Source organism: Ambystoma mexicanum, chromosome 12, assembly GCF_040938575.1.
Source record: "Ambystoma mexicanum isolate Mex_15411 chromosome 12, UKY_AmexF1_1, whole genome shotgun sequence".
NCBI classification, from domain to species: domain Eukaryota; kingdom Metazoa; phylum Chordata; class Amphibia; order Caudata; family Ambystomatidae; genus Ambystoma; species Ambystoma mexicanum.
Window position 1 is genome coordinate 366,966,429 of NC_090936.1, and position 1,153,433 is coordinate 368,119,861.

The 1,153,433-nt window shown below is 47.1% G+C and overlaps 1 protein-coding gene across 4 annotated transcripts; it reads left to right on the forward strand.

The window, feature by feature from the left end:
- Positions 1-44,396: 44,396 nt before the first annotated feature.
- Positions 44,397-935,663, forward strand: BCAT1 (branched chain amino acid transaminase 1). 4 transcript variants are annotated; one of them, XM_069628490.1, is made up of 12 exons: positions 232,033-232,374; positions 233,381-233,461; positions 243,856-244,056; positions 306,635-306,745; positions 407,953-408,072; positions 471,521-471,684; positions 561,686-561,828; positions 714,908-714,993; positions 758,158-758,298; positions 857,524-857,598; positions 860,088-860,145; positions 930,861-935,663. In XM_069628490.1, exons 1-11 carry the CDS (start codon positions 232,336-232,338, stop codon positions 860,118-860,120), a joined length of 1,194 nt encoding a protein of 397 aa, XP_069484591.1. In that variant the 5' UTR covers positions 232,033-232,335; the 3' UTR covers positions 860,121-860,145; positions 930,861-935,663. The 4 variants fall into 4 exon arrangements, with proteins under 4 accessions (XP_069484593.1, XP_069484591.1, XP_069484590.1 ...); XM_069628492.1 differs by lacking the exons at positions 232,033-232,374; positions 860,088-860,145 and adding an exon at positions 44,397-44,727; XM_069628489.1 differs by lacking the exon at positions 860,088-860,145.
- Positions 935,664-1,153,433: the final 217,770 nt, after the last annotated feature.

Genomic DNA, 1,153,433 nt, shown 5'->3' on the forward strand with positions numbered 1-1,153,433 from the left:
CGTTCATTTGGAATTGCTTGCACACTGGCGGATTCATCTAGTGTTTCATGTTTCTTTGTTGAAACCTTGCCCTCTTAATACTAGATTGCCTTTATGCCCGGTCCCAATAGATTTCCAGGGATCCGACAAATATGAGGTACGGGCAATTTTAGACACCAGAATGCAGAGGGGCAAACAATATTATTCTGTTGACTGGAAAGGTAAGGTGCGCCCTCTGCTGAAGAAGCCAACACTAGATCCCTCAATCCCCAGCAATTACTGCCCTATCACCACTGTACCATTCCTATTGAAAATCCTGGATAGAGCAGCCTATGACCAAATCCAGTCATTCCTATAAACAAACCATATCCTAGACTTACGCCAATCAGGTTTCCGGCCAGGACACGGTACTGAATCCGCTCTACTAGACCTAAAAGATCTGCTCAATCCCTCCAGAGATGAAGGCAAAGCAGCCCTTCTTCTCCTCCTAGATCTCTCTGCCACCTGCGATCTGGTTAAACACTCAACCCTCTGCAAGCACCTCACTGAGTCTGCTAATTTCTCCCACAAAGCCTCAACCTGGGTAGCCTCCTTCTTCGAGGGCAGATCCATGAGAGTCTTCTCAGAAACAGCATGCATTCCCCCATTCCCATCCCCTGCCGAGTGCCTGAAGGATCCTGCGTACCCCCTTCCCTTTACAACATTTTCATGAAACCCTTATTCGACCTCCTGGACTCCCTGAGCATAACAAATACAAACTATGCAGATGAGACCAAAATCCTTCTCCCACTGTCTGGCTGCTACAACACTGACTCAACCATGATCAACAATATTTACTCAACCATCCAGACCTGGATGACCACCAATCTCTAATGCCCCAATGTTGTCAAAACCGAGTTCCTGATAGCTGGCTCCCCAGCCATGCTAGAAAAGCTCAATCTAAATTCAAAGAATTCTCTATAGATGGCACTCGAATACCTGTGCTAATAACCACAGTAAAAACTTTAGGGATTCACTTGGCTGCATCCCTCTCCCTATCCAGACAAGTGAGCGCAATCGCGTCATCCGCTGCATAAACCACCTCCTCAACGCAGCAAGACACTCCTCATGCCAGCCAACTGCCTCACCATCGCCCGAACCCTCGTAGGGGCAAGACTAGATTAGTATAATGGGCTCTTCGCAGGGGCATCACAATGGACCATCCAAAAACTACAAAGGGATCCAAAATAATGCCCTACAAACAGCCTTGAACATCCCAAGAAAAGAGCATATCTCAGCAGCAAGAAAAAAGGTGCACTGGTTCCCTATTAAAGAGAGAATCATCTTCAAAACCCTATCCATTACACATAGATGCTTAGCTAAGGTGGCTGCAGAGTACCTATGGCAGAATTTCATGTGGACCAATGTGATGCTGGAAATGCATTGGAGGGACAGGGCCTCCATGTTCTTGTCCTGTACTCCTTTTATCATCTGTGTTCTGTGTTATTTTCCGCACAGAGGTCCATGTGGGACTCCTGGCAGTGCAGCTCTTCCTCTTTTTGGTTTGGTGAACAGACCCTTGGGTTACCCTTATAGCACCCATGGGTGGGGTACAACCCTATACCCCTAGTGTATGTTTTTGAGCACCTGTGTGTGGCCCACAGAGCAGGGTAAGGGCTGATGGCAGCTCCATGCTGAATTTGACAGGTGCTCTGAGTATCCTCCATTGGGGGATACCCAGGCCCTGCCATTGGAATCAGTTGATTCCTGATAGGAGACAAGATGGCCCCTGTGGCCTCTTGCTTTCTATTGCTTGTTACCTTGTTTTCCCAATTTCCTGGGAAGCCCTGACTCTGTCCCTTCCCAATGACTGTCTGTTGTGGGTACACCCTTGGGGTGGGACCTGGGTGAATGGAGTGTGTGACCAATATACATTTCATGTTATGGGTGTCTAGTTTCTGGTGTGTGACACAATGAATGAGACAGTCCTGCCCAAAACTGGTATGAGTGCAGTGTAGAGTGCTGAATGGCTGTGTGCTTGTCCCAATCCACATCCCTTGTTATGAGTTTATGGATTGAGAAGAATGGCCTGAATGCACTGTGAGACTGATTGGCTGCCTGCTGAATGCCCTTCTGAATGATTGGCTGCCTGAGCCTGGCTCAGCAGTGTGAATGAGAGACAGAACAGTATATCTTAGGACCTCTCACCTACTGGAATTGTTCAGAAGCTGAAGTCAAAACTTGATGCATGATCTTGAAGCCAAGCCAGAAGAAGAAGGTTAACTGCTGTTTCCCTTCGACGCAATCTGAAAGCTGCTGTGCCTTCAAGGAACTGATCCAAGAGAGGACCTGGCTAAGAGACCTATTCATGAGCTACGAGGGAACATCGTGCACAAACTAACCTTCGCCAAGGCTCCCTGGAAGTCAGTCCTCGAAAGGCTGCCGACCGGGGACGGGGTCCGCTGAGGAACCTCAAAGCGCAGCACCCGGACATTGAAGTCCATAGCCGTCGACGACCTACATCGTCAACTGGAGCTGCAACGCTCCATTGCCTAAGAACACTTTGAATCAAGGACTCCCTTGCTCAGCACCGTCGACCGCTTTGTCCCACTGGAGAGTGTCATGGTCGCTGATGAACCAAGGAGAATCCGCCGGTGGGTTTCCCGCCACCCGAAGTCCTCAAAGACGCTGATAAAGGTCTGAAAGCCAGCCGTGGTCGAGTCCTGATCGGCGACGCCAGACGCTGACAACCTGATGCCCTTGCTGGGCCTACGTTCTTCATTGACTCTTTGCGGCAACAAACTATAATCGTCGAGGTGCACTGCATGCCTCATCTTCGCAGGACTTCTACGACCGATCGTCGACGAGCACCGCCAGGACCTAAGCTGCTGCCTCAATGCCATTGTTCACCCTTTTTTCGAGGGATCTCGACGATTCGTGGCCCCTGCCTTAAAGGGAGTTCACTCAAGAAGGATCCGTCGACGACCCAAAGTTGAACTCTGCTAAACCAGGTACATTGGGGTAGTCGAATATTTATAGAAGGAAATATGACTCTGCTGAACACTATATGGACTAGGCTTGTTTAATATTATTTATAGGTTGCCCAGGTGGGGGATCCTCACACAGAAGTGTGCCTGGAGGTAGGGGCCCAGTATTGTGCCAATTGTTTAACTATTTGTTTTCCTTCCAAAGTCTATGGTTGATACCTCTTGCTATTAATTTGCATGCCATTTGAAACTGTAAGCAGTTGGTGCATTTTAATGGAATCAAATAGTAATTGTGGTACCACCTAGAGATTGTATATATTTATCATTATAGAATTGCCTGAGCACAAACTGTGTTATTGTATGTGTAAATAATGAAAACCTTATTTACATAAAGAACTGTGTTTTCACTAACATTGGCCCTCATTACAAGTTATGCCGGTAGCCATGCCGCAATTTGCGGCATGGCTGCCGGCAAAACCGCATCCGTGTCCGTGTCCTCGGAATGAGGACTTACTGGACCATTCTGAGTTCGGATGGCCTGGTAATTCCTCACTCGAGGACACGGACACGGTTCATCCCCATTCCCATTTCAGCCCCCATAGGGCTGAATGGGAATGGGAGAGGGAGTAAACAACGGGCCATTACGAGATGGCCCGTTGTTTGCTCCCTCTTCCCCTCGCGGGACCCGGTATGCACGCCTGGTTTTCCCAGGCGTACTTAACGTGTCCCGCGAGGGGACCTCGTAATGTGGCGGAACGGGTTGAACGGCGCCGCAGCCTTTTACGGCGCCGTTTAACCCATTCCGCCAGGGTCATAATGAGGCCCATAGTGTGTACAGTCCTTTGAGGGTGCTTGGGGACTACACTGTACTTACGTACCAGCCTGCATCACCTCCTGAGAGCTTAAGCCTTGATCTCTCATCCAACGTTACCAAATAGAGAATCTTGGCTGGGGTTCTCTGTGTGTCATGATGCCTACCCCCGGGGAACCAGACCAGGTCCAGCAACCCCGGAAGCAGGCATCAAGTTATTTTGAGAAAGCCCAAAAACCCCTGCTAGGGGCTGTTTGGGTGCGGTCCTGGCGCCTATGGCGCCAGGCTCATATGGAGAGTCAGTCCTGGTGCCATAGGCACCAGGCTCATAGAGTACAACTTACCTGATGCAGATCACGCTGCAGGTTTACCTGATGCAGACCATGCTGCAGAGCTCCAAGCCAAATGAGGCTTGGAAGGGACTATTTTACCTAGGGACTATTTTTTACTTGGGTGGGGCTGGGGAGGAATACTTACCTGGGACTACTTTGGTGGCTATTTAAACCACGCCCGAAGAGCAGCACACGCTTTGCGTTATTCTGCATCCAGCAGCGTAACGCTCACTGTGTCTGCAAGCCTGCATCCAGTCTTCTGCCACGCCCGCCTCGAGTCTGCAGCTCCTAGAAAAAGGGAGGAACAGAAGGAGAAGAGGTTAGGATAAGAGCAAAACCTTCGATCCTTACCTGAATTCCAGATCCACCGCGCCTTCGAGCTGGAAGAAAGAAGCATTTTACACGCGCCGCCTCGCCTGCTGCAGCGCCGCGCTGAACTCACCGGCCTTCGCAGCATCCTCACGATCCACCGCATCCTTCTGCACGTTCCTGCCGCACTCTGGCACCTAAGGGGAACACAAGAACAGCAAAGGTGAGCCAAGGGAATAAACAGAGGCAATAGTAACTACCCCATAGACTTACCCGATTACCGCTGGGGGTACTATTCCTCTTCACGGGTCAGCGCAGTCTCCATTGCATCCTCGCCGTACCCCAGCCCCTAAGGGGAACAAAAGGACAACAAGGTGAGACTAAGGGACAAACAAGGGGAACTCTTCTCACCTCAATAGACTTACCTAATTTTACCGCCGGAGGCATTATTCCCCCGAACTTCATATGTTCTCTCCACACCTGAATAAGGGAGCAAGCCACAGGTTACATTCTGGCGTTATTTTATTGAACTGTGTAGGATAAGCCAAATCCTTACCTGAACTTTGTCAGCTACCACAAGGAACTCTTCGCTGGGGTCAAGCTGCAAACTGCAAGGAATCGGACAAGAGTGAAAGTCAGACATGTGAACTCTTACGAACTACATACTTTTTGGAGTCAATATTGTTCTGGAACTCACCAATTCCTTCGAGCCAGTGAAGCAACTGGTTATCAACGTGCCCCTACGCTCAATGGAGAGCTCATCTTTTCAAACCATCAGGTGAGACTATAAGAGGGGACATCAAAGGTGATCTGTGGGGAGAACAGCGGGGGTGGGGGGATTTACGCTCAACCCCACGGGTGGTTAATTACCTTTCTCCATTTACAGAAGAATATTCCTACGGGCCAAGCAAACGAAGCTAGGTGGGCCAGTCCAGTCCGTCATCTCGGCCGTACGCGTCACATTGGTGGAGACCGCAGCTGTCCAGTCCAGACCGACGCCTCTGTGGGAGCCAGGTGGGCGTAACAGAACGCGAAGCCTACCCACAAATTCCTACCCGGGCGTTATGGATACCTCAGAGACTGACCAATTGGCCCAATTACTAGGGGAACTGAGGGCTGAAGTGCATTCCGCCCGTCAAGAAACCAATGCTCTTAAGAGAGAACTGATTTTGTCAAAGGAGCGAACTGATGACCTTGCTAGGCAACTATTTCAAAGCCAGACTGGACAAGCACCCCTACCTGGTTCCGGGGGAAATCCAGCTCCTGTGTTATCGAGTAACCCTGTGCAAATAAACCTACCAGGAAATATTCCATTAGCCCCACCCGAACGCTTTGCTGGAGATCCCAAAAGGTTTGCCTTGTTTATGAACAAATGCCGCTTGCACTTTTTATGCAGACCTGGAGCCTTCCCAAACGATCAAGCCAAGGTAGCCTTTGTATTGTCATATCTCAGCGGCAGTGCAGCTGATTGGTCAATTCCACTAGTTACTCAGGATGACCCAATTCTTCAGGATTTTCAGGGCTTTCAAACTAGCATGGAAAGACTATTTGCCCGGCACTCCCAAGGACAGGCCCTGGATAACGAACATTTGTCCCTACGACAGGGTAACCAGGACCTTCTAGCCTACATCGCTACCTTTAATAGGTTAATAGTGGAAAGTGGGTGGCCTGAGGTAAAACGAATCACGTTATTTCATCGAGGGCTTTGAGGAGAACTCAAGGATGTCTTGGCTCAAGTCGTGAACCCACCTCAAGACTGCACTGAATATATAGACTTAGTGGTCCAGTTAGATCACAGACTTCAGAACAGAAAGGCTGATCGAGCCAAGTTTGAGAATCGGGTGTTGGTCAAAACCCACGCTAACCCCAAAGGAGCAGATGCTTCAGAACCCATGCAAATCGGAGGGGTTAAAGGACCTTTAACCCAGAAGGAAAGAGAGAGGAAACGGCAAATGCAATTGTGTCTATATTGTGGAACTTCTGGACATTTTCTACGGGATTGCCCTGTAAAACCACCCAAGAAGGTGGTAGGAGCTGCTGATAAAAGCCATATGGAGTCAGACTCGGGAAACGACCACGCCTGACAAGCGTCGAGGTCCGCTTGCCGAGCTTGAAAAAGGATACTCAGACCTCACATTTCATCATACCAATGGTCCTCGTAGATCCAGGGCAGCGATCGCGTATGCACGCAGTAAGGGCATACATTGATAGCGGGACCATAGGAAACTATGTGGACTATGAATTGGCTTCCAGGATGAATCTACCTCTCTGCCGAAAAACCACCTCAGATGTCATCACCACAGTCGATGTAACTCATTCCACCGCAGAGATGACACTATTGGGTCAGGATGGGCACCGAGAGACTATTGTGTTTGATCTAATCAAAGCCCCACAGTTCCAAATAATACTGGGGATACCTTGGTTGGAAACACATAAACCTTGTATTGATTGGCGAGAGAAGAGAATAACCTTCCCGGATTGTGCACAAACCTGTTACCCAAAGAAAAATCAGAACGCAGGCCTGGCCACAGTAACCACAGCAGTCATGCAACTACCTCCAGAATACGAAGAATTCCAGGATGTCTTCCAAAAGGAACAGGCAAACACCTTACCTCCTCACAGATCGTATGATTGTCAAATCGATCTCATACACGGTGCACAACCCCCTTGTAGCAGGATCTATGCACTTACGTAACCTGAGAACCTTCACCTACGACAATACTTAGACCAGTACCTTGCCAATGGCTTTATTCGCCCATCCAAGTCCCCTGCATCTTCAGCTTTGTTCTTCGTACCCAAAAAGGAAGGTGACCTCAGAACGTGCATAGACTACCGCGCATTGAACCAGATAACTGTTAAGAACCGATACCCGTTGCCTCTGATCCCTGAACTACTAGACCAAGTGAAGGACGCTTGTATATACACTAAATTAGATCTCCGGGGGGCATACCATCTGGTACGTGTAAAAGAGGGCGACGAATGGAAGACTGCTTTCTGCACTAAGTATGGTTTATTCGAATACCAGGTGATGCCTTTCGGGTTGTGCAATGCACCAGCAGCCTTCCAATACTTCATGAACGATGTCCTTCGTGAACTCATTGACGTTTGTGTTGTTGTGTATATCGATGATATTCTAGTATACTCCTCTTCAGAATCTGACCATGTGAAGCACGTCCGAGCAGTCCTTGAGAAATTGCGCCAGCACAAACTATATGCAAACTAGAAATATACGTTTTTCATGCCACAGAAGTTGAATTCCTTGGGTTTATCCTGACCCCAAAGGGAGTCCTTAAGTGGCCATCACCAAGTTCAGTTAAAGGAGTACAAAGCATGCTCCGCTTTGCCAATTTCTACCGCAGATTCATCCCAGATTTTTCATAAGTCGTACATCCCATCACAGCACTCTTGCGAAAAAATAAACGCTTTATGTGGACTGAAGAAGCTGAAAATGCCTTCCAAGAGCTGAAAGCGAAATTCACGTCTGCTCCTGTGTTAAAGCACCCGCGCCCTGAACTTCCATACATAGTGGAAACTGATGCATCCAGTCTAGCCATGGGAGCTGTCCTGTCTCAAAAGGACCCTGAAACTGGCCAGCTTCACCCAGTAGCATTTTGATCCAGAAAGTTCTCGGCACCCGAGTTAAACTATGCGGTTATTGACAAGGAGTTATTAGCCATTAAATCCGCCTTCAAGGCTTGGCGGCACTATCTTCTCGGTGCCAGGCATACCATTCTGTGATCACCGATCACCGGAACTTACAGTATTTAAAAACAGCCAAGGCCCAATCGTCACGTCAACTCCGATGGGCATTGTTCTTTGCCGAGTTCGATTTCGTGATAACCTATCGACCAGGTTGTAAGAATGGTAAAGCAGACGCCTTATCCCGAATAGGGATGGGAGAGACAGAAGTGAACCCAGAACCAGTACCTATAATTTCCAAACAAAGGATTCTTGGCATGACTACTCTACAGACACTAGAGGGCATTCAGGTAAAGATCCAGCAACTCTTTGATCCTACAGCCCTGCAGGACTGGGTAAAGAAAGACCCGGACTACTCTGTCACCAATGATCTGCCTTATTACCAAGGGCGGCTATTTCTGCGACACAAGGAACTACAAGAGCTAGTCATTTCCCGTTATCATGATACCCTAATGGAGGGGCACCCAGGTATTGCAAAAACTGAAGCTAAAATTAAAAGACAATTCTGGTGGCCCACCTGGCGAAAGCATATTAAATCATTTGTGATGTCTTGAGGCATTTGCGCCCAAAACAAAAGTCAAATAGAAAAAACCAGCTGGACTCTTACAACCTTTAGACATTCCGCCTACACCATGGCACACCTTATCGTTAGACTTTATTACCGATCTACCTCCTTGTAATGGGTTTAACACCATTCTAGTTATTGTGGATCTTTTTTCCAAGATGGCCCACTTTATTCCTTTAAAAGGACTACCTTCAGCCTCAATCCTGGCCAAAGAATTCCTCGAAAACATTGTTCGCATACATGGATTTCCGTCCGTGTTGGTCTCTGACCGGGGCAGTCAATTCATTTCACATTTCTGGAAGAAATGTTGTCAATTGGCGCAAATCGACGTGAGATTAGCGACCAGTCACCACCCCCAGACCGATGGTCAAACGGAGAGGACCAACCAGACTCTTGAACAATACCTGCGTTGTATGTTACATCAGACTGAGAGTAATTGGAAGGACATTCTTTGGATCGCCGAATATGCATACAATAATTCAGTACATTCTGGAACTGGACAAAGCCCCTTTTATACCCTATATGGGCACCACCCTCGAACCTCAGACCTTGACTCACCCCAACACTTAGAAATGCCCACAGTGGACCATCTACACGCTACGATTACACAAGCCTTTAAGGAGGCAACTGCACATTTAAAACAGGCGAAGGAGAAATATAAGAAAGATGCTGATCGGCATAGAAGTGATACTCCACAGTACCAGATAGGGGACCAAGTATGGTTGGCCACAAAACACATACCTCTCAAGGGAACACAGACCTTTAACCCTAGATATTTGGGACCTTACTCTATTAAGGCCATTATCAACCCGGTGGCCTTCAAGTTGGACTTACCTGCTAATATGCGAATTCACCCCGTCTTTCATGTGTCACTTTTGAAGCCAGTGCAACCAGGGACAAGACTAACCAAGCCACCAGACCCCATCCTTATAGACGGGGAACCCGAATTTGAAGTTAAGAACATCCTAGACTCCAAGATGGTGAAGTCAAAACATTTTTATTTAATCGACTGGAAGGGTTACGGACCACAGGAAAGGTCTTGGGAACCTAGTGACCACGTGTATGCATCTCGATTGGTGAAAAGATTCCACCGAAATTTCCCAGACAAACCAAAACCACAGGGAAGAACGACTTTAGGAGAGGCCTTGGGGGGGAGTGCTGTCATGATGCCTACCCCCGGGGAACCAGACCAGGTCCAGCAACCCCGGAAGCAGGCATCAAGTTATTTTGAGCAAGCCCAAAAACCCCTGCTAGGGGCTGTTTGGGTGCAGTCCTGGCGCCTATGGTGCCAGGCTCATATGGAGAGTCAGTCCTGGCGCCATAGGCGCCAGGCTCATAGAGTAGAACTTATCTGATGCAGACCATGCTGCAAGCTTACTTGATGCAGACCATGCTGCAGAGCTCCAAGCCAAATGAGGCTTGGAAGGGACTATTTTACCTAGGGACTATTTTTTACTTGGGTGGGGCTGGGGAGGAATACTTACCTGGGACTACTTTGGAGGCTATTTAAACCACGCCCGAAGAGCAGCACACGCTTCCAGCAGCGTAACGCTCACTGTGTCTGCAAGCCTGCATCCAGTCTTCTGCCACGCCCGCCTCGAGTCTGCAGCTCCTAGAAAAAGGGAGGAACAGAAAGAGAAGAGGTTAGGCTAAGAGCAAAACCTTCGCTCCTTACCTGAATTCCAGATCCACCGTGCCTTCGAGCTGGAAGAAAGAAGCATTTTACGCGCGGCGCCTCGCCTGCTGCAGCTCCGCGCTGAACTCACCGGCCTTCGCAGCATCCTCACGATCCACTGCATCCTTCTGCACGTTCCCGCCGTACTGTGGCTCCTAAGGGGAACACAAGAACAGCAAAGGTGAGCCAAGGGAATAAACAGAGGCAATAGTAACTACCCCATAGACTTACCCGATTACCGCCGGGGGTACTATTCCTCTTCACGGGTCGGCGCAGTCTCCATTGCATCCTCTCCGTACCCCGGCCCCTAAGGGAAACAAAAGGACAAGAAGGTGAGACTAAGGGACAAACAAGGGGAACTCTTCTCACCTCAATAGACTTACCTAATGTTTCCGCCGGAGGCATTATTCCCCGAACTTCATATGTTGTCTCCACACCTGAATAAGGGAGCAAGCCACAGGTTACATTCTGGCCTTATTTTATTGAACTGTGTAGGATAAGCCAAATCCTTACCTGAACTTCGTCAGCTACCACGAGGAACTCTTCGCTGGGGTCAAGCTGCAAACTGCAAGGAATCGGACAAGAGTGAAAGTCAGACATGTGAACTCTTACGAACTACATACTTTTCGGAGTCAATATTGTTCTGGAACTCACCAATTCCTTCGAGCCAGTGAAGCAACTGGTTATCAACGCGCCCCTACGCTCAATGCAGGATGGAGAGCTCATCTTTTCAAACCATCAGGTGAGACTATAAGAGGGGACATCAAAGGTGATCTGTGGGGAGAACAGTGGGGGTGGGGGGATTTACGCTCAACCCCATGGGTGGTTATTCCCTTTCTCCATTTACAGAAGAATATTCCTATGGGCCAAGCAAACGAAGCTAGGTGGGCCAGTCCAGTCCGTCATCTAGGCCCTACGCGTCACATTGGTGGAGACCGCACCTGTCCAGTCCAGACCGACGCCACTGTGGGAGCCAGGTGAGCGTAACACTGTGCTTCTACTCTTCCATATAGAGAGCAGGAGTACAGATACCCCCCTTCAGTCTTTACACTGGTGGCAGGGGTGGGATGCTTATGGTTTTAAGAATCAATGTGTAACCTTGCCACTTACAAAATATCCACACTTTGTTGATTTTGAGGTTTAGTTGTATACTAGATAACTACATTACAAGCATTGGAATCTATTGCAAATGGTAAATTGACTAGGATGAGCTTAGAGGCTCTCCAGAGTGCTTGTGAAGCCAGGGAGTTAGACTTTGAAGATAAGTCTGGGCTGAGCTGATAACTGCCCTGGTGGACTACCAGACTGATGGTGATACTCTTGATGAAGGGGGGATGCAACCATTGAGGCCAATGCCCCTGGGGCTGTTACTGAATCTGTTTCTGGGAGTGCCACCACTCCTGCTGCCTCTATTCCAAAACCCAGCAATGTTTCTTCAGGAAATGCCTTGGAACTTGAATTATTGAGGATGAAATTGGCTTTGTTTCCATATAAAAAGTTAGAAACTGAAGCTGAACTTAAGAAAGAGGAGTTGGCACAGCAACTGATACTCAAAGATAGGGACACTGAATGTTAAACCAGTGGAGAGTGCCAGGTTCCCTGCCACCAAGTTTATGAAACATTTGGTTGGTGTGTATGTGGAGGGTTCTGATATCCTCCAATAGATTGAAGCGTTTGCAATGGCTTGTGGAATTCATGATGTTGATAAAAGAGACTGAGCTAAGTGTTTATTAAGTAGAGTGCCTCAGACTGGTTATGACTGTATTCTGAAACTGAGTGTGGAAGAAAGGAGTCAGTATGAGTGCATGACGTCTGCTTTGATTACCAACCTTAAAAGGTTCAGGGAATAGAAGAAAAGAGAGAATGTGTCTTGGATTGACTGGGTGAGTGCTGCACATATGAACATGATGGGGTGGATTGATGGTTACAAAGTGGAAACGTTTGCTGAATTCTTTATGTTAATGTTAAAGGTATTTATATAGCGCACCGTCACCAGAGGGCATCTGAAATTGAGAGGTGGTGTACTGTTGGCAGCTTCAGTTCGGTTTTCACCATGCGCTGAGCTTGGGTGTGCATATAGAATCGAAGCGGGTCCTCGGGGGTTGTTGATGCGATCTATGTGTTGATTGTTTGTTGTTGCGGTGTGGTGAAGTCTGTGCGGTTTGCTGTGAGAGAGGTGGTTGTGTGGGTTTTTTTGTGAATGAAGTATGCAGAAATTTGAGGTTTTGGTTAGTGGGTTGTAAGTCTCATAATCCTTGTAGTTTAGTTTTATGTATCAGGTTGTCATCCTGGGTAGGTATATTCTTCCTCTTGATTTACTGACTGTCTAGTTTCTGGGCGATATCGTGGCTGGTTTCTAGCAAATTTATTGGGCTTAGTACCCCCGGTTCGGCAAGCATTATCCCCTAGTTATACAGTGGTGTTATATTATCATTCACCAGCTGCTTTCTATCTATTTACTGTTGGTAGTTCATTGGGTGGTATATTCTTCTCTTCTCTTTCCTGACTGACTAGTTTCAGATCAGTGGTGAGGCTGGCCTCCAGCTAAGTTATTGAGCTTAGTACACCAAGCAGGGCGGGCATTATCCCTGCTTAGGTAGTGGTATTATATTATCATTCCCCGCTCCTTCATATCTATTTACTGTCGGTGGTCCATTGTTGCCCGTGTTTACGAGGTGGGCCAGGTGTTATTGCTGGGTCATGCCTTGCTCTCCTTTCCGAATTGATCAGTGGGTGTTCTTTGGTATGATTCGATGTTTGTCTTTTAATTGATAAGTGGATAAGTTGCAGATCTGTGTATCCTTACTTTATAAGGGTTGATGACTTAGGGAATCAGGATAGGTTCTTCTCTCGGCCTAGTTCCTCTGTGTGTGTCCGTATGGGCATTCTTTCTGGTTATGGGGTGAAGAGCCATAGTTTGAGGATTTTCCTGAATTGTAGGTGATCTCTTGTGTTCCTTATGTTCTTTGGTAGTTCGTTCCAGGTTTTTTGGGGCGAGGTGGGAAAAAGAGGATCCTCAGAGTTTTCTCTTGTTGTATGATTTGGGTTCCAAACGGATGTCGCTGCTAGATCTGAGTGGCCTTGTAGTGTGTTGTACGTTTAGTTTTCTTCTGTGGAACTCTGCACCTTGGTCGTGGATTGCTCTGTGCATTATGCACATTGATTTGAACTTGATCCGCTGTTTGATGAGTAGCCAGTGTAGTGTTTTCAGCGCTGGTGTGATCTGTTCTCTTTGAGATAGTTTAAGGAGCAGTCTGGCTGCCGCATTTTGTATGTGTTGGTGTTAATTTAGGGGTCATTCAGGCATGCCTAGATATAGGCTGTTGGCGTAGTCTAATCTGGACATGATGAGGGCGATGACGGTAGTTGTTTTGTTGGTGAATGAGAGGAATAGTAGGGTCCTTTTAACTGATCGCAGGAGAAGCATTTCTTGATTAGGGCATTTACTTGTGGCTCTAGAGAGAGTTTGTTGTCCATCAGGACTCTGAGGTTTTTTACGATCAATGATGGGGCTAGGGTTTCACTGAGTTCAGTTGCTCATGGGATGTAGAGGTTGTCTTCTTGTTTTTTTGTGATGATCAATATTTCTGTTTTGCCTGGGTTGAGTTTAAGGTAGTTTAAGTTCATCCAGTTGTATATTTCATGAAGGCAGTTCTCTAGTGTTGAATTGTCTTCTTGTAGTTTGTAGATTATTTGTGTGTCGTAATTAGCTGTGACAGGTAGATGTTAAATAGTAGTGGCGAGAAGGATGATCCTTGTGGGACTCCGCATGACGATTCTTGTGGGCTTGATTTGTAAGGTTTCATCTATATTGTTTCTGTTCTGTTTGTTAGGAAGGATCTGATCCAAAGTAAGACGTTGTCTGTGATTCCGTATTTTTACACTCTCATGACGAGGAGGTCGTGATTAACTGTGTCCAATGCCGCAGAGAGGTCTAAAAGTATCAGAGCAGTGCTGTTGTTTGAGTCTGCGTTTGCCTTTAGATCATCTCAGATTGAAATGAGTGCTGTTTCTGTTCCTCTCATCGGTCTGAAGCCTACTTGTGCCTGGTTTAATAGGAGGTGTTCTTCTGGGAATTCTTGGGTTGTTCTATATATGTGTGTTTCCAGGGGTTTAGCTGGGTAGGGAATGTTGGAGATGGGTCTATAGTTGGAGAGGTCTTCTACGTTTCCTGTTGTGTCCTTCAGGAGTGGTTTGATGTATGCTGATTTGAAGGCTTGAGGCACTCTTCCTGTTGAGATTGATTGGTTGAGGACGTTCCTGTAGTATTCCATTGGTGTTCCTTTTGCGAGGATTGATTTGTAGATGTCAGGGCGGCAGGGATCCGCAGGGAAGCCCGATCTGTTGCTTTGATTTACGAGTTTGATGAAAGTCTCCACTGATATGTGCGGGATGTTTCGGAGTTTGAACTGGTGTTCCTTGCATCGGTGAATGTGTCTTAAGTGTTGTGGCAGCATGGTCTGTTTTATATGGTCTGTTGGATGGTCATGATTTTATTTTTGAAGTGGTCTGCAAGGTCACTCCATTATTTCTTCAATGGTATTGGAGCGTTGTTGCAGCCGGATGGGTTTTTTATTTCGTTTATGATTTTAAATAGTTTTTTTTGGGTGTTTGGTGCTGTGAGGATTCTGTTGTCGTAGTATTTCCTTTTTCGCTTTTTGTATTTCCTTTTTGTATGAACGGGTATGTTGTTGAAGTTTGATTTTTTTTCCTCAGTCTTTATTGATCCTCCATTCTAGTTCTAGTTTTCGTTTTTTCCTTTTCATGGCGCCTAATAGTGGGGTGAACCATTTTGCCGTTGCTCTTTTGCGGGATGGATTGAAAGATTTTTCTTTTGTGATCTCGTCGATTGTTGTGGTGATCCAGTTGTGAAGTATATCTATTTCAGTGTCTAGGTCAGATTTGCCCACGGTTGTTCTTTTTTGGTTTGGTGATCTCCAGTCGTTCCGTTAAGTTGGAGTATTTTTTTTTTTAACTTTGGTTTTATTTGCATTTTCTTAATATAACAAACGGGCTCCATGCATGTTCAAAAGAAGTACATATGACAGGCCCAATGAACCCGCCCCTCTTTCATCCCCCCACCCCAAAACACGCCCACCCTCCTAACCCCTTAATCAAACATGAACCGTAATTTTGGGAGTCTTAAACTGTTCATTTGTGTCCGGAGCTTGGTAAAGAGTGTGACAGTCGGCAATCATCTATGGCTGTGATTCGACCGCCTACCCCCGGGCTGTGGGCGCCCGTTCCGTCTTTGGTTCCTCAAAGTTCCGTCTCACCGGGCCCCGCCCCGGGCCCCTACCGGGCATCAATGGACGTCCCATCCAGAGGTCTGCTGCACCCCATACCAGTTCTCTTGGAATGCACCAGAGTCATTGTTCATCATTGCCGTTAGCTTGTCCATTAAGAACATATTTTTCAATTTTTTTAGCCAGTCCTCCTTTGAGGGGGTCTCCGGGCTCTTCCATTTCTGAGCCAGGGCCACCCTTCCTGCCCTCAGCATTGTTTCCCACATTCTGGGGTACCTGTAAATGTCCGTGGCCTCCGGGGGAGACCCAACAACACCGTCAGAGGGTTCTGGGGGAGCAATTCCTCTGTGACTTCAGCAATCCAGCCCCTGACCCTATCCCAATACGCCTGTACTTTTGGGCAGTGCCACCACATGTGGCCCCTCGATCCTGTCTGGCCGCACCCCCTTGGACACATGGGGGACACTCCCGTGAACATTTTTGATAACTTTACGGGGTCTCTGTGCCACCGCTGTAAGATCTTGAAGTTGTGTTCCATGTCGGCTGTGAATAAATTCCCATGGAATGCTATTTTAAATATCCGTGACCAGGCGTCCTCCGAGATCACCTCTCCTGCCAGGTCATTCCAAAATGCGCAGAAACCCTGTCTCTCCAGTAAATTAGCAGTTTTCAGGATCCTGTACATCCCTGACACCGTTCCCTTCCTGGAGGTCGCTGTGTCAAGTAGTTTCTCAAAGGGGGTTAGCTGTCTCTTCAGGTTCTGACCCCATGATTGGTCACAAAGAATGCCCTTCAGGCGGAGATATTCGAATATGGAGAGGGACCCCTGCCCAATAGCGTCCCTCAGATCCTCGTATGGTAGGAATTGCCCCTCCTGGAAAAACTGCCCCGCCCATTCCAGTCCCGAGTCGGACCAGGCCTGTGCCTTGCGGAAACCTCTACTACCCATATTTAGTGGGTGTCCCAAGAGTGAGGACATCGGAGATGGCCACGACGTTAGGTGCGCTGTCTGGGGGCCCTCCCTCCAGATTGCCCAGAGAACTCCCAGGGTAGGATGGGTTTTAAGTCTGTTCGGGATGAACCTGCTCAGGGCCCAGAGGCGATCTCGAACTTTAGGAGGGTGGCCATCCATATCCTCCAAGTAGGACCCATTCATTCCCTCATGTGCTCCAGGAGGACGCGCAGTTGGGCGGTGCGGAAATAAAGTTGGAAGTCTGGTAAGCCAAACCCTCCCTCTTCTCTCGGCAGGGTCAGGACCGCCTTTGCGGTCCTCGGGGTCCTGCCCTGCCAAATAAACTCGTGGACCGCATTCTGCAGAGTCCTAAAGGTTTGGTCAGGGACGCTGGTTGGGAGGGAGGTGAAGAGATACAGCAAACGCGGCAGTACATTTATCTTCACTGCCGTCATGCGGCCGTACCAGGACAGAATCATTGAGCCCCACCTCCTAAAGTCTGCTGTAATACCTGCTAAAATTGGGTCATAGTTGGTCGTGACGGTTTTGATAAAACCCTTGTGAGGAGGACGCCCAGGTATCGGATAGAGACCTTTCCCACTGCTATCCCGTTAAGTACGCCACAGAGTCTAAGCCCGGGTCCCGTGTTCTCATGGGGAGCAGAACTGATTTAGACGCATTAATCGCCAGCCCCGAGAAGCGCCCAAATGCGGCCACCAAAGATAGGAGGGGGGAGGGAGGAGCTGGGGTCCACCAGGTAAGCCAAGATGTCGTCCGCGAACAGGGAAAGCTTAAATTCCACTTCGCCCCTCTTAACCCCTTTGATATCCGGGTGTGATCTAACTGCTATGTCCAGGGGCTCCATTGTAAGGACATATATCAGGGGGGACAGCGGACATCCCTGTCTTGTGCCCCGTGAGAGGGGGAAGGGATCCGATAACCTGCCATTCACTTGTACCCTTGCCATCGGAGCTCTGTATAATGCAGCCACCCATCCCCTGAAATGTGCACCAAATCCCATTTTCTGGAGGAGGAGTTCCGTGTATCTCCACTCGACCCTATCGAATGCCTTTTCCGAGTCCAGGGAGAGGACGCTCGCGTCAAGGTCCGACTCCTGGGCGTGGTGGAACAAGTCTATGATTTTACAGATGTTGTCTGAGCCCTGTCTTCCCCTTATAAATCCTACCTGGTCCCCATGGATCAGTTTCGGTAGTATCTCCTCCATCCGCCTCCCGATTACCTTGGCTAGTATCTTAACATCGATGTTCAACAGGGATATCGGGCGGTAGGAGGAGCACTCCGTGGGGTCCTTCCCTTCCTTGGGCAATACCACAATTATGGCCTCCATCATGGAGTCTGGGAGGGTCCCCCCCTCTAGTACTGCATTGAAGACCTTCACTAAGTGCGGGGCTAAGGTCGAGCGAAACCTTTTATAAAAGTAGACTGTGAAGCCATCCTCACCCGGGGAAGTGCCCACCTTCATCCTGCTGATTGCGTGTTCTACCTCGTCCTCGGTCACCAGGCCCTCCAACCCCTCTGCCATTTCCCTAGTTAGGGCCGGCATTTGTATTGAGTTCAGAAACCCTTCCATCTCCGCGTCACCCCCGTTATATTCTGACGAGTATAGTTTTTCGTAGTATCGGCAGAATGCCTCTCCTATGTGGGGAGTGTCGTGGCCTATTAACCCCTCTTCGTTCTTTACTGCTTTAACCATTCTACTTCTCTTGACCTCCCTCAGTTTCCAGGCCAGGATCCTATCCGCCCTGTCCCCCTTTTCGTAGTACTTTTGCTTAACGAGTTGGAGACTCTGTTCCGTTTTGTGCAGGAGGAGATCTTTCAACTGGAGCCTATAGTCGGCCAGAGTGGTGAGCTGATCTCGATCCAATGGCTCTGCAGGGGGACCCCCCGGTTGGAGTTGAGCTATTTTCTCTCTCAGTGATTTTTCCTGGGCCTCCCTTACTCTTTTATTTTGGGCACTCATTTTGATAAGGAGTCCCCTTAGGGTCGCCTTGAAGGCGTCCCATAGGGTGTGCGGACCTACCTCCCCATTGTCGTTAAACTCGAAGAATTCTGATATTCCGTCTAGCATCGCCTGCGCGCGGACCTCATCCTTCAACAGAGAGTCGTTGCATTTCCATCGTCCCCTACGGTCGCTTAGCCAGCCCCTTGCAATGGTGGTTCGCACCATGTCGTGGTCCAACAAGGGGACGGGGTCGACTTTGTGGCCAGTGACGAATGGGTGCAGGGTCTCGTCCACTAAAATGTAATCTATTCTGGAATAAAATGAGTGAATGGTTGAATAGTATGTGAAGGAGGGGGCTCCCGTTCTGGGAGTCGGGACCGTTTCCAACAGACCCAGCCCTGAGTTAACCCTTTGGAAGGTCCGAGCCATGGACTCATCCATTGCCCTGGACGACTGGGGACCAACGCGTTTCCTGTCCTGGGTTGGATCCAGGACCATGTTGATATCTCCCCCCACCACCAACACACCCCGGACAAAAAGCTTAAGTTTCTCCCCCACCTCCTCCCAAAATTGGGCTTGACCTTCATTTGGGCCGTATACCACCGCTAGGGTAAGTGGGGCGCCCTCCAGGGACCCTCGTACCAACAAGTAACGGCCCTCAGGGTCTTTCAGTATGTCCTCTTTTTTTAAACCAACGTTCCTCGCCAGGAGGATGGCTACCCCTCTTGTTTTACCCTTGTGGGATGCGCAAAAAACCTCCCCTATTCCTCCCCCCGCATCTTGGGCTCCTCCCCCCGTGCCCAGTGAGTTTCTTGTAAGAAGAGAAGGTCAAGGTTAGCCCTCCTAAATTCCCTACAGACCAAGGACCTCTTTGTGGGGGTGTTTAGGCCCCGCACGTTAAGGGAACCCACTCCCAGGGCTTGCGGGCTTTCAGCCATTATCTAACATCGCTCCTCTCCCTGTCGACATATTCTCAGCACCCTTTCCTGCGTGCTCCCTTGAATTCAAATTGTGCTCCCCCATTCCTCCTTCCCCGCCCCCCTGGGTGGGCCTGAAACTTTTCCCCAACTGCCCCCCAATCCCTGTCCCGAACGGAACAACCCCAACTGTCGGCATCCAGCCAATTAGTTCTGCCATCGCTGGCTTTGGCCGAACCACCAGCCTGCCCACCTCGGCCAGACCATCTGTGCAAAGCTCATCGTCTTGAGCCCCCCCTACCCGCTAATTGCAGCGACCCCTCCCTGGCCCCCTTATACTTGCTGTTCGTGGGGCCGCTGTGAGTAATTGAACTTCCGAGACACCACTACACCATTTTGGAGCCTGATGGGATGCCCCCGTCCTCAGTCCTCAGAGTCGTTCCGCTCTCCGTCCTTCGCTGGCGATGGTGTATTCATTTTTCTGAATTTTCTTGCGCCCGTTTTCCTTCTCCTGTCTCCCGATGGGCCAGAGCCGCTTGGTCTGCCCATCTCCGGGCCCGATGGGCCCCTCCGGGGGTTTGAGTCCACTACGTAGTCCTGGATGGCTCCCCTTATGTCGTCTTCCGTGATCAGGGTTGACCTTTGACCCATATATTCGAAGGTCAGGGAGAAGGGGTAGCCCCATCTGTATCGCACCCCTTTCTCCTTAAGCAGTTGCGTTAGGGGGCGGCACATTCTGTGTTTGGCCAATGTGTAGGCCGAAAGATCCTGGTATATTGAGATCTGAGTGTTATTATAAGTGATCTCCCGGGCTTTTCTGGCCTCCTCCAACACTTTTGTCTTTTCTGAGTAGTAATGGAACTGGAGCAGGATCGACCTAGGGGCCCCCGCTCTGCCCCCCGCCCTGTGCACTCTATCAAATGTGAGTTCCGTCATCATCTCCTCCGCGAACAGGAGGGTGATGATGTCTCTCACCGTGCGGGTGATGTCTCTCTCCGTTTCTCCTTCTGATTCCGGGACCCCAAAGATCCTGAGGTTGTTCCTCCGTTCCCTATTTTCAAAGTTGTCCATCTGCCTGGTCCGCTCTTCGTCTCTCTTCTCCAGGGCCGCTAGCCTCAATTCTATTTGTATTTCTTGGGACGCAGATGAGGATTGGTTGGTCTCCACCTGTAGTAGTCTGTCCTCGACCTTATCCACCCTCTGGTCAATTTTTTCAAATTTCTGGGTGATGTCTGAGCGCATGTCCCTGATCTCCTGCAGGATCGAGGCAAAACCCTTTTCCATTGCCGCTGTGGAGGGTGCCGGGGCCTCCGGGCTGGGCCATTTCACTCCTGAGGGTCGTACCTTGGATGCTACTCACAGCCTCCTGAAAGCGAAATTCCTGCAATGTTTTCCGCCACTTCATCTGGTCACCCCCAGTCCCCCACCGTCGAGAGGCAGTCTGTGATTTTCCTTCTGGGGAGCCCCGGGGGGCCAGCGAGAGAGAGGGGGGGGCGGGGCCGGGTCTCTCCCCACCCACCCATAGTGTGGTTCTGCTGCTGCGGGGGGTACCGGTGTTGGGCGGGCACACGCCCCGCCGTCGCCGGGCAGGGGCCTCACACCCTCTCAAGTTTCACTGTGGCAGTCGGGGGTTCTTGGCGGCGCAGGCAACTGGGTCCGTCTGGCCAGGACCAGAGGGGGTCTACAGGTGGGCACACGCCCCACCGATGGCGAGTGGGGGCCGCGCACCCGGGCCTCCTCGGTGTCTCCCGCGGGCGAGGGAATGGTCAATGGGCCTGGCTACTCCACCTCGCCGTCCTCACTTAGTGCCTGTGGATCCCTCCACGACTGAAGTCGGCGTGTTCGCGCTCCCTCCGCTCGCTCTTCTGGTGGGAGCGGCACCTCCCGGCCCGCCTTAACTTTTTCAGGCTGTCCAGAGCTCAGCGACGACCCGTCCCCATGAGTGGGGGCTCCACCACTCCTGTCCCCCAATCCCCCACCTCCCGACGGCCTCAGGGTAGGGGGGGCGAGGGTTCACCTCACGCTCCGGGTCCATGCTCTCGGTCCGCGCCTCCTCGCGGCCTCGTTGAAACGCTTATGTTCCTTTGGAGCTGCGGCCGCCCCGACCTCGCTTCCCTTCTCCCCTCGTGTGCGTCAGGGCCTGTTCTGAGGCTCCACGGGGTTCTCGGGGGTCGCTCTTTCGAGCCTAGGGTGCCCGGGGGGGTCACCATGCCGAGTTGCCAGGTTGAGTTCGCCTGGAGGAGTTCAGGGGGGCTCAATCCTCCAAAACGGCCAGGCCTCAGCGGGAGCTGTACGCTCAGGCAGCCATTGCCTGTGCGCCCGCTGGTGGCCTCCGTTGGAGTTTTTTAGGGTTCTCCAGTTTCTTTTCATGATGATTGATGTTGGTGATTCCTTGTATGAAGTTGTCTACGAAGGCCGCATGGTACGTTGGTGGTCTGTATATCAATATGAATTTCAGGTTTGTTCTGGGATTCGTTGATAGACGTATGATTAGGGATTCGCATTTGTTGATGTTTAATGGGTCTTGCGCTTTAATTTCTAGGTGTTCGTTGTGGATGATTGCTAGTCCACCACCTCTTTTGGTTTTCCTGTTTATTTGGATGCACTTGAAGGTATCGGGTAGGCGATTATTGAGTGTGATCTTGTAGTTGTCATCTAGCCATGTTTCGGTTACGAAAAGGATGTTGATGCCACTGTCACTTAGGAGGTTGTAGATTTTGGTGGCGTATTTGGACATTGATCTTGCGTTAATTAGATTGCTGTGGATTCTTTTGGTGTCATTTGGTTTATTTTTTGTTCCCGATTTTGGTTTGTGGGTGTTCAGTTGCAGTGCTTTTATGTTGCCTCTGAGCGGTAGAGGTTCTGTGAAGGCGGCTTCATCGTTGAATCGGTCTGTGAGATTGATAATTCGGTTGCTGACTTCTATGTCAGGGCCTGAATACACCCTCTTACCTGGGAGGGAAGCCGGAGACACACTAGGAATGGACCTTGTGGGCCTTAGGACTCCACGGAGGGAGAACCAATCAAGGGAGGGGGTGGGAGGGAGGGAGGGACCAGGCTTGGAAGGGACAGAAGGGGATTAATGGCACGAGGTGCGGTTTACTATTTTTAAACAAAATAAAAGCCTAATTGACTAAGGGCAAATTAAATTTATGTCAGGGCCTAAATACACCCTCTTACCTGGGAGGGAAGCCGGAGACACACTGGGCCTTTGATAAGGAAGAGGATGAAGACACAGGACAAAGACAAAGAGGGCACAGTCAAGGGCCCAGAATGAGGAGGAGGACGATGACCTGGGACAGAGAGGAAAACCTACGACAAAGGCAAAGGTGAATCGGTTCAAAGAGGAAGATAACCTGGGATGCGACCCTGGGATAAAAGGGAAGAGTATCTGGTACGAGTGCCTGAGACACAGAGGAAGAGGAAAACTTTCTGGGTTGTGGAGGAAGAGGAAGACTATCTGAGGCCTGGAGAACGACGAGGGACAGTGACACAGAGGAGGAGGAGGAGGACCTGGGACTCGGAGGAGCATTTGGACCTGGGATGCGGAAGACTAGGACCTGGGACGTGGAGGACGACAAACACTACCTTTGATGAGCGCATGGGGAAAGACGGAAGAGTGTGAGGATGAGGCGGAACAGAATGTGTACCTGGGACAAGAATGAAGAGGAAGATGACATGTGATGAGGTCACAGGTAAGGTAGAAGACTTGGACCTCGGATGATGCAGGGGACCTGGGATCTTAGAAGAGGACCAGGGAGCTTGGAAGAGGAAGAGAACCTTGCACCCTTAAAGAGAGAGAGGACCTGGCACCTTCGAAGAGGACCTTGGAATAAGAAGAAGACTTGGGAATTCGGAAGAGTAAGGGGACCATCCACCTTAGAAGAGAAAATTGGCATGCGACCTTGGAAAAGGACGAGGATGATGACACGTGACGAGGATAAGAGGGAACAGACGGAGACCCAGAATGAGGACAAAGTGGAAGACATGTGACAAAGAGGAAGACCTTGGATAAAGGGGAAGAGGGCCCAGATCGAAGAGAACCCGGGACAAAGAGGAAGAGAACCCGGGATGAGGACCTGTGATAAAAAGGAAGAGTAACAAGTGCGAGTGCCTGAGACACAGAAGAAGAGGAAGACTATCTGGTATCAGAAGGAAGAGGAAGACTTTCTGGGATGAGGTGGAAGAGGAACACTTTTTGGTACCCAGAGTAAGAAGAAGGTTATCTGAGACCTGGAGAAGGACGATGGACTCCAATGCCTAGGAGGATGAGGACTTGGGACTCAGAGGAGGACAAGAACTTTGGACATGGAGGACGAAGACCACCTGTGATGATGGGATAAGATGGAAGAGGATGAGGATGAGGTGGAAAAGAATGAGAATCTGGGAATTTGGAAGATGAAGAGGACCTTGGATTAGGAAGAGGACCTGGGAACTTGGTAGAGATAGAGGACCTAGGAAATTAGTAGAGGAAATTGACATCGGACCTTGGAAAACCATATTGATGTGTGACCTTCGAAAAAGAAGATGACGAAGACACGGGACAAGGACAAAAGAGGGCACAGTCAAGAACCCATAATGAGGATGAAGACCGGGGACAGAGAGGAAAACCTGGGATAAAGGGGAAGATGATCTGGGTCCTACCATCCCCAGACCAATGGTCTGGTTGAAAGATATAACAAAACTTTCAAGGGCATGCTGGGTGCTTTGGAAGAGCCCCTAAGGAGGAAATTGGATCTCCTACTGCCATGCCTTCTGTTCGCTTACAGAGAGGTACCTTGTTAGGGAGAATTCTCAAAAAGTGCTAATTCCTCTCTACCTTTGAGACCCCCAGGTCTTTGGCTAAACTTTGGGGCTTTGAACTTTTTAATTCTGTTGTTTTCTGTGTTTATTTCTCTTAGTTATGGAGTTTTAGACAACTCCATAGGCATCATCATTTTCACTTGTGTCACACAGCACCCTCAGTGCATTGACACAGGGATGTCTTGTTAGACTTCAAAAAGGTTTAAATACCTTCTCTGGGATAAACTACTGTTTCCCAGAGAATGTAAAGTTAAATTGGCTTTACTAGTCTTTTTAAATTCCTAGACCCAGCACACACTATCTTCCTATAGAGTGCTGGAGGGGTTACCTAGTATCCCCTGTGTCTAGAAACTGTAGTCAAATGCTACCCTTTCCTATCGAAATGGCTGGTGGCAGTGGTTTACAATGAACTACCATGATTTTTCCCGACTGCGAACACTGGTAGCTAAAAATCGCGGGAGCCATGTTTTTCAAGATGGCGACTTAAGCCCCTTTGTTTAAACAGGTCCAGTCTTCATTTTTCACCATTTCATTTTGGAAATATCCTTCTAGTGTTTGTCTCTGCGCGCCAAACCAGGTTTGGTCCCTTTGTTTCTATGCCTTTGGCGGGCTTCAGGACTGAAGTGTCTGGGGTGGGCAGGAAGTGAGGGAGGTGCCCAAAACTCCCTGTGCCTAGTCTCCTAGGAGACCCAAATGCACTCTGGCGTGATTGGTTGGCTGACTGTCCGTCAAGGACAGCCACCCTTCGGGATGAGTGGCAGATAGGCTGGAATGAAAGGGAGAAAACTGTTTAAAAGGCGAGTCTCTTGGACTGGAAAGCAGAGTCGACCAATGGAACGAAAGAACTGAAGACGAGCTGGAAGAGGATGGCTCCTGCAACTCCTGGACTGTTGGTTTGCCCTGTGAAGCCCTGCTGCAGGTCCGAATTGCCAAGTTCATCTCGACAGAGAAGCCCCTTCAAGGACAACTTCTTCCTTTGAGTTGGTGGGACCAATCAACTCGTAAGCCACCTGGATACCATTCTCAGAGCTGGTTAGGATTAACCAGGGGGAAGGACACCAGCTTCCTATAGGATGAGGGGAAGCAGCACAAAGGAGAGAATACAGATATTTCTAATTCCACCAACCAGAAGAGGCCCCCAAACCACAAAAGGGTAGATCCCATGGAAAACCTGGTAGGTCTAGTGAATCATCTGGTGTCCAACCAGAGGGAGGTCAGCAGAAATCCCCATTCCAGAGAGCATTTGGTAAAGGCTATGTCTGTGGGTCTGTAGACCACTTGAAAGGAGATCCCAGATGCCAGGGCACCTGCAGGGGTCAGCAATGCCTCCTTAGCCTTCTCCCCAGAGGAAGAAGTACAAATGGCTAGTGTTCACTTTCACCTATTGGCTGAAGAGCCCTTGGGCATTCAAGCCAATGTATCCTTAGAGCCCCTGGGTCTGGGTAAGAAACAGAATATGAATGTGTATAACTCCATTCCAGAGAACTCTAGAGGGTATTATATGGACAGCGTTCTTGTGAATGGCCAGGACACCCCTGCCAAGAGAGGCGGTTGTATACTAATTGACCTTTTCACAATTGACCTCGGGAGAATTGACCTAATTTAGAAGACCAATTAGGACATATAAATGCAGGGGGAAACCCCCTGCTGCCCCCCAACCAATCCAAAACCCCCTGTAACCCCCACCCAAACCCCTTATATTATTTATAATCCAGAACCAACCCAATACAAATATATAATATAAGTAAAATAATATAAAGGTCAATTGTGCAGAAGGTCAATTAGGACCACTATAATTAGGTCAATTGTGCAAAAGGTCAATTGTAAAAGGTCAATTTGGGTAATACCTGAGAGACACTAGGGCCAGCAGAACAGTTGTGGATGAAAGCTTTTTCAAGCCTGAGGATGTTGCTAAGGCACCCAAAGGTCCCACTAGATTTGCTGGAGGCCCTGTCCAATTGGTTCCAATTCTACCAGCTCTCATTCAGTGTAACAATATGACAGTAAGGATTCCTGTCAGTATTCAGAGGGAGGTGCCTGGGAGAGTCCTGTTGGGGAATGACTTAAAGACTCTAGAGGCCTCATTACGACTTTTGCGTAATGGGTTAACAGGCTCCGCTAATGGAGGCAGACCCGTTAAACCCATTACTGTCATGAACCGCCATCTGCGTCCCTTCTGGACTTCGTGGTCCCTGACACATATGGGATTGAACTCAGTAATCCTTCCAACATGGCCGCTTGATGCGGAACGCTGCTTGCCACTCTCTGCGCTACACGCTCTACGTTCTAGAAAACAGACACGTCCCCGCGGCTCTGCACGGCTCAACGCTACTGCTCGCCGTAGCTGGACGTGTGCTGCCGGAGTTCGCTCGGGGCTATTTTCCTGATCTCTCTATTCCCGGTTCCTTGATTCCTCCTCCTTTCCTTTCATCCCTCAAACTTACCAAACTTTCCTGGATTTTCGCCCGCGCTCGGGCCGCAGTTTCCGTGCCTCTGCGCGCCAACATTGTTCCTTCCTGGTTCCATCCTGGACAATCTGACCGAAGCACGCTGGAATCCAAAGACCCACGCGCGGGCTTATATAAATATCGGAGTGTGCTGAGGAAGTCACAAAAGAAGGTCTCAAGCAAACAGGAAAGAGAGGTGAGAAGGGGAGAGACTTGTGACAATTACGCAAAATTACGAGGTCCCCTCGCGGGACCCGGTAAGGATGCCTGGTAAAACCAGGCATCCTTACCGGGTCCCGCGAGGGGACCAGGGAGCTAACAACGGGCCGGTCGTAATCGGCCCGTTGTTAGTTCCCTCTCCCATTCCCATTGAGCCCTATTTAGTATTTATTTATTTATATTGCGCACCTAACCCGGGGGTAGCCAGGTGCAGAGGCATCAAGAGAATTGCAAAGCTTAGTTACATACAAAGGAATGAGGTCCAGCTGTGGTTACAGTGCTAGGAACGTCAAAAAGAAACACATCACTCTGAAGATGCATAAGTTACAGAAATATACATTATAAGCAATACTATATGCACGATGCCGGTTGTCTCATGAAAGGTATCTACACCGAACAGTAGACAACCTAAGTGTACATATTTACAGTCGTTGTGGTGTGGAGCATCAGGGCAGCAAGAGGTCGTTATATATCGTGCGCCTTTAGCCAATGGATTTGACCCCTAGAAGTAGTCTCCTAAAGACGGGGAAAGGGAATTAGCCACCTCTGGATTTGAGTAGTAACACCTCACTGCGTCCCCACTTATCACTTCTGACATTCCCTTTCACAAAGCTCACCTTATAGTTTTGTATGATGAGCTCTTCATCCCGCGAAGAATGCAGGGGCGCGTTGATGGCCAGTTACTTCACTGGCTTGAGGGTATTGGAAGAGTTCTAGACAAATCTTGGCTCCAAACCTCCGGGAGAAAGGCCGTAAGTATATAGTTCTAAAGAGTTCAAAATGTCCGAATAATCACTCTTGTCCAATTCCTTGTTTCTTTTGCAGCTTAGACCCAAAAGATGATCGTCTTGTGGCAGCTGAAAGCGTTCAGGTAAGAGTCTGTGTTTTGTAACACTGTCCGGTAAATGATGCCAAGGTTTAACTTGCTGCTTTCTCTTTTCTTGCAGGTGCAGCGTAGGAAGATTTGGCGTGCAGGTGGATAATACCTCCTGCGGTAAAATCAGGTAAGCATATGGTGGCAAGAGATTGTCCTTGTTTGTTCCCTTGGCTCACCTTGTTGTTTTCTTGTCCCCCTTAGGTGCTGGAATGCTGCAACATGGTGATGGAGACACCACCGGATCGAAGAGATGCTGCGAGGAACGGTGAGTATTGCGCGGCGCTGCTGCTGGCGATGCGACGCGTTTAAAATGAAGTCTGTTTCTGGTTCGAAGATGCGCTGAATCCGAAATCAGGTAAGAAATCCAGTAAAGTTCTTGTTCTAACCTTTCTTCTTCTTTCCCTTCTTTCTAGGCGCTCTGGACTCGAGGCAGGCGTGGCAGGATGCTGGATGCTGACTACAGACACGGTGAGCGTTACGCTGATGGATGCAGAATAACGCGAAGCATGTACTGCTCTTCGGGCGTGGTTTAAATAGCCTTCAAAGTAGTCCCAGGTAAGTATTCCTCCACAACCACACCCGAGTAACAAAATAGTTCCTAGGATAAAATAGTCCCTTCAAGCCTCACATGGGCTTGGATGCTTGGATCCCTTGCAGCATGGTCTGCATCAGGTAAGTTTTAACATATGAGCCTGGCGCCTATGGCGCCAGGACTGATGTCCCATATGAGCCTGGCGCCATAGGTGCCAAGACTGTACCCAGATAGCCCCTAACAGGGGTTGCTGGGTTTGCTCCAGGTAACATGATGCCTGCTTCCGGGGTTGATGGACTTGGTCTGGATGCCCGGGGGTAGGCATCATGACAGCACTCCCCCCCAAGGCCCCTCCTAAAGTCGTCCCTCCCCTTGGCCTTGGATTGTCTGGGAAATTCTGGTGGAATCTTCTCACCACAGCAATACAATAGATGGGTACCCCCTACATCGCTGGCAAGAGGGGAAACAACCAGAAACAAGGCACAGAAATCAAGCCAGCGGATATAAACAAGTCCACTATAAACAACACAATCCCACCAGTATTCGGGGCGGTCCCTCAATCAACCCCTCAGATCACTACACGTAATACATAGACAAGTTTTTTTTGAAAAATGTATTTATTTTTCTTTATTTAATTAGAAACATTAAAATGATTATTAAATAGATCAGAGCTCATATAAGAGTAAGTATAAATATAGGACATACAGTTATACAACATAAATAAAGTGCAAAATGTGAAGAAAAATGCTAATATCACAATAGAGCTGCTGGGAACTTGCTGCCCAATTACAAGCTGGGTAATAATCACCATCGTCCAAAATAAGTCCAAGTCAATGTCGAAGGATAAAATCCACTCGAGAGAAGGGAATCCCTCGGGTGGAAAAAATCCTAGTCAACCGAATATAGTCAGGATGGTTTCGAAATGAATTCGAAGATGGATTAAATCCTGATAGTGGCAGCAAAAAAAGTCGTTAGTTCCGAATCTAGCAGTTTGAACATTGCAATAGACAAGAAACTGAAAGGTCTTCACAAAAATGATATTCATAAACCCATACTCTAAAAAGTCTAACATGGGATGCTATACGTCAACTACTAAGGTGACATGCGAAATAAACCACAAATACGTAAAACAGTATCGTGAGCATGGCGCATTAAACCAGGTAGTTTCGATGGAAAACACATCTAGCTGGATTACAGATGATGTCCATCTTCGTCAGGACGTAGCATTCCCGTATAAACATTCATGAAGATTCATCTGTGTCTTGAAATTACCTACACAAATGTTATAAATTAAAAAGAGACACTAAAAATGTATGTTCTCACCAACCTAGGTGCATGAACGTGGTCACTAGGTTCCCATGACCGTTCTTGTGGTCCGTAACCTTTCCAGTCGATTAAATAAAAATGTCTTGACTTAACCATTTTGGAGTCCAGGATACTTTTCACTTCAAATTCGGGTTCCCCGTCTATAAGGACGTGGTCAGGTGGCTTGGTTAGTCTTGTCCCAGGTTGTACTGGCTTCAGAAGTGACACATGGAAGATGGGGTGAATTCTTATACTAGCAGGTAATTCCAATTTGACGGCCACCGGGTTGATAATGGCCTTAATAAGGTAAGGTCCCAAATATCTAGGGTTAAAGGTCCACTTTCCCTTTAGAGGTATGTGTTTTGTGGCCAACCAAACTTGATACCCAATTTGGTATTGTGGAGCATCACTTCGATGCTGATCAGCATTTTTCTTGTACTTTTCTTTCGCATGTTTCAAATGTTCAGTTGCTTCCTTAAAGGCTTGTGTAATAGTAACGTGCAGATGGTTCACTGCGGGCATTTCTAAGTGTTGAGGCGAGTCAAGTTCTGAGGTTCGAGGGTGGTGCCCGTCAGTGGTCGAAGTGTATGAATAGAAGTAGTGGAGCTATATTCCCTGCTGGCCTGTCCCTGCTCCCCACAAACCACATTGCCACAACCCCTTCCACACACAATACACCCCTCCAAACACTTGCACCTGATGTTTAAGGGAACTTTCAGTGCAGTGCACTGAAAGTGAAGGTTTCAACTTCTTTCTACACTTTTATTTTAAAAGAAAACCATTCCGGAACGGTTTATTTTTAAAATAAAAGTATAGGAGCTGTACAAGGGAATTAAAAAAAGTATAGGAGCACCGCTCCCGACCGCTCCCGCTCGCTTCGACCACTGGTGCCCGTATACGGTATAAAAGGGGCTTTGTCCAGTTCCAGAATGTACAGAGATATTGTATGCATATTCGGAAATCCATAGAGTGTCCTTCCAATTACTTTCACATACGACGCAGGTACTGTTCAATAGTCTGGTTGGTCCTCTCCGTTTGACCATCGGTCTGGGGATGGTGACTGGTCGATAACCTCACGTCGATTTGCGCCAATTGACAACATTTCTTCCAGAAATGTGAAATGAATTGACTACCTCGGTCAGAGACCAATACGGAGGGAAATCTGTGTATTCAAACAATGTTTTCGAGAAATTCCTTGGCCAGAATTGAAGCAGAAGGTAATCCATTTAAAGGAAAAAAGTGGGCCATTTTGGAAAAAAGATCCACAATAACGAGAATGGTGTTAAATCCATTACATGGAGGTAGGTCTGTAATAAAGTCTAACGATAAGGTGTGCCATGGTGTAGGTGGAATATCCAAGGGTTGTAAAAGGCCAGCTGTTTTTTTCTTCTGACTTTTGTTTTGGGCGCAAATGCCACAGGACATTACAAATGACTTTATGTCTTTTCGCCAGGTGGGCCACCAGAATTGTCTCTTAATTTTAGCTTCAGTTTTTGCGATACCTGGGTGCCCTTCCATCAGGGTGTCATGATAATTGGAGATGACTAGTTCTTGTAGTTCCTTATGTGGTAGAAATAGACACCCTTGATAATAAGGTAGGTCATTGATGACAGAGTAGTCTGAGCCTTTCTTTACCCAGTCCTGCAGGGCTGTTGGATCGAAGAGTTGTTGGATCTTTACCTGAATATCTTCTAGGGTGTGTAAAGGAGTTATGCCAAGAATTATTTGTTCTGAAATTATAGGCACCGGCTCCGGGTTCGCATATGCTTCTTCCATTCAGATTCGGGATAAGGCATCTGCCTTGCCATTTTTACAGCCTGGTCGATAAGTGATCACGAAATCGAACTCGGCAAAGAACAATGCCCATCGATGTTGGCGTGATGATTGGGCTTTGGCTGTCTTTAAATACTGCAAGTTCCGTTGATCGGTGATTACAGTACTGGTATGCCTGGCACCGAGAAGATAATGCTGCCAAGCCTTGAAGGCGGATTTGATAGCTAATAGCTCCTTATCGGTAACCGCATAGTTTAACTCGGGTGCCGAGAACTTTCTGGACCAAAATGCAACTGGGTGAAGTTGACCGGTTTCAGGATCCTTCTGGGACAGGACAGCTCCCACGGCTAAACTGGATGCGTCAGTTTCAACTATGTATGGGAGTTCAGGACGCGGATGCTTTAATACAGGTGCAGATGTGAATTTCGCTCTCAGTTCTTGGAAGGCATTCTCAGCTTCTTCAGTCCACAAGAAGCGTTTGTTTTTTTGCAAGAGCGCTGTGATAGGGTGTACAACGTGTGAGAAATCCGGAATGAATCTGCGATAGAAATTAGCAAATCCGAGCATGCTTTGTACTCCTTTGACTGAATTGGGTGATGACCATTTGAGAATTGCGTCCACCTTTCGAGGGTCCATTCGAACTCCTTTTGGAGTCAGGATAAATCCAAGAAATTCAACTTCTGTAGTATGGAAAACGCATTTTCCCAATTTTGCATATAACTTGTGCTGGCGTAGTTTCTCAGGGACTGCACGAACGTGCTTCACATGGTCTGATTCTGAAGAGGAGTACACTAGAATATCTTCTATGTATACGACAACGCAAACGTCAATGAGTTCACGAAGGACATTGTTCATAAAAAACTGGAAAGCTGCTGGTGCATTGCACAACCCGAAGGGCATCACCTGGTATTCGAATAACCCGTACTTAGTGCGAAAAGCAGTCTTCCATTCGTCACCTTTCTTAACACATACCAGATGGTATGCCCCTCGGAGATCTAATTTAGTGTAGATGCAAGCGTCCTTTACTTGGTCTAGTAATTCTGGGATCAGAGGCAATGGGTATCGGTTCTTAACTGTGATATGATTTAAGGCGCGGTAGTCTATGCACGTTCTGAGGTCACCTTCCTTTTTTGGCACGAAGAACAAAGCTGAAGATGCAGGGGACTTGGATGGACGAATGAAGCCATTGGCAAGGTATTGGTCCAAGTATTGTCATAGGTGAAGGTTCTCGGGTTCCGTAAGTGCGTAGATCCTACTACATGGAGGTTGTGCACCAGGTATGAGATGAATTTGACAATCGTATGATCTGTGAGGTGGTAAGGTGTTTTCCTGTTCTTTTTGGAAAACATCCTGGAATTCTTGATATTCGTGCGGTAACTGCACAACTGGAGTAGCAACTGTGGCCAGGTCCTTGTTCAAGGGTTTTATTGGGTAACAAGTATGTGCACAATCCGGGAAGGTTATTCTCTTCTCTCGCCAATCAATACAGGGATTATGTGTTTCCAACCAAGGTATCCCCAGTATTATTTGGAACTGCGGGGCTTTGATTAAATCAAACACAATAGTCTCTCGATGCCCATCCTGACCCAATAATGTCATCTCAGCGGTAGAATGAGTTACAGGCCCATAGGCAATTGCAGTTCCATCGACTGTGGTGATGACATCCGAAGTGGTCTTTCTGCAGAGAGGTAGATTCATCCTAGAAGCCAATTCGTGGTCCACATAGTTTCCTATGGCCCCGCTATCAATGTATGCCCTAACTGCGTGCAAACGTGATGGCTGCCTTGGATCTATAAGGACCATTGGTGTGATGAAATGTGAGGTCTGAGTATCCTTCTTCAAGCTCGGCAAGCGGACCTCTACGCTTGTCGGGCGTGGTCGTTTCCTGAGTCAGGCTCCATATGGCTTTTATCAGCAGCTCCTACCACCTTCTTGGATGGTTTTACAGGGCAATCCCATAGAAAATGTCCCGAAGTTCCACAGTATAGACATAATTGCATTTGCCGCCTCTTTTTTCTTTCCTTCTGTGTCAAGGGTCCTTTAACTCCTACGATTTGCATGGGTTCTGAGGCATCTGTTCCTTTGGGGGTAGCGTTGGGTTTAACCACCACTCGGTTCTCGAACTTGGCTCGATCAGCCTTTCGATTCTGAAGTCTGTGATCTAACTGGACCACTAAATCTATATATTCAGCACAGTCTTGAGGTGGGTTCACAACTTGAGCCAAAACATATTTGAGTTCTCCTCAAAGTCCCCGATGAAACAACGTAACCCGTTTTTCCTCGGGCCATCCAGTTTCCACCACCAATCTATTAAAGGTTGCTATGTAAGTTAGAAGGTCTTGGTTACCCTGTCGTAGGGACAAAAGTTTGTTATCCAGGGCCTGCCCTTGAGAGTGCCGGGCAAATAGTCTTTCCATGCTCATTTGGAAACCCTGAAAATCCCGAAGAATAGGGTCATCCTGATTGACTAGTGGGATTGACCAATCCGCTGCACTGCTGCTGAGATGGGATAATACGAATGCTACTTTGACTCGATCGTTTGGAAAGGCTCCAGGTCTGCATAAAAAGTGCAAACGGCATTGGTTCATGAACATGGCGAATCTTTTCGGGTCCCCCGCAAAGCATTCTGGCGGGGCTAAAGGGATATTGCCTGGTAAAATCACTTGCACAGGGTTGCTTGGTGAAACAGGGTTTGGAATCCCCCCGAGTCCCGGTAGGGGTGTTTGCCCCGCTTGGTTTTGCAGTAATTGTCTAGCAAGGTCATCAGTGCGTTCCTTCGAAACAATCAACTCTCTCCTGAGTGTATTAGTTTCTTGGCGAGTGGCATATACTTCAGCCCTAAGTTCCCCTAATACGTGGGCCAGTTGGTCAGTTTCTGAGGTCTCCATGACACCCGGGTGAGAATTTGTAGGAAGGCTTTGCGTTCTGTTACGCTCAGCTGGCTCCCACAGGGGTGTCGAGCGGAACTGGACAGCTACGGTCTCCACCAACGTGATGCGTAGTGCAGAGATGACTAACTGGACTGGCCCATCTAGCTTCGTCTGCTTGACCCATAGAAGTAGTCTCCTAAAGACGGGGAAAGGGAATTAGCCACCTGTGGATTTGAGTAGTAACACCTCACTGCGTCCCCACTTATCACTTCTGACATTCCCTTTCACAAAGCTCACCTTATAGTTTTGTATGATGAGCTCTCCATCCTGCGAAGAATGCAGGGGCGCGTTGATGGCCAGTTACTTCACTGGCTTGAGGGTATTGGAAGAGTTCTGGACAAATCTTGGCTCCTAACCTCCGGGCGAAAGGCCGTAAGTATATAGTTCTAAAGAGTTCAAAATGTCCGAATAATCACTCTTGTCCAATTCCTTGTTTCTTTTGCAGCTTAGACCCAAAAGATGATCGTCTTGTGGCAGCTGAAAGCGTTCAGGTAAGAGTCTGTGTTTTGTAACACTGTCCGGTAAATGATGCCAAGGTTTAACTCGCTGCTTTCTCTTTTCTTGCAGGTGCAGCGTAGGAAGATTTGGCGTGCTGGTGGATAATACCTCCTGCGGTAAAATCAGGTAAGCATATGGTGGCAAGAGATTGTCCTTGTTTGTTCCCTTGTCTCACCTTGTTGTTTTCTTGTCCCCCTTAGGTGCTGGAATGCGGCAACCTGGTGATGGAGACAGCACCGGATCGTAGAGATGCTGCGATGAACGGTGAGTATGGCGCGGCGCTGCTGCTGGGGATGCGACGCATTTAAAATGAAGTCTGTTTCTGGTTTGAAGATGCGCTGAATCCGAAATCAGGTAAGAAATCCAGTAAAGTTCTTGTTCTAACCTTTCTTCTTCTTTCCCTTCTTTCTAGGCGCTCTGGACTCCAGGCGGGCGTGGCAGGATGCTGGATGCTGACTACAGACACGGTGAGCGTTACGCTGCTGGATGCAGAATAACGCGAAGCATGTGCTGCTCTTCAGGCGTTGTTTAAATAGCCTTCAAAGTAGTCCCAGGTAAGTATTCCTCCACAACCACACCCGAGTAACAAAATAGTTCCTAAGATAAAATAGTCTCTTAAAGCCTCACATGGACTTGGATGCTTGGATCCCTTGCAGCATGGTCTGCATCAGGTAAGTTTTAACATATGAGCCTGGCGCCATAGGACTGTTGTCCCATATGAGCCTGGCGCCATAGGCGCCAGGACTGTACCCAGATAGCCCCTAACAGGGGTTGCTGGGTTTGCTCCAGGTAACATGATGCCTGCTTCCGGGGTTGATGGACTTGGTCTGGATGCCCGGGGGTAGGCATCATGACACCAAGCTCCACCATTGCTCATCCAATTGTAAAGTCTTTGACCCCCCCTGCTTCTGTGAAAGCGGTGAATAGACAAATTGGAACCCTCTCTAGGCCTGTGAGAACTAGTAATTCTCAAAGCTGGTGGAAAACCAGGAAGAACAGGTCTAAAGCTAAACACCTTAAGACTGTTGGATCTTCTACTGAAGACTCCAGTGTAAATCCTAGTGCTAGTAGGGAAACTTCTAAGCCAGGTAAAACCAGATCTCTGAGGAAGTGGAAGCATGTACTTTGCGTGACCACAGCCCCTCCAACCAAGATACCTGAGACCCAACCTGCTCTTGTGAGAGAGGTGGTGGGGAACCATGGAGGTCCCTTTAGGTGTAAGGGATTGCTTTCTAGGGACTCCTTGAAAAAGGCTATTGTAGGTTCAGAAGTTGTTACAACTTCTGAGGGACTGTTAGATCAGATCCCCTGTACCTTAAATAAGAAAGATTTACCAAACAAGGTTTCTAGGTCATGTAGCTTGCAAATGAAAACACCTGATAGAAATTGTCATAACAAGGGTTACAAAAGGTTGCTGGTGTACTCAGCAGGCCATTTAACCGACTTGCAACAGGAGATCCATCCTGGTGGGGATTAAATTCTCCTGTCCCTTAATCTGGGGGGAACGAGTGTTAGGGAGAATTCTCAAAATGTGCTAATTCCTCTCTACCTTAGAGACCCTCAGCTCTTTTGCTAAACTTTGGGGCTTTGATCTTTTTAATTCTGTTGTTTTCTGTGTTTATTTCTCTTAGTTATAGAGTTTTAGACAACTCCATAGACATCATCTTTTTCATTGGTGTCATACAGCACCCTCAGTGCAGTGACACAGGGATGTCTTTTTAGACTTCAAAAAGGTTTAAATACCTTCTCTGGGATAAACTACTGTTTCCCAGAGAATGTAAAATTAAATTGACTTTACTAGTCTTTTTAAATTCCTAGACCCAGCACACACTATCTTCTTAAAGAGTGCTGGAGGGGTTACCTAGTATCCTCTGTGTCTAGAAACGCATGTAGCAGTTAAATGCTACCCTTTCCTATCGAAATGGCTGGTGGCAGTGGTTTTACAATGAACTACCATGATTTTTCCTGACCGCGAACACTGGTAGCTAAAAATCGTGGGAGCCATGTTTTTCAGGATGGCTCCTTACGCCCCTTTGTTTAAACAGATCCTGGTCTTCTTTTTTCGTCATTTCTTTTTGGAAAGGTCCTTCTAGTGTTTGTCTCTGCGTGCCAAACCAGGTTTGGTCCCTTAGTTTCTATGCCTTTGGCGAGCTTCAGGACTCAAGACCGCCTCTGGCGTCTGAGTGTCTGGGGTGGGCAGGAAGTGAGCAAGGTGCCTGAAACTCCCTCTGCTTATTCTCCTAGGAGACCCAAATGCACTATGGCGTGATTGGCTGACTGACTGTCCGACAAGGACAGCCACCCTGCTGGGTGAGTGGCATCTAGGCTGGAATGAAAGGGAGAAAACTGTTTAAAAAGTGAGTCTCTTAGACTGGAAAGCAGAGCGACCACTGGAACGAATGAACTGAAGACGAGCTGGAACAGTATGGCTGCTGCAACTCCTGGACCATTGGTTTGCCTGGTGAAGCCCTGCTGCATGTCCGAATTACCAAGTTCATCTTGACAGAGAAGGCCCTTCAACAACGCCTTCTTCCTTTCAGTTGGTGGGACCAATCAACTTGCAAGCCACCTGGATACCATTCTCGGAGCTGGTTAGGATTAACCAGGGGGAAGGACACCAGCTTGTGTGCTTGACGACAGCTACTGGAACAGAAGATCTTCCATTTTGCCAGCTTGTTTGACTCGTTCCCGTGCAGTGCAGGAGTCCCCCGACGTCATCCCTCTTGTCCCCGCGACTGAGGCTCAGGAACAGCGAGATCTGCAGGAACTGCCAGGAACCAGCATCTTCAGCTGCACTTTTTTCTTCATAGTAAGGTACTGTGCCAACCCGATTGAGAGAACTTACCTCTCGTGGTGAAAGTTCGTGGAACTTTCCCAACTTGCCGGCCTAATCAGCTTGAGACCCAACATATGATTCCTTTTCATACAAACAACTTCTGAGAACTTTACCAAAGACTTTACTTTGTATTACAAGAACTGCTCTTTCCTATCCAAGACACTAACCCATTGACTTTGGCCTAGGCCTATTGAACGGAATCAAGTCCTCTAGTGAACTGAAACTATTTGCACTGCCTAAGAAACTATTTGCGATCTATTCTATTAACTTGTGTCTTTGTCCTCCTATTTTAAGTGACTAAAATGCCATTTTGCTCCTATTTCAGGGAAGCCTAACTTACTTAGAAACGTATTAGTTGGGTACTGAAGTGTATTTGGTTATAATATTAAGTTGCGTCCTTCTAGGGAATGTTTTATAAATGATTGTGTAATAAATTAATAAGTGTTTTACCAAGAAACCTTGAGTGTAAGTGTCTACTTGAACCATTGTGAATGTAAGACCTCTGTGTAACGTCCTTTTACTGCTCACATTCCCTCTTGAGATAAGCCTAGCTGCTCAGCTCGCTACCACAAACTGTGTAGTACAGACTTATACCAAAGGTTGGTTTTGCTTATACCTGTAGTCCTAATTGTATGTGGTGATCCAAGAGGGTACTGCATGCAATTCTGCCTAACATACCTCAAGAGAGTGTTGGTTTCAGCCCCTTTGAGTTACTCTTTGGACATCCCATGAGGGGGCCACTTGCCTTTATCAGAGAAGGTTTGGAAGCCACCCCTCCAGGTCCTGCCAAGCAAGTGGGGGACTATGTGTTAGGCCTCAGACGGAGGATGACACCGATGATGGGTCAGTCGACAGCTAACCTTAGGGCAAGCCACGAATTGAACAAATACTGGTATGACCTTAAAGCCTTGCAAGTGGATTGGACTCCAGGTCAGGAGATTCTTGTGATGGAGCCTACCAAGTTTCGAGCTTTGGCTGATAAATGGACTGGACCCTTCAGGATAATCTCCAAGATGTGCAAAGTCAATTATCTGGTTGACATGGGAGTCCCTGGGGTAGCCCCTCAGGTTTTCCACGTCAACAGGCTCAAGCCTTTCCATAGACGAGCAAAAGTCTCATGTCTCTTGCTAGCTTCAGAGCAAGAAGAGGATGAGAGTGAGCCCCTTCCTCATTTGCTGCATAGCAACCCTCAGGATGAGTCAGTGGAGGGAGTGCATCTCTCTCCAGATCTGACTCCAGAGCAGCAGAGGGCCTAGAGGGCTTTGCTCCCACAGTATGCCCCTCAGTTCTCGCTGATTCCAGGCCTCACCCCATGATGCAGGCACGAAATTGATACTGGTGACAGTGTACCTGTAAAAAGCAGATGCTACAAGATGTCAGACACTGTGAAGAACCACATCCAGGCTGAGGTCGCCAAGATGTTGGATCTGGGTGTTATTGAACCCTCAACCAGTCCCTGGTCCGGTACAGTGGTTCTTGTTCCCAAGGCAAGTTCCCAGGTAGGTACCAAAAATTGGCGGTTCTGTGTGGACTACAGAGGGGTCAATGCCATCACCAAAACCGACGCGCACCCATTGCCCAGGGCTGATGAGCTTGTGGACACCATAGGTGCTGCCAAATTTGTGAGCACCTTTTACCTTACCTCAGGCTATTGGCAAATAGCTCTGACGAACCATGCCAAGGAAAAGACTGTATTCTCAACACCCGAGAGGCTCTGCCAGTTTAGAGTCATGCCTTTTGGGTTGAAAAATGCACCTGGCTCCTTCCAAAGATTAGTCAACCATGCACTCAGTGGGCTGGAGGCCTTTTGTGTGGCCTACTTAGACGAGATTGCTGTCTACAGTTCCACCTGGGAAGAGCATTTGACTCATTTGGATAAGGTGTTGCAGGCCTTGAAAAGGGCTAACCTCACCCTCAAGGCCACCAAGTGCCAGATAGCTCAGGGGAAGTCACGTATCTTGGTCATGAGGTAGGAGGGGGTTGAATCCAACCTCTCTCCAGTAAAGTACAGGATGTACATGACTGGGAGACTCCCACTACTGAAACTCAGGTGAGAGCTTATTTGGGCCTCACTGGGTATTACCGCAACTTCATGGCGGACTATGGAACCATAGCCACCCCTCTGACAGCTCTGACTTCGCCCAAGAAACGGAGGAAGGTTAATTGTCAGAAGGCCTTTAATGGCTTAAAGGAAAGTCTGTGTAGCGCACCTGTGTTGTGTGCGCCTGATTTCAGCAAACCCTTTATCATTCAGACTGATGCCTGCGACACAGGAATTGGAGCTGTCTTGCCCCAGTTAGATGACAAAGGGAGGGAACATCCTATCATATTCATCAGTAGACAACTCAAGGGTAGAGAACGTAGGTGGGCTAATGTTGAAAAGGAATGTTTCAGCATATTTTGGAGCCTTAGACGTTTTAGGCCCTACCTTACGGGGTCCACCTTCAAGATCCAAACAGGCCATAAGCCCTTAAAATGGCTTATGCAGATGAAGTCGAAAACCCGGAACTGCTCAGGTGGTCCATTAGCCTGCAAGGGCTAGACTTCACCATTGAGCATAGGCCAGGGAAGAGTCATGATAATGCGGATGTGGATGGCCCTTCCAGAAGGTATGTTGACCGTCTGGATGAGGGTGTCAATCTCGTGGGAGATTAGACCACCATAACCTCAGTCTGGGGTGGGGGTGACTGTGATGCTGGAAATGCATTGGAGGGACAGGGCCTCCATGTCCTTGTCCTGTACTCCTTTTATCATGTGTGTTCTGTGTTATGTGGGACTCCTGGCAGTGCAGCTCTTCCTCTTTTTGGTTTAGTGAACAGACCCTTGGAATACCCTTATGGCACCCATGGGTGGGGGTACAACCCTGTACCCCTTGTGTATGTTTTTGGGACCTTCTGTGTGGCCCACAGAGCAGGGTATGAGCTGGTGGCAGCTCCATGCTGAATTCGACAGGTGCTCTGAGTATCGTCCATTTGGGGATACCCAGGTCCTGCCATTGGAATCAGTTGATTCCTGGTAGGAGACAAGATGGCCCCTGAGGCCTCTTGCTTTCTATTGCCTGTTACCTTGTTTTCCCAAAGTCCTGGGAAGCCCTGACTCTGTCCCTTGCCCTGACTGGCTGTTGGGTGGAAGTTTCATATATGGTATTGTGGGGGAAGTCCAGGCCAGACTGGCTGGAGCCTTCCCAATGACTGTATGTTGTGGGTACACCCTTGGGGTCGGTGTCTGGTTCCTGGTGTGTGACACAATGAATGAGACAGCCCTGGCCAAAACTGGTATGAATGCAGTGTGGAGTGCTGAATGACTGGGTACTTGTCCCAATCCGCATTCCTTGTTGTGAGTGTCTGGGTGGAGAAGAATGGCATGAATGCACTGTGAGCCTGATTGGCTGCCTGACTGCTGAATGCCCTTCTGAATGATTGGCCGCCTCAGACTGTCTCAGCAGTGTGAATGAGAGACAGAACAGTATATATGGAGATCTCTCACTTACTGGAATTGTTCAGAAGCTGAAGTCGAAACTTGATGCTTGATCTCGAAGCCAAAACGGAAGAAGAAGGTTAACTGCTGTTTCCCTTTGATGCAATCTGAAAGCTGCTGCACCTTCAAGAAACTGATCCAAGAGAGGACCTGGCTAGGAAACCTCTTCTAAAGCTACGAGGGAACATCGTGCACCAGGTAACCTTTGCCAAGGTTCCCTGGAAGTCAGTCCTCAAAAGGCTGCTGACTGGAGATGGGGACCGCCGAGGAATCTCGAAGCACAGCACCCGGACATTGAAGTACATCGCCGTCGAAGACCATCAAGGTCGACCGGAGCTGCAACGCTGCATTGCCCAAGAACACTTTGAATCAAGAACTCCCTTGCTCAGCACTGTCGACCGCTTTGTCCCGCCAGAGAAAGTCAGGGTTGCAGACGAACCGAGGAGAATCCGCCGGTGTGTTTCCCGCCACCCGAAGTCCTTAAAGACGCCTACGAAGATCCGAAAGCCAGCCGTGGTCGAGTTCCGATCGCCGACGCCAGGCGCTGACGACCTGATGCCCTTGTTGGGCCTACGTTCTTCATTGACTTCATTTGCAGCAACAAACTATCATCGTCGAGGTGCAGCGCATGCCTCATCTTCGCAGGACGTCCACGACCGATCGTCGACGAGCACCGCCAGGACCAAAGTTGCTGCCTCGATGCCATTGTTCACCCTTTTCTTCAAGGGATCTAGACGATCCATGGCTCCTGCCTTAAAGGGAGTTTGCTGAAGAAGGACCCGACATCGAACTCTGTGGGGTAGTAGAACATTTATAGAAGGAAATAAGACTCTGCTGAACAATATATGGACTGGGCTTGTTTAATATTATTTGCAGGTTGCCCAGGTGGGGGATCCTCACACAGAACTGTGCTTGGTGGTAGGGGCCCAGTATTCTGCCAATTGTTTAACCATTTGTTTTCCTTCCAAAGTCTACGGTTGATACCTCTTGCTATTCATTTGTATGCCATTTGAAACTGTCAGCAGTTGGTGCATTTTAATGGAATCAAAGAGTAATTGTGGTACCACCTAGAGATTGTATATATTTATCATTATAGAATTTCCTGAGCACAAAGTTTGTTATTTTATTTATTTGTATTTGTAAAGCGCACTAACAGCCCACAGGCATCGAGGCGCTGTTGCAAGAAAGTGTCTTAGCTACAGGAACAGTTTATTGGGTTACAGTGAGCATAAGGTCTAACATAGTCGGACATAGGTGGTTACAGGTTGAAGTATCATACCTATACAGTGAATGCTCACCTCAGATTGGTAACGTTATACAAACAGCAGGGTTTTTATTGCTTTCCGAAAAGCTAGGAGTGAGTCAATGCTTCTGAGGTTGGGAGATAGGGAGTTCCAGTGTGTCGCCGCCATGACCGGGAAGCTGGAGCCTCCTGCCCGAACCCTGAGTGACTTGGGAATGGTGATCCAGTTGGTGTATGCAGTTGTGATAGGTCTGTCTGAGATGGGTTTGGAGATTCTCTGAGATGGGTAGAGGGGGGCTGTGTTGTGGATGCATTTGTGCATGAGGGGGGAGAGTTTTAAAGATGATCTGCTCTTTAATGGGGAGCCAGTGGACTTTTTACCTGGCCGCTGAGATGTGCTCCCTTTTGTAGATGCCAGTGGCTGCCCTGAGGGCATTGTTTTGAACAGTCTGGAGTTTACTGATATTTTTAGAGGAGGTGCCTGCTAGGAGGGTGTTACAATAATCAAGCCGGGAGCCGATAATTGCTCTCGCTATGGTGAGGCAGTTAGGCTCGGAGAGGAAAGGCCTTGCTGCATTGATCAGTTTAGAGTGGTAGGCCGGAGGAGAGGCTATAGCGTTCACATGTCTAGTCATTGAGAGGTTGGAGTCTAAGTAAACTCCCAGGGTTTCGACCGATTGGGAGACAGGGATGGTAGTGTTGTCAATTGTGAACGACCAATACTGTTGTTCAAGCTTCTGCAGGGTAGCAGGAGATCCAATTAGCACTCATTCTGTTTTTTCCCCGTTAAGGCACAGCCAATTTTCTGCCATCCATGTTTGAATGGTGGAGTAGATGGAATTGATGGTTTTCATGTCAGAATCATAGTAGTCGCTGGAAAGGATTTATATAAAGAACTGTGTTTTCACTAACATAGTGTGTGGACATTCCTTTGTGGGTGCTTGGGGACTACACTGTACTTAAGAACCAGCCTGCATCGCCTCCTGAGAGCTTAAGCCTTGATTGCTCTTCCATCGTTACCAAATAGAGAATCTTGGCTGGGATGCTCTGTGCTTCTACTCTGCCATATAGAGAGCAGGAGTACAGATACCCCCCTCCAGTCTTTACAACCAAATCCTCCAGGCCCGTAAGATCCTGCCATGCTAAGCGTCTAGTGCCTCCTACCTTCAAGAAACTCACTGGAGGAGGTTCAAGCTTCCCATCACTGGCCGTGCATCACTGGAACGCACTCCCCCCAGCTTTAAGGGCAGAAGAATCAAACTGGACTTTCAGGAAGGCACTAAAGACGTAGCTATTTGCCTAACATTCACCCTATTGGACTCTCCAACTCTTTTCCATGACTATGTTTCACCCTACATGTAACTGGTTTCACAACAGCGCCCTGATGCCTGAGACGCTTTAGAAATGCAACAATTAAATAAATAAATAAAATAAACTATAATTAAAAACATTTTATAATTAAAAATATTTTATGGCTATGGTTGTGATACACCATTGCCGAATAACTTTCGAAAACCTAACGGGTGCGCGCATTTTGTGCAGACTAATTGACAACGGTATACATGCAGTGTCAGAAAAAGAAAACCAGCATGGCCCGATAACATGAAACAGAAAGTAGTATCAGGGAGGCGAAGGAAAAACTGATGCTAGAAAGGAAGGAGGAGGTATATATTAAATCATTATTTCATTTTATTTTGATTTAAATATAAAAATATCAAAATCACAGAACATTTTTAATTAATTCTTTCTTAAAAAAGACATCCTAACATCATGCATACAATCATTCATTCACAACTAGTATAATTTCATAAAACATTACATTATTTAATACAAAAATCAATTTCATTCCACTGTAATTAAAACAGTAGTTCACTCCAAACAAAATATCCTATCGAACCTATTACGCAGATGGCAACGGACCGCATGCACAGCCTGATTTAATATATTTATGGCTGGGATGGAAAGGCAATCCTGTGGCAACAGCTGCTGCGCAGCTGCAAACATGTTTGCTGAAGGAGGGGCTTGGTATTCCAGGACAGATCTTCTGATTGCATAACAGTTTCATCCCCTCTTAGACTTGACGGAAAGTCGCTTCTCTGTGCATCCCCCCCCCCCCACCCGCTGATGCACTTGGGCTACCAGTTGGCGGGGTTTCACTGGTGCCACGCAAGGCTGCCGGACGTCTTTCAAGGCACAGTGCAACGTGTCCTGGATTGGAGCGCTGCGGTCTGGAACTCCAGTAGCCCGAAGCATCCACTTACGACGGACTACAGAGGCTCACCCCTTCCACGCGTGGAAGAAAGAAAACAACAGAGCTAGCGTGTCCAGCCCACTGCTGATCGTGCCGTCCAGAGTGCTACCAGCAGCATGAAGGTAAATCCTGCCCCAACCCCGCACGTGGCCCTGTGTCGCTGGGACATTGCGAACGCAGAGAGGGGCAGACATTGTATGAGCAGAGACCGTTGCGAGAGCGGGACAGGGGTTGCAAGACCGGAAAGCCTTTGTAATACAGACTTTGCCAATGCACGACGAACTGTGTGCAATACATGTTTATTGAATTATTGAATTGCTGGCGCTGTATGAACAGATGGGCAGGCATGCAAGAACGGGGTCACCTCCCCACCCTTGCAAGGACTATACCTGTTGCAAGAACAGGGTCAGACTTTGAAATTGCGAGAACCCGGGCATGCCGAACCGAGGGAGACTTATTGCAATTACGCAGACCGCGGGGCATTCATTACAACAGGGGCCAGTGACATTAGCATATGGCATGCCATGCATTGCAGGGAGGTGGACATGGCTAACTTGCCAAGCTTCTGTAGTGAACACACCTTCACCGAGGCTAGCTGTGATGGAGTCAAGGGAAGGCAACCGTGGTGCGCATAACTGGTCTGGAGTTCTTTTTAGCAAGACTGTTTTCAAGCCGCTGATAATCTGAATAGCATTGTTTTATTCCCTTGTCACCAGACGTCCCTTTGCGTGAACTTGCATGTTTTGCAATGTGAAGGGGGGGCGGGGGAGTGCAGTGGGTATGAAACCGGCTTCAAGAACAAAGCGGGGGAAGGGTGGCTGATGGCTGGCTCTTAGACCGCCGCTCATTGGCCAAGGAGTATCTGGCTTGAAACAGCCCGAGGCTACTCGTGCGCATATGTTGTTGGGCTGGCAATATCCATTTCTAGCAGAGCGACCTCCCAGGCCCGCGCTGTACCATTCATTGCACGGGTCGCTGGGCTGAAAATAGAAGCCAGCGTGGTCTCTTGAGTTTTGACACTGCCCTCACTCGACTTGGATCGTCTCACACTTGTACTAGAAAGTTCGCAATGAACTGTTATCATTTTTTTGAACTCCATAATTTAGCAAATTATATCACCCCCTCCTGTCTAGTGCGGCCAACTTGATTCATGGAATTATTTGCACGCCATTCTTCCCGAAAATCCCCATACCTCAAACATGGATTTTCGGGCAGAATGGCGCGCAAATGTGCGTTTTACTCGCAAATAATTCCATGAATCAGGGAGTTAGACGCTGAGCCGCATCAGGAGTCCTGCTTTCATAAGTGTTTCTCCTCCACTCTTTTTGTAACTGGCAAAATGCAATTTACACATGCATAGCACAACAATAACACACCCGTAGGGCCGTTATGCACAGGGCACTGTCTGCCACTGACATCTCTTAAAGGCCTTTCCTAGAATTTCTGATTACATATGAGGCAAAAGTGGCGCAGACCCCCCTATCTTACATAGTATTGACATCATCAAACGTGACATCACAGAAACTAACATTTATTACCATTAGTCTCATCGTGGTGGGGCACTTATTGTCCCAGACTTACTTTCATTTTGAAGTGGTGATAGGCAGAATAATGTGGTGCGCATAGTGAAGGGCCTGAGCAGAGCTGACCATTTCTCTTCAGCCAGAAGAGCTCTGCATTGGCTTCCTGTGAGCAGCCGCATACTGTTCAGTGTACATTGCATCTCACACCACTGCCTTTATGGCCAAAGCCCAGAGTATCTGACCAAATGTCTCTCCTGCCTGCTGGCTCGTAGATCACTCTGGTCAAACAACACCTCCCTCCTGGTCACTCTACGGACCAAGCGTGCTTGTGTGGCAGAGGGTTCCTTTCCACATGCAGGCTCTAGAACGCGCTGCCACTCGATCTGCGAGCATGTACATCACTCGCTGTTTTCAACAAGTGACTGAAAACAACTCTGCTGCGTTGATTCGCTTCCTGACGACCCGACCCGTTTCAGTTGCTGTCTACTGCCTTGACCTACTTGAGCTATTTTTGGCTTACTGCACAAAAACCCAGACTCATTTAAAAGTGGAAAAGGTCGCTTTAATGTGACAGGCCAAAGCTTACAATCAAAACGCTTAACTGGCTCCATGGCCTAACAAACTAAAGAAATATTTTAACAACCAATTAAATAAATTAAACCTTTTCATTTTCATTTCCCCCCAACAAATAAATAATTAAATAACCCATTTCCTCCCTAATTATCCCTTGAACCCTACCGTCTCCTTGCCCCTTTTCCAGGCGTCCCGCTTTCTCCCAGGGGCCATGCCCCTCCAGGCTCAATACCTGTTCCCCCGGGGTGACCTGCTTGTGCAAACAGCGCCACCCCATCCTTTCCCGTGTCATTCCCCCATTGTGCTTCCCTCCCGCCACATCAAAAGGGGCCATGCCCCCGGCACCAGAAAAACCCTCCCCCGAGGAGTTCTTTCTGCCCCACCCCCCCCCCCCCCCCAATTTTTTCTACCTCCAACTCTTTACCCACTCTCCCAGCCAAGAACCCAATTCCGCCATGTAGTGATTATTCCCATACACGGACAAGTGTACCCCATCCTCTCTAAAGATAAGGAGACCCTCATATGTTATCTCCTTATGGTCCATGACATGCACCGCCACCGAGGCACAAAATTGACAATTTCTCTGTGTATTCCCTTCCTGGCCCGCTCTATTGCTCCCTCACTTCTCACTCCCCTCCAAACTCTTCTCTGCTACCATTTAGTCCACACCACCCCTGCTTGAGGCCACATTTCCCTCACCCACACTAAGTCCCTCTTCATTTTCTTTAGCAGAGCCACCCCCGTATCTCTCACCAGGTCATTCTCCCCTGTATGCATTATCACCACCTCTGGAACCCCATAGCGTTCCCTCATCCCTGCCAATATAGGAAGCAGCTGATCCCACCGCAGGCCCCCCAACTCGTGCCATCTCACCACCACTTCCTTGTAACTGCACCCCAGTTTCCTTCCAAAACACCCTTTTCTCCTCCTCTTTCCCAGCCCACTTAACAATTGAATGGCCAACAATCCAAACTTGCACCAACTCCCCCTTCTTTCGCGCAGCATCTGAAAAAGTCCTACTCCACCTTTCTTCAACATTCCCCTTTATCAAACTCCCTGACGTACCCCTTGTATTTCCCAGACCTCCAACGCCCCAATCTTTTCCCTTGTCTTTTGAAAAACCCAGCCTGGTACCCTCAGATGCTGCCCCCATCCTAAAGGAATGAGTCCCAAAATCCTCTGCCTTTTCTCCCACTGCCACCAGCGCCTTCCGCAATACCCCTAGCACCTGGCCTGGGCATAAGACCTTGCTCCCTCGACCCAGCCGAACCCAAGAGCCCCTTCCCTTCTGATCCGTCTTAGACCTTTTAATCTTGATGTCTAAACCTTCTGTAATTTGACCATCTTCCCATTGCAGTCCCCCTACCCCCCCTTTTCCCGCGACCAACTCAGAAACCCTAAAAGCCCCTTTTTCTTCCTTACTCCACTCCACCGCTGCACCAGGGGCCAAACCTGCGCCCCCGTCCATGCCGTTCCTTCCATATCACAATCTTCAAGCTACTTGCGTCCATTACCACCTGTTTCCCACCTGCACCAGGGGGCCTAGTGCACCCCCGTCCATGCAGGCCCTTTAGTTTATTACTCCTCTCGCCACTGCACCAGGGGCCAAACCTGCACCCCCGTCCATGCTGTCCCTTCCATATAACTAATCCTCAAGCTCCTTGCATCCATTACCACCTGTTTCCCACCTGCACCAGGGGCCCTAGTGCACCCCCGTCCATGCAGGCCCCTTCTCTGCCTTACTCCTCTCCACCGCTGCACCAGGGGCCAAACCTGCGCCCCCGTCCATGCAGTCCATTCCACATAAATTCCTCTTCCAGCACCTTGCTTCGTTGCTCCACTTTTTTCCCCCAGCTGCACCAGGGGCCCTAGTGCACCCCCGTCCATGCAGGCCCCTTTTCTTCCTTACTCCTCTCCACTGCTGCACCAGGGGCCAAACCCGCGCCCCCGTCCATGCAGCCCATTCCACATAACTTCCTCTTCCAGCACCTTGCTTCGTTGCTCCACTTTTTTCCCCCAGCTGCACCAGGGGCCTTAGTGCACCCCCCGTCCATGCAGACCCATCTCATCACTTCCCCTTGCTGCACCAGAGGCGCTCCCGTACCTCCGTCCATGCAGCCTGAAACCTACTCACCTTGTCGTGCGGCAAGCGTGAGGGCTTCACCACCGTCGTCCATGCCCTCCAAACGACAGCTACCACCCCTTAACAATTTCCACCGTTACATCCCCCTTGCGGCCCTCCCCTACCTACACGTCTTCCTCCTCACCCTTCTCCTACCCCCTTTAAGTTGCCCCCAAAACCTTTCATCAAACCTTGCGCCCCCCCCTCCTTTTACGATAAACTGACCCCGACCTACCAGCACACCCCAATTTACCTGGCATGCAGTCCTTCCCCCCCACCTGCTTGCCCCACTCCTCGCCCTGACCCACTGTCCCCTGCCTGAAAACAATCTGTAACCGGATGCTGACCCGCACACCTGCTGCACTCGTGTTTAAATTTGCACATCCACCTCGTGCAGCTTTCTTTATTGAACGCCCAACATGCTGTCGAGGGCTGCCCTCTACCTCCTCCCCCCGCTCCCTCATGGGCGGGGCGACCAAGAAAGGGCCGGAAAGGCACGGGCAGCCCACTTGCTGTGTGCAATGTCGGGGCAGGCCTCGTTGGGGCCATCCATTGCAGTCAGAGATCCATGTCTATCTCCCCCCAGACCGCCTGACTGTCCTCTGCCATTCTCGCTCTGAATTCCTCATCATACCTTACCCAGGCAAAGCCCCCAAAACTCGTGAAAGCCTTCCTTATTACATCCATATATTTAAGCAGGGCCACGCAGCGCTCCGGGAATTTTTCACAATACACACTGGCATAAATGATAAACGCCGACGTCCAATTCTCAATAGTCACCGGGACCCTTGGGCGTGAAGCCAGTTCCCTCTCTTCCTCCTTAGACCCCTCCTTTGCTCTCACTTCCCTATGGAGCAATTTAAAGACATCCACAAATTCCCCCGCATGAATCTTCCCCCTGGTCGCTGCCATCAAGTGCGCCCCTAATGGTTTTGTTATCCCCATGTATGGAAATTTTTTCTATTTTCCTTTCACTTCAACCTCCTTATCTTTCCCAGCTTGCACTTCGAGCACCAATGGCTCCACCACCTTGTCCGTTTGGACCTCCACTGAGCAAATGCTCTTCCCGGCCCCTGCGGCTCCAATGGCCTGCACACCAACTTCTTTCCTTACACCTTGCAGTCCAGACCCTTCATCCCCTGTCACCCTTCTTGTGACCCCTCTCTGCCCTGCAGATGGCCATTCCCTTTCCCGCTCACCTCTTTCCACACCTGCTGCCCGTGGTCTGGCGTCCACACCGATGCTCCTCCTCTCCTTTCTTAGAGGGCTCCTACTGCGGGGACAAAACATGTCAGCACTCTCACCCAGCCAATAGTTCCCCTGACCCCTTCCCCCCCGTCCACCCTGCACTTCCCTTTCCATATCCCACCTCAAACTTCTACTCTCCTCCCCCCTTTCCCTTTCCGCCCTATAATCTTCCACTTCCCATTGCCCCACATATTCCTCCCATCCAACTTCATCACCCCTTAAATAGCATTGCGGATGCAAGCTCATGCCCGAGTTGAGTTGATGATCTTCTTGCGAGCCCGGGGCGTCCGCCCGCCACTCCTTTGACGTCTTCTCAGCGGGGTTGTGGGAACCCCTGCCTGGTCCTCTTCTCTCGGGCGAGGCGTTCCGACCTCCACCCTGGAATCCTCATTGCTAGGGGCAGTGCTGCACCCTCTAGGCTTTCCTTGCGCTGACCGAGGAGGGGCCGTTGTAAAACCCTCTACCTCCACCTGACCAGCGGGGGCTGCGCAGCGACCTCCGCCCTCACTCCTCCTACCCGGGGGGGCCGTTCCGCACCCCACTCTAACCTCCTCAATTGATGGGGACCTCTCCCTCCTTCTTCCACCTGCACTCTTCCGCAGGTATTTGCCCCCTTTGCCCCTCTGTCCAGTTGCCCCACTCTGCGCCCCATCACCCCCACTGACATGACTCTCCTGACCTGCCCCATTTTGGACACTCCTGATATCCCCCACCTCCTCCTGGTCATTATTGACCCCAACCCTAACTGGTTCCCCACCCAACTGCATTTCTCCCCTGTATGCCCTCCTGTCAATCTCCCTCCTCAACTTCCTGCCTCTGGATTCCCATGCCTCCCCTCTACCGGCCGCAGGGGTGCAAGCCACCACTGCCGCGAGAGCCCCATCCGCCGCTGCTCTACGCTGCGGCCTGCCCCCCCCCTCTACCTCCCCTTCTCCCGAAACCTCCACTACCGCCCCTTCAAGCTGGGCCTTGGATGCCCTGTTAATAAATTCTAGGGACTCCCTCAGCACCCTGGCATCCACCCAGCCCTTCTTACTAGCTCCCTGTCCCACCATAGTGCCCAGATAATATGACAGTGCACTGAATATGCCCTTTAATCTTTCACCTAGCCACTAAACCCCCGAGCCAGCCCTACCCGTGGACAGCTACCCAGTGCAAAGGAAAGCCCCGAAAGGGGAACTGAGCTAAGAAAATAAGGTATCCCTGAATGTTAATTAAAACCTAATTCCACTGAATAATACCCCAAAGATACAATTGTATGTACCCCCCAAATATGCGGAGTCCGCAGACACCACCCCTTTTCCCTTTTTTTTTTTTAACTAAACGCCCGCCGACACACCTCCACCCTCCCCTGCTAAACCTAGCCCCGCCACTAAACCCCTGCTATCCCCTACCTCCTCTCCTACCGCGACCCTAGGCCCAGCTACAGGGAAGGCTCGGGAGCAGGCGACAATCACCAAGTCCTAACCGTCGCCTGCCTCCCGAACCTTCCCTGAGCCCTTAAATACCCCAGGGAGGCGCTCTGCCCCCCACGGCCACTCGCTGGCCTTGTGCAGCGCCAAAAACTCCCCGGGGGGAAACGCTTCGCGTTCCCCCCGGGCCCCCCCTTGTTCCTGTTGTTCGTTTTGTCTAGCGCCTCCATGCCTGCTGGCTCTTGTCGCGTGTTATATAAATAAAATAAATAAATAGATTTGGCCTGTCCACCCCTCTCATTTCCCCTCCTCCCCGCAAAGCGCACAGCACAAAATCCTTTTTTTCTGTTTTCGTTTTCAGTCACACCCATAAATATACATGCAGAATATGGCCGGGCAACATGACACTCCTGCACCCGTGGTCCAAGGAGGACAAGGTCAAGTGCTCCCTCTGCACCTGTGTACTCGACGCCTATGGCTGCCATAAATAAATCAAAAGACAAATAACTTTGTGGTGTGCAATATAAGAATGTTCTCTATTATATATGGATCAGCGCCATATTGTAGTAAATCGTGTGAGAGGCATTTTTGTTACCAAAAATTGCAAACTTGGTTAGGTAAGGAAATCAAGATTTGGGCCCAGTTTGTGATTTAAACACTTGACGTGGTTTGGGGTTGTAAGAGCTTAAACAATTTTGTGTTTTATATAGTGGTAGAAGTGTACCAAAAAAGTAGTGGATCTGTGACTCAGGCAGTGGACACGGTAGGAAGGAAGGGAGCAACTTGCAAAACCTTTTTCAATGGGTGCAGTCATGCTGGTTGACAGCCAATTGAGTTGAAACAGATTTCACTTTAGCTGTAACTGCTATTTGGTGGTAAAGTGGAGAAGTGTGCTTTAACTTTACAAAGAACAGTTCCGGAATGGTGAAAATGGTTGCAAAAAGTAGTGGAGCTGTTAACAGTAAACAATACAAGTAGTGGAACACCGCTCCCGACCATTCCCGCTCACTTCGATCACTCAGATGCCGTGAAACGTGCACACATCACGTTATAAACCAACTGGACAATGTATAAAGCATTATAGAAACACGGCATGTAAAGAGAGTATGATTATAGGTTTGTGTTTCCCATTCTGAAAAGGAAGATTACATTAGCAGCATGCAGTCAAGTGAACCTAAACAAATGTCCCTTGGAATTTAAAATGATCTTAGCAAGACAAAGCAGTTAGTGAAAGAAAGTGCAGTGAGTTAGGTCATCTGACTGCAGATATTTCAATTAGCATAAGGAGAGGGGGCAGATTTTTAATTTTTTTTTTTTATTTTGTAAAATATATTTTTATTGGCAATTATTTAAACAAGAGCATCGGGACTCAACAGTGTCCCTAATCCACTGCGTTCCCAGGGTGTTTCAATCCTAGCCTGTGAACATGTCCAGGATGCGAATGTTGTGTGGGCACCATTGCATCATATAGTCACTCTGCAGGAAGTCTATGGCGTCTCCCCAGTCTGTAGCGAAGCTCTGTCTTTCTCCTTGGAGATTATATGTGATTCTTTCCATTGCCAGATAGTTCCATATCCTGTGTAGCCATTCTTGCGTTGTTGGAGGAGATTTTTGTTTCCATTTTTGTGCTATGGCTATCCATGCTGCAATGAGGAACCCCATGAAGTTTCGCTTTTGCGTCTTTGTGAGCGACCTGTCTCGGGGGGCCCACATGCGGCACATCCATATTTCTTCTCCCAGGTCGGCAGCTCCCTTGAATATCTCTTGCATCTGTGTTTTCACTTCCACCCAGAATTTTTGTATCTCTCTGCAGTCCCACCAAATGTGCCTCCAAGTTCCCTTGGTGTCGCATCCCCTCCAGCATTTCCCCGTCGTTATCGGGAACATTTTGTGTAGTCTCTCCGGAGTGTAATGCCATTGGATCATCACTTTGGTCCATGCTTCCCTTGTCTGTATTGCCCGTGTCCATTTGGGAATTATTTGCCATAGGTATATCCATTGATCCCTCGCGATTTGTTTTCCTATCGTGGTTTCCCATTTTTTCATGTACTGCCAAGTTATGTTTTCGTTCTGGGCGTTCATAAATTTGTAGAGGGTTGAGACAAATTTTTTTTCTCCTGTGTGGGTCATCATGTAGGTCTCGAATGGTGTGGGATCCCTTGTCATGGCCTTTGTTATTCTTGGAGTCGTGAGCCAATGGTGAATCTGTTCGTACTGGAATCTATCCTTTTCCGTGAGACCCAGCAGATCTTGGCATTCTGTGAAGGTTCTGATTTGCAGGCTCTCGAACATATCTCCCACTTTTGTGCAGTCGGCGTCTCGCCATTTCTGAAATGCCCCTTTTTCCATTCCCGGGGGGAAGTCTGGGTTGTCGAAGATTGGAATGAATGGGGCTGGATCTATCGTGAGGGTTTCTTTCTTAGTTGCTTTGTCCCATATTTCCATGGTTGTACACATGACTTCGCTTATTTTGATGTTTTGATGTCTGTGCTCTGGTTTCCTCCACAGGAGGTGGCGGAGGTTTGATCTTGCGACGGCTCTGTCCTGAGCCTCCCACCATTTTTCTGATGTGTTCGTGATCCATTCGTTAAGAACCCACAGCTGTGCCGCCTCGTAGTACTTTCTGAAGTGGGGGAGCGCCATTCCTCCGTCTATTTTATGTGCTGTGAGTGCCTGTTGTGATAGTCTCGGAGTTTTATTCTGCCATATATATTTTGTGATTGTTTTACTGAGTGTCTTGAAGAATGATGCGGGAATCCGAATGGGGAGTGCTTGGAAGTAATAGAGCAATCTGGGTAGAATCGACATCTTGATGACCGTTATTCTGCCCCACCAGGAGATGGTCAGTGGGTTCCACCTGTTCAGGTCACTTTTTACGTCTTCTAAGAGTTTTGTAAAGTTCCCCAAGTACAAGTCTTTTATCCTTGGGGTCAGTGTCACTCCAAGGTATTTCACTCCCTCTTCTGCCGTTTGCAGATGTAGGTCTTTCGTTTTCTTGTGGATTTCGTCTATGTCTCCCGCCAGTGCCATTACTGATGATTTCTGCTTATTTATTTTCAGCCCCGAGATTGTCCCATAGTCATCTATCTGCTGGATGAGTCGCGGGAGTGTTTTACTTGGTTCCGTTATTGTCATCAGCATATCATCGGCGTATGCAGCCGTCTTATGCATGTGTCCCCCCATCTCTATGCCTTTTATATCTGGTGATGCTCTGATTTTGGCCAGGAGGGGTTCTAGGAAGATTGCATAGAGTAGGGGTGACAAGGGGCATCCCTGTTTTGTGCCTCTTCCTATTCTGATGGGTTCCGACAGTTCCCCGTTTACCGCGATCCTGGCCGTAGGGGAGTTGTAGTTCGCCCTGATCATTTGTATGAACTCTTTCCCCATTCCCATTTTCTGTAGTGTCGCGAAAAGCATGGTCCATTCTACCCGATCGAACGCTTTCTCGGCGTCTAGCGATATTATTGCTGATGGGAGTTTCATCATTCCGGCCTTCTCTATTAGATGTACTATGCGTCTGATGTTGTCGTGGGTTTTCCTATTGGGAATGAATCCTGCTTGTTCTTGATGGATCAGCTTAGGGAGCAGGGGTGCCAGCCTATTCGCGAGTACCTTCGTGTAGAGCTTGGCATCCACGTTGATTAGGGCTATTGGGCGGTATGAGCTCGGGCTTTCTGGATCTTTCCCTTTTTTGTGGAAAACTAGTATCTTCGCTTCATTCATGGAGGTGGTGATGTTGTTCGTGGTCTTGAAGGTGTTGAACATGGTGGTCAGATATGGTGTTAGTTGGTCGGCGTATGTTTTGTAGAAGGCCGCCGTGAAGCCATCCGGGCCTGGAGCTTTGTTCTTGGGGAGGTCTTTTATTGCTTTTGTTACCTCTCCTGGTGTTATTGGCTCATCCAGCGCCGCTTTTTCTGCTGGGGTAACCGTTGGAAGAGTAATATGTTTCAGGAATGACGCCTGTTCCCCCTCTCTCGGGCGTTGTGAGGAGTATAGGTTCTGGTAGAAGTCCCAGAATATTTCCTTGATGTCTTTCGTTTGTGCTTTCTTCGCTCCCTGTCCATCCAGCAGGGATTGTACCATTTGCTCTTGTTGCTTGCCCTTTAATTGTCTTGCTAGTAGCTTGTCTGCTTTATTCGATTTCATCGCGTACCAATGTTTTGTGTGCAGTAGTTGCGTCTCCGCTCTCTTGGTCCTTATCAGATCTATCTGGCTCTGGATGTGTCGGTATGCCCTCTTTATTTTCCTGGAAGAGTTCTTTGTCATTTCTTCTCTTATTTCCTCCAATTTTTTCCCCAGTTCGTCTTCCCATTCATGTGCGAGCTTATCTTTTTGTGCTTTCATTGCTATTAGTTGTCCCCTTATCACTGCCTTGAAGGAGTCCCATGTCGTGCTTGGGGAGACCTCCGGGGTGACATTGTCCCCAAAGTATTCCTCTATCTTTTCTCTGATAGATTCCCTTGCCACTGGATCTTGTATGATGTCTCTGGGGAGCGTCCATCGCCATAGCCCGGATCTTTTTCTTAATTTGGGGAGTGTTATCCATAGCGGAGCGTGATCCGACAGTGAGATCTGGCCTTTTTCGATGTCGCGGATTTCTCCAACTAGGGTCCCTGTCGCCCATATATAGTCGATTCTGGACCTGGTATCATGAACTTGTGAGTGGAATGTGTAGCCTTTCGTTGTTCCTTTGAGTCTTCGCCACACGTCCTCTATTGCCATATTTTGCATTGCCTGTTTAAGCGCTTGAGTGGGGGACCCCTGTGGGCTATTTTTAGGGTTTGTTGGGTCTTCCTTCTGGTTCCATGCTAGATTGAAGTCACCTGTCAGGATCACCTCTCCCTCTGCAAAGTTCTCTAATTTATTGATCGTATCTTTGATAAATCCTTCCTGGCCTGTATTTGGAGCATATAGGGTAGCTATTGTTATTTGGCAGTTGTCTATCTGAGCCTTCGCAAAAACATATCTGCCATTTTTGTCCGTTTGTGTCGCTTTGATGTGGACCTGCAGTTGGCTAGCGAATGCTATAAGAACTCCCTTTTTTTTCTCTTCGTCATTGGATTGGAGGATTTGCTTGTAGCCTCTTATCCGAGTTAGGCCTCTCCTTTTTTTCTGTATGTGGGTTTCTTGGAGAGTAATTATGTCAAATTTCTCTCTGTGCAGGAAGTGTTCCATTTTTTTCCTTTTAACTGGCGTGTTCAGCCCTCTGATATTATATGTTAAAATTTTTAGCCCCATTCTTTTGTGTTTGTTTGAGAGTTCTTATTTGGTTCCCCTTGTGGATTGCAGTGGTGCGCATTAGTACCGGTGTTAGTGTCTTTTCCCCTCCGAACTTCCCCTTTAACTTTCCCCCCTCCCCCCACCCCCCTTTCCCCCCTAACTTTGTCCCTGAGGAGGGCTCTGGGCCCTATGGTTGCACCAGCGTTGTGCCTTTGCTCCATGCCCTCTAACATCTCAGGATTAACAGTTCGCAGGGATTCCTAAACCCTGCTTGTGGTATGGATTTCATGGCCGTCCCTTGGCTCTGCCGCGCCTTCATGTGGGCACCTGCCCTGGCTTGCTTGGCTGCGGATTAATTGCCTCTCCCTCCATTCGTTCGTGCATGCCTGTTTCGTTTCCAGGGGCTCTCAGTTTTCCTCCGGTTTGCGGGATCTGGGTCTAGTTTTCCGTTTCTCTGTCTGCCATCCCCTCGGTTGTCTCTTTTCTCTCCGGGGTTCGCTGGTATTTGAGGGGTCTGGGTCAAGTTTCTGATTTCCCACTATCTTGAGGCCTTCCTCGCAGGTAGTGATTCGATGTTGTCTTTCTTCCCATGTGAATAGAAGGCCGAATGGGAATGTTCATTTGTATCTGATTTCATTTTCGGTTAGGAGTTTGGTGAGCTGGCTCATTTCTCTTCTCTTTCTGAGCGTGGATTGAGCTAGGTCTTGGAACAACTGTATTTCCTTCCCTTTCATCCTTATTTGTTCTAAGGTCCTGGCTTTCCTTAGGATTTGTTCCTTTTGTGCGTATCGAGTCATGGCCACTAGTACGTCTCTCGGGCGGGATCCGGGCTCCCCTGTTCTTCGTGGGCCCACTCTGTGTATTCTGTCGAAGTGGATGTCCTCCCCAGTGTCGTCGTTTAGTATATCCTGGAATACATGTTGTGTCGCTGAGCGGAGGTCCTTTTCTTCTACGGATTCCGGCATGTTTTTAATTCTTATGTTCGATCTTCTGGACCTGTTTTCTAAATCTTCGCATTGGGATTCCAGTTCCAGCGCCAATCGTGCGAGGCGGTCTTGCGCCTCTGCTTGTTGAAGTGCTTCCTCATCCATATTCTGGACCGTCCTTTCCAAGCTGTCTGTTCTCTCCTCTAGGTTCTCTATGTCCTTCTTCAGTTCATGGACAGCTTGTTTCAGTTCGCCCTTCATGTTATCAAACTGTGCCTGCGTGGAGGTGAGGAACTGATCCTGAAATTCCTTAAACCAGGCTTTCATGTCGTCCCTCGTGGCCATGTTTGTGTCCGGGTGCTGCTCTATTGGGTCTGCCTCTGAGTTCTTCTGCTTGTTTATTCGCTTCGACCCTTCGTTTCCCGTTCCCCAGATTTGGGTCAGATCCTGGCCCTGTCTGGATCTGCTTTTGTTCGCCGCCGTTGCCTGTGATCCCAACCTCGTCCTGGCTTTTGACATGTGTGTATTTTCCCACCAATGTGTTTCTTTATCGTGTATCTCTCTCCTGGTCGTGCGATTTCGGTAGATGCTTGTGTTTGGGTCTAGTTTGTACTTTGCTTCTCGTGCATGCGGATGAGCTAATTAGGGAGGAGGGTGTCCCCTTTTCTGGAGTCCCATAGATTTATCTCCCCGGTTTGGCACCTTCTTTTGGGGGTTCGTTAGGTTTTTCTTGGGAGTTCCTTTGCGGGTCCTCTGTGGGCCTTCTCTTTGTTTCACGCGGGCCCTGCATTTCTTCGTGGCCTTTTTCTTTTTCTGAACCTCCACTATGCCCCCTTGTAGTGGTCTCCCCTCTCTGTGGGTTCAAACTTCCTTGGCCTGTCGAGGGGGTGCGAGGCCTAGTCTTTCTGCCGTCTCGGGTGTGGAGCGTTGGGGGGGTTTGAAGTGCTCTCTCGTTTGGTTTGGGGGCGGACGCTCCTATGTCGCTCCCTTCACCCCTTTCCCCTGCGCTTAGGCCCGTTTTCTTCCCCGTTTAATTTCGGGGGGGGGGCTGTGCCGTCTATGTCGGGGGGGTGGTTCTCTCCCAGCTGGTTCCCGGTTCTCTCCCCCGCCTCGTACCTGTGTTTTGTCGGCTGCGCATGGCTCCTCTGGGCTACGTAGTCCGCTGCCTCCGTCTCTTACTGGTCCCGACCGTTGCCTGGGGGGTGAGCGTCTTCTCCCGCGTCTTCTTCCGTTGGGCCGCTTCCTTCTCTCTGCGGATTCCCCCTCGTCCTTTTCCTTCCCCGCCGGGGCCCGACCTGCTCGTCTTGTGCTCAAACCGTCTGGGTGGCGATCTCCTCCCGGCCCTTTCTCACTCCGGGTGGATCTGCGTGGTCGATTAGCCCTCCTCGATCTCTCTGGCTCCTCTTCTTGGATCGAGGGTTCCTCCGATGATTGGCCTGAATCAGCCGCCGCTTGCGGGTCTGGGGGCTCGGCGCTTTCCGGGGTTTCGCGCTTTCTGGATCTTCCGAACTGGTCCTGGGCACCGATTTCTGCGTTGGCTGCTCCGCCGCTCGACTCACTGCAGGGGCCCGATTCCACTTCTTCTCCTTCCGAGGGAGGGAAGCGCTTCTTGGTTGGCACGGTGTTTCTTATTGCAGTTGCTTATTTATTGCGGCCCGAGCTGGGGGACGGAGCTGTGCTCACGCACGTCTGCCCGGCTCGGCCGCCATCTTGGAATTCGGCAGATTTATTTTTAATAGTAGTTTTACCTTGTGTCACCTGATAGGCTTTGATTCATAATTTATGCCTGCTTTTATTTTAAAATTGGTTTTTTAAAGCTTTTTCATTTTAGTAATGTAGGTGGACTGAATCCTAATTATTGACTTATAGTTGTATTCTGTGTCGTAGTTGCCATTCATTTTCTTTACGCATCTATTTTCAATGCGTAATCAGAACATGGACGCTGCTGAGTAAGCCTATCTTGTAAAGGTAACCCTGAGGGGGTCACGTTATATGAATTGGCAAGGACTGAGGGCTTGTGTAGAAACATACTGAAAATTACCAGCACATGTTATTAGAAAGATGGTGATCCTGGTCTCTATTCAGCAGGAGTTTGCCAGAAGTATTCAGGCCATGTAATCAATATGTAAGAGACATCTGCATTGACACCTTTATGTTATCTTGTGTTGATTTATCCCATGCACACTGCCATTTTCACGGTCTTTAGGCGCTATGAAATGGATATTGTAGTTAGGCCTCCTCCCTACACCTAATGGTTACATTTAATTTCTGGAAGAATCTTAGATAGTTTTGTTTGTGTCACGAGGGTTTGACCTATAAAGCTGGAGGTCTGTTGGGTGGTTCAGCTTGTTGTAGAATTCTTCTGGGAGAGAAAACATGTACTTCTGTTGGGGTCGGAAGCTGAAACGCGCTCTGGTAGATTTAGTCAAAAGAGTCATTTCAACATCCAAATTACAGTATTCCAGAACAAGTATTTCCAAAGAAATAGGATGTTTATTCTCAGTATTGGACAGCCGACACGTGTTTAGACCAACGGGTCGTTTTCAAGGCTGTATTAATCCCACATAACAATTCATGAATATGCAAGATTGGTAATATATAATATACACCATCGCATTAACACAAATATTAAGTACATCCAAATCAGCGGTTTCAATAAAATAGAAGAATTGAAAATCACGAATAGTAGTAATAAAAATCAAATGTTGCCAATTACATTGAAAGGTGAAAATCAATAATAATCAAAACAAAACATACCACATTTTCGGTTGCTGAAGAGGAGGTCAAGCAAGTGATGCATAATGTAGACAGAGCAAAATTAGGAAAAAATATATAGGGGGGAAAAACCAGAAAGGATAAGGAAAATTAACAAACCAAATATGGTTATCTATAAATCATAGATGCATCCTATTCTAATTTCAAAACCGTTGTGTCCACTGATTGTGAAAAATGATATTATGGGTATAATTGGCAGTTTCACTCGTGTATTAAAGTTGGTAATCATCAAATATCAATACTGGTGTGGTCCTCTAGGTGAATCAGTGGAGGAATGTGTAATATATTATTTGCCTGATATTGACTCATCGCTGAACCTATTGAAGGGTTTTATTGACAAACCCACACATCTTTTTTCACGCATTTGTGCGGACCATAGCAATTAACTTCAAGAGGGATTTCCTCATGGATTAGCTTCCATCCACAGGTATGCATTGCTCATTCTGTATTCTATTTCTCAATGTTAATTATAAACACAAGTCGAGTTTTCATGATTTCTCTTATACATAACCACATTTGTTCTATCTTTTCAGAAACTGGTTACATTTAAAACAAGATTTAGGGTAAGAATTATTACACATTCCTCCACTGATCCACCTAGAGGACCACACCAGTATTGATATTTGATGATTACCCACTTTATCACACAGGTGAAACTGCCAGGGGAGTGGATCTTGGGGTTCTGCTGGGTTTTGACATGATCAGTGGATCCCCTCATCGATTATTGGCTTTCTTGCATTTGGAGGACGGTCCGCGCACTCTGCGACGGCTCTCCACTCGGGACCATGATTTCAGGGGATCCCGCCGTGCACCATCGGAGGTAGGCACCTCTCCATCTGACTCTTCCCCTCCGGCCTCCAGGTTCATAACATTTTCTGCCTCTCTTGGGGAGAGGATATGCCGGGGCTTTCCTTCCCAGGTGAAGGCCAGGGCTGTGGGGAAGCTCCAGCGGTATGTGATTTTCTTTTCACAGAGCCATTCTGTCATTGGTTTCAGGGCTTTCCTTTTTGCCAAAGTTATTGTTGCCAGGCCCTGGTACAGGGATATTGCGGGGTCTCTGAAGTGTATTCGGGCTGAGCTCCTGGATTCTCGCATTATTTCCTCTTTGACTCGGTAAAAGTGCACCCGGGCCAGGACGTCCGGAAGAGATGAGGTATTTAGCCTTGCTCGGGTTCTGTGCACCCTGTCGAGTTCCAGGGGGGCGTCGTCCGGGAGGGTTATGATGAAGCGGAACAGGTTGTTCACGTAGGACCCCAGATCATCGTCAGAGATTGATGTCGGGATACCCCTTAAGCGATGTTATTGCGCATAGATCTGTTTTCGGTGTCCTCCTGTTTGGCTTCGAGGGCCTCGCACCTGGCCTCGAGTGCTGCGATCCTGTCAGTCCCTGCCCCAGTTTCAAAGTTTTGTTTGCAGATTGTGTTCTCAATTTCTTCTGTTCTAGCTTTGACTTCCCCCACTCTTTTGTCCAGGGATGAGATTTTGCTTTTCACTTCGTCTGTCCCCCTTTTTGGTATTCCTTGGTGATGGCCGTCAGGAGATCTTGCAGGTCAGTTTTTGTGACTGTTTGGGTAATCGGATCTGGGGCCATTTCTGGGTGGGAACCTGATGTTGTGCTTTCGTTGCGCTCCCCCTTTTTAGGCTTCTCAGCCATTGGAGTTGTCAGTAAGGCTGCAAGGTCTGTCTGTTTCGTTGGTTTGATGTTCCTGCACATTTTGCTGCCCCTGCTCTGGTTTTTGCAGTGCGGGTCCAGGTCCGGGGGAGCCCTGGGAGGTTCGTTTTGCATTTCCGTTTGCTCTGTGCACCCTGTGAGAGCCGGTTGCGGGATGGGTAGATAGCGACAGATCGTGGGTGAAGGACGCGCCTCGGGTCCTTGTTTACTAATGTGCTGCTGGGCCAATGTCCACCCTGGCTCAACTTTGGGATGGATTGATGCGAATTATAGGCTGTGGCCTCAGCGGAACGACGCAACTTGACTGATTGGTCAGACCGCTCCGCACTATGTGTGGGTGGAAGCGCTTCGTTCAGGGATCCCCTTAGATCTGTTCCCGGGTGGGGAGGGTTACTTTGCCCAGTATTGAGTCTTGTGTTCTTTGGGCTTTCCACCCAGTTGCTCATCACGCTTTCCTGTGGGTAACGTGAGGGACCTCAGCTAGGCCCGCTTTATAGTGCCTCAGAGGGCGCTTGGCTGGGTCCACCCCAGTCTTGTGTGGCTGGGATTGCCACAGCAGGTGGGTGGCTGCTTCCTCCCCCTAGTGCAGCAGGTGCCGCCTTACCTTCCGCCAAGTTGCTGGCCCCGAACTTCAGATGTTGTGGGGGCGGCTTACTGGAGGATGCTTCAGTCCCCCGGCTTTCCTGCAGACTTCCTTTCGGGACCAATGGTATTCGGGAGGAGGGAGGGTTCCGCTCGCAGAGATGAGCCGGGCCTCCACCGCCGCGGGCATCTCAGCACCAGCAGGCTCGGCCGCTCAAGTGGGTTCAGTTGGCCAGGGGGCGCCGGCTTCAGAGCCTGCTTCGATGAGTGCGGCGGGGGAGGGCGGGTTCTAGTTGGGGGATGCATTGCTTCTGGTGCATTGCGGAACCACTAGGCCTCTTCCGCAGCTGTGGGAGCTGCAACGTCAGCTCCTGCCCAGGTCGTTGCCGGGACGAGAAGGCCCTCTTCCGCTAGTGGGGTAGCCGAGCTTCCCGCCGCGTCCCCTGCTGCGGTCCGCTCAAGAGTGGTGGCTACGGTGTGGGGAGCGGGCTCCTCTGGGCTCTCTCTGGTGCATTTGGTCCTCCAGAATGGATGCCAGTAGTGTGAAGTGGTGGGGGGGCGCTAGGCTCGCGCCCCCCCACTGCCGGGAATGATAGGCCGGGGGGCCTACCCCGAGCTGGGATCACCGAAGTGCTTATTAGGGCAAAGCTGGGTGAAGGTTGTTGGTCGCTGTGCTTCTCACTGTGTTCAGCTTCGGAGACTCTCAAGGGGGGATGGATCGCAGCCTCCGGCAGCCTGCCTTGCCTTGTTGGGTGAATCGGTTAGATTCCAGGGGCTCAGGGAGACGGAGCCCGCGCTGGGTCCTGCATTAGTTGCTGAATTTCCAGCAGGTTGGGGGCTGGAGTTCACGGGTTACGGCTCCGTTTGCTGGTAGGTGCTCTGGACTGCTGGGTGCCTGCCTTCTTGGTAGTGCTCACTCACAGGCAGTTTCTTCCTACTGTGACGCCCTGCAGAGGCACTCGAGCCCGAACATACATCTCTCGACCGGCCCCGGCGAATATTCCAAAGCGTGGAACCCGGATGAGAGACAAGCATAGACGGACTCAGATCACCCCAAGCCGATTATGCCAAGCTGCAGGCACCCAGCGGTCCAAATCAAGACTGGTTTTGGCAACTTGCACCAATTTGAGGCAGCTGCCGTGTATCTCTGGCCCTTCCGGACCACACAACAGGAGCACCCGAAGATGCGGGACCATCTCCAGCTCCCCTAGATGCTCATTTCCTGTAGAGGATTTCATGACTGAGGCCCTGATGAAGGCAGAACTCTTCACTTTCCATATTTTGGCCTTTCCCCGCCGAAACGCAACATTTGTGAGGGGCTTGTAGGTTTTTCCCTCCATCCAGTTCCCCCACTGCGTTGGCAGATTTGGCCTCGGGAAACAAAGTAGTCCCCGAGACACATTGTTTTTGTATGTTTTGAACCTATGTTCACATTACAATCAGGATTGACAAGTGACAACCGAGACTATGAGCTACATATTGAGTGCTTAGATCAGCATTTTGTTTATTAGACATGGAAATGACGTATTTATTTTGTCTTCCTTCATTGTCATGTTCTTTTCAGGTTTTCTATATATTTGCTAATTTCATTTTCTCTAAATGTCTGTTCCCCCTTCCTTCCCCTTTCCTCTTTCTGTTTCGGGTTAATATTTCATGATTTTTGAATATAGGTATCTAGATTTTTCTAACAAATCGTTAATCTCTGCACTGGCACACATTATTTGAATGTTTGTTTTTTATTGTATTTGTCTAACAACCACCTGCCTGTTTGTCTAACTGAATAATTCAGAGTTCTTGGCCACCAGGTGTTTTTTTCTTGTCAAATGGTTGAATGCGATTTGCATCCATTTTTTGGTTATGTAGAGGTTTGGCATAAAGAGGTTACCAAATTAATTAACCCATCTGCTCCAAACCTCGGCGTAGCAATATTCTTTTCCTTGGTTCAATACTCCTGATCACCCCTGACATCTTGCTACCAACATTGTAAACACAAGCCCTTGTAGGGATTTTTTATCAGAATGATGTGATGTCATCCGCGATGTCATCAATAACATTTGTGAAGTCATCTTTGATGTCCTGGGTTTTAGTCTTAGCAGTGCACGGTGGTGGCGTGAGTTATGGTTGCTTAGCTTACCATAGTTGACACATTTCTGGGGTTTTTCGATTTTACTTGTAACCATAACATCCCTTTAACAACGTTTTTTTACTGAATTATATATACATATATGATTTGCCCACCAGTCAAAGGTTCATGTGAGTTTATAACCAAATATACAGGGTTAAAGGATTCAACGTATGGACAAATACGATGCATTCCAATTCATTTAGCATCCCGTTCAGTTCAACTGGATTGTACTCTCCATCCTCGAACTTCATTCTGGTTGAGTGATCATGGCCTGCAAACTTTCTCATGCTAGTGCCTTTCGTTAAATCTAAAATACTATTCCGAACGAAACAAAGTGTTCTTGTTCTGTAAGATTTCCTCCAGGATTAGAGCCCAACACACAGTATATTATGCAATCACGTTGCACAGAGAAAAGCCAAGATAAGTAAATATAGAGTCAACAGAACACAGTGATAACAGCCTGCCGTGATTGAGTACAGCGCCATAATCCGGTTGCCTTACTGATAAGGCCAAGGTCAAGACTCTGTCGCAATATGGGTCTGGCCCCACAGTCTTTATAATCGCAATGTTTATCTGGCTTTCTGCTGAAAGAAAACATGTTGGAATGCTTGGTACAGCCGTGTTAATAAACTTTTTTCCCTGCCATACATTAAAAGGGTAATATCTATTAAGAAAAGTAAAAAATGAAAAATGCAAGATAGTTATGTTACAAGTGAATGGATAAATGCTCCTGCCTTGTTGCCACCTCTTCTCCCACTTTAATATTGTGCGGTCCCCTGCGAGAAGTGATGTCTTCTCATATCCTTAAGTGTCACCCTCAAGCCATTACTGGATGGGTTGCGTTCCTGCAAGTTCTACATAGTCAGTTACCACAAGGTCACTGCCAGATGATCCAAGTGGGGGGGATTCATGGCGATATGACTAAAGAGGGCGGTAGAGAGTCTGTGTCATACTGAGGCATAGGGTACCTTGTGGCGGGCTGACGAATTGGCAGACTATTTTGACTGGTGTGGCTCAAGTGGGGCACTGACTTATGCAGGGATAGCATGAAGTATGAGTACACACACACATAATGATCATAGTTTAGGATAATGGGGTGGCACAAAGGGTGGCCAATCAGAATCCACGGGTAGCTCCACTCACTGCCTGGACACACCACTGCTGCGTGGCAGCTTGTGGAATCTGGATCACTATGGCAATTCAGGCCCTGGTTTCAGCATGCTGGCTCGGTTTGTATGGCCCAGCATGGCTGCAGGGAATTCGGGACCAGGCTGGTTGCGCAAGGCGTGTAGTTCAGCATAATAAGCTTGTCTGTTGCTGGTGGTATTTTGGGTTCGCTTTTTTGGTTGGTCCCTGTGTGGGGACCTGGAACGCACTTTTGGATTTTGTATTAAAGAAAGAGGAAACTTTGTCAAGATTATTGCAGTCCTCAGCTCGTTCACACCGTTCTATGAGGACTGGCAATGAGTGCACTAACCTTTTTTGATATTTTGCTCAATGCGGGCACACCCTCTTCATGACACATGATTTCAGTATATATTCGTTCGGTGACCACACAGAGTCTTGCCACTGTTCTGTAATATTTGGTATCCCATACCGATCCGGTATCCCCTGGTCTTCGGCTGTCTTCGGCTCATTGCTGATTGGCTGCATTAAGCCTGAGCAGTGGCCTCTCTTACGAGCTGTCACAGACATAAGCAGCAGAGCACCGTGCGAGCGGCCTCCGTTGCTGTAATAGATAAAACACTGTTCATTCTGAGAGAAAGCTTTGCATTAAAACGCGAGGCTGTCTTTGAGGAAGCCGCTGATGTAAAGCTTTCTCTCAGAATAATGACAGTGATTAATCTATACCCACAACGGAACGAAGCTCGGCATTACAGAAAACTTTAATTTTTCATTAAAATAGGAGGCTTCGACTGAAGCCATTAATGACTCGTTGCAGTTCATGAAATGTCGAGCTGCGCTTCGTGGTAATAACAAGACAGTTACATCTTATGAAAAGCCTCCCTATATTGTCCTGTCAGTGGAGTATCCAACATTGCAAGATGTGGTGGGGGGACAGCCATGGTGAAACTCCTGCTACTTTCCCCTCAAATGCACGCAATTCCAGGTTGTCTCATTCGCGCCCACAAACCGTCCACCCTTGCCCCAGTCTATTTTTTTGGTAACATTACTAGTGGCATCGCGCATTTTAACACAACAGCAACAAAAAAAAACGGCAGAATCATTAGAGATGCAGGGAACTCATCTATTAGAGCTCTGTCCAGGCTCTCTGGGGCAAAATACATGCACATCTCCTAATTTGCACATGGATTGCACCATCAGACATTACTTCACAGAAAGCACACCGCAAGGAGCATCATCAGTCTTTGATACTTGGAGGCGCCATGCAACTGACTTTAGAATAAGTTGTCATAAGTAAGCCAAGTGGCAAATAATTTTGTGGTACAAAACACCTAAATTGCACTGTTATATAATGGAGTAAGTCAGGCTTTTAAAGAAAAAATAGCAGCATGATATATTAAGGCTTTGAAGTGAATCACTTACAGAGCTGCAGATAAGACACAGTCTGATTACATGATCTGCCCAGGATCACACACTTTGGTTAATGGTGAAACTGGGATGTTGACAATTTAAGCAACTAAACAGTTTTAGTTTATATAGATGTTTATTAATGTTTCCCTTTGCATTTCATATGCTTAAATAATACTTTATTTATAGCAATGCCTTGGAAGCAAAGCACATTACATTAAAAATACCCTTTCATTATTAACTTTAACTATACATCATTATAGAAATATGTTGAGCAATAAGAGGATGGATTTAGTTTTATTGTCCCTTCCTGCATGCAAAGTCATAATAGCATCATGCAGATTAATGTGAGCCTAACAAATCCCCCTTGGGTAAAGCCATACTCATTTCATAAAAGCTGCAGCATTATGCAACCGTCTCACACCTGATCACTCCCTCCCATGCACATTTCTAAAGGGACAAAAGTCCCTGCTAATAGTAACTCCCCTCACTCCCATCAGTTCCTAATGGCTCACATTGAAATGCTCTGTTGACACAGAGCAACTTGCAAGCCCCTCTGCTGCTGCTTGGAGCTCCTTGGGACATTGTCCTGGCAGAGGTTTCAGAAAGGGTAAGGTGTCCTGCTGCCAGGATAATTACTGTTCTGAGTAGGAATTACTCAGCACACATTGTCCTGCCAGGGGGATACCTTTCCTGTTGGGCACCCTCATTGAGATGCCGAACAGGAGAGGTGGCCCACTGACGAAAGTCCTGGTCAGGCTCCCAAAAGAGCCTGTGGGGTGGCACCGTGCCCCCCAACCCCCGCTCGGTAAGACACTGTGTCCAGGTGTTCTCCAGCCAATCAGGATATGAAGCTTTACAGTCCCTGGTGCCACATCTATGAGTTCATGAACCACCCTTGTGCATTTCACCCATCCTCCTGATTGAAGGGCTTTAACACACCACATCAGACTTCCTCCATTAGGGTCTACACTTTTTTGTCAAAATGTTATATTCAAGAAGCAGCGTGAACAATAATTTCAACAAAGTGATACATCCTCATCATATACCGCCACAGATTCCTTACATAAATCAAGAAATGCAACCTTTCAAATACAATTTTCCATCAAAGAGGCACTAATAAAAACAACTACAAACAGCAATACATAAGGAAAGTCAGTGGGTACACGGTGTGTCTGTGACAGACAGCAACAGGAACATCGACAAGACGGAGCACACTGATACAACAAGCATTAGCAATGCGAACAGTTTGGGCTTTTTTGTAGGCATGGCAAAGGCACTTGTCAGAGGCACAGTCATATTGGTATTAACTGCCCATTGGTAGTTGCAGGTACAAAATGGTGGCATTACCTGGGCATCTAAGCAGTGCCCGGCAAGTTTTCTAATATTATACACAAGCCAAAACTGTTGGCTTTGCCAATGCTTGTGCTTAACAGGACTTCAATGAAATAAGTACAGAGTGCTTATAAATCAAGTGGCTGAATGCAGACCTGGCTTCAGCATTTTTATTATACTAGTAGCGTGTTAGCAATTAAGTCTGCAAGCTGTGCGTCAAACAACATCTACAAGCTGTGTGGCCCTCCTCATATGCTGACACCTGAAGGGTTCCTGTCAAAGAGGCTAATACCTTAAAAGTAGGTACTGGGACAAGGAAGAGGAACATGGAGGTAATATACCTGAGAGATATGTGTAGAAATGAGCATTTCTACACATAAAGTTGATTTACGACTGTGCCGGCCCGGTAACAGCAGTGCCGGTAAGCCTACCAGCACTGTTGTTACCGGACCGGCACAGTACGACTCTGCGGGCAGGTGCCGTCTCACCCGCAGAGTTTCACGGAAGCACCAAAACTGTTATTAACTGTGACGTTGCTTCCGTCCTATTGGACTCAATGGGAATGGGGACAAACAGAATTACCGGCGCCTGACTTCCCGGCCACCGGGGTTGTAATACCTTGGTGTTAACGGGAAATCAGGTGCTGGTAATTTTTGTCGGGTCTGGCGGCAACCCGACGGTTTTACCGGCAGGGTTACTGCCAGACCCGTAATGAGGCCCATAGTCTTTTTATTGTTAACAAGATACAGTATTATTCTTCATAAAGTACCTATGCTCTATTACAGCCCCATGGGAGCAAGCTCTCTGCCTGCCGTTCTGTGCTTTTCTGTGCAGCGCCCTGCGACACCCTCACACGCCTCCTCGACCACGAGCGGCGTGCCCTTGTGGCGTGGGTCAGAGCGATGCGGGCAACACAGTATGCTGTGCAGAAACATCAACACAGTAGGCATACATGTTGTGCTTCTCACCCCTTACATCATCTACAGGTTAGAAGCCCTCAATTCCGAACACAAGTGGGATACTGCTTTGGTGCATGAGTGCAGCAGGCACGCATTATGTTGCCTCCCTTTTAGAATGGCCTGGGCTCAGACCCTGAGTCAGGAGATAAGTGAGATGTTGTGCTGTTGCAAAGTGCCACCTCTTCTCTCCTGCATGTCCTTTGGCCTTACGTCCTTAGTTCAGAAGATGTGCATGAGTGGAGTACTGTACTGATGTATTCCTCTTTTGTGCAGATCAATAAAGAAGCCCTGGCGGATTATTTGTCAGTGAGTAGGATTGATACAGCCTTCCCTTTCAAACCCCACTGCCACAAGCTAGTTAAAGCATGTTCGCTGCTTCTAGTGCAGTTCTTGGTGTAATCCCAAGAATTTTTTAGAAAAGTCTGCCATACCAGATGATACTCTTAGAAAGTGGAACTGTTCCTATTTCATCAACCTTGCGGCCGTGGAAGCTGCCAATGTTGTCAACGCTGTGAGGCCTCATTAGAATATGTTTCACCATGAAAATATTTGAAATAAATCAAATAAAAATTGTACCTACTCCTGCTCACATGGAGATCACGGTAGAAAGTGTATTAATCTTCTCCAAAGCAATATTATCTTATAGGCTGTGTATATCATACATGTGTTATCATACATTTGTTAACTAGGAGATGCATACAGCAGGCTCAGGCAGTATGTAAAAACAGATTAATTGGCATGCATATTAAAGCTGTTCAAGGGTGCCCTAGCGATTGTTTGTGTTTCACAGGTGGGGATTATATTTATAACATGTGTTTATCCCTTCCATGATGATTTTCAGGATGCCATATTGGGTGCTGGAATGGTAAGTGTTTGTCTTTATCTCTCTCTACCTGTCTCTCTCACACAATCTTTGACAAAACACCCTCCATAAACTAAATGTACTCTTGCCACTTCAATAATACACCTTGACCATTAACCTCATATAATTTCAAGGTCTTTGATAGACCCTGAAAGTATAAAAGGTGCAGTCTAGAGGTGATCCTCAGATCTCTGTGGTGGGGACTCAACCCACAGAACAACCTTACTGGCTCAACAGATGGCTATAGTCGGCCATGGTCCACAATCGCTGGCCATGATCGGCAAGACTTGACCAATGATCAGGTTTCATTTTGGAAACGCTTTCAAATTGCGTCCCGATCCAAGATGGCGCCCAAACGCTCTTGCCACGCAGTGACATCATCGGGTTCACATGCTCGGCAACATCTGATACCCGGAAATAAATAGAGGTAATTCAGAAGGCTTCTCGCATTGCAATTGTTTTGTATTGCGGAACGCTAGTTTACCTTGCGACCTCGTGTTTTCTACTTGTTCCTGGTTCCTGTAAAGAAAAATTCCCGGAATAACAAACTTACCTGGAACGTCTTCTCAGCACCTTGTTTTCTTTTCCACCTCAAGGTTCTTTTCCCCCTGGGACCTGGCTCTCGGGGTAGCCGTAGTGCTAACCCGTTCTCCTGTAATCGGGTTGCATGGTGGCTATCTGAAAGGACAGGAAAGAAGTCCTCTTCCCAGCAAAGGAGTCCAGAAGCAAAGAGGTAAGGATTGAACCTGGCACCTTATCTCCTAGTCATCATTTAGGGCATTCATTTTGGCTCACATGCAGAGGGGAACTAAACCACCACCCCATGGAGCCAAAACTTAAAAATTCAAATGCAATCAGTACTCAAATAATTCTACTAAAATAAAAAGTAAAATAAGAGATAAAAGTAAGTTTGAGTCCCTGTAATATAGCCAGGGGTGTTAATGTCTCTGTTGCAGAGATATACTTGTATCCTATGTGTCCGAATTTCCCATTCCCAGTTAGATTGCACAAAGGGTTAATATGCCTGCTCTGTCTGGTACATGCACTGCACATACCTACAATTCTAAACAATGGAAGAGCTGTGGCCCCTGCAGCCCACCCCTGCTAAATAAAATATATTAGGATTTGCTCCTCATAAAAACAAATTTCCCTTCTTCTGGGTGCTCCAGCACGGGAGCAGGACTTTTTTCATTTGAATAGGGCACTGGTGCTACACCAGAATGGGACAGCCTTTGAAAGACTGCCCATGCTGGTGTGGCAGTGGCGCACTATTTAAGTGATAAGCGCTCCGCTCCTACACTTGGAACTTTTCATTTAAATAGGACGTTGCTGCTACACCAGTACAAGGTAGCTTCTGGAAGGCTTCCCTGAGCTGGTGTGGCAGCGGTGCGCTATCACTCACCATACACAGAGGGACGTCCTGCGGCAGACCAGGCTTACAGCCGCCCATCTGCCTCATGGGGTAGAGCTTGCTGAGGTGGGACGTAGCAAGGTTCTGGACCGAACTGGGACTTGCCTGTACTTCAGAGTCTTATTCTAAAATCAGAAGACGTTGTTCTAGTATTTTTGTGAGTGGGTGGGGGCTGTGCATGGGGGATGTAGCCGCTTCACTCATATGCTGAGGAGGGACACATTGAAACAATCAGCGAGGGATCCTAGCATTCTCAGTGTCCCAAAAACGAGTCTGTTTGGGTTGTAGCTGAAGACTGTGATGGGAGGCAGAACTAGTTCTCAGCTGTCAAACCCTCAGAGGAAGCCACTCCCCATGGTTATGATCAAGCTCAGTGGGACAACTTGTCAACTAACTGCCAACTCACCCTAGTTTTGGCAGAGCCTCCATTGTTTGTGATTGCCCAGAGACAATTCCCTTTCACACTTTCCCTTCAACATAAAAAACATACAGTAGACACTCAGTGGCCGATTAAAGCTTGCACCCTACGCCTGTTTACCCGCTGTGAGAAACCTGAAGGTGTCACCCTGGCTAAATCCTGGGGATCTGTCGTCCAGGTGGCCAGGACATGGCCATCGCTATTGGATCCAGTTCCTGTGGGTGGACTAGTGAGGGAGGATCCCCTGGATGGGGTGTCCTCGGGGAGTGGGAGTGAGACACTGACGGGTGAGACGTGGTATCCCCCCTCCTTCAACACCTTTTCCCCATCCTCTTCCGCAGGACATTCAAAAACACACACCCCCGCTTTCCAACATGAACACTTTCGCACAACATGAAAGACAATTGGACTAACACCAGAGCCGTTTACCTGACTTGTCCCAATACCAGGGTCAGGCAAAAGTCAGGCAATTTATCAGAATCACACACACCTGAAGGTCCTTTCCCTTCCCCAGAGGGATAAAAAGGGGAGCAAGAGAGCACAGAGAGCACAGTACCAGCGAGTCAGACCACAAAATGAGACAGCTATCAAGACCAGGCAGTTCAAGAGGAGGAGAAAGGTGACAAATATCAAGAGGCAGACAAGGAGAAACACGACCTTGCCCTTCTTGACAAAACCCAGTGAAACCTCTGCAAAAGGAATCGTAAGACCGAGGACAATAGCCCAAGTGTCCTGCAGCAGATGTCAAAGGTACACCAAGCGTATTGACGCTGATAAGCTGGATCGAGGGAGACTCCTGCTACCATGGTACCAGCCTTGACTCCAGTTGCGAAGAAAACCAAGCGGTTCATCACAGCCAGTGAGTCGAAGGGAAAACCGCTAAGAACCAGGCTGTGGGGAATGAAAGTTGCAAAGTGGCAAAGTAAAAGAAGTTCAAAGAATAATTGTAAAGGGGAGACCAGCTGCAGAAGGGGACCAGCACCACGTGGGTGCTGCTTCGAGAAACTCTGGTCGACTCTGATTGATCCCCGTCTGAGTGAAACTACAGATACCAGAAGGCCGTAGGAGAGCCGTCGAGATAGCTCAAAGTGGTCATACAGGAGGTCAAGCAAAATCCCTGTACAGTCAAAAGCCTTTGACCCAAGAACTATAGGAAAGCAAGGGAAGTAAGGAACAAGTTACTTACCTGTAACTGTTGTTCTCCAGCATGGGTCTGGCATGGATTCACATGCTCATGAATATTCCCCGTCGTCAGGCTGGGAATCCTCGGTAAAGAAAAAATCAGTTTCAGTTTTGTTTCTGAACTGTCTTTCTACTACTAACCAATCACTGGTTTCTGGGTTATGCTGCCCCCAACCAATGACTGCCCTCTCCCTAAGCCCCTCCTCTGGCAGCCATCTTCAGATTTGGTAGCACGTAAAGTGGCAGTAGGACCAAGAGAAGAGCTGCAGAAGGGTTGGAGGGAGGGTTTGCATGTGAATCCATGCCAGACCCATGCTGGAGAACAACAGTTACAGGTAAGTAACTTGTTCCTTCTCCAGCATGGGGTCTGGCATGGATTCACATGCTCATGAATACAAGAATACATAGCAGTACACACATGCACAATCATGGGAGGTGGCAAGGCTCAACATTAAGCATTTCAACAACTCAGCATTAAGCATCTCTTACATCCTCACCAGGCTCTCCTTCAGGTGAACAGGTTGTGCAGCACTGCCTGGCTGACTCTGGACTCCTCCCTGGAATCCCGGTCAACGCAGTAGAAATCTCGTGAAGGTGTACGTCGACCTGCATGTAGCAGCCCGGCAGATGTCCAGCAGGGGCACACCAGACAGGAACGCTGTGGTAGCAGCGATCGCTCTGGTTGAATGGGCTCTCGGATGGCCGGGCAACGATCGGTTTGCCAACCGGTGACAGTGCATGATGCAGCCGGAGAGCCATCTCGAAATGGAAGCTTTCGAGACGGCCTTTCTTTGGTTCACAGGTCCAAAGTTCACAAACAGCTGTGATGTCTTCCGAAGACTCTTCGTGCGGTCCACGTAGAACTTCAGCGCTCTAGCCACATCGAGCGAGTGCAAAGTCCTCTCAGCCGGCGACGAATGCGACGGGAAGAAAACAGGTAACACCAAAGGTTTGTTGAGATGGAAGTCCGACGGCACCTTGGGCATGATGGAGGGGTGCGTCCTCAGCACTACCCTCGTCTCGTGGAATGTCAGTTATGGAGGTTTACAGGAGAGGGCCTGGATCTCTCCCACTCGTCGTGCGCAGGTGATGGCCACAAGAAACGCTGTCTTCCATGAAAGGAACTTCAACGGTGCCGAATGCAGAGGCTCGAATGGCAGCCCCATGAGCCTGGTCAGCACCACGTTGAGCTCCTGGGCCTTCACCGGCGGGAACGACCGAAACAGTCATTTCATTAACTCCTTCACCAGGCGATGAGACCACAGAGATGACCGCCCCGGACTTCTGGTGTAGCGGGAGATAGCCGCCAGATGGATCTTGATGGAGGCATGTGCCAGCCCCGCCTTGGCCAGCGATAGCAAGTACGGCAGCACTTGAGGGGCCGTAATCCGCAGAGGGTTAATCTTCTGTGCACGGCACCAGTCAGAGAACCTCTTCCATTTGTGTCCATAGCACTTGAGAGCCGAGGACGCCCTGGCCTTTGCAAGCACCTCCTTGCAGTCCACGGGGATATCATACCCTCCACACTCTAGTGCTGCAGGAGCCAGGCCTGAAGGTTCAGCGATCCTGGGTCGTGATGGAGGATGGCGCCTCCTTCCCTGGCGAGAAGATCCGCATCCGTCGGTAGTTTGACCGGGGGGGGCGCTGACATGTCCAGAAGGTCTGGGAACCAGATCTGCCTCGGCCACACCGGTGCGACGAGGATCATCCTGCACCGGGACCATCTGAGTTGACTGATGAGTCGCAGCAGCAACGGCAACGGAGGGAACGCATACAGGAACAGGCCCTCCCAGGGGAATGCGAAGGCATCGCCCATGCTCCCCGGCTGGGGAAACCTGCTGGCAAACCTCCGGCACTTGGCATTTGTCGCCGTCGCGAACAGGTCGATCTGGGGATTGCCCCATCGTCGGAATAGGAGATCCACTTGATCCTGCCGAAGCTCCCACTCGTGGCACAAGCGCAGCTCCCTGCTGAGTGAGTCGGCGATGGTGTTCTTTATTCCTGCCAGATGGAAGGGTACCAGGAACATCCCTTGGGCAACGGCCCAGTGCCACAGATCCTGCGCTTCCTTGGATAGGGCTGGGGATCTGGTGCCCCCCTGCTTCCTGATGTAGAACATTGTGGTGGTGTTGTCAGTGAAGACCCTTACCACCTTGCCCTTGAGGGACGGAAGGAACGACCTGAGGGCTCAGAACACGGGTCGGAGCTCCAGGGCGTTAATGTGTAGTGACCTCTCCTCCGGGAGCCAAAGGCCTCTTGCATGGAGATCTCCGGTGTGCGCTCCCCATCCTTCCAGGGAGGCGTCTGTCGTCACCGTTTACTGATGTGCCGGGGTCTGGAAGTCCATGCCGGCCGCTAGATGCACGTGGGTGCCCCTCCACCGGATCGCTTGTCGGAAAGTCTCGCTGAGTGAGATCCTGTCTTCGAAGCTGCCCGCCGCTTGCATCCAACGGGCGCCGAGGAACTCCTGCAGTGGTTGCATCCACAACCTGCATAGGCGCACAAGGTAGATGCACGATGACATCATGCCGAGTAGGGACATGATGGACCTCACCCTGGCCACGTCCATGGTCAACAGCCGTTGTACCTTGCCCAGGATGGCCTTCGCCCTTTCCTCCGACGGCAAAGCCAATCACGCCTCTGCGTCGAGTCTGGCTCCCAGGAACAGGGCGTCTTTTGACGGTACCAAGTGGGATTTCGCAAAGTTGATTGAGAATCCCAGATCCGTGAGCAGTTGGACGGTCTTCGCTGTGTGATCGACAGCGAGTTCCCTTGACTTTGCTCGGATGAGCCAATCGTCCAGGTAGGGGTAAACGTGGATCCCCTGCAGGCGCAGCCGCGCCGCCACCGGTGTCAGGCACTTGGTGAAGACCCTGGGCGCCGACTTCAATCCGAAGGGAAGGGCCTTGAACTGATAGTGTCGTCCTTGGACCACGAATCGTAGGAACTTTCGATGTCCTTTTAGAATGGGGATGTGGAAGTAGGCATCCGCCAAGTCCAGTGATGATAGGAAGTCGCCTTCCTCCAGCTGTCCCAGCACGTGCTGGAGGGTGACCATCCGGAATTTCTGGGACTTGATCTATTTGTTTAGACGACAAAGGTCCAGGATGGGTCGCCAACCGCCGGTCTTCTTTCGGACGAGGAAGTACCGCGAGTACACTCCAGAGCCCCGTAGCCTCTTCGGGACAAGTTCTATCGCGCCCTTTTTCAGCATTGCTCGTACCTCCAGAAGTAGCTGTGGGATGTGGTTTTCCTTCCTGGTCACAGGTGGTAGACGGGGACACTTTCTTTGGAATTCCAGAGTGTGCCGTGGGCCAGCATGTCTAGCACCCAACGGTCGGTGGAGATAAACTCCCACACGCTGACGGATTTTGCCTGCCGTCCTCCCACCGGGGTGCTTCGGTGGGGGACCGATGCCGCAGCCGGTTCAATCCTGCTTCACCGAGGCCTTGGCGCCTTGGCCTCCCTGGCAACAACGGCGTCCTCCAGCCTTGCTGAGGCCTCTGTAGGCCTCGTGCGACGATGCACGGGCCGCTTGGCGGTACGACGAGCAACGGTCACCAAATCCTTTGGAGGCACCTTGAGACTTGCCTCCGGAGGTCCGAAAGGCGGGCCGTCGTTGTTGGAGAGAACCCAAGGCCCGGGCTGTCTTGGTGTCTGCCTTGATGGCCTGCAGTGACTCGTCCACTGCCATGCCGAACAGGTTGTTCCCGTAGAAGGGCATATCCAGTACCCTGGTCTGCACGCCCTCACGGAAATCGGTGGCCTTATGCCAACCTCGCCAACAAGGGCAAACGCTATTGCCCATCTGGCGAAAGTCGGTGTCGGCGATGTCCGTGGCCACCGTGATGGCGTGGTCCGAAGCCACCTCACCTTCCTGCAGGATTTCAAGGGCTTCTGCCCTCTTGTCGTCTGGGAGGAAGTCCAGGAGGGGAGCGATCTTGAACCACAGCTCCCTGTCGTAGCACGCCATGATTGCGAGGGTGTTGGCCGCTTTGCTGGTTGTCGCCGCGGATGAGATGATTCATCGCCCTATGGCATCCAGCTTCTTCCCCTTGCCGTCCGGTGGGGAAGTGGAAGTTGATCCCGTCGCCCCTGCCGATTTCTTCTTGGCTGCTGCGGAGACCACCGAATCCAGGGATGGCTGAGCTCTGAGGCACATCGGGGTGGAATCTGGGACCCGGTAATTCTTCTCATACTGGTCTCTCTTCGCAGGAGCCATGGACGGGTTCGTGAGTAGCGACAGTCCTTCGTCCCAGATGTCGTCTAGTAACGGTACTGAGAGGACGGTCTTCCTCTTGGCTTCCCATCGCTGGTAGAGGAAGCCCTCCTTCTTCTGTTCTTCGGGACAAAGTTGGAAGAGCTCTGAAGCCATGGCGATCATGGCGTGGAAAGAGCCAATTTCGTCGGGAGGGGAGTTCTGGGCAGGAGGTGATGGGAGAGTAGTCCCGTCGTCACCACCGTCGTCGCCTGTCCCCGTCATCGCTGTCTCCGTTCCCGTCTCATCCCTCGGTGGAGGGGAAGGAGGTGAAGGCTGGAAAGGAGGGGGAGGATGGATTCGCCTCCGCTTTTTCGGTGGGCTACCTGATGGTCCAGGCACCACTGGATCGTCCGCTGGGGTTAAGGGCAATCTTGTCCTTATCTCCATACACAGGGCCTGGATAGCCATCAAGATTGCTCCTGAGTTGTCCTGTGGCATAGGTAAAGGTTGTGACGGGAGCGACGGCTGGGTAGGAGGGTCCTCCGTCTCCTCCACGGTGCGCGTCGCTTTCTACGTCCGCCTCGTCGGGGTCCCTCCCGTAGGACCAGACTTCCTCGAACCTCTTGTCCGGGATCTTTGCGACGCCATCCAGCTCATCTTCAGAGGTGGTATCTGTGTCCGTTATGGCTACCGTGCCCCCCCTCTTTCTCCACCCGGGGTTTCACGGGGGTCTTATCGATAGGCTGAAAAGAGGATTCCCTCTGGGGTGGCAGGGAAACTCTAGGCCCGGAAGTCGTCTCCAGTGGGGTAGCCTCACAGGCTTCGCCAGTGCCACCACGACTCCTTCGATCGAGGCCTTAGCCGGGTGAATCAGGGCCTTCGCGACTTTGAGCGCGCCTGAGGCCTTCATCTTGAGGGAAGGGTCGCTGCCTCGCTCCCCCTGGGCTGTCGCCATCGGGATCGACCAGGGCTTTCCCCTGCAGCCAGTTGGCGAATCGGGTACAACGATCCCTCATTGTCCGTTCGGACATGTTCTTACAAAACGCACAGTCCTTCTCCACGTGCGATTTGTCGTCGTGAAGGCAGTAGAGGCACCGGGAGTAATCATCTTCCTTGAAGACATTCTGTAGTCCGCATCCAGGGCAGCTTCTGAACAGCTTGGGTCCTGGAGTCGTGTTTCCCTTTACCTGGGCCATGACCACGCGGTGTAGGCCTCAAAGGTCTTCTGGAATCCTCAGAGAAGTGAAAACATGACGAAAATTCGCCCTTGAGGGGCGTAGAAAATTCTGAAACGGGTCCCTGTTGACCGGAAGTAGAATCGGTGGAGCTTGAGGTTTGAATGACCGAAAAAATAAGAGTAAACTCTTTGAAAAATCACAAAACGCAGTAAAAGCTCGAGAGCTATAGCACGAGGACTCCCAACACTTGAACGTGCGGTATAAATCTGAAGATGGCTGCCATAGGAGGGGCTTAGGTAGAGGGCAGTCATTGGTTGGGGGCAGTATGACCCAGAGACCAGTGATTGGTTACTAGTAGAAAGACAGTTCAGAAATTAAACTGAAATTGATTTTTTCTTTACCGAGGATTCCCAGCCTGACGACGGGGAATATTCATGAGCATGTGAATCCATGCCAGACCCCATGCTGGAGAAATCCTGCAAACATTGAAAGTAAATGTGAATGTCAAGTTGGCCAGAGTGAACCTGGAAGAGTGATGCTGACTAAGAGGGGACAAAGTCTAAAGTCCCAAGAAACAGTGCTTTGACAAACGTGAACCTGGTAGAGGGATGTCCACTATGAACTCTTAGAAAAGACATTAAGATTTGGGAACCAAGAGAAAGCCATAGTGAACCCGGTGGAGGGAAGCTGAAAGCAAAGAGGGGTCTGCGCCCGGAAGAGCGGGACCCAGGGGTGAAGCCATCACCCGAAAAATAAACCATAGTGAACCCAGTGGAGGGAGACTGAAAGCAATGAGGGGTCTGCGCCCAGAAGAGGGGGACCCAGGGGTGAAGCCATCCCCCGAGGAATACATAGAGCAGAACTTTGCGTTTGTTAGTCATTTTTGTAAACCTATTAGGCCCTCGGAAACAGGAGACTCAACCACTGAAGGCCTTGATATCAATAGGAACTGTTTTAGGATCCAGACCCAGAAGAGGGGGTTCCCGGGGTGGAAGTCATCACCCAAGACCCACTGAAAGGGGACTGTATATATGATTTGTGGAAAGCGATTGGTACCTGAAAAGGAACTTTGTGTTTGTTATTTTACTCATCCTAGAAGGCAAGAGACTTTTTGAAGATAAAAGAGACTTGGCCATCGATGCTCCTGATAAGCTAAAACAGAACTGTCGTCTCATGCTGGGAGAGCTCGAGACTGTGCTGTGCTCCAAGATCCCACCTTACCTCGTGCTCAAAACGTGGGGAAGGAAGACCCAGGCTACTATATCCTGACATATTATTTGTGAACACTTCTTTCTTTTTTTGAAAACTATCCCACACCCTTTTTCTATTAGTTGGAAGGCTTGGCAATAGGTTTCTTATTATAGGCCCTTTTTCATTTGAGACAATGCCACTACGACTGCCTTATTTTCATTTGATGGTCAACGCTTGCTCCTATCTTAGATTTAGGTTTAGATTAGGCGTTTTTCCAACCTGCATACAGTTTAATAAACACCCTTGAACTGTGATCACTTGTGTCTGTCTTTACTGTTGCCACCATGAGTTCCTTACGTCACCCTCCCACTTTTTCTATCTGCTCCCTTATCCACAGAACTTCCTGACAAGAGTTCATATCTGCCAACTAGATATGTACCACCACACGTAGTGCTATGGGTCTATAGGAGGCACAATTAGTGGGGTCTATCCTGGGCTTTATGATTAGCATAATCATGGCTTCACCATAGAAGGAGGGAGGGAGGCTTGCTGGAAAGCTTCTTGCCAGACTTTCAACAAGTGCATAGACACTTTAGGACTAAATTCGTTAAAGAATACAGCAGTTAGACCATACGATACCAGGACTTTTGAGGTGGGTAGTGCTGCAATGGCATTCATTATATCATTTTCCGTGATTGGGGCATTTAAGAGTATAATGTGCTATGATTTAACTTGCGCATTGGTATATCGCATAGGTTTGCTTTGAGTTCCATAGGGAATTGTGTATTCTTCCTAGCATACAGTGTCTTGCTAGAAGTATGAAACATATACACTAAGTCACTCAGATCTGACATAAGTGTCCCTTCATCGTTCAATATGGTCTCGCTATGTTGGTAGGTCCCCGTTCAGAATGCAAAACAAAAGAGGTGATGGCTGGAAGGTTTAGAATTAATCTTAACTACTGGCATTGCTCTGGGCAACCCTCCAGGTCATTGTTCTTTTCCTGCCAAGCCATTACAAAAGGGGAAAGACCATATGCAAATCAGGCTTCGTCCCACCCCAAAAGGGTCAGTCTAGCCTGAACTACTAGGTCACATCCCTTCTACACAAGACCACAAGCATCCACAAACATGTTTTGGTCTTGTTAGGTCTCATCAGTGAGGAGTAGCTTGGGTCTCTCGGCCCAGCAGTCACGGCACCCACGTCTGGGCATACCAGTTCCACTTGGGGTGACTGCAGCAAAATAAAAGAGGTGATGGCTCTTTCAGAACACAACAGTAAGGCTAGTAAGCGGCAGGTCTTCCGTCCTCTCCATATTTCAGGTCTGTATCTGGGCAGAAACTAATTTCACCTCCTGATCTGCCAGTGAGTGGAATTGGTCCAGTTGAACTTCTATGGATGGAAGCAGGATGTTATTGCTGGACCTGATCCATTTCAATCTCAAGTTGGCTGATGGCTACCTCGAATTCCGTCAAACTCCTCCTTATGGCTTTATGGACTCCATTCTCCATGCCTATGCAGCATGAAGATAAACCTTGACTGTGTCCCATATAGTAGATATTCAGGGGGACCAAGCCGATATTAGTTTAAAAAAAGGTGTTAATGACCACGTTGAGGTCACTTTTAAATGCTACATCCGACAGTGCATGCATTTAAAATGCCAGAAAAGTTGCTCAATCACATTCTCCTCAAGAAGAAATGTCCACAATAAGCGGGGGTGTTCTGATAGAGTCCCAAGGAGCAGAATACACTCCCGAGACCTATGTAACAGTCCCGTCCCGATTAAGATACATTCAATCCGTGACTGCATTTCATGGACTGAAGAGTAATATGAATATTCCCTATCACTTGGATGGAGTGTCCTCCAAAGGTCTAAAAGCTCAAAATCATACATGCCCTTGTGAATTTCCTGTGCAGACAATGAAAGAGCTCTTGCAACTCTGCTTGATCTATCTAGTGAGGTGCTTAAAATGGTGTTGAAATCTCCAGCCTTTATAAACTGGGTATGAAGATGATTAGCACATTCACTGCTGTTTTTGCTGCCTATGCTCACGTGAGGTGGAGGAGGAGGAGCATTTAACCCTAACACAAGCCCGGAGCGTGGCGCGGAGGTGAAGTCGAGGCACAAGTGATTATTGGTGGGGAACTGCCAGCCTTTCCAGTCTGTTTTTGCTGCCTATGATCATGTGAGGTGGAGGAGGAGGAGCATTTAACCCTAACAAGAGCACCGAGTGCTGCACAGAGGTGAAGTGGAGGCACAAGTGGTTATTGGTGGTTCGTGGTGGAGCGGCATGGAGGGGGTTACTCCAGTCACCAAGGTCTGCAAATAAGTCATTGGCCGACCTCTGTTGGTAAACCGGGTTTCCTCACCCCTCTGCACTTTGGTACTTCCGCATGATAGTGGAGTGCGGAAAACCTGTAACCCGAAAGCGGGAAAGTGAAAGCTGGACTGTTGAAAAACTGTACGTGAATATATTTGCACTACCCTCCACTTTTGCCTGCTACTCTACGTCCAGCCAAATGAGTTGCTATTTACTGATTCCGGCAATTGGATAAGGAGGAGTGTGCCAAGCTAGAATCCCTCCTGAGAGCCATGCTACTGGTTGACTATTGATTTGCCGCCGAAATCTATTGCTCTCCAATGCCTCTGACCGTTTCAAGTTTTGTGTTTATGAGAGTGGGGTTAGGGGGAGACAGACAGACTATGGCTGCTCCTTGAGCCATTGGGCGTTCCCTGTCCCCCCTCTCTGGGTCTTGGGAGGTTTTTCCTGAGGACTGGCTGCCGGTGGCCATCTGTGACCGTGGGTGTTGTGGCTGCCTTTGGAGCCGAACAGTCCTTACTAAGCTATCATTCCAGGGTAGCGGGTGGCTGTATTTGTCCCGCGGATGGTTGTGGTCCTCTGTGGCCAACAACCCATTGCCATTTGTTTCTTATGCACTGGCGCATGCCGGAAGGTCCCACTCTATAGTCACCATTTAGACATTGACGTTTTAGCGGTCTGTTTACTCTTTTTAACCAATTTTATAATGGCTCAATTTTACCGTTCTTAGGTGCATTTCCACCATGGTGAAAAGAAAAGCAAGGGATGATCGGAGACCGGGGGCGCTGACAGAAAGGGCAAAAAAACGAAACAAATTAAAACGGCCCAGGAGGTTGCCAAGGTTAAGGCCCATCTTTTGCAACGCTCTCTTAATTCGTATTTGGAAGACATGGCCAGCAAAATAGTGAATCGCATTACTGTTACTGGAAAAGCCACATAGGATGCTATTTCAGGTTCAGGAGGGAATCCCAAAGGTAGCACCACTGAAAAAGATTGCTGTATTGAGAGGATGGGGGCCTTAGGGGGCACAGTGGTTCAGGCAATGGCTCCACAGGAGCAGTTGCTTGGGGTGTGTATGCCTCAGGATCCTATGCACCCTGGTACGGAGGCAGATCAGGAAGTAGAAGTGGAAGGGGAGGGGGTGAGACTAGGGATGCGGGACCGGATGGTGAGTGTTAGAGGTTACAGTTTATCATATTAGAAGTTATTATATTTAAATGTCTATGTATTGATGGGCTTGTGTGTTCAATACATCTCATCCATAACTTGATTACTGTTGTCATAATATGTTCACTGACATCACCTCCTGGAATGTGGAGTCTCAGCATCTGGTGGACTCCACATTCCACTAGGTCAGTTGAGAAGATTTCCCCTGGCTGGGGGACGTTGCTGTTACTCATGAGGAATCTTACTAGAAAAGGTGTGTTGTTTGATTGGGATGAGAAGTGTATGAAGGAGTTTACAGACATTAAACAGGCTGTGGTAAATGCTCCCGTGTTGAGCAGTTTTGTAGAGTCAAGGAACACTTTGTTATTTGTGGATACGAGCAACTATGGCTTGGGTGGTGTTCTCATGCAGCAGTATGGCTCGGAGATTTATACTGTGGCGTTTGCCTCGAGAACTCTTACCGAAGTTAAACGTAGGTACTCTGTTGTTGAGAAAGAGGTGTTGGCGTCTGTCTGGGGTGTAGAGAAATTTAAAAGAAACTTATGGGGATGAGAGTTTACTATTTGCACTGACCACAAACCATTGGTTAGTACATTTTCTAAGGGTGGTCTGGAAGGTGTGTCCAGACGCATCATGAAGTGGGTGAGCAGTTTACAAGGTTTACAATTTGTTATGATGCATGTGCAAGGAGAAAATAATGTGGTTGCAGATGCGTTGTCGAGGTCTGTGATGAAAACAGTAGAGATTGGGGAAGGTGCTGTCCATGAGGAGGAAGAATCTGGTGAAATTTTTCAAGTGCATACCAGTTTGAAGAAATCGCAGTGGGATCTAGCATGTGCGAAAGACACTTTGTATCAAGATGTGATAGCGTTTATAACGGGTGTTGCTATCACTGGTAGAGAAAGAAAATAGGAAGGGTTTGACAAAGTAAAGAATGAACTGTGTGTCAGGGGTGATTATTTATATAGAGGCCACACACGTGTAGTTCCGAAGTCAATGAGAAGTAGTGTAGTGGAGTTGGCAAATGTGGGTCATTTGAGCTTAGCAAGGACCAAAGGGTTGGTTAGGGCTGATTTTTGGTGGCCGGTTGTGGACAGAGAAGTAGAGGAGCAAGTGAAGGCGTGTGCAGAGTTTATTGAAGGTGACAAGGGGCTTAGAGTACAAAAGACTCCCATCATTGTGAGGAAGAGCCCTAATGTGCCTTGGGATGTAGTGGCAATAGATTTGTTGGGTCCTTTCAATATCAGCGGCTCGAGGGACTCGTATCTTTTAGTCATAATGGATGTATTGTCAAAATGGCCAGTAGTGTGTGTGCTTAAAGACACCACCAACAGTAGTATAATAAATATTTTGGAACAGTTGTTCTGGAGAAAGGGTTTCCCCAGAAAATGCCTTTCTGACAAAGGATCGCAATTGGCGTCCAGGGAATTTAGAGATTTTCTGGAGAAGTATGGCGTTGAGCAAATCACCACAGCGTTGTATCATCCCCAAGGAAATGGGTGTGTGGAGCGGTTTAATAGGACGTTAATGGAGGCCATCAGAATTGCGGTTGCAGCGGGTGGTGACTGGGTACGTACTGTAATGGAGAGGACATTTCAGTACAGATTGTCTCCCCATAGTGTCACAGGTGTTTCACCTTTTGAAGTATTGTGAGGCAGGAATCCAAATTCTCACTTATGTCCAAGTTGAATGGAGAGGTCGCGTTGTATGGATGTGGATGTTGGGGTGGCAAGAGAGAAGTTAATGGCCAGTGGTTAGCTTTCTAAGGCACGCTATGATGAGAAAAATTGCTGCAGAGAGTTAGAGGTAAAGCCGGGTGAATGGATCAAGGTGAAACTGCCTACCAAGGTCAAGAAGGGGTGTTCTTTATATTCAGATCCCAAGGAAGTAATTAAGGATCTTGGTTCATCTATACTGGTCAGAGGTGGAGCTGTGTGGAATAAAGAGAGAGTTGCTATATTGAGAAGGTATAATGTGTTGTGTGATGAGTATGAGAAGGAAGGGAGGTGTTAGAGGTTAGAATTTACCATATTAGAAGTTATTATATTTAAATGTCTATGTATTGATGGGCTTGTGTGTGCAATACATCTCATTCATAACTTGGTTACTGTTGTCATAATATGTTCACTGACATCACCTCCTAGAATTTGGAGTCTCAGCATCGGAGGGACTCCACATACCACTAGGTCAGTTGAGAAGATTTCCCCTGGCTGGGGGTTGTTGCTGTTACTAACTCAATAAAGAGTTAATTATAACTTTGTGCAGTGTGGACCCATCATTATGTGTCTTAACAGTGAGGGCGTGTAGTAACGGATCAATTGGTGAATAGCCATGTGGGTGGGAGCCCGGAGAGGGAACTGAGTCAGGGTCTAAATTCCTCCTCCGGGGGGGGGAGGATAAGCTCTGGCTGGAATCACTTCTAGATGTAAAGCTCAAGCCCCTTTAGACCATCCTAGAGTCATTGCAAATGTTTAAGTCTGGGGTAATGAACACACTGGCTATCCTAGGTGACTCAGAATTCTAACAAAAAGAGTGGCAGAAATAAGTACGGTTGGGGTTGGGGCAAAGCCAAATGGTAAGATACTATCAGGGAGGGTTTGCAAGGCATAAATTCGTTTTCAAAAATGTATTAGCAGAGTTTGCTAATTAAATGTTTTTTGATTAGCAAACAGACCCATTTGATTAGCAATTTTCTACTAATATTGTTAATGTCACAAGACGCTATTTGTACCCAAGACATGAAATGGGCAACAATAGAGCAGTTATGTGTACCGCTGAAATAAGTAATTAGTGAGAGAAGCCAGGCCTTGCCAATTCTTTAAATTTCAGCTAGACCTACAGGTCGGGTAAATTAGTTTACCTATTCAGCCCAAGAGAAATGCACTCGACCCATAAGAACGGAGGACAACAATTAAATGCGATTTCTGTAAAATGGTGCATGCTACTACAAACCCACTTTATGTTTGGCACACTGATGCCCCCCAGAGGCCAGCCATGCACAGTGAAACTTTTATTTGATATTTACTACAAACAAGTGGGCGAAAAGGCTTTGCAAGCCATAGATGAGTCTGTACAATGTAAATGGTTAGCTGCCCAAATAGCTATGATAAAAAAGGCTCTGAAAACACTTTGGCCAGTTGTTTCCTACAAGTGGTAATATATAATACAATCCTAAGCATAAAGCAACGCGAGATCTCTGGAGGCTAACTGCAGTGTTTGGTATTGCAGTAGACCTGTAGATGTACAGACTGGATGAACATACTGATCACTACTTTGCATAAGCATCTAGTTTGCTTTGTGTATTCATTATGTAAGAGGTAAGAAAGAGACTAAGCAGAGTGGATTGCATAGCAGGCAGAGAACTGGGCAAACTAGGTGGAATATTGTAGTTTGTGTCATCACACTTTTAAGGTGCCTTGTATAAAGCAACAGAGTGATAATATAGACTGATATTTTATTTCTATCGCACTCGTACACAAGTGTTTCAGAGCGCGAATGAGCGAACGCATACTCCTTGACAATCAATCAAAAAGCACCAGTTGCAAGGTTGGTCATCAAAAGCATTTCATCATGTACATTTTCATAAGTTTTCAAAAGTGTTCACTTGTCAATATGATGCATCTTTCCCAACAAAATGAAATATAGTTGGCACTATGATATTTAGATACACTAACCTAAACATTACTGTAAAGCATGGAGATGATGCAGTTTTACAGTTTCAATACTGTAATTATGCATTATCTAACAACTTATATTTTAGGAATGGCATTGCACGACTATCTTTTAAAAAAATATAAAGTTGACACATACATCTTTTTGCCAGACAGGATATAGAAAGCCTAATAAAAGTATCATCCTGATTACCTCTGGATTGCAATTATTTGAAAAAGAAAATCCTGCCTAGCACTTCCACACATGCCTTTGGCACTTGTGGAGCAGATGATTACTGCTGCACTTTCTCTCCATTAGCCCTTGAAGTGAACAGAGAAAAGAGGGTCAAAAGAGCACCAAGGGTAAGAGGAATGTAGAGCGAGCTGTGCCTTCATTGAAGAGGGCAACTTAAATAGCTAACTTTGCTACACAAGTGTCCATTTGATTAGCAAACATACAGAATTGAATAGCAAGTTGCTATGCAACACTGCTTATTTTATGCCTTGGTTTGAGTGGTGAGCGTCCTGGCCCAGTCACTGACGTTGGCGTGCTGGTGATGCCGGCAAAGGATAAGGCAGTAACCACACAGTTAAGCTCAGTAACTGTTAATTCAAATTTTACGGGTACTGGGAGGTCCGACTTAAGCTTTAGGACTTTCATAGGGACACTGGGGCTAACATGCATATAGGAGGACTGAAGAAGAGCATTTTTAATTTACTGCCTGCAGCATCCCCTCTTATGGGGATTATCATGGGTGTACCGGGGCTCCCTAAGTGTGGATTTGAATCAACTATTTCACAAATGAATAAAACGACCCATTGGATCAACACCAACCTGATTGGACCGAGTATTGACCCAAGCCTTATATTAATAGCAAGAAGAGTAGGAAGGGTAGGCCAAAAACCCAAATGTATGAAGGGGGACTGCATAGTGGTTTCCTTCTCGGATGCAACAATGGTTTATTTGGTCAACTCTAATTTATCCAGAGGCCTAAAACCAAACAGCTACAGTCTCCATAGTAGGCTGATCTCTCAGGATTTCTTTTACGGTTGTACAGGGAGGGTGGCTGATTCAGGGAACCGCTTGAGCAAATTTGTTAGGAGGAGGGAAGCACCGAGTTACCCCACACACACAGAGGCCTTTGTATCCACCTCTTGGCTACAGATTACCCTTGGGTTGGAGGTCCAACCTTAATTTAGAAAGATTGACCCTACAGAAGGGAGGGGCGCATACTATTGGAGTTCAGCTAGCTAACCGGTATGAGGCCCTAACCTACTGTGAAGATCTGGACTGATATACGGCTGACCAGCCCAGCCGACCGGGAGCTTTGTGAGGGGGCGGTTCCTGAGATTGGGGGGTACACATGTTATCTAAAGCAGCCCCTTTGGTAGCTAGCTTGTTATCCTGGAATATAGCCAGGCCAGGGGAAAATTCTAAGGGGAAGCCACTGTGGAGATTTAAAAAACCCGCAATTAGAAGACCCTAGAGTGGAACAGGGTACCCCGCAGGCTCCATCGTGGCCCAGAGGCCTTGCACGGACCATCAGAGGTGCACGTAGCCCGGTGCCTGGAGGAGAAGTCAACCACGAGAGCGAGACCCAACCGCAGGAGAAACAGAGTTCCCCCTGAACAGAGGCGAATGTGCCCCCCCACGCTTCGTTGGTGAGAGAGGCCTTCCCGGGGGACCCCTTGGAGCCGTGGGGCAGAGAGAGGGCTTGGAACCAGCTCATTGCAGAGTGGGGAGACAGACGACGGGTGGGGGGCCTCAAAGCACACGGGGGCCTCGCAGCACACGGCCCAATGCCGCCTCGCCTCGGAAGGATCCAGAAGAAGAGTGAGGAGGTTGCGGGGGGATGAGGAGGCCCAGAGGAAGCCAAATCACGAGCCAGGCTCCCCCCCACACCTGGCATATGTAAACGCTCCGAGACACGCGGGTGGGAGCGGGCCTCAAGAACTCTCCCAGACCCTCTTTTTCGGTGTGCACGGGCCCCAACATTGGAGGGGAGGGCGGCTCATGGACTCTGGGGGCATGGAGGGGGATGAAACAGCAGCCCTCGGGGGCTTCCACAATGAACCCTGGGGTGCCAATAAACGGGACCCCGACCCGTTCCAGCGCAGAGCCCGGGAACCCCTCTGGAGACCGAAGCAGGCACATAAAATAAGCAGGCAGCAGGTGCCCCTCCATCCAGCCCGCCATCCAGCCCACCCACGCCAGGGAGAGACACCCCTCTTTGAAGGGGATGCCAAATATTACAGCTAATATAGTGTTGTAATATTTGGTATCCCCTTGATTTTGAGGGGTAACATTTAACAACGCATTGCTTGAACTATCCCTTGCATTGGGGAGGGCAGTACATCATAAGTCTACACCGTGACAGCTTCTGGAAGCCATCTCATCCTTTTTTTTGAAGGGGATACCCAATATAATTGTTAATATAGGGTTGTAATATTTGGTATCCCCTTGATGTTGAGGGGTAACATTTAACAACGCACTGCTTGAACTATCCCTTGCATTGGGGAGGGGAGTACATCACAAGCCTTCACTGTGACAGCTTCTGGAAGCCATCCCATCCTTTTTCCAAAGGGGATACCAAATATAATGGCTAATATAGGGTTGTAATATTTGGTATCCCATTGATGTTGAGGGGTAACATTTAACAAAGCACTTCTTGAACTATCCCTTGCATTGGGGAGGGGAGTACATCATAAGCCTACACTGCAACAGCTTCTGGAAGCCATCTCCTCCTTTTTTTGAAGGGGATACCAAATATTACAGCTAATATAGTGTTGTAATATTTGGTATCCCCTTGATTTTGAGGGATAACATTTAACAACGCACTGCTTGAACTATATCTTGCATTAGGGAGGGGAGTAAATCATAAACCTTCACTGTGACAGCTTCTGGAAGCCATCCCATCCTTTTTTTGAAGAGGATAGATACCAAATATAATGGCTAATATAGGTTTGTAATATTTGGTATCCTCTTGATGTTGAGGGGTAACATGTATCAAAGCACTGCTTGAACTATCCCTTGCATTGGGGAGGGGAGTGCATCATAAGCCTACACTGTGATAGTTTCTGGAAGCCTTCTCATCCTTGTTTTTGTAGAGGATACCAAATATTACAGCTAATATAGTGTTGTAATATTTGGTATCCCCTTGATTTTGAGGGGTAACACTTAACAAGGCACTGCTTGAACTATCCCTTGCATTGGGGAGGGGAGTACATCATAAGCCTTGTGACAGCTTCTGGAAGCCATCCCATCCTTTTTTTGAAGGGGATACCATATATTACAGCTACTATATTGTTGTAAAATTTGGTATCCCCTTGATGTTGAGGGGTAACATTTAACAAAGCACTGATTGAACTATCCCTTGCATTTGGGAGGGGAGTACAAAATAAGCCTACACTGTGACAGCTTCTGGAATCCATCCCATCCTTTTTTTAAATAGATACCAAATATAATGGCTAATATAGGGTTGTACTATTTGGTATCCACCTGATGTTGATGGGTAACATTTAACAAAGCACTGCTTGAGCTATCCTTTGCATTGGGGAGGGGATTACATCATACGCCTACACTGTGACAGCTTCTGGAAGCCATCTCATCCTTTTTTGAAGGGGATACCAAATATAATAGCTAATATAGGGTTGTAATATTTGGTATCCCCTTGTTTTTGAGGGGTATCATTTAACAACGCTCTGCTTGAACTATCCATTGCATTGGGGAGGGGAGTACATCATAATCCTTCACTGTGACGGCTGCTTCTGGAAGCCATCCCATCCTTTTTTTGAAGGAGGATACCAAATATAATGGCTAATATAGGGTTTTAATATTTGGTATCCCCTTGTTTTGAGGGGTAACATTTAACAACGCTCTGCTTGAACTATCCCTTTAATTGGGGAGGGGAGTACATCATTTCTGTGCACTGTGACTCTGGGCCAGCCCAACGGGTGCTCGGGACACCAACACACAATTAATGTGGCAGGGATCACCCTGATCGTCATGGTCACATGACAAGACTGCAGCTGCTGTGGGCTCCCGGACAAGCAGCTGCTCTGCGATCACACAGAGGGCCAGTGGCCTCGAGGCACCCTGTTACACATGCTGGTCTGGGGCACCCAGACCGCACCCAGACTAGCAGGGCTGCAGGCCTGTGATCACAAGGGGTAGGCCTGCAGGCCCTACACAATGAGACACAGAGACAGAGTGCCATTACATTCAGTCTACCACTGTGGTATTGCACGTGCGTGCAGAGGCTCCTTCTTCCAGTCAGGTATGAGGCTGTCATGACACATCCTTAGAGGGGCAATACATGTTCTTAAAAGGGAAACACCACAAATACTCCCACTATGCTATGAGATGTGTAATATATATATTGTCATTCTCATTTATTGTGTGATTTATCTGCATTTCATGTCAACTCTGTAAAATGAAATATTATTTGTATGTGTTTTACGTGCCTGCCATGATGACTGCACCGCTACACCACACCCTCTACAGTGAACCCATCTATCGGGTCAATTTCCCTAAGGAGGTAGTATTCCGGAGTATTTTTTCAATTTCCAAGCCTAGTTTGTGTACCCATTTCCATCACTGTTGGCAGCTGTGATTTATTAAGCTACTAATAACCATATAACCCACCAAGTATTGGCAGCTGTGATTTTTTAAAGCTACAAATAAACATATAACCAACTAAGTTTCATTTAACTCAATGCAGTTCAGCTGACTGATCAAGTAACAGTGGCGTACTGAGCCAGGGGACGGCGGGGGGGAACGCTGCCACCCCACAGGCTCTTTTTAGAGCCTGACCGGAACTTTCGTCAGTGGGCACCCCTCCCGTTCGGCACCTCAATGAGGGTGTCCAACGAGAAAGGTGTCCCGCTGGCAGGACAATGTGTGCTCAGTAATTCATGCTCAGCACAGTAATTGTCCTGGCAGCAGGACACCTTACCCTTTCTGAAATCTCTGGCAGGACAATGTCCCAAGGAGCTTAGGGCAGCAGCAGAGGGGCTCTCAAGTTGCTCTGTGTCAACAGAGCATTTCAATGTGAGCCATTAGGCACTGATGGGAGGGAGGGGGACTATTAGCAGGGACTTTTGTCTCTTTAGAAATGTGCATGGCAGGGAGTGATCAGGTGTGAGAAGGTCGCATAATGCTGCATGCTTTACGAATTAATGACTATGGCTTTAGCCAAGGGGGATTTGTTAGCCTCACATTAATCTGCATGATGCTATTGTGACTTTGCATGCAAGATGGGGAGAATAAAACCAAATCCATCCTCTTATTGCTCAACGTATTTCTATAATGATGTATAGTGTAAAGTTAATAAAGAAAGGGAAGTTTGTTAAGTAATGTGCTTTGCTTCCAAGGCATTGATATAAATAAAGTATTATATAAGCACATGAAATGCAAAGGGAAACCTTAATAAATATCTATATGAACTAAAACTGTGAGGATGTGCTCAGTTGCTTAAATTGTCCACATCCTGGTTTCACTATTTAACCAAAGTGTGTGGTCCTGGGCAGATCATGAAATCAGACTGTCTTATCTGTAGCTCTGTAAGTGATTCACTTCAAAGGTTATGTGTTAATATATGATGCTGTTATTTTTTTTTTAAACGCCTGACTTGCTCCATATATAACAGTGCAATTTAGGTATTTTGCACCACAAAATTATTTGACACTTGGCATACTTATGACAACTTATTCTAAAGTCACTTGCATGGCGCCTCCAAGTATCAAAGACTGATGATGCTCCTTGCGATGTGCTTTCTGTGAAGTAATGTCTGTTGGTGCAATCCATTTGCAAATTCGGACATGTGCATGTATTTTGCCCCAGAGCTCCCGGACAGAGGTCTAATAAATGAGTTTCCTGCATCTGTAATGATTCTGCCGTTTTTTCTTTGTTGTGTTAAAATGCGAGATGCCACTAGTAATATTAACAAAAACATAGATTGGGGCAGGGGTGGGCGGTTTGTGGCGCGAATTAGACAACCTGGAATTGCGTGCACTGCATTCGAGGGGAAAGTAGCAGGAGTTTCACTGTGGAGGGGAAAATAGCAGGAGTTTCACCGTGGCTGTCCCCCCAGCCCCTCTTGCAATGCGGAATACTCCCCTGACTGGACAATATGGAACTCGGGCGTTATGCCGTGTTGTGCAACATTTGGTACCCCATACCAAGGCTCAGAACTCTCCTACTTTAGTCTGCGACCTACGAAGACAACCGAAGACAAGGGGATACCGGATCGGTATGGGATACCAAATATTATTTTCTCATGGCTGCTGCTAGACTCCTCCCAAGTCGTTCCTGATCTTCAGCTGCACTGAACTAGGCGTTCTTTTCGTGATTCCGTTTTTTTCTCGAACGGCTTTTTTCCTTCAGATGTGTTTGCTGCCCAATTGTGATGAAGTGTACCCTTACCAAACCCTTCGAAAGTGAAATTAACTGCAGGTCATAGAGTACTGGTGTGTGGAAGAGGTTTTGTTTTAAGCGTTCGTATGTATGTAAATATGTGCTGTGTTTTATACAGCCCAAATATTTTTTTGAAGCAACAGAATACTGTATTAAAAGGGGACATAGTTATTTTAGGTACAATAATATGGATATAATTGAAAGGATGGAATATTTAAGATGCACCGGGAAAACAATGGAGGTAGTGGATGCATAGAATTATAGGCATGGTATTCAGGTGATGCAGGGAAAGGCAAACAGAGTCTTGATACATGTTTTGGTGTATCTGCAACTGTGCTCCCCTTGAAATATATTCCTGTGCATTTCACACAATAGGACTGCTTTGTTGTGGTCCCTGGCATTTTACTGCTATCAGGGAAAAATCGGTGTATGTTCTCGTTTAATCCTCAAGAAGACCTGAAAGGCGTGAAGTTGTTAAGCAGCGTGACCCTTATTTCCCGACTTTTTTGTATACCAATCTTTGACAGGTTTTAGAAAGCACCTCAGAATTTAATTTAGTATTTTTCTCATCAGAATTTCACAATTCAGCATAGTCACTTTGACTTTCAGTATATTTTACTTAAGCAATACGCCAAAGGCCTTTACTGGCAGATAACAGCCCAGGCCCAAAGTTACAAGCCTGAGTAAAGCCGTATTCATCACAAAATGGGCTGCTGATTTTTCCTATTCCCTTCCTATCGGCTTCGGGACTCAACAAGGTTAGGTCCCTTACTTTTTCCATCGTCCTCATAACTCCTTCGTGACCTCTGAATGAATTGAGCTTTGTGCCGGATCCCCTATGTTTTTACATAAGTTTATTATGTATGAGTGGCTCTGAGTGGCAGTCATTGCGGGAGATACTTGCTGTAAGTCTGTTTCCGTGGTTTATTGTGTGGAGGAGGAGTATCCTGCTAAAAACCCCTACGATCCGCAGAGCGGCACTGAGTGCCTATTAGTGGTAGTCATTCACGTGGCTGTGTGGTGGGTAATATTCTATTCATCTGCCTAGTGTGATTACTTGGCTGGTGCTGATAACTTCGCACATTGGATTAACCGCACCATTTACGTTTGACTGAAACAAACCAAGCAAATCCCACATGTGATAATTACTCTGTTTTTAAAGAAGGATACTGGAGTAATTGACTGTGGGGATAGTGCAATTGGTATAAATCCTGCCGAATTGGTTAAGCGGCACGACCTGAGGAGTGGGAAGTCAGCAATGCTTAAACAACAGAAACTGTTTTACATCTCTGACTGCAGAGATAGTAATTGCCATAAATCTTCCCCTTCTGGCGTCTCCTCACCATGCCTCTCCGCTGGAACCGCAACTGGAATCTGAAAATAACCTGGACAATGTTAAAGACATTTCGCTATCGGTACCTCAAATAGCAGTGCTCAGGTAGCACACAAGGCAAAAACTTTGTCTACGCAGATTACGTCCTTTGTTCAACCGAAGCCCAAGTCGATATTAAAGTCAGCCAGGGAAAAGGTTTCATGTGGGGACATTATTACATGGAAGGTGCGGGTGACACCCCTGCAGTCCCTAAAACCTTTTTTTTCTTTCAAGGGAAGCGGGGGACACCCCCGCAACCTCCGCTCCCCCTGTCCCTATATATATATGGTCACCTATATAATGTCGCCACAAACATTTCCAGGCGACATTATGTACGGCGAACAAATATATAGGGACATTATTACCTGATACCAAATAAATCAGGTACTCTGTATTTAAGTCTCATTATATGAGAACGTGCAAACAGAGTTTAAATCAAATTCAGTTCTCCTAGAATCACTGCTATTTAAGTTTGGTAATGTAAAACTTCATGTGACTGCTGAAGAGTTTCTTTTTAATCAGACTGTAAAGGACACAGTTGTACAGAATCAACCACAACCGCAGATTAATTATGCAATGTTTGATAGCGTGACTCTAAAAAAGGAAGGATCTATGCAAAAGTCTGTTTACTCTAACCCTGTTTTAAATCTTGAGCTTAACAAAGGGGAGATAATTCTGGTTGATATGAATCCTGCAAATGTAGGTGTGAATCTCATTAATAAAGTAACCACTGAACAGGATCCTATTAGTGGGGTCCTGGATCAGGAAGCCATGGAACAACGTGTAGGCTTAGAGGTTATTCATGATGAGGAAAAAGCTCCTCAGAGTGTGAACATTGGGTTGCCTGCCATGGGGGAAAAAAAGAGGTGCACAGATCAAAAAAACGAAGAAACGTCAGGTTCCAAAAAAAAAAATAGTTTCTAAAAGCTTTTTGAGGAACCTGTTTTTGCAGCCGAATGTTTAAGCCCCTCTTTTGAAACCCACTGCAGGAGTTTCCATTGCAGGACTATCTAATGTTGTGGTGGCAGACTCACATAGGCCGGTTAATGTATTGACTGTCCTTTATGCAGTGAGAGATCTTCAGCCTCTGGAGTGCCCTGTAATGAAGGGGTCCTGGGAAAATCGCTTGAATTGATGCCGCTAGGCGGCCCACCAATCTCGCGATGTCCCTCAACGACAGTTCTCTCTTCGCTAGAGTATGTCTCAGCTGTTTCTTGATATCGTTCACCTTGTGGATGGGTAAACTGAGAGTTCCCTGTATCGAATCCACTATGAAACCCAGAAAGTCTATAGATTGAACAGGCACTATGCTGGATTTCTCCCAATTTATTAGGAACCCCAGACTCTCCAGCAAATCTACCGTTACTTTTACCTGCTCTATCAACGTTTCCTTCTCCTGACACATCAGACATATATCGTCTAGATAAATTATAAGCCTTATCCTTTGAGCTCTGTGATGAGATACTACAGGTTTCATCATCTTGGTGAAACACCATGGTGCCGATGCCAGGCCGAAAAGGCAGACATCGGAATTCCCATATCGTTCTCTCCCAAAAGAATCTCAGAAATCTGCAGTGTTCCTCTGTTATGGGAATAGTGAGGTAAGCATCTTTCAGTTCTATTCTGGCTAGCCAATCCCCCTGAATTAGGGTATCTGTTAACAGATGTATCCCTTCCATTTTGAAGTGCCTGTACACTACATACACGTTTAGGCTTCTCAGATTTATGATTGTTCTCGTCTTGTGTCTCCCTTTTACTAGGAACATATTGCTTATGTAACCTTCTACCTGACTTGATGCGGGTCGAATGGCTCTTTTGCTTTCTAAACCCCGCAATTCTCTTTCCATTAAGACTTTGTCTTCCCTGTTCATTTCTAAACTCTTTGGCGGTTTTCCCTGGTAAGGTGTTTCTATAAAATCTATATAAAAACCTTGAGCGGTCTGAATTACCCAGGGATCCCCCGATATATTCAACCAATTTTGCAAAAATTGAGCAGTCCTCCCCGCTACCTCTGGGGTATTTGAATGTGGGTATGTTATTCTCACCTGGGTTATTCTGTTGACGTTCCCCTCGCCAGATTCTGCCTCTTCCCCTACTCCTCGATGGGAAGAAAGGCATTTGTCTGTGCTCTTCCTGCTCCCGCCATTGAGCTCTGTCCTGAAAGGAATTGATTGTACTGGAACCGGCCAGCGGAGCCACCCCTGCCGGTGCTGGCCCGTCCAAAAATGTGTCTCCCGAATACTTTTTTCAGAGAGGCCTGAGCCTTGTCCAAGGCTGCATATGAATTGACAAATTTGGTTAATTCCTTAATAAAGGAATCCCCAAATAATTTTCCTTTCACCGATGAGGCTGATTCTGAGGAAGCCAATTCACTCAATTTAGGGTCGATCTTTACTAACAAAGATCTCCTCCTTTCTGTGGTTATGGCATGATTATCATTCCCCAACATGCATATCGCCCTTTGGGCACATCCAATTAAAATAGCCGGGTCTATCGGCTCTCCTTTGACCTTAGCTTCTTCTCCCATCTGGAGAATTTTTGTGAGGGGCCCCGTCATATCTAGCATTTTATCCTGGCATGACCGCCAGGATCTATCCAGACCCTTCCTCACATCTTTAGTGAATTTGCTCATGAAAGTTATCATTTTTTCGTCTATGATGGGTGTATCGGCAGCACCTTGAGGGAGGTGTGGTCTGGGGCATTCCGCCCTCATCTTGCTCCTAGCTTCTTTGGCTAGTGGCGCTCTCAGGCGTTTCTTTAAATATGCCGCTATTCTTTTGGGCGGCTCCCATTCAGAAGATCTGGGATGTATCAGTGCCTCTGGATCAAAATCATCGTACTCTGCACCACCTTCTTCAGCTTCCTCCCTCTTCCTTTTTATTTGATGCCTCGTGGCTTTCTTCCTCAGAGGAGGATTTAGATAGTACTTCCTCTTCTTTGGGATATTCCTCCTCCCAATCATCCTCTCCCTCATCTGAGGTGTTAGTTAGAGGATGAGTCTCGTCCCCTGCTAGGCACCGCTTTACCTTTCCTCTTCATTTTACCACCCTTCTTTTTCGGTGGTGTGCCCCGGGGGGTATGGGCTTCCTCCGCCCTGCGGGCTGCTTTTCTGCCCCCTTTAGATTTCATCTGTGCCTTAAGGCCCTTGATTTCCTCCAGGCCCTGCGAGAATCGGAGCCAGTCCTCCATCAGCGCTCTTTGCTGAGGATCGTGTCCCAGCGAAGCCCCCAGGGCTTTGTGGAGGACATCAGTCATATCCGAGTGGCTCCTCTTTTGGCTAACACTAGCCTTCCCCTCATCACTGGAGGAGCTCATGATTCCCAGGCCCTGGGGAATGCAAGTATCTTTATGGTATGTATATATATATATACACCAGGGATCTGACTCTTCAAACTCTCTCAGTACAGAGAGACAATATCTGTAAATATATTGAAAATATATCTCCCCTGGTTCTGATTATATATAAATATATATAATAATATCAAATCACAGGTTTTACCTGGGACTGTGCCCGTATCAAGTGCGGTATCTTCAGATAGCCTGCAGGGGCGCTGTTGGACTCCTGAACAGGACGCTACATTCTCTCGAACGATGCGTGCTGCTTCGGAATCAAAATAAGCAATAAAGATCCTTTACTGAAGCATACACCGTCACTCGCGTAACACACGTGAAAATCCGAATTCGGAACTGAAGAAGAAGAGAGCGCCGGAACTACGCGGTCCCGTCGTGCTCCTTCCGTGTCGTAGAGCCCTCTCTGACGGATCCCCGGAGCTGCGGCCGCCGGAGCACCAGCCCCGTCGCGGCTGCAAGTCCCGAGAGCCGCCTAATCAGTAGCGGATATGCTCCGCCAGTAAAAGGCACCCGCGCGTGTCAAACAAAAGCTGTTATACTGTAAACACACACACAACATCCATATCTAATAAAGAGAAAAAAGTACTTAACTCGCTGCCGAGCAGCAAAGAAAGAGGAGGAATAGAAAGAGGACAAGTGGTTTTGTTCATTGAGGACTTGGTTTTGATTGGTTATTGGAATATTACATGGTCAGTCTGTAAACCAATGGAGATGGACTACAAAACTCAAAAACGTTCATGGTTATTGTAGTTTTTTATTAGTTTTGTATGTTATTCATGATATTTGTTTTTTCTTTGCTGCTGAACAGTAAAGTTGTGGAGAAAGCATAATCCGAGCCTCCGGTCTTGAAATAGAATCCTGCCGAATTGGTTAAGCGGCACGGCCTGAGGAGTGGGAAGTCAGCAATGCTTAAATAACAGAAACTGTTTTACATCTCTGACGCAGAGATAGTAATTGCCATAAATCTTCCCCTTCTGGCGTCTCCTGACCATGCCTCTCCCCTGGAACCGCAACTGGAATCTGAAAGTAACCTGGACAATGTTAAAGACATTTCGCTATCGGTACCTCAAATAGCAGTGCTCAGGTAGCACACAAGGCAAAAACTTTGTCTACGCAGATTACGTCCTTTTTTCAACCGAAGCCCAAGTCGATATTAAAGTCAGCCAGAGAAAAGTTTTCATGTGGGGACATTATTACATGGAAGGTGCGGGTGACACCCCTGCAGCCCCTAAAACCTTTTTTTTCTTTCAAGGGAAGCGGGGGACACCCCCGCAACCTCCACTCCCCCTGTCCCTATATATATATGGTCACCCAAATATGGTCGCCACAAACATTTCCAGGCGACATTATGTACGGCGACCATATATATAGGACATTATTACCTGATACCAAATAAATCAGGTCCTCTGTATTTAAGTCTCATTATATGAGAACTTGCAAACAGAGTTTAAATCAAATTCAGTTCTCCTAGAATCACTGCTATTTAAGTTTGGTAATGTAAAACTTCATGTGACTGCTGAAGAGTTTCTTTTTAATCAGACTGTAAAGGACACAGTTGTACAGAATCAACCACAACCGCAGATTAATTATGCAATGTTTGATAGCGTGACTCTAAAAAAGGAAGGATCTATGCAAAAGTCTGTTTACTTTAACCCTGTTTTAAATCTTGAGCTTAACAAAGGGGAGAGAACTCTGGTTGATATGAATCCTGCAAATGTAGGTGTGAATCTCATTAATAAAGTAACCACTGAACAGGATCCCATTAGTGGGGTCCTGGATCAGGAAGCAATGGAACAACGTGTAGGCTTAGAGGTTATTCATGATGAGGAAAAAGCTCCTCAGAGTGTGAACATTGGGTTGCCTGCCATGGGGGAAAAAAAGAGGTGCACAGATCAAAAAAACGAAGAAACGTCAGGTTCCAAAAAAAAAATAGTTTCTAAAAGCTTTTTGAGGAACCTGTTTTTGCAGCCGAATGTTCAAGCCCCTCTTTTGAAACCCACTGCAGGAGTTTCCATTGCAGGACTATCTAATGTTGTGGTGGCAGACTCACATAGGCCGGTTAATGTATTGACTGTCCCTTATGCAGACAACCTTCAACAAATTATAGATTTGACTACCATTCGTCCAGTAGAATGCCCTATTAGTCACATGCAGACCTCAATTCAGGGAGTTTCTTCCAGTAATCCTGAAATATTTGTGAGTGGAGGATAACATTTTTTGGAGTCTGTATCAGTGACAACGAGAATGGACGGATTGGCAAACACCAGTAATGGAGACCACATTGCTGCAGTTCACCAAAAGAGGTCTCGGGTAATCAAAGATATATATTGCAGGGAGCAGGTTATTTGACAATTTCAGGTATAAACAGTGGAAATCGACTGGACACTTGTCAGAGCAATCAATCGAATCAGAGGGGCCAAAGTGATCAATTGTACTCCGGATTGCGCCAGGGCACATGCAAACAGACAAGTGGTGAATCGTCTGATCATTGGCCAAAGGGGCCCCGGTTAGCTGTGGAAACAAGTGGTAATATCATTAAGCCAAGTTATGGCCCTGATGCCTTTGCTAAAACTGTCTATCGGGAAGGAAACTGTGGTGAGCTTCCCTATGTAATTTTGTTGGAAAGCGTTCTCTCTTAAAATAAGTCATTGATACTTAGACGTACATCAATTGTGCACCTTCTTGTAGGGATACTCAGTCTAGCGGGAATTACATCAGTAGACCTGGGACGGGTCGACTTTATAGATCGGTATGGAACCGCCCGTTCAATTGTTTATTTTCATTCCCAATTAGTCTTTAATGCAATTATGAACGAGAGAGAGAGCCTTAGGGTGTGTGGGTTTGATCTTACTCATTACAGGGGAACACCTAGTAAAGAAACTTTAACAAAAACATCAGAAACAGATCAATTATATGGAGAAGAGATCTATCGTCTAAAACAAAGAGTGAACGTTTCGGAAGAAACAGCAGATTGGTCATGGTTGCTGAATTCAATGCAACATTAATGGAGACAATTCAGTAAAAGTCCTTGGTACCTAGGATGAGCAACTTTCACTAATGTCTTGGAATACACAGGACATGTATGTCTGTTTACTAATCCAGTAATAGGCATGAAACATAAGTTATTTATCATCATCTCTTTGTTCATGGTTGCTGAATTCAATGCAACATTAATGCAGACAATTCAGTAAAAGTGCTAGGTACCCAAGATTAGCAACTTTCACTAATGTCTTGAAATACACTTGGACATGTACGTCTATTTACTAATCCAGTAATAGGCATGAAACACACATTATTATTGATCTCTTTGCAAGAAACATGGTTATGAAATCCTACAGCTTTTGACGGTTATGACATGTCCTTCCAGTCGGCTAAGAAGGGCTTGTTGGGTCGCCCATATCGAGGTCTGATTATCTTGGTTAACTCTTGTAGTAATATAAAAGTTAAGGAGAGTATAGACATGGCCTTTGGTATTTTGGCCACTCATATTGGAATGACATGTGAAATCGGTCACAATCTCTTAATAGTACATATCTATTGGAATTCTGGTATTAAGGATTTGAATGAAGCCATCAAGATCCTTACTAATTACGTGAATTCCTGGATTGATCTATTCCCAAGGGGTCGTATTGGGATTCTGAGTGATTTCAATTCTGATTGTGCTAATAGTGGCATATGGGAAGATATTTTAGTAGCCAAGGTAGGGAGTAATGGTAAGCATGGAAATGGAAGACGTTGGTTGACAGGACTTGATGGACTTTGGTTGTCTACGTTGAATACAATACCCAGTGATTGGTCGTCTCCTGTCCCTACATGGTCTAGTGGCTGTTTTTGTTGATAGTTGGTTGTTAACGAAGTGTCTCAAATTTGAAGTTATTCCCTCCAGTGACAGTGATCATTCAACTCTTGAAGCCTGATTTGATATTTCCTTGGGGCCACGTGATTTGGAAGTAATTTACCTTAGAGGTTTCAGAACTAACGCAACATGGAAACAAATCACCTGAAACTCTTTTAGGGCCACAAGGGTCAATGATCGACTTTCACATTTGTTGGAGTGCATTTCAAATCATTGGAGACTGCATACTTTTAGCCCACAAAACTTCGGTGACTTTGCGAACTCACTTTTGGAATCTTCTAAGACTTGTGGAAGACAGGAACCAAAATTTGAGGGAAGCATTACCATGTTTATAACGTGGAACTGGCTATAAGAAAAAGGGAACTGAGGCAAGACGTTAGGAGACTGATGAATCTGAAGGGTATTTCAATGGGACAGAAGATTGCCCGATCAAAATGAATTCGGCAAACCTATAAGAACTGGCTCCATCAAACACATGCAAATAGGCTTACGTAAGATGCAAAGACCATGTTGTACACTGTAAAAAACAAAAGCTCTCAGGCTTTTTGGCAACATATTAACGGGGGAGACTTAACTGATACTAGTATGCAGACTTATGCAGTTCATGAAGCCAGATGGGTGTCTCATTTCACTTCTGTATGTGCACATCTGAATTTAGCTTCAACAAAGTTTGTTGAGAGTATGGGTAAGGGTGATATCCTTAATCATTCTGAGTTTGGTTTTCAAGAGGTGAGAGATTAATAAAATGAGTACATTGCGTGGCCCTGGCCCTAATGGGCTATCAAATTTCTGTTTATAAAAGATCTGGAATCTTGGGCACAAACGTTATCACAATTATTTCAAACCGTAATTGAAATTAACACTTTTTCATTTAGTTGGTCGACTGCATATAGAGTACCCTTATTTAAAAGAGGGGAGAGGGCAGGGCCTTTGAATTACAGACCTATATCTATCCTCGATGCTGATAGCAAGGCTTTTGTATCATTGCTGCTGATACATTTAGAACAATGAGCAAAGGATACATATAGGCTGGAGAAGTAGCAAATTGGGTTTAGGCGAAATATGTGTACTTCCTTAAATGGTCTAATACTGAATTGCATTCAACATTTGGCATGGGGGGACATATAAATCTATATATGTAGCATCCGTCGATATTCCAGCTGCGTTTGATGCTGTTGATCGCAATTTACTATGGAAGAAACTGCATCGATGGGATATTCCTTTGGGCCTTTTCAGGCTAATTGTTGGACTCGACACAAATTCCAACCGTCAAGTTCATTTGAATCGCTCTGGCCAATTGTCCCATATGATTCAAACTTTTCGTGGCTTTAGGCAGGGATGCGTATTGGCTCCCTGCCTATTCAATTTATACATGGCAGATATTGGAAATGTTCTGAAGTCGGCTACGTTGGTTACCCCAAAGTTGCAAAATCTGAAACCATATTGTTTATCTTACGCAGATGATTTTTGGGTGTTTGATTGCACCCTCCTTGGTCTACAGCGCCTAATCAACGCCTTCTCCGCCTATCCAGATATTCATTCCCTGAAGTTGAACATTTCTATAACAAAGGTTATTCAATTGACCACGGGAAAAAGGGGGACTATATTTTGCTGTAGGATTGGTAAAGAACCTCTGGTTGAAGTGCATTCCCTAATTTACCTCGGTCTTTTGGTTACGTCTACTCCTAGCTTGACTACAGCCTACTAATCAGAGTTGGTAAGAGTAGACGCAAGATATGGGAAACTTTCCTTATGGCAGTAATAAGCTATTATTAGGGAAAGATATTTCCTAAATTATTATATGGATTAGAATATTATGCATCAGTAATTATTGATCATTTAACTGTTATAGAGGCTGCAATCTGGCGAAGAGTCTTGGTACTATCCAACTCCATTCCGATTCGTGCCATTGGATACGAATTAAGATTGGTATCCTTAAAAGCTCAAGCCTAATGGCAAATAATGTCACTTTTTTCTGAAAATGTAGTGTCCAGTTGAGAAGATTTATGAAATGAATGAATTGCCCCAAAATCTTCTTGTTAAAATAGGCTTTACTGCTGTAGAACTGGTGGGAAATCCGACTAATGTTAAAAAGCTTTTGTTTTATTATGACTGGTCGATTACTATGGAGACTATGCATCACTATGCTTCCCTCACTCATCCACAAAAGGCCTATAAGAAGTTAGGTATTGTTGCTCCTTATTCAGCCATTTATCCAGATAAATCCACCCGATCACTTTTTCTGTGGTTTCGTTTGAATATTATTCTCACAAAACAGCTCTTGGTAAGATATGGCATGCTTTTACCGGAGCAGATGACCTGTCGTTTTTGTAGAGATGTGGAACAAAGCGAGACTCTTAGACATTTGATGCTGAGCTGTTTTGCGATTAAGGGAATTAGAGAGAATTTTAAGAACAAATGTGTTGGACTGTTACTTGAAGAAGCGAAAGTAAGCTTAGCCGGTTGAACAACTTCAACTGTAATTGCTGTTTTTTTTTAAATCATTGAATTTGGATCTTATGATGAACTGATTCTTATTTTATATTTGTATGATTAATTTTAGGAACAATGTTATTTTATTGTTTTAATGATTTCTTACCATTACTCATATTATTCCCAAATTTTCATTAAATATATGCAATTGATTTTTAAATGTGAAGATTCTGCATTGTAGATAAAACTAAAATGTAAATTCATATGTTAAATGTTGATGATTTCTTTTCCAACCAAACAACAATAACAAAATACATTTGGTACTCTCATTATAATCACTCTGTGCCTCATTATGAGTTTGGCCGTGCGGTAAACAAGTGGCGTTAATTCTGTTACCGCCACTGTTTTTGGCAGAGCAAGAGGGTGCTCAGAACCATCCCAGGGAGGAACAATCAGGTCCCAAAATCTTACTGAGTGGAAGCCAAGTGGAAGCAGCTTGGCAGTATACTCTTGCAGCACACTTCTATGTTTGCTTTTGCTGGTGATAGAATGACTTTTTTCTAAGCAGTGCATCTGGTGCTGCTAATTCAGCCTGGGAGCAGCATGGTGCTCAGCTTTTGGCAGCTTTCACTTTTTTGCATAAAAAACTCAGTTTGGCGTGATAGCGTGCGTGAAGGCAAGGCCAGCCAAGTGGAAGCAGTTTGGCAGTTCAGCTGTCGGTGACAGGAAGGAAGGTGTGTGGAGTAAGTGCCCTATTTTCATTGTCTTGTGCAACTATATATTTTTCGCGTAGTTTGGCCAAGCCCACAGACTCCACTATTGCTGAACAGATGTTTGAAATGGCAAGGAATCTGCCTTTACCCTCCTCCCCTGGTGAAAGTGGGGAAGCTGCTTGCATACTGGACCCTCGGCAGGTGGGGGGAAATAGGGTAACCCAGCTCTTCGAAATGTAGTCCTAATTGTGAATCCCCTGTAATTGTCCTTGGTGGGGAAGTTGCAAACACCTTTGTAGTTGACGAGGAACTGGTGAACCTAATGGATAAACAAGTGACCAACCAAGGGATTGAGGCAATACAATCTCCTCTAATATACACCAGCACAGAGGGAGAAGACAGTGTCATGGATACCTCTGCCACCTCATAAGCTTCCACGGCCCATCATCGTCTCTCAACTTCCCTGATTACTATTAATGTGGAAAATACACTGAGTGCAGAGAAAGCACATATTGCATTAAATTGTGTTCTTTCGTCCTTTTTATCCATATACGAAGGAACAAAACAGGAGGCGCAAATGCATACAATGTCTTTGGGGGCTATACAGAGGAAATTGGACTCTACCTTAAATGAAACTGAATTTATGCAGTTGATGTTTCACAAAATCAACCTGAAATAGTAAGTAACTGAATAACCGCTTTGCCAATGCTGACGACTAGATTTTCTCCATCGGTTCCTGTAGTTGAAGTGACTCTGGCTCCTGCTCAACGCACAAAAAGGCAAAACAAAAGCAAAATAACATTGAACATTGGATGGGAAAAGAAATCAAAGAACTGTAAGGCCCAAAATAATAACAAAAAGTCTGCCCAAAAATGTTTGCGCAACTTACCGATCCAGGACGCTTTCGCAAAAATGAAATCAAACACCTCTAAGGTGCATGCTGAGGCAAAGAAAACAACAGCAACGTTGCTAATTGATAGGATGAGGACGACATTGAAAATGACCTGATTGGGGGTCTGAAAGCAAAGGCTCCACATCAGGGGTTGCAACCAAAGGTAATAACGACAACTGCCGCTACTTAAATTGATCAATCCTTTCGACCCTTGTGGTTGTCACAAGAATCGAAGATATTAATCTGGCTCGCAGAGTCTGAGTCTTGATGCAAACAGATGTTGTGGTTCCAGTAACCGTATTGGCTTCTTAATCTCTTAACTCACAGATCCTGTCTGTACATTCAAATGGCATTCACCAAATCAAAGAGGGTAGTTTACTCACCAATAGGGTTGAGAGCTATCCCTCAGAGCTTGGTTTGTAGCCGGGGACTTCGATGAACACCTATAAGAAACCTGGCCCTGGAAGAACTGAATGTTCAGTGTTTAACGGTTTTAGCACAGCCAGATATAAATTCTGCTTAAGATTTCAAGGCAGATCATATGTACGCTAATCTGTGTGCAATTAGAGCAACTCAGCTGCCTGAACAAAAAGACACAGTGCGTGTAAAAAAAATATATATGGGTCTTGGGTGAGGCATGACCCTGCTCGGGGCACGGGGCAGATGCCTTAGTGGCAAGCCATGCCGCCAGTCTGCTGTGCCTGTCCTTCGTCGTCTTCTTGGAGAAACCAAAGCATATCTCGCATTCCACCTCCTTATGGTCCGGATGCAGGCAGTAGAGGCATTGTAGGTGCTTATCTTCCACAAACACATTCTGTAGCCCGCACCTGGCGCAGGGCTTGAAGAGCAACCTTCCTTCCTTCTTCTCCTCCGTCATGGTCGGATGGCGTGAAGTAGGCCTGATGGCCTTCTGGAAACTTGGATGATCTTCACCCTTGAGGGTTGCTGAAATTCAATCAATCAATCAATCAAACAAGTTTATTCGGATGTGAAATACACGTTAAAACACATATCCAAATTACAATTTCATAAAAAGATAAAAATCAGTAGACAATTCAAAAGACAGCATACCAGTAAAATTAGCTAGCAAAAGAATTCCTAAACAGTGGCTACATTAAAAGTTAGATAGTAGGATAATGCAGAAAGCAATACTCAAACATTTGTCCCGTTACCCATAGTATTAAGCTTCATAACACTAGCTTTCACCACCTTGCAGTTTCAGTAAACTATTTCTGAAGTACATCGCTCTTTTCAGGAACGTCAAAAGAGCCCAAGCTGTAAAAACTGTTTCGGCACTCAGAAGAAACACAAGGGCAGCCCTGTGTGAACGAATCGCTGTCTTCTTGAGGGCTGGAATCAAGGTCATTTTGCGTATGCCAACATACCCTAGACAGAAGAACAGCAGATGAGGGAGGTCCTCTCGATACTGGCCACAAAAAGGGCAACCCGCTGAATCAGGAAAACCCTTTCACTTGTAAGTGTTTCCTTGCAACCAAAGGCAATCAAACCGTGCCCTCGTAATCAACCACCTATCCTTTTTAAACGGGCTCCATATCAGATATGGTTGTATTCGAGTTAGCCTGCTAATGCTCGTGTGAAATTGGCCAGATTTGTGGCCATACTCTAACAAGATTCTTTTCCTTACTGCAATATCTCCCAGTATTGCTTTGTATACTGCCCCCTCGCTCTTAGTTATGAGTGAGGCAGGCGGAAAGAGGGCACCTAAGTTAAGTTCACCCAAAGTTGAAGAGGCATAAGCAAGCCAGGGGATTTTTTTCCAGCCAACTTTACCCAGCATAGTGCGTATAATAAAATGACAAAGGGAAGCTTGCTTGTTGGCCCACAACCGAACCCAGAGTAAAAGAGGGGCCAGCGCCCACTGGTCCTCCCAAAACTCCACGCCCAGTTCTCTGTGGTTGGCTATTCCAGAGACACTGGTCGGGAGCCCTAGCAGGTTTTTGAAGAATTTGCTCTCTTTACTCTGGATTTCTGCCACATTCTGGAAGCCCCAGATTGCTGCGCCAGATTGCTGCGCCATACATAGTAGAGGCCACAGTTTGAGTGCCGTAGATCTCCCCGCTGTCAGAAGATGGAAAAAAGAGCACACAGGCTCTTTTGGAGCAAAAATAGAACCTTTTTCTGTCGAAAACATGAAAAAACATAGAAGTAGTTTGCAGAGAAAAACTCGAGGACTCACAAGACTGAAGCGTGTGGTAAAAATCTGAAGAGGGCTGCCAGGGGAGGGGCTTATGGAGAGGAATGTCATTGGATGGAAGCAGTATGACCCAGAGGACAGTGATTGGTTTAAAGCAGGGGTCAAGTCCTAAAAATTAAAGTGGGGGGACTCATCAACAAATGCAATGGGGTGTGACGTCGCCAGAAATTAGCATTTCAAGGTGAACTATGCACATTTCATTAAATTGGCTATGCATACCCACACAAATTGCACAGGACGAATGACATTTGCCTTTCATAAAATTAACACACACGCAAAACCAAGAGAGGATATTTTCTTCTAATAGTGTTTTTGAAAACGTTAAATGGTTTGCAAGTTTTAAACTCTAAGAACCAATACAAATGTTTTTCATGGAACTTGCAGTACTGGAATGGGACATTTCACTTTTAGTTGTTTGTTATTTTTCATCAGGTTATATAGTGCAGTGGTGAAGTGTCCGGCCTGCAAACCTGATTACTGTGGTTCGAACTTTAATTCATAAATTCAAAGAGGACATTTAATGTTTCTCATTTTAGCTGGAGGGGGGGGCTGAGTCCACCCTCTGAAAAAAGTGTGCCCTGGTTTAAAGGAGAAATACAGTTTATAAGTGAAAATGAAACTGTTTTTCTTTTACCGAGGACTCCCAGCCTGACGAAGGAGAAAATTCATGAGCATTTGAATCCATGCCAGACTCATGCTGGAAAACAATAGTTACAGGTAAGTAACTTGGTCCATGTTGGATTTTTCAGATTATCAACATAAAATAGGCACGTTTGAAGTAGATAATATCGACCAAGTGCTGTCCTCGAATTTGGCAGAGGCTCTGGGTAAACAATGTGTGAAGAAAAAGCCCTTACGTAAGGAGAAATTAAATTCAGTTCATAGGCTTTATTTCAACATAAGGTCATAAAGCAGCAATGAATAAAACAATGACATAAAACATGCTTAACATCAATACAATTTAAAACATCAATTCATCAGATCATCAATTCATCAGATCATCAATTCATCATAAAAAAGGCTAAAGTATGATACATGCCTCCTTCACAAACCAAAGCAACACAATGGCCCTCAGTAGGACCTTGGCGGAGGACCATGGCGCTATTAGCACCATGGTCCATGGCGCTAAGTTGCCAACTCCGCCATGGTGGTTGGCGGACTTACCGCCCCATTCCGACCTTGGCAGGGCGGTAAGTCCCCAATCCCCATTTTACCCTTCCCCATTCCCATTTTTGCCCCATAGGGCATAATGGGAGTGGGGAAGGCGTTAATTACGCCACCGTAAATTACGGTGGCGTAATTAACAACAAGGTCCCTTAGCGCCATGGATTTTAACGCCTGCAAAAAGCAGGCGTTAAACTCACCATGGCGCAAAGGGAACTCGTACTCAGGCGGTAAGGGTCGGCGATGTTTACGCCGGCGTAAACCCCTTACCGCCTGGGTCGTAATGAGGGCCAATGTCTTCCCAACAGAGGTGTGGGGGGTCTCTCTGTCTCTTCGCGCGAACCCTCCATACCAACTTAAGGTAGCTACAAGTTGCAAAGACAACAGGAACCTCAGCTTAGTCTAAGCACAATGTCATGGCTTCAGTAGTAGTCCTACAGCCACGACTTACAAAGAGCGGCTTCAGGAAACCTTTCCTCAATGGCTTTGTGACAGGGCATAAGAACATTAAAAGGCAGAGGTCTTCATCAGATTCATTACATAAAATACACTTTAAATTCCCATGTACTGTAGTACTGAAACAACGATCCAGATTGCAAAGATTACCTTAAAATATAGGAACTGGATGAAGGGGCAAAGAGCAAAATTACAACAGCAGGATGCTTGAAAGTTTCAGAACCAAAAATGTAGTTCATCTTTGGAAACTGGTTAACTCCTCGAAGCATATGAGCAAGGGTGTTCAGGTAAATGCGGTCCAAGTGTCTTTATCGGTGGCCCATTTTGAATCTTTATATACAACTGATAAAGCGGATATGTTTACCTTGAACCCCATAGACCAAGGGGATGGCAATCAATATTGAATCGATTGTTGTCGGCAGACTATTCTGGAGATTACTGATGGGGCGAGTCAACCGAGAGCACTCGGTACCAATATGTTATCCAATAAACTTTTTAAGGGAAATCCTCTTCGTTGGGCAACCATCTTGCCTTTACTTTTTTTGGACATAGAAAAAGTGGGTTGCTATCCTCCTACATGGAAAATTTCCTATATTAAACCCATATATAAACGTGGCCCACGCGCAGACCCAAACAATTACCGCCTGATATCCACCCTTGACGCGGATAGTAAAAGCTATGCAGCGGCCCTCTAAAATCATCTTGAGTTATGGGCTGTAAATACTGGGCAAATGGCGAATAGGGTTTAGGAAGTGACACAGGACTACTCTTAATGGCTACAAATTAAAGTATTGACAAGAACTTGTACAAAGTGGAAGCTACAAATGAATTCCTGTGGCAGCTATTGATCTTAACTCTGCTTTCGATCTCATTAGTAGAAATCTTCTTTGGTGGAAGTTGTGTAATAGGGGCATTCCAACTGGCCTCTTAAAACTCATAATATGGTTACACGACTCAACCATGGTACAGGTGAGATTAAACACAGCTGGCGACATGTTTTAGGAAATCCTGGTGGGGAATAGCTTGAGACGGGGTGCATTTTAGCCCTCTATCTGATATAACATGATGTTTTATTTGTATCACGCTCATACACACGTCAGAGCGCAACGAGGCAAGGGAGGGGAACAAGGGAGAACAAAACAGCGATCTTACTAGGCCCAGTGACATTGAGAACGCGCAAGTGCAGGGTAGAGGGAAGGGAGAAAGTGCACGGGAGAGGGGAGAGGTGGAAAGTGCAGAGCAAGAGATAAAAACAATAACTGGTAGTGCAGCCAGCTAGGTGGCAAGTGCAAGGTTTGAAGCGCAGGCAAGGGGTGTCTGATAAGTGCAGGTAAGAGACTGTAGGGTTACAGATACAGACCCAACTGCAAGGGTTGCCAGGAGGCAGTGCGGTTGTGTGGCTGGGTGGGCAGGGACCTGGGCCTGAAATCAGAGGATAGCCAGGTGCACGGAGCCGAAACAGACAGATCAGCAGGGGAGAGGAAGAGCAAAGGCAGAAGCAAAGAGGAAGGTCTTGAGGTGCTTCCGGAACCGGATATGGTTCTCCTGAAGTTTCAGAGTGGCAGGGAGGCTGTTCCAGAGGGAGGCCCCAGCCAAGGAAAGAGATCTACCCTCAACTCGTTGCTTGGAAAAGCTACTGACCCTGAGGGAGTTGGAGGGGGAGGAGCGAAGAGCTCGAGTTGGAAGGTATTTACGGAGGGAGAGTTGAAGGTATTTTGGACCCAGGCCCCAGAAAGCCTTGTGGACAATACAGATGGTCTTGAATGTAACCCTTGTAGTCACTGGGAGCCAATGAAGCGATTTTAGGGCTGGAGAGATACAATACCAGGGCTTAAGGACAAGGAAAAGTCTCGCAGTCCTGTTCTGGATGGATTGCAGAGGGCGGAGAGTAGAGGCAGGCAGATTTAGAAAGAGGCTATTGCAGTAGTCTAGCCTACAGAGAACCAGAGCTCTAGAGGCAGTAAGCTTCTGGGGAAGGGAAATGAAATCTATATGTCTTAGATGTGGGAGAGCAAAAACAAAGAGGTGATGGCTGGAAGGTTTAGAAGGAATCTTAACCACTGGTGTTGCTCTGGGCAACCCTCCAGACCACTGTTCTTCGCCTGCCAAGCCATTACAGAAGGGGAAAGACCATATGCAAATCAGGCTTAGCCCCACTCCAAAAGGGTCCGTCCAGCCCGAACTGCTAGGTCACATCCCTTCTGCACGAGACCACAAGCATCCCCAAACATGTTTCGCCCTTGTTGGGGCCCATCAGTGAGGAGTAGCTTGGGTCTCTAGGCCCCGCAGGCACGGGACCCACGTCTGGGCATACCCGTCCCACTCGGGGTGACAAAGCAAAAACAAAGAGGTGATGGCTGGAAGGCTTAGAATGAATCTTAACCACTGGCGTTGCTCTGGGCAACCCTCCAGACCACTGTTCTTTGCCTGCCAAGCCATTACAGAAGGGGAAAGACCATATGCAAATCAGGCTTAGCGCCACCCCAAAAGGGGCAGTCCAGCCCGAACTGCTAGGTCACATCCCTGCTGCATGAGACCACAAGCATCCCCAAACATGTTTCGCCCTTGTTGGGGCTCATCAGTGAGGAGTAGCTTGGGTCTCTAGGCCCAGCAGGCAAGGGACCCACGTCTGGGCATACTCGTCCCACTCGGGGTGACAAAGCAAAAACAAAGAGGTGATGGCTGGAAGGTTTAGAATGAATCTTAACCACTGGCATTGCTCTGGGCAACCCTCCAGACCACCGTTCTTTGCCTGCCAAGCCTTTACAGAAGGGGAAAGACCATATGCAAATCAGGCTTAGCCCCACCCCAAAAGGGGCAGTCCAGCCCGAACTGCTAGGTCACATCCCTTCTGCACGAGACCACAAGCATCCACCCATCACTTTTTTGGTTTCAGTTTGTCTCCCTATGTGAGAGAGGGTATGCCCAGACGTGGGTCCCTTGCTCGCTGCGCCATAGGGAACCAAGCTGCACTTCACTGAGGAGGCCCAACAAGGCCGAAACATGTCTGGGGTTGCTTGTGTTTCCGTGCAGAGGGGACCTGGCCTAGCAGTTCGGGCAGGGCTGCTCCAATTGGTGGCAGTACCTGACTGATTTGCATATGGCTGGACCCTTTTTGCAATGGCGCAGACGGGCTAAAAAACGATGGTGTGGAAGGTCGCCCAGAGCAATGCCAGTGGTCCAGATTAATTGAAAACCTTCCACCCATCACTTTTTTGGTTTTAGATGTGGGAGAGGCAATCGAGCAGGCTGCCTTTAGCGCGCCTAAAATTGGTCATTTAAGAGCATTGTGGTTGGCTTATGCCGACAATTTCTTGCTGTTGGACGGCACGGCCGTAGGTTTGCAGAGTCTGCTGACTGCTTTTGATAGCTATGCCAATTTAAATTTCTTAAAAATCTACGTTAACAAAACAAAGGTACTTGCCTTCACAGCAAAGAAAATGATAACTAGAGGAAATTGGGAGATGAGCGTCTCTCTTTGGGAAAAGTCACAGACTTGATATATCTGGGCTTTTATTTCACAGGCGCCCCAAACAAGGTGAATACACCTGACTACCTTATATCAAAAATAGGCTCTGTAAGTACTCCCTGCTTCCGCCTATCAAATATTATGTTAGCACAGTTCTACTAAAATTGACCTACAGAACTGAGATCTATCCTGTTTGGGTTCTTCAAATTTTGGAAAGAATGGAAAGCAGAATTTGGAGAAGGGTTCTGGGTATCTCTAATTCTGTGCCTATGGAAGTAATTGTGTTTGATTTGGGCCTGTCCGGTGTAAACGCTTCAGTTAGGTGGAAGATTGTGTCGTTTTATAAATAAATTGTTGGTGCCTTGTCCGAATTCGCTCTTTCCAGAGTGGAATTGGAGAGGTTCCTAATAAAGTAAAGAACGCTTAACTGAAATTTGACTGGTGCTGCATAACAGATAGATTACATAATCAGAAAAGTATGCAGCATTTATCTCATTAACACAAACTCTTGGGGTCTCTTGTTCCACACTGGAGAATGTTCCCTTGCCCAAAATGTAGATGAGATTTTGTCAGGGATGTCTGCCCTCTGTGTAAAGCAGTGCCTGTGGATGTTGCTGTGTGATCCCCTGGCCTATAGTGACATGCACTAGTTGAACGCTTTTAAACGAAGACCCCAGCATAGGTAAACCATATTTATTCCCCTGCATGCCTTTTATGCTTTTCGTTCCGTTGTACCTCAGAGATGCTCATAAGGGATTAGCGGGTCACCCAACTCCCAAGGTATGTTCTTGTCGTACAGGTAAAATTATGGATTCAGTTTGCATAATTCTGTATTCCTGTGTGTATTATTGCCTTATTGCTACATTAAAACCTTTAAGTGGCAAATATTCCAACGGGAGTGCGCCGTCCTGAAGAAGATGGGCATCAACCGTGAAACAGTCTAGATGCTCCGCACCATCGAAACTACTTCCTGTGTATATGTCAGACCTAGTGTATATAGTAGGTCATGACAGTACAGTAGTCGACGTATGGCACCCCTTTTTCTAATTAGGAACTACTATTGCCGTGTCCATATATTTTTGGGGTTTTCTCTACATTGTTAAATGCGGCCATAGCCTCTGACCACCAGCCGGGTGACCCTCTTCAGCCGACTTGAGGTTCAGACAGCTTGGCAACATGAAGTTAGTACTGACTGAATTTTCAGTCTGGTTTCATATTGGCACTTCGTTTCACTATGCACTTTATTCTACAACAATATGCTGCTATTTAGAGATGAGCTCGTAACAAAATTTAAAATTTAATATGTATGTTTTAAACAAATGGAATTTAAATAAAATATTCATGTTTTTCAATTATTGTTTGGTTTATATGGCCTGATCTGTGATTCCGAATTTCGGGGGCCCCCTCTCTCCCCAACCCATTGCCGGTCGCCACTTTAACTTGAATTTTGTTTCCGCTGACACACTTTCTGTTCACTACATTTGTTACTTCCTCTTTGTCAGCGAAGTAGAGGTTTACCCATCTTTTGTTTTGCATGTTCTTGTCGTACAAACATAACTCCTTGCATGGTAACATTAAGGACGCTAGGGAAGGTCAGGGTTTCAAAATTCGGCACACAATGATAGAAGGATTTCAGAAGCACTGGAGCTAGGGTAATACATGACCGGCTGCAGAAATACTGAAGTAATCTTGTACTATTCATTCAGTATCCTTCAGTTTACTGAACCACATATGCAGACAAAAGTTAGTGTGTGGGTCTGTGCGCTGCTACAGCAACCTCAAATTGTAAAATGGTGGATGTTTAGGAATATTTACATTTTTGTACTTTTAAATAATAGGTTCCAGTTAGCAAAACACACCATCCAGTATCCAGAATATTCAGTTTATACAATCATACTCCACAAGTCTGGGCAATAAAATGGACAGCGTGATTCTCAAAACGCGACATTTATTAAAAAAAAATATTCAAATTCACACAATAGTGGGCCCCAGCTTTACTGTGGAAATCACCACAATGTTATAGGCTTAATTACAATTTGTCATTCAAACTACGTTTACCTGCCTGTAAGAATCTTGCTACTGGTTTCCCACAAGCATTGAAAGCAACTTCATATGGATAAAGATATATTTTAAATGATAATAGGCTCTCTAAACATTTCTATTTCTTCTACCTAAGCAATACAATATATTTTAATGATAACATTAGCGCTTTTTGGCCAGCGTATGCATTTGTTGATTAGAACAATTTACAGACACTTACTTTTCTCCAGTAGCTACACAATATGATACCAGAGAAAGTTACTTAAATGAATGACATGTATCAAAATATATATTTTCTACCTTGCTCCACTGTATGAGTCTGAGGTATTTAATGTATTGGCTAAGTGGATTGGCTAAAAGCTTGCATTCGGCTTCTGCAGGTTTGAATTTGAAAAGTAATATTCTCAGGGATTTGTTTACTCTGCTCTGAGCACAAATATGGTGTCTTCTCAGAATGTTTATGTGCAGCTTTCAATTAACATGAGTGTGCAGCATTGACTAAACATGAGTGTACTACTTTCAATCTATATGTGTATGTGTTTGGGAATACAGCTGACTGCAGTTTTAAGTGCACGTATGCATGCCCTGCTTTTAATCTGTTCCTATTGAGTTTTCTGTTCATCTCAACAAGTTTGGGCTGGAGATGTAATCTTCCCCAGTAAAATTTACAATATTAAAACAACGTTTGCCTGTCACATTACGCATAGATATGTTAAGCATTCGAAGATAAGGGACTGCAAGGGGTTAGCACTCTGCGCTATTTTCTAAGAATAGGATGATCTCTGCTAATTTTGGGTTTTCACCAACGTCTCATTTATGGCTAGGCTTCCTCTAGAGACAAGCATGATATCATCTCAGACAAAAAGTGTGTCATGGCCACACAATGAGCCACATGATTCTACACCGGCTTATGCCATGGAGTCTATTTTAAATGGTGCATAAGTTCACAAAAACAGTCTGCATTTAGCTGCACCAATGTTACATTCAGTTTTACGTCTCGTCTCTCAATACAAAACATATTGTGCTTTAATGAATTAACATGTCATTTGGCACTCAATATAAATAGGAGACACCGGGCACAATATTTAAAATTGGACCTGTAACTTTCATATTCCACTTAGCTCCTCTACCCTCTATTCCCCAGGTTTTTACCCTGGACGGTCTATAGAGACAATGCAGAGTTATATTTGGGGTTTGTCCTACTTACTGTTTAAAAGTGCATTCCTGTTTTTTGGGAATCATCAGGTACTCCCTCTGTCTGGAATTACTGCCTCAGCAAGGGCAGCTGGTTGTCTTGAACACAATTTTCAATATGTTCTTCTGCTACAGTCTGCCTGCCTTGTTTCCAAGATCCTTCCAGCTTCACCTCCCCATATTCCATAATAATCATTCTATGAGCAGGAAATTATATATTGTTTAACTCCTCCCAGATCTTGTGGCAGATGTGTTGTTTCTACCAGTCTTATGACCACGAAAGGAGGGGTAAAATCACTCCTACTGAAAAAATACCAATTTCGGTTTTGGGGCCTTACTCTGGATGTGATCATACAGCCAAGGTGTTTCCAGGCACTACAAGGTGGGGTAGGGGACAAGGAGAGAAAAAACAATAACGGTTCTGCTAGGTCTAGTGACATTTGGATTGTGTATGTGCAGAACAGGGAGTGCTACTGGGGGAGGGGCAGGGAGGAGGAAGGATAGGGAGAGGAAAGGGAGAAGTGCAGGGGGAGGGGGCCCCAGGGACTAGGGAAATGCTAAGGGAGCCAAAAGGCGAGTGCAGTGGGCTCAGTGTCTCAGAGGTGGTAAGGGAACCAGAGGACAAGGGCCAGGGGAGGTGCAGGGGTAGACTAGTGCGAGTAGGGTGGACAAGACTCAGTAGGCTAGTCGGGGAAGGGTGCCCGACAGCAAGTACTGGTTGAAGAAGGGATAGGGCGGGGACTGGTCAAGGAGGGGCTGGCCCCCGAAGATTCAGGGACCTGGAACCCATCGCAATGGAAGGGGAAATTAGCAAGGGAGGGGGAGGTGGAAGGAGGAGGAGAAAAGGAAGGTCTTGAGGAGCATCTGGAACTTAAGGAGATCCAGCTCAAGTCTGAGAGGGGGAGGGGGGCCGTTCCAGAGGGAGGCCCCTGCTGAAGAGAGAGATCTACCCCCCACTCTCTGCTTGGAGAGACGACTGACCTGCAGAGGGTTGGAGCTAGAGGACCAAAGAACTGTAGCAGGGAGCTACTTAGGCAGAAAAACCTGGATGTAGTGGGGTCCCAGGCCTCAGAAGCCTTGTGGGCGAGGCAGAGGTTCTTGAATTTGATCAAAACAAGGGGGTGTCTGGGAATCCCTCTACCAGCAGGAACACAGCCCAATGACCTGTTCTTGGGTGAGTAACCCCTGGGAGAGACTTTAGCTCACTGTCCCTTTCACAGAGGCAGTCTTTGGCCTGCCCAGCTAAAGACTAGGGCTTGGTGCCACACCTTGCTCTAGACCGCTGCAGCTTTTCATACAAGTTATTCACAGGCAAAGTAGTTCAAACCCTGGTAGAGCCCCTCTCTGGTGGGCTTAGACATGCATTAGGCTCTGGGACTGAAGACATGCCCTTAGGATGGTCTACCAGAGGCTCTATGGCTGAAGAGTGACGTGCTGCATGAGTCGCTGTAGCTGAAGACAGGCATGCCATAGGGGACTCTGAGGCTGAAGACATGTATGCTGGAGGTATCTCTGCAGCTGAAGAAAAGCATGTAAAGTTCTCTGGAGCTGACCACTTGCATGGTGGGGGGTCTTGAGTAAATGGCAGACATGACATAGGTTCTGTGCTTGAAGACACTTGTGCCAAAGATGACTGCAGAGTTGGGTACCGGAACACAGAACAGTCAAAGGCAGACAGACTGAAGACTCAGAAGTCGACAGACACATTGTTAGCTCAGAAACAGAAGGCACCTCTAGGGCAATAGATTCCTTGGTATCAGTAACCAATGACAGAGCTGTACTTTTCCAGTCCCTTTTAGTGGATGACACAGTCTCTTTCTTTGTGGAAGTCAAAATCAACCAGAGGAATCACCATAGTAACGTTTCTCTTAATCAAGATTTCGTCGATTGTCCACATATCTCTCGTAGTCCCTGATAGTAGCAGATTAACAACCAACAGTTCATGAATCACTTGTAAGTTTTCTGGTTCTGTAGACTGTTGATTGAATACATCAGAGCATGGAATCTGTACTTTCTCTTGACTGTTTGTTGTGACCCAATTTGGTAGAAGGAAGAGTGAACACAGAGTTAGCATCGCGTTCCATATCAGCTAGATCATTTACTTCAGTCTCAGCAGCTGGATCAAGAGCAGAGCCTAAACCTACTGTAGGGCCTGAATTTATGTAGGTCACTCCTGTGGATTGTGTTTGGAAATCAGAGGTTTGTGTGTGGGCTAGTTCAGGGTTCTAGCAAGCTGCTACACGAAAAGTCTTGGGTGAGGGAGTACATAATGTGGGATCTATGCGATTACTGCGACCCACGACGGCCAAAAAAACGCCGACTTTTTTTTTCTTCTTTTTTCCCCAACCCACTTTGCCCCAATGCCCCCATACTTGTATTATATCCCATACCCCCCCGCCCCACATATATATGTGTTGTAAGGGGGGAGGTTTGAAGAAAATAAATCAGAATTTTCGGCAGTCGGAATTCTGGAGGAAACAAAAAATACAGTTGAATAGGTCCAAAGACAATATGCTCAAAAAATACTCCTACTTTTTGTCACCCTCTGCATGCATAAAGAAAGAATCACTCTTCCATACTCTGTTTGTGAAACAAATCTTGTTTTTTTATATATCTAGAATTGTGTAAATCAACCTAAAAATGGACATTTAAGAGATATGACATCAACCGGTGTTTGACCGGAAATACAGACAGCAATATTTACAACACACAGGACCAAACATTTTTTGGCGAAAACAGCCAATTTGTGTGTGTAAGACAAACTCAACCTATATTGTGGTTTGCCACGGAATTCACATATTATAGTATACACATAAAAATCAACATTGTAACATCACATAGAAATATAAAAGACAACAAACAATTTTCTTTGTGTTAGCAGCGTCAATGTACTGCAGTTGGGGGTAGTGTGCAGTGTTTCAGCCGTTTTTAGGTGGGCTTGATGTGCCTCATCTTGTGCACGGCCTTCATCAGGACGGGGATCTGTACAGAATGACGTCTGTGCTGCAGGGGAAGGGAGACTATTGTCAAGGAGGTATATAAGCACATGTTATTTTAAACTGACTAAATCACGTGCTGTGTTGTTTTTGGTAAAGATAAAAAAAAACACACAGCTTACCTATGAGTGAATTAATTCCACAGGCACTGTTTATGGAGATCCAATTGCCTCGCAGGCTGATCTCTATGTAATCCTGTTATGAAGAAACAGAATGGTATATGGGGTTGCTGACTAATTGTGGTGTCCCCCTAATGCTGCCACAGTAAAGCAAAAAAGCACACACGTGGGTGCATGAATGAAAAAGATCTTACCTCACACTGGAGGGTAATATCTCTGTAAATTCAGCCTGTTCTAATTTGTTTCTTATTTTCTTTTTAGGGCCCCGCAGGAAAAACCTAAAGTGAATGAGGGCATCTTATTAGTGCTAAAGAGGGATTCACATTCCCTAAAGAAGTCCAGAGCGGGAGCGGGCTGCGCAGCATTACCTGTACTGCTGCAGTATAAGCAGACCGTCTGCCGCTGGAGCGTGCAAAGTGTCCTCTAACTACTGAGTCACAGAGGAGTCGGCGGGGGCATGGCTGCAAAGCGTTAGTGATGCTGTTGCTAGGTCCCCGTGGCCATTTATATGGCGGCCATCTTAGGTGGGGATCACGAACCGTCAGGTGGAAAAGAGCAATGAAAAATGCTCAGTCCTGGATTGAAAATAAAAACAAATCTATTTGTGTTGTAATCCACGGCTGTACGCATCCGAAAATATAATTTAGGGACTAATGTTTATGAATTGTTGCCATGGCAACCAATCGCGTTGTTCTTAATAGAGAGGGGACCAATTACATTGTGATCCACGCTCTAAGGGATCTCAAGAATTAAGATCCAGAATGTATGTTTCATATGCGAGGCAACATTAGTGTGGGTGGCAACTCCCGGGTGCAAGTAGTTAATCAACAAACTGCCCTGGTCATATAGTTAGTTAAAAGGCTGAAGAGACACATGGGGCGGAACGGAAGGTTCTTGTGTACCTGGTCCACAACATCTTAGGTGTCTAGATTTTGTTGTGAATGTAAATCAATGACAAATAGGGGTGCCTTATTTAACGTGTCAAAGGACATAGTAGCAGTTCATTGTACACACACAGTTTAGACCAACGGGATATGGTTGTATCTCATAAACAAGTGAAGTCAGGGTTGTACAACGTTATACATATAGATCAATATGGCTTTTGCATATATATAGGCCAATGAACATTCAGTACTCAAGAAACCCCCCCCAGACAAATCCAAAACAGGGTTGTAACATCACTATACAAATGGAATGGCTTTATGGTACTGCCATCAATGTACATTCAGTTGTCGTTAACATCGTTCAGTACATTTTTATTTTTAAAAAGACCCAGTTTGTTAGCTTTCACATAGCCGATATACTAGGATAATCTATGCACCGAGTTTAGTGAAAAAAGTTATATATAAGATAACTCAACAGGTGCTTTTAGTTGGTATCACAGGAAAGACTTCCACTCTACTGAAATGTTCAGCCCAGCTTGTACAGTGTTAAGTTTATGGACCCAGCGTGGTTCTAGTTGTGTTAGTGTTTTGTTCAAATCACCACCACGATTTGCTGGTTTCACCTTTTGAAGAACAAACCATCTTAGGTCAGTGTCTCTATGGTTCTTACTGGTGAAGTGTTCTACTAAGGGCTTGTCTGCTACCTTGTTCCTGATGCAGGAACAGTGTTCTGAAATACGCATTTAATGGCACGTATCGTTTTTACCACATAAATGAGATCGCCGGGGCATTGTATTACATATATAACACCCTTTGTGTTACAGTTGGTAAAGTCCTTCATTGTCCATTTTACTTTATCATGTTCAAAAGATTTTTTCTGTAGGATCAGAGGGCATGCCACACAATGGCCACATTTGTGGTGTCCAACTATTGGGCGTAAATCCCATAGTGTGTTAGGTACTTGTGGAGATGGCTCTATGAACGTGTGTACCAGTGCATCCTTTAAATTTGTGTTCTTTTTGAAGGCGAAGCATGGCACATTGTTTAATGTGCCCAGATGTTTTACAAGGTGCCAATTCTTCTTGATGGTTTTCTGAATCAATTGGCCTAGAGGTCCAAAGGTAGTGACACAAACTATCCTCCCCAGGTCTTTCTTGGGTTTGTTTTCCAGACAAATTTCTCTTGGTGTATGTCTGGCCCTCTTTTTAGCTTGGCTGATTGATTTTTGAGGGTAGCCTCTCTCCATTAGTCGTGTAGTCAATCCGTCTGCATGTTGTTGGGTTTATCCAAATCTGTACAATTTCGTCGTGTACGCAGAAACTGCCCATAGGGTAAATTGTACTTTAAACCCATCAGGTGATAACTTTGAAAATGAAATAGACTGTTGCGGTCAGTAGGTTTTCGGAATAGCTCAATCTTGAGCCGATCGCCTGTCTTGTAGATATGGAGATCCAAGAAGTTTATTTGGTGGTGATCCCAATGCATTGTGAACTTGATATGCGTGTTCCTTGAATTAATCCAGCTGTGGACATTTTGTAGTTCAAGAGGTGTGCCTTTCCATACGATGATGATATTTTCAATGAACCGCTTCCACAATGAAATGTTTTTCAGGAAAGGATTTTCTGCTGTGAAAACATTGTTTTTTTCGTAACTAGACATATATAGATTAGCAATGTCCGGCGCAAAAGTGGCCCCCATGCTCACACCGTTGGTTTGCTTGTAGATCTGGTTCTGAAACAAGAAGACATTTTCAGACATCGCCAATCTCGTACACTCAAGAATGAAATTAGTTGGAGTGGAGTTTATGTCTTCCCTGGTGTTCAAAATATCTCGTATGGCCTCTAACCCTTCTTGTTGCGGTATCGATATATATAGCACTTCTACATCCATTGTTGCAAGGAGGCTGTCGGTGGTGAGGGTAATGCCGCCAAGCATATTTATTGTACTAGTAGTATCCTTTATGAAAGATGGTATTTTGATTACAAAAGTTTTAAAAAATGGTCTGTGTAAAGGGATAGTGGTTCAAAAGGGATTCACATGCCGATACTATCGGTCTGCTCGGTGGTTTTTCTGAGTTTTTATGCATCTTTGGAAGAATATAAAAGGCCGGATGCGTGGGTTGGTTTTGTTTAAGAACATCTTTTCCTCATCACATATCCACCCTTATGTTAGGGCATGTTGGGTGAGGCTTGCAATTTCTTCTTGGAGGTCCTTTGTGGGGTTGTGGTCCGGGGTAGATATGCTTCCTGATCACTCAGTAGTCGGAGACACTCTGTGTTGTAGTCAGAGGTGTCCCAGACAACTATCCCACCCCCTTTGTCCGCAGGCTTTATTGTTATTGATCTGTTGGTTTCCAAACTTCTCATAGCGGTCCGTTCTTCTCGGTCTAAGTTGTCCCTATAGAATTTATCCTTTTTAAAGCCAGCCATTATGGTCTTAGTAACCACTTTCTCGAAAGTTATGATCTCACCAGGGGTGGAGCACGGTGGGGGATAAAAATTTTCGCGTTGTCCGATTTCTTCCGTGGTTGTTGTTGTTCGTTCTTTTTACACGAAGGTAAGTATATTTAAAAAAAATGCTTCAATCGTATGTTCCGGAAGAACTTTCGTAGCTCCAACTCGATTTCAAAAGGTCGTGCCCTTTGTGCAGGGACGAAAGACAGCCCCTTTGCGAGGAGTCTTAGTTCTGGTGGTCCCTAGGAGTTGTTTATCGACTCCTAGAGACCACCTCCACGCTTCGCAACGAGGAGGGTGTGATCACCAGAGGCTTAACCGAGGACCAATTGGAGATACTAAATCAGAAGAAAAAAAGAATAATACGAACAGAGTTACATGGCAAGTTCATGCTCGAGTACTTGAGGGCCGGTATAATACCAGAAGGCCTACAAGTACGGAACATCCCCAGGGTTTTTTACGGATAACCCGAAGTTTACTAAAAACTTCAGTGGGGTAGGCAATAAATGCAGCCGTGATTGGCTGATTCTAGTTATTGACACGGCCAAAGAGGAGTGTGACAAGCAAGGCGCAGAATTACTGGACTAGGAAAAAAAGTTTCTCGAAGACAAGTCCATCCAGGACGCCAAGGATAAGTTAGACAAATTGGAAATTGAGATCACCAAGTTTAAAAATCTGACACTGAATAGAAAGGTAGATAAGTTCAAAAAAGACCTGGCCAACTATTCAGAGCAGAGAACTTACCCCTTTTTAAGACCCACTTACTATACAGATCTACAAGCAAGCCAAAACTTTAACCGCAGAAATAGATCAGTAAATTTCGCAAGGACCTCTTCGAGTGGAAGCGGAAGCACATCAAGTCTACCTGTAGCTACTGGACAACATTTACCACAACCTTTTTTTCCCAGGGGCGGCCAAAGAGGAAGACCCAGGAGACTCCCTGCGCCATCGGGACAGCGAATGAGAACACGCCAATGGTATCAGAATCAAGGACCGAACCAGGGATGCCCGTCTTCGTCCTATCCACCCGTGTGATGACTCCACCAGAACTAAGACTCCTCGGAAAGGGGAGGTCTTTCGCCCTGCACAAAGGGCACGACCTTTTGAAATCGAGTTGGAGCTACGAAAATACTTCCGGAACATACGATTGAAGCATTTTTTTAAAAATATACTTACCTTTGTGTAAAGAGAACGAACAACAACAACCACGGAAGAAATCGGACAACGCCACAGGACTTAAAGAAAAATCCAATTTTTATCCCCCACCGTGCTCCACCCCTGGTGAGATCATAACTTTCGAGAAAGTGGTTACTAAGACCATAATGGCTGGCTTTAAAAAGGATAACTTTTATAGGGACAACTTAAACCGAGAAGAACGGGCCGCAATGAGAAGTTTGGAAACCGACAGATCAATAACAATAAAGCCCGTGGACAAAGGGGGTGGGATAGTTGTCTGGGACACCTCTGACTACAACACAGAGTGTCTCCGACTACTGAGTGATCGGGAAGCATATCTACCCCTGGACCACAACCCCACGAAGGACCTCCAAGAAGAAATTTCAAGCCTCACCCAACATTCCCTAACACAAGGGTGGATATGTGATGAGGAAAAGATGTTCTTAAACAAAACCAACCCACGCATCCCGGCCTTTTATATTCTTCCAAAGATGCATAAAAACTCAGAAAAACCACCGGGCAGACCGATAGTATCGGCATGTGAATCCCTTTTGGAACCACTATCCCTTTACACAGACCATTTTTTAAAACCTTTTGTAATCAAAATGCCATCTTACTTAAAGGATACAACTAGTACAATAAATTTACTTGACGGCATTACCCTCACCACCGACAGCCTCCTTGCAACAATGGATGTAGAAGCGCTATATATATCGATACCGCAACAAGAAGGGCTAGAGGCCATACAAGATATTTTAAACACCAGGGAAGACATAAACTCCACTCCAACTAATTTCATTCTTGAGTGTACGAGATTGGCGATGTCTGAAAATTTCTTCTTGTTTCAGAACCAGATCTACAAGCAAACTAAGGGTGTGAGCATGGGGGCCACCTTTGCGCCGGACATTGCTAATCTATGTATGTCTAGTTACGAAAAAAACAATGTTTGCACGGCAGAAAACCTTTCCTGAAAAACATTTGATTGTGGAAGCGGTTCACTGACGATATCATCATCGTATGGAAAGGCACACCTCTTGAACTACAAAATTTCCACAGCTGGATTTACTCAAGGAACACGCATATCAAGTTCACAATGCATTGGGATCACCACCAAATAGACTTCTTGGATCTCCATATCTACAAGACAGGCAATCGACTCAAGACTGAGCGATTCCGAAATCCTACTGACCGCAACAGTCTATTGCATTTTCAAAGTTATCACCCGATGGGTTTAAAGTACAATTTACCCTGTGGGCAGTTTCTGCATACATGAAGAAATTGTACAGATTTGGATAAATTCCAACAACATGCAGACAGATTGACTATTCGACTAATGGAGAGAGGCTACCCTACAAAATCAATCAGCCAAGCTAAAAAGAGGGCCAGACATACACCAAGAGAAATTTGTCTGGAAAACAAACCCAAGAAAGACCTGGGGAGGATAGTTTGTGTCACTACCTTTGGACCTCTAAGCCAATTGATTCAGAAAACCATCAAGAAGAATTGGCACCTTGTAAAACATCTGGGCACATTAAACAATGTGCCATGCTTCGCCTTCAAAAAGAACACAAATTTAAAGGATGCACTTGTACACATGTTCATAGAGCCATCTCCACAAGTACCGAACACACTATGGGATTTACCCCCAATAGTTGGACACCACAAATGTGGCCATTGTGTGGCATGCCCTCTGACCCTATAGAAAAAATCTTTTGAACATGATAAAGTAAAATGGACAATGAAGGACTTTACCAACTGTAACACAAAGGGTGTTATATATGTAATACAATGCCCCTGCGATCTCATTTATGTGGGAAAAACAATACGTGCCATTAAATGCGTATTTCAGAACACCGTTCCTGCATCAGGAACAAGGTAGCAGACAAGCCCTTAGTAGAACACTTCACCAGTAAGAACCATAGAGACACTGACCTAAGATGGTTTGTTCTTCAAAAGGTGAAACCAGCAAAACGTGGTGGTGATTTGAACAAAACACTAACACAACTAGAACAACGCTCGGTCCATAAACTTAACACTGTACAAGCTGGGCTGAACATTTCAGTAGAGTGGAAGTCTTTCCTGTGATACCAACTAAAAGCACCTGTTGAGTTATCTTATATATAACTTTTTTCACTAAACTCGGTACATAGATTATCCTAGTATATCGGCTATGTGAAAGCTAACAAACTGGGTCTTTTTAAAAATAAAAATGTACTGAACGATGTTAACGACAACTGAATGTACATTGATGGCAGTACCATAAAGCCATTCCATTTGTATAGTGATGTTACAACCCTGTTTTGGATTTGTCTGCGGAGTTTCTTGAGTACTGAATGTTCATTGGCCTATATACATGCAAAAGCCATATTGATCTATATGTATAACGTTGTACAACCCTGACTTCACTTGTTTATGAGATACAACCATATCCCGTTGGTCTAAACTGTGTGTGTACAATGAACTGCTACTATGTCCTTTGAAACGTTAAATAAGGCACCCCTGTTTGTCATTGATTTACATTCACAACACAATCTAGACACCTGAGATGTTGTGGACCAGGTACACAAGAATCTTCCGTTCCTCCCCATGTGTCTCTTCAGCCTTTTAACTATATGACCAGGGCAGTTTGTTGATTAACTACTTGCACCCGGGAGTTGGCACCCACACTAATGTTGCCTTGCATATGAAACATACGTTCTGGATCTTAATTCTTGAGATCCCTTAGAGCGTGTATCACAATCCAATTGGTCCAATCTCTTTTAAGAACAACGCGATTGGTTGCCATGGCAACAATTCATAAACATTAGTCCCTAAATTATATTTTCGGATGCGTACAGCCGTGGATTACAACACAAATAGATTTGTTTTTATTTTCAATCCAGGACTGAGCATATATCATTGCTCTTTTCCACCTGACGGCTTGTGATCCCCACCTAAGATGGCCGCCATATAAATGGCCATGGGGACCTAGCAACAGCGTCACTAACGCTTTGCAGCCAGGCCCCCGCCGACTCCTCTGTGACTCAGTAGTTAGAGGACACTTTGCACGCTCCAGCGGCAGACGGTCTGCTTATACTGCAGCAGTACAGGTAATGCTGCGCAGCCCGCTCCCGCTCTGGACTTCTTTAGGGAATGTGAATCCCTCTTTAGCACTAATAAGATGCCCTCATTCACTTTAGGTTTTTCCTGCGGGGCCCTAAAAAGAAAATAAGAAACAAATTCGAACAGGCTGAATTTACAGAGATATTACCCTCCAGTGTGAGGTAAGATCTTTTTCATTCATGCACCCACGTGTGTGCTCTTTTTGCTTTACTGTGACAGCATTAGGGGACACCACAATTAATCAGCAACCCCATATACCTTTCTGTTTCTTCATAACAGGATTACATAGAGATCAGCCCGCGAGGCAATTGGATCTCCATAAACAGTGCCTGTGGCATTAATTCGCCCATAGGTAAGCGGTGTGCTTTTTTGATCTTTACCAAAAACAACACAGCACGTGATTTAGTCAGTTTAAAATAACATGTGCTCATTTACCTCCTTCACAATAGTCTCCCTTCCCCTGCAGCACAGACGTCATTCTGTACAGATCCCCGTCCTGATGAAGGCTGTGCACAAGATGAGGCACATCAAGCCCACCTAAAAACGGCTGAAACACCGTGGTGTAGACGCACTACCCCCAACTGCAGTACATTGACGCTGCTAACACAAAGAAAATTATTTGTTGTCTTTTATATTTCTATGTGATGTTACAATGTTGATTTTTATGTGTATACTATAATATGTGAATTCCGTGGCAAACCACAATATAGGTTGAGTTTGTCTTACACACACAAATTGGCTGTTTTCGCCCAAAAATGTTTGGTCCTGTGTGTTGTAAATATTGCTGTCTGTATTTCCGGTCAAACACCGTTTGATGTCATATCTCTTAAATGTCCATTTTTAGGTTGATTTACACAATTCTAGATATATAAAAAAAACGAGATTTGTTTCACAAACAGAGTATGGAAGAGTGATTCTTTCTTTATGCATGCAGAGGGTGACAAAAAGTAGGAGTATTTTTTGAGCATATTGTCTTTGGACCTATTCAACTGTATTTTTTGTTTCCTAAGCAATCCTCCTGGGTAGAATAGGCTCCACACCAGGAGCCCAATTGTTGAATCTCACGGAATTCTGGAGGTGACATTTTGGTATATTTCCCATAATGTGTCATCAGCTAACTGGAATCCCTGACACACAGGAGGATAACTGTCAGAAATGGTACCCTGGTTAAGAGCTGCACTAGAAAAAACACTCAGTCCCAGTTGATCTTACATACTCACAAATATCAGGGTCTACTAAAGCCTCTGTGCTCAGGGACTGAACAGTGTTCACGTCAACAAGGGACAAGGCCTGAAGTGTATTCATTAAAGACTGTAAGGTTTTATTCTCCTCTTGTAAAGAAACACATTCTTATCTTAACTCCTGAAGCTTAGCTTTAAGCATATCCTGATTAACTACATCACTATCGGCAGGCACAGTGGGAGGCTTGGTAGTATCAGATATGGGCCCGCAATAGCAATCTGGATGTGACCTTCATTGCACATTGTCGTTTACTGCACGCAGGTCTGTGATTTCTTCTTTCTTTTATCATCTTTGTCTCTGTTTCACTTAAGCAACATAGGACTACCTTACATTAGGCACTACACTATGTTCTTGTACAGAAGGGTATGCTACAGACTGAGGGTAGAAAACAGAAATGATGCAAGGAACTCCCCCGCCCCCATTCTTTATGTTTGTATCATTAAACCATTTAATCTGAGGAGAAGTGTAATTGGAAACCTGGGGTTCTCTTGTGTAGTAGGCCTAGCAGTGGGTTATTTTCTGCTGCTAGGGCGTGTGCAAACATAGAATCAGGTTTGGAATAACAGAATGAAATAGGATCTGGCAATGTAGGATGTGCCATCCGGTGGGAAAAATACTCTGCATGTAAATGCCCATTGGTGACAAGGAATTCACTTGTGTCAGAACTGGTGATTTAATTGTTGCAGGTAAAGGTAGGGGAAACATTCTGTACAAACTTGTTAGAGGCTTTGCTGCCTTTCTCTCTTAAAGTTACCATTTTCATACAAACAAATGAGAGTGCACAAGTGAATACTAGGTATCTGAATGCTAAGAATACTTAGGCAGAGTGTGGAAATAGGAGGCTGGTCATTCTGTCATGAGAGGACAAAGGCAGTGGATATGGCAAAGGACATGTACACAAGAACACACAGTCAATAGGTTTGTGTCAAACAACAGGCACTTAGGAATCAAGATACCTGTACACTAAAACCCAGCATGTGCAAGTAGAGTGTGATACGAATACAACTATATGAAAAGGGATATGGGGTAAGCACTTAGAAGCTCCTTATGCGTACAAAGAAAGTCAGCAAGCTTCTAACCCACAATTGCTGTTACCGTCACTGTCAGCGCTAAACCCCCATGCAGGACAAGCAATGACAGGATCTGGGAGTGAATACCCTTAATGGTATTGTATGAGGTAACTTAAAGACACTACTCACGAGGACAAGAAACACCACAGGAATGTCAGCAAAACCCACAAATCCCGCTGATCAAACAGAGATTAGAAAGCTATAACAGCAAACAGATGATAACGTAATACATAAGACTCCTGACGAGGGACAAGAAGGAATAGTTCTTACAGAATAGTGAGGAACACATAGGAGCTGGATACAACAGCACACTACACTTGTAATCAATAGGGAAGAAAGAGAGAAGTGCAAGGGAAACGTAGGAACAGGCTCCAAGAGAAAGTAAATGAACAGGAGCAGGAGCAGGGAAAACTAAATTACAAGCGCAAAACGTGCCCCCTGCCCATCCAGAGAAGGAAGGAAATTGGTACAAAATAGTACAGCTTTAAATGATGGGGTGTCTAAAGGATTAAGGTTACACTGCAGAATATGGCTAGGTCAAAGGAATAAAGAACAGACACGAACTGGGCTGCACAGAAAAAGGAAAGCACTGGAAAGTGCTGATGCAAAACAGAGGAAGAGGGAAAGGAATCTAGGAAGCAGGAAATACTGGTAAACCCACTAAATTTGAAATCCAGGAACAAGAAATAAGAAACTAGGAGCTAAACACTATGTGTAAGAACCAGGAACAAGGGACCGTTCACAAAAGGTAACACTGCAACAATGATCAGCACTGGACTGAAGCATGCTGAAGCTTTTAAAGCTGGCTAACGATCAGATGGCTCAGCTGTGATGCTTGCTAGCACTTGCAGCCACTGGTGTTCCATATACTCCACCCAACCTTGTCCTGCAAGGGTAGAGATGAATCAGTGAGCAGGGAATACTGGGAAGTGTAGTATTTGGACTAAAAATGCATACTGGCTGTCAAAAGCTCAAAATAGATCTGGAAGGTAAGTGAAATGGAAAATATGGCTTTTGAGCTCCCAATTCTGCACATTACTGTGTTATAGGGGTCAGACGGTAAGTCCAATATGAAACAGTTCCGAAATCATGCCACCAAGTGGCGGGAATGAGAGGAAAGGGAGCGAATAGTGACAGAAGGAGGCTGAAGAGAGGAAGCCAGAAGTTGCAGATGGCGAAGAGTAAGGATGAGGAAGAGAGTAAAGAGTTGTTGAAGATCAAAAAGTGGATGAGAAGGCATGGAGCGAGGGGGAGAAGAGTAGGACACCAGAAGGGGTGAGGAGGCAGGAGGGAGTATTAAATGAATAGAGGAAGAGGAAAGAAATATAAAAGAGATTGGATTTGTCAGTAACAAAGGATACAAATAGTGTGCTCTTGAGGAGGTCATAAGAGACATCAGGGGAGAGGATGTGGACAGTTCAAATAAAGGGGGTTGAGAGAAACATTTGGAGGTCTATGTTTGCATTAGTAGGAAGTAGGGCTGGGCGATATATAGAGTTTTGGAGATATATCGATATATTTCCAATATCGAAATAGGATGAAACAATATCGTTAACATTGAGATATATACATATATATACATTATTACCTATATATCACAATTTTGTATTTATTTTTTGATATTTACACGGCTGCGTGTATTCTCAAACAGGAAAAAGAACCCTGTATTTTCACTTTATTTTGATCAATGTCTTATAAATAAAGGTGTTAATGACATCTCGCATGTAGTTGTTGGCTTACAACTGAGCACTTAACCCACATAAACAATATTGAGATATATATTGCATATCGAACTTTGGTCAATATCGCCCAGCACTAGTAGGAAGCGATGACACCTCTTGGGAAAGGACCCCCCCGGAATAAGGGTTTCAAGAACTAAGAGGCTTGTTGCTTAAACCTAAGGAGAGGCCATCTTGAATTTGGAACACAGAGTCTGTTTTACATAAGAGAAACCATTCTGTTGCTTACCCTTCGTAGGTATTGAGAGAAAGTTCTAGGATCTGGCAAATATTTATGGGGCATTTTATTTGTGTTGGGATTAGCACTGTAACTACCCGGAATACACTTTACTCAATTTCCCTCTTTTGTGCCTGTTTCGTGTTGACCCCACTCACATTTGTGATAATAAAAGGAATCACGGCGTCTGGAAGCCCTTTCTAGACCTGCATTATGTGCATCTTGCAGAGAATATCATGTGCATTTACACATTTTCATTCATTTATCTCACAGGGATTATTAGCTCAGGTGTGCTTGGTGATCATATTCCCAGTTCAGCACTCATATGTTCGGCCTCACGTCTGCTGTAGGATTTCTAAGCGAATGTAGTCCCCAATGGTGCACCTCATGGTCTCTTTTGGCAGTAACAACCCCATGGACTGACTGTGCATGCTTTCCGATTGATTTGACCCTTGTTGCCTCAAGGTCAAATATATGCAACTGCCCTATGATTGTGGACGGCTGACGGCCTGATTAGGATAGAAGGCAAGGATAAACATTCCATTCCCGTGGAAAAGAATTGCTTGAATGGCTAAGGATTACTTGTTTCCAGATTGGGGGGTCATACACCATATTACATTGGTGTTTTAAATTGGCCTCATACGTTTCTAGAGTACAACGTGTCCTGTCTCATTGTTGTCCCAGACCCACCACCTAAATTGTCTCACCGTTAACAGACAGCATGTCCCTCTCCTTGTGGCTGAAGTTGAACACTCTAATGCAGAAAGTGTATCAGTTAACCCACTTCCACGTGCGATGGTGAAAAAAGATAACCTGGGATTAGGTTGAGAGAGGCAATCCTTCAGCATTCAGTGGGAAGTCTGCGAAGTGCTCCTTATGAGAAGTGGCGGCTTTACCAGATAGCCCTTATTCCTTTCTTAGGGAGCGTTTCCTTCATCATGCCGTGCATGGGGATATACTACACCTGCCTATATTTGATATAACCCAGGAAGGGGTACGGTCTGCCTTTCATTTTGGGTGCAGGTGCAATGGAGCTGTGTACATCTTCCCTGGACGTTGGCATCATCCACATAGCATTATGGCTTTTAGGGCTGTCGGATCAACAGGTAGACCAGCTGTGTGGGCACCTTTTATACTCTCACAGATGTGAATTAAAGCATTGCATAACGGCATACCTATTCGAGAAATAGATAGTTCTGACAATGGACCATTTTGCAATTTGGTGAATTTTGCATATACAAGCAAATGGAAGAGACAGGTTTTTTTTTGATTGAGGGCATGTTATAAAAGATAATTGGTTGTGTTAATAGCTGTCGGCCTGTCCATCTTGCTTTAAGCACAAAGTAGTGAAGTTGTTCTCCCAGAGTCTGAGAAAGTCCATGATCTTGATGTCCTTCTATTGGTTGGATCAGACTTGCCTCTCTGGTGTACAGGAACTGTCCTATGAACATCATATTGCCCTGCTTCATTAGAAGAGTCGCTGAATACAGATACGTGGCTAGGCATTCCCTCAGCTTTTCTTTTCATCCATGAACTTAATATCTATGAGAAGTCATTACTGAATTAGTACAGATTGCAGGAAAGCATTGCTATATGATTCTATGTTCTTTAATCCATTTTTAACCCAGTAAAAAGAACATAATGTAATATAAAATCAACCAGCATTATGTAAAGAAAAAAGATCTTCCAATTTGCAGAGAAGTATAATTACAGACTCCATCAAATGGTTACATAAAGAAAATATGAAGGAGAATAAGGGAGAAAAAGGGGGGTACTGAGTCAGAAGAAAAGGGAAAACATGAGGGATGGAGGAAAGGTAAGAGACAGTCAGAGGAGCCACTTCAAAACATGATAAATATTCAGCAATATTATCCTGAATGCGTAGACATAATAATGCCCTCGGCACCCCCACCTTGGAAGTCAAACTACTGCAAGCGGGCTACATCCCTCAAACTGTAACACTAGGGATGCATAGGATAGGATAAAGGGAATGAGACACAAAAACATATCACCAAGTTCAAGTGTGGCTCGGGGGACAGGTGTGTCCCCAGACCCAACTTTCTGATCTGTCTCAACCTTTGGGGGGGGTGGCTCTTGTTGCATCTTGCTCTTCAAACATAAATCTCTTCCCTCTATAAGGAACTTAATGTTTCTCCAGATACCACACTGAGGCGTGCACTATCCAATCCGTTAAGGACCTTTAAGGACCTACTGATCTCTAACGTGCTATGCTGCTTACATCCAAGAAAAGGTAAACACTTTTCCCCTCATCAGTAGGGTTTTGAATTTCAACATGTTCTTTAACAGCTCCTCTGTGGCAATTGAGTCCTGTAGAACCAACACCACTGTACGTCCGCCCTTCGCAGCAGGTTCCACTCAGGTTCTCGATGGGAGTTGATAGGCTTTCTAGGTAAGAAATACTTCACCATTGTCTTGAGTTTCCTCTGTTAAGTCCAGAAAGGATAGCATAGTAGTACATAGGTCAGAGGAGTCTTGCCTATCCCAAGTATGAGCCTCAGATGCAAGCTGCTTCTCCAATTGTACCCACGGATGTAACCCCCTCGATGTGTGTTCTGTATCGGTCATAAACCCCTCCCGGGTTGCCAGCTTTGATTCCATGGGAGTGACTGAAAGTTTCACTTTCTCCACAGTTTTTTGGGAGAGCCAAGGTAGCCACCATGACATCACGGAAATCTCTCACAGCATAGCTCCACCTAAATAGTGCTAATGTCAATGCTGTAGAAACAGTGAAGAAGGATCCAGCAGACGCTGCATGCTGTTATCTTTAGTAGGGCAGCAGGTACAGAATTGCCTGTCTTTCAATAACTATCACTCACTTGTCATCTGTTCATTGATGTTGGCTCCATTCTGTGTTAAGTAATTGATTTGTTCCAAAGGAACAACAATATGTGAGCATTTCTCAGTAGTTCTGAAGAGTTTGTCTTTTGGTACCTGCCAATCGCTCCTATAAGTTTATTGACAATTATCACAATTCCCTGTCACACTAAGTTGATCCATTGAACAGGAACACAGTTGTCTCTGCATCTCCTATTGGTCAGTACTGGTGCATCGCTGAGTAGTGCAATTGCATTATGTGCACCGGTTATTCTAGACACAATAGACTGCCTGAAATTACAATTGGATTTAAAATGTAAATGTACTTACTGTGCTGGATTATCCAGTTACTATTTTGTGTCACTATCAATGAACAGTTTCCCTTTTCACAGCCAAATGTCTTCTCAAGAATCGCAAGAAAAAGCATTTAGCAACCTGGGTGTTGCACAGATCATGTGTCACAATGGTACGATTACACCACAGAAATAAGATGTTTTTAATTATTTAAAAAGGGCTCGTCAGTAAAAGATAGATTTGGAAGCAAAATGTGCATGTATGCAGAATGTTGTGAGCTGAGTTGCATGCTGTGCAGACTAATTTATGTTTCTTTGTTTTTATTGTTTGTACATTCGATCACCATGATCTTTATACTATACATAAGAAAAATACATTACTAACAAAATTGCACTCCCAACATTTTCATTATTTCATTATCTCACCCTCTTCATTAATGTATACCATAAACCACTTAATACATCAGAATTCATCACGTCCTACTTCCCCATGAATTGACATCTCAGCCAAACCAGCACTGTGCAGTTTGTATTAGATGTTTAATAGTTTCCACAGTATCCTTAGCCTTACAAACTCTACAGATCTCTTACTGACAAGTGCAGACAAGATTTTACATTTTAGTAGTAGGTAATCACGTCTTACAATCGGGCAAGGTCATTGTGTAACATGTTTAGGGATCATCCCCAATTGGGCCACACACATTTGGTAACTCCAAGCTTGAGATTTGGTTCTTAAATCAGTTATGTTTTGTTTGTTGTCAAGGTCAAGTTATTTAGACCTCAGCAGGCCTTTTACTGAGTCAAGAGTATTCATATATATTCGCTGGATGCAAGGTCAAAGGTGTATTATTTATGGTGCAGTATATACCCGGAGTAGGAGAAAACATGTTATAGTACGAAGGTGTGAATAGTTCAGTAGTATGATTTCTCAGTGTATCATTGAGGGCATACTTATACTTAGTATACGAAGAAGGAAGTTGCTGCAACACTCTAGCTCTCATCGCTCTCAGCTGTATCTCAGCTCTCATGTATTCCACACTGCGGGGCCTATCGAGCAGTATTTTATAGACATTTCCCTTCTAGTCTGTTGCGGGCCTACAAGTGATTTGATGTCCACATCTCACAGCCATATCGAATGACTGCAGTTCATTTAACATTGTACATTTTGATAAGTGTCCGCAGGCTGTAACCTCCATATTATCCGAGTTGAATTTTTAACACTGTCCGTAATTGCATACATTTACTTTTTAATGATTGATAGTGAGGTTTCCAAGTTAATAAATGATCACTAATGATTTCAAGCTATGAATACTGGGTAACGTTTTAACATTATAATACCTGTTTGATCATATGCTATATCGCTTAATTGAGAAATCCTCCAATTCTTTAAGAGTGCATTTATTCACAGTGTTTTGAAAAGCATTACATGCTGCGTAGACTTATTTATTTTTCTGTAATCAACAATGCATGTCTCGTTTTTTATGTCTGGCAAATAGCAGGAGGATCTCTGCGAATTTGATGGCAAAAGTGTCAGGTGGTGTTCAGTACTGTCATATGATTTTAATTCTTATTAAATTATGCAATTAGTTGGCTATCAGAAGGTAAAACCTGGCCTAAGGTGTGAGGACCGAGGCACAATATGGCAAAACCTGGCAAATAATGTAAATACCTGGCCAATTACACAAATTGCTGGCAATGGTGTGAATAACTGGCCATAATGATGCCAATATCTTGCAAATTAAGGGAGTTATGTAGTATATGTTGGTAATACCTAGAAAATAGTGTACTGGTGCATATGATGACAATAGGTAGCACATGTAGAGTCAGTCTGAGTTTATGGCGCCAAAACATATACATACTTTAATTAAACACCCCAATGTTTAAGATAACCAATTACAAAAACAGTAGCAAAAACCCACCTCTTTGGAAAGAGCACAGATTATTATGTTAATGTGATTTTTACCACGCACCGCTGCTATATTCATGGTCTCCAGGCGGATCTGAAAAGAAAGAGGGGGTGGATTTGTTAATTGGAGGAGAGGGAGAGTGTAAGAGTGCTTTTGCTGTTCTCTTGGTAGTTTCACTTTGGAAAAAAAGGTCACTGTGTGTTGGGTTTGCTTCTAGGTGGTATGGGTTGGTAGGCGTTCACGTACAGAAAGTGCAGAACATAAAGATGAAAACACTATCTGTAATGTAGCAGGGAAGAAGAGCAACATATTGCAATTATGTCACTTTTTCAAAGAGTATGTCTTTTTGAGAAGAAGGTGCAAAAGGGTGGCTGATCAGTCTCCAGGGTCCCATGGTAGTAGACTGTTGGGGCTGGACCACCTTAATCTTTTCTTGGTAGTTCGAAAGTGTCGCACCGCGTTCAAATGCTGCAAGTTGTGTTGAGTCAGTGTCAAGTCCAGTTCGATGCAATGCTCCATGCAGTTCCCTGCAGCACCAGAATGGGGCAGTTCGAAGTGTCCCCCTGGTTAGATGAGCCAGATCAATACAATGGTTACTGCAGAGTCGATGGGTCGGGTGAAACGATGCATCCAGCAGTGTGAGTCGAGGTCTGCGTCAGTTTGATGTGAAAATTATAGCGGTTTGAGGTGGTGTTTGCCGACATGGTGGTTTGAAGACTTCCACAGCTGGGAGCTTCTTGTTTGACATGGGAAGTTAAAGTGCTCTACTGGTACGATTCAGTGGAGAACAGGTGCAATGCAGTATCTGCGATGCAGAAACACAGAGGTTCAGAGAGAGTGCTAAAGCTAGCATCATGGGTCCCGAATGGTTCAAAGCCATTCAAACATGGTATAATCTGGCTTGAGGACTGTTCAAAGCTGCCGAGCACAATCATTCAGCTGCTTCGGCTTCTCTGGTAAAATCCTGTTCCTCTTTACTCCCAGTCCAGGGAGGATAGGTACCGGTGCAGCTGCAGGTCTTGATCCAACAGCAGTCAGCAGTCACCCTCAAAGTTCACTGGGGATGGTTAGTGGACAGAGCTTGCCTCTGCCTTGGAACACCTGCCTTCACCTCACAACTGGGAGACTTTGGAAAGGACAGCTCTATCAACAGCATCCAAATGAATTCTGGTCTTGATTCTCCAAAAGGAATCAAAGAAGGAGCATGTAAAAGGTCACAGCGGATTAGATAAAAGCAAACCTGCTTTAAGGGGTACAATCCTTGTAAAGGTGACAAGCAACCTTTACCTTCTTCCATCATACCCAAAGTGCTCTGCACTGCAGGAAGTGGAGGAGACAGAAAGAAAAGAGAAGCCCACAGAAAAACAAGATAGAGGAACCATTTCTGCATTCTGTTCTGCTCTGTCTGACTATTCTAACTCCACCCCCTTGGAAAGCATGCAGTTTCAAAGGCCTCATGGTAGGCAAAACTCTGGTGTGAGGCTGGCCCCTTTGTTATGGGTGTGCCTCTTTAAGCATGGTTCCCAGGAGCTCTCATGCTAAGCATGTCCTGGCCTAGAAAGAGATTTTAAATGAACACAGACAGTTCTCAGTCTCACTGCGCTGAACAGTGCAATAGTGACAGGTGTTCCAAGTAATTCAAAGAAGGAGGGATTTCTCATGAGTCCAATGAGTTTAATAACGAAGTAGCCTGACACGTGTTTCGAATCATCACCGACTCTTCATCTGAGGCTGAAAGTTTCAAGAGCTAGCCTAATGCACTCTCTCACTGCTTCGCAATTGCGGAACTCTGTGCAATGCCCTGGGCTTACTTTCTTTTCATTCAGTTCAGCAGCATTGCACAGAGTTTCCATACTAGTTGTAGGGCCAGTGCAACCAATGCAGAGAGTAAGAGTTAATATTCAGCACCTGTGAGAGACTGCCGAGAAATCAAATGGGCAAAGGTGCATGCGATAGAGAGGCATAACTGCACATGGGATTGGGTCTGGTAAATGGGTGTCACTGCATTAGTCTGTGCATAGTCATGCATTGGCCTGAATTTGTGTGTCTGTGTGTGAGGGGGTAAGAATTAAATTACTTTGACAGGCCCAGCAACGCAGCCCTGTGAAGGGGGGCCTCCCCCCAACTGTCTACGGGTGCCTGGGACCAGGCAGACCCCCTCCCACCGCTCCTTACAGCCAGTGACGGCGGCCTCTGAAGAGGAAGCGGGACGTCTTGAAGTAGTCCAGCAGCAGAGCCATGGCAACAATCCTGTTATGTGGTCCTGTGAAAGGCACAACACCAGCTGCTTGACACAGCAATATAGATGCAGCACCAAAGGGGTGTTACGTCCTTCACAACACCAGCAGACTGCAGCAGATTCTGTCTTCTGGAATCTGCAGCCAAAAGGAAGCCACCATTAGCCCACACAGGATTTTTAATTAATAAATAAAGGCCCCATGAATGCTTTAACCCTAGCCCACCAGGGATGATATTAATATTGTTATTTTGAAAAGGCATGCAGGTCTTCACCGTTCCAGCGTTCCAGGACCCCAGCAGGGTCCATGTTGTAAACGGGGTGGGGCTAACAAGCCCTTTTAAGCCCTCCCTGTGGCCTTCCCCTGTCACCCCCCTTGGAAGCAGGTAAGTGATTGGACACGGTAAGTAGCCAATCATGGGTGAGGGTGGGGTATTTTATGGAGGTGTGTGTGAGTGTGTAGGGTTGGCTTAGTTGTGTGAGTACAGGAGGCGGTGGAGGACATCCAAGAAACCAGTAGGGGAGAGAGCCATTGGATTATAGAGGCTATTGTTAAGGAGGGGGTATGTGGAGTGTTTGTGTGTGAGAGAGGGTGAGTATTAGAGGTAGAGTAGGAGTAGTGGCGGACTGAAGTAGTGGTAGAGGTGGTGGTAGTAACTCGAAGTAAGTAAAGTAGGTGGTCGGAGTAGCAAGTCAAGGAGATAGTAGTGGGTAGTAGAGGGGTGTGCAGAGCACCATATCCCTGGGTGCTCCTGGGGTCTAACCAGGGCCAAGCGAGAGAGGTGAGCAGGGCATAATATTCCTGGAGGTCCAGTGAGAGAAAGACAGTGGTAATAGAGAGATAGTGATAGAAGCGGAATAGGAACAGTAGTAAAGCGGGAAGAGCAACAGTGAGTGGGAGAGAAGGAGTGGCTATTGGCATTAAGTAAGATAAAAATTATAACAAGGGGAATAGCAAGAGGTGGGGACGAACAGTAAGAGGGAAAAGGAAACAAAAGAGGTAGAGGGACAGTTGGAGGTTCAAGTGGGAGTAAGAAAAAGATTGGGAAAGGAAGTAAGATCGAAGGGTGGAGGTGGAAAGGCAGAGTGAGAGATTGGAGGGACAGTAATGTGGTGGCGCAAGAGCTTAAGAGATGAATATAGAGAATGGTCAGGTACGAGAGGGTGTAAAAGGTGTGAGCGTGACGCTGCTCGAAAGAAGGCCCCATTCCCTATTCCCTGAGTTCTAACCAATGACAGGAGAGGGAAAGTTAGAAGTTCCCCAGGGAGTCAGGTTGCCATCCTCTCAGGGCAAACACCTAAAGTGTAGAGAAGAAGAAAGGTGGGACCCAGGCCCGGGGAAGTCGACAGAGGAAAGGGCTAGCCCTAGCACCAATATTCCCATCCCATTAGGCCCTGAAGAACCAGAAGAGAAAAACAGCCATTCTGACAATGAAGTTCAATAAACACCATTGCACTTTTTGAAAGAGTCAGCGTGCTTATTTGTGGCGGGCTACCCGATCAAACTACACAGAGACGGTATGTGTCATAGGACTGTAAGTGCACAACTATTGTGTTTCTTGGGAATATTTCCATATGTGTGTTTGTAAAATGTGTATAGCTCCTTACATCTGTGTATGCTTTAAGATCATTGACAAATATTTAATGCATGTGCTGGGCAATTAGACAAGATATTTTAAAGCTTCACTTGGCACAGACTTGAGATCAGTGGGCTGCAATACCATGGTGAGTGTTCAAATACATTGGAGAAAATAATTAGGATATGGTCTGAAGGCAAATTATACTGAATGTTTAAAAAGAGCTAATAGTTACAAAAGAACTCAAGCAGGAATTTCTACGTAACAGCACTTCATTCGGTGCTGGCTCCTGTCCGAATGAGGGGGCTGCAAAGTAAGCAGAATAGTGCCTGTGGAAGGTCTTATCTCCCTAAGGAATGTAATTTATATTTCATGGCAGCATTGGGGTCCATTAATGCATTGCAATACAATGTGCTGGGCATCACATTCTCACAAGCTGCACCTTGTGTTACATACACAGCACGTTAAATCTCAAGACAGCGGCCATTTTGGGAGCGAAGGCTTTTAATTTGCAGCAGCTGGATATAAAGTTAAAGCTTTGAACCTGTGGGATGCCCATTTTCAACAGTGCCTATTCCAACATAGTGACGGCTCAAGCCATTAGCCGATATTTAGAATTTACCGGCATTTTACCCATACTTGATTTTACCTATACTTGATTTGTAAAAAGACCTTTAATGCATGTGTTGGACTTAAGGATAAGATATTTTAAAGGTTGAATTGGTAAGGACTTAAGATTTGTAGGCTGCAATTCAACAGCTAGGCTTTGACTATATTGGAGAAAAAAACTGGGTTATGATTTGAAGGCAAATTATACTGAATGTTTAAATAATAGCTAATAGCTAGAATAGAACACAGCACATTGACTAGAAAGGGACGTCTACAGGTTTATTTAAGTTGTTTGTATTGTATAGTTGTACATGTTGCATTGCATGCCCTTTAAAAGTGCTTCTCTGCGGGCCACAGTAGCGCATAGGATATGGGAGGATTCCTCGGGTAACCTGCTTTCTGATGATGTGTAGGAATACTGCTGTGTGCAAATCAAGAGAGTGGCCCTCAACAGTATTTACAAACTGATTCATTTTAAATTCCTGCCTCAATTTTATTACACCCGAGTCGTACTAGGTAGGTTTGTCTTGGAGTCCTCGGAGGAATGTTTGAGAGGGCGCGTACTCTCCAGTGACCTTATTGCATTTGGCCGAGAAGAGCCCACAAGTGTTTTGAGTTCTGGTCGAGAGTTGTTTGATATTCAGAGTGATATTGCGGGGGAACGGAAATCTCTCTGCCCGTTGGTTGCACTACTGGGATACACCAAGGACTTATCTAGTCATGTAAGATGTTTGGCAGGGCTGTTATTATTATTAGCGAAGAGGATGGTAGCTCTGGTCTGGGGTCGAGGCAGGCCTCCAACACTAGTACAATGGAAAGCGGATACCCTCTACTGTTATGACATCGAAACGGAGTATTGCACCACCATGCATCCCAGTGCCAGGCCCCTTAATATTTGGGACCCATTTACATCATACCTGCCGAACAGGGCACGGAAGGAATCTGAAATGTCAGATGTAATGTCTATGACCTGAATGTAGTAATCCCGGTCAATGTATAAGATTGAATAATGTTTGGATTCCTCTCATGAGTGCAATGCTGTCATGTTCTGTTTTTGTGAAACTAGTAAAGAGAATACAAAAAAAAGTGCTTCTGTGCATTGTGGGTGGTGTCATGGTGCGATTGCCAATGGGTTATTTCATCTGGAGCTTGAAAGAGGGAGAATGGGTGGCATGAGTGAACCATACCCTACCAGGAAGAATTGGCATTTGGGCCAGTGGACCTTTTGGATGCAAAATGTATTACACCTAATCCTATTTTGAATTTGGATATTCAATCCAAATAGGGAACTTGCGATCTAAAAGCTCTTTCTGCGGGTTGACTATATCCTTCCTTTCCAGACGAGCAAGGAATCTTGTGCACTCATCCCATTTTTCCTTTGGTGTTTCTGGATGATCATTTGAACTGCACGATTGTTTTATTTGACAATTAGCAGAAGCTTATCTTTTTAAGCTTTATACAGATCCTACTAGATAATGATTGAACATGGAATCTGCTTAAAATTGATGTGTTTGACCAATAGAGTGTACTATTTAAAGTGCCCTAAATACTTAGCTATCCGGGTACTGTGACAAAATATATGACTGACTCTTGGGGTTAGTGGGGTGGCTATGTGGGCAGGCTGCCTCCCACATCTAACAGCTGATGGACCTGACGGCTCTATTGAGAGGATTCCTTGGTCACCCGTACCTAGACCCCACCGTAGAGCAGGGAACGGTCACAGGCAACTTTGCCAGAACACTGGCCCTCCAAAGCCCATCAAATGTTTACTTTGCCTAAGGAAAGTTACTGATCCACTCAGAACGAACAAAACTGGTTTCTCCCGGGAAAAATGTCATTTAATAGACCATAAAAAACGACATTGTCCCTTTAAGAAATCAGGCCTCGAGCAGCAACAGAACAACCAAAGCTTACGTTATAGAGTAGATCGCTGTCATGGGTACAAATCCGCTCACAGATCAGTTGCTTGTAAAAATTCCCTTCCCAAATTTGCCTCAGCCTGAAATCTCCCACTTGGATGGCAGAGTAAGTTAACATAGGAATGATAATTCAGACACTGCTTCTTTCTCGAGTTTACCAAACAAAGGGGGAGCAGGAGAAGAACATCTGCTTAATCTTTGCTTACCACTAGTTCCCATGGCTTCGAAGCATGAGAAAACACACCAGAGATTCAGCAGGGTTGTGCAGAACACATGAAAGGGACTGACACATCAATGATGGTGGAGCAGCCCTATAAAGGGTTGGTCCACCCACATAGTCTCTCCGTGCTTGGTCCGCCCCCACCGTCTCTCAGTAAGCCCAGATGCGGTTATTACCACCAGCCAAATCCCAGTCCCCAACCAATTCTCATTCACAACTGCAGACCCATTAAGGGAGCCAAGCCAAGCCTGAGTTATTAATGGGCTATTTAAGTTGTGTCTCAGACACAGTGGGGGTTTGGAGTAGGAGCTGGCAGTGAACGTTTGGAGGTGGTTGATTGATATTGATATTTTATTTCTATCACGCTCATACACAATTCTTTTAGAGCGCGACAAGGCAAGGGAAGGGGAACAGGGGAGAAACAAAAACAACTATCTTACTAGGCCCATTGACACTGAGAACGTGCAAGTGCATGGTAGAGGGGGAGAGGGAGAAGTGCATGGAAGGGGGAACAAAAGGAGAGTGCGGAGAAAGGTGGAAAAAAAACCCATAAATAATACATTGATACATAAAAAGGCAACAAACAGAGGGTGTGCAGCCAGCAAGTGGCAAGTGCTGGGTTTAAGGCAGCAGACTGGGTAGGTCTGATAAGTGCAGGAAGAAAAAAAGGGGTGGGGGCTGTATGGGTACAGATACAGACCCCAGTGCAAGGGGTGGCCCGGAGGCAGTGCGTGCGGGTTTCAAGAGGAGCAGGTACCTGGGCCCGGAGGAAAGAGGGTGGCCAGGTGCATGGTGCCGAGTGAGAGTAGAATCAGCAGGGGAGAGGAGGCGCAAAGGCAGAATCAAAGAGGAAGGTCTTAAGGTGCTTCCGGAACCAGAGATGGTTCTCCTCAAGTTTAAAAATGTTGGACATATGAAGGAGCGGAGAGAGTAAAAGGAGCTTCTAGAGACTTGGCAGATGAGGTTGAAGACCAGGAGGAAGAAGGAGGTGGTAGGAGTTAAGCAGGATGTTTGAAAATATCAGTCCATTATTCAGCCTTCGGGCCATCAAAGCAAATCCTAGCATTACATTTCTTAAGAATTATTACAATAATTGAAAGAGAAAACAAAACAAAGGAGAAAACTGCACCCTCCTTCAGTGGCAAAAAACAAATCTCTATCTCGGGAGGATAGCTCAGAGGCAATGTGCTCGCCTTGGAAGCAAGACGACACAGAGCACCACAGGTTCGATTCCCAGGTCCGCGCTTAGAAACCTCTGCATATTAAGCTATAACCTAAGGGTATTATAAATAACCTATCATATCATATCAAAGATTCGGTACCACCAACCCCAAGCCCCTTTTAACTCCCAAGCCGCCGGGGCCCAAAGGGGTAAGGTTCACCCCAGTAAGAGATCTATAGCTAGTGGAATCACAAGGGAGGGCGACAAGACCAGAGTTGGGGTAAGGGACCGGCTACAATCCTGCTTCTTCGGGTCCGCCCATGCCAATTGCATTTCCTCAAGGCATCCCTTGCAATATGATCATCCCTAAAGACCAATTTGACGAATCGGCGGGCATTTCATTAGTCAATCTAGTGCACTCAACCGAAGTGTCCTTATCACAGAAGCACCGTCCCTTACAGAGTGCAACCAATTAAGGCATTAATTCAGAAGGGCATCCCTTGGTTCTCTTCTGTCAAGAGGCAATTTTGGTACCCCACGTAGAAACACAGTGGCTCTTCTAAGCCCTTCATGGACGCTATGCCTGAGCACAGACGTCCCAGGGCAAAGTGTTGTGCTTCGGTAGCCCTCCCAGCTGGACGCTTGATGCCTGGGTTCCTCGGGGCATGGTTCTCCAAAGGTGAGGGCTAAAACCCCGGAATCGGGGCTTTTGGGTTCTCTGCGGGTACATTTGGATTTGGAGATTTGTCAGTCTCTGGATGCCTCTTCATGGTTGGAACATTCGGGGCACCAGAAGCAAAAGGAGGACGAGGACACAGGGGATACGACCCTGCGTAAGCAGTTGGACCTAAGCCTGTCCCCTGAAAGACCCCCCTCCAACCCTCCACGCCCCTCCCTCCCCCTAGGCCTCTGTTACGCCCTTAATCAAAGCCAATGGTAATTTTTTTTATGTCAGTTCAGAAAGCACACAGTCACAGGAGCAGCCCGGGGTAGTCTTTAGTTCTGTGGGTGATGAGGCTAGCAGGGACCAATTCCCTTGGGTAGGGGGCTTGGATACCCAAAGTGGAATTAAGCGTAGAAAGCAGCTAGCCCCCGAGAGTGCAGCTGACATAGACTTGCTCCAAGTGCAGAGTAGACTGAGAGGCTGCTTTCCCTCACAAGATCATTCCGAACCCAGGTCCATTGGATCCACTGCCAGGGGGATGGAAGAAGACGGGGGCGTGGACAACCTCAATAGTCAGCGCTATCCATGTATCAGGGACCAAACAAGTAGTACCAAGGGTGGGCCTTAGTGATAGCCCAGAAGATGAAAAGGACGCAACCGGCGCACTAGGAGCGGCCAATGGATCACAGCCCCCAGTGGGTTTAATCATGCCCAGGTGATCCTCTCGCAGCCATTGCCCAGGATATCCGGTAAAGACTCCCTCCAGGGGTTAACAGATTAGCAATGGGCACATGTTCATCTAGTTTTGTGCTTGGATGGGTAATGTAATGTCAGGCAAAGGGTTCAGGGCAGTGCCTTGGATAGTCCCATGTCGTTGTGGGAAAAACTCCCCATTGAGGCTGTGGGTGCTAAAGTTCTCAGATGCTGAGACTTCCACCCCCCTCAATCCCCCGGTCACAAATAGTCTCTGGGATAGGTGCTTTGTCCGCAGTGGGGCCCACAGAGTGAACGAGGTAACAGCACCACGATGCCCTCGGGCCAATGGGCGCTTTATAAATCCAAAATAAATAAACGAGTAAACTCCACTTCCCTGGCACTTCCCCGGTACACTTTAAAGTCTGAGGGGCCTCGCAGATTGGACAGAAGAACAGATTTGGAGAGAAAGAGGACAGGAAAAGGGGAAAGGAGTTCCTCCACTTATGCAGCTCCGGCCATTTCTACAGCAGTGTCCAGACCAAACCTCTGATACAAGGGAACCAAGGGGCTCAGCTCAACTCCCAAATGCTTGTCTCACCTCACCACAGTCCAAGTCCATGGGACACCATGGGATCTGCTGTGCTTTTACTGTTGAAGCTCTACTGACGGATCGTGAACACGCAGGCAGGAGCAAACACCCACGCCCTTGCTATCCGCGGGATTACACCCTCGTGGATGAAGCCTGCTGTATTTGTCCTGATGGGAACGGGGCTTCAGCCGGCAGCAGGAGGAGGGCAAACAAAACAAGCAAACAAAAAAAGACTTCCAGGGCTCCCAGGCGGGAGCAAACACCCGTGCCCTTGCTTCCCGCTGGCTTACCCATCAGCGGGAGGTTGTGAAAGAGGACATTAGAAGACGTTAGAAGGTTAAAAGACATTAAGAGGTGGTAGGAGCAGAAGAGGAGGAGGATGTTGGAAGCATCACAAGAAGGAGAGGGTAGTAGGTAGCAAAGACAAAGTGGAGAACATTGGAAGGAGGTAGTAGAAGGAGACAGGAGGAGGTAATAGAAGGAGATAAAGAGGCGGTTGGAGAACATCAGAATGAGATGGTAGATGGGGATATGGATGAAGCTGAAGAACCTCAGTAGGAGGTGTGTTACACTTCGGGCTTCCTTTCAGAATACGACTCCTTTACAAGCTCCTCTGTGGAGCAGATACAGGTTGCCATGGCGCCTGTACAAACTGCGACGGAGTCCGTGTCAGCTGACACGTCCTGTATGTGGAAGACGTACGGCAAGACACGCCCCCATACGGCTTTAAAACCACCGTCTTTCAAGGGGCTCGTTGCTGCTAATTAGCGTTACAAGCTACAGCGTTTACGTCTGTTTACTCCTTCGTGTTTTCTCCGCACAAATTCCAAATCTGTTTACCTGGTTTTGACCCTTGCCTGGCTTCTGGATCGGCTTGCCTCCTCTTTTAATCCTGTCGTGCTCGTCTGGCTTTTTTGACCCGGAACGTTATTGGATTATTCTTCCTGCTTCCTGCTGTATCTTGCAGTACCTTATTCCAGCTAGCTGCTACTAGACGCGGAACGACTTTGCCTTCCTCGCAGGTGACTTGCTATCAACCATCCAGAACTCTTCTACGCCTTATCTGGATGTGTGTGTGCTCAGGTACATACTTGTAATTGGCAATTCCACCCCTGCTATAAATCATTTCTCCACGGCCTTGATTATCTTTGCCTTTTGTTGGATTCTAGGACATTGAGTGACTGTCATGTGAACTTGTCTTCAAGTGCATATAAATGCTTTGCTGATACTGCACCAACCCGGCACTAGTGCGACCCTCGTGCCGCTCGGGTCTATTTCCCTATACTAACATTCCTGTTTCTTATTTTCTCCTATCGTTGCCTTCTGTTTCATGGACTATTTTCCATCCTCAAAATATCCATATTCAGGTTAGTTGTCATTGGTTCGATACTTTAGGAAGTCTCTTTAGAATTATTTCCACTGATTGTGCTTATTCATATTTTTGTAGATTCACCCCGAGGAAGCTCCACTCCAATACTTACCTAGGTATTTTCCTGTAATATACTGCTGTTCTGATCGATTACTTGGTTTATTTTCAACACTGTATATCATCTTTGTATTCCTTTGCAGCATTGGTATTGGCGGTGTGTGTTCTCCCCGCTCTTTTATTCAATTGACACCTCTGTCTGTCCCAATCGAAACAGCGGAGAGGTACATTGTAGAAAAGAGCCCCTCTTTGAGGAAGCCTGAGTCTTGTACTCAGGGGAGCTGGGATGGAAGGCTGAATATCGATTTTTGTGCAACCATCATCCCCAAGGTCACTCATCCACATCTTGGGCCTACTTCGGAGTGGTGAGTAACAGAATTAGCAGCCACAAACAATGTCCACGGAAGCCAGTGATGCTTTGACTGAAATCGTGCAAATGGTCACGGATCTACAAACCGACTTGACTAATGCACAAGAGGCACTGCGCCAACGTATGGACGCCATTCAGGCCTTGGTTACCACACCAGCGCCACAGATGGCCGGTGCTGGTGCTGCAGCTTCAGGATCAGGATTTCCACCTCCACAGCAGGAATCAAACCCTATTATGCTTACAACCCAGTTCCCTCTAGCTCCTCCTGAACGCTTCCTAGGCGATCCTAAACAATACCGAACCTTCATCAACCAATGCAAACTGCATTTTTTGTGCCGTCCCGCTTCATTCCCTACTTCTACTTCTAAAGCGGCTTTTGTTTTGTTACATTTAGGAGGCACTGCAGCCGCATGGGCTAACCAATTGTTAGAATCCAACAGTCATGTTCTCTACAATTGTGATGCCCTTCTTCCTATGATGAGTAAAGTGTTTGATACACATTATACAACTCAAGCTACTGACCTGGAACTCTTAAAGCATCGACAAGGGAACAACTCCCTATTGGTTTATTTGGCCCGTTTCAATCATTTGGTAGCAGAAACTGATTTGCCTGAAGAAAAGAAAACTGCAGTCTTCTATCAAGGCCTCTGAGATGAGTTAAAGGACATCCTCTCCACTGTTCCGGTAGTCCCCACGGCATTTGGGGAACTGCTAGATCTTGTTCTTCAGATTGATGCCCGTGAATCCGAAAGATGTGGCGTAAAGAAACCTGCTTTGTTCAGCACGGTTCCAGCGGAGACATCGTCCTCTTCGCTTCCTGCGCCAGAACCTATGCAGATTGGGGTGGTTAGGGGTCCACTCACCCCTGCTCAACGAGAATATCGTAGATCGCACAATCTCTGCATGTATTGTGGGGACTCTGACCATTTACTGCCCGAATGTCCCAAAAAACCCAAAAGAAAGGCGGGAAATTCCAAATCCCGACAGTAGACGGAGTCCCTACGTCGGGAAGTTCATCTTTGGACTCTACAGCACAGAACCCGAGCCATCTAGTTCGCCTACCTGTTACGTTTTCCCTGAGTCATGGTGTTTCATTCCATCCAGACAACAGCAGTGATTGATTCAGGAGCAACGGGTAATTATGTTGATCAATGCTTTGCCTCTATGTCAGGGATACCACTGATTCGCAAAGCTATACCTGAAACAGTGAATGCAGTGGACGGTTCAATCCTTTTATCCGGAATGGTAACACATCAGACGGTTCCATTACATATGAGTACCGACGAAGGCCATACTGAAGAGATATCATCCGATATCATCAAACCGCCTGCCTACAGAGTCATTCTGGGTATTCCATGGCTGAAGCTTCATAACCCTCCCATCGATTGGTCGACATCTCAGATTCAGTTCCCTTCCAACATATGCAATACCCGATGCACTACATTGCTTGGAATTAGGCAGGATAGTCCTGTCAGGGCACTGGTTTCTCCTACTATGCATATTGGAGCCGTTTCTAACAACGCTGTCTCTATGGTACCTTCTCAATATGCAGACTATGCGGATGTCTTCAACAAAGGGATGGCAGAGACTCTACCTCCACATAGGGTCTATGATTGCCCAATAGACCTAGTACCGGGGTAAAGATACCATCCGGCAGGGTGTATTCACTCATTCTCAAAGAAGACAAAGTACTTAAAGAGTACATAGACAAGGCCTTGGCCATGGGATTTATTCGTCCATCCAAATCACCAATTGCATCACCGCTTTTCTTTGTTCCTAAGAAGGAAGGGGATTTACGTCCCTGTATTGACTATCGTGCATTGAATGCAGCTACCATAAAAAACCAGTACCCCCTCCCCCTGATCTCTGTTCTCCTTGATCAGTTGGGATCCTCCAAAGTATTTACTAAGCTCGATCTCAGAGGAGCTTATAATCTGGTCCGTATGAGAAAGGGGGACGAATGGAAGACCGCTTTTAAAACACATTATGGTCTATTTGAATACCTTGTGATGCCCTTTGGGCTATGTAATGCCCCGGCCACCTTTCAGGCATTCATGAACGATTTGTTTTATGACATCCTTGACCAGTTTGTTGTAGTCAACCTGGATGACATTTTGATCTATTCACGAAACCAGGTAGACCACAAAATACATGTCAAAACAGTGCTCCAACGTCTCAGGGATCACAAATTGTTTGTAAAAGCCGAAAAGTGCATATTTCACGCCTCAGCGGTGGAATTTTTTGGGGTATGACCTTACTAACAACAGGGTGCGCATGAGCCAGTCAAAAATTAGTGCTATCCTGGAATGGCCTGTGCCCAATTCAGTCACATCTTTGCAATCATTCCTGGGATTTGCAAATTTCTATAGACGCTTCATCAGCGGCTTTTCTGAAATCTTTGCACCTCTTACCTCCCTGACAAGTGCCAAGGTGCCATTTGTATGGTCTTCTGAAGCTCAGAAGGCTTTTGATCAATAAAATCTGCCTTCAATCCGCCCCTGTCCTCAAACATCCCGATCCCGATCTTCCTTTTTTTGTTGAGGCTGACACCTCGGGTTATGCTCTTGGGGCGGTGTTGTCACAAACCTGTCCTCACTCCGGCGAGATTCATCCTGTTGCCTACTTCTCTCGTAAATTGACACCTTACGAAAGGAACTACTCCATTACGGAACGCAAACTCTTAGCCATCAGAGACGCATTCTTGGAATGGAGACATCACCTTCTGGGGGCCAAACACCTTGTAACGGTATACTCGGATCACCGTAGTCTGTTAGCCTTCAAATCTATGAAATGTCTTACAGCTAGAAAGGCGCGGTGGCATTTATTCTTTTCACAGTACCAATTTGTTATCACATACCGTCCTGCTAAAGCTCAAGTTTCGGCTGACACTCTCTCACGCCTACATGCGGGTGGCCAGTCCCAACAGGTCAAAGCACTTCCTCTCCTACCGAACAAAGTTGTGTGCGGGTGTTCGGTTCAGCCCTCTTTGCGTTCGATCATCCTTGATTGGGTCTCAACCCATCCAAAAGAAATCGCTGATTTCAACCTAGAAGTAATTCAGGGTATGCCATCTATCCAAGGGCGCGTCTATGTACCCTCAGGTCAAGCTAGAACCTTAGCTCTCCACTGGTCCCACGATTCTTTGGTTGCAGCACATCCAGGAAGTCAAAAAACTCTTGAGGCCTTACGGCGTTGGGCTTGGTGGCCGTCCAAGGCTCGCGATGTAAAGGACTACATTTTGACCTGTTCCATATGCACTCAATGTAAGACCTAGAGCGAAACCAGTAGGCTTATTACAACCTCTGCCTGTTCCGTACAAACCTTGGCAGATGGTGTCAATGGATTTCATTGTGGAACTCCCCGACGTCCAGGGTCATGACACCATTTGGGTGATTGTGGATTATTTCACAAAATACGCACTGTTCATACCTTGTTCCAGCTTGCCTTCGGCTCCGGAATTGGCGAGACTGTTCATGACGAATGTGTTTCGTTTCTTTGTCTTACGCTCGGTCATTGTTTCCGACCGTAGTACCCAATTTACTTCACGATTTTGGAAGGCTCTTACAGCTTCCCTGGGCATCGAGGACAGGTATTCCTCGGCATACCATCCTCAGACGGATGGGCAGACTGAGAGAACCAACGCTACTATCGGACAGTACCTACGCTGTTTATGCTTTCAGTTCCAACAGTCCTGGTTTACTTCTCTGCCTTACGCAGAGTTTGCATATAACAACTCTATGCATAAGTCAACAGGGGTTTCTGCCTTTTTTGCCCTGTATGGTGGTCATCCTAGGGCACTCCCACTTGATCCGGTACTGCCGGCTGTCAACCCAGCTGCAAGAGACTGCGTGAGAGATCTCGATAAGATTCATCGGGATGTACGCTGTCATTTGCTCCGAGCTCAAGACCGTGCCAAAAAATATGCTGATGTGCATCGATCCCCGGCACCGGTCTATCGGAGCGGCAAGAAGGTGTGGTTGTCGTCCCGTAATTTACGAATTGCGGGCAAACGTTCGCTTTTGCCTAAATACGTTGGACCCTATGCCATTACTGATGTTATAAATCCTGTGGCGGTCAAGCTCTCCCTGCCGCGCTCATGGCGTATACATCCAGTTTTTCACGTCTCCCTGATCAAGCCTTTCATCCAGGGAATTCGCCTACCTACACGTCCCTCGCTGATCTTGGTGGATGGAGAGGAGGAGTATGAGGTTTTGCGCATCCTGGACTGCAGGGTGTCTCGGGGTACATTTTTCTACCTAGTGGATTGGAAAGGTTATGGGCCTGAGGACCGTACCGGAGCCTTTGTCCAACTTACATTGTCCAGAGCTTCTGAGGAGTTTCCATTCCGCCAGGGGGTTGCCAGTGTCTTTGGGGGAGGGTGCTGTTACACTTCGGGCTTCCTTGCAGAATAGGACTCCTTTACAAGCTCCTCTGTGGAGCAGATACAGGTTGCCATGGCGCCTGTACAAACTACGACGGAATCCGTGTCAGCTGACACGTCCTGTACGTGGAAGATGTACGGCAAGACACGCCCCCATACGGCTTTAAAACCACCGTCTTTCAAGGGGCTCGTTGCTGCTAATTAGCGTTACAAGCTACAGCGGTTACGTCTGTTTACTCCTTCGTGTTTTCTCTGCACGGATTCCTAATCTGCTTACCTGGTTTTGACCCTTGCCTGGCTTCTGGATTGGCTTGCCTCCTCCTTTAATCCTGTCGTGCTCGCCTGGCTTTTTTGACCCGGAACGTTATTGGATTATTCTTCCTGCTTCCTGCTGTCTCTTGCGGTACCTTATTCCAGCTAGCTGCTACTAGACGCGGAACGATTTTGCCTTCCTCGCAGGTGACTTGCTATCAACCATCCGGAACTCTTCTATGCTTTATCTGGATGCGTGTGTGCTCAGGTACATACTTGTAATTGGCAATTCCACCCCTGCTATTAATCATTTCTCCACGGCCTTGATTGGATCTTTGCCTTTTGTTGGATTCTGGAACATTGAGTGACTGTCTTGTGAACTTGTCTTCAAGTGCATATAAACGCTTTTCTGATACTGCACCAACCCGGCACTAGTGCGACCCTCGTGCCGCTCGGTTCTATTTCCCTATACTAACATTCCTGTTTGTTATTTTCTCCTATCGTTGCCTTCTGTTTCATGGACTATTTTCCATCCTCAAAATATCCATATTCAGGTTAGTTGTCATTTGTTCGATACTTTAGGAAGTCTCTTTAGAATTATTTCCACTTATTGTGCTTATTCATATTTTTGTAGATTCACTCCGGGGAAGCTCCACTCCAATACTTACCTAGGTATTTTCCTGTAATATACTGCTGTTCTGATTACTTGGTTTATTTTCAACACTGTATAATATCTTTGTATTCCTTTGCAGCATTGGTATTGGCGGTGTGTGTTCTCCCCGCTCTTTTATTCAATTGACACCTCTATCTGTCCCAATCGAAACAGCGGAGAGGTACATTGTAGAAAAGAGCCCCTCTTTGAGGAAGCCTGAGTCTTGTACTCAGGGGAGCTGGGATGAAAGGCTGAATATCGATTCTTGTACAACCATCATCTCCAAGGTCTTGGGCCTACTTCGGAGTGGTGAATAACAAGGTGGTAGAAGGAGATGAAAAGGCTGAAGTGCATGAGGTTGAGGTTGAAGAAGTTATGTAGAGGTTGGGGAATAGCAAGAAGCCTAGGAAAGGTTGAGGGACAGTGGAAGGTAGTAGTGAAAGAACCCCTGGGTTGGACACACAGGGGGAGGATGAAAGAACATGTGTGCCATTGTGGGATATATTTACCCACTCAGCAGTACTCCCATCCATAACCAGGCTGCATTTCAGCAGAAACAGCAAAATGGCTGCGCTGGCTCCTTTGACATCCACTGCCTCACACCAAAACTGAGTTTTGCAGCAACAAAAAGATGGCTGCACCATCTTGCCAAGCACATATTGGGCAGGATGGAACAAGGGGGCACACTGAAAAAGCCTGCCAGTGTGTTCTGGGATGTATCAAAGAAGCAGAGTGAAAAAGCAGCGCTGCTTTGCTGCAAGCCCAAAGTTCCGATTCAAAAAGGGAAATATTTACATTTAAAAATGATGCCGCTCTGATGCTCTTTTCCTCTGATTTCTCATCACAATACTTTTATTAATGAGACCCTGCCATGCCCATTCAAATTCACATTTTGCTCCAGCAGATCAGAGCAGTATCCCTGAATAACAGGCTGTTGTTCAGTTCTGAAGGAATCAAAAGAAGCTTTACTTCAGCTACACGGGGAAACGCTTCACTTTTGGGCTACAAATTAGCAAAGATCAATGCATCAAAGAGGCACTGGCTCTGGGCCTATGTCAATTTCAGTGCATCTGTGTTTAAACATATTGCTGCATACAAGAAACTAACTATGGCTACAAAACAATGGGAACATGCAGAGGGAAGAAACAAACCGAATTTGCAAGAAAAATGCCAGCAGTTATCACATGTTTAAATGTACTTTTGCAAATAAGGAAAAATACTTGCTTAAAAGTGTATGTTGGACAAAGCCCTGCCATTACCTAGCAATGTGGAGGGGTTTGTGATGTGCAATATATATGAGAGATCTTATTCAACAGGCTTTATTCTGATTTATAACAAAAATAAATAAAATAAGGAATTAAATTGCTTTGGCTACATGGGGGAAGTCAGCCCCAAACAGGTTTCTGCTTGGGGGTGCCAGCAACAGAAGGCCCCTACAGTAGATGCTAGAACACACAAGTGCTAATTGCTACCTTGGCAGACTTTCGTCTGGGCTGAGGCCTCTTACAATGGAAGTTCTGGGACACTAACCTGTGAAGTGGAAGTGGCCATAAAATCTTCAATCAGACTGGGAAACCCCCATCCCCACTGGGCTGAAGTGACAGTTGCTGGTAGCTGAAGAGAAAAAAATGGTCCAGTGGAGGACAAAGGCCAGACTGACACACTGAGAGGTAGGGGGAACAGGGTATTTAGACTGCTCCACCAAACAAGCCCCCTGACTTAGGAAAAACCTATAAATACTAAACTAAGGGTTTGGTGGACAGTGAAGTGCCACAAGTGGGACAACCACTTCACGCTAGATCGATCGTTCAAACCAAGGGGTTACAACGGCCCTAAGGTAAAGAACCGACCAGCCATGTCATCGCTGCACAATACAAAGTTTAGCAAAAATTCCAAAAATATCTTTTATTAAATATGTTTAGCAATGATTAAAACACATTCACAAGGCTGTTAATGTTCAGCAACACAATACAATACAAAATGTGAAAAGTAAACAGGGAAAACTCCGAAACCAAAATACAAAAATACACAAGGACAGTGAAAATAAGGGAACCACCTTAATTTAGGTTCCACATTCAAGATAGGTGAGGAATCACTAACAAAAAGATCACACCAAAGAACTAAATTAACCTAAATCAAATTCTACTATACTTAATTATACATTTAGACTCTCACTGCATCATACCCAATCAGCCCGACATGTTTCATTCCTCATACAGTCACACAACACAAAGTAAAGGGAAATTCATCAGGGGCATGTATTTAAGATAAAAACAGCAATTCACATTAAAAAATTGTTTATGCAGTTATGAATGTTATAAGAAAGCGGCAGGAACCGTTTTGTAAGTGCAGGGTTTCCCGGTCATTACTGGATCCAACCAAACCACAAACTATTAATGTGCTGTGGGGGTTAGACACTGGAAAAGATTAATAGAAAAGGCTAGATTAATGTTTTAGTCGTCAACTTGGCCTCTGAATGTTATCAATTATCCTATACGAATTATGCAACTATTATAGTCTAGGAGCACGTTAGAAACAAAAGAGCTTTTACAGTAGCAACTCAAATACAACCAAAATAAAAATCACTGACCTGTTCTTCAGTATGCTAAGGTGAATGGAAAGCTAACCTGAGGCTCCCTCGCTATGCCTATAATGATCGGCACAGGGAGAAAGACCCAAGGAAACCCTTGTGGGGAAGAAAACCCTGTGAAGCTAGAGAGCGCTGTTGCTGGTATCCAGATGAGACTGGAGTGAAGATGGAGCATGGTAGAACGCAGGGATGGCAGGAGGCTGTTGAAGAGATACGACAGTTAGAGCAATAAATGAAATGGGAAAGAAGAGTCTTTAGGTCAGAAGGCTTACCTCTTAAAGAACCTTGAAGATTGATAGAAGGAGTTGTAGACCCACTCCGTCTGCTAAGTAAGTGGCCTTTTGTGGAGAGATAGAATGATATAAAATAAGTTAGAGTAGGGTAGAAAGCAGAAGGAAAATGGATTTGTTTCTGCCCCAAACGTACTGGAACGAAACGGTGATTGACGATTTCTCTAGGAAGTTGTGGGAGACTCTTTATGGATTCCGCAGGGCAAGTTGGGAACTGTAGTTCCGTGGGAAAAGGTTCATAGATTGACTGTTGAAAGAGCCAAAGGTTAATCTCTGTATGACGCTGCCCAAAGCTAAAAGAAAGGATCTTTAAGAAAGAAAACCTACATGAGCACAGAACCTTTGAAAGCCCCAACTGACTTGTTTGGAGGAACCCGCCACGGAGAATCCGAGAGGCAAGAGAGAAATCCTGAAGCAGTCAAGAGAAGTTGAAAAGGAAGGTAAGGCATACAATGCTATCAATTTGGGTAAATGAAAACCTATGGATCGAATTTACGGAGCGCAGCTGCAATAAACAGTAGCAACGCACAGAGCTGCCGGAGACAGAGGCTGAAATACTTCTTCCGGGAAGGTAGGAGGAGTGTTAACCTTGGGATCAGCCTGGATACCTAGAACGGTGCCTTTCACTATGGGCACCATCTTGAGAGAGGATAAACCCACAGTAGAGCGACGCCTTCAACGTTGCCATCGCGACCAGGCCTGCGGCGCATATCCACGACCGCTCGTAGCATTGATCCAGCGGGAAGTAGGAGAACCACACCTGTGGACAACAGGGGATAATGAACAGAAGGCTAATCAATAATCCTTTTACAATCACAGAATGTTGAATTACAGTTCTGGGGAGGACCAAAACATTTTTTTGGGGTGCCTCCAAAACCCCGTAGCACATTGTTTATCTATTCCTGTGACACGTGTTGAATCATAAAGAGGAAACTTTTTTTTACGTTTGTTAGCATAAGTGGTTGAAATCACATTCAACCACTTCTGCCAGGGATTCTACCCTTCAGGGAGACTCAAGAAACTGTGGTAACCTGTCCATCACTAACAAAAGTGGTCAAAGGTGAACATTAAACTGCCCCATATTGACGCTCACTCAACAGTGCATATCAGGCATTATGAGTAATTAACTCATAAATTGTAAAAACTGCCACCCTCGAAATATATAGGTGTTCTTCCCGCCCCGTGGGCAAATGGGGTCCCTTGTACAGAAGATGTAAACTAATCGGGGACGGCCTGCATCGTAAATTAACCATGGTCTTACGTTTCATCACAAACAACTCTCAGTCCATACCTTACTTATGGCTGTCAGACCCGGGCTGGAGAAGGTTCTTCACAGAGAGACACCTTCAGTCTTTTAAGTTGGAAAGTGACACCAATCCTGCTCGGAATACCGCTGGGGAAGTAGTGTCAGATGTAATGAATACAAAATAAACAGGGACTTTAAGCCACGCATAATTTCAAACAGGATGTGGTGGCAGCTAAGTACCTGTGCAGTCAACCTAACTGAGCCTGCAGCCAGTTACACCGAAAGGTTCACAGTGTGTACTCCCAGAGCCACGTCATAATCAGTTATTATTCCCAAAAAATCAGCCAGTCTGGGCGTCATCAAATCGATGAGTCTATCGAGAAAATGAAAAGGTAAGGATACTGAAGTTAGAGTGAATACCGAGACAATATCCCAGCGTGCATCGTAAAATGGTTGTGTCATACTGCCATAAAGCCATCTAGTCACAGTATCAACAGTGTACCAGGACCGTTATCGTGTTCTACACATGACAGCTCATGTAAACAAAACCGTTGTTTGCTACAACTAAGAAAAATGAGCACCGGCACTCAGTCTACTGGAAGACTAGAAAAACATAAAGCTTACCTACACTGCAGCCGATGTGGATGTAGAGCGGGGGTTCAAAATGCCTCCTTTCAGCGAATGGAACTCTGCAGGCATCCACTGTGTGTTTCCAGAGTAAATCAAGGAAACCTGAGTCTCGCTCGCCGATACTAAGCTAATATAGGCTGCAAGGCTCTAAGGCACAGCTGCGCGGGGTGCCACCCATCATTAAGTAGCTGAAACTAGCTTCATATGTGTACATGCACGATAGTGGTTCTGGTAAATCGAGTCCACAGGCATTGACTTTCACTACGGACTCGAAAAGGCTGTACTCGTAATATATTGTGTAATAAATGAACCAGGTTCTCATCCGGTACATCTACTACAAAAAATGCTAGGAAAACCACCAGACATAAAAATACACGTTTAAGAGACGGCAATTCTACAAAACTGCCAAACAAAAACCTGAGGATGTCACACCGTAAAATGCAGTGCACAACAACAGAAGGCTGTTGTCTAATATAAACATCTATGTAGAATCTCGTGCTCAACAGAGTGCACCAAAGTTATATCTGTACCCACGCATCAAATTGTCAAGTAGTGGCATTACACCCATTCAATTGCACTAGACAATTTGATAGAGATATTCATAAATTCTGAAAAAGCCACAGAGATAGCAACATTGGTGCTCTATTTAGTGAGTTGGTAATGCAATTCCACTAACCCCTCATATAGTGATGTTCTACAGGGATAAAATTACTCAAAAAATCTGGGTGGAGGTGAAGGGGATATGGCAAAAACTCCCAAGTAGAATGTACATAAATGTAGATTCAGGAGTAAAAACAACCATGGGTAGTATACTGCTTCGACAGCGCAACTTAGCACGCTCAAAATGAGCACCAGAACATGTCTGTCTAATGCCAAGTTTACGCCCCCCACTCGATTTTATCATTCAATCCTGTATCAGCACTGCGGGTTAGGAATATTATGCATTGTTCCTTCCGGAGTAGCGTAATCTTATCTCGATTACTGTCCCCTGTGGGGTTAATTTTCAAGATGACGCTCCAATGCAAATCTTCCACTTTGTGGACGAATTCCACCCAATGCTCAACCAATGGGGCATTCAATGTCCTGTTCCGGATGCAGCTCTTGTGTTCGCCAATCCTTATTTTAATCAAACGTTACGTTTTACCGACATAAAGTAGATCACAAGGACACCAAATTCCATAAATCACCATCTTGGAATTACAATTACTGAATTGGTGTTGGTGCCACAATGTCTTTAAACCCAAATTAAGTTCTGTGCTTCTGGAGGTAGAATTACAGCACAAACAATGTCCACACGCAGAGTGGCCCGTCAATTTGGGAAATCCCCATTTTTCAGGCAATGTACTCTGTTTGGTGGGTTTCAAGCTGACGTCATTGCGTGAAATAGGTTCCTTTAAGTTGCGACTTCTTTTAAACGCAACAATGGGTTTGGCAAGTGGTTTAGGGCCTTGTTGTAGGATATTCCAATTTTTGAGCATCATGGTTTTAATTTTGTTTGAAATATGACTAAAAGTGTTGACAAATACCAATTTGTCGTCCTCATCAGTCTTGCGGTGGGTAGAGTATTCAAAAAGGGCCTGTCTGTTATTATTCTGGGCTTGTTTCTTTGCCAGGTGTGTCAACCTTGTAGGATAGCCCCTCTCAAGCAGTCTAGTGCTTAGAGCATCTGCCTCTTTCCTTAAGTCTTGTGTTGAGGTGCTATTTCTTTTCAAGAGTAGGAATTGGCCCAAAGGTAAATTGTCTCTGCTGTGTCTGGGATGAAAACTCTCGTAGTGTAACAGAGAGTTTTTATCTGTGCTCTTGTGAAAAGGCTTCACACTGAGCATTTTGTTGGTAATACCAGACACGATTGTGATGTCCAAAAAATTAAATTCAAGATTGCTCTGAGTGTAGGTGAATTTGAGGTAACGATCTTGCAAATTCAACCATTCCAAAAAATGATTACATTCTTGTAAGTTACCCGACTATATGACGAAACTATCGTTGATGTATCGTTTCCATATTCTGATGTTCTGTTTATATGGATTCAGTACCGATAGGATTCGGTTCACTTCATATTGCTCCATGTATAGATCAGCCACGCTGGGTGCTAAAGTAGCACCCATCGCGGTACCCTGTATTTGTTTAAAATACTCACTGTTAAAATGGAAATAACTCTCTGTAAGTGCCATTTCGGCGCACCAGAGTACAAACGAGATGGGAGTTGTAGAGCTTGGGTATTCAAGAAGTAAATGCTCTTCAAGCATGTCAAGAGAAGCCCTTTGCGGTATACTGGTATAGCGGGCAACAACATCAAACCCCACCAAAAGTTCAACTTTCTGATCAAAAGTCATCCCTTCAACCTCATTGATCATCTGAATCGTATCTTGCACATAAGATTTCATTTTGCGCACTAGGGGTTGAAGGAAGAAATCAGTAAATCTAGACGGGTTCCAACACGGAATTAACCGCCAACACAATTGGTCACTGGAGGATTTTCAATGCTCTTATGAATCTTGGGGAGAGTGTAGAACTGTTGGATTTGTGGTTTAGAGGATCACTTGATAGCAGTGTGTAAAACGCGAGGTCAAGGAGTTGTCTGTTACATTCAAGACAATTCATCGGCTTTGCGAATATTAATGGATTTGTTATCTAGTAGGCCCCAATTGCTGCTTTCTCACGATTACTAGTGTTATGAAAGACAGATTTGTTAGTACCTTGGGACTCTAACTTCCTCAAGTCTTGGAGTACTCTTCTTTCGAATACTTGTGCTTCTGCTGTTCTTTCCCTAGCTGGTACACAAAAGGTGGACTTATTGTGTAACCCTGTATCTGTGTCGACCGTCTCGAGTTCCTTATCTTGAAAGAATTGTTTTAAATGAACCTTTCTCATAAAGGCATGAAATTCCTGGCGGAAAAGAAATTAATTGTGCAAATTGGTGGAAACAAAACCCATTCCCTTCTCCAAAACTGTAATCTCATCATTAGTCAGACTATGGGAGGACAGGTTCACCACAAGGCTTGCATGCTCCTTGTCACTCGTGCCTCGGGTTCCCATCCAATTTGGCTCTGGTCTAAAAAAGGTTGCGGTGGATTGGCACCTCTATTGCCGCGTGTCCCTCGATTGCCGGCATTCCTCCCACGGTAATTGTTACATCTATTGCCTTGGCCTCATTTCGGGCCACCTCAGCTAGTACTGGTATCACCGTAATTACTACCATTGCTTGAGCTAAATGAAGTATCACGGAACATAACCCGTTTCTTGTTGTTCGGTGCACCCAGATTTAAAGGATCATCGGGTTTATAGTCATCGCAGGTATAGCAAAATGCTTTTTCGCGGGTAAAGTTCTGGATGTCCTTATTCAGCCTTCTTGGTCGATCCTTCAAGGTATCATCCTTGAAAGCGTTCATGTCTGCAAGTAGAGATTCAGCTTGTTTCTTGTAAAGGTTGAGGGGGATAACGTTTTTTATTTCTTCCTCCAATGCTAGGAGCTCTATTAGAATTTTCTCAGACATCTTGTTGGCAGTATCTATAATAAGGATCATCCAGTCTCTCCCGCATTTCGTAGCAACATAGCTCCACTGGAGTACGACATTCGTATTATCAAGGAACAGGCAGGGTTAATTCCGTACTACGAGTCCTTGGGGCAAGATGCCCTTCCTAAGATATTCTAGCATAATAGACCCGTGTAGCTCTGTACGGATAAGCCTCTTTTTGATTTGAGATAACTTGTCCCATTTCGTGATATTGGCTGCAACTTCAGCTGTACCTCCCAGTAGCGAAGCTTTGTTGAGTAATTCTGTGACGTAATCGTCATTATAACTTCTACAGCGTTCAAGTGCTTTAGTCCTGACTATAAGTCGGTGAAAAAAATTAAACCACGCCCTGTATTCAACAGGCAAGGGCCAATAAGGGACAATATTCAACTAACGTGTTCAGCGAAACAGACAAACCAATGTGGTACAAAACTACCCCTCACAGCCAATCGGCTGTACTAGAACAAACTGACACACGGAGAGGTAGGGGAACAGGGTATTTATACTGCTCCACCAAACAAGCCCCCTGACTTAGGAAAAACCTATAAATACTAAACTAAGGGTTTGTGTTACTCACCAAGGTGGGAGGTATTCTTGATCCCAACCCCGGAGGTAAAGAATGGCGTAGAGTATCTAGCAACCAGGTCCCCTGCTTTCAAGGAATCAGGCTTCCTCTTAGTGAGGGGCTCTTCACGATGTACCCCTCTGCTGGTTCAGTAAGAACAGACAAAGCTGTCTATCGCGCAGAAGAGCGGGAAGTGAGTGCACCGCTAGACCCAATGCTGCAAGAAAATACAGAAATGGTTAAGAAGGTGTCTTATGGGTTTTTTAAGTATTCCGTTAAGAAAAGAGGAACAAAGGAACAACTGCTACCTGATGTGGTTGAAGTTTTAAGGGTAAAACGGTGGAAACTTGAAGAAGTAGAAGATCCAAAGGAATTGAAAACAACGACAGGAGAAAATAATAAAATGGGAAGGTTAGTATAGAAATGTCAACCCTGATCAGCACGAGGGTCACACTAGGGCCGGGTTGCTGCATAATCTGGAGAGCGTATGATAATGCACTTCAATCAACAGTGGAAAACAGTCAGTAGTTTTCAGGTAGATAGTACAGTTCTCAGAATGATGCAAAGGGTATCAGGTGAGTGATGTGGAGGCAATAGAGCACCAGATCATGCAGGACTGAAAAGGAGAGACTGGTGCTTCTTACAGTACATACAGGATAAAGACGTGAAGAGAAAGCAACTCACGCTAGGTAGTGGAAAAAGACACCCCGAGATGTTGCACTGCTCCTAGAATGTATTTGTCTCAGCTTGAAGCACTTCTGGTTCTGTGTGTTCCGTCTGGAGAAATCCTACGAGCGTAAGGCAGTGGTGCCCGTAGGGGTCCAGGCGGAGAATGAGCGCCGCCTAGCCGGGAGTACCTCTGGGTTGAGCGGAGGGGCTCCTACGAGCGTGCGGAAGCCAGATGACTGCTCGTATGGAAAGGAAAACACATGTAAAGCAAGTCCGTAGGGAAATCCGAGTGCAATCCGGTAAACAGAGTCAGGTTCTGGTAACGTGGAATCAAAACAAAGGCGGAAGTCCGCAGAGGGTAATCCGAGGAAAAAAAGCCAGAGGCAGGCCACGAGAAAGGACATTGTAACGTTCAATTAGCAGCAGTGAGGTACCTGCGGCTGTGGGATTTAATGAACACGGGGGCGTGGCTTCACCGTAAGCGAAGCACGTCCGCATCCGATCAGCTGAGAGGAACGTGGGTGTAGCTTCAGTAGTTTCCAAGGCAACTTGTAGCGTTGCCAGAACAAAGTCCATGATCCTAATGTTTTTTGTAAGAACACCCCTCGATGCCGTATCGTAACAGTTTGGTGGACAGTGAAGTGCCACAAGTGGGACAACCACCTCACGCTAGATCGATCGTTCAAACCAAGGGGTTACAACGGCCCTAAGGTAAAGAACCGACCAGCCATGTCATCGCTGCACAATACAAAGTTAAGCAAAAATTCCATAAATATCTTTTATTAAATATGTTTAGCAATGATTAAAACACATTCACAAGGCTGTTAATGTTCAGCAACACAATACAATACAAAATTTGAAAAGTAAACAGGGAAAACTCCGAAACCAAAATACAAAAATACACAAGGACAGTGAAAATAAGGGAACCACCTTAATTTAGGTTCCACATTCAAGATAGGTGAGAAATGAGGAGCGTGGCCAGCAGCGCGATGAGACAGACATGAGTCTCTGTCGCTCCCGCGACCGCAGTTTACATCCTGGCAAAATCGCCTGTTTTTTAATCTCTGCAGGGTCCACAATACCCCTCCCAGGTGACCGACATCCTGTGGCATGAACTGACCGAAGTACGGCAAGAATCGGCCAGCCGGAGACATACTGGGAGCGTGTGAAGGCCGGCGCGAAGATCGATCCGAGCGTCCCCAAGATGGGCGCCCGGCCTGCGGACTGAGCACAGTGAGCGGTGCAGCACAGTGGAGGGGCTGGACACCTGCAGTGAGGGGGGGACAGCTGCCCTACGACTGATCCAGGTGGTCACGGAGCGAGAAGCCCCTGACGGAAGGAAGGAAATACCAGCTGGGCGGTGCGTGCCCCTCCTGTGGATTTGTGGCGCCCGCTGTCCGGGAGGCTGGACTGGTATGCCTCGTGGCAAGAGCCCCTGAGGGATGAGCCGAGCCCGGGAGACGCTGTACAAGAGGAGGCTAGGTACGATCCAGCATTGCAGCGCCCGCACTGCCCCCGCCCTGCTGCGGCTCCCCGAGAGTGGACGCCCAAGTAATATATCTACCGAAGGAGGATCGGCGAAGAAGGTGGGCCGCAATCACGCTGCCTCCCCGGTTAGTGCCCCCTAGAAACCCGTGCAGCATCCCCCACCCACCATCCAACATACTACCAAGAGGGAGAGGACTGAGGGGCCTGCGGCGCGTATTATGCGCGGAGCCGACGAGCTCCTACCCACCTATACCCAGCGCACCCGGGGGCAAGCATACAGCCGCGCAGCCCCTCATCTAACAAAGGCAAATGCTACCCGATTCAGAGTCTGGAGGGCCCGCGGGGTAACTCAGCAAAGGCGTATATTACATCTGGAGACAGAGTCCCCTTCCCAACCAAGTGCCTATCTGGGAGACCCCAGCACAACCAGAGCACACACCTCCACCTGAGGGAATCAAAGTAAGCACAGGACCGCCTGGGCGATAACAGCACCCACACCACCGTGAGCCACAGACGGCTGACCCAGCAGTGCCACGTGGATGGTCATGATGATACACGAACCGGGAAACAAAGTGCTGGCTTAGCCCAGTCCCGAAATCTCACACCAGCACAGAGATCCACGGCCCAGGCTCTAACGAGTGGGCGAGGGCAAAACAGTGGGTCCTAGGAAAGATCCACCATCCTGAACAAGGCCCTGTACACCTGCCAAGTAACCGATCGAGGGCAAAAGGGCGTAGCCCCACCGTTGTAGCCAGTGAAGCAGATCACGACCGAGCTGGCCCCCCCTTTCCTCCTCGCCGGGGGTACATGATCACGGCGCATCCCCCAGCAGAACAAGAATACTGCCAGTAGATCAACGTGCAGGCAGTGCATCAAACGCCAAGAGACCTGAGACCAGACCACACGGCCCTCCAAACAGCAAGATCAGGGAGCTATACATCAGAAACGCTCCTGTCGACCGGCGAGACCTAGCAGTGAAGATGGGCAAAGACAGACTAAAGAAACCCGCAATACAAAACAGAATAGACCAATACACCATACCCCCAACACAATCCCAGGAGCCTCAACCAGTGGATCACATGGAAATGGAGCCAGAACAAATGTTCTCCTTGAAGGACGTCATGGCCGCAATAGCGGACTCCTGCACCTCAATGGAGCAAAAGATGGATGGGATAAGTCTAGATGTCTCCCTCCTCAGGCACGATCTACAAAAATTGTCAGCACGCACCAGTGAGGCCGAACAGCGCATCTCAAACGCGGAGGACAGCTTAACAAATGTACAACAGCAGCTTCAAGCAGTCACAGCCAAGCTCAAATCCCTGGAAGACTGAATTGATGAAGGAGAAGGGAGATCCAGGCGCAACAATGTCCGTATACTCGGCATACCCGAAAAAATAGAAGGCCCTTGCATGGAACTCTTTCTTGAACAATGGCTAACAGATCTGTTCGAACCAGACTCCTTTTCCAAGTTTTTTTCCATTGAAAGGGCACACCGCATGGCCTCAGGAAGGCCAGTGCTAGGTGCTCCTCCATGAACAGTCATAGCGAGATTTTTAAACTACAGAGACCGAGATGCATTGCTACAGCGGGCTCGAGCCAAGGGCAAGATCACCTTCAATGGCTCAAAAATTGCCTTTTTCCCAGACTACACGCGAGAAGTACAAAAAGCCAGACAATCTTTTGACCAACTGAAAAGGCAACTTCAAACATTGGGAGTAAAATACGGTCTGCTCTTCCCCGCCCAGCTCAAAATTTACCATAGAGGAACAACAGTCCACTTCAACGACCCCAAGGAAGCATGGCGCTGGGCCGAGCAACATATAGACGGGGACTGGGCCACACTTCAAAACAACAGAGGCAGAAACCCCAGGCCGCCGGCCGGGCAGCGAATGGCCCCACTGCAGCCGCCAGCACAAGATCCACCAGAAGACATGGGTGGCTGACCCCCACCTTGATCCCGATTGAGTAGTGAGTAGAAAACGATATTGCATAATGTCCCGCAGAAGAACCCTGACACCTCACACAGAGCATGACATGCTTACACGATGCGGTTACTCAGAGGCCACCCCACCTCTCTCCACCTCCCCTTCCCCGCCCGTTTGCTTTGTTCTGGCCATGCTTCTCCTTTTCTTACAGCACGAATGGTAGTACCCCCAACCACATGTAGCAGGGGTGAGCTATTGTTTACTTCAGTATATGTAAGTTGTCCAGTTGACAGCTGAAAGTTTTGATGTTCGGGCGACCGATGCTTCTGGTTGGGAGGAGTATAGGGTGGGGATTAGGGGTTTGTGTAATTTAGTTAAGATTCAGATTCATCAAGCACAGTACACAGCAAAGACAGACAAGAGCGCAATAACACCCAAACAAAATCTAGTGACACCTGCTGGGCCACCTCCCGCAGCACACACTTTCCACATCACAAGTGATCGTGACAGCTCGTAGTCCACCCGCTAGTACCTCCAGGATCCTCAAGTTCATGACATGGAATGTTAATGGCCTTGGCAACGGAATCAAACGTCGACTTGTCATGCAATACCTAAAGAGGCACGCCCCGGATATAGTCTTTTTGACTGAAACCCACCTGGCCGGTACTAACTGCACCCTATTTAAACGAACAAATTACAGGCTCGCACTGCATTCCGGCTTCACCATGGGCTCCCGAGGTGTCATGATACTAGTACATAAGAGGCTTCCCTTCCATCTCAATACCATCGATCCAAGACACGGACGGTAGATATGTATACGCGACGGGCACACTTTGGGAACAATCTATCGCATTGCTGGCAGTTTACGCGCCACCCACCCTATTATCCCCTCTACTCGCCGACATCTCCTCACTAGTCACCGAAGACATGTCCAACATTATGGTTATAGGAGGAGACTTTAATGAAGTCATGGACACTGTACTAGATTGCTCACACCTGCGTGGTAGGAACCCCAGCACGCCCACCAAGCTCGCTACATTTGCAAATGCCCTCGGTATACGGGATTCCTGGAGGGACCTCCACCCCAATGACAGAGAATACTCCTATCACTCTGGGGCACATGCCTTGCTGTCTAGACTAGACTATTTCTTCATTCCCTCGATTGACGTACATAAGGCACACGAGGCAAACCTACTTACCAGATGAATCTCTGACCACTCCCCACTGATACTAGCCCTCAACACATCCAGGCCAACCCCCCCTCCTTGCTGGCGCCTTAACAACTACTATCTAGGCATTCCAGACCTGGTGGATAAGCTTGAGAAAATGACCAAAACATACTTTGAGTTAAATGCACCATCCGCATCAGCCCCTGAGGTACTGTTGGAGGCGTATAAAGCAGTGCTCAGAGGGGAGGTCATCTCATGGACCACTGCATACAAAAAGAGACATCTTCTAAAGATACAAGAGAGAGAACAGCAGGTAAAGCAGGCAGAAGAGGCACACATAGCCCAAGACACCCCCGACACAAACCGTGCCCTACTGCTAGCACAGAAACGCCTACAGAACGTAGCTCTAGATAATGTGCGGCAATCGCATAGCACGATGAGGGCGAGGATATAGAAAACGTGGGACAAAGCCAGCAAAATGCTGGCGTGGCTAGAACGCAGAGAACAGGGCCACAGCCAAGTCAGGAAGCTGGAAACAGGGGTGCCAAATCCACTAGTGTCAGACCAAGACATAGCGGGGGGATTTGCTACGTATCATGCCGAACTATATAAATCACCCAGCGCCCCCATAGACAATTCGATTCTGGAGGATATTGCCCTTCCCACGTTGGCCACAGCACAACGTGATCTCCTGGAGAGGGACATTACTGAGGAGGAGATACTGAGCGCTATGCCTGGGCTCCAATCTGGCAAGGCCCCGGGACCCAACGGTTTCCCGGTTGAGCTGTGGCGTAAGGGGGGAATGAATGTGATTGCCCCACACCTATTGCGTATTATCAGCATGCAAAGAACCAGGGCACCCTGTCTCCGGACTTAAGAGAAGCGACAATAATAGTAATACCCAAGGCAGACAAGCCCCCCCGAACGTTGCAGTTCATACAGGCCTATCTCACTTATAAACAGTGAAACCAAAATATTAGCTAAAGTGCTGGCGGACCGACTGCAGCAGGTCATCCCTGCATTGGTCCACCCGTTTCAATGCGGCTTCATGCCCCAGAGATCGACCCGTATGAACATATATAGGCTACACTCAGCCCTGGAAAGGGCAGACAAGCTCCGGGGTCCCCATGCCCTACTGGCAATCGACTTCGAAAAGGCCTTCGACCCGGTGCGCTGGGGAGCCATCTGGGAAATAATGACCTGCATGGGACTCGGCCAAAATTTCATGAGTTGGGTGCAATTACTCTACAGCTGCCCTCGGGCCATGACCAAAGTAAATGGCTGGCAGTCAGATCCCTTCCTGCTGGGCAGAGGCACGCGGCAGGGCTGCCCTCTGTCCGCCATGATCTTTGCAATTGCTATAGAACCTCTAGCTATACTCCTGGGAAGGCTTCCAATGGTCGGACACTTGGGAGGACAGGGTCTCGCTCTACGCGGATGACCTGCTAATTTATCTGAAAGACCTGAGTAACTCCTGCCACAAAGTCACACACTTGCTCAAAAAGTATGAGGGCTACTGCGGACTTAGCGTCAACTGGTCCAAATCAACGCTATCTCCTGTAGAATACGCAATTGCCCTGACACCAACAAACTGTCCTTTCTGCATTGTACCTGAACAATTCAAATACCTCGGGGTACAAATTACAAAAAACCTCACAGATTACATACCCAACAACCTATACCCCTTTGCGACTAGGTTTGCGGAAGACACCTGCCACTGGATCTCCCTACCACTGACGCTACTGGGCAGAGCGGCCCTGTTCAAAAGGATTGTCCTCCCTAGATTCTTATACATCCTGCAAAACGCACCACTCCACATCCCAAAGCACGAATTTCTTAAAATTGATCGTACCATCCGGAAACTACTATGGTGCGGGGGTCACCCACGGATAGCGCTCTCCACACTACAGAGGTCTGTCTGGGAGGGGGGAATTGGACTGCCTAGATTACAAACATACTACTGGGCGGGCCAGATGGCGGTAGTGAATGATATGCTCCATGGGGACGCAACTCTGCCACACATTAGAGGAATCAATGCTGATAGCACGATATCCCCCCTGGAACTTTTGTATCGCAGCCTGGACAATGCGATACCCCCTCGAAGTCAACGCAAATCACTAGAATCTGGGCAGAAACACACCAGTTCATGGGGTGGGACCAGCACCTGACAACGGCACAACCCCTCTGGAACAATAGATTCCTCCCCGTAACCAGCAAACTACCTAAATGGCCTGTCTGTAACCAGCAAAGGGTAGCAAGGATCGGGGATATAGTACGAGAGAACAGGATAGTCCCGTTTGAGGTACTACAGACTGACCTCTCCCTTCCACACACGGAAGTATATTATTACAACCAAATGAAACACGCCCTGCAATCCAATATACAAAACTTGACAGACATGCCAGAATACACCCCGATGGAACGCAACTTTGTTCAGGAACAAATTAAACACAAAATCACCTCTACCATGTACAATGCGATCACATCCTTCGCCACACAGGAATTAGCTAGCCTTTAAGCCAAATGGGAGAGGGATGTAGGGGCACTACAGCCAGAGGACTGTGTGGAGGCGCTGATGTATCCCCGTGAAGTAACCATATCGTCTAGACTAAGACTGGTGCAGCTGAAAATCCTACACCGCACATACTATCCAAGAATAGCCTTGTTTCGGTGGGGAAGAGCCCCAGACCTGCGATGCCTGCGGTGCAAGAGGGAAGAAGGGACCTTCTTTCATATACTATGGGAATGTGACAACGTACAGCAGCTGTGGCGGAAATGCTGCGATAAATTGACAAGAATCACAGGCAAACCGGTTCCGAGGGAACCAAAACATTTGCTATTATGTGTCTCTGATGAAAGTGACTTGTCCCGTTATGAGAAGTTGCTCTGGTCGACAGCTATGGCGGTACTTAGAAGGAACATTGCTCAATTGTGGGGGTCAGAGCGGACTCCAAGCTAAGAACAATGGGTTATGGATGTTGGCGCATGTGCAGCAATGGAGCACAGGGTATACACAACGAGAGGGTGCCCGCAGAAGGCGCACAAAATATGACAAAGGTGGGAGGAGGCCCGGTAGGTCAACCAAGGAGCAACAGAGATTGTGGTCCTGCAGGTGACTGCGCAAATCAAATCAGAAACACTGGACATGCGCTGAATAGCTTACAAAACCCTCATTTTGTGCTTGATGATTCCAGGGGCTGTGCCCCCCCCTGTTTTGTTGTCCCTTTACCCTTTTCCCTAAAGTGAATGCATGTATGTAAAATCAATAAAAAGTGTGTGATTAAAAAAAGATAGGTGAGAAATCAGTATCAAAAAGATCACACCAAAGAACTAAATTAACCTAAATCACACAGTAAAGGGAAATTCATCAGGGGCGTGTATAAAAACAGCAATTCACATAAAAAAATTGTTTATGCAGTTATGAATGTTATAAGAAAGCGGCAGGAACCGTTTTATAAGTGCAGGGTTTCCCGGTCACTACCGGATCCAACCAAACCACAAACTATTAATGTGCTGTGGGGGTTAGACAGTGGAAAAGATGAATAACAACAGCTAGATTAATGTTTTAGCCGTCAACTTGGCTTCTGATCCAGCGGAAAGTAGGTGCACCATACCTGTGGACAACAGAAAGAGGGGATAACGAACAGAAGGCTAATCAATAACCCTTCTACAATCACAGAATGTTGAATTACAGTTCTGAGGAGTACCAAAACATTTTTTTGGGGTGTCTCCAAAACCCTGAAGCACATTGGTTATCTATTCCTGTGACACGTGTTGAATTATAAAGAGGAAAACATTTTTTTAACGTTTGTTAGCATAAGTGGTTGAAATCACATTTAGGGTAGTGTGGATTGTAGAATGAAAGGATGTATGAATGACATAAGTGTGAATGAGTAGAGCACGATTTTTATGGGGAAGTTAGAGTACCCAGTGAAGAAAGGAGAAGATATAAAAAATAAATGAAAAACTGAAAAATGTGTCTTCTACTGATGAACTATCTAATAACAGAGATATGTATTAGAAAATAGAATGTAGTGTAGAAGTTGTCTGTGGTCAATGATACCAAAAATAGTGGCAAATGTGTAATAATTGAACTTAGACAAAAGTGCAAGATGCTGTCTTTGTTGAGATAATTGTGAATGTATTTTTTAGTGGTGTTTTTACTGAGAGTAAATAAATTGATATTTTTGATTAAAAAAACTGGAATAAGTATGTTGTAATTTAATGAGTTAAACAACATGCAGGACTGAGTTAGAAGAAGGTACTGGAGAAGCAAGGGACCCTTTAAGCATTAGTGTGGTATGTTTAGTGGTTTTGACGTTTTGAGGGTTGTCTTTAAGAGGTCCAGATAAATATTCCCTCTAGTCTCTTAAAGTTTTTTCAAGTGAAATCACATTCAACCACCTCCGCCAGGGATACTACCCTTCAGTGAGACTCAAGAAACTGTGGTAACCTGTCCATCACTAACAAAAGCTGTCAAAGGTGAACATTAAACGGCCCTATATTGACACTCACTCAACAGTGCATATCTGTAATGCTCACCTGGTATCCACGGGGACGTCACTCAGCCTGTTCTGACCTCTACGACCTCGAACCCGTCCTGGAGTCTACTCGACCGGAGACTGGGCCTGTAACACAGGATTGGTAGGGTTTAACACACTATTGTCTCTGAATGCCGAACCCCTTCTTCCCCGGGGTCCAACCCTTACCCTTGGTCCACACCTCACCTTGTTTTCTTGTATAGTCTGCTCTCCGTCCTGCTTTCTGCGCAGGGGTGCGTTGATTTATGCGGGCTTGTTGCTGCCTACTTACTTCACTGGCGAGAGTCCGATGGGTAAGTATTAAGAGTCTCTATGAACAGTTCTCTAATTCTTGTTATTTTCCTTCCCCAGGTGATGGCCGGCTGTTTGAGGTGAGTAACACCAAAGGTTAGTGAGGGCACAATGCGCGATGCAACCTCTTCGTACTTGTATTGAACAGAGTTTGTTCTTTCTGTATCTTTAGGTGCCGCAATGTTTCCAGCGTGGGCGCCAGTTAAGAAGAAGAAACGCGGTGAGTAGCGCAATTTGTGGCGCTTCTGAATGCCTACCCACGCTAACCTGGTGTTTCTTTTCCCACTTGCAGATGGATGAGAAGCTCCGGAGATTAAGTTTCCCCAGAACGGCTTGGATTCAGGTAAGCGTTTGAATCTAGTACAGTCTTAAAGTAAGCAATGGTTTGCAGAATGCTTACTGATGCCTTCTTTCTGTCCTTTTCCCTTTTTCTTAGGAAGCGGCATGCTGGGAAGAAAATGACACCGCCGAAGGAGCCTGCAGAACTAAAGGAGCTACGGAAGATGGGCGAATGCTCCGCAAGGCAAGTCAATTCCTAATGTTGTTCTTGTTCTTGCAGGTGCTGAGCGCAGATGAAAGATGCAGGCCCACTGGAGACCGAGCTGAACACGGTGAGTGTCACGCTGCAGGTGCAGAGAAATGCAAAGCGTGCTTCTCGGCCTGGGCCTGGCTTAAATAGTCTCTGGGTCTCCCAGGTGTCTCTGAGCTGAACCACACCCAAAAAGCTAGACTGCATATGCAGTTCTAGGAACCGGAACAAGTGGTGGCATCCATCTTGTCCCACCTATGCACTACAAGTCCAATGCTCACTGCCATCCTAAGGTGGTGTGTGTGTCCGGTGCCACAAGCACCAAGTCTGACTCCAAGTGGGTCTTTGGAGGGATAGAGAGGCCCTTAAGGGCCATGTTAGATGAACGTGGCCTGATTCTAGCCTGGCTTCTTGGAGGGCTGGAGACATGAGGGGCAGGAATCATGACAATATCAGGCATTATGAGTAATTAACTCCTAAATTGTAAAAACAGCCACCCTCGAAATATATAGTTGTGCTTCCCGCCCCGTGGGTTAATGGGGTCCCTTCTACAAAAGATGTAAACTAATCGGGGACGGCCTGCATCGTAAATTAACCATGGTCTTACGTTTCATCACAAACAATTCTCAGTCCATACCTTACTTATGGCTGTCAGACCCGGGCTGGAGAAGTTTCTTCACAGAGAAACACCTTTGGTCTTTAAGCTGGAAAGTGATGCCAATCCTGCTCGGACAAAGGCCAGCCCATTTGTTCCAAAAGACTAGTTTATTAAAAAACTTTGAAGACAGTTATTTTCTGCGACAGAAATTCGCAGGAATATAAAAAAGTTAACAGTTTTAAAGTGATTTTGTGGGTTGTAATTTAAGACGTTATAGCTTTCACTGCCATATAGGAAACAGAAATGGCAGAGAATTGTGTATTCAAAGGTAAGTGTACATAACACCAATGTAAAATTCAGCACTGACATGCCTAATGACAATCCATACACACGTGAAAAGTTATTGAATTTTAGGCCGAATATTTCACACTAAAAATGAGAAAAAAGTATTCGAAGGGTGAAACAATGTCTTACACATTGTAGCGTTGGACTGGCATGTTCTGCATAAAATATGTAACCTGCTTATGTAATTTGTTAAAATGGCCCAACTGTACAAATGTGCCATTTATGGCAAAACTGGATTTTAGCTAAAGTAGCCGTCAGAGGTTCTGGACATTGTAAAACTCACATCATAAATCGGACATCATGCTCTTGAAACCCAACCAGCGGATAGGAAGGTGGTAACTATCACCCCTGACCAATCCAGTTGTTTAGAGACGTGCTTAGCTAGGCCTGCCCCACCGTATAGTTCTATGATGTCACCATGTTCTATAAAAAGGGTGGATGATAGAACTCTAGACAGACTCTTTCCTGAATGTCCTGCGCCTGCGTTCCTGATCTTCTACATTCATCTTGCCAGATTCCAGACCCCCTGCAAAGCCAAAGTATAGCTGATTCCAGATCGCACTGCAAAGCCAAAGCTTAGCGGATTCCACTGCAAGGCCAAAGCATTGCTGATCCTATCCCAGCAAGGCCCTCATCAAGAAAATCCCATTAACCAAGGGTAAAAGCTGTGGTATTCTTCGGGAAGCATCCTGAAACCAGACTGGCTTTTTGCCCACTAACTGCATGCCCGCTGCAGCCCTGCCATCCAGCTGTGCTTGTTATCCGGTGACCAGACAGGCCCAGCTGTTGTTCTGCTGGGAGAGTCCGCCGTTACCCGGTGACCCGAGCCCTGGAGTCCAGAACCCGGTTGACTGTTCCTAATCCCAAATTTAAGAGCGGACTGTGAGTATCCCACATCCCATAACACATAGTCTACCCCATCTTGACTTGTGTCTTTGTGCCACTCTCTAAGCAACCCTATCCATACCCTGATAACTTGTCCAGACTTTTATAATTCTCTGTGCACCCTGTTCTTGTTTTCTAGTGTCAGCGCCATTCTTAATTCAATGGAATAATTTGAATTAATTCCCACATAGATCTGAACACGGTGGGAAAAGATTGACGTGGCGAATCAATCTTTGTACGTACCGTGGCTTTCTTTAACAATATAGTATAAATAATTTAGTTGAAGTAAAATTTGCCTTTCATTTTTAAAACCGATTTTCTCTTTTTAACTGCTCTATTTTCCTAAAAACAAACCTCCTTCTTTCTACCTTCCAGATCTCTCTCAATTCTTCAGCTATAGCCCTCCTTTCATTTCTCTATTGTCCCTGTGCTGTGCATCTACCCCCCTTCCCAAAAACCGCATTCCATTTCAGTGTTTTTCACCTGTTTTTTGAAAAAAAGGTTTTTACATTTAAAGCTGAAAAAAGTGGAAATGCAACTTTTCCATGTGTGAATTCGGCTGCACTGTTTCAATTTCATCTTGCTTTGTGAACTGTATGTTTGTGTGATAACTTACCTCATGGCTGATAGTGATATAACATCCGTAATACTGTGAGAAAACATATGCATATAATTAATTAAACATACATATCATTATTTATTTATCAAAATCCAAGTGTCTTTTTAGGCCTTTGCAAAGGGTTTTATTTTGTACGGGAAGGTCGAATTTTGATTATGTTTGCTGCCTCTTATCCCTGACTACCTGCTGCTTCTTTATATGCACTCAGAATTCGATTATTTGTGGGTTTAGGGAACATTGCAGGGGGGAACCTTAACTTGAGTGCTATCTCTCCTAATTCAAAAAGTGCTCCTATTCAATTATGCTATGGATATGGTCTACTAGAAGGTTAACCAAGTGCATTGCTTCCTTTTCCATTGTCATTAGCACCCCATTGGTGATTGCTGCCCAATATTAAAATGTGTGTGATTTTTCTGAATTTTAAAATAAATAATATTGTATTTTCACCAACCGGCCTGGTTCATGGTCCATTGTGACCCAGGGTTTTTGTAAAAGGGAGTGTGAAACGGGTCGGGTACCGGCTCAATTTTAATTCATTGAAATTAAAGAAAAAGCATTCCTATTGAGCGCCACATTCCAGGATAAGACCAAGTGTCCTGGTCCGGTGTGTGACGCCCGATTGGAATCCTTAACACCATCTAGGAGGGTCAGGACAAAAATAGAGAGTCCAGGATGGGAGAAACACTGAGCCTGTAAGTGGGGGCATGTAAAACCATTCATAAGCCAATTGGGAAGCTGAGGCTAGGCCAAGTTCCCTGACTTTTTCTAAGCAGCTCCTCCACTTTCCACAAAGATTATAGGTGACTATAGCATCACATATGAGAAGGCCTGAGAAGCAAGGAAGATAACCACTAAGAGACTGAGCATCAAAGAGGAAGAGAACACAGAGATAATAGTGCAGAACGGAACAGACATTCCTTAACCCTAAGACTGAGCATTATCGAGAAAGAGAATCTCAAGGGGTGAAAGTGTAAAAGGGAACAATCAGAAAAAGTAAAAGTAAAGAAGGGTGTGGGAAACGCTAAGGCCCAAGACTAGAATGAAAAGACTAAACTAAAGACCCTAGCAAGAACAGGATGCAGAAAGGATTCCGGGGAGGAAGCAGGACAGAGGAGCAGAGACCCATTTAACCTAGGCTCAGAGTAACTAACTATACTCGGTCCAAGAACATGAAGCTCTTAAATTTTAATTGAAACCCTCCACAATGTGCCCTCCTGCACCAATTTCCTAAATAAAATTCAGTTGATCTATTATTCCTGTCTTAGTCTGATTTCTGTCCCTGTCAATGTGGCAGCGCACATTGAAAACCGGATCATCCAATCTCAACTAAGGTTAAAATTTGATCCATGGCCAAACTTAGAACACCATTCCTGAACATTTTCTATATCACCAAACAAATATTTCTGGGGTGTGAGGTCCGCTGGAATCTGCGTCATTTCCTCAAGTATCTCGGCCACCTCCCTCCAGAAACCAGCAATCAACGGGCAGGCCCAGTACAGATGGAACAAATCAGCTATAGGGTTTCCACATTTCTGACACCCACCAGATACAGTGTTTGTGTAGGCCATCCTGGCCGGTGTGTAATGCAATGTATTCAATACTTTAAAATGTATTAAACGAAGACCAGCATTTAACAACACTTTTTTTGACATCAAACAATATCTTTTGCATTTTTAATTATCAATGACCACACCCATATCTGTTTCCCGGGAGGCTTTAACCGTGTTTAGGGATGGCGTGTGCGCTTGTGTTATGGTGTAAAGCTTAGAGACACCGGTCCCGGTTTGTGAATATAGGGATTGAAACCATTTGTGTGAGGTAGGCTCATCCGGGAACAATGGCCATGTTGCTCTGAATGCAGACTTCATACGGTGGTATTGCAATATTGCGAGCTGCCTGCCCCCCACTGCGGTTGCAAAGTCTTCTAGTGTAACAAATTTCCCATTTGGGAACATGTCCCTCATCTTAATCTCACGATTAGGATCCCATACCTTCGGTATGCCTTCGTCGAATGTGGGCTTGATCCCTGGGAAGTCATAAGGTGTGTCTATTTTTAACCTTCTACAGATCATGGCCCATGCATTAACCGTGGTGCTCACAGGGTCAAACCTGCATGTATCTTTGTGACGTGTTGCAAATACTATGAAGCGTAGGTCTGTTGAACTTACTGAGTGGCGCTCTACGGGGATGTGTGGCGCAGGGTCTGCTGATCTTGCCAGTACTTGGCATACTGTGCTTGTGCTGCTAAATAATATAACTTGAAATCTGGCGCTGCCATGCTTCCCATCTCAAAAGGCTCTACTAATTTCTCCCACTTCATACTAGTTGACCCCCGTCCCATATGAACGTCGTCACCATGGAACGTAGATTATCGAAGAATGGTCTGCCCGGCCAGATCGGAACATTACTAAAAACATACAAAAGTTTGGGGAGAATCACCATTTTGAGCACTGCGACCCAGCCAATCAATGAGATGGGGAGCTTGGCCCATAGCTGGAGTTTGGCTGTCACCGTGTGTAGGAGTTGTTCATAATTATCAATATATAGGGACATTCTATCCGTGGATACAAGGATCCCCAGGTATCTTATGCTTGTATGTGACCGCCGGAGGCCATAAGTATTGGTTGGGCAGTTGGTAGTGGGTGTTAGTGGGAAGATTCCGGACTTAGAAGTATTTATCTTAGATCCCGAGTATTCTGCAAATTCATGCATGACTTGTAGTAAGGGGCTGAGGTTTTTATCGGGCTCACGGATGTACAGCAGCGTATCATCCGCGTATAAAGATATGGACTGGGTGATTCCGGCCATTCTGATCCCCCTCTGTTCCTGTCTTTGTCTAACAGCTGCAGCTACCGGTTCTACCATCAAGGCAAACAGAATGGGAGAGAATGGGCAGCCCTGCCTTGTGCCTCTGCCCAGTTCAAATGTGTTGGAAACCCTGTGATTGGTAAGAACACTAGCCTCAGGGAAAGCATACAGTAGTCTGAAACACCGAACAAAATATGGTCCCATCCCAAATTTTTCAAGTACTGCAAATAGATATGACCAGGATACAGAGTCGAACGCCTTTTCGGCATCGAGTGATATAACCACGGCCTGTGCCTCTGGCTTGATCTGGGCCATGACTCCAAACAATCTGCGTAAGTTCAGCGCAGTGGATCTGGTCGGAATAAAGCCACAATGGTCCGGATGGACCAACATGGTCCTATTGGGTAGCAGTCTGGTGGCAAGTACTTTAGCATATATTTTCGCATCCAAATTAATCAAGGAGAGCGGCCGGTAGGAGGACATCTCATGGGAGGAGCGTCTTGGTTTCAATAATACTGTAATAATTCCTTCCCTCATTGTTTCAGCCAGCGATCCACATATCATTGCTTCTTCCCACACAAGAGTTAATATTGGGGCCAGTTCAGAACAGTATTCTTTTTATAATTCTGCGTCTAATCCATACAACCCTGGGCTCTGCCAGATGTTAGTGATTTAATCGCTTTGGTGATCTCTTCACTTGTTATTGGTTGATCAAGGACTAGAGCATTTTCTATTGAAAGTGATGGAAGTGTGTTAGGCAGAAACCTGTGCACTTCCCTCTGGGACCACTGCAAAAGATTTAAGACTACAGGTGTTTGGCAGTAAACCCACTTGGTAGCAGTCTGTACCACACAGATTCACTTGGTAGCTGTGGCTGAGCAGTCAGACTTCCCTCAAGAAGAGTTAGGCAGTATACAGAGTATTCACAATAGGTCAAAAGAACACGGTAGGACAAGCAAACACTGACCAGAGCTTGGTGTAAAAGAGATATAATTATTTATTTAAAAACCACATCTAATAAAACACACAGGCACTAATATTAAGCAGTTCAAAAACACGGTCACTAAAAGATATACACTCCCTTAAAAGAATATTAGACAAGTCTTAAGTAAAGCCCCACTTATTTTCAGACAGCGGTGAGCGCTTAACGCAGATGGCACTCTAATAATTCGGTTTAAAAGGGAGAGAAAGGCAGAGTATACATTGAAACAGATCCCAACACTTTCACAAGGACATAGCAAGAGAGGAAGGCAGAATCAAACCGTGAAGTTAGAGTTCAGAAAGCCGGATCCACTTTAAGAGGATCAGAACGAAATGTGTCCAAGGTCACACGGTTGAAAAGTGCACAAAAGTCTCGAAAAGGTTCAGAAAGAGTTGGACCAAAAGAAAGGGACCAGTTAGATGGTCAAGGCAGCCAGCCCAGTCCAGAAGGTTAAGGGATTATTATTACCTTGTAGCAATCTTTAGAAAGGGAGGTCTGGCGGACACGGTACCTTAAAGTGGTGAGAATACTCCAGCTGGGGCAGTTGTTCCTGGCAGTGGATGCAAGTCGGTGCTTCGTCCGGGGGAAGAGAGGATCTCGTCGGGGAGTAAGACAGGCGTCCGTTGCACTGCCAGGGAAGAAACCAGCCGCGGAGTTCTCAGTTAAAAGGAGCGGTCCTTTTATTCGCGCTCCAGTGGTAAGTGGCTATCCGGTTGCCGGGGTGCTTGGCACGGGCAATTCGACCACACGTCATGGGATGCGAGGAAAATAAGGTAAACTGGTTGTGCCCACCAGTCAGGGGAAGAAGACTCTCCAGCCGGGAGATCTTCTCTGTCGTCGGGAAGTGGTGAGTCGGTTCCGCAGGGCTCCACCGGTGGTGTCGTCGTAGCAGGTCGGCGCAGCTTCTCCCTCGTCGGATTCTCAGGTCCTGTGGCGACTTCTGAAGTTCCAGTCCCCAAAGCCCTGCTTTTATGCAGCACACCCCCATTCACTCAGCCTAGCTGTCAATCAAACATGCTAAGTGGTGAGCCGGCCGGCTCACCACTTGGGCCAATCACACCAGAGTGCGACTTGAGTTACCAAGGTAACTCAGTCCAGGATGCCTAAACCCACTCCCACCCCCCCTGTGGTACCCAGACAGAGTGGCACCACTTTTGGAGGCTTCTGTGGAGAAGCCCGCCAAAAGTGGAACAAAGGGCTCGACTTGGGTTGGAGTCACAGAAGAGAACACAAACGCCATTTTAGAATCGAGTCCTGGCAAAAAATACCAACCGGTGAATTAATCTTAAATAAATAAACCGGCGGTATGTTCGAGGCTATGAGAATTAAATAATTAAAGTTGGGAGCCTCGAACAATGGGAAAATCCCATAGGGATATATTCGCGGTCGAATATAAAAAGTAGTATCCACTGCCACCAGCCAAAACTCGATCAGGGGGGACAGAGACGTGCCCCCTCGACTAACAGACCCCGGGGCAATCGAATTGCCCCGACCAGTACGTCCACAATATGATGGTTTGTACTGGTTTCTGTTCATAATTTGGGACTAGTAAAGCCAATGGTGACTTTACATGCCCTGGGAGACAGTAGTCAGTCCCAGGGTATGGAGTCTATGGTGGGGTGTCACTATGACACCCCTGTGTCACTGCACGGAGGGTGCTGTGTAACACACATAGTAAAAACACATGAGACCCTATGGAGTAAAGGACCCCGTAGCCCATAAAACACATTAACAGTCAAAGGAACACCATAAATCATGTCCAAGAGTGGGAGAAAAAGAGTCTCACTCTTGGCAGGAGAAAAAAAACAAACTCCAGAAATCCAGCAAAGCTGCTGGGGGACTCACTAGGTTAGGAAATTCAGCCTAAACAGATAATCCTCCCTAACACTCTCCCCCCCCCCAGACTAAGGGACAGGAGGATTTAATCCACTCCTGGATGAATCTCATACCTCTAGTCGATGACATGCATCCTAGAGAGACCATCAGCATTTTGGTGGTGACACCCTGACCTGTGCTCAATGGTGAAATCAAACCCTTGCAGGCAGATTGACCATCTCAATTGTTTTGGGTTTTCCCCTTTCATTTGCATTAACCATCTCAAGGGTTGGTGGTCAGTCTGAATGACAAAAGTAGAACCATACAAGTATGGCCTAAACTTCTTCAGAGCCCATATACTAGCAAAACACTCTCGTTCAATGGTTGCCCACCTTGTTTCAGGATCCTTCAGTTTTCTACTGATGAAGCAAATGGGGTGCACCCTACCTTTCCCATCCAGTTGACTGAGGACTGCACCTATTCCTACATTTGAAGCATCTGTTTGCACAATGAAAGTTTGGTGGTAGTCAGGAGCTCTGAGTACTGGGGCTTGGCAAAGAGCCTTTTTCAGGGTTTCAAAGGCCTGATTGCATTCCTCATTCCACCTAACCTTTTTAGGGAATTTAGGAGAGGAGATGACATTCAGTGGAGAAGCTATGGACCCATAGTTCTCAATGAAATTCCTGTAATACCCAGTGAGACCTAAGAAGGCTCTCACCTGGGTCTGAGTCTGAGTAGTAGGTGTTGTCCAATTTTGCACAGCTTCAGTCTTACTGGGCAAAGGCCTTATTTCTCCACCTCCTACCTCATGTCCAAGGTAGACCACTTTACTCTGTCCAATCTGGCATTTACTCGCCTTTATGGTCAGATTGGCCTTTCCAAGAGCCTGCAAAACATATCCCAGGTGGTCCACATGTTCTTCCCAGGAATTGCTGAACACTGCTATGTCATCCAAGTATGCCATGCAGAAGTCCTCCATCCCATTCAGAACCTGGTTTACCATCCTTTGAAATGTAGCAGGTGCATTTTTCAATCCAAAAGGCATAACCTTAAACTGGTATAAGCCAACTGGGGTAGAAAATGCAGTTTTCTCCTTGGCATGGTCTCTCAGGGCTATTTGCCAATAGCCTGACATCAAGTCAAATGTGCTGAGGAACTTGGCTGCACCAAGTCTATCCACCAACTCATCTGTCCTTGGCAAAGGGTGGGCATGAGTCTTAGTGACTGCATTAAGAGCTCTGTAATCCACACAGAATCGAAGTTCTTTAGATCCTGCCTTTGGTACTAACACAACTGGGCTAGACCATAGACTAGTAGAGGGCTCTATTACCCCGAGATCAAGCATCTTGCTGACCTCACCTTTGATGTGGGTTCTTACATTTTCTGACATTCAATATCCTCTGCTTTTGACTGGCAGACAGTCACCAGTGAGAATGTCATGCTGTCCCCAACGGGTCAAGCCTGGTGAAAGTGAGAACAGAGAGGCAAACTGATTTAACATAGATTTGCACTCTTCTTGTTGCTCAGGTGTCAGATTTGAAGAGAGATTTACTCCTTCAATCTTTTCGTCTAAAGGTAAGCCTCCGAGGAGATCAGGAAGAGCATCACTCTCTTCTTCTTCCTCTGATGATGCTAGAAGCAAAGCTCCTACATCAGGTCTGGAGACATACGCTTTTAGCCTGTTGGTGTGGAAGACTGTTGGAGCCTCGTTGGGGTTGCCCAAGTCCACCAGATAATTGACCTCTCCAAGTTTACCCACAACCTTGAAGGGTCCCATCCATTTGTCTTGCAAGGCCCTCTGCCTTGTTGGAATCATAACGAGAACTAGCTGGTCCTGAGTAAGCTCAACGATGTTAGTCTTTTGGTCATGCCAGTGCTTGACCAGTGCTTGTCCAGCTTTCAAGTTATCACTTGCTTCTGCCATCAATTGTGACATTCTCCTTCGGAGACCTATCACATAGTCAGTCACTCTGACTGGCTTGGGGGAAGGAGCATTTTCCAACCCCTCCTTGATCAGGGCCAATGGACCTCTGACCGGATGACCATAAAGAAGTTCAAAGGGAGAATAACCTACTCCCTCCTGAGGGACTTCTCTATAAGCAAAGAGAAGGCATGGCAGTAGAAGGTCCCACTTTCTTTTAAGGGGGTCCTCTAAAGCACCTATCATGCTCTTCATGGTTCTGTTGAACCTTTCAACCAGTCCATTTGTCTGAGGGTGGTATGCGGTTGAGAACTTGTAAGTAACTCCGCAGGTTTTCCACATGGCTTTCATGTAGTGGGACCCCCTGTCAGAGATTACTTCCTTAGGAAACCCAACCCTGGTAAAAATACCAAGGAGGGCCTTAGCCACAGCCGGAGCTGTAACAGTCCTCATAGGAATTGCCTCAGGGTACCTAGTAGCATGGTCTACTACAACAAGTATAAACCTGTTGCCTGAGGAGGCTGGAGGATCAAGCGGACCAACAATGTCGATCCCTACTCTCTCAAATGGGACTCCCACTACAGTGAGAGGCACTAAAGGTGCCACATTCTTGGAGCCAACCTTACCAGAAGTTTGGCAGGTATGGCAGCTCTTGCAAAACATATCTACTTCAGCCCCCATTTTTGGCCAATAGAAGTAGAGTGAGAGCCTTTCCTTAGTCTTCTTGAAACTCAATTGACCAGCCAAAGGAATCTCATGGGCTAACTGCAAGAACTGTGGTCTGTTCTCTTGGGGTACTACAAGTCGTTTGTTGTCCCCAGGTGCAGACTCCGTTGGTTCACTGTAGAAGAGGCCATCTTCCCAGTGTAACATATATATTTCCCAGGCTCTTGCCCTTCAGCCTGAGCATCTGCCTGGTGGCAAAGACCTTCCAGAGTTGGACATTCTCTCTGTCCCTTACTGAAGTCTGCCCTGTTGGGTCCACCTTCTGCCAGTAAAGACTGCACCTCAGGATGGTCAACAGGATCCAAATCTCCAATGAGTTCCTGGCCTTCCACTAGCTCTTCTTCAGAGTCTAGTTCAACCACACAGGGTTGTACCGCCCTCTCAGCCTCAGCTGGAGGTGGAGTTACAGGTGTAACTTTGGACAACCTAGCGGAAGTCCTGGTTGGGAGCACTGGAGTGCTTGCTGTTGGCTGTTTCTTGGAAGCCTTGGGTTTCCCCTTTGCTTCTTTTGGTTCAGTGATAGCAAGTTGTAACTCCAGTGGAGTAGGAGTGATCTCTTTCTTCATCATCTCCTTGGGAGTACCTCTCATGGTTCTCTCCCTTGCAGGTCTGGTTAGCTCCTGTAACCGTTTACTAGGAGGTCTGGGGGTATGTGACACTACTCCAAGAGTTTTCAGGTAATTTCCCAACAGAACCCTTCCTGGTACCTCACTTTGTATGCTGACAGGTATCTTCACAGTCATGTCATTACACTGGATGAGAACTGGTAATTGGGGAAGCATCTGCAAAGGCTCTCCAGCTAACTTGGTGAGGCGTGTGGGTGCCTTAGCAACATCCTCAGCCTGAAAAAACGATTTGTCCACCACAGTTATGCTGGCCCCAGTGTCCCTAATGGCAGGAGTCTCCTGACCATTCACCTGGACACTGTCCTTATAATACTCTTTAGTATTATCTGGGATAGAATTATAGACATCTAAGTTCTGTTGTTCCCGCAAACCCAGAGACACTAAAGAAACACTGGCTGAGACTCCTTTGGGTTCATCAGCCAGTAATAGAAAGTTTCCACTTGCCATTTGTACTTCCTTCTCTGGAGCGAAGGCTAAGGAGACAAGCTGGACCCCTGAAGGTTTACCCTTACATCTGGGATCTCCTTTCACATGGTCAGTAGAGCCACAAACAAAGCATTTACCAAATGCTTTCTGGAATGGTGGCTTGTTCTGACCTCCTTCTGGTTTGGCACCATAAGGTACACTAGCCTGATTTGGTTTCCCTTGTGGCTTACCCTTTAGGTTTTGTTTGGGGTCCTCTTTGGAATTGGAATTATTAGAATTCTCTTTGGAGTCTTTTCTTGGCTGTTTTCCCTCATCCTTTTTCTGAGTAGCCCCAGAATCCTTGTGAGTGGCCCTGTTGGCAACCCACAAGTCAGCAGCCTTAGCTAACTTCCTGGAATCCAATTCCTTTGAATCAGCCAAGTGCTGTCTGAGCTCAGGAGAGCAGGCATCATAATTTGAGTCTATCATTACAAGATTCTTCATTCCTTCATAAGTGTTAACCCTGTAACCCTTAATCCATCCCTCTAAGTTCTTCAAACTTTCACTCACCCAGGTAGCCCAAGGGGTACCATCATGCTTTTTGAGGGTCCTTATCAAAACTGGCGCTATGGGCTACGGGATCAGCTAGAAGGTCAGCAATGTCTTCGTCTTCACTAGAATTTCTACATTCCCCGATCACCTCCTCCTCACCTGAATAGTCCAGTTTCTTTCTGCAGGTAAGTCCAATGTAAGGTTTCTTCTTTTTTTGAAGATAGGGTCTACCTCGGAAGGAAGCCACCGTGACTCCAAGACAGAGAAAACCCTCGGTGACCCCCCTCCGCGACAGCCAGAGGGGAAAAAGCCGCTGGATGGCAAAAAACCCCTGGATCCGGAGCGGTTGTAAAGGCAATGGAAGTCGCCGGATCTGTAGCAAGTAGGAATACCCAGGTACCGTGAAGTCAGCGTGTCAGTGCAGACCGAACTGTAAAAGGTAGCTGGATTCAGGTAAGTACCCCACAACGTGGAGGACAAGCGAGAACGGAGAAATCTGAGATGTCCGAGGGAACCCAAGAGAGCGAGAAAGAGCTGCGGGGGAAAGCAGCACGGGAAGCAAAGGGAAAGGGCAAGCGGAACAAGGAGAGAGAGAGCAACGGGAACAGGAGGAGAAGGAAACAAACAGACGCCGAAATTGCGTGATAGAAGGACAAACTGTCACAGGGAACTAGCGCAAGCAACGGGGGGCGAGAAAGAACTCAGATGCAACGCGCAGAGCCGCTGGCAGCCGAGTGAGATATACAAACGGCGGCGGCCATCTTGGAAACAGCTAGACCGTGGCTAGTAGACGGAGAAAAACGTAACGGAACACTTTAATGGCGTCCCTGTTTCCACCTTCGCCACAAACGCCAGTCGCCGGCGGCCAGTGACAGTATGCCCCCTCCGAAGGCTTCTCCCTCCCGGCCTTTCAGGATGGAGTCGGTGGAACTTGTGTAACAATCGAGGAGAATGAATGTGAAAATGGGGTTCCCAAGTATCTTCCGAGGAGGGATACCCCTTCCAATGTACGAGATATTCAAGACGTCCCCGATGATAACGGGAGTCACGTATCTGAGAAACTTCGTACCCCTCAAAGGCTGGAACAGGCAAAGTCCATAACTTGGGGGGTGCTTGTTTCCGGGTATCTGACACAAAGGGACGTAAGAGAGATGAGTGAAACATAGGGTGAATCCGCCCGAGTCCTCTAGGCAACTTGAGGCGATAAGCCACAGGATTGATCCTTGAAGTTATTTCGAAGGGTCCGATGTAGCAGGGTGACAGCTTAGAAGGCCGAACCCATCCAGGAAGGAACTTGGTGGACAGCATGACCTTAGAGCCTTTATCCCAGGCAGGAACTTGTTTCCGGTGTTTGTCGGATTGCTCCTTGTAGTGTCTGCTAGCCTTAAGGAGGCTCTGACGGGCCGTGTTGTGGGCCTCCTTGATCTGCACGAGGGTGGTCTCCAATGAAGGGATGTTAGTCTCCTCCCAGAATCCAGGAATGATGGACTGTGGGTTGAAACCGTAGGTACAGAAGAAGGGGCTAACCCCTGTAGCAGTGTGAACAGCGTTATTGTATGCAAACTCTGCTGTGGGGAGCAGGTCTACCCAATTGTCTTGCTGCTTATTTATGAAACACCTTAAGTACTGTTCTAGGGTTCCATTTAACCTTTCGGTCTGTCCATTTGTCTGGGGGTGAAACCCCGACGAAAGAGCTCTCTCAATGCCCAATAAGTTACACAATGCTGCCCAGAATCTGGAGGTATATTGGCTGCCCCTATCGGAAATTATCTTTTGGGGAAGCCCATGTAGCCTGAAAATGTCCTTGAGGAAGACGTCAGCCATAACCGAAGCTGACGGGATCTTGGCCAAAGGAGAAAAATGTGCACGTTTCGAGAACGTGTCCATGGTTACCATTATGCAGGTACAGCCTCGGGAAACCGGTAACTCCACAATAAAATCGGTAGAAATGCATTTCCAGGGACCATGTGGGACCGGTTCCTGTTGTAACAACCCCAAAGGTTTCGAGGTGGAATATTTGCTTTGTAAGCACACCATACAGGATTGAACATAGGCTTGAGTATCGGCCTTCATGTTGGGCCAAATGAAAGCTCTTTGTAGAAGCTCCAGAGTGCCTCGCACTCCTCGATGACCTGCTGTCTTGGAATCGTGGCACCACTGAGTGACCCGTCGTCTGAGACTTTTGGATGGAATGAGCAGTCTTCCGTGAATGAAGTGCAAACCGTCCTTAGTGGTGACTGGTTGATTACCCACATTGAGAGTTGGTTCGTGGAGGTAGGCTCCTCTTACTTCTTCCAAAAAGCTAGTCACTGCAGATATGATCCGAGTACGAGGAAACATGAGCTCCTTGCTGTAGGGAAAGTTAACATCGTCTCTGCGAGAGAGAGCATCGGCGACAAGATTTTGAGAGCCAGGAATGAATGTGATGAAAAAATCAAACTGGGCGAAAAAATGAGCCCATCTGGCCTGACGGGTGTTATAACACTCTTGCTGCTTGAGTATTTGCAGATTTTTATGATCTGTTCGTATCTGGAACGGGTGTAGGCTCCCTTGGAGCAAATGCCTCCACTCCAAACAAGCCAACTTCATAGCAAGTAGTTCATTTTCTATGACAGAGTAGTTGCGTTGGCTAGGATTCAAAGTCTTGGAGAAGTAAGCCACCGGATGCTCGAGGTCCTTGACTCTCTGAAGAAGAACGGCACCCACAGCAGCTGCAGAAGCGTCGGTCTCCAGAATAAAGGGTAGTAGTTGATCTGGTTGTTTCAAGATAGGAGCTGTACAGAACTTGTGTTTCAAACTGAGGAAGCTTTCTTCAGCCTCATTGGACCAGATGAAAGGACCCGTGGATTTCTTGAGAAGGGATGTGATGGGAAGAGTGAGTAAGGAAAACCTCGGAATGAATTTCCGATAGAAATTTGCCAGCCCCAAAAAACGTTGAATATCCTTAACTGAAGAAAGCGACGGCCATGACAAGATGGCATCCACCTTCCTAGAGTCCATGGTAACCCCTTTGTCGGATAGGATGAATCCCAAGTAAGACAACGAGGATTGAGCGAATGCACACTTCTCTGGTTTAACAAGAAGACTGTGATGCTGTAATCTGCGCAAAACCTCCTTGACATGCAGCGTATGCTCCTCCTGGCTCCGTGAGAAGACTAAAATGTCATCCAGGTAAACCACTGTGTTAAGATTCAGAAGGTCAGAAAATAATCGGTCCATGAATCTCTGGAAAATTGAAGGTGCATTGACTAGGCCAAACGGCATGACTTGGTATTCAAACAAACCATAGGGAGTGCGAAACGCCGTCTTCCACTCATCCCCAATTCTTATGCGGAGTAGATGATAAGCATTCCGTAGATCTAGTTTAGTAAACACAACGGAGCCTTGAACAGCCTCTAGAATCTCTGAGATGATGGGCATAGGGTAACGATCTTTTATGGTCACTCTATTTAACCCCCGATAATCAATACAGGGCCGCAACTCCTTGGTATCCCGTTTGGGTATGAAAAACAGAGAGGCCCCTGCAGGGGATTTGGAAGGCCTTATGAGTCCATTTGCTAAATTATCATCCAGGTAGCATCGGAGCACAGCCTTCTCGGATACCGAGAGAGGATACATCCTCCCAAAGGGGACCAATGCCTGAGGTACAAGGTCGATACCACAATCCTCTGGACGATGTGGAGGAAGTTTGATGGGTGTCTGTTCCTGAAAGACTTCCGCGTATTCAGAAAGGAGCTCCGGTATGCAATGGATGGAACTACTTTCGACAACAGACATGGTCTTTACAGTTTCGAACGTTGGTTCCGGAAGGCATTCTCGTAGACAGAAAGCGGAATGAAAACTTAGTAGATTCTTAGTCCAATCCACTGTTGGATTGTGTTTCCGGAGCCAGCCAATCCCTAATATGACCGGAAAATGGGCTGCACGTATGATGTCAAATTTGATGGTTTCAGAATGATGGTGAATGGATACTTGAATCTCCTCGGTGGTGTGAGTAATGAGTCCCGAACATAGAGGTGTACCATCCACTCCTTTGACCTTTTGGTCCTCTTTTTTCTCAATCCTAAGGAGAGCCACCTTATCAGCCCAGGTGTCAAGGAAGTTTCCAGCTGCCCCACAATCCAGTAGAACCTGCGTCTCTACTTCTCTCTTCCGGAAGCGGAGTTTGATGGCTATAACCATGAGACGCAAATCTTCGCTCATCTGAGATGAAGCCACAGAAAGAGTAGTGTAGGAACAAGGCGTAGCCCCTCGATAGTCTGTTCCACTGACTATCGAGCGCGGTCGTTTCCCGATCTCCTTGGGGGCACATCAGGGCAATCTCTCAGCAGATGGTTGGCAGCTCCACAATACAAACAAAGATTCCCTTTGCGCCTCCTCTTCTTTTCTTCGGCAGTCAACGGAGATATGGTGGTTCCGACCTGCATGGGTTAATCTCTGACAGGACGCGATGCAGGTGAGGAGGCTGACGGGAGCGTATCCAAGAAAGGATGAGGACCTCGAGCCTTCTTCTTTTCGTTCTTTCGTTCCGTCAGGCGAAAATCGATTCTTAGAACAGCAGTCTGAAGATCTGAAAAGGTTTCAGGGCGAGGGATCCGGGCAAGTTCATCTTTAAGCTCTTCTCGCAAGCCTCTGCGGAATATGGCGTACTGGGCCTGCTCTTGCCAACCGGCCTCTGCAGCGAGCTTCTTGAAGGTGGAAATATAGGACAGTAAGTCGGTACTCCCTTGACGCACATCCAGCAGGTCTTCGCTAGCCACGTGTGAGCATTCGGTTCGCAAAAAGGTGTGTATCAGTAGTTCCTTAAAGGCTGCATAGTCCTGCAGAACTGGGTCAGATAGGGATACCATAGGAGTAGCCCATGCCAGGGTTTCCCGTCATATGTGTGATCATGAAACCCACCTTGGAGTGATCGGTGTAAAATGCATTCCTGCGGAAGGTGAAATGGATATTACAGGCTTCCAGAAATTCCTTCACCTTTCTTTCCGAGCCGTCGAATTTTCCCGACACCAGGGGTAGTGGGGGCAAATCAGATGTCTGTTGTTCTCTTGCAGCCACTCTTTGCTGGAGCGCCACGTTGTCAGCTTTGAGTGTTTGGACTTCTGCGTTGAGGGTTTGGACAGCTGTCACTAACTCTTGCAGTTGTTGTGGCGAAGCCATAACTTCTTCCTGGCGTTGCAAGCTATCAAAACTGGCGCTATGGGCTACGGGATCAGCTAGAAGGTCAGCAATGTCTTCGTCTTTACTAGAATTTCTACATTCCCCGATCACCTCCTCCTCACCTGAATATAACCAGACGGGATCAAAGGACTCCAGAGTCAATAGTTCATCTGCGCACTTCGGGACTCCTTAAGTTGGGAAAAACCCTTGTAAAAATTGAAAATGTATTTTATAATTAAAATTCAAGTAAAAAAAATAAAAAAATAGTCTAGTTTCTTTCTGCGGGTAAGTCCAATGTGTTAGGCAGAAACCTGTGCAGTTCCCTTAGGGAACACTGCAAAAGATTTAAGACTACAGGTATAGCAGTAAACCCACTTGGTAGCAGTCCGCACCACCCAGATTTACCTGGTAGCTGTGGCTGAGCAGTCAGACTTCCCTCAAGAAGAGTTAGGCAGTATGCAAAGTATACACAATAGGTACTGAAACACAATAGTACAAGCAAACACTGACCAGAGTTTGGTTTCAAAAGTATATAGTTATTTATTTTAAGAACACATAAGTTGAAAACACTCTAGCAATATATAGTAAAACACTTCAAACACAGTTATATGGAAAGCAGTCCCAACCCTTATTCCTAACTAGACAACTCTTGGTTAACACCACATAATTCAAACAGAGGTGAGTGCTTAACGTTAGATGACACTCTAGTGGTTCAAAGAAGGGAGGGAGAAAGAGCAGAATTAGGATAAACACACCACTCTAAGGTCAAGAACACTTTCAGTAGGCTCAAAGAAGCACAAAGTCACAGGTGAGCAAAAGTCACTAGGCAGGGCCCACTCTTAGAGCAGACAGAGCGAAAATGTGCCCAAGATCACACAGTTATTAGGGATTCAGAGTCTTGCAAAAGAGTTTAGAGAGGCTTAGAAAGTTTAGCCAGGGTGTCCCAGGCACTCCCAGGTTCGAAAGCCGGGGGCTAAAACTACCCCGTACAGTCGGTGGCAAGGGAAGCCAGGCGGAACACGGTACCTTAAACGGGAAGGATCCTCCAGCGGTGGCAGTTGTTCCAGGCAGTGGCAGCAAGGCTCGACGTCGGTCAGGGAAGAAGAAGTTCTCGCTGAAGAGAAGAAGAAGAAGGTCGTTGCACTGCCCGGGAAGAAACCAGCCGCGGAGTCCTCCGGTTAAAGGGTTGTACCGACTTTCGCGGTTGTGGTAAAAGTGTGGTATTCCGGTTGCCGGGGTGCTTGGCACGGGCAAGGCGGCCACGAGATACCTCGAAGAAGCGGAAAGAAGGTGAAAACTGGTTGTCCCCACCAGTCAAGTGAAGGAGCCACTCCGTTAAGAGTTCTCCTCGGTCGTTGGGAAAAGTGGTGAGACGGTTCAGCAGGGCTCCACCGGGTGGTGTCGTCGTAGCAGGTCGGCTCAGCTCTTCCCTCGTCGGATTCTTGGTCCTGTGGCGACTTCTGAAGTTCCAGTCCCCAAAGCCCTGCTTTTATGCAGCAAACCCCCATTCACCCAGCCTAGCTGTCACTCAAACATGCTAAGTGGTGAGCCGGCCGGCTCACCACTTGGGCCAATCAGGACGGAGTGCGACTTGAGTTACCAAGGTAACTCAGTCCAGGGTGCCTAAATCCCCCTCCACCCCTCCTAAGTACCCCAGACAGAGTGGCACCACTTTGGAGGGCTTCTGTGGAGAAGCCCGCCAAAAGTGGAACAAAGGGCTCCCCTTTGGGTCAGAGTTACAGAGGCGAACGCCAACGCCATTTTAGAATCAAGTTTTGGCAAAAAATCCCAACCGGAGTTATAATAATAAATATATAAACCGGCGGTATGTTTGAGGCTACCGTAAATAAATAATTAAATGTGTTAGCCTAAAACAATGGGAAATCCCATAGGAAAATATTCGCGGTTGAATATAAAAAGTAGTTTCCACTGCCACCAGCCAAAACTCGATCAGGGGGGACGGAGACGTGCCCCTTCGACTAACAGACCCTGGGGCAATCGAATTGCCCCAGCCAGTACGTCCACAATATGATGGATTGTACTGGTTCTGTTCAGGATTTAAGACTATTAAAGTCTTTGGTGACTTTACATGCCCTGGGAGACAGTAGTCAGTCCCAGGGTATGGAGTCTATGTTGGGGAGTCCCTAGGACACCCCTGGGTTACTGCACAGAGGGTGCTGTGTAACCCACATCACAAAAATATATGAGGCCCTATGGAGTAAAAGACCCCATAGCCCATTCAACACAAGGTTTAACCAAGAAAACACACTTCAAACATGCCCAAGAGTGAGGGTAAGAGAGTCTCACTCTTGGCAGGAGAAAAAAGAAACCCCAGAAATCCAGCAAAGCTGCTGGGGGACTCACTAGGTAGGGAAATTCAGCCTAAACAGAGAATTCTCCCTAACACAATGTAAGGTTTCTTCTTTTTTTGAAGATAGGGTCTACCTCGGAAGGAAGCCACCGTGACTCCAAGACAGAGAAAACCCTTTTACCCTCACTCTTGGACATGATTTGAGTGTGCTCCTTTGACTCTAGATGTGTTTAATGGGCTATGGGGACTTTTACTCCATAGGGCATCATGTGTTTTTATGATGTGTGTTACACAGCACCCTCAGTGCAGTAACACAGGGGTGTCATAGTGACCCCCCAGTATAGACTCCATACCCTGGGACTGACTACTGTCTCCCAGGGCATGTAAAGTCACCATTGACTTTACTAGTCTTGAATTCTGAGCAGAACCAGTACAAACCATCATATTGTGGACGTACTGGCTGGGGCAATTCGATTGCCCCGGGGTCTGTTAGTCGAGGGGGCACGTCTCCGTCCCCCTGATCGAGTTTTGGCTGGTGGCAGTGGATACTACTTTTTATATTCAACCGCGAATATTTCTCTATGGGATTTTCCCATTGTTCGAGGCTACTATCTTTATTTATTTAATTACGATAGCCTCGAACATAGCGCCGGTTTATTTAATTATTATTAATTCTCCGGTTGGTATTTTTTTGCCAAAACTCGGTTCTAAAATGGCGTTTGTGTTCTCTTCTGTGACTCCAACCCAAGTCGAGCCCTTTGTTCCACTTTTTGGCAGGCTTCTCCACAGAAGCCCTCCAAGGTGGTGCCACTCTGTCTGGGGTACTTAGGAGGGGTGGAGGGGGATTTAGGCACCCTGGACTGAGTTGCCTAGGGAACTCAAGTCGCACTCCGTCCTGATTGGCCCAAGTGGTGAGCCGGCCGGCTCACCACTTAGCATGTTTGAGTGACAGCTAGGCTGAGTGAATGGGGGTTTTCTGCATAAAAGCAGGGCTTTGGGGACTGGAACTTCAGAAGTCGCCACAGGACCTAAGAATCCGACGAGGGAGAAGCTGAGCCGACCTACCACGGCGACACCACCGGTGGAGCCCTGCTGGACCGTCTCACCACTTTTCCCAACGACAGAGGAGATCTCCCGCCGGAGAGTCTTCTTCCTTTGACTGGTGGGGATAACCAGTTTCACCGTCTTTTCGCCTTCCCGACGCATCTCGTGGCCGCCTTGCCTGTGCCAAGCACCCCGGCAACCGGAATAGTACGTTTTACCACGACCGCGAAATAAAGGGTAATACCTTTAACCGGAAAACTCAGCGGCTGGTTTCTTCCCTGGCAGTGCAACGACCTTCATCTTTCCTCCAAATCGAGATCTTCTATTCCCCTGGACGATGCCGAGACTTGCACCCGCTGCCAGGAACAACTGCCACCGCTGGAGAATCCTTTCCACTTAAGGTACCGTGTTCCGCCTGGCTTCCCTTGCCACCGACTGTACGGGGTAGATTTAGCCCTCGGCTTTCGAACCTGGGTTAGCCTGGGACACCCTGGCTAAACTTTTCTGAGCCTCGCCAAACTCTTTTCGAACTCTCTGCAAGACTTTCAAAGCCTAGTGTAACTGTGTGATCTTGGGCGCATTTGTGCTCTTTTCTCTCTAAGAGTGGGCCCAGCCTATGGACTTTTGCTCACAAGTGACTTTTGCTCTTCTGCCTTACTAAAAGTGTTCCTAAATCTTAGAGTGGGGTATCTTCACATATTCTGTCTTTTTCCCTCCCTTCTTCATGAACTTATTGGAGTGCCAGCTATAGTTAAGCGCTCACCTCTGTCTGGAAATAAGTGGTTTTAACTAAGACTTGTCTGATAAGGAATAAGGGTTGTATATACTATAATAGTAACTGTGTTTAGAGTGTTTTACAATAAGAGTGCTGGAGTGTTTCAAACAGTGTGTTTTTAAATAAATAATTATATACTTTGATACCAAAGCTCTGGTCAGTGTTTGCTTGTGCTATTGTGTCTGAGTACCTATTGTGTATACTTTGCATACTGCCTAACCCTTCTTGAGGGAAGTCTGACTGCTCAGCCACAGCTACCAGGTACATCTGGGTGGTACAGACTGCTACCAAGTGGGTTTACTGCTAACACCTGTAGTCCTAAATCTTTTGCAGTGTTCCCAAAGGGAACTGCACAGGTTTCTGCCTAACACTGGTGTACAGCGGTGGGATTTGTATTGAGTATACATTTTAGAGTGCTTTAGGATACCTTAGTGCAACTAACCACAAAGCTTAGCACTGAAAAAGTAATCTTTCTAACATGTTAACTATGGAAAGTTATAGTCAAGAGTCCCTTGCTACAGAAACTGCTGATTGTTTAAGAGATCTCTGTAAGCATAAGAATCTCCTGACTAAAGGCAAGAAAATGGAGCGAATAGAAAGGTTGTTAGCTAACCAAAGCCTGGATGATGGTTCAGAGGAACCTACCACTCCAGCAACTGTGGATAACAGTATTGAGATTGAAACTGAACAAAATGTTGATGATCTTGAGGAAGAGTCAGAAGAGGAGGGTGAGGCTGCTGTGACTGTCCCCCCCCAGGCCTCTGTCTGCTCTACCTGCTGTACCTACTGGACCTTTACCAAGTCCCACACTTAGTCCTCAATATCTTGAACTAGAGAAGATGAAACTTGAATTAGAGTTTAAAAAACTTAATACTCAGGCTGAACAAAGACACCAGGAACTGAACCAAGAACTAAGGCTAAGGGAAATGGAGCTCAAGCATGAGCTAGAAATGAAGAAATTGTCTGTTGAAAATGCTTCTCTCTCTGGCTCCTCTAGAAGTTCCAGTCCTAAAAGACCCCGGATGCCTAAAGAATTGGTTGGTATGTATGAGCCTAAGTTGGATGTGTTGGATTGGTTGTCTCTGTTTGAATATAATCATGGGCTCCTGAACATCACAGGAAATGACTTACTCACCCGGTTGTTCTCTAGGCTTCCCCATGTTGCAACTGATGTGGTAATGGAGTTGGGGGAGGAGGATAGGAAAGAGTATGCATGTGTGAAACTAGCTCTGATAGCTACATTTGGGAAGACCCCTTCCCAGTATCTTAAGAGGTTTAGAACCCTCAAAAAGCATGATGGTACCCCTTGGGCTACCTGGGTGAGTGAAGGGTTGAAAAACTTAGAGGGATGGATTAAGGGTTACAAGGTGAACACTTATGAAGGTATGAACAATCTTTTTATGTTGGTGTCCATTTATGATGCCTGCTCTCCTGAGCTCAGACAGCACTTGGCTGATTCAAAGGAATTAGATTCCAGAAAGCTAGCTAAGGCTGCTGACTTGTGGGTTGCCAACAGGGCCACTCACAAGGATTCTGGGGTAACTCAGAAGAAGGATGAGGGGAAACAGCCTAAAAAGGACTCCAAAGAGAATTCTAATACTGCATATTTCAAAGAGGGCCCCAAACAAAACCATAAGGGTAAGCCACAAGGAAAACCACAGCAGAATAGTGTACCTTGTGGTGCCAAACCAGAGGGAGGCCAGAACAAGCCACCCTTCCAGAAAGCATTCGGTAAATGCTTTGTTTGTGGCTCTACTGACCACGTGAAAGGAGATCCCAGATGCAAGCGTAAACCTTCAGGGATCCAGCTTGCCTCCTTAGCCTTCGCTCCAGAAGAGGAAGTCCCAATGGCAAGTGGAAACTTTCTACTGCTGGCTGATGAACCCATTGGTGTCTCAGCCAGTGTTTCTTTAGTCTCTCTGGGGTTGTGGGAACAACAGAATTTAGATGTGTATAATCCTATCCCAGATAATACTAAAGAGGGTTTATAGTCAAAAAGTCGAAAACTTAATTTCGAATAGCAAAAATGTCGAAAAAAAAATGTTGAATGTAAAAAAGTCGAAAACACATACATATAATAGGAAAAGTCATAATTTCGAAAAAAAAATGTCGAAAAAAAAATCGAAACCCCAAAACACTTTTATTTTTTTTTACACAAATACTAACATTTTTTATGGGGGGGGTCCCCCCCAACCCCCCCATCCCAAACCCCTACCCCAACCCCCCCTCCTCCCCATCCCCCCACCCCCCATAGATATACCTTTAATTATTTTAAAAAAATCTTTAATATAATATTAAATAATTAATTAATTATTTAAAAAAACCATCCCGAACCCCTACCCCCAACCCCCCCCCTCCTCCCCATCACCCCCACCCCCCATGGATATACCTTTAATTATTTAAAAAAAAGTTTAATAAAATATTTATTATTAACACATAAAATCGAAACAAATCGAAAAAAATTCGACTTTGTTGTTTTTCGACATTTTTATTTTCGAATAAATATTTTCGACATTTTGACTTTCGAAAATATTGTATTCGAAAATATGACTGGACACCCTAAAGAGTATTATAAAGACAGTGTCCAGGTGAATGGTCAGGAGACTCCTGCCATTAGGGACACTGGGGCCAGCATAACTGTGGTGGATGAATCATTTTTCAAGGCAGAGGATGTTGCTAAGGCACCCAAATGCTTCACCAAGTTAGCTGGAGGGCCTGTGCAGATGTGTCCGTAGTTACCAGTTCTCATCCAGTGTAATGATATGGCTGTAAAGATACCTGTCAGTATACAATGTGAAGTACCAGGTAGGGTTCTGTTGGGTAATGACCTGAAAGCTCTTGGAGTTGTGTCACATACCCCCAGACCTCCTAGTAAAAGGTTACAGGAGCTCACAAAACCTGCAAGAGAGAAAACCCTGCGAGGGTTATCTCAGAAGATGATGACAGAGATCACTCCCCTCCCACTGGAGCAACTTACTGCAGTAACTACCAGATCAGGAGCGAAGGGGCAACCCAAGACACCTAGGAAAAAGCCAGCAGCAAGCACTCCAGTGCTTCCAACAAGGACTTCCCCTCGGTTGTCCACAGTTACACCTGTAACTCCACCACCAGCTAAGGCTGAGAGGGAGGTACAACCCTGTGTGGTTGAACTACACTCTGAAGAAGAGCTAGTAGGAGGCCAAGAACTTATTGGAGATCTGGACCCTGAGGACCATCCTGAGCGGCAGTCTTTACTGGCAGAAGGTGGGCCCGGCAGGGCAGCTTTTCGTAAGGGACAAAGAGAATGTCCAACTCTGGAGGGTCTCCGCCACCAGGCAGCTTCTCAGGCTGATGGGCAAGAGCCTGGGAAGTATAGGTTGCACTGGGAAGATGGCCTCTTCTACAGTGAACCAACCGAGTCTGAACCTGGAGACTACAAGCGCCTTGTAGTACCTTGAGAAAACAGACAACAGTTCTTGCACTTAGCCCACAAGATTCCTTTGGCTGGTCACTTGAGTTTCATGAAGACCAAGGAAAGGCTCTCACTCTACTTCTATTGGCCAAAAATGGGGGCTGAAGTAGATAAGTTTTGCAAGAGCTTCCATACCTGCCAAACTTCTGGTAAGGTTGGCTCCAAGAATGTGGCACCTTTAGTGCCTCTCCCAGTTGTGGGAGTCCCATTTGAGAGGGTAGGTATTGACATTGTTGGTCCCCTTGATCCCCCAACCTCCTCAGGCAACAGGTTTATCCTTGTTGTAGTAGACCATGCTACTAGGTACCCTGAGGCAATTCCTATTAGGACTGTTACAGCTCTGGCGGTAGCTAAGGCCCTCCTTGGTATTTTTACCAGGGTTGGGTTTCCTAAGGAAGTAATATCCGACAGGGGGTCAAACTTTATGTCCCACTACATGAAAGCCATGTTGAAAACCTGTGGAGTTACTTACAAGTTCTCAACTGCATACCACCCCCAGACAAATGGGTTGGTAGAAAGGTTTAGCAGAACCATGAAGAGCATGATAGGTGCTTTAGAGGAGCCTCTGAAAAGAAGGTGGGACCTTCTACTGCCATGCCTTCTCTTTCCTTATAGAGAAGTCCCTCAGGAGGGAGTAGGTTATTCTCCCTTTGAACTTCTCTATGGCCATCCAGTCAGAGGTCCGTTGGCCCTGATTAAGGAGGGATTAGAAGGTGCTCCTCCCCTCAAGCCAGTCAGAGTGACTGACTATGTGATAGGTCTCCGGAGGAGAATGTCACACATGATGGCAGAAGCTAGTGATAACCTGAAAGCTGGACAAGCTTTGGTCAAGCATTGGCATGATCAAAAGGCTAACATGGTTGAGTTCACTCAAGACCAGCTAGTTCTCGTTATGCTCCCAACAAGGCAGAGGGCCTTGCAAGACAAATGGATGGGACCCTTAAAAGTTGTGGGAAAACTTGGGGAGGTCAACTATCTGGTGGATCTGGGCAGACCCAGGGAAGCTCCTAGAGTCTTCCACACCAACCGACTGAAAGCGTACATCTCCAGACCTGAAGTAGGAGCCTTGCTTCTAGCTTCAGCAGCAGAGGAATAAGAGAGTGAATCTCTCCCTGATCTCCTCAGAGGTGTACCTTTAGATGAGAAAATTGAAGGAGTCAATCTCTCTTCAGATCTGACACCTGAGCAACAAGAGGAGTGCAAATCCATGTTAAATCAGTTTGCCTCCCTGTTCTCACTTTCACCAGGCTTGACCCCTTGGGGACAGCATGAGATTCTCACTGGTGACTGTCTGCCAGTCAAAAGCAGAGGATACAGAATGTCAGAAAATGTAAGAACCCATATCAAAGGGGAGGTCAAGAAGATGCTTGATCTCGGGGTAATAGAGCCCTCTACTAGTCCATGGTCTAGCCTAGTTGTGTTAGTACCAAAGGCAGGATCCAAAGACTTGAGATTCTGTGTGGACTATAGAGCTCTTAATGCAGACACTAAGACTGATGCCCACCCTTTACCAAGGACAGATGAGTTGGTGGATAAACTTGGTGCAGCCAAGTAGTTCAGCACATTTGACCTTACGTCAGGCTATTGGCAAATAGCCTTGACAGACCATGCCAACGAGAAAACTGCATTTTCAACCCCAGTTGGCTTGTACCAATTTAAGGTCATGCCTTTTGGATTAAAAAATGCACCTGCTACATTCCAAAGGATGGTGAATCAAGTTCTAGCTGGGATGGAGGACTTCTGCATGGCATACTTGGATGACATTACAGTCTTCAGCCACTCCTGGGAGGAACATGTGAACCACCTGGGACATGTTTTGCAGGCTCTTGAGCAGGCCAATTTGACTATCAAGGCAAGTAAATGCCAGATTGGTCAAAGTAAAGTGGTCTACCTTGGGCATGAGGTAGGAGGTGGAGAAATAAGGCCTTTACTCAGCAAAATTGAAGCTGTGCAAAATTGGACAACACCTACTACTCAAACCCAGGTGAGAGCCTTCCTAGGTCTCACTGGGTATTACAGGAATTTCATGAAGAACTATGGGACCATAGCTTCTCCACTGAATGTAATCTCCTCTCCAAAATTCCCTAAAAAGGTCAAATGAAATGAGGAGTGCAATCAGGCCTTTGAAAAACTGAAGAAAGCTCTTTGCCAAGCTCCAGTACTGAGAGCTCCTGACTACCACCAAACGTTCATTGTACAAACTGATGCTTCCAATGTAGGTATAGGTGCAGTTCTAATCCAACTGGATGAGAAGGGTAGGGAGCACCCCATTTGCTTCATCAGCCGTAAACTGAAGGATCCTGAGACAAGGTGGGCAACAATCGAAAGAGAATGCTTTGCTATTGTGTGGGCACTGAAGAAGTTTAGGCCATACTTGTATGGTTCTACATTTGTCATTCAGACTGACCACCAACCCTTGAGATGGTTAATGCAAATGAAGGGAGAAAATCCAAAACTATTGAGATGGTCAATCTGCCTGCAAGGGTTTGATTTCACCATTGAGCACAGGTCAGGGTGTCACCATCAAAATGCTGATGGACTCTCTAGGATGTATGTCATCGACTAGAGGTATGAGGTTCATCCAGGAGTGGATTAAATCCTCCTGTCCCTTAGTCTGGGGGGGGGGCGAGTGTTAGGGAGAATTCTCTGTTTAGGCTGAATTTCCTAACCTAGTGAGTCCCCCAGCAGCTTTGCTGGATTTTTGGGGTTTATTTTTTCTCCTGCCAAGAGTGAGACTCTTTTACCCTCACTCTTGGACATGATTTGAGTGTGTTCCTTTGACTCTAGATGTGTTTAATGGGCTATGGGGTCTTTTACTCCATAGGGCTTCATGTGTTTTTGTTATGTGTGTTACACAGAACCCTCAGTGCAGTAACACAGGGGTGTCATAGTGACCCCCAAGTATAGACTCCATACCCTGGGACTGACTACTGTCTCCCAGGGCATGTAAAGTCACCATTGACTTTACTAGTCTTGAATTCTGAGCAGAACCAGTACAAACCATCATATTGTGGACGTACTGGCTGGGGCAATTCGATTGCCCAGGGGTCTGTTAGTCGAGGGGGCACGTCTCCGTCCCCCCGGATCGAGTTTTGGCTGGTGGCAGTGGATACTACTTTATATATTCACAGCAAATATTTCTCTATGGGATTTTCCCATTGTTCGAGGCTACTTTCTTTATTTATTTAATTACGATAGCCTCGAACATAGCGCTGGTTTATTTAATTATTATTAATTCTCCGGTTGGTATTTTTTGCCAAAACTCGGTTCTAAAATGGCGTTTGTGTTCTCTTCTGTGACTCCACCCCAAGTCGAGCCCTTTGTTCCACTTTTTGGCGGGCTTCTCCACAGAAGCCCTCCAAAGTGGTGCCACTCTGTCTGGGGTACTTAGGAGGGGTGGAGGGGGATTTAGGCACCCTGGACTGAGTTGCCTAGGCAACTCAAGTCACACTCCGTCCTGATTGGCCCAAGTGGTGAGCCGGCCGGCTCACTACTTAGCATGTTTGAGTGACAGCTAGGCTGAGTGAATGGGGGTTTCCTGCATAAAAGCAGGGCTTTGGGGACTGGAACTTCAGAAGTCGCCACAGGGCCTAAGAATCTGACGAGGGAGAAGCTGAGCCGACCTACCACGACGACACCACCGGCAGAGCCCTGCTGGACCGTCTCACCACTTTTCCCAACGACAGAGGAGATCTCCCGCCGGAGAGTCTTCTTCCTTTGACTGGTGGGAATAACCACTTTCACCATCTTTTCGCCTTCCCAACACATCTCGTGGCCGCCTTGCCTGTGCCAAGCACCCCGGCAACCTGAATACTACGTTTTACCACGACCGCGAAATAAAGGGTAATACCTTTAACTGGAAAACTCTGTGGCTGGTTTCTTCCCTGGCAGTGCAACGACCTTCATCTTTCCTCCAAGTCGAGATCTTCTCTTCCCCTGGACGACGCCGAGACTTGCACCCGCTGCCAGGAACAACTGCCACCGCTGGAGGATCCTTTTCACTTAAGGTACCGTGTTCCGCCTGGCTTCCCTTGCCACCGACTGTACGGGGTAGATTTAGCCCCCGGCTTTCGAACCTGGCTTAGACTGGGACACCCTGGCTAAACTTTTCGGAGCCTCTCTAAACTCTTTTCGAACTCTCTGCAAGACTTTCAAAGCCTAGTGTAACTGTGTGATCTTGGGCGCATTTGTGCTCTGCTCTCTCTAAGAGTGGGCCCAGCCTATGGACTTTTGCTCACAAGTGACTTTTGCTCTTCTGCCTTACTAAAAGTGTTCCTAAATCTTAGAGTGGGGTATCTTCACATATTCTGTCTTTTTCGCTCCCTTCTTCATGAACTTATTGGAGTGCCATCTTTAGTTAAGCGCTCACCTCTGTCTGGAAATAAGTGGTATTAACTAAGACTTGTCTGATAAGGAATAAGGGTTGTATATATTATAATAGTAACTGTTTTTAGAGTGTTTTACAATAAGAGTGCTGGAGTGTTTCAAACTGTGTTTTTAAATAAATAATTATATACTTTGATACCAAAGCTCTGGTCAGTGTTTGCTTGTGCTATTGTGTCTGAGTACCTATTGTGTATACCTTGCATACTGCCTAACTCTTCTTGAGGGAAGTCTGATTGCTCAGCCACAGCTACCAGGTAAATCTGGGTGGTACAGACTGCTACCAAGTGGGTTTACTGCTAACACCTGTAGTCCTAAATACTTTGCAGTGTTCCCAAAGGGAACTGCACAGGTTTCTGCCTAACACACTGTATTTACTCTCTAGGTTTTTCTGGTGTTTCTCTATATCCGCCAATTCTAATCTGACAGTTTTTAGGAGTCCCGTGGTTTTAGACATTATAGCCCCCCTCACCCATACTTTAAAAGTTTCCCAAAGTGTTGCGTATTTGTCTACAGACCCTTTATTTATCGTAAAGAATTCTTTGATTTCAATGTGAAGTGATTCTGTTACATTTGGATCTTCGAGGATGTCTGGGGGCATCCTCCATCTCCTGGTGGGAGGCTTGATATTTTGAAGTGTTACCTCTAAGGTATTGGGGAATGGTCCGACAGGGTACGGGATGAATGTCACATTGTACGACCATATTGGCCAGGTGAGTCAAAATAAACCAATAGTCTGTGTCATGTACCGAAGAATAGAATGAATATTGCCTCTTCAGTGGGTGTAGCGTCCTTCAAGCATCTGTGAGGGATAGTTGCATCAAAACCTGATGTAGTACACTAGCTGCCCTGGTGAGACCCCTGTGTATAACAGAGGACCGGTCCAGAAATACATCAAGTATAGTGTTAAAATACCCTCCCCACAGTATACATGCATCTTCCACTAAGCTGATTTTGTTGGTTACATTTACATAAAAATCACGGTCATCCAAATTAGGCCCATATGTGCAAACAAGGACCATCTCCTCTCCCGCCACCTTACCCCATACAATTACGTATCGGCCTTGAGGGTCTATTTTGCTTTTCTCGTACGTAAAACCCAGCGAGGGTCAATGTAAGCACTCCTCTGTTTTGTGACGAGTATTCAGTGTAATATCTCTGTTTTACCCATTGCTGTAGGATGCCAGTATTTTCGTTTTGCAGTGCATGCGTCTCCTGCAAAATAACAATATGGGGATGGTGCCGAGCAATGTATGCATCAATTTTCCTAGATTTTGATCGATTATTGAGCCCACAGACATTCCAAGTAAGGAGTTTAAGCTTCAGCCCCGTGGCCGATTTAGTGTGATGTGCAGTTCATGTGTAGTTAAACAGACTAGGATTATTACCATTTTTCCCAATCTGGTGTAGCGTATAGCAATGCAACCACAAGTTTTAAATAACTTAACTTCAGCATCTGATGCAAATATTGGCATCTCCAAGGTGCCCTTCCCCCCCTCCAAAAACATTAAAATCAACTTGCAAGCTTACCCCTCTTCTCCACGAAGCTACATCATTTCTCCGTGCCCCAGCCCCACCCCCACCCACACCATCAACCCCAACCTGATGATTAGACCCTCCCATTAACCTGTGGAACTTCCCAGGGGTGCGTACGTTGCGGCCACATCCCTCGCAGTTGAACGCAGATCATCCGGCATATAATCAAACATACGTCGGTGCCACCCAGACACCGATAGTTTCCGTAGTAAACTTGTCAAAGGATATTCCATTCAATCGTTGGGGCCTCTCATGTCCCCGGCCGGGTGCTGGAGGTCGTTTTGGTCAGGGATCCCTCTCTGCGACAGAAGTCGAATGGAGGTTTCTATATAGTTCATGGCCGCTGATCGGTGTTCAAAAAATGTGTGCGCGGTCGACATGCTGTATGCGCAGTTTTGCTGGGAATAGTAAAGCATATGGGACCTTTCTCAGTCTTGAGTTGCTTCTTGACTGGGTCATATGATCTCCTTTGCATCTAAACTCCTGCAGCGAAGTCGGGGTATATGTGAATACTGTCACTGCCATGATGGAGAGGTCCCATTTCCCTTGCCAAACATAGAGCTGCATCTCTGTTCCTGTAGTTTAGCACTCTGGCAATAATGGTACGGGGAGGGGCCCCTGGCTTGGGGGCAAGTGTGCGCTGTGCCCTTTCTACCAAGAAATGTTCCGAAAAGGAGTTCTCACCAAACAAGGCCTTCAGCAGCGATTCAATATGGGGTTCCATGGGACCCTTACAGAAGTATTCGGCTAGTCCCACTATTCGGATGTTGTTGCGGCAGGATCTGGATTCCAAATCGTCACATTTACCACGTAACTTGGTCATCTCCCCTTTCAGGAGAGTTATGTCTCGAGTATTCTGGCCAATGGAATCTTCGTTGGTTCCAATTCTGTTCTCCGCCTCTGTGATCCTTGCGCTTTCTTTGTCCACCCGGGCCTAGAGTGAGTCGATGGTGGTGACAATATCCTCCAATTTGACGTTAACTGCCAGAAAACCGTTTTGTACTGTAGTAGGAAAGTGGTCAAATTTGGTGTTTTCAGATGAAGTCATGGAGGCTTTGGTCACTGGTATCGGCACACTCGCCGGGGCTTGGGAACTCGTGTAGGAATCCATCGGACCAGTTTTCTTCTTCTTGGCGCTAGTCCCCCTTGGCTTCGCCCAGAGATACGTTATAGGCAGCTGACGGCCGCCTGTGTGGTCAGTTCAGCCTGACCGCTTGTCCAGGTATCCTCGCCAGTGCTGAGTCTATGCGTGTGTACTCAGTGTGGATTCAGGTGAATTTGTCATGAACCATCGGACATGCCCCTTCTTGGCCTCCTGGTCCTTGACACGTCGGGGCTTACACTCTGTTGTACTTCCAACATGGTCGTAAGCACAGAACGCTGCTTCTCCAGCATGGGGTCTGGCATGGATTCACATGCTCATGAATATTCCCCGTCGTCAGGCTGGGAATCCTCGGTAAAGAAAAAACCAGTATCAGTTTCGTTTCTGATCTGTCTTTCATAGTAATAACCAATCACTGGTCTCTGCGTCATACTGACCACAGCCAATGACTGCCCTCTACCTAAGCACCGCCTCTGGCAGCCATCTTCAGATTTTTACCGCACGTTCATGTGTTGGGATCCTCGTGCTATTGCTCTCGAGCGTTAGTGCTATTTTTTCACGTTTTTTCTCAAAAACTTCGTTTTTTTCGGTCAAAAGAGCCTCAAGCTCCACCGACTCTCCATCCGATCAACGGGGACCCGTGTCGGATTCGTCTGCACCCCTCAAGGGTGAAGATTTCGTCGAGCTACGTTTTTGGAGGACTCCAGAAGCTTCTCAGGCCCAGACATGGCCCAGGAGAAGGGAAGCTCGACGCCCGGAAAGCTGTTCAGGGTCTGCCCTGGATGCCAGCTGCAGAACGTCTTTAAGGAGGACGAACACTCCTTTTGTCTCTACTACTTACATGAGGACAAGACGCACGTGGAGAAGGACTGTGCGTTTTGCGGCAATATGTCGGAGCGGACCATGAAGGACCGCCATCAACGCCTCGCCAACTAGCTGGAAGGGAAGAGCCCGTCAGGCGAGAAGAAGAGGAAGAAATACGAGCGATCTTCTAAGACCTTTGAGGACGCCCCGGCGACGGGGGTCCAACACAAGGCCAAGCACCGCGAGTCCGCTGGCACCGGGAGCGCCGAACGGTCGGGCTCTACGGGCGCCAGGCAGGGCGCACCCTCCCCGGCACCTTCAGCCACGAGCCAACGCTCTGGGTCGGGTAAGAGGAAGGGCGAGCACCCGGCGAAGCTCCTGGAGAGGCCCCGGTCGAGCTCGAAGGCCCCATCGGAGGGGGAGCGAGGCAGTGTCCCCCCCTCAAGGATAAGGCGGTGACCGCACCTAAGGTGGTGAAGGCCTTAATCCATCCGGCCAAGCCCTCTATCGATACTGTCGCGGCGGCCCTGGCTCAGCCTGTGGAGGCTACACCAGTGGTGGCGATCTCGGGGCTCAGAGTCTCCCTGCCACCTCGGAGGGAGTCCTCTTTTGTGCCCATCGATAGGACCCCCGTGAAATCCCCGGCGGGGAAGAAAAAGGGGGAGCAGGGCGTCGTCGTAGATTCGGCTTCAACCTCGGAGGAAGAGCTGATCGAGGTCTTAAGCCACGGCCTTGGCGTGGATGAAGACCGGCCCGTCGGGATGGATCCCGACGCAGGTGACGACGACATTGTCGAGGGTGCCGACGGGGCCCCTGATCGCCCGTCGGATTCCCCTCTGCCAGCGCCGCAAGACAACTCGGCGGCCATTTTGTTGGCTATACAGTCCTTATGCTCAGAGATAAGGACGAGACTACCGTTGCCGACGGAGGAACCTCTCCCGTCGGGGGATCCTGAACCAGGACCTTCTGGTGTTCCCCCGCCCAAGAAAAGAAGGATTCACCCTCCACCTCCTTTTCAGCCGTCGCGCCCCGTCCAGCCCTCCTCCCCGTCCACCCGATGGGATGATACGGGGACTGACACGGCAGCGACGGGTACGGACGACAAAGTATACGACGAGGATCTACCGTCGTCACCTCCCACCAGGGCTTCTCCGCCCGACGAGATTGGATCGTTCCACTTCATGATCGCCAGGGCATCCGAGCTTTTCCAACTCTGCCCTGAGGAGAAGAAAAAGGAAGGATTCCTTTATCAACGGCGCGAGGCCAAGAGGAAGACGGTCCTCGCGGTGCCTCTACTGGACGACATTTGGGATGAGGGCCTCGCCCTCCTCAAGAACCCTTCCACGACGCCAGCTAGAAGAGACCGGTACGAGAAGAAGTACCGGGTCCCGGACGCGGCCCCCCTGTGCCTCCGGGCGCAGCCTACCCCGGACTCCGTCGTCTCCGCGGCGGCCAGGAAGAAAGCGGGGGGGATGCGGCCTCCACATCGACTTCCCCACCGGACGGCGAGGGAAAGAAATTGGACGCTATGGGACGCAGGGTCATCTCGTCTGCAGCGACGACGATTAAAGCGGCCAACGCCTTGGCTATCGTGGCCCGCTACGACAGGGAGCTATGGTACAAACTGGCTCCCCTGCTGGACTTCCTACCGGACGACAAGAGGGCGGATGCCCTGGAGATCCTACAGGAAGGTGAGGTGGCGTCGGACCACGCCATCACTATTGCGACGGACATCGCCGACACTGGGTTTCGCCAGTTGGGCAACGGCGTGTGCCTTAGGCAGCGTGGATGGCTCAAGGCTACGGACTTCCGGCAAGACGTACAGACCAGAGTCCTGGACATGCCCTTCGATGGGAACAACCTGTTTGGGAAAACAGTGGACGATTCCCTTCAGGCCATTAAAGCGGACACTGAGACGGCCCGGGCCCTTGGGGTTCTGCAGCAACGACGGACGCCCTTTCGGAGCAGCGGAGGCAAGGGTGCCTCCAAAGGTTCCGGCGGTGGTTTCTCCACCTACCGTCAAGCGGCCCGCTCGTCGTCTCAGGAGGCCTACAGAGGACGAGGCAAGTCTGGCGGACCCCACCGTCGTCGCCAAGGAGGTAAAGGCGGCAAAGCCTCGTCGAAACAGGATTGAACCGGCCGTGGGGTCGGGCCCCCACCGAAGCACCCCGGTGGGAGGCCGGCTGGCGAGCTTCGTCAGCGTGTGGGAGTCCATCTCCACCGACCGTTGGGTGCTGGATGCCTTAGCCCGGGGCCACGCGCTCGAGTTTCAAAGAAGGTGCCCGCGCGTCCCCCCCGTGGCCAGGAAAGAGCTTCACGTCCCTCAGCTTCTCCTGGAGGTAAAGGCGATGCTCAGGAAGGGCGCCATCGAACTCGTCCCAAAGAAGCTTCGGGGCTCCGGAGTTTACTCGAGATACTTCCTCGTGAAGAAGAAGACGGGAGGATGGCGCGCCATCCTAGACCTGCGACGTCTGAACAAGTTCATCAAGGCGCAGAAGTTCCGGATGGTCACCCTCCAGCACGTCCTGGGTCAGCTGGAGGAAGGAGACTTCCTGTCGTCGTTGGATTTGGAGGATGCCTACTTCCATATTCCCATCCTAAAGGGGCACCGAAAATTCCTCAGGTTTGTGGTCCAAGGGCGTCACTACCAGTTCAAAGCCCTCCCCTTCGGACTACGGTCGGCACCCAGGGTATTCACCAAGTGCCTTGCACCGGTGGCGGCGCAGCTGCGCCGCGAGGGGATCCACGTCTACCCCTACCTGGACGACTGGCTCATCCGAGCCAAGACGAGGGAGCTCGCCGTGGAGCACACGGCAAGGACCTTCCAACTTCTCACGGACCTGGGATTCTCCGTGAACTACGCCAAGTCCCACCTGGTACCCGCGCAAAACGCACTGTTTCTGGGAGCGAAGCTCGACACAGTGTCCCTTCTGGCCTCCCCGTCGGAGGAAAGGACCAGGTCCATCCTGGGCAAGGTACAGCGGATGTTGGTTTCCGACGCGGCCAAGGTGAGGTCCATCAAGTCCCTCCTCGGAATGATGTCTTCTTGCATCTACCTCATTCCCATGTGCAGGCTCCGGATGCGCCCGTTGCAGGAGTTCCTGGACGCGCGCTGGATCCAAACGACGGGCGGCTTCGAGGAGAGGATCACACTCGACTAGAGTTTCCGCCGAGCGGTCCGGTGGTGGGGTACCCGCGCGCATCTGACGGCGGGCATGGACTTCCAGACCCCAGACCACCAGGAGACAGTGACCACGGATGCCTCCCTGGAAGGGTGGGGAGCGCACACCGAAAATCTGCACGCGAGAGGCCTTTGGCTCCCGACGGAGAAGTCCCTCCATATCAACGTCCTGGAGCTCCGTGCAGTGTTCTGGGCCCTCAGGTCCTTCCTTCCGTCCCTCAAGGGCAAGGTGGTGAGGATCTTCACCGACAACACCACCACCATGTTTTACATCAGGAAACAGGGCGGAACCAGGTCCCCAGCACTGTCCAAGGAGGCGCAGGGCCTGTGGCATTGGGCCGTCGCCCAAAGGATGTTTCTGGTGCGTTTCATCTGGCAGGGATAAAAAACACCATCGCCGACTCACTCAGCAGGGAGCTGCGCTCGTGCCACGAGTGGGAACTACAGCAGGATCTAGTGGATCGCCTCTTCCGACGGTGGGGCACACCCCAGATCGACCTGTTCGCTACGGCGACGAACTCCAAGTGCCGGAGGTTCGCCAGCAGGTTTCCCCAGGCGAGGAGCATGGGCGATGCTTTCTCGTTCCCCTGGGAGGGCCTGTTCCTCTACGCGTTCCCTCCTTTGCCACTGCTAATCCGGCTCGTCAACCAGCTCAAGAGGTCACGGTGCAGGATGATCCTCGTCGCACCTGCGTGGCCGAGGCAGATATGGTTCCCGGACCTTCTGGACTTGTCAGCGTCCCCGCCAATCAAGCTGCCGGTGGACGCGGATCTACTCTCCAGGGAAGGCGGTGCCATCCTCCACCACGACCCGAAATCGCTGAACTTGCAGGCCTGGCTCCTGCAGCGCTAGAGTTTGGAGGATACGACATACCGGCCGACTGCAGAGAGGTTCTTGCAAAGGCCAGGGCGTCCTCGACTCTTAAATGCTACGGACACAAATGGAAGAGGTTCTCTGTCTGGTGCCACGCACAGAAGATTAACCCTCTACGGATTACGGCTCCCCAGGTACTGCCGTACCTGCTGACGCTGGCCAAAGCTGGACTGGCACACGCGTCCATCAAGATTCATCTTGCTGCGATCTCCCGATACACCAGAACCACGGGCCGGACGTCCTTGTGGTCTCATCGTCTGGTGAAAGAGTTCATGAAGGGACTGTTCAGATCGTTCCCGCCGGTGAAGGCTCCGGCCCCGGCGTGGGAGCTCAACGTGGTGCTGACCAAGCTCATGGGACCTCCGTTCGAGCCTCTGCACTCGGCCCCGTTGAAGTTTCTGTCGTGGAAAACAGCGTTTCTTGTGGCCATCACCTCCGCACGACGGGTGGGAGAGATCCAGGCCCTTTCCTGCAAGGCCCCGTACTTGACTTTTCACGACACAAGGGTAGTGCTCAGGACGCACCCCTCCTTCATGCCCAAGGTACCGTCGGACTTCCATCTCAACGAACCCTTGGTGTTGCCTGTGTTCTTCCCGTCGCCTTCGTCGCCGGCTGAGAGGACTTTGCACTCGCTGGATGTGGCTAGAGCGCTGAAGTTCTACGTGGACCGCACGAAGTGTTTTCGGAAGACGTCACAACTCTTTGTGAACTTTGGACCTGTCAATCAGGGGAAGGGCTTCCATTTCCAGATGGCTCTCCGGCTGTATCATGTACTGTCATCGGTTGGCAAACCGACCGCTGCCTGGCCGTCCGAGAGCCCATTCCACCAGAGCGATCGCAGCTACCACGGCGTTCCTTTCTGGTGTGCCCCTGCTGGACATATGCAGGGCTGCTACGTGGAGGTCGACGCACACCTTCACGAAATTCTACTGCGTCGATCGGGATTCCAGGGAGGAGTCCAGGGTCGGCCAAGCAGTGCTGCGCAACCTGTTCGCCTGAGGTGAGCCTGGTGAGGAGGTAAGATGCTTAATGTTGAGTTTGATGTAATGCTTAATGTTGAGCCTTTGCCACCTCCCGTGGTTGTGCATGTGTGTACTGCTATGTATTCTTTATTCATGAGCATGTGAATCCATGCCAGACCCCATGCTGGAGAAGGAACAAGTTACTTACCTGTAACTGTTGTTCTCCAGCATGGGTCTGGCATGGATTCACATGCAAACCCTCCCGCCTACCCCTCTGCGGCTCTTCACTTGGTCATACTGCCACTTCACGTGCTTCCAAATCTGAAGATGGCTGCCAGAGGCGGTGCTTAGGTAGAGGGCAGTCATTGGCTGTGGTCAGTATGACGCAGAGACCAGTGATTGGTTATTACTACGAAAGACAGATCAGAAACGAAACTGATACTGGTTTTTTTTTTCTTTACCGAGGATTCCCAGCCTGACGACGGGGAATATTCATGAGCATGTGAATCCATGCTGGAGAACAACAGTTACAGGTAAGTAACTTGTTCCTTACCAGCCTTCACGTCCGATGCAGCACGTTCTATAAATTAGCCACACCCCCGAGGCCCCGCGCGTCTCAACGCTACTGTTAGCTGTGGCTAGACATGTGCTATGTAGTTCGCCTTCGCGGAACTCTGTTGTTTCCTGGTTCCCAGATCCTTCGCTTTCCCCTACTATCCTTTCTCCTTCTTATTCAGCCTTCTTCCCGGATTCCGTGCACCCGCCTCCGAGTGCACCTTCTCCTTACGCTGGACTTCCTGGAGTTTCCTATTGATCCCGGACATCGAGGCTGAACGAACACTGGAAGCCGAAGACGGCCGAGCGGGCTTGTACAAGACCCGTACCGTACAGAAGAAAACTTCTCCTAAAGAGTCGGGAAACCTGTGACAGAATTAAATAAAGCTAATCACCAGTACATTTTGCATATGTAGCAGTATACGTGGTCTCTGTCTTCATGAGTTCTGGACTTATGCGTGATGGATTCAAAGTTGCTTTGTTTAATCGTATATTGGGGTTTTTCACTTAGGCATACCCAGAATATTCAACGTCGTTAAAGTCCGCCTACAGGCGTTATTTCCAAGTAATTTCTAACGTGTGGAGCCCACTTATCACGCAGAATGGACTGTACTCTCCCACTTATTCCTGCACTCTTGCTTCCTCACTGGAGAGCAACACCACATAACCCGGGCGTAGGCCCTTGGTGCCGGGGCGATGAGCATCTAGTTCTTAGTGCATATATCAAGCCCTATTTTTAGGATGGTGTAGAATACTGCTGTAGTGTCACACATGCTCACGTAGCAAATGCCGCTGGAGATAGGGTTAAGTCTATGCCAGTGTACTCAATCCGGTTCCAGATGAATTGCAAGGATCTGTATGTCAGTCCACTTTGCCTGCACTTCGGTGTATCTGGCCTCTGTTTCTGCAAGTTCTGGGCTTGTGTGTGGCTGATTCAACAGAAGCTTTGCTTCGAGCCCATCCCCAGAGCTTCGCGTTTAGGGCTATGCAGAGTGATCAGATTATCATGAGTTCGTTTGCAGGCATGACTTCCAGGCAGTTCATAACTTTAGGAGCCTGCTTATCCCGTAGAGTGGACTGTATTCTCCCACGTATTCCCACACACTTTCTTCCTCGTGGGAAAGCAGCATATGCTACCACTGGTGCAGCCATCCGGCACCTGAATAACAGTCGTCAAGTTCACGGTATTTGCAGCTGTCCGGTCCGAAGAGAATTTATTATTGTAGTACTTAAGTGACCTAGTTGTTGCCGCAGTGTATTTAGCCCTTGGCAGGATTCAGGGAGGGGGGCCAGCTTGGGTCGTCGCAGCGGTGGGACCGCGGGCCCGGACCGAGTACTGGGCTTTATTTTCCAGTGGGATGCACCAATTCAGGCTGCCCAGCACCCACACCGTCAGCCGGGGTAGTGGGCCGTCAATCCGACCTGGTGGGCCGCACACCTCCCAGTCCCAGTAGCGCCATCCCTCCTGGCGAGGTTGGGTCGGGGGGTGATGTCGAATATCACAGAATGTTCAGTGAGTCAGCGGGTAAGCAGAGAGGGCACACTTATCTTTTATGGTGTTGAAGGTTCGGCGAATGGTGTCAAGCGCTCCCTGCCACGCGGCGTGTCACGTACTTCAAGTGCGTTGGCCGCACCTACGACCCTCTGTCTGCTTTCCTCAATCTGTAGTTGATTCTACTCCGTGGATTGATGCGTCCTCACTCACAATCACCCAAGACACTTAGGGTATCCCCCAGCTGGAGCACACGTGTTAGTGCCAGTAGGTGTCCGTCTGTCGATCTGCCCGTGGAAGAGTAAGCCGAAGCCGCAATGCATATCAGGCGGGAAGGCTGGTTCCGCCCCCTCTGCGGCCCTGTTGAATCGCCGGGGCCGCGGCCTCCCGTGGTAACTGCACGGATCTCGTCCTCGGGTCACCACTCCGACCTCAGCACGCTGCACCTTGTCAGCTCGTTCACACGGCCAGGCTGTTCCGATTTGCAGAAGATTTTTCTCCCGGAGGTCCTCTAGGGTTTAGGTAGCAACACAGGTTACGTTGGTGCCCTGGGTGCCTCCGAACGAGGATATTATTGAAATAGGATTTTCATCGGAGAGGAGCTCGGCAATCAGGTGGCCATTTTACAAGCGAGCAACAGCACCCCCCTGAAAAGGAATCTTTTCAACTCAGACCAGAGGATTGTTACCAGTGGATTTTTGTTTAATCAACTTTTGTTTTGACTTGGAACTGACAAGAACTGGTTCAAAACTTTTCTTTTCCTTTGAACATTTTGAACCTAACTTTAAATCCTGGGAAAGGGAGCTTACCCAGGGCAGGTGAAGGTCATCCAAATATTGCTCAATATTGTTTATTGTTTTATGTTGCTGTATGATTTACTTGAATGTTTGTAGGTTAGAGTGAGGGCCAGTTTACCCATACTAGAGATTGTTCCCTTAACCTTTAAACTAGGTACGGTAGAATAGGGCAAGCAGGGCTTTATTTGCAAATGTATCCTTTAATAAAATGTCTTACTTTGAGAAAAATACAAGCAGTTGTCTGTCTCGCATTACTGACCCCTCACAGTTACTTTCTCATAGGTTGGGCATCCTTTAATGCCCCATGTTGCAGATCCATGGCAATATGATATGATATGGCATTTATAACGCGCCTATACACAAGTGTTTAGATAAAAAATGATGGCACTTATCAAGTGATCTAGTTCTCTGTATGAGATATTGTATCTAAGGTTCTACCCAAAGTGCCATCATACTCCCAGAGGCTTTGTTTTCAGTAAGTCATTCTTCTGCAAGCAAAAACGTGACATTCAGATACGGTGGTGTCCTGCGGCATAACCTGGGCCTAGTGTCTTCAACCTGTGACTTGATGTTTTTGACTACGTCTCCCATGACCCCGTTGACTCTGCTTGGCCGGGCTCATAGGAGTTGTAGTATGAAACTGCTATTGAGCCGAAGGTTGCAGACCTCTTCCATATGTAGTGTCACTGGGCACAACATGGGCATGCACAGCATACTAGTTGCTGCTCTTTCCCCTTTAAACAAATAATGTAGTGGTTTATTGGTGGTGGGGAAATGGCTTTAGCTGCATGGAGAGAGCATTTTATGAGAAATCTAAGGTGAAGTGTAAAAGTCTTGTTCACCGCCGACAAAATGTATTTTTAAGTTTTGAAGGCCAGTGTATGCAATCAGCATTTTTTGTTGTTTCTAGGAAGTGGACTGACGTTCACAATTCAAAATCAGCTGAGTACTATTTTTAACAGTTTTTATTTATTTTATAGCCTGCGTTTTAGCCCAGGCAGCACTGTGTATCTGGCAGGAAGCTGTCAATCAGGAAAATGGATATAGGAAAAATTGGAAAAAGTTATCACAGTCGTGCTTCCTCTTTACAGTTAACATAAACGCCATTTTCTAACGAAGCATAGGCCTATTTTTAAGTCGGTCTCAAGAGATTAACAGGCCGATTCATGGAATTAATGTGTGCTGAAAATTCCTGCGCAAGCGTGCAAAACCGTGCGAATCGTAGTGCAAGTGCTAAAATCGCAGCAAAACCCTCTCACATCGATTCATGGAAGTCCGTGCGCGAGTAAAATCTGGGATGTGTGCTGAATATCTGCGTGGCGCACGCCGGCGCACAGGTCATCTAACGGCGTGCGCTACGGCCACAGCGAAAGCGCACATAGAGCGGCGCACATAACAAAAGTAGGCGTAATACGGGGCGTGACACACGGAATGGGGAACAACGCGTGAAAATGTGGGCGTCACGGGGGAATTACAGGAGGCAAGTGCGCGGAACGCCCACACGCTCGCCTACAACACGTATTCATGGAATCGAATAGGCCAAACCAGCGCACCGGCGAAGACGCGCACAGGCCTAAACACGTACGCCACACAAAGGCAGGCGGTAGCGTCCCTGCGCATGAAAAAAATGTGTGCCAAAACGTGCGCTAACAAAAAGCACGTATATACAGCTCTGATGATTATCCCATACTGTGGCCCTCTAGGACAAATGACGTGCAAAGGGGTATGCGACAAACACAAACACCGGCTGTGTCAAAAATAGCGTGTGCGTGTATTTCGGGGGTGCGCGGGAAGTTTCACACGCGATTGGCCTTGGGCGAGCGGGGTGCGTGTAAATCTGGGGTTGCGGGACGTTTCACACGCGATGGGCCCTGTGCGAGTGGGGTGCGTGTATTCCTGGGGTTCGCGTGAAGTTTCACACGCGATTGGCCTGGGTACGTGTAAATCTGGGGTGCGCGGGAGGTTTCACACGCGATTGGCCTTGGGCGAGCGGGGTACGTGTATTTCGGGGGTGCATGGGAAGTTTCACACGCGACAGGCCCTGTGCGAGTGGGGTACGTGTATATCTAGGGTGCAGGGGAGTCCTACACGTGAATTGGCAGTGAGGGTACTCCCAGGTGTTCCCTCTACACCCTCCACGGCCCCTGCAGGCAGCCCACACCACAGGGGACTACCCTGCACCCCTGGTCATGTCCCGCAGGCAGCCCATCCACCATGGGCATGCCCCCCAGCCAAGCCACATGTCACTTTGCACTACTGATCACCAACGTATGACCCCCTCCACCCCCAGCAGTGCAGGGCACCTGCCAGCAGGCCCCCACTCATGTCCCCTTGCACCCCCACCCCCCAGCACTGAGGGGCACCTGTCAGCAGGCCCCCACTCATGTCCCGTTGCACACCCACCCCCCAGCAGTGCAGGGCACCTGCCAGAAGGCCCCCACTCATGTCCCACTCATGTCCCCTTGCACCCCACCCCCCAGCAGTGCAGGGCACCTGCCAGCAGGCCCCCACTCATGTCCCCTTGCACCCCCACCCCCCAGCACTGAGGGGCACCTGCCTGCAGGCCCCCACTCATGTCCCCTTGCACACCCACCCCCCAGCACTGAGGGGCACCTGCCAACAGGCCCCCACTCATGTCCCCTTGCACCCCCACCCCCCAGCAGTGCAGGGCACCTGCCAGCAGGGAAGTTTCACACGCGATTGTGCCTGGGCTAGCGGGGTACGTGTACTTCAGGGGCTCGCAGGAAGTTTTACACGCGATTGTGCCTGGGTGAGCGGGGTACGTGTACTTCAGGGGCTCGCGGGAAGTTTTACACGCGATTGTGCCTGGGTGAGCGGGGTACGTGTACTTCAGGGGCTCGCTGGAAGTTTTACACGCGATTGGGCCTGGGCGAGCGGGGTACGTGTATTACTGGGGTGGGCGGGGAAGTACAGGAGGTAAATGCGCGGAACGCCCACACGCACGCGCCAAAAAAGACGCGCTAATCCGGAAACACGTACGCCAGTAGGAAGCAGGCGTACGTGGACCCGTGCAGCATAAAAGTGCGCGCAAACAACAAGCAAGCTCAGACGCCAGGATGAACATACCGTTCCTAGCAGCAGTGGTCGTGGGATACCGCAGGACGAGGAGGAGGATAGTCAGGCCCAGAATTTCCACACCCAGAACCATCCTTTTTGGCATGCCTGATGACCAGGTGTATGGGAGGTACAGGTTTCCACCTCACATAATACTCGACCTGGTCAGTGAGTGGGAGGATGACCTCGCATCACCCACCCTCTGCTCCCAAGCACTCAGCCCCCTGGAGAAGGTCTTCAATGTACTGCACTTTTTGGCCACCGGATCATTTCAGCGGACAAGTGCCATAGTGGTGGGGTGTCACAGGCCACGCAGTCACGCTGCCTACACCAGGTCTTGGCCATCATGACTGCACGCCCATCAGTCCGCATGCACATATACCTGCCCAGAACACCTGCAGAAAGCCAGGCTGCCGTCCAGGATTTCTACGGGGTGGCACAATTCCCCAAAGTCCTAGGTGCCATTGATTGCACCCATGTGGCTCTACGTCCCACCAGGGCATCAGAGCACATCTATAGAAACCGCAAGCACTGGCATTCCATCAACGTCCAGGTAGTATGTGATGCCAAGGGAATCATCACCTCAGTATATGCCAACTATCCAGGCACGACACGACAGTTTCATTTACAGAATGTCAACCCTAAACCGGGACCTAGAAGCTGGGCGGCATGGCGATACATGGCTGCTCGGTGAGTATAAATGCCACAGCACATGCATGCATGCCAGATACTGAGTAATGTCACAACCCTACTAATGATACCCATCACCACCTCCCCAGGGGACAGTGCCTACCCTCTGAGCACCCACATGATGACGCCAATTCGGAACCCCACCACGACACCCGAGGTAAGATACAACACAGCCCATATTGCAACCCGGGGCATAGTGGAGCGCACATTCGGAGTGCTCAAGTCACGCTTTCGCTCCCTTGACCGTTCTGGCGGGCAGCTGTTATACGCTCCCCCAGTAGTGTGCAGGATCATAGTGGCAGCATGTGTCCTGCACAATGTTACAACACGCCGGAGGCCTGCCGGTGGACATGGTGGTGCCTCCACATCCTAATTACTTCACTTAGAATCACACCCCTGTGGAGTGCACACATCCCTGCCACATACCAGCTGACAATCGATGATGACACAAGGGACAGTGAACTGTCACAACATTACCAGCCTGAGATTGGTCACCTGGAAGTGTCACAAGGTGTGCATCCCTCCCTACAGAAACACCACCAATGCTGTGTCATCAAAAGACACATATGCTGCTAAATGCATTACCCCCTTGCAAAATACAACATGAGAACAGTGTCATGTCACCCAACCCCTCCCCAGCACCACCACCCAACACACCATGGCATGTCATGCTATGTGAGAGCAAACAAAGCAATCCCGAAAACCTGACACAAGTGTCACAAAGTACAGTGTCCCTAATGGAAACTGGCCACACACAATATGCTCCCAGTAATGTTGAACTAACAACACACATGACCAAATACTTACCAACAATACAATGCAGCTACACAAGCTCAAACATAACTAAAACATGACAGTACTAAGTTAAAGTAGTCGTAGTCTTACAACCTGAATATGCCACCACATCGCCCCCTTCCAACTGTAGTCTTGCAGGCTTCAAAACTTGTCTGTGTACTGCATACAACATGAACTCCATCTCCAAAGTAGACGGCCTTGTGAAGACATGAGGAATGAACCTGCAAATTCAGAGGGAGACATGGAAGCAGAAGCATACATAATTACAACATGCAGTGTACAATACAACAACAATATACACAAGGAATGTCTACACAGTATTGACTACAGACTGCCCACACAGCTCATGGGAGCCCAACATCACTGTGTACATCACTGTCACTTGGTCACACCCTTTGCAAGCCCATGGAAACGGGAAGCAGGAGGGGTGTGTGTCTTACAAACCCAAGCATCGAACCTGAACTCAGGACAAGCCTGCATGTGCCCAGCCGGAATACAGTGGATGCCCACGGGAGCCACACAAGGCAACACACTGTTAAAAAATAATCAAAAATCAAAAATCAAAAATGGCCATGTGGGGGGGGGGCGGCCACCCAGGAGGTCTGAGGACAGGGTGCGCACCAACAGCCGCCTGTGTGGATGTTGGGGAAAAAAAACACATCCATGGGCTCATGGCCTGCACGGCTATGGCAATGTGGGAGAACTGCTGCTGTCGCTCTGAAAACCCACTGCTGCTGCCACAGGAGGTGGTGGTGCTATGGGAGGCAGCCCACGCAAAGCCCTGGTATGGTCCTCCATGGCAGCAAGCATGCGGGTGTGGAAGGTCTCGTTCTGGAGGATTATAGTGTGGAGATCCCCATGCAGCACCTGACGTGATGCCCGATCTCCTCCCAAGTTGCCTGCATCTCAGCTGAGAGCGAACGTGAGAGCCGCTCCAGCTGCTGTTCTGTCCTCAAGTTAGTGGAAGTCTCAAGGTCAACAAGAGTCTCCCTGAGGTGATGGAGTTCTACCCTCAGGGCTTCCGTGTGGCCCTGGGACTCTATTTTAAATCGATTGGCGTAGAGTCTCCAGTGCCGTCCGTCTGTCCCTGTTGGACGCCAACATGTCCTCCCTGTGTGATTGGCAAATGGAGTCTGTTGCCTGCTGTAGTAGCTCCATCTGCCTTTCAGGGGGGACAATGGAAGTGGCCACCCTCTCATTTTGCTTGAGCCATCATCTCAACTGATGTTGCCTGTTGGGTTGCCATACCGTAAATGGATTGTTCCCGTGCGGTACGGCCACCGCGTCGGCGGGCACCACACCTGTTTGGCAGTGGTGTCACCAGGAATCAAATTTAGGAGGGGCACAGAGGGGGCCAAAGACAAAAGTTGGGGGGGCACAGACAAAAGAAGGGGGAGAACATGGTCACTGCTTGTTTTAGGTAGGGGGGCACAAGGGGGGGCACAGGGTTTCACAGGGGGGCCCCGGCCCCCCCAGATCTCCCACTAGCGACGCCACTGCTGTTTGGGGCAAGGCGATCTGCGCCTTGCTGTGCCGACACTGCCTGAGGCTGCAGGAGTGCATTACCCCTCTGATCTGCTGGCCCAGGAACAGGATCAGATGTTTTGGTGTGTGGCCCTGCACGCGTAACCGCCAAAGGCTGACTAACCAACACTGACATCCCCATAGAGGGTACTAACCCTGGTGCAGGTGGGTTGGACAAAACAGAACCCCTTCCAGAAACACTTACCTGCGACGCCACATAGGTCTCATCATCCGAATCAACACCTGAATAGAGGTCTGGGGAGGTGCACCCAGAGACACTCCTTGACAGAATCGTCTGCAGCAAGAGTGGGTTCCCACCCACCACCACACCACGTCCCCCACTGGTGGCCGGTTGTGCCTCGGGTTCCTCCTGCCACATAGTGTGAAAAGATACGCCATGTGCCACACACTGCAACACATCCAGTGTACAAAAATACAGTGATTGCAGGGCCATGTACACATCAATGGTTGTGCACTTCAACATGACAGGAAACAACTAGCATGTTCCACATTCAAACAGTCCCAAAAACATCACGTGATCAGGACAATACTCATTCAGCCTGAATGGTCAAATCTTTCAACTACCAAGGTGACACATGTGGGCCTATATGGGGTTCTTGACTGACAGAAGCATGTCCCATATGTCACAATAGGGCTGAGGAATGTGTTGCAAAAGTGGGAGAATTGAAACAATCAGCCTGAAAGAACACTGAAAAATACAAACAATGTTGTTGCATGATGCCACCTCAAGGGCAACTGCCGTAATGTTGCGCTAAATTACTACTGTGGGCGGAAGGGATAGTGTCACACCCAAATTCAAGGCCGCAGAATGTTTTGGATGAAGCACATGGGTGACCCATACAACTCAGTCACACACACCCTCACCTGGCACTCAATCAGAACCCGTCACCCAAACAACATACACATGCATTACACACACACGCATGGGCACTCACCGGACAATGTGTCATAATCGGGTAGTTCTCCCACACCTCGGATCTGTTCCTCTGTGACGATGGTCCCAGCAACAGACTCATATTCAGTGAGTTTGTTGTGCTCTTGTGGAGACCCACCGCCAGTCACCAGAGTAGCGGCATGACTTGAGGCCAGCTTGTCCTTTGCTCTGCGTTTCAGGTCGTTCCACCGCTTGTAGCAATCATCAGATGAGCGCCTCACAAATCCAAGGGCACTTATGTGGTTGGCGATGGTCTGCCAGTGTGCCTTACGTTGACCAGGTGTGGTCTTGGACCCTGCAGTCACCACCATTTCGTGGCTATGTTGCAACACATAGCTCACAAGTGCATTAAGCTCCGCGTCATTAAAGCAAGGCTTCCTTGACGTGCCGGAGTGTGTAGCCGTGCCTGGGGTCTCAGCCTGTTGTGCCAGAGCACCCTTCTTCCTCTTTTTAGAAGATGGAGCGGAGCCAGAGTGGCTAACGCCGCTCTGGTCAGTAGGGGCAGAATCACCGGTGGACTGGGTTGTTGGAGTGTGCGAATGCACATTGACCATAGGACTTGGTGCAGGCATTGTCTGAAGTGTGATGTTGGCAGGGGGAACATCAGTATGATGGACCAGGACCGACACTGTCCTGGCTGGGAGAGTCAGAGCTGGGGCGGATGGAGCTGCAGCTGCCCCTGCAGCCTCACCACCCTGCATACTTGGGGCAGCAGATGACATAGCTGCCCCAGATCCACGTGCCTTGGTGACAACTTGTACCACCACACGTGGCCTAGACTTGCTGACCTGGAAGTCAGCCAGGGAGTCATCCTGTGCCAGATCAGGTGCCACAATGGGCTGGTCCAACAGGGGCTGAGCTGGGATGGTCTCAGCCACGTTTCCCTCAACCATGGGGGGGGAGCATGGGTGTCCCTGATTGGTCCTCCACACATGGGGGTCTAGGAGCACCCTCCAAATCCTGGCCACGTCCCCTACCGCGCCCACCACGTCCACCTTTTGAAGGTCGGCCCCCTTGGCCTCCCTTACCGCTTGTTCGCCTCCCAACCATGGCACTGATGTTGTTGTGCGTATGGGAGGAGCAGTAAACTATTGTCCTGGGCAATTGGGGGTCAAAGGGGTAGGGTACTAGATGGAATTCGTACACTAGTGCTCTAACAAGGCTGTCTGTGACCCCTGGCGGAAGATGACGGGTCACGCAACGCACAGGCAGCCCAAAAACAAAAATAAACGTGCACGCAACCCCTGGTAGACCACGTGCGTGGAAAAATGAACCCGCACTACGCTGTGGCACCCAGAAACACAAAAATAAGCGTACTCGTGATACACGCAGCCTACAATGACCTCTGAAGGGGTACGCGACACACGGGGCAAGCACAGTTGCTAAGTACGTGCGGAACTCACCGTCTGCCTGGAAAAAGAACGTGAAAAATATGCGCGTGTGCGCGTTGGTAACACCCCCGCCAAAAGTAGAATTGTACGCTGTCTGAGGAGACAGGACAAAAGGAGAAGTGAACACTGTTTGAGGAAACAGGCCCAAAAAAAGTAGAAAAATGAAAGCTGTCAGAGGTAACAGGGAGTACGAACTTGAAACGCTGTGAAGTAATCGCGTGTGAACCGACAAAAAGTACAGAATCCACCCACTCGCTCTCCTCAAAAAGCCTGTACAAGGAAATGGCGCCCTACACGTACCTTTTAAACCGGCCCACACGTACACGTCACTTACGCGTGTACGCGTGTACGCGCCCTTTCCTCCAATTACACGCGCTGACACTCGGACGTGCAGCTTTTCCACGTGTGCTCTGTCATCACGTGCTATGAGGGAAACACCCGCGTGCGTCACGTCACAGATGCGCTTACACGCTAAGGGCCTTTGGTCCAATGAAATTGGTACGTGCGCTGATGCGCTTACCGCTAAGGGCCTTTCCTCGAATTACACGCTGACGTGCAAGATTTTCACGTGCCAAATCACTCCGTATCAAGCTGGCCACGCGTTCACACACAGAAGACCACGCTCCTGCCCAGAAGGCCGAATTACTGCCCCCCAGATCCCTGAGCACGCTCCCACCTGCTGCTGCCTGATTGCCTGCTGCCCACGTGCCCTGCCATTTGCTGCCTGCACGTCAGCCACGGGTGCTGTTGCTGTGACCACCCCTGCTGGAACCGAAGACTCCCGACTGGAATTCCATCGCTCCACAGCCCAGCCCCAGGACCCAGTTTCCCACCCACTCCTGCCTCTGGGGTTGCCATGTCCAGCACTACACCATCTGGCGGCACTGGCAACCCCCAGCCAGAGAGGCAGAGGGCCACCAGCTTCACTGCCACCGAAGTTGGTGTCCTGGTGGAGCAAGTCCTGGGGCAGTATGATGCCCTCTTCGGAAGGTCGCGCGCCGACAAGGAAGGACGGACCAGGATCTGGAGGGACATCGTGACTGCCATCAACGCGGAGGGGGTGGCAGTCCACGAATTCCATCATGTCAAGAAGCGCTGGGAGGACTTCAGGTCCAGGACCCTCAACAAGGCCTGGCGTCTCTTGAAGGCAGCGGATGCTAAGGGGCGCCGGGGCCACCTGTCGGAAGAGCAAATGAGGGTCCTGGAACACGTATGCCCAGCGCTCCACGTCCAGGTCCTTGAGAGGCAGACTCGTCTGGAGTCGAGCGTTAAGTGTACATGCATACTGATTGGAAGCTGTGCGTGTGGTGGTGTGCCAGTAGTGTGCAGGATTGCACATGTGGTTTTGTAGGGCCATGTATGGTTGTGTATGTACAGGGCCATGAGGCTGACACATGCGAGTCCTTTCATGTGTGAGACCCATGGATGGTGTATTTGTGGGTAAGCATGCAGGCCAAATGCAGATGTGTGAGCACACATGTTTGAATGACTGTGTATGTCAGTTGTCAAGGTTGTGGTGTCACACATGGATGTTGGTTCCAGCTGCATGTATCTGCACTGTGTACATGTGTATGTATGTGTATCTGACAAGTGTGCAACTGTCATGCAACATGGATGCATGTGAGACTGATATGTAGAAGACTGATTGCCAGATGTGACATGGATGCCAATCTCATCACTGCGACACTTGGTGGAGGTGTACACATGCATGTAAGTGTGGTGGCGTGTGTGCATGCCTAGTGCACTCCCTGTGTCTCATGTGATGTCTGGCTCACCTTTGCCTGCTCATGCTGTTGTATGTGTATGGATGGTGCTGGCTGTTGCGATATGGCTGTGGAATAGCTCATGTCTGTGATTTGAAATGACATGTGTGTTGGGGATTGTGATGCCATGTCTGAAGTTTGACAATGACACTCGTGTGCAACTGTCATGTGTGTATGAGTCCATTGTACAGTGCCCTGATGCCTGTGTCCTATCTCTCCCTGTCTGCAGCGTTGACTGATGAAGAGGGCGGAGAGGGTGCTGTGGAGCACAGCGGCAGGGATCGCACCGCCAGCCGGAGATGCAAGGCCCGGCTCCCCTCCCAGGTTGTCATCTTGTCGGGGAGTGAGGAGTCTGGTGCCGCGTCCCATGTCGCAGTGCCGAGGGGAGGTCCAAGAGGCGGAGGTCGGAGTTGGACTCCTCGGCAGCAGAAGGGGCAGCTGAGACCCCACAGGGCCCAACGGAGGAAGATGGCAAGGAGTCATCCAGGTTGGTGGGGGGTTTGGTGGAGGAGGAGGCCATGCAAGGGACAGAGACGGGGTCTGGAGGTGGGGATTCCACTGGTGCTAGTGGTGCAGTGCAGGGGCAGGGACAGGAGGCAGCACAGGCCGCCGCGGAGGTGCCTGTGTGTAATCCTGTCCCCGATACTGTCACTGCATCATCCCACACCAGCAGGGATGCCTACATCCAGACCCGTTCTCAGGGAGGGGATCGGCTTACACCAACTGGCCTTCCTCTCCCTGTGGATGTGGCTATCCGGCACCGGGTTGAGCCTGTCCTGGGTGGGGTGGTGTGGTGTTGCGTCAACGTGCCATGCGAGCTGACCTGCAGTCTTTTCATGAGGAGACTGCACGTCTTCTCGCGTGGCTCGTTGACCCACTGGGACTGCTCACCAGGGCCGGATTCCTCTGTTTTCTGGACCTTGTTCCGACCCCCTCCTTAACTGAACCCCCTATGCGCCAGTCGTCCTCCGTGCCCTCTTCCCACCCATGTGTCACCTGGGTGCCCCGTGGAGCTGCCTCTGACCATGCGGCCAGGCTGGTGGAGGACACATCCCTGCCACAGTCGGGAGTCGGACGTCCAGCAGGGGTGGCCACCTCAACAACTGCACCGCAGCCGGAGGAGGATGTGCAGGCAGCAGGAGCCAGGGCACAGGCAGAGGCACAGCAGCAGCAGCAACAAGGTGGGAGCCATGATGGCTCGGGGACTTCAACATCGGAGGGGCAGGCATCGGCCAGAGGGAAGGAGGACCCAGGACGGGAAGTGTCTTCCGTGTGGCAGCGGTGGGGCCATGCTATAGATGCGGAGCGGCAGCGGGCGGAAGAGGCACGGCTCACGATTGTCAGGGCGGAGAACTCCATGCATAGGGCCCTGAGGCGGGCCGAGTGCCTCTAGGCCATTCGCAGGGACCTGGAGGTCCAGATGTCATCGTCCCTGCGAACCCTCAGGGCCATGGAAGAGGAACGCCTCCGGGACATCGAGCAGGAGTTCGATGATGCCCTGGCCCGGGAAATCAGAAAGTGAGCCGTTGGACTAGCCCGCTGCCATTGTAAATAGTTATATAGTGTTAGGTTTCCTTTTGTTTTTCTTTTCATTTGGGGCGCTTGGACAACGCCCCACCTTTTTGTATATAGTTGTTCATTATGTAGGGTTTTTGTAGGTTTCCTTTCAATGGTTGGGCTCATGGACCCTGGATTTGTACTTTGTATATAGTTCCACAATGGATTTCACTTCATTTGCCATTTTTTTTAACCATGGATCAATGGATTTTTCTTTTTTTTTCACTTTGGATTTGATTTGACGGACAGATTCTTTGGACCCATTTGCTTTTGGATTGATTTTTATTCTGGTTTTACACATCTTCTTTTTCATATTTTGGACATGCAGCTTTTTATTTATTATTTACATTATTGTGTGATTTCATTTAATTCCCTTGCTTTTGTGTCTAATACATTTTTATTTAATACTTCATTGTGTGGTATGCTTTCCTTGGTTTCCTGCATGTCACGATGCATGTTTTCTCATTCACTTGCACCCATTGTGTGTGTGTGATGGACATGTATTGATGTGCATACTTGCCATTTGGGATGTTTCATGTGATGGGGATTTCAATGTGGGGTGTATGTAATACTTGGTTGTGTGTTTCGACTGGGGTGGCGTGGGTTGGGATTTGGGTGGCCATTAGGCCCATGATTGTGGATCGTGATGACATGTTGTGGGGGACATGAGTGGGGGCTTGCTGGCAGGTGCCCCGCACTGCTGGGGGGTGGGGGTCCAGGGGGACATGAGTGGGACATGAGTGGGGGCCTGCTGGCAGGTGCCCCGCACTGCTGGGAGGTGGGGGTCCAGGGGGACATGAGTGGGGGCCTGCTGGCAGGTGCCCCGCACTGCTGGGGGGTGGGGGTGCAGGGGGACATGAGTGGGGGCCTGCTGGCAGGTGCCCTGCACTGCTGGGGGGTGGGGGTGCAGGGGGACGAGTGGGACATGAGTGGGGGCCTGCTGGCAGGCCCCGACTCATGTCCCACCCACATCTTCTTTTTTATATTTTGGACATGCAGCTTTTTATTTATTATTTACATGATTGTGTGATTTCATTTCATTCCCTTGCTTTTGTGTCTAATACATTTTTATTTGATACTTCATTGTGTGGTATGCTTTCCTTGGTTTCCTGCATGTCACGATGCATGTTTTCTCATTCACTTGCACCCATTGTGTGTGTGTGTGATGGACATGTATTGATGTGCATACTTGCCATTTGGGATGTTTCATGTGATGGGGATTTCAATGTGCGGTGTATGTAATACTTGGTTGTGTGTTTCGACTGGGGTGGCGTGGATTGGGATTTGGGTGGCCATTAGGTTGTGGGGGACATGAGTGGGGGCCTGCTGGCAGGTGCCCCGCACTGCTGGGGGGTGGGGGTGCAGGGGGACATGAGTGGGACATGACTGGGGGCCTGCTGGCAGGTGCCCTGCACTGCTGGGGGGTGGGGGTGCAAGGGGACATGAGTGGGGGCCTGATGGCAGGTGCCCCACACTGCTGGGGGCTGGGGGTGCAAGGGGACATGAGTGGGGGCCTGCTGGCAGGTGCCCTGCACTGCTGGGGGGTGGGGGTGCAAGGGGACATGAGTGGGGGCCTGCTGGCAGGTGCCCCGCACTGCTGGGGGGTGGGGGTGCAAGGGGACATGAGTGGGACATGAGTGGGGGCCTGCTGGCAGGTGCCCTGCACTGCTGGGGGGTGGGGATGCAAGGGGACATGAGTGGGGGCCTGCTGGCAGGTACCCCGCACTGCTGGGGGTGGGGGTGCAGGGGGACATGAGTTGGTGATCAGTGGTGCAAGCGGACAGGTGGCTTGGCTGGGGTGCATGCCCCTGGTGGATGGGCTGCCTGCGGAACATGACCAGGGGTGCGGGGTAGTCCCCTGTGGTGTGGTCTGCCTTCAGAAGCCGTGGAGGGTGTAGAGGGAACACCTGGGAGGACCCACACTGCCAATTCACGTGTAGGACTCCCCGCGCACCCCCGAAATTCACGTACCCCGCTCTGACAGCTAAATCGCGTGTGAAACTTTCCGCGAACCCCAGTAATACACGTACCCCACTCGCACATGGCCTATCGCGTTTGAAACTTCCCGCGAACTGGGACCACTGAGTTCTGAGAGCCCATTGAAGGGATCTCATTCTCAGCCTGGTCTCTGGTACTAGGAAAATGCAGTATGCCATGAGGCCGAGCAACCTGAGAAAATCGAAGGCCGGTAGATGTTGGGCATTCTGGAACTTCGTTACCATCTGCTGGATGTGGAGAGCTCTCACTTCGGGAGGCGAGACTTTTCCCGATGAAGTGTCCAAGACTGCTCCGATAAACTGGAGTTTCTGGGATGGTGGTATGTGGGACTTCTTGAAATTGAGGGAGAAGCCCAATTTGTGGAGGAAGTGGCAGGTGATTGAAAGATGTTCCTGAGCTTGTTCTGGATAACTTGCTCTGATCAACCATTCGTCCAGGTAGGGATATATGTGAATACCTCCTCTCCTGAGACTTGCTGCCACAACCGCCAAAAGTTTGGTGAAAACCCTCGGGGCGGAGGTCAACCCGAATGGCAGAACTCGAAACTGATAATGAGAATTGCCAATCGCGAACCTCGGGTACTTTCTGTGCTTTGGGTGGATTGGCACATGAAAGTAAGCATCCTGAAGGTCCAATGATACCAACCAATCTTGGAGTTGGAGAGCCTGAAGGGTCTGAGAAAGAGTCACCATCTTGAACTTGTCCTTCCTGAGGAACTTGTTCAAGTTTCTCAAGTCCAAGATGGGTCTCAGTCCTCTGTCCTTTTTTGGGATGAGAAAATATGGGGAGTACCAACCCCTGTTCCTCTCCGCTACAGGTACCAGTTCTATGGCATCTTTCTCTAGCAGGGTTAAAATTTCCTGCAACAGGAGCGGATCTGGAATTTTGGCGAAATTGGCTCCCGGTGTATGATTCTGAGGCCTTTTTAGAAAGGGGAGACAGTAACCTTGGGCTACTGTTTCCAGTGTCCAAGCATCTGAGGTAATGCCCCGCCATTCTTTCAGATGTTGAGAAATCCTGCCTCCCACTGGTGTTTTGTGTAACAAGGTCTCAGAGGGATTTGGAGGCGGCTGCAGGAGTGGCTGAGGGTACATATGCCACTCCTGAGGCTGACTTTGCACCTCTTCCTCGTGCTCCACGAGGGAAGTTTCTTTTGCCCCTTTGAGAAGCCTGTCCTCTTCCTCTACCAAAAGAGGAGTAGTATCGAAAAGAATGACCCCTCCAGGGAGATGAGCCGGAATAGGGTTTGAGGCTGGCGCAAAGAGGCGCTAAGTGATTAGCTGCCGCTTTCGAGGTCTGAAGTTTTTCTAGGCTTTCATCAGCCTTTCTGCCAAAGAGCCTCGAGCCATCAAAGGGCATGTTGAGGAGTCTAGCTTGCACGTCCGGTGCAAATCCCGACTTCCTCAACCACGCAAATCTGCGTAGCACAACGCTTGCAGCCATGGATCTGCTGATACTATCAGCAGCATCCAGTCCAGACTGGAGACATTCCCCCATTGCCTCCTTCCCACCTTTGACTATATTCAGGAAGCCTTCCCTTTCCTCGCCTTCCGGAATATGATCAGCCGCCTCCGAAATACAGTCCCACAGGGTATGGGTAAACCTGGTTAGGGTACAGGTGACATTTGCCGATTTAAGTGCCATACTGCCTGACGTGAAAACTTTACGTGCCCAGGCATCCATTTTTTTATCCTCTCTATCTGGAGGGATAGTTGGATAAGCAGTTTGTTTTGAAGTAGATGCTGCCTGAATGACTAAACTCTCTGGAGTCGGCTGTTTATTCAAATATTCAGGATCCTTTCCAGCTGGTCTATATTTTCTTGGAAAAGTGCTATCTGCAGCAGCAATAGCTTCTGGTTTCTCCCAGTTTTTCTCCACAGTCCTTTGAAGGGCCCTGTGAAAAGGGAGAACAGGGTCTTTCTGAGGTCCCTTGACGATTATATCCGTCATGTCATCTTGTTCAAAAATGGGTGAAGTATTACCCCAACCCATATATTCAACTACCCTGGTCATAAGACCCCTGTACCCAGCATCTGCATGCTCTGCAGGATCAGGTTTGGCGAACTCTAATTCTGGGGATGTGTCAACTCCACTGGCAGAATGTAGAGTATCACTCAGGTCTCTCATTCTAGATTCCTGGTCAATAAGTTCCTCAGGAACTTGTCTTGTATCATAAGTAACTCCCAAAGGAGTAACCTCGTCTTCTTCTGAAGCAGACTCTTCATAGATTGCTGAAATAGATTTGAAAAAGTCTGACCTGGGCAAAGGAGTGAATCTCCTTTCTTCCTCTTCCATCTGCTTCGAAGGAAATGGCAAATCCCTCAAAGTTTTCGAGGTTGTCTTCGAAGTCTTCAAAGATGACTTTGATAATGGCGTTGATGACGCATTTGGCTTTGGCGTCGAAATTATCGACGTCGAGGGCGTCAACGAAGTTGTCGAAGTCTTCGACTTGTGTTTCTTGCGCGGCACTGGAGAGGTGCTCGACTCTCGAAGAGTCTTCGACCGTTTTACGTCGACTCGAGGTTTTTTTGTATTCCTCAACGCTACTGGTCTTAGCCATGGTAGCCTTGGACTTCCATTTGTCGTCCAATGGAGCGACTTTAGGGGTATGGCATTTTCGAGGGTCTTTCGAGGGGGTCGGGCCGCATTCTCGAAAACCTCCATCTTTTTGCAGAATTCTTCCCACTTACTGGGAGAATCCGATTTAGTCAGACAACGAATTTCTTCGGTCGACTCTGAAGAAGAAGATGATGAGGGAGATCTATGTCTCCTCTTCATTTTTTTCGATGACGACGAAGAGTGTCTCGATCTACTCCTAGATCGAGATCTCTTCGAGTGCCTATGGCGATCCGATTCCTTAGAATCAGTCGCTTTCTTGTGTCTTTTTGACGAAACCTTTTTTGAGGCCTCCCTCCCCACCGACAGTTTACCTCTCCTCTCACAAAGTGCTTTTTCGGTCATCGATTGGCAGGACCCGCAGTTGTCGGTTCGGTGACTGGAACCGAGACACCAGAGACAAATCCGGTGGGGATCGGTGATCGACATCTTAGATCCACAATCTGCACACTTTTTAAACCCAGTTCTGGGTGTCGAAGATGACGACATTTTCTTCACAGAAAATCGAAGCGCGCCGTTCTCCATAGCGAAGCGATCGGAAAAACGGAACTAAAGCAACGGGCGCGGCTCGAGCTATTTATACCATCGGTGACGTCGACAGAGTACGGAGTACGTCGAGGGACAATCGACGCCACAACCTCGAGCACAGCGCCCTCTGCCGAGAAACATCTTTGCCGAAGCAGCGAAGCTGGAGATAACGATTTATCACAAGATGAATACGTGGGAGGACACAATCCATTCGAAGGGGATGTTTATATTGAACTGTTAAGATGTGATTGGACTGTTGAATCACGTGGTACTGTTTAACCAATAGAACGCAAACTTCAAATTTCCCTTATGATCACAGATATTGTAGTTCATTTGACAATTTGGTTTATGTAGATATAATTGGTTGGCTGCTTGAGAAGTAAAGCATTGAGTTGAGCATAATCTGAGCCTCCGAGTCTTGACATAGAATCGCCATCCTTCATAATCTGTGCACAACGATATCCTAAACCATCATTTTGACCTGCTATTGGTTACTCCATGCAATAAAAGCAACATGTAACGATTTGGTTACATTCACCATCAAGGACTTGCCCCCAAATATAATAAGACTGGAGACAGGATAGTAAATAAGCCTCTCCTAGAATAGGTGGGAAATGCTAGAGTGTCAATGTTAAGGATGATTTGTATAGTGCACAGCTGTTGTTGGTATAGGTTTACAGCGCTATATCAGTGTCCTAGGGTTCATTAGCTGCAATAGTTCAGGTATCCTTGTGGTTTTGCCACAGCATATGTAGTCGACATTCAGTTGCCTCTCTTATCTGCATTTTGTTCCTACAAAAGGCAACTAGTCTGAAGGTGATGTGTCCCTTCAACAACTGCCCATAATGGGAAGGGGGTGGCTGCAGCCATTAGATTAAAGCTCTGCCCACTAACAGAGCATTACTAGAAACACACGCAAGTCTGAAAATCTCTCCTCTAGGACTCCAGAGAATGTGTGTCCGGGACACTTTCTTCTAGCTGCAGTGCTCTCCTGAAGAGGCAGCAGCAGCTGTGGAAAAAGTCCCGGAGCCTCGGGCTATTCTGAAATGTCCATGCTGTGCGGGGCGGGCGGGGGTTAAGCATGCTGTTCCGCAACACCCAGTCAGTTTGCTACAGGTGGTGAACGTTTTTATGGTTTTTCAAAAGTTTAAGTTAATTTTACACGGTTTGCAAAGGCCATTTGCTGTCAGGGTCGCTTCAGAGCATGCTTTTTTTACAGGGGAATTTGTATATATATATATATATATATATATATATATATATATATATATATATATATATATATTCTACACACACGCAGCCTGGATCCCAATCCTAGCAACTCTTTTATTACCGTCTGCATTTTCCGCAATCGTTACAGGGTACATGTTTTGGTAGTGCGTGGTGTTCGGACACGTAGCGTGCACATGTTCACGTGTTTCCTGGGGATGTACAGAGATCTATCCCATCGCCTCCCTGTCTGCAGCCCACCACCTCATCTGGTGTGTGCGATTTAGCAGCAGCGCCGGAAGACCAGTGGGGGCGGTTGGCACGTGGTCATGTATCCCCTCTACAGCGAGGGATTATTTTACAGCAAATCAGAAACTATTGCGTCACAGCGGACAGTGCGGTGGTCCATGTGCACTGCTGTTTGCAAGTAAGCCTGTGCAATACGCGATGTTATCGTGTGCTGCCCGGCATATTTTATTATAGCAAGGGGGGGGGGGAGTACAGCAGGAGGGGAAGGGGCACATCAACCAGCATGGCTAGCTGTGGAAGAACGGATTCCGGTCATTGCAAGGTACACAAATCGGGTAGTTCACTACCTAAGTGATGCTTTCTGGTGTTGCGTGAATGTTAGTTCAATGAAGATATAGTTGTTACTTGCTTTGTCCTTGGCTGAGATAGGCTCTGGATGGAAGCACGGCGTTGATATGCCACTGTTATTGTTATGTTGGGGAGAGATATATGGTGCCCTAGCAGCTGTTCTCTTCAGCGCACTGTAGGTGGCAGAGTGATGATTTTTGTAGTTTGGGAATTGCTCGGTCCGGGTCACAATGCATCCTGCATTCTACGTTATTGCCAAGTATTGTCGGATCTGTCTATCCCATGTAGCTCATGAAACGGAATGGAATCATCTACTCGCGCCCGACATAAACAATAAGGCTACATCTAGCGGGGGCCACCTTTTCGTTCATAGCCTATTGTCGGGTGCAGCAGGCTTTTGCATCCATCTAGGAAGCAGTCTCCTTTGAATGTGTTTCTATTTTGCTAAAGCACAATAGGTCTGTGTTCAGTGTGTTGGATGAGCATTTGAGGCGTAGCAGGCACCTTTTCGTCTGCAGCCGGTGAATGGAAGCATTGCGGATTAATTTGATAATCTATTTTGAAACGGAAGCATGGGACTCGGCTTCAGGCATTACGGACCCACACACCACATAATACTGCATGCAATCCGAGGCAGAAAGCTCGGGTGTTGGAGGGGGGAGTTAAAGGGCACACGCTGCTCGCGCAGCTAGCTCAGTGTATGACTCATTGGTTTGGCTTTCTGTGAGCTCACAGTTAAAGGCGCCAAGCTTAGTCGTACTGGATTGACATTACTGGTTTCTTTATGTATTAGTGAGTGCAAAATTAACGTTTATAATTTCCTGGTCCTTTCTTGATATGTCAGACCACGCGGTGGACACGATGGTTAGTGCGCCTACTGCAGCACTGCGCAGCGCTTTACATGTGTACAAAAACGTGTTACGCTACCATCCAATCTTCTCTTCGTAGCACATTCTGATTGTATCCCATTTACTCCGCAGGGAAGTACTAGCAACGGACGTTCCGATGATGGAGCCAACAAAGATGGAGGTGTCAATCACGTGATCCAAGACTCCTTCAAGGTAAGCTGCGGCATGACATCACAGCTGTTTTACGTTCATAAGCACACACCCCTTTTCTGCTGTGGAGACTGGAGTCACAATGATACAATAGCAAATTATATCATGTAAACCCGGTAGTGTTTTTGCTTGCCATCCTTTTGTCATGCCAGCATCAAGGTTAAAATTTGAGTACAGTGCCAGAACTGAGAGGGAAAGAACGGTAATTGGCAGTCAGTCTGACTTTGTAAATGCACCGCATGCGATTTATTTTTAAAATCTGCCTCTCTCTGCAGGACTAGCAAGTATTACACTAAACATTTATAAAAACCAATTGAATAAAAACAAATGATGCAACATTATTTTCCCATTGTGGCTTTTATCCACCCGTTAAAAACTGCTCCAAAAAAGACCACATTTTTTAGGCCGCACTGCATGGAGCAGCCTTTAATGGACAAGATTGTGCAATCTTCAGGGGATTTTACTCCCAGAATCCCCCTTCCACCCATTCACCCCCCAGGTGTGATTGTGCCCCATTGGATTTCACCCGGACGACAGGGAATTCATGAGCATGTGAATCCATGCCAGACCTATGCTGGAGAACAACAGTTACAGGTGTTGGGGGTCTGTCCTTTGCCCCCCAGGCGTGCCCGTGAGCCCCCAACCCAACAGAGCTCACACTCACACGTCCGTCAGGTTCGGGCTCCCCGGTCGCTCTCCCGCTTCCCGGAACGCCCCGTTTATTTAAGCCGCACGCGGCGACGTGCAACGTCACGCCGCCGCGTGCGCAGCCCTTACGGGGCAACGCCACACTCCTCCTTTTTCAGGAGGACACACAATTACGTTATTAGTTAAACACAACATATCACACAACAAACAACTTGCCCATCCTGGACCCAGGCCCCTTTAATGTCAGCCACCCTCACCCCGGACGACTCTCCAACTGTCCCAACACATACTCACTGAGGTAAGCGGGTTTCCCTCGCCCAGTCCTCTGAGGGTACCTCCCGCTCACCTCTGGCACCGGCAGTCCATCAACAGTAGCCTCCCGACACGGAGAGGCCGGGACACCGAGAGGGGGCCCATCGTCCTCAGGGATCTCGGCGACACCAGGGTCCAGAGGGGGTTCAGTTCTCGAGTCCCCCAGCTTCTTGAAGAAGCTGACGTTACGAGTGACAGCCGTTCGCCCATCGGAGGCCGTCACCATTGACCCCTTCACGGCGACCACATCCAGGGGCGCTGGTTCATAAGGTAGGGACAACTTCCCGTGAGGATGGCGGTTCCGGATGAGTACCTCATCCCCGGGTTCCAGCCGCTGGGGCCGCAGGCCCCGGCGCACGTTCTCTTGGCTGATCCTGGTCAGTCGGTCGGCCTCAACCTGCTGGTCGTTGATAATCCCGGGTTCTCTCTCCTGTACCTCCGGCAGTAGACCCCGGGGGCATCGCCGGAACAGCACTTCCGCCGGGGCGACACCAGTGGAGGCATGTGGGGTGGTGCGATACACTCTCAGGAATTGATACAATGCCCGTTGGAGGGGCTGGCCTTGTCCTTGCGCAATCCGAAATGTCTTGTTTAGTGTTCGCATCAGTCTTTCTGCATCGCCGTTGGCCCGAGGCCACAGCGGGGATATCTTTCGATGTTGAACTCCACAGCTGGCCAGGAACTCTGAGAAGCGTTCGCTTTGAAATGGCGACCCATTGTCCGACCACAGCGTCAGGGGAAATCCGTGGGTTGCAAAGATCTTTTCCACGCCGACTACCACATGCTCGAATGCCACCGATTCCACAAACTCCACTTCGGGGTACCGGGAGTACTCATCGACTATGGCCAGAAAATGGGTGCCCACGGACGTGGACCCAAAGTCCGCATGCACGACCTCCCAGGGCCTGGTCCCTCGAGGCATTGCTTCGATAGCCGGTTCCCTCTGCACCGGGGAGGCTGCCTGGCACCATACACAGGCTGCCACAAAGTCATCGACCCTTTTTTCCAGCTCCGGGAACCAGACCTTCATCCGCAGCCTCGCCTTCGTCTTGGCAGCACCCTGATGTCCGTGATGGGCCAAAGCGATGACCTCACCCACTTTGGAGTGGGGGACCACTATGCGATCCCCCCGGAGCAGGAGCCCCGACTCCGAGAAAGACAGCTCATCTTTCACCTTCCACAGCTGTTCAAGGGCGGTCTTCACCTCATGGGTCCGCCCTGCGAGAGCTTCCAAGACGAGCTTCCAGGAACCGCTCTGCATCGACTGCTTCAGTATCTGGAAGCACCCATCCTCGGCCGCCGCAGCCTCCAGCTCCGACAGGGGCAGTGCATTTGGTGTTGCTCCCTCCACCACCATCCGGACATGGTCGTCCGTTTCTTCTGCGCAGGTGTCTCCCGCCACTCCCCCACGCACTCCGGGATGACGGGAAAGGAAGTCCGCTGCATTGTTGGCACCTGGCCGGTATACCAGCATGACCCCGTACTCAAGCAATGCGAGCATCCATCTCTCAATTCTGGCCGGGGGCTTTGATGACGAGCCCGCCAGAATCGGGAGCAGGGGTTTATGATCAGTCACCACAGTCACCGGGCGCCCCAGCACATAGAGGCGAAAATGTCGGCATCCCCACAAGACCGCCAGGGCCTCCCTCTCGATCTGGGAGTACCGCTGCTCCGTTTCCGAGAGCGCCTTGCTGGCGTATGCTACGGGCCGGAGGTTTCCATCCCGGTCCACCTGGGTCAGGACCGCCCCCAGGCCAAACGGACTGGCGTCGACCACGATCTCCGAGGGTAGCGCCGGGTCGAAGAACGCCATGGTGTCTTCCGTTGTTAGGGCGCTCTTGATGTCCTCGAACGCCGACTGTTCCAGTGGACCCCAGTGCCAGGCAGTCTCTTTCTTGGTAAGAGCTCTGAGCGGCTCAGACCTCGAGGCTAGGTTTTGAATGAACCGACCACAGTAGGTCACCTTGCCCAGAAAACTTCTCACTTTCGACACGGATTCCGGGGGCTGTGCACTCTTTATGTCCTGAACCTTCCGCGGGTCGGGTGACACCCCTCCCTCCTTGAACACGAACCCAAAGAATTCTATTGATGGGCGCAGGAATTCGCACTTGTCCCTATGGAGGGTGAGGCCCAATGACTGTAGTCTCTCGAAGGTTTTGGCCAGGCGCTTCAGGTGGATCACCTCCGTGTTGGCAAACACCAAAATGTCATCACTGATGTTGAGTACCCCTTCAAGATCAGCAAGTGCACCCCGGATAATGTTCTGAAACACTTCGGCAGCCGACGATACCCCAAAGCTCAACCTCTTGTACCTGTAGAGTCCCCGGTGGGTGGTGAATGTAGTAATGTACCGGGACTCCGGAGGGAGGACAACTTGATGGTACCCTGCTCTGAGGTCGAGTTTGGAGAAGAATCTGGCCCCCTGTACCTCAGCAATTATGTCATCGATGGTCGGGGTCAGGTATCGCTCCCTTTTTATGGCCTTGTTGGGTAGCCTCATATCCACACAGATGCGAACGGAGTCCGGCTGCTTTGGTTTCCTGGCCACGACAATGGGGGACACCCATGATGTTGGGCCTTCCACTTTCTCGATGATGTCCAAGGCCACCAGGTTGTCCAGTTCTTTGTCGACTTGCTCCCTCAGATGAAAAGGAACTCTCCGGTGTTTCAGGGCAATTGGTTGTACTGAGTCGTCAATGTGTAGCCGGACTGGATCACCGGTCATTCTCCCAATGCCGTTGAACAGGGCTGCGTACTTGTCCAGTAGATCGTTGATATCTTCCAGGTATACTGAGTACGCAAAACTCACTATCCCGAGTGCCTCCGCAGCCGCACAGCTCAGCAGGGTGTTGTTGCTTATGGGGGTCACATAGAACCGGGCTCTGATCTTCGAGCCTTCATGCTCCACCTTCGCCATGAACGCTCCGTCCAGCGGTATGGGCTCGAGTCCACCGAAGGCGAAGATGCGAGCTCTTGGCACAGCCAGGTTCGGTAATGGGTCAAGAGGGTCATAATGTCCCCTCGCCATAACATTGACCGATGCCCCTGTGTCCACCAGCACGGGAACAGGCGAGCGGTTCACCTCCACCACGCACCTTGGCTGTCTCCTGCTTTTGCCTTTCAGGATCCCCATGCTTGAGACGAAGAAGATGTTTTCCTCCTCCTCTACTTCAGCCTCCTCTGCCTGAGCCTCCTCTTCCGCTTGATCCACCTGGGCCACGTTGGATGGCCGGGTTTGGCGCGGAGTCCAGATTCGGGCAGGACCTCTGGGTACCATGACAGGTAGAGCCGACTTACACACTCTCGAGAAGTGATCCGGCAGTCCACATCGGCCACATGTTCTTCCTGCGGCTGGGCACTCTGTGGGGTGGGGGAGGTCATAGCCACATTTCTGACATGACTCCCCCGATCTTCCTGCCCTGTCTCGGGGGGCTCCACCAGGCCTTCTTGTTCCTCTGCCGCCCACACAGCGCACACCTCTTCGGCCTTGATCGAGCGTGAACCCGCTTCCATCTTGTTTGCCCGTGCCTCAGCCACTTCGTGACATCGACCCAGTTCTAGTAGACGGGGCAGAGTGATTCCCGGCTCTCTGAGGACCTGTCTCCTCAGTTTGCCGGAGGAGCATGCTTGGATCAGCATTGTCCGTATCATGTCCTCCGCGTCCCCTCACGCGCACCCTTGGGAAAGGCGGCGTAGGCGGCCGTAAAACGTGTCCAGGGTCTCATCATCCTTCTGCTTGGCCGACAGCATCACGAATCTCTCAAAGTCCACGTTGGCAAGTGGAAGGAAGTGTGCGAGGAGAGCCGCTTTCGCCTCACCATAGGTCTGGTCCACCGAAGTCAGCGACTCGAAGATCTCCTGAACCGCGGCTCCCGCCGAGTACAGCATGGTGGCTACCATGCTGTCATTGTCATCCACTCGAGCAGCCCTGAAGTACATGTCCAGGCGGGCCACCCACCTCTTCCATCGGGGCCCCAGACTGGACGGGGGGCCCGTAGGATCGAATTCTTGTATCGGTTGCAGGGCCGCCTGGGCTCTAGCTTGAGCCATAATGCGGGGCCCTTGTGGAGCGACAGGCTGTGCCCTTAGTGGTGCCTGTGGTGCAGGCCCCTGATACCCCGGTGGCAGCGGTTGCAGAGCTGCAGGCTGGGCCGCCTGACCTTCGTCCTGAGATACTTCCCCAGGATCCGCGGTGTCACCGTCCTGGTCGCTGTCGGACATGGGACCGAGCGCACAGGCACCCCACTACCAGACCTGGGGCCGCAACTCAGATTCCCACCATCACCATGCGGAAGGATGCACTCCCGTGCCACACACAGCCTGGTGCAAACACACGAAGAACTTCCAAAACGGCCACCACCTCGTGATGATGAAGAGGATCAAAAAGAGTGTCCTGATGATGAAGGGGGCGAGGAAGTGACTTGTTGCCACCTTGCAGCAAAGCACTGCCGTATAGAAGTCCCAAAAATTGAGCCACGTGGATGGACTGGACTAAGCAGGCCCTACCATATTAGTCCTTATCCTGGCTTACACTCGACGTAACAGTCCCAAAATCTGATGAAAACACACAAATTGGGTATGGGCGTGCAGGTCATGCACTCAGCAACCACAAAATCCCAAAATTAGACCCGGATCACCTTCTCGGTCCGAACCGGAGCTCCGAGAAGTTCCGCGGCCTCGTATGCAAAATGGCCGCCAGCTGCGTGTGCCGTTCCGCAGCCACGGCATGAAACGAAACGTCCGTGAACGTTCTGATCGTTTGAAAAATTTCCGGATGCCTTTCACCGCCGGGCCCGGGCATCCGACATCACTCGTCGCCACTGTTGGGGGTCTGTCCTCTGCCCCCCAGGCGTGCCCGTGAGCCCCCAACCCAACAGAGCTCACACTCACACGTCCGTCAGGTTCGGGCTCCCCGGTCGCTCTCCCGCTTCCGGGAACGCCCCATTTATTTAAGCCGCACGCGGCGACGTGCAACGTCACGCTGCCGCGTGCGCAGCCCTTACGGGGCAACGCCACAACAGGTAAGTAACTTGTTCCATCTTTCAATTCTCAAGGAAGATATACATTTGTGAAGCGTTCACCTTGAACAGTAATTCTTACTGTTAAGCCAATTAACTTCCTATTACTTTTGCTTGTCTGAAAATACCCCCGCCAGGATGCAGGCCTGTAGATAGGGGAACTTGTTGGGGATAGGGGACACAAAACGGCCTGGCACTGGGACAATCTTTACAGAGAACGACACAGGTACCTTTAGGCTGTGAGTTCGTTTCAACTCTGACAACAACGTTTTCCTGTTTTTTTTGGAACAAAATGTTGTTGATTGGAAGTGAGGTTTTAGAAGTGAACCTTCGGTGACCTGTTTTAATTAGATTCTAGTTTCTCTTCCATAATACATATTTTAATTGAAATACCTAGTTCTGTGTTCACCAGTAGCCAATACACTAACACACAGGCTGGTTTAAGGATGCATTTGCACTGATGTTTGCTTTTTCTTCAGGAACAACCTCACATTGGAAGTGTTAAAAATAACCGTAAGTGAACTCGCCAGCACACACTATCCTAATGCATGCTTTCCCTTCTGTATAAAAACACAAATGGGGATGGTTTGATGGAATGAAATCTTAATTAGTTTCCATTTAGGCAAAACAGTACTGAAAACCAAAATATGAACAACATGAGGGTCAATGACCCTTAACTATGTAATCGTTTATTTCAGTGATCACAATCGCGTCAATGTACAATCTTTAATGAATGTATTCATCTATGGTGAATGTTGATCAATTGGTGTTCGCTATGTTATTTTGATGAAGACATTTGTAATATTCAATGTTGTATTTGTGCTTATCCTATTATGACATTTAAAAATTGTGAATTGGTGTATTTTTCTACTACAGATATATTTATAGAACTTAAATCATGATCAGTGGGCGAGTTGTCTTTAAAAAGAGATATGCCCTCATTACGAGTCCGTCAGTAACTGTGCCGGTAAAACTGGCAGGTAGCCGCCGGACCCGTAATGACATTACGCATTAAAACCCCGGCGGTCCGGTAAGTCAGGTGCCGGTAATTTGGGAATGGGGACCACAGAAGCACAGGTACCGTTAATAACGGCACCGGTGCTTCCGTGAAAGTCTGCGGTCAGGTGCTGTTTCGCCCGCTAGGTCTGCCATGGAGGTGGTACGGCACCCGGCCGCAGACTCGTAGTTTGCCGGTCCGGAAACAATGGTGCCTTTTTTTTCCGGACCGGCAAGCTTGTAATGAGGGCCATAGACCTTTAAGGTATCCACTTAGAGTACTATTTATGTAGTATTTATTCATTACACTTGTCACACTCTTCTCTCAATTCCTAAAACAACACCAGATAGTCCAGTGTTTCTAAATTGTAAACGTGTATCTCCTCATCTTTATTAGACAAATATCCCTTTTTTGTAAAAGTCAATCTATTGGATAGCCAAATTCTTTAGTAGCAACTTTCACTTTTATCCGATTCAAAGGGATTCATTTTGACAACATGAATAAGTTGGAGGACAGGAATTTGAACCTATATTTCGATATAACAAGCACATCACTGTCGCAGGCACACTTCCCACAGAGCCACCCTAATTGCTTTATAACCTTGGCCTGCAGGCTGAATCCAGTTCTTTCCTGCAGGCACACTACCCCATGAGCTATTTTACTGTGGTTTTGCAACTTCCTGGATTCTCTGCAGAAGTTAGTTATTCCAGTTAGTTATATTACATGGATTGGGAATTGGTGGCATTGGAACATGTAACTTTAAAATTAGTCACACAGGGCATCAGCAAATCAATAAGCCCCTAAAGAAAGAGCATTTTCCAATCTCGACTTTGTAAACAATTGTTCCAGCTCCATTGTTTTCAACTGCAAAATACAGGGGCATACAGAGGCATTCCTTGTACATTTAAAATATTGAGAGTTTATCTTCAGCTTACTCCTCCCTAGCAAGTCACTAGATGAAAGTCTGTCCAACACATGAAGGGCAAGGACTTTGTTTGCACTTTCACACCTCTGCTGTGCCTGTATGCCATAAACAAGGTGCCAGGGGCATTTGTTCAATGATCCTTTTGAAGGATTACCATGACATGCCTGAATGGTTCCAGCCACGCAGTCAAAAATGTATTTTGAAGGGCAAACTATAACGCTTTGAGTGAAAATTAACTAAGCATTTGGAATTCAAGATGAATACTTAATTGAAACCGAATTTTAGTACTCTCCTAGTTTACACATGTTTGCTACTGTGGCTCTTAATAATTATGCAGGCTCTCCCCCACCATACCACACAGGGTATGGCTTATATTTTCAGATTACCCTGCCACCAAGTGTGGGGCCTATCATAATCATCTGGAATTTAGAACAGAGGAGTACACTTAAATGCATCCTCTGCACTGTGGCGAATTGGCTGTCAAAGCAGCTGTCAAACAGGGCACCTGTGACATTTGAACCTGTTCTGTGCCATTGCAGAGCAGGGGCTGCAGATCATGTGACTGATGTAGCAGTGCACATGTGTACGTTGTGCTTTTTGAATGGAGCTTATTTTGTTATTTTATTTGGCATTTGTATAGTGCCTTTTCACCATTAGTATGATCTCGAAGTGCTGTGGGTTGAACGCCCTCGGTGACCGTAGTCCAGGTTAGTTGAGAGAATAGGGTAGTAAGTGGTGGTGCTCGGGTGCACTTTGTATGTCTTCAGCCAGGCCGAATTTTCATGGTGGGTGCTGCATTGTAATGCACCAACAACACGGGCTGGCTTGATGCTTGACCATCAGGTTCACTGAGTATCAGCCCTCGTTATCTAGGAAGTACTTGCAATCCCAATAGAACAGAACTGGATGTAACTGCACATCGAGAAGGTGGTAATTGATAAGCAATTGCAGACTCAACTGGACACAGGGCTCCATAGACCTGCAATTGGCATGGCCCAGTAAAAATGTGGAATTGGCCAATTCAATACTGTTAAGCCAAGCTTGGTAAACAGAACTAAATTCATACTGGACCAAGAATGGTTCCGGGAGCACTAAAGCACTGAACCTCTAAAATATAGAGAATAGATACTATGGCAGGCACTAGAAGGTAAAAAGGAACACGCGCCACCCTCCAGATACTCAGACATACACCAAATAGGCTGACTCTCTCCTCTGCAGCAACAAACAATAGAATGCAGCTATAACCCTCGATTAATTTGGCCTAGCTGTTCACATTAATATACATTAATATACACCATCATGAACACCCAACATTTTTAGAACGCAGCTATCCCCCAAGAAAAAAATCAGCCTAGCTGCACGCATGGGTCCTCATCAGGAGTTGGGTGGTAGCCCTTAAATGCAGTGGTAAAGCTATTACCGCTGCATTTAAGGGCTGGCCCAATCACGAGTTGGGTGGAAAGTTGGAGTTTTACCTCCAGCTGTTTACTGGAGGTAAAAATCTCAACTTTTTGCCCGTTTTCAGTGCTTTTACCGCCACCGGTAATAGCTCAGAAAATCCCCATAGAGGGCTCTACCAGAGCCTTGGCGGTATCCCGGTGGTAATACCACTGGAATACCGCCAGTGCAAATAGCGTTACTTCTACCTGGTCCGGGGCAATTTGCGCTGGATCCCGAGTAGCGGTAAGACGTTACGTTCCCATTCTCCATTGGGTCCATTGGACCCAATGGGATTGGGGGGTGCAATTAGCGCCGGTGCTAATAGTGCAAAAAAATGGGATGAAATCAGGATATTTACCTCCGCCCAACTCATACTATGTCCAGCCCTTAAAAGCATTGGTAATAGCGTTACCGCTGCATTTAAGGGCTACCGCCCAATTCCTGATGAGGCCCAGAGTCCTATGGACTCTTGAAAAAATGGGGATTTACAGTCTTACCACTACTCTGGATCCGGCGCAAATAGCGCTGGTCCGAGTAGCAGTAACCCTATTTGCGTTGGTGGTATCCCTGCGCAATTACCTCTGGGATACTGTCAAGGCTGTGATAGAGCCCTTAAAGTGCAATACAATTGTAACATTAATAAATAGGGTCAGAGAAATGGGTCAGATAGAATTTTCTGAATAATAAAGATTTTCTCTGTTTTTTTAAGTACAGCAGGCAGTTAAGTTAATTAAGATTCAAGGGCAGGACATTCCAAATCCATGTTGCCTGCTGCACTGTGAAGCCTCTTGTTTACCGTGCGTGCTTCAGGCCAATAATATAAGAGCCCACAAATACAGTCATATCGTATGAAAATATTAAGAGTCTCTGTAACAGATCCTTGACATTTTTACCCAATTTGTGGAAAATCTGGAGCTACTGTCCAAACATTTACTGTTGAACAGTTCTATGTATTTTGTACGAAGATGCTTCCTTTCCAAAATATGTTTTGACTGTACAATACAAATGTATGTGTGAGTACAGTAACCTGGAACTTGTTTTTAATCTTTTATTTCAGGCTGCTGATTTAATGATTAATTTAGCTACCTCTTCAAAGGAAAAACCAGACCCCAACAAGCTTGTATTTGGGACCGTCTTCACCGATCACATGCTGGCAATAGAGTGGTCTTTGGTACACGGGTGGCAGAAGCCAGAAATCAAACCGCTCCAAAATCTCTCGCTGCATCCAGCCTCTTCTGCCCTTCACTATGGAGTAGAAGTAAGTATGGAACAATGTAGACGGAAAACATTTCCATCATTATTCTCCAGTTTAATTGTTTACGTTAACATGTGTCAGGGGGATCTACCTTGGATCAGAAACGGTATGAAGGCCATATGTTGCAGTTCACTATCTTTATTAGGGGATATGTTGCAGGGAAAGGCAAATTAAATTAAAGTATTTTCCCAAACAAAATAAAAGGCAGGATGGTTCTATCAAGATAAGATTGGGCCACCTTCCTCTCAGAGACCCTCTACTTGTCTAATGTTTCTACTGCTGGTTGTGGATTCCCATCCTTCCCGGCCTCTCGCTCAATTGTGCCAGTCTGTACATTTCAAGAGGGTTTGACTTACCCTTCTTGGTGTTGGAGGCATTAGAATGACCTGAACTCTTCTTCTCTGTCTGACCTAGATAAGGGTTATCTGTGCTCCTGGAGCCCAAGACCCACCTGGGCATAAAGACTAATAAGTATGTAGGTCAGTCAAAGTAGCTGAAATCGAGAGCTAGCATGGGATCACTAGAGCGTGGCCTTGCCTGGACTTCACCCTCTTTTCTCTTTCCCCACCTCTATAAACTCAAAGTAATCTCCGTAACCCTGGTTTGTTCTTCCTCCCACCTTCGGTCCTACTTATGGTTGACTGAGCCCAGTGGAACCTTCCAGCTCTGACTAGCTAAGAGATGGTTCTCGCTTCACCTCGGCCCTTCCTCCACCCCCTGATGCTCTTATCTATTCTTCCACCTCTTGGGATGTATGCTCTGCTCTGATCCCTGCTCACTATTCTAACCCTCCTTCTTTATCAGTTGTCCCTTCCAGGGTATCTCCCCTTGAGGTCACACTTCCATCCTCTTTTGTACCACCTTCATTGGCACTTCTACCGTGTGGTGTTCTTTCCTCTACCTCCTCTGTATAACTCTCTCTCCTTGAGGTCACTTACTCTCTGTCACCTCCAACCTCTTATGTTACCAACTCCTGATTTGTCTTGGGATTCACTACTTCTCCTGCACCCTAATTCTTACTACCACTGCTTGACGTCCAAACCTGTATTCTAATGAATGTTTTCACCTCCTCCTACCACAACCCTTATTCCTTCTTATGTTACCAACTTCTGTCACCCTTTCACATCTCAATACTACTGTTGTCTTCGCGCTTCCTCCACTGTTACAACCTCCTTCACCCTCTCCTATTCTTCTGTTACCCACTGATATTATGACCACCACCCTAATATCTCACTATTCTCCACTGTTGCCACCTTACCACTTTCCTCTGTCTCCAGCCTTCACCAAACAAAAGCATTCTGCTTCTGTAATCCACAGTGCCAGATTAAACTGACTGGTTTACATAGGGCAGTAGCCTCTCCATACGGAATGCCTTCCTTTCAGTGGCTGCACCTGTGCATTGTGGGCTGGGCTGTGATTGGACCATGTGCCGGAGGTTAAGTGGCCTGAGATGGCCTTGCCTAAGCCTATGTCAACATGGGTGGCGAGCTTGGATTTCAGGTGTGTGCATGGTGAGCCGTGGAGAGATGTCTGTGTAGGGAGACATTGTGTAGCTGATTGTTTTCCTGTTGGACACGTAGACCAGACGTGTTTCCAGAGCTATTGCATTCTCCTCATAAGGTTTGAAGGCATTTGGAGAGTTTGCTGGTTTGCAGACTTCATAATCGGGTTTGAAACCCGAACAGGTCTGTGAATCCAGCAGCCAGATCATTTGACCCAGATAACTGTTATATGTGGACCTGTGGTGATTCCTGCGGGCGGAGGTTTGGGGGGGTATGAGGTCCACTCAGAGGGTGCAAGAGTGGGGCACAGGCCACTGAGGCCCTTCGCCCCCATTCTGCCATCAGGATACTATCCACTGACTCTGGGAGGTACCAGGCCTCCAGACTCACTCTTCTGGCGGCCCACAAAGCTAGGCAGGGAACTTTGTGGGCCTAGTCAACTGTAGACCATACGTGGAAAAGGGTTGAGAAATTAATTTATTTTAGTGGGCTAGCATGAAGGAGGAACTGGCTTTTCCCATCAGTGTAGGTGTTTCATCTCTGTCTTGCCAGTACAGGGCATTTGAAGAAAAGTACATTTTGTAATTTTCCTTTTATGAAAGGCGCAAGTATGTCAAAACCTACTGCCAACTGTTCAGTGGATATCCAGTCACCAAGGCCAACTGATTTGTCTCTTATGTTAATGCCTACAAAAGTATTCTGACATTTGGGTTTATTCATTTGGACGCAGCTGGCATCGAGGGGGACACCACGGTTCTATGATGTCTTGCCACAGGCCGGGGTTGCTGAAGCCTTTCCTTCTCAGCTTTCCTGTTGTGCCAAGATACCATTTGCGTGGCCTACTCCATTTCCGCTCCCCCTCTAGTGAGGGACACCCAAGCAGCACCCATATTCCCCAGTGAGGGGGACACCACCACACACACCTCAGTCTGTCGTCGCTCCCCCCCACTTCCCACTGGATAAATCAGTCAGCCAGTCTTTCCGTCAGGATGTCATCTTCCCGGCGCGAAAAACAAAAATGTTGTCCCATGCACATGAACTTTAGGTGGAAGTAAAATGAAAGGCTGCTTAATTATGAATACATGGCAGTTTGTTGCTCATTTGAAGCCTTCATTTTGTAGTGCTAATGTTATCTTGTGACATTGACATTTCACCAAATTTACTATCCATGTGCAATGTAATAGGGCTATATTATACATCAAATATTGCTACTGCTGCTTTTCCATTATTTATCTATTTGGGCTTTACTGCACACTGCATGTTTTTGTCAGACTTGGAGCTCTTGGGCAGGGGATACACAGGAAAGAGGCCAAAGAAACAGTAGCCCATCTGTTTGAGAGTCTGTCGTTAATTGAGCAGAGCGTAGTTTGATGGAGAAATTCTTGGGGCGGGAAGACCACCTTGAATTCCAGCACACACAGTTGAAGGCAGTTATTTTGCTACACATAGAGCTACTTGTCACTGTTGTGATGCCTATCAGTAGATATGAGCAGCTAGGTCTGGGAAGAGTGCACCAAAGTGTTTAGGGTGTCATTGTCTTGGTCAGAGCAGAAGAGGAGTCTTCAGTCCTATTTGAAAGTTAGGGACATCTCTCTGAAATCCAAGGTGGGGCAAAAAGGCATCCCAGCAAGTGGATAACTAAAGAGATCTGCTACCACATCTCTTGTGTATGGTCAGTACGATGAAGGGCATGTCTTTCTGTAGCACAAGCTGGTTTCCCACAGCTTCCCTTTACAGGGACTAATGACCAGAGGTTTTGTGGACACTGTGTTATGATGGCCTGGGTGCGCTGCGCCTCTTACGCTGCCCTTCCAAACATAGTGGTGCCCATCGGACCCATGCCAAGATAGCGACAGAATGCAGAACGTCAGTACATGACCACATATAGTGATTGCTCCTACGACACCCTCTGTGTCACAATACATCTGTGTCCAGTGGTTCCCATGGATTCTGCTGCTACGGCTCCGTCCTTCCATCTTCTCTGTCCTTCCCGCTGGCCTCCCTTCTCTGCCGCTTGTGCATTCTCTTCCTTGTGCCTTCCCTTCTTCCTCCTTGGCTCTCCTGTGATGCTGGGTATGCCTTATGGTGGTACACGGCCTCCTAGTCCTTGTCCTACCACTTCTCTGTGTGTGCTTTCCCTATGTTTTCTGCCACTGAGGTCCAGCATGGATGTTTCCTTTTGGTGAACAACACCCCTGGGATATCCTTATGGCACCCAAGGGTGGGAGTACACCCTTGTACCTCTTATGTGTGTTTTTGGGCACCTCTGTGTTGCCCACAGAGCAGGGTATGGGCTGATGGCAGCTAAATGCTGACTTGGCAGTGGCTCTGAGTGTCTTCCATTTTTGCCATAGGAATCAATGGATTCACGAAGAAAGGCAAGATGGCCACTGTGGTCTCTTGGTTTCTATTGCCTTTTACTTGGTTTCCCAAAGTCCTGGGAAGCCCTGACTGTCCCATCCTCATGAGTGGCTGTTGGGTGGAAATGATATATATAGGTCTGGGGCTGCCTCCTGTCAGACTGACTGGAGCCTGCCCAGGGGCTGTGTGTTGTGGGTACACCCTTGCGGTGGGATCTGTGTAAATGGAGTTTGAAGTGAACTCACATTCTGTGTTATGGGTGTCTGGTTTCTGTGTGTTACACAGTGACTGAGACAGCCATGACTAAAACAGACATGGATGCAGTGTAGTGTGCTGAAAGGCTGGGTACTTACCCCAATCCACATTCTTTGTTATGGGTGTCTGGGTGGAGTGAATGGCCTGAATGCTTGTGAGTCTGTTTGGCTTCCTGCCTGCATGAATGCCCTTCCACGTGGTTGGTTGACTGAGCTTGGCTCAGCCTGAGTGAATCGGGATCAAATGTGTATAACTGGGGACAAAAAAAAGGTTGATTGAACAATTGTTCCAAATATTACATTGAATATTTTGCTGTGCCCACTCACCACTTATGCATCTAATTTTCCCCCTTCCGTGCTCTAATTTGGATGGCGGCACGCAACAATGTCATATCCTGAAATTGAATAACTGGGGACCTCTCACTCGCCAATTTGTTCAGAAGCTGAAGCAAGAAGAAGCTATTCCTTGAAACCCAGCTTGGAGGAGAAGTCTGCTGCTGCCTTTTCTTCATGTAATCCATAAGCTACCATTTTCTTTCAAGGACTGATCCAGAGAGGACCTGTAAAGGAGAGCTCTCCCCGAGCTACAGGGACCATTGTGCATCCGAAGTGCCCTGGAAGCCAGTCCTGTGTGCCTGCTGTCTGGAGAAGGGGTCTTTGTGAGTACTGAAGAGGAGTGCCCGGATATCTCAAGTCTAATAAGGGCATTGGTGTCACCCAGGATCCAGAGGGGCGTTCGGGACCACGTTCCAGACCGCTGGAAGCCATCATCACTGACCACTTTTACCCGCCAGAGAAGGTTCAGGGTCACTAAGTGCAGAGGAAGGTCTGCCAGTGGCTCTCCCGCACCAGAATCCAACAAAGACGCCAGAGGTTCCAGTCTTTGTGAGGGTCTGTGGTCCACTCCAGTGGGCAGGTCCAGGTTGCCAGAAGCCAACCAGAGGTCCGTGCTGCAGCTCCAGCACCGAAGAAAATTTTCCAGGACTTCTACAGTTTGAGAAATCGTCGACCAACATAGAGCACAGCAAAGAGCAAAACAGCTGCACATCAGAAAGACTTTGGTTCCATTTTTCTTCTTGGGACTCAGCATCCCAGTGGCTCCTTCTTCCAAGGAGGGTCCACCCTCAAGGGGAACCACCAAGTGAAACCGAGAAACTCTGCCACTTCGCCAGCCAAGGCACCAAAGGTACTGTGACAAAGAAAAGCATCTTCTAGCCTCAGGAGTGGTCCAGGGGTCTTAGATTCATCTTGGATCCTATTCTCCCGTGGCTTCTCAGGTTATTTGGGGTGGTAGAACCTTTAAGAAGAACATAGAGGGTTATTGAATATTTTTGGACTGAGCTGTAAAATACAAGATACCTTATTGCCTAACTTTTACATTGCTGGTTGCCCAGTGTGATGCTGGAAATGCATCGGAGGGACAGGGCCTCCGTATGCTTGTCCTTTACTGCTTTTTATCGTGTGTTCTGTCATGTTTTCCGTGCAGGAGTTCAGGTGGGACTCCTGGCGGTGCAGCTCTCTTTCTTTTGGTTTGGTGAACGGACCCATGGCAAACCCTTATGGCACCCATGGGTGGGGGTACAACCCTGTGCCCCTAGTGTATGTTTTTGGGCACCTGTGGGTGGCCCGCAGAGCAGGGTATGGGCTGGTGGCAGCTCCATGCTGAATTTGACAGGTGCACAGAGTATCCTCCATTTTGGGATACCCCAGCCCTGCCATTGGAATCAGTTGATTCCTGATGGAAAACAAGATGGCCCCGGTGGCCTCTTGCTTTCTATTACCCATTACCTTGTTTTCCCAAAGTCCTGGGAAGCCCTGACTCTGTCCCTTCCCCCTGACTGGCTGTTGGGTGGAAGTGCCATATATGGTGTTGTTGTGAAGGCCCGGCCAGACTGGCTGGAGCCTTCCCGGTGATGTATGTTGTGGGTACCTCCTGTGGGTGGGACCTGGGTGAATAGAGTGTGTGACGAATATGCATTCTGTGTTGTGGATGTCTAGTATCTGGTGGTTGACACAATGACTGAGACAGCCCTGCCCGAAACCGGTATGAATGCAGCTTGGAGTGTTGAATGGCTCAGTACTTGTCCCAATACACATAACTTGTTGTGAGTGTCTGGAGAGAAGTGAATGGCCTGATTGGCTGCCTGCCTGCATGAATGCCCGTAGTCGTGATTGGATGCTTGAGTGTGACCCAGCGGAATGAATGGGAGATCAACAGTATATCTGGGGACCTCTCACTGCTAGGAATTGTGTTCAGAAGCTGAAGTCCACTATGACGAGTAACTGGAGTAACTGACGCTTGACCTTGAAACCCCCGCTGGACAAGAAGGAGTGCTGTGGCTCTCCGTCGCAATCTGAAGGCTGCTGTGTTTCCAAGGACTGACCCAGAGAGGACCTGGTAAGGCGCCCTCTTCCCAAGCTACGAGGGACCATCGTGCACAGCTGATCTTTGCCAACGCTCCCTGGTAGACAGACCTTCGACAGGCTGCCGACCCGATACGGGGACTGCTGCGGAACTCCAAGGAGAAGCACTGGAACTGTTGTCCACCGCTGTCGACGACCGCCGTCGCCGACCGGAGCCGCCATGCTCCCGTTTGCCTAAGAACGTCTATTGATCATTGGACGCTCTCGTCTGCATCGTCACCCGCTTGTCTCCCGCTGGAGAAGGCCCGACCGTCGACGCGCCGAGGAGCCTCCACCGGTGGGTTTCCCGCCACCTAAGGACCACAGAGACGCCGACGACTTGACGCCCTAGCTGGGCCACAGTTCTTCATCATCTCTTTGCGATCCAGAACTATCGTCACCGAGGTGCCCCGCACGCCTCTTCCTTGCAGGACGCCAACGCTCTGTCGTCGACGAGCACCGCTAGGAATGAAGCTGCCACTTCCCTACCGTAGTTCACCCTGTTTACCGTCGGACGTTCGATGACCCGTGACTCCCGCCTTAAAGGGAGGACACTCAAGAAGGGCCGTCGATTCCCCGACACCGAACGCCAAGTTCCCCGACACCTCTCGACGATCCGTGGCTCCCGCCTGAAAGGGAGGCACTCAAGAAGGATCGGTCGACACATCGTCTGAGAACTCTACTCCACCAGGTACATTGGGGGGGGGTAAAACCTTAATAGGAAGAAGTGAGACTATTGAACATATGGACTGGGCTTGTGCGATATATCCTTATTTTACAGGTTGCCCAGGTGGGGGGATCTCCACACAGAACTGTGCCTAGGGGTAGGGGTCAGCATTCTGCCTATTGTTTCAACCATCTTACGTCCTGCCTATCTCTATTGCTGGTTTCCTCGTTATCAATCTGTGTGACATTTTAACCGTACAGTTGATGCACTTTAGTGAGATTCGATAACATTAGTGGTACCACTTTAGAATTGTATATTTTTATCATTATTGACTTCCGAGTACAAAGTGCGTTATTGTGATCGTGTACATACCTTTGAATATTAATTATATAAAGACTGTGTTTTCAGTAATACAGTGTGTGGACATTCCTTTGTGGGGGTTCGGGGACTACATTGTACTTAAGAACCAGCCTGCATCACCTCCTGAGAAGCTAGGCCTTGATTGCTTGACCACGTACCAATAATAGAGAATCTTGGCTGGGGTCCTCTGTGCCTCTCCTCTACCATATAGAGAGCGGAAGAACAGACACCCCCTACCAGTCTTTACACCCAGGTGGGGGGATTCTCACACAGAATTGTGTATCTAGTCTAAACAAAGCATTCTGCCGCTTATCGTAACTAACCTGCCTTTCTTCCCTAATTTATGCTGTTACACCTCACTTAAGAATTCACATGCCTATATAAAACTGTCTGCACTAAGTATTGTGTGGTACCATATAGAGTGTATATATTTGCCATTCTTTGACTAGAACTGCCTGAGTACACAGTGTTATTATTTATATGTATGTACTTTGGTAGCAACCTTATTTTATATAAAGAATCTGTGTTATCACATAACAGTGTGTGGACATACCTTTGTGGGGGCTTGGGGATTCACTGTACTTAAGAACCTGCCTACATCACCTCCTGAGAGGTTAAGTCTTGGTTGTGCATCCATTCTACCATATAGAGAAGCTTGGCTGGGGTTGCTCTGTGCCTTTGTCCCAACCATATAGAGGACAAAAGTACAGATGCCACCCTCCAGTCTTTACACCTCCCTTGGAGACCTCTCTCTGAAGCCTAGCCTGTTTCCCTGCCTGTCTCCATGCTGCCCCTGTTTTCCAAAGCTCCTCTTCACGGCAGTAACCACCATTCAGTGCTGCCTGTACCATGCCAGGCTTCTACGTGGTTGTTACGTTTGCGCTTCTTGGACCAGCCAGACACTGCCACTGCGTTCTTGTCACATCTTTACAGCCATGTTCAGGTTTTGCCTTCAGGCTTTTCCCAGGGACTCTGTCCCTTGGGTCCTGTGCCTTCAGCACCAAGATGGCTTCAGGGACTGGCCACCCTTACCTTCACAAGCTGTCCACCAAAAAGAAGCAAAGAGCATTTATGTGGCCTGCCATTAACACACTGAAATGAATGTAGATACCCTTTTGCATGTGTGCTAGTGATAAGGTATCTCTGTTGGCAGCATGCAATGTAAGCAGAGGTACTCTGGTTATTATTTTGTCCTTTAGTGCTAAGGCACAATCCTCACCCTTTACCCTGTCAACCTTCATACTTCTAGGTAGGCCAGCAGAGTCAATAAACCAGAAAGAGCTATAAAGCTCTGAAGAGCATGTTCTGTGTAAATTGGTGCCTAGTTGAAAGACCCCACCCTAACGCGCATGGTCTCTGCAATGCAGATTAGGACAAAACATTTCACATCCCAGAGGTCGCCAATCTTTTCTTTTCCATCCTCACCATTTATCTGGAGGTTCTAATGGGCATTTGGTTCAGTGGGTTAACCCCTTGTTCTAATCAGCTGATTCTCTTTATTTATTTATTTGTAAAATGCACCTTCACACACGGGGACACCCTTGGCGCTACTGGTAGATAGGCAAGAAAGGGAACATAGGGGTAGGCGAGAAAAGAGAACTAGAACAAAAAAGTCTTCAAGGTGCATCGAAAAAAAGCAAGTGATCCTGTGTGGCACGCAGGGCCAACGGAAGGGAGTTCCATAGCCTAGCGGCCTAGCGGCCGCAACAAAGAAAGACCGGCCACCTGAACTAGAGCTGTGAAAATGGGGAATCTGAACAAGATTATGCCTCACCTCCTTCGGTTTTGGCCTTCTCTGAGGTAAGGGTAGCTTTGCAATGCCCTCTGGAAAAGAGATTGTTTGTATGCGCTTGAGAGGACACAGGATAGATTTCCATACCATGTGTGAGTCTCTCTTAACAGCTAATAAAAAACATACCCAAGTCCCACAGGGAACCATTCCACTGCTGCTCCAAACAGGGAACCACTAATTGAAACTCAGTCTCCCCAATAGGATCAACCCAGCAGGTCCTTTTAAAGACCACTCATCATTGATTGCTAGTCATCTGATGATGTTGCTTGTGTTGTGTGGGGCATCTGGATTGCCGTTTTGAAACACTGACTACTGAAGGTACTATTACATTTGCAGTCCACATCATATAGAATGTCTTGATTGCCAGTTGGAAGTGCTGTTCGTCCTGCGGTCCTTACCGGCTATCTCCCGGTCGGGTTGCTCACTCGTTCCTTCCACTGCTAGGTCTTCTGGATAATGTAATCTTGTGGAACAACTAGAAATAAACTGCCCAGCATTGTGCATAACGGGTATGAGTCAAGAAAAGATGGTTTTCAGTATACTCAGTCAGGCACAGGGCGAAGGGATAGACAATTGATTCCTCCCAACTCCCACATCCCACCTCTGTGGCAGGGATGGCTTTAGTGAACAGCCTGGTAGGCCTCCTGCCGCCGGTTGAGATGGGTCCCCATCCCCTCTTGATCGGGTTAGGTCCTTGACCATGTCACGTGTGTGTGTATGTGTGTGTGTGTGTGTTTTTTTGTATGGTGTATGACTGTATTGCATATCAGTGTATGGTGTATGAGTGGCGCATGAGTGTTTGGTTTGTGAGTGTCTGGCATATGAGTGCGTGGCATATGGCTGTATGGTATATAAGTAGCGTATTAGGGTTATAGGTGATAGGACTGAAAAACAAAGAGCCGAAAAACAAAAGGATCGAATCAAAAGGATCGAAAGTCAAAGTTTCGACATCGGGTAGATAACATGTAAAAAGTCATTTGGTCGAAAAAAAAGTATCGAAGGTTAAACAACATAGTACTTGAAAACTCGATCGATGAAGGGTTAAAATAATAGGTAGGAACGACGAGTAAAGAACCTTGTGTAGAGAGCATATTCACAGGTGACAGTTGAAAACAAACAGTCAGTGCGTGAGAGAAAGTGACTAGGAAACACCACCTGACACGAGAATCGTATTACGTGACTTAAATCATCAGGTAAGCAAAACGCATGAAACTAATGAAATAATAGTAAAAGACACACGTTAGAGTCAGGAAACAAAAATTAATGATACATTTCGCTATTTCAGATACATGATGAGTGCGAAAATTGAATATGTACAATCTCAAATGGGAGGGAATCAATTGGTGTACGAAGGTTACACCTACAATTGAGAAATAACACATAAAGAATCACTTATTGGAAATGTACCAAATATCGAAAATTAAAATGTACAGGAAGAGCGATCACAGAAGGTGAAAATATAAGATCTACAGGAGAACACAACCATATGCCTGATACTACAGCGATCATAATTAAAAAGTCGATAAATGAAATAAAAAAAATGCAGAAGCAAATCGAAATGAAGCAAGTAGATCAATAGTGAACAGAACATATGGAAAAATTCTGCTCCATGTAGCGGCTCAGATGCCGAACACAAAACTACTAAAAGGAAGCATTAATAGACAAAAACAGCAGAAAAAATACCTGCCGACGGCACCACAAAACTATCTTGACATTAATGTACCTGATATTTTTTAAAAAACTAAAAATGGGGATCAATTTCTGTTTGCAACATTGGAGATTAAATATGGAAAAAATTAATTTTTACTACTGATACTAATTTGTCACATCTAGGAAATTCGACGATATGGCACAGAGATACAGCGTTTAAATCATGTCCCGAACCCTTTCATCAATTTTATAGCATACATGGTACAATAAATGGAACAGTAAAACCGTTCATTTATGTGTTAATGCCAGGCAAAACCGAACTATACAGGTGTGTATTTACGAAAATCAAAGAAGCAATACCAGATAAAACACTGAATACAATAGTGATGGACTTTGAGCAGGGCCAACTGAAAGGTTTTCAAACAACGTACCCATGTATGAGGATGTTTTTTTCATTTCAGACAAGCAATATGGCGAAAAATACAAAAGCTAGGCCTAAGAACAAAACACATTGAAAACAGTGATTTTCAGCACCAAATGAAAACAATATTTGCTTTGGCATTTGTACAAGAAGACAAAGTGATTACATATTATGAAACAATGATTGCAACACCATATTTCCCAATAAATGAGGATGAATTAGCTGATTTGTTAGATTATTTAGAAAACACATGTATAGGGCAACTTTCAAGAAAAGGTACAAGGAGGAGAGCCAAATATCCGATTTCAATTTGGAACTGTTACCGAGTGGTAAAGGAAAACTGGCCAAGAACGAACAATATTCAGGAGGGTTGGCACAGTAAAATAAACAAAGAATTAAATGTAAATAACCCAAACTTGTGGCATTTCCTAAAACAACTTAAAATGGAGCAAATAACACAGGAAATAAAAATCGTACAAACTTTCGCTTGGAAATACTCAAAAAAAAATACAGAGATTATGAAGAGAGAATAACAAGCATAGTGAACAATTTGGAGTCAATGGAATCAATGAACTATTTAGAAGCAATATCTTATAACTTGAAATGTTAAAATGAATAAGCTAAAACTGTCATGCCGCCGTCTTTTGGTGGTCGCTGGCGGTTATGGAAGGCTTGGCGTTGGCGGCGCCATTAGAATGTTCCGTGTTTTCTCTCTTCACTTCCTGGTTTGACGGTCTAGTCTTTTTCTCTTGTTCCTGTATTTAACCACGCCCTCCCCTGGGCTCTCTGCGTTGCAACTTTGTTTCCTGTGCCTTGTTGCCGTGCTACTGTGTTTTCCTTACCTTACTCCTGTTGCCATTTACCGTGACCTCTTTCGCGGTATCCTTTCGCTCTACTTCTCTCCTCTTCTTCCTTTCTCCCGTTCCTGGTTCTTGGCGGTATCTCCATTCCGGTCTCTCGCACGGCTCCTTGTTCAGTATCAGCTTCACCGGACTCTCCAGCTTACTGCTGCACCGAGAAACGTACCTTGATTATCCTGCTCCGGTGTTTCCTGCATTCCCGGGCTCACAGTCATCTCTTCCTGCTCAGCATTGATATCTACTACATCCGTAGAGAGGTCTTTTTTAAGCGGCTGCTTTTTTCCTCTCATCTTGGTTTCTGCGGGACAGGGGCCGGCTGCTTCCCTGTTTGTCAGGGGACCAGGGTGGCTTCTTCCCGCGGACGGCCGTACCTCTTCACAAAGAAGAAGAAGCCCGAGAACAAGACCCTCAGACGAAAACCCGTTCCGGAAGAGACAGGTGAGGAGAAAGGGGAGGTGAACATTGATTTATCAGATTTGGAGGATAATACGCTGATTCCCAACACTCGTGAAAGTTTGCAACGCCCGAAAGAGATTACAATGTCTATTCCGGAACAGGTCCAAGAGCTGCTCACAGCAATGCAGAATGTGACATTAGAATTACAGGCTGTGAAAGCCGAAAACGCTGCTCTAAGACTGCGAGTCGACCACTTCGAACAGTCCCGGAGTGATCTGCCTCCCATGCCCTTACCCTGCGGTAAATATAACGGTTCATCTACTGGATTTAAAGAATTCATGGAGGCTTGCATAATATATTTCACCTTCAGACCTCAGACAGATGCCTCAGATGCAGCCCGCATAGGGTTTCTGATATCTAACCTTACGGGCAACGCTCTTTCCTGGGCTACTCCGCTTGTGACCAGTGCCAGCCCGTTACTACACGATTACGCCGGGTTCCCCGCCCAGTTCAAATTGGCCTTTGAAAGACAAGAGTCTGCGGTAGTCGCCAGTGAACAGTTACTGGATATTCGACAGGGAAGTTCCGATCTTCTGTCCTACATCTCCCGCTTTAAACGAGTGGCTGCAGACGCAGGCTGGCAAGAGAACGCTCAGTACACCATTTTTCGCCGAGGATTGAGGGAAGACCTTAAGGATGAATTAGCAAGGGTAACCAGTCCAGCTACTTTAACCGACTTGTGGTCTACAGTGGTACAGCTGGATTTCCGTCTCTCAGAACGGCGGTCTGAACGTAGAAAACAGTGTGGATTTCCTGCTACGCCTGATCCTGGGATTACCTCTCCTTCTCCTACCTGTACGTCGAAAGAGGAGCCAATGCAGATCGGGATTACTCGAGGACCACTCACCTCGGAAGAAAGAAGAAGACGCAGGGAGAACAACCTGTGTATGTATTGTGGATCTAACCAACATATTCTTAGAGACTGCCCTAATGTACCACCAAGACGTTCGGGAAACGCCATTCCTCGGAGCTAGTAGGGACGAGTTACCAAGGGGGATTTACTGGTCCCTTTGTTTCTTTATCAGTCACACCCATGCTTACTACAGAAGACAACCGTCTCATGGTAGTCGGAGTAGAGTTGTTTATCTCTCAGCAGTCCTATGAGATTCTGGCACTACTGGACTGTGGCGCTGCTGGTTGCTTTATGGACTTGGTTTGGGCGGAAAAGGTCGGCATTCGCCGTTTGCAGAAAGACGAGGACCAAAAGGTGGAAGGTGTAGATGGTAGACCACTCAGCTTGGGTCTTATCACCCATACCACACCTCCGATGCAGATGAAGATCCTACATCATAACGAAACCATTCAATTCGACCTCATCCGAGCAGCTCATTTTCCAGTAATCCTGGGGGTCTCTTGGCTTCGGAAGCATAACCGGACCATTGATTGGACAAAGAACCAATTGTCATTTACCTCAACTTTTTGTCGTCAGTCATGTTCTTCACAGACCCTGCATACTTCTGTCCACATTTTACCAGACATACCCTCCAGTTTGGATGTGTTGAAGGTAAACAGCATCCCTAAAGAATATCTCCGCTATCAGGAGGTGTTTACGGACGATGGCCCGCAGGAGTTACCTCCTCATAGACCAGAGGATTGTCAGATCATTCTCCAACCCAATGCTGTTGTTCCTTTTGGACGAATGTTTTCCCTTTCCCTCAAGGAAAAGAAGGCTCTCAAGGAATATCTGGGTTCTAATTCGCATCATGGCCTGATCCGACCTTCATTCTCCCCTGCAGGGGCTTCACTTTTTTTTGTTCCAAAGAAAGGTTCCAATGAACTTCGTCCTTGCATCGATTATAGGGGCCTAAACCAAGTCACTCTTAGGGATAGGTATCCCATGCCACTGATCGAAGACATTCTGGAAGCAGTACAAGGAGCAAAGATCTTTTCTAAAATCGATTTAAGAAGAGCCTACCACCTTTTGCGGATACGATCCGGTGATGAATGGAAGACTGCTTTTCGCACTCCCTTCGGACACTACGAATACTGTGTCATGCCCTTTGGCCTAGTCAACGCTCCAGCAATATTTCAAAGATTCATGGATCGCATCTTTTCTGATCTACTTTTTCATTGTGCCGTCGTCTATCTTGACGACATACTAGTCTATTCTAAAGACGCCCAACTCCATTCGGATCACCTCCAACAAGTCCTTCAAAGACTGCAAGACAATCTACTTAAAGCCAATGCTGATAAGTGCATCTTCCAAGCCTCCGATGTCAATTATCTTGGCTTTATCCTGTCTTCGGAAGGAATCCGCATGGATCCAGCTAAGATCGACGCCATATTGCAATGGCCTACACCTCATTCCATCAAAGACGTCCAAAGGTTTCTAGGGCTAGCCAATTTTTATCGCAAATTCATCCAAGGTTTCTCGGATCGAGTTCTTCCCATTACCAAGCTGTTAAAAAAGTCTTCAATGCCCTTTATCTGGTCTTCTGAGGCAAACCGAGCTTTCCAACGACTTAAGGAGGAATTCTGCTCGGCCCCGGTACTTCATCAACCAGATCAGAATCTAAGATTCATTGTGGAGACTGATGCCTCCTCTGCGGCGATTGGTGCAGCCCTTCTACAGGAACATGAAGGTTTGGAACATCCGGTTGCCTACATGTCCAAGACACTGAATGACAGCCAGACACACTATTCAGTGATAGAAAAAGAACTCCTGGCCATGAAATCTGCATGCGAAGAATGGAGACATCTCCTACAAGGGGCTAACCATCCCTTTGAAATCAGAACTGACCACAAGAATCTTAAAGTACTGCAAAAGATGGAATGTGTCAACTCCCGTCAGGCTCGTTGGGCGCATTTTTTCTCCCAATATGATTTCACATTGACCTACTTACCAGGTTCCAAGAACATACTGGCTGATGCTCTTTCTAGAAGGCCTTATTCAGACATGTCTCAGAAAGAATTTCCCAGTCTTATGCTTCCTGAAGTCAAGGTAATCTGTTCGGTGGAGTCTTTCTTAGAAAGAGTCCGCAAGGCCACGCGGTCCACCTCTCCTATCTCAAAGGATCTATCCCTTAAAGATGGGTTATGTTTCAAGCAACAGCGATTGTTTCTGCCAGACAGATTCACCCGTCAATCGGCTTTAAAGTGGTGCCACGATGATCCAACGGCAGGACACAGAGGTGTTAAGAACACTTTGGAATTGCTTCATCGCAGGTTCTGGTGGACCGGTATGGCCAAAGATGTTTCAACCTACGTCAAGTCATGTCCGGTATGCTGTCGATCCAAACATTGCACTCAAAAGTCGATTGGTTTTCTCCAACAACAGGACCTTCCCAAGAGACCCTGGAGCCTTATTTCCACAGATTTTATTGTGGATCTGCCACCTTCGGAAGGTTGTTCATGCATCATGGTAACTGTCGACTGCTTCACTAAGATGGCACATTTCACTCCCTTGGCTGGTCTTCCCACTGCCGCTGAGATGGCGGCTGTATTTGCCAGAGAAATATTTCGCTTACATGGTACTCCGGACATGATTATTTCTGACAGAGGTTCTCAGTATACTTCAAGGTTCTGGAAGGAGCTTTGTGAGAGACTGGGAATGGAACGGGCCTTATCATCTGGTTTCCACCCTCAGACTAACGGGCAGACTGAAAGAACCAATGCCACGCTGGAGCAGTATCTTCGATGCTTCACAAATGCCCAACAGGATAATTGGGTTAGTCTGCTGGTCACCGCGGAATTTGCCTATAACAATGCCGAGCACAGTGCCACTGGTCTCAGTCCTTTCTTTTGTTCCTATGGTTTCCATCCCAGCTTTATTCCTTCTCTCTCCTTTCCTCCTTCTACCACTCCATCTGTAGATGCCTTACTTACCAGTATCTCGGAGGCTCACAAGTCTGCCACGAGAAGTTTGCGGGCGAGCAGTCTTCGGTATCGATCATACTGCAATCTTAAGCGCCAGCCCGTTCCACCTTGGCGAAGGGGCACCAAGGTCTGGTTGTCTACTAGATTTCTGCCTCGCTGGCTTCGCCCCTCTAAACTGTCTCCCCGGTACCTGGGTCCTTTCCCTATACTTCACCAGATCAACCCCGTGGCCTTCCGCCTTCGGTTGCCCAAACACATGCACCGTCTCCATCCTGTATTCGATTCCTCTCTCCTGAGGGAATGCAAGGGTGATCCCTACCATCGCCCTTTGCCACAGGACCCGGTCCCCAAGGCGGTTCCTTCTGATGAGTATGAGGTGGCCTCCGTTCGTGACTCCCGCTATCGGCGGGGTCGCTTGGAGTATCTCGTCCACTGGAAAGGGTATCCACACTCGGAGGACTCCTGGGAACCGGTGTCTCATGTTCACGCTCCTGCGTTGGTTCAGCGGTTTCACCGTCTGTTCCCGGGGAAGCCGGGGGGGGTGTCCCTTGGGAGGGGGCATACTGTCATGCCGCCGTCTTTTGGTGGTCGCTGGCGGTTATGGAAGGCTTGGCGTTGGCGGCGCCATTAGAATGTTCCGTGTTTTCTCTCTTCACTTCCTGGTTTGACGGTCTAGTCTTTTTCTCTTGTTCCTGTATTTAACCACGCCCTCCCCTGGGCTCTCTGCGTTGCAACTTTGTTTCCTGTGCCTTGTTGCCGTGCTACTGTGTTTTCCTTACCTTACTCCTGTTGCCATTTACCGCGACCTCTTTCGCGGTATCCTTTCGCTCTACTTCTCTCCTCTTCTTCCTTTCTCCCGTTCCTGGTTCTTGGCGGTATCTCCATTCCGGTCTCTCGCACTGCTCCTTGTTCAGTATCAGCTTCACCGGACTCTCCAGCTTACTGCTGCACCGAGAAACGTACCTTGATTATCCTGCTCCGGTGTTTCCTGCATTCCCGGGCTCACAGTCATCTCTTCCTGCTCAGCATTGATATCTACTACATCCGTAGAGAGGTTTTTTTTTAAGCGGCTGCTTTTTTCCTCTCATCTTGGTTTCTGCGGGACGGGGCCGGCTGCTTCCCTGTTTGTCAGGGGATCAGGGTGGCTTCTTCCCGCGGACGGCCGTACCTCTTCACAAAGAAGAAGAAGCCCGAGAACAAGACCCTCAGACGAAAACCCGTTCCGAAAGAGACAGGTGAGGAGAAAGGGGAGGTGGACATTGATTTATCAGATTTGGAGGATAATACGCTGATTCCCAACACTCGTGAAAAAAACTCACCCAAATCACTGAATCTGCAATCCAAAAAAAGTACCAAAATCCAAGAAATTCATAATGAACCAATCCTTGACATCAGAAATCCATAATCCGAATTCAACATCCACCCAAGGGTAAAATAAAAACTATTCCAGGAAAAAAAAAACATTAAAAAAAAGAAATCCATGCAGAAAAATCCAAGTGATCAGGAATCGTTAATCCAAATGAAGTATCCATCCAGGCGTAGAAAAAATCCATTCCACGATAATAAAACAGTCCAGAAAGCCACATCCGTAGAAAAAAAAAACGCTCCACCATGAACAAAAAAGAAATGCATAAAAAAATCGAGAGCGCGTACGCATAGGAAGCCGTCCGAACAAAAAGAACTCTCAAAATGGCGACCATGCATGAATGCGTAAATGTTGGATACTGGACTAGAAACATAAACAAAACTTGAATAATAATCCATAGCGCCATCTACAGTTTGAAAAGTATAACAGTTTGAAAAGTTAAAAAAGTAGAAATGTTTAATATTTATATATTTTAAAAAATTGCATATATTATTTATATATTATCTATATGTTATTTTTACAGTTTATAATCATGTATACATACAAATATAGTAAATACATTATAAAACAGTATTAAAATAAACTCAATATTACATCATTGTTAAAATAAAAACATTATTATTATGACAAAACCAATGAGTGTCTCTATTATTAAATTATTAATATTAGATATATTGTTCGAAAATAATTCTCACAAATGACTATTCGAAACTAAGATTATTACTACAAATGTATCCTAAACTATTGTATTCGATCCTTTTGTTTTCAAATTAATGACTGTACACCGTGTATTAGTGTTTGTTGTGAGGTCATATGAAATGCGCATGTGCTATACGCCTCCTATAAGTATGAAAAGTCACATTAAAGTGAGGTTTGATATTGATATGAGGTTTTATAAGAAGGCATATAAGTGTTTTACATTTCGTACATGTCCGCAATTTACATCTCCTATATGCCACGCTATAGTTAAGATAACACCAATGACCATTTACTTTTCTGTTGCTAATTACGCTTGAATTACTAGATGGATCTGGTTAAAACATTTAAAAACATTTCTCCCATAGGACCTTGTAAAGTAAAACGTTTGTGTCAAATTCGCCAAACAGTAAAAAACATATTCAGTGTAGCCAAAAACTGTTTTCGGCCTACTCCCAATCATTGTCCCATAGACAAATATATGCTTCCATTGAACACACGCACAGCGAAAACCTGTGCGTAGGTGCGAATAATAAGAAACAAGTGTTGCGGATATTTTTGTGTTTTGCTTTGGTGTAAATACATCAAGTAGTGTTTAAATAATATTGATAGAGAAGGGGGTACCTCCGGTCCAAAATATATTTTATATATCTCGCATGGTGCATTGCAGAATTTTCATTGATTGGAGCGATTTCCGCAGTAATCCTGCATGAAGGACAAAAAAGAAAATGTCTCAAAATCATATTTGCCGCAGGGAAATGGGTGGACGCACATTAGGATAGATTCAGGAAGGGTGAAAGAGGATCAAATGGTTAGTTGGGCAGTTTCGAAGGCCTGCAGAGCCTGTTCTGAGTCAGGTCATTTTTGTCTAACCACAGGAATCCTGTAGGAAAATCACAAGATATGATCTGAAAAAAAGAGTGCGTCATGGTAAAGAGAAGGCAAATAGGATTTGAGGAGGGGGACCAGATGGATATATGAAGGTGGGCAGGGGGGAGTTGGAGACCCTAAAAAGGAGGAGAATGTACATGTAGAGTGGCAGTGGAAACGAACAAGTCTTATTATTTTTTGAGCATTTTCACATTACTGCAGTAATTGGAGAACACTGCATTTCGGTGGGGACGATTCTTGCAGCAAGGAGATCAGGGACAATTACTGGTGAAAGATATCACAAGAGTGAAATAATGGCAAAAAGAGGGGGTTGTCGGCCATTGACTATGGGCAGAGGGATATTGTAATTTTCTGCTGAAGGAGATTGGGGGGCTCTGGCCAGAGGCCTTTGCTTATGGACATGGCCATTGTCCCATGTTCTTTTAGCATAGTGGGACCTGGTTATTTACTATTCAGGGAGATATGGGTCAGGGCCATAGCCAATGGGCCACAGTCTTCTTTCAGAATTTTTGCAGAGTGGTCAGTGGCCACGGCGAAAGGCTGTGGCAAGTTGGCAACGGATAAGATATAGCATAACAAAACACTTGAATTGAGGAACTCCGAAATGCTGGGCACTGAAGCAGCAGCCTAATCCTGCAGCTCCTGGGCCCTCTCCTTCAAGATATATATTTAACAGATAATGACCTCTAAAAAGAAAATTGAAGTGGCAGACAATCCTATCCCCAAGAAGTCCAAGCAGACCTCGGAGATTAATGAAGTCCCCAGCTCCCAAGATATCTACACTCTGTTACTGAAGGTGGCTCAAGATGGTGGCGAGGTTAAGACATCTATGGCTGAACTTAATCTGAAGGTATCCCAACTGGACAACAGGGTTACAGATCTGGAAAAGGCTCTTTATCCATGGGTGCAGAGATTGCAGGAAGCTTTAGAGCCTATAACAATCTGAAGGAGGAACTCTAGAAGGAAAAAGAGAAATACCTGGAATTGGACTTAAAACTACGAGGCAAACATCTATTACTGGGGAGCGCTGTTGTGCACGCACGTGATGGCTGCCGAGCTGTAGAGCTCCGATCCGGACCAGATCCTAATTCAAATTAAATCCGCCTTTGGAGCCACCTGGCGACAAGATTTACTGCAACGCATGTTCATGAAAGGCTGGAGAACACCCGGCATAAACAACAGAATAATCCGATGTTAAACAGCTGAGAAATCCTTCCTCGAAAAGATGAGCGTGGTCAGCGTGGTGGGGAGGCTGGCCGCGAGAACCACAAGATAATTAATTGAGCCTGCAGGGGGAGCCGAGTGCCGAAGGCCGTGGAGGCGGAGGAGCCAATTGTGATCACTGCAACGCGACTAGTCACATATCTCCCTGTGCTGCGCCGCCCCACGGCAGTCAGATACTCGGGCAGAATCCCTATACGGAGACCGAGCCGGCCAAACCCCACAACGCCTTAACCTAGCGGTCCCAGTAATCTTCGGAAGCGAAGCTCGGATCTGGGGGACACACGAGCGAGCCACATCCTGCTGAGGCCCCAGAAGTGACATTGGCTGCCCTGCTGCAGCGGAGCCGGCCACCGTGCGAATCTGCAGCCTTGACATAACGTGCTCCGGGGCGGCGTGGAAGCCGCTGCGGGTGTGGACAATGGAACAAATTGGGCCCAACATCAGATTGCGAAATTCCCAGCGCCCACCGCTTCGAGCCTCGCCACCAGGATCAGACCGCGCAGAGATCCTTTACCAGCACCATCCAGCAGGCTGCTGCAACCATAACAACGGGTAGGGCGTTACACCCTTTCCCCTTCCTATACTCCGAGCCCCTTACATAGACTTAGCCATGACACTTGCTTGGCATGAGGTCGGGCAAATAATGGAAGCTGAGCCATGTCCCCGGCATTTACCCTAGGCCACAATTGCAGTAGAGGCTCAATGTCCCTGCCAAAATATAACTCCTGTGCCACACGGCTTGGCGTGGGTCCTGCCAACTGGGGGTGAAGGCCATTGGTGTATGATACGGCGAGGGGCCTTGCGACATTGTTGGGTGCTGCATTTGAACAGCGATAAAGTGGACATGTCAAACTAACACGCTGCGCACATCTCAACAGATTACCCGACATAACAGCCACAATCCCTAAAACGTGGGAGAACACAGTCCATTCTTCTATCCGGATCGAGGTAACGTGAGGCATTCATTGATACTACAGTGTGAACACTCTGAGTAACCAGTTCACGCTGGATCACTGTCATTCTGTCTCTTGAATATTGGTGTCAACGGACGATCCGGGCCTGACGGCAGATCGCAGACAAACCTGCGCCTGCCTCTCGAGCCGAGCCACTGGATTCAGAGACAACAGACGTCCTGCCACGAGTGGGGAGACCAGGAGGTGAGACCCCCTGCCAACACCATCCAGCTTGCCGCCACGTACATAGCGGGTAAGGAGTGATACCCCTCACATGTCTGCGCTTCTGACCTAGCCCAGAAACCTGGCCATGAAGCTCACCCGTTACAGAATCAGGCAATAGGCAGGAGTGGCGCCCTGCCCCCAGGTAGGTGCCCTACACTGCGCTTGCTGCGGATGCTACCTACACTGAATCGGTCATAATTCTCGAAACAATCGATGTGGGGGGGGGGGTACTGCCAGGTGAGGGGAAGAGACTATAGATGAGTTGGGTGGCGGAGAACTTTGCAGTACTACTGAGCTCTACATTTCGAGAACAATATAATGAATACATTGATATAGAGCGTTACATACACCTTAACGGCTTTTCCGACATTACAAACAGTACTCCTGAAGATGTGGGAGAGCAAAATCCATCCCTCTACTGGATTGTAGTGAATGTGGAACACTCAATGGCACTATAGTGCGGACATTCTGAGCAATTCGTGCTAGCTGAATCACTGACATTTGGTCTCGTGTGTCGGTACGCCACAGGCGACACGTGGGATCTGTGCAGAAGACATTGGGGCTTACTTCCGAATACACTCTACGGGACTATTGAAATTGGCCATACAGCCGTGTCGAATCTGGTGGAAATTGCTGCTTGAGTACACCACGTAGTACACCTCGGGATAGAGAATACTAGAACGCTGTTAAGTGGTGCGGATCGGCCTAACCACGTTGTTGATTCTTCTGATATCGGGCAGATACGGAGAGACTCGGTCTGTGAACATGGTCCCCTCGAAGTGTTGTGGCTCAGAGGCATAAGGGATACAATGTCCTCTGTTGAGCTGCACTGAAGGGCGTGGCCATTGATAGTACTACTCACCCTGAACACGCTGGGCCCAGCGAAGTGCTGTGATTGCTTGGACTGTAACTACGCAAGAAGACCTTCCTCTGCATGGAGAAGACGGCTCTTGGACAATATCCCATTACTAGTATTGCTCGGCTCCTTTTATCACACAATCCATAGGGTAGCTGATACACAACAACTCATTGATAATGACAAAGGGCACTGGTGCTAGGAAAAAAGACTTGATGCATTCGTTCACAAGCTCTCAGACCCTGACAGCAGCAACAGCGACACCATCGACTGGAGACACCCCAACAACATCCACAGCTAACCCTAGAAATGATCATCTTCTCGCCACCATGCAAAATGGATTTCTATCCGTAAATGTAAAACTGGACGATATTGTGGCCACCATTGGGTCACTCAAGGTGCGATTGGATAAAGAAAGCGCCTGAGTAACGGAGGCCAGAATAAGTACTAACGAAGATACAATTGACCAACATGGCCGCGACATTGCACAACTGAAAGGTGAAGTCTCCAGGATGCGAAGCAAGTGCGAGGATCTAGAATCCAGATCCAGGAGAAACAATATCCGGATAGTTGGAGCAGCAGAATCCTCATGCAAAGGTCCCATGGAGGCGCATATCGAAGCTCTCTTAAATCCCTATTTGGGGCGACATCATTCTCTGATCATTTTCTAGTGGAGGGAGCTCACCGCACCCTGGCCCCAACGCCTAATCCCGGTGCTTCGCCTCGTACCATCATAGCCAAGCTGCTCAATTATAGAGACAGAGATTCGATCCTCAGAATGGCCAGAGAAATGGGGACGCTGCAATATGAGGGGAACAACATACACATTTATCCTGACTTTGCTGCAGGAGTACAGGCTCAAAGGAGATCCTATGAGCAAGTGAAAAAGCAACTCTAACTGCGTCGAATTCTATATGCTTGAATTGTTCCGGCTAAAATGCAAATACAGCACGGAGGCAGAGCACACTTCAAGAACCCTGCGGCGGTAATGGACTACATCGAAGCTTCAATTACACTACCACCCGAAACCGTGGAGCAGACAGAACGTGAGCTCTCAACCCAACGATGAGAGGAGAGATCCAGTGGGCTGAACTGTAATTGCAAACTGTAATATCATTTCAATACATTGGGGAGTGATGTCAATGGGTTGCACCGAGCTAAACTGAGTTTGAACCGGATTAGTAGCGTCCAGCTGTGGCGGTCACAAAGCTGCAGCATACGCACCTCCGGAAGGTTCCACAAGTTCAGGGGGAAACATCATCTTGTTGGGGTTGATGGTGCAGTGGGGGGAGGAGGTGGGGTGCACAATGGTCATTCCCTGGTACACCTGAATGGAGGAAGGTATGGGCGAGGGAAGCTGGCCGAGTTGGGGGTGTTCAAAGTTTTAAAATCGAAGGTCATGTCGCTATGAACAGTACTGGACTCAGAAGTGCAAGAAAGGATAATGATAAACATGGTAATCACGGATGGCACACAGCACACTGGTGGGCAAAGGGCTGAAAGTTAAGCTGTTAACTTGGAATGTAAGGGGCCTCAATAATCTGGCTAAGGCCAGGAAAGTGGGTGCATAGGTGACAAGATACAAACCACGGATACTGACGCTCCAAGAAACCCATGCATCAAAGAAAGTGAATGCTGACTTCAACTCTAGTTGGGGCCCACTCCGTTACTACACTGAATACTCCACACAGGCCAGGGGAATCCTTACTCGTATCCACCCATCACTAGGCTTCCGGTACACAAAATGTAAAATAGATCCATTGGGACGCTATGTGCTGGTGTGGGGGGGGAGGAATTAGCTGGTCACTCAGTGGTTCTGGTGAATACATATGGGCCCAATATAGACAACCCGGAATACTACCAAGCTGTGTTAGATATGCTCATCCCATTAGATGATACTTGGGTGTTTTAAGGAGGGGATTTTAACATGATTCTCGATACAACACTGGACAGGTCATCCTATGCCCTCCGGATGCTCACGAAAGCTGCTACTACCCTCCATCAGATATTGTTACATTTACCTTTAATAAATGCTTGGAGAACACTCCACCCATTGGACAAACAATATTCATAATACTCTACGGTACATGATTATGAGTCTCGGATTGACTACTGGCTCCGGCCACCTCGCTCTCGAACGCGGTGTTGAGCTGTGATATTCATCCGCGTACTCTCGGATTACTCGCCAGTCTCTCTGTGTCTCGAACTATGTGATGTCCCCCCTGCACGCTAAGCGCTGGAGCATGCCCTCTGCTATCCTTAAAGATCCCAATGTGTCTGAACACCTAAATATTTCTTCGACATTAACAAAGGCTCCGTTAAAAGTTATGCAACACTCTGAGAAACCTTTAAGGTCTGGGTTCGGGGCATTATCATGGCCAAAACCACTGGGTTGCTTAAATCGGTTAGGAAGGAATTGAGCCAGGTAAAATCCTCCTTGCGAGATCATGAGAAGAGCTATAGTATTACACATAACATGGATACCCTGACCCACATTAATAAACTGCTTAGCGACTTTCATAAACTGGCTGATAGGGAAATGCAATACATGGCCGCCCCAGCGAGAGCACGCATGTAGGGAGAGAGTGACAAAGCAGGGAAATCCTTGTCTAACATGCTGAAGGCGGAAAACTACTGCAACCCTATCGCTAGTATCCAAGCAGCAAGCGGGTGGTGATGACTCAAGGGGGAGAAATAAACTATGCATTCACGCGATTCTACACAGTACTATACTCCAATAGAGATGAGAAGACAGTGGAGGAGACGTCCGAATATTTACATGGGTTTGGGCTCCCTGTGCTCCCACCTGAGGTCAAATCCTTTTTGGATTTGCTGATTACCCAGGGGGAGATAGTAGACGCTATTAAGGCCCTGGCATCAGGGAAAGCTCCTGGATCTGATGGCCCAAGCATTGAATTACGGGGAGCTAACCCCTATCTTGCTGAATGTGTGGGAGGTAGCTATGGACCGGGGTACACTCCCGGACTCGATGCACGGAGCTATAATAACTGTATTGTTGAAACTGCGTCACCCCTCTCATGACATGTCCTTTATATAGACCCCTTTCCTTGATCAACACGGATGCAAAGATATTTGCCAAAACCCTTGCGACCAGGCTTCTCCCCAACATGCCCAAATTGGTACATCCGGACCAATCTGGTTTCATTCCAATGCGGACCACAGCCCTCAATCTCCATAGGCTATTTGGAGTAATGGCACAGATATGCCTGAAGGCAAAAGCAGCAGTAGCTGCGTTAGATGTGGAAAAGGCATTCGATTCTGTCTCCTGGGTATATTTATTCTCGGTGCTTGAATGCTTCGGACTGGGTTCATATTTTATAAGATGTGTTCAACTCCTCTACACCAACCCAGGTGCGAGAGTCCTCACGAACCATACCTTATCCTCGCTATTCCTTCTGGGTAGGGGTACTAGACAGTGATGTCCCTTTTCCCCCCATACTTTTTGCCCTAACAGTTGAACCGATGGCTGCGTTTGTCCGTAAAAAAACAACAGCACAGGGGCCTCAGAATGACTTGCTCACCTCAAATAATATCACTCTACGCGGATGACACTCTCCTTTATATTGGAGACCCTGAAGTAAATTTAGAATCTATCATGAAAGACATGCATGAGTTTGCACAGTATTCTGGGTATACAATCAATAATTTAAAATCAGAATTGTTCCCACTCACACCTGCTACCGAATGCCCATCACGTATCAGTGTATTCAAATGGACACCTGTCCGGTTCGCTATCTGGGCATTATCGTGTTCAAGGAAAGAGAAACATTATGCACGGATAACCATGAAACTTTCCTACAGCTGTTTACTGTGAAACTCCAACTGTGGGCCAAACTGCCCATTTCTTTATATGGTCGGGTAGCACTCCTGAAAATGGTGGTTCTTCCCAAATTGTATATATTACTTTGGCAATGTTCCCCTTTGACCAGGCAGAGTATTTTTTTATGAAACTACAATCATTGGCTACCTCGTTTGTGTGGGGCGGGGGAGCTGCGAGAATGAAATGGGACAAACTGGTGCAACCGTACGCGAGCAGTGGCATCGCTGCACCAGACTTTGAGCTTTATTACTTAACGGGACAAGCCCAGTTCACCAAACACTGGTATAATCAAGAAGAACTGCCATACATATCCTGATAGAAAAATATGCAACATCCCCCACTGATCTTCTCTCTGTCATGTTCAGCACACGCAATAAAGACTCCTGTAGATTTGACCCAGTAAGTGTCACCGTCCACGCATGGTCCAAGATATATTAAAGAATTAACATAGAGGTACCCTATGACCCTGAAGTCCCGCTGTGGTGCTTCCCCGGAATCTCCCCCACATTTGATTACCCCTTACAGAGAACTTGGGACCCAGATAAACAGTTGAAGATGCAGGCCATGTACCCGGAGGGCAAATACGTAAGTCTAGACGACTTTGTGAATACCATTGGGGGAGGACAGTTGAAATACTCCAGTATCATCACATGAGAGCCGCTTTCCCTGCGAGATGGCCGATGTTCCCAGAAGAACCTATCACACATGAGTGCATGCAAGCTATAACATCTGGAGATGGAGCAAGGGCGGGGGATTCAAATCCCCTGCATTAGGCGGAGGTTTCTGAGACTGTGGTAACACGTTTTCCTAATAAGCAAAGAATGATGGCAATGAGAATCGAGGTAATGATTTGTCACAAACAAATTCCTGACTATCGGCCTCATTATGACCCTGGCGGTAGAGCGATAACGGCGCCGGTAGTGCTGCCGGTGCCGTTATCACTCTACCGCCACATTACGAGTACTGCTCGCGGGGTCGCTCTTCACGCCTGGTCAGACCAGACGTGCAGAGCGGCACCCGCTAGCAGAACAGGATGGTAGCAACGGTCCCATTACGAACAGGTCTGTTGTTACCATCCTCCCCATTCCCATTGAGCCCAATGGGGGCTCAAATGGGAATGGGGACGTACCAGGTCCGGGTTCTGTGAACGGGACTTACCGGGCCCGCAAAGGATGAAATGGCCCGGTTATTCTCATTTTGCGGTACCAGGACCTGAGTTTGGGGGTAACCATGCAGGTAAAAACGGCATGGCTACCTCCAAACTCGTAATTAGGCCCTATGACTTTTAAAATATATGATGTAATTACTTCTTTCTTAAGTAACTTCGAAACGTGGATATACATGGGAGAAGCTTTTGTGAATTCAAGTGTGCATAATGACAAGTCAAGTCATCTTTTTATTAAAGGAACAATTGACGCTTCTTTAAATTTCATATTGGCGATTGACTATGCCAATTATACAGTTATTTTTGTGCAAGTGTTTAGAACCACCTTCTAGAGAGCCTCAAGTGTGCATCATCTCTGGCCAATGTCTGCTGGCATTCCAACTGGAGATCACCACAAATCAAATATGCAGCGATGACAGAACTAAAGGTTTATCAAGTTGGCCTGCAGTGATACCATGGCAGGGGTATTATAATGTATTATATAGGGAAGGATGTGGTGTGGCTACTAAAGGTTTATGTTATACTCAACTGCAAGTGATATTAGAAGTAAGGGGAATATAATGTCTCATAATTGCTGCCACTATGAATGGTTATTAGATTTGTATGAAGTGCTATGGTCGTAATAGTCTTTATTGAATTTAGAAGTGTCCTGTGCATTTTGCCCATGTCTAGATGTCTCAGCCAGACGTGGCCAGCCATATGCCACATCTCGAAGTTTTGTGAGGGTCTGAGGAATCTTTTTATGTAATGCCAACATTTCAGATTTGCTAGAGCAGGGTTCATGACTAATAACGCTGATGTCTGCTTCGATTTTCATATTTGGTGTACTTATAGACTTTTGAGAATATATGCACCCACAAAGGGTTTGAAACTAGTTCAGAAACAAATGGACATACCTCTTTTTGGGCATGTCAATATTTGAAATAAATACCTCACCCCCCCGCCCCCCAAAACACATACAACGCAGCAAAACAAGACATGATTGGTTTACTACTGCAAACAATATTAATTCAAATTCTGACATATGACAGATGTAAACTTCCAATAATTCAGAATTCTGAATATGTGAAGGTATCATACAGACAAGCAGAGTCCATACCTTACCCTTATAGACAAAGACACGTACTCAGCATTTGCATACGCGTAATGAACAAATGCCCCAGACATCTGCACACTTATTCCAGTTTGAGGCCATGTGAATCAGGTATATAGTACATGTTTTAAATCCAGAATGTTATTCACAAGGAATTACTTGATGGTCAGGTGCACGATTTTGAAGATTGGGACCCATTTATTGATTTCAGGTCTTGGAAAGTGTGTGTATTTTCTGATGCTAGTGTAATCTGCTTAGATCACATGCTATGCATAGGTTGACATCTAATGGAAGGTCCGGAGTATTACAGTTGTTTTTCGAAACTCGAAAATGAGCGTCGAAATAGGGTGTGCCAGCAATACTATCCCTATTGTGACGTCCCCTGTACCCATAATCCCTCACGTGTGTGGTTTCCTCAGATTGTTTTTTCCCGCCATCGTGAGCGGTCGCTAAATATAAGCGGAGTCCATTTTTCGGCGTACGCCGTTGAAATGTATTAATTAAGTTACTGTGTCTTCCTGTCCCTTTGCCGATGCCGTGTTTCGACGTGGTAAAGATCGAAGAAGACTCTGAAGCTGACCATCGGACGAAGACTTTGACGACGCCACCCGATCTTGGAAGGCCCGGCCTTGGAAGGCCCTTTCGGCCTCAGCCTTACAGTAGGGAGAGTGGGGGGCGGACATAAACATGTATATTCCCACCTTTTACCATAGTCGCCCAGCTGCCTACATACGTTATGGAGCATACTCCTTTTAAGTTCTGCCCCTCTTGTAATAGGAAGTTCACGTGGGTCGACAAGCACAGGGTCTGGAACCTCTGCTTAAATAGAGACCATGAAGAGGTGCATTGTCGGGCCTGTAAATTACTCTGACCGAAAACCCTCAAGGACAGGCGAACAAAACGTCGGGCCATCACGCCATGCAGGCCGAGGCCTCCATAGACGTCGAAGAGGCATCCAACAACGGCAGCGACGCCGTCCCTTCCGACGACGAGGGTGACTGGGAACCCCAGCTTACCCCAGTGCCAGCCCCCGACCCTAGTAGACAGGCCAGCGGTCCTGTTATGGGGAAGACACCCGGCGGCAAGGGCACCACACTCCCCCACAAACACACACCCCACAGCGATGCGAGTAAGGTCGCACACCGAGAGTTGACAGTGAAGGGCAAATCATCTGATCCTTTGTCCTCTGGGCGCTCCGAGCGACCGCTGCATGACAAGCCCATCAAAACCAAAGTCACCCGACTCGATACTCCCCCATCTGAACAGACAACGGCAAAAGACGCCGCGCAAGCTATCCCCACGGTCGAAGTTCAGCCTACATCCGGGGACAAGTCCAGGGAGTCCTCCTTAACCACCTCGTCGACCCCGAGCTCCAACAAATCATCTTCTAAGAGCAGGGACCATAAGGAGAGAGACAGATCCAGTTCCTCTAGAGAAAGGGACTCACTTGACAAGGAGAGGATTAAAAAAACTTCTGACCAACATAAGGGTATGTCCTTTCAGGATACTACAGGACAGTCTGAAGAGACGCATCAGCCTGACCCTATAAATCTTGAGGAAGAAGAGGAACATACTCCCTCTACCCCCACAGGGGGAATACCCAGTTCGGCCAAATGGTCTGCAGACGACATTGACCGAGTCATGACTCGCATGACTTGCCTAGCAAATTTCTTTGCTAAACATCCTCAAATTCTCCAGAACTTGAACACCAGTCCTCCCACTACACAGGCGTTTAGTTCCAACATAACACCTACAACCACTCAATCACAGACATCGGGTGTACCCTATAAAAAGAGATCTCTCCCCACCATAGAATTGGCGGTTGAACCACCACACAAGACTCCTCATGTCTCCTATGATCTTTATGATCAGGATGTAGGGGATGAGGAATACTTAGAGGAGAGTGAACCCCCTTATAGGGACATCGAGGGGTACGATGACGGGGAAGGGGACGACTGCCACAATCACACCTTATTAGGGAAGAGAGTTTGAACTCTCTCCTGAACCGCAGAAGCCGAATTAATCGACCCCTCCCATCGTGGTTGGCACAGGTACCTGATTGTATATGCACAGGACACCATGTGGCAGCCAATGGGGGGAAGAGGGATTAGGAAGAGGTTGTGGATACGGTAGGGGAATTAGGAACACCGGAAAAAGGAGGAGGGAGCACCTAGTTTGGATAGGAATGGGGAAGCACAGGGTAAAACCTAACCTGCATACACCAGGGAAAATACCCTCCTAACACCAATCCGTACTTGCTTCCTCGCACTTTTGCAAGGCACATGACACAAGCCTACCCCACACTGCTCCTGACGTAGTTAGGTACACCTTAATACATGCACCACATTTCATGAACACATAGAGAGCAATTAGGCTTTCAAGCGGAATGAAAACAAACAAGGGAATAATATCCCTGCATGAAAAGACAAACACATGGCCCTTTTGGGCAAAGCAGCAAAAGCACATGAACATACTCAAAAGTTAGCACACTGTAGACAGTCCCAATTAACAACACTAGAACTATTGCCCAAAACTTGTTACGTGTCCTATAAGATACTTCTTCTCTGAGCCCAGGATGTTATGCAACCTTTCTCATGCCAAGTTCATGCCCCTGATCAAAGAACAATCAGCGTTTCACATCAAGATTCAAAAACGTTTCTTTCTTAGCACGTGTGATCCAATAGAAGAAACCCTTGCTTTCAAAAACACATGCCGTGATAATTGATTCCCAACACCATTGCAATGAGAGAAAACTAATAGGCCATAAATCACAGCGCCCGCTCCCCGTAGTACTTCGCTTTATCCCGGGAGCCTCTTGGGACTACCCGGACGAAGAAGGCGCTGCATCAAAGAAACAGTCTGGCAGCGTGTCCCCTCTCCGACCTGCGTGTTCCTCCGGGTCGGTAAATCATCCAGCCGTCGGGCACAGCAAAACCTCCTCCGTCCTCCTCCACGCCAAAATAAGCCGCACCTGTCTTGCGGCGGTGCCGGCTGATAAGCCTTCCTGATTGCATTCATCTGGCAATGTGCACGGAATACAGGACTACAAACACGCCCAGGGGCTGCTGGGAATTGAAGTCTCTGCCCCTGTAGCTGCCCAACCGTGTTTATCTCACGAATTGCAGCACCCCACGTCTACCCCATCCTTTATTCCTGACAACGACCAAGACCAGGAGGACTCTGAGTCTGTAGTTTTTGCAATGGACTCTCGTCCCGCAAGAGCCTGTCCTACCAGACTCCCCTGTTGATAACCTGCCACTATTTAATGATATACTAATAAGGGCGGCTGAGCATTTCGGCATCGAAAAGACGTCCAACAGGACAAAGATTTTGCTGAAAATATGTTAGCCGATAAAAAACCGGCAACCCAGTTCATCCCCCTGCTCAAATCGGTCCAAAGAAGGATCCAACCTTCCGCAGAACAACCTAACGATACCAGGGCAGTAAACCCTAGGATCGAAAAGCTCTTCAGACCAGCACCTTCCGACCCCCTATATATAAGGGGACATCTTCGACCTGACTCTCTGGTCGTTACCACCACCCGCAAAAGAGCTGGTACCCCCTTGTCCTCCTCAGAGGCTCCTCCGGACAAGGAGAGCAAAAAATGATATGCCATGGGCAGGAAGATAGCGTCCGCTGCAGCATACCAGGCACATATAGCAAACAACTCCACTTTGCTATCCAGCTATGACTGCACAAAGTGGGATGAGGTAAAGGCACTAGCAGAGTCAGCACCAGATCCACTGAAAGCAAAACTCACCCTTCTGGCTGCCAAAGGCAGAGCTACAGCAGGCGTCCTCTTAAAGAATAACTTTGACTCAGCTGACAGCGCGGGACGCGTTATTGCTGAAGCCACCATTTTAAAACGACATGCCTGGCTTAGATAATCAGAGTTTAAACTTGAGACTCAAGCTACCTTACTAAATATGTCAGTGGAGCAAAATGTATTATTTGGGAAGGCAGTTGAAGACGCCCTCAAGTCTGCCAAGGATGAATATGAGCCCCTCAAATTACCTGGCCAACTGAGTAATAGACAACCACAAAGAGGTGGTAGTAATTTTTGTCGCTTTCAGGGGGCAAAGCATGCAAAGAGGAACAGGATACAACCAAAACCAAGGTTCCTCCTGGAATACAAATCAACAATCCGCCCAGGGTTACCCCAGGGTCAGCGCAAGGCCCGCGGAAGAGGGAGAGGTTCCCCCACCAGAGGTGGAGGAAGACCCTCTAAGCAATGACGCCCCACTACGGGTCCCCTCCCATGCCTCTCCAGTCGGGGGACGAATATCGTTTTACACCCACGCATGGAACGCTATAACATCGGACAAATGGGTGTTATCAACGGTGAATGGGCGTTATTGTATAGAGCTTCAAGGAAGACCGTCAAACCTCCCCCCACGCCAAAAGAAACCATTGCAGGAAGAACAACTAATCCTGCTAGAAGAGGTGAAAGCTCTACTCCTCAAGAACGCCATTGAGCTCGTGCCACACAAAGAGGTAAGCAAGGGTATTTATTCAACGTACTTTCTTGTTCCAAAGAAAGATCTGACCATGCGCCCGGTACTAGACCTGCGCTCTGCAAACAAATTTGTAAAACCACAAACATTTCCCATGACAACGCTACAAGAAGTAATCCCTCTATTAAAAAGGGGGGATTACATGGCAACATTGGACATGAAAGATGTCTATTTTCACATCTCAATGTTCCCAGCGCACAGAAGATTCTTGCGATTCAAAGTAGCAGACCAACACTATCAGTTCAAGGTACTGCCCTTCGGTATAGCCTCAGCTCCAAGGGTGTTTACCAAAGTACTGGCGGTGGTGGCAGCGCACCTACACGGGGAGTCAATCCCAGTGTACCCTTACCTGGACGACTGGCTGATCACGGGAGCAAACTACTAGCTTTGCACGACAAACATGCAAAGGACAATAGACCTTCTCTTCCAATTGGGCTTCTCAATAAACGAGAAAAAGTCAAGTCTAATACCAAACGCATCAAAACAGTTCCTAGGAGCTGTATTAGATACAAAGACAGGCTTAGCCTACCCGTCCATGGAAAGAGTGCAAAATATGCTTCGGCAAATACCCCAATATCAAGCCGGTCTCCGGATAAGCGTACGCAAAGCAATGTGCCTGCTGGGTATGATGGCATCATGCATTTACCTAGTCCCCCACGCGCGCCTGCGCATGCGACCAATGCAGGAATGGTTGGTGAAACAATGGTCTCAGACAAGTGGTCAGTGGGACGATCTAGTGGTTGTTTCGCCAACACTAGTTCAGAAATTACGCTAGTGGTCAAAGGAAAATCTACTCAAGGGCAAGCCCTTCCACGAACCGGAAGCACAAGCGGTCGTCACGACGGACGCGTCCCTTTCCGGGTGGGGGGCCCACTATCTTCACCACACAACACACGGCCTGTGGTCACAAGTGACTGCACAGAAACACATAAATGTTCTAGAATTATTGGCAGTCCTTAAAGCCCTACAAGCCTTCGAGGAACATCTAACGAATATGTCGGTACAAGTCCTAACAGACAGCACAACTGCAATGTTCTGTGTCAACAAACAAGGAGGTACACACTCTCCAAATCTGTCCAAACTGGCACAGAAATTATGGAAGTGGGCACTCGGACGAGGGATGACCCTGTCCTCCCAACATGTTCCAGGAATACTAAACACACTAGCGTTCTCTCTAAGCAAAGACCCTCTATCAGAAGAGCACGTGTGGAAACTACACACAGACGTCATAGACTACATCTTCTCTCTTTTGGGTTACCCCTCTCTAGACTTGTTCGCTACAAAAGAAAACAAGCAATGCCCAGACTTCGCGTCCAGGTTTCCCCACCCACTCTCCAAGGGGAACGCCCAATGGATGAACTGGTCAGGGATATTTGCTTACGCTTTTCCCCCGAAATCCATTAATCAGCAGGATAGTGAACAAAATACACAGGGAATAGATGACACTCATCCTGGTTGCTCCTATGTGGGCGAGACAACCGTGGTATCCACATCTGCGCAAGTTGGCGATGTGCGATCCCATCAAACTCCCATACCAGGTCGACCTGTTGACTCAACATGAGGGACAACGATACACCCACAACCTCACTCTTTGAACTTGGCAGCATGGCCCCATGAATTCATAGATTTCGGACACCTTAATCTTCCACAACGGTGTATGGACATCCTAAAAGAAGCAAGGAAACCAAACACCAGACATTGCTATTTCCACAAGTGGAAGAGATTCGTCATTTGGTGCCAATCTAAACAGAGTGTATGCCATCACACATTCTTACTTACATGCTCCACCTGTTACACCATTTCAACGATGGTTATTTATACAAAAAAGGAGTTTGTGCGGAACCGTACTACGAGGGACATTCAAGATGGCCACGAATCTCAATCATGAGCGTAGTAACAGTCTAGTTGCTGCACGCTCTCGACAGACGCGATCGGCGGATCACAGGACTCCATTTAAGGACCGAAGAACCTCTCTTCTGAGCATCGCTTCTGCGTTGTGCAAAGCTTCGTAAATTCGTGTTTAGGAATTGTCTACTGCCTTTGGTGTGTTAGTTATTTCTGCCCTAATTCCTCTTTTCCGGCTGTTTTCTATTCTTAGCAAGCCTCCACAGCCCCCTTTTCCAGCTGTTCTCCTGATTCAATATTCTCGGACTCTCATTCTCCTTCTCGATCATTACTCTTCGCTCAAGCTACTTACCAGTATTGGGAATTCCGTCCTTCGCGAGAAAGTGAGTTCCGTTTCTGCATCCGACATCTAGCTTCCTCTCTCCTTACTGCCATTGACATTCTCTCTCTTACTAGGAACCTCCCACTCCCTCTCTACCAAGATTGCAGACCTGCTACCAAGTCCAGTTGGCCCTGACGACTTAGTCCTTACCAAGTTTATTTAGGAGTTGTCGGTAAGTGCTAGTCCACTTCTTAGTCCTTTTTCTTTTGAATTTCCCCTCATTCTCTGTTACTTACCTGTCCATTTCCTATTCTGTAGGAGTCATACCATCTTCCTCCGGTGATCCTCGACCCGGAGAAGTCCCATCATTCCAGAAGTCGTCCTCCGACACCGTCCAGGGTTTTTTCCCCCAGAGGGTTTCCCTGGGTTTCGTGCTTCTCCCTGATGGTGTTTTCTTCCCGGTGAAGGGGAGGGGCAGGATCTTCCGGGAGATTCTTACATTCTGCGGTTGCTGCTCCAGAGACTGCTGTCAGGTCAGGTTAGTGACTACTACGTGGTATATCTTTTCGGTTTATGAATTTATTTGTAACATTATTAATATATCAGTAACACCACCTATTGGATTCAGGGTTGGTCTTTAATTCTCTTAAAGTCCACCTAGCAGCTTTATCAGCATACACCATCTCTCAAAGTAAAATCTCATGGTGGAAAGTGCCAGTCATCAAAGCTTTCATGGAAGGAGTGAAAAGAATACTGTCATGATCTCTGCTTCCAAAAGGTCAGGGTTTTCCCAACTCCCTTGGAAGCAGATCCATAACCCAGGTTCCGAGTGCCAACCAGTCCCAATTGGGACCTTTTGGACCCAGTCCTGGCGCCAGTGGCACCAGGCTCATAAATATGCCCAGTCCCAGCGCTGGAAGCGCCGGGCTCATAATGCTTGGGTGGACTTACCTTCAGCAGACCATGCTGCTTACTTGCCTGCCAGTTGAGCCTCTGATCCTCTTCTGTTTGGAACTACTTTTCCTGTTGGGTGGGGCTGGAGCCACTCCCTAGATTCAGAACACTGGAACTCTTCTGGAAGGCAGGAACTCTTTTCTTACCAGGAACTCTTTTCTTACTTAGGCGTGGCTGTGGAAGGAGACACCTAAGCACTACAGGAGGCTATTTAAACCACACCCGGTGGATGAATCTTGCTTTGCGTTATTCTGCAACCTCTGCAGCAGAACGCTCATCGTGTCTTCTGCATCCGGTCCTGGGCCTAAGGAAAAAGGCTTACCATCCTGAATCCAGTCTTCAGCAACACCTATAAAGACAAGAAAGAACAGGTTAGCATTCCGGCATCTGAAAGGCAAAGGCTTACCATCCTGAATCCAGTCTTCAGCAACACCTATAAAGACAAGAAAGAACAGGTTAGCATTCCGGCATCTGAAAGGCAAAGGCTTACCATCCTGAATCCAGTCTTCAGCAACACCTATAAAGACAAGAAAGAACAGGTTAGCATTCCGGCATCTGAAAGGCAAAATCTTACCAACTCTTCGCACGCTCCGGAGGCCTTCGGCGCTGCATCCCGCATCTGAAAGACAAAACAAGGTGCGTTTAAAGACATTGGGGAACTTTAATACTCACGTGCCATTACTCCTTTCCACATCTAATCCAGTAGGTATTCCGGCACCCTGCAGCCGCTCCGAACTCGTACCTGCAAAATAAAAAGACAGTTAGAGCGCATCGTGAAGCAGGCAACAAGCGCTTACTTACGTGCTTCCAGGCGCTTCTATTCATCACACGGGCTCCATCTTCAACTCACTTCAGCCTGTCATCCGCCATCGCCGGAACCCTGCAAAACAAGAGACATCATTACTAAAGACTTTAAAGACATTTGAATGACTCGAAACTTACCGTTCGTGCAGTAAACGACGGACAGCAGTCCTCTGAAGTCAAGAGGCCTGCGCTACCTATCCAGTGAAGAAACTGGTTACAGCACCCTGCCCCGAGGCAGATGGAGAGCTCGGCATTCACTTACCTAAGACATCTTACTCTACACGTCAGGCATACAGTGCACAGAGGTCCAGCCCAAAGAGCCAACCGGGTGCTACACATCACCTTTGAAGATACGGTAGTCGCCCAGTCAAGACCGGCGCCTCTGCGAGAATCAGGTGAGCGTTACAGAACGCAAAGCCTACCGCAAAACTCTCGCCCAGGCACTATGGTAACCTCGGATACTGACCCCCTAGCCCGGTTACTTGGGGAATTAACTGCAGAAGTGCATGCAGCTCGTCAGGAAACGAATGCTCTAAGAAGGGAACTAATTATTTCCAAGGAGAGAACAGACAATCTTGCTAGACAAGTGCTACAGTCACAAGCCGGACAGACCCCGTTACCCGCATCAGGGGCAAATCTTCCTTCAACATCCTCTATGAATCCAGTGCAGATCAACCTACCTGGGAATGTACCTCTGGCTCCGCCCGAACGATTTTCTGGTGACCCAAAGAGGTTTGCAGTATTTATCAATCAGTGCCGGTTGCACTTCTTATGCCGGCCAGCAGCCTTTCCAACTGATCAAGCAAAAGTAGCTTTTGTACTTTCGTACCTTAGTGGCAATGCGGCAGACTGGTCGATCCCTCTAGTTAATCAAGATGATCCGGTTCTCCATGATTTTCAAGCCTTTCAGCTTAGTATGGAAAAACTGTTCGCAAGACATTCACAGGGGCAGGCCTTGGACAATGAGCTTCTTTCGTTGCGACAGGGTAATCAAGACCTTTTGGCTTATATTGCATCTTTCAATAGACTAATAGTGGAAACTCAATGGCCTGAGGACAAAAGGATTACGCTGTTTTATAGAGGTCTACGTGGAGAGCTCAAAGACGTTTTAGCCCAAGTAGTGAATCTCCCACAAGACTGTTCAGATTATATAGACTTGGTCGTTCAAATAGATCACAGGCTGCAGAACAGGAAGGCCGATCGTTCCAAGTTTGATGCTCGAGTATTTTCCAAACCGCCAACTCCTTCCAAAGGAGTAGGCTCCGGGGAACCCATGCAAATAGGGGGTCTGAAAGGTCCTCTAACACAAAGGGAGCGGGAAAGGAGGAAACAGTTGCAATTATGCCTATATTGCGAAAACTCAGGGCACTTTCTTCGAGACTGTCCGGTGAAACCTGCCAAGAAGGCAGTAGGAGCTGCAGTTACCAAAGTTACAAACTCTGAGCAGGGAAACGACCTCGCCCGACAAGAATAGAGGTCCTCTTGCCGAGCGTGAAAACCAGTTCCGTGACCTCGCATTTCGTGATACCTATGGTCCTCATTAGCCCTGATAATCCGGATCGATTACATGCAATTGAAGCTTACGTCGACAGCGGTGCCATCGGCAATTATGTGGATCATGAAATGGTTTTGAGGATGAATCTAACTCTTTGTCCCAAGGCTGTAAAGGACGTCATTACTACGATGGATGGTACGGAGATAGCCTCCGGGCCAGTAACGCATACCACTCAAGAGGTGACGCTAGTAAGTCAAGATGGACACCATGAGAAGATCGTGTTCGATGTGATCAAGGCCCCTCAGTTTCAGATTATTCTAGGAATACCTTGGTTAGAGAAACACAATCCTCTGATCGATTGGCGAGCAAGAACGGTCCAGTTTCCAGAATGTGTCTCTACTTGTCACCCTCCACCTGGTGTTGCACTGGCCGCAATTTCTTCAGAGACTCCCCAGTTACCTCCCGAATACCTAGAATACCAAGATGTTTTCCGGAAGGATCAGGCTAACTCTCTACCTCCTCATAGGTCTTATGACTGCCAGATAGACCTGATACCTGGATCTACTCCTCCTTGTAGTAGAATTTATGCCCTCACCGAGCCTGAGAACCTTCACCTTCGACAATACCTGGATCAATACCTGGCAAATGGGTTTATTCGTCCTTCCAAGTCCCCTGCTTCTTCAGCTTTGTTCTTCGTTCCAAAAAAGGAAGGAGACCTTAGAACTTGTATCGATTATCGCTCCCTGAACCAGATCACCGTTAAGAATAGATATCCGTTACCTTTGATCCCTGAACTCCTGGACCAAGTCAGAAAAGCATGCATATATACAAAGCTGGATCTTAGAGGAGCTTACCACTTGGTACGAGTAAAAGAGGGCGATGAATGGAAAACGGCCTTCCGCACCAAGTATGGGCTATTTGAATATTAGGTCATGCCCTTCGGACTTTGCAATGCCCCGGCCGCCTTTCAATATTTTATGAACGATGTCCTCAGAGAGCTCATAGATGTATGTGTTGTTGTTTACATCGACGACATCCTCGTTTATTCTTCATCGGAATCTGAACATCGGAAACACGTGAAAATGGTCCTCGAAAGATTGCGTCAACACAAACTTTTCGCTAAGTTGGAAAAATGTGTTTTCAACGTGACTGAAGTTGAATTCTTGGGATTCATATTATCACCTGGCGGAGTGCGTATGGATTCAAAGAAGGTCGATGCAGTTCTCAAATGGCCATCACCATCCTCCGTAAAAGGTGTGCAAAGCATGTTAGGCTTCGCTAACTTTTACCGCAGGTTTATCCCCGAATTCTCTCGAATAGTCCAGCCCATCACTGCCTTGTTAAAGAAAAACAAACGTTTTGAATGGTCTACCGAGGCGGAACAAGCTTTCCAGGATTTGAAGACTAAATTTATCTCTGCACCAATCTTAAAACACCCTTGCCCCGAACTCCCCTACATCGTGGAAACTGATGCTTCAAGCCTTGCCATGGGGGCAGTTCTATCACAAAAGGACCCGGTAACCAATCAGTTGCATCCCGTGGCATTTTGGTCCCGCAAATTCTCGCCTCCTGAAATCAATTACACGATTACTGACAAGGAACTTCTGGCTATCAAGTCTGCCTTTAAGGCTTGGCGGCATTATCTGCTAGGGGCCCGACACGCCGTTACTGTGATTACGGATCACCGAAACCTGCAATATTTGAAGACCGCAAAAGCCCAATCCTCTAGACAACTCCGTTGGGCATTATTCTTTGCCGAGTTTGACTTCATAATTACCTATCGACCTGGTACAAAGAACGGTAAAGCCGATGCCCTTTCTCGGATGGGAGTGGAAGAACACTTGGTCAACCCTAAACCTGTACCAATCATTCCCGAACAAAGAATTCTGGGTGTAATCGCCACAGAATCCATAGAGGAAGTTAAGGATAAAGCCAGGCAACTTGTAACTCCAGCAGACATACAGAATTGGCATCTGCAGGGAAAGGACTTTGCAGTAAAGGACAACTTATTGTATTTCCAAGAACGATTATACCTACCCAGCACAGATTTACAGAAAAAAGTAATCTCTTGTTATCACGACTCTTTAATGGAAGGTCATCCCGGTATAGCCAAGACCTCAGAAAAGATCAAGCGCTACTTCTGGTGGCCGTCTTGGAAAAAAGATATCAGAGACTTTATAATGTCCTGTGGAGTATGCGCTCAAAACAAGAGTCAAAAGGAAAGACCAGCAGGCCTCTTACGCCCTATTGACATCCCACCTCGCCCTTGGCATACGCTTTCTATGGACTTCATCACCGATCTACCTCCATGCTCCGGATACAATACGATTCTAGTAATCGTGGACTTATTCTCCAAGATGGCGCATTTCATTCCGCTCAAAGGCTTGCCAACAGCAGCAACTCTGGCCCGAGAATTTCTCGAAAACATCGTCCGACTGCACGGTTTTCCTTCGGTTCTAATTTCGGATCGAGGTAGTCAATTTATTTCTCATTTTTGGCGAAGTTGCTGTCGGTCGGCTCAAATTGATGTGAGACTATCGACCAGTCACCACCCTCAGACCGACGGACAAACCGAGAGGACCAATCAAACTCTGGAACAGTATTTACGCTGCATGCTGCAACAAACTGAAAAAACTTGGAAAGATATCCTTTGGATAGCCGAGTATGCCTACAATAACTCTGTCCATTCGGGAACTGGGAAAACCCCGTTTTTTCTTTTGTACGGCAGTCACCCTCGAACCTCGGAGTTGGATCCCCTCCAAGATCTTGAAACACCAGCAGTAGACTACCTGCATTCTACAATCACCCAAGCCTTTAAGGAAGCTGTTTTTCACCTTCAAAGGGCTAAAGAACAATACAAGAAAGGAGCAGATCAACATCGGAAGGAAGCCCCTCACTATCAAGTAGGGGATCAAGTCTGGTTATCCACCAAATATCTATCTCTAAAAGGGCCACGCACATTCAACCCAAGATACCTTGGTCCCTATTCCATCACTACCATAGTAAACCCAGTAGCGGTCAAGTTGGACTTGCCCCCGCACATGAAGATACATCCGGTCTTCCACGTCTCTCTATTAAAACCCGTGCAACCTCAAACCCGACTAACCAAATCTCCAAAACCTATCCTAGTGGATGGAGAACTCGAGTTTGAAGTCAAAAGCATTCTGGACTCCAAGATCTCCAAATCTAAACTATTCTACCTAATTGACTGGAAAGGCTACGGCCCCCAAGAGAGATCCTGGGAACCTGCTGAATATGTCCACGCTCCTCGCCTAATCAAAAGATTTCACCGAACATTTCCTGACAAGCCAAAACGCCCGGAGAAGCCCGGTTTGGGAGGGGCCTTGAGGGGGGGTACTGTCATGATCTCTGCTTCCAAAAGGTCAGGGTTTTCCCAACTCCCTTGGAAGCAGATCCATAACCCAGGTTCCGAGTGCCAACCAGTCCCAATTGGGACCTTTTGGACCCAGTCCTGGCGCCAGTGGCACCAGGCTCATAAATATGCCCAGTCCCAGCGCTGGAAGCGCCGGGCTCATAATGCTTGGGTGGACTTACCTTCAGCAGACCATGCTGCTTACTTGCCTGCCAGTTGAGCCTCTGATCCTCTTCTGTTTGGAACTACTTTTCCTGTTGGGTGGGGCTGGAGCCACTCCCTAGATTCAGAACACTGGAACTCTTCTGGAAGGCAGGAACTCTTTTCTTACCAGGAACTCTTTTCTTACTTAGGCGTGGCAGTGGAAGGAGACACCTAAGCACTTGTTAAGGAAAGCGTCTCGTGGGCGCTGAGTACCTGAACTTCCAGTTGATGGTCGTGGTGAAGTAGCCAGGCTGTCCGACTGATGGTTGCTGAATGTGTGACGCGAGGAACCAGCGCAACACCAACCCTGAATCAAACAAGGTTAGCGGTGTGCCGGCTCCCAACGCCACGGATGCGCACTTCCCTGATTTGCGTGGCGTCGGGACAGTGCAAGCACTGACAGGGAAGGCGGGTCTTGACTGGAGGGATCCACGGATAGTAGCAAAAGGAATGCTCCAGTAGTAGCAGTAGTCCGATGGATGAAATTGGCAGGGGAGGAAGCAGGTGGAAGAGGCGGAGGACACAGGAAGGCAGGAGGCAAGAAACCGAACTAACAAGCAAGGGAAAAGGAAGGATCAGGCTCCAGAGCTGAGAAGGAGAGGAGCAGACAGGCAAAAGGGCTGGAAGGGATTGGACCCCTGGGGCAGGACAAGGAACCGGGGGGCCAACAGGAACAGGAAGGAACTAACAGGGAAGGACGAGGAGCAAGGACTAGAAGACTGGACAAGGTGTTACTAAAGAGTAACACGGGCGAGGACGCGATCCGTAAACAAACCGCGTTGAGACGCGGTTTGTTCCAACAAACTGGCCCTTAATATAGGGCAGGCAGCACCCGGGAGGCTTGGAACGCAATCTGCGCCGTCCCCGGGTGCTGACGCGCCCAGAACGAGGCTTGGGAAGCAAGCCTGCAACTTCCCAAGCGCTCTGTGGACTGCCCATGCGCGTAGGACGAAAGACGGCCTTCCGCGCCTGCGCGAACCATGCAAATGGGAAAACCCGGAAGCGGCATGAGCCGCAAATGACCGAGGGCCCCCCAACCTATATCGGGGGTAGATGCGCCAGGATGGGAAGCGCCGGGACCTGCAGATGCGTCCCGCACCGCGCCCCATACCCCAGGTGAGTGGCATGACACTATGTCCCCTCCCAGAAAGGCCAGGGGACCCAGGTTTCCAAGGGAATCGGAGATGGAACTCGCGCACCAGACGGGGTGCATGCACATGACTGAAAGGTTCCCAGGTGCGATCACAGGCAGGGTAACCCTTCCAGTCTACCAAGTACTGAAGCACACCCCGTCGTATGCGCGAATCACAGATCTCCTGTACTTCAAATTCAGGAACTCCGCTGACATCAACAGAGGCAGGACGGGAAAAGGATCGCTGGAAAGTGTCAACCACGTAAGGCTTCAAAAGGGAGACATGAAAGACAGGATGAATCCGCCAGGTCTGGGGCAATTGTAGGCGATATGCTACGGAGGACAAACGCTTGGTAACCTTGAATGGGCCAAAATAACGGGGAGCCAATTTGGTAGGAAGATTACGCACTGGTAGATTTTTGGAGGACAACCATACCAAATCACCCACATGGAGTATGGGTTCAGGAGTGCGCCGCCTATCAGCTTGTTGTTTCATGCGTTCCTGTGCCTCTGTAAGAGTTCTGCGTGCCAACGAATGTTGCTTCTGGAGGGTAACAACCAGATGATCAGCAGATGGAACTGCACTGGGTGGTACAGGATGAAAAGGCACCAATTTAGGATGCTGACCAAAAGAACAGAAAAACGGACTAAATCCGGTAGCGGAATGTTTTGTATTGTTGTAAGAGGCTTCGGCAAGAACCAGATGTGTTTTCCAATTGGTCTGAGTGGCATTAGCAAAGCACCGAAGGTAGTGTTCCAATGTTTGATTAGTCCTCTCAGTCTGGCCGTTGGTGTGTGGATGATAACCCGAACTCAAGGCTCTGTGAATGCCTAGATGATTGCACAACTGACTCCAGAAAGAGGACAGAAACTGGGATCCACGGTCGGATATGATTTTTTCTGGTAGTCCATGCAACCTATAAATTTCTTGGAAGAACGCTAAAGCCATCTGGGACGCCGTGGGTATCCTGGGGAATGGGACAAAATGGGCAGTCTTGGTAAAGCAGTCTACTACCACCATAATGCAGGTATATCCATCAGACGGAGGAAGGTCCACGATGAAATCTGCGGCAATGGTATGCCATGGGTATGGAGGTATCTCTGTGGGATGAAGTAACCCCAATGGCTTTTTTCTTGGAACCTTGGTCTGGGCACACATAGGACAACTCTTGACATACCGCTCGATTTCTTCGGCCCAGCCTGGCCACCAGAATTGCCTGGAAATTAGTTCTTGAGTGGCTTTTATGCCACGATGTCCACCCACTCGGGAACCATGGAACCCGTGTAGTACAAGAGTCCGAAGAGAGACAGTGGGTATGTATAATCTGTTTCGATAAAAAAGCAACCCATTGTGTTCGGTGATCTGTGGTCGTTTCAAAAGACTCGACCGAGCTGGATCTATTCGGGTGTCTTGTACTATTGTCTGGAGATGAGGGGTGAGCGTGAGTAGAAAATGCTTCGGAGAGATCAATGGCTTGTTATTACAGTCGCTCTTAACGTCTCCTTCCATGGAACGGGATAAGGCATCTGCCTTCAAGTTCTGAGCACAAGGAATGTAGGTTATGTGGAAGTCATAGTGAGAGAAAAAGAAGGCCCATCGGGCTTGCCGAGAGGTACGACACTGAAGTGAACGTAAATACTGTAAATTGCGATGGTCGGTACGAACTTCCACCGTATGTCGTCCTCCGAGGAGATGATGCCTCCATTCTTCAAATGCTGCTTTTATGGCTAACAGCTCCTTCTCTATCACGGCATAGTTCCGTTCACTGGGAGTGAGTTTACGGGAGAAATATGCCACAGGATGTTCCATGCCAGATTCGGATTGCTTCTGCAGGAGAACCGCACCAATAGCGAAATCGGAAGCGTCTGCTTCTACGATGTATGGTGTCTCGTCATTGGGATGACACAGAATGGGTGCTGTGCTGAAGGATTTTTTCAAGGTGTCAAAGGCCATGGTAGCCTGTAAATCCCAAAGAAAAGGTACTTTGCTGCTGGTTAATCGAGTTAAAGGAGTCGTAAGCTGTGAGAAATGGGGTATGAACTGTCGATAAAAGTTGGCGAACCCTAAAAATCGTTGCAGAGATTTCAGATCGAGAGGTTGGTTCCATTCCTGAATGGATCGTATCTTAGCGGGATCCATGAAGACGCCTGATCCACTGATTACATAGCCCAAGAACTCCATGCTTCCCTTGTGAAAAGAGCACTTCTCTGCTTTTGCGTACAGTTGATTCTGGGACAACCGTCGAAGGACCTCTCGTACGTGTTCCACGTGTTGTTCTTGGGAAACAGAGAAAATGAGGATATCATCCAGGTATACCCAAACTGAGATGCCGATCAGGTCACTAAATACGTGGTCCATAAAGCGCTGGAAGACCGCCGGGGCATTACATAAACCGAATGGCATTACCCGGTATTCATAATGCCCGGATGGTGTTTTAAAGGCCGTCTTCCATTCATCGCCTTCCTTTATCCGGATCAGATGATAAGCTCCACGGAGATCTAGCTTGGTGAAGACTTTAGCTGTTCGAAGTGATTCCATGATATTCCGGATCAATGGCAGTGGGTATCTGTCTTTTCGTGTAATATCATTCAATTGGCGGTAGTCAATACAAGGACGTAAAGTACCTTCTTTCTTCTTCACAAAGAATAAAGGAAAACCAGCAGGAGATTTCGAAGGTGTTATGTATCCTTTTTTGATGCAGTCATCCAGATATTCCTGTAAGACTTGTTTCTCGTTTAGGGACAAGGCGTAAATCTTCCCATGAGGTATTACAGAACCTGGTATCAAATCAATAGAACAATCGAATGTTCTGTGAGGAGGTAGAGGTATATCCCTGGGCTCGGAAAAGACCATCCTAAAGTCATCGTACTCTTGAGGAATGGGCAGCAATGAGCAAAGACCAGGTGGACTACTGCTTCTAGCAAGAGGTGTGGAGATGACGATGTTCTGAGACCTGCCAGGCGAACAACAATTCTGAAGGCAATGAGCGGAAGCAAAAACCAAAGTGCGTGTTTCCCAATCGATGGTGGGATTGTGGCATAGCAGCCACGGTAAACCCAAAACTACTGAATATGATGGTGATTTGATGACGTCCAGGGCGATTCTCTCACCATGTTCCTTAATCTGGACAAATAGACCCATGGTATGTTGACGTATAGGCCCCGAAGATAAAGGAGTCCCATCAATCACCTCCACTGGCAGAACATTCTTCCGGGTAAACAAAGGTATACCATGCCTTGCTGCGAAGTTCTCATCGATGTAATTACCAGAAGCTCCACAGTCCAATAAGCCGAGAACTTTCACCTCTTTGCTTAACCATGTCAATTTGATCTCCAGAACTAACAAAACAGCAGGTTGCATGGGCTGAAGCAAGGAGCAGAGGCCGGAAAGGACTGGAGGCGAAGAGAGACCTGTCGTTGCCTTTCCAATAGACGACAGGTCTTTTAGTTTTCCGACTTCCGTTGAGGGCGTGAAGGGCAGGTACCCAAGTAATGCCCAGCGGCTCCACAGTACAAACACAGTCTTAGAGACCTTCGGCGTTTCCGTTCTGCTTCGGATAACGGACCCCTAACAGCCCCCAACTGCATGGGTTCTGGACCGGATTCCGAAGACCCAGGAATCCCAGTAGACGTGCTTGTAGGTCTGGAAAACAACCTCTCGGTTCGACGTCTCTCTCCTCTTCGTTCTGCTAGTCTGTGATCGATCCGCAAAACTTGTTCCACAAGTTGTTGAAGGGTGTCGGGCTCAGGAATGTGTAATAACTCGTCTTTATATTCTTCTCTCAATCCCCGACGAAACAGAGTCTTTTGGGTTACTTCAGGCCACTGGGAATCGGTGGCCAATTGCCGAAAGCGGCCAATATAAGCTATTATGTCCATGGCTCCCTGCTTGAGGTCCATCAATTGATTTTGAGCCGCGGAGGCCAGATTGGGTGATTGAAAAATCTCTAGGAATGCTTTTTCAAACGCTGCAAAATCATTGAGAATGGGACTATTGGCAGCCACCAAAGGCGTTGCCCAAGCAAGTGCGTTCCCAGTCAAATTACCCAGAATATACCCGATCTTGGCCTTGTCAGAGTTGAAGTAAGTGGACCTGAAGAGGAAGTGTATCCTACAATGATTACAAAACTCGACCACACGTCTTGAATCACCATCGTATTTGATTGGTGCAGTATGAGCCATTGCACCTTCACCCTGAGGTGTAGTCCCGGTACCTTGTGCCACCAACTGTCTCAGACCAATGTTCTCTTGATGGAGTGCAGTCATCTCGGCTCGAAGGGCCCGCATCTCTTCCCTGAGTTCCAGGGATTCATCCATCTCAAAATCAGAAGGTAGGCGTCTCAATCTGTTAAGGAAAGCGTCTCGTGGGCGCTGAGTACCTGAACTTCCAGTTGATGGTCGTGGTGAAGTAGCCAGGCTGTCCGACTGATGGTTGCTGAATGTGTGACGCGAGGAACCAGCGCAACACCAACCCTGAATCAAACAAGGTTAGCGGTGTGCCGGCTCCCAACGCCACGGATGCGCACTTCCCTGATTTGCGTGGCGTCGGGACAGTGCAAGCACTGACAGGGAAGGCGGGTCTTGACTGGAGGGATCCACGGATAGTAGCAAAAGGAATGCTCCAGTAGTAGCAGTAGTCCGATGGATGAAATTGGCAGGGGAGGAAGCAGGTGGAAGAGGCGGAGGACACAGGAAGGCAGGAGGCAAGAAACCGAACTAACAAGCAAGGGAAAAGGAAGGATCAGGCTCCAGAGCTGAGAAGGAGAGGAGCAGACAGGCAAAAGGGCTGGAAGGGATTGGACCCCTGGGGCAGGACAAGGAACCGGGGGGCCAACAGGAACAGGAAGGAACTAACAGGGAAGGACGAGGAGCAAGGACTAGAAGACTGGACAAGGTGTTACTAAAGAGTAACACGGGCGAGGACGCGATCCGTAAACAAACCGCGTTGAGACGCGGTTTGTTCCAACAAACTGGCCCTTAATATAGGGCAGGCAGCACCCGGGAGGCTTGGAACGCAATCTGCGCCGTCCCCGGGTGCTGACGCGCCCAGAACGAGGCTTGGGAAGCAAGCCTGCAACTTCCCAAGCGCTCTGTGGACTGCGCATGCGCGGAGGACGAAAGACGGCCTTCCGCGCCTGCGCGAACCATGCAAATGGGAAAACCCGGAAGCGGCATGAGCCGCAAATGACCGAGGGCCCCCCAACCTATATCGGGGGTAGATGCGCCAGGATGGGAAGCGCCGGGACCTGCAGATGCGTCCCGCACCGCGCCCCATACCCCAGGTGAGTGGCATGACAGCACTACAGGAGGCTATTTAAACCACACCCGGTGGATGAATCTTGCTTTGCGTTATTCTGCAACCTCTGCAGCAGAACGCTCATCGTGTCTTCTGCATCCGGTCCTGGGCCTAAGGAAAAAGGCTTACCATCCTGAATCCAGTCTTCAGCAACACCTATAAAGACAAGAAAGAACAGGTTAGCATTCCGGCATCTGAAAGGCAAAGGCTTACCATCCTGAATCCAGTCTTCAGCAACACCTATAAAGACAAGAAAGAACAGGTTAGCATTCCGGCATCTGAAAGGCAAAGGCTTACCATCCTGAATCCAGTCTTCAGCAACACCTATAAAGACAAGAAAAAACAGGTTAGCATTCCGGCATCTGAAAGGCAAAATCTTACCAACTCTTCGCACGCTCCGGAGGCCTTCGGCGCTGCATCCCGCATCTGAAAGACAAAACAAGGTGCGTTTAAAGACATTGGGGAACTTTAATACTCACGTGCCATTACTCCTTTCCACATCTAATCCAGTGGGTATTCCGGCACCCTGCAGCCGCTCCGAACTCGTACCTGCAAAATAAAAAGACAGTTAGAGCGCATCGTGAAGCAGGCAACAAGCGCTTACTTACGTGCTTCCAGGCGCTTCTATTCATCACACGGGCTCCATCTTCAACTCACTTCAGCCTGTCATCCGCCATCGCCGGAACCCTGCAAAACAAGAGACATCATTACTAAAGACTTTAAAGACATTTGAATGACTCGAAACTTACCGTTCGTGCAGTAAACGACGGACAGCAGTCCTCTGAAGTCAAGAGGCCTGCGCTACCTATCCAGTGAAGAAACTGGTTACAGCACCCTGCCCCTAGGCAGATGGAGAGCTCGGCATTCACTTACCTAAGACATCTTACTCTACACGTCAGGCATACAGTGCACAGAGGTCCAGCCCAAAGAGCCAACCGGGTGCTACACATCACCTTTGAAGATACGGTAGTCGCCCAGTCAAGACCGGCGCCTCTGCGAGAATCAGGTGAGCGTTACAAATACATCCTCCATTCTCTAACCGCCTGCCTGGTTGGGATCTAAACGTATTACTAGCAAAACTCATAGTACCCCTCCTGCGAGCTTTTGCAACAGGCTACCCTTAGAGACATTACCTATAAAACTGCATTCTTAGTGGCTATCACATCCATAAGAAGAGTCAGCGAGATCCCAGCATTGTCGCTGCAGGACCCCTTCTTTGTCATCCATAAAGACACACTGGTTTTACGGACTCACCCTAGGTTTTCACCTAAATTCTATTGAGCTCCTGGCCTTCTTTCAAAAGCCAACTAGCTCAGCCACGGTCAAACTCCACACACTAGATCTGAGGAGAGCGGTTCTCTACTACGTAGATAAAACCAAACTGCTTAGGAAAACTGATCAACTGTTTGTCTTCATGGCTACAGGCAGAAAAGGAGAGCGCGTCTCAAAAAGAGCAATCTCCAAATGGATAGTCAAATGTATGAAATTATGCTATTCATTATAAAACAAGACACTGCCTTCTACACGTAGAGCCCATTCCACAAGGGGCACTCGGGCTACGCTAGCCTTTCTTGCAAACGTACCATTAGACAACATTTGCAGAGCAGCCGCATGGAGCTCAGTTCACACCTTCACTCAGCACTACTGCATTGACACACATTCCAAAACAGATACACAGGTAGGACAAGCGGTTCTAAAGCATCTATTTGCTGCTACTCCTTCTCACCACCCACCACCTTCTCATAGCACTGCTCGCTAATCTATGCATAGCATGTGATCTAAACAGATTACACAAGCATCAGAAGGAATACATTACTCACCGTAATCGTATTTCTGGAGCTTGTATCTGCTTAGATTCACATGCGACAACCCTTCCTCCCCTGAGAGAAGTTGCATGGATGTTTACTTGAGCTTTCCATGTATGTATGTACCTGTTTAGGAACTCTGTACTCACACTACACCTCATGCTACCTCCTGTCAGAAGAAATACAATCTGAGGATCCCACATGCATGAGGGATTATGGGTACAGCGGACGTCACAATAGGGATAATATTACTGGCACACCCTATTTTGATACCCATTTTCGAGTTTCGAAAAACAACTGTGATACTCTGTGCTTCCACTAGATGTCGGCCTATGCATAGCATGTGAATCTAAGCAGATACAAGCACCAGAAATACGATTATGGTGAGTAATGTATTCCATATTTACCTCTGGAGTCACATTTGGAAATTACTTTGTGATAAATAGTTCTTTACAACATATGTGCAAAGCGCAACTTCTTCGAAGGGGCATAGTGTTTTCCAATTCTTGATGGTTATGTCGTTATTAGCATGCGTACTGACCTATAGCAGCTCTACGTCTTAATCACTTTCCCATTGCTTAATGTATATTACCCTACAATGCTCCACAATATATTGTCATACTCGAACATGTTGGTTGTTCATTTACAGATAGTAGGTGGGTGAATTTCATAATGTGTACAATGGACTGCCACACAATGGAAATTGTCTTAATATCAGTGCCCAGGTAGTGTAAACACCTACAGATATAATACGATAGTGTTAATATAATAAGAGAATATTTGTTTTTCTTGTCTCCTCAAATGGAGTTTTATGGGATCACAAGTTAGTAAATGAAATTTAAGTAGGGCTAGGAATATGCATGACTTAATTTGCAGAGCTGTCAGTGGTTGTCAGAAAAGTGTGATAGAATTGTTACTTCATTTGCTTAATCCCAGATGGGATCATACATTGAGTAAAGATGGCAAGTATTTATGGGTATAAACCCCAAGATTTATTAATCAAATGTTAATCCAATTGTTTAATACTCAGCAAGGCAGTTAGTTAACATATTTCTTGGTATTGCATGGTGGGTAAGTATTTTATGGTTTATGTTGATATTTGAAGAGGTTAAGTATATGTCTTTTATTAAAGTATTATTTCTATTCAGCTAGCTATTGGCGTAAGACCACTCCTAATAATATTTAGGTGACAATAATGTATTCAGATGTAGAGGTTGGTATGCTTAGGCGCCAGCTAGGAACAATAAGGCGGGGGGGGGGGGCAACAATGAATCTTAACTGTTTACTAATGTAGCTATAATTAGGAGAGGAGCCTGGAGTATAGGATCGTTTGGAATGTTTAGTTTGTGTAACAAGTGGAAGTTGGAGCTGGTTGGTTGAATTCACTTAAGAGGGTGGGTTATTCGTTTTTTTTATTATTTTTTAGCCCTGAGACTAGTGGATATCCATGAATGTGAGAGGGTGAGTGGGGAAATGATGAGAAACACTGGAGACGAAATTTGTATAGTTTCCTGGAATGTAAATGGAATCAACAATCAATATAAAAAAGTAGATTTTTAATTATCTGAATGATATGAAAGCAGACATTTGTTTCCAACAGGAAACTCATTTGATGCAGGATGAATGAGCAAATCTTAAAAAAGAATGGGTTTTAAATTTATATGGTTCCTCGTTCAACTCGAGATTAAGGGGTGTTGCTGTTTTAATACGCAAGAATGCACCAATACAAATATTGAAAGAATGTTCTGATAAAAAGGGAAGAATAACTGCTCTTTTGGTGGATATTCAGGGAGAAATCATGACATTTTGAAACATTTATGCACCATCAGTAGATGCTGGCTTGTTCTTCAGGGGTGTGGCTCAAATAATTCAAGACATGAAAACTCTGAATATTTTATTAGGTGGAGATTTCAACGAGGTTCTAAACACTTTAATGAATAAAAGAAATGTAGGACACAAAAAATAGGAACAATCACTTCTTATCACTTCAAGCTCTGCTAGAGGAACATAATCTAAAAGATAATTGGAGATTAGAACATCCATATATAAGGGAATGTAGTTTCTTCTCAGGTGCCCATGATACATTTTCAAGATTAGATATGTTGCTAACAGCGGGCAAAATGGCAGAGAATTATAAAACAGGAAGGATAGGAAATACCATTCACCGGTAGAAATGTATTTGACCCTAGATTTTGAGTTCAAAAGATCATTTACATGGAGGATGAACACATCGATTTTGAATGTTGAGGTTAATTTGGAGAAGATAATCTCTAATAGACGCAAAGACGGTGTGGGAAACCTTCAAATGTACAATGAGAGGGCTACTGGTTAGCACATCGATTGAGGAAAATAGATTCAAATAGGTCTATCACTACAATTTGAGATCCAAATGTTTTAACTATGTTTAAACCTAGAGTCATCAATGAAATGTTTAAGAAATACTATGAAGAATTGTACCGCAATGAACAATAAGTGTCAGGTGAGATGGAGCATTTCATGGTGAATTTGGAGATCCTGAAGATCTTGGAGACGGAATGTGAAATTCGACAAGAAGAGCGGACTATTGAAGAAATAAGGAGGTCAATCATTAAGCTGAATACATGGAAGTCGCCTGGGCCTGATGGCCTTCCGGACAAATTCTAAAAGATTCTGCCAAATTCTCTCCTGACCGTAATGAAGGATATTGTCAGGGATGGCACTCTATTAAGAATGGCACAGGACACCCAGAAAGGGTTTGGGTGGTTGTGCCAAACTAAAGTGGACAGATAAGTACACACACAGCAGAAAGGAAAGAGAACGAAGAGTAGGCAAGAGTAGCAAGGAAAAAGGTACAGAATGAATTCCCTCTTGGGGTGTATGCAGATATAGGAAAAGAGTATTCCACGAACCTTAGGAAAAAACTCTAGCCTTCTGCACAGTTTGTTATAACAGAGGCCCACGCTGTTTGCTCATGGCTTGGAACAGCAGCTATGGATGTCTGTAATGTAGAAACGAGACAAGGGAAGGGGCAGAGGTTGACTGATGGGAACCAAGAGACAAGCTCTGTACAAAAAGGGCCTACAAACAGTACAAGAGAAGATACTTACAGACAAATCCAGGAAAAGGAGGTTGATAGCAAACTAGCAGAAGGAAATGAAGGGAAAGTCGTGTAACAGGATAGGATAGCAGAGGACAGTAAGGAACAAGGTTGAGAGCTCAGAGGAGCAGGAAAGCAATGAGCAAGCCCACAGGAGCAGGGCTGTAAGGTAGAGAGCCCAGAGAAAAAAGGGCTTAGGGCAGCAGAGTAAAGCAGGCTGCACGGCAAGGAACCCAGAAGGGCCGGGCAGCAAGGAGTGGGCCCTGAGGGGCAGGGCCGCTGACCGTAGAAGGTTGCAGAGGACTGTAGAGGGCTGCTAGGCCGAGAACCCAGCGGAAAAAGGTAGGTAGTAGGCAGCAGAGCGTGATAAGCTGCAAAGTAGGAAGCCCAGAGGACAAGGGCTGTAGGCAGCCGGAGTGAGGCAGGCTGCAGAGCAGGGAGCCCAGAGGACAAGGGCTGTAGGCAGCCGGAGTGAGGCAGGCTGCAGAGTAGGGAGCCCAGAGGACAAGGGCTGAAGGCAGCCGGAGTGAGGCAGACTGCAGAGCAGGGGGCCCAGAGGACAAGGGCTGAAGGCAGCCGGAGTGAGGCAGACTGCAGAGCAGGGAGCCCAGAGGACAAGGGCTGAGGCTGGAAAGCAGCAGAGTGTGATCAGCTGCAATGTAGAGAGCCCGGCAGGGCAAGGGCGGAGGCTGGAAGGCAGCAGAGCGTGATCGGCTGCAATGTGGAGAGCCCGGCAGGGCAAGGGCGGAGGCTGGAAGGCAGCAGAGTGTGATCGGCTGCAATGTGGAGAGCCCGGCAGGGCAAGGGCGGAGGCTGGAAGGCAGCAGAGCGTGATCGGCTGCAATGTGGAGAGCCCGGCAGGGCAAGGGCGAGGCTGGAAGGCAGCAGAGCGTGATCAGCTGCAAGGCAGGAGCCTGGAAGAGGAGGGCTGAGGCAGGGAGCCCAAAAGGCTAGGGCTGAAGGCAGCAGGGTGTAGCAGGCTGCAAGGCAGGACGCCCAGAGGAGCAGGGCTCTGGAACAAAAAGCAGGTGAAAGCAGGAAACAGCATACAAAGTTTGTAGCTCGAAGCAAAAAGGTGCCGGAAGGACTCTCAATGCAAGCGACTGAGCTCTCGCAGGCAGCAGCCTTTATACTGCCCAGCCCAGCACAGAGGCAGGCTAATTGGTTGCACCTGGCTCAGCACACCTGCAGACAATCAGCCACCTCCCTCTCTGTTCCTGAGCTGGTGGAAGCAGAGTAAATCCCTAGGGGTTCTGGGGAGTAGTTCTGATGAAGAAATAGGAATAGCCAGGAATAGATGGTTATAGCCAAGTGCATTATGGTAAGTGTAGTTTTCTGGGAAAAATAAAAAAGCACCAAAGTCTTGCAAATGGGAAATAAAGTCCAAATAGTGAATAGCGGTTGATCCAAGAGTTTTCTGTAGATAAATGAATAACAATTTGTCCATATTGATCGCCAATGTATGCGCCCATGGCGCAGGCATGACAGTATGCCCCTCTCCAGGCCCCTCTCCAGGCTCCCTGAAGACTGACCAACAGGAAGAAGGTCTGTCACACCGTGAAAGAGTCTTATTCCAAAAAGGCATATCATGAAGCACCAAAAACTGTTTAAGGTTGTAATGTGGGAGTCTTGAAAGGTGGAGACGGTATCAATGTGCTGAATTTTTGCGGTAGAAATCAGAAAAGACAAAGTCTTTGGAGCACAAAACCCAACAGAGTGTTCATGAATAGAGGAACTGTGAATGTCTGTTGCAGGTTCCATTGCAAAGCTTGCTTTGAAAGGCAACAGTAAGGTGGTGAAAGGTGGAGCCAGAGGTACAGCAGAGTTGGTTGCTTTAGGAAGGTATTCCAAGGCATCAGACACAGCAATGGCAGAGTCAAGATTAGCCGCAGAAACGTCAGGAGTCACAGTGGCGGGTTTTCCATGATTTGTAGGAATTTCAGAAGCCACCGCAGCAGAGAGATCATGAATGGCTGTGGATAGTTCCGATGCTGTAGCAACTGGGAGAGTGGGTGCCATAGAAGAACCAGCGGACAGTGATGCACCTGAGCCTGATAGAGTAGAATCTGGTAGTCTTAGTGCTGCAGAGGCGCCAGCAAGAACAACCGGAGCTGTAGTCCCAAAAGAAAAGTTGTTATCTGACTTAGCAACAGGTTCTGTCCTTGCAGGCAGAGAGGAATGGGGTGCTTCTGCTGCGAAAAGAGTGATGTGAGATGCTGCAACAGTAGCAGATTTAGAAGTATTAGCAGGAGGAGCAGCAGAGATAGGGCTAGCAGATGCAGTAACAGGTAATAAGACAGATGTGGGGTCATGATTGGGTAGGCGTTCTGAAGGCTGATCTTCAAAGTCTGGTGTGCTCAAATTACTTGGTGGGTCTGGGGTATAGACTGATGGAAAGGCTGGATTCCAGGCAGGTACCGGGTATTGTTCAGGATTGGAATCATGGTCTAGAGTACCAGAACCTGAGTTACTGTGGTTGGAAAGTGAAAGAGCTGTGTCAGACTTTAGAAGGGATGCATATGCTAAATTTAGGTCTTCCATCTGCTTGGTATAAATCTGTATCCTTTTCTGCGTGGCAATTCCAGGGCTTACCATGTCGATCTCTAAAGACAGTATTTCGGGTGTAGGACATTGTGTCAAAAGGTCTGGAATATTGTGTCCCTTCATAGAATTTTTACTATGTAAATAAACAAAGTCATCATAGAGATCTTCGGTCTTTCTTTTAAGGCGTAGGAGTTTTTTTTGTAGCAGGTATGTATCATTAGCCTGATCTAAAGCTTCAGAATCTGGTGTGGCAGAAAATTCGGTTGTAGCAATGGGAAGGCTGACCTTAAGGTTATTGTGGTTGGTAGATACTGGGGAAGTATTAAGACCACCGATGGTCAGTATTGGTCTTTTGTACCCAGGACTAGGTGAACTAACCTCAGGATACATAATGCCGTGTCCTGTCAAATGAGGGTTTCCAGTAGACTGGGGAGCTTGCCAAGCAGATCTTGAACAGATCACTCTAGCAACAGCGTACTCTGGTTTAGAGACCCCCACAATGAGTGCAATATCCTTGGCTGTAACAGTGTTAGAAAAATTATCAGACGCAGGAGTGTCTTTCTCTGTTTGGGCCAACAAGATCTGTAAGAATTCATTATCTTGCTGTAGCTCTTCAACCGATAAGGACTGCAGATCATAGTCGCAAATGTCATAATAGTTATACATGGAGGAAGGGTCAGCAAGCCAGTGAGTGTAGTACCGTGCTTGTAAATCTTTGTTTACTAAGGCAAGACTGTTCTTTAGACTAAGGTTCTTGTTTGCTGTCTTTAGGGAAAGTATAGATTTTTGCAAAGGTTTCTTAACCCGAAAGGAAAGCATCCTTGGTCTGTGTGTGCCTTTCCTGCCTATGGAACAAGACATCTTTGGCTCTTGCATTCTGTCAGGGATGGCACTCTATTAAGAATGGCACAGGACACCCAGAAAGGGTTTGGGTGGTTGTGCCAAACTAAAGTGGACAGATAAGTACACACACAGCAGAAAGGAAAGAGAACGAAGAGTGGGCAAGAGTAGCAAGGAAAAAGGTACAGAATGAATTCCCTCTTGGGGTGTATGCAGATATAGGAAAAGAGTATTCCACGAACCTTAGGAAAAAACTCTAGCCTTCTGCACAGTTTGCTATAACAGAGGCCCACGCTGTTTGCTCATGGCTTGGAACAGCAGCTATGGGTGTCTGTAATGTAGAAACGAGACAAGGGAAGGGGCAGAGGTTGACTGATGGGAACCAAGAGACAAGCTCTGTACAAAAAGGGTCTACAAACAGTACAAGAGAAGATACTTACAGACAAATCCAGGAAAAGGAGGTTGATAGCAAACTAGCAGAAGGAAATGAAGGGAAAGTCGTGTAACAGGATAGGATAGCAGAGGACAGTAAGGAACAAGGTTGAGAGCTCAGAGGAGCAGGAAAGCAATGAGCAAGCCCACATGAGCAGGGCTGTAAGGTAGAGAGCCCAGAGAAAAAAGGGCTTAGGGCAGCAGAGTAAAGCAGGCTGCACGGCAAGGAACCCAGAAGGGCCGGGCAGCAAGGAGTGGGCCCTGAGGGGCATGGCCGCTGACCGTAGAAGGTTGCAGAGGACTGTAGAGGGCTGCTAGGCCGAGAACCCAGCGGAAAAAGGTAGGTAGTAGGCAGCAGAGCGTGATAAGCTGCAAAGTAGGAAGCCCAGAGGACAAGGGCTGTAGGCAGCCGGAGTGAGGCAGGCTGCAGAGCAGGGAGCCCAGAGGACAAGGGCTGTAGGCAGCCGGAGTGAGGCAGGCTGCAGAGCAGGGAGCCCAGAGTACAAGGGCTGAAGGCAGCCGGAGTGAGGCAGACTGCAGAGCAGGGGGCCCAGAGGACAAGGGCTGAAGGCAGCCGGAGTGAGGCAGACTGCAGAGCAGGGAGCCCAGAGGACAAGGGCTGAGGCTGGAAAGCAGCAGAGCGTGATCAGCTGCAATGTAGAGAGCCCGGCAGGGCAAGGGCGGAGGCTGGAAGGCAGCAGAGCGTGATCGGCTGCAATGTGGAGAGCCCGGCAGGGCAAGGGCGGAGGCTGGAAGGCAGCAGAGTGTGATCGGCTGCAATGTGGAGAGCCCGGCAGGGCAAGGGCGGAGGCTGGAAGGCAGCAGAGCGTGATCGGCTGCAATGTGGAGAGCCCGGCAGGGCAAGGGCGAGGCTGGAAGGCAGCAGAGCGTGATCAGCTGCAAGGCAGGAGCCTGGAAGAGGAGGGCTGAGGCAGGGAGCCCAAAAGGCTAGGGCTGTAGGCAGCAGGGTGTTGCAGGCTGCAAGGCAGGACGCCCAGAGGAGCAGGGCTCTGGAACAAAAAGCAGGTGAAAGCAGGAAACAGCATACAAAGTTTGTAGCTCAAAGCAAAAAGGTGCCGGAAGGACTCTCAATGCAAGAGACTGAGCTCTCGCAGGCAGCAGCCTTTATACTGCCCAGCCCAGCACAGAGGCAGGCTAATTGGTTGCACCTGGCTCAGCACACCTGCAGACAATCGGCCACCTCCCTCTATGTTGCTGAGCTGGTGGAAGCAGAGTAAATCCCTAGGGGTTCTGGGGAGTAGTTCTGATGAAGACAAATAGGAAAAGCCAGGAATAGATGGTTATAGCCAAGTGCATTATGGTAAGTGTAGTTTTCTGGGAAAAATAAAAAAGCACCAAAGTCTTGCAAATGGGAAATAAAGTCCAAATAGTGAATAGCGGTTGATCCAAGAGTTTTCTGTAGATAAATGAATAACAATTTGTCCATATTGATCGCCAATGTATGCGCCCATGGCGCAGGCATGACAGATATATTTATATCATCACTAAGGGATGGCTTATTATCTCAAACAACTAAAAGAAAGGAAAGGATGAGACTCAACCATCGAGTTACCGTCCAATTAGCTTAATATACACAGATAACAAAGTATTGTCTAAATTATTAGCCATGAGGTTAGAAGCCTTATTACCAACGCTGATCCATGAAAATCAATCTGGATTCGTACAGAAAAGACACACTTCTTGTAGCATTCGTAGGCTACTTCAAACAATGTTACAAGCCTCAGACTCAAATGATGATATTGCAGTGATGTCCTTGGATGCTTAAAAAGCGTTTGATCGTGTGAACTGGAATTACCTATTCATGTGGCTACATAAAATGGGTATAGGAGAGAAATGTATATCCTGGATTAAATTATTGTGCTCAAAACCGACTGCTGATATAAATACAAATGGGTTGAGATCCGGTATATTTGAGCTAGAAAGAGGAACTAGGCAAGGATGTCCCTTATCCCCGCTTTTGTTTGTCATTGCGGTGGATCCTTTGGCCATTGCAATCAGGCATGAGAGAAGGTTAAGTGGGGTAAGCTGGGGTGTGGAACAAAAGATGGGGTTTTATGTCGACGACCTACTGCTAGTCTTGAAAGATTTAGAACACGCACTACCCATCTTAATGGAAATTCTATGCAACTTCAATACATCATCTGGTTATAAAATTAATTGGGCGAAATCAGAGGTGATGCCATTGACAATAACCTGTAATAAACAGTGAGTTGCCTCTCTGGGCTTTAGATGGTGCCAGGACAGGATGATATATTTAGGAGTATGGTTGACTCCAAAGATTGAAGAGATGGTACGCGAAAACCTGAAAGAATTGAGCGAAGGATTGAGAATAGATCTGGAGAGATGGAAAGTGCTAAACCTGCCCTTATGGGGGAAAGTAAACACCCTAAAAATGTATTCAGCCTAGGGTAAACTATGTGCTTGGTATGATACCTTTGAAAATTGGCCAACGATATTGGAAAGAGTTTGATGGACTCATGCAGAGTTTTATTTGAGATAACAAACCTCCGAGACTAAAGCTTTGAAAACTACAATTACCTCTTGACAAAGGTGGACTGGGTGTCCAGAGCTTTCATGCTTATCATTTAGCGTTCATGGCTCAATTATTTATTCCGTTCTTAGAAAAGTCACCAAATGATTGGGCGACAGCTGAAGCTGGTTTTGTAGGCCCATTGAAACCAAAGGCAATTTTGTCAACATCGTCAAGACCTGAAAGTAAGGTGGATCCCACCGGAGAGTTTTTGCGGAGTTCTTGGAAAGAACTTTTAAGTTTATTAGGTGCTGTTGCACTTAAGTGCCCAGATGCTTCCATCTGGTCAAACGCAGGCATTAAAGAAAATGGGAAAACATTATTTTGTCTAGAATGGTTTTTAGGAGGGGTTAGATGAATTAGAGACTTGCTAAAAGATGGGAAATGGCTCACGGTGAATGAAGTTAAAAATAAATGGGATATAGACAACTTTTTGTCCATGGATTACAGGCATTTCAAAAAAGCTATAGGAATGATTGATTTTGAAAATGGGTTAGATTTTGACGTTTTTTCTGTCAAATCCAAAAAGGGTGAAGGAGGATTGGCAAGTCAAATCTATAAACAAATTGTTTCAAGATATAAGATGAACGACCAGTTGAGGGAGGACTGGATTAAAAGACGTCAATGTGAAATTTCTTCAGAGCTATGGTTGACCATGTGCAAGAATGTCAATCTGTGTTCAATTAGTTTGAGTGAAAGGTTTCAATCAAAATGTTAAATAGAGTCTACTGGACCCCAGAGCGATTAGATAAAAGGGGTATTTCAGACACAAATGACTGTTGGGGATGTATACACTGGATTGGTACATTGGAGCATATGCTATGGGAATGTGTGAGAGTGCATGATTTCTGGCTGGCTGAATATTTGTGATATATTAGATGAGGTCCTTGGTGAGAAGATTGTTTATGACTTTAAAACCCTGATCTTGCGAAATGATTAGATATTGGAAGACTTGAACACCTGCCAAAAGAAATGGATTTTTAGAGGAGTTGCTGTGGGAAAGAACATTATTTTGAGAGGATGGAAATCAAGGGTTTCCCCTGATTGTGAAGGATTGGATTGATGAAATGTACAAATTAGCTGAGATGGAGAGAATAATCTATGGTAGAGAAAAGAAAAAATCTCTCTTTTGAGAAGATTTGGGGGAAATTCATAGTTTTATATTAGTCTCTATTCTTGGTGTAGATACGTTGGGGGGCTGTATATATGTGGTTCATTGTATATGGTTGTTACACTGTTAATGTCATTTGATTTTTATGTATTATTTATCAATATGAAGTGATTTGAATGTATTCATATGTTGTAAATCTGCTATATGTATATGAAGTGAAAATAAATAATAATAAAAAAACAAAACCCTTGAATTCTGTGAAAAAACAATTTATCGCAACAAAAGCCAATACATTCAGCTTGGTGGCAAATCACGACAATCTTAACCCGGAGTCCCTTTATCCTGCTTGCTCAGCACATGAATAAGATCACAGCAACGAACAGCAATGAGATAAATAAAACATGACCTCAGGAGTGACGAGCATGAGGGGCTCCAAGTTAAGTTTGTCGTCATTCTGACACCTGCCAAACATGATGGTTTTTGTTGTGATTTATTCGTTTATCTTCACTGTCTCTTAAGCATGGGAAAGTAGCTAAGTTGCAAGGTACTAGTGAGCCAGACAAAGTCACTCTCTACCTCAACTATATATATATATATATATATATATATACATACAGACAGCACAATGTGTCATACTCGTCAAGAGTCAATTATCACTAGCCAGTGGATAATGGTGAGTGCACATTTTTCACCTTGGCCCTCATTACGGGTCCGGAGGAAACCGTGCCTGTAAAACCGGCAAGTAGCCACCGACCCGTAATGATTTAGCGCTGCCTGAGTTGCCGGAATCACCGGGGCATTATAGTCCGGTAAGTCAGGCGCTGGTAAAATGTTGATCCCCATTCCTGTGGAGTTCCATAGGACTCCATGGGAATGGGGACCATGTAGGCACTGGCACCGTTGATGCCGTTGCAGTGCTTCCGTGAAAGTCTGCGGGCGGGTGCCGTTCCGCCCACCAGGTCTGACCCTGGCGGGCAGAACTGCACCCGCCCACAGACTCGTAGTTTGCCGGTCCAGAAGCAACAGTGCCGGTAAACTTACCGGCACCGTTGTTTCCGAACCGGCAAACTTGTAATGAGGGTCCTTGTGCTTAAGTAATGTTTTTACACTGTATATATTTATAAAAAAATAAACATTTCCGATTGTGGCCCATCCTTGTGCCTGTCATTGCATACAGAATATCTAAATTTCATGCCTCTAATCTTAAACCTTATCGTAGCATAAGCTGTTATCGTATTGATTAGGTGAATGACATTCTGCCTTGACTTTATTAGTACCTTGGTGCTTATTCTACGATGTAAGAAAATAAACAAAAAACATGTTTGGTTATCTCTATCAACATCTTTAGTGCACAGTGCTTTACATAATTCACAATAATAATGTCTGTAATGCTAAAGTAATTTGTTTCCTTGTTTCTCCTCCACTGTCCAGTTGTTTGAAGGAATGAAGGCTTATAGAGGAGAAGATGATCAAATCCGTTTGTTTCGGCCGAGACTTAACATGGACCGAATGCTTCGATCCACAGTTAGAGCCACTTTGCCGGTATGTTTTGACACCAATTGTATTTCTCACAGTGTGCCTTTAAATTGAAAACAAATGTTAATGTTGTGGTTGGGAATCCTGAGCTTCCAAAAAGAAATCACCATGGCTTGGAAACCAGGAGGATCCCCAGCACATACAAATGTTTTGAGAGGACCATCCTCTTTATTTAGTTTATTTTCTCCCAAAGTGACAGTTGCAATGTATCCCATCTTTGAAAGTCTCTGTTTCTGTTCAAGCAATGGAGTCCAGTTTTGTTTCTGAATTTCTTCAATGCTCATCGTGAGAAGTATCCCAGGTATCTTATGTCTTGACATTTTCTCAAAAATATCCATTGTTTGAAGTCCTTGTGCAAATGCATTTTCGGAAGAGGTGACATACCTGATTTGCTTTGACTTCTTTTTCAACCTGGCGTTTCTCAAACTGGACTTCTTAAGTGATTACGCCTAGTACAGGTTTATTTGTACAGGATAATAAAAGCAGGAGGTCATCTGCATATGTCATGAATTTCTAGTCATCGCTGCCCACCCATATGCATTTTATGATTTCTTCGAATCTTATTGTTATGTTCATTGGTTTAGAGCAACATTGGACAATAACAAGGAGAGTTTTCATCCCACACAATTTACTTTCTTAAGTAGGAACGAAGATGTGCTTATGCCGTGGGTCAATACAGAGGCAATTGAACTACTATGCAATGAGGGCCCACCCGACAGAATGCTCCTCCAAATGTAATGCTCATGAGAACCATGTGCAGAAAGCTCTAAGTAATGATGTGTGACGGATTCACTTTTCGGGTGGTCATGGAGCAGGGCACAGGTTCTGGGGGCCAGAGGATGCCATTCGCTTTGTGATGAAACTCATGGAATTGCTATCTGGGGGATTCCCATGAGTCCACCCAGATGCCCTGCTCATAACCTACAAAAAGCCACATCCTCCAGAGAAGCCAAACTGTCATCCTCCAGTAGACTGCCATGAGCTGTATTACATACCAGCAGTTACCATCAGTTAAACATCAACTTGTTCATTTATAACACATATTAGATTTAATCCAATGTTGACATAAAAAAGACACTTTTATCAAAAATACTTTATAAAACACTGTATAAAAAATACAATTCAAAAACTGTGACAAACACTGCCTATATGGCTAGGCAAAGATCTAAGTAGATCGAGTTAAATATATTCTTAGAGGCTAAAGTGAGCGTCTCTATAACTAAATTGTCATTAGCTTGACATATATACGATATCAATGGTTGCTACATAAACCATTGTCATGTACTTGACATGTTTCAGTTCTCTTAGGTTGTTAGAGGAACTTTCTTCAGGAGTAGTGTCACTTGTTAATCTTAAAAACATACAAGATATACTTTTATTGTATATTGCTGGAGTTTCCTACAGCGTCTTGTAAGCAGTGTAAACACTGTTTCCTTCGGAGTATAAAACCTTTGTAACTGGTCTAATCTGTGGAGTCCACTGAGAGGCAGGCTTGATTTAAGCAAGAGATGTCATCTCTTCAGTATGGTTCCCCCAAATGAAGGGATACTCAACCTATAAGAGGAAGTTGAGTTATCAACTACATTGACCTGGAGTCTAATGAATTTCAGTCAGAGACTCCTCCTGGTGGTTAGCTGGAATCTCTCTTCTAGGTGGAGATTCTAGGTGATTCTTGTGAGTAGAAATAGTCCTGTGGAGGCTAGTGTACAGGTTGGTATACAGTTAACTAAGTGTCGTCCTTCTGCTGCCGGAAGACCCTGAATTAGTCTTAATACTGGGGCCAGAGTTTTCATTTCTCTGTATGGTACCAATTGAAACATGTCGAGTACATGACAATGGTTTATGTAGCAACCATTGATATCGTATATATGTCAAACTAATGACAATTTAGATATAGAGACGCTCATTTTAGCCTATAAGACTATATTTAACTCGATCTATTTAGATCTTGGCCTAGCCATACAGGCGGTGTTTGTCACAGTTTTTGAATTGTATTTTTTATACAGTGTTTTATAACGTTTTTTTGATAAGTGTATTTTTTATGTCAAAATTTGATTAAATCTTATATGTGTTATAAATGAACAAGTTGATGTTTAACTGATGGTAACTGTTGATAGGAGCTATCGATCTTTTGTTTAAGCAAGTTCGTACTACCCATTATAAGATAGAGCTACCACCTTGGTCGTTTCTATGGGATTCCCTCCTAAATTTACTGTATTACATACAACATCGATTGGGATCCCTCAAAGTAGAGTCTCAGTGGTGGCGTGTCAGGGTCAGGAACACATACATCAGTATGAGGGTCTGCTAACGAGATCATTTACACGGAGCAGGCAGCTATCGCATTCTTTTTGAGGACAGTTTGTTAGTTTGCTCTCGGAGTGGGAGCATCTCACACCATGAGCCCCAATTGCAGAGAGGTCCTGGTTTGGAATCCCAAAAGGGTTCATAAGGCAGTGAATGCTCACTAGCCCGTGGAAGAGAGTAGGTTATTAGATGTCAGAAGGTTAAAGAATGTAGTAAGAGAAATTAGTTACTGGCAATGCAAGGGTGCCAAACTGCAGGGCTCCCGGCCGCAATTATGGACTTGCCTCATTCATAAATAGCAGTTTGTATATTGGAGCCCTTAGCTCTTGGAGGCACAATAAAATAAACCATCAGAGAACACTGGTGTTCAAGTAAAGTGCACATGAATATAATTAGAAAGTGAATGGATTCCTTCGACACCATTGATCAAGCTGTGCTGCTGGACAGGCTCACTCTGGCGGCCATCTCCAGCTCGGTGCTCGCCTGGTTCAGCTCTTTTCTTCTGGGGTGAACAAAGTCTCTTCTCTCTCCTTTCTGTTATGATCCTTTGCCTGTCTCCTGTGGGGTCTCACATGGGTCTGCTCTCTCCCCTCTCCTTTTCAAGATCTATATTCAGCCTTTGGTTCTTCTTATTGACTCTTTTGGGTTTGGTTGTTACCTTTATGCAGATGACACCCAAATACTGATCCGTCTTGATCTACTTCAGCAGCAGATGGCTGCTCGCTGTCAGGCCTGCTTCATGGCAGTTAACGCCTGGATGACTGCTAATTGGCTCCTCCAAAATGGCAACAAAACTGAGGTCTTGGTTATGGGTTCGGCCGCAGGCTTGGTACTTTGGACTGTTGATTTCTGGCCCCCTTCTTTGGGCCCTTTGCCTAAGTCAGCCCAGGCTGTCAAAAACCTGGGCATTAAACTTTCATCCACACTGTCCTTCCAGCCACAGGTCAGTGCAGTGTGCCAGTCTGTCTATTGTAAAATTAAGGTTCTTCACAAAGTCCTCCACTACCTTCCTCCTCACCTCCATTCTGTAGTGATATCTTCTATGGAGTGAAGGTGGTCATTCCCCAAAATACAAACCCAAACTCAGAATTAAATTACACACCCCAGTAGGGAATGAGACCAGGAGAAAGATTGCACGTTAAGTAAAGGTTTATAAAGAAAAATGATGCGCGCCAACAATACAGAAATTACATATCTTTATACACACAATTGGTCATCAGTGACGAATAATACAAGGGATGAATAGTATGAGCCCATTGGTACATTGTGACAATACTGTATATTCCATAGGGGGGTGGTGCAACTTGATTGGTTGGTGCAGAGTTGTTGCTCCTCGCAGCACGTGTGTCAGCTGAGCTCATCTGGGTGGGGTGGAGGTCAGGCCATATCCGCAATGGGCGATTGTTCTAACTAATTTAAACTACACAGTGGGCCTAATTATAAGTTTGCTGGTCCAGGAACTACGGTAAGGGTAAGCTTGCTGGTACCGTTGTTCCCGGACTGGCAAACTACGAGTTGTGCTCGCAGGTGCCTTTCTGCCCGCCAGGTCGGAACTGGCGGGCAGAGCGGCACCCGCAGGTACAGCATGTCGTATGCACTGGCCCCGTTATAAACGGTGCCGGTGCATCTGACCTCCCCATTTCCATTCAGCCCTATGGGGCCGAATGGGAATGGGGAGCATCTTTATTCCAGCTCTCGCAAATGGGCAATTACCGCGTCCGGCAGGGCCGTAATGACCCGGTAATTGCCCATTCGCAGGTGCTGCGGAAAAAAATGACACCGGCGGCAGCTGTGCCTGTATTACAGGCACGGCTACCGCCGATGTCATAATGATGCCCAGTATCTTTAACATGCTATAACTAATGTAACACATTAAACGTATACCAGAATGCAGGGTCGTCTATAAATTGTAAGCAAACACAAACACATTCTTAACCTAGGCCTTTGTGGGGCAGGGGCACGGTGGTCCTTTTTGCTAGGTGGCTAATCTATGAGTTTCAATCGGAGATTAATTCACCCCGGCGCCTCATGGTTCAAACGAATAGATTGATAGGTGTTAGTCCAAGTGGATTATATGATCACACAGGATTGGTTATATGGGGTCAATCTAGGGTGGTTAGTGGGGAAGGGTCTCACCAACTGCTACATGAAAGGAAAGCTGAGAGGCAAAGTGTTGCACAGGTAATAATTCCTAAAGGTGGGGGCAAAGGAGCAGGTTTGTGGCGATCGATGAATTCGCAAGTCAAGATCTGCCCCGGTCACACACAGGGTAGGGAGCTCAGAGGAAGAGAAAGAATACAGTTTCTCATTTTCAGCAATTTGCGCCTCGGCTTCTGTGAGAACTGGACTGGCGCAGTGCAGACAGGGGAGGAGGTGGTGGTGGCTGTAGAGCTAGCGGTTCACTGCGCTGTGTGAGAGGAGGCCTTTTAGAGATCATTGTGCGGCTGAATACAAAAATGGAGTCTGATGTGACACAAAATTGAGTCTTAGTTTATCGTCCCATGGCTTCTTACCACTGTTGTCAGTGAAAGACAAGGGGGACTTCTCCGGACGATGGGATGATGGCAGGCTGGACTATTGTCATGCGTTGTATCTTGCTCAACCTCTCTACCTACTTCACTTCCTCCAGGTCCTGCAAAACACAGCTGAATGAATGGCAATGGGGTCCCTTTTCGAGCCTCTTCCTCCCTCTTTGCTCTGGCTGCCAGTAGACAGGCGGGTTGATTTTAAGTCACTGTGTTTGGTGCACCGGGCTTCTATGGCCTTGGCCCTGAATTCGAGCACTGAAGAATTTACTTTTTTTAAATGTCTATCCTTTTGCTTTCTTGTCTGCTTGGTTTTTTGCTAAGCCCCTCTTACCAGTAGCACCATGATGCCCATGATGGTGTAGGCGCGCTTTAGAAGTGTATAAATAAATAAATATGGAATACTCATGCAAATTAGGTGGTCCCAAGAAGCTTAAGACAATCCTTTGACATGGAGTTAACGAGGAACGGGCCAAACCAATTTCTGATTTGATTGATGGACTTGAGTCCAGTAAAGCAGTAATAAGGCAGAAGGATGTCATTTGTGAGGAAGTTAGGGTGGCATTCAGAAAGTTTGTGTTTACAGAGAGATTGAAAGACAGAATGAAGCGCAGGTGACTGAGCCAGCTAGCCCAGTTCCTGACAGAGATTAGACATCAAGGAAAACTTTAATGCAGACCCTGACAAGAGCCCGAAACCATTAAGAAAGGAGCACAGCATTATCTACCAGGGGCTATAGCCCACACCCTGGTTGGGCCTTGACACCAACTAAGATTGACAAAAAGTATTGCTATTTGCTGGGTCGACACATAGGGCATTATTACAGATACATTTCTGCACTGGCGAAGTACAATTATCACACAGGCAAAAATTGTACAAAAAATATTTTCTTTCACTGCATTCTTGCATCAGGGCAATGTTTGTCCTAGTCCTTTGCATTGGTGCACACAAATAGTTCTTGGTCTAGGGCAATTCTTTGTATAGTTCTAATTGCACTTGCATTTGGGGAACTTTGTGTAATACCCCCTGGTAGGAATGTTTGGCTTAAACAGCGTATAAAATCCTTAATAGGCTCAAACCCAGGAGGATGACCCTTGCTAGTGCGTGAGAATAGCTCCAGCCTCAAATTCAACCAAGTGGGGAGTGGGGTCCTGTTGGTAACGTGTGTCCCCTAGGGCAAAGCGAAAATCACAAGGTCTTGTCCCAGTTGTGAGTGCTGAAACTACGACTGCAGAGGCCAGGATGGAGATTTACGGAGCAACCATCAAGACTTAAAAAGTAGTGTGTTGAGGTGCTTTAATTTCCCTGAGACTGAGTGAACTGAAGGATGCTTCTAGAGTGTAGCTGCCCTGACGTCTTGTCGCAAGAGTAGGGTACTGGACATTGGACCTGGACATTAGGTCCTCTTAGAATAGACACTTGCATTAGGTTTAGTTACTACTGGCACTCTTAATCATAGTTTTCCCCTCTTGAGTTATCTCACCGTAACACTGATCCTCATCCCTGGGTTGAAGCTAATCCAAAGGATATATGCGAGGAATATTACCATAGAAGACTGCCCCTAGCCTGGAGAGACAACGAGTGGGGGTGAGTCACCCACATTCGAGGGGATTGGGTCCTCCGACGTATTCCATATCTATGACATGTAATCACCACAGCTGTGCTGCTTTGGAAACTTTTTTCGGCGTCTGCGTCCTGCGTCCATGACGTCGATGTGCCGTCGTCGTGGACCTCCCCCGAGAGACACCGCTCGCAAGAGTGGTCGGCACGAGTCACGGGAGAGGTCCCGTTCGGACAAGGAGACTCGTTCTCGACGTACCCGTTCCAGGTCCCAGTCCTCGACGCGTTCGAAACCGTGTGCACCTGTGAGGTCTTCGAGGAAGACATCGACGTCTGAGGCGTCGAGGGCTTCGACAGGCTTTCTCGAGGCTCCGGCTCCGAGGAAGTCGTCGAAACCGTCGACGCTCAGGTCGTCGAAGGACACGCTCGGGGCTCCGGCTTCGAGGGCTGTGTCGACGCCGCCGATGCTGGTGGCGCAGCATCTGACGTCTCGGCGCCGATGCCTGTTCTCTCGACGCCGGCGCCGATTCGCTCGACGCCATCAACGCCTTTCGTGTCGGAAGTACCCCGTGGCACGGGGGAACCCCCTAGGAAGGCTCTGGTTAAGAGCAAGCACTCTCGGGTGCCTTCTTTTCGCCACCTGGAATATATTTCAGAGGCGGATGAGGATTCTGATGGCCTGGTTCCTAGTCAGGTTCCAGATGAAATTGTCTCGGGCCATAGTCAGTTTGACGATTTGAGGCAGTCACTGCATAATGCCAGTGGACTGGACACCTCTCCGGAGGTGGAGTTTTGTAGGCCTGACCCTGGCTCTCATGCCGATTCCTCGTACCAGAGCCTTATGGCTAGGGTTTCTGAGTACTTGGGATGGTCTGCTTCCCCAAGGGAGTTTGTGCAGGATGATCTAACGGACATCCTTGATGTTGGTCCCCCAACTGACCCGGTACTGCCGTTCCATATGGCTTTACAGAGAAGGGTGGCGGCGGCTTGGACTGCTCCGGAGAGTCTCCCGGCGGTGGGCAGATCCTTGTCGCGAAAATACCGTCCAGCCAGTAGCGACCCCTGCTACTTGACCAGGCACCCCACTCCGGAGAGTTTGGTGGTGCAGGCGGCCACGGCCCCGGCAAAGCAGGCGTCGTACCCTACCATCCCTCCTGATAGGGACGACAAACGTTTTGATGGCTGGGCGAAGAAAGTGTTTTATTCTGGTGGTATGGCGCTTCAGGCAGCCAACTCCATTTGTGCCTTGTCTCGTTTCACACACACTCTGTGGAACTGTGTTGCGTTAGCGGCTGAACATATTCCCGAAGAGGACAAACGGGATGGTTTCCTTGCTATGGTCCAGGATGGTAAGGATGCCATGTGTGAGTCCGTTCAGTCGGGTTTGGATTTAGCTGAATGCGTCAGTAGGTCCATGGCGGTGAGCACCGTGATACGCAGGTTTGCGTGGTTGCGGAAGTCGGGGTTTGCTCCTGATGTGCAGTCCCGGCTCCTCAACATGCCCTTTGACGGTGAACACCTTTTTGGCAGCAAGGCTGACGAGAGCCTTGAGAGGTTGCAGACCTCAAAAGCTGCAGCGAAGTCGTTGGGCGCTGCAGTTCGCCAACCTCCGCCTTTTCGTCCTAGGGGACAGCAGTGGAGGGGTGGTTCCTTTCGCTATTACCCGTCCTTCAGTAAAGCGAGAGGAGCTGGCAGTCAAAGAGGCCAACGCAGGGGTACCAGAGGTGGACGACAGGGTACCCGTGGTGCCAAGGCCGCTCAGGCAGTTGCCTCTTTGCCCTCAGATAACGCCGCAGTCGCTCCCACTCAGTCATGAGGCCATGTGCCATGGTTCGCCAGTTGGGGGAAGGCTGGCGCAGCATCTTGTAGAGTGGCAAGCCATTACTTCAGATGTGTGGGTTCTGGAGATCATAACCCACGGCTACTGTCTTCCCTTTCGGCACAGGCCTCGCGACAATCCACCGGGGAACCTCTCTTTGCAGAGTCCGGATCCGCTCCTTGCGCAGAAAATTCAAGCCCTGCTGGAGAAAGGCGCCATAGAACTGGTGCCTGTAGCGGAGAGGAACAAGGGATGGTATTCCCCTTATTTTTTGATTTCGAAGAAAGACGGGGGATTGAGACCCATCATGGACTTGCGCGGTTTGAACAAACTCCTCAGGAATGACAAGTTCAAGATGGCTACTCTCTCTCAAGTCCTCCAGGCCCTTCAGCTTCAGGACTGGTTGGTGTCACTCGACCTTAAGGATGCTTACTTCCATGTGCCGATCCATCCCAAACACAAGAAGTACCTGAGGTTCGCGGTTGGCGACTCGCACTTTCAGTTTCGGGTCCTGCCATTCGGATTGACCTCCGCCCCAAGGGTTTTCACCAAGCTCATGGTGGTGGTGGCAGCGCATCTCAGGCAAGGGGGGATTCACGTCTACCCCTACCTGGACGATTGGTTGATCAGGGGGAGCTCTCCCGAGCAAGTCCTGGATCATCTGTCCGTCACCTGCCACTCCCTTCACAAGCTGGGCTTCTCCCTCAATTTAAAGAAGTCCCATTTGACGCCAACACAGCGGCTCCAGTACATCGGAGCAGTGCTCGACACTTCCCTGGGGCAGTGTTTTCCTCCCCAGGTGAGGGCTCTTCACATTCAGCAGATGGTGCACAAGTTTCAGCATGCCCAGACGCTCCCAGCGTTCGAGTTCTTGAGGTTGCTCGGCCTCATGGCATCCTGCATTCTTCTGGTGCCAGAGGCTCGCCTGCGGATGAGATCTTTGCAGTGGGCACTCAAGACGCAATTGTCGCAGTCCTCCGGCAGGATGTCGGACCCGGTTCAGGTGCCGCCCTCGGTCGCCCGGGACCTTCTGTGGTGGGCCGTCGAAGGCAACTTGATGAAGGGGGCTCCATTTTGGCTTCCCTGGCCGGAGGTGACGATCGTGACGGATGCATCCCTCACGGGATGGGGAGCTCATGCCAACGGGCTGACAGTCAGCGGTCGTTGGTCTCCGTCGGAGTCCAGACTCCATATCAATCTGTTGGAGCTGAGGGCCCTCAGGCTAGCCCTGAAGGCTTTTCTGCCGACTGTGCGAGGAAAGAGTGTCCTGATCCTGACGGACAACACAGTGGCCATGCTCTACCTCAACAAAAAGGGGGGGGCAGGGTCACTTCCTCTGTGCAGGGAGGCGATGCAGCTCGAGTTCTGGGCCATCCAGCAGGAAGTTTTGATCTCGGCAGTTCATCTGGCCGGAGATGAAAACGTGACGGCAGACGCTCTGAGCAGGCAGAGCGCGATCTCTCACGAGTGGGAGTTGGCTCAGGATATTCTCCTGGAGATCTTCGCCCTTTGGGGGACCCCTCAAGTGGATCTCTTCGCCTCAAGTGTCAACCGGAAGTGCAAAAGGTTTTGCTCGCGGGAATTTCCTCCAGAAGGAGCCTTAGGAGACGCGTTCGTGGTGGAGTGGTCATTCCCGCTGCTGTACGCGTTTCCTCCAGTCCCCGTCATCCCGCAAGTGCTGCGGAGGTTACGGAAGTTCGGTTCCCGGATGATCCTCATTGCTCCGGCGTGGGCTCGGTGGACGTGGTACCCGGACCTTCTCGACTTGTCTTCCACGTCGTCTTCCCTACCGAGACGATCTGCTCTCACGGGAGGGGGGTCAGGTTCTCCATCCAGAGGTCAGATCCCTCAACCTTCACGCTTGGCTTCTGAAAGGTTGAGGTATAAGGAATGGGACCTCCCTGAAGACGGGATGGAGGTGTTGCTTTCGGCCCGAAGGCCAGCAACAAAGTCTCTGTACCGTTGCCGTTGGCGTAAGTTCTGCGACTGGTGCAGAGTTCAGAATGTGGATCCTTTTGCATGTGACATCCCCATGGTTCTGTCCTTTTTACTTTCTTTGGCCCACAGGGGCTTGCAAGTGGGTACCATTAAAGGTTACCTGGCGGCGCTGTCCATCTTTAAGCGCTCGTCTGAAGAGTGTTCTTACTTTAAAATCCCTTTAATTTCACAGTTTCTGAAAGGGCTCAGTAATGTGTTCCCTCCGTCACTTTTCCTGGTGCCCGGTTGGGATTTAAACCTTGTTCTTAAGTTTCTTATGGGTGCTCCGTTTGAGCCTTTACATTCTTGCCCTTTGAGGCTGTTAACTCTGAAAACTGTGTTTTTAGTTGCAGTTACTTCCGCTCGCAGCGTGAGTGAGTTACAGGCACTTTCAGTTAAGCCACCCTTCACTGTATTTCACAAGGACAGGGTTGTCCTTAGAGTTCGTCCTTCTTTTCTTCCGAAGGTAGTGATGGAATTTCATTTGGCCCAGAAGGTTGTTCTTCCGGCATTCTATCCTCCTCCGCATCCTGGTAAGGAAGAGGAAAGGCTCCATAGGCTTGATCCTAGGAGAGCTTTAAGCTTTTATGTTTCACGCATGTCCCGGGTCAGAGTGGACGATCAACTCTTTATTGGTTACGCTGGAAAGCGTTTGGGGCAAGCTGTGACGAAACAGACTTTGTCTCGCTGGATTATTTTGGCCAGCTCGGAGTGTTACCGCTTGGCGGGTTAGGACCCATCGGCTGGCTTGCAGGCCCATTCTACCAGGGGTATGGCTGCATCTACTGCCCTGCAGAGGGGTGTTCCTTTTCGCAACATCTGTGATGCAGCCACCTGGGCTTCAGTACATACATTTGTACGTCACTATTCCCTCGATTCCATCCGAGGACAGGATCTGGCCTTTGGCAAGGCGGTCCTTTGCTCTGCTATTTGATTGGCTATTCTAAATGTTATTCTAAATTCTTTCCCTACTCCTTGCTCTGGTACTGCTTTGGGAGTCTGTCATAGATATGGAATACGTCGGAGGACCCAATCCCCTCTTTCTTACCTGGTAACGTTCTTTCGATGGGATGGTCCGACGACGTATTCCATATCGCTCCTGCCCTGCCTTCCCCGCTGCAGAATTTCTTTTGCGATTGCAGCTTACATTCCGCAAGGCTTTGTGTCTGACTGGCAGTTGACTTATGTCACAGTTCTGGGGGAAAAAACTACAACTGAGGCTACGGGCGTCGTGCGTACTACTTATCACATCGGATGACGTCGGACGTCGGGGGAGGTCCTCGACGACGGCGCATCAACGTCATCGACGCAGGACGCAGACGCCGAAAAAAGTTTCCGAAGCAGCACAGCTGTGGTGATTACATGTCATAGATATGGAATACATCGTCGGACCATCCCATCGAAAGAACGTTACCAGGTAAGAAAGTAACTTGTTCTTCTTTTTGTTATCCGTCTTGGGATTCCAATTTGCTGTAGAACACCAACCAGTCCATACCTGTTTGTTTTACACCTCCCTTTTACATTAATTAGCAACCTTTCAGTGGATAATAAAGCTGTTACACCCATAGTGATGTGTGTCTGTCATTAATCTCACCATACCCCACTTGTCAGAGACTAACCTTCACCTCTGAGGTAGTCAAAATGCCCGCCTGTGACTGTGGCTTATTTGCCTACAAAATATAGTGCTATACGCAACCAAGGCTGTGAAGAGAGCTGGTTCACTTAGTGCAAGAGAAACCACTACTCTTGAGCACCTGACAGGTTTACTATCGGACAGAACTATTGTTGGCCTACCCACAGAACATCCAGGAACCATCTCTAATTACCCATGTGTAAGTGATTAACCTTAAATACCATCAATAAACTCTCTACACAGTTCTAGCAAAAAAATAACACACATTTACATGTGCAGTATAGTGCCTTGTTATACTCTTAATTAGAAACACAAATAATGTTCTCACTCTTATAGTAGGCATTTATGGATATGCATTCTCTTGAAGAGCTAATATATGATCATTAAAATAGTATAGTCCAACAATAAGCAGTCCCCAATATTAGCAGTAATGTTGAATATGGTTGCATCATCCTACTCTTCTTCTCTTCAATTATAGGAATCTAAAGCCCACCAACAATCAACAATGTGTGCAGTGACCTAAAATAGGGTACAATAAAATAAAAAAATGTACTCACATGTGTGCTGTCCGGAGTGGCAAACCAGTAGACAGTTGATGTTATTCTAACCACTGTAAACACATTAATGGAAAGGGCTACAAATATAGATAAAACTGTTGAGATCCACCTTCATGAATCTGATCACAAGGAAACTCGGTAATCTGTGTGCTATCACTTCCTTTTAGAGTTTGCTTAATAGAGTGAGTCTGATGCATCTAATTCCCACCAGCCAATCCTGGCCTGCAGTCTCATTTGTCTAATTCTGATATTAACTCCATAACGTAACATTGATTTTTATTTTAAAAACAAACAGTGGAAATGAACTACATGGCGATGAAATGATCTGCAATCTGTGTTTTCACCCACAACGAAACTGAACCAGCCCACAACTGAACTCTGCCCGACCACAATGAAAATTCAACCAGCCAGCTGTCCTTTTCCCCATGGGTTAAATTTGGTTTTAAGAAAGGATAGTGTATATGTTGGGTAAAATTATAAATTAATTAAATCGTTCCCTCATATAAACATTAAGGGCCTCATTACGAGTTTGGAGTTAGCCATGCCCCTTAATAAGGGCATGGCTGGCCCCAAACTCAGGTCCGGGTCCGTGGTCCCTGAATGGGGAAATACCGGGCCATTTGGAGGACCCAGTATTTCCCCATTCAGGGAACCTGGACCCGGACCAACCCCATCCCCATTGAGCCCCCATAGGGCTCAATGGGAATGGGGAGCATGCTAACAACGGGCCCGTTAATGATGGGCCCGTTGTTAGCATGCTGGTTCCTTCGCGGGACCCGCAAAGGACGTCTGGTCTGACCAGACGTCCAGAGCAGGTCCCGCAAGGGGACCTCGTAATAGGGCGGAATGGGTTTAAAGGCATCGGCAGCTCTACCGGCGCCATTAAACCCATTCCGCCTGGGTCGTAATGAGGCCCTAACTGTTGTTTATCTGTCTTTTTTTCTCCATATGCAATTCACTTTTCAAAATGGACAAATTACACTGCACGTTTCTTTTTGATTTTGACCCTTACCTTACTATCATAGTTCAAAGGCTTCTTCTGCTAAATCACATCTCTGAAGAGTATAGACAGTCATCGGCACATGCTACCAATATAGAGTTGAATGAGGTATCCTATTCACTTTCTATCTGTTCTTTGTTTATTTCTGAAACGTCCAAGAGCCAAATTCTGGTACATGTTTGGGCATTGCATACAATAAATTGACCTTTGCTCTCTTTGGAGCTAGTTCTGTGAAATAGCGAATATATAAAATTAAATATTCCTGCAGTATTCCTTATATGTGCTAGAATTCCGTGTTTCTAATGTCCAGGATTGAGTAGGGACTATATGGTCTTTGTGCAATATTCCAGCAGGGACACACCATTGTCTCTCTGTGTCAGACTGTACCAAATCAGCAAGGAATCAGCTGTTTGTGTGAATATAGTGGCACATCCTCTAGCTATCTCAATGTAAGACTCCAGGATTCTGCAAAGACTACCCTGTATCTGTCTAGAACTGCAGCATCCAGAAAACTCTCCTGCCAGCATTGTGTAAGGTTCTAGTACTCATCAGAGACTACCTGCTGTTGCTGCAGAAATTCATTATATGCAACCAGATATTGTCTCATGTGTGAGACTACACTGATTCCGTGTAAGAATGTAAGAATTCTGAAGGGACTCTGCTAGGAAACTTCCTGCTCAGAAGGGGGTACAGTAGCGCATGAGATGCCATTTCATGTCAGCGTTTGCCTCACTCCCCTAAACCTAAAAGCAAGTAAGAGAAAACTGGGCTAGGACTGTTTTAGGGAGAATTCTCATTTCTGTGGTAATTCCCTTCAACCATAGAGAGCTCCAGCTCTTTTGCTGGACTTATGACTTATTTAATTTTAACTCTGGAGTGAGTGAGACCTTTTTCTCACTCTCTTATGTGTTTTTACCTGATTTGGATTCTCTGTTTTCACTGTTTTTGGAGTCTGACCAACTTCACAGGCATCTGCTTTTTATATGGTGACACAAAGCACCTTCAGAGCAGTGTCGCAGAGAAATCCTTTAGATTTCTCAATAGGTTTAAATACTTTTTATTGGGTGAACTACATTTGCCAAGAATAGTAAAGTGAAATTGACTTGACTTACCTTTTCTCTTTGTAGGTCCAGCACACACCATCTTATGTGGCGTGCTGGGAGGGAGGGTTAGGGGGGGCTACCTAGCAACCCATTATCCTACTGTCTCTTGTAACATTTTTCTGTTACCCTCACTACTTTAAATGGCTTGTGGCAGTGGTTTAATTTTTCCTGCCATTGTGCTTTTCTACCGCAGGCTGAACCCTTAGCTGCAGTACACCACCCATGGGTGACCATTTTGTCAAAATGGCCCCTGTCTTCTTTTTTCACCATTTTCTGTTTGTGAGGTCTTTCTTGGGTTTTACCCTGAAGCCCGCCTCTGGCTCCAGTGTGTCTGGAAGGACAGGATGTGAGGGAGGGTCCCGAAACTCCCCTGTCCTTTGTCTCTAGGAATGCCTGAATGCAACCAGTGCTGACAGCCACCCTGCTTTGTTATTGACAGCCTAGGCTGTGCATGAATGGAAGAAACCTGCTTAAAAGGCGAGCGTTTTGGGACTAGAGGCAGAGTCAACCACTGGGAGAAACACCCGACATAGAAACTGTGAACGAAGCTTTCTGCAACCTCCTAGACCCTTGAATTGCCCAGTGAAGCCCTGCTGCTGAGCTGAACTCCTTTTTCACCTCGACAGAGAAGCTCCGGACGGAACAACTTCTTCCCTTGGGTTTGTAGGACCAACTAACCCCATTACAAACTCCTCTGGACCACCATCTAGCTGTGCTTCTTCGTTGCTGTAAGAACCCAATGCCAGGGGTCGAGTGTCTTTAGTCGAGTGCAACGTTTGCCGCAGACTGAATTCGGATAGAAGCTCCAAGAGACTCCAAAGGACCATCACGAATCAGGATCTCCAGATCCAGAGTCCCCTCACTAGAATGCAGGACCGAGGGAGCAAAGCGAGACCAACCGGTATCCAAGATCTGGAGAAGTGAAGCTGAACCGAAAAGAGCCCGTAGCTGCTAACGACCTCCCAAGTACAGTAACAGGAGCCCTCCAGACGTCCTCCGTCTTCTCGCCACGACTGGGCTCAGGAACAAGGCTCTGCACTGCTGTAGCAGGACAGAATCCAGCTGGACCACTCTTCTTCAAACCAGAGTTACTGTTTATGCTTGGGGTACTTACCATATTGCCTTGTTTTGCTGTGCTCTTCACAGGTGGGAATTGCATTGGTTTACATTGTAAAGTTGATCTCAACTCTCCTCTCACAAGCTTAACAGCTTGTGACCCTACAAGTGATTTTCTACAAACTCTCTAACTTTGTGCAAGACTTTGATCTAAGAAGTGCAAGAGATCCATAGACTGTGTCCCAATTGACTTTGGCAGTCCTGGCTCCCTGAAGGTAGTCCATCGATTTTGATACTGTTTGTCCCTCATAGGTGGTAGCTTAGTGTATACTGTTACTGCTGGGAAAGGCTTATTTAGATTTCATTGGAAGATTTAGTTGTCCACACATATACTGAGAAACTGTTTAACCTTTTTCTTTCCCTAACATTTCCTTTCTGCAACTTCAGAATCTGCAAAGTAAAGCTAGTGTGATATATAAATGCCATTACCGTCCTTGTGATGGAATTAACCTCAGGGTGTAGGAATTGTGTATAAAGCCTATCCAAAGAAAATCCACTAACTTGTTTTGATCCTGAAAAGTAATTTTAAAGTATATTTACATTGTTACACGAATTGCCTTTTTAAATAATTCTTATTTAAAAATGTATATTAATTAAATAAATAGCTATTTATAACTGAAACCTTGAGTTCAAGTGTTACTTGGCCACTTGTATTTACGGATTTCATTTGTACAGCTCTACAGCTCACATTTACCCCTTTCTGGGCACACGATAAGGGCATTTGTCGCCTAGTTGGAGACAAGACAAGGTAGTTACATTCGTGTCAGACAGATAGGCCTTCTAAAATTGAAAATTGGTTACCAATCCTAAAAGTTGGAGAACAACTTCTAAGATTGGGGGTGTAACAATTACATGTTGTTATACATCATAACTTAAGGGGCAGGGTTTCAAAGTCCCAGCTTCATAAGATTACATTAGGAATACCAGTCTCAGAGGGATGTCCATCATATGACATGTAAGTAGATTCCTGTTTTACATCCTTCAAATAAAAGGTATATACATGGTATGCAAGCCTTCTCTAGGAAGACTGGCAAGCTGAAGAATTGTGATGCTGACCTGATGTCAGTCCTGATGGGGTGTAGCTGAGGGAGGTGCCTGAAGATCCTGTCATGCTGTGCTTGGCTTAAAAGCAAGTATTCAATACCTTGCTGGATAAGAGTCTTACTTGAATTGAAAAAGCTCTAACCTTTTGGTCAGCCTTCATTGTTGTATTCTATTCTCGAATTACATTCTAGCATTTAAAGTTTTTCATTTTAAGGTTGCATTTTTAGTATAGTTCTAAAATAGTGTACTATGTTACCGTTGGTTATTATTGCTTACACATTTGGGTTTTTGCAAATAAAGATTGATTATTTAACTATTCTTACACTTGTCTTACAAGATTGTATTTCTCTAGCATTGAGAAAAAGATACATGGGGCCTTATTACGAGTGTGGCGGTCCGGAAACAAGGGTACCGGTTAGATTACCGGCACCCTTGTTTCCGGACCGCCACACTAAGTCTGCCTGCCGGGACCGCTGCGCCCAACAGGTAGGTGTGATCCTGCCGGGCGCAATCGGCACTGGTAGGCAGAGCCGTCACGGAAGCACCTGCATCGTTAACAACGGTGCCGGTGCTTCCGTCTCCCCACTCCCAGAGTCCTATGGGAATTGGGGATCTACGAAATCCAGCGACTGACTTCCCACACCGCTGGGACTTGCACCGGGAAGCCACGCGTCGGATACATTGCTATGGGGTTGGCAGCAACCAGCCGGTTGCAGAGGCATGTTACCGCCATTCTCGTAATGAGGCCCATGGTTTTGGTTTGATTCACCTCTGGTAGGTAGCAAACAGCATTTTGTATATATCCTGGTGTTTGGATATTTAATGGTTTGATCTTGGCAAAGCAAATTGTGCTTTGCCTATTGGAGACATCAAGAAAGGAGTAGTTATTGTGTGTTCATGATTTGGAAAGAGTTTTTATTTTCAGCACCTGCTCATAATAGAAATGTGAATTGGGAAGTATGCGCTGTGATAGGATTGATTAAGATTCGTTACACTGCAGTATTAAAGAAGTGAGCTTTAGATATAGTATTTTTTTTATAAAATGTATTAATTTACATATTAAAGGTCAAGGCATACATTTGTCTCCAAATTCATACTGGGAAATGTTATGCATATATGCTATGCCATACATTCTGTTTTGTTCTGCTCATTACATGCACAATATACAAAATAACACTTTAAGGATTCTGTTACTCACTGACAGTTCCAATTGAGGGTTGTCTGTGCTTTAAAGGTGGGAGAGGGTGGAATGCTTATTCTCCAGCATGGGGTCTGGCATGGATTCACATGCTCATGAATATTCCCCGTCGTCAGGCTGGGAATCCTCGGTAAAGAAAAAACCAGTATCAGTTTCGTTTCTGATCTGTCTTTCGTAGTAATAACCAATCACTGGTCTCTGCGTCATACTGACCACAGCCAATGACTGCCCTCTACCTAAGCACCGCCTCTGGCAGCCATCTTCAGATTTGGAAGCACGTGAAGTGGCAGTATGACCAAGTGAAGAGCCGCAGAGGGGTAGGCGGGAGGGTTCGCATGTGAATCCATGCCAGATCCATGCTGGAGGACAACAGTTACAGGTAAGTAACTTGTTCCTTCTCCAGCATGGGGTCTGGCATGGATTCACATGCTCATGAATAAAGAATACATAGCAGTACACACATGCATAACCACGGGAGGTGGCAAAGGCTCAACATTAAGCATTACATCAAACTCAACATTAAGCATCTTACCTCCTCACCAGGCTCACCTCAGGCGAACAGGTTGCGCAGCACTGCTTGGCCGACCCTGGACTCCTCCCTGGAATCCCGATCGACGCAGTAGAATTTCGTGAAGGTGTGCGTCGACCTCCACGTAGCAGCCCTGCATATGTCCAGCAGGGGCACACCAGAAAGGAACGCCGTGGTAGCTGCGATCGCTCTGGTGGAATGGGCTCTCGGACGGCCAGGCAGCGGTCGGTTTGCCAACCAATGACAGTACATGATACAGCCGGAGAGCCATCTGGAAATGGAAGCCTTCGAGAGAGCCTTCCCCTGATTGACAGGTCCAAAGTTCACAAAGAGTTGTGACGTCTTCCGAAAACACTTCATGCGGTCCACATAGAACTTCAGCGCTCTAGCCACATCCAGCGAGTGCAAAGTCCTCTCAGCCGGCGACGAAGGCGACGGGAAGAACACAGGCAACACCAAGGGTTCGTTGAGATAGAAGTCCGACGGTACCTTGGGCATGAAGGAGGGGTGCGTCCTGAGCACTACCCTCGTGTCGTGAAAAGTCAAGTACGGGGCCTTGCAGGAAAGGGCCTGGATCTCTCCCACCCGTCGTGCGGAGGTGATGGCCACAAGAAACGCTGTTTTCCACGACAGAAACTTCAACGGGGCCGAGTGCAGAGGCTCGAACGGAGGTCCCATGAGCTTGGTCAGCACCACGTTGAGCTCCCACGCCGGGGCCGGAGCCTTCACCGGCGGGAACGATCTGAACAGTCCCTTCATGAACTCTTTCACCAGACGATGAGACCACAAGGACGTCCGGCCCGTGGTTCTGGTGTATCGGGAGATCGCAGCAAGATGAATCTTGATGGACGCGTGTGCCAGTCCAGCTTTGGCCAGTGTCAGCAGGTACGGCAGTACCTGGGGAGCCGTAATCCGTAGAGGGTTAATCTTCTGTGCATGGCACCAGACAGAGAACCTCTTCCATTTGTGTCCGTAGCATTTAAGAGTCGAGGACGCCCTGGCCTTTGCAAGAACCTCTCTGCAGTCGGCCGGTATGTCGTATCCTCCAAACTCTAGCGCTGCAGGAGCCAGGCCTGCAAGTTCCTCTCCCGTCGGGGGATCCTGAACCGGGACCTTCTGGTGTTCCCCCGCCCAAGAAAAGAAGGATTCACCCTCCACCTCCTTTTCAGCCGTCGTAATTTGATTTACTTTGATTTACTTTGCGAACATAGCAGCAGCCTGTGTGCATACCAATGTACCACAAACAGTCATAACAAACTTACCAACAGGTATACATACTTGATGGCTTGCATGTGAAAAACATGCCATTGGAATCACTTTTTGCATATCTTGGTTTTGATCCAGTGAACCTTTTCTTTTCTTTTTTTTTTAACACAAACGGCTTAAGCCACTCACCGTTCTGTGTACTTTTTTATCAGAAGTGTTTCTCAGTCCTAGTCACATCCATACACATTTTAAAACAAAGCGTGAGTGTGTGTGTGTGTGTGAGACATGTTACATCTAACAAGTAGTTTACATATGTTCCTTCAAAATCATCATTGAAATGAGCCTGATTTAGCTTGTAAACCATACAGCCATTCAGATGCTGCTTCCTTAAGATATGTGACAGGTTGAGTCCTCTTTCTCCTCCACTATGACAAGTGTTATCAGGAGTGGAACGGAACAGACATTGTGATCTAAGATTCTACCTACATGAGAACCAGAGCGCAAAACCAACCATTTAGGAAGGGAAATCCTGCCAGACTCTGAAGAGTAGCTTAAGGTTATCAGCCACCCCCAAGGCCTGACCCAGGAGATTGCCCAATCTGCCTTCACATAGAAGTGCTCCCATCTTTTATCCACACAGACCCTCTGCAGTAGAACCCTCACCAACCATCCTATCCCTGGCCTTACAATCAGATGTAACGGAGGCTGACAGGTCAGTTCCATCTCCACCCCCCGTAACAATCGTGTGAGAAAGCAGAGACCACTGGGTCTGCAGGCTCCAGTCCCATAATTTAGGGATAATGGGCAAAGACCTTGTTAAGAAAAAGAAGACTAGCCTGAAGATCAGAGTCCATCCCAAGGTATTCCTCCCTAGCTTTCCCTGGATATGACCTTCCTTAACCTGGCCTTGTAAAGAAACCAGGAAAGTACCAACTGGCATTCCTAAACATACCATGAGTTTTGGACCCCTGCCAGTTACAGTCTTAGAGGAGACACTCAATAGGGTCAACCTCTGCGAATGGGATGATGGTAGGGGGAGAATTTCATTTTGACATGGTGTTAGAAAACCTCCTGAAATAGTGGGGTAGATACCAGGTGAATGTGGAAATACGCCATAATGAAGCGCTAGTGGAATTAAAAAGGCAGTGACCAACCCAACCCAATCCAATCCTCAGAGATTCCTCCCATTATAGAGTAGCAGAAACTGCCAGGTGGGCAGGAAAACAACAAGGGAGTTCCTTAGCCTCCATGGTAGCTGCAAACTTGCCTTATCGGGTATTAGACCAAAATAAAAACAGGAATTTCATAAGGGACCGGCAATTACCTCGAATTGTTTGTGTTAAATCCCAGACATCCGTAGATAGCCTTTTGAACAGTTCCACACCACCCCAACCCATCCCAACCCAAAATTGCACGGCAGTGGCAGCCTGGAACTGAGAAGAAAAGATGGAAAGCGAGTCAATGTTCCTTCCCAGACTTCAGGGGAAACAAAAGAAAGAAATAGGTTATTTGGGGCAGTGTGCCTTGATACGGTATGCACATAAGAAAACAACCCAACTGTATTACTCTCCCCAGAGTGCACGGAAAATCATAAATCACCAATGCAATTATAGAGCCATTACTTTGAACGCAGAAAGACGCAATAACTCGCAACCACACACTCTTAGAAGATAATCAGCACTTATACGGCTATTTATTCAAAGTTTAGAAGCAACCAGTAATAACATAGAAATAACTCACAGAAATAACATAGACATAAATCACAAAAGAAGCAAAGAATTCAAAAGGAAATACATCACCGTGAGCGTAACTGGATTCCTCATCTCGCCCAGAAGCGGCTGGAAGACCCCGGGAACAGCCAGGCCGAGAGCACCACAGCTCACAGGAATGCCGGACGTAAGCGTCCTCCTCCGGCTGAAGTCTCACCTGACCACCCCCGGTGCCCCGCATATATGCACACTCCGAAAAGGGGTGGCGATTCTCGAACCTTCTGGAAATGGCACTTGCGCATTAATGAGCAGCCGTTGGTTGCCAGCTGGGTCAATCGACAGCCACCCTCAGGGAGCAGACTGCCTGCCTCCTCTAAAAACACGCTTGTAACAAACCATAACAAAGTTAGCTTTCCCAGCAGAAATGTCCTTGACCGCATACCAGGTTTGGAAAGCATGTTTTCCTCAGCACCGTGAATCTAACACTCAGCAAAATGTGTGCAGCTTTTCACTGCGGCATGAAGTAAATATCTATCATGGCTCCGAGTGCTCCCAGAATGCACTGCGAACAAGCTCCATTTTAGTTCAAGCATAACAATTCCACCCTTGGATATTTACCTTCCATAGCCCGGTGGCAAAGGAGCCGGTCTCTGAAACCTACGAAACATTAAAACTAAATTGGGAATACATTGAATACAACACCAACAAGCTATTATGATAGCTAATAAAATGCAAATGCAAGCAAAAGCGTAACGTAGTGTACCCCCAATATCAGGTATCCATGAGAATAACCAATCCCACCAATTCCCAGTACGATCTTGAGACACTTGAGAAATGAGATCCCTCAAACCTCGAATATGACTTTCAATGGATCGTGAATGGTCACTTAGATTAAAACAAAACATACCTTCAAATGCGTTACTACCCTAAATTATGCTTTATCAATAGATAATCAACAGCAGCTCTGTTCTAGAAAAGTTGCTTTTCTAATAACTTGACTATCCAGGAGTAATTCTTCTAATGCCTGAGAAGTATGATTAAGGCTTTTGACTACTAAACATGCTAATTTCATCAAAGATTTGTAACCCCCAGCAGCTAAACCCCAAACTCCCACGAATGAAAGGGTTAATGCTAGAACTTCAGCTTCTGATAACAAGTGTACATGTGAATCACAATCAGGAGATAGACCCACAGATTCGAAAGTTGACCGTTTACCTCGAGTTATCGCTGGGTGTAAAGGAAACATCATTAGTCCTAATCGAGTTAAAGCACATGGACCTCCGGAAATGTTAGCTGGAATATAAGTGTATGTGATGTTGCCACATGAAAAGAGCCATCCTGTTGGAAGTTTCACATGATTCAAATGACTGGCAGCTATCACCGTATGATTACAAGACATAGTATTATTTACACTGATGTATGTGCGTGGCACTCGCGAACACAGTCGTCTCTCAAACATTGTGTGATTGTGCTGTTTGGTTAAATCGATCTGTTGGCATTTGCCAATTTCTTGTGCATTGCAGGTCATAAAATAACATACATCACCTTGGGTTATATTATAAGTAATAACACGTGTCAAATTTCTCCATTTGCGATCGGTTTCTTGGCAAAACCTACAGTACTCATAAACGGAAAAAGAGTGCCTAATATCAGAATCTTGAACTAAAGAATCATTGTGTGTGACGCCGAAGATATGCTTTAAAACTGGAACAGGCGTTGGCACTGCTACTAAGCACGTAGTCAGTAAAGCTTCAGCATTGGGCACATCAGTAAGACAGAAGTGCGATATGTTGAGCACCTGCTGCGCCAGATATATCCACATATTCTCCGTCTGGGTGATCATAGGAGAATGTTTTCGCCGTCCTGAAAATGCTTCTCGCATGACTGGCATCAAGGTTGTTTTCACTTGCTCCTGACGTGTTTGCCACATTTCACAAATCCATGTCTTCGGTCTGGCTGGCTTTTCGGCATCGGCATAAGGCTGCTTTGGGACAACATTATTCATCACTATCAGTATCCCCTTGATCACTGGCACAGATGTGACATTTTTCGTTGGTAGCAGCAGGCTGTTCAACTCTCCCAAAAGGAGTCCATTTAGTACCACAATTACACCAGCCAGCACAGGATCTACAAGGCAAACCCAGAAAAGAGATATTGATGTTGTACATCACCCTCTCAGGTAACATTTGTCTGTAGGCACATATTGCCATTTCTTTCTACCAGGCTCCATGACTAAAACTACTTGATCTTTGCCTGATGCAATGACATCTGCGGGCACTGGTGGGCCACTTGGCTTTTCCACCCACACCTTTGCACCCGGTACCATACTGTCTGAAGAGCCAAACCCGCGATCTCCACGGGTAGTTAACACTGTAGGAGGCTCCCCCTTCTTAATCATGGACAACTTAACGGGATTAATGATCAATTGGGCCACTCGATCACCCTTGTGGATTGATAACAATTGGTCCCCACTATTCATTAGGATGACTTTAATCTCGCCTTGGTAATCAGCATCAATTACCCCTCCCAACACTTGAACTCCCTTCAATGCTAGGCCAGATCTAGGGGCAATCCATCCCATATGCTCTGGGGGAATTTGTACTCCAATCCCTGTTTCAATTACAACCTTCCCTCTCGGGTCTAATCTGATTTCTTCATGGGAATGCAAGTCTACCCCTGCTGACTCTGGAGTTGCTCGATAGGGAGCTAAAGATCCCAGAGTAATTTCCCAGTACAATAGTGTTTCCCTGACTGAATTGGGTTGAACCTGTAAAGTAGGAGTCATTAATCGCATTAAAGGAGTTTCATGCTCATTCACAGGTCTATTGTTTAATACTTGCACCGCATCAAACACACCATCACGCCAGCCTGCCAAACTGCCATCTCCAGATTTGCGCAACTGCTTTTTCAATAACCCATTCATTTGTTCAATTAACCCGGAAGCAGCTGGATAATAAGGTATGTGATACAACCACTCAATGCTCTTTTCCTGACAATACTCCTGAATGAATTTGCCTTTGAAATGTGACCCATTGTCACTTTGAATCTGCAAAGGCACTCCATAATGTAGTATGATCTGATCTAACAACCTGATGGTGTTCAGTTGTGTTGCACATTTGCACGGCAAAACCATCAAATATGCTGAGTATGTATCCACAATAGTGCATGCATACTGACAACCTTTACTGATTGGCATGGGACAGATATAATCAATCTGCCAAATTTGACCTGGTAATTTTCCTCTTCGCAATGTACCTCGAACAATCTGAGGGATAGGTCTATACAGTTGGTGTTGATGATCGTTTTCACTACTTCTAAAGGAAGACTGATTCCTCGAGCTTGTGCCCACCTGATAGTAGCCTTTTCTCCAAGGTGCCCACATTTCTGATGAGCCCATTTGGCCAAACCCTCCAAATCGTCTTCCTGAGCCTCTGCATCCACAGATGAAATCTTGGTGTGTTCGTCTGCAACAGAATTAAATCAACGTTCTAATGAGTCTGTGGCACAATGCGCGTCCACATGATATACAGTGACTTCACTTTGTAATAACATTTCTGCAATATCTTGCCACAGTTCTTTTTCCCACAACTCTTTTGAATGAATCTTCCACCCATTCTTTTGCCAGGTTGGCAACCACACTGCCAATCCATTCGCCACTGACCAAGAATCTGTGTACACATAACATTGACCAGGGGTCTCTTGTTTCATTGCTTGGTAAACTGCGTAAAGCTCTGCAAACTGACTGCTCTTCCCGTTCCCTGACGTTGTCAACATCTTTTTTGTCTTGGGATTGTACGACACTGCTTTCCAGTACCGCTCAGTTCCCACATATCGAGCTGAGCCATCCGTGAACCAAGCATGCTCTGTTTGCTCCACGGTCAAATCGATGTAAGGTACTCCCCATTTCACGGGAGACTCACGTTTTTCAGGCACATCCGGTGGTATGTAGTCTGAGGGCGGTATGTCGGCTACTTGCTCATGTAATTTTGCCACTCCACCCCTCCCTGATTTGGCTCTGTCTTGAATATACCATTTCCATTTAATTATGCTGGCTTCTTGAGCATCTCCTATTCTATGCGTTTTAGGAGAGTTCAGTACCCATTGCATGATTGGTATTTCTGGTCTCATTAATATATCATGACCCACCGTCATTTGCTCGGTATCAACAAGGGCCCAATAACACGCCAGCAATTGCTTCTCAAACGGAGTGTATGAGTTACCAGCATCGGGCAACTTACGACTCCAAAACCCCAATGGCACACGTTTCCTGTCTTGTTTCTGCCACACACTCCAGTTAGCATAATTGTCTTGTACAGACACATTTAATTCCACTTCGCCTTCCTTCAATGGCCATAAATCAAGCACCTGCTGCACGGTTTCTTTCACCAGCTCAAAGGCTTGCTGCTGCTCTTCCCCCCACTGAAACTCATATTTCTTTCATGTCACCTTGTAGAGGGGGGCCAATATCTGCCCTAAATGGGGAATGTGCTGTCTCCAAAACCCAAACAGCCCTATAAACTGCTTAGCTTGCTTTTTGCTCATTGGAGTGGTGAATTCAAGTATTTTCCGTCGGCTTTTGGCACCATTTCTCGATGCCCTTGATGCCACTGAATCCCTAGGAATATCACTGTTTCAGCTGGACCTTGAAGTTTACTCGGGTTAATCTCCCACCCTTCCTTCTTCAATCCTTCCATAATGACATCTAACTGACTTTGCACACTGTGCTCATCCTTGCCCTGAATCAAAATACCATCAATGTAATGAGAGATTTGTATGTCAGCGATACCCCGTATCTTGTCTAAGTGCTCTGCCACCAGCCGGTGACAGATAGTCGGGCTATGTATGTACCCCATAGGTAGCCTTGTGAAAGTGTACTGACGTCCACTCCACGAAAATGCAAACTGCTCTTGACACTCTTCAGCAATTGGCACAGAGAAAAATGCATTGGCTAAATCGATCACTGCATACCAAGTTCCCTCAAACTTTTGGACATTCTCAATCAAGGTAATGGCATCTGGGACTGCGGGCACTAAGGGAGGAGTGTGTTTATTCAACTCCCGGTGATCCACCGTCATCCTCCACGACCCATCTCCCTTTTTAATAGGCCAGAGAGGATTGTTCCATGCGGTGCTAATAGGGCGTAATACACCCGCCTCCACGTACTCTTTGATGGTGTCTGAAATTTCCTTGTGCCCCCCAGGAATGCGGTATTGTTTCATTGCTACCCGCTTGGTTGCCACCGGCACTTGCACTGGGGGCATCTTCAATTTGCCTACGGTAATGGGTGTACAGATCAATGCATTCACCCCAAACTGGTACGTTTTACCGCCAAGTCCCAAGGTTAACCCTTCCAAAATGTCAAAGCCAATTATATATTCAGGTATCGGGACAATCAACACTTGGTATTTCTGCCTATTCAAATTGCCTATTTTCATCTCCACTTTCCTTGGTTCTGGGGGGGTCTCCTTTCCCCCCTAGACCTGTAATAGTAAACTGTTTGCCTTTAAATCGTGTTGGATTACCATGAATCAAAGAGGCCTTCGCCCCGGTGTCTATCAATGCTCGCACCCCTTGTGTATTTCCTGGCCCCCAAAAAATCTTAACATCAACATGAGGCCGCTTATCAACTTTTATGCGGGCAGACGCAGCCGGAGCTTGGCTGAAGCCCTAGTCAAACTTTGAATGAGTGTGACTCGACTCCGCCTCTAACATCGCACTCACCACCTTTCTCAAATCAGCGTATGTTGGCTGGTACGGGGAAGGTGTCCCCATAGACCCTTCGTCTTGTTCTTCCGCAGCGGAAGCAGAAGGTGATGTATCCCCCTGTGGCGTGGTGACTACCTGTTTTTTAACCTGTTTATAGCGCTCTTTGCCTGCAAGTCCTCGTTTTCTGTATAATTCATACATTACTCTGGTTTCAATGCCATCAATTTCTTCGTGTGGCACATTATCTTTGAACAAAGCCAAAAACATGTATTTTCGGGACACTCAGGAGTCTCTGCTATCTTGCTGCCTGCCTTCAGTTCTTCTCTCACATCCCCTCTCTCTCCCGTGGCTTGTTATCGCTCTTATCCCACTCCCCTAAATCTGCAAGTTGCCGAATGGCATCCGCTACCTCATCAGTAGCTTTGCCTGTCATACCTACGAGCAAAGTCATAATGACACTTTTGTATGTGGGTGGCGCGGTTCTAATCACCATGTGATCAGGAGCATCTATGTGAATAGCCTCTTTCATAGCATGCTCTCTGACTTTTTGAATTGCCTCTCTCAACGTATACCACTTTGTTTCTTCGCTAGGCCAATCTGTGGTAATGGGGTATTTACGGTTACATGCTTGGGCTATCAGGTGCAACAAAGACACCTGTGTATCGTGACCATTTCCGTCAGGGGGTGGTCTTGCCCTTAAGACCTCCTGTACATTGGTGTCAGTTGACAGGGGTAAAAAACGCGGTGAATCCGTAGAATCTACCAACAACCCTGCAGCACCTCATCTAGCAATCTCACCATCCATGTCAATAAAGCTTCCCCTGATTTTTGCCTCAAACGGGTAATCATTTCCCCAACCTCCTGTTGTGTGTAATCCTCCAGCGTGGTTAAATCCACCATTCCGCCAGCAGGATTCTGCGGGTGGGGTCCGGCTCGCCATCTTCTAACGGCCTTAGCAGCCACTTTTTTCTGTTTCACTTCCATTTTGGGGTCAGACTCATTTGCGGAACTACTTTCTAGACGGTTGAATCAAAAATATCACTATCCCACTTATCCGGATCCCATCCACACTAGCGGTAGCGATTACAGCTGCCACCTTTCTTTTGTTGACCCTCTCCTATACTTATACCGGGCTACTCTGACTGCTGCCCTCTCGGCCACAGCCTGATATGTGTCAGCCTTATCTTTAAACAGTTTCATTTGAATCTGCTGCATTAACGCAGTCTGCCTTCCTGCAGCCAGCTCTCTTTCTAATCGCAAAACCTAATTTTTCATTTCCACCTTCATTTGATGTATTTTCCTATAAGCATGCAAAAGAACCCAACCTCGCCTACCTAATGCCGCACATTCTCTGCCACGTTCCACTGGAACTTGTTGCAAGCATGCCATTACATCAGACGGATCAGCATCTCCCAATCCTTGATCCCATGTTTCACTTAGACCTGCACCACATGCCCATGCCTGGGCCAACTTATCATATGGACTCTTAGTCCAACCTTGAATAACAACATCAGAACAGTCACCGCCAGCGGTAACGCTCTTTTTCCTGAACAAACTACTCGCTATCGCAAACAAAACAAAACCTCTTTATATCTATATATTTTTTCTATCCACACTACAATCACTCCCACAAGCACGCACACACCGGCAAAGGGAAAAAAAAACTTCACTACCCAATTACTTTCGCTTGCAAGATAACCGAATCCTATCTACGTTCAAACAGATTCTTGAATACTCGGAACAACTCATCACAAGTATCCTGTTCGTGACGCCAAAAATGTATTGCTTTCCCCAGAGTGCACGGAAAATCATAAATCACCAATGCAATTATAGAGCCAATACTTTAAACGCAGAAAGACGCAATAACTCGCAACCACACACTCTTAGAAGATAATCAGCACTTATACGCTATTTATTCAAAGTTTAGAAGCAACCAGTAATAACATAGAAATAACTCACAGAAATAACATAGACATAAATCACAAAAGAAGCAAAGAATTCAAAAGGAAATACATCACCGTGAGCGTAACTGGATTCCTCATCTCGCCCAGAAGCGGCTGGAAGACCCCGGGAACAGCCAGGCCGAGAGCACCACAGCTCACAGGAATGCCGGACGTAAGCGTCCTCCTCCGGCTGAAGTCTCACCTGACCACCCCCGCTGCACATATATATGCACACTCCGAAAAGGGGTGGCGATTCTCGAACCTTCTGGAAATGGCACTTGCGCATTGATGAGCAGCCGTTGGTTGCCAGCTGGGTCAATTGACAGCCACCCTCAAGGAGCAGAGTGCCTCCCTCCTCTAAAAACACGCTTGTAACAAACCATAACAAAGTTAGCTCTCAGCAGAAATGTCCTTGACCGCATACCAGGTTTGGAAAGCATGTTTTCCTCAGCACCGTGAATCTAACACTCAGCAAAATGTGTGCAGCTTTTCACTGCGGCATGAAGTAAATATCCATCATGGCTCTGAGCGCTCCCAGAATGCACTGCGCACCAGCGCCATTTTAGTTCAAGCATAACACCACCGTAACTTATAGGGTTGTGAGAGAGGCAGTGACCTTCTCTGCACTGTGTTTCCCTACACACTTTGTTTCTCCTCTCTTCTTCCCCTCCTCCCTCTCTCTCCTGCTCTCATGCTATAGGACCTGCACGTTCTGAATGTTTCAAGACCTTTTAAAAACGTTTTGTTTTTGTTTCATACCTTCTTGCTCATCTCTATACATCCCCTTGTCTACAAATAAATAAATACCAATTGCTTAGAGAAGAACACATGTTTACTGTGTAGAGAAACCATTAGGACCTATAGATGTTGTGACAAAGTTCCCCTCCTGACTCTAGGGACTTCTAGTGGGGTGACCAAGGATGCAGGCATCTTCAAAGCTGTATGATATAGGACCAAAAGATGGTTTAAGGGGAATCCCCTGTTCACCCCCACTTAGCAACTGTCATGGGGCAGTCACAGGGAACCTACTGAGGCCAATGGCCTTTTAAAAGGTGCAACATAGGAGGTAAGGGATACCCAAAACTGCTAAATGGAACGGATAGAGTGGATCGAATGGATAGAGTGGATGGAATGGATGGAACGGATGGAGTGCATGGTACGGATGAAGTATATAGAACGGATGGAGTGCATGGAACCGATGGAGTGGATGGACCGGATGGAGTGGATGGAACGGATGCAGCGGATGGAACTGATGAAGTGAGTAAAACACATGGAACAGATCAAACAAATAAAAAAGATGGAACACACTAAAGAGATGGAAAGGATGAAATGGATCAACAGATTGGATGGAGTACTTTATGTAGATGAAGGATCGAATGATGCAATGAAAAGACTAGTAAACTAAATGACGAACCAGATGAAATGTATGAACAGACGAAGCTGAATGAATGGACAGAGTGAATAAAACAGATAGAATTGATGGTACAGAGGAGCACTCAATCTTAAGCGCCTTAGTGAAAACCACCATATCACACCACCACGCTTACTCTCTCCTATACACCACCACTCAACTAGAACACAGCGATACTATGACACATTCGGTATAGCTGTTCTCATACTAACACCCCTCACATACTCCTCATCATCCTAATTAAACCAAGCTAGCTGAGCACACACCGCCAGCCTAAGCGTCTCCTCAGGCCTAACGCAGCCAGAAATCAGTCTGGGTATCAACCCACCAGAATTAACACATATTCCTGACTTCCCAACCACCACACCTACCGCTAAGAAGCAGCTATCATGCAAGTGCCACACCAGCTGCACACATATCCGGTGCGCCCACGCACCTTACGACTCTCTCTCTCTCTCTCTCTCTCTACTGACTTGAACTACGGTTCCCGAGGGCGTTCAACCTACCAGCGCTTTGAGATCATACCAATGATACATAAGGCGCTATATAAATGCAAAGTAACATAACATAACAGAGCAATGCCCCCCCCCCCGCCCTTCCCTGGCGCCTAGTACAACCCCTAACTTTGGGAAGCTTGCTTACCAAGTAGCTAGTACCTACAGTGATGAGTCCTGCACAGTCCTCACAAAAACCCTACCTAAAGTCTCCTCCCAGGTGGGCAGGGAAAGACAGACACTTTTTGACCCTGACCTTGGAGGTAGTGTTCTGCTGGAGGATCACCTGGGAGGAGAAAGGGCCAAGGGGACTCCGTTGGTTGAGACACCAGTTTTTTTCATCCTCTAGGCAAGACATTGCCTCATTACCAAAGTATGTAATAACTTGTTGTCATAACAATCTTTTTGTTCCCCAAGTTGAATATCTTGATATGAGAAAACATAATCATAAACTTTTAGGCATTGAGAGAAATGAAAACCCTTCTAAAACCATGGGGACTTAAAGAGCTAGAAGCTCCCCTAACTTCCAAAGGTATACAGAAACGAAGTCTATGAATAATACCAATTCACACTCTGATGTGAATGGGGATACTCATCCCCATCACAGGCAACTACACAGTCGACGCCAAGGCTTTGAACGACGTGTATCTGGTCATCCAGGCTTGGATGGCCCAACATGAACTTTGCCTCAATGATGACAAGACAGAGCTCCTTATCTTGGGCTCCACTCAACGTCTTAATAAATTAGAGCACTCTTATCAGTCTTTCATCATTGATAGCAACGTTATCAAAGTCTCTAAGGACACCAAAACATTAGGTATTTATCTAGACGCCTCCCTGTCCCTGTCACGACAAACCAACGCAGTCAGATCAGCATCAGCGTATACCTGCAAACATATTGCAACCTGCAGACCTTTTCTGACTACCCCTAATAGCATCACCTTAGCCAGAATTCTCATGTCTAAATTTGACTACTACAGTGCCCTCTATTTGGGGACTAGCCAGGCAAAGCTGAATAAATTGCAAATCACTCAGAATCATGCCATTAGAGCGGCATTAAACATTCCCAGAAACCAGCACATCTCTGAATTCAGAACTAGTCTACATTGGCTCCCTGTCAAGCAGAGAATTTCTCTGAAAACACTTGCCCTTACCCACAAATGTTTGACCAACAAGGCCCCCCCTACCTATCTAACCGTCTTTCTCTCCACACATCCACCCGACCTCAAAGAATTGCTCAGACACACAGTCTATCGATTCCTAGATTTAATCTTCAGAAAGCTGGAGGCGCGAGCTTCCCTGTTTTGGCATCTAAGTTGCAGAACTCTCTCCCCACTACCATCAGATCTGAGGCTTCATTTAATTCTTTCAAACAGAAAACGAAATCCTGGCTCTTTGGTCATATTTGACCTAGTCCTTGAATTCAGTAAACGCCCCATAGTTACTTGTCGCCTGTTTAGCTTTTTGGCCTTACTAACCTACTGTAATTTATGTAAAAAGTCTTGCTTAACTTATGTTGCTGCCCTGATAACTTGCTTTTGCTCATTTGGACTCTGTAACACTCTGATCCTAACGGACACATCATTGTATGAACTTGTAACTGTTTGAGCGTGACCCAAGCTCATGTCTTTTGCAAAACTATGTATCTGCTGTTAAGTCTTTGCGCCCTGATGCCTGTGGGCCCAGTGTGCGCTACAAATAAATAAAATACAAATAAAAAACTTTATTCCTCTATACAATCCAGTCTTGTGATTGAACCTTATGATATACCTTTAAATATTATTATTGGGAACAGAAATGAGTGTGAGACCAAAAATCAAGTTAGAAAAACAAATTCTTGCTTCAGGGACTTCAGGTCCCATAATCCCTGAAGTACTGGGACGAAGAAGAGGACTAAAGAGGAACAGAAACTGCAAAGTGCAGCTTGTTACAGGGAATGACCCACACCTGAGCGAGACTGGGAGGCTTAAAAGGCCCCCTAAGGAGCAAGCCTTTTGTGAGCCCGGAGTAGCAGAGAAAGCAGAAGGAGCAGTGGGAGCAGCAGAATTAGGAGGAGAGAGAAGACGCCGGGACCGCTGTCGAGCAGAGAACCGTAGCCAGTCCTAAGAGGGCCTGTGCCCCCAGAAGCCTTAATTCCAGAGGTTACGCAGCGGGAAGCGTGAGAGAAGGAAGCATGCCCTCCGACGACCTGTTTTGCAGAGGCTGCGCAGCGGGAAGCAAAAGTGTGAAAAGCTTTCTTCCCCACAAGGCTCTCTCCTGTGGCAGGCGAGCACTAGAGAGCCTGCAGAGCAAAGGATGCACCGTCTCCAAGCGGTCCGGGCGGAGGTAGACCGAAATCAGCAGGCTGCTGGGTCATGAGGAGCCGCTGAAGCGAAGTACCTGTGAGCAGCGAGGGAATCGGAAGCGCATGTCTTACCCAGTGAGTTCACCAACTGATAGTGACACCGGAGCGCTCTGTGACCATTCACTTGCTCGATACAGGTGTTTTCCAGATTAGAAAATGATTGTGTATGTGTGAAATTAACACTGAAGGCAATTTTGAATACTGAACTATCTGAAAACAGAGAAAACATTATTATGCAAAACCTGTGTCTTAAAGCATGCAAGTTTATTTAGAACCCAGCAACAAGATGGGGCAATACTCCTAGAACCGTATGCAGACAAACATTACCAAAGCCAAAATAAAGTAAAAGCAAGGCAATTTAAAATCCACTGATATTGCCTAAGCCAGGAGGGGACAAGTGAAAGTTCCAAAGGTTGTAAAGCTTATTGCCCATATTTGAAGAAGCACATAACAAAAGCGGGTATAAAACCACTTAGCCAAAGCCAAGAAAGAAGCATTGGGGAAACAAGAGGAAACAAAGGGAAACAAGAGTGGCAAGAAGGCTTCCCTTGTGGAAAAGGTTGTTCAGAAGAAGAGGAGCATAACTTTCAATACCTAAGAGCGCCAATGTGAATCTTGCCTTCCTTCAAGAATTGCTTAAAGCCTGATTTAAAGTAATGAGCACTTCAAAGCTGTTATAAGCTGATCTTAACCACAGAGGTATTTGTTGTTTTTAAATTACTATTCGGGAATGGGGGTATACACGAACAGCGAACTTTGAAGTAGTAGGCCCGGCATGGGAGTAAACCAGGTGTGATTGAATTAGTAGGCCTGGCATGAAAGTAAACCAGGTGTGATTGAAGTAGTAGGCCTGGCATGGAAGTAAACCAGGTAGAAGTTGATGAAGTGCTGTGAAGTGGTGTTAACAAATTATCCTGACAAACTTTCACTACTGAAGCAAGAACTGTATAAAGCTGCTGCAGAAGTGTTGCATATCTTCAGAAATACGGGGTTGTTGCCAAAATCATCCTGACATAGACAATTTATGTTAATACTGATGAACCTTTGTTGTCAAGTTGGAGTCACAAAGAACATTGCTACAAACCAGAATTAGCTTATTCCTTTTGGAACTGTGGAACAGAATCCTGCTTGAATCTGGGGAATGGGTATTCACCCAGATTATAAGGAGAGACTGATGTCACACTATGAACTTAACTGTTATAATTTTGTTGCCTTTAAACCGCCATGCATTACCTTGTGGAGTTAATGTATATATAAGTGTGAGGGCCAGAGACACTTTGTTTGAGTGCTTCCTTTAGTCTATTTTAGGCAGGGAAATCCTTGTATGGGAAGGGATAGTGAGGCTTTTATCCAACCTTTTGAGTTAATAAAATGTCTGCCTCACATTTCTGACCACTCACAGTACCCTTTAAGGCTGACAGGGTCCAGAATGGAAAGAAACACTGTAGTGAGAGCTTTCATTTCCCTTGTTACGACAGGTGAGTACCTCGATAAATACCATAGAAATCTCTTTGGGCCTCATTATATATTTTCAGGTATCCTGGCGTATTACCTGCACCTGATCCGGCAGATTACAGGTGCCGGCAATGGTGGTATTACCTGCACTAGTGATAGTGGTGCCAGTAATTCCGAAAGTTTTTTGCCGTTGGGGTGCCTGACTTACCTCCAGCTCTTGGCTCCAGTAAAAGGTCCGGAAAAGTGCCAGTAAATATTATTACCAGTGTTAGGAAAGATTTCTTAATTGTGGGTATTTTTCCTTCCATGTGGCAACCCCTAAACTTTTTGCTGTTGTTTTTCACCATGATCTAGACTTTGCCAGAGAAGTGCAGTCTTCTGCCGCACTCCTCTGGGCTTTCGCTTCATTCTTACAGGGAGACTGACATGCCCTTAAGACGGTCAGTACCGGGAAATATTGTTTTCCGTAGTTCTTTTATCATGTTGCAGCTTTCGTGCAACATGGCACAAGAGGGCACTGTAAGTTAAGTTACTGCTTTCTTGGGTTTCTAGTCTTCTACAGGCCCTAGACACTCTCTTTGGATTGTTAACGAACGTTGCAAGTGAATCACGGACTGGACTGGTGGCAGCGATCGTTTCTTTGTGTTTTGAGCTCCTTTCGGCTGCTTAAGCGCATTTCTCGCGCTTAGCCCAAAATGGTGGCCTGGCTTGAAATATGGCCAGAGCACGAGGCTCTTTGACCTGTCCGCTGACTGTCTTGCCCCCTTCACCTTCCCCAGGTCGAGCCGACCTGGGGCCTTCCTTATTTGGGCATGTACTTTCCCACGAAACACAGATGCTTTCGCGGGCTTCTACAGGCCTTGTGTGTGCCTCCAGGATGTGGGCTGGGATGTCTGGTCCCAATACACATCCTGGATGCCAGAGAGTCTAGTGTGTCGTGAATGCCTGGGACCACCGTGGTCCGTGATAGGTCCACGTATGGTGTGAGTGTTTTGTGAGCAGATCTCCCATTGGGTCCCCTCCATTTTGGCGCGAAGGGAACCGTGGATAAGAGGAGGCGGGAAAGACCACTACCATGTCGATCTCATGAGTTCTCACGAACGAAGGAATACAGGAGCCAAGTATCCTGCAACTACGAGGCTGAACCGAGGAATCGCTGGTGACCCGCTGAAGGACTGGTCCTCTGCACCGCTGTCGCTTTGTGAAACCCTTTCTACCTCTGATCGAACGAGAAGGCCTGTACTGGTACTTCGACCCTTTGGAATAGTGGGAACAACTATTCTCGGCATCTTCACCATCTCCTGCACGTAAGCCTTCGGAAGTGTCTCTGGGCCATCCAGTGGACTGACCAGCCTACCCATGAGTCTTGCTCTGTAACCGCCGTCAGGTTGCTGCTGTATTACGAGTCCTTGCCACTCTCACACGATTCGTACACTTGGCATTCCTAGGTCTGAAGTGAGCAGTGTACATTGGGCTGAAATACACACGGCCGCTCTGTTGCCCTGCTGTGGTAACAAACTGTGCGGGTTCACTGCGTTTGGGACATCCTCAACTGTGACTTCTGCTGCCGCGGAATCTACACGACGCCGAGACGTCCCCTGCTCTTATCTGAACCTGCCAGCACTGAAACTGACGCGGAGAAGCCTGGGTCTGCCTGCATCGGGACCGCTGAGTAGCATCGCTAGGAACTGGTCGCCCTCCTGCAGTAGCCCATAGCTTTTCCCTGCTGTGTCAAACAGCATGCCTTTCCGTACTCGCGCTCTGCTTCTGCCCGCAGTGGAGGCTGCACTTGAGTCGCGGAGCTCTGTTCATCTTCATTTGTTCACCGAACTGAACTGCCTGATTCCCTCGAGGAGACTCCCCTTTGCCCGTTGGCACCCGCGTGTGCAGGAACTTTTGAGCACAAGGCTCCACTCTTCGTAGGGCTCTGACTTCCTTCTAGTTAGGTGCCTCTGAAGGCGGACTGGGTCTAACTATTATTCGCACTGCTTGTTTTCCTCCCCATCTAGGAGGTTTGCACATTTCGTGCGTCTAACTCGTTAGACTCGTTGGTAATTGTATATATATTGTATTTGATTGTGATGTGTTGGTTTACTTGAGTTTTATTGTGATTTCTCGCTACGGTCAATGTTACAAAGGCCTTGTAATAAATGTGTCTATATTTTCTAATATAACACCTGCTTGGAGTAATTTGTAAGTGTCCTGGCTTTGTGTGCTCATTACGGGCTTTCAGTCACCCTGACCCCTCTTGAGACCTAGTCTTGACCGCCGCGATCGCTACCTTGACTGGTCTGGCTTGTCCAGAGGTTACCCTGTTCCAAGAAACTAGGCTGGCCTTCTGAACCTCTGCCCCTCCAGGACAAAGTTCAGAAATCCATCTTAACAACCAGCACTTAATTTCCAGACAGGCAAACATAGAATGAGCCCCATTGAGTCTTTTGCGATTCGATAACTGGAAACATTCTAGTGAGGGATATAATTCCCCTTGAGGTGTCAATCAAATCCCTGAGCAAGAACAATAGAGACATCTACAGAGCCAATGCTACTCATTCTATGTTTGAGGGAAGCATTGTATTGAGGGGCTCAATTTCCATTACAGTGGCAGGCAAAACCCTGGTTAGACCTAATGGAAACCCTGTGGATCTCTCACACATTTGAGTTATTAGGTAAGGTAAGTTTATTTATATAGCACCCTTCTGCAAATAATATGCTGTGCATGTCTTTGTAAAACAAAGCGGGTGGCAATTTGTTAGATAATAGGGAAGGCAGGAACTGCAACATGTGGTTTTGATGAGTGCAGGTCAGAAGCATCCATGTAATGGTGTGGATTCTACTGGGTTCAGGATGGAGGAGGACAATGCTGGAACGTGTTAGCCATAAGAACAGTGCCAGGGTTCAGAGAGTAGCAGTGAATGCATTGGAGTAGGGTGCTGATAGGAAATGTACAGGGTAAATATGTGTTTAGTATGGTAGATCTTGTGGGTCATCTGATGAGGAGTGAATGTGGTGTACGGTTGAACGATTTTAGTGATGATGGTTTAATGAGGGATAAGTAACATGAGAAGGAGCAGTGGGATTAGTGCTCAGAGACATTTTAGGGTGTACTGGTACAGTAATTCATTTATTTTAGAGACTGTAGTCTAATGTTTCATGTTGCCGGAAAGGAGCTTAGCATCCAGATGGAAGGTCCCCTGATTGGGATTGTGGTTTCTAGAGCGGGTGGTGTAGCAGACTAGTCTACAGTGTAGAGTGTTATTGTTTGGCAATCTATGCACCACGTCACTGTTCAAGCCGAGATAGGGGTGTCACGGTATTAGTTTTATGACGGTGCGATAACCTTCTTGCCAAATGACGGTATATCATGGTTATCGCGGTATAGCAGGTGGAGTTAACTAATCTTAACAAATATTTTCTAAAAGGTCATAAATTGTCAGATTTATCATCATAAACAAAACCAGGCACCCAGGGCCAGAATTGGGCTTTTCAACATACCTTCCACTGAAATGCCACCCCTTGCTTCCACCAAACACACGTGTGAAGAGGAGGAGGGGATTGTGGGGGGAGCCCTGCTGCGACTGGCAAAGCAAACTGAATAGCTTTTCTTAAGTGGTCATTTAGGCTTTTAGCTCCCCCATTGGCTACTGGTGAAGATGAACATGTTGCCATCTTGATAACCTGCATGCCACAGATCAATGGAGGCTGATGGTAGTATACGCTTGTGCGCATACGCACACACGCTCTCTTTACTTTACAGCCTTTAGTTTACTTGCGGACCAAAAGGTGTTCAGTAATCACGGACATGTTACCCTTTGGTATGGCAGCAGGGAATACCCACAGAGCTGAGTGAATTTCGCAGTGTGACTTATTATATGTAAATTCAATGATGGAACCAGGGAAATCCCCCATTGTCATATGTTTAGCAAACAATATCCATTATAAATATATAAATCCCAAAGGCCCCATCCCAAAGTAAACCCTTTTCCTTCTTGGCACTGTATTTATTCTTCCTATTGCTAACATATTGATTTTATGTCAGGCATGTGTGGTTTATGGAATGGCATTAAAAACTGCTCCAACTGAAACTACTTGGCAGACGGCACATCCAACAGTGCAAGACCAAGACTGTGCAGCACTTGCTTACTGCAGCCTTTCCAAATCAGATTGAAAAGCACACTTAATGGTATAAACGGTTTACCGGTATAAACAATGTGACGGTTATTATTGTTCAATTAAGTGGTTCACGGTATCTTTAACGGTATACCGTTATACCGTTACATCCCTAAGCCGAGACATAAGGAACCAGTATCTTCTGTTGTGTTAATTTTGGTTGCTGCTCTTTATCCAATTCCATTAATTGAAGAGGTATGTCTGAATTTGTTTCTTTACTCAGATGGTTCTCTTCTATGTGAAGATAATTAGGCAGGGAATTACAGAATTATGTAGCCAGGATGGAGTAAGAGGATCCTCTTATCTTTTCCTGTTGATGTTGGGAACTAGAACTAAAGTAGTGCTGCTGTTCCTTTGTGTTTTAGGGGTGTGTAATGCTGGAATTTTGAAGTGTATTCTTTTCTTTACAGGGAGCCTTTGGAGCATACAAAGTGCATGGGTGATGTGTTTGAAAAAATGTATTCCGAGGAGTAATCTGATCACAACATTTTGTACTAAGTTTTTCCATGAGGCATTTCAGGAGTCCAAGATATAGGCTGCTTGCGTAGTCCCGTCTTGTCAGGACCAGTTATTACACGGTCATTGACCTATGAGTAATCGATAGGTAAGGTACGATGCGTCATCAAGGGCAGAGTTGGAAAAAACATCTTCTACGGATCATGCGTGAGGCTACTGTCCATTGTGGTTTCACAGGTTCTCACTTTGGAGTGTGGTACTGGACATAGGCCCATCTCGTTTCGAAAGGTGATTGCGGCGTTGTTAACAAAGGGCCACATTGCAAAGCTGAGTTCTGTTTGGTAGGGTTAAGCTTTAGCCTGTCTGCCTTCATCCAGACATCCAATGTGTGCAAGGCATGTTTTTAGTTATGGTGAGTTTGTTGTAATGTTGTAAAACAAATGGAGTTCTGGGAGTCTCTCTACCGGCACAAACACAGCCCTTTGACCTGTTCTTGGGTGGATGGCCCCCGGGAGAGTCTCTAGCAAGTCTTTGGCTCACTGTCCCTTTCACAAAGAAATATCCCTGCATATCAGTCTTTGTCCTGCCCAGTGGCAGTCCAGCACCGAAATGCTAGGCAATTCTCCTCTGAACAAGAGTACCAACAGCAACCCCAGTCACGTGTTTCAGCCTTGTCGGGCATCAACAGTGAGGTGGAGCTGTGCCTCTCTGAGAACAGTGAGAAAGGTGTCCACGTCTGGATTCCCCTGGTAACTTAGGGTGAAACCCAAAGTTACTTAATACGTAAAACATAGGGGGTTCTGGGAGTCTCTCTACCGGCACGAACACAGCTGATTGACCTGTTCTTGGGCGGATGGCCCCCAGGAGAGTCTCAACCAATTGTTAAACTCACTGTCCCTTTCACAGAGAAGACATATCGCTGCATATTAGTCTTTGTCCTGCCCAGGGGCAGTCCAGTACCGAAATGCTAGGTAATTCTCCTTTGAACAAGAGTACCAACAGCAGCCCCATACACGTGTTTCAGCCTTGTTGGGCATCATCAGTGAGGTGGAGCTGTTCCCCTCTCTGAGAACAGTGAGCAAGGGATGTGTATGGGGTTGGTTAGTTCTAGATTCAAACGGAAAGAAATATGTACAGTGGCATAACCCAAAAACCTCTCTTTAATAAGCAGCCCACACAAGGTTGTTGGGTCTTGTCACTTTCTTTCATCCTCCGCTGATTCCTGGCCGCCTCGGTTATAGTGAGGTTTTCAAATATTTCTTTGGAACATCTGAGAGTCCTCTAAACACAGTTCTCCTTACAATCACCTGTATAGAGTATCCAGCTATGGGATGGATTGGCACAGGCTTAGCCTTGGAGAACATTAGTATTGTGTGTTTTTGGGTGTACTGCAGATCCATGTAGTTGCTGATGGCTCTCAACTCAATGAAAGTGACAATTTTCACTAGTGCTTAATTCTTAGCAATGTAGTGGGTACTATGGCGGGTCAAATGAAGGACACAGACTCTGTAAGGGCATGGCTCAGGAATATTTACTAAAGTAAAGGATAATGCCTAACTTTCTCTATCTCCATGGGCGGTCCCTGCCTATATTTCTAACTAAGGTGCTCGCCAGTCAGTCGTGAATCTCCAAAAGGAAACAGTCCGCCGTCCAAAAGCTATCCTAACTGATCCTCCCACTATAAGAACTAATCTATATCTGGAGAATGACACCCTTCTCCTTGAGGGTATTCTAATACCAATCTGTAGACTTGTTTACTGATTGGAAATCCTCAGATAGTCTTGTGTGATTTATTGTGTTAGTCTCTGTAACGCTTCCATTATTTTCAGTATTTTTCCCTTCTTCCTGGGATCCCCTTTTGGGCGTCATTTCCAAGATATATAGTCTTTGTTGCTACTTCCAGCGGATCCTAGAAGGATACTATTATTCAGGTGGCCTTTCTCTTTGGGTGAATTAGAACACAGCTTGCTTAGTCCTACTTCCTTATTTAGCTGGCTTTCTGGTTTATTTTCTGATTCCTAATGTCCATTCCTTTTGACATCCTCTTATTCTGATACGAAATATCCTATGGGTTTCCCCTTCTCCAAGGATATTTTTATTCTTTGTTGCAATACTTTAACGTTTGGATTCTCAGTCTCTGTATTTCTGTTTTCCTGATAATTTAAGTTCATGGATTTCAGAGTTTGGTTTATCTCTTTTCCAACAATATAGGTTCAGCTGGTTCAAGGATAAGTCTCTCTCATAATTTCTACTGGGACGAGTGATCTGCACGATATAATGATCTCTCTTTGGTCTCCCGTTATCCCTGTTACCTTCTCTTATGAAGGGGGCAACATTTTCTCGATCCACAGACCGTGTTCACTCTGCCTTCTTTGGCATTTCATGTTGGCTCTGGCGTCCCCGTTTCTTTTCTCCGGCTAGTGTCCTGTGGCTTTCTCACGTCAGGGCTGAGCCGGGACTTTGGTGCCTCATCCTCTCGTATCCGGCTCCTGCCCTGATGCTCTCTCGTGTCGGGGCTGCGCCGTGGCTTTGGCATCTCAGCCTCTCGTATCGTGCTCCTGCCCTGATGCTCTTTCATGTCTGAGTTGCACCATGACTTTGGCATCCCAGTCTCTCATATCAGGCTCCTGTTGGACGGGCCAACCTTTATTCATGTACTCCAGCTCACTTGAGAGCCAAATTGGCTTATAAGCTGCAACCCACCTTCTACTGAAGGTAGTGACCATACTCCGTTTTCTTGCAGCTGTCAGCACACTGTTGTCTTGGTGCATGGCATGGGCCAATTCGAATTTACAAGAATACTAACAAAGGTTTTGGCTGCCCTACTGCGCCATGCAGCAGCACACATTTCCCATCCAACAAAACAAGAAGCTGTAAATGCCATTAAAGGATGCCCCGTAATTCCCAAACATAATTGGTGCAGTGGACTGTACACATGTGCCATTAGTGGCCACTCCCCCCCCCCCACCCACCCACCCTGGCCCCTCAAACCCCATGCGACAGAGCAGGTTCACAGGAACAGGAATCAACAGCATATCCTGAATGTGGAAATTACCTCTTGCGACGACATGACCATTACACATTGCTTTGCAAGGTTCCCTTGCTCTTATACATGACTGTGCAATAGTACCCTCCCTGTGTACATACCCACACACCGGGGACAACGCACATGGCTCCTAGGTAAGCATAACCTGGTTGTTGGTAACCACTTTAAAGTGGAGGGGTGTCGGCAGTGGGGCAACAGCAGCCATGCAGTGTATACAACCACAAATGTACAACCTGATCATCTCCCACGACCTACAAACATGCTCCATTGGCCCAGCCATCCATAAAAGATATCACTATCTCTGTCTGATCATCCAAATTTCATTTAGGCATTGAAAAGTGCCTTAATCACATCCTTAAAGTTTACACTGTCTATCCACCTCTGCCATGGCTACTGACCGCATACGCAAACACAAGAGGCATGTACACAGGCAGTATGATGTTCCACAAATCTAAACACTCAGCATTAAAGATAGGTCCTCCAAGACAATGAAAGCCAGGCTCCTTTTTCTACAGAGTACTGGTAGAGTACTGATGCATGCCCCAAGAAGGTTGGGCACATACATGTTGCATGTTACTCTATCTGAGCATACAGCATAATGTGGCAATGCCCCAAAATTTCATCATTCCACAAGACAGTGAAGAAAGTGAGGATGAAAAGATGCCCCAGCTCTAAGCCTAGCATGGGTTGTGTGGAAAAAGCAGATCATAAGCCAGTATTTAATGGCCTCATTTTTCTGAGTGTATGTGTGAGTGGGCACAGATCACAATGGGATAGTAACATTCAGACAGTTCAGGCTTTGCATGGTCAATGATTAGAACTATGATTGGCGACATATGCAACATGGTTTGACCCTAAAAAACAAAACATATGACACATGGAATTTTCAGTACAAAAAGCCTTTATACAACATACCCTCAAGCTATGTGTGCACTCCTACTGTAATCTCTCCCCTCCCGCTTCCCAAACACAACCCTCTAACCTCCCCAGATGCCAACACACCACTCTGCCCCCCCTCGACTGCAACACACCCATTTCCCTCCCATCTGGGATTCTTCCTCTTTCCAGGTGGGATTGGACATGAAATAATCTGATCCCTATGGGATAGGCTGCAGGGGATGGATGTATTCACAGTGTTGACAGAGGTGTATGGTGTTGGGATTGCAGTGGCCAAGAATTTCAATTGGACTAGTGTCCTCTCCATGCACTGCGAAATCCTAAACATCAGTGCAAAGTCATGGGTGGTAGCCTTGGTGCGCTCCGTCATGTGTCAGCTTTGGAGGGTGACTCCCCTTAACATGATGTCTGTTTTCCTGCAGAGACGTGGCATGTGCTGTTGTCATCCGGCGGCCTTCGTGGAAACTTTGGAGGCGGTGGAATCTCCTCCATTAACTTGCCTCCACGCTTCCTTTAAATGCACATTTGCGTTCTAGTCTTCCTCTCTGCTTCCACATATACACTTGCTCCTCCTATTCCTCCCCGCATTGCAACCGCTGTGTTTCACACGGCTTTCTTGGTTTGCACGCTAGTAATTTTCTCTCCCTTTCCTTCTTTCATTCTGCTGCCCCACTTGCTCCCTTCGCCTGTGGCTCCTCTGCTTTTGCTGTTTCTCAGCTTCCGCTGTTGCCCGCTGCTCCTCAGCTCTCGCTGCTCACCTGCTTTCTGCTGCTGCTGCAGCCTCTCTGTGCTCGCTGCACCTCAGCTCCCCAGCTTCTCAGCTCCTGCTGTTCTCCTTTTGCCCTCTCTCCTGTGGTGGCTTTCCAGTATGCTGCTCCTTACCCCGTTTGCTCATCTTCCCATCCTGGCTCCTCCTCCACTCAACAACTGCTCACTTCTTCGCTTCTGTGGGACATAACTGCGGCAGTGGATACATTCCTACAACATACTCAGATTCCAATATGGTTATACTTGGACTCTGTAAATCTGCTGTACTGGATAAGGTTTTATTTAGCCTCTGGCTTTTTTTTATTTTTTTTATTTTTAAACCTTTTTTTATTAATCAGTTTGGCAGCAAAACACAGGCGAACAAAACACAAGGCAAGCACAAGGTAGATACACAAAAAACAATACAGGCATACAGGTACTGCATCTAGTATGAACATTTTCCATCAAGAACGCATACTGAGCAAACAAAGTGTGAGGGATCCCTTATCTCAGGGTAGACAACCTGCGTTAGTGGGTGTATTAGTTGGGGAAGATGTATCCGGTGTCGCATTTAAATCTGACATATAGGAGCAGAACTTGAGCCAAACATCCCTAGGCCTCGAGTGAGCTGGTTGTAGGCAGGACCACGTTTCCTCGGTGTCTGAGGCCCATGTGAGAGCCCTTAGCCATTGAGCATGAGTGGGAGGTGCGGGGCGAAGCCAGCAGAGCAGAATGGCTCGTACCGCAAGGAGCATGCAAAGGCCGGCCAGTTTCTTGGAATCTCGAGGTAGCCCGGGAAAGTCATAGAATAGGCACTTCTTTGGGGAGGGGTCGATAGGTAGGTCAAGTATAGCAGATACAGTTGAGAACACCATCCCCCAAAATTGGGAGAGGCAGGGGCAGGCCCAGACCATGTGTATATAGTCGGCACCATCCTGTCCACACCTGGGGCATCTTGGGGAGTGATCACTAAGCATACGATGCAACCTGCTCGGGGTATAATGAAACCTATGCAACACCTTTAGTTGAATCAATTTGAAGCGGGAATTGAAAGACACCTGATGTATACGGGCACACATGTGAGCCCAGCGTTCGCCCGTCACCTCCACCCCGAGGTCTTCCTCCCACGCCTGCCTTAGCCCGGTGAATTTCGGAGTGGATCTGGATTGTATCATAGTGTATAGCCTAGATATTTTCCCTCTGGTAGGTGTGGGGGGAAGTCAGTTCTTCAATAGTGGGATCGTCCGGTGGCATTGCTGGAAACATGGGGTAGTTTCTTTTAAGGGTTTTACGTAGAGATGAATACTGAAGCCATGCACTTGGGCCACCCCTCAAGGGCAGCGGCAGGTCGGGCTACTCAACAAAGCTACCCTGCTCAAATACCTCACGGAGCAGCTCGTGCCCCGCCTCAGCCCATCTGCGCACAGTCGATGGTGGTACACGTGGGATCCCGGGGAGAAAGTTCCACAGCGGGAGATTGCCATGAAAAGGATGAGGAGTATCCAGCAATTTCCACGTTTTCGTTAGCACCAGGGAAGTGCAAGCCACCGGGTTCAGTGTATCCCGTGCCGAGGGAACGGGTTGTATCACCAGGGAGCAGATGTTCCGGTCGCAAACCGCCAGTTTTTCGAGTCTAACATGTGGAGGAGGGTCTGCTGTATTAAACCAGTAGGATGTGTATTGGATTTGAGAAACCAACCAGTATTTAAGAAAATCAGGGGCCCCAAAGCCGCCGTCAGCCATCGGGGTAGATAAGGTACCAAGCTTGAGCCTGACCGCACCCGAATGCCACAAAAAAGAGTTGATACTGCGCGTCAATACTTGGAAGAAACCCTCGCCGGCCACAGGGGGAATTTGGTGAACCTGTATAGTAATTGGGGCAGTACTATCATTTTCAATATCCCTATTCTACCTGCCAGGGAGATCGGCAATTTGCTCCATGCCAGAGTCTTGGCCGCCAGGTGCGCAATGGTAGTTTTGATAGTTCTCCTCGAGGGTCGACTCGAACTGACGTGTTATTTCAATCCCCAGATAAGTGAACTTCGACTGCGCCCACGTGAACCCCATGGTGTCAGGAGGGTGCATTCCGTGAGCGGGAAAAGCGTAGATTTTGCGCAGTTCACCTTGAGGCCTGAGATGCGCCCGAAGTGGATAACATCTTTCAATATTGGGGGTAAATTAGTGGAGGGGGACCGCACGAGAAGGAGTGCATCATCAGCATATAGGGATATAATATCGGCTTGACCCGCCGAGCGAAGCTCTCTAAGTGAATGGAGTTGTCGAAGCATTTCGGCAAAAGGTTCTTTCGCTATAGCGAACATCAGGGGAGAGAACGGACAACCCTGTCTCGTTCCCCTAGCAATATTAAAGAATGGGGAGCATCTGTCTTCCGTGCGGACACTGGCCACAGGGCCTGAGTAGAGTACCTTGACCCAGGAGCGAAAAACCGGCCCAAATTTGTTATTTTCGAGCACCCGCCAAAGGTATCTCCAGGAGACTGAATCGAACGCTTTCTGCATGTCGAGGGTTGCGGCTACCGCCTGCACATTGGGGCTAATCCTGCTAATTATATTAAAAAGCCGTCTCAGGTTCAGAGCGGTGGAACGTCCTGGAATGAATCCCGCCTGGTCCGGGTGTATAATAGATGGCATACAGGGGGCAAGTCTGGTCGCTAACATTTTGGCAAATATTTTGGTATCACAGTTTGAGGGAAAGTGGGCGATATGAACCGCACTGGGTGGCAGGTTTACCAGGTTTGAGCAATACAGTAATTGTGGCTTCACGGAGTGATGGAGGGAGTATGCCTGCCTCCACCGATTCCTCCCAGATAGCTAATAAGTGAGGGAGTAGGAGAGTTTTATAGCATTTATAGAATTCAACTGGGATGCCATCGGAGCCGGGAGACTTCCCCGAGGAGAGAGAATCTATGGCCTCTGAAAACTCCTCCGGGGTGAGTGGAGAATCGACGGATCCAGCGGTCTCAGGAGAGAGGACTGTTAGGGGGAGAGCAGCAAGATAGGAGTCCACCTCCGCCTCCGTGGCCTCGTCCGAATTGGAGTATAGGGCTTTGTAAAAAGCGAAGAACTCCAAATTGATGGCCTGTGATGTGATAGCTAAGGAGCCATCCGGTCTAACAATCCCAGGGATATGTGGAGCACCCAGCTCATGACGGATAAGTCTAGCAAGGAAGCGGCCGGGGGGCTCGCCCTCTCCGTATCTCCTCGCCAGACCGGGACTATCTAGGAATTTTTGTTCTCGTTCCGCCAGAGAGCGAAATACGTCCAGTTCCACTCCTATAGCTGCAAGGGTCGCAGGGGTTGAAGACCGCGAACACTGGGCCTCCAGGGTCGATTGCTTGGTTTCGCTAATAACGATATCCCTCCGAATTGTTTTAAGTATGCCACCCTCCTTGGACAGTGCTATGCCCCTAATATATGCCTTGAAGGCCTCCCAAAGGGTAACCTGCGAAGATACCGAGTCCTTATTTATTTCAAAAAACTCCTCAATGGCTACCTCGAGCTCCGATCTGAACAGGTCAAGGAGAGAATGAGGTTTCATCCTCCAGCGTCTGGTACGGTCACAGTCCAGCCCCCAGCCCATGGTGATGGTCACCGGCGAGTGGTCAGGTAGGGTCCTACGGAGGATCGTCAATTGTACCACATTTTTAATCAGTACATCAGAGATAACCCACCTATCAATTCGGAAATGGGAATCATGCACTGAAGAGTAAAAGGAATAGACACGGGAATCAGGGTAGAGTAGTCTCCATGCGTCCACAACCGCAAGGCGGGGAAGGGACGACAGTGTAGCATAGGCTGCCCTGGTGAGTTGGCGGGGCCTGGGCCCAGATCTGTCAAGGTCTATATCAAAAATGGTGTTGAAGTCCCCTCCCCAGAAGATAGGAACCATAGGGAAACCATCCAGAAGGGATGCGAGGTGTGTGAAAAACTCTGGGTCATCTTTGTTGGGGCCATAGATGTTCAGTAAAATCACCTCCCTATTCTGGAGTGTGGCATGGAGTAGAACATATCTACCCTGGGGGTCTATTTGTGAAGAAATAAGTGTAAATTTAAGAGTCTTATGAATAATAGTCATAACCCCACGACTTTGGGTAGAGAAGTTGGTAAAGTATCTCTGGGGGCCCCTGTAACGCTCACCTGACTCCCACGGAGGCGCTGGCCTGGTTTGCGCTGCTGTGACCTCTTCTAAGGTGATGCGCAGGTTCGGAAGACGGACTGGACCGGGCCCCCAAATCTGGCTTGTCTGGCTCGCAGAAGTATCCTTCTTAGGGTCTGGAAGGACGAGCTCTCCATCCTGCTTCTGATGCACGGGCGCATTGGTATCCAGTTACTTCACTGGATTTTCGGATTGGTGAGAACCAAACTTGCTTGGCTTCCAGGTAAATGTTTTGATAAGAGGTTCCCCTAGTGTCCATGCATTAATGTACTAATGCTAGTGTCTTTTTCCCCATAGGGGCCGGGGTACGGAATGCCGGGGAACAGGCACCGACCCGAGATGAGAGGTGAAATCCTTGTAGAAATCAGGTAAGTCTTTAATGAGCTTTTTTTTTGGTAATGTCTTTTCATTCGCTCATTAACGCTGATGTCTCTTTTTCCCCTTAGGGGCCGGGGTCCGGAAATGCCAGGATGCGGCGCGGACCCGAAATGGAGAGGGAATGAATCAACAGGTAAGTCTTAACATGGAGATTTAGCTTTCCTTATTCCCTTCTCTCTCTCACCTTTTGTTCTGGTCTTTTTCTCCCTAGGCGCTGGGGCGTGACTGCGAATCCGGATGATCGCTGCTGAACATGGAGGCGCCCTGTAAAGGTGAGTGGAATGCGGCGCTGCAGCGATCGACGCAATGAGCTTTTAAATAAAAGTCTTCCTTTTCAGGATTGTTGGCGAGATGTCTCCGGGATGCGGTTTTAGCAGGTAAGGACTTTTCCTTCTTCTGTTCTCTTCTTCTCTTCCTTTGCAGGTGATCCAGGATGCTGGCAGGCGTGGCAGAAGTCAGGATGCAGTAGCAGACACGGTGAGCGTCCAGCTGCTAGATGCAGAACAACGCTAAGCACGTGTGGCTGTTCGGGTGGGGTTTAAATAGCCTTGGAAGAAGTTCCAGGTATGTATCCTTCCTCCAATCAGGTATGTATCCTTCCCCGACCACGCCGGGATGGTAAATTAGTCCCACAGGTAAAGTAGTTCCTTTCAGGCCTCAAGGAGGCCGGGATCCTGCAGCATGGTCTGCATCAGGTAAGTGCACCCAAGCACTCCCATAATGAGCCTGGCGCCTATGGCGCCAGGACTGATGTCTTTTATGAGCCTGGCGCCATAGGCGCCAGGACACTGTCCAAAGGGCCCCTATATGGGGTTGCTGGGTCCTTCCTTGGGGACTGGATGTCCGCTTTCGGGGACGCAGGGCTTGAACCGGCTCCCCGGGAGCGGGCATCATGACAGCCCCACGCTCTGGCAAATCTCCTACATTGTTCAGAACGCGCATGCGTCTCCTGTAAGAAAAGGATCTTAGATCCATGCCGTTCGGCTTGCAGCTGTATCTGTCTCATTTTTTTGAAATTGCCCAGCACCCGCACATTCCAGCTCATGAATGTCAGATTGTTCTCCGTCAAAGGAGCGGTAGCGTTCATATCGCCAGGATGATGATGTCAAGTGGGCCGATGTATCAGCCCTGTAGCCCCATTAACACTGCATTACCCTGCGGTCCGCCCTCGCTGCCAGTGCCAAACTTTTTTATAACAGAACACCCATCACAACCCGACCCCACCCGCATCCCTCCCCCAACTAGAGGAATGACAACCCCAAAACCCATTAACCAAATCCAAGTGGCATCAACGCCTGGGGGCCTGTGGGCCGGACTGATGACGCCACTCTGGGCCTGTGGCAGATCCAGTGAGAACATGGTGCCTACAATGAAGCTTTGAACGGAACTTGACAAAGATTTTTGGCACAGTTTAACTTGGCACAGTCATGCAGAGTAATCCAACTAACATTTGTTGAGGAGTACAGGTGTGATATATTCTTGGCGTCGGGAGATAGCCGGTGTCGGCGCCTCCCTAACGGGTATAGCTGAGTATCTGTAGAGGAATAGCTGGGGAGGAGGGTCAACCTGGGAAATGTTCGTCGATAAACCTGGAGGCCTCATCCGGAATCGTGAAGAATGACACCTGATTGTTGTGCTCGACTCGCAGTTTAGCAGGGTATAACATGGAGTATTTGACTCTGTGATCTTTAAGCCTTATCTTTACAGCCATGAAAGTCTTGCGCTCCTGCTGAACAGCCACCGAGAAGTCAGGGTATAGGTGTATCCTTGCTCCACCCAGCAGAAGTTCACCTTTAAGTCTTGCGGCTCTGAGGAGGGCATCACGATCTCGAAAGTTCAGGACACGAGCTATGATGGGTCGTGGAGGCGCACCCGGCTTGGGTTTAGGAGTCAGGGCCCGGTGTGCCCGCTCTATAGCAAACTGCGGATAGAGCTTCGGTGAATCTAGAAGCGACAGTAATGTATGTTCCACAAAATCTTCCATCGGCTCTCCGATGCCACTCTCGGGAACCCCAATGATACAGAGGTTGTTACGCCTCGAGCGAGATTCCAAGTCCTCATTTTTCTTCTCCACCTCTAGGACGCGGTTGGACAGAGCCGTGACCTCCGAACGCAGCGCCCCCAGACCGTCCTCAGCGGAGCTCATCCTGGTTTCGACCTCCGACAATCGACTGTCAGTCCTCTCAATATGAGCCTTGATAGAGGAAATAGTGCCATTCATGTCGTCTAACTTTGAGTGGAGCGTGGTAAAACCCTCACGGATAAAGTCCATCATGTTCTGTGATTCTGAGGTAGCAAGGGATGAAGTGGCAGGGGTCTGCTCGGGGACCTCCTCAGCTGATCTGACCGGAGTCTTTGTGAACATGTTCATGGAGCTCTGTTTTTTCCCAGCCCCTTTAGTCATTGTGACGGTGATGCGACGCAGGAGAGATGAGGGAGAGCCGATGGTACCCCACGCCGCGACGGACAGGACCAATGAGGTATAGCCCCCAGGGGATCCAAGCAGAGGATCCGGGCAGCCTGTCCACGCAGTGGGCGACCACTTGGGCCAGCGGTAGGAAATCGAAAACGTCTCTTGAAGACAAAAGAGGACTCTCAGGCAGTGTAGTTGGCTGAGATGGTGGGTCACACCCTGTGTCTGTTGCTCCCCAGGGGGGGAAGGTCCCAGATGCCCCACTAGAAGGCCAGGAGGTCCAGGAGACATATCCCCGTCCAAGAATTAGAGAGATTGCGGCTACCCCCGAAGTCCGGCCCGCTACCGGGGAGCCTGGGGCGAGACCCAAATCCCCCTGCGCGCAGATAGGAGTCTCCACTGTGGTTCACCAAGAGAGTATATATTGCGCCCTCTACTCAGCCCCCATGGGACCCAGGGGTACACGTGCAGGTCACTCGTTGAATTTGTTAAATGGGCAAGGAAACCAGCTCCTCCACCCCGTGGTATCAGTCACACAAAGGTTTGAGAGATAGGGGGCCACGATGATAACTCTAGAGCCCGGGGCCCCCCAGCCTCGATGGCAAAGGTTGGCAGGATACAATCCAAACAGCGCTGGGGAACCCAAAGTCAGGCGTCCTGAAAGAAGGAGGAGCGGGGCCAGGCCAGAGCCTCGAGTGTCGTAGAGTAACCGGCACGCGGCAGCGGGGCCAGATGATGTGGACTATAGGGGATCCCAGCCAGTGTATGGGGTACCAGCCAGGGTAACCAGCAAGCCGCGGCAAGGCCACCAGGGGCCCGGGCCCCTCCAGGTGCAGGCAAGAATCTAGTGCGGTCTACGCCGCGCTGAGAGGGTACGGGAGGATGTCGGTGCGATCACTCTGCAGGGGGTCGCAGGGGGCACCCTGAGTGGTGGATGAGCAGAGCCGGGGCAGGAGCCGGGCCACAGCAAGTCACTCGGTGGGAGCAAGCGAGTCTCAGGGCATCCTCTATTGGGTGCGGGCAGTTGGTGACCCCCCCCCCCCGGAGCAGCGCAGCAAATTGTCCTTATCTCTGCTTCGAGACGGCCAGGGGTTAGCAGCCCTCAATGGGGGTGTTAGAGGATCCCCATCCCCCGCGTACCTTATGGCTGCCAAGGATCTGGCAACTCAGTCCACGCCACCAGGGGAGCGCGGCACCCGGCGTCCGTTGGTGTGTCACAGCTCTACCCCGGGCGCTGAAGTCTCGTTGACGGGGGGGGGGGCAGCGAGGGAGACAGCAGGATGAAGGCCGATGTAGGAGTCGATGAGGGCTGGAATAGGAGCCGCCCAGCGTGGTGCCAGCTCAGCATACGAGGGTCACAGCCCGCCTCGGGCTATACATTTCTAATATCTGCCGTGCTATGCGCTGGCGTTGTAAGGCCTAAGCAACCGCTTGGCTCGCTCCCGATCGTCGCCGCAGGGGTGTTCCACTGCTCCACGGGCCTCCACAGGGGTGGCGAGGTGTTTCGGTTCCGGGGGCCTGAACTGTCTGAATCTTCTCGAGTGCCGGATTTCGGCGCGCAGATGCGCGAACGTTGGGGATGGTCACGGCAGTCCCCATTCACACGATTCCCAATGCCGTTTTCATTCGGGATTTGGACCAGATGGTCCCTGCTCCAGCAGCTCGTGAATCGCAGCAGCCTGGTACAAGTTGTAGATCGTAGAGGCCCAAGATTCTTAATCAAGTGATCTGCCTGCCACAGAGCTCACGTTTCAGGCGGCCATCTTGTTCGGCACACAACAGCGCCCCCAGCCTCTGGCTTTTTCCCTTCACTGCCGGCGGCTTCCAGATGGCTAGCCTCCTGCCTATGCTGTCAAAGCAGCGGGCATAGTGGCTACCTCCCGGGGTCGGCCATTTCTCTACAAGGAACGTAAGACCACAAAGAAGAAAGGCTCTACTACACAGGCGGACGAGGAAGTTCTGTTCTCATCAGAAGATGAATCAGGCCAGGACGTTGTTTCACCTCTTGACAGCTGTCCTGTCCTCTTCCCATGATGCTTTATGGTCTTCCACGGACGTTTTGGAACACATTCATTGGATTGTTAATTGGAAATGTCCTCCTGCTGATGTAGCGTGGTTTCCATCTCTCTGAGGCAATGGATGACTGCCTGGTGTTGGGCCCCTGTGATGTCTTGTGGACCTGTCACTTTCGCTATCACAGCTGGCAAGTGTGATTCTGGGAGAGAAAGTGCAGACAAGGTCACTGATACATTTTTTTCAGCCTCTGGCTTTTTTCCATCACTACCGGTGGCTTCATGTCCATCAGGCGACTACACTCCAGTGACACCCTGGTCCGCATCTGTTTTGTCTGTGCCAACTCCAGTAGGTATGCACAGTGAAGTGAATGTGTCCTTCTCGCCCTGGTCGTCCCCATCATTTACTGGCCACATGAGAGGGTGGGATGCGGGACAAGAAATCTTAGCCTACATCCTCAGACACAAGATGTGTGGAAGGTGGCCTTGTAGGGGCTTCTGATGTGGGTTGGCCATATCTCCGCACAGGCAGTGCTTGCAGTCTACTGGCTTGGCTCTTGTCTTGACCTTTCCAGATGTGGCATCAGTGGCAGGAGTGAGATATAACCCCTTGGATCCTGGTCGCCTTCCTCCCTGTTGGCACAGTTGGTATGGTGGTGGGGCCTGAGGCAGTTGCAGCAGTTGTTTGTCTGATGGTTTCTCTGGGTCACTAGAGGTATAAGGGGAGGGCATGGGTGACATGGGGTCAGTTATTTTGTCAATGAGGGTAATAGTGATTTTCATGCATTCTTATCCTTTTCATGCGATGGCAGCAGGTATGGTGGAGTGGCAGACATTTTTGTGCTGGCTAGCACAGTGTTGGAGACTTGTCTGGGATAGAATACTGTGTGTGGTTGAACTCATTGGCCACTCCCCCTCTGATGGATGGGGGACCCTACAAATATGCTTTGGGTTTACCTCTCTGCATTTTTAATATGTCATTTTAGGAATGTAGATTGTGTACTCACCGGCTGCTACATGTGTACCTGAACCAACCTCTGCACATCCGGTTCAAATGATGCAAGTGACGTACAACAGTGTCACTACCTTTACCTCCCAGGTTGCAGATATGGGTTTGCCACAGTTCCACTTCCAGTTGCAAGGCACTCTTGGAGATGGCAGTGGAATGAGATGGTGGAGTCGACCCTCTGCTTAAGGTCGTTGCACCACTTCTTTACTTCCATGGCCGTACTGGAATGTGAAGAAACAACCTGGATTAAGTCTTGCACACAGTCCTAAAGTGCTGCACGTTTGGCAGGGGCAATTTACACCATCAATTTTGGCTACCTCTTCTGTGAACACCATGAGCTCCTGCTCTGAAAATGGGGGTATGCTCTGCCTCCTGTTACCTCCCTTAACTCTTACAGGATCCCCAGATTCCTGTCTGCTGTTCATTTGCCATGACTGGCATACTGGTACTCCGATTGAGAGTGGAGTGAGAAGCTGTAATGGCAGGACAATTATGTATTATTTTCCGGGAATGTGGGCTTTCGGTTTCAGTTATCAATATTACTGAATGCAGAAGCAAATTTCTGGTAATATCGGGAATTGTGTCAGACTGTTACTGCATGTGGTAAATACCAGTACTGCATTCATGTAAGTTAAGGCGGAATCATACGGTGTGCCTACATTTACCTCGTGCGGGAACAGTATTTCGAAGGCTTGTGGATCTGCTTAGAATCAAATGCTTTGCATAGGTCGACATCTAGTGGAAGCTGGAGAGTTTTGCACATGAGGTTTTCCGAAGTTCGAAAAGGGACGTTTAACACAGCATGTCTGTAATACTATCCCTAGTGTGACATACCCTGTACCCATGATTCCTCACGCGTCGAGATCCCTCAGATTATTTCTTTCCACCATTGAGGATAGTTGTGTTATCGCAGAGTCCTGTAGTAAAAGCTGCTTTTGGAGTTAATATCTGTTAACTTAAACGACTGGTTACTGATCAACGCACCTTCTCGATGGCTGACCTCCAGAACCATCTCGACACCTGATTTCGGAGACTGAGACAAACTTTTGTTCCAACAACAGGCTTTGGCGTACAGCTGGCTTCGGCCTACCAGTATGGAGAGCGGGGGCGGACTGATCCTTTCTGTCTAAGAGAATGCCTGCCCCCATTCCCAGTCTCTACTGCCTTTGTCCTGCTGCCTCTTTGTCCACATTTCACCATGGAACGTACTCTGTTTAAATTTTGCCCAAAGAGCAATCAGAAGTTCCTGTGGAAAGACACGCATAGAGTGTGTAACCACTGCATTCCCCGTGATCACTTAGAGTCCTGCTGGGCATCTTGCAAGCTCTTTAGCCTGAAAAAACTCAAGGAGCGCCGAATTAAGCATTGGGTGGCACACGTCATGATGGCAGAGCAGAAGACCGCTGCAGGAATCTTTCGACTCAGATCTCGAAGGCCGAGGAAGCCGAGATTCCAATTCAGAGCTCGAAGACATAACTGAGTAATCCTCTGATTCCCATGCATCTGTCCCCAGCCTTGAAAGGCAGTCGCAACGCGCTGCTACGAGGAAGGCCTCCGGCGACGATGGCACACAGGCCTACACCCATGCACATACCCCAGGGCCGTTCCTCGACAAGAGCCGTCGAAGGAAGGCTGAATCCCGGCAGTAGGCGTATCTCGACCTACCGTTCCACCGCTGACGAAGCCCGATGTGGTTCCGCAACCACGCTTACCACAAGGCATTCATAAAGGTAGTACGACAATGGCATGCATACACGGGGTTTCGACGTATCAGACGGAGAAGCCGAAACAGCCATCGAAAAGACACAAATCACATTCTCCATCAGAAAAACATCACAGGAAGCCCCTCATCTCTTTCATCATCCATTCAGAAAAAGCATCCAAGCAAGAGTCCAACTTATACCCCTAAGGTGGACCGTCTGAACGAGGGACCAATAGAAACCCCCAGGGCAGAACCAGAGGTGGTAGGGTTCCCTTTGGCAGAAACACAATTATTGGGACATGGAATCAAGCACAATTTGAGGAAAACATGGCTAAGATATCATTCTTTGTTGACTTTATGAGCAAGTTGGCCTACTCCACAAGCTTTCGGGACCAGTGGGATCTACTCGGCCCTAACGGCCCCCGCCACCCATGCTTAACTCGACCATCACACTCAGGGTTCTCAGCAGGGAGATTTACAGTCTGATTAAGCAGATCAGGACATTTGGGTCTTCGATCAGGATGATCCCAATCAGGTTTCCGACTATACTTACCTACAGGAGCAAGATGACCCAGATCTCACTATCCAACTGATGCTGCGGCAGTCGAAAGCGGTAATACTTCGCCCATAGCTGACTAACTGCTCTATAATGACTTCCTGAAAAAAGCAGCGCATCATTTCAGCATACAGACGGAGGAGACAGCCCCTGAGGGAACTGATTTTGTCGAGAACAATGAGAAAAAGCCCATTAGTCAGGCTATTACCCTACTTGAATCCATCCAAAAGAGGGTCTCTCCATCTCTGCCAATCCCCTCACTCACTAGAGCAGTCAACCCAAGGGTGGAAAAGATTTTTATGCCATCATCATCCAATCCTCTCTGTATCAGAGGACATGTGGAGCCAGATTCTCTGGTAGTCACTACCACCAGTAAGCGAGTTGGTGCTCCACTCTCTGCCTCCGAGGCACCCCCGAATAAGGAATGTAAACGGCTCTGAACACTGGGCAAGCATAATACTACCTCTGGCGCATTTCTGACCAGAATAGCTAACAACACTACCCTGCTCGCCAGCTATAACAGCACCCATTGGGATGATGCCATTAAACACCTGGACTCGGTCCCAGAGCCTACACAAGCACACCTGCTTAAGGTGGCCACATAGGGGAAGCAAGTGTCACAAAATGACACCTCGGGAAGAGTCATTGCAGAGGGAACACTCCTAAAAAGACTCATGACTCAGAGAATCAGGCTTCAAGCCAGAAACACAGGCATCCCTCATTAATATTCCTATTGAAGAGGCAGTCCTTTTTGTTAAAGTGGTGGACTACCGAAAAAGGAACATGAAACTATTAAAATACTGGGTCAGATATTAAGCACGCCCTTTCTACAAAGAGGAGTATTTAAAACGTGCCAGACATTTCATGCGCAAGGCTTCAGTAGATCAAAGCAATCTGGTTCAATCGTCCTACCAATACCAGCAGCGAGGGTTTCGCCATGGAAAAGGGCGAGGCCGGGTTACAGCCTCTAGAGGGCAGCAACCCCTGCCGCCAAATGACAGGCCCATTCAGATTCCCTGCCATGCATCCCCAATCGGGGTAGCAAAACACTCTTCACCCAGCAATGGGAGGGAATAACTTCAGACCACTGGGTATTCAACGCAGTTTCCAGGGGATACTGCATAGAGTTTCTGGAGACACCCCGCCACCATCCACCTCGAGTAAGAAAACTTTCCTCAGGACATTTCAAAATTCTACAAGAAGAAATTGAAATACTGCTTCAAAAGGTGGCAATCAAACTGGTGCCATTTCTGGAAGAGAATCAAGGTATTTATTCAATGTACTTCCTTGTTCCAAAGAAAGATCTAACAATGCACACGCTACTGGACCTGCGCTCTGCAAACACGTATGTCAAACCCCAAGAATTGAGGATGACAGCGTTGTAGGAGGTCATCCCACTACTAAAACTAGGGGATTACATGGCAACATTGGACATGAAAGATGCATATTTTCATATTTCAATTTTGGCAGCACACAAAAAATACCTATGATTAAAATTGGGAGACAAGCACTGCCAATTGAACGTGCTACCATTCGGCATTGCAACAGCACCCAAGGTGTTCACAAAGGTCCTAGCAGTGGTAGCAGCCCACTTGTTAGGCAGTCCATTCCAGTGTACCCTTATATAGACTAATGGCTGATTACCAGGGACACACCACAGAGGTGTCTACAAAACATGCTACAAAAAATCTGTGTTGTTCCAGTTGGGCTCCACCATAAATGAAAAGAAGTCAGTGCACAACCAAGTAAAACAGTTTCTGGGGGCACTAATCAAAACAAACGATGGGCTAGTCTTCCCCAACGAAGAGAGGATGCAAAAGATGTTTCAAACACCTCAGTATGTTGCCGGTCGTCGGGTAATGGTACGAAAGGCAATGCACCTGCTAGGAATTATGGCTTCCTGCATATAACTAGTGCCACACACCAGACTGCGCATGGGTCCAATGCAAGAGTGGTTAGCAACACAATGGTTGTAAGCAAGCAGGTTGTCGGACGATCTAGTGGTGGTTTCGCAACCTCTAGTTCAATCGCTACACTGGTGGACCAGAAGCAATCTGCTAAAGGGAAAGCCTTTCAACACACCAACGATCAAAGCCACTCTTAAATCAGACGCATCAAGGACATTGTGGGGAGCTCCCTTCTTCCATCACACTGTTCGCGGGTTGTGGACACAGGCACTAACGAGAAAACATTTCAACCTTCTGGAACTGCTAGCAGTCCTCAAAGCACTTCAAGATTTCAAGACTCAGCACACAAGACAGTCCTAGTCCTCACAGACAGTAAAACAGCCATGTTTTATATAAACAAACAGGGAGGGTGGGGTGGGCACACTCTCCAGGGTTGTCCAAACTAGCCCAGAACATCTGGCTGTGTGCACTACATCACAACATGTTTTTAGTGGCACATGTTCCACCCTCAGAGCACGAGTGGCAACTAAGCACAGACCTGGTAGACAACGCCTTCTCAAACTGGGGGTTCCTAGAAAAAGACCTCTTTGCAACCCTGGGGAACGCACATTGCCCAGATTACATGCCCAGGTTTCCACAGAAAGGTTCCAAGGGGAATGCACTTCTGATGAATTGGTCAGGGAGATTTGCATATACACTTTTCCCCCAACACCTCTTCTAAACAAAATAGTCCACAAGCTATACCGGGAACAAGTAACATTGCTCCTAATGGGTTCCATGTGGGCTTGGCAGACCTGGTCCTCCCACCTTCAAATGATGTCCTTGTGTCCTCCCATGAAACTACCTTGTCCAGACAATTTGTTAACTCAGTACCAAGGGACAACGCTTCACCCATGCTCTTAGACGCTGCACTTAGCAGCATGGCTCCTGAGGTCATAGAGTTTGGTCATCTAAACCTAGACCAAAGGTATATGGAAATACTCAAAGAAGTATGTAAACCTACAAGGCACTGCTACTTTAAGAAATGAAAATGATTTGGGTTATGGTGCAGGACACAGTCTCTCAATCCAACGGATTGTTCACCGGCTAATATAGTCAACTACCTTCTATATCTACTTGACTCAGGATTAGTCTTTAACTCACTCTAGCGGCTCTCTCTGCTTTCACCACATCTCAAAGCAGAAGTTTGTGGTAAATGGTGCTGGTAGTTAAAGCCTTCATGGAGGGTGTTACAAAACGATACCTTCCAGTTTCTAATTCTACTCCCGGCTGGGACCTCAATATAGTACTCACAAGGCTCATGGAGGCCCCCTTCAAGCCTATGCACAAGGCCAGCCTAAAACATCTGACATACAAAACAGCCTTTCTTATAGCCGTTACCTCTATCAGAATTATATGATATGATATGATTAGTCATTTATAACGCACCTTTACACAAGTGTTTCTAGGCACGACAAGACAAGCGCGGGAAGACGGAGGAAGGTCAAAACAAACAATCTTACTAGGCCTTGTCATTCAGATCGTGCAAGTGCAAAAAACACTAGTGCAAGCGGAGGGAGACAGGCAAAGTGCTAGGGAGAGTGAAGGAGGAAGTACCATCAGGGCAGCCTTGCTCGGAGGACGGGCAGCAAGGGAAGCGCGGGTCTGGTAAATGCAAGGAGGCATGGGTCTGTAGGGTTACAGCTACTGCCCCTAAGTGCTAGGTAGACCCGGAGGCAGTGCAGGGGAGAGTGTTCACAGAGGAGCCTGGTACCCAGTGAGACTCTGGGGGTAGCCAGGCAACCAGTCAGTGCAGCGGACAGGAAGGTCAGCAGGGAAAAGAGAGAGAGAGAGAGAAAGCAGAGGGGAAAAGGAAGGTCTTGAGCTGCTTCTGGAATTTCAGGTGGTCCGGCTCAAGTTTGAGAGGGACAGGGAGGCCATTCACGAGGGAGCCACCTGCAGAGAAGAGAGATTTATCCCCCACTCTCTGCCTGGAGAAGCATATGACCCTTAGTGAATTGGAGGTGGCTGAGCAAAGGGCTCGAGAAGGAAGGTGTTTTGGAAAAGAGAGTTGGATGCAGTGCCGGCCATGGCCCCAGAAAACCTTGTGGACGATGCAGAGGGTCTTGAACTTGATCCTTCCAGCCACCAGGAGCCAGTGGAGGGATTTCAGGGCTTGAGAGATACAGTTCCTGGGCTTGAGGCCAAGGAGAGGTCTTGCAGTCCTGTTCTGGATTAGTTGCAGAGTAGAGGAAGGCAGATTGAGAAAGAGCCTGTTGCAGTAGTCCAGTCAAAAGAGAACCAGGGCTATGGAGACAGTGAGCTTCTGGGCGAAAGGGAGAAAAGGAAGAATATCTCTGAGGAGATGCAGCTGGTAGTGGGCCTGCTTGGCAAGGTCTGTGATGTGAGCAGAGTAGAGAAGGAGAGAGTGGAGTCGAAGATGACACCAAGGATTTTTGCCTCACAGGAAGGTGAAGGAAGAGGACCCAAGGAGGGCGGCCAGAGCCCCAATGAGAAGGATCTCAGTCTTACTGGCATGAAGGCAGAGATCATTGGAGGCGCACCAATCCTGAATAGAGAATAGACCATCAGGAATGATCGAGAGAGGAAGGAACGAAGGCTGAGGGGAGCCTGAAAGAGAGCTGAGTCTCACCTGCATGACACTGAAAGTTAGAGGCGAAGGTAGAGATCAGGTGGGCCAAAGAGACCAAGTAGAGATTGAAGAGCCAGGGTGAGAGGTTAGAGCCATGGGGAACACCACATGGGGAGACAGGTGGTAGAGAGAAAGGACCCAAGTTTGACCTGGGAGGGTGGGTCCAAGAGGAAGGAGGTCAACCACTCCAGGGTCTGATCCGTGATGCCCATGTTCTCACTGAGACGATTGATCATGATGGCGTGATTGACCATGTCAAAAGCAGGGGAAAGGTCAAGAAGGATGAGGACAGAAGGAAGACTTGAATCAAGATTAGTGCTCTGGCTGCTCTAAAGCCAGGCTGATGGTCATGGAGCCGAGTAAGCTGGGAGATGGCCAGCTTTTCCAGGAGTTTGCCCAGAAAAGGAGTGATAGAGATTAGGCGATAATTTGCCAGACAGGTAGGATCGACAGAAGGCTATTTAAGGAGGGGTGCTCAAGGGAGTGCTTGAGAGAGGGGAAAGTTCCAGTGGCAAAAGAGTGATTGCAGAAATCGTCCAAGGCTGGAGCGAGGGTGTCAATGTGGTCCTTGATGGTTCTGGAGGAGTAGGGGAGCGCCTGTTTGGACGACACTTTCATAGATCGACTTGTCTAGAAACATCATCAGGTGTAGTCAGAGGGAAAGAGGAGAAAGGAGTGGGGCTGGGAGAAGTAGAGGGAGAGGAGAGAGAGAGGACACTCCATGCTTACAACCTACACTCCCTCTCATCAGAAAAAAATAATCGGAGGCACCCTGACGCGTGAGGGATCATGGGTACAGGGTATGTCACATTAGGGATAGTATTACAGACACGACCAGTCGACGTCCTTTCGAACTTTGAAAAACTTAATGTGCAATACTCTGCGGCTTCTACTAGATGTCGGCATATGCAAAGCATGTGAATCCAAGCAGATACAAGCATGAGAAATATGATTATGGTGAGTAAACTGTAGTGTGTACCAACTGCTTCGATGTTACACTTAAGAAAGGTGAATGTTAAAAAAGAAAAAGAGAGTATAGGTGAGCAAGCATTGTGTAGACCGATGGGCTTATGTAGTGTGCTATTTCAATAGATTTCACTCTACTGTGAAGACTTTCCTACCGACCCGATGAGTGTTTAAGAAATAAGCATTTGTACGGTGAGCCGACAGCAGGAGATTTCTGCTCCTCTTTGTCTGATTTTGTTAAGATTTAAACAGCATACCTGATAGCTGTTTGCCATATTGTTTCCCATTGTGGCCGAGAAGATCGCCTATTTGTCAGTGTTTTGGAGATGAAGAGTGTGCTTCCGTTTTAGGACCTGCACGTTGGGTCCCCCTGAAGAAGTTCTTATAGTATTTACACTAATGGAACAAAACTGTCAACTGCCTTGTCCTGTTTGGTTAAACTGTCTCAACTTCCCTCCTCAACCTCCTTACCTGTTGTATCAATGACTTCTCTCACTGGGCTGAGGGTTACATGTGCTCTGTAGTCCTTTTCCTTTTTTCTTTGCAGCTTGTGTCTCCCACAGGAGGAAGCCACATTGAGGGCTACTAGGAACACCCCGGTTGTGACCCCTTTCCCGGAAGGGACAAAAAAGGGGAAAAAAGCCAAATGTGGCAAAAAAAAACCTTGGATGATGAGGACACGGCAGGTCTCCTTGTGGAATCTAGGCTCGTAGAGATGCTGAATATTCCGAGAAGGTAGGACACAATACAGCTCACCACAGTAGCTGCAGGCAAACTCTCTCTCCAAGTAAACAACAAGAGTTTCAAATGAGGCGCTGGCAAAACAGTTCGAGGAAAAAGGAGGAGCCAATTGGAGCAAGCACCGAAGAGTAAGTACGGAAGTACAGAACAGACCGTGAGCAGAACGGTAAAAAGCAGAAAGAAAGCAGGGAGAGGGAGGAAAAGCACAAGGACTGGGTAGAAGGCCAGAAAATGCACAGGGGTGCAGAAAAAGAAAGCCAGCATATAACCAAACCGTGGCAGCGAGGAGAACAGCTGACCGTAAAGGCTTGCAACGCACGGAATGGAAAGGTAGGCGTGGCTAAATAGCGCTACGTACACCCCAGCGGAAAAAGACTAGACCGCTGGATGCATGTAGATTCCCAAAAGTGACGGGACTCAGGAAGCATGAAAACACACACAGGGCCACAGGTGCCAATTAGAAAGACGGCGCATGACATCATGCCCCTCTCTTAGCCTCAAACCCCCTGGATTCCCTGGATGCATCCGGTGAAATCTCCTAAGAAGGACTGGGGCATGAATATGCAAAATGGGTTCCCAAGAATCCTCCGCATGAGAGAACCCTTTCCAATGTACAAGATATTCCAATCGACCCTTACGGTATCGGGAATCTCTTAACTGGGAAACCTCATATTCAGGCATGTCATGTGAGTGAGGAGGAACAGAGAAAGGTCGAAACCTGTGAGACTGATCAGCGCTTCTTAAAAGAGAGGCATGAAAAACAGGGTGAAAGCGCCTTAGGGCAGAAGGCAGTTTTAGGCAGAAAGCCACCAGATTAATCTTAGCAGTGATAGGATAGGGCCCAATGAACCGTGGTCATAGTTTAGATGGGTGAGACCATCGTGGGAGATATTTAGTAGACAGCCACACTTTGGAGCCCGCTTTCCAGTCATGGACAACCTGCCGGTCCCGATCAGCCTGCCTTTTGCATGTCTTGAGACTGTCCAAGTTGAGTTTAGCTTTTCCGTGGGTGTCCTTTATACAGGACAACACCTCGTCTACCGCTGGAATGGCAGATTGAATAGGAGAAAGAGGAATGATGGCACGGGGATGAAACCAGTATGAGCAATAGAATGGAGACATTCCACTTGTAGAATGACTGGCATTATTATAGGCAAATTCCGCTGTGGGCAACAAGTCCACCCAATTGTCTTGTTCCAAGTTGGTGTAGCTTCACAGATAGTGTTCCAACTTAGCATTCAGTCGCTCAGTCTGTCCATTGGTTTTGGGGGAGGTAACCAGACGATAACGCACATTCGATACTCCGAGCCGCACAAAGCGATTTCCAATACTTGTACACATATTGGCTACCACGATCTGATACAATCTTGTCTGGGAGACCATGGAGTCTAAAGACATCTCTGATAAAAATCACTGCCATACCATCAGCAGTCGGTAGACCTGGAAGCGGAGAGAAATTAGCCATTTTGGTGAGAGAATCCATAGTCACCATGATACAGGTACACCCTTGTGAAGGTGGCAGATCTACAATGAAATCCGTCGAAATGTGGCTCCATCGACGATCAGGAATTGCATCTTGTTGTAATAAACCAATAGGTCTTTTGGTGCTGTATTTACTCTGATTGCACACCCCGCAGGTCTTGACATATTGTTTGACATCCTTGGACAAACCCGGCCAATAGAATGCCCTTTTAACCAAATCCAACGTACTGGCTTGCCCTCTATGTCCAGCCGTTTTATGGTTGTGACACCATGATAGGATGTCTTCTTGAAGAGTTTTGGATGGTACCCATATTTGCTGTTTCCTAAAAAAACAGGCCATCAGTCTTTGTTAAGCCTCGTGGTTCTGGGAGAGTTGCGGCCGCCTCTCTGATTCGCTGAAAAAAGGTGGAGATGGTAGCGACGATCTGGTTCCTGGGGAATAGTCTTTCAGGTAAGGAGGAAGCGGTATTTGAGGCGAGCGTCTTTCTGGATAGAGCATCTGCCAAGGCGTTCTGACTTCCAGGGATGCAGGTGATGCGGAAATCATATTGAGAGAAAAAAATGTGCCCATCGTGCTTGTCTGGAATTGATACAATCCCTGGACTGCAGAATTGATAGGTTTTTGTGATCTGTCCGGATGTTGAAGGGGTGACTACTCCCCTGTAGCAGGTGTCTCCAAACCTCATATGCCTTTTTCATGGCTAGAAGCTCTCTTTCAATGACTGAATAGTTTTGTTGACTTGTTGTGAGGGTCTTCGACAGGCTACGGGATGTTCTTCATTATCATGTTCTTGTAGTAAAACTGCTCCTATAGCTGCGGCCGAGGCATCTGTTTCAAGGTTAAAACGCTTACTTTGATCTGGTCGTCGTAGAATGGGAGCGCTACAAAACCTCTTCAATAGTTGAAAGCTGTCTTCGGCCTGGGCGCTCCAGGTGAATGGCATAGAAGATCTTTTTAGTAGATTTGTGATTGGTAAAACGATATTGGAGAAACCAGATATAAATCGTCTGTAGAAATTTGCAATGCCCAAAAACCGTTGTACCTCTTTAATAGAAGAAGGGCCCTGCCATTGGAGAATGGCATCTATCTTCTTTTGGTCCATTTGAATCCCTTAAGGTGAAAGGATAAAGCCCAAAGAGGGTACCGAAGTAGCTCCAAAAATGCACTTCTCTCTCTTGGCCAAAAGATGATGTTCTTTAAGACGCTTCAATACTTCCGTGAGATGGATAAGATGTTCTTGCATGTTCTGAGAAAAAACCAATATGTCGTCAAGGTATACGACAACTGATACAAACAGGAGATCTGAAAAAATCCTGTCCATAACCTCTGGAAGATGGCAGGAGCGTTCACAAGTCCGAATGACATCACGTGGTATTCGTATAGGCCAAAGGGTACTAAAGCATTTGGTACCAGATCTATAGCGCAATCTTCCGGTCTGTGAGGAGGTAATGCCAAAGGAGTTGTTTCAGCAAACACTGCGTTGTATTCCTCTAATATTTGAGCAAGAGAATGAACACCAATTGTTGTGTGAAGAGTGCTGGGAGTGATTTTTACCCCTTGGTAGTGTACTTCCCGAAAGCAATGTGTATGGCAGTAGGTTGAATTGAAATTCATATAATTGTACTTCCAGTCCACACTGGGATTGTGCTGACGTGACCAGGTGATATCTAGAATTAGCGGGAAGTGTGCAGCACAGATAATGTCAAAGGTAATGACCTCCGAATGCTGGTGGATGGTGAGTGGCAAGGGTTCGGTAATCCGGATAATGGGTCCTGAGCTCAAAAGCTTTCCATCCACACCCTCTACTTTTTGTCCATGCCTGCGGTCAATACGCTTAGCTCCAACCTTGTCCACCCAGAGAGTGTCTGCAAAATTCCCTGCGGCTCCGCAGTCCAGCAGAGCTAGAGTCTCCACTTGGTTACCATGGACAGTAACCTTTACCGTCAATACCATGAGACGGGAATCTTCAGAAGTGTCCGAGAAATCAATAGACATCGATACATAGGGACTAGAAGATTGCCCTCGATAGCTCGTCCCTTCTAGGATCGAGGGTTTACGTTTTCCGACGGTTTGATGGGCTGTTCGGTGCAATTTCGTACCGTGTGACGATCTGAACCACAGTAGGCACATAATCCTTGTGAAAGAAGTGTGTGTTTTATGTTTCTCATGACGCCTTTCTTGCATTCTAAATTCCATTTGGAGTGCGGCAGTCACCAATTCCTGTAAGGAGGCAGGTTGTGGAAAATGTGCCAATTCATCTTTTAGCTCTTCTCGGAGACCACGGCGGAACAAAATAAATTGTGATTGTTCGGACCATCTAGTCTCCATCGCCAGGCTTTTGAACGATGAAATGTATGACAACACATCGGCTTGACCCTGACGAATGTCTAACAGATCTTCCCCTGCTGCCATGGATATTTCGGGTCTCTCAAAAGTGCATTTTAGGAGATCTACAAACGCGTCAACATTTTGGAGCACTGGATCAGTACCTGTAACCAAAGCAGTGGCCCAGACTAGGGCATAACCTGTCATGTTTGATATCAGAAACCCTACTTTGGCATGATCTGAGGCGTATGTGCGGGTTCTAAATGTAAAGTACACCCTGCAGGCATCAAGAAATTATTTTAATCTTTTGGGAGACCCATCATATTTGCCCGAGGACAATGTCATTGGAGGTAGGTCTGTGGTGGGTGGCTCGCGAGCTGCCAGCATCTGTTTTAAGAGATTATTCTCAGCCTTCATATTTTGCATCTCTAGAGAGAGGTGCTTGTACTGCGGCTATGCACTTGCTCCGGAGTAGCCATTCTTGGATTTAGGCGTTGCAAACTGTCAACTGCCTTGTCCTGTTTGGTTAAACTGTTCAAACTTCCCTCCTCAACCTCCTCACCTGTTGTATCAATGTCTTCTCTCACTGGGCTGAGGATTCGATGTGCTCTGTAGTCCTTTTCCTTTTTTCTTTGCAGCTTGTGTCTCCCACAGGAGGAAGCCACAGTGAGGGCTACTAGGAACACCCTGGCTATGACCCCTTTCCCGGAAGGGACAAAAAAGGGGAAAAAAGCCAAATGTGGCAACAACAAAACACCTCGGAAGATGAGGACACGGCAGGTCTCCTTGTGGGATCTGGGCTCGTAGAGAGGCTGAATATTCCGAGAAGGTAGGACACAATACAGCTCACCACAGTAGCTGCAGGCAAACTCTCTCTCCAAGTAAACAACAAGAGTTTCAAATGAGCTGCCGGCAAAACAGCTCGAGGAAAAATAGGAGGGGCCATGAGATTCATAAATTGAGACGTGTTTCACAAGTTTGTGTTTGGGGATTAATCTCAGGGCCGTTAGAACACTTCCCCTTTGTCTCTGATTAGTTTTGTGGTGAGTAAACTGTGTATCCCTTACTGAATTTTCTCTTTCCAGGTGTTTTACTGCCACACTCGTAATCAGGTCCTAAGAGATTAGGGCGGCAGATGAAAATTAATTTAAATTTAAGAATTTGCAAATGCATGTTTGATTTATGATTTCATTCTAAACACACACCTGGCTTGGTTTGATTCCTGAATCTTTATGTAAAGCGTGTATTATGTAAAGTTGTGCTGTGGGTTTGGGATTTTACCACATTTTTTTTCCATTGCCTTTTGTTTTTATTTATGCTAAAATTGCAATAATTTACTAAAGATTCTTTGAACATTTTTGGGCCCCACCTTTTGTGGGAAGTGTTCAGAAGTATTGATTTAAAGAGAGAGCACTATGAATGATTTACTTAGAGTTACTGGGTAAGTAATTTCTTTTATGCATGTAAAAAAACAAACAGCTGGATGTGTTGGTTCCACAATAATACTGACTGCTTATAGCACTTGGCAGATCCTGGTACTTCCGGGTGCCACTTATCAGTGTGTTTTGTGTACATTTCAAAGCATTTAATTTGTTCCGTTGCAGCTTGCAGCCTAAAAGAGGTACTCAGAGCATACTATAGAATCATATTTTGTCAAAAAAAGATTGACATGTACATTATATGCAAAAATTGGGAGCATTAGTGTACATGTTTGATGGCAGAAGGGGAATGACATTTTGTTAAACAAATTGAATTGGCGTCAACCGCAAGAAAACACCTCCTTAAGTATACAAAGGATGACTGAAACCAGCAAAACTGCTTTTATACAAACATCCTGAATGAAAAGAACAGCAACGTACACGTGTATTTATGCCTGGCATAGTTGTCTTATGAATTCATAAAGGGCCCGAATTGTTATGCCAATTCACCAGATGACTTCAAAAAATATAAAGGGGCTCAAATGTGGCTGATAATGGTAAAACAAGCTAGATACCGCCTATGCCATTACAGGCCCAGAGGTATACTCCTCCGCTAAGGGAATACAGCTGGCGGTAAATACCAACGGATTACAGAGTGGATTTTAACGTTGAAAATCTGCGGAAAAAAATATCAGAAGTTTTCTAGCTTTTTTCTACTGTACAGAAAGGAAGCCCAATCGCTCGCTTCCTTTCAACACAGGAAAAATGCTTGCCACAGAGACATCTAAAAGGGGCAAACACGTGTGTATCTGTGACCTGTCACAAACTTTGCCGTGTAATGCCTGAAAGGCTTAGAACTGACCCTTTTGTGGTTTTAAGAAATGCACAGTAGCTTTATAAACCACTACTGTACAATATCCATTTCTACCATAAAGCGGATGGTGGAAATGGATAGCAAAACTTTCTTTTTTAATACAGTAAGTGCTATTTCTGTAATATTGTGACTGTATTCCAGGAATGCCACTACCGTTAGCACTAGGCCAGTAGTAAAGGTGCAATTGATCAGATTTTGGGAAAAGCTTCGGCAGTGGTGCTAATGCGCCTCTAAATATTAAGCATTAATCACAGATACCCTTATCATTAACATGTAAAACAAATCACAAAGAAATGAATAATGTATTATTTCAAAATTCATATAATTTGAATAATATCAGAAAGAAGCCATTTAAGGACAGAAATAAGTCAAAATAGTTGTTATGTTGTAACAAAGGCAGCAAAATAAAATACATAACTACATAGCCAAATGGATCACTTTTATAACAGCAAAAGTTGCAAAAGTTCTGTATAATGTGCTAGTCTGTGCTGAATTATAATTCATACTAGTGCAACATGTCAGTGATCTATTTCCATGTTGCACTAGATATCCAGCACAAGCCCCGATTCGAAGAAAATGAAAAACACAATAGTTACCTTCTGTTTTAACGTTACTGGATGTGTTTCTTCCTTCTCTAGGATCAGCTCCCATTAAAAACGTAAAGCTATAAAGCTATGTTATTGGTTCTATGTGATCATTTTGCTTTTTGTAGGTCGCCCAACAAAAAGACAGATTTTTTCACCCGATTTTGGGCAGCTTACAAAAAGAGAAAACCCTAATTGCCTCGCCACCCAGTGCCACCCGCACATTCCCCACACCTCTACCTCAGCAGCTCCCACACTCCCCGAAAATAAACAAACACACACACAAATATGCAACACACACACAAACGCACACGCAACACACACACTTACCTGTTCTCTGTCACGGCCGCTTCCGAGTCCTGGCATGCCTGTCAGCACCTGCGCGCACTGCAGGGGCTGTCAGTTCGATTTAGAAAGACCGCTCTGTGCGGTCACAGAGTGGTCTTTGTAAATCTTTTTTTTATTCAGTTTTTCTAAAAAGGTCTATTGACCTAATACCGTTTAATTAGCCCCAATTTCCTTAAAATGTAAAATACCACAATTGTATGTTATATACCATATTCAAATTAGACATACGTTCTTACTTTTTTTACTTGCAAAGCGCTGTCGCCAATACAATGAAATAAACTGTAATAAAGTTTAATTACTAAGAAAAGCATACTGCATGAAGTAACAATTTTTGTGAGGAAGTAGATGGTTATACTTCAACAGAATGGAAGGAAACAAGAAGGCAGGGCAGAGGTTGAATATTTCAAAATGTAGAGGCCAGAAGGGACAATTAGCAGGACTGAGCACAGGTAGGTCAGGGAAGAGAGAGTAAAAAAGGAGAAGAAGAATGTATAGCATGACGAGTGGAATGCACCAAAATAAGGGTGTAGAGATAAGAAGGTGCAAGGCCATGCAGGCATTTAAAGACAATACACAGGAAACAGAATTGGTTTCTTTCTTCCTTCTCTAGGATCAGCTCCCATTAAAAACTTAAAGCTGTGTTATTGGTTCTATGTGATAATTTAACTTTTTGTAGGTCGCCCAACAAAAAGTCCAATTTTTTCACCTGATTTTGGGCATGTTACAAAAAGCGAAAACCGACATTGTCTCACCACCCACTGCCACCCGCACCCTCCCTACACCCCTCTCTCAGCATCTCCCGCCCCCCACACTCCCCGAAAATAAACAAACACACACACAAATATGCAACACATACACAAACACACACGCAACACACACACTGATCGTTATCCTTTGCGGCCGCTTCCGGATCCTGGCATGCCTGTCAGCCCCTGCACGCGTCTCAGGGGCTGACAGTTAGATTTAGAAAGACCAATCTGTGCGGTCACAGAGTGGTCTTTCTAAATCTTGTTTTTATCCGTTTTTTCTAAAAAGGTCTATTGACCTTATACCGTGTAATTAGCCCCAATTTCCTTAAAATGTAAAAGACTGCAATTGCATGTTATATACCATATGCAAATTAGACATACATTCTTATTTTGTTTTACTTGCAAAGCGCTTTCGCCAATACAATGAAATAAACTGTAATAAAGTTTAACTACTAAGAAAAGCATACAGCATGAAGTAACAATTTCTGTGAGGAACTAGATGGTTCTACTTCAACAGGATGGAAGTAAACAAGAATAGGCACAGAAGGTAGGGCAGAGGTGAACAAGTTACTCTCTTATCTGGTAGCGTTCTTTCGATGGGATGGTCCAACGACGTATTCCATATCTATGACAGTAATCACCACAGCTGTGCTGCTTCGGAAAAATCTTTCGGCGTCTGCGTCCTGCGTCGATGACGTCGATACGCCGCCCTCGAGGACCTCCTCCGACGTCCGCCGTCACTGGATGTTATAAGTAGGATGCACGACGCCCGTAGCCTCAGTTGTAGTTTTTTCCCAGAACGTGTGCCACCAGTCTTCTGCCAGTCTGACACACAAAGCCTTGCGGAAACGTAGCACCACACACCGTGGGTAATAATAAGCAGCGCTCAGATACCTGAGGGTTTGTAGCGCTATATAAAAGCCTAATTATTATTATTATTATTATTTGTAAGCTGCAATCGCATAAGAAACTCTGTAGCGGGGAAGGTAGGAAGGGAGCGATATGGAATACGTCGCCGGACCATCCAATCGAAAGAACGTTACCAGGTAAGAGAGTAACTTGTTCTTCGAGGGGATTGGGTCCTCCGACGTGTTCCATATCTATGACAGACTCACAAAGCAGTACCAATGCAAGGAGGTGGGAAAAGAATTTAGAAAACAGAAATTTAGCATGCCCAATCAAATTGCGGAGTAAAGGACCGCCTTACCAAAGGCCAGATCCTGCCCCCGGATGGAATCGAGGGAATAGTGACGTACAAAAGTATGTACCGAAGCCCAGGTGGCTGCATCACAGATGTTGCGAATAGGAACACCCCTCTGCAGGGCAGTAGAGGCAGCCATAACCCTGGTAGAATGGGCCCGTAAACCAACTGGTGGGTCCTTACCCACCAAGCGGTAACACTCAGAGATAGCCAAAATAATCCAGCGAGACAAAGTCTGTTTCGTCACAGCCTGTCCCAAACACTTTCCAGCGTAACCAATAAAGAGCTGATCGTCCACTCTGACCCGGGACATGCGTGAAATATAAAAGCTTAACGCTCTCCTAGGATCAAGCCTATTGAGCCTCTCCTCTTCCTTACCAGGATGTGGAGGAGGGTAAAATGCCGGAAGAACAACCTTCTGGCCTAAATGAAATTCCGACACCACCTTCAGAAGAAAAGAAGGACAAACTCTAAGGACAACCCTGTCCTTATGAAACACAGTGAAGGGTGGCTTAACAGAAAGTGCATGTAACTCACTCACTCTGCGAGCGGAAGTGACCGCAACTAAAAATACAGTTTTCAGAGTTAACAGTCTCAAAGGGCATGAATGCAAAGCCTCAAACGGAGCACCCATCAGAAACTTGAGAACAAGGTTCAAATCCCAACCGGGCACCTGGAAAGGTGACGGAGCGAACACATTAGTGAGCCCTTTCAGAAACTGAGAAATTAAAGGAATTTCTAAAATAGGAACACTCTTCAGACGAGCGCTTAAATATGGACAGCGCCGCCAGGTAACCTTTAATGGTACCCACTTGAAGGCCCCTGTGGGCCAAAGAAAGCAAAAAAGACAGAACCATGGGAATTTCACATGCAAAAGGATCCACATTCTTAACCCTGCACCAGTTGCAGAACTTTCTCCAACGGCAACGGTACAGGGACTTTGTTGCGGGCCTTCTGGCCGAAAGCAACACCTCCATCACGTCTTCATGGAGGACTCAATCCTTATACCTCAACCTTTCAGAAACCAAGCGTGAAGGTTGAAGGACCTGACCTCGGGATGGAGAACCTGACCCCCCTCCTGTGAGAGCAGATCGTCTTGGTAGGGAAGACGACGTGGAGGACAGATGGACAAGTCGAGAAGGTCCGGGTACCACGTCCTCCGGGCCCATGCCGGAGCAATGAGGATCATCCGGGAACCGAACCTCCGTAACCTCCGTAGTACTTGCGGGATGACGGGGAGTGGAGGAAACGCGTACAGCAGTGGGAATGAGCACTCCACCACAAACGCGTCTCCTAAGGCTCTGTTTGGAGGAAATTCCCACGAGCAGAACCTCTCGCATTTCCGGTTGACACTGGAGGCAAAGAGATCCACTTGAGGGGTCCCCCAAAGGGCGAAGATCTCCAGGAGAATCTCCTGAGCCAACTTCCACTCATGAGAGATCGCGCTCTGCCTGCTCAGAGCGTCCGCCGTCTCGTTTTCGTCTCCTGCCAGATGAACAGCCAAGATCGAAACTTCCTGCTGGTTTGCCTAGAACCAGAGCTGCATCGCCTCCCTGCACAGAGGAAGTGACCCTGCCCCCCCCTTTTTGTTGAGGTAGTGCATGGCCAACGTGTTGTCTGTCAGGATCAGGACATTCTTCCCTCGCACAGTCGGCAGAAAAGCCTTCAGGGCTAGCCTCACAGCCCTCAGCTCCAACAGATTGATATGGAGTTTGGACTCCGACGGAGACCAACGACCGCTGACTGTCAACTCGTTGGCATGAGCTCCCCATCCCGTGAGGGATGCGTCCGTCACGATCATCACCTCCGGCCAGGGTAGCCAAAATGGAGCCCCCCTCAGATTGCCTTCGTCGGCCCACCACAGAAGGTCCCAGGCGACCGAAGACGGCACCTGAACAGGGTCCGACATACTGCCGGAGGACTGAGACCACTGGAGCTTGAGTGCCCATTGCAAAGATCTCATCCGCAACCTGGCCTCTGGCACCAGAAGAATGCAGGATGCCATGAGGCCGAGCAGTCTCAAGAAGTCGAACGCTGGGAGAGTCTGGGCAAGTTGAAACTTGTGCACCATCTGCAGAATGTGATGAGCCCTCACCTGGGGAGGAAAACACTGCCCCAGGGACGTGTCGAGCACCGCTCCGATGTACTGGAGCCTCTGAGTAGGTGTCAAATGAGACTTCTTTAAGTTGAGGGAGAAGCCCAACTTGTGGAGGGAGTGGCAGGTGACTGACAGATGATCCAGGACTTGCTCGGGAGAGCGCGCCCTTATCAACCAATCGTCCAGGTAAGGGTAGACGTAAATCCCCCCTTTCCTGAGGTGCGCTGCCACCACTACCATGAGCTTGGTGAAGACACTCGGGGCGGAGGTCAATCCGAACGGCAGGACCCGAAACTGAAAGTGCGAGTCGCCAACCGCAAACCTCAGGTACTTCTTGTGCTTCGGATGGATCGGCACATGAAAATAAGCGACCTTGGGGTCGAGACACCAACCAGTCCTGAAGTTGAAGGGCCTGGAGGACTTGAGAAAGAGTAACCATCTTTAACTTGTCCTTCCTGAGGAGTTTGTTCAAACTGCGCAAGTCCATGATGGGTCTCAATCCCCCGTCTTTCTTGGAAATAATAAAATAAGGGGAATACCATCCCTTGTTCCTCTCCGCTACAGGCACCAGTTCTATGGTGCCTTTCTCCAGCAGGGATTGAATTTCCTGTGCAAGGAGCGGATCCAGACTCTTCAAAGAGAGATTCCCTGGTGGATTGTCTTGAGGCCTCTGCCGGAAAGGAAGACAGTAGCCGTGGGTTATGATCTCCAGAACCCACACATCTGAAGTAATGGCGCGCCACTCTGCAAGATGTTAAGCAAGCCTTCCCCAAACCGGCGAATAATGGGACATGGCCTCATGACTGAGCTGAAGCGGCTGCGGCGTTGCCTGAGGGAAAAGAAGCAACAGCCCAAGCTGCCTTGGCGCCTCGAGTACCTTGTTTTCCACCTCTGGCACTCCTACGGTGGCCCCTTTGACTGGCAGCTCCTCTCGCTTTACCAAAGGATGAGTAATAACGAAAGGAACCTCTCCTCCATTGCTGTCCCCTAGGACGAAAAGGCAGAGGTTGGCGCACTGCAGCACCCAACGACTTCGCTGCAGCTTTTGAGGTCTGCAACCTCCCAAGGCTCTCGTCAGCCTTGCTGCCAAAAAGATGTTCCCTGTCAAAGGGCATGTTGAGGAGCCGGGCCTGCACATCCGGAGCAAACCCCGACTTCCGCAACCACGCAAACCTGCGTATCACGGTGGTCGCCGCCATGGACCGGCTGACGCAATCTGCCATGTCCAAACCCGACTGAACGGCCTCACACATAGCATCCTTGCCATCCTGAACCATGGCAAGGAAACCATCCCATTCATCCCCTTCGGTAATATATTCAGCCGCCATGGAAACACAGTTCCACAGAGTGTGCGTGGAACGAGACAAGGCACAAATGGAGTTGGCAGCCTGAAGCGCCATACCCCCTGCAGAAAACACTTTCTTCGCCCAGCCGTCAAAACGCTTGTTGTCCCTATCTGGAGGGATGGTAGGGTACGACGCCTGCTTTGCTGGGGCCGTAGCCGCCTGCACCACCAAACTCTCCGGAGTAGTGTGCTTGGACAAGTAGCAGGGGTCACTACTGGCTGGGTGGTATTTTCGCGGCAAAGACTTGCTCACTGCCGGGAGACTCTCCGTAGCAGTGCAAGCCGCCGCCACCCTCCTCTGTAGAGCCATATGAAACGGCAGTACCGGGTCAGTTGGTGGACCAATGTCGAGGATATCCGTAAGGTCATCCTGAACAAACTCCCCTGGGGGAGCAGACCATCCTAAGTACTCGGTGACCCGTGACATAAGGCGCCGGTACGAAGAATCGGCATGAGTGCCAGGCTCAGGCCTACAAAACTCCACCTCCGGAGAGGTGTCCAGCCCACTAGCATCATGCAGAGACTGCCTCAGGTCCTCAAACTGGCTATGGCCCGAGAGAATCTCGTCAGGCACCGTGTCAGGCACCATGCCATCATCAGAGCCCTCATACACCTCTGAAATGAACTCCAGATGGCGGTAAGAAGGCACAGAACTGGAACCAAAGCCATGCTTGACCTTGGCCAGAGCCTTTCTAGGTGGTTCCCCCGAACCACGGGGTACCCCCATCGACACAGCCCCGAGGGCGTCGAGTGAATCTGCGCCGACGTTGAGAGAATCGGCGTCGACGACAGACGCGGCGCCGACAGCATCGACACAGGCCTCAAAGAGGGAGCCCCGAGCGTGTCCCTCAACATACTGGGCGCCGAAGGCGTCGACGACTTCCTCGGAGGCGGAGCCTTGAGAGAGTCCGTCAACTACCTCGGCGCCACAGGCGTCGATGCCTTCCTCGAAGACTTCACAGGTTCACGCGGTCTCGAGCGCGTCGAGGACCGGGACCTGGACCGGGCATGCCGAGAAAAATTCCCCTTGTCCGAGCGGGACCTTTCCCGCAAATCGTGACGACCACTCGAGCCCGAAGGCGTGCGAGCGGCATCTCTCGGCTAATCACGACCGACCTTACTCGGAGGCGCGGACGGACCAGTGCCCTGCGATTCGAGAATCACCAACATTTTCTTCCCGAAGGAAACCCATTCCTCCAGTGTCGCATGCTTGGTGGGTTAAGCGACCCGCCGACGGGCGGAGTCCTCGGATGAGGACAGGGAAGGCGACCGATGACGGCGCTTCCGGGAGTGCCTCGAAGAGAGAGAGGAGTGGCGAGACCGACTCCGGGACCGAGACCCACTGGACTTCCGACGACGACACGGTGAGTCGCCCCTCGAGTCGTCCATCGAAAGCCCCGCAGACCTCGACTTCCGGGACTTGGACACCTTACCTACCGATAACTTCTTCTTGCGCTCCCGCAGGGCTTTCGACGTGAGCGACTGGCAGTCGACGCAGTCATCCATGTCATGGGCCTCCCCAAGGCACCAGAGGCAGGCGTCGTGCGAATCCGTGACCGACATCTTGGACCCACAGTCGCCGCACTTCTTAAAGCCCGGATGCGGTGTGGAAGATGAGGTAGACATCTTCATGAAGAAATATTTCACAAAAAGGTTCGAAGAACCGAGAAAGCAACAGAAACTCCAAAGAGTCGAGGAGTGCCGAGATTCCCGAAGCGAACACGTTCGCGGAAAAAACGGAACTGAGGCTACGGGCGTCGTGCGTCCTACTTATAAAATCCAGTGACGTTGGCTGTCTTAGGAGGTCCTCGAAGGCGGCGTATCGACGTCATCGACGCAGGACGCAGACGCCAAAAGATTTTCCGAAGCAGCACAGCTGTGGTGATTACTGTCATAGATATGGAATACGTCGGAGTACCCAATCCCCTTGAATGAATATTTCAAAATGTAGAGGCCACAAGGGAAAATTAGCAGGACTGAGCAGAGGTAGGACAAGGAAGAGAGTAAAAAAGGAGAAGAAGAATGTATAGCATGACGAGTGGAATGCACTGAAATAAGGTTGGAGAGATAAGAAGGTGCAAGGCGATGCAGGCATTTAAAGACAATACACAGGAAACAGAATGGGTGACAGGTGATTTTCTGAGAAACTAGTCACAAGCCTCAATTTCATGTGATGACAAACAGAGAAAGCTTTATTGTTGTCTTGCAAGACAAGTAAAACCAATCATCATCTGACTCCTACTGGGAACTGGCCTCTCCTAACCCGGCCTCCAGGCTTCTCTCCTTTATACGATTCTGGTCCTCTGACAGATTTGATACGCAATAATGATCTAAAAATATGATTAGGCATTCTGGATGTCATATCCCGCCCCCCACTCCCAAGACAATACATACTTTAATTTATATCGAATCCTTCTTCAATATCGACTTACGATTACCATGTCACATGACCTATGCTCGACTCGAAAATGTCGAGCTGAGGCGTGAAAGCATCCCTCCCTCTTTGAGGAATCCTTTGTGTAAATAGAGCATAACCAGTACATGAAGGCACACAAATCAAAATGTCCTTGGCTGCTGGGTTTCTTGGAAGCCGACAGTGTCCAGTCTTGCTTTGATCTCATGCTTAAGAGTCTGTTAGAAAAGAGCAAGTATGGCCAAGCCATTTTAATAAGTCAATAGGACATCTCAATGTGTGCTGAAAAGGAAAAACACACCACAAAGGCTTTTACATGCGGTGACATCATTAGGGTATGACCTAAACGTTATTCCCTCTCATTGAAAGAAAGCAAGTGAAGAGCAGCGAGAGAAGGAGAAATACGAGAATGAGAAGGACGCAAGCCTGAAAGACAAACATCAGAGTTGAAAACAGGATGTAGACAGGAAAAACCAAAGAAAGGGTGGAAAAGTAGTCAAGATGAGAAGAAAATTAAAGAAGATATAAGAATTTTAGTAGCAGATAAGGTGACGAAAGTTTATATATTTTTTTAAAAAGCTGCTGGAGCATGCGATTGAAAAAAATGTGTTTCGAATATGTGAGCAAGGGATTAAAGATGACAGCAAGGCTCGAAGCAGATGAAGAAAGAGGAAGGTAGTCAATAAGAAAAAGAATAGAAGGGGGAGGAAGACAGCCATGAGAAGATGCACCAGGAAAAATAGAGCCAGTATTGGGAGAAATTCTAATTTTTGAAGTATTGATATGATGCAGCCTGACAGATTAACCTGCATTTGGGCAAAGGTAACATTAGGAAAAAAATGCAACTACAGCTCAAAGCTACCGGACTATGATCTGGATGACCGCCCGGTCCAATAGTCTATTTGAACAAGTATGTCTTTAAAGATTTACGAAATTGTGTTAGCTCCATTATACACTGCAGCTCCTAAAACAGGGTGTTCCATAATCTGGGTTTATACACCACAAAGTGCCTGTGCCCCCTGGCGACACAGCGGGAAGGTGGAATAACCAGCAACATCATGTTTGAGGATTGCAGTAATTGGTTTGGTCCATACCACCTCAGTTTCTCTGCGAGGTATGTGGGTGCAAGATTGTGTAGGCACCTAATTACCAGGCATAATATCTTGAAGTTGATCCTCTCTTTAACAGGACTCTTCGGAGTGCCTGCTAACATGCTATTGCCGTAATCAAGTTGATAATTGATTAGTGGCCCCATTACAGCAGGATGATCTTTCTGTGGGATGAAAGGAAGAGCAAGGCGCAAAGAATAGAACAGAGTGCTCCCACTTGATTTTCACTGCTAAGGTTAGAATGCCAAATGCGGCGCACATTCCTGATTTTAGAGCCATAACTGAGTCTTGATTTCATGAAGCAAGGAGGCAGGGATGTGCTTAGTTCCTCTGCTAGAAGATGTTTAGGTCCAAACAGTGTCACCTCTGTTTTATTGGGGTTTTAACTGCAGCTGATTCTGGGACATCCAGAGTCCAACTTCCTCCAAGCATTGACTTACTTTACAGAAAGACTCCTCAAAGTTTCCAACTCTCAAGTAAATCTGAGGGCCGTCCATGTACGAGTTAAAGCCTATGTTGCGTTTCCTGAAGATGCTCATTAGCGGTTGAATTTAGAAATTAAACATAAGGTACGAGAGTGAAGAGCCTTGAATATCTGAAAAAGTGTCCACCAAATTTCACATGTTGAAGACGGTTGGACTGGAAAGAGTTGAACCATTGAAGAGCATACTCTGAAACTCGCCCAACCGGTTTCAGACATGATAGTAAGATACTATGGTCCACTGTATCAAATGCTGCAGAGTTCCAACATCCCCAAAACGGATAGTTCACAAGTGTCTGACAGTTTTAATAAGTCATCCCAGACCACCACCAATGCTGTGTCTGTTCCATGTCTTGGATGGAAACCTGATTCATGGGTCTCCAGTAGTGAGTATTCCTTAACATGTTCATGCAACTGGCTAGCCACCACTTTTCCCCGAATTTTCCCTGTCCATGGAAGGCCAGCAACTGGGTGGTACTTATGAAGATCATTAGGATCAAGTGTGGGTTTTTCAACAATGATGATACTGTAGAGAGTGTCATCTCGGGCAGAGCTAGTCCTTGTAGTAGTGATTGGTTAATAAAAATATTCATAAAATGGGCCATGTCTTGGTATGATATGAAATGAGGCAGATACAGCGAGAACCTCCATTGCTTAATAGTAGAAAGACAATTAATGTAGAGTTAGGCACCACATTGGCGGGTGTGCTTGGCCATTGTCAGCTCGTCAGTCCAAGCCCTCGTAGCCCTGAGCAAAGCAAGGTCCTCTGCGATGGTTCAAGGCCAATAACAGCCAAGTCAACCTGCCATGGAGTTGGTTTGCGCTGTTAATACCCTGGAGCTACCTCTGGCATGTGAATAGCTGATTTTCCTTTTGTTAATGGCAAACCAGTTTCACACTTTGTGTGCTTGCCGATTTTCCATAAAAAAGTTACATACATAAAACGATTGCCAATTAAATAATTTACTATGATTATGGCAAGAGGGCGTGACGCGTAGCCGAAGAGGGATGAAGCAACGATAGGGAAGAGGAAGGGGTCAAGGCACATGTTGGGGGTAAGGTGGGGCCAGGGGGCTGCTGGGGAAAAGAAGATGGAGGATAGGGAAGAGGCATCGGCTGGCCACAGACCTACTCTGATAGTTACTGATGATTAAAGCATGTGTTTGTGTCCCCAAAGAAAAAAAGAAAGGAAGAAAGAAACATCTGAGAATCGTATATATATGCAGCAGAAGTGACAGTGGAAACCAAACACTAAAATAATAGAAGAAAGAGGTAAAGTATGTAGAGAGAATAGTAATGGTCCAAAGACAAAGGGCCTCATTAGGACCCTGGCGGAGAGGGTTTTACGCCAGCGTAGTGCATGGCGTACCTCTCCGCCATACTACGAGTTCCCGTAGCGCCATGGCGGCCTTTTCCGCCTGGTTTTACCAGGCGGAGAAAACCATGGCGCTACGGGACCTCGTTGTTAATTACGCCACCGTATTTTACGGTGGCGTAATTAACTCCTTCCCCACTCCCATTATACCCTATGGGGCAAAAATGGGAATGGGGAAGGGCAGAATGGGGATTGGGGATTTACCGCCCCGCCAAGGTCGGAATGGGGCGGTAAATCCGCCAACCCCCATGGCGCTATCGGCGGCTTTCCGCCATGCTTCGCGGTGCATTTAGCACCGCGAAATCCGCCTGGGTCCTAATGAGGCCCAAAGCCTTATTCAACACCAAAGCAAAGTAATGAGGTGGAATAATCACCGGCCCAGGACACAGAGAAAGACTAATCAGAGCGAGAAGAAATGCAAGCAGGAGAGAGCAGAACTAGAACAATTCAGAGACAAGAGAGCTAAAACAAAGAATAGAATGATCCACCATGTCAAACCCTGCAGAAAGATCTAAATGAATGAGAAGGGAAGACTGTATAGAGTGATAAAAAGAAGTAAGGGAATTAGTAACATGAAATTAGCAGTTTAAGAGAGAGTTAGAATCAAGATAGAGGGCTGGGAAAACACAAAATGCTCAAGAAGTTTCGAAAGAAAGGGAATGTGATAGGTCGGTATATAGTTGGTGGCAAGAGAGTGGCAGAGATGTTTCTCAAGTATTGTTAGAATAGTAGCGGGCTTAAAGGGAGGTGGGAAATCCCAGTAAAACGAGAAGGCCTAAAAGTGAGGTCAGTTAAGAGTGAAAGTTGGTATTTATCAAAGAAATGAGCGCAAGGGAGGGGATTTGACATGGCAGTGGTAGGATTAGCACACTGAAGCAGACAAAGAGAAAGGTCTGAAACATGATTGGAACTGGTGACAGAAGGCTTAGAGGGGGAGAGTGGAGCGAGCAGGGAAGCAGACGCTGAGGCATTGGGAAGTAGAACAGAGATTGCCACATTTTTATCTGAAATAAGCAGCAAAGTCAGAATCTGGTACAGGAGAGTTCAAAGTTGTGTCAGGAGGGCAGGGATCCTCAATATTGGTTAGCGGAGAAAGAGACAATGAGGATACAGTGACAGATCATTAATAAGAAATTGATAGTACATTATTTCAGTGTGGAATAGTTAAAGACTGGAAGAAATATGAAGGAGTTAAATTGCAGCAAAGTCAAAAGAATAGTGACTTTCTTCAATGGCGTTCTAGTTTACGTAGTGAGTTATGGGCAAGGGATCAATCGTGATTGGAGAGGTTTACAAGTAGGAACAAAAGAGTAAAGCTGAAAGAGGGTGTCATGGGAATAAGATATTACTGAAAAAAGGAAAAACAAATAATCAGGATGGAGAAATGAAAAGTCAGAACGTACACATTAGTAGAGAATGAGGAAGCATCCAAGCGACAAAGGTCATAGTTTAAGAAAGGGGTAGTGGGTTAGGACACGAAAAAAGCATACAGTTCGTATGAAAAGCACAGGAATGGATGATCACCAGAAAGAAAAGGATAGGTAAAAGTGAAGGAATCAGAGAGAAAAGTAACAAAATAGGATCAAGAGATGAAGCTGAAATATGAGAAGGAGGGGTTGCAATCTGACATAAGTAAAAGAAGCCAATGATAAGCGGAAAGGGGCAAGAATCATTTAGATTAAAGGGCCTCATTGCGAGTTGGGCGGTAAGTGGTAAAGTAGGTGTGGCAACATTGTTACCACTATGCCAAATTATGACTTCCAGAATATTTGGCGGTAACACCGCATGCAGATTTACCACAAGCGGAATCCCCTCCAGCGGTTACTCTGACAAAAAGCAGCGGAAATACTAGCCAGAGGTAATTCCGTGTGTGGAATTACCGCCAAAAAAATGAAAACCCATTACTGCCATATTAAATTTTGAATAACTGTTGAATTACCTCCAAAAATCAGAGGTAATTAGCAAAAAACACATCACAAATACCACCACCAAAAAGGTGGAGGTAAATGCAGACAGGTATCGCAAATCAAGGCCCGGGTGCATCAGATCCACTCAGGTGGAGTATAAAAGGCCCACACCCACCCCCAGCACACATCCAAGCAACATGCAGCCACTAGCAGACATAGATTATGGGGTCCACAACCTGCTACTCTACATTGAGCTACAGCAGCATGCCAGACCTTTGCAGGGAATGAGACAGGTGCAACCAAGGCGTAGGAGGTGCTTGCAGCGGAGGGAACCAATCCCACGTGTCTGACCATCCCCATGGACACTGATGGACAGGCAATTGGTCACCTCATACATACTGAACCGTCCAACCATTACAGACCTGCTAACCCTGACACAGGCACAACTACAGAGTGAAATTACCATTAGAACAGCCCCGACCCTGCTGAAGCTTGTGCCCATCCTACATTTCTGCGGCACACAGTAGGGGCACTGCATGGCATATCTCAGCCCACATTTTCTAAGGTGCTGGACCAAGTCCTGGATGCCCTAATAATGCACGCACCCCAGCACATCTCCATGCCCATCACCCAGACACAGGTGCATGCAGCAAAGGCAAGGTACTACAGCATCGCATATTTTCCCAACACAATAGCGGCACTGGACTGCACCCATGTGGCGTTGGTACCACTTCAGGCAACTGAACAGGCATATTGCTACCGGAAACAATATCACTCTAGGAACGTGCAGATGACCTGCGATACCGATCTCACCCTCATTCACTGTTGTGCCCGATATCCTGGTGTGTCACATGATGCATTTATTCTGCGCAACAGCACCCTATCTGCGTACATGGACATAAATGCTGTTTGGTCATCCAGGTCTGAATGATGCTGTAGACACGGTTGATGTTGGCTGAGTCTAAGGTGTGGTTCCCAATAATTTTCAGAAGTATTTGCGTGACATCAGCAAAGTTACTATATGGTATGTCTAGTTGGTGAAGGTGATCGAAAAAGGGTCTTGTGTTCATATTGTAGAGTGTGGGGGAAATGCAGGAACTCTGAGGTACGCTGTAAGGTACATTCAAAGTAAACTGGCGAGGCCAACTTTGCCTTGATAACACAATAGGTCTTCTTGTTATACCAAACGCTGCAGCGCATACAAGTTGTACGCTCGACCTTGTACTAAATTTATTGGCATCCCCTCTGCTCCTCCTATCCCAAATAACAGAATGTTTCAGACACGGCTCTCCCTTATCTCCTTCAAACCCCACATGCCCAGTAATGATGTGACCAGGGCACCGCTCTTGAGTTTGAATTTCAGGGATTTATTGGTGTTTGGTTATATGTGTGATTGTAATTCAAATGGGATGACTGCTCTTTGGTGAGGGCAGTAGTGCTCTAAATCTTCACTTGACCCATTGGCATCACAAAACCTCATGCCCTATTCTCATGAATTTGTCCTTCAAAGGGCGCACCGCTTCCTACTCTCCCCACAGTTAACATTCCGTTTCCACCACGTTCAGACCCTGCAGCTGGATTCAGTTAGCCATGGTAATACACTGACTTTGCTTCTACCACCGTACCTTTCTGACTCCATCTTCCACCTATTTCCGCTCACGTCTAATACCTAACTGGAAACATAACTTTGTCTAGCACTCCATTGTATTGCAACATTGTTGCCCATGCTTGTCACTGTGTTTTATTGCCGCCATTGTCATTGTTCATATTTTTAAATAATTGCTTCCCCATGTTTTAAATTATCATTGTGTCTGATCAAACTGAAACTGGCATGTTGGTTGATTTAGTTTTTAGGCTTTGGGATTTTAGCTACACGATTTTATAGTTTGTTTAACAGTTTAAATCTTTCAGTGAGGTTTTCCTCTTGAAACTACATTCCCTGATCTTCCACTACCGGCGCTCTTTGCTTGCATCATCGTGGTGCACTGGGAGCACAAAAGGCTTGTGTCAGCGCAAAGCACTGAGAAAAAGTCTGTTGTGCCCTTTTCTGGCTGTTCGACGGTCGGCGCGGGACGCCGCCCGACCCGCGCAGCTGGTTCTTGACTGTTAAGGTTGGTTTTCCTCATTTCACACTTTCGCCTTTGGTAAGTATCGCCTGCCCATATTCCGTTTGAATTGTATTATCATATACTTATCATATACTACCTAGACCCGTGTGTTACTATACCAGGAAAACGCTCAGGGAGCTAAACAATGGGACAGGTTTTATCCATCTCTGTGCTGTCAATAAGCTTATATGTCACAATATTCTTAAGATTAAAGATTATCAGCAGGCTTTCTCTATTTTAAAGTGCCATTTTTTTTTCTTCAACAACGGATTGATAATTCAAAAAAATGGACCAGAGGAACTTTTTGCCACAATAAAAAGCTTGACTTCTCCTGTTTGCACCTCACTCAGTCTAGCTCCATCGCCTAAAGTGGCGAACAAATTCAATGATGTCTTTATGGCAAAAGTGAATCTTATTCCACAGAATTTAAAGGTACAATTTATGGATCTACAATATGCTCTCCCCAGTATGGATGACATGCCCCTCTCTCCCCATCAATACCTTCTCATTCTCTCAAATCAACAGTGATGAATTGAATCTTTGGTTCATAACCTTAAACTTACAAATTATGAGTATGATCTAATTACAGCATACCTTGTCAAACAACACTCCTCTTCTTTGAAGGTCTTTATTACTAACTTTGTAAATGCTTCATTGACTCAAGGTTGTGTGCCTTTAGATCTTTAGAAAATCATACCTGACCCCTCTTCTTAAAAAATCCTCACTTGACCTTAATGTGCTATCTAACTATTACATTGGCTGACTAAGATACTTGAAAAAGTAGTAACGGTATAACTACAAATGTATTTGTAGGATAATGACATTTTTAATACCTTCCAATACAGCTTTAGTGTTACTGATATATTAATAATGTTACAAAGAAATTCATAAACCGAAAGAGATACCACGTAGTAGTCACTAACCTGACCTGACGGCAGTCTCTGGAGCAGCAACCGCAGAATGTAAGAATCACCCGGAAGATCCTGCCCCTTCCACCCGGAAGAAAACACCAGTGAGGGAGAAGCAAGAACCCCAGGGAAACCCTCTGGGGGAAAAAACCCTGGACGGTGTCGGAGGACGACTTCTGGAACTATGGGACTTCTCCGGGTGGAGGATCACAGGAGGAAGATGGTACGAGTCCTACAGAATAAGAAACGGACAGGTAAGTAACGAAGAATGAGAGGAAATTCAAAAGAAAAAGGACTAAGAAGTGGACTAGCACTTACTGACAACTCGTAAACAAACTTGGTAACGACTAAGTCGTCAGGGCCAACTGGACTGGTAGCAGGTCTGCAATCTTGGTAGAGAGGGAGTGGGAGGTTCCTAGTAAGAGAGCGAGTGTCAATGGCGGGAAGGAGAGAGGAAGCTAGATGTCGGATGCAGAAACGGAACTCACTTTCTCGCGAAGGAAGGAATTCCCAATACTGGTAAGTAGCTTGAGCGAAGAGCAATGATCGGGAAGGAGAATGAGAGTCGGAGAATATTGAATCGGGAGAACAGCTGGAAAAGGGGGCTGTGGAGGCTTGCTAAGAATAGAAAACAGCAGGAAAAGAGGAATTAGGGCAGAAATAACTAACACACCAAAGGCAGTAGACAATTCCTAAACACAAACTTACGAAGCGTTACACAACGCAGAAGTGACGCTTAGAAGAGAGGTTCTTCGGTCCTTAAATGGAGTCACGTGATCCGCCGATCGCGTCTGTCGAGAGTGTGCAGCAACTAGACTGTTACTACGCTCGTAATTGAGATTCGTGGCCATCTTGAATGTCCCTCGTAGTACGGTTCTGCACAACCTCCTTTTTCGTATAAATAACCATTGTTGAAATGGTGTAACATTTAGACCTGGACGGGGTACTGAAACTGCTCTATTAGCCGTGTGGGACGACATTCTCAGGCCTGCTGACGAGGGAGACTTGACCATCCTGGTCATGCTTGCTGTGGCATTTGATACAGTCAATTTTGAGACTATTATTTGTAGACTGGCTCAAGTGGCCTGGGTGTCAGAGGAATCATTGAGGTGGCTCTGGTCTTTTCTATCCAATCGGATTCAGTTAGTTAAGATGGGAACCTACTATTCAGACCCTCTACCTGTGCTCTGTAGTGTACTACAGGGGCCTTTTCTTTCCACCATGTTGTTTAATGTCTACATCAGACGACTATTGAAAATCTTTGCTAAGTTTAAATAGAGTTTTCACTCTTATGCCAACAATACTCAAATCTACATTCGGTTTAAGAGTCCCCCTGAAGCCATCAGTTGAGTGCTAGCCTGCGCACAAAAAATTAAACCTGGATGCTCGAAAATAAGCTCCAACTGAATCCCTCAAAAACTGAGGTGATTGTATTCATCCCAAAAAGTAAACTCACATGTTTTCACTCTGAGACGCCTTGTCCAGCACTTTTCCATGTTCCAGCTGTCTTTTCTACCAATGTCAAAAACCTCTGCTGTATTTGGCATGCAACTTTAAAATTGTAGCTCACACGTTAGTGGAGTTATTAAATCCATCTATTAACACCTGAAAATGTTAAAATTGGTCCTTCCACTTATCGCAGAATCAGATTGTTTGGCAGCCATGGGGTAACTGGTTAAATCCAGACTCGATTAATGCTATGTTCTTTTATGGGCACTCCAGTCAGACAGATCCATCGCCTTCAAGTTGCCCAGAATGCTGCAGTAACACTTAGTTTCTGTCTCCCCTGGTCTGCATCAGTTTCACCATATCGCAGATCCTTACATTGGCTGCCTCTGCAGCAGAGGATGTTGTTCAAGACACCTTCTCTGATTTTTAAATGTATCCTTAACATCGCCCCTAGCTACCTCGCTTACAAGATCGTTTTGCACCGCCTTACACGTTTGCTCAGATCTTCGGGGCAAAACCTCCTTAGCGTTCATCTCTCGTAGTTTGTTCACCATGAAGATTGATGCTTCTCAATCTGTGGCCCTCACATTTATTTATTTATTATTTATATAGCGCACTTAACTCAAGGGTATATGGGTGCATTACTTAGGCATACAGTATAGGTACGATATATATTTTTACAAACATGGAAAACACATGACATTGACAGTATGTTACAAGAGGATAGGCATTGTTATAGCGCAAACATTTGCATTTGTTTAACAGAGGCAGCTTATCGATCCTGTTCAAAGAGCCAAGTTTTCACTTTTTTTCTAATAATCCAGAATCAGGATTCCGTTCTAATAGCTGTGGGCATGGAGTTCCAGAGTTTAGCTGCTAGTACTGGGAAACTATTGCCCCCTGCTTTTTGTAGCTTAAATCTAGGAATGTTTAAGCAGTGTGAGTGGGTAGCTCAAGTAGGCCTGTTAGGTTGATTTCTGGAGAATTTGTCTACCAGATATTTGGAAGCGGAGTTTGAAAGGCATTTGTGGGTGATGGCTAAGGCTTTGAAAGCGATTCTGTCCTGCTCTGGGAGCCAATGGGCATTGCGTCTTGCTGCAGAGATATGGTTGGTCCTTGGGATATTCAATGCTGCTCTAAGTGCATTGTTTTGTAGTACTTGTAGCTTGTTTATGTTTATGTTGCATGTATTGGTACCTAGGTATAAGGCATTGCAATAGTCAAGTTTTAATAGTCAAGATTTGGCCTTGGTGAACAAGATTTATCTCATCATTCAGGCATGGATGGCCACCCACGGGCTATGCCTGAATGATGACAAAACTGAACTCATCATACTGGGGAACACACAAAACATCAAAAGACTAAAAGAAGAATACTCATCCTTCGTCATAGACGGTAACACTATCAAGGTGGCAAAAGTGGTAAAAACACTAGGGTTCTACCTTGATTCCCACCTCTCCCTAACCAAACAGGTGAGCGCAATGGCATCCAGCACCGCATATACCTGCAAGCTGATCAGAGCCGCAAAACCATACCTATCCACTGCCAACTGCCTAACCCTTGCCCGAGCATTAGTGCTGTCGAAATTGGACTATTGTAACGCTCTATATATAGGAGCCAACAAACACACGGTGCAAAAGATTCAAACACTACAAAACAATGCCCTTAGGGCTGCCTTAGGAATTCCAAAAAGGGAGCATATTTCAGAAGCTAGAAGACAATCTAACTGGCTCTCCACAGCGGACAAAATCAAACTTAAGACAGCTTCTCTAACCTTCAAAAGCATCAACTATCTAGCACCTAAATACCTAGCCGCTAGATTCAACAGAAAAATCTCCACTAGACCCACCAGAGAAGCATACTCTAACCAGTTAATGATACCCCCATTCAAACTAAGTACGGCCGGAGGAAACAGCTTCCCGGTCAAAGCTGCCCAGCTTTGGAACTCCCTCCCGCCCGGCCTGAGATCCCCCCAATCCTACGCTCTCTTCAGATCCAACTGTATCAATTGGATCAAAGAAAATGACCGATAGTCCATTACCACTGCTCTACAAACGTACTATGTACATAATTATATATCCTCTTTCTCCCTACTGCATATTTCCTGCTTATATTATGTTACATGTATATACCATGGCCTGCATTATGTAATTTCTACTATGTATAATCACTATTTGTAATCATATGTAACCTGTAAAGTTTAAAGTATCCTTGAACAACGCGCCCGGTTACCCTCGGGTCTGGCGCGCGATATAAATAATAAACTCAACTCAACTCAACTCAAGATGAGTGCTCTCACCAGAGTAATGCAACTGTCAGAGGACAAGAAGGGTCTGCAGGCATTAATCAATTTGGAAGTTTAGGCTGTTGCTGAGGCTGTTGCATAAACTTGTTTAGTGATTGAGAGGGTAGAATAGAGATAAATGCGCAGTGTTTTGACTTCCTTCGAGACTTTGATGATGTTACCATCCATATTGAAGGATTTTAATTGGTTGTCTAGTTTATTGAGATGGGTTTGAGATCCAATAAGGAGTAACTCAGTCTTATTGTCATTCAGACAGAGGCCATGGATGGCCATCCATGCCTGAATTCAGATAGATTTCATTCAGGAGTTTTGTGTGTGTCGTAGGAGCCTGTGATGGGTATGAGGATTTGGGTGTCATCCGCATAGTTGGTGTAGGTGACACCCAGACCATCTAAGTGGTCAAATAATAGCTTAGAGAAGATATTATATAATGTAGGGGATACGCAAGAGCCCTATGGTACACCGCAGGAGACTGGGGCTGGATCTGGATCTGCCTCTGCAGTCAGTGTGTGAAGACCCTTGTTGTCCTATCTGCGAGGAAGGATTGTATCCATGCAGCAGCATTCGTGGAGAACGAGGCTGCTAAGGTAAGGTGTTTAGTGAGAATTTCATGATTGACCAGATCAAAGGCTGCTGATAGATCCAACAATAGGAGGAGGGCCATGTTACCTTTATCTTTTAATTCATCCATTTGGATTGTCAGTTCTTTGAGGGCTGATACTGTGCCATGGCCTGGTCTGAAGCCTGATTGTCGAAGGCCAAAGAGATTATTCGTTTCTAGGTGGTTTTGTATTTGTAAGTAGGCCACCCTATCCAATATTTTCAATAAGAATTGTACTGTGGAGATGGACCTATAGTTAGTAAGGGTGTTTGGGTCAAGGCTCCTTTTTTTTAGAAGGGGTAGGACCCACGCTTCTTTTAAGTTGGTTGGAACCGTGCATGTTTCAAAGGAGGCATTAACTAGAGAGGTGATGAAATGTATAAGCTCCTTCGCCACTTCTTTTACAACTGTGACTGGACAGATGTCTCCTTGGCATCTTGAAGGTTTTAAGGCTTGATATAATGCCTTCTACTTCAGTTATGGTGATAGGGGCAAACTGGAATGGTTTGCATAGTTTAGTAGGTCGGTAATGTGGCTCTAAGAATTTTGTACCAGTTGGCATGGTAAGCTTTTTTGATTCAATTTTAGTTTGTAGGAGAGACATTTTGTCAAGAAGCACTTTCTGTATATTTGCTCACCAGGTCATGTCTTTAGTACATAATTCGATTGGTTGTGCTGGAGGCTCTAATTCTCTGAGAATGGTGAATAACTTTTTCGGGCCCGAGTTAGTGTTTGTAATTCTGCCATCATAGATGTCACTTTTAGTTTGTAAGATAGCCACTTTATAGTTGTTAGAGGCCTTGCTAAACTTTTCTTTGTTCAAGTCTGTGGGGTATTTTTTCCAAGTTGCATCTGAGGTTCTTTTAAGACAGCTTAATGATTTCAGGTCAGACGTGAACCGTTTGTTTAGATGAGCTCCTGGTTTGGCTTTACGTATTTTTAGCTGGGCGACTTTGTCAAGGGCCTGAAGTAAGGTATGATTATACAACTCCACAAGGGAGAATGGGTCTGTGAACGTAAGCTTGGAATGGTTAGTGATAGGTTGTATTAGTGGCAATAGCTTCTCTACTGTGATATTGCGATTATTTCTAGTAAGTGCTCGTGGGGCTTGTGTGTTATCAGGATTTAGGCACTGGCTGTCCTGAATAGTAAAGGATATGACATGGTGGTCTGACCAAGCACAAGGTGTGTTGGCAAGAATCTTGGTATCGCAGTTTAGATCGGCTAGCCAATCCATTGTTCTACCCTTGCTGTGCGTAGGGTTGGTGATGTGGTGCGAGAAGCCTAACTCAGTGATTGTGTTGGCTAGAGATGTAGCATTGTCATCATTAGTGTCGTAAAGGCCTAAGTTGAGATCACCCAGCAATATGATTTGGGAGCCAGGTTTAGTATTTCTGGTAAGTAGTTGTGAGCTGTCCTCCTCTAATGAGGATATTTGGCCTGAAGGTCTATATATGAGGTGTATTAATATAGTACATTAGTTAGTTAGAGGAAGTTTGATGGATAGAAGGTCACCGGATGGGAGCCGTTGAATAGGTAGTTCTCTAAGGCCTAACTGTTTTTTGGTAATAAAGGCTACTCCACCGCCTCTAGAGGCTTCTCCGTCTACTCTGAGAATTGTATAGTTTTCAGGTATGGCTAGTGATAGTGTTGTTCCTGCTGCTGAAAGGAGCCAAGTTTCCGTAATAGCCAGGAAGTCTAGGTTATTGGTTGCGATAAGATCAGCTATGTCTAGAGCGTGTGCCAGGAGTGATCTAGTGTTTATAAGCGCCCCCTTGATAGATGATGTTTCTGCGTTGGAAGTTTCTCTGGTAGGTCGAGTATTGGCAAGGGCGGATGGATTGCTGTTATTTTTTGGGTGAGCATAGTTGTCTCTTGTTGTCCTGAGGGGAGGGTTCTTGGTGCTTGGATGGGATCTGCGATGGGTGGGACACTGCTGACTATTTTTTAGTCTGGAACCTAGTCTGGCGTTTCTAATGCTTGTTGGACAAGGTTGATTAGGGGTAGGTCAGGTTGCATAGAGCTGGATCCATTGTAGCGGTGTAAGCGGGCAGTAGTTGCTCACTATGGTTCCTTGAGTACCGTTAGTTCTGGACATGTCCGGCTGCCGAGTGGTAGGCATTTGCTAGGTAGTATATGGTTAGGTGAAAGTAATGGCTGTTTACCTTACTTAGGTTAGCCATATGTACTGTGATGATACTCAGCCAAGATTATAGCTTCATATATCATTTTTTTAGCTAGTCCCTGTTATAACGTTAAAGGTGACTATCAGGATGCAAGTCTCCTAATCAGTAGTAGCATACAGGCACGTTGATGATTAATGGTAGTATGGCTTGAGAATAATTAGCCTGTCTAAGGCTAGTCAATAATGTTAGCAGCACAAGGCTCAGTATGAGGAGCCAAGGCCATGGACATAGGGGATGAAGTCGCAATGGTGAAGCATAGACTAGAGATGCTCGCATTTGCGGCGAGGGCCTAGCATAGGTTGGCAGTATACAGTGAAAGAATTAGCACATTTTAGACATTGGGATATGGTGTGCACTTCCCAAGCATAATGTGCATGGTGGAGGTACACTTTGCGAATTTAGCCGAGTTAGTTAGATAGAGTTAACAGAACGGGGAGTGGTGATGCCAGGGCTGTGATGGCTAGCGCAGAGGTACAGTGTGCAATTTAGTACAATGATGCAGATTAGCACAATTTAACACTAGGCGATATAGCAGTACAATGATGCAGATTAGCACAATTTATCACTAGGCGCATACAGCAGTGCAATGATGCAAATTAGCATAATTTATCACTAGGCGCATACAGCAGTACAATGATGCAGATTAGCACAGTTTATCACTAGGCACATGCATAAATGCGGAATCACTGCTTCCCATACAATGTGTACAGAACAACAATATTGTATGAGGCATTTGTGTAATTATGGCTGTGCGCTAGGTTCGTAAGCTCGAGGAAAGGGGTTACACAGGCTGAGAGGGCCTACACCGTTAAGTCTGTGGGGGCTGAGCCGAGCAGTGAGGTTAGATATGGTGAAGACAAGTTACATTGCATCAGACAAATGATTAGTGGCGGAAAACCCAACCAGTGTGATCATAGCCGGTGTTTAAACCGGGCGATGTGTCTGACAAAGTTCAAAGCTTGAGGAGGCCAGTCGCGGGGCTTAATGTTACAGCAATAATAGGCCGGTAAATGGCTAGAGGCATGGGTATGCAGAGTCAATGAGATTGCAGCGCATAGTCGGCTAGGCTTTGAGCGTTACTCGGCTGTTCAGGTTGACAAACGATGCAAATATTGAGGCTTCCGACAAATAAAGCAATCCACACTTACCAAAATAGATGGTGGGACTCGATGGTTGTGGTGCCGTCAGTCAGGTGCTACCATAGAATGTTGTGAAGGCAACTTTGGTGCTTAAGAAGGTGGTTTTTGCAATGGTCGGGCAGAGTAACATGCTCCTGGGCTCCGGCAGCCCGAACAAGCTCAGACAGGAGCCTTTGGTGTGGTGCCTTCGGTGGGAGGCCAGCGTTCACCTGCCGGTCCTCCATATTGGTTTAAGAGAAATCAGGCAGCCAATGGGGTCAAAGTGGCTGGCTCCCTCTGGGACATGGATCGCTGTGGAGATAAAGCGGCGGCCATCTTAATGCAAAAACCAACGAAATGGGGCCAATTGTGCAAAATAGAGGCGCAGGTTGTAGATAAGGCCTGCTGACAGAAATAGGACCTGACAGTGCTGACAGTAATAGGACCTGAAAGAGGTAGCCTTCCTTCACAAGCGCAAGGGCGCCCTTTTCAAACATTTAATGTTGTGAACCCTCTAGCGGGTGGGCAGGCAACGGGAGTGTGCGTCTGTCATACTTCTGCACTCCATTCCATTCTTTCCATCGACTCTACTGCATGCTCCCAATTCCTCTTCAGAACGCTCACTCATTCATGCCTCTCGGTGCCTGGACGTCTTATGTTTGCAGAGTAGGATGACACAATATTGTGTTTAGATCTGCTTTTGTCCACGCCCTGAGATCAACAGGGATCAAGAACACCTTTCAGAGGCACCCTTTGCCCCCACACAGTGACGCGAGACAACTCTCTGCCAACTGAACTCCGGATTATTGATTTCCTATCTCTATTTCTGAAGAAGTTGAAAACGTATTTGTTTCAATGATTGGTTCATCAGTTTCTTTTTGCTTTCTGCCCATTACTGCTACATCTGTGCCCAGATGCAATTTTTCTTAGTTCCTTTGGATATGTGCACTATAGATAGAAAATGAAAATACAAATACAGGGCCTAGACCACATTGCCCTATCTATAACCTCTTCAACGGCAACATTAATACATGTGTTACTCCTTCTGTGGTGCTATATGTAGGCATCTAATATGTGTCAAACCTAACTAAAACAATAGTTGCTCCTTCTGCTGTGAAAATCTCATTCTGCTCACTCGATGGTACGTGCTAATAGGTTTTTCTCAGCCTGAACCTTTTTGCCTGGCTGGGACGCTGTATGTACATCCCAACAAGACCAAGCAGACGCAGAGTTGCTGGGTAAGATATTTATGAGTAAGTACAGAAATGCAGGCAATTTGCTGATATGGGTCAATGTTTACCCCCTTAGCTTCTTCATAGCCTGTCTGAGGGCTTCTCTAAGCCTAAGGTAGTACTCCTGCTTAATTCTTTGGTGTTCTAATAGGCCTACCACTGGCCTGCTTCTTCTTCTGGGGCCTGCTCTCCCTGGAATCGTAGAAACAAGTGAACATCATTACTGCCCTTCTGTTCTCATTTATAGCTGTTGGTTCGCCCATCAATCAATCCCAATCCCTGTTACAAAGTGGTCCGCTTGCCCTGCCCCCCACATGTCATGGCCACCCCCTCTTTCCCTAATGCTGGCTCTATGTGCCTGGGTCCTCCTGGCACAGACATATCTCTTTGGATGTGTTGTGGTGCTCCTGGCGTCACAGGTACCCCGAGGCTGGGATGCAGACCTTCTCCCTCACTACTCCACATCCCCAGGGCACACTGCTTGCTTCCAGCACGCCCGTTTTGGCCTCCGTCTCCTTGCCACCCCGGGCATCACTGACACTCTGGTGTCATCTCACAGCCTCTCTCTCTCGCCACTCTGTGTCCCCATGGTGCACTGCTCGGGTTTAGAGCACCCGCTCTAGCCTCCAGTTCCTGATGCTTCTCCCGAACAGAGGTAAGAACCATTGTTATGATGGGGTTGTCTGTGATGGGGGTACTTGATGAGGGTTACAGAGAAGTCCACAAGAGTCTTTGATCTGGGTTTGTCGCTTTCTCAGGACACAGCCTCACATCTATCTTGCACAGGAGAGGCACACTTTAATTTTTTGCCCATTAGATTTGATCCATTACGTTGAAATTTGCAGTATATATGCACTAATCCCCCTTTAACATCCTCAAATACTCAGTCAATGCCACATCTGTATGTTTGTGAGGCACCGGTTGGCCTGGGGAGCCAAAAGTAGCTCCTGGTTACTGTTTGTTACAACCTGGCTGGGCTCTCCTAGGCTAGAAGCAGCAGTTAAATAGCTCCCAGTTCTCAGCAATTCCGAACCCTGCCTTCAGGTAATATTACCATACAGATTATGGATACCTTCCTCAGTATTGAAATTGGAAGGGTGGACCATCTGAATCTTTTGTTCAAGTATCTATAACAGCACAATGCAGTTGAGTGCTACCAGGTGCTCTGGGCACCATGCTATGTGTACGGCCAGGAAGCATACAGTTTGCAGGGCTGCAGAGGAGTCCAGTACAATCAGTAAGGGGGAAGATTTAATATTTAGAAGGGTTGACTATTACACCAGAGAGCCTGCCAAAGTATTCAACTTCCCTGATCAGCGGATTTGAGTTTACTGCAGGGTTTTTAACATACAACATTAGATCATTGGCATATACTGGTATAAGAATGTGTTTGCTGGGGATTTTCAGACCTCTATTTGTGTACTTCTCTTTAAGGACACGGGCCAGGTGCTCTATTGATAGTGTGAATAACAGGGGAGGTAGTGGACAGTCCTGATTAGTACCCATAGCTATTGGGAGAGGTTCCTCCAGTGTATCATATTGTTTTTGGATGTCTAATTAAAGTGATAACACTGGAATATCTGGGGATAAATGATGGAGTATTGCAAAACGTCTGCAGAGATTGCAGTGAGTGGCCCTGCCAGAAATAAAGCCGGATTGATCAGGAAGCACAATATCCGACATAAGCTGTAACAATCTCTGCACCAGTATTTTAGCAAAAATCGAATGATCTGAGTTTATCATGGGTAGAGGCCTGTAAGACGAATAGGCTGTACTATTCATACCAGGCTTTAACAATACTATTATATTAGCTTCAACGATCGTAGTCGGGAAACAGCACTGTCCTAAGGAAATCTGGTATAAAAGTAGTGTTTTGGGTGTCCAAATGTCTGCAATGTGTCAATAGAATTCTATACTCTGATCGCCTGGGCCGGGAGACTTACACAAGGCTAGTCCATTTATGTCCTCTATAATTTCTTCTGTGGTTATAGGGGGCCCAGCCACTCTTTGTGCCCATCTTCCGGCCATAGTATAGTTAAATGACTTGATCTCCACCTGTGTCGTCTCTGTTGTCTGGATGTAAAGCTCAGAATACTAGGCTTTTTACAGATAATCATTTATCGAGATAGGGTCCTTTAACAGTCTCCCATCGGTATGTCTTGACATGTCTAGAAGATATGTTTTTTTAAGAAAAAGATTGAAAAGGGGGTTTAGAAGTCACTGTGGTTCCAAAGGTGGACCAGGGGGACATGGACTCTTGACACTACCTTGATTGTGGTCTTAGATGGATCGACAGCGTCAAACAAGCCCATCCAGTTGTTTCCTTGTGGTCGAACGAGGTTCAAGATTTGGCAAGTCACACTGATCCAGGCAGCAAGTCGGCGCTAAAACTGGGCTTTGTGCGTTTCGAGTCAGCGTTCGAAGGGTCCAACAGGTTTGTGTTGGCGGTCAAATTAGTTTGAGACACTGTTACCACTGGCTGGGTCGAGTCAGCACGTCACCTGATGGCTTCCAGCAGGGTGAATCGGTGGTGCGGTTGAGGCCAGGTCCTGTTGGTGTGAAGCGGGGCTCGGAGATGCAACAAGTCAAAATGCTTCTGAAGTGGTGTGACGGTGATCGAGCTGTGGCAACAAAGAGTGTTACTGGTGGAGGTGGCGTTGAGCCAGTTCTAAGAGGCACATGGGCAGTTTGAAGATCTGAAGAGTGCCAAAAGCAGCACTGGGGGACCAGTCGGCAAAAAGGACGTTAAACACAGTTTGAATCTGATTCAAAGTGAACAAACAGCATTACAGCTGCTCCTGTACTTTCTGGTTGTTGGGAGTTCCAAACCGGGGGCTCCAGGCCAAGGTACAGGCCAGGGAAAGTTTGATTGTTCTGCACTATGTGCCGAATCATGGGAACTCGTCACTTCTCCCCAAGTGGGAATATTTGTTGACTCCTGACAGGAGAGAGGGAGAGAGCGCGAAGTGAGAGGATCGCATGGTGAATCAGGAAGGTCCCCCTATTATGTTACAATATTGTTAGGCAGAATCCTGTGCAGTACCCTTTGGGAACACTACACACAATTAAGACTACAAGTGCAATTACCATTTCACCTTTGGTACAAGCTTGTACTACACTGTAAAGTGATAGTGATGGCTGAGCAGCCCGACTTATCTCAAGAGTAAAGTGAGCAGTACAAGAGACTACACAAAGGACAACAATCACTATGGTTCAAACAAACACTGATTCAAAGTTTCTGAGTAAAAGAATATACATTTATTTACACCATTTTTTATAAAACAGTTCACAATTATAAAGCAGCAGAAATTCACAGTCTTAAAATACTACAACAACACCCAATCAATTCTGGACAAGTTAAGCTCAAAATGAAGTGTGAGCAAAATGGCACTCCAGCAATTTAAAAGGGAGGAAAGACAAGGTTTTTCAAAATCAACAGCACCAACATTTATAGGGAGGGCAATCTAGAAAAGGCTACTACAACTATGATTCAAGTCAATAGGTCTGGGCCAATGTTAATGGTTCGGAGTCTTTGCAGAGGATCACACAGTTCAAAGTAGTTTGCTTTTAAGTCTTTGCCAAGAGTTCAAAACTAAGTTGGTTGGAGGAAAAGTTATTTAAAGGAAAAGAGAAGGACGAGCCTTCGGAGAGGCGAAAGATTTCCCGCACTTTCACAGCAGTCGGACGGAACGAACAACCAAATTTGCACAGTACCTTTAAAGAAGAAGAATGCTGTAGCTGAGGCATTTGTTCCTGGCAGTTCCTGCAGGCTTGCGGTTCCTGAAGCTTCAGTCAAGGTGACAAGAAGGAGGATGACTGGAGGGTCCTGCACTGCCCAGGGAGGAAGCCGGCAGCGGAGCAAAACGACAAATAAAAGGTGCTCTCCTTAAAGCCCAAACTGGTTCTCTTCCCACTGGCTATCCGATCTACTGCAGCGATGCACATGCGATGCACAGTTAATTCGACCAGGATGAGGACCGGTGTCTGTTGTTTGGCGAACTGATTGTCCCCACCAAGCTCAACGGATGAAGATTCCTTGCGGATCTCCTCAGTCGTCGAAGTTTCAGGCGATTTGGACCTGCAGCAGGGCTTCACCGGGTGTCCAGTAGTTGCAGCAGTCGTTTTCCTTCAGCTTCTCGTTGGTTCTCTCGTTCCAGTGGCGACTCTGCCTTCCAGTCCCAGAGACCGGCTTTTTATGCACCAAATCCCACATTCACACAACCTGGCTGTCAATCACACAGCAGGGTGGCTGTCCTGGCAGGGCAGCCACCTAGCCAATCAAACTAGAGTGCGACTTGGGTCTCCAAGGAGACCCTGTGCAGGGGGCCTTAAACCACTCCCTCACATTCTGTCCACCCACACACTCAGACGCCTAAGGAGGGCTTCTGTGCAGAAGCCCGCCAAAGGACAGCGAACAAAGGAACCAAACCTGGTTTGGTGCGCAGAGTAAAAAACTAGAAAGACCTTTGCAAAAAGATATGGCGAACAAACTCGACCGGAACCAAGTTAAAATAAAAGTGGATTACCGGGTTTGAGTTCGAGGCTACCACTATAGCCTCAATGGTACCAAAAGCTATTTTCATAGTCTGCGGTAGAAAAAAAGGGTATACCACTGCCACCAGCCAAATCTTGGAGAAAGGGGAACATACTAATGTTCCATGAGAATCAGACAAAAGGGGATAACTATTAACCCCTCCAGTACTCTATTGGAAGATAGGGTGTACTGGGTCTGTACATTTAAAAAGACTAGTAAAGTCAATGGTAACTTTACATGTTCTGGGAGACAGTAGGGGAGACCGCTACAGCTGATATGGTTTCCCAGGGAGGAATACCAAAGTTGGGAGAGAGGTCGTGCCACATCGCGTAAGGAGAGGAATGAAGAAGATAGAATGCCTGGAAAGACCTGAACGGTAAGCAACCCCGAGACATTCCAACATGAACAAGAAGGTAACGGGGAACCGGAAAGGAACAGGAACCGAGGCGGAAATCATTATAAGAGCGATGAAACTCATCGCAGTAGAAACGACAAAAGTGAGAAAGTAAATCTGACAAACCTGAACTGGCTGGGTGAAGGAAAGAGAAACATAACCCACCTAAAAGATAAACCAATAGAGCAGAAAGGTAAAAGGAGTTGTTGCTAGACGTGAGTGGCCTAAAGGACTGAGAGAGAATAACTAATCCGGAATGGGAGAAAACAGAACTGTAAGAGAGTTTTAAACACACTTCAAAGAAAGTGAGAAAGGTGGGGACGCTACAAGAAAGTACATCCTGGAAAAAGGGAAGATTAACCCTTTGTGTGAAAGAAAGAGAATCACAATCCACCCTAAAAAGGAAACCATTAGATTAGAAAGAGAAAAGGAGTTGTTGCTAAACGTGAACTTCCTAAAGGACTGAGAGAAATTATAACTAATCTAAAAAGGGAGATAAAGAGAACTGTAAGAGGGTTTGAAACACACTCCCAAGAAAGTGGGAACGGCTGGGAAGCCTTTAGGATAAACAACTTACAAAAAAGTACAGTATTATCCTGGAAAGAAGGAAAGATTAACCCTGTGTGTGAAGGGAATGAATGGTATGTAAAAACGATAGAAGACAAGGTGCTGACGGCCCAAGAAGCCTGCACAAATAACTGGCAAGAGCATACAGAGTAGAGAAAAGGGATATATACTGACAAGAGAAATAAGAATCCCATAGAGACTTATAGTTTGCTTGAATATCCAAACCCTTTCAAGATTAACCTAAGGAACCAACCAGACTCAAGGAAAGTTCTTACATCAAAGAAAGGGAGCAGCAAGAGCCTGTTCAGAGAGTTGTCTGAGCTAATACGAGGAATCACAAAAGACTATTTGCAAATTACGTATTAAACTGAAGTTTAAAAGACGAAAGAGAACAATATAAGAAGCACCTGTCAGGAGAAGAGAAACATTCTCTTAAGCTTATTCCTTTTTTTGGTTCAACTTAGTGGTAGGGTCAGATAACATTCGTTTTTTGGACGGTGGACTCCTTCTTTTTGGACATTTCAAGACGATTGACAAGCACCTTAGTTAGTAACGTAAGTAGGGAATACCCCACAGTGATAGGAATATTCAGGTTTTCACCATATCATTTAATAAAGTAATTCTAAGGATGCCCCCCGAGAAGCCACGTCCTTCTTCTGATCCGCCACAACTCCCACTCTAGCGATCTTGACTGGCACCTACAGGGGATCCTTCACCTCCAGTGAGGGGTCTAATTTCAGTGCAACTGTGAGTGGGACAGGCCTTGGTCCAAACAGCATTCATCCCCACTGTTCCCTGGTGATGGGTAGGGGACATAGCTCTCCTCTGCCTTGGATGCCTTCTATCTTCACCTCACTGTTGGAGGACTGTGCAATTGACTGTACTCCCAATAGAAGTACAACAAGTTCTTCTTGCCTTCTTGAAGGTCCAATATGATTAAAAAGGAGTGGAAGATCCCTTCCTTTTAAATGCAAAATGTCACAGGTTATTGGAGAAAAGCAAGCCTGCTGTAAGGGGCCCAATACCTTTCACAGTACCAAGTGACACTTGCCTTCTTGCATCATATCCAGTGTACCTTGTGCTACAAGAAGTAGAGGGGACAGGACGGTAAAGAGCCCCCCCAGGAAAAGCAAGATGGTGTTCCCCTTTCTCAAGTCCGCCTTTGCCTCTTTGGCTATTCCCACTTCACCCCTTTCCCATGCCATGAGACAGGCAAGGGACTTTGTCACAGAGCGCAGTCATGTGGGATAATCAAATATGCCGGATAACAATGTCAGTTAAGCGGGTGGCAGAGAGCCAGAAAACAGAATACAAAAGACAAATAATCGAACATCTTGTCTTCCTGCTCTGTCAACCTGAACCTTGGTTAACTGGCTTGAACACTTTGACATTCCCATAACCAGAGCAGTAGAATTACTGGCATTGAGAGATGTTTTAGTTAATATAATAGCTGTTAACAAAGCTTCCGTTTTATTTCTGTCCAATTAAATCAATGTTTCCAGTCTCTGCTAAACAGCTTGTTTATGTAAGCAAATAATTTAAGTTCTATTGTTGCATTTGCCTAGCTGAGCTGTGAGTGCTGTTCATAATGCATTGAGCATTATGTGTTGTTTTTAGGTGAAAGTGAGTTCTTTCATTCTTCTTTTTTATTTCCTTTTAGACCTTTGACAAAGAAGAACTTTTAAAATGCATCCTAAAGCTTGTGGAAGTGGACAAAGAGTGGGTCCCTTACTCATCTTCTGCAAGCCTCTACATCCGCCCCACATTCATTGGAACTGAGGTTTGAATATAGCCTTCCTGTTTTTATAAAGAATATTTATATTGAAATGTGTCCGTTAAGGCTGTGAGGCTTAAACTGCAAATTACTGTCTGTGTTTATGTTATTGGGTGCTACACTACACACTGCTGCCAGTTCAATGGTCTCTTGGAGGTTTAGCATATCATATGGCTGTGGAGGTCTCACTCTGTTTTAGCAATTAAATCTAGCTGTTCTGGAAAGTTTAGAATGAGTGTCAGCGACTGGCCTTGCCTTGGATCGGGTGGTCCTCTTTGGGTTGCTGAGAAATGCTTTGTTTCTACCTGACACTAAAACAGATCTCCACAGGGGACACACGGAAGAGAAATCCCATAGTGGGAAAAAGCCTCTTGAGCATGTAGATGGTACGAGAAGGCTTTGACTGCTGTAATAGGCTGAGCTAGCTGGTCTTCTCCACACTGAAATAACCTAGAAGAGCATAGGAGCTTTCCGTGCTGGTGTCCTAAGGAAGGCCGGAAACTGCATCAGGCAGTGCGCAGGGAGCATGAGATTTCCCCCCCAATATAGGAGCTTGAATAGGCTTGATCAAGGTAAGTTTGGGGAGCACGCGGGGGTAGGGATAGAAGGCAAAGGCATATATGGCTAGCTTGCAAGCAGGCACTTAAAGATACCAGCTGTAGGAGCATGGGTGCATTGTCTGCAGCTTTCCACCCTCTTTCATCATAAAATATTCCCGACATAATGCCTTTGCTGAAATGAGAAAGAGTGCATGGGCTTATTACGCAGGAAGTAGCAGGGACCAGGAAGTGATAGGTCAGAGTCTAAGGTAATGTAGGGGACTGGAAGTGAGGGAAAAGGTTAGAGATACGGGATTGAAGGACAAAGGGGAAACTAAACTGACTGGAGGGTGAGCTATCTAGGAGACTGGGGGCCAAGGTCCAATGCAGCGCCTGAGAAAATGGGGCTTTGTGAAATTTACCTGTTGATGTTTAAATATTTGTATTTCACTAAAAAGTCACAGAGGCACCATAGCACAGGAGAACATGATACAGAATAAGAAAAAGCAGGGATCCCGCCTTAACGAGGACAGGATGGGACAAGGAGAGAAATGTTGTTCTCCTGCAACGCCAATGCAGGGCCTGAGAAAATGGGGCTTTGTGAAATTGACCTGTTGATATTTATTTATTTGTATTTCACTAAAGACCTCACAGAGGCCCGAAGCGCAGGAGAACATGATACAGAATAAGAAAAAGATATAGAAATCAGATTGTGTCAAACAACAAATTCTTAAGTCATTTCTTAAAGTTAGAAATTCAGGGACAAGTGTAAGTTCAAGAGGTTGTTATCCCAAAAAGTAGGTTCCATAACATCAAAAGAGTGACCTCCACAACTCACCAGCTTGAACCGTGGAATCAGTAGCAAAGCTTTAGAAGACGACCACAGTATCTTGTTTGGTGTGTAAGACGTAGTATCGTTGTTAGGATACAGAGGAGCACTGCCATATAAACACTAATGGGTGATGGTCAAGACTTTTGGCCTTGTTACAAATATGGCAGAGCGGGAATAAAATTGGCAGTAATGGAATTACTGACAATATTCCTGCTCCGCCAAACTAAGAGTATGCCCCGAAGTGGAGGATTTACCTCCAACATCATGCTGGAGGTAAATCCACCAACTCACCACTGAAAAAACGTCAAAATCGGTGCAATTACCGCAGTGAAATTAGTGCTGCAGTAATTCTTCCAAAAAGCCCCATAGAGTCCTACGGACTCAGGAAACATGGAGATTAACACCGCCACCGCCACTTCTAATCTCACGGTAATTCCGTCGGACCAAGTGGCAGTAACAGTAATTCATTTGGGCGGTAATCCACCGGAATGCCACCCTACTCATAATGAGACCCTGTTCTGGTTGCCAGTGTAGTTTTCTCAAAGTAGGAGAGATATGCTGGTGACGAGGAATATTAGCAACCAACGGGCAGCTGTATTCTGCACCACAAACTCCCAAATTACTTCAATGTGCCCATTTTGCCTTGCTGTACTTTACACATCTGACATAGCCCCCAGCCCAACTGGGTATGGCTCCACCAGAGGGTGCCTACCACCCCCTGTCCTTCTGCTCCATTAAGAAGCACAGCTGTGCTCCTGCTAGTTCATCATGCCCTATTAGGCAAAGTTTGAATGCAGTATCCTCTGGGAACACTACAAACAGCTATGACTACAGGTATAGGCAACCCAACCTTTGGTATAAGCTTGTACTACACAGTTTTGGCAGTGTGTTCAGCAGCCAGGCTTATCTCAAGAGGGGAAATGTGAGCTGTAGTGGAGTTACACAAAGATTCACAGTTACAGGTATTCAAATAAACTCTTACACTCAAGGTTTCTTGCATAAACAATTGTTAACTTATCAGTTATAAAGCCTTCTTCAGAAGGGAGTAATGGAATAGTAACACAAATATACTTCAATACTGTAAACTTTGAGTTTCTGAATCAGACAAGACCCTTTTGGGATGGCCCACAGACACAACCTACACCCATAGGTGACTTCAGTAACAAGGATTGTGGGGACATTAATATCTTACTGATGGCATTCAGAACACTCTTAAAAAAGTTGCTAAAAGGCTTAGAACACAGGAGACCACAAATATTCCTAAGCAGGTAAGTACTTTTAGAGTTCACTAGAAGAGTTATTCAATTCAGTAGGCTAAGCCGAAGTCAAAGGATAAAAGTCTTGGATAGGATAAAGCTCTTCTGGTAAGTAAATGGAAAAGTCTTTGCACAAGTTCTTAGGAGTCTTTGATGAAAAGAAGAATCAAATGTAGGGCCACAAGCGGATTAGACTTGTGAGTTGTGGAAGTCACAAGCACTTTTACAGTAAGAGGTAAGTTCTCTTAGACTTGTTTTACAGTACATTGGTAAAGAAGAAAATATGCAGCTGATGACTTCTGTTCCTGTGCAGCTATGCAGATCTCACTGTTCCTGGGCCTCAGTCGTGGGGACAAGAGGGAGGATGTCTGGCGAATGTACGGCACTGCGACTGTCAAAACTGGCAACCAGCAAACTTCACTTTCAGTGGCTGTTTTGTATTTCAGCTCCTTGCGGTACAGCAAATGGCAATAAGCGCGGTTCCTGGCTGTCAAGGTGGGCTTTCTTTGCTTCTGGTGTCCCGCACTCTGCTGAGGATGCTCAGGCTTGGTCATTCCTGGTTCGGGGGAGTCCGGAGGATCTTCCAAAAGCTTTAGGCCAGCTTAAAAGTAACGCACACAATCTGGTGTCCCTCTCCCTGGCTATATGGTTTCCTACAGCAACTCTGAGGAAATTCAACCAGCTTCGAGATGAGAGTCCAGGTGGCTTACCCTGGAGTTGATTGGTACTACCAACTCTAAGGGAGAAGCGGTCCTTGCAGGGGCTTCTCTGTCGATACGAACTTGGCAAGTTGGCCCTGCAGCAGGGCATCACCGGGCAAACCAACGGTCCAGGAGTTGCAGCAGGCGTCCTCTGAAAGCTCTTCTTCGGTTCCTTCGTCCAGTGGACGACTCTGCCTTCCAAGCCAAAAGACTTGCCTTTTATTCAGTTCTCTCCCATTCATTCCAGCCTAGCTGTCAGTCACTCAGCAGAGTGGCTGTCCTTGCCAGACAGTTAGCCAGCCAATCACTACAGAGTGCATTTAGGTCTCCTAGGAAACTAAGCACAGACACCCTGGAGCCGGAGGCGGGCTTCACTTGTGAATCCCGACCAAGGCAAAGTGAACAATGGGACCAAACCTGGATTGGCGCGCAGAGTAAATCTCAAGAAGGACCTTTCCACAAAGAAATGGCGAAAAAAGAAGACAGCGGGCATTTTGACAAAAATGGCACCCTTGGGTGCTTTACTGCAGCTGCGAACGCAGCCCGCGGTAAACGCACACCACGGTAGTTAAAACGAAACCACTGACACCAGCCATTCAGTGAGGAAAGGGTAACATGAAATTGTTACATGAGAAGCTAGACAAAGGGAATACTAGGTAACCCCTGCAGCACCCTATTGTAAGATAGTGTGTGCTGGGTCTAGAAAGTTACAAATGTAAGTAAAGTCAGTTTCACTTTACTAATCTGGGAAACAGTAGTTTATCCCAGATAAGGTATTGAAACCTTTGGGAAATCTGAAAGACTTCCCTGTGCCACTGCACTGAAGGTGCTGTGTGACACATTGTAAAAGATGATGCCTATGGAGTTTGTCCACAACCAAAAGAATCACATTGAAATACACGAGAGAGTGGGGGAAAGTGGGGTCTCACTCTCTCCAGGTTAAAAAAATCAAGTCCTCAAAATCCAGCAAAGTTGCTGGGGGTATCTAAGGTAGAGCAAATTAGCAAATTTCTGAGAATTTTCCCTAACACTTTTACATCCAGATGAGGCTTTTTCGGAAGTGGAGCAACACAGGTTTCTTTAAGTGAAATAGGAACACAGTTCCTAAAAGAGGAATTAACAAAAGCACAGAGTTTAAGCATAAGGAGAGTGGCACATTCCTTCATTTTGATATGTGGACATAAATCCATAGAACAGGTGGTAGGCGTCAAGATCTTCAGGGCTTCTGCAACAGGGAGACTCAAACTTCTGTCTGATTTTGCAAGCAAAAGCAATGAAAATACTGCTCTGAAGTGTGATTAAGACACCGTGTCCATCTGTCTGGGGATGGTAAGCCATGAACAAAGATGATGAAGGGTAAGCGGTCAGCTACAACTTGCCAAAATCCTGCTGTAAATTGGGAACCACATTCAGTAATTTTGAAGGTAGGTAGCCCATTGAGACGGAAGATATGTTGTAAAAACAACACTGTCGCAGTCAAAGGGAGTCCTTTATAGACAATAAAATGGGCCATCTTATTAAATGCATCAACAACTAAAAGAATGGTGTTAATTTCGTTTATTGGGGATAGTTGAACAATTAAGTCTTGCATAACTGTATGCCAGTGCTTGAGCACTGCAACTAGTCCACCGGTTTTCCAATATTTCCCTTACATTGGGCACATATAGCTCAGCAGTCAATATATTCAAATGTATTTTATTTCATCGTGGGCCACCGACACCACCAATGTAGGACATCCCGAGTTTTTAGTTGACTGAAATGTTCAGCTAAAGGGGCATTGTGACACCAGTGCAGCTCAGCCACTGTAGCAACTTGGTGGGTGAATTCAACCACTGTTCTACATAAGGAAAGCCTTCTCGTAAGGTTAACTGATGATTTGTAATCTCCCTGGCTCTGCTTGTGTCCACCGGCGAGGTTCCTCCACAAAGGTCAGAGGTGTATCGCATACACAAACGTTATTTCCGGGAAGGATAGTGGCTGTTGGAGGTTGGCCAGAAAACTTGTAATCATTCATTCAGGCATGGTGTTGGTTTTTGTAGCATGGTGCATCTTATGCTACACTGATGTGGAATACACAGGGATTCTGGAAGTAGAATGTGGAGGTGGAGTGCGGACACTAAGAAGACGGTTGGAGAGACTGAAGCAGCTCCCTTCAGAGACTCCTTTTATATTTCCCTTTTAATATATATATTCAGTTTACATAATACACTAATAAATCTTTAATGATATAGTTATAACCATTTCTGTCCTGTACTTCCTGCTACAGTTTTCCGGTTCTAGGTACCCGGGTGATAGGTCACTACAAAATCATAAGCAGAAAGAAACAGGTGCCATCTGGCCTATTGGGCATTCATATACAGTTGATCATATAACCTAGATTTCTGTTATCTGAGTATACTGTAACCCTGTGGCGTCTCTCCAGCAGGTAATGTCTTAATTCTGAAAAAGCGTCATGGACAGCAAGGAATTCCCAGTCCATAGTAGTTAAGTTTTACTTGATAGAATTAACGTTTGCCTGAAAAGTAGACCATAGAAGGCAAGATCCCTGATTGCGGGCAGCACTGTGATTGCTCTGCCCCAACAGTCTTCTCGGAGGCATCAGCTTCTACTATACAAGGTAGATAAAGATTAGAGTGTTGCAACACAGGGTCAGTAGTAAAGGAAGTCTTTAGGTCATTGAATGTTCTGGGCTATCACTGACCTTTGAAAAGGTATTGTTTTGCATGTGCGTTGCGGAAGGCAGTGCTGCTTTGGTAGAGTAATCTTGCACAAACTTCCTATAGAAATGATCAGAGCCCAAAAAAGCCTGTACAGCTTTCGCATTATTTGGGGTAGGCCATTAGAGCACTGCCTGTACCCTGACCTAATCTATACAGATGCCTTGTAGGGTAATAAGCGAAACCTAAAAACTGGACCCGCTTAGTATTGAATATACAGTTTTCCAATTTTGCATGCAAGCAATGCATTCTTAATTGGGTGAGGATGGTTTTTACATGTCGTATATATTGGGGCAATAAATCAATTTATGTCCAGATATATCCTCATTAACTGGTCCTGCAGATATCTAAAGATATCACTCATAAAATACTGGAATTAGCAGGTGTGTTCCATAAGCCAAAAGGCATGACATTGTATTTTAACAAGCCGTATCTTGTACAAATGGCAGTTTTGCACTTATCTGCTAAATGGTATGCCCCCGAAGGTCCAATTTATTGTTGATGGTGGAGGTTTTTAACTGATCGAGAAGGACGTTGATAAGAGGTAGAGGATATTTATTTGTTATGATGATGTCTTTATGAGCTGTAGAGTCCGCACATGAATCTAAATCAACCCCCCTTCTTTGGCAGAAAAAAAGGGGAGGTTCTGTTGGAGACTTGGAATGGCTAATTGACCCATTATGTAAATTGCTTTCCAGGTATTGCTTCATCAACAGTCCTCGTCCTCCATAAGTGGATAGATGCGACAGCACAGGCGCCTGGGACTAGGTCCGTACAGCCGTCGTAGACACAATGGAGGGAAAGAGTTTCCACCATTTTTTACCAAAGACATCCTGATACTCACGGTAACAGTCTGAAAAAGTCAGATTTGTCGCCATGATAGCATGGAAGGTAGCCAGTAGGGCTAAACTGGGTTTGTTTTCTTCATAGAAATCACCATCAGTCTCCAAACATTTGCTACTGCAATGCAGGAATGAGAACACATAGGCAAGCAAACTCAGTCCCAAAATCACTCTACAATGTGTAGCTTCTAGACGATCAAACATGTATTCATGGTTGGCCTCCAGACAAATGAGTCATTTGTGTGTTTAAGTGTGTTTAAGTGGTATTGGGTTCTGAGGATAATGCTTTACCATCCACAGATATCAGTGGCTCATGTCGGAATTCATAATTCATTAGCCAAAGTTTGATCTGTGCATGTTCCAGTTGCTCCAGAATCTATGTACGCGATTACCATCTAACTCCAGGTAACAAGTACTTGTAATTGGGCAGACAACAGAATAAATGCTGCATTTTCTAACTCCTTGGGCAGGAAACCAACATATTCAGGGCTCAACCTTAGCATTTTGTCTAAAGACAACCTTCTCATTTCCCAGAGACTTGTTGGGAGATCGGGGGTAATCCTTCAGGAAATGACTAGGCTTCTCACAATATAAACATGAGTTGCCCTTGTGCCTCTTTTCTCTCTCCTTCTGAGACACAGGCTCCCGCAGGCGCCCTATTTGCAGGGGTTCTACTGAATCGCCTGCCATTCCTTAGGAGCAAGTTTCTTCCATTAGGGGCTTAGTAGTGGTAGGGAATAGAAGACCTTTCCTCTCTCCCGTCTTTCCACTAGCCGAACATCTATCTGTAACAACAGCTCTAGTAAGGCAGGATAAGTGGTTGGCATAGCAGGAACCACTGACACTGCATACTTGAAGTCCTCACTGAGAGCAAGTTAGAAGATGACAACCTTCCTTTCCTCGGGCCACAGTATCTCTGCCGCCAGTTGATGAAAGCAGGGTATAAACGCCCACAATGCCACCACTCCACTTAAATAGGAAAGTAAAATGGTTTCATAGATGGTGCATCAAGAAACGCTGTAGTGTGACAAATGGAGTGCCGTTTACAATGATTTAGAAAAGTACAAAGGATGCAGGGATCCCAGTGAACCTTTCTGGTGGGGCCAATGGAAAAAGATCTCTACTCAGAATTGTAGAAGGTAACATTGAGGATAAGCGGCCAGAGCAGCAGCTCCTAGTATGTGAGTACTTCATCTTTCTTCGGGTGCAATGGATGGACATTTGCCTGAAAATTATACAGGCGGTGTTGTATGAGAATGGGCTGACCATATGCTTGTCATTAAGGTTTTGATATTCTGCGTGGGAGCTGCTGCTCTGAAGTGGTTTCCACAGCGGTCGATGGAGGCTCAACAAACAGTCAGACTTCAGAGGTGTTGTGGATGAAAGGAAAACCAGAACCAGACCCTTACCATCAGAAACCCCACAGGTACCACAGTATCCCTGTAGCAAACTGAGCATGCTTGCTAAGGGGGAGAAAACACTGTTTGGACCTTCTGACTCCTGGAAGGAAAAGAGACAAGAAAGGTCAGTATGCCTGAGTCCATCGGCTTCCCGAAACCACCCGTTCCCCCCACAAACAGTGCCCTAAAATACTTTAGTTTGAGGCCAATGAAAATGTCCGGACCAGGGGCAATTGCAAACCCTGGAGGGGACAGGGGTCTTTGAGCAGGTAGAAGGTCCAGAGAATAGGATCATATCTCTGAATGGCACAAGGACACAAAAAGTAGTCCACAGGGTCCTGCCCGGATGGCACAAGGGTACAAACTAGAGAGAAGGGCCAGGAGCCAATGGATAATGCAACTGTCTGAAAAATCATTGCACAGTTCAAGGGTAAAGTTCAACGCAGGAAAGGTCCAGGAGAGGCTGGACAGAGCCGGAGCACAAAAGGGTCAGGAGATTGGAGTCAACTGGCAGGTACAATGGAATGAGTGGGTTATCCTGTAAACGTCCATACAGCAATATAATGCCCAAGAGGAGAATAATGGTCAATAAACAAGCTAGAGTATCGGTACACATTCACAATTACGTAATCCAAGGTTAATATCCTCGGATACAGGATTTTAAACAAGGCAGAGGTTTGGGAAACGTTAAATAAACAATGTACGGACAAGGAGTAAAATAGGATACACTTAATTTAACAGACAAATGTTCAGTACACACGGAGAAGAAAATAAAAACAGCACGTGGTAGACCAACAGCATAAAACCTGTTGTTGACCATGGAAATGCTGCTGCAGTGCTCCTATGTTAGTTGGGAATGCTTACAGATGGCAGTAAGTGGCGTGTGCGCAATGCCAACACTACAAAATTCTGGTCTACCGAATTTGGCTGTACAATGTAGTTTATTCATAAGACACCATCGTAAATGTCATGGAAGCCGTGCAACTCCCACTGCCAAAGATCGTTGAATTGTCACAAATGGCTCTTAAAATGAAATCAGACCAAAGGCAAGAGGTGGTTAATTGGGGCACTTCATCCTACTGAAACAGGACCTCTGCCACAAAGTAATCCAAGAAAGAAAATGTAATCCAACAAAACAGAATCTCCTTCCACATTGAAAAGCTCATCCAGTTATTCAGCTAGAGTTACTCTTTCACTTCTATTTTATCCCTATTATGTGCATCGATCACCCAGCCTAAAAACCGCATACCGATTGTGTCTATTTCACCCGTTTAAAAAAAAAAAACGTTTTGACATTTAAAACTACAAAAAGTGGAAAATGCAACTTTTTAACGTGTGATTTTGGCTGCACTGTGTTCTTACTTGTAAGTTGCTTTTTGAGCTGTATGCCTTTTGTAGATACCTTGCCTTGTAGTTGCTAGTGATATTACATCCCTGATACTGTGATAAATCATATCTAACTCATTTATTCAATTGCACGTTAAATTAATTATTTACCAATTCAGAGTGTCATTTTATGCAATTGCAAAGGGTTTTTGCCTCTTATTTCGTGAGGGAAGGTCGGATTTTAATTGTGTTTGCTGCCTAATATCCCTAATAAATCTGTGCTGCTCTTTTCTAGCCACTCACAATTCGATTAATTGGTGTTAGACGGAGCATTGCAGGGGGACATCTTTACTCGGGTGCCATCTACCCGAACAGTAAAATTGCTCCTATTCATCTGTGCTTTGGATATGTTCTAGTAGAAGGTCAACCAAGTGTATTTCATCAGCTTATTATGTCATTATCACCCCATTGGTGATTGCTGCCCGGTATTCAAACTGTGTGATTTTCTTTGAATTTAAAATAAATAAATATTGTATTACCACCCACCAGCCTGGTTCATGGTCCATTGTGACCCAGGGTATTTATAAAAAGGGGTTTGAGACAGGTTGGGTGCCAGCTGAATCCGAATTCGTAGAAAATAAAGAAAAATTATTCTAATTGAGCACTACATCCCAAGCTAAGGGCAAGAGTCCTGGCCGATTGGAATCCTTTACAGCAGTATACATGCGTGTTTGTCCATTATCTATGGACTATATTCTACAGAGAGTTGACACAGACGAGTATGTGTTGAACTAATATAGGTACTGGCATTTTCAGAGTATTGTAAGATAGAGATCGAATAGTGTTGGGTGCGTTGGGCGCACAAGAGCCTACTTGAACAATCCCAGTAGATATGTAGGAATAAGATACCTGCCGTATCTGTTTATTGTACCACAGTTACATTCCCAAATAATAATTCTAGAGCTGCCAAACCAGAAGACAGCCTCATTCAAGAGCTGTGCGAGAGGTGGCTGAATGTTGTTGGTAACAAAAGGCAAGGAAGTGGGATGAACAGAAGTGATAAATTAATTATGTAATGTCTGATCCCAGCACTCAAGAGCAATCTTTCATGTAAGCACTAGTGTGCCCAAAGGACAGAACTGAAAGGATCCTCGCTCCCGAACAGTAATTTCTATAATAAGGATAAGTGGGTGACCGTGAGTCAGTTGGGGTGACTTTCAAAGTGCAGGTTCCTTGCTGACAATACAGCCCTGAGCCTTCGACCCGAGCAGTCATTGTGCCATGTCAGGAAACCTTTGAGGATTCCTGGGTTGTTGTTGAGGCTGGGCTCCTCTGGGAGTAATGTGCATATGAACCACCCATTTCAAACCCCTTCCCTGAGTTGTAGTTGCTTAGTTAGGTTAACTGGTTGCAGTAGGGAGGAACTTTGTGAAAACAGCTCTATTTACTTGGCAGCTTGCTAATTCTATGCTCTGAGCAGTCTTTAGGCCTGTAGTCCCAAGGCAGTTTTCAGGCCCATAATCGGGAGAATCAGCTTGTAACACAAATTATATTATATTTGCTCCAAAAATGGATTTGGATGAAAGAGAAATGGCAATCTGTGCAGTGTATACACCTGGAACCCCCTTAAAAGCAACTGGAAGGTTATGCTTAAAACCTGTCACAACACAAATGAACTCCAGACCTAGGACCTTTTCCAGGAGCAAGATAGATGTGGATTTGGGATGCAGGTAACCTGGGAAATCCTTTAAAAAAAAACTTTCAAACCAAAGGCTCTAAATACTCTTGAAACGCACATTAGTTTGCACCAACACTGACACACCATGGACAAAACATTCTCAGGCAGCAGGGAGGAGTGTGTTTTTGTTCAGACATTCAGAATATTTCCAAACTCATTTTTCCTTTAACGGGTTTCGGGATTGAATACAGTATCAGAGGGCCTGAATAATTTACAGAGTCGCCAGGAAGTTTCACTGATTGTATTTCAAATAACAGAAACCGATGCATTGACTGTTCTTTCTTTGGTGCACAGACCATCCATTACAGAAAAATAGACAGGTGGTTTAATCCGAGGCACTGGCTGCAAAAGGGGCTTTGGAAGTGGCGTTTGGGCCATCCCTCTCTCTCTTGTCTACCTTAGGATTCCCTCCATAGCCAAGGTGTCCATAGCCCCGGTAAGTGCTAGTCACTGGCAACCCCTACTGTCTGTATACTGCCTTCTCCTAATGGTGATGTCCATGTATGCCGGCTGTCTAATCCCGTCAGGAATTTACTAACGGGGCCCTTCCCTAGCCATGGTTAGTTCTAGAGGGATGGGATATGATTGTGCTATTTGATCTTCAAACTATGCTATTTCGGTACTACTCTCCTCCTCCTCCTCCTCCTCCTCCATCTAACTCCACCCACCTTCTCTTATCCCCATGTCTTTCTCCTTGATCGCTCCAATGCTTTCCTCTCTCTTCTACCACCTACGACCTGGTTCCGCCCTACCATTTTTCTAATTTCTTTCTTAACACTCTCCACTCTACTGCTATTCTACCTTCTCTTTTCTACTACTTCTCTCCCTCTTCCACACTACTACTGTTCCCTTAGTACTGCTGCTAATACTCTCACTGCCACTACTCTTCCCTCTGCGCATTTCCCCTAATTGACTTAGGCACTTCCAGTCCTCACCTCCACCCGTTAATTTTACTCCTCAGTCCATGCTGAGGAGTAACATTACACCTGCTCTCTTCTCCCACAAGCTCTGGCGTATGGTGCTCTGCTCACCCTTCTACTACACTCACTCTCACTATTATCATTCCCTCTCCCTCACCCCTGTCCTCACACTCTACTCATACACTATTCTCTACCAGCCTCACTCCCTCCAAACACTCACTTCCTCTTAAACTTTCTACTACAACTTAACTCCCCTACTCCTATCTCTCACACTATCTTTCTCTGTCACACCTTCTATACACTTCGCTTCTCACTTCCTACTGCGTGCTACACTACACTACATTACACACAACTGGTACCACTCTCTCTCAAATATCTCATCTTTGCCAAGCACTGCCACCAACTCTCCAACACCCCGCTCAGTAGTTAGTCCGCCGCCTGGTTTTTGGTCCACCTTGACCTACTTCTGTGACCTCACCCTTACAGCCCACATCCTACTTCTCCTGCTGTCTATTTTTATACTGTAGCGCTCACCTGACACTCTTCACCAATCAGTGCCTTTCTCTCCACCGGGATCCAGGTGAGAGGCTTTAAGAACCCATCTAAGTCCCTGTCCCCTTTTACCCTTTTAGCACAGTTTTTCAAACAGTCTCTGATGTTTCTGCTGCTGTTGCTCTGTCATGCTGTGGGTCTGGAAATTTGATGTCTTGGTGTTTTGGTGAGTTCTGGGCTTGTCTGCAGTACTGGATGCTGTGGGGTTGTGGTGAAGGCTCTGGAGTCGTTTTGGTTGCTGTGTCGCTGTTCAAATCCTGTCCCGGTCTTCTCTGCTGCTCCCAAGGGTATTCTGGGAGTTGTGGTTCTGAAACAAAGATATATTTGCGGCCAGCAACTGTATGGGGAGGGAGTGAGAGACAGAGTGGTACCATCAGTAACATTTGTGGCTCACAGGGCGGTGGGGGGGGGGTTCAGGGACTGGGACCCCCCCAACTGCCTCTTCACGTATCTGGGGTAGGGCTAGTTCAGATTTTTGTATTAGTGCGCCTCCTGACCCAGGAAGGGAAGACCCCCTCCGCCCCCCACCCCTTGACATGGTCATGACCCGGACCTTGTCACAATATTCTCCCTCCTCTCTCTCCCCCTTGGAGCTCCCCCACACACTTACACAGTCCAAATACAACATTTTCCTCCAAGCCTGAAGCAAAGACTTAGCTTTTCATGTCAAGTTGCTATGTCCTGTCGTTAAGGAGAACAACTGAAAAGTAAACTTTCACTGCTAAAGTGAGGATGTCTACTTGTTGAATTGCTGCAAAGTCAGCCAATTCAACATGCTGTGGGGAGAAGTAGGAAGGTGTTCACTGAAACAGAGAGTAAGGGCACACGTTGTTATCATGTTGGTTCCTTGTGTCACCCCTAAAGGCTGCTAGGCTGTCTCAAACCACTGAAGCTGACTGAAGGAAAGCTTGATGAAGTGAACAGAACACAATCATAGGAAATGTAAACCAAGTTGACATGAAATTGTTTTAAATGTGATCACTCCACACTATCACAGAAAGGCAGGTTACCTACCATTGCCATGCCAGAATAGTATAACATTGAGTGCTATTATGTCACTCTCAATCTTATGTGTATAGCATTTATAAAGTGCAAATCTATCTGGGAAGTAACAGAGAGCTGTAAATATGGCCTATAAGACATGGCGTTACCAGTACATGAAAACTAAGTAAACATAACAAATAACTATAGTAAAAACATGGCTGTCCATCGGTATGTTTTGGCAGGCAATCAGTCATTATTATTTTCAATGTCATCATCAGAAAGTTTATTTCGGTAAAACAAAGTATACCATAAAAACACAACAAGATTGACTATCAACAATATTACAAACAGGAAGTGACATGATTAAAATTACATTAAAAGATCCCTAAAAACAAAACCACAAAATTCAAAAGCAAACAAGTCTTAGTAAAAATTAACTCATAGACAAAGCACGCTTTAAGAACATCAAAACAGCCCACCCCACCTGGACAGAGTCTGCCCATAACAGATAGTACAATGCCGGCTCAAAGTAGAAAACCAAGATGCTGCAAAACGTGTTTCAGTGTTTACTCTATGATCGCTGAAAAAATCAGGGCAAAACAGGAAAAAATGTCTACTTTGGGTGGCCCACAGAGAACATATGACTGATCCACATTCCCCTTGGACCAAACCGACAACACAGCTCTAAATTGTATACAATTAAAACGTGCCCTTGAAACAAGAAAGCACTGTGATGGGTGGTAAACTCGACTTAGATATTTCTGAAGGCCAGGAGACTTGATAAGGAAATGTTTCCTGTTAGCTGAACTTTCATAGATTTTATGATCATGAGAGATAAAAGAGTGACGTAGAAAAACAATAACCCACGCCTGCCTCAGCCAACAAAGTTTTCACAAACCTGAGCCAGGGGATCATCAAATAGGGGTCTCTAGACACAAGGTAACCGATTAATTCCTGGGTCAGAGTAGCTTTAATGTTCCTCTGTGGGATGTTTCAACCCACTAGTCCAGGCCCTGTAACATTACTGTGCATTGCTTGCAGCAGAAACCTCCGAATGGCTGCCGGAAAGCATGCTGCTCGCTAAAAATCGCCAGAAAGTGCGCAGTAAAAATCTGAAAAATAGGCCGCCATCCACTTTTGCCTATGTCAGTGGGAACACAGAAGACCACTGCCAAAACCCATCATTTGGCTGCCCACAGAGCAAAATCATTGCAAAAGAAACACAGAGCTGTTTTAAAAATCCGCTTTTCCCTGGCTGTCAAATTTGCAAAAATCATGGCTCACAAACCACCCAAAAAGATCCAACCTCCTTGTTGGGTGGTGAACATCATTCTACTTCAAGAATCCACATAAATACAATGTCACAGAAGTATATGTTATCTGAACAAAGTCCACTTTTGAGGATGGTTGCTGGAAGAAATCTGTCAAAAGTGGGTGTAATACCGTTACTCACCTCTGTCAGAAGCTGGCGATTTAAAAACTGTCATGTGTAAAGTTGTACATTGAACTCAAACTATGCCAAAGGAAGACTTGCTATCAGAAGCCTAAGAGGTGGATACAATTCAAAACTATATTCTAAAAAGGCTTGAAGTAAGAAATTGGTTGATGTATTTGTTAAAAATGTCAGTTATATTTCAAGACAAGACAATTTCAGACATTGTGTTTAAAAGTTAAAGGTTGCCACACTGGGCTTCAAACACATTCCACACCTCCTCCCTAAACAAAGGAATCTTTTCTCCTGTGCTCTGCTAAGAAACTGGCCGGCTGGTGTGAAAAGGAACTGGAAGGGACACCCTGACCTGTTGCTCTGAGTGCAGACAAAGGGCTCCCTTGAGCTGAATGGAGATGCTAATTTGGGGTGTCAATAGAAACTGCCCTGGCAGGAAGAAGGCCATGTGGCTCTCTGACTCAGCCAAGACTTTGGAGGCGGGCCAGACTGAAAATGTGGATTTGAAATTGGATTAAATATATGTTTAAGGAAAATACTTCTAAAATATCGTACCGAACTGAAAAAAATATGAAACTTAGAGATTATTCAAATGAAAAATGTGCTCACATTTTAAAACTAATCTGGAATCTGTGCGATGTTTTGAGACTGAACCACGAACGTTAATAATATTGTAGCTATTGCGGTTGTGCTAGGAACATGAAAAATTACAGAAGTATGACCAGATGGTATGTGAATGTATATGTAAAAAATTGTACAGATCTGAAAATATGTAACCAAACAAAAGCGCGGACAAACTGTCATTTGTGAACCGAAACTTGTAGGAACATGGGACTTGAACAGAGACGTGCCTTAATTAATCTGTAATGTGTATATGTAACATTAACAAGTTGTGCATATTGGAAATATGTTTTTTGGTAAAAATAGATTTCCTGGGTAAAAGCAAAGGGGAGGTTCTTCCCTAGATTGTAAATGGCAGAATCCCTCTGACACATGATGACACACAGTTCCTTTCTCAAATCAGGGGACAGGGAATTCTCTGACCTATCAGATCCTTAGAGGGTTGGGCATAGACAATCAGCCTCCCCACCCACTTTGGAAAATGGATAAATAGGGACTGTTGAGGACCCAGAAGGACACACACTTCCACTCATCAACTGATCCACTGGCAAAGCACCCTGCAGGAAGATCCAGACTCCAGACTCTAGAACCCGACCCAGAATCCAGACTAGAACTTTGAAGCAGAAACGCCCAATCCAAAAAGCTGAACCCTTTTCTGCAGGCCTTTAAAATCTAGCAACCTGATTTTAACCCCTAAACTTCCAAGGGGCACCACAAAATCCAACAGCCTGGCAGAGCTGTTTTGCTGTTCTAGCTAAGAACTTTGTGCTAGAACCAAGATCTAGACCCATAGAGCAGAGCTGTACCCAGAACCAACCCATCAGATCCAGTCCAAGAGGCCGCGCAGACCAGAGGGCCTTGCTGAGAGCAGAACCCAGTGCCTGAGACCTGTCCGGTGGCGAGAGAATCCCAGCCAAACCCTTACCCTTGACCAGATCTTTGACGGGCCCATCCCATTCCAAAGCCAAAGGAGTGAGTATTTAGTATAGAACTGTCCATAGTCATCTCTTAGTTTAACGTAATCCTATTCAATCCATTTCAACCTATCCAGAACTGCATTATAGAATCGTGTGTCCATCCTGAATTCTTCTCATTATATATTCTGTGATAATTGTAGCGGTAATCATCTGTGCGCTGATATTTTCTGAAGAAAGTCAAGTGTCCTGGCGCACAGCAATCAGAGCGGAAGACGCCCTGTACTGGCGGTTGTCCCGTTGGGTATCTTGTACTTTCATAGCTCCCTAGTATAAGTCCATCTTGGTTCCTAATCTTTAAAGCGCATCTTTCATCTTGACTTTGTTTCTGAAAGATCTACCTTCACAAAAACCTCTGTAAATTTTCAACCGGACATCCTAGAAACGAAATTTAAATGCAATTTGGCTCAATTTCACTCTATATAAAATAACTATTTCTTGATTTCAACTTCTGGATTTCGTTTTCAATCTGCTAATCATTCTATAATCATTGCTAATGTTGACCTGAACCTATCTCAAGCCACTCTCATTAGTTCTGAATCTCATTTAGCGAATTAAAATCATTTTTAGCATTTTACCCATTCAATTCAAACCACATTTAAAAGCAATTGACCTGTTTAAAATCATACCTGTTCTCTCTGAGCTCGCTGGGGGAATTAGGATTGAACTGCATTGTTGATTGTTATTCCTGATACCTGTGTGCCCTCATTGCATATCTTCATATTGCATGTTGGGGGGAGTGAGTAGCAACAGGGGAAAGAGTGATTATATTGTCTTTGATTGAAGTCATATCAAGTTTTATTTCTGTGTTGCATTTCTTCCTATCATTGCAATCTCTTGAACCCATACAAAGTATTCTCTGCTAGATTATTCTTCCTATTCCTACTCCTAATTGATTAAAGAGATTGATGATATTGTAATATTACCCATTGCTGATCATTGTTCATATTCATAAGTGTGATATTCAGATATTACTCATATTTATAAAAGTGTGATATCTATATTGTTCAATTCTTCAAATAAATCTTTTAATTTGCAAAACAAACCAATTCCTTGGTTCAGTGCGACTGGGGGGATTCAAAGAGAGGGGCGTTATATAAGGGTACATCATCCAGAATTAAAAGAACTTTGTCATAAAAATATATAAATAAGGGTTTCCATTGGGCATCCCATACTAGGCATTGACTTAGTTGGCGTGCCGGATTGAAATCACTTACACCTCCAAATTCTGAGCCAATGACTGGCCGGCAAGGACGCAGCCAGATCGCCCAGAAACCAGCAACCCAATTCTTGGTGAACGGCAAAATTGGGGCTAGACCCAGGCAACCCCAGATGTCTCTTGAAAAAAGCATTCTCAACCACCTGAATAGGCTCCATTTTGTTTATGTTTATGGTTATTATTTGTAGTGCGCGCCTAACCCAAGGGTAGCAGGGCGCAAAAGCAACAAGAGGAATGTAAAGCTTAGGTTACAGGAAGCGCAATAGATGGAGTCCAGCTGAGGTTACATTGCTGGACAACATCAAGAACAATGAAAGCCGAGACGGCCAATTATAATTACAAGAGATGGACAATATTTACAAGTTATGATATGTCTGAGATCTGTAGATATATATAGTTATACACAATTTAAAATTGTTAAGTATGGCGCAGCAGGAAGAGCGTTTAGGTATCATGTTTCTTGAGTCAGCGGATGGTATTGGATCTGAATTGAAGGTAAGGAAGGTCATCCCTGATGGATGGTGGTAGGGAGTTCCAAAATTGTGCTGCTTTAACGGGAAAACTGTTCCCCTCAGACGTAATATGTTTGAATCTTGGCACCAGAAGGAAGTTAGAGTTGACCTTTCTAGAAGGGCGGCAGGATGCTGGTCTGGTGAATCTCGTTATCAAGTACTGAGGGGCAGCTTGATGGAGGGATTTGTGAGTCAGAGAGACAGATTTAAGGAATATTTTGTCTTTCGTTGAAAGCCAATTGACTGATCTTCTAGTCTCTGAGATGTGTGCTTTCTTCGGGAGGCTTAGTGCAGCTCTTGAAGCATTATTTTGTAAAATTTGAATTTTGTTTGTGATATATTTGTTGCTGCCTACATATAGAGCATTACAATAGTCCAACTTGTACAGGATCAAAGCTCTGGCTAGGGTGATGCAGTTGGTAGGTGAAAGGAAAGGTTTGGCTGCTCTAATAAGTTTGCATGTATAAGAAGTGGCGGAAGCCATGGCAGTAACTTGTTTTTTGAAGGTATGTGTGGAGCCTAAATAGAAGCCGAGGGTTTTGACCCCTTGGCTACGGTAATGTTATTGTTGTCAATTACAAAGGAGGAGTAATTTTGGCCTAGTTTATTAAGGTTAGATGTGGTGCCTAGGATGAGGAGTTCTGTTTTGTCATCATTCAGGCATAGATCGTGTGAGGCCATCCATGCCTGGATGATGAGGTACACTCTATTTACAAAGGCCAAATCCTTGTCATAATCCCTCGTCAGCGGAATGAGGATCTGGGTATCATCAGCATAATTTGTGTAGGTGATACCCAGACCGTCTAGATAATCGAAAAGGGACTTTGTAAAAATGTTGTACAGGGTGGGAGAGACACAAGAGCCCTGAGGCACGCCGCAGGTGATGGGCATTGGGTCAGCAGCTGCTAGTGGGGAAAAGACTCGCATAGTGCGGTTGTTAAGAAAGGATTGGATCCAGTCGGTCGCCTCTTGGGAAAAGTGGGCTGCCGACTGTAGGTGATTGCATAGGATCTCATGGTCAACCAGATCAAATGCAGCTTAGAGATCAAGGAGCAACAGTAATGCTGTTTTACCCTTGTCTCTCAGCTCATCTATCTGTGCCTTAAGATCTATGAGTGCAGTCTCCGTTCCGTACTGGGCTCTGAAGCCTGACTGTCGGACTCCTAGCATGTGGTAGTGTTTAAGGTAGTTTTGGATTTGTTGGTATGCTATTTTATCAAGGATTTTAGTAGGAACGGTACTGTGGTAATGGGATGGTAATTTGTGGGGGTGGAGGGATCTAGATTAGGTTTTTTAAGAAGTGGGAGGACCCAAGATTATTTCAAGTTATTGGGTATGCTACTTGAAGTGAAGGAAGCATTTATTAGTTTAGTGATGAATGGTGCAAGTTCAGAGCTGCATCTTTTATCAATTGTGCAGGGCATAGGTCCCCATTGCAATTCGAAGGTTTGAGCGTAAGAATAACATTTTCAACCTCTTTGGTAGATACTTTACGGAAGTTGAAATGGGGAAACAGCACAGGAGGAGGCGTCGGGTTGGATTTTGACAGTGAGGTGCTGGTGATGCTAGGTTTAGAAGTGGAGAGAAGGGAGTCTTTTTTGATACTAATCTTAGTTTGTAAGGAGGTAATTTTATTGGCTAGAGCATTTTGTATACCTGTGCACCAGTTCCTATCCTTAATGCAGGAGTCAGGCTTCTGTACAGGGGATTCTACCTCTTTCAGAATTACAAAGAGCTCTTTGGTGTTAGATTTGGCCTGAGAAATTCGATGGTTATAGGAAGCTTGTTTAGCTAGGATAATTTCTTTTTTGTACTGGGAGGCTAGTTTGCTCACGTTTTTCTTATTATTTTCTGACGGATCTGACCTCCAGATTTTTTCACAGCGACGTTTCTCCTGTCTGATGGCTTTAAGATGGGGGATAGAACCAAGTATTCATATGTTTGCAAGGTGTACTCTTTCTCATCCTCATGGGTGCTATGTCATCAAGGGAAGATAGCATTACTTTATTGTACAAGTCTACCATAGTGGAGGGATCTGTGTGGTCCGGAATGGCATTGAGAGTAGGTAGGATCAAGGGGATAAGGTTTTCAGGAGTGATGTTTCTTTTGTTTATGGTCGGGACAGCTGGGGCTATACTGTCAGGTTGCGATGCTACAGCCTCTAAGGAGAACGTGATCAAGTAATGGTCGGAACAGGGCTGTGGAATTATAGATGCGACCAGAATTGGGCAATTATGCACAGCTAACCAATCAAGAGTTCTGCCGTTGATGTGGGTGGGAGCTCTGATCTTCTGGGTAAAACCTAATTCCTCTAAGGTGTTGTTGATTAGAGTGGCATTAGCATCTGAGGGGTCGCTGAAACCAAGGTTAAAGTCTCCTAATAGGATGCTTTGGTAGGAGTTCTTGAGATTGTTTGATAGGATGTTTGTATGGTCCTCTTCAAAAGATCCTAAAGGGCCAGGTGGTATATAAGTTGAATAAATACAGAGTGTGTATTAGATAAGGTTAACTTAGCGGTTAGGGATTCACATGATCCTGTGTTGTGGGGAGGAGAGATTTTCAGTGTTAGTTTAGTTTTAGCTATTATGGCAAGACCTCCACCTCGAGAGGTGGTACGATCGAGTCTTAGTAAGGTATAATCGTCTGGTAAGGCAAACATAATTACTGGACCAGCTGCTGGGTGGAGGCAAGATTCGGTTACAGCTAGGAAGTCTAAATCTTCATTATGTAGTAGGTCGGCTATGTCTGTTGCGTGGGCTACCATGGAGCCGGCATTTATAAGTGCGCCCTTTGTCTTACACTGTGCTGGCTTCAAGAGTGCTGGCTGAGTTTTGTGAATGCTTTTCGGGGCAAGGATAGGCTCTGGGAAGAGACTGCTGTTGAGTTGAAGGGGGTGCTGGGAGTGGCTAACTTTGCGAGGACTAGTTGTGGCATTGCATTGCGCTGATTTGGTTAAAGGGTCATAGAGCCTTGGGAGTCTAGCACGTAATTTGAGGTTCCTCTGTAGTACAGTACAGGGTGTAGTGATCATGTCGATCTGTTTAAGGACATTATGTGGTGGCGCGAATGGAGGTGAGTTGGGTATCATAGTAGGATACTGTAATCTGATGATATATAAAAGTGATCTTAGTACAACAGTGTAAAGCTGTGGGAGATACATTATGTGCGTGGAACTAGTTAGTAATTATGCAAAGGGTCTACCGACGATTAGCATGCGTGGCAGCTTAGATCAAGCAATTCTGACATAGTAGGATATATGGACACCGTGTGTTATACAATGAGGCTAAGCAAATACCACACATGATAAGGCAATCACTAGGATTTTACCAAATCCCCACAGCTCCATACCATATCTCTCCACAGAAGCGTTTTACCATGATATGCTTTGAGCACACGCTCAATCGGCTTTGTTTTAAACTACCCCAAAGCTCTAGCTAACCCCACCCCCCGAATTGCCTGATTAAATCTTAGGGATTGCTTCTCAACATGTGCCTCTGCCCCAAAGTTCAAAGAGAATCTCACCCCCAGGTAATCAAAATAATCCACTCTTGGGATGAACTCCCACTTGCAAAAAATAGCTGAAAACTCTGAGGAACGTGTCCCCCTGCAACAGACCATAACCGCCGATTTCTGGGTGTTTATCTTCAATCCCTGAGTATCCATAAAATGAGAGTAATCATCAACAAGGCATGGTAGGGTTATGGGGGTGCAAGCTAATAGGACTGTATCATCTGCATAAGCGAGTAGGTGCAAACGCCTATTGCCCGACCTAGGAAAATCAGAGGAGAATTTCAGTAAATGTTCATACAGGCCATTAGTGTAAAGACAGAAGAGTAGAGGGGCCAAAACACAGCCTTTGTGCACCCCACATTCAACTTGAAAGTGGGGGGTACACTGTCCAAGAACTCCACTTCTGACTTGAGCCACCGTAGAAAGGTGTAATCTCTCCAGGAGATCCACCAAAGCACCAGGGCAATTCATGGATCTGAGTACACTCCACAGCCTAACACGCTTGACCTTGTCAAACGCAGTGCTCAGATCCATGAAAGCCAAATAAATAGGCTCCTTCTTGGGGACCAAGAGTGCGGGAGATGCATTCAATCCTGCAAAGTGTTTTTTTCCCCTGGAGGGCCTCTGTACGTTGCTGAAGGAGGCCACTCCCCCTGCACACAAATGTCACCGGCAGAATCCGCAAAACTGAAGCCCACGGGTCCAAAAGCTCAGGAGCTGTGTTCAATCCTGCAAAGTGTTTTCTTTTCCCCTGGAGGGCCTCTGTATGTTGCTGAAGGAGGCCACAACCCCCTGCAAACAAAAGTCACCGGCAAAACCTGAAGGGCCGAAGTCCGCTGGGTCCAAGGGCGTGGGAGCTGCGTTCAAACCTGCAAAGTGTTTTTTTCCCTGGAGGGCCGCCATATGTTGCTGAAAGAAGCCACCCCCCCTGCACACAAAAGTAACCGGCAGAACCCACAGGGCAGAAGCCCATGGGGACCAAAGGCGCAGGAGTTGCGCTCACAGGGAGTTTCGCAAGAGCTGGGCGAGTGGCCGATACATCAGGGGAAGTACCTAGAAGCGCGGTAAAGCCAAACTGTTGTCTAACAACCCTTGCTGTGGGGAGGAGTGCCGTTTGAAGAAGTTAAGCCAGGCAACTGCTCCCAGAGGTGTGAGGTCTATACCATCTGTTCTGTGAAATTCTGGTGAATCCCCCTCTCAATCTGAGGATTTGTGAGGACTTGTGAGGAGTGGGTGGGGGTGACGGACTATGGCTGCCCTCTGAGCAGTCACGCGTTCCCCGCTCACTCCGTAGACTGACTTGAGAAACTAGTGTTCTTTTTGGCTAAAACTGCTTGCCTTTTTTTATTTTTCCAGACACATTTTTTGACTTTTAGCTGAATAAGATTTTAATTGGACAGTATGGTGAAGCGCAAAGCAAATTTTATTGTCTCGCCGGCACTTGGATTGAAAAGAGCATTTAAACATTTTAAACCTATACAAGAGGACAATGAACTAATTTTTGAAAATAAAGACTTCTTGTATGATATTGATGGAGGTCCCCAAAAAAATTGTAAATCTAATTGCGTTATTCAAGTAGTCGGTCAGATTGACTTGGACATGATTGAGCCAGAGGAATTGGGTGGTCCCAGCTCTTATAGCGATAAACAGTGATGTTGAAGTGTGTAAGAAAATCGGATAATAAGGACCCCCTTGATAAATTCATAGTAGAAAATAATATTGGCCAGGAGGGGGCTAAAAATGACCTCATCCCAGTGTGTAACCTAAAGTCAGTATTTCCTGTCAATGATAAGCTCACTGAAATACATCCATCGTCAGGGGCGTGAGAGAAGGTGTTAATCACAGATACCCACCCACTACACTTGTCGATTGGAAAAGAAGGGAATGATACGGGTGGCTGTGTAAACTTAATCAACTTTGACCAGAGTTTAACCTCTGTTCAAGTGGCACCCGATATACGTTTGCAGAATAGATTCTCCCCGTTGTTGGGACAGGTTGAAGATGAAGGTGAAAAAGACAAGGAGGCTACAACTAGTATACAGCTAATTTGCAAACAATTGCCACTAGTGATAGGGGTGAGGTGTTTAAAAGGACAGAAGGAGATCCTAGTCCCAAGGGAAAATTACCCAAGAAAGGGGCAGTTTGGCTATCAGCTAGTCCCAATTGCTCCAGGGAAGAACAATATGGAACAGGGATCTGTGGATGTGAACATAATCTAAACCATACCTTAAAGAAAATACTGGGGGAGGTTGGTAAATTGTAAGATGTTGTGGCCAACCTGGTAAACGTAATTACTGAGCAGGGGTTCCTGGAAATGTAAGCTCCAAATGGAGCCCATTATTAATCGGGTTGGCATTTCGCCTGTGCTGCCTGAGCAATGGGCGTTGACGGAAGGTTTGGCACCTCCTAGGCATAAGACCAATGTGTGTGTAAAGGATGGCGATAGGAAATCCAAGCAATCGACCATCGAGGATGTGAGGGTCATGAACGAAATCTATTGGAATAACACAAAGGTCAAACTTACCAATCAGTATCTACCTACATGCCCTTTACATGGCCTCCATGAAGTGGATAGAGTCTGCCATCCAATGCCAGACGATATAGTTCAAGTAATGACCCTAATAAGACATAGGTTGGAACTGACAGGAGAGTAACTGTTTACATGTGCAATGTCCCAAAATTGAGGCTAGGATCCCATGAGACTAAGGACACTTTAACGAACAAGAGCATCCATTGGATACGACATGTCAGAAGGTGTACCTCTGTCATAGTATATGATATTGTCAACTGCTCCAGAGTCGTAATGCCACATGAATGACGCGACTACATTCAATTAACATTAAGGAATGAAGTGTTGGCACGGGGACTGCTGGGCATAGAGGCACGATCACACCGCCTCAACCCCTGCCCTCAGGGAACATCAATTTCATTCATTCATTGAGGCTCTCCCTCTATGGTGGACGGCAGGAGGGAGCCCAGGGAACCTTGGACCTAATAAGATCTGGGAGGGGAGGTTGTCACCCTGCACAAGAGGTCGATTTGGATGAGGTTGATTCACCTCCTGTCCCTTTGGTCCCGGGGGCTCCTATTCTGGTGGCTACGGAAATGCCAAGGGAAATAAAGGTCCTCTCCTGGAATGTTGCAGGGATTGGGAGGCACTTAATGAACCCAGAATGGCTGTATACGATCTGCCCGCAAATGTTTTGTTCGCAGGCACATTGCCCACAGTAAAACTGCTCAGGCCCCCGTTTTGACTGTTCATTGAAAACGGGGGTCTGAGCAATTTTTGTCCCGTGCTACCACTGTTAAGAATAAGGAGGACACCCCCAGAACCCCGAAGGCCACAGATACCTGAACATGAGGCGCAGAGGACACCCCCACAACCCCTGCTCCTCATATTCAGGTAAGTAGGTGAAAAGGTAAAAATGTACAGCTTTAGTTAGGTTAAAAAGACCTAACAAACCTAAGTAAACAATCGAATTGGGTAATTCCCCCAGAATTGCTTTAATGTATCCATGACTGTGAGATTGCTTGTATACAGGAAACTAGGGCTTTATTCAAGATTGAGATACAGGGGTTCAAGACTTTCAACATCCAGGCAATTAAAGGCTCCAGGGGATTACCATCCGGGGGCTTCTAACCTTGATAGCTATTCATTCAGGGTGGCTAACTGGAATAGGCCAACATAGTACACCAGATTTCCAGTTGGTCATAGCCAGACACACTTTTCTTATATTTAATCTCTAATAGGCCTAGTGGAAGATGTTAAGCAGAGTTAGAATGCAGTACCCTCTGGGAACACTACAAACAACTATGACTACAGGTATAGGCAACCCAACCTTTGGTATAAGCTTGTACTACACAGTTTTGGTAGCGTGTTGAGCAGCCAGGCTTATCTCAAGAGGGGAAATGTGAGCTGTAGTGAAGTTACACAAAGATTCACAGTTACAGGTATTCAGATAAACTCTTACACTCAAGGTTTCATGCATAAACAATTCATTTATTTATCAGTCAGTTATAAAGCCTTCTTCAGAAGGGAACAATGTAATAGTAACACGCACATATATTTCGATACTGTACACTCTGAGTTCATGAATCAGACAAGACCCTTTTGGGATGGCCCACAGGTGACTTCAGTAACAAGGGTGCTGGGGACATTAATATCGTACTGTTGGCATTCAGAACACTCTTTAAAAGTTGGTAAAAGGCAAAGGTTATTACAACACAAGAGACCACAAATTTCTTAAGCAGTGCAGATACTTTTTGAGTTCACTAGAAGAGTTATTCAATTAAACAGGCTAAGCCAAAGTCAATGGGCAAAAGTCTTGGATAGGATAAAGCGCTTCTGGTAAGTAAATAGAAAAGTCTTTGCACAAGTTCTTAGGAGTTTTTGATGAAAAGAAGAATCAAATGTAGGGCCACAAGCAGATTAGACTTGTGAGTTGTGGAAGTTACAAGCACTTCTACAGTACGAGGTCAGTTCACTTAGGCCCTCATTCCGAGTTTGGAGGTAAGGGAAAAACAATGCCGGTAAAGGATTACCGGCATTGCTTACCGCTACGGGCTATTCTGACCAACCAGACCACTATTAGTATAGTACGATGCCGTTAATAGCGGGCTGGGCGCGCGCATGCAACACACCATGCCGGCATTAGCGGCATGCCGTAAACCGGAGAAGATCACAAGTGAGGCGGACATCCAAATGAAGGCGGAAAAAGTGCCCACCAGCATGGCGTAAATATGGGCATCGCTGACCAGGCGTAAAGAGCCCTGAGCAGTGTTTCCAACTGCCACAGGTGCACACAATCGGCACAGGTGGAGGCAATGGAGTCAGGCCCAGTACAAAAAGGAGCACACCCGCACACCACACCCCCTCCCACACCAAGATGATTCCAATAGTAGTAGCATTACTGGAGCTGGATGGCCTGCTTGCAATGCCTCAACATCAACAACAACAGCCGCCACCACAGAGGAGACGCAGGAGGAGAAGAAGGGTGAGACAGGCCCAGCATGCCCCACCAGTGCAGCCACCGTTACCACGCCGGCAGCCCCCAATCCCTTGCTCCAGAGCCACTCCCTTCAACCTAACCCCTGAGCAGATCCACACCCTGTACCGTGCGGACCGGGACACCATCACCACCATAGTGGACCTGATACATGACGACATAGTGAGCCTCATTGAAATACGCACCGCCATCCCCCCTCTACTGAAGGTAGTGTCTGTGCTCCACTTCCTTGCCACAGGCACCTACCAGCACACAGTCGGGCACATGCATGGCATATCACAATCCTTATTTTCCCGGATCCTGAACCAAGTGCTGGATGCCCTCCTCAAGCACACAAGGGACTACATACCCCTACCACGGACTCCCCAGGAGATATTTGATACAAAAGTTGCCTTCCATGCACTGGCAGGCATGCCAAATTGTGTAGGTGCCCTCGACTGCACCCACGTGGAGTTGGTGGTCCTGCATGCCGTGGAGGCGGTGTACCGCAACCGCAAGCAATACCACTCCATCAATGTGCAGATGGTATGCGACGCCAGCAAGATCATCACACATTGTTGTGCCCAATATCCCGGATCAACTCATGACTCTTTGGTCCTGTGGAACTCCAAGCTACCACGCTACATGGAGCGACATGCTGGACGACGTGCCTGGCTGCTTGGTAAGTAGCAGGATTGGCACATGGCATTGAAAAGGGGGATAGATGCACACACCACCATGCTGCCAATGTTGATGAGACTGCACAATGTGCACATCACCAAATAATGCCCCAAATCATCACATACCGTACAAGACAACAAAATTACAATAAGAATAAAGTAAGGTTCACACCTTTCACGAAATCACTAACAGGAAACCACCCCACATCCCACGACACGTGCACCACCCATCGTCGACTCTCACCTTCTGTAACGCCATCCTGCACCATTCAGTACATATGCACCATGTTGCTGTCTCCAGCATATCACCACAGAGGACAAGCATCCCTGGGAGTGCATAATACTGAACCTACTAGGGAATCCACAGTCCGCCACAAGGCCGGCACAATGACAGGAGTGCTGCATGTCACCATGGAAATGCCAATGCTGATTGCCCATTATTGCACAGACTACTGCCAAATCTCACAGGACACATCACCTCACCATTTTGGCACTAACACAGCTGTATGCATACACCATGCATGTGCAACTAGACGTCAGTGCACACCATCATCATGAAGATGAAACCCACACCATTAGACCATGGCACAGGACACATGGAGGGACAGTAAATGGCGTCAATGCATCCTGGGACATGTGCATATGGGAAAACTGCAGGCACGTGTGATTAGTACAGCTGTCATTCATGATTCCCCTGACATTTAGCTTCATTTTTATCTCATACAGGTGACAGTGGCTATCCCTTGAAGCCGTGGGTCCTCACCCCTGTCTGAAACCCACAGAACAGGCACGAGGAGGACTACAATCGTTTCCATACCCGTACACGTGTGATCATCGAGCAGACCTTTGGCCTGTTGAAGGCACGATTTCGCTGCCTCAGCCGGTTGGGTGGGGCACTCCTCTACAGGCATGAGAAGGTGGCCAAGATCACCATGGCATGTGTAATGCTGCACAATTAGTGCATCCGCCGGAACGTGCCCCTGCCCCCTGACATGGAATTGCTACCACCTGATGATGGTGAAGGGGATGAGGAAGATGTGTCAGGACATCATCACGGTGGCGATGCACAGGAGGGACGTGCTGTACGCCAGTCAGTGATCGCACAATATTTCTGACATACATGTCAGCAGAGAGTGACATAATGGTTGGACTTAGGGCACTGGGTGTGGGGGTACATGTACACTATGCACTGTGAATGATTAAATGACACATGCGCAATGATGAATGTCCACTCTGGTCTTCTTTTTCACACAACCGGTGTATTGAAAGTAACAATATTAAAGTAAGTGTCAAGACCCTCCACCACCCTCACCCCCCTCTGCCTCCCCCTCAACTCCCCCACACACCCTCCCCCCCACAACTCCCCCACACACCCTGACCCCCCTCCGCCTCCCCCCACAACTCCCCCACACACCCTCACCCCCCCTCCGCCCACGACTCCCCCACACAAGTCCCATAGTGTCCACAAAGCCTACATGAGGCTGCCAGTACTTTCACTCAGCACTCCTAGAGCCAGGGGGTGGCATGTCCTGTCGACGCAGTGCACGGACAGACCAGCGGAGCAGGCTGGTTTGTGTCGAACTGCTGGTGGATGCTGTGCCCTCCTGCTGGGATTGTAGGGCGGGATGACCTGCCTCCAAAGCATCAGCGATGCGCCCTAGCACCTGCCGGAGGCCCGAGACCTCCTCACAGAGGCAGTTGGTGTTATCCGTGAAGGACCGGCCCAGTGCTGACAACTCCTTGCGCCACTCCTCCCTGGCCTGACGGTTGTCCTGCACAAATTCCCTGATGAGTCCAGTGAGCAGGCCAACCCGCTGTGGTCCTGCGGCTGCACCTGTGGCTGTGCTAGGAATCTGCCTGGCATGTCCTGCCTGCTCATCCTCCATGACACTGAATGCTGGATTTATATGTCCCTGGGCGTGGTCTTGGCCAGACTGCTCTGGGGTGTTGGTGTGTACGGTATCGCTCGTGGATACTTGGGGGGGGATGCTATTTGGCTTGGGGTGTGGACAACATCCATTGTATCATCCTCAATGGTGCCCCAGATGTCATCCTGGCTGTCTTCCACTGTGAGGGGTGCCGTGGCTGCCACCTCCCCAGCCACACTGGATTCCTCAGAATGGGGTCTCTCACAGGTCATCCTAGGCAGAACAGTGGGTGGGGGGGAGGTGGTGCTGTGGCCTCCACGGACCTTCGTGGTACTGGTGCTGTTTGTACCTGTGGCGGCTTTGGTGCTGGGACACGGCACCCCCTGGAGGTAGACGGACGGCTGCTGTCCTCCTGGGACCTCTTACTGGGTGTGGCCTCTGCAGAGGTGGTGTCCTGCTCTTCACTGTCATGCTCACTGCCTGTGGGGGTGGGAGAGAGGGACGGCATAAGTGATGTTTTGATAGGCATCATACATACATTGGTACAATTGCTCATCCACACATTTGCGGGTAATAGGCATTTGTGTTTGGAAGGCACCTAATTTCATACATGGGTGGTAAATGCAGGCATATGTCGGTGTCACTCATGTTGGCCAGGAACAGTGCTGTCTGACATGCACACTATTTTGGTCATGCACGCTGTGTGCATCATGGAATGTCCTGCTTTGTGTGGTATGTGTCATGTACGATATTGCCTTGCACCAGGCATCAGCATTTGTCTCACTTGCTTCGGCATACTTTACAGGGAGTATGTGTGTGGCCGACCATGGCGTCACTCTTTAGACAGACATTGGCATTGACTTTCATCAGATATGGCTTGTCAGTTTTTACTTTGGACGCTCCCCTCCATCAGCAGATGTCGTGGCGCCACACTCCATCTCTCCTACGCCTTCTATTGATTCTGGGCCAATCATGCTTGCACATGTTTCCTCCCACGGGGTGATCTTAATGGGGGAACTTGGTCCTCCTCCGGTTTCCATGGCCTGGGTGCGGTTTACAGATAGAATGTTGCGCACCCTTAGGCGCAGATCATCCCACCGCTTACGGCAATCCTTCACCGTGCGGGGTGTGCTGCCCACTGCACTGACCTTCTGGGCAACGAGTGCCCAGATTTCCTTTTTTTGCGTAGCACTGCCTCTCTCCTCAGGTTGCTGCTGAACACTGTGCCTGCATGCTCATGCAAGATGTCGACGAGCATCTGCAGTTCATCCTGGCTAAATCTCTCCTTTCAGAGGCGTGCAGATCCCTTCTTCAGTGCTTTGGGCATTCTTGGGTAGTAGGAGGTACTTTTAGGTCAATCAGCTGTGTCCCAGGGGTCCTGTGTGCTGAGTATGACAATGGATTGTGTTTTTAAAGATGGCCGCCGTGCTCCTTCCCGTTCCTGTGCGGTGACGCTATTCCCGGTTCCGCTATTTAACGGTGACCGTAAATAGCGGTGTCCGCTAATTACGGTCACCGCTATTTACCGTCACCGCTATTGTCGCATTGTACTATGTCGTAGGTGTAATCTGCACCTATCTTCATGCCGGTAAGGGCTTTTTGGCTGCCTTTTGCGGCATTGCGCTACGTCCCTTACCGGCATGGCGCAAAGCTCGTGCCAGCAAAGTCGTAATAGTCCTTTATTAGCGGGCTGGTGGCAGCACGGACACGCTATTTGTGCCATGCCGGTAAGGGACGGAACTTACCTCCAAACTCGGAATGACGGCTTTAGACTTGTTTTACAGTACCTGGGTAAAGAAGAAAAGATGCAGCTGATGACTTCTGTTAATGTGCAGCTCTGCAGATGTCACTGTTCCTGGGCCTTAGTCGTGGGGACAAGAGGGAGGACATCAGGGGACTCCTGCACTGCAGCCGCAACCGGCAAACTTCACTTTCAGTGGCTGTTTCGCGTTTCAGCGACCGCAAATAGCAACAATGCGGTTCCTGGCTGTCAAGGTGGTCTGTCCTTGCTTCTGGGGTCCCGCACTCTGTTGAGGGGGCTCAGGCTTGGTCAGTCCTGCTTCGTGGGAGTCCAGAGGATCTTCCAAAAGCTTTAGGCCAGCTTAAAAGTAACGCACACAATCTGGTGTCCCTCTCCTTGGCTATACGGTTTCCTGCAGCAACTCTGAGGAAATTCAACCAGCTCCGAGATTGGTGTCCAGGTGGCTTACTTTGGAGTTGATTGGTCCCACCAACTCAAAGGGAGAAGTTGTCATTGCAGGAGCTTGTCTGTCGATGCAAACTTAGCAAGTTGGCACTGCAGGAGGGCTTCACCGGGCAAACCAACGGTCCAGGAGTTGCAGCAGGGGTCCTCTTCAAGCTCTTCTTTAGTTCCTTTGTCCAGTGGTCGACTCTGCCTTCCAAGCCAAAAGACTCGCCTTTTATTCAGTTCTCTCCCATTCATTCCAGCCTAGCTGTCACTCACCCAGCAGGGTGGCTGTCCTTGCCGGACAGTCAGCCAGCCAATCACCACAGAGTGCATTTGGGTCTCCTAGGAGACTAAGCAAAGGGAGTTTCAGGCACCTCCCTCACTTCCTGCCTACACCAGACACTCTGGAGCCAGAGGCGGGTTTCACTCAAAAACCTTGCCAAAGGCGAAATGAACAAAGAAACCAAACCTGGTTTGGCGCACTGAGAAACTCTCTAGAAGGACCTTTCCACAAAGATATGACGAAAAACAAAGACCGGAGACCATTTTGTCAAATTTGGCTCTGCCCCATTTTGAAATAGATAGATAGCGCTACCGGAGCTGCGAACATACGTGGTAAATGCAAACCATGGTAGTTCGGAATGAAACCACTGCCACCAGCCATTCTGTGAGGAAAGGGTAACATAAAAATGTTACATGAGCAGTTCGACACAGGGGATACTAAGTAACCCCTCCAGCACTCTATTGTAGGATAGGTTGTGCTGGGTTTAGCAAGTACACTGCTAAGTAAAGTCAATTTCACTTTAGAGTTCTGGGAAACAGTAGTTTATAGCAGAGAAGGTATTTAAACCTTGGGAAATCTAAAAGACTTCTCTCTTTCACTGCACTGAAGGTGCTGTGTGACACAATGTAAAATATGCCGCCTATGGAGTTTGTTAGAATCCATAGCCAAAAGAAACACAGAGGTAAAATTCACATTAAAATACATGCATGAGAGAGTGGTCAAAAGGGTCTCACTTCTCCAGGTTAAAAAAATCAAGTCCTCAGAATCCAGCAAAGCTGCTGGGAGTCTCTAAGGTGGAGGGAATTAGCACATTTTTGAGAATTCTCCCTAACAGAAGTAATTATCTTTACCCCAAGAACTCACAATAGGTTGGGATTTCATTCCATCTGAGATGCTGCATATTGTAGTATGGGGTGATTTTAACTTACAATTCGAACCTCTAAGAGAGCTGGAGGGATTGTGGGATGAGGTTGACCAAGAGTGGGATATTCCATTGCTAGAAACAAACCCCCCAAAACATGCCCATAAATATGCCCTGGAGACGGCCCCAATTGTATATGGTTTGAATTTGAGGGCATGCAATGGAAGTTGTACAGGTGACTGCTCAGCAGGACGTACATTCTTTGGAATTCTTCGCGGATTGATTACATGTGGGTGTCACTCCGTGATTGGGAACTAATAGAGGAGTTCACCATAATTGACCGAAGAAAGCAACCATAAACCTCTCCGGTTGGTGGTAGGATTAGGAGGCAACTTGGATGTTAAGCAGGAACCAACTGCACCATTACAAATCTCTGGAAATGGTAGATGTGTAATAAAGTTGGAGCATATAATGATGTTAGCCTCAAAACATTCTATCTATCCTGCAGCAATGGATGATATTTCATGTATTTGTGACGCTAAAACATGTGAGCGGAAGGTCATGGTAACATATAACCATTTAGTGGCTGGATTGGTACCTTCTTTTTACTAAAGCACCAAAAGCAATAACATTGAAGGAGAAAGAAAAGTGCAACTGGTTCAACAATGGGTGTAGGTTGTCTAAGAGACCCTTACTACATTGCCTTGCCAATGATGGTAAATTAAATAAAGAGAAACTGCGCCCCTGTACAACCACCTTTAAGAAAACAACACAGGAGAAAAAAAAGGTTATTATAAACTTCTGTGGGAAGAATTTCAGGAGACAGCCATCATGGGAGACTCCAAGACCCTTTGGTCGTTGGATTCGGATAAAAAGGGAACAATGATAATATGCTTCACTCTCTCATCCCACCAGAAGACTGGTTACACCATTTTTCTGGGTTGTATAAAGTTGAGTGGGACAATAGAGATGAGATTGAAGTGGGGGACATGGTGGATGGTTTAGTGACCATTCACCCAACTATTGATATAACTTTGGCAGAAGTGAAATGCGCAATCCAAAGTGCCAAAAGCCATAAAGCCCCTTGCCCCGGTGGGATACCAGAGGACCTGTTGAAAGATGAGCCAGATGTTTGGGGTCTGGTTTTTCTATCACTGTTTATGTCAATCGTCAAACTAAATCAAGTCCCAGCTTCCTGGCGAAAGGCACAGATTGTGCCTATATATAAAAAAAGTGTTAAAAGAACACCTAGCAACTATAGGCCTATTTCATTGTTGGATGCAACAAGAAGATTGTATGCAAAGGTGATTTTAAATCAGTTGCAGTATTGGGTGAACTCAAATGATTTGGTTACTCATTTACAAGCAAGCTTTCAAGCAGGCGTAGGCACAATTGCCCAATTTTTTCGCTTATCCCTTGTCCTTCAAAAATACACAGTCTAAAAGAGGATGCAGGTCTACGCAGTATTCGTGGGTGTGGAGGCAACTTTTGAGGCAAGGCTGTGTCCTTGCTCCACTCCTGTTTTCCCTCTTTATTAAGTAATCTTGGCACTGTTGGCTGAGTGTACAAGTGGTTATCTTGATCCCCTTAAACTTGGCATCGATATTATTACGGCATTATTTATTCCCCATGATGCTGTATTGCTGGAAACCTCTTCAATGGTGATTAGGCATAGTCTTAAATGTTTTGTTACCAATTGTTCCCAACTAGGTTTGACGTTGAACAAGACCAAAATGAAAGTAATGGTATTTAGGCCAGTTAAAACAAAACCTTGTGTATGTCGTATGGAAATACAGGAGGCTGAACTGTAACAAATACCTTGCTATGACAATTTCAGGATGATTTGCGGAAGGCGGGTCATGGTCACTCCAGATGGACTAATCACAGATTATCCTTGATAGGAACAGCAGAGGCATAAGAACTTTTTTTGTCAACCATGGTGAGAGGGCGGCTTCCCCGGCTATAACTATTTATAAGATACAATCTGTATCGGCTGCTCTGTATGGAGGTGAATTGTAGGGATACATTAACAGCCATCAACTTGAGATCATAAAGAATACATTTTTAAAAATGTTATTGTGCCTCCCAAACAGTTTCCCGAATGCACCATTGCAGACGAAGTGTGGCCTAGAGCCAATTAACTTCCAGTTAGTCTGGAAACAAGTCTTTTATTGGATTAGACTCTGGGAGACTCCAGGCCTAATAAGGTTTCCAGAGGCAATTAAAGCTCTGCCAAGTACAGCAGGAGGGGGTTCACTACCATGGGTGAAGCATCTTCGAAAACACCTAAAATGCTTGGGTTTAAGTACCATCTGGGACAATCTTGAGAACATATCAAACAGCACAAGAGATGAAGTGATTGTCTAAAACTAGGTCTGGATTATCTGTACTTAAAAACTGAACAAGGAATCAAAAGTTATTTGGACCTTATAACACTTGCCTATGCTCAAACGCTGTTTATGCAATTTAGAATTGGTACTCTTAAAACGGGCAAATTTACAAGTGGCTGGAAAGGTATACTTTTGCAATGTTGTCCGCTTTGTAATTTGAGCACAGAGTCCATTATGCAATTTCTGTACTCCTACGTTGCGTCCCCTTTTCTTCATACTGTATTGGTTTCCCTTGCTAGAGACGAGAGACAGAACCTTTTTGACCAGAAAAAATCTTCTTCCCCTTTAAATTTAGAGCTGCGTGTCAGTGCGGCCCTGGGTGCATACGCTCCCCTGACTCTGCCCACCGGCGCCACTCCCAGTCCTCTTTTGCATGTCGACAGGAACTGACCGCTTTCACCAGTGCTCCTGGGTTTGGCTTCGGCCTTGTAATTCCATGCACTCTTCCCCGGATACTGTCTTTTTTGTCTTTTTGTCTTCTGTCTTTAATCAGGTACTCGGTCCTCTGGCGCCATGTTCCTCCGCGGCGCATGTAGACGTCCTTGGGCTTCAGCAGGTGTCCAGCCTGCAAGGGGTTCTTCCCCACGTCCGACCCCCATGCACTTTGTCTTAGCCCCAACTCCACGTGCTCTGAAGAACAGGTTATCTTGGTCACCTCCAGAGGACTTGAAGAAGTTCATCAGACAGAAGTGACGGCCTAAGGTAGGGCCTCTCTTTTCATCAGCACCTCACAAGGGTGACTCCTTTCCGAAGAAACGTCAGAGCAGGAGGGGCCGTCCAGGTTCTAACACCAGCACAGGTACTGAGTCTCTGTCAGCTACTGGCCGCCAGGCCGAGGGATCACTGGATCCTACCGGTGAAGTCGCTGAAGGACTGTAAGGTTCTTTTACTGGTCTCGACCAGACGGGCTATGCCTCACTATCAGACAAATGTCTGAGGGAGCACCTGTACGCAGCACTAACGGCGACACAGCCGAGGGTAGGACGCCTACCAGGCCCCGCCCTGAGGTGCAGGGTAGGCCTCATACTCCATCGCCAAGAGTCCTGGAGGAGGCTGGGCCTGACGCTGCAAGCACCACAACACAGGCACGTGGCATGCAGCCTAATAAGATGGCCACCATGCCAGACAAGATGGCCATTCCTCCAACGCCACCACCCTTAATGGCGCAGGTGGAAGAACGAGTGTGAAGGTGGGACTTGTTTTCACCAGGTACGTGGCCTACTGTATAGCCTTCAACATCGCAGGGAAGATACACCGAGCAGAGAGGGCAGAGTACGCCCAGCCCTCAGCAGCCTTCGGGTCCCGCTCTTCCTCCCAGGTCACCTAGCGCCCCACCGGTCTGCGAGGACAGGTTTTTTAAAGTTCCTCATGCTTTTTTGCGATCCCCTCAGATGGGAACCATCCTTCGGGATGCGATCCAGTACATGCTGCCCCCTTCCCTGCGCCAGTTCCCACAGTCAACCCGCCTGTGGCTCTGGCACCTCAGGCCCCAGTGCAGAGCCAGCTGCCTGCTCCAGAAGCCATGGTGCCGGCACCTGTACTCCCCCGTTCCCCAGGTGGCTCCACTCAAGCCTCCACAGCCTCAGGCTCCGGTCAGTATGCCTCAGCCCTCGGCACACAGTACTCCTCCACCCGCTACGGACCAGCAGGACACCTTGGTGGACACGGATGAGGGGGAAGACCCTGACTCTGCATTATCGGTCAAGGCATTCCATGACCGACTTGCAAGCTTGGCCGAGTACCTCGGCCTTCCACAACTGGAGGTCGAACAGCCGGAGGCGGGAGTCCTGGCGGAGGTCCTCACTCTACTCCCTGCGGATAGAACAGGGATTCCGATGCAAAAGGATGTTGTAGCCTTGCCCAAGAAGGGGTGGCTTAAACCTCATTCGGCCCAGCCCACAAACCTGCGCCTCAATGCCAAGTACAGGCAGATGGAGGGGGATACACTCATGCTATTGGCGCACCCTCAACCACACTCCTCAGTGATTGCTGCAGCCTCTATCTACTCGAAGACCCATTTGTCCTTGCCCACCTCGTCCTCTGCGCTGCTAGGCATTGAGTTGAAGATTTTGGAGGCATATGGCAAGAAGGTGTATTCCAACGCCTAGCTGCACCTCCGTCAATCTAATGCAGATGCCATGCTTTCAGCCGTTAACCAGAGGCCTTGGCGGGAAATAGCCGACTTCCTTCTGGAACGTCCGGTACACAGTCAGGTACGTTTTAAGGCGGTGCTGGCAGAAGCAAAGATGGTGGCTCAAGACATCATGGAGTCCACTGTGGCGCATATAGACACCTCACGCCGTGCCATCTGCATCGCCACACGGACATGAGAAGGACTGCCTGGCTACGAAATTCAACCCGAATGTCCAAGAACGCATATTGGACCTTCCATTCGAGGGTAGTGACCTCTTTCATTCCACCACCGATGAAGAGCTTGATAAGCAGAAGAACAGTTGTATTGTATTGTATTTGGTTATTTATATAGCCCACTTTCCCCACTTGTGTGGCCTCAATGTGCTTTTTCCTCGGTTGAACGCCCTTGGTGAATGTAGTCGATGTGGTTTGAAAGTTCTAGGGGGGTTTAGTTTAGGAGATGCGTATGTGCATGTTACCGTTCTAGGACTTGGGTGGCTGGAAAAGGCGCGATTAAGCAGCCCAAGAGAGGTCAGACACATGGGTGGGTGCTGTTGAGGGTTATAGATAGATTGCTATGTTTGAGAGAGTCTATGCGAGGCCAGCTATACCAGATTCCTTTTGGGTGGTGGTCGCTGTATGCTAGTGGCAGCGGTGTTGAGGTACGTCAGGTGTTTCAGTCTGGACGGCTATGTGTGCACTAGACCGGATTTGCTTAGCCGTAGGCGTATTCTCTTGTACATGGATGCTTGGACATGCATGCGGCCTGTGTCCACGCTAGTGGTGTGAGATATATGTACCGTAGGCTGCGATGTTGCTCGGCTGGGGCAATATATGTCCAGGTCTATATAAGAGGGCCTAGCTTTCATACTGTGGGAGGCTACATGTAGAATTTGAGAGTCCTGTATAGTGGGAGAGAGGCCTACACCTAACAGTGCAATTGAGTACAAGGCTAAGTACAGCCAGATGTTATAGTCTATTATAGTGGGATAGAGGACTACACCCAACAGTGCAATTTGGGTACAAGGCTAAGGACAGCTAGAAATTGAGTCCTGTATGGCGGGAGAGAGGCCTACACCTAAAAGTGCAGTTTCGGGTACCAGAGTAGGCATAGCCAACTTTGATGGTCCTGCATAGTGGAAGAAAACCTACACCTGGCAATGCAATTTGAGTACACGACTAGACACAGCCATATTTGAGAGTCCTACATAATGGCTGGAAGTGCTGCACCTGTCAAAGCGATTTGAGTACAAGACTAAACAGAGTTAGAGTCTACACCTGACAATACAAATCAGAGTACATGACTAAAAAACAGCTAGGGCCTACACCTAACAGTGCAATTCGAGTACAGGACTAAGCACGGCTATAGCCTAAACCTACAAGTGCAAATTTGAGTGAAAGACTAAACTCATATGATAGAAAGAGATGGAGGCGACATCTGGATTTGAGAGTCCCGCCGAGTGGATGCGATGATGGCAAATGTTCACAATTCTGTCCAAATATGGCACATACTGGTATTCATAATTCTGACTAAGCGTGGCAGATACTAGTATTCCCAATTATATCTAAGAGTGGAACATACTAGTATTCACAGTAGTTTGGTTTTAGTTTCTACTTAAGTGGCGCGTGTGTTGTGCTTGGTATACAGTAGGTTCTTGTCCCCACTCAGCTGAGTAGGTAGGTAGAGTCCACAAGGTTACTTATTTCTTTTGTTGTTCTTATTTGATTTGATTAATTCTTGATGAATAATTCAACTGTTATTACAGTAATGTGTCAGGGCATATTAACATTCTTCTTCAGGTGGTGCCGACACGTGTTTCAACCATACATGTCTTTATCAAGGCTACCAAGATTCAACAGCTCCATAAAATATCAGATATTGCATTATCATGATAGGTGGTTAGTGCAGGGTGAATGTGATTGACAGTGAATGGTTTAGATCAATTTTGAGTGATGTGACATGGTGGTGATATTGGATATTTATATTTTAGTGGTACCTAAAGGGGTACACATTAGGTACCACGAGCACGGGCCTCCAGTTTCTACCTACCGGCTGCTAGAGCATTCAAGATCTGAAACAACAACGGGCGCGGCAACCCACAGTTCCTAGTGCTCAAAAATCTCCCCATTGATCTCATACTAGTATTCACAGTCTTGTCTAGATGTGACGCAGGATGGGTTGCACAGTAGTATGATCTTAGACACTGGAGGCTAACATTCACAATTCTTATCTAAATGTGGCACATGCCAGTAATCACAGTTCAGAGGGAGGGCAGTGTAGTTCGGCAGGGTTTTCTGGAATAGAGTAATTGCTCTATTCCCCACCCATGCCACCCCAACCTTGTCGGTTCCTGCTGGTTGACAAATACACAGAGGGGGCTACCCCTGGATTTATGTAGGTGGAGGGGGCCTAGGCTTGACAGGCCGTGGGTTTCAGCCTATTGTATTGTAGGTATCCGTAATGTCATAGTTATCGATGGTTTGTTGTACCTGGCTTGGGGAAACAGGTTTGTGGGTGCCAATTATCACATTGTTGGATGTCTCTCATGTGGGCTTGTGGGCAGGGTCATGGTGAGTAGGATGCAAGTATAGCCACAGCAAAGGCTGCTGGCTTAGTTGGGTGCTTGTTGGGATGGAATGTGCTTGTAGGTGGAGTGATGGTGGATCAGGAAACGCCACAACGAAAGCTGTTGGCTTACTTGAAATTCTAGTAGACAGGCCATATTGTTGAGCGGTATATGGTGATGTGTCAGGTGAAAACCGCTGCAAGAGCTGCCTGCCCCTGAAATATGATCAAAAGCAGTGGAGTTTATTCATGGTATATTCAAGGGGTGCAGTGGCTTAGGAGAGTATTGGGAAGAGCCAGGTTTTAAGGGCCTTCCTGAATTTCAGATGGTTTCCGATGTTGCGAATGTGTAAGGGGATAGAATTCCAGATGATTGGTGCTTGGACGGTGAAGTAGGAGTCTCCATGTCTTGTGGAGCTATACGGTGCGATCACTAGGCGAAATGCATTGCGAGATATGAGGCTCCTGGAAGGTCGGTAAGGGACAATTTCGTCTCTCAGGAATTCAGGGCCCGTGTTGTGGATTGCACAGTGGGTAATGCACATGGCTTTGAAGGTGGTGTGTCGAGCAGTGGGGAGCCAATGGAGGACTCTCAGGGTAGGGCTGATGTGCTCCCTGGCGGGAACGTTTTTGAGAAGGCGTGCTGCCGCATTTTGGATTCTTTGGAGTTTCCGTAGTTGGGATGCGGGAGCTCCTAAGTAGAGACAGTGTGCATAGTCAAGGCGGGAGAGGATAATGGAGTTGATGGCCGAGCAGCGGTGGGGCTAGGTGTGGTAGGGGAAAATCCTCCTGAAAATACGCAAGTGAAAGAAACAGGTTTTGGATACGCTGGTGGTGTGCTGGGAGAGGGATAGATCCGAGTCAAAATGACATCCAAGATTTTTAACCATGTTTGAGGGTACTGGAGCTTGTCCTAGTGTTTCGGGCCAAGGGATTGGTTGGGGGATGAGAGATGTTTTCCCACAGAGTAAGATTTAGTTTCTTCCCGGGGTTGAGGATGAGATGATTGGTCGTTATCCAGTGATCAATATCAAAGAGGCACGATGACAAGTCACGATGACAAGTCCGGGCTGCCGGGACCTTCGAAATTTGGGATTCCCAGACTGTGAAATCGATATCTATTCTCACAAAGTCCACGCCCAAGTCGTACAGCCAGACGCACCAGTGTTCCGACAAGGGGCGGGACTTCGGCGGGTTCCAAGCAGCCGGACCGGTCTCATAGTCAAGACCACCGCAAACAGCACAAGGGGGGGAATATGGGCTTCTTTCAGTCCCCCTCTTCAACCCCAGCCTCACTGTGGGACATGCAGGCACATCTGCAACATTGCTGAAATCAGGAGGAGTGCCTCACCCTTTCTGCAGAGAATTTGAGCAGGCCTTGCAGCACTTGGTTCCTTTGAGGAAGGCTAGATTCTGAAGGATTTTGGCTTTTTCTGTTTTTAAAAAACTACATTTTGCTGCCCTGACCCAGAGAGAAACAGTCCAGCCAACTTTGGGGGCACTTTCCCCATTACCCCCCTTCCCAGTCTGCCCCTGCTAGAAAGCAACATTGAGGAAGTTACTGCACTGAATATTCTGTTGGAACAGTCCACATGTACATCTGTCAGTTTCTTTCATTGCTTGACACCTCTGTAGTCGGTCATCACTGTCCGGGAAGCCCATTCTATTCAAGATCGCCCACCTCAGGAAATAGTATAAAAAACACTAATTGCTTCATAGAGAAAACAGAAACCACTTCCATCCTGGCGCATGGTTACCAAGGGTTCATGCACCTGTTGCTGGTGTTCTGTCATGTGACAAATTAAATTATGAAATACAAATATTCCTCGACTGCCAGATACTCTGTTTCTCATGTTAATACAATATAAGATGCTGCTAAAATGCTCTTTTGGAAGGGCAATTATTCCCATCTGGTCAAGAACATTTGAACCCCATTTCGGCGCAATTAATGTAATGTAAGTATTTTGTAGCCTCTTTGCTAACAGGTATGACGTCGTTTCATTGCCAGTAATTTCCCTGACTGGCTTTTAAACGTGTATAGAATTATAAAAAATGTAAATGAAATTATTAGGGCGGGGGTGTGGGAAAGGGCATATAAGGGGTTGGCGGTCAGGAATAGGTAAAAATATGTGGGGGAGGAGGGGTTGGGGGGACTACCCCTCCACCCCCAAAACAATTTTTTGTAATTCTGTACACATTTAAAAGCCAGTCATAGAAATTACTGGCGATGAAAGAAAATTAGAACCCTGATAACAGGACCCGGGTGATAAGCAGTGTTATTGCTAAATGAGAGTTGCTCTCAAAGCTATACAGTCTGACATGAGCTTGTGCAATACAGCCACAATCCTAAAACATTGCCCATTTTTGTTTTGGGCTTTTTGAAACGCAGAGCACTGACGATCCTTTGCCCTAAATTAAGCCCACAAACTTAGTTCTGGACCATGCCCCTGGTTGTGTTAACCCATAGTTAGTTTTGTTCTCTTCGTTTTGCTCTCGTCATTATAGCGATCATGAAATGCCTCTTTGAAAGGAGGTCCAATTATGATATCACTTGAAAGTACTGCCATTTGTGTCCAGTTTTCCGTATTGCTAATCGTAAAATGCTAGAAATGTTCCTAACATGCCTTGTCCAGGCACACGTCCCTTCTGTGATCCTCATACTTTCATGCTCCACTATTTCACTCTGCATCTTGAAGACTCTCTGTTAGCGCTTGTCAGGGATGTCATTTCACCAAAATGCCAGGGGAAGCGGAGGTAACATCACATGACCCTTGACCTCTGATGACATCACAGTAAGTGATGCCATTTGACCACATGCTGTAAAATGAAATATTGCTGACACATGTATATAGTTGCTTGTATATTTATTAAGTTTATACAAGAATGAGGTCCCCGGGTGGGTGCGACCTCTCTCAGTGCTTTCTCATCATTGTATGCTTCTTGAATCTGGGGATTCCAGAATCATTCTACATCATGAGCGCTCTATGGAACAACCATAGAGATATCTCCCCCTCCACATTTTAACAGATAAACAATTAGTTGAAACAACATAAAACTAAACTAAAGAAACAAATAACAATGCAATTAAAAAAAACTTAAAAAAGGATATGTATTGGCATCCACTTCCTGCATATCACTATAGGATGTAGAATTTATGTGCAGACTAATAATACACAAAATCTTTTTAAAAGTATTGTATAATCCTTCTGGTTTTTTATGAAATGCTACTCCTTCCATCATTGTCTCTGAAATCTTCCATCAGCTGCTCCTCTTCCAAAGGAATTCCTGCTCCAGATGATACTATGTCATCACAGGACCACTTCTTACCATCATCAAGGATAACAGACTTGTTTGAATCTCTCCACTCTTTGCAGAACCTTGTACTTGGATTCCCCTTTCAATATTTCCCTTGGTTCTTTGACACAAACCCAATCTCCTTCTTTGATAATGCTCTCTTTCATATGTTTATTATCATCGTAATATCTCTTGTATTCAGCCTGCCTCTTCTTCATATAATTATTTTCCATGTTAAGCTCTTTTTTTAACATGAGCCAGGCAGGTCTTAGTCTATTTGAATCTGTTCTTCCCCTTATTAGCGTAAAAGGCTCTTCTTTCGTGACTGAGTGTTGGATAACTCCATAAGTATTCAGTGCCTCCTTTAAGGTTTCTTTCCATGACAAGTTATTAGCAATTGCTAGTTGAATTATGCTCTTTATAAACCCATTCATTCTTTCGACTAGTCCATTTGCCATTGGATGATATAAAGCAGTTCTATGTTCAATGGCTCTTTTCTCTCATGAATTTCCGTAGCTCTAAGGACATGAATTGAGCTCCATTATCAGATATTATTTCTTGAGGATCTCCTTCTCTATTGAACATTTCTTTTAGAAATGTCACCGCTTTAGCAGCAGTAACAGTCTCCTCTGCTACACCCCACTCTACCCATTTAGATGTATAATCCATCAAAACTATGATATACACTTTTTGTGGCCCCAATATTTCAAATGGTCCGGTTATATCAATAGCTAATTTGGTCCATCTAGTTTTGGGAACTTCAACAGGTTGTAATGGTGTGGGCCGTGTTTTCTTTCCTTTATCACTGATGGCACATGCTGTGCACTCTTTTACTAGTTGTTCGATTTGGTTCCACATGTCATGCCACCAATACACTTCTCTTACTCTCATTTTTGTAAGGCTCCTCCCCACATGTCCTTCATGTGCAATGACCATTATTTTCTCTCTCAATAAATTGCCAGAATGATGAGATCGCCTCTGTACATATATGTATCACCACACGAGATGTCATTCTTTATTTTGTCCCACATTTTGATACTCTGGTCAACATCTTTCCAATCACTTCTGATGGCTCTTTTCAAATGTCCTTGTTCAATATCTTCATCTATTGCCTTGGCCCATTCTCCTTTCGAAATACTTGGATTGATTTGTGCTATTAAACACTCTGTGGCCTGTTCCCCCAAAGATTCATCATTTTGTATATAATCTTCATCACAATCCCAAGGTAACCTCGACAGTCTGCCACAACATTGGATTTTCCTGGTGTGTACTTTTAATATAACATTATATTGCATAATGTCTAAAATCCACCTCTTGATGCGTGGTGATGTTAGTTGTGTGCTCTTAGAACTCAACACATGAATCAGTGGCTTATGATCAGTTCTAAATTCAATTGGTGCACCCCAAATCAGACTTTTAAAATGCTCCAAGAGCCACCTCACTCCCAACGCCTCTCTCTCAATGGTGGAATAATTTTTTGACGCGCCTCTCAACATTCTGGAAGTAAAAGCGATAGGTACAACAATGCCCTCTTGTATCTGCTCAGGGACGCCACCTAATCCTATGCTGCTGGCGTCTACAGAAATAATGCTTTTGGCACCATAGTCCAACATCTTGAGTGTTGGAGCTGTGTTAATAAATTCTTTCAATTGTTCAAATTCTCTTTTACATTCTTCTGACCATATGAATTTCATGCCTTTGTCCATCATCTCTCATATGTCTTGATTTGTCAGAAAAATGATGTACAATTTTTGAGTAATACTCTGTCAACCCTAGAAAACTACGAAGTTGATCCTTGCTTGTAGGTTCTGGAATGCCCAGAATTGTATTAACACGTTTTATTTTGTTTTATTCCTTCTGCATTTATGGAATGACCCAAATAAGTCACTTCATTCTTCTTTATTTTACACTTTTCTATTTTGAGTGTGAGACCTCTTTCTTGGGTGACCTGTAAGACTCCTAATAATTTTGCCTTATAATCTTCCGCAGTCATTGCTTATATTGGTATATCATCCTGAAAATAATGAACTCCTTGGAGGCCATCAAACAACTGGTGCATTAATCTCTGAAATACAGCTGCCGCTGATGCCAATCCAAAAGGCATCCTCTTGTATCTGAATGCTCCTAATGGTGTAATGAATGATGTGAGGTGCTTCGACTCCTCATCTAGTACCACCTGATGATAGGCTGATGATAAATCTAATGTTGCCAACATTAGATTGCCGGCCTCATCGTTGTTAACATTTCACCTATATTCGGATGTCTATCCACCCAAATATTTGCATTCAAGTCTCTTAGATCTACACACATCCTTATTGATCCATCTGGTTTGCGTACAATGACAATTGGCGAAAGCCATTGTGAACTTTCTATTGGTTCTATAATGTCCTGTTCACACAACTTACTAATTCCTTCTGTAAAGCTTCCCTTGTGCCAATTGGAATGTTTCTCACTTTATGAACCACCGGCTTGGCGTTTCTTTTCAATACAATCCTGTGTTTAAATCCTTTTAATGTACCAATGGTCTCATTGAACACTTTTGGAACACTTTTTGCCAGGTTTTCACCAGTTTCACAACTTCCTTCAGTGATGCCTAAAATTGGTATATTCACTCCCAGATGTATTTTAATGTGTAAGGAAGCTTGTTCCCACCATCCTACAATTGAGAATCAATTTTCAGCCACATATACTTTGCAATATGTCTTCCTTTCCTTAAAACTTAAATGTACCCTTGTATATCCAATTATGTTCATGGGTGTCTTTCCATACCCAGTGGCTCTCACTCTTGTATCTCTTAAGTCTTCTTTTCTTCCCTGTAGTTCCTTCTCAACTGTTTCTATGTCCACCATGGTGTATGGCTAACCAGTATCAACCATTACTCTCATTGACACACCATTTACCAACATAAACACCCATGACCCTACGCCTCCTTCAGATGGTGCTAATGTCAGGATGTGTACTTGTTCTTCCATGTCATTGATGATAGACATTAAACTGCTTGGTCCAGGATTTCCTTCTGCTGCTTTTATGTTTGACACGCTATTTTTTGTGCATTGATTCCCGTCTCTTTGCATCCTATTCATGGGATGTGTTCCTGCTCTCCCTCTTCCCCTAGTGTTTCCACATACTTTTCCAAAATGTCCTACATAACCACACTTATAACATTCTGCAGAATATGCTGGGCATTCTTTTTCAATGTTGTTGTGTCTATATCTGCCACATTTGTAGCACTTGCCTTGCACTCTATTAGTTGATTCTTTCTCTTCTCATGTTATTGTTATAGTTGTCTTTTGACATCATTCTAATTCTAAACGCTGCGGTTTTTCTTTCTAAATTTCTCAGACTCTTCCGAGCTTGAGAAACTTAGGAGCACCGGAGACCCAAAGTGATAGCCACGGCAGACAGAAACACAACGCGGTTGTGTTTGAAAACACTGCGGTTGTTCTTCCTAAGTTTCTCAGGCTCAGGAGCCTGAGAAACTTAGAAAGTACAACCGCAGCGTTTTCAAACACAATAACGTAGTATTTATGTTTGTGGTCGCTTCAAAAGCTTCCGCAAACATAAATACAACGTTTTTAAAGCTGCGGTTTTATTTCTAAGTTTTCCAGGGCTCCTCCAGCCCGGAAAAATTAGAAAAAAAAACGCAGCTAGTGTTTATTTTTATAAAAAAAATAGCACTTACCGAGATGCAGCTGCAGCTTTTCTGCCTGTAGTCTCCGATCCCCGTCCTCCGCGTTAAGCACCAATGAATGAAAAGCCACCCAGTGGTAGCTTTTGTTTACTACAGCTGGCTGGCTTTTCCTTCATTAGTGCCGCAAAAGCCAAAGCGAGCACAGCGGCGGCCATCCATTTCACAAAATGGATGCCCCCATGTGCTATCTTTGAGCTTGAATTGCTCAAAATTTTACATAGGGACTTTGAAAAAAAAAATGCCAATCGTTTTTTTTTTATATTGCCTATCTATTTTTGAAATAATTTTTTTTGGGCGAACCATTCCTTTAAATTTGGTGATGCCTGTGTTAGGTTTTTTTTTCTGATTTATTTCTTTAATAATAATATCAGCATCAGATTATCTTCCATATAATTGTCTTATGCGGCTTGTTCATAACATTAGTTTCATATTTGTATTATATTGTTTTCTGTTCTCTGCGAGTAGACATTTGCATCTTCGTTCCTACACCGTTACATTCGTACAATGGTGAGGACCCGTATTATATGTTTTACTGTGGTAACTCTCTTTGTTTATAAGACGGCCGCTGCACGGGGTTTTTACATTTTTAGGGTTCATTTCTCTAATGTCTTATCATATGTACGCTCGCACACCACTCGAAAGACTCATCTGCGGTTGCCGTTATTTGTAAGTGATTCCTTAACTTGAATTATTCTTAGTGATACACAACTCACTGTGTTTCTTCAGTTTGCGTTCGCCTCCACTCCAACTAGCTGCAAGTCCGCCTGTGCTTTAACTTGTCATGCGATTCCGTTTGCTTGCTTTGTAGTGTAATGATTTGTTAATCCACACATCTGAATTCACTCTCCTGCTGAGGGCCTCTGTTTAGCAATTGACGTTCCTCGTCGCCGATTTGTTGTAAAATGAAATATTGCTGACACATGTATATAGTTGCTTTTATATTTATTAAGTTTATACAAGAATGAGGTCCCCGGGTGGGTGCGACCTCTCTTGGTGCTTTCTCATCATTGTATGATTCTGGAATCCAGGGATTCCAGAATCATACTACACCATGAGCGCTCTATGGAACAACCATAGATATATTTCTGATGTTTGTTAATCTGCTTAGAATCACATGCTGTGCATAGTCCGAAATCCAGTGGTCACTGCGGAGTATTGCATTTTGTTTTTCGTAGTTGAAAAGGGGACGTCGACAAGGCGTGTCTGTAACACTATCCCTATAGTGACGTGCAGTGTACCCACAACCCCCCACGCGTCGAGGTCCCTCAGATTGTTTTTTTCCTCCCAGTTACTGGTCGCCTTTATGCAGAGCTCCTCGAGAGACATTGCGAAATCATTTCCTCGACCCTTGGTCGTTTATTATTAACTAACACATAGATCCCTCCCTCGACGTAGCTGCCAAGCTGTTCTCCGCCGAGCAAGATCTTCGACGGAGGAGATCCTTCAGCGCTGCCGAACACGTGGCCTGGCCTTGCCGGCCTAACACAGTAGGGAGAGTGGGGTTGTTGGTCATTTCTTTGTTTCACTCTGAGAATGTCTTTCCCTTTCCCCTCCCTCTCTTTTGAGGTCGTAATCACATTTCATGCCCTCAGCTATGGAGAGGATGCCCTTTAGGTTTTGCCTGCGTTGCAAAGGCAAGTTTACCTGGAAGGACAAGCACAAACGTTGTAACCGTTGCTTGCCCCTCGATCACAAAGAGGACGGCTGTGCGGCCTGTAAGTTACTTAAACCCAAAACTTTAAAGGACCGAAGGGTCAAAAGGTGGGCAGCCTATGCGATGTCTAGGTCTGACTCCTCGCCAGCTGCCGCCGCCGCCGAATGTGATGAGGACAGTGATTACACGGCCTCCGCAATGGAGGTTGTAGACCTCTCGAAGGAGCGTTCCCGCTCCTCGTCGTCCGTCCCCGGCCCCGACAAGCCCGGCTCACGCCCCGCTTATGGGGATGAACCCCCCAGCGACAAGGACGCACACAGAAAAACACAGAAAAACATACCCCACGGCACGCATTCGTCGAAGACGAAGGCAGCCATAGCGTCAACGGAGGCGTCAGGTCCACCGGCGTCTTCCGCCGACCGTAAGGGTCGCAAGCCCTCCCCGCCACCACTTTCGCGACTGGGCTTTCTGTAGATAAGGGCGCTATCCCCAAATCCTCAGGCGACGCGCCTCGCAAGAGTGCGTACGTTGCCAGTAAAGACTCGGCACTGCCCAGTGCGACGGCGAGCGATCCCTCGACGGAGAAGCTGATCACCGAAAGCCTCACGCGTATAGCTTCTAAAGACGGCCAGAGACGGACGGCGGGTCACACGTCGAAAACCGCTCACAAGGCCAAAGAAACGCAGAGGACGCCGGAGGGTAGGCTGGGACAGCTCCCACCGTCGACAGAAGACCCTAGCCAGCGAGAAGGTTTCTCAGAAGGCAAAGGGACTCTATCTTCGACGCTAAGGGACAGAAATAAGCAACTACAGGGAGAGGAAACTCCCTTTTCACTCCCAGACCGCTCTGGCCTACCTTACTGGACTGTAGAGAGGTTCCAGTCATGTATGGACAAGCTAGACAGGTTCATGGCCATCCCAGAAAATAGGACACCCAAGAGGCCAAGGGAGGTACTCCAGGAGGGGCCATGGGCTAAATACCCGAAGCTCTTTAACCCCCTACAGGAAGACATGAACTCTTACGACCTCACTGAAGAGGACTCTCACTTCCAGGTAGAGGATGAGTTTGTGAATAATGAAGACCAACAAGAAGAAGAAGGTTTTCATGATGACACTAACATAGGTGAGGAGGGCTACGAGGAGGACCCAGGTGAAGGTGGCTCACAGCCCTGGCAGTCGCCATCAGGGTCTACGGACCCCGATATTATAGACATTTCTTCTCCTCAGACCACACAGGTCAGTAACCCATCTCCAGTAGACGATCAGCCCACCTTCAATGCGCTACTGAGGAAGGCAGCAGCGCATTTTGAAGTTGAAACTGGGGAGGTCACCCCAGATACTGATTTTGTCGAAAGGATTATTAAAGAAAAACCTCCCACTAGTCAAACTATTCCTATCCTCGCCTCGGTTAAGAGACGACTCACCCCATCGCTGTCCACCCCCGTGCTGGTAAGAGGGGTCAATCCAAGAATCGAGAAATTGTTCTCACCCTCTCAGTCAGACCCATTATATATCAGGGGTCATTCAGTCCCAGACTCCAGACTAACACAAGGAACAGGGCTGGGGTTCCACTGTCAACCAGCGAGGCACCCCCAGATAAAGAAGGGAAAATGCTTTATGTCTTGGGCAAAAGAATTTCCGCCTCGGCAGCGTTTTCAATTAGGATTGCTAATAATAATACATTGTTGGCAAGCTATGCTGATGCTCAATGGGGAAAGTTTAAGCAGGACATCGAAGAAGCCCCTGAACCTCTAAGAACTTGCTTATTGGCTACAGTTACAGAAGGAGCTCTGGTCAACCAGAGCATCATTAAGAACACTCTTGATGCGGCAGAAACTGCTGGGCGTTCTTTGGTGCAGGGAATTCTGCGGAAGCGTCACGTCTGGCTTCGCAATTCCGGTTTCAAGGCAGAAACGCAGGCGTCACTCATTAATAAGCCAATAGAAGAGTCAAATCTCTTTGGAAGGGCAGTGGACGACGCACTGGAAAATGCGAAGAAAGAATTCGACACCATAAAGAATATAGACCAAATCTCAAAGCCTCCAAACAGGCGGGGATTTGGAAACAACCGCTTTTTTCGTGGCCAACGCCAACAGCAGCAACAGCATTACACTGCGGCCAACTGACCCTCTAATCAGGGTACCGGTAACCGGTATAACCAAAGAGGACAACGCCGTGGCAAGGGCAGAGGGTAGGGCTCCAGCCCCAGAGGCACCCCGGCAAGTAGCACCAAATGACCCGAAGGTTTGGGTCCCCTCCCATGCGTCTCCGTTGGGGGCCGGATAACATCGTTCCTATCAGCATGGGAGGGAATAACATCAGACCGGTGGGTAATGTCAACCGTAGCCCACGGGTACTGTATAGAGTTCAATCGGTCCCCCACCTACAGACCTCCAAGGCGACGACGCCTGTCACCAGAACACCTTGTCATCCTCCTGCAAGAGGTAGAACAGCTGCTACAGAAAGGAGCAATAGAGGTCGTGCCCCTATCTCAGGTAATGGAAGGTATTTATTCAGTGTACTTCCTTGTACCCAAAAAGGACCTAACCATGCGCCCTGTACTAGATCTGAGCCCAGCGAACAAATTTGTAAAACGACAAAAATTTTGTATGGTAACTTTACAGGAGGTAATTCCCCTGCTATCTCAGGGGGACTACATGACAACACTAGACATGAAAGATGCATACTTTCATATTTTGATGTTGCCAGCGCACAGAAAATACCTCAGGTTCATGATAGAGGGCAAACACTACCAGTTCAGAGTGCTACCCTTCGGCATAGCGTCTGCACCAAAGGTATTCACGAAGGTACTGGCAGTGGCAGGGGCCCACCTGCGCAGGTTGTCCATACCGGTATACCCTTACCTCGACGATTGGCTCATAACAGGGGAGTCCTACGAGACATGCTTCTCAAACACCCAGAAGACAGTAGACCTTTTGTTCCACTGGGCTTCTCCATCAACGAGAAGAAGTCCAGCTTAGACCCCAGCCAAATAAAACAATTCCTACGGGCTCTAATTCGAACAAAGGACGGCCTCATCTTCCCCTCCAACGAGAGGGTCCAAAATATGCTGTTTCATTTCCCTCAATATGTGGCCGGTCGAGAGTTGACGGTACGAAAAGCAATGCGCTTGCTAGGAATGATGGCGTCATGTATTTATTTGGTACCTCACGCACGCCTGCGCATGCGCCCAATGCAAGAGTGGCTCAACAGCCAGTGGTGTCAGGCCAGCGGACAATGGGACGATCTAGTGGTGGTCTCGCAGGCCGTGGTTCTCTCGCTACGGTGGTGGTCGAAGGAAAACCTGGTAATAGGGAAACCATTTGCCACCCCCGCAGTGGAAGCCACTCTAACCACAGAAGTATCCCTCAGAGGATGGGAGGCTCACCTATCCCATCAGACTGCTCACAGAGTTTAGACTCCGAGCGTAGCTTCCAAGCACATAAACTTATTAGAGCTACTTGAGGTGTTCAATGCACTAAAAGCCTTCCAGACACACCTACAAGGGAAGACAGTGATGGTCCTCACGGACAGCACCACAGCCATGTACTTACCTCAACAAGCAAGGGGGCACTCACTCTCCAGGACTGTCCAAGCTGTCCCAGAACATCTGGAAGTGAGCTCTCAGACACAACATGTTCCTATTGTCACAACATGTACCAGGGGAACTCAATCTGCTAGCAGACGAACTCAGCAGAGACTTCCCTCTGCCCCCAGAGTACGAATGGCGGTTACACGAAGACATCGTCTTCGACGTCTTCACACAATGGGGCTTCCCAGAAATAGACCTTTCCGCAACTCTGGAGAACTCACAATGCCTAGATTACGCCTCAAGATACCCACAGAACCGCTCCAAGGGGAACGGTCTCTGGATACCATGGTCAGGGAAATTTGTTTACGCTTTTCCCCCGACTCCTCTGCTGAACAAGATAGTGCACAAGATGCACCAGGAACCAGTCACCATGATACTGATAGCCCCGATGTGGGCCCGCCAACCATGGTTTGCGCACCTGATGGAGATGTCCCTGTCCCCACCAGTGAAACTGCCCTGCCCGTACAACTTGCTGTCACAGGACAAGGGCAAGACACTACACCCATGCCCACAGAACATGAACTTAGCAGCCTGGCTCCTGAGGTCATAGAATTTGGCCATTTACAACTCCCTCAGAGATGCATGGACATTCTCAGAGAAGCTAGAAAACCCAACACTCGCCACTGCTATTCTAGCAAGTGGAAGAGGTTAGTCATCTGATGTAGAGGTAAGAGCATCAACCCAGTCCACTGCTCTCCCACACAAATTGTCCTTTACCTGACCCATTTACAGGTCTAGTGTTCAATTCTATTAAAGTCGTTCTAGCGGCACTTTCTGCATACACCACCTCTCAACTTAAGGTGTCATGGTGGAATGTCCCAGTTATCAAAGCCTTCATGGAGGGGGTAAAGAGAATACACCCTCCGATAGCAAACCCAGCTTCTAGCTGGGACCTTAATGTGGTAGTTACCAGGCTCATGGGCTCACCCTTTGAACCCATGCACAAGGCAACTCTTAAGGACCTCACTCTTAAGATTGCTTTCCTAATAGCTATCACCTCCATTAGGAGAGTAAGTGAACTACAGGCTCTTTCTATTCTAGACCCCTTCGTAACAGTTCACAAAGATAAGGTGGTTCTACGCACACACCCAAGGTTTGCACCGAAATTCATATCGAAATTCCATGTCAACCAGTCAATAGAACTACCAACGTTCTTTCAAAACCCTTCCAATTTGGGAGAAAAGAGCCTGCATACATTCGATGTGCGCAGAGCTGTCATGTTTTATATGGAAAGAACTAGGCCACTGAGAAAGACTAATCAGTTCTTTGTCTCGGTGGCAGCAGGAAGAGAAGGGGATATAGTCTCAAAGTCCACTATATCTAGATGGATTGTTCAATGCATCACTCTCTGTTACACTCTTGCTAAGAGAGAACTACCCTTCAAGCCAAGAGCACACTCTACTCGAGGCACTGGGGCATCCATAGCATTCATTGCAAACGTTCCCCTTGAGTCCATTTGCAAAGCGGCAACCTGGAGTTCTGTGCACACCTTTACAAAACACTACTGTCTAGATGCTCACTCTAGATCTGATTCCCAGGTGGGACAAGCAGTATTAAGACATCTTTTCTCTACTGTTCCTTCTCACAACCCACCTCCAACTCCGGGTATGCTCGCTAGTCTATGCACAGCATGTGATTCTAAGCAGATTAACAAACATCAGAAGACAATGCATTACTTACCGTAAAAGCATTTCTGATGGTTGTATCTGCTTAGATTCACATGCGCCCACCCTTCCTCCCCACTCGAATGGAAGGAACATAGACATCTTTCTACATCTCTCTCTCTTTTCTGTACTCACGTATAGAAGGCACCCTCAGGGCAGAAAAAATACAAACAGAGGGACCTCGACGCGTGAGGGGTTGTGGGTACACTGCACGTCACTATAGGGATAGTGTTACAGACACGCCTTGTCGACGTCCCCTTTTCGACTACGAAAAACAAAATGCAATACTCCGCAGTGACCACTGGATGTCGGACTATGCACAGCATGTGAATCTAAGCAGATACAACCATCAGAAATGCTTTTACGGTAACTAATGCATTGTCATATCACACCACACCCCAAAGTGACATCACAGGAAGCGATGGACCACGACCTTTCACCCCTTGACAAAACAGAAATGGCATCACATAGCATTGTTCCTAAGTACACTACGAAAAATATGGTTGAGATCACTATAATGTGATATACATTTGATACAAGAATGGATCACCATATGTATTGTTAATATCAGTTTGTATAGGCCCATATTTCCAAATTACTGTGAATGCAAGTAGATGTCCAAGGTCAAACGATAATGATGTGCTATTATATAGCACTTACGCGTAAGCGCTTTATATAGAGGAAATCTACACCCAGCCTGTGCTGGTGGTCATTTATCGACCTCCGAAGGATGAAATGCTGAGTTGAGGGGTTTAAGAACAGACTAAATCAGTGCCTGAAAAAAACCTTTAATGAGTCTAGCAATTATTGTATAGCATTCCAGAAAGACAAATTATTTGTTTTTCCTATTCTTTCTTATTTAGGTCCACTGCTCAAAGTGTTACACTTGTGGAACCCTGTGTGTTTTTTAAGAGGCCTGAACAAAAAAAGCCAGCCTATTCAGAAACAAAGAGCCACATGGCACTGGCCACACCCCAGGAGCTTACATTAAAAGGATTTGTTCTTTTTAGGGCTAGCAAGGGAGAGAACAGGGGAAACATGGGAGACCTAAGGGGTCGCTGCTGAGACCCCCAAATGACGTCCCTGGTCCTTGTGTCTTTGGGGTCTGCGCCTCACATGATTGCTAATGGTCATTGCTTTACAACCTATTTGACCCTGCTTCTTTTGGCCACTGAAAAATAAAGTATTTCGACTTCGGGTATGGCATTCTTTTGCTTGCCAAGATGTGGGTAAAAGCATGTTTCATATTTGTTATGACGAACAAGTTACTCCCTTACCTGGTAACGTTCTTTCGATGGGATGGTCCGATGACGTATTCCATATCTATGACAGTAATCACAGACGTCACTGGATGTTATAAGTAGGACGCATGACGTCCGTAGCCTCAGTTGTAGTTTTTTCCCAGAACGTGTGGCACCAGTCTTCTGCTAGTCTGACCACACAAAGCCTTGCGGAAACGTAAGATGCAATCGCATAAGAAATTCTGTAGCGGGGAAGGCAGGGAGGGAGCAATATGGAATACGTCGTCGGACCATCCCATCGAAAGAACGTTACCAGGTAAGAGAGTAACTTGTTCTTCGATGGGATTGGGTCCTCCAACGTATTCCATATCTATGACAGACTCACAAAGCAGTACCAATGCAAGGAGGTGGGAAAAGAATTTAGAATACAGAAATTTAGAATGCCCAATCAAATTGCAGAGCAAAGGACCGCCTTGCCCATGGATGGAATCGAGGGAGTAGTGAGGTACAAAAGTATGGACCGAAGCCCTGGTGGCTTCATCACAGATGTTACGAATAGGAACACCCCTCTGTAGGGCAGTAGAGGCAGCCATACCCCTGGTAGAATGGGCCCGCAAGCTGACCGGTGGGTCCTTACCCGCCAAGCGGTAACATTCAGAAATTGCCAGAATAATCCAGCTAGACAAAAGCTGCTTAGTCACAGCTTGTCCCAAACGCTTTCCAGCGTAACCAATGAAGAGTTGATCGTCCACTCTGACCCGGGACATGCGTGAAATATAAAAGCTTAAAGCTCTCCTAGGATTGAGCCTATGGAGCCTCTCCTCTTCCTTACCAGGATGCGGAGGAGGATAAAATGCCGGAAGAATAACCTTCTGACCTAAATGAAATTCCGACACCACCTTCGGAAGAAAGGAAGGACGAACACTAAGGACAACCCTGTCCTTATAAAATACAGTGAAGGGTGGCTTAACTGAAAGTGCCTGTAACTCACTCACTCTGCGAGCGGAAGTGACCGCAACCAAAAATACAGTTTTAAGAGTCAACAGTCTCAAAGGGCACGAATGCAAAGGCTCAAACGGAGCACCCATCAGAAACTTGAGGACAAGGTTCAAATCCCAACCGGGCACCTGGAAAGGTGACAGAGGGAACACATTAGTAAGCCATTTTAGAAACTGAGAAATTAAAGGGATTTTAAAATAAGAACACTCTTCAGACGAGCGCTTAAATATGGACAGCGCCGCCAGGTAACATTTAATGGTACCCACTTGCAAGCCCCTGTGGGCTAAAGAAAGCAAAAAAGACAGAACCACAGGAATGTCACATTCTTAACCCTGCACCAGTCGCAGAACTTTCTCCAATGGCAACGGTACAGGGACTTTGTTGCGGGCCTTCTGGCCAAAAGCAACACCTCCATCACGTCTTCAGGGAGGTCCCAATCCTTATACCTCAACCTTTCAGAAACCAAGCGTGAAGGTTGAGGGATCTGACCTCTGGATGGAGAACCTGACCCCCCTCCCGTGAGAGCAGATGGTCTCGGTAGGGAAGACGACGTGGTGGGCAGATGGACAAGTCAAGAAGGTCCGGGTACCACGTCCTCCGGGCCCATGCCGGAGCAATGAGGATCATGCGGGAACCAAACCTTCATAACCTCCGCAGCACTTGCGGGATGACGGGGACTGGAGGAAACGCGTACAGCAGTGGGAATGACCACTCCACCATGAACGTGTCTCCTAAGGCTCCTCTTGGAGGAAATTCCAGCTAGCAGAACCTTTCGCACTTCCGGTTGACACTGGAGGCGAAGAGATACACTTGAGGGGTCCCCCAAAGGGCAAAGATCTCCAGGAGAATCTCCTGAGCCAACTCCCACTCGTGAGAGATCGTGCTCTGCCTACTCAGAGCGTCCGCCGTCTCGTTTTTGTCTCCGGCCAGATGAACTGCTGAGATCGAAACTTCCTGCTGGATTGCCCAGAACCAGAGCTGCATCGCCTCCCTGCACAGAAGAAGTGACCATGCCCCCCCACCCCTTTTTGTTGAGGAGTGCATGGCCACTGTGTTGTCCGTCAGGATCAGGACATTCTTTCCTCGCACAGTCGGCAGAAAAGCCTTCAGGGCAAGCCTGACGGCCCTCAGCTCCAACAGATTGATATGGAGTCTGGACTCCGACGAAGACCAATGACCGCTGAACACTGGGAACACTGCAAAAGATTTGGGACTACAGGTGTTAGCAGTAAACCCACTTGGTAGCAGTCTGTACCACCCAGATGTACATGGTAGCTGTGGCTGAGCAGTCAGACTTCCCTCAAGAAGAGTTAGGCAGTATGCAAAGTATACACAATAGGCACTCAGACACAATAATACAAGCAAACACTGACCAGAGCTTTGGTATCAAAGTATATAATTATTTATTTAAAAACACATTGTTTGAAACACTCCAGCACTCATATTGTAAAACACTCTAAACACAGTTACTATTATAATATATACAACCCTTATTCCTTATCAGATAAGTCTTAGTTATCACCACTTATTTTCATACAGAGGTGAGCGCTTAACTATAGATGGCACTCCAATAAGTTCATGAAGAAGGGAGGGAAAAAGACAGAATATGGAAAGATACACCACTCTAAGATTTAGGAACACTATTAGCAAGGCAGAAGAGCAAAAGTCACTTGTGAGCCAAAGTCCGTAGGCTGGGCCCACTCTTAGAGAGAGCAGAGCACAAATGCGCCCAAGATCACACAGTTACACTAGGCTTAGAAAGTCTTGCAGAGAGTTCGAAAAGAGTTTAGAGAGGCTCAGAAAAGTTTAGCCAGGGTGTCCCAGGCTAACCCAGGTTCGAAAGCCGGGGGCTAAATCTACCCCGTACAGTCGGTAGCAAGGGAAGCCAGGCGGGACACGGTACCTTAAGTGGGAAGGATCCTCCAGCGGTGGCAGTTGTTCCTGGCAGCGGGTGCAAGTCTCGTCGTCGTCCAGGGGAAGAGAAGATCTCGACTTGGAGGAAAGATGAAGGTCGTTGCACTGCCAGGGAAGAATCCAGCCGCGGAGTTTTCCGGTTAAAGGTATTACCCTTTATTTCGCAGTCGTGGTAAAACATGGTATTCCGGTTGCCGGGGTGCTTGGCACAGGCAAGGCGGCCACGAGATGCGTCGGGAAGGCGAAAAAGACGGTGAAACTGGTTATCCCCACCAGTCAAAGGAAGAAGACTCTCCGGCGGGAGATCTCCTCTGTCGTTGGGAAAAGTGGTGAGACGGTCCAGCAGGGCTCCACCGGTGGTGTCGTCGTGGCAGGTCGGCTCAGCTTCTCTGTCGTCGGATTCTTAGGTCCTGTGGCGACTTCTGAAGTTCCAGTCCCCAAAGCCCTGCTTTTATGCAGAAAACCTCCATTCACTCAGCCTAGCTGTCACTCAAACATGCTAAGTGGTGAGCCGGCCGGCTCACCACTTGGGCCAGTCAGGACAGAGTGCGACTTGAGTTGCCTAGGCAACTCAGTCCAGGGTGCCTAAATCCCCCTCCACCCCTCCTAAGTACCCCAGACAGAGTGGCACCACTTTGGAGGGCTTCTGTGGAGAAGCCCGCCAAAAAGTGGAACAAAGGGCTCGACTTGGGTTGGAGTCACAGAAGAGAACACAAACGCCATTTTAAAACCGAGTTTTGGCAAAAAATACCAACCGGAGAATTAATAATAATTAAATAAACCGGCGGTATGTTCGAGGCTATCGTAATTAAATAAATAAAGATAGTAGCCTCAACAATGGGAAAATCCCATAGAGAAATATTCGCGGTTGAATATAAAAAGTAGTATCCATTGCCACCAGCCAAAACTCGATCAGGGGGGACGGAGACGTGCCCCCCTCGACTAACAGACCCCGGGGCAATCAAATTGCCCCAGCCAGTACGTCCACAATATGATGGTTTGTACTGGTTCTGTTCAGAATTCAAGACTAGTAAAGTCAATGGTGACTTTACATGCCCTGGGAGACAGTAGTCAGTCCCAGGGTAGGGAGTCTATACTTGGGGGCCACTATGACACCACTGTGTTACTTCACTAAGGGAGCTGTGTAAAACATATCACAAAAACACATGAAACACTATGGAGTAAAAGACCCCATAGCCCATTAAACACATCTAGAGTCAAAGAAACACACTCAAATCATGCCCAAGAGTGAGGGTAAAAGAGTCTCTTGGAAGGAGAAAAAAATAAACCCCAAAAATCCAGCAAAGCTGCTGGGGGACTCACTAGGTTAGGAAATGCAGCCTAAACAGAGAATTCTCCCTAACACTCCGACATCCTGCCGGCAGACTGAGACCACTGGAGCTTAAGTGCCCATTGCAAAGATCTCATCCGCAACCTGGCCTCTGGCACCAGAAGAAGCAGGATGCCATGAGGCCGGGCAATTTCAAGAACTCGAACGCTGGGAGACTCTGGGAATGATGAAACTTGTGCACCATCTGTTGAATGTGATGAGCCCTCACCTGGGGAGGAAAACACTGCCCAGGGACGTGTTGAACAGTGCTCCTATCTACTGGAGCCTTTGAGTTGGCGTCAAGTGGGACTTCTTTAAGTTGAGGGAGAAGCCCAGCTTGTGGAGGGAGTGGCAGGTGACGGAGAGATGATCCAGGACTTGCTCGGGAGAGCGCGCCCTGATCAACCAATCGTCCAGGTAAGGGTAGACGTGAATCCCCCCTTTCATGAGATGCGCTGCCACCACTACCATGAGCTTGGTGAAGACCCTAGGGGCGGAGGTCAATCCGAAAGGCAGGACCCGAAACTGAAAGTGCGAGTCGCCAACCGCGAACCTCAGGTACTTCTTGTGCTTTGGATGGATCGGCACAGGAAAATAAACGTCCTTGAGGTCGAGAGACACCAACCAGTCTTGAAGTTGAAGGTCCTGTAGGACTTGAGAAAGAGTAACCATCTGAACTTGTACTTCCTGAGGAGTTTGTTCAAACCGTGCAAGTCCATGATGGGTCTCAATCCCCTGTCTTTCTTGGAAATCAAAAAATAAGGGGAATTCCATCCCTTGTTCCTCTCCGCTACAGGCACCAGTTCTATGGCACCTTTCTCCAGCAGGGCTTGAACCTCCTGCACAAGGAGCGGATCTGGACTCTGCAACAAGAGATTCCCCGGTGGATTGTCGTGAGGCCTCTGCCGAAAGGGAAGACAATAGCCGTGGGCTATGATCTCCAGAACCCACACATCTGAAGTAATGGCACGCCATTCGACAAGATGCTGCGCCAGCTTTCCCCCAACCGGCGAACCATGGGACATGGCCTCATGACTGAGCTGAAGCGGTTGCTTGGGGCAAAGAGGCAACTTCCCGAGCGGCTTGGCACCTTGAGTACCCTGTTTTCCACCTCTGGCATTCCTACAGTGGCCCCTTTGACTGGCAGCTCCTCTGGCTTTACCAAAGGATGAGTAATAACGAAAGGAACCTCCCCTCCATTGCTGTCCCCTAGGACGAAAAGGCTGAGGTTGGCGAACTGCAGCACCCAATGACTTCGCTGCAGCTTTGGAGGTCTGCAACCTCTCAAGGCTCTTGTCAACCTTGCTGCCGAAAAAGATGTTCACCATCAAAGGGCATGTTGAGGAGCCGGGCCTGCACATCAAGAGCAAACCCCTACTTCCGCAACCACGCAAACCTGTGTATTACGGTGCTCGCCGCCATGGACCGGCTGACACAATCTGCCATGTCCAAACCCGACTGAACGGCCTCACACATGGCGTCCTTGCCATCCTGGACCATAGCAGGAAAACCATCCCGTTCGTCCCCTTCGGGAATATGTTCAACCGCTAAGGAAAAACAGTTCCACAGAGTGTGCGTGAAACGTGACAAGGCACGTACAGAGTTGGCCGCCTGAAGAAAACACTTTCTTCGCCCAACCATCAAAACGCTTGTCCCTATCAGGAGGGATGGTAGGATACGAAGCCTGCTTTGCTGGGGCGTAGCCGCCTACACCACCAAACTTTCCGGAGTGGGGTGCTTGGTCAGGTAGCAGGGGTCGCTACTGGCAGGCCGGTATTTTCGCGGCAAAGATTTGCCCACTGCCAGGAGACTCTCTCCGGAGCAGTCCAAGCCGCCGCCACCGTCCTCTGTAGAGCCATATGGAACGGCAGTACTGAGTCAATTGGTGGACCTTGGTCGAGGATATCCGTGAGGTCATCCTGAAGAAAATCCCCTGGGGGAGCAGACCACCCCAAGTACTCGGTGACCCTAGACATAAGGCGCTGGTACGAGGAGGCGGCATGGGTGCCAGGCTCAGGCCTACAAAACTCCACCTCCGGAGAGGTGTCCAGACCACTGGCGTCGTGCAGGGACTGACGCAGGTCCTCAATCTGGCTATGGCCCGAGAGAATCTCATCTGGCACCGTATCAGGAACCATGCCATCATCAGAGCACTCATCCACCTCCGAAATGTACTGAAGATGGCGGAAAGTGCACACAAAATGGGGAACAAAGCCATGCTTGACCTTGGCCAGGGCCTTTCTAGGGGGTTCCAATGTGCCCCGGGGTACCCCCGTCGAAACAGCCTCAAAAGGCGTCGAGTGAATCGGTGTCGACGCCGAACAAGGCGCCGACAGCATCAACGGCGTCGACACAGGCCTCGAGGGCGGAGCCCCGAGCGTGTCCCTCGACATCTTGGGCGCCGATGGCGTCGACTACTTCCTTGGAGGCGGAGCCTCGAGAGAGTCCCTCAACGACCTCGGCACCACAGGCGTCGACGTCTTCCTCGAAGACATCACAGGCTCACACGGTCTCGAGCGCGTCGAGGACCGGGACCTGGAACGGGCATGACTAGAACGATTCCCCTTGTCGGAGTGGGACCGCTCCCGCGAATCGTGCCGACCAGCCGAGCCCGAAGGCCTACGAGCAGTGTCTCTAGTCCGATCACAACCGACCCCACTTGGAAGCGCGGACGGACCAGTGTCCTGCGATTTGAGAATCGCTAGCATTTTCTTACCGAAGGAAGCCCATTCCTCCGGCGTCGCATGCTTGGTGGGATAAGCGACCCGCCGACGGGCGGAGTCCTCGGATGAGGATGGGGAAGGCGACCGATGACTGTGCTTCCGGTAGAGCCTCGAAGAGGCAGAGGAGTGGCGAGACCCACTCCGGGACCGAGACCCACTGGACTTCCCATGACGATGCGGAGAGTCGCCCCTCGAATCGTCCGTCGAAAGCCCCACGGACCTCGACTTCCAGGGCTTGGACACCTTACCGACCGACAGTTTCTTCTTGCATTCCCACAAGGCTTTGGATGTAGGCGACTGGCAGTCGACACAATCATCCGTGTCATGGGCCTCCCCGAGGCACCAGAGGCAGGCGTCGTGGGAGTCCGTCACTGACATCTTGGACCCGCAGTCCCCACACTTCTTGAAGCCCGGACGCGGGGTGTAAGAAGAGGTAGACATCTCGAAGGACTTAACTTCACAAACGAACAGGTTTGAAGAACCGAAAACAGAAACTACGAATAGTCGAGGTGCGCCGAGATCTCCGAAGCGAACACGTTCGCGGAAAAAACAGAACTGAGGCTACGGGCGTCGTGCGTCCTACTTATAACATCCAGTGATGTCGGCCGTCGGAGGAGATCCTCGAGAGCGGCGTATCGACGTCATCGATGCAGGATGCAGACGGCGAAAGATTTTCCAAAGCAGCACAGCTGTGGTGATACTGTCATAGATATGGAATACGTCGGAGGACCCAAGCCCCTCGAAACTACGTTTTTGTTTTTCTGATCAAATTCACTTATGTGTATAATTACTATTGAATTTTGCGTGCACATATGTTGGGTATTTTTTGTATGTGCATTTTGATAATGCGTTTGTTTTGTTTTTTGGATCCTTTAGAGAGCATACCTTTAGTTTTTGGCTAATGCAGTGCTCCTTCCCCTCGCCAAGAATCCAAACTCTGTTCAGAATTAATTCTTAAACTTAGATTTCCAAGAGTATATTTTTCAACGAACTCTTGGCAACCATGCTATCATGACTAGCACTGCAATGACCTAATGTTGATATGGCACAATTTTTCCTGCACACTGAAGTCTATGAACCCACAATTCTTTTAGAACACTTCCCTTGGTCTCTTGATCTTGAAATGTACATAAGAAATCATGCAACCTAATCAGTCACGGTAACATATGGGATACTGTAAGATTAACAAAGATAAAACATTGTTTTGGCAACTCAATGAAAAGGTTCTCCTACAGAAAAATCTGTAATGCTGTTTCAAAACTTTGAAGTGTATTTATAAGTTGTATTTATTTGTCTTTCCGTGCACAGCCTTCTCTCGGAGTCAAGAAGCCATCTAAAGCATTACTGTACGTGATTTTAAGTCCTGTGGGACCTTATTTTTCCAGTGGATCTTTTAGTCCAGTGTCTCTTTGGGCTGATCCAAAGTATGTGAGGGCCTGGAGAGGAGGAACTGGTGACTGCAAAATGGGAGGGTAAGTTAAAAAAAACACTTGTTTATTAATTCTACCATTGTTTGGTTAAAGAGGGTAAATGATTTATAATCTTGATTTCTTTGTCACAGGGTATGCAAGATGGGTGGCGATAGTGCATTTGCATTTTGTATCTTTTTGAAGAACAAGGATGTCAACGTTGAAACAGAAATGGATTACAGTAGAACAAGTTACTTTCTTACCTGGTAATGTTCTTTCGATGGGATGGTCCGACGACGTATTCCATATCTATGACAATAATCACCACAGCTGTGCTGCTTCGTAAAATTTTTGGCGTCTGCGTCATGCGTCGATAACGTCGATACGCTGTCCTCGAGGGCCTCCGTCGAGCCTACGTCACCGGATGTTATAAGTAGGACGCACGACGCCCGTAGCCTCAGTTGTAGTTTTTTTGTCATGCTCAGGAGGAATACCAACATGCACCCCATCATGCCTAACAGCCAGACCACTGAAGATAGTGATATCAGTACTCCCATTCCCGGTTACCCTCCGATAAGCAGTACTGCTAGGCTTCCCAGGGCACACCCAGTTCAGGGTCCTAGGTTACCTGTGGTGCTAGGGAAGCGTAAGCGGTCCTGGTTTCTGAGCAGGGTCGGCACCCGTCCTCATTGGGTGTCTCGCTTTCATTGGCAACTTTCCTGGAGGTTGCGGTCGGGCAGGAGCAGCCGATCGCTATCACTTCCTGGTTATGGGACGCTTTCCCGATCACGTGCCCTGTCATCTGCGCACGTGATCGGGAGGCGTGCATAAAAGCCGGCAGATTCGAAACGCTTGTTGCTTCACAGCTGTTTCTCACGCAAACACTGTTCGGCGTTTCGATTCAGGATTCAAGATTCACGGTACTCGACCTCGGCTCACGAATCACAGATTGCTCTCTCTCTCTCTCCTTGGAACTTCTACTTTGATCTACACGGAATACTGACCTTTTGGATAACGAACTTTGGACTGCCGCTGAACTGCTCCCTGATTGTTCTTCCATACCTCGATTAGCTAAACTGACCCTCGGACTGTATTTGGACCTGCCTTCGTTTTGCCTGAACTGTTACAGTCACGTTCAAGTGTTCCACGTTCTACCAAGTGCCAAGAAACATCCAGGTGTTTGCAGCCGGCACTACCATCGGGTGCCAGGCTTCGGGACCGTCTTGCGCGCCCCTTGCACCACAACTTCCGATCCCGGCCCCTTCTTATCGGGTTTAGGTAAGCTCCTTTTTTGGTATTAAGGTTTTCATGTGCAATTAAATACTGTGCCTTTTTGTGCTAGTACTTGGCTTCCTTCCCACAGCTTTGGGGTCTTCGGCTGCGCCTTGTTCCTGTTGCAACTACACCAACACCTGTGGCCTCAAAGCTCGCACAGAGAGTATTTTTATATCTCTCTGTGGGGAACTTGGGGACAGAGGCCCTAATACTCTTCACGACACCGCAACTTTGGACATTTTTTCCCAGAACGTGTGGCACCAATCTTCTGCCAGCATGACTACAGAAAGCCTTGCGGAAACGTAAGCTGCAATCGCATAAGAAATTCTGTAGCGGGGCAGGTAGGGAGGGAGCGATGAGGAATACGTCGTCGGACCATCCCATCAAAATAATGTTAACAGGTAAGAAAGTAACTTGTTCTTCGAGGGGATTGGGTCCTCCGACGTATTCCATATCTATGACAGACTCCCAAAGCAGTACCAACGTATGGAGGAGGGAAAAGAATTTAGCATATAGAAATTTAGAATGCCCAATCAAATTGCAGAGTAAAGGACCACCTTGCCAAAGGCCAGATCCTGCCCATGGATAGAATCTAGGGAGTAGTGTCGTACAAAAGTATGGACAGAAGCCCAAGTGGCTGCTTCACAGATGTTTCGAATAGGAACACCCCTCTGCAGGGCAGTAGAGGCAGCCATACCCCTAGTAGAATGGGCCCGTAAGCCAACCAGAGGGTCCTTACCCGCCAAGCGGTAACATTCAGAAATTGCCAAGATAATCCATCTAGACAAAGTCTGCTTCATAACAGCTTGTCCCAAACGCTTTCCAGTGTAACCTATAAAGAGCTGAACGTCCACTCTGACCCGGGACATGCGTAAAATGTAGAAACTTAAAGCTCTCCTAGGGTCCAACCTATGGAGCCTCCGCTCTTCCTTACCAGGATGCGGAGGAGGATAAAATGCCGGAAGAATAACCTTCTGGCTTAAATGAAATTCCGACACCACTTTCGGAAGAAAGGAAGGACAAACTCTAAGGACAACCCTGTTCTTATGAAACACAGTGAAGGGTGGCTTAACTGAAAGTGCCTGCAACTCACTCACTCTGCGAGCGGAAGTGACCGCAACTAAAGATACAGTTTTAAGGGATAACAGTCTCAAAGGACAAGAATGTAAAGGCTCAAACGGAGCACCCATTAGAAATTTTAGAACAAGGTTCAAATCCCAACCAGACACCTGGAAATGGGAGGGCGGAAACAGATTAATTTCTATTTCTCAAAGGGCTCATTAAAGGAATTTTGAAATAAGCACACTCCTCAGACGAGCGCTTAAATATGGACAGCGTCACCAGGTAACCTTTAATGGTACCCGCTTGCAGGCCCCTGTGGGCCAATGAAAGCAAAAAAGACAGAACCACAGGAATGTCACATGAAAAAGGATCCACATTCTTAACCCTGCACCAGTCGCAGAACTTTCTCCAACGGCAACGGTACAGGGACTTGGTTGCAGGCCGCCTGGCCGAAAGCAACACCTCCATCACGTCTTCAGGGAGGTCTCAATCCTTATACCTCAACCTTTCAGAAGCCAAGCGTGAAGGTTGAGGGATCTGACTTCTGAATGGAGAAACTGACCCCCCTCCCGTGAGAGCAGATCATCTCGGTAGGGAAGACAACGTGGAGGGCAGATGGACAAGTCGAGAAGGTCCAGGTACCACGTTCTCCGGGCCCATGCTGGAGCAACGAGGATCATCCGGGAACCGAACCTCCGTAACCTCCGCAGCACTTGCAGGATGACAGGGACTGGAGGAAACGTGTACAGCAGTGGGAAGACCCACTCCACCATGAATGCGTCTCCTAAGGCTCCTCTTGGAGGAAATTCCCGCAAGGAGAACCTTTCGCACATCCGGTTGACACTGGAGGTGAAGAGATCCACTTGAGGGGTCCCCCAAAGGGCGAAGATCTCCAGGAGAATCTCCTGAGCCAGCTCCCACTCGTGAGAGATCGCGCTCTGCCTGCTCAGAGTGTCCGCCGTCTCGTTTTCTTCTCCGGCCAGATGAACTGCCGAGATCGAAATTTCCTGCTGGATGGCGCAAAACCAGAGCTGCATCGCCTCCCTGCCCAGAGGAAGTGACCCTGCCCCCCCCCTTTGTTGAGGTAGTGCATGGCCACTGTGTTGTCCGTCAGAATCAGGACAGTCTTCCCTCGCACGCCCTCAGCTCCAACAGATTGATATGGAGTCTGGACTCGGACGGAGACCAACGACCGCTGACTGTCAGCTCGTTGGCATGAGCTCCCCATCCCGTGAGGGATGCGTCAGTCACGATCGTCACCTCCGGCCAGGGTAGTCAAAATGGAGCCCCCTTCATCAGATTGCCTTTGACGGCCCACCACAGAAGGTCCTGGGCGACCGAGGGCGACACCTCAACGGGGTCCGATATCCTGCTGGAGAACTGTGACCACTGCATCCTGAGGGCCCATTGCAGTGATCTCATCAGCAACCTGGCCTCTGGCACCAGAAGAATGCAGGATGCCATGAGGCCGAGCAACCTCAAGAACTCGAACGCCGGGAGACTCTGGGCATGTTGAAACTTGTGCACCATCTGCTGAATGTGATGAGCCCTCACCTGGGGAGGAAAACACTGCCCCAGGGACGTGTCCAGCACTGCTCTGATTTACTGGAGCCGCTGAGTTGGCGTTAAGTGGGATTTCTTTAAGTTGAGTGAGAAGCCCAGCTTGTGAAGGGAGTGGCAGGTGACGGACAGATGATCCAGGACTTGCTCGGGAGAGCGCGTCCTGATCAACCAATCGTCCAGGTAGGGGTAGACGTGAATCCCCCCTTTCCTGAGATACGCTGCCACCACCACCATGAGCTTGGTGAAGACCGTCGGGGTGGAGGTCAATCCGAACAGCAGGACCCGAAACTGAAAGTGCAAGTCTCCAACCGCGAACCTCAGGTACTTCTTGTGCTTGGGATGGATCGGCACATGAAAATACCCGTCTTTGAGGTCGAGAGACACCAACCAGTCCTGAAGTTGAAGGGCCTGGAGGACTTGAGAAAGAGTAACCATCTTGAACTTGTCCTTCCTGAGGAGCTTGTTCAAACCGCTCAAGTCCATGATGGGTCTCAATCCCACGTCTTTCTTCGAAATCAAAAAATAAGGGGAATACCATCCCTTGTTCGTCTCCGCTACAGGCACCAGTTCTATGGCGCCTTTCTCCAGCAGGGATTGTATTTCCTGTTCAAGGAGCAGATCCGGACTCTTCAAAGAGAGATTCCCTGGTGGATTGTCGTGAGGCCTCTGCCAGAAAGGAAGACAGTAGTCGTGGGCTATGATCTCCAGAACCCACACATCTGAAGTAATGGCACGCCACTCTACAAGATGCTGCCCCAGCCTTCCCCCAACCGGCGAACCATGGGACATGGCCTCATGACTGAGCTGAAGCGACTGCGGCAGTGCCTGAGGGCAAAGAGGCAACTGCCCGAGCGGCTTTGGCAACTCGAGTACCCTGTTTACCACCTCTGGTACTCCTACGGTGGCCCCTTTGATTTGCCGTTCCTCTCGATTTACCAAATGATGATTAATATCGAAAGGAACCTCCCCTCCATTGCTGTCCCCTAGGATGAAAAGGCAGAGGTTGGCGAACTGCAGCGCTCAACGACTTTGCTGCAGCTTTGGAGGTCTGCAACCTCTCAAGGCTCTCGTCAGCCTTGCTGCCAAAAAGATGTTCACCATCAAAGGCATGTTGAGGAGCTGGGCTTGCACATCCGGGGCAAACCCCTACTTCCGCAACCACGCAAACCTGCGTATTACAGTGCTCGCCGCCATGGACCGGCTGACACAATCTGCCATGTCCAGACCCGACTGAACGGACTCACACATGGCATCCTTGCCATCCTGCACAATAGCAAGAAAACCATCCCGTTCCTCCCCTTCGGGAATATGTTCAGCCGCTAACGAAATACAGTTCCACAGAGTGTGCGCGAAACGTGACAAGGCACACACAGAGTTGGCTGCCTGTAAAGTGTAACGCTCACCTGGTTCCCACGGGGGCGCTGGTCTAGTCTGGATTGCTGTGGCCTCTTCTAGCATGATGCGCAGGACCCGGAACACCGATTGGACAGGACCTCCAAATCGTGCTTGCCTGGCCCATAGGAATATCCTTCTGCAGATGAGAAGGGGGATTAACAGTCTGCAGAATAGTGTGCTAGCTCCCACCTTTTCCCCTTCCCCCTTTGTTCCTCTCTTACTTCCTCCAAACCCCGGTTTAAGCTCACCTTATGGTTTGGAAGGATGAACTCTCCATCCTGCTTCTGGTGCAGGGGCGCGTGTTCGTCCAGTTACTTCACTGGTTTTCAGAATGGCGCTGGCAAAATCCACTTGACTTTCCTGAGCGATGCGCCGTAAGTATGAAAGTTCAAAGTTCAATGAGGCCCCCTTTATGTTGTCTTTCTAACCTGTGATCTGTCCTTTATTTCAGGTGCAGAATGAAGGCGATGCGCCGAGGGGTTAAACTGCCGAGGTGAGTAGTGATGAGGGCGATCCCTCCAAATGTCCTTATCATTCCCCAGAAATGTCTCTTGTCCTTTCCCCATAGGGGCCGGGGTACGGTACCTGCCAACGGGGTGGCGTGGCTGGATTCCAGGAGCAGGAGCAGACACGGTGAGCGTTAAGCTGCAGGAAGCAGAACAACGCGAAGCATGAGCTGCTGTCTGGGCGTGGCTTAAATAGCCTCCAAAGAAGTCACAGGTATGTATCCTTCCCCAACTAGGTATGTACCCTTCCCTGGCCACGCCCGAGTGAAAAAATAGTCCCTATGAAAAAATAGTCCCTTTCAGGTCTCAGGGAGGCCTGAAGCCTGCAGCATGGCCTGCATCAGGTAAGTGCACAAAACACCTCCCTTTATGAGCCTGGCGCCTATGGCGCCAGGACTGATGTCCAACATGAGCCTGGCACCAAAGGCGCCAGGACTGAGTCCAAAGAGCCCCTATAAGGGGCCGCTGGGCTTTTACCCGAGGGCATGATGCCTGCTTCCGGGGGTGCTGGGCCTGGCCTGGTGCTCCAGGGGGTAGGCATCATGACAGCACTCCCCCCCAAGGCCCCTCCCAAGGTCGTTCCTTCTGGAGGTTTCGGTTTGTTTGGGAAATTCCGATGGAACCTTTTTACCAGCCGAGGTGCATGTACGTGATCACTGGGTTCCCAAGACCTTTCCTGAGGCCCGTACCCTTTCCAATCAATTAGATAGAAAAGTTTTGATTTTGAGATCTTAGAATCCAAAATGTTCTTCACCTCGAATTCAGGCTCCCCATCTATCTGAATCGGTTCTGGTGGCTTTGTTAATCTGGTTCCTGAGTGCACTGGTTTCAAAAGTGACACATGAAAAACGGGGTGAATCCACATGTTAGCTGGTAGATCGAGCTTGACTGCCACTGGGTTGATTATAGCTTTGATCGAGTAAGGGCCTAAATACCTTGGATTAAAAGTTCGAGGCCCCTTGAGTGATAGGTGTTTGGTAGCCAACCATACTTGATCCCCTATTTGGTATGGAGGCGCCTCTCTTCGATGCAGATCCGCATTCTTTTTGTATTTCCCTTTCGCATGTTGCAAATGTGCAGTTGCATCCTTGAAGGCTTGAGTAATCGTAGAATGCAAATGGTCCACTGCGGGCATTTCAAGGCTCAGACGTGAGTCCAAGTCTGAAGTACGAGGGTGATGTCCATATAGGGTATAAAAGGGGCTCTGACCAGTTCCAGAGTGTATCGAGTTATTGTATGCATATTCTGCCACCCATAAAATGTCCTTCCAATTACCCTCCGATTGGTGCAACATACATCGTAGATATTGTTCAAGGGTCTGGTTCGTTCTCTCCGTCTGACCATCGGTCTGTGGGTGGTGGCTGGTCGAGAGTCTTACGTCGATTTGTGCCAGTTGACAACACTTTTTCCAAAAATGAGAAATAAACTGGCTTCCCCGATCGGAGACTAGTATGGACGGGAATCCATGCAAACGGTTGATATTTTCGAGGAATTCTTTGGCAAGAACAAAGGCTGAAGGTAATCCTTTCAACGGAATAAAGTGGGCCATTTTGGAAAATAAATCCACCACGACCAGAATAGTATTGTAACCATTACAAGAGGGCAGGTCTGTGATAAAATCTAGTGACAGGGTGTGCCAAGGTGCTGGTGGAATGTCTAAGGGCTGAAGAAGACCGGCGGGTCTTGTCTTTTGACCTTTGTTTTGGGCACAAACTCCACAGGACATCACGAAAGATTTAATATCCTTTTGCCAGGAAGGCCACCAGAATTGTCGTTTAACCTTTTCCTCTGTTTTGGCAATGCCAGGATGTCCTTCCATCAGGGTATCATGATGACGGGAAATAACCAGTTCTTGCAATTCCTTTTCTGGCAAAAATAAGCGTCCTTGGAAGTAAGGTAAGCCATCCTTGACTGAAAAGTTAGACCCCCTTTTGATCCAATCCTGCAAGGCTGAAGAGTCCAGGAATTGTTTCACTCGTGCTTGAATGTCTTCAAGGGTTTGTAAAGTGGTTATCCCCAAAATTCTTTGTTCGGGAATTATCGGCACAGGTTCTGAGTTTGTGGGTATTTCTTCCATTTCAATTCGGGATAGAGCGTCCGCCTTACCATTCTTATAGCCGGTGCGGTAGGTGATTACAAAATCGAACTCAGCAAAGAACAAAGCCCATCGGAGCTGTCGAGACGATTGAGCCTTGGCAGTTTTTAAATATAGTAAATTTCGGTGATCAGTGATCACGGTGATGGTATGCCGGGCGCCGAGGAGATAATGCCGCCAAGCCTTGAAGGCGGACTTAATGGCTAATAGTTCCTTATCGGTGATCGCATAATTTATCTCCGGCGGCGAGAGCTTTCTGGACCAAAATGGTACGGGGTGCAGTTGGTTGGTTTCAGGGTCTCTCTGAGACAGGACAGCTCCCATGGCTAAGCTGGATGCGTCGGTTTCGACTATATATGGGAGATCGGGACGCGGGTGCTTCAAAATAGGTGCGGACGTGAACTTAGCTTTCAACTCCTGAAAGGCCTGTTCGACTTCCTCGGTCCATTCAAAACGTTTATTTTTTCGCAAGAGTGCACTGATGGGTTGCACCACACGTGAAAACTCCGGGATAAACCTGCGATAAAAGTTGGCAAAACCAAGCATGCTTTGGACACCTTTCACCGAACTAGGTGATGGCCATTTGAGGATGGCATCCACTTTCCGGGAATCCATTCGGACCCCTTTAGGTGTCAGGATGAATCCGAGAAACTCAACCTCGGTGGTATGGAAAACACATTTTTCCAGCTTGGCAAACAGTTTGTGCTGGCACAGTTTCTCTAGGACGGCCCTGACATGCTTTCTGTGATCAGATTCCGAAGAGGAGTACACAAGAATGTCATCGATATACACGACAACACAGACATCGATGAGTTCCCGAAGGACATCGTTCATGAAGAATTGGAAGGCTGCAGGCGCATTGCACAACCCGAAAGGCATCACCTGGTATTCGAATAGTCCATATTTTGTACAGAAGGCCGTTTTCCATTTGTCGCCTTCTTTTACTCGTACCAGATGATAAGCCCCCCGGAGATCTAACTTGGTGTATACGCAAGCGTCCTTCACCTGGTCAAGGAGTTCAGGGATCAGAGGCAGAGGGTAACGATTTTTAACAGTTATCTGGTTCAATGGGCGATAATCGATACAAGTTCTAAGGTCGCCTTCTTTTTTAGGCACGAAGAACAAAGCTGAGGATGCCGGGGACTTTGACGGGCGAATGAAACCATTGGCGAGGTATTGATCTAAATATTGTCTCAAATGCAGATTCTCTGGTTCAGTAAGGGCGTAAATCCTGCTACAAGGGGGTTGTGCACCGGGCACCAGATCGATTTGGCAATCGTACGATCTGTGGGGAGATAACGTGTTGGCCTGTTCCTTTTGGAAGACGTCCTGAAAGTCTTGGTACTCTGGAGGTAGTTGCACGGGGACAGAGGTTACTGATGCTAGATTAATCTTTGGATTTTCTGGATAGCAGGTTTGTGCACAATCCGGGAAGCTTATTCTCTTCGCTTGCCAATCAATTCGAGGATTATGTGTCTCTAACCAAGGGATTCCGAGAATAAGCTGAAACTGTGGAGCCTTGATTACATCAAACACAACTGCCTCCCGATGGCCATCCGGACCTACAAGTGTCACCTCAGCTGTGGAATGTGTTACCGGTCCAGAGGCAATTTCGGTTCCATCTACTGTGGTGATGACATCTTTGTTGGTTTTAGGACGCAGAGGGAGGTTTATCCTAGAGACCAATTCTCGATCCACATAGTTTCCTATAGCCCCGCTATCGATGTATGCCTTTATAGCATGCAACCGTTTAGGCTGTTCCGGATCTACGAGGACCATTGGCACAATGAAATGCGAGGTCTGAGAGTTAGTTTTCAAGCTCGGCAAGCGGACCCCTACGCTTGCCGGGCATGGTCGTTTCCCGATACAGAGTTTTCATGGATTTTATCAGCGGCTCCTACCACCTTCTTGGGCGGCTTAACCGGGCAATCTCGTAGAAAGTGTCCAGAGGACCCACAATAAAGGCATAATTGCATCTGTCGTCTTCTTTCCCGTTCTTTTTGAGTTAGGGGTCCTTTAACACCTCCGATTTGCATAGGCGCCGAGGCATCAGCCCCCTTGGGGTTAGCGTGGGTCTTGGCCAACACCCGGGTTTCAAACTTGGACCGATCTGCTTTTCTGTTTTGCAGCCTGTGATCCAATTGGACCACTAAGTCTATATATTCAGTGCATTCTTGGGGCGGATTTACAACTTGTGCCAGGACATCTTTAAGTTCTCCCCGTAGACCTCGATAGAATAACGTGATTCTTTTATCCTCTGGCCAACCAGTTTCCACAATTAGTCTATTGAAGGTTGCAATGTAGGATAGAAGGTCTTGATTGCCCTGTCGCAGAGATAGAAGTTCGTCATCCAGAGCCTGTCCCTGGGAGTGTTGAGCAAATAACCTTTCCATGCTTGTTTGAAATCCTTGAAAATCACGAAGAATCGGGTCATCTTGAGTTACCAGGGGGATCTGACCAATCGGCAGCACAGCCGCTATGATGGTGGTCAGTCAAAAGGCCGAAAACAAAATCTCGAATGACAAAAAGCACGAAACAAAAATCTCGAAAAAAAAAATATCGAATTTTTTATTTATTTATTTATATATGTTTTTGGGGTCAGGTAAGTAAAAAAAGGGGGTAAAATAAAAAAAAAATGAAAAAAGGGGGGTTGGGGGGAACCCCCCCATTTTGAAAAAAAACGCATTGAAAAAAAAATTAGATTTTTTTTTTCGGCCTTTTGTTTTCGAGATTTTTTTATTCGGTATTATCACTATGAACCCGCTGAGATATGACAACACAAAGGCTACCTTGGTCTGATCATTAGGGAAGGCCCCAGGTCTGCATAGGAAGTGCAAACGACACTGATTCATGAATACAGCGAATCGTTTGGGGTCCCCAGCAAAGCGTTCAGGTGGGGCCAGCGGCATGTTTCCAGGTAGATTAATCTGCACCGGGTTACTGGAAACCACAGGAGCGAGGTTCCCCCCGGAACCGGGTAAAGGAGTTTGTCCAGCTTGACCTTGCAAAAGCTGTCTAGCCAGGTCATCAGCTCTATCCTTTATTACAATCACTTCCCTCCTGAGGGCACTAGTCTCTTGATGAGCGGCGTGTACTTTGGCCCGTAATTCCCCCAGTAATTGGGCCAACTGGTCAGTTTCGGAAGTTTCCATAGCGCCTGGGTGGGAATTTGTAGGAAGGCTTCACGTTCTGTAACGCTCACCTGGTTACCACGGGGGCGCTGGTCTAGTCTGGATTGCTGTGGCCTCTTCTAGCGTGATGCGCAGGACCCGGAACACCGATTGGACAGGACCTCCAAATCGTGCTTGCCTGGCCCGTAGGAATATCCTTCTGCAGATGAAAAGGGGGATTAACAGTCTGCAGAATAGTGTGCTGGCTCCCCCCTTTTCCCCTTCCCCCTTCGTTCCTCTCTAACTTCCTCCAAACCCCGGTTTAAGCTCACCTTATGGTTTGGAAGGATGAACTCTCCATCCTGCTTCTGGTGCAGGGGCGCGTGTTCGTCCAGTTACTTCACTGGTTTTCAGAATGGCGCTGGCAAAATCCACTTGACTTTCCTGAGCGATGCGCCGTAAGTATGAAAGTTCAAAGTTCAATGAGGCCCCCTTTATGTTGTCTTTCTAACCTGTGATCTGTCCTTTATTTCAGGTGCAGAATGAAGGCGATGCGTCGAGGGGTTAAACTGCCGAGGTGAGTAGTGATGAGGGCGATCTCTCTAAATGTCCTTATCATTCCCCAGAAATGTCTCTTGTCCTTTCCCCATAGGGGCCGGGGTACGGTACCTGCCAACGGGGCGGCGTGGCTGGAGTCCAGGAGCAGGAGCAGACACGGTGAGCGTTAAGCTGCAGGAAGCAGAACAACGCGAAGCATGAGCTGCTGTCTGGGCGTGGCTTAAATAGCCTCCAAAGAAGTCCCAGGTATGTATCCTTCCCCAACTAGGTATGTACCCTTCCCTGGCCACGCCCGAGTGAAAAAATAGTCCCTATGAAAAAATAGTCCCTTTCAGGTCTCAGGGAGGCCTGAAGCGTGCAGCATGGTCTGCATCAGGTAAGTGCACAAAACACCTCCCTTTATGAGCCTGGCGCCTATGGCGCCAGGACTGATGTCCAACATGAGCCTGGCGCCAAAGGCGCCAGGACTGAGTCCAAAGAGCCCCTATAAGGGGCCGCTGGGCTTTTACCCGAGGGCATGATGCCTGCTTCCGGGGGTGCTGGGCCTGGCCTGGTGCTCCGGGGGTAGGCATCATGACATAAAGCCATACCCCCTGAAGAAAACACTTTCTTCGCCCAGCCATCAAAACGCTTGTCGTCCCTATCAGGAGGGATGGTAGGGTACGACGCCTGCTTTGCTGGGGCCGTAGCCACCTGCACCACCAAACTGTCCGGAGTGGGGTGCGAGGTCAAGTAGCAGGGGTCGGTACTGGGTGGCGGTATTTTCGCAGCAAAGACTTGCTCACTGCCGCGAGACTCTCCGGAGCAGTCCAAGCTGCTGCCACCCTTCTCTGCAAGACCGTATGGAAGGGCAGTACCGGGTCAGTTGGTGGACCTTGGTTGAGGATATCCGTCGTGTCATCCTGCAGAAAATCCACTGGTGGCGCCGACCACCCCAAGTATTCCGTGACGCTCGACATAAGGCGCCAGTACGAGGACTCGGCATGGGTGCCAGGCTCAGGCCTTGTATTGCTCTCCCCAGAGTGCACGGAAAAACATAAATCACCAATGCAATTACAGAGCAAATACTTTGAACGCAGACGCAATAACTCACAACCACACACTCTTAGAAGATAATCAGCTCTTATACGGCTATTTATTCAATGCTTAGAAGCAACCAATAATAACAGAAATAACTCACAGAAATAAAGAAATAATATAGACATAAATCACAAAAGAAGCAAAGAATTCAAAAGGAAATACATCACCGTGAGCGTAACAGGATTCCTCATCTCGCCCAGAAGCTGCTGGAAGACCCCGGGAACAGCCAGGCCGAGAGCACCACAGCTCACAGGAGTGCCGGACGTAAGCGTCCTTCTCCGGCTGAAGTCTCACCTGACCACCTCCGGGTTTCCGCATATATACACACTCCACAAAGGGGAGTCAATTCTCGAACCTTCTGGAAATTGCACTTGCGCAGTTGATGAGCAGCCGTCGGTTGCCAGCTGGGTCAATCGAGAGCTACCCTCAAGGAGCAGAGTGCCTCCCTTCTCTAAAAACACGCTCCGCAGAGAACAGTACCAAACCATAACAACGTTAGCTTTCCCAGCAGAAATGTCCTTGACCGCATACCAGGTTTGGAAAGCATGTTTTTCTCAGCACCATGAATCTAACACTCAGCAAAATGTATGCAGCTTTTCACTGCGGCATGAAGTAAATATCCATCATGGCTCCGAGCGTTCCCAGAATGCATCGCGCACCGGCGCCATTTTAGTTCAAGCATAACAATTCCACCCTTGGATATTTACCTTCCATAGCCCGGTGGCAAAGGAGCCGGTCTCTGAAACCTACGAAACGTTAAAACTAAATTGGGAATACATTGAATACAACAACAACAAGCTATTATGACAGCTACTATAATAAAAATGCAAGCAAAAGCGTAACGTAGTGTACCCCCAATATCAGGTATCCATGAAAATAACCAATGCCATCAATTCCCAATACGATCTTGAGACACTTGAGAAATGAGATCCCTCAAACATCGAATATGACTTTCAATAGATCGTGAATGGTCACTTAAATTGAAACAACACATACCTTCAAATGCGTTACACCCTAAATTATGCTTTAGCAATAGATAATCAACAGCAGCTCTGTTCTGGAAAGTTGCTTTTCTAATAACTTGACTATCATGGAGTAATTCTTCTAATGCCTGAGAAGTATGATTAAGGCTTTTGACTACTAAACATGCTAATTTCATCAAAGATTTGTAACCTCCTGTAGCTAAACCCCAAACTCCCACTAATGAAAGGGTTAATGCTAGAACCTCAGCTTCTGATAACAAGTGTACATGTGAATCACAATCAGGAGATAGACCTACAGATTCGAAATTGACCTTTTACCTCGAGTTATCGCTGGGTGTAAAGGAAACATCATTAGTCCTAATCGAGTTAAAGCACATGGACCTCCAGAAATGTTAGCTGGAATATAAGTATATGTGATGTTACCACATGAAAAGAGCCATCCTGTTGGAAGTTTCACATGATTCAAATGGTTGTTTTCACTTGCTCCTGATGTGTTTGTCGCATTTCACGAATCCATGTCTTCGGTCTGGCTGGCTTTTCGGCATCGGCATAAGGCTGCTTTGGGACAACATTATTTATCACTATCAGTATCCCCTTGATCACTGGCACAGATGTGACATTTTTCGTTGGTAACAGCAGATTGTTTAACTCTCCCAAATGGAGTCCATTTAGTACCACAATTACACCAGCCAGACACAGGATCTACAAGGCAAACCCAGAAAAGAGATATCAGTGTTGCACATCACTCTCTCGGGTAACATTTGTCTGCGGGTACATATTGCCATTTCTTTCTACCAGGCTCCATAACTAAAACTACTTGATCTTTGCCTAATGCAATGACATCTGCAGGTACTGGTGGGCCACTTGGCTTTTCCACCCACACCTTTGCACCCGGTACCATACTGTCTGAAGAGCCAAAAACGCGGTCCCCACGGGTAGTTAACACTGTCGGATGCTCCCCCTACTTAATCATGGACAATTTAATGGGAATAATGTTCAATTGGGCCACTCGATCACCCTTGTGGATTGATAACAATTGGTCCCCACTATTCATTAGGATGACTTTAATCTTGCATTGGTAATCAGCATCATTTACCCCTCCCAACACTTGAACTCCCTTCAATGCTAGGCCAGATATAGGGGCAATCCATCCCATATGCTCTGGGGGAATTTGTACTCCAATCCCTGTTTCAATTACACCTATCCCTCTTGGGTCTAATCTGATTTCTTCATGGGAATGCAAGTCTACCCCTGCTGATTTGCTCGATAGGGAGCAAAATAACCTGGAGTAATTTCCCTGTACAATAGTGTTTCTCTGACTGAATTGGGTTGAACCTGTAAAGTAGGAGTCATTAATCGCATCAAAGGAGTTTCATGTTCATACACAGGCCTATTGTTTAATACTTGCACCGCATCAAACACACGATCACGCCAGCCTGCCAAACTGCCATCTCCAGATTTGTGCAACTGTTCTTTCAATAACCCATTCATTCGTTCAATTAACCCTGAAGCAGCTGGGTAATAGGGCACGTGGTACAGCCACTCAATGCTCTTTTCCTGACAAAACTCCTGGATTAATTTGCCTTTGAAATGTGACCCATTGTCACTTTGAATCTGCAAAGGCACTCCATAATGTAGTATGATCTGATCTAACAACCTGATGGTTTTCAGTTGTGTTGCACGTTTGCACGGCAAAACCATAAAATATCCTGAGTAGGTATCCACAATAGTGCATGCATACTGACAACCTCTACTGATTGGCATGGGACCAATATAATCAATCTGCCAAATTTGACCTGGTAATTTGCCTCTTCTCAATTTGAGGGATAGGTCTATGCAGTTGGTGTTGGCACACTGGACAATGCAAAATGATTGTTTTCACTACTTCTAAAGGAAGACTGATTCCTCGAGCTTGTGCCCACCTGATAGTAGCCTTTTCTCCAAGGTGCCCACATTTCTGATGGGCCCATTTGGCCAAACCCTCCAAATCGTCTTCCTGAGCCTCTGCATCCACAGATGAAATCTTGGTCTGCTCGTCTGCAACAGAATTAAACCAATGTTCTAATGAGTCTGTGGCACAATGCGCGTCCACATGATATACAGTGACTTCACTTTGTAATAACATTTCTGCAATATCTTGCCACAGTTCTTTTCCCCAAAACTCTTTTGAATGAATCTTCCACCCATTCTTTTGCCAAGTTGGCAACCACACTGCCAATCCATTCGCCACTGACCATGAGTCTGTGTACACATAACATTGACCAGGGGTCTCTTGTTTCAGTGGTTGGTAAACTGCGTAAAGCTCTGCAAACTGACTGCTCTTCCCTTTCCCTGTCGTTGTCAACATCTTTTTTGTTTTGGGATTGTACGACACTGCTTTCCAGTACCGCTCAGTTCCCAAGTATCGCACGGAACCATCCGTGAACCAAGCATGCTCTGTTTGCTCCACGGTCAAATCGCTGTAAGGTACTCCCCATTTCACGGGAGACTCACGTTTTTCAGGCACTTCTGGTGGTATGTAGTCTGAGGGCGGTATGTTGGCTACTTGCTCATGTAATTTTGCCACTCCACCCTGTTAGGCAGAAACCTGTGCAGTTCCCTCTGGGACCACTGCAAAAGATTTAAGACTACAGGTGTTGGCAGTAAACCCACTTGGTAGCAGTCCGCACCGCACAGATTCACTGTGGTAGCTGTGGCTGAGCAGTCAGACTTCCCTCAAGAAGAGTTAGGCAGTATACAGAGGATACACAATAGGTACAGAGGCACAGTAGCACAAGCAAACACTGACCAGAGCTAGGTGTAAAAGTATAAACTTATTTATTAAAGGTACACTCATAAATTACACTAGCACATTAGAAAAGGTAAGAAAGTCAAACACAGTTACTATTACTCATATGTACATCCCTAATCATTTGTTGGACAATTCTAAGTTAACCCCACTTATTTCCAACCAGAGGTGAGCGCTTAACGTTAGATGGTACTCCAACAAGTATTACCAAAAGGGAGGGAAAAGGCAGAAATAAAGAGAGCAGTAAGGTAAAACACTTTTCACATAAGGTTAGCAAAGACAGTCAATGGTGGAACAAGGAGAATTAGTTCGGGGCCCGCTTTAGAGGGAGCCAGGCGAAAAATGTGCCCAAGATCACACAATGTCACAAGTCTTTGCAGGTGAGAAAAAAAGGTTTTACTACGGTTCTGAAAAGTTTAGTTAGGGTGTCCTAGACCTACCCAGGTTCGAGAGCCGAGGGCTAAATCTACCCCGTACAATCGGTGGCAAGGGAGGCCGGGCGGAACACAGTACCTTTAAAAGTGGAAAGATTCCTGCAGCAGTGGTAGTCGTTCCTGGTAGTGGGTGCAAGTCGCGGCGTCGTCCCGAGGAAGAGGTGATCTCGACGTAGAGGAAAGCTGCAGGTCGTTGCACTACCAGGGATGAGGCCAGCCGTGGAGTTTTCCGGTCACAAAGGATTTTTCCCCTCTTTCGCGGTTGAGGTAAAAAGTGGTATCCCGGTTGCCAGGGTGCTTGGCACAGGCAAGGCGGCCACGAGATGCTTCGGGACGGCGAAAAGAAGGCAGCAACTGGTTGTCCCCACCAGTTAAGGGAAGAAGACTCTCCGGCGGGAGATCTCCTCTGTCGTCGGGAAAAGTGGTGAGACGGTTCTGCAGGGCTTCACCGGTGGTGTCGTCTTGGCAGGTCGGCTCGGCTTCTCCCTCTTCGGCTTCTTAGGTCCTGTGGCGACTTCTGAAGAACCAGTCCCAAAAACCCTGCTTTTATGCAGCAAACCCCCATTCATACAGCCTAGATGTCACTCAAACATGCTAAGTGGTGAGCGGGGTGGCTCACCACTTGGGCCAATCACACTAGAGTGCGACATGAGTTGGCAAGGCAACTCAGTCCAGGGTGCCTAAACCCCCTCCCACACCCCCTGTGGTACCCAGACAGAATGGCACCACTTTGGAGGGCTTCTGTGCAGAAGCCCGCCAGAAGTGGAACAAAGGCTCGACTCGGGTTCAGGGTTACTGAAGTGAACCTAGACGCCATTTTGGCAGCGAGTTCCGGCAAAAAATCCCAACCGGTGAATTTATATTAAATAAATAAACCGGCGGTATCTTTAACATTGCACCAAAAAGTGGTGCATCAAAAACAATGGGAAATCCCATTGGGAAATATTCTGGTGGAATATTTCCGTGGTATCCACTGCCACCAGCCAGAACTCGGCGAGGGGGGACGGGACAGTACCCCCTCGACAACAGACCCAGGGGCAATCTAATTGCCCCTACCAGTACTTCCACAGTAAGATGGTTTGTACTGGTTAAGTTCCTAAGTTAAGACTAGTAAAGTCAATGGCAACTTTACAGACCCAGGGAGACAGTAGTCAGTCCCAGGGTGTGGAGTCTATGTTTGGGGGTCTCTAGGACACCCCTGTGCTACTGCACTGAGGGTGCTGTGTAACACACATTCAAAAACCAATAATGGCCTATGGGGAAAATTACCCCCTAGCCCATAAGCACATAGCAAGTCACAGAAACACTCTCAAGTCATGTCCAAGAGTGAGGGTGAAAGAGTCTCACTCTTGGCAGGAGAAAAAAATAAAACCCCAGAAAATCCAGCAAAGCTGCTGGGGGACTCACTAGGTTAGGAAATTCAGCCTAAACAGAGAATTCTTCCTAACACTCGCCACCCCCAGACTAAGGGACAGGAGGATTTAATCCACTCCTGGATGAACCTCATACCTCTAGTCGATGACATACATCCTAGAGAGTCCATCAGCATTTTGATGGTGACACCCTGACCTGTGCTCAATGGTGAAATCAAACCCTTGGAGGCAGATTGACCATCTCAATAGTTTTGGATTTTCCCCTTTCATTTGCATTAACCATCTCAAGGGTTGGTGGTCAGTCTGAATGACAAAAGTAGAACCATACAAGTATGGCCTAAACTTCTTCAGTGCCCACACAATAGCAAAGCATTCTCTTTCGATTGTTGCCCACCTTGTTTCAGGATCCTTCAGTTTTCTACTGATGAAGCAAATGGGGTGTTCCCTACCCTTCTCATCCAGTTGGCTAAGAACTGCACCTATACCTACATTGGAAGCATCAGTTTGTACAATGAAAGTTTGGTGGTAGTCAGGAGCTCTGAGTACTGGAGCTTGGCAGAGAGCTTTCTTCAGGTTTTCAAAGGCCTGATTGCATTCCTCATTCCATTTGACCTTCTTAGGGAATTTTGGAGAGGAGATCACATTCAGAGGAGAAGCTATGGTCCCATAGTTCTCAATGAAATTCCTGTAGTACCCAGTGAGGCCTAAGAAGGCTCTCACCTGGGTCTGAGTAGTAGGTGTTGTCCAATTTTGCACAGCTTCAATCTTGCTGAGCAAAGGCCTTATTTCTCCACCTCCTACCTCATGTCCAAGGTAGACCACTTTACTATGACCAATTTGGCACTTGCTTGCTTTTATGGTCAGATTGACCTGCTCAAGAGCCTGCAAAACATGTCCTAAGTGGGTCACATGTTCTTCCCAGGAGTGGCTGAAGACTGCAATGTCATCCAAGTATGCCATGCAGAAGTCCTCCATCCCAGCTAGAACTTGGTTCACCATCCTCTGGAATGTTGCAGGTGCATTTTTCAGTCCAAAAGGCATAACCTTGAATTGGTATAGGCCAACTGGGGTAGAAAATGCAGTTTTCTCCTTGGCATGGTCTGTCAGGGATATTTGCCAGTAGCCTGACGTAAGGTCCAGTGTGCTGAGGTACTTGGCTGCACCAAGTTTATCCACCAACTCATCTGTCCTTGGCAAAGGGTGGGCATCAGTCTTGGTGACTGCATTAAGAGCTCTATAGTCCACACAGAATCTCAACTCTTTGGATCCTGCCTTTGGTACTAACACTACTGGGCTAGACCATGGACTAGTAGAGGGCTCTATTACCCCGAGATCAAGCATCTTCTTGACCTCTCCTTTGATGTGGGTTCTGACATGTTCTGGCATTCTATATCCCCTGCTTTTGACTGGCAGACAGTCACCAGTCCCGGCAGGATAGCTCAGCGGCAGCGTGCGCGTCTTGGAAGCAAGACGACACGAAGCAGCAACAGGTTCGATCCCCGGGTCCGCGCTTAGAAACCTCCGGGTGTTTAAGCGCGTTATAAATACGTAACTAAGACAAAAAAAAAAAACACAATTACGCAACTAAGAAAAACAAACTTCCTGTAACAGTGCCTCGATGCCTGCGGGCTGTGTGAGCGCTTTATAAATGTAAATAAATAAATAAATAAATATCTCATGCTGTCCCCAAGGGGTCAAGCCTGGTGAAAGTGAGAACAGGGGGCAAACTGATTTAACATAGCTTTGCACTCCTCCTGTTGCTCAGGGGTCAGATCTGAAGAGAGATTAACTCCTTCAACCTTTTCGTCCAAAGGTAAGCCTCTCAGGAGGTCAGGTAGAGCCTCACTCTCCTCCTCCTCTTCCGATGAAGCTAGAAGCAATGCTCCTACTTCTGGTCTAGAGACATAGGCTTTGAGGCGGTTGGTGTGGAAGACTCTGGGAGCTTCCCTGGGTTTGCCCAGATCCACCAGATAGTTGACCTCTCCAAGTTTTCCCACAACCTTGACGGGTCCCATCCATTTGTCTTGCAAGGCCCTCTGCCTTGTTGGGAGCATAACTAGAACTAGCTGGTCTTGAGTAAACTCAACCATGTTAGCCTTCTGATCATGCCAATGTTTGATCAGAGCTTGGCCAGCTTTCAAGTTGTCACTTGCTTCTGCCATCATGTGTGACATTCTCCTTCGGAGACCTATCACATAGTCAGTCACTCTGACTGGCTTGGGGGAAGGAGCACTCTCCAACCCCTCCTTAATCAGGGCCAAGGGGCCTCTGACGGGATGGCCATAGAGAAGTTCAAAGGGAGAATAACCCACTCCCTTCTGAGGGACTTCCCTATAAGCAAATAGAAGGCATGGCAGTAGAAGGTCCCACTTCTTCTTAAGGGGTTCTTCTAAGGCACCTATCATGCTCTTCATGGTTCTGTTAAATCTTTCTACCAACCCGTTTGTCTGAGGGTGGTAGGCGGTTGAGAACTTGTAGGTGACTCCGCAGGTTTTCCACATGGCTTTCATGTAGTTGGACATAAAATTTGTCCCCCTGTCAGAGATCACCTCCTTAGGAAACCCAACCCTGGTAAAGATACCAAGGAGGGCCTTAGCCACAGCCTGAGCTGTAACAGTCCTCATAGGAATTGCCTCAGGGTACCTAGTAGCATGGTCTACTACAACAAGGATAAACCTGTTGCCTGAGGAGGTTGGGGGATCAAGGGGACCAACAATGTCAATCCCTACCCTCTCAAGTGGGACTCCCACGACAGGGAGAGGCACTAAAGGTGCCACATTCTTGGAACCAACCTTACCAGAAGTCTGGCAGGTATGGCAGCTCCTGCAATACCTATCTACTTCAGCCCCCATTTTTGGCCAATAGAAGTAGAGAGAGAGCCTTTCCTTGGTCTTCTTGAAACTCAAGTGACCAGCCAAAGGAATCTCGTGGGCTAGTTGCAAGAACTGTTGTCTGTTCTCTTGGGGCACTACCAGGCGTTGGTATGCTCCAGGTTCAGATTCGGTTGGTTCACTGTAGAAGAGGCCATCTTCCCAGTGTAACCTATACTTCCCAGGCTCTTGCCCATCAGCCTGAGAAGCTGCCTGCTGGCGGAGACCCTCCAGAGTTGGACATTCTCTTTGTCCCTTACAGAAAGCTGTCCTGCTGGGTCCACCTTCTGCCAGTAAAGACTGCAGCTCAGGATGGTCAGCCGGGTCCAGGCCTCCAATAAGTTCTGGGCCTCCTACTAGCTCTTCTTCAGAGTCTAGTTCAACCAAACAGGGTTGTACCTCCCTCTCAGCCTCAGCTGGAGGTGGAGTTACAGGTGTAACTTTGGACAACCTCGGGGAAGTCCTCGTTGGAAGCACTGGGGTGCTTGCTGTAGGCTTTTTCCTAGGAGTCTTGGGTTGCCCCTTTGCTCCTGATCTGGTAGTTACTGCAGTAAGTTGTTCCAGTGGGAGAGGAGTGATTTCTGTCATCATCTCCTGAGATAAACCTCGCAGGGTTTTCTCTCTTGCAGATTTGGTGAGCTCCTGTAACCTTTTACTAGGAGGTCTGGGGGTATGTGACACAACTCCCAGAGCTTTCAGGTCATTTCCTAGCAGAACTCTTCCTGGCACTTCACATTGTATACTGACAGGTATCTTCACAGCCATATCATTACACTGGATGAGAACTGGTAACTGGGGACACATCTGCACAGGCCCTCCAGCTAACTTGGTGAGGCATTTGGGTGCCTTAGCAACATCCTCTGCCTTGAAAAATGATTCATCCACCACAGTTATGCTGGCCCCAGTGTCCCTGATGGCAGGAGTCTCCTGACCATTCACGTGGACACTGTCCTTATAATACTCTTTAGTATTATCTGGGATAGAATTATATACATCTAAATTCTGCTGTTCCCACAACCCCAGAGAGACTAAAGAAACACTGGCGGAGACTCCAATGGGTTCATCAGCCAGTAGTAGAAAGTTTCCACTTGCCATAGTGACTTCCTCCTCTGGAGCGAAGGCTAAGGAGACAAGTTGGACCCCTGAAGGTTTACCCTTACATCTGGGATCTCCTTTCACATGGTCAGTAGCCTTACAAACATAACAGGCCCCAAAGGCCCTTTGGAATGGAGGCTTGTTCTGACCTCCTTCTGGTTTAGCACCAGAAGGTATACTACTCTGCTGTGGTTTCCCAGGTGGCTTACCCTTATGGTTTTGTTTGGGGCCCTCTTTGGAATTAGGATTATTAGAATTCTCTTTGGAGTCTTACTTAGGCTGTCTTCCCTCATCCTTCTTCTGAGTTACCCCAGAATCCTTGTGAGTAGCCCTGTTGGCAACCCACAAGTCAGCAGCCTTAGCTAGTTTCCTAGGATCTAATTCCTGTGAATCAGCCAAGTGCTGTCTGAGCTCAGGAGAGCAGGCATCATAAATTGACTCCATCATTACCAGATTTCTCATTCCTTCATAAGTGTTCACCTTGTAACCCTTAATCCATCCCTCTAAGTTTTTCAACCCTTCACACACCCAGGTAGCCCAAGTGGTACCATCATGCTTTTTGAGGCTCCTAAACCTCTTAAGATACTGGGAAGGGGTCTTCCCAAACCTAGCTATCAAAGCTAGTTTCACACATTCATACTCTTTCCTATCCTCCTCCCCCAACTCCATTACCACATCAGTTGCAACAGGGGGAAGCCTAGAGAACAACCAGGTGAGTAACTCATTACCTGTGATGTTCTGGAGCCCATGATTATACTCAAACATAGACAACCAATCCAACACATCCAACTTGGGCTCATACATACCAATCAATTCCTTAGGCATCCGGGGTCTTTTAGGACTGGAACTTCTAGAGGAGCCAGAGAGAGAAGCATTCTCAACAGACAATTTCTTAATTTCTAGCCCATACTTGAGCTCCATTTCCCTTAGCCTTAGTTCTTTGTCAGTTTGAGCATTAAGTTTCTTGTACTCTAATTCAAGTTTCATTTTCTCTAGTTCAAAGTATTGAGGGCTAAATGTGGGACCTGGCAAAGGTCCAGTAGGTACAGCTGGTAGAGCAGACAGAGGCCTAGAGGGACTATCTACAGAAGTTTCATCCTCCTCTTCTGGTTCTGACCCAAGATCATCAATACTTTGTGCCATATCAAGATCATTGCTGCTTTCTACATTTGCTGGAGTGATAGGTTCCTCTGGACCATTCTCCAGACTTTGGTTTTCTAACAACCTTTCTATTAGCTCTATTTTCTTTCCTTTAGTCATGAGGTTCTTATGCTTACAGAGAAGTCTTAGACAATCAGCAGTTTTTGTAGCAAGGGACTCTTGACTATAACTTTCCATAGTAGACAGGTTAAAAATGACTTTTTTCTTTCTTGTGCTTAAGCTTTGTGGTTAGTTGCACTAAGGTATCTCAAAAGTACTCTAAAGTGTATACTCAATACAGATCCCACCGCTGTACACCAGTGTTAGGCAGAAACCTGTGCAGTTCCCTCTGGGACCACTGCAAAAGATTTAAGACTACAGGTGTTGGCAGTAAACCCACTTGGTAGCAGTCCGCACCGCACAGATTCACTGTGGTAGCTGTGGCTGAGCAGTCAGACTTCCCTCAAGAAGAGTTAGGCAGTATACAGAGGATACACAATAGGTACAGAGGCACAGTAGCACAAGCAAACACTGACCAGAGCTAGGTGTAAAAGTATAAACTTATTTATTAAAGGTACACTCATAAATTACACTAGCACATTAGAAAAGGTAAGAAAGTCAAACACAGTTACTATTACTCATATGTACATCCCTAATCATTTGTTGGACAATTCTAAGTTAACCCCACTTATTTCCAACCAGAGGTGAGCGCTTAACGTTAGATGGTACTCCAACAAGTATTACCAAAAGGGAGGGAAAAGGCAGAAATAAAGAGAGCAGTAAGGTAAAACACTTTTCACATAAGGTTAGCAAAGACAATCAATGGTGGAACAAGGAGAATTAGTTCGGGGCCCGCTTTAGAGGGAGCCCAGGCGAAAAATGTGCCCAAGATCACACAATGTCACAAGTCTTTGCAGGTGAGAAAAAAAGGTTTTACTACGGTTCTGAAAAGTTTAGTTAGGGTGTCCCAGACCTACCCAGGTTCGAGAGCCGAGGGCTAAATCTACCCCGTACAATCAGTGGCAAGGGAGGCCGGGCGGAACACAGTACCTTTAAAAGTGGAAAGATTCCTCCAGCGGTGGTAGTCGTTCCTGGTAGTGGGTGCAAGTCGCGGCGTCGTCCCGAGGAAGAGGTGATCTCGACGTAGAGGAAAGCTGCAGGTCGTTGCACTACCAGGGATGAGGCCAGCCGTGGAGTTTTCCGGTCACAAAGGATTTGTCCCCTCTTTCGCGGTTGAGGTAAAAAGTGGTATCCCGGTTGCCAGGGTGCTTGGCACAGGCAAGGCGGCCACGAGATGCTTCGGGACGGCGAAAAGAAGGCAGCAACTGGTTGTCCCCACCAGTTAAGGGAAGAAGACTCTCCGGCGGGAGATCTCCTCTGTCGTCGGGAAAAGTGGTGAGACGGTTCTGCAGAGCTTCACCGGTGGTGTCGTCTTGGCAGGTCGGCTCGGCTTCTCCCTCTTCGGCTTCTTAGGACCTGTGGCGACTTCTGAAGAACCAGTCCCAAAAACCCTGCTTTTATGCAGCAAACCCCCATTCATACAGCCTAGCTGTCACTCAAACATGCTAAGTGGTGAGCGGGGTGGCTCACCACTTGGGCCAATCACACTAGAGTGCGACATGAGTTGACAAGGCAACTCAGTCCAGGGTGCCTAAACCCCCTCCCACACCCCCTGTGGTACCCAGACAGAATGGCACCACTTTGGAGGGCTTCTGTGCAGAAGCCCGCCAGAAGTGGAACAAAGGCTCGACTCGGGTTCAGGGTTACTGAAGTGAACCTAGACGCCATTTTGGCGGCGAGTTCCGGCAAAAAATCCCAACCGGTGAATTTATATTAAATAAATAAACCGGCGGTATCTTTAACATTGCACCAAAAAGTGGTGCATCAAAAACAATGGGAAATCCCATTGGGAAATATTCCGGTGGAATATTTCCGTGGTATCCACTGCCACCAGCCAGAACTCGGCGAGGGGGGACGGGACAGTACCCCCTCGACAACAGACCCAGGGGCAATCTAATTGCCCCTACCAGTACTTCCACAGTAAGATGGTTTGTACTGGTTAAGTTCCTAAATTAAGACTAGTAAAGTCAATGGCAACTTTACAGACCCAGGGAGACAGTAGTCAGTCCCAGGGTGTGGAGTCTATGTTTGGGGGTCTCTAGGACACCCCTGTGCTACTGCACTGAGGGTGCTGTGTAACACACATTCAAAAACCAATGATGGCCTATGGGGAAAATTACCCCCTAGCCCATAAGCACATAGCAAGTCACAGAAACACTCTCAAGTCATGTCCAAGAGTGAGGGTAAAAGAGTCTCACTCTTGGCAGGAGAAAAAAATAAAACCCCAGAAAATCCAGCAAAGCTGCTGGGGGACTCACTAGGTTAGGAAATTCAGCCTAAACAGAGAATTCTTCCTAACACACCCTTTCCTGATTTGGCTCTGTCTTGGATATACCATTTCCACTTAATTATGCTGGCTTCTTGAGCATGTCCTATTCTATGCGTTTTAGGAGAGCTCAGTACCCACTGCATGATTGGTATTTCTGGTCTCATGAATACATCATGGCCCACCGTCATCTGCTCGGTATCAACAAGGGCCCAATAACACGCCAGCAATTGCTTCTCAAACGGAGTGTATGAGTTACCAGCGTTGGGCAACTTACGACTCCAAAACCCCAATTGCACACGTTTCCTGTCTTGTTTCTGCCACACACTCCAGTTAGCATAATTGTCTAGTACAGACACATTTAATTCCACTTCGCCTTCCTTCAAGGGCCATAAATCAATCACCTGCTGCACGGTGTCTTTCGCCATCTCAACGGCTTTCTGCTGCTCCTCCCCCCACTGAAACTCATATTTCTTTCGTGTCACCTTGTAGAGGGGGGACAATATCTGCCCTAAATGGGGAATGTGCTGTCTCCAAAACCCAAACAGCCCTATAAACTGCTGAGCTTGCTTTTTGTTCATTTGAGTGGTGAATTCAAGTATTTTCTGTTGGGCTTTTGGCACCATTTCCCGATGCCCATGGTGCCACTGAATACCTAGGAATATCACTGTTTCAGCTGGACCTTGAATTTTACTCGGGTTAATCTCCCACCCTTCCTTCTTCAATCCTTCTATAATGACATCTAACTGGCTTTGCACACTGTGCTCATCCTTGCCCTGAATCAAAATATCATCAATGTAATGAGAGATTTGTATGTCAGGTTTACACGGTATCTTGTCGAAGTGCTCTGCCACCAGCCGGTGACAGATAGTCGGGCTGTGTATGTACCGCATAGGTAGCCTCGTGAAAGTGTACTGACATCCACTCCACGAAAATGCAAACTGCTCTTGACACTCTTCAGCAATTGGCACGGAGAAAAATGCATTGGCTAAATCGATCACTGCATACCAAGTCCCCTCAAACTTTTGGACATTCTCAATCAAGGTAATGGCATCTGGGACTGCGGGCACTAAGGGAGGAGTGTGTTTATTCAACTCCCGGTAATCCACCGTCATCCTCCACGACCCATCTCCCTTTTTAATAGGCCAGAGAGGATTTTTCCATGCGGTGGTAATAGGGCGTAATACACCCGCCTCCACGTACTCTTTGATGGTGTCTGAAATTTCCTTGTGCCCCGTAGGAATGTGGTATTGTTTCATTGTTACCCGCTTAGTTGCCACTGCCACTTGCACTGGGGGCATCTTCAATTTGCCTACGGTAATGGGTGTACAGATCAATGCACTCACCCCAAACTGGTACGTTTTACCGCCAAGTCCCAAGGTTAACCCTTCCAAAATGTCAAAGCCAATTATATATTCAGGTATCGGGACAATCAACACTTGGTATTTCTGCCTATTCAAATTGCCTATTTTCATCTCCACTTTCCTTGGTTCTGGGGGGGTCTCCTTTCCCCCCTAGACCTGTAATAGTAAACTGTTTGCCTTTAAATCGTGTTGGATTACCATGAATCAAAGAGGCCTCCACCCCGGTGTCTATCAATGCTCGCACCCCTTGTGTATTTCCTGGCCTCCAAAAAATCTTAACATCAACATGAGGCCGCCTATCCACTTTTATGCGGGCAGACGCTGCCCGAGCTTGGCCGAAGCCCTAGTCAAACTTCGAATGAGTGTGACTCGACTCCACCTCTAACATCGCACTCACCACCTTTCTCAAATCAGCGTATGTTGGCTGGTACGGGGAAGGTGTCCCCATAGACCCTTCGACTTGTTCTTCCGCAGGGGGAGCAGAAGGTGAGGTGTCCCCCTGTGGCGTGGTGACTACTTGTTTCTTAACCTGTTTATAGCGCTCTTTGGCTGCAAGTCCTCGTTTTTGGTATAATTCATACATTCTCCAGCATGGGGTCTGGCATGGATTCACATGCTCATGAATATTCCCCGTCGTCAAGCCGGGAATCCTCGGTATAGAAAAAAATCAGTATCAGTTTCGTTTCTGATCTGTCTTTCTTAGTAGTAACCAATCACTGGTCTCTGGGTCATACTGCCCCCAGCCAATGACTGCCCTCTCCCTAAGCCCCGCCTCTGGCAGCCATCCTCAGATTTTTACCGCACGTTCAAGTGTTGGGAGTCCTCGTGCTGTAGCTCTGGAGCTTTTGCTGCGTTTCCGCGCTTTTTCAGGAGATTTTTCTCATTTTTCCGTTAAATAGAGCCTCAAGCTCCACCGTTTCTACATCTGATCAACGGGGATCCGTTTCTGAGTTTTCTACGCCCCTCAAGGGTGAAGATTTCATCGAGTTACGCTTTTGGAGGATTCCAGAAGTTCCGAGGCCTACCCCGGACATGGCCCAGGAGAAAGGAAGCTCGACGCCCGGGAAGCTGTTCAGGACCTGCCCTGGATGCCAGCTTCAGAATGTTTTCAAGGAGGACGAGCATTCGTTATGCCTCTACTGTCTCCATGAGGACAAGACGCACACGGAGAAGGACTGTGCGTTTTGTGGGAACATGTCGGAGTGGACCATGAAGGATCGCCACCTCCGTCTCGCCAACTGGCTGGAAGGGAAGAGCGGTCAGGCGAGAAGAAGAAAAAGAAGTCCGAGCGGTCTTCTAAGTCCTGTGGGGGCGCCCTGGCGACAGGGGCCCAACAAAAGGCTAAGCGCTGCGAGTCCGCGGGCACCGGGAGCGCTGAAGGGTCGGGCTCCTTGGCTGCCAGGCAGGGCGCATCCTCCCCGGAGCCATCAACCACGAGCCAACGCTCTGGCTCGGGTAAGAGAAAGTCCGAGAACCCGGCGAAGCTTCTGGAGAGGCCCCGGTCGATCTCGAAGATTCCGGCAGATGGGGAGCGAGGCTCGGACCCTCATCCCAAGGTGAAGGCCCCAGGCGTACAGAAGGTGACGATGGCCTTAATTCACCCCGCTAAGACCTCAATTGAGGATGTCGCCACGGCCCTGGCTCAGCCTGTGGAGGCTACACCAGTGGAGGCGACCTCAGGACCCAGAGTCTCCCTGCCACCGCGGAGGGAGTCGTCTTTCAGGCCCATTGAGAAGACCCCCACAAAGTCCTCGTTGGAAAAGGTGGGGGAGGGGCTGGTGGCCATTTTGGATACGGACACAACCTCTGAAGAAGAGCTCATCGAAGCCGTGGAAGAGGCCCAACCCATCGGGAGGGATCCCGATGAGGGCGACGACGAGAGCGACGGTGTCGCCGACAAGGCTCCTCAAGAGCACTCGCACCCGTCGTTTCTGGCGCCGCAGGACACTTCGGCGGACATTTTGTCAGCGACTCAGTCCTTATGCTCGGAGATAAGAACAAGGATGCCCCTCCCCCCGACGGAGGTACCTGAGCCAGACCTGACAGGGGAACCGGAGCCAAGACCTTCGGAAAGTCCACCGCATAAGAGGAGGAGGACGCATCCTACACCACCTCTCCCACCTCTGCGGCCTGCTCTGCCTTCCCCCCGGTCTACTACCCACGGGGATGATACAGGCATGGACACGGCTACGACAGGTACAGATGACGACGGAGGCGACGACGGGACGTGTCCCCCGTCACCCTCTGCTCGGGCTTCCCCACCCAACGAGATTGGATCCTTTCATGCCATGATTTCCAGGGCATCCAAGCTCTTCCAGCTCTGCCCAGAAGAGAAGAAGGAAGGGTTCCTTTACCAACGGCGCGAGGCTAAAAGGAAGACGGTCCTCGCCGTACCGCTTCTTGATGACATCGGGGATGAGGGGCTCGCCCTCCTCAAGAACCCTGCCACGGCAAAGAGGGACCGGTACGAGAAGAAGTACCGGGTCCCGACGCTGCCCCCTTGTGCCTTCGGGTGCAACCTACCCCGGATTCGGTCATCTTGGCGGCAGAAAAGAAGAAAGCTGGGGGGGGGGCATTGGCCTCGACATCAACTTCCCCGCCGGACGGCGAGGGCAGGAAGTTGGACACGATGGGACGACGGATCATCTCATCCGCAGCGACGACTATCAAGGCAGCCAACGCCCTGGCTATCGTAGCCCGCTACGACAGGGAGTTGTGGTTTAAAATCGCCCCTCTGTTGGGCTTCCTTCCGGACGCCAAAAGGGCTGAGGCCCTTGAAATCCTACAGGAGGGTGAGATTGCTTCGGACCACGCCATCACGGTGGCAACGTACATCGCCGACACCGGTTTCCGTCAGTTGGGCAACGGCGTTTGCTTGAGACGACGAGGATGGCTCAAGGCCACGGATTTCCGCCAGGACTTACAAACCAAGGTTTTGGACATGCCCTTCGACGGGAACAACCTGTTTGGGAAGGTGGTTGATGAGTCCCTTCAGGCCATCAAGACAGACACAGAGACTGCCCGGGCACTGGGAGTGCTCCAACAACGACGGCCGTCCTTTCGGAGCTCCGGAGGCAGACAAGGTGCCTCCAAGGGATCCGGCAGTGGCTCCTCCACGTACCGCCAAGCGGCAAGATCTTCGTCCCAGGAAGCCTACAGGGGACGCTGCAAGTCAGGTGGTGCCCGTCGTCGTCGACAGGGAGGTCAAGGAGGCAAGGCGGCCTCCAAACAAGATTGAACCGACCGTGGGGTCGGGCCCCTGCCGAAGCACCCCGGTGGGAGGCCGGCTGGCGAGGTTCGTCAGCGTGTGGGAGTCCATCTCCACCGACCGTTGGGTGCTGGACTCCCTGGCCCAAGGGCACGCCCTCGAGTTTCAGAAGAAGTGCCCTCGCGTTCCACCTATGGCCAGGAAGGAAAATCACGTCCCTCAACTACTGTTGGAAGTAAGGGTGATGCTCAAGAAGGGTGCCATCGAGCTCATCCCAAAGAGGCTTCGGGGCTCCGGAGTTTACTCAAGGTACTTCCTCGTAAAAAAGAAGACAGGAGGATGACGCCCCATCCTGGAGATGCGACGACTGAACAAGTACATCAAGGCACAGAAGTTCTGTATGGTCACCCTCCAGCATGTGCTGGGACAGCTGGAGGAGGGCGATTTCCTGTTGTCGTTGGACTTGGAGGATGCGTACTTCCACATCCCCATTCTAAAAAGACACTGAAAGTTCCTCAGGTTCGTGGTCCAAGGGTGGCACTACCAGTTCAAGGCCCTCCCGTTCGGATTGAAGTCAGCACCCAGGGTGTTCACCAAGTGCCTCGCACCGGTGGTGGCGCGGCTGCACCTACAGGGGATCCACGTCTACCCCTACCTGGACGACTGGCTCATCCGGGCAAGGACAAGGGAGCTCGCTGTGGAGCACACTGCGAAGACCGTCAAGCTGCTCACGTACCTGGGATTCTCCATCAACTTTCCAAAATCCCACCTGGTTCCGTCGCAAGTCGCCCTGTTTCTGGGAGCCAAGCTCGACACAGTGGCGCGGCTGGCCTCGCCGTCGGAGGAAAGGACCAGGACCATTCTGGGCAAGGTGCACCGTCTGCTGCCACGGACATGGCCAGGGTAAGATCTATGAAGTCCCTCCTCGGGATGATGTCTTCCTGCATTTATCTGGTGTGCCTTTGCAGGCTTTGGATGCGCCCCTTACAAGAGTTCTTCTACGCCCGATGGGTCCAGTCGACGGTCAGCTTCGAGGACAGGATCCCTCTCAACGAGACGTTCCATCAGGCGATCCGGTGGTGGGGTACCCGCTCCCATCTGTCGGCGGGCACAGACTTTCAGACCCCAGCTCACCAGGTGACGGTGACGACGGACGCCTCCCTGGAAGGTTGGGGAGCGCACTCCGGAGATCTTCACGCGAGAGGCCTTTGGCTCCCGGAGGAGAAGTCACTCCACATCAACATCTTGGAGCTCCGCGTAGTGTTCTGGGCCCTCAGGTCCTTTCTTCTGTCCCTCAAGGGCAAGGTCGTGAGGATCTTCACCGAAAACACCACCACAATGTTCTACATCCGGAAGCAGGGCGGAACCAGGTCCCCGGCCCTATCCAAGGAAGCCCAGGATCTGTGGCATTGGGCCGTCGCCCAAGGGATGTTTCTGGTGCCTCTTCATCTGGCAGGAATAAAAAACACGATCGCTGACTCACTCAGCAGGGAGCTGCGCTCGTGCCACGAGTGGGAACTGCTCCAGGATCAAGTGGATCGACTCTTCCGACGATGGGGCGAACCCCAAATCAATCTCTTCGCGACGGCGACGAATTCCAAGTGCCGGAGGTTCGCCAGCAGGTTCCCCCAGCCAAGGAGCATGGGCGATGCTTTCTCGTTCCCCTAGGACGGCCTATTTCTTTATGCGTTCCCTCCGCTGCCGTTGCTGCTCCGGCTCATCAACCAGCTCAAGAGGTCCCGGTGCAGGATGATCCTCGTCGCACCGGCGTGGCCGAGACAGATCTGGTTCCCGGACCTTCTGGACTTGTCAACGTCCACACCAGTCAAGCTGCCGACGGACGCAGACCTTCTCTCCAGAGAAGGAGGCGCCATTCTTCACCACAACCCGGAGTGGTGTCCAGTCAACTGGTCGACAACAAACTGGTCGACTGCAATTTGGTGTGTTTTGTGGGTTTTCGTGTGGGGAAAAAAAAAAAAAAAGAAAAAAAGGGGGTTGGGGGGGGACCCCCCCAAAAAAACCAAAAAACGGGTAAAAAAAAAAAAATTCGACCATTTGGCATTCGACCAAATGGTGTCGACCAATTGTCCTGTCGACCGAATGTTTTCGACCATTTGACTGGTAACCACCCGGAGTCACTGAACTTGCAGGCCTGGCTCCTGCAGCACTAGAGTTTGGAGGGTACGAAATCCCGGCCGACTGCAGAGAGGTTCTTGCAAAGGCCAGGGTGTCCTCAACTCTCAAGTGCTACGGACATAAATGGAAGAGGTTCTCTGTCTGGTGCCGTGCACAGAAGATTAACCCTCTGCGGATTACGGCCCCTCAAGTACTGCCGTACCTACTGTCGCTGGCCAAAGCTGGACTGGCTCACGCCTCCATCAAAATACATCTGGCTGCAATCTCCCGATATACCAGGACTACGGGACGGGCGTCCTTGTGGTCTCATCGCCTGGTGAAAGAATTCATGAAGGGACTATTCCGATCATTCCCGCCGGTGAAGGCTCCTGCCCCGGCGTGGGAGCTCATGGGGGCCCCACTCGAGCCTATGCATTCGGCGCCTTTGAAGTTCCTGTCATGGAAGACAGCTTTCCTCGTGGCCATCACCTCCGCACGACGAGTGGGAGAGATCCAGGCCCTATCTTGCAAGCCTCCATACTTGACTTTTCATGACACGGGGGTGGTGCTGAGGACACACCCCTCCTTTATGCCCAAGGTGCCGTCAGACTTCCACCTCAACAAGCCCTTGGTGTTGCCAGTTTTCTTCCCGTCGCCGGCCGAGAGGACTTTGCACTCGCTGGATGTAGCTAGAGCGCTGAAGTTCTACGTGAACCGCCCGAAGAGTTTTCGGAAGACGTCACAGCTGTTTGTGAACTTTGGGACTGTGAATCAAGGGAAGGCTCTCTTGAAGACTTCCATTTCCAGATGGCTCTCCGGCTGCATCATGCACTGTCACCGGTTCGCAAACTGACCGCTGCCCGGCCGTCCAAGAGCCCATTCGACCAGAGCGATTGCTGCTACCACGGCGTTCCTGTCTGGTGTGCCCCTGCCGGACATCTGCAGGGCTGCGACGTGGAGGTCGACGCACACCTTCACAAGATTCCACTGCGTTGATCGGGACTCCAGGGAGGAGTCCAGGGTCGGCCAAGCAGTGCTACGCAACCTGTTAGCCTAAGGGGAGCCTGGTGAAGAGGTAAGAGATGCTTAATGTTGAGTTGTTGTATTGCTTAATGTTGAGCCTGTTGCCACCTGGGGTCAGACTCATTTGCGGAACTACTTTCTAGACTGGTTGAATCAAAAATATCACCATCCCACTTATCCGGATCCCAGTCCACACCACGGGTAGCGATTACAGTTGCCATCTTTCTTTTGTTGACTCCTCCCTGTCTTTTCCTATGCTTATACCGGGCTACTCTGCTGCCCTCTCGGCCGCTGCCTGATATGTGTCAGCCTTATCTTTAAACAGTTTCTTTTGAGTCTGCTGCATTAACGCAGTCTGCCGTTCTGCAGCTAGCTCTCTTTCTAATCGCAAAACCTCATTTTTCATTTCCACCTTCTTTTGATGTATTTTCCTATAAGCATGCAAAAGAACCCAACCTCGTCTACCTAATGCCGCACATTCTTTGCCATGTTCTATTGGAACTTGTTGCAAGCATGCCATTACATCAGCCGGATCGGCATCTCCTAATCCTTGATCCCATGTTTCACTTAGACCTGCACCACATGCCCACGCCTGGGCCAATTTATCATATGGGCTCTTAGTCCAGCCTGGAAAAACAACATCAGAACAGTCACCTCCAGCGATAACGCTCTTCTTCCTGAACAAACTACTCATTATCGCAAACAAAACAAAACCTTGTTGTATCTATATATTTTTTCTCTCCACGCTGCAATCACTCCCACAGGCACTCACACACTGGCAAAGGGAAAAAAAACTTGACTACTCAAAAACTTCACTTGCAAGATAACCGAATCCTATCTACGTTCCAACAGATTCTTGAATACTCGGAACAACTCATCACAAGTATCCTGTTCGTGACGCCAAAAAATGTATTGCTCTCCCCAGAGTGCACCGAAAAACATAAATCACCAATGCACTTACAGAGCAAATACTTTGAACGCAGACAGACGCAATAACTCACAACCACACACTCTTAGAAGGTAATCAGCTCTTATGCGGCTATTTATTCAAAGTTTAGAAGCAACCAATAATAACATAGAAATAACTCACAGAAATAAAGAAATAATATAGACATAAATCACAAAAGAAGCAAAGAATTCAAAAGGAAATACATCACCGTGAGCGTAACAGGATTCCTCATCTCGCCCAGAAGCGGCTGGAAGACCCCGGGAACAGCCAGGCCGAGAGCACCACAGCTCACTTGAGTGCCGGACGTAAGCGTCCTTCTCCGGCTGAAGTCTCACCTGATCACCTCCGGGTTTTCGCATATATACACACTCCACAAAGGGGAGTCAATTCTCGAACCTTCTGGAAATTGCACTTGCGCAGTTGATGAGCAGCCGTCGGTTGCCAGCTGGGTCAATCGAGAGCTACCCTCAAGGAGCAGAGTGCCTCCCTTCTCTAAAAACACGCTCCGTGGAGAACAGTACCAAACCATAACAATGTTAGCTTTCCCAGCAGAAATGTCCTTGACCGCATACCAGGTTTGGAAAGCATGTTTTTCTCAGCACCATGAATCTAACACTCAGCAAAATGTGTGCAGCTTTTCACTGCGGCATGAAGTAAATATCCATCATGGCTCCGAACGCTCCCAGAAAGCATCGCGCACCGGCGCCATTTTAGTTCAAGCATAACAGGCCTACAGAACTCCACCTCCGGAGAGGTGTCCAGACCACTGCGTCGTGCAATGACTGATGCAGGTCTTCAATCTGGCTATGACCAGACAAAATCTTGTCAGGTACCTCCTCAGGAACCATACCTTCCTCAGACCCTTCATCCACCTCAGAAATATAATCCAGAGGCTGGAATGAGGGCACAGAAAAAGGGACAAAGACATTTTTAGCCTTGGCCAGAGCCTTTCTAGGGGGTTCCACCGTGCCACAGGGTACCTCCGACAAAGCAGCCTTGAAAGGCGTCGAGGGCGTTCATGGAATCAACGTCGAGCGTGGCGCCGACGGCTTCTACACAGTGCTCGTGGGCAGAGCCCCGAGCGTGTCCTTTGACAGCCTGGGCGTCGAAGGCATCGAAGGCTTCCATGGAGGCAGAGCCTCGAGAGAGTCCCTCGACGACCTCGACGCCAAAGGCGTTGATGTCTTCTTCGAAGACCTCACAGGCTCCGACGGTCTTGAGGGCGTCGATGACCGAGACCTGGAACGGGCATTTCTAGAGCGACCATCCTTGTCCGACCGGGACCTCGAAGGTGCCCGGTGATCGCGAAGACCGCTCGAGCCCGAAGGCATGCGAGTGGCGTCTCTAGCATGGTCACGGACGGCGTCTTTCGACAGGCGCGGACAGACCGGAGCCCTGCGACTGAAAAATCGCCAACATCTCCTGCCGAAATGAATCCCATTCCGCAGGAGTGGAATGCTTGTTGGGACAAGCTGCCTGCCGACGGGCGGAGTCCTCGGACGAGGACGGGAAAGGCGACCGAAGCCGGTGCTTCCGTGAGTGCCTCGAAGAGGCAGAGGAATGGCGGGACCTACTCCTGGACCGAGACCCCCCCGGACTTACGTCGACGATGCAGAGAGTCGCCCCTCGAATCGTCCGTCGAAAGCCCAGTGGATCTCGACTTCCGGGGCTTGGCCACCTTACCTACAGAAAGCTTCTTCTTACGCTCCCGCAAGGCCTTTGATGTAAGCGACTGGCAGTCTACACAGTCATCCGTGTTGTGGTCCTCCCCGAGGCACCAGAGACAGGGGTCGTGCAAATCCGTCTACGACATCTTGGACTCGCAGTCCCGACACTTCTTAAACCTGGCCGCGGGGTGGAAGAAGACGAAGACATCATGGAAATCTTCACAACGAACAGGTTCGAAGAACCGAAAGAACAGAACACGTTCGCGGAAAAAATGGAACTGAGGCTATGGGCGTTGTGCGTTCTACTTATAACATCCGGTGACGTCGGCTCAATGGAGGCCCTCGAGCACAGCGTATCAACGTCATCGACGCAGGACGCAGAACATTTTCCGAAGCAGCACAGCTGTGATGATTATTGTCATAGATATGGAATACGTCAGAGGACCCAATCCCCTCGAAACACATTTACAGATGACAGAGCTGTTCCCACAAAGGGTTTCTGTATCACAAATATGAGAATAAGTTGTGAGCCAGTTTATGCGTGTGTAAGAAATTGGGATATATACCAGGAACAAAACAAACAGAAACATATGTACTACACGGCGTGAGGTAGCGGCTGTGTAGTTATGGTTAAGTTGCTCAACTCATAGAAAGTGCACTTTTTGGGCGGCTTATAACTTTGGCGCCGTTGGACCAATCCTCATTACACTTTGCAATAAAAGTATATGGCCAGCTCGGAATGGTTTTTGTGAAGTTTGGTGCAGTTTCATTTAGGAGGGGGAAAAGTTATAGGGGGCCCCCAAAAATTTGAAATCCTCATAGACACTTAAGGAAAAAAGTTTTTGCTCGCATAAAGGCCAAACCGCTGGACGGATTTTCACCAAACTTGCCCCAGGAGCGCCGGCTTGGTCCCAAAAGGGTGCATTTGTAAATTTGGTGTAAATCTATCCAGTAGCTTTTTTTTTTTAAATGGCCAAAAAGTAGGTAAAAAAGAATTAATGATAGCTGGGTCCAGTCCGTGTACTCATTTCCTGATTCGGGGTCCGCGGAATCTTCTGGACCATTCAGGGGGTGGCTCGATGTCAAAGATACCAAAAATGCACGCTGATTGGATGTTCAAAAACGTGCAGTGAATGAATACATAGAAAAGAACCTACATCCGATTATGGGACCATTTAAAGAAGATGTGCACCACTGGTCCTCCTTACCGCTGACCCTTTTGGGGAAAGCTGCACTGTTTAAAATGTTGACACTACCCCGCTTCCTAAATATCCTTCAGAACGCCCCGCTACATATCCCACCGGAGGTATTCCGCAAGATTGATTGCACACTTAGCAAACTACTATGGGGAGGCGGAAAACCGAGGATAGCACTGAGCACGCTCCAAAGATCGATCTGGGAGGGTGGTATCGGACTGCCCCGCCTACAATCCTATTAATGGGCGAGCCAGATGGCAATAGTCATTGACATGCTACACGGGGATCGAACAATGCCTCATATAAGAGCCGAGGTAAACGTGAGACATGATCCAAACCCATTGCAAAAGCTCTATCGGATAGGAAGCACAAAACCCCCCCATAAAATAACGGCGCAAGTCACACTACTCTGGGTGGAAATACACACATTTATAGGCTAGGATAAGAAGGTAACTCCGGTCCAACCATTGTGGGATAATAAGAACCTATCTGAGGTGAACAAATTACCGAGATGGCCAAGCTGGGCAATGAAGGGAATAACAACATTGGGTGACGTGATTGCAGATGGGAGATTATTACCCTGTGACAATATGCAGGAAAAATGTAATCTCTCCGAAAATGAGAGATACCATTATACGCAGTTGCAGCATGCAATACGCAAGCATCTTTCAGTGATATCTAACATGCCGGATTGTACTCCCATGGAAAAAACATAGTGCTTGAGAGAATAAATGACAAAATCAGCTCGACCATGTATAACGCAATAACATCCTTCGCCACACCAGAATTACTGAGTCTAAAATCCAAATGGGAAAGGGATGTGGGGGAGATTTTACCGGAGGACTGGGTGGGGGCCCTGATGTATCCACGCGAAACAGCCATCTCATCCCGGCTCCGACTGGTTCAGCTTAAGATATTACACAGGGTATATTACCCGAGAGTGATGCTCTATCGCTGGGGGAAAAGCACAGACCCCAGCTGCCTACGCTGTCAGCATGAGGAAGGAACCCTTTTTCATATTTTGTGGGAATGCCCACAGATACAACAATACTGGCAGGAATGCTGTAATTTGCTTACAACAGTTATGGGACAGCGAATACCTAGAGAACCGAAATTGTTATTACTGGGAATAGATACTGATTGTGATATGACACGGTATGAAAAGGCGCTCTTTTCGACCACAACAGCCTTTATTAAAAGGAACATTGCTAAATTATGGGGCTCAAGCGTGGTACCAAAGATTGAACAATGGATTGCAGACGTTGATGCTTGTATAGCCATGGAACAGAGGGTGTACAGGGCGTGAGGATGCCCTGAGAAAGCTCGGAAAGTTTGGCATAAATGGGAAGAGGCTCAATGATTTGTTTCACTACCAAACTAACTAATGCAGTGCCATTGATGTAGAAAAGATACGAATATTAATGAATGCAAGTCATATTCTATACAGTTGACACGGATCTAATGTTGTTTTAGAAGTATTGTTGTTGGCATTGTTTGTCTCCTCTGGAGGCTTGTGTTGTAATGTCTATCATAAAACCAATAAAATAGGTTATACGAAAAAAAACGTGCAGTGCGTCAGATTTTTTGAAACGGTAGCCATGTTGGATCCTCGGACAGCTGCTGTTGTCAGCAGACAGCACAGTGAGAAAAGGGTTTGGAAAATACATTTGGGTGATTTATTGGACGAAAGAGAGCCTGGAAAGGGTGGGGGGAGTGGAAAAAGTTGATAGGGAGCTGTTTTTATAGGTGAAAAAAGCCGGTGCAGGTGCTGCCGAGTCCGCAGTCATTACCGTTGTCCGCAGACAGCGTAGTGAGACAAAAGTTATGGAAAATGCATTTGGGGTTATTTTGTGGCCGAAAAAGGGCTTGGAAAGGGCGGAGAAGTGGAAAACAATTGACAGTGACCTGCTTTATAGGTGAAAAAAAAACAGTGCCTGTGCCGCCGAGTTGGCGGTTATGTTTACTGTCTGCGGACGTCATTGGGAGTGGGTAGGTTCAGGGTGAGTCTTGTTATTTGAAGGTGTATTGTATGTACTTATTATACGGTTTAATTCTATTGTGGTGGTTTTGGCCACGGCCATAGTTATAAGTGTATACTAATTATAGGTACTGTAGGGGTAATATATAGTATTTGTAATATGGTGGAGTGATATAATTGAAGTATATATGGTATTTATGATTGTAGCAGAATTGAGGATAGTGCCTATGGCATCTATATTTGTTTCTTTGTGAAGAACAAAAATAGGATACTCGTTGGTATGCTTACTTTGTTGCATATGGTAATATAGCTGGAATCTCTGGTTCTTTTTCTGTGAAAAAAACCAGTCCAATTTGGTAAACAAGATAGTTTAAACCTTTAATTGCATACAATTGTAAATATAGATTTACTTTTGTGACCCTCATAAGTAGTACATTATATGTACTATGGTACAAAGTTAGTTAGTGTCTTGTACACTGTTGTTGTATTGACATGAAATAATCATTGGTGCATTGGGAAAACGAATCCATAGGGGATTAAAAAAAAAAAGCATTTGTATGCTGAAACGATTGTCTGCATTGCAAAAAGGGCATAATATGCCATGAATTGCATTCTACAGAAGCTGGTGAAAAGGAATGGATTCACAATTTGGTACGGATACATACACAGATCGTTCATTAGGGATGTGCTCTTGTGAAACATGGTTGCAGTGAGTGCATGTATAGTTCCACATGTATGAAATTTTGAAGATTTTGTTTATAGGGATGTTTTGGGTTTCTAGTACTTGTAGTAAGTACATCAGGAATTCCTGTGGATCTTCCTGTGTTTTTATGGTGGATTTTACCATTCCTGTTCAGTAGTCCAATTCTTGCCTTATACCTGCGACTCTGTAAGTGCTGTCAGGACTATTTGTGGCATTTCTATGAAGGACTAGCATTTGCAAACACAACTGGTCTGAGCCGTTTAAGTAAATGTTGTGAACAATTGGTGGTAATTGGAAGAGAAGTTTGATTGCTACATTTGTATTGCAAATGACTCCAGTAGTGTTGCTGAATGTAAATGGACCAGAGAGTTATGCCTCTGTATGCTTTGATGGGCCTCCAGTTCTTTTTTGGGAACAGACATTTGTGTTGTCTTCTGATGGACATGCATTTGTTTTTGGACTAGAGAGTTTTTGTGGTTGCATTATTTGACAGAGTAGCAGTTGTTCTTTGTTTTTCAGCAGTATAGCTGGGAGACCTTCTATAGGTTCTGTTTGTATTAGTTTTCTTTTAAACTATTCATTTTTCTGAGGTACACGGTACATATCTAGATGGGGGTGTAAAGTGCACATAGACTGTTGTATTTTAGGGTGCAAGGAAAGTCAGTTTTGACTTTGTTTGCATCAAAGTTAACTATGAATAGACCATTGAGTGCACAGAGACGTGAAAGTGCTTCATAAAGCATACCTTCTTTAAAGACTTTGCTACTAATGTCAATCTATGCGTGATCTAAGGTTAGACCTTGCAATTTGTGAATAGTGACAGCATATGCAAGAGATGGCGAGCAGTATTTTCTACCTCAGTCATGGCAATTTCTGCTTCATTTAGAATGAGTGGTTCTCCAAGTGGTTCTTGGCTTCCTGTAAGAGAAGGCTGACAGCCTTCAGGAGTGTATTTATCTAGTGGAACTTCAATTTCTTCCTCTTGTTAGCGTACATTGCCCAACATTTGTTTGTATTGTTGAAAATTGACATGTGTTATACTGCTTTCATTTGCATTGTATGCAGCCTCAAATGAGTCATGGTCACCAAATAATTATTTTTCTTTTCTCCAAGGTTTAAAAATTTGCAGTAGGGCCATGTATTCTCTAGGTTGTGGAGATTTAAAGAATAACTTTATGTGATTAATTTCACTGGGCTTGGTAAGTTTTACTAGGCTTCCTTCACAGGTTGAGACTGAATATTTGCCAGTTGTCTCATCTGGCATGACATTGCTTTTGTAGAACTATGATATGATATGATATTTTATTTTTATCGCGCTCATACACAAGTGTTTCGGAGCGCAAGTAGTTTTGGGCTATGTCGTACAGGCACATGTTTTCCAAAGCAGTACTTCAGTTTGTGTAGTATTTGTCAATTACATTGTTTTTTAAAAGGTCCTGGCTGTTGGGATCGTTTGTGGCTATTGCTTCTATCTCTTGGTTGGATGATAGTATTCTTTTTCATGATGAAGCTGGACCACGGCTTAGCCAAACAATGTTTTCAGATTTCCCATATAAGGGTGTACCTGTTAAATGGTCTGCAGCTTCGTAATGTCAAACCAGTAGCAACGGGAAGGGGTTTTCGACACCCTCTCCCGAACCACAGAAGCCAAATGGAATTGACCCTCCCACCATGGTTGGCACAGGTTCCTGGATTTTGGCAGTATAGGTAACCACGAAGCAGCCATTGGGGGTAGAGGGATTAGGAAGAAGCTGTGGATAGGAAGGGGGAATGCGAGAAAACCGGCAAGAGGGTTAGGGTAACATGAGCTGTGTAGGTATGGGGGTGGTTAGGGAAAACACACATGCATGTCATACCACATGTAGCCCTACTTCTTGTCCTGACCTACTCCTGACAGTGTTTAGCTAACACACTAACCACATTTCCTATTACCTACACCTGCCACCTGATTCCCAAACACAATTTACTTTCTATGACATTCCCAGTAGCTGACTGTTAGGACAGTTTTTCTGAAGTGCTACCAACTTCGTCATAACCATTCAACTGAGGCAGTACAAGACTCAACTCTTGGTATAAGGCTATACCACCTGAGTGCATGGTAACGTAGACAGAGCAGCCAGGCTTATCTTAGGAGGGAGAGAGGGCTATAGAATCAGTACACATGAAATTGTAATACAAATGGTCCAAAGAAACACTGAAACAATATGTATGTAAAAATAAAATGATTTATTTAAATACAAGTAGGCCCAGATAAATCTAGGGGTAAATAAGTACTAACACATTATTTGAAATCACAATTATAAAAACCCAACACTATACGTGAAGTTACACGGAGCAAAGTATAAACCTTATTTGGAATACCAAACACTAATTCTAGGGAAGTCAAAACCTTTTAATACACATTCAGTATAGGTCACACCTATTCTTGGAGAGTAAAAACCAATGGTTATTTTCGCAATTACATTCAGTAATGCAAGGGCGGTAGACCCTACCAGTTGTACAGTGACAAATCAGTCAACTGGACAATATACATTTTGTGAATAGTGTAACACTTATTCTAGGTACAGTAAAAACCTATAACTACTTTTGTGATAACACACAGTTATACTAGGTGAGTAAAACCTAAGGATGTAATATTCATTTACAAGTGCTTTTGAGATCAGTGAAACACAGATGGAGATAAGCAGTAACTCTTGTAACTTATTTTTAGGAAGGCACACAGCTAACTCAAGGTAAGTAAAACCCATATACTTTTTATATCTCACAAGCAGTCTAGGTTAGATCTTTCCCAGCTATAAGGATAACTGAAGTATGACTTATCAGGGACAGTTAGAACCACAGGCTCCAGGTTTGATTGCACAGGGAAAGTAAAACCCAATGTTACACTTTACTGAATGACTCAAAGTTATTCTAGGTAGGCAACAACCTAATAGAGACTTATTCTGGACAGGCTATCAGCAAGTCAGGGGAAGCAAGACCCAGTTGGGGGACACTCATACAATTATCCTAACAGGACTAATCTGGTGATACCAACAGTTGAAGAGGAGAGTAATATACCTTCACATCTACTTTCTATTAGACTGGCAAACAGTTTCTAAGGAAGAAAAGATATTAACCATACTTTTAAGAATAGTGCATCACACATCCAAGGTAAGTAAGAACTTTCGGAACTGTTCACTCTTAGAGTTACAGTTACCAACCAACTCTTTACAAGTAAGTCACTTTTAAACACTTATTTTCTTTTCTAGACAAAAGGCCCAATCCCTTAAAAGTCTTTCCCTTATTCTTGGAGCATAAGTGTTCTCAGTGGCAGAAGGGGGGTCACTAGGATCTAGTGTCCAACACGCAGTGTCAGGATAGGTTCTTAAGTAGCAAAAGTCAGAGTTTCTTAGGAAGACTGGGCAAACAGGTACTTTACTTTTGAGTTAGAAGAGTGTCCAGGGGCTTCGCAGAAGACACCCTAGTAGGATTCTAGCAGTGGGACTGGGTGCACTGGATGAGAGGCACCCTCATCACAGAAAACACCCCAAAGCTAAACAGAAATCCAAACAGACTTAAGGTAAGTACATACCCAAGCCAACACAGTACCTCAGCATTGAAGAAGATTTTGCAGCAGGAGGACTTCAGGGTCTGCAGGCAAATACCCGGTCAGTGGATTCCTTGTCGTGGTGACTGAAAACAAGACCTCGTAAGGAACTTTGCAGCAGGGATCGATGAAGAAGGCTTTAGGCAAGGTTTCTCTTGGATTTGGCGTCTTTTCAAGGAGCACCGAATAAGAAGAAAATCACGGTTGAATTCTTATTGTTACAAAGGTCCAGCACTCTGTTGAAGGGACTCTTTGAACTCGATTCTTGTCTCTGGAGATCCACTAGGATGCCCACAAAATTTCAGAGAGATTCGGAATTTGGAAGACTGTGCACCGCACAATGGCTCGAGGTCCCAGGGTATTGGGGTATTGTAGCAACGCAAGGTTGCAGCAACGTGCGGGATGGCAAAAAATGCAGGTCTAGTGGGTCTCACCAGGCTCTGGGTCGGGCCGTCGTTTTTAGAGTCCCTAGGTCGATTGATAGGAAGGGCTACAGCATGCTCCGGTTACACAGCAGGCTCTCCGGTTGCTGGAAATAGTTTCAGCCGCTTTTCCTTCATCATCCTCTTTGGTTTTGGTTCCAGTGGTCGACTTCTCTTCAGCTTCCAGTTACGCAGTATTTAACAAGAATTACAACACAACCTCTGCATTCTCTCCCCGCGTTCTACAAAAAAGGGCGGTCTGTTTGTCCAATCAGGACAGCCAGCCCCCACTGTGATTTGTCCCCATTCAAGCAAGGTGGAAGACAAAGGGCTGTGGAGCTTTGGACTCCTACCTCGCTTCCAGCCCTCACAGACAGATGGGAGCATGGGCAAGGATTCCAGGGGACTCCCGCTGGAGATCGAAATCACACAAAGGAATTTCCCACCCTGGATGTCAGGGGAAGGAACAAGAAAGGACAAGAAACACTAAAATGGTGAAAAATGAAGACAGGGCCATTTTGATAAACTTCGCATCCTTAGGTGCCTTGTTGGCAGCTGTGAAAACAGCCCGCGGTAAAGGTGCACCACATTAATTCAAGCTATCACTGCCACCAGCCATTAAAGGTAAGCTTGTCCTTGTAAAATAATTGTTAGTTTTAATGTGAAAGGGGATACATTGTATCTCCCCAGCACTCCACATAAGGTGGGGTGTGCTGGCTTCACAGAATAAAATTTAAAAGGGATCCAAAGATCCTTTCTACCCTTGGGAACTGTAGTTGTTAATGAGGATAACTTTAAAAAGACACTATGGAGTGTCAAAACAATGACATCCATAAAAAGAGTAAAAGATTCTGTGAGTGTGGAAAAAGGTTCCCACTCACTGAGGTGTTAAGGAAAAATATCCCACTGTCAGAAATCCACGGCAATTACTTGACCACGTAGTGTAGCCAGAGATTTCATCCCAACAATACTACTGACTGGCCGCCTAATAACAGACAGTCTTTGGCATTCTTTGAAAGATGGAAATCCACGAACCGCCAGGAGGATCCCAGTAGACACCCAGAGGATTAATCACAAGGTGATGCCAGCAACTCCAGGACCCTATGAAAAACACCCTGATTAAGTAACAGCACAATGCAATATATTCGTAGAGTACTATAAGTAGCAGAACCAACCTCTAATGGTAGGAAGAGAGGAGCCGGTAAAAAGTGCAGGGAAAACTATCCTCCTTAATTCTGTGACAGAGCAAAGAAAAGACAATAGAATAAGTGGTGGAAGTTCTAAACTTTCGAGAAATATGTGCAATGTGAATTATGTACCTTACCGTGGACCCAAGGAATGTCAGCATGGAAGAACAAGGAGTAAATACCGTATCCAGGTAGCAACAGCCCACTGTGCCCGACGACATAAGGACGCCTTCGTAGAGTCTCTAGTTCCAAATGGGAGGACCCGACGAAACGAGGACAAACAGAAGCACACCAAGCAGGCAGTCACTAGTTCAAGGTGTACGACTGGAGGGAAACGGAATAAGGGGTGATGTTACACTGGGATACAAGCACTTCAATTGGAGGGTCGTAGTGAAGGTTAAGTCAAACAGGTCCGGTACACCGTGGTTCGTGGGAAGCACAAGAGACGCTGCATAGAAACGAACAGCACATGAAGCAGACGAGGGAGCAGCAAGACAATCCAAAGGAAACGTTCCAGGGTCGAAATACCAAAGTTCCAATAATATCCAGGCAAACAAAGCAGACAGGGAGTGGGCCGAGGTCGAGCAGCAGAAATCCAGAAAGTTCAAAAAACAGGAAAGAAAAAGACACTTCCACGTAATCAGAAGCGTGGAACCCATGGCAATCGAGCACTAAGTAATGCAAAGTCACATGACATGGATGCGAACGTGATGACGAAACAATCACGGGCGCCATAGTTTCCATGCCAGCCGCCAGGAACGACCATAACGTCCCGTAGGCTAAGCCCTCTGGGAAATGTAGTGCAAATCATGACTTGGTGTAAAACGGCAAAAGGTTCTTATGCAGAACGAGTCGCTTAGCCGTCAACTGAGGTCTGGGTGAGATGAGTGTGTGTTTACTCATAGTTTGTGAAGTATCATGTAAATTAGCAGAGACCGTGAGACCTTGTGTGCGTGACTGGAGTCTAGTGGTAGGTGGATACCTAACACCCACTAATAAAGCAAAAAGCTCTGGGGTTGACCCAGGTCAGGGAGATTGACCAGTTCTGTGAAAATCTTACCTACACTGACTCTGTTTTCAGTGACTTTAATATTCCTAACAGCTCTGTGAAGTCAGAATCAGGTGAAAACATATGACAAAGATTTACATAAAACAACATGTAAAACCTCATGGCCTTTTGGCAAGCATGAAATGAAACACAAACAAAATGTGTGCCTTCCCGAGGCTCTTCCAAATCATTTTTCCAGACAACAACCTTGCAGCATGTCCCCGACTATGGACTGCTTTACCAGACCCCATTATAAATTCAGTTCTGGAACCCCCACATGTGAGTAGTGGGAACTACCACACATGCTTTTCCTTGCCCCTTATTTACAGCTCTGTGCAATGTCTTTAACTCCCAACGTTTAACGAGTCTGCTGTGAAGCGCTCTCATACATGCGCTGTGCTACTGGCCAAATAACTGTTAGACATGGTTTAATGCAGCGCTACCGTGTACCTATCCAAGGTCTGGGGGTCCTGTGAGACTCCCCAGACAAAGCTGCAGTAGCGTTGAAGAAGCCTAGCGCCTCAGCGCAGATCAACTCCACCTGGCCCACGTCCGTTTCCGTGCTGCATGCCAACAAAGATCCCTCATGTTTTCATGGTCACTACGTCTGCCTGTGCCGTGACCTTTAATAATCTGCACCTCGCACGGGCGGATTGCGGTCCTAAAAGTGTAGCTGTGAGGCTCCACGCGCAACCTGCTTCCTCTCCCCATGCCTCCTGCGAAATGTGGTCCGCATCCCCAGAGTTTGTGTGTTTGAGGTCATAGACATCTTAATAGTGTTCAGCCACTAGGACAGAACATTATGCATATAGCACTTTATATTGGCATTATTGCACGCACATAGCACTTTATTATATTTCTGTTTCCACATATATCCCTGTTGTTGCATTTTATATCATTGTTACCTGGTTGTGTTTATTGTGGCCGGAGTGTCTTTTATTGGTTATTTGTATTTTGTTCTGGTTTAAAGGAACTTAGCACTTAATAAAGTTGCCATTAAAATAAAGTAGTAATATGTCTCTAATCCTAGACACGTATGGCATCTAAAATATCATCATTTTTCTGTATACAGATCAATTGCAAATTCAGATACTCAGGTTTGAAAAATGAATTTTCATTTGAGGGTATTGGGTCCTCCGACGTATTCCATATCTATGACAGTAATCACCACAGCTGTGCTGCTTCGGAATATCTTTCGGCGTCTGCGTCCTGCGTCAATGACGTTGATACGTCATCCTTGAGGACCTCCTCCGACGGCCGACGTCACCAGATGTTATAAGTAGGACGCACGAGGCCCGTAGCCTCAGTTCCGTTTTTTCCGCGAACGTGTTCGCTTCGGGAATCTCGGCGCGCCTCGACTCTTTGGAGTTTCTGTTGTTTCTTGGTTCTTCGAACCTGTTCGTCTTGTGAAGTTTCTTCTTCGTGAAGGATGTCTACCTCGTCTTCCACCCCGCGTCCGGGCTTTAAGAAGTGCGGGGACTGTGGGTCCAAGATGTCAGTGACGAACTCACACGACGCCTGCCTCTGGTGCCTCGGGGAGGCCCATGACACGGATGACTGTCGACTGCCAGTTGCTCACGTCCAAAGCCTTGCGGGAACGCAAGAAGAAGTTGTCGGTAGGTAAGGTGTCCAAGCCACGGAAGTCGAGGTCTGCAGGGCTTTCGACGGACGATTCGAGGGGCGACTCTCCGCATCGTCGTCGGAAGTCCAGTGGGTCTCGGTCCCGGAGTCGGTCCCGCCACTCCTCTGCCTCTTCGAGGCACTCATTGGTCGCCTTCCCCTTCCTCCTCCGAGGACTCTGCACGTCGGCGGGTCGCTTATCCCACCAAGCATGCGACGCCGGAGGAATGGGCTTCCTTCGGGAAGAAAATGTTAGCGATTCTCGAATCGCAGGGCACCGGTCCGTCCGCGCCCCTGAGTGGGGTCGGTCGTGATCGGTCGAGAGACACCGCTCACACGCCTTTGGGCTCGGGTGGTCAGCACGATTCGCGGGAGAGGTCCCGCTCGGACAAGGGGAATCGTTCTCGTCATGCCCGGTCCAGGTCCCGGTCCTCGACGCGCTCGAGACCGGGTGAACCTGTGGTGTCTTCGAGGAAGACTTCGATGACGGTGGCGCCGAGGTCGTTGACGGACTCTATCGAGGCCCCGCCTCCGAAGAAGTCGTCAGTGCCATTGGCGCCCAGGCTGTCGAAGGACACGCTCGGGGCTCCGGCCTCGAGGCCTGTGTTGACGCCATCGATGTTGTCGGCGCCGTGTTCGGCGTCGACGCCGATTCCCTCGATGCCCTCGACGCCTTTCGAGGCTGTGTCGACGGGGGTACCCCGGGGCTCTGTGTAACCCCCTAGAAAGGCTCTGGCCAAGGTCAAGCATGGCTTTGGTTCACATTCTGTGCCTTCTTACCGCCATCTTGAGTTTATTTCAGAGGTGGATGAGGGCTTTGATGATGGCATGGTTCCTGATGCGGTGCCAGACAAGATTCTCTCGGGCCATAGCCAATTTGAAGACCTGAGGCAGTCCCTGCAGGATGCTAGTGGGCTGGACACCTCTCCGGAGGTGGAGTTTTGTAGGCCTGAGCCTGGCACTCATGCCGACTCCTCATACCAGCGCCTTATGTCTAGGGTCACCGAGTACTTGGGATGGTCTGCTCCCCCAGGGGAGTTTCTTCAGGATGACCTTACGGGTATCCTCGACCTTCGTCCACCAACTGACCCGGTACTGCCCTTTCATATGGCTCTACAGAGGAGGGTGGCGGCGGCTTGGACTGCTCCGGAGAGTCTACCGGCAGTGGGCAAGTCTTTGCCGCGAAAATACCACCCAGCCAGTAGCGACCCCTGCACCTGTCCAAGCACCCCACTCCGGAGAGTTTGGTGGTGCAGGCGGCTACGGCCCCGGCAAAGCAGGCGTCGTATCCTACCATCCCTCCTGATAGGGACGACAAGCGTTTTGACGGCTGGGCGAAGAAAGTGTTTTCTTCAGGGGGTATGGCCCTTCAGGCGGCCAACTCTGTATGTGCCTTGTCACGTTTCACGCACACTCTGTGGAACTGTGTTTCCATAGCGGCTGAACATATTCCCGATGAGAATGAACGGGATGGTTTCCTTGTCATGGTTCAGGATGGTAAGGACGCCATGTGTGAGGCCGTTCAGTCGGGTTTGGACATGGCAGATTGTGTCAGCCGGTCCATGGCGGCGAGCACCGTGATACCGAGGTTTGCGTGGTTGCGGAAGTCGCGGTTTGCTCTTGATGTGCAGGCCCGGCTCCTCAACATGCCCTTTGATGGGGAACATCTTTTTGGCAGCAAGGCTGACGAGAGCCTTGAGAGGTTGCAGACCTCAAAAGCTGCAGCGAAGTCGTTGGGCGCTGCGGTTCGTCAACCTCCGCCTTTTTGTCCTAGGGGAGGTTCCTTTCGTTATTACTCGTCCTTTGGTAAAGCGAGAGGAGCTGTCAGTCAAAGGGGCCACCGTAGGAGTGCCAGAGGTGGAAAGCAAGGTACTCGAGGTGCCAAGGCCGCTCGGGCTGTTGCCTCTTTGCCCTCAGGCAACGCCGCAGCCGCTTCAGCTCAGTCATGAGGCGATGTCCCATGGTTCGCCGGTTGGGGGAAGGCTGGCGCAGCATCTTGCAGAGTGGCGCGCCATTACTTCAGATGTGTGGGTTCTGGAGATCATAACCCACGGCTACTGTCTTCCTTTCCGACAGAGGCCTCACGACAATCCACTAGGGAATCTCTTTGAAGAGTCCGGATCCGCCCCTCGTGCAGGAAATTCAATCCCTGCTGGAGAAAGGCCCCATAGAACTGGTGCCTGTAGCGGAGAGGAACAAGGGATGGTATTCCCCTTATTTTTTGATTTCCAAGAAAGACAGGGGTTTGAGACCCATCATGGACTAGCGCGGTTTGAACAAACTCCTCAGGAAGGACAAGTTCAAGATGGTTACTCTCTATCAAGTCCTCCAGGCCCTTCAACTTCAGGACTGGTTGGTGTCTCTCGACCTCAAGGACACTTATTTTCATGTGCCGATACAACCAAAGCACAAGAAGTACCTGAGGTTCGTGGTTGGCGACTCGCACTTTCAGTTTCGGGTCCTGCCGTTCAGATTGGCCTCCGCCCAGAGGGTCTTCACTAAGGTCATGGTAGTGGTGGCAGCGCACCTCAGGAAGGGGGGGATTCACGTCTACCCATACCTGGACGATTGGTTGATCAGGGCGCGCTCTCCCGAGCAAGTCCTGGATCATCTGTCAGTCACCTGCCACTCCCTCCACAAACTGGGCTTCTCCCTCAACTTAAAGAAGTCCCATTTGACACCAACTCAGAGGCTCCAGTACATCGGAGCAGTGCTCGACACGTCCCTGGGGCAGTGTTTTCCTCCCCAGGTGAGGGCTCATCACATTCAGCAGATGGTGGACAAGTTCATTTTGCCCAGAGTCTCCCTGCGTTCGAGTTCCTGAGATTGCTCGGCCTCATGGCATCCTGCATTCTTCTGGTGCCAGAGGCCAGGTTGCGGATGAGATCTTTGCAATGGGCGCTCAAGCTCCAGTGGTCTCATTCCTCCGGCAGGATGTCGGACCCTGTTCAGGTGCCGTCCTCTGTCGCCCAGGACCTTCTGTGGTGGGCCGTCGAAGGCAATCGGATGAAGGGGGTTCTGTTTTGGCTACCCTGGCCGGAGGTGACGATCGTGACGGACGCATCTCTCACAGGATGGGGAGCTCTGCCAATGAGTCCAGACTCCATATCAATCTGTTGGAGCAGAGGGCCGTCAGGCTAGCCCTGAAGGCTTTTCTGCCGACTGTGCGAGGAAAGAATGTCCTGATCCTGACGGATAACACGGTGGCCATGCACTACCTCAACAAAAAGGGGAGGGCAGGGTCACTTCCTCTGTGCAGGGAGGCGATGCAGCACTGGTTCTGGGCAATCCAGCAGGAAGTTTCGATCTCAGCAGTTCATCTGGCCGGAGACGAAAACGAGACGGCGGACGCTCTGAGCAGGTAGAGCGCGATCTCTCACGAGTGGGAGTTGGCTCAGGAGATTCTCCTGGAGATCTTCCCCCTTTGGAGGACCCCTCAAGTGGATCTCTTCGCCTCCAGTGTCAACCGGAAGTGCGAGAGGTTCTGCTCACGGGAATTTCCTCCAAAAGGAGCCTTGGGAGACGCGTTTGTGGTGGAGTGGGCATTCCCACTGCTGTACGAGTTTCCTCCAGTCCCCGTCATCCTGCAAGTACTACAGAGGTTACGGAGGTTCGGTTCCCGGATGATCCTCATTGCTCCGGCGTGGGCCCGGAGGACGTGGTACCTGGATCTTCTCGACTTGTCCATCTGTCCTTCACGTCGTCTTCCCTACCGAGACGATCTGCTCTCACGGGAGGGGGGGTCAGGTTCTCCATCCAGAGGTCAGATCCCTCAACCTTCACGCTTGGTTTCTGAAAGGTTGAGGTATAAGGATTGGGACCTCCCTGAAGACATGATGGAGGTGTTGCTCTCGGCCAGACGGCCCGCAACAAAGTCCCTGTACCGTTGGCGTAAGTTCTGCAACTGGTGCAGGGTTAAGAATGTCGATTCTGTTGCATGTGACATTCCCATGGTTCTGTCTTTTTTGCTTTCTTTGGCCCACAGGGGCCTTCAAGTGGGTACCATTAAAGGTCACCTGGCGGCGCTGTCCATATTTAAGCACTCATCTGAAGAGTGTTCCTATTTTAAAATTCCTTTAATTTCTCAGTTTCTGAAAGGGCTCACTAATGTGTTCGCTCCGTCACCTTTCTAAGTGCCCGGTTGGGATTTGAACCTTGTTCTCAAGTTTCTGATAGGTGCTCCGTTTGAGCCTTTGCATTCATGACCTTTGAGACTGTTAACTCTTAAAACTGTATTTTTGGTTGCAGTCACTTCCGCTCCCAGAGTGAGTGAGTTACAGGCACTTTCAGTTAAGCCACTCTTCACTGTGTTTCATAATGACAGGGTTGTCCTTAGAGTTCGTCCTTCCTTTCTTCTGAAGGTGGTGTCGGAATTTCATTTAGGCCAGAAGGTTGTTCTTCCGGCATTTTATCCTCCTCCACATCCTGGTAAGGAAGGGGAGAGGCTCCATAAACTTGATCCTAGGAGAGCGTTAAGCTTTTATATTTCACGCATGTCCCAGGTCAGAGTGGACGATGAACTCTTCATTGGTTACGCTGGAAAGCATTTGGGACAAGCTGTGACGAAACAGACTTTGTCTCGCTGGATTATTTTGGCTATCTGAGTGTTACCGCTTGGTGGGTAAGGACCCACTGGTCGGCTTGCGGGCCCATTCTACCAGGGGTATGGCTGCCTCTACTGCCCTACAGAGGGGTGTTCCTATTCGTAACATCTGTGATGCAGCCACCTGGGCTTCGGTACATACTTTTGTACGTCACTACTCCCTTGATTCCATCCGTGGGCAGGATCTGGGCTTTGGCAAGGCGGTCCTTTACTGTGCAATTTTATTGGGCATTCTAAATTTCTGTTTTCTAAATTCTTTTCCCACCTCCTTGCATTAGTACTGCTTTGGGAGTCTGTCATAGATATGGAATATGTCGGAGGACCCAATCCCCTCGAAGAACAAGTTACTCTCTTACCTGGTAACGTTCTTTCGATGGGATGGTCCGACGACGTATTCCATATCGCTCCCTCCCTGCCTTCCCCGCTACAGAATTTCTTATGCGATTGCAGCTTACGTTTCCGCAAGGCTTTGTGTGTCAGACTGGCAGAAGACTGGTACCACACGTTCTGGGGAAAAAACTACAACTGAGGCTATGGGCGTCGTGCGTCCTACTTATAACATCTGGTGACGTCGGCCGTCGGAGGAGGTCCTCGAGGACGGCGTATCAATGTCATCCACGCAGGGCGCAGACGCCGAAAGATTTTCTGAAGCAGCACAGCTGTGGTGATTACTGTCATAGATATGGAATACGTCGTCGGACCATCCCATCGAAAGAACGTTACCAGGTAAGAGAGTAACTTGTTCTTCAATATCATCTATCACACAATAGGTACTGGTACCATGCATTGTGTATGGGATGCACATGGGAGTCAAGGCACTAAGCACTTTATCTTAATTGCTGCTATATATAGTTTTGCACATATCCATTAATGCTGCTTTGCATATTTGCGTGCTGCTGACTGTCCCTGTTAGCTGAATATAATGTCAAATTTTATATTTGCCTATCATGTGGTTGGTCCAACTAACTATAATGTTCCTAAAGGCAGGAAGTCACATATTCATGTGGGAAACTACAGCGTAAAGTGCAGTAATGGAGATTGTGGGCAAAAGCGCATAGTGTCGCCATTATTCATAAAGACTGACATTTTGTGATTAGGTTCATTTTAGTTCCCGTTCCACACGGCGTTCTCCTTTTGTTACTTTTAATGCCTTTAGTGTAAAACGTGTTGTCAGGTTGCATCTTAATCGAGTTGCTACAGTTTATAATGTCTAAATAATTAGATAAATGTTAAATATAATTATGCACTTTGACTTTACATTGCTAGCTGCAACTCCAATAATCTCCAGCTGCAGGAATATAACGGTGATTCCCATTTGAGATTACACTATGTGTAGGATCGCAATGTTTATAGATGATATGAACTTGCATTAATTCCAGACATTACAAGATATAAAACACTTTGCCTTACCCAGTAAGCTCTGAACCATGGAGCCCGACTGTATATTACAGACAAATTTACCTACAAATCGTCAGCTAGAACTACCACATCCTCCCACACTTCCTGCCTTATGTTGCCCAGTTACAACTTTAAAAAGACGGGAGGAACTAGTTTCCTGGTCCTCCGCCCAACTATGGAACACACTCCGTCAGAACATCAAATCGACACAATCTCCAAAAGAATTCAGAAATCTTGCCATCTCATGGTTACTCAACAAAAACGAACTTAAAACTGTCTAACTCATTGACGCCTGCAGAGTACTGTCACAACCACTACTGACCACCTGTTTATTGTACCTATGCTTATGTCCTGCGACCTAATACCTCTGTATTATCTGTATATGTATAGGACCGGTTGTTCTATGTCTCTGCTACCAACCTGTAACTATTATCTGTACTGAAATGATATGTTGCCAAATGTATGGAAAACCAGGGCAGTAAAGAACCCTTGAGGGCGCCCATGTCCATTTAGTAAAAACGAGGTAAACATTGTGGGCATATTGGACTATAAATAGTTCATGGTAGATGCATATTATCTTTACCATGGGTCACTGGCAGTGAACCCTTACGGACGGCAGTGCCTAATTAATCTATGGTGATGTAATATATTGTAGAAACCGTTTAAAATGTTCCCAAGTGGGGTAAAAATATAGAGCAAAGATTGGAGGGTATAAGAGCCCGCTCATCTCAAAATCTAAATTACAGTATAAATAGCAATGGGTTCGCACACACAAGATTGATATACTTCTCCTGAGGAAGTCCCTGCATAGGGGTGGAACGCGTGGCGCAGACAGATGAGTGTTTGATCTTTAAATGCCATATTTTTTTTAATCCATGCTGGGCAACTTGATAAAACTTAATTCTTAATTAATTATTTTTATTTGTATATAGTAATTAAACTTTTACAAACAAACACTTTACCAAGATAAAATTCAATAATTTACACAATTAGAAAACATTAATCTCTCAGAACGAGCACACATAAATACAGCATATTAGCAATAACTATAATAATGCATAGTAAAACTTAAAATTCATAATTTCATCAGTTGTCTTCATTCATCATATACCCATTATTATCTCATAGCTTTATACCAACGTTAATCATTTCCTCAACTTCCATTTCATCACCATTTTCAAAGTTCATTCATATCAATGTAATCATAAAATCATAAATACTAAAACTGTAAGAATCCACTTACATAATAATAAAAACCCTCATATTGGCCCTCATTACCACCCAGGCGGTAAGTATCCAACATTACCGGCATGGCGTAATTAGCGTTTACGCCTTGGTCCGATGCCGTAAAGTGCGGCACATTACGACCCATCGCGCACGAGCATTACGCCATGCCGGTAATGTAAACTACGCCATGGCGTAAATGACCCCCAAACGGCCCTTACCGGCATCGTACGCCGCGCAAGGTGCACTACCGCCACCCATCATTGGGAAGTAGCGTCATTGCGGCGGAACGGGAAAGAGCACGGGGCCATCTTTAAAAACACAATCCATTGCCATCCTACCCAACCACACCACATCTGACCCTCAGACTTTGTAAAACCCATCACCCACCCATTTCCCCACCTAAACATGCCCAAAGTTGTGAAAAAAGCCTGTGATCGGCAGTGGCAGGACCGCTTCAGTCGGGAAGAACTAACGATGTTGGCAGAAACGCTGCAGGAAAAGGCGGACATCGTCTTCTCACCAGAAATGACAAGAGCAGCCATAGCCCACAAAAAGGAAATATGGGAACTCGTGGCACAACGGGTCAGTGCCGTAGGTACCACCCCACGCACTTCCAAACAGTGCCGCAAAAGGTGGGATGACCTCCGGCTCCGAGTAAGGAGCATACTGTCAGCCAATCGCAACCTGGGCCTGGCAACTGGCGGGGGAGCAGACTCCCCAATCAAGATGCAGCCATGGGAGGAGATTTGTGCCTCGACGATCGGCATGTAGTGCATTGAGGACGTTGATGGAATGGAGAGAGGAGCCCCGACAACAGGAGACACAGGTAGGTGCCTCCAATTCAGCCATGCAAAGCACCCTGAATTACACTTACATGGGAATCACAATGTCGCCCCATACGGTAAACACAACACATCAGCAGGAGACCCACACCCTGCACACATGCTGCATGCACACTCCACAGCAGACACACACATTTCTGCATGCTCAACCCACCCAAAAGGGAGACAACCTGTATGTCACAGCCTACAAAGTCCACCATCTATCCTTCAAAACCATGGCAATCTTCATGCCTGCTCAATGTTCGCTGACCCATCAATAACACATTCCCTCCTCTGCTCCACCACAGGCTCACAATCCGACACCGGCAGGGATGAGAGTGGCACCACCCGAGCCAAGAAGCCCAGGACAGAGGGAAGAGCACAACAACCCTCCACCTCTGCTGGACCCATGCCCAAACCACACCAGGCCAAAATCCCTGTTGAAAGACAGCCCAGGGCAGCAATGACCCCAGACGAAAGTGCCATGATAGCACCCACGGAAGACACACAACAACTGCTGCCCACTGAGGGGAATGTGTCTGCGGGGAGCAGTACCATTGGGGAGACTGCTGCCGTCGCAGCATGCTCCGACAGCAACGTGGGGAATATGGAGGATGACACTGAAGGTTCCCCCAACGCCCACCTTCACTCCCCACACCTGTCCCCATGTAGCCTGCACGGAGACGACACACAGGGGCTATCCCCTGGAGATACATGGCCAGCCACTCCCAGCACAGTGGGAGTAGGGGAGGAGGGGAGTAGTCCAATTGGGCCGGCAATTGCAACCTCCATTGCCCCTGATTTCCAGCAATCGCTGGACCAAATATCAACGAGGCAACAACAATTGTCCTCACTACTGACGCAGCATGTTGCTGATTGTGGAGGCGCCAGTGCAGGCATGGAGAGATGTGCTGAGAACATCAAGGCAGCCATCCAATCAGCAAGCAAGGACATTTGTGCAGAACTAGCTGCGGTGCGGAATATGATAAGTCAACTCATACAGACAATCATGGACACACGGCGTAGCGAGCAGGCCAGTACCTCCTCCGCAGCAAGTTCTGCCCCAGCCAGCCCCGTCCGTAAGTCATCCAGGAACCTGAGGAGCACAGGCAGGGGGGCCCCAGGTGCCGGGAGAGGGGGCTGCCAATAGTGGCCGTCCAGTGCACCAATGGAACATTACCCACTTCACCACGGGCACCGTCACACCTTTGCAGGGAGTTCAGGGGGAGGGGGAGGGGGGATTGGGTGTGTTGGGGAGTTCAGGGGGGAGTGGGAGGGGGGATTGGGTGTGTTGGGGAGTTCAGGGGGGAGGGGGAGGGGGGATTGGGTGTTTCAGACCTATGCACATTGATAATACACTTTTTTGATTTGCACAAATCAAATGTGTGGACATTGCTCATTGCGTATGTGTGCTTTATTGGTGCACAGTCCACAGTGTGCATGTCCCAGACACACACAGTGCCCCAAGTGCCGTCTCCATGTTACACACACCAGCCGTGTGTGCTAGAAGCATTGGTCAATGATATTCTGACGCATTTCACGTCCCTCCTGTGCATCGCTGCCTCCTTGAGGTGCTGCCCCATCCCCACCCTCATCATCCTCATCGTCAGGTGGTTGCAGTTCTGCGTCAGGGGGCAGTGGAACATTCCGTCTGACACACATATTGTGTAGCATTACACATGCCATGACAATCTTTGCAACCTTCTCATGGCAGTACAGGAGTGCCCCGCCAGACCTGCTGAGGCAGCAAAACCGTGCCATCAGTAGGCCAAATGCCTGCTCAATCACCACACGGGTACGTGCATGGGCACGGTTGAAGTCCGCCTCATGCTGGTTCTGTGGGTTCCGGACTAGTGTAAGGAGCCACCTTTTCAGGGGATAGCCAGCATCACCTGTATGTAGGAAACAATGTATGTGTCAGTCATTTCATCTAATTCTGAACATGACGTGCCAACATGCACATTGAACTGTTACTTTGGACCACTTTCAGTTGCGTTTATGGATTCACGCTATGCAAACGGTATATGTCCATGGCTCTCATGGACAGTTTTGCATGCCAACAAACCATGTATGCAGGGTGGTCGAGTGCCTTGTGAGTGCCCATCCACTGTTTCCGTCCATGCCGTATGTTTAGGTGACCTGGCACGTGTCCTGTGATGTCAACGCTCACATGATTGCTACATTGCTGTCTGCATCATTATGACCCCAGTGAACTATCCGGATGTTGATAGGGACATTTTGTGGGCCTTGCAGTCTGTGCTGTGGTGTTGTGATGTTTCTGTCCGTCATGTGCCTCCTTTGTGCGCTGTTATGTGGGACAGGCCTTTCAGTAGATGGTGTATAGTGACGTGCATGTAGGTGCATTTCGTTGGAGTCAATGGTCCAAATTGGTACAATGCACTTGCAGATGGTTGTGTCATGGTTGGAACACACCTTCTTTGACATGGTGGGGCTGCTTCGGTCAGGCATAATGTCTACAGGTGTGAGATTACGTTAGTGCTGCTTTAGGGTATGATCGTCTCTGCTAGTCGCAGCCAGGTGGAGTATGCATCATTCCCCCACCCCTTTCTGCCAGGTGGAGTATGCATCATTCCTGCCCCCCCTTTCTGCCAGGTGGAGTATGCATCATCCCCCCCCTTTCTGCCAGGTGGAGTATGCATCATCCCCCCCCTTTCTGCCAGGTGGAGTATGCATCGTTCCCTCCCCCCCCTTTCTGCCAGGTGGAGTATGCATCATTCCCCCCCTTTCTGCCAGGTGGAGTATGCATCATTCCCCCCCCTTTCTGCCAGGTGGAGTATGCATCATTCCCCCCCCCCCTTTCTGCCATACCAAGGTCATGACGTGAGACTCACCAAGTAGCCAGGATCTTGGGCCTGCATGTCGCTCCATGTAGCGTGGTATTGTGGAGTTCCTCAGGACCATTGAATCATGGGTTGATCCGGGGAATCGGGCACAACAATGTGTGAGGACCCTGTTGGAGTCACAGACCATCTGCACGTTGATTGAGTGAAATAGTTTACGGTTGCGGTACGGTACCTCCATGGCATGTGGGACCACCAATTCCACATGGGTGCAGTCGATAGCACCAATGCAACCAGGTATGCCGGCTAGTGCAAGGAAACCCACTTTGGTGTTTGCTATCTCCTGGGCAGACCGTGGTAATGAGATGTGGTCGTATGTGTGCTGGAGGAGGGCATCGAGCACTTGGATCAGTGTACGTGAGAATAATGGTTGTAAAAATACCATGCAAGTGCCCCACTGTGTGCAGGTAGGTGCCTGTGGCCAGGAAGTGGAGTACAGACACTACCTTCAGTAGGGGTGGGATGGCAGTTGGTGTTTCTATCTTGCTGACAATGTCGCTGTGCGTCATGTCCACGATGGCGGTGATGGTGTCCCGGTCCAAACGGTACAGGGTGTGGATCTGCTCAGCAGTGAGGTTGAATGGACTGGCTCTGATGCGTGGGATTGTGGGCTGCCTGCGTGGTGGTACTGGCTGTGCTGGTTGGCCTTGCTGGGCCTCCCTTGCCCTCCTTCTCCTCCTGCGTCTCCTCTGTGCAGCCTGTTGTTGTTGTTGTTGTTGTAGTTGTAGCACTTGCATTGCTATCAGGTCCTCCAGCCCCAACATTGCTAGTCCTATTGGTATCATTGTGGAGTGTGACTGGGTCTGGGAAGGGGTTGAGTGTGCTCTTTTTGTACTTCCTGAGTCTGTATTGCCTCCACCTGTGCTGATTCTGTGCACCTGTGGCAGCTGGATTCACTGCACAAGGCCCTTTACGGTTGGTTCGCGATGGTGTAATTACCGGCATGGCGGTAAGGTACTTAACAGGCTGGGTGATGGCGTTAGGTGCATGTCCGCTTGGGTCGGCATTCGCGTACCTTTCCGCCATGCCGGTAATTACGGTGTGGGGGTCGCGTGCGCGTGTCCTTGGTGCAGTTAGCGGCAGCGTTAACTACCATTAGGGATTAGGCATTCAGATTGTATACTAGGCAAGATTTTTATAATCATTTTCCACAGCCGGAAGAGTGCCATGTGCAGCTTACTGTTCGCTGTATTCAGACAATAAGTCCAAAAGGAGTCAGACTTGATAGCCTCACTGTCATGTACAAAACACCCAAGATTTGCCATTATAGGGGATATTAACCCTGCACATTCAGTAAGCAGATGTCTAGCAGATTCCAGCATATTGTTGTTATTACAACCCGACATATGTGCTCCTTCCGGTCTATGTTATATATTGGCCGAAGATTCAGCAAAGTCGGTAACTGGTTTGTCCTAAGCTTAAGCAGGAACATTCTAAGGGTCGGGCTTGGGCAGCACCTAATGTATTTTTGCACCTTAAGATACATATGCACAACATTAGATACTTCAGAATAGGACCGCAGCATGGATTTGATAATACTGTTTTTTTATCATGTTTATAGTGAAATTAACCATGAAATTTTTTGGATGTTATGAAGGGTAGCCTAATCTTATAACAAAGCACCAGCTGTGAGAAGGCATTGTGCACCACATGAAAGGCAATAACAGTGGATATATATATATTTCTGAGGCTTGTGGAATCTGCTTAGATCACATGCTGTGCATAGGCCGACATCTAGTGGAAGCTGCGGAGTATTACAGTTTGTTTTTCGAAAGTCGAAAATGGGGCGTCGACACAGGCGTGCCAGTAATACTATCCCTAGTGTGACGTCCACTGTACCCAAGATCCCTCACGCGTGTAGGATCCTCAGATTGTTTTTTTCCGCCATACTGGTCGGAAGCATCTTGCGGAGTTCCCTGGCCTTAGCCATACTTTTGCTGTTATTATAATTATAATTCTTATTCATTCCCTTCCCCACCCCAACGTCGACCCTCAACCTCGACGACGGCTGGAGAAGTCATCGACCGTCGACTGCTGCACGACGGATCTGGGCCTCGGAAGGCCGCTGGCCTCGGCCCGGGCCTAGTAGGCCGCTGGCCTCGGCCCTTACAAGTAGGGAGAGTGGGGGGTGGTACATACTCTTCACTCTTGATATATAGTTACATTTTATATATTCCTACACTTAGCAGCCCGCTGCCTTAAGGTGCGTATGGAGGGTACCCCTTTTCAATTCTGCCCCAAGTGCAATCGCAAATACCCTTGGGTCGACAGGCACGCCACGTGCAATCTCTGCTTGCCGAGGGATCACCCCGAAGCGAACTGCAGAGCGTGTAGTAGGTTTAAACCTAAGACACTTAAGGACCGTTCGACAAAGCGTTGGGCCCACCACGCCAGGCAGGAGGCCATGGCAGCGGAGGGCGCCTTCAGCGATGGCAGCGACGCCGCACTTTCGGACGGCGAGGGCATTACGGCGTCGAAAGACAGCCGACGAGCGCAGGTCCCCGACCTCGGAAGGTCGTCCGGCAGGGCGGCTATGGGGAAGACCCCCGGCGACGCAAGCGCTACACACCTAACACACACTAAACACACTAAGACCAACCGGACCTCGACGACGTCGACTTCCCGGAAAGAGGCACAAAAAGAACGGTCCGACTCGGTGTCCTCTGGGCGCTCTCGATCACGACGCAAGGCAATCATCCACTCTTGCCAAGAGTGCCTCGCTACACACATTAACGGAAGTTCGATCGTCGGGAGACGAAGACGACTTCCACCCCCAGGCCGCGCTCCAAGATACCGAGACCGCGGTTAACACCAGTGAGGCCCCACGCCCGAAGCACACAGATACCTCTCCAGACCCTCGGCGCCAGGCGTCGAAAGTCTCTGGGGCCTCCAAGGGACAGGGAAAACATTTTTCCACGCACGGGGAGGGGGGGAAACAGCGGAAAGCACAGCCTTCAACTCCTGTAAAGCCATCCTCTCACCCTAGGCAGACAAGCAAACACAAGTCTACCCTTGAAAAGCCCCATAAATCATCACCTGCTAAAGTAATACCCTGTTCCAGGGAATGGTCCAGTGAAGACATAGACAGGGTTATGTCTAGGATGTCTTCCTTGGCTGATTTTTATGATAAGAACCCAGAACACTTTCTTTCATATAACCCTCAAGGGGCCACACCCTCAGGCTCCTCCGATCCTATCCCGCTAAGTAAAAAGCCCCGGTTCGAAAGACCTGAACCCTTCGAGGTTCAGCCTTACTCCACTCCATATTCTACTCCACTCCCCAGTTACCAGGGACAAGTTTTCCCTGAAGAGGACCAGGAGTTTAACATTATGGAAGAACAAACCGGGACAGATTACTATGCAGAGGATGAGGACCTGGAGGAGGGAGAAGATGAGCAGGAAATTTATAGAGTAGATTCCCCAGTACAAAGCGAAGCCCCAGTTACTGACTCTCCAATTGATAACCAGCCCCTCCTTAACGAGGTTCTCGCTCGAGCAGCGGAACACTTCCACATCGACACCCACGGTGTACAGGAGGAAAGGGACTTCGCGGAGGAGTTTGTAGGAGAGAGAAGACCGGTCGCTCAGACCATCCCTATCCTCAAATCCATCCAACGAAGAATAGATCCTTCCCTGGTGAATCCGAACCTCACCAGAGCTGTCAACCCCAGAATTGAAAAGATTTTCCGGGCAGCCCAGTCTGACCCTCTGTATACAAGGGGACATCTTAAACCAGATTCCCTAGTGGTTACCAACACTAGAAAAAGGGCTGGCACGCCCTTATCTTCATCAGAAGCTCCTCCCGACAAGGAGAGCAAAAAACTTTACGGGTTTGGCAGGAAGGTAGCCTCAACGTCCGCCTACCAAGCAAGGATTGCGAATTCCACCACCCTGTTGGCTAGTTACAATTGCCATCAATGGGAAGAAGTCGCGGCGCTCATTGCCTCTGCTCCAGAACCATTAAAGGGCCAGCTGGCTCGGATCTCGGCAGAGGGGAGAGCCGTGTCTGGTTGCATTTTAAAAGCAACTTTCGACGCCGCTGACAACGCAGGGAGATTGATAGCAGAAGGTACTGTTATCAAGAGACATGCGTGGTTACGGCAGTCGGGATTCAAGACAGAAACCCAGGCTTCTTTAATAGACAAGCCAGTGGAACCCGACCTATTGTTTGGGAAAGCGGTCGAAGACGCACTTAAAAATGCCAAAGATCAATATGAGACTCTCAAATCCCTTGGCCAGCTTACCAACAAACCCCCTAACCAGAGGGGGAACAGTAATTTTCGTCGCCCACGCGGCCAAAATTCACAAAGAGGCAACTATGCCCAGGGACAGGGTACACAATGGAATAACAACCAGCAGTCTACCCAGAGTTACGGCAGGGGTAACAAGAGAGGTCGTGGAAGAGGCAGAGGCAGCCCCAACAAGGGAGGTGGCACGCCTCCACCAAAACAGTGACGCTCAGCTCAGGGTCCCTTGCCACGCAACCCCAGTAGGGGGACGCATTTCCACCTTCACCCAAGCTTGGGAAGGGATCACCTCAGACAGATGGGTGCTGTCAACAGTATCCGCAGGATATTGTATAGAACTACTGCAGCGTCCCCGGAACCATCCTCCACGACAAAGAGTACACTCCCTAGAGCATCAAAGGATCCTTCTCGAGGAGATCGCCATTCTGCTAGAAAAGGACGCGATAGAACTCGTCCCAGGACACCAGGTAAACAAGGGTATCTATTCAACTTACTTCCTTGTGCCAAAGAAAGATTTGACAATGCGCCCAGTATTGGACTTACGGCCTGCCAACAAGTATGTCAAGCCCCAAAAATTCCGTATGACCACGCTACAAGAGGTAATCCCCCTCCTAAAAAAGGGGGATTACATGGCAACCTTGGATATGAAAGATGCTTATTTTCATATTTCCATGCTCCCAGCGCACAGGAAGTACTTGCGCTTCAAGGTGGACAGCCGCCACTACCAATTCAAGGTACTGCCCTTCGGGATAGCCTCAGCACCAAGGGTATTCACCAAGGTACTGGCGGTGGCGGCTGCACACCTACGCAGGGAAGCAATCCCGGTGTACCCTTATCTGGACGACTGGCTCATAACGGGGGAAACCCCGGGAATTTGCAGGTCAAACATTCAGAGGACTATCGACCTCCTCCACGAATTAGGCTTCTCCATCAACGAGAAAAAGTCAAGTCTGGTGCCAAGCACCTCAAAACAGTTTCTAGGAGCTATCCTAGATACTCAGAAAGGATTGACCTTCCCTTCGGAAGAGAGAATTCGGAATATACTTCTGCAAATTCCGTATTATCAGTCAGGTCAACAGATAACAGTACGCAAAGCTATGCGGTTACTGGGCAAGATGGCGTCATGCATTTACCTGGTCCCCCACGCGCGTCTGCGCATGCGTCTCATGCAGGAATGGTTGACGAAACAGTGGTCTCAGGCAAGTGGTCATTGGGACGATCTAGTGGTCGTTTCGCCAACACTCGTACAGAGCCTACACTGGTGGACAAGAGAGAATCTCGCAAAGGGGAAACCCTTTTACGATCCCGAAGTACAAGCCGTGGTGACTACAGATGCATGCCTGACTGGGTGGGGAGCTCACCATCTCCACCACACAGCTCAGGGTCTCTGGTCTCACTCAGTAGCCAAGAACCACATCAATCTGCTAGAGCTTCTGGCAGTATTCCGAGCGCTAAAGGCGTTCGAGCCCCATCTACTGAACTTGTCGGTGCAGGTCAGGACGGACAGCACGACAGCCATGTTCTATCTGAACGAGCAAGGGGGGACTCGTTCGCCAAATCTGTCCAAGCTTGCCCAGAAAATATGGATATGGGCACTCAGACGGAACATCTTCCTGTCATCGCAACATGTTCCAGGGGAGCTCAATTCCCTAGCGGATACTCTAAGCAGAGACTCCCTCCCAGAAGAACACGAATGGGTCCTTCACAGAGACGTAGTAGAAGATCTCTTCTCTCAGTGGGGTTTCCCCACTATAGACCTATTCGCCACAAGCGAAAACAAACAATGCCCAGGATTTGCATCCAGGTTCCCCCAGCCAGACTCCCAAGGGAATGCCCTGTGGATGAACTTGTCAGGGATGTTTGCGTACGCTTTTCCACCAACTCCTCTCATCAGGAAGGTGGTGTACAAGATGAACAAGGAATCGATGACGCTCATCCTAGTTGCTCCCATGTGGGCGAGACAACCATGGTTTCCACACCTACGCAGGATGGCGGTGTGCGAACCCATCAGACTTCCAGCCTGGTACAACCTACTGTCCCAGCAACAGGGTCAAACAGTGCATCAGAAACCCAACTCTATGAACCTAGCAGCATGGCTCCTGAAGTCATAGAGTTTGGACATCTCAAATTACCACAGAGGTGTATGGACATTCTAAAGGAGTCCAGGAAACCAAATACAAGGCACTGTTACTTTGATAAGTGGAAAAGATTCGTTATCTGGTGCCAGAATAAACAAATCAACCCGGTTGATTGCACTCCTTCCAACGTTGTAACATACATGCTCCACCTGCTGGATGCAGGGTTGGTTTTTAACTCGCTGAAAGTACACCTGGCAGCCCTCTCGGCTTACACCACATCCCATAACAAGGTCTCGTGGTGGAAAGTACCAGTAGTTAAAGCCTTCATGGAAGGAGTAAAGAGACTTCACCCTCCTATTTCGAACCCACCGCCAGGATGGGACCTCAACGTGGTGCTAGCTAAGCTCATGGGACCCCCATTCGAACCCATGCATAAAAGTAGTCTCAAACACCTGACTTATAAAACGGCCTTCTTAGTAGCCATTACCTCCATAAGAAGGGTCAGTGAAATTCAGGCTCTGTCAGTGCAGGATCCTTTCTTTACTATCCACAAGGACAAACTGGTTTTACGCACACACCCTAGGTTCTCACCTAAATTCATATCCAAATTCCATGTAAACCAGCCCATCGAGCTTCCGGCTTTCTTCCAAAACCCGCAAAGCTCGGCTGAGGTGAAACTACACACCCTAGATGTGCGTAGGGCGGTCCTATACTATGTAAATAAAACCAGACCGCTAAGGAAAACAGATCAACTGTTTGTCTCCGTAGCTACAGGCAGAGAGGGGGATCGCGTCTCTAAGGGCGCTATCTCGAAGTGGATTATCAACTGTATACAGCTGTGTTACTCTCTTTCTAAAAAGACTCTGCCTTTTACGCCAAGGGCCCACTCTACTAGAGGCATTGGTGCCACTCTGGCTTTCATTGCAAATGTTCCCCTCGACACCATTTGCAAAGCGGCTACTTGGAGCTCTATTCACACTTTTACTCAGCATTACTGCATTGACACTCATTCCAAGACAGATACACAAGTGGGACAAGCGGTTCTAAGACACCTGTTTGCTCATGACCCTTCTCACATCCCACCTCCTTCTTCTGGTACTGCTCGCTAATCTATGCACAGCATGTGATCTAAGCAGATTCCACAAGCCTCAGAAGGGATACATTACTCACCGTAATCGTATTTCTGATGCTTGTATCTGCTTAGATTCACATGCGACCCACCCTTCCTCCCCTCCGAGAGAAGGCGCATGATTGCTTGTAGTCTTACCTTTCTGTCTATCTGCTTGGATTATCTGTACTCACGCTACTCCTCATGCTTCCTCATGTCAGAAAAAATACAATCTGAGGATCCTACACGCGTGAGGGATCTTGGGTACAGTGGACGTCACACTAGGGATAGTATTACTGGCACGCCTGTGTCGACGCCCCATTTTCGACTTTCGAAAAACAAACTGTAATACTCCGCAGCTTCCACTAGATGTCGGCCTATGCACAGCATGTGAATCTAAGCAGATACAAGCATCAGAAATACGATTACGGTGAGTAATGTATCCCATATATATATATATATATATATATATATATATATATATATATATATATATATATATATATATATATATATATATTTCTGAGGCTTGTGGAATCTGCTTAGATCACATGTTGTGCATAGGCTGACATCTAGTGGAAGCTGCAGAGTATCACAGTTTGTTTTTCGAAACCCGAAAATGAGCGTCGACACAGGGCACCCCAGTAATACTATCCCTAGTGTGACGTCCACTGTACCCATGATCCCTCACGCGTGTAGGACCCTCAGATTGTATTTTTTCTGACATGAGGTAGCATGAGGAGTAAAGTGAGTACAGATTACCAAGCAGTTAGATAGATAGATAAGACTACAAGCATCCATACGCCTTCTCTCAGAGGGGAGGAAGGGCGGGCGCATGTAAATGTAAGCAGATACAAGCATCAGAAATACGATTACGGTGAGTAATGTATCCCTTCTGAGGCTTGTGGAATCTGCTTAGACCACATGCTGTGCATAGATTAGCGAGCAGTGTTAGAAGAAGGAGGAGGGAGAAGGGTCATGAGCAAACAGGTGTCTTAGAACCGCTTGTCCCACTTGTGTATCTGTCTTGGAATGAGTGCCAATGCAGTAGTGCTGAATAAAAGTGTGAATAGAGCTCCAAGTAGCTGCTTTGCAAATGGTGTCAAGGAGTACATTTGCAATAAAAGCCTTTTTACTTGTCGGAAGCATTGCGCAGAGTTCCCTGGCTTTAAGCCATTTTGCAATAAATCAATATTAATTTCCCAGTTCTTTCACTCCCACGTCGAGACATCGAAGATCGACGCCGGTCCGAAGAACAAACAACCGTCGAGAGCTGCACAACAGACTTGGGGCCTCGGAAGGCCTCTGGCCTCAGGCCCAGGCCTCGGAAGGCCTCTGGCCTTGGCCCTGCAAGTAGGCAGAGTGGGGGGTGGAAACATACTCTACACTCTTAATTTTCCTACACACACTAGCCCGCTTCCATAAGGTGACATATGGAGAGTACTCCATTGAAATTTTGCCCCAAGTGCAACCGCACGTACCCTTGGGTTGACAAACACGCCACCTGTAATCTCTGTTTGCCGAGGGACCAACCCCGAAGCTAACTGCAGAGCGTGTAAGCTTTATAAAGCAAAAACATTCAAGGACCGCTCCACTAAACGTTGGGCCCACCACACCAAGCAGCTCAAGGCCATGGAAGCAGTGGGTGCCTTCAGTGATGGCAGCGACGCCGCCTTTTTCGGACGGTGAGGGCACAGGGGTGTCGAAAGACACCCAAGCGCTAGTCCCCTCAGAGGATTGTCCGGGAGGGCAGTTATGGGGAACACACCCGGCGACACGAGCGCTACCCAATCTTCACCTAAGAACACTAAGGCCAACCGAGACTCGACACGCGTGTCGAGTTCTCGGAAGAAAGAGGCACAAAGAGAGCGGTCCACCGAATCGGTGTCCTCTGGGCGTTCCAGGTCGAGATCGCCGCACGACACACGGCAACCGCCCACAGTTGCCAAGAGTGCCTTGCTCCCTAAAGTAACAGAGGTACGTTCATCAGAAGACGAATCCGACCTCCATCCCCAAGCTGCACACCAAAAGTCGGTGTGCAGCTTGGGGATAGCCAAACCATCAGGGAAACACTCTTCCACTCACGGGAAAGGGGACAAACAGCAGAAAGTCTACACATTCAACTTCTGCACCCCAGGTACACAAGGACAAACACAGGTCGTCAAATAAGGACAAATCTAAGACCCCTGTCCCTGTCACTACACCCAGGCTCATCCCTCCCACTCCTTACAATATGGGATTAGAAGATGAACCTCAAAGGAGGTTGTCATCCCCAGTTCCAGAGAATGGAGCACTGAGGACATAGACAGGGTGATGAGGAGAATGTCTTCCTTAGCTAATTTTTATGAAAAAAATCCACAGCATTTTCTTAGCTATACCCCTGACAATGCTACTCCTTCAGGGACAAAGGACCCTCAGCCTCCTAATAAGAGATCTCGGCTTGATACTCCAGCTCAGGGACTGTCTTCAGACCCTTACTATATTCAGCCTTACCAACAGTATGAGGATGACCCAGACGTACTGGTGCTGGACGACCAAACTGGGGTGGAGTATTATGGAGATGACAAAGGCCAGGATGAGGAGGAGGAAGACGTTGCGTAAGTCTACAATATGGACTCCCCGGTTAGCAAGGAACCACAGGTTACTGACTCACCTATAGATAACCAGCCCCTTCTAAATCAGGTCTTGGCTAAAGCTGCAGAGCACTTCCACATAGATACTCAGGGGGCGCAGGAAGAGAGGGACTTTGCAGAGAAGCTAGTGGGGGACAAAAGACCCATTGCTCAAGCCATTCCTTTTCTCAAATCAATCCAACGTAGAATTGATCCTTCCCTTCTCACTCCCAATCTCACCAAAGCTGTGAACCCCAGTATTGAGAAGATGTTCAGGGCCGCCCAGTCAGACCCTCTTTACATAAGGGGTCAACTGAAGCCCGACTCCTTGGTAATCACAAACACCAGAAAAATAGCGGGGACACCTCTATCATCATCTGAGGCTCCCCCAGACAAGGAGAGCAAAAGAATTTATGGGTTAGGAAGGAAAGTAGCCTCCACTTCCACTTACCAGTCAAGGATCGCCTACACCACCACTCTGCTGGCAAGCTATAATTGCCACCAGTGGGAGTAGGTAGCTGCTCTCATTTACTCCACACCGGAACCACTAAAGTTCGCGTCGGAGGGTAGAGCCGTGTCCAGTTGCATTCTGAAGACAACCTTTGACGCCGCAGATAATGCAGGCCGGCTCATAGCAGAGAGCACTGTCATTAAAAGGCACGATTGGCTAAGACAGTCAGGGTTTAAACCCGAGACCCAGGCAACCCTTATTGACATGCCGGTGGAACCGAATGTCTTGTTTGGCAAAGCGGTAGAGGGCACACTGAAAACTGCCAAAGACGAGTATGATACTCTAAAGTCCCTGAGACAATTGACGAATAAGCCCACGAATCAAAGAGGGAATAGTAATTTTTGTCGCTCACGCGGGCAAAATTCCCAGAGGGGCTCCAATTATGCACAGGGACAGGGTACATCATGGGGTGGCAACCAGCAGACTACCCAAAGTTATGGCAGAGGTAACAAGAGGGGCCGTGGTAGAGGCAGCCCCGGCAGAGGCGGTATGCCTCCCGCAAAGCAGTGATGTTCCGCTCAGGATCCCTTCCCACGCATCCCCAGTAGGGGGGCACATTTCCAACTTTACCCAAGCATGGGAAGGGATCACATCGGACAGATGGATGCTGTCCACACTGTCCGCAGGATACTGCATCGAACTGCTAGAGCGCCCCTGCAACCACCCTCCACGACAAAAGATAGATTCACTGGACCACCAGAAGATCCTCCTCAAGAAAATCATCAATCTTCTCGCAAAGGATGCAATAGAACTTGTCCCGGGCAAGCAGGTAAACAAGGGTATCTATTCAACTTACTTCCTTGTGCCAAAAAAAAGATTTGACAATGCGTCCAGTATTAGACTTACGCCCTGCAAACAAGTATGTCAAGCCCCAAAAATTTCACATGACTACTCTCCAGGAAGTAATCCCCCTCCTAAAAAGGGGGGATTACATAGCAGCATTGGACATGAAAGATGCCCATTTTCATATTTCCATGTTCCCAGCACACAGAAGATTCTTGCACTTCAAGGTGGACAGTCAGCACTACCAGTTCAAGGTGCTGCCCTTTGGTAAGCCTCGGCTCCAAAGGTATTCACCAAGGTACTGGCGGTGGCGGCGGCACACCTACGCAGGGAGGAAAACCCAGTGTACCCTTACCTGGACGACTGGCTCATCACGGGGGAGACCCCAGTAATTTGCAGATCAAACATCCAAAGAACAATCGACCTCCTCTTCGAATTGGGTTTCTCTATCAACGAGAAAAAATCAAGCCTGTTGCCAAGCACCTCCAAGCAGTTCCTAGGAGCTGTACTAAACACTCAAGAGGGGTTGGCCTTTCCATCAGAGGAAATAATTCGGAATCTACTACTGCAAATTCCTCTATATCACCCCAGTCACCAGATAAGGGTGCGCAAAGCGATGCGTTTGCTAGGCATGATGGCGTCATGTATTTACCTGGTCCCCCACGCGCACCTGCGCATGCGACCCATGCAAGAATGGTTGGCGAAACAGTGGTCTCAGGGACGTGGTCAGTGGGACGATCTAGTGGTCGTTTCGCCAACACTTGTACAAAATCTTCACTGGTGGACAAGAGAGAACCTGTCAAAGGGGAAACCCTTTTACCATCTGGAGGTACAAGCTGTAGTCACTACAGACGCGTCCCTGTCAGGGTGGGGAGCACACCTCCTCTACCACACAGCTCAGGGTCTCTGGTCTCACACAGTGGCCAGAAATCATATCAATCTGCTAGAACTCCTGGCAGTCTTCAGTGCGCTTCGAGCGTTCAAACCCCACCTGTTGAACCTGTCAGTACAGATCCTAACAGCAAGTACAACAGCAATGTTTTACATAAACAAACAGGGAGGGACTCGTTCGCCAAATCTGTCCAGGCTTGCCCAGAAAATTTGGAAATGGGCACTCAGACAGAACATTTACCTGTCATCTCAACCTGTTCCAGGGGATCTCAATTCACTAGCAGACGCTTTAATCAGCGATCCCCTCCCAGAAGAACATGAATGGTGTCTACACAGAGAAGTCGTAGAAGACATCTTCTCGCAGTGGGGTTTCCCCACTATAGACCTATTCGCCACAAGCGAAAACAGGCAATGCCCAGGATTCACATCCAGGTTCCCTCAGCCAGACTCCAAGGGGAACACCCTGTGGATGAACTGGTCAGGGATGTTTGCCTACGCTTTTCCACCAACCCCTCTCATGAGGAAGGTGGTCAACAAGATGCACAGGGAATCGATGACGCTCATCCTAGTTGCTCCCATGTGGGCGAGGCAACTGTGGTTCCCACACCTACGCAGACTAGCAGTGTGCAAACCCATCAGACTCCCGTGCTGGCACAACCTACTATCCCAGCACCGAGGTCAAACAGTGCATCCTCAACCCAGCTCAATGAACTTGGCAGCATGGCTCCTGAAGTCATAGAATTTGGGCATCTCAACTTACCACAGAGGTGCATGGACATACTAAAGGAATCTAGGAAACCAAACACGAGGCACAGTTATTTTGATAAATGGAAGAGATTCGTTATCTGGTGCCAGAATAAGCAAATCAACCCGGTTGATTGCACTCCTTCCAATATTGTCACCTACGTGCTCCACCTGCTGGATGCAGGGTTGGTATTTAACTCACTCAAGGTACACCTGGTGGCACTGTCAGCCTACACCACCTCCCATAACAAGATTTTGTGGTGGAAAGTACCAGTGGTTAAAGCCTTCATGGAAGAGACTCCACCCTACAATTTCTAACCCACCACCAGGATGTGACCTTAATGTGGTGCTTGCTAAACTCGTGGGCCCACCCTTTGAACCCATGCATAAAACCAGTCTCAAACACCTGACCTATAAAACTGCCTTCTTAGTAGCCATTACATCCATAAGAAGGGACAGTGAAATTCAGGCTCTGACAGTGCAGGATCCTTTCATTACTGTTCATAAGGATAAACTGGTTCTACGAACACACCCTAGGTTCTCACCTAAGTTCATTTCAAAATTCCACAGTAACCAGTCCATTGAGCTTCCGGCCTTCTTCCAAGAACCCAAAGCTCTGCTGAGGTGAAACTACACACTCTAGATGTGCGAATAGCTGTCCTCTACTATGTGGACAACACCAGGCCGCTAAGAAAAACAGACCAACTGTTTGTCTCCGTAGATACAGGCATAGAGGGAGATCGCGTCTCTAAAGGTGCCATCCGGAGTGGATAGTCAATTGTATCCAGCTATGTTACTCCCTTTCTGAAAGAACTCTGCCTTTTATGCCAAGAGCCCACTCTACAAGAGGCACTGGGGCCACTCTGGCTTTTATTGCAAATGTACTCCTTGACACCATTTGCAAAGCAGCTACTTGGAGCTCTATTCACACTTTTATTCAGCACTACTGCATTGGCACTCATTCCAAGACAGATACACAAGTGGGACAAGCGGTTCTAAGACACCTGTTTGCTCATGACCCTTCTCCCTCCTCCTTCTTCTAACACTGCTCGCTAATCTATGCACAGCATGTGATCTAAGCAGATTCCACAAGCCTCAGAAGGGATACATTACTCACCGAAATCGTATTTCTGATGCTTGTATCTGCTTACATTTACATGCGCCTGCCCTTCCTCTCCTCTGAGAGAAGGCGTATGGATGCTTGTAGTCTTATCTATCTATCTAACTGCTTGGTAATCTGTACTCACGTTACTCCTCATGCTACCTCATGTCAGAAAAAATACAATCTGAGGGTCCTACACGCGTGAGGGATCATGGGTACAGTGGACGTCACACTAGGGATAGTATTACTGGCACGCCCTGTGTCGACGCCCATTTTCGAGTTTCGAAAAACAAACTGTAATACTCTGCAGCTTCCACTAGATGTCGGCCAATGCACAGCATGTGAATCTAAGCAGATACAAGCATCAGAAATACGATTACGGTGAGTAATGTATCCCATATTACACGGCCACGTTAGTGGCCGTGTATTTATGGTTAAGTTGCTGTTTCCATAGGAAGAGCACTTTTTGAGCGGCCTATAACGCCGCTCCCTCGGGACGAATAGTCACCAAACTTTGCAAAAAAAGTATATGGGCCACTCTGAGGGGAGGGGCTGCAATCATGGGTGCATGGCCGAAGGCCATGCCCCCAAAAGCACATTTGTATGTTGTGTAGCTATATGCCGCAATGGATGTCATATGGTGTGGTAGTAGTGGCCAGGATGCAGAGTATTTGAACAAAGTAATAAGCACTGCAGTTGTAAGCAACTGTGCATTTCATATAGTGCACACCCATACATTGATAATTCTTTGGCCTTAAACTCACGTCTGTAGCTTGTGGCCACAAACTACTGCACCATATCACAGCTATTGGTACACTTGTACTATGCAACATCATTAAGATGGTTGCGGGGAGGGTGTAGTATTTTGGGAGCATGGCCAAAGGCCATGCTCCCAAAAACAACTCTGTACATAGTGAAATGACAAGGCACAATGGTTACGATATGCTGTGGTGTTTCTGGCCAGGACCCAGAGTCTTGAGTGCATGCCCAAAGCCCATGCACCCAAGACTGAAGTCATAAGCAGTGGAGTTATAAGTGAATATGGGTGTGGTGTAATGCGCTATTTGTGTGCATGGCTGCATGGCTGCAGACGATGGTCCAAAAAGTAAATTTATAAGTAGCTAATTTACAAGGACCATGGTTTCGATATGCAGCAATGGTTGTGGCTAGGAACTGTACTCTTTATACCTTGGTCGTAAGGCGTAGGTCGTAGGTTACACACCGAAGATGTAAGGGCCAGGCTACAGCCACTGCAGCATATTACTACCATAGATTAAACGTGTAGATTCGCATGTGTAGAAAATGACTGCCAATATACTTACTCCTTACTTAGTTCAGAATCCACATATATTTTTTAAATGCCTTTCGTACTTGGCGAAAGTATCCCTTTTTTAATTTCTGTGACAAAAGAAAAATGTATGTTAGTCTTTGCACTTTATGAAAACTTACTACATTGCATAATAGACAGTTTACCTTTTTTTACCCTCATATTTAATTTACAAACCAGTGTACTGTGCATTGTGCTCAGTTTCTGTGTTTGCTTTTCTAATCCTTGGGTCTGGGGAAACAAATCCTTGTCGGATAAAAAAAAACCCTTAATTTGCTATGGTACTAACTACTTCTTTGTTTCCTTTGAGTGTTTCCTTCATCTTTCTGATTAATGTTATGTTTGTTGCCTTCCTGCCGATTTTTAACAACAGTCAGATACCTGTAGGCGTATTCTAACTGTGCATTTGTTCCTACAGATCTGTGATATTCATTTATTTGTGTCTTTGTTATATCCTCTTTGGCAGTTAGATACCTGTTGGCGTATTCTAACTGTTTGTAGTCTTTCACATAATTTTTTGGCAATCTTGAAGTACACATTATTTATATAATTTTGGCTTTAAGAAGATTAAATACGCATTTGTAAGATTATCTGACAATCTCTACTTTAGAGTAATGGTGCTATCATTACATTCGAACCATCCACATTTCTTTTTAATGTATGCAGTGTAGTGACCTGCATTGGTTGTAGCTCCTGCATGGTAGATTATACCTATTGTAGTAAAGGTTTTCTTTCCAAGTGACACTTGACCGTGTGTGAATCCAGTCAGTTTGATGTTGTTTTTGGTACCATCTGCATTATAACGTAGAAGCATAAGTATTACGTAGGCACTATGTGATTGTATCAGTAAGGTGGAGCGATTGTCTGAATTGCAAATAGTACATAATCTGCCATGGTTTGCATTCTGTGCAAGTTGCTGAAATGGAATGCTTTCACAATTTGGTATGGAAACCTACACAAATCGCTCATTTGGGATTTCTTCCTGTATCACATTGCTACAGAGAGTGCATGTATGTTTCCACATGTATGAAATCTGGAAGATTTAATTTACAGGTATGGTTTTGTTTTCCAATACTAATAGTAAGTACATTAGAAATTCTTGTGGATCTCCTTGTGAGTTCACAGTGAATCTCACAATTCCAGCACAGTCGTCCAATTTTTGCCGTATTCCCTGAACACTGTATGTGTTGTCAGGATTGCTTGTTGCATTTCTATGAAGCACTAACATTTGCAAACACAATTGGTCTGTACTGTGCAAGTAAATATTTTAACAATTGGTGGCAATTGAAATAGAATATTCATTGCTACATTTGCATAGCAACTTACCCCACTTTCATTTGCAAATTCGAATGGACCAGCTAGTTCTGTATCTGAGTGCATTTTTCGGAATTTCTGTTCCTTCTTTGACAACGTCCCTGGTTTACATTCCCTGATAGGTTCTTCTTTGTTTGTGGTAATTGCTGAAACTTTAGCTACTTTTCATTTCTTTGATGAATTTGCTGTTGGATTCTGTTGCATGTAGTTTTCTTTTACCAAGTTTTACTTTATCTGGAACAGGATATTGTTTCAGATGAGGGGTGTACAGTGAACGCAGTCTATTGTATTCTAGAATGCAAGGAATATCAGCTTTGACTTTACTTGCATCAAAGTTCATTAGCAATGGACCGTCAAGTGTATGTAAGCGTGATAATGCTACGTAGCTCATGCCTTCCTTAAAGACTGTGTTTCCTATATCTATCGATGCTTTGTCTAGGGTAAGACCTTGGGATTTATGAATGGTAACTGCATATGCAAGAGTTAGAGAAAATTGCTCTCTACGTACATACATGTCTTTGAAGAGAAGGGATCGAGCAATTGAGCGCCCTATCCTTTTCACTTCTGAAACTTTATCAAAGCGAATATTGACAAACTGAATGTTGCTGTCACGTGGGTATGATTGAAAGCCAACAACTGTACCTAGTGCTCCATTAACTAGCCCTTGCTCGACGTCAAGGTTATGTTTAAGCATTACTCTACAATTTAAGGATAATTTTAATATTTTTTCCAACCCAGCTGTGTTGGAGATTGATTTTTCTAAACGATTTAGTCTTGTTGTGGCTTGCTCACACATGGGTACTGTCATACCATGGCGCTAATTTTCATTACTGGTTGCATTTCTTTATTTAACATTGTTTCATTGAATTTGAAACAGCTTGCAAGAGTTGGCATCAAGGCCATACAATTGACATTTTTGTGCGCTATTTGTTCCATAACATCAGTTGCACATGCATTATCGCCATAAAGTGCATGAATGTGCCGGTTTTTCAATACAACTTGTGCTTCTTGCGATAGTACACCAACTCTAATACTTTTTAAGATGTTGGCATAAGTGAGATCTGCAGATTGCTGCATGTTCTCAGTTAATACTCTGTATTGGAAATGTTGCCAAAGTTTGACATTACCTATGCTCCCAACAGTTTTCCGGCAGAGTTTGTGGCCTAAGCTTTTAAAAATAGGTTCACCTTTCACTGGTGTCAATTGTACAAGATCTCCGAAAATGATAATGTGCTTCCCTGCAAAGAGTTCTTCGTTGTTACTTTTAAGTACTCCTTGCAATCTGAGGTGAATCAAAGCCAAAATTAGGTTGGAGACCATACTCACTTCATCTATTAGTAGCATTTTCATTTGTTTTAATACTCTGTGTAATTCCATTGCAGCTTCTGCAGAAAGTTTGTAATAGTCTAATTTATTTTGATGCTCAACTGGAAGCAGTAGTAATCGGTGTAAAGGGACTTTGCCTATGTTGTAGGCAGCTAAACCTGTGGGGGCCGTTACAACAACTGACCGTTTGTTGTTTGTCAATTTTTGAAGGAACTTGCTGATGATTTTGATTAAGAATGCTTTCCCTGATCCAGCTTCACCACTCACGTACAGCAGTATAGGTTTGTAATTTTGGCAGGTACATTTTTTATTTTCGTGTTGAACACCATGTAGAATTTGTTTTGTTATTTCTTCAAAAATGGTGCGCTGATCTTTGTTAAGTTTTGTTTGTTGTACATTTAAGTCTTCTGTATCTTCTTGATACTGATACATGGTGTTTTCTACTTCTGCCATAGATACTTCAGCCTCATTTGCTATTAGTGGTTGTCCTATTGGTTCTTGACTTCCTGTTACAGAAGGTTGACTACTGTCGGAAGAGTCCTTATCTAGTTGGGCCTGAAGTAGTTCTTCCTGTTGCTGCTCATTGTGTAACATTGTTTTGTACTTCGTAAAGTTCACATCAGTGGTAGCGCTTTCATTTGCTTTGAAAGCATCTTCATAGCAGTCATAGTTTTCTAGTATGTCTTCCTCTTTTCTCCATGGTTTGAAAAGTTGTAACAGAGACATGTAATATAGTTGTTTCTGTTGAGGAGTTTTTAATGACAATTTTACATGATTAATTAAGCTTTGTTTGGTAAGTTTCACTAAGCTCCCTTCACAAACGGTCACTCTATATCTACGTTTGCTTTCATCGGGTTTTACATTATTTTTGTATGCAAAGTTTTGAGCTATGTGGTTTAGACACATGCTTTCCAAAGTGCTACTCCTGTTCGGATAGTATGTGTCCAGTAAATTGTTTTTTCGAATGTCTTGGCCGTTGGGATCATTTCTGGCCATTGTTTCTATGTCCACATATGATGTTAGCACTCTTTTTCTAGATTTTGCAGGACCAAGACTTAGCCATACTATGTTGTCTGATTTTCCATACAAAGCAGTACCGGGTAAACGATCTGCTGCTTCATAGGCGTCACATTCTCTGTGAGAGAGCATTTTTGCCTAGGCTGTACAATTTCTTTGATAATGTTTTATCTGATGCTAGGTCATCCCAGAGGTCTTGAAGCTCTGTTTTTTCTGCTTTTGTTAAGTAGGCTGTAACATATCGTGCAACAGCAGTTGAATTGTCTGCAATGTACTGCACATCTATGTTTGCATTCCATAAGAGGGCAATGATTGCATTGTAATCATTGATATATTTTGATTCTTCCCTTCTTTTTATGTAATACGTGTTCTTAGATGATTTACCTTTAACACTATGTCGAACTGAAGACATGAAGTTGTTTACTTCACCTGTTTCTGTAACTGGTCTAGGGAAACCAAAGCAGCATTTGGTGTAGTATTTACCTTTGTTTTTGTATTTGCGGCGACAATATTTGCCACATTTGTGTCTTTGAAATTGTAAAATCTGCCCATGCAGCTCACTATGTGTCTGTTGTGAAGGGATTTCACAAGTGACATATTTTTGGATAAACTGCAAATCAGTGCTATCACTGTCGTGACCAAATTTTGGTGCACCTTTGATCCATAACAGCATGTGAATATGTGGTGCTCCTCTCGCTTGATATACTTTTCTCCAAAAGAAGTGTTGCACTTATCCAAGGGGAGGAACAGTTTTATTGCAAATAAAGTGTAGCATGGCAATGAAACGATGATGGAAATATCTTGACACATTAACTGGATGTAGAGAGCAAAGTTCTCCAGGTGTTAATATATCTATGTTTTTTTTGTTGCTGTTTGCTATGCGTAGGAACTCATGTAAATCTTCCCATGCATATTCTGCACAACTTAGCGTGACAAACCAAGTCGGTGGTCCAAGGTTTCTGATCACACAACTCACGTCTCCGTGCCATCGGAACCAGTATTCCTTTGTACCACGCATGTTTGTAAACAAATTTGTTATACTTGATTGTAAAACCTCATCTTTTTCCTGTACTTTTTGTATTAACTGCGTAGCAGACATATTTTGAAAGTAGGTTCCAGATTTCAAAATGTGTGCAACTCCGTAACATAGTGTTGTTAATTCACTTTCATAGAGTAGGTGGAATATATATTCCACATTTTCTCTAAATCTGGGATCTTGCGAATACATTTGTAATGAGCGGTATTCTGATGCCCCAATCTGAGTGGGTCTATCATCGTATCTTCCACCTTTACCAGTAGGAAATAGCAGTGGAAAAGCACGTGCTTCTATACTTTTTTCCCATATACTCATTGGTGACCCTTTGGTTTGTCGCATTTGGTAAGTTTCTAGTGCATCATCTATGCTTTCATTGGAATGCAATGGATGAAATGTGTAATGGTCCAAAAGAGTGGATACTGTAGCAGGATCCAGAAGTTCGAATTGTCCAGTTTCTGATGGCTCTTGAATTATTTCAGTTGTTTCCCTTAAGCTTTCATCAATATTTATTTCCTTGTAGTACTCGTTATTGTCTTTTAGATATTGCAATGCTTGTCTAACTTTATGTAAGTCCACCAGTTGTTGCCTAATATTTTTGTCCTTTGTTGGTACACCATTTACCAAGATTATTAAACAATGCTCTATTGAACGTTGCACTCCTAGAGTGTGTACATTTTCCGTTAGATCTAATGGCAAATAAACTACTTTGCCACGAATGCCTTTCACCAATTCAGAGGAAGGTAATTTTGCTGTTTTTGGATGAAGGCGTATAATTGCTTGAAATGGGTGCACCGTTTTAATTATTATGCTCTCATACAAATTGAGTTGTTGTAGGATTTTTAGTAGTGGGAACAATTCCAAATTATTTGTAATAGCACGTGAAGGAGTGTGTTTGTTGTCTAATTTTGTAGTACAGTAACTGCAACATATTAGGCGTTCAGTCAGTTCATATTTGTTTTCTGCTAAAAGGTAGAGAGCTAATTCAAACCATTTAGAATCTTCATTGTCTTCTATTTTGTATGCTATGTCTACATTTTTTTGTTCCTTTTGTAAAACGTTTTGCGGCAAAACACACACACACATGGTTTGGTACTTCAGCCGATTACCTTTTAAATTTTACTATTTCTTTTCTGTATGTGTGTAATAGAAGGTTGCTATGTGCAGAATTGTTGCTACTATGTTCTAAAACTATTGCATTTTGTAAGTGGCTTTCACTTCCAAAATACTTTCTCTGAATATGGTCAATTTCTTCTTGTAAGTATTTGGGTGTACCATGCAGAAGAGTGTTATTTAAATTGCCTAATTCTGAAGCTAGACTTTTTGCATAGTATATTTTATACAGTAGATTTCTTACATTTGAATGATGTATTGATATCCTTTTGATATCATGGAAGGTGCTTTTGCAAATAGGCCCAGAAATGAAGGCTAATGAATGTCCTTGTAGTCCTGTGTATTTGCTCATTGGACAAATATCCATATTTTGCAGCACTTACTTTTGTCTTTACCTTTTACATACTGATTGAGGAACTGACGAAAAGATTTGAAAGCTTTGTTTGGAATGGCACACATTGATGTGCACGGCCATTTGTATACTGGACGGTGTGGTTCTGCTGAATCGAGAGGTAATTCTGAGTTTTCAGAGGATACTTTTGTAAGCAGTGTTTCTTGTTCCATGATGGTAGTATTGATTTTCTCATACCCTCGTCCACTGCTATGGATGGCAATTGTGTTTGTTTGATTTTGTTTGTATGCTTCTTCATTAAAATATGGTTCTGTGGTTGTTTTGTGACTCCATTCACCACCACAAACATTTAAGAAATTATTTTTGTTCACATTCCGTTTATTGCTGAGTTTCTTTTGTAGTTTGGTACTTAGTTTTGTTAGTGCTTTCATCTTATTTAACACTAATATAAACAACTTCCTTTTGAGAAGGATTACACTGTCCACGAGAGCTTGTAGGATTAACTTTCTACGGTAGGTTTTAAGGGGTGAGGATGATTTCGGTCCTCTTCTTAGTAGATTCTGAAGGACTCTGTGACGAAACATTTTTGATAAGATACTATTTTTACTATGGGTTCTTGTTACACTATCAGGATTAGTAGGACCATTGTTAGCTGTACTGGTAGCCGATTTTTTGCCAACATTTTTGTGTTTTGTGACACATTTTGATGGAGGAGGTAAAGTTTTGGTAGTTGAAGCTTCCTTTATTTTGCTAACCGACTGCATTAGCTGGCTTGTTCCAAAATTCTCTACAAACTGTACAACAGATGGATGCTTAGATTGGGCACTTGTATTTGTATTTGCTCTACTTCTGCGTTCCTTTCTACAGAGTTGCTTTTTGGTAGGCATTCTTTGGTGCCTGTTGAAAAAAAGAAGGCATACTTTGGTCTGTTGTACAATGTATGTGTGCTGTGTGCATGCGTGGATGAGTCTGATGGGGAAGCTCTTTGTCATGGTGTGTGAATGTACATTGGACTCTTGCAATGATTTGGTAAGGGTATTTTACTGTTTGTATACTACTACAATATGCTTCAGATGAGAGTACAAAGTGGGCTAGTGGTGACGAGAAGCATTATTAATAAAGAAAATGCCATAAACTTGCAACAGCAACTTCTTTTCTAAATCTAATCTTCTAAGGATTACGTATGTTATTTGAGTTCCAAACACACAGGGATTTGTGAGCCATTCTGCCTGTTATTCTTTGTTCAATAAATGGATATTTGTAGGTAGAATGGTTCAGAAATCAATGTTTGCTATGGTGCCCAAATTAAACAAATAACCCCTGCAGCCTCTTTGAGGAGTAGTTACAATATAAAGGTAGTACTGTACTTACTTTTTTTTGCAAAATGTCCAGGTTTCTTCGGATATGTCGTCTGCAGTGTAGATGCTGTTGATTCTCAGGAGAGTAGTCTTCACTGTGATTCAAAAAAACAAAATTAATTACTTTGTGTGTTTACAGCAGTGCTGATACTGCACACATTAATTGTGCATCTTTCGACAGAGCATTCTCCTTTCATATTTCAACCCAGTGCATGTGTGCATTTCACTACACTCTGTGCAGCCTTTGCATGGTATTTGCAATATGTTACTTGTAAGTCCTTCAAAATTGCTAACATTTTCAAGGTTATGAAAATGCCTTGTTTTTTTACAAGGTGTACTATCTATAGGAGAGAGGTTTGTAAGCGATAGGGCATAGTAGTAGATGGGGAAAAAAATGTCTACTTGCAATTTAAAAGCACGATGCCGAATAATCGGGAGACCCTCAGAGGGAGATGTCACCACAGCAATCGGGAGAGCTTACTTTTGTTATACGATTACATTGCAAGTAGCATTACTGTAGGCCGTTCACAGTACACAACTCCGACATTTTCTAATACAAAATCGAGTTTTGCACTAAATAGGCATGCTTGCAACGTATGTATAGGTTATGCGGAAGACAGTAAGAAGTCGTGCGGTTTGTCAATGATAAATCGGACATCTTGCCCTTAAAAGGGGGAGCGTTGGTATGTATTTCTGGGCTTCGTTTGTACTTTGTACTTTGAATTTGCACACCCTCCGCTCTTGAGACTCACACTTACGTAAGAGGATGTTGCGGACCCACAGTCGCAGATCATCCCGCTTTCTGCAGTCACGTACAGTGTGGGGTCTTGTCCCCACTTCAGAGACCTTTTGCGCCACCTCCTCCCACACCGCTTTCTTGTGCATTTCTGCTCCCCGGCGCAGGTCTGCGCAGAACACGACATCTGCATGTTCCACCAGGGTATCTGCGAGCATATTCAGCTCCACGTCGCTGAACCTTCGCTTTTGCCGACGCACTATGCCTTGCCTCAATGCCATGTTTCTCTGCTTGGTTCCACACTGCTCAGTTCTATGCTCCAGGTGCTGTAGACTGAGGATTGCAATGGATTGCATTTTTAAAGATGGCCGCCGGTGCATTTACCGTTCCGGCACGATGACGTTGTTTCAAGTACCGGTATTGCCGGCATCGAGGATGCCGGTGTCTGCGGCATCGATGATGCCAGTATCTGGTGGTTCGGGGGCCTTACCAGCATGCCGGTGCAACCGTTTTCGGCATGCCAGAATGCACTTGCATGCTGACTCGGAATCTACCATAGATTCCGGCAGCAGTGCTACACGGACACGATTGCACCGGCATGCCGGTAATTTGCTTTTCTTACCGGCAAACTCATAATGAGGCACACGGTATCAAACAGTGACGACAGACACAAGTGATCACAGTTCAAGGGTGTTTATTGAACTTCAATGGGTTGGTTAAACACCCATCTAAACCTATATTTAAGGATGGGAGCAAGCTACGACCATCAAATAATAATAACACAGTCCTAGTCGAGTCTCTGTCAAAACAAAATGGCCCATACTAATAAACCTATTGCCAATCATTACTTCTAAATCCAAAATGGTGTGGGACAGTAATGTATGCATAAAAGAAAAGTGTTCAATAAATAATATGTCAGGATAGTTGAGCAGTTGGCTTCCGTTCCCCATGTTTTCAGCACGGGGCAAGGCGGCACGTTTGAGCTTTGCAAACACTGTGGCTTCTCTGCCATGAGGATGCAGTTCAAAGCATAGGTATCAGGGCCTTCTGCCAAAGCCTCTTTTCCAATAACAGTCTCTTACTGCACATTGCCTGTCGTAACAACCAAGCACCACAGTTCCTTTCTTATCAGGATTTGTACATGCACAAGTTCTTGCTTCCAGTGTTCATCATGAGTCTCCCTCCTTCAGGGTCGGACCCCTTTTTACCGCAATGTTCACAATTGGTCTCCCTCTTTCGGGCTCGGACCCTTTTTACCACAATGTTCACAATTGGTCTCCCTCGTTCGGGCTCAGACCATGGATCTCCCTCGTTGTGGCTCAGATTCCTTTAGTACAATACTTACTTTCTACGTTTTCCTCTTGATATCAAAAATCGAAGACTTTCGAATGTGTAATGGGTTTTGCTTGAACCGTTGCAGGACCACTTCGATTCACTTCACACAAAGTTCTTTACAATCTTCTACTTTCGTTTCTGCCCCTTTATGGCGAGATACTTTAGAGAGACCTTTGATTGGGCACCCTTGTGGTGCCGGACCACTCTGTCACTGATATTGTATCTTTCTTCTTTAATATCCAAACATTCATCAGTAATTAGGCTTTCCTCACACGTGTTTCAATTTTCGTTCTTGCGCACTTTATACAATGTTGCTGCTTGCAACCTTGACTTCAACACAGACCGGTCTTGAATCGGTCTCCCCAACCTCACTGGCTGTGTTGATCTCTTTGGTGCTGCTTTTAATCTTGGAGCCAAGGATGGTACAACGACGGCGGCTGCTGTTCCTCCCCAAACTGGTCAGTCGTGCAGGCGGGCCACAGGTTTCTCCGATACACAATACAGGATTCTTCAGTCTGGCTTCTTGGTCTTAAGCGTTCTATTCTTAAGGATTCTGGAAAGTAATGGCTTCTCTGCAAAAAGGCCAAGGGTATCTCCTTCCTTGTGTACCATTCTTGGTTTCCCATCTTCATTCAATCGTTCAGCTGCCTTCGGAAAAGTACTGTTCCTTTGTGTGCTTATTAAAAAAGGTAAATAAAAGTAAACTGTGCTTGTTTCCTATTCTAATGCAATTGTCCCAAATGTGGTGGGTTCACAGCTCAATTTGTATGTGTGTTGAGGTGGAGATAATAGAATATGCACATTTTTGGAGTGTGGAAAACAGCACACAAGTGACCATCAAGTCCACTTTGAAAAGTTGTCATCAATTTGTAAGATTCTTAACATACTTCATTGATACAGTCACTCAGAAAGGCACTGATCCAGCCCACAGCCTTGTGTGACATACCCGCTACATCCACCAATCTGAGGAGGAGTTCGTGGTGATCAAAGGTGTCGAACGCTGCAGAAAGATCCAAAAGCATCCATCATGCCCTTCATCTAAAATGTACAGCAAACGGTCCTTGATGTCTAGTATGGCTAGCTCTATGGTGCGATTTGGTCTGAAACCAGATTGCAAGGCGCCCATCATGTTTTGTTTTTCCAAATATTTTTGCAGAATACTGGCAGTGATTTTGTCCGTTATTTACAATAAGAATATAACATTAGCTATAAGTCTGTAATTAGAACATTGCAATGTATCAACAGATGGCTTCTTCAAAAATGTGATGACCTAAACATGTTTATGCTCATATTAAATTATATATGAAAATGATTGATTAACAAATAAAGCTTGCTAATGTGTTCATTCAATTGTTTACTACGAATAAAGGACATGGGTCACAAGGACACGAGGTAAAGTTTATTTTTTAGACTACCAAAGCAACTTGCTCTGGTGAAATCATGGAAAATGAAAAGGGAGTTTTATCCCCTTTAATGAATGTTTGTTCAACCGGTTTTACTTCCAAAGTGTCATCCATAGTCTTTCTGTTGAGGTGTGTAGGAAGGGTTAGTGTTAAAATATTTGCAGAAAGATCGTTATCAGCAGATTTTTTTGATTTGTCACGTTAATCATAATTTCTTTTCCACAGCTTTATTTAAGTTTTTAATAGTAAGAAAGTTAACATAGGTTAACAAAAGTGGGATTGTGTTAAGGGGGTACCAACGTTATGACAGTCTAATCAGTGGCAGGTAAAAAGATAAGTATGATAGCAAGTTCCAAAGTTAGATTGAAGATGATCACAAAGATTTAAACAAAGCGTGTCTAAATGTGTAAGTAAATGTGGATGGGAAGAATTCTACAAACGGGGCCAGTCGCAAAGAAAATTGGGTCTTGTCCCATTCAGGATAGCTGTCAGTCTCTCGATCTCCCAGGTGTTCCACAGTTTGCACCTCCAGATTTCCATAATGGGACCCTGCAGATTTTTCCAACATTGTGACTGAGTGATTCTGGCTAGGATTTCTCTCCAGAAACACTGGCCTTTGGGACCTGCCCAGCACATGTGTCTCAGGTTACCCATTGTTAAGGTGGATTTCCAAAATCAGCCACTGGTAGGAGTTTTTGAGAGGCCACCCTATTAATGGCAAACATGGAAGACACTGAGAGGTTAGCCAAAACCCAAACAAGGTAGGTATGGGAGCAGTCAATGCTTTGCCTCAGAAAAAGTTTGCAAGTGGTCTAGGGCTAAGCTGTGTCCACACAGTGCAACACTTAATAGTGCAAGTTAGATAGTAAGTATATAAAAATACAGTTATGTATGAGGCCTTTAGGTACACACTAAGCACATTAAAATCACAGGAAGTATTGTCAATTAAAACCGTATGTAACATATATCTATATATACACACTCCTTAGAAATAGAATTGCATATGAATAATTTACCAGCGCAATGCAGGTGAGTAGTCAGAGGCAAGGAGAAAGATAGGTAGCACCAACACAAGAACAGCTTCCCTCACTTATAATAAGTCCAAAGCTAAGTTGGTGTGGGGCCTTGTGCCCAAAAGTCACAAGTAGCAGTTCCAAGTTCTTCAGGTAAGTCCAAGTAAAAATGATGCAGTGGACTGAAGGTTGTGCTTAGTAAAGTTTTAAAAAGTTAGCTCAGTATTTTCCCAAAATCAGGTAAGTCCCCACTCATACTATTCACTAGGAGAGGCCTAGGAAAGTATCCTAATCCGACGTTCGATGATCCGAGGCCAGGCCCCATAGGGAGTTAGGGACCAGGACTTTATGCCCAAGGTACTGAGATACTTTGCAGCACTTAGCTTGACCACCAACCCCTCAGTTTGTGGAAGGCAGTGAGCATCTGTCTTGGTGGAAGCATTATGAGCTCTATAATCCACACAGAACCTCAAATCTGTGGTGCCAGCCTTTGATACCAATACAACTAGACTGAGCAATGGACTGTCAAAAGGTTGTATCACCCCTAGATCATACATCTTGTTGACCCCAGACTTCATGTGTGATCTAATCTTGTCTGACACCTCACTGGATTGATGAAGGTTTGTTCCAATGCAGATCACCATGGTCAGACAGCGACAGGCGATCGAATAGTGGCGGACACAGAAGCAGCACAAGCACAGCTTCTCTTGTAGTGTGATGGCTGAAATAGCGAGGACAGGTGATTTGTTGCATAAGCTGGAGATCTGCTAAGTTCCAAGAACTTGACGACTGCTGCAGCGGGGTAGCCCAGGCGAGAGCTGTCAGTCCACCAGGTGGTCCAGTGACACCTCGGAAGGCTCTCAAAGCACAGATCTGTGAGGATGAGTTGAGACTGGTTGTTCCCACCAGTCCAAGGTTCGAAGCACCAACAAGGGTCTTCACCTGGCCAATCACTGGAGTCGATGCTGGTCAGCTGCAGGAGTCATCCTATGGTCGTCAGCAGGCTGCTATTCTTTGTAGAAGTCTTGGTTCCAACGATAATCTGTTGAATAGCTGCAGGAGCTCTCCTTTTATCCAAGATTCAGGCTTGGAGCATGCTCAAGCCCACAAATGGTAAGGGTCTGCAGCATTCAAGCAACCCAGGGTGGTCTAATCCTGGACAACCACTGGTCATCACATCCACGCAGCAACAGACTTTCGGGCACCAGAGGATGTAGACTGGGACCAGAAAGTCTGAGCCCCCTCCTCTGGCTCAAACACACAAAGCCCCATTGCCCGTAAAAGCAGCAGTTTTACCTGGGAAAGCGGTTACCATATATGACATTCCCTGACCTGAGAAAGCAGGAATATGGCCAAAGAACAAATCTCATGTCAGAGTCATTTTAAGGTACTAGCCACCTTTAGTAGTCATTCGCAGTAAATGAAAAAGTGCAGGAGAAAAATATCACATAAATTGTAATAATTGCTCAGCTTCCTCCAGCTTGTCTTAGGCACATAGTCAAAGTAACCAAAAAGCCAAAAGGTAAAAGTTATGAGGATGCAAGGGCCGCATCATGAGTTCGTTGGTATCCCGGCGGTAATTGCGCTGGGATCCAAGCCCTGACAATTAACCTAGTCCCGAAGCTGCTTAATATTTTTAACAGCCTACTGATCAAAATCCCTCCCCATCAGTCTAGGTCTATTGTGAGTTCTTTAAGAAGCGGGTTAGGTTATGGTGGAGGTGCTTTTTCCTACCTTTTATTAGTTTAACCCCCTATTAATCTGGGGTGACGGTTTCCCGTTGCAACTGGGTTGTCCTCTAAAGGGCTGGTGGAGTCCTTCTCGGAAATATTCTTTTGTTTCTAAATTATTTTGCAATAACAATCGCATAAAAGCATAGTCATCAGTAAATACTTTAAAAAATCAAAAATAGTCAGAATTACATATACATCAAATCATTTTAGCAAAATGTTCCTCTGACAGATATAACTATAACAAAATGTAGACGTTAAAAGCAACTAGTGCTTAAAATAAAATACAAATACTAATCAGCAACATAAATAAATACCAAGCCAATAAAGACAATCATGACTTCATACATTCAATAATTTGATTTTAGCAATCCAAAGGACAGATATTCTTGCAATTCAATCTGGACTTTTTTTAGATGCGTCTGTGAAGCCTTAACCAGAAGAGCAGAAACAACCAGAACCACATGGATGGATAAAGATGTTTGTTGACACAATGCAAAGGTATATTTTAAAGATCTGACGTTCAAACTTTTTAAGATGAAGATAAGCCATTTCCTTCGAATATCCGTGTATGTAGACCACAGAAGAAGAGAATACAATATGCCTGAGACAAAATGGGCAAATGTGTTTGTTGTTAGTTGACCGCCTGCAAGTACATTCAGCGAGTGGGAAAACGTTCAACAAAACTTAATATAAAGAGCTATTTTCTCTGGAGTGTGCACAAATTGGAGGTATGATTCAGCAAAAGGAGATTCTTTATGCATCAAATAGGCCATAAACATTTTCTGGTGCATCGAGTTAACAATCTGGTTCTCCTTTTGCCATAACCCTAGGGCTGCATTAACATCAGTCAGCAATTTACCAGTGGTCTTAAAGGTTCACTTGTAAAATGGACAAAATAAAGTTCCCCATATAAAGTTTAATGCTTGGCCTCCAGGATGGCAAATAACAACCCAAATGGCTTCTATATACAGATGAAGTTCCTGTTCTTTATGTAACATAGGTTAATATAATATTGGCCTAATGGCTGCTTCTAAATCTATATCCACAAGCACAATTTCACAAAACAATGCATTTGTTGGGGTACTCATTGAGAGCCCAAAGATCCTTTTAATTAATGTATTCTTAGTTGTTTATAATAGATTTAACTGAGCCTAGCGTGATATTTCACTTCTGTTCAGACCAGCGGAAAGCACTTCAGTTCTTGAAACATATAGAACAATGAATGGCGCCCTTTTACCAAATTGGTTATCAAAAAGCGTGTGAACGCCTACTAATCACCAGATTACTCTTCTCTTCCCCTGGGGCAGAGCTCCCAAATCTATTAAAGCTTATTCCCAGATAATCTCAGGAATCGATTTACTGTTGAAGAGTAATCTTCATTTAAGACTGCGCCTGGTTGCTTGCAATTACTACAGACTTGTCTGAGTGTGCTACAAGCTTCTTTTCATTAAACAAATTGGATACCAGTAAAAGTAATTTTTTTGAACCAATGGGAATTTTCGAGATTAAAACCACATCTGCGTTCAGCAAGATGGCAGTCTTCCTTTGGATGTCCAGACAAGTGGTCGGCTGTAAATTGGTCAAAAGACAAATGGTCGACGTAATTTGGTCGAAAACCAAATAGTCGAATTGTTTTATTTTATTTATATATGTATTTCTTTTGGTTTTCGTTTAGGGAAAAAAAGGGTTTTTTAGAAAAAAAAGGGGGGGCGGGACCCCCCCCCCCCCAAAAAAAAGGGTGAAAATAAAAAAAATAAAAATTCAACCATTTGGTTTTCGACCAAATTGGTTCGACCATTTGTCCAGTCGACCAATTTTTTTCGACCAAATGTCTGGTAACCCTTCCTTTGGCCGGTAAAAGGTCTATCAACATTTGAGTTCTTTATTCTAACGGCTAATTCATTTATATAAATAACAAATAATAAAAATCTGCTAAAACACATCCCTGCCTAACAGCGACATTGATTGGAAATGACCTAGTCACTCCCTCTTTATGTCCATATCTCATAACACCTGTGGTACCGTTGCATAGCCCTTTGATTGATGTCAAGAACTTGTCTAGATTAGAGATATTAAAGCATGTTCTCAGCACATGGTAAACTTTAAGAAGAGACTTCAGTTGAACCCATCAAACGCACAGGATTTCTTGGATTTAAGTACTGTATATGCTGAAGGTTTATAGAATGATAGCATTTCAGAATGGTATTAATAATCATGTGCTCTTTTGTATTTATTTATAGAAATTATGGCTCCTCTATTTTTGCCCAGTATGAGGCTGTTGATGCAGGATGCCAGCAAGTGTTGTGGCTCTATGGAGATGACCATCAAATCACTGAAGTTGGAACCATGAACCTTTTTCTACACTGGATAAATGAAGCTGGAGGTTTGTAACATGCTCATTTCGAATGCATCGCATCACAACACTTCAACCGACTAGCTGGCTGAGAAACTCTGAAATTCATAGCTGAACAAAATGCACTATCTTACCATGCCTGGTTACTTGTGCAGTGTATTTGGTCACTGGAAAGATTTGGGGAAAATCCTAGGAGTGGTGCAAGTGTCACTACACGCAGTATGACTCCTTCCTGGCATTGCAGGGGTTGACAACATATGACCTTTGACCCCTTTTGAGTTCACAATAACATACACTGCATAGCCTTTAACCCTGAGCAAATAACAAAAAGGAAGTACAAATCATATAATAGGTTTTAAACTTATAAATAACATCAGCATCTTACAGAAGCAGTTACAAGGCAATCAGAGGTGACTCTCAAAGGAATCCACTAACTGACAGTTCCTTGATGGTTTCTGTGTGTTGGGGTGTTGTGCAAAAGCACCTGTGCCCCCATCCCCTATAGGCATTTGAGACAAGGAGATGGCTCATCTGAAAACAATGGGATCCTCGACCACAGGGGTTGAAAAGGAAACTATAGGGGCTGCATTTACCTTCGTTGGTGCCTCTAAATGATGTCGTTGGTGCAATTGTAACTACAGGGTCTCACTTAAAGGTCACTAGAATGCAGGGGGCATTTAGAAGTTCACTAAGAGGAATTGGTTTTTGACAACTGAAGGCACCCCTCTCTGTCTATCGAGCAAACGTGTTGAAGGTGCCCTAATGTGTCCAAGCTCTGGGGATGGTTCCTAAAGTTAAGTTGTTAAGTCTCTCCAACCCTTTCCTAAATGGCCCTCCAAGATCTTGATGGGAAAAACCTGGCATTATTCAGCAGGTTGACGGGAAGAAGCTGCATGGGGAATTATTGGTATGTGGTAGAACATGATATCCTTGTTAGAGTGTGAACCAGTTCAAAGTGGTTCTTTGCAGGTTTCCCTCAGAACAGCAAGTGCCCGCCAGCAGTACTTAGAAAGTATAGCAACATCTAACAAGAAAACGTTAGATGTAATTTCAGGTTGGGAATGGTGCCCTTTAAATAAATCACCTGGATGTGGCATGGGTGTGAGGTGGGGTAGTACTTTTGTAATTGGGATGGAAGCTCACTAGAAATAAAGAACAGTTTTCTGTTCCTATGCCTCTTTGCAAACCTCGGAGGGATAGATGGGTCACAGAAATAAGAGCTTTAAAAAAAGCGCTGTTGTGCGCTCTCAGCCCAGACTCCAAACATCCACATTCTGTAGCCTACTCTTGTAACCTTAGAGCACAGCCACCGGTCCAAATCAATGTTTTAGAGGAGCTTCCTCTTGTTGAGATGTAATCTGCGTAAAGTAAAGCGTATTTCACCTATGTGAAAATATAAGTAACAGCTAGAAGTCATGATTACATTGTGGTCTGCTGTGTCCCACACATGAAGCCATTGTAGGTGCGGTAGAAAGAACAGCTGTCGGTACTATAGTGCTTGTATTTCATGGTACGCGCGGGGCGACGGAAAAGTTTCTTGCCATGTTAGTGCAGTTTGAAAATCACACAAATTCAGGTTGTGGCACCGTTTATTGGACTAAGTGGAAATGTTATGCTTGCAGCACTTTAGTGTTTTTATAAATAAGGCAGCTATTCCTGACCTGAATTCCATCCATACTATTCATACTATTCCTTGACCCAAGAGTCTAAATTCAAAATGCTCTTTACTTTTTGCTTCGAGAATGAATTTACTGGTGGGCGCATGTTTTCCAATTATTTTACTCTGCACTTTCTGATGAAAAAGCCTTTGGGAGTTCGAAAGTTAGTGCATTGCTCCAGCTCAGCGCAGTATTTTCAGCTAGCACAATGTAAGGTATACAAACTTCTATTTTGTGTGATGGTATCGATGGTATCTGTAGGAAACAAATAAACATTACCACAACTCATGTAAAACTACAACACTCCTCTTGGGCACCGTGTGATGGTTTCTTGCTCCAGAACCACAGGAAAATCTGTGAGTACGCACATTGTCACTGGGCAACACCCTCATCTATGCTTGAGTAAGTTCCAGAAACACCTTATATCATTTAAAAATCTGTAGGCAGTGTCGCTTGAATTGACCGGATGCTGCTTACACGGACAGTCTAGATGGATGAGCAGTTATTTTTGGCAGGACCTTTCAGATGGTTTTAAGTATTTGACAGATGCTGGGCCTGACATTCCTGAGACAAGGAGGGATGCACGCAAATATAGCATGAATGGTCGGTGCTCCAGCTGCAGTACGGAATATGGAGTGTGTTATCAATAAAATACCAAATTCAGTAGTTTCTATTCATGAAATGCTACATCAACAGTTGGCATAGTTTAAGGCTGACAGAGAGGAGCCAGGATAGCCACGCACGTGTGTAACATAAAACACTATCGCATTGTGAAGCTTGACACCTTCTTTTCTGTACTATGCATTAAAATGTAAAATGCACAAGTAAAAAATGCAGGTCAAAAGCATTTGAAATAGTTGTGCCAAGCAATTCATTTTTTTACTGGAAAGAGTTAGATAAGGTTAACCCTGAATCCACAATTCATGAGAAACTACCTCATATATCATGAAATTACCAAACATTAAATTTTACAAAGAAATTCCTGTTTCAGTTATGTGATTACCACAAATAAGTACCAACATAAGTGGCTATTTTCTTAAAGGTTGATAAAAGGGAAATAGAAAAAGGTAAGAGCATTACAAATTGACAGCAGGGAGCCACCAATAGAAATAGTTAGTAGGGAAGACTTTATTTGTTCGTTTGGCTGGAGAAACATAGGAGGACATGAGAAAAAACGAAAGTGATTGATAAAGGAGCTTTGATAATCCCTTCATTCCTCATTAACCACTTTGGCTCACGTCACAACAAACTCTCTCTGATGGCTGTCAATGAAACTTGGATTCCCCCTCCATGATGTGTGGGATATATTGACCCACTCAGTGGCATTGCCCCACATTACTAAGCTGCATTTGCGCAAGAAACAGCAACCTGGCTGCGCTGGCTCCTGTGCGCACCAGGACCTCAAAACTGCATTTTGGCAGCAACAGAAAAAAATGGCTGCACCATCCTGCTAGCACACTTCAGGCAAAATGGAACAAGGGGACACCCTGAAAAAGTATGCCTGCCAGTGTGTTCTGAAACCTATCAGTGGAATCAAGAAAAAAAGGCAGCGTTGCTTTGCTGCAAAATCCCAAAATCCCCTTCAAATTGAAACATTTTCACCCTTTAAAAATGCTGCTTTGATGCCAATTCCATCTGTTCATCCTGAAACCACTGTGATTCAAAAGGCCCTGTCATGCCCAGGATATTTCACTGTTATTTACCAAAAACAGGCATAATTCCTGAGTGACAGGCCCAGTCAAACCAACTCTCAGAGAAATCAAAAGAAACTTTTTCATTTGCACAGGAACACGTGTTTATTTCTTGCCACAATGTATCCAGGCTCAGCAGTTCAAAGAGACTTTAACTCTCTGAGCCAGGTCAAGGGTAAATGTATTTATGCTTTAGATAAAACTCCTGCATTCAAGGAAATGACTACAGCTGCAAAGACAGTGTGGGCAATCTGAGGCAGCTGCAAAACCGAATTTAAAAGAAAGAAATGCTAGCAGTTTTAAGACATGTGGAAAAATGGGCTTAGCTGACTGAAGAAAAAAATGGCCGGTTTAAAACTTAATTGTTGAATGAAAGCCTGCTTACTTCGCAATGTAAAGGGGCTTTGTTGCTGGTGGAAATAAATACATGAGCAATTTTTATACCTTAGGTTTGTTTAAATTCAGGACCAAATACCAGGAAATGAAGATTTTGAACCAATTGTGCTGAATTTGCAAGCTAAGAAAAGAACAAGTTACTTCTTACCTGGTAACATTCTTTCGACGGGATGTTCCTCCGACGTATTCCTTATCTTTGATAATACGTTTCCAGCTTGCTGGCCTCAGAAATTTTTTCTGTAGAGGGCGCTGCGCGTCGATGTCCGCCGAGTCGATGTCCCTCGACGGCCACCATATCGGCGCCGACGTCACCATGCCCATAAATAGCCACGCGCTGCGTCCGTTGCTCAGTTCCGTTTTGTAGCATAAGAAACGTCATGCCTGAATTGGTTAGTGACCTTGAAGGAGCGTAAGCTGCAACCACAAGGGAAGTTATCACTGCGGGGATGGTTGGGAGGGGCGATAAGGAATACGTCGGAGAAACATCCCATCGAAAGAACGTTACCAGGTAAGAAGTAACTTGTTCTTTGAAGGGATTGTGTCCTCCGACGTATTCCTTATCTTTGATAGACTCCCATAGCAGTGGCATGTAATTGGAGGTGGGAGTGATAGTGTTATCTATCCCTTTAGGGATGGACCGAATGTAATACGGCCTTGCCAAATCTGGTCTCTTGAGCAGTGGAGGAATCCAGATTGTAAAATTTTGTGAATGTATGTGCGGACGACCATGTGGCAGCCGCACATATGTCCCGGACCGGTACCCCTCTTTGGAGAGCCGAAGAGGCTGCGATACCCTTGGTTGAATGAGCCCTGAGATTTTGGGGTGGCTCTTTCCCTGCTAGTCTATAATATTCCAGGATGGCCAAAATAATCCACCTGGAGATGGTTTGTTTTGTTATGGGTAGTCCCAACTTGTGACCTGAGTATCCTACAAACAGTTGGTCTGCTTGCCTGATCCTAGCCATTCTGCTGATGTAAAAGCTGAGAGCTCACCTAGGGTCCAGCCTATGTAGCCTTTCCTCCTCTTTCCCCGGATGGGGAGGAGGGTAGAATGAAGGCAAGGTAATTTTCTGAGTAATATGAAATTCAGAAACCACCTTTGGGAGGAAATTAGGCTTCACCTGTAGGACAACTTTGTCCTTGTGGACGATTGTATGTGGGGGTTTACAGGAGAGAGCTTGTAACTCACTCACCCTCCTAGCAGATGTTAGTGCTACCAATAGGACAGTTTTAAGCGTGAGAAATCTCAGCGCGCAAGAGTGAAGTGGTTCGAATGGAGTGCCCATTAAGAAGTTTAAGACTAAATTTAAGTCCCATAAGGGAACCTGGAATGGTTTTGGAGGGTAAACATTAGTTAGTCCCTTGAGAAATTGTACCACTAGAGGAATTTTGAAATACGATGGTTCCTCCGCAGTGCGCTTGAAGATAGAGAGCGCTGCCAAATAGCCTTTTACAGTGCCCACTTGAAGGCCTGAGTTTGCCAAGTAGAGTAGAAACGATAACACTGTTGGTGTACCACATGAAACAGGGTCGATATTCTGTTCCCTACACCAGCTGCAAAATTTGTTCCAACGGCAGCGGTATAAAGACTTTGTTGCTGGTCTTCTGGCCGAAAGCAACACCTCCATGACGTCATCAGGGAGATCCCAATCCTTGTACCTCAACCTTTCAGAAGCCAAGCGTGAAGATTGAGGGTTCTGGTGTCTGGATGGAGAACCTGACCTCCCTTCTGCGAGAGAAGATTCTCTTTGAGTGGAAGATGAATTGGAGGACAGATGGACATATCTAGAAGGTCCGGGTACCACGTTCTCCTGGCCCAATCCGGGGCAATTAGGATCATGGTTTTACGGAATCTTCACAACCTCCTGATCATTTGAGGAATAACAGGGACTGGTGGGAATGCGTAAAGGAGTGGAAACTCCCAGTCCACTACGAACGCATCTCCTAGAGCTCCTCTCGGGGGAAATTCCCTTGAACAGAACAGATCACACTTCCTGTTGGTGCTTGTGGCGAACAGATCCACCTGAGGGGTTCCCCAAAGGGCGAAGATCTCTTGAAGGACTTCCTGAGCTAGCTCCCACTCGTGGGAGACTGTGCTCTGCCTGCTCAGAGCGTCCGCTGTCAAGTTCTTCTCTCCGGCTAGGTGGACTGCCGATAGAGAGATTCCTTCTTGGATTGCCCAAAACCAGAGCTGCATTGCCTCTCTGCACAGTGGCAGTGATCCTACGCCTCCTCTTTTGTTGAGGTAGTGCATGGCCACCGTGTTGTCCATCATTATCAGGACATTTCTCCCCTGTACTGATGGCAGGAAAGCTTTCAGTGCTAGTCTGATCGCTCTCAGCTCTAATAGGTTGATGTGTAGTCTGGACTCCGATGGAGACCAACGACCGCTGATGGTCAAGTCGTTGGCATGGGCTCCCCACCCCGCGAGTGAGGCGTCTGTGACTACTGTTATCTCCGGCCATGGTTGCCAAAACAGTTCTCTTTTCAAACTGTTCTCTGGATAGGCCCACCATTGAAGGTCGCGGGCTACCTTGTCCAGAATCCGGAGGAGATCTGTCATTCTCCCTGAGAATTGTGACCACTGACTTCTCAGTGCCCCTTGAAGAGATCTCATTCTCAGGCGAGCCTCTGGCACAAGGAAGATGCAGGATGCCATGAGGCCTAGCAACCTCAAAAAGTCGAAGGCTGGGAGACGTTGGCCATTTTGAAACTTGGTGACCATCTGTAGAATATTTTGAGCCCTCACCTCTGGTGGCGAGGCTTTTCCCAGGGAAGTGTCCAGGACCGCTCCAATGAACTGGAGTCTCTGTGATGGTATCATCTGTGACTTCTTTAAATTTAGGGAGAAGCCCAGTCTGTGAAGGAAGTGGCAGACATAATCTAGCTGGGCCTGGGCCTGTTCCGAAGATACAGCCCTGATCAGCCAATCGTCCAGGTAGGGGTAGATGTGGATCCCTTCCCTCCTTAGACTCGCCGCCCCTACCGACATCAGCTTGGTGAAGACCCTCGGGGCGGAGGTCAGCCCAAATGGCAGAACTCGAAATTGATAATGAGAGTCGCCAATTGCGAACCTCAGGTATTTCCTGTGTTTGAGATGGATTGGCACATGGAAATAAGCATCCTGAAGGTCCAGAGATACCAGCCAGTCCTGGAGCTGGAGGGCCTGAAGGATCTGAGAGAGAGTTGCCATCTTGAACTTGTCCTTCCTGAGGAACTTGTTCAATTCTCGTAAGTCCAGGATGGGTCTCAGTCCTCCGTCTTTCTTTGGTATGAGAAAGTAGGGGGAGTACCAGCCCTTGTTCCTGTCCGCTACAGCTACCGGTTCTATGGCACCTTTCTCTAGCAGTTCTATAATTTCCTGCAAGAGGAGCGGAACTTTTAGAGAGCTGTTCCCCGGTGGCTGACTCTGAGGGATGTGTAGAAAGGGTAGGCAGTAACCTTGGGCAACTGTCTCCAATGCCCAAGCATCTGACGTTATAGACTGCCATTCCGTCAGATGGTGAGTTAACCTGTCCCCTACAGGTGTATTGTGTGGGAAGGCCTCAGAGTGGTTTGGGGGCGGCTGATGCAGATGCCGAGGGTAAAGAGGCACCTGCTGCTGCTGCGGTCTTAGTACTTTTGACCCGTCCACCTCGGGTGGATCTCCTTTGGCCTCTTTGAGCCAGCTGTCCTCTGCCTTTCCCGAATGCGGAATAATAGCGAAAGGACTTTCCTCTCCCAGAGGTTCCTGAGGGGCGAAAAGGAGTTTGGCGGATAGCAGCTCCTAAGGATTTTGCTGCTGCTTTAGAAGTCTGCAACTTTTCCAGACTGTCATCAGCCTTTTTCCCGAATAATGAAGAGCCGTCAAAGGGCATATTCAAAAGTCTGGCCTGTACATCAGGGGCAAAGCCCGACTTTCGCAACCACGCATGCCTGCGGATTGTTGTACTTGCCACCATGTCCCTGCTGATACTATCAGCGGAATCGATGCCAGTTTGAAGTGATTCGCAAATGGCATCTTTGTCATCTTTAATAATGTTAAGGAAGGCTTCCTTTTCCTCTCCTTCGGGTATGCAGTCAGCCGCTGATGAGGCACACTCCCATAGTGTGTGACTGAACCTGGCGAGCGTACAGGTGGCGGTGATGGACTTCAACGCCATACTACAGGCAGAGAAGACTTTCTTTGCCATAGAGTCGTACCGCTTGTCATCTCTATCCTGTGGGACAGTAGGGTAAGCGGTCCTACTGCTAGATGAAGTTGCCACTTGAACCACCAGGCTCTCTGGGGTCGGGTGTTTTGACAGGTATTCAGGGTCAGCAGCCGCTACCCTATACTTGGTTGGCAATCTTTTATTGACTGCAGGGATAACTTCGGGAGTTTCCCAATTAGATGCATTTTTTCTTTGTAAGGCTGCATGGAAGGGGACCACCCCTGTGGGCCTTTGTCCAATATATCTGTTAGGTCATCCTGTTGGAAAACAGGTGAAGGTGCAGACCAACCCATAAACTCAATTATTCTTGCCATCAGGGTTCTATATGGTGTTTCGGCATGTTCCCCTGGGTCTGGCTTAACAAATTCCACTTCTGGGGAAGTGTCCAGCCCACTTGCCTCATGTAGTGACTCCTGTAGTTCCTTTAGCCTTCTTTCCTCAGAGGTGAAATCCTCTGCAGTAGGCAGTGTGATCCTCTGTATCCCAAATGTTTCCTGGTCAGAATCTTCCCCTTCTTCATAAATTGAAGAAAGTCCAGGGTATTCTGACCTCTGAAATGGCGTAAAACCCATTTCTAAGGCAGAAGGAGCCAAACTCGTCGTTATTGGACAAGAAAACGTCAATGTCGGCGACGCCGATGTAACAGGCTTCGAAGGCGCTGGAAACGGCGTCGAAAAAACTGGAAGGGGTCTCGAAGAACTCGAGAGGATCGGGATCCTACTCGAGGGCATCGACGACCGTCTCGGCGTTGTGCCGGAGGCCCTTGAAATCACCGTTGGCTGTGGTGTGGCTTTGGACCTCTCTTTCATCGGCGTTGAGTCGATCGACCGATGCGTCGAGGAACCCTTCGACAACGGCGTCGATGGCGCCGATCCGTGCGTCGAAGGAATCTTCGACGACGGCGTCGAAGGAATCCTCGACGACGGCGTCGAAGACAGTGCCTTCTTACCCGATGGCTCATGGCGCTCTCGGGTGGAATTGCGACTCGCTGTGTTTTGATTTTTTGGGGTTTTTCACCCGGGGTATCACCCTCAGCTGTCTTCGAGGGGGTCGAGGCCGCATTCTCGAAGACGCTTAACATTTTCTTTCTGAATTCCTCCCACTCAGCTTGAGAACTGTGTTTGGTGGGACAGGAGACTCTTTCTGGGGACACAGAAGACGACGAGGAATGGGACCTTCGACGTCTCTTTTTTGAGTGTCTTGATCTCGACGAATGGTGGGAGCTGCTTCGAGATCTAGAATGGGAATGTTTTCGACGGCGAGGAGACGAATGCCTCGACTCAGCCGACGAAACTTTCGAGGAGGTTTTGGCTCTCTCGAGCTTCCCCTTGCGCTCCTTCAAGGCTTTCGCGGTCATGGACATGCAGTCCTCACACTCCGAACAATGGTGCTCGGATCCCAAGCACCATAAGCAGATCCTGTGTGGATCCGTTATTGACATTTTTTTACTGCAGTCTCGACATTTCTTGAAGCCGGATCGCGGCGTCGTCGGTTCAGATGAAGAAGCCATCGAGAACGATAAGGTATATTCGAGTAGAAATAGATAGTTAACCTGACTGAACTGAGCAACGACGTTCCAAGGCCCCATGAAGCGCGGAAAAATGGAACTGAGCAACGGACGCAGCGCGTGGCTATTTATGGGCATGGTGACGTCAGCGCCGATACGATGGCCGTCGAGGGACATCGACTCGGCGGAAGTCGACGCGCAGCGCCCGCTACAGAAAGAATTTCCGAGGCCAGCAAGCTGGAAACGTATTATCAAAGATAAGGAATACGTCGGAGGACACAATCCCTTCGAAATAAGTTTTAAAAAAAAAAGACATTTTATTATTTTATAACACACCAAACAATACAATAACTGGGACTTCCATATTCAGATCTAACAAGGTAACATTACAAACTTTGTTCTTCCGTCCCGCTCCCTCCCGCCCCCCCCCCCCCCCAACATGAGCCATAATGTCCGTATCATCAGCCTGTACATCCTCAGACGGGTCTATTGTCCTCATCTCATCCGTATCATCATCACTGTGATCTGGCTTGGGAGGGCCCACCATGGTGGCCACCAGTTGCCTCCATTCGATAAGGGGTCCTACCTCTTCCTCACCACCACTGCTGATCGTTTCGAACCAAACAGCCGTTTCAGCCTCGGCCCTCTTCAAGAGGTCAGCCCACGACAACTACATCCTGGGCCTGTGAGCTGCCTTCCAGCACATTGCAATCCTCCTTTTGGCCAGAATATATACCAGGTCCTTCATCTTGCTAACGTGCCTCAGATGACGTGGTCTAGGGAAACCTACTAGCATGCATGCCCAGGCCGACTCCACCTCCGGCGTAATGTCTTTCTCCGCCAGGCGTGTCTTTAGTTCAGACCGAAATCTGCCCACCTCCGGACAAGCCCAGAACATGTGTAACATCCCGGCTTCCACCTCCCCGCACCTGGGGAATTTCGGAATCATCTGGCCCCCGAACTTAGCAATCTTACTGGGGGTCAAATATGCCCTATGTGTAATGTATAATTGGATCTGTTGGAGCCTCGCATTTCGGGACACTTTCTTACGATATCTTTGGGCTCTATCCCATAACCCATCCGACATAGGCTCTCCCACGTCTTCTTCCCAGAGCTGTCTCAAAAGGGACAATTCCTTCCCCACCTTGGACCCCAGTAGCTCATATGCGGGATATCTCATGCCCACCCTCCGAAATGTCATATATCATCTCCATGGTGGCATCCGATTGTTCCGTGGGCACCACCGCCGACCATTTTTCCCGCACCCGCTTAACAATCCTGGAGTAGGTTATATGCTGCCCTCTGTGCACCCCGGTGTCCTTCACCAATTTCTAGAATTCTAGCGGTTCTCCTCCTTGCCATATGTCTCCCAGAGTGGCCAGGCCCATTGGTTCCCAGTATATACAGACCCCTTGTATCAATTGGGGATCCTCTCTACATAACGCCGCCAGAGGCACCTCCATAGAAAACGGAACGGGTATCCCACCATCTGCCATGCTCTATGCCAAACCTCCCAGCCAAGCACCAACAGCCGCGCCATCTCTAGTACCTTCGGCTTGGACAGCCACACCACCTCTCTGAGGAAGTAGGGAGCCGGTTCCATGCACAAAAGCCTGGTTTCCGCTGTTTCTTCCTCAGACAGCCACCTGGCCACATATTGCAATTGTCCCGCTAGATAGTATACCTCAAAATTCGGCAGGTTTATTCCCCCCCTATCACATGAATTCTCTAATTTCCAAAGAGCCACCCTGTTCCTGGAGATATGCCATATAAAGCACCTGCACAAGCTGTGGAGACCGGCGAAGAAGCGCCTAGGGATCACATGTGGAATATTTACGAAGAAATGTAACAGTCTGGGTAGGACCACTATCTTGATTAGAGCTGCTCTCCCCATCATGGCCAGGGGCAGTCTGGACCAGAATCCCATGCTATTTTTGATACCTTCCACTGCCTTCACTGTGTTTTGTTTATGTTCTTCTACTGTCGTATGGTATATGTCGATTCCGAGATACCGGAATGACTCAGTTCGCCAGGGTATTGGCAATACCGGCAAACCCCCTGGTGGGACATGTCTGTATCTCCCCAGGGGGAACATGCTAGATTACTTGGGGTTCACCGCTATGCCGGAAAGGGCGGCATAACGTTCCATCACCTCCAGGATGTATTGTGTATTCTCTTCTGGGAAGCGCAGATACAAAAGCATGTCGTCGGCGTATAATGAAATGAGATGCGGACCGCCCGCGGTGCGCATCCCAATTTCCCCGTATTGTTGTCTAAGACAGACAGCCAATGGCTCTAGCGCCAATATATACAACATGGGCGACCAGGGACAGCCCTGTCTGGTGCCCCTGCTAAATTGCCATTTATCTGAGATCATGGCACCTGTTTTAACTCTAGCAATTGGGGAGCTGTATACCATTTTAACCCACCTAAGGTACCCGGGACCCATTCCATAGGCTTCCAAAGTCGCCAACAGCCAGGGCCACCTTACTGATTCAAAAGCCTTGATCGCGTCAAGCGAGACGATCGCCAGCTCACCCAAATCCTCCTCTGATCAATAATGTGATGCAGTCTCCTGTGGTTATTAGTTATATTCCTACCAGGGACATAGCATGTCTGGTCAGGGTGTATCAGTTTGCCAATGACGCATTTAAGCCTGTTAGCCAGCACTGCCGTAAGGATTTTGCTCTCCTGGTTGAGCATCGATAGGGGTCTGTATGACCCACAGGCTGTGCTCGGCTTACCTGGCTTTAAAAGCGGAATGATCACCGCCTCTCTTAGGGACTCTGGCAACCTGCCCTGCTCATACGCCTCCTTAAACATTGCCAGCAATGGGGGAAGCAGCTCTTGTTTGTAGGTTTTGTAAAATTCACTTGGTAGCCCTTCTGACCCCGGATCCTTACAAGTGTGCAGGTGATGAATCACTAACTCAAGCTCTTCTATTGTGATTTGTGATAGGGGCATCCAGGTCTGCCCGTTCTAGGTCATCTAAGGTAGGTAGGCCTATGTCTCCTAGCATGTCCCGGATTTCTTGGTCTCCAGCTCCGCCTGGGTCCTCATAGAGCCCTTTGTAGTATCCCAGGAACTCGTCATTTACTCCTTCCTGGGTGTCCAGGATCCGACCTCCCTCCCCTCTAATTTCCCGGATCGTGGGCCTTCGTGCCTCGCTCTATATAGCCAGGCCAACAACCTTCCAGGTTTATCTCCCCCTGCATGATGTCTCTCCACATATTTCTTATAGCTGAATTTACATAACCTGTCCCAAAGTTCCCAACTAGCTAGTTGAAGCTGTCTCATCCTGACCCTGTCCTCCCTAGAAGTGCCTCCCCTACGCATAATGTTTTCCAGCTCCTCTTTCGTTCCCCGCAGCTCTTGTTCTATGCCCCGCTGGAGCCCTCTGGATTTCGACATAGCCGCCCCTGCACCTCCACTTTAAATGCCTCCCACACTGTTCCCATAGATCAAACACTGCCAGTATTGATCTCAAAATACTCTGTGATCTCCTCCCTTAAATCCTCCCGGAATCCCGAATCCTGCAGAGCCTCGGCTCTGAGCTTCCATGTCGGGATCTGCGCTCTAAGGGGTTGGTGTTGCCACTCCGGGAGCAAAGGGGAGTGGTCCGAGAGCACCCTGGCCTTATATTCCGCGCCTCTCACCAGATCGGCAGCAACGAACACGTAGTCCAGTCTCGTGTGCAGATCATGTGGTGCCGCATAGTGTGAGTATTGCCTATCTGTTGGGTGCAACTGCCTCCAAACATCCACTAGATCAAAGTCTCTCAATAGGGCCTGTAACACCTTTGCAGCCGGGGTGGGTTTGTCTAGCTTGCTGTCTGATCTGTCCACCTTGGGTCCAGTACACAATTAAAGTCTCCACCCCATAGGATCCCGCCGCCCTGTAGGGGGCTAATTTTACCGTACAGGGTCCGAAAGTAGGCCGCTGTATCTTGGTTGGGGGCATATAAGTTTACGATACTCACTTCTTGGTTTTCTAGCATCCCTTTCACAACAATCAATCTGCCTTCTGGGTCCCCTATGGACTGAAGCAACTGGAATGGTACATGGGGTGCTATCCAGGTGATAATTCCTCTTGCGTATGCCGAGGATGTGGCACCCGCAATGCTCCCCCTCCACTTCCTCTTGACCACCTCCAGCTTCTCCCTCGTTAGATGGGTTTCCTGCAATAAAGCTATGTCAACCCTCATCCTTTTCAGGTACATCATAACTTTTTTGCGCTTCAAGTAACTATTGAGGCCCCTAACGTTCCAGGTGACCACTCTAAGGCACCCCTACGCCATAGATGCAATATCCTGCTCTCCCCCTCCACCCTCCATCCCGCCTCATAAGATTCCCATGTTGGCTTATCACCCACCCACCCCCACCAAACTCCCCCCCTTCCTTTCCCCAACAACAAACCCCCACACACCACCCTTCCCCTCCCTCCATCCACCCAACCCCAACAAATTCGCAGCTCCATCCCTGGATCTCAGACGACCCCGCTTCTGGTACTGTCTAGGTGCCGAGGACAGAAACCCAGCAGGGTGTCACCGGACTTCCGGTAACCTAACTAAACTACTCTGAATGGGGATATGAGGACTAGCTCTGCGAGGCTCCCTAACTAGGTTAAAAGTCTCAGTGCCACGTATCCTGTCCCAATCCAACCTGATCATGCCAGCCCATAATCTACTTCTATTGCAAAGGTCATGTCCCACAGTCTTAAGATGCGGCACCCATTAGTGCCCCCTTCATAGATTACTTATCCCTTCCTTCTCCTTCTCCCATCTGGATGCCCATCTGCTGGGGGCAGATCTGCGTGTCGAGCCACCCCATAGCTTCTTCCGGGGTTTCGAAAAACAAGGTTCTGTTTTTATGGAACAGCTTCAGCTTCGCCGGGTAAAGCAGCATGTACTTGTAGCCTGCTTCACGCAATCTTCTTTTTACAGTTCCAAAGTTCATGCGGCTATGTTGTACCAACAGGGTATAATCTGGGTATGCAGTTGTATTTGCTGTTCCTCTTTGTATTGTTCCACTCATACGGAAGTGTTCCAGGATTCTTTCTCGGTCCCGATTATTTCAGGATCTTGGCGATCACCGCCTAGGGGGGGGTGCCTGGCGGCGGCCTCCTCATTAGAGCCCTGTGTGCCCTTTCCACTGCGAACCCCTGGGACAAGACTTCTCCTGTTATCTCCTGTAGCTGCATAGATTCAATGAACTCTGTAGGGTTGGATCCCTCAGCCCCCTCCGGCAAGCCAACAATGCAGGTGTTATTCCTTCAGGCACGTCCCTCCGCCTCCTCCGCCCTGCATTCTAGGTTACCCGCGCGTTGTACCTGGGCGTGCAGGTCTGCTTTATGTGTTGCAGTCTGCTGTGTTCGGGCCCACCTCTTTCTCCAGGGTCTCTGTGCGCTCTGCCAGCGACCTGACATCTTGTCGGAGAAGGTTAACTTCCCTGCCCCGACTTTCAGTTCCAGTGCTGCTTTCAATTCAGTCATAGCCAGACCCAGTTTGGTCTCCCAGGCCACTTTCAGATCTGCGATCGCCGCAAGGACCTCCTGATTGGTGCCCATGGTGACTGCGCGCCCAGTGGGGGTTTTATCCTTGCTCCTGGCTCCTTCCGGGCCCGGCAGTGTTCTGGTGTACTCTTCCAGCGTGGGCTGCTTGCTCTTCGTTCTTAGGGGTTTGCTGGACATGTCGTCATGCCAAAGAGTTGTGGGCGAGCCTCCCTCTCTCCAGCCCCAACGGTATGAAACTGCTGTTGGCACCCGAGCCCGGGCGGGCTGTGCTGGGGGTATCCGGGAGCCAATTGTTAGCCACCTGAGTGGATTGTGCCCTCCCATGTATCAAATCACGTACGGAGTGTCGCTTCCCTTGTTAGTCAGTGCGATTAAGATTCGGGCACCTCCTGCTTGGGTGGCACCGCCAATCGCGTGCCTGGTGTTCTCTGGGCGCTCTCAGGCATGTGTATCTTAACGCCTGGCCACTGGTCGTTCTGTGTAGTGGGGTCCGGCTCGGGTCGTCAGCTCTACTAAGCTTCATTTCATCGTGCTTATGTCTCTATGGCGTGGCGCTGGTGTTTGCATTTCGCTCCCGCACGAACGCTCCCCTTCTGTCCGTAGCTAATGTTTTGCCAGGCGTTTACACCTGTGCCTGCTCTCGGTCACGTCCGAGGCCATTTGGTTCATGCAGTCCTGGCACACTTTCACAAGCAGACTGTACAGTTAATGCGACGGACTCAACTTGGCCTCTCAGCAACCACCCACATTCAGTCACGTCCACAGAATAGGTGAGCCAGGGCCACTCCCACTTTGGACCCCGCTTCGCCAGCAGGGGAGGTCAATTGCACCCACACACCCGGGCCGGGTCATTTCTTAATCGCTTGCACGTTTATTCTTCTGACCGTTCCAGCTTGACTGGCACATCCACTCGCGTCAGCCCGTCACTTTCTATAGTGTCTTGACGTTGTTGTTCTGGTGTCGCACCCCTTATGTCTGTCATGCTTCATCCAGCTTTTGGCGTGCCCCACCCCTCCTTACAGTGTGCATGCTTCCCTTTGGGTATGAGGCCTCTTATCTCTCGCCTCAGTTCTCCTTGTTGTGCCTCGCTGCCCGTGTCGTGGACCTACATTGCTTCCTTAATGTACGCGGGCAGCAACACTCATTCCAATGTCAGTTTCACTTTCACTGTTCCACTAGGCCCGCTCCTCACCGTTCCACGCTGGCCACTATGTTGCTTTTTGTTGTGTCTGTTGCACCGTAATCACAATAGCTTCCAAGGCTCCATTTCTGATCGGTCTGATCATGCGCCCAACAGCTGTTGCAGGAAGAAGTTCCGATCGCAAACTTCAGCCTGGGTCTCCGTACATGCTTACAAACTTTGAGTGGCTATGTTTTTACTTCCACATCCCTATTTTCGGTCTGGTAACGTCTCGGAGCTATGCACTCGTTCCTTTACGTTGCCACGAAACGGGTATGTCCACCCGGATCTCCGATTTCTTGCCGGCACCACGCTGCATCTAGTCGGCACCCTCACACGCCACTGCTAGTTTGCTCACGTCGGGCAGCTTAATTTGCAGCCGACGCCTCGCTTTATTTTCCTCTGTTTCCTGAACCCTTTCAGCTAGCGGGTTAGGCTGCATCAGCCTTCAGCAAACTCTTCTCCCGGCGATGCAGCCATCCCTTTGTTCTATGGTCGCCATCTTGTTTATGTCCGCGGCCAGAACTCTGTGGACTTCCACTGCTCGCCGTTTATTCCTCTTACTGCGGGCTACACCGAACTTTCGACCGCTGCATTCCCTGTTTCTTCATGCTTCTATAGATGACGCTTGGCACTTAACATCAGGTTCCAAACACCTTTTTTGCACCGGATCAACGGCGGATCTACAGGAGCACTCAGGAACCACGTCCTAGTTCGTGGACATGTAGCCACGCCCCCCCCACCCCCAAAAAGAAATAAGTTATTCCAGATGGCAAGCTGAAACTTCCCCCCCAAGGGGAAGGGGACTATCATAGAAACTCAGCAGATACTGGCAACCCCCTGATAATTACGGGGTTTGGTCTCTGCTGGGACCCAAACAATGGAGCTCCCAGGGGAGGAAGCCTGGGTTGTGAAGAGTCATATAACTCCAGTCAAGGGAGAAACTCCCACCCTGCTCTAAAGGAAGTGACAGTTGGCTACAGTTGAAAAAGAAAGAAAGTGGTGCAGTAACAGACAATGGACTGCCTTTTGGTTACAAAGACTATTTTTACAAAGAAACTTTTATCTTTGCAGCAAGAATTAGTCAAAATGTAAAAGGTTCGCAGTTTCAAATCTATTTTTATGGGCTTTCTTTTAAAACTTGGTAGAACTCATTGCCGCATGGGGAACAGAAGTTACAAAATATGGCAGATTCCAAGAAAAGTATTAATGTTGTAAACATAAAATTGTGTACATACATCCTTGGGGATAATTTGCATCTGTGTATAAAATTGTGGAATTTTAGACCAAATCTTTCAAACTACCAAAATGTACTAGAAAGGCAAAACAAGGTTGCACAGACTGGAGAATTTGACTGATCTGTGCTGCACATAATATGTAACCTTTGTGTATAATTTGCCAAGAGATTGTAATTGTAGAAATGCATGTTTTTGGCAAAATCGGATTTTCAGTAAAGTAAAGTAAATGTGGGAGTTTCTGGACATTGGAAACCTCACCTCATAATAACCCTGGTGCTAGCGCCATCTCTGTAGTAATTCTGCCTTGTGTAAATCCTAAAATATTAATCCTAATTCGAGTGATCGGACTGGTTCCACCAGGGGAGGCACTGGGGAACTAGGGTTGAATTTGCAAATCAACCCTGGAGCTTACTGTGTTCCTCGTTGGTATCCTAGCCTAAATGCTCTAAGTATAGAGTAAAACGGATCTTGTCAAAACTGATTTCCTTTCCTTTTTCACCGCTTTATTTTACTCAAACGCACCTCTATCTATCTTCTATAACTGACTCAATTTACCAACTAGAGACCTAATTCCACTTCCATATTGTACCTATGACCTATAGCTACACCGCAGCACAAAAACCGCATATTTTACCCGTTTTTATTAAAAACTGTTTTGGTAATTTCAGGTGGGAATTGCAAAAGTTTGCTAATTTTCCAACGTGTCATTTGCTGCAAACATGTTTTAAAATCTGCCTTATACATTGCTTGTGATTGGCTGCACCTTTACATTGTTGCTTTAGTGAAGACTGCATTTGTTTCAAGATTTTTGCACACATTCATTGATTTATTCATCCATTTCTGAGAGTCATTTTAACATTGCCAGGGTTTAAAATCTGTTTTTATCTCTTATTTGGGGACGGAAGGTCCGATTTCAATTCTGTTTTCCAATTCTCATTCCTGATTACCTGCTGTTTCGGTTTATCCATTTAGAATTGTTTATTTGTGGGTCGAGGGAACATTGCAGGGGGAAATTCTAACTCAAGTGCTATCTTACCTGAAATCAAAAAGTGCTCCTATTCCCTGGTGTTGTGTAGATGTGTCAATAGAAAGTTAACTAAGTGCATTGCCTACATTCCTATTGTTCTTATCACCCCATTGGTGATTGCTGCCCCATATTAAAATTTGTATGATTTTTTTTTTTTTAATTTTCAAATAAATAAATATTATATTTTATCAACCAACATGGTTCATTGTGACCCAGGGTATTTGAAAATGGGGTGTGATATGAGTGGTGTATCATCTCAATATTAAATCTAAATCTAATCTAAAACATAAGCATTTCAATTGTACGCTGCATACTGGGCCGAGACTAAGGTGTGCATCGCCTGATTGAAATCCTTAACAATGACACTGCCTTTACTTTACTTTAAAATATTTGTAATGCGCAACCTTGGACCCTTGGGCATTAGGGCACAGACAAGACAAAATAACAAAAAAACAGAAAAACTAGAGACGCTCCAGACTCTTAAAAAGCACTAAGGAGGGGGGCGTGGCTAGGTAGCACACGATGAAGACGTGTCTGCTGTAAGCTCTGCCGATGGGCCCCCTTCTTGGTGTTATTTAAGCAGCCCTGCACATTTGTATGGCCTCCAAGCACACGAAACTGGAGAGAAACTTGGCAGGACCCCATGGAACGCGGTTTTGAGCAGAAACGGAGCAAGGGCGTGGGTGAACTTCCCGCGACAAGGTAGAGTCCCCCGGCGACAACGGCTGCAGCCAAGATGGCGACGCGCGCCTTTTCGCCACACGGCCGGGGGAGACTCCGATGCCCGGAGCTGTGACACTCCGCGTTGGGACGGGGAGACCTGGAGAGCCCCCCCTGCCTCTTCACGAGTAGAGCGCCTGCAACGCAGCCTGGACGCGGGCCACTGCTGGGCTCCATTGCCCCTGGGGTCTTTGTGCAACCGCCCGCCCGCGCGCCTGACAGAGAAGAGATCCTCCGACCATCGGAGAGAGAGTGGAGTGAGCCCTATATTGGTGCAGGAAGACGGATGAGGTGAGCGACCACAGACGGGGAGGCGGGCCGAGAGACCCGGAGCCTGCTGGTGCTGGGAAGCGTTGCGGAGCTCCGGGCTTTGCATCGGAACCAGAGAAACAGTGGAGCTGACGATCGCCGTGACACAGCGGGAGTTTCTGCCCGCCGGCCCTTGTGAAGGGGAGACCGAGGTGCGCCGTGGCGACCCGGGAGAGTGACGGCGCTGTCCCAAGACCCGAGGTGAGACCTCGACCTACGGGGAGGGAGACAAAAAACCCTGGCCGTTGTTTCCGGGGGAGGGGGACTGGAAAATCCAGCGCTGGGCTTCTACTCTTCATGATACGCAAAGCGGGAGTACCCACGGGGCCCGCTGGGCTTTCTGGGCTCTGCCTGCAGCGGTTGTCTGTGAGCCTTACGGAGGCCCCCGCTTCACCGCGAGTCCCAGCGCTGGTCCCTCATTGAGCATTTAATGCTGGATGCTCCCCCCCCCGGACAACACTGTAAATCCTCACTGACTTTAAGAACTCTCTGCCCTTTTGCAACGTCCTATCTGGAGCTTTGAGATTCGACTCCCCAGCGGATGCCCAAGGCGGGTTCCAATAAGAGAGATCAAGTACACGACATAAAGGCTCTCCTGACATCCCAAGCGGCTCCTAAACCCCAGAGGCATACAATATTAGTAGACATTCACCCGGCTCCTACTAAAGACCCTATAGTAGACATGGCCCTCTCCAGATCAGACTTGGAAGATATGCTGAGAGCACTTAAGCAGGAGATCACTCAAGACATCAAGGCAGAGATAACTACCTCTAAGGAAACACTGGCCAGGTCTTTAGCGGAACTCGCCTCCCATTTAAATGGTATTGAGACCAGAGTGAATGACCTAGAGGACACTACCTCCCAAGTTAACACATGACACAGAGGTGCTCTCGGAACGAGTTCGAGTGATCGAGGACCATCTTGAGGAGATCTGGACCAAACAGGCGGACCTCGAAAACAGATCTCGGCGCAATAATGTGCCATTCGAGGTATTCCCCGCCAAATTTCTGATCAGGAATTGCCTGACTGTTAGCGACCTGTTCCGAAGCCTTCTGGGTCTAGCCCCCTCTGACGCCCTGCTACTGGACAGAACCCACCGCGTGTATTCTATACAGCAGAGAAGAAACCTTCTCCCGGACGTCCTGACCAGAGTCCACTACTTCCGCCAAAAAGAAGAGATTATGGTGGCGGCCAGGAAAACAGAATCTGTTCAGTTTCGGGGGGCGTCAGTTCGCCTATTTCAGGATCTTTCCTCATATACTCTAGCCTGCCGTCGCCGCCTGCAAAAAGTCACCATATGGCTCCAGTCACAGAAAGTCTGCTACTGCTGGGGGTTCCCCTGTAAACTACTTTTTGACTTTCGCAACCAACACTATGCGATCTCTACAGAGCTGGAAGTGAGGGAACTGACGGTGGAGACTGCTGAGACATCAGCGCTGGATCCGGAGGCTCTTCCAAATGAACATTCCAGCCTCCACCCTGCCACACCGTACAGAAGAAGGAAGCCTAGGGGCTGGAGACGAGTAGGTGGTCCCACCTCGCACAATGAGTGAGCTACGGTTGAAGGTCAGTCTCGCCTGGCCCCGAGCCGCCCGGGCGGCCGCTCTAATTCTCCTAGCCCCCTGCGGTTGGACGAAGTTCCTGCCTGAAGGCGAATGGGAACGATTCTGAAACGAGAGCATATCCTCAGCTTTACTGAAGAGAACATGGAGGTAGAGTTGTAACTCGAATGATTGTAAAAGCCTGGAGCGGTTTGGAATTCTGGCGGACTTGGGCCATGCGGCCTGGTGCGAGTCCCCTGATTGTACTTGAGTCTCCGGATAATCGTAAGAGAGATCACTTTTTAGGGGGGTTTACGCAATGTGCAGGGCTGCATGTGGTTCTTAAAGTGGGGGCACCTAAGTCGGAAAGCGCCGAACTTGCTGAGGTTAACTGTAGTTTCAATGGAAGTTGAGATTAGCGAAAACTACTTGCGACTTCTGGTTATCATATTTCGAGATGTTGCAGCATATTGTTCAACAGTACAACCTGTTTTTTCACTTGTTCTTTTTTTCGATTTGGTTGTCTTCCAAAATGATTTCTATCATTTTTTCCTATTTTGGTACACTATGATTGGGTCTGCCTCGGATAGAGGCTGTTAGCCACGCAGCAATTCTCATAATGTTGGTTTTAAACCTGCAATATTGACAGAGTACTTTGATGGAGGGGTCAGTTGGGAGGAACTGCATGTCTTACTGAAAATTACCTCCGGGGCTTCTCAGACCTGGGCTGGGAGGGGGCTGAGGGGAGGTTGGCGTGTAATAGCAATCTATGTCAAATATGTATACTGCACGAGGGACTTCTGAGATCATGACACCGAATATAGTCTGTTTGACCCTCAATGCCCAGGGCCTCAATTCCCAGATTAAGAGAAGGGCGTTATTTCACCGACTGGCAACATATAATCCGACCGTAATATTCTTACAAGAAACCCACCTGTTGCTGGCTGATGAATTTCGCCTGAATGATAAACTCTACCCGATGAAACTCTGCGCCTCTTCGGGGACGAAGAAATGTGGTGTGGCCATTCTCATTCGAAAGGGGACCCCGTTGACAATTCATAGCACTTGGTTGGACAGAGGGGGAAGATATGTCCTAGCGATAGTCACACTGTATGGAAGGAGGGTGACACTATTATCACTGTATGCACCAAATGTTAACCAACACCAGTTTTTTGCTGCCATATCGGGAATGCTGAATGAACATGCTGAGGGTGACCTTATAATTGGGGGTGATTTTAACGCAGTAGTTAACCCTTTGGAAGACAAGTCTCTCCCTCCAACTCCGACAGACGAGAAGAATTTTGTGGCCTTGATCTCTCTCCTTAGAGAACATTCCCTGATTGAGGGATGGAGATTTTTTCACCAGGGTGAGCAGGATTATACTTTCTTCTCCCCTGTACACAGAGGGTTTTCTAGGCTGGACATGTTTCTCCTTTCTGATTCCCTGATCCCCAGGTCACAGAAGTAGAGATCCTTCCAAAAGCTCCATCTGATCATGCCCCAGTACTGATCTCCATGTCTCTGCCTAATGCGTCTCCAGTACCTCCTCGACCCTGGCGACTGAATGAACTGGTGTTACTAGATCCTCAGGCTCGCTCCCGCATTGCTGAATGCATAGATCAATACTTTGCAGACAATGATAGGGGGGAACTGGAATATGCGATAGTGTGGGATGCGGCGAAAGCTGTTATTAGAGGTCAGGTCATAACTCAAAGTATTGAACGTAATAGAGTCCATAGACAGACCCAGACACATCTGGAGACGCAGCTCCGCGAGGCAGAAGAGACACACAGAAGGAAGCCTTCTAGACGGGCACTTAGAGGGGTCTGCATGGCACAGAAAGCGCTTGAAGCCCACCATATGAGTCGAGCAGCCCTGGGTATAATGCGTACAAAACAATACTACTATTGTAGGGGGAACAAGGCAAACCTATTGTTGGCGGCCAAACTTAAACAGTAGGCAAAGCACAACCATATAGACTCTCTAAAAGACGCAGAGGGGAGGCGGATCTTCACTGAATCAGGAAAACTTCGAATTGTGGAGGAATTCTTCAGAAACCACTCTGCTGCCCGTGTGACTGACTCACAGTTAGCCAGGGAATTTATTCAGAAGGCTGATCTCCCACAGATATCTATAGAGTTTCGGGAGTGTCTTGAGGCCCCAATAACCTTGAAGGAGACAGACGGGGCAATTCGCTCCCTCCCAGTAGGTAAGGCTCCAGGACCGGATGGTTTTACTAATAAGTTTTATAAAACCTTTCGGGAGGTATTAACCCCTCATTTAACAAAATTATTCAACTCAGTATGGAGGGCGGGGGTGTTCACAGCATCCATGGCAGAATCAGCTACGACATTAGTGTTGAAACCGGGGAAGGATCCAACAGATTGTGCCTCCTATAGGCCTATTGCACTATTAAACACGGATGCTAAATTGTTGGGGAAAATAATAGCGAATACCTTAGACCCGACCCTTCCACTATTGATAAATAATGACCAGACAGGCTTTATACATAATCGATCCACCTATGATAACATATGCCGTGCCATCAACCTAATTGCCCTTGCCCCCCGAAGACCCCGGGTGACTTGTCTATCCTGTCCCTGGACGCCCACAGTGCTTTCGATAGTATGTCTTGGGGGGTACCTGGAATTAGTGTTAAAGGGGTTTGGATTTGGCCCGGAATTCTCCAGACTAATATTCTCAAATTTTCTAATTCCCTCAACTAAAATTAAAGTTAACAAAAATTGGACCCCCCTAATTGAATCAGCCAAGGGTACAAGGCAGGGCTGCCCTTTGTCCCCGTTGATATTTGCCTTAGCGCTGGAGCCTTTTGCCCTGCACATTAGACTACACCCAGGCATCCGGGGTTTTGAGGTAGAGGGGCAATCCCACAAAATCGCGTTATACGCAGATCTACTTTTCTTCTTACGAGACGCCCCCCGCACACTTCCGCCCCTTTTAGATCTTTTAAACCACTCCGCCATGATATCTGGCTTCAAGATAAATCCAGCTAAATCGGTGGGTATGCCTCTGTCCGATGACTTGGGTAGACTAGAAGAATTGCGAGCACTAACAAATTTCCCCTGGTCCCTGTTAGGCAGAAACCTGTGCAGTTCCCTCTGGGACCACTGCAAAAGATTTAGGACTACAGGTGGTTGGCAGTAAACCCACTTGGTAGCTGTGGCTGAGCAGTCAGACTTCCCTCAAGAAGAGTTAGGCAGTATACAGAGTATTCACAATAGGTCAAGAGAACACAGTAGAACAAGTAAACACTGACCAGGGCTTGGTGTAAAAGAGATATAATTATTTATTTAAAAACACATCTAGAAAAACACACAGGCACTAATAGTAAGCAATTCAAAAACACGGTCACTAAAAGATATACACTCCCTTAAAAGAATATTAGACAAGTCTTAAGTAAAGCCCCACTTATTTTCAGACAGCGGTGAGCGCTTAACGTAGATGGCACTCTAATAATTCGTTTTAAAAAGGGAGAGAAGAGCAGAGAACAAGTTGAAACAGATCCCAACACTTTGATCAGAACATAACAAGAGAGGAAGGCAAAGTAAAACCGTGAAGTTAGAGTTCAAGAGGCCGGATCCACTTTCAGAGGATCCAAACGAAATGTGTCCAAGGTCACACGGTTGCAGTGCACAAAAATCTTGTAAAGGTTCAAAAAGGAGTTGGACCAAAGAAAGGGACCAGTTAGAGGGTCAAGGCGGCCAGCCCAGTCCAGAAGGTTAAGGGGTTATTATTACCTTGTAGCAATCTTTAGAAAGGGAGGCCTGGCGGACACGGTACCTTAAAGTGGTGAGAACGCTCCAGCGGGGGCAGTTGTTCCTGGCAGCGGATGCAAGTGGGTGCTTCGTCCGGGAGAAGAGAGGATCTCGTCGTGGAGGAAGACAGGAGTCCGTTGCACTGCCAGGGAAGAAACCAGCCGCTGAGGTTCTCGGGTACAAGGAGCGGTATGGTGATTCGCGGTTCAGTGGTGAGTGGCTATCCGGCTGCCGGGGTGCTTGGCACAGGCAGTTCAACCACAAACCGGGCTGGGGTGCGAAGAAAGAAAGGTAAACTGGTTGTGCCCACCAGTCAGGGGAAGAAGCCTCTCCAGCCGGGAGATCTTCTCTGTCATCGGGAAGTGGTGAGTCGGTTCTGCAGGGCTCCACCGGTGGTGTCGTCGTGGTAGGTCGGCTCAGCTTCTCCCTCGTCGGATTCTCAGGTCCTGTGGCGACTTCTGAAGTTCCAGTCCCCAAAGCCCTGCTTTTATGCAGAAAACCCCCATTCACTCAGCCTAGCTGTCACTCAAACATGCTAAGTGGTGAGCCGGCCGGCTCACCACTTGGGCCAATCACACAAGAGTGCGACTTGAGTTACCAAGGTAACTCAGTCCAGGGTGCCTAAACCCCCTCCCACACCTCCTGTGGTACCCAGACAGAAGCACCACTTTTGGAGGCTTCTGTGGAGAAGCCGCCAAAAAGTGGAACAAAGGGCTTGACTTGGGTTGGAGTCACAGAAGAGAACACAAACGCCATTTTAGAATCGAGTCTTGGCAAAAAATACCAACTGGAGAATTAATATTAATTAAATAAACCGGCGGTATGTTCGAGGCTATGAGAATTAAATAATTAAAGTTGGTAGCCTCGAACAATGGGAAAATCCCATAGGAAAATATTCGCGGTCGAAATATAAAAAGTGGTTTCCACTGCCACCAGCCAAAACTCGATCAGGGGGGACGGAGACGTGCCCCCTCGACTGACAGACCCCGGGGCAATCGAATTGCCCCGACCAGTACGTCCACAATATGATGGTTTGTACTGGTTTCTGTTAATAATTTGGGACTAGTAAAGCCAATGGAGACTTTACATGCCCTGGGAGACAGTAGTCGGTCCCAGGGTATGGAGTCTATGGTGGGGTGTCACTATGACACCCCTGTGTTACTGCACGGAGGGTGCTGTGTAACACACATAGGAAAAACACGAGACCCTATGGAGTAAAGGACCCCATAGCCCATAAAACACATTACCAGTCAAAGGAATACCATACATCATGTCCAAGAGTGGGAGAAAAAGAGTCTCACTCTTGGCAGGAGGAAAAACACAAACTCCAGAAATCCAGCAAAGCTGCTGGGGGACTCACTAGGTTAGGAAATTCAGCCTAAAGAGAGAATTCTCCCTAACAGTCCCCAACGGAGATTTCGTACCTGGGAGTAAAACTGACCCCAACATACGCGGCCCTCTACAGGGCGAACATTCCCCCTTTATTTAAAGAGTTGAAGGAATGGTTGCGGCGATGGGACTCACAGGAAATCTCGTGGCTGGGCCGTATTAATGCGGTTAAGATGACACTTCTCCCGAAACTATTGTACGCCTTTCACTCCTTGTCAATAGCCATCCCAGAATTTGAGCTTATACACCTTCAAACGGAGATATACCAGTTTATCTGGAGGAAGAAGAAACCACGTATTCCTGGCAAACTCTTGACAAGGGGAAAACTATTAGGAGGACTAGGCCTTCCCTCAATACCACGCTATTACAGGGCTGCGCAGGTAGCCGTAATGCTTTCCTGGAAAGACTCCCCAGACCCTCCCAAATGGCTAGAGATAGAACAAGCCACTGCTGCGCTACCTCTGGCGCATCTTCCGTTCCTTCAGAAAGGAGTGCGTAATTTCAGGACTGGAATACTACCAACCACCTTGTCCACCCTGACAAGCTGGGATAAGGCACGATCGCAGAGGGGTATCCCATCAGGACTAGGGCCACTGTCCCCTATAATCCAAAACCCAGCTTTCACCCCAGGCTTTGCACCCACAGCGTACTGAGCCTGGTGCCGAGACAAACCTCTGTGCCTGAGAGATCTATACGTAGACCAGGAACCATTGACTTTCCAGGCATGTAAAGAAAAGTTTGGTCTCCCAGAAACGGAACGCTTCCGGTACATACAATTGCGCCACTGGCTCACTAATAGAGACACCCGCCGAGCAGCCCAAAGAACCCCCTGGGCATAGAATTGAAAATCCTTGAGGGTCACCAATCCCATAAGATTTCACTATGTTATAAACTTCTAGAAAAAGCCTCCATAGAGGAGAAGCTCCCATATATGAAAGCTTGGGAGAGCCTGGAGATCTCGGAGGAGTCTTGGCAGCGTATCTGGCACTGCACCCAGACCAGCTCTTGTTGTACCCTAATAAAAGAAAACGCTATCAAAATCTGCATTTAGAGGGAACTCCCCCCCCCCCCCCTCCCCCAGCAGACTTCACTCCATTATTCCAGAATATCCGGACACATGCTGGCACGGATGTGGTGAGTGAGGAGACATCGCTCATATGTGGTGGCATTGCCGGATTGTTCAGTCATATTGGCTGGAGGTGAGATCTATAATCAAGGAAATCACAGGTTCCCTGCTCCCCATGGACCCTAGGGTGTTCCTGTTCGGAGATGCCCCAGGATATGGGTCCTTCCCTAAGTCAGGGCATAAAGCAAGCCTAATCTCCCACTTACTAGTGGTGTCCCGCATTACTAGGGCTAGATTTTGGAAAACGATAGAAGGCCCACATCTAGCCTACTGGTGCTTGAAATTATGGGAATTGTTAGGTCTAGAAAAACTTTCAGCGGTAATGGAAGGGAAACTCTCGAGATTCCGGAAGATCTGGCACCCCTTCCTAGAATTTGTCTCTGACAAGGTGCATATGTACTTCCGACCACAACTCTTAAAGCACTTCATGAATTCTTGAATTATCCATGGTCTCATTAACTTTGCATTTGCACACTTTGAATGGAGAAGATACAGCAATGGTAACTATGTTTATGAATTCTTTGACATCCTCTACTCCTCAATGAACTGATGGTTTACTCTGGTTAAAAGAGACATGATTGACCCAATGAACTCATCTTAGTGTATTAATTCCTTCCTTTTTTTTTGTTTTTTTTTTGTCTTTCTCTTCTCTTTCGTTCCCCCTTCCCAGCTTTTTTTTTAATCACACCAAAGGAATGAACTGAAGAAATAACGCATTGTACACTTTATTACTTACCGCTAACATATATGTTGAGCAGATGAAATGTGGAAGAATTGTTGAGATATAAATGTTCTATCGAGTTGTATAAAATGAAATTCTGGAGTGTTAATTGTTATATTGTTTTTATATCGAAAAATCAATAAAAATATGTAAACAAAAAAGCACTAAGGAGGTCTGACTTTGGAGAGGTAAAGGTAACCAGTTGCCAAGACTTGGGTGCCGCCATGAAAAAGGCTCAATTTTCTACTTTCTTCGTTCTACTTTTGGGGAGAAACAGGTAATTCTGATTGCTGGACCGAAGAGTCCTGCCATTGACCTTCTCTATAAAAAGGTCTTGCAGGTAAGATGGCATAAGACCCTGTCTGCATTTAAAAGTAATAACCAACAGTCTAAACCTGGCTCGTGCCTCTACAGGAAGCCAATGCAAAGAACGTCTGGCTTCAGAGATATGGTCACTGCGCGATAAGCCAACAACCACTCTGACTGCCCCATTCTGTACGACTTGAAGTCTGTGTCTACCTTTCCAAGTTCAACTAAAAGGCTACCGCAATAATGGATTTTAGCCCCTATAATTGCTCTGGCAGTCGATTACGCATTTACTTGGGAGATTAATGGTCTAAGATGCGACAGTAGTTTGACATAGAAGCAGGGTCGGATTGGCCCCTCAGCCTTTCGGCCCGTGGCCAGACCGAAATAGTCCCTTGGGAGTGGGGGCCGGTTTCTACCCATGCCTGGGTCAGTTTAAAAAAAAAAAAAAAATACATTTTGAAAATTCTTTTTTTTGTTTGTTGCAAAACCATATTTTATGTAGTGTACGTAGGGGCAATGCTATTTGATGCCACTTCCTGTTTTGTCAAGGAGTGAAAGGTCGTGTTTCATCGCTTCCCCGGGTGTCACTTTGGAGTGGGGTCAAATGACATCACTTCTGTTGATGTCATCAGAGGTCAAGGGTCGTGAGGCGAGGGGTGGGCCACTTTTTTGAAGTGAGAGGTGGGCCATTTTTTTTTGTAAGTCCGGCCCTATTTCTTGTTCCAGTCCGACCCTGCATAGTAGACTGCTCCCGAGACAATGCTGCCCACATAAGCCTTCATGTTCAGAAGCTGGTGCAAGACCTCTCCCAAAATTTTCAATTTAGATTGTAGGGCGATTTTGGTATCGCCAAGTAAAAAAGACTTGAAGGCAGGTTCCAGTTTAGCTAATGAGGCCGAGTTACCTACTGAGCTCCGTTTTTCCTCTGTTCAAGGCAAGATTGTTGCCCATAATCCAATTCTCTATCAGGCCAAAGATTCTATTAAGTTCTAATTCATCTTGGGTTTGGATGCCTGTTAATGGAGGAGGAGGACAACTGTGGCTGATCCTTCTTGACCTGGTCCAAGAACTGAGAGATCTGCATCACAAACCTTTTTCCTTCAAGTATCTTCTCTGGGTAGGAGACCAAAGATGTTTTTGTGTCACATTGGGACAGAGCATCAGCGATATATGCGGTTCATGTAATATACGAAACAAGGAAATCATATTGGGTGAAGGAAAAAGCTCATTGAGCGCTGCCTGCTGTTAAGGCATTCAAATTTTTGAAGGACCTGGAGATTTCAGTGGTCCAAACATATTTCCACGGCATGTCTTGCTCTGAGCAAGAACTGGTGCCACTCTTTACAAGCACATTTTATCGCTTAAGGTTCCTTCTCTTTAACTGAATAATGTTTCTTTGACCCGTTGAGCTTTCTGGAGAAATATTCAAGCGGATGTTCCAATCCATTGTCCTCTATTTGTTTCAGAACTGTTCCAACCGATGACTGAGGCCGACGCTTCAGCGATGTAAGGTTGTGCTGGATCCGGTTGGTGCAGTATGGGAGCCGAAGTAAAGGCTTCTTTTAACTCATTGAAGGCTTTATGGGCCTTGGGATTCTTTGGCAAGTTTGGGAAGATCGGTCAGGGGTAGAATGACGCAAGAAAAATGTAAATAAACTTCCTATAACAGTTTGCCAAGCCAATACATCATTGTAGGTCTTTAATGGTTGTAGGAGTAGATCATCCAAGGACTGCTTTGACCTTTCTGAGATCCAAAGAAATGCCATCCTTAGATAATTGGTACCCACTCGCATTTTTCTGGTTTGACCAGGAGGTGGTTATCCTGTAATCTTTGGAAAACCTCAGGGAAGTGGTTAGTATGTTGCAAGAGGCCCCTTGAAAACACCAGTTTGGTGTCCAGGTAAACTTATGGTGGTGTGACCTAAGAGGCCGGCAAACAGATGATCCATGAAGTGTTGGAACACTGCCGGTGCATTAGCCAAGCCAAATGGCATGACGCGATGTTCCTAATGGCTGTATGGTGTCCTAAACGCTGTCTTCCATTCATCATCCTGATGAACCCTAATTAGGTGATAAGCGCCTCTTAGGTCCAGTTTAGTGAAGACGACAGCCCCTTGTACTATGGTAAGAATGTCCTGTATCAGCGGAAGAGGGCACTTTTCCTTTATCCTTATCTTATTGAGACCACTGTAATCCAAACACGTACTCCTGGGTGTCTCTCTTGGGTATGTAAAATAAGGACACGCCCCAGGGGATCTGGACTTGGTGAAAAGACCCCCCTGGATGTTTTTTGCTAAGTACGATTTTAAGACTTCCTTTTCATGTTCTGAGAGGGCATACATATGGCCAAAGGGTACCGGTAGTCCAGAAATCCAGTTAATTGCACAGTTGTCACCCCAAGGGGGTGGTAGGACCCTGGTTGGGCTGTCCTCAAACATCTTCATGAAATTTCCGTATTTGTGAGGTACCATAGCAATGGAATAAACACTGGTAGCAATCAGAACCTTAATGATGTTCCAAGGGATGAGAGCCGTTTCGCAAGACAAGTTGCATCAAGACATGCATCGTTCGGATCCCCCAAAAAACATTTCAGCTGTCTAGTTGATGTAGGGGTTATGATATTTGAGCCAGGGTAGTCCGAGTATAACCGGACTATGGACTGTGGTAATCAAGTCAAAAGACAGCGTTTATTTGTGGACTGCCACCTTCATGACCATGGCTTCCCAGTGGTAAGTGACTGGACCGGAAGATAAGGGATGTTCGTCCACACCTTCAGCAGGTGTGGCAGACGCTTTTTGTATCATGGAAAGATGATGGCCTTGTGTCCATTCCTGGTCAAGGAAAATGCTGGCAGCGCCAGAATCAACAATTGCAGGAACTATACATTTGTCAGTCCCTTTAGTGGTTGTAAATTCTACCAAAAGAACCAAGAGCCTGTTATCCTCTGTACCATTTTGAGCAAGTGTGGTATAAACGAGAACCATAGAAGAAACCTGCACCTCTGTTCCTACTAGGAGCGGTTGCTGGCGTTTCCCAGCAAGCATGGAGGTGTGATAGGGCAACTGCATACAAGGTGTTCTTGAGGTGCACAGTACTTACAGTAGCCATTTCGTTAATGGCTTTGATGTTCGACAGCGACCTGTCGGAAAATAGATCCCGTTCCCCTTTTCTACATGGGAGAAGACTCGTCATTGCGCCGATTATGTGTTGGCAATGTGCGCAACATACGTTGCGGCCATCTTGGAATGGGCTGCATATGTCTCCAGCACCCGTAGGGGCTCTAGGTGTTACATCCTGATTCAGGTGCTAGTCTCTCTGGAAATGTTGGAAACGCGTCCATGGTGTTTTTCCATCTGCTGTGCCAGGTTTTCCTGACACGTTATCTCTGAACTCTAACAGTGGTCTATCTGCTTCTGTCCCATGCGCTGCGGAGTCCAGGATGTTAAACAATGAGTTTATTCAGGAAGCCGGTTCCTGCTTGCTGTGCACAACAAAAGCTGTCCCAGCGCTGGACCCGATGCGTTTCTACTTTTTTGCTTCCATACCCTCTGTAAGTTTTGTTCTTCTACTACTTAATTTCATCGAGCCATGTTGTCTTGCACTAAGGCCTCTCCAGGAGCTCCTGAGGATTGGATTCCATCTCCTCTGCACAGGTAAGCCTTCCTTGGGCTTTAATTGGGCCATATCTACTTGCTTGCGCATGCAGCGCACATGGCGAAAAAAAGGAAAAAGAAAGTGAAATTTGTAAAAATAAAGTTTATTTGATTTGGAAGAAAAAAGAAAAGTAAAAAAATCTTGATCTGTGTGTTTTTCGACTGCTGGCCCTGTATTTCTTATGGCGCGTTGTGTGGCCTGAATCCACTGTAATCACAGCATCGGCTTTCCTTTCTAAGATGGCTTACCACTTTGTTTAGGCACTGTTAGGCAGAAACCTGTGCAGTTCCCTTGGGGAACACTGCAAAAGATTTAAGACTACAGGTAGAGCAGTAAACCCCTTTGGTAGCAGTCTGTACCACCCAGATTTACCTGGTAGCTGTGGCTGAGCAGTCAGACTTCTCTCAAGAAGAGTTAGGCAGTATGTAAAGTATACACAATATGTACCAAAACACAATAGCACAAGCAAACACTGACCAGAGCTTGGTTTCAAAAGTATATAGTTATTTATTTAAAATACACATAAGTTAAAAACACTCTAGCAAAAATATAGTAAAAGCACTTCAACACAGTTATAATGAAAGTAGATTCAATCCTTTCTCCTATCTAGACAACTCTAAGTAAACACCACTTAATTAAAACAGAGGTGAGTGCTTAACGTTAGATGACACTCTAGTAGTTTCCAAGAAAGGGAGAGAAAAAGCAGAAATGGGTTAGACACACCACTCTAAGGTCCAGAGCACTTGCAATAGGCTTAAAGAAGAATAAAGTCACAGGTGAGCAAAAGTCACTAGGCAGGGCCCACTCTTAGAGTAGCCGGAGCGAAAATGTGCCCAAGATCACACTGTTAGTTAGAGATTCAAAGTCTTGCAAAGAGTCAAAAAGAGGTTAGAGTGGCTCAGAAAGTTTAGCCAAAGTGTCCCAGGCACTCCCAGGTTCGAAAGCCGGGGACTAAATCTACCCCGTACAGTCGGTAGCAAGGGAAGCCAGGCAGAACACAGTACCTTAAGCGGAAAGGATCCTCCAGCGGTGGCAGTTGTTCCAGGCAGTGGCAGCAGGGCTCGACGTCGGTCAGGGGAGAAGAAGTTCTCGCTGAAGAGCAGAAGAAGAGGGTCGTTGCACTGCCCGGGAAGAAACCAGCCGCGGAGTCCTCCGGTTAAAGGGTTGGTACCGACTTTCGCGGTATGGGGGTAAAGTGTGGTATTCCGGTTGCCGGGGTGCTTGGCACAGGCAAGGCGGCCACGAGATACCTCAAAGAACGGAAAGAAGGCGAAAACTGGTTGTCCCCACCAGTCAAGGGAAGGAGCCACTCCGTTAAGAGTTCTCCTCGGTCGTCGGGAAAAAGTGGTGAGACGGTTCAGCAGGGCTCCACCGGGTGGTGTCGTCGAAGCAGGTCGGCTCAGCTCTTCCCTCGTCGGATTCTTGGTCCTGTGGCGACTTCTGAAGTCCCAGTCCCCAAAGCCCTGCTTTTATGCAGCAAACCCCCATTCACCCAGCCTAGCTGTCACTCAAACATGCTAAGGGGTGAGCCGGGCGGCTCACCACTTGGGCCAATCAGGACGGAGTGCGACTTGAGTTACCAAGGTAACTCAGTCCAGGGTGCCTAAATCCCCCTCCACCCCTCCTAAGTACCCCAGACAGAGTGGCACCACTTTGGAGGGCTTCTGTGGAGAAGCCCGCCAAAAGTGGAACAAAGGGCTCCACTTTGGGTCAGAGTTACAGAGGCGAACACCAACGCCATTTTAGAATCAAGTTTTGGCAAAAAGTCCCAACCGGAGTTATAAAAATAAATATATAAACCGGCGGTATGTTTAAGGCTACCGTAAATAATTAATTAAATGTGTTAGCCTAAAACAATGGGAAATCCCATAGGGAAATATTCGCGGTTGAATATAAAAAGTAGTTTCCACTGCCACCAGCCAAAACTCGATCAGGGGGGACGGAGACGTGCCCCCTCGACTAACAGACCCTGGGGCAATCGAATTGCCCCAGCCAGTACGTCCACAATATGATGGTTTGTACTGGTTCTGTTCAGGATTCAAGACTAGCAAAGTCTTTGGTGACTTTACATGCCCTGGGAGACAGTAGTCAGTCCCAGGGTATGGAGTCTATGTTGGGGAGTCCCTAGGACACCCCTGGGTCACGGCACAGAGGGTGCTGTGTGACCCACATCACAAAAATACATGAGGCCCTATGGAGTAAGAGACCCCATAGCCCATTCAACACAAGGTTTAACCAAGAAAACACACTTCAACATGTCCAAGAGTGAGGGTAAAAGAGTCTCACTCTTGGCAGGAGAAAAAAATTAAACCCCAGAAATCCAGCAAAGCTGCTGGGGGACTCACTAGGTAGGGAAATTCAGCCTAAACAGAGAATTCTCCCTAACACTCGCCCCCCCCAGACTAAGGGACAGGAGGATTTAATCCACTCCTGGATGAACCTCATACCTCTAGTCGATGATATACATCCTAGAGAGTCCATCAGCATTTTGATGGTGACACCTTGACCTATGCTTAAGGGAGAACTCAAAGGTTTTCTTTTGCAAGCTAAAGGACCTACAAACCCTTTGAGGAACATCAGTCTTTTTGTTATAGGGGATCTGGTTGACCAGTCCCTCAGAAGTTGGTACAACTTCTGAACCTATGTTAGGCTTTTTGAAGGGGTCCTTATAAAGGATTCCCTTAGATCTAGAGGGGCCTCCAAGGTTCCTCACCACCTCTCTTGTGGGAGCAGGTTGGGTCTTAGGCCTCTTGGTTGGAGGGGTTGGGGTTAGGCAATGTACCTGCTTCCCCTTCCTCTTAGATCTACCCTTACCTATTTTAGGAGTTTCCCCCCTAATATTAGGATTTAAGTTGGGGTCTTCAGTAGAAGGTCCAACACTCTGAAGGTTTTTGGCCTTAGACTTTTCTTTTCTGGTTTTCCACCAGCACTGAGAATTACCAGTTCTCTCAGGTCCAGATAGGGGCCTAGTTGGTCTATCCACCTCTTCCTCAGAAGCAGGGGGAGTCAGAGACTCTGAGACTAGGGGAACAATGATGGAGCTTGGTTGGGGCGCCCATGTTCCTAGCATACTATCCTGAAATGTGCCTGGGTTAGAGGTCAACTTACTAACACCAGGGCTTGTAGTGGGGTTCTCAGTAGAGGGTCCCACAGGCTTAGAAGGGTCCTTCAAGGTAGCCTTCCTAGCCAATTTGGTTAAGTTCTGCTTCTCCATACTGGGAGGCCTGGGGGTATGTGACACTACTCCTAGAGTTCTTAGGTCATTCCCTAACAGGACCTTCCCAGGTACCTCAGTCTGAACACTGACAGGGATCCTTACTGTCATGTTGTTACATTGAATGAGGGCTGGTAGAATAGGAACCATTTGGACAGGGCCTCCAGACATCTTAGTGGGACCGTTGGGTGCTTTGGCCACATCCTCAGGTTGAAAGAAGCTTTCATCCACTACTGTTCTGCTGGCCCCAGTGTCTCTCCTGGCAGGAGTATCCTGGCCATTGACAAGAACACTGTCCACATAATACACCTTAGAGTTAACAGGTAGGGAGTTATACACAACCCTATTCTGGGGACTAACCAGACCCATAGGCTCTATGTTTACAGTTGCTTGAAGACCCAAGGGTTCTTCAGCAAAGAGTTCAAAGTGGGCACTAGCCATCTGTACTTCATCCTCAGGAGTGAAGGCTAAGGAGACTGTGCTGATCCCTGCAGGTTTACCCTTGCACTTGGGATCTCCTTTGATATGGTCAGTACCCTGACAGACATAGCATTGTCCAAATGCTCTCTGGAAGGGTGGCTTGTTCTGACCTCCTTCTGGCTTGTGGCCAGAAGGTACAGTAGCCTGACTAGGTTTCCCATGTGGCTTACCCTGGTTATTTTGTGGTTTGGGGCCCTCTTTGGGATAGGAATTATTAGAATTCTCCTTGGAGTCTTTTTTTGGCTGTTTCTCCCCATCCTTCTTCTGAGTGACCCCAGAATCCTTGTGAGTGGCCCTGTTGGCAACCCACAAGTCAGCAGCCTTAGCTAGCTTCCGGGAATCTAATTCCCTGGAATCAGCCAAGTGTTGTCTGAGCTCAGGAGAGCAGGCATCATAAATAGTCTCCAACATAAACAAATTCTTCATACCTTCATAAGTGTTCACCTTGTAACCCTTAATCCATCCCTCTAAGTTTTTCAAACATTCATTCACCCAGGTAGCCCAAGGGGTACCATCATGCTTTTTGAGGCTCCTAAACCTCTTAAGATACTGGGAAGGGGTCTTCCCAAACCTAGCTATCAAAGCTAGTTTCACACATTCATAGTCCTTCCTATCCTCCTCCCCCATCTCCATTACCACATCAGTTGCAACAGGGGGAAGCCTAGAGAACAACCAGGTGAGTAAGTCATTTCCTGTGATGTTCTGGAGCCCATGATTATATTCAAACAGAGACAACCAATCCAACACATCCAACTTAGGCTCATACATACCAACCAATTCTTTAGGCATCCGGGGTCTTTTAGGACTGGAACTTCTAGAGGAGCCAGAGAGAGAAACATTCTCAACAGATAATTTCTTCATTTCTAAGTCATACTTGAGCTCCATTTCCCTTAGCCTTAGTTCTTTGTCAGTTTGAGCATTCAGTTTCTTATACTCCAATTCTAGCTTCATTTTCTCTAGTTCAAAGTACTGAGGACTAAATGTGGGACCTGGTAAAGGTCCAGTAGGCACAGCAGGTAGAGCAGGCAGAGGCCTAGGGGGGACAGTTACAACAGCCTCACCCTCCTCTTCTGACTCTTCCTCAGAAACATCAACATTTTGTTCCATGTTAACTTCAACACTGTCATCTACAGTTGCTGGAGTGGTAGGTTCCTCTGAACCATCACCCAGACTTTGGTTAGCTAACAATCTTTCAATCAGCTCCATTTTCTTGCCCTTAGTCAGGAGATCCTTATGTTTACAGAGCACTCTTAAACAATCAGCAGTTTTGGCTGCAAGGGACTCTTGACTATAGCTTTCTATAACTGACATGTTAGAGGTTTTACTTTTTCAGTGCTAAGCTTTGTGGTTAGTTGCACTAAGGTATCTAAAGCACAATAAAATGTATACTCAATACAAATCCCACCGCTGTACACCAGTGTTAGGCAGAAACCTGTGCAGTTCCCTTGGGGAACACTGCAAAAGATTTAAGACTACAGGTAGAGCAGTAAACCCCTTTGGTAGCAGTCTGTACCACCCAGATTTACCTGGTAGCTGTGGCTGAGCAGTCAGACTTCTCTCAAGAAGAGTTAGGCAGTATGTAAAGTATACACAATATGTACCAAAACACAATAGCACAAGCAAACACTGACCAGAGCTTGGTTTCAAAAGTATATAGTTATTTATTTAAAATACACATAAGTTAAAAACACTCTAGCAAAAATATAGTAAAAGCACTTCAACACAGTTATAATGAAAGTAGATTCAATCCTTTCTCCTATCTAGACAACTCTAAGTAAACACCACTTAATTAAAACAGAGGTGAGTGCTTAACGTTAGATGACACTCTAGTAGTTTCCAAGAAAGGGAGAGAAAAAGCAGAAATGGGTTAGACACACCACTCTAAGGTCCAGAGCACTTGCAATAGGCTTAAAGAAGAATAAAGTCACAGGTGAGCAAAAGTCACTAGGCAGGGCCCACTCTTAGAGTAGCCGGAGCGAAAATGTGCCCAAGATCACACTGTTAGTTAGAGATTCAAAGTCTTGCAAAGAGTCAAAAAGAGGTTAGAGTGGCTCAGAAAGTTTAGCCAAAGTGTCCCAGGCACTCCCAGGTTCGAAAGCCGGGGACTAAATCTACCCCGTACAGTCGGTAGCAAGGGAAGCCAGGCAGAACACAGTACCTTAAGCGGAAAGGATCCTCCAGCGGTGGCAGTTGTTCCAGGCAGTGGCAGCAGGGCTCGACGTCGGTCAGGGGAGAAGAAGTTCTCGCTGAAGAGCAGAAGAAGAGGGTCGTTGCACTGCCCGGGAAGAAACCAGCCGCGGAGTCCTCCGGTTAAAGGGTTGGTACCGACTTTCGCGGTATGGGGGTAAAGTGTGGTATTCCGGTTGCCGGGGTGCTTGGCACAGGCAAGGCGGCCACGAGATACCTCAAAGAACGGAAAGAAGGCGAAAACTGGTTGTCCCCACCAGTCAAGGGAAGGAGCCACTCCGTTAAGAGTTCTCCTCGGTCGTCGGGAAAAAGTGGTGAGACGGTTCAGCAGGGCTCCACCGGGTGGTGTCGTCGAAGCAGGTCGGCTCAGCTCTTCCCTCGTCGGATTCTTGGTCCTGTGGCGACTTCTGAAGTCCCAGTCCCCAAAGCCCTGCTTTTATGCAGCAAACCCCCATTCACCCAGCCTAGCTGTCACTCAAACATGCTAAGGGGTGAGCCGGGCGGCTCACCACTTGGGCCAATCAGGACGGAGTGCGACTTGAGTTACCAAGGTAACTCAGTCCAGGGTGCCTAAATCCCCCTCCACCCCTCCTAAGTACCCCAGACAGAGTGGCACCACTTTGGAGGGCTTCTGTGGAGAAGCCCGCCAAAAGTGGAACAAAGGGCTCCACTTTGGGTCAGAGTTACAGAGGCGAACACCAACGCCATTTTAGAATCAAGTTTTGGCAAAAAGTCCCAACCGGAGTTATAAAAATAAATATATAAACCGGCGGTATGTTTAAGGCTACCGTAAATAATTAATTAAATGTGTTAGCCTAAAACAATGGGAAATCCCATAGGGAAATATTCGCGGTTGAATATAAAAAGTAGTTTCCACTGCCACCAGCCAAAACTCGATCAGGGGGGACGGAGACGTGCCCCCTCGACTAACAGACCCTGGGGCAATCGAATTGCCCCAGCCAGTACGTCCACAATATGATGGTTTGTACTGGTTCTGTTCAGGATTCAAGACTAGCAAAGTCTTTGGTGACTTTACATGCCCTGGGAGACAGTAGTCAGTCCCAGGGTATGGAGTCTATGTTGGGGAGTCCCTAGGACACCCCTGGGTCACGGCACAGAGGGTGCTGTGTGACCCACATCACAAAAATACATGAGGCCCTATGGAGTAAGAGACCCCATAGCCCATTCAACACAAGGTTTAACCAAGAAAACACACTTCAACATGTCCAAGAGTGAGGGTAAAAGAGTCTCACTCTTGGCAGGAGAAAAAAATTAAACCCCAGAAATCCAGCAAAGCTGCTGGGGGACTCACTAGGTAGGGAAATTCAGCCTAAACAGAGAATTCTCCCTAACAGGCACTTAAGGGCCTGGCCTTCTGTGAGGAAGGCTGCGATTGGGCCCCTCTTCCATATTCAGGCCCAGTCAGCTAGCCAGCAGGCGACTGCCGGCCCGCCTCCCAAGGCCCCACTCCTAAGGCTCCTGTCTGGGCCTGGATAGCCCCAGCACCTGATCCCTAACAATGATCCATCCACGGACAAATTGTTTCCACTGCAACTGCTCCAAAGACTGCCTCGTCCCTGGCTGGCATGAAAGTGAGTCCCATCACTAACTCTCTGGAAGTTTCTACTGTCGCTCCAGCCTCGCCTTATCTAACTTATTTCCTCTTTGCATTTCCAACTCATATTGTGTACTTGTGAACTATCTGCATTGCACAGTTTGCTGCTCCCTTTTAAAAAAAAAAGATCAAATGTGGTTGTTTTAGCATTGCTCGTGTTCCATCTACATTGCAGTTTGCTGCTCCCTTTTAAAAAAAAAGATCAAATGTGGCTGTTTTAGCATTGCTTGTGTTCCATCTGCTTTGCACAGTTTGCTGCTCCCTTTAAAAAAAAAAAAAAAAAATTTGACTGTAGCAACCCAAACTCAAATGTGTATGTGTGCAATTCCAACATTGTTTTTTCTGCTTTAGCTAAAATCAAATTTAGCTGTGTGCACTTGCATCACTGTTTTTCTGCTTTAGCCCAAAATCAAATTTAGCTGTGTACTCATCCTGCATTGCACTACGGTTCTTAACCTAAAACTGAATTTAGCCATGTGCACACTTTTACTTTGCCTGGTACTCACTGCCCTCTGCTCGAGTCTGTCATCCCCACCCTCTGCTCTCGCATCCTCCTCTTCCCATCCCTCTGTGTCCGTGTGTGCCAGCTCCACTCTTGTCACTTTCCTCAGATTCATTCAGGGTCAAGTGCACCACATTGTGTCCACTATGGCACTTTCTATCTCCCCCATCTTCTTCAACTGCTTTTCCATCACCTATCCTTCACCTCTCACTAAATCTGTCAGGAAGAAAATCAAAAAGGACACCCTTGCCTCCAACCCAGGCCTACCTATTGCTGACACCTATGTCATTGCTTCCGCCAGAGAAACTCTTACCGACATTCTCTTTGTCATCCCTCACCCGGCCTATGGACCCTTCATATGGTTGCTCTGCTCTCTCCTTACTATTCCTCACACATCAATGGTGGCACCCATTGGGATGCCCGTCTTGCCTCCTCCTCCTCCTCCAGGGTCATTATTAATGTCTATCTGAATGGTACTGTCCTGGTACATGGTCCTCAACCCAACATACTCCTCTTTGATAGGATACTCCTGCGCCTTATCAATTTTTCACCCTCCTCTTCCAGGGCTCCCTTGCCCCTTCTGCTCTCACCTCCACATGTGCTACTCTCCCTTCTCCTACTTCCTACTCCCAGGCACTCTCGCAGCTTGTGGGAGGGACATCTGTCCCATGTACCCCCACCCCCGCTGTAAGTCTCACAAAAGTGGCAATCTGCTCCGTATTGCCACTCTTAACTCTCGCTCTGCTGTCAAACACTCCTCTGACATCTGCCACCTCCTTGAAGCCTTGGACCTTGATGTTCTTGACCTCACTGAGACATGGTTTAAGGACAGCTCTGTCACGAGTTTGACACACTTCTTCCTGAAGGCTACAAGATCCTCTCTGAGCCCGTGACTGATCTATCCAGAGTGGATCCCTGTCTCCATCATTCCCACTCAGGCCTACTCCTCCTTTGAATGCCTGGTCTGCAGGCTCGCCCTCTCCCCATTCTCCTCTCTTACTTTGGCCACCTTCTATAGACCTCCAGGCCAGTACACCCTATTCCTCTTGGAATGGGAGGACCTGGCCGCCTCTCTCCTCCCCACCTCCTCACAACTCCTGCTGGGGGATCTAAAGATCCATCTGCACTCCCCAGACTATTCAGGACCTTTCCGCGAATTCTGTGACTCCCTCTCCCTATCCATTGTACCCTCTGGGCTGACTCACACTGCAGGCCACACCTTGGATGCTCTCATCTCCAGTGACATCTCTCTCTCCACCCCTCTTACTATAACACTCTCCTGGACCGACCGCTCTCTTCTCTCTTCCCACCTTAAGCTCTCGTCTCTTCTTGCCATCCCCATCCCGTCACATGAAAAGCGTGACAGTGGCTGCCTTTGCATCCTCCTACTCTCCGCCCCCTACTCTTGCTGCTGGCTCCCACCCTGACACAGCCCTCTCTAACTTTCATCTCTCAATTTCCAACACTCTTGACATTCTTGCCCCTGTCATTAGGGTGCGCATGAAGCCTCCCAAAAAATGCAATTCCTGGTACGTCTCCGATCTGAAACGCAAGCGTAGAGCAGCAGAACGGAAATGGGTGGCCTTAGGTGCACCCTCTGACAAACTGGCCTGTTGCCTTCTCCAAAGGCAATATAGACTCTGCATCCGGTCCAAGAAAAGAGTCCATATTCAAGCTTGCATCTCTACGGTATCTACCAACACTGCTGAACTTTGCAGTCTGCAAAGAATTGGCAATCCCTTCTGCAGCCTCATCTTCCACATCACCCAACCAGGCCGTCTGCTCGGCATTGGCGGCACATTTCACCAATAAAACCTTGGACATTCTCCCTCTCTCAGTCCTTCACCCACACATGCCCCAACATCCCCGAGCCCTCTTTGGCCTCTCACACTCTTCCCCCTCTCCCTTTTCCTGCCTTTACCCCGTCACACCTAAGGAGGTCACTTGGCTAGTCTGATCTAGGAAAGCCTCCTTCAAACAGGTGGATCCATACCCGTTCAAAACTATCAAGGACAACATTGACACTCTACCTCCAGCCTTGGCGGACCTCTGCAACCTCTCTTTCGCCTCTGGAGTTTTCCCCTCTTCTGGTGCACCCACTACTCAAAAAACCTTCTGCCAACCCTTCTATCCCGGCAAACTATCTCCCTATTTCCATCACTCCTTTCCTGGACAAACTACTGGAGAAACTGGCTATCTCACAGCTTACTTCCCACACTGAATCTGTTGGTTGTCTCTACGATCATCTGTCTGGCTTCAGAGCACGCAGAGGCACGGATACTGCTCTCTTGAACACCTGTGAGGACTTGCTCTCAAATCTTAACTGTAACTCTCCTTCTGTCCTCCTTCTCCTTGGCTTCTCCTCTGCATTGGACACGGTGAACCATAGCACCCTGATCTATCATCTCTGTGATACCTTGGGCATCACTGATCAGGCCCTGGCGTGGCATACCTCCTATCTCTCCGACCACCCATCCCAGGTGGAACTAGGGCCCTTTATCTCTGCTATCACTCTCTCCACTTGCGGGGTCGCTCAGGGATGATATGATAGTTTATTTGTATAGCGGCTATACACATGTGTTTCAATGCGCTTCAAGGCAGGGGAGGGAGCAAGGGAAAATGCAAAAACATTCTTACAAGGCCTTGAGACAGTAAGAATGGGTAATTTACTATCGTTCTCGGCTTGATGACATTTCTGATAGTGTAAGAGCATTGACAATGATGGAGAGAAGAAGAGAGGGGGGGTTGGAGAGGAACAAGCCAAGACTATCCTACTAGGCCTTACGACATTTCAGATAGTGCAAGGATAATGACAATAGGTGAGGGGAGGGAGGGGGGGGGAGCAGGAGAGGAACAGTGTCTATCAAACTAGACCTGAAGACATTTCTGATAGTGCAAGGATATTGACAATAGAAGAGGAAAGGAGGGGGGGAGAAGGGAGAGCAACAGACAGTGACTATCTTACTAGGCTTGGAGCGAATTCCGATAGTGTAAATGCATAATGTAAGTGGATCTACCTTAGCCCCCTGGTTCTTCAATATATGTGCATGGCCGCCTTGTCCCACTTGATCTCTTCTTTCACTTCCAACTTTCAATGTTATGTGGATGACACTCACCTCTCCTTCAAGCTACCCTCAGCGTCTTCTTCTTCCTCCTCACTCATTCATGATTGTCTGTCCGCAATCCAGTCATGGTGTGCAGCTAACGACCTCTGCATTAATGCCAGTAAGACAGAGATTGTTTTTATTGGGACCCCTGCTCCCATTTTCCCACTCTCACTCTGACTCTGGCCGGCCTCCCTTGGCCCTGCACCCTCACCCACCAGTGAGGCAAAAAATCTGGTGGTCATCTTCGACTCCACTCTGTCCTTCTCCTCACACATCTCAGATATCCAAAAAAATCTCACTACCAGCTGCACCTCCTCCGAGATACCTTTTCTCACTTTCCCCCAGAAACTTATTGTCTCCAGAGCTCTGGTTATCTCTGGACTTGACTACTTTAACAGTCTATTTCTCAATATCCCTACTTCTACACTCTGACCGTTACAACTCATCCAGAACAGAACCACAAGACTTATCCTTGGTCTCAAGCCCACGGACCACATCTCTCAGGCACAGAAATCCCTCCACTGGCTCCCAGTGGCTGCAAGGATCAAGTACAAGACCCTCTGCATAGTTCACAAGACTTTCTGGGGCCGGGGCCCACACTACTTACAACACACTCTTCCCAAATACTCTCCCTCTAGAGCACTCCGCTCATCCTCCTCGAACTCTCTGAGAGTTAGCCGTTTTTCCAAACCGAGACTTTAGGGTAGATCTTTATCTTGTGCAGGGGCCACCCTCTGGAACAGTCTCCCTGCCTCTCTCGGTCTCGAGCCGCAATTCCTTAAATTCTGGAAACTCCTCAAGACCTTCCACTTCTCCTCTGCCTTCTCTCTCCCTCTCCCCTGCTAACCTCTGCTTTCTACCTGCTATCACCTCCGTCTGCTCAGCTTGCTGACTGGTTGCCTGGTTCACCTCAGAACCTTCCAGGTCCCAGGCACTCACACCAGTCGCTGCACTTGCCTACGGACCCCCAGCACTACTTGCAGCACTACACACGTCCCTAAGTGACAACCCTCTGCACTAACCAGGCCCTCCGGGACCTGGCACAATTCCGCCCACCCTAACTGCTGGTCACGCACTTGCATTATTGTCAGTTTGTTATGCTTGTACCATGGCTTTCTCCCCCAGAGGGTTTCCCTGGAACCTTTCTCTTCCTGTTCCATACTCAGGCGGACAGGGGCTTTAGGGCAGTTCTCATTTGCTTCAGTTTTGATCCAGATAATACAGGTCAGTGTCATTGACTTTGTATTACTTGCGGGTAAGACTATCACACCACGAACTAGGTGTCGTCGTACTGATATTCACTCGCTCATCCTTTGAAAGTTCCAATCCTCGTGCCCACTAAATGTATCTACCACTCACTTGGCACCTGGAATGTCTTCTTCTTTGATCACAGCTCTGATTGTCTAAACGCTTCCAGCCAATGCCCCTGCATATATAATGGGCAATCCCAATCTCTCTAATGTGACCAAGCTTCATCAGGCTGCGTATGTCTCTAGCTAAAGTCTCTAGTAGAGGCTCAAAGGAACCGAGCATCGCCCTGATATTCACTCCCTCATCCTTCGATTGTTCCACTCCTCACTCCCACCTCGCCCACTAAACGTATTTACCACTCACTTGGCACCCGGAACGTCTTCTTCTTTGATCACAGTTCTGATTGTCTAAACGCTTCCAGCCGATGCCCCTGCATATATAATGGGCAAACCCAATCTCTCTATTATGACCAAGCCTTATTAATGACTTAACCCTCTCGGACCAAAGAAGGCCTCTTTATACATGCTTATGACTTTGCTACTGCTTCTCTAAATTCACCAAAATATGTGACATCCTGTCCACCCTTCTATCTCTCCCACCTCCCCATCTCTACTCAATTCTTATTCATCCTCAGCTCTGACAACGCATGATTCAATCCTATTGACCCCTTACAGCCCAAACTATAAAGGAATTTGCACATTTTGCCCTTTCAATCCCTTTTGCTCTCTTCTGGTACCTTCCCATCCTACTAGAAAATAGTCATACTCATACCTGTACTAACAAAATAACTTCTGTCCCCAACAACCCAGCCTGTCTCACTCTGACCCCACCACCCTAAATACTCAGGAGGGTTTACCGCATAAATAACTATCTCAAGGTACATTTATTCTGTCCTCCCTCCAATCTTGACTCTGGTCCATAACATTCCACTGAGACTGCTCTCCCATTTCTACATCTGCTTTACCTTTGCTCACTGAGCACCACTCCCACTTCTTCCTTATTGTATTTAACCCCTCTATGCAGATGTAAATACCAGGAGACCCCTCCATACTTTTCCCTCTATTGGCTTCAAGGATATTGTACCCATCTTTCGGACCGCTCCAACCTTGGAACTCCAACACCTCATCCCTTTTGGCCATACCTCATGGATCAATCCTACGCCCGTTCCTCTTCACACTCTACACCTCCTCCCTGGGGAAGCTAATTTCTTCTTTCCGCTCATCACCTCTCTGCTAATGATAACACAATATTCTTCTCCTTCCCCCTCTTTCACTGCTGCTATATCTGAATGTACAACTAACTGGCTTACTGCCATCCTCCATTAGATGGCTTTACACTGCCTCATGGTTAGGTAATTTAAGACGGATGTCATCTTTTTCCCAGCCTCCAGTGCTAACCCCACTTGTCCTTCCTGCAGCTCCTTTCAACCCTTCTCCTTGGTATGCAACCTTGGAGTCCTCTCTGATAGGGACCTGAAACAGTTCCAGTTAATCTCAGTCACCGTCTCTGCAGCCGGGCTCAACCACCTCAGCATTAGAAAAATCTACCCACACCTCACACACCACTCTACTAAAACTGTGACCTTTACACTATTGCTCAGCAGTCTGGATTACTGTGCAAGCCTACTCCTTGGTCTTCATCTGAACTTCTTTGCTCCCATCAAATGTCTCATGTTTGCTGCACGTACCCTTTTCAACTTAACAATATCCTTCCCATCTTGTCCTACCATCAACACGCTGGATGATTCCTGCTCTGCGTCTTTTAATCCATCCGTGCTCTTACTCCTGTGATGAATCCCTGGATGTCGTCACTGCTTCCATGGGAGAAGCCTGTTCCCATGAGGCCAGGAAGGTGAGGCCGCTACCCGATAGTCCCGCTGGGGGTGGAACTCAGCGGGTGGAACTCAGCGGGTGGATCTCATGGGAAGGGAAATCGCATATGGGGCGAGGGACGACACTTTGGGAGAAACGCAGTATAGTTCCCCTACATTCCTACCTCCCTCACCCTGTTATCCTGCACAGGACACAATAACCCCATACACTTCCATGCATATCTGCAGAATAGACAATGTCACTTCTCTAAGAAACACTGAAACGAGAAAGAACATTGTGTACAGGGATGACTGTAATACTGGGATGAGGAAGAAGTGTGGAGTAATGTGGGATACTCCACCGAGCCAGTACAAACGCACTTGTCATTTTGTGTCAAACAAATCTCAATGGAACATAAAAAAGGAAGAAGGACTTCCTAGAGAGAGAGACCCTTGCAAGAGGAAGCAGGAGATTCGAACTCTGCTGGAGGAAGTGGGACGCGGAGAGCAGGACGCTTGCCCGTCGGCAGAGGCACCCCTAACCAGTCTGCAGTGGTCCAAGGACAGAGAAAAGCAGATACCTGGGCAACCAGCCCAATGAGAAGGCTGGAGCGCGTGGTGGGCCTAGACGTGCAGCCCAGAAGCAGGGAATTGCAGCAGAGCCGCCGCAGTCCTTGGAGCAAGCAGAAGATGCCCGCGAAGCCTGTAAGCACCCGCAGACAACAGAATCTCACCGGGAAGCATTCAATAGAGGTCAGGGATGCCAGGACAGTTGGCGGCAGAACCGAAAGAAGGGAAAGTCATGAAAGAAGCGTCTGAGACCTGTGACGAGTTACGTGCCTCCAAGGGGATCTTCATAGTCACAGTACCCAGCAGGCTAGTATACCAGGTGAACAGAATACCAAGAGAAACAAGCGCGTGTCTAGAACCCACACCCACAGAGATAATCAAGGCCTCCAACGAGATCTTCACAGTACCTAGCAGACTAATATACCAGGTGGACAGAACTGGCAGAAAGATATTGTGAGTCTGGGACCCACATGCAGAGAAACCATCAAGGCCTCCAAGAGAATTACCATATTCCCAACACCTGGCAGGCCAGTATATGAAGTAGACAGAATCCAGCAACAAGCCAGTGTGAGTCTGGCACTCACACCCACAACAGAAATTAAAGCTTTGACAAAATAACCCTATCATGAGAAGTAGTAATACAAGTGAAACATCTGTGGAGAATGTCAAAGATAGAGAAGCACAATACCTCTTCTTGCCTAACAGATCTACAGTATCCTGAGAAGTAGTAGTTCAAGTGAAGTATCTGTTGAGAATGGCAAAATAGACAGCACAATGCCTCTTCTTGCTTAACCTATCTACAGTATCCCAAGAAGTAGTCGTTTAAGTGGCGCCTCTTCGGAGAGTGGCAAAGATAGATAAGCACACTACCTCTTCTTGCCTAACCTATCTACAATATCCTGAGAAGTAGTAGCTCAAGTGAAGCATCTGTGTAGAGTGGCAAAGATAGAGAAGCACAATACCTCTTCTTGCCTAACCTATCTACAGTATCCTGAGAAGTAGTAGCTCAAGTGAAGCATCTGTGTAGAGTGGTAAAGATAGAGAAGCACAATACCTTTTCTTGCCTAATATATCTACATTATCCTGAGAAGTACTTGAAAGCCAAGAGAAGGGAGACATTCTCTTGGCACTCGAAGCCTGAGCCAGATCAAGATATGATATTCATTTATTCGATCCCAAGGGCTCAAATTGGAACTTTGTTTTCTTTAAGAACTTTGTGTCCTTTGGAACTTTGGTTTGCACAGTTTGGAACGTTCAAAAACTTGTATTTTACATACTGTGGGAAATGGCGTATGCATGAATACAATGATCACATTTCAAGAGGATAACAGGACATAGGGTACAGAGTGACATACATTATGCGCAACAGGAGAAATCCAGCACCTCAGAGTCCCACTTCGCAATAGTACTTTAGAATCATGCATCCCAAGCACCGCCTTACTGGCCAGCCTCTCATTACAACAATGAAAAGTGTTGCATCAGTGGGGATTTACCCACTATCACTGGTGTTTTTTCCGCAAAGTCAATGAAGGGCTTCTAGATTGACACATATCTATCATACCTCCCTGCACACAGTGCCGTAATCTTGTCTGCCTCCAGGATGTACCATATTTTTACCATATTTTTACCCACCACATCTGGACCACCGGGCCCTCCAGATTTCAAGTTGCGGGCGATAGTCAGTTTTGCTGCCAATAGAAAGTGCAATCAAAGTGGCCATTGGACACGACTGGGGAAATATCCCATCACGCGTGTCGCCCATGGAAGAGACAACCCTGTGACTTCCTTAATTTTGGACATCACCGCCTTTCAGAAGAGACCCACCTTCCCACATGTCAATTCCATGTGAAAAAGAGAACCCACTGAGTTACAGCCTTTCCAACAATTTGCGGAATAATCAGCCGACATGCGGTGGAGCATCTTCGGCATGAGGTACCATCTGTGACTGAATTCATAGGAGCATTCCCTATCAGTGGCATTAATGCATTTTCGTCCATATCCGCAACCACGCTTCATCCTCTATTAGACCACCCAAATAATGTGCCCACTTACTCATATATGGCAAGCGCACCACTGGGTCCCCTGTGTCCAATAGCCTATATAGTTGTGAGACCCGGTCCCGGGAAAACCCCTTCTGAACAAACAGTTCAAGAGCATTCAGTGGCCTAGTAGCCCCACGTTTCGTGGGTGGGTGAGAAGCCCAGTGTCTCAATTGTGCATAACGAAATCGATCAACTTCGGTGAAGGCAAATGTTTCTTTACATTCTTGAAAGGTCAGTGGGTGCCCACCCCTATACAATTGCTGCAGAGACTCCAGCCCACTGGTCACCACACCACATAACTCGTACTGTCGCACCCTGGTTGAAAACCCGGGTTGTCCCAGATGGGTGTAAGCTGACCCACCCCCAGTGCTGTGTCTTTTCTGCAGAGCGCCATCCCCATATAATACAATGTGTTCCCAGTGGTGGTCAAGAGTGAGAATACGTGTGTCGGCATCGGAGATCTCTTCTCTACATATGGCAGATGAATCCGCCTCACTGCCGATTGGGCTTGCTCGATTACTTTCCATTTCGGTTGCATAGTGTCGTCGCTCCAGGCGACCATATGTGACACCTGCGCATGGAACGCTCTTTTGTTACACCATTTGGATCCTTAATTTACATCTTGAAAAAGAACTATAAACTGGGGAAGAGTGTCATTCCCTCAGGCAACGTTTCCCTTACCCACAGGAACTGTAAATCATTGTCCAGGAGAAGGGAGCCATTCTCCTGGACCAAGAACATTAGTACTAGTTTTAGTTAAAGTATAAGGGACGGAAATAAGTTTTGGACAGAGGACGGTGGACCATTTACTTTGGACAGACATCCTGACAGACTCCTTAGTTTTGATTGAGGGCGGGAAACCCCTTTTAGCATTAGGGAAAGATAGGTTTCTCCTTTTCTTTCTGATGAATCCTTTTCGTTTTGATGAATAAAAGTGTATACCAACCATTATTCCACTCCTATGTCAGTTTCCTCCTTCTGATCACTTACACTCCCCACTAATTTGCTAAATCTGTCTTTCAATTCCCTACCTCTCAGACTCTGCATTCCCCTTTTTTAAACAACCTATTATCCCCTTGCCCCTCCCTCCCCACACTCCCTGCACTTCCTCCTGACACTATTCATTTAGTTTATTGTAACACAGTAGACACGTTCTTTGAAATGCCTGCAAAGGTATAAATGTTACAGGGCCCAGCTAGACTATGTTATTGTTACTGAAATGTGTTTATGATCTAATTGGTTGGAATCATGCCATGATTATGGGCTGCTAGAATGTAAATAGGCAGAGTTGTAATACTACAACTACACTGTTGTGTATCTGTATTGTTGTATAGCTCTGTAGAGCGCTCAGTTGCTTCTCATAGCTAGGTCTGTGCTCAGTAAATGCCACAATAATAATAATAATATTAATAACATTTGATCAAGTTTGGGTTATGATTCAACAAGGTTTTATTAATGTATCTACATGTGATATGAGTTGCTAATAAAGTTAATTTAATGTATATGAGGACTGCTAAATGGTTGTGATTGAGAAAGTTCACTAAGGGATAATTATTTTGTTGAACTTAGTGTCACAAACCTTGATTATCCCATGGGTTCCTATCTAGCTTGGATAGGGGTCAGGTTATTCCATTGTTTTAGTCTTAAGCTCTTCCCCAACAATAAAATGCATACAATACTTCCAAATGTCTCATCCAAATCCATAGAATGCAAATTGGCAAAAAGAAACCTGGTGCTCCCGATCTGCATCCATCAACACCACAGGTTTTCACATCTGACTGTACCACTAATGACCCCTCCTTTGTCTTACAAAGCCACATGCAGCAAGGTCACCAGAAGTGGCAGGTAGAAGGGCACTATACAAGCCAACTTAATTTACTTGACTCTCCTGGTTAATGGAGATTGAGGGGAACGAATGACATAAGGACACCTTATTCTTTTTGTTTGGTTTGCCATACAGAGAAGATACATCAAAATCGTTGCCCCACATGGCTCGTCATATGTTCCTGGTTACAAGTGCATGTTTAGCTCAAATCTGGAAGAAACTCCTCTAACTAAAGCTTGATGGTTATTCAAAGTTAAAGAATTGCATCACGTGTAAAAATTGAAACCGTGGTTCAATAACTATCCAACGACATTGACACAGATGGTTTCCTTTTTGCACCAAATACGGAGATTTTGCTGGATTAGTGGCACTCATGTAGGTGACAAGACTGAGGAATGTTTTACTTACTCAAGGGGAAGAGTCGGTTCCCATCCAGACTGTTGAAAGATAATTTAATGTGGTTAGTATTCTGTGTGGTGTTTAAAAACATTTAGGGATCTTGGATCTATGGATCGGGGAAGGTTGGGCGAGAAAAGCAGTATAAAGAGTTTGTAGTGGAAAATCTTTAAGATATTTAGGAGAACTGTTTGGAGTTGGTCAGGTTTCTGTATCTCACAGTGATGATGAATGAAAACCTTTCAGAGTATGGGAGCCATATACAATGTGTTTTCTTTGTCGAAATATGCACTGTTGTCTTTGGTTTTTCAAATGTACTGATATCATGTATTTACCACGTGACCGTTTGTTATGGAAATAATGGTCGACCTGAGAATTTTATAAAAGCAATATTGAGATGTTGCTAATTACAAGGTGACCGGTATATTCCCAGTAACCTTTAGGAATCTGGGTGTATATCAGATTACAACTAGAATTCCCAATAGGATACTTTTTCTCAATTGATACACATATATGTCAAAGGTGCTGCTGTCACTGGAAGAAATGACCAGACCAACAAAATTGTTACCAGCCACACCATGGTACTAAACTCTGCTTATAGAACTTAGAGTGGACTTTTCTTATTGTTGTAACATAAATCTATCATCCTCACATCTCAGCCTGAGCATTACATGTGCTTAAAGTGGATTATAATGGGCTTTACATTCATCACACCTGAAACTAACTACTGCACCCAAAGAATGCAGTTTGCAAACACACTCTTATTGTGTTTTCTTTTTGTCTCATCAGACCCTTAACGCTCATTAGGCCGAATGCCATTATGCATTCAGCACTTGTCATAAACATGTGTAAAATCAGCTGACACGCCATGTACTCTTTACCCTGGTATGAGCCCCATTGTCTCGGTGAGCGGCCTTAAGAGAATAACGAGAAAGAAAGACACAACCATCAACTGCAGGCCTGAATACACACTAACAGCACCTATCCACTCTCCTATTGTGTTGTGATAAACAGAAACCACACTGCCCATATGCAGGGTTTTAAATGAGCTTCTACAGTATGGTCTTCAACTGAGCTTCATCAGTATGCGTTTCATAGTAACAGTTTTGGTTGTGGAGTGCTTTGAATTCTTACTTACGAAAAGGAAACAAACATGAAAGTTGGGATCGAATCTCACCTCCCCCCCCCCTTATTTTAAAATATCTTTCTTTACCAACAATATTTAATCAGGTTCGTTTGCAACAGTAGTTATCATCACATCCGACAGTAGCAATGAATCCAGTTAGCAGAATTCAATCGGGTCCCTCCCATTGTCTTTTCCCCTTCCTGCCACCCTCTCCGTCTCTTCCTCCCCACTATGTTCCATCTGAGACAATCAGTGCCATAAGAAATGGTTTGTAAGTCTGTGCTGGGTAATTTAAGTCAAAATCGATCACTAGCAACCACACCTCTGTAAACCTGTGGAGATGATTGACTACAGAAGCTGTAACTTTCTCTGCCACCAAAATGTCCCACACTTTAGCCCACCATAGTGCAACCAGTTGGCCCCCTTCCACTTTCCAAAATCTAGCAATTGTGATTTGCGCCACCACTAATAGGTGGGTAAACAATTTGGCGCCCCCTACCCTATTTTTGGTTATATCTTCTCGCAAGGAGCACCTAATAAGACAACCACCGGGTCCATGGGTAGCTGAATCTGTTATCTGTTATGGGCACTTATCTTTTTTCCCAATAAGTTCGGATGATTGGGCAATCCCCCCCATGTGAAAGTAGTAGACTTGCAGGTCTCTAGAGGATAGTTCAGGGGCAACGCGCTCGCCTTGGAAGCAAGACGACACAGAGCAACAAAGGTTCGATCCCCGTGTCTGCGTTTAGAAACCTCTGGGTATTAAGCGCATTATAAATAACCTATCATATCACAAGGATCAATGGAATCCTTGATTTTATGTAATGTAGCGGTGGGTAGTACCATCTGTAAATCAGTTTAAACAAGCACTCTCTATTTGTGACACATCTGGAGGAGTAATTTTGGGACCATATTTCTAATCAAGTGTGGTCGTCGATTGGCCTGTTCATGTCCGCTTCCCAAGTACTCATGTATCTAGGCCTAATCACCAGCATCTCCGTTCACAGAATCTTATACAGTCTGGAGATACACCCCCTAGTAGGACCATCTTCAATGGTAAGCTCTAGGGCGCAGGGAGTGTGCAGCGCCGCCTGTTCAACGTGAGGATGGATAATGCTATGCCTAATTTGAGAGTATCTAAACGTTCCCTTTCTGTGATTTAAAATTTCTCCTTGCCGTTGAGAAAGGTTAGGGGTGATGTTTCTCGAAACAGTTGTGCGATGTATTGCAGCCCCCCTTGTGTTCAGCTATAGAATTTCTTTGGGGAAAAGTCTGGATTGTTAATTACGGAGAACAAAGGGCCCAAGTCTGCAGGGATTCCTTTAGTTCTCAATCCCTTTCCCCAATCGTGCAGTGTGATTTTGGTGGCCAACAACAATGGGGCCCAGTGTGTTCGGGCTGTGGTTGTAATATACGTTAAGGCATTTAGGGGCGATTTCATCCTGGACTGTTCAAGAAGTATCCATTTTCTAGGGGAATCAGGTTATACCACTACGCAATGTACAAGATCTGTGCCGCAATGTTATATTTGACCAGATCTGACACTCCCATTCCTCCCAGGCGATCATCTCCCATCATAATTAGCTTAGCCATTTGTTTTTTTTAATCTCTTCATAGAAATCAGGATATCTTGTTCTGTAGTCGTTGTAGGGCTGCTAGTGGAATCTTGACCGGAAGCGCTGAGCAGCAATAGAAGTTCATTTTTTCTGCTGTGATTCTGCCCATAAGCAAGATCTCCTGTTTTCCCCATTGTTTTAGGCCTCCCTCCAGTGTCTTCAAAGGTTTGGGGAAAAGACCACAAAGGTAGTTTGGGGACACCCAGAGATCCAAACCCCCAGGTATTCCACTGAGTCAATCCCACAGGTCAGTCGACACAATGAGCTCAGCAATCGCCTGTCCGATTCGGTCAATGCAATCCTCAAGGCTGCCCATGTCTGATGGTTGATAGCAGAGTCTGCTGTTCTCTGGAACCAATCAAATTCTAACATGGTTTCCGTTATGGAAGAGTGCAGGTTCATCAATGGTAGCATGATGTCATCTGAGTACAAGGAGATTTTATATTGCTCCCTTAACGATTGGGGTTGTCCCTAATGCGTTTTGCAAAGGGTTCCATTACCAATAGAAAGATTAATGTGGATAGTGGATATCCCTATCTCGTGCCACAGGAAATTGGTATGGGGGTTGGTATGTTTACGATTTACCCATATTTTCGTAACGGGAGATTTATAGTTCGCTTATATTATCTTCTGAAATGTGCTGCCAAAATTGAAAGCTTGAAGCATAGCGCTCATAAAGGTCCGGTCTGCCCTGTCATAAGCTTTGGTGGCATCCAGTGTCAATAAAGCCTTTTTAAGTTTCTTTTTTTGCTATTTCTATTAAATCTATTGCTCGTCGGATGCTATCGAAGGTGGTTCTCCTCTTGATAAACCTTGTTTGATCTGGATTCACTAATGATGGCATCGCCTCTGACTATTCATCTGCCAACATTTAAATATTGGCATCTTTATTCAATAGTGAAATAGGCGTATAAGAGGCACAGTCATGGGGCTCTTTCCCTCGTTTTAGTATTAGCACTGTGTCCAAGTTGTCCACTGAGTCGGTCACCTGTCCCATTTGGAGGAAAGAATTATATAGTTTAGTGAGGGGTTTAAGTATTTGGACTCTAAATGTTTTATAAAATAGTGGGGTATACCCAGTGCTGTCCTTGGGCCTGATCTTCCCCGATCTGGGTTCCGGCAAAAATAGTCTCCCGGGATCTCAGATCCAGCTCCCCAATCCTGGGGAATCCATGTGAACTACTGTGTGTACTGTACATTCATTTTTCTAATGCTGCATTCCATGCGTTTGTGTCGCAGCCAGACACTTCCCTACAAGATCACTTGAGGGTCTGAGCAGGAGTGCTCTGAAATCCCATGGCAATGTTGTGCTGTACAGGACATATTGATGTGCATTTTTATGGTGTGGTATGGTTTAAAAGGTGTGCACATTTTGTACTTTGCTGACATTATAAGAAATTTAGCTATTTTCTAGGTGTTCATGATTCATCTGCTGAGAGGCAAATGTTTGAGTGTGACCAAATTAGGTAGGATCCCCAGTAAATAAAAGTCAATTTCGGGGCGTGGCCTGGAGCGCTAGCGATGTGGCTGCTCCTCTAATGGCCTCTGCATGGGGTCTGCAGCATTCATCTGAAAATCCCAAGTTCCTGCTATGTTCCGGCTTTGCAAATGCCTGATTTGGTTTGCGGAATCCTAGAAGATCAGATGGCAGTAATCTAAGCTCGTAACACGAGCAGGAACACTAAAAACGCAGTGAGCGAATTTGCCAGCGCCGATCGCCAAGCAAATCCTAGATGGCAGGGGGGGGGCCGCGTCGGCCCCATCTTCGCGGCCATCCATCAACCCTTGTCGGCTCCGGGACTGCACCAGAAGCCCCTGACCTCCGCAGTTCTCCCCTGCCCTCCAGTGGACCCCGACGGCACCCACCTAGTGAGCTGTGACCAAGCCGCTGATGCAGCACTGACTGAAGCTCCGCCGGGAGCCCATCCGGACCTGACCCCCGTGGGTTACTCCTGGCTGGGGCAGCGCCTCCAGTCCACCGCCTCCAGCCTCCCTCTGCCCCTCAAGGCACCCCCCACCTACCCGCCGACCTCCCTATTACAGCTTCAGGACGGCAACCACCACCTCTGCCCCCCCCCCCATATTATTCTGAGCGAGCTTTGCACCTGCACAGCTCCTGGTGGCGGTCTCATCCCCCAGCCAGGGGCTTTGAGGCAAATTACAGGGCGGGGGGGCTAACACGGTCCTGAAGAGGCAGCTGCCCCTAGTCCAGAGCTCTTTAGGCACATTCAGGGGCCGCCCAGCTACAGCCTAGATTCCCCCAGAAGATTTTACCACCGTGGGTTGCGGACTGGACCCTCAAGTCCCACAAGATCTGCCCCCCCCTCCCATCCAGAGCCCAGCCTACGCTTTCCCCAGGACTCCCGAACTTCCCAGAGCCTCCACATAAGTCCTTGCTGGCTACAACATCACAACATCACGTCCAGCTTCCTGGGGCGCCCCTGCCCACCTCCCATCACCACCAGAACGGAGAGGCCTGATCCCCCCGCCTTCACCCCATGAGTTCTCGGCAACCGGTGAGTAGATCACCAACTGTCAGCGCAGCTCTGGATCCCCCTCTAGCCCCCTATCTGTGCTCTGACCACTATATCACCACAGCAAAGGAGCCTACGATTACCAACCTGACCTTCTGCCTCCTGGGGTCACCCTGGCCCACTTCACTCCCCCACTGCCACAAAAGTAAGATAGTTTGGTCCCTCAGCTGGTGTCTTGGGGCTCTCTACTGGCCATTAAACAACTGACCTGCCCGTCAACGACTGTATCATCGCATAAACCTTGCTGGGAGCCGTCTCTCTCCCTGGAACAATGGCTAAACTCCTCAAACCTCCCAAATCCGCTGACATTTCCACCATGCTCCTTGCAGCGGAGAAGGGGAAGAAAGCTGACCCTCCCCCCCCCAACTCACGCCTCAAGAAGCACAGGAAGATAAATGGATCCTCGCAACCAAAGAAGACCTCCAAGCCTTTGTCTGATATCAAGTCAAAATTCAAATCCTGCTTGTCGAAGCTCCATTTAAAGCTAGAACTAAAAGAGCAAAGGATCGGGGACATCGAACACAGGATGGGGGAATCGGAAGATCTAGCCCAAGAGCATTCCACCACTCTGGCGGAGGTGCAACACACGATCCAGACCTTAATGGACAGAACCATATCCTCAAATTCAAGCAAGAGGACCTTGAAAACCGTGCCTGCCGCAATAACCTGTGTATTCGAGGTGTCCCCTCCTCAATCCCCGATAGGGAGCTACCCGAGTACGTGGACAACTTTTTCCAGTCGCTGTTACCGAACCTAGATAAAGCTCAGCTCCTACTTGATCGTATCCACAGACTGCGCCCATGACAAGGCACTGATTCAGACTCCCCCCCCCCTCCCCCGCCCCTCTCCCCCCCCCCCCCCCACATCCCCGGATGTAATCACAAGAGTCAATTTTTATACCACCAAGGAAGCCATCTCGGCAATAGGTTGCTCACGCGATGAATTGTCGTTCCAAGGCTCCCCACTCCAAATATTCCAGGACCTCTCTCCTGACTTTGCAGAAGTGCAGGGCTCTGCGTCCGCTCACGCTCTTCCTCCAAGACCAGCAGATCCGCTATCGGTGGCTGTTCCCAACGGCATTCCAATTCTAGCACAATGGCACCCCTCGAAACGATCAGCCATCTTGACGATGCAGCATCAATCCTACGTCCTGGCTCCCCGGAGGGTGCGGGGTCCACTTCCCCCGGCCGGAGGGCGACCAAACCGGGCACAGCTTCCCCCAAACCGAGGCCTGCACCCTGGACAAGAGTGCAAAGAAGCTGCAAACCTATTTGAAGATCGGTGGAATGTTCAAGGAACACATAGCATCGGAACTGTATCCTGCTGCGGGCCCCATGTGGTCCGTTCCCAACTCCAAGGTGCATGTCACCGTTTTACCCTTGGAGTGTAACTCAACCCCTTTGGTTGACAACAGCATGGTTGGCTAGGGGATGTACCAATAAGTCGAAATCGGTCCCCCAAGTTAGGGTTTTGGCCCCACTTGTGGGAGGCCATTGTTAGAAGTTAATTCCTCCCGTTGGAGGCTATTTGGAAAACCTCAGGCCACAGGAGAACCCAAACCAACCTGTCCCTCGCGAGCATGGTTGACTTAGACGCCTCCCAACCCCCCCTCCCGCGACAAAGGAGCTTAGAGGGCCAGCCTCCACATCAAAAGTTGTAAATTTACCACCCTAAATGTCAGGGGCCTAAACTCCCCTCCAAAAAGGAAATCCACCCTGCAAAGGCTACAGGACGAGGGAACCTCAGAGGCCTTCCTGCAAGAGACTCACCTGATGCCGGCGGATTTCTCCCGCCTTCGTAGTAGACTTTTCCCCCTAAAACTATTGGCTTCCAAGGGCACCAAGAAGGGAGGTACTGCTATCCTTTTGCAAAAGAGCTGAGACCGCAAATCCTGGACTCACTACGGTGCCAGGAGTGTCGCTTCATTGCAATCAAATGCATAATTTAAGACCAGCTCTACACCCTTATCTAAGCTTACGCTCCGAACAAGCATCAGGAAGGGTTTTACCGAGACCTAGAGGAGGCCATCCTCCCATTCATCAAGGGGCAAGTCATCATTGGGGGAGACTTTAACGGAGCCCCGGACCCACTTAAAGACAAATCACACCCCCCATCCTCTAGAGACCTAAAATTGGCAAAAGGCCTGCTTCATCTCTTTCAGACCCTGGATGTCGTGGACACCTGGAGGGTGATATCTCCAGAAGAGGAAAACGTTCTATTAATATGTGCACCGTACCTTCTCCCGAATTGATCTACTACTGGCCTCCCCTCCGATCCTGGCCTTCACAGACGACGTCACCATTGGCTCCAGGATCCTCTCCGACAACACCCTAGTCTCGCTCACCCTGCGGGCACACGATCTTGATTCCCCCCCTCGCCGCCAATGGAACCTATATGACCCCATCTTAAACGACATGGCAGTAAGGGACTCCATAGCCAGAACGATAAACGTTTTTGCAGAAAATCGCAACGAGGACACATCCCCAGCCAACACCTGGGATGACATGAAGGCGGTGCTCAGAGCGGAACTGATCGCCCACGCCGCAGATTTCCATAAATGTAAACAAGCAGCTCGTACCGTCCTGGAATCTGAAGTCTGGGAGGCGGAAGTTACTCACAAGCGACAAGGTTGGTCCCCGAAATTCTACAGGGCTTACCAGGCGGCAAGAAAGAGGCTGGAGGTGCATTACGCTGAAGCCACAGCGCATCTACTAACCAGAACCAAACAGTGGTACTATGTCAATACTAACAAAGCAAAGAAGCTGTTGGTAGACAAACTTCCCAAAACGAAGAAAAGAAACAAGATCCTGGGCCTTTGCGACTCACAGGGCGCGGTCCAATTTGCGGAACGCGAGAAGCTACGACTGGCAGTAGCCCATCTCTTAGAGATAATGACAGCAGTCCCAAGGGACCAAGACGAACAACAAACCTACCTGCGAGATGCAGCTCTCCCACACCTTACGCCCACGGTGAGGGAAGGACGTGAAGCCCCCATCACAAGCGAGAAAGTTGAGGTGTCCATAAAAAGGCTGAAACCCAGAGCCCCGGGCCCAGATGGGTACTCTATACCCGGTTTTACAAACTCTTCCGTCTGCAACTGGTGGCCCCCCTTAACCCAGCTCTTTAACTCATTTGCCGCCACTGGAAGTATCACACCTACCATGCAAGAGTCCATCACGATCCTCATCCTCAAACCTGGAAAAGACCTCAGGGTCAACAACTCGTATAGGCCCATCTCATTATTAAATCTGGACGCCAACATATACTCCAAGATCCTGGCCAACCGCCTAGCGCCCATCCTTCCTAGCATCATAGACCCGGACCAGACTGGGTTCATAACCCACAGGTCAACGAGAGACAACATCTGCAGAGCCCTAAACCTAATAGATGTTGCCAACCAAGAATCGCAACAACTAGCCCTGCTGGCCCTGGATGCGACCAAATCTTTTAATAAAGTGGACTGGACCTTCCTACGCCTTGCGCTTGAGGCCTTCAGCTTTGGCCTGACGTTTCAATAAATGGTCCTTGCTAACTATCAATCCCCCCAATACCCTGCTGAGAGTCAGTGGTCTCCTGTCAGACCCGATCCCCCTCACATGTGGAACGAGACAAGGATGCCTTCTGTCTCCCCTGCTCTTTGCCTTGGCTATGGAGCCCTTAGCCCAACGCATCCGCCGGAACCCTCGGATCAAAGGCCCACAAGTAGGCCCTGCCCAACATAAGATTGCTCTTTACGCCGACGATATGTTATTAACTATCACTGACATCGAAGCCTCCATGAAGGCAGCCTTGGCCGAAATCCGGAGATTCAGGAGATTAGTAGGCTTCGCTATCAATTTCGAGAAATCGGTGGCCCTGGGGGTGGGGCTGGGCCCAGGCGAAAAAGAAGCCCTAGAGAAGCAAAGCCCAATTCAGTGGAGCGTCAAGTCTATCCCATACCTGGGGGTCCAGATCCCGGCCCACCCGGCAAAAGTGTATCAGACAAACTCCCCCCCGCCCCCCATTTGCCAAATAGAGTAGAAAGGATAACACTGTTGGTGTACCAAATGAAAAGGGGTCGATATTCTCTTCTCTACACCAACTGCAAAATTTGTTCCAACGGCAGCGGTATAAAGACTTTGTTGCTGGCCTTCTGGCCGAAAGCAACACCTCCATAACGTCATCAGGGAGGTCCCAATCCTTGTATCTCAACCTTTCAGAAGCCAAGCGTGAAGGTTGAGGGTTCTGATGTCTGGATGGAGAACCTGACCTCCCTTCTGTGAGAGAAGATTCTCCTTGAGTGGAAGGCGAATTGGAGGGCAGATGGACATGTCCAGAAGGTCCGGGTACCACGTTCTCCTGGCCCAGTCTGGGGCAATTAGGATCATGGTCCTCCTGAATCTTCTCAACCTCCTGATCATTTGAGGAATGACGGGGACTGGTGGCAATGCGTACAGGAGTGGAAACTCCCAGTCCACTACGAACGCGTCCCCTAGAGCTCCTCTCGGGGGAAATTCCCTTGAACAAAACAGATTGCACTTCCTGTTGGTACTGGTGGCGAACAGATCCACTTGAGGGGTTCCCCAAAGGGAGAAGATCTCCTGAAGGACTTACTGAGCTAGGTACCACTCGTGGGAGACTGCGCCCTGCCTGCTCAGAGCGTCCGCCGTCAAGTTCTTCTCTCCAGCTAGGTGAACTGCCGATAGAGAGATTCCTTCTTGAATTGCCCAAAACCAGAGCTGCATTGCCTCTCTGCACAGTGGCAGTGATCCCACGCCTCCTCTTTTGTTAAGGTAGTGCATGGCCACTGTGTTGTCCGTCATTATCAGGACATTTTTTCCCTGTACTGATGGTAGGAAAGCTTTCAGCGCTAGTCTGATCGCTCTCAGCTCCAATAGGTTGATGTGTAGTCTGGACTCTGATGGAGACCAACGACCGCTGATGGTCAAGTTGTTGGCATGGGCTCCCTACCCCGTGAGTGAGGCGTCCGTGATTACTGTTATCTCCGGCCATGGTTGCCAAAACAGTTCTCTTTTCAAAATGTTCTCTCGATACGCCCACCATTGAAGGTCTCGGGCTACCTTGTCCGGAATCCGAAGGAGATCTGTCATTTTTCCTGAGAACTGCGACCACTGGGTTCTTAGTGCCCACTGGAGAGATCTCATTCTCAGGCGAGCCTCTGGCACAAGGAAGATGCAGGATGCCATGAGGCCTAGCAACCTCAAAAAGTCGAAGGTTGGGAGATGTTGGGGATTTTGAAACTTGGTGACCATCTGCCTAATATCTTGAGCCCTCACCTCTGGCGGCAAGGCTTTTCCCAGAGAAGTGTCCAGGACCGCTCCGATGAACTGGAGTCTCTGTGATGGTATCATCTGTGACTTCTTTAAATTGAGGGAGAAGCCCAGTTTGTGAAGGAAGTGGCAGACATAATCTAGCTGGATCTGAGCTTGTTCCGAAGATGCAGCCCTGATCAGCCAATCGTCCAGGTAGGGGTAGACGTGAATCCCTCCCTTCCTTACACTTGCCGCCACTACCGACATTAACTTGGTGAAGACCCTTGGGGCGGAGGTCAGCCCAAATGGCAGAACTCGAAATTGATAATGAGAGCCGCCAATTGCGAACATCAGGTATTTCCTGTGTTTGAGATGGATTGGCACATGGAAATAAGCATCCTGGAGGTCCAGAGATACGAGCCAGTCCTGGAGCTGGAGGGCCTGAAGGATCTGAGAGAGAGTTACCATCTTGAACTTGCCCTTCCTGAGGAACTTGTTCAATTCTCGTAAGTCCAAGATAGGTCTCAGTCCTCCGTCTTTCTTCGGGATGAGAAAGTAGGGGGAATACCAGCCCTTGTTCCTCTCCGCTACAGGTAACGGTTCTATGGCACCTTTCTCTAGCAGGTCTACAATTTCCTGCAAGAGGAGCGCATCTGGAACTTTCAGCGAGCTGTTCCCCGGTGGATGATTCTGAGGGATGCGTAGAAAAGGCAGGCAGTAACATTGGGCAAATGTCTCCAATGCCCAAGCATCTGATGTAATAGCCTTCCATTCCGTCAGATGTTGAGTTAACCTGCCCCCTACTGGTGTCTTGTGAGGAGAGTCCTCAGAGCGGTTTGGAGGCGGCTGATGCAGATGCCGAGGGTAAAGAGGTACCTGCTGCTGCTGCGGCTTTTGTATTTTTAACCCGTCCACCTCGGGTGAATTTTTTCTGAACCCTTTGAACCGGCTGTCCTCTGCCTCTTCCGAATGCGGAATAGAAGCGATAGGACTTACCTCTCCAAGAGGTTCCTGAGGGGCGATATGGTGTCTGGCGGATTGCAGCTTCCAGGGATTTTGCTGCTGCCTTTGATGTTTGAAGCTTTTCTAAACTGTCATCCGCCTTCTTACCAAACAAAGAGCCGTCAAAGGGCATATTCAAGAGTCTGCTTTGCACATCTAGAGCAAAACCAGACTTTCGCAACCAAGCAAATCTCTGGGTTGTTGTACTTGCCGCCATGGCCCTGCTGATGCTGTCAGCAGAATAGATGCTAGTCTGAAGGGATTCGCACATTGCGTCCTTACCATCCTTAATGATGTTGAGAAACGCTTCCCTTTCTTCTCCCTCCGGGAGGAAGTCAGCCGCTGATGAAGCACACTCCCAAAGTGTGTGGCTGAACCTTGCGAGCGTACAAGTAGCATTGATGGATTTCAACGCCATGCTACATGCAGAAAATACTTTTTTGGCCATAGAATCATATCTCTTGTCAACCCTGTCCTGTGGAACAGTAGGGTAAGCCGATTTACTACCTGATGAAGTTGCTGCTTGAACAACCAGACTCTCCGGAGTTGGGTGTTTGGATAAATATTCAGGGTCAGCAGTAGACGCCCTATACTTGGCTGATAATTTTTTGTTAACCGCCGGGATAACCTCAGGGGTTTCCCGGTTTGCCAATATTTTCCTTTGTAATGCCGCATGAAATGGCACCACAGGATCCTCCTGTGGACCTTTAACCAAAATGTCTGTGAGGTCGTCTTGCTGAAAAGCAGATGAAGGTGTAGACCACCCCATAAACTCTATTATCCTTGCCATCAAGGTTCTATAAGGGGTTTCAGCATGTTCCCCTCGGTCTGGTTTGGCAAATTCCACTTCTGGGGAAGTGTCCAACCCACTTGCTTCATGTAAGGATTCTTGGAGGTCCTTAAATCTACCTTCCTCAGAGGTAAATTCCTCTGCTACAGGAGTTGCAGATCCCTGCAACTCAAAAGGTCTCTCCTGATCCAAATTCGCCCCTTCCTCATAAATAGATGCTAAGGCTCTGGAATGATCAGATCTTGGAAATGGTATAAATCCCATTCCAGAGCAGAAGGGGCCAAATTTGTCATAATTGGCTGAGAAAACGTCGACGTCGTCGACGCGGACGTTAAAGGCTTCGAAGCCATCGAAAAAGGCGTCGAGAAAGTTGGTAGAGGCCTCGAGGAACTCGAGAGTATCGGAATTCTACTCGAGGTTGTCGACGACATTCTCGTGATCGAGGCTCTGGGTATGGCCACTGGCTGTGAGGTGGCCGTGGGTTTGTCCTTTCTCGACCTCGGCGTCTAATCAACTGACCTGTGCGTTGAAGAACCCTTTGATAATGGCGTCGAAGACGCAGATCTATGCGTCGAAGGGATCTTCGACGACGGCGTCGAAGACGCGACCTTGCCTTTACTCGAGGGTTCGTGACGCTCTCGAGTAGCTTCTTTCGCCGGGTGCTGCGCTCGCGGCATTTTGATCTTTCGGGTCTTTCACCCAGGGTATCACCCTCAGCAGTCTTCGAGGGGGTCGAGGCTGCTTTCTCGAAGACGCTAAGCATCTTTTTCCTGAATTCCTCCCACTCAGCCTGAGAGCTATGTTTTGTGGGGCAGGAGACCCTTTTCGGAGAAACTGAAGAAGAAGAAGACGACGAGGAAGGGGATCTTCGACGTCTCTTTTTTGAATGCTTAGATCTCGAAGAGTGATGGGGGAACTGCTTCGAGATCTAGAACGAGAACGTCTTTTGTGATGGCGAGGAGACGAATGTCTCGACTCCGCCGAGGAAACTTTCGAAGAAGTTTTAACTGCCTTACCTCTCTCGAGCTTCCCCTTACGCTCCTTCAAGGCTTTCGCCTTCATGGACATGCAGTCCTCGCACTCCGAACAATGGTGCTCGACTCCCAGGCACCACAAACAGATCCTGTAAGGATCCGTCAACATTTTCTTTCCAGTCTCTGCATTTTTTGAAGCCGGACCGTGGAGTCGTCAGTTCGGATGAGGAAGCCATCGAGTACGAGTCGGTATTCACGAAGAATAATGAAGTATATTTGACTGAAGAACTGAGCAACGATATTCCGAGGCCCCATGAAGCGTGGAAAAACGGAACTGAGCAACGGACGCTACGCGTGGCTATTTATGGGCATGGTGACGTCGGCGCCGATACAGTGGCTGTCGACGGACACCAACTCGATGGACGTTGATGCGCAGCGCCCTCTGCTGAACATTTTTTCCGAGGCCAGCAAGCTGGAGACGAATTATCAAAGATAAGGAATACGTCGGAGGACACAATCCCTTCAAAAGATATATACATTAGGGAATGGGAGTGCAGAGTGAAGTGATGACGTGACTTCTGAATTTTTCAAAGGTTTGTATAGATTTGATCTCCTGTTCTCCTTTGGAAGTGTGTTCCATAATTGGGCGGCTAGAACCGGGAAGCTAGTTCTGCCAGCTCTTTTTAGGTTGTACCTGGGCACCACCAGGCAAGATGTGTTAGTAGATCTTGTGATTCTGGCTGACAATTTCAGAGTGAATTTGTCCGTGAGATATGGTGGGGCTTGGTGGTTCCGAGCTTTGTGGGTGAGGTAGATGGTTTTAAGATCAATTTCTTCTTGTATGGAAAGCCATTTGCAAAGTTTTCTGGTTACCGAGATGTGCTCTCTTCTAGGTATGTTTAATGTGGCTCTGAGCGCATTATTTTGCAGAACCTGTAGTTTGTTAATTATGGATTTGTTGGCGCCAAGGTATAGGCCATTGCAGTAGTCCAATTTGGACTGTATAAGTGCTCTGGCCAGTATGAGGCAACAGTTGGAAGACAGTAGGGGTCTACATGCCCTGATCAGCTTGCCAGTGTAGGCAATGGCAGAGGCAGTCATATTTACCTGTGTAGTTAGGTTGGTATTGGCATCGAGGTAGAAACCAAGGGTTTTAAAATCTTTGGCGATGGGTATGTTATTCCCATCAATGAGGATGCTACTGTAGTTGGGACTAAGTTTCAGAAAGTTGTTAGGTGAGCCGACTAGGAGTAGCTCAGTCTTGTCATCATTCAGGCAGAGGCCGTGTGTGGCCATCCATGCCTGAATGATGGTGTACACTTTGTTGATCCGGCAAACGTCTTGAGTTGTAGGTGCCTGATAATGTTAGGAGTATCTGGGTGTCATCTGCATAATGACACCCAGGCGGTCCAGTTTGTCGAATAGGGGCTTTGTAAAGATATTGTACAAAGTGGGCGATACGGAGGAGCCTTGTCGGACACCGCAGGTGATGGGGATTGGGTCGGCCGCGGCTGTGGGTGAGAAGACACGCATAGTTCTGTTCGCAAGGAAAGATTGAATCCACGTGACAGCACAGTTGGATAAGTGTGCTGCCGATGACAGGTGGTCGCATAAGATTTTATGGTCAACCAGATCAAAGGCTGCCGATAAGTCTAAAAGAAGTAGGATGGCAACTCTGCTTTTGTTTTTTAGTTCGTCGATCTGACTTTTAAGGTCAACAAGGGCAGTTTCCGTTCCATGTTGGGGTCTGAAGCCAGATTGACGAGTTCCTAGTAGTTGGTTTGTCTCTAGATAGTCTTAAATTTGCAAGTGTGCAACTCTATCTAAGATTTTCAGTAAGAAAGGGACTGTGGTAATCGGTCTATAATTAGTGGGTATAGACGGATCTAATGTTTGCTTCTTGAGTAATGGGAGAACCCAAGATTGTTTCAGGTTACTTGGGACTAAGTTGCTGGCGAATGTAGAGTTTATTAGTTTGGTAATAAAAGGAGATAAATCTCTGGCTGCATCTTTTATGATCTGAGCTGGACAACTCACCTTTACAGTTAGAAGGTTTCAGTGATGCTATGATTTTTTGTACCTCAGGTATGGATACATTGTTGAATTTGAAACCTGAGTTAAGGTGTGCGGTCGAGGGCAAGATTGGACTGGTGAGATTGCCAGAGGTAAGTTGGAGCCGTTTGTCAGCTATTTTGGTTGCATAGTGTACGTCCCCATAGGGTCTTTCAGTCCCACACTATATGCCTGTTTTTAAGGACAGTCAGTTTCCTTACAAGGTAGTTGTTTGCTGTATTGCCTTTGGCATACTATGATTGCTTAGTTTAGATCATTAATTTAGCAGTTTTTTCCACTAAGTAGGCGTCCAGGTTATTCCGGGATAATCTAAGAGATGGTTTAGCTTTGAGACGTTTCCTATGTTTTATATAGGCTGAGAACTGAGCATTCAGCTCACCCCTGATCACTGCCTTCATGGTGTCCCATATTGTTGCCTCTGAGAGTAAGTTAGTGGAATTTTCGGGAAAGTAACAAGAGATCGCATTTGCAATATCATCTCGCAGGGCAAAGTCACTAAGGATGTGGGCCAATAATTTCAATGAGGGCTCCTCTGAGGGGGACAGCGTGTGGATTCTCAAGTGCACCATAACCGGAGCATTATCCGAGAAAATTTGTGTACCTATGAGTTTCTCGTCTGCAGTTGGCACTACCCGAGGAGAGGTCAATAAGAGATACATTCTTGAGAAGGTCCGATAAAAATGTGAGAAATGTGTATAATTCTGCTGCCCTGAGTGTTGTTGGCTCCATATGTCCACCATCACTAGTGTTCTAAAGAGGTTAAGAAGAACAATGGCATTCCTAAAATCTCCAGGAGAGGGGGAATGAGTTTGTCAATGTACGGGTCTGGTACTACATTAAAATCCCCTCCAATAAGCAATTGGACTTTGATAAATGGCAACAATTCTCTAAGCAGGTCAATCAAGAAATCGTCTTGTTTGTCATTGGGGGCATATATTTAAATCAAGGTGAAAAGTTGCCTGTATAACAAACCTTTAACTCCCATACATCTCCCCCATAGATCCTTTTTGGTCTCAACTTCTACAAATGGAACTCCTTTTGCTATCAAAATAGCCGTACCTACTTTTTTTGAGCCACTGGATGCTAAAACTGGTAGGGTCTAAAGCCTGCTGTGCAGTCTGATCATATCTGGGGGAGCCAGATGAGTTTCTTGGAGGAAAGCAATTGCGCATCCCATATCCGAGAGCCTCTGGATGATCAATTTGCATTTAGTGGGTGAATTGAGTCCTTGTACGTTAAGTGTGAGGACCTGCAATCGTGTATGTTGGCTATGATCCTCGTTAGTGGGAGTACCAATTGAAGGGGGAGACCAAGGGTCTCAAACCATCTCCTGTCATCTGTGACCATGTAAAGTATCAATCCCTGCTACTGCAACTGATTTTCCCTTAACAACCTAAACATAAGAACCTCCTCCCAATTCTCCAACCAAAACATCCAAGGGAAAAGAAAAAAGAAAAATAACAAACAATGCAAGTCATTCCCATGTGACCTCTGAGCCATCAGGTCGGGCTAATACCATAGGGCTCTTGGCAAGATTGGAATGAAATTAGTCCTGCACTAGTCTGTGACCCCGCAACTGCCTCTACAAGTGCCTGTGAGGAGCCTGGAAGGAGCTTGGAGGGAGCGCTGTGAGCTGACAGCCACAGACATTTATTGACTGCTGCTACGTGCCAGGACTTGCATCTTTACAACCCGCTGTTGGTGTGCCCCCTTTCGTGGCACACTTACTACTTAAGGCATGGGCACGTGCCCCTGCGCGCGCCCCCAGGAAGGGCCTCTGCAAGTGCCTGTTGAGCCTGGAAGGAGCCTGGAAGGAGCTTAGAGGTAGCGCTGTGAGCTGACAGCCCCAGACTTTTATTGACTGCTGCTACGTGCCAGGACTTGCATCTTTACAGTGTGTTTATTTACCAAGACTTTATACTACTAAAGTATCCCCTTTGGACCTTGCTAAAACTTGCCAAAACCTGTTAAAATATATTACTAATTTCTGCTTTTTGCTTCATTTTCACCAGACCCACTGTGGCTCTGCCCCCTTTCGTGGCACACTTTCTATTTAAGGCACGCGCCCCTGGGAGCGCGCCCCTGGAAGTGCCTCTGCAAGTTCCTGTTGAGCCTGTTTGGCTCAGGGCGGCACGGCGGCTCTGACTTTGTTTATTTTTTTCTTTTTTTTCCTTTTTTCATGCCCATCTTGCTGTATTTTTTCATTTTGGCTCTGGGGTGTCCTTGCAGCTATTTAACAAATGCTCTACTGTTTTTTGGGGTTTGTGGCGATATGAGTATCCATACAAGTATCTACAATTTTGGCATCCTGTGATTCTTGTTGCGAGGAACTCACCATCTCTTATGGTGCTGCACGATTGACTTTGTGAGAGGTAAGGTAATGCATGAGTCTAATTACATTTGGTTTTCCATCCATGATTTTGTCCACCATAATTTAGCACCTGACATACTGTGTATGGTGTTGAAAATCTGATTATCCATCATATTCGAACTGCGCCTGACGCCAGATACAAGTGTTATGGAGACATGGGTTGCCTTTCCGCATTGTGTATCGTGCATGTCGAAGAATAAATACGGGTGACGGCTCGTACGGCTGTTAAAATCAGTTACATTGAGGGAGTGCTTGTGCTTAAAGAAATACTGAAGCCGAGTAACAGTATTTGGATATTATTTGGGCGGATTCAACAGGCACCACTTTCTGTTGGTGTACGTATATTTAAATCCACTTGGAGGCACCCTTATGAATGAGTTGTTCCGGTAGGGACAAATGAGGTTGCTTGTTGTATGCGACTAGTCTGGTTGGTAGTACTATGCCTTCAGTGAGGGGTTATATTAGGAAAGTGTACATAATACGGCTACTTGGGCGTGGTAGGCAACACAGTGTGGTGTGCTAACTTGGCTTAGGAATAGTTGAGGGGTTGGAGGATCCGGAAACACAAAGGTACTTAGGCTAATTTAAGACTGCTGAAATGAATGTGCAATTAGTTCAAGTTTAGATCTTGTGGATGGTGAAGGAAATTACAGGAGAGTCACGTGGTAGCTCTAAACGTAGGTGACGAAATGAATCAAAGCTTAGGAGTGAGTGAAGGGGAAGGGGTGTTAAGCCTTATGATAAGTGTGGCGTCGGTGCCGACAGAATCTGTAGAAGTACAAGTACACACTCATGACTTGGTTCCAAAGGTATTGACCAGCCATGCGTTGCATGAGATGAATGATCTTGAGATCTTGATAATGAAGATGGGGGGTGTACCGGACGATTCAATTGCACCCGAAAATAACTCTATGGACAGGAGGAGCACTTAAAAAAGCATATTCCTGACTTCTCTATGCTGGCGCCTGCAATACAGGCAGAGTTAGAGAAGCGAATTAGGCTCTCACTAAGACCCTCAACCCCTGTTACTCAAAAAAGGACGGGTGTTGAGGATGTTTTTTTGTTCTATAACAAGCATGGTCACGTTCAATCCCAGACAGTTCCTGCAGCTTTGCTACCATCTTGAAGGGGGTTTCGGTCCTACGCTAGCTCACCTTCACATGACTCACAAAACTTTAAATCTACTACTAAGCCTTTATTTTAATTTTACTTTAATCGATTTATAATGTGCAGCAATGAACCCGTAGGCATGATGGCGCAGCCAAGACTGATACAACAAGTAACAAAGAGGAATCAGTAATCGGGGGTGTCAGCTACGCTACGCTTGTGGAGAGCTTCGATCAAACAGCCAGGTTTTTAGCTTTCTTTTAAAGGCCTCAAGTTCAGTTTCCAACCTTAGATCCAAAGGTAAGCGGTTCCAGGCTGTCGGGGCTTCTATGGCAAAAGCTCCTTTTTCCGCTTTCCTAGACTTGCTTTTCGGGATTTTTAACATTTTGGTCTCCTGTGACCTGAGGAGCCGTGGGGTACTCTTGGGCAGGATCAGTTCATTGAGATAGCGGGGCATGATGTCCATCAGACATTTAAAGGTGATAAGAAGGAGGCGATACTGGATTCTAGCCTCAACATGGAGCCAGTGTAGTGCTCTTCTGGCTGTTGTAACATGGTCCTGTCTGTTTAGGCCTGTGACCACCCTCACTGCTCCATTTTGAATGACTTGCAGTCTATTTATTTCTGTCTTGCTGGTACCAGTCAGCAGACTGCAACAGTAGTCTATTTTGGCTCCCATTATGGCTCTCGCCAAAGTTTCTGCGTTAGCCTGGGAAATCATGGGTCTGAGATGTGTGAAAAGTTTAAGATAATAGGCCACACCAGATACCACACTTCCCACATGTGCTTTCATAGTGAGGTGTTGGTCTAGAATCACCCCTAGTGATTTGACTTTCTTAAGGGTGTCTATTTTGACTTCGCCAAGCTGGAATCTGCAGTACCTGGGGTCAAGCTTGGAGATCCGACTGGTAGATCCCACAATCATGAGCTCGGTTTTAGCTCTGTTTAATACTAAACCATTTTGCACCAGCCAGTTTTCGATACAAGAGTACGCTTTATTAATACTCTTCATCTAGGGTGTCGTCTCCAGTCAAGGGGATGATACATTTGTATCATCTGCAAAATTGGTGAACCAGATGTTTTCTTGCACCAGCATAGAGAAGAAGGGGACAGTAAAGATGTTTTAAAAACAGGGCGAAAGGCTAGCTCCCTGCGGGACTCCATACTCAATCGGAATTGAGTCTGCTTCGGTTATATCCGAACAAACACAACGGACTCGATTCTTAAGAAAGGAAGCTACCCACCGCGAGGCTTCGAGGGAAAATGCAGCCACTTGTTCTAACTTGGTGACCAACAACGCGTGGTCAACCAGGTCGAACGCGGCTGAGAGGTCCAACAGCATGAGCATAGTGGTTTCTCCCTTATCTATGTTGGATAGAAGTCGAGATTTTAATTCCAAAAGGGCTGTTTCCGTACTATGCCCTGCTCTGAAACCTGATTGTCGGCAGTTTAGGATGGGGTGGTTTTCTGTTTGGCAATTTGTTTGTAGGCAACCCTTTCCAGGACTTTCATCAGAAAGGCCGAGTTCACGATGGGCCTATAGTTCAGAGGGTCTTCTTTGGGGAGGCCTGGTTTTTTTAATAGTGTCACCCAGGAGCGTTTAAGTCCATCTGGTACAGGGCTCTCTTTAAGAGAGGCGTTCACAAATTGCAGAATAGCCTCTAGCAGTAATAGAGGGCATGTTTTAATAATGATGGCAGAGAAGGGGTCACCCCTACAGCTGGTTGTTTTCTAATGTTTCACCACCTCCGTCAATTCCTCCAACGTGATAGGGGAAAATGAAAATTCCGGAATTGTGGGGCATCTGCTAAATGGCTGACATTCGGGATGTTACTTTCCCTGAGTGCATTGGCCTTTTTGAGGCCAATGTTAGCCTTGATTCCCTGCAGTTTGGCACCCATGGCATCTTGAATCGCCTGACACCATGCTTTATCTTTCACAACTTAGTTTACCTCAAGGACCGCTGTCAGTTCTTGCTCTTTGAGAATTTTAAATAGCTCCCTGGCCTCCGACCTTGCTGCAATGATGCTGTCATTAAAGAAATTCTTCTTGGCTTCTAAGATGGCGGATTTGTACACACTGGCTGCCTCCTGAGAGGCCAGGAGCAGGACCGGGGAATGATTGATTTTCCATTTAAAATAATGTTTGCGCATAAGTATTTTCAATTTTCGCAGCATGGGAGTAAACCAAGGTGTATTGGGGGGAGCTGGTTTATGTTGTCTCACTTTCTCCTGGGCTAAGTGATTTGTAATATCGTCAAAAGCTTTCGTGAGAATTTTAGAGAGTTCCAGAGCTGAATCAAGGAGCTTCTCATTGGTCAAATGTGTATCCAATGGAGAGATTTTTTCCAATGTGAGCAGTATGGAATTACGGCCCTTAGTAGGCGGAGAGATTTTGCTTTTATGTTTCACTGGAAAGATTGAGCGAATGGCAAAGTTAACAAAATAGTGGTCTGACCAGGGACAAGGAAAAGTAGTTAGATCTATTATGGACTCGTTAACTGCTGCTAGCCAATCCAGGGTGTGCCGCAGATGGTGCGACCGGTGACGGTGATATTGTGCAAAGCCCAGAGAATCCATAGTAGATTCCAGGTCTGACCCTTTAGGATCATCTTGATGGCCAATCCAGTGATTAAAATCACCTGAAACAATGAAACTGGAGTGGGGTTTGAGACATGCCACGAGGTGGTCAGATAGAGCAGTAGAAAAATCTTCAGCATGAGAAGGTGGCCTATATATTATTAGTAAATTAATGGTAGTCTCAGCATTTATGCTTATCTTGACCTGCAGGGATTCAATACTTTCAAGAACGTTCATTGAATTCCCCCAGATGGTGATATGCGATTTAAATATCAGCACCACTCCCCAACCCCTCCCGGAGGCCCTATCCGTTCTTAACATAGAGTAACCTTCCTGAATTGCCAGATTGAGGGAGGGACCCGCTTCACTATGTTCCCAAGTTTCAGTGAGGGCACAAATATCGATATCATGGTCTTCGATATGTGCTGCTATTTCAACCGAGTGTTTGATCATAGATCGGGTATTGAGTAGCTGACAGAACAGGTGACACAGTGGCAGAGCTGGGCAAGTAGCAGCAAATATGCCTTCCCGGTCCCTGCCGTCACCATTAATTTCCCTCTGGGCAGTGTTGAGACCATCGATGGAAACAACACTGGACCGGTCTGACTGCATGGTATAGGAGTCACCCCCACCCCGTCATAGGCGGGGTGTAACATATTTTTGAATGATTCCTGTTTCAGTTCGCTAACGCCTGTTTGTAACCCAGAAGTACCCATGTTAGAGCATTTGAGATTGTAAGGGTGTGAGAATGCTTGTGGGGTGTTGGCTCTGTGCTCTTACCGTTGTTCCTCAGGGAAGATGCAGTACCACAGTAATCACGCGCCAGGATTTTGTCTTTCTGCCTCAATTGCCTTGAGGACCTCGTGCAAACCCATAGTCCGTTAATGGTGGACGACAGCTATGCCAGAGAAGAGGCGTACAAGAGCTTCCAGCCAAGTCCGACGTCCGACACGGACTGACACAGATTGGCTAAGCCCGTCGGCACTGGCGCGTTTGCGCCGGATTTCCCAAGGAAATTACTTCCGGACTACAATCCTGCTGGGGATTGTAGTCTTGAACAGCCTATTAGTACGTGCAGAAAGGCAAACAGCCTCTGCTTTAACCCGTACTGATTTACAAAGAGCAAATAAGCAGAATAGAGATTCTTCAAAGGCTAATGAAGTACAGAGTTCCTAAAATACACAATGTTACTTCAAAATGACTGAGAGCACTTTTAAAATAAACGCAGTTAAAATATACGTTAAAAGGTCACAATGCGGCTAAGAAAAATAATCAATCTATGCCAATCATGCCTAGCTCTATTAAGATCCAAATGCACTCTGGATCGGGCATGAGCTCGCAACAGCATGATGAAGAACACGCGTCAGAGGAGGGTACAGCAATTTCTCCTGATTATAATGATAATAGTGTAACTGACAACTATTCGCTCTCCACGCTTGCTTCGCCACTCTTTTTGACTGCGTACTCTTTTCTCTCCTCCTTTCCCTTCTCCCTTTTCCTATCTCCTCCCCTTACTTTCTTCTATGCACTTACTCTATCAGAATTGTCCATGGACCTAATATGATAGCAACCCCGTCTGTTTCCTCCACCCTCCCATTACTGTTTTTTTCCTCCCCACCACCCCTCCAGCACTATCTGAAATGTCGTCAGGCCTAGTATGATAGTCGCTTGTTTTGTTCCTCCCCTCCCTTTCTGCACCCCTCTCCCTCACCTTCGGTTTTTCTCCGGCTCTACCAGAAATGTCGTCAGGCCTAGTACGGTAGTCACCTGTCTGTTTCCATTTCCTTCCCACTCTCCCCCTCCCTTCCTTATCTATGTCTTAGCACTTGCACTATCTAAAATGTCATCAGGCCGAGTACGATAGTTAATTTCACATCCTTACTGTTCATGGCCTGTAAGAATGTGGTTGTATTTTCCCTTGTTCCCTCCCTTGCCTTGAAGCGCTTTGAAACACATTGTGTATAGGCGCTATATAAATAAACGATCATAATCATAATTCATTTCCAGGACTGACACACATTCTTAACTTGTTGGATAAAGGCCATGAAACCACTCATTGAAATTCGCGATATGAAGCAGTCCCTATCTGAGATATTGGGCAAACTCAACAAACTGGACGTTTTTTTTTTCCACTTATGATACCTTAATAACATTGTCAGCTGTGACAAAAAACAATACAAATGTACGTTCAAAGTATTGTCAAACTATGGACCTGTACCCTCATTTAGACTCTGAAATGCCATCTTACACAGCGGTAGTTGCAGGAAAAGTGGCTGAATTTAAAGCTAAAATTGAGAAAGCGAATGACGTAGTAGCACAGCTTGTGGCCCTAAATAGTGCAACAATTTGACAAATTGAGGTCGATTTAGGAAGGTTATTGGCTGTGCAAGCGGATCATACCACAGTCCCCCAACTTGAAATGCAACCATCTGAGCTTGATAAATCCTCCTTTTGCGAGAACCCAAATAGTCCATTTGCCCTTACAGATCTGATAGATATAGAAGTAAAAATTGTGGGATGAGGGGGTGGGCTCTGAAGGAGAAATTAATGGAGGTCCGGAAGTAGGATTATCACATAGAGAGAGGCGCCTTTTCAAATGTGATTTTATTGATTTATACAAAAAAGAACAAATAACACTTTCTTGGCATTGGTGTCGAGTTACAACCTTTTAACTAGAGAATAAAAACGATTGTCTGTGTAACATAAGACTACACCAATGCACTTAATTTTCCAACTCCTTTTCCCTCCCCCGACCCCCCAAGACAGGCTATTGGCACAATTAAGGTTTGTTGACATATATGCATGTGCACATTGTCTGCGGACACGGTTTCAGTATGTAGACGTTTGTTAGTGAGCTGATTGGCTCTTGTATTTCGACAGGGTCTTTTCCGGTTGCTCATGCTGATCGGTTCACGTCTGTTATAGAACGTTACTGGTTTTGCGATCCTCCTTTATCGGTGTAATCCCTTCCCGGGTCGGGGGCCTATAGATTGGAGAAGTCGCTCCAGAGTACTTTGTGTTGGGCAGATCTCTTGTGGAGGACAGCAGTGATTTTCTCCATTGTATATATGTTTGTGGCTACCCCGATCCGTTCCTTTTTTGAGGGGGGTGTGGTGCCTTCCATCTGATCACCAAGCACGCACGTCCTGCTAGTAGCAATGGGGCCACAATTCCACCTACTCTACTCACTTCATCTTCATCTTCCTCCAAGCCAAACAGTACTAGGAGGGGTGCTGCCTCTTGAGCGATTCCATTAACCTGTTTAATCCAACCTAGAACTTCCTCCCAGTAGATGCGCACTTTAGGACAATCCCACCACATGTGTCAGTATTTGGCGTTCCTCCCGCATCCCCGCTAGCACCTAGGACTAGTGGCTTGCAACATTTTGGATAATCTGTGGGGATCGTATAGCCATCTATGTAATAGCTTAATGGCGGGTAGCTTATATTGTGCAGCAATTGATACCCGTGAGGGTGTTTTGCATGTTGTGTCCCATGTGTGCTGATGAAATTCCCTATCGAAGTCTTGCTCCCATCTATTTTTAAGTTTCGAGATTGGGTTTTGGCCTTTGTCCAGTAGCGCTCGATACATTTGAGTGATCAGTCCTTTAGTTGTGATTACTGTGTCACAATTTTTTCAAACGGTGCGAGTTCCCTACATATCTTTGCATGCCAGTCTTGTTTTGATAGCAGACCTTTGAGTTGTAGGTAAAGGAAGACCGGGATTGGGTTCAACTGAAGGGCTTCCTCTAGTTCGGGGATCGTCAGAAATGTTCCACCCCTCCACAACTGTCCAACCCTCTTCAGTCCCGCCTCAAACCAGGATTGGTATCTTGAGTGTTCTGGGATCTCCTCTCTAATTCCAGGAGCCCATAGGTGGCTCCAATTGGACCCATTGTAAGTCCGTTTTATCTCTTAAGTGGGGGATTAGTACTCTCAATTGGACCGCTCGGTAATATAATTTGAGGTCCGGGAGGCCTACTCCGCCCTTCTCTTTAGGGAGCATGAGGATTTCGTACGATATTCTCGGTTTTTCCCCGCCCCATAGGAATTGTAGTATAGCTCTTTTTACTTCTAAAAAAGTATTCCGGTTCTTCACGGGGAAGACCTGAAATGGGTATAAAAAGCAAGGGAGGCTAACCATTTTGATGGCCTTCAACCGCCCCATCCATGAGATCGAGCGGGGGCGCCATTTCGCTAAATCTGTGTGCAACGCAGAGAGCAGCTGTAGGAAGTTTGCTTTGTATATATCTGCAATATTCCTAGTCAGGTTAATCCCCAGGTAGCGGAGCATTGGACCCCCCATCATCGGGCCTAGCTGGGAGAGTTCCAAAAGTGATTCTGGGGTAGGTTCATGTAGGGGGAAGAGGATAGACTTGTACCGGTTGATTTTGATTTTAAACCCTGATAGTGAACCGTATGTCTCAATGAGTTGTATAGCATGGGGCACGGAGGTCAGGGGGTTCTATACATAGAGTAAAATACAATCCGCATATAAAGCCAGTTTGTATTCTCTTCCGTGTACGTGTAGGCCTTCCACCTGTCTGTCGGCTCTGAGTGTTTGGGCAATGGGTTCCAGAGATAGCGCAAATAGTATTGCCGAAAAGGGGGCATCCCTGTCTCGTGCCCCTCCCCAGGGAGAACCAATGTGAGTATTCTGAATTCACCATGACCGACGCCTGGGGTGAGGTGTATACTGCCTTAATCCCCCTCCGAAGTACCGGGGTGAGTCCTATCTTGCATAGTATCGCATCTAGGCAGCGCCATTGCACTTGATTGAATGCCTTTTCAGCGTCGATCGATAGTAGTGAAGGGGTGTTGGTCATTTTGTGGCCTCATGTATTAGGTGGAGAGTTTTACGGATAGAGTCGGCACCTTGTCGCCCAAGGATGAACCCGACCTGGTCGGGGTGTATTATTGAGGGTGTATGGGTTTCGAGTCTGGCTGCCAGGACTCGTGTGTATATTTTAGCGTCGATGTTAAGGAGGGAGATGGGGCGGTAGGATGCGCACTGCTTGGGGTCCTTACCTTCTTTGGGAATTACTAAGATTAGTGCCCCAGAGAATGATTTGGGGGCCATTCCTGTCTGGAGAACATGATTAAATAATTCGACCATGAAGGGTAGGAGGGGTCCCAGGAAGGTTTTGTAAAACCCTGCGTTGTAACCATTGTTTCCTGGTGCCTTTCCCGTCGGAAGTCTTTTGATGGCGTCCTCCACTTCGTCAGGGGTTATGGGGGATTCCCGTATATCTGCTTTTTCCCGGGATAGCTTTGGCATGGTGATCTTTTTCATGTATTGATTCATTTCTCCATCTCTGTGTGGTTTCGGAGGTATATAGCTTTTTGTAGAAATCAGTGAAGGCCTCAGGAATATTATTGGGATCTGTTGTCTGGGAGTTGTTAACACTTTCTATGGCCGTGACCCATCTATCAGCCCGTTGCCCTCTTAATCTGGCAGCCAGTAGTGCGTCGGCTTTATCTCTTTCTCGTAATGTTTTTGTTTCAAAAATTGAAGTTTACGGACAACTAGCCCTTGCTCTAGCCGGCAAGATTCTTCCCTTTTCTGGACTGCCTCTGCTATTCTTTTTCTCCTCTCGCCGTCGTTGGACTGAGCCAGGAGGGATAACTGTGAAATGTTTCTACGTTTATTTTCTATCGGGGCCCTCTTTTCTTAGCGGCCCCCTGCCTCATCAGTATACCCCTCCATGTCGCCTTCCCCGCCTCCCACACTGTGTTTCTGGACACTTCCCCCATATTATTCCGTTCAAAGTATTCTGTGATTTCTTTCGCTAGTTGTTTGCGAAATACGGGGTCTTTCCAAAGTGATTTGTTACAGCGCCATTTCGGGTTTTTGTGCGGAAGTGCTATAAGACTAAGGGTGACGGTGACCATATCGTGGTTCGACCAAGAGATCGGGCGATCACTGATGTGGACATTGCATCAATTAGGCCAGGGGTGAGATATACGTAGTCAATTCTTGTATATGTGGAGTGTGGGGCTGAGTAAACCCGCCTAGTGGGGGTGTGAGTGACGCCATGAGTCATGTAATCTATATACGTTCATGATTTTGATCACTTCAGTGCGGCCCCCATCGGGCGGTTCGTTCGCTCATGGATTGCCAGCTTGTCTGTCGAGTGTAGGGTCTGCCCACATATTAAAATCGCCTCCAAGAATAACTTCCCCTTCAGCCTCAAGCATCACCTTTGGAACCATATGCTGGAGGAAGCGGGACTGTCCCGTGTTGGGTGCATAGATGGAGGCTAGTGTGATGGTGGTGTTGTGTAATCTGCCTACCAATTTGATTGCTCTACCTCCCACATCCGACCAAGTTTTTCTAACCTCGAATTTTTGTCCCTTTCTGATCAAGATACCCACCCCGTAAGGGGCCTGAGCCCCAGGTCCCAACCTGGCGTAGAGAACCTTGCGTTCCTCCCCACGTATGCATCTAGTCTCTTGGAGAAAGAGTATGTCAAGGTTGGCCCTTTTAAATTCTCGGGAGACAAATGACCTTTTAGTGGGAGAATTAAGTCCCTTGACGTTCAAAGTGCCAGTCCTGATGGATCCGGACCTGTCAGCTATTGTGTCAGCTATCTGCGCCATGAGCACTTTTTAAGTGTCTGATCATTGGTTCCCACATGTTATAATTCAATGTCAACAGTCTGAGGCTGCATGCCTCAATATATTTGCCTGTCGTGAAAATGTTATCTTTTCCCCCTTCTTCTCCCCTTACCTCCTTTGTCCATTTGTGGCGTCCGATCCATCTGGGTTATCTTGACAAGATCAGTTTCGGACCACCAGTCAAGATCTTACCCATTTGGTCCTTAAACTTAACACTTCTATTTTAAGTGAGCCCCCCCATTGTTCCCCCGTTCCCTTTTTGTTCAGAGAGTAGTAAACACTTCTAATGTAAATGAGTCCCTCGTGTCTCCCCCCACCTCAATTCGTTTTCACAACACTTAATTCTTCGTTAAGATCTTACTTTCTATCAGGCTTATCAGTCTTGCCCATTTGTTAGTTATGTCTGACCTCGAGGATGTAGTACCTTGTCCGGAATAAGCCAGTGAGTTTCTCTCTCGGATCGACTTCCTATCAGCATCATCGATTTGATCTCAGAAGTTCAGTGTCCCATGTTGAAGGACGCATTCATCCTCCTGAACTTGCGTGCACCAGGGATCTTCTTTTGTCTTGGTCCTTTGATCCTCCACTCTCCGTCTTTGTTTCTTCCATCGTAAGGGGCCGGTCCTCCCTTCTGCCCTCCGACCATGTCTGCTATGGACCCGGCAATGTCCTTTTCGGTTTTCAGTTGTATCGCGTTTCCCTCCCATTCAAATGACAGCGAGAAAGGGTATCCCTACCGATATCTCACTGCTTTATCTTTTAGGAATTTGGTGAGTGGGAGACATTTCCTCCTCATAGCCAGCATAAGAAAAGAGAGGTCTTGATAAATGGTTATATTTGCTCCTTTCAAGGGGATCTGCGTACCACGCCTGACCTTGTCGAGAACTCGAGCCTTGTCTGCGTAGTTGTGGAATCTGGCCAGTATTGTTCTTGGGCCTCCAGCTAATCTGCCTGTGCGATGAATGCGGTCCAGTTTTGGCTCGTCTATTGATTCATCTTCAAAGAGTATTTTAATCAATGCGTGTAGTGTTCTTTTTAGCTTCAAGTCTGTTTCCCCCTCTCTTTCCGGAACACCAAAAACACATATGTTGTTGCGTCGCTCGCGGTTCTCCAGATCATCAACTTTCAAGCAAAATTCTTCCTCTCTCAGTTCTATTTCCGCAATTCTGACGTCCATCTGTGTTTCGAGTGCAGACAGGGAGGTCTGATTATGTTCCACTTCATCCAACCTCTCCTCCATTTTGTCGATCCTATGGGTTATTTTGTCTATCTTCCCACTGATGTCCGTTCTCATGCTCTTCATTTCGTTTAATAGATCGGCCATCTCAGCTTTAGTGGCTGCAGCCTCTGGTCCTGAAGATGCCATTGTGGTGCTGTGAGTGTGGTCACTGTGTGTTTGCTGCAGGAAGAATTTAAAGGGTGCAAGCTTTTCTTGGATGCTCATGTGCACTGGGTTCTGTGCGCGTGGTGCTGGCCTCCAGCACAGTTCTCCTGCTTCTTGCTGCTTGTGGTGCGTGCTAAGTGGATCTCAGCTCTTAATGTCATGATCCACAGAACGCGCCCCTTTCGGACTTCCTGGTCCTTGTCACAACGGGGCTTGCACTCTTTGATACTCCCAACATGGCCGTCTAATGTGGTACGCCTTGCACCATCTTCCAAGTCAGACGTAGCAAATTCTACAAATAGACCACGCACCCGCGGCCCCGCGTGTCTCAACGCTATCGCTGGTAGTGACTAGACGTGTGCTCCGTAGTTCGCTGAACTATTCTCCTGTCCTTGGTTCCCGGACCCTCTAATTACCCAATTCATTCCTCCCTCATCTCTTACCTTGTTTCCCAGATTTCGTGTACACTTCCTTGCTTCCTGGACGTCCTGAGCATCCGAGTATCCTGGAACGCTGAACACACGCTGGAGTCAGAGGAGACTCGCGCGGGCTTGTGCAAAACCCGATCCATGCGCAAGAAGACTTCCTCCAAGAAATCCTGCAAAGAGCGATCTCAGGTGAGAAGGGGGGAATTCCGTGACACTTAAACTACAAAGGGGCGTCTAGCCGTGGGTTCTTGTTTCTGCTGAATTGAGCTAGGATGCCTTGAGACTGATTCCAGGAATGGGTTGCAAGGTTGCCATTGGCAGTTTTAGCTCTGCAAACAAGGGTCAACGTGTTATGCCACCCTTGTAATAATTCCAGAATGGCCGATCACTGCGCCCATCCTCCAGAGTGGAAGCGGGTGCCTCCAAAATGATTTCAGGACAAGGGTGAAGCCTGCTCCCAGCTTTGCTTTCCTTCTCTTATGTGGCAGGTCAAATGCAATAGCTTCTGAGAAGGTTTGTGTTGTGTCTTAGACTATGAACCCACAGTGTCATAGAAGGTCAGGCTGCATCACACTGTGGTTTAGGTTTTCCAGGTGGTGACAGGGGGTCAGTTTGTGTGGGTTCTATTAAAGGCCCTCTCTTTTCTTAGGAATCAGGCTATCGGCGGGTCACCACCTGGCAGAGGCTATGTTGTTTTATTGTGGAACGAGAGGCCTCCAGGATATGGGCCGTATTAAAGGAGGTTTGATAGTTCGGAAGGGGTTACGCACCGCGATTCATGTGCCAGTTGGGAGTCAATGGGTGTTACATTAGTGCGCTCCAATACAATTAGGTCATCAGGACGTGTCACCGAGCTCTCATATTTGTGAGTCGTTGGCTCGTGGGGTTCAGAACGCTATGACCACGGTCCGTTTGAGCTCCGCCTCGGACCCTCGGCTCCCCCTGCAGTGCCCGTACCAGCTGGGGAACACCACGGCAACCCTCGAAGAGAATGGGGGCCGCAGCGTCACGTGGGGGAAGGCGGACCCTCCTTACTTTCCGGGGTCCGGTGCACTCCGAATGGCCTGGCTCACTGTTTTCCCCGGGGTCCGGTGCAACACGCAATCTCCTTGCTCGTCCTGTACCAGGTTACTCAAGTAGTACGTCGGGCAAGTGCTCGATGATTAGTGTGACGGGCTGTGTGTCTTGCGTGAAAGGAGTGCGGCTCAGTTAACTCACTGGTGAAGCGCTGGAGCACGGGGCCAACGTCGGCTCAGATTCTCTTGAGGAAGGTAACGGCGTCTTTCTTTCCTTGTCTTTGTTTCTTTGTGTGTTCTGAGGGGGCCACCTAAGTTCATGCAGCAAAAGATATTCAGTCCGCAAGTGCTCAAAATCTCCAGGGGGCCCTTCACTTGCCTCCGTCTTCCAGGCTTTAGGCCGTGTAGAGTTCTCCTCGTGAGACGGGTATGTAGAAATTGCTTTCGGTTTCAGCGTTGCAGTGTGCCTTAGCGCGACGGTTTCACTGACTTTTCTTCCTCGAATCCGCACCGATTTCCGTCGGGTTTCGCCCTCTAGGGAGGAAGGGGGGTGACTTCATCCAGTCATGTACCGCTTCCAGCTACGGGACGGGGACCAGAAGTGGGGGCAGAACCCGTGGGGGCAGAGCTCACACGGTGATGATGATCTTCCATGCGCCCCCTGGTGGCCAGTCGAACATAACCTTTTTGAGAGTAAGCATCTACTGGAACCCTGCTAAACATTCCCAAGCTCATATGCTTTCACGACTTGACATCACATTGGAAGCAGCATTAGCGCGCAATGCGTACTATAAAATTGTAATTGGGGGGGCTTCAACTCTGTCTGCACTGAAGCTAATACCGGGAATTTCTCTGCAATTAATAATGGTGAACCATTGTCGCTTAAAAGAGGTCAAGCTTGGGTCAATTATTTCTTAGAATGGGACTTGCAGTGAGTAAATTCGAATCCGAATACTTGTAAATATACTTGGCCAAGAGGTCCAGCAAATACATATATTGAATTTTTCTTTGTCTTCTAGTCTGGTAAATGACTGTGCACCAGTCGAAGTCATCAATCCATTGTTGGGCGATCACATGATGATAAAATTGGTTATTGAATTTTCACATGCTCTATATAATAAGGAATTGTCGCTAGGACTGATAGTCTGATCACCATGGTATATCGATTAGATGGAATGCAAATCTGTCATGAGCTTACTCATCAGATTTGTATGAATGGGAAGCTCTTGACATATGACAGGTGGAATGGTCAAAACTCGGGCTGGGTAGAGGAAGCGAACGTTGAAATTATATAAAATGCCACCTTTTATAGACTTGCGAATGAGAAAATAAAGAACAGACAAGTGACAAATCATTCTCACAGATGTAATGTTGAAGTGGTGAAATTAAAAAGACAAAGGAATGTCAAAATAAGAACATTTTAAAAACGAATGTTGAACCTAGTGGAGTTCAAAAATCTTAAAAAAAACCATATGCCAAGATTACAAAAATAAGTTAAAAATGATAAAGTATGATATAATAATTGCAGATGACAAAGGTAACTTGACTAAGCGTAACACTAGGAATTTATGGGCAGTCTTATGGAGTATTACGGTTAACACTCATGATCCATTCCAATCTTCTATCTCTGCTCATGCCTGGTCTGAATATTTAATGGGGAAGTATCAACTCTCGACCCAATTTTCCAATGTGGATGTGATAATGTCCTTTTGTCTGATTTGGGGAGTTGCCCGTAGTCTCAGTTTGATATTACACGGTCGATCTCCAAACTTAAAAATATGAAAAGCTGCCGGGCCGGATGGAATTCCCCCGTGTGTTCTAAGATATGACCATCATTTTTGGGGGGCTATTCTTAAACTTAAATTTGATTACATCTTTAAATCAAAAATTCCACCCTTGTGGTGTTCGGCTAATATCATCCCAATCTACAAAAAAGGTAACCCGATGGATCCAGGCAACTTTAGGCCAATAGCATTAATGGAAGCTTCATCTAAAGTTTTTGCTAAAGTGATTCTGGATGATTTACAACAGTTTATGTCACAGCACAATACGCTTTCCTGATAGCAGGTAGGGTTTCGGAAACTAATGGGGTGCACACTTAATGCAGCAATCTTAGCGCACTTGCCAGAGAAGACAAAACTTTCAAACTGTGGACCAGTCTATATAGCAGCGTCGGATTTTACAGCAGCGTTTGATAGAGTAATTTGTAAATTGTTATGGAAAAAAATGTTGATGTTGGGAATTCCCCTGTATTTGGTTACTATAATAGCTATGCTACACACAAGGACAAATTACAGAGTGAGACTCAATCAGGAGGGAGCACCATCCGATCTGATACTTATGCACATTGGGCTCAAACAAGGCTGTAATTTGCCAGCATTTTTGTTCAACCAGTACATATGTGATTTAAACGACTTATGGGAAAATGCAAATGTCTTTCCCGTTAGACTTGGTAAGCTCAAGGTGAATTGGATGGCATTTGCGGACAACTTCATTTTTTTTTGATAGGACGCCTTTTGGCCTTCAAACTAAACTAAGTATCTTTTCGAAATTTGCACACAAGTTTAACCTGCAGGCTTATCCGTTGAAGTCACATATAATGATCTTCGCAAATAAGAAAAGGAAAACCATAAGATTCAACTGGTTGATGGAGGATATAAATGTTGATTGCGCTCTATCACTACGATACTTGGGATATAATCTTGGCATTGGACTTGAAGACTAAACCACTCATGAACCAAAAGAGGTTCATTTCCCTAAATATTGTAAATACTCACTTTTAACATTAATTGAATTTTATACATTAAAGGTGGAGGCAGTGATATTATATCGTCTGTACATTTGCGTATTAGAAATTGATACCATTCTTGACAAAGTACAGAGAAAAATGTGGAAATATGCATTGGCGCTTGCTACATCGATTCCGAATTCCATGATTTGTCACAAACTAGGTTTGACTTCACTTTCATCAAAATGGAATTGGTGACTGATGAATAACTATGCTAAAATGTTAAACCCGCTGAGGAACTCTCTGTATGAGGTTCGGGGTCAAATGCTAAGTGACGCTAACCCCCCCTCAATGAGCCGTTTCAGGGAGCAAATTCATAAACTCTTGGCTAGGATAAATGTTTCGCCAACCGAGGTGACAGCGCAATTGCCAGATATAAAGAGGAAGCATCAAGATCAGGATTGGTGCAACATCTCTGATAAAAATCACGGGTACAAACTTTACAAAGAATATGCGAAGTTCGTAAGGAAAAGAGGGGATAGAGCACCTTATCTCATAAAGTTTCCATGTGAGAAGAGAAGATCTTTGTATATGCGGTATAAATGAAATCAGTTCCCAACAATGGAACAAATACAATCATGGTGGTGTGTGGTACAAACGAATACTATGGGTCGGTGTCATTTTTTTTTTATTTCTTTTTATTGATTTTCACATATACAGCAAATCAATGAAACAAGAAAATAAGAACAACACTAACACCCCATAATCCCATCCTCCCCACCACCCCCTATTCCCGGTTGCAGCACCCAGAGAAAAACATCCATTAAGCTAAGTCCAGCCATTTCAGCCTAGGAGCTATAAATGTCCAACAGTTTTAATCTTTGCGGGCACCATTGCTCTCGAAATTTGCCTTTCAGATAGTCCAAAGTCTCACCCCAGTCCACCGCAAAACTCTCCAACCTCCCCTCAACTGCATAGATGGCCCACTCTAAGGAAACAATATCCCATATTTTCCTGAGCCAATCCTATTCTGTGGGGATCGTCGGGCTCTTCCAGTTTTGTGCAATTAGCCCCATTGCTGCCAATATATAGACTATGTGCGCCTTGGGGTTCCCATTTTTCCCCCTTCCCCATCCTCCCCCTTCCTTCCCAACAGAATCTCTGTAGGACCTCGGGGCTCCCCCAGCCCTGGGGTCTGAGTTTGAGCACCAGCGATTTCACACCGAAAGGGTCTGATGCGTGGGCAATCCCGTACCCCCCTCCCGCAGCCCCTCCAACAATCACCTGAGTTTGCTGGGTATATCGCGTGCAGCTTGGCTGGAGTGTAGTGCCAGTCAAAGATGTATTTATACCAAGCTTCCTGTAGCCGGGGCGCTTTGATTATTTTAGGAATCATCTTCCATAGCCTCTCCCAGTCCCCTCTTTCCATCCCCACCCCCCTCTGCTGCTCCCAAGCCCTCATGTAGGGCCACTTGACCGTCGGACCTGTGCTTTCTAAAAGTTTATATAAATCCGATATCAAGCCCCTGGTGCCATCATGGGTCAGGAGGAATCGTTCAAACTGTGTTAGCTCGCGCGTGGCCCCTCTCCTCTCCTCACCTCGGTCGACATTACCCAATGTCTTAGTTGAAAATATCTCTGTCTCTCTCTCTCTCACCAACTCCAAATTCCTGCTTGCATTCCCTGAAGGTTTTTACCGTGCTATTGCTAAACATGTCCCTCAGAGTCTTACAGCCCCCATTGTCCCATGCTAGAAACGCCCCTCTCTCTAACCCCGGCGTGAAATCTCCATTGTTAAAGATAGGCGTGAAAGGAGACGGGAAAGATGAAACCCCTCGTCTCTCCACCACCCTGTCCCAAGTGGCCACCACTCCCTTTGTAATGTCGCTCAAGTAAATGTGCAACAGTCGCAGTTTCCGCGGAAACCATAATACTTCTCCCAGATGATGTTGTGCGACTGCTCTATCCATTTGTACCCAATGCTTCTCGTGTTTGTCTGCGAACCATTCCCTAATTACACGGAGGAGTGCGGCTTCATGATACCGCCGGAAATCCGGCAGCCCTAAGCCCCCACGTCCCCTGGACGCTGTAACAGGGTGTCAAGACAAGCGCGGTTTCTTACCCTCCCATATGAACTCCCTGACCACCCGGTCGAGTTCCCTAAAAAAGCTTTGCGGGATCGCCTGGAAAAGATACAATATGCGAGGCTGAATCACCATTTTGACCGCTTCTCTCCTCCCTAGCCAAGAGATCCTAAGGGCACTCCCAACGCTGTAAATCTCTCTTGATATCCTTAAGCAGAGGGGGATAGTTTGCGCTATACCATCCGCCCAGGGAGGAGGTAATCCGGATCCCCAAATACCTAATCCCACCCGGGCTCCACTTGAACGGGGAGACTGCCCTAAGTTCCCGTGCCTCCCTCTCGTCTAAAGATAGGTTCATCAACTCGGATTTTTGCAAATTAATTCGCAATCCCGATGCTTCCCTGAATTTGGTCAGCATTTCAACGCACGCCCTGATAGACTCTGCCGGCTGTGTCAACATTAGCAGCATATTGTCTGCAAATGCTGCCACTTTGTGCTGACCTCCCCCAAACGGTACACCCTGGATTCTATCGGACTCCCTTATGGCCAATAATAGGGGTTCCAAGTATATTGCATAGAGCAAGGGGGATAGGGGACAGCCCTGTTTCGTACCTCGCCTAAGCCCAATTGGGTTTGAAGTTTCACCATTGACCAGTATCTGCGACCTGGGGTTCTTGTAATTTGCCTCGACCATGCTAATAAAACCCGGCCCCAGCCCCATCCGCTCCATAACCTGGAATAGGAACGACCACTCCACCAGATCGAATGCTTTTTCTACGTCAAGCGCTAAAAGAAACGCCGGAGTGGTAGTCTTCCGTGCCTTCTCAACAATGTGGGCCACCCTCCGAATATTATCAGCCGTCTTCCTCCCTGCCACAAAGCCCGACTGGTCCTGGTGGATCAGCGAGGGAAGGTACCTCTCTAGCCTCTTTGCCAGTATTTTAGTATACATTTTTGCCTCAGTGTTTGAGTGCAATGGGACGGTATGATGTGCATTCCTCGGGGTCCTTGCCCGCCTTGTGTATAAGTGTTATTTTTGCCTCCTCCATCGAGGGGGTGATGCTGCCTCTAGCCCTAAATGAGTTAAATAATTGCGTCAAATGCGGAACCAGGAGGTGAGAGAAACGTTTATAGAACGCCGCTGGGTAGCCGTCCGGGCCCGGAGCTTTACCCAGGGTGAGGGCCGCTATGATTGCCCGCACCCCATCCTCTGATATAGCTCGGCCTAATTTATCCCCTCAACGTCGGAGAGCCGTGGGAGCGTAAGATCCTCCAAAAACTTCCTCTGTGAGTTACCCACTGGGCCCTGTGAAGAGTATAGATCTTCGTAAAACTCAGCTAGCCTCCCTTTTATCTCCTCTGTCTTGGTAAGTCTTACTCCCTCTTTGCTCCCCATAGCCATGATTACATTGCATTCCCTCTCACCTCTCAATAAGCGCGCCAGGAGCGAGTCAGCCTTGTTAGCTTTTGCGTCATATTTCTGCCTAACCCTGAGCATGGCCGCCTCTGCCTTTTTAGTCCTTAGGATCCTCAGCTGAACTTCGACCGCCCTATACTCCTTATACAATTTCCTAGAAGGGTTTTCCCCAACCCGCACCCTGACTGCCTCCACCTATCTTTCCAACTGTTCCTCTAGCCTCTGTATCTGTCTACGTCTCTCCGCCTGCAGGGCGATTAGATCTCCCCTCAACGTAGCCTTAAAAGCGTCCCATCTAACCTCCAGGCTCGTGTCGAGATCATTGTTCTGTTAGAAGTACTCTCGGATCTTCCCCTCTATCTCCCCCCGCGTCACCTGATCACTCAGGAGCGCCTCAGGGAACTTCCAGCTCCACAACCCAGACCTCCGACCCCCCCAACCGTAGCTGCATTTGAACTACCTTATGGTCCGCTATCCCCATAGGGCCTACCTCTATGGAGTCAACCCCCCCGACCAAGCTCACAGATACCCAGATGTAATCAATTCTAGACTGCGATCTGTGAACATCCGAGAGAAATATAAACCCCTCCTCTTCTCCCCTTAGCGCTCTGCACACGTCTCGGAAGCCCGCTTCCTCCCACCGTTCCTTCAATTTTGGCGAGGCTACCACGCCCCCCCGCCTCCCCAGCTGCGAGCGATCACCCCGTCTGTCCCATGCCAGATTCAAGTCCCCCATCACTATTACCTGTCCTCTTGCAAAATCTTTTAGAGTTCCCACAACCTCACGCAGAAACTGGTCTTGCCCCACGTTTGGGCCATACACCGAAGCTATTGTGAAGTGCGAACCCATGTACTCTCCCCGAACCATGATATATCTCCCGTTCCTATCCCGAAGAGTGTCAGAAACACGAAAATCTAATCCCCTTCCAAATGCCAACGCCACCCCTCCTTATTTGGCAGGACCCGATGCGAAAAGTATTTGCGGGAACCCCTTCAGCCTCAGCCTCCGTTGATCCTTCCGCAGTAAGTGGGTCTCCTGTAGAGCCGAAACATCTGGCTTGTGAGAACCGACGAACTGCTCCAATTTGGACTGCTTGAGCGGGCAGTTCAGACCCCTCACATTATGTGTCATCCATTTGAACCCCAACCTGGTATACAGATTGCTCCTCGGGGACGGCCCGTCCCTCGCCTCACCGGGTCCGTCCCCTTGACTCCCCCCTTCTCCAGCGAGACGTAGGAAGGGTCCCTACCTTTCCTTATCGCCAGCCTCCTTTCTTGCAGACCTTGAGACTGAAACTCTCCCATTTGGAGCTACAACCCCCTCCCGAATCCTCCCCCCTCACCCTCTCTCCCACCCTGCAACCCCAATTTAGAGTGGAACCAACACCCCCCCCTTCCCACCCAACTTGTCGTAAACCCCCCAAACCATTACTCGCTCCTCCACCTCTTGGCTTCCCACCGGGCCCCCTAGCCCTTACTGACCCCAATATGTTGCCCTCCTTGACTCCGAGCTCCTCTGTCATCCTTAAAGATCCACCACCCCTTAACCGACCAGAGTACAGATTAGACATTACCCCTTCCGCCAGCACCACCCTCTATGCAGGCCCCTCCTCCCTTCCCCTGGCGAACCGCCATTCCCCCTCCGCGTACTCCGTCTTTTGTCCGCCACTGTGGACCATTCCCATGGCCTTTCCCGCGGCCTGCTCGAAGAGCCCTCCTCCAGATCAAGCCGCAACAAGTCCGCTCCCTCTTGGACTGACGTTACTCGTTTCAGAGAGCCTTCCCAATCGAAAACCAAACCAAATGGAAATGTCCACCTGTAGCGTATCCCCCATTCAATTAGAGCCTTCAACACTGGCGCCATCTTCCTTCTTTTTATCAAGGTGATATTAGCCAGGTCTTGATACAGAGCGGTCTTCTTGCCTTTAAACATGATCGGTTCCTTCTTCCTTGCAGCTAGGAGCACTGCCTCCTTCTGAGCATACCTGGAAAAGGCGGCGAGCACGTCCCGCGGCCTTGAAGCAGGTCCTTTAGAGAGCCGTCTAATTCGATGCTGCCCAGGGCGACCTCTCCCAGGATATCCGCAAACACACCCTGCAATTCCTGCTTCAGGTCCTTGTCCAAGACGGATTCCGGCAGCTGCCTCACTCTTATATTAATCCTCCGAGACCTGTTTTCAACGTCCTCCATCTGTATCTCCAGGTTCCGGGTCGCTACATCCAGGCGCTCCAACGCCTCACTATTAGCTGTAGTCTCTTTTTCGACTTCTTGCAGACCCCTCTCCAGGAGGTCCGTCCTTTCTCCCAATTGCTTCATTTCCCGCTTGATCTCCCCAAGGGCTTCATTTAGATCAGCTCGCGTTAGCTGGAACTGGTCTTGAAAGGTCTTGGCTAGGTTGGCGTGGAGCGCCTGAATTTCCCCTATGAGGTCTTTGCATTCATCTGGGGATGCTCCTGCGTACTCTCTGTCGAAATACTCCCCTCCATACCCTCATTGCCTTTCATCGAGCTTTCCCCCATATCCTGCAGCGGCCACAGAGAGTGGAGTGTGCTCTGAGAGTCCTGGGGAGGTTGCTGCGCCCTTCCACTCTTTCCTTTAGTGCGAGTGGCCATCAACATAGATGTCACGCTATCCTCTCATGGCAACACTCACACTGCATCTAGGACAGGCAATGCTCACAATGCCTCAGTTACCCCAGCCATTTTCCCATTTCCTGTCACTCACAGTGGACGGGTGTCACGTGAGCGGGTTTACCCCAAGGACCACATACGCAGACTCGGGGGTTCCCCGTTCCGTCACTGGCGTCTGCCATGGCGTCTGCATGAGGGAGCTCGCAGACGACGGCTGCAGGACGCTGCGCGCAGAAAGTCATTTCCGCGATCATTGAGATCTAAACAACGCTCACATGTCGCGCTTGCGGATCACGTGACGCGATCATCCGTCTCACTCGCAGATCATGTGACGCGGAAGCACCCACTACTTAAGTGCTGAACTTCCGCAGTTCCGCGCTTCACAGCTGTTCTTTGGAGGACTCTGTACGGCGTTTGAATACTTTGTGTTTCACGGCTCTCGACTCTTGGACTGCTACACGGATTTGCTTTGATCACGTCCTTGGGCTCCGTTTTGCTGGATCAATTGAACTTGGATGCTTTTTTGGACTGCCTCGGATTACCCTGAATGGACTTCGCATTTTTCCTCTTCACGGCATTACGTTACCAAGTACTTTGGATTCTGGTCCTTTTACTCGTTTCATCAGTTACAGGAGGGCAGGTTGGGTCTATACCCAGTCTACTGTTCCTCTCCCTATTGCCATCGGGGAAACCAGCTCACGTGCCCCTCCACGGAATTATCACCCAGCATAGGATTCAGGCCCCCATCACCTTAGGTAAGCACTGCTCTTTATCCTGCTTGTTTTCTTGTACTATACTCATTTTATTGCTAATAAAGGTTTTCCTTTGCAGCTGCCTTGGGGTTCGACATTCCGTGGTTCTGGGCTTCAAGAACTACCCACCTGTGGCCTCAATGATAGCATAGGGAGTAATCTTGTATTCTCTCTCTGTGGTACTTGGGGACGGAGGTATCGTACTCTTCACGACAATCAAGCAACCTGACAATAGACCTGATTTGGCTGCGTGGGGTCCAGCTGGGAGTCGACCTCCACCCAATCTCCTCCAAAAGGGCCAATATGCTGCCTTGATGCCAGCTGCGGTCCAATATCTGGTCTTAGGCTGTCCTCCCCTTTCTGCCCCCGCCTCCGCCCAACGGCGCTTCAATTGAGATTACAGCGTTATGTCCTCAGAAAGGCCCCCATCAGGAGGAGGGGGGGATGGTAATTGATGGGGTGTCCAGTTGCTAACTCTGGACCGGCTGGCCCCCCAGTACCTCCAGCCAGACCCTGGCCTGCTGACCGCAGCTGGCCCGCCTACCAACACAGTTAACCAGATATTGTCCTCAGCCTGCAGCCAAACCTGGCGAAGACAAAGGGGGGAGGAAGGCCAGCAAACACCAATGCCTCGTGATTCTCCCTTTAGAGCCCTGCTTAGCCCAGGCCCTCACCAGTTTTGCCCCCTCAGAGCTGCACGGTTACTGGATTGACTATTAGGGTCCTCGCCGCCCTGGAATTCTCCCCATCCACACTCACTGCACTGTCGTGCTCCGCGGCGCCATTTCTCCGGGAGGCAGCCCGCAGCAACTCCCGAGCCGGCCCTCCACCCCTATGTCCGTGGGGGCCGAGGGTTTCCCAGCGCCACAGGGCCTCTCCTCCTCCCGCGCTGAGTTCCTCCACCTAGCAGGCACCCGGACCCGGCTCCCCGACGAGCCCAGCTCACAGCCAAGCGGCCGTCCGCCGGACGGCTCCTCCTTCCCCAGCCGGGAACCTTGACGTGGCGCTCCTCCTCAGCACCTCCCACTGGGACTGCTCTCACGCGGGGGTTCGCTTTGCCGGGGGGCACTCCTCAATCCATGTCCACGGTGCTATTTCAACACCGGGATTCTGTTCCCCCAGCCAACGGGGCCCGCGTCGCTGCACGCCCATTTCCAAGGGGGCAGCTCGGCTCCTCTTCTTGCGTCCGGTACTCGCGCCGCGGGGGACAGCCTCCCCACTCTCCTTCCACTCGAAACCTGCCAGCATAAACACACTCCCAAGGCGACGTTTCCCTTCTCCTTCGCGCTCCTCAGGCCTCCTGGAGTTCAGCCCCAACTCCACACGGGCCACTGGAGTACCACGGGGTGGTGGACCGCTGTATTTCCACTCGTTGCCCGGGAGAGCACGGCCGGCGCAGCTACTCCACACCCGCCGCCATTTTGGAATCGTTGTGTCGTTTTTGTATGGGAACTAAAGAACAAGAAACCCTGAAACATCTGACAATGTTCTGTCCATATTTTGAAAATAAACGGATGAGGGCCTTTGCGAAATTTAGGGTAACAAAATCCTGGTACTCCAGAGAATCCTTATGGGCAAGGTGTATGTGGAGGAACAACTCTGCATTGGTTATCGCCCTGACATCTCTTCTCCTAGAAATCAATAATAAGTATCAGAACTCATGAATGTATAGTGGCTTCGATAAGGTACCTGAGGGGGTATCGCTTGTTGAACGGTCTTTGCAATGATAGGTTGTTTGGAAGTATTCTTGACAGGTATCAGAACCTATGAGTCTCTAGTGGAGTTAAGCCTATGTGGACACATTGCAGAGGCTAGAGTGGTGACACTCCCTGCAAATTCTATACACGACAAATTGTACTAATTGATTATATTTTCGTTGGGTATATGCAGATGATTTGGTGTAGTCTAATTCTTTTATAAATTACGAAGTCTACATTATTGAGGCAATTAGAATGATTGATAATTTTAAACTTGAAACTGTTGGTTGTGTAATTTTTTGGAAGCTATGTGAAGTATGTATGATCGACCCACGTATAGGTTAAATTGTGCAAACTGTGTTTGTGTAATTTTATGGAATTTCATGTGAAGTATTTATTATCGCTGAAGATGCATGTTTTAATGTGATTTATTCATACTTACCAAATTCTTATTTCTGAGGCTCGTGAAATCTGCTAAGATCACATGCTGTGCATAAGCCGACATCTAGTGGAAGCTGCAGAGTATTACAGTTGTTGTTTTTATAACTCAAAAAGGGAAGTCGACAGGGCGTGCCAGTAATACTATCCCTAGTGTGACGTCCATTGTACCCATGATCCCTCACGCGTCGAGGGCCCTCAGATTTTTTTTTCCCCCCCACCATTCTAGTCGAACGCGTATAGCAGAGTTCCTCTTTCGGCGTTAAGCCATTGACTTATTTCAATTATCAATAGTAATTCTTTCTATCCTTTTCTTCACCGACCTCCGAAACATCACGCCGTTGAAGACAGATAACTGCCCGTCGAAGGACTACCGTGACGGACCGTTCGGCCTTGGAAGGCCGCCCCGGGCCTTGGCCCAGACAGTAGGGAGAGAGGGGGGAGGTCATTTTAGGATGTATATGCCCCCTTTCCTGCACTTTTCTCACCCAGTTGCCATAGTCTGTAGTTATAGACAAAAATTAAATTCTGCCCCAAGTGCAATCGTAAATTCCTGTGGGTAGACAAACATTTAGTCTATAACTTGTGTCTCCCAAGAGACCACGTTGAAATGTCTTGTCGAGCGTGTAGGCTCTTCAAGCCGAAGATGTTAAAGGACCGCTCCACAAAACGCTGGGCCCACTATGCCAGGCAGCTCGAGGCCATGGAGGTAGAAGGCACCTTTAGCGATGGTAGCGAGGGCAACGGGGTAGCTTCGGCTACCCAAACGCAGGCCCCCGACCCCAGTGGACAGGCCCGCGGCCATGTTATGGGGACTACACCCGTTTCAGGAAGCACTACAAAGACACCCACCACTAAAAACATAACCCCAAGTCGAGACTCGACACATGGGTCGAGTGATCGACCATGTTTGACACCCAGGGAAAAGTCCGTTGAGTCCCTGTCCTCTGGGCACTCTCGCTCGAGATCACCGCACGACAGGGCCTATCCGTTGAAAGACGGCAAGGGTGTCGCCTGTAAAACGTCATCCGAGGGTCTTTTATCCGTGGATGAGGACTCGGCCCTACCCGCATCCGAAATTCGACGCTCAGTGTCAGATCAAATAGTAGGCCCCAAAAAGTCAGATAAACGCAGCTCTGGGCCGCAGGGAGGGGGAAAGAACACAAAAAGAAGTCCTCAAAAACACCTCATAGGGAAAAAAAAACAGAAAGAAAAACCTAGAGAATCTAGGCCGATAGAAAAACCTAGAGAATCTATGCCCATATCTCATAAAGATAAACAAAAATCTAAGGTAATACCTCCCACAAATGAGGACTTAGGACTTCCTTCACAACCTTTGGTAATCGCAAGTTCAAAAGAATGGTCTTCACAAGACATAGACAGGGTGATGAGAAGAATGACCTTTATGGCCAATTTCTACGAGAAGAACCCTGCATACTTCCAGAGTTTCCACTCCACTCCCCCCACCTCAGCTCCCTCTGGGTCACGAGTCACTGCTCTACCTATTCAACCCCCTTCTAAAAGGTCTTGTACAGATATTCCATTGAAAGTACAGTCATAGAACTCTGACCCAGAATCAGAGCACGAAGATCTCTCTTTTGTAGAGGCAGCTGACCCTCAATTCGATGATGAGGAGACAGCAGACCCTTATTATGGGGATGACTAGGACCAAGAGGCCAATATGTACTCTATAGACTTTCCAATTGGCCAAGACACTCCTATTGTTGATTCTCCTATTTATAATCAACCCCTTCTTAATGAGGTGCTAGCCAAGGCGGCTAAGCACTTTCAAATTGACACCCAGGAGGTACAGGAGCATAAGGACTTTGCGGAACAAATCCTTGGGGACAAGAAAACAATGGCGCAGTTTATTCTTCTACTGAAGTCAGTGCAGCGCAGTATACTACTATCATTAGAAGCCCCTAACCTTACATGGGCTGTAAACCCACGTGTAGAGAAGCTATTTAAACCTGCACCTTCAGACCCATTATATATTAGAGGGCAGCTGAAGCCAGACTCATTAGTTGTGACTACAACTAGAAAGAGAGCAGGCACCCCCCTTGCTTCCTCTGAGGCCCCACCCGACAAGGAAAGCAAAAAGATTTACGCCTTGGGTAGAAAGGTTGCCTCCTCTGCGGCTTATCAGACCAGAATTGCGAACAATGCAACACTTTTGGCCATTTACAACTGCCACAAGTTGGAGGAAGTGTTGGCTTTACTTTCGTCTGCCCCAGAGCCACTGAAGTCTTAGCTAGCACAGGTGGTTGCAGTTGGGACAATGCCGGAAGAATCATTGCTCATTAAAATCATTAAAAGACATGCGTGGCTGCGCCAGTCAGGGTTCAGACCACAGACATAGGCCACCCTAATAAACATGCCTATTGAACCCAATGTGCTCTTCGGTAAGGCCGTCAAAGACGCCCTTAAGACAGCCAAGGACGAGTATGACACGCTTAAATCGTTGGGTCAACTCAACTCCAGTCGGGGCCAGTGTGGGCCATGGAATCACTAGGAAATGGCAAGGAGACACATCGCTGTAACAAGCTGTACAAAGCCTAGATTGTTGAATGCGCTCAAGCCCTGAAGAAGGATTTTCTCATAATCCGAAACGCGTCGGCAAACCTTGTTTACCACCATTGGAGCGTATTAGGGCGTTATACCCCATACAGTTTAATTTGTGTACCAACTATTTTCCGAAATAGTGTACATGTGAATGCAACATCATTGTTTTCTTACTTTGTTTGATGAGAACAATTTGTTGTGCCTTAAAAATACTTTTTAAAAAAAAAAGGTTTTTTTATTATTTTGAAAACAAATAAACAATACAAACCAAACTTGCAGCATTATTTACAACAGACTCGTGAACATCAATTAACGCACATTACTGCTCCCCAAATCCCTCCCCCCTCAAGAGCTTGTTTGCGTTTCTCGTTCTGTATCTGCTGCGTGTGGCTGGGTATCGCTTCCTTCCGAAGCTGCAGAATCCATTATTGTGCCAAACAGCCCTGTTATTAACACTCTCCAAGCCGTCAGGTTACCCACTTCTTCTTCCCCGCACCCGTTACATGCCTCCTGCCACACTACCATTTCAGCCTCCGCCCATTTTTGCAAATCCCGCCACCATACCTCAACCCGTGGCTTGTGGCACTGCTTCCACCCCATGGCAATCCTTCATTTAGCAAGCACATATGCCAGGTCCCTCAGTTTCCCAACATGTTTAGTATTCCGTGGTCTTGGAAACCCTCCCAACAGGCAGGCCCAGGCCGTATCTATGTTGAGCGTGACCCCTTTATCCGCTAGTTTTCGTGCCACTTCCCCCCAAAAAGCTTCAATCACTGGGCAAGACCAGAACATGTGTGTCATATCAGCATCTTCTTCATCGCATTTTGGGCATGCTTGTCTTCCTGCGTTTACAAACTTAGATATTCTCTTCGGGGTCATATAGGCTCTATGCGTTATGTATAACTGTATCTGCTGCAATCTGGCGTTTCTGGACACCTTCTTGTGGTATCCCATAGCAAGTTCCCACATCCCATCGGTCATCTGTGCCCCCGCCTCCGCGTCCAGCCTCAAATGAGTCAAATCCTTCCCCACCCGGGTCATCACCATCTCATACAGTCTAGAGATCTCGTGCCCTCCTTCTGATATGTCATATATTGTTCCCATTAGGACGTCTGGCTCCTCCGCCAGTACAGTCTCTGGCCAGATATTACGAATAATATGCACTAGCCTAAGATACGTGACATATTGGCCTCTGTGCAAACCTGCCTCTTCTCCCAGTTCTTCGAAATCTGTAATGATCCCTTCTTGCCATACATCCCCCAATGTGACCAGCCCGACCGATTCCCAATAGGTCCTAATTATCATTCTGAGTTGGTTGTCTCCCCCAGCTAAGGCGACTAGCGGTACCTGTGGGGAACACGGGTACGGGTTCTCAATCAGTCGGCATACTCTGCGCCACATCTTCCACCCAAGCAACATCATATCGGGCGTTCTTTCATTTCAAGTCTAGGCACCCAGATAATCTCCTTTAGGTAAAACGGGGTGCAGTCCTGCCCAAACAGCCTAAATTCAGGAGTTACCTCATCAGAAAGCCATTTGGTTACATATTGTAACTGACTAGCCACATAATAGGCCTCAAAATTTGGCAGCTTAATGCCCCCTCTATCATGGAAGTTCTGCAGCTTCCATAGCGCCACTCTATTGCGAGTGCCATGCCATAGGAAGTCCCTGCACATGCTATTCAGTTTGACAAAAAACTTTTTGGGTATCAAGTATGGTATATTACTGAAGAAATGTAACAGCCTGGGCAGGACCACCATTTTGAGCATCGCCCCCCGTCCCATCATCGCTAGTGGCAACTTCTCCCAAAACTTCATACTTGTTCGGATTTTTTTCACAGCCACCTCGGTATTATGCAAGTGTTCCCCCTCCACCGTATGATACACATCTATTCCGAGGTAGCGGAAGGAATCAGCCGCCCAAGGTACGGACAGCACTGGCAACCGCTCCAGAGGGGCTCCTATGTAGCTCCCCAATGGGAACATGCTCGATTTTGGGGGGTTCACCGCTATGCCGGACAGTTCTACATACCTTTCCATAACCTCTAGAATATACTGAAGATTTTCCTCCGGATATTTCAAGTATAGTAGTAAATCGTCAGCATACAAGGATATTGGGTGTTTCTCTCCCCCTACCTCAATACCAACCATGTCATATTGTTGTCTGAGGTACACTGCCAGGGGCTCCAGGGCTAGAATGTATAACATCGGGGACCAGGGGCACCCTTGTCTGGTGCCTCTACTGAGTTGCCATCTCTCAGATATCACCGATCCTGTGCGCACCCTGGCCAGTGGTTCACTGTATAGTAATTTTGCCCACCTAACATAACCAGGCCCCATCCCGTATTCTTCCAGGGCCTCCAGCAACCATGGCCACCTCACTGAATCAAAAGCTTTGACTGCATCTAGGGACACCACCGCCGTTTCCCCCTTGCTCCTGTTTCCCTCTTCAATCACCCGGTGGAGTCGCCTATGGATGTGGGTTATATTTCTGTTGGGGACATAACCTGTCTGGTCCGGGTGTATCAGTTTGCTAGTAACTCTACGCAGCCTATTGGCCAGGACCGCCATCAATATCTTACTATCCTGGTTCAACATTGACAACGGCCTATAGGAGTCACAGCTATGCCCTGGCTTGTTGGGCTTAGGGAGCGGCACAATTAACGCTTCTCTAAGCGATTCCGGCAGCCGACCCATCTCAAAAGACTCATTGAGCATCTCTAGCATAGGGAGAGTACTTCCTCTCTATATGTTTTATAAAACTCGCCAGGGAATCCGTCCGCGCCCGGGGTCTTACAGGTGGGCAGCTGCTTCACCACCACCTCCAATTCCTCTAAGGTAATCGGTGCGTCCAGCTCCTCCCTTTCTTCAGCACTAATCTTAGGTAATTCCATGTCTTTTAGAGTTTCTCTAATCTCCTCTCGATTGTCCCCTCCTCTGTCCTCATATAATGTCCTATAATAGTCCAAGAATGCCTCGTTGACTCCCTCTTGGGTGTCAACCACCTCCCCGTCTTCTCTAGTTATTGTCCTAATCGGGGGCCTGGGGGTTTCGCTCTTATATAACCACGCCAACAAGCGGCCAGTTTTATCCCCTCCTGCATGTTGCCTCTCTACATATTTCTTATAGTTGAGGTTGCAGAGCCTTTCCCAAAGCTCTGCACACCTCTGCTGTAACTCGAGTACAAGTTTCTGCATCCCCTCCCGCCCTGTTGCTTTCCCGCTCCAGTTTCCCTTCCGCTTCCTCTAGTTCCGTTGGGACCCCACCCTGTAGGCCTTTTGATTTAGCAATAGCAGCACCCCGCAATACTACCTTAAAGGCTTCCCAGAGCGTGCACGCTGAGTCTACACTGCCTGTGTTTACCTCAAAGTACTGTGTGATTGCATCCCTGATATCTTCCCTGAAGGCCGGGTCCCGGAGCGCCTCCGCCCGGAGGTGCCATGTCGGTATCCGCGCCCTGGGGCGGCAGTACTGCAAACTCAGCACCAGAGGCGAGTGGTCCGACAGGACCCTCGCTCTATAGTCTATTTGGGTGGTCTCTATCACCACATCTGGCGTGGCAAAAAAGTAATCAAGTCTCGTGTGCAATTGCTGCGGAGCTGAGTAATGCGAGTACTGTGTTTCATTAGGGTGTTTCAGCCTCCAAACATCTGCCAGCCCAAAGTAGTCTAGTAATGTCTGCAATACCCTGGCCGCTGGGGTGGGCCTATCAATCTTCCCGTCAGATCTGTCTGCCTTTGGGTTGAGCACGCAGTTGAAATCCCCTCCCCAGATAACCGCTCCTCCCATACACGCGCCCAGATGAGTACACAGGGTTCTAAAATATGCCGCAGTGTTTTGGTTGGGGGCATACGTATTTATAATACACACCTCTCTATTCTCTACCAAAGCCTTCAATATGACCAACCTCCCCTCCGTGTCCACCACTTCTTGTGTAAGTTGGAGCGGAACGTGCGGTGCCACCCAGACCAGCACTCCCCTAGCGTAGGCAAAATACGGAGAGCCTACTACAGTACCTCTCCACTTCTTCCCCACCAGTTCCAATTTTTGCCAGGTCAAATGTGTTTCCTGCAACAACGCAATATCAATCTTCTGTCTTTTCAAGTACATCATGACTTTGTTTCTCTTTAAGTAACTGTTAAGTCCCCTGACATTCCATGTTACGATCTTAAGGTCCCCCATGGCTCGTGAGTGTCTTCTTGCCTTCCGTGTAGCGAATCCCCCTTGCCCACGTGATACAGATACAGCTCTCCATCTTTACTTGTAGCTTCTTGTACCAGCTCAAACTATCCATAACTATGTACACAGCAAATTCCCAACTTCCCTCCCCTCCCTCCACCCGTCCCTTCCCTCCACCCGTCCCTTCCCCAACACCACACACCCCAACTGCTGCCCAGCTCCGTTCTTGGAACTCAGGCACCCCCACATCTAGCCCTGCAAGCACCAAACAATGCACAGAGCTCAGTAGGGTGAAGTCGCCCTAATGGCCACTTAACTCAAATTGTTGTGGGGTAAAGAGATCCGCTCTGTAAGGCTCCCATTATTTCAATAATAACTACAGTGCTCATAACATCTAGTGCAATAGTCTGACCTTCTCTACTGAAGGCTGCGCAAATGACTATATTCAAGTCCCACGTGCCGCGCCATCTTGTGGCACCTTCCTCGTGTATTACTTATCTCTTCCGTGCTCTCTCTCCGTCCGAACTTCTGACTCCTGGGGACATCCCTGCGCATCGAGCCATCCCATGGCATCCTCCGGGGTCTCAAAAAACAAAGTTTTGTGTTTATGTATGACTTTCAATTTTGCCGGATACAGTAACATATATTTGTGGCCCGCCTCTCTCAATCTCCGCTTTACCGTCCCAAAGTTCATGCGGCTACGCTGCACAGACAGGGTATAGTCCGGGTAGGCCGTGATGTTTGCCGCTCCTCGTGTAATCGTTCCTCCCTTGCGAAAGTGTTCCAATATCCTCTCCCGATCTCTGTAATTAAGAATTTTGGCCATCACCGGCCTATGCGGGTTTCCCGCATGTGCCCTTTCCACCGCAAATCCTTGAGATAGGGCTCCTCCGGGTATCTCTTGCAGTAGCATGGACTCAATAAATTCCGTGGGATCGTGGCCCTCCAATCCCTCCGGCAGGCCCACGATGCGGATGTTGTTTCGTCGGGCGCGTCCTTCCGCCTCCTCCGCTCTGCTCTCCAAGTTGCCCACTCTTTGTATCAGGGCATGCAATTCGGCCTTATGGGAGGCACAATCCGTGGTATTCGGGCTAACTTCCTTCTCAAGGGACTCTGTGCGCTCCGCCAAGGCCCTGACGTCCTGTCGGAGTAGATTAACATCCTCCTGCACCTCTCCGACCTTGAGGTCTAGTGCCGTTTTCAGTTCAGTGACGGCTAGTTCAAGTTTAGATTCCCAGGCCGCCTTTAGGTCCGCAATCGCAGCTAGGACTTCTTGGTTAGCGCCCGTTGTCGTCATGCTGCTTGCAGGCGGCTTATCCCTGCTCCTGGTATTGTCTTGACCAGGGGACGTCTTAGCAAAGTTGTCTAAGGTGGGCTGTTTCACCTTCGGCCTCACCGTTCTATTCGACATGACCCAGAGGACCTGTATTTTGCACAAATGACAAATGCGCACCCAGTACGCCTCTTTCGCTCGGTCACCGTGCGGCCTGCTCCTTGCTTTGTTCCGGACATTGGTCGGCCATTTTGTGTCGTCTTTTGTCTCTGGCGCTCCTTATCCTTTCCACACAGATCTCTGCCGCCGTTCTTCCTACACCTTCCAGAAGTTCACCAAGCGTGGCCCAATCATTAACACACCGACTGTGTATTTTCAGGGGTCGTCGGCCCATCGTTGCGTACTTTTTCGCCCGGATCATTTCAGGATCTCGGGAGCTCCTCCAGATCACGTCCTCCTACATGGCCCTCGTAGCCACGCACCCGCCTTAAAAATACTTCTGTTGGATTATTCTGTTTTGAATATTAGAATTCAATGCTTGGACTCTCACGGCAGTATGCCATTGTAATCTTACGAAAATAGATTTGCTTTTTTGGAAAACTGACTTTTATGTATGTTTTTTTTCTTCTACCTTTTGGGTCTCAAAGTACAAATACTTTGAATTATATGCAACTAACCCACCGTTGGGGACCAACCACACAAGGATTTCTATTAATGAGAAGTTCTACTCACCATTTTATTCTTAATTTAATTGTTCTTTTGAATTTTTCTTCAGAATTCAGTTATATTTATAGTAAAAAATTGGGTTTTTTTACCCCTTAGGAGTGCACTAAAGGGGGCACTGCTTAGCGATAACCGGCTTATGACACATTGTCAACTCACCAACAAGCCTTCCAGGCAGAGGGGTAATGGTAATTTTCACAGTTTTCGTAGCCAAAGTTCTCAACACGGATCCAACTACAGTCAAAACCAGGGTTCCACCTGGGGAAATGATCAAGGTCAATCCTCCCAGGGCTATCCGAGAGGACAATGCAGAGGTTGTGGTCGGGGGAGGGGCAACCCCTCTCAAGGTGGCACGCCACCTCAAAAGCAGTGACATTCCACTTCAGGTGCCCTCCCATGCCTCTCCATTAGGAGGACGCATTTCCAGCTTCACCCATGCATTGGAGGGAATCAGCTCAGACATATGGGGGCTGTCCACAGTTGCAGGTGGATACTGTATAGAACTGCTCCAACGACCCCACGACTACCCCCCATGACAGAAGATCCACTCAGAAGAACACAATTGTATCCTTCGAGGAGATAGCCACACTTCTAATAAAGGACACCATCGAAGTCGTCCCGGCCAACCAGGTAAACAGGGGTATTTCTTCAGCTTACTACTTTGTGCCAAAGAAACATCTAACAATGCACCCAGTATCAGATTAACGCCCTGGAAACAAGTATGTCAAGCCACAAAAGTTCTGCATGACTACGCTACAAGAGGTAATCCCTCTACTAAGAAAGGGGGACTTTTTTTGTTATTTCACATAGTTTATACAAACTTTTGTAATAATAATAATAATAGAAATACAAACTTAACACCATTCTCACAAAAACCCTACACTAAATTACATTTATCATATATTCTTACAAACAATAGTAAAACAAAGAAAGAGTCTCTAAGTGGAAAATGGAAACCATCGTCTCTGGGATTTATATTCTGACCATCAGATCTCAAACACTGATCATACTTGGGGGGCATCGTCTACAATAGCAATTGCAATTCATCTAAAAATGTTGTTAATGCTAGCATCAAGGATTTGCTCTCGCAGTTGTGTAGTTGGCACCACCAATCTTCTTCACAGTAGGCCAAGTATTTGTCCATCTCCTTCCTTAAGTATTTCTCTCGTTGTTCGCTCAGTTTGCTACAGGAAAGGATTAGATGTTTTAAATTTTTGTCTCCATTTGAACAGAATCTGCAGATTGTGTTGCTTGGGGAGATCATCCTCTGATTTTTCAAGATTTCTTTAGTTGCAATTATGCTAAGGCGGAATTTTAGATACAGTTTTCTTAGACTTTTGTTTAACTGTTTGCAGTCCTTTTCGGCTTTTACTTCCTCTTTGGCCGATTTCTAAGTGCAAATAATAAATTGTTGTTTGCCTGGATGCTGCACCCTTAAGTGAGTATTGCGGCTGCTGCAGTATATATTCAAATTTTCTTTTTGGAAAACACTTAGGTGGAATGCGCTTCAGGCAAAATAATATATCCGTCACACCAGCAAGTTCACTTTTTAAGTAATATTTATTTTTTGCATTAGTAGCATGCAATATCCTTTTTACCAAACATTGATTCACAAACAGATAGTTTTTTTGCCTCTCAACACGTGTTTCCCAACGTCTTATGCTCGTGGTTCATCAGGAGAGATGCTAAATAAAGAAAGAATATGAAAGAAAGTAAGAAAAGAATGAATGAGTTATGTTTAAATTTATTTTAATAATTAAGTGGTGGTGTGTTGGGTGAGCAACTCTGATTACATTAGCCTATTAGATGTACTCACCTAAGTTCCTTATTGAGTAAACATATCTGATTAATAATTCCTCTTTCGTTTTGTCTCTCTCATTTTTATGAGTTCTTTTATTAGTAAATTTCTGTAAACAATGAGAGAGGGTAACATCAGTTTAACCTGACTCTTTGTATAATTTTTCAAACTTCATTCAAATGCCCTCTTTAGAGCAGTCACATTTATTGTAAAGGTAGAGTTACTGTGACGCGCTCCCCCAAAGTTCCAGAATACTAAAGTTTAAAATGCTTTTCACACCCAAAATTATCTGAAAGAAATTAGATTAAATTGAATTACCTTTTATTTTTATTCGGTACGATTGCCTTCAGTCCACCATAGTCCGCGCTACCTTTCTGTGCTATTTTCTATCCTTTATAAAGGCCGCGATCGCGTAATGTATGACGTCACTGCGTCATGTTACGCGATGACATCACATGTCACACCTTTACGTTCGGCGACCATTTTGATTCTCTATTTCTGCCATGAAACCATAGTGATTCCTTTTTTATAACGTTTGCCTAGTTCGAATGTATCCTTACTATGGATCCTTTCAGACGGGTCCATTATTTTCAAATCAAAGTAAAAAACAAAGGAAAGCCAAGAAAGAAAAGAATTAATAGAGCAAATTATAACCATAAGGTAAAAGACATTTTTTAGGAAAAAAATAAAAAACTGCAATTCAACACATATTTTCATAAAACATGATAAAAAGAAGATATATCAAGACATGATAGTGCTTATAACTTTCTGGATTCAATTTAGACAGCCTTGCATTCTATTTTCATAGTTCAGCTTTCTATAGCCAATAGGCCATCTCATGTTCCGAATTCAGGCCAGAGTGACACGTGTCCAGAATACAAACCCTTTTGGCTTCTCTTCTTCTTAGCTGCAGCTCTCTATTTCCACCTCTTTCCATTGTGTCAACTCTTTCAATGCCTAAAAATGTAATTTCTTTTATCTCAGATATTTCATGATCTTCATTATAGTGCACTGCCATAGGGTATCATGTATCATTATTCTTAATGGCTCTTAGATGTTCTTGAAGTCTGATTTTCAATGTTCTGATAGTTCTTCCTACATATCTTTTTTTGCAAATGCATGTAATTGCATAAATCACATATTTTGTGTTGAAATTTATGTATTGTTTTATCTTTTGATATCTTCCATTTGGTAGTCTTATTTCTTTAGTTCCATTCTCCATTTGATTACAAATTGCACAATTCCCACAGCTGTAGGTTCCTGTCGGTGCCGGCACTTTAAGAAATTGACTGAGAGTCTCAGTTTTTTCTTCTTTGAGATGACTTGGGCTGATTTTTTGCTTCAATGTTGGAGCTCTTCGATAGATAATCTTTGGTTTGGCTTCTATATTGTGTTTAATAGTATCGTCGCTTTGTAGAATATTCCAATGTTTTTTCAGAAGCTTCTTTAAAATATATGCCTCACTATTGTAAGTGGTAATAAAGTCTACCTTTTGATTCTTTGTTTTTCAATTTTGGTTTATCTTTCAGCAATTCAGTTCTGGGTATTTTTTCAGCTCGTTTTATAGCTCTTTCAACTTCTTCAGTTCTGTAGCCTCTTGTTATAAACTTTCCTTTGAGAGATAAGACATGTTCTTCATATTTTTCTTTAGAGCAGCAATTCCGTTTTATTCTTAGAATTTCACCATAAGGTATGTTTTTAATTATATGGTTCACATGGTTACTTTCTGCATGTAACACTTTGTTTACCGCTGTCGGTTTTATATACAGGTCAGTCAAGATTTTGTCTCCATCTGTATAAATTTGTAAATCCAAAAAATCTATGCTCTCTGAGCTTATTATTTCTGTATATTTGATGTTATAATCATTTGTGTTCAGATGTCCAATGTATTCATGTAGTTTCCTTTCATCACCATTCCATATCATTAATACATCGTCAATGTAACGTCCCCAGTAAACAAAGTATCTGTCTGTAAATGCTAGATGTTGCCATGCGTGATTAATCTCAAAATGTCCCATGAACAGGTTAGCGTATGAGGGTGGCTTTCCTTTGTTTTTTACTTTGATTTGAAAATAATGGACCCGTCTGAAAGGATCCATAGGAAGGATACATTCGAACTAGGCAAACGTTATAAAAAGGAATCACTATGGTTTCATGGCAGAAATAGAGAATCAAAATGGCTGCCAAACGTAAAGGCGTGACGTGTGACGTCATCGCGTAACATGACGCGGTGACGTCATACGTTACCTGATCGCGGCCTTTATAAAGGATAGAAAATAGCACAGAAAGGTAGCGCGGACTATGGTGGACTGAAGGCAATCGTACCGAGTAAAAATAAAAGGTAATTCAATTTAATCTAATTTCTTTCAGATAATTTTGGGTGTGAAAAGCATTTTAAACTTTAGTATTCTGGAACATTGGGGGAGAGCTTCACAGTAGCTCTACCTTTACAATAAATGTGACTGCTCTAAAGAGGGCATTTGAATGAAGTTTGAAAAATGACACAGAGTCAGGTTAAACTGATGTTACCCTCTCTCATTGTTTACAGAAATTTACTAATAAAAGAACTCATAAAAATGAGAGAGACAAAACGAAAGAGGAATTATTAATCAGAGATATGTTTACTCAATAAGGAACTTAGGTGAGTACATCTAATAGGCTAATGTAATCAGAGTTTGTCACCCAACACACCACCACCACTACTTAATTATTAAAATAAATGTAAACATAACTCATTCATTCTTTTCTTACTTTCTTTCATATTCTTTCTTTATTTAGCATCTCTCCTGATGAACCACGAGCATAAGACGTGGGGAAACACGTGTTGAGAGGCAAAAAAACTATCAGTTTGTGAATCAATGTTTGGAAAAAAGGATATTGCATGCTACTAATGCAAAAAATAAATATTACATAAAAAGTTAACTTGCTGGTGTGACGGATATATTATTTTGCCTGAAGCGCATTCCACCTAAGTTTTTTCCAAAAAAGACAGTTTTCTTAGACGTTTGCATGGAGCTATAGTCAGATATTTTGAAAGCGTATTAACACTTCTAGTTTCAGTTGGTGGGTTTCTCATAGATTTATGTGCAGATCTTCGCTCGCCAATTTCTATCCAGTCAAGCTCCAGCAACTTCTTCTTGACTGCATCTGGATTATGCCATAATGTATGTTCGTCTGTATTTAATTGGTTTAGGATGACCTTACTTTGTTGTCTCCATTCCACCAGAGCTGTTTTTCCTGCTAGTTTTTTGTTAATTAGTATATTGAAAGGCGCCAGCTCTGCATCTTCATTAGTCTTTCGGAATAAAGCTAGTCTATTCCAAGCTATTCTGGCATTTAGTGTGGAAATCCTGATTTCATATAGGACACAGGCAGTTGGAGTGCTTTGTGGTATCTGCAGAACTTTCTTCCAAAAATAGCCTGCGCATCTTGACCAGATCTTAAAGTCACACCCAAACATGTTTTCGGCTCCATAAGTTAGTATTGGGATTACTTTACTTTGGTAACATTTTCTAATTGGGACAAAAGAAAACTTTCCGTATTTTTTATGTATTATGATCCACTGTGATGTTAATTGGTTACAGTTGCTTATGAGTTTCTTCTTCATGGGATCGTCATTTATACTGGAATGTATCACCGTTCCTAGATATCTTGTTTGAGGAACCTTGAATAGTTTCTTTGACCGAAGTTCCCAAGTAGACTTAGACTGGTGGGATTTCCGTCCTCTTTTGTCTTCAAGAACTAGGATTCCAGATTTTGTTACGTTGATTTCAAGACCTAGTTCATCTGTGAAGGTTTTTAACGCTGTTAGTTTCCGTTGTAATCCTATAGGTGTCTGGTCCAATATGACCATATCATCAGCATAGAGAATATGATTGAGTTGCTGACCATTTACCTTTGGTGGAAATGACTTCACACTTTTTAATGCTTCTCCAACTTCTGATATATAAAAGATAAACAGTGTAGCACCAAGTGGACAACCTTGCTTCACACTTCTTTCTGTAGGAATCGCATTTGTTAGATTTCCTAGGTTGTCCAGCCGAACTTTAATGTGGGTTCCTGAATATAGTTCTTTAATTGCTGCGATTAGACTGCTATTACAGCCTCTTTCTTTTAATTTCGTCCACAGCAAATCGCGGTCAACCCAGTCAAATGCATTTGCCATGTCTATGAAGGCTAGATACACTTTTTGGCCTGTTCTTATTGCTTCCACCTTCAGTATATTCAAAATAAGGAGATTAAGACTGCAACCCACTCCTTTTACGAATCCGGATTGGCGTTTGTCGTAGACCTCTAATTTCTGTATCCATGTCGTTAGTTGAGCTAACAGTAGGCTTGCGAAGATCTTCCCTACCACATCGAGTAGGGCTATTGGCCGATAGTTCGCAGAATTCGTGGGGATACCCTTCTTAAAGATAGGAACTATGATTCCTGATTTCCAAGTTGATGGAATCTGTCCTTCTTTAATTATTTGTTGAAAGAGGATGTTGCAGAATTCGGTCCACTCCTCTATGTTGTCCTTCAGATCGGCGTTGGAGAGGCCATCTGGTCCTGCTGCTCGAGAGGCACTGCTTTTTTTAATGCATGATCGAATATCTTCTTTGTCCATCTTAAGGTCCCATGTCTGGCCTAGTTGATGGCTCTCATAACGTGTGTTTTTCACCTTTTTAAATAACTCTATAAAGTGGCGTTCCCACTCTTTCTCTGACCATATTCATAAGGACTGCTTTTTCAGGATGTGTAGACTCGTTAATTATTGTTCAAAAACCTCTTGAATTTTTCTGATTTAGCGCTGACAACATCATCTCTGCATCTCTTTGTTCCATTAATGCACAACGTGCTTTGTGCCAATTTTTGTAACTGTGCTTCGCTTTCTTTATCAACATCTTGCCACCAGGATCTTTCGAGGTACAGATACCTCTTAAAGTTTTTCGTAGGCTCTCTCTTTTTTTGGGCCACCTCAGGGTCATATTGATGTTTATGGTGACTGTTTAATTTGAGCATTCTTCTTTTTAGTTTTTCAAACAAGTGGCGGTATTCTATTGGATCTTTTTGTGAGTCGTCGTAGTTCGATCGCGAAGTATCTGTTCTTGCCAAGATATCATTTCTCAACCGTAATCTATTATGACCAGGTTCTACCGCTATTTGTTGGATCCATTGTTGGCGCTGAATTAGATTTTGCTTGTGCCATTCCATTAGCAGTACGTTATGGTCACTTTGGTTGGTTTTTGAGACTTTAAGAGATCTTATTTCCTGCAGTATGTTTTCAGAAACAAAGAAGTAGTCTAAGATTGACTTTTGAGACCCCCTCCCCCAGGTTGGATTTGGTGGAATGTCTCCCCTTATCGTGCTGTTCAGCATTACAAGTTTTCTTAGTTCCATTTCTTCGAGCCAACTATCACATTTGCTCTTCTCACTGTAGTTTACTGGGATTCTTGAGTGTTCCACTTCGATCAACTTCATATTGAAGTCTCCACATATTATAATGCGGGCATTCTGCTCGGTTATTAGGATGTTACCAATAGTCTCAAGTATTTCATCCACAAATTTCTGATGAAGTCCTACGGGTGTGTTCCAGTATAAGTTCACTAAGTGAAGAGTGCTCGATGACAGTACTGACTTTTCGACTTTTTCAAGACAGGCTATCTGTAAATGCGGTGAAATTATTTCGGCTGATTTCATTCTTAGCCCGCGATTTCTTTTCACTAGAATCATTTGGCCAGACATCGGACGTCCTTTTTTTCCTTGTATTGCTGGATTTACAGAAACATCAAAGCCCTCGACGCATGGGGTTTTGGTCAACCATGTTTCTTGTAAACATATCACATCCGCTGTCACTAGGACTTTTGGGATCGACCTCAATAAATGTGAGTAACATCTCCTGTTCCAAGAGGCGAACACGATATTAGATTTTTGTTTTTGGCATTAACTTGTACTTGACGCGTTTAATGATTTTGCAGTCCATTACCAATCATTTCTCTCCTCTTTTGTGTTTCCGGTTTCGTCAGTTGGGTCTGCACTTTTCCCCTTAGTTGAGACATTCTCTACTGTTATTTTGATTTGTTTGTTTTATTTCTTCCATTGAGAGTAGTGAGATGGAATCAGTCTCCTCTATCGGGATTTTCATGTTGTCTTGTGCATCTCGGCTCATTTCCTTCAGTGGAGCTTTGTTTAGCTTGAAGGCACTTTTCTTTTTTAGTGGAGAATTTTGTTCTTTATTTGTGGGACTTTCCTTATTCGCCAGGGCATTAACCACCTCATACACTTGGAACCCTGCCTGAAGCAACTGACATTCGCACATCATTATTGTTTGTACGTCTTTCTTTTCTTCGATGTGCAACAGCACAAACCTTTGATTCATATCGGCAATGATTTCTACTCGATCGATCCGCGCTTTTAAGCGTTTTCAAAGCCGGAATCGTTTGGAAGAGCTGCAGTATAGAGTATCTGTTAAGTGGAGCTTCTTTTTTACTGTGTAACTGAGATACAGCTCTAGCTTTCAAGTTTAAAGGAGGAGTTTGACATTCCTGGTTGTTAGGCAGAAACCTGTGCAGTTCCCTCTGGGACCACTGCAAAAGGTTTAGGACTACAGGTGTTTGGCAGTAAACCCACTTGGTAGCAGTCTGTACCACGCAGATTCACTTGGTAGCTGTGGCTGAGCAGTCAGACTTCCCTCAAGAAGAATTAGGCAGTATACAGAGTATTCACAATAGGTCAAAAGAACACAGTAGAACAAGTAAACACTGACCAGGGCTTGGTGTAAAAGAGATATAATTATTTAAAACCACATCTAGAAAAACACACAGGCACTAATAGTAAGCAATTCATAAACACGGTCACTAAAAGATATACACTCCCTTAAAAGAATATTAGACAAGTCTTAAGTAAAGCCCCACTTATTTTCAGACAGCGGTGAGCGCTTAACGTAGTTGGCACTCTAATAATTCATTTTAAAAAGGGAGAGAAGAGCAGAGAACAAGTTGAAACAGATCCCAACACTTTTATCAGAACATAACAAGAGAGGAAGGCAAAGTAAAACCGTGAAGTTAGAGTTCAAGAGGCCGGATCCACTTTCAGAGGATCCAAACGAAATGTGTCCAAGGTCACACGGTTGCAGTGCACAAAAGTCTTGTAAAGGTTCAAAAAGGAGTTGGACCAAAGAAAGGGACCAGTTAGAGGGGCAAGGCGGCCAGCCCAGTCCAGAAGGTTAAGGGGTTATTATTACCTTGTAGCAATCTTTAGAAAGGGAGGCTTGGCGGACACGGTACCTGAAAGTGGTGAGAACGCTCCAGCGGGGGCAGTTGTTCCTGGCAGCGGATGCAAGTTGGTGCTTCGTCCGGGGGAAGAGAGGATCTCGTCGTGGAGGAAGACAGGAGTCAGTTGCACTGCCAGGGAAGAAACCAGCCACGGAGTTTCTCAGGTACAAGGAGCGGTCCGGTGATTCGCAGTTCAGTGGTGAGTGGCTATACGGCTGCCGGGGTGCTTGGCACGGGCAGTTCGACCACAAACCGGGCTGGGGTGCGAAGAAAGAAAGGTAAACTGGTTGTGCCCACCAGTCAGGGGAAGAAGCCTCTCCAGCCGGGAGATCTTCTCTGTCGTCGGGAAGTGGTGAGTCGGTTCTGCAGGGCTCCACCGGTGGTGTCGTCGTGGTAAGTCGGCTCAGCTTCTCCCTCGTCGGATTCTCGGGTCCTGTGGCGACTTCTGAAGTTCCAGTCCCCAAAGCTCTGCTTTTATGCAGAAAACCCCCATTCACTCAGCCTAGCTGTCACTCAAACATGCTCAGTGGTGAGCCGGCCGGCTCACCACTTGGGCCAATCACACAAGAGTGCGACTTGAGTTACCAAGGTAACTCAGTCCAGGGTGCCTAAACCCCTCCCACACACCCTGTGGTACCCAGACAGAGAGGCACCACTTTTGGAGGCTTCTATGGAGAAGCCCGCCAAAAAGTGGAACAAAGGGCTCGACTTGGGTTGGAGTCACAGAAGAGAACACAAACGCAATTTTAGAATCGAGTCTTGGCAAAAAATACCAACCGGAGAATTAATATTAATTAAATAAACCGGCTGTATGTTCGAGGCTATGAGAATTAAATAATTAAAGTTGGTAGCGTCGAACAATGGGAAAATACCATAGGAAAATATTCGCGGTCGAATATAAAAAGTAGTTTCCACAACCACCAGCCAAAACTCGATCAGAGGGGACGGAGACGTGCCCCCTCGACTAACAGATCCCGGGGCAATTGAATTGCCCCGACCAGTACGTCCACAATATGATGGTTTGTACTGGTTTCTGTTAATAATTTGGGACTAGTAAATCCAATGGTGACTTTACATGCCCTGGGAGACAGTAGTCAGTCCCAGGGTATGGAGTCTATGGTGGGGTGTCACTATGACACCCCTGTGTTACTGCACGGAGGGTGCTGTGTAACACACATAGGAAAAACACATGAGACCCTATGGAGTAAAGGACCCCATAGCCCATAAAACACATTACCAGTCAAAGGAATACCATAAATCATGTCCAAGAGTGGGAGGAAAAAGAGGTCTCACTCTTGGCAGGAGGAAAAAACAAACTCCAGAAATCCAGCAAAGCTGCTGGGGCACTCACTAGGTTAGGAAATTCAGCCTAAAGAGAGAATTCTCCCTAACACTGGTTATCTGACCTTTTTAACTTTGCACAATTAGCCTCATTTGAACTTCGTGCGTCATTTGGAGCATTTTGGACTCCTTCTTCTTGGGCGAGTCTTTTTAAATATACACTTGTAGGAATTCCTTTACTGATATTTAACTTGTGTTGCGCTTGTTGTACAACTTTCACCCGTTTCTCTTCAAGGGTTAGAAATCTTCACGTTTCTGTCACAGTCACGTTTTTGTCAAGCTTTTTGGACTGCGCTTTTGGTGGTGAAGTAGTCCAAGAGAACTCTTTTTTCAAATCTGGTCTCTTCTTTTTCAAGGACGCACTTCTGTGGGGGACATTGCGGTGACTCCAGGTCATCTGGGCGTTTCTGATGGCTCAATTTGGCGTTGCATGGGCTCATTCCATCGCCATAATTCTCGGCATCTGCCTCGTCATCCCTTGGATTGCTATAAGTTGATAAATTTAGGAGTTCCTCAGAGGCAGCTTGATCGTCTTCTACCACTATTAGGTCACTGTTCTCATTTGACACATTATTTTGGTTTACAGTTGATTAATTTTGATCCATTACATCAGACTCCGCTGTACTCTCGTTATTTATCTTTTATTCTTGCTCCGTATTATTTACTGTGATGTTCAGAGCTTTGATGTTTCTAAAAAAATGTGCAGTATTTCTGGAATTTTTGTACTTTTGTAACTAGGTTTTTGGACTTTTTCTCTTTTTCTTACATTACCTAGATCTTTATTTGCTTTTGGTTGATCTAAATGTCCTTTTGGTTTTTCGAATATGTCAAACCACTCGCTGTCTTTGTTCTTCGGCACTTGATGTATTGGCTGGTTCTCTTGAGCTCCATTCTGGGTGCCACTGGTCTTTTGTTCAAAAGTCGCTTCTTTTGTCATATGTTGGTTTGTTGTCTTATCTTCTATTACCATCAGGTCATCTGTAGACTCCTCAATTACTAGTGGTTGGGACGAAGCACAGAGCTCATTTGAGATCTGTATCGAAGGCACCACTATTTTTTCGACCACTTTTATCGAGCTGATTTTGTCATCCATACTGATTGTCAGCTCTTTGTCGTAACAACAATTCTGAGGTGCCTCTTTCTTGTGTAGCTCTATCGTTTCATCGAGCTGTGTATTGTTATTTTGACTATAGGACTGACCGATTGTGACTGGATTTGTCACGGTTTCCTTGGATACGCAGTTTTTGGAACGTCCTACTGTTGGGTCAGAATTCCTAGAGGGTTCTCGTTCTTTTTGTAACAAGAGGAGTGCTTGTTTCGCCACTTCAGCGAGGAGTCTCTTGTCTTCCAAATTGTTTCTTAAGGATTCCTTTAATGTTGTTAGCGAAATATCGTTGCCTCTTCTGGTCGTAGCTATCTGTGATGCCATTTCTATCAAATCAGCCTCTAGTTTTACAATTTTTGAGTTAAGGAGTGCAACAAAGGTTGTTTGATCTCGAACATTCTCATTTAAGTTTTCGTATAGCTTTAGAAGAGGAGCAACAGCTATAGTAGTCGCCGGCATCAGAATTGGACTTAGTTTTGCGATTGCATTCTCAACAAAGGCTGATGTAATTTGAGCGGAGCTTGATTCTCTCCGCCGATGGGCATTTGGTCCCTGTGCGATCCTATGTCTTCTCTCAGGAGAGCTGTCACTGTCATCTGACTCTGATGAAGACAGGCGAACCGTCTCTTCTTGTATTTTTTTAGGTGTTGGATCATCATCATCTGACATACTTTCATTTGTAGTCATTTTAGTTCTGCTTTTAAATCGTTTATTCGATCCACACTCATCTCTTTCCGTGCTTTCTGCATATCTGGATCTCTTTTGAGATGCCAAGATCTCATCATTTCGGGCCTCAAAGGATGGAGTATTTGATTCCAGGGACAGCATATCACTGATATTCTTATCCGTATATTGTGACCAGTCTGAGAATGGTGTCGTTCTTCCACAGGTGATTGATGGCGGGGCTCTCTTTGGATGGATCAATTTGGCGTTTAGCTCCGCAAGATCTTTTAGCACTTGGTCAGCAATCCCTAGAGAGTCTCTACGACGAGGGGGCTGTTTATGGTTTTGCACCTCTATATGTGTTTTCCAAGCCTCTGTATGGGCCCAGATATCTTCCAGTTCCTCATTCGTTGACTTGGCTCTTAGCGGGACTCCTGATGACAATGAGGGTCATTCCGAGGTTGGAGTAAAGGGAAAAACGATGCCGGTAAAGGATTACCGGCATCGCTTACCGCTACGGGCCATTCCAACCGGTCAGACCGCTATTTACGGCAGCGTAATCTACGATGCTGTAAATACCGGTCTTGCGCCCCACCATGCCGAAATTAGCGGCATGGCGTAAACCGGAGCTGATCACAAGTATGGAGCACACATAAATAACGCCCTCATTAAGGCCGTAAAGTATCTTACCGGCATGGAGTACACACAGGCATCTCAGAGAAGGAGTAAAGAACCCTGAGCAGTGGTCCACAGAGCCACAGGTGCACACAATCAGCACAGGTGGAGGCAATGGAGTGTGCCACAGCACAAAAGGATCACACCCACACACCACACCCCCTCCCACACCAAGAAAAGACCAATAGTGGTAGCAGCACATGAGGCAGGACGCCCTGCCAGCAAGGTCACAACCACTTGAACTACAACAAAAACACCAGGCCTTCCAACTGAGGAGACACAGGGGGAGAAGGAGGGAGAGACAGGCCCAGCATGCAGCACCAGTGCAGCCTCCGCCACCACACCAGCAGCCCCCATTCCCACGCAGCAGGACCTGTACCACAAGGAAACCCCTGAGCAGACACACACCGCCTACCCGCTAGAATGTGACAGCCTCACCACCATAATTTGGTGGCGAAATTACTAGATAAGTGAGCAGCATACAAATACACACCACTCTCCCGGCACAATTGAAGGTGGTGCCTGTGCCCCACACAAATGCCACAGGCACCTATCAGCACACAGTTGGACCCATGCATGGCATGTCACAACCGTCCAGTACACGGACGCAGAACGAACTGCTGGAGCACCTCCTCAGGCACACAAGGGTCTACTAATCCCTAACAAGGACTACCCAGGAGATATACGACACAGACATTGGCCCCCATGCATTGGCAGGTATGCCAAATGACATGGGTGCCCCTGACAGCACCCACATTGATTAGGTTGACCTGCATGGCATGCATGGGGCGGATCACAACCGCAAGCAATACCATTCCCCCAACGTGCAGACGGAAAGCAAAGCAAGGCAAGCAAGAACAGTTCTCCTACATGACAGTCCAGACACTTACCTAAATTGGCTACACATGCAGGTGTTGGCGGCTGTCCCTTGACACCATGGTACCGGACCCCTGTCAGAAACCCACAGACCAGGCCCAGGGAGCCCTATTATAATGGCCATACCCGTGCATGCGTGGAGATGAAGCAGCCACCTGGCTTGCATAAGGCACATATGAGTTGCCGAAGCTGGACTGGTGGGGGACCCATCTACTGCAATGTGCTGTCCAAGACCCCCATGTCATGTGTACAGCTCAACAAATTGTGCATCCCTCGGAATGTGGCTCTGTCCCCTGACATGGGACTGCTAGTACCAGATGAAGATTGAGTGAAGGAGGAGGAGGAAGGGGCAAGACAGCATCATGGAGGCGGTGCATGGGAGGGACATGTCGTGTGGCTTACAACGTTTGGACATAATAACCAAAACACAAGACAGCAGAGGCCGGCATAATATGGGCACACAGGGCCCTGGGTGTGTGTGTATACTTGTAGACCATGCACTGTCAGACGTCATGATACACATGCTGAATGATGAATGTCCACACAGGTTAAACTTTGCAACTCCAAAGGTGTATTTAAATTTTGAGTGGATGAGTGTAAACAATCCCTCCACCTGCCCAACCACCGCCCCCCAACTCCACAACAAACCCTCCCCCCCCTGCCTCCCAACTCCACAACAAACCCTCACCCCCCTCCCTCCTCCCCCCTGCCCCCCAACTCCACAACAAACCCTCACCCCCCTCACCTCCCTCCCCCCCAACTCCACAACAGTACTCCAATGTAGTACATTAAGCCACATGTGGCAGCAATGACGATTAATGCATGCTCCCGGGGCCTGTGGGAGGCATGTCCTGGCGCCGCATGGAACGCAGAGTGCGTCGCGGAGGAGTTGCCGGTGTGTCACGACTGGATGTGGCCGTGTCCTCCTGCTGATGCTGCGGATTGGAATGTGCAGCCTCAAGGGCATCAGCTATGCGTCCTAGGACGTCACACAACCTGTTAGTGCTATCACTGACTGCCTGACGCATTTCCCGGAGTTAATTTAGCCGTTCCACCCTGGCCTGGCGGTTGTCCTCCATGAACACAGTGATGAGGTCAGTCAGCTGAGTTGCACGACGTGCATCAGATGATGGGTGTTCATCACTGGAGTGACTTGGCCCTACGTGCTCTGGCATGGGCTGGACTGGTGAACTTGGGCCATGATCATTGTATCCCTGTGTGTCTGTTGGAGCACTACGGCCAGGTGTTTCAGGATCCCCAGAGTCACTGCATGATGCCAGGGGGACATTGCTGGGCTCCGGGTGTGGACTGTGGGATAAAACTCCTCCTCGGACGCCCCACAGATGGATGAAGGGCTGTCCACATTCTCCTCCGGGCCCGTAGCTGCAACCTCCCCAGCAATACTAGACTCTGCCGACGTTGGGGTGGCCATTGTGGCAGGCGCCGATGCTGGGAGGGATTGGGGTGGTGCAGCCTCCACTGACCTTTCAGGAGCCAGGGTGGGTGTTTTTTCAATGCTGGAATGCGCTGGACCCTGCCACTGCCCATGGAGGTGGTTGGACGGCTTGTCTGTGGCTCACCGCTGTCATGATCAGTGCCTGTGGGGGTAGAAGAGAGGGCCAACATGAGTGATTGTATGATGTCCTAATAGCATACATGGCTGCATTCACATTTCAGTCATTTGGGGTTTGTGGCCTTTTGGGTGTAGCAACAGCAGTGGTACATGTGCATGAGTATGATATGTACGCAGGTTTCGGAGTGACTCGTCCTGGCCTGGTAATGTGCAGTCTGGCTGGCACACTGCCGAACCTGCTGCACAGTGTGCATGATGGGATGTGCAAGTTAGTGCACTATGGTTGATGTGCGTTATGTACTTGCACTTGGCCCTTGATTGCGTGGCAGTTGGCTCTGCATTAGATGGATGGGGGGAAGGCAACATAACAAGGTGCCTTTAATGGCCCTTGGGGGAGTATACATCATGCAATTGCCATTGGTAGTGTTGACTTTGGACACTCGCCACCTTCGGCAGACGACGTTGCCCCACACTCCATCTCACCAACGCCCTCAATCGATTCGGTCCCGATCAATGCCGCACATGTCTCCTCCCATGGCTCAAGTCTCACTGGAGAACTTGGCCCCCCTCCAGTCTGCATTGCCTGACTCCAGTTGGCGGAGAGGAGGCCCCGCACCCGCAAGTCATCCCACTGCTTGCGGCAGTCCTTGGGGTTGCGGGGGGTGGTGCCTGCTGCGCTCACCCTCTGGGCGATTTGTGCCCAGATGTTTTTTTTACGGATTACTGACTCTCTCCGCATGTCGGGGCTGAACACAACGTCCGCGTGCTCTGCCAGGTAGTCCACCATGGCCTGCAGCTCTTCAGGGCTGAATCTCTTCTTGCGGAGCCGGTCAGCAGACTTCTTTGGGGATTTTGGCATAGTTCCTGGGTGTGTGGTCCTTTCCCCGACTTTAGATTGCTCCCAAGGGTGCTGCCTGATGAGGATGGCAATGGATGTGTTTTTAAAGATGGCTGCCGCGCTCCTTCCCGTTCCTGTGCGATGACGAAATTTCCGGTTCCGTTGTTTTGCGGTGTCCGTAATTTACGGGATCCGTAAATTACAGTCACCGTTATTTACAGACGCTGCTGCTTCCAAGGCGGTGTTGTTATGTACGTGTCGCAGCATGCCGGTAGGGGGTTTTGCTGGTCATTTAGCGGCATGCCGCTAGGTACTTTTCCGGCATGGTGAAAGCACGTGTCTGCGAGGTCGGAATGGGCCGCAATTAGCGGTCTGACACCAGGCCGGTGTCGTACTTTCCGCCATGCCGGAAAGTACCTGTACTTGCCTCCTAGCTCGGAAGGAGGGCCAATCTGTCCATATTGTCATCGTGCACCGGTCTGTCTTTTAGGGGCTGGTCATCATTTCTTATATTTGGTTCTTTATGATTTCCTAAGGTCGGTTTATGCATATCTACAACTTTTAACCATGCCAGCAGTTTTAAAGAGGAGCCACATGCAGGTGTTGGCGGCTGTCCCTTGACACCATGGTACCGGACCCCTGTCAGAAACCCACAGACCAGGCCCAGGGAGCCCTATTATAATGGCCATACCCGTGCATGCGTGGAGATGAAGCAGCCACCTGGCTTGCATAAGGCACATATGAGTTGCCGAAGCTGGACTGGTGGGGGACCCATCTACTGCAATGTGCTGTCCAAGACCCCCATGTCATGTGTACAGCTCAACAAATTGTGCATCCCTCGGAATGTGGCTCTGTCCCCTGACATGGGACTGCTAGTACCAGATGAAGATTGAGTGAAGGAGGAGGAGGAAGGGGCAAGACAGCATCATGGAGGCGGTGCATGGGAGGGACATGTCGTGTGGCTTACAACGTTTGGACATAATAACCAAAACACAAGACAGCAGAGGCCGGCATAATATGGGCACACAGGGCCCTGGGTGTGTGTGTATACTTGTAGACCATGCACTGTCAGACGTCATGATACACATGCTGAATGATGAATGTCCACACAGGTTAAACTTTGCAACTCCAAAGGTGTATTTAAATTTTGAGTGGATGAGTGTAAACAATCCCTCCACCTGCCCAACCACCGCCCCCCAACTCCACAACAAACCCTCCCCCCCCTGCCTCCCAACTCCACAACAAACCCTCACCCCCCTCCCTCCTCCCCCCTGCCCCCCAACTCCACAACAAACCCTCACCCCCCTCACCTCCCTCCCCCCCAACTCCACAACAGTACTCCAATGTAGTACATTAAGGCCACATGTGGCAGCAATGACGATTAATGCATGCTCCCGGGGCCTGTGGGAGGCATGTCCTGGCGCCGCATGGAACGCAGAGTGCGTCGCGGAGGAGTTGCCGGTGTGTCACGACTGGATGTGGCCGTGTCCTCCTGCTGATGCTGCGGATTGGAATGTGCAGCCTCAAGGGCATCAGCTATGCGTCCTAGGACGTCACACAACCTGTTAGTGCTATCACTGACTGCCTGACGCATTTCCCGGAGTTAATTTAGCTGTTCCACCCTGGCCTGGCGGTTGTCCTCCATGAACACAGTGATGAGGTCAGTCAGCTGAGTTGCACGACGTGCATCAGATGATGGGTGTTCATCACTGGAGTGACTTGGCCCTACGTGCTCTGGCATGGACTGGACTGGTGAACTTGGGCCATGATCATTGTATCCCTGTGTGTCTGTTGGAGCACTACGGCCAGGTGTTTCAGGATCCCCAGAGTCACTGCATGATGCCAGGGGGACATTGCTGGGCTCCGGGTGTGGACTGTGGGATAAAACTCCTCCTCGGACGCCCCACAGATGGATGAAGGGCTGTCCACATTCTCCTCCGGGCCCGTAGCTGCAACCTCCCCAGCAATACTAGACTCTGCCGACGTTGGGGTGGCCATTGTGGCAGGCGCCGATGCTGGGAGGGATTGGGGTGGTGCAGCCTCCACTGACCTTTCAGGAGCCAGGGTGGGTGTTTTTTCAATGCTGGAATGCGCTGGACCCTGCCACTGCCCATGGAGGTGGTTGGACGGCTTGTCTGTGGCTCACCGCTGTCATGATCAGTGCCTGTGGGGGTAGAAGAGAGGGCCAACATGAGTGATTGTATGATGTCCTAATAGCATACATGGCTGCATTCACATTTCAGTCATTTGGGGTTTGTGGCCTTTTGGGTGTAGCAACAGCAGTGGTACATGTGCATGAGTATGATATGTACGCAGGTTTCGGAGTGACTCGTCCTGGCCTGGTAATGTGCAGTCTGGCTGGCACACTGCCGAACCTGCTGCACAGTGTGCATGATGGGATGTGCAAGTTAGTGCACTATGGTTGATGTGCGTTATGTACTTGCACTTGGCCCTTGATTGCGTGGCAGTTGGCTCTGCATTAGATGGATGGGGGGAAGGCAACATAACAAGGTGCCTTTAATGGCCCTTGGGGGAGTATACATCATGCAATTGCCATTGGTAGTGTTGACTTTGGACACTCGCCACCTTCGGCAGACGACGTTGCCCCACACTCCATCTCACCAACGCCCTCAATCGATTCGGTCCCGATCAATGCCGCACATGTCTCCTCCCATGGCTCAAGTCTCACTGGAGAACTTGGGCCCCCTCCAGTCTGCATTGCCTGACTCCGGTTGGCGGAGAGGAGGCCCCGCACCCGCAAGTCATCCCACTGCTTGCGGCAGTCCTTGGGGTTGCGGGGGGTGGTGCCTGCTGCGCTCACCCTCTGGGCGATTTGTGCCCAGATGTTTTTTTTACGGATTACTGACTCTCTCCGCATGTCTGGGCTGAACACAACGTCCGCGTGCTCTGCCAGGTAGTCCACCATGGCCTGCAGCTCTTCAGGGCTGAATCTCTTCTTGCGGAGCCGGTCAGCAGACTTCTTTGGGGCTTTTGGCATAGTTCCTGGGTGTGTGTTCCTTTCCCCGACTTTAGATTGCTCCCAAGGGTGCTGCCTGATGAGGATGGCAATGGATGTGTTTTTAAAGATGGCTGCCGCGCTCCTTCCCGTTCCTGTGCGATGACGAAATTTCTGGTTCCGTTGTTTTGCGGTGTCCGTAATTTACGGGATCCGTAAATTACAGTCACCGTTATTTACAGACGCTGCTGCTTCCAAGGCGGTGTTGTTATGTACGTGTCGCAGCATGCCGGTAGGGGGTTTTGCTGGTCTTTTAGCGGCATGCCGCTAGGTACTTTTCCGGCATGGTGAAAGCACGTGTCTGCGAGGTCGGAATGGGCCGCAATTAGCGGTCTGACACCAGGCCGGTGTCGTATTTTCCGCCATGCCGGAAAGTACCTGTACTTGCCTCCTAGCTCGGAAGGAGGGCCAATCTGTCCATATTGTCATCGTGCACCGGTCTGTCTTTTAGGGGCTGGTCATCATTTCTTATATTTGGTTCTTTATGATTTCCTAAGGTCGGTTTATGCATATCTACAACTTTTAACCATGCCAGCAGTTTTAAAGAGGAGCCAGGTCATGGCAGCTTTTCAAGATTGCGTGAGTGAGGTGAAGTTTCTGCCGTTGAGGAAGCATTTTTGCAATTAGAGTTTTCAATTATCCGTGCCTCTGTATGTTGCTTGATACCCTCTAGGCAGCTGCTCAGGCTCTGCTCATTAATTGGAGTATTAGTGTTCTTACCTTCACTAGTTTAGTTCACCAATTGTACACCCGCCACTTTGTTCCAACGTTCCAATGGCTTCTCAATTTGCTTGGTTTGAGTTTGTGAGAGAGCATGAGTTTTTTTTTTTTTCCAACAACATTTTATTGATTTTTACAAGGTAGGACATTACATGCAACAACGCAGTACAGGTCAATATGAGCGTTAATTAGAGCTTTTATAGTCTATTTCGAGTTGCAGGGTGGAGGAGAGATTGGGTGGATCCTGAATGCGGCGGTTGGGCGGGCGAGATCTGGGTGATTATTCCCCTATGTTCTGGAATGTTCGAGGACCGGTCGGGGATCAGTAGAGAGGACTGCATTGGAGCCATCTGGTGAGAGGAGGCCTTCTAGTGAGGGTTGGGTATTTGGCCGCATAGTCAAGGAAGGGGTCCCATATGTTTAGGGTTCTAATTAAGAAGTCGGAGCGTATTGCAGTGATTTTTTCCGATACTGCAATCTCCCAGCATTTGGCCCACCATAGGGCAATTGAGGGGCCACCTTTGTCTTTCCATAAGCGAGCCATTGCGATCTTCGCGGCCAGTAGTAGATGATTGCAGAGGCGGGCGATATGGCCTGAGATTGGGAATGTTCCATCGCCGGTTTCGCCCAGAAGGACGATGCCTGGGTCCCATGGAATTGAGAGGCCGGTTATTTCCTTTGTGTTTCAGCACCTCTTTCCAATAAATTTCTGCCTTTGGGCATGTCCATACTAAGTGGTAGAGGGAGCCGGGGGATTGGCAGCCTCGCCAGCATGAGGCGGGAAAATCCGGGTTGGCTTTATTGATTTGTGTGGGGGTGTTGTAGTATCTAAAGCACAGCTTATAGCCTCCTTCTTTGTTCGTGACACATTGCGAGCTTTTATGTAGTCTGGTCCAAATTTGCTCCCAACTCTCTACTGCAATTTCCCGGCCAATATCCTTTTCCCACTCTGTCATATATCTTTCTTTCTTTGCTGGGTCCGATCTGTCGAGGAGTCGGTATATGGTGGAAATTCTCCCTTTGTTGGTCGGGGATGTTAGCGTGAGTTCCAGGGCTGTTGGCTCTCTCGAGCATTTGTCCCGTGTCCCTCTGTGGGACATCCAATGCTTGATTTGCGAGTATCGGAATCTTTCCCGTTCACCCACTCCGAATTTCGTTTTACACCTCTCGAAGGTGATGGGGGAGCCCTCTTCCATGAAGTCGCTGGTTTTTGCCAGGCCTCCTGCTATCCATGCGTGGAAGTCTCGGGGCGGGTTACCAGGGGAGAAGTCTGGGTTGTTCCAAATGGGAGACATGGGTCCCAGGTAGCTGCGAAGTCCCCATTTCCGCGCTGCGGTTTTCCAGCACTGGGTTGTTGTGGTTGTGGCCGACAATGGTCCTGAGTTGGGTTGTGGTTTGAGTGTTGGCAGATGTGGGAGATCTTGCAGTGGGACCGGGCACCAGGATTCTTCGATTTGACGCCATAATGGTGGGTCTGCTTCTTGCACCCAGGCAAAAGCGTGGGATAATTGAGCCGCTAGCGAGTATCTGGCCAGGTCAGGGACTCCCATTCCACCTAGGGGTTTGCTTTTTGTCATGATTCGCTTGTTGATCCTGGGCCTCTTCCCTCCCCAGACAAATTCCATTAATTTCATCTGTAGTGCTCGTATGGCCGGGGGTGGGATTTGCAGAGGTAGGGAAGTACATTGGTATAACCATCTGGGTATTAGGTTCATTTTCACGGCTGAGATTCGACCGAACCATGAGATTTCTTGTTGTTTCCATCTTTTGAGATCGTTGTGCAGCGCCCTGAGTAATTGTGGGATGTTTTTTGTGTATAGGCGTGCTGGATTTCCGGTGATCTGTACTCCGAGGTATTCTATGGCGTCTTTGGCCCAGGGAATCGGTGAGAGTGGGGCGAGCGCGGCCTCGTCTAGTTGAGATAGATTGATGGGGAGTGCTGAAGATTTTGTTAGGTTGACTTTAAATCCTGACATGGTGCCAAATGACTTAATCTCTTTCCATAGGGTCCCCAGGGAGGTTGGGAGGTCCGTCATCGTTAGCATCACATCGTCTGCGTAGAGTGCAATTTTATACTCGCGGTTTCCCACCTGGATGCCTTTTATGGTTTCGCTTCGTCTGATTCTGGCAGCGAAGGGCTCCATGGATAGGGCGAAGACCAGGGGCGAGAGCGGGCAGCCCTGTCTGGTGCCTCTAGTGATGCGGATGTGGTCGGATCTCGAGCCGTTAACTTGGAGTTGTGTGGTGGGGATTTGATAGTTGGACATGACCCATGCTGTGAAGTTAGGGCCGAAGCCAAAGCGTTGGAGGACTTCGTGCATGTATCCCCAGTCCACTTGATCAAAGGCTTTGTGGGCGGCTAGTGAAATTACAGCCATTTTTGTTTTGGATTTATGAGCCCCTTCAATTAGGTTTAGTACTCGCCGAATGTTGTCGTGGGTCCCTCTGCCAGGGATGAATCCTGTTTGGTCACGGTCGATTAGGCTTGGGAGAGTTGGGCCCAGTCTTCTGGCTAGCACTTTGGCAAAGATCTTCCCGTCATTGTTTAGTAGCGATATGGGCCGATAGGAATCTGGCAGTTCGGGGTCTTTTCCGGGTTTGTGCAGCAGGATCGTAATTGATTCGGCCATGGATTTAGTGACGGTTTTCGTAGATAGGAAGGAATTGAATAAGGAAGTAAGATGTGGGGCTAGGACTCTGACGAATCTTTTGTAAAAGGTTGCGGTTAGGCCGTCTGGGCCTGGTGCGGCGGGTTTGAGAGTTTTCATGGCTTCGATAATTTCTTCTATTTCAATGGGGGCCTCCAGGTGCTCCAGGAGGTCAGTGTTGCGGGGCGGTAGAGTGTTTAAGTATTCTGGAAGGTCTTTTAGATTTAACGGAACGCTGGACATTATAGAGGTATGGTATCTCAGTAGTTCGCTTATTTTCTCCGGTTGGGCGAAGAGCAGTTTTCCATTTTCCCCTCGTAGTTTGAGTGTGTTGTTCCGACTCCGGAGCACTCTTAGCTTCTGTACTAATATTCTATTTGCTTTGTTTCCTTTGGCGTAGTGATATTGCTTTGTGTACGCTAGGGATTTGGCTGTTCGGTCGGCGCAGTGCATTTCCAAGGCTGTCTTTGCCTTCCTCAGGGCTCGCTCGGTTTTCCTTGAGTATTGTCTTTTTAGCTGTGACTCATGGAGGGCTACTTCCTTTTCTAATTTGGAGGAGGCTATGTTTGAAATTCTTCGCTGTTCCGCTCCGGCCCCTATTAATACGCCCCTGACTACCGCCTTCATTGCATCCCAGATTGTGCTGATGGGGGATGTTTGTGTGGTGTTCTCTTCAAAGTATTTTATCATTGTGTCCTCGACTTCGGCCCTTATACTCATGTCTAGGAGGAGTGAGTCATTCAGTTTCCAGTACCTTTGTGGGGGGGATTTCTGGCCTGAGATGGCTATATTTACAGATATCGGGGAGTGGTCAGAGATCATGCGTGTGTGGATATCTGTGTTGATGACACAGGGGACGAGGATGCCTGGGATTAAGATTAGGTCTATTCTTGAGTATCCCTTATGAACGTTGGAGAAATGTGTGTAATCTCTTGTGGTGTCGCGGATGCATCGTGGGATTTATCCCTGGGCTGCTCTGTGGGATTTGAGTGCGACCTGTTGAGTGGAGCGAGTTGTGGGCTTGATTTCGTATGTTGTTGCATGTTGTGTTGCGGAGTCTTTGAATGGCTCTGGGGACGGTGTATAACCGTGCTGCGTGAAGCATTCTTGTACATTTCCTAACTTTTCCTCTGTGTGTGAGCGCCTGATTTGCTTGCGATGATATCAGAGGGTCTCAGTGCTTTATTTGGTCTTATGGGATCGCTGCTTGAGGCAGCCATTGTTTTCTGGATTGGGGAGATGCCGCTGTGTGCTCAGCCCCTGTCGCTGTCTTTTTTCCGGGGGCCTCTGAGTCTGCGCCGTCTGTTGGGCTTGGACCATGCCCCTCCTGGGGAATCGTCTCGGGGAGGGTGAGCTGGTTCTTCCGGCACTGCGCTGGGGTCGTCCATGCTTATGCCCATGAGTTTCTCCGCTTCTCTCAATGACTGTATTTGTCTCTGCGTTCCGTCCCATTTGAATTTCACTGAGGTGGGAAAGCCCCAATGGTATGGGATTTTCTTCTCTTGTAGCCAGGTTGTCAGGGGTCGCATTGCTTTCCGTTTCAGGAGTGTTGCGTTCGCTAGGTCTTGATACAGGTAGATCGTGGACCCTCTGAAGGTGATCTGTCTCATTTGCCTTGCTTCACGCATAATGTCCTCTTTTACCTGGAAGAAGTGTATTCTAGCCAAAACATCCGGGGGGAGAGTGGAAGTTTTCCTTGGAGTGGTTCTGTGCACCCGGTCCAGTTCTAGGGGGGAAGCGTCTGGGAGGGTGATAATGAATCGAAAGAGATCTGATATGTAGGCTTTCAGGTCTGGTTCCGGAATAGAGGTCGGAATGCCTCGGACTCTGATGTTGTTCCTCCTTGATCGATTTTCAAAATCCTCCTGTTTTGTCTCCAGGATGTTACATCTTGCTTCGAGGGCAGCTATCCGGTCCTTGTTATGTTCATCTTCGAATCTTTGGTCACAGACTTCGGCTTCGATTTCGGCGGTTCGATGTTCCACTTCACCCATTCTTTTGTCAAGAGTGTTTATTTTCTTGGTGATTTCCTCAGAACTTTTTTGGATTTCCCTGGTTAGGGCTGCCAATAGGTCCTGCAGGTCCGCTTTGGTAGCAGCTTGAGGCAAAGTGGGATCTGTTTCTGCGGCTGGTGCAGTGTTATTTTTCATAGTATCCTCCGGTGGGTCGACTTTCTTAGTTCTTTCGGTGGCGGCAGACGCCATGAGGGTGATAATGTCCGATTGTTTAGGTGCCTTCCCGCTTTTGGACATTGTCGTGGGGAATTGAGGAAAGTGAGGTGCTGAGAACTAGATGTTTTTCGGGCGATTTTAGGGCCGGGTCACTGGGTTTGAGGCAGTGGGGAGGAAGAGACGGGTTCGGAGGGATTCCGGAGACGCAGGGGCGCAGCAAACGGAATGGGGGTTGCGAAGAGTAAGGCCAGCGGGTCCGGGGAGCTTCTTTCTGCCACCCCCCGGTGCGATTGGATTGCCCTCCCTCACTCCCCCGACTCCTCACCTCCTGGCTCCGGTGCTGGGATGCTGTGCGGCTATAGAAAATGCTTGCGGTCACGGCCGCTTGCGGAGCTGCTGGGGGGGACCAGCCCCAACAGGACTGTGGAATGATGGTCCAGTCGTGGGGCCGGTGCCGTGGGGAGCAGGAAGCAGTTCACCTGGGTGTGGTTGCTGTGGTGGCTGGGGGGAGGCGAGTCAGGCGTGTTCCGGTGCAGTTGTGGGGAGGGCTGGGGGGGGGGGGCAGGGGCCCCGTTGCTGCTGTGCTGCGGTGAGCGGGCCCTGGCGGAGGACTTCAAGGTGGGCGCCAGGCTTGGAGGGGCTGGAGCTGCAGGAGCTGTGGAGCTAGACCAGGCGGGAGGCGCCGTGGCGAGTCGGGAGTCCCACCGAGAGCGCCAATGCCCGTGCAGTGATCCGGGAGTCAGGGCCTCGGTGGATCCGATGGGGGGACCGGGAAGCAACCCCCCCTGGTGGGCCCCCGAGCTCCGGAGGCGAGGGGGAAAGCTGGTGGCCTCCTGAGGCGGGCTGGATGTGTGGAGGCAGGCTGGCCGTGCGGTGAGCGGCGCTGTTTGGTTCCGGGCCCCGGATGAAAAGAGCTGTCCAGAGATTGCGTCCCGGCCAACGGGCGAGATGGAAAAGCCCAGCGCGGGGCTCGATCACGTCGAGCTCCGATGGCGCCGCTGGGAGCTCAAAGGGTGCCCGCGGTTGGGCGTATGCAGGTCCTCGGCGCCGATCCGCTCCGCACCAGGGCTCGGGCGAGCGGATGGCGTCCCGGCAGGCGAGGGGGGGGATCAGTTCAGTGCCGATGTCTTCGTGTCCTCGGGCGCAAGCCTGCTTTGGGCCGTGCTTAATAGGGGGTGGGTCCGGGGGCAGAGTGGCACCACGGCAGGCGACGAGCAAGCGGGCACTGGCTCACCACAGACAGGAGCCGATCGGCAGGGCTTCTGTATTCGTTCCGCCCCCTCCTGGGCAGGCTCCGGCCCTCACTGCTGCGGCGGCCATTTTACCGCCGAGTGGGTCCCGGGACTGCTGGAAGGTCTCCCTCGGCCGTTTCGGTGCGAAACCGGGACCCACTCGGTCGGTGGGTGCCTGGGAGGCTCCCCCACCAGTGGTTTCAATTCCGGGGAAAAACGGAGGCTGGAGACGGGACTTTTGTAGATAGGCGCATTGGGCCAGACGGGAGAACTCAGGAGGTCATTCCAGACGAGTCGGCTCCAGGCCACGCCCCCGAGAGAGCATGAGTTTTGCAAAGGTCCAACACCAGGTCCAACGCACTGTTGTTGGGAGATGCTGGGATCCCTGTCATTTTTGTAAGACTAGGAGGTACTGAGGCTTCCATGCGTCAATGTATGATGTTTCATTGCTGAGCAAGTAAACTCGGCAGATTTTGCTACACCACCAGAGCCGTACTGCACTTCTCCTTCAAATACTTCAGACGGCCTGGCAGGTTCTCTAGGCGCTTCTGGCTCTCTTGACTCGCGTCTCTGTAAGTCACTTAAATTAGTACATTCGCCGATTTCCGCACAGTTCACATCGCATTCACCTTCTTTTTCGCTCTCACACACAATCATCTCTTCCCTTTCATCGTCGACTTCGTTGTTGATCAGCGTACTCATCTGCTGAGCACAATGCAGTGTGTCGCTGGTGCCGGGTCTCGAATTCCTCGAGACCTGGGGAGTGCAGGGTGAGACTAGAGCTGCTCGCAGGGTCGAGGTGAGATTAGCGACAGGGGATATGATTGTTCCCATAAGGACGGCACTCCCATACAAATCACTCGGTCGCTCGCTTGATGTCGTTAATGTTGGTAACAGTAGTACTTCATCGATCGCTGCTTTAGCGAGCCCACGCTTTACTTGAGCGCAGGTCTTTGTCAGTGACCCAGTCCTCATTTTGGCAACTGGGAGGAGCTATGCGTGAGTTTGTTTCACGATGAGGGACTCCTACCTTCGTGGGTCTCGTACAAACACCCAAGGTCTCTGTGTGTGTGTTGTTAAACGTTTGTGCTCACCGCAGTAACCACGCCCACAGAGCCCACCACACGCGTATACAGCAGACAAGCAAAATATCTCACAGTAAATTTCCTTACCGCTCTTATCCAATGATTAGCCAGCGGGGAGGTTCGGTACGGCCAGAATGTCGCTCCTTTCCCGAGGGCAAGGGGGGGGCACCAACCCACCTTATCCCACCAGTGACCACCAAGGACCACTTCGCTCCACTTCCGTCCGCGCGCGCTCCGTGCTGTTTCCAGGCAATTATAGGCACTGTGCAAGTTCGTATACCAGAGCACCGCCTCCTGTCTTGCTATGGTAGAAAGACTGCCAAACACGTAGAGTGACCACCAACGACCACTTCGCTCCACTTCCGTCCGCGAAAGGGGGATTACATGGCAACACTGGGTATGAAAGATGCTTATTTTCATATTTCAATGTTCCCAGGGCACAGAAGATTTGTGCGTTTCAAGATAGCGAACCAGCACTACCAATTCCAGGTGCTGCCCTTCGGAATAGCCTCTGCTCCAAGGGTATTCACAAAGGTACTAGCGGTGGTGGCAGCGCACCTGCGCAGGGAGGCTATCCCAGTGTACCGTTACCTGGACGACTGGCTCATTACAGGGGAGACGCCCCTAATTTGCAGACAAAATATTCAAAGGACAATCAACCTTCTCTTTCAGTTGGGCTTCTCCATCAACAAGAAAAAGTCAAGCCTAGTGCCAAGCACTTCAAAACAGTTCCTAGGAGTTGTCTTAAACACAAAAGAGGGGTTGGTCTTTCCGTCAGAGGAAAGAGTACAAAATGTGTTACTTCAAAAACCTTATTATCAGGCCTACCGCCAAATAAGGGTGTGCAAAGCTATGCGTTTAATAGGCATGATGGCATCTTGCATTTACCTGGGTCCTCATGTGCGCCTACGCATGCGACCCATGCAAGAGAGGTTGGCGAAATAGTGGTCTTAGGCAAGTGGTCAGTGGGACAATCTAGTGGTCGTTCCGCCAACACTTGTACAAAACCTTCGCTGGTGGATAAGGGGAAAATCTAATGAAGGGCAAACCCTTCTACGATCCAGAGATACAGGCGATTGTCACGACGTATGCCCCTCTAGCGGGGTGGGGGGCTCACTACCTTCACCACACAGCTCAGGGTCTGTGGTCTCGCACTGTAGCTCAGAACCACATCAATCTGCTAGAACTTCTCGGAGTATTCAAAGACCTTCGGGCATTAGAATCCCATTTACCAAACCAATCTATTCAGATCCTAACAGACAGCACTACAGTGATGTTTTATATCAACAAACGCGGGTACATGTTCTCCAAATCTGTCCACACTTGCGCAGCAAATTTGGAAATGGGCACTCAAACGGAAGATGTTCCTGTTGTCACAGCATGTTCCAGGGGAACTCAACTCTGGCAGACTCATTAAGCAGATATCCCCTACCAGAGGAACACGAGTGCGTCTACACGAAGGAGTCGTAGAACACCTCTTCTCTCAATTGGGTTTCCCCACAATAGACTTATTCGCCACAAGGGAAAACATTCAATGCCCAGACTTCGCGTCCAGGTTCCCCCAGCCATGCTCCAAGGGGAACGCCCTATGGATGAACTGGTCAGGGAAATTTGCTTATGCTTTTCCCCCAACGCCTCTCATGAGGAAGGTGGTCAACAAGATAAACAAGGAACTGATGACGCTTATTCTAGTTGCTCCTATGTGGGCAAGACAACCACGGTATCCACATCTGCGCACACTGGCGATGTGCGATCCCATCAAACTCCCGTGCCAGTACAACCTACTCACTCAGCACGAGGGACTAACAGTGCACCCGCAGCCTCACTCAATGAACATGGATATCTTGAAAGAATCGAGAAAACCAAACAGTAGGCATTGTTACTTTGACAAATAGAGGAGATTCGTAATTTGGTGCCAGTCTAAACAAATCAACCCCATAGAATGTACTCCATCCCACATTCTAACTTATATGCTCCATTTGCTAGACGCAGGGTTAGTATTCAACTCCCTAAAGGTCCATCTGGCGGCTTTATCAGCCTACACGACTTCCCATAATAAGGTCTCATGGTGGAAAGTACCGGTCATCAAAGCATCCATGGAAGGAGTAAAGAGACTCCACCCTCCAATGTCTAATCCACCGCCAGAATGGGATCTCAATGTGGTACTTGCTAAGCTCATGGGACCCCCTTTCGAGTCTATGCACGTCTAGTCTCAAGCACCCGACTTATAAAACTGCCTTCTTAGTGGCTATCACTTCCAAAAGAAGAGTTAGTGAAATTCAAGCATTGTCAGTGCAGGATCTTTTTTGTTGTACACAAAGGCAAGCTGGTTTTACATACTCACCCTAGGTACTCCCCTAAATTCATCTCCAAATTTCATGTTAACCAGTCAGTTGAACTACCGGCTTTCTTCCAGGAACCCAACAGCTCAGCTGAGGTAAAACTTCACACACTAGATGTGAGGAGAGCGGTCCTCTACTACGTAGACAAGACCAGACCGATAGGAAAAACAGATCAATTGTTTGTCTCCATAGCGGCAGGCAGAGAAGGTGACCGCATTTCTAAGAATGCCATCTCTAGGTGGATAGCCAGATGTATCCAACTGTGCTATTCCCTATCAGATAAGACACAGACTTTTTACCCGAGGGCTCACTCCACAAGAGGCACAGGAGCCACCCTGGCTTTCATTGCAAATGTCCCCTTAGACAGTATTTGCAAGGCAGCTACATGGAGCTTTGTACATACTTTCACTAAGCACTACTGCATTGACACTCATTCCAAGACAGATACACAAGTGGGACAAGCGGTTCTAAGACATTTATTCGCTCATGAACCTTCTCACATCCCACCTCCTTCTTCTAACATTGCTCGCTAATCTATGCACAGCATGAAATCTAAACAGATTTTACAAGCCTTAGAAGGGATACATTACTCACTATAATCGTATTTCTGATGCTTGTATCTGCTTAGATTCACATGCGACCCACCCTTCGTCCCCTTGGAGAGAAGGCACATGCATGCTTATGTCAAGATACACAACAAAAGGGGAGGAGCGGTCAACACTCTCCCCCAAACCACAGAAGCCGAATGAAGTCGACCCTCCTACCGTTGGTTGGCACAGGTGCCTGATAGAGTGAACAGGACACCACGTGGCAGCCAGTGGGGGGAAGAGGGTTAGGAAGAGGTTGTGGACAGGTTGGGGAGTTATAGGTAAACCGGGAAGAGGTTGAAGGGAACCCTAGTGTGGATAGGTCGAGGGAAGCAACAGGAAAAAATCCTACACTACGGAATTCCTATTATTCTCCTAACTCTGCCTAGTTCCTGAACATGACATAATTTCTAAATCACTGGAGAACATCTTAGCACATCTTAATACATGTACCACAGATTCACATTGACATAAAACACTACATAAAGCAAGCAGTATGGCACATACAATGGAGCAGGCTCCCCCCTATGAATGACAAAACACATGGCCCATGCGGGCTAGCAGATGGCAACACTGATTACGCTGACATGGAAAACATATATGCACTTGGGAATAGGCTTCTTGTAATCATATCCCTCTGCTGGATGTAACCATTATTGCGGTAATTCCCCTTATCAGCAGAGAAACCCTATTTGCTTGTTGAGGAAAGACATGTGTCAGAATGTCCTTGCGAATGCCTTGCATAACAGGGAAATAGTCCCTAACAATGTTCGTATACAATGCAACAATAATTCCTGCTCAGTAGCGGACCTGCGGAGTACATAGCCTCCCCTCCGCACCCCCGCCCTTTATCAACCAACTGTTTCGTGTGCGTAATAGACAAAAGCACATTCAGAGGTGGAAAATACACATAGGCACTTATCTGAAGTCCGGGAGGCTCAGAAGCCTTCCCGGACGCTGGACGAGACAGCCTTTCACAGCGGCCGACTGGATTGTAACGCGAACTGCTTGGAGTCCGTCCGCCGCAGCCGCCTCCGCTGTTCCATGAATTCACTCCGATATGGAGCTCCGCGCACACCCACAATAAGCCACACCTTGCCATGCGCCGTGTGGCCTTAATAAGCCGTTACTAATCCAACTCAGCTGGACACACGCGCGCACGGCGGAGAACTACCAATCTCCCCAAGTTTTCATGGGAAGTGTAGTTTTGGACTACTTATTCCGTTTCTGGCGTCTCTTCCGTCCCTGCCAGCCCCTAATCCTGACATCTTATGAGCTTGTTTGATACGTATTTGCTTGGACAGACCTGTACTCGCGCTACACCTCATGCTACCTCATGTCAGAAAAATAATCTGAGGCACCTCGATGCGTGAGAGATCATGGGTACAGTGGACTTCACACTAGGGATAGTATTGCTGGCATGCCCTGTCAACGTCCCTTTTCGAGTTTCGAAAACAACAACTATAATACTGCACAGCTTCCACTAAATGTCGGCCTATGCACAGCATGTGAATCTAAGCAGATACAAGCATCAGAAATACGATTACGGTGAGTAATGTCTCCCATATATGTATGATAATTTGGTGTACTTTGGTGAAACCGAAATTTGTAAAGGTTTTTACAAACCATACACAAATAAAAAAATCTAAATTAGTCCAGCACTTGATAGTTCCAGCTCATGGGCATGAAGCTCCTCACTGTTCGGTGCAAAGTTCACGTGCCTCTTGGGGGACCACCAGACTTGCATGCATTCCTAGTTGTAGTTCATGGCAATCGCTGTGGTTCCAGAGCCAGCAAGCTTGATGGGGATGTCATTGGCGAAGCAGCAGGTCGCGAGAGTTGTGGGAGTCGGGTTGCAAGAACTCCTTTGCCTCTTGGAGGAGTGGATGGCCTGGTTTTGTTCACAATGGTGAACTGCAGGAGCCGGAAAGAACCATCTACATCAGATTTCTTTATTCCGCAGGTAAAGGGTTAGTGTTTTGAGAGCCTTCCTCTTTTGTATCGTCGTGGTGGCTAGATCTGGGTAGATTTGAATAGGGGCATTTCGAAATGATATAACCATCACTGTAGGCTGTTGTCATAATATCTTGTTTCGTTGTAAAAAAAAATGCAACCTTGCTATGACATCCGGTGCAGGACCCATTCCACTCACCATTCCCCTCCAAAGTCTGTCAGTGCAGTTCAGCAACAACCGCTCCTCCACAAGAGAGACTGAAAAAAAGCTTCTGCTTTCTCAGGGAGGTCTTTATCTAAGTCTCACGTTATTCCTCCTTGCCCGATTTTCCATATCTTCCTGCTTTGCCTCCAGGAGTTCAACAATACGTTCTAGGCTTAGTACCCTCTGGGTGAGGTCTGAGATGTTTAATGCTCTATCAGTTGTGGTCTCTACTTCCACAATCCTTTGTTCCGACTCAAAGGTTCTACCATCCAGGTACTCTAACTTCGCTGCGAGTTCCACCATGCAGTTCCGAAATTCTTTTTTTGATATCTCCCATAAAATGTTGGTCACCTTTGGTAGCCAATGTTCACGTATTTACATCTGGGTGTTCTGGGGAGTGCAGGCTGCAACAATGCCTATTCCTCCCCTCAAACCCCCTTTTCTTGCGCTTGCAGTAGAGCAGCAATGTCATTGGATTTCACAGGTTTCGCCTGTTTTACCATGACCCTGCTGGCCCAAAAAGAGTTTCTTGCGGCAATCCACGCTAATAGGGCTGTAGTGTAGTTCACACAACACTGTTGCCCTCTAAACTGTCACTCCGTGCCACAACTGTCAGCCAGAGGCGAACCACACCGTAGACGTGTACTGTTTTCCCCCAATTCGCTGCTCTAGGGTTCTCCAAGATCCTGGGGGGAAAAAGGCACCTGTATGGATCCTCAAGGAAAACAAACCATTGGTTTGATTAGGGTCGCACATCGCACCCGCACCAATCTGGGATCAGGATGTGGTCACAATGTGGGTGCCGCAGGGCCTTGGGGTCCCTAATCACTCCATCTTGGAAGAGTGATGGTGGATGTTCATTGGGTTATAGCACTTGTATTGACCCTTGTCTCCTTAGGGGTCTCACCTCTGCTTCTTAATTTGTGCCCAGCTACCAATCCATGTGCTAGGCCTGAGGCATCCCTTCTCCCCATCTTCGGCCGCGTTATTTTCCCTCAGCAACATTGTCCCGCTCAAATCCAGTGGACGCCCTCTTGGTTTCGCCAGCATCTCGGTTCTGTTCGGCAGACAAACTGTGTTATCTTCGAAGTTGTTATCTTAACTTTGGATTCAGGCCCGTCCAGTTGTGCTCCTGGGGTTCGGATTCCCTTCTAAGCCCTTTCTATTATTGGCCGTACTTCCGTGCCGGTGAGAGTGCCCCATATGCCGAGTTCCCTGCGGAGACGACTGCATTGGTGGTTCTGAAAGTCATGCCCAATTTCCCCTTTTTTAAATTTCATTTTGTTAGAATGCCTTGACAACCAACCAATGATGCATTTGTTTGATAGACTCAATGGTTTTCCCATCCCAAAACCATTACAAAGCAACAAAATAAAACATAAAATATGCAGTCAAAATGTATCTACGCTATGGGCCTAGTAACCATGGGGATCTGCTGCTGCCTGTGCAATGACACTGCACATGTGTAGATAATCCGCTGAGGGACCAAACCCATTAAGAAACAATGTTTTTTTTCTTGGTTTTCATTTTTTGCCAAATACTCTGCTGTTAAGACTGCAAATAATCCAGAATGCAGCAGCCAGGATGTTGCTAAAGCTCAGGAAATTTGTAATTCCTATCGAGCACTCAGATCAAGCAATGAAAGATTATTAATGATCCCAGCTTCCCATAAAGAAACAAAAGGTGGATGCTATTTCTCGGTACAAGCAGCTAAGCTATAGAACTCGCTTCCGTCAGTACTCCGTAGAGAAACCAGCCTTCTGCTTTTTCATAAAAAACAGAAAATCTTCCTCTTCAACCTCCCTTAACTCACAATATCTGAATAGAGTTGTTCTATAATCCATCGTTCTGTATTGCCAAGATACGGTGTCTAGTCAAAGGATCGAATCTAAAGGGTCGACGGGTCAAAGGATCGAATTTTTTTTTAATCATATATATTTTTTAGGTTTTCGTTTAGGGAAAAAAAGTGGTTTTTAGCAAAAATAGGGGGTTGGGGGGACCCCCCCAAAAAACCCAAAAAAAAAGTGCAAAAAAAATCGATCCTCTGACCTGTCGACCCTTTGGTGTCGATCCTTTGACCTGTCGACCCTTTCACTGTCGATCCTTTGACTGGCAACCCCAAGATACATCTGGGTGACTGTTGCACTTTTAAAAAAAAACACCCTACCAACTCCCTGAGATACCACCGTCCCAATTCTGGAAGGCCCACCAAATACTAATCACCTGTGACTTAGAGGCACACACCCCAGGGCAAATGGTTCTCCTACAAAGACACATCACAGTCTATGCACATAGGAACATTTGGAGAAAATCCACTATCGGCTTGTACTATAGCACTTGTCTGGTCCGATACTGAGCAGAGCTCCTTTTTCCATCCTGGTGGGACTATACCCTGTCAGCACAGCTAGGCCCTTGCAGGCTATTTTCTGCTGCCCCTTTTGCACCCTGACTCACTCCCATGAAATCCAAAGACAGCCTGTCTCTTTGCCTGGGTGGCACGGTCCTCATGGGCCGTGATGAACCCCCCCAACACCCTTCGAAAGCATCCAGTGGGTTTAGTGGTAATAAATACCATTCGGCCTCAAACCTTTGGACCCGTCTATGCCGAAATAGATCATGGTAGATTCAGATGAATGGAGCTGGAGCTGCAGGCATTGCTATTGTTGCGCATTGATGTTGCAGACTTTCTGGTGCAACGCTGTGCTCTCTTGCGGTGCCGAATGGGAGCACGGTGTTCTGGTATAGTCTAAATTGTTTGGGTTTCCGTTCACATTTTCGTCTTTTCTTCTTACTTCTTGCAGTGAGAGCAATGCTGTTATCCTGGCACTTCACTGGTGTTTCTATGGTAAACCGGGAGAGGTGTGGGCCGTGCCACCTCAGGGCAAGGCAGTTTTTCCTTTTGCAAACCTTTGCGTAAACTTCATCACCTTGTTTGATATTGGACAATTTATTATCTAAGGGTTTTGGCTGCGCTCTCTGATCTGTGAATGTGTGATACGGACAGCATTTGTGAATTGCTTACACAATTTTAACATTTTATTATCAGTCAAGAGCAGAGCACCATTCAACAGTGAGGCATGTGGAGTATTATGCAGGCACGTTGGTGCATCATGAGCTAAAGCAACCATTCGGTTGGCCGTCAGTCTGATGTACATAAGGGCTAAAGGCTGAGCTTTTGGACACTTGAGGGAGTGTGTTCCCATTTTTTTTCACCATTTTTCATCTCTTCTCTCCCACTAGACTGAGGTCGATAGAAACATATGAAAGTGTTGGTCGGTCTCAAAGGCCAAACATACACTTGAAACTATTTTATCTGCAAAATGGGGCCCTCCGTTTAGATCAATGGAAAGTGGAATGCCCCAACTGTGAATTAAATCTCTAATCAATGTCTTGGCAACAGTGAGAGTGTCAGCTTTAGCGCACTAATATGCTTCTATCCAACGACTGAAAACATCCACAATCACCATCATGGGCTTGTATCAGTTTGCTGCAGGTATGTCTACAACATCCATCTGTACATTTCCAGAAGGGCCAATCAGTCATGGATGTGCTGCTGTGTGTACCTTAGCCTTTCTCCTCACATTGGGATACTGCTGTCGATATACCTGAAGCAAACCAATTTCTTGTAACCTTTGATATAATTCCATCTTTGCAAGTTTGTGCAACACCTTGTGCTAACTACCACAAATGAAAATTTACTAACTGTGGCCCTCCTATCAGAGTGATACTATACACCTTCCTTGTCTGGCTCACAACCATTCTTTTTCCAAAACTCATGTCTGTTTAAGTGGCATTTTGCCGCAATTTAAATAATTACTCATTTTCTCTAGCTGCACCATCAGCGGGGCCAAAAGTACTTGGGAGAATTGTTAGGGAGAATTCTCTGTTTAGGCTGAATTTCCTAACCTAGTGAGTCCCCCAGCAGCTTTGCTGGATTTCTGGGGTTTATTTTTTTCTCCTGCCAAGAGTGAGACTCTTTTACCCTCACTCTTGGACATGATTTGAGTGTATTCCTTTGACTCTAGATATGTTTAATGGGCTATGGGGTCTTTTACTCCATAGGGCTTCATGTGTTTTTGTGATGGGTGTTACACAGCACCCTCAGTGCAGTAACACAGGGGTGTCATAGTGGCCCCCCAGTATAGACTCCATATCCTGGGACTGACTACTGTCTCCCAGGGCATGTAAAGTCACCATTGACTTTACTAGTCTTGAATTCTGAACAGAACCAGTACAAACCATCATATTGTGGACATACTGGCTGGGGCAATTCGATTGCCCCGGGGTCTGTTAGTCGAGGGGGCACGTCTCCGTCCCCCCTGATCGAGTTTTGGCTGGTGGCAGTGGATACTACTTTTTATATTCAACCGTGAATATTTCTCTATGGGATTTTCCCATTGTTCGAGGCTGCTATCTTTATTTATTTAATTACGATAGCCTCGAACATACCGCCGGTTTATTTATTATTAATTCTCCGGTTGGTATTTTTTGCCAAAACTCGGTTCTAAAATGGCGTTTGTGTTCTCTTCTGTGACTCCAACCCAAGTCGAGCACTTTGTTACACTTTTTTGGCGGGCTTCTCCACAGAAGCCCTCCAAAGTGGTGCCACTCTGTCTGGGGTACTTAGGAGGGGTGGAGGGGATTTAGGCACCCTGGACTGAGTTGCCTAGGCAACTCAAGTCGCACTCGTCCTGATTGGCCCAAGTGGTGAGCCGGCCGGCTCACCACTTAGCATGTTTGAGTGACGGCTAGGCTGAGTGAATGGGGGTTTTCTGCATAAAAGCAGGGCTTTGGGGACTGGAACTTCAGAAGTCGCCACAGGACCTAAGAATCCGATGAAGGAGAAGCTGAGCCGACTTGCCACGACGACACCACCGGCGGAGCCCTGCTGAACCGTCTCACCACTTTTCCCAACGACCGAGGAGATCTCCCGCCGGAGAGTCTTCTTCCTTTGACTGGTGGGGATAACCAGTTTCACCGTCTTTTCGCCTTCCCGACGCATCTCGTGGCCCCCTTGCCTGTGCCAAGCACCCAGGCAATCGGAATACCATGTTTTACCACGACCGCGAAATAAAGGGTAATACCTTTAACCGGAAAACTCTGCGGCTGGTTTCTTCCCTGGCAGTGCAACGATCTTCATCTTTCCTCCAAGTCGAGATCTTCTCTTCCTCTGGACGACGCTGAGACTTGCACCCGCTGCCAGGAACAACTGCCACCGCTGGAGGATCCTTCCCACTTAAGGTACCATGTTCCGTCTAGCTTCCCTTGCCACCGACTGTACGGGGTAGATTTAGCCCCCGGCTTTCGAACCTGGGTTAGCCTGGGACACCCTGGCTAAACTTTTCTGAGCCTCTCTAAACGCTTTTCGAAATCTCTGCAAGACTTTCAGAGCCTCGTGTGTGATCTTAGGCGCATTTGTGCTCTGCTCTCTCTAAGAGTGGGCCCAGCCTATGGACTTTGGCTCACCAGTGACTTTTGCTCTTCTGCCTTGCTAAAAGTGTTCCTAAATCTTAGAGTGGTGTATCTTCACATATTCTGCCTTTTTCCCTCCCTTTTTCATGAACTTATTGGAGTGCCATCTATAGTTAAGCGCTCACCTCTGTCTGGAAATAAGTGGTGTTAACGAAGACTTGTCTGATAAGGAATAAGGGGTGTATATATCATAATAGTAACTGTGTTTAGAGTGTTTTACAATACGAGTGCTGGAGTGTTTCAAACAGTGTGTGTTTAAATAAATAATTATATACTTTGATACCAAAGCTCTGGTCAGTGTTTGCTTGTGCTATTGTGTCTGAGTGCCTATTGTGTATACTTTGCATACTGCCTAACTCTTCTTGAGGGAAGTCTGACTGCTCAGCCACAGCTACCAGGTAAATCTGGGTGGTACAGACTGCTACCAAGTGGGTTTACTGCCAAACACCTGTAGTCCTAAATCTTTTGCAGTGTTCCCAAAGGGAACTGCACAGGTTTCTGCCTAACACGAATCACGTCATCTGGCATAATGGGACCATTAATTGCAACATATTTGGCAGTTTCACCCGCCATGGCATTTCCATCAGAAATAGATCCATCAGTAAAACGGTGTGCCTTGCATTTCATTACTGTAATTTTTCTAGGTAACAAAACACTCTGCAACAATTTGTCCATATATATTGCATTATGAATGGCAGTGCCTGCTGATGTAAAGAAGCCACGTTCTCTCCACAGAATGCTGAAATCATGCACCACACCAAAAGCATATTGGCAAATAGTAATATCATTTGCAACATAAATAATGCCTGCTTTTTTGAGTTCAATGAGTTCTGCCACCAGCGCGGAAAAATGTTTGCTGTTTAATACGCTTTGCACACATAAATGCAAGGCATTTCAACAGTGTCACAAAAGGCATCCTGTGCTACTCCAGGATAAGCCACTAATAATGATCCATTTCGAGCCAACCAACTACAATCAACATAAACATTACAGGCATCTGGTATAACATTTTCAGCAGGGATGTTGCTAGGTCTGGAAAAGATCCGGGGCTACGCTAATGTCGGGACTGTTGGCACTCTGGGCTAGCTAGCCATTTGGTTGTAGCCCCTAAGCTTCTATCCGGGGCTACAGCCAGTGGTCGAAGTGATCAGGATCGGTTGGGAGCGGTGCTCCTCTACTTTTTTTAATTAAGTTTTACTGTTCCTATACTTTTATTTTAAAAAGAAACCGTTCCGGAATGGTTTCGTTTTAAAATAAAAGTGTAGGAAGAAGTTGAAACTTGCACTTTCAGTGCGCTGCACTGAACGTTCCCTTAAACATCAGGTGCATGCGTTTGTGGGTTTGTATTGTATGTGGGAGGGTTTGTTTGTTTTATTATTTATAATGCGCAAATATACCCAGGGGTATCAGGGCCCAGCATTTACAAGAATATGCGAAGCTTAGTTGCAAAGTATAGAATGTACATATTGGCAAAAGGGAGTATATACATAGCATAGTAAGGAGAACAGGCAATATATACAGTATATACAAAATTACAAAAGTGGGGACACGTGGTTACACAGTGTGCGGATAGTATGATGGTAGCCTTGGCACTTATATATCTTGGTGGTCCTTCAATTTCAGCCATGAAACTACCTTGGAACGGAAGTTCAGGTAGGGCATGCCTACTCTCAGGTTGATAGGCAAGGAATTCCATAGTTTGGCTGCTTTTACCGGGAAGCTGTTACCTCCTATAGTAGCAAGTTTGAAGTTTGGGACAGAGAGGCAGTCTTTGTATGCAGTTCTGAGGGGTCTCGCAGAGGCTTGTCTATGGAATCTGTTAATCAAGTAGATCGGGGCGGCATTGTTAAGAGATTTGTAGGTAAGTGATTCTGTTTTTAGGAGAATTTTGTCTCTAGTAGAGAGCCAGTTAATCTGTTGGCTGAGTCCTGAGATATGCTCTCTTCTGGGGATGCCCAAGGCTGCTCTCAGGGTGTTGTTCTGCAGGGTTTGTAACTTGCTGGTGGTAGCCTTGGAGGTTCCCAGGTAGAGGGCGTTACAGTAGTCAAGGCGGGATAGTATAAGGGCTCTAGCTAGTGTGAGGCAGCTAGTGTCTGACAGAAATGGTTTGGCTGAGCGGATTAATTTGCATGTGTATGCCGATGATGATGCCAGGGAACTCAGTTGTCTTTTGAAGGAAAGGTTGGAATCCAAGTAAAATCCTAGTGTTTTGACCTCCTGTCCAACTTTGATATTGTTCCCATCTATCGTGAAGGAATTGTAGGCCGAGCTAAGTTTCTTTAAACTGGACGTAGTACCCAGGATGATGAGCTCCGTTTTCTCATTTCTCATCTCATCAGCAGGGTGCGTGGTGATGGGGTTTGTGGGGAGTGGGTGCAGGCCAGCAGGGACTTTTCATACACTTCGACCACTGGCTACAACCAAAAGACCTGTGGCTATGCTGAGTTTTCTTTTTAATCAACAGTGTGGGGGACATTTTCAAATGAGCCGAGTACAAAATGAAAGCGTAAAAGCAAAGTGTTATGCCTTTACACTTTCATTTTGCACTCCAGCTCAGTTTTTCTTGCCTTTCGAAGGCGAAGGAGGAGCACAAAACAGAGATTGCTTCTCCGCTTTGCTTTCTTACCCCATCTTGGAAGATCACCAGGGTTTTCAAGCAGGTGTAAAACCAATGGTTTCCTATGTATTCTGCCTTACATTTAAACTCGCAAAACAGCAGAGACTAGATGCTTGGGAATACTAAAGAAATCTGTAGATAAATCAGAGACTAAGAATTGAGTAGCTGTGACAGGTATGCATAAGAGAATTGTTGCACGGATGGGCATGATTGGATGCTGTTGGTTCTACGCAGGTGTTCAAATTGCAAAGATCTTGTACACATCCAGATTTGCCTGTATTTCCTTTCTGAATTTGTATTATTGAGGCTTCTAAAAGGGACAAGAATGTTCTGCTGTAGTTGGAAATTCATTACAGGGGAATGGGCCTCATTAAGAGTATGGCGGTGTGGGAAAAAAGTGCTGTTAAGGGAATTACCACCCCTTTTCCCGCTCCGCCATACAAGTTTAAGCCTGGAAAGGAGGATTTACCTCTGGCTCCATGCTGGTGGTAAATCTTTCCACTTTCCGCCTACAAATCGATGGAATTACCGCTGTGGTAATTACGCCGCCGATAATTCTGCAGAAATCCCCAATGGAGTCCTATGGACTCCAAATGAATCAGGACTAACACTTCCAGCACCACTTGTAATCCAGCGGTAAATCCACTGGACCAAGTGGCAGTAACTGTAATTCTGTTGAGCGGTATTCCTGCAGATTAACCTCGGGGATACCGCCCAAATCTTAATGCGGACAAATGCCTTTTTTTGCTTTTGGTGAGAGAGGATAAACTGAGATATACATGCATTTGTACTCCTTGTTTCAGTGTTATGTTTGCTGGTTCAGCTGATCAAATTCTGCCAATATCATTAGAAAATGTAGCCTATAGTGATGAGGTACTGCCTTTAATATTTCTTCATCCTTCGCAGTAAGCACTGCTAGTAGGAAGAGCCTGAGGAAATTACCTAATAATGCTTGCAACTGCTTTTCTATCCATTGCAATAATATATCAGGTACTTCTACTGCATCGTCTGTGGGTGTGCAGTAATAGTTGCTCCTACTCTACATAGAAAATCCATGCCTAATAAGTTGGCAGAGGTGGAGGCGCTCAGAAGAAATGCACAATTACTTGTCAGTGAACCCAGTATTACTTTCAGTGGTTGTTTGACAGTCTGTGGCATAACATTTCCTTCGAAGGGGTTGTGTCCTCCGACGTATTCCTTATCTTTGATAATACGTTTCCAGCTTGCTGGCCTCGGAAATGTTTTCTGTAGAAGGCGCTGCGCGTCAACGTCTGCCGAGTCGATGTCCCTCGACGGCCACTGTATCGGCGCCAATGTCACCATGCCCATAAATAGCCACGCGCTGCGTCCGTTGCTCAGTTGCGTTTTTCCGCGCTTCGTGGGGCCTTGGAACGCCGTTGCTCAGTTCAGTCAGATTAACTATCTATTTCGACTCGAATATTCCTTATCGTTCTCGATGGCTTCTTCATCAGAACCGACGACGCTGCGATCCGGCTTCAAGAAATGTCGAGACTGCGGTAAAAAAAATGTCAATAACGGATCCACACAGGGTCTGTTTATGGTGCTTGGGGTCCGAGCACCATTGTTCGGAGTGTGAGGACTGCATGTCCATGACGGCGAAAGCCTTGAAGGAGCGAAAGGGGAAGCTCGAGAGAGGTAAGTCAGCCAAATCCTTTCGTCGGCTGAGTCAGGGCATTCGTCTCCTCGCCGTCAAACATTCCCATTCTAGATCTCGAAGCAGCTCCCACCATTCGTCGAGATCTAGACACTCAAAAAAGAGACGTCGAAGGTCCCATTCCTCGTCGTCTTCTGTGTCCCCAGAAAGAGTCTCCTGTCCCACCAAACACAGTTCTCAAGCTGAGTGGGAGGAATTCAGAAAGAAAATGTTAAGCGTCTTCGAGAGCGCGGCCTCGACCCCCTCAAAGACAGCTGAGGGTGAGACCCCGGGTGAAAAACCCAAAAAATCAAAACGCCGCGAGTCGCAGCACCCGGCGAAACATTCCACACGAGAGCGCCATGTGCCATCGGGTAAGAAGGCACCGTCTTCGACGTCGAGGATTCCTTCGACGCACGGATCGGCGCCATCGACGCCGTTGTCGAAGGGTTCCTCGACGCATCGGTCGATCGACTCGACGCCATCGCCGACGCCGATGAGAGGACCAAGGTCACCCCACAGCCAACAGTGATTTCAAGGGCCTCCGGCACGACGCCGAGACCGTCGTCGATGCCCTCGAGTAGGATCCCGATCCTCTCGAGTTCTTCGAGACCCCTTCCAGTTTTTTCGATGCCGTTTTCGGCGCCTTCGAAGCCAGTTACATCGGCGTCGACGACATCGGCGTTTTCTCGTCCAATAACGAGTTTGGCTCCTTCTGCCTTAGAAATGGGTTTTACTCCATTTCAGAGGTCAGAATGCCCTGGACTTTCCTCAATTTATGAAGAAGGGGAAGATTCTGACCAGGAAACATTCGGATTACAGAGAACCACACTGCCTACTGCAGAGGATTTCACCTCTGAGGAAAGAAGGCTGAAGGAACTACAGGAGTCACTACATGAGGCAAGTGGGCTGGACACTTCCCCAGAAGTGGAATTTGTTAAGCCAGACCCAGGGGAACATGCCAAAACACCCTATAGAACCCTGATGGCAAGAATAATTGAGTTTATGGGTTGGTCTGCGCCTTCACCTGTTTTCCAACAGGATGACCTAACGGATATATTGGACAAAGGCCCACAGGAGGACCCGCTGGTCCCCTTCCATTCAGCCCTACAAAGAATAATTGCATCTAATTGGGAAACTCCCGAAGTTATCCCTGCAGTCAATAAAAGATTGTCAACCAAGTATAGGGTAGCAGCTGCTGACCCTGAATACCTGTCGAAACACTCGACCCCAGAGAGCCTGGTGGTTCAAGCGGCAACTTCATCCAGCAGTAGGACTGCTTACCCTACTGTCCCACAGGATAGGGATGACCAGAGGTACGACTCTATGGCAAAGAAAGTCTTCTCTGCCTGTAGTATGGCGTTGAAGTCCATCAACGCCACCTGTACGCTCGCAAGGTTCAGTCACACACTATGGGAGTGTGCTTCATCAGCGGCTGACTGCATACCCGAAGGAGAGGAAAAGGAAGCCTTCCTTAATATTATTAAAGATGGCAAAGATGCCATGTGCGAATCACTTCAAACTGGCATCGATTCCGCTGACAGTATCAGCAGGGCCATGGCGGCAAGTACAACAATCCGCAGGCATGCGTGGTTGCGAAAGTCGGGTTTGCCCCTGATGTACAGGCCATACTTTTGAATATGCCCTTTGACGGCTCTTCATTATTCGGGAAAAAGGCTGATGACAGTCTGGAAAAGTTGCAGACTTCTAAAGCAGCAGCAAAATCCTTAGGAGCTGCTATCCGCCAAACTCCTTTTCGCCCCTCAGGAACCTCTGGGAGAGGAAACTCCTTTCGCTATTATTCCGCATTCGGGAAAGGCAGAGGACAGCCGGCTCAAAGAGGCCAAAGGAGATCCACCCGAGGTGGACGGGTCAAAAGTACTAAGACCGCTGCAGCAGCAGGTGCCTCTTTACCCTCGGCATCTGCTTCAGCCGCCCCCAAACCACTCTGAGGCCTTCCCACACAATACACCTGTAGGGGGCAGGTTAACTCACCATCTGACGGAATGGCAGGCTATAACGTCAGATGCTTGGGCATTGGAGACAGTTGCCCAAGGTTACTGCCTACCCTTTCTACACATCCCTCAGAGTCATCCACCAGGGAACAGCTCTCTAAAAGTTCCAGATCCGCTCCTCTTGCAGGAAATTATAGACCTGCTAGAGAAAGGTGCCATAGAACCGGTACCTGTAGCGGACAGGAACAAGGGCTGGTACTCCCCCTACTTTCTCATACCAAAGAAGGACGGAGGACTGAGACCCATCCTGGACTTACGAGAATTGAACAAGTTCCTCAGGAAGGACAAGTTCAAGATGGTAACTCTCTCTCAGATCCTTCAGGCCCTCCAGCTCCAGGACGGGCTGGTATCTCTGGACCTTCAGGATGCTTATTTCCATGTGCCAATCCATCTCAAACACAGGAAATACCCGAGGTTCGCAATTGGTGACTCCGAGGGTCTTCACCAAGCGGATGTCGGTAGTGGCGGCGAGTCTAAGGAGGGAAGGGATCCACGTATACCCCTACCTGGACGATTGACTGATCAGGGCTGTATCTTCGGAACAGGCCCAGGCCCAGCTAGATTATGTCTGCCACGTCCTTCACAGACTGGGCTTCTCCCTCAATTTAAAGAAGTCACAGATGATACCATCACAGAGACTCCAGTTCATTGTAGCGGTCCTGGACACTTCCCTGGGAAAAGCCTCGCCACCAGAGGTGAGGGCTCAAGATATTCTACAGATGGTCACCAAGTTTCAAAATGCCCAACGTCTCCCAGCCTTCGACTTTTTGAGGTTGCTAGGCCTCATGGCATTCTGCATCTTCCTTGTGCCAGAGGCTCGCCTGAGAATGAGATCTCTTCAGTGGGCACTGAGAAGTCAGTGGTCACAATTTTCAGGGAGAATGACAGATCTCCTCCGGATTCCGGTCAAGGTAGCCCGCGACCTTCAATGGTGGGCCTATCCAGAGAACATCTTGAAAGGAGAACTGTTTTGGCAACCATGGCCGGAGATAACAGTAGACACAGACGGCTCGCTCACGGGGTGGGGAGCCCATGCCAACGACTTGACCATCAGCGGTCGTTGGTCTCCATCGGAGTCCAGACTACACATCAACCTATTGGAGCTGAGAGCGATCAGACTAGCGCTGAAAGCTTTCCTGCCATCAGTATAGGGGAGAAATGTCCTAATAATGACGGACAGCACGGTGGCCATGCACTACCTCAACAAAAGAGGAGGCGTAGGATCACTGCCACTGTGCAGAGAGGCAATGCAGCTCTCGTTTTGGGCAATTCGGGAAGGAATCTCTCTATCGGCAGTCCACCTAGCCGGAGAGAAGAACTTTACAGCGGACGCTCTGAGCAGGCAGAGCAGTCTCCCACGAGTGGGAGCTAGCTCAGGAAGTCCTTCAAGAGATCTTCGCCCTTTGGGGAACCCCTCGGGTGGATCTGTTCTCCACAAGCACCAACAGAAAGTGCAATCTGTTCTGTTCAAGGGAATTTCCCCCGAGAGGAGCTCTAGGAGACGCGTTCGTAGTGGACTGGGAGTTTCCACTCCTTTACGCGTTCCCACCAGTCCCTGTTATTCCTCAAACGATCAGGAGGTTGAGAAGATTCCGGAGACCCATGACTAATTGCCCCAGACTGGGCCAGGAGAACCTGGTACCTGAACCTTCTGGACATGTCCATCTGCCCTCCAATTCGTCTTCCACTCAAGGAGAATTTTCTCTCACAGAAGGGAGGTCAGGTTCTCCATCTAGACATCAGAACCCTCCACCTTCACGCCTGGCTTCTGAAAGGTTGAGATACAAGGATTGGGACCTCCCTGATGACGTCATGGAAGTGTTGCTTTCGGCCAGAAGGCCAGCAACAAAGTCTTTATACCACTGCCGTTGGAACAAGTTTTGCAGCTGGTGTAGAGAAGAGAATATCGACCCCTTTTCATGTGGTACACCAACGGTGTTGTCCTTTCTACTCGGAAAACCATGATCCTAATTGCCCCGGATTGGGCCAGGAGAACGTGGTACCCGGACCTTCTAGATATGTCCATCTGCCCTCCAATCTGTCTTCCACTCAAAGAGAATCTTCTCTCGCAGAAGGGAGGTCAGGTTCTCCATCCAGACACCAGAACCCTCAACCTTCATGCTTGGCTTCTGAAAGGTTGAGGTACAAGGATTGGGATCTCCCTGATGACGTCATGGAGGTGTTGCTTTCGCCCAGAAGACCAGCAACAAAGTCTTTATACCGCTGCCGTTGGAACAAGTTTTGCAGCTGGTGTAGGGAAGAGAATATCGACCCTTTTTCATGTGGTACAACAACGGTGTTATCGTTTCTACTCTACTTGGCAAACTCAGGCCTTCAAGTTGGCACTGTAAAAGGCTATCTCGCAGCGCTTTCCATCTTCAAGCGCACTGCGGAGGAACCATCGTATTTCAAAATTCCTCTAGTGGTACAATTTCTCAAGGGTCTAACTAATGTTTACCCTCCAAAACCATTCCAGGTTCCCTTATGGGACTTAAATTTAGTCTTAAACTTCTTAATGGGCACTCCATTCGAACCGCTTCACTCTTGCGCGTTGAGATTTCTCACGCTTAAAACTGTCCTATTGGTAGCACTAACATCTGCTAGGAGGGTGAGTGAGTTACAAGCTCTCTCCTGTAAACCCCCACATACAATCTTCCACAAGGACAAAGTTGTCCTACAGGTGAAGCCTAATTTCCTCCCAAAGGTGGTTTCTGAATTTCAAATTACTCAGAAAATTACCTTGCCTTCGTTCTACCCTCCTCCCCATCCGGGGAAAGAGGAGGAAAGGCTACATAGGCTGGACCCTAGGCGAGCTCTCAGCTTTTACATCAGCAGAATGGCTAGGATCAGGCAAGCAGACCAACTGTTTGTAGGATGCTCAGGTCACAAGTTGGGACTACCCATAACAAAACAAACCATCTCCAGGTGGATTATTTTGGCCATCCTGGAATGTTATAGACTAGCAGGGAAAGAGCCACCCCAAAATCTCAGGGCTCATTCAACCAGGGGTATCGCAGCCTCTTCGGCTCTCCAGAGAGGGGTACCGGTCCGGGACATATGTGCGGCTGCCATGTGGTCGTCCGCACATACATTCACAAAATTTTACAATCTGGATTCCTCCACTGCTCAAGAGACCAGATTTGGAAAGGCCGTATTACATTCGGTCCATCCCTAAAGGGATACATAACACTACCACTCCCTCCTCCAATTACATGCCACTGCTATGGGAGTCTATCAAAGATAAGGAATACGTCGGAGGACACAATCCCTTCGAAGAACAAGTTACTTCTTACCTGGTAACGTTCTTTCGACGGGATGTTCCTCCGACGTATTCCTTATCGCCCCTCCCATCCATCCCCGCAGTGATAACTTCCCTTGTGGTTGCAGTTTACGCTCCTTCAAGGTCACTAACCAATTCAGGCATGTCTTTTCTTATGCTACAAAATGGAACTGAGCAACGGACGCAGCGCGTGGCTATTTATGGGCATGGTGACGTCGGCGCCGATACGGTGGCTGTCGAGGGACATCGACTCGGCGGAGGTCGACGCGCAGCGCCCTCTACAGAAAAAATTTCCGAGGCCAGCAAGCTGGAAACGTATTATCAAAGATAAGGAATACGTCGGAGGAACATCCCGTAGAAAGAACGTTACCAGGTAAGAAGTAACTTGTTCATCTAACCCTAACCCATGTTTTACCTTGTTAGTGAGTAGGGAATATTTACATTCTGCTGTCTTTAGTTTACTTTTATTGGCCCCTGTGTCAACATGCATCTTTGTCAATTGACCATGAATAGCAGTGTTAATGTAAGGGCCATTCTGTTGTAGCGGCTAAAAACTGCATTCAGACAGTAACCTGAGCCCAAAACCCACCATTACGTGGGGAATTAAAATGTGTCTTTTTGTGAAAATTGCTGCAGTTGGCTCTGGCTCAGCAGCTGTCTCTGCATTTCAAAATATGCAGTCTGTATTGTGGAATACTGTTGTGTAGAGTTTTGGGATATTTGGCCATTAGTACTGAAAAGAACTGGGGTGGGGGCCATTCCAATTTTGCTGTCGCTGGGGCGGGCAGAAATGGGGAGTAATTAATTGTAAGGTGCATTTTGTTGCCATGTGTATCTCTACATTTTGACTGGCAATTACTCTTCCAGTGGCATGGTTTATGGCAATAGCTATTCCTCTTTCTCTCGTCTTGTGCTGTATCTCCACCCTAACTCAGGTGTAGCTGATCCCAGGTTAGTAGCTACAGAAGATTGACCGCTACTGTCTATTTAAATTTTCTGCTGGAGATGAGGACCTGAAGGCAGTATGCTTTATTCCTAATGAACTCCTTTCCCCCACGGAGTCCACATCTTTTGATATCTACATCCCCAGTACAACTGCTCTTCAGAAACATTTCCCCCGCCAACAGGTCTAGCTCAACTCTGTCTCACTCCTCTAGACGCCAAGTGCTAGATATGATCGATCAGGATTTGGGATTGTTCCTTACAAATATCCTGTTTGATGCAGGCTCCATCTAACACACTCAACCTCACCTCTCCCCTTCCTACTGTTTCCTCTTCGACTCCGCCTCAGTCCACCAAACACCTCTCCCTTCGATGGTCTCACTTCTCCTAGGTCTTGCCTCCACCCTTTGATGTTATTCCTTCTTTCACTATTTTACTACTCACCTCTCCACACTCCTACTCCCTTCCTTCAGACTATTTCTCACTCCTCCACACTACTACTCCTTGCTCCACTGTACTACTTCACATGACTATTACCACCTCCACTGTACTACTCACACTACTACCACTTCTCCCTCCAATCTCCCAAACACCCTCGGTTCACTCAGTAACAGTCTCTCCCTACATTTAACTTTTTAACACACTCGCCAACTAATAAGCACATTCACACAACAGTACCACTTCCACTCTCTTTCCAATACCTCACTTTTTCTAATAGACGCCTCCACAGTCTGACGCTCCCTTCTCCCTCATGCTGGTCTCTTGTTCGTCCTCTACCACCACCTCTGACCTCAGCCGAAAGACTGATACTTCCTGCTCACTTCTTATATCCGCTCTCCGTTCAGGGATTGGATCACCCTCAATCTGGCCCTGTCTTCCCCACATGAGACGTGTGTGTAAAGCAGAAAGTCATAAGTAGCTGGCTAAACCCGGCCCACATTTTCCTTGTGGGCCTGCCGCGTACTGGAGCTGGTGGCCACCGGAAGGCAAGTGTCCCTATTTATGTTGCGGGACTCTACTCTGTGTCTTCAGAAGGTAAACTTTCTAGGAAGGTGGGTACTTCTCCCCCGTTAGTCCCCAGTGGTAAAGTGGGTTTGTGGGTTGTTTGCGCGGCTTGCCGGTGTAACTCGGCAGCTCCACGAGATCCTGTTGCCTGCTGCGTATAGAGCGGCTTCTCCATGTGGCTTTCTCTGTCCCCATTGAGGTACACTGCAGCCCACAGTGCACCACTGTCCCAGTGTCTCTGCCTTCCTTCTTTTTGATGTCTCTCACTCTCTTTCTGTGGCCAATCACTTCAGCAGTCTGGTGACAATTTGGTTCTCTTCTCTGGGTTGAAGCTCAATGGTTTTTCTTTCTTTCTGGCTTGGTTGCTTGATCTCTGAAAGCAACAGAAAAGCGCTGGCAGGTACATGATTTTGGAGATAAGGCTTGAGTGAGATAACGGTGTTCTGCATAGAAACATGCTGGCACATTAGATTGGGACAGGAATTGGGGCCCTCTCAACTGCGACCGTCCTCATGCTTAGGAATGGCTCTAGACTTCTCCCTAAGCCTCCCACCACCTGCTGAAATTAGTTCCTAACTGACTTTGACAAGGCCAGGACATTGGCTTTGTCACAAAAGCTAATAAAGTTGGTTGTCAACCTACTTAATGGTTCAACGGCACTGTGCATCTGCACCCCAGGCTCTCCTTGATCTCAGTGCTATGGAGCTGCCACATTGGAAACTCTCGTAAAACCACAATGTGCATTCTCACTCCAGGCTCTCTTTGCAATCAGTGCCATGGAACTGACGCATCATGAAATTTAAGTAACACATACACACAATTTACATCCGCACTCCGGGTTCTCCTTGCTCTCAGTGCCATGGAGCAGCCACTCCAGACTCCCCCTGCTCTCAGTGATGTAGACCTGACACATTATATAATTTTTGGACCCAAACACAATGTGCATTTGCATTCCAGATTCTCCTTGTTGGCTATGCCGTGGAGCTAACACATTGTGAACTGAGTTAGAAAAGTGCTCCGACCATGGCAAATGCATTAACTCTCTGAGTGCTCCCACTCACGCCACAGTCGCCTAGAAGCTGTACAGTGCAGAAGGAAACCCTTGAAGTGGCCACAGGAAATCATTCAAGACAGTGATACATTGTGCAAATGGAACAGGATTGCCCACGATGCATATAATTGGCACCATGATGCACATTGCTTGGTTTGGGAGTGTCCCTAACTATTAATCCTGTTCTATGCCTGCTGAAGTCTCTGCCTCAATGTCAATGGAGATCAGGTGCTGGGCTTTCATCACATTGCTTGGTCAGCTGCATAAGCAGAGCCACATACAGTTTCACACAATAAGTCAAATACTAGTACGACAACAACCCCTTTTTTTGGTTACATGGTCCCAAAAGCGTATTTTATAGTAGCTGCTTGTTCTTCCAGATTCTTCTGAAGCAGATGATGCTCTGATTAAAGTCCATGCTACAGTGTGATGTGCACTTGCCATGATTGACAATAAATCAGTCTACCAACCATAATCAGATGATCATTGCAGGCCAACATTACGGCACATTTCAGCATAAAAGGATGTGATCCTATTTTATGGCATTAGATGGCAACTAAGAGTACCCACTTCATTATTTTTACTCTAGGAAAGGGCAACATTTCATGTCTATGGAATGAAGACATTGCTTAAACGATTATGAGTGGTTCTTGAGTGTCACTGTTGTAAATTCTTCTACTTTAATTTCTTTAGATGAAGAACTGGCTACCCCGCCACTAGATGGCATCATTCTTCCTGGAGTAACACGGCAGAGCATTTTGGACCTGGCACGCAAATGGGTGTGTAATTTAATAATAGTAATAGTAATAATAATAATAATTACCTTGACTTTCCAGTTATATGTGTACATTAAGCAATTATGCCAGTTTTGTTCAGCTTTGTTTCTTTCAGAGGTATGCGCAAAGTATCAGTCATGGAGTATCATTGTTTATATTGACGTAACAGATTTCAACATGGAAACAGATTGATTGCTTACTTTGTTCTTTGATTCATTGGTTTTCCCCAACTCTCAGATGATAGAGTCGCACACCAAGACACCCATATTTGAGGCATAGTGCTTGAAAAAATGTTGAGCCTGGGGACCTGCATATGTGCTCTCTTCCAATTTCCAAAAGGCATATGGAGGTAATATTCTCCACATGCCCTTGTAAGGTTAAACTCCTTTTTTCTGCTTGCTATTTATTTTATTCTTGAACTTTTGTATTGCAACTATACAAGTGTTTCCAAGTGCCAGAAGACAAAAAAAGGGGCGTGGGGGGAGGGAGGGGCAGAGGAGAAACAATAATAACGGTCCTACAAGGCCTTATGACATTCAGATCGTGCAAGTGCAGTATCAAGAAGTGCAGGGGGAAGGTGCAATCAGGGCGAGGAGATGGGATAGGGAGAGAGGGAAGAGGGAGAACTGCAGGGGGTGCAGGGGCTGGTCAAGTGCTAAGGGGAGGGAAATCAGGGGTGGGGGCAAATAGTGCGAGGATGGGGGTGGACCAGACTCAGTAGGCTAGTCAGGGAAGTGTGCCCGAGGGCAAGTTCTGATAAAAAGGGTGCGGGGGAAGACTAGACAAGGGAGGGGCTGGTCACAATAAGACTCAAAAGGAACACAGGCAACCAGTTGCACCGGCAGGTAGAGACTAGCAAGGGAGGGGGAGAGGGAAGGAGGAGGAGAAGAGGAAGGTCTTGAGAAGCTTCCAGAACTTAAGGAGATCCGGCTCAAGTTGTAGAAGGGCTGGGAGGCCATTGCAGAGGGATATCTACCCCCCACTCTCTGCTTGGAGAAACATCTGATCTGAAGAGTGTTGGAGTTAGAGGAGTGAAGGCCTCTAGCAAGGAGGTAGTTGGATGTAGCGCGGCCCCAGGCCCCAGAAAGCCTTGTGGATAATGCAGAGGGTCTGGAATTTGATCCTTGCAGCCACCGGGAGCCAGTGGAGGTATTTTAGGGCTGGAGAGATGCGGTCCCTGGGCTTGAGGCCAAGGATAAGTCTTGCAGTCTTATTCTGGATTAGTTGAAGTGGGCGGAGGGAGGACAAAGGCAGTTTGAGGAAGACGCTGTTGCAGTAATCCAGTCTGGAGAGAACTAGAGCTCTGGAGACATTGGGCCTCATTACGGGTTTGGCGATAGCCGTGCCTGTAACAAAGGCACGGCTGCCGCCGGACCCATGATTTTACCGGCACCCGCGAATGGGCATTTACCGGGTCATGCCGAGTTCGGCAGACCCGGTAATTGCCCATTCGCGGGTGCCGGCAATAAGGGACTCCCCATCCCCATTTGGCCCCATAGGGCTGAATGGGAATGGGGAGCTCGGATGCACCGGCACCATTCATAACGGTGCCAGTGCATCCACGAGTTGTGCTCACGGTTGTGCCGCACTGCTCGACAGGTCGTGCCTGGTGGGCAGAGCGAGACCCGCACGCACAACTTAGTATGGCGGTACGGTAGCAACGGTGCCTCTGAGGGGGTGAAGCTGAAAGTGGGCCTTCTTGGCAAAGTCAGTGATATGAGGTGAGAAGGAGAAAGAGGAGTCGACGATGACACCCACGTTTTTAGCCTCACACAAGGGTGAGGGGAAGAGGCCCAAGGAGGGCAGCCAGAGAGTAGGAGGGAAGAAGGGAACAGGAGTCCCAATGAGAAGGATGTCAGTCTTACTGGCGTTAAGGCAGAGATCATTAGCAGCACACCGTTCCTGAATAGCAGTCAGACAGTCAGGAATGAGAGGGGAAGGAGGGGAGAAAGATGGGGGTAGCTTAAAGGAGAGCTGTGTGTCATCAGCATAATACTGGAAATGAGGAGAGGTGGTAGAGATCAAGTGGGCAAGAGGCGCACAGCAAATGTTGAAAAGCCACAGCGAGAGGCTATAGCCCTGAGGGACGCCACAAGTAGAGAGTGAGGTAGACGAGGGAAAGAAAAGAGATCAACCAATCCAGTGCCCGGTCTGTGAGGCCAAGGGTATCACAGTGCCCTTTATGAGTATGGAGTTATTGATCGTGTCAAAGGCAGAGGACCGATCGAGGAGGATGAGAACGGAGGGAGAGTTTTGAGAGCAAGTCATCATGGGTGTTGAGGAGAGCAGTTTCCGTGCCTCTGGCTGCTCTGAAGCCAGCCTAGTGGTCGTGGAGAAGCCAACAGCTTCAGTGTGATGGATTAGTTGGGACATGAGCAACCTCTCCAAGAGTTTTCCCAGGAAGGGGGTAGTGTAAATAGGGCTGTAGTTAGCCAGACAGGCAAGGTCCGCAGACAGCTTTTTTAGGAGGGGTTGCACACAGGAGTGCTTTAGGGTTGAAGGGAAGGAGCCAGTGGCGAAAGAGTAGTTACAGAACTCAGTCAAGGAGGGAGTGAGAGAGGCAATGTTGTCCTTGATAGTCCTAGAGGAGCAGAGAAACACCTGTTTACAGAGGCCTGGGAAGGTAGAGAAGTGGTGTCTACAGTAGGATTGGCAAGCTCCTTACAAATTTTGAAAAGTTCAGCTGTGTTATTTGTGGCCCCACAGATGCAGACTCCGATATGGGCCAGTTTCTTGGAGCAAATGGAGAGTCTGTATTGCCTTTGGAGCAGGCGACAGGCCAGTTTGTTAGAGGATGTGCTAGAAGCCAGCCACTTCCTTTCCGTGACTTTGGTGGAGAGGTGAATGTTAGTAAGGGCTGAGTCAGTAGGCTGAGTCAGTGTGAGTCAATTGCAGGAGTGGAGGGGGCGGAATAAAGAGGCGGTAAAAGCAGCTACTGACACTCACTTCAGTCAAATGACAGAGAAGGAGACTGGCAGTGCTGGCAGGGCTTACCTCGGAGCCCAGGAGCTCCAGATGGGAGGAGAGGAGAGCATGGTCGGACCAGGAGAGAGGATTAGAGAAGGAGATATCATCTAAGATGAGCGCATCCGGCTGGGTGGGTTGGGCCAGGGGGAAGAATGGTGAAGGAAAGAGTCACAGAGGTTGCGGAAGAGTAAAGTGGCTGCATCAAGATGAATGTTGAAGTCTCAGAGGAGGAGAAGCTTAGAGGTAGAGGTCAGAAGAGAAGACGTGAGGTCAGTCCACTCTGAAAGAAAGAGGGAGATAAACCCAGGGTTCCTGTAGATGGTAGCGAGAGTGGGAGAAAGGGTAGGAGAGACGCAAACTTGCAGACAAGCCATTCAATGGAAGAGTAGGATTGAGTGGGTATGATGGAAGCAGGGACCCATTCAGGGAAGTCAAGGGCCACTCCGCCTCCAGACCGGTTAAACCTGGGCTTGGAGAGGATCTTGTAGCCCTAGGAAGGAGAGTATCAAAATCAGTGATAGAGCTGGCATTGATCCACATCTCAGTGAGAGCGAGGACATCAAGTTCAAAGTCTTCAAGGAGGTGACAGATGTCAGAGGAGTGTTTGACAGCAGAGCAATAATTGAGGGTAGCTAGGTGAAGCTTGTTGCCACCTTTAAATGTCTTCCGAGACTCGGTACAGGGACAGGGTAAACCCATTGGGGGGGGCAAAGAGCCCAGAGGGGTGGCAGACAGATGGGTGGCAAGAGAAGGGAGGTAGCTAATGAGAGACTGAAGCCGCCTGTCCAGAAGGAGGAGGTAAATGTTGGAACCAGATGGGAAGTTCTCTTGGCACACTTATCATCTAGGTGCAGCATTCATGTCTACCAGAATGGCACTACCATCTTTGTTTCTGATGCCGACACATTGGACATTGCAAAATCACTGTTTTCACTACCTCTAAAGGAACGCAAATTCCTCGATCTTGTGCCCACTTGATAGTAGCCTTTTCTCCAAGATGCCCACTGTTCGGGTGTGTCGATTTAGCAATCCCTTCAAGATCATCTTCCTCATACCTCGTGTCCATAGCTGAAATTTGTAGCATGTTCATCTGCTACAGAATTGAACCAACGATCCAATGAATCTGCGCACAATGTGCATCCACATGATACACAGTCACTTCACTATGCATCAACATTTAGGCGATATCTTGTCACAGTTAATTTCCCCATACTTCTTTCGGATGAATCTTCCACCCATTTTTGTGCCATTTTGGCAGCCAAACATTTAGTCCATTAGCCACAGACCACAAGTCGGTGTACACATGGGCATTGACCAGGCGCGTCTTGCTTCAATGCCTGATAAACTGCATACAATTCCGCAAACTGACTACTCTTTCCCTTTCCTAATGTTATCAATATTTTCTTTGTTTTGGGGTTTTTACGACACTGCCTTCCAGTATCGCTCGGTCCCCACATATTTAGCTGAAACATCAGTGAACCAAGCATGTTCAGTTTGTTCACTCGTCAAATCTCCATAAGGGACTCCCCATTTTAGAGGCGACTCACAGGTTTCTGTTACATCTGGTGGTTCCAGATCAACTAGCTGATCTCCAGCCACTTGCTTGTGTAACTTTGCAATTCCTCCCTACCCTATTTTGGCACGATCGTGAATGTACCATTTCCATTTAATGATGCTAGCCTCTTGAACGTGTCCTATTCGATGTGTTTTAGGAGAGCTCAGTACCCATTGCATGATCGGAATTTCTGGTTGGATCAATACATCATGACCCACTGTCATTTGCTCTGTGTCTATAAGAACCCAATGACGGGAGTACACGTCAATGCACTCAACCCAAACTGATAGGTTTTACCTCCTAGTCCTAAAGTCAATCCCTCCAGAATATCAAAGCCAATGATATACTCGGGTATGGGAACAATCAACACTTGATATTTATTCCTTTTCAAATTACCAATTGCCATATCAACTTTTGTTTCAACTGCAGGGTCTCTTTCCCTCCTAGTCCAGTTATAGTAAAATGTCTACCCTTAAATATTGAAGGATTACATGGATCAATGAGACTTCTGCTCCAATATCAATTAGCGCGAACCTCTTGCATATTCCCTGATTGCCAGAATAGTTTCACATCCGCACTAGGTCGTCTGTCTACCTTAATCTGGGCAGACGCTACTGGAGTTTGACCACAATCCTATTCATATTTTGAATGCATGTATTTGGACACTGTCTTCAACATCGCACTCACCACTTTTCACAAGTCAGCATAAGTCGGCTGATATGGTGAAGCCGTCCCCATGGACCACTCATCCATCTACTCTTCAAGCGGCGCAGAAGGGGACTTGTCCCCAGCTCGCTTATTCACATCTTGTCTTTTCACCTGCTTGTACTGCTCATTCTCTTCAAGCCTTTGCTTCTTATATAGCTGGTACATTTCTCGGGTTTCAATCCCGTCACTGTCTTATCGTTTGCACTCCATCTTTTAATAGCACTAAGAACATGTCTTTTTTTCTACACACGAGAATCCCTGCTGTCGCATCTCTTTCCAGGAGTCCGTTTATCACTACGCCCCTCTCTCTCTCTCTCTCTCACAGGACCTTCTCAACTTTGTCCCATTACCCCAGGTGTGCTGTCTAATAGCATCAACCACCTCATTCGTTAATTTACCGGTCATCCCCACGAGCAAGTCATGATTACATTTTTATAAGCCAGTGGAGCAATTTGAATAATTGTATTTCGGGCTGTAACCAATAATGCCACTACCCCCATATGTTCTGGATCATCAATATGGATGGCTTCTTTCATAGCATGCTCTCTAAGTCTTTGGATTGCCTCTCTTTGTGTACCACCTCTTCTCCTAGTTGGACCAGTCCGACGTAATCGGATACTTGCGATTACACCCTTAAGCAGCTAACTGTAAAAAGACAGTGTTGAATCTCTCCCCTGGGCATCAAGAGGCGGGTTTGCACATACTACCTCCTGAATATTAGTCTCCTGGGATAATGGCAGAAATCGTGGAGAATCTGTTGAATCCACCAGGAGACCTGCCACACCTCCATCAAATAACCTGACCATCCATGATAGCAGAGACTCACCAGCCCTCTGTTTCAATCGATTAATTATTTCCTCAACCTCTTGCTGAGAATAATCCTCCAAAGTTGTCAAATCTACTAGACCACCCACAGGATTTTGCGGATGTGGCCCGGCTCGTCTATGCGTAACCGGTTCAACTGTCGCCTCTTTCCTGTCAAACTCTGGTTTAGACAGTGTTTCCCTGTCTGAACCACTCTCTGAACTAGTGCTATCAAATACATCCCTGTCCCATTAGTCGGGATCCCAATCAACCCCTGCAGAGGCAATCGCTGTTGCCACCTTGCAGGTATTTACTCTCCCTCTTCTTTTTCTATATTTATATCGGGCAATCCTTACAGCAGTTCTCTCGGCTACTGCCTGATACTTATCTGCCTTATCATGATACAATTTCATTTGAAGTTGCTGCATTAGTACAATCTGTTTCTCAGCAGCCAGCTCTTTTTCCAACCTCAAGCTATTCGCCTGCAATTCTACATTCTGATGCATCTTTCTGAACGCATGCAACAAAATCCAACCTCTTCTACCCAAAGCTGAGCACTCCTTTCCCTTCTCTACGAGTACTTGTTGAAAGCAAGCCGCCACCTCGGCTGGACTCGCCTCTCCTATACCCGTATGCCAGGTCTCACTCAATCCTGCGCCACATGCCCAAGTCTGTGCAAGTTAGTCATAAAGTCTTGTTGTCCACCCTGGGATCATCATTTCAGGACAATCGCCGCCTGCGGAACTTCCCTTTTTCCTAAATAAGGAACTCATGGTTTTCGATGGATATTTCAAGTCCCCTATCAAAAACCTCAAACACAATCAGACAATTCACAAACTCAAAAAAGAAAAACCCAAGAAATTGCCTTTCTGTGTCCAAGCCTCAGATTAGTTTGGGATTTTGAACCAATTTCATCACAAATACCCTGCTCACAGCACCACTATCCCGGGTGGATAGCTCAGCGGCAACGTGCTCGCCGTGGAAACAAGACAAGAAGCAACACAGGTTCGATCCCCGGGTCCCTGCTTAGAAATATCCAGGTACTAAGCGCGTTATAAATACGTAACTAAGAGACATATTCCTGTAACGGCTTTGTGAGCGCTTTAAAAATGCAAATAAAACAAAACTGTTTTGCTTTTCAGACCCGTGTAAAGACCTCAGAATTACTCATCCTATTACATGGACTAAAAGTTCTTGGACTCAGGAAGGCAATAACGTACACTTAGACCAATAATTAGGAAATCATTGGCTCTTTACAGGCCCTTTATTCACACATTCTAAGCATACATAAAACTATAAAATTCATGCAACTGGTTATACATAGATACATGAACCATAACAAACACAACAAGTATACATCACTGGTAGGGCAGTTGTAGGACAAAGCTTCATCTCAGCCACGGCAACACCACTCAATCTCAAGGCAAGTAGGCAGAGTGATATTTATTTAACTAATGTGGTATGGAGCGAGCATCCTCCCTCTCAGCGAGACTTCATCACCCGGTGTTCCAATTCTCAGTCTCCGCATTGGGATACCTCTCTTCTTAAGGGGCACAAATCCCCACCCTTCATATGTTACCGACTGCCCTCGTCCGAAGGACAGACAGCAAGTATTGGAGGCAAGAGTGGAAACATCCAGACAGTGGAAAAACCCAGCTCGTCTCCTACGCTTTTGTTCCCAGCACCCCTTATCAGTGCACCTGCACATCTTTGACTCCCCTCTCGGCTCGTCCTTGAACAATCAATGCGTAAACTATCCTACACAGTAAACTCATCTACTTTGCGCTAACATATTGCAACCGCTGCCGAAATCATGTCTGCCTCCTAACTGAGCTCGCTAAAACGTAGACTTTCATTGTGGTGTGGAAGAGAATGTCCAAAATGGCTGCGCACCAGCGTCATGTTCTTTAGCTCATTTTCAAACATGCACCACAGATGTTCACTCTTGTGAGTAGTTGCAGGCTGTTACATTTCGGCAGAGAAAAACTTCCCTGCGGTGTATGTCCCATTCACAGGCTCCTTTGTGGAGCAGATACAGGTTGCCATGGTGTCTGTACAAGCTACGGCGGAACCCGTGTCAGCTGACATGTCTCGTACGTGAAGGACGTACAACAAGGCACGCCCCCCTTACGGGTTTAAAACTGACGTCTTCCAGTGGGCTTGTTGCTGCTAATTAGTGTTTCTTCCTATTTGCGGTTACGTCTGTTTTCCTTCGTGAAATCTTGTCACGAAATCCTGACTAGATCTCCAGGTTCCGACCCTCGCCCGAACTTTTGGATTGTTACGTCTCCTATTTCATTGGCACTTCTTATAGACCGCTACGGTATCGACTCGGACTGCTCGTGGACTGCCTTCTCTACGCACTTATCAATGTCGTGATCCTCTGGTATTTGACGCGGAACGTTACTTGGATTGTCCTTCCCTGCTCCTGCTGTCTTTGCAACTCATTCGTCAGCAGTTACTCGGAACACCTCAGTTGCTCCAACCCTCGTTTGGGAAACGTGTGTTTCAGGTAACCAACTGTGTTTGTTTTCTGCTATTTCTGCCAGCGCCATCTTTGACTATTATTTACCTACTGCTCTGTTGATATTCCTCTCTACTGGATTTGGGACATTCATTGAACTACAACACTCAACAAACTTATTTTCAAAGTGCATATTGACGCTCTCATGATCCTGCACCAACCCGGCTCTAGCGCGACCCTCATGCCATCCGGGTTCACTTCCCTGTACTAACTTACCTGTTTATTATTTTTTCCTCTCGTTTTCTCCAATCCTGGAAATCGTTAACCCTTGAGAGTCCCACAATTCAGGTCTGTAGTTTTGGCTAAAAACTCTCTATAGGAAAATCCATTAGATTAATTCACTCATTTGGGTTTACTTCTTTACTTGTAGGTCCATTCCGGGGAAAGTTCCACTCCAATCCCTGCCTAGGTATTTCCTGTCCCATACTGTGCTTGATTGCTTACTTGTTTTCTCAGCACTGTCTAATATCTTTGTATTCCTTTGCAGCATTGGTATTGGCGGTGTGTGTTCTCCCCGCTCTTTTATTCAACTGACATCTCTGCCTGTTCCAATAGAAACAGCAGAGAGGTATGTTGTAAAGAAGAGCCCCTCTTTGAGGAAACCTGAATCTTGAGCTCAGGGGAGCTGGAATTGGAGGCTGAATATCGATTACTCTGTACATATCGTCTCCAAGGTCATCTATCTATCTTCCTGACCTATTTACGGAGCGGTGAGTAACACAGACCTGAATTTCTTGAAGGGGTTATGCCGTCAAGTAGGAAATCCCAGACGTCATACTTTGAGTTCAGGCATGTCCTCTGGTCGGAGACCTGACACTTGTTCTTTCGGTCTTATGTGACTTCGAACCCCAGTCGTCTTTCTCAGGTCACAATACATGCTGTATTGCATGCTTGAAGCACCTAGTATATGATGGCAAGACCTTATTAGACCAAAATGTCACTAGCAGTGAGATGAGCTGCAGAGATCATGGCCGTCCCTCTCTACCACTTTGGAGCTGTGTTGAGCTATGGAGGTTTGTAAGGTCTACAATTGATCCTTTCTTTAATGCTGCACGTTAGGATCATCACATTTCTCCTTCACCCTCCTGAAGTTCTAAGATTGCAGCCTTCTAGTGCGCTTAGCGAAATTGGCCAGGCCACTGAGAGCACCCCTTCTTGTGGGCTGGGTTTGCAGTTCAGGTCCTCGTATTCAGCTTTGTTGTGAGGTTTCCACTGGAGTATTGGAAGTAACTTGCAACTTAAGAGGGGATGCTGCTCAGGCATAACCCCCCAGGATTTGGAGGAGCTGCCCGAATGCGTGCAGATTTGAGATGGGGGGCGTTCTGTGATGAATGCAGCTGGCTGAGAGTTGGTACCTGTTCCCTAACATAGCGATGTCCAGAAGAGAAAATCAAAAACACAGGTCATTCTGCACAAATAAATACATAAAATGGAGTGTACCTTGTCCTCTGTGGAGACTTGGCTGGAAACTATGGATACCAGATTTTGGGGAGCTGAAGCGGGACTTCAAGCAGTGGGTACCCAGCTGCAAGCTTTTGAGGTGTGTCTGCGATGACAAAGTTGAATGGCAACACTTACAAAGGCTTTCAAGGCAAGATGGTAGAAGCTTTGGTCCTCCTAGACTCAAGTCTTTCAAAGTGTGAAGATCGCAGGCATGCCTGAAATTTGGGCATGGTGGGAGTTTCTGTAAGGTAATCCATCAAGGAAAGAAATGTGTGTTTATTGACCTTGACGATGCTTGACAGTTTGTTCAAAAGTCTCAGCATTAATGTTATGTTATATGTACTTGTAAAGCGCACATTCGCCCAAGGGCATCTTGATGCTAAGCAGCAGAGGTGAGGCAGTGATTAGAATGAAGAGGCCTAGAATAGTAAAGTTATCAGAGAGCGGCAGAAAACAAGATGCTCAGGAGTGGCTCAGAGAGCCCATGGAAGGTCATTCCAGGCCCTTGCTGCTACCACAGAGAAGGTACAGCCGTCTGTGATAGTCTGACACGGGGGACAGACAGCAGAAGGGCAGACTGAGAGCAGAGAGTGCGAGCAGGAACATAATGAGAAAACTTTGCCTGAAGATATTCTGCCCCCATTTTGTAGGAAGCACAATGGATAATACACATAGATTTAAATAGGATCCACTTCTCGATAGGCAGCCAGTGAATCTGTCCGAGTAGCAGAGACATGTGTGATCAAAATGGAGGGCGCAGGATCGATCTAGCAGCCGCATTCTGAACCATCTGAAGCCGATTTATGAGATATCGCGGCTGGCCAAAATAGAGCAAGTTGCAATAGTCAGCCATGCTAAGAACAAGGGTCGCTACCACAGGGGCGTGGAATTGACCAGTAATAAAAGGGAGAACTTTCAGCAGAATACATAGTTTGAAGTGGCCAGCTTTACAAACCGCTGCAACCTGCTACGCCATAGATAAAGAGGATGAGATCTTTACCCCCAGATTTTCAACTGAAGAAGATGGCATGGGAAACGGGCCCAGAGAGACGGGCCAGAAGTCTGAGGTCCAAAAAGAAAGAGGACTGGCGGTGTCGATAAACCAGAACCTCTGTTTTATTGCCATTCAGTTTTAACCAGTTGGAAGCCATCCAGGAGCCCAGGTCCCATCCAGGAGCCCAGGTCCTCTAAACACCTCCTAAGCCGGGCCGCAGTGTCGGGGCGGGTAAGATCCAGATGAACAAGGATCTGCGTGTCATCGGCATAGGAGTAGTACCTGAACCCGTGGGCAAGAAGGAGAAGAGGTCTAATATAAATATTAAACAGAATAGGTGAGAGAGCCCCGCATGACAGCAACACAGATTTAGAGCAGAAAGGGGGAAGAGAGACTAATTGAGAACGATCGACCAGGAAGGCAGAGAACCACTTCAGAACTTGGCCAGACATACCAGCATCCGACAACCGGGCAAACAGAGTAGAGTACCATGTTGAATTCTGCAGATAAATCTAATAGAAGAACTGCTCCAACTCCACGCTGATCGACTAGGCGGGCAAGATTGTCCAGCACAGAATTAAGAACGGATTCAGTACCCTTACCTGGTCAAAAAACAGACTGAAAGACATCAAAGAACCCAGAAGATTCTAAAAAAGACGACAGAAGGGGAGACACAAGAGCTTCTAAAACCTTCATCAAAGAGGGCAGAAGAGAGCTAGGGCACAAATTAGCAAGCACCCCAGGATCCAAAGAAGGCTTTTTTAACAGAGGAAGCACAAGAGCATGCTTCAAGGAACTAGGGATAAGCCCATCTTGAAACGATGCGTTAACTGTTGTGGTAATGTGAGAGATCAAGTCTCCCGAAATGTCTTTAAGCAGAGCCAGTGGGATAGCATCAGCCAGGGAGGCAGATGTAAGGCAATGAATGGCCCCAAGTATATCCTGATTGGAAAAGACGGGAAAAGAAGTCCATGTGGTATTGGGTACAGGCAGTTCAGGAGGGGTCAAGGCAGCAGAGGATTTGCAGACATCTCTAATATCACTGCGAATAGACTCAATCTTAGTATGGAAAAAAGAAGAGAGAGAGTCACAGAGGAGCTGCAACGGTATTGCGAGGGAACCAGCCTTTGTGGGAGTGGAAAGGGATTGGACCAGTTCAAACAAGGCTTTAGTTTTATTTACAGCGCTTTCAACTGAAGAAAGATTTTTTTGCGAGATAATTGCTTTTTGGTAGACAGAGTATGACGAAAGGCAAGTTTATCTTCAGTCAAGTAGCCGGTGCGTCATTTCCCCTCGGCCTGTCTACAGCGCAGTTTTTCAGCTCTGAGTTCATCCGAGAACTACGGCTCGGAAGGGTGGCTTTTTCCCTTACAGAGCCTAAGGGGGCGCCAGCAGATCAGCAGCAGCGGCAAAATACTCTTCCAGAGCTGCTAAGGAGCATGGGCTACGCTGAGCACGCAGCGACTGAAGAGAAGCTGTCGGCTCGTGATTTGTCACTTTGCGCCAGTTAGGTTTAAAAGCAGCATGTTTAGTCAGCAGAGAATTAGGGCCTAGCTGAAAAATAGAAAAGGAGTGTTACGCTCACCTGGTCTTTGCGGAGGCGTTGGGGCACGGTTTCATCCCTCCCTGAACTTGAATCACCCCCTTCAGGCCTCTCCCTCAGTATGTGGTGATACTGCTCCTGCGTGGAGAGAACAGTGTGTGAGTGCGCCAATCTGTTATTGTAGTACCTCTTAAACCCTTCACCCCAAAGTACGGTTTCTGTGAGCATACGCCGGCTCATAAAGGTCACCTGTGAATTATGGAAGATGAGCTCTGCGTCCTGCTACTTCTGGCAGGGGCGTGTCGAAATGGGATCTAGTTCCTTCACTGATCCCTGATAAGGATTAGTCCAGTCCATCTGCGACTATGCTTCTCCTTATGATTGGTAAGTCTTTCTTGAGCTCTTGTGATGCTGTTCATTCTGTTTAATGTCTTTATATGTTGCTCCTATTTATGCCTGCAATAATGTCTCTCTTCTCTTTTCTTCCCTTAGATGGAAATGCGGCCTCAATGCAGCTGTGAGACGCGGCCGTATGGAAGATGGATGCTACCGCAATGTTCGACAGCAGGTAAGTTATGTTTTAAAGAAAAGCGTGAAGTATGGCGAAGCTCAACCTTAAACTGACTGTTTTTTTGATTTCTAACCTTGTCTTCTGTTTTTCCTTGCAGGCGGTGCTGTCGACGATGGAGCGTGTCGTGCTGCGGTGCCAAGATGAAGATTTCGGCGTTCTGGAAAGTGAAAAGATGAATACTTGGTTCGCCGAAGAGATGTACCGGTAAGAACAGCTTCCCCCAGTTGGTAAGTATGCTGGCAGGAAGTAGGATGTCCAGGAAGCAGGATCTTCAAAGGCAAGTCTGACCTCAGGCGACGGTGAGTGTTACGCTAATTGCAAGTGTAGAATAACGCGAATCGTCTGTCTTGAGGCTCGGGGCAGCTTATATAGCTGAGATCGTGGGCACGCCCATTAGGGCCGGCTTACCAGCCACACCCTGCCACTCCTAGAGAGTGAGTGCATGCGAAGGCAACCCATTAGCAGCCACACCCAAGAATACACTTGGGGCTGCTTGATAGATGGAATGTTCAAGGTTAATGCATCTGAAGTGCTATGTCCATAATAAAAGCTTTTTGGTGTTAAATGGATGTTCTTGTTTACTTTTGTTCATGAGCCTGGCACCAAAGGTGCCAGGACAGTGTCCACCCAGGTCTCCTGTGCATGCGACCCCTGCATGCCTGTGCCCCTGACTTAATGACCATGATAAGGAGATCAAGAAATGATCAGTCCACAAAATAGTGCAGGGGGAAGAAACATAGATAATCGACTTGGGCGCACAGATGAAATCCAAAATATTTCCCAGTTGAAGAGAGGGAGGCCAAGATCTGACATCAAGGACAGAAACTTGGCTACGTGGCCTGTATTAGTATTGCTAGCAGGGAGATTAAAATCTCCAACCACCCAGAGATTAGCGTGCTTAATCTGAAGTGCAGATACAAATTCGGGAAAATTAACTCAAAAAGCAGCATCCGCACCGGGAGGACGGTATTCCACTAAAAGTGTGTGTGTGTGTGTGTGTGTGGAGGAAAAAGAGAGATGCAGGCCATCATACACTCCATTTTAAGAGAGTGTACCGGCACAATGCAAGCCATTTTATATGTAGCCTTATGAATAACTGCCAGTGTGAGTCGACAGACAATCTACATGAGCTTGATCGTAGTTGGGTGGCAGAGCCTGAAAAATAGAAGGGCCGGATGACTCCCTCAGCCCGGTGTCTGTTAAAAACAGGAGATCCAGCTGCGAGTTAGGCACCAGGTTGTAACAGCCCACGGCGTGCACCACCAGTGATCGAGTATTAAGCAATCCACAGTGAAAGGCTGCTGTGGTTAAAGTAGGGGCCAATGTAGGTGATTTATCGTAGCCCGGTGGCCGACTGGTCTCACCAGGAGCTAAGGATAGCAGTGATGGGATCCAGGGATGCAGTTGCTCCAGGAAAGCATATACCAGAATGCAGACCGTGCACAGCCCTGGCACGGACGGGCTTTCTTTAAACGCGCCTTTGGCGCGTTGAAGGTGTGCCCGCTGCGCCCGTCTGCTGCGCGGGGGTGAGTGATGCAGCACATAAATGCTGTAAAGAAAAATGGGAGGCGGGAAGCTGCCGATCCAGCAACAAAGAAAGAGGACTGGCCGATAAGCGGTGTGCTTAATTCACTTTCACTTTAAGTTGAGAACAATGTATCACAAGCAAATAGTTAAGAACACACAGACTAAAATGATTCTGCTACGCTAACACTGAATATCACATCAGTAAAGTAAATTAATGTTAGGCAAGAACAATGTCGACGAGTGGCTCTAAAGTGTAAGTCCCTAGGAACAACCTCACCTCTCAATTAACTTGTTTCATACCTCCATTTTGGTGCTGTCTCATAGGTGAAATGTATTTTAATAGCAAAAATGAGTTGGCGAGTGTACAGCTTATTCGTATCTTTTTCTGCTATATTATTGTCTTTCAGGCTTTCATTTGCAGATAATTAGTAGGGTGCAGCGCACTATAAAGTGCCACCGTGTAGGGCACTCAAGTAAACTAAAGAGAGAAAAAGACCTAGGCTAGTTAGCCTTCGGTGTGGGCCGCACACCCTTAATGCCCACTATGGGTTAAACAAGTTACTTGTATTTTGATGTTCATTTAGAGCATATATCAAATGTTTTATTCATCAAGGAAATCTTTCTTTCTTTCTGGGTATAACATAATGTGTTGTACTGGAACTGGGTATAAGATTCTCAGGATTGAGATTTGTACGACCTCTCTGCGCACCATACTTTATAATTAACACACAATTGATCTATTTGAACATTACACATATGTGAGCAGTGCATACGAATATTAACTCTATTGCTTGAAGACAAAAGACTTGGGTATTCTTGATCACCAGGTTGAATACCACTTGGGTTTAGCAGCAGTGCTCATCACATGTCGATGCCTTTTATTTGTATATTAAATTTGATATTTAATTGCCTGATAGAGTCAGCATATGAGCACAGCGGGCACTCCCGTGTGCCCGCGGGGCTCATATCCAGTTATAACGTTCGGCAGTCACTCTGACTGCTTTAACTGCATTTTTCCCCTACCAATATGGCTGACGCGACGTCACGCGTGCGGCCATTAGTGTACCAAACGTTGCCTTAGCATCACCACGAACTGCGGCTGACTTTCGCAGTTCGAGCCAGCAGCAACAGTACGTGCTCCGTAGTGTTACAAGAGGTAAGATTCACGGCGATATCTACTTTGCTTGAACTATATGCCCATGCGTCACGTTTTATATTGACAGCGATCCTATTGAGATTTCATACTAACGTGTAGCACTTATTGTTTATAGTGCACGCCAGTTAGCGAACTGAAGAGGTTTCTCATTCCCGCCATGGGACTAAGAGTGAATACAGGTTAGTGATCATACCTGTTCACATATAGGTTACGACACATAGTTGTAATGTTCACGATGAGAGCAAGTAGTACACACATGCTATTACGTACGCACTTGTGATTATATGCACACATGAAAATAGGTGTCTACTTTACGAAGAGCGGTCTACATTTAGAATATACTCCTCTGCTTGAACAGTAGGGATTACAGTTTCACACTCATGCATAGTGTCACCTGATAATGCACTTAACATGTTAAACCACCTAATGAGCATGTTTATAGTGCACATAAGATAACACAATTCCGAATCACTTCTGGTGGGGCTAATGTTTGCTTATGGAGCCAATGCAATGCAAATGAACTTAGTATACCTTCTTTCTTTTTTTCTCTCTCTTTTTCGTTAAATTGTCTGTGTATCTTTGCCTGTTTTTAACTGTGGGCGCTTTGTCCAATCTGATAATTGTTTTCCAATTGAATCATTTGATACATGCTAACTTTCTGTTTTTATCGGTAATGGATTAATAAATTGTATTATGTCTATAGTACATATATAACCCGGCGCTGAGGAAGGAGTTGTTCCGAAATGCATTAGCCATAGGGTTATTTGCCCGAGTTTCAGTACTAGCCTAATTGGGGAAGTGAACCATCTACTACAAGGCTGTTTTTTAAAGAAATAAATAAATATTTCCTTGATGAATAAAACATTTGATATATGTTGAATTTTGTTCTAAATGAACACCAAAATACAAGGAACTTGTTTAACCCATAGTGGGCATTAAGGGTGTGCGGCGCACATCGAAGGCTAACTAGCCTAGGTCTTTTTCTCTCTTTTGAAATGTATTTTAATGTCATAAAGTTTTGTTTTTAAACTATCATACTATGTACATAAATAAATAGGTGAATTGTGCAACTATGGCTCAATATCTCCTTACGGTTTGCAGGTGCTTGGTTTATGGCTTTGATATGGCCCTGTGTGTTACTTTTTCTTCCGTTTCGTACAATAGAGTTCTTGTACATTAAGACTTTGGGTCCATTCATATGCCTTCATCCCTCCCTTCTTACTGTTGCTCTCTATTGTTGGAGTTGTTACCATACTGTGTTTCAAACTTGTTGGTAAAAGATGTATTTATACTCAAAACCTATGGTTTACAGAAAGGCAGCAATGTATAGGTAGGACTTTATCGCTATGTACTGTTGGCTGCTTTGTTTCTCTTTATTTTTCCATGCCTGTTTGTTTCCTTTTCTTAATTGTTATACAAAAGTCAAAATTGTTGACTTTGCCATGCTTGTTTCATTGTTGCGCTTCTGACACTAGTCCTCTGTTCTCCCCCTTCAACTCATTATTCCCTCTGTGAGGATTCCGAGGAGATAATCACCTCTCCCCAAGGAGGAGCCACCATCTTTGAGGCAAGGGAGGTGAGCTTGCTAGGCTTAACACCCTCTAAGTGATTAAGCGGGATCCCTCTTGGGGTGACTCCCCCTTAGAGCATAGAGACTCCAACAGGAGTATAAGTAACTACCATCCCCCAGGCACTGTGACCTTTGTAGGATATGTAGGTGTTGGATTTTGTAATGACCATGTACACCCCTTACTAATGACTGACTTGGCTTTTGACCCTACGTATGCTCAATCTTCTTTGTAGACTAAGGAGAGATGTGAATTGTCGGCGGGCCGCACTGTGACGTGCACCAGGAGGGTGTAGCGAGGCACAGCTAACGGCCGGGCAGATCAGCCCCCAGAAGCTGCAAAAACAATGGAGAAAAAGACTGAGGCGAGCCCAGCTGAAAAGTCACGTTAGCGACTCTGCACTGACTAAGCTACGAGAATGAAGGACAAGAGTCCCGGAAGACTGACTGCGGTGAGAGGAGAGCTGATCTTACTCGACGCCCCACCCAATGAGCATGGCTTGAGGCAGTTATTTATGTGGTAGCTCAACTGGAGAGGGAGGAGGGCGAATGAGAGAGAAGGTGGCAAAATAACCGAGAGTGGAGAAAAGGGAAGCATACCCCAGATAAGGGGAGTGTGCAGGGGAAAAGCCCCAGCGCACAGAGAGACTGAGAACACCCCAGAGTGGGGAGTAAGAAGGTGAAGAGCCCCAGAGTGGAAGAAGACTGAGAACACCCTAGAGTGGAAAGGAAGGAGGAGAAAAGCTCCAGAGCGGGGAGAGACGGAGTACACCCCAGAGTGGGGAGTATGAAAGAGAAGTGCCCCAGAGTGGAGAGAGACTAAAAATACTCCAGAGTGGGGAAGAGACTGAGAACACTCCAGAGTGGGGAAAGACTGAGAGAACCCCAGAGTGTGGAGCAAGAAAGTCTGAAAGAATCCCAGAGTGGAGCGAGACCGACTGGAATGCCTAGATAGCCTTGCAGCACTCCAAGAACTGTCTTACTTGAACTATGGGAAAATGCCTTTACTAACAGGGACAGGGCTGGGGTTAGAAGCCAGCAGCCATCCTTTTCATAATAATAGCTCCACAAAGTATTTCTTTGTTTTGTTTGTTGTTTTCTTTTGGAAGATAGCTAAAGTGGTAAGTTAGAGTAGGATCCCGGATTAAGGGCCTTTACTACTTAGACATTCTGACAAGCAAGCTTTTGACTCTTTTATTATAGAATAGGGCGTGTTTGGGCTGGGCGATGTATCGAGTTTTGGAAATATATTGATATATTTCCAAAAACGATATAGAATTAAACAATATCGTTAACATCGACATATATGTATATATATTTCAGAGGCTTGTGGAATCTGCTTAGATCACATGCTGTGCATAGGCCAACATCTAGTGGAAGCTGCAGAGTATTTCAGTTGTTGTTTTTGAAACTTGAAAAGGGACGTCGACAGGGCGTGCCATTAATACTATCCCTAGTGTGACGTCCACTGTTCCCATCATCCCTCACGCGTTGAGTTCCCTCAGAATTTTTTTTTCCGCCATTCTGGACAGACTCGTATAGCGGTGTTCCTCTTTCGGCGTAAAGCCATTGACTTATTTCAATTATCGATAGTATTTCTTTCTATCCTTTTCTTCACCGACCTCCGAAACATCACGCCGGTGAAGACAGATAAACTGCCCATCGAAGGACTACCGCAATGGACCGTTCGGCCTTTGAAGGCCGCCCTCGCCTCGGCCCAGACAGTAGGGAGAGAGGGGGGAGGTCATTTTAGGATGTATATGCCCCCTTTCCTACACTTTTTTCACCCATCTGCCATAGTCTGTAGTTATGGACAAAACCCCATTTAAATTCTGCCCAAAGTGCAATCGTAAATTCCTGTGGGTAGACAAACATTTAGTTTGCAACTTGTGTCTCCCAAGAGACCACGTTGAAACGTCTTGTCGAGCTTGTAGGCTCTTCAAGACGAAGACGTTAAAGGACCGCTCCACAAAACGCGGGGCCCACTACGCCAAGCAGCTCCAGACCATGGAGGTAGAAAGCACCGTTAGCGATAGCAGCCACACCGCCGTTTTGGCACGGCGACGGGGTAGCTCCGGTTACCCAAGCGCAGGACCCCGACCCCAGAGAACAGACTGGCGGCCATGTTGGTGGGACTAAACCCGGCGACGGAAGCGTCTACAAAAACACCCACCACTAAGCACACAACCCCAAGTCGAGACTTGACACATTGGTCGAGTGATTGACAACGTTCAACACCCAGGTAAAGGTCCGTTGAGTCCCTGTCCTCTGGGCACTCTCGCTCGAGATCGCCGCACGACAGGGCCCAACCAAAAGACGGCAAGGGTGTCTCCTGTAAAACTCACTCCGAAGTTCGATCGTCCGCGGACGAGGCCTCAGCCCTACACGCATCCGAAATTCGACGCTCTGCATCAGATCAAGTAGTAGGCCCCAAGAAGTCAGATAATCATGGCTCTGGGCCCCATGGAGGGGGGAAGAATACAAAAAGAAATCCTCAAAAACACCTTATATGGATAAAAGCCCTCTTAGGGGAAAAACACCTCAAAAAGAAAAACCTAGAGACTCTATGCCCATTTCTCACAAAGATAAACAAAAACCTAAGGTGATACCTCCCACAGATGAAGACTTAGGACTTCCTTCAGAACCTTTGGTAATCCCAAATTCAAAAGAATGGACTTCACAAGACATAGACAGGGTAATGAGAAGAATTACCTTTATGGCCAATTTCTACAAGAAAAAACGTGCATACTTTCAGAGTTTCCACTCCTCCCACCTCAGCTTCCTCTAGGTCACAGGTCTCTGCTCTACCTACTCAACCCCTTTCTTTTTTTTTTTTAAACTTTTTTAATTAATTTCTTCATAGTAAACGCAGGAAAGAACTCGACCCAACCAAGAACGAACACACCTTTCCCCCCCTCCCAAAAAAAGAAAACCCAACCCTTGCCACAGCACCAATGGTCCTTTCCATCTCGGCGTTCTTCTTCCCCCCCTTTAACCATAGATGTCCAACAGTTTAAGTCTTTGAGGGCACCACTGTTCCCTGAATTCCCCTTTAAGGTAGTTCAATGTCTCTCCCCAGTCCGCAGAGAAGTTCTCCAACCTATTATTGGCTGCATAGGTTGCCCATTCCATCGTGACTATGTCCCACATTTTCCTCAGCCAATCTTGCTCTGTCAGAGTCGTGGGGGACTTCCACCTCTGTGCAAGAAGGGCCATCACAGCCAGTATGAGTACTACTTTCGCCTTAGAGCTACCCCGCCTCTCCCCAGCCTCCCCTTGCCCTCTTTTCCCCAGAAATATCTCCCAAGGATCCTGGCTGACTCCCCCACCCAACGCCTGGGTCGGAGCTCGTGCAATATCACCCCAAAAGGTCCGGATGATGAGGCATTCTCACCATATATGAGGAGCAGTACCTTCCTCCCCACAGCCCCTCCAGCACTTCCCCGAAGTTGCCAGGTACATCGCATGTAGACGGGCTGGAGTGTAATGCCAGCCAAATATATACTTGCACCAGGCCTCCTGCAAACGGACCGCCTTTGCCACCTTTGGAATCTGCTTCCATAACCTTTCCCAGTCCTCTTGCTCCATTCTAACTCCAGGGAGCTGTTCCCACCTCCTCATGTAGGCCCAGCCGGTTTTCGAGCCGGCACACTCAGAGCTGCCTATATAAGTCCGAGATCAGCCCTCTGGACCTCTCATGCGTTGTGAGAAACCGTTCAAATGGAGTTAGTTCTAGGGTTGCAGCTTTACGTACCTCTGCCGACATTACCCAGTGTCCGATCTGGAAGTATCGGAGCCTCTCCTGCTCCCCCACCCCGAATCCTTGCTTACATTCCTCAAACGTAATCACATTTGGGCCGCTAAACATATCCCTTAGGGTTCTAAAGCCCCCATCCTCCCATTTCGCAAAAGCCCCCTTCTCCTTCCCCGGTGTGAAGTCCCCGTTGTTGAAGATCGGAGTAAAGGGCGAGGGGAAGGTCGTAATCTCACGCTTCAGCACCGCCCTATCCCAACAGTCCACCACTCCCTTTGTAATCACGCTTAAGTATAAATGGGACGGTCTCAGCCTGCTTGGGAGCCAAAGCACTTCCCCCAGATGGTGCCGAGCTACAGCTCTATCCATTTTAACCCATTGCTTGAGATAGTCTGCTGAAAACCATTCCCTGATTACCCGAAGCTGTGCCGCTTCATAGTAGCGGCGAAAATCGGGGAAAGCCAGGCCCTCCTCCCCCTTGACGCCATCAGTAGTCGGCTGGACAGGCGGCGTCTCTTACCCTCCCAAACAAATTCCTTGGCCGCCCCGGTCTAATGTCTTAAAAAATCTTTCTGGAACCGGCAGAGGAATGGCCTGAAACAAATAGCGCACCCGTGGGAGAACCACCATTTTGAGAACCGCCCCCTCCCCAACCACGATATCTTTAAGGCACCCCACTTTCTTAAGTCCTTTTTGATCGCGACCAACATGGGCCCAAAGTTTGCCCCCATACTAGCCCGCCAGTGAGGGAGTTATCCTGACCCCCAAATATCGCAACCCATCTGGACTCCATTTAAACGGGGAAATTGCCCTCGTCTCCCTCGCTTCCTGCTCCCCCAAGGACACATTCATTAACTCTGACTTTTGGAAGTTAATTTGCAGACCTGAGAGTTCCCCAAATTCAGACAGTAGTGCTAAGCATGCCTTAATGGAACCCTTCGGGTTTGTTAGCTTAAGCAACAGGTCATCGGCGAAAGCCGCAACCTTATTCTGGACCCCTCCAAATGGTATACCTCGAATGTCTTCTGCCTCTTGTATTGCCAGGAGAAGTGGTTCCAGGTAAATTGCATAGAGCAACGGGGAGAGGGGACACCCCTGTTTCGTCCCCCGCGTCAGTCTAAATGGCTGAGACATTTCCCAGTTCACCAAGATACGCGACACAGGGTTTTTATAATTAGCGGTAACCATGTTTAAGAACCCCGCCCCCAGTCCCATTCTCTCCATCACCTGGAATAAGAACGACCACTCCACCCTATCAAAAGCTTTCTCAGCGTCGAGTGCCAAAAGGATTGCCGAAGTGGTAGTCTTTCGGGACTTCTCCACCAGGTGGGCCACCCTCCTAATATTATCAGCGGTTTGCCTTCCCAGGACAAAACCCGACTGATTGTGATGGATCAACGAGGGTAGATGCCGTTCAAGGCGCTTCGCCAGTATTTTGTTGAAAATGTTTGCCTCTGTATTAATGCGAGCAATCGGTCGATAGGAGGTACAGTCTTCCGGATCCTTCCCAGCTTTATGAATGAGGGTGATTTTGGCCTCTTCCATCGAAGGGGTAATTCTGCTCTTCGCTACGAACGTATTAAATAAATTTGTTAGATGGGTTACCAAAAGATGTGAATATACTTTATTAAATGGAGGCTGGGTAGCCATCTGTCCCTGGAGCCTTATTACGGGGGAGTGACACTATGGTGGCCCTCACTTCATCCTCCGTAATTAGACAGCCCAGCTCCTCGCCTTCCTCCCTGGATAATCGCAGGAGAGGCAGTTTCTCCAGGAACTCCGACTGCGGTCGCTTACGTGGGGACTGAGGAGTGCAGCACTTCGTAAAATTCCACTAGTCTACCCTTTACCCCTTCTGCCCGAGTGAGTCTCTTACCACCCTCATCCCTGATGGCCCTTATAACCTTCTGGTCCCTTTGTCCCCTCAGGAGGCGCGCCAGGAGCGAATCTACTTTTTTGGCCTTTATATAGAATTTTTGCCTCACCCTCAGCATTGCTTCTTCAGCCTTTTTGGTCCTCAGGATCCCCAATTGACCTTGTGCCAATCTATACTTCCTAGTAGGGGTCTCCCGTACCCTCGCCCTGGCGGACTCGACCTCCTCCTCCAGCTGAGTTTCTAGACCTCTCAACACCCTGTTTCTCTCCGCCTTTACAGCAATAAGTTCCCCCCTCAAAGTAGCCTTGAAGGTGTCGCACCTTGTGCTCTGACTCGTGTCCAGGTCATTATTCCTCTCGAAGAAGTCCCGGATCTTGCCTCCTATCTCCTCCCGTAATACTTGATCCCTTAGGAATTTCCAACTCCACACCCCCGTCCTTTGCCTCCTGAGCCGCATTTTCATCTGAACTACCTTGTGGTCGGCTATCCCCAGGGGGCCCGCCTCAACCGCCCCTAGTAGGCTGGCGGATACCCAGATATAGTCAATGCGGGATTGGGTTCGGTGGACGTCGGAGAGGAATGTAAACCCCTCATCTCCCCGCAAAGCTTGCCATACATTACGTAGCACGGCCTCCTCCCATCTCTCTCTCAACCGGGGTGAGGCCACCGCGCCCCCTCCACTACGTTCATACTGCGACCGGTCCTTCCTCCTATCCCAAGCAAGATTGAAATCCCCCATTATAATCACTTGCCCCTTTGCAAAGTTTTCAAGGGTGCCCAGGGTATCCCGCAGGAACTGATCTTGACCCACATTAGGCCCGTAGACCGAGACGATGGTGTGACACGAGCCCATTATCTCGCCCCTCGCCATGATGTATCTCCCGTGTCTGTCTCTGAGACAATCCTGGAGTCTAAAGTTTATCCCCCTCCCAAAGGTCAGAGCTACCCCACCTTTCTTTGTTGGTCCCGATGCAAACAATATCTGTGTAAAGCCCTTCAGTCGCAGGCGGCCCTGGTCCCTCCGTAGTAAATGCGTCTCCTGCAACGCTAGTACATCCGGCTTATGGGATCTGATGAAGTGCTCCAGTTTTGTACGTTTGAGGGGGGAGTTTAGCCCCCGCACGTTATGTGTTAACCATTTAAAAGCTGCGCGCAAGAGCAGGACCCCTCATGTTCCCTGTTCGCCTGGCCCACCCAGGGTTCCCCCTTAGTAGACCTTCCTCTCTCCTCATTGTGAGGGCACCAAAAAACACCCCCTCCTAACGTCCACTTCCTATCCATCTCGTCATACCCCCGAGACCAACTCACTTCACTGACTACCGTGGCTTCCCCCTCCCCCTTCTTCCACGCTCCCCCTTCTCCAGCCCCACCCTGAAACCCCAATTTAGGGTGAGTTCGTCCCCGCCCCCCACAACCCTTGTTCGCCCCACCCAACCCCTTGGACACTCCTGCCCTTATTCGATCCAGGATGTTTACCGCTTCTTCCTCCCAGGCCCCCATGTAAAGCCCCTGTTCCCACCACCCACAACATAAAGCCCTTAACCGTGAAGCTATTCTCCCCTTCTAGTCCACGCAGGCTCCCCCGTTACCCACTTTAGCTCCGCCGGCTCCCTCCACAGTTGGCCCTCGTAAATTCCTCCTCATCCCCCCCCCCGGGGGCCCTCTCCAACCGTGGACCACTCCCATGGTCAGCGTCTCCCCCCCTGTTTGCCACTCCCCTGACCTTCCTCGCCCTCCTCCATCTCTAGCCGGATTATACCTGCTGCCTCCTGGAGGGAAGTGGCCCGCCTCTGGGTCCCCTCCCACTCAAACACCAATCCAAAGGGGAAAGACCATTTATACTTTATCCCCTTTTTCGCCAGGACCCTTACAACAGGGCCTATTTGCCTTCTCTTCACCAGAGTACTGGCAGCCAAGTCCTGAAATAGAGACATTTCTAGTCCTTTATAAAGCACTGGGTCACTCTGCCGTGCCACTCGAAATACCGCCTCCTTTTGGCCATACCAGGCGAAGGCTGCAAAAACATCTCGTGGCCTGGCGTTAGAGCCTCCTACAGACCGGCCCACCCTATGGACTCTGTCCAATTCGATTGGCCCCAGGGAGATCTCCACCAGGAGCGCTGCAAAGATGCCCTGGACCTCTCCCTTAAGTTATTGGTCAGTCACGGCCTCGGGAAGCGATTTGATCCTGATGTTGGCCCTTTGGGACCTTTTCTCCAAATCTTCGATAGTGACCTCCAGGTTCCTTTTGGCGATGTCCAGTCGCTCTATGGCCTTGCTGTTAGCAGAAGTGTCTCTTTCACACTCCTGGAGACCCCGATCTAATAAATCCGTCCTCTCCCCCAGCTGAGCCGTCTCCTGTCTCAGTTCTCCCAAGGCAGCATTTAAATCACCCTGCATCAGTTGAAATTGCTCTTGGAAGGTTTTAGCCAAGGAATCCCTCAGATTGTGCATTTCTCCTCTGAGGTCCAGTCTCGTCATCGGTGCCGAGGTCTCAGACCCCTCCCCATCCCAGACCTCCTTAGACTGTTCACTCCCTTCTTCGCTACGAGCTCTGGATTCCATTGCAGGCCAAAGCGCCGTTAAGGTACCCTGGGGTTCACTCACCGGGTGATTAGCTTTCCTCGCTCTTTCTCTGGACGGCATTTATGGTAGGTCACCTCAGTGCCCAGGAAGCACTGTGCCCCGGCGATCTCACCGGCGTCTCCTCAAAGGCCCGGGGGGCCGACCCCCGTCCACCCCCAAGCGGGCCCGGGCAGCCTGGTGGGTTTCTCCGTCTTCCTGGTCCTGGGCCACTCCTACTTTTAGGGTGGTCTGCTGTCTAGCGAAGATCTCACCTCCGCGAGCGCTCTACCATGTTTTAGAAGGGCCCACTGCTCAGTGAGGCTCCAACCTCTGGAACTGCTTGACCCCTCCCTTTAATAATGGCCAGCCACCCCAGTCCACTTAGCCCCCCACTCTTTCACTCCCGGGCAGGGGCCCACTCGCTTGGTTAAGTCGGCGTGCGCAGTTCGCCTGGGACAGCACCCCGAGGGCACCCGTCAGCCGAAAGTTCGTTCTTTTGTCTGCTTGTCCCCGCGGGATGACCAAACTGTTGATGTCTCATGTGCGACCAGGGGCCCCCATGCTATTGGCCGCTGTTCAGTGGGGCTCCCGATGATCCAGCGGCCTCTCACCCAGTTGCTTTTCAAGGGGGGGTGGGGGGGGTGCCCGCCGCTGCCGAGGCAGATCCTCAGGTACCTATCTCCTCCAGGCGGTTCTGCCTACTGTCCTTCTAGGGCCTCCCCGACTCACCAGTTTCTCAATGGAGCCCCCCGGGGAGTCGACGCTGCCACCGATAAAGGTGCCTCTCTGCCTCACCGGCATGCGTGCCTCTCCGCGGGGGTAGCCCCCCCCCCCCCTCCAGCCCACGTACCTTCTAGGCACCAAGGCCCTCTGGTGCCTCGGCGTGCCCCAACAGCTAAAGCGTTCGCAGGGCCGGGCTTCCCCAACGCTGTGGATCTTCCAAGCCCTTCCTTCAGAGTGGAGGAGACAGGGCTCACCAGCCCCTCTCCGCGTTTCTCCAATGCGGCGCCGGGGTCCGCTGATCCTCCTCGCCTGACCTGGGGTCTTCAGTTCCTCCTCGCCGGTCGGTGCGTGGCAATGTCCCGTCCGCCAGGAGAAAGAGGGGGGAAGCCCACAGAGGCCACGCTATTCCAGACCCGCGGCGCCCCGCGCGCCCCTCGTTTGGTGGGGGGCCGGGATCCCCCATACTCCCTCCTCCACGCCACTCCTCCAGTTCAGTCACTGGGCACCAGGTCTTCTTTGGAGGCCCACACACTGGTCCTAAGCCCCCGCACTGCTCCTCTGGGGGATGGAAGAGGAGGTACGCTCCTCCGGGCTACTCTTCTCTTACGCCACAACGGGAGCCCTCAATCGCCGCTGGGGGTGCCGCACCGCTATCCTGGTGCCCCCCTGACTTCTGCAGCTGTACCTCGGCGCGGGGGGGGGGTGGTGGGACCGCCCGAACCAGGCCTCAGGTGCCAGAGCTGCCGTCGGCACAACTATTCGGTGCTGGCGGCCATCTTTAATCCCCCTCAACCCCTTTCTAAGAGGTCTCGTACTGATGTTCCATTGCAGAGTACAGTCATAAAACTCTGACTCAGAATCAGAGCACGAAGATCTCTCTTTTGTAGAGGCAGCTGACCCTCAATTCGATGATGAGGATACAACAGACCCTTTTTATGGGGATGACGAGGACCAAGAGGCTGATCCAAAGACCAATATGTACTCAATAGACTCCCCTCTTAATCAAGACACTCCAGTTGTTGATTCTCCTATTGATAATCAACCACTCCTTGATGAGGTGCTAGCCAAAGTGGCCAAGCACTTTCAGATTGACACCCAGGCGGTACAGGAGGATAAGGACTTTGCAGAACAAATCCTTGGGGACAAGAAAACAGTGCCGCAGTTTATCCCTCTACTGAAGTCAGTGCAGCGCAAAATACAACCATCTTTAGAAGCCCCTAACCTCACACGGACTGTAAACCCACGTGTAGAGAAACTATTTAAACCCGAACCTTCACACCCATTATATATTAGAGGGCAGCTGAAGCCAGACTCGTTAGTTATGACTACAACTAGAAAAAGAGCGGGCACACCCCTTGCTTCCTCTGAGGCCCCAACGGACAAGGAAAGCAAAAAGATTTACGCCATGGGTAGAAATGTCACCTCTTCTGCAGCTTATCAGACCAGAATAGCGACCAATGCAACACTTTTGGCCAGTTACAACTGCCACAAGTAGGAGGAAATGTCGGCTTTACTTTCGTCTGCCCCAGAGCCACTGAAGTCCCAGCTAGCACAGGTGGCTGCAGAAGGGAGGGCTTCTTAAGACCAACTTTGACGTGGCGGACAATGCTGCAAGAATCATTGCTCAGGGGACTGTTATTAAAAGGCATGCGTGGCTGCGCCAGGCAGGTTTCAGACCAGAGACGCAGGCCACCCTAATAAACATGCCTATTGAACCCAATGTGCTCTTCGGTAAGGCCGTCGTAGATGCCCTTAAGACAGCAAAGGACGAGTATGACGCACTTAAATCTTTGGGTCAACTCACCAACAAGCCTTCCGGGCAGAGGGATAATGGCCATTTTTGCCGTTTTCGCGGCCAAAGTTCTCAACCGGTGCTCCAACTACAGTCAAGGCCAAAGTTCCTACTGGGGAAATAATCAAGGCCAATCCTCCCAGGGCTATCCTAGAGGACAACGCAGAGGTCGGGGGAGGGGAAACCCTGCTCGAGGTGGCACACCACCTCAGAAGCAGTGACTTTCCGCTTCAGGTGCCCTACCATGCTTCTACAGTATGAGGACGCATTTCCCGCTTCACCCACGCATGGGAGGGAATCGCCTCAGACAGATGGGTGCTGTCCACAGTATCAGACGGATACTGTATAGAACTTCTCCAACGTCCCCACGACGACCCCCCCCAACAGAAAATCCACTCAGAAGAACAACAGCGTATCCTTCTTGAGTGGGGGGGCTCACTACCTTCACCACACAGCTCAGGGTCTGTGGTCTCGCACTGTAGCTCAGAATCGCATCAATCTGCTAGAACTTTTGGCAGTATTCAAAGCTCTTCAGGCATTCAAACCCCATTTAACAAACCTATCTGTGCAGATCCTAACAGACAGCACTTCAGCAATGTTTTATATCAACAAACAGGGGGGTACATGTTCTCCAAATCTGTTCAAGCTTGCACAGCAAGTTTGGAAATGGGCACTCAAATGGAAGATGTTCCTGTCGTCACAACATGCTCCAGGGGAACTCAAGTCTCTAGCAGACTCATTAAGCAGAGATCCCCTACCAGAGGAACACAAGTGGTGTGTACACAAAGGAGTCGTAGAACACCTTGGGCCTCATTACGACCCAGGCAGAAAGTTACCGCCTGGGCCGTGACTTTACCAACATGGCGTAAACTGCGTTTACGCCATGGTGGTTGGCGGACTTACCGCCCCATTCCCACCTTGGCGGGGCGGTAAGTCCCCAATCCCCATTTACCATTCCCATTTTTGCCCCATAGGGCATAATGGGAGTGGGGAAGGCGTTAATTACGCCACCGTAAATTACGGTGGCGTAATTAACTCCATGGTCCCTTAGCGCCATGGATTTTAACGCCTGCAAAAAGCAGGCGTTAAAATCACCATGGCGCTAAGGGACCTCGTAATCAGGCGGTAAGAGTCGGCGCTGTTAACGCCGGCGTAAACCCCTTACCGCCTGGGTCCTAATGAGGCCCCTTCTCTCAATGGGGTTTCCCCACTACATAGACTTATTCGCCACAAGCGAAAACAGTCAATGCCACACTTCGCGTTCAGGTTCCCCCAGCCAGGCTCCAAGGGGAACGCCCTATGGATGAACTGGTCAGGGAAATTTGCTTACGCTTTTCCCCCAACACCTCTCATAAGGAAGGTGGTGAACAAGATACACAGGGAACCAATGACGCTTATCCTAGTTGCTCCTATGTGCGCAAGACAACCATGGTATCCACATCTGCGCAAACTGGCGATGTGCGATCCCATCAAACTCCTGTGCCAGTACAATCTAATCACTCAGCACGAAGGACTAACAGTGCACCCGTAGCCGCAAAAAGTGAACTTGGCAGCATGGCTCCTGACGTCATAGAGTTCGGACATCTCAATCTGCCACAGAGATGCATGGATATCTTGAAATAATCCAGAAAACCAAACACTGGGCACTGTTACTTTGACAAATGGAGAAGATTCGTAATTTGGTGCCAGTCTAAACAAATCCACCCCATAGAAAGTACTCCATCCCACATTCTAACTTATATGCTCCATTTGCTAGATGCGGGATTAGTATTCAACTCCCTAAAGGTCCACCTGGCGGCTGTCATCCTACACAACCTCTCATAATAAGGTCTCATTGTGGAAAGTATTGGTCATCAAAGCATTCATGGAAGGAGTAAAGAGACTCCACCCTCCAATTTCTAACCCGCCGCCAGGTTGGGATCTCAATGTGGTACTCGCTAAACTCATGGGACCCCCTTTTGAGCCTATGCACAAGTCTAGTCTCAAACACCTGACTTATAAAACTGCCTACTTAGTGGCTATCACTTCCATTAGAAGGGTTAGTGAAATTCAAGCATTGTCAGTGCAGGATCCTTTCTTTGTTGTACACAAAGACAAGCTGGTTTTATGTACTCACCCTAGGTACTCCCCTAAATTCATCTCCAAATTTCATGTAAACCAGTCAATTGAGCTACCGGCTTTCTTCCAGGAACCCAACAGCTCAGCTGAGGTAAAACTCCACACACTAGATGTTATGTTATGTTGCTTGGCATTTATAGAACGCCTAATATATAATTGGTATGACCTCAAAGCGCTGGTTGGTTGAACGCCCTCGGGAATCGTAGTTCAGGTCAGTAGAGAGAGAGAGAGAGTGAGAGAGAGTGTTGTATGGTGCGTGGGCGCACCGGGTATGTGTGCAGCTGGTGTGATTGTTGGATGATAGCTGCTTCTTAGAGGTTGGTGTAGTGCTGAGGAAATCAGTTGGATGTGTTCAGTCTGGAGGGTGGAGACCCAGACTGGGTTCTGAGGAACGCCTAAGCTAGCCGGAATATGCTCAGCTAGTTGTGTTTTATTAGGGTGATGAGGTGTTCGTATGTGAACAGCTAGGCCGAATTATCAGGGTGTAGCCGTGTTTTAGTTGAGTGATGGTGTATAGGAGAGAGTATGCGTAGTAGTGTGATATGGTGGTTATCAGTAAAATGCCTGAGACCAGGCACGTGAGCAGGACAATAGCGACATACATATATAAAACGACAGGATGGATAGGGGTATATATGGGATACAGATAAATATGGGGATACAGGTACATAGCAAATACAAGAGATACAGAACGTAAAATCCACAACATCCGCACCAGCCGTAGCATACGCACCAACCGTAACATACGCACCAACCGTAGCATACGTACCATCTTTAACATCCGCACCATCCGCCGCAGCATCAGCACCATCTGTGACATCCGCACCATCTGCAACATCTGCATCATCCGTAACATCTGGAACATCCGCACCAACCGTAACATACACACCAACCGTAGTATATGTACCATCTGTAACATCCGCTGCAGCATCCCCACCATCCTCAACATCTGCATCATCCGCACCATCCGTGTAGGAATGCACCTTTCGTGACATCCGCATGTGAGGAGAGGGGTCCGATAACTACGTAGACAAGACCAGACCACTAAGGAACACAGATCAATTGTTTAACGGTGCCACGAAACGCTAACTTCCACCCCGCAATGTGGTATGGCATCCTGCCTGTGACGTGCTTTCATACATTTATGCAATATAGGTTGCGTCCCTTCGTACGAGAGGTGACCCAATAGGTGAACACTAGTTTGTTAGACTAATTTGGGGTTATTGTAATTTTTGTGCTTACAGATTTTCTACCATTGGGATTTGTCCCTATTATTATATTTCGGACAACAGTCGTACAGATCAAATAGTTCTATTATTGGGTAAGCTCAAGTTATATTACATTATGTAACTATATAAATACACTTAGCAACATTTTTAGCAATAACTGAACTAATGGGCATTTTTTACTTTTGTCTCTTGTTTTTTCATTTTCTTTTTATGTGTACGTTTATTTGTTATTTTATTTATTGCCATTCTGACATGGAACATCTCATATTACTGTGTTATGGCTTTATATGGTTACATATGTCTATATTATGACATTACTTTGTGTTTTTTGAACCCGCTTAATCCTCCCCTTCACCAACCCTTGTTTCTCTGTCTAATCTAAATATGTGGACTTTTTGAAATGTCTAATCTTCATATGTCATATGTGATTTTGAACTATGATATTAATGTCAATTCTGTAATTTTCTTATGGCTTCGGTTTAAAACAATATAGCCCTGATTTGATAAAGGCTTGTGGGAGCCGAAACGCGTAACCAAGTAGAGGGCTTTGTAGCAGATTGTGCAATTAAACAATCAAGTCTTAAACTGGCATTGAGTCCTGGAGTTTCCTGTTTTTCTTGTTACTTTGTGGACGGTATGGGCTTAATATCCGTCCAAATCCAGTGACCCGCGACAATTGACAACTAGTGCAATCAATATTGCCTAATTACCTGACATTCAATAGGGATTGAAAGGAGTCGCCTGCCAGAGCAACTTTGTCAAAAATAAGCCCCACAATCTTACAGATCAATTGTTAGTCTCCATAGCGCCAGGCAGAGAAGGTGACCGCATTTCTAAGAATGCACATGCTGTGGCTCACTCCACAAGAGGCACAGGAGCCACTCTGGCCTTTATTGCAAATGTCCCTTTAGACAGTATTTGCAAGGCAGCTACATGGAGCTCTGTACATACTTTCACTCAGTACTACTGCATTGACACTCATTCCAAGACAGATACACAAGTGGGACAAGCGGTTCTAAGACATTTAGTCGCTCATGAACCTTCTCACATCCCACCTCCTTCTTCTAACACTGCTATTCGAGGGGATTGGGTCCTCCGACGTATTCCATATCTATGACATGTAATCACCACAGCTGTGCTGCTTCGGAAACTTTTTCGGCGTCTGCGTCCTGCGTCGATGCGCCGCCGTCGAGGACCTCCTCCGACGTCATCCGATGTGATAAGTAGGACGCACGACGCCAGTAGCCTCAGTTCCGTTTTTTCCGCGAACGTGTTGCTTCGTGTTTCTCGGTTCTACGCCTCGACTCTTTGGAGTTCTGTTCTTTCTGGTTCTTCGAACCTGTTCGTTTGTGAATATTTCCTTCGACGATGTCTTCTACTTCGTCTTCAACCCTGCGTCCGGGCTTCAAGAAGTGCGGGGGGTGTGGGTCCAAGATGTCGGTGACTGACTCGCACGACGCCTGCCTCTGGTGCCTCGGTGAGGCCCACGACACGGATGACTGTATCGACTGCCAGTCGCTAACGTCCAAAGCCTAACGCGAACGTAAGAAGAAGTTGTCGGTAGGTCGGGTGTCCAAGCCCCGGAAGTCGAAGTCTGCGGGGCTTTCGAGGGGTGACTCTCCGCGTCATCGTCGGAAGTCTCGTAGGTCTTCTTCTAGGAGTCGGTCTCGCCACTCCTCTGCCTCTTCGAGGCATTCTCGGAAGCGCCGACACCGGTCGCCTTCCGGGTCCTCTTCCGAGGACTCTGCCCGGCACGTCGGTTACCCCACCAGCCGTGCGACGCCGGAGGAATGGGCTTCCTTCGGGAAGAAAATGTTGGCGTTTCTTGAGTCGCAGGGTACTCAACCGTCCGCGCCCCCGAGTGGGGTCGGCCGTGTGAGGTCGAGAGACACCGCTCGCAAGAGTGGTCGGCACGAGTCACGGGAGAGGTCCCGTTCGGACAAGGAGGCTCGTTCTCGCCGTACCCGTTCCAGGTCCCGGTCCTCGACGCGTTCGAGACCGTGTGCGCCTGTGAAGTCTTCGAGGAAGACATCGACGTCTGAGGCGTCGAGGGCGTCGACAGGCTTTCTCGAGGCTCCGGCTTCGAGGAAGTCGTCGAAGCCGTCGACGTCCAGGCTGTCGAGGGACACGCTCGGAGCTCCGGCTTCGAGGGCTGTGTCGACGCCGCCGATTCTGGAGGCGCTGCATCTGACGTCGATGCCGATTTCCTCGACGTCGACGCCGATCCTCTCGGCGCCGTTGCCGGTTTTCTCGACGTCGCCGCCGATTCGCTCGACGCCATCGACGCCTTTCGTGTCGGAGGTGCCCCGTGTCGCGGGTGTACCCCCTAGGAAGGCTCTGGTTAAGAGCAAGCACTCTCGGGTGCCTTTTCGCCACCTGGAATATATTTCAGAGGCGGATGAGGATTCGGATGGCCTGGTTCCTAGTCGGGTGCCTGATGACATTGTCTCGGGCTATAGTCAATTTGACGATTTGAGGCAGTCACTGCATGATGCCAGTGGACTGGACACCTCTCCGGAGGTGGAATTTGGTCGGCCTGAGCCTGGCTCCCATGCCGATTCCTCATACCGGCGCCTTATGGCTAGGGTTTCTGAGTATCTGGGATGGTCCGCTCCCCCAGGGGAGTTTGTGCAGGATGATCTGACGGACATCCTTGATGTTGGTCCCCCAACTGACCCGGTACTGCCGTTCCATATGGCTTTACAGAGAAGGGTGGCGGCGGCTTGGACTGCTCCGGAGAGTCTCCCGGCGGTGGGCAGATCCTTGTCGCGAAAATACCATCCAGCCAGTAGCGACCCCTGCTACTTGACCAGGCACCCCACTCCGGAAAGTTTGGTGGTGCAGGCGGCCACGGCCCCGGCAAAGCAGGCGTCGTACCCTACCATCCCTCCTGATAGGGACGACAAACGTTTTGATGGCTGGGCGAAGAAGGTGTTTTCTTCTGGTGGTATGGCGCTTCAGGCGGCCAACTCCATTTGTGCCTTGTCGCGTTTCACGCACACTCTGTGGAACTGTGTTGCGTTAGCGGCTGAACATATTCCCGAAGGGGACGAACGGGATGGTTTCCTTGCTATGGTCCAGGATGGTAAGGATGCCATGTGTGAGTCCGTTCAGTCGGGTTTGGACTTGGCTGAATGCGTCAGTAGGTCCATGGCGGTGAGCACCGTGATACGCAGGTTTGCGTGGTTGCGGAAGTCGGGGTTTGCTCCTGATGTGCAGTCCCGGCTCCTCAACATGCCCTTTGATGGTGAACATCTTTTTGGCAGCAAGGCTGACGAGAGCCTTGAGAGGTTGCAGACCTCAAAAGCTGCAGCGAAGTCGTTGGGCGCTGCAGTTCGCCAACCTCCGCCTTTTCGTCCTAGGGGACAGCAGTGGAGGGGTGGTTCCTTTCGCTATTACTCGTCCTTTGGTAAAGCGAGAGGAGCTGGCAGCCAAAGGGGCCAACGCAGGGGTACCAGAGGTGGACGACAAGGTACCCGTGGTGCCAAGGCCGCTCGGGCAGTTGCCTCTTTGCCCTCAGGTAACGCCGCAGCCGCTCCTACTCAGTCATGAGGCCATGTCCCATGGTTCGCCGGTTGGGGGAAGGCTGGCGCAGCATCTTGTAGAGTGGCAAGCCATTACTTCGGATGTGTGGGTTCTGGAGATCATAACCCACGGCTACTGTCTTCCCTTTCGGCACAGGCCTCGCGACAATCCACCGGGGAACCTCTCTTTGAAGTGTCCGGATCCGCTCCTTGCGCAGGAAATTCAAGCCCTGCTGGAGAAAGGCGCCATAGAACTGGTGCCTGTAGCGGAGAGGAACAAGGGATGGTATTCCCCTTATTTTTTGATTTCCAAGAAAGACGGGGGATTGAGACCCATCATGGACTTGCGCGGTTTGAACAAACTCCTCAGGAAGGACAAGTTCAAGATGTTTACTCTCTCTCAAGTCCTCCAGGCCCTTCAGCTTCAGGACTGGTTGGTGTCACTCGACCTCAAGGATGCTTACTTCCATGTGCCGATCCATCCCAAGCACAAGAAGTACCTGAGGTTCGCGGTTGGCGACTCGCACTTTCAGTTTCGGGTCCTGCCGTTCGGTTTGACCTCCGCCCCGAGGGTTTTCACCAAGCTCATGGTGGTGGTGGCAACGCATCTCAGGCAAGGGGGGATTCACGTCTACCCCTACCTGGACGATTGGTTGATCAGGGGGAGCTCTCCCGAGCAAGTCCTGGATCATCTGTCCGTCGCCTGCCACTCCCTTCACAGGCTGGGCTTCTCCCTCAATTTAAAGAAGTCCCATTTGACGCCAACACAGAGGCTCCAGTACATCGGAGCTGTGCTCGACACTTCCCTGGGGCAGTGTTTTCCTCCCCAGGTGAGGGCTCTTCACATTCAGCAGATGGTGCACAAGTTTCAGCATGCCCAGACGCTCCCGGCGTTCGAGTTCTTGAGGTTGCTCGGCCTCATGGCATCCTGCATTCTTCTGGTGCCAGAGGCTCGCCTGCGGATGAGATCTTTGCAGTGGGCACTCAAGACGCAATGGTCGCAGTCCTCCGGCAGGATGTCGGACCCGGTTCAGGTGCCGCCCTCGGTCGCCCGGGACCTTCTGTGGTGGGCCGTCGAAGGCAACTTGATGAAGGGGGCTCCGTTTTGGCTACCCTGGCCGGAGGTGACGATCGTGACGGATGCATCCCTCACGGGATGGGGAGCTCATGCCAACGGGCTGACGGTCAGCGGTCGTTGGTCTCCGTCGGAGTCCAGATTCCATATCAATCTGTTGGAGCTGAGGGCCGTCAGGCTAGCCCTGAAGGCTTTTCTGCCGACTGTGCGAGGAAAGAATGTCCTGATCATGACGGACAACACAGTGGCCATGCACTACCTCAACAAAAAGGGGGGGGGCAGGGTCACTTCCTCTGTGCAGGGAGGCGATGCAGCTCGAGTTCTGGGCCATCCAGCAGGAAGTTTCGATCTCGGCAGTTCATCTGGCCGGAGACGAAAACGTGACGGCGGATGCTCTGAGCAGGCAGAGCGCGATCTCTCACGAGTGGGAGTTGGCTCAGGAGATTCTCCTGGAGATCTTCGCCCTTTGGGGGACCCCTCAAGTGGATCTCTTCGCCTCCAGTGTCAACCGGAAGTGCGGAAGGTTTTGCTCGCGGGGATTTCCTCCGAAAGGAGCCTTAGGAGACGCGTTCGTGGTGGAGTGGTCATTCCCGCTGCTGTACGCGTTTCCTCCAGTCAAAAACTACAACTGAGGCTACTGGCGTCGTGCGTCCTACTTATCACATCGGATGACGTCGGACGTCGGAGGAGGTCCTCGACGGCGGCGCATCGACGTCATCGACGCAGGACGCAGACGCCGAAAAAGTTTCCGAAGCAGCACAGCTGTGGTGATTACATGTCATAGATATGCAATTCAATTGACCATCATGGACTAATGTAATCTTTAAAGTAAGGATGCTTTTACTACTACGCTGTATAGCGGTGTGCTTCAACCTAAGTAGAATAATAGTGCATCCATTTCCTTGCACTATGGATCTACCTATTGACAGATCGTTTCAGCTTTCCTGTTGTGTGGCATTGCAATTCATTCATAAATACTAAACTACAATGTATCTGAAATATCTTTGAAATGTCTGCATAGAAAATATGTCATTGGCATGTCCTTCTCACAGTTTGTTCTTATAATATTAACATTATGCAGTTAATGCAGGTCAGTAATAGTTTCCATCTTCTCCAGATGAAGGCCGCAGGTCATAACCTTCACAGGTTTTTTGCATTTAACATGTGTGGGTGACATTATAGCATGCATAGGCAAGCATATCTTCTCTTTTTTTTGCCCGATTCCTCCCTAGTGATAGTATTCTTAATTTGCTGAATGCAAGGCATTGGTGATCCCTGCTAGTAATAGGTGCCTTTCTGGTGACCAGCGTGAGACTTCTTTACTAAAATTATAGACTATTGTCCATGCTGCCAGCAAATTATAGACTATTGTCCATGCTGGATTGCACTAGTAAAATGTTTGCTAGTTTCTTATTAAAAGAACTTCAAAGCTGGATTGATCGGAGAGGTCTTCTTTATCGTTTCCAGAGTGGTTTCAGGCAGGGATACTCCACTTCGCACAACTTGTTTATTTTAGATACCTTGCGTATGAATGCTAGTAAAAAGGGTAATCTCCCTATTTATGCCTTATTTGGAGACTTTAAAGCGGCTTTTGACCGAGTACGCAGAGAACTACTTTGGGCTAAACTAGAAATGCTTGGCTGCCCCCAAGGACTTCTTTACTATTTAAGACTTCTGCATGACAATAATACGGTATGCCTAAAGCTTGATTCACAAGGTAATATGACAGCACAAGTGGAGCAGAACCGAGGGGTTAAAAAGGGGTGCGTTACTGCACCAACGTTATACAATTTGTGCATGATCTCCCCTTAGCTTTTGACAAAGTACATAATTGTGCTCCACGTATAGGGGCGGATAGATGCCCGGTACTGGCTTACGCAGACGATCTTGTCATTCTTGATCACACATTTAGTGGTCTTCGACGATCTGCGGAAGCACTCTGGGAATATAGTAAAAAGAACGAGCTGGAAATCAATTTGGAGAAGACCCAAGTGATGGTTTTCTCCAGCAAAAAGATTGCGCGTACAAGAGTGGAAGTCTTAGAGTCTGTCATTTGTTATACTCCTTCCTGTAGATATCTGGGCATTGAGTTTGAGATGACCAGTGACTATCTACACTGCATTCAAGTACGCAAAATTAGAGCAGCTCAAATCACAGCATTAGTTTATCGTTTTACTCTGACCCATGGGGGATTTAGCATTTGGGCGGCGCGGCTATTATTCCAGCAGGTTTTCACCCCTATGATGACATATGGCCTTGAGGCTCTTCAAAAAATTGATCTTAAGGGGCTACAGGTGGTGGAGGGTACATTTTTGAAAAAAGTGCTACGCCTTCCTACCTGTATCCCGATGGCCATTATCAGACTCGAACTGGGGTTGTTATCCTTGAAATCAATGGTAATTAAGAAAAGGACTGAACTGTTTTTGAAGCTTAATAGTACCTCTGGTAATCAACTGCTGGTTTCTCTGTGGCAAGAATTACGCATGGAATCTAAGAGATCGCTTTTAAAAACCAGTACTGAACATTTTCTGCACACATAAACTGGAGTTGTCGACAGGATATATTCTCCCCAGCAGCTAAATCTGCTTTGTCAAGGAAAATTGACTTGGCTGACTGGATAGAGAACTATGCCCATTTAGAACAACTAAAAAAATACCACTTTGTGAAGTATATTTTATGCACGTACAAAAAACCTCAACAGTATTTAAATTTATGTCCAAGCATCAGACTCCGACGATTCATTCTACTCACTAGGCTTAATTATCTACCAGTATTAGAAAATACTGGGGTAATAAATAAACTAAGGAATGAAGAGCGATGCTGTAGACTATGTGAGGACAAAGAAATAATTGAGACAGGGCTACATGTTTTGACTTGTTGCTCGAGGATGGTAAATACTTATCACAGACATTATGGGAAGTATGTGCATAATATGGAGCATATAAAGGAGGACATTTTTGTCATGATCTCTGCTTCCAAAAGGTCAGGGTTTTCCCAACTCCCTTGGAAGCAGATCCATAACCCAGGTTCCGAGTGCCAACCAGTCCCAATTGGGACCTTTTGGACCCAGTCCTGGTGCCAGTGGCACCAGGCTCATAAATATGCCCAGTCCCAGCGCTGGAAGCGCCGGGCTCATAATGCTTGGGTGGACTTACCTTCAGCAGACCATGCTGCTTACTTGCCTGCCAGTTGAGCCTCTGATCCTCTTCTGTTTGGAACTACTTTTCCTGTTGGGTGGGGCTGGAGCCACTCCCTAGATTCAGAACACTGGAACTCTTCTGGAAGGCAGGAACTCTTTTCTTACCAGGAACTCTTTTCTTACTTAGGCGTGGCTGTGGAAGGAGACTCCTAAGCACTACAGGAGGCTATTTAAACCACACCCGGTGGATGAATCTTGCTTTGCGTTATTCTGCAACCTCTGCAGCAGAACGCTCATCGTGTCTTCTGCATCCGGTCCTGGGCCTAGGAAAAAGGCTTACCATCCTGAATCCAGTCTTCAGCAACACCTATAAAGACAAGAAAGAACAGGTTAGCATTCCGGCATCTGAAAGGCAAAGGCTTACCATCCTGAATCCATTCTTCAGCAACACCTATAAAGACAAGAAAGAACAGGTTAGCATTCCGGCATCTGAAAGGCAAAAGCTTACCTACTCTTCGTGCGCTCCGGAGGTCTTCACTCTGCATTCCGGCATCTGAAAGACAAAAGCTTACCAACTCTTCGCACGCTCCGGAGGCCTTCGGCGCTGCATCCCGCATCTGAAAGACAAAACAAGGTGCGTTTAAATACATTGGGGAACTTTAATACTCACGTGCCATTACTCCTTTCCACATCTAATCCAGTGGGTATTCCGGCACCCTGCAGCCACTCCGAACTCGTACCTGCAAAATAAAAAGACAGAGCGCATCATGAAGCAGGCAACAAGCGCTTACTTACGTGCTTCCAGGCGCTTCTATTCATCACACGGGCTCCATCTTCAACTCACTTCAGCCCGTCATCCGCCATCGCCGGAACCCTGAAAAACAAGAGACATCATTACTAAAGACTTTAAAGACATTTGAATGACTCGAAACTTACCGTTCGTGCAGTAAACGACGGACAGCAGTCCTCTGAAGTCAAGAGGCCTGCGCTACCTATCCAGTGAAGAAACTGGTTACAGCACCCTGCCCCGAGGCAGATGGAGAGCTCAGCATTCACTTACCTAAGACATCTTACTCTACACGTCAGGCATACAGTGCACAGAGGTCCAGCCCAAAGAGCCAACCGGGTGCAACACATCACCTTTGAAGATACGGTAGTCGCCCAGTCAAGACCGGCGCCTCTGCGAGAATCAGGTGAGCGTTACAATTTTCTGGTGGCGGAACTTGAATTCCACAAATTTGAAATGCTTAATAGCAATGTATAATGTGTGGTTAGAGATTGAGAGACTATTGGGTATCTCCATCTGAGCCATGTATAATGCTCTGAATTATCTTTGTGCATAGCTAGAGGTATAGGGAACGAAATGTTGACTAGATATTTATGGATGTACAGAGGAGAATGTTTTAGAGTAGATTTTAATGAATGAATGTATTGAATATTTAGGTATTTTGATATGGTTTTTAGTAAGGTTTATGAGTATTATGAATATGTAATCTTGATTTTTCATTTTTGTTATTGGAATATGCATATATATTTATGTTTTTATGTGAAAAGTTTATTTATAAACTGTAACACATTAATAATAAATAAATAAGTTAAAGGCAACATCCATAGTACATCTAAAGTACTATCAACTTCTGGCATTAATAAACCTGCATTACTCAGATAGAAAGGATAAAGTGAAAGAATCCTTGTATCATTGCACACTTTCTTAAAGAAAACACAGTACATACTGTGAAGAAGTCCCCTGCCAGGCTCTGTGAATGTCTAGTGGGGTGGCTAACGGGGTTGGGTACATACAAACCCCCCTCCCCCACCCGAGAGTGAGTGGATGATGAACCTGGAGGCGGTAGGTATGGGGAGGACTCCTTGGTTACCCACACAAAGACCCTGAGTTTTGGCACGGTATTTGCACATTGCGTAAACAGGAGCATCTGCCTCTTTAGAAACAAATCTCTGCTCACTTTAGAAAAGGCTGCAGTAAACAAAATTGTGGATGCCCAGCTCCCGTTAGGGGAGGAAAGTAATTCGGAGCTTGTTTCACAATCATTGGACTGGAGGCAATCTCTGGGACTCTGTGAGAATCTTGCAGACCTGCATGGGGTTTGCAGACCAAACCTGTACCCGGTGCATTCTTACTCGTCTGGCACACTGAGTCAGAGAACAGAGAGGGTGAATGAGAAACACTCTCCAGTTCGGCCTGGTTCGCTGGCATGGCTCGAACAAAAAGAGGATTCCTGCAATACCATTAATGTGAGTGAGCATAAGGAAACCTCTTTGCTCACTGCTTGGAGTTATAGGGATTCCAACAAAGCTTGGCAGAGCTACAGCACATGTTTCTACCCTTATCATTACAGAAAGCCTTTCCTCAATCTCAAAACTGTCATCCAGGACAAACCTTCAGACCAATGCCTGCTGAGGGAATCCTGACATCAACCCAAGTTTGAAATCAAAGATGGTGGGCCAAATTGCTAAAATCTTGGACCCGTCCCAATGCTCCCATCACATTCACCTGCTGTGAATGTGATGGGAGCAACATCAGTCCAGAGCCGAGTAATCTACCAACGCAGGTGGAGGTTCTTCCAGGAGGCCTGACCCCAGGGTAGAGGCCAGCGGGAGATAAAAGTGCACATTCTCGAAGCAACTCTAAGGGCCTCATTACAACCGTGGCGGTAGCCGTGCCTGTAAAACAGGCACAGCTGCCACCGAAGTTGCATTTTTTCCGGCAACCGTGAATGGGCAAGTAACGGATCAGGCCGAGTTAGGCGGACCCGGTAATTGGCCATTTTCGGGTGCCGGAATCAAGGGCCTCCTAATCCCCATTCCGCCCCATAGGGCTGAATGGGGATGGGGATGTTGGATGCACCGGCACATTCAGAGTTGTGCCGGTGCATCTGACGTGCTGTGCTTGCGGGTGCCTGTCAGCCCACCAGGAAAAACATGGCAGGCTGACGGGCACCCGCGACCACACCACGTAGTATGGCGGTCCGGGAACTGCGGTACCATAGTTACCAGACCGCCAGGGTCATAATGAGGCCCCAAGTCTTTTTGGAGAAGGAGCTAGTGCCAGATGTTTGGAGCATGCTTGTTTTTGTTAAAGGAGGCAATAGTCAGAGCTTGGAGAAAGCTGTAGGAGAGATTGGAGATTAGCAGAGCCGAACAAGGTTGTGGAACAGCAGAAGGAGGAGGTGGGCAGAGCACAAGGAGGGTTAGAAGGCAGAACAGGAGTTTGATGAAAGAGCAGAAAGGGAGGATGTTGAAGAGCAGTGTGTGAGGTTGGTGGAGAAGTAGTTAGAAGTAGGTTGGTGGGGCAGCAGAGAGACTTGAGCAGAGAGGCTCTCCAACCCTGCCGGCCACCTCTTCACCTGAAGGAGCAGATGATATAATATGAGTTTGAATGTGAAATTGCAACTGTTTCTCACTCCTGGCCTAGACGGAAGGATTGTAGTTAGTTGGTGATGGACAGGGAAGCAGGAACACAGTGCAGCAACATACTCAGCAGTGGCAGTGACGAAAATGCTTGGGACCGACAGTGTTGGAACTGCTCAAAGCCCAAGTTACACAAAGTATTAGTTTAGGACTTTGACTGGTGTAGAAGGGTGTGAGAAACCCTTAGAGCCTAAGATTGAGTAAATGTTTGAGTTGACCTTCTTTCCTTTGTTTACTTTGGCTTTTACTACATAATAAAATCAGATTTAAGGTATCACCTTGCGTTAAGTCTCTTGGTGTGTTTCTGTTTCTTGTACTTGACTATATCTACGTATATCACATAGTTGGAAACAGTTCTATTCTGCCAGGTGATTCTGCATATGGGCCTCCTGCACATATATGTATGTTTAGAAATAATACTGTGAGTCAAAGTTAGCGGGGATGATATGTAAGCTTGTTGGATTTGCATGGAAACTGTTTACATTTCTGGCAGGGATCATACAATAAAAGAATGAGTTTTTACTTCTTAGCGTATGGTGTAATACTATATGCACAGCTCATTTTGTTTACTCTTTTTATGGGCAGGGTGAATTTAAAGTGTCTGAGCGATATCTTACCATGAGTGATCTCGTGAGTGCCTTGAAAGACAATCGCGTGAAGGAAATGTTTGGATCTGGAACAGCCTGTGTTGTGTGCCCAGTTTCTGAAATACTGTACAAAGAGGAGGTAAGAGAACCACAGTAGACTCATTTAATTTCCAGTAGCTTTCCTTAAATAGACCTTGGGCCTCATTACGGGTTTGGTGGTAGCCATGCCGCTATTGGCGGCATGGCTGCCACCAAAACCGGGTCCAGGTTCCCTGAATGGGGAATTACCGGGCCATTCAGAGTGTGGAGGGCCCGGTAATTCCTCCTTCCAGGTACCCGGACCCGGACCTTCCCCATTCCCATTTGAGCCCCGATAGGGCTCAATGGGAATGGGGAGGGAGCTAAAAATTGGCCGATTACGATCGGCCCATTGTTAGCTCCCTCTTCCCCTCGCGGGACCCGGTAACGACGCCTGGTTTTACCAGGCGTCCTTACCGGGTCCCGCGAGGGGACCTCGTAATGAGGCGGAATGGTGTTAACGGGCCCGCCACCATTAGTGCAGCCCGTTAGCCCATTCCGCCTGACTTGTAATGAGGCCCCTTGTTCCTTATTCATAATATGCAATATCAGAGTGACAATGTCTGTTTATAATGAATCGTAATATTTCTGTGCCAGACAAAAACAGTTAAAAATGCACAAGCAAAATGTATTAAAAGATTCTTAACAATAAAACAAAATGTCATGATTGCTTCCTCAAAGCTCAGCATAGGTAGGCTGTTTTTCCACTATTGTGACTACAAATTTAAGACTTAAGGGGCAGCAGATTGTTTTAAACATTTGCTACAATTCTGACATATGTTTACTTCTTTTTTTCCTGAAGTGTACCCAGTGTGAGAAACCTGAAGGTGTCTCCCTAGCTAGTCCCTGGGGATCTGTTAACCAGGTGGCCAGGACACGGCCATCGCTATTGGATCCAGTTCCTGGGGGTGGACCAGTGAGGGAGGATCACCTGGATGTGGGGTCCTTGGGGAGTGGGGCAACACCTTTTCCCCATTCTACCACGTAGGATATTCCAAAACACTGCCCCCCCCGTTTTTCACACCAACACTTTCGCACAACACGAAAGACAACGGACTAACACCAGAGCCGTTTACCTGACATGTCCCAATACTAGGGTCAGGCAATGTCAGGCCACTGACCAGAATCACACACACATGATGGCCCTTTCCCTTCCCCACAGGGGAAGTACAGGTCGAGCAAGGCAGGCCGCACGGCGCAAGAGCTAATTCAGCACGGCAGTTCAAGAGGAGGAGAAAGACGGCGCAAACCGAGAGGGTGACAAGGAGAGAGTCAACCTTGCCCTTTCCGACCAATGCCTGTGGAACCTCCGGAGAGGGAATAATAAGTCTGCGTACAATAGCCAACGTGTGTTGCAGCAGAGGTCAGCGGTACACTAGACCCTCCTCTGCTGATTACCAAGCTGGGGAGAGACGCTTGTCTCTGTGGTACCAACCTTGACTCAAAGGAGAAAGAAAGCCAAGCGGTTCATCACAGCCTGTGAGTCGAGGGGAGTGTAGATAAGAAACCGAACTGTGTTGAACAAAAAGTAGCCAAAGGCTAAATTGAACTTTGAAAAGTAAAAGATACTATTAACGAAGGAGGGGGAAAACTAGCAACCATGTGGGTGTTCACGCAAGAAACTCTGGGCCATTACCCAACGGTAAAAACTACCATAACCAGGAGGCCTTGGGAAGAGGCGAAGAAAGGTCCAAGTGGTCATACAGGGGTCTTGTAAAATACTCTGTACCGTCGAAAGTCTTTGACCGGCAGATGATTGTGAAAGCTAAGGGAAGTGAATCCCGCATGGTGAAAATTAGTACATGAACTGTATTTCGAACAGGTCAGCGATAGTGAACCCGGCAGAGGGAAGCCGACAACCAAGGGCAAAGCCCAAAGGACTGTTTAAAAGACATTAAGATTTGTGAAAGCGAGAAGTTTTGCAAGACCAGGGGAAAAAAGTGTCCCCCTTGTCATCTGGGGTCTGATCCCGGCTGAGGGAGATCCAGGGGTGGAAAGTTATCACCCAAAGTTCACTGAGAAAGGAAATGTCTTGTGAATTTGTTGATACAACTTCTTGGGGGGCTGCACCCAGAAGTGGGGGACCCAGAGGTGAAGCCATCACCCAAAGTATTCGTAGAACAAGAACGTTGTGTTTGTTTGCTGAGAGTATTAGGCCTCGAAGGCAAGAGACTTTTATTGAAAAGAGACTTCACCAACAAAGAACCTGATAACTGATACGGAAGTGTTAGCTCGTGCTGGAAAGGCTTCACGTGTGCTGTGCTCCAGAGTCCCACCTTGTCAAGTGCTAAAAACGTGTGGAAGGGAGCACTCAAGGCAATCACATCCTGACTCATTATTTGTCAACCCCTTTTCTTTTATTTGAATACCCTACCCCACAATCTATATGTAATTAGATGTAAGGAATTGGCAATAATTATTTTTTAGCATAAGCTTTTTACTTTGACAAGACGCTTCAGTGACTGCCTTATTTTTCATTTGATGGTCGACGCTTGCTTCCATCTTAGATTTAGGTTTAGGTTAGGCATTTACCACCCTGCACTTACAGTTTAATAAACACCCTTAAACTGTGATCACTTATGTCTATCTTTACTTTTGTCACAATGAGTACCTTACACCAGACAGAAGAAATGTGTTTTGGAACAATTTTTTGGTGCATCTCGCACACAATGTGATAATTTTTTTATTTCATAACCAATGTGTTCATTATTGTGTTGAGTATCCCAGATAGACAAACATGCGTTCTGGGCCACTGACCAAGGTAATGTTGTTCTGAATCTGGACTAGTCCTGTGCACATGTTCTCAGGTGAAACTCACAACACAAGAATTTGAGTTTGATGGAATCAGAAAATTGGTAGATATATCAAACTGAAAAAGGTTTTCGGGGGTCTTTGAGGGGTTTTGTGAGTTGCTTTTAGAAAGTGTAAAAACATGCCTCGTAATGCTGTGGGGACATGCCAGTGCAGCATTGCATATATATATATATATATATATATATATAATATATTTTTTTTATAAATCCTCCTAACACATCCGTGTTAAAGAAAGCATGTTTTCCTATGTGTGCTGCAGGTTGGGGAGGTTTCAGAAGTGCCAAATACATTCGCGTTTTCATGGAGAATGTGGTATTCGAAGGCTCCACTCACATCCCCTGTCCTTCACCAAACATAAATTGCATCCTGTCTCCATGATCCCCTCCTTTTACTAAGTCAAATTCTCCATCCCAGTTTTCTCCCAATCTCTTGCTCACTCAGTTGAACTCCTCTTCATGAAATTCAAATCTGCATTGTCCACCCTCTTCAATAATCACTACCCTGCCCACACCTAGACACCACCACCAGCGCGCCCACAACCATGCATCTCCCGAGCCATTAAATCGCTGAGGACAACCATGCTTCAATGTGCCTTCACCACTGGCAGAAAGGTAGGTCCTCTACTCTCTCATCAGCCTACAAAGCTCTCCCTGGACACTTACCACCAACATCGACTCAGCTAAATCCTTCTCCTAAACTGACCTGATTTCCTATCTCTGCTTACTCCCACACAAACTATCAATGAACCTTCAGGCTATGCTTTCTCCCCCACAGAAATGGCTTCATATTCTTCTTTCTATCATCTCATGACTTTGCAGCCTATTCCTCTAAAATCACCAAAACATGGAACATCTTGTCCACCCTTCTATCTATCTCTATGACTGTTGCACTCCTCTTCCTCCGCTCCTCCCATCCCACTTCCTCGCCACATCCCCTACCACACTTCTACCCAACCCTTTTTTTACCAACTCATCCTGCACACCTATTGATCCTTTTTCCCCCTCGATGTATCAAGGAATCACACCGGTCACTGCCATTAGCTCTGCTTCATATTCCACATCTCTCTCTGCTGTCATCTTCCTGGCCTGCTACAATAGAGCCACAGTCAGACCTTTACTAAAGAGAATCTACTGGCCACACCAACAGGTCTTCAATCTACAAACCTGTGTCTCTCCTAACTCAACACTTGGAAATCCCTGAGAGGGTTGGTTTTAATCCCATAGTCAATTATACTGAGGTACACTCAATCTGTAACCTGAGATTAACTCCCATGTCTGCCCCATGGGGCAGAGTGTGGTGTTGTCATGGTGCCTGAGTTGCACCACCCTCTATGCAATGTTGTCCTGGGGGCAGTGTGCAGGTAATCCTGTGGCCCAGCGGACGATCCAGCGGTGCCTGCACCGTCGGGGAGCCCACAAAGCAATCGGAGGCGAGTCCATCCTCCCGCTCCCTTGCAACCTTCCCCCCCCCCATCCCCTCCTCAAAGGGACGAGACTGGGAGAGAGACTGTGACGACGGGGACTGACGACGGTGGCGATGACGAAATGGATCTCCCGACGCCTCCCGCCTTGGCTTCCCCTCTGATGAAATTGGCTCCTTTCACGCCATGATCGCCAGGGCCTCAGAGCTTTTCCAACTGTGCCCGAGGAACAACAGAAAGAGGGATTTCTTTACCAATGACGGGAAGCCAAGAGGAAAACCGTACTCTCAGTCCCGCTGTTGGACGACATATGGGACGAAGGACTGTCCCTTTTGAAGAACCCTTGCACGGCCCCTGCAAAGAGGTACCGGTATGAAAAGAAGTATTGGGTCCCGGATTCCGCTCCTATGTGCCTCAGGGCGCAACCGACCCCGGATTACGTAGTCTCCGCGGCAGCCAAGAAGAAAGTGGCAGGGGCGACGGCATCATCCTCCACTTCCCCGCCGGACAGCGAGGGAAAGAAGCTAGACACCATGGGACATAGTCATCTCGTCGGCAGCAACGACCGTTAAGGCGGCCAATGCCCTCGCGATCGTGGCCCGCTATGATAGGGAGCTGGGGTTCAAGATTGCCCCTATCCTGGACCTCCTCCCGGACGACAAGAGGGCAGAGGCTCTGGAAATCCTGCAAGAAGGCGAGGTGGTGTCGGATCATGCTATCACTGTAGCGATGGACATCGCCGATACCGGTTTTCGTCAGATGGGCAACAGCGTTTGCCTGCGCCGGCGCGGTTGGCTCAGGGCCACCGACTTCCGTCAGGACATGCAGACCAGAGTACTGGACATGCCCTTCGACGGAAACAACCTGTTTGGGAAAGCTGTGGACGAGTCGCTGCAGGCCATCAAAGCGGACACTGAGACGGCCCGTGCCTGTAACGCTCCCCTGACTCCCACGGAGGCGCCGGCCTGGTTTGAGCTGCTGTGTGACCTCTTCTAAAGTGATGCACTGGACCGGACCCCCAAATCTTGCTTGTCTGGCTCGCAGAAGTATCCTTCTGTAGGTGGAAATAGGGGATTAGCTGTCTCCGGGGTAATGCGTTGGCCTCCCACTTCCCCCTCTCACCCTCCTCAAAACCCTTCTGCAATCCCCCGTGGCGTCTCACCTTAGGGTCTGGAAGGACGAGCTCTCCATCCTGCTTCTGATGCAGGGGCACGTTGATATCCAGTTACTTCACTGGATCTCGGATTGGTAAGGGTTCAAATTCGCTTGACTTTTCCGGTAAGATGCCGTAAGTATACTGTTGTAAAGTTCAAGCCTTAATTGACCATTGTCCGTTTACTCTTTTTCAGGTGCTGAGTGAAGATGCCGAGTTGAGGAATGGAATCGCCGAAGGTAAACTCTGATGAGTGTTTGATGGGTGGTTCCCTAGTGTCCTTGCATTCACCCACTAATGCTTGTGTCTTTTTTCCCCATAGGGGCCGGGGTACGGCAGAGCCGAAGAAGTGGCGCCGACCCGAAGTGAGGAGAGATTGTTCCAACAGTAATCAGGTAAGTATTATGGTGGAAAATCAGGCCTTCCTCAATCTGTTCCCTAGCTCACCTTTGTTCTTCTCTTTTCTCCCTTGGGCGCGGAAATGCGGCGGATGGTCCTGATGGTCGCTGATGGGCACGAAGGCGCTTCGTGAAGGTGAGTGGAACGAGGCGCTGCAGCGAGCAATGCGATGTGCTTTTAAAATGAATGACTTCCCTTTAGGATCGTCGGTGTGATGGATCCAGATTTCGGATAAAAGCAGGGAATGTTCTTATTTCACCTTTTCTCTTCTCTTCTTCCTTTACAGGTGTCCCAGGATGCAGACGGGCGTGGCTGGAGTCAGGATGCTGGAGCAGACACGGTGAGCGTCCAGCTGCTAGGGGCAGAACAACGCGAAGCACGTGTGGCAGTCCGGGCGTGGTTTAAATAGCCTTGGTAGAAGTTCCAGGTAAGTATTCTTCCACGGTCCCCACCCAAGTAAAATAGTTCCTTTAATAAAGTAGTCCCTCCTGAGCCTCATTTGGCTTGAGGATTTATGCAGCATGGTCTGCGTCAGGTAAGTGCACCAAACACCTTCTTTTATGAGCCTGGCGCCAGGACAAAGTCCAAAGAGCCCCTATTAGGGGCCGCTGGGTTTTTTCCCCGAGGGCATGATGCCTGCTTCCGGGGGTGCTGTGCCTGTCCCGGTGCTCTGGGGGCAGGCATCATGACAGTGCCCTAGGCACTCTTCATCAACGACGGCCGTCCTTTCGGACCTCCAGAGGCAAATCTCAAGGTGCCTCCAAAGGATTCGGCGGCAGTTCATCGTCGTACCGCCAAGCTGCCCGTTGCTTATCGCAGGAAGCTTAAAGAGGCCGCAGCAAGGCCGGTGGATACCGTCGTCGTCGCCAAGGAGCCCAGAATGGCAAGGCCTCGGCGAAACCGGACTGATCCGGCCGTGATGTCGGGCCCCCACCTAAGTAACCCGGTGGGAGGCCGGCTGGAAAACTTCGTCTGCGTGTGAGAGTCCATCTCCACCGACCGTTGGGTGCTGGATGCCCTGGCCCAGGGGCACGCTCTGGAGTTCCAAAGGAAGTGCCCCTGTTTCCCACCTGTGGCCAGGAAAGAAAACCACATTCCACAGCTGCTTCTGGAGGTACGAGCCATGCTGAGAAAAGGCACGATAGAGCTCGTCCCAAAGAGGTTCCGGGGCTCCAGAGTATACTCGCGGTACGTCCTCATCCGAAAGAACAGCGGTGGCTGGCAGCCCATCCTGGACCTTCGGTGCCTCGACAAATACATCAAAGCCCAGAAGTTCCGAATGGTTACCCTTCAGTACGTGCTGGGACAGTTGGAGGAAGGCGACTTCCTATCGTCGCTGGACTTGGAGGATGCTTGCTTTGACATCCCCATACACAAAGGACATTGAAAGTTCCTACGTTTCGTGGTCCAAGGGCGGCACTACCAGTTCAAGGCCCTGCCCTCAGGCTTGAAGTCGGCTCCAAGGGTCTTTACCAAGTGCCTGGCACCGGTGGCAGCGCAGCTGCGCCTGCAGGGGATCGGCGTATACCCCACCTGGACGATTGGCTCATCCGAGCAAAGTCAAGAGAACTTGCTGTCGACCACACAGCGAAGACCGTCCGCCTGCTCACGGAACTGGGATTCTCGATCAACTTTGCGAAGTCCCACTTGGTACTGTCGCATGACGCCCTGTTCCTAGGAGCCAGACACGACACAGTGGTGCGGTTGGCCTCACCGTCGAAGGAAAGGACGAGCGCCATCCTGGGCAAGGTACAACGGCTGTTGACCATGGAAGTGGCCGGTGTGAGGGCCATCAAGTTCCTGCTCGGCATGATGTCATCACGCATCTACCTCGTGCGTCTGTGCAGGTTGCGGATGCGGCCACTGCAGGAGTTCCTCGACGCCCATTGGATGCAAGTGGCGGGAAGCTTCAAAGATAAGATCCCACTCAACAAGACTTTCCGTCAAGCGATCCGGTGGTGGGGCGCACGCGCACATCTCGATGTGGGAATGGACTTCCAGGCCCCAGCGCACCAGGGAACGGTGACGACTGACGCCTCCCTGGAGAGATGGGGAGCACACACCGGAGATCTCCACGCAAGAGGCCTTTGGCTCCCAGAGGAGAGGTCCCTGCACATCAACGTCCTGGAACTCCGGGCCGTGTTCTGGGCCCTCAGGTCTTTCCTTCCGTCCCTCAAGGGCAAAGTGGTACGGGTCTTCAACGGCAACACCACCACGATGTTCTACATCCGGAAGCAGGGAGGTACCAGATTTCCAGCCCTATCCAGGGAAGCGCAGGATCTGTGGCACTGGGCCGTCGCCCACGGGATATTCCTGGTACCTTTTCATCTGGCAGGAGTGAAAAACACTGTCGCCGACTCACTCAGCAGGGAGCTGCGCTCCTGCCACGAGTGGGAGGTTCGGCAGGATCAAGTGGATCTCCTATTCCGACGGTGGGCAGCCCCAGATCGATCTGTTCGCGACGGCGACGAACACCAAGTGCTGGAGGTTCACCAGCAGGTTTCCCCAACCGGGGAGCATTGGGGATGCATTCTCCTTCCTCTGGGACGGCCTGTTCCTGTATGCGTTCCCACCGTTGCCATTGCTTCTGCGACTCATCAGTCAACTTGTCGCACCGGCGTGGCTTAGGCAGATATGGTTCCTGGACCTTCTGGACATGTCAGCGTCCCCCCCCCCCCAGTCAAACTGCCGACGGACGCGGATCTTCTCGCCAGGGAAGGAGGCGCCTTCCTACATCACGACCCTGGATCGCTGAACTTGCAGGCCTGGCTCCTGCGGCACCAGCGTTCAGAGGCTACGACATCCCGGCGGACTGCAAGGAGGTCCTTGCAAAGGCCAGGGCATCCTCTACTCTAAAGTGCTATGGACAGAAGTGGAAGGGGTTCTCTGTCTGGTGCCGTGCACAGAAGATCAACCCCCTACGGGTCACGGCCCCTCAAGTGCTGCCGTACTTGCTGTCGCTGGCCAAGGCGGGGCTGGCACATGCCTCCATCACAATCCATCTGGCGACTATCTCCCGCTACACCAGAACTCCGGGTCGGCCGTTGCTGTGGCTGCATCGCCTGGTGAAGGGGTTCATGAAAGGACTGGTCTGCTTGTTCCCACCGGTGAAGGCTCCAGTCCCGGCGTGGGAGCTCAATGCGGTGCTGACCAGGCTCATGGGTCCGCCATTCGAGCCCCTGCATTCGGCACCGCTGAAGTTCCTATCGTGGAAGACAGCTTTTCTTGTGGCCATCACCTGTGCATGACGAGTGGGAGAGATCCAGGCCCTCTCCTGTAAGCCTCCATATCTGACATTCCACGAGACGAGGGTAGTGCTGAGGACGCACCCCACTTTCATGCCCAAGGTGCCGTCAGACTTCCATCTCAACAAGGCCTTGGTGTTACCTGTTTTCTTACCGTCGCCTTTGTCGCCGGCTGAGAGGACTTTCCACTCGCTGGATGTGGCTAGAGTGCTGAAGTTCTACGTGGACCGCACGAAGAGTTTTCGGAAGACATCGCAGCTGTTTGTGAACTTTTGACCTGTGAACCAAGGTAAGACCCTCTCGAAGGCTTCCATTTCCAGATGGCTCTCCGGCTGCATCATGCACTGTCACCGGTTGGCAAACCGACCGTTGCCCGGCCATCCGAGAGCCCATTCAACCAGAGTGATCGCTGCTCCTACGGCGTTCCTGTCTGTTGTGCCCCTGCTGGACATCTGCAGGGCTGATACGGGGAGGTTGACGCACACCTTCACAAGATTCTACTGCGCCGACCGGGATTCCAGGGAGGAGTCCAGAGTCGGCCAGGCAGTGCTGCGCAACCTGTTCGCTTGAAGGTGAGCCTGGTGAGGAGGTAAGAGATGCTTAATGTTGAGTTGTTGCAACCTGTGTGTCTGTCTCTCTCTCTCAATCTCTCTCAATCTCTCTCTCTCTCTCTCTCCCTCCTCTCCTCTCCTCTCCCCCGGCCCAACACACTCTGCCGGACACACCTTGGATGTTCTCATCTCCTCAGACATCCCCTCTCACTGCCCCTTTCTGCTCTCCTCACATCTGAAACTCTGTCTCTCATGCTAAGCCTACCCCAGCACTGCCAATGCCACCTACCTTCTCGTCTATTCGGGCCATGCCACTACTTTCTGTGCTCCTACTTTGCCTGCGGATGACTCACACTCTGACACAGCCCTCTCTGACCTGCATCTCTCTATCTCCAATACTCTGGACGTCCTGGCCCCTGTCATGAGAATCCATCTGAAGCCTACCTCCAACTGCAACACTTGGTACGACTCCGACTTCGCTGCCCTAAAACACAAATGCAGGGGGGCTGAGAGGAAGTGGAGGGCTTTGGGTGCATCCTCTGACAAACTGGCCTACTCCAAAGGCAATACAAACTCTCTGCCCCATCCAAGAAGAGAGCCCACATCCATGCCCATGTCTCCACTGCCTCTAACAACACGGCTGAACACTTTAAATTCTGTAAGGAGCTGGCCAATCCTGTTGCAATCTCTGCCTCTCCTTTTCCCTCCTAGGCCCTCTGTAAGGCTCTGGCTTCTCACTTCACCACTAAAACTCAGGACATCCTGTCCTCTCTCTCCTCTTCCTCTCTCACTACCCCTCTCGGCCCCCTCTCGCCACCTCTCCCTCTCCTCGTCCCTTCTCCTCTTTCTCACCGACAACACATGACAGTGTTTCTAGACAAGTTCAATCCATGAAAGTGATGTCCAAACAGGTGCTCCCCTGCTCCTCCAGAGCTATCAAGGGCCACATTGTCACCCTCGCTCCAGTCTCAGCCAGGTTTCTGCAATCACTCTCTTGCCACTGTTTGTTTCCCCTCTCTCCTCAAGCACTCCCTTGTGCACCCTCTCCTAAAAAAGTCTTATGCCGATGCTACCTGTCAGGCAAACTATCGCCCAATCTCCATCACTCCTTCCATGGGCAAACTCCTGGAAAGGCTGGCCATCTCCCAGCTTACTCTCCACACTGAATCTGTTGGTTGTCTCCATAACCATCGGTCTGGCTTCAGAGCAGCCAAAAGGCATGGAAACTGCTCTCCTGAACACCTGTGAAGATCTGCTCACTAATCTTGACTCCAGCCTTCCTTCTGTCCTCATCCTCCTTGATCTTTCCTCTGCCTTTGACATGGTCAGTCATGCCATCCTGATCAATCGACTCCTTGAGGACCTGGGCATCAAGGGTCGGGCCCTGGAGTGGTTGACCTCCTTCCTCCTGGACCGGTCTTCCCAGGTCCAACTTGGGTCCTTTCTCTCCACTACCTGTTACGCGCACCTGGACCTCACAGGGGTGTCGATCAGACCCGGACAGCTGCGGTCTCCTTCAACGTGATGCGTAGTGCAGAGATGACTGTCTGGACTGGCCCGCCTAGTCTTGTCTGCTGGACCCGAAGAAGTATTTTCCTGCAAGTGGAGACGGGGATTAACCACCTGTGGGTTTTAGTGATGGCCTCCCAACTGTTCTCGCTCTCCCCCACTAATCACCTGCGATATCCCCTTAGTAACCTCACCTTATGTTCATAAAAGATGAGCTCTCCATCCTGCGTGTCTTGCAGGGGCGCGTAGATACCAGTTACTTCACTGGTTTGAAGGCGTTGGGAGATTCCGGTAAGTATTGACTCTGAAGTCCCTGGCGGGATTGGTAAGTAAATTAACAAGGGGGGTCCTGGGAGTCTCTCTGCCAGACATTAGTCCTGGTTGCAAGAGACTTACCCAGAGTCTTAGACTCTGAGTAAGTCTCTCGTAACCAGGACTAATGTCTGGCAGAGGGACTCCCAGGACCCCCCTTGTTAATTTGCATATTTAAGTAACTTTGGGTCTCACCCTAAGTTACTAGGGGAATCCAGACGTGGACCCCTTGCTCACTATTCTTAGAGAGGCACAGATCCACCCTACTGATGAGGTCCAACCAGACTGAAACACGTGTCTGGGGTTTCTGTTGGTACTCTTGTTCAGAGGAGAATTGCCTAGCATTTCGGTGCTGGACTGCCCCAGGGCAGGACAAAGACTGATATGTTTGGGATATTTCTTCTCTGTGAAAGATAGTGAGCTAAAGACTCTGGTTAAGTCTCTCGTAACCAGGACTAATGTCTGGCAGAGGGACTCCCAGGACCCCCCTTGTTAATTTGGGATTGGTAAGTATCAAGTTCAAAGAGTTCAATGTGCCAGATGTTCACTCTTGTCCCCTTCCTTCCTTAAGTTGCAACTGAGTTCGTGAGAAGAAGGTCTCGTAGCTGCTGCTGGCGTTCAGGTAAGAGTGTGTGTTACCCAACGCTGTCCGGTAACTATTGCATGAGTTAACGTGTTGTTTTTCTCCCTCTTTACAGATGCGGCATATGAAAATGTGGAGAGTTATGGAATAATACCGTCGGTGGTAAGTCTATGGTGGTAAGAGGTTGTATTTGTTGATTCCCTTGGCTCACCTTGTTTTTTCTTGTCCCCTAGGTGCCGGATTACGGCGAAGAAATGATGGAGACAGTGCCGGATCGAAAGATGCTGTGAGAACTGGTGAGTATGGCGCCGTGCTGGAGCTGGCGAAGCGACGCGTGCAGGACTGATGTATTTTCCAGGTCCGGAGATGAAATGGTTCCGGAATTAGGTGAGGAATTTGAAATAAGTTCGTTTTCTAACCTTGTCCTTTTCTTCTTTATTCTAGGAGCTCCGGATTCGAGGCGGGCGTGGCAGAAGACTGGATGCTGGCTGCCGGCACGCGGGCGTGGCAGAAGACTGGAAGCTGGCTGCAGGCACAGTGAGCTTCACGCTGCTGGATGCAGAATAACGCGAAGCATGTGCTGCTGTTCGGTGTGGTTTAAATAGCCTCCAAAGTAGTTCCAGGTAAGAAGTTCCCTAGAGCCACGCCCGAGTAAAAAATAGTCCCTGTAACAAAATAGTCCCATCCAGGCCTCATGTAGGCTTGAACTCTTTTGCAGCATGGTCTGCATCAGGTAAGTAAAGTCTATGAGCCTGGCGCCTATGGCGCCAGGACTGATTTCTATGATGAGCCTGGCGCCTAAGGCGCCAGGACTGAACCCAGACAGCCCCTAGCCGGGGCTGCTGAGGTTTAAACAAATGTCTGGATGCCTGCTCCCGGAGCTGAGGGCCTTGGTCCTGATGCCCGGGGGTAGGCATCATGACAGCACTTCCCCCCCCCCCAAGGCCCCTCCTAAAGTTGTTCTTCTTCCTGGCCCCGGTTTGTCTGGGAAGTTCCGATGGAATCTTTTCACCAACCGAGGTGCATGAACGTGTTCGCTAGGCTCCCATGATCTTTCTTGTGGTCTGTAGCCCTTCCAATCGATCAAATAAAAAAGTTTTGATTTAATCATCTTGGAGTCCAGGATATTTTTTACCTCAAATTCAGGTTCTCCATCTATCAAGATGGGGTCAGGTGGTTTGGTTAATCTTGTCCCTGGTTGAACTGCTTTTAGAAGTGAAACATGAAAGACAGGATGAATTTGCATATTAGAGGGTAATTCCAATTTGACGGCCACCGGGTTGATAATGGCCTTAATGGTGTAAGGTCCCAAATATCTAGGATTAAAAGTCCGAGTTCCCTTCAGAGGTATATGTTTTGTAGCCAGCCAAACTTGATCCCCAATCTGGTATTGTGGAGTTTCACTTCTATGTTGATCAGCATTTTTCTTGTATTTCTCTTTTACTTATTTCAAATGTTCTGTGGCTTCCTTAAAGGCTTGTGTAATAGTAGAGTGCAAATGACTAACTGCGGGCATTTCTAAGTGCTGAGGCGAATCGAGTTCTGAGGTTCGAGGGTGATGTCCATATATGGTATAAAAAGGGCTTTGTCCGGTTCCTGAATGTACAGAGTTATTGTATGCGTACTCGGAAATCCATAAAATATCTTTCCAATTGCTTTCGGTCTGGTGTAGCATGCAGCGTAGGTACTGTTCAAGGGTCTGGTTGGTCCTTTCCGTCTGACCATCGGTCTGGGGATGGTGACTTGTTGATAGCCTCACGTCGATTTGTGCCAGTTGACATTTCTTCCAAAAATGCGAGATAAATTGACTACCTCGGTCAGAAACCAATACGGAAGGGAATCAGTGTAATCGAACAATGTTTTCGAGGAACTCCTTGGCCAGAATCGAAGCAGAAGGTAACCCCTTTAAAGGAATAAAGTGGGCCATCTTGGAAAAAAGATCCACGATAACTAGGATGGTGTTAAATCCATTACATGGAGGTAGATCTGTAATAAAGTCTTAAGACAAGGTGTGCCATGGTGTAGGTGGAATATCCAAAGGTTGTAAAAGGCCAGCGGGTCTTTTCTTCTGGCTTTTGTTTTGGGCGCAAATGCCACAAGACATCACAAATGACTTTATATCTTTTCGCCAAGTGGGCCACCAAAACTGTCTCTTAATTTTCGCTTCAGTTTTTGCGATACCTGGGTGCCCTTCCATAAGGGTGTCATAGTAATTGGAGATGACTAGTTCTTGTATTTCCTTGTGTGGTAGAAATAGTCGTCCTTGATAGTAAGGTAGGTCATTGACGACTGAGTAGTCCGGGCCTTTCTTTACCCAGTCCTGCAGGGTTGCTGGATCAAAGAGTTGTTGGATTTTTGAATGAATATCTTCTAGTGTCTATAGAGTAGTTATGCCAAGAATTCTTTGCTCGGGAATTATTGGCACCAGTTCCGGGTTTGCATATGCTTCTCCAATCCCTATTCGGGATAAGGCATCTGCTTTGCCATTTTTGCAGTCTGGTCGATAAGTGATCAGGAAATCGAATTCGGCAAAGAACAATGCCCATCGAAGTTGTTGCGATGATTGGGCTTTGGCTGTTTTTAAATACTGCAGGTTCCGGTGATCGGTGATTACGGTAATAGTATGCCTGACACCAAGAAGATAGTGCCGCCAAGCCTTAAAGGCGGATTTGATGGCTAATAACTCTTTATCGGTAACCGCATAGTTTAACTCAGGTGCTGAGAACCTTCTGGACCAAAACGCTACTGGGTGAAGTTGACCGGTTTCAGGATCCTTCTGGGACAGGACAGCTCCCATGGCTAAACTGGATGCATCAGTTTCTACTATGTATGAAAGCTCAGGGCGTGGATACTTTAAAACAGGTGCTGATGTGAATTTCGCTTTCAGCTCTTGGAAGGCCTTTTCAGCCTCTTCGGTCCACAAGAAGCGTTTGTTTTTTCGCAAAAGTGCTGTGATGGGGTGTACAACATGGGAGGAGTCCGGAATGAATCTGCGGTAGGAATTAGAAAATCCGAGCATGCTTTGTACCCCTTTGACTGAACTGGGTGATGGCCACTTGAGAATTGCGTCCACCTTTCGAGAGTCCCTTCGGACTCCTTTTGGAGTCAGGATAAATCCAAGAAATTCAACTTCCGTAGCATGAAAAACACATTTTCCAATTTTGCATATAACTTGTGCTGGCGTAGTTTCTCGAGGACTGCACGCACATGCTTAACATGGTCTGATTCTGAGGAGGAGTACACTAGAATATCATCTATGTATACGATGACACAGACGTCAATGAGTTCACAAAGGACATCGTTCATAAAATACTGGAAGGCTGCTGGTGCATTGCACAACCCGAAGGGCATCACCTGATATTCGAATAATCCGTACTTGGTGCGAAAGGCAGTCTTCCATTTGTCGCCTTTCTTGACACGTACCAGATGATATGCCCCTCGGAGATCTAACTTAGTGTAGATACAAGCATCCTTTACTTGGTCTAGTAATTCGGGGATCAGAGGCAATGGGTATCGGTTTTTACCGTAATCTGATTTAATGCGCGGTAATCTATGCACGTTCTAAGGTCACCTTCCTTTTTTGGCACGAAGAATAAAGCTGAGGATGCAGGAGACTTGGAAGGACGAATAAAGCCATTAGCAAGGTATTGGTCCAAGTATTGCCGTAGGTGACGATTTTCAGGTTCTGTGAGGGCGTAGATTCTACTGCACGGGGGTTGTGCACCGGGTAGGTCGATTTGACAATCGTATGATCTGTGAGGAGGTAATGTATTGGCCTGTTCTTTTTGAAAAACATCCTGAAATTCTTGGTATTCCTGAGGTAACTGCACGATTGGGTTAACGACTGTAGCCAGGCCTTTGTTCAAAGTTTTCTCCGGGTAACAGGTGTGTGCACAATCTGGGAAGGTTATTCTCTTCTCTCGCCAATCTATACAAGGATTATGTGTTTCCAACCATGGCATCCCCAGTATTATCTGGAACTGTGGGGCTTTGATTAGATCAAACACAATAGTCTCTCGATGCCCATCTTGACTCAACTGTGTCATCTCTGTAGTGGAATGAGTTACAGGCCCCGGGGCAATCTCAGTTTCATCAACTGTGGTGATGACATCCGAAGTGGTCTTTTTGCAAAGAGGTAGATTCATCCTTGAAACAAATTCGGGGTCCATATAGTTTCCTACGACCCCGCTATCTATGTATGCCCTTACTGCGTGCATACGTGATGGCTGCCTGGGATCAAGTAGGACCATTGGGATGATCAGATGCGAGGTCTGAGTGTCCTTCTTTAAGCTCGGCAAGCGGACCTCTACGCTTGTCGGGCGTGGTCGTTTCCCGAATCAAGCTCTATGTGGCTTTTATCAGCAACTCCTACCACCTTCTTGGGTGGTTTTTTGGGGCAATCCCGTAGAGAATGTCCTGAGTTTCCACAGTACAGACACAACTGCATCTGTCGTCTTCTTTCTCTTTCCTTTTGAGTTAAGGGTCCTTTAACCCCCCTGATCTGCATAGGTTCAGATGCATCTGTTCCTTTGGGGGCAACGTTGGGTTTAACCAATACCCCGGTTCTCGAACTTAGCTCGATCAGTCTTTCGGTTCTGAAGTCGGTGGTCTAGCTGGACCACCAAGTCTATAAATTCTGTGCAATCCTGAGGTGGGTTCACAACTTGAGCCAAGACGTCTTTGAGTTCTCCCCGAAGTCCACGATGAAACAATGTAATTCGTTTTTCCTCCGGCCACCCGGTTTCCACCACCAACCTATTGAAGGTTGCAATATAGGTTAGCAGATCCTGGTTACCTTGTCATAAGGATAAAAGTTTGTTGTCCAGGGCTTGACCCTGTGAGTGTCTGGCGAACGGTTTTTCCATGCTCCTTTGAAAACCCTGAAAATCCCGGAGAAGAGGATCATCCTGGTTGACTAATGGAATGGACCAATCCGCTGCGCTGCCACTAAGATATGACAATACAAAGGCTACTTTGGCTTGGTCATTTGGAAATGCTCCCGGTCTGCATAAAAAGTGCAAGCGGCATTGGTTCATAAACACAGCAAACCTTTTGGGGTCCCCAGCAAAGCGTTTGGGTGGAGCTAACAGAATATTTCCTTGTAAAACCACTTGCACTGGATTGCTTGAAACGGGGGTTGGGTTTCCCTCATATCCAGGTAGGGGCGTTCGCCCAGCTTGCTTTTGCAGTAGTTGCCTAGCCAGATCATCCGTGCTCTCTTTTGAGACAATCAGGTCTCTCCTGAGGGCATTAGTCTCTTGGCGAGCGGCATGTACTTCCGCCCTAAGTTCCCCCAATAATTGGGCAGTTGGTCGGTTTCCGAGGTTTCCATAACACCCGGGTGGGTATTTGTAGAGAGGCTTCGCGTTCTGTTACGCTCACCTGGACCCCACAGGGGTGTCGATCGGACCCGGACAGCTGCGGTCTCCTTCAACGTGATGCGTAGTGCAGAGATGACTGTCTGGACTGGCCCGCCTAGTCTTGTCTGCTGGACCCGAAGAAGTATTTTCCTGCAAGTGGAGACAGGGATTAACCACCTGTGGGTTTTAGTGATGGCCTCCCAACTGTTCTCGCTCTCCCCCACTAATCACCTCCGATATCCCCTTAGTAACCTCACCTTATGTTCATAAAAGATGAGCTCTCCATCTTGCGTGTCTTGCAGGGGCGCGTAGATACCAGTTACTTCACTGGTTTGAAGGCGTTGGGAGAGTTCCGGTAAGTATTGACTCTGAAGTCCCTGGCGGGATTGGTAAGTATCAAGTTCAAAGAGTTCATTGTGCCTGATGTTCACTCTTATTCCCTTTCTTCCTTAGGTTGCAACTGAGTTCGTGAGAAGGTGGTCTCATAGCTGCTGCTGGCGTTCAGGTAAGAGTGTGTGTTACCCAACGCTGTCCGGTAACTATTGCATGAGTTAACGTGTTGTTTTTCTCCCTCTTTACAGGTGCGGCATATGAAAATATGGAGAGTTATGGAATAATACCGCCGGTGGTAAGTCTATGGTGGTAAGAGGTTGTATTTGTTGATTCCCTTGGCTCACGTTGTTTTTTCTTGTGTCCCCTAGGTGCCGGATTACGGCGAAGAAATGATGGAGACAGTGCCGGATCGAAAGATGCTGTGTCAACTGGTGAGTATGGCGCCGTGCTGGAGCTGGCAAAGCGACGCGTGCAGGACTGATGCACTTTCCAGGTCCGGAGATGAAATGGTTCCGGAATTAGGTGAGGAATTTGAAATAAGTTAGTTTTCTAACCTTGTCCTTTTCTTCGTCTTTATTCTAGGAGCTCCGGATTCGAGCCGGGCGTGGCAGAAGACTGGATGCTGGCTGCAGGCACGGTGAGCGTCACGCTGCTGAATGCAGAATAACGCGAAGCATGTGCTGCTGTTCGGTGTGGTTTAAATAGCCTCCAAAGTAGTTCCAGGTAAGAAGTTCCCTAGAGCCAAGCCCAAGTAAAAAATAGTCCCTGTAACAAAATAGTCCCATCCAGGCCTCATGTAGGCTTGGACTCTTTTGCAGCATGGTCTGCATCAGGTAAGTAAAGTCTACGAGCCTGGCGCCTATGGCGCCAGGACAGATTTCTATGATGAGCCTGGCGCCTAAGGCGCCAGGACTGAACCCAGACAGCCCCTAGCCGGGGCTGCTGAGGTTTAAACAAATGTCTGGATGCCTGTTCCCGGATCCGAGGGCCTTGGTCCTGATGCCCGGGGGTAGGCATCATGACACTACCTCCCTCTCCCTCCACATGTGGTGTTCCCCAGGGCTCTAACCTCGCACCTTGGCTCCAATGTCTACTTTGCCCCTTTGGCCCACCTGATATCTACCTTCTCCTCTAACTTTCAGTGTTATGCGGATGTCACCCAGCTCTCTTTCAGGCTCCCCTCAGCCTCCTCTTCTCTCTCGCTCGCTCATACTCCTACGTCTCGTCCCCTTTCCTCCATCCTGTATGGGCGTCGCTCGCGGGAACAGAACTTTTGTTCCACCAGAAAAATACATTTCCCCTTTAAATGTACAGGCACCCAGGGGCGTGGCCCCGGGAGCGCGGGTTCCTTTAACCCCAACCACTGGCGCCACAACTCAGTCCCCTTTTCTGCATTGACTGGAACAGACGAGCTTCACCAGCGCTCCTGGGTGAGGCCTAGCCTCGTAATTCCACTCGCTTTCCCCAGAATCTTATCTTTTATTTTTCTATTACAGATTTGGCAACACTGTCTACCAGTGCCCTAGTTTGTCCCAGGCCCATGTCGCCTCTGACAGGCTTTAGCAGGTGCGCGTTGTGCAACGGTTCCTTTCCTACAGCAGATCCCTACGCACTGTCTCCAATGCCTTGGTGAGGACCACTGTTGGGACAAATGCTCTGGGTGCGACTCCCTCACACCTAGGTTGCTGAAACACTGACTCGAGCGTTGGAGGAAACTGTTCAAAAGGACCCCTCCTCAGAACATCAAGGTCTACGTATGGAGGAAGACAAAGCAGGTAGGTGCATTATTTTCCCAAAGCACCCAGCAGAGGCAACTCCTTCTGGGGGAAGCTCTCTGGCGGGGGGCTTAGTCTGGCCCTCTCACTGGCTCAGGCTGCACCAAGGCTCACGCATCTACCGGCCTAACAGCCGAGGAGTCAGAGGGCCCCACTGGTCCTGCAGCCGAGGGGCCTGTAAATTCTACTACCAATGGGACCCGTCCCGAGGGGCATTGCCCTGATTCTGGGTCCTTATCCGAGGGGGGGCACCTTTACGCAGGGCTATCACTACCCACCACACAGTATACCGGGTGTACACCTGAGGTGCAGGGCAGAGCCGGTGCAGTCGGGCATGCAGGCCGAGCCTGGGAACACGCTAGCTGCAGATACACATGCTGAAGGTGCGGACAAAATGGCAGTGGCTCGAGACAAAATGGCTGCCACTCTCGATTAGCAAAGGCGGGAAGCCTTGAAGGCTGGCCAGAGGCCCGTCAGCCCGGCAATCAACAAAGGAGAAGTTTTGCTCCTAGGACAGACCGTGTACCACTGACGCCCGTCAACTGGTCCACGTCGTACCCAAACATCTCGGGTTCCAGGTACAGTGACCCCATGTACGGACAAGGGCTGGGGAGGCAGCTGGCATATTCACCCCCGCACCCCTGCAGGATCGCACACAGCCGGCCTGTGAGGACAGGTTTTTTGACAAATTCATGTCCCTCATGCGGACCCCACAAATGGGCCTAATTCCCTGGGGCATTATTAAGGACATGTTGCCCCCGGCTTGACCGGTGCAACCCACAACAACACATCACATGTCCCCTCCTCCAACTCCACCTCTGCAGCAGCCCACGCTGGAGTTCTCCAGCAGCCCCGGTGCAGGTGCAAACCCCCACCACAGACAAATCCCCGAAAGGTGACTGGTGCCACACCCTCGGGGGCAGAGGACCAGCAGGACACAGACTAGGAGGAGCAGGACACTCCATCCTCAGCAAAAGCCTTCCATGATAGAATTGCTGGCCTGTCCGAATACCTAAGCATCCCCCAACCCCAGAAGGAGCTCCCCGAAGCAGGAGTTCTGGCAGAGGTCCTGAGAATCAGGGCGGAGGTGTGGTCTGGCAATCCCCAGATAGAAGGATGTGGAGGCTTTGGCCAAAAAGTGCTGGCTCAAGCCCCACTCCATGCAACCCATCAACAAAAAGCTGGATGCTAGGTTTAGGCAAGCCAAGGGGGACAGCATACTGCTCTCTACGCACCTGCAGCCTCATCAGTTATCGCTGCAGCATCCATGTATGCTACGCCCCAGGCTTCCTCATCTAGTACTGCCACAGCAGACCTGAACAAGGAAGAAAAGACTCTGGAATCATACAGCAAGAAGGTCTACTCAAATGCCGGGCTGCTCCTCAGGCAGGCTAACACAGACTCCATCCTCGCTGCAACTAATTAACGCCTGTGGAAGGAGATCGCAGACTTTATGCCTGACATCCCTAAGGACAAGCAAGCCTCATTCAAAGCAGGCCTAGCTGTGGTGAAAGCTCGTGACTCAGGACATTATGGAGGCTTCTGTAGGCCACATCGACGTGGCTAACAAAGCAATCTGTCTGGCAACAGACATGAGGCGCACAGCCTGGCGGAAAGCTACCAGTTTCAACCCCGATGTGCAGGATAGAATCCTCAATCTTCTATTTGAGGGGGGTGATCTCTTCCACTCCTCCACTGATGAGGAGCTCGATAAGAAGAAAAGCAGATCTCCGACAGTCTCTGGCCATTCTTACCAAACTGGCAGCTAAACCTTTCTCCCAGACACAGACCCGCTCAGACAAGGGGCGTTCATTTGACGGCTTCCGCGGGTTTCAGGACTTCAAAGCCCAACAGCCGTACAGGTCTCCCAGTCAGCACCGGAGAAAACGCCACAAAGCATCAAATAAGGGGTTCTTCCAGTCCCCCTCTTCTTCATCAACCTCTGACCAGAAGAAACAATGACGTTACATTTCAGGTCCACAGCACCCCAGTTGAGGGCAGGCTGACCCTGCACAGTCATGCTTGGTGGGCGAAGTTTGTGGACGCATGGGTCATCCCAGTGGTGTCCTGGGGCTTCCGGCTACTTCTTCCTTCTCCCCCTCAGAGGTCCCCTCCGACAGATCAGCACACCATCACTCCCTTGTAGAGCACGAAGCTGTAGAGCAGGCCCCCCCCCCTCACAGCAGAGACAGGGCTTTTACTCCTGCATCTTCGCTATCCAGAAGAAGAACCAGCAGGCCTGCGAGTGGTGTTGGATCTGTCTTCCCCGAATCTTTACCTACCCCTGCAGAAGTTCAAGATGGTGACGCCAGCAGAGGTTCAAGATGGTGACGCCAGAGCTCATTGCCGAGACACTGTGTGGGGGAGACTGGACGTGTTCCCTGGACCTGAAGGACGTGTATCTCCACATTCCCATTGTGCAGCCTCACCGGGCCTTCCTCAGGTTCCGGGTCATGGGCCTGCATTTCCAGTACAAGATTCTGTCTTTTTGAATGTGGTGGCGGCTCATCAGGTCAGAGGGACTGCACGTCTACCTGTAGCTTGACGACTGCCTAGTCAGGGTTACTTCTCCAGAGCACGTTCGAGACTCAGCGGAATCGCTCATCTCTACCCTATTCGACCTGGGATTTTCGATCACCTACCAAAAAGTCTAATTTTACCCCTACACAGACGCTAGTGTTTCTGGGCCTGTTGTGGGACACACAGCAGCAGATGGTTTACCCCACGGGGGACAAGGTGACAGCAATTCAATCTGCAGCAGGTCAATCACCACAGCATGGTGGTATCAACACCTTCTGGGCGTACTAGCAGCATGTCTCCTGGCGGTCCCGTACGCCAGGCTCCGCATGAGGAGTCTCCAGTAGCATTTAGCGGATTCTTGGGATCAGTAATCGGGCCGTCAGGGGGCCCCGGTCTCCATCCCACAACATCTGGACCACAACCTCAGATGGTGGCAACAGGCAGAGAACATGCTGGAGGGCAGACCGTTCCGTCCACCCCCCATAGAGTACACCATTACCACAGATTCCTCAATCCATGGGTGGGGAGCCACCCTGGGAACGCACTCAGTGCATGGCTTCTGGACCCCGACCGTCCGGCAGAATCACATCAACCTGCTGGAGCTTATGGCTATACAGGTGGCACTCAGGTCCTTTCTACTGACCTTTCTACTGACCATCAAAGGCAGGTCGATGTGCATCTAGACAGACATGACCTGCATGTTCTATATCAACAAATGGGGGGACCAGATCCCTGCAACTGTGCGGGTTGACCCTGGAGATCTGGGAATGGGCTACCATCCCAGAAGTGTGGCTCTCTGCAGTCCACCTTCTGGGAGAGCCCAACCTGGAAGCAGACGGGCTCAGTCGCCTGGCCATCAACAATTACGAGTGGCAGCTGAATGGGAGAGTCCTCCAGGAATTGTTCAGCAGATGGGGCCACCCAACAACAGACCTGTTTGCGCCAGTACACAATCGGAGGTGTCAGCAATTCGTGTCCTGGGGTGGAAGGATCATCCTTGTGGCACCTTGCTTGCTTGCTTGCGCAGTCCTGTTTCTCAGACCTGCGACAGATGTCACTTCAGCCGGAGATGATACTCCCCCTCAGGAAGGGCCCTCTACTAGCACAGCAGGTAGGCGCACTGCTACACCCCTCTCCGGAGAAGCTAGCCCTAGGGGCCTGGTTCCTGAGCAGATAGCACCCCAGCATCTTCAGTTGTCCAGCAACAATAAAGAGATCATTCAAAGTGCCAAGAGTCAGGCTACGTGCAAACAGTACAAAAGTAAATGGACGAGATACTTCTTCTCTTCCCTTTCTCGCTCTCCCTCAGAAACTCACTCTCCAGGGCCCTGGTTCTCTCTAGGCTTGACTACTGCAACCGCCTCTTTCCCAACATATCTTCCTCTACTCTCCGCCCTCTGCAACTAATCCAGAACAGAACTGTGAGACTTATCCTTGGTCTCAAGCCCAGGGACTGTATCTCTCCATCCCTGAAATCTCTCCACTGGCACCCGGTGGCTGAAAGGATCAAGTTCAAGACCCTCTGCATCATCGACAAGGCTCTCTGGGGCCGGGGCCCACACTACATCCAACTATCTCTTCCTAAATACCTTCCTTCTTGAGCCCTTCGCTCTGCTTCCTCAAACCGTCTGATGGGCAGACACTTCTGCAGGCAGAGAATGGGGGGTAGATCTCTGTCCTTTGCAGGTGCCTCCCTCTGGAATGGCCTCCCTGCCCCTCTCAAACTTGAGCCGGACCACCTGAAGTTCCAGAAGCAACTCAAGACCTTCCTTTTCTCCTCTGCTTTTTCTCTCTCCCTCCCTTGCTGAACTACTTGTCTGCTGCACCGACTGGTTGCTTGGCTACCCTCGGAGTCCCACTGGGTACCAGGCTCTTCCATGACCAGTCGCCCCTGCACTGTCACCCGGCCTACTGCGTGCTTAGGGGCTGAAACTGGAACCCTACAGTCCCCTGCCTCCTTGAACTTACCCAGAGCCGTGCTGCCCTGATTGCACCTCCTCTTTCCCTCCCCCTGGCACTTTCCTTTTTCCCCTCCCTCGCACTTGCACGATCTGAATGACACAAGGGCTAGTAAGATTGTTTACCTGTCTTCCCTCTGTCGTCCCTCCCTTGTCTTGTCGTTCCTAGAAACACTTGTGTACAGGCGCGTCATAAATGACATATCGTATCGCAACTGCTGCCATTATTGAGGCTCATTGTGTGATGAATGGAGGGCCCTGTGACCCAGGCTAAGGAGTATTTCCAGGAGTGGAAGACGAGTAACATAGTTGACAGAAAGTTGACCCAGACAAAAGTGTGGGGAAACTTGTATCCCTGGGACTATGAGCACTTGAGAGATTTACCAGGGAATGGATCCCCCTCCCCCTTCTGGATTGAGGTCTACAAGAAAACCCAGAGAATCTATCGAAATCAGAGACTTCCTATTACATTCAAAGATAACATTTCTTAAATTCTGTTTTCTGTGTTGACCCACTCCTGGTAAAGAAAAAGGCAGGGGAAAAGAATGTGTTCAATAAAACTTTGTTTTTGTCTTATCTCTGAGACTGTCATGCGTTGATACCTCTTGGCCTTGTGACAAGACCCCTCCAATCTGTATTTTTGTCTAAACACAACACCAAGATTGCCCTCATCCACGTCTGCAATTTCTTAACCACTGCACAACTCTTACCTCTCCTCCATATTGATCCTAATAGAAATGTTTTCCTGTCTTTGACACTGTTGTTTATTCCTCCTCCCTCACAAGCACTGCTCTTGGCTAGGTTGTCCTATCTCTTCGACCACTCCTTCTCAATCTCATAGAACTCTAAACATCCTCCAGTGAGTGTTCCCTAAGGATTATTCCTAGGCTCACTCTTTATACCTCTTCCCTGGTTAAATTGTTTTTTCCCTTTGGCTTTATCACTTTGCTTTAGCTGTCTGATGTTACCCAAATCTTTTCTTTATCCCCTCTTGCCCCCTGCTATTAGTCAACGTTTATTCAACTGCCTAATCACCATCTCACTGTGGGTGACTCTATGCTGCTTCATGTTAACTCCTAAGAAGTAAGCTCCCTTCCTTCAATGCCAACCTCACTCCCTATTCTCCTATCACCTTTCCCCTGTCCTTGGGGTTCTCTTTGTTAGCGACATAAAACTCTCTCAGTTCTTGAAAGACTCCTGGCATGGCAGCCATGCTGACCCTCCTTAACATTAGGGAAATATGACAGCACCTAACTACCACTCTTTCAAAGTCCAACCTCTAGTACTCAGACAATTTGACTACTGCGTGAACCTGTATCTTGGCAAAGCATTTGGCCTTCCCTACTACGCTTTCTCAAATAAGTACTTGACTTTGCAACACAAACACTTTTCAACTTACCCAGATCCTTTTCCACCTTACCATATGGGCATACGGGTACAACTTGGAATTACTCTCGTGCAAAATTGTTTTCTCGCTTAATTCTGGCTCCTTGGGCTTCATTACAAGTCTGGCAGTAACCCTGCCGGTGCTACTCATGAGATTTTACCGGCACCTAGCTTGCCGGTGACACCTGGACATTACAAGTCCCATCGGACTGGCAAGCTAGATGGCAGTAAATGTTACCGATTCCCGTGCGTGGAGTCCGATAGGACTCCACGGGAATGTGTTCACGGTAACGGTTCACTGAAGCGCTGGCACTGTTGCTAACGGTGCCGGTGCTTCCATGAAGAGTATGTGCCTACCATGGCCGCTGCGCCAGGCAGGGTCAAATTTGTAATTTGCCGGTCTGGAAACAAGGATGCCAGTGAGCTTACCGGCACCCTTGTTTCCAGACCAACAAAGTTGTAATGAGGACCCTTCTTGTCTTTGAAATCACCTATGGTCCCACCATACATTACCTCGTCAACTGCAACTCTCTTTACTACCGTACCCACATTTCTGCTCCCTGTCCCTCTGCAACCTATCTATCCCCATCCTTCCCGTCTTCCTCTTCCACTTTTCCTCATTTTCATTGCTATTCCCACTCTATTGAAATGGTCTCCCCCTTGATACCAAAAGCATTCAAACAGTAGAAGTCTTTAAAACTAAACTTACTCCACCTTCTAGTATCCGAAGGAGATTTCACCTTCACATACATCCCATTCGACAACCTAACACACTTCTAGTGCCGTTGTCACCCAGGACCACTCGGATCTAAATTGTCATTATGTAATTACTGTTCTAGTCGCTTCTATGTATGAATATGTGTGTTTTGTTCTCCTGCTCTTATATATTCCCACACAGCCCCTTCAACTGCCAGTCTAGGTGATTCAACCCAAGAAAGCTTATTGTAAATTACCCTATCCACGAACATCCTCTGCTATCTATTAATGGTTACTGTTTATGCCATTTGTTTCTGCTGAAATGCCAGCCTTCTGCTTCAATAAATATAAATACAAATGCAAATGAAATGTTTTGTCCATGTCTGATCCAGGTGGCTTTTTATTTGGTGACATACATAAGCTGCAGCACTTTAGAGAATGATTAAACAATCTTTTTAAAGCCGACGCACAGCAATGCCAAAGGCAAACATCGAGTTTCTACAGCATTGAAGCGCACTGATTTGCCACCAATCCATTGCACCGATATACAGCATTGAATCAAGGTCACAACGATTCCTTGTGATTCCAGCAATATAGGCACAGGTCATATTGAGTATTTATGACACTGCATACTTTCTATGCCCCATTCGAACACCCCTGGCACCACCTTTAGAAATGATGAAGACTGCTTTTAAATTCTGCCCAGAGTGCAACTCTCGATTTCCTTTGGTCAATACCCTTTGAGTGTGCAGTAAGTTCCTTCCTAGCGACCATACCAAAGATTGGTTTACCGCATATAAAACATTCAAGCTCAAAACCCTAAAGAGCAAAAAGCAACAGTGCCATGCAGGATGTTAAAACAAGCACATTCAAGGCACAAGAAGATGTTATAGAGATGGAACCGCTGGGCGAAGGGGTAGAATCAGTCCCTGAGGAGATCAAGCCAGACTAGGCTAAAAAATAAAAAGTAATTCTACTGATTCCAGCCCAGCCCTTCCCCATCCCCAAAGAGGATGCCTCACAGCAGACCCTGAAGCAACAAAACAGTGTCCAAAAGGCATGAAGAACAAAATTCTCCAGCATGTGGTCTTGCATGGATTCACATGCTCATGAATATTCTCCATCATCAGACTTGTAATCCTTGATAAAAAGAAAGCAGTTTAGCTTTAAACTAAAAAATGCTCCTCTCTTCTATAACCTATCCTTGTCCTTTGTGTCAGACTGCCCCCAGCCAATGACACTCGTCCTCCTAAGCTCCACCCCGGGCAGCCATCTTCAGATTTTTACTGGGCGTTTCTAGTGTTGGGAGTCCTCGTGCTTTGCGCCTTGAAATCGTAGGTTTTTTGCTTTTTTAAAAGAAGATTCAGAAGAAATCTTCCATCTATTCTTAGTCTCCCATCATGTGACGATTATCGGCAGCGGGGACCGTTGTTGGCGAATATCTTCAAAAACAGGCCCAGGCTTGGGCCTACCCCTCGACACCTTGACCATGGCTGATCTACCATCTAATGCTCCGTCCTTAAATTGCCATTCTCTTATTTTGAAGTGAATTCCCGCTGTATGATCGTAATAGGCAATGTGTTGAAAGCTGCAGTCTGAAGAACATCTTTGTCGAGGACCGGCACCTCAAGTGCCTTTATTATCTACACCCTTACCACAACGTGAACAGATACAACATCTGGCATTCCTTCTCGCCGAAGACCAAAAGGGATTGCCACCAGAGGTCGGTGACATGTATCGAGTAGGGGAAAGCCACTAACGTGGGTACTGTTAAGCCTACGGGTACCCTTATGCCTCATCCATGGCCAGCAGCTCTTCTGAGCGTACTCCCTCTGGTTATAAGATGTCGAGGTCCTTTGAGGATGCTTCCGCTGTGAAGATCCAAAAGAAGGCGAAATCCAGCACTCCATCAGCACCATCGTCTACATTCTCTGTGGCTGCCGGTCTAAGTTCTGGAAGGAATCGGTCCCCATCAATGATTCCCTCAAAGGTTACCCTGCTGGCTGGTGGGTTGCCACCATCCACACATAAGTTGCTGATGCCATCCAAACATATGAAGAGTGGATCTTCGAAGATCCCGTCACCGGCCATCGTCGACGCAGTCAGCAGCGCAGGCCCCGTCGATGACAGCCTCATCCACCAGGACCTCCTCGTCGACGACCACTTTGCCAAAGTTGTGCAAAATGAGTCTTCTGCCAGCAACAAATAGTTTGTCTATCACTGTCATCTTCACAACGACTAGCTGGCCCAGGGTCTCTCTAGCTCCTAGACCCCCCCGTCGTCGGTCCCGACCCCGTCGAGTGCCTATTCCTACTCCGCCGGCTCCTGTGTTAGCCTGCTTCCTGAAGAACTCGGATTGAGTGAGAGCCTTGCCTCTGGCTCCTTTGGGATCCCCCAGGAAATCACAACTACATATCTGCACCTGTTCTGAGGAGGATCTGCCTGAAGATTTTATTCAAGCCAGGAAAGTGGCCAGGGACCCCTGCCTCATGAGGGATCACCGTTCCATGAGCCCTCCCAGTCTTTTAGCCCTCCAAGGGGCTTGAGCCCGGCTCCTGCTCCGGCTGCATCACCTGCTCCTGCACCAAGGGACATGGTAATTTAGTGGCAGAGATTCAGCAGCGACTGCCTGCTACTCCTGTGTCTGGTCCAGCCAGGAACCTTCCAAGGCCTCCTCGGAACCAGCCGACACTGCCCGCAGGTCGCCCGTTACCCCTGGGCAAGTGCTGTCCCCTTTGGTGTGGGTGTCCATCCACACGGACGCAGACACCGACATCACTGACACTCACACGGATGAGTATGATGACTAAGTTCCCGCAGATGGGGAACCACCGGATGTCGACTAGCCTGCTAGGGCTTCATCCCCAGACGAGATTGTCTCCTTCCACTCCATCATCTCGAAGGCGGCCAAAGCTCCTAAACCTAGTGCCGGAAAAGAGAAGAAGCAGGAAGGCTTCCTTTTTGAACTGTGACAGTCCGCAAAGAAGACCATTGTGTCCGTCCTGTTGTTGGATATGAGGCGGCATTTGGAAAGATGGATTGGCAGTCATGAAGGCTCCAAACACTGTGCCAGCGAAGCGTGACAGGATGGAGAAGAAGTACTGGGTCCCGGATTCAGGACCCAGGTGTCTCAGGTCTCAGCTTTCACTGGACACGGTGGTGTCGGCTGTTAGGCAAAGTTTGAATGCAGTACCCTCTGGGAACACTACAAACAACTATGACTACAGGTATAGGCAACCCAACCTTTGGTATAAGGTTGTACTACACAGTTTTGGTAGCATGTTGAGCAGCCAGGCTTATCTCAAGAGGGGAATGTGAGCTGTAGTGGAGTTACAAAAAGATTCACAGTTACAGGTATTCAAATAAACTCTTACACTCAAGGTTTCTTGCATAAACAATTATTAATTTATTTACCAGTCAGTTATAAAGTCTTCTTTAGAAGGGAGCAATAGAATAGTAACACACAAATATACTTCAATACTGTACACTTTGAGTTTCTGAATCAGACAAGACCCTTTTGGGATGGCCCACAGACACAACCTACACCCACAGGTGACTTCAGTAATAAGGGTGCTGGGGACATTAATATCTTACTGTTGGCATTCAGAACACTCTTTAAATGTTGGCAAAAGGCAAAGGTTATTGGAACACAAGAGACCACAAATATTCTTAAGCAGTGCAGATACGTTTAGAATTTGTATTTATTTATTTATTCGGATTTGTAGAGCGCACAGCAGCTCGGAAGCATCGTGGCGCTGGTTATATGAAGGGGTGAACAACTTAGTTACACAGGTATCACTAAAAAGAAGTCACACTTAGTTACAATGAGTAGCAATAAAACACGATTTAGTTACAGTGGTTGTAAGCAGGAAGAGAACCCGGGAGGATCAGACAGTCATTGGCTCGAATGATGGAAGGGTTTAGTTAAAGAGCGCTGTTTTGAGCTTTTTGCGAAAAGCAAAGAGGGACGTTTCTGCCCTGAGTGCAGAGGGAAGCGCATTCCATAACTTGGGCGCCAAGTATGGGAAGCCTATTCCTCCCGCTTTGGCTCTGTGGATGCGTGGGATGGTCAGTTGCTTTGTGTAGTAGGTTGTAGTAGGCCTAGTTGAGGTCTGTCTAGATAGGGTGTCCGAGAGGTATGATGGTGCGGTGAGGTTGATGCATTTGTGTGCAGTGGTAAGAATTTTAAACGTGATGCGGTCTTTGACTGGGAGCCAATGTGCATCTTTTCTTGCTTGCGAGATGTGATCTCTTTTTGGTATGCTTAGGGCAGCTCTTAGAGCGTTGTTTTGAGTGGTTTGGAGCCTATTTAAATTTTTTGTGGAGGAGCCAGCGAGTAAGGCTTTGCAATAGTCAAGCTTAGCTCCTTATAGTGGCTCTGGCTATAGAGAGACAGTTGACCTTAGTTAGGAAGGGTTTGATGGTGTTGATGAGTTTGGTGTTATGGGCGGAGGCAGAAACTATAGCACTAACTTGCTTGTTCATTGACAGCGTGGCATCTAGATGTACCCCTAACGTTTTAACAGATGATAGCACAGGAATGGTGCAGTTGTCGATGTTAAAGTTGGTGTAGAGGCTGTCTAGGTTAGCTAAGGTGGTTTTTTGGCCGAGGATAAGGATCTCGGTCTTATCCCCGTTGAGGCAGAGGCCATTGGTGGCCATCCATTCTTGTATGGTGGCGTAGATTTGTTGAAGGGTGGAGGCATCTTGGGTGTAAGAGCCGGTTAGAGGAAGGAGCACTTGGGTGTCATCACCATAGTTGGTGTATGCAATCCCAAGTGCGTCCAGTCTGTCAAAGAGAGGCTTAGTGAAAAGATTGTACAGCGTGGGGGCAGTACAAGATCCTTGCGGTACGCCACAGTGAATGATGGTGGGCGTGGCATGAGCAGTGTTGGAAAAGACTTTCATCGCTCTCCCTTCAAGGAAGGAGGTGATCCACGTAGCAGCATGCTCTGAGAAGTGGGCATCATTGGTTAGATGTGATGTGAGTGTTTTGTGGTCAACAAGATCGAACTCTGCCGAAAGGTCAAGAAGGAGGAGTAGGGCAGGCTTACCTTTGTCTAGGATTTGAGTTATTTGATTTTTTTAGGTCTAACAGTGCGGTTTCCGTACCGTGGCCTTTGCGGAACCCTGACTGCATTTTACCTAGGATGGAGTTGGTTTCTAGATAGAGTTGGATCTGGGTGTGAGCGGCTTTGTCTAGTAGTTTGAGTAGAGATGGGATGGTTGTTATGGGCCGGTAATTGTTGGGGTGGGAGGGGTCTAGTGTAGGTTTTTTTAGGAGGGGGCGCACCCAAGCCTCTTTAAGGCTGTTGGGGACAATGCCTGATTTAAATGAGGCATTAATGAAGGCGGAGAGGAAAGGGGCCAGTGGCTCGGCACAATCCTTGATAATGTCGGGGGGGCATACATCGCCCTTGCATTGTGATGGTTTGAGAAGTTTAAGAATGTCAATGACTTCTTTTTCCGTGATGTCTTTAAATGCGAATTTGGGAAAATTGGTATTTTTACTATTGCATGAGGATAGAGCTGGCTGGCTTGGGTTTTGATTGAGAAGAGTTTGGTAATGCAATAGAATTTTGTTTTGTAGCATGTCAATTTTTTTTAGCATAGCAGATTGTATGCTGTTGCACCATGCTTCATCCTTAATAATTTCGTCTGTCTAAATCGATGGGTCTTTAAGTTCCTTAAAGATATTGAAGAGTTCTTTAGATTGTGAGTTGGCTTGGGATATTCGGTTATTATAGGCTTCAGATTTGGCTATAAAGATGGCCTACTCTTTAGCACTAATTTTAAAACTTTCTTTGGCTGGGTCAGAGGGGTTTGCCTGCCAGTTTTTTAAGGCCTGTCATTTGAGGTTGCGCAGCTGTTTGAGCTCTTCCGTGAACCAGGAGTTTGAGTGTAGAGATTTTTTTTCCTTCTTTTCTTCTAGAGGGGCGACCAAATTGACTACTTTGGTAATAGTGTCCTTGAATATATCGGCTAAGACATTTGGATCTTGCGAGAAGGGAGGTGCAAGGCAGGGGATGTTGAGATGGGGGCGTAGGTTGTCTGCAGTGAGGTATTTAGCACTTCTCGCTAAAGTGGCCGGAGCAGGAGTGATTATTTTAGTGTGGGGGGCTATGGGTATAGTGAAATCTATACAGGTGTGATCTGTCCAGGGATGGGATGTGTTAGCTGTGATAGACGAGCCACAGTTGTGGTCAGCCACCCAGTCGATGGTGCGGCCTTTGATGTGGGTGGGAGTGTTGATTTTCTGGGAGAAGCCTAGATCAATCAAGTCTTTGGCCATAGAGGTGGCAGATTTATCAAGGGGGTCATTATATCCTAGGTTGAGGTCTCCTAAGAGTAAGGTTTTAGTGGATTTTTAAATATTTTGACTCAGTAAGTGCATGATGTGTCCTTGGAGATCAGCCATAGGGCCTGGCGGTCTATATATAACGTGCACATTGATGGTGTTTTTCGGTGATAGGGATAGTTTGGCTGATAGTATGTCAGCATTACCCTCCCAGTTAGTGGGTATGATCCTGAAGTCGAGTGCCTCTTTGAAGATCAAGGCGACCCCGCCTCCTACTTTGGTAGGTCTGTCCTGTCTGAGGATATTATATCCAGGCGGTAAGGCTAGTGCTATAGTGGGGCCAGATGCTTCATGAAGCCAGGTTTCAGTAATGGCCAGTATATCTAGATCATGGCTTAAGATAAGGTCATTAACTTCAATGGAGTGAGCATTGAGGGAGCGGACATTCAGCAGGGCACATTTATAATGTGTTGCAGCGTTATTTTTGCTAAGTTGGGTGTGTTCTTTAGATTTAGGTGTAGGCTTCTGAGATTTCGTGGGGCGGTTTACGTTTAGTTCACTAGAAGAATCATTCAATTCAATAGGCTAAGCCAAAGTCAATGGGCAAAAGTATTGGATAGGATAAAGCACTTCTGGTAAGTAAATGGAAAAGTCTTTGCACAAGTTCTTAGGAGTCTTTGATGAAAAGAAGAATCAGATACAGGGCCGTAAGCTGATTAGACTTATGAGTTGTAGAAGTTACAAGCACTTCAACAGTAAGAGCTAAATTCTCTTAGACTTGTTTTACAGTACCTTGGTAAAGAAGAAAAGATGCCGCTGATGACTTCTGTTCCTGTGCAGCTCTGCAGATCTCACTGTTCCTGGGCCTCAGTCGTGGGGACAAGAGGGAGGACGTCGGGGGACTCCTGCAATGCACTGGGCCTGTCAAAACCTGCAACCGGCAAACTTTAGTTTCAGTGGCTGTTTCGCGTTTCAGCTACCGCAAATGGCAACAACGCGCTTGGTGGCTGTCAAGGTGGACTCTCCTTGCTCTGGGGTCCTGCACTCTGCTGAAGGGGCTCAGGCTTCGTCAGTCCTGCTTCGTCTTACACTGCAATGTCATCCAAGTATACCATGAAGAAGTCCTCCATCCCATTGAGAACCTGATTCACCATCCTTTGGAATGTAGCAGGTGCATTCTTTAATCCAAAAGGCATAACCTTTAACTGGTAGAGGCCTCCAGGGGTTGATAATGCTGTTTTCTCCTTGGCATGGTCTGTCAGAGCTATTTGCCAATAGCCTGATGTTAGGTGAAATGTACTGAGGTACTCGGCTGAATCAAGTTTATCCACAAGCTCATCTGTCCTAGGTAAAGAATGGGCCTCAGTCGTTGTGACTGCATTAAAGGATCTATAGTGCACACAGAATCTCAACTCCTTGGATCCTGCCTTTGCTACTAGCACAACTGGACTAGACCGAGGCCTTGTAGATGGCTCTATTACCCCAAGATCAAGCATCTTGTTGACCTCTTCCTTTATTTGGTTTCTTACATAGTATGACATTCTGTAACCTCTGCTTTTAACAGGTAAACAGTCACCAGTGAGAATCTCATGCTAGCCCTAAGGGGTCAGGCCTGGTGAGACTGAAAACAGAGGGGCAAACTGATTTAAGAGAGATTAACTCCTTCTATCTTTCCATCTAAAGGTTGTCCACTGAGGGTGTCAGGTAGAGGCTCACTCTCCCCTCCTCTTGATCAGAGGGTAGAAGCAAAGCTCCCAGGTCTGGTCTAGAGACATAGGCCTTTAAGTGGTTGGTGTGAAAGACCCTGGAGGCCTCCTTAGGATTCTCTAAATCCACCAAATAATTGACCTCTCCAAGTTTTCCCACAACCTTGAAGGGTCCAATCCATTTGTCCTGTTAAGGCCCTATGCCTTGTAGGTACCATAACTAGAACCACCTGGTCTTGAGTAAATTCAACCATGTTGGCCTTCTGGTCATGCCAATGCTTCACCAGAGCCTGACCTGCTTTCAAGTTTTCTGAAGTTTCTGTCATCATGTGTGTCAGTCTCCTTCGGAGACCTAATACATAGTCAGTGACTCTCACTGGCTTGTGGGAAGGAGCACTCTCCAACCCCTTCTTGAGTAGGGCCAATGGACCTCTAACCGGATGACCTTAGAGAAGCTCAAAGGAACTGAATCCAACCCCTTCCTGAGGGACTTCTCTATAAGCAAAGAGAAGGTATGGCAGTAGAAGGTCCCACTTTCTTCTAAGGGGTTCTTCAAAAGCACCTATCATACTCTTCATATTTCTATTAAACCTCTCTACCAACCCATTTGTCTGGGGATGGTAGGCTTTTGAGAATTGTAGGTCACTCCAGTTTTTCCACATGGCCTGCATGTAGTGGGACATAAAATTTGATCCCCTGCCAGAAACAACCTCCTTAGGAAAACCTACTCTGGTAAAGATTCCTAGCCCGTGTGAGCAAATGGCGTGTGGCAGTCTGAAATAACTGCTGTTGTGCTGTGGCTGCGTTCCCCAAGCAGCACTTCTGCATCTGTGTATCAGAAATCCCTGAGAAGAGCCGTGTGGAGGAGAAAAGCGCTGTGATGCTACCAAGCCCCGCCCACCTGCTCCGGGTCCCGCCCAAGAAGGAAGTGTGCCTATATCTCACCCCCCCCCCCCCCCCAGGCACCGTTGCGGGGCTAAATCCGTCTGAGCAACGGGCATGTGGCAGTCTGGAATAACTGCTGTTGTGCTGTGGCTGCGTTCCCCAAGCAGCTCTTGTGCATCTTTGTACCAGAAATCCCTGAGAGGAGCCGTGTGGAGGAGAAAAGGGCTGTCGTGTTACCACGCCCCACCCACCAGCACCGGGTCCTGCCCAAGCAGGAAGTGTGTGTCATGACCCTTGCCCCTGGCCCTCACTGGCAAGTCAGCCTTCCAGTTAGGGCCAGGTCAAAGGCCTTAAAACCTCATCCAAGACTCTCTTGGAGTCAGTCCTGGCACCTTTGGCGCCAGGCTCATAACCATCATGAAGACCAACATTAGAATGTGACTGTTTACTTGGGACTATTTAACTTTGGGGGGGGGTTCTGCCAACATGGAGGCACACACATAGCTCAGGAACAAGGAACTGAGCTATGCGGTCTAGTCTTTTGGGTGTGGCAGGCCTGGGACTATTTTACCTGGACTACTTTACCTGAGACTATTTAAACCACACCCAAACAGCAGAACATGCTTTGCGTTATTCTGCTGTGGGCAGCGTAACGCTCACCTTGTCCAGTTCTTTGATGCCAGCTTACCTAAAACCAAGGACCTGGAGAGAGAGAAAGAACACTATGAAACTTACTTGGAATAGTATCCTGTTTTTAATCCATCGCCGACTTCAGTTCCTCTCACCTGAAGGTACGAACTCCATCATCCGGCACTGCATGCATCCTGGAATACCATAACCTGAAAAGAGGGGAAAGAAAGACAGCATTAGTAAGCGTTTACTCACGTTGCCTTCCGAATGAAGAAAGCCACACAATTCTTACCTGGGTAGTCATCTCCTGGTCAGTATCATTGCTGGAACATTAAGGCGCTCGGCGAGGAACATCACAACCTGCAAGGAAAGAAAAGACATAGTTTAGCAATATAAAAGGCGAACCAGCGCTGCGCATCGCGCATTGCTCACCGGACAGTATCGCGCGCACAGCGCTTTCGCCTACCGGCCCATGCTTATCTTCAAACTGCATGACAACTCCAAAATACCTTTCCATACCTAAAAGGAAAGAAGCAAGACATTATTATTCGAACTAGGAGGAACATAAGAACTGCATGTAAAGACTGTAAAGCAGAAAACCTACGGAGTCGCAGCAGGCCTGGATTCTCACAGGGGGGGCTTGCACCAGTGAAGTAACTTGGTCGCTGCTCGCCCCCACATCTTCGCGCCCCTGCCACGAGGAGCAGGACGGAGAATCCACCTTCTACAATATTAAGGTGAGGAGAGGGCCCAAGGTGGAGGAAGGAGTTGAGGCCAAGAGAGGTGAGAAAACAAAGCTAATCTGGTATTGAATCCAGCTCTCCTATATTGCAGACCCATCTTTAACCAGAGGCCTTAACAAGGGACCACGAGAGGGTTCGAGAGTGCAAATCATCCAACCAGGGCTGGGTGGCGTCCCCGTGGATACCAGGTGAGCATAACAGTGTGCCTATATCTCACCCCACTAGGCACCCTTGCAGAGCTAAGCCAGTGTGAGCAAAGGGCGTGTGGCCGTCTGGAATAACTGCTGTTGTGCTGTTTGGCTGCTCTGCTGTGGTGTCGGTGGAAAATTGCAGCTAATATTCAATTGGTGTATTTTTGGTATATTTTGGCAGATTGCCAGTCGGGGGACGGACCCCTGTCTCTACCAATTTACCAATTGGTGATTTCCATGAGGAGCTGCACAGCGAAAACAAAAATTGCCGTGGGCGGCCCTCGGATGGAAGAAATGCCAACCTCGGGATTAAAACACGGCTACAGGTAAGGCAAAGATTCAACTCCCTCCCAGAAACAGAGGGAAATCCCGAACTAATAGTAAAACCGGCACTGAAAGCCATACCCGTTTTAAAACAATCATGCTTACCTTTTAATACAAAGATAAGAAGAGTCTTTCAGTGGGGGCCGTACAGGACTCTGAAAATGATTCCACCTTGCCCTTTCAGTCTGGGAAGGAACTACCTAAAGCTTCCCAGCCAAATGAGGCAGACCGTCTCCACGATCCCCCTCCCCCCCCAATACCTTCACCCCCAGAAGGGGGTATAAAACATCCATTAACGCCCTCGGGATCTTTTGAAAGTAGATTGGGACCTACGGCACCTGTGCCAATTGGAGATCAGCGAAACAGTAAAAAAGGGGGAAACGGATTGGAGGAAAACTCTGATCCTCTCAAAGGGCCTGGGGACTATATGAATCAAAATAGTGATGAGACACTTACAACCCCAGTCAGAGCCCAGGGCAGTCCAACTAATGAAACCCCGGAGGGGGGTATATTTGATCATGGGGTGGGGCATAAACCGGAAATAGAGATTGACTTAATCTGTGCTACCCCTGAAAAGGAGGGGACTGCCCCGAAGCCCAAAGAAAACAGCTGTACCTCATTGGAAAAAGCTGATGGAAGCCCACCATAAGGAGACACTAATGTAACTATAGATGGATCCAAATTATTTCGTCGGAGGGCATATGGAAAGACGTTGGCCCCTGGGAACCTGCAGAACTAGAACAGATGGAGGATGCCCGACTGGAATCTGCATACCTCGAATCTGCAGACCTTGAACAAATGGAGGATGCTCGACCAGAATCTATAATAAAGGACATCTTCCTGCCATATAGGGCAGAAATTCAAAAAGGGGCCAAATCTACCCGCCGATTGAAAATAAGGCAAAATGGAGACGAGATCAGGGATGCGGAAATCAGTGGAGATAGAAGGAGAGAGTACCCAAGGAATACTTCAGAAGAAGACATTGATGTGAACAAGGCAGAGAGGGGTGAAGAAAATAACTTGACTCCCAAGGAGTGGTCGCAAACATTTGGGAGTTTGAGTGGAAGTGAAAGTATAAATATGCCGGCTGCAAATTTGAGTAATTCGAGGCTGGCGAATAAAATTATGCAGGGCATCACAATACTGACGCGGAAAATTGAAAGAGAGAAAAGAAAGTCTCTCCTTTATAAATGAAAAGATTGCTGCTCTTGATAAAGAGCAGACACCGGTGGGGTATATGGGAGAAAAAGAGAGAGACCAAAGGCCGATCCAGCACTACCATAAACAGTTACCCAAATGACTCAAACTCCGTTTTTAGTGGAAGAAAGGCCGATTTTAGAAGGGATGACTAAAGAGGAAGTCTCACAGTTAATTATCGATGCTTGCAAAACCGAAAGGCTAAATGACACTGCACACATCGAAAATGTGATCATGGCATCCCTTAACATCACTATTGCTCCATTCCTTAAATTGTATGAAGTGGTAAAGGACTCCTTGAAGGAAGTGGCATGTACCAACATACATATTAAAGAAGCCAACACGGAAATGGAAAGCTCTCTGAAGAGACTAGAAATAAGAATGGATAAGGAAGCAGAGAAAACACAAATCTGGCAAAATCGATTAAGTGATTTAGCAAGGAAAGATGCAAATGATAAATCACCACTGATGGAGACAGTATTAGAGGACTGCAAATGGATGAGAAGCTTGTGTAAAAAAGAAAATCCGCCTGGCATGATAAAGATAATACAGGCTGCAAACGGTCCAATGAAACTAAACCAAGCTGAAGGTGTTCAAACCAAAGAAAAAGGTCTAAATACGGAAGCAATTGACTTGATTTCCCCAACTAAGCAGGTAGAGAAAAGAGGGGAACTTACACTCAAATCAAACTTCTCAATTTTTGCAGGCACTACTTCCATTGCCCAGGATTCCCAGGGGGAAAAGTTGGTGGCTACAAATTCGGAAAAAGGAAAAAAGTCAAAGAACGAAACCTTAAAACGGAAAGCAAATGGCTCTAGGACTTTCTTGAGAAACATAAGAACGCCACTGAGAAGGGAAAGTCTGCAATGGGCCAAGAAACCCAGGAGAGAAATGATACTTAGAGAGTTAGCACCTCAACCTGGTCCCACGGCAACCAATACTATAAAGGTTACTGAAACAGAGAATGTGGAATGGTCAGAAGCGGAGTCAAATGCCGATCTAAGTGATCTCATTGAAATAATGGACAAAAATAGGGAGGACGAGGAATGGAAAACATCAGTTTATCTGATTGGCAGGTCATAGATAAATGGAAAAAGGATCACCCGGTAGGTAGCGCAAGCTAAAGACTTAGCGACCCAGAAAAATCAAAGAAGCAAATTGACAATGGAGGAAAAGGCAGAGGACAGCCGGGTTGGTCCATCAAAGAAAATAACTTTTCGAAAAGAACAGAGAAGTGATACCCCTTTTAAAACGCTGGAACAAAAAAGGAAGATGTATGCAAATGAAGACAAGGACAAACAAACTCAGATGGAAAAGTCATTGCAAAAACCAAAAAATCAAAAAAATGAGAAACGAAAAATTTAAAAGGATCAAAGAAAAAAATCTCCTGTCCGGCGTATAAGGAAAGATAGACCAACAAAAGGATGGTACCTAAAACTAGAAATAACATCAAACGCCCCAGAAGGGTAGTATTAAACAAGAACTACGTGATGACACTTTTCAATCAAATTTCAACTTTATGAAATTTCTCAATGGAGGACATAAAAATAGTTGAGTTCGTGACAGAAAAGCAATTGGATCAGGTTATATTAAACCTAAACTCAAATGGGATAAAGCAAAAATTGATGGAGGCCACCAACAAACTAAAAAAAATGGGATTCTGATTAGGAGCTCTGGAAGAGAAAGTGAAGCAAGCTAGTCCAAAAGAAAACAGCGTTAAAGAACAAGACAAAAAGGGTGAGAAGGACGTAGCCCAAGCCGAAAAAGACGATCAAAAGGAAGAGGGGAAAAAAACAGACTTAATTCAGTAAGTGAGAACAGAAAGGACCACAGAGAGAACCTAAAATTATCGCCAAGAAGTCAAAGGGAAAAAATCCCTACAGCAGAAAAAAGTGCTGCTCTGGTTAGATCATTGAGGTTCACTGTGGACAATTCAGGAAATATGAATAAAAGTAAAAACAGTTTTAATGAAGGAAACAAGAAGATCAATGACTGGACGTGGATGGCAAACGCCCTAACCTCTAAGAAAAAACAATAGATCGATGAGGAGCCCTTAAGAAATGTCCACTATGTATGCCTCATGGAACACCAGAGGCTTTAAGCATCTATTCTCCGGTGGAAGTAATTTTTTGGGCAAATATGACATATGTATACAGGAATCTTGGTTGAGGAAAACTCCAGTTTGTGAGGGTTATGAAGTCTACATAAATCTGGCCCGAAGGGGAGACCCTTTGCGGGCCTGTTGACCCTTAAAAAAATGGATAGTAACTTACAAGTATTGGAGCACCATACACCAAATCCCTTTGTGCAAATTCTGAAAATAGCAATCAAATCAGAGGCAAAAGAAGGACCAACCAAGTTGCTGCTGATTAACACCTATTGGAGTGAAAACATGCCCAAAGTTGAAAGTTATATAAAACATATCATGGAAGCCATCGACAAGTCAATGATGGAGGATTGTCATTATCGACATCTGAAAAACCCTCCCCCGACTCCTCACCTATGTCCGCGGAGCAAGTGGTAGTCTTTCGCCTTCGTCGATAATCCTTCTTTTCGTGAAGAAATGGTCTATCCTGGAAGTTCACCACCGTGAGTACTTCTGGGACGAGTAGTCCAGTGGTGAATTACCCAGAATAGCCAATAAGGTAAAAGCCGTTGGCACAAAAAAAACCTGAAGTAGTTGGCAGAGCCTGAACGAGATGAACTCCAAGCGGAAATCTTGCGGGCACACGGAAGAATCTGAGGAAGTCAGCTGGAGGATCCGAGAGGATGAAATGGAGAAAAATATGTTGCTGAAACCATGGTAGGTTAGCAATCCAAACAAATAACAAGGCAGACAGTGGAGAAAGCGAAGAGAAGAGAAAACAGCGAACCCCAGAAAGGGGGGGGGGGCGAGAGCCAAAGGAAGCAGAGAGAGAGGGAAGAAGTGACAAGGAACCGGAGGACAAACCAACACGGAAAAGGAAACAAAGATAGATCAGGAGGGCTCAGCAGGGTCATGGGGAAATAACGGGCAGCGTAAAACCCAGAGCAAAGAGTAATGGGGTTGAAAGGCGCCGACTGAATAAAACTCGGACTGGCGGCAGCCATGTTGCAAAAAACTAGACCGCTAATTACGTTTAAGGAAAAAACGTAACGTCTCAATAATGGCGCCCAAAGCACCATCTATTCCACATTCGCCAGTGACGGCGAATCATGACAAGGATAAAGATCAACTTATCATACTCAGTGGCGATCTTAACATCAAACTATTGAGTAAAGATGGAAAGAAAAAAGTTATCGAACAACTTGTAGGTAAAGAAAAAAGATGGATGGAGGAAATGAGAGCTTGTGATATGAAGATGCTAAATAGCCAGACCAGAGGCGATCTGATTGGGGCCAATACATGGCACTATGGAAAAACTGCAGCCTGTCTGGATTACTCTTTTGTAGGAAGTAATAACCTGGAATGGGTAAACTCCTTTATAATAAAGAAGTAAGCAAACAGGAACCACAGCCTACTGGAAACAGAACTATCCTGGAGAATAAGAAAAGCACCAGTGAGGAAGGGGGTGGATGAAATGGAAGTGTCTTGAGGTAGAAATCGATTAAGTATAAAAAAAAAATCGGTACCAAAGCTGGTGGAGAAATATAACAATGCTGTAGGAAATGGGCAAGACATGGTTGAATACAGATGGTTGTTGGAGGCCTTTGAAGTTAAGTTTGATCCTAATAGAGCGAAAATAATTACAAGAAAACACGCATATGATGAATCCTTAGTCATCAAAAGGAAACAATACAGAAACAATACAGAGCTGAACTGGCACAAATAAAAAAGAAAAACAACTTGGAGAAAGAGGAACAACTCAGGAAGTGTCGGCAAACCTATAAAAATTGGCTACGCTCTACAAGACATAGACAGAGCCCAGGGAGATGCGGAAAAAATGTTAGCCACAGTGGTAACGACCAATGCAAGAAGCATGTGAGATATAATAAATAACAGGAACCTCTGCCAATCGGCTGTAGGTGTAAACCAAGTTTCAGAGGAAAATTGGATAAACCACTACACAACCCTATATGAGGAGAAAAAATAGAAAATAGAAACAGAAAAAGATCATGATGGAAATCCTTGGTCAATTGAATTTCACTGTGAAGACATTTTAGGGATGATAACAAAATTGTGTTCCTCCAGGGCAGCGGGGCCCGATGGCATCTCAAACAAGATGCTTAAGGATAGCAGTGAAGAATGGACAGATCTAATATTCTCATTGTTCCAGCAAATAAGACGATCTAGAAAAATTCCAGAATCGTGGAGAGAGGCATTCATTGTGCCAAATTACAAAAAAGGGGACAGAGGTAATCCCAGAAATTACAGGGCGATAGCCCTGCTGGATTCAATAGGTAAACTATTTGCGTCTGTTTTGCTAAGAGACCTGAAAAAAATGGGAACAAAAAGCTGAAATCCTGGATAAGCGGCAAACGTCTTTCATTAGTGGTTTAGGTACATCCCTAAACCTGTTTCTATTAAATCTCCTGAAAGCAAAGGCACTAGAAGAAAAAAAAGCCATCTATCTAGGCTTTATAGATCTCGAACAGGCGTTCGATGGGATAAACCGCGACCGCCTGTGGTCAAAGATGAAAAGCTGGGGTTGCCCAGCCGATCTACTGGAAGCCATCCAAGCCCTGTATACTAATACCACTATCCAGGTTGAAACAACAGCAAAAGGGACGGTGACGAAAAAGATCAGGACTTTCAGAGGGATAAAGCAGGGATGCGCCCTAGCACCCTTCCTGTTTGTCATATACATGGCCGACATGAAGACCTCACAAGGAAGGGTTTGTGCTTTTGCCCCCAAGATCAATGGCACTGAAGTGCCCTGGGTGCTATATGCTGACGACGCAGTATTTGTCGACCTGACGCCCATCGGTCTCCAGCGACGGATAGCGGCATTCAAAGAGTACCTAACAGAAAATGGTCTGAAAATAAACATTAAAAAATCCATGGTACTAATAGTAAAATCCAGTCGTGGGAATAAGAGTGAAAAGAAAAACTTTGCCTGGTCACTAGATAACCAAAACTTTCAAGTGGTGGACACAACATATCTTGGAGTGAGGATAAATAAAAACAGCAATGAAGAGGGGCAATATACACTGATCCGGGAAAAACGAATGACTTTAACAAATCAGGGACTAGTCATAAATCGAAGATACGGAAAGTTTTCTTTGACGCCTATCTTAACCTTTTATAAACAAAAGGTGGTAGCTGTATAGCCCTGCGCTGGGAAATCTGGTGTATATGTGAGGCATATTTCTGGCATAAAATCTTGAAGCTGCCAAACTCACTGCCAGTTGAGATTATAAGAAATGAATTAAGGCTGCAATCCCTAGCTTCAATAGTATCATGGAAAGCCCTGTCTCTCTACCGAAAATGTATCCTTGATAAACCACCATTACCATTTGAAATCCTGGCCCAGCAAGGGCTGATAAAGAGAGACTTCAATGCTGGAAGAACAAATGTAAAAGCCTCTTGGAGCAGTTCAATATCTCGGATGACATCTTGAAATATAACCCTAGCAAGACTAAAAGAAACCTCCAGGAAAAGGATTGGGCAGAAACTCAAGAGAAGAAATTGTAGAAAAACCTTTTATCATATGAGAGCCAAAACATTGAATGCCCCCGTACCCCATACCTGAAGAAGTTTTCATCATATCATTACAGAGACCTACTGATGCGATGTAGATTGAACATCTGGGACTCTAGAGAAGTAAAATGGAGGAGAAAGTTAATTGAAAAAAATAAATCGTACTGTAGGTTCTGTGAAGTTAAAGACTCATTGGAGACTATTAGACTTGTCATGTTAAACTGCCCGGCTTTGGGAACGAAACGCCTGACGGAAATGGGAAGTTATGTGGCTGAAATTGTAAGATGGACAGTCCATACCAGCAAAGGATAAGCATCTAAGGAAATTTGAAAAGTGGAAATGTTAAAGGTTTAACTGTTTAAAGAATAAAACATAAACAAAAAAAATGCCAAGTAGGGCCTTAGCCACAGCCTGAGCTGTGACAGTCCTCATAGCTATTGTTTCAGGGTACCTGGTAGCATGGTCTACCAAAACCAATATAAAACGGTTGCCTGAAGAGGTGGGAGGATCTAAGGGACCAACAATGTCGATTCCTACCCTCTCAAAAGGAACTCCCACCACTGGGAGGGGCACCAAAGGTGCCACATTCCTGGCTCCACTCTTGCCAGATGTCTGACAAGTGTGACAGCTTCTACAGAATGTATCTACATCAGACCCCAATTTAGGCCAGTAGAAATAAAGAGTCTGCAAATGACTCCCACTCAGTGAACCGATTTTTTTTTTTTTTTTTTCCCCCACGCTGAAGTTGTTGCTTCTTCCTTTTCAGACGCTCGCTCTCGGCGCCCACTGCACACGTGTGTGTAAGCTGCACTCACGCTGGTTGACTTGACCTTTTTCCCTTACGTGGAAGTTGCCTGTTGCTCTTCTGTGGTCGTTCGCCTTCAGCGCCCTCCACAGCTATTCGCGTACATATTCACTCAGCCACCGCTAGAGGACTCGGGTGGGTGTTATTCGGGCCCTCCCGCTATACTTACTTTAGCTACGTCTGATTAAGCCTCATAAGCTACTAACCTTTTTTTTCAGCATGAACAGACTAACTTCTGGCATGCTGTATCCTCTGCCGTATTTTGCTCCATGGCTTCCTGTCCATATTCGCCCAGCCTTTCATGTCTCTACGCTTTTGGGTGCGCTTTCTGCTCAAACTTCAGCTCGTACCACTCAGTCTCAAATTCCTGAAAAATTTGCTACAAATGGTCCTAAGATTACCTTTACTGTGACAGCATTGGACCCACTTAAAACACATCTGCTTTCAAATAAAACAATGCATGACTGCATCAAAGGGCAAGTGCTATCTCCTGCTAATGAACATTTTTTTACACCTTCTTATCAACCCAGTCTTTCAATGGATCCGTCTTCACCAATAACCCCTTCTTCTTTTCTAGTTCTTTATTCCCAAATTTTAAACAGGCCTTATCATTTGCCTGTAAACCTCGAAAATCCTTCACCGACCATTCCATGTAATCTAATTATTCCAGTCGCCCACTCTACTCAAGCTATACCTACGGCTATCATTGCTCTGAGTAACGAAAAAGAACTGATGGTCACAGTACCTCAGCACAATGCATCTAGATTATCGAATTCCCCGGATTTGTTTCCTTCTGATTGTCCAGCTGATATTATTTCTTCTCCTGAATCAGCAACATCTCTTCATTTATCCTTTGCAAATCCAATGCCACGACCTTCTTTTGGATTTCCTGCAATGACCAATCCTGCATTGGAATCTACTTTAACTGCCATTAATACAACGATCTTCACACTGACTAAACTCTTTGAACTGCTGGATTCCAGAGCCTCGTCACAGGAAGCTCTGGTCTTAACCCTGACCCAAAAAATTGATAGGCTAGTCTTCAATTTACCAGCTATGATGAAAACAACTGTTGAAGCTGCAATCATTCCAAATGTCATTTCACCTGCTGATATACCTTCCTTGAATGACATCCTACCAGGTGAGACAGAGGACATACATGAGGATGTCGGCTCTAATCCAAATTCTTATGGGCCTATCTCTCCCTATGGAAATCAATAACCCTCCCGTATTAGCTAAACCCACCTCTCCCAAGCTAACAGATGATATTGCTCCTCCTTTGTATGACATCTTCTATCGCCCCTCACAAAACAAACGAAGAAAAAAAAAGAGGAACAGAAAAATAACCTTGAGCAAAATGTATCAAATGCTCCCAATAACAAAAATTAAAAAACAAAAATCAACCTATATCCAAAAAAAATAAAGAAAAGAAATCGAAAACTAAAAAATGTGAGTCTAACATCTCTGGCGATGAACTCCAATCCGTGAAGTCCCCCTCAAAAACAATGAATTGAGCCTGGAAGTCCCATGTATTCAGGTCCTCCCTCCTACCACAAGTGTGTAGTCATCTAAAGGTAAGGCTTCTATTGTTATTCCTCAACCTCTTACTGAGGACATGTTGACTAATGGCATTCAAATTGTAAACAATTCTATTACTAATGAACAACTTATGAATATGTCGGTCTATTCAAATAATGACATTTCAATGGCAGAAACCATTCATCTTAGTTTGCATCATCAGAAAACAAACCCCCTGATGTGAACACCCACTTTCCGCGTTAATTTAGACCTCAGGGAAAAACGGAAGGATCTTGTTAAGAGTTACCTTTTCTAAAGGCTCTCCACCTAAGAGGCCAGTTTTGGTATCTGAATGTCGAGTCTCATCGGACAATTCTGATAGTCATTTTTGCAAATAAGCCCATTTCTACTCTGCCTAACCTAGTACATCTAAATTCAACTTCTCAACTAGACATCACGAATAACCAAACTGAATCTCTAGGTGAGAATCTGAAAGTGAAATATTAAGATTCACAATGATTGATAGTCTACTCTGATCCTTTCCCAAATAGAACAACCTTGTTGACAATATTTCAAGCGATTCCTCAACTAAGACATATTAACTCATCAGATATCACAAGGGTAAATTACCCAATTTCAGCTCATCAGGATATTGTTGATGTAAATATTGCCTCTCACATAATCAAAAACTATGTGTGGCAACAATGACAACTTCTCTTTGAAAATGGTCTTCTAACAGAAGTCATCCTCCCAAAGCCCCCAATATCAAATTCTGTTCATGACAATCAGGCTCCAAAGCAACATACTACCCAGAATATTGGAGCTGAGCCCTGCTGCAATTGCAACGGCTCCTCTGGTCCTCCTCCTCAAGCAATACAATCTAAATGGAGCTGGATAGCACATGCAAGGGAAAAAGATCCAAAAACTATTAGCAATTCTCTCTAGACCAACAACCGTGTAGTATAATCTCATGGAATACCTGTGGCTTTTCACATCTTCTCGCTTCTAAATCTATACTACTATATAATTACGACATTGTTGCCTTGCAGGAAACATGGATGATTACCTCTTCCATCTGGCCCGATCATCAAGTAACTACAGTAGCAGCTTCCAAAGCCTCAAAGGGCAGACCTGCTGCCGGCCTCTTGTTAGCTGAAAGACTTGACTCTCGATTGACTATTGAACCATGGCAAGCCCTGATTCAGGGATCCAACCTGTAATTATTCGCACTAATAATCCAAATCATCCACTTTTACCGGCGACAATGATAATAAACATTTACTGGAATCTGGCGTCCCCAACTGCAAATGACTTTATTGATTAAATTGAAAACATTTTAGATCAAACTTTACTGGATTCTAGCATTGCTAATACCATAATCTTGTGTGACTTTAATATGAATCTATACCAGGTTTCCATTACTACTACTAATACTAGAGCAGATAAATGGTTGACTCTAATGAAAACGAGACAATTCTCAATGCTAAATGGAACCTTTTCGAAGGATATTCCTCCCAAACCAACTTGGTCGAAAGGCCTTTCTCGCTCAACCTTGGATTACGTCTTTATATCTGACAATGCAAATAGGCTCATTGAGGCGTTTCAAGTCATTCCTACAACTAAAAGTGACGACAATCTACTCGAAATTCGCTGCCTCCCGCACTTGATTCAAACCTCTCTATACTACAAAGCTACGTTGGATCTAAATGGCCCGGGCAACCGCCTCAAATGGACATCACGCCACGTAGCTCTCCTACATGGTAAGATCTGTAATAAAGAAATAGGAGATCAGATATATTATAATGGTTTTATTCAAATGATAGTGCAAACCAACTCGATGATGGCTAAATCTACTTTTTCTTGTAAACATTTCTGGAACTCTGAAGTTTATACTTTAAAATCTGAACTTCGCAAAGCCCTAAGATTATTACCTTTTAGGTCAAATGACAAGGGCAAAAGACAATTGAAAAACAAATAGAGAAACAGAATTAAGCAGGTCCTTGCCCCACAAAAACAAAAGGATGCCAAACTAATCATTAGAGCCTTACTCACTGAATCAACTGGTGAAATATGGAAGAAAACAAACTGTGCTCCCCCGAATACCCATTAGTCCACACAACTGAATTGTATTGAAGAAATGTCATGGACAACTCACTTTCAGAAACTACTTATGAAGTCGGCTGAAACTTCTTTCGACCTAAACACAACTTGCAGATTTATCTAAACTTAAATTTGATACTTTGGATATCTTAATGATAATCAAATAACTGAACAGTTCTAGAGCCCCCGACCCTGTTATGTTAACAAATACTATTATAAAAAAAGAATCCTGAGACCTGGGCCGAGGTCTTGTTCTTAATATTTTCCAAAGTAATCAAATCAAAGAAAATTCTGCCGTCATGGCAAAAGGCTGTTAGGCCGAATCCTGGGCAGTGCCCTTAGGGACCACTACACAAGATTAAGACTACAGGTGGCAGTACAATTTCACCTTTGGTACAAGCCTGTACTACACAGTTAGAGTGGTAGCAGTAGCGGAGCAGCCAGACTTATCTCAAGAGCAAATGAGCAGTAGTAGAGATTACACAAAGGATTACAATTACTGTGACTGAAGCAAACATTGACTCACGGTTTCAGGTAAAAAATATAAGTACATTTATTTTTAAACCTTCTGTTCATAAAACACTTCAATTCTATTAAATCAAATCACACTGTAAATACACTACACACAACCAATTCCTCTTGTTCAGGCAAATTCAAGCTAAGTACATTAGGATATGACAGATCAGTATTGTGAAGCAAAGACGTTACTGGCAGTTCATACGCGATCACTTTTTGACAGTAATGACAGTTCGGTCTTACTAAAGAAACGTGTACCCGTGGAAAGAAATGCCACCGAAGTCAAACGCACTTAGCACAAAGAATTAAAACAAGGGAATAGTTAGGAAAAATCATAGGCAATACTTTTGTCAAGGCAATAGAATCAGCGGACTCGTTCTAGGATGCAGATAAAGTCAATAGGCCTGCGCCAGTGTCACGGGAGCAGATGCTCCGTTGTCAAGGATCACATGTTAAGAACAGTTTGAGATTCAAGATATCAGGAGTACTTAGATATTGTCAAAAGGAGGCAAAAGTTATAAGAGGAAAGGAAGAAAGAACAAGCCTTCGTGGAGGAAAAGGGTTCACCCCGATTCCGTACGTCAGACGAAGAGAACAACCAAATGTGCACAGTACCTTATTCCGCTGAAGAAAGCTGGTGCCACGGCAGTTGTTCCTGGTAGTTCCTGCAGACTCACGGTTCCTGAAGCGTCATTCGTGGGGACAAGGAGGACGACGTCTGGAGCGATCTACACTACCCAGAGATGAGGCCAGCAGCAGCAAAAGCAACGATTAATAAAAGGTGCACTCCTTTAAATCAGGAGAGGGCTCTTCTGATGGCTATCCGGACCACTACAGCACTATGCAGTGATTTCGACCGAGGAGAGGATTCTCTGGCTGAAGAAAGGTGAGCTGGTTGATCCCACCAGGCTGAAAGGAAGAAGACTCCAGACTGGATCTTCTCTTGTCGTTGAAGGGTAGATAGCTCCGGACTGCAGCAGGGCTTCACCGGGACTCGGGATTGCAACAGCCGTCTTCTTTTCCGCTTCTCTTCGGTTCTTTGCAGTTCCAGTGGCGACTCTGACTTCCAGCCCAAGAGTCCTGCCTTTTATGCCAAAATCCCCCATTCACACAGCCTGGCTGTCAATCTCTCAGCAGGGGGGTTGTCCAGCCCGGACAGCCACCTCAGCCAATCAATACAAAGTGCGACTTGGGTTTTCAAGGAGACCCTGTGCAGGGGGTGACTACACCCCTCCCCCACATTCAGCCCACCTAGACACCAGGCCCAAAAATGAGGGCTTCTCTAGGGAAGCCCGCCAAACGACGGTGAACAAAGGAGGCAAACCTGGTCTGCCGCGCAAAGTAAAACACAAAAAAGATTTTAACAAGAAGAAATGGCAACGAAACCAAACCGGAGCCAAATTAAAACCAGTATGGTCAAGCGGGTTTCATGTTTGAGGCTACTATTTTAGCCTAAAACATTACCACGTTATATAATATAACCGCAGTAGAAAAGTTAGGGTAGATACCACTGCCACCAGCCAAGTCTTAATGTTAAGGGAGCGAAACAATGCTCCAAGAGGTACAGATAAAAAGGGATAGTAGTTAACCCTTTCCAGTACTCCATGTAAGATAGAGTGTACTGGATCTGTGGTAATTGTGACTATATAAAGTTAATGGCAACTTTACATGTTTCTGGGGGACAGTAGTCAGCCCCAGAAAAAATGGAGTCATTTGAAAGTCTAAAAGACAACCCTGTGTCACTGCACTGAAGGTGCTGTGTAACACTGTAACACACAAATAAAAAGATGATGCCTAGGGAGTTGGTGAGACTCCATAGCCCATGAGCACAAAAAGTACAAGACACACAAAAAATACACTGGAAGAGTGGGAAAAAGGTTCACACTCTTACCAGGTGGAAAAAATAAACCCCAGAAATCCAGCAAAGCTGCTGAGGGACTCGCTAGGTAAGGGAAATTAGCCATATAATGAGAATTCTCCCTAACAAAGGCCATAATAATTCCTATTTTTAAAAAAGATGATCAATTAAATCCTGTCAGTTACCGACCCATTGCACTCTTAGATGTGCCTGGAAACCTTTTTGCAAGACTTATTATTCGCGATTTTATGAGATGGATAACTGATAATAATTTAACAGATATTCAGCAATCAGGTTTTGTCCCCGGGATTGGTACTTCACTAAATCTGTTCATTATTGCAGCTATCAAAATCCAAGCTATACAAAATAAGCAACCATTGTATGTAGCTCTGATTTATTTTGAACAAGCGTTCGATTTTATATCTCGATCAGTTTTATGGAACAAATTACTAAATCTTAACTGTCCTTATCATATTTTTTACCTAATTTATCAATGTTATTCTAATACTAGCATCAAAATCAAACTTTCTACTGATGGATTATTATCCAATTCAATTTCTACCAACTCGGGTTTAAAACAGGGATGCCCATTTGCGTGTATACTTTTTAACTTTTATATTAGTGATTTTTTTAGCGCTCAAAATAAGATTCACTCCTTTTCACCCCGATTGGGAACCCATCATATTCCGTACCTATTATACGCCGATGACTTGGTTCTCTTTGATAGAGCACCTATTGGTCTTCAGAGGAAGTTATCAGCTTTAACTTCTTATGCAATTGAGAATAAACTAGAAATTAACACCAAAAAGTCTAATATCTTAATCTTCCATCACTCATCCAAAAAATCTGGTCTGAAAATTCAATTGGACTTTAGCGGGAAATCCACTGATTAAAATATCTCAATATAAATATTTAGGAGTCAACATTAATTCAGATCCCTTCGACAAACCTTATAAAGAGAAGCTTGTCCCAAAAATGAGACTCTTAGCCATTCAAGCTAAATCCCTACAAAAAAAATATGGATCCTTCTCTTGGTTACCGGCCAGGATGTTCTACGTAGGTAGCCAGTCCCAAATTATGAAAAAAACCTGTCAATTGGGACTTTCTGGAAGCACTTTTTGGAAAACTATTCTACCAGTTCCGCTAAGTACCCTGATTGCCCTTATTAGACATGAATTTGGCTTAATATCTCTAAAGGTGGTTGTCTCATGGGCAATGATTTCACTCTATAGAAAAATCCTACTTTCAACTCCGTCTATGAGAAATGTGTTTCCTGTGCTAAAAGATCTTACTGAAAAAGAGAATCCAACCCCTATCTCGAAATGGAAAAATTAAATGATCTTAAAGGATGCAAACATTTCACTTGACTTACTTTTGGCTTTTCCTCATAAAGCAAAACTTACACTGTACAATTACGATTGGATTTTAACATGTGAAAAATCTCAAATTTATGCAGCTTTTAAATCTGGAGCATTTATAACAAAACCACTTAACGATATACCTAATTACTTCAAAATATTCCCTGACAAATGATATGCTAATACTTTCCTGCGCCTTAGGCTAATTCTATTATATACCAAAATTAAAATTGCTCTTTACTCTAAAGATAATCAAAGCTGTATACGTTGTAGATTTTGTAATTTGGATGACAAACCAGAAACTACATTTCATCTTATAACTGAATGCACTAAACTATCTGAATTAAGAACATTTTATTTTTTTAAACATTTTAAAGATAGACACATTTTAACTAAAGATCAAATGTGGTTTGAAATATTCAATGCTTCTAAATGTTCTTTGATTATTGATACTGTCAAATTCATTTTATACTTGAATTTAAATCCTCAAAGTATGAATGTCTGATTCTTGATGACTGGAAATTAAGTCTAAATCGTTGCTATTGGAGTGCTACTAGACAACTGTTTAGCATATAGTGACATGTCTTCTGCATGCCTTATATTGCGTACAAGTTTGTTTTAGTCTGTAATTAATGGATTGTACGACATGTTATTATGGAAAAAGTTGATTGTATCAACTAAAACAATCATTCTCAATTTAAAAAAAATAAAAATAAAGAGAAATCCTTTCCTTTGTCTTCTTAAAGCTTAAATGGCCAGCTAAAGGAATCTCATGGGCTAACTGTAGAAACTGATCTCTCACCTCCTGGGGCACTACACATGTTCTGTAGTCTCCTGGGGTAGACTCAGTAGGCTCACTGTAGAGGAGGCTATCCTCCCAATATAACCTGTGCTTCCCTGGCTCTTGCCCGTCCAGCTGGGAAGCTGCCTGTTGGCTAAATCCTTCAAGAGCAGGACACTCTTTGACCTCTGCTCAAGTCTGCCCTACAGGGGCCACCTTCTGCCAGTAAAGACTGCAGCTCAGGATGGTCTTTAGGATCCAGATCTCCAACAGGGAGAAGGTCTTCTTCCAGCTCTAAGTCCTCAGTAGCTGACTCAACCTCTCCTGGTTGAATCTCACAATCAGCCTCAGCTGGTGGAGTAGTCACAGTTGTGACTTTGGACTTTCCTCTTGGGGATGTCCTGGTTTGATGCACAGGAGTGCTATCTTTGGTTCCTGAGAACTTGGGTTTCCCCTTTGTCTCTTTCTTCCTGGAAATAGAAGTTGGCTCTTCCTGGACTGGGTGTTACAGGTTCTTCTGTAACAACCCACTGAGAGTCATTTAAAGTGAGCTCTCTGGCCTTCCTTGTCTGCTCCTGCTTCCTTTTACTGGGAGGCCTGGGGGTGCTTGATCCAACTCCAAGAGTTTTTAAGTCCTTCCCCAGCAGGGCTGTCCCAGGCACCTCACTTTGTACACTAACAGGTATTCTTACAGTCATGTTGTTGCACTGGATGAGAGCTGGTCGTATTGGAACCATCTGGATAGGGCCTCCAGCAAGCTTAGTGGGACCTTTGGGTGCCTTAGCAACAACCTCAGGTTTGAAAAAGGTTTCATCCACCACTGTGATGCTGGCCCCAGTGTCTCTAATGGCAGGGGTCTCACGACCATTTACATGTACTCTTTCCTTGTAGTATTCTTTTGTGTTATCTGGTATAGAGTTATAGACATCTACATTCTGCTGTACCCACAGGCCCGGGGACACTTAAACACTGACAGAGACTCCAATTGGGTCTTCATCCAATAGTTGAAAGTTTCCATCCTTTTTTTTATTTTTAACCATTTTTATTTTTCAATAGAGGCATAATCAATTACAACATATAATCGTCATACTTTAACACAATGCATACAACCAAATTTTTAATCAGGGTTAATGTCACCCCTTGTCGTGTAAGTTGCCTCAGTTTTTTAAACTATATTTTATTATTCCACCACCCTCCCCACTGCCCTTTTTAAAACAATTTTATTTTCTTGCAGAGGTAAGGACATTTTACTTTCAACAATGTACAAGAATATAGCTTTTGCCAATATGAGTCCGCGTCATAACTTTGTTGTCTGCTGCTATACAACAGAAATTTCCCAGTTTTATCGATTCATTCTTAAGTTTCTACCTCACCCCCCACCCAGATCCTTTATCTCTAGGTTCCAGAGTCTTTTCTTTTGACCTTTCCGCTACATCGACTCCATATGAGGATCCCACTTCTTTTGTGTTCCTGGCTGTCAGGAGGTATAAACGTTTTTGAGAATCTGAGGTTTGAGGAAATAGGTTCCTCTTTCTACAACAAGTTTTCGAAAGGGGGACCCAGTAAGCTAGAGTCTCTGCAGTGTACATTTCTTTCATACATAGGTTCTTGAGTGTAACACTTAGACAGTTAACTCCCACGCCCCCCCCTTTACTTTTCGCCTTGTTTCCTTTTCACATCGTGAAATTCTTTCTCTCTTTCTCTGTTCTGGGTTGTTAGATGATCGATATATTTCGGAGGGTTCGTGGTTTATAGAAGTGGGCTTCCCTGTCTCCGACAAAGTCTCTAAAGGGGGAACATATGGACAAGTATCTCTGGTAAGTTTCTGTTTTTATGGCAGTTACCTTCTCCATTGCCATTACTCCCCATATTTTCACCCACCACCATGGTGTCGTTGGGCCCTCTAGCGTTTTCCACCTTTGTGCCAATGTCATTCGTGCCGCTGATAGTAAGTGTGTTATTAGAGTGGATATATGCCCCGATGCCGCGTATATACCCTCTGCCACCGCTACTAGCAGGATCACTTTAGGTGATAGTGGTAATTCTCTGCCAGTAATGTCTTTGATGTGTCCCAGTATCTCCTTCCAATAGGTAATCGCCTTGGGGCATGTCCACCACATGTGGAACAGGTCACCTCTCCCTCCACATTGTCTCCAACAGTTTTGGGAAATTCTGAGTTTATTTTGTTTAATCTGTGGGGGGACATGTACCATCTGTAGCATAATTTATATGCAGCTTCTTTAATTGCTGTACATTTGGAGGATCTGTGAGCTCTTGTCCATATCTGGTCCCACTCGCTATCCGTTATAGGCTCTCCTACATCTTTTCCCCAATTCTCTTTATATCTTAGGTTGTCCGTTGGTTGTGCTCCATCGAGCAGTCTGTAAATTCTAGATATCCCTCTCCATGGTTTCCCCTCTTGTATTGTTAGTTCCAAGCTTGTTAGGGTTCTTGTACCCGCTCTTTTCACTGACGGGTGGGAGATCCAGTGTCGTACTTGCATGTATCTGAACCTTTCATTTTCCCCCAGATCGAATTTCTTTTTGCATTCTAAGAAGGGGATTGGGTCCCCGTTTTGGTACATGTCCTGCAATGTAAGAGTGTCTGCGCCTTTCCAACCTACCCAGAAATTCTTTTTCAAGCCTGGGGTGAATTCGATGTTATGTGCTATTGGGGATAATGGGCCGAACCCTCGTTTTCATTTGCCTGGCTCTGTCCCAGTTACTTAGGGCTGTTTTAGTAGCTCCTAGTAGTTTTCCTTCTGTTTCGCGGGCCTTGGGATTCAATGCTAGGAGCGCTGTTATCGTGATCTGTGTGGATGCTTGTTCTATGGCTCTCCATCCTTTGATGTCGGCTGGGTTAGCCCACTGTAGTATGGGGGCCAAGTGCACTGCCATTTTTATGAGTAGCCCCAGAATCCTTGTGAGTAGCCCTGTTGGCAACCCACAAGTCAGCAGCTTTAGCTAGCTTCTTGGGATCAATCTCTTTAGAGTCAACCAAGTGCTGTCTCAGCTCAGGAGAGCATGCATCAAAAATGGATTCCAACAAAAATAGATTTCCCATTCCTTCAAAACAGTTCACTCTGTAGCCCTTAACCCAACCATCTACGTTTTTCAAACATTTACACACCAAGGTAACCTAAGGGGGTACCATCAGTCTTTTTGAGGGTCCTAAACCTCTTAAGGTACTAGGAAGGAGTTTTCCCAAATCTAGCTTCACAATTTCATACTTTAATCTTTCAAGTTCCCCCACCTCCATTACAGCATCAGTTGCATCCTCGGGGAGCCTAGACAAAAGCCAAGGAATCAACTGATTCCCTGTGAAACCCTGAATCCCATAGTTCTATTCAAAAGAACCCAACCAATCCAAAATATCAAGTTTCACCTTATACATACTCACTGCTTCTTTAGGCATGCAAGGTCTCTTAGGACTAGAAGACCTAGAAGACTCTTGGATAGAAATATTTTCAAGAGACAATTTCTTCATTTCAAGAGAATGTTGTAATTCCATTTCCCTTAGTTTGAGATCCTGATGTTTGTTTTCAGCTTGGACTTGTAACTTTATAAACTCTAACACAAGTCTAATTTTTTCAAGAGAGACACATTCTGGACTCAGTACTGGACCTGGTAGGGTCCCTGTGGCTAAAGGGTGAGGCATAAGGGCCTGTTGAGGTAAAGAGGGGCTCTCTTCCTGAGACTCCTCTTACTCTTCTGACTCTTCAACAATATTAGAGTTCGACTCTGAACTATCATCATCCTCATCATTTTCCACATTTCCTGCGATAGTAGGTGTGACAGGCCCACTACCCAGACTTTGATTAGTCAACAATCTTGCAATTAGTTCATTTTTCTTTCCTTTAACAGGGAGATTCCTGACTTTACACATTTCTTTCAGGTGCTCTACTGTCAAAATGATCAGGGCTTCCTACCTGAAGTTATCCATATCTGCCATGTTACAATTGATTTTCTAGTGGAGCTTAGCCTTGTGAAGGTTTCTTAGTTGAACAAAAGTAAAGCAAACTCTCAATGTAACAACTCTACAATATATCCTCACCGCCTGCCACAGTGTTAGGCAAAGTTTGAATGCATTACCCTCTGGGAACACTACAAACCACTATGACTACAGGTATAGCAACCCAATCTTTGGTATAAGCTTGTACTACACAGTTTTGGTTGCGTGTTGAGCAGCCAGGCTTATCTCAAGAGGGGAAATGTGAGCTGTAGTGGAGTTACAAAAAGATTCACAGTTAAAGGTATTCAAATAAACTCTTACACTCAAGGTTTCTTGCATAAACAAATTAATTTATTTATCAGTCAGTTATAAAGTTTTCTTTATAAGGGAGCAATAGAATAGTAACACACAAATATACTTCAATACTGTACACTTTGAGTTTCTGAATCAGACAAGACACTTTTGGGATGGTCCATAGACACAACCTACACCCACAGGTGACTTCAGTAACAAGGGTGTTGGGGACATTAATATCTTACTGTTGGCATTCAGAACACTCTTTAAAAGTTGGTAAAAGGCAAAGGTTATTAGAACACAAGAGACCACAAATATTCTTAAGCAGTGCAGATACTTTTAGAGTTCACTAGAAAAGTCATTCAATTCAATAGGCTAAGCCAAAGTTAATGGGCAAAAGTCTTGGATAGGATAAAGCACTTCTGGTAAGTAATTGGAAAAGTCTTTGCACAATTTCTTAGGAATCTTTGAAAAGAAGAATCAAATGTAGGGCCAAAGGCTGATTAGACTTGTGAGTTGTGGAAGTTACAAGCACTTCTACAGTAAGAGGTAAGTTCTCTTAGACTTGTTTTACAGTACCTTGGTAAAGAAGAAAAGATGCAGCTGATGACTTCTGTTCCTGTGCAACTCTGCAGATCTCACTGTTCCTGGGCCTCAGTCGTGGGGACAAGAGGGAGGTCGTCAGGGGACTCCTGCAATGCACTGGTACTGTCAAAACCTCAACCGGCAAACTTCACTTTCAGTGGCAATTTCACATTTTATCTACTGCAAATGGCAACAACGCGGTTCCTGGCTGTCAAGGATGGACTGTCCTTGCTCTGTGGGAGTCTGGAGGATCTTCCAAAAGCTTTAGGCCAGCTTAAAAGTAACGCACACAATCTGGTGTCCCTCTACCTGGCTATACGGTTTCCTGCAGCAACTCTGAGGAAATTCAGCTAGCTCCGTGATGGGTGTCCACGTGGCTTACTTTTAGTTGATTGGTCCCACCAACTCAAAAGGGAGAAGTCGTCCTTGCGGGGGCTTCTCCGTCGATGCAAACTTGGCGTTTCTGCACTGCAGCAGGGCTTCACCGGGCAAACCAACGGTCCAGGAGTTGCAGCAGGCATCCTCTTCAAGCTCTTCTTCGGTTCCTTCGTCCAGTGGTCGACTCTGCCTTCCAAGCCAAAAGACTCGCCTTTTATTCAGTTCTCTCCCATTCATTCCAACCTAGCTGTCACTCACCCAGCAGGGTGGCTGTCCTTGCCGGACAGTCAGCCAGCCAATCACCACAGAGTGCATTTGGGTCTCCTAGGAGACCAAGCACAGGGAGTTTCGGGCACCTCCCTCACTTCCTGCCTACCCCAGACACTCTGGAGCAAGAGGCGGGTTTCACTCCTGAAGCCTGTAAAGGCGAAATGAACAAAGAGACCAAACCTGCTTTGGCACGCAGAGAAAATCTCTAGAAGGACCTTTCCACAAAGACATGGCGAAAAAAGAAGACCGGGGCCCATTTTGTCAAAGATGGCTCTGCACCATTTTGAAAAAGATGTGTTACCGGAGCTGTGAACAGCCGCAGTAAATGCAAACCATGGTAGTTCGGAACGAAACCACTGCCACCAGCCATTCTGTGAGGAAAGGGTGACATAAAAATGTTACATGAGCATTTAGACACAGGGGATACTAAGTAACTCCTTCAGCACTCTATTGTAATATAGGGTGTGCTGGGTTTAGCAAGTACAATGCTAAGTAAAGTCAATTTCACTTTACTGCTCTCGGAAACAGTAGTTTAGGTGCTGTGTGACACAATGTAAAAGATGACGCCTATGGAGTTTGTCAAACTCCATCACAGAGGTAAAATTCACATTAAAATACATGAGAGAGTGGGAAAAAGGGTCACAATCTCTCCAGGTTAAAAAAATCAAGTCATTAAAATCCAGCAAAGTTGCTGGGGGTCTCTAAGGTGGAGGGGATTAGCACATTTTTGAGAATTCTCCCTAACATTGGCCGCCACTAGAAAGAGGTAATTAAACCCATCGTCGTCGTCCATGGTGCCTCCTGACCAGGAAGGCAATAAGCCTGATGCAGCTAGCAAGCTCATCATTACCACAACAGCCTCCACTATCAAGGTTGCCAACTCCCTCATCATCCTGTCTCGGTATGGCACAGAGCTGTGGTACAAGCTTGGGTCCATTCTGGACTTCCTCCCTGATGACTAGAATTCCGAAGCCTTAGCCCTATTCCAGGAAGGCGAGGTGGCTTCGGAACACACACTCACGATCGCGTTCGACATGGCAAACTCGGGGTTAGGCCAGATGGGGAATGGTGTCGCTCTCGACGCCAAGGTTGGCTGAAGGCCACAAATTCCTGCACAGACATGCAGACCAAAGTTGTGCACCTGCCGTTTGACAGGACAACATGTTTGGGAAGGCAGTGGAGGCACTCTCCAGACCATCAAGACCGACACAGAGACGGCACGCTCTCTGAGGACCCTGCAGCATAGAATGTCATCCTTTTGTTCCCTGCAGGGAAGAGTCTCCAGGTCCTCCAAGGAATTCACTACCCCCTATCGTCAGCCTTCCCGATCTGCCACCAAGGAGGCCTACAGGGATTGCTGCCAGGCATACAGCAGTGGAGGCCAACGCTGTCGTTGTTCGTCATCCAGCACACAGACGCACAAGCAGGCCTGAACCGGCCAAGGACCAGTGCCCCCACTTTCACACCCCAGTGGGAGGTCAGCTATCCAAATTTGTCGATCAGTGGCGAAAGATCTCCGCCAAAGAAATGGGTGCTAGACTTTCTTCGGCAGGGGCACACTTTACAATTTCAAGACGGGTGCCCCCGCATTCCTCCTGTCGCACGTCAAGAACTTCACATGGGCCCGCTGCTACAGGAGGTCCAGGCCATATTATGAAAAGGGGCGATACAAATGGTCCCTCAGCTCCTTCGGGGCTCCGGAGTGTACTCCAGATCCTTTATGGTAAGGAAGAAGTCAGGAGTGTGGCGACTGATTCTAGACTTGTGACACCTAAACAAATACCTAAAGTCCCAAAAATTCAGGAGGATCACATTGCAGCACATGCTCGACCCGCTGGAGGAAGGGGATTTTCTGGCAACTCTCGACCTGGAGGACGCATACTTCCACATTCGCAAACACTGCAGGTTCCTGTGTTTCGTCCTCCAGGTGTGTCATTACCAATTCACAGCCCTACCCTTCAGCCTGAAATTGGCTCAGAGGGTATTCACCAAATGCTTGGCGCTGGTAGCAGCGCATCTACACCGCAAGAAAATCCACATCTACCCTTGCCTGGACGATTGGCTCATCCGGTCTCGCTCCCACACACTGGCAAACCAGCACATGGCAGAGACCATGCACCTTCTGACTTCACTCGGATTCTCGATCAATTATCCCAAGTCCTTCGTGGTGCCATCTGAAAACACACTGTTCCTGGGTGTGTGGCTCAACACAAACTCGTGTCTGGCAACCCTCTCAGAAGAGAGGGTGAAAGCTGTCCTGGGTAAGGTTCAGCGGCTGTCCATAGCTTCCATCGCAACAGTCCGGTCCATCAAATCCCTGTTAGGCATGATGTCCTCCTGCATCTATATGGTTCCCTTCTGCAGGCTCCAAATACGTCACCCATCGGAATTCCTGGACGTCATGTGGCAGCAGGGCACAGGCACATGGATGGACAAGATCGCCCTCAATCAGGCATTCCGTCAAGCTCTTCAATGGTGGTCGGTTCGGCCATATCCCGCTCAAGGAGCATCCCTCAGACGCCTCCATACCAGGCTACAGTCACTAACAACACCTCTCTGGAGGGTTGAGGGCTCACACAGAACAATCTCACGCCAGAGGCCTCTAGCTCCTGAAGGAGAAGGACTTACACATAAGTGTCCTGGAACTACAGACATTCTTCTCGGCCCTCAAGTCGTTCCAGCCCTAGCTACAGCAGAAGGCAGTGTAGATCTTCACAGACAACACCACCGCCATGTTTTATATCAGGACACCCGTCAGTACGCACTCCCCCGCTCTCTGCCTGGAAGCCGGGTCACTGGCGCTGGGCCATTCTTCAATACGTGCTGCTCGTCCCTTTTCACCTGGCATGCGTCAAAAACACCATTGTCGACTTGCTCTGCAGGAAGCTGCGGTTCTGTCACGATTGGGAGTTTCAACAAGTGCAGGTGTTTTGCCTCTTCAGCGTGTGGTGTCTTCCCCAAATATGCCTCTTTGCGACAGCTGGCAACTCCAAGTGCCAGAGGTTTGCCAGCAGACAATCTCAGCCAAGGAATCTACTGGATGCTTTCTCATTCCCCTGGGATGGGCTCCTCCTGTACGCCTTCCTTCTGATTCTGCTACTGTTACATGTGATCAACACACTCGGATGTTTCCACTGCAGGGTGATCTTCATCGCACTGGCGTGGCCAAGGCAGATCTGGTACTCAGACCTTCTCCATCTGTCAGTGCTTCTGGCCATCCAGCTGCCTTCACTTCCCGATCTCCTCTTCAGAGAAAACTAATCAATCCTGCACCATGATCCGGCATCACTGAGCCTCACGGCTTGGCTCATGCAGCCCTTGAATTCAGGCACTATTCCCTGCCACTGGAATGCACGAATATCCTGTCCAAGGCCAGAGCTCCCTCTATTTTTTCTTGCTACAGGCACGAGTGGAAGTGCTTCACAGTGTGGTGCCAGGTGCAGAGGGTCACGCCGCTGCGGGTATCGACTCTGCAGCTCCTCCCGTATCTGCTCTCGCTGGCTAATGCTGCCCTGACGCACACCTCCATCAAGGTTCATCTGGCTGCCAAATCCCGGTAAACACGGGTTCCAGGCAAGCTCTCCCTGTGGTCGCACAGGCTCATCAAAGAGTTCCTCAAGGGTCTCTTCAGGACGTTTCCGCCATTGAAGGCTCCTGCCCCGGCTTGGGAACTGAACGTGGTTCTGTCTAAGCTTATGGGGCCTCCAATGCATCCTGCCCCTTTGAAGTTTCTATCGTGGAAAACCGTTTTCCTGGTAATGATCACCGGTACTGAACACCTCGGCCAGGCAAGTTTTAGTGGAGACAAGCAGTTTTAAGTTTAAAGCTAAACTGCTTTCTTTTTACCAAGGATTCCCAGTATGACAACAGGGAATATTCATGAGCATGTGAATCCATGCAAGACCCATGATGGAGAACTAGAGTTACAGCAGGTAAGTAACATGTTCGTTGCCAACAGCAATCACAAAACAAACAAAGGGAACTAGCTCACAGGCAGCTAGAGCTTGTGCCACATCCACTAATATTGGCAAAAGGTTTAGACCCCACCGTTTCCTCACAGATCACTGTCGCTTTCTACTCGAATGCAGCTTTCGGATTATTGCAGCGTGTGAGCTATCATGGTGCTCCCAGCGAACCTCCCTTAGGTCTGCCTCCCGCTCCTGCCTCCTACAACAATCCCAGCTGTCTCCCGCCCGCACAAGACCTAACACGGCGGAACATGATTATGTTTTCAGGAGGCACGTCACCAAGTCTCCACAAGATCCAACGATGCGGTGCGCGCACAGGATCTATCGCCGCAGGCACTCTGCAATGCCTCTATCCCCCTGTGCCTGATCCGGGACCCTGCCTGTGTGCTTAAGCCCCTGTCCCGCAGCAAGATTCACCACACCCAACTCCCAGACCGTCAACTGGAGGCGGACGCCTCAGCCCAACTCAACTACGGCTGATCCTCCCCCCAGCGGCTCCTTGGACGAAGCGTTCTTCTCCGGTTCTTCACTGTGTGTAGTGTTGACCGCTCCACTGTGACAGCATGCATCACTGCAGTTTGGAACCAGGTGAGGTCGGAGCGCTACACCTGCGGCGAGGAGCCCCATCGCACACCAGATCGCACCTCCTACAGCAGCTGCAAGCCCCTCCATTCAAGTGCCCTATCAGTCTCCTATCATCGCTTGTGTACCTGCTGGGAAACTTGCATGTCGCTCCACTCACTGCCACTCTGTGGTCTTACCCCAGCAACCACTTTGAACCTGTACTGCACTTGAGTAAGCTTCTGGGGAACCTGTGAGTCTTTATCTATTGCAGCCAGCACTTGTGCACTCGCGCTCACCCCTCCCCAATGGACCCCTCCAGCGAGCTCTTCCATTCCACCACCACCTTTACTATCTGTGACACAGAAGCATTGAAGTCTAATCCGGAGTCCCCTCCCCCAGGCTGCGCACTTTGGATTGCCATGCACTGCCGTTTTCTTCGCACCTACTTCCACGGACTCCCTCAGCTATCGTCATCTAAGCAGTCACCAGCCAGGTCTATTTGTGACATCTTCTTCCCTACTCCTGACTCTCTCACCTGAGGACATACGTCGGCCCTCCTGCGCAGCAACCATCACACCAATTAATGCAGTGATTTCCCACCTGCTCCACTTCAACTGTCTCAGACAATTGCACCTACTGCTGAAACGCCCTCCTGATAACACCCCTTCCACAACCTTCCTGTCATCACTCACCCCTGGGTCCTCTCTGTAGCTACCTACCTCACCTCTTACTGCCCGCCCAGTGTAATAACGCCTACAGCCTCCACGCTTCCTCCCCCTACTACACTGCTCTGCCCATTAAGTTAATCTGGCCCACTGTCTTCCTGTTCCTTTCGCACCACCAGGCATGCGCAACCCCAACCACCACTTCTCTCCACGTTGTCTCCCCCCACCTCACTTCCTTTCCTGGCTTTTCCTCAAGACCCTCTGCCTCTTCATTATGACCATCTCCACACCTAACCCCCGTCCAACCCAATGTCCACCTACCTCACCCACCCCAATTCACCGTCATAACCTCATCTACCCCCCTATTATCAAAATCTCCATTGTCATTGCCTTATGGAATGCAAGATCTCTCTGTAACAAGACTGCCGCCATATTGGACCTGTTTCTACGTTTAAACCTTCATTTCCTTTGCATTACTGAAACCTGGATCCCCCCTTCAACTCAACTGTTCCTGCCTCACTCACTTCCTCCTCCTCTTCCTTCACTCACGTCCCCCGCTCTTCTGGTCGTGGAGGCGGCCTTGGTCTTCTCTTTCACCCCAAGTGCCTATCGTCCCCTTCTCCCACTCCTCTCCCAGTCTTCCCTTCTTTTGAATACCTGTATAAAATCTTCTCCTCCCCCCACGCTATATCCTTTATCATCATCTACCGCCCTCCTGGCTACCTTACATCCTTCTACGATGACATCAACCATCTCCTCAGCCTTATCTCCCCTAGCCCCACACCCCTAATTGTACTCTGCGACTTTAACCTCCATCTCTCCACCACCCACCAATCCTCCCCCCTCTTATCTATACTTGACTCCTACCTTCTCACCCCCTCCCTACTGCATCTACTCTCTCTACCTCATCTTTGTCTCTTCGTTCTCTGCCTCCTCAGTTTCTAACCTCCTCAACTACCTCTCTGACCACGCCTTACTCGCCTTCTCCCTTACTCCCCCTGTCTCTCCTTCCCTTCCTCTCACATCCTCCATTTATTTCTTCGACGCGACCTCTTTAACTTTAACCTCTCTCCCTTCTATGACACCTGCGCCTCCTCTCTCCCCACCTCACTCAATTTTCTTCTCTCTCAGCAGACAATGCTTTATCCACCCTATCCTCTTCCCTCTCTTCCAGTCTTGACCAACTCTACCCTCTCACTCCCTTCCTCCGCTCCCGCAAACCCTCCCAACCTTGGCTCTCCTCACACCTTTTATCCATGCGCCGCCTTCTCTGATGCCTCGAAAGACACTGGCTCAAACACTGCTCACTAGCCAACCATTCCTCCTACTTCTCTTACCACGCCCTCTGACTCCTGCATCAGCGCGACCAAACGATCCTACTTCTCTAACCTCCTCTAGTCTCAATCTTCCCATCCCCGCCGAATCTTAAAAACCTTGACTCGCCTTTCTCTCTCCTCCTACCCCAGACCACTCCATTGCCTCTCCTCTTTCACTCTCTGACTTCGCTAACTTCTTCTCCTCTAAAATACTCACCTTAGGCCAAAACATTCTACGTTTCCCTTCTTACACTCCTCCTTCCCAACTTCCCACTACTCCACCCTCCTACCTGTCTAACTTCACACCAGTCTCTCTCTCTCTGAAGTTTCCCTCCTTCTGTCCAAAACTCACCCCACTGCTGCTCCCTCTGACCCTCTCCCCACATCTCTTAATCCCAAAATCTACCCTCTTCTCATACCTTACCTCAGCTCCTTTTTCAACATCCGTCTCACTAGCGCAACCTATCATCCCTATCCTGAAAAAACCCTCTGCTAACCCCTTCCTAGCATCCAACTTACGCCCCATCTCTCTCCTTCCCTTCCTCCCTAAGCTCCTTGAACACCTTGTCTACTCCCAACTCTCATCTTTCGTCTCCAACCTCTCTCTCCTCCCCCCCCACTCATTCTGGGTTTCACCCCAAACACTCTACTGACACTGCTCTCATATTGGTTCTTAACTCCCTCCTCACTGCACGCTACTCTAAACACTCTTCTGTTCTCATTCTCCTCGACCTCTCAGCCACCTTTGACACCGTTGACCACCCCTTACTCCTTAACACTCTTTCCTCCTTTGGTCTCAAAGGCTCTGTCCTCAACTGGTTCCCCTCATACCTATCCAACCGCTCCTTTGCAGTTTCCTGGGGCGGCAGAACCTCCACTACCCACTCCCTCGACTTCGGCGTCCCCCAAGGCTCTGTGCTTGGCCCATTTCTCTTCTTGCTATATACCTCCTTCTTGGCCTCAATCATCTCTTCCTTTGATATTTCTCACCACTTCTACGCAGATGACACCCAACTCTTCCTCTCCTTCTCTTTCTTCACTCCCAACCTCCACCTTAAACTCTCTTCCTGCCTCACTGCTATCACATCTTGGATGTCCTCCCACTTTCTCACCCTTAACACTGATAAAACTGAAGTTTTATTCCTCCCTGCCAACACCCTTCCTCCTCCCTCTCCCCACATTCTCTTTCCCCTTGCGCAACTCCTCTTCTCTCCCTCTACTCGCAACCTTGGCTTCCACTTTGACTCTAACCTCTCCTTTACCCACCATATCTCTCTCACCCCCGTGCCTGTCGCTTCTATCTTTACAACATTCGCAAAATCCAAACTTTCCTTACCTTTCATGCTACTAAACTCTTAATATCATCCCTGATCTTTTCCCGTCTCTTCTACTGTTCTGCTCGCCTCTTTGGCCTCCCCGCCTCACACCTATCCACTCTTAAATCCCTCCACCACTCTGTTCTCTGTGTCTCTGTAAAGACTGGAGGGGGGTGTCTGTACTTCTGCTCTCTATATGGTAGAGGAGAGGCACAGAGGACCCCAGCCAAGATTCTCTATTCGGTAGCTATGGTCGAGCAATCAAGGCCTAGTTTCCCGGGAGGTGATGTGAGCTGGTTCTTAAGTACAGTGTAGTCCCCAAGCACCCACAAAGGAATGTCCACACACTGTATCGGTTACAACACAGTCTTTATATAATTAATGTTCAAAGGCATATACAATATCACGATAACTCACTTTGTACTCCGAAAATCTACAATGGCAAATATGTACAATTCTAAAGTGGTACCACTAACGTTATTAGATCTCCTTAAAGTGCATACGGTCAGAATGACACACAGATCAAAATAAAGAGGAAACCAGCAGTAGAGAGAGGGAGGAAAGCAAGATGGTTGCGCAATAGGCAGAATACTGGCAACTACCATTAAACACAGTTCTGTGTGGAGATCCCCCCCACCTGGACAACCTGTAGAAGAAAGATGCAAGCCCAGTCCATATATTGTTCACACTAGACTTTCCAATAGTTCTGCAACCCCAAAGTACCTTGGCGTTGTAGAGTTCCGCGTCAGGGAATCGACGGCCCTTCTTGAGTGTCCTCCCTTTCAGGCAGGAGTCACTGGTCGAATGTCCGACGGAGAACAGGTCGAACTACGACGTTGAAGTGGCCACGTGGTTCCTAGCGGTGCTCGTTGACGGGGAAGCGTAAACGTCCTGCAAGGAAGAGGTGTGCGGGTCACCTCGGTGTCGATGGTTCGGGACCGCAAAGAGTTGAAGAACTGTGGCCCAGCAACGGCGTCGAGTCGTCGGCGTCTCTGTGGTCTTTGGGTGGCGGGAAGCCCACCGGTGGATGCTCCTCAGCGCGTCGACCGTCAGGCCTTCTCCAGCAGGATATAGCAGCGACGATGCGGACGAGAGCGTCCTCGGATCAACGAAGTTCTTAGGCAACAGGAGCACTGCGGCTCCAGTCGGCGACAGCGGTCGTCAACAGTGGCGGACAACAGTCCGGGCACTTCTCCTTGGAGTTCCGCAGCAATCCCCGTATCAGTCGGCAGCCTGTCAAAGGTCTGTCTACCAGGGAGCTTAGGCAAAGATCCGCTGTGCACGATGGTCCCTCGTAGCTTGGGAAGAGGGCGCCTTACCAGGTCCTCTGGGTCAGTTCTTCAAGCACAACAGCTTTCAGATTGCGAAGGAGAGCAACAGCAATTCTTCTCGTCCAGCATGGTTTCAAGATCAAGCTTCAGGTACTCCAGTTACTCGTCGTAGTGGACTTCAGCTTCTGAACACGATTCCTAGCAGTGAGAGGTCCCCAGATATACTGTTGATCTCCTATTCATTCCGCTGGGTCACACTCAAGCATCCAATCACGACTACGGTCATTCATGCATGCAGGCAGGCAGCCAATCAGGCACACAGAGCATTCAGACCATTCACTTCTCTCCAGACACTCACAACAAGTTATGTGTATTGGGGCAAGTACCGAGCCATTCAACACTCCAAGCTGCATTCATACCAGTTTCGGGCAGGGCTGTCTCAACCATTTTGTCAACCACCAGATACTAGACAGCCACAACATAGAATGCATATTCGTCACACACTCCATTCACCCAGGTCCCACCCACAGGCGTACCCATAACATATGGTCGTTGAGAAGGCTCCAGCCAGTCTGGTCGGCACTTCCCCACACTACCATATATGGAACTTCCACCCAACAGCCAGTCAGGGGGGGAGGGACAGAGGCAGGGCTTCCCGGGACTTCGGGAAGATCAAGGTAACAGGTGATGGAAGGCAAGAGGCTATGGGGGCCATTTTGTTTCCATCCGGAATCTACCGATTCCAAATGACAGGGCCTGGGCATCCCAAAATGGAGGACGCTCAGGGCACCAGGCATTCCAGCACAGAGCTGCCACCAGCCCGTACCCTGCTCTGTGGGTCACACACAGGTGCCCAAAAACTTACACTAGGGGCACAGGGTTGCGCCCCTACCCATGGGTGCCATAAGGGTATGCCATGGGTCTGTTCACCAAACCAAAAGAGAGAGAGCTGCACCGCCAGGAGTCCCACATGAACTCCTGCGCGGAAAACACGACAGAACACACGATAAAAAGCAGTATAGGACAAGGATATGGAGGCCCTGTCCCTCCGATGCATTTCCAGCATCACAGTCTCCTCTCTCCTCATGACTCCATCGCCTCCTCACTTGGCTGGCTCTCCTTTCACTCTCAACTCAAATTCAAATTCCTCTATCTCGTCTTCAAATCTCTTCATGATTCGCCCCTCCCTACCTCTCCTCCCTCCTTTCATTCTACTCCCTCTCTTTCCGTGTGCTACTCACTGTCCCACCTGCACCATGCACCCCTTCCAGCTTCTGCTCCTTCCAACTCCTTGCCCCACTTCACCGGAATTCACTCCCTCTCCCTATCCGCTCCATCACCTCTTATTCTTCTTTCCGCTCCTGCTTAAAATCCACCTACTTCAATCTCCCTCCTGACTGTTTTCTACCAGTTCCCTCAATTGTTTAATCCCACTCATGTTTTTATTTTAATCATCCTGGTAAATTGTTCTACATATTGTTCTTGGTTACTTGACTCATGATTTGTACTTTATTGCTTCTTATGTATTCCTGTTGTTTCACGTAAAGCACTTTGGCTTAAAGCACTATATAAAATGTAATAAATACAACTACACCATCACTGATGCCATCACCATTTACATTATATATAACATCACTGATTACATTAGTGATGGCATCACTGTTGACATCAGTAATTACATCATATTTGAAATTACTGATTACATCCTTGAAGGCCATGGCTACTGTTCCAGTAGTGTTTTAAAATATACAGTGGGAACAGCCGAAGGTCGTCCTCACTGGCCAGGGCAGATGGCCTGTGCTAGCGAGCTTGAAAGATATGTATAGTAGTCATGGCCGAAGCCCATGGCTACGTATTGGGTCCAAAAGAAACATATTGGGGAATCATGTACAGTGGACACGGCTGAAGGCCATAATGTAAAATATACAGTGGGCAGGGGTGAAGGCTGTGCTCACTGTTCAGGGCTAAAAGCCCTTGCTAGTGGGCCCAAAAAAATGTATAGTGGGCACAAAAGAAATGTATTGGGGGAAACATGTACAGTGGAAATGGCCAAAGTCTGTGTCCACGGCCATGGCGAAGGCCATGGGTAGTGGCTTAGTAGTATTTTAACATATATAGTGGGCATGGCTGAAGCCCTTGGCTTCTGGGCTCGATAGATATGTATAGTGGTTCCAAAAGAATCATATTGGGAGAACATGTACAGTGGATATGGCCAAAGGCCATTGCTAGTGACACGTAAAAGAAAATTGGTACAGAAAACCCTTTAAATTCACTGAAAAAACTAAGGTGGGCAATACTGTGTAACAAAACCTTTCAACTTTCCATTAGTGATGTAGTCAGTGATTTCATATATGATGTAATTAGTGATGTCATCAATGATGTCATTGGTGATGTAATCTCTGATGTCATCATTGTGGTCATATGCTGCGCAACAGGGGGCGCAGAGTTAAGGTGCCTTTGCCTGAATTGTCTGCCGGATTTCAGGGGCTTTGTTGCATTACATTTTCACCTTAACGTCCCTGCAATTAGTTCTGTTCCAGAATTGCAAGGGTTTTGTTATACCAATCGTTTTTTTTACAAACCACTAACCATGGCCTTCGTCCTTGGGCAGTGGCCATAGACTTCGGCTGTGTCCACTGTACATGTTCCCCCAATATGTTTCTTTTGTACACACTAGGTGGCCACAGCTTTCAGCCATGGTCACTATACATGACTTTCGGGCATGTTGCCCCCTGCACTCCCTCCCTCTGTATCCACAGTATGTTTCCTGTGACGTACTTAGATTTAGCATATTCACGTTATGGGGTTATAGCCAGTTATATACATGGCTACAGCCGTGGTTAGGGTAAAATTCCTTTGTTAGAAAATCATTATTTCCTGAATCTTACTCTCGAAAATTTCACATGCTGTCCTATTTCTCCCTCCCTGCCTCGAGTCTGGTCTCATTTTAACTTTTCCAACCCTCTGCATCAGTGTTTTCCACGTTTTAAATCACGGCTAACCGCAGCTACAACATCATGTGTTGTGTGTCTGTGTAGCCGCGGCATCAGTAATTTTATCCATAGCAATGTGCTATGAATAGATGCAGTTATCGGGAATAAAAGTGGGAGCAAAACTGTTTCCCTGGCCCCCCAGTCACTCTCCAGGTGCCCCACTCCTCCTGCCATGGTCCCCCCACACCCATAAACGTATATTTCCCTCCACAGCCCTGCTCATGCACTCATCAAACCGTTGTTGTTCCATGTGATGCACTTTCAGACCTTATCCTGTTTTCTTCTGTAGCCGCAACTATCCAGCCCAATAATCGCAGCTCCGGGAAATCGTTTGTGCTCTTAACTTGTTCCTAGCCCCTCTCGCCTCTAGCCTGGGGCCATTTAGTCTTCCTGCTCCAAATGGCCTTTTTCGTTTTTTTTCTTTTCTGGTATTCACGGATATAGCCTTGATTATCTCTCGCATTGATGGAAAAAAAAAGATGATGGCTTTTTCATTTCTGCAAAGCCTGTATCCTGCAAAACACCATGCGAGATGTTGCTATAATTGGGGAGAAAGACCTTTTTTGTCTATGGAAAAATTAATGGGGATTTGGCAGAAACTTCATTTTTTGATTTATTAAGAACGTTACAAAATGTGACTAAAGCACGTTGGATAGAACATCTTTCCGCTGTATATAAGAAGGACACCCCTGAAGCCGAAACCCAACAGAAAATGAATAAATGAGCAATTACCACTACCAGAGAACAAATCCTACAGATAATCTCGAAATTGAATAAATCAAGAGCTCCCGGCCCGGATGGCCTGACAAACGCCACAATCAAAGCTAATCCAGAGATATGGGCGGACATGTTATTACAAATCATTAAACTGATTAACCAATTACACCAAATTCCTGCAACCTGGAAACTAGCGGTTCTGATCCCTATCTTTAAGCAAGGAGATGAAGAGAACCCAATAAACTATAGGCCCATTGCATTATTAGACCCGTTGGGCAAAATTTTCGCTACTATTCTACTAAGGTCACTAACGGCTTGGGCATCAGAAAACAAACGTATTGCTACTCGACAAACGGGCTTTGTTGGCGCAGTTGGTACTAACATCAACCTATTTCTGCTGAATCTCTTAAAACATGAAGCAATGTGTTCTAAGCAACAGGTGTGGATAGCATTAGTAGACTTACATCTTGCATTTGATTGCGTGAATTGCCAATTGCTATGGAGCAAACTGGTTAAGTGGAATTGCCCCCTCCATATAATAAAACCAATAAAGTTGCTCTATTCTTCAACAAAAATACGAATAAGGCTAACTGAGGAGGGGCATATGACCGCGTACATTGAAACCTGGAATGGTTTGAAACAAGGGTGTCCATTGGCAGCCACACTCTTCAATTTGTTCACATCAGATCTCCCATGTGAAATGATTTCGGACAGAATATTTCCACCGAAAATTAACTCAAAGATACCAATAATGATGTACGCGGATGACATCATATTATTGGATAAAACACCGAAAGGTTTACAAGAGAGTCTCCGAATGTTGGTAGACTATATGGAAAGAAATGAATTGAAAATAAATATAGCAAAAACCAAAATCATGACTATTATGAAAGCGAAACCAAATGAAAAAAAAACAATGATATCCATTAACTCCTCCATTATTGACATGGTAACATCATATAAATATCTGGGCATATTGATTAGTCAAACTATGGAAGAAAAAGAATGGGAGATACAGATTAAACAAAAAGCAATGGCCCTGGCGAGACAAGGATATATACTCCACGAAAAATATGGCAAATTTTCGTACCAACCGATCATTGCTTTTTATAGGAGTAAAGTTATCCCTATCCTGACATATGGAAGTGAAACACTGATTAATCTGTCGGACAAGATATGGCCAATTTTGGAAGTAACGTTTTGGCGGAAAATAATGAGGCTGCCCAAATCGTTCCCGATAACCCGTATACGAGCCGAAATTGCAGTGCAATCACTGGCATCGGTGGCACTTTGGAAAAAATGTGATCTGTATCGGAAAATAACTGGGGAACAATCTATCCCGGCGTTAGAAATTTTCAAAGCAAAGCACAATGCAATAAACGCTAGGGCCCTGTCTAAATGGAAACAACAAATACTAAGAGCATTAGGAAATGAAGAGATAACAGAAGAAATGCTACAAATGAGGCCTCAGCATGCCAAGAAACGATTAATGTACCAAGATTGGATAAGAACTAATGAATGTATAATTCGATACAAAGAAAATATAGCAAGTAAAGCAGAAATTAGACCGATCAACGTCCTCCCACCGTACCTGGTGATATTTCCGGACAAAGAAATAAGAATGTTTTTTTTGAAATTCCGGCTTAATTTACTACCCACTAGAGAAAGACTTGTAAACAGCTAGTGAATAAAGAACTTTTTTGTCGGATATGCAAAAATCAGGACGAGACAAAGTCTGTATCACCTTATGATGACATGCCCCGCCCTCAGTAAAGAAAGAACTATATGCAGATCTTATTTTGAGTCAATACAAAAGACATTGAGTGCTGATCAAAGATGGGCCTGGATATTGGCAGGGGTGGAGAAACGAATGACTTACATAATCTTTCATTTTTGGAAGAAGATCATTGATAGAATTGAAAACATGAATTGACTAAAATGAAGTTTTAAAACATAACAACTGTGATGAGATAAAATGAAAAGTTTAAATTTAAACTGAAACCTTTTTAATAAAAAAAAAACATATAGGTCATCCTGTACTCGAGAGAATTAATTTTTTGTTTTTTCTGCCATACATTTTGTGGTGTTCTGCGCGCCATCTGCAGGTCATTTGTAGAACGTGTTCATCATCGCGCCATCTGTACTGAACTGGTCTTGTTTTTTTTTTTTCGTTTTCACATTTTTTGAGAAAAGAGTTAGTGTCTTTCTTTTCATTGACTTGTTTAACAATAAATCAATACATGTTAATTTCACTAATTAATTGAACACCATATTTTTATTTACCTTCAATTTAAATTCTCACATGAATATCATATTTGTATGCTTATTCTGATCATTTGCAGTGTGTGTTTAGCAGCGAAAATGGCCACCGCTGCTAACAACACTGCAAATAATCAGAGTAAGCATACAAATATGATATTCATGTGAGAATTTAAATAGGAGATAAATGAAATTTTGGTTTTCAATTAATTAGTGAAATTAACATGTATTGTGTTTTTCCTTTGTGGCAAACAACAATATTTGTTAATCTTTTTTGATGGAATATGAAAAGAAATCTGAGAATGGACATCCCGGGCGAAGCCGGGTATTTAAGCTAGTATATATATATTTCTGAGGCTTGTGGATCAGCTTAGAATCACATGCTTTGCATAGGCCAACATCTAGTGGAAGCTGCAGAGTATTGCACATGACATGAAGATTTTTGAAGTTCGAAAAGGGACACCGACTGGGTGTGACTGTAATACTATCCCCTAGTGTGACATACCCTGTATTCATGATCGCTTACGTGTCAAGGTCGTTCAGATAATTTTTTGCCGCCATCGTGGCAAGCTGTTTGTTAGCGGAGTCTGTGGCTGTGTACCACTTAAAAGTTCAAATTCTTCTGAATTTCTCTTGTCATTTGCTTTCGACACATTCATTCGACGGCTGATACTCAAGAGCTTCTCGGCAGCTGATTTTGGTTCCGAACCAGACGTCTGCTCCAACAGGCTTTGGCCTACACCTGGCTTCGGCCTACCAGTAGGGAGAGTGGGGGGACTGATCAGAGAATGCATCCCCCCATTTCCTGCCCCTACTACCTTCGTCTTGCTGCCTCTGTCTGCCTTCCATTATGGAGCGCACTCCCTTTAAGTTTTGCCCTAAATAAAACAGGAAATTCCTGTGGGTAGACAAACACAGAGTTTGTAACCATTGCCTTCCACATGACCATCTTGAATCCTGTTGTGTTGCGTGCAAGCTCTTTAGGCCGAAGACCCTAAAGGAGTGCAGAACCAAAAGTTGGGCGTTATATGCCATGTCGGCGGACTCACAGATCGCCGCCGGGATTTTTGATTCAAACCACGAAGGCCAAGGTAGCCAAGACTCTGATTCGGAGCTCAAACCCACCACTGCGGAACTGTCTAGTTCCCACATGTCTTTCCTCAGCCTCAAAAGGCAGTCGCAGCATGCTGCTATAAGGAAGGCCTCTGGCGACGCAGGCGTACCCGCACACACCTCTTCCCATAAGCACAACCCCCACAAGCGTCCCTTGAAGACTTTGTGAACAGAAGACTGCGCACTGTTGGTTGGCGCTTCTCTGCCCACCGACTTCACGCCGACGGCTCTTGCCGTGGTTCCGCCTACGCGTTTATTACATTGCGATCATGCAGACACTCCTGTGAAGGGTGCGCATAAACACTGTCCGACGGCTGAAGCAGAGACGCCTAAACAGCCATCAAAAAAGCACAAATCACACTTACACTCAGAAAAACACCATGAGACCTCTTCTCACAGTAAACAGGCTCCTCAGACACCTGGTGTCTATGAAGAAAGAAGAATCCTCACCTCTCTCTTCCGCCCTCAGCAAGAAGCGCCCTAGGGAGAGCCCCAAGGACACACCCATGGCCACTGGTCCTCCAGAAACACCTTCTGTGACAAAGTACACCCCTGTGGCACCAAGCTCCATCCCGTATGCTGTCCCCTGGACCCGGACACAATTTGAGGATACCATGGGGAAAATCGAATTCTTTGTGGATTGTATGAGCACGTTGCCCATTCCTTCAAAGCCTACTGAGCAACCTCCTGTACCTCCTCCAGTGCCAGTGGCACCCTCTCTTCCTGCCCCAGTGTTGCCACCTGGGGAGTGCTCACAAGGTTCTCTGCATGAGGACATGCATTCCACACAAGAAGACCAGGACATGTGGATGGATGATCAGGGTGACTCCTGTCAGGATATGATATGGCATTTGTAATGCGCCTGTACATAATTGTTTCTAGGTGCGACAAAACAGGGGGGTGGGGGGGGGGACAGAGGGAGGAAAAAACAACCATCTTACTAGACCTTGTGCATTTAGATCGCGCATGGGGATGATACCTACCTGCACGACCAAGGCGACCCAGACCTCATCTTTGTTGACCCTGTTGAGCCCTTCATAGTAGAAGGCAGTCACTCCTCCCCCATTGCGGACCAGCCACTCTACAATGAGCTACTGAATAAGGCAGCTAACTACTTTGGCAGTAAAACCGACGAATCCAGCCCCGCAGGGACTGACTTCGATGAGGATATTCTCAATGAGAAGAAACCTATTAGCCAAGCTATACCTCTTCTGGGGTCTATTATAAAGAGGGTCTTTCCATTCCGGTCTACCCCCTCCCTTACTAGGGCGGTCAACCATCGGGTGGAAAAATCCTTCAGGGCCTCTCCTTCAGATCCCATCTACCATTAGGGGTCACGCTAAGCCGGACTCCTTGGTGGTGACCACCACAAGAAAGAGAGCTGGTGTTCCACTCTCAACCTCCAAGACACCTACTAACAAGGAGTGCAATAAATTGTACAGGCTAGGGAAGCGTATCACGACCTCTGCTGCATATCTCACTAGTTTAGCAAACACCACCTTGCTTGTCAGCTACAGCAGCACCCAGTGGGATGAGGTTTCACAACATCTGTCCTCACACAGTACCGGAGCCGGCACAATCTCACCTTATGAAGATCGCTGCAGAGGGGAAACAAGTCTTGTAAAACAACCTGAAGAATGTCTTGGACTCTGCAGACACCTCAGGAAGAGTTATTGCCGAAGGAACCCTCCTTAAAAGACATTCCTCAAGATTTAAGCCAGAGACACAAGTGGCCCTAATTAATATGCCTATAGAGGAGGATCTCCTCTTTTGCAAAGCTGTCGACTACAACTGCAGACTGCAAAGGAGGAGCATGAGACCATCAATACCCTTGGTTAGATTTCCAGCAAACCATTCGTCCCAAAGGGAGGGTTAAACACACACCGAAACCTTCGGGTGCAAGGCTCAAGAAAACGGGGCCAAGCCAGAGCAAGCACGTCTGGCAACTTCTTCTGTAGCCCACACATTCAAACGTCCTATCCGTACCAGCAGCGTGGGTTTCGCCGCTGTAAAGGACGAGGCAGCGCTGCAGCCTCTGGAGGCGCATCAGCCTCTGCTGCCAAATGATGTGCCGATCCACGTGCCCTCCCATGCATTCCCAGTCAGGGGTTGCATAACACTCTTTACCCAGCAATGGAAGGGAATAACATCAGACCGGTGGGTTTTAGATACAGTGGCCTAGGAATACTCAGTGGAGTTCCTCGAAAACACCTTGCCACCATCCACCTTGCATAGGACGCATGTCCTTCGCACACCTCAACATCCTCAAGGTGGAGATCGGAATACTGTTACAGAAAGGAGCCGTCAAGCTGGTGCCCTTCATGGAACAAGATCAAGGTATTTATTCAGTGTACTTCCTTGTTCCAAAGAAAGATCTAACAATGCACCCAGTGCTGGACCTGCGCTCTGGATGCCAACATTGCAGGAAGTCATCCCACTATTAAAGATGGGGGATTACATGGCGACGCTAGACATGAAAGATGCATACTTTCATATTTCAATGTTGCCAGCGCACAAAAAATACCTCAGATTCTAACTGGGAGACAAGCACTACCAATTGAAAGTGCTACCATTCGGCATTGCTTCAGCCCACAGCGTATTCACAAAAAGCAGTGCTTGCCTCTTGCGAAGGCAGCCCATTCCAGTGTACCCTTACTTAGACGACTGGCTAATTATCAGAGAGACTCCCCAGAGGTGCCTTCAAAACATGCAACAATCAATCTGCTGTTTCAATTGGGCTTCTCTATAAATGAAAAGAAGTCAAGTCTAGTGCCCTGCCAAGTAAAACAATTTCTGGGGGCACTAATCAAAACAGACGTCGGTCTAGTCTACTTCTGCGAAGAGACGGTCCAAAACATGCTGTTTCAAACACCTCAATACGTAGCCGGTTGTCAGGTGACGGTACGAAAGGCGATGCGCCTGCTAGGAATGATGGCTTCCTGCATCTACCGAGTGCCTCACGCCAGATTGCGCATGCGTCCAAGGCAAGAGTGGCTAGCGAAACAGTGGTCGGAAGCAAGCAGGTTGTGGGACATCTAGTGGTGGTTTTGCAAACCTCTGGTTCAATCTCTACAGTGGTGGAACAGAGACAGCCTTTACACACACCAGCGATCAAAGCCACTCTCACGACAGACGTATCTATGACTGGGTGTAGCACTCAAATCCTGCATCACACTGCTTACGGCCTATGGACACAGCACATCAACCTTGTGGAACTACTAGCGAGTCTCGAAGCACATCAAGCCTTCAAGACTCAGCTAGCCCACAAAACAGTACTTCCAGACAGTATCACAGCCATGTTTTATTTAAACAAACGGGGGAGGACACATTCTCCAGGAGTGTCCAAACTAGCCAAGAACATCTGGCAGTGGGCACTGCATCACAACATGTTCCTAGTGGCAAAACATGTTCCAGGGGATCTCAATTCTCTGGCAGACATACTAAGCAGGAGAATAATGCTACCCACAGAGCACAAATGGCAGCTAAACACAGACGTGCTAGACGACATCTTCTCAAACTGGTGGTTCCCAGAGATAGACCTTTTCGCAACTCTGGAAAACGCGCAATGCCAGGATTACGCGTCCAGGTTTCCCCAGAAAGGATCCAGGGGGAACGCACTTCTAATGAACTGACCAGGGAAATTTGCATACGCTTTTCCACTGACACCTCTTCTCAACAAATTAGTCCACAAGCTACACCGGGAACAAGTAACACTGATCCTAATAGCTCCAAAATGGGCCCGCCAGATCTGGTTCTCACAATTACAGATGATGTCCCTGTGTCCTCCCATGAAACTACCCTGCACGGACAACCTGTTGACCCAGGATCATGGAACAACCCTGCACCCATACCCTCAGAAGCTCAATTTAGCAGCTTGGCTCCTGAGGTCATAGAGTTTGGTCACCTTAACCGAGACCAAAGGTGCATGGAAATACTCAAGGAGGCACGCAAGCCTAACACAAGGCACTGGTATTTGAACAAATTGAAACACTTTGTGTTTTTTTGTATAAATCTTTTATTGATTTTTGCTTACACATGAAATTAGTCATATTACAGCAATGCCTTATACAGTGTCTACAGCAATCTCAATATAATACAACTTAAGCGCTCCTCACAACAATCCCCCCACCCCCACTAGCTCCCCGGGTTGCCTATATCACTAGTGCACTATTGATGTACGTGAACTTGAATGGTTTGGTTTACTTCTAACCATTCCTAGGGTTTATCTACCTTATCTGTTTCTGTGACTACCGTAGCAAACAAAGTTCGTATCAGGAGCTCCCATTCTATGATTCCCACATTGGTCTCCACCTGACACAACTTTGCTGTCTCCCTCCATGCCGCAGTTTCTGCCAGCGCTCGTGTTTTCATGTCCTGCCACCATTCCTCCACATCAGGGCCTTTGGGGGATATCCATGCCATAGTAATTCTACATTTGGCCAGTATGCACGCCAAATCCTTCATCTCATTAATATGTTTTTATGTTTTTGGGACGTGAAAAGCGGCCCAGCAAGCATGCCCCGGGTGTAGGTATATCTAGTTCCAAACCACCTTTGTTCATTCAGTTCACCAACTCTAGCCAGTATTGCTTTACCACGGGGCATGCCCAGAACATATGTAATATTCCTACATCTGCTGCTTTGCACATGGGACAATCTTGTGCTACAGTTCTTGGGACCCTTGAAATGATCTGGGGTGTCATGTATGCCCTATGTGTTACCAACAGCTGTATCAGTTGCAATCTCGCATTCCGTGACACTGTTCTATGATATCTCAGTATCTCTGTCCAGTTTGAGTCTGTGAAAGGGGCTCCTAAGTCTTCTTCCCATTTGCCTCTTACCGCCAGGGGGTGGAGGGCCTGCTGGTCAGCAGGTAGTCGTATATCCTAGATATGGCATGTCCTCCGATAAGTCATATAAAGTGTCCCCAATTGTATTTTTTTCCATTAAGTAGCTGTATGCGGGTCATATGCATATGATCTCCCCTTTGATGGTGCAGTGTAGTATATATTGCCTTTTATTCAAACCTGTGTGTTCGGCCAACTCTAAAAAAGGTATGAAAGAGGTATCTTGCAGAAGATCTCCTATTGTTGCAACCCCATGGGGGTCCCAAATTATGCGTATCCCTAGCCTCGCCTGCGCTTTGGGAGCTACCACTGAAACCAGGGGGATCTGCACTGAGAACAGATCTGTGAGCCCTATCTCCACAAGTGCCCTATCCCACATTCTCACCCCCAATGACACCAAGTTCGATCTCAGGTTACCTCGGGGCTTCCTGATCCACACCAGTTCTTTTAGATAATAGTGTACCCCAGTGGGTTGCAGCATTAACGTGACCAGAGTAGGGTCGTCTGCCAGCCAGTCCACTACGAATTGTAACTGCCCTGCTATGTAGTATAGCTCAAAGTGTGGAGCCTTGATCTCCCCTTCTTCATATGGCCTACATAGTGAAGCCAGCGCTATCCTATTTCTACCATTGTGCCAGGAAAAGCCCCTAAAAAAGGGCTTTGGTCAGGGACGTCATTTCACCAAAATGCCAGGGGTAGGGGAAGTGACATCACAAGACCCCTGATCCCCTGATGACATCACAGGAAGTGATTTCATTTGACCCCACCCCTACGTGGCATCCCGGGAAGCAATGGAACACGCCTGTTCACCCCTTGACAAAACATGAAGCGGCATCACATAGCATTGTTTCTAAATGCACTATGAACAATGTGTTTACAATATTTCTGAAACCTGATATATATTTAATACAAGAATGGATCCCCATATATATCGGCAGAAAAAAACATGCTATAACTGCAACTTTGGAAAAGCAAAATACATAGTCTGAAATTGATGCTTATTCTACTCTAAATGCTTTTTGGAGGATTTTGGCTGCATTGTGAATTTAAGGTGTTTAAGAACAGACTAAATCAGTGACTCACCCCCTGAAGTGTGCCTGAAATAAACCTTTAATGAGTCTAGCAATTATTGCATGGAATTCCAGAAATACAAATAGTTCAAATATACACATGGCTTTGGCCACAGTCCAGGAGCTTCAATTTGTAAAAAAAAAAAATAAAAAAAGAGAAAAAATATAAGATTTGTAGGGGTAGCAAGGGAGACCTCATAGATCGAAAGTGCGACCTCTGGCGACCCCTAAATGACGTCCCTGACTTTGGTATGTAAAACGGGACATTTAGGCAGAAGTGCAGTAATCTAGGCAGGACCACCATTTTCAACAATGCCGCCCTCCCCATTAACGAGAGGGGTAGTTTAGCCCAGAACCTCATGGAGTCGTTAATGTCCTCCAGTGCGTTCAGTGTGTTATTGATATGTTCCATCGCTGGGTTGTGGCATATACGTTGACCCCTAAATATCTAAAAGTGGACCTTTTTCCATTGTAATGCCAATACTGGCAGCGCCTTTTGCTCTATCCTGCTTAGTCCTGCTATCGGGAACAAGGCAGATTTATCTGTACTGATTGTGATCCCTGACATTTTCGCAAAAAGCGCTAGGGCCTCCAGTAGCAACATTAAGTTGTCCTCAGGATTCTGGATGTGCAACAACGTATCGTCAGCGTACATTGATAGCAGATGCCTTACACCGTCTATTTCTATACCGGCCGCTATGCATTCTGTTCTGAGATACTGTGCGATTGGTTCCATGGCAAGGACGTATAGCAGCGGAGAAAGTGGGCAGCCCTGTATGGTCCCGTTTTCTAGTTCCCATGCTTCCAAGATGTATCTACCCGTTTTGACTCTTGCAATCGGTCTGGTGTACACCAGCTGTATCCACTTAATGTATGCGTGCCCAAAACCAAACCTACGCAGTGTCGCATACAGTCAGTTCAATCTCATTGAATCAAACGCTTTCACAGCATCTAGCATGGCTATAGCACACAGGGTCTCCCAGGATGCTGCGCTGTCTATCACGTGGTGCATCCGCCGCAAATTCCAAGCCATACTGCGTCCTGGCACATAGCCCGTTTGGTCCGGCTGTACTAGTGTGTGTATAACCCTTTTCATCCTGTGTGCTAATATTGTTGTCAGTATCTTAATGTATTGGTTAAGCATTGACAGGAGCCTATATGAACTGTGTTAGGCAGAATCCTATGCAGTTCCCTTAGGGAGCACTACAGAAGATTAAGGCTACAGGTATGAGCAAGAAAAATCCCCTTTGGTATCAGTCTGTACCACCAAGATTTAGTTGGTAGCTGTGGCTAAGCAGTCCGACTTATCTCAAGAGGGAGATGAGCAGTATTCAGGGTTTACACAATAGGTATCACAGTACTATGGCACAAGGAAACACTGACCAAAGCTTTGTATCAAAAGCCCGTCAGTGTAAAGGGCGATCTACAGATGCTGTTTGCTGCTCTTGTGCCTCCTGTTGCTCTTGCTGAGCTTCTGTTATTCTGTGCCGCTGAATACCTAGAAGTGATTGCCTGTCACGCTCCGAATCGCGCCAGACTGCGGCTGGAGCCGTAGCAGTTTGAAGCGAGCGTGCCTAACAACCGATGTGCATCACGTGGTAACAACAAGCCACGCCTCCGGAAGCACGGACAAAAGGAAGACCCGACTGCCCTTGCAGCGTTAAGCCCGCCGGTGTAAAGGGTGATCTACAGATGCTGTTTGCTGCTGTTTACGGCTGGTGACGCGGTAAGCACAATAACATTTTCTTTCAACACAATTGTATAGTATTGATCTAATTGCGAGATAGAGATAATGGACTCCACTAAACCCTGCACTAGATTACAGGAAAAATTGGAAGAGACATTAGCTAATGCGCCAAAAAACCCATATCTACTGATCCAGTTGCAAGCCCCAGTCAGGATCAACTTAGCACTCTCGCGAACACAATAAACAAGACTGACCAACTGCCTCTTGCTGAGTCAAAGACAGAAGGTACATTAATCACGGCCCTTATACACAACTCAACAGGAAAGGATGAACAATCTGATATAAAACCTGCAACGAAGCAAGACAAAAATAAACTAAGCAGACCGCTCTAGCAATTCAAAACAGCGTGCCTCCTTCACACACTGTGACACGCACACAAGCTGCAAAAAATTGTTCAAAGACATACCCGGATTTACCCTGTATCCCAGCTTTACAGCAAAGAGCGCGAAATGCAAAACAACCATGGCAAACGTCTTATTGCCTGCTAGACTCTCCACAACGAAACACAAATAAACAACTGGAAAACCGTGTGGCCCGCCTATCTCTTTCACGGAAATAGATGCAATTATGGACTCACAGGAACGAAGAAAAGACATTTTCGGAGGCCCAAAGATCAATAAAGCAATGGCAACAAACAGCACATCCACGCCAATCGACAATAAAATAAAATCCATGCACATTAAAACCTCTTCCCCCCCCCCCCCCCCCCATGCCTCCGCATCAAAATCCTCACCAATGGACAATACTCGACCTGCAATAGACGAGATTATAACGAACATTCCCACTGAGACGCCAGAAAGTATTCCAACCACAATGCTGGATCTCCAAAACACGCTAGTGGTTGTTCTCTCATTAGCCATGGTACCCATCCTTAAAATCCAAGAAGCAATGGTAGATTCTACAAAAGATCAAGCAACAAAACAAATCAATATTGAAACCTTCATAGGTACGATACAAGAACGTCTCAACTATGAGGCAGAAGCTTCCAGGACCTGGCAAAGCCGACTGGCAGAAATCGCAAGAATTGACCGGGTTGATAAACAAAACCTTACAGATACCCTGACAACGATCACAAAGAAAATGTTGGATGACAAATCAAAAAAACATCTTGGCACAGACAACAAAACAGATCACTTCTTAACACAACCCCAAAGTGATAAACCAGAAAAAGCTACATCTAATGTCAAAATCAAAATAAACCAAACTACTCAATACAAAATTCAAGTAGACTCTGGAAACCACTTATAAGTATGGCAAATACTGAACCCTCATCATGTACACCTTTTGACATCGTTGCCCTAACCAAACGAGGCCATCTAGGAAACCAACCAATGCCAAAGAAAAAAACTGCAAAAAAACACCAGACAGGCTCCGAGCGTTACTTAGAAAACTCCAGGTGGTCGAAAAACAACAAACGACACCTACAATATCAACTCAAAAAAATCCTGCAAATATGAAGGAACAAGCTCGACTAGACATGAGGAAAGCCTCTACGACACCAAGATCAGATCCCAAAGAAGTAACGACTGGCTCGGAACAAACATCGTTGCAAAGAGAGGACAAACCACTCGATGCACTACTAGCTGTCTTTGATCAAGACGCAGTAATCGATTTGACGAGGAACCGTCCTGACAATCCTATAGTGCCTAGTACTCCTATCGAACTGGATGACACTCTGACTGATCCGCAAGATGAGTTACTAATAGTCCTAGAAGAATGTTCTGAGAACTCATCTGTCAATTCGATCTCATTTAACACATCCACCAATATCTCCTTCACATATTCTACAGTATCGAATGAGGAAAGTTGGACTTCAGTTGAAACTGAAAACTCCTATAAAAGCGAGGAAACGACTACGGGACAAGGCGAATGCACACCCATTCGACCAATCTTTATGGATACGAGGAAAGAAAATAATATCTTCCGGCTATCATTGTCTGCAACCAACCTAAATCCTACTGAATCATTAATTAGAACAGATCAAACATTTTACGTCTATTCACAGTTATTCCACAATTGACCCAAATCACCTCGAGAGACATTAATGTCCTACACTTTCCAAATAAAAACCAGATGGACCGAGTCCACATTGACTTCTACAATCAAAAGACAATGATGCATGTCCTGTCAACAAATAATCACCTAATGAAACTGGGATTTACAACAGAAGAAGTCCTTGTAACCAAATCTATGGCCTCAAAAAAACTAAAAATAACTATGATCCAAGAGTATTCGAATCAAAATAAACAGAAGATTATCGGAAAAAAAAAAACATTATGCAGTTAACACCTTACAATGACCAGCGGGACAAAGATACGCAATCAAGTTATCATCCGATCCGCAGGACAGACCAAATGCATCTCGACATGTCTTACAATGCTCAAATTAAACAAAAATGAAAACAACGAGCCGACACTCAAAACTCAAGAATTAAGCCCTACCTATAACAACCAAAAACTAAAGAAACAAAGATAGAAGAGATAACACTATGCTCCTGGAATACCAGAGGTTCAAACCATCTCTTCGAAGAAGGATCTTTAAATCAAAAAAATGCAACTATAATCTGCGTTCAAGAAACTTGGCTGTCTGAAGAGGTAATATGTGAAGGCTTTTCGACCTCCATGAATCCAGCGATTACTTCACATCAAGGTAGACCGTCATCAGGCATGCTGATTATGACCAAATTAAATCCATCTTGGTCAATCGTATCAAAGCAAAATCTACACTCCTGGGCTCAATACATTATCATCTGTATCCAAACCCCAAAAAAGGAATCCAGCTATCTAACAGTCTTCAATATTTATTGGAACCCAACATCAATGAATGAGAACACATTCCTCAATTCAATTTTGAATGAATTCGACACAATTGCCATCTTATTTAACTCGACAGAATTTATAATTGCTGGTCATTTGAATATCCATCTCTATAGCCCAGAAGGTTTGAGATTAAATTCCTCCAATCTATCCCCAAAAGCAAAAAAAATGGTCCAAAGAAACTTGTATTAGAAACCTAACACTGACTGAGCAACCACAAAATGATCAAGATAAACCTCCTCCAACATGGACCAGTGAAAAATCCAACTCAATTATAGACTATATCTTCATCTCAGAAATGGTACTAAAAAACCTAACAGCAACTGCAAATCATCCACAAATAAATGGTGATCACCACCAAATTCTAATAACATGGACTGCTGCACAAACTCAAATTCCACGATTAAATCTCCCAGAGTTGGAACTAAACAATGGTTTAGACAACCTTCGAATAAACCAACATCAAATGGCTGATCTGCTGACAAATTTGGAGTCCTCAAATTTACCAGACCACTCAAAACTCAACTATGAGTGGATCCTGTACAAATATCAGCAACCCAAAAAAACTTGTGGAAACCACCTAAGCAAACACAAACATCAGTTTAACCACGATATTAAATCAATGGAAAAAGAACTTATATAAAAAAAATTTGACAACTTAAAAAACAGAAAACAAGCTCTGCTGTAGAAATAAAATAAAAAATAAAAATATTCCAACTTCATAAAATCACATAAAGCTATAATGCGACAATCAGATCAGAAGCGATTCTGGCGGCTTTAAAACAGAAAAACACCAGACAGCTGTGGTCGCTTCTAAACGAAAAATCTAACGGATCAACCATGTTACAAGAGGTAGAAGCTGAAGAATGGTCACAACATTTCAAAAACCTCTACAAAGCGAAAACCGACATTTCACCAGCAGAAAGCTCGAATGACCAACATGCCTCGGACCTACAATGGGATAGATGAGATCAGAAAAACTATCATATCCTTAAATCTATCGCGAGAACCTGGCCCTGATGGGCTTTCCAACGCCAACTTAAAATCTGCTCCTGAAGAATGGGCTATCTTTTTTTCAAAACTGCTTAACCTAATAGAGAAAACTAAACACATTCCTTGCAGCTGGACCCTTGCGATATTGATACCGATCTAGAAAGCTGGTGACAGGAAAATGCCAACAAACTATAGACCCATAGCCCTTCTTGATCCATTGGGAAAACTGTTTGCGGGATTTCTAATGATCAATTCATGGGTAGCTGAAAATGATTTTCAAGAGAAGAGGCAGACTGGTTTTGCTAATAAAATCGGCACAAATGCCAATCTGCTACTGCTGAACATGATTAAGTATGAAGCGACAAAGAAACATCAAGTTTACGCTGTGTTTATAGACCTAAAAACAGCATTCGATTCGGTGAATAGAGAAAAACTATGGTTGAAGATATCATGGGGTTGCCCCCCAGCCATTCTCAATCCAATTAAACAGCTCTACTCTAATACATCGATCAGAATAAGATTGACAAAAGACGGTGCAGTAGCAGATGAAATTACCACCTGGAACGGCTTGAAACAAGGGTGCCCCCTTGCTGCTTGTCTATACAATTTATACACTTTTGGCTTTGTACAAGCAATTCATGATCCACTCTCGAATCCACCGAAGATCAATAACGAACCGCTAAATACCTTAATGTACGCAGATGACATCTTTGTCATGGAAAAAACGCAATCAGGTCTACAAAAAACATTAAATAAAGTGAGCTCCTTCATGAAAGAGAACGACCTACAAATTAATATTCCTAAAACCAAGCTAACGAGATTAACATCTTTACATAGCACCAGAAGACAAAATGTGAAACTACAACTAAAAGATAAGGAGATTGAAGAAACCAAAACACTCAAATATCTTGGCGCCTTTATAAATTCGTCACCAGTTGAGCAAGAATGGAAAGACCACATTGAGAGAATTAGCAAGATCCCTAGCTCGATTGGGACGCTATTTTCATTGCAAATTTGGAACTTTTTCAATAAAATCAACAATCCTATTGTATAGACAAAAAGTGGTTCCCATCTTAACTTACGCTGGAGAAACAATGATCAACCAAGACACAATGAAATGGCAACAATATGAGGCCATATTCTGGAGAAAAACTCTCGCTTTACCTAACTCATTTCCAATCCCAAGAATTTGTTTCAAATTGGCTCTACAATCTATAATTACCTGGAAAAAAATGGATCTCTACAGAAAAATAATTTGTCAGGACAAAATTCCATCTTTAGAAATACTCAAGGAAAAAAAGAACCCTGTATGTGTAACAGCTCTTCAATACTGGACCAATGAGATAAAAAAAGAAAATGAAGGCCGAAGACATTAGTGAAGACATGCTAATAAAGAGACCACAATATGCTAAAAGAAGAGTTCAACAAAATGATTGGATCAAAACAATAGAGGAACAATCAAAATATAAACAATTGATGAACTGTTCAATAGAATCAAGAGCTCTTAACGAATTACCACCATATTTAGCATGCTTTCCAGAACAAACAATATGAGATCTATTCTTACGATTTCGTCTAAACATATTACCAACCCGCGATTACCTATCTAACATAAAACATCCAACAACAACGACCACAGATTGCCGGTTTAGTAAGATTGCCAATACTAGAGAGACTCTCTTCCATGTAATCATGGATTGCCATGCTCTGACGGACAAAAGAAACTTGTTCAAGGACTTCTTTAAAATTTCCCAGAAACAGATGAATACACAAGAACGATGGGCCCATCTCTTAAAAGGACACAATAAGAACTTAATTCTAACCGTGATTAAATTTTGGACTGCGATCCTGAACAACAGCACGTCTTGAGAATCAGAAACATAAATGTCAATTTTTTTTTTCTCTTCTCTCTCTTTTTCTATTCTGTAAATGATATAATGAAAAGTTTGTATTACCAAACAAAACATTTATAATAAAAAAATAAAAGAGAATATATATTTATTTTATACACATCTAGTTCGACACCTAAATCACAGTTGATAAAGCAAGTTAGGTTTAGTCAAGGAAGGTATATACAACTCCCTAGTCAATTGTAGACAAGTTTGCGGTAGAGTGAAAACTGAGCAAAACGGCACAGTGAAAACCAACTACAAATGGCACTCTAGCAATTTAGCAAAAGGGAGGGAAAGTACAAGTTAAACCGAAATAGCTTCAGACACCCCCTAGCAACACTTCCCTGAAGTTTTGTGAACAAGTAATGCACAGTAATACTTTAGCAGAAAGATAAGTAATTGAGAACTGAGCAAAATGACACTTCACAAGTTAAAACAGTAGGAAGGAAGAGGTGTTTAGAAGATTCAGGTGCATCAACACATTTCTCATTGAGAATCAATCTAGTGAAAGCAGATCTAACAAATCAGCCAGAGTCAGTAGGCCTGAGCCAGAGTCGGTGATACAGGACCAGGATCTTAGGAGCAAAAATGTTCTTGTAGCTACAGTCAAGTCTTTGGTTAACGAATATTGAAAAGATAGATGCAAGGCGAAAGACAATGCTAGACGAAAGGGTGGCCAACCCAACAAGTAGCTAAAGGATTTAAAACACCTTTAGGGCTACCGCGCAGAAAGGGAGGCCTGGCGGAACAAAGTACCTTCGAATGAAGAAGTGGCTCCTGCGGTGGCGGTTGTTCCTGGTAGTTCCTGCAGTTCGGGAGATCCAGTAGAGGAAGAGAGGCTCTCGACGTGGAGGAAGGTTCGAGTTACTGCACTACCCAGGGATGAAACCAGCCGCGGTGCTGCCCAACAAAAAAAAGGTACGCTCCTTTAAATCGCGATCCGGGTGGATGGCTGCCTGGCTATCCGGCCTCCAAGTGCTGGGCACTGGCGATTCGACCAAGGCAGGTCAGAGGAAGCAATTGGTGAACTGGTTGGTCCCACCAGCTCAAGGGAAGAAGGCTCTTGCGAAGAAGATCTCCTCTCGTCGTGTGGAAGAAAAGTGGTGAGACGCTGCAGCAGGGCTTCACCGGTGGTGCAGGTGCTGAAGATGTCTGTGGCTTCTCTCCCCTTCATTTCCGTAGTTCCAGTGGCGACGTCTTGCTCTTCCAGTACTCAGGACCCTGCTTTTATGCAAAAAGAACTCCATTCATACAGCCTAGCTGTCACTCGCACAGTGGAGTGGTCCTCTTGTCGGGAGACCCTCCAGCCTATCAGGATAGAGTGCGACATGGGTTGCGGAGGCAACCCTGTCCAGGGGGCCTACTCTCCCTCCCACACAATGGACCCACCCCAGACTCAGTGGCGCCGAAAGGAGGGCTTCTTGGCAGAAGCCTGTCAAAAAGACGAACAAAGGATCCCCGACCTGGGTTAGCAGTTTACAGTAAGACACGAGAAAGAATTTATATTAAAGTTCTGGCAAATAAAACCTAGCGGGGTAAAATTAATCATAAAATAAACCAGCGGGGGGGCGTGGCCAGCTACGAGACGATGCGGACGTGAATCTGCACCGCTCCGCGAGCCGCCACATAATCCTGAAACATCCTGCCTGATTTCGACAAGATGGACCAAAAATAAGCAAACGTACGGAATGCGGAGGATCTGCTCTATATCCTGGTAAATTTTGGGGACAAAACGCATACACGAGGAAGAGAAACATCGACTCTGGTTCGAGGCCACGTTTTGAAACGCTGCTACAAACAAAATGGCCGCCGCGTATCCCCTAGGCCCTGGCCGGGCCACACAGGGAGCTGCAACCACCCCCGCGGGGTTTGAGAAGACGGCGCTGAAACCGGTGACTCGTACCTGAACGCAAGTTGACCCTCCGCCCCCCCGCACGCATCGCGAGGCGTGGGGCGGCGTGTATCGACAGCCAGTGTCCGCCGCCGGGGACCGCGAGCCACCACAGCTCGTTCTGCGGACGAAAGAGACTCACCATAGTATATCGCTGGAGATGCCACTGGAAGACGAACAACCTGGGAGAATACAGTACGCTCCTGGGGTGGAAGCGGTGAGGCAACGGAGCGGACTGCGGCTCCAGCCAAAAAAAACGCTTCCTCCGTAACGCGGAGCTGGTGCCTAATAACTGTAAACTACCGCCTCATCGCCGCTACCTTGTCAGAGCTACGGGCGGTAGAAGCAGCCTCCCAAACAACGGAACTGAGCAGACGTGGGGTCATACTCCAGTCCGAACATTGCCCACACCAACAGCTCGCCAATAGAAGCAAAGCGCGGGAGAAGAGACCAGCATAAGACTGCCCCGGTTAGCCTGGCGAAACAACCCTAGGCGGCCTGCGAAAACACCGGCACCGAGAGTTCGTCCTGTGAAGCTGCCAATCCGCCTGAGAGCATCTGTACCCTGGCGCAACTGTGCGACCTATCCAAGTGTGTGCGGCTACTACGCACCTCACTAAACTACTGCAGTGGCCCTGGGACACATCGGAGAAAATGGGGAAAGATAAAGCTAAGAAACTCCCGACACAGAGCAGAATGGAACAATATACAATCCCTTCGACACAGGTCCCCGACTACCATCCGGTCACCCTGGAAGAAGGACAACCGGGTAACGCAATCTCCCTGAGGGACATCATGGCCGCCATTGCAGACTCCTGCACGTCAATGGAGCAAAAAATGGATGGGATAAGCCTGGACGTGTCCCTCCTCAGACACGATCTCCAAAAGCTGACGGCGCGAACTGGCGAAGTCGAACAGCGCATCTCGACTACAGAAGATGGAGTACGAGACATGCAACACCAGCTCAGAAACGTTACTTCGAAACTCAAATTGCTGGAAAGCCGGGTTGGAGACGGTGAGGGCCGCTCAAGGCGCAATAACGTGCGCATAATTGGCATACCTGAGAAAGCTGAAGGCCCCTGCATGGAGCTCTTCCTTGAACAATGGCTAACAGACCTATATGACCTGAGCTCCTTCTCCAAGTTTTTCTCTATAGAACGAGCACATAGAGTACCCACGGGAAGACCAACGCCTGGGGCGCCACCACGCACAGTAATTGCGAGATTCTTAAATTACAGGGACCGAGACGCCCTACTGCAACTGGCACGGACCAAAGGCCCGATCACCTTTAACGGCCTTCTTTCCGGACTACACGAGAGAGGTGCAGAAAGCGAGGCAGTCTTTCCACCAACTTAAAAAGCACCTGCAAACATTGGGGGTCAAATATGGCCTACTTTTTCCAGCACAGCTTAAGATTTACCACAAAGGGACATCAATCCATTTCGGTGATCCGAAGGAAGCATGGCAATGGGCGGAACAACATATAGAGGGGGACTGGTCAACTCCCCGAGCCAGCAGGGGAAGAAACAGACCGCCCCCGACCAACAACATGCACCCCTACCGCCCCCGGAACAAGACTTACCGGAGGACAGCGATGGATGACCCCTGTCACCACCCCTGGCGACGCCCAGCGGTATACCAGTGAGTACACAATGCACTACCCTAACACAATCCACAAACCGTACCTGCTCACACGAATCAACACACTCCCTAAAACTGCGGCCGCGGGGTCGACTCGCAGCCACACGTTAGAGGGCCCCCCACCCTCTAAGAGACACATCAGAGAGTGGCCCCAGTGGTGCTAACCCCAGATTGCACACCGCCAGGGACTAGCATACATACACAAGTTGAGTTTATTGCATGTAAGGTGTCCAGTTGACACCCGTGGTTTTTTAGGTTCGGGCGACGATGCTTCTAGTTGGGAGGAGTATGGGGTGGGGGGTAACGGGTTTGTTAAGTTTCATTACACACGGGACACGTCAGACACGAAACATATCAGGACCAATCAGTATGAACATAACTTATGGCCACAAGCTCGCGAGACGCGACACATCGTCATCGGCAGCACACGTATCCACTCCCACAAGCAGACATGGCATCACATAACAACACTGCTCATGCCCTCAGAACACTCCGGCTCATGACGTGGAATGTCAATGGCCTTGGCAACGCTATCAAACGGCGCCTGGTTAGGCAATTCCTTAATAGACGGGCACCAGACATAGTGCTTCTGACTGAGACCCATCTTGCGGGCACGGAATGCACCCTGTTCAAACGCACAAACTACAAGCTGACACTCCACTCAGGCTTCACGATGGGATCAAGGGGAGTCATGGTCCTGATACACAAAAACCTTCCTTTCCAACTCACCACGGTGTGCCTGGACACTGGCAGCAGATACGTATATGTGACGGGCAGGTTGTGGGATCAATCCATCGCACTGTTAGCCACCTACGCACCACCAACCCAACTGGACCAACTGCTCACAGACATTGCCCCGCTGATCACAAACGACACTTCCAACCTGCTGGTTCTGGGTGGAGACTTCAATGAGGTCATGAACGGAACCTTAGACTGCTCACATTTACGCAACAGGAACCCCAACGCAACTGCCCGACTTGCCACATTCACCAATGCACTGGGTCTATGCGACACATGGAGAGAACTCCACCCAGACACTAGGGAATACTCCTTTCATTCAGGGGCACATGCCTCCCTATCTAGGCTGGACTACTTTTTCGTCCCGGCCTCTGATTTACACAAGGTACAGGAAACAGACCTGCTCCCTAGAGGCATATCTGACCACTCCCCGCTTGAACTGAAAATCACAACATCCAGGCCGATTCCCCCGCCGAGCTGCCGGCTAAATAACTACTACTTGGGGGACCCCGAGTTAGTGGATAAACTCCAGGAGAGCACAAACACATACTTTGAGCTTAATACACAGTCTGCTTCTAACCCTGAGACACTGTGGGAAGCCTACAAGTCCGTGTTAAGGGGCGAGCTAATATCATGGACGACTGCCCAAAAAAGAAAGCATCTTAGCAAGATACTTGAAGCAGAACAGCAAGTGAAGCAGGCAGAGGAAAAGCACATAAACGAAGACACACCGAACACAAACCGCACCCTGCTTCGAGCACAAAAGAAGCTCCAAAATACAGCAATGGATAACGCAAGGCACGCACATACTGCGATGCGAGCGAGAATCTATGAAACGGGAGACAAAGCTGGGAAGATGCTGGCATGGCTGGAAAGGAAAGAGCAAGGGCGCAGCCATGTCTTGCGGCTGTAGACAGGAGAGCAAAGCACTCGTGTAACGGACCAGGACATAACACAAGGCTTTGCAGAGTACTACGCAGAACTCTACGAGGCACCCAGGACTCGAATGGATGCCTCGATCATGGAGGAAATAGCCATCCCTACCCTAAATGCGGCGCAGCAGGAACTACTGGAGAGAGGCGTCACGGAGGACGAGATTCTAAGCGCCATATCCAGCCTTCAAACCGGCAAATCCCCAGGCCCCAACGGCTTCCCGATCGAGCTATGGCGGAAGGTGGGGACCAATGTGATCGCTCCGCACCTGTTACGGATGTACCAGTATGCACATGAAAAGGGCATTCTCTCTCCTGATCTACGTGAAGCAACGATAATAGCGATACCCAAACCGGACAAACCCCCCGAAACCTGCAGCTCATACAGGCCTATCTCACTTATCAACAGCGAAACAAAGATACTTGCCAAAATACTTGCAGACCGCCTCCAACAGGTCATTCCCTCTCTGATACACCCGGACCAGTGTGGCTTCATGCCACAGAGATCAACACGCATGAATCTTTATAGAATATACTCAGCCCTGGAAAGAGCCCACAGCATACAAGGCCCCTTGGCCTTACTTGCAATTGACTTTGAGAAGGCCTTTGACTCGGGGAGATGGGAGGCCATCTGGGTCATAATGCACCGTATGGGCTTTGGCGAGAACTTCATGAGCTGGGTACGCCTACTATACAACTGCCCAACCGCCAGAACCAGGATCAATGGATGGCAATCAGATCCCTTTGGGCTGGGGAGAGGAACGAGGCAGGGCTGCCCACTGTCAGCCATGATCTTTGCGATCGCAATAGAACCCCTGGCGATTCTCCTGAGAAACACACCTGCCTGGGAAGGCTTCCGCTGGTCAGCAACCTGGGAGGACAGAGTATCACTCTATGCTGACGATCTGCTCATCTATCTGAAGGACCCAGCCTACTCCTGTCCTATAGTTACGAGCATACTGGGGCAATATGGGGCATTCAGTGGCCTACGAGTGAACTGGGCCAAATCCATCCTATTCCCTACAGGGGCTGCGCCTGCAACCAGTGCAATGAACGGCCCCTACCAGATTGAAATGGAGCAGTTCAAATATCTTGGGATACGTATCACGCAACAACTTGCAGACTATACATCCCTGAACCTTGCCCCACTCGTAACAAGATTCGCAGAAGACAGCCGCAACTGGATCTCATTGCCATTGACATTGTTGGGTAGAGCTGCACTATTCAAAATGATTGCCCTCCCCAAATTATTGTACATCCTGCAAAATGCCCCTCTATATATCCCGCAGCAAGAATTCCATAAGCTCGAAGGCATCCTCAGAAAATTGCTATGGGGGGGGGGGGCGCATCCGCGGATCGCTCTTTCCACGCTCCAAATGTCCGTATGGGAAGGAGGGATTGGACTACCCAGGCTGCAATCATACTACTGGGCCGGCCAGCTGACGGTGGTCAATGACATGCTGCATAGAGATGGGACACTTCCGCACATCAAGGCAATTAACCCCCACAACGCAACAGCACTAGAACATCTCGACGGAAGCCTGGGTCGCCCACCGAAACCAGATATGGCGACACACATTGTGAGACTATGGAAAGAGGTACACCGACATCTAGGATGGGATGGGAAACTGACACTGGCCCAACCCCTATGGAACAATTGCCATCTTCCTGAAATACAAAAGCTACCTATATGGCCCGAATGGGTCCAACGAGGAATCACCACCGTCGGGGCTGTGCTGCGGGAGGAAAACTTGCACCATTTGAAACATTGCAAGAGGAATTTTCCCTCCCAGCCACAGAAAGATACCACCACACGCAATTGCAAAATGCGTGGAGCACCCACCAACAGAATACACGGAACATACCAGAAAGCTCCCCCCTTGAATGCAATATGGTGTCGGACCAGGTGAAACGGAAAGTCACCTCCACCTTGTATAATGTGATTACATCCTTTGCGACACCAGAATTGACCAGCCTGAAGACCAAATGGGAACGGGACGTGGGACCGCTCCAGCCGGAAGACTGGGTGGAGGCCCTAATGTACCCGCGCGAGGTAACCATCTCTTCAAGACTCAGGCTGGTCCAACTAAAGATCCTGCATCGCGTCTACTACCCAAGAGTCGCCCTTTTCCGCTGGGGGAAGACGACAGACGCACGCTGCCTGCGATGCAAGCGTGAGGAGGGCACATTCTTCCATATCCTATGGGAATGCAATAATATCCAACAACTCTGGCAGAAATGCTGCGACAAACTATCCAGCGTTATAGGCAAGACAATAGTCAGATGCCCAAAACATCTCCTTCTGGGGATCTCTAATGAAACCGACCTGTCCCGGTATGAAAAGATACTCTGCTCCACTGCAACGGCAGTGCTCAGGCGGAATATAGCACAACTGTGGGGCGCAGAACGCACTCCGGACTACGACCAATGGGTCGTGCATGTGGACATCTGCGCTGACATGGAACATCGTGTATATGCTGCAAGGGGCTGCCCGCAAAAAGCGAACAAAATATGGAGTCGCTGGGAAGACGCCAGCTAGAAGGCAGGTGTGCCACGGCAGACGCTAGGAATGGACAGAGCTGCATGATGCTGAATGAAGCGAGCCAGGAACATACTGATTGTGCCACGAGTAACTCCTGTTTTGGCAAAGTCTGACGGACCACTAGACAACAGTCCCAGTTATCAAGAGTTTTCTTTTCTTCTCTCTTCTTTCCTCTCTTTTGTTGTTTTTAGTTTTTTTTACCTGCTTCTCTCTCCTCTCCTGACCCTCCTCCTGAAAATGTTGATTGTATGACTGCTCCCTTGCTCCCATCCCTGATACACAGAGAGATAGATGTACTGTTAAGTTGTTTTCCTATGTTTAAAATCAATAAAGTCTTTGATCAAAAAAATAAAATAAACCAGCGGTATGTTAGAGGCTGTCAGAAAAAGTGGTAGCCTCGAACAATGGGAAAATCCCATAGGAAAATATTCGCGGTCGAATATTTGTTAGTAACCACTGCCACCAGCCAGAAACTTTAGAGAGAGGGACTTTACGGTACCCCCTCGAAAATGAACCGAAGGGAAACACTATTAACCCTTTCCAGTACCTCCATAGTAAGATGGGTTGTACTGGTTAAGTTCATAAGATTTGACTAGTAAAGTCAATGGGGACTTTCCATGCCCTGGGAGACAGTAGTCCGTCCCAGGGTATGGAGTCTGTTTGGGGGTCGCTACGACACCCCTGTGTCACTGCACTGAGGGTGGGGTGTAACACATGTGAATAAAGATGGTTCCTATGGGGGAGAGAAAATCCCATAGGCATTAAACACAAAAATAGCCTAGAACACACATAGCAAAATGGCCTAAGAGTGGGAAAAAGAGTCTCCCTCTTAGCAGGTAAAAAGAAACAAACCCTTCAAGTCCAGCAAAGCTGCTGGGGGACTCTATAGGTAACGGAAATTAGCCATAGAATGAGAATTCCCCCTAACAAACTGCACTTCATCAGTTTGTGGGGTTTGAGGATAGGTATAATAATGGATTCCCTCAAGCTGTGAGGAAGGACACCTGCTTCGTATGAATCAGCTAAGGTATTAAGTCAATGCGGGCCAGTTCCTGAGCATACTTCTTATAAAATCCGCTAGGCAGACTATCTGAACCTGGAGTCTTTGCAGTCGGCAGAGCTTTAATCGTACCATGTATTTCCTCCAGGGTAATGGGCGCTTCTGGGCTGTCTCGCTCTTCCTTACTCAGGCTAGGAAGTTGTATCTCATCTAACACTTCCTCTATGTGTGCCCTAGGTGTCTGGTGTCCCTCCTGATAGGTAGATTGGTAGAATTCTTGGACGGCCTCATTGATACCACTTTGGGTATGGCAAGGGTCTCTAGGCTGTGTGTATATAGAATGTATAGGGCCCCTCCTCTCTTCTTTTTTATATAACCATGCTATGAACCGGCCAGGTTTATCACCCTCTTTATGTTGCCTCTCGATATATTTAGAATAATTATGCTTACCCAGCCGCTACCAGCATTCTCCACACATGCCTATTTTTGCTCCGCAACCTCTGTGTACCTGCCAGTTTGTATCGGATTGGATTGCTCCAATTTCCTTAGCTGTTCCTCAGCGAGGGTTAACTCTTTATTGATTGTTGCTTGGACACTGCTTGACCCAGCTATAGGGGCTCCCCCGATTACCACCTTCAGAGCCTCCCAAAAGGTTCCCGCCCTGGATACACTTCCAGTGTTGTGTGTGAGATAGTTAGTGATACTATCTCTGATACGATCACGGAAGGGGGCATCACTCAGGGATTCACTTCTAACCCTCCACATAGGTATCAGAGCTTTGGGTGGTGCATATTGCCACTGTAGACAAAGCGGGGCGTGGTCTGATAGGAACCTTCCTTTATACTGCACATGTATAATAAGATGTGCCAGTTCCTGGCCTACAAAAAAGTAATCTATCCTAGTGTGCACTTCATGTGGCGCTGAGTAGTGCGAGAAATGTCTGGTATCCTGGTGGAGTACCCTCCATATATCTATCAGACCATATGATGGTAGGAGTGTCTGGAGAGTTTTTGCTGGTGGGGCTGGTTTAGTACATTTGGCATCCGATCTATCCAGGGTTGGATTCAGTGTGCAGTGAAAGTCGCCCCACCCATACAATGTTACTGTTCCTGTAGGGGCCCAATCGTGGGTATAGTGATTGGAAGAACGCAGCTGTATTATGGTTAGGTGCGTACGTGTTTTAAAAACAAGTATCTATGTGTTCTAATAGACCTTGTACCAGCACCATTCTGCCCTCATTGTCAGTTTTGATATGAGTGATGCTGAAAGGTACTGTGGGCGCTATACATATCAGGACCCCTCTAGCGTAGGCGGAATACGGAGAGTCAAACACCCGCCCTCTCCATTTACTTGCTAACAATGTTTGCTTTTCAGCTGTTAAGTGTGTTTCCTCTAGCATGGCAATATCTGCCTTACATCTCTTCAGATACGAGTAAACTCTGTTTCGCTTTACATTGGCGTTTAAACCCCTTACGTTCCAGGTAAGTACATTTACTGTTCTAGCCATGAGCTTCTGCCTAAAGTGAAAAGACTATCCGTCACTGACACATCAGGTGACTCCCGCCCCCTCTGTGCAGTAATCCAAACAAGAATACTGTTCTACTATTCCCTATATGCACTCGCGCAGGCAAAATGCATTCCCAATTAACTTCCCCAACTAAACACAACTGCCCAGCATCATTACCCATGCTCGGGCACATCCGCCCCTTGCAATCGCCTCCAGTGTGTGTACCTGTGGCTAGTGCAGAGCGGGTGGACACAAAAACAAGTGCCCTCAAAATAGAACACAGAGGGCGTGGCAGCCTCGGCAATAAGTCAGGTCTCCTCTTACTCAGGTTGTGATCCTAATCAGTGGTGTATCCCGCCATGTGAAAAGGTGTATGAACTGGCGACCATCCTTTGAAAAGAGCTGTCCGCCTAATAATGGCCCTCTTGTCCTGGGTCCGTCCTTTGGCACTCCAATCCCACCGAAGCAACACAGGTTTAATAGTAAGAAAATCTTGGTTGTGCTTGGCCGCTATCTATGCCATCTTCACTTGTGCCTCTCTTGTTCTTTTGTTCCATCTTCTTCGCAAGGACGCATCTTCTCTCTGTTCATCCATGCATGCGCCTCCTTCGGGAAATCAAAAAACAAGGTCTGTTTTTTTTACATAACTTTTTTACATAACTTTTAGCCGTGCTTGTTAGGGAGGATTCTCAGAAATGTGCTAATTCCCTCCGCCTTAGAGACCCCCAGCAACTTTGCTGGATTTTGAGGACTTGATATTTGTTAACCTGGAGAGAGTGAGACCCTTTTTTGTGCCGGGTCCAAAAGGCACTCTACGGTCTGCTACTTTTTTTTCTTTGTTAGGCGCTCCACTGGCGAAGCGTGAACACCCAGGCGGGAGCAAACACCCGCACCCTTGAACCCCATGGACTTCAGGCCCTGCAGATGGATACAGCCCAAGCTGTAGAGAAGAGGGCATGGCCTCCCAGAGCTATGCTGGCCCTCCTGTGCTTCAAAACTGCCGGGTGCGGGCCACAGACCCCACACCCTTGAACCCCGTGGACTTCAGGCCCTGCGGATGGATACAGCCCAAGCTGTGGAGAAGAGGGCATGGCCTCCTGGAGCCACGGTGACCCTCCTGGGCTTCAAAACTGCAGGATGCGGGCCGCAAACCCTGCGCCTTTGAACCCTGTGGGCTTCAATTAATACCCTTGAACTGTGATCACTTGTGTCTGTCTTACTGTTTGATGCCATGCCTTCCTTATTTAATGCCCCACGGCTAGCGTTAACTAATTCAGCCCTGTGGGCTTCACCTGACCTGGTAATTTCCTTGCCTATCAAGGTTTATTGCTCAAGTATAGATTGTTTACCAGGCACCTGTACCTAACACTGTTCATCTTACTGTTAGAAACAAGTAAATTTCTATTAGTCTTAAATGAACCACAAAGCTGTGTGACTCTTTTAATGTTCTCTTAAATTCTTTTACAGAATTTACATATCCCCACCATGGAAAATGGACATAAGATAGCTTCTCGGTGTTTGCAAGAGCTTACCGATATCCAGGTACAGAACATAATAAATGCATTTTGTGTGTTTCTTCTTGTAGATTTGTATTAAGTCTTCAGTTTATAATCTTGATTTCATGCCTTTTGACTTGGGCTCCTATCCCTTTTTTCCTCTCTGTACCAAACTCTTCAGGGACCCTCCAGTGCACTGCAGGTCGCTAATATGCACAGAGGGCTTTATCACAAGGTGGGCGGTATCCCGGGTATAATTGTGCCAGGATACCGCCCAACACAATTAGCATTACTGCTACTCGGTCCGGCGCAATTTGCGCCGGATCACGAGTAGTGGTAAGGTGGTAAATTCCCATTGTGTCCATTATACACAATGGGGATGGTTTGTGCTATTACTGCTGGTGCAAATACCACCAGCGGTACTAGCACAAAAAATGGCTGTACCGCCAGAGCATTCACCTCCAGCTCTGAGCTCTGAGCTGGAGGTGAATGTGTCCAGTTATGGCCATACTCATGATTGGGCCAACCTTTAAATGCAATGGTAATAGTGTTACCGCCGCATTTAATGTATAAGGCCCAACTAATGATGAGGCCCAGTATCTAGTCTCTATTTATAGCTTTGGGATGGGCAAGCTGTGAGTTGGGTTAGATTCTGTTTTGTACTGGCAAGTGTGACGATTCACATTATCGCATCACTTCTCCCCAGAGGGGAGCCCTTCCCTGTGGGACTAGGCAGGTGAGCCCGCTACTCAACAACCCCCCTAGGGATGGCGGAAAGCCGGACCTCACAGGGAGAGACCGCCTCATGGGGACAGGGACTCCCGTTCCATGATGGAACTCCCTAACCCCCTTGCCTTTGATACCAGGAAATCCTTGAGGTTCTTCAAGAACCAACCTGAAAGCATTATTGTTTGTTACTGTAACTTTCCCTGCTTTCCTTACGTAAGACCTAATACTACCAAGACGAGGAGGAACATACACAGTGATAAGTCATCTCCCAAAAGTACTGAGAATATGAAGATTGAAGGAGTGATGCAAACTACTCATTTTCCAAGTCTAGGCAGTACTGAGAAGAGGTGGCCCCAAGGAGGCATGAAGAATTCTCCATCGATAAAAACAAAGGACTATGACACTCTGCTGGGGAAGACCCAGCTACAGGAAATAAAAACCAAGAAGGGACACACTGAAGAGGGAATCCAGCATGAAACCTGTCAGCCCAGGGAGATTCAAACCTGGGAACAAGGAAGTGAGCAGGAGAAGCTGGCCCTCGGTCGAGTGGACACCCTGGAACGGTTGGCAGAGCACTCATAGTCAAACGGAGACCCGAACTACGCAAAAGCTGGAGAGAGGCCGACGGAGGTATGACTGTGCGGTCCTTTAACTACGCTGACACTGAAAAGCCAAGAAGCCTGCAAAGCCATTACGGTGGAGCTGGAAGTGGAGAGAGAGAGACACGAAGAGCATTCAACAAGAGCGAGAAAAGACCAACACCCTCGGAAGAACCTTTGACATGCATCCTCCCGAAAGAAGGTAATGGGAGCCACGGGAGACCCGGTAGGGGTTTGGGCAAGAGTGAAGATTGCTTCGGGAGTAATCTCCCCAGTCACAGTAATTGCCAGAAAGATACCAAGATTGAAGAGTGCTTCGGGAGTAATCTCCCTCGTCATAGACGTTGCAAGAAAGATACCAAAAATGAAGAGTATGAGTAATCCCTCTCGTCACAGTAGTTGCAAGAAAAATACCTTTGGGTCACTTTATCAGTATTGTTATTGCATTGCATGCAGCAACTTGATAACACTATTATTAAAACAGTAGCAGAAAAGCACAAGAAATCAGAAACACAGATTATTTTGTTAAACAAGATAAAGCATTGACCTCTTTCTATCATTTGTCCCCTCTTGTTGAAGCCGCCAGTTCTTATGTAAAGTGGCAGATAACAAGAAGATTGTCTCAGTTCAAATGTAAACAAACATAATATTTTCCATTGTTCCTACTAATTACATGAATGACATCATTATCTGTTAGAATGTTATTGGCTAACAGGGAAAGGACTTGGCCTTTAAAAACCAGCTGTATCTGCAGCCTGAAGGAGTTCTTGAGATTTCACTGAAGGCTCCGCCATTGTTTATAATGAAGGGGAAGGTCCTAGAAGACTGCGGTGCAAGATCTTGATTTGCCTGGTTAAGAAAAGCAAGCAGATTTAATGAGTAGGCCAATACTTTGACAACTTTCCCAAATACTGATTTGTAATGCTGAACTTCCTTGCAAACAAGAAGCAAACAACTTTCAGATGCCTTCACCTGAGACAGAAAACTGCTATTGGGGCTACAAATTAGCACTTTGTGAATTTTTCCAAATTCTACTTTTTTACATTTTCAATACTTCGGGGCCTGAAATAAGCAATTGTTCAATGTATGTGTTTGTGATACATGGCTGTAGATTGTTTTTATGTTGTTCTTCGTTAACTGCCCAAAGAAGCCATGGGTGTTTTCTAACCAGGTGTTTCTAACTCTTTCCACCTAATGGCATATCCAGAGATTGGTCAGTATAACCTCACCTGTCCTCTAGCTTGCCAGTCCACAGCATCACAAATGTGAGTATGATTTTAGGTTGTACTGCGCCCCCAATGGCTAGATACACACTTGTGATTGGTAGCAGGCACGTTGAACATTTTAAAAGTATAGGATGCTGGGTATCAATGCCACTTTTTTCTTGCTAATATTAGAAACTGTATATTGCTTGACTATTCTATGTTTAATGCTCATATTATCTCTACAAGAGAATATATATACTTAAATGTTAAACAAGAAAGTGACAGCATTATTGTATTTCTGTTTCAGTATAAAAGACACTATATTGCAAGTGCAAACACTTGTTGGTTTAGTGATAAAAATGTGTAGGGAAGATATTGATATCATCTAATGTTTATCATGCACACAAGTGTAATAAGCATTGATGCATAAATGCATCCAGAAGGGGGACCCACAGAAATATTGTTGTCTAATAATAAGCATGTCAGGTACTCGGGGGTAGTACTTTATCTTGTGCTAAAAACGCAGAGACCGAACTTCTCCTGAATCTTGCTGCGAATGCAGCACTATTCTCTGCCGCAAGACTGCCACACAACCGGGTGGCGTTTAGACCGCCTTTGGAGTGGACGTTAGACTCCGGCATGCAGGATATGATGTGCACCATGACAAATTGACCACAATAGCTTCCCATGTCCCCAATTACTCAAGGGAGAACATGAATAAGAACTCTAAATATACTAATATGTCATTTTGACTCAAGCAAATAAATTAAGAGCATAATTGGTGAGTGAGGTGGGTATGTAGCTCATGTTATGAGCTTGATGGTTCCTACGTAATGCCCTATATATTAAAAAAGCAGCAAAATGCATATTTATAGCAAATTCAGAAATACAGTTTAAAAGTGATTATAGTGTAATTCAACTGATATGTCTCCAACAAAAGGTCACAATTTATCATTATTATTATAAGGGTTTTTATTGGGTGCAGACCTAGCTTTGAGGAGCAACAGAGTGCTTTGCAGAAGTATACAAAACAAATCCATAACGGAGCACTTTACAGAGGTATACAATATTACAGATGCATAACGGAGCGCTTTCAGAGGTAACAGAAAAGATATACAGCGGGGGGTAGGACACAGAGAAGGGGTACAGCTGTACCGGGTGGCGAGGAGTGGGTGGAGTCCGGTTTAGCGAGAGCCTAGGTGATGGCTTAGGTGTTGAGGAGCAGAGACTCCTTGAAGTGGTGGATTTTAAGTTCTTATCTAAATTTTACGAGCGAGGGGGCGAGTCTGATGCTGATGGGGAGGAGGTTCCATCATTTTGGGAATTAGGCAGAGAAGGCTCGTCTTCTGGTCCTTTCCTTTTTGCAGCAGCAGATTTCAAGTCGGCACATGTCCTAGCTTCTGGTAGTGCGCTGTCTGGGCGAGATGCTGAGTTTCTCCGCAATGTAGCTGGGTGACTTGACGGTGACTGCCTTATAGATAATGCAGCAAGACTTGAAGGTGATTTGTGTGTGCAGTGGGAGCCAGTAAAGGTTGGTGAGGGCCGGGGTGATGTGGTTGTATCTGCGTAGACCCTTGATGAGGCGCGCAGCAGCGTGTAGGACTCTTCTCAGGGGCACAAGGAAGGACGACGGGGTGCCTTTGAGGAGTGCATTGCCCCCATCCAGGTGGGATAGGAACAGTGCTTGAATGGTGGATCTAAAGCTGCCTGGAAAGGAGGAAGGTCTTGCCTTTCCGCAGGATGGAGAGCTGATGCGAAGCTGTCTGAGTTTTCTTAGCTATGTGTGTCTTGACTGAGAGGTGTTTGTCAATGTGGAACCCAATGGACCTGGCACAGGATGTTAGCTTGGGTGTGATGCCCTCGGAGTTCATGGTTGATAGCCAGATCTGTATGTCTGGGTGTTCAGTGTTGGTGAGGAATAGGAATTCGGTCTTAGAGGGGTTGAGCTTCAAGTATGCACTGGACATCCAAGACTGAATCATCGAGAGGCAGGTTTTGAGCCTATGGATGTCCTTTATGAAGACGATCTTGGGGTATATCTGTGTGTCATTATATTGGTGGATGTTGTGCGTAGCTACGTGGGCTCCCAGCAGTTCCATGTACAGATTGAAGATCACTGGGGAGAGGATGGAACTCTACGGGACTCCACAGGTGAAACCTAGGCACTGGAAATCTAGAGTCCGTCTGAAGAAACTGCTGGCGGTTGGCGAGGTAGGACTTGAACCAGTGTAGGGCAACGTTGCTGATCCCCATGTATCAACGTAGTGTGTCCGTAAGCGCCTGGTGGTCTACTGTGTCGAAAGCGGCCGAGAGGTCGAGTAGAACCAGGAGGCAGGGGTGACCGTTGTCAAGGCTGTGGAGGGCATCGTCGACCACCTGTATGGTTGCTGTCTCTGTGCTGCATCTGGGTCTGAATCCGGATTGGTAGCTTTGGAGGAGATTGTTGGTGTCCATGTGTTGCTGAATTTGTGCGGATATCCCTTTCTCAATGATCTTACCCAGAAAGGGAAGATGGGTGATGGGGCGATAGTTACCTAGATTGTCGGGATCCAGAGTGGGTTTCTTTAGTAGAGGGAGGATTTATCCTGTTTTTAAGGTCAATGGGAAGGTGCCTTGAGTTAGGGAGCTGTTGATGATCTCCGTGTAGGGAGGAGGGGAGGGTCTTGAGGATGGATACTAGGAGGATGTTGTCTGTATACAATGTGGCTTTGAGGGCGGCTAGGGTTTCTACCAGGTCCTCTGTCAAGAGTGTCTTGAATGTTGTCCAGGGTGGGGAGATTTTGCGAGGAGGGTCATTAGGCTGGTCTGGGGATGCAGAGCTGGTGTCTATGTGCCAGCGAATCTTGCCGATTTTGTCGATAAAGAAGGTGTTGATGGCAGTGGATTTAAAATGCATTATTCAAATTCAACACTTTAAAAAAAAAATATATATATATATATATATTGCACACATAAAATGTACATTTACTTTGTATTATTTTAAAGCATTGGCTTCCCAAAAATAAAGTCAAAAGCATTGCTGTGCAATCCAGTATTGGTTTTCTGTCCTTTTCATTGAGTATTAGCCTTTAGTGTGAGCAAATGTTATTGTCATCAAAATAATCGAGGCCTCACACTCTGTGTCGTTCATCGAGTGACTCCACCGTCTCCAGCAACTTGATATTGCAGGACTCCCCATACAACTTTTGAACTACCGAATTAGGAACATAAAACGGTGGGCCTTCTATTAAATTATCGGGTCACCGGGGTTGTAATGCCCCAGTGATTCCGGGAATCACGGAGGCGGAATAGCAATACGAGTCTGGCGGTAACGTGCCGGTTTTTCCAGCTCGGTTACTGCCAGACTCGTAATGAGGCCCATTGTCCTTAAATAATTCAACTCATTTTGCTTGCAATTCTAGACAATATATAAATATATGGGTCTGAGATTTAACAATCTTTTGGCAGAACCTGCACAGATTATTCACACTTATATATAGGATCTCACGTGTATGGGTCAAGTTGCACCTGAGCCTTAAAAAAGTTCTCAAAGCTCTACTATCCGGACTCAAAGTAACATATGTAGGAATAACTTCTCTTTTTCTTATTTTCCTTGCATAGGCTATAATAGAGTTTATAGGAACTTCTTAGATCACATGAGGGCCACTAGCCATGGCCTTTGGCCGTGGCCTCTGTACATGTTGCACAAATAAGTATCTTTGGGGCTCACAAGCCCTGGACTGCGGTCATGGCCAGTAGCCACGGCCTATGGCTATGCCCACTGTACATGTTGCACAAATAGGTTTCTTTGGGCCCCACTAGCCATGGCCTTTGGACATGGCCAGTGGCACAAAGGCTCATTACCTCCTGCTTAGTAGATGTGATCACTGTAGGTGTAAAATGTCCTTTTTTTTCATTCTCTTCCAATTCCCGTGGGATTCACCCGTTATTCCAGCGATAACCGCAACGAACTACACGTAAAACAACAAACTGCCCATGCCTGTGGGATTCTTCTGGCATTCCCCCGATAAACCAAAAACATAAAAATATCAAAAACTCTTCCCTGTCCTCTCAGGCACTCACCAAGTGCCCCCCTCTTCTTTGCATGCCCCCCCACTCCTCTGAGCTGCTTTTTTCTTCCCTGGCCCTCTTCCATTACCCCCTTTTGCTCTTTGGTTCGTGTGACGCATTTTCTTTTCCGAGCACGTCTTCCATTGTCGGACATCTCGCGTGATTCCTCTGGTATTCTTCTGATATTTTGAAACAGTTCGAACTGTAACTGGCCCCCCAAGACCACCCCCAACTCTCCAATTTCACATGATATGCGCTTTCCCCTCCCCACCTCTAGCATGATGTAATTGTATCCTTTTTCCTGCTCCAAATAGCTTTTTCAGAACTTTTCGTTTTCGTATTTCCATGGTATTAATCCGGTAATCTGTCTTATCGAGCAAAAGAAAATAATGGCTTGTGTTAGGAAAGATTTCATCAATGTGTAATTTTGCCTCCATTTGTGGACTCCCACAAACCTTTTGCTTTTGTTTGGCTTTCCTATCCTGAATTTTGCCAGTGAAGCCCAGCCTTCAGCTGCGCTCCCCTGGGCTTTTGCTCACTTGTTATGGGGAAACGTACACGTCCTTCAGACTGTCAGTACTGGGAAACTGTTTCCCTTAGTCTTTGATTATTTTGCCATTTCTTGATAAGGCCACAATGTACCTTCCAGTACCGTGCACTGGGGTCCTTTTTCTTTTGTAGCCCTAGACACCCTCTAAGGATTTTTTGGTTATTGTAGAAGTGTGCCTGGGACGAACTGGTGGCAGCAGTTACTTTTTATAAGTGTTTTACTTCTTTTTACGGAATCATATTGCGTTTACCATATTTGGTTCAAGACTTTGGCCAGGTCTGAAAATGGCCGAGCCACAAAGTCTTTTGTTCTGTCACATGGCAATTTTGTGCCTTGCCTTCACTCAGGTTGAGTAACGAAGGTTTTCCTTTTTTGGGCATGCACGCTCCTGCAAAAACCGGTCTCTTTCGCAGGCTTCTGCATGTAACGTGTTTGTGCCCAGGAAGCTGGTTGGGACAGTCTGGTCTCAGTCCACACTACTGGTGTCAGGATGTCTGGAGTGCCTGAATGACTGGGACCACCGTGAACCATGATTGGTCCACGACTGGGATGCCTGCATGAGAGCAGATCTTCGATTGGAAGTCCTCGATTTTGGCGCTAAGCTAATCTTGGATAAGAGAAGGGGCTCTGCATCCATTCCAGGTAGATCACTTGAGTTCTCTCCAAACTACAGAAGGAGCCAAGTATCCTGCAATGAAGAAACAGACTTGTGGAACCGCCGGAGACACTGGAAGGTTTGACACCTTTTCCTATCTGCTGTCCCGTCGGACCCCTGTTTTCATCATCGATCAAGAAGGCCTGCCAAGGCGCTTTGCCACTTTGGAGTAATTGCAACATCTACTCTGTGCCCCTGCTTACCCACCAAACTATCCCCTTTGGAAACCAGAGCCTTGGGACATTGCTTGCTTGTGGTCGTGTGCCCTCTCCCGCCAAATTTCCCAGGCCTAGCTCCTCTAGATCCCAAATAAGGAGAGTGCGTAACGCTGCCTGCATCTGTGATTCCGCGTCACTACCTGTTGGTGATGGTCGCTGTATGTGCCTTGCTGTTCTGCCCTCCTGTGCCCTGAAGCCTGCTGCACTGGAATTTACCTTCGGAAGCTGAGAAAAGGCAACTGTCCCATTGTAGACGATTGTTCTATCCCTCAGCGGCTGAGAGCCGTAGCGCTCCGGAACTGCAGGACTCAAAGTTTCTAGCGCCCTCGGCTGAACTGGCAAGGTTTGGTTCGGACTGTGCTGAGGTTCGGTGAGTATTTTCATCACTTACCGGTGACCCCCTGGCACAACCGATCTCTTATGCACGAATATCCCTTGAAAGGTATTCGATCTTGGCTGGGTTAGTCTGTGCACCCTAGCTATTCTCACCTTTTGAAAACTGTTCTGCCGCCAAAGGCAGATCCTACTCGAATAGTGGGAACCAATTCTTCATCGCCTCAATCCCCTTCCTGACTTGCTACAGGTCTACCAAGAAGACCTGCCTTTTTGTTCTGCCTGTGCGATTGCGTTTTTACGCTCTACTGTACTGTTGAGCACAAGGCTCCCCACTTCTTAGGGCTTGACTTGAAAGTTAGGGAACGGCTCTGACGAATTGTCTAATGCTCCTAGTATGTTAACTCACCCTTCTCTTTACAGGTTGTGGCTGTTTTCTCCTCATTTGTCGCATTACGAAATGTATTGTATATGTTATATAGTAGAGTATTTTGTGTGGTAACTGTTTTGATAAAACTAAAGTTTACTTGTGTCTATTGGTCCGGCCGACAACAAATGTATAGATATTTTTCATATACACTTGTCTAAGAGTAATTTGTGGTTCGTTACTGTGCGCTTTTTGTGGGCTTCTGATCACTCTCACCGCTCCTAAGACTTAGGGCCTCATTACACGGTAGGCGGTATAAATCGGAATTTTACGGCATGGCGCCATTAGCGTGTCCGCCCTCGCAAGAGGCCGCTAATAGCGTCCCATCACGAGTACGCGGACACGAGCATAGCGCCATGCCGTAAATGACCGTTCCGCCCTGCCGCTAAATACCCCAAAAAGCCCCTTACCGGCGCCCGCAAAACCGCCGATTGCGCCTCCGCCCTCCCGCTAGCCGTAAATAGCGGACACCGCCATTACCGCACACCGTTAAAAAGCGGAACCGGAAATTACGTCGTCGCACAGGAACGGGAAAGAGCACAGCGGCCATCTTCAAAAACACAATCCATTGCCATCCACTGCATCCAGGACATATATCCAGGCAACACCGACCAGGAACCACACCGGGTAGCTCGAGGATGCCGAAGGCGCTTAAAAAAACTGCTGATCGCCAGCGCAAAGAAAAGTTCACCAATGAAGAACTAATGATGCTGACCACCACACTTGCTGCAAATGCAGGAGTGGTATTTGTGAACGATATGCGGCGGGAGGCCCTCCTTAAGAAGAAGGCCATCTGGGCCGAAGTTGCGACAAAAGTCAGTGCGGTGGGCACCACCACCCGGAGTGTCAGGGAATGCCGCAAAAGGTGGGACGACCTCCGGGTGCGTGTGCTCAACATTCTTTCTGTGAACCGCAACATGGCAATGGCCACAGGAGGTGGTGCAGAGTCCCCCTTGAAGATGGAGTGGGAGGAGATATGTGCCTCCACAATAGGAGTCGAGTCGATAGAGGGGGTCGGCGATATGGAGCATGGCGTGGCCGTTTCATCGGATGGAGGTGAGTGTATGCACCCAAAAATGCGCAGTGAAGGGTGAGGGGTCCCACAATCATGTGTCCATATGAATGCCGTGGATCCAGCCACAAACAGACATGCATGCATCATCACATACCCACCAACACAGGGCCAATCATGCATGAGCCAGCCAACATCCCCATTCCATGCCTCCACAATGATGACCCCAAAATGCATCATACTGCATGACGTATACATCTGCCATAATGCAGGTAGACCCATAGATGATGACTTACCCTTCTTATCACCCCTGCAGGATCACACATGGAAAATGAGGAGCCACGCACGTCAGCACCCACTCCCACACCCATGAAGAAATCCAGGAGGGATACCACTGGGGACCATGCAACAACCTCTAGGAGACCCAAGAGTAGTGACCGGGACAAAGGCAGCAGGAGCAGCAGTGCCACGCAGCCAGAGGCAATGGCTGCCGCTGTAGTGGTAACCACGGGAGTGTGTCTCCCATCAATTGAAGGCAGCATGGAGGGAGTGCACTCTGCTGCCACCAGCTCTACGGGTGAGGCAGCAGCCACTGGGCCACTTTCCGATGCGGAGGAAGCACCGGTGAATGAGGATCTGAGTCAGAGCCCCATCCCCACACGCCACTTGCTCACATCCCCAATGTTTTCACCAGGTCCGTTCAGCCAAGGCGGATCGCCCGCCCACACACATGATGTGTCATGGAGCCCCCTGGAACCTACGCCTGATGCCAGTGCTATTCATCCAGGCGCATCAGCCATTCCACCGGCAGACACCGTGGAACTTGACCTATCAGCCATCTACCAGAGGCAGACGGAAATGGCTGGTCTGGTAGGTCAACATGTGGTTGAGACACGGCACCTGAGGGAGGACATTGGTGCTTTCGCACGCCAGACGAGGGAGGCCATGGAGGCATGCACGAACCGCATATGTGATGAGATGGGGCAACTCAGGCAGGCCATGATCCGCATTGCGGATGCGATTGAGCGCAGATGTCCACTCCCTACCCAGGAGGAAACAGGCCCAGCCTCCTCTGGGAGTTCACGGCAGACAAGCCCCCTACGCCGCTCTATGCGCAACCTCATGCGCACAACATCTCAAACACCCGAAGAAGGAGCGGACAAATAGTGTAACAAGGAATATCGGCCACATTTGGGGAAGGACATGTTCACGCCTTGGGACTCACGTGGGAGTGTTGTGGGGGGAGGGGGGGGGGGGAGGGTGTGTTCGGGGGTGTTGTGGGGGGAGGGGGGGGAGGGTGTGTTCGGGGGTGTTGTGGGGGGAGGGGGGGGAGGGTGTGTTCGGGGGTGTTGTGGGGGGAGGGGGGGAGGGTGTTTGCACAGTTGGGGTTATGCACTTTCTGTACACGTTATGTTCAAAATACACTCTTCTGCAGTTGAAAAACAGGCATGGTCTCCATCATTGTGTGTGTGTGATTCTCTTTGGGAGAGGGCTCTTTGTGGGCCTCCAGACGGCCACAAGGGCAACAATGCACGTCTCTCCATGCATGATATTCCACCTTTGTTCCTGATGCTATTCCTGATTCCGATGCTGACGCGGATCCTGTCCCGCCATGCCATCGCCTCTTGCATGTCCGGACTGGGCATTTCGACAATACTCATCCACATACACATCATGCTCATCTGGTGTTTGCATGGTGCCATGGGCACATTCTATCAGATGCACATTTAGTTGTGCCTTACACATACCATGGTCATCTTCGCCTTGATTCCGGGGGTTTGTTGGCTGCCCTTGTGGTGTTTCTGGGTGCCCCGGTGGTGCTTGCTGCGCAAGTCTCGGCCTCCTCCTCCTCCTACTCCTACGTCTCTTCGGTGCTGCCTGTTGTTGTTGGTGCTGCACTGCAGTCATGTACGCAGGCCCATGTCATGCTGCTGGTGTTGGGACCATCTTGCTGTGGGAAGGGGTGTGGGAAGGGGTGTGGTGTGCTCTTTAGTGCTGGCTGTCTCCATTGACTCCACCTGTGCTGGTTGTGTCCACCTGGGGCAGATGGGAACACTGCTCAGGACTCTTAACGTGTGGTTTTCGATGCTGTTATTAGCGCCATGCCGGTACATGCTTTTTGGGTCTTTGGGATGCCGGTATTGCCGTGTACGCATGGGTTATGATTGCGTGCTATTAGCGCCATGGCGCTATTTACGGTGTGGGGGTCGCGCGCAAGCGGCCACGCCGCTATTGGTGGCGCCGTACTTTACGGTTCCGCTAATAGCGGTGGGTCCGGGTCGTGATCGGCTTGGGAAAATACAGTTACCGGTATTCCGTTACCGGTAACGGTATTCCCTTACCGCCTACCGTGTAATGAGGCCCTTAGTCTTGTATTTGTATTTTGTATTTGTTATGCGCCGACAGCCCATGCGCATCAGGGCGCAGAGAGACAAAGCCAAAAAACGGGTAGACACTCAGATGGAAGATGGGAGGCAGTTGCATCAGGGAATTACTTAAACAAGTGTGTATTTAAGTTTTTCCTAAATATTTTGTGATTGGGTTCTACTCGCAGTGTCACTGGGAGGTTATTCCATTGCCGGGCTTCTGGACCAGGAAAGATTTCCCAGCACCCTGGGCTCGGTTTACAGATGGTACCAGTAACTTGCCTGATGCTTGAGATCTCAGGACCCTGTTGGGGATGTAGCGAATGAACTTGGATCTGAGGGACGAGGGTGCTGCTCCGTAGCGACATCTATGCACCAGCGTCATGGATTTAAAGAGGATTCTCTCCTCGACCCTGAGCCAATGAAGAGTTCTTCTGCTCTCTGTAACATGGTCTCTTCTGTTAATTCCTTTTACGGCCTGCACCGCGTTATTTTCCATCTGGCATTTCTTGATACATTTTGCTCCCAGCAATAATGAATTGCCATAATCAAGACGCGCCAGAATAATAGCCCTGGCTATCGTGGCATTATTTTTATAGAGGTAGTTTGTCTGAGCCACCAAGGTAGATTCCATCATCATCCCAAGCGTTTTTACATGGGAGACTACTTTGATACATGAGTCTTTGACCACAAACTCCTCATATTCTGCTCCAAACTTGTCCCTCGCTTGGCTGGAGCCAAAAATCATTAGCTCCGTTTTTTTGCTATTTATGCACATCCAGTTTTCTTCCATCCATTTATCAATCAGGTCGTACAAAGTCGTGATCTTATTCTTGTCGGTTAGGTAATCGCCCTCCATATTCTGTTCCAAGCTTGTCCCTCGCTTGGCTGGAGCCAAAAATCATTAGCGCTGTTTTTTTGCTATTTAAGCACATCCAGTTTTCTTCCATCCATCCATTTATCAATCCGGTCGTACAAAGTCGTGATCTTATTCTTGTCGGTTAGGTAATCGCCCTCCAGTTCTAACACTAACTGTGTCTCATCAGCGTAATTAGTCAAATAAACGCCGATGAATTCTAAGAGGACGCACAGATATTTCATAAAGAGGTTGAAAAGGAGGGGGATATACTAGCTCCTTGAGAGACCCCTGCACTAATGGGGGTCGGAGTTGAGAACTTCTCTTCCCAGTGTACTCTGGCTACTCGATCTGTGAGGAACGATACCAGCCAGGCCAGGGCCGCTTTGGAGCATCCAGCTGTTTTCTCCAGAACCTGTTGTAGTAATGGGTCAAGATCAAAAGCAGCACTTAGGTCCAGAAGTATTAATATCCCTGTCTTACCCTTGTCCACTATAGAGAGCATTTGTGATTGCAAGTCTAACGTTGCGGTTTCCGTGCTGTGAGCAGCAAGGAAACCCGACTGCTGCTTGTGCAGAATGTTGTTGGCTTCAACATGTGCCTGCAGTTGTTCTGGGGGAATTTTATCCATAATTTTCAGGATAGAATTAGTGTTAGTAATTGGGCGCATATTGTCAGGGTCCTTAGGATCCAGCCCTGCTTTTTTTTTAGCAATGGTGTAATGGTCACCTTCTTTATGGCTTGGGGAATCATGCCACTGTGAAAGGAGGCGTTGATTATTTTAGACAACACTGGGGCAAACAGTTCCTTATTTTCTAGAATTAATTTTGGAGGGATTACATTTTCTGCACAGGAAGACTGTTTCATCTTGGCTAGCACCTTCGCCAGCTCGGCTTCGGAGATGGGTTGGAAGTTAAAATTGTCTGACTTATATGGCTGTAGTTTGGCCGCGTTGGGGAGATGGATCTCTTTAGCGGTTTCTCTAGCCTGGATGATGGCTTCTCTAGCTTTTTGTGTTTTGTCTGCAAAAGCCTTTTTCACATTTTCGCAGTCCTCCTCCGTGGGTCTGTAGGGTGGGACAGGGATTTGGGTTTTCTCAAGCGACTTGAGGATGTCGAAGAGCTTGCTGGCTGAGTTGGGAGCAGCTTCGATCAGCACGTTGTAGTGTTCTGCTTTAGCCTTTCTAATGCCCTTTCTATATTTGGAGTTTGCCAGGATCCATTGTTCTTTGGTCTCTGGTGAGGGGTCTTTTTGCCAAATTCTTTCCAGTCGTCTTTTCTTAATCTTGAGATCGCGAAGTGTGTTATTGAACCAGCTCTGATGGTTATTGGTTTTTCTGACTGTTTTAGATTTAAGAGGGGCGTGCTGTTCCACCATCTCCAGTATGTGGCTCGAGTAGTGCCTCAGCAGTTGTTCGCAGGAGTCCCCCGTTTGGAAGCTCTCTGACGAAGGCAGGGTTCCAGTTGTTCTGGACCTATGCCTTTGAAATTTCTACTCTGAGTCCTGATGTGGGGGCTATGTTTAGGTTTGGGTGCATCTTGCAGACATATTTCAAACATAAATTTGAAATGGTCAGACCAAATGCAGGGCTGGGTTGTTATGTTCTGAATGGTGATATTCTGAGTTACAACCCAGTCTTACTGGTTGCCTTTCATAGTAGTAGATTCTTTGTTCTGGATAGTGTAATCAATATTTTTTAGAGACTTTTGAAGGCTGATTGCTTCTTTATCCAGGGGGTTTCTACACCACCTGTTAAGGTCGCCCACCAGGATTGAAGAGGAGTTAGTAGATTTCAATATATTCAGCTGCTGGGTGACCTCGCAGTTGAAGTCTGAGACAAGGGATGGAGGCCTATATATTGCAATGAGATTGACGCATTCGGTAGGGGTAGGGGAGTATTTAAGGCGGAGGGCTTCGCAGCCTGTGCAAGACAGTGGTTCTTTGAATAGGCGAAATGTCTCTCTTGCTATAATGGCTACCCCCCCTCCCGCCCCTTTATCCCGATTCTGGTGGTAAATCGTATATTTTTCTGGGACCGCTTTATTACAGACCGGGACAACTGGTTCCTTGAGCCAGGTTTCTGTCAGAAAAAGCATGTCCAGCTCCTCCTCCCTAATGTAATCGTGAATGTTCTCTGCATGTTTGCTGAGAGACTGTGTGTTTAATAGACAGACTTTTAGGGTCCTTGAGACTTGCTATTGCTGCTTGGCCTTTTCTGTGGTACCATTCCTACCCGGTGTACAAGGGACCATAAAATCTGTTTGCTGTGGACGTGGCATGATGGGTGTTGCCACCTGGGTTTCCATCTATACCCTTATGTTGAGTGTGGTTACTATGGGCGACTTTAGGCTTATCTTACCTCAAGGGAGCCTATGTCTTACCCTCTGAAAGGCACTAATGCCTGTCTAGAGCTAGACCAATGCTGGGGCGCTTCCCGGGGTAGGAATCTCATCTGAGGATGGTCTGCGATTGAGTTGTGTCTCAGGGAATGGCAGGGCGGTGCAGGGAGACCATGCCAGAACCGCGTTCAGCCACGGACTGCCGCAGACTGGCCCCAACTCGTCTTGACCACCTGACAAGCTACCTAGATTGGTCTGGCTTGTCCAGAAGGTTCCCCTGTTTCACTAAACCGAGGGTGGCCTCCTAAACATCTGCCCACCAGGTCAGAGTTTAGAAATCCATATTAACAACTTGTTATTTCTGAAAAGCCTCTCTGCTGCAAAGCACCACAGGAGATATAGCTATTTATTTTGGGAACAGAGGGCGCCTCCTTTCCCCATCAAATATTTTGAACACTACTAGATGGATTTGCCCCAAGCCTGTCCCTGAAATTAAGGCCAAAGTTGTTTCTGATTTGGTGCAAATCCAGCCAGCAGTTTTTGCACTTCGGCTCTACCAAAGTTGAACTTTTTCTCTATTGGAAAATGAATGGGAGTAGGCCTAAAACAGTGATTTTTTTGCTTTCTTATTAACGTTCTCATTTTTTTAACAAATCTTTCCCAATATGTGAAGTCTGCAAGGGGGGGGTGGAGGGGCTTGACAAACTTGGAAAATGTCATCCAAATCCATCATGCCAGTCAAAAGGTATTAGGAACAGAAAATGTGGATTTCCTATGACTCAAGGCTATCAACTTAATTATAGGGAGGCAACTGCCACCCTAAATAGATAAAGATGTATATTACAAGTTGTTTCCTCTAAAATAAAAGTATGTGTTGACAGGGATATGCCTTTCATAATATCCCTCTACTATGTGTGCAGGTACCCATCGTGCCCCTCTCTGTGCCCTCAAATAATTTTTTCTGCTTTGGGATGGCCAAACAAGTGAGAGCAGAGATTGAAAACAACACGTTGAGAATCAGCCATCACTGTAAAAAAAGCGGGCCATCCCGACATCGTAAGCAGCACTGATCCGACACCAGGCTCGGACTGTCCTATGGGGCAACAGGGAAATGCCCGAACCAAAAACACAAAATCCTAGTTCGGGACAATTTGTTTGATAAAAGTGGGCCACTTTTTTGGCCCAGGTGGACCAGTTTGATCAGTTACTTCACCATGGTGCTAGTAGTTTTGACCAGTGTTACTGAATACATATTCTTTAAAATGCACAATTTGCATCCCATTTGATCAAAAACCTCCCCTTTGGATACTACTCAAACAGTCTGTCAAAAAAAGAATGTCTTGCCATTTGCAACTGTTGGCCACTTTTTCCACTGGTGCCGGAGACAATGTTATGCCCCAGTCCGACCCTGTCTGAAACGGATTTATCAAAAATGGCACCAAGCTGGCACTGTGAGGCCTCCGGTGCTTCCCAACCCCTACACTTGGCAGTAGGAAGAGGGTGTGTGAAAGTGCCTTTTTTATATAGCATTGCATTTACTTCTATGTGTGTGCTGCTACAACCGATCTCAGTATAAAACACCTATTAGGTTTTGCCCCAAGAGTCATATCAGATTCACCTGGTTGGAACTCCATGTGGCGTGTAACTGTTGCTTTTCTCGGAAACACAATAAAGAGGCCTGCTCTGCGTGCGGGTACTGTATACCAAAGACTGTTTGCGGTCAAAAACAGCTGTGCTGGGTAGCATAAAAAAAGACAGCAAACAATAGCTTTCATCCAGCCACCACCTACATCCAAGCACAACCTTCAGGGCTACCTTAGGAGCCTCTCCTTGGGGTACAAGAGGCTTGTGGGAGTAAAGTAGCCCACACACTATTAATACCAACCGATAAACCTCTGAAAACACAGATAAAAAATAAGCCGCACTACACGGTCTGGCATTGAGGCGGGCGAAGCCCAGCATTAGACGATCTGGCATTGAGGCTGCAATTTTGAGTGCTCCACTGAGGAACTGAAACATGGCATGAATCATACACACCTGCCTCCACGCACCAGCATTGAGCAAGGCATTATCTTGATAAACAATCAGACACCTCTATTGTTACAAACTTTAAATCTGCAATAAAGTCCATTTCACAAAGTGTTCCTGCATATAGGCCTGCACACAATTCACTTTCTAGTTCACTAAGTCACAAAGGTGATAACAAACCTGCATTCCTATATAATGAAATCACTATGACATGGTCTCCCCAAACCAAACTGAGCCAACAGTGTCGACATTGTCAGCAGATGATCAGTGAACTTATATTGCACTGGTACAAAGGGCAGCAAACCAATTTGGTATAGGACCACAGGATGAACAAGATGATGAGGGCTGCATAGAGGATGCTCTAGCTGAGCCAACACATATAGCACACTGCACGCCCTTTAGTTGAATCAGTCCACCCTACTTTGCTTACACCTGCCACAGCGAAAGATCTTCATCTCAGAATGGAGAAAAATAACCCAATCCCACAGATCTGCTCGTTATTAAAGGCCAGTTGAAGCCAATACTCTGTTCTTAATACAGCTATGAGAAAGCGTTTTTTTTTTACACCAGCATAAACCGCTGGTGTACTCAAATAAGGTTTTATACCCTGAAGCATCTTTATTAGACAATTATCTTTAGGTAGAGTTTGAATAAAGACCGAAAGGCTCTGAAGGGGCATGCGCTATTACTCATTAGCATCTTCTACGACAAACAGTATACAGGATGGGGCAGTAGAAGAACAAGTTACTTCTTACCTTGTAACGTTCTTTCGATGGGATGTTCCTCCGACGTATTCCTTATCTTAGATATCTCTTTCCAGCTTTGCTGGCCTCGGAAATTTTTTCTCTCTAGAGGGCGCTGCGCGTCGACATCCGCCGAGTCGATGTCCCTCGACAGCCGCCGTATCGACGTCGACGTCATCCTGCCTATAAAGGCCGCGCGCAGCGTCCGTTGCTCAGTTCCGTTTTGTAGCCCACAATAATTCTTTCTGGACTAGACTAATCACCCTGAAGGAGCGTAAGCTGCAACAACAAGGGAAGTAGTACTGCGGGGAAGGATGGGAGGGTCGATAAGGGATACGTCGGAGGAACATCCCATCGAAAGAACGTTACAAGGTAAGAAGTAACTTGTTCTTCGCAGGGATTGTGTCCTCCGACGTATTCCTTATCTTAGATTGGCTCCCATAGCAGTATTCTGTTATTGGAGGTGGGAGTACTGACTTCATGCTTCCTCTTATTGATGAATAGAATGCAATACTGCCCTTCCAAACCTAGTTTCCTGACTGGAGGAGGAATCCAAGTTGTAAAACCGTGTAAAGGTATGGACGGACGACCATGTGGCAGCCGCACATATGTCTCGAACCGGCACTCCTCTTTTGAGGGCCGATGAAGCTGCGATACCTCTGGTCGAATGAGCCCTAAGATTTTGAGGGGGCTCTTTTCCTGCCAGTTTATAACATTCCAAAATGGCTAAAATAATCCATCTGGAAATGGTCTGCTTAGTTATCGGTAGCCCCAGCTTGTGACCTGCGTAGCCTACAAACAGCTGGTCTGCTTGTCTTATCCTAGCCAGTCTACTAATGTAAAAACTTAAAGCCCTTCTTGGGTCCATCCTGTGTAACCTCTCTTCCTCTTTCCCCAGATGGGGAGGAGGATAGAAAGATGGAAGGGTAATCTTCTGTGTGATATGAAATTCAGAAACCACCTTTGGGAGGAAATTAGGCTTCACTTGCAGAACAACTTTGTCTTTGTGAAAGATTGTATGAGGGGGTTTACAAGAAAGAGCTTGTAACTCGCTCACCCGTCTAGCAGATGTAAGTGCTACTAATAAAACAGTCTTAAGGATAAGAAACCTTAACAAACAAGAGTGGAGTGGTTCGAAAGGTGTGCCCATCAGGAAAGTTAGGACTAAATTTAAATCCCATAGGGGAACCTGGAATGGTCTTGGGGGATAAACGTTAGTTAACCCCTTTAGAAACTGTATTACCAAGGGTAACTTGAAATAGGATGGTTCTTCCGCAGTGCGCTTAAAGATGGATAGCGCTGCGAGATAGCCCTTGATGGTGCCAACTTGAAGGCCTGAATTCGCTAAATAAAGTAGGAAGGACAAAACCATTGCTGTACCACATGAAAAGGGATTGGTATTCTTTTCCCTACACCAGCTGCAAAATCTGTTCCAACGGCAGCGGTATAAAGATTTTGTTGCTGGCCTTCTTGCCGAAAGCAACACCTCCATAACGTCATCAGGGAGGTCCCAATCCTTGTACCTCAGCCTTTCAGAAGCCAAGCGTGAAGGTTGAGGGTTTTGATGTCTGGATGGAGAACCTGACCTCCCTTCTGTGAGAGCAGATTCTCTGAGTGGAAGTCGAATTGGAGGGCAGATGGACAAGTCTAGAAGGTCCAGGTACCACATTCTCCTGGCCCAATCCGGGGCAATTAGGATCATGGTTTTCCAGAACCTTCTCAACCTCCTGATCATTTGAGGAATGACTGGGACTGGTGGAAACGCGTACAGGAGTGGAAACTCCCAGTCCACTATGAACGCGTCTCCCAGAGCTCCTCTCGGGGGAAATTCCCTTGAACAGAACAGATTGCACTTCCTGTTGACACTGGTGGCAAACAGATCCACCTGAGGGGTTCCCCAAAGGGCGAAGATCTCTTGAAGGACTTCCTGAGCTAGTTCTCACTCGTGGGAGACTGTGCTCTGCCTGCTCAGAGCGTCCGCTGTCAAGTTCTTCTCTCCGGCTAGGTGAACTGCCGATGGAGAGATTCCTTCTTGGATTGCCCAAAACCAGAGCTGCATCGCCTCTCTGCACAGTGGTAGTGATCCTACGCCTCCTCTTTTGTTGAGGTAATGCATGGCCACTGTGTTGTCCGTCATTATCAGGACATTCTTTCCTTGTACAGATGGCAGAAAAGCCTTCAGCGCAAGTCTGATGGCCCTCAGCTCTAACAGGTTGATATGTAGTCTGGACTCCGATGGAGACCAGTGACCGCTGATCGTCAAGTCGTTGGCGTGGGCTCCTCACCCCGTAAGTGAGGCATCCGTGACTACTGTTATCTCCGGCCAAGGTTGCCAAAACTGCTCTCCTTTCAGAATGTTCTCCTGACAGGCCCACCACTGAAGGTCTCGAGCCACCCTGTCGGGAACCTGAAGAAGATCTGTCATTCTCCCTGAGAATTGTGACCACTGAGTTCTCAGTGCCCACTGGAGAGATCTCATTCTCAGGCGAGCCTCTGGCACTAGGAAAATGCAGGATGCCATGAGGCCTAGAAACCTCACAAAGTCGAAGGCTGGGAGACGTTGGGCATTTTGAAACTTGGTGACCATCTGTAGAATATCTTGAGCCCTCACCTCTGGTGGCGAGGCTTTTCCCAGGGAAGTGTCCAGGATCGCTCCGATGAACTGGAGTCTCTGCGATGGTATCATTTGTGACTTCTTTAAATTGAGGGAGAAGCCCAGTCTGTGAAGGGAGTGGCAAACATAATCTAGCTGGATCTGAGCTTGTTCCGAAGATACAGCTCTGATCAACCAATCGTCCAGGTAGGGGTAGACGTGAATCCCTTCCCTCCTTAGACTTGCAGCCACTACCGACATTAACTTGGTGAAGACCCTCGGGGCGGAGGTCAGCCCAAATGGCAGAACTCGAAATTGATAATGAGAGTTGCCAATTGCGAACCTCAGGTAATTCCTGTGTTTGAGATGGATTGGCACATGGAAATAAGCGTCCTGAAGGTCCAGAGATACCAACCAGTCCTGGAACTGAAGGGCCTGAAGGATCTGAGAGAGAGTTACCATCTTGAATTTGTCTTTCCTGAGGAATTTGTTCAATTCCCGCAAGTCCAAGATGGGTCTCAGTCCTTCGTCTTTCTTTGGTATGAGAAAGTAAGGGGAGTACCAGCCCTTGTTCCTCTCCGCTACAGGTACCGGTTCTATGGCACCTTTCTCTAGCAGGTCTAAAATTTCCTGCAAGAGGAGCGGATCTGGAGCTTTTTGAGAGCTGATGCCCGGTGAATGACTCTGAGGTATGCGTAGGAGAGGCAGGCAGTAACCTTGTGCAACTGTCTCCAATGCCCAAGCATCTGACGTGATAGCCTGCCATTCCGCCAGATGTTGAGTTAACCTGCCTCCTACAGGTGTCTTGTGAGGGAAGTCCTCAGAGTGGTTTAGGGGCGGCTGATGCAGATGCCGATGGTAAAGAGGCACCTGCTGTTGCTGTGGCTTTTGAATATCTACCCCGTCCACCTCGGGTAGTTCTTCTTTGTCCCCTTTGAGCCGGTCGTCCTCTACCTCTTCCGAATGCGGAGTAGAAGCGTAAAGACTTGCCTCTCGCAGAGGTTCCTGTGGGACGAAAAGGTGTCCGACGGATTGCAGCGCCTAGGGATTTTGCTGCTGCCTTTGATGTTTGCAGTTTTTCTAAACTGTCATCCGCCTTTTTCCCAAACAAAGAAGAGCCATCAAATGGCATGTTCAAGAGCCTGGCTTGCACATCTGGGGCAAAACCAGACTTTCTCAACCAAGCAAATCTCCTGGTTGTTGTACTTGCCGCCATTGCTCTGCTGATACTGTCAGCCGAGTCAATGCCCGTCTGGAGGGATTCGCACATAGCGTCTTTACCGTCCCTTATGATATTTAGGAACGCCTCCCTTTCTTCTCCCTCCGGGATGCAGTCAGTCGTTGTAGAAGCACACTCCCAAAGTGTATGGCTAAATCTAGCAAGGGTGCAAGTAGCATTAATAGATTTTAACGCCATGCTACATGCCGAAAAGACTTTCTTAGCCATAGCATCGTATTTCTTATCGTCCCTGTCCTGTGGGACGGTAGGGTAAGCAGTCTTGATGTCAGTAGAATATGCTGCCTGTACCACCAGACTTTCTGGGGATGGGTGTTTGGACAAAAACTCCGGGTCTGCAGAAGATACCCCGTATTTAGCAGACAGTTTTTTATTTACTGCCGGGACGACATTATTTTTCTTCGAAGAGCTTTATGAAAAGGTATTACAGGATCCTCCTGTGGACCTTTATCAAGAATATCCGTGAGGTCATCCTGTTGGAAAGCCGGTGAAGGTGTTGACCACCCCATAAATTCTGTAATCCTGGCCATTAAGGCTCTATAAGGGGTTTCAGCATGCTTCCCCGGGTCTGGCCTAGCGAACTCCACCTCTGGGGAAGTGTCTAAACCACTTGCCTCATGTAAGGAATCATGGAGTTCCTTTAATCTGCGTTCCTCTGAGGATAACTCCTCTTGAACTGGGGTTGCAGATCCCTGCAACTCAAATGGCTCTTCTTGAACAGACAGTTCTCCCTCTTCCATAATTGAAGACATTGTTCTCAATTGGTCTGAGCTCACAAAGGGTGTGAAACCCATCTCCAAGGCAGAGGGTGCCAAACTTGTCGTAATCGGCCTCAAACGTCGATGTCGTCGACGCCGACGTCGAAGGCTTCGAAAGTGGCGTCAAAAACAAAGGTGGAGGCCTCGAGGTCTTCGATAGAATCGGAATTCTGCTCGAGGATATCGACAATCATCGACATCGAAGACCTGGGAATAGCCACTGGGTGCGCCGCAACCGTGACTTTCCTTGGCGTCGACGCCGGTGTTGAGGATGGCGTCGAGTCGACAGACCCGTGTGTCGAAGGTCCCTTCGACAACGGCGTCGAACACACCGACCTCGGCGTCGACTGAACCTTCGACGACGGCGTCGACGGAACCTTCGAAGAAGGATTCGAGGTCTTTGCTTTACTGGAGGGTTTGTGACGCGCTCGAGAAGCTTCCTTCGCCGGGTGCTGCGACTCGCGGCGTTTTGGACCTTCGGGTCTTTCGACCAGAGCATCGCTCTCGGCAGTCTTCGAGGGGGTCGAGGCCGCTTTCTCGAAGACGCTCATCATATTTTTTCGGAATTCCTCCCATTCAGCCCGGGAACTATGCTTCGTGGGGCAAGGGATTCTCTTAGGTGAAACAGAGGAAGAGGAGGACGAAGAAGGGGATCTTCGGCGTCTCCTTTTCGAGTGCTTCGATCTCGAAGAGTGATGGGACCCGCTTCGAGACCTGGAGCGCGAATGGTGACGAGGAGACGAATGTCTCGACTTCGTCGAGGAAGAAGAAGCTTTAGAAGTCTTACCTTTTTCCAGCTTCCTCCTACGCTCCTTCAGGGCTTTAGCTGTCATGGACATACAGTCCTCACACTTCGAACAATGGTGTTCAGCTCCCAAACACCACAGACAGACCCTGTGAGGGTCCGTTAGCGACATCTTTTTTCCACAGTCTCGGCATTTTTTAAAGCCGTACCGAGGGGTCGTCGGTTCAGACGAGGAAGCCATCGAGTATGGATCGAATATCTCGAGGAAAATGGAATAATATATCTACGAAACTGAGCAACGATATTCCGAGGCACAAAAACGGAACTGAGCAACGGACGCTGCGCGCGGCCTTTATAGGCAGGATGACGTCGACACGGCGGCTGTCGAGGGACATCGACTCGGCGGACGTCGACGCACAGCGCCCTCTAGAGAGAAAAAATTTCCGAGGCCAGCAAAGCTGGAAAGAGATATCTAAGATAAGGAATACGTCGGAGGACACAATCCCTTCGAAAGTGGGGTTCTCACACAGTGCCGTACACTCGGGTTTCTCTGTATCTATGAAAATCGTTATCCATATGCTTACACCAGTCTCTTGCCCTCTCTCTCTAAGAAACCCTAACCCTTAATAAGGAAAGCAAATGCCTTTATTCCTGGGGGAAGATGATGGCTACCACAGCAGTTTACAATATACGAATGGCCCAGCCTACTGCATTGATGGCAAGGTACAATGGAGCACAGTAAGAAGAGATGCAGCTCATCCTAAACGATATGCCAGTTTCTGGCCATTGTGCAGGAAGGACAATTAGTAGTGAATGCCACCATACAAATATTACAAAAAACATCCTCAACGCTGCCGACACAGCAGGCCGACAACGCAGAGATCCTGAAATGGTACTTGTGGCTCAGAGTCATGGGTTTCATGCCTGAAACATCAGCAACTTTAATAGACAAGCCCATGGATAAAGAACCTCTTCAGCAAACACAGTGATGGTGCATTACAAAAGGTAAAAACATAGCATGACACCTTAAAATCACTAGCACCTTTAAGGGGCTGACCTTCCTATCAACAGTCCACACCAGTTAATGGGAATGTGTCTCACACCTAGGGCTTACCCAACCAACTCACCAGGGTCTTAAAAATGCCCTAACACTGTGGACGCAAAGAAAGCAGTCCTATTCACATGGACAGTACCACAAAACTGGTTCATACAGTTGAGGAGAGGCCAACTGGAAGAGGCATAAGTGTGTGTGCAGTGTGTTTCCGTGTGACTGGGAACTGGCAGAGATTCTGCCTTTCATTTTAATTACAACGCTGGGAGGAAGTCTTTTCATTGTTTCTATCAATGGGAAATCCCCCTCACTAACGTGACAGGGGGTTTAGATTCTGTTAAAGACAGGAGGCGAGTATTATGCATTTCAATCTTTACTCTGAAACCACAGCAGCAAAGAAAAAACTTTTACAAACAAAAAAGTTTCAACAGAACTAAATGGAGTTCAATGTCAATGCATGGGGAACTCCCCAAACCATCATGGAAGACAGGTCATGCCCTGCAGGGGACCAATGAGCAGGGACCCTTCTCTATATATGTCCTTTACTCGAACCCCAACTCCTCTTTCTGCAGCTGTCTTGCACCAGATGCCCAATGTAACGATCCAACTGCGTAGCGCAGAGAAAGGATCCAGCGAAACTGGATAGATCTCAACCTTTCCGCAGCCTGAAGCTATGATGAAGCTCTTTTGGATAGGACTTCTCACCTGAAATCTGAAACAATATGAAATATAACAATACAAGAACGCCAAAACAAAGGGAGGGTGGGTGGGATAATACTCGCCTCCTGTCTTTAATAGAATCTAAACCCCCTGTCACGTTAGTGAGGGGGATTTCCCATTCTATGGCATGAAAGGAGGCTTCATATTATTCAAAGTCCTTGCATCCCAATCCCAACCTGAGCAATACACTTGTGATAAAATAAAATTATTCCAAATATTATTCCCATGACCAAACAGCTGCTTTGATAATTCCCTCCTGTTAGGGAGAATTCTCTGTTTAGGCTGAATTTCCTAACCTAGTGAGTCCCCCAGCAGCTTTGCTGGATTTTTTGGGGTTTATTTTTTTCTCCTGCCAAGAGTGAGACTCTTTTACCCTCACTCTTGGGCATGATTTGAGGGTGTTTCTTTGAATCTAGATGTGTTTAATGGGCTATGGGGTCTTTTACTCCGTTTTTGTGATGTTACACAGCACCCTTGTGCAGTGACACAGGGGTGTCATAGTGACCCCCAAACATAGACTTTACTAGTCTTAAATTCTGAACAGAACCAGTACAAACCATCATAGTGTGGACGTACTGGCTGGGGTAATTCGATTGCCCCATGGTCTGTTAGTCGAGGGGGCACGTCTCCGACCCCCCTGATCGAGTTTTGGCTGGTGGCAGTGGATACTACTTTTAATATTCAACCGCGAATATTTCCCTATGGGATTTCCCATTGTTTTAGGCTACTACCTTTATTTAATTATTTACGGTAGCCTCGAACATACCGCCGGTTTATTTAATTAATATTAATTCTCCGGTTGGTATTTTTTGCCAAAACTTGATTCTAAAACGGCGTTTCTCTTCTGTGACTCCAACCCAAGTTGAGCCCTTTGTTCCACTTTTTGGCGGGCTTCTCCACAGAAGCCCTCCAAAGTGGTGCCACTCTGTCTGGGGTACTTAGGAGGGGTGGAGGGGAATTTAGGCACCCTGGACTGAGTTGCCTAGGCAACTCACGTCGCACTCCGTCCTGATTGGCCCAAGTGGTGAGCCGGCCGGCTCACCACTTAGCATGTTTGAGTGACAGCTAGGCTGAGTGAAAGGGGGTTTTCTGCATAAAAGCAGGGCTTTGGAGATTGGAACTTCAGAAGTCGCCACAGGACCTAAGAATCCGACGAGGGAGAAGCTGAGCCGACCTGCCACGACACCACCACCGGTGGAGCCCTGCTGGACCATCTCACCACTTTTCCCAACGACAGAGGAGATCTCCCGCCGGAGAGTCTTCTTCCTTTGACTGGTGGGGATAACCAGTTTCACTGTCTTTTCGCCTTCCCGACGTACCTCGTGGCCGCCTTGCCTGTGCCAAGCACCCCGGCAACCGGGATACCACGTTTTACCACGACCGCGAAACAAAGGTACCACCTTTAACCGGAAAACTCCATGGCTGGTTTCTTCCCTGGTAGTGCAACGACCTTCATCTTTCCTCCAAGTCGAGATCTTCTCTTCCCCTGGACGACGACGCAACTTGCCACTTAAGGTACTGTGTCCCGCCTGGCTTCCCTTGCTACCGACTGCACGGGGTGGATTTATCCTTGGCTTTCAAATCTGGGTTAGCCTGGGACACCCTGGCTAAACTTTCCTAAGCCTCTCTAAACTCTTTTTGAACCCTCTGCAAGACTTTCTAAGCCTAGTGTAACTGTGTGATCTTGGGCGCATTTGTGCTCTGCTCTCTCTGAGTGGGCCCAGCCTTTGGACTTTGGCTCACCAGTGACTTTTGCTCTTCTGCCTTGCTAAGAGTGTTCCTGAATCTTAGAGTGGTGTACCTTTCCATATTCTGTCTTTTTCCCCTCCCTTTCTCACAAACTTATTGGAGTGCCATCTAGTTAAGCGCTCACCTCTGTATGAAAATAAGTGGTGTTTTACAGTGACTTATCTGATAAGGAAAAAGGGGTGTATATATTACAATAGTAACTGTGTTTAGAATATTTTACAATAAGAGTGCTGGAGTGTTTCAAACAGTGTTTTTAAATAATTATATACTTTGATACCAAAGCTCTGGTCAGTGTTTGCTTGTATTATTGTATCTGAGTGCCTATTGTGTATACTTTGCATACTGTCTAACTCTTCTTGAGGGAAGTCCGACTGCTCAGCCACAGCTACCAGGTAAATCTGGGTGGTAAAGACTGCTACCAAGTGGGTTTACTGCCAACACCTGTAGTCTTAAATCTTTTGCAGTGTTCCCTAAGGGAACTGCACAGGTTTCTGCCCAACACCTCCCCACAGGAGAGCGTCTTAAACACTATAGCATCTTCCACTGAAGGACCAAAGGAGCAATGGACTCCCTTTCTCTGCAAAATCTACTTAATCCATATGGCCCAAGGTTAAGAGACCCCGTAATAGTGTTCCCACAGGAAAGCAGCTGAGAGGTATTTAGGGGTTAAGTCCAACTTAAGCATTTTAAAACACTTAATAACTTGTACATTAAAAAATGTCCCGGAGACCTGGATAATAGATGGAGGAAATCCTACGGGTACCCATCCTGGCAATAAAAAAGTGATTTTGCCGCCCCCGGGAGAAACATTCCACTGTCCATATCTAAAGGACTGATACAGGAGATGCACTTAACAGGAAAGAAACTCCACATGGATAACTTTGAAAACAGTTGTAGCACAGACCATCCTTCCTTGAAAAAACAAAGATGCGGTAATACAATACGATATAATCGTAGCCTATAAGAAACACCTAGTCAAGGTGGAACCCCAAACCAATGGACCTGAAGGTCCTGCGCACCAAGTACTGCCAAACCACTGTTTTCACCCTTAGCGACCATGTCTTGCTGAGATAATGGCAGTAAAATGCAATCATTGGCATGTAATGTACCCTTCGTAGACCGTTCTACCAGAAAAAACCTATTTCTGTTAAGGGAGAAACAGAAGTAAAATCTGAGTCACATACCCATTCACTGAATAGCCGCCAGCTAAAGAAACAGACTTATTAAAGGCTTTCCCAAAGTTCTTGATGACACATATAGTGCACTGCGAAAAGAAACTTCGGAAGCCTCAGGAAGAGATGAAAATATATTCTAATGAATAACAGAGAAGAACCCCTGAAGGAACCATAAGAGAAAACTGTCAGGCAGAGATAGGCCACAGGCGGAGAGGAATGATACTAGAAACATATGCACTGTATAATCCTATAGGGATGGGAACCACTTCATCCAAGAAGGTCAACACTAGTGTCGCCGCCTGCTTGCGTAGCCTAACTCGCAACCCCTGCCATCCTGGCAAAGGAGGAAAGACCCACCAAAAGGAACCGAGCAATCCCGGAGGAACAGACCAAAGACAGTGCACTGGCACCCACATTCTCACAAGGGAAAAAAAAATCATTCAATCTGAACTCCAACCGAACAAGATAGTGGCAAAGAGAGTCAATAACTTAGCTTTTATATAGCGCTACCAACCCTGAGGTATCCGAGCACTGCTTGTTATTACACACGGAGTGTGGTGCTCATTTATGGACCTCCGTAGGATGAAAGGCTGAGCTTGGCCCTGCCAGGATGCAATCCTGCGTCAGCAGGTGTTAACAATTCCAAAAGGCTGATCTAAATGCGAGAACGCCATTCTCGTGAAGATGTTCGGAACCATGACACGGAAGGAGCTGGCCATCTGCCCATCCCGGCTAGCTAGCTGAGGGAAACAAACCCCCCATTTCTAGGGGAGGAGACGGATACCTCCTTACTAAAGTAGAGTCTATCATCCCGAAGGATAAGATGTAGCTTTAATGACGTGCTTATAACCAAGAACAAACTCTGTGAACACGGAAGGGACACCTCTAACTGTATCCAAGAAAAATATTAACCAGAACCCCTTGGAACTGAGGGGAGTTATCACCTTTTTCATTAACCTGGTAACGCACCAGGGGGCTGATGAGAAAGGCCGAACCGAAAGGGAGGGACATTGATAAGAGTGAACCCATCAGTGGAACTGAAGAGGAAAATCCTGATAAGGAGCAAAAACAGGAACCCCCAGCACTCATCCTCGAGGTCTAACATGACCATACCCTCCGCCAGGAGACAGGAAACAAGCATAATAACTCCTCCATTTTTAAAAGGTGCCACAAATAGATGTTAAAACGTTCAAGCTAATTAATGGAAGTACTCTATAGGCCCACTCCCAATAAGTGGGAGCATAGTTATCTCATTCACAATTGAAAAATCGTGAGGGAGGCTGGTATCACCGCCTCCTCAAAAAAATGTTCTTGTGCTAGTGACCACTGGGGAAGGAGGCAAGGGAAAACTGACAAAGTGCGCAAAATGAATCCTCGTCAACCCACAGGAGCCCCCAGGGGTTTGAGGTGAATATCATTTACGAAAACCTGGTGAACACCTGAGGCATTATAGGAGATATCTTAAGACTAGCAGGACTCCTGTCGCGCCATCTCTCCAATGGAACAACAACAACACTGTGCTGAAGCCCCTCGAGCAGAGGAGTAACTGTGTGCAAGTCTTGATGTGCCTTCTACCGGATAGGTAGACTTAGGAAAATACACCCAAAGGAGCTGGCTCCCTTCTCCTGAGGGGCAAGATTTTAATAAAAGCCACCCGTTCAATAATAATTTGGGATGAAGACGCATGGGAAAGAGTTTACGTCATCCTGTGGCCATGAAGGCGTTTCATCGATGCCGAGCAAGCCATCGTTCTTATAATCCAACCCTTCAAGATCTGCACATTCTCAAGTGCTAGTATTATAATCCGAACCTGGATTGTATTGTTTTACCTCTCAGAGGAATGCGTTGCCCTTGAGCCGTTCCTCCTTACATGAGGGGTAATACGCCGCTCCGTAAGAGCAGAGGCGTCGTCGTGGCCGATCAGGCAAACAGAACTCAATCAAGTAGCCCCGTACTTGAACATCTAATAGGGAAACTAGAGGTTACAATCCTCTTTAGCCAGTTGGGCAAACTGGGTTAAATATGGCTTAAATACACCGCTACCACTCTTCCTTCATAGGGTCCTTCCCCTTTTTTCCCCAGGGTCCAGAAGGATACCAAGGACTGTCCAATCAATGTCGAGAGGGTTAGCTCACAAGACAAAAAGGATGTCACTGCCTCCCAAGACGGTCCCTTTGATGAGGGAAAAAAGGATAAGATCCTTAGCGCCTTATGAAGGCAAGTAGGGTCCTCCAAACTATCTGTCGCAGCAACCATGCAGTAGCTGAGATATACTAAGTAAACAGGCTATGAGGGACAGACAGAACTGGGAGTACTCCTCCTAACCTGTGTACCTGACCCCTTCAGGGGAGGAGAAAAAACCTAAGGGAAGTAAACGGACTGAGTTGTCCTGAACCTACCTAATGGAAAAAAGAGAGGGGAGATTAACCAGACATTTTTTCCCCGTAAAGGGACATGTAACATTATGCTAGTACAGGATTGCTCCTGAATGATGGCTGGATAGGAAGGCCCAAGCCCCCTCTAGATCATTTAACGACCTCCTCCATCAACCCCTGTCTTTTCTTTGAAGGATAAAGTGAGAAAAACAAATAAAACAGAATAATTCTTTGAACAAAGGGAAGCGGTAATGCTGCACACACAGCTTAACCATTGCTGTATCAAAGGAATACGCTGAGCAAGCCCACCACAATCAGCAGCACGCCAGGGAACAACCCTCGCATCCAAACTCAGGTGAAACTTGAAGCCGAGCAGGCAGCGGCACTCAAAATAAATGTGCCGAAATTCTGACGCAAGATACCCAAAAATAGTAAGAGACACCTTGTAGTATTTTTTGTATTTCATTTCTAAAATGTAAAGGTGGTGCATGGCGCTCCCCTCACCTGCGCATCAGTAAGCAAAGCTGTCGCCAGGGCGCGCATGGGGATTGAAGAGGGTGGCTCATATGAGGAAGCCTGCGCTCTTCCCATAATGTTTCCTTTAAAGGGAAAAAACCCTGTATCTCATTGGGTATAAATTGGACAAATTAGCATTCATAATTCAGCATTTGCATATAGTGCTACGAACTCACATGTATCAGAGCACTGCACAACCCTACTCCTGGTCCTGGGGCAGCGTATAAGAAAAAAAGGGAAAAATTCCCAACACTCTTGCACCTTATTGTGAATAAATTGAACAATTTAGCATTCATAATAAATCGAATCATTTGTCATTCATAAACCAGCATTTATATAGGGTTACACCCCACAGGTATCAGAATGGTGCTCAACCTTACCCCTGGGCCTGGGGTAGGGTAAAAGACGGGAAAATTCCCATCAGTAGCCGCCACCCCTCTTCACCCTGCTGCAACGGGAGTAAAGCCAAGCTTTTCACGCCCGCGTGCGAGGTGAATGGGGAGTGAGGGCCGGTCGGCGGATAGCCGACAACGTGTCAATTCAGAATACTTCCCGCCGCGCATCGCCTGAAGCCGGAGGGAAGTACAAACATCAGCCTGTGCGCGCGAGGTCTGAAGCAAAAGCTTCAAAGACCCGCGCGCCACAGCTGACAGCATTCCCATAACGCACGCGTGACAGGCCCGAAGCTAAAGCTTCCACAAGGGGCCCGCACGCGACGGACACATCCAAAGCCTGTGCGCACGCACAAAACTCATGAAGAAAATTACAATACAATAAAGTAAACACACAAGAGCTCGGTGCTGCCTTCGGTCTTTCATGCTGTCAACGCAATTTGCGATGAAAATCTTACTAAAGTTGTGTGGTAAAATTAATGAGAATTTACAGCTATCACCGAAGAGCAACAATCATACCAAAGAAATTGTGCCAGATTCACTCGAAGTAGGAGAAGATCCCATCGAGCCAGAAGGTATGCTACCCGAGTCAGGGAACAATTATCTAACAGAAGCCTCAGCTACTTTTTACTCCAGGAAACAGCGGCGGTTAGCTAGAAGAGCGGCAGCCCGCAAAACATCCAATGAGAGGGCAACATCTGTCCCCCATCTTATCACTCCAGTAAAGAAAACTAAGAAAGCGCGCAAGCGGGCTGTTCGTAAGAATAGACACCAAAGTAGGGAGAAGGGAACTCTAACCAGCTGGATGACTGCAGACAACTCTGGTGAAAGTACCAATGCACTAATAGATGAGCAAGACATTAGTTCCACTTCACTGGTGATCCAGCCACTACCGGAAGTGAGAGAGATCTTCTACACCGAATATACTCCCAATGGGCCAGGGTATAGCTCTACCCGCACCATCGGTAGCCCTCCCAACTAAAATCCCTGCTCAGGAGACTACTCTGGGAAACAAGATTTGTATTATCAAAAATCTAAAACAAAAAAGCAGGAATAAATGGTTGACACGGACAGCCTTTCTTGGCCGCCTACATCTGATCCCACAGCTACGTGTGTTGTTATCCAAAGATTTTTCATTTGTGTAACCACTCCATGGCCGTAATCCCAACTATTCAGCGATCAGCTGTAAATATTCCATCACGATACAATTACTTTGCAACTTTAACACACAACTATCTGAGGGAGGTACAGCATTGGATGTCAATCCGGAGAGGGAAGATTCTACATTATCTCTAACTGGTAGTGGAAAACCCAGTAATTTGGGCACAGTGCCCCACCTACCGGGAAAGGCCAAGGTTCAACTGGAGGACGTACGAACTATGTTAAAATGGCTGGCTGAATCGTTTCCTCTGGCCTTACAAAAACAATGAGTAACATCCTTGATGTCCTGGTTGCTATCACCAATTGTAATAGATGGTTTCAGCATATACCAGTCCTATGCTAATAAGGGCCCAAGGGGGAGACCTTATGGAGGTTTAATTACGGGCATAAAGAACTTTTTAAATTATCGAATGATATTTACGTCATCTAACATGTTGGCAGTGGAAGATACCATGCCTTTGAGGAGTGTTTATGCCAAGATGCTTATAATAAATGTTTATAATCCACCTGGGGCCATATATAGAAAGCAGTTTTGAGAAGATTTGCAAGAAATATTCCTGAATTGGGATAGTGGTCAGAATCCTGTTTGAATTTTGTAGGCGGGTGATCTAAATTGTAGATGTGCAGAAATTCTGGGCACACAAGTTGAGGGTAAGCTCTCAGCAAAAAGCTCCATGTGGATAAATCAGATGGATAGTGAGGGGGAGGGCTGGATGAGATTCTTTCATTTTTGGGAACTAGAAATGTTAAATGGACGTACAATGAGTGATTGCCCAGGCAAAGTTACATAGAGGTCAGACATATCTGGTGCTATATTAGATTACATTTTTGTTAATGCAACTTTGGCCCTGAGGGTTGATGGCTTTGGTGTAAGCCTAAACTCTTGGAGTGATCATGAGACGATAATGCTCAGTCTAGGGTTTGAGTTTGAACAGCCTATTATTACACACATGTGGGAGATGGGAGTAAACCACAGTGGCAATAGGCTCAAATGGTCTGACAATAATATCATAAAGGCCAGACGAGCCACAGCTATCTTGGTGAGACCAGATATTAGTTCCTTTCAGAATATGACAATAGACAGTATTGAGGGCTGGATACAGGCCTTTTCGATTAAACTTGCAGGGGTAGAGGTCTCAGTCCTGGCCAACGGATCCAAAGTATATAAGCCCTATGATAAAGTTATCAGAGAGGCTAAATCTAAACTTAGAAGATATCTACAGGGCCTGGAAAGTGTAAAACGTTTCAGTGATGCCTACCTCAAACAGAGCAGAGCTCTAAAAAATGCCTATGGAAACTGGGTGAAAAGGTGGAGATGGAGAAGTAACAATGTAGCATGTCAAAATATTGTGGAGACTCTCAACAGTGGGAACACGGGTAGTATCTGGAGGATTTTGGGTGAAGCCAAGGGAACCACCCCTCATGATATGATCAACCCCATTAAGAGCAGTGAATGGGTAAAATTCCTAGGGGATCATAATACAGTGGAGCAGGAATCTGTTCTGGTGGGGGTGGACTGCAAGCCAATATGAATAGCTATTAAGATCAGTGAGGAAGACATCTACAGGAAAATAAAGTGCATGAAATCTTCTCGGGCACCGGGCCCCAATGGTCTGGCGAATGCAGTTGTGTCCCACAATTCGTTCGTTTGTTCCTCCCTATTCAAAATACTGTTCGATAAGGTTTTGGCTGAAGGTAAAATTCCCATCTCCTGGCAAACGGCCCACCTGGTACAAATTTTGAAAAAAAGGCTCCCCCCTTGAACCTGGCAATTATAGGTTGTTATCCATGTTGAAATCCTCCAGAAAGTTGTTGGCCTAATTATTACTTACAGAGCTTCAATCTTGGTAGAGCAGGGAAACATACTGGATACATTCCAGAGTGGGTTCTGTGGTGGTTATTCTACAGCCCATACTCTTCTCCTCCTTGACCATTTGGTCGAACAGGCACGCGTGATCAATAGGCCCCCTCTCTATGCAATTTTTGTTGACTTCAAAGCAGCCTTCAACACTGTTAGGAGGGAGCTGCTTTGGAGCAAATTGGAGCTCTTAGGTTGCCCATCGGGCCCATTATACTTTCTGAAATTGCTCCATAGTAACAACAGTCTATTTGAGACTGGACAATAGTGGAAGAATGACCCCTCCGACTAGGCAAACGGTGGGAGTTAAAGAAGGCTGTGTAATAGCACCAGTTCTATACAACCTTTTTGTTTCTGATCTTCCAGATTATTTAGCCCATATAAAAGCCTGTCCCCCGAAAATTGGTGATTCCCACTGTCGAGTACTGGCATACGCTGATAACTTGGTCCTTTTAGACCACACTTTTATGGGTATTCAGCGTATTGCTAGTGGCCTATGGAAATATACAGGTAAAAATGGGTTAGTCATCAACAACGACAAAACCCAAATGATGCTATTTACAGCTAGGCAAATCACAAGACTTAGACTTCTGATCCAAAATATTGAGATTGCATATACTCCAGTATATAAATATCTGGGAATAGAATTCAAAGTCCGTAGGGGCTATGAAATCTGTATTGAATCCCAGGTAAGAAAGGCTGCACAATTTACAGCACTGATTAGCCAGGTTGCGAGGAAACGAGCTGGCTACTCGTTACTGGGTATAAGATAGCTGTATATGCAATGTTTGATCCCAACAGTTATCTACGGACTGGAGAGCCTAATGGAAATTGACCTTGAATGGTTGCAATTAATTGAAGGTAAATTTTGCAAAAAGATATTGGGTCTTCCAGGGTGTTTCCCTATGGCTCTCCTGAGATTGGAGTTAGGCATGCATTCTCCTAAAACTATGGTGCTAAAATAAAATGGTTGCATTATTCATAAAATTGACGAATGGCCCCTCAAAGACATTATTAAGCTCTTTGGGCACTAAGATTCATAAAACGGAAATTAAATCGGGCCTCAGTAAAGGTATGGACCTACTATTCAAGGAAACTGGCTGGAGCTCCAATTGGGGAAGACAACTCCAATCTCCGAAGGCGCTTCTTTAAACACATGGACCTATGGGATTGGAGTGAAAACTTTAAACATCTGGGATCACTGAAAAGCTACAGGTTTGTAATAGATGTTCTTTATACCTATGAAAAGATTCAACCCTACTATGAATTAATAGGCTGTTGGACGTACTAGGCCCGATTAGGGCCATTCCTGTTAAAGATTGTACTTGCCGCATTTGTGGCAATAGTGCTGTACAGGAGACAGCCAGACATGTCCTCACCAACTGTAGGAATATGGAGAAGGTATATCTGAAATATCTTAGTAGGTTTGTCCATCACCAGGACTCAATAAAAGACCCTACTTTCTTGAAGAACTGTTTAAATACGCAGAATGGCAGTAAGCACATGGCACTTTATAGGGTTTGCAACGTTGTGGAGACATACCTCAATTTGGATCAGACCCATAATTAACCATTGTAACATCCGATTGACCATCTACTCAATAACTATATCAGGGAGCACACATAAAGGAATAATATGGAAGAAGTGCCTTTTGCTATGAATATGAATAAGCCCCGTTGGGCTTTTAGGCCCATGGAATTGGCACTGATATTTATACTTATACTGATGTAATGTTATCTGTTTTATTTGTATTTGTAGGAAATATGAATTTTGATGGTCGCTATGGTATTTTATGGCATTCTATGGCAGTTGTAATTTGTATGCATGATATTTTGTAATTTGATTGAATGAATGAATCAAATTAAATTCTATTTTTAAGATGTTGTAAGTTACATGTTAAGCAAGGAATGTATACGTGTGAAGTTTTAATTTAAAACTATAACACATTAAACCATTTAAATAAGTGCTGCTGCCAAGGATGAAGACGCACACAAGTTATGATATGCAACATAATGTTCCTTTGCATGCCTCTCCTGTAGGCAGAAGGATAATAGGACACATATGAGGGGGTATAACCGCAGGCGAGTGGGTATTAGACACTGTCAGACAGGGGTAATGTGTAGCATTTCCAACTCCACTGTACACACTACCACCAAGAAAAGAAACAAACCAAATGGGAACATCAACAACACTTGCACGCAGAGAAGTATCAGCATTACTCAAAAAGCGTAATTTATTCCACATACGTCCCTGTACCCAAAATAGATAAGCACATATGACAAGTCCTTTACCTGCGTCCAGAAAACAAATTCATCAAACCACAAAATTCATGATGGCAAACCTGCAAAAGATCATACCACTGCCAAAAGGTGACTTCATGGGAACTATGTACCTGATTGATGCATATTTCCAGAATCATGGGAAATATCCATGTTTTAAAGTAGGCCACAAAGAGTACCAGTTCAAAGTACTTCCTTTTTGTATAACATCAGCACCACATGTATTTACAAAAGTGCTGGCATTGTAGTTGTGCATTTGCACAGACAAATCATCCTTGTCTGTCATTCTGTATCTGGCTGACATGATATCAGGGAACAATGCCAAGCAGTGTTTCCAAAACACTCAGAAAACAATCTTTCTTCTTCATCAATTGGGGGTCTCCATAAAAAAAGGCCAGAACAAGTCTAACCCCTATGAAAACGAAGACATTTCCAGTGGCACATTTGGAGACTGGCCCTTCCTTTAAACATTAGGAATAAACCCTTTTCAGGCATTAGTTCCTGGGTGTTGCATACCTTGGGGCACCCACCCTTACTGTTTTGCCTTTTTTGGGGCAGTAATCCGGTACTCCTGGTGTGTTCAGGAGACCAAACTTCTTGAGTGGGTAGGGTCTTTAGTGTTGCTGGCAGGGGAAGCTAGAGATGGGGTCATGAGGACATGTTGGCTTCCCTTCCCCGAAATAACAATATTCTTTATGACCTCCTGGTTTCACCGCCTCCTTTCAATCCTATCGTACTATTCCCGCCTCCATCTAATCCACACCTGGTTTTCTCATCTTTTTCCAATATACTGCTGATTTTCAAATGCCTCCATCTAATCCACGTCTGGTTTTCTCATCTTCTTCCAATCTACTGCTGATTTCCCCACCTCCTTTGAATCTACTTGTAACTTTTTCATCCTCTTTCACATGTTATCTCCTCTTCCTCTTCTTTGGCACCACATCTCTGGTCTCCTTCAGTCCTGGAGTCTTCTGGCCTTCTTCCAGTGCCCAGGCTTCTCCAAATGTGAGCCTAGTCATCCTGCAACCCACACTGCTGTCCTGGGATCATGGGCTTATATGGGGCCGGTGCTGAATAGCTCTACTCTTACCTAATGGTTATGAGCATGTTCAGTGGCAGGTGGACTGTGGAAACCAGTCACCATGGATGATGTTTTTAAATAGGCCACCCACCATCTTGGAACACATACTGGAATGTTCTCCAGTATTGGATCTTTCATAGATTCACATGCTGTGATTATTCCCCATCATCACGCTGGGAATCCTCTGTAACATGAAGCAATTTAAACTTAAACTGAAAACTTTTAGTCACTTTTGTGCTCCATTATAGTCATTTTGGGTCATAATGCCCATAGCCAATAGGAGCACCTAACATAACTCCTCCCCTGTCGGACATCTTCAAATTTCTTACTGCACGTTAGTGTAAGGAGTCCTCACAAATCATCTCTTCAACATTTCTATGAATAGTATTGGATTTTAACATCATTCCCACTAATATTTATATTTTTCGACATCTACTCGACGACTGGGGTTAGTGGCGACAGAGCTAGCTCTGTAGACCGTTCCCACCGCGGGTAATCTTCAACAAAGCTTTGTCTGTGCAGTTGGACCTACCTCATGGCTGAATCCATGAGGAGTCTGTTCAAGGTCTACATAGAGGATCATCACAACGACTGCCTCTACTGCCTTCACCCTCACCATGTCATCGAAGACCGCGAAATCTGCCAGTCTTTCTCCAACAAGACGCTGAGGAATCGACATAGTCGTCTCTTCGTGTGGCTTCTTGAGGACGCCGGCAGGGCCTATTGACCTTGCATCGGTACAGAGTCATGCTTTGTTACGGCAGGGCACGAGGGCCCAGCCAACCACTTCTAGTAAGAGGTCAACAACGCACGAAGTCAGCAAGAAGAGGCATAAAGACACCTCCAGTGACGAGCCCTGATACTCGCATAATGACCGGTCCTCACCAAAGGTCAGTGCCCAAGGGCGATCGGCAGGGAAGGAGAGCCAAGGCCCTTTCCATCGCCCTAAGGAGATGTCTTCATCGAAGTCCATGTCTAAATCTGGTGGCCACCCATCAACTTTAACGTCGAAAAATGGCTCATCGTCCAGATCGGTGACAGGTGCGTCATCGTTGACGACCAAACCTCCCTCCAGGTCGTCTACCCCGAGACCGTTGATGACGTCTGGCGGCACCAGGTAACGACGCGTCATCGGCCGCAACATCGATGAAGCCGTCGACGCCTGTGAGACCCTTGTCGACAGCACCATCGATGACCCCGTCGACGTGTAAAAAGGGCATCTTCCCATAAGATTGTTACCACCGCCATTGTAACTCCCGTCGCTGGTACCCAGACAACCACAGTGTCTGAATTGATGGCCTATGCACAGGCATCATTACCCAACCTGGGGGTGGCCCTTCTACCGGGAGGTAGTGTGGTCTCAGAGCCAAGTCCTTCCCAATCGGAAGAAGTAGAGGAAGCACATGAGGAGGCCATCATGTCACCGCCGTTGTCTCCAGCAGGCATGATAGTGCATCCCAGAAGGCAATCCAGCTCACCATGGGGTGAGGCAAGCCTAATCAGACTACCACCATTACCTCCCCTGCATTCATCCTAGGCACAGGACAGTTTGCCTTTAATGCAGCCAGCGTCATTGCTGCCTCCACAAGTCACTGGACATTTTATCCACATTAACCACTCTGGTGCCAACCTTGCAACAACGGCTACTTGCACCAGCCCCGATTCCGGTGCCTTATACGGGAATGCACGCAGATGTCCCCAGGCCCTCCAGGGAGGTAGATGGCTTCCCTCTATTCCCCCCTGCCCCCCAAATAAGGGGCAAACACCTGTTAGTACTGCATAGGCTGTCCGATACTGGAACAGAAACTGATCCTGACCAGTTGGATGACAGGGTTTCCACTCTTACTTCCCACATTGACGAATTTGACAATTTCATCGCAAGTAATGGGGAACCAGGGACTCGCCCCCTGACGAGGTAGGGGCCTTCCACGCACTCATGTGCACAACGGCCAAAATGTGTGGCCTTGCACCGGTGGAGCAGCGCAAGATCAGTGTGCTATACCAATGCAGAAAACAGCACAGGATATCTGTCATGTCCATCCTGCTGTTGGAAGACGTCCGGGAGGATGGCGTGGTCACCTTGGCGCACCCCGCAACTGCCCTGGCTAAGAGAGACTGGTTTGACAAAAGGTACAGGGCCCCAGAGAGCACTGCAGCCCTTTTCCTCACCCAACCCACGCCAGACTCTGTAGTCTCTGCTGCTGACAGAAAAAGGTCAGCTAACCCATTGTCATCCTGCTCAGTCCCTCCTGACAAGGAAGGCAAACGCGTCAACGCCTTCGGTAATAAAATCTTAACCACTGCGGCCACGACTATCAAGGCGGCAAATGCAATGGCCATACTTGCACGCTACGATCGTGAGCTGCGGTACAAGATGGGTCCCCTGCTAGAGCTTCTGCCGGGCAAGAAACAAAAGGCCATGGACATCTTCCATGAGGGCGAATTGGCGTCAGACCATGCCATCACAGACTCTGTGGATATCGCCGATATTGGGTTTCGCCAGCTTGGAAATGGAGCAGTGCTATGCAGGCAGAGTTGGCTCAAGGCCACAGACTTTAGACCCGATGTCCAGTCCAGGGTCATTGATATGCCCTTTGACGGAGCTGCCCTTTTTGGGAAGAAGGTGGATGAAGCCTTACAGTCCATAAAAACAAACACAGAGACCGCTCGCTCCCTGGACACGCTGCAGCTAAGGCGCCAGTCCTTTCTTTCAGGAAAAGGGGGTTATGGCAGGGCTTTGCGAGATAACCGCTCCACGTACCATCTTCCTCCTTTTACAAGAACCTGTACTCATCAGGGGACCAGTACAGAAGAAAAGTCCCAGTCCTACAGGGGATCACAGCGCTACTGTGGTTCCTCTCAATCTATGGGTCAATCTGGCAAACAGACATGACCATCCCAGGGCCAGGTCCTCCCGCTTTAGTACCACGGTGGGAGGATGAACATCAAGGTTCATTGAAGAATGGGCAAACATCACAACCGACAAATGGGTGCTATCCCTGCTCCAGCAGGGCCACTCGCTGGCGTTCGTGGACTATCCACCGAACATTACTCCCGCACACAAACCAGAAAGGTTGCGGCACCTCTTGCTACAGGAAGTACGAGCTCTGCAGCTAAAGGGAGTAGTGGAGAAGGCTCCAAAGGAGGATATGGGCAGAGGAGTCTACTCCCGCTACTTCCTTGTAAGGAAAAGGTCACTGCAAAACAAGTCAGGGGGTTAGAGGCCCATATTAGATCTAAGGATGCTCAAAAAGTTCCTAAAGGCACAAATGCTCAGCATGGTCACACTGCAGCAGGTGTTGTCCCAGCTACAACCAGGAGACTTCTTGGCATCCCTCAACCTTGAGGATGCCTGCTTTCACATCCCTGTTCGCTGCTCACACCGGCGCAACCTATGCTTCGTTCAAGACCCTTCCATTTGGCCTGTGGTCTGCTTCACAGGTGTTTACCAAATGCCTTGCACAAGTGGTGGCGCTCCTGTGGCGAAGGGGAGTTCACGCCTACCCGTATCTAAACAACTGGTTGGTGTGCGCCCCCTCCTATCGGCTGGCAGAAACCAACACCTCCCCCACCATCCAGTGTCTACAATGACTGGGTTTCTCTATCAACTTCCCAAAGTCGTGCCTGGCTCCATTGCAACAGGCACTCTATCTTGGAGCAAGACTCGACACCCAGACCTGCACCGCCAGGCCCTCAGATGAAAGGGTGGCAGTTCTTCTCGAAAAGTTGCATTTTCTCAACAGCACCCAGGTAACGCCAGTCCGCAGCTACAAATCCCTGCTGAGGATGTTGTCGTCATGCATCCCGTTGATCACTAACTGCCGGTTACACATGAGGCTGGTGCAGGAATTTCTCGATGCCCGCTGGATCCAAGGCTCAGGGTTCTACAGTACGACATGTTTCTCATTCCCCTTCATCTACCGGGAATTCAGAACACTCTGGCGGACTCCCTCAGCAGGGAGTTGCGCTCTTGTCACGAGTGGAAACTGCACAACGACCAGCTTCACTTGTTGTTTCAGACGTGGAACACACCAGACCTTTTTGCCACCCATGAGAACAGTCGTTGCAAGACCTTTGCCAGCCGCTTCCCCCATCTGGAGAGCTTGGGCGACGCCTCTGCGTTTCCATGCAAAGGGAAGTTTCTGTATGCATTCCCCCCATTTCCTGTGGTGCCTCGAGTCCTGCCGCCTTCAGGCTATCGGTGAAAACTGATACTAGTGGCCCATCCGTTGCCGGGACAGTTTTGGTACTCCCACCTCCTTGCCCTCTTATCAGCTGCGCCAATCGAGATGCAGCACCACGACCCAGCTTGCTCAATCTGACGCCCTGGCTCCTGTGTTCTTAAAATTCAGAGCTCTGTCCCTTCCGCAAGATTGCCAGGAGATCCTGGCCCGGGCAAAAGCTTCATCCACTTTGAAGTTCTACAAAAGGAAGTGGAAACGTTTTCCGGTATGGTGCAGGAACCATCACCTGTGATTGGCAATAGGCTACTTCCTGAGTGCCAAGCTCATCTCTGCCCATTAGATTTCTTAAACTGTTGGCTCACTTCAGAGACATGGCTTCTTTGCTCCCTTGTTGCGCCCCTCGCCACCCACGGGTCCTTTTCTTTGTGTGTTGTTTTTTCCCTTTTGTATCTGGGCTCCACGCTGGGTGTGGTTTCTGGTCTCTAGACATTTCACTTGAAATCCACAGTACTCAGCAGTAGACTCTGTGCCCTCACCATAGGTAGCCCAGGATCTCATAGTGGCTTCTTAATAGTCCCATCCTATTCATTTTCTTTTTCCTCTACAGCTGAGGGGCTGTTCCCTCTGCAGGTCTCCCGCTTACTTTTCAGTCACATCATTTCCCTCCTGGTTTATGCGGTCTCGGGCGGTGGCCTGCTCGTTGAACCTGTGTGATTCGCTCCACAGGCACACCACAATTGACAACATCCTGACCAAAGGCACCCCCCAGCCCCTATATTTGTTTTCTCGCTCTACTGCCTGCAGAAGGTGTGTCTCTATGTTGTAAACTCGTTTGGAGAGAGGGGAAGGCTGTAAAGTCGTTTTCCTTCTATTCTTAAGGGGAGTGGTTGCGGTTCCTTTTGTAGTATGAGCAAAGCGTGCAATCCCTCTTGAGCTATCCTGCATGGGATACGAAAAGCAGTTCTGTGGGTACTCAAAATAACCCCCCTGCGCCCCCCTTCCCCCCCCCCCCCTGTCCTTGTAGTCTGGGTTTTCATTCTGGAGAAGAGAGGGATAATGGGATATGTACTCCTATTTAATTGATTTTCCATCCAGGTCCTAGCAACTTGGCCTTAAGGCATCCCTCTAAATATTCCCTCTGCCTGGGTCTGCATTCCTCTGTAGTACGCCCCTTCTCAGATTTGTGTTTGATTCTTCTAGATCCGGTTCATGTTTTCTTTTGGACCTATTAGTGGATCCCGGGATCCATACTGCTTGACATTGTACCCCAAGAAACCCAATAAATACTTGAACTCAGGGTTTTCCTGTGACTCTCTAGTCCCTGTGACCATTTTTAAAGGGACAGTAAGTTCTGGGCTTCCCAGTGACGTGGACTGAGGGAGAAAGCAACTGTCCCACTTTCAAATGGAACTGCTCGACCATGTTATTGATTATTATTATTACTTCTTTATTTGTATTTAGTTCAAAGAACTTTTACAAAAATGTATATTATGAAAATCACATAAATTACTGTTGCAATACATAGACAGCTTTCGCACCAAGTACCAAAGAAAATAGAATAGTTTAGTTTGTTCTTGTTCTATAATACATTATGTTATACAAACTCTACGATACAATACATTAAAATAGGTTAAAATTCATTTAAAATACACACTTAAGTACAATACAGTCAATTAAACTAAGTATAAAAGATCAGATACAGTGATAAATAGCAGTTCTAACTTAATAAAATCACAACACCTTCAGGCTGAATATCAATTACTAGTAATCCAGACGTAGATCAACTAACCAATTAAAATCAGTTACATTTAAACGAATAAAGATTTAAAAATTATAAGTATATAGTAATCAACCTGCTCCCCATTGCGCTAAATATTTCTTTTACAGTAGCATGCCATAGTCTATATAATCAATTTGCACTCTTTCAGACTCAGTATTAATACAATAATTCCCAAATCCACCTGTTTATTAGAGTCATAATCATGTACAAAAGAGCTCAATATGGTCATATTGCCTCAAGGCCATATGGGACCATGAGGCAGAAACACTGAGTGTATATGCTAATTATACCTTCAAGGGAATAACTGGACGTTTGATTTGCAAATGTTGCTACCAAATGAGTCAAATGACGAGCCTTTATCACTGGCCTCTTTTATATAGGTATAAGACCTGCTCGTGCTCATATCCAGGCCCAATTAAGGGTATGACTCCACATATTCTAGAGTCCCCAGACTATTATCAAATCTCAGATGCTTGACCTTTTTAGTCGCATCCACCAAAACCTTTGTTCTTCACATATTAATGGTAAGCTTGTTTTCATTTGCATATTTTACTAAAGTATCAAACATGGCTCGTGCACCCGTGTGTTTATGGATGAACATAACCAAATCATCGGCATATAACATACACAGTATCAATCAATTGGGAAACACCCTACCCCTGAGTTAAAACACAGAGGAAGATCTGCCATGAATGTATTGTACAGGAGGGGAGCCAGGCTACAGCCCTGCTTTACCCCCCTTAGAATCCTAATCGGTTTAGTCACATCCCCCTGGTCATCTAAGCGAACACACACGCTTGCGTGTCTAAATGGAGACCCTTTAAAACATTGAGCCACCTGGGGCACCCCCTGCTTTCCAGCTTTGACCATCATTTTCCACAATTAACACTATCAAAAGCCACCCGGAAGTCCACATAGATGACATATAGCGTGGACCCCCCCCAGGGGCAGATGCTCTATGGGACAATGTATCCATGATCCTCAAGTTGTGCACTGTACTGCACCCTGGCCGAAATCCCGTTTGCATTAGATGTAACAATTGGGACTTTTCTACCCAGTTCTGCAGTACCCTCAAGAGGAATGTGGCAAAGATTTTCCCCGTGACATCCAAAGTGACAGACGCCTATAGTTTTCTGGCAATCGGTCTCCTTTTTTGTCGTCCGGCACAAGCACCGCCTGTTGCCACAAGGTTGGAATCGCCTGTGCTTGGCACACCCTATCATAAAGGATTTTAAGGATTCTTTCCCACGTCCTAGAATTTTTCTTCCTCTGTTTTAAGTGGCCAACCACCCAACATATATTGGGGACAAAAAACCTCTACCAATGAGCCTCCTTTCTCACTTAAATGCCTGATCCACGCGTCTTCCTGGATAGGGTTCAAAGTATTAACTCCAGGGGCCCCCTTAGCCCTTGCTAGAGTAGCCCATATATTCCTAATATTACCACTACGGAGGACCGTAATCATACTTTGCCATTGAACGTTAAGGATAGAATGCTTCGGGGGGCGTGGCTACGAGGGCCATGTAGGAGGACATGTTCTGGAGAAGCTCCTGTGACGAGATGCATTGCACAACGAACAGGGCCCGATCTCTGTGACGAGATGCGAGCCTAGATGTACCCGAAGCGCGGTGGATGGTGATGTGTGGGGAGCCTGGCACATGTGAAGGAGATTCCCAGGCATACAGCAGCAAGGCTCGCGGGCTGCTGGGACAGCTGCGGACCACAGCGGTAGCACCCACTCGCACAAGCTGGAGGGAGGCGGAGGCTGCCTGAGAGGGGGCTATAACCTCAGAACTGGTGGATAGTCGTGAGGATACAATGTTTCCAATGGGCGCGTAGCCCAAGGAAATGAAACTAAACAACGGAGCCCATGATCAGGAGGACACTGGGCAGAAGCTGCGATCCGGGCTGCGGATGCAAAGTAGAACTGCGGGGAAGGCAGCGGAGCAAGATCACCGCCAGCTGTGCCCAGAGTGTTCTGGACACTCACGCAACGGCAGCGCAGGGAGTGAGCACGAGGCGGAATCATGCTCTGTGGAAGTGCATGTTACAACAAAAGGCAGAGGCACAATAAGGAACACTGGTTGCCCGAGTGTACTAGAGACACAAGATACGTGGGCCACCCAGATGAAGGAAGGGCAGCAGCCCCGGAGCTGACGAGAGGCGCATCGGTTCCTCAGTCAGCTGATGCCGAGTTTTGGAGGCGGCCCTCAGGCGAGAAGTGAAGCGCCCGGACTGCACCACAATATAAGAAAGCAATGGGACATTGTGCATAAAATGCTTTGTGTGTAATATTAACAGCACACTGCACCGTTCATAATACCTCCTGGCACAACCACATTACATTCAATGGCGCAAACGCTTTGGCCAGAAGCATGACCATCACTAACCCACTGCCACTGACCCAATAGCAATTAAGAAGGAAGAGAGCAGACCGACAGGCCACTGCAGGCCGCCCAAGACCGGTTGAGGGGGAGGCTGGATGAGCCTTTGTGGTGCTTTGGTCCCCATGCCTTGGGGGGCGCTGGCAACAGTGGGACTAAGTGTGAGTCCCCCTACCCCGAGGCGAAGCGCGCTGGCCAGCCTGCAAGCCCAGTGGATGGTGGACTCAGGATGCGAATGGAGGCTGTGAGGCCCATGGGTATGGCCTGACAACTGAAACCGGGGACCTTCGATTGGAGTACTCACCCAACGGTGATCCGGACACGAATCATAGGGCATCCCCCGGGATGCACAGAGGAGTTGAAGAGGGGATTCACACAGTTACGTGGGAGAGCAAAATCCATTGCGGCAAACAAAAGCTAGAATTGAGACGCTTCTGAGGCTGCCCCCTTGAACTGCAGACCATAAGTGGTGGGGCTGACCTACGACCTATAGCTGTGGCGCCATGTCCAACAAACCTCCAAGACTGAAGGGGAAGCAGCCTATGCTGGACGAATACGCCAGGACGCCGCCCGGCCCGGAAAGTGCCAAGAGCAAGGACAAGCCCCCCGCTGGTGGCATGGCCAACACGAACCAGGAGGTCCTAGCTACGATTGCAGACCTGAAGGTGGCTTGGGAGGCCAAGCTTGAACTGGCTGTGACTGAACTGAAAACAGCACTGGACCTCAAGGTCGGGGAGGTGCATGAAGAGGTGAATCTTCTCCGGCAGGATGTCAGGTCACTGGCGGAGCGCACTGAGAACCTCGAGAAAGAAGTGAGCCCGAACACAGCGGACTGTGCTGCACACAAGTCGGAACTACACTCCCTGGTGCAGCGGGTGGGCAATTTGGAGAATAGGGTGGAGGAAGCGGAAGGACGCGCCCAGAGGAATAACATCCGCATTGTGGGCTTGCCGGAGGGAGCAGAGGGCAACAACCCCACGGAGTTTATTGAATCCATGTTGTTGCAGCAGATACCTGGAGGAGCCCTGTCTGAGGGGTTCGCGGTAGAAAGGGTGCATAGGGCTCTAACGAGGAAGCTGCCGCCGGGCAATCCACCTAGGCCAGTGATCGCCAAGATTCTTAACTACCGGGATCGAGAAAGGATACTGGAACACTTCCGAAAAGGTGGAACAATTCAAAGGGGGGGCGGCAAACATAACGGCCTACCCGGACTATACCCTGATGGTGCAGCGGAGTCGAATGAACTTTGGGGCCATAAGTATATGTTGCTTTACCCGGCGAAATTGAAAGTTTTTCACAAAAACAGAACTTTGTTTTTTGAAACTCCGGAGGATGCCATGGGATGGCTCGACACGCAGGGCTGCCCCCAGGAGTCGGACATCTGTGTGCAGTGGTTTGTTGTAGTTGAGAAAAGGGGAGCGGGAGGGAGAAGGGAAAGGGAGTTCAGAGTGTTTGTAGTTATAAGAAGTTTGAATTTGGGAACAAGCCTAGGGTAGACTGAGACGGAAGTGGGATCTGGACTGCACTGGTGGGAGGGGAAAGGAAACTCTCATAGACCATGGGGGATCTTAAAATAATCACGTGGAATGTCAGGAGACTTAATAGTTATCTGAAAAGGAACAAGGTTATGTTGTATCTGCGCAGGCAAAAGATAGATATTGCACTGTTGCAGGAGACTCACCTGACACGGGAAAAGATGGAAATGATTGCGAAGAAATGGAAAGGGGTTGTGGGGGGGCACAACATACTCTGCTTATGCTAGAGGGGTACTCATCTGGGTGGCACTGCACGTCCCGTTTCAACTGTTACAGGAAGTGGCGGAAACAGATGGAAGGATGGTAATATTGCGGGGACTATTGGAGAATAAGGAGATAAATATTGTAAATACATACGCCCCCAATCAGAATACGGCAGCGTATTTCAGAACCCTATGAAACAACCTTAGCATGTGCATGGGTGGAGCAGTGATTTGGGGAGGGGATTTTAACTGCGTACTAAATCCCAAGGTAGAAAGATCGGATGGCAAGTTTGATAGACCTACCCCAGCGGCTAAAGCACTGCAGACACTGCTAGACGATTTTGGTCTGGCAGATGTATGGAGAACGCAACACCCCCAAGAAAGGCAATATTCACACTACTCTCCCCCGCAGCAGTTACATACGAGGCTGGACTATGTCTTTGCCACGGCAGAGGTAATAACAGAGATTACTCAGGCAGAATATAAAACGAGGGTCCTCTCAGACCACTCGCCCCTGGTTCTAGGGTGGCAATATTGCCCTCCGAGAGCAAGGATCCCGACATGGCGCCTCCGGGCAGAGGCGCTTAAGAATCCTGTTTTTAGAGAGGACATAAGGGAAGATATTATAAATTATTTTGAGATAAATACGGGTAGCGTTGACTCGGCGAGCACAGTATGGGAAGCCTTCAAGGTAGTGATGCAAGGGGTGGCCATAGCTAAATCAAAAGGCATGCAGGGTGGGATTGTGGCTGACCTACAAGAAACAGAAAGGGAACTAGAAAAGGCATTAAGCAAAGGGGGCGAAGACATGGAGCTGATACTCAAACTGCAACAGAAATGTGCGGCACAATGGGAAAGACTGTGCAACCTCAACTATAAAAAAATATATAGAGAGACAGCATGCAGGAGGGGATAAGACAGGAAGGCTTTTGGCATGGTTATACAAGAGCGAAACTCCCAGACCCACAATCAGAACGATAATTAGAGAAGATGGTAGTGTAGCGGACACCCAAGAGGGAGTTAACCAGGAGTTTGCCGATTATTATAAATTGCTATATGGAGATGGGGAGGCAAGTAGTCGGGTGGAAATAACGGAAACACTGGAAGACATAGGACTGCCTAGGATAAGTGCTGAGGAAAGAGAAAAGCTGGATGCACCGGTTACTTTGGAGGAGTTGGTAGAAGTGGTGAGGCGGCTGCCTACGAGTAAGACTCAGGGGGCAGACGGGTTCCCTGTCACTTAGGGAAGCGATCAGAATACCGCTTCCTAAACCCAACAAGCCGGGGCATAGCTGTGGCTCTTACAAACCGTTGTCGATGTTGAACCAAGACAGCAAGATATTGACGGCTGTCTTGGCAAACAGACTGAGGAGAGTTATTGACAAACTTATACACCCGATCAGACGGGCTATGTCCCGTATAGAAATATATAACACATAACCATAGACGACTCCATCGGGTTGTCGAATGGGGACGTAAGCACGAGGGCGAAATGGCGATCGTGTCCTAGAAGGCTTTTGATTCAGTCAAGTGGCCATGGCTGCTGGCGGGTTACGGAATGGGGCCTGGATACGTAAGGTGAGCGAAGATGCTATATAGTGAACCGCTGGCTAGAGTTAGAACGGGATCAGTGATATCCGAGAGGTGGCAACTTAGTAGAGGCACCAGGCAGGGGTGCCCCTGGTCCCCGATGCTTTACATATTAGCCCTGGAGCCCATAGCAATATACCTCAGGCAACAATATGATACGATAGGTATCGAGGTGGGGATGACGACACCTGATATCCTTATATACGGATGATTTGTTGCTATACCTGGAAGAAAATCTCCAGTACATCCTGGAGGTGATGGAGAGGTATGCGCGGCTGTCGGGGATAGCGGTGAATCCTCAAAAATCTAGCATTTTTCCATTGGGCAGGTATAAGGGAACCCCTGTGAGACGGTTACCAGTGTTACAAATACCATGGGCGGTTAGTTCTTTCAGGTACCTTGGGATAGACGTGTACCACACGGTAGAAGAGGAACATAGGCAGAACACCGAGGGTAGCTATTGTGAAAATCGAGAAGTGTATGAAATTCTGGGTGAAGTTGCCCCTAGCAATGATGGGACGAGGTGCAATGCTGAAGATGGTGGTCCTACCTAGGCTCCCGCATTATTTTAGTAATATTCCATACATGATACCCAAGAAGTTCTTTGCTAAACTGAACAGTATGTGTAGGGATTTCCTCTGGCATGGTACCCGGAACAGAGTGGCGCTATGGAAGCTGCAGAACTTTTATGAAAAAGGGGGGATAAAACTGCCTAATTTTGAGGTTTATTATTTGGCGAGCCAGCTGCAATTTGTGGCCAAATGGCTCTCAGATGAAGCGACCCCTGAATTAAGGTTGTTTGGACATGATTGCACCCCATTTCACTTAAGAGAGATGATCTGGCTGCTAAGTCAGAAATGAGAGAGTGCCCTAGGATGATGATGCTTGGGTGGAAGATGTGGCGTCGGGCATGCCGGATGATGGAGGACCCATTCCCGTGCTCAACGTAGGTACCGGTGGTTGCATTGGCGGGGGAAGATATGCAGCTGAGGGTGATAATCAGGACCCACTGGTAACGTTAGGGGACATCTGGCAAGAGAGGACCATTAAGGATTTTGAAGTGCTTGGGGAGGAAACAGGGTTACATACGGGCCAGTATATTACATAGCACAGAATGGTGCAGGGGGTTCGGAAAACATGGCCTGAAACAGTATTGGAAGGAGAACCAGATGCTATCATAGGGGCAATATACGATATATCAGAAGAGGGGCATGAGATTTCTAGACTGTATGAGCTGGTGATGTCTAAGGTCGCGAAGGATTTGACACAATTGAGACTAGATTGGGAAGCGGAAGTAGGAGCCCCGATAGAGGATGGGGTGTGGGAACAGGCACTGGCATACCCCAAGAAGGTGTCAAGGAATGCAAGACTAAAACAAATACAATTGTATATAACGCACAGAGAATACATGACACCTCTGGGGATATCCAGGTTTGAAAATGCTGGACGACAAGCATGTCCCAAATGTGATGAGGAAAAGGCTGACATGACACACGTTTTGGTCATGCCCAGTAATTGAGCGTTTCTGGGGCGAAGTGGCACAGAAATTAGCGGAAAAGGGGGTCACGATCATCATAGACACAGCCTGGGCCTGCTTGCTGGGAGGGTTCCCCAGATCACAGAAACTTAAGCATGTTGGAAAACTGAAAGATCTAGCATATGTGCTTGCAAAACGAAGGATTGCCATGGGATGGAAGACGTGTCTCAGGCCACGGGTGGAGGTGTGGTGGAAAGAGTTGAAGAAATGGGCGGAGGCAGAAACAATGGTATGGCAAGAGGCAAGCAATACAGGGGGGGAGGAAGAGGCAGGAACCCTGATGGCATGGAAATCATTAATAGTGGAATTGTTTGGAGCAATACAAGATCTGACAGAATCTACGGGAAGCGAGACCCCGCCACGTGCGGCAGATACAGAGTGTGAGGAATAAACAGGCTCATAAAGGGGGGTGGGACGGGGGGAGCAGTGACCTAGATTAAGGAGTGAACAATTGAACTGTTGGAAAATGCACTGCGCGTTTGGTTTGTATTGTTGTTTGGTTTGAATAAACTTAATAAAAATCTTTAAAAAGGATAGAACGCTTCCATCGCTTAAGCCAACCCCTCTAGATACTTTTGATTAGCTTCACCCTACTAATCAGCTCAGCCATCGGGCACTGTTCCCCTCGTGCTGCTCTTATTTTCCTACGCATCACTCTTTTAGCGTCGCGGATAGTAGAGTCAAATTTGCTCTTCATGTTAAGACAGGTTTCGAGAGGTCTCTTAGGGCAGGATCCAGTTTTTGCAGTTAGATCCTTAAGCCACTTTTCAATTTCATTACCACCAAGTGCTACTAAGCCCTCTATAGTACTTCTGGGCAACCCCACCGCAAACAATCACACATTATACAGTTGTCTAACAGACCAAGATATAAGATTGACACCATGGTTAGGCAATAGCCCCATGCACCCATAAAGGTTGTATACCATAGGGTGCAAATTAAGAGTAAGGGCCAGTATATTGTGATCACCTGAGTCATTGGCCGTCACCCTGAGTTCATTGGTAGCCATCAAGCAGGCTTTATTCCCCAAAAAGTAGTTGGGATTGACTGCCTTCCATTAAACCCATACCTCCCACGTATACTTGCCTGGAGTATCCCGCCTGGTTCTACCGTTCATTATGACCAGATCCCAAATTCTCATGAACAAAACCCATTGTTTTCCCTTTCTGTTACTTGTCCCCTGTAACATCTCACACTGTTTTACAACATTTCCAAATGGGGCACATTGCAATTTATCTACGCACCTAGCGTTAAAGTCTCCTCCCACTATAATTAAATATTCAGCAGGGGACCCCGTGCCAACAGATAGGGTCTCCTCCAGTAGGTTTTGAACCTCCTCCCAGAGCTTGAAACGGGGGGGGGGGTACATGTATATTCACAATCAGCATCCGCCAGGTCTCCCCTCTAGCGTCAGACCAGAGTTCTACCGCCTGCACATAGTCCCCAACTCTCTTCAGGTCCACCAAGCATGAACTAATTTTTGGCTCACTCCAATAATGAGCCCCCAAGAAGGTCTACCCTTTGGGCCTCTGTTGGCCATAGATTGATACAGACGTAACCCTTCAACGTGTAGGGGACTGGAGAACCAAGTCTCTTGTAGCAAGAAAACATCAAACTTAGCCAAGACCTGCCAAGATCCACCTGCTGCAGTGAGATGGATAAACCCCCTTGTATTCCAACTTCCAATACTTAGGGGTCAATTCCCACCCATATTCAGATTCCCCATAGTAGTCTCCTGGGGCAGGGTCACCCAGTAAATTCCTTCAAAGCTAGGGGATAAATGATCAGGTGAGACCTGCTGGGACTTGCATAGAAGATGTCATCCGTGGTATCATCTGTCCATTCGAGTAAACAGTAATGTCATTTATATCATAACTGATGTCATAAGTAATGTCACATTTGATGTAATTGATGATGTCATCACAGTGCTCATGGGCTGAACAATGAGGGTTCAGAGTTAAGGTTGCATAGCTTCCAACACCTGCCTAATTGTGATGGTTATTTGTTGCGTTAAAATGGAGCATTGATGTCACTTGAACTAAAGTCTTCATTTAAATATATATATTATAGGCGAGGTACTATAGTTAAGATGAAACCTATCGTCCATTGGAAATGCAAACATTGTATGTCTAATAACTTTTGAGTCATAAAAAGGGTCAGAATGAACTTTTACAAACATAATTTGGGGCATGTGCCCCACATAACTGGAAATGTTGGTGAAAATCCATGTTGTTTAAAAGATATAAAGGGTAATAAAACAGTGTGTTTTTGACTTTTCCATTAATTTCCCCTTAGGGAAAATGTCCAGCGTTTGCTCAAACGCACAAACCAAACCACTGGATTGATTTGCCCCAAATAAGAAACAAGTTGGGCACAAAGCACTCGAAGGAAATCCTTTGTTGGTTTTGCATAAATACGGCCAGTAGGTTTCTTTTTTTTGTTTGGCATAGAGTGGGGTGCCCCATACCCAAAAGGTTAGTTATATCTCCTATGATGCATTGCTGGTACCAAGGTTTCTCATTTCTGAAAATTCCCCATTATGGAAATCTCAATTTGAATCTAGATTCGTTTTTGAAAACTGCCCTAAAATGATGTAAGGGGTGTGGGTAGGGTAGTTTTGAGACTATGGATGGTAAGAAAGGAGGATTTTTTTAATGTTTGGGGCTTGGCGACAGTGTTTTTTTGTTTCTTTCAGGCTTTTGAAGATCTCGATTAGTTTAGAGTGACAAGAAAAGAGTACTTCAAAACTGATATATTGAGATGTGGGAATCATTGTGATTGCTAGTTAGGGGAAGAGGAGTATATTAAGATAATTTAGTAAGCAATCTGTGTTTTTCATATAGAAAAGTACAGGGATTGCTTCCTAAATTAACTTAAAATGTGTGCCAGGGGAGTATTAGGCGCCTTTTAGTGTTTGAGAGTGTTAAATTGGCTAAAACCCTTATAATTGTTCAACTAGATGAAAAAAGTGTGCAACGTAACACAGAGGGAAGTCGATGCGTGTTGACTATATGCTTTGTTTTGATTGGACACGTTTTTCACTTGACATAACAGTGATGATCTCGATTCACTCCTGACAACAGGAGGGAAGATATTGTCACGATGCCTGCCCCCGGAAAGCCAGACCAGGCCCAGCAACCCCGGAAGCAGGCATCATGCCACTTGAAGCATGCCCAAAAACCCCAGTTAGGGGCTCTTTGGCTACAGTCCTGGCGCCTACGGCGCCAGGCTCATAAGAATAAAGTCAGTCCTGGCGCCATGGGCGCCAGGCTCATTACAGAAATCTTACCTGTTGCAGACCATGCTGCATACCTACCTGATGCAGACCATGCTGCACAAAGCCACAACCCAAATGAGGCTTAAAGGGACTACTTTACCTCAGGGACTCCTTTCCTCTCGGGTGGGGCTGTGGAAGAATACTTACCTGGGACTTCTTCCAAGGCTATTTAAGCCACACCCGGACAGCCACACGTGCTTCGCGTTATTCTGCTTGCTGCAGCGTAACGCTCACCGTGTCTTCAGCAGCTCCAGTCTTCAGCCACGCCTGCTTCAGCCCTGGAACACCTGGAACAAGAAAAGGAGAAGGAGAAGAGGTCAGAACAAAACCCTTACCTGAATCCTTGATCCAGCACATCGTCGATCTGGAAGAGAGAAGCCTTCTCAGGTGCATTGCCACGCACCTCGCAGCGCTGCGCTGTACTCGCCAACCGGGGCTGCATTCCTTTACTCCATCGCAAATCCAGCATCTCCAGGCCATTCTTCAACACCTGGGGGAGACAAGAACAGATAGGTGAGCAAGGGCAATACAAACCACCCCAAAGACTTACCTGATTTACCATAGGGGGGTACTCACCTCATCTCGGGTCGGCGTAGTCAATTCTGCATCACTGCCGCACCCCGGCCCCTAAGGGGAAAACAAGGACAATACAAAGCACCCCCAAAGACTTACCTGATTACCACAGGGGGGTACTCGCCTCATCTCGGGTCGGCGCAGTCAAATTCCGCATCACCGCCGCACCCCGGCCCCTAAGGGGAAAAAACAAGGACAATACACCTAACCCCAAAGACTTACCTGATTTACCACAGGGGGGTACTCACCTCATTTCGGGTCGGCGCAGTTAATTCTGCATCATGGCTGTACCCCGGCCCCAAAGGGGAGAACCACAATAGACTTAACAGGATCTTACCAATTGCCACTTGGAACTCTTCTGGTGGTTTAAATCCGCAACCTGCAAGGAATCTGGTAGAGTGAAGATCAGACTTTTGAACTCTTACGAACAATTGGACTTAGAGTCAATACTGGAACTCACCAATTCCTCCACGCCAGTGAAGTAACTGGTCGTCTACGCGCCCCTGCGCTCGACGCAGGATGGAGAGCTCATCTTTCCAAATCTTCAGGTGAGATTAAAAGGGAACTTCAGGAGTGTTCTGTGGGCAGACAAGGGGAGTGGGAAGGCGGGTTAATGCTCAGATTACGGGAGGTTAATTCCCTTTCTCCATTGCAGAAAGATATTCGTACGAGTCCAATAAACGAAGCTAAGTGGGTCTGTCCAGTCTGTCATCTCGGCTCTACGTGTGACTCTGGTGGAAGCAACAGCGGGTCAGTCCAGATCGACGCCCCCGTGGGAATCAGGTGAGCGTAACAGAACGCGAAGCCTACCCACAAATACCCACCTGGGCGTCATGGAGACCTCGGAAACCGATCAGTTGGCCCAATTATTAGGGGAACTAAGGGCTGAAGTGCATTCTGCCCGCCAGGAAACCAATGCCCTCAGGAGGGAATTGATAGTATCAAAAGAACAAACTGATGATTTGGCCAGACAGCTATTACAAAGCCAGGCTGGACAAACACCTCTAACTGGACTCTGGGCCAGCCAAGCTCCGGTGCCACCGAGTAACCCGGTGCAGATAAACCTTCCTGGAGCCGTTCCCTTGGCTCCGCCTGAACGCTTTGCCGGAGACCCTAAAAGGTTTGCTATATTCATGAATCAATGTCGCTTACACTTTTTATGTAGACCTGGAGCTTTCCCAAACGATCAAGCCAAGGTAGCTTTTGTACTGTCATATCTCAGCGGCAATGCACCGGACTGGTCCATTCCGCTAGTAAATCAGGATGACCCGATTCTTCGAGATTTCTAAGGTTTTCGAACTAGCATGGAAAGACTGTTCGCCCGACATTCCCAAGGACAGGCTTTGGATAACAAACTTTTATCCTTACGGCAAGGTAATCAGGATCTTTTATCTTACATTGCAACTTTCAATAGATTGGTTGTGGAGACCGAATGGCCTGAAGCCAAGCGAATTACATTATTCCATCGAGGGCTTCGGGGAGAACTCAAGGATGTTTTAGCCCAAGTCGTGAACCCGCCTTTAGACTGTGCTGAATATATAGATTTTGTGGTCCAGTTAGATCAGACTTCAAACCAGAAAGGCTGATCGAACCAAGTTTGAAAACAAGGTCTTGGTCAAAACCTACGTACCCTCGAAGGGGGTAGATGCCTCAGAACCCATGCAAATCGGGGGGGTTAGAGGACCCTTGACCCAGAAGGAAAGGGAAAGAAGACGGCAACTGCAATTATGTCAATATTGCGGATCTACTGGTCATTTCCCTGTAAAACCACCCAAGAAAACTATAGGAGCAGCAGACGAAAACCACTTGAAACCTGACTCGGGAAACGATCACGCCCGGCAAGCGTAGAGGTCAGCTTGCCGAGCTTAAAGAAGGACACTCTGACCTTGCATTTCACCATACCCATGGTCCTTATAGATCTAGAGCAGCCATCACGCATGCACGCGGTAAAGGCGTACGTAGATAGTGGAGCCATAGGAAACTATTTGGACTACGGATTGGCTTCCAGGATGAATCTACCTCTCACCCGAAAGACCACTACCGATGTCGTCACCACTGTTGATGGAACTGAAATTGCCTCTGGGCCTGTAACTCATTCCACTGCAGAGATGACTTTGCTGGGTCAGGGTGGACACCGAGAGGTTATGGTGTTTGATTTAATCAAGGCTCCACAGTTTCAACTGATACTGGGAATCCCTTGGTTGGAAAAACACAATCCCTGTATTGATTGGCGAGAGAAGAGACTAACTTCCCAGAATGTGCTAACACCTGTTACCCAAAGAGAACTCTAAATTCAGTATTGGCCCCAATAATCCCAGCTGCCATACAATTACCTGCTGAATACCATGACTTTCAGGATGGCTTTCAAAAGGAGCAGGCAAACACCTTACCACCGCACAGATGGTATGATTGTCAAATAGATCTCGTACCAGGAGCACAACCACCTTGCAGCAGAATCTATGCCCTCACGGAACCTGAAAATCTCCACTTGCGCCAGTACCTAGACCAGGATCTTGCTAATGGCTTCATCCGCCCGTCCAAGTCCCCTGCATCTTCCGCTTTGTTCTTCGTGCCAAAAAAGGAAGGCGACCTTAGAACATGCATTGACTACCGCGCGCTGAATCAGATAACTATCAAGAATCGGTACCCATTGCCTTTGATCCCTGAACTACTAGACCAGGTAAAGAACGCTTGTATATACACAAAAATAGACCTTCGGGGGGCATATCATCTGGTACACGTCAAAGAGGGTGACGAATGGAAGACTGCTTTTCGCACCAAGTACGGATTATTTGAGTACCAGGTGATGCCTTTCGGTCTGTGTAACGCACCAGCAGCCTTCCAGTTCTTCATGAACGATGTCTTCCGAGAGCTCATCGATGTTTGTGTAGTCGTTTACATCGACGATATCTTAGTATACTCCCTATCGGAATCCGATCATGTAAAGCACGTCCGAGCAGTCCTAGAAAAGTTACGCCAGTATAAGTTATACGCTAAACTGGAAAAGTGCATCTTTCACACTACAGAAGTAGCGTTTCTTGGATTTATTCTGACCCCGAAAGGAATCCGGATGGATACACGGAAGGTGGACGCAATTCTTAATTGGCCTTCGCCAAGCTCAGTCAAAGGAGTTCAAAGCATGCTCGGCTTTGCCAAATTCTACCGCAGGTTTATCCCGGACTTCTCACACATTGTACGTCCCATTACAACACTATTGCGAAAGAATAAACGCTTTACATGGACAGAAGAAGCCGAGAACGCCTTCCAAGAGTTTAAAAAGAAATTCACGTCCGCTCCTGTATTACGACATCCACACCCAGAGCTTCCCTACATAGTGGAAACAGATGCATCCAGTTCAGGCATGGGAGCAGTGCTCTCCCAAAAGGATCCCGAAACTAACCAGCGGCACCCAGTGGCGTTTTGGTCAAGAAAGTTTTCGGCTCCCGAATTAAATTATGCTATAACCGACAAGGAAATGTTGGCCATCAAGTCTGCCTTCAAGGCTTGGCGGCACTATCTGCTGGGCGCCAGGCATACCATTACGGTCATCACTGATCACTGCAACTTACAATACCTAAAGGTAGCCAAGGCCCAATCTTCACGCCAACTCCGTTGGGCATTGTTCTTCGCCGAGTTTGATTTTGTAATAACCTATCGACCAGGTTGTAAAAATGGAAAAGCTGACGCCCTGTCCCGAATTGGAATGGGAGAAACAGAAAGAGCTTTAGAACCAGTACCCATAATTCCTGAACAGAGGATCCTTGGTCTGACATCCATACACTCTCTGGAGGACATTCAAGAAAAGGTCCATCAACTCTTTGATTCCGATGCCTTACAGGGCTGGGCAAGGAAAGGCCCAGAGTATTCTGTCACAAACAATCTACCTTATTACCAATGCCGGCTATTTTTGCCACTAGAGGAACTACAGAAACTTGTCATTTCTCATTACCACGACACCTTGATGGAAGGACATCCTGGCATTGCTAAAACTGAAGCCAAAATCAAGAAACAGTTTTGGTGGCCCACCTGGCGAAAAGATGTCAAGTTGTTTGTCATGTCTTGTGGCATTTGCGCTCAAAATAAAGGGGAAAAGAAAAAACCCGCTGGATTATTACAACCGTTAGACATACCACCTACTCCTTGGCATACCTTGTCATTAGACTTTATCACAGATTTACCCCCGTGCAAAGGTTATAACACCATTCTAGTTATTGTAGATCTTTTTTCTAAAATGGCCCATTTCATTCCTTTAAAAGGAATACCTTCAGCTTCAATCCTGGCCAAGGAGTTCCTTGAAAATGTTGTCCGTCTACATGGCTTTCCTTCCGTGTTAATTTCAGACCGGGGAAGTCAATTTATTTCACATTTTTGGAGGAAGTGCTGCCAGCTGGCACAAATTGATGTTGGGCTTTCAACCAGCCACCATCCCCAGACCGACGGTCCAACAGAGAGAACCAACCAGACTCTTGAGCAATACCTACGTTGTATGTTACATCAATCTGAGGAGGATTGGAAAGACATTCTTTGGATCGCCGAGTATGCATACAATAATTCTGTACACTCGGGAACTAAACAAAGCCCTTTTTTTACCATATATGGTCACCATCCTCGAACCTCAGACTTAGATTCTCCCCAGCATTTAGAGATGCCTGCGGTGGACCATCTCCACGCTGTTATCACACAAGCCTTTAAAGAGGCGACTGCACATTTACAAAAGGCTAAGGATAAATACAAGAAGGATGCTGATCAACACAGGAGTGAAGCACCGCAATACCAAGTAGGGGACCAAGTATGGTTAGCCACCAAGTACTTACCACTCAATGGAACACTGACTTTTAACCCCAGGTACTTGGGACCTTATTCTATTAAGGCTATAATTAACCCAGTGGCTGTCAAGTTGGACCTGCCTGGTCATATGCGTGTTCATCCTGTTTTTCACGTGTCTCTTTTGAAGCCTGTGCAACCAGGAACTAGACTAACCACCCCAACTGAACCTATCCTCATAGACTGGGAACCCGAATTCGAAGTCAAGAATATTTTGGACTCTAAAAGGGTGAGATCAAAACTCTTCTATCTCATTGATTGGAAAGGTTATGGTCCACAAGAACGATCTTGGCAGCCTAGTGACCATGTGCATGCACCTCAATTAGTGAAAAGGTTCCATCAAGAATTTCCAGACAAACCAAGGCCGAGAGGGAGAACAGCTTTAGGAGGGGCCTTGAGGGGGAGTGCTGTCACGATGCCTGCCCCCGGAAAGCCAGACCACGCCCAGCAACCCCGGAAGCAGGCATCATGCCACTTGAAGCATGCCCAAAAACCCCAGTTAGGGGCTCTTTGGCTACAGTCCTGGCGCCTATGGCGCCAGGCTCATAAGAATAAAGTCAGTCCTGGCGCCATGGGCGCCAGGCTCATTACAGAAATCTTACCTGTTGCAGACCATGCTGCATACCTACCTGATGCAGACCATGCTGCACGAAGCCACAAGCCAAATGAGGCTTAAAGGGACTACTTTACCTCAGGGACTCCTTTCCTCTCGGGTGGGGCTGTGGAAGAATACTTACCTGGGACTTTTTCCAAGGCTATTTAAACCACACCCGGACAGCCACACGTGTTTCGCGTTATTCTGCTTGCTGCAGCGTAACGCTCACCGTGTCTTCAGCAGCTCCAGTCTTCAGCCACGCCCGCTTCAGCCCTGGAACACCTGGAACAAGAAAAGGAGAAGAAGAGGTCAGAACAAAACCCTTACCTGAATCCTTGATCCAACACATCGTCGATCTGGAAGAGAGAAGCCTTCTCAGGTGCATTGCCACGCACCTCGCAGCGCCGCGCTGTACTCACCAACCGGGGTTGCATTCCTTTACTCCATCGCGAATCCAGCATCTCCAGGCCATTCTTCAACACCTGGGGGAGACAAGAACAGATAGGTGAGCAAGGGCAATACAAACCACCCCCAAAGACTTACCTGATTTACCATAGGGGGGTACTCGCCTCATCTCAGGTCGGCGTAGTCAATTCTGCATCACTGCCGCACCCCGGCCCCTAAGGGGAAAACAAGGACAATACGAAGCACCCCCAAAGACTTACCTGATTACCACAGGGGGGTACTCACCTCATCTCGAGTGGGCGCAGTAAATTCCGCATCACCGCCGCACCCCGGCCCCTAAGTGGAAAAAACAAGGACAATACACCTAACCCCAAAGACTTACCTGATTTACCACAGGGGGGGTACTCACCTCATTTCGGGTCGGCGCAGTTAATTCTGCATCATCGCTGTACCCCGGCCCCAAAGGGGAGAACCACAATAGACTTACCAGGATCTTACCAATTGCCACTTGGAACTCTTCTGGTGGTTTAAATCCACAACCTGCAAGGAATCTGGTAGAGTGAAGATCAGACTTTTGAACTCTTACGAACAATTGGACTTAGAGTCAATACTGGAACTCACCAATTCCTCCACGCCAGTGAAGTAACTGGTCGTCTACGCGCCCCTGCGCTCGACGCAGGATGGAGAGCTCATCTTTCCAAATCTTCAGGTGAGATTAAGAGGGAACTTCAGGAGTGTTCTGTGGGCAGACAAGGGGAGTGGGAAGGCGGGTTAATGCTCAGATTACGGGAGGTTAATTCCCTTTCTCCATTGCAGAAAGATATTCGTACGAGTCCAACAAACTAAGCTAAGTGGGTCTGTCCAGTCTGTCATCTCGGCTCTATGTGTGACTCTGGTGGAAACAACAGCGGGTCAGTCCAGATCGACGCCCCCGTGGGAATCAGGTGAGCGTAACAGATATTTACATTATCGCACCTGCCTTTTCTTCATCACAGTACCTAATTAGTAATCCTGTGGGAACCCCAACATCCTGCTTCCTCGTCTCAGTACTGAATAGTAATATTATCTATATGCCCCCACATTCTTCTTCATTGTCACAGTATGTAATTAGTAATCCTACCTGAACTCCTTCCCCGTCACAGAGCCCCACTAATCCCACATCATTCTTCCTCGCCAGAGGCTGCCATTGCCCCACCTCACCCTTCCCTATCACAGTCCCCCTTAACCCCAACTCCCTAGTCACAGTCCCCCCACTACCACAGCTCGTTCTTCCTCATCAGACTCCCACTACACACACCTCACTCTTCCTTGTCACAGTACTCCAATAGTAAGCACTAGCGATACCTTCACCTCCCTCTTCCTCGTCCAAGTACCTAATTATTAATTCTACCTTTAGCATGACCTCCCTTTTCCTCATCCCAGTACCCAATGGTAACCTTATCTTTACGCCCACATTCCTCTTCCTCATCCCAGTGTCCAGTGTTAATCTTACCTTTAACCCACACCCTCTTCCCTTTCCCATTGCTCAGTTTGTTATCATCATCATAAACTTTATTCGGCACAAGCCATAAAAGGGCATCACATTTAAAACACTTTGACATAAGTGCATTATTTAAAATACAGTAAAAACTATTCGCAAGGCGTAACATATAATAATTAAAAGTAGATCCACATGCTTATGGCGGCGCTGAGCGCTCATTTTATGCATCGATTTCTCAGCCTTCGTGCAATATAAATAAAGGTTTGTGCAGCTGCTAAAACTGTCGGCTCTGCAGCAGCTAATAGATATTGCAAGGCCAAGCTAGTAGTACTAGTGCCTGCATGCCTAAAAAGGTGGAAAAGGGTCTTCTGCCTAATTTTCATATATAACTTACATAAGAGCATGAAATGCTTGGTGTCCTCCTCTACTTGTGGGCGATCGGGCAGGCAGGGAAGAGTGTATTCTCCAGTTGAATACCTTACCACTCGGCAGGAAACCAAACCTAAAACACGTTATAAATGACCAACCTTTATGGGAAGCAATCTGGTCCAAATAATCCACCCTTTGGCCTGGGATATGAAAAATGGCATGCTTCCTATTGGAGTGTTTGAGCAGATAGTTTTCCCTCCTCTCTGTATCCCACATAAATGTTAGTTTCCCACTAATCAGCCCAATGTCATTTTTGGAAATAATACTCAGATTCGTAAAGAGGTCTCCTGCGTTCACTTTCAGTAAGGCCTTAAGCATGTAATTTAGCCAATGGAAATAGACTGGTAACCTAAAGAGTTTACAGTACTTTTAATGGCTACACATATGTGGCCCATAGACTGAGTTGATAAGTGGTCCCTCCCCTGCCTTTTATTTGTGAATACCACCCCCAGATAACTAAACTGGTCCACCTGCTCTAGTTTGCTATTATTCTGCATGAAGGAAGTGAGTGATCCCTTTTTCCCCACGATCGTCATCATCTTGGACTTAGTAGCCTTGACTTTTAAGTGTCTTGATCCCATGAAATCAGAATATTTGTCCGCTTGGCGTCTCAGCTACTAGGATGGAATCATCTGCGTAACTCAAAATTAGAATGTGTATGCCACCAATCACGTGGATGTCGGCGAGTGCAGCCTTCAACTCAGACTCTAAAATGCTAGTGTAGAGGTTGAACATGAGTGGTGCCCCTGTTACACACCTCTACCTATGTTGAAGTACTGTGTACACTCATCAACGGGATAGCTGCCTGAGTATCAAAATTTAAAAGCTTTATTGCTGCTAAAAGATGTGGGGGTATATTTAATCCTTATAGGACCATCCAAAGCCTGGCCATGTTAACCATATGAAAGGCAGTAGAGAGATCTGTAAAAGCCGAGTAAATTGATACTTTATACAAATAGTAATATTTTGCCACTAGAAGATATAGATTAAGAGTTTGCTCTCTCGTGCCCACCCTTGAGCAGAATCCTTGTGTGACTTAGCTAAACCCTTCTGCCGAAACCCACTCATTTAGCCTGGTAGAAACCAGTTTGGCAAAGAGCTTCTTAACTGTGCCCAGTAGCGAAATTGGCCAGTATGATTGGGGGAGCTGCTCAATCACCTTTTTTATAGATCGGCACAATAAGGGCTTTTCTCAAGCTCCCAGGGATTTGGCCTGTGGCCCAAATGGCATTAAATACCTTGGTTAAAAAGGGAGCCCAGAGTTCTAGATTGGACTTCAGCAGGTCCACCGGAATCGCATCAGCTTTTGAGGGCTGCCTGTGTGGTGAAATCTTCACAGTCTTCTTTTAACGAGGATTCAGCTTTTAAAGCATGAGTAATACATATGTCAGTTGGCTGGTTAGGACTAACTTCAATGCCTGTGCTTTCTGTTGATTATACCTCCTGAAGACTCTTTGTACATTCCTGGGAACTAACACTGGGATCACAATGTTTTTCTGGGGGCTTATTCAGGGAGCATAACACGAGGGACAAGAATTGGACAGAATTATTCACGGATACTGCCCCTTTAATTCCTTGCGCCTATTTTTTTTGCTCAGATATTTTTTTCCGACCACAGTGGTATTCTTATATGGAAGTCTATTTTATTTAATCTCATTTGGGCTATTGGATAGTTGTTTTAAGGGTAATTAACTCCATAAATAGCCTACATGCCCATGAAAACCAGCCCACCTTAATATGAGATGTTCCCCCTTAGTTTTGAAGGTTTGGATCTTAAATGTAGACTGGTGATCTCCACACATTTCTGGAAGTTTATATAACTAAGCTAGGGCTGCAATTCTCCCAACAGCACAAGATCTCATTAAGAGTATAATTAACTATGACTTGCATGATATGGTCTGATTTTAGTTTGGCCCAATTCATTATTCTTCCCATATCGGGGGCTATCATTGGCGGGCCGGATGCAGAGGAGTCAATGGCACTACTGACGTGTTCATTCTCCCAACCTAAATGAAATGGCTATGTGATTACCTCAAATGATCTCAAACGCGACCAGTCACAGACTCTCAATATGAAAGTTAATATTACCCGGTACATCGGGCTGTACTCTGCCATTAACCATTCTCAGCCTGCATTCCAATAGGAATTTGTTAAATTTGTGACCTGATGCATCCACCCGTGTATCTTGCAAGACAGTCCTTGGCATATTTGCAGCAATATCCCGTGCCTCCCCCACTTGGTCCATTTTGGGATCAGAGCCTAGTTTTAGGTTAAATCGCCCCCCCCCCCCTCCGCTAGAATCAAAATGTCAATCAGATTAATCAAGTTCAGATAAAATTCTAACACCTGGGTTAAACTGTCTAAATTGTTTGTTCCTTTAGGTGCCACGGCATTGTAAACATTAAAAAGCAGGTAGTTATGTTTTGAGGCACCTTCACCTTTAGAGCGAGGATATTGTTAGAATCTACGCTCAGGACCTTGATTGATCCTCCCATGGAGGAAGCTACCTAAATGGATAGCCCACTGGAATTCCTCCCTCTATTATTCTTTTTTACAGGCTTTTGATGGACAGTAAACCCAATAGTATTCTTACCTTTACCCCCACATTCTTCTTCCTCATCACAGTCCCCCACTTCACCCATGTAACTCTTCCTCGTTACAGTCCCCAACGGCCCCACTTCAGTCTTCCTCATCACAGTCCCCCACTACCCCACCTCACTCTTCCTCATCACAGTACTGCAATAGTAATCACTAGTATTACCTCCACATACCTTTTCCTCATCACGGTACTGAATTATTAATACTACCTTTATCGTCACCTCCCTCCTCCTCATCCCAGTACACAATAGTAATCCAGGTCATTACCCCTACATTCCTTTTCCTCATCTCATTACCCAATGGTATTCTTACATTTACCCCCACGTCCCTTTTCCTCATCACAGTCCCCCACTATCCACACTTCACTCTTCCTCATCACAGTTCCCCAATAAACCCACCACACTCTTCCTTGTCAGGCCCCCCACTACATACACCTCACTATTCCTCATCACAGTGCCCCAATAATAATCACAAGCATTACCCTCATACACCTCTTTCTCGTCCCAGTACACCATTAGTAATCTGTTCTTATCTAGTGGACACAAGAAAAGATTAAATACTTGATGAACCCAACGTTGCCAAGCTGAAGGAAAGACATTGATAAAACATGATATGACATCAGTTATGTTATCAGAAAAAGAGGCAGAATTACAGGTAGTGAGAGCTATAGCATAACAAAACCCTTGAAATTCTGTGAAAAAACTTCAGTTTAGGGTCGGTTAAGGTGAATGTGTTCAGTGCAAAAAAAACTCTTGAAATTAAGTGAAAACCTTTAATTGAAGCACATTAAGGCGAAACAATCTGACGCAACGAAAGACTTGAAATTCAGTGAAAAAAAACTTTAGTTGAAGGGACTTTAAGTTGCCTATTTAATGTCATAAAATACCTGTAACTCTTCAGGTGTTTGAAGCTACTCCACCTTAAGTATGAGGCCCCTCATTGATCATCCCCTAAGCATACTGATGACATCACTGAAGACATTGCCTAGGACATCACTTTGAACAGGTCAAATGCCATCACTGATGATTTCATATCAGAAATCACTTCGGACACACCTATGACCTTACTGGTAGTTACTAGCCATAGGTAAACCTGTATGGATGCATTAGAGGGTATAGAGTGCATTCTAGCACAAAGGCAATACGCCATGTCTTTCATGAAGAGTCCAAAAGCATTAGTCAAGTATTGTACATAATGGTACAATAACTACAGAAAGTTGGTCTTAACCATAGCAATCTACAATTGTCATAGTCCAAAACATGTAGCAAAATGCAGGCTTCAAATCCTGCCACTAAAACAATTGCAACGTTCTTCCATTCAGTACATTAGTTACTCTGGTCTTGATAACCCTATCCGCTTGCAGCTTTTTAAATTTTGCATCTCATTCTTGCAAACGTGAACTGCTGTAGCAATAATTTTACTGTAGCTGTCATAAGTGATGCCATCTGTGAAGTCATCAGTGATGTCATTACAATGTCACCAGTGTGCTTAGGGCCTAACAGATAAGATGGAGTAGCTTCCAACACATGCCAGATTTCAGAGTTTTTGTGGCATTAAATTGGCACCTTAAAGTCACTTCAACTAAAGTTTTGTTCACTGAATTTCAAGGGTTTTGGTGCATTAGCTTATTTCAAGATAACAATGCTTCAACTTAAGATGTGTGTATATATAGATTGTGACCAAGCGGCGAGGAAAGCAGCGAAACGCATTAACGTTCCCTACGCGCACAATATTCTTTGCACTTTGGGAGAGCCAAACTTCGATGGCTTTTTAACTTGTTTGTGCTGTTTGCAAGGCACTAATAAAAACTGTTATTTTAACTCGATTTGGTGTCCGGACTTCGTTTACATTGGAGAAGTGAAGAGTGCTAGTCATCCTGCCTGATTCAATCAGTGCGAAAAAGATATATATATATATATATATATATATATATATATATATATATAATCGCCGTCCTATAGTTAAGGTAAAACGGACTTACATAGGAAACCCGAAAAAATGAATTGCTAGTAACCTTTTACCTGGATGAGGAATTTGGTTGACTTTTTGCAGACAATTTTGTACATGCAGGCCTTGAGTATCAGAGTGTTTAGGGTGTTTTATACAAATGAAACAGACAGCATCTTTTTTTTTTCTCAATGAAACAGATAGCCGTGGTTGTACCCCAGGTTATAACCGAGGGTATCGGAAAATGAAATGCAGAACAAAAGCCATTTGCAGGTCAAAAAACATGCAAATGCCATTCGGCTAGAGGTGGGGAAAAAAGCAAGAGGCCAACAAGTGAAATTTGGGATTTGGAGAGGTGCTAGGGACCAAGTTGGCAATACGTAGCTCAAACATTTGCGGCATACCCTCGGTTTTAACCTGGTATATAACCGTGGCTAGCTGACTTGTCAACTGAGACTGCATCCCAGGGGTGGTGAGGAGGCCATCAGGGGAGTGGGGGAGCAGGCACACAGGAGGGGGGAATTTGGTGAGGATCTGGAAATACAGGAAAGCATTTTTGTCATGGCTTTTCCCAATAACTTTGGCTATAATGACTACAGATAACCAAGATTATAACCAAGATTATCTGTAGTTCTATAACTGCAGTTATAGAAAAAAAGTTTACAAAAAATTATGTTTTTACAGCTACAGTGACATTGGGGTGAAAATTCACTGGCCACGGACAGAGTGGGCGTTATATATACTGTAGGCACGGCCAAAGGCCGTGGCCACTGGCCATGGCTGGTGGCCCGTTTGTGTTTTAAAATATACAGTAGGCACGGCCACATGGCTAGTGGTCTGGTAGTGTTCTAAAATGGACCGAAGGCCAGGGCTAGTGACCAAGTAGTGATTTTAAATATACAGTGTTGTGCCCACTGGCCATGGCTAGTGGTCTGGTAGTGTTCTGAAATGGCTGAAGGCCATGGCTAGTGACCAGGTAGTGATTTAAAAAATACAGTGGGCACCAAGTTAGCCGATCCTGCGTTGCCCAATGCGTTGAATTTCAGGGGTTTTGTTGCAGTAAGTTCAAGTCACACACAGCAATGTACAGCTCAGTAGTGTGAGAAACCTGGCAGTATTCTCCCACATACTCCCCCGGGATCTTCGATTCTTGTGGCCAGGGAATGGCCATTGCTTTTGGATTCCGACCCTGTGGGTGGACAAGCGAGGGAGGATCACCTGAGTGGAGGGTCACGGAGGATTGGGAGGAGAATACCTAAGGGCAAGGCATGGTGGCATGGTATCCCCTCTTGCCAACTATACCTACTCTCCCTCAGCCCTAATGGGGTATCTTCAATCGCACCAAATCTCCCCCTCCCCATTTCCAACAAACACTGGGACGAGGAAGAGTCGACCACGAATAATGACGATTACCTATAGCAACAACATAGGGAAACAAAGTGAGGCCTACCATCTAACACCTTTGAATTGTCCCTCTAATAGAGTCCGGCAAGGCACGGCACTTTTCCCCCAACTGTGCACACCTGACTCCCATTCATTGTCACCTGCAGTTTATAAATGGTGATTCGGACAGGATCATTGAGCGAGCTGGGGTTGCTGGATGAAAACAGGAGGCCAAGAAGCAACTGGCTGCGAGGGGAGGAGCCCAGAAGGACCAGTGGAATGCAGGGCACCGAGATGCTTGTCCGGTGTGTGAAGGGATGCAGCATGGCGAGGGAGTTGTGTCTCCAAGGAGACGTAGCTGGACGGAAGGCAGCCTATCGGCCTTGGTTAGGCCATTGCTCGTTTCCCAGGGACGTGTGCGGGTACCAGCGGCATCTGAGGGGCAGGTGGTGAGACCCTGACCTCAATGCAAACTCATTTGAATTGATTTGACCTGCCCGCCGGCGCCGCACAACTGTTGATGAGTTTCGTAAAGCCGGGAGAAACTCAGTAGCGTGTGGGTGGCTGGAGCGGGAACAGGAGTGCTGGGAAATGAAGAGCCCGATGAGCGAAAGCGGGAAGAAAAGCAAAACGAAAAAAGGTAAAGGCAAAAGCGAAGCAGCCGAAAGCTGCAAGAGAAAGAAAATAAGTGGAAGGTGCGCTAGAGATGCGAAGGTAAAGAAACATAGAGCAAGTGCATTGGCGGCGCCAAAGCAGCTAAGAGGGGATGCGAGTGACCTAAAGATAAGGAGAGGGGCACAAGCAAACTGAAACAGAGAGAGACCGCAAAGCAGGCACACAGGAGGGGGGAAAGGGGCAAAGCAGCTAAGAGGGGGTGCGAGCAAAGGAGAGGGGTGCAAGCGAGAGAGACAGCAAAACAGCAAAGAGTGGGTGCGAGTAAAGGAGAGGGGCGCAAGCGACCCAATACAGAGAGAGAAAGTAAAAAGGAAATGGGCAATGAAGAGAGGGTGAAAGTAACCCAAACATGAGAAGGGTCCAAGCGACCCACCGGAAACAAAGAGGGTGCAAGAGAGCACAGTAGAAAGTAAAGAGAAGTGTGGAAGAGGCATTGAAAGATGGCAAGAAGGGGAAAGTGTGCACAACAAGAAAGAAGGTGTGCAGGGCGCACAACAAAGTAAAGAAAGGACGGAGTGAAAGAGGCACAAAAGAGGAAAAGGTGCCAGAGAATAAGGAGAGGGTTTAGAAGTCAGAGTGGTCGCGCCTGGGTGGAGCAAAGAACCCAGTGTTCCCGAAAGTTTCTGATACTACCCCCATGAAAGAACTGTACAGTGAGAGGTACATCCTGACAAGAAGAACTTTGTTTGTTGGAGACCAGAGAGACCTACGCTTGGAGAAGGGAACCCTAAGAGGCCCATCAGAGATATTGCTGAACTTTGTAAGAAAGGGCCTACGCTTGGGGAAGGGAACCCTGGGAGGCTTGATAAACTATGAATCTTTTGACCTAGAGGGGCCTAGGCTTGGGGAAGGCAACATTTAGAAGCCCACTAAAGACATTGTTGAAATTTGTGAAGAGAGGCCTAGACTTGGGGAAGGCAACCCTGAGAGGCCTAACAGGAACTGTGTTTTTTTTGTTGGGAACTGGAAGGGTCAAAACTTGGACATGGGAACCCACAGAGACTTTGAGAACTTTATTGATTTGCAGCAAGGGCCCTACATGGAAGGTTCCAATGGCAACCCTTTTGAGTTGAGCTATTTTTAACTGGTTGAACTCGACCTATCGGTAAGATTATCAGCATTGCACCAACCCCACAAAGTCTAATAATAAAGATAAAGCTTTTCAAACTGTTACTTTTGAGTCTGCATCTCTCTTGATAGCATGCATTTCAGTAGCCATCACTGGAAGTTCACCTTCATTTAAAAGCCAGATGGGAAATGCATTATGGTTTTGCAAATTAGCAAACAAGTCAAGTCTTTGCTTCTGGAAAATGTCTTTGTTGGTAGGGCAGTGCTATTGTTTATGTATCCTTTTTCATCCCAAGACAGCTCTCAAGGATTCAGGCAATTACATGCATGTTTCACACTTATGAGGGCACATCAGTGCAGTGTAGCCTGACTCCTTGTGGTTGGAGCATTGGGCCATTTAGGACAAACACAGCAAAGGTAGGTGGGTTTACAATGTGTTTATCCTTCCACCTGACTGAGGCAAAAACATTTTCCTAGAGCAACTATTAGTATTCCTGACTAGCACTAAATAAACAGACAAGCTACCAGAATACTGTTCCACATAAGTAACGTTTGCCATGTACATCCATAGTACACTGAAAGGATTAAACAACACTTAATATGCTGTGTACCAATAAAAATACAATATGTACCCAAGTCAAGATGTGTATTTTTCATTTGTGTGCTATTTTTCTTTGATTTAACGTATATTCTTTTCTTAACTTTTTTATTGTGCATAATTTCTTCTCGTATCACTTTGGCCACGTTTGTCGTGAACTTTTTATCTTTTCAATTAATATTTTGTTGTCTGCTGATGATTTCTGTCATTCACATTCTCTGTGACCATATTCATTTTAAGTTAATGTTCTAAGGCTGGTGTTGTTCGTGGGTATTCTTTTTTATAGTGTCTTGTCATTCCTATTTGCTTTATTGACATCTGCAACTTATTATTCCCATATTTTATTGTGCTTGAGTCTGCTCAGAGCACCTTGAGGCAGATATCTATAAGGAAGCTCAAGTAACTGTCTTTTATATTTAGATTATATACCGGTGGACTTATCATCTGTGTAGGCCTGCATATTGAAAAGTAAACCATCCAGGACCCCTGGTCCGGATGGCTTAGCTAATTCTACTTTTAAATCAAATGTTCATCTATGGGGATTATTCAATAATATTCTTTCCCTAAATATTTTCCACCATCTTGGAGGGGGGCTTTGATTATTTTAATTTACAAGAATGGTAACAGAATGCTCCCTAAAAACTACCAGCCGATTTCTCTTTTGTATTCGGCTAGTAAAATCTTTGGTAGTCTTGTTCTGCAGGAACGTCAAGGGGAAAAGGGTGTTTGGACGTAAATCAGTCAGGATTCAAGGGATGGGGGTGGAAGGGTGGCACTGCCTTAAAATGTTTTGTAGTCCATTTCTTACAGACCTAGGCCCAGTGCCAAAAGCAACCTGTTTATTGCACATTTTTAGATATCAGTCAGGCTTTTGACTGCATGAATAGAGCAGTCCTTTGGCACAAATTGGAGAAATGAGGGTGCCCCTCTTTTATTCGCAGCATCCTGATAGCTTTGCACTCAAAACCAAAGAGAGAAATACATCTGGATCAGGCAGGTATCACCACTGTGTGGATTAATACTAATTGAGAGCTTCACATTGGTTGCATGCTTCCTCCATTTTTGTTCAACATGTATATTAGTGACTTTGGTGAAGCTCTGCATAGTAAACCCTTTAACCCCCCCGAAATTGGCTATTACTTACTTAGCTTAAGCAGGCGATGCCATCCTTTTTGATTCGACACCCATGGACTCCAACATGCCCTTGCCGCAATTTATACTTTTTGAATTTAGATTTGAATCTAAATTTAAAGAAGTGTCAAAATATTGACGCTTAATTACACAAAGCGTGTGAAACATTTGTTTGGGTCTTGAATCAGACAAGGTTGGTGTTGGTATCTAGTTTAAAATACCTTGGGGGATTTATTCAAGTCAAGCAGAACAAATTGTTGGACAGGAATAACTTGAGAAATCAGGTCTCTGTGAGTTCCTCTGAATTACAGCTAATCGATAGAAGATTTGGCCATCCTCTGTTATACCAGTCTTGAATTATTACCATCAAAAAGTCATCCCTCGCTTGCTTTATGGTGTCGAAACAGGTTTGTTACCCTCCAATTGGGATAGGGTTGAGGGCTCTCTATGGTGACATTTTTTATTTCTGCCGCAGGGAACGCCAATCCCGATTCTGATACATGAGTTGGGACTGCTTTCCCTGCCGATTCATGCACATTGCAAATGATTGCAGTTGTACAGGAAACTTCTTGTTCCCCCAGAGAAAACCTTATTTGTTAGCCTTGCGGTTGGAATGAATAAGGTGTAACGTACTACGTTGTTGGATTAAGCAGGCCATCCTCATTTTGATCTTCAATGAAATTCCAGTAGAGGAGCTCACAGTGAATCCCAACGGGTCAAAAAGAAACTTTTCGAAGAGGATTGGATAGAAAATCGAGTAATAGCCATGCATTACCACTTGTTTTATCATTTTAGATATAAGGTGAAGGCTTTTAATGTCGTACCCTGTTATTTGAAAAAGTACCTTTCTAGTTTGCACAGAGGTGACATGCTGACGTTTAAATTAAATGTGATGCCTACTAGAGAGATGTCAGGAGCTCAAACCAAAATCCCTAGATTAAATAGTTTGTAGAATTGCACTGAAGTTGTATTAACACTCCGTCATTTACTTAGTGATTGTTATATGCTGCAAGATCTCCAAATTGATATGTTTGCTAGATTTGTTTCATATGTATTTAAATAGTCAGGAACCAATTTTAGACTTCGTAATACTGCATTTTTAAATAGGGGGTTTTGTGTGATTGTCTTAACATGTTTTTGATCATTTGATGAAATTATTGACTGTCATTTTTGTAATTGGTTTTAAATGTTCCTTTTTTAGCTTGAATGTTTGTGTAAAAAGTTGTAACTAATATGCACTAATAAATAATAAGATATCTATATGCAAGCACAAGCATGCTAAGTAACTGATTTCTTCTTGCTTATATTTCAGTATGGAAGACAGCAGAGTGACTGGGTCCACTTAGTGTCATAATGCACACCAGCAGAATCTACAATCAAATCGATCAAACTTTATTCAGAATTAATTTAAAGTTGTTGACTAGGAAGGTGGTTGTAGTTCTATCTCAGTTTAGTTTATTTGGTTCTATGTTGTGAGTGTATTACTATTGTTAGCAGAAAGGATCAGAACACCTTCATCAGTATTTCCTGCAATATTGAATTTAGGAACGAGGCTCCTATTTGAGATGCTTGATGGAGGAAATACACTTTAGTACTGTGCTAATATATCCATTTGTGCCTCTGTGTGGTTTTACCCCAACACTATACTCGTATTTAGCATCAAACTGCCTTTGGCATACAGAGAGTATCCTCATCCTACAGCAAACTGTATTTAGCACAGTTCCAAGAAATCTGCCATGTTATTGGGGGCATATGAGCCTTGTTTGTCTTGTTGTAAATCAATGTTTATATAGCAAGGTAGAGGAAAAGCTTTGCTACAAGCCCACCAAAAAAGAGGAAACAAATCTGCAAACTATTAAATAGATGATGGCACACTGGTATTTATTATTCATTTCTATAGTTGTTTAATTTGTATTGTCATTATTAGGGGGTGTAATATAAAATGGCACTTCTTTGTACAACTTTTTAATTGTACCAAAAAAAGGAATGTTACACATTGATACATTGCTGTACCGCTAGAAGCATATTGCTTGGTGCCATTTAATGTAGGCTACCATATTCCATCTTTATTCAGTATTGTGACAATAACAGCATTGTGCAAAAGTATATGACATGACCAAGATGGTTTAAAAAAATGTTCTCAGGACCAGAATTCTTCATAAACATCCAAGTGGCAGGTTTAGATCAAGAGTGAAAAGCAATACAAGGGGAGGCAAATGCTTGCCGCCAGCAGAGGGGCGTCATGTTGCTAAAAGAAGCAGATAATATATTTCCGTTGATGAGCCCGCAAGATGGATGCCTGAAAAGTTTAATGATTTTATGCTTACTGCCAACTTTTAATTCTCTTTTGGTTCAGACTTTTTCAGACAGTTCAGAACAAAGGAAATGTTATGTTACGTCATAACGTTTTCTTAAAGCTCAGGATAACAATAAGTTGAAGCTGCTTTATTGCTGTTGATTTGTGTTTTCATGTACCATCTGTCATTGTTATAGGGAACAATTTTATAATGTCATTCTAACCTTGACCTGCTTTCATTTACAGCGTTGATCCATTCCGAGCTGCCAGTAATTGTCCAGTCCTGTTTTATTCTTTGCATTGTTTTACTTTTTCCATGATGAATACAAGACTGCAAGTCCCCAAATGTAATCAAAATCCAGGGCTCAATAATCAACTACAGATTAAAATTGATCATGTTGGCAAGTGTTCACTTTTATTCTGCTAGAGTTCCAATGCTAGTTGGCTTAAGGTGTTTACCCAATACTAGTGATTCTGTAAGCACAATTTTGGAAAGGCTAAAGAGGTGTATTGCACACATTATTCTTTTAAGGTGTGCTTTTTTTTATAGCATTTAACAATGTTTGCTCCTTTTCATAAATATTTTCAGAATGTATGCATCAGTGCACCATTATGTGGGAACTAAAGTATTCTTTAAAAACCAAACTGTTTTCTATGTTGGATGTAGCACATATTCATAGCATGGCCCAAAGCATACAAATTGCCCACACGTCTGCTTGTTGGTTTACAAGACTACTTTGGTGTTTGTTTTGGCAGTGCCGGTCTTGTATTTCCTGGCCAGATTAAATTGTTGTATATTGATGACTGGACTAAATGGTGACAAGTGCTTATTCTCCTTCCCTCGTAACATGTTGTAAATCTCCACACAAGACCAAGCATTGGTGTGGCACACAATTAAAGGGCCCTCAGAAAAACCTGACTTACCTGGCTGTCATTAGGTGAATAACAATTGTTGATATTTCGAATTTAGGGATGGAAGGCCTACTCTCTGGTATTCGTCTTACTTGGTATTTCGAAAGGGTTGATCCTGTTCCACCACTATATGGTGTTAACTAGGCAAATCTAATTTAGCTCAAGATAAACATCAAAAACAAATGCTGAAACGAAAACAATGTTGGTGTTTGGAATGAATACATCTTATTCCTACTTCCTTGTCAATTATGTTTATTTGTGAGCTTCACCAAAGTTATCTCTGTCCGTGCTTCTGCGTTCACCGGTCCTCACTGCATTGTGGATGAGCAGTTAAAAATAAACAGGCTGAATGATTTATCAAACCATTTCAGGGTTGTATAAATTGCACAGGAAAGCACAATATAGTAAACCGTCTGTACAGATAACTACTATTTAGAATATGACTTAGAGAGTTTCTTTTAGATATTTGTATTTGGTTATTGACAAAAACAAGGCCCCTAGATCTTTAGAATCATCAGTTGTTAAATGGTGATCAGGGTGAATACAGTACCAAAAATAAATAATTTGAGTGTAGTTCACCTAGCGCCTCACTCTGGTCAAAGGAAGCAGTGCAACTTGTATCTGGGACGAAGGGCACATTATATAATTAGAGCTGCCCACGGTATGTCAATCAATATATTTCCAAACGTTGACTCGCTAGGAGCCTATATTGGACAGGTCATGTATTGCAAAGTTTTTATACCCTTGTAGACACTTGATAAAAGTACTGTTTTCTATTTTCAAGGGGCATTTGTAAAGATGATTTGGGCCACTACTCTTTAACGTTGGCAAGGTTATGTTTGCCCAACCCTTAGTCTTGGTGAGTTTTTAAACAACCTTCGAAATTGTTTCTGTATGGGCATTGTACCTTTCATCATATTATCTAAATGATACCATCTGGGTCTTGACTTGGGATCAGCCAACCCCACCAAACCTTATATCAGAAGGCTGGCTTATATCGTGATTGTGAAACAAAGTTCACATCTTTTAGGAAGTGTTTAGTAGTCACTGTGCCTACACCATTGTCTGTTCAAAGGATAAACTTCATTATAAACCTCACTGAGACTTGAAGAAAATAGAATAAGTAAAAAGCCACAGCAAAGCTCACTGATGTAAGGACCTTTGTTTATTTCTTCTTTAAAAAATAACCTCTAGGACCAGATTTTCTCTTTTAGTCTGTCCTTCAAAGCTTGCGAAATCCTGCCCTGTGAGTTAGTCAAAAAGCCACTGTCAGTTTGGCTAGCCTGGTTCTGAATCCGCGAGGTGCAGGCTCTCTCCCATGATGATGAACTCTAAAAGACATCAACTGAAGAAAACAATGGCTCATTGAGCGATTAATAATCCTAAGCCTTCTTGGTTTTTTCCATGCAAATGTCAATATGTCAATAACTTCATGGTAGAACAACTTATGTCCAAATGATATTTTAAACATTATGTACCATCCTGCCAATATGATGTCCATTAGTTGCTCATCTTGTTTTCCTAAACTTTTCCGCCATTCCGAATTTAAAAAAAAGCATCACCAGAAAGCTAAAGCAGGTTTCCCCTCAAAAAAGTATGATAGCTTAGTATACTTCTACACTCTACAAATGCCCTAATCGAAATTTGCTGCATGTTTTCCAGTGCTGTATGGGATTTTACTGATTTGTAGTCAGCCAAAGGCTGCTTCCACTGTATATATCTGCATATGGTTAAACAGGAATGGCACTCAAATGGCTTTAATTGAGATACTAAGAAAGAAAACCCACTATAAAACAAGATACTATGTACTTTTATTTTGCTGTTATTTATTTTAGTGGGGAACATTGTCTAATATGATGAATCAACTGCACGTCTAGGAAAACGTTTTTTTAAAACCCTATAAAAGCAAATGGTGGCGTCGAAAATATGTAAGTTATTAAAGTGGTCTATGGCACTATGCCACAAACTGACTAAGTGGTGATTCAAGCTTTTTTCTATGTTTGTGAAAAATGAGTTTCTGCTATCATTATTAGTCTTTCCTGTTACCCATAGGTATATGCACTCATCAGTCAATATCTTAGTCAGGCTCGCCTAATATGGGACACTTTAAGTTGTAGAGCTGTTGCATAATAGAAACTATTTGCGCTGAACCCACTCTCTTTAAAACGGATCCTAAATTATTATTCTGAACAGTCAGCAAAGATAGGTTGAGCTGGATTTCTGGCTCGCAAACATCACATCCCTCCTTCTGTTTGCTATCCATTACAATGCATACACAATATAATTCAAAATTGCATACTTTCAGTATGCAAAGACCAGCAAAATGAAAGATGTGGTTGTTTATAAAGTACTCTAGTTGTACCTACTGAGGGTGTGATATTGTTAAAGGTTCTTGTATGGAGGAAAGCCACCTCACTTTCTGGTAGCATATCTATTAGTATTGAAAGTAGAAAATAAAGAGGCGTGTTAATGCGCTTGAGCCATTGTGTGGGAGCAATAAAAGAGGTTGCTAGTACCCAATGTGGCTGCAGAGGTTCCTAATTATACATTTTCTATCAATTTAGGACAGTTGATACATTTATTATTTTGTGCCAAATCTGTGAAGTGCAGAACCTAATCTTCTTGGTTTTTTATTAGGTTCAAACCTCAACACTTTGAGCCCTCTAGTTCAGGAATGAATTTATGATATCAGTATGACAAGGCATGCTTGTCTTGCATTAGCTGGTTAATATAAAAATAAATGACAGCTAGATATGGTTTCATGTATGCTCATCTAAACTGCAAAATGTTCAGGGTGCAATAAGACTATCAAAAAGTATAAAGGTGCTTGATGTGTTAATCAAACGTGATTCTCTTTGTATTCGTATGTGGAAAATGAACCAATAAAATATTTGTTTTAAACTATGATGGTAGACTGACATGCCTGCATGTTGTTTTCTTTCTCCACAACTTCCCTTCAAAAGCAGGACTAAGATATGTTTCTAATCTTCTTCTATGTAGTAGCCCTTGTATGAATGATTGATTTACAATTGAGAAAGGTAAACACAGATGAATTGACTTTTTCTTGAACTGTCCTTCCTGTCCCCTGGCATATTGGTGCTATCTCATTCCTCCTCCCACCTCTATACTCTCCCCTGGACCAACAAGGTGATCTGGAACCTCCCTCTCCTGGCTTCCTAAATTGGCAGTCTCTTGTCCTCTCCCAGCCTAAGGCGGTCTGCCTCTATCTGCCTCTCTAGCTGTTTTGGCTTATTATCTGTTCAGATGGTATCCATGTTCTTCCTCCTGCCAACAGTACTTCCACCTGTGTGGCTTTCTCTCTTTCTCACTGTAATCCTTTGTTGCCTCCAAATGTGCTACTTTTTCCTATGCTCCCTAGGAGAAATCTTCAATTTGCTCTCCATCTCCTCTCTATTCCCTAAAATGACTTTAATCTCTCTCCTGTCCTTTTGCCATATGGTATCGCCTTTCTTATTCCATCTAAGAATATCTTCCTCTCTTCCTCCAACATAACACTCTTTTTCACTGTCGCCTTCCAAATAAATTTTTTCTCCTGTACAATTTTCACCTCCTCTTGCTTCCAGATAGAACCCCCATTTTCCTCTCCAATGTGATATCCCTCTATCTCTCTCAAAACTACAAGCGCTTTTTCTAAACCAATCTCTTCCTCTAATCTACACAATGCATCTGCCTCCTTACCACACACCAGTATTACCTCCTTCCTGGTCTCTGCTGTCACACGCTCATTGCACACGGACTCCAGGACATGCTTTCCCAAGTTCTGCTGCTCTTCTCCTGCCTGCTCTCTCAGCACTGAGTGGGCTGGCTGCCTTTGTAAAGGTTGATCTCTCTCTCTGCCTCATGTGTGGTGCTTTGTGCTATTGTTTGAACCTCTGTAGTATAGCTTGGCCTTGTCTGCGATTGGGCCATGTGCTTGGTGTCATATCAGATGATGCCACCTGTGACAGACCACTCAGACTAGGCAGGTAAGATTAACCAAGGTCAGTCTTTATTGACTTTGAAAATAAAAACAAAAAAAGAAACCGAAGTTCAGCTCTTTAGTTCAGCAGAAGTGACTCTAATTGTGGTCTTCTGAGAGAGTAAGGCAGAAACCTCGGGTTAATCCTCATAAACCCACTGGTATGAGCTTGTTGTTTCCTCGCTTCCCAACCGATTCTGCAAGAAGAAAGAGAAATCCCTGTCAGTCCTTCTTCTCTCTTTGACTTATATAGGGGCTTGACACTCATGAACCAATCAGGTCCCTCCTCAGCTCTGTGGCTTGAAAAACCCTCCCAAGCCCCGCCCCCTTCCTTCTGTGCTACCAGTCGCCATGATGCCTCGCCGTCATGTGCTGTGAGCTGAAGATCGGGGTTTTCACAACCAGCGTTCCCCACCCTTGGTAAGGTTAAAGTTCTTCTATTATCCCCCCTCACATCTTTCAGCTGTCTTTTGAGCGGCAGCTCATAAGGTCCTTTTGCACCCCTTTGTTTTGTCCCCCGTCTGTGGCGTCTTGGCCCAATAACTCTTCCTTGGTCTGGGTCTTGCTGGGTTGCGAGTGGGCTTTGATCCCGTTTGTTTTTTCCCTGTCCCGGGACTTCGGCCGCAACCACGTAGCCACCCAGCCTGGCTCCTTTCACTCCTGTCCCCCTTTCGGGTTGTGCGTTCGTGCTGCGGTCTCCGTGGCTCCTGTGTAACATGCCGGCAGTCCCTTGCACTGGCCGAGCGCTCGTCCCGCGATCCCCGCGGCTCATGCATATCATGTCGGCAGGGCACGGGTCACCCCTCCACGCAGGCACTGCTACCAGCCGTGAGCTCGGGTTGCCTGCACCCAGACAACACAAGTCGCGGACGGCACCCATGTCTGCCTCCGACCATGTCGACTGGTCTCCTTCCGTGGCCCTCTCCTCCTCCGTCCGGGCCATATCTTTTGCCTTGTTTTCTGGTTCTCTGGTGTCACCCTCAGTTCTTCCCGGAGGCCCCTCTGCCGTCCGAGTGGGCTCGATGCTTGCGCTGCGTCCCATGTGTCCAGGGCCACTCTGGCTATTACACCACCATTTTGGAATCTCTTTTCAGTGTTCGTTGCCTGCTGGTGAAGATGCAGAGGCTGACTTTTCTCCTGGCTTCATTTCTGCTTGTTTCTCATTTCACAAATGGCACAAACCATTCTGAGTCCCAAGGACAGGTAAAGTTTTTTTTATTAATGTCTTCTTTGTGGTCCCTAGTGCAACCCCTCTCGCTCTTGTCTTTCCTTGCATTCTTCTCCATAACCCAGGCTTCTGTATCCACAGTTAGTGCTACTGAACGAGAACCACTACTGTCTAATCACTTGTCTTAAGTTAGCGATGTGTCCCTAAAGCAAGCAGTCTAGCCTCCCTCAGGGACTAACTGTCACTACTCTATGCAGTTGTTAGTATGCTAATGGAGGTTGTGCCTTGCACTTACTCTGTCAGACTTAGCTCGGTTCTTTCATGCCCATGCTCACGTTGCCCTCTCTAGTCTTGCCACTACACCCCTCCTTTTGCTCCTCCCACCAATCTTTTGTCCCTCTGATGTTTCACTCCTTCTAGTTCTTGCCTCCACCTTTTAGATGTTACTTCTCCTCCCACCATCCTACTACTACTGCCTCCACTACTACTATTCACACCCCCACTACTACTCCTTCCAAACCACTACTCCTTAAATATCCTCCCCTCACTCTGTAATCATGCGCAGTACCATGCGGGAGGAGAGACAACAATACTGCACCCACACGGCAAAGAAAACAAGCGTACAAAGAACTTCAGCACAAGCTGGAAAGACACTCTGCCAGCAACATGCCCCTAGACTACCAGGGAGAGAACTGAAAGAGGAACACAAAAATACATACTTTCCAAACCTTAGGGGAGCATGGACAGACACCCCAGAACTTGACCAATGTACTTCCCGGGTGGCCATCCCGACATCATGGCGAGACCCTGAGGAGAAAATGGATGGGGCTTGGTCCCTATTTAATACTTTTTGTCAGATGTAACATTTCCAGGGAGGGGAAAGATCATACACATTGGCTATGGAAAGATAATCAATAACCAAAGGAGACAGGCTATAGGAAAAGCCCACAGGAATCAGGAAGTGTACGATGTTTGGGTCACAAGAGTTGGAGGTGGTAGACCAAGAGACCAGCAGTGGGACAGAAGGAGCGTGTAGTGTGGAGGCCTCTATTGGAGAAGGTTAGGTGTTGGTTCAGTAAGTACAAGGGTACTGTAGTGTGAATGTGTGTCTTTGTGTGGCAAGTGTGGTTAGGAAGTTTAGGATAAGGAGTGTTTGTGATGTAGGGTACATAGGCTGCTCTTTTCCCACCACTGTTTGCCTGGATTCTACTCCGGTTTGTAACCTCTGGTGCAAACAGAAACACACTTGTGAGCATTTTGATGAAGAGGCATGGTGTGAGACAAAGGTGTACTGCATCACATTACTCTGGCACAAGGGGAAGAGGTAGGAATTGGAACCCTCTCCAGTGACACTTTCTGTAGGGTTAAGACTCGTGATGGAGTTCTCCCTAAGCCTCCCACCCCCTTTTGAGAGGGTTCATGTCCCCCATTGAACCGGCCAGTGTACTGGCCTGATCATACACATGACTGTCTGCTCAGTGGTGTGGGATGTGTCTCTTTTGAGCACTCAGGTCTTTCCCACTGTCTGTTAGCACTTGAATGTGCATCTGCAGGTCTCGGGTCCATTTCAAGGTTTCCTTCTGCAAAAGTGAGGGGATTATGGGAGATGGTGTTTACCCCTGTTTGGTCTGCTAGATGGGCTTGGTCTTGAAACATGCACCAAGCATTCGTCCTGTCTTCGGTTTTCTGACTAGGGTCTCCCTAGAGTTCTTCTCCCTCCTAATCCACAGAGGACTGTCCCAGATCTGGTCCAGTTAAGAGTTCTTATAACTTGGGTTTCCTCAATTGATCCCGGTGTCTGCAGGTGCTGTGTGGGACTGTGGGGCAGAGGATCAGTCTGTGGGGGCTGCCCTGTGACTCTGCCCTAACCAAGTGCAGAGGACTTTGTCACAGAGACACCCCAACTTGAATTCTTAAGGGTAAAAATCAACATCCAGAGCGCTAGTGCCTTGAGCTAATTGTCAGCAGCAGTACCTTTTAAAGAACTTGTGCCTCAACCTCTCCATCGCTAACTATAATACACAGAAATCACAGATGCCTGCTTACGTTAATTAATTGATTACATTTAGATAGACCCCCACACACCAAGAAATAAACTAAAGGCATGTGAAAAAAAAAAACAATTAATGTATTGATGATAACATGCTCTTAAATGAATTATCTCACCCACACCAAACAGGTAACAAAATCCCACTGCTGGCCATTGCACCCTATCACATTCCAACTGCCCTACTTATGTACACCCCCACTGACTTCCAAAACACCCCATTTTCCTATAGTTGTCCCTCTAACCCATCATTCTCCATTATCCAGTCTACCCTGTAGTAACAAATTCCCACTGCAGGCCATTGCACCCATTGAGACCTCCCCACCCTCTCATAACAGTTCTATCACACCAACCTAACCCACACATAACAAACCCCCATTGTACCAAATCACATTCTAACCGCCCACCTTCTATTGTCTGCCCTCTAGCGTCCAAAATAACCTATTTGCTTGTGATATTCCCTCTAACATGGGTTTCCTGCCATCCATTTACCCTTCGGCTTACCCCTGACTATTCTCCCACCACCCACGAAACAAACACCCAACACATATATATTCTATATTAATATACTACAGATTAACGTTCCCAATATTCCAGCCTTATCGCATGATGATGGCGACTGTAATGTTTTATTAGCCCTCTCAAGATATCTTCTTTTCACCTAGGTGTTACAACTTGAGCCGTGCCGCAATGATTACGCTTGGTCACCTGGTTAGTCACATGCAGTACCATGTGACAAAGCTCATAAAAGGGGCGCATGGCACCCTATGCACCAGTTATCAACTGGACTCTGGCTGCTGTTTCTGATTCCATTAATGAATGCGGGAAGGGGCACAGCCTTACCTGGCCCCATAACACCAGGGGTGACATTGTAGCATCCTATTGCCCTACAACATACTCAGCACCTTTTCCCCCAACCTGCTGCGCTGTCCAGTCATTGAAATCATCAGAATCTGTGCTGAATCTCTAACCCCTCAAACTCCCTTGCAAATGCTATCAAACAATGTGGAATTCATCCCAACTGAAATCCTCCCACTGGAAAACTGTGGGGGAGCGTGTCAGAGACATAGCTTGTAGGCACCCCCGCCCCCTAGTGGGCAGCACTTTCTAAGCCGGAGGTATGCATAGGTTAGAGTACAGATTGATGCAACAGAGCCCAGCGGGATAGGGCACTCTGAGCACCACGTCACCTCATCCAGGAACACTCTACTCTCTCTGTCGCTCTAATTAACCACTCTCATAAAACATATGGGCTCAACATACAGAGCAGAACATTAGACCCAGCAGCACAAAACAAGTCTAAGGCACCCATGGGGTGCATACATTCGAGTGGATTGTGTACTCCAACGTATTCCGCATCTTAGATGTATTCCATCCAGCTTTGCTGCTCTTCGGATGTATTCCATCCAGCTTTGCTGCTCTTCGGAATTTTTTTCGGCAGAGGGCGCCGTGCGTCGATGTTGTCGAGTCAATGGTCCCTCGAAGACCTCCGTCGAGGGTGACGTCATCGGGTGTATGAGTAGCGCGCACGGCGCCTGTTGGCCTCAGTTCCGTTTTTCCGCAGTACGTTGCTTCGGACATTCGGTGCACCTCGAGTTCTGTCAGAAAATATAATATTACGAGAAGTAATTATGTCCTCGTCATCGACGCCAACCACGACCCCGAGATCGGGTTTTAAGAAATGCAAGTTTGTGCGGCTCAAAAATGTCAATCACGGACCCGCACCGCAAATGTTTGTGGTGTCTCGGGGAAGGCCACGACATGGAGGCCTGTTCGAAGTGTCAGGCGATGACGGCAAAGGCCTTGCGAGAAAGGAGAGGAAGGCTACAGGTAGGTCGGAAGGATCGGAAAGCCTCTAGCATCGAGTCGAGACCCCATGGGGAAAAATCTCCTCGATGCGAAAGGCATAGATCCAGATCTCGAAGCGATTCTCATCGCTCGTCGTCTTTGTCGAAAAGTCAAAGAAACAACGCCATAGATCTCCCTCCACCTCGTCAGACGAGTCTCTGAAAATGAAATGCCCCACAAAACATTCGTCTTCCGAAGAGTGGGAAGCATTTAGGGTCAAAATGATGGAGGTGTTTGAGAAAGCGAAGCGTCGGTCCGCGCCTTCTTCGGAAGCCGGCCGGGAACGTCATCGCTCCGACACTCGCGCGCTCTCGAGCCCAGGTGATCGTAAAAGGAAGCATAGGGAACCTTCCAGGACGCTGAGCGAAAAACAGTCGAGTCGACCGCTGGAGGTCACTGACGCCGTCTGAGACCTTTCACACCTCGAAGGAGAAACTGTCGAAGGCCGCCTCGACGCCCTCGAAGCAGACCCTGTCGATGACCACAATGTCATCGACGCAGTCGACGCCTTTATCGGCGTCAACGCCGAAACCCTCGGTGCCAAAGGCTCCAACCAAGCCAGGGCAGCCAGAAAAAGAGAAGGAAAAAGTTAAACATGTAATTCCTTCAGAGCCTGGTACTACACCTCTTCCTCCTCCTCTCCCAAGAAAGTAGTTTTATAAATCCTTGACCTCAATTTTTGAGGAACAGGAGAGATCCAAGGAGGAAAATGTACCTTTTGGATTGGAGTATGGCACCCCAAATGTCCCAGAATGCTTGATCTCAGAGGAAAGCAGAATGAGGGATTTGGTGGAGTCTTTGTTCCAACTAGACCCACAAGAACAGTCAGCCCCAACTGCCTCCTAGTGCCCAGATTTAAACTAGCCACCATTGGAGGTTCCAGCTTCCCAGTCAAGGCAGCGCAGTTATTGAACTCCCTACCTCTTGCACTTAGATCTGACCAAACCTTTAACAACTTCAGAAAGAACACCATAAAATGGCTCACTGAGAAGGCGACATAATAACCAGCCACCCCTCGCACGTCCAATTGTATGTCACTTTATACGTAATGACCTGTTATAATGCTTGTTCAGACTTGCTATACTGTTCGCTCGCTATAGATTTGACTGTTTGGCTGCGCTTTATCTGCACTTGCACTTGCCTTACCCTGCAGATTCAAGAAATGTCCACTATGCCTACCTGTAACCTGTAACGTCTTTTAACTAAGCTGTAAACCTCTTTGTTCTCTTGCGCCCTGCTACCCTAGGATCCGGTGCGCACAATAAATAAATAAACAAACAAACAAACAAACATACAATGCAAGTGGCATTGATACCTCTCCTGAGAATGATTTTGGTAGACCAGATCCAGGAGAGCATGCCAGTCCATCTTATCGTCAATTAATGACCACGGTGGTAGACTATTTGGGATGGGCTAAACCAACAGCCCAATTCGTCCAGGACTATTTGACAGGCATATTGGATCATGGTCCCACTGAAGACCCAGTTTTACCTTTTCATGTAGCCTTACAAAACAGGGTGGCCAAGAATTGGGAAACTCCGGATTCTATTCCTCCGGTGAATAAATCCCTAACATCAAAATACCGCCCAGCCAGTAGCGACCCCGGCTATCAGTCAAAACATCCAACTCCCGAGAGTTTGGTCATACAGGCAGCAACAGCTTTCAACAAACTTGCGTACCCGTCTATCCCTCCAGACAGGGAGATAAGCGTGTGGATGGTTGGGCACTGAAGGTTTTTTTAGCCGGGAGCATGGCATTAAAATCTGCCAACTCCACATGTGCCTTGGCAACATTTTTGTACACTCTGTGGAAGTGCATCGCAATGGTGGCGGAGCACATACCAGAAGGGGAAGAAAGGGAAGGTTTCCTAGCCATCGTTAGAGATGGAAAGGAGGCCATGCAGGAATCCCTTCAATCTGGATTGGACACTGCGGATAGTGTAAGCAGGTCCATGGGCACTAGCACGGTAATGCGCAGGTTTGCGTGGTTACGGAAGTCAGGTTTTGCACCGGACGTACAGAACCGTCTCCTGAACATGCCTTTTGACGGGTCTCACCTTTTTGTCAACAAGGCTGACGAGAGCCTTGAGAGGTTGCAGACCTCAAAAGTAGCCGCCAAATCGTTAGGAGCTGCTATTAGGCAACTCCAGCCTTTTCGTGCACAAGGGCAATCATGGAGGGGATGATCCTATCGTTATTACACCTCATACGGGAAGACGAGAGGAATGGCCAGTCAAAGGGGCCAAAGAAAGGCCACTCGTGGTGACGAGGAAAACGTGCTGAGCCAGCTCCAGCTGCAGCCTCTTTGCCATCAGCAGCTGCAACATCCACCACAAAACCACTTTGAGGACTTGCACCACAAAACACCTGTGGGAGGCAGGCTGTCGCAGCATCTGCAAGAATGGCGAGCCGTTACTTCAGATGTTTGGGCTCTAGAAATAATAGCCCAAGGCTATTGTCTTCCTTTTTTAAAGCAACCTCAAAGCAACCCACTATGGAGACACCCGTTGAAACTTTCAAGCCCGCTCCTACAGCAGGAAGTTCTAACCCTGCTGGAGAAAGGTGCTATAGAACCAGTACCTGCAGCGGAGAGGAACAAGGGTTGGTACTCCCCGTATTTTTTGATCCCCAAAAAGGACGGAGGACTGAGACCCATCTTTGACTTAAGAAACTTGAACAAGTTCCTCAGGAAGGACAAGTTCAAGATGGTTACCCTTTCTCAGATCCTTCAGGCCCTTCAACTCCAGGACTGGTTGGTGTCATTGGACCTCCAGGATGCTTATTTTCATGTGCCGATTCATCTCAAACACAGAAAATACCTGAAGTTCGTAGTTGGCAACTCACAGTATCAGTTTCGAGTCCTGCCATTCGGGTTGACCTCCGCCTCGAGGATCTTCACCAAGTTAATGGTAGTGGTGGCAGCGCACCTCAGGAGAGGGGGGATTCATGTCTACCCCTACCTGGACGATTGGTTTATCAGAGCGCGCTCTACTGAGCAAGCATTGGGTCATATGAAAGTCACCTGCCACTTCCTCCACAAAGTGGGCTTCTCCCTCAATTTCAAGAAGTCACAGATGACACCTTCCCAACAGCTTCAGTACATAGGAGCTGTATTAGACACGTCCTTGGGAAAGAGCTCGCCTCCCAAGTTGAGGGCTCAAGACATGCTTCCGATGGTTTCCAAATTCCAAAATGCCCAAAATCTCCAGGCTTACGACTTTTTAAGGTTGCTCGGCCTCATGGCATCCTGCATTTTTCTGGTGCCAGAGGCACGCTTGAGGATGAGATCCCTTCAATGGGCCCTAAAGACTCAGTGGTCCCAGTTTTCGGGTCAAATGACAGATCTTCAGATTCCGAACAAGGTCAGATAAGACCTTTTATGGTGGACCTGTACAGAGAACATTCTAAAAGGAGAACCCTTTTGGCAACCATGGCCGGAGATCACAGTAGTGACGGACGCCTCACTCCTGGGGTGGGGAGCTCATGTCAACGATTTGACAATCAGTGGTCGTTGGTCTCCATCGGAGTCCCAACTACATATCCACCTTTTAGAGCTGAGGGCAATCAGACTAGCGCTGAAGGCTTTCCTGCCATCCATCAGGGGAAAGAATGTCCTGATAATGACGGACAACACAGCGGCCATGCACTACCTAAACAAAAGAGGAGGCGTGGGGTCACTACCCCTGTGCAGAGAGGCAATGCAGCTCTGGTATTGGGCGATTCAGGAGGGAATCTCTTTAACGTCAATTCATCTAGCCGGGGAAGAGAATATGACGGCAGATGCTCTGAGCAGGCAGAGCACGGTGTCCCACGAATGGGGACTGGCTCAGGAAGTCATTCAAGAGATCTTCGCCCTTTGGGGAACCCCTCAAGTAGACCTGTTTGCAACCGGAATCAACCGAAAATGCGAAAGGTATTGCTCAAGGGAATTTCCCCCGAGAGGAGCCCTGGGGGACGCGTTCATGGTGGAGTGGAATTTCCCACTATTGTACGCGTTCCCTCCGATTCCCATCATTCCTCAAGTCATCAGGAGGCTGAGACGCTTCGGGAACCGCATGATCCTAATTGCCCCGGATTGGGCCAGGAGAACGTGGTATCCGGCCCTTCTAGACATGTCCATCTATCCTCCAGTACGTCTTCCTCAGAGAGAGAACCTTCTCTCTGAAATGGAAGGTCAGGTTCTCCACCCAGAGGTCCGAACACTCAACCTTCATGCTTGGTATCTGAAAGGCTGAGATACAGGGATTGGAACCTTCCAGAGGATGTTATGGAGGTGTTGCTTTCGGCAAGAGGGCCAGCAACAAAGTCTCTGTACCGTTGCCGTTGGAAAAAGTTTTGCAACTGGTGCAGGGAAAAGAATGTCGATCCTTTTCTGTGTTCTATTCCGGAAGTACTGTCTTTCCTTCTGACCCTAGCACATAGAGGTCTGAATATTGGAACAATAAAAGGTTACCTTGCGGCGCTTTCCATCTTCAAGCGCTCATCGGAAGAATGCTCATACTTCAAAATTCCTGTGATAAAACAATTCATAAAAGGTCTCACTAATGTGTTTCCTCCTCACCCATTACATGTACCGATTTGGGATCTAAATTTGGTATTAAAATTCTTAATGTGTGCCCCTTTTGAGCCTATGCACACGTGTCCATTAAGATTATTAACATGGAAAACAGCATTTTTAGTTGCTCTAACATCAGCAAGAAGAGTGAGCGAATTGCAGACACTATCTTCTGGGCCCCCCTATACTGTGTTCCATAAGGACAGGGTTGTGTTGAGGGTTAAACCATCATTTTTACCAAAGGTAATATCTGATTTTCATTTAAATAAGAAAATTGTTTTACCCTCATTCTATCCTCCACCTCATCCTTCTAAGGAAGAAGAAAGACTACACAGACTGGACCCAAAAAGAGCTTTAAGCTTTTACATCTCTAGGCTTTCTAGACTTAGAGTGGACAACCAGTTATTTATAGGCTACACTGGAAGAAAGCTAGGTCAATCAGTAACCAAACAAACAATTTCGCGCTGGATCGTGCTTTGCATTTCAGAATGCTACAGACTATCACAAAAGACCCACCTGAAGTGTTAAGAGCTCATTCCACCAGAGGCATCGCCTCTTCCACAGCCCTTCAAAGAGGTGTCCCTATAAGGTCCATTTGCGAAGCAGCAACTTGGTCTTCGGTTCACACCTTCTCAAAATTCTATAACCTGGATGCTTCCCAGTCTAGGGAACTAACTTTTGGAAAAGCAGTGCTTTACTCTGCCATCTAAGGGCAGTTTAAAAAATAAAAAAAAACTGACCCCACCTCCAGAGGAACTATGCAAAATACTGCTTTGGGAGCCTATCTAAGATGAGGAATACGTTGGAGGACACAATCCACTTGAAGAACAAGTTACTTCTTACCTGGTAACGTTCTTTCGATTGGATGTTCCTCCAACGTATTCCTCATCGCCCTCCCAACCTACCCCTCTGTAGATTTTTTCCGGGTTATTGCCATCTCAATTCTCGCAAGGCTGATACCTGTCTGCCGACACAATCTACAAAAACAGTACAAGATCACAGATACAAAAGAGGGGAAAAACAGAACTGAGGCAAACGGGTGCTGCGCGTGCTACTTATATACCCGATGACGTCACCCTCGACGGAGGCCATTCGAGGGACTATCGACTCGATGACATTGACGCACGCCGCCCTCTGCCGAAAAAACTTCCGAAGAGCAGCAAAGCTGGATGGAATACATCTGAAGAGCAGCAAAGCTGGATGGAATACATCGAAGATGAGGAATACGTTGGAGGAACATCCAATCGAAAGAACGTTACCAAGTAAGAAGTAACTTGTTCTTATAATGTAGACAAAGAAATACAGCTGCTATTTATCACATGACGGCCAGCCATCTGGTAGCTGAACCACTAAATGCCCACTGAAAGGCTAGCTATAAATACTTTTGTCAGCAAGGGGCTGATGTGGAGAAGCCTGTGTTTAAAAGGCAAATATCCCATGAAGGGCTCCATCAAATGCAGCTTGTAAGGCTTTTAATGCTCCAGAAGAAAAGTTATATAGAAAGGAATATTGCCGCACTGTGGGTCATGGCTGTAAGAATATATAGGGAGACCTCACTTAACATAGGGAGTTTCACCCCCACTTAAGAGGGCCCACAGTATACCCTTATTCAGGATCTGAATACTCCCCACTTATGACTCATATAGAGCCTCATGGATCCCTCCCCCGTTGCCAATAATGAGCCAAGAACCAGGACGGTGTACAGAAAGAATGTATATTTATTTAAAGTATAGGTTCAATGAGGTTCAGTTTGTTACGAACGCCACCTTCTTTGTCGCACCAAACACAACTTCAACAATAAGTAAATAGTACTTGAAAACATCTAGATTAACAACAAAGCACCGTTTCAATTTTTAAGGCGGGTCACACATTACATGTACAAAGCTTGATACGTGGGGTTTCTCTGCACACTTGCAAAATTCTTGCAGGCCCCTCCACCCAAGATGGTTTTAGGCAGCTGTCTCAGGATACGCCCAGAGGCAGTTCTCCAGATGTTGGATAGCTCACTTTCCAAAATGGTTTTTAGGCAGGATCTTCCCAGTTCTGTCCAGTTCTCTACTTTTCCTATAGTGCAAGACCTTTTTACTCACCAAGCCCCTTCCATACAAACTTCATATTAGGAGGTGCTAACTTATACTCTTGCAACCATGATTGGACAGTTACATTTCTCTCCATCCCACAGTCCAACCCCTTTCTAAGGATTAGTTCAGGAGTGCAGAACAGAAATATTGCAACGAGGGTCAGACTGGAGCATAAAATGATCTCGGACACCAATGAAAAAGTGGCCCAGAGTAGCAAATAGGAATTCATTCCTTTTGTGACGCTGTTTGAATGGTACCCAAGGGGGGGATTGATAAAATGTGATGCAAATTGTACATTTTAAAGAATATTCAGCAACACTGGTCAAAACTATTAGCCGCATAGTGAAGTAACTCATCAAACTGACACACATTGGCCAAAAAAGTGCCCCACTTTGACACAAAAAACTGGCCCACACAAGCATTTTGCTTTTTTGGTTCGGCCATGGGCCTGTTGCCCTATAAGCCAGTCAGATCCTGATTGCAACTCCCCTTTGAGATTCCCATTTGTTTGTCCATGTCCAGTGTTACCCAAAAAGTCCCTACAAGGCAACATTTTGTAATTTACCAATAAATGCCATGATATATAGATATTAATATTCCCCTCCTCATGACGGATCAGTAAAGGTTATTTTATTTCAGCACGGGTGTGCTATGGATTTTCGCCCCTTTCCCATAAAGTATAATAGATATGAATATGAAATTTGATACCCATATAACTAATTTAACAAGCCATTAGCTCGCAAAGTTTTAGATCCAAGACATTTTCGGGAAAGCTTCAGAACACATTTTAGTTGGTAACTGAAATTCCCCAAATCGCACATGAATGACAATTATATCAATACCACTTCCTTGAAATTGGCTTTCAAATGAGATCTGAATATACTCTGTGCGACTTATCGTTGCTAGGAAAATGCACAATTATTATAATCCATTTAAAATAATGGAAATGTTCCAACATAGATGCACATCCAAACTCCAATTTCTCCATATAGGTTTAGTTTCTCTGAAAACATTTGGTTCAGAATAGCTGCCACCTCTCAGGCTGGATGTTAGTTTAAGGCTGGGGAAAAAAAGTTATTTGAGAGTTGATGGGCTTGATTATGACCAGTTATTTGTGTTTGTGGTGCACTGCTGTGAGGATGGCTTGATGAATGGTTATCAACTCTGCAACCTGACTACTTCAGGGTCCAATTTTGTAACCTGCAAAGTGTTCCGGGGTATCATTCACCAGGCATTCTCAATGCCAGCCACACATGTGTTCCCCTATTGTTATCAACATGGTAGGAGCACCCATCCACATAAACTGGGTATGCCCTGGCATGTGTCTTCTTCGTAGACCTTGTGCGCAGAAGTTAAGTACGCCCCATATTGTTGTTGGTCATTGGACTTTAGTCCTGGAGACAGTTTTCTTGAGCATAATCATGTAAGCCTGCCAATCCTTGTGCTAGAGGACTCTTCTTGTTTTCGCCATAACTGACTTCCACAGGAAAGCCTTGCATGGACAGAATCCAGGAGGTAATTCTGGAATTACTAACGTTCCCCACCTGGATTCTGTCACTTTGTAAATACTGTAAGGGTTGGTGAGGAATCTCGGCAATGATGTGCTCCCCCTGGATGAATGGGTGGTCATTTTTCAACACCCACACCATTGCTAGGAGTACTTTCTCATAGTCATTGATGTTTTCCTCCACAGAGGAAAATGTTTTGCTCATGTATGAGATAACTTTGTTAACCTTATCATGCTTTTTATACAACACTCCTGTTAGGCAAGTATCTGAGAACCCCATCTCCAAGTAGAACTCCTTGTTCTTTATGGGGTAAGCCAAACAAGGAGCTTGGGAAAGGCTTCTTTTCGGTTGTTGTTTACTGTCTCGGCTTGTTCTGAACCCCACTCCCACTTTAATAAATGGACCAAGAGTCGAGTGACCTCTGCACAGTCTTCAATTAACTTTCGACTATAAATTGTGAGTACAAGAAGGCTTATTTATTCTTGCAGAGTAGTTGGGTCTTTTCATTTCATTAAGGCTTCCACCTTCTTTGCTTGGGTATTAAGATCCTCGGGGGTTATCTTGTGCCCTAAGAAGTTCAGTCGGGTCTTACACCACTGTGCCTTCTGAAAGGACAGTTTTGCTCTGGCTTCCTGCAACTGTGTTGGAACATAGTGGATTTCTGCTATATGTTCCTCCACAGTTGAAATCCTGATCAGAACATCTGCATAGGCCAGGTTTCCCCTTTCACCTGAATCGGGCATGGCCTTATGCAGAAAGGTGTTAAACTCATTGCCAGAGTTTATGTATCCAAAGGGGGTTCAGGTACACGTGTACTGGTGCTCCACTTTCATACTCACGGGTACTGTCCAGTAGCCATTGGTCAAATCAATGGCAGTGCACACCTTTGACCCTTGGATCTGTGCCAGCCCTTGATCGATGTAGTGAAGTGGCCATCTTGACACGTGGACCTGTTTGTTCAACTCCATCAGATCTGCACATAGCCTACATTGGCCGTTTGGTTTGAGTATCCCCAGTACCGGGTTGTTGAAGGTACTGTGCATCTGACAAATTATCCCACGGGATTCTAGATTCTTAATAATCTCTGTGTGATGCCATGGATGCGAGATGTAACCAGTACGGTTTCACACATACTGGAGCCATCTCAGGGTCCCTGGGTATGGTGGATGAATGAAAGGCTACTTCTACTTTCTCTGAACATTGGTCAATTAAATGGCAGGTACCATTCATGCTAACATCATTGGTACTCATTTTCTATTTTATCGGCCAGTTAGTCTGGGTGCAGAGGAACTTTTTTATACTGTCGTTCAGAGGTGATAACCTCCTCAGGCGATCATTCACCAGTAAACAAGGTGCTCCCTTAGGAGTCACGACTATCACTGGATGTTTTAATCAATGTCGCACAATTTATATTTCCAGATTTGCAGTCCATTCGACGGAAATGTCATTCTGTCAATACTTTGGTGTTTTTCCGGGACGTGGTATGAGAGGAATTTGGTTACCCTCCACCCATCCTGGGTTTAGTTGGACAAAGGCCTTTTTGGACAGGAGGGTGGTTTGGGATCCAGTGTCTACAAGAGCTATTACTTCACACTGACCCTGCACCATGACTGGTGCATAAAATCTGCCTTCTTTCTCCTCCAGGTTGCAAAGAAAGTGTGAGCTATTTTCCAGCTCAGCGGTCATTTTCTAAATATTGAACTCTGACACTGTGATCTTGGGCGATTTTTCATGTCGGAGATCAGGAATCTAAGAAAAGATTTACAACTGACTATGGGCGGCTTTGGGGAATCCTCTTTCTCCCCCGATTCTTTGCTGTCCCCCTTTATGTGGAGGCAGTTCTCAGAACCTGTTTAGGGGTAGGACACCTCTGTTTCTACCTTGTCTGGCTCCCCATTTTGGGGTTGAATAGTTTCCCGATCTGTGTCAGTTTCCATACTTACCCAGTCCAACTCTGGGTCTTCTGGGACCCATTATTCTTTGGGAGGGATTCCCCCGTCCCTGAACGAGAAGGTTTGCTTGCCTGAATCCTCAAGGAAGTATTCTCTTTCAAAGGGGATGATCTTGAGCTCTTCCACAAAGCGGACTCTTTTTTTTGGCCTCCCCTACTTACGCTTTGCTCTTTGGGTTCTAACTTCACGTGGATAGGAGAGTCCTTTTCAGGCTGAGAGGTTTCCAGGGGTTCTGTCTGGGTGACCTGTTGGTCCAGCTGCAAGACATTTTCTAGGTTGTAGGAAGGTCTCAAGTCGTACCTCTGCTGCTCCCGAAAAGTGGAACTGTCCCTTCTGCTGGAGTAGCTCGGGTCCTGGAAATTCCCCCCCATAATTTTCCATCTGGAATCTTCCTTCTCCTGGGTTCAGGGATCTATTGTCCTGGAACCGGGGAAAGAGAGGAGGATTGTTCTGGAAGTTATGATTTGGGGGGTATCTGGGGAAGAAGTACTTACCTGGTTGGGTCCTCCCCTGGCCCGGGGGAGTTTATACATACCCCAGGATTGGCTTTGCACCCTTATAACTAGGGCTTATATAGGTGGCAGGGTCAGAGGGGTCATTGTTCTGGACCCCTGCCTGACTACCATTTGATTGGTAGGGGGTCCCTTTTGCTTGTTGGCAGGAGGTTTATTTTTAGCCCCCCCCATCTCCAGGTCCAAGGGAGGGGTAGTTCTCACCTCTGTCACCTTTGCAGCAGCAGGTGTGTTAGATGGTTTAGGGGTCTTGGGCGGGGATAGTTTACTCTTAGTGGGCTTCTGGACCTCATAGATCCTGGTAGCATGTTCAATTACCCAATCCAGGGTCCTGTACTCACAAAAATCCTGCACTGACCGAGTAATGTATTTGGGGAACACATGAAAATAAGGGGTCACAAACTCCCTACTATGGGTGTTCAGCCGCCGGGAAGTCTGCGCAAAGGCATGCTTTAACTCCTGCACAAACTGCCTAGGTGCCTGATCCTCCCCACATTGCAAATTATATGCAGCCTTTCTGTGGGTAGAGAATTGTTTCAAAATGACTGCCTTATAGGTGGACCATTTATAATGATCTTGGCCCTCTAGTCCTGCAAAGAAACTGGAGTACTCAGATGAAAAAGTCCATTTAGCAAGTTGTGATGCTGGAAATGCATCATATGGACAGAGGGCCTCTGAATCCTTGTCCTTTATTGCTTTTTATGATGTGTTCTGACTTGTTTTCCGCTCAAGAGTTCACGTGGGACTCCTGTTGGTGCAGCTCTTCCTGTATTTGGTTTGGTGAACAGACCCTTGGGATACCCTTATGGCACGCATGGGTGGGAGTATGACCCTGTACTCCTAGTGTATGTTTTGGGTACCTGTGTGTGGCCCACAGAGCAGGGTATGGGCTGGTGGCAGCTCCGTGCTGAATTAACAGGTGCACTGCGCATCCTCCATTTTGGGATGCCCAGGCCCTGTCATTGAAATCGGTGGATTTCTGATAGGAAACAAGATGGCCCCTGTGGCCTCTTGCTTTCTATTGCCTGTTACCTTTTTCCCGAAGTCCCGGAATCCCTGTCTCTGTCCCTTCCCCGAATGGCTGTTGGGTGGACGTTCCATATATGGTGTTGTGGGGAAGTCTAGGCCAGACTGGCTGGAGCCTTCCCAATGACTGTATGTTGTGGGTACGCCCCTGGTGTGGGACCTGGGTGAATGGAGTGTGTGACAAATACACATTCTGTGTTGTAATAATAATAATAATTTGGCATTTATATAGCGCTACGAACCCTCAGGTATCTGAGCGCTGCTTATTATTACCCACGGTGTGTGGTGCTCATTTATCGACCTCGGAAGGATGAAAGGCTGAGTTTGGCCCTGCCGGGATTCAAACCTGCGTTAGCGGGCTCTGCATGGGTGTCAAAGCGAGCACTCTACTCGCTGTGCCACTTGACCGGCTGTCTAGTATCTGGTGTTTGACACAAAGACTGAGACAGCCCTGCCCGAAACTGGTATGAATGCAGTGTGTAGTGCTGAATGGCAGAGTACTTGTCCGAATCCACATTCTTTGTTGTGAGTGTCTGGATGGAGAAGAATGGCCTGCGTGCACTGTGCGCCTGATTGGCTGACTGACTGCCTGAATGCCCTTCTGAGGGATTGGTTGCCTGAGTGTGACCCAGCAGAGTGAATGGGAGATCAACAGTATATCTGAGGGCCTCTCACTGCTAGAAATCGTTCAGAAGCTGAAGTTGATACTTGATGCTTACTCTCGAAGCCGAGCCGGAAGAAGGTAAACCACTGTTCCCTTCCTTGTAATCTGAAAGCTGCTGTGTCTTCAAGAACTGATCCAAGAGAGCCCCTGGCTTGGAGACCTCTTCCCGAGCCTCGAGGGACCATCGTGCACCAGCTGATGTTTGCCAAAGCTCCCTGGTAGACAGACCTACGAAAGGCTGCTTACTGGAGAAGGGGACCGCCGAGGAAAACGAAGAGAAGTACCAGAGAGTCGTCCACCGCCGACGACTGCCGTCGCCGACTGGAGCCGCCGTCCTCCCTTTGCCTAAGAACATTTGATCCAAGGACTACCTTGTTCACCCCCGTCGACTGCTTTCGTCCTGCCAGAGAAAGTCAAGGCCGCCGATGACTGAGGAGAATCCGCCGGTGGGTTTCCCGCCACCCGAAGACCTCAGAGACGCTGACAAAGCTACTGAAGCCTGCCGTGGTCACGTCCCGTTCGCAGACGCTGACGACTCGACGCCCTTGCTGGGCCAAAGTACTTCACAAACTCTTTGCAGCAACGAACCATCGTCGTCGAGGTGCACCGCACGCCTCCCCTGTTGCAGGACGTTTTTGATCACTCGAAGCTGCTGCCTCAATGACAACGTTCCCCTTTTCTTCATCTCTGAAGTTCCATCGACCCGTGGCTCGTGCTTGAAAGGGAGTGCACTCAAGAAGGACCCGTCGATTCCCCGACAAAGAAGTTTACAACACCAGGTACATTGGGGTTGCAGAACCTTTAGAAAGACCCAAGACTATATGAAGTATAACTGGACTGGGCTTGTCAAATACGCTTTATTTACAGGTTGCCCAGGTGGGGGGATCCTCACACAGAACGGTCTCTTAAACGTGGGATAGACTGTTCTGCTATTGCTTGATTTCACCTTGCCTTCTTTCCGTGGCTATCGTTGATTCATCTTGCCCTCTGATTCGTATGTCAATTGAACTGTTAGCAGTGGATGCATTTTAAAGGAATCGATAGTTAAGAGTGGTAGCACGTAGACCTGTACATATTTGCCATTATAGTATTGCCAGCGTACAAAGTGTGTTATTGTGATTGTGTATATAATGTGAACCTTATTTATATAAAGACTGTGTTTTAACTAATACAGTGTGTGGCCATTCCTTTGTGGGTATTTGAGGACTCCACTGTACTTAAGAACCAGCCTGCATCACCTCCTGAGAGCTGAAGCCTTTGATTGCTCGACTTTGCTACTGCATAGAGAATCTTGGCTGGGGTCCTCTGTGCTTATCTTCTGCCATATAGAGAGCAGACACCCCCCTCCGGTCCTTTACACAGGTGCTATACACTTCACATCATTTCTGATGAAGAATGATGCCATCCTCTGCTCATAAAGTTGCTCCCATACCGAATACTTGGCATTCTTGTGGTATGCGGTCAGGAAGCTCTTTATGGCCTTGATTTCTCTTACTGGGTTTTTAACGAAACCCTTGCTCTGTTTCACTGTCTTTTTCTTCCACTGCATCTGAATCCATTCATTTTCTGACTATTTGTACTCCATTCGCTGTCCTCTAGGTGCTCCCTATTTCCGTAAAATTGTGAATATCTCCCAGATACATAGGATCTGGACTCCTCTTTCCTGTACCAGTGAACTCTGAGTCACTTTCCCTGCATGTACTTTTAGGCCCAGGATAGAACACAGTTTCCTCATCCCTCCTTCCAGGGAGACTGGGGAAATTCCCCCTCCCCCAGAGTGTATGGATGTTTTAGCATGCCCTTCCTCGGCTGAAGCCCTGGCTTTTCTCCTCCAGTGAAGCAGGCGAGGTCGTCTCTTTGTAGTCTCATCTTCAACGAATCTTAACTCCCTGACTTGCTCATCATAGGAGTTTTCATGGTCTGAAGTACTCATAGTATTCTTTTTAGCCTCCCAGGACATGCTGGCCGGGCCCCTTTCCCTTTTGTATGGGAGAGATGAACTCATCAATATCAGACAAGGACTGGCTTTCTGGGTCAATTTGGCTAAGCTTGGGTAAGTCCAACTGCCTCATGTTCCCCGGTTCTTTATCGGTGGCATGCATGAGGTCAGTTCTCATTTGTACCTGGCAGGATGTAAATAACTGGCCTGAGGTCCCTGATGGGAGGGGCATCTCATCTTGATTAGTGGGCCTTGTGCCGTATCCTGGTTGATCAGGGTGCTGCAGAGCCTGTTAATAATTCTCATTTTCCTTTGTGAGACTCTCACACCTGCTTCTCTCTGTCCTTATTTCCTGGTGGTATTCAAAGATCTGGCTTTTTAATTCTGACCCCAAGGACTTACTATTGTCGAACATCCTACTCTGAGCCACCAATCGAGCCTTCATTCTCTATAATTCTTCCTGAAATGCATAATTTTCTTTCTGGGAGACCTGTTTTATGCCTGCATACTGTTAGTGCTTGTCTTTCAAAAGTCTAATCTCTTCTCCTGTGCTCTCCTACAATTCGCTGCCTGTGACAGGTCAGCTTCTGCTTGCCATACATGCTCCACAAGTTCCATGTTCTCTTGCATCATTCTGGTCATTTCCTGAGAATCTGACTGTTCACTGCATCCCTTTTTTAATTTTGATGCATCTTGGTCTTTACTTAGTTGTAAATTCTTTTGCTTCAGAATATTTAAATCCTGAAGCATTTTGTCAAACTCCTCTTGTGAGTCCATCTCTTTGATGATGAACTGACTGTTTTCCCTTTTTTTTTTTTTTTTTAACCTTTCTTTATTGGCATGGTGAGAGAACAGACAATCAACACAATGTACAGCATAAAAAGGGCATCAGATACATAGATGGTAATGCAATACATGGGAAATGCCAGCAAGGACAGATACACAATAGTTTGAATTTGTGTGGCGCAACAATGGGTTAGTCTACTTCACTAGGAGGGGGGAGGATAGTAGTTCTAAGGCATCCTTGTTATTCAGATAGGTGCAAAATTCCGTCCATAAATTCTTGGGTCGAGAAGTCAGCGGAAGGGTATTGATATAGTCCTCCTCACACGCTTGAGTCCAGGTGAGGGCCCCCAACCACATCTCAAACGAAGGGGGGGATCGGCGCTTCCAACATTGTAATATGCATTTTTTGGCTACTATGGTGGCAACATTCAGAAACCTAGACACATTCCTCAATTCAGGGCTATCCCACAGGCCGAACAGTATAGCTAGGGGTTCTGGAGGGATATGGGACGCTGTAATGTCCGAGAGAGCGTCGATTATGGCTTTCCAGTATGGGCCCAGTGCATCACAGGACCAGAACATATGAGTGTGATCTGCAGCAGGAGACTTGCATTTAGGGCAGGTGCGAGCCTGGGCATGTGCAAACCTATCCAGTCTTTGCGGTGTGTAGTATAATCTATTCTGGAGCTTATATTATATACACCTATGTCTAGCATTCAGAGAGGTGGTGTGTATGCACATTTTTTCCCACACTGTGTCGGAGATGGGGAGGCCCAGCTCCTCACTCCACGTATCACGTGCCTTGAGTGGCACGTCCTTAGGGTCGGCCATCAGCAATTTGTACAGCGAGGACACTATCCCTCTAGCTCCAGCCGAGTTGGATATGTAGTGAATCTCAGGCGAGTCTGGGGGCTCATTAGGGTATGAGGGCCACCAGGCGCGGAACACCGCCCTCAACCTATAGTATTGTAGTAGTTCCAGCGCAGTACCCAGGTGTCCGGGGCGCCACGTCTGCGGAGTGATAAACTTCCCATCAGGGTAAAAGTCGGTCAGGGCCCGGTAGCCCAAGTCGTGCCAGTGTTTCATTAAGAGTTTATCATGTGTAGGGCTGAGGCCTGGGAACTGCCAGATGGGCAGCCATTTGTAGTATGGGTGGTGGCCGGGTTGTGTCTGCAGGATATATTTCCAGGCTCTGATAGTGGCCGCTACGGGGTCGGCCGGGGCGTCGGCATGAAATGTATGATGGAGTATGAGAGAGAGGGTGTTGACACCCTCGCTTGCTAGTTTCTCGAGCTTCACATGCGGGGGGGGGTCGGAGAACGTGTACCAGTATGTGGCGTGTTGGGCCTGCGCGGCTGTCCAGTATTTAGCAAAGTCGGGAGGTGTTGAAACCCCTGTTTCCATAGGGAAGAGTCATGTGCTGCCATTTCTTACGAACCGCGCCCGAGTGCCACAAAAATTGGGCGCATGCATTGTGCAGGTTCCTGAAATATCGCTTACCGGGCCAGATCGGCACATTAGTGAAGACGTAGAGTAATTTAGGGACCATAATCATTTTGATTTGAAGTAGTCTGCCGACAGGGAGAGTGGAAGACTGCGCCATTTCAACATTTGAGCCTCAGCAAGCTGCGCCGCAGCCACGTAGTTGTCAGCCAACAGCGAAGCTTTAGTGAGGGACACCTGCACTCCAAGGTATCTGATGACCCTCGGTGACCATCGGAGGGGGAATTCGCAGGGCGGTTGTGTAGTGGACGGGGTGAGCGGGAAGATTTCAGATTTGGTATAGTTTATGGTGAAGCCCGAGAAAGTGCCGATTTTGGTTATGTCTCTCAATATCGGGTCCAGATGGGCAGCCGGGTCTCTAATATATAGAAGCACGTTATCAGCATATAGTGAAATGATCTCGGGAGTATCACGAAGACGTATACCTTTTGCGCGTGTGTTTGTCCCTAACGTTGTCAGCCATGGGTTCTATAGCGAGCGCAAAGAGTATCGGGGAGAACGGGCAGCCCTGGCGGGTGCCTCTGTGGAGGGCGAAGGGGGCCGAGGACCTGGAGTTGACTAGGACTCTGGCTGCGGGGCTCGTGTAGAGAAGTTTGATGTACGACCTCATGCGTGGACCAATTCCCATTTTGTGGAGCACCGCCCACATATATTGCCAAGACACCATATCAAACGCCTTCTGGGCATCAAGAGTGACCGCCACGGCATGTGCGTTGGGGTCAATCCTAGCCAAAACATTGAACAGGCGACGGATATTGAGGGCGGTGGATCTGCCGGGTACAAAGCCACTCTGGTCGGGATGAACTAAGTGAGGCATAATGGGGAGAAACCTATTGGCAATAATCTTGGCAAATATTTTCATGTCAGTGTTAATCAGGGAAAGGGGTCTATAGGATCCACATTCGTCCAACGGTTTACCCGGCTTGGGTAGTACAGTTATAAGCGCCTTGCGCATGGATTGGGGTAGGATGTTTAACTCTAGGGATTCGTTCCACACCTCCAGGAGTCTGGGTGCCAGAATGGCTACATGTTCCCGATAAAACTCCGATGTTAGGCCGTCCGGGCCTGGTGCTTTGCCCCTAGGGCAGTTTGAGATGACCGTGGGTGATAGGAGCTTCAAGCAGGTCGCTGGTCGCGCGGGAGAGGAGGGTCATGGGGATTTGATCTAGCAGGGTGTCAGTGTCTTGCAGACTATGTTCTTGCTGGGGGCCATACAGGGTTGTGTAGAATGCGGTGAATGTCCCGAGGATATCTTGGTCGGACCAGCACAGGGTGCCTCCCGTGTCTTTGACACAATCAATGCGGTTCCTGCCCCCCTCAGTGCGAACCAGCCTGGATAGTGTCCTACCCGGCCTATCCCCCTCAACATACTTCCTGGCCGCTACGGGGTGGGCGAAGTACCAAACTTCTCTTAGAGCATGAGACTCAAATGTTTTCAATTCCGCTCTGATCTGAGCCAGTATGGTCGGGGAAGGGGCAGAGGCATACACCCTCTCAAGCTCTTTTAACTCCGCTTCCGTCTGCTGCAAGCTATTTTTTATGGCTTTGAGGACCCCAGCCTCCCTAGAGATGCACATCCCCCTGATGAAGACCTTGAATGCCTCCCAGCGTACTCCATCGGAGGTGTCATGCCTGTTATTGCACTCAAAGAAGGTGTTAATGTCAGCTAGGATATCAGCTTTGAAGACTATGTCTTGGAGGGCCTCCGACTTAAATCTCCAGGAGGAGCGAGGGGGCTGGTCGTGTCCCAGTGTTATACAAAGTGTCACCGGTGAATGGTCTGATAGTGTGCGTGGTAATATCTTGGCCTCTTTGACCCTGCCCACCATGAAACTCGATATGAGAAAAAGATCGATCCTGGAGAGGCTGTCATGTACCGATGAGTAGAATGTGTACTCCAGCCTGTAGGTTGAGAGCTCTCCATACATCCTTGAGACCAAGTGTGTCCATGTGGGCGTGTAACTTATGGGCCGCGCGTGATGGTGCTCTGCGGGCCGTCCCGGATCTATCCAGGTCTTTATCTAGGATCAGATTCATGTCCCCACCCCATATGATGGGAATACCAATATATTTCAGAAGCGTGGTGGTGATGGCATCAAAGAAATCAGGGGCGTCAAAGTTAGGGGCATATGTGTTCACTAGGAGGCATTCCATATTGGCGAGTGAGCAATGAAGGATCACGTATCTTCCCTCAGGGTCAATGTGGCTGGTACGCAGGGAAAACTGGACTGACTTATGGAGGAAAGTTAGGACCCCCCTGGACTGGGTGGAGTACTTCGTATAGTATATATTGCTGCCCTACGTGGGGGCGAGGCATGTTGCTAGGCGCCCAAGGGCATGGGTTGCTTGGAGAAGGAGGATTTTGGCGCCATGCCGCTGGGCATAGGCAGTTATCCTGCGGGCCTTAGTGAAATTACTCAGACCACGGATATTCCATGTCATAATGTTCAGAGCCATAGTGTCACATTATGGAACATCCCAGTGGTAGTATTCATTAGCTTTCCACCTTTTGCATTTGCCGTGTGCACAGTTATGTTGAGTCGAAGTACCGTATCTCTCAGCCATGTTTTTGACTGTTAACCCAGCCCCAACTTCGCCACCCCCCACCCTCACTGCCCAACCCCAACATGCAGTGCAGACCTCCCACCCCAGAACACATAAGTCGCCCTTTGGGCCTGCTCCAACCGGGAAACAAAGGTCAGAGGACCAGATTTAACGTGGATAGGGCCACATCCCAGCCCAACAGGGGCCAGTCATTAAAAGGAACAAAATTAAATTGAAAGCAAACATTGCAACTGCAACGGGGAGCGCTGGTGCCGTGCGGCCGGCATCTAGAACTTGGTGCGGGGCAGCATATGCTGTCCCGAATGTGTTGCTGCGGTAAACGGGTATCACAGACAGCCTCTGAGACCAGAGAGTGCCCTCTGGTTGGTTGACATCTCAGGAAAGAGTAGGACTCAGGGATTGCTCCGAGAACCAAGTGGGGGCGAAGACAAAGTAAATAGTTTTAGGAGCTAGCCTGTGGCCCGCATACATATGATAAGAGGCCGCAGTTGTTGAGTGGACACGGTGAGGTTGCCATCAACACATCATAAGGCAAGGATCAGTGGACACTTTATACCATCATGAGCTGTACCGCCTATGGCGCGTGGTCGCCTCGCGGCCCAGGAAGAGGTATATGTAGCTCAATGAACTTCACCGCTTCGTCTGGGACAGTGAAGAAAAAAATCTTGCCATCGTGAGTGATCTTTAGCCGTGCCGGGAACAAGATGGCGTAGGAGACGTTGTGCTCCCTGAGCAGCTCCTTGAAGCCTAAGAATTGGCGCCTGTCCTGCTGCACCGCGAGAAGTCCGGGAAGATTCTGATGGTGTGGGCCTCCAATCGCAGGTCTCCCTTTTCCCGCGACAGGAGGAGGATGAGATCTCTGTCGCGGTAGTTGAGTATCTTGGCGATAATGAGTCTGGGAATGTCACCGGGTCTGGGGTGTGGCGAAAGGGCCCCCTGAGCCCGCTCGACTGTGAAATATGGTGAGAGGGCAGGGTTATCCAGCAGGTCTATAAGTAGTTTCTCCACTGCCTCTTCCGTCCGCCCCTTGAGGGCATTCTCGGGGACACCGATGATGCGTAGGTTGTTCGAGATTCCAAATCATCACATTTCGCCTTGACACTTTTCATGTCACGCGTTAGGGAGGCCACAGTGTCTTGGAGCGTGTGTATACCATCCTCATTCACCCAGATTCTATTTTCGGCCTCAGTGATCCTCGATCCCGCCTGGTCTACTCTAGTTTTTAGCGAGGCAACATTAGCATTGATGTCGTCCAGTTTTTCATGGAAGGAGGCAAAATTTTTAGCCATAGATTCCATTAGTAGGGTGAGGTCAGGTGCTTGGTGCGAGGTCAAGTCTGGCTCGTCCTGAGGCGATGACGTGCAGGCTGGCTCATCTCGAGGGACCGCTTTAGCGTACTTGTCCATCGTGCCCCCTTGGGCACCTGCCTTGGGTCTGCTAGGCATTGTTGCTGTAGTGGGCCCGGGTGCAGAGAGGGCACGCTTATGAGTAGGATGAAGAAATAGGGAAGGCAGGGACCGACAGGACCAACCGTAGTGTCTTTTGTGCCGGCCGGCGCCACAAGGCGGCTGGGGGGCCACCGCAAATAGAGAGTTACTGGCGGAGCAGCAAAGCTGTGATGGCTGGTATGCGCGGCTTCCACATGTGTTCAGGTTGCACCGGGGGCCAGCAGGATCTGTCTCAGGGGGGCCAATGTGGAGGCGGTGACAATGCCAGTGGGAAAGTGGGGTCGTAGGCGCCCTCAGACGGTGGAAGTCCAGGCGTAGCGCAGGCTCATAGGAAGGATGAGTGGAAATGAAGCAATCACAGGGCACGGCCTGGTTTAGGGATGTCAATTCGATGCCCCAATGTCAGCGGCCCGCTCAGGCCCCCCAGGGCAGCAGCGCGGTTATGATGGAGTGTGCAATACAATGCACGCCGTAGCAGCTGGGGGGGCAGTCGAATAGTGCATCGGATAGGCCGCAAACAGTACGGTAACCATGCGGGGGGACCAAGGCAGCCCGCAGCGGGCAGAGGCCTCGCCGCCCACGCACTCCAGCCCCCGCTCACCTGGTCCGCTGTGGCCGCGGGGCGAATAAATCCTCCGTGTTGTCGGCGCCGGGGGAAGCAGCGAAGATCGCTGGCGCAGCAGGAAGCATTCACAGTGCCGCCCGCCAACAGGGGGCCTGGCCGGCGACTGCTGCGTGTCGCGGCGCCCGCAGCGGGTCTCCGGCGGCCGAACCAACTCCTCAGAGCGGCGGGAAACAGGGGGCCGCCGCCGCCGCCCCAGGGCCAAGCGGGGGATCCGAGAGTCAGGCAGGCCAGGCGGAAGGGCCGGATGTTAGGCAACCGCCGGGGCCGGGTGGAATGCGAGGCCCAACTCCAACATAGGTGCCAGCCGGGTCCCGGGAGGACCGATCGAGTCCAAAATTGCACAAAATGTCCAGTGCAGTGGCGAAAGCAGCACGGCCAGCCGATGGTCCTTCACAATGTCGGGGACCGCAGATGTGAGCAGATGAACGCCGAGGCCGCACAGAGCTGAAAAGCTAGGCAGCCATCTTGGGCTGCTCCACAGCGCCACCGACTGTTTTCCCTTTCTAATCCCCCAATTTGTTGTTTGAGGGCCATAATGTAATCTATCAACTCTCAATTATGACCAATGTGGTCATTCAATTTTCATTGGAGGTGGCTCACAGTTTCTGCACTCTTTTCACATGTGTCTTTCAGTGCAGCAAACTCTCTCTCGCTCTGCACTGGCCTGCAGGTGGGTTTTTGCCTCATTTTGTAATTGTTCAATGAGGTTTTGTTGTTTTACTTCAAAACTCTGACTCTGTTCTGCTTTGTCTTCTTTATGTCGGATTTCTTTCTGAGCCTGTTTATATTTCTCAGTCTGACTCAGCACACAAGCCTCCCTAATTTGCACTCGCTCTACCAGCAATTGCACATGAAAATATAAATAAGCCGTGAGTTGAGCCATTCGAATCTGATCATCCAGAATATTTTGGATCATGTAAAATTCTGTTAATGCTTGATGCAAAATGCCATGGTGCTGCCAAATATATGTTCCTACTGAGGTGAGTTCTTGTATAATTTTTGTCTGCCATCTCCCGGCTTCGGCCTGACTCCGTTCTCCTTGAATGAAAAGCTTAGCCAGCAGATGCTTTGTGGCATCACGCACTTCTACGGTAGTCATTTTAAATGGCTTTTTGCAACTTTGTAAAGCTTTCTTTGAGCAGGGGCAAATCACCCTGTTCCTGCTTAATTTCCCCACACAATGCCAAATCAAAAGCAATTCTAATTAATCTCCTTTTTCCCCTATACACCTCCCTGGAACTCAGGGGTCAAGTCTTTGTGACACTAGCAAAGCAAAAACAACTTTATATCCACCTCAAAACAATTACACCAGAATGAATAATCTGTCACAATACACTGGTCATGAGTCAAAAGACAATAAGCGAAATCCGGATGGGACCCTAATTTGTAACGGTATATAGGGAGTCCACACTCAATATAGGGAGTTCCCAACCCCCCGCCCCAATGTAAGACAGCACCACAATATACCCGTATTTAGTATCCAAATATGCCCTACTTATGACTCGTATAGAGCCCTGTGGATCCCTCCGACTGTGCCAACAATGAGCCAAGAACCAGGCCGATGTACAGAAAGAATGTATATTTATTTAAAGTATAGGTTCATTGAGGTTCTGTTTATGTTGTAGGTAAGGAACAAGTTACTTACCTGTAACTGTTGTTCTCCAGCATGGGTCTGGCATGGATTCACATGCTCCTGAATATTTATTCCCCGTCGTCAGGCTGGGAATCCTTGGTAAAGAAAAAAAATCAGTATCAGTTTCGTTTCTGATCTGTCTTTCTTAGTAGTAACCAATCGCTGGTCTCTGGTTCATACTGCCCCCAGCCAATGACTGCCCTCTCTCTAAGCCCTGCCCCTGGCAGCCATCCTCAGATTTGGTAGCACGTAAAGTGGCAGTATGACCAAGTGAAGAGCCGCAGAGGGGAAGGAGGGAGGGTTTGCATGTGAATCCATGCCAGACCCATGCTAGAGAACAGTTACAGGTAAGTAACTTGTTCCTTCTCCAGCATGGGGTCTGGCATGGATTCACATGCTCATGAATATAAGAATACATAGCAGTATACACATGCACAACCATGGGAGGTGGCAAGGCTCAACATTAAGCATTACATAAACTCAACACTAAGCAACTCTTATCTCCTCACCAGGCCCACCTTCAGGCGAACAGGTTGCACAGCACTGCTTGGCCGACCCTGGACTCCTCCCTGGAATCCCGGTCGACGCAGTAGAATTTCGTGAAGGTGTGTGTCAGCCTCCACGTAGCAGCCCTGCAAATGTCCAGCAGGGGCACACCAGACAAGAACACCGTAGTAGCAGCGATCGCTCTGGTCGAATGGGCTCTCGGACGGCCAGGCAACGGTCGGTTTGCCAACCAATGACCGTGCATGATGCAGCCGGAGAGCCATCTGGAAATGGAAGCCTTCGAGAGGGCCTTGCCTTGATTCACAGGTCCAAAGTTCACAAAAAGTCTTACGAAAACTCTTTGTGCGGTCCACGTAGAACTTCAGCGCTCTAGCTACATCCAGCGAGTGCAAAGTCCTCTCGGCCGGCGACGAAGGCAATGGGAAGAAAACTGGCAACACCAAGGGCTCGTTGAGGTGGAAGTCCGACAGCACCTTGGGCATGAAGGAGGGGTGCGTCCTCAGCACCACCCTCGTCTCGTGGAAAGTCAAGTATGGAGGCTTGCAGGATAGGGCCTGAATCTCTCCCACTCGTCGTGCGGAGGTGATGGCCACAAGGAACACTGTTTTCCACGACAGAAATTTCAATGGCACCGAATGCAGAGGCTCAAATGGCGGCCCCATGAGCCTGGTCGGCACCACGTTGAGCTCCCACGCCAGGGCCGGAGCCTTCACCGGCGGGAACGATCAGAACAGTCCCTTCATAAATTCCTTCACCAGGGAATGAGACCACAGGGATGACCGTCCCGTAGTTCTGGTGTAACGTGAAATCGCTGCAAGATGGATCTTGATGGAAGCGTGAGCTAGCCCCGCCTTGGCCAGCGACAGCAGGTACGGCAGCACTTGAGGGGCCATAATTTGCAGAGGGTTAATCTTCTGTGCACGGCACCAGACAGAGAACCTCTTCCACTTGTGTCCGTAGCACTTGAGAGTTGAGGACGCCCTGTCCTTTGCAAGCACCTCCTTGCAGTCCGCCGGGATATCATATCCTCCAAACTCTAGTACTGCAGGAGCCAGGCCTGCAAGTTCAGCGACTCCAGGTCGTGATGGAGGATGGCGCCTCCTTCTCTGGAGAGAAGATCTGTGTCCGTCGACAGTCTGACTGGGGGGGACGCTGACAAGTCCAGAAGGTCCGGGAACCAGATCTGTCTCGGCCACGCCGGTGCGACGAGGATCATCCTGCACCGGGACCTCTTGAGTTGGTTGATGAGTCGGAGCAGCAACGGCAAGGGAGAGAACGCATATAGGTACAGGCCGTCCCAGGAGAACGAGAAAGCATCGCCCATGCTCCTCGGCTAGGGGAACCTGCTGGCGAACCTCTGGCACTTGGAGTTCGTCGCTGTCGCAAACAGGTCGATCTGGGCTGCCCCATCGTTGGAAAGGTCGATCCACCTGATCCTGACGCAGCTCCCACTTGTGGCACGAGCGCAGCTCCCTGCTGAGTGAGCGGGTGATGACGTTCTTTGTTCCTGCTAGATGGAAGGGCACCAGAAACATTCCCTGGGCGACGGCCCAGTGCCACAGATCCTGGGCCTCCTTGGACAGTGCTGGGGATCTGGTGCCTCCCTGCTTCTGGATGTAGAACATCGTGGTGGTCTTGTCGGTGAAGATCCTCACCACCCTGCCCTTGAGGGACGGGAGAAACGACCTGAGGGCCCAGAACTCTGCTCCGAGTTCCAGGATGTTGATGTGGAGTGACCTCTCCTCCGGGAGCCAAAGGCCTCTCGCGTGCAGATCTCCGGTGTGTGCTCCCTGATGGAAGGCCCATCCCGTTGTCACCACCACCGTCGTCATCCATCCCCGTCGTGGCCGTATCCGTTCCAGTGTCATCCTTAGGATCAGGGGAAGGAGATGAAGGCTGAGAGGGCCGCGAGTGCTGGAAAGGCGGGGGGGTGAACTCTCCTCCGCTTGCTTGGAGGGCTTCCCGACGGGCCCGGTTCTGCTGGGTCGTCCATTGGGATGAGGGGCAATCTTGTCCTTATCTCTGTGCATAAGGTTTGGATTGCCATCAAAATGGTGCCCGTCGTCACCGTCTCCTGATGTACTGGGGTCTGAAAGTCCTTGCCCGCCGCGAGATGCACACGGGTGCCCCACCATCGGATCGCTTGGTGGAAAATCTTGTTGAGCGGGATCCTATCTTCGAAGCTGCCCGTCGCTTGTATCCAACGGGCGTCGAGGAACTCTTCTAGAGGGCGCATCCGTAGCCTGCACAGGCGCACCAGGTAGATGCATGAGGACATCATTCCGAGCAGGGACTTGATGGATCTCACCCTGGCCACGCCCGTGGCCAGCAGGCACTGCACCATGTCCAAGATGGCCTTCGTCCTCTCCTCCGACAGCGAGGCCAATCGCGCCACTGTATCGAGCTTGGCTCCCAGAAACAGCACGACCTGTGAATGGACCAGGTGTGATTTCGAGAAGTTGTTGGAGAAGCACAGATCCGTGAGAAGTTGGACAGTCTCCGCCATGTGTTCGATGGCGAGTTCTCTTGTCCTTGCACGGATGAGTCAATCGTCCAGGTAGGGTTAGACGTGGATCCCCCGCATGCGCAGCCGCGCCGCCACTGATGCAAGGCACTTGGTAAACACCCTGGGTGCCGACTTCAGCCTGAATGGCAGGGCCTTGAATTGGTAGTGCCGCCCTTGGACTACGAATCTGAGAAACTTTCGGTGTCCTTTTAGAATGGGGATGTCAAAGTAAGCATCCTCCAAGTCCAGCGACGATAGGAAGTCGCCCTCCTCCAGCTGTCCCAGCATGTGCTGGAGGGTGACCATCCTGAACTTTTGTGCCTTGATGTATTTGTTTAGCCGCCGCAGGTCCAGGATGGGGTGCCAACCGCCTGTCTTCTTTCTGACGAGGAAGTACCTTGAGTATACTCCGGAGCCCTGGAGCCTCTTCGGGACAAGCTCGATGGCACCCTTCTTGAGCATCGCCCTTACTTCTAACAGCAGTTGAGGGACGTGATTTTCCTTCCTGGCCACGGGAGGAATGCAGGGGCACTTTCTTTGAAATTTGAGTGTGCCCGTGGGCCAGGGCATCCAGTACCCAACGGTCAGTGTAGATTGACTCCCACACGCTGACAAACTTCGCCAGCCGGCCTCCCATCGGGGTGCTCCGGTGGGGACCCAATGCTACGGGTGGTTCAGTCCTGCTTGGAGGCGGCCTTGCTGCCTTGGCCTCCTTGGCAACGACGACGAGGTCCTCCTGTCTTGCCGCGTCCTCTGTAGGCCTCCTGCAACGAGGAGCGGGCCGCCTGGCGGTACATCGAGGAGCTGCCGCCGGATGCCTTGAAGGCACCCCGTCTGCCTCCGGCGTTCCGAAAGGGCGGCCGTCGTTGCTGTAACACTCCCAAGGCCCGAGCCGTCTTTGTGTCGGTCTTGATGGCCTGAAGTGACTCATCCACTGTTTTTCCAAACAGGTTGTTCCCGTCGAAGGGCATGTCCAAAACTCTGGTTTGCATGTCCTGGCGGAAATCAGTTGCCTTGAGCCATCCCCGCCATCGAAGGCAAACACTGTTGCCCAACTGGCAGAATCCGGTGTCAGCGATATCCGTGGCCACCGTTATGGCGTGGTCCGACGCCACCTCACCTTCTTCTAGGATCTCCAGGGCCTCTGACCTCTTGTCGTCCGGTAGGAAGTCCAGCAGGGGAGCGATCTTGTACCACAGCTCCCTGTCGTAGCGGGCCACAATCGCTAGGGCGTTGGCCACCTTAATTGTCGCCGCGGACGAGATGACTCGTCGTCCCATGGTGTCCAGCTTCTTTACCTCGCCTTCAGGTGGGGAGGTCGAAGTTGAGGATGATGCCCCCGCCGCCTTCTTCTTGGCCGCCGTCCAGACGACCGAATCCGGGGTCGTCTGTGCCCTAAGGCATAAAGGGGCAGAATCAGGGACCCGGTACTTCTTCTCGTACCGATCCCTCTTAGCACGTGTCGTGGATGGGTTCTTCAGGAGAGCCAGTCCCTCCCAGATATCGTCAATCAATGGTACCGCGAGGATGTCTTCCTCTTGGCCTTGCGCCGCTGATAGAGGAAACCTTCCTTCTTCTGTTCCTCAGGGCAGAGCTGAAAAAGCTTGGATGCCCTGCAAATCATGGCATGGAAGGAGCTAATTTTGTCGGGTGAGGAGGCCCGAGGGGGTGGTGATGGAAGGCCCATCCCGTCGTCACCACCGTCGTCATCCATCCCGGTCGTGGCCGTATCCGTTCCCGTGTCATGCCTAGGATCAGGGGAAGGAGATGAAGGCTGAGAGGGCCGCGAGGGCTGGAAAGGCGGGTGGGTGAACTCTCCTGCGCTTGTTTGGAGGGCTTCCCGACGGGCCCGGTTCTGCTGGGTCGTCCGTTGGGGTGAGGGGCAATCTTGTCCTTATCTCTGTGCATAAGGTTTGGATTGCCATCAAAATGGCCACCGAGTTGTCCGGAGGCTCAGGCACTGGTTGCGACGGGCGCAATGGTTGCTCCTGCTCTACGGGAGCCTTGTGGGCGCCACCGTCGCTCTCTCTGTCCGCCTCCCCGGGTTTCTTCCAGTCAGATCGCACCTCCTCGAACCTCTTGTTGAAGCCTTTCACGACTTCAACCAGCTCCTCCTCAGAGGCTGTATCTGTGTCTTCACGGGGGTCTTATCGATGGGCTGAAAAGAGGATTCCCTCCGTGGTGGCAGGGAAACTCTGGGCCCCGAGGTCGCTTCCACTGGCGTAGCCTCCTCAGGCTTCGCCAGGGCCGCCACGACTCCCTCGATAGAGGCCTTTGCCGGGTGAATCAAGGGCTTCACCACCTTGGGTGCGCTTGAGGCCTTCACCTTGGGGGGAAGGGTAACTGCCTCGCTTCCCTCGGCTGTCTTCGAGATCGACCGGGGCTTCTCCAGAAGCTTACCCGGGTTCTCGGATTTTCTCTTCCCTGAGCAAGAGCGTTGGCTCGTGGTTGATGGCGTTGGTGAAAGCGCTCCCTGCCTGGCAGCCAAGGAGTCTGACCCTTTGGCGCTCCCAGTGCCCGCGGACTCATGGTGCTTTGCCTTCTGTTGGGCCCCCGTCACCAGAGCGCCCTCAAAGGACTTAGAAGACTGCTCAGACCTCTTCTTCTCACCTGCTGGGCTCTTTCCTTCCAGCCAGTTGGCGAGGCGGATACGCCGATCCTTCATGGTCTGTTCTGACATGTTCCTGCAAAACGCACAGTCCTTCTCCACGTGCGCTTTTGTTAAGACGGATTTCTGAACTCTGTCCTGGCGGCGCAGAAGTTCAGAAGGCCAACCTAATTACTTGGAACAGGGTAACCTCTGGACAAGCCAGACCAATCAAGGTAGCGATCGCGGCGGTCAAGACTAGGTCTCAAGAGGGGTGAGGGTGACTGAAAGCCCGCAATGAGCACACAAAGCAAGAGCGCTTACAAACTACTCCAAACAGGTGTTATTTCAAAAATATAAACACATTTATTTTAAGGCCTTTAAAACAACGACCGTAGCGAGAAAATCACAATATCACAATATTAAACCAACACATACCATATCAACACAATATATATACAAATACACAGTCGCAAGCGTTATAAGCACGAAATGTGTAGTCCACCTAAAAGGGAAGGAAAACAGGCAGTGCGATAATGCTTTCGACTCAGTTCGCCTTCAGAGGCACCTAACTAGATGGAAGTCCAAGCCCTGCGAAGAGTGGAGCCTTGTGCTCAAAGTACCTGCACGCGCTGGTGCCAACGGGCAAAAGGAGAAGCTCTTCGGAGGAAGTCAGGCAGTTCGTGTTAGTGCACAGCAGAAGAAGAACAGGTTCCGCAACTCAAGCGCAGCCTCCACAGCGAGCAGAAGCAAAGCGCGAGTACGGACGAAAAGGGTGCTGTTTTTACACAGCGGGGAAAAGCAATGGGCCACTGCAGGAGGGCGACCAGATCCTAGCTATACTACTCACCGGTCCCCGAAGCAAGCAGACCCAGGCTTCTCCACGTTAGTTTCAGTAGCTGGCAGGTTCAGAAGAGCAGGGAACGCCTCGTAGTCGTGTAGATCAAAAAGACGTCCCAATCGACGAAACCGGCACAGTTTGTTGCCGCAGCAGGACAACGGAGCGGCCGTGCGTATCTGAGTCAAAAGTACACTCCTCCCTTCAGACCTGGGAACGCCAAGTGCACGAAGCGTGGGAGAGTGACAAGGACTCGAGATACTGCACAACCTGGCGGCGGTTGCAGAGCCAGACTCCTTTGTAAGCTGGTCAGTCAACTGGATGGCCCAGAGACGCTTCCGAAGGCTTACTTGGCAGGAGATGGTTGAAGATGCCGGGAATAGCTGTTCCTGCTATTCCAAAGGTCGAAGCACCAGTACAGGCCTTCTGGTTCGATCAAAGGAGGACAGTGGCTCACAGGACGACAGCAGTTCAAAGGAGGATTCCTTCAGCGGGTCACCAGCGATTCCTCGGTCCAGCCTCTTGGTTGCAGGATACTTGGCTCCTGTATTCCTTCGTTCGTGAGAACTCAGGAGATCGACATGGTAGTGGTGTTTCCAGCCCCCTCTTATCCACGGTTCCCTTCGCGCCAAAACGGAGGGGAACCAATGGGAGATCCGCTCATCAAAACACATACCATACGTGGACCAATCACGGACCACGGTGGTCCCATGCATTCACACCACCCTAGACTCTCTGGCACCCAGGATGTGTATTGGGACCAGACATCCCAGCCCACACCCTGGAGGCACACAAACGACATGTAGAAGCCCGCGAAAGCATCCGTGTTTCGCGGGAAGGTACATGCCCAAATAAGGAAGGCCCCGGGTCGGTTCGACCTGGGGAAGGTGAAGGGAGCAAGACGGTCAGTGGACAAGACAAAGGAGCCTCGTGGTCTGGCCATTTTGGGAGCCAGGCCACCATTTTGGGTTCAGTGCAAAAACGTGCTCAGAACGGCAAAAGGAGCTCAAAATATACAAAACGATCGCTGCCACCATTCCAGTCCCTGAATGACTTGCACCGATCAAATACCATCCTAAAAGAGTATCTAGGGCCTGTAGAAGGCTAGAGACCCAAGAGAGCTGTAACTTAGCTTACAGTGCCCTCTTGTGTCGTGTTGCACTAAAGCTGCGACACGATAAAAGAAACTACGGGAAACAGCGTTCCCCAGTACTGACTGTCTTAAGGGCATGTCAGTTTCCCCGTAAGAAAGGAGCGAAAGCCCAGAGAAGTGCAGCAGAAGGCTGTACTTCTCTGGCAAAGTCAAGAACAAGGTTAAAAACAATAGCAAAAAGTTTAGGGGTTGCCACATGGAAGGAAAATTCCCTACAATTACGAAATCTTTCCTAACACTCGCCCCTCCCAGACTATGGACAGGGGGAACTAATCCACCCCTGGATGAGTCTCTTGTTCAGGTCGGTTAAACATTCTGGACAACCCATCAGCATTGCTATGTTGGACACCTGGCCTATGCTCAATAGTGAAGTCGAAGCCTTGTAGACTTATGGACCACCTAAGCAACTTTGGATTCTCCCCCTTCATGTTCATTAGCCACTTTAACGGCTTATGGTCAGTTTGCACAGTGAAGTGGGTCCCATAGAGGTAGGGCCTCAGCTTCCTTAGGGCCCACACAACAGAGAAACATTCTTTCTCTACCGTGGACCATCTGAGCTCTCTGTCCTTAAGCTGGCGACTAATAAAACCGATAGGGTGTTCCTTACCCTTCTCATCTACTTGTGATAGTACAGCTCCTATCCCAGTGTCAGAGGCGTCCGTCTGCACGATAAAAGGTCTTTGATAATCAGGGGCCCTGAGGACAGGGGCCTGGCACAAGGAGTCTTTTAAGCCATTGAAGGCCTTCTCACACTCGTCGGGCCAAGTTACCTTCTTGGGTTTCTTCGGAGTTGTGAGAGCAGTCAGAGGAGCAGCTATGGTGCCATAGTCTGCCATAAAATTGCGGTAATACCCCGTGAGTCCTAAGAAGGCTCTCACTTGGGTTTGCGTAGTGGGGGTAGGCCAGTCTTGTACTGCTTGTACTTTACTGGGTAGAGGCTGTATCCTCCCTCCACCTACTTCATGTCCAAGGTAAACCACTGAGCCTTGTCCAATCTGGCATTTACTAGCCTTTATGGTCAAGTGGGCTTTCTGAAGAGCCTGGAGCACAATCCCGAGGTGTTTCACATGGTCTTCCCAGGTGGCACTGAAAACTGCGATATCGTCCAGATATGCGAGACAGAATTCGTCCAACCCATTCAACACATGATTCACAAGCCTCTGGAAAGTGGCAGGTGCATTCTTCAACCCGAACGGCATTACCCGGAATTGGTAAAGGCCGTCTGGAGTAGAAAATGCTGTCTTCTCCTTGGCATGTTCTGCTAAAGCTATTTGCCAATAGCGAGCAGTGAGGTCAAACGTGCTGAGGTACTTGGAGGCACCCAAAGTATCCACCAGCTCATCTGTTCGAGGCAAGGGGTGTGCATCTGTCTTGGTGACAGCATTCAGAGCCCTGTAATCCACGCAGAACCTCAATTCAGAAGTGCCTGCCTTTGGAACCAAAACCACAGGGCTGGACCAAGGACTACTAGAGGGTTCAATCACCCCAAGGTCTAACATTTTGTTGACCTCGGTCTTAATATAAGACCGTACTTTATCCGACATTCTGTATCCCCTACTTTTGGTAGGTACACTGTCTCCTGTGTCAATGTTATGTTTGCACCAAGGTGTCAAACCAGGCGACTGTGAAAACAGGGGGGAAAACTGCCTAAGCAAACTTTTCACCTCAGCCTGCTGATCAGAAGTCAGGTGAGGGGCCACACGGACACCCTCAAAGGAGCTATCTGAAGGACCGCCTTGGAACAGGTCGGGGAGAGGTTCAGACTCCTCTTCCTCAACGTCTGAAGCCAGTAGCAGTGCTGCGATTTTGACTCTTGGGACGAAAGCCTTCAGCCTATTCACGTGAAACACTTTTGGAGCCTGTCCAGGCCTTCCAAGGTCCACTAAATAGTTCACCTCACCCAGGGGCTCCACCACTGTGTAAGGGCCTGACCATTTGTCCTGTAAAGCGCAAGGCCTTATAGGATTCATGATCAGGACTTGCTGACCAGGTGTAAAGTTGATGAGGGAAGCTTTCTGGTCGTACCAATGTTTCACCAGCGCTTGCCCTGCCTTCAATTTATCACTAGCCAAGCCCATCAGAAGTACCATCCGTTTTCTGAGCCCTAGCACATAATCAACTACATTGGTAGTAACAGGGGGAGTGGGCATCTCCCATCCCTCTTTGACGATGGCTAAGGGTCCCCGTACGGGATGACCGAACAGAAGTTCGAAGGGGCTGAAGCCAACACCCTCCTGTGGTACCTCTCGGTAGGCAAACAGTAAACATGGTAAAAGAAGATCCCATTTTCTTCTCTGGGGCTCCTCCAGAGCCCCAATCATGCTCTTTAACGTTCTGTTGAAGCGTTCCACCAGACCATAGGTCTGGGGGTGGTATGCAGAAGAGAACTTGTAGGTTAACCCACATTCTTTCCACATAGCCTGCATATACTTCGACATAAAGTTGCTGCCACGTTCTGACACAACTTCTTTAGGGAAGCCAACCCTAGTAAATATGCCGAGTAAAGCTTTTGCAACTGACTTGGCAGTTACAGTTTTTAATGGGATGGCCTCAGGATACCTGGTGGCATGGTCAACCAGCACCAGGATAAACCTATTGCCCGAGGATGTTTGCGGGTCAAGGGGACCAACGATGTCGATCCCTACCCTTTCAAATGGTACCCCCACAACTGGGAGCGGTACCAACGGAGCTTGGATTGTCGCGCCAACCTTACCAGACAACTGGCAGGAGGCACAACTCCTGCAGTGACTTTCTACTTGCACCCCCATCTTGGGCCAGTAGAAGTGCATGGATAACCTTTGCTTGGTCCTCTTCATACCAAGGTGACCAGCAAGGGGAACTTCATGCGCCAACTGCAGGAGGAAGGGCCTAACAGCAAGGGGAACCACCAACCTCCTATGGTCTCCTTCTGTAGACTCTGTGGGCTCACTATACAGGAGTCCACCTTCCCAATAAATCCTATGCGTCCCATGAGGTTCACCCTCAAGCTGGGAGCAGGCCTGTCTCCTTAGGCCTTCCAGAGATGGGCACTCACGTTGGCCTTTACTGAATTCGTCCCTATCAGGACCTCCTTCAACTAACAAGTCGTTTAGTTCAGGATGATCGTTGGGGTCGAATACTTCAGGCATCGCCACTTCCTCGTCAGGCCCGGGCGATTGACCAACTTCCTCCACCGCAGTGGTAGGCGAGCTCGGGGGAATATTCTCTTTCCCTTGTCGTGACTTGTTGACTCCTTTCGCCTTGGGTTTCCCCTTCGGCTGGGGCGGCGTATTGGACTTGGCCAATGCTGCCCATGCTTGAGACCGTGTGTAGGGTCTTTCGGCAGTGTCTCCTACGAGCCCTAAAGCTCTGAGATCATTACCTAACAAGACCTTTCCCGGGACGTTTCTCTGAATGCTCACTGGAATCCTGACTGCTGTACCATTTAAAGTAAGATTTACAGGGATCACGGGAAACATACGGAGGGGGCCGTCAGCCAACTTAGTGGGCATCAGAGTAGCTCTGGCAACTTCCTCTGAGTCTACCAAGGTAGAATCCACTACAGTGCGACTGCACCCACTATCCCTAAGAGCTGGAGTATCTACTCCATTGATCAGCACACTGTCTTTAAAGTAGTGCTTGGTATTATCCGGAATCCTAGCATACGCCTCTGCGACTTTAGGCTCCCAGGAACCCAGGGACACTAAAACTATCTCAGCCTCTATTCCGCTGGGAAATGAGTCTGAGGAGAAGGATGCTCCTGTAATCTCTTCTTCCTCGTAGGAGGAGAAGGCCAGATTAGCGGAGTGGACCCCCAAAGGTCTAACCTTACAACGGGGATCCCCCTTCACATGGTTAGTTGCTCCACAAGCAAAACAAGATCCAATGGGTCTGTTTACGTAGGGAGGCTTATTGTAACCAGAGTTCTGTTTCGGAGGCGGACCTCCACTACCCTGTGAGTTCTCTTGCGTCTTACCCTTGTTTTTCTTTTTGTGGCCCTTTTGGGAAGAAGATTTAGCAGATTCTCCACCCTCCATATCTTTGGCCTTTTTCCCTTCCTCCTGCTTACCAGGATGAGTTTTGTCCTTATGGGACACTCGATGTGACACCCATAAGTCGGCGGCCATGGCCAGCTTCTTAGGATCTATCTCCTTTGAATCGGCCAAGTGCTGCTTAAGCTCCGGGGAAGAAGAAGCAAAAATGTGTTCCAGCATGACAAGATTTATCATGCCGGCGAAGGTAGAAACCTTATAACCTTCGACCCAGCCAGTTAAGTTTTTCAAGGATTCAGCGACATAAGATACCCAAGTACCACCTTCCTTTTTCTTATACTCTCGAAAACGTTTTAAATATTGGGCCGGAGTCTTCCCAAACTTTAAAATGAGAGTCTGCTTCAACATTGCGAAATCAGCTCGCTCAGCCTTCGACATCTCCATAATGGCACTACAGCCAGAATGGGGCAGTCTGCTGAGTAACCACGCAATCTTATCAGCATTGTCAACTTTCTGAACTTCGCATGCATACTCAAACGCATTCAGCCAGTCCATAATGTCATTCCGTTCTTCATACACACTGAGCAGATCTTTTGGAAACCGTGGATGAGAGGAGGCCCCAGACCCATGTCCAGGACCCGTGGACCCATTTGCAACCTGAAGCTTGGCCAGTTCCAACTGGTGATCCCTGTCTTTTTGTTTTTCTGCCTGTTCGATTTTTAGTTTGGCTATGCTGAATTCAAGCTCCTGCTGCCTAAACCGCAGCTCTTGCTTCTTGAATTCAAGCATAGCCTCCCCATCAGCACTGGCAGAGGAAACATTAGACATCTCGTCCTCCCTGTCCTCGTGGTCGCGATGGATCAGTGCGGCGGCAGAACCGTCGGTTCTACCAGTGAGAGCAGCCCCACCACCTTCCGCACTGTCCTCAGAAGTGATAGCGTCAAGCTGCGCTTCTTGCCACGCCACGATTCTTTGGATCATTTCCAATTTCGTGCCTTGAGAGGAAACACCTCTCTCCGCACACATCTTTTTCAGCGTTTCTGATTTGGAAGCATTTAAAGTTAACAACGTACTTGTTTCCATACTGTGTGATAGGACTATGGCCTTTTTAAAGTTATACTACAACAATTCACTACGTGTACTGGTTGGAATAACCTGAAATGCCCTAGTTCGAGCGCAACACTGGATACCTTCAGTCGTATCCCACCGCTGTACACCAATTTGTTAAGACGGATTTCTGAACTCTGTCCTGGCGGCGCAGAAGTTCAGAAGGCCAACCTAATTACTTGGAACAGGGTAACCTCTGGACAAGCCAGACCAATCAAGGTAGCGATCGCGGCGGTCAAGACTAGGTCTCAAGAGGGGTGAGGGTGACTGAAAGCCCGCAATGAGCACACAAAGCAAGAGCGCTTACAAACTACTCCAAACAGGTGTTATATCAAAAATATAAACACATTTATTTTAAGGCCTTTAAAACAACGACCGTAGCGAGAAAATCACAATATCACAATATTAAACCAACACATACCATATCAACACAATATATATACAAATACACAGTCGCAAGCGTTTAAAGCATGAAATATGTAGTCCACCTAAAAGGGAAGGAAAACAGGCAGTGCGATAATGCTTTCGACTCAGTTCGCCTTCAGAGGCACCTAACTAGATGGAAGTCCAAGCCCTGCGAAGAGTGGAGCCTTGTGCTCAAAGTACCTGCACGCGCTGGTGCCAACGGGCAAAAGGAGAAGCTCTTCGGAGGAAGTCAGGCAGTTCGTGTTAGTGCACAGCAGAAGAAGAACAGGTTCCGCAACTCAAGCGCAGCCTCCACAGCGAGCAGAAGCAAAGCGCGAGTACGGACGAAAAGGGTGCTGTTTTTACACAGCGGGGAAAAGCAATGGGCTACTGCAGGAGGGCGACCAGATCCTAGCTATACTACTCACCGGTCCCCGAAGCAAGCAGACCCAGGCTTCTCCACGTTAGTTTCAGCAGCTGGCAGGTTCAGAAGAGCAGGGAACGTCTCGTAGTCGTGTAGATCAAAAAGACGTCCCAATCGACGAAACCGGCACAGTTTGTTGCCGCAGCAGGACAACGGAGCGGCCGTGCGTATCTGAGTCAAAAGTACACTCCTCCCTTCAGACCTGGGAACGCCAAGTGTACGAAGCGTGGGAGAGTGACAAGGACTCGAGATACTGCACAACCTGGCGGCGGTTGCAGAGCCAGACTCCTTTGTAAGCTGGTCAGTCAACTGGATGGCCCAGAGACGCTTCCGAAGGCTTACTTGGCAGGAGATGGTTGAAGATGCCGGGAATAGCTGTTCCTGCTATTCCAAAGGTCGAAGCACCAGTACAGGCCTTCTGGTTCGATCAAAGGAGGACAGTGGCTCACAGGACGACAGCAGTTCAAAGGAGGATTCCTTCAGCGGGTCACCAGCGATTCCTCGGTCCAGCCTCTTGGTTGCAGGATACTTGGCTCCTGTATTCCTTCGTTCGTGAGAACTCAGGAGATCGACATGGTAGTGGTGTTTCCAGCCCCCTCTTATCCACGGTTCCCTTCGCGCCAAAACGGAGGGGAACCAATGGGAGATCCGCTCATCAAAACACATACCATACGTGGACCAATCACGGACCACGGTGGTCCCAGGCATTCACACCACCCTAGACTCTCTGGCACCCAGGATGTGTATTGGGACCAGACATCCCAGCCCACACCCTGGAGGCACACAAACGACATGTAGAAGCCCGCGAAAGCATCCGTGTTTCGCGGGAAGGTACATGCCCAAATAAGGAAGGCCCCGGGTCGGTTCGACCTGGGGAAGGTGAAGGGAGCAAGACGGTCAGTGGACAAGACAAAGGAGCCTCGTGGTCTGGCCATTTTGGGAGCCAGGCCACCATTTTGGGTTCAGTGCAAAAACGTGCTCAGAACGGCAAAAGGAGCTCAAAATATACAAAACGATCGCTGCCACCATTCCAGTCCCTGAATGACTTGCACCGATCAAATACCATCCTAAAAGAGTATCTAGGGCCTGTAGAAGGCTTGAGACCCAAGAGAGCTGTAACTTAGTTTACAGTGCCCTCTTGTGTCGTGTTGCACTAAAGCTGCGACACGATAAAAGAAACTACGGGAAACAGCGTTCCCCGGTACTGACTGTCTTAAGGGCATGTCAGTTTCCCCGTAAGAAAGGAGCGAAAGCCCAGAGAAGTGCGGCAGAAGGCTGTACTTCTCTGGCAAAGTCAAGAACAAGGTTAAAAACAATAGCAAAAAGTTTAGGGGTTGCCACATGGAAGGAAAATTCCCTACAATTACGAAATCTTTCCTAACACTCCCGGTTCTGCTGGGTCGTCCGTTGGGGTGAGGGCAATCTTGTCCTTATCTCTGTGCATAAGGTTTGGATTGCCATCAAAATGGCCACCAAGTTGTCCAGAGGCTCAGGCACCGGTTGCGACGGGCGCAATGGTTGCTCCTGCTCTACGGGAGCCTTGTGGGCGCCACCGTTGCTCTCTCTGTCCGCCTCCCCGGGTTTCTTCCAGTCAGATCGGACCTCCTCGAACCTCTTGTTGAAGCCTTTCACGACTTCAACCAGCTCCTCCTCAGAGGCTGTATCTGTGTCTTCACGGGGGTCTTATCGATGGGCTGAAAAGAGGATTCCCTCCGTGGTGGCAGGGAAACTCTGGGCCCCGAGGTCGCTTCCACTGGCGTAGCCTCCTCAGGCTTCGCCAGGGCCGCCACGACTCCCTCGATAGAGGCCTTTGCCGGGTGAATCAAGGGCTTCACCACCTTGGGTGCGCTTGAGGCCTTCACCTTGGGGGGAAGGGTAACTGCCTCGCTTCCCTCGGCTGTCTTCGAGATCGACCGGGGCTTCTCCAGAAGCTTACCCGGGTTCTCGGATTTTCTCTTCCCCGAGCAAGAGCGTTGGCTCGTGGTTGATGGCGTTGGTGAAAGCGCTCCCTGCCTGGCAGCCAAGGAGTCTGACCCTTTGGCGCTCCCAGTGCCCGCGGACTCATGGTGCTTTGCCTTCTGTTGGGCCCCCGTCACCAGAGCGCCCTCAAAGGACTTAGAAGACTGCTCAGACCTCTTCTTCTCACCTGCTGGGCTCTTTCCTTCCAGCCAGTTGGCGAGGTGGATACGCCGATCCTTCATGGTCTGTTCTGACATGTTCCTGCAAAACGCACAGTCCTTCTCCACGTGCGCTTTGTCTTCATGAAGGCAGTAGAGACATCTCGAATGCTCGTCCTCCTTGAAAACATTCTGTAATCCGCATCCAGGGCAGTTCCTGAACAGCTTGGATCCGGGTGTCGAGCTTCCCTTGTCCAGGGCCATGTCCACGAGGTAGGCCTCAGATCTTCCGGAATCCTCCACGAAGCGTAGCTCGACGAAACCTTACCCTTGAGGGATGTAGAAAATTCTGAAATGGGTCCCCGTTGATCGGAAGTAGAAACGGTGGAGCTTGAGGCTCGATTGACCGACAAAATGAGATTAAACTCTTTGAAAAATCGCAAAACGCCGTAAAAGCTCGAGAGCTGAAGCACAAGGACTTCCAACACTTGAATGCGCGGTAAAAATCTGAGGATGGCTGCCAGGGGCGGGGCTTAGGGAGAGGGCAGTATGACCCAGAGACCAGTGATTGGTTACTACTAAGAAAGGCAGATCAGAAACGAAACTGATACTGATTTCTTTCTTTACGGAGGATTCCCAGCCTGACGACGGGGAATATCCATGAGCATGTGAATCCATGCCAGACCCCATGCTGGAGAAATAGTACTTTTTTAATATAGATTTGTTTATTGATGAAGTAGTGACAGCCTCAGTTACAGTTACATTCTCAGCAAGTGCGTGCAATTCTGCAACTCATCAAACATTACTTTGATTACTAAACATTTCAAACCATAATATGTAAACCTTGAGTATTCAATATGCAACTTAAATGCTCCGATCTGAGGCACAGGGTTATGGAACTTTGCGCCTGTTTACCCTTCAGGTGTGAGCAGCCAGATCGGTGGCAATAATACAGATCAACATCTCTATATCAAGGTCAAATTTCTAATGGAAACTAGCATTTGATTCTCAGTAGACCCGTTCCCTTATGTCTCCCGTCATGGTGGGTGTAAGTCAGGAGTATTTGTCAGTTCATTCAACATTTGTCCCCAGCCCATTCCCCCATCCTCCCCCCGCTTCGGTTGTGGTCTGATCCCTTAATATCTCCATCTCTGCCATCCCCCAGCAATGTGCATCTTTCATCCATAATTGAATCGATGGACCCCTGGGTTTTTCCACGAGATCGCAATCGTGAGTTTGGCTAGTATGTGTAAGAAGGCCACTATTTCCCTTTAGTCTTGGCTCTCTTTCCTCCAGATAGTATACCCCATATGCACATTTCTGGTGTGCTGGTGTACTCGCTATGGGCCCAGGAGTTGGTCTTAATCACTTCTTCCTCCTAGAATATCCTGATCTTTGGGAAGTCCCAAACCATATGCCAGAATCCCACTGAGGCCTCCTTACATATTGGGCAAGTGTGTGCGTGTTGTGGGTTAATCATATGGAGTCTGGATGGTGTCATATATACTCTGTGTATGAAATGGTACTGTATGAGGGGTAAATAGAACTTAATAAAATTTAGATTAACATTAAAGCACTGTTTGGATTTTTAAAACAGGCCACACATTACATGTATAATGCTTGATACATGGAGTTTCTCTGCACACTTGCAAAATGCTTGCAGTTTTGAAAACATATCTATTAAAATGCATGTGGCAAATATCACTTTGTTTCCTTTTCACCCAACAGTAATGCAGAAATCATTCTGCTATCAGGGTCACTCAATTGCTCAATGGAAAATGCACACATTTCTCTTTGCAAAGCACTTCTCCACCCAGCACCAACGATATGCAGCACCCCTGTGTTTTTTAAAGGCCAGGTCTAGGGAGTGGGGACAGTTCAGGAATTTAATTGCGGCCAAGGGCACCCCTTTGTTTAAATACAATGTTTAAGGAGTAGTGACAATTGGGGATTTTAATTTTTGAGATAAGTATATCTTTTTTTTTAAACAAGTTTTGGGAAGGGGTGTCAGTTGGGAATTTCGTTTTAGAGGCAAGGGCCTTTTTGTTTAAAGGCAAAGGTTGGGAGAGGTGACAATTACAAATTTCGTTTCTGTGACCAGGACACCCCAATTACTTTATGGGTGACCAGGACACCCCAATTACTTTATGGGACTATAACTTTATTCCTGCTAGGAAAACGTTTGGAAGTTTTGAACTCTTCCAAGCTTCCCGCGCATCAATCTATTTTGGAATGAATTAATATTCCATCAAATGTGCTAAAGGTCTGCACAGTTTGTCCCCAACCCACTATTAAGGGAAAGTTTAAGGCAAGCAGATCAGCCACACATTTAGTTTCAAATGGATCAATTTTACTTACAATGGACCTCTGTTTTAGGGCACTCAGGAAGGACAGCCAGGCGTTTCTGTGAATCCACAGGGTCTGGTCACTGCAGTCAGTTGTTGGCTTCCCAAGTTTTGCTCAAAATGGTTTTATGCAGCTGTCTCAGGACACCCCCAGGGGCAGTTCTCCTTCAAGATGTTTGGCAGTTCTCCTTCCAAGATGGCGTTTAGAAAGGATCTCCCCAGTTCTGTTCAGTTCTTCTCTTTTCCCATAGTGCAAGACCGTTTTACTGTTACGCTCACCTGGTATCCACAGGGACGCCAACCAGCCGGGTTACTCACTGGTATGCTTCTCAGCTTTGCCCTGATGTGGTCTGCGGGGAAAGTTCTGCCTGAAAATACAGGAGGACTGTGTTCAAGACTGACCAACTGGGGTAAGTATCGTCCCTCCACCCCCGTATGATTTCAGTCCCTCTGGCGGCCTCTTCTCACCTTGTGGTAGAATTAGGTGTGCTCTCCGTCCTGCATTCTTTGCAGGGGCGCGTTGTCTTTCATTGGCGAGTGCGGTCCAGTTACTTCACTGACGCCGGCCCGTTTGATATTGTTCAGGTAGGTCTTATTGCTGTTCTTTAGTTTTGTTGCTATCCTGCATGCCTTTCTTTGTTTAAAATGTCTCTTTTTTCTCCCTTAGGTATGCAGAGCTTCAGCACACCGAACTGGCTTGGTTGAGCCCCGCTGGTAAATGTTGGCGCATTAAGAGCACTATGATGCGGTAAGTAAGCGCTATGCGCAGCCAAGTCTTGCCTTTGCTAACCTGTGTTTTCCTTCCTTGTAGGTCACGGTGTTCTTCAGCGCGAGTGGAATGTCCGGAGTGGTGCCAGCCGAGAGGCGACCAGCCAGGTAAGCCTTTTGAGCAGTTTGTAATTTGTAAATGTCTCTACTGCTTTCTTTAATGATGATATGATATGGCATTTGTAACGCGCCTATACACAAGTGTTTCAATGTTGCCTCTATCTTCCTCTTTCAGGTTGTTCTGTCCGGGAGGCGTGCAGATTCGAGGAAACTGTTCTCAGTAGCTGCGAGTGTTTAAAGATGAAGACTGCAGGTGAGATGCTGCTGCTAATGATGTTCCTTTTGTCTCCTTGCAGGTTCTGCTTCTCCGAAGTTTGAGGGAATAGCTGGACACGGTGAGCGTTACGTTGCAAGCTGCAAAGTAACACGAAGCGTGTTGTCTTGCTTGGGTGTGGTTTAAATATCCCCAATAAAATAGTCCAGGAAAAGTAGTCCCTAGGCTACCACACCCAAAACACTAGACCGCATAGCTTGGTTCTTAGGAACCAAGCTATGTGGATGCCTCCATGTTGGCTGACAATAATAAAGTAGTTCCCAAGCACATTGTTTATTCATGGTGTATGAGCCTGGCGCCATAGGCACCAGGACTGGCCGCATGAGGACTTTTGAAGCAGATGCCAGGCTCTAGAGGCCCGAGTCCCGACTCCACCTGGCCAATGGGTTTGCCAGAGAGGGTTTTGGGCGAGGGTCGTGACATTTACTCTCCAAGCCATTCCAATGAAACCTTCATATTAGGAGGAGCTAACGTGTGATCTTTCAACCATGATTGGACAGTTACATTTCTCTCTACTGCCACAGTCCAACCCCTCTATAAGGATTAGTTCAGAAGCCCAGAAAATAAATATTGCAACTACCCTTTGAGATTCACATTTAATACCCAGATACCTAATTTAACAGGTCATCAGCTCGCCACTTTTTAAATCCAGGACATTTTTGGGGAAGCTGGAAACACATTTTAGGTGGTAACTGAAATTCCCAAAATCACACATGAATGAGAATTATATCAATACCACTGCCTTGAAAACAGCTTTCAAATGAGATCTGAATGGACAAAGCATGACTTATCGTTGCTGAGAAAATGCGCAGTTTTGATAGTTCATTTAAACAAATGGAAATGTTCCAACATAGATGCAAATCCAAACTCCCATTTCTCTTTATAGGTTTAATTTCTCTGAAAACATGCGGTTCATAACAGCTGCAGCCTCCGGGGCTGAATGTTGGTTTAAGGCTGGGGTAAAGGCCATTAACCTTTTGTTCTTTGAGAGGTGATGGGCTGAGGAGATCCTTATCATGCAGCACACAGCCCACCTCTGCCCTCATGAATCCCAGCTGGCCTCTGACATTTTTTTCTTGTAATCTTAAATTAACCACAATTTTGATCTAACACTGTATATTTTCAAGCATTTTCACCGACCCAGGGTTGGGTCTGTGTTGATCTGGCCCTGTTGTAAATACGTGGTGTTCAACACTTTCAAAGGGATCTCCCATTTAGATGAGGTGTCCGCCAGGCACTTAAGAATCTGCCCAAAAAGAAGCATGCGTGTCTGTGTTTAAGGAAATTCACATATTGTATCCGAAATAAAATATCCTTTTCAGTCAATGGAATTGAACTTAATCATAGCTCTGGTCAAGGAAACAATGTACCAACAGTTGTTCCTGTGGCTAGACCTGATTATAACCCAATGGTGGGGTCTGTATCACTTGCAAATATTCAGAATCATTCTGGCCCACAAGAGAACAGAAATGAGCGACAGAATGACACACACCAGAATGCACCATGTAGTCCTATCAAAATTATGAAATCTATGAAGACTTTGATTAAACCATTCAAAAAGATAGTTGATAGTTGCATGGAAGACCATTTAGAAACTGTTCACGATATATTTAAAGCCCTCCAGATACCTAGGGAACAATTTAGACAGTACTTTCACATAACCCTAGATTCAGCAGCTGCTAATGTCATTTGTGGTCTCAATGAACAGGAAACCTTGTCATGGGCGCACTTTGAGAAAGAGGTTAGACATTAATTCTCACCTTATCAGTCTATACAGGATTCCAAGAAAGCTGCTTTTACTAGGACGGTAAAGCCAGATATGTCCCCTCGTCAATACCTTCAAAATTTGAAAAGAGCATTTTCACGCTTTGATGTTGTCTTTAACCCTAACACTGCTGAATTTAAGCCTGCATACTTTTATGGATTCTAAAAAGAAATTGTATCCCAGTTAATTTGTGAATTTGACAGGGAAAAACCACTAGAATGGATAATGGAACATGGGACCAAACTATATGAAGTGATATTTGGTCAGAGGAGAGAGGAAGGCCCTAAGAATAAGGAGGACAAAACCAAAGTCTAAAGAACCCATGCCAGTGATTCTGGAGGTAAAATCTGTAAAGATGCTGCTAGAATCAGCCCAAACTCAGGAAAGAAACAACATGACACCTAGCCAAAGTGGCATGCCTCCACAGATTACATCACCCGAAACTCCTATGTTCCAATCCATTGATCCCAGCAATAGGGATTCTTACATTAGCCCTAGATATTTGGGTAATTCTCCCAGAGTGGGATTTTGCCACGTTATGTCAGGCCTAAATAACAATCAAAATAAAATGTACGATGGCCCATACCAGACACTAGGGTCTCAGAGTAGATTTGACCCTAATACAATGATATATGGCCACCAAGAAAGACCAATGTATGTGGATAAATTCATTGAAAATGGAAACCAGCATAGGGGACAATTCCCACCAAATGAAAGACAAAACATGAAAAATTATGTCCCTCGCCAAGAAAACCAATCACCACTACCAGTCGACCATGGTCAAAGGATGGTCACCCTACGTTCTCCACCTCCTGTGTCACGGGAATTCAGAGGTAACACAAATAGAAATCAATCTCCTGAGATGTACCAGAATTAAGGATGTAACGGTATAACGGTATACCGTTAAAGATACCGTGAACCACTTAATTGAACAATAATAACCGTCACATGGTTTATACCGGTATACCGTTTATACCGTTAAGTGGTGCTTTTCAATCTGATTTGGAAAGGCTGCAGTAAGCAGGTGCTGCGCAGTCTTGGTCTTGCACTGTTGGATGTGCCGTCTGCCAAGTAGTTTCAGTTGGCGCAGTTTTTAATGCCATTCCATAAACCACACGTGCCTGACACAATCAATATGTTAGCAATAGGAAGAATAAATACAGTTCCAAGAAGGAAAAGGATTTACTTTGGGTTGGCGGTTTTGGGGTTTATATATTTATAATGGATAATGTTTTCTAAACATAGGACAATGGGGGATTTCCCTGATTCTATCATTGAATTTACATATAATAAGGCACACTGCAAAATTCACTCATCTCCGTGGGCATTCCCTGCTGCCATACCAAAGGCTAACATGTCCGTGATTACTGAACACCTTTTGGCTCGCAAGTAAACTAAAGGCTGTAATGTAAAGAGAGAGAGAGAGAGTGTGTGTGTGTCCGTGTGTGTGCAGCCTCCATTGATCTGTGGCATGCAGGTTATCAAGTGGCAACATGGTCATCTTCACCAGGAGCCAGTGGGGGAGCTAAAAGCCTAAATGACCACTTAAGAAAAGCTATTCCGTTTGCTTTGCCAGTTGCAGCAGGCCCCCCCTCCTCCTCCTCTCCACACGTGTGTTTGTTTGGTAGAAGCAAGGGGTGGCATTTCAGTGGAAAGTATGTTGAAAAGCCCAATTCTGGACCTGGGTGCCTGGTTTTGTTTGTGATGATAAATCTGACAATTTATGACCTTTTAGAAAATATTTGTTAAGCTTAGTTAACTCCATCTGCTATACCGCGGTAACCATGATATACCGTCATTTGGAAAGAAGGTTATCGTACCGTCATAAAACTAATACCGTGACATCCCTAACCAGAATAGGCCTAATCAGGGTGAGTTTAACCAGTACCGGCCTGGACAGGTTTCAATATTTAGAGGCCTAAGTCAAAATGTTGTCTTAACAGATAGGAAAGTTATATTCTGTTCAAAGGCAACATCCAAGTGAAGGTGCAGAATGTCAAAGGAGTGATCTTTTGCGTTCTGATAATAAGTGTATAGTTAATAATCTCTGCACTGATGAATGATAACACAGATGTCTGTGAATCACCTTTGAATAACGGTTCTGAATTGCTTACTGATATAAAAATAGAAAACAAACAAATGAAAGTGAGACAGGGAATTTCAACACACACAAAAAAGGAGTGTGGTTCATTTTAGAGTTGAACCAGACTATTCAGGTGTGTGAAAATGAAGAACAAAGGGGGGAAAATGAACAAGAAAAACCCAAAGAACAGAGAAACAGATTTAAAAAGAGCATCCGATGTGAAAATAAAACACAAGGCAAAAAGTTAGGATCGACAGATAGATCATACTCACTTGATAGTCAGAATACTGTTGATGCCCATATAGAGGAGTGTCATGCCCCCCAGATTCCTACAGCATTCTCATGTCCGCGGGGGGAAACCGTGGCACCTGCCCTGGCGATTACATCAATGCCGGGGATGTTTCCATTAAAACACTACACTTCCCAATGGGGCATGCGCGCAGCACCTTCTTGGAACGCTTGTTTTGTGTGCGTTCCACGCCTCGCACAAACTGACTTCCTATATCTGGCCACGCCCCCCAAAAGCCGGTGTTCCTAAACCACTGTATTTCGGTGAGCAGCGTTTATCGGCAATCTTCCTGTTCTTCCTGTTTACCTGGTTCTTGACTTCTGCTTGCCTCTCGGACTCCGTTACTTGCTTCTCGATTCTGTTTTGACGCCATTCCAATCCGCCCTGCTACTTAAACACAGACTTCTTACCGGACTGCCTTTTGGACACCCTTCTTCATTTCTGGTCTCTGGCTCCTTTCTTGACTCCTCGTATCTCGCCCGCTCCTGTTATTTCGTTCCTCTTAAAGGGGTGTATGCCTGCTTGACAAAGCTTTCTTTGTAGGTGTTCATGCACGCACTGACGTACCTCACTGCTTCTTCCTGAAACGGTTTCTTGTGCATGTTGGAACACTTTGCAGTTTGCCTACACCTGTGGAATACTGGGACACTTTCCAGTTTGCTTACACCTTTGGAATCTTGGGACACTCTGCTGTTTGCACTACTCATTGGATTGTTGGGACGCTCTGCTGTTTGCGCTACTCATTGAATTGTTGGGACACTCTGCTGCTCTACCCTGGATTGTGTTCTGCCAACTCCTTAGTAGCGTCCTCGTGCCGCCCAGGTCAGGGAATCCCACTTGCCTAGTCTTGGGACAACAGTGATACTATCCTTGGGACACTTTCACAGGCGCTATGAGAAGTCTGCTCTTCCACTTTGTCTTGTGATCTGTCACAAGTAGGTATTCCACAAATCAAGGGATCATCACAGGTAAGCTTGTGGGTCTTGGAGGGGGTAGAGGGGTTGGTTTGTTGCCACAAACAACAGTATGTAATAGTTGCCTTGTTTTTCTCCCTCTAGCTCTGCTGTGCATTCTGCCTTTTTGCCTGAGCCCTTAGCCTGACAGGTTTTATTACCCTGCAAGCTGTGTTCTCAGGAAGAAAGTCTATATTTCTTCAGTGGTGTGTAGTCCGAGTGGTCTCTCGGACTAATGGCAGATCTGACGGAGTACGACAGATTTAGGAGCGTAACATTGGTGCCCGTCTGTCTGTGATGGATCCTAGTGCAGACCCCATGGCTGCTATGATGCAGGCCTTTTCCACACTCCGTACAGACATGGCAGCAGCACATGCTTCCTTGTATCAAGGAATGTATGTCATGCAAAGCCTTGTGCAACCCTAGCCCACGGATGAGGAGTTTGGGGATGCTCCGGCTCCTGTACCACCACCTGTTCCTCCGACACCCCAGCCTGGTTTAGCTCTGGTGGTATTACCTGGCCCCTTTCCCTTGGCCCCACCGGAACATTCATCAACCAATGTCGCCTACATTTTTTATGCCATCCTTTGGCATTTCCCAATTCCACAACGAAAGCAGCATTAGTGCTTTCACACCTAGGGGGTATGGCCACGGCCTGGGCGAACCCCTTACTGGAAACTGATGACCCTGTTTTGTATGACTTTGATGCCTTGCTAGTAGCCATGAACCTGGTTTTTGATGCCAGATATAAGGCTCAGGCATCGGATTTGGAATTTCTCGCATTATCTCAGGGTAAACAACCCCTATTGGCGTATCTTGCCCGGTTCAACCTGTTGGCTGCAGAAACCTCTTGGCCTGAACAAAAAAGGCGGCGGTCTTTTACAAGGGTTTGTCAGATGAACTTAAGGACGCATTGTCCATTGTTCCCTCGGTTCCTTCAGTATTCTCTGGTCTTCTTGATTTGGTATTGCAGGTTGATGCCTGTCTGCAACAGACGTGGAGCACGAAGACATCCTGATCTACGCCCCGATAAACCTTAACTGGTATCTTGTTCAGTCCCTGGGGATGTAGAACCCATGCAGATTGGGACAGTGAAAGGTCCTCTTACGAAAGCCGAGAGAGAGAGAAGACTGCAAAACAATCTATGCCTGTATTGAGGGCAGACGGGGCATTTCATTCGTGCATGTCCAAAGCTCCCCGCTAAACGAGCAGGAAACGCCGGGACCCGTCCCTAAATCGAGCCAATGAGACGGTCGGCGTTCCAATGGCTCACTCCTTTGCCCAGCTGCCACGCATATATACCCGGCCAGGTCCTTTTTGTTGCCCAACGCTCAGACCTTCTCTAGCCCCAGCCATTATCGATTCCGGGGCAACAGGCAATTATATGGACGAGCAAATGGCAGAAACCTATGGTATCCCTGGGGTCCCTAAAGACAAACCAGAAGCGATTTATGCAGTAGATGGCTCCTGTCTGGTTTCGGGTCATGTCATAAAACAAACGCAACCCCTACAAATGAGTACAGCGGATGGGCATACTGAATACGTGTCTTTTGATCTTATCTCTGCATCTCAGTGTGGGATTATTTTGGGCCTCCGTTGGTTGTAAAAACCTAATCCTGTCATTGACTGGGTGAAACAAACGGTGGTCTTTTCCTCTCCATCATGCAAGGCAGGTTGCTTTTCCGCTCAGGGGATGCCTCTCTCTTCTCCATGCATGTCATTAATATCAAGCACGCACACTGTTAACGCCACCATAAGGGTGATACCTGAACTACCTTCCGTATATCGGGATTTGGTTGATGTGTTTGATAAGGGCTTGTCTGAATGGCTCCCGCCCCACCGGGAGTACGACTGTCCCATTGACTTGGTTCCCAATGCCACTCTCCCTCATGGTCAGATATATTCCTTGGCACGGCCATAGGAAGAGCAATTAAAGAGCTATATTGAGAAGGCATTAAGACTTGGTCATATAAGACATTCCAGTTCTCCAGCTGCATCTCTGATTTTTTTTTTGTCCCAAAGAAGGAGGGGGATCTCCGCCCTTGTGTGGATTACGTGCACTCAATGCGGTAACAATAAAAAAAATCAATACCCATTACCCCTCATCTCGGAATTATTGGATCGTCTCACATCTGCTAAAATCTTTACAAAACTGGACTTGAGGGGGGCTTACAACCTGGTTCGGGTGCATAGAGGCGACGAGTGGAAGACAGCCTTTAAGAGCAAATATGGCCTCTTTGAATCGCTAGTGATGCCGTTCAGCTTATGTAATGCCCCCACAACGTTCCGACATTTCGTCAATGACATTTTCCGAGATGTGTTAGACGTTTTTGTGGTGATATATCTGGACGATATATTAATATTTTCCGAGACATTGTTACAGCATGAGGAACACGTACGTACGGACGGTATTACTCTGCCTACGGGAACACGGTTTGTATGCAAAAGCGGAAAAATTCATTTTTCATGTGTCCTTTGTGGAATTCCTAGGTTTTGCGATATCCTCTCAGGGAGTTCACATGAATGATGCAAAAATATGTGCGCTCCTGGATTGGCCTACTCCTACTTCTCTTTACAATCCTTCCTAGCATTTGTAAACTTTTATAGACGGTTTATTGCATCTTTTTCTTATTTTGTGGCTCCTTTTACTCGCCTCACCAGCCCCTCGGTTCCTTTTTGTTGGGACATTCAGGCCCAGAACGCCTTGCAGACCCTGAAAGAGGCTTTCACTACGCCCTCTGTCCTGCTGCACCCAGATCCCTTGTTGCCCTTCATCATCGAGGCCGATGCCTCTGCCATTGCTCTTGGGGCCATCTTGTCACAAAAACGTCCCACGACTCGGCAGCTCCACCCGGTAGCTTTCTTTTCCAGAAAACTGACTTCCCCGGAAAAGCATTATACCATAATGGAACGGGAACTGCTGGCTATACGAGCTGCTTTTAAAGAGTGGCAACAGCATTTGCTGGGGGGATGGCATCCTGTTACAGTTTACATGGATCACTGTAACCTTCAAGCCCTTTCTACTGTCAAGTACACCAACTCCAGACAAATCAGTTGGCATCTGTTCTTTGCACAGTCCAATTTCACAGTCTCCTACCGGCCAGGCCCCTTATATGGCAAGTCCGATGCGCTTTCTCGCATCGGAGACGATGCATCTCCAGCAAGTGCAGTCCTTCCTATTTTGCCAAAAAACACTGTTGTGTGTTTGTGCTGCGACTAGTTCTCTACTCGAACATATCCGCCGTTGGACAGCAGATCATGCAACTGTCCTTCAAGGGTTGCAAGCACGTCTGATATCGGGATTGCCAAACATATAGGAACGCCTGTATATCCCAGATGTACGAACCCGGTTACAGGCTCTAAGTTGGTCTCATGACACCCGATTGGCCGCCCACCCGGGACAAACCAAAACTCTCGACCTTCTACTTCGTTGGTGTTGGTGGCCAAATATGAAACAGGATGTGGCCGATTTTGTATCTAAATGTGCCGTATCCACACAGTGTAAATCTGTACCTGGTAAACCTGTAGGGCTTCTCCAGAAAAGTCAATCTCACCACGCCCATGGCACACAGTCTCGCTAGACTTTGTGGTTGAACTTCCGCCAATCCAAGGGCTAACCACTATTTTGGTGGTTGTAGATACTTTCACCAGAATGGCCCGGTTTTTTCCCTGTAAAGGTGTTCCCTCTGCTCCTGCGCTGGCCAAGTTGTTCTTTGAACATGTGGTACGTCTGTTTGGTATTCCTTTGGGTCTCATTTCGGACCGGGGATCACAATTTACCTTGCGCTTTTGGTTGGCCTTTACCCGGTTCCTTGGCATCAATGTATGTTTGTCATCATCATACCATCCTCGGACAGACGGGCAGACAGAAAGACTTCACGCCACCATGGAGCAATATCTTCGATGTCTCCGTCTACAGTACCAGTCTGACTGGTTGTCAGTGTTGGTGGCTGCCGAATTCGCATATAACAATGCTTGTCACATGTCTGTTGGCTGTTCCCCTTTCTATGCCATGTATGGCCAACACCCGCAGGTTTTATCGACTGCCCTTCCATCAGTGACACATGTACCCGCAGCTCAAGCAACAGCCCATTCCTTGCTGTCTATTCGCGCTGCTATGGTGCAAAATCTACACCAAGCACAAGATCGCATGAAAAAAAAGGCTGATAGACACCGCCAACCAGCTCCTGGGTACCACCTAGGGGACAAGGTCTGGTTATCCACCCTGCATCTACATATACCAGGCAAGCGTAAGCTAAGCCCTCGTTACGTGGGTCCCTAGCCCATCACAAAGTGCATCAATGCAGCTGCCTATTGCTTGGGTATACCTCCTGGTTGGAAAATACACCCAGTGTTCCATGTCTCCCTATTACTTCCTTATGTTGTTGGTACGCGCCTGTCCAAAGCTCCCGCTCCTATTACGATCCAGGGAGAAGAGGAATATGAGGTGCATGCCATCCTAGATACTTGGGTTGTCCGAGGTGTTCGCCGTTATCTGGTGGACTGGAAAGGTTACGGCCCGGAAGACCGTACCTGGGAGCCTGCTTCCAACATACATGCTCTGCGCCTCTTGCAGACGTTTCTCCGGTCTCGTGGTCTACGGCCTGGGGGATGCCCGTCTTTGGGGAAGGGTACAGTCATGCCCCCAGATTCCTACGGCATTGTCATGTCCACTGGAGGGAACCGTGGCGCCTGCCCTGGTGATTACATCAATGCCGGGGACGTTTCCAGTAAAACACTACACTTCCCAATGGGGCTGGCGCGCGGCACATTCTTGGAATGCTCATTTGTTTTGTGTGCATTCCACGCCTCGCACAAACTGACTTCCTATATCTGGCCACGCCCCCAGAAAGTCGGTGCTCCTAAACTGTTGTATATCGGTGAGCAGCGTTTATCGGAAATCTTCCTGTTTGCCTGTTTTTTTATTTCTGCTTGCCTCTCGGACTCCGTTACTTGCTTCTCGATTCTGTTTTGACGCCATTCCAATCCGCCCTGCTACTTGAACACGGACTTCTTACCAGACTGCCTTTTGGACACCCTTCTTCATTTCTGGTCTCTTGCTCCCTTCCTGACTCCTGGCTCCCCGTCTCTCGCCTGCTCCTGTTATTTCGATCCTCTTAAAGGAGCGTATCCCTGCTTGACAAAGCTTTCTTTGTAGCAAGGTGTTAATGCACGCACTGACGTACCTCACTGCTTCTTCCTGAAACTGTTTCTTGTGCATGTTGGAACGCTTTGCAGTTTGCCTACACCTGTGGAATATTAGGACACTGCAGTTTGCTTACACCTTTGGAATCTTGGGACCCTCTGCTGTTTGCGCTACTCATTGGATTGTTGGGACGCTCTGCTGTTTGCGCTACTCATTGGATTGTTGGGACGCTCTGCTGCTTTACCCTGGATTGTGTTCTGCCACCTCCTTAGTAGCGTCCTCGTGCCGTCCGGGTCAGGGAATCCCACTTGCCTAGTCTTGGGACAACAGTGATACTATCCTTGGGACACTTTCACAGGCGCTATGAGAAACCTGCTCTTCCCCTTTGTCTTGTGATCTGTCACAAGTAGGTATTCCACAAATCAAGGGATTATCACAGGAAAGCTTGTGGGTCTTGGAGGGAGTAGAGGGGTTGGTTTGTTGCCACAAACAACGGTATGTAATAGTTGCCTTGTTTTTCTCCCTCTAGCTCCACTCTGCATCCCGCCTTTTTGCCTGAGCCCTTGGCCTGACAGGTTTTATTACCCTGCAAGCCGTGCTCTCAGGAAGAAAGTCTATATTTCTTCAGTGGTGTGTAGACCGAGTGGGCTCTCGGACTAACGGTGGATCTGACGGAGTACGACAAGAGACAGTAGCTCAAAAGAAGGGTGTAAGTCAGTCACCTGAGTAGTATTTTGAACCACAGATATTCCAAGGGACAGAAATGATAGGCTCCATGCGAAATACAGTTATCTGTCATGCGCCAGAAGTTAACAGGCTGACACTTGTGAAAATACCCAATCAAAAGTTCCAGTGTATGGAATCCAGACAATGAGAAAAGTACAATAAGAAATTGGGGTGTGAAGTCAGAGGGTCAGTGGCTACACTCCAAATGGGTTCTGAGCCCAAGAGAATAGAGAAAGAAATTCAAAATGAAGTGGGCAAAAAGGAGGGAAAGATGTCATTTCATATGCCCATTTGCCTAGCAAAGAGTAAAAAAGAGCTAAGGAAAGTAAGTCCTTAAATCAGCAAAAATTCACACTTTATATGTGTGCTAGAAGAGGTTGAAGATGGGGACTATGCTCTTATTACTATTGAAGAAAAATGTAATGCATTTGCAATGATTGATACAGGTGCCCAAGCAACAATAATACCAAAAGAACTAGTGAAAAGTATCAATGAAAGGAGATCCCCACAAAATCACATAAAGGTGAGGCAAAACGAAGGCCCTGTACACAATTTCATTGGGGAAGAAATACCTACCAACTGAGGTTGACAAAAAGATAGTGAAGCATTGAATGAGACAGGAAGTATTGATCACATCCATTAATGAAATACCTTTTCTCATAGGGACGTATTGCCTGAAGAGGTTGTCACGCCTCATTGATTGGGTAAATGGAGTATTGTGGTCCTTAGCTAAAAAATCATTGAGACCTAAGAAAATAATGACACAAAGCAGCAGTGTAAAAGAATGTCACACCGTTGCTAAATCAGAAAGTGCAGTGGAAGTATGTCTTCAGAACGGCTGTGTGCCCAGGGTCACTGTCATTCTCATGTGTCAGGATGAAATGCGAGAAAAAAAAGAGAAGCAGTCTTTGGACCCCAAGAAAAAATGGCAAACAGAAATAGATGAAAACATGCTGCGTTTTTATCGAAATGAAGAAAAATGCAAACCAAATGTCACTCCAGAGATAAATAAATAAAAGCACGTTTAAACCATCTCAGAAATACACATGGGAGATGGGCAGCCATGGATTCCTAACCATGTGAATAGGCAACTAGGCAACCTGAAATGCTTGAAGCCACTTTAGCGCTTGCACATGAAAGGAGTTTTTTAATAAAAAGGTATTCCAGCAAATAATTCAAAGGGAGGCGATCTTAAAGTTCAAAATAAAGAATCAACACATTTTTGGGCTAGATGACACCGAGTCGGGACAAACGAATTGTAGGAAGATGCATGTTAAAGATTACAGTTGGTTCTAAGAGTATTGATCACAATGTGTGGATCGTGAGTGGGACACAAAACAAATTCTATTTGGGAAATGAAATCATGCACAGGATGTGTATGGTATTAGAATTTCTAATTCAAAATGTTTGGTCCAGGTTGTGTGGAGGCGCACCTGAATTTGAAGACAAAAGATAGCCTTACCATTGCGCCCAAATGACACCATATGCAGTTGAACTGCAGGTGAAAAGGGATTTTACCACTCCCGCATTCACCAGACAAGTTACAGTAGTGTGAAAATATAGAAAGGGACAACAGATAAAAGGTTCTGATGCATTTGTATGCCTGAATGAATCCATGAAGCAGCAAGGGTGAGAATGTGAATATACACCACTGATCGAGATTGGGGATGGACCCATTCAAATACTGGTGGACAATAAAGGGTGTCAAGACATTAATTTGGAAGATAATTCAGCAAAAGGAATGTGTCAAACTCTGTGATCCCCTTCCCCCCTCCCTCCTCACCTTGTTCTTCTGTGGAGCTTTCTTGGGTGTCTGTCTTTCTTCTTCTACGAGTAGCTTTCGTTTCTCCTACCTTCTTCTTTATTTCCATGTCATGCAAATAAGGACGGGCTCCGTTGGGGGCCACGTTGTCTGGGGTCCCAGCACCGGACCACGGGGTATCCAGGGAGCCAGTCCTCAAAACAGGGAAAAAGCCTCCTGGCAAAAAAAAACCTGGTATAGTCTCTCCTCAGTAGAAGGTAGTAGATGGTGAAATGCACGTTTCAGGAGCAGGTTATTGAATGTATCCAAAAAGATGACCCGTCTTTAACGTAGCAGACGTCTCTACGAGTGTCCGTGAAGACAGGATTGAATGAAGCTACCGGCGAGAAGAACAAGTTACTTACCAACTGGTAACGTTCTTTCGATTGGATGTTCCACCAACGTATTCCTCATCTTAGATTTATTCCATCCAGCTTTGATGCTCTTTCGAAATATTTTCGGCAGAGGGCGCTGTGCATCTATGTCATCGAGTCGATGGTCCCTCGAAGGCCTCCGTCAAGGGTGACGTCATCGGGTGTATAAGTAGCACGCGCGGCGCCCGTTGGCCTCAGTTCTGTTTTTCCCCCTTTTTATCTTTGATCTTGTACTGTGTAGATTGTGCCGGCAGACAGGTATCAGCCTTGCGAGAATTGAGATGGCAATAACCCGGAAAAATCTACAGAGGGGTAGGCTGGGAGGGCGATGAGGAATATGTTGGAGGAACATCCAATCGAAAGAACGTTACCAGTTGGTAAGTAACTTGTTCTTCGAGTGGATTGTGTCCTTCAACTTATTCCTCATCTTAGATAGACTCCCAAAGCAGTATGGACGATTTCTCGGGAGGAGGGGGTAGATTATTTGATACTCTTAGATGGCTGAGTATAGTACTGCTTTTCCAAAAGTTAGCTTTCTAGAATGGGAAGCATCCAGGCTATAGAATTTTGAGAAGGTGTGTAGCGAAGACCAAGTTTCTGCTTCGCAAATGGACCTTATTGGAACACCTCTTTGAAGGGCCGTGGAGGAGGCGATGCCTCTGGTGGAATGAGCCCTTAACCCTTCCGGAGGGTCTTTTTGAGCTAGTCTGTAGCATTCTGAAATGCAAAGCACGATCCAGCATGAAATTGTCTGTTTTGTCACTGATTGACCCAGTTTCCTTCCTGTGTAACCTATAAACCGCTGGTTGTCCACTCTAAGTCTGGAAAGTCTAGAGATGTAAAAGCTTAAAGCTCTTTTTGGATCCAACCTGTGTAATCTTTCCTCCTCCTTCGAAGGATGGGGTGGAGGATAGAATGCGGCTAAGACAATTTTCTGACTTAAATGAAAATCAGATATTACTTTCGGTAAAAATGATGGTTTTACCCTCAGCACAACTCTGTCCTTATGGAACACAGTATAGGGTGGCCCAGAAGACAGTGCCTGCAATTCGCTCACTCTTCTTGCTGATGTTAGAGCAACCAAGAAGGCTGTTTTCCACTTTAGTAATCTTAAAGGACACGTGTGCATAGGCATCAAAAGGAGCACACATTAAGAATTTTAGGACTAAATTTAGATCCCAGATCGGTACTTGAAATGGGTGAGGAGGAAACACATTAGTGAGCCCTTTTAAGAATTGTATTATCAAAGGAATTTTGAAGTAGGAGCATTCTTCCGATCAGCGCTTGAAAATGGAAAGCGCCGCAAGGTAACCTTTTATTGTTCCGATATTCAGACCTCTATGTGCTAGGGTCAGAAGGAAAGATAATACTTCCGGAATAGAACATAGAAAAGGATCGAAATTCTTTTCTCTGCACCAGTTGCAAAGCTTTTTCCAACGACAACGGTATAGAGACTTTGTTGCTGGCCTTCTTGCCGAAAGCAACACCTCCATAACGTCATCTGGAAGGTTCCAATCCCTGTATCTCAGCCTTTCAGATACCAAGCATGAAGGTTGAGCGTTATGACCTCTGGATGGAGAACCTGACCCTCCATTTGAGATAGAAGGTTCTCTCTCTGAGGAAGACGTACTGGAGGACAGATGGACATGTCTAGAAGATCCGGGTACCACGTTCTCCTGGCCCAATCCAGGGCAATTAGGATCATGTGGCTCCGAAACCTTCTCAGCCTCCTGATTACCTGAGGAATGACGGGAATCGGAGGGAACGCGTACAATAGTGGGAAATTCCACTCCACCACAAACGCGTCCCCCAGGGCTCCTCTCGGGGGACATTCCCTTGAGTAATACCTTTCGCATTTCTTTCCGGTTGCAAACAGGCCTACTTGAGGGGTTCCCCAAAGGGCGAAGATCTTGACTTCCTGAGCCAGTTCCCATTCGTGGGATACCGTGCTCTGCCTGCTCAGAGCATCTGCCGTCATATTCTCTTCCCTAGATGAATTGCCGTTAAGGAGATTCCCTCCTGAATTGCCCAATACCAGAGCTGCATTGCCTCTCTGCACAGAGTTAGTGACCCCATACCTCCTCTTTTGTTTAGGTAATGCATGGCCACCGTATTGTCCGTCATTATCAGGACATTCTTTCCCCTGACAGATGGCAGGAAGGCCTTCAGCGTTAGTCTGATCGCCCTCGGCTCTAAAAGGTTGATATGTAGTTTGGACTCCGATGGAGACCAACGACCGTTGATTGTCAAATCGTTGGCATGAGCTCCCCACCCCATGAGTGAGGTGTCCGTCACTACTGTGATCTCCGGCCATGGTTGCCAAAAAGGTTCTCCTTTTAGGATGTTCTCTGTACAGGTTCACCATAAAAGATCTTGTCGGACCCTGTTCGGAATCTGAAGAAGATCCGTCATTTGACCCGAAAATTGAGACCACTGAGTCTTTAGAGCCCATTGGAGGGATCTCATCCTCAAGCGTGCCTCTGGCACCAGGAAGATGCAGGATGCCATGAGGCGGAGCAACCTTAAAAAGTCGTAAGCCCTGAGATTTTGGGCATTTTGAAATTTGTAAACCATCTGAAGAATGTCTTGAGCCCTCGACTTGGGAGGTGAGCTCTTTCCCAAAAACGTGTCTAATACAGCACCTATGTACTGAAGCTGTTGGGAAGGTGTCATCTGTGACTTCTTGAAATTGAGGGAGAAGCCCAGTTTGTGGAGGAAGTGGCAGGAGACTTTCAGATGATCCAGTGCTTGCTCGGCAGAACGTGCTCTGATCAACCAATCGTCCAGGGAGAGGTATACATGATTCCCCCCTCTCCTGAGGTGCGCTGCCACCACTACCATTAACTTGGTGAAGACCCTCGGGGCGGAAGTCAACCCGAATGGCAGGACTCGAAACTGATAATGTGAGTCGCCAACTACAAACCTCAGGTCTTTTCTGTGTTTGAGATGATTTGGCACATGAATATAAGCATCCTGGAGGTCCAATGACACCAACCAGTCCTGAAGTTGAAGGGCCTGAAGGATCTGAGAAAGGGTAACCATCTTGAACTTGTCCTTTCTGAGGAACTTGTTCAAGTTTCTTAAGTCCAAGATGGGTCTCAGTCCTCCGTCCTTTTTGGGGATCAAAAAATACGGGGAGTACCATCCCTTGTTCCTCTCCGCTGCAGGTACTGGTTCTATAGCACCTTTCTCCAGCAGGGTTAAAACTTCCTGCTGTAGGAGCGGGTTTGAAGACTTCAACGGGTGTCTCCCTGGTGGATTGCTTTGAGGTTGCGTTAGAAAAGGAAGGCAGTAACCTTGGGCTATTATTTCTAGAGTCCAAACATCTGAAGTAATGGCTCGCCATTCTTGCAGATGCTGTGGCAGCCTGGCCCCTACAGGTGTTTTGTGATGCAAGTCCTCAAAGCGGTTTTGTGGCGGATGTTGCAGCCGCTGATGGCAGAGAAGCTGCAGCTGGAGCTGGTTTAGCACGTTTTCCTTGTCCACCACGAGTGGCCTTTTTCTGGCCCCTTTGACTGGCCATTCCTCTCGCCTTTCCATATGAGGTGTAGTAACGATAGGATCATCCCCTCCATGACTGTCCTTGCATACGAAAATGCTGAGGTTGCCTAATAGCAGCTCCTAAAGATTTGGCAGCTGCTTTTGAGGTCTGCAACCTCTCAAGGCTCTCGCCAGCCTTGTTGCCAAAAAGGTGAGACCCGTCAAAAGGCATGTTCAGAAGGCGGTTCTGTACGTCCGGTGCGAAACCCAACTTCCGTAACCACGCAAATCTGCGCATTACCGTGCTAGTGCCCATGGACCTGCTTACACTATCCGCAGTGTCCAATCCAGATTGAAGGGATTCCTGCATGGCTTCCTTTCCATCTCTAACGATGGCTAGGAACCCTTCCCTTTCTTCCCCTTCTGGTATGTGCTCCGCCGCCATTGCGATGCACTCCCAAAGAGTGTACGAAAATTTTGCCAAGGCACATGTGGAGTTGGCAGATTTTAATGCCATGCTCCCGGCTCAAAATACCTTCCGTGCCCAACCATCCACACGCTTATCGTCCCTGTCTGGAGGGGTAGACGGGTATGCAAGTTTATTAGAAGCTGTGGCTGCCTGTATGACCAGACTCTAGGGAGTTGGGTGTTTGGACAGATAGCCGGGGTCGCTACTGGCCGGGCGGTATTTTGAGGTGAGGGATTTATTTACCGGAGGAATAGAATCCAGAGTTTCCCAATTCTTGGCCACCCTATTTTGCAGGACTACATGAAAGGGTAGTACTGGGTCTTCGGTGGGACCATGGTCCAATATATCTGTGAAATCATCTTGGATGAATTGGGCTGATGGTTTAGCCCATCCTAAGTAATCTACTACCTTTGTCATAAATTGACGGTATGATGAACTGGCATGCTCTCCTGGTTCTGGTCTGCCAAAGTCATTTTCCGGAGATGTGTCAATGTCACTTGCATTGTGTAGTGATTCCACCAAGTCCCTCATTCTGCTTTCTTCTGAAATCAAGCATTCTGGAACATTTGGGGTGCCATATTCCAGCCCAAAAGGTACATTCTCCTCATCAGATCTCTCCGGTTCCTCAAAAATTGAGGTCAGGGATTTGAAAAACTCCTTTCTGGGGAGAGGCTTGAAAACCTTCTCTGGGAGAGGAGGAGGAGGAGGAAGAGGTCTAGTACCTGGCTCTGAGGACAATACAGGTTTTGTAACCTTATCTTTCTCTTTTTCTGGCTTCCCTGGCTTGGCTGGAGCCTTTGTCGCTGAGTGTTTCGACGTCGATAACGGCGTCAACGACACCGTGGTCGTCGACAGGGTCTGCTTCGAGGGCATCAAGGCGACCTTTGAAGATTTTCCCTTTGAGATATGATGGGTCTCGGACGGCGTCGATGACCTCGAGCGGTCGACTCGACTCGAGCGTTTTTCACTCGGTGTCCTGGAAGGTTCCCTATCCTTCCTTTTTCGATCACCCGGGCTCGAGGGCGCGCGAGTGTCGGAGCGATGACGCTCCCGGCCGGCTTCCGAAGAAGGCGCGGACCGAGGCTTCGCTTTTTCAAACACCTCCATCATTTTGACCCTGAATGCTTCCCACTCTTCGGTAGACGAATGTTTCGTGGGGCATTTCATCTTTTTTGGAGACTCGTCTGACGAGGTGGAGGGAGACTTGTGGCGTCGTTTCTTCGATCTTTTTGACGAAGGCGACGAGCGATGGGAATCGCTACGGGACCTAGATAGATGCCTTTCGCGTTGAGGAGAATTCTCCTCACGGGATCTCGACTCAACGCTAGAGGTTTTTTGATCGGTTCTTCGACCTACCTGTAGCTTTCCTCTCCTCTCTCGCAAGGCCTTCCCCGTCATCGCCTGACACTTCGTACAGGCCTCCATGTCGTGGCCTTCTCCGAGGCACCACAAACACTCTCGATGCAGGTCCGTGATCGACATTTTTGACCCGCACGATTTGCTCTTTTTGAATCCCGATTTCAGGGTCATGGTCGGCGTTGATGATGAGGACATATTTCGTTATTATATATTGTCACAGAACTCGAGGCGCGCCGAATGTCCGAAGCAACGGATACTGCGGAAAAACGGAACTGAGGCCAACGGGCGCTGCGCGTGCTACTTATACACCCGATGACATCTCCCTCGATGGAGGCCTTCGAGGTACCATCGACTCGACAACATCGACGCACGGCGCCCTCTGCCGAAAAAATTTCCAAAGAGCAGCAAAGCTGGATGGAATACATCTAAAATGAGGAATACGATGGAGGACACAATCCACTCAGTCAGTTCTTGGTAATGGGAAAAATAGAGATAGTCAGAGAACAAATAGAAAAGGCAGTAACCGTGGAGCCGAGAGTGGCTGCACGGACCAGAGGACACGGGCTAGCAGGGATAGCAAAGCGGGAGAAAGCAGGAGGTCGGGATGAGACCCGGAGAAACAGAGAAATCCTAAATGAGATAAAGGAAGGAAATACAGAGAGCGCACAAGGTGCGCAGAGGACAGAAAGAAGAAATGCAAGAGGAGCGGTCAAAGAGACGGCCGCATAGAAGAGGGCAAGAAAGGCAGAGAGAGAACAGGACGGAGCGTTAGCTCAAAGAATGAAAAACACTAGCGTTGACGAAACAGGGAAAACCCGTAGGTGCAATGCACCGCACCGCGGAACTGAAGCCAGTATAAGGAGGTGGCGGGCATCTTGATAGCAACAACTAGACCGCTCAAAACGAACGGCAGAGAACATAGTGGCACAGTCAATGGAGTCTCCATGAATGCCACAGTTTCCATTGGGGATGCATGACAGAATGGCAATGTAATGTAATATTGAAAGAATTTTAAACGAAAAAATAAGTGTCTTCCCCTGAAGAAAGTTCAGCCATATAAAGGCATCAAGAACTGAAACATGTTACATGTCGGGAATATATGTATTGTTTGTGACACATTTGTTTTATGATGTTGTGATATGCTGCTATTTTTGTGTCTGTATTTGTTTAAATTGGGATTTGTTATGAAAACTGAGTAACACAATTGTATTTTACATGATTATTTGTTGTGCTAATTTAGGGTTGTTTAATTTTTTCATTTGCTGTGTATAATAAATTATATATTTTTGGATCTTTTGGTTGTACTCCATCTACTTTTTTAAAGATATGAGTACGGTTATACCACTCAGAGGTGTTTGGGTTCCCAGTACGACACTTAACTGTTCATTTTGTTGTCCTATCTCTTTGTTTATGAATATATATGACAGAATAGCAATACAGAAGTCTTACATTGCTGTTTTCAGTAACCCATTGATTGGGCACATTCCTGAAAGTTATGTGACTGCACAGGGTGAGTTACCGGAATCCTTGGATTGTAAGCCTAAAGGAATCTTTAAAGTTCAGTCTGTGTACCCTTATGAGTCAAGTGAAATAGTGTGCTGTCATCAAGATGATTGTATTCTATTAGAATTAAGTGAATCTAAAAGATAAAAGCAGCATATTGAAATGGAGGTCAATGTACCAAAATATTTGAGTGTAGCGACCCACCAAAGATATACTGACACACGATTAGAGGAAAGTACAGAGGTTCCTCCTTTGGAGGACTTTCCAGAGTTTTCTAAAATGGTAGAAGAGCACATTCAAGCTGCAGATGCTTGCACAATTGAAGAAGAAAAGGACCAATTGAGAAAAATATTTATGGAATTCAAACAGGTTTTTGCCAACGATGCCTGTGATTGCGGGTTAACCGATTTGCATGTTGCCACACTACCAGAAGGACATGGTAGGGAGCCAGTATTTGTGAAACAATATAGGTTACCCCTGGCATGTTTGGAATCACTAGCTGAAATAATCAAAAATGTAGAATCTAGAGAAATCATTAGGCCTATGCATAGTACATCAAATACCCCTATATTAGGTGTGCTAAAAACCTAATGGCCAATGGCGCTTGTGTGCAGATCTATGTGAATTAAACAAAAGGGTACTTGTTTCAATGTCCCTTCCATTTATTGATCAGGGTCTTGCACAGGTTCACGGGTCAAAGGTGTTTAACACATAAGACCTTACAGCTGGAAACTGGTGTGTGCCACTAGCTGAAGATATTCAAAATGTATTTGCATTTTCTTTTGACAAATCACAATATGCGTGGTCCCGGACACAATGCACAATAACTCCTGGTTTCTTGCAGGGGATGTGCCAAAACTCTACATACCTAAGTGTTGTCAGAACCACTCTCTTTGGGGACACAGAATTAACCAAAGAGTATCCAATAACGGACTGTCTTTTATTAACGAGTCAATGATGGGAGCGAGGCTCATCTGTCCCTTGCCCCTTGTTCTACAAGTCATTCAAGTCCTAAATCAGGGTTATATTTTTTAAGAAATAGGCAGGCAATTACTTTAGATGTCCCACTGGAGATCACGACAGGGTAGTCAGGTTCACTCGGGAATCCTCCAGAGTCTGCACTGTGAAAACCGACAATTCTTGGAGATTAGGAGTTATTACAAGCGACCCTGCTTTTCCAGGAGGCATACAGCACCAAACAGTATCGAGCAATATCAAGCATCACTATGCAGGTCCACTTTTTCAAGGCCTCATCAGGGATCTAAGCCCCTCGTATGACCACTCCTCACTCCTCTATTTACCTTTCACAAGGGACGCTGAGCAGAACCAACTCAGCACTACCCAGGAAGGCAGGACAGCAGGGAAGTCCTTCACTACCTGTAGTTCAAATGGTCAGAGAGAGACACAGGGGTTTGCGGGGGTACATAAGGGCAGCAAAATACCAAGGGTTCACAATACCAATTTCAGTTTCTGAATTGTAGTTTGCTGCTATCTCTTCAGCTCCCAGCAGGTAGCCCGCACCACTGCAGGGAGGCAAAGGAATAGCCTGGAATCATTCTCCGGCTCTCTAGCAGCCCACAGTATGCCTACCACCACCTGTGCTGCAAATGAGGTCAATAAAAGGGAGGAACAGCAGGCAACAGCATGCTCAAGGCCCAGCTCTGCAGCGGTCCTTCAAATCCCAGCATGCAAATAGAAAACCCAGCAAGGGCTCATGGTTTGACACATGACAATGGGCCACTTACCAGCCATGTGAAAAGCAGCCGTGCTGGCTCAACATCCTCACTGAGAGTTTCTGGGCAAATGTATTGCACAGTGACAAAAGAGGATAAAGAACAGCAGATAAAAATACCAATAACAACCGCGCTTCATACTGGACATAACGTCTAAAATTGCATCACATAAAAGACTGAGCCTGGCAAGTCTCAAAGAGAAACTAGGAGAGCAGAGTGGGTCGTGCTCAAATAGTGAGATCAGATGTTTGAGAAATGGGGGCCATTCAGTGGAATCGCGATCTGCAACTGGAAGGGATGCTGCATGCAATCGGGAAAAGGAATCTGGAAGCCCAATCCCCCGTTATTCTCATTTGGTGCCGCATATGGATTCTCCACAATTAAACAAGGGGGGCAGAGATTGCTAGGTAGCAGCACTTCTACGGTTTCCTCAATAAATTGAAGAGGCAACTTGTTTTTTCAAGCAGAGGATCGCAACCTAGATGGCAGCATGTCCACTGCGGCGATGTCGCAATTGCAAAATAACATACTGGCGACCCTCTCCATATCCCTGGATACCTTCGCGAAACTGTATGAGGCACTCAATGACTCCCTTAAAGATCAGGCCTTCTGATCGCAATGGCCCATTCCAGAGCCGAATCCTCAGTAAACTGGCCAAACAGACTTTGTGATTTAGCTAGAAGAGAAGAAACAGATAAGACTACAATGATGGCAGCGTTGCTAGAGGATTGTAAATGGATGAGAAGTCAATACAAAAATGAGCAGTCAATGAGATTAAAGCTGAGGGAAGTTGCAGTGCCTGTATTGCCGTTATCTGACGATGGTTTGAATCGCACCCAGCACCAGAAAGTGGCACAAAACCTTGTAGAGCACTCACCAGAAATGGTTGGCCGATCTGGGTCTGCCGCAGAGGAACAAGTGTATCACATGAAGCGATTTGCAATTCGGTCTACCAGGGCCTCTGGCAATTCCTCTGGGAGCAACAATCACAGCTGTCCAAGGAGTGGAGGATAGTGCGCCTCTGGGTGGCAACATATTTTCGATCTTTCAGAATCAGTGTGTCTTCTCTGGCACTCCATTCTCTGCCTACCTTAGCAGGAAAACCATAGCCACCTCAACAGGTCTTCTCAAATCGACACAAACTACGCTCCACCACTGGGACACTTGCCTGATACACTTGGGATAGGAGTGGGGATTGACCCTCTCTCTCCAAGTATGCAAAACCTGGACATTTCCCTGCGATGGTTAGGAACACACTTGCCCAGTGGAAACAGGGAGGCCTTATACAGCTTCAACATATATATGCTGACAACAAACTCATGGCATTTGAGGAGTACAAAAGGCAGTTTGGGATCCAAGAAACCAAGTCATTCAGATACACATAAATTAGGCACTGTGCTTCAAACAAGGAAGTAGCTAAGGTGGGCACCCACCTCCTTCTGGCCTGAAATCAACCTGAGTGATGGCTTGCTCAAAAAGAGCCCACTGCCTGGAAAGGTTTGGGCAAACATTTTCACCCGACATTACTTTGCATTTTCATTTGTGCTATATTTGTATTATTTGAAGCCCAAGGATGTCATTCTGATCAGCAATGACGATACAATCTGTACTATATTTACAGATGGCAAAGGTATTTCCTGGAAGTGTGTCTGTACAAAAGCACAAAGATGAGTGATGAGCCAGTTTTGTGGGGCATCTACCATGGATAAAACAAAACAGATACAAATATAGAGACTTGCAAAGGTAATAAACATAACATTAACCTAAGGGGGAAAGGGTTTAAAACTAAAGAGGCGTACTATAGAAATATACAAAATTACATTATTAAGCGTCACTGGTGGGAGTGTTGGGGTCAGTTAGGGGGCATGGGGAGAGGGCAAAGGGAGCTCCCTCTCTAGCAAGTAAAATTAAGTTTAAGTGAATTTTGGAACAGATCCACAGTTGGGATGGCTTAAATTTTGATGGGCAGTGGGTTTGCAGTGGAGCGGGGTGAGTAAGGAGAAAGAGCGGATGTGATAGGAGACACAAAGGCTGTGAGGTTGAGTGCAGAGGAGGAGCAGAGAGAACAAGATGGCGAGTAAACAGAGATACAATCAGACCGGTTACTGAGGAGCAAGAACATTAATAACTTTGTACACTAGGAAAAGGGGGGTTTACATGGAGAGCCATCCAGCATGTGGTCGGTAGGTAGATGTTGGGGAGGATCTGGGTAGGTTGTAGAGAGTGCGGGTAGAAATGTTGAGGACTTTGTCTAGGGGGAGGAAGGAGTAGAGAAGATGGGCAAAGAGTAGGTTTGAGCCACAGTCTAGTTTGATGAGCACAATGGTGGAGATGAACAAGTTACTCTCTTACCTGGTAACGTTCTTTCGATGGGATGGTCCGACGACGTATTCCATTATCTGTGACAGTAATCCCCACAGCTGTGCTGCTTCGAAAAATCTTCGGCTCCTGCGTCGATGACGTCGATACGCCGCCCTCGAGGACCTCCTCCGACGGCCGACGTCACTGGATGTTATAAGTAGGACGCACGACGCCTGTAGCCTCAGTTGTAGTTTTTTCCCAGAACGTGTGCCACCAGTCTTCTGCCAGTCTGACACACAAAGCCTTGCGGAAACGTAAGCTGCAATCGCATAAGAAATTCTGTAGCGGGGAAGGTAGGGAGGGAGCGATATTGAATACGTCGTCGGACCATCCCATCGAAAGAACGTTACCAGGTAAGAGAGTAACTTGTTCTTTGAGGGGATTGGGTCCTCCGGTGTATTCCATATCTATGACAGACTCCCAAAGCAGTACCGATGCAAGGAGGTGGGAAAAGAATTTAGAAAACAGAAATTTAGCATGCCCAATCAAATTGCGGAGTAAAGGACCGCCTTGCCAAAGGCCAGATCCTGCCCCCGGATGGAATCGAGGGAATAGTGACGTACAAAAGTATGTACCGAAGCCCAGGTGGCTGCATCACAGATGTTACGAATAGGAACACCCCTCTGCAGGGCAGTAGAGGCAGCCATACCCCTGGTAGAATGGGCCCGTAAGCCGACCGGTGGGTCCTTACCAGCCAAGCGGTAACACTTAGAGATAGCCAAAATAACCCAGCGAGACAAAGTCTGTTTCTTCACAGCCTGTCCCAAATGCTTTCCAGCGTAACCAATGAAGAGCTGATTGTCCACTCTGACCCGGGACATGCGTGAAATATAAAAGCTTAACACTCTCCTAAGATCAAGCCTATGGAGCCTCTCCTCTTCCTTACCCGGATGTGGAGAAGGATAAAATGCCGGAAGAACAACCTTCTGGCCTACATGAAATTCCGATACCATCTTCGGAAGAAAAGAAGGACGAACTCTAAGGACAACCCTGTCCTTATGAAACACAGTGAAGGGTGGCTTAACTGAAAGTGCCTGTAACTCACTCACTCACTCTGCGAGCGGAAGTGACCGCAACTAAAAATACAGTTTTAAGAGTTAACAGTCTCAAAGGGCATGCATGCACAGGCTCAAACGGAGCACCCATCAGAAACTTGAGAACAAGGTTCAAATACCAACCGGGCACCTGGAAAGGCGACGGAGGGAACACATTAGTGAGCCCTTTCAGAAACTGAGAAATTAAAGGAATTTTAAAAATGGAACACTCTTCAGACGAGTGCTTAAATATGGACAGCGCCGCCAGGTAACCTTTAATGGTACCCACTTGAAGGCCCCTGTGGGCCAAAGAAAGCAAAAAATACAACCATGGGAATTTCACATGCAAAAGCATCCACTTTCTTAACCCTGCACCAGTCGCAGAACTTTCTCCAATGGCAACGGTACAGAGACTTTGTTGCAGGCCTTCTGGCCGAAAGCAACACCTCCATCACATCTTCAGGTCCCAATCCTTTTACCTCAACCTTTCAGAAACCAAGCGTGAAGGTTGAGGGACCTGACCTCTGGATGGAGAACCCGACCCCCCTCCTGTGAGAGCAGATCGTCTCGGTAGGGAAAACGACGTGGAGGGCAGATGGACAAGTCAAGAAGGTCCGGGTACCACGTCCTTCGGGCCCACGCCGGAGCAATGAGGATCATCCGGGAACCGAACCTCCGTAACCTCTTCAGTACTTGTGGGATGACGGGGACTGGAGGAAACGCATACAGCAGTGGGAATGACCACTCCACCACGAACGCCTCTCCTAAGGCTCAGTTTGGAGGAAATTCCCGCGAGCAGAACCTCTCGCACTTCCGGTTGACACTGGAGGCGAAGAGATCCACTTGAGGGGTCCCCCAAAGGGCGAAGATCTCCAGGAGAATCTCCTGAGCCAACTCCCATTCGTGAGAGATCGCGCTCTGCCTGCTCAGAGCATCCGCTGTCTCGTTTTCGTCTCCTGCCAGATGAACTGCCGAGATCGAAACTTCCTGTGGATTGCCCAGAACCAGAGCTGCATCGCCTCCCTGCACAGAGGAAGTGACCCTGCCCCCCTCTTTTTGTTGAGGTAGTGCATGGCCACCGTGTTGTCTGTCAGGATCAGGACATTCTTTCCTCGCACAGTCGGCAGAAAAGCCTTCAGGGATAGCCTGACGGCCCTCAGCTCCGACAGATTGATATAGAGTCTGGACTCCGACGGAGACCAACGACTGCTGACTGTCAACTTGTTGGCATGAGCTCCCCATCCCGTGAGGGATGCGTCCGTCACGATCGTCACCTCTGGCCAGGGCAGCCAAAATGGAGCCCCCCTCATCAGATTGCCTTCGTCGGCCCACCACAGATGGTCCCGGGCGACCGAAGACGGCGCCTGAACAGGGTCCGACATCCTGCCGGAGGACTGAGACCACTGGAGCTTGAGTGCCCATTGCAAAGATCTCATCCGCAACCTGGCCTCTGGCACCAGAAGAATGCAGGATACCATGAGGCCGAGCAGTCTCAAGAACTCGAACGCTGGGAGAGTCCGGGCAAGTTGAAACTTGGGCACCATCTGCTGAATGTGACGAGCCCTCACCTGGGGAGGAAAACACTGCCCCAGGGACGTGTCGAGCACTGCTCCGATGTACTGGAGCCTCTGAGGTGGTGTCAAATGGGACTTCTTTAAGTTGAGGGAGAAGCCCAGCTTGTGGAGGGAGTGGCAGGTGACTGACAGATGATCCAGGACTTGCTCGGGAGAACGCGCCCTGATCAACCAATCGTCTAGGTAGGGGTAGACGTGAATCCCCCTTTCCTGAGGTGCGCTGCCACCACTACCATGTGCTTGGTGAAGACCCTCGGGCGGAGGTCAATCCGAATGGCAGGACCTGAAACTGAAAGTGCGAGTCGCCAACCGCAAACCTCAGGTACTTCTTGTGCTTTGGATGGATTGGCACATGAAAATAAGCATCCTTGAGGTCGAGAGACACCAACCAGTACTGAAGTTGAAGGGCCTAGAGGACTTGAGAGAGAGTAACCCATCTTGAACTTGTCCTTCCTGAGGAGTTTGTTCAAACCGCGCAAGTCCATGATGGGTCTCAATCCCCCGTCTTTCTTGGAAATCAAAAAATAAGGGGAATACCATCCCTTGTTCCTCTCCGCTACAGGCACCAGTTCTATGGCGCCTTTCTCCAACAGGGATTGAATTTCCCGCGCAAGGAGCGGATCCGGACTCTTCAAAGAGATTCCCTGGTGAATTGTCTTGAGGCCTCTGCCAGAAAGGAAGACAATAGCCGTGGGTTATGATCTCCAGAACCCACACATCTGAAGTAATGGCGCGCCACTCTGCAAGATGCTGCGCCAGCCTTCCCCCAACCGGCGAACCATGGGACATGGCTTCATGACTGAGCTGAAGCGGCTGCGGCGTTGCCTGAGGGCAAAGAGGCAACAGCCCGAGCGACCTTGGCACCTCGAGCACCTTGTTTTCCACCTCTAGCACTCCTACGGTGGCCCCTTTGACTGGCAGCTCCTCTCGCTTTACCTGTCAGACTTGCTGTGTCGTGAAGAGTAATAGGGTCTCTGTCCCCAAGTTCCCCACAAAGAGATCAAATACACACTCTGTGCGAGCCTTGAAGCCACAGGTGTTGGTGTCGTTGCACAGGAACCAGGCGCCGCCGAAGACCCCAAGGCTGTGGGAAGGAAGCCAAGTTTAGCACAAATAGGTACAGTATGTGATACCACAGGCACAGTTAAGTAACAAAAGGGTTCTTACCTAAGCCCTAATGTCGGGGTTCATGGTGCAGGGCCGCGTAGACGATTCCCGTAGCCCGGCAGTGCCGGCTGCAAACACCTGGCGGATTTCTGGTACTTAGTAAGGCTTGAACACTTGAACGTGACTAGTAACAGATTCAGATAGAGCAGAGGCGAGTCCAAACAACAATCCGTAGGTCGGTTCCAGTCGAGCGAGGAGGAGTTAAACTAGGGAGTAGTTCAGAGGTAGTCCAGTATTATATCCAGAGGTCAAAATCCATGTAACGATGCAGGTTGAGGCAGTAGTACAAAAGGAGTTTAGCAAAAGAAGTCTGTGGTCCGTGAGCCGAGGTCGAGTACAAAAAGTCTTGAATCCTGAGTCGAAATGCTGAACAGTGACACGAAGAACAGCTGTGAAGCAACAAGCATTTTGAACTGGCCGGCTTTATGCGCATGGCGGCTCCCGATCACGTGAACTGACGTCGAGGAAGCGTCCCGTAACCAGGAAGTAACTGCGCTCGGCTTCTCCTGCCCGAATGCAATCTCCAGGGAAGTTGCCAATGGAAACGAGGGGTCCAGTGAAACGACCAATGCCCCTGCTGTGCAACAAGGATCGCCCGCGCTTCCCCCACACCACAGGTAACCTAAGACCCTGAACTGATTGTGACCTGGGGAGTTTAGCGCTACTGCTGGTCGGGGAAATGTCATGAGTGGAAGTGCTGGTGTCACTACTTGTAACGTTTTGGGCATTCTGTCTGATTGGAAGCGAGTTGGTATGCCTCCCGCGCATGACATTACCAAAGGATGAGTAATAATGAAAGGAACCTCCCCTCCATTGCTGTCCCCTAGGACGAAAAGGTGGAGGTTGTCGAACTGCAGCGCCCAACGACTTCGCTGCAGCTATTGAGGTCTGCAACCTCTCAAGGCTCTCGTCAGCCTTGCTGCCAAAAAGATGTTCCCCGTCAAAGGGCATGTTGAGGAGCCGGGCCTGCACATCAGGAGCAAACGCCGACTTCCGCAACCACGCAAACCTGCGTATCACGGTGCTCGCCGCCATGGACCGTCTGACGCAATCTGCCATGTCCAAACCCGACTGAACGGCCTCACACATGGCATCCTTGCCATCCTGAACCATGGCAAGGAAACCATCCCGTTCGTCCCCTTTGGGAATATGTTCAGCCGCCAAGGAAACAGTTCCACAGAGTGTGTGTGAAACGAGACAAGGCACATATGGAGTTGGCCGCCTGAAGCGCCATACCCCCTACAGAACACACTTTCTTCGGCCAGCCGTCAAAACGCTTGTCGTCCCTATCAGGAGGGATGGTAGGGTACGACGCTTGCTTTGCCGGGGCCGTAGCCGCCTGCACCACCAAACTCTCCGGAGTAGGGTGCTTGGACAAGTAGCAGGGGTCACTACTGGCTGGGCGGTATTTTCGCGGAAAAGACTTGCTCACTGCCGGGAGACTCTCCGGAGCAGTCCAAGCCGCCGCCACCCTCCTCTGTAGAGCCATATGAAACGGCAGTACCGGGTCAGTTGGTGGACCAATGTCGAGGATATCCGTAAGGTCATCCTGAACAAACTCCCCTGGGGGAGCAGACCATCCTAAGTACTCGGTGACCCGTGACATAAGGCGCCAGTATGAAGAATCGGCATGAGAGCCAGGCTCAGGCCTACAAAACTCTACCTCCGGAGAGGTGTCCAGCCCACTAGCATCATGGAGGGACTGCCTCAGGTCCTCAAACTGGCTATGGCCCGAGAGAATCTCGTCAGGCACCGTGTCAGGCACCATGCCATCATCAGAGCCCTCATCCACTTCTGAAATTAACTCCAGATGGCGGTAAGAAGGCACAGAACTGGAACCAAAGCCATGCTTGACCTTGGCCAGAGCCTTTCTAGTTGGTTCCCCCGAGCCACGGGGTACCCCTGTCGACACAGCCTCGAAAAGGCGTCAAGTGAATCGGCGCCGAGAGAATCAGCGTCGACGACAGACGCGGCGCCGACAGCATCGACGGCATCGACACAGGCCCCGAAGGCGGAGCCCCAAGCGTGTCCCTCGACATCCTGGGTGCCGACGGCATCAACGACTTCCTCGGAGGCGGAGCCTCGAGAGAGTCCGTCGATGACCTTGGCGCCCCAGGCATCGATGTCTTCCTCGAAGACTTCACAGGCTCACGCGGTCTCCAGCGCGTTGCGGACCGGGACCTAGACCGGGCATGCCGAGAACGATTCCCCTTGTCCGAGCGAGACCTTTCCCGCGAATCGTGATGACCACCCGAGCCCGAAGGCGTGTGAGTGGTGTCTCTCGGCTGATCACGACCGACCCCACTCGGAGGCGTGGCCGGACCAGTGCCCTGCGATTCGAGAATCACCAACATTTTCTTCCCGAAGGAAGCCCATTCCTCCGGTGTCGTATGCTTGGTGGGGTAAGCGACCCGCCGACTGGCAGAGTCCTCGGATGAGGACAGGGAAGGCGACCAATGACGGTGCTTCTGGGAGTGCCTCGAAGAGGCAGAGGAGTTGCGAGACCGACTCCGGGACCGAGACCCACTGGACTTCCGGCGACGATGCGGAGAGTCGCCCCTCGAGTCGTCCATCAAAAGCCCTGCAGACCTCGACTTCCGGGGCTTGGACACCTTACCTACCGATAACTTCTTCTTGCGCTCCCGCAAGGCTTTCGACGTGAGCGACTGGCAGTCGACACAGTCATCCGTGTCACGGGCCTCCCCGAGGCACCAGAGGCAGGCGTCGTGCGAGTCCGTGATCGACATCTTGGACCCACAGTTCCCGCACTTCTTAAAGCCCGGATGCGGCGTGGAAGGCGAGGTAGACATCTTCACGAAGAAATATTTCACAAACACCAAACAGGATCGAAGAACCGAGAAAACAACAGAAACTCCAAAGAGTCGAGGCGCGCCGAGATTCCCAAAGCGAACACGTTCGCGGAAAAAATGGAACTGAGGCTACGGGCGTCGTGCGTCCTACTTATAACATCCAGTGACGTCAGCCGTCGGAGGAGGGCCTCAAGGGCGGCGTATCGACATCCTCGACGCAGGACGCAGACCCTGAAGATTTTCCGAAGCAGCACAGCTGTGGTGATTACTGTCATAGATATGGAATACGTCGGAGGACCCAATCCCCTCGAATAGCGTTTTCACAGAGTGGTTAGTAAGAAATTGACACATTTTCCAAATGCTGGGAAGTTTTAACGAATAGCAGACCCAGTTTAGTGATGACTTGTAGCAGTAAGTAGTCGCTATCAAAGCAGACCTCAAGGTTACAAGCCTTAGGCAAAGGAGCAAGAAGGTCAGGCAGGAAAGAGATAGAAGAGGGAGTAGGGATGGCATTTGAAGCTGGGAAAAATATGACTTTTAAAGAGTTCAGCAGAACCACACAGTTACAAATTGCACTGAGACAGTTGGTATTTGTTCCAAGATTTTTGGGGTGGAGCAGGGAAACAAGAAAAGGTTTTCACTGTCATCAGCAGAGTGGTGATAGTGAAAAGCAGAGGTATTCAGTGTGAAGAGAGAAGGTCCATGGACTGATCCTTGGAGGACACTGACAGGGGAAGGGGTAGGGTAAGAGGTTTGCAAGTTCCCGGAGATTTTCAGGGAGGAGGTCAGTAAGGCCAGGGCCTAATCAGTGATACCCAGATTATCACGGAGGCAATTGAGCAGGATGACATGGTTGTCCGTATCAAAGGCAGAAGAAAGATCAAGTAGGATGAGAACAGATGGAATATTAGAATCAAGGTTGGAGAGCAGGTCTTCACAGATGTTCAGGATAGCAGTTTCCATGCCTCTGGCAACTCTGACGGTCATGGAGACAACCAACAGAATCAGTGTGAAGATTGAGCTGGGAGATAGCCAGCCTTTCCAGGAGTTTGCCCATGAAAGGAGTGATAGAGATCGGGTGATAGTTAGCCGTGCAAGATGGGTCGGCTGTGGGTTTTTAAGAAAAGGGTAAACAAGAGAGTGCTTAAGAGGGGAGGGAAAGGCTCCAGAGGCGAAGGAGTGGTTGTATAAGTCAGCCAGAGCCGGAGCAAGGGTGTCAATGTGGTCCTTGATGGTTTTGGACAAACTGGGAAGATCCTGTTTTGACAAGACTTTCATAGATCAGACTTTTCTGGAAATCTCATCAGGGGAGAACAGAGGAAAAGATAATAAAGAGGGAGGAGAGGCAGCTGCAGGGGAGCCAGAGGTATCAGAGAGAGAAGGGGGAGGAGGGGAGACCACAGGGTGTCCTTTTTTTATAGATGAAATGAGAGGCAAGGGCAGTGCAGAGGGCCTGGGAAGCGACATGAGAGGTAGAGACTACAGCAGGGTTGGCCAGCTCCTTGCAGATTTTAAAGAGTTCAGCCGAGTTGTAAGATGCCACAGAGACGTGTGCTTGGATATGGGCTCTCTTCTTAGTGCAGACAAGGAGCGGGGATATTTAACTGTAAGTCACCAAATGGCATCAATATAGAAGACTGGAAGGACAAACTGTCTATTTGGTTGATAGAATTGGCCATCTCCAAATAGAAGAACAAATTACTTACCCCTGGTAATATTCTTTCGACTGAATGTTACTCCCATGTATTCCTCGTCTTTTGATAATCGCCTTCCAGAGTCAGCTGCTATGGAAAAAATATTCTTGGTAGAGGTTTTCCATGTGTCGTTGACTGGTTGTCCCTTGACGGCCTCCATCCACTCTCAAGAATGACATCACTGATAGTATATATAGCATGCACCACACCTGTTACTTGGTGTCTGGTCAAAGGGTCGAATCCAAAGGGTTGAATGGTCAAAGGATCCATTTTTTTTTAATTATATATATTTTTGGGGGGTTTTCATTTAGTGAAAAAAAGCGGTTTTTACCACAAAAACAGGGCTTCGGGGGCGGGGAGCCCCCAAAAAAAATAAAAAATAAAAATTACATTTTTTTTAAAAAAATGCGATCCTTTGGTTTTTGGTCCTTTGGTGTCGATCCTTTGACCTACAACCCTGTTACTTCAGTTCACAATACAGTCATTCACAAGATCAAAAGACCAGGCAATTAAGAGAAGAAGGTGTAATACACAGAAATTCTACAGTGGGGTCGGATGGGACGGGCGGTGAGGAATACAAGGGTGGAACATCTAGTCGAAAAAACATTACCATGGGTAATTTGTGCTTTAAATGGATTGTGTCTTCCCATGTATTACTCATCTGTTGATACACTCACTCCCAAAGCAGTATTGTGTTGGAGGGAGGTGGGAGTAAGAATTTCAGGAATGTCCTTTCTGGCTAAGTTATAGCATTCAGTGATGTAAAGAATTATCCAGTAGGATAAAGTTTGTTTAGTCGGCACCAGTCCTAGTTTGTGTCTAGTACAAACAATAAACAACCGGGCATCTTGCCTCAGATTTTCTAAATAAATGTAAAAACGTAAAGTCCTTTGGGGTCAAGACGATGAAGTCTCTCCTCCTCTTCACTAGGATAAGGTGGAAGGTAAAAAGTAGGTAGAACTATTTTCTGAGAGAGTTGAAACTCTGATACTGCCTTTGGGAGAAAGGTGGGACGGACCCTCAAGATGACTTTCTTCTTGAAAAAGGTGGTAAATGGTGTTTGCACGAAAGAGCCTGCAATTTGCGGACTCTGCGTGCCGATGTAATAGCCATGAGGAAAACTGTCTTCAAAGTTCACATCCTTAAGGGACATGAATGAAGCTGCTCCAAAGGAGTACACATGAGGTATTTCAATACCAAGTTCAAGTCCCAAACAGGGGACTGGATGGAACACATTAGTGAGCCCTTTCAGTAATTGTACAACAATGGGGATTTTGAAATAAGATACCTACTCTGGGGTGCCCTTAAAAATGGAAAGTGCCACCAAGTATCCTTTCACAGCACCAACCTGGAACTCCTTGTTGGCTAGATGCAGCGAGAAAGATAACGCAATAGGTGTGTCACACAGAAAAGGATATCCATTCTTATCTCTGCAACAAATGCAACATTTATTGCAATGGTAGCAGTACAGAGACTTTGTTTCTGGTCTTTTAGCCGAGAGCAACACCTCCATTACATCTTCCAGGAGTTCCCAATCGTTATATCACAACCTCTCAGAAATGAAGCGTGAAGGTTACGAGTCCTGACTTTTAGATGGAGAACCCATTCCTCCCTCTTGCGAGAGACAGTCCTCGCTTTGCGGAATACATATTGCAGAGCAGATGGACATGTCCAGAAGGCTTGGGTACCACATTCCCCTGGCCCAATCCAGAGCAATCAGGATAATGGATATCCCAAACTCTGTCAACCTCCTGATGACCTGAGGAGTGATGGGGACTGGAGGGAATACGTACAGGAGTGGAAACTTCCAGTCCACTACACATGCGTCCCCTAGAGCTCCTTTCGGAGGAAATTTCCTGGAGCAGAACAGGTTGTACTTCTTGTTGACACTGGACGTGAACAGATCTACTTAAGGGGCTCCCCAAAGAGTGAAGATCTCTTAAAGGACTTCTTGCGCTAGTACCCACTCATGGGAGACTGTGTTCTGCCTGCTCAGAGCAACCGCCACCATGTTCCCCTCTCTGGCTAGGTAAACTGCTGATAGGGAGATTACTTCTTGTAGTGCCTAGAACCAGAGCTGCATTGCCTCTCTGCACAGTAGTAGTGACCCAACACCACCTCTCTTGTTGAGGTAGTACATGGCCACTGTGTTGTTCGTCATTATCAGGGCATTCTTTCCCAGTACACAGGCCAGAAAGGTTACCAGCGCTAGTCTGATTGCCCTCAGCTCCAAAATGTTGATGTGTAGTTTGGACTCCAATGTAAACCAACGATCACTTATAGTCAGATCGTTGGCATGGGCTCCTCAACCCATGAGGGTGGCATCCATGACTACTGCTATCTCCGACCATTCTTGCCAGAAATGTTCCTCTTTCAGAACCTTGTCCTCGCAGGCCCACCACAGGAGATCCGGCACAACCCTGCTTTGAACCTGAAGTAGGTCCGACATCTTGCCCCGAAAAGTGAGACCACTGTGACCTGAGAGCCAATTGGAGGAATCTCATTCTCAGACAAGCCTCTGACACCAGGAAAATGCAGGGTGTCATGAGGCCAAGCAACCTCAAAAAATCAAAGGCCAGAAGATGCTGGGAATTCTGGAACTTGACACCCATCTACTGAATGTGTTGAGCCCTCACCTCAGGTGGCAAGGCATTCGCAGAAGAGGCATCCAGAACTGCTCTGATGAATTGGAGCTTCTGAGAAGGTATCATGTGGAACTTCTTGAAGTTGAGGGAGAATCTCAGTCTGTGGAAAGAGTGGCAGGTGATGCTGAGATGTTCTAGGACCTGATTCGGGGAACAGGCTCTGATCAGCCAATCATCCAGGATGAGGTAGACGTGAATCCCACCTCTCCTGGGACTTGCCGCCACTACCGCCATCACCTTGTTGAAAATCCTTGGGGCAGAGGTGAGCCTAAATGTCAGAACCCGAAACTGATAGTGAGAACTTCCAATGGCAAACCTTAGGTACCTTCTGTGCTTGTGATAAATAGGCACATGAAAGTAAGCATCCTGAAGGTCCAGTGATACCATCCAATCCTAGAGCTGGAGGGCTTGAAGGATCAGAGAAAGAGTAACCATCTTGTACTTGTCCTTTCTGAGGAACTTGTTCAAGTATCTCAACTCCAAAATGGGTCTCAGTCCTCTGTCCTTTTTGTGGATCAAAAAGTAAGAGGAGTACCACCCAGGGTTCCTCTCTGTCACAGGTACCGGTTCAATGGCACCTTTCTCCAGCAGGATGGAAACCTCCAGCAAGGAGAACGGATGTGGAACTTTGAGGGAGTGGCTGCCTGGTGGATGATCTGAAGGCTTTTTTAAGAAAGGAAGGCAGTAACCCTGGTCTGTTGTTTACAAGGCCCAAGCATCAGAGGTAATGCCCGGCATTGTTCCAAATGCTGACCGAGGCTGCCCCGCTAACACAGTCCTGTGGAATAAGACCTCAGAGAGGTTTTGGGACAGCAGTGGCACTGGCTGAAGGTAAGGCAGATGCAGCTAGGTCGTATTTCGCACCTCGACCTACTCCACCTCAAGGGAATTTCCTTTGGCCTCTCTGACTGGCTTGACCCCTTGCCCTTCCAAAGGAAGTGTGGAAGTGAAAGGCCAGACCTCTCCATCCCTGAAACTTTGGATGCGAAGATAGAGGCTGCCTTATTACAGCACTTAACGACTTGACTGCCACCTTGGAATTCTGAAGTTTTTTTAGACTTGCATCAGCCTTATTCCCAAAAAGGTGTGAACCATCAAAATGCATGTTGAGAAGCCTAGATTGGACACCCAGTGCAAAACCAGATTTTCGTAGCCATGCAAACCTGCGTACCACCATGCTAGCCACCATGGCTCTACTGATGCTATCAGGGCAATCAAGTCCTGATTGTAGGGACTCGCACATTGCATTCTGGCCATCTTTAGTTTGTTAGTTTGTTTTTATTATTTGTAATGCGCACCTAACCCAGAGGTAACAAGGCGCCTTAGTTATATTAAGGAAGCCATCTATTTCCTTACCCTCTGGAATATGGTCAACTGCCATAGCTATAGCATCCCACAATGCATGTGTGAACTTGGCCAGAGCGCATGTAGTATTTATAGACTTAAGGGCCATGCTGCTGGCCGAAAGACCCTTTTTGCCAGGGTGTCAAAATGTTGATCATCCCTATTGTGAGGATAGTAGGATAAGTAGCTGGTCTGGATGTGGACGTGGCTTGTACAACTAAGCTCTCAAGGGTTGGGTGTTTGAGAGAAATTCAGGATCTATACTAGAAGGTTTATATATTCTTGTAAGGGTTTTATTGACAGTTGGATTAATTTCTGGGGTCTCCAATTTGCCATAACCCTCCTCTGCAAGGCTGAATGGAAAGGCAAGATTGGACGCTTTTGTGGACCCTTGTCTAATATATCAGTCAGGTCGTCCTGCTGTTACACCGTAGCAGGCCTCCCCATCCAAGGTATTCTGTGACTCTATACATCAGATGTCTATATGATGCTTCAGCATGTTCACCTGGGTCAGGTGGGGTGTCTTGATCTGAATTCTCTGCCTCCTCGAAATTGAAGACAGAGACTTAAAGAAGTATTTTTTGTGAAAGACCTTAAAACCCTTTTCAATTTTCTTTGAAGGCGTTGACGACTATGACACCAAAGGTTTTACCTTCGACGGACTCGACCCACAAATCGACAGAATTTTTGAGGGAAGAAGGGTTGGCCTCCCCTCGACTTGAGGCTACGAAGGCTTTCAAGGGGTTGGCGGTTTTCATGTCGGGCTCAAGGGTGTGCAACTTTAACCTATTTCGAAGCCTTATCGGCCTTGGAAGGTGCAACAGGGTCATGGCTGTTCATCGGTACTCTCAAAGGGACTGGAGCCACCTTCTCAAATATTGTCAACATCTGAAGATAAAATGTCTCCGACTCAGCCTTAGAGGCTGACCTACCTTGACAGGATACCTTGCGGTGGTATCAGCCAGAAATGTCGAGAAATAAAATGCAGAATGCACATTTACTGCTCCTTCGGCTGCTTGGAAAATACTGACTCCCATTACACCGAACAAGGGGAGCAGGATTTGTGGGGTTGTCACCTGCTACCCTTGTTCGGTGTAATGGGTTTGGGGTTGCAGGATTGTGCCCCACTTCCACTAAAGCAGGGGACCATAAAGTTTTAAAAAAAGACCCTGCAGCGCCTGCTCCGACCCACATCAGTGGAAGAGAACTGACACTGCAGGGATAAAGGGCAGTTGGCGGTCCACACAGAAGTGTGTTGCCGAAAGGTAAGTATGTATATATAGAGGAAATGGGTGACTGACCGGAACCGCAATCTACTGTCTTATGTTCTATCCCAAGATGGAGGCAAACGCAGTGTGGGTCTGTGATCGACATCTTGGCACCACAATCCACTGCACAGTATCCGAAGCGTACTGTCAGCGGAAAAACGGAACTGAAGTAACGGGTGCAGTGCATGCTATATATACTGTTTGTGACATCATGCTCGAGAGCGGACGGAGGCGCCCTCTACTGAGAAATTATTTTCCGAAGCAACCGACGCTTGAAGGAGATTATCAAAAGAAAGGGAATACAGGGGAGGATACAATCCATTCGAAAAGGCTAATCTGAGGTGTTTAAAGCCATTGTTAGCCCCTTCTTGGATGTGTATGGGTCAACTTTAGAAATGTACCATTGTAGGGCATGTGTAGAGAATATTGTACTGTACATGTAGCCCTTAATTTGCCTGACTTGTTGATAAACCTCTGTCTCCCCAACAGCATCCTCTGTTGGGGAGACCCTATATGACAATGAAAAGGTGACCACTTAGGTCTGGCTCTTGGCACTAAATGTGGACTTGAGTCATCCTGACCCACTCCACCCCCCACAATTTGGTGATACTATGTCTCGGCGACATATGACCTTGATCCGGCACATAGTGTGTCCAGTCAAACACTTAGAAATGTTGATGCTGCTCTCTTTAAAATGTTGCGTTTGAATTTTTGTGTTGGCTCTTCCTTGTTCTAAATAAATAGCTGAAGGGGAAAAAAACAAAGATATTTTAGACAGCTTATAATATGCAATCAGTTTTTAGATCTTTCACTTATTGTTTGCCAAACAAGGTGACCGTGCAAGAATGACAGGTTAAATGGCCATGAGTTCGAGCTTCACAAAGAAAAGAAAATGCCAATGTGAATACATTAACAAAGATAATGCATCAGTAATATGATCCTCAGCACTTAAAGTACTTTTTTTAAAAAATATATTTTTATTAAGTTTTCTCATAATAAACACAACATCACAACACACCCGGCAGTGACGTAATACATTTTCAAACACCATATACATTCACATATGTTGTCACTGTCCTCCTTTCCCTCCCCCCCTCAACTTGAGCTTACATATTATGCTTCTGCCTTATTCCTCCTGGGGCGCTTCTTCTTCTTCTGCACTCCCAGGGGTGTCATGTTCACTTAAACTGTCGCACGCAGGTTCAGTTAGCGTAGCTATTAGCTGTCTCCAGGCCATCAGTGCTCCCACTTCTTCCCCTTTATAAGCCGCGTCATACTATGCTTCCGTTTCCGCTCCTGCCCATTTCAATAGGTCCTGCCACCATACCTCTAGTCGAGGTCTCTGGTTTGCTTTCCACCCCATGGCTATTCTGCGTTTGGCTAGGATATACGCCAGGTCTTTAAGCTTTCTTTAAGCTTACATATGTGTTTCATGTTGCGTGGTCTAGTGAATCCTCCCACAATACATGGCCAGACTGATTCTACATTTAGTTTGATACCTTTTTTGGAGAGGCGGTGGGATATCTCTCCCCAAAATTTTCGAATCTCTGGGCATGCCCAGAACATGTGCAACATCCCCGCCTGCGCTTCTCCACACTTGGGGCACCTTTGTGTGTCTGTACCTTGGATTCGGGCTATCCTCTGGGGGGTCATGTATGCTCTGTGTGTTACATATAGCTGGATCTGCTGTAGTCTGGCATACCATGACACTTTCTTATGGTACCTCTGTGCCCTTTTTTTTTATACAAAAGAAATTGGGAATCTGCAGCGAATTACAGAACAGGATTAATCAATGAGATGAGAGGTATGTAGTCAGATTCATACCTGTTCACCCTCTTAGGGATGAGGGTTTTATTTTATTTATGTAAAGTAAGACTAATACTGGATTACTAGATACTAATAGGGTGTCCATTGTTTTTGATTAACAGGATTCTCCCCTAAAGAAGAATTATTAATTCCGGCACAAGACAATTTCCCCTGAAGAATGTCCCACATTATTGTATCTGAAGGACAGAAACTTGTACAAGTCGGGTTGTTTACATTACACCAATAGGAAATAGGCCATCAGTAGTGCGGCATAGGAATCAGAGTGTATGATCCTAAAGAAATGACTACAACATTATTCACTTATGGTGTTCTTACTTGTGTGGTTTTAACATATTATATATGTTTTATGTATTATGATCATTTTTATGATTGTTTTTATGAAATGTATTAGATTTAAATAAAGTGTTTGTGATAATTGACTCCACTTTTGATGGGGAAAGAGTGTTTAGTGACACCGTTCGAAATATACTGGACTTTCTTTTTGTATAAAAAAAAGTGTATGCTCACAGAGCAAGAAGTCTATCCCTACCTGTGACTCTGAACCGTTTTGAGAATAGAGACCTCTGTGCCCTTTCCCATTGCCAGTCTTGCATGGGTTCTCCTGCGTCCTCCTCCCAATCTCGCCTTAGCTGGGTCACCTCCTTCCCCACTCTGGACATTAATAGTTCATATATTCGGGACACCTCATGCCCGCCCTCCGAGATGTTATACATTGATTCTACGACCAATTCTGGTTGGTCTTCTAATACTACACAAGCTAGAGACCTAGTAATAGTACTGGGTCACACAACCGCTCTCATTTGGGCCCACCTTGGGCATGTTATTATTTCTGGTTCAGGACAATGTATTCAGGTATCCATAGTGTACCATACTTATTAAAAATAGAGAGATGAGTCTGTTTGGTTTATAAAAAATGATGATTTATCCAAAGTAATTCAAATGTAAAGCTATCACTAATAATGCTTAGTGAGGAAGCAGTTGCCACAATCCATATGTAATAGACAAAATAAGCCAATGCATTTCGGAAAACATTTCCTTCATCAGGGCAAGTAAATGTAAACATGTATCATAATGCGTACACATCATGGTCAAAATGTTCAGGTGCTCAAAGAAATCATCAAATGCTGTATCTGTGCCTGTCCATATACCAAAAATGTCATCTATGTATCAGGTCCACATGTGAATATCCTTCTTCCATTCAAGTTTGTTCAAAATGTGGTCCAGCTCAAATTTGTACACAAAGCAATTGGCGTATGTCGGCGCCATGGTTGCTCCCATTGATGTATCAGAGATTTGCAGGAAAAACTGGTTACAGTATTGGAAATAAGAATTTTCAGTAATGAATTGCAGGAGGGTTATTATAAATTCCTTTTGAGCTCGAACATCTGGTGATTGGAGTAAAAGCCATTCTACTGCTTCAATTCCAAGGTTGTGTGGTATAGAAGTGTATAGACTTTTAACGTCTATAGTGAACATCAGATGATCCTGTTGAAAAGTGATATTGTTAAGTTTCTGAAGAAAATGAGTAGTATCTCGGGTGTAAGTAGGGGTTTTCTGTATTAGTGGTTGCAGAAAAAAATCGATGTATACGCCAAGTGGTTGATTTATGCTGTCCATTCCTGCAACAATTGGTCTTCCAGGGGGTTTGGTGGGGTCCTTGTGGATCTTGGGCAGAGTGTAGAAATTAGGGATTCTGGGGTGATCATTAAGCAGAAACTTGTGTGTGTGTTCATTTACCCAATCCAGTTCAAGTGCTTTGTCCAGCAGGATAGTTAAATTCTGTTTAATTGAGATAGTTGGATCATGATCTAAGGTAGCATATGTAGTTGGATCTTGCAGCTGTCTTCTGCACTCCAAACCAAAATTGTTGGTATATGGACAGGCACAGATACAGCATTTGATGATTTCTTTGAGCACCTGAACAACATTGACCAACGAGTTCAATTCACCAGGGAATCATCACGGGACAAGATTACTTTCCTGGATGTACAGATAACAAAGAAAGACAGTGGTTACAGCACCACCCTGTTCCGGAAGCCAACTGATCGTAATAATTTGTTACACCGCCTCAGCTTCCATCAGCCTAGCTTACTAAGGAACCTGCCATTCAGTCAACTTCTTCGAGTTAAAAAGATTGTGAGCGATCCCGAGGACTGAATCTCACAACAATTGGCTATGAAAGAGACATTTCTTGAAAGAGGATACCACCAAGAGGAACTGGATTCTGCAGTTGAAAGGGTCAATATTCTTGACCGTGAAACTTTACTATCCGCTCCCAAGAAACCAACAAGGGACCTAAAATCACCAGTGTATGTATCAAAAGTCTCCATTCAGAGCAATAAAATCAAAAAAACAATCAAGAAACATTGGGATATTTTCAAAAACGACACGAGAGTACAAAATCTGTTCAACGAATTACCTGTGTTTGCCTATCAGAGAAGCAGGAATCTCAGGGACGAACTAGTACACACAGGACCTCCATTGAAGAAAGCAATCACACAACGCACTGGTACATTTCCCTGCCTACACTGCATTAATTGCAACTCCGTCATTAAAGGCAATGTAATCTTTCATCCACGCACAGGCAAGAAAATCATCCTCAAGACATTTGGAACATGTGACGGCACCAACATCATATATGGCATTAAATGTCCTTGTGGAAAATACTACGTCGGCCAGTCAACCAGAGCAGCCAAAATTAGGTGGAACGAACACTGGTCCTGCATCTGCAATTCTAACCCAAATTCATCTGTGGCTCGACACTGGGCCTTGAATAACCACAACCTTTCACAAATTAAGCTTCTGATTCTGGAAGTTCTAACAAGGAATAACCCCCATGGAGATTTAGGTTTGCGGCTCAACCGTAGGGAGACATTCTGGATTGACAAACTGAACAGTCTGGTCCCGAGTGGTTTGAATGAAGAGAACAATTACCACTGTTATGTTTGAAATGTGATACCACTGTTTTTCTTGCGATACAGATGTATTCCATAACATGTTGTCTAACACAGGGATCTCTTTGCCCTGTGCTTCGACTACAGACTTGACATCGCATGTGCCACTTCACATGATGTTCAGAGTAATCTGGTAATGATGTTTTGAACCACTGAATACCAGCCTTGATGCATGTCCCGGACACTGTCTGGGACCCAAGGTGCCGCCCCATGGCGACACCTACCGCACTAAGGCTGAACCTCAACTTTTAAGTGATGCTTGAATTGCTCCACATGATGTGGCTTACCCTTGTGTAACGTATGGAACTGTTTGTCCTATACTTATACTACAGTCTTGTATTTGCCACTCTGCACTATGCTCAGTTCTGGCTGAGAATGATGTTTTGAACTACCGAATAACATCCGTAGTGCTTGTCCCGGACGCAGTCTGGGACCCAAGGTGCCGCCCCACTGTGACACCTTACGCACTGAGGCTGTACCTTAACTGTTCATTGATGTTTGAATAGCCCCACCTTATGTGGTCCACTTTGGTGTACTTCCCACTTTCACTATTCTTAACTGTCTGATGTATATGCTAAATATTGTCTGTGCATAATATCACCACTTCTGGCCGCCCTGTTAGCCACTCGACCCGTGACAGTATTTCTTCTATGTCCATTATTTTGTTTTTTTTAATTTTATTTTATTTATTTTTATTTAGATTTTGGCATTACAATATCGGGCACTAACATGTTATGTCCTATAAATTTCTATTTTGTTGATTTATGCGGTCCATGGCCGGTTTTACATCGTTGTTCGTGACCACCGGCATCTTACAGATGTGAGGTGGTCACGTGCCTAACAAAGGAGCTGTCGTCTAGGCAACGGCTCCACACAGCAGTCTGAGACACTACCCTGCAGCTGCACGAAGGAGGATCTGTTCGCTCCGTGTGCTGCTAGGTGAGAATCTGACCACAACGCTTTCCCCTTGCTACACATGAATGCTTCTAAAGACACGGCATCTAATTAGATTTGTTATGACCTGCAGATCTGTTCCCTTGTGAATACGAGTGGATTCACTCCATTCCTCCACTAATAACGTTATCTACGACCTACTGCTTAGTGGGCATGAACGTTGGACGTTCTGTTTTTCACCATTAGCCACACCTATGAGGTAAAACCACGCCTGATTCGTCTTGGTTTCACCCGCTTACATTACAAACCATTCATTGTGTTTTTCTTTTTTGTCTTCCATATTTATCCATTATGAAACATCTACTGATTGGTATGTTCTTCTTTTCTATTATTCTTTTCATTAATGTGTGTTTGATTTTATTTTGACCATGATGTGTACGAATTAGGATACATGTTTACATTTATTACTTGTATAACTAGACTTGCCCTGATGAAGGAAATGTTTTCCGAAATGCATTGGCTTATTTAGTCTATTACATATGGATTGTGGCAACTGCTTCCTCACTAAGAATTATTAGTGATAGCTTTACATTTGAATTACTTTGGATAAATCATCATTTTGATATAAACCAAACAGATTCATCTCTCTATTGTTAAGAAGTATGGTACACTATGGATACCTGAATACATTGTCCTGAACCAGAAATAATTACGTGCCCAAGGTGGGCCCAAATGAGAGCGGTTGTGTGACCCAGTACTATTACTAGGTCTCTAGCTTGTGTTGTAACCATAAGTCCGGGTGTCTCCAGACTTGTCACAGCCAGCTCCTCCTTAACTGGATGAATTTTGTTGAACATTTAATTTTGACTTTATACCTACTTGCACATTTTGAACAGTTCGAACACTTTGTGGTGCCCACTCTCCTCTCTGTTTGGTCTTCTAATACTACCTCTGACCATGTGGCTTTTATCTGCTTCACCAATCTGGTGTGGGCGATATACTGCCCAGGGTGCACCCCAGTTTCCTCCATTAATGTTACAAAATCCAACGCCCCCTCCTCCCGCCATACATCCCCTAGTGTAGCTATGCCCAGCGCTTCCCAGTGCCTGCGTATTATTTTCCTCAGTTGTTCATCCACTCCCCGTAGTGAAACAAGCGGCACTTGGGGGGAGCACAGTGTCGGGTTGTCTACGACCCGGCATGCTTTAGGCCACATTTTCCACCCCAGTTCAAGCAGTCTAGATCTCCCTTTCAGCTTGGACCTTGGCAGCTATATTAGTTCTTTAAAAAAAAAAAGGTGTGCATTCAGCCCTCAGCAATCTGGACTATGCTGTTGCTTCCTCAGTTAACCACTTCGTTACGTACTGTAACTGTCCCGCCAAGTGGTATATCTCGAAGTTGGATAATTTTATACCTCCTCTTTCGTAAGTGTTTTGTAGTTTCCATAAAGCAACTCTATTCCTAGTATTGTGCCAGATGAAACCTCTACATAGGCTATGTAGTTTATCAAAGAAGCGTTTAGGTGGCAGATATGGTATGTTCACAAAAAAGTGCAATAATCTAGGCAAAACAACTATTTTCAATAGCACCTACCCATCATGGCTAAGGCGCTAAGGGGAGTTTGGCCCAGAACTTCATGTTATTCTCTATATTGGCTACCGCTGTCTCTGTGTTATATTTGTTCTTTTTCAACCTCATTATATACTTCTACCCCCAGGTATCGGAATGTACTAGTTTCCCAAGGTATTTGTAATACAGGTAGTTTATCACGTGCAATGCCCTTATATATCCCTAAGGGGAATATGCACAACTTCCTAGGGTTTACCGCTATGCCAGAGTACATTGCGAACCGGTTCATCACTTCTAGGATATATTGCAAGTTTTCTTCCGAGTATTTCAAGTACAGCAACATATCGTCTGCGTATAATGATATGAGGTGGGGCCCCTCCGCAGTGGAGACTCCTATCTCTTCATATTGTTGTCTGAGGTATATCACCAGGGGTTCTTGTGCTAGAATATAGAACATCGGGGACCATGGGCAGCCCTGTCTGGTGCCCCTACTGAGTTGCCATTTGTCCGAGATGATCGCTCCTGTCTTGACTCCAGCTAACGGTAAGCTATACAGTAACGTCACCCACCTTAGGTACCCGGGCCCCATCCCATATTCTTTCAGGGCCGCCATCAGCCAAGGCCATCTCACCGAATCAAAGGCCTTCACCGCGTCAAGCGAGACTATTGCCACTTCATTCGCATCCTTTTATGTCTGTTCAATGACGCGGCGAAGTTGCCTATGGTTATCAGCTATTCTTCTACCCGGGACGTAACCTGTCTGATCATGATGTATCAACTTGCTTATGACCTGTCCAAGCCTGTTTGCCAGCACCGACGTAAGTATTTTACTATCTTGATTTAACATAGATTGCGGTCTGTATGACCTGCAGTCTGTGCTAGGGTTGTTTGGCTTGAGAAGCAGGATGATCGTTGCTTCTCTGAGTGATTCTGGCAATCTCCCAATTTCAAACGCTTTATTTAGCATTGCTAATAACGGGGGTAGCACCTCTGACATAAGTTTTATAAAACTCGCTAGGGAGCCCTTCTGTCCCAGGGGCTTTGCCAGTGGGCAGCTGTCTAATCACTGATTCCAACTCCTCTAATGTTATGGGGGCTTCTAGTGCCTCCCTTTCTTCTGTACTCAGTTTGGGCAATCCTACATCTCTCAGTATCTCTTCCATTTCGCTCTTGTCCGCTCCTCCAACGTCTGCATATAAATGTTGGTAGAACTTCTGGAATCCCCTGTTAACATACACTTATATTTGGCCACTCTCATCCCTTATTTCCCTTATCATAGTTCTGGGCCTTTCCTGTTTATATAGCCATGCCAAGAGCCTTCCTGACTTATCTCCTCCTGCATGCTGCCTTTCTATGTAATTCTTGCCATTCAGGTTACACAGTCTCTCCCATTGTCCCACACACTTGTTGCAATTTGCTCATTATTCCTGCGTCTTCTCGGGTGGCATCCCTTTCGTTCATTATCTCTTCTAGTTTATTTTCCGTTCTATGGAGCTCTTTCTCTGTGCCTCCTTGGAGCCCTTTGGATTTTGAAATCGCAGCCCCCATTACTACTACTTTGAATGCCTCCCACAGGGTGCTCTCTGACTCCACGATACCAGTGTTCTTCTCAAAATATTAATTTATCTCCTCTCTCAGATCCTCCCTAAACTCTGTCTTTTAATGCTTCGGCCTTAGCCGCCACGTTAGAATCTTGGGCTGGGGGGCTGGTGTTGCCACTCTAGAAGTATCGGTGAGTGGTCTGATAAGACCCTTGCTTTATATTCCAACCTCACTATCTCTCCGGTAAGTTCCGAGCTGAAGAACATATAATCTAACATGGTGTACAGGTTTTGTGGAGCAGAGTAGTGCGAGTAATGTCTATCATTGGGATGCTGCTGCCTCCATGCGTCTTCTAACTTGAAGTCACCTAACAGGGTCCGCAGCATTTTGGCTGCAGGGTTGGGCTTATCTTTCTTGTTATCCAATCTATCCACCCTGGGGTCCAGCGTGCAGTTAAAGTCCCCCCTCCAGACTATCACCCCCCCTATATACGAGCTAATTTTACTTTACGGGGCTTTAAAGTAGGCCGCTATATCTTGATGTGGGGCATACGTATTTATAATACACAACTCCCTGTTTTCCACCATTCCTCGTATCTCAACCATTCTCCCGTCTGCTTGTACTCTGTGCTGCAACAACTGGAAGGGCATGTGTGGCGCTATCCAAGTGAGGACCCTTCTTGCATATGCCGAGTACGTTGCCCCTATGACTGTCCCTTTCCATTTCCTTTTTAATCACCTCTTGTTTTTCTTTCGTAAGGTGGGTTTCCTGTAGCATTGCTATATCTATTTTTTGTCTCCTCAGGTACAACATGACCTTATTCCTTTTCCGGTAGCTGTTAAGTCCCCTGACATTCCATGTTACTTCTCTGTGCCGTCATCTTTCTGTGCCTCTGCCCCAGCGTGACAGTTCTGCGCATCCAGCCACTCCGTCGCCTCCTCCAGGGTATCAAAAAACAAAGCCCTGTTTCTGTGGTACACTTTTAGCTTCACTGGGTACATCAGCATGTACTTGAGGCCCGCCTCCCGTAGCTTCCTCTTCACTGTTTTCCGTAATTCAGTCTCTTCCTTTGGACCAGTAGTGCGTCTCTTCCTTTGGACCAGTAGTGTGTAGTCTGGTATGCTGTGATACGTGAAGAAGCCCTCTGTATTGTGCCTCCCTTTTGGAAGAACTCCAGTATCTTTTCCCTGTCACGGTAGTTCAGGATTTTGGCTATGATCGGCCTCGGAGGCGCTCCAAGTGTGGGTTTCCTCGTCAGGGCCCTGTGAGCTCTCTCCACCGCGAATCCCTGAGTGAGGGCTCCTCCCTCTATTTCCTTTAATAGCATAGTCTCTATGTAGTCCGTGGGATTAGGTCCTTCTCCTTCAGGGAGCCCTACAATACCCAAGTATTTCCTCCGGGCCCGCCCTTCCGCCTCCTTTGCTCTGTTTTCCAAGTTACTCACATGTTGCCGCAGTATGTGGATCTCTGAGGTGTGTGCTGTGCCAGTTGTTGTATTATCGTGCGCTTCCTTCTCCAGTTCACTTGTCCGTTCCGCTCTTTTCCTAACATCTTGTCTTAGTAGGTTAACATCCTCCTGTACTGCCCCTATTTTGAGGTCCAGTGTTGCTCAAACTGTCCTCCAGTTTGGTTTCCCATGCCATGATTAGGTCCGCGATTGCATCAAGAATTTGTTGATCGTTCCGCCCTGGTACATTGTCCGTTTGCGGGTTCCTCTCCTTGCTCCTGGCGCCCTCAGGCTGCTGGGGTGTTCTGGTGAAATCGTCCATAGTTGGTTGTTTCCCTTTCGATTTTGGGACCTTAGAGGCCATCTTGATGTCCTCCGTGTCTATCCACAGTTCCTGGGGCTAATAGGTCCCCCGCCTGCTCTCGGTTTATACAGCGTTTGGGTTGGTAGTGGCTCCCGCCAGAGCCCCAGCTCCCGGATCACGCTTTCTGCCCAATCAGTTTACGTGCATCCTAGCACAGCAAGGAGGTCCTTTTGACGCCGTAGGTGCGCTACATTCCGTGATCGCTGTCGTCTATAGGTGTGGAGGCCCTTCCTATTTACGTATAGCGCCTCACTGATTCTCAGTTGTCTGTGTTAGCGGGTCCCAAACATACTTCAGCCGACTTTAGCCGGCCTCGTGTGGTATCACCCTGCTTGGGCTGCACTGTAGTTATATGTATATATTTCCGGAGGCAGTTTGTTACACTAGGTGTTTAGCTTGCACACTCTGGGCAGTTAGTGCTGCTCATACTGGCGGGGGGTGTTTGTTGGCGCTTCCTTTTTGTCCCGCCCCTTCATACCTCACTTGCAGCGTCATCTTTGTTCCTCAGCGCTTACCCCAGTTGTGGTCCGACTAGCGCTATAATGAAGCCTCTTTGTCTCTGTAGGGCGTTCGGTACTCCCTAATAGCGGTAGGTGGGCGTGTGCTCTGCGTGCCCTTGTACTACCTGGGGCCAAGCTGTTGTATGCCAGCTTCTTATAGTGCTGTGTATGAGGGCGCCAGCTCCGTGCAATGAGCTTCAACGTGTATCTTCATTAGGTGTTATCCTGACAGCCTGATTCTAGTGTCAGGAACTCAGTGTTTCTGGTCCTGGTGCTACCCTGCTCTTGTCAAAGGGCTACAGCTATTTAATTTTGCCTGTACGTATCCAGCATCATAGCCCACACTTCGTATGTCCATGCAATCAACCCAGGAAAAACCGTTCCCCTGCTGAATATGCTGCAGTTACTCACATTCGCTACACACAATCAGTCACCCGCTGATGCTCTTCGGCCGCGTATCCATCATTATGTGTTACATCTGTTCTGTACTTCCCACGGAATTAACCTCTCTCTTTGATGCCTGGGTTCCAGGCGTCGCCGCCCCTCATTACAGTCTATTAAGGTTTGCCCGCAAAATCAGGGTATTACTTTGTGCTGCTGCCGGGCCCCGCGTTTGTTGTCTATATCCTCTTGCGCAACAATGTGTCTTGCCAAGCGCTTCTCAGCATTCGGCTACGATAGCCGCGGCTCTGCTTCTTCAGCTCTTCAGCTGGGTGTGTGTAGCTGCCACCTCCAGTTATGGGGCTCCTGGCGCCCTCTGCCGCCCGGACCGCAGGGTCTAGCAGCTCGCACCATGTCTCATACGCGGACCGAGCGCTTCTCGGTGCCACATCAGTGTTTAGCCTTTTCTCTCTTTCACTCAGGCTCCTCACTTCGTGGACCTCGCATCGGGTCTTCCTTCTTGATTCCTTTGTCCTTTATCGTCCGCCGTTTTGTTTCTTCATGCCTCGGTCCACCGGAATCTTCGTTCTGCCAAACCTGCTGCCCCAGTGCGTCCTGTGGGCCCCAAACCGTCGGTGTTCACGCTCTATGTACTCATGTGCATGCATCGTCTGTCAAAAGCACATGCATACGCACTTTTCACATGGATTGTTGCAGGATCAGCAGGAGCTCCTCCGGGAGCACGCCCACCTAGATGGCCCTGTAGCCACACCCCCCAGCACTTAAAGTACTTTAATGAAATAAAAAAGTCTGGTTCTGTATATTAAAAGGGAATATATTAAAAGGGCAAATAGCATTATTAGGATATCTTTGCGTAATATGGGTGTCACAAGAATTCTCAGGTGCTGCAGGCTCTTGTCAGTCGTCCTCACAATGCATCTAGGGAGTGTTGCAAAATGTTTAATGCTTTGGATTACCAAAATTTTTGGAGAATTAAATCTATAACAAATGTTAACACAATGGCTACAAGGTGAACAGCTAGAGCAATATAACAGTTTGTTGTGCAAGCAACTTCATGTTCCCAATCAGGAGACCAGCCCTTGCAATCTAAAAGACATAAGAACAAAACAAGTTAATATAAAGTTTCATGTATACACAAGCATTGCCAAAGCCAATAAGTCAACATAGCTGTGATTTCCTGAACTGCATTTCTTGGTCGCCTAGGACCGCTTGATTTCTTAAATTGCATTTCCTGGTCACATAGGACCCTGTGAATATTTGAGTTGCATTTCTTGGTCACCTGCAAACATGTAATATTTAAATTGCATTTATTTGTCACCTATAACTCTGTGATTACTTAAATTGCATTTTTGATCACCGAGGACCCTGTGGTCTCCCCACACGCTGTCCATCACTCCTTGCGAACCATACTCCTGCAAACCCTCCTCTTCACCTTACTGTTCTTTCCCTCTTTCTCGCCATGGCCCTTGCCCCCCACTTCCATCTATTCCCCCTGTGCCTCTTCACTGTTCCTACCTCCCCAATTCTTCACTTATTACTCAGGGAGCTCTTCTATCTCCCATTCCTGCTATTCCAACCTCATCAACCCTACTGCATCATTTAATCTACTCCAGGAATGACCTTCTCTACCTCTGCTCACCCTACTGCTTTCACCCTGTGACTCTTGAAGGTCCAGTGTCTCTGAAAAAGATTCCCCAAATTACACTTCCACCCAGGCAGCAATTCACACTGACTTTGCCTCCTTCTCTCACTCCCCTTATCTCTCAAAAGAAAGGTTGTTGTGTTGGGCCCATGATCAGCAAGGACACACCACCAGTTCCCCTTCCCTTACTGATGTAAATCCCTCCACCTTTGAGGATAAGGCAACTGTCCCAATCTCATATTCCTATTTTCCAACCTGTTGTCATCTGCTCTGAAAATGGATACCTCCTAGCCTACCACTCTCTGATTCACATCACTTTCTCGATTACTCCCCCAGTTTCCCATCCTCCTCCATCACCCATTACCAAAAATAAATGCAAACCTGACTCCAAGGGCCCCGTACTTCAACCAAGTGAACATCTCACTCCAATCTCCCTTTCCTCCACTTGCTCACTCCACTAAACTTGCCTTTATCATAATAACCTCAGGACTATCTATTCCCTTCAACGATCACTACCCTTCCTACTCCTTCATGCCTTCTTGTCTGCGTCCTCAAACATGGATCTCCACAGCTATCCCGCTGCTCAGGACAACAATGTGTCACTGTTTATGCTTTTGGGGAAAAGACTGATCCCCATTCTTCCTAATATGTACAAGGTTCCTTACCACAGCTCTCAACATGCCAAATCCTCATATTACACTAATCCTGTTTCCTCTCTCCACTCACACCCAAACAAATTATTAATGACCCTCCAGGGCATGCTTTCTCACGCTCAGAACCACCCCATTTTCTTCCCTCTCTGTCTCTCTGCTGATGAATGTGCTTCGTACTTCTCCACTACAATAACCAAAATATGGGACACTTTATCCACCCCAACTATCTCTCCCACCCCATCCTCCCATTTTCCCACACTTTCCTCTCTACTTAGCTTTTCACTCACATCAACCACAAAACCTCTACCCATCCTTTGCTCTACCAAAAATTGTTTACAACCTTGCATGCTTACCTCTGCTCACCTCTCCGATTTAGTTAACCTTTCTCTCTCAACTGGTGATTAACAACCTCTTACATAACAGGCACAGCCATTCCTCTCCTAAATAAACCAACTTAAAACCCCAACCACCCGTCATCGTACAGACCTGTTGTTCTTCCCAGCACTCTAAAATCCTTGAGAGGGTTGGCCTCAACCACATACTCCACTACCTTGGGTTACACTCACTTGCTTACACCTTCTAATTAGGATTCCTGTCCAAACACTCATCAAACTATGCTCATCCACATCAGCAATTCTCTTACCACTTTCCACCACTATCATCTCTCCACCATTCTCATTCTTCTAGACCTTTCAGCTGCACTTGACACCATGGACAATTTCTCCCTCCTTCACACTCTTTCCCCTCATTCTTCACGAACACCATACTCAACTGGGTGTCTCCCATCTCTCTTAAAGTTCCTTATCCATCTCATGGGACCTCTAGCATCCATTTCCATGGGTGTTTTCAAGGATCACTCCTATGCCACAACTCTTCATCTTATAGACCTCCTCCCTCAGCAAATTCATTGCCCCTTTTATCTTTAACTATCAACTCTTTGCTGACGATATTCAGATTATTATTATAGGGTGAGTGGTCGCGTGTAGGACACTTCTCAGGGGCACATGGGAGGACTTCAAGGAGTGCTGTGCCCCAATCCATGTGGAATAGGACCAGTGCTTGAACGGTGGATCTAAAGCTGCTAAAGCTGTCCGGAGGGAGGAAGGGCTTGATTTTCCTCTGGATTTTCCTCAGCTTTGTAGCTGTGAGGTTTCTTAGCTATGTGGGTCTTGAAGGAGAGGTGTTTGTCAATGGGGAACCTGAGGGCACAGGAGGTGAGCTTTGGTGTGAAACCCTCAGAGTTCATGGTTAATAGCCTTGTCTGTATGTCTGGGTGTTCAGTGTTGTTGGTGAGGAGTAGGAATTCAGTCTTGGAGGGGTTGAGCTCCAAGTATACACTGGACATCAAAGACTGGACCAGCGAGAGGCAGGGTTTAAGCCTATGGATGTTCTTGATGGAGTTGATTTCAACCTGCGTCTCATCAGTGTATTGGTGGATGTGGATGTTGTGTGTGGCTAGGAGGTCTATGAAATTGAAGATCACTGGAGAGAGGATGGAACCCTGCGGGACTCCACATGTGATGGATAGCATTAGCGATCTAGAGGAGTCCATCTGAACAAATTGCTGGCGGTTGGCAAGGTAGGACTTGAACTAGCGTAGGACAAGGTTGCTGGTCCCCATGCACTGATGTAGGGTGTCCGTAAGCGCCTGGTGGTCTACTGTGCCAAAGTGGCAGAGAGGTGGAGTAGAACCAGGAGGCAGGGGTGGCCGTCATCAAGGCTGTTGAGGGTGTCGTCGACCACCTGTTTGGTTGCGGTCTCTGTGCTGCACCTGGGTCTGAACCGGGATTGAAAGGTTTGGAAGAGATTGTTGGTGTTGATGTGTTGTTGCAGTTGTGCGACTCCTGCTTTCTCAATGATCTTATCTAGTAAGGGAAGATGGGCGATGGGGAGATAGTTACCTAGGTTGTTGGGCTCCAGAGTGGGTTTCTTTAATAGAGGGAGGATTTGCCCCGTTTTCAGTGTTAACGGAAGGTGCCTTGAGTTAGGGAGCTGTTGATCTGCAGCTAAGGAAGGAGAGCTTCTGCAGGGAGGGCTTGAAGGATGGATGCTCGGAGGATGTTGTTTGTATACGATGTGGCTTTGAGGGTGGCCAAGGTTTCTACTAGGTTCCCTGTTGAGTTTCTTGACTGTTGTCCAGGGTGTGGCGATTTCGCAAGGAGGAACATGAGGTGGGTCTGTGGATGCACAGCTGGTGTCTATGTGCTGGTGAATCTTGCTGATTTTGTCGATTAAACAAGGTGTTGATGGCAGTGGATTTTTCAATGGAGTGTGCTATGGCAGGGGCGGGTAGCGTATTGATGCAGTGCTTGACTGCTTTGAAGAGGGCTCTGCTTTTGTTGTTGACTTCTGCTATGGTGCTATGATGGTAGGAGGCCTTGGCTGTGTTGATTAGTTGTCAGCAGGTTGCTTAGAGTTCCTTGTGGAGCGTCAGGTCGGGTGCGGTCCTGGAGCGGCGTTAGGTTTTAGCTTGTTTCCTGATGACACTTTTGCTGAGGTTGGAGATATTTTTCTCCTCCCTCTCTAAAATCTCTGAACCCATAACCAAGTGCCTAACTACATCCGCAACTGGATGGCTTTACGCTGTGTGACAAATCTGAGGATGTTGTCGATTCTGCCCCAGGGAGAGACCTTGGGGACAGGTCAGTGTATCCACAGTACAATATTCACCCTGGGTGTGGTGCCTCGAGGGATTAGGGAAGACTATGTTCAGAGATCCCAGTATGCCCCCACATTAGTACTCCTAAAACCCTCTCCAATGTTCAATCCTCCCCTCTCATCTTTTGAAAAAGTAAATATCTCTTATAGCCAAGTTGAACAATCTAATATACTTGGTAACATTCAAACCTTTTAAAATGATAAGTATGTTACATCTGACCCTATGGCATGTACTGAGAAGAAGAGAATAATCAGGAGTCCAAGGATCAGTATGGAGAAACAGAATGAGCGTTCTAGCTTTTCAATGACTGAGTAGAAGTAGATGATCAGGAGTCGACTATTGGGAAGTAGAATGAGTGCTCTAATTTTGCAAAAAAACATGATTGGCCCAAAGCAACTTCCTTTTCCAACACAGGAATTTAAACATCAGACAGCTGAGATGCAACAGGGAGACAATCCTCCAAGGAGGAAACTGGCAAGTCGTGCTGCATCAAGAAGGACGGGAACCAGCTGAAGGGAAACAGAGTGGAAGAGGAGGTGGAGAATGTGAGCAAGGTCCCAGAAGACAGGACGGCTCGCGTTATTGCTGTCTGGAACCTCTGGGCACCCTGAGCCCCAGCAAAGCATTCAGCAGAGAGGACACCCCCCCCCCCCAAGAAGCAGATGTACAGAAAGCTGCTGCCGATCGCAACAAAGCCCTGAACGCCTCAAAGCATCTAGAGAAGCTTCAAAATTTCAACATGATGGTACCTTCCAGAGGGAATCAAACAGGTACGCAGGTTACCCGAGTGGTGCAGGAGGTCTGGGGGAGCAAAGGTGTGAAGACGGAGTCAACAGAAAGAGGGTCTGGCGCCCTGGGAACTGAGTGTGAGTCTGGGACATTCACCCATTTGAAAGCCAAAAATTGAAGCAAAGCCAAACCTAATATGCAAATCTGGGATCCACACCAAAAAAGAGATAGCCTATGTTGGAACTGTTACTTGGCAGGAGAATAAACCAATCAACTTAGAATGTTACGAGTCTGGGACTCACACCCATAAGGGGACAGACCAGGAGAGGATGAAGGCTTGGAAGGAGAGTATACCAAGCCAGACTGAATATTGCGAGTCTGGGACCCGTACCCAAATGAGAAGTTTCATGAAAGGATAACTGCTTGGCAAGAGAGTGAAATAAGCAGTTATATTGCAAGCCTGGGACCCGCACCCAAAATAAGTGAAGAAAATACAGTGCAATAAATACTATACTTGGCAAAGGGAGTGTGCCAAATTGATAGGACAAATAGGAGAAGTATAAGGAAGATATTGTGAACTGCCTATGAATTTGTAGAAGCAAGAAAAGTCCTGAGGTGCCTCAAAAGGAGAAGAACACCATAATAAGGTGAAGACGAAGTGTCAAGTATCGCCCCCACTCCAGTTGCCCTCCTCCCATTACCTGTTGAGTTCACACCAAAGTATGTGACATATGAAGAGCAGTTGAATCAGCAAAGAGCAGCATATGGGCTCTGCCCAGTACCGATCAGGATGACAGCACCTGTTAACCGACACTTAAGAAAACCTGGACAGTAAGGTATCCATTAAAAAAAAGCCATACCTACATTCTAAACAATATGACAGTTGTTTGAATAAAATACCTGAAGAAACAAAGAAGATAATGAAGAAAGATGAATGGTGACATCATAAGAAATTGGACTGACGCACATATAGAAGATATAATGATCTGAGAATACTGACAAGAGACAAAATACCATGGATAAGTGATATCTTGAGCCTAAGGTGAAGAAATTGATGTCAAGTTGAAGAAACTTATGCCACATACATGATGAAGTTATTTAGTTAGTTTAAACGTGTACAGATGCAAGTAACTGCAAATAAATCGTGGAGCTTGCTTATTCATTTTAGTTGATAGATTGTGGCAAGCGCCAACGTTTACAAGTATGTACCTCAAGAAGCACTTTATGTATAGATGTAAGTCCACTACGCATATGAGCAGAATTGAACAAAGGTTACTAAAGGCCTCAGATGCAGTGTGGTGCAGCAAGAAAATCGAGAATCAAGACAGAACAAAACTCAGCTAAAGAATGACCATGCCAAGAAACCAAGTTCTTGTCTGACTGGAATAGGCCGGCATTGGGTACAATTAAGGAGAGAAGAGAACAGAGGATCCTGTTCAGAAAGGTCAAGATAAGCCACAGACGTCAGAAGACTGGTAGAATTAAATCAAATATACAAAAAGACACAGAGAAAAGCCGATTTCACGGTGTTCAGTCACGTGACAAAGGCAGGCTGGAAGGGTGAAACTTTCACACCTACGCATGGATCCCCACCATGCCCATACTCCTTGAAAGTTCTCAGAGTACAGAACAGACACAAGGCCGGACTACAAAGCAGTAATTGTCACATGACCACTGAGGTGATGATTGATTGTAGCATAATTTGTGGGAATCTGGGGTGCAGACAAGCTTCTCTGCACTTGGATGTTCTTTCTGCGTGCTGCTAGACGTAGATGGAAAAGTATGAGTGGGGTTGATGCCAACCCAATCATAGTGGACCATGTAATCTAGGGTCCTATAGAGAGTAGAGCCAATGGGACGTCATACTTTTAGTGACGTTCATAGTGGCCATTTTGAATGGAGGGCTTAGTTTCCCCACCTGACATTTATTATCCAATCCCCTCTCCCCATTACCATATACAGATATAGTACCTATGTTAAGTTACCTTCCTATAACCAATCACGTTGCACGTTAGGTTTTTAAGATTGCCACGTAGGATGATATTAGTACGGGCGCAGGTTGTACGTCAGCAATGACGTGTCTTTGCTATAAATATTGTGTTTTTTTCTAAAAGTAAAGAGAGCGAGAAGATCGAGCGGTTGCTCATGTTCGTTGTACTCCCCGTTTTATGAACTTGTCATTAAACGAACTCCCTTTACCAAACTATTGAGTTGTCTTCATTATTTGATGCATGAGTATGAATCTGCATCCCCATCTATCTCAAGGGTACTGCTACTCATCTTAAAGGGCTGCTTGGAGATCATTTAGTTCACTTGGTAGTAGAGATTAGATGGTTAGGTTAGATAAAGATACCCATCGACATAAGTAACTTCGGATCCTCTGCAATATCACATGTCCTTTGCCATCCGGCTGATAGAACGAGAAGCTCCCCGTGGATAGATTCATTAAAAAACCACGCAGGTTAGGTGTGAGGGGTTCCTTGCTTTCCCCCCAAAACCCCTCCTACTTCTACGAGAAGGCGATCGGACGAGCGGCACGGAGAGGCGGCAATGAAGGCGGTGATCACGAGCTTCCGTAGATGAAAGACATGCGAACGGTGAGTAAAAAAGACTGAATGTTTTGGCAAAGCATGCATGCATAGAAAACAAGTAAAGGGAAGGTAACGGAGGGAGGCGGGATAAAAAATAACTTCAGAACAAGAGTGTATATATATATATATATTTGGGGAAAGAAACTGACTCGTGTGTGGCCGAGCAATATAAAGAGTTACTGTGAGTGTGGCCCCGATAAGAGTATATGCCCAGTGCCTAGGTTTTAATGAATGCCAGCAGAATCCCTTATCTAAAGTCCTGTTAATAGGATGACGTAGAAGACCAGATTGATTAAAAACGATCTGAAAGACATAGACTTGAATTCCATGTCAGAATAAACATAGGGGTAAGATGTGTCTGAGAGAGCAGACAGCATAAGGTTCATGTAGCTGGCCAGAGTTTGTCTGTTTGTTTTACGTGTTTAAGTAAGCTTGTGACGTCATAATCGAAAACTGTTTTTTGTGAAAAAAAGAGCATGGAAATTGCACGGTTGTAAAGGAAAATTGTTGCATGGCATGGATTGATGGTTGTTTTTTTAGCAATAGTAAAGTAAAAAATATTGTTGACATAACGGGATTGGAGCTTGCGACGATTGGTTCTCGCTCACATTGTTGATTGTTGAGACGCAATTGTAATAAAGTGTAAAGGGAAAAAATAATCAAGTATTGAATAAGGAATAAACGAGTTAAGCATGGAAACTATTGCTCCGTTAGTACACATGTGCAAACAGTGCCGAAACACGCACCTAAGCTTAAAGAGTACAGTGCGGAATGGGTTAAAGGAACGCAGACAAAATGTTTATGCTGTGGCCCCAAGGCAGATCGCTATCTAAAACAGTCCTACAGCACATGACGAGACATATTTACATGCTACATACACTGGTAAAAAGTTGGACAAGAGCCTGGCTAGTTTAGAACTTTGGAAGATGTACCAGGAAGAAAGAGAGGAGGAGCCGCCGTTAGATTGAATATTGAATATATGCAAAGAGTGGGGTGAAGAGCCTTCTGCGCCACCCGCCCCATCTGAAATAAAAAACAAAGTTAGTAAAGAAGAAGGATTGTACCCACGGAGGGAACTTAAAGCAGCAACGGGATATAGCGACCCATCATATGAGTCACCTAAGCAAAGTAGTGATGAAAGCCCAGAACAAGACAAGGAAAGAAATATTACCTCCAAAATCCAGAGGGACAAGGAGAGATGTGAAAAGGAAAAAGGTGATCAAACACAAGCAAGTACATCTCCAGGTACAGAAAGAGAGGTAAAGAGATGGAAAGGAGATGAGGATAGAACCGATGAGATTGTATTCACACAGAATGAATGGATGGGAGGTCATATTTTATTGAAACTCGATGGTAAAGGCATTGAGGACATAAGACAAAAGGGAGAACGAGACAAAGAAGAAAAAAGGGATAAGGAAAAGGCAGGACGATTGAGGGATGAAGGAGCGAGAAAAAAGGATAGGCAGAAACGAGAGCAGTTATACCATGATGAACAGGCTACAAAACAGGAAAAGACAGAAGAACAAAGAAAACGTGACAACAAGCAAAGAACAGCTGATGATCAAGACAGAATAGAACAAAGGAGAATAGAAGAAGAGCAAAAGATATGGGAGAAGAGAATAAAAAGACAGAAAGGTGAGGAAATATGAAGGGCAAATGAACAAAGAAATACTAGGAAAAAGGAGGAAGACAGGGTTAGAGAGGAAGCAAGGAAACCGAGAATTGGATGACGACAGAGAACGCAAGCGAAGACAGAGAACACTTGATCTCGAATATCTGGAAAGGGAGGTTAGAAAGCCGAACCAGTGGTAGAATGGGAAGATATATAAGAATTATTTCCTGAGTACGATTCAGTACCAAGCACGTCTAGAGTAATTCTAGAAGATGAATTCGACAGCAAAAGCATCAGAGAGACAAGCGATAGAATATATGATGAGATGGGACTAGAAAAAGTACCCGAAGGAAAAGGAAAGGATGAGTGCCTTGAAAGCACTCAGTTGTACGATACCAAGGACGCTTCACGCAGCAGCAGACATAGAGAGCTGTCATTAGATCGGCTAACACTAAACAGAAATGAGGAAGATGAGAGAAGCAGCACGAGTTGGGCACAGGCAATATCAGACGAAGAAAGAGAAGCCTGTGAAAGAGAAGAAAGAGAAGAGAGATACAGAGCGAGGTCACGAGAAACGTTTCTCTAGGGGAAAGGGAATAAGATGGTCGGATTCAACCGCGTCCACATCTAAAGTGACAGACTCAGTGACACAGTCAGACCGGCACAAAGGACTGCCACACGGTCAGAGGGGGGGCGTCTCCCCCGCCATACGTAAGAAGGTTAAGGACATTGCCAGGCAGACGCGATGTGGGAATATTACCCCTGTGGTAGACAGACAAATGATGAGAGAAGAAAAGGAGTTTAGTGCGTCACAGTTTCCCTTATTAGAGAAGGGAGGGACAAGGCCACAGTATATATCATGGCCACAAATGGATAGAGAGAATCGAAAAAAACAAGCTCCCAATGTTGACATCTGGAGCTGGGAAATGGATACATGAGTTAGAAAAAATGACGGGAGGTAATACGTTGGCAATAGGAGATATCAAGGGTCTTTTGATCGCCATACTTGGTGACAGAGCTGACGATGTTTGGACACGTTCAGGTTACCCTGGTGTGACTACAGGCAATACTGCACATGACGGAACGCCGTTTAACAATTGCAGAACCGTGGTATGGAAAGCGATTCGAGTGCTATTCCCAGACACTTCTGACATGGGAGCTATAATGACAAGTAAGATGAAAGAGGGAGATGATCCGTTGATTTACATTCAGAATTTCCAAAACACATGGGTGCTGGAAACTCATGAATTTTGGGGAAATCTATACCCGTGTTTTACCATATATTATATCAAGGACTGCCAGAACAGGTACAAAAGCAGCTCAAAAAGTTGGTAGGAATTGAAGCTAAGCCATGGTCTGAAATACAACTGACCATTGCACATTATTGCAGGCTGCTGCAAAAGAAAAATCGCAAGAAGAATGACGCCCGAAAAGGCGAAGAAGCCAAATTAGTGCTGAATAAATTGTTGAAATATGCCATTGAAACGGCAATGTTAACTAGCATAGATGGATCCAGTGTGCAACAGGTTAATAACCAAAGACAGTTCGATCAAAGCAATAATGGGTTTAGCCCAATAGGAAGAGGCTACCGAGGAAGGGGATGGCAAAATAATCAGGGAGGTTTTCATAATATGCAAGACGGAAATCAGAATATGCAAAATGGACAAATGATCAGACCACCGCCAACGTGTTGGACGTGTGGGATAACAGGGCATCTAGCACGTATGTGCAGAAGCCAAGGGATGGTGCAAAATGACCAATTTATAAGAGGGGGGGCGATGAATCCACCTGCGTTCTCGCAGCAGGGTGGAGACGGATTTGCGCAGAATCAAACTACAGCAGAAAGAGCAAAGAGTGCAGCAAATCTTACAGCCACAACAGACTGTGAACAATTTCCCACAAGGGTAGTATAAACAGTCTCTGATGCAACTTCTACAGACGACAGGCACAGGACAGGTATTGAACTCGAGAGCAGGAAATGCCACGGGTGATGGAGGAAATCCATTCACTAACTGTGGGACTAAATTGTACATGGACTAGGACAGCTCACTGGGAGACCTGATGTGTTCCATCCTATCAGTGACACCAAACCCTCACAAGGAACCATGGGTAGACGTAACTACAGGGGATAAAGAATATTCGTTCCTAGTGGACATGGGTACGACACGCTCGTGTACACGCGAAGTCAAGTTTTCTTTATCTGGCGACGCCATGAATACCCAAGGTTTTACAGGAGCCACAAGCCGTGTTCCTTTCACAAAAGAATTTCCAGTTTTTATAGGAGAATGTGATATGAAAGTGCCACTGTTATATTCGAGACAGACGCCCGTCAATGTATTGGGACGAGATTTGATGACAAAGCTAAATATGACAATCTAGTTCACTGAGGAAGGCATAGTGTGTTCAACTCCAGGAATGCATTATTTAAACGTGTGCGAAATGATTAGAGCACACGCAGGACGATTGGCTATGAGAGCTATTCCTTTAGAACCTGAGATATTCGCATATGGATTGCGCATATTAATGTAATGGCTACCAGGCCTTGCAGACAGAACAATGAGAACACCAGATGAGTTTCTGTTCAGACCAAGAATACCTATACATGAGGAAAAGGAATGAGTGGTTCCCCTGACAATGCATGCAGCCATAGTACAAGAAGAGATGGCTTTGCTAGATTGCTGTGATGATGAAGGCAGACAATGGTGCGCTATAATTGCCATTAGGGAAGGTTACAGATTGACTGACGTCACTGATGACCATCTATTTGAAGAACGAATAGGTGAGGACGAAATGACATTTGAGGTTAAACTCATTTATTGGGTGAAAATTATTAAAAGAGAGGTGCCCCAGAGGATGATGATGGCACAAAAATGTCCTGAATATTTTGATGATGACATGGCAAAGGTGCTTGTCTCAGTATGAACTACAGGCCCTTATGACGTAGGCCTACTAAAGGGAGTTGGAGAAGTAAAGATTAAATTGAAACCAGGAGCAATTTTACCAAGAGCACGACAATATCCCATGTCTAGGGAGGCAGATGAAGGGATTTTCAAGACAATTTCTGCCATGATGGATCAAGGTATCTTAGTGACGTCAGAGTCACCATGTAATACGTCCGTGTACCCAGTGAAAAAAGTAAGGCAGGGTCTTGGAGGCTAATACAAGATCTTCGCCCGATAAACCAGATAGTAGAGGCCGAGTTTCCTCTAGTCCCCAACCCATCTACAATCTTATGCAACATACCTGTTGAGGCACGTTATTTCACAGTGATTGACTTAAAAAATGATTTTTTCTCTATCTCATTGCACAAAGACTCGCAAGATTTTACATCTTTCACGTTCAGGCAAGTTAGTCTGAAAAGCACAAGGTTGCCCCAAGGTTATTGTGAGGCTCCTTCGATTTTCAATAGAGTCCTGCAGATGGACTTAAACAACATAGCATTAGAGAGTGTTGTTTTGCAATACGTGGATGACATGTTAGCCTGCAGCACAACAGAGGAAGAGTGCAGATGCGATTCCATTCAGTTATTGACTATACTTGCTGAGAAAGGATATAAAGTTGACAAGGAGAAGTTACAGTATTCTCAACAAGAGGTGTTGTACATAGGCCAATTGAGGAAAAAAAGGTTACTCCTGCAAGAGCTGAAGCTATTTTGAGAACAGCTAAGCCGCACATGGTAAAACAAATGCAAAGTTTTCTAGGATTACGTAATTATGTCATGGCATGGGTCTTTGACTACAGCTCTTATACCAGGCCCTTATTACAAGCCTTAAAGAAAGCACAAGCAACAAAAGAAAACATTATGTGGACTAAGGCCATGGACGAAGGGTATGATGAACTAAAAAAAGGCCATTTGCACAGCACCAGTTTTAGGGATTCCCAATTATGCAGAAGAATTCTACCTGTTTTCACACACAGATGGTACTGTTATGACAGCAGTCCTTACACAGAAAACCACATTGGGGTACAAGCCCCTAGCATACTACACTGGGATTTTAGACCCAGTAATGAGAGGTCATTTCCTGTGCAAACAAAGTTTGGCTGCCGCCGCGTTCGCCATAGAGAAAGCTACAACCATTGTAATGGGGTGCCCAATGACGTTATTCGTTGAGCATGCATATTTTAGAGAAACCAAAAGGTACATTGACATCACAAAGAGCTTCTGTTTATGAAGTGGTCATATCAAATCCAGTGATTAAAATAGCTTGATGCAGAATAGTGAACCCAGCTATGTTTATAGCAGGGCCAGTTACTGAAGGCAAGGCAATACATGATTGCGCGAACTAAAGAATTCTATGATGAGATCCCCAGAGTAAAAGAAAATGCATTGGCAGAAGGAGAAATCGTCTTCATTGATGGTTCTCCTAGGATCGATCAAAATGATGGACAAAGATATACATGTGCCTCTGTGGTGAGGCACACTGCAAATGGGGAATTTCGAGTACTTATTAGCGCACATTTAGCCTCTCTGTCGTAAATCTCCCCCGTCTCACCTGGGATCGCTTCTTGCTCTGTTCCGCGGGAGGATTCCTCTTGTGGACGGATCGGGTCTTGTATAGGCTCGCTCGAGTCTCGTCCGGCTCCAGAGTGCGTTCAGAGTTCCAGGAAGGTCGCAGTTCCAGGATATCCAGGAAGAAAGTAGCGGTCGCTAGGGTTGAGGATTCCGGGAGCAGATTTAGAGGGAAAAGGTGGAAGGAAGGAAGAAGGGACCAGGAAACTAGGAATAGTGGATTCGCCGAACAGCACACACACGTCTAGTCACTACCTAATGATAGCGTTGAGATGCGCGGGGCCGCGGAGGCGTGGCCAATTTATAGAATGTGCCGTGTCCGACGTAAAGGTTGGTGCGAGGCAAGTCACTTGGCACAGCCATTTTGGGAGTAACCAGGAATACAAGCCCCGTCGCGATAAGGACCAGGAAGTCCAGAAAGGGCAAGTTTTATGGGTCATGACAGCATGCCTCCTCCGAAGACCTGTTCCACCAGGTTTGCCTGGGTGTATGAGATGGAACCTTCTAAGCAATCGAGGGGTATTTAGGTTAGAAACTGGTTCCCAGGTTCTCTCGCTAGGAGGATATCCTTTCCATTCAACCAGGTATTGAAGTCGACCCCGTTTATACCTGGAATCGCATATTCTGGACACTTCATATTCCAGTTGATTGTCCACAGTCACAGGACTGGGTCTGCAGGTTTTCCGTGTGGATCGGATGTAGGGTTTCAATAGAGAAGTATGAAAGACTGGGTGTATTCTCTTCCAGGCGTCTGGTACCTTAAGCCGGAATGAGACAGGATTGATGATTTCCTTTATGGAAAATGGTCCATAGTACCAGGGGGCTAGTTTGTATGGCCGTAGATGTCGTGGTAATAGTTTCGAGCACAACCAGACTTGATCACCAACAGAATAAGAAGGCGCTGGTCTTCTTTTGGAGTCCGCATAACGCTTAGTGTGTGTCTGGGCCTCTTCCAATTGTTCCTTGGCTTCCTTGTGTATGTTGATGAGAGTCTCAATCCATGAGTCGAGAGTAGGTACTGGTGTGGGATGTGGAAGAACAGAAGGTAAAACGGACGGGTGAAAACCTTGACTGCAATAGAAAGGGCTGACCTTGACTGCTGAGTGATCGGAATTGTTGTAGGCAAACTCGGCCAAGGCCATAAGGAGAGACCAGTCATTCTGAACCTTGGTGGCAAAACAACGAAGATACTGCTCCAGAGTCTGATTTACACGTTCCGTGGCTCCGATGGTTTGTGTGATAACCTGATGAGAGAGCACGTTGGATCCCTAGAATACGACACAGATGTTTCCAGAATTGTCAGACGTATTGAGGTCCTCGGTCCGATATGATCTTGGAAGGAAGTCCATGAAGACGGAAAATGTGTTCCAGGAAGATTCCAGCAAGTTCTGAGGAGGATGGTAGTTTATACAGAGGTGTAAAATGAGCCATATGAGTGAACAAGCTATGGTTACCATGATGGTCGTGTATCGTCGGGAAGGTGGTAATTCCACAATGAAGTCTGTAGCAATGAATTCCCGTGGTCTTGTTGGCAGCGATGGTTGAGGTAGAAGACCCGCCGGTGTCTTGTTATCATGTTTGTTTTGACTGCAGACAGCACAAGCTTTGATGTACTGTTGTATGTCGGTCTTCATTCTAGGCCACCAAAACTGTCTTGTATAAGACGGAGGGTGTTAGTTATACCACGATGTCCAGAGTGAAGGGTATCATGGAAGAGGTTTATCATTCTTTGTTGTAATTTCTGTGTAGGAATGACCAGTGCATTGTCCTTGAATAAATATCCTTCCTTAACTCTTAGGTTCCATGGATTCTTCCTTGTAATATCCTTCCAGAGGTCAGAGGACTGGGTTTGCACTTGGATTTCTTCCAGGAAATTGACTGCTTGAGCTACAAAGTGTAACGCTCACCTGGTTCCCACGGGGGCGCTGGTCTAGTCTGGATTGCTGTGGCCTCTTCTAGCGTGATGCGCAGGACCCGGAACACCGATTGGACAGGACCTCCAAATCGTGCTTGCCTGGCCCGTAGGAATATCCTTCTGCAGGCAAGGGGATTAACAGTCTGCAGAATAGTGTGCTAGCTCCCCCCTTTCCCCCTTCGTTCCTCTCTAACTTCCTCCAAACCCCGGTTTAAGCTCACCTTATGGTTTGGAAGGATGAACTCTCCATCCTGCTTCTGGTGCAGGGGCGCGCGTTCGTCCAGTTACTTCACTGGTTTTCAGAATGGCGCTGGCAAAATCCACTTGACTTTCCTGAGCGATGCGCCGTAAGTATGAAAGTTCAAAGTTCAAGTGAGGCCCCCTTTATGTTGTCTTTCTAACCTGTGATCTGTCCTTTATTTCAGGTGCAGAATGAAGGCGATGCGTCGAGGGGTTAAACTGCTGAGGTGAGTAGTGATGAGGGCGATCCCTCTAAATGTCCTTATCATTCCCCAGAAATGTCTCTTGTCCTTTCCCCATAGGGGCCGGGGTACGGTACCTGCCAACGGGGCGGCGCCGACCCGAAATGTGGAAGAAAAGCCGGTAAGTATTATGGCTGTTAATCAGGCTTTCCTTCTGTGTTCCTTCTGCTCACCTTTTGTTTCTTCCTCTCTCCCCTAGGTGCAGAGATGTGGCGTCCGATGCTGACAGCCGCGATGGAGCCGGGAGATGTCTCAAGGACAGGTGAGTGACGCGTGGCGCTGCAGCGAGCAACGCGATGCTTTTAAATGGAAGTCTTTCTTCAGGGATGCTGGCGAGAAGATTCCGGATGCAGGTAAGAAGTTTGAAATAGTCCTTGGTTTTCACCTTTCTCTTCTCTTCCTTCCTTGCAGGTCTTCCAGGTTCGAGGCGGGCGTGGCTGGAGTCCAGGAGCAGGAGCAGACACGGTGAGCGTTAAGCTGCAGGAAGCAGAACAACGCGAAGCATGAGCTGCTGTCTGGGCGTGGCTTAAATAGCCTCCAAAGAAGTCCCAGGTATGTATCCTTCCCCAACTAGGTATGTATCCTTCCCTGGCCACGCCTGAGTGAAAAAATAGTCCCTATGAAAAAATAGTCCCTTTCAGGTCTCAGGGAGGCCTGAAGCGTGCAGCATGGTCTGCATCAGGTAAGTGCACAAAACACCTCCCTTTATGAGCCTGGCGCCTATGGCGCCAGGACTGATGTCCAACATGAGCCTGGCACCAAAGGCGCCAGGACTGAGTCCAAAGAGCCCCTATAAGGGGCCGCTGGGCTTTTACCCGAGGGCATGATGCCTGCTTCCGGGGGTGCTGGGCCTGGCCTGGTGCTCCGGGGGTAGGCATCATGACAGCACTCCCCCCCCAAGGCCCCTCCCAAGGTCGTTCCTTCTGGAGTTTTCGGTTTGTTTGGGAAATTCCGATGGAACCTTTTTATCAGCCGAGGTGCATGTACGTGATCACTGGGTTCCCAAGACCTTTCCTGAGGCCCGTACCCTTTCCAATCAATTAGATAGAAAAGTTTTGATTTTGAGATCTTAGAATCCAAAATGTTCTTCACCTCGAATTCAGGCTCCCCATCTATCTGAATCGGTTCTGGTGGCTTTGTTAATCTGGTTCCTGGGTGCACTGGTTTCAAAAGTGACACATGAAAAACGGGGTGAATCCGCATGTTAGCTGGTAGATCGAGCTTGACTGCCACTGGGTTGATTATAGCTTTGATCGAGTAAGGGCCTAAATACGTTGGATTAAAAGTTCGAGGCCCCTTGAGTGATAGGTGTTTGGTAGCCAACCATACTTGATCCCCTATTTGGTATGGAGGCGCCTCTCTTCGATGCAGATCCGCATTCTTTTTGTATTTCCCTTTCGCATGTTGCAAATGTGCAGTTGCATCCTTGAAGGCTTGAGTAATCGTAGAATGCAAATGGTCCACTGCGGGCATTTCAAGGCTCAGAGGTGAGTCCAAGTCTGAAGTACGAGGGTGATGTCCATATAGGGTATAAAAGGGGCTCTGACCAGTCCAGAGTGTATCGAGTTATTGTATGCATATTCAGCCACCCATAAAATGTCCTTCCAATTACCCTCCGATTGGTGCAACATACATCGTAGATATTGTTCAAGGGTCTGGTTCGTTCTCTCCGTCTGACCATCGGTCTGTGGGTGGTGGCTGGTCGAGAGTCTTACGTCGATTTGTGCCAGTTGACAACACTTTTTCCAAAAATGAGAAATAAACTGGCTTCCCCGATCGGAGACTAGTATGGATGGGAATCCATGCAAATGGATGATATTTTCGAGGAATTCCTTGGCAAGAACAAAGGCTGAAGGTAATCCTTTCAACGGAATAAAGTGGGCCATTTTGGAAAATAAATCCACCACGACCAGAATAGTATTGTAACCATTACAAGAGGGCAGGTCCGTGATAAAATCTAGTGACAGGGTGTGCCAAGGTGCTGGTGGAATGTCTAAGGGTTGAAGAAGACCGGCGGGTCTTGTCTTTTGACCTTTGTTTTGGGCACAAACTCCACAGGACATCACGAAAGATTTAATATCCTTTCGCCAGGAAGGCCACCAGAATTGTCGTTTAACCTTTTCCTCTGTTTTGGCAATGCCAGGATGTCCTTCCATCAGGGTATCATGATGACGGGAAATAACCAGTTCTTGCAATTCCTTTTCTGGCAAAAATAAGCGTCCTTGAAAGTAAGGTAAGCCATCCTTGACTGAAAAGTTAGACCCCCTTTTGATCCAATCCTGCAAGGCTGAAGAGTCCAGGAATTGTTTCACTCGTGCTTGAATGTCTTCAAGGGTTTGTAAAGTGGTTATCCCCAAAATTCTTTGTTCGGGAATTATCGGCACAGGTTCTGAGTTTGTGTCTATTTCTTCCATTCCAATTCGGGATAGAGCATCTGCCTTACCATTCTTATAGCCGGGGCGGTAGGTGATTACAAAATCGAACTCAGCAAAGAACAAAGCCCATCGGAGCTGTCGAGACGATTGAGCCTTGGCAGTTTTTAAATATTGTAAATTTCGGTGATCAGTGATCACGGTGATGGTATGCCTGGCGCCGAGGAGATAATGCCGCCAAGCCTTAAAGGCGGACTTAATGGCTAATAGTTCCTTATCGGTGATCGCATAATTTATCTCCGGCAGTGAGAACTTTCTGGACCAAAATGCTACGGGGTGCAGTTGGTTGGTTTCAGGGTCTCTCTGAGACAGGACAGCTCCCATGGCTAAGCTGGACGTGTCGGTTTCGACTATATATGGGAGATCGGGACGCGGGTGCTTCAAAATAGGTGCGGACGTGAACTTAGCTTTCAACTCCTGAAAGGCCTGTTCGGCTTCCTCGGTCCATTCAAAACGTTTATTTTTTCGCAAGAGTGCAGTGATGGGTTGCACCACACGTGAAACTCCGGGATAAACCTGCGATAAAAGTTGGCAAAACCAAGCATGCTTTGGACACCTTTCACCGAACTAGGTGATGGCCATTTGAGGATGGCATCCACTTTCCGTGAATCCATTCGGATCCCTTTAGGTGTCAGGATGAATCCGAGAAACTCAACCTCGGTGGTATAGAAAACACATTTTTCCAGCTTGGCAAACCGTTTGTGCTGGCGCAGTTTCTCTAGGACGGCCCTGACATGCTTTCTGTGATCAGATTCCGAAGAGGAGTACACAAGAATGTCATCAATATACACGACAACACAGACATCGATGAGTTCCCGAAGGAAATCGTTCATGAAGAATTGGAAGGCTGCAGGCGCGTTGCACAACCCGAAAGGCATCACCTGGTATACGAATAGTCCATATTTTGTACGGAAGGCCGTTTTCCATTCGTCGCCTTCTTTTACTCGTACCAGATGATAAGCCCCCCGGAGATCTAACTTGGTGTATACGCAAGCGTCCTTCACCTGGTCAAGGAGTTCAGGGATCAGAGGGAGAGGGTAACGATTTTTAACAGTTATCTGGTTCAATGCGCGGTAATCGATACAAGTTCTAAGGTCGCCTTCTTTTTTAGGCACGAAGAACAAAGCTGAGGATGCCGGGGACTTTGACGGGCGAATGAAACCATTGGCGAGGTATTGATCTAAATATTGTCTCAAATGCAGATTCTCTGGTTCAGTAAGGGCGTAAATCCTGCTACAAGGGGGTTGTGCACTGGGCACCAGATCGATTTGGCAATTTTACGATCTGTGGGGAGGTAACGTGTTGGCCTGTTCCTTTTGGAAGACGTCCTGAAAGTCTTGGTACTCTGGAGGTAGTTGCACGGGGACAGAGGTTACTGATGCTAGATTAATCTTTGGATTTTCTGGGTAGCAGGTTTGTGCACAATCCGGGAAGGTTATTCTCTTCGCTCGCCAATCAATTCGAGGATTATGTGTCTCTAACCAAGGGATTCCGAGAATAAGCTGAAACTGTGGAGCCTTGATTACATCAAACACAACTGCCTCCCGATGGCCATCCGGACCTACAAGTGTCACCTCAGCTGTGGAATGGATTACCGGTCCAGAGGCAATTTCGGTTCCATCTACTGTGGTGATGACATCTTTGTTGGTTTTAGGACGCAGAGGGAGGTTTATCCTAGAGACCAATTCTCGATCCACATAGTTTCCTATAGCCTGTATGCCTTTATAGCATGCAACCGTTTAGGCTGTTCCGGATCTACGAGGACCATTGGCACAATGAAATGCGAGGTCTGAGAGTTCGTTTTCAAGCTCGGCAAGCGGACCCCTACGCTTGCCGGGCGTGGTCATTTCCCGATACAGAGTTTCCATGGATTTTATCAGCGGCTCCTACCACCTTCTTGGGCGGCTTAACCAGGCAATCTCGTAGAAAGTGTCCAGAGGACCCACAATAAAGGCATAATTGCATCTGTCGTCTTCTTTCCCGTTCTTTTTGATTTAGGGGTCCTTTAACCCCTCCGATTTGCATAGGCTCCGAGCCATCAGCCCTCTTGGGGTTAGCGTGGGTCTTGGCCAACACCCGAGTTTCAAACTTGCACCGATCTGCTTTTCTGTTTTGCAGCCTGTGATCCAATTGGACCACTAAGTCTATATATTCAGTGCATTCTTGGGGCGGATTTACAACTTGTGCCAGGACATCTTTAAGTTCTCCGCGTATGACCTCGATAGAATAACGTGATTCTTTTATCCTCTGGCCAACCAGTTTCCACAATTAGTCTATTGAAGGTTGCAATGTAGGATAGAAGGTCTTGATTGCCCTGTCGCAGAGATAGAAGTTCGTCATCCAGAGCCTGTCCCTAGGAGTGTCGAGCAAATAACCTTTCAATGCTTGTTTGAAAGCCTTGAAAATCATGAAGAATCGGGTCATCTTGAGTTACCAGTGGGACTGACCAATCGGCAGCACAGCCGCTGAGATATGACAACACAAAGGCTACCTTGGTCTGATCATTAGGGAAGGCCCCAGGTCTGCATAGGAAGTGCAAACGACACTGATTCATGAATACGGCGAATCGTTTGGGGTCCCCAGCAAAGCGTTCAGGTGGGGCCAGCGGCATGTTTCCAGGTAGATTAATCTGCACCGGGTTACTGGAAACCACAGGAGCGGGGTTCCCCCCGGAACCGGGTAAAGGAGTTTGTCCAGCTTGACCTTGCAAAAGCTGTCTAGCCAGGTCATCGGCTCTATCCTTTATTACAATCACTTCCCTCCTGAGGGCACTAGTCTCTTGACGAGCGGCGTGTACTTCGGCCCGTAATTCCCCCAGTAATTGGGCCAACTGGTCAGTTTCGGAAGTTTCCATAGCGCCTGGGTGGGAATTTGTAGGAAGGCTTCGCGTTCTGTAACGCTCACCTGGTTCCCACGGGGGCGCTGGTCTAGTCTGGATTGCTGTGGCCTCTTCTAGCGTGATGCGCAGGACCCGGAACACCGATTGGACAGGACCTCCAAATCGTGCTTGCCTGGCCCGTAGGAATATCCTTCTGCAGATGAGAAAGGGGATTAACAGTCTGCAGAATAGTGTGCTAGCTCCCCCTTTTCCCCCTTCGTTCCTCTCTAACTTCCTCCAAACCCCGGTTTAAGCTCACCTTATGGTTTGGAAGGATGAACTCTCCATCCTGCTTCTGGTGCAGGGGCGCATGTTCGTCCAGTTACTTCACTGGTTTTCAGAATGGCGCTGGCAAAATCCACTTGACTTTCCTGTGCGATGCGCCGTAAGTATGAAAGTTCAAAGTTCAAGTGAGGCCCCCTTTATGTTGTCTTTCTAACCTGTGATCTGTCCTTTATTTCAGGTGCAGAATGAAGGCGATGCGTCGAGGGGTTAAACTGCTGAGGTGAGTAGTGATGAGGAAGATCCCTCTAAATGTCCTTATCATTCCCCAGAAATGTCTCTTGTCCTTTCCCCATAGGGGCCGGGGTACGGTACCTGCCAACGGGGCGGCGCCGACCCGAAATGTGGAAGAAAAGCCGGTAAGTATTATGGCTGTTAATCAGGCTTTCCTTCTGTGTTCCTTCTGCTCACCTTTTGTTTCTTCCTCTCTTCCCCTAGGTGCAGAGATGTGGCGTCCGATGCTGACAGCCGCGATGGAGCCGGGAGATGTCTCGAGGACAGGTGAGTGAAGCGTGGCGCTGCAGCGAGCAACGCAATGCTTTTAAATGGAAGTCTTTCTTCAGGGATGCTGGCGAGAAGATTCCGGATGCAGGTAAGAAGTTTGAAATAGTCCTTGGTTTTCACCTTTCTCTTCCCTTCCTTCCTTGCAGGTCTTCCAGTTTCGAGGCGGGCGTGGCTGGAGTCCAGGAGCAGGAGCAGACACGGTGAGCGTTAAGCTGCAGGAAGCAGAACAACGCGAAGCATGAGCTGCTGTCTGGGCGTGGCTTAAATAGCCTCCAAAGAAGTCCCAGGTATGTATCCTTCCCCAACTAGGTATGTATCCTTCCCTGGCCAATCCCGAGTGAAAAAATAGTCCCTATGAAAAAATAGTCCCTTTCAGGTCTCAGGGAGGCCTGAAGCGTGCAGCATGGACTGCATCAGGTAAGTGCACAAAACACCTCCCAATATGAGCCTGGCGCCTATGGCGCCAGGACTGATGTCCAACATGAGCCTGGCGCCAAAGGCGCCAGGACTGAGTCCAAAGAGCCCCTATAAGGGGCCGCTGGGCTTTTACCCGAGGGCATGATGCCTGCTTCCGGGGGTGCTGGGCCTGGTGCTCCGGGGGTAGGCATCATGACACAAAGATTGTGTGGGGAAACATCTTAGGATAGGCCTTGTCTTCAGTGGTTACATAGTCAGGACGTCGAGATAAGGCGTCAGCAATCATGTTTTGTGATCCGGGAACATGAGTGATTTGGCATTGGTACTGGCCAAAGAAGTAGGCCCAACCCGCCTGACGACTGTTCCTGCACTCCAACCACTGTAGAATTTGAAGATTCTGATGGTCCCTGCGGACCTGAACTGGATATCTAGCACCCAGAAGTAGATGTCGCCATTCAGTGAAGGCTTGGCGGATGGCTAACAGTTCCTTTTCCAGGACGGAATAGTGTGTCTCACTGGGAGTCAGGGTTCGTGAGAGGTAAGCAATGGGGTGTTCCAGTTTATCCTCAAGTACCTGTTTCAAGACCGCTCCTATGGCGTAGTTAGAGGCATCCATTTCCACTAGGATTGGGCGATTTATGTCGGGTTGGGCCAGGATTGGGGCTTGCGTGAACTCTGTCTTCAATCGTTGGAATGCTTTATCTTGCGGTGTAGACCAGATAAAGGGGGTGTCTTTCTTCAAGAGACGAACAATGGGCTGAACGATCTTGGAAAAGGTAGAAATTAACTTCCGGTAGAAGTTGGCAAGCCCCAGGAAGGATTGAACTTGTTTCACAGATGTCGGAGCGGGCCAAGCCAGTATGGCTTTTACCTTTGAAGGGTCCATACCAATTCCTTCTGGGCTAAGGATGAAACCTAGGTAGTGAACAGAAGTAACGTGAAACAAGCATTTTTCGGGTTTGGCTAAATGTTTGTGTTCACGGAGTCGTTGCAATACTGCCTTTACATGTTCTTCATGCTTTAGAGGATCCTTGGAAAATATCAATATGTCATCCAGATAGACAATGACGAAGAGGAATAACATGTCAGAAAACACCCTATCCATAAAACGTTGAAAGACTGCGGGAGCATTAGCTAGTCCAAAGGGCATGACTAGATATTCATAGTGACCAAAGGGTGTTCTAAAGGCTGTTTTCCATTTGTCTCCTTCCCGGACACGGATTAAATGGTAGGCAACCCGGAGATCCAACTTCGTGAATATTACGGCACCTCTCACAGCTTCCAGGATATCTGAGATCAGGGGCAGTGGGTACCGATCTTTGAGGGTGCATTGATTTAAGCCACGATAGTCGAGGCAAGGTCTGAGTTCCTTTGTGTCCTTCTTGGGAACGAAGAACAACGAAGCACCCGCTGGAGATTTTGAGGGTCTTATGGTGCCGTTTTCAAGATTGGTGTCCAGGTATTCTCGGAGGGCCTTTTTCTCAGGTTCGGAAAGAATGAACTTTCTGCCGAAGGGAATCACTGCTGAGGGATCTGTATCTATGGCACATTCTTCAGGTCTGTGAGGGGGTAAGGCCTGGACTATGGCAGTTGAAAATACATCAGCATATCCCTGATAGGCCTCTGGGACTTGTATGATATTGGAAACCATGAGTGGTGTTTTTTGGTCTCTTAGTGGTTCTTTAGGAGGTGTCGAGGAGGGATCCAGGGATAGACAGCGGGACATACAAAACTCTGAGCCCCAGGAATAGTGATCCTGCTGTCCAATTGATATATACGGATTGTGCTTTTGTAACCAGGGCATACCCAATACCATGGGGTAATGGGCTGACTTAATGATGTCGAATGTAATCCGCTCTTGGTGATGGTTTATGGAAAGTTGGATCTCTTTTGTCTGCAGGCTTATGGGTCCTGAAGAGAGGGGTCTTCCGTCGATTGCTTCCACCGGCTGCATGGTGCTTCGTGTCTCTTACGGAATATGATGACTAACAACCCAGTCTTGATCAATGAAAATTCCCATAGCTCCGCAGTCCACCAAGGCCAGAATAGGATAGGTCTTATTCTTGGAGGGCGACAGGAAGGCCTGTAGTATCACCAAAGTGTTTTGTCCAGGAGAGTTCAAGGATGGAATTGATGTGGAGCAAACATCTCTCTCCTGACACCTCGCTCCATCTAGGATCGGGAGTTGGCATTTCCCGAACGCCGTGGAGGGGCTAGAGAACATTCTCTAACAAAGTGTTTATCCAAGGCACAATACATGCACAGGCCTGTGTGGATCCTTCTCATCCTTTCTTGTGGGGAAATAGGTCCACGGAAGGCTCCTATTTGCATGGGTTCCGTATCTATGTCAGGGGTTGGGGCAGGATCGGTTTTTACAGAAGTCTCAAGGGAGTTCTTTTGAAAGGGTATCTTGGTCTTTCTTCTTTCAGCCTTTCTTTCCTGGATTCAGAAGTCTATTTGCATGGCTAGATCCATAAGAGCCTGGAATGAGCTAGGACGAGCCACTCTGGCTAATTCATCCTTTATATCCTCATTTAGACCCCTGTGAAATAGAGTGAAACTTGCTTCTGAGGACCAATCTGCTTCCTTGGCCAGTTGTTTGAATCTAGTAACATACGTTAGCATATCCTGGGATCCCTGTCGGAAATCAAGTAACCGTTCCTGAGCACTATAAACCTGTTCTGGGCGGTCGAACATAGTTTTGAGTGCCTGAATAAATCCATCATAATCATCCAGGAGGGCATCTCCAGAGTTGACTAGGGGAGTGGCCCAGGTCAACGCGTTCCCTGTGAGGTGCGAGATTATGAAGCCCACCTTCACCCTGGAAGTTGAAAAATATTAGGGCTTAAAAGTAAAATGCACCAAGCAGGAATCCAGGAATACACGTAAGGAATTTGCCGAGCCATCATATTTGTCTACCACTCCACCCAGTAACACACTCTCCTTGTTAGCGGAGTCGCGAGACAAAACAAGTTGCTTTAACGCAGAATTCTCTGCTTTTAAGTTCTGCACTTCAGTTGTTAGTTCTTGCATGCCACGCATGAGGTCCTGGACTGCTTTCTCCATAGCAGTATCAGTGTCGGTCGTTTGGCGTCTCCAACTGTCGTAAATCTCCCCTGTCTCACCTGGGATCGCTTCTTGCTCTGTTCCGCGGGAGGATTCCTCTTGTGGACGGATCGGGTCTTGTATAGGCTTGCTCGAGTCTCGTCCGGCTCCAGAGCGCGTTCAGAGTTCCAGGAAGGTGCAGGTCCAGGATGTCCAGGAAGAAAGTAGTGGTCGCTAGGGTTGAGAATTCCGGGAGCAGATTTAGAGGGAAAGGGTGGAAGGAAGGAAGAAGGGACCAGGAAACTAGGAATAGTGGATTCGCCGAACAGCACACACACGTCTAGTCACTACCTAATGATAGCGTTGAGACGCGCGGGGCCGTGGCCAATTTATAGAGCGTGCCGTGTCCAACGTAAAGGCTGGTGCGAGGCAAGTCACTTGGCACGGCCATGTTGGGAGTAACAAGGAATACAAGCCCCGTCGCGATAAGGACCAGGAAGTCCAGAAAGGGCAAGTTTTATGGGTCATGACACTCATTATTCAGCACAGGCTGCAGAATTCTTGGCGTCGATACTCGCGCTTGAGAATCACGCAGACCAGGAAGTAACAGCGTACAGCGACTCTGGCTATGTGACGTCGACAGTGCATGCAGGCTTAGCGTGCTGGAAAAGGAGGGGCTACCTCCGAGCAGATGGCACGCCAGTTCAGCACGCAGACTTATTGGACAGGCTCATTAAGGCACTACAACTCCCAGTGGGCATAGCAGTCGTAAAATGCGCAGCCCACACGAAAGGGACAGATTTTATCTCACGCGGAAATCAAGCAGCAGACGCTGAAGCCAAGCATGTGGCAACTGAAGATGAAATAATGATGGATGTGGGAATGCCTGATGTGCATGAGAAAATGATTGTTGTAAGAAGTGAGCCGGAAGGCTACAGTAACATGTCAAATACACAGTTAATGCAGCTCCAAGGGGTGGCACTACAGGAAGAAAATAACCTTTGGAAGCAAAGAGGGTGTTCTTTAAACCCCTCTGAGGCTTTATGGCGTCAGGACAGCACTCGTAAACCATAATGCCTATAGCCCTACTGAAAATAGCACTGGAACAGTTACACTATCCAGCGCATATAACAAGAAAGAATCTAGCAGCAACCATTGCCGAAGACTGGTTTGTACCAAACCTAGTCATCCCAAGGCCTAATGGTCCGTTTCAACACTTTCACATCGACTATGTCAATATTTTTCAAGTATGTAATGGGTACAGGTATCCAATTGTTGTGGTGTGTCCATTCTCTAGATGGATAGGAGCAGGTCCATGTACACACCCAGATTCTACCTGTTCAGCCAAGTTCTTGGTGAGGGAGGTATTTCCCAGACGGGAGTTTGTGAAGTAATGAGGTCGGATAACGGTCCTCATTTTGTTAACGCAGTATTTGAACAGATCAGCTTGTTGCTTGGTATAAAGCACAAGTTGTTGTCAGCGTATCATCCGCAAGGGAATGGAATATGCAAGAAGCTCAACGGCTTGTTAAAAGAAAGGATGGCCAAGTTGAAGCTTACTCTGAAAAAAGGATGTTTGCACTGCCTTCCACTGGCATTGGATGCACTCAGAAACCAGCCTGGTTCTGATCACCATCTTACGCCACATGAAATTGTGACGGGCAGAAGAATTCAGACGCCATTAATTATTCGAACTAGAGCTAAATGTGATGCTCAGCCAACAGAAGTGCTAGGATTGGAAATGCAAAACTACCTGAACTGTATGACTTCCAGTTTTTCTGTAATTTCAGGACAGCTGCAGCGACGACAAGGAGGGTGTAGGACAGTACAGAACACAGAAGGAGATACTACAGCTGACAAGGTTCCGGAGTTACGTGTACCTCAACTATACTCTGGGGATACTGTGTTAGTTCGGAATCATACAAGCAAAGGGTGGGACGAGCCAAGGTTCCACGGCCCTTTCATTGTAGAGGATATTACGCCATCTGCAGTCAAGTTACAGGGAAGAAGAACTTGGATCTTCCTTGGAGACATCAAGCCATATATCGGAGAGACCCCTCTGCCCGCACCCCAACCAGGAGAGACTACAGACAACGGGGAAGAACCACAGCGCATGCAGACGAGATCCATGACGAGGAAGAAGGACGCATGACCAGTCAATTGAAAAAAGCAAGAAAACCTGTCTGATAAGGTTGTAGCCCAGTTATGAGACATTTCCTTTGAGCAAAATAAGGGAAAAAGGACACAAATATGAACACACTCTGCATTCTAGTTGCAGAGTAGAAGAAGAATTGCAGTTATTGAGCCACAAGTAGCTTGTTGACTTTGGACTGAGGCACAATAAAGCCTTGATAAGAAAAGCTATGACAAATTTTGATCGAGGATATATAAATTGGAAAAGAATACAATATCCTGAGTCCTTCCACACCGAGGGGGTCATTACGAGGTTGGAGGTAATGGAAAAACGATGCCGGTAAAGGATTACCGGCACCGCATACCGCTCCGGGCTATTCCAACCCAAGAACCCGGTATTAGAGGAGCCGCTAATAACGTTGCTGCTAATAGCGGTATGGGCGTGGGCACGCGGGTCCTCAGGCCGCCAATACCGGGATGCCGCTAACAGGAGGACATCACAAGTCAGGCGGACATGCAAATACCAGCATCATGAAGGCGCTAATACGGGATACCGGCATGCCGGCAATACCGGCATCGCAAACCACCCGTAAACTTCTATGTGCAGTGTTCCCAACTGCCACATGTGCACACAATCAGCACAGGTGGAGGCAATGGAGTCTGGGCCAGCACAAAAGGAGCACACCCACACACCACACCCCTTCACACACCAAAATGATTCCACTAGTAGTAGCAAGACTGGGGCTGGAGGACATGCTTGCATTGCCACACCAGCAACAACAACAACAGGCACCACAGAGGAGACGCAGGAGGAGAAGGAGGGTGGGACAGGCCCAGCATGCCTCACCAGTGCAGCCAGTGGTACCAAGCAGGCAGCCCCCAATCCCTCGCATCACAGCCAGTTCATTCAACCTAACCACTGTACAGATCCACACCCTGTACCGTCTGGACCGGGACACCATCACCACCATTGTGGACATGATACACGACGACATTGTCAGCCTCATTGAAATACGCACCACAATCCCCCCTCTACTGAAGGTAGTTTCAGTGCTCCACTTCCTTGCTACAGGCACCTACCAGCACACAGTGGGGCACATGCACGGCATATCACAACCCTTATTTTCTCACATGCTGAACCAAGTGCTGGATGCCCTCCTGAAGCACACAAGGGACTACATATCCCTACCATGGACTCCCCAGGAGATTTTTGATACAAAAGTTGGCTTCCATGCACTGGCAGGCATGCCAAATTGTGTAGGTGCCCTCGACTGCACCCACGTGGAGTTGGTAGTCCAGTATGCCATGGAGGTGGTGTACCGCAATCCCAAGCAATACCACTTCATGAATGTGCATATGGTATGTGACGCCAGCAAAATCATCACACATTGTTGTGCCCGGTGTCCCGGATAAACTCATGACTCAATGGTCCTGTGGAACTCCACGCTACATGGCGCGACATGCAGGACAACATGCCTGGCTGCTTGGTAAGTTGCATTACGGGCACATGGCAGTGAAATGGGGGGATAGATGCACACACCACCATGGTGTCATTGTTGTTGTGACAGCACGATTTGCACATCACAAAACACTGTTCTCCAAACCACCCCAAACTGAACATAACAACCAAATCCCATAGCAATGAAGTAAGCTGCACAACTATCGCAACATGCCAAACTTAAAACCACCCCACATCCCACAACACGTGTACAACCCATCCTCGCAGCTCACCCTCCATAACACAATCCAGCAACATGCTGTGAAGATTCACTATGTAGCTGTCTGTAGCAAATCACCACACAGGACAAGCATCCATGGGAGTGCACTGAACAAAAACACCAAGGGAATCCACTGCATGTCGCAGGGCCGCCACCACTACAGAAGTGCAGCATGTCACCATGGGAATAATCAGCGTTGAAAGGCAAATAATGCAGAGTACTGGCAACGCTGCCAGTTAGAAAATAATACAGAACACTACACATCACATATTCAACACAAACACAGCAGTATGCGTCCACAATGCATGACCAACACCAAGGCAGTGTACACCGTGTATCATCTTGAAGATGGAACACACACCATAAGTCCATGGCATAGAATACATTGAGGGCATGAGAAATGTGTGCATACAACTATGGACATGTGCATGTGACCATCAATTATCTGCAGGCATGTGTGATAAGAACAGCTGTCCATCATGAATCGACTAACATATACCTTTAATTTCCTCTCATGCAGGTTATAGCGGCTATCCCTTGAAGCCGTGGCTCCTCACCCCTGTCCGAAACCCGCAGAACAGGCACGAGGAGGACTACAATCGTTCCCATACCCTTACCCGTGTGGTCATTGAGCAGACCTTTGGCCTGTCGAAGGCACGGTTTCGCTGCCTTAGCCGGTCAGTTGGGGCACTCCTCTACTGGCATGAGAAGGTGGCCAAGATCATCATGGCATGTGTCATGGTGCACAACATGTGTATCCGACGTAACGTGTCCCTGCCCCCCTGAAATTGAACTGCAACCACCTCGTGATGATGAAGGAGATGAAGAAGATGTGGGCGCACATCATCGCAGTGCCGATGCACAGGAGGGACGTGCTGTGCGTCAGTCAGTGATTGCACACTATTTCTAACACACATGGGTGCAGAGGGTGACATGAAAGTGGGACAGAGGGCACTGGGTGTGGGAGTACATGTACACTATGCACTGTATATCAATAAATGACACATATGCAATAAGGAATGTCCACTCAATTTCTTTTTCACACACGGGTGTATTAAATTGTCTAAAAAGTTTAAAGTGCTCAAACCCTCCACCCTACACACCCTCTCCCCCCTCACCCACTCCCCACAACTCCCCCACACACCCTCTCCCTCCTCCCACACAACTCCCCCACACACCCTCTCCCCCTTTCCTCTCCCCCCACAGACCCTCCCCCCTCCACTTCCCCCACAACTCCCCCATACACCCTCTCCCTCTCCCCCTCCCCCCACACATGGTGTCCAAGCAAATGCTTCATGTGTCTGCGTCTATTGCCTTAATCAGGCTGCCCCGTCTACATCCTTCCACTTCCTACACCTGGTGGTGGCATGTCCGAGCGGCGCAAGATGCACGCTGAACTGCGTAGGGGGCTGGTTTGGGTGGAGCTGGATGAAGAAGGGGTGGCCGCTTGCTCCAGTCTGGGGGCCGGACGCTCAGCCTTCATGGAATCTGCAATGCGGGAGAGGACCTGCCTCAGTGCAGAACCCTTCTCGCATAGTCTTGTGGTGCTTGCCTCTATGGCCTGCCTCAGGGAAGCAGTGTTGTCGCGCCCCTCCTGCCTTGCCTGGGCACTGTCTGCGACAAACCCCCTCACTAGGGCTGTGAGCTCCTCCTGGCGCTGCACTGCGTGTCCTATCTGCTGCACCTCCGCCTGTACACCAGTGGAGGTGGAGGGTGCATGTGTGACATCCCCAAATCCATGTGGGTCCTCTGTGGGACTCATGCTCCCTTGTACGGCCTTCCCTCCAGACTACTCCGGTGTGGTTTCATGATAGGAGTAGACAGGTGTGACCTGGGGGGATGGTGCGGGACTGGGTGTTGCAGGAAGGTCAGAGGAGTCGCCCTCGACAGGTACACACCTGGCCCTGCACATCGTCGTCTGTCTGGGGTGCCGTAGCTGCCGCCTCCCCAACAGAGCCGTTCTCTGCTGATTGTGCCCCATCGCCCACTGTCTCCTGTGCAGGTGACACAGGTGTTTTGGGGACTGTGGTAATGGGCCTTAGCAGCACCAGTGCCGTGGCATCCTGTGCTGTTTTTTACTTCAGTGCTCGTGGCTTGTCTGGGCCTTTCGAAGTGGAAGGCATGTTGCCTTCATCCCTGGCCCTCTTCTGGGGTGTAGTTGCCTGTGGGGATGAGTCCTGGGCCTCGCTGTCAGGATCTGAGCCTGTGGGGACCAAGAGGGGGACGGCATGAGTGATGGTTTGACAAGCATCATGCATACATCTGTATTATTGCTCTTCTACACACTGGAGGGGATTAGGCAGTGGAGTTTTGATGATCACGTTGCTTGCTATATGGGTGGAGCATGCAGGCATCTGTCGGGGTCACTCATGTTGGGGCTGGCGTATGCTATGTGACATGCATTTCTGTTGTGGACTGCGTGCAGTGTGACTTATACCATTTTCATATTTCTGTGGTCTGTGTCAGTTATGGCATTGCCATAATGGATGCATGTGCATTGGTCTGTGCTGCGGACGGCATCTAGGCAGGGATGTGTCAATGTGTATGTATTGGGCCATGCATTGCCTCTTTGGACGGACACATTGGTGGACTATCATCATACTTAGCATTACAGTGTTTTCTTAGGACACTCACCTCCTTCTGCCGATGAGGTGGCGCCACGCTCCATCTTGCCCACACCTTCTATGGCCTCTATGCCCATCGTGCTGGTGCAGATCTCCTCCCACCGGCTTAGCTTTATGGGTGAGGTAGGACCACCGCCGGTAGCCATGGCCTGACTCCGGTTTGCAGACAGAATGTTCCTCACTCTCAGGCGCAGGTCATCCCATCGCTTGCGGACATCTTTGATGGTGCAGGGGGTCTTGCCTACGGCACTGACTTTCTGGGCAACAAGTTGCCAGATCTCTTTCTTTTTAATCTGTACTTCCCTCTTGATGCCGTTTGCAAAAACAACCTCTGCATTGTCTGCAAGTGTTTCTGCCAGCATAGTTAGTTCATCCTCATAGAAGCGCTCTTTGTGCTGCCGGGAAGCGCCTTTTTTTACTGCGTTGGGCATGATGCTGGTGTTGAAGGTCGATATCTGTAGTCAGGAAAAGGCTCCAGGTCCTGTGTGGTGAGGATGGCAATGGATTGTGTTTTTCAAGATGGCCGCTGTGCTCTTTCCCGTTCCTGTGCGATGATGCTACTTCCGGTTCCGCTTATTTACGGGCACCACTATTAGCGGTCACCGATAATAGCGGTGCCCACTAATGCCGTATCCATTGATGCCGGTCACATTATTAAGAGGACAACGCCGGCAGTTGTGCTGTCTGCGCTTTCCTTGATGCTTCTAAGGGGCATTTTTAGGGCTTTAGCGGCATGCCAGTGATGTCGTTACTGGCATGCAGCTAAGCTTGTGCACGCAAACTCATAATTGCCCTCTATTAGCGGGCTCTTTACTACATGGACACGGTATTTGCTCCATGCCGGTAAGGACAGTTACTTACCACCAACCTCGTAATGACCCCCAGAGTCTTTGTTTGGACTTACTTATGGTGTCACACAATAGTGACCTCACTAGGCACATACTGACCTATTTCGAATTGGTATTGAGGTCCTATCCATCTGTGGTGGGGAGACTTAAAAGCATAACAGAATTTCTTCAAGATCCTGATAACGAAAAAACAATAAGAAAACTGCTCACAGTGATTGCAGAACAGTTTCTTTTACCTACAGAGTACAGCGAGGACAAGCCAAATGTCCCTATAACCAGAGAATCATAGACTGGCAAATGCAGTACTTTTTCGTTTAATTGAAGACTTTCCAGACCTTGTTGGGAGACATGCCAATGTTGATGAACTCACATTTATCCGTGATAAAGCGAACCCTACAAACTTGAGCATGCTTCTACATAGCATAACAATACAGGTTGCACTTTCTTCTCATCAAAATCACAGAAGAGTGTAGAGACTTTCATTCGAGGGACAGATCGTGGAAGTGTTGACAAGAAATACACTTTTGCTGACAGGGAAGCAACATGTCATCTGGAGTGAAGCAGATACGAGGTATAGACTGGGAACTAGTCTATATGGAACACATATTGTAGACTTACTGAGGTCATAGTTCATTGTTGGAACATTACATTGCAAACAGAACTGTTTCCAGAGACAGTCAATTATCCAGAATCAGAGGACAACTGGTCCAGAACTATTCACCTGTGAAGCAGAGACAGTAGAATCCAGAAAAAGTGATAATCAAAATGTATTAAAGAACCAGTTTTTGGTTCCTTAGATGATCGAGATGGAAAGCCAGAGCAGCAGCATTCTTCTCCCTCAGGAGGAGAGATATTCATATTGCCCAAGGAACAAATGATGTAAGATAACCTACTGATGCATTGTTTATGCATGCATTATATTCATAATCGTATTACTGTCTTTAACGATCAGAACTGCATTTTCTATAGGTGCAAAAAGTGGTGTTCCCGTGCACCCACCTGAGAATGCACACCTGATACCCACAAGAGCACCCAGACCTTATATAGTCATTCCTGTTCCAAGAAAGAATGATAAGAGTGACTGAGCTTGAAATGGATGTGGTAAGCAATGACACACACACACACACATCACTTGTTTTAGCAAATGAGTTGAAACGCCGGAGACAGGGTCGGCAAAGTAAACCAGACAAGGGACTGATGAAAGTTACACCTACACAAATAATGAGTATAAACACACCTGGTCTAGTGTCAATGATTTCAGAATCACATTCCAAAGAATGGGGAGAGTTTGAACAACCAATGATGAGAAGTTTTACACCAAGAGAAGTTGAGAGACAAATGAAGAAAGCTGAACTTTTAAGGAGACAAAAGGCTTTAGAGAATAAGCAAATAGAGACCACACATGCAAGCACACCTGACCCTGCGAGATATGATATAAGGGTAGTGCATGGAAGGAAGACACAAACAGAAATTATAATAGACATTTTCCTGCCTAATTGGTATATTGAAAGGATGAAGCAAATTGCACAACCTCCTACTCAAACAGTACAAATGGAAACAACCGGATCACCGATGAAGATGCCTGAGAATCCTCCAGCACAATCGAGCTATACAGAAGTATTACGTGACATGCTTGTGAAAGCTCATATCAAAAGAATAAGAGCCACAAGAAGCACAGAAGATGACAATGAATTAAATACCTGGATAGCACAGCACACTTGGGAAACAACATATGGTACCAACATATGAAAGAAGTTGGAAGACGAACTTCGGATGAGGAATGCTTTGTATGTGCACTTCTGCCCTCCAGCATGGGAAAGTCAAAAATCGGTGAAGCTATCAAAATAGATGTGCAGACAGCACACTGTCTGTCACATATAGCAATGTGCAAAACCAAAGGTCAGTTCATGGGAAGTGATGCTTCTCTGAAATGGGCGACAAAAAACAGATCCAGATGAAGATGATTATGTCCAAGACATAAAGACAAGAAACAATGCCAAAACTAAGAATGTTGTGATCAGATATGAAAAACCTGAAATAAAGGGAGCAGAGATCAGAAGAGAAGTGAACAAAAAATTGGAAACTACAGGAAAGACTTCAGAAGAATCTTGCAGATGGAAGAACAGAGGTCAAATGCAAATCTGGGGAACAGTGCTTTCACCAGATGGATGGGAGAAAGGAGTAGTGATCTGCAGAGCATTGACATAGTGCAAAATGGATGCAAACCATTATGTCCAAAGCTTGCTAAACTACTAACATGGGTCGAGGACAGAGGAGGAGCCTTGCAGATAATACCATTGGAGACCCCAAAATTCTGTTTCAGAAATAATGGCACAGGAAAAATGGGAGAGAATCGCAATTGTAGTTGAGTCTTTGATGTTCCATGAATGGTGCATGGTACTTCAGTGATCATGGATCACTATTTGGAGTGTGGATCCCAGGCATACATGAGATTGCCGTAAAATTTGGGAGGCATATGTACATTGGTGAATGTCCATGTTCCAGCTTTGGTGATTCCAAAAAGTGATGTGAACATTGACAGCTTCCCGAAAACAGATGCTCACCTAAGAAAGAAGAGATCTCTGGAGCTTGTGAGGAGAACAAAGAGGGAAAAGTATTTCTCTGCAAAATCCATAGAAGCTTTCAATGCTATCCCATACGAACACATGTTGTTCAGCCTGACCTCATCAGTGTTTATGATGATCCTGATGCCAAGAATTCAGGTTGGAGGAAATACTAAATGGTTGCAGATAACCAGATGGGAGTTACTGCACACCATCAACATGACCATAAATGGATTCAATGCAATCAGAGAAGAATTTAGAGCAATCAGACTGATGATGACACTCCAGAACAGACATGTCTTAGACATGATCAGAGCTATGGATGGAGGTGTTTGTGCAAAAATTGGAGACTCATGTTTCACATGTATACCTTCACAAGATGACAAGATTGGAACCTTAACAGAGGCCATATATATATGCTGAAAAAACTACAGAATCAGATGATAGATGAAGCCAACGAAGATGATGATGACAGTTGGTTTGGAGCGCTGTTTTCATGGATTCCACAATAGATGGCAGATGCATTCTTGTTCTTATGAGCCCTGTTGGTGATGATATTACTTGGATTCTGTGTAATCAAATTAATATTCTCACAATGCCAGAAGACTGGTAAGAAAGCCATATGGATTAAGATCATGATTGATGTTGAGTCAGGGTGGAAGCCCAAAGACCTAACTGATGAAGAAAAAAGAGACTTTGTGAAGACCAGCATTTATGCACCAGAGGGAACCAAGTTCCTGTATCCAAGAAATCATAGAAAATATGTGGGAAGATGGATCTATTGCAGTCCAAGTGGAGAATGCCAACTGATGACATGGAATAAGGATGAGCATGTGAGAACAGCAGGATGCTTGAAAGGAGTAATAAAGATATGGACCCCAAAGAAGCATCTCTTCAGACCAAAATGTCTGGATCCAGAAGATGAAATAAAAGTGAAGGATGAAGAAAAAGTGGATGCAAAGAAAGAATTGAGAGTGGTCAATGAATAGCCCAGAGGGGGGAGTGAAGAGGAAGTGTCAAGTATCGTCCCCACTGCAGTTGCCCCCCTCCCATTACCTGTTTAGTTCACAATCAAAGTATGTGATGTATGAAGAACAGGTGAATCAGCAAAGTGCAGCATATGGGCTCTGCCCAGCACCGATCAGGATGACAGTAACTGTTAATATACCGACACTTAAGAAAACCTGGACAGTAAGGTATCCATTAAAAAAGCCATACCTACATTCTAAACAATATGACGGTTGTTTAAATAAAATACTTGAAGAAACAAAGAAGATAATGAAGAAAGATGAATGGTGACATCATAAGAAATCGGACTGACGCACATATAGAAGATATATTGACCCGAGAATACTGACAAGAGACGGAATTCCATGGATAAGTGACATCTTGAGCCTGAAGTGAAGAAGTTGATGTCAAGATGAAGAAACTTATGCCACATACATGATGAAGATATTTAGTAAGTTTGCAAGAGGCAAAGAAATCGTGAAGACTGCTTATGCTGATTAGTTGATAGATTGTGGCAAGCGCCAACGTTTACAAGTATATACATCAAGAAGCACTTTATGTATAGATGTAAGTCCACTACGCATATGAGCAGAATTGAACAAAGGTTACTAAAGGCCTCAGATGGAGTGTGTCGCAGCAAGAAAATTGAGAATCAAGACGGAACAAAACTCAGCTAAAGGATGAACATGCCAAGAAACCAAGATCTGGTCTGACTAGAATAGGCCGACACTGGATACAAATAAGGAGAGCAGAGAACAGAGGATCCTTTTCAGAAAGGTCAAGATAAGCCACAGACATCAGAAGACTGGTAGAATTAAATCAAATATACGGAAAGACAGAGAAAAGCTGATTTCACAGTGTCCAGTCACGTGACAAAGGCAGGCTGGAAGGGTGAAACTTTCACACCGATGCATGGATCCCTGCCATGCCCATACTCCTTGAAAGTTCTCAGAGTACAGAACAGACACAAGGCCAAACTACAAAGCAGTAATTGACACATGACTACTGAGGTGATGATTGATTGTAGCATAATTGGTGGGAAGCTGGGGTGCAGACGAGCTTCTCTGCACCTGGATGTTCTTTCGGCGTGCTGCTAGACATAGGTGGAAAAGTAGGAGTGGGGTTGATGCCAACCCAATCATAGTGGACCATGTAATCTAGGGTCCTATAGAGAGTAGAGCCAATGGGACGTCGTACTTTTAGTGATTTTCATAGTGGCCATTTGAAGGGAGTGCTTAGTTGCCCCACCTGACATTTATTATACAATCCCCTCTCCCTGTTACCATATACAGATATATATTACCTATGTTAAGTTACCTTCCTATCATGTTAGGTTTTTAAGATTGACACGTAGGATGATGTTAGTACGTGCGCAGGTTGTAGGTCAGCAATGACAAGTTTTTGCTATATATATTGTGTTTTTTCTAAAGGTAAAGAGAGCTAGAATAAAATCGAGCGGTTGTTCGTTTTAGTTCCTGTTTTATGAACTTGTCATTAAACGGACTCCCTTTGCCAAACTATTGAGTTGTCTTAATTATTTGATGCACGAGTAAGAATCTGCATCCCCATCTATCTCAAGGGTACGGCTACTCATCTTAAAGGGCTGTTTGGAGATCATCCAGTTCAAAGAAATCTAGGGGAAAGGATTACAACCCTAACCTTGGAGGCCTCCAGTTTAGAGTTTTTTTTTATTTGTGCCACTTTTTTGCCCAAGAGACTGGAAACTTTTCTGTTACTTGGAACCACAAAGAACATTTATACTTTAGGAAGAAATCATCCTTGCACAGTTGATTTATGTTATTAGTGTTAGGGACAGAAGCAGGCTTTGTGAGACACAATAGGGACTGACTTTATAATTTGGACATTCTGACAATTTCATTTGTTTTCTTAGAGGCAGGGAAAACATTTTCCAACCCTTTTTTTTTATATAATAAAGGATTCTGCTCAAAAACGTGCCATCATTGTGTTAGAACCATATTTCTGCACCCTCACAGCTGCCTCATGCTAATCTCTTCCAAGATGGAAGTCATATCCACCCTGCTGGCAATGCTGACCCCAATCTTCCCTATCCCATTGCTTACTTGTCTGACCTCCGCACCCCTTCAGCCATGGTTGGTAAACTTGGGGCGCTCTTGGACAGCAGCCTGAAACTCTATCACTTCATCATGGCCACTACCATCACAGCCAGGCTCACCCCTCACCCTCAGTGAAACACTTCCTCAAGCCTAAACCTTCCGCATGGTACACTCAAGAAGTAAACTTCAACAAATGAACCCTTCATTTATTTAGTTTGCACCACGTCACTTTAGAGCTTTTTAAATCAGTTGAAATTGTACTCTTTTAGTAACTTTTTAATAATATTGCAGTTGATTATTTTTAATTGTATTGCCCTCCTCAGGGTCTTTGCATCTATTGTGCTGTGTTTCGCTAAGTTTTGATCTTTAAATCCCTTGAAAAACGTGTTTTTGTCCGTTCTGTGTCAGAAATAATAAATCCCATATGATTTTGAGATCGGATTGCTCTATATTAGCTCTGGTGAGGCAAATCAGCTCCTGTGCATCAGGGCTAAGAAAAGTCTGCAAAAGTATACATTTGAATTGCCAGCTTTCCCGTGCATTAGCCATTCATTTATTTACCTTGCACCACGCCATTTAGAGCCTTTTAAATCAGTTGAATTTGTGCCCTTTTAGTAACTTTTGAATAATATTGCAGTTGATAGTTTTTAACTGCATTGGCCTACTCAGGGACTTTCATTTATTGTCCTGCATTTTGCTAAGATTTGAGCTTTAAATCCCTTGCATCAGACCTACAAATTCCATCTGGTTTTGTAGTTCGATCATGTTATATAAGCTTTGGTCAAGCGCATCAGCGGCGTGCCTAGGCTCAGCAAGTCTGCGCTATATTGGTTCTCGCAGACCTGTCGGACAGGACTCCATGGGAATGGGGACACAGGAGCACCGTCACCATTAACAACGGTGCCGGTGCTTCCGTGAGAACTCAGCGGGAGGGTGCCGTCCGGCCCAGCAGGTCTGACCCTGGCGGGTGATACGGCACTTGCCCACAGAGTTGTACTGTACCGGTCCGGTAACAACGGTGCCAGTAGGCTTATCTGCACCGTTGTTACCACACCGGCATAGTTATAATGAGGCCCAATGTCTTTTTAGACAACTATTCACTGTGGACACCCATCAGACGGGTTCACATTTGTTGCCACAATGTTCACAAGTATATCACTGTTTACCCCCAATTCGCAGGCATCCCTCCGTCGGGTTCACAGTTCATTCAGTTTTCTTCAATGTGTCAAAGACTTTCGAGTGTATGAGGGGTTTTGCTCGACCCTCGTAGAATCACTTTGACACCTCACGCCAGCCTGTCCTAAGGCCTCTTGGTTCTCGTAGTTTCACCAAAACAACACAACACAAAAAGGCTCCAGTCAGAGTCCTACGAATGAGTGCACCTGAGGCCGGACCACTCTGCTTCTGGACCTTTTACTAGGTTTCTTTAAAGTTCAATTACACAAGTTCTTTGTTCAACAGTGTTGCCTCCTGCAACCATGGGCCCAGCACAGTTTGGTTTACTATCAGTCTTCTCTGACTCACCAGCTGTGCTGAATTGTTGGAGCTTCTTGTCTCGGGAGTCAAGGACAGCACCATGGTAGCAAGCGCTTCTCCTTGCTTTTGCCATCAGCACGGGAGGGCCCCGTGCGGCGTTGACACCTGTGTCACCACATGCCAGCTGGACTTACTAGTATTATGATTTCCCTTTCGGAGGCTTTGTGGGTCTAGGTTGAAAACGACAAGGGCAATTCCCTCCTCATCCCTCCAGGTCTCGCCGCCTTTCTCCTTCGTTTGAACTGCTGGTCCGGAATCGCTGCTTCCTCATGCGTTCGGCCTTGCTCAAAGTGTGCTCTCGTGCTCCGCCTTTTATCCATGTGGGGAAGGGAAAGGGCAGTCAGGTGTGCATAGTTATTGTCAATTGCCTGATTCTGCCTGACCCTTGTGTTGGGACATGTCAGGTAAACGGCTCTGGTGTTAGTCTGTTGTCTTTCACTGTGTAAGAAAGTGTTCATGCCAGAAAAGGGGGGGTAGAACTTCTGAATATTCTATGGGGTAGGATGGGGAAAAGGTGTTATCGGGAAGGGGGTAACGCATCTCACCCATCAGTGTCCCACTTCCACTCCCCAAGTTGCCCCCCATCCAGGTGATCCTCCCACACTGGTCCACCCCCAGGAACTGGATCCAATAGCGATGGCCATGTCTTGGCCACCTGGTTGACAGATCCCCGGGCACTAGCGGGTGAGACACCTTCAGGTTTCTCTCAAATGGACCAGGCAAATTAATCCAGGGGTGTTGCACAAACTAACATGAGCCAATCAGATTCACAATCAAGATACATGGTTATGGAGAGTGAATATGACAAACACAAAACGTATAGCAGTGGCGGATTAACTTGCTATATACTCTTGCTCTGTTTATGAGAGTGATGAAGAACTACAAATACAAAATGTTATAGATGAAGGGAAATCTTCTCTCCATATCAAAGATAACTTTGTGATGGGGTCATGTCCTTAAAAATATCACTGCCAAATGCTTGCTCCCTAGGCCAACATGCAATAGACATCCATGATTATGTCCTTGATAATTGTATTGATATCATGTGCATAAATGAAACCTGGCTAAGGGACTCTACAGTCCAAATATAGATTTGGCTAACCCTGAAGTTTATAAGTTCTTTGGCCAGAATCGCGAAATTGGTAATGGAGTAGGCGTTGCCATTTTGGCAAAGAAAGAGCTTTGCCTCTTCCAATCTCCAGTTATTTGTGAAGGGTGAAACATTATGCTCCTTAAAGCCAGCCCTTCTCCTGATAATTGTCAACATCATCTTGTTGTACCGTCCACCTAATTAAACACCTAACATTAATGAAGAAATAACAAGTCTCCTCGCTACCTTGAATAGACCAAATTGCTCTACTATCATTTTGAGAGACCAATGGCTAGAAAATAATTTGGGAAATATTGAACCATCAGAGTTCGTTCAGATCTAACCTGACCACTCACACAGGATAAAAGACGAGCAGTACGACCTTGGGAAAATAGAACAGAGCAAAATAAGACAAATTGGAAGTCCCTAGAAAAGACTTATCGATGAGTGCTATATGAAGCAAAGATTCATTATTTTGATGTACAAATTGAAAATTCCAAGAATGACACCAAGAAACGTTTTGAAATTCGCAAAAATTGGAGAAACCTCATATACAATTGTAACCATTTGTCCCAGGAAGACTGTACTAAGGTTCAGCAGGCTTTCGCCGACATAATCAAGTTAGGCCATTAAAAGATTGAGAGTAACACAGTACCTGATATGCTGCCTAATGTTTCTGAGCCCTTGAGAAATTCATCAAAACCTGCTTTTAAGTTTCATTTTTATCTCTGTGCCTGATGTGGTGAGTGTTCTTAAAAAGGATGCACCCCATGACTTGTCCTGGAGATACAATTTAATTAAAACCTATTCTGAGCAATATTAAACTATTCACTTCTTTTCTTTCACGTTTTACTAACACAACGTTTAGCTACAACACTGTTCCAGACGCTGATAATGTAGTCACCCTTTTATTAAAAAAACCTGGTCAGGACACGAAAGTTCCCAGTAAATTGAGACCAATTACTAATGACCCTTTTTTTATTGAAAATTGTGGATTAGATTGCCACAGTGCAATTCCAGTGGTTCTTGGGCCTATTTAACATTCTGCATCCTAGGCAGTCAGGCTTTTGATCCAACTATGACACCAAGAGTGCACTGTTGGATCTTCAGACCCATATGTTAAGTGTTGTTGACAGGAGTAAGACTTTGCTGCTGATGTTGCTCGACTTATCAGCAGCCTTTAATCTTCTCGATCATGAAAGGCTCCTGAGAACTCTTTCTAATGTAGGAGGCTGCTCTAGGGAGGATCTTGAATGTATTAGTCCCTTTGTTGCCAACAGAAAGTCTAAAATTTGCTGGGGTGATGACCCCTCTGAGCCTGCACCAATTACTTAGGGAGTGCCACAGGGTGCATGCCTTTCACCAGCCCTTTTTAATATAAATATCCAACCACTTTCTGATCTGCTTGATATTATGGGAACCTAGTTTATAAACTAAGCTGATGGCACCCAGTTTCTGATTACATTGAGGGGTGATTACTCAAGTGATGTTAACAAGATCTCTAACATTTATACGACCATACAAATCTGGATGTCAGCAAACTGGTTATGTCTAAATAGCGCAAAAACTGAGCTGCTTATAAGTGAGGGCTAAATTGGATCTTAAATATTAAAGTGCCCCTATTGATGATAATCGCTACAAAGTTCAAACTCTTGGCGTCATCTTTGAGTCCTCGCTTGTTGATGATGCCCAGGTTGACAGTACTATAAAAAAATCACAATACCATCGAAGGCTGCTGAGGTTACTTCAACCTTATGTATCTTCGAGAAACTGTGAAACCCAGGAAAGGGCTACCAGTATGCCCAAACTGTACTACTGCAATGCACTTTTGAGTGGCGCTAGTAAAAATTGTATTTGTAAACTTCATACTTTGCAGCCAAGAGGATAACTCAGGGGCAACATGTTTGTCTTGAAATTAGACAATGGGCCTCATAAGTGAGGCGGTAAGGGGTTAACGGCGCCAGTAAAGGTGCCGGTGCCGTTAACCCCGTACCGCCTCATTACGAGGTCCCCTCGCGGGACCCGGTCTGCACGTCTGGTTCTACCAGACGTGCAGACCGGGTCCCGCGAGGGCAGGAGGGAGCAAACAACGGGCCGCTCGTAATCGGCCCGTTGTTTGCTCCCTCCCCCATTCCCATTCAGCCCTATGGGAATGGGGAAGGTCCGGGTTCCTGGAGGGAGGAATTACCGGGCCCTCTGAACTCGGAATGGCCCGGTAATTCCCCATTCTGGGAACCCAGACCCGGGCCAGTCCTTTTCTGGAAGAGTTGTAGAGGTCGGAGAGTAGAGGCAGGCAGATTTGGAAAGAGGCTGTTGCAGTAGGCCAGCCTAGAGAGAACCAGAGCTCTGGAGACAGTAAGCTTCTGGGGAAAGGAGAGGAACAGATGAATACCTCTGAGGAGGTGCAGCTGGTAGTGTGACTTGTTAGAGATGTCAGAGATGTGAGGAGAGAAGGAGAGTGTGGAGTCGAAGATGACTGAGATTTTTAACCTCACGGGTGGGCGCAGGAAGAGGGCCAAGAGAGGCCGGCCAAAGAGAGTCAGGAAAGGAGGGAGCGGGTGTGCAAATTAGGAGAATCTCAGTCTTACTGGAATTAAGGCAGAGATCATTGACGGCACACCACTCTTGGATAGCAGACAGACAGCCGTAGATGAGAGAAGGAGAAGAGGTGTCTGAAGGGAGCCTGAAAATGAGCTTAGTGGCGTCCGCATAGCACTGAACGTTGGGGCAGAGAGTGGCAATGCAGTGGGCAAGAAGTGTCAGGTATTGGTTGAACAGCCAGGGAGAGAAGTTAGACCCCTGGGGAACACCACAGGTAGAGATGGAGATAGAGACGAGGAAGGACCCAAGTTGTACCTGGGAGGGTCGATCGGAGAGGAAAGAGGTCAGCCAAGCAAGGGCCTGATTGGTGTGGACTGAAGGCTTCCAGCCCTTTAACACGAGGTAGCAATACCCTTGAGATGAATGGGGATGCATAAGTTACTCAATCGAAACAACTCAGGTAGTTGGCAAAAGGATAACTGTTTTAATATCAATTATCTTAAACGGAGTTCAACTGACGTCTCAGCGCAAGATCTCTCAATGCATCTTAAAAAAAGCATTCTTTTATAGCAAAAATCGTTATTGATGACGTTAACCTACGTATTACTAACATCATCTGACGTGGCAAACTACAAACACCTTTTCAAGAAAGTGATAGGACTGAAGGGAACATCTAAGTATACGATCCACACTCATCTAAAAGGGTGAAGAATAGTGATAGGTTTCTTAACATCAGATGGGGCAACTAAGCCCTCCCTAAAACAGGTCACTACGAACGTCACTAAATACACAACGTCTTATTGTCTACACAAACTATAGGATCCTTAATCACACGGCCCCCTACCGTTGGTTGGCACTCTAACCTCCGTCATTACTTCTCCACCTATGTTAGCAGCACTCAGCCTGGACTTCCAGGTGCTGGTGAGCTAGTCTTCATCCATAGCTTCCCACCAATTAGCATATTCATCTATCATCAACTCAGTGGTCTGCTGTCAATTAAGGCTTTGAACGTGTCCTTGGGTGTTCTTTTGCTCTGGAGAATTCAGGGGAGTGAAGGCACGCTCTGCCCTCATGCGTAGGTGTGACCATCGTGTTCGTCCACCTTCATCCTTCCATGTGACTGAAGACCACAAAATCGAGCGAGCTGTGACGTCTTTCTTGTTTTTGTCCATGCCTTTTGAACAAGAGTTTAGTTCTTTCACACGATTTGTCTCCAATGTCTGCTCACCCCAGCCTGATAAGACCTTGGCTTCTTTCCTCATCCAGTCTCGCCTTTCTGAGATCTGATTCTGTAATTCCATTGCTTTTTTTAACTGCGACACACTGTAGAAGAGGCTTTCCTTCCCAGGTCCAGCTCTGCTATAATACGTAGTGGAAACATCCATTCTTTACTCACTTCAATATATGTATATGTTGGTGTATGCCGCAATCTATTCACTATAAATCTAGCCTCAAGAATACTTTGTCTGCTTGCGTTTCTTTGCATCTGTATATGTGTAAAATATCTTGATATCTTCATCAGTTCTGTAGCATAAGCTTCTTCATCTTGATCCCAAGATGTCACTTATCTTTGATACCTTCTTGATGCCTTATAGAATATCTGAATCCTCTTGTCTCTGCATCTCTTCTATATACATCAGCTTAACTTCATGTGACGTCACCATTCATCCCTTCCATTTATTGGTCCTGCTTCTACCAGGATTTCATTCAAATGGCCATCATACTGTCTCGTATGCAGGTATGGTTTCCTCAATGGGAACCTTGCCTCCAGGATTCTCTTCGGTGTCAGTATTTTCACTGGTACCGCACGTGTCTCACACTCTGGTTCCCAACATATAGGCAATATGGGCAAAGTGGTTGAGGTGGGGGTACTTAGCTCCCTCTCTACAGGTGATACCCAGGTTATCATGTAGACGGTTGAGAAGGATGGCATGGATGACCATGTCAAAGGCAGAAGAGAGATTAAGTAAGAACAACTTTGTTCAATATAAAGCTACAAGATCCACACGGTTATGCAATAGTAGGTATCTAACTTGCCCTAGAGCAAAACGTGTGAGGGGGAGCCGCCACTCTTTTCCTGTTCAGGCGGTAATAACCTGCAACAAATTGCCAGTCAAATTGCGCAAAGAAGGGAATTTACTCACCTTTCAAAACGTCTTAAGACCGCCTTGTTCAATTGAAAGGTTTCCTAGATTACTTTGTCCTGTTATAATGTGGCTGTAATGTTTGTGTGCCCTGATGCTTGTGGCTCCAGCACACAAATACATTAATTCATTGTACAAAAATAGAAAACAATTGCCAGAAATTCTGCAGTTCACCCAATCTCGCCCTGTTCAATGAATTCCATGCTACACGCAGATGACTGACCGCCACTGCCAAGGCTACCTATAACCAAAACACCAAAGCCAAGACCAACAATTTATGTATTTATTTATATTGTATATTAGAGTACAAATCTCTACTTTTAACAAAACACACATAACAATCCATTGTCATCAAATAAAAAACATTTAACAGTTCCCAATGAACTACCTTAATTATTACTTAAACCAAATCTCATAATTCCATAATCCACTTAATTAAAAATACACTGCACATGCCTTTAAAATTATGAATAGCTAAGAACAGTTAATTTGAATTTAAAATCCTCATCAACAGGTCCTGCTCTGTCGGCATAGAATCCAAGGATAACATTTGGACCCTCAATATCCACAGATTTGGACAATGCACACACAGATGTTTTTATGTCTCTATTTCCTTATGACAATGACAGCACAGTCTCTGGTCCCTGCACTTTCTTTCGTCTGCCTAAAACTTCTTGTGTTAGGACTAAATTTAATCTAAATCTTAAAATGTGGGTCCTAAAATGCCTTGACGGGTGCTTTCTCAGATAGGGTGACACAGTATTATAATTCTTAATTACCCAGTCAAAATGGTCTCCGAAACATTGATGTTGCATAAAATGTTCTCTGAGGCTAACCCACGCGTATCTGGATAATTCTTTCTTTACCAAATAAGGTGTAAGTCCCAATTCTTCTGATGTGGCCCCTGTTTGTAAAGTCTGTAGACGTCTAGAGCCCCAGTCTATCAAGACCTTACATGTGCCTTTTTTCCATAATACATTTAGACTCTCGTAGATAGAGGCAACCGGCGGGGCCAATATGCTTGCAAAAATCTGCAGCATCCCCCAATCAATCATAGTTTGGATGTTATTCCCTGCCATACAAGCCAAACATGTTTCAGCATCATTGATGTACAACACAAATTGCCTAGCCTTAATCCAATTTCTATACTCCTGTTTTACCCTCTGTATCTCTTTTTCACAACCTACTGGGAGTTCCTTCTTTAACCTCCTTACCTCCCTACACATTTGTTTTTTGCAAACCTGGATCTCTATATCAAAACCATGAGTGCCACCCGCTTTGAGCGCCCCTCTCTTCAAATTTGTATACGTAGTGAGACTACCCAAAACGTCTGCTATGGTAGAGGAGAATCCTTCAGGGGAACATAAGAGAGCCAACCTCTCTACACTCAGGCCAGCAATCTCCTTGTCAAAAACCCCTGCCAATTTTGGGGACCATCTAATCTCGCAATTTTTTGGATTTATTTCTAGTGCCAAGTGCCTATTGCTTTCCTGCTTCTTTGGCAAGAGCATAATTTTGTATAGCATTAAGGAATGATCACTTAAGTCCAGGGTCTTTAATGCCAGGCTTCCGCCCCCTCAGTGACAAATCTGAGGAGACAAAACATAGTCTAACGTTGCTTTCCATGGTCCCTTCTGCCATGTGAAATGATCACCCTGGACATTTCCATTTACAATTGACAGACCCCATGCTTCCAATGCTTGGCAGATTCTTTTACCCGTGCTCTGTGAACCCTTGTTGGTACCCCTTCTATTAGATAGCAAATACCAGGGGTCATCCAGGCATTCCGCATTACAATCGCCTATGATAATCACTGCTGCACCTTCCTCAGGTAATTCGCCAAGGAATGTGAAGGATAGTGCTGCCAAGGCCTCCGCCAATTGACTTTTATCTGGATTAAGATAGTCATTTGCCAGGAGGCATTTATTGTATGATCCACCCCCTGCTGCCATACCAACATGGCCACCAACATATCGCTCCTATCCAATTTAATTCTATGGATGGACACACCGGGGACCGTTTAATTGCAGTCACAAGACCACCATGGGGTCTTCCTTTCTCACCCACCAAGGCCTTAATATATATTAAATCAAAGCTCTCGATAAGTGGTGACTCAAGGAGCAGGGTTTCTTTCAAAAACACTATATCATAGTACACAAAAAATCTTTATTCTTTAGTATGTTATTAAAGCCTCTGGAGTTTCAAGAGACCAATGTCCAATTGGGCAATCATAAATACGGTCTATCCCTTGGTTCTTCTGCCCCCCCTATTACTATAACCATGGGCCCATCCACCATGTTCAGCCTTATGCATAGGATCCTGAGTGTAACCCTGTGTACTGTATATGTTAGGCTGTTGCATATAGGATAAACCTCGCTCCATCCTAGCCTTGACTGGGTAGATTGGGGCAAGTCTTGAAGTTATTGATGGACCTGCATCAGCGACTTCGAAACCTAAGGCTAAGAAGCATTATTTTTCTGCCAAATTGACCTCTTTAGTGATATAGGACCTCAAGTGGAGTTTAACCATGTCCAGGCAATCCTAGTGCATGAACTCAACAGTAATGATATCACCCGTGTTATCAGCCTTAAATTTAGGATTTTGTACATGAGGGAAAGAGTGCAATGCCTATTAAGAGGATATCTATTAGAGCTCTCAAATAAACAAATCAAATAGATACAAATCTGCTCTTTCTGCACTATCTATTTTTTTGGTGAGATGTATGTTGTAATGTTTCCCTGGCATTAAATCCCACCCCCTTTATGTACCATGCCACGGTCAGATAAAGTATCAACCCTTAATTGTCGGCACTTTGGCTGACCTGAGCACAAGTCCTCTAATATTCGCGATGGAGATACCAGCATATCCAAGTGAGCCTCCCCAAAGGCCTGACCCCGACAAGATCCTTCACTACCAACAGTTTGAGAAAATTGTATACAATTTTCCCTTTAGTTCATACCCTTGGGGACACGAGGTTGGTGGATCCTTGCCTATTGATTTTGAGTTCATAGGCCCCACTAATGGAACCGATCCACAATGCATCAATAAGCTCCACATAGTCCTCCCTCCCCAAGGGTGCCTGGACTTCATCTACTGAGTAGACCAAAATATTGCTTAAATCAAAAGAAGGACTATCCTTCACCTGCTCATTTACCAGGGGTATGCCACCCTGAGTGTCGTCTTGCTCCATTGAGGGATCTTTGGTGCCCTTGCCTTTATTTGATTTAAATAATTATCTTTTCTTTTGGTCCAAAACACTCCTATCTACTAGCATTTGCTTGTCCACCTCCGATCTTAACTTTCTCAAGAATTTTCTTGAGCCCCTATTGTTTTGCTCAGGCAGCAATTTACAATGTTTTCATTTTTTCCCCCAACAGGTAAGCTTTTTTCCTGTTTACCGAACCACTCTGGCTACTAACTGCCTGCGGAATCAGCCTAGGGCTACTACTTAATATAGTGTCCCCCTGGTCCCGGGGCATCACTAGGGATGAAACTGACAGTAGCAGTTCCTCAGCTACTGCTGCATTTTCTAGAGGCTTGTCCACTTCCACCACTACCTGGGGCACTGGTGTCAATACCTCCCCTACTTCCGTTTCCTGCATCTCCCCAGTGTTAGCTACAGCTGGCATATTTTCCCTTTATTAGGTATAGCGTTGTGAATTGATACTACCATTATATATCCTTCCAGGAATTGTACCTTGCGCAGCTATTCCTTAACCGATTGGCTTGGATCCCAAATCTCGAAATTAAGGGATTCATAACCTCTGTCCAACGAATCTAGAATCCGAGCCAGGATAGGGAAGGACAACTCATCCACAACTGGAGCTACAACCTCCTCCCCTCCAGGCTTTACCCCATCTCCTATCGTATAGCCCTTGGGAACCTCGTCCCTATTTACATCACCTTGGGCAGATTCTGCTGCCCAATTATAACCACAAAGGTCAGACCTAAGGGTGACTGTAATTATGGACGAGGTTCACCCAAGGATGAAACATTTTTCCTATGGTGGTGAAGCATTATTTCAGTAAGGCCAACCTCCCAAGCAGGTGATTCAGGAATAGTGCACACGTCGGTTTTAAAATCCAACACCAAACACACTTGCTTGGCCAACTCTTGAGAACTATCCGGGGCCAAAATCGAGGCGTCTGAGACTAAATCACCCCCCTGGAGCATATCATCTGGGACCCTTGAACTTAAATTGCCTTCTATGTTGGCCAGAACCTGATTTATGTTACCCAGCACACCTGCCACGATGTCCCCTTGATTTTTAGACCCAGTGGACCCATGATCCAGGACTTCCTTGTCTGACAGGGATGTTCGGACACAAATCGTAAGATTACCCGCTTCCATACTCTCTACTCCAGGCAAAGTTGCCATACCCAGAGTAAGCGGGGGAATGCTCATTTGTGGCAAGGCTCCGGCCCTTCTTTGATTATGTGGGCCCATAATACCACCATTTCCTTGATGAGATTGCACAGCTTCCATTATACAGCCCTTACTTCTTAGCGTAATATGATATATGATAGGTTATTTATAACGTGCTTAATACCCAGAGGTTTCTAAGGGCAGACTGCTTCCAAGGTGAGCACGTTGCCCCGGAGCTATCCTCTCGAGACAACCCCCACGAGTAACCCCCATGTTATCCGCTCCAACTGAGCCCCAAGAGCTTGGGCAAAAAGGGCTGATATTAATAAGCTAAGGAACAATGTATTAAATGTAAGCAACAGTAATAGCCTCAAATACCAAGATACAATGTGCGTGGTTATAGGCCTAAATTTGCCAAGCCATACAGAGTTGGCGCTGCAGGCACTTCAAAGTCAAATGCACCTAGATTATACTCGAATACCTAACATACAAATGCGACTTGAAGGAGGCGGTGAATATAAAACACACACAATGTCAATGCAATATCATCAAACTTAATACCTGCCTATGAATAACACAATGTAGAATACAAAGGGCAAACTAATCCTCTAAAATAATACATCTATTATAAAACTCCACTCATAGGCAGGTGCAGTGGGTAGTTAAAAAGAGTCAATAAAACCCTAGTCAAATGACACAGGACATAACAAGAAAATAGTTCCACCTGAAAATACAATGTACAAAAAAAGCGGTATGCTGATAGCAAAGAATGGACCCTCAATTAAAACTGCTGCAAAGGTGTGCAACCCCAGTCGATTAATTTAAAATCACTGCAATCTATGGCCTGTCACATGCAAGTGATTATTCAAAGTGCACGAAAACAGACCAACAAGGATCCTCGCAGCCCCTGAAGTTAGCACACTTGAATGAAAATAGGCAGAGCGCAGTTCAAAGAGGGTACAACCCCCCACAGTCACCCGCTGTGCGCCAGTACTGCTATGATCTTTATGTACGTTCTTCAAAAGTTGTAAACACTAGAGTATTCTGATATGAATGATGCTCCGAAATACAGCGTGGCTCAAAGAGAGTCACCTCTCCACAATCACCAACACTGCTTTTACACCCACGAGTTATCTGAGAGCAAAGTCTTTGCTTTAATGGATCCTTAAACAGTTCACGCAAACTCTCATTGCAGGAATAACAGGAATGTCGATTGTTTAATTAAAGCAGAATTGTATGGCGGCTTCAATACAGAGCAGTTTACACAAAGCCTGCAGAGCAGGAGTATGAAGCAAGGTTATGTTCCCCTCTGAACACGGTGTGCGTTGTGCATTAACAGAGGCGGGTCACTGAATGCAATAATCACTTTCCATCTGCTGACCGAAAATAAGCGTTATTCACTTGTGACTTTCGCCTCTAGTCCAGTACTTGAAGGCAAGCAAGGTTTCCTTAAATGTTTACCACAGCGTTGCACAGCATAGCACAGATACAGCAAAGGGGGCACAGCAGAACACTTGTCACACTTTTTGCCAGCAATGAAAGTATAGCCCTCATCAAAGTCATCAAGCACTGTTTCAAACCTCAGCCCGCCCCACAGGTACCGCACTTCATCGTAAAATCCAAAGCCATCAACTCTTTCTTCGTCAACAAGATCAGCATGATCCCCAAACACAGAAAACAACGCCACTACTGACAGCACACTTCACAACCCATCTTGCAAAACCAAATATACCTGGACAACTTTCAAGAACTAACTATGGAAGTCCTCAGTGGCACCCTCGCATTGCTCAGGACCACATCATATGCAGGCAACATACTCCCTGCCTCCATACTAAATAATGAAGCGCTTTTCCCTTACCTGATAATCATCAACATCTCCCTTACTCAAGGCCCCTTCCTCTCACCCCTCAAGACTGGCCAAATCCTCCCACTTCTCAAGAAACAAACAGACCCTGATGACCTCAGTAACTACTGCCCCATCACCCATCATCCTTTTTTAGGTAAGATCCTTGAGACAGCGGTAGCCACGAAACTCCTCCAAGACATCGAAGCCAATAAACTAATTTAGCCATTGTGACCCAGATGCAGCACAGAAACAGCTACCATCAAGATGATCAACAATGCCCTTAAAATCTTTGATGATGGTCATCCTTGCCTCCTGGTTCTCTTGAACTTTAAGCAGTATTTTGCATAGTAGACCACCAGACACACACCACCAATCTACATCGTTGCATGGCGTTCAACGAGATAGTCCTCAACTGGTTAAAATCTTACTTTACTAATGGCCAACAGTTTGCACAAATGGATTCCTCCAGATCACCAACTCTATCTATCATGGGCTTGGTGGATTTATCCTGTCCCCTGTGATCTTCAATATTTACATGGAACTTCCAGAACCCTGCTCGCTCCACACAACATCCACCAATACACAGAAGACACGCAGATCTACATCAAGATATCCCCCATCGAAGGGGATACAATCGTGGATTTCCAGTACTTACCTGAAGCTAACCCCTCCAAGACTGAATTGCTACTGCTGACCAACAACACCAAAACCAAGACATCCAGACATGGCACTCTGCTATGAATCTCAAGGGCTTCACAGCCCAGATGGCTAACTGCGCCATGTCCCTTGGGCTTGACATCAACAGACACCTCACCTTAAAACAGCACTTAGCAAAGAAGACAATAGGCTTGGTAACAACTTTCTCACATGCAGAAAATCAAGCCCTTCAACCCAGAAAACAACTTCAGATCTGCTGTCCAAGTCTTGGTCCTCTCTCACCTGGATGGTGACAATGATCTTTTGGAAGGTCTTCCGGTGACTACTCTGGCACCCCAGAGGTGTGTCCTGCAAGCTGCAGCACAAATCATCAAAAGACTCTGGAAATTCGACCACATCAACCTGATCCTCATCGAACTGTACTGGCTCCCGCTGAAAGCCTGAATCATCTTCAAATCCTGTTGTCACCCTGAAGTCCCCAAGCTACCTCACTCAGCATCTCCAGAGATCTGTGATCCACCAGAAGTAAGGGCATAGGCAGACTTGATCTCTGCTGGTGCATGAAGGAAATAACCAAAATACAAGCCTTCTCTGTCTATGCCCCAAGACTCTGGAACCTCCTCCCTGTCAACATCAGGCTCACCCCATCACTTCCATAGTTCAGGAAAGAGCTCAAAACCTTCCCTCTCAAGGAATGGCTCAACCTCCACTCCGCACTTTACCTGAGATTCAGTGATCTGCTCTTCACTGTTTCCTTCCTTAGTTGCTTGAAGATCCTGTGCTGCCCATTGACCGCCCTCCCCCGTTAGCTCCCCATTTCCTTTTTCTCCACTTCTCTCACTGTGTTTTTCCCTCTATGATCGTAAAGAATTCTGTTGCGTCCCGAAGCAGGGGTCTCACTTAATAAATACAATAATAACTGACTGACTTGACTAATAATAATAATAACCTCCAAAACTTTGCAAAAATCGGCCCACACCTCAGGCACTACTCAACAAAAACAATGTCTACTCTTGTGCTCAGCAAACAGGACTACTGCATAAGCTTGCTTCTTGATCTAAACATCTACTCGTTTGCTTCACTCAGCAACATCCTCAACGTTGTGGCATGCACTGTTTCAAACCTGTATAGATCTGCCCTGCCTCTATCTATTGTCACCACACTGGATTGTTCTTCATGGAAAATCGCCCTTTTAAAATTCATGCTTCTAGTCTAAATCCATCCATGGCCTTACCACCCACTACATCATGGAGTACATCTCACTGTCAAACTCTTCACCCCATATCTCTCCACAACTTTGCATCATCTGTGCCTCTTCCTTTTTCTGCTCCATTTCCCCTACTTAAATCACTGCACTGCCATCCAAAACTGGGCCAGCATCTTACAGGGTTGAAAGTACTTCCACTACCACCTAATTTGACTAGCAGCGATGTGAGCCCCAGCAGAACCATTTAATGGAGAGAAGCACTGCAGAAAGGACTGCCGTTGGGCGCTAGCATCACCAACTATTGAACATTTCATTTACAAATTGTGAGCTATTGTTCAGCTAAAGATAGTAGAATAAATAGGGAAGATAAACCAAAAATAACATTTTTGGGGAAACCAGAAAAGAAGGAAAATGAACTAGAAAACTTTCTAGAAGTATCATAGCACCGTAGGCGTGGAAACAAAAACCTATTCTATAATTTAAAGGCATTGTTTCGTGTGTATGGTTATAGGGCCGTGGGTGTATTTTTTGAATAATTAAGGAATTAAGCTTTTGTTCTCAAATAAAGCTCATCCTCTGGTAAGCTTTTGCAGTGTTGTCTGTCCCAAGTTGACTTTCAAGTGGAAACAAACATTTTGGGTGAACAAATTAATGTATTAACAAGATTTGAAGCACCAAACAGGTAAAAGACTTGTTGGAAATAGAGGTTAAATGCCTAAACCAATGCAAACAGCAAAGGTGTATTACCATTGGCAGGTTCACAAGATGTGGCAAAGTTAGATGTACCGCAAGGGTCTTTGTGTCCCAACATAAGAATACAAGACTACAATGTTCATCTTGTTGGTAGTGATACAACAAATTCCCTTCTGGCAACCTGTATAAAATGAGCTTGACATTTTCATGAAAGTGACAGAGCTGGAAGTATTTACAATAAAACAAATGAGCGCACATTAAACAAATGAGCGCACATTACTGTGGTTGTGTCTGAACTTCCCTCTCCCCTCCTGAAGGAGTATTCATGCGCTAAAGAGAGGTGCATTGCCAATACGCTCATTACTCCAAGAGATACTTCAGACCTTCTTTTATAAGCTCCGAATTCACAAAAAAGTCGCCCATGTGCAATGGACCCCTTCTCTCAATTAACAGAATGGCTGTATTTATGAAACAGCCATACTCTTCGCACTTGATGTCATTTAAATTTCAAAGAGTCCTATTGGCCTGAAAATGAACTTTGCAACGTAATGAGTTCTTTAACCAAAAAGATACAGAGATCAAATATGCCATATCAAAATACATGGTCTGTTCTTTATAGAACAGAAAGGTGAAGAAATTCTAACTTATCCTCAACAGCGAGACCGTTGAAGAAATGGCATTCTATTATTATGTGAGAATTAGATTTTCCGCCCATTATAACTGGATTGATCAACTCCAAAAGAATGCAAGTTGCGTGTGTCACACAACAGTGAAGTGGTTAACACATTCGGTAATTGATTTGGGAAAAGTCCAGTGACTCCAGCCCTGCAAGATTATAAAACGCAGGCTTCCCTTAATGAGACCAAGTTATGGGTCTACTCACCTCTCCCCAAACTAACAGCTGCTTAAAAAATATATTTCTCAAAAAGTTAGCCAAACCTTCGAGTCTACTTAGAATTGGAAATAACGAACATTCGCACCTGGGGAAGAGCCACTGACCAATCAGGTGGCTGAAACAGCGGGCGAGAATATATATATATATATATATATATATATATATATATATATATATTACACGGGCCACGGTAGTGGGCATGTAGTTATGGTTAAGTTGCTAAACTCATAGGAAGAGCACTTTTTCGGCAGCTTATAACTTTGCTACCCCTGGAGGAATCCTCACCAAACTTTGTAAAAAAAAAAGTATATGGCCGGCTCTGAATTTGTTCGCCAAGTTGGGTGAGGTTTCGTGCAGGGGGGGCAAAGTTATAGGGGGGGTCCCAAAGACTGAATGTGGAAAAACTTTGCGCACGGCTACAGCCTGAACGGCTAGACGGATTTTCACCAAATTTGTGGCAGGAACGGGGGCTTGGGTCAGAAAGTGTGCTTTTGTGTGTTTGGTAGAAATCTGACCAGTACTTTTGTTGCAAAGAACTGAAATGTACATCTCAAAAAATGAGCGATATCTGGGTCCGCTCCGCTGACTCATTTCCCTGTTCGCTCCGCGGACCAAAGTCTCATTGGCCTGCAGCACGCTGTGATGTCGGTGAACATTGGACGTGGCCGGTGGTTGGCTGGAGGGAAGCATGCAGTGCGTCAATGTTTTTGGGAAACGCTGCCATTGTGTATCGGAGCCTAGTGCCACGCCGGAAGGGGTTTCAAAACATGGTTTGCAGGATCGGGTGGGTGAAAGAGGGCGAAGCAAAGAAATTGGCAATGTGTTGTGCTGTAGCCTAGGGCTGCCAGTGGTTATGTTGACTTTGTGCGTTTGCATTGTTTTATGGCGGTGGGTTTGTCTGCCTTGCCTCGTAGTGGTTGTGGGTAAGGTGTAGGCTTTTCAGTGCATGGGCAGAGGCCGCAGGCCTCCCTTTATACCCAAGAGCCTAGGGCTTGGGCACCACCCCCGCAATGCAATGCCTCCATGCATGGGAGAGCAGTGAGGCGATTTGCGGGTAGGTTAGCAGGCGAGTACCTTCTGTGGCGATGGCGTGGACGCTGCCTTGGGAATGGGGAATGGATTGCAGATATTGGAAACAAATTGAGAATGAGTGACATTTCGACATGGAAGGATTTTTTACCATCACCGTTTTGCTATATGGCCCATGTATGCAGCTACTCTCATACTTCATTGGCGGGTAGCTGCACAGGCGACTATCATATTTTGGTCAGTGCAGGGAGACTGCAGTGGGGATGGGGAGTGCATTGGATACACTATGAGGATATTTCCAGTCGGTGTACTATGTTGTGTTGTGCCTGCAAAGTCCATACTGGCTTGTGTGCAGTGCGGGTAGTGGTTGGAAGTAGGTGTGAGAAAGTTGTCATGTGTGGGTCTGTTAGTGTACTCATAAGGACCTGTAGTCAGGGAAGCTACGTGGCCACATGTTCCCATGCATGCCTCTTTTGCCTTCTAGTGGATTGCGCAAGGATAGGCGTTTGGGTACATCGGCAGAGGCCATAGGCCTCTGCATGTACCCAAGAGGCTAGGGCTTGCTCACAGCTTTGCTTCACGGAAGGCCATTACGACATGGAGACATCGAAGGATTTTTTACCAGCACACTTTTGCGATATGGACCATTCACGCAGCAACTGACATACACTGGATTGGTGGTTAGCTGCACAGGCAACTATCATATTTTGGTCAGTGCAGGCAGACTGCATTGGGGATGGGGAGTGCATTGGAGATAATATGAGGATATTTGCAGTCGGTGTACTATGTTGTGTTGTGCCTGCAAAGCCCCTACTGCCTTGTGTGCATGGCTACGGCCCTTGGCCCTAACAGTGTGGGCACTGGTTGGAAGTAGGGGTGAGAATGTTGCCTTGTTTGGGTCTGTTAGTGTACCCATACGTACCTGTAGTCAGGAAAGCTCCATGGCCACATGTTCCCATTTATGCCTCTATTGCCTTCCAGTGGGTGTGTAGTAGGACTAGGCTCTTGGGGGCATGGGGCGGAGGACATAGGCCTCCGCATGTACCCCAGAGCGTAGGTCTTCGGCACAACACCCGCAACGCAATGCATGCATGTATGGGACCACTGTGATAATGCTGTGTGAATTGCACACATACGTACAAAGAGTGCATTCCCTATGCCTTTGCTCATTTGCATAAGTTATTATACCCATACCTTCTGACATCCCGCTGTTGGCTAGGGGTGCCGGTGGTTATGTTGCTGTTATGGGGGTTACCATTGTGTTGTGGCAGTGGGTAGGGGTGTTGGTGGCTGTGGTACGTTTGTCAAGTATGGTGTGGGGCGCCATGGTCCCATGCATGCTTCCATTGCCTTGGAGTGGTTGTGGGCAAGGCCTAGGCTTTTGGGTGCATGGACGGACGCCGTAGGCCGCCGCATGTACCCAAGAGGCTAGGGCTTGGCCACAGCCTTGCTTCAGGGAGGGCAGTAAGACATTGGCACATGGAAGGATTTTTTACCATCACAGTTTTGCGATATGGACCTTTTACGCAGCTACTCACTTATACTTCATTGGGGGGTAGCTGCACAGGAGGCTATCATTTTTTGGTGAGTGCAGGTAGACTCCATTGGGGATGGGGAGTGCATTGGAGACAATATGAGGATATTTCCAGTCGGTGTGCTATGTTGTGTTGTGCCTGCAAAACCCCTACTGGCTTGTGTGCATGGCTGGGGCCCTTGGACCTAACAGTATGTCCACTATTTGGAAGTAGGTTTCAGAATGTTGCCTTGGCTGGGTTCCTTACTGTACCCATACGTACCTGTGGACAGGAAAGGTATGTGGTCACATGTTCCCATGCATGGCTCTATTGCCTTGCAGTGGGAGTGGCGAAGGACTACGCTGTTGGCCACAAACCTGCAACGCAATGCTGCCATGTATGGGAGTACTGTGATATTGGTATGTGGATTGCACACATATGTACAAAGAATGCATTCCCTTTGCCTTAGCTCATTTACATAATTTATTATAACCATACCTTGTGAGTTACAATAGACTGTTAAATATGTATTTGTCCTAAGGTGCGCGCCTTTGCAGAATCACTGTGGAGGACATGTTATAGTTCCTACAGAGCATTGCTTCAGGGAGTGTAGTAAGAAAGCGGGACATGAAATAATTTTTTTTACCACGTAACTTTGGTGACATGGCCCATGCACGCAGCTACTGACATAATTCATTGTCGGGTAGCTGCGCAGGCGACTACTTTCAGAGCCAATTGGGGATGGGGGATGTATTGCAGATGATATAGGGCGTTCTGTAATCGGTGTACTATGTTGTGTTGGCAGTGGCAAGCCCCAACTGCCGTGTATGCATAGCTACGGCCCTTTGACCTAACAGTCTGGACACTGGTTGGAAGTAGGTTTCAGAATGTTGCCTTCTTTGGGTCCGTTCTTATACTGATATGTAACTCCAGCATACACTCTTGGAACTATGTATGTCTCCTGTGGGTGCTCACTATTACAGAATGGTTGTGGAGGACATTTTGCAGTTGGTACACCAATAGAGGTGGCATGAAGTGCCTGCACTTGCATATGGTGTACGTCATTGGCCTTGTTGCCATTCACGGACTGAGATCCACCATTTAGGTTTCCTATGGTGTGCCTCTCATAATACCCTGTGCTTTGAGAGTGTAGGAAGATATTGCGACATGACACGAGTTAATAAGCATTATACATGTAAAGTATGAATAATGTACAGACCAACCCACATATATTTGCAGCCGACAACATCATCAACGCCATTAAGTCCAGCCATATACAGGACGGCAGCCCATCTGACTGTTAGCTTTGTTTTGCGTACTTGTTGAGATGGTCAACGAACGTGGTTGGCGCTTTTACTGTGTGCAATTGTAATGTGTGCATCGCTTCCATTACCTATACGTGTGTGCGGCATACACCATCGCAGCAGTCACTGGCATCAGTGACCTTACTTGTGGACAGTCGTTCTCCTCACGGCGTGCACTCCAGGTATTTTCTTTATGTGCGTTCCAAGCGTAGCGCACTCTGTCATGTGAGCACCTGGCTCTGGAAAGGACAACATAAACAAAAGCAAAAGCAGACATGTGCACACATAGCATACGGTTCCAGAACATTCCCATAGTTTAGTAACACCACAGTGAATTGTTGCAAGTGCTTTATTTTGCTACAGAATGTTAACGAGAACGTGCAAGTTGGCTGCATTCACCGCTCTTATTTCGCAAACAAAATCCAGTGACCAATGCCGTCTGTGCACTTCTGTACTTCTGTTCTCGTCTAGAAAAGTGGGGAAAGGAGTACTTAGTGGGCTGTGTGGAACAACACATTTTCTGTGAAAGGTAGACAAGGTAGCAGCTGGTGCCTCTGGGATGCCTTACAGCATAAAGGTTTGCAGGTTGGTTCGTACTGCCGGAACCGCAAATGGACATACCGGCCCATATCGGTCGGCCCAGATAATAACGAAGGAAAAGAAATTGCTTATGGTAATCTTCCAATGCTTGGTCCACCACCTGTCTATTGGAAGGTGGAAGGTGTGGCATGCGCAGTAAGGTGCAAGATATCTGAGAAGAAAGAGGAATAAGAGTAGATGTAAGTAGCCGGTATTAGTGGCAGTGTACAGGACAAGAGTTTGCGGGAAGGGTGTCGTAATAGCTGGCTGCCTCATGGACCATGTACTGTGTGTAAGTGAGTAGCATCATATGTTAACCCACTGCCTTGCTCTCTGTTTTGCAGGTGATACTGTGATTGTACGGCTCCACACAAGCAAAATGTCTTGGAAACTTTGCCACCAGATGCTCTTATGATGTATTTCCTTTTTACAAAACATGACAGTGGTAGCAAGTGTTGTTCGACCCACGGCAGAATGTGTCTGCAAAGAAAGTAATAAAACAAGAACCCTCATGGGGTTCACCTCGCATTGCTGGAGAATGCAGGAGCTGCTTTGCTAAGAAGTGTTTTAATGAAATAATGAAATGTGAGCTGTCAATGTTTGTGTGCCGGTTGACCGCTGCGTGCACTTGTGGCCGTTATAACTTTCAGTACACTGAGGGTGCGTAGACCTAGTAATTGTGTGAAAGGGCATAGAAAGGGCAAAACAAGGAATGTGGCACTGCACGAGTGAGCAGAAGGTGTGCTGTTTTAGTGCATGACTTGTGTTCCCTTTTCGTCTTGCCCTTTATGTCTGCATTTGCAGGGGGTGGGGAAGAATGCCAGCAAAAGGAAGTACAATCACAGTTGCAATTTACAGAGAATGGTGGAGACATCGCACTGTAATGGTGCGTCCTTACTACCATCACATATCTCTGTACAATGTACTGAGAGAAAGTGTGCGGTAAAGTAAATTTATAAATATGTATCCAGAACAGCAGCTTAATACATTTTATTTGTAATACACATGTGATGCAAAGTTGTACTTACATAACTTCTGCAAATTCCTTGCTCGTATTGGGTAGGCGAGAAATTGCAGTGTACGGTGAATGGGATTGTTGCAGACTACCTTTGGGGCACATGGACAGAGCAACTGCAGTGTAAGTAATGTATCCTTTTTTGCTATACTTCCATAGAATGTCTGACCTTGGAGCTAAACATGCTTCCATCTCAAGACTGTTTTACAATGAGCGCGTTTCCTGTTCAAGGAGAGGTATGTTAGTTTTCGCTTTACAGAGATGATGCTGGAAAAAAAAGGAACCAGCCGGCAAAGTGTTTCGATTGTAGCATGCATTTATGAATGTTGGTAGTGTCATTACGGTGAAGGCAGTACGACGTTCAAGTAGAGATGATGGTGCAGTACACATGGTGCAGTGAATGCACAGATGGCAACATACATAAAATGTGGTTTTACAGTGCCTAAATGTGCAGTGTGTTACGAGGCAACGGTGGACGATGGTCCACCGTATGCAGTTTGGTGTTGTGCAGCATGAACCTGTTTGGGGCCGCCGTTCAGCAAGGAAAAGGAGTTAGTGTGTATGTTCATCATACATTGTAAGGTGATTATGGTGTTCAAATGGTGTTTTCTTTATACAATAAGAAAGGGAAACAGAAGTTTGAAAACTTAAGCAGTAACCCAGTGGTTGCAATATGACTGCCAAGCTATGACCCATGCGCTGCAGTGAAATATGTGTTGGATACCTTTTTTTGAAATGGTGTACGTAACAATGAAAATGACCTAATGGCCAACACGATGCCAGTGGAAAGCAAGGAGCCAAATGTTGCAGCAGTTACGACAGTTACGTAAGATGTATGGATGAATTAATCAAGTTGTATTGTTGTGACTGTGCAGATTGTCGGGTAGGTTACTGTAGTGTTGTGCTTTCAGTGTGTCCACTTATTATAGGCTTATGTGAACAGTGTACATAGGAAACATGTTATGTATTGTGTGGAAGAAATAGCAGCCAATGTCCACTGCAGTGGCTAAGGGGTAGGTGGCTGTGTTATGTGTGGGGTTAGTGGTACGTGGATAGATGTTAGTATGCATAGTTTTACAGTGCAGCAGCAATTGTGGACAGGGTGTACAGTGTTGAGTACATGGCTGGAGCCCTACACTGTATAGGGTGTAGTGAAGCATGTAGGGCGTAGGCACAGCTGCGTAGTGTAATATAGGTGTGCATTGCAAATGGTGGCATTGCTATGTGTATAGCAGAAATAAGTGCACACATTGCACTGTGGACATTGTAGAGAAGTATAATAGCAATCGTTGAAGACTTACTGTTTGGATTGAAGAGGGCCTGTACTGTGTTTGTATATCAGGAGTGAAATGTTGTGGTACTGTTGGCTGCATATCTGTGGGAAAAGATAACAGAACATGTTTGAGCAGGTATTTCATTAGTTTTCAGCCCACTACATAGCATATATTTATTTACTTTGTGGACCCTCATAACTAGTACTTCCTAAGTACTATGCTTTGAACCAGTGTACTGTGCAATGCGCGCAGTTTGTGTGTTTCTTTGCATAATCATTGGGTCTGTGGGGAAATAAAATCCATGCTGGATTTTAAAAAAAACTCCCAAATGTCTTTGCTACTATGGTGCACAATGAATGATAGTCACATTTGGAGTGGTTACAGTACTTTTTAAGGTGTACTCTTGAAGTAGGAGGAAATGTAATGGTTTACGATTTCTGTCCTATACATCTTGGTAGGATGGGTGGCGTTGACTAGCAGGTAGTGTTTTGTAAATGTTTACCTGCTTCCTTTTTGTACCACTGCTTCTGTATGCGTTTGGTTGCTGCTGGTGGTTTGCAAGTATTGTGGCACTGTACTGTGCTAGTGCAGAATTCTTACGGTAGTTACGTACCTGTTGGCATACTGTAACTGCTCATTCTTTGGAAGTGTTTCACAATATGTTTGTAGCACAGTAGTTGTTGAAGGTTGAGTTGGGTTGTTTTAATGCTGCAAATAACATTGTCGTATTCTGGTTGCAGTTAGATGCCAGGTGGCATATTCTAACTGTTTACAGTGTCCCATTCGTAAAGGGTACATTTGGAAGCTTGTGCATTCCTGTTGCTACTTGGACATCTGTGTACATTCTGAAGTGGTAGTGTACCATTATGGATTTACGTGGTGATAGGTCCATGTGTCTTGGAGTTGTATGACTATTCTTGGAGAGCTGGTGACTGATTTACATACGCGGTGGTTTCAGAGGTTACTGTGGATAGTTTTGAACCCTCATACTTACTACTTTCCCTTCCACGTATCCTGTAGAAAATACTGCTACGGTGATTTGTGTACACATATTGTTTGTGTGAGTGTATTTGTTGGGTTAATTGGGGTTATAATTGTCCGACACACACTGTAGTGAATTTCGTTAATGCTTGCAGTATGCTAAGTTGCTTAAGGTCGACAGTGTGGAAGGATATTATTTTTTTGTCCACTTACAAAGGTACTGGTTGGTGCTGGGGAGTAAGGTATAGTAGGTTTGTACATCAATTAGTAAATTTTGTCTTCAAGAATATTAAGTAGGCATTTGCAAGATTTGCAGGTAATCTCTGCTTTGGACTGATGGAAGTATCATTGCATTCCCACCAGGACCATTGCTTTCTAATGTATGCAGTATAGTGGCCTCCATTGGTTGAGTCGCCTGTGTGGTAGATTATGGCTACTGTTGTGAAGGTTTTCTTGCCAAGTCATACCTGTCCGTGTGGTAGATTATGGCTACTGTTGTGAAGGTTTTCTTGCCAAGTGATACCTGTCCGTGTGTGAAGGCAGTAAGTTTGCAGTTGTTTTTGGTTCCATCGGCATTGTATCTTAGGAGCATTAATATTACCTATTGACTATGTGAGTGTATATGTAGCGTCGAACGATTATCAGAATTGCACTACGTACACAACATGCTATGGGTTGCATTTTGCACCAGTTGCTGAAATGGAATGGAGTCACAGTTAGGTATTGATACATACACAAAGCATTTGTGAGGGACTTTTTCCTGAATGTCATCGTTGCACAGAGTGCATGTATGTTTCCACATGTAGGAAATGTGAAAGAGTTCATTTATGAGTATGTTTTTCCTTTCCAGTATTTGTCGTAAGAACACTGGAAATTCCTGTGGATCTTCTTGTCGGTTTAAAGTGAATTTCACCATTCCAGCACAGTAGTCCAATTCTTGCCTTATTCCTGAGACACTGTAAAGGGTGTCAGGATTACTTACTGCATTTCTGTGAAGGACGAACATTTGCAAACACAACTGGTCTGTGCCATTTAAATGTTTTCAACAATTGCTGGCATTTGGAATAGAACATTCATTGTTACATTTGCATAGCAATTAACACCTGTTGTATTGGAAAATTTGAATGGGCCAGGTACTTCTGTGTCTGAGCACTTTCATGGAAGGGTACGTGGTTTCTTTGCAGAGGCATTTTTTTGTGGGTGGGTTGGGTAGGTTTTCTTTTTTTACTCCTTTTCTATATGCGCTTGGTAGTTGATGATGTATGGGTTGCTTTCAATTTCTTTGATGGTACTGTTGCCAAATCATTTACAACTTCTGATTGAATGAGCCTTCTTTTCAAACCTTTCGGTTTCTGAGGAATATGGTACATTTTCAGATGGGGTGTGTACAGTGCACGTAGTCTATTGTACTCTATGATGCAAGGAATATCTGCACGACTGAAGTTGCATAAAAATTCACTAGATACAGTCCTTTCAGTGTACGGAGCCGTGACAGTGCTACGTAACTCACACCTTCTTTAAAGACTGTACTGCCAATATCAATCAATGCTTGATCTAAGGTTAGACCTTGCGATTTATGAATAGTTACTGCATAAGCTAGCGACAGAGAAAACTATTCTCTGCGTACATACATGTCTTTGAAAAGAAGGACTTGCGCCGTTGTGCGTCCTATATTTTTGACTTCTGAAAGTTTGTCAAACTTGATGTTTACAAACTGAATACTGTTGTTCCGTGGGTATGTCTGGAAGCCAATAACTGTACCAAGTGCTCCATTAACTAAACCTTACTCTACGTCAATGTTACGCTTTAGCATAACTCTACAGTTGACACATAGGGCCTCATTACACGGTAGGCGTTATGGATTTAACGTTACCGGTAACATAATACCGGTAACGTTAAATCCCCATGCGGATTACGACCCGGCTCACCGCTATTAGCGGCACCGCTAAGTACGTTGCCACTAATAGCGGGCAGGCCGCGTGCGCGTGACCCTCCATCCGGTAAATTACGCCATGCTGCTATTAGCACAGCATCACAAGGCTAGTGGACATGCCAATAGCGGCATGGTAAAGCCCCCCAAGCCCCTTACCGCCATGGTGCTAATACCGGCATCGCGAACCACCGGTTAAGAGAACAGAGCAGTGTTCCCACCTGCCACAGGTGGACACAATCAGCACAGGTGGAGGCAATGGAGACTGTGGCAGCTCAAAAGGAGCACACCACACCCCTTCCCACACCAAGATGGTTCCAATACTGCCAGCATTACATGGCCTGGAAGACCTCATTGCAGCGCAGCTGCAACAACAACAGGCAGCACAAAGGGGACGCAGGAGGAGGAGGAGGGCAAGACAGGCACAGCAAGCACCACCACGGTACCTAATCATACCACAGAGGCACCCACCAATCCCCAGAATCAGAGCCAGTCCATTTAACCTAAACCCTGAGCAGATACACACCCTGTACTGACTGGACCGGGTTACCATCACCAGCATCGTGGACCTGATACACGACGACATTGTGAGCCTCATAGACATCAGAACTGCCATCCCCCCGCTACTGAAGGTGGTGAGTGTGCTCCACTTCCTGGCCACAGGCACCTACCAGCATACAGTGGGACAGATGCATGGCATCTCACAACCAGTATTCTCCCGCACGCTGAACCAGGTACTCAATGCCCTCCTGAAGCATGCACCTGAACACATACACATGCCACGGACTGCCCAGGAGATTGCAAACACCAAAGTTGGTTTCTATTCACTGGCAGGCATCCCAAGTTGCATCGGGGCCATCGACTGTACCCATGTGGAATTGGTGGTCCCACATCACAATGAAGTAGTCTACCGAAACAGGAAGCAATTCCACTCCATCAATGTCCAAATGGTATGTGACGCCAACAAGATAATCACACATTGCTGTGCCCGATTTCCCGGATCAACCCATGATTCCATGGTCCTGCGGAACTCAACTATCCCACGCTACATGGAGCGACAAACCGCACAACGTTCGTGGCTACTTGGTGAGTAGCAGGGCAAGCACATGGCAGCGTGATTGGGGGCGGGAGAGATACATACTCCAACTGGGTATGATTGGGGGGGGGAGTGATACATACTCCAACTGGGTGTGATTGGGGGGGGATACATACCCGAAATGGGTGTAGCTTGTCGGCTGTCGGCAAAATGCACATACAGATGTACGCCAATGTCCATCTGGGAAGGCAGCAACGTACTTGAGATGAACCGACATGCAAGTATAAGCTACACAACACAGATGACATTCCAGGTCTAGTAACATTAAAAATCCATCCACATACACATTGCACAACATTCCAGGCCACAAAATACAAACATTTCACACATGCCATCAAGATAGTCATCCAGAATTAGTCCAGCACAACATCAATATTGCAATGTGCCCTATAATGCATGCAAAGGGATCACCCCTAGCCATAGCATTTCACCACGCACCTATAGCACCACTGAAGTGATGCCTCTCTGCATGGCAACATCAATGTTGGAATGGCAGTACACCAGCAGTGTTGAACCAAATCTGCCTGGGCCCAGGGACACCGAAGACCTCGCCTCACCCAGGACATGTCAATTACTGTTGGAGGCATTAATGGGGCATATCCACTTGCAGGGTCGACCTCCCCCTTGCACATTGCTGTCACACAGACCATCTGCATGTATGCTGTTAATTGTGTACTTGAATCACAATGCAATGTCAATTTGTGTGATATGAACAGGCTGCTCTTGAGGTGAACTGTAACAGGACCCCGTTCGTTCCCCCATACAGGTGATGCGGGCTATCATCTGAAGACCTGGCTCCTCACACCTGTACGGAACCCACAGAACAGAAACGAGGAGGAATACAATCGTTCACATACCCGTACCCGCATCGTGATCGAGCAGACTTTTGGCCTTTTGAAGTCACGGTTTAGGTGTATTAGCAGGTCTGGTGGCGCTCTCCTGTATGGACATGAGAAGGTGGCCAAGATCACCATGGCATGTGTCATGCTGCACAATATGTGCATCAGACGGAATGTGCCACTGCCCCCTGATGTTGAAATAGAGGCACCTGGTGAGGATGATGATGGTGATGAGGACGGAGGTGAAGGGGATGCAGGTCTTGCAAGAGGGGATGGGCAGGAGGGACGTGCTGTGAGACAGCATCTGATCAACCAAATATTCTGAGGAACATGTTTTCGTACTGTCACATGGATTTGGGTAGTAATGCACTGGTGTATGTTTGGAAGCACGCAATGGACCCTGTCGCCAATAAAGTACACAAACACAATGAAGATGTCCAAGCCTGTGTTTTGATCAGAAACCAGTGTATTGAGTAACGGAAAGGTGAAAAAGTGCAAGTCCCCAAACATCCCACCACCCTTCCCCCCACCCCCCACAACAGACCCATAACACCCTTCCCCCCACCCCCCACAACAGACCCATATCACCCTTCCCCACACCCCCCACAACAGACCCATAACACCCTTCCCCCACAACAGACCCATAACACCCTTCCCCCCACAACATACCCATAACACCCTTCCCCCCACCGCCCACAACAGACCCATAACACCCTTCCCCCACCCCCCACAACAGACCCATAACACCCTTCCCCCCCACCCCCCACAACAGACCCATAACACCCTTCCCCCCAACCCCCACAACAGTTCCTCATGTGTCTGCCATGTTTGCGTTGGCCCATGCACACAGAGGAATCGCCATTAACCCCCTATTGGCCATTGTCTATAGCAGCATTTGGAGGATGGCCAGACGTGCACCTGGTGGTGCGAGTTGAGCGGCGGAGGGGGCTTGTCTGTGTTGAGCCGGAAGATGACGATGGGGCAGACTGGCCTGGTTGTGAGAAGTGGCGGTCCATTATGTCAGCCATGCGAGTAAGGACCTCCCTGACCCTGGATATCTCGTTACACAGCCTGTCAGTGTTTGCGTCCATCCTCTCAGTGGAGTGCCTCGCAGTCTCCACGATATTCTCCCTGAGATGGGCAGCCTCCTCAACATGCTGGCCAACCAGCACAGTTCGTGTTGACGCTGCAGGATGGTGGTCAGTTGGAGGGCAGTGCTGGGTGATGTTGTACTGGATGCTGTGCCCTCAGATGCAACCACTGCAGCAGGTGAAGCCACCATGGGGGACATTATGGCTGGATTGTTGTCCTCAACAGTCACATCAGACCCAGGTGTCTGGAATGGTGCTGGCTCTGGGATTCTAGGGGGGCTTGGGGTGTGCATCTCCATTGGCCCAACTAGGGTGTCCTCAGGATCAGATAGGGGGGCAGTGGCGGCTGCCTCACCAGTGGAGCTTGCCGCAGCCGATGGTGGGCCCTCGGTGGCTGGTATTGGTGCCTGTGGGTTCACCTCCGGTGGTGGGGCTGCAGTTTGTGGTGCAGCTACTTCTGCCCTGGCAGTGGCACTCCTACGATGTTTCCCGCTCATCAGGTGTGACCTTCCCCCCTTGCCCCTGGATGTTGTGGGGGTGTCCTCCGAGTCCTGTGCCCTTGGCCTCTTACTCGTGGCTGGTGCCTGGGATGCATTAGCGGCATCCTCACCATCTGTATGTGAGCCTGTCAGGGACAAGAAGGGGGATGGCATTGGTTGCGTTTCAATGTACTTAATGCAGATTACATAAATGATGCAGTTGTGGCCATTGGGACTTAGTAGTTGTGCATGCAGGTGATGTGCCAGTTCAGTGCCTCATCCATGCATGGTTGTGATTGGAACTTGTCTCTGGTGATGTGTGCATGTGTGTGTGTTTGGGTCTGACACTGACATGGTGAGGGATAGATGCATGTGTGGATGTGTGTCCATGCATGAGAGGAGTCTGTGCTCACATATGGGGGGGAACAGTACATTCACATCGCATCCTGTCATGTGTACACTCACCTCCATCCGAAGTGGTACCCACGCCGAGCTCCATGGTGCCTACTCCCTCTATGGATTCCACAGCAATCAGGTTTCCACAGGTCTCCTCCCATTCTTTGTCTGATTGGTGAACCAGCTCCACCTGCACTGGCAATGCAGTGGTTTTCCGCAAGGATGCCCCTCACTCGCAGTCTGAGGTCGTCCCACCTCTTCCTGCACTCACGCACCGTGCAGGTGCTGGTGCCCACTGCACTCACTTTGACTGCAACTTCCTCCCAGATGGCTTTTTTTTTTTAGCAGTTTTGGCCGCTGCATGTCATTGGCAAAAACAACCTCTGCATTCTCAGCCAGGGTCTGTGTCAGCATATTCAATTCCTCTGCTGTGAATTTCTCCTTGCGCTGCCTGTCAGTGCTTTTTTTAAATGCCTTGTGCATGATGCAGGTGTCCCGGATGATTTAGAACTGCTAACGACTCAAAACAGGTCCAGGGGGCAGAGGATGGCAATGGATTGTGTTTTTAAAGATGGCCGCCGTGCTCTTTCCCGTTCCTGTGCGATGACGCTATTTCCGGTCCCGCAATTTAACGGTCACCGCTATTTGCGGTGACCGCTATTTGCATGCAGCAGGTGGGCGAAGGTGCAATCTGCACTTTCGTCGAGGGTGGTAGGTGACTTTTTTGGGTCTTTACCGCCATGGCGGTAGGGGGTTTACCGGCATGGCGCTATGCTTGTGTCCGCGTACTCGTAATAGTGCGTTATTAGCGCACTCTTGCGATGGCGGACACGTGAATAGCGCCATGCCGGTATTTTGGAATTTTTACCGCACAACGTGTAATGAGGCCCATAATGTTAACAGTTTCTCCAAACCAGCTGTGTTGGAGATAGAGTTCTCTAATGTTTTTAGTCGTGCTATGCCTTGTTGACACATAGGTATTGTCATACCGTGTACGTCCAGTTTGTCTGTGGCATGAATTTCCACTATTGGTGGTTTTTCTTTTTACAGCATTGTTACATTAAATTGTGCACAGCTTGCTAGAGTTGGCATGAAGGACATACGGCTGACATTTTTCTGAGCTAATTATTCCATGACATCAGTAGCACATGTGTTACGCCCGTACAGCTCATGGATGCGTCTGGTATTGAGGGTAGACTGCGCCTCCTTTGATAGTAGACCAATCTGTATGATTTTTCAAAATGTTGGCGTAGGTGAGGTCTGCAGACCTTCGTGTCCTAAGGTTTTGAAGATAGGTTCACCTTTGACTGGTGTTAATTGAAGGAGATATCCAAAAACAATGACATGTTTTCCTCCAAAGAGTTCTTCGTAGTCTGTTTTGAGTACATCTTGCAATCTGAGGTGAATCAAAGCCAACATTAGGTTGGAGACCATGCTCACCTCATCTATTAGGAGCATTTTCATTCGTTTCAAAACTCTGCGTAGTTCCATAGCAGATTCTGCTGAAAGTTTATAGTACTCTAATTTGTGTTGGTATTCTACTGGAAGGAGTAGCAATCAGCGTAGAGTGACTCCACCTATGTTGTAGGCAGCCAAACCTGTAGGGGCAGTTATAACCGCAGAAAGGTTGTTGTTTGTTAATTGTTGGAGGTATTTACTGATAATTTTTATTATAATATGTTTTACCTGACCCAGCTTCACCTCTTACATACAGCAGTACAGGTTTGTAGTTGTCACAGGTGCAAGTTTTACTTTCGTGCTGTATACCATGTTCAATGGTTTCACTTACTTCTACAAAAACAGTACGCTGTTCGTTTAGTTGGGATTTAAGTACTGCCAACTCTTCTATAGAGTGCTCATACTGAAGCATAGTGGTGGTTACCTCAGTCTTGGCTAATTCTGCCTCATTTGCTATGAGTGGCTCTCCAAGTGGTTCTTGGCTGCCTGTTTGCGAAGGTTCACTGCTCTCAGAAGTGTCTACAGTTAGTTGTACTTGAAGTTCTTCTTCTTGTTGGCGTTCACTGTCCAATATGGTTTTGTACTATCTAAAGTTTTCATCTTTAATTGTACTTTCAGTGGCTTTGAAAGCATCTTCATAGGAGGTGTATGTGGCTAATAAATCTTCTTTTCTCCATGGTTTGAAAGGTTGAAGTAGAGCCATGTAGTACAGTTCTTTGTGTTGAGGAGTTTTTAAGGACAACTTCATATGATTAATTAGGCTGCATTTGGTAAGTCTCACCAGGCTGCCTTCACAACTTTCCACTCTGTAGCTACCTTTTTCCTCATTTGGTGTAATGTTGTTTTTGTATGAGAAGTTTTGGGCTACCTGGTACAAGCACAAGGCTTCTAAAGTACTACTTCTGTTTGGGTAGTATGTCCAATAAGTTGTTCTTCAAAATGTCCTGGCTGTTGGGATCACTTTTGTCTATTGTTTGTATGTCTTTGTACGATTTAAGTACTCTTCTTCTGGATGCAGCAGGACCCAGGCTTGGCCACACTATGTTGTTAGATTTACCATATAAAGCTGTGCCGGTTAAGCGGTCGGTGGCTTTGTAGCTGCCACATTTTCTATGGGACCACATTTTAATGCCAAAGCTGTACAATTTTTGTGCTAGTATTTTGTCAGAGGATACGTCGTCCCAGAGGGATTTGAGCTCTGTTTTCTCTGCTTTGGTTAAGTAGGCGGTGACATATCGTGCAACAGCAATGGCCTTGTTTGCAATGTACTGTACAACATTGGCATTCCATAAGAGGGCAATAATTGCATCGTAATCATGGATGTACTTTGATGCTTTGCTCCTTTTTATGCAGTATGTGTTTTTAGGAGATTTTCCTTTCACATTGTGTCAAACCAAAGACATGAAGTGGTGTACTTGGCCTGTTGTTGAAACTGGTCTAGGGAAACCAAAGCAGCATTTGGTGTAGTATTTGCCTCTGTTCTTATATTTGCGTCGACAATACTTGCTACACTTGTGTCTTTGGAATTGCAAAATGTGTGCTCGTAGGTCACTATGGGTACTTTCCGGAAGGCATTTCGCAAGTGACATTTGTGAATGAACTGCAAAACAGTTTCATCTCTTTCCTCACCAAATTTAGGAGCATTTTTAATCCACAAAAGCATGTGGATGTGTGGTGCTCGTCTGGCTTGATATTCTTTTCTCCAAAAGAAGTGTTCCACTTCTCCGAGGGGAGGAAGTGCTTTATTGCAAATGAAGTGCAGCATGGCAAGGAAGCGATGATGAAAGTAGCATGAAACATTTACTGGATCAAGAGAGCACAGGTCTCCTGGTATTTTCAAGTCTACACCTGTTTTGTTTTTGTTTGCTATGCGTAGGAAAGTGTGCAAATCTTCCCATGCATACTCAGCACAACTTAAAGTGACAAACCATGTGGGAGGGCCAAGGTTGAATAGCATACACCGTACATCTGCGTGCCATCGGAACCAGTACTCTTTTGTACCACGCATGTTTGCCAAGAGATTTGTAACACTTGACTGTAAAACTTCGTCCTTCTCTTGCACCTTTAGAAGTAGTTGTGTAGCAGACATGTTTTGGAAATGGGAACCTGTTTTTAATGTGTGGGCAACTCCATAACATAGCGTTGCTAGTTCACTTTCAAAGAGCAGGTGCAATATGTACTCCACGTTCTGTCTAAATCTAGGGTCTTCCGAATACATTCGTAAACAGCAGTATTCTGATGCTGTTATTTGTGTGCTTCTTTCATCATATCTTCCATCTTTTCCAGTGGGGAAGAGTAGAGGAAAGGCTTGTGCTTCCACACTTTTTCCCCATATACTGATTGGCGCTCCTTTGACTTGCCGCATTTGATATGTTTCTAGTGCATCGTCTATGGTGTCTTTGGAGTGCAGTGGGTGAATTGTATAGTGGTCTAAAATACTGGAGGCTGCAGTAGGATCTAGATGTTCAAATTGGCCACTTGTTGAGGTGTCCTGAATTATTTCAGTTGTTTCTCTCAGGTTTTCTTGAATGTTTATTTCCTTGTAGTATTCGTTGTTTTCTTTACGGTACTGCACCGCCTCTCTAACTTTGGTTAAGTCCACTAGGTGTTGCAAAATTATTTTGTCTTTTGTTGGTACACCATTTACCAGGATAATCAAAGAGTCGTGTATTGGCCTTTTCACTCGTGGAGTGTCTACATTTTCTTTGAGATATAACGGTAAATAGACTACTTTACCACAAATGCCTTTCAGCAATTCGGAGGGAGTTTTTGGTTGAAGACGTATTATTGTTTGAAATGGGTGCACTGTTTGAATTATAATGTGCTCATACAAATTAAGCTGCTGAAGTGCGTTTGGCAGTGGAAATAGTTCCAAATTATTACTAATTGCCAGTGAAGGCCTTTGGTTATTGTCAAGTTTTGCAGTGCAGTATGTGCACAGTATGGAGGTGTTAGTAATGTTGTACTTGTTTTCTGCTAGAAGGTACAGAGCTAATTGAAACCATTAGGATTGCTCATTGCCTTCTATTTTCTGCATTATAGCTACAGTTTTGGTGCTCTTTTTATAGTAAGTTCTACGACAACACACACATACTTGGTTTGGCATTTCAGCAGAAGTGCTTTTGAACTTTTGCATTTCTTTTCTGTATGTGTGATATAAAAAGTTGATAGCTGCACTGTTAGTACTGTTGTCTGAAAATGTTGGCGTGTGTAAGTGCTTTTCATTTCCACAGTATTTCCTTTGTATGTGCTCAATTTCATCGAGCACTTGTTTGGCTGTACAGTGTAGGAGAATATCATTTAAATGTTGGAGTGCTAAAGCTGGAGTTTTTGCATAGTACAGTTTGCAAACTAGATTTCTGACTGTTGAATGGTGGGTTGCTAACATTTTAATATGGTGGAAGGTGCTTTTGCAAGCTGGTCCAGAAATACAGGCTAAGGAATGTCTTTGTATTCCAGTGTAGTTGCGCAGTGGAAAGGAGTCCATAGTTTGTAGTATTTTCATTTTTCTTTTGTCATTGCCTTTGACATACTGATTGAGGAATTGCTGCACATTTTTGATTAGGCATTCGCGTATGTTGCACAATGATGTGCAAGGCCATTTGTAGGTGAGGCGTGTTGGTTTGGTGGATTGGAGAGCGACATCTAAGTTTGATGGGGATATTTCTGGAAGCTGTGTTTCCTCTTCCATTCCGATGCAAGGCAATTTGGTTAGTTTGTTGTTGTTTGTATGATTCTTCATTGAAGTATGGCTCTGTGTTGGTGGTGCGATTCCACTCACCTGTACAGATGTGGCCAAAGATATCTATGCTCACATTGCGTTTGTTTTGAAGTAGTGCTTGCAATTTACTAATTAATCTTGTTAGTGGTTTCATTCTCTTCAAAATTACTATAAACAATTTCCGCTTCACGCTTATAGCACTGTCTACAAGAGCTTCTAGGTTGACTTTTCTGCGGTAGGTTTTGAGGGTTGCGTGTGATTTCTGCCCTCTACTTGTAAGGTTCTGAAGGACTCTGTGGTGGAAATTTTTTTGTAAAATTATGTTTTTAGAATGCTTGCTTGTGATTACATTACCATTTGTACGTGCTCTCTTAGCAGTAGTGTGCGTTGCACCATATTTAGTGGTTTTCTTTACATTGTCACATTTTGCCAGATCACCTACACTGTCTTTACTGGTAGATGCATCCATTTTTCTTAATGACTGAATTATCTCTTTTCCTTTACCTTTCTCTTCGCATTGAGCTTGCAGTGGATGGCTACTTTCTGTGTTTGTAGGTTGCGTGGCTCTCTTTCTGCGTTGCTTTCTATAGAATTGCTGTTTGGTTGGTATTGTGTAGTAGCTGTTGGTGAAGAAAGGGAAGTGTGGGTTTACACATTTTCACATGTATATGTGTTCAATGTGCGTCAGTGGGTGAATGCGAGGGTAGGCAGCTATTTAACTGCAAGTGTGTGGCTGTGGTGTGTAAGGTTAGGTTGGGGACAGTGTGTTAGTATGTGGGCATTATTCTAATGCTAGCGACAAAACAAACACTTAGCACCAGTAGAGGTGTGATCAGTAACAAGGAAGTACATACTGCTGGATGGGCACACGTCTATATGCTACAGTACAATAATCGTACACTTGTTTAGTAAGACATACAAGAGTATGCTGGTATTGTACTTACTTTGTTGATTGCAGAGAGTAGGTTTATTGTAGGCTGTATTTTGAAGTGCACACTCCAGTGGCTTTGCAGAGACAGGCGGGTATTGCTCCTGTTTAAGAAGATGAGGAGAAAATATGTTGGCTAATGACATAGTGCTTACATCTGTAAATTACATTCTTCAAAACTATGTCTTGGCAGGAAGACGAAGTGTGTGTGTATAAATGGAAGGTGTACAATATGAAGGACTCTTGGGAGCATAAGCATGTTTGTTAAGTGAGTAGGTGGGCTATTTGGGAGTTTAGTGAGGTTATGAAAAACGTGTGTGTTTTAGTGTAGGCCTATTTACTTGAAAAATCCAGTACTGCGCCTTGTGGAAGCATGAGACAAAAGGTGCAGAAAGATGTACAGAGTGCAAAGCACAATGTTTTTGGGCGTCAATTTGCATGCAGTTCTTTGCATATGTATGCTTAGTACATGAGCGCAGGCATTGCTTCTGGGTTTTAATTTCATTATGCATATTTACGAATGTTACTGTTGTGAATGTGGAAATAACTTTTTTTATTGCTTAACGGCTGTTATGTATGACGTGCGGGTGGAAACTGTTATGCTTGAAATGTATGCACTTTGCATAGTTTGGTTTGAAAGGCTGCCTGATAGTTGTGTGCGATTTCTACAAATTTGCTAGGAGGTGCTTTACAGAGTAACCTTTTTCGTATACCAATGCCTGTTGTGGGCAAATGGAACCTTTGCCACCAGCTACCACTGTAGGATGATGGGTACAATGGTAGGTGATGGGAGACATAACAGTATACATTTTGAGTACGTTATGAGATTTACTCCTAGGTAGACTGTTGCTACGCACGTATAACACAGTTGGCACTGTACTGTAGAAAAAATAGTAATACCTGCTGGGTGTAGTGATGGGTAGCGATGCTGATGTTTCTGGGTGCAGAACGCGTAGATCGTTGTACAGTTCTTTCTTGTGCAGGTGCTTTTGATTTACAGGATATTTCTCCTCTGCGTGTTTAACGGCTGGTATGCACTGTTCAATAGATGTGATAGCATTACATGCACAATTCTTGGATGTAATTGGTGGATGCGTATGTAATACTTTAACAGTAGCCACTCAGGGAGTGCTGCTGAAAGAGTACTTGAAAGGGAAGAAGGGCTGGCCCTGCTTTACTGGTCCGCGGCCCTCACGGTAGTTGGGGAAATCGCACGTGCTACATGCTGTCCTTCGTAATGTGCTTGGTACGGAAATGGGACTACGGTTTAGCGATTCACGTGTATGTCTGCTTTTGTGTTCCATGGTAAAATGTTCTTTTGTGCCCATGACAACGTTAGTGTTTGTGGTGTGACGTTTGTCAGTGGTGGTGAAATTTGTTTTCCCCCTATTGCAATTTGTAATCTGTTGCACTATGTACAATGTACGCTGCAGACACACGTGTAGTAATGTACGGAGGACAAGCCGAGAGCGACCCTTAACAAGGAGCACACAAACAGGTGTTTCTTTACATGTCCCTTTAGCAAAATTAAAAAATAAACACTTTGCACAACTTCTACGAAGACACTCACTTTCTATGACGCTTAAAATGTGTTTGTTCAGCCCCGTACACAGGGCAATATGTTGGCAAAAGCTGCACCTTTTGGGGGTGCGCACGTGCTACATCCGGGTCTTTTGAGGATTGGTCAATATGAATTTGTGGGTGTGGTGTGTGGCAACAGATTGTGCCCAGAACGTCTGTTTGCCAATAGGAGTGGACATGGCTATGGGGACGGGTGTGTCGTTCAGTAGGCGATTATATGGCTGTTGGGTGACTCGTGGATACATTGGGTACAGGTTTACGCAAAACGTTGTGCACTAGCAGCACACCTTGGTTTCCATAATGTTGATGTGCACTGGTACAGAATACATGGGATGTAGTGGTTCCATGTGGGTCCTCTTTGTGCCAGTTTTATCATTGTGGAGGGAACAGTTTAGGGCATGTTACCGGCATTTCACTGCATTTTGCAATGAAAGAGGCAGTTTGGCAACTCATGGAAATGTTTCCAAAATCACACATAATTCTTTCTTGCATTGCCCAGAGACAGATGTGGCTGCGTTCTTCCTTCTGTGGCCCACAAATGGAGAAAGTATGGTGCAATGTGAACAAGGCTGTTTGCACAACGTTGGCATGTTCTCCTTTCACAATTAAAACATTACGTTTCGTAGTAGGAACATTTTTCATTCAGATGGAGTTCATCTGACTGATGCTGGCAATGAGAACTTTATTTTGCATTTTTTAAAATTTATTTATGAGTGCGTAATATCCAGAATGCTGTGCAGCGCTTCCTGCAAGTGTAGGAAGCATTTTCCCTAGTTGTTGTACACCACTTTTAATGTTGAAAATACAAACAGCACACAAAAGGCTCTTATCAGAGCCACCACTTCTTTTTGCAAATGCGTACAATGCTTTTGACAGCGTTCCGTCGCCCATTGTTGCCATCTCTGTATGCAGCGCTTATAGGCAGCGTCACCGCTTGCATTCAACTGCTATTTTTGAACAGTGCAAGGTGCCTCTGAAAAGAGCCTTTTTGTTCCCCCTACCTTCTGGTTGTGTAGCATTTTTCCTGTTATAAGACACGCCAGAAAAGCCAGCAGTGGAAGGGATATTTGGCAAAGTGTACCAACCGCCGGGATAAGAAATTGTACGTGGAGAGCAGAAGATGTGGGGTGCACCTTACTTGGGTAGGGGGCAGTGTTTGTCATGCTCCTGGACCGAAGCCTCAAAAGCACTACGCAAATGTTCTCCCCTACACAGTACTGCGTTGCAGTATATGCACAATACAGTGACCTTTGAAAGGTAGGGGGCTGTTGCACTACATATGTCCTCCAAGGGTGCTTGTGGGACGTGGTGGCCCACTAGAGTGTCCCTAGTGGTGGCAGGAGCAGATGCAGAGGATGCTGTAGAGGACAATAACCTACTGCCTGCTTGGAAGGAGACAACCCTCTGAATAGCTCCCTGATGGTTCGCTTTCAGGTGCCGCTGCATGGAGGTGGTGCCATAGCTGTACAAGTCAGGTTTTCTGCGACTGAGCACTATGTTGCACTGCACCTGGTTTGCACCAGATTTTGGCACATCTCCAGCGGTCCTAAATAGTTTCCACATTCAGGATTGACGCTGGCTGTAGGCAATGGGGATTCCTTCTACTTTATTCTCGTTTCCTTTTCGATGTCCCTCCACATTATGATGCCTGTACCCTTGCTCAGGACTTTCAGAAGGAAGTGTTGGTGGTGAGGGTGTTGGTGCTCTTGAGTCAGAGGTAGTAGCAGAAGCTCTGGTGGCCATTACTTGGAGAATTAGTTTGCAGGTACACAATTGGCGAGAGCAATTTCTGCCCAAACCAATGTGCACCGGTGCTCTCCTCTAGAAAGCCAAACAGAGAACTTGTGGGGTGTGCCCTTTTATAGGGCTGATGTGGACCACGAGACACTGCAAAGTGGCACTAACTCTTTCCCTACAATATCTACATGTAGAAGGAAGAGTGGGGGATCTCTGTAAGGGTGCACTATCACTGTACCACTCCATACATTGCAGAACGATGTCCTCTTTCGATGTGTACGGATCTGGGTCATGTCTGCCAAATAAGGGACCACATGCACCGTTGATCTGTTACCATGGTGACATCGCCATTGTTCTCCATTTTCAAGTTTGTCTGCGGATGTATATTGGCTGTTATACTGTGTGGCCACGTGCATAGTTCTCATACCGATACTCTTGCCATCCACAGACTACTTAAACATTTGGCATACGTACATTGCACATTTCTACCTACGCTTGCTGTGAGCACGATACAGTAGGTGGAATGTTTACATGCAAAAATACTCGCAGGATGTGGGTGCACGCTTCCAGCTAGTACAACTACATGACACATTTATTTGCATATGTTCACAAGGGACAGTGTTACCAGGCGTCACAGGACTATATACGCATGTGCGCAGTTGTGCCACAGATAAACAGACGCTCCTGCAACTATTTACAGGCGGTTGTGTGCATGCAAAAATGCAGCCGGTAGAGGCGTCCTACGGATGCTTTTATTGTGATTGTGCATAGGGCACCCAGGTGTGGCGGTCGTCCGCCTCCTCCATTTTTCTCACTTGCAATCATCCCCACTAGTGCTATGGCCTTCACACTTACAATGGCTTTGTTAAAGGAAAAAAAAAAAAAGGACATACACAATCAGTACAAATAAACATATCAATCTTTATTAGCACACATTCATAGCGACTATTCAGAAAGGGAAGGGGGACAAGAAACAGATCCATATATTGGGGATATTCCCATTTCAACAAGCTGCTGGTGAGGGGAAGAAGGGATTGAGGTCTCATCGAAGCGTCTCTCATGACACTCAATTTGCGGGGAAGGGGGGCTGGGAAATGGGGAAGGCGGGCATGTGCAAGTTGGGGAGTGATATCTTATTTTCCCCATTATATGTTCTTCTACAAAATTTCTCAAAGCAGCAAATTTGAGGAGCAACTGATCGATTTTGGCATCCAGGCGGTCAACTTGTATATGCCCAGTGTTTACTTCAGTTTCGGTGGCCGTATGTTCCTGTGGAAAAAGTGCCGCTTCTGGTGTACTGCTTAGCATTCCAGTATGTTCTGTTAAAAGACAACAAATGTGGTTAATTCACATGAAGTATTACATTGTGATTGTGTTCATCTTGCCACTGCGTTCCCTACCTATGGGGTTACTATGCTCACTCATTTGGTCATGCTGGAAATTCTCCTACAGCCATTCAAGGGTGTTTGCCCTTGCAGTAACTCTTTCCCTTTTCACAGTGCGGTGGGTAACAATGGGCCTATCGTCATCACTCATTTCTTCATGCAGAAAATTCCCCTCCAGCCAATCTAGGGTGGAAGCCATTGCTGCACACAAACAAAAAACATCATGCTTTGCTACTATTGTACACTACCTGACCTGTGTAATTACAACAAACTTTTGTGTACTTACCACGTTGTTCTGACGTTCTGTTCTCGGTAGTTGTTGTCTGCTCCTGTCTCTTCGTTCTTTGTTTGATTGTGCAGCAGGTGTGCGGTAACAGTGCCAACGTCACTTCTCTTGTTGGTGCTTTCCATTATGCTACATACCCTATGCCTTTGTGCACTTTGTTGCGTAAGTATAGAATTTGTACAGCTATGGCATTTTCCCTTCCCATTCACGCACTTGCTGCTGTTTGTATATGTTTTTTGTATTTGCTGCATGTTACCACTTTTTATGACAACCCCTCCCTTCCTGGGCACGTTGGACTCCACCCGATTTTTGCAAACATACTGAGTGTTCCCAACCTTTGTGCCTATTACTATAGAGCCACCGGCTTCAGTATATTGTAGAGTACATTTTTACAAACTAAGCGTATCCTGTAAAAAACGAATGCAATTCAGTGAAAGACACATTATTACAGCAACACTATGGTTCACTTGTGCAACTGAAACCTTTCCTCAATAAACTATAATATACGAACGTTATGATTAAAGTGCCCTACTAAAAACCTATGAAATTCACTAACAAAAAACATTGTTATAGGGACGTTATGGTTAAGTTGCGCTACTAAAAACATTTCCCCTTTATTGAAAAAACGAGCCTAAAGCAACGTTATGGTTAAAGTGCCCTACTAAAAACCTATGAAATTCACTAACAAAAAACATTGTTAAAGGGACATTATGGTTAAGTTGCACTACTAAAAAAAACTATGAAATTCAATGGAAATCATTGCTACAAGGACGTTATGGTTACAGGTAAAACCTAAAAACCCCAGAAATTCACAAGTTATGGTAAGGTACGCGACCATAACTCGCACTACCACTGTGCACTGCAAGGACTAACACCCATGACATCAAAGATATCACAAATGTCATTGATGACATCACATGTGCATTTAGTTGTCATGAAAAGTCTCCAGAAGGGATTGTCATTGTAATGTTGGCGGAAAACTATCAGAGATCATGGGGAGAACTATCATTACATAAGTAGGTTCTTTCCATTTCCATTGAATTTCATAGGTTCATTAGTAGTGCAACTTAACCATAACGTCCCTTTAACAACATTTTTTGATAGTGAATATATATATATCTATATCTATATATAGATATATATATATTCAGTGAAAAAACGTTGTTAAAAGGGACGTTATGGGTCAGTTGCACTAATAAAAACCTATCAACTTCAGTACAAAAACTTTTTTAAAGGGACATTATAGTTACTTTGCACTAATAACAACCGATCCATATTATGGTTACTAGTAAAACCGAAAAACCGCAGAAATTCACCAGTTATAGTAAGCTAAGCAACCATAACTCACACCACCACTGTGCACTGAAAGGACTAACACCCATGACATCAAAGATGACATCTTTTCAGAGCCACTTTTCGCATTTCAAAGATTGAATTCCAATTAAAGAACGCAGGCCGCCGCGCAGCATATAAACTCTGTGGACAGCTCAGTAAATAATGCGAGGGGTGGCTCCGTCAGAAACATTGCACGCATTCCCAAAAGGAATTGGTGGCTCTGAAAAGAGCCTTTTTGTGCTGTTTGTGTTTGGAAGGTTTGAAGTGGTGAACACCTACTGGGGAAATGCTTGCTATACTTGCAAAAAGCGCTGCACTGAATTTTTTATATTATGTAGGAACAGCTGATTGCCAGCATCAATGAAATGGACTCCATCTGTAGGAAAAATGTTGGTACTATGAAACGTAATGTTTTCATTGTGGAAGGAGAACATGCCAACGTCTCACAAAAAGGCGCAAACAGCCTTGTTCACATTCCGCCTCGCTTTCTCCATTTGCGGGTCAAATGAGTAAGAACGCTGCCCCATCTGTCTCTGGGCAATGCGAGAAAAAATTACTTGCGACTTTGGAAACATGTCCATGACTTGCCGAAGTGTCTCCTTCATTGCAAACTGCAGTGAGATTCCGCTGACATGTCCTAAATTGTTCCCTCCACAATGAATAATAATAATGTCTGGATGATCGAGCGTCACCAAAGTGGTACAAAGAGGACCCACATGCAGCCACTTCATCCCACGTACTGCGTACCAGTGGACATCCACATGATGGAACCCAAGGTGTGCAGCCACTCCACAGCGTTCTGCATATACTTCCAACCAATGTATCCAGGAGTCGCCAAAAAACAAACACTCTGCCTCCTGAACGGCACAGCCATAATCATAGCCATCTGCACTCCTACTTGCAAACACACCTTCTGCCACAAACTGTCCTTACCCACCACACCCAGGAAACCCCATTACCAATCCCCACACCTCCACAGTCCCATTTCCATAACTGCCACCCTCAAAAGACCTGCATGTGGCATGTGCGCACTTCCAACTGCTGCAGTGTCCGTGGACATATTGTCCTTTGTGCGCAGGTGCGGGAACACATTTCATCCAGGGTAGAGGATCCCCTCTTTATTGGTAGTTCTGAAAAGTGTTGTATTTTTTTCCTTTTTTAAAGGTGCTTGTAAACAAACACCTTTTTTTTGTATTTTTTTGGGGATTGTTCTCTTCTCCTTACATTATTACACAAGCTTCTTCAAAATAGCCTTTAGATTCTGGAACAATAGAGCATTTTCAAACGGGGACAAAAAAAATCAGCTCCACTGAAAAACCTCACATTAAAAGCACTAAGGTTCTCATGAGCACAGAAGAACATTCCAGCATCGAACAGAAATGCAGACATGCTGCCGTTTACAAGATACGTTTCCTTCTCTACCTCGGAAGAAAGTACATCGGTATTGTTACACACTGGTTATGGTGGTATGCATGAGAAAATCACTGTAGCAGTGGGGAAAAGGCGCATCACTGCTTTAATCACCTCCTTCAGTTCACAGAGCAAACTTGCAGCAGTGCTAAAAGGCACATGCAGTGCTTCACAATGCAGGGCTAGTATGTCAACGGTACTCCAAGTGGCCACATCTCTGCACTCTGCAATCACAGCCTGCAAACTTGGCTGCGCAATAAAGCATGCACTCCTTCCACACCAAAATTTTCATCAACGCAGCTACCATGGGAATATCTCTGCAGTTCACCCATAAACGAATCACTGACGATGAGCACTCTCACTCTCTGCATCTCTGCCATCATCACGGTACACAGCAATAAAAAAAGTATTACCACCCCTTCCTGTTAAGCACACCCTCAACACCTGATTGGATAATTTGCAGTCCCATTTCCATGCCAAGCATAGTAAGGAGGACAGCATGTGGCATGTGTGCTTCCCCAACTACCGCGAGGGCCATGCCCCAGTAAAGCAGGGGCAGTCCTTCCTTTATCAGTACCCTTTTTCTAGCACTCCCTCATTGGGTACTGTTAAACGGTCACACATGCACCCACCAATCACATCCAAGACCCCTGCATCTAACACTATCATCTCTGTTCAACACTCCATACTTACCGTTAAACACATAGAGGCCGATTCATGGAATAATTAGCGCGGCGCAAGTGGGCAAAAACGTGCGATTCGCAGTGGAATAGCGAAAATCGCAGTGCAAGTGCGAAAATCGCACGAAAAGCAGCGCACGTCGATTCATGGAAGGCCGTGCGCGAGAAAACCAGCGGATGTGCGATAAAAAAGTGCGCGGCGCACGTTGGCGCACGTTGGCGCACAGGCCATCTAACAGCGTGCGCCAGGTCACAGCGAAAATCGCACAGGCCACAGCGAAATTCGCACATAGCGCGGCGCACGCAATAAAAGTAGGCGGAACACGGGCGTAACACTCGGAATGGGGAACAACTTGCCAAAACGTGGGCGTCACGGGGGAAGTACAGGGCACAAGTGCGCGGAACGCCCACACGCTCGCCTACAACACGTATTCATGGAATAGAATAGGGGAAAAAAGCGCACGCTCAAACCAGCGCACAGGCACAAACACGACCGCCACAAGAAAGGAGGCGGTAGCGTCTCTGCGGCTGTAAGAAATGTGCGCCAAAAGGTGCGCCAACAAATAGCACCTATATACTGCCATGATGAATGTCCCATACTGTGGGCCTCCAGGAAAAATGACGTGCAAAGGGGTACCCACAAACACCACAAACACGGACACCCGCTGACAAAAAATACGTGTGCATGTATACCGGGGTGCGCGGGAAGTGTCACACGCGATTTGCAGGGTACGTGCATCACAGGGGTTCGCGTGAAGTTATTCACGCGATCGGGCCTGGGGGAGCGGGCTACGTGTATTACAGGGGTTCGCGCGAAGTTCCTCACGCGATCGGGCCTGGGGGAGCGGGCTACGTGTATTACAGGGGTTCGCGTGAAGTTCCTCACGCGATCGGGCCTGGGGGAGCGGGCTACGTGTATTACAGGGGTTCGCGTGAAGTTCCTCACGCGATCGGGCCTGGGGGAGCGGGCTATGTGTATTTCAGGGGTTCGCGTGAAGTTCCACACGCGATCGGGCCTGGGGGAGCGGGCTACGTGTATTACAGGGGTTCGCGTGAAGTTCCTCACGCGATCGGGCCTGGGGGAGCGTGCTACGTGTATTTCAGGGGTTCGCGTGAAGTTTCACACGCGAATAGCCTGGGCGCGTGAATTTGAGGGGTGCGCGGGAAGTTCCACACGCGATCGGGCCTGGGGGAGCGGGCTACGTGTATTACAGGGGTTCGCGTGAAGTTCCTCACGCGATCGGGCCTGGGGGAGCGGGCTACGTGTATTACAGGGGTTCGCGGGAAGTTCCACACGCGAATAGCCTGGGCGCGTGTATTTCAGGGGTTCGCGGGAAGTTCCACACGCGAATAGCCTGGGCGCGTGTATTTCAGGGGTGCGCGGGAAGTTCCACACGCGAATAGCCTGGGCGCGTGTATTTCAGGGGTGCGTGGGAAGTTCCACACGCGAATAGCCTGGGCGCGTGTATTTCAGGGGTGCGCGGGAAGTTCCACACGCGAATAGCCTGGCCGCGTGTATTTCAGGGGTGCGCGGGAAGTTCCACACGCGAATAGCCTGGGCGCGTGTATTTCAGGGGTGCGCGGGGAGTTCCACACGCGAATAGCCTGGGCCAGTGTATTTCAGGGGTGCGCGGGAAGTTCCACACGCGAATAGCCTGGGCGCGTGTATTTCAGGGGTGCGCGGGAAGTTTTACACGCGAATAGCCTGGGCGCGTGTACTTCAGGGGTGCGCGGAAAGTTTTACACGCGAATAGCCTGGGCCCGTGTATTTCAGGGGTGCGCGGGGAGTTCCACACGCGAATAGCCTGGGCCCGTGTATTTCAGGGGTGCGCGGGAAGTTTTACACGCGAATAGCCTGGGCGCGTGTATTTCAGGGGTGCGCGGGAAGTTTTACACGCGAATAGCCTGGGCGCGTGTATTTCAGGGGTGCGCGGGAAGTTTTACACGCGAATAGCCTGGGCGCGTGTATTTCAGGGGTGCGCGGGAAGTTTTACACGCGATTTCTGCACGGTACGTGTATTTCAGGGGTGCCGGGGAGTCCCACATGTGATTTGACAGTGTGGGTCCTCCCAGGTGTACCCTGTACACCCTCCACGGCCCCTGCAGGCAGCCCACACCACAGGGGACTACCCTGCATCCCTGGTCATGTCCCGCAGGCAGCCCACCCGACATGGGCATGCCCCCCAGCAAAGGCACATGTCTCCTTGAACTAATGAACACCAACACATGTCCCCTTGCACCCCCACCCCCCAGCACTGTGGGGCACATGCCAGCAGTCCCCCACCCATGTCCAACTCATGTCCCTCACCACCCCCACCCCCCAGCACTGTGGGGCACCTGCCAGTAGGCCCCCACCCATGTCCAACTCATGTCTCCCACCACCCCCACCCCCCAGCACTGTGGGGCACCTGCCAGCAGGCCCCCACCCATGTCCAACTCATGTCACCCACCACCCCCACCCCCCAGCCACCAGGGTCACCCTCCACCAGGGCCCCACTCATGTCTCCCACCACCCCCACCCCCCAGCACTGTGGGGCACCTGCCAGCAGGCCCCCACCAATGTCCAACTCATGTCTCCCACCACCCCCACCCCCCAGCAGTGCAGGGGCAGCCTCCACCAGGCCCCCACTCATGTCCCCTATCACCCCCACCCCCCGCCACCAGGGGCACCCTCCACCAGGCCCCCACTCATGTCTCCCACCACCCCCACACCCCAGCAGTGCAGGGTCACCCTCCACCAGGCCCCCACTCATGTCACCCACCACCCCCACACCCCAGCAGTGCAGGGTCACCCTCCACCAGGGCCCCACTCATGTCTCCCACCACCCCCACCCCCCAGCACTGTGGGGCACCTGCCAGCAGGCCCCCACCCATGTCCAACTCATGTCTCCCACCACCCCCACCCCCAGCACTGTGGGGCACCTGCCAGCAGGCCCCCACCCATGTCCAACTCATGTCACCCACCACCCCCACCCCCCAGCACTGTGGGGCACCTGCCAGCAGGCCCCCACCCATGTCCAACTCATGTCACCCACCACCCCCACCCCCCAGCACTGTGGGGCACCTGCCAGCAGGCCCCCACCCATGTCCAACTCATGTCTCCCACCACCCCCACCCCCCAGCCACCAGGGTCACCCTCCACCAGGGCCCCACTCATGTCTACCACCACCCCCACCCCCCAGCACTGTGGGGCACCTGCCAGCAGGCCCCCACCCATGTCCAACTCATGTCTCCCACCACCCCCACCCCCCCGCCACCAGGGGCACCCTCCACCAGGCCCCCACTCATGTCTCCCACCACCCCCACCCCCCAGCAGTGCAGGGGCAGCCTCCACCAGGCCCCCACTCATGTCCCCCTGCACCCCCACCCCCCTGCCACCATGTGCAGCCCCCACCAGGTCCTCACAATCCCCAATCATGTGCGTAATGGTCAGCCTCCACAGCCAAAAAGCCCTACCAAGTAACCCATTCACCCACATGGAAATGGAAATCACATGTTACACCCCCAATGTTCATGAAGCAAATGAACCCATGTCCGTCACACACATATTTTCCAATTGAATGGGAAAACACACAACATGACATGCATGAAACCAATGAGATGAAACCACACAGTGAACAATGTTAAAAAAAATGTATTAGAAAAAAATACGACACTTACACACGCAAGTACGTCAGCGCACCTGTATCCCGGTGTACGGCCATTTCCACCAATCACACGCAATGAGACTCTGACGTGCAGTCTTTCCACAATTGCTCTGTCATCACGTGCTGTGGTCAGGGCGGAGAACTCCATGCGGAGGGCCCTGAGGCGGGCCGAGTGCCTCGAGGCAATCCGCAGGGGGTTGGAGGAGGACACGGCGTCGTCCCTGCGGACCCTCGGGGCCATGGAACTGGACCGCCTCCGGGACATCGAACAGGAGTTCGATGATGCCCTGGCCCGGAACACCACAGAGTGAGCCGCTGGACTTGCCCGCCGCCTTTGTATATAGTTCTTTAGTTTTAGGTTTCCTTTGTTTTTTCTTATGATTTGGAGTCGACGGACACTGCTCCACTTTTTGTATATAGTTGATATTTAGGTAGGTTTTTTAGGAGGTTTCCTTAGTTCTGTTGGGATGATGGACCCTTGTTATTTTTGTACATAGTTCTTTGTTGCACGGAGAGTTTTGACATTTCACTTTGGACAAAATTTTTTGGATTTGATTTTCTAGTTTTGTGTTTTTATGCGGACATGCAGCTTCTTTTTTCACATTTACATTGTAGTTAGTTTTCTTTCTTTAGCATTCGTATTTTTTTCTAATACATTTTTTTTAACATTGTTCACTGTGTGGTTTCATCTCATTGGTTTCATGCATGTCATGTTGTGTGTTTTCCCATTCAATTGGAAAATATGTGTGTGACGGACATGGGTTCATTTGCTTCATGAACATTGGGGGTGTAACATGTGATTTCCATTTCCATGTGGGTGAATGGGTTACTTGGTAGGGCTTTTTGGCTGTGGAGGCTGACCATTACGCACATTGTGAGGACCTGGTGGGGCCTGCACATGGTGGCAGGGGGGTGGGGGTGGTGGGAGACATGAGTGGGGGCCTGGTGGAGGGTGCCCCTGGTGGCTGGGGGGTGGGGGTGGTGGGTGACATGAGTGGGGGCCTGGTGGAGGCTGCCCCTGCACTGCTGGGGGGTGGGGGTGGTGGGAGACATGAGTGGGGGCCTGGTGGAGGGTGACCCTGGTGGCTGGGGGGTGGGGGTGGTGGGAGACATGAGTGGGGGCCTGGTGGAGGGTGCCCCTGCACTGCTGGGGGGTGGGGGTGGTGGGTGACATGAGTGGGGGCCTGGTGGAGGCTGCCCCTGCACTGCTGGGGGGTGGGGGTGGTGGGAGACATGAGTGGGGCCCTGGTGGAGGGTGACCCTGGTGGCGGGGGGGTGGGGGTGATAGGGGACATGAGTGGGGGCCTGGTGGAGGCTGCCCCTGCACTGCTGGGGGGTGGGGGTGGTGGGAGACATGAGTGGGGGCCTGGTGGAGGGTGACCCTGGTGGCTGGGGGTGGTGGGAGACATGAGTGGGGGCCTGGTGGAGGCTGCCCCTGCACTGCTGGGGGGTGGGGGTGGTGGGAGACATGAGTGGGGGCCTGGTGGAGGCTGCCCCTGCACTGCTGGGGGGTGGGGTGGTGGGAGACATGAGTGGGGGCCTGGTGGAGGCTGCCCCTGCACTGCTGGGGGGTGGGGGTGGTGGGAGACATGAGTGGGGGCCTGGTGGAGGGTGACCCTGGTGGCTGGGGGGTGGGGGTGGTGGGAGACATGAGTGGGGGCCTGGTGGAGGCTGCCCCTGCACTGCTGGGGGGTGGGGGTGGTGGGAGACATGAGTGGGGGCCTGGTGGAGGGTGCCCCTGCACTGCTGGGGGGTGGGGGTGGTGGGAGACATGAGTGGGGGCCTGGTGGAGGGTGCCCCTGGTGGCGGGGGGGGTGGGGGTGGTGGGAGACATGAGTGGGGGCCTGGTGAAGGCTGCCCCTGCACTGCTGGGGGGTGGGGGTGGTGGGAGACATGAGTGGGGGCCTGGTGGAGGCTGCCCCTGCACTGCTGGGGGGTGGGGGTGGTGGGAGACATGAGTGGGGGCCTGGTGGAGGGTGACCCTGGTGGCTGGGGGGTGGGGGTGGTGGGAGACATGAGTGGGGGCCTGGTGGAGGCTGCCCCTGGTGGCTGGGGGGTGGGGGTGGTGGGTGACATGAGTGGGGGCCTGGTGGAGGCTGCCCCTGCACTGCTGGGGGGTGGGGGTGGTGGGAGACATGAGTGGGGGCCTGGTGGAGGCTGCCCCTGCACTGCTGGGGGGTGGGGGTGGTGGGAGACATGAGTGGGGGCCTGGTGGAGGGTGACCCTGGTGGCTGGGGGGTGGGGGTGGTGGGAGACATGAGTGGGGGCCTGGTGGAGGCTGCCCCTGCACTGCTGGGGGGTGGGGGTGGTGGGAGACATGAGTGGGGGCCTGGTGGAGGCTGCCCCTGCACTGCTGGGGGGTGGGGGTGGTGGGAGACATGAGTGGGGGCCTGGTGGAGGCTGCCCCTGCACTGCTGGGGGGTGGGGGTGCAGGGGGACATGAGCAGGTGTGCAGGGTAGTCCCCTGTTTTGTGGGCTGCCTGCAGGGGCTGTGGAGGGTGTACAGGGAACACCTGTGAGGACCCACCCAGCCTAATTGCGTGTGATAATTCCCGCACACCCCTGTAATACACGTACCAAGCCAAATCGCGTGTGATAATTCCCACGCACCCCTGTAATACACGTACCTGGCCAAATCGCATGTGAAAATTCCCGCGCACCCCTGTAATACACGTACCCAGCCGAATCGCGTGTAGAACTTCCCGTGTACCCCTGTAATACACGTACCCAGCCAAATCGCGTGTGATAATTCCCACATACCCCTGTAATACACGTACCCTGGCCAATCGCGTGTAGAACTTCCCACGCACCCCTGTAATACACCTACCCAGCCAAATCGCGTGTGATAATTCCCACGCACCCCTGTAATACACGTACCTGGCCAAATCGCATGTGAGAATTCCCGCGCACCCCTGTAATACACGTACCCAGCCGAATCGCATGTAGAACTTCCCGTGTACCCCTGTAATACACCTACCCAGCCAAATCGCGTGTGATAATTCCCGCGCACCCCTGGAATACACGTACCCAGCCAAATCGCGTGTGATAATTCCCGCGCACCCCTGGAATACACGTACCCAGCCAAATCGCGTGTGATAATTCCCGCGCACCCCTGGAATACACGTACCCAGCCAAATCGCGTGTGATAATTCCCGCGCACCCCTGTAATATACGTACCCAGCCAAATCGCGTGTGATAATTCCTGCGTACCCCTGTGATACACGTGCCCTGGCTAATCGCGTGTAAAACTTCACGCGTACCCCTGATATGCACGTTACCCGCTTTGCGTTCCTTGTTTGGCAGCCCTGTGGACTGGTCCAGGGTTAGCGCTGCCCTTTGCGATGATTTAGCGATTTTGATGGCTTTTCCTTGCGCGAGGGCGTTCTTGGGGGCGTTACTGGCGCTGCTGCAGGGTCGCTGCGATACTCTGCGCCACGGCTGGTTTGGGAGCCTGAAATCCATGAATACGCTGTGCGCGGAAATCGGTTTTAGCGCACGTGCCTGGCGCAGTCAATCGCACGCGGACACTCTGCGCCAGCCGCTTGCGACACTTTTCTGCGAAATTCTATGAATTACCCTCTTAGAGTACAAGTGTCCTGTGATTCAAAAGCACCTCCACTGGAAAGTACTGTAAAACTATCCAAGACTTCTGCATTCAGATTAATCTACATCGCCACCCATCACCACAACCTACAGGTATCAATATTTTGTATACATTACATTTGCAACTATGTTATAAGTGCCTCTCAACAGGGTACCTGCCACGGAACCTCCATAACATACTCAAAAAGCATACTGTCATTTCTCCCATCACCTACCATCAAATGCCACCTACAATGGTATGTGCTTTCAAAGTTTGCATTTACCCATATCCGCCATTGTAATATCCAAACGGTTATTCTCTTCTTTCTTTCTGTCAATTTTACAACCTTTGCCCCCCCTAATGCACCTCCTATACAATTCGTAAAATGCTCACTGAAAAGGATCACTGAATGTATCCTACCAAACTAAACCAAGTACATACATTGCATGCATCACAATAAAGTGCCTGCCACTTACCTTGCATACTTCACAGAATGCAACATTACTTTAAAAAAAAGTATGCATTGAAAACAGTACCATTAATAAATTTGCATAAATAAATCAAACAACTGAAATAATTGCTCCACTCATGTAGCAAGCATATATCTGCAGAAAAGTAAATGGAATCGCACACACGAAAACATTCTCCTTTCCAATCTGTACAGCTTTCCAAACCTTTTTCTCACCCTTCTACAATTAGGACTAATCCATTTTCAAACTAAATATTTTTTTTTTTTTTTTTATTTGCATTTGGTTCAAAATACATAACAGTTCATGTAGAACCTTTACAAAATTTAAAATATTACAAATAGTCAATTTACACTTACAAAAATAACTTCAATTCATTCTCAATGTGCTTACACAAACTTGCAAATTCATATATTAGAGGTTTATAAGATCCCTGCATCATTCTGGACCATAAAACTTCAAGGCAGTCCTCAAATCCGATTTCCACGAATTTCCTCAATTTGAGTGTCCTAATATTCTTAAAATGGGGGCAGTACAATATAAAATGTTTCAACGTTTCATAAGATTCATTACAGTCAGCAAATCGACATCCCACACAATTATTTGATTTGCTGATTTCCCAGTTCTTAGTACGTTCCCTAGTATGATATAGATTTAATCTAAACCGTATATATACCTTTCGGATGTTTTCACAAGGGAATAACAATACATGATCATAACGTGGAATGCGCTGTTTTGCATATATGCCATATTCCTTATAAAGTGCATAGGTCTTGATTAAGTCAATAGTAATACACCAATCCATTTCAAATAGTTTTTTCTTGGCAAAACCAGGACGAAATTGTATATCCTCAACAGTTATGTTTGCATTGTCTAAAATTTGTTGCATCTTTAATTGATAATTAAAAAAGGATTTGTGAGTTCGGGAGCCCAACATTTTATTTAAATCAAGATACAGTGAATTTATTGGAGGATAATGAATCTTAACGTAATTGGACAACTGTCTCCATTTCCAACGAAATGATAAAGAGACCAGACCCAATTCATGCCGAATAATGGCATTTGGAATTGACATAGGGAGAAACATTGCAGATTTTAAAAGAGAGCCCTGTAAACTATCTAACACACTTGTCATGTCACATATACAAATATCTAATGTGTACAATATAACACTTTCAATTTTTAATGTCATAAAGTCTATTAGGGGGATTAAAGAGAATTTGCAATACTGACTGTAAATCCTTTTCATTTGGGATAGTAGTGGTCGAGTTTTATTTCTAATAATAATTGACCACGCATTTATGGAATTGAAGGGTGACATATAATACCCCAAGTAGATAGCATTATTCACACGACAAATTTGTGTATTCAATATTTGCCATCTAAAATTCACATTTTTTGATTTAGCTCCAAAGGTCATGATGGCGGTTTTCACTGGATTAGGTGTCAAATTATGTGCCTTTGCAAAATTCTCAAATAATGAGAGTTTAGTTTGCAGTCCTGCCGGAGTAGGGTCGAACAAGATGATATCATCGGCAAATGCGATCCATTTCAGATGAATACTCCCTAATTTAACAGAAAACAAATCCCCCTTTTCCCAATTTTCGCCAAAATCCGAAAGATATAGATTAAATAAGGTAGCCGCCAGGTTACATCCCTGTTTCACACCTATTGTTGTACATATAGGGGCAGAGGTACCACCTTCTGGTGAGATTCTTATTCTATACGAAGTGTTTGTATGCAGCTTAATAATCCAATACATCAACACAGATGGAATCCTTAACTTCAACATTTTCATCCACAATAAATTGCGGACCACCGTGTCAAAAGCTGAACTCATATCAATCATAGCTATATAAACAGGATTAGAATTCTTTTCTTTTGCGCCAGCAATAACATGCAACATGATAAAAGCATTTAAGGTTGTACTCATGCACTTCCTAAATCCGGTTTGATATTTCGAGTACATGTCATTCGCCCCAATTACTTTCTCCAATTCATTTAGGAGAAGGATAGAAAAGATTTTAGCCTCAGTATCAATTAAAGATATTGGACGATAATTTTCTGGGAGCGATGGATCACCCTTTTTAAATATGGGTACAATATTGGCGGTTAGCCATGAGGGAGGAACCTCCCCAACTCTAATAATAGAATCAAACTTGATTTTTATAATGTCGGCCCAAAACTCGGGGTCCGCCTTATAAAGACACGGGGGAAGTCCATCAGGTCCTGCAGCTTTTGAGTATGACAACTTGGAAATTGCCCACATGATATCATTACAATCCCACTTGAGCCTTGAGATATTAGAATATTCAAGAGAAACATCTGGGACAAAGCGAAATTCGCAAGGTATTTGGTATTTAACTTTTATAAATGTTTGCCATGTCTGCTCAGGAATACAATTTAACGAGAACAATGCCACACGTCTATTGTCTGCTTTCAAAGTGCGCCAAATTACTCGTGTATCATGAGCTAAGATGGCACGAATTAATGTACAATTCGCATCGTTATAGCTTGAAATACGAGCAGATCTCAAGTTATATTTGTAGGCTGAAAGTATCCCATTTCTCTTAACCTTGCTATCTTCGCTGCCCAAGTTGCTTCTCTTTAGATATCTCAACGCCCTGTTCTTCTCTCTTTTTAATAGTTTACATGTGTGGTCATAAGGGTGTGCATGTTGCACTTCGCTTTGCTTCTTGCCAAACCGCTCAAGAGCTGTTTTAACTATATCAGGGTAATGCATGCACAATATATATTCGTAATTACCCCCTGCTCGTCCAATCCTCTCAATCTCTGAGGAGATTTGTTTAACAACAAAGTTACAAATTCCTCGGTTCCATCTAATGGAATGCAGGGGGCGATCGATTTCAACCACTGCCAAGGTTACATTCGGCGTAAGCAAGTGACATTTTAGTTGTATAAAGGTAGAAAGTTGTGCATGATCACCTATCTCAATCCGTCCTATTACAAGGGGTGCCATATGCATGATAAGGTTATGAGATACAAATATGTAATCTATCATTGAGCGCATTGTTCCTCTAGCCCATGTGTTGCCAAGGTTCATATCATTTCTGACCATTAAATCCATATCCCACTCTGTGAGGAGCTCTCTAAATTTAGCTCCTCTGCTATAAGAAAGAGTGGACGATTTAAATTTATGGCTTACAGTTCAATTTCTACAGTCACAATTGAAATCACCACCCATAATGATTTCACAAGACTGGTATCTACCAGATATGTACAATAAACAAGCATCTAATTCATCCAACATCTCGTCAACTGATAGGGCAGCTGGATTCCAATATAAAGAAATTATCATAAGTGAGGAGTACCTAAGTGAAGGCATTGCGAGATGAATCCCCAGTATACTTGCAGATTCCCAAGCTAATTCCGCTTGTGCCTGCAAGGAAATCCTAACTCCCACCAACAGACCCCCAGATGGACGTCCCTTCAAAGATCTCCTTGCAGGTGATGAAAAAGTTAGATACCCAGGTATCACAAATGGCTCAGTTTTCATGGTTTCCTGTACCATTATTATTGTTGGTTGGTCTATGTGGGTTAGAGCAGAGTGCCACTTCATCAAATTTACGTACCCGCAAGAATTCCAAGATATAATTCTCATTCTCGAATCAATGCATGGCTATTTGGCAGGGATAGATAATTTCGGACATAAAATTGCAGAAAGCATAGGTTCCAACCATGGTAGTCCTTTTGTATTGGCTACAAGTTTCAATATTTCCAACATTCCTCCATCCAACCCTACTTCAGATTGCATGGATTGTCCACCTGCTACTGCAATTTTTCCCATACCAATGCCTGGTGTTTCTAGAAATATCAGAGCCTCTGACTCAGACTCAAACGTAAACAGCGTGAGACCCTCCCTTTTTATTTCCTCCCGATTAAACCAAATAAATTTCATTATAGCCTCCGAGGTAAGATAGCAAATAGCCCTATGATTATTTATATTTGCCAGAGAAACCCTTGCAATATCCTCAGATTTAATTATTCTCAATTGAGGTATTTTTGAGAATACAGAGAAAATATAGGATCGATTAATGCGATTATCCGCCAATATCCTTTCATCCCCCTCGAATCCAATAAAATACTGTGTTACCAGTTCACTTTGATGCGGCCTAATGGCCGAAGTACTTTTTTCAGTATTCATTAATGTTCCATCTAATGGGAATGCCCTAGAAACCACACAAGGGTTTGACTCGGCTAAAAGCCTACACTTACTATTGAGTAAGTCAAGTTCCCTATTTGAGTCATTCGTATTAATTTGGTTCACAGGTAGGGACCTTCTTAGTGGTGGACCATGGATAGAAATATGGCTCGGGGCAAAAAAGGTTCCTACATTATTTGCTTCACTTATTGATAAATTCCCAGACTGGGTCCTCAAAGGTGCGTTAGCAATTTCCACTTTTTTCCCCCGGCCATTTACCGTCACTACATTTTCCGTTTTATCCAATAAGCAATTTTCTAACCTTAATACATCCTCACATGTTACATTCATTTCATTACTATTTCCATTGCCCACTCCTGATTGTATTTCATTACCCAGTCTGCATACATTATTCACATGTGTTCGAGTATTCAAGATGCTAATACATGTCTCACTAATAGAATTCCTTGTAGGTATTTTTAGGGGGACACTGATTCCTCCATCCTGATGCATTATTTGGTTTTTCGACGTACAGCATCTACCTACTATAGGGAAATATTCATTTAAGGTGGCTTTTGATGAGTTTTGAATAATGCAATCCATATTGGGCTTTGCGTTTTCCTTTTCCTGGATTGAGTGGGCCTTTGGAATACTCGTAACTATTTTTGGATGTAACACATCTTTAAAAGTTAGGGTTCTCTGAGAGATCGATTTTGCCAATTGTGTAGTACTGATTTTGTTCTTTCCCGTATTGGTATGCACATCTACCTTCAATAATGAAGAGGTGCCCATGTCCCCCCCTCCTATTTTCGCAGTTGCATCAATTGCAGGTGTGAGGGCATCCTGACTCTCTTTGGACAGCTGGTCCAATTCAATATGCTCCTCATCTGCAATTTCTAGGATAGAAGCGGATTTAATGGCCTTCTCGTCCCTCCTTCTTTTCGCAAGTCTTTTCACCGCACGCATATGCATCCTTTTAGCCCGACGAGACATAAAAGTTGGAGTTACTTCAGTATGCATATTTTCAATCTCGGCCTTCTTTTGATTTTCAATTTCATCTAGCAAGATAGAAGGGCTATCAGGCTGATCTAAGATCAACACTTTGTCAATAGGACTACGCGGCATCTCGCAAAGTTGTGTTTTATTAAATAATTGTGAAGTTATTGTATTGTTTAATGAAATTATCGAAGCCTTAATCTCAATCAGCTCGTTCTCACAAGAGCACTTCAGTGTCTCAGATGGTACCCCATGTAATTGCCTAGAATTGTTACATTCGAGGTGAGCAGATGATGGACATTGTGTACTTCTCTCATGACACTCGCTTGTAGCAACTCTTAATCTTTGTCCACCTGTTTCATATTGCAAAGATCTCAGGGTATCAATAGCGGTTATAAAGCCCTCAATTTTATCCATCTTGGAACAAAGATAATGCATAGTTGCTTTTAATTCCCTCAATTCCAAGTGGGTAAGTTCGTGGCCCTTGTCGAGCAGATCTAATATTTTTGTGATCACTGGAAGGGGACTAGGAGATTGAGGTTCGACATTATCCCTCTCAAATATATTACCGTCAGGATCATCATTTATGGACCTTCTTTGGGGTTTTATTTGGTCAGGAGAGAACAGTAAAGCATGCGGAATCCCTCCAATGCCTCCTTCAACTATTACATCATTATGAGTTTTCATAATGCCCATTCTAGAGGTTGGTTTAAAAATCCCCTTGTTAGAAGAACCATGAACAAGTGGAGACATCATATCAATAGATAGATTAACTTGTTCATCTAATTCAACCATCTTCCTCATGGTTGTCCTAAACGGGTCTTCATTAAAAGTACTAGGCAATAATGGAGGTATACAACTCCCCAAAGTTGCCCTAGCATTATCAATCACTTCCTCTTTTATAAAATTATACAAAGAGGCAGTTGGATCGACATGTATCTGGGCCACGTAGGTAGTTTGTATTAGAGTATCAGTACTCTTGGATTTATCATCTTTAGCTACCTCAACTAGAGTGTCATTATCCAATAGCTCATCATCAAGGATACTCCTTTTATGGTCTGAGAATTCATTATTGTTTTCACTACAAGCTTTCAGGGTTGCTTCAGTGCACCTCCCGCTACGCAATACATTAGCCATGGTTAAAATATGAGATAAAACTCGAGTGTACTGGATAAATATAAAAACAGAGTTCTCGAACTGGGAATATAAAAGTCAGAATAAAACAATGATAGATAGGGACTGATCCAGCTCTACACCTATAAACTATTGTAATACGATTTAGCAAAATATGAGGTGACAAGCACCCAGCACTTTATAAATAAAAAATCAACAATTCAAACAATGTATCATTGGATTCGCTACTTACAGCATAGAATTGAACGTTAACACTATTTGGAAAATAACACGCCCAGAATCAAAGATGACCGTTCACAGCAATCTGCATACTGTGTCTGCCGCCAAACAGCCGTATAACAGCCAGTGGGCTTCTTTCCACCGGGCTTACAGCCACAAGGGTAGACTGGCTCGATTTTGTGGGCAGGGAATGTCACGTGAGCAGTCACGTGAGTTGCACTGTGCTCCGCCCCCTCCTGGGAGCGAGTGTTTGCCGTGCGCGAGTTTAAGAAAACTCCCAGCGCAAATTCCAAGGCACAGAGTGAAAAAGAAACGTTCGTCTTCAAAAAGGAGATGCTTCTCTATGATGGAGAAGTCTGCGCCGTGCTGCTGGACTGGCCCGATTTTGTGGGCAGGGAATGTCACGTGAGCAGTCACGTGAGTTGCACTGTGCTCCGCCCCCTCCTGGGAGCGAGTGTTTGCCGTGCGCGAGTTTAAGAAAACTCCCAGCGCAAATTCCAAGGCACAGAGTGAAAAAGAAACGTTCGTCTTCAAAAAGGAGATGCTTCTCTATGATGGAGAAGTCTGCGCCGTGCTGCTGGACTGGCCCGATTTTGTGGGCAGGGAATGTCACGTGAGCAGTCACGTGAGTTGCACTGTGCTCCGCCCCCTCCTGGGAGCGAGTGTTTGCCGTGCGCGAGTTTAAGAAAACTCCCAGCGCAAATTCCAAGGCACAGAGTGAAAAAGAAACGTTCGTCTTCAAAAAGGAGATGCTTCTCTTTTCAAACTAAATATTCCTACACCAATACACACACTTGCTAAAGTGCATGTCATACAACACACAAATAAACCATTTAACCCCTTACTAAACATGCTGATGCTTCCAAGTCCCCATTCATATACACATCCATCCAATTACACACAAACACACTAACTCATCCTGCCAAGACATCCCCCTACACTTTTAAATAATGTATTCTCCAAATGCAATCAGTATGCCATTAACAAAGATATTTTCTACGATCGTCTTGTACAGTTGCAGTACCCTCCTCTGCCCTGAAAGCCACTGGCGTGTGAACTTGAAAATACAACCTAGAATAAACCTACTCTCAACAACCAACAAAATACAATACCATCATAGTGTTTTATGTTTTACTGAGAGAGTGCAGTGTTCTTGTATTGTAATATACAGAATTCCGTCAACCCACTGGTATTAGCTTCATTCTTACTCATTACACCTCTACAGTTCATCATTTTATATTATCATCTCGCCACCATTATACTAACCCCCAGATAGCCATATAGCATTCCCAACCTAAAGTTACAGCCCATTACACAATGACACACTTCTATTTATATGCCTACCCTCATATTCAACCACTTATGCACATTGCACACATATACATTTCAAAATCTGCACACCCACACTTTCCTTTTTTCTCCAACAGCTACTACAGAATGCCTACCAAACAGCAACTCCGTAGAAAACAACGCAGAAATAGATCAGCGCAACTTAAAAGCATAGAAAGTAGCCACCCACCCCAAGCAGAATTTGTACAGAAAATTGAAAGGGAAGAGCTAATACAGTCACTAACGAAAATGAAAGCACCTAATAGTAAGGAAACTGTAATTCCTCCGTCAAAATATAGAAATGAAAAGAAATGCACTAAAAAGAGTGCAAGTCGCACTACTGCTAATAGAGCATGTACAAATGGTAATGGGGCAGCATTCCAAAAAATTAATTTTACAAAAAATGTTCCACCACAGAGTCTTTCAGAACCTTATAAATAGAGGGGAGAAATCACGCTCAAACCCTAAAACTTACAGCAGAAAAGTAATCCTGGAAGCCCCCTTGTAGACAGAGACATGTAGACATGCTCCTGAAACGGAAAATTGTTAATATTAATTTTAAACAGAATGAAGCTACTAACAAAATTCATTTGTAAACTACAACCACTACTTCGAAACAAACGCAACGTCAGCATAGAAAACTTTGGCAACATCTTTACAGGTGAGTGGAGTCACACCAACAGCACAGAGCCATACTTCAATGAAGAATCATACAAACAAGAGCAAACAAACCAAATTGCCATACATAGCAGTGGACGATGGTATGAAAAGGTACTCAATACCATAATGGAAGAAGAAACACTGCTTTCACAAATATCCCTATCAAACTTAGATTCCACTCTCCATTACACCGAACCAATACGCCCAATCTATAAATGACCTTGCAAATCAATTAGTAACGTTAGCCAAAACTCTATGAAATCTTTGCATGAGTTTCTCAATCACTACATGAAAGCCAACGACAAAGGAAAAATGAAAATACTACAAACTATGGACTCCTGTCCAGTGCGCAAATACACAGGACTATGAGGACATTCCTTAGCCTGCATTTCTGGACCTGCTTGCAAAAAGCAGCTCCCCCCATATCAAAATGTTAGCAACACACCATTGCACTGTAAGAAATCTCGTTTACAAACTGTACTATGCAAAAAGTCCAGCTTTAGCACTGGAACATTTAAATGATATTCTCCTACACGGTACAGCCAAACAGCTGCTCGAAGAAATAGACCACAGCCAAAGGAAATATTTCGGAACTGAAGAGCACTTACAAACTCCAGTACTTTCAGAAAACAGTAGCAAAAACTTTCCAGATGTCAACTCTCTATGTCACACATACAAAAAAGAAATATGAAAGTTCAAAAGCACATCTGCTGAAGTGCCAAACCAAATATGTGTATGTTGTCGGAGAACTTTTTATAGAAAGAGAACCAACACTGTAGATATAATGCACAAAATAACACAATGAGGAATCCCAATGGTTTCAATGAGCTCTGTACCTTATAGCTGAAAACAAATACGAAATTACTAACACCTCCATACTGTGCACATACTGCACTGCAAAACTTTACAATAACCAAATGCCTTCACAGGCTAGCAGTAATAATTAGGAAATATTTTCACTGCCAAACACACTTCAGCAGCTTAATTTGTATGAGAGCATTTTAATCCAAACAGTGCACCCATTTCTAGCAATAATACGACTTCAACCAAAAACTGCAAAATTGCCTCCCACCGAATTACTAAGAGGCATTAGTGGGAAAGTAGTTTATTTACCATTAGAGCTCAAAGAAAATGTGGACACTCTACGAGTGCAAAGGCCAATAGAACAATCTTTGATTATCCTGATAAATGGTGTACCTACAAAAGACAAATAAAATTGGCAGCAACTAGTGGACTTAAATTAGGAAAGCCTTGCAATTCCTTAAAGAGAAGAACAAGTTACTTACCAACTGTAACGTTCTGTCGACTGGATGTTCCTCCCACGTATTCCTCATCTTGTGATAATTCGTTATCTCCAGCTTCGCAGCTTCGGAAAAAAAAAATCTCGGCAGAGGACGCTGTGCTCAAGGTCGTGGCGTCGATTGTCCCTCGATGGACTCCGTACTCTGTCGACGTCACCGATGGTATAAATAGCTCGAGCCGCGCCCGTTGCTTCAGTTCTGTTTTTTCAATGAAACATATAGGAGGAACACCCAGGCGTGCCCCATGACCGATACATTCTTCGTGAGAGGAAAGTGTAAGAAAAGGTAAAACTGTACTGTGGGGTAGGATGGGAGGGTCGATGAGGAATACGTGGGAGGAACATCCAGTCGAAAGAACGTTACAGTTGGTAAGTAACTTGTTCTTTGAATGGATTGTGTCCTCCCACGTATTCCTCATCTTGTGATAGGCTCCCATAGCAGTAGCAATTTTGGAGGCGGGAGTACTAATTTCAGTTTTCGTGGACAGAATGCAGAACTGCCTTGGCAAATAAACCCTCATTAGAGGAGGCAGTATCCAAACAATAATGTTTAACAAAAGGATGCATTGTTTTCCAGGTTGCAACTGCACAAATATCTGCTGCCGGGACTCCCCTCTTTAGAGCCACGGAAGTAGCCATTCCCCTTGTAGAATGGGCACGTAGCCCATCTGGTGGTTCTTTTCCCGCTAATCTGTAGCATTCAACTATGGCTAATATGATCCAGCGGGAAATGGTCTGTTTTGTTACAGATAAGCCTAATTTATGACCAGTATAACCCACGAATAGTTGGTCATCTTGTCTCAATTTAGCCATCCTTGAGATGTAAAAAATAAGAGTCCTCTTGAGATCTAGTCTGTGTAATCTCTCCTCTTCCTTGCCCAGATGAGGAGGAGGATAAAAAGTTGGTAGTGCTATTTTTTGTGACAAATGGAAGTCCGGGACTACTTTTGGCAAGAACAAAGGTTTAACTTTAAGGACTATCCTTATAAAAAATAGTATATGGTGGTTTGCATGAGAGAGCCTGAAGTTCGCTAACCCTGCGGGCTGATGATAGGGCCACAAGAAGGACAGTTTTTAGAGTTAAAAGCCTCAATGGACATGAATGCAGAGGCTCACAAGGTATGCAAGTCAAGAATTTTAGTACTAAATTTAAATCCCAAGTTGGTACATGAAAAGGTACTGGAGGGTATACATTAGTAAGCCCTTTTAAGAATTGAATGATTAACGGTATTTTGAAATATGAACCCTCTTCCGAGGAGCGCTTGAAAATGGACAGCGCAGCAAGGTATCCTTTGATTGTTCCTATCTGGAGCCCCAGATTAGCTAGATGTAGCAGAAAAGAAAGCACCATTGGGGTGCCACACTGAAAAGGGTCCACATCCTTGTATTTGCACCAGTTACTAAACCTGTTCCAGCGACATCGGTACAAAGATTTTGTTGCTGGTCTTCTGGCCGAAAGCAAGATTTCCATTACGTCATCCGGAAGATCCCAATCCTTGTATCTCAACCTCTCAGAAACCATGCGTGAAGGTTGAGTGTCTTGACCTCTGGATGGAAAACCCGACCTTCCTCTTGCGAGAGAAGATCCTCTCTTTGCGGAAGACGTATTGGAGTGCAGATGGACATGTCCAGAAGGTCCGGGTACCACGTCCTCCTGGCCCAATCCGGGGCAATTAGGATCATGGTTTTCCTGAACTTTCTCAACCTCCTGATTACCTGAGGAATCACGGGGACTGGAGGAAACGCGTACAGCAGTGGAAATTTCCACTCCACTACGAATGCGTCTCCCAGAGCTCCTCTTTGAGGAAATTCCCTTGAGCAATACTGATCGCACTTCCGGTTGATCGCGGTGGCGAACAGATCCACTTGGGGGGTTCCCCATAGGGCGAAGATCTCCAGAAGGACTTTCTGAGCTATCTCCCACTCGTGAGAGACCGTGCTCTGCCTGCTCAGAGCGTCCGCCGCCGCGTTCTTCTCTCCGGCTAGGTGAATTGCCGATAGAGAGATTCCTTCTTGTATTTAACCAGAACCATAGCTGCATTGCCTCTCTGCACAGTGGTAATGACCCTACTCCTCCTCTTTTGTTGAGGTAGTACATGGCCACCGTGTTGTCCGTCATTATCAGGACATTCTTTCCCTGTACAGAGGGCAGAAAGGCCTTCAGAGCTAGTCTGAATGCCCTCAGCTCCAACAGGTTGATGTGTAGTTTGGACTCCGATGGAGACCAACGACCGCTGATTGTCAGATCGTTGGTGTGTGCGCCCCACCCCATGAGTGAGGCGTCCGTCACTACTGTTATCTCTGGCCATGGTTGCCAAAAAGACTCTCCCTTGAGAATGTTGTCGTTGCAAGCCCACCATAGAAGATCCTGAGCAACTGCGCTCGGGACTTGCAGAAGATCCAACATATTCCCTGAGAACTGGGACCACTGAGTTCTGAGTGCCCATTGAAGGGATCTCATTCTCAACCTGGCCTCTGGTACTAGGAAAATGCAGGATGCCATGAGGCCGAGCAACCTGAGAAAATGGAAGGCCGGTAGACGTTGGGCATTCTGGAACTTCGTTACCATCTGCTGGATGTGGAGAGCTCTCACTTCGGGAGGCGAGGCTTTTCCAGAGGAAGTGTCCAAGACTGCTCCGATAAACTGGAGCTTCTGGGATGGTATCATGTGGGACTTCTTGAAATTGAGGGAGAAGCCCAATTTGTGGAGGAAGTGGCAGGTGATTGAAAGATGTTCCTGAGCTTGTTCTGGAGAACTTGCTCTGATCAACCAGTCGTCCAGGTAGGGATATATGTGAATACCTCCTCTCCTGAGACTTGCTGCCACAACCGCCAACAGTTTGGTGAAAACCCTAGGGGCGGAGGTCAACCCGAATGGCAGAACTCAAAACTGATAATGAGAATTGCCAATCGCGAACCTCAGGTACTTTCTGTGCTTTGGTAGGATTGGCACATGAAAGTAAGCATCCTGAAGGTCCAATGATACCAACCAATCTTGGAGTTGGAGAGCCTGAAGGATCTGAGAAAGAGTCACCATCTTGAACTTGTCCTTCCTGAGGAACTTGTTCAAGTTTCTCAAGTCCAAGATGGGTCTCAGTCCTCCGTCCTTTTTTGGGATGAGAAAATATGGGGAGTACCAACCCCTGTTCCTCTCCGCTACAGGTACCAGTTCTATGGCATTTTTCTCTAGCAGGGTTAAAATTTCCTGCAACAGGAGCGGATCCGGAATTTTGGCGGAGTTGGCTCCCGGTGGATGATTCTGAGGCCTTTTTAGAAAAGGAAGACAGTAACTTTGGGCTACTGTTTCCAGTGCCCAAGCATCTGAGGTATTGCCCCACCATTCCTTCAGATGTTGAGAGATCCTGCCTCCCACTGGTGTTTTGTGTAACAAGGTCTCAGAGGTGGCTGCAGGAGTGGCTGAGGGTACAGATGCCGCTCCTGAGGCTGATTTTGTACCTCTTCCTCGTGCCCCATGAGGGAAGTTTCTTTTGCCCCTTTGAGAAGCCTGTCCTCTTTATCAACCAAAAGAGGTGTAGTATCGAAAAGAACGACCCCTCCAGGAAGAGGAGACGGAATAGAGTTTTAGAGGCTGGCGCAAAGAGGCACTAAGTGATTTAGCTGCCGCTTTCGAGGTCTGAAGTTTTTCTAGGCTTTTATCAGCCTTTCTGCCAAAGAGCCTCGAGCCATCAAAGGGCATGTTGAGGAGTCTAGCTTGCACGTCTGGTGCAAACCCCGACTTCCTCAACCACGCAAATCTGCGTAGCACAACGCTTGCAGCCATGGATCTGTAATCGTATTATTTTTTTATTTTTTTTCGAAACTCGAAAATGGGCTCTGACACAGGGCGTGCCAGTGATACCATCCCTAGTGTGACGTCCACTGTACCCATGATCCCTCACGCGTGTAGGACCCTCAGATTGTATTCTTTTTTTTCTGACATGAGGTAGCATGAGGAGTAGCATGAGTACAGATTATCCAAGCAGATAGATAGAAAGATAAGACTACAAGCATCCATGCGCCTTCTCTCAGAGGGGAGGAAGGGCGGGCGCATGTGAATCTAAGCAGATACAAGCATCAGAAATACTATTACGGTGAGTAATGTATCCCTTCGGAGGCTTGTGGAATCTGCTTAGATCACATGCTGTGCATAGATTAGCGAGCAGTGTTAGAAGAAGGAGGTGGGATGTGAGAAGGGTCATGAGCAAGTAAATGTCTTACAACCGCTTGTCCCACTTGAGTATCTGTCTTGGAATGAGTGTCAATGCAGTAGTGCTGAGTAAAAGTGTGAACAGAGCTCCATGTAGCTGCTTTGCAAATGGTATCAAGGGGTACATTTGCAATGAAAGCCAGAGTGGCCCCAATGCCTCTTGTAGAGTGGGCTCTTGGCGTAAAAGGCAGAGTCTTTTCAGAAAGGGAGTAACACAGCTGGATACAATTGACTATCCACTTGGAGATGGCACCTTTAGAGACGCGATCTCCTACTCTGCCTGTAGCTACGGAGACAAACAGTTGGTCTGTTTTCCTCAGCAGCCTGGTCTTGTCTACATTGTAGAGGACCGCTCTTCGCACATCTAGAGTGTGTAGTTTCACCTCAGCAGAGCTTTTGGGTTCTTGGAAGAAGGCCGGAAGCTCAATGGATTGGATAACGTGGAATTTAGAAATTAACTTGGGTGAGAACCTAGGGTGTGATCGTAGAACCAGTTTATTGGATGGGACCTTAATGTGGTGCTTGCTAAGCTCATGGCCCCACCCTTTGAACCCATGCATAAAGCCAGTCTCAAACACTTGACCTATAAAACTGCCTTCTTAGTAGCCATTACATCCATACGAAGGGTCAGTGAAATTCAGGCCCTGTCAGTGCAGGATCCTTTCTTTACTGTTCATAAGGATGGTGGGTTTGAAATTGGAGGGTGGAGTCTCTTTACCCCTTCCATGAAGGCTTTAACCACTGTTACCTTCCACCACAAAACCTTGATGTGGGAGGTGGTGTAGGCTGACAGCGCTGCCAGGTGTACCTTGAGTGAGTTAAATACCAACCCTGCATCCAGCAGGTGGAGCATGTATGTGACAATTTTGGAAGGAGTGCAATCAACTGGGTTGATTTGCTTATTCTGGCACCAGATAACAAATCTTTTCCATTTATCAAAGTAACAGTGCCTCGTGTTAGGTTTCCTAGATTCTTTTAGGATGTCCACACATCTCTGTGGTAAGTTGAGATGTCCAAACTCTATGACTTCAGGAGCCATGCTGCCAGGTTCATTGAGCTGGGATGAGGATGCACTGTTTGACCTTGGTTCTGGGACAGTAGTTTGTACCAGCACGGGAGTCGATGGGTTCACACACCGCTAGTCTGCGTAGGTGTGGGAACCACGGTTGCCTCGCCCACATGGGAGCAACTAGGACGAGTGTCATCGATGCATCTTGTTGACCACCTTCCTCATGAAAGGGGTTGGTGGAAAAGCATAGGCAAACATTCCTGACCAGTTCTTCCACAAGGCGTTCCCCTTGAAGTCTGGCTGAGGGAACCTGGATGCGAATCCTGGGCATTGCCTGTTTTCGCTTGTGGCAAATACGTCTGTAGTGGGGAAACCCCACTGTGAGAAGATGTCTTCTACGACTTCTCTGAGTAGACACCATTCGTGTTCTTCCGAGAGGGGATCTCTGCTCAAAGCATCCGCTAGCGAATTGGGATCCCCTGGAACATGTTGAGATGACAGGTAAATGTTCCGTCTGAGTGCCCATATTCAAATTTTCTGGGCAAGCTTGGACAGATTTGGCGAACGAGTCCCTCCCTGTTTGTTTAGGTAAAACATGGCTGATGTGCTGTCCGTCAGGATCTGCACTGACAGGTTCAACAGGTGGGGCTCGAACGCTTGAAGCGCTCTGAATACTGCCAGGAGCTCTAGCAGATTGATATGATTCTTGGCTACTGTGTGAGACCAGAGACCCTGAGCTGTGTGGTGAAGGAGGTGTGCTCCCCACCCTGACAGGGATGAGTCTGTTGTGACTACAGCCTGTACTTCTGGATCGTAAAAGGGTTTCCCCTTTGACAGGTTCGCTCTTGTCCACCAGTGAAGACTTTGTACAAGTGTTGGCGAAACGACCACTAGATCGTCCCACTGACCACTTGCCTGAGACCACTGTTTCACCAACCATTCTTGCATGGGTCGCATGCGCAGGCGCGCGTGGGGGACCAGGTAAATACATGACGCCATCATGCCTAGCAAACGCATCGCTTTGCGCACCGTTATCTGGCAACCGGGCTGTTATAGAGGAATTTGCAGTAGTAGATTCCGAATTCCTTCCTCTGATGGAAAGGCCAACCCCTCTTGAGTGTTTAGGACAGCTCCTAGGAACTGTTTGGAGGTGCTTGGCACCAGACTTTATTTTTTTCTCATTTATGGAGAAACCCAATTCGAAGAGGAGGTTGATAATTCTTTGAATGTTTGACCTGCAAATTACTGGGGTCTCCCCCGTGATGAGCCAGTCGTCCAGGTAAGGATACACCGGGATTGCCTCCCTGCGCAGGTGTGCCGCTGCCACCGCCAGTACCTTGGTGAATACCCTTGGAGCCGAGGCTATCCCGAAGAGCAGCACCTTGAACTGGTAGTGCTGACTGTCCACCTTGAAGCGCAAGAATCTTCTGTGCGCTGAGAACATGGAAATATGAAAATAGGCATCTTTCATATCCAATGTTGCCATGTAATCCCCCTTTTTTAGGAGGGGGATTACCTCTTGGAGAGTAGTCATGCAAAACTTTTGGGGCTTGACATACTTGTTTGCAGGTCTAATACTGGGCGCATTGTCAAATCTTTCTTTGGCACAAGGAAGTATGTTAAATACCCTTGTTTACCTGGTTGCCCGGGACGAGTTCTATCGCGTCCTTTGCTAGAAGATTGACAATCTCCTCGAGGAGGATCTTTTGGTGGTCCAAGGAATGTATCTTTTGATGTGGAGGGTGGTTTCGGGGACGCTCGAGCAGTTCTATGCAGTATCCTGCGGAAACTGGACAGCACCCATCTGTCTGATGTGATCCCTTCCTAAGCTTGGGTGAAGTTGGAAATGCGTCCCCCTACTGGGGATGCAGGAGAAGGGACCCTGAGCGCAGCGTCACTGCTTTGCGGGAGGCGTGCTGCCTCTGCTGGGGCTGCCTCTACCTCGGCCCCTCTTGTTTCCTCTGCCGTAACTTTGGGTAGTCTGCTGGTTGTGACCCCATGATGTACCCTGGCCCTGTGTATAATTGGAGCCCCTTTGTGAATTTTGGCCACGTGGGTGGCCAACTGTCCCAGGGATTTCAGTTTTTAATGCATCATCAACCGCCTTGCCAAATAGGAGATTCAGTTCCACCGGCATGTCAATTGGGGATGCTTGTGTCTCGGGTTTAAACCCTGACTGTCTTAACCAAGTATGCCTCTTAATGACCGTGCTCTCTGCTATGAGTCTGCCCGCGTTATCTGCGGCATCAAAGGTTGCTTTAAGGATGCAGCTGGACACGACTCTCCCCTCCGACGCGACCTGGGCCAACTGACCCTTTAGTGGTTCTGGTGCGGAGTCAATGATGGCAGCTACCTGCTCCCACAGGTGGCAGTTGTAACTAGCTAGAGTGGTGGTGTTGGCAATCCTTGTCTGGTAAGCGGAAGTGGAGGCTACCTTCCTTCCCAACTCGTAAATTCTCTTGCTCTCCTTGTCTGGGGGGGCCTCAGATGATGATGATAGAGGTGTCCCCGCCCTCTTTCTGGTGTTAGTAACTACCAAGGAGTCGGGCTTCAGTTGACCCCTTAGGTAAAGTGGGTCTGACTGGGCGGCCCTGAAGAGTTTCTCGATTCTGGGGTTTACGGCCCTGGTGAGGTTAGGAGTAAGAAGGGAAGGATCAATTCTCCGTTGGATGGACTTGTCTATGCGGAAGTGCTCCGCCGCTCTAGCCAAGACCTCATTTAGGAGGGGCTGGTTGTCTACTGGAGAGTCAGTAACCTGAGGTTCTTTGTGAACAGGAGAGTCTATCCTGTAGACTTCTGCAACGTCATCTTCCTCCCCCTCTTGGCCTTTGTCACCCCCAAAATAGTCCACCCCAGTTTGGTCATGCAACATTACCAAGTCTGGATCCTAATCGTACTGTTGTGGATCCTCACCATACTGAGTGTAAGGCTGTATGTAAAAAGGGTCTGAAAACAGTCCCTGAGTTGGAGTCTCAACCTGAGGTTTCTTAGTAGGGGGCTGAAGGTCCCTGGATCCTGAGGGAGTAGCACTGTCTGGGGTATAGGTGAGGAAGTGCTCTGGGTTCTTGGAGTAGAAGTCAGCTAGGGAGGACATTCAAGTCATTACCCTGTCTATCTTCACTGGTCCATTTTTTGAAGCTGGGAATGACTATTTCTGAGAGGGTTCCTCTTTTATTCCTTGTTTGGACCTGGGGGCCTGGACAGGGGTCTTGGATTTATGCTTATCTGTCTGTGGTGCAGAAGAAGGGAGATATGGTTTCTTCTGCTGTTTACCCCCTTCCCCATGAGTAGAAGAGGGTTTCCCTGATGTTTTCACCTTCTCTGAGCTTTTCGACGCCTGGCGTCGAGATTCGGGGGTAGTGTCTCTTTCCTTAGAGTAAGCACGTCGGGACTCGGAAGCAGCCACCGAACGGTCTGCCGGAGCCGACTTCTGGTGTGCAGCCTGGGGCTGGAGGTCGGATTAGTCTTCTGACGAGCGTACCTCCGTGACTTTGGTGAGTGAGGCGCCTTTGGCAACTGTGGACGGTTGCCTTGTGTCGTGCGGCGATCTTGACCAGGAATGCCCAGAGGACGCTCTCTTCGTGCCTCTTTCCGAGAACTCGATACGCGTGTCGAGTCTCGGTTGGACTTTGAGTGTTTAGGTGTAGAAGTGGTGTGGGTAGCGCTCGTGTCGCCGGGTGTGTTCCCCATAACTGCCCTGCCGGACAATCTTCCGAGGCTGGGGGCTTGCGCGTCTATCGATACCTCTTTGCCCTCGCCGTCCGAAAGTACGGTGTCGCTGCCATCACTGAAGGCGCCCTCCGCTTCCATGGCCTCGAGTTGCCTGGCATGGTTGGCCCAACGTTTGGTTGAGCGGTCCTTTAGTGTTTTAGCCTTGAACCGGCTACACGCTCTGCAGTTCGCCTCGGGGTGATCCCTCGGCAAGCAGAGGTTACAGGTGGCGTGTTTGTCAACCCAAGGGTACTTGCGGTTGCACTTGGGACAAAATTTAAATGGGGTACCCTCCATACGCACCCTGTGGCAGCGGGCTAGTGTGTATAGGAAAAATAAGAGTGTAGAGTATGTTTCCACCCCCCACTCTCCCTACTTGCAGGGCCGAGGCCAGAGGCCTTCCAAGGCCCGGGCTGAGGCCAGAGGCCTTCCGAGGCCCAAAGTCCGTCGTGCAGCTCTCGACGGTTGTTTGTTCTCCGGACCGGCGTCAATCTTCGAACTTCGATGTCTCGACGTGGGAGTGGAAGAACGGGGAAATTATATGATATTTAGCAAAATATGGCTGAAAGCCAGGGAACTCCACGCAATGCTTCCGACAAGTATGGCGGAAAAAACAATCTGAGGGTCCTACACGCGTGAGGGTTCATGGGTACAGTGGACGTCACACTAGGGATAGTATTACTGGCACGCCCTGTGTCGACGCCCATCTTCGAGTTTCGAAAAACAAACTGTAATACTCTGCAGCGTCCACTAGATGGCCTATGCACAGCATGTGATCTAAGCAGATGCCACAAGCCTCAGAAATTTTATATATATATATACACACATTTTTATGTGGGGAGGCACCAGAGAGACTCTAACTGTTGCCTCCCCAACCCACCTCCAAAACTAAACAAAACCTCTCCCCCATCTCTCCCTCCTTACTTACCTGCGGGACTGGAGCTTTGAGCTCCTGTCTGCCGCACCTCCCGCTCCTGCCGTCACTGTAGAAATGGATGGGAGTCGATGGCCTTCTTTGGTTCTTTATTTCTTATTCAGAAATTTGCATCACTTGCGGGGGCAATCTCCAGAGGGAAAAAAAGAAAGACATTTGCACCCCAGATGAACCCCCGAGTTCAAATGGATTTCATGCGCCCGTGGGAGGGGGCGGTTATGTCCGGTAATGGCTCACAGCCCCAGCCAAGGCCCTTGCTTCATATGGGCCTAGCATTGGCTCGGGCTGGCGGGCTGTTACCGGCCATGTCCGCCCTCCAACCGGGGCATGAAAGCCATATTGACTCATTTGACGTTTTTAAACATATTGGATTTCTCTGTGGGCTTCTGTGACTGCCATATTAGTTCAAGCATACAGCATAATCTGACAAATGTGAACATTTTGGTCTTTTTCAATGGGCAAAGAAGGTCTATAAATTAAAACTGTTTATGTGCCTACCATTTATCTTAAGATTTGGCTGGGTCTATCATCTCTCCGATCTGTATTGAAAGTGTTTAATTTAGCAAATTCAAGACAATGTTTTAGTTGCAAGTATCCTGAAGAAACACTGCAACATTTTTGATTAATCTGTCCCTTTCATGATGACTTTAGCGATTGAATCTCAAGCACTACCTAAATAATTTGGAATTAGACACTTAGGGCCTCATCACGGCTTTGGCGGTATCCCGGTGGTAATTGCACCAGGATACCTCCAATGCAAATAGCGTTACCGCAACTTGCTCCGGCGCTGTTAGCGCCAGACCCAGACTTGTGGTAAGGCTGCAATTCCCCAATTTGTTAAGAAATAGATAATAGTGCGGGGGGAAATAGTGCCGAAAATGAGATGAAACCTGGAGATTTACCTCCAGCTAAAAGCTGGAGGTAAATCTCCAGCTTTCTGCCGAAACTCGGGATGTGGGCGGAGCTCTGCCCAACCCATGATGAGGCCCCTAGTCAAGAAAGGTGCTGTTTTTGTAAAACAGCCATAGATTAACAAGTTACTAACCCCTGGTAACGTTCTTTCGAATGGATGTCCCCCCCACGTATTCCTCACCTTTAGATGTATATTTTCCAGCGTCGGCTGCTTCAGAACAATGTTGTCGGTGGAGGGCGCTGTGCGTCAATGTGGCCACCTCAATGTCTTTCGTGAGCCTCCGTCTCAATGTCGACATCATCACCGGTATACATAGCATGTGCAGCGCCCGTTAGCTTCAGTTCTTTTTTTTCACCCTTCTTCCCACAGGATTACCGGCATTATTGTATCCATGCCAGTATCAGACAAAGAATTTTATTTATTGAGCATTTGTTAGGCACCTATTCAACAAAATTGTGTTTCCAGGCGCCAATGAAGCAGCGCCAAGTGTAATGCATGGAAATTCTACTGCGGGGTAGGCTGGGAGGGGCGATGAAGAATATGTGGGAGGAACATCCAATCAAAAGAACGTTACCAGGGGTAATTATTATAATATTATAATTGTTTTTTTATAACATGCTTAATACCGAAGAGGTTTCTAAGTGCAGATCTGAGATTTGAACCTGTGTTGCTCTGTGCCGTCTTTCTTCCAAGCCGAATGCTTTGCCACTGAGCTATACTAACCGTGCCTATAATGGGTAGTTACAAGTAAGCAACTTGTTCGTCGACTGGACTGTTTCTTCCCACATATTCCTCATCTTTAGATGGTCTCCCAAAGCAGTGTCAGGTTTGAAGGAGGGAGTAAGATGTTTTGAATCATGAATATATTCTCAAATTTTGTCACTGATGGAATATAGCACCTCTTTTCCAAATCCTCCTTCCTGGCCTGAAGATGAATCCAGGCAGAAGTGTTTTGTGTAGAAATTAATGGGAGACCAGATGGCTGCTGCCCAAATGTCATTTATCGCCACCCCTCTTTGCCAGGCAGAAGACATAGCCATGCCACTTGTGGAGTGAGCCCTCAGGCCTTCTGAGGGATCCTTTACTGCAAGCCTGTAGCATTCTGTAATGCCTAGAATTATCCATCTGGATAATGTTTGCTTTGTGACCACCAGATGCATTTTGTGTCTGGTGTACCCCACAAAGAGTTGTTCATCTAAACAAAGTGTTCTTTTTGGATCTAGCCTGTGTAGCCTTTCCTCCTCCTTGCTACAATGTGAAGGTGGATAGAATGTTGGCAAAACAATCTTTTCAGAGATGTGACACACCATAGTTGTATTGCACTGAAAAGTATCCACATTATTTTCCCTGCACCAGCTGCAGAATGTATTCCAACAGCAGCGATACAGGGATTTCGTTGATGGCCTGCTGGTCGAAAGCAAAATCTCCATTGCGTCATCGGGGAGGTCCCAATCCTTATATCGCAACCTCTAAGAAACCATGCTTGAAGGTTGAGTGTTTTGACCTATGGATAGTGAACCTGACCCTCCTCTCGCGAGAGTAGGTCCTCTCTTTGCGGAAGACGCATTGGGTGGCAGATGGACATGTCCAGAAGGTCCTGGTACCAAATCCTTCTGGCCCAATCCGGAGCAATTGGGTTTGGGATTTCCCTAACTTTCTCAACCTTATGATTACTTGAGGAATAACAGGGACTGGCGGGAATGCATACAGAATTGGAAGCTCCCAGTCCACCTCAAACACGTCCCCTAGAGCTCGTCTTTGAGGAAATTCCCTGGAACAGAACAGGTCACACTTCCTGTTGACATTGGTTGCAAACAGATCCACTTAAGGGGTTCCCCCAAAGGGTGTCGATTTCCAGAAGGACTTCCTAAGCTAACTCCCAATTATGGGAATTCATGTTCTGTCTGCTCAGAGTGTCTGTTGCTGTGTTTTATTCTCTGTCTAGATGAACTGCCAGAAGAGATATTCCTTCTGTTAGTGCCCAGAACCAGAGCTACATTGCCTCTCCGTACAGGGGCAAATACCCCACACCCACACTCCTGTTGAGGTAGTGCATGGCCACTGTGTTGTCCATCATTATCAGGACACTCTTCCCCCATATTGAGGGCAGGAAGGGTACCAGCACTAGTATGATTGCCCTTGGCTCCAAAAGGTTGATATGAAGTCTCGACTCCGACAGACCAGTGACCGCTGATTGAAAGCTCCATCATGAGCACTTCTCAACCTGTGAGGGAGGTATCTGTTACAACTGTCATCTCCGACGATGGTTGCCAAAAGGGTTCTCCTCTCATATTCTCTCGGCAGGCCCACCACAGAAGATCCTGGGTGACCTTTGACGGGACCTGGAGAGGGTCTGTCATTTTGCAGGAGAATTGAGACCTCTGGGATCTGGGAACCCACTGCAGGAATCTCATTCTCAGTCGGGCTTCTGGCACCAGAAATATGCAGGATATCATGAGGCTGAGCAACCTTGGAAGTCGAAGGCTGGGAGTTGTTGGGAATTCTGACATTTTTGGACCATCTACGAGAGATGTTGAGCCCTCAACACGGGTGGTGAGGCTTTTGCAGAGGATGAACCCAGGACTGCTCCAATAAACTGATGCTTCTGGGATGGTGTCAAGTCAGACTTCTTGAAGTTCCGGAAGAAGCTCAGCTTGTGGAGGAAGTGTCAAGTGTGACTGAGATGACTCTGTGCCTGCTCCAGAGAACAAGCCCTGATCAACCAGTCATCCAGGTAAGGGTAGATATGAGTCACCTTCCTCCTTAGACTTGCTGCTACCACAAGGATAAAGCTTGCTTAAGACCCTTGGGCAGAGATGAGCCCGAATGGCAGAACTTGAAACTGATACTGAGAACCGCCAACTGTGAACCTCAGGTACTCTGCTTCTGAAGTATGGGCACATGAAAGTACGCATCCTGGAGGTCCAATGACACCAACCAATCCTGGAGTCTGAGGTCCTGAAGGATCTGTGAAAGAGTTGCCATCTTGAACTTAGTCCATCCTGAGGAACTTGTTCAAGCATCTGAAGTCCAAGATGGATAGCACAACTCTGTCCTTCTTGGGGATTAGGAAATAGGGAGAGTACCAATCCTGATTCAATTCTGCTGCAGGTACCAATTCTACTGCACCTTTTTCCAACAGTGTGAGAATTTCCTGTTGGAGTAGCGGATCCGAATTCAATGAAAATACGCCTCTTGGGGGACAATCCAGCGGTTTTTATTTTTTCATCTGTGTTTACTAGGTAAGACGCAGCTATACAGGGAGCTGAGTTTACATGAGCGCAAAGTTGTATGTGGTCTGACTCGGCATCCATATCCGAAAGGTTCAACAGATTCTTACATCAAGGTGAGCCACGCAGTTTTACCGTAGGATTGAATCCCTTTTCTCCTGAGTCAAGGCGGTTGTATTATTTAACGTTGTTGGCTCTAATTTGTCACATGTCGAGGGGCACGCTGCAGGTTTACTTTTGGCTCCAGGGGTCTAGCGTTAACAACACACGGAAGGCGTGACTCTGACTACCTAATGCTGGGTTTTATACAGCACCGGGTGAAATTATAGTAGTGTATCATGACATTAACGGGGTATGTAACCCACAACTTTTCGAGTGAGCTGCACTTAGACTGATTTCTGCCGTACTAACGATGGTCCGCATCCCTCTTACAGGGTCTGAAGACAATCTCAAATTGAGACTAAGTGTGATTGACATTTGGAACAAAATCATCTACCGCACAATTGTAAGTATATGACGCATGTTCGTTATATGAGTAACCTTTGGTTACCACTAAATACTTAGTCTATATTATGCATTACAGGCACCCTCTGGCTCCTCATATATGCAACTTGGCGCTCCTTGCCTTGGCAGGACGAATCGACCATCCTACAAGGCACTATCTTTCTATTCAGAAGTTAAAGATCTGAGGTAAACAATATAAATAATTCAATTTAACATATTTACAATGAAAGATTGCCTGGCCTTGAATTAAAAATATTGTCACATGCATGCTTTTAGAAAATAGGAGGCAAAGGTTAATGTTAGGTTTGGTCTCCTTTTAGGTGACCACCTCTCATTTCATTGAGTTAGAGTTGACTGAGGATTCTAGCACTTTCGAGCATTTGGGATTGATTCCCGCAGAACCTAGACTACCCTCACCAAGTGGTGAGTTGAGGTTAGTGTGGGTTGAATACAACCATGGTTTTCGGTTGTTTTTGAGTTTAATTGATTTATGATGTCTCTTTGACATAGAAGAAATGAGGCTGGATTGTGAATTAACATTTTTACATTTTTTTAGGGAACCGAAAACCACAAAGAACACATTTTTTCACTCTCCTTCTACACAGCAAAAACTGAAGTGTGGCAAGAACCACGCTTGTATCTGCCCTGAAGAAGGTCCTTGTGTACTATCTGGCCATAACGTGACCGAAACATACGTAGACGTGATAAGTCTACATGAATTACATGTGGACATAAATATTAGATCTAGTGTGGACTATATGTTCAATTGTATAAATATTTTGTGTTGAGCAATAAGGTCTTTATGTTTTTCTGACTTTTTTGTTGCCATTATATGCAAGTGTGTCAGTGGACATTTATAACACGCCTATACACAAGTGTTTCATAGGCCAGGGAAAGCTGAAATCCATACGTTAAGGATGGTATCACTTTCCCACAATGGTATTTTCTTAAGGGGATTAATTTATAGGCACACTACTTTGACTTAAATGTCCTTATTTGTGCCAAAAACTGTATCAATTTCCTTTTTAATCTCAACATGGTACATTTGCTAGTATGCTTTTCCCGAATTTATATCCCAAATAAATTACATTTGTTACATGCTCTATCTTTTTCCTCTCAAGAGACAAAGACAATGTGTCATGCATTATTAGACCTGCTTTTGTCATTAAAACTGCTGATTTTGGGGTGTTTATTTAGAAATTATTGGAATTCATATAGATTTGCAAGGAGGAGAGGACATGCTGTAATCCTACTTGCATTTTATCAAACAGCATAACGTTGTGGCCCAAGTTTGGTGGGAATTAATAAGTATTTTGAATAGTTTCAATTAAATTGAAGACTTATACATTAAATAATGCATATGCCAGGGCGCAGCCTTGGCATAATCCTTTACATTTTGATATCTCTTTACTTAAAGACCCTCCCATATTCAGTCTAATAAACACAGAAGTGTCTAGGTATAAGACAATTATTAATTTGAATAGACCCTCATGTATGCCCCAAGACCAATATTTGTTCCATAAAAGGTTGCGATCTATGTGGTTGAAGGAAAAGGATAGGTCAACAAATGCACTATATAGTGCATTATCATTCAGTATTAATGCTTGTTTCTGAAGTAAAGTAACTAAAAATCCATTAAGTGATGTCCCAATTTGTGATCTAAACCCTGTTTGGAATTATGTGGGTTTTCCAATTTTTTTTTGGGCCATTTATTTAATTCATCCAGCAACTTGGGAAACAAGATTTGTGCTCTAGCATCTTGCAGTGCTATTGGCTGATAGTTGCCAGGAATGGTACAATCACTCTTTTTTAAAACTTGGCGCTGTATAACATTTCTTCCATGTATTGGGCATATGGCAATCACTGCCAATATTTTCAAATACGTTCAATAGAATTACCATATAAATGGATTAGCATGTAAGACCAAGTTAGGGAGGCCACCAGGGATCATGGATCTTGAGCTTTTACATGTATTTGCTTTTGTTTTTATTTCATTCTCTGTAAATTTACCATTCCACAATTGGAGGGTATTAAAATAAAAAATTATATGTGTGCTTATAGTGATTGACCCAACAAGATTCATGGATAACATTTGATATTATGTTATTCAAGCAGGTAAATGAGCCATTAAAATATTTCCCAAAAAAGTGTGTTGACTTTTCCCTCAAACTTAGCAATAGCTTTCCATGATCATTTATGTATCATTTATGTGGTGTTTGTCTATACAGCTTTACTCAGTTTCGATACTGGTGTGTGGTTTTCCTAATCCTTTCCAACCTATACGGCCAATCTACTTTAATTTCTATGCGTATTTCTCTAATGATGATGATGTGTTATTTATTTAGCGCCTTAATCCAAAGCGCTTTACAGAGCACATATTTACATACAATATCACCCAACCGAAATTGGTACTCATTTATCGACCTCGGAAGGATGAAAGGCTGAGTTGGCCTTGCCGGGATTCAAACCTGCGACCTGCAGATCAACCTCAGATCGCAGCAGCGAGCGCTCAACCTGCTGAGCTAACTTATGTATTATGGAAGAAATCAGGAAAATGTATTTTTGGATCTTTGGACGCCCTTTAATGATTTATATGGTTCATAGAAATAAACTGTATGAATAGAGTTCAGATCAAAAACTTGTGATTGCATGTCTATATATTTTGATGTATGTTATGTGTATAAATGTGTGTTTTATGTGTGGTATTGTGTTTTTGTCTCCTTTTTCTCTTTCACTTATTTTTTAAAATCTTAGTCAATAGATAAATATGTTGGTTGTGATTAGAGGGTTGATAACAGTAAGGTATTGATATTCTTGTTAGTTAACTTCGTTACATATTTAGAGTCCTACAGGAATGGATAATTTCACCAATCAATCAATCTGTTGTATATTAATAGTGAAGTTAGATTTTTGAAAAATGTTACCTGTTATTGATTTTGTTGTGTATTTATGAAAATGATAAAGTTTTCCAACAAATCACTTGTAATTAAAATGTCATAATTTGTAACCCTATGTCATTCATCCAACACATCTATCATATCAAAAAGCGAGTCGAGATTTATGCATAGGGGTTTCCAATAAATTGTGATCAAAAGCATCTTAGCATCCTTATTTTTACTTTCATTCAAGTTTATATACAAGGTTCCCAAGCCATCATGGCTGCCCTTACATCTCTGTTCGTAGGACACATAGCCGCACAATGTCTGCCTGCATGCTTTCTAATCTCCGACTAAAACAGAGAAAGGATCAAATTAGTCAAATTGGTGCCAGCAAAAGGCAGCCTCTAAGAATTGGGACCCTCCTTATCATGTTCTTTATTTACACAAACTGTGACCAATATAACTTAAGAACGAAAATGACAAACACAGCTCAAAAGATTAAAACACACCAATCTCGCAAGCATCATGGAAACAAAACAAGCACTTAAAGGCCACATTCAGCAAATCACTTGGCAATTTAAATAGCTCTGCCCGCTTCAATAAAATGGTCACTGATTTAACAGTTTTCTTCAGGATGCATTTTATATGCACGATGGAGCAGGTCCAGGTGCCCAGGATCAATCACTAGTATATATCTTCATTATCTCTGGCAGCAAGGAGGGCTTTCTAAGTCATAGATAAAACAAAAGTGAAAGACGTATAATGAAACATACCTTTGACTTGATCACGGTTTGGATTTGCTAGAGAAAAAAGAATATTACACAATTTTTGGATTATATTTTAAATGTTCCTTTAGAGAAGTTTAACTTTTTTTTTACTTTATTTTTATCATTTTATTCATACAACAAAAATCAAAACAAGCCCCCCCAAACTCAACCCCCCTCCACCATCTGCCTGTTGATCCCTTTGCTTTTATTTTATGCTTAGTCGCCTTTGTTCTCAAGAAAATGTCCATGATCCGTATATTGTGCGGGCACCATTGTTTCATATAGTCTTTCTGGATATAATTCAGCACATCGTTCCAGTCCTGTTTAAAAGTGGCTTGTTCGCCCTGAGTTACATACGTGGCCCATTCCATTGATAAGAAGTTCCATATTTCCCAAAGCCAATCCTGATCTGTTGGTCTTTGTGTTTTTTTCCACCTTTGTGCCAGCTCCAACCATGCTGCTATGAGCAGAACCATGAAAGAGTGTTTCTGCTTTTAGGCATACGACTTGATTCTAGGATTCTGAAAACCACATAACCACACCTCAGTTTCTAAGGGGCTCAATTCCGGCCATATGCCCCTTACCTCTTCCCAAAATGGTTGCAAAACTGAACAGTCCTACCAAATATGTCTCCAATCCCCTTTAGTCGCAAAACCCCTCCTACAAAAAGACGATGGGCCTCATTACGATAGTACTGGTCTGGAAA

What these genes read in the sequence shown, in the direction of transcription:
- BCAT1 (XM_069628489.1), top strand. Translation starts at nt 232,336, where the DNA reads ATGGCTAGCTGTGGAAGAACGGATTCCGGTCATTGCAAG. An exon ending in TGGACCTGGCACGCAAATGG is followed by an intron (nt 714,994 to 758,157) that starts GTGTGTAATTTA and finishes TTTTATGGGCAG; the next exon opens with GGTGAATTTAAAGTGTCTGA. An exon ending in AAATACTGTACAAAGAGGAG is followed by an intron (nt 758,299 to 857,523) that starts GTAAGAGAACCA and finishes ATTCTTTTACAG; the next exon opens with AATTTACATATCCCCACCAT.